The 860000-nt window shown below is 38.7% G+C and overlaps 13 protein-coding genes and 3 long non-coding RNA genes across 22 annotated transcripts in view; 11 read left to right on the forward strand and 5 right to left on the reverse strand.

The window, feature by feature from the left end:
• Positions 1-2874: 2874 nt before the first annotated feature.
• LOC131973148 (ankyrin repeat and SOCS box protein 15-like) lies at positions 2875-24840 on the reverse strand. The gene is made up of 10 exons (XM_059335025.1): positions 24773-24840; positions 15326-15437; positions 15202-15239; positions 7493-7624; positions 6352-6510; positions 6022-6267; positions 5758-5929; positions 4141-4684; positions 3413-3566; positions 2875-3132 (listed from the first exon to the last, which is right to left on the reverse strand). The coding sequence occupies exons 1-10, from the start codon at positions 24798-24800 to the stop codon at positions 2975-2977; spliced, it is 1743 nt and encodes a 580-aa protein (XP_059191008.1). The 5' UTR covers positions 24801-24840; the 3' UTR covers positions 2875-2974.
• LOC131973150 (uncharacterized) lies at positions 13664-32026 on the forward strand. The gene is made up of 6 exons (XR_009394541.1): positions 13664-13750; positions 13831-13900; positions 23571-23735; positions 27390-27886; positions 30373-30629; positions 31890-32026. It is a non-coding gene; the product is annotated as an uncharacterized LOC131973150 (long non-coding RNA).
• Positions 16015-20424, forward strand: LOC131973152 (uncharacterized). The gene is made up of 3 exons (XR_009394542.1): positions 16015-16090; positions 20007-20065; positions 20177-20424. It is a non-coding gene; the product is annotated as an uncharacterized LOC131973152 (long non-coding RNA).
• On the forward strand, positions 20424-22470 carry LOC131973147 (uncharacterized). 2 transcript variants are annotated; one of them, XM_059335024.1, is made up of 7 exons: positions 20424-20445; positions 20587-20834; positions 20944-21195; positions 21290-21448; positions 21541-21780; positions 22046-22192; positions 22282-22470. In XM_059335024.1, the coding sequence occupies exons 2-5, from the start codon at positions 20796-20798 to the stop codon at positions 21751-21753; spliced, it is 663 nt and encodes a 220-aa protein (XP_059191007.1). In that variant the 5' UTR covers positions 20424-20445; positions 20587-20795; the 3' UTR covers positions 21754-21780; positions 22046-22192; positions 22282-22470. The 2 variants fall into 2 exon arrangements, with proteins under 2 accessions (XP_059191007.1, XP_059191006.1); XM_059335023.1 differs by lacking the exon at positions 20424-20445 and having other exon boundaries at positions 20485-20834.
• LOC131973149 (ankyrin repeat and SOCS box protein 15-like) lies at positions 25732-40622 on the reverse strand. The gene is made up of 9 exons (XM_059335026.1): positions 40519-40622; positions 40356-40408; positions 38539-38670; positions 36970-37134; positions 35776-36021; positions 34277-34448; positions 31867-32386; positions 27707-27860; positions 25732-26278 (listed from the first exon to the last, which is right to left on the reverse strand). The coding sequence occupies exons 1-9, from the start codon at positions 40620-40622 to the stop codon at positions 26106-26108; spliced, it is 1719 nt and encodes a 572-aa protein (XP_059191009.1). The 3' UTR covers positions 25732-26105.
• Positions 40623-49544: 8922 nt separating this feature from the next.
• Positions 49545-71882, forward strand: iqub (IQ motif and ubiquitin domain containing). Its single transcript, XM_059334444.1, has 14 exons — positions 49545-49954; positions 50818-50886; positions 51530-51640; positions 52950-53084; positions 56656-56823; positions 57738-57919; positions 64729-64881; positions 65950-66160; positions 66245-66420; positions 68249-68419; positions 68955-69131; positions 70030-70278; positions 70360-70545; positions 71466-71882. Exons 1-14 carry the CDS (start codon positions 49795-49797, stop codon positions 71661-71663), a joined length of 2346 nt encoding a protein of 781 aa, XP_059190427.1. The 5' UTR covers positions 49545-49794; the 3' UTR covers positions 71664-71882.
• A 2487-nt stretch (positions 71883-74369) lies between these two features.
• slc13a1 (solute carrier family 13 member 1) lies at positions 74370-85256 on the forward strand. The gene is given in 14 exon segments (XM_059334882.1): positions 74370-74413; positions 74415-74454; positions 75352-75403; positions 75406-75467; positions 76160-76274; positions 76277-76295; positions 77806-77822; positions 77904-78069; positions 79999-80115; positions 81152-81166; positions 81168-81242; positions 83756-83810; positions 84830-84961; positions 85113-85256. Coding segments are annotated over 14 exon segments (1053 nt in total).
• Positions 85257-92877: 7621 nt separating this feature from the next.
• On the forward strand, positions 92878-386294 carry cadps2 (Ca++-dependent secretion activator 2). 2 transcript variants are annotated; one of them, XM_059336134.1, is made up of 30 exons: positions 92878-93415; positions 152532-152645; positions 200254-200586; positions 220676-220756; positions 222709-222942; positions 225320-225441; positions 232884-232995; positions 235919-236058; positions 244508-244574; positions 247753-247861; positions 248199-248399; positions 259617-259753; positions 280775-280962; positions 296641-296742; positions 302951-303014; positions 304552-304675; positions 305724-305824; positions 329385-329541; positions 338676-338817; positions 341573-341692; positions 344941-344970; positions 348934-349089; positions 349483-349630; positions 352974-352988; positions 358953-359027; positions 359935-360018; positions 360200-360232; positions 374398-374505; positions 383272-383376; positions 384066-386294. In XM_059336134.1, the coding sequence occupies exons 1-30, from the start codon at positions 93053-93055 to the stop codon at positions 384234-384236; spliced, it is 3936 nt and encodes a 1311-aa protein (XP_059192117.1). In that variant the 5' UTR covers positions 92878-93052; the 3' UTR covers positions 384237-386294. The 2 variants fall into 2 exon arrangements, with proteins under 2 accessions (XP_059192117.1, XP_059192118.1); XM_059336135.1 differs by lacking the exons at positions 341573-341692; positions 344941-344970; positions 352974-352988.
• A 6563-nt stretch (positions 386295-392857) lies between these two features.
• fezf1 (FEZ family zinc finger 1) lies at positions 392858-401329 on the forward strand. Its single transcript, XM_059334432.1, has 4 exons — positions 392858-393958; positions 395052-395186; positions 396186-396318; positions 398783-401329. The coding sequence occupies exons 1-4, from the start codon at positions 393143-393145 to the stop codon at positions 399016-399018; spliced, it is 1320 nt and encodes a 439-aa protein (XP_059190415.1). The 5' UTR covers positions 392858-393142; the 3' UTR covers positions 399019-401329.
• Positions 401330-407279: 5950 nt separating this feature from the next.
• aass (aminoadipate-semialdehyde synthase) lies at positions 407280-456868 on the forward strand. Of its 3 annotated transcripts, none has more exons than XM_059334601.1 (25): positions 407280-407419; positions 411182-411419; positions 412487-412663; positions 414362-414446; positions 416345-416412; positions 416532-416678; positions 416767-416845; positions 417992-418119; positions 419907-420055; positions 421014-421136; positions 421663-421692; positions 425281-425392; positions 425551-425610; positions 427376-427443; positions 436875-436996; positions 441126-441255; positions 442419-442529; positions 443223-443331; positions 444014-444154; positions 444303-444470; positions 449086-449181; positions 450827-450942; positions 453146-453234; positions 453328-453504; positions 455383-456868. In XM_059334601.1, exons 2-25 carry the CDS (start codon positions 411201-411203, stop codon positions 455499-455501), a joined length of 2823 nt encoding a protein of 940 aa, XP_059190584.1. In that variant the 5' UTR covers positions 407280-407419; positions 411182-411200; the 3' UTR covers positions 455502-456868. The 3 variants fall into 3 exon arrangements, with proteins under 3 accessions (XP_059190584.1, XP_059190583.1, XP_059190585.1); XM_059334600.1 differs by having other exon boundaries at positions 407291-407419; positions 411187-411419; XM_059334602.1 differs by lacking the exon at positions 421663-421692 and having other exon boundaries at positions 407291-407419; positions 411187-411419.
• Positions 456869-462852: 5984 nt separating this feature from the next.
• ptprz1a (protein tyrosine phosphatase receptor type Z1a) lies at positions 462853-602875 on the reverse strand. Its single transcript, XM_059334596.1, has 30 exons — positions 602534-602875; positions 555081-555143; positions 543144-543323; positions 535708-535859; positions 534032-534127; positions 530687-530753; positions 530450-530607; positions 525432-525582; positions 519457-519641; positions 516815-516941; positions 512799-512839; positions 510390-512703; positions 501577-501715; positions 491610-491692; positions 487973-488058; positions 485103-485123; positions 484359-484446; positions 480403-480485; positions 478261-478395; positions 477218-477352; positions 476081-476244; positions 475847-475982; positions 472840-472986; positions 471385-471478; positions 471130-471203; positions 470267-470398; positions 469208-469366; positions 465976-466118; positions 465745-465880; positions 462853-463802 (listed from the first exon to the last, which is right to left on the reverse strand). Exons 1-30 carry the CDS (start codon positions 602592-602594, stop codon positions 463659-463661), a joined length of 5694 nt encoding a protein of 1897 aa, XP_059190579.1. The 5' UTR covers positions 602595-602875; the 3' UTR covers positions 462853-463658.
• Positions 602876-633078: 30203 nt separating this feature from the next.
• On the reverse strand, positions 633079-668626 carry LOC131973334 (BTB/POZ domain-containing protein 10-like). The gene is made up of 8 exons (XM_059335308.1): positions 668362-668626; positions 656228-656472; positions 654891-655182; positions 654485-654587; positions 648282-648402; positions 641872-642069; positions 638697-638807; positions 633079-635397 (listed from the first exon to the last, which is right to left on the reverse strand). Exons 1-8 carry the CDS (start codon positions 668484-668486, stop codon positions 634925-634927), a joined length of 1668 nt encoding a protein of 555 aa, XP_059191291.1. The 5' UTR covers positions 668487-668626; the 3' UTR covers positions 633079-634924.
• Positions 668627-691833: 23207 nt separating this feature from the next.
• LOC131973623 (uncharacterized) lies at positions 691834-694749 on the reverse strand. The gene is made up of 4 exons (XR_009394574.1): positions 694397-694749; positions 693815-693897; positions 692615-692839; positions 691834-692233 (listed from the first exon to the last, which is right to left on the reverse strand). It is a non-coding gene; the product is annotated as an uncharacterized LOC131973623 (long non-coding RNA).
• A 12573-nt stretch (positions 694750-707322) lies between these two features.
• LOC131973038 (cytochrome P450 2D15-like) lies at positions 707323-733082 on the forward strand. The gene is made up of 11 exons (XM_059334880.1): positions 707323-707516; positions 707966-708128; positions 719067-719231; positions 719885-720051; positions 721910-721978; positions 726292-726396; positions 726519-726657; positions 727239-727324; positions 727421-727522; positions 731398-731539; positions 731650-733082. Exons 1-11 carry the CDS (start codon positions 707355-707357, stop codon positions 731853-731855), a joined length of 1506 nt encoding a protein of 501 aa, XP_059190863.1. The 5' UTR covers positions 707323-707354; the 3' UTR covers positions 731856-733082.
• Positions 733083-734567: 1485 nt separating this feature from the next.
• hsf4 (heat shock transcription factor 4) lies at positions 734568-782002 on the forward strand. The gene is made up of 13 exons (XM_059336025.1): positions 734568-734693; positions 742304-742412; positions 743198-743325; positions 745436-745560; positions 756270-756345; positions 758432-758499; positions 760729-760828; positions 762885-763000; positions 765408-765638; positions 767490-767607; positions 767773-767838; positions 772910-773007; positions 778619-782002. The coding sequence occupies exons 1-12, from the start codon at positions 734568-734570 to the stop codon at positions 772967-772969; spliced, it is 1323 nt and encodes a 440-aa protein (XP_059192008.1). The 3' UTR covers positions 772970-773007; positions 778619-782002.
• Positions 782003-822662: 40660 nt separating this feature from the next.
• LOC131972876 (guanine nucleotide-binding protein G(o) subunit alpha) overlaps positions 822663-860000 on the forward strand; it is a 150141-nt gene continuing 112803 nt past the window's right edge. The window contains exons 1-3 of one of the 3 annotated variants that reach the window (XM_059334655.1): positions 822663-823349; positions 824141-824183; positions 858006-858147. In XM_059334655.1, coding sequence (XP_059190638.1) covers positions 823232-823349; positions 824141-824183; positions 858006-858147 — 303 coding nt within the window. In that variant the 5' untranslated portion in view covers positions 822663-823231. Of the gene's footprint in view, positions 823350-824140; positions 824184-857985; positions 858148-860000 lie in introns of those variants that run through there. The other 2 variants (XM_059334653.1, XM_059334654.1) reach the window with 2 other exon arrangements.

Below are 860000 nucleotides of genomic sequence, written 5' to 3' on the forward strand. Positions count from 1 at the left end.
CCATGCCATGTTCAAAGTCTCTTAGATCTCCTTTCTTCTCCATTCTGATGCTCGCTTTGAACTTCGGCAGGTCGTCTTCACCATGTCTACAAGCCTAAATGCATTGAGTTGCTGCTATGTGATTGGCTGATCAAGGAATTGTATTAACTAGCAGTTGAACGGGTGTACCTAATGTAGTGGCCGGTTGGTTTGTGGACTACCTTTTTTTTCTTGTTGTTTTTTGATTTGCAGTTTTTTTGGATTTGCTGTTGTGTTTTTTGATTTGCTGTTGTGTTTTTTGATTTGCTGTTGTGTTTTTTGATTTGCTGTTGTGTTTTTTGATTTGCTGTTGTTTTTTGATTTGCTGTTGTGTTTTTTGATTTGTCATTGTGTTTTGCACTTCAGGGCCACTGTAAGTTTGTATATCTGGATGAAAAAGTCAGGTCATTTTCTCATAGACTTCTATACAATCAAATTTACTTTAGCAGCCAGTGGAGTGACCACTTGCTTCCCCATTGGCTTCACTTTTCAGATGTCTACTTCCAGACTGAAAACCTCTGCAACTATTGAAATGATTACTGCAATCTTGTGAAACATTTATATTGCACCCAGAGTTTAAATTGTAATGACTTAAGTGATCGCAATGCATCAAACTTTTCAGTTATTGTTAAATATTTCTACATCTAGCATGTGGATTGACCCAAGACTTTGTACAGACACTCATGATTTCCAGACAATGTTTCACAATAACAAGACTAAGTCTAATCAAATACAGTACAAATGTATCTTCAACAGTAGAAATGTATTTCTAAAAACTAAAAATTCTCCAGAACCTCCAGACTTTAATTTTAAACATGCTTATATCAGAGCGAGGCTCTTATTCCTAATATCCTTTCCATACAAAGAGAACAATTTCCTTAATGTTTATCTTCATAAAATCAGTATATTGTGCCTGTCCCCTGGGTTTTATCTGAGGATTTACAGTTTTTCGAAGCCATACCTACTTTTGGTTATGTAATTGTATGTTCACGCCAAACATTAAACTAATTATCTAGATCTGACTCTGTGAATTCCACCACATTTTCCAAGATCACTGCTGCTACTTCAGCAGTATGAAACCAAAATAAACAGATTTTGATCAAATTAAATCAAAATGACTGTATTTATCCCTGAGGGTAAATTCAGTCAGTCTGGTAGACTCTCTGTTAGAATGAGACAGCCTGATGGCTGTAGGAGAGAAGGATCTTTTGAATCTCTCCGTCCTGCAACAGAGAGAGAGGAGCCGTCCACTGCTGTTTTTTTGCTCCATAAAGGTTTTGTGTAGCAGATGATCTGGGTATTTCAGGATGGACTAGAACAAATCTTGACAGGTCATCTCTCCACCACCTCCTCCAGTCTGTCCAACCACAGAACCAGCTCTTTAGACCAGTCTGTCCAACCGCCTTCATCTCTGTGTGTGATGCTGCCTCCCCAGCAGACTGCAGTATAAAACAACACACTACCACCACACACTGATAAAACATCTGCAGTATCGCACTACACATGTCCAGAGATCTGAGCTTCAAGAAGAAAAAGAGGCGGCTCTGCCCCTTTTTGTAGAGAGCGTCTGTGTTTAGGGACCAGTCCAACTTATTATCCAGGTATACACTTAGAACTTGGCACCACCTCCATGTCCACCCCTTAGGTATTCACTGGCTGAAGAGGTGGCTTGAACCTGCAGAAATCTCTGATCATTTCCTTAGTCTTTGAGGTGTTCAGTAGGAGATAGTTCTTGTGACTCCAGTCACTGAAGGCTTTTATCAGATCCCTATATTCAGATTCCTGTCCATTCCTGATACACGCCACAATAGCAGTGTCATCTGAGTACTTCTGGATGTGGCAGGACTCAGAGTTGTATTTGAAGTCCCCTGTGTACAGTGTGAACAGGAGTGGAGCCAGAACAGTGGAGCCCCTGTGCTGCTCATTAATGTCCCAGAAACACAGTTCCCCAACCTGACATACTGTGGTCTTCCTGTCAGGTAATCTGTGATCCAGGAGATGAAGGAATGATCCACTCCCATCTCTGTCAGCTTGTTTTTGAGTATGTTGGGTTGGATGGTGTTGAATGCGCTTGAAAAATCAAAGAACATGATTTTCACATAAGCACCAGTTTCCTCCAGATGAGCAAGGGCACGGTGAAGCATGTAGAGGACAGCATCGTTCACTCCCATGTGTTGTTTGCTGCTTAGGAGATGTATACATATTGAAGAGGTGGAGGTAGAGAAGGAGAAGAAGGAGGAGGAGAAGCAGCACTGGAAATGGGTGAGGCTGCTGTATTGAATCTGTTGAAGAACTGGTTGAGTTCATCAGCTCTTTCAATCAGGGATGTAATTTAAATGCAATAAACGGATCAAAAGGATGCCGAAATAACTACATCATGCTGCTGGTTTGGTCAAAGTCTAAAGTCATGCTTTGTCTGTAAGACGACAAGCAAACACTGTTTTAAAATGCTTGTTTCCTGAATGTTTGGATCAATTTGCTTTGCTATGCAGAAGAATCTTAATGGGTTTTGCGACGCAGCGTCATGCAAATTTCTCCTCTGTGAGAAAGTTTTTGCTTAATGTTTGGTGTGAGCGCACGGTTGTTGTTATTAAGATCATTTTGCCTGCTCCTTCTATCAACACTTGAGTCCCAGAAATTAAAGTCGTCTCACACAGTGATTAAGTGACTGAATAATAAGTAACTGCAGATATTATGTTTGTGCAACAGCGAGGACAATAATAGTCTTAACTAATGCCCCTTTGAAACAATGTGAAAAAAATCTAACACGCTACATTAAGTTCATAAACAAAGCTTGTAAATGTGTCATAGCTTACATTTTTTACTCCTAAATTATCTATTTTGAGCAATCTTAAGTATAATTAGTACATTTTTGATCAATATAGACCCTGTTACATAAACTGCATGTCACGACTGACATTTAAGACTCCACAGATAAGATAGATAGCCCATCCTCTCAGTCCTCCCTGCAGATGATTTGGGCGTACAGGTCGTTCTCTTTGAACAGCAGGAAGTCCTTCAGCCTGTTGGGCAGGTGGAGTGACATCAGGCCGCTGCAGCTCAGGTGTTTCCTGATCACCACTCTGCTCAGGTGAGACAGAGAGCGAGGGTTACCTGGAGATCACACAGAGAATAGCAGTTTGGATTAAAATGGCAGGAAACATGTCTTGCACAGTTAGCCTTTTCTGTAATTTTTACAGTTAAATACCAGAAATGCCCAATAACCCTACCAGAAAACACCACTACAGTTAGTTAATGTAATTTGCACAGCATTATTGGTAAAATGCATACATACTAAAACAGTTTCCACGTCTCACATCTCCGAAAACTATAAACGTATATTATAGTGTGGTTCTCATGTGTAATGGCGGCTCTTTAATTAGTTTGAACTCACATGTGGTCCAGAGGATGTGAGGCCACTCCTTGTGTTTCTCCAGGATCTTTGTCAGTTTCCCGCAGAGGGAAACCTGACCGACGTACTCGAGGAGGATCGTCACGATTCGACCCACCAGGTTCACCAGGCAGGAGACGCTGACGAAGTCACAAAACTGGAGGGCAGAACGACATTCATCAGCCTCAGACAGTTCGTTAGATTGTTTAGACTCAACTGTAGAGGAGGTAACACAATATGTCTTTTGATGACTGATAACTGAAATTTAGTTGAGATCTCCAGAAAAACCTAGCAGGCATTCCTTTCAGTTATGATCATTTTCTGTCTATATTCAGAGTAAAAACTCACACATTTTTTGAGAAAAAAAATAGATTTATGAGAAGGTAACCTCACAAATTTACCAGAAAAAAACCTCATACATTTACGAGAAATTAATGTACATATTAAAAAGAAGTCACTCACAAATTTACCAGAAAAAAGCTCAAATGTTTTCTGAGATTATAAAGTTATAAATTTGCACTTTGATCGATCTCATTACATCACAAATAAGGAGTTGCAACACTGAGGACCATGACTACATCAGGTAAGTTTATCTGGTTTGAAATTGTCAATTATCGCTTTTGACCACAGGGTGGCGCCAAACTCAACACAAATTAAAAGTTCCTCATAGCTGCTTTAATAACTCATTGCACTTTCTTTGTAAAGTGTCGTACTTTGAAACAAGAACTCACAGCGATTTTTTCCTCCTGATCTTGTGAGTAACCAGACTCACTCAGGTCGTCCCAGTCCTCGTCATGGTTGCAACAGAAACACTTCTCTGCGTCGTAGCCGTTGTTGAGCAGCAGCCTCATCATCACCTCGTCCTTCAGGCAGTACTGCAGCGCCGTGGGGAACAGCGTGTCGCTCACCGCCGTAAAGTAACAGTTCACGTCCGCTTTGGCCGCCAGCAGCAGCTCCACGATCTTGTAGCGGCCCGACCTGACAGCCACCAGGAGGCAGCGCAGCGGGTCCAGGTCGGGCATGGCTCCAGACTTCAGGAGAAGCTCGGTACAAGTTGCGTCCCCGTTGGAGACAGCAAAGTAGAGCGGGCTTCTCCTCATGTCTCCGTAGTTGTCGGAGATGTGAGGAGATAACAGTGCGTTGACGTCAAAGCCTCTCTGCAGCAGCAGCTCCAGGCAGAGAGTGTGGCCTCCGTCAGCTGCAGAATGGAGCGGGCTGTGGCCCGACAACCGCAGGGCTCGTCTGGTGGTGATCGGGATCAGAATCCTCAAAGCTCTAACGGGAACAAAAGGATAGATAATTAGAAAAGAAGTAAAGTATTAGAAGTCATCCGATACGAAAGCTGGACAGTCCTAGCACAGAATGCAAAGAGACCAATCAGAGAGTTCTTTCGCTCAGATCATGGGGCCAACATTTCTATTTCTTTCTCTTTTTTGTCATTTATTAATGACAATCACATAATTAATGTATTTGCTGCTTTCTTTCTTCCTTTCCTTCCTTCCTTTAATTTTTTATTTTCCTTCCTTTCTTCTTTCCAACATTCCTTTCATCCATTCCTCCTTTTAATCTTTTCTTCCTTCTTTTCTTCCTTCCCTCCATCTTTTCTTCCTTACTCCTTTCCCACTTACTTTCTTGTTTCCATCATTCCTTTTTTAATATTTACTTTGTTCTTTTCTTCTTTCCGACTTTACTTCCTTGTTTCCTTCCTTGTTTCCTTCCTTCCTTCCTTCCTCCCTACCATTTTCCTTCTTATGTTTGTTCTTCCATTTTTTCGTCAATTTCTATTTTATATTTGTGATTCTTGAGATATCCATTTTTTTTATTTTATTTTCCTGGTATGTTTTTTTTATTTTTTTATTTTACTATAATAACTTTCCAAAACTCCAAAAAAACAAACAACACAGAAAACATAATGATGATAATAATAAATAAATAAATAAATGAATGAATGAATAAATTAGTGGGAAAGACGTTTCCATTTCTTGACCAACAAGCCTTGCTGATCACTGTGACGACTCTACAGTCTTAAAACATGTCCCTATTTGTGATTCTTGAGATTTCCATTTTTTTTTTCTTTTCCTGGTATGTTTTTTTTCCCAATTCTTTTTACCATAATAACTTTCCAAAACTCCAAAAAACAAACAACCCAGAAAACATAATAATAATAATAATAATAATAATAATAATAATAATAATAATAATAATTAATAAATACATAAATAAATATAAAGTGGGAAAGTAGTTATGCTTTATTAGGTATAATAAAAAATAACAAAATTACATTTCTATTTCTTGACCAACCAATCAGCTTTGCTGATGACTGTGTCTCCAGTCCTAAACCTACTCACAGGATGTGTCCCTTGTAGGCGGCGTGGTGGACTGGCAGCTGGGAGCTCAGGTTGTGGATGTTGGGGTTTGCTCCGTGCAGCAGCAGGATGTTGATACAGTCTGGATTCCCAGAACCTGCAGCATCGTATAGGACGCTGTCGCCATTCGGCGCCTGATCGTTTACATCAGCACCTTTTTAATGTATGAGCAGAAACAAAATCATTTTTAAGCAGGAACACAGAGGATGGAATGAAAGTGAAAGCAGTCCAGCATTATGTGAGCACCATGTTTGATGAGGAGCTCCATAACTTCAGAGTGTCCGTACTCTGCAGCCGTGCCCAGAGGAGTCACTCCATACTGGTCTGTCTCTGAGACCCGGCCTCCTTCCTGCAGCAGCAGCTCCATGACACGGACACAGCCGACCCTGGAGGCCTCGTGCATGGCCGTCCATTTCTTCAGACACACCTGCTCCACCCGAGCTCCTCCAGCTATCAGCCTGGAAACCGTCGCATGAGATCTGGCTCTGACTGCTGCACAGGAGGAGGATTAACAACGTTTTACAGAGGCTTTCTCTCTACATGTCATGATTCTGTGTTTGAGAGGCAATGTCCCACCTAGAAGCAGAGGGGATTCGTTCTTGCTGTTTGTCGTGTGAGGAGAAGCTCCGTGGTCCAACAGCATCTTCACGTTTTCCACCAAACCAGCTTTCACTGCTAACGTCAGGAAGGTCTCACCCTCCGAAGTCTTTTCCTCCAGAGTCAGACTGAAAGATGCTGGAAAACAGCAAGAGTTTTATGTCATTTCTCTGAATTTACTGAGGGAGATGGTGCACATTCTGATAATATTTTAAACTTTAAAGAACACTTTACACTTTGGGTCCTATGGTGGCCCCAAGAGCTTATAGCATTGCAACAACACAACACAATAAGGAAAAGTGATGCAAAGACCACAACACAATAAGGAAAAGTGATGCAAGACAACAACACAACACAATAAGGAAAAGTGATGCAAAGACAACAACACAACAGAATTGTTTCCAGAGGACACTAAAAAGTGATGCACATGTCTGAACACACTTGTGATATTATCACATTAATTCAAGATTAATTTAAAATTCATTTCACGTTATAACATTATAATGTGAAACTATTACGTTATTTCATAATAATTATATTTTCATGTTATAACGTGATATGAAATGAAACATGTTGTGTTTTGGTCACTTTTTCCTATTGTTTTGTGTTGTGGTCTATTTGCAGCGCTTTGTCTCATTGTGTTGTGTTGTGGTCTTTGCAACGTGTTTCCTAAATGCTGCGCTTATGTGGTCAAATTGATGGAGATGTTTTCTCAGTTTGCTTGTGTTTTGTGTGTTTGGATGTGTTTCCTTACGTTGCAGCTCTGTGAGCTCTCAGGGCCACCGTAGACTCCAAAGTTAAGGCAAAAATACAAAAATAAAAACGAAATTAAATTCGAGAAGAAATGCTAAAAATATCTTATCTAGACATACTAAAATATGTATTCTTGTCTTTTCTTTCACAAATTAGGATTAATTATTTTTTTTTACATAAATTCAATGTAATCCATCATTCACTTGCTTTAATGTTACGATGAGTCACCTGCAGAGATTAACTGAAACATGGAGCCGAGACACTTTTTTGGGTCGAGTTTAAATCTGCATCACCATCAGTTTGTTTTCTTGCACGTCTGTTCTCCCATCACTGTAATGTGAAATTAAAGTGTGGACCTCTTACCCACCGTACAGCACCGTCTCCAGGACCAGGACCAGAGGCTGGACTGCCGCTCTGTGCAGGGGATACCAGCCACACTCGTCCACCTGACTGAAGGCTTCTGGGAAATCACGGAGCTTCTCCAGCACCGACATGTCGCCTGCAGGGGCAGTTAGAGTACAGATTTTCAGTTTCAGCTGTTTCAGGACGTTTTTTGCTCGTCTTACTAGCTAGATGTATGAACAACTCAAAAATGTCTTTTGTGCAGAATAACACAGTTATAATGACATAAAGTTTAATTTCACTTGATGTTTTTTTTTTTTTAATGGAATAAAATGTAATTTATACAAACAACACTTAACCAAGTACCCAAGTATCATGAACAGAGCCAATAATGAATAATAAATAAAAGTGTCATCTGGTTTATTATTTTTGGCTTCAAAAAACTGCAACAGCAATGTGCAGAAATAAATTGTAGTGCAAGAACAACAATAAAGTGCAACAACAAATAAAATCACTTAGAAACATCTATATATCTATATATATCAAATAACATCTTTACTTCTTGAATAAGTCAATCAGCTCTGCTTGACTTTTTCCCCATTGACTAACTGACTGTCTATAGGTATAGTGATAATGGTAACTGTCTATAGGTATAGTGATAATGGTAACTGTCTATAGTTATAGTGATAATGGTAACTGTCTATAGGTATAGTGATAATGGTAACTGTCTATAGGTATAGTGATAATGGTAATTTGGCCAACATGCCTTTTGGGGAATGAAAAGTTCTCGTTAATAGGCAGTGGCCCTCTGATCACCTGCTCAGTCCTGTCTAAATCTGAGAGGAATAATATATATTTTTTTTTAATTGCTCTTGGGGGCCCCCTAGTGGCCACGGGGCCCTAAGCAGTCGCTTAGTTCGCTTATGCCTTGGGCCGACTCTGATCATGAATATTGGGGGAAAAATTGGTCTTCACATATTCTACATATTAAACTATTTGAAGTTTTACAACCTCTCCTCTCCTGTCCTCTCCTCTCTGCTCTGTGTAAACAAGTTTTCAGTGAATATTTGTCATGTCAGCAGAGTCAATTGTAAAATAAACATCTAAATGTGTATTTTGGATATTTTCTTTCACTAGTCTGAAATAAGACATGTTGTAGAAGCAGGATTTTAAAATTGACCAGTGCATGAAAAGTTTTTATTTTTTATTTATATCAACATGTAACATGATTTGTTTTACATGTTGTATATTTACCAAAATGTTCGAAATCACACACTTAAAAGTTACATTTGTTACAGAAATGCCTTTGAGTCAAATGAAAATCAAATAATTTGCTTTTATTTAAGATATCACAAATTGTCAAAAATTGCTCATCCCCTTGGCTGGTGGCTGGTGGCTGGTGATGGTGGCTGGTGGTGGTGGCTGGTGGCTGGTGATGGTGGCTGGTGATGGTGGTGGAGGTGGTGGTGGCTGGTGGCTGGTGGCTGGTGAAGGTGGTGATGGTGGTGGTGGTGGTGGGCTCAGGTTGACTACCAATGAGGACCAAAACAAACAGGAGGAGTCCAGCCCTGTGCAAGACATAAAAAACCTCATGAATAAAGTTCAAATTCACATATATAAAGTGAACTTTTCACCACTGTAGGTCACTACTGGTACTTTTGTAGTCATAGAGAGGGGATTACATACTTAGTGGAGTGAAAGAAAGGCGACTAGCGCTCTCCTCTCGTCGTCCATCCTTCATCCTTCATCTGCTCCGGGGTAAACGCATCGTCTCTGTCGTCAACAAGTCTTGGATGTTGAGTCTCATAGAATAAAAAGAGAAGACAAACAAGATATTTAGCAAACAGTCACTTCACGTCCGTCAGGTACAGCTACCGACGCTGGAAGAAAGAGGGAGAAAGAGTGAGAAAATAAAGAGTCTTTGAATCAGTGGTAAGTGTGATTTACCACTCACTCACCACTGATAATGGGAACATTAACTCCTGACACTTTCAGGAGTTAATGTTCTCATTAAGCATTGACTTACGTTTGTTAGGTGTGACCACCTATACCTAAAAAAAGAAAAAAATATAAAATAAAGTTAGTAAGATGAATAAACCCTCAAGTATTAAATAAGTGCAATTAAAATGTGTTGATGCTGTCGTTAGTTGTCAACTTACCTCTGGTATACGTGTCTGCAGCTGAGATAGTGAGTGTGTTGAGTGGTGAATGAGATGCAACTTGTGAGTGTAAATGCAATCAGTTTCAGTGTCCTATACATTAAGCGTTAAGAGACCTGTTAAAAAAAAAAATATTTTTTTTTTTGATAGGGACAATGCAGTTAACATAGATAACAGGACATGGATCCCATGTGCTGCATAGAGAGATATAGCTTCAGCTAATTCTCAACTCCTGTCCCTAGTTGGGCTTTTACAACTACATGGGTCAATGACGTGATCTAACGCAGTGTCAGTTGGTGTAACCAGTAATTTTTTTCCCATGAAAATCTGATTATATACAGGGAAATAAATGTGAACTAAAATGAGAAAAGAAAACAATCCACGTTTACATTGCAACACAATGGTATATAACACATTTTTACATAATTTGCCAAAACTTTTGCAAAAAATTGGTTGTATTTAGAATATGTTCTGCTCAATATTGAGGAAATGTGTAAATGTAGAAATACTAAAAAAAAAAAATGTCACTTGATGTTTTTAAAATTAAGTGATTATCCACTTAAATACAGTGTAGTTGGATGAAGAATTTAATATTTATGATTTTTTTGTGGTTACACCATTTGACATATTGCCAACCCTTATTTGTCACTGACCCACATACAAAATCACAATACTATAAAAATCCAATACAATTAAACCATTGGGTAACAAGACGCTACCTAATTCAATGCAATACGCTACCTAACTCATTACCAACCCTCCTAGATGTGTGGAGAGTTCACCTAGGTCTGTGTCAACCCTCAAGATTACAAAGGCACAATCCTGCCTCCACATATGTACAAGTGGGCCCTGGTGCAAGACGCTACCGAGGGCTGAGTGAGCCCCGCAAGACGCTAAGGCTTTCCTCAGGATTCTTCTGCCCCGCAAGACGCTAAGGCTTTCCTCAGGATTCTTCTGCCCCGCAAGACGCTAAGGCTTTCAAATCCTGCAGTATACATTACCATTCCCAGTCCCAGTCCCAGTCCCAGTCCCAGTCGCAGTCCCAGTCGCTGTCACCATCCCAGTTGGAGGGGCCCTGGCCTGAAGAAGTGGAGGGTCTGGAGTCCCTGTCCTCTTCTGTGCTCCTGGTTGCAGGAGGCGTGGCTGCTGGTTCCTCAGAGGTAAGCTTCGGTCTCTTGCTACTTACCAGCTCCGTGTCGCTCTCGTCCCTGCTTCTCTTCCTGGAGGAGCCAAGTCCTGAGGTTGGGGGAGCAGAGTCTTCTGAGCGTGGAGCCCACGAAGGACCCGGGACACCAAAAGGAGGGAGCTGCTGGGTGAGAGGGGAGTCTTCACTGGTAGAGTCAGACCAGTCAGACCAGTCAGACCAGTCGGGCCAGTCGGGCCAGTCGGACTCTATTAGTGGACTGTCGTCTGCACTTTCTTCATCAGAGGAGACGGGAGGAAAGGGTCCATCTTCTTCTACCTGTAAGAAACCCTCCTCATACTCACCATCATCCCAGATGATCCCATTGTAGCCTAGTTCTGTGGAAAAAAAAGCAGCAGAAAATGTGAGTTCACATTATAATGATTTCTCTTCACATGAAATAGATTGCATTAAATTTGCAACAAACACAGTAAATATAAAATACAGCAGCATAACTACAACTGCACTACTTGTGTCACAATATGAAATATTGTCATTTTGAGCATGATAATCAACAAATGCTGCATTAATCTGAGACATACAGATAACCATTTACTCTGTTGCACATTTGCAATTTAACTTAATATGTTAATCTTGGAAAAATAAAATAAAAAATCATTTGACATTGCACTTTTATTCAGATATGATAAAAGAGTTTTACTTATATTATAGCTAATAAAAATATCATTCTTGGAAATTAAACATGATTGAAAATATAAATCTGTCTAATGAAGTTTTCTTCAGATTGACAAACAGAGAGGACATAACGACAATAATAATAAACTATTATTACTACTAATCAGTGGTGGAAGTGGAGTAAAAAGTACAATATTTGCCTCAAAATGTAGTGGTGTACTGGAGTTAATTAACTTAGTCACATTACACCACTGCTTCGACTAATAATAATCAGCATTACTAATAATTAGGTGCGCTTGAAAACCACTTCATAAGTGGAGGAGAGGAGACGCACGGCACGCGCTTTTACGCGCGGCTCATTCCACTTTTTTATTAATTTGGGTTCAGATTTCAGGCCTCGGAGCCTTAAGTAGAGAAAAATATCAGCAAGGAAGCAGTGGAGCAACCGGGAAAATGATCAAATCGGGAGAGGGATAGCCTATTCCAACTATCTGAGATGGAGCTCGGGAAAAATTATACGAAACCCATTAATCTATTGGTGTATTTAGAGTAATATCTAACAAGTTAATTTAACATAGGCCTAATACACTTTAAAACTAAAAGGAGCAGCTGTTTCCACATTAATAGGTTCAAGCTTCAACACTGTAAACAAATGAAGTCAGGTGTTGATCCACACAGAAGGACATGACGTGTTTCAGTACAGCTACACGTTGACGTTCTGACCACAGACGTTGACGTTCTGACGTCCTCCTCATAATAATTCCATGGTCTCCATGGGAAACAGATATTAATACATAAACATATATATGGAAATCCCATAAACTTGGTCAGGTCGCCATTTTATCAATATCAAATTAGGTAGTTTTGTTGCCCTCAAAGCAAAACAACAGTGTTTTGAAAACATATTGCTTATTAAATATGCATTCTATACCCCTCCCGGGAAATTTGAGACATTTTTGCTTAAAATCATTAATATTCACAGAGAAATCGTCGAGTGAAAGTCTGGCACCCTTAAATATGTGATAATCATTTTTAAATAATAAAAAATTAAAAATATATAACTTACCATCAGGGTAGATCTGCACGTCGAGCACCATGGTTGAGCTCCTGGATGTTGCACAGCAGTTCAGTGATGCACGAGATTAGTTTTACAACAAATCAGATTCTCTCGAGCGCTTTAAAACGACAAAAGTTTGCCAAAGTTTGTTTTGCAAAAGGTCAATGTTCTCAAGGTCCGGATGCAAAGGGGAGATCAGACTGAGCTGCGGCCCTTTTATACCCGACCTGGATCGGCCAACGTTCTGTCTCCATGGCAGCAATTGATGGACAAGGACGAAGGAGAGAAATTCATTTTTATTTTTCATTAATTATTTTTTAATTTTTAATTTTATTTGCACTTGAATACTTTTTTCAGGGATTTGTTAGACCATTAGTTGTAATTTGACATTCTGAGCTATTACTTACATTGTTAACTTTATACAACCTGAATATGCTCATCAATATCAATCAGGTGACATAAAATAAAAATAAAAAAAAACAAAATAAAAATAAAATTAACAATAAAACGCACAGTTGTGATTCACTGCAGTAAAATTGGGGAGATGTTGGGAAAAATGTTTCCGTTTCACCACATTATCCACTGAGGTTGTTATTACGGTTTTTTGTTTTTTTTTAATAATTGGTTAATAAATTATTTTTATTTTATGTAGGCCTATTGTATAAGTTATAATTTGGATCGTGCATTTTTTATTGGATATTGTTTAATTTTGATGCTTTGGCAATATTAATACCAGAACTTAGTATCCTTATGACTTAAAGCTTGGGGAAAAAATATAAAAAAATAAGTGAAAAATAAACCTCAAGCACTGATTCAGCCAATAACAGGCCTTCAAAGAAGAAATACATATACTCATCAATCCAAAAAATGTTTTAAAAATAAAACAATCACAAAGAAATACAGAGATTATTTTAAGAAAAAATAGATGGTAACTAAAAAAAATTCAGTTTTTCCACATTAACCACTGACATAATGTTTTTTTTAATCAATTAGTTTTATGTTTAGCATAAGGTGTCATGAAAATATATATATATTGAAATAATTTTAATAATGTGTAAACATTAATATTGTTCGTGTAAGCCACATGGTTCCTAAAGCCATTTCTGTAATGTGAAGTGTTTACTATTCCCCACCACAAGGAGGCGCTTTAGCCTCAACTCATGGTCAGGATCATGAGCGCGAGCGCACTTTGACTCGTAGACGTTGACTTGAGAACCTCCCAGTTAGTGAGTAAACTGACGAATATCGGTAAGAAACACGACATGAAGGTCGAAAATTAATGATTAATCACATTGAAGCACTGTCTAATAAGTCTTTTGTTTTTTTAGGAGCAAGAATTGTGCGTTTTGTGGATAAGAGGAGCCGCTTCACTGAGTAGGCCCTCTCAGGAAAACTCCGGTAAGCCTGGTTGCTCCATGCTAAGAGGCGAGGCCTCGTCCGTGATGAGCTGTTGATGTAGCTTGTTGTGTGAAGGTGCCTTTCGTTGAGATACTTCTAATAAACCAATCGGAGCTACAGGAATGTTTTCCAATGTTTGAACCTGTGGCTTGAATTCACCTCCGTACTGTTGGTGTCATTGGGAACCGAGTAAACTGACTTTAAAAAGATCGATGCTAACACTAATCCCGACTGTTGCTACCACTAGGGTAGCTCAGGTATTAGCTGTAATTTATGATGTGAGTGCTAACGGAGTAGCTGCTGAAAGAAATAGAGGAGGCATATGATGCATATTTGTGTTGATATGATGTCAGGTTGTAATAATTGTTTTCTGGTAGCTGAGATATATATATATAAGGTGTTATATTGCCCTGTAATTGTATAAATATTCAAGTTGGTTAAAAAGAGTAATTTAGTACTGATATAAAGATTTAAATAGAGAAATATGCTGCAGTAAAAAACAAAAACAAATGGTGATTAAAAGAGCTGTTCAAATGTAACAAGGCTAATTGTACAGAAGTATTGCAAATAGGAATGTATGAATTAAATATTCCAACCTCACCAGGAGTTTAATGCTCCACTGCTACTCTGCTGACAGCACCACTGATTTCCTTCCTTTTCACTTTTTATGCTGCCAAACAAAACCAGTTTGTTGTGTTGCAGCTGTTGGACGAGAAATTCCTCTTCTTTTGGAATTAAAACTTAGTTTAAAACATTGTTTGCCTCCTTCAACTAAAAAGCTGTGAAAGCGTTTAAGTCTGTGCTCCAAATGTAAAATATTCAGTGAACTTATTTGAGTTCGTAACTATAAGTACTTTTATTTGATAAACCTCAGTCGCTGCGTATTTCTGTAATCTGTCTATTTTGCTCCTGTTGTTTTTGTAATGGTGCACTTTGCTAATAAAGCTGACTTTAGGGGGGGGGGTCCTCTTTTTGGCCATATTGGGATCAATCACACTGTTCTCTTAGTTTAGTTGGGTTTTCTGAAATAACTATTTAGTGACATTGGTAGAGGGAATGCACAGCATTTAGCCAGCAGAGGTTAACAGTCCTCTGATATTCTGGTTAGTGATGTTACAAAAAGGTACCTCAACTTGTTGACCAGCCAGTAAGGCTTTCTGTTAGTTAATCTTCTTTTCTTTCACATCAACTCAGGAGTCAAGACGTCATTGTCTTTACTGATGCATGCAGACTAATCCTCACTGTTTATTAAGACTGTAGCCAGTTTAGATTGTTAACCACACCCAGATTTGATTCTTTACCTTGTTTGATGGCCACTGCGAGCTTCAGAGCTTCACTCCTAAACGTACAAATGGTAAGGGAAGTTATTAAAAACCACAGCAAGTCAAAGTTTATTATATGAAAATTTGTTTTATGTGGCTTTACCTCCCTGATCCTGTTAAATTCTCTCTCTGACACAACTCTTGAATGGTCCTCTGAAAGTCGTAGGCCAGAAGTTCGTCGTCTTCATCGAGGTCATAAGCTGCATCCATCACTTCTGACATGATACAGATACTCAGAAACAATATCACAACTTCACACATCAGTTTATCCATAAGAAATCATTTAAAATCACGCTGAAACTACTCTTCTGTTCCTGACATAACAGAAAGTCTACAATTCTACAATTGTAAATTGTAAAATCTACAATTTTCCACTTCACCATCACCAGCCAAACAAGTTGTTGCTAACATCCATATTCTGTCCATGGGAGTAGACAATGCTTCAAAAATTGAAATTCAGGGGTTTTCCCTGCCATTATACGGCTTAGGCACAGCGCCCAAGCATTTTTGCCTCCCACCTAAGAGAAAAATTAGAGCAGGTGAGCTAAAATAAATAATAGCCGCATTGCGTCCCATTGATCTTTACACGTTGCCGGGTATTTCCAAAAACGGACATTTCATCTTCTCTGTTTAAAAAAAACAAAACCCTGTTTACACCTATCTGTTGTCAGAAAAGTTTTCTTTCACCCGGCGTGTGTATCTTGGTCTGTGTCTGTCTGTGTGGGTGGGTGTGTGTGTGTGTGTGGCGGTGTGCGAGTGGACGGGATGGAGAGAGGCATGTGCACGCGCGCCAGTGCAAGCCACAACATGGACTGAAAACCTTTTAACGGAGTACGTCTGTCATCAGAATACGACCAAGGAAGTCCTGGTGAGTAACATTAGCCAAGCTTAAACTTGAGGCTGGGCAAATAACCGAAAATATACCGAAACCATCGGTTATGGTTATTACTTTATTATTTTCCCCTGCTACCCGTGTCTCTGTAAATGTAATGTGAAATGTTAAAATATAAAAAGGCGTTGCTGCATTAGTAAGTTTCTATCGTATGCTGTTACTTTAGCTAGCATAACTGCGGTCGAGTGAGATAGGGAGTTATGAAGTGAGGGAGCGTGACAGAAAGCATAGATTTGCCCACACACCTCCACCCAACTCTATAACTCCACATTAGACCTCTCCAGTGGTGTAGTCTACGTGATACGCAGGTATACGCCGTATACCCACTGGTAAAGGGGAGTGATTTGCGTCTACCCAGTGGTTTATTCTGCGTGATACGCCCTATATACCGGTACTCACTAGATTAAAAAAAAAAAAAAAAAATGTTTTCATATGTTGGTATATATACGGTGCTTTATTCGTGAACAATCAGGCTACTTTGGGCCGTAGCCAACACCAAAACAAGCATTTCGTCATGAACTGACCAACTTTTAGCTCTCAGGACATCCCCAGTTCCCGCCCACCTCCAAACAACCCGTTGTCACGGGAACCATAGACATATATACATAGACTCCGCATTGAGCAGGTTGGTCTGTTGCTGCAATACGTCAGCGCGTCCGCCATATTGGATGTGGCAGATCTGCCTGTAAACTAATAAATGGAAACGGACTGAACTTCATAAAGCGCCTTTCTACAAAGTGCTTTAAATTAATGCCTCTTATTCACCCATTCACACACACACACACTAATATATCTGGGAAACAAATAGGCACCAAAAACAAAGTATGTAACTTTTAAAGTGATGATTATAAATGTTTACTCCTTATGTTTAGGATATAAGTTAGCACCAAACCAACGTATGTACTTTTCTAATGCTCTGAGTGTTTTCAGCTACTAATGCGTGTAACACTGTTACTGTAATGATAAATATTGAAATTTAACATTTAATCTGTGTCTATAATAACCAGATCCTGAAATGTAGATGTGACATGAGGGTTTTCTGAATAAAGAGCACTAACGTTTACATTTAACTGATTTGATTAATCGTTTTTATATTCACATTGATGAACATATATACAGTATATCTACACAGGGGCATTGATGAGAATACATATCTATACAGCTATACAATTGCAGTCTGTGTGTGTGTGTGTGTGTGTGTGTGTGTGTGTGTGTGCAAGTTACTATTAAGTTATTATTTTTATTTATTTATTATTATTATTATATGTACTGTTGCTGACATTACTATTATTATTATTACTATATACTGTAATATACTACTATTATTATTATACCGGCCTTATTTATTATTACTATTATTATATATTATATATCATACTATTTTATTTATAATTATTTTATTTTTATTTTATATTGTTACTATTATTACATATATTTTATATATTATATTGTACTATTATAATTATATACCGTCTAGTCACTATAGCATTGCTGTCATCATATCATCAGTATAATTATAATTACCATCATCTTGCCAACCTACCAACTGATCTGCTTTTTTAACTTCTTAAGTGTCCTTGTTCTATTCTGTGTTTTTTCTATTGTTGTTTTTATTTATGCTACCTCAGTATTTTATTTTATTCTATTGTATTTTATTGTACTTGAATACCGGACTGCTGTGACAACCGAATTTCCCTTCGGGGATGAATAAAGTAATCTATCTTATTAGTATTATGCGCGGGACTTCATTGTATTAGCCAAAATCAGCAAATTATGTTCATAAAATGATGTTATAATAGCCAGATACAATCAAAAGTATATTTTGATTCTTACCTGTGAAAGGTAAGGCCATGCGATCGGGTTTGTATTGTAAATCTGTTGGTACATTTCCATGCAGCACATGAATGAGGCATCTTCTCGCTGACTCCGCTTCTCCACTTTGCCACATCCAAGATGGCGGCGACATCGACGTACGCTTCAGCACTCAATGCGGAGTCTATGTATATATGTCTATGCACGCAACCGTTCATAGTTCTGTGATTTCCCTGATGTTCATGAACGCGACATACACTTTGCGGCTGAGAAGCCTGTCAGTCATTGTCGTTCCCGTCATAGACATATATACATAGACTCCGCATTGAGTGCTGAAGCGTACGTCGATGTCGCCGCCATCTTGGATGTGGCAAAGTGGAGAAGCGGAGTCAGCGAGAAGATGCCTCATTCATGTGCTGCATGGAAATGTACCAACAGATTTACAATACAAACCCGATCGCATGGCCTTACCTTTCACAGGTAAGAATCAAAATATACTTTTGATTGTATCTGGCTATTATAACATCATTTTATGAACATAATTTGCTGATTTTGGCTAATACAATGAAGTCCCGCGCATAATACTAATAAGATAGATTACTTTATTCATCCCCGAAGGGAAATTCGGTTGTCACAGCAGTCCGGTATTCAAGTACAATAAAATACAATAGAATAAAATAAAATACTGAGGTAGCATAAATAAAAACAACAATAGAAAAAACACAGAATAGAACAAGGACACTTAAGAAGTTAAAAAAGCAGATCAGTTGGTAGGTTGGCAAGATGATGGTAATTATAATTATACTGATGATATGATGACAGCAATGCTATAGTGACTAGACGGTATATAATTATAATAGTACAATATAATATATAAAATATATGTAATAATAGTAACAATATAAAATAAAAATAAAATAATTATAAATAAAATAGTATGATATATAATATATAAATATATAATAATAGTAATAATAAATAAGGCCGGTATAATAATAATAGTAGTATATTACAGTATATAGTAATAATAATAATAGTAATGTCAGCAACAGTACATATAATAATAATAATAATAATAAATAAATAAAAATAATAACTTAATAGTAACTTGCACACACACACACACACACACACACACAGACTGCAATTGTATAGCTGTATAGATATGTATTCTCATCAATGCCCCTGTGTAGATATACTGTATATATGTTCATCAATGTGAATATAAAAACGATTAATCAAATCAGTTAAATGTAAACGTTAGTGCTCTTTATTCAGAAAACCCTCATGTCACATCTACATTTCAGGATCTGGTTATTATAGACACAGATTAAATGTTAAATTTCAATATTTATCATTACAGTAACAGTGTTACACGCATTAGTAGCTGAAAACACTCAGAGCATTAGAAAAGTACATACGTTGGTTTGGTGCTAACTTATATCCTAAACATAAGGAGTAAACATTTATAATCATCACTTTAAAAGTTACATACTTTGTTTTTGGTGCCTATTTGTTTCCCAGATATATTAGTGTGTGTGTGTGTGAATGGGTGAATAAGAGGCATTAATTTAAAGCACTTTGTAGAAAGGCGCTTTATGAAGTTCAGTCCGTTTCCATTTATTAGTTTACAGGCAGATCTGCCACATCCAATATGGCGGACGCGCTGACGTATTGCAGCAACAGACCAACCTGCTCAATGCGGAGTCTATGTATATATGTCTATGGTTGCGTGTCCAACCAATCACAGAGCCAGCTTTCCTAACTGATATGTCCAGTCTCATTGCATCCTTGTGTCTGATGCTGCATCCTAACATGTTGATAACAGACCCAGTCAGTCAGAATGCTCTCAAGATGTATACTGGAGGATATGCACTAGTGAAAGTGATTCAGATGTCTTTTAGTTTTAGCTTTTGATTTCATTGTTGGAAATGGCCATAAATAGTTATTTTGTGTGTCCTTAAATCAGTTTAAAACCACATAGTTAAGATATGGAATTCTTCATTTGAAAATACACCAGCTTTAATTGTTGAGCAATCAAAAAAATCATAAAATGAATTGTTCATGTTTTGATTTACAGAATATGAAAAAGATCACGGCATTCTTTCCGAAGAGACCAACACTGGGTCCACCAGGAAGGTAATTAAGTAGCCCAGTAGTCTACCACATACTACAAATAAATAAATGAGAGGATTTTGTATTTGATCTAAGTTTCTGTATAGACCATAAACTAACTGCTTTCAAAATCAGGTCATCAGAGGGAGAGCAGCATAAAGAGAGAGAGAGGGCGAGCAGCACACAAAGGATGGGGAAGAGAGAAGCGGAAGTCAGCTGGTCATCACAGGGCTAGTGGATTTGACCCTGCATGGATCAAAAGCCATAGCTGGCTTCTGAACACACCGGATGGGATGTTTTTGTGAAAAAGCCCAGCAGAAATTTTAGGCTTGACACAGTGAGCAGTCACAAAAATTCAGAGACACATATCGAAGCCATTAAGAAAGAGGCAACTTTAAGAGCAGGTAAATAATTAGATAATGTTATGGTTGTATTGAAAATAGTTCACTTTTTGTCTGATTACAAATATCAGTGAATATCTGTAATATGTAATAACTGTAGATAATTAATATTAAATCTCCTTTTCCCCCCACACTTTCTCTAAGGTCACAGAGCAGGAGTAGGTTAGCGCCTTAAGGACCAGTACCCTGGCCTTCTCACCATTCACTGTGTGGCCCACCGCCTCAATCTGGCTGTCTCAGATTGTATTAAAGACAAAAAAAGTGTGCCATACTTGATTAAGTACGAGCGAACCATCAACTCGACATTCTGGTTGTACCAAGGGTCAAGCAATAGAGCAGCCAGCTTGAAGGAGATGGAGCGTGTTTTTGAGTTGCCTCAACTAAAACTGCAGGTATTACAATGACCTTGCATTAGGCTGACAAATACTATTATACAATACATTTAATTAACAGTACATGAAAATATGATTACTCTAACTTATTGAATCCTCTCTCTATTAGGGAGGAAACCAAACACGATGGGAGAGTAGCAGGGATGCCACCAATGTCCCGCTGAGAATCATGCCTGCTGTCTTGGTTGACTTGTCAAAGCAAGCAAGATCAGAACCGACTGCAGAGGGCCTGGACCGGTTCTTCAGGCATGAATTCTTTCCACCAACCCTCTGCCTCATGCATGTGGTGCATAATAAACTGCACAGACAGTTTCAGGTGTTCCAGATGAGGAACCTGTTCTTTTCTCGAGTTGAGCAGGAGGTGAGAAAAATGTAAAATCAGTGGAATAAGTTGAGTGGTACAGCAGCACTGTCATATATTACATAAGTAATATTTATAAATATTTTTATTTCAGGTAACAGCACTGATCAGCTCTTTGAGAAATCCTAGGACTCAGGCCCTGGTGAAGGACAAGTGGGAGAGCTGGCTACATGATGAATCCGGCCTGCAGCCTTTACTGGATGAGGTTCCTGCCTATTTTGCAGATGGTGTCTGGGACCGGTTTTCAGCGACTGTATGTTTTGGGTTTCTTTTAAATCTTAAACAGATTGGATAGATTAATGGTGTGGATGACACTGAGCTTATTGTTTCTTTCTTTCTTTTTAGGTCATGATCCCTTTCATTGATATGTTGGTGCAAAATGTGGAGAGTCGCTTTCCTGAAATGGGTATCTTGGGGAACTTCAGTGTGCTTGCGCCAAGGAGAATTCAAGAGGGAATCATGGACACAAAGTTTGGGCAGCAAGAGATGCACTCCCTGGCAAGGCAATTCCCCAGGCTGAAAGAGGAGGACTTGCTGATTGAGTGGGAAGCATTTTAGGAGCAAGCAATGCTCCCGGACCTCAAGGTTTGTCTAAACTTTGTGTGAGAGAGAGGGAATGTTGTTAATTATTTCAAATTTAATTTAATAAGATTTTGTGCACATAGCTATTTTCAATAAAATTCAAAAAATGAAGACGTGTGCACTAGATTTAGCAGACAACCTACTGCCATCTGTAATCCTGATAACACAATACACAAACAACAATATACAATTCATAAACAACCAATGAACTGTTCACTGTCAAGTGCATGGAAATGTTACAGAATGTGTGTTTTTGTTCTTTCTTCAGTCAAAAACTCTGGAAGAGGCCATGAAGTGGCTGATAAGCCCAGATGCCATGGAGCTGTTCCCTCAACTGAGTCTGGCTGCTGCTATAGCACTCATTGCCCCAGTTCAGACTGCAGACGTGGAGAGGCTCTTCTCAGCCCTCAAACTAGTAAGAGATTTTATATGAAAATATCATTATTCAAAGAAGGAAATTACACAAATTAAGATGCTGATTTTTAAGGTTAATCTCATTTTTAGGTGAAGACACCTCTGCGAAACAGGCTGACAGATTGCCATTTAGATGTCTGCTGCCGGGTGGCAATTGATGGCCCTCAGCAGGAACTTCTACAATGGAGAAGTTTGTTCGGCGGTTCTACAGGACCAATTCAGCCAGGAGAATAAAATGTTCAAAAGGGGGCTGTGAATTGTGTAAATAAAATGTAAATTACAATTAAAGCAAATTGAGTCTGTCTTTAAGGTACCTATAGTAATGATATTGGTCAAAATGATGTGAAATTGCACAGTTTTTGGTTTAAAAAAAAAATGTAAGGCCGTGGAACGCGAACCTCGCTGCTTCAGCTGCCCACCCCCAAAAGACCTCTAAAAACCCTGAAATTGTGGTGTTATGTTACAATTTATTTTTAGGGCCCGAGCAGGCAACGACCTGCGAGGTCCCTATTGTATTTCGAATGTTTTTTTTTAAAAATGTTATTTATTTTTTTCTCGTACCCAAATGATTGCATTTTTCATTTTTCATTTCAGCATCAACTGATGCTTCACAAAAGATCTATAGAAGCACTCACCACAGTTTCAAGATGCACAGCTGAGGTTAGCGTCACCATTCACTGTCCGAACAAATTTGAAATATGGTCACAATCTCATCTGTTCCTTAGTTATTAGTTATAGTTATTATGTTGAATATTCACCAAAAAAGTGTTTTTGAAAATATGTCCCAGTGAAGTTAACTTTTTGGATATAAAATGTCATCATATATCCTATGGACATTTGAATGAAATTTTGTCTCTTTGCTATAGCCAAAAACACAGACTCAAAAAAGTCACAATTCTTTTTTTTTTTTTTTAAAACCAACAAATTTGAATCAGCTCATCCTTGGATCTAAGAGGGTGTTTGTGTCAAACACAACAAACATACTGGCCCTCATTTATCAAATGAGCGTAAAAAGTGATCGTAAAGTGGGCGTAAGATCATTTCTACTCAAGGCTCGGCATTTATCAATGTGGATGTGAGCGGAGGGTACGATCAGATCTCAGTCTGCTCTCAGCTCGTGTACGCAAATATGAGTCAGCGTGAAGTCCACACGTCTGAGATGGAGAATTATTATAAGACTATTATATCGATGCCTGGCGCTGATAAAACTCTGCTGTGTTTTGTTTTTAATGGTGACAAACCAAAGTATGTTTAGACTACATAATTGATCATTAAAGATAAATACATGTAAAATTCTTTAAACAGGCCACTAGCTGAGGCAATTAAATGTTGTTGTGATCAATCTATGTGTTATGGCATGTGTTTCTCTTCCTGTGTAGGATTGGCCACAGGTCAAGCCACTCCTCCAGTGTGCAGAGTGTGTCAGTGTCATCAGGAGGAACACCTGAATCCAGTCCCAATTACTGCTGAGGCTAGGCAGACATGTGTTGCATGCTCTGAAAGCAACCTGTACATCCACTCTGAAGCATCATAGAGGCGATGCCGTGAGTTGGATATTGCATTTGACATGTTTATATATAAGCAGTGATTTCATAAATTAATGTATTTGATAAATTAAGGCCCCATTTCCACAAAGGGAAAACAGATATTTCCATGCGGTTTGGCCTCTCATTTACACGAAAACCCCGAATTAGGAAAACTCCAGTTATGTGTTGTCGTGGCAACTGGGAGAAACAGGGTTTTAGGTTCTCACGCTCATTCTATGTGCCGCTGTCTGTCCACGCGAAAGAACCTCACGCCATAGTAGTTGTTTTGAAAGGAACAGGAAGTTGCTTGTGTTATTCGTTGTTGTTGATTCTGAGGAATCTGATTGGCTTGCATGGCTTTATCCTTCTCCCTACACTGCCGCCCATAGGTTTGTCATAGTTATAATGGCGCTCAACGGCATATTTATGCGGCTTGATGTAAATGACAACTTTTTGAAAACGGAGGTGGGGAAATATTTGTTTCTCTAAATACCCTGCTATGTATAAACGTGGCCTAAGTTAAAGGCGTTTTCATTTACAATTATATACAAGCAGACAGCAATGTGTATCATGTTTACAGCTGTAATATTAAGTTAAAATACCATTGTATTGCTTTATTTGCAGTTTTCACCAGCATGTTAACAAAGAAGTGTGACAGTAAATGGACAAACTTACTATGACCCTGTCTTCATTGGCAATGGTTGAACTTGGTGTTTAGTCAGAGTTGCAACACCCTGCACGAGAACACTATAATGGCACTGGGAGACTACTCTCTAAGAATCAACTGGTGTTTAATCACAGAGACACACTCACTCACTCCAATATTTTGTTTTGACTAAGCTGCTATGCTTCAGTTTAAATTAACATGCTTTCTCTTCCTTGGACATATAGTGCTTTCAGCTCTATTTTCAGAACCTTTTGACTCCTGACCTTCTTTCACTGGTGATCCAGGCAGCCCAGCAAGTAAACAAGCTCATTCGTATTATTTTTTATCATTGTGGACAGGAGAACTTCCAAATAACGCTGCAGCTTGATAAACATTAAATCACTCTCACCTGATAAATGTGTCAGTGTTGGAGTCATAGGACGGAGCGGCTGCACAGTGTTTGTTTCATGGCTGAAGTGCCCCCCGGCCCGCCCCCACCGCCACACACACACACACACACACACACTCCGCAAGGCTATTTATAGTTGCACCTGTTCCAATGTATTTACCATGCAGGCCTTTCCACAGCACCTAATGGAGCGTAATGTCACTCTGCGCATTTTCCACAGATAATGACAAACAATAATGAACCGTTCTGTTGTATGCATATTTATTATGTCATTATGATCCAAATGCTGCTGGATGATAGGTGGATGAGAAGCGGCTGAAATAATAGTGAGTCGACTCTTAACCTTTTCTGCATCTGCTGCTGGACTATTGTCACTTCAACTTTAATCTGCACAGCTTTGAACATGCAGTTTTTTGTCTATTTTCTACAAAACACTTATTCTCAATAGCATACTGCATTTTGGCGAAGTGAAATTATTTTCCTGTCCTCCATGCAGTTCCAAATGAAAGACATTTCTACATCTGACATTTGCATTCGTGCAAAAAGTATTCAGATCCCTTACTTAAGTAAGGGTATGTATATATGTGTATATATATATGTATGTATATATGTATATGTATATATATATATATGTATGTATATGTATATATATCATTTAATTAATATTTTACATTTAAATTGTGCCTAAAATGCACACCAAACATTATTATTATTGGTGATCATTCAATATAATTAGCAATATTATTTAAAACAGATCCAGTAAATACTTTTTTAAGGGGGAAATAATCAAAGGTTTTTCTGGGAGACGTGAAATGTACCCGCAATTCTGAAATCACCAATATACATATCATTTTAAAGTTGTACTTAAATAAATGTCCTTATTTACATTCCACCATAGGACATTTGTAATCACAGTGCTGCAAAAAAAGAAACCAAAGTATATTAAATATATAAATATTTTTTTTTATTGGCATGGAATAACATCACAGAACAGGTTATTAAATCTTCAATTGTCTTTCAGAATCATAAATTATTGCAGATGAAGTTAATGCACATTGCACATTTTCATCATGAATACACTGTACTTTTGAGGCAACAACAATAAACAGCAACCTTTGATGCCTCCAACAGGTCAAAAAAGTGGCAATAGGGATTAATGCGTTTCAAAATGGTTATAATGATGGAAGGCACATTTGACTTGTAGTAAATGGACTTAAAAGGTGAAAAAAATATTCTAAACATAATAAAGCTCTTTTTAGAAAATACAATATTGTATTTATCAAAATTACAAACAATAAGAAATAGTTACATCTTTTCCAAACAAGCGCTCAGATTAAGTGTGCTCAGAGTCCTGGCTGTAGAGGTCGAGCTCCTGATACAGGATGAAGCTCTTCAGTCTGGGAGGGAAAATGTCTGAGTTCATAATTTCGGGGTTGTTGAGTCTCTTCAGGGTCAGACGCCTCCTGATCTCCAGTCTGCAGAGATGCCTGAGGGAGCGAGGACTGTCTGGAGAGGGAAAAAGGTTTTATTTTATTAAAACACAACTGAGATGATTAAAAGCAAGACACAGGAGGTAAACAAAATACAGTTTATGTGCAAAAAACCAACACAACTGGAGGCCCATGAGAGCTGCTAGTGCCCCCTTGAGGCTGCAGTATTTATAACAACCCCAATGGGAAAGTGTTGCACAGCAAACATCATTGGTTCTGTTGTCAGAGTCTTACCAATGATGAAGCTAAAAAAAACTGTAAAATATAAAATATTGTCCTGCAGACAGCACAAGAGGAAAGGTCAGGGATTCATTAAAATGTTATCTGCTGGATCTGAAGCTTCTCTCTGCTTCACAGAGATTCATGGTGACTTTCAGCTCATTGTTTATCTCTCAAGCCCAAACTTTTACAGTTCTGGTTCACTGGCTCAGCCTTTATAATGTTTTCAGAGAAAAATGTATTCAGAGAAAAAGCTGAAAGCGAACAAAAAAACCCCACAATGCACTATCTATAGCAGCAAACAAAAGACAGACACATTTTAAAACTAGCTGGGGAACACAGTGAACAGCCAAAGAGACAGATTTTTGCCTCAGGTGGTGAAGACTAAAAACAGAGATAAAAGAGAGTGAATATTGGATTCATCAGGTGGAGACAAGTACAAATAATCCATGTTGCTCTGTAGCTGCTTGTCCTTAGTTTGTATGTATTCACTTAATTTATATTTTGACATTTTATATTAGCATTGCAGTGTGTGTTTATCAATGCTGTCTAACCTGCATAAAGGGATCCTGCAGCTTAATGATGTGGCCGACTGACAAAGCGTGCAGCTTTTAGAACTTGTGCAGCTTGCAGGAGACAACATCATGCTGGTTTATGTGTGCATCTTTATTTAACACCTACAGTAGTTTAATAGTTTACAGAATATTTTCTTTCTTTGTGCAACTGTTGTAAAAGCAAGGAGTGAGTAAACAAATCTTGTTGTTTTTTTTGACAATACTGTGTTAATATTCTCAACATCAGCCATGTAAGTTTTCTATGTATATAATGTATGTATATTTATGTATGAATAGAATTTCTTATTTTCTTTATTTTTATGTCTTTTATATCTTCTTTTTCTACTTCTGCAGAAGATGCTGCGATGACAGTAATAAATCAACTAAATGATGTGTCGATCTCAACAAGGCAAAAACAATTCAGATATTGCAGTACTTGATATCATGATATTCTGCAGTTCCAAAAATCATGCCCTGGTGAAAAGACAAGAAAAATTTACTTAGCAGCAGCCATTCAATAACTAACACTGTGACTCAGCATAACTGAGGTTTAAAACAATTGTTTTGTTTTTTTCTAATATTTCAAAGAAGCGAGCAAGAGTAATTTCTTCAGGTGTTAGTTAATCTCAGGTGAGATAATAAAACCTGACAATAATCGTAAATAAACTCACTGAGGATGTCAGATATTTCGGGCCACTCTCTCTGTTTCTCCAGTAGGAGTCTGAGTTTTGAGCAGATGTGGACGTGGTTGACGTAGTCCAGCAGGATCCGGACCACGCTGCCGGAAAGATGCATGACGCAGCAAAGACTCATGAACTCACAGAACTGGAGAGAGGACGAACATTCACAAGGTTATTTATGTTTTCTTTTAAAACACATTATGACAGACATTTAATTCTTAAGTGGACAGTTTGATTTCACCGAAGTGTGATTGACTTGGAGTTACATTGTGTTGTTTAAGTGTTCCCTTTATTTTTTTGAGCAGTGTATTATTAGATTATAATTATTATTAGCAGTCGTCCAGGTAGGGCTCATTTTAACTACTTAATACACTTTTATGTGGTTTCATTTATAAACATGATCAGCCAACAATCATTTTAAATTAATATAATTTTTCATGTTAAATATTGTCTTGAAAATTAACTAAAGCTGGCAGCTAAATGTAGTGGAGTGAAAAGTAAAATATGAAGTAGAAGTATAAAGTTACATATTTATGACCTCAAAGTTGTACTTGAGTAAATGTACTTAGTTACATTCCACCACTGGACATTTGTAATCACAGTGCTGCGAAAAAAGAAGAAAAAAGCAAAGAATATTAAATATATAAATACTTTTATTTCAGAATCATAAATTATTGCAGATTAAGTTAATACACATTGAATTTTCCTCATAAATACATGATTGTACATTCAATATGTTGCTCTGTAGTTGCCTGTCCTTAGTTTGTATGTGTTGTATGACATTTTGAATTTGCATTACAGTGTGTTTATCCACTGCATAAAGGAGAGACCTGCCGCTTAATGATGTGGCCGACTGACAGATCATGCAGTTTTCAGAATGATTGTATGATTCAGAAGATTATTTATGTTTTCTTTTAAAACACATTAATGATGACAGTTTTTAATTAAAGTTTTTAGATAAATACAGTTGGTTTAGCCTATTCCACCTTCCTTCATGACAAATGAATATTCCTAGCATGCAGTTGTGCTCAGTGTCTTTTTTTTAGCGCTGTTAAAAGTCCTCTTGAATTAGTAATTAACAGTAATTACAATGACAGAAACATAATCCACAGCTCTACGAGAACACTTTCCGGTATGCTTTTTATTCAGATTATATTCACTGATGGATCAAAGAGTTTAACCTCTGAACTTTAATATTTAGTTGTTTTCTCTCATGAGAAAGAAGATATATGTGCTGATGATGCATAGTTGTAGTTTCAAAGAATATGAATGGGTTGAAAAAAATGTTAAGATTAGAATTTAAAACTTAAACATAACTATAATCATTCAGATTTAGTCATGGTTGATTAAGCAATACCTGTGTATGCATTTTCACAAAAATCTTACAATTCAAAACACTTCTGTATAAACCGTCTCAATCTTCAGATTTTAGCAAAATTGCATGTGTTTGGGACACAACTGGATCAATGAGACTTGGACTTTACTGCAGGAGTTGTGAGAGAAGTTGTAATGATGCTTTGATATGGTTCAGTGGCCTCCATTTAATGCAATTCATCAAGGACTTTTCGGATCCTCATTTCAAATTAGCACATGATGAGTAAGGGGGCATTCACACCTGAGCTGTTTGTTCAGCTTGAAAACAAATTCTGGTGTGTTCTGTCGTTTTTTTCTGGTGTGAACACTCAAACTAACTGGTGCGAACTCTGGTCTGTTAAAAGAACGCAGCCCACACCAAAGGAAGGAAGAGTAACAAAACTGAGAGCATTCTGGGTTGAATTTGGTTGGACACCGTAGTAGCAGGCTTGAAGAGCATTAAATACACATTTTCTTTGACCCTTTATAACATATACAATCTAAAGTCACTGTTTAATATGAATTTATAATCTATTTGAAAATGTTTAATGTATTTTCTGACATTTTTAGAGGCACTGTGAGCTAAATTCATTATCGTAACACATTTTTAAATAAAAATAAAAAAACAACAAAAGTTTTTTTTTCTTTTTTTTTTCTTTGGCAAGCACTTAAATATGCTCAAGGGTAGCTGGTATCACCAAAATGTATTTTATTAAAATATACAAATATTATAATGCAAACGATTCTATCATTACCGTAACATTAAACCATTTTTTTTCATCAATTTTCATTCCGATTTTGTTCTTTATACATTGTTGAAAACCATTATGTTTGATTATATTCTGTTATATTATGCATTTTTAAACAAATGTATATATTTATAAAGTATATTAAATATTTATTGTATATAAGTTTGGGGAAAACATGACATTTTTATCTGGACGCATTACAGTAATGAATTTGCGAATCAAAAATATGTTCAAAAATATAGAAAATGTTTTTTTAACACAAAACAATGAATTATGCCTCATTATGGCTATAGTGTTCATTCATATAAAAGTGAAATATATTTAGTTTAATAAAGTATGTCCTTATAATCTTCACAGACAGAACTTAGACTGGCTTCATGAGAATCACCCAGATGTGGTCCAATTATGAAGTAAAGGCCCTTACTGAAATATACTGAATATTAAAATATAGACTTGTTGTTCTGGAATGTGCTTCAAGAGTAGCAGCATAGTCTGGTATCTCTTGCTCAATTTTGCTGAATTTGTATGTGTTTTTTATCCTGTTTTTTTTTTCAGATGGATACTTCTGTGGAGAGAAGGGTTTATTCAAGAGAAGAGCTTTCTTTATTGAAACGAAGCAAGTCTGGAGGACCATCACCCTAATCCAGCTGAGTTGAAGAGGTGTTTTCCTGGTTGTCATGCTGGTGCAAAAGTTAAGGCTCGGAAATTGAGATATAAGCCTTTTCTGCCGTCAGTCATCAAGGGGAATGTCAACTCTCTGCCCAACAAGACTGATGAACTAGAGATACTGGTGAAGACTCATAAATTATACTGTGAGTGTAGTCTCTTGTGTTTTACTGAAACATGGTTGAATCAAAACATCTCAGACTCCAATGTGGATCCACCTGGCTTCACTCTCATAAGATCAGACAGAGATGCTAAAGCTAGTGGCAAGAAGAAAGGTGGGGGCTTGGCTTTATTTGTGAACCAGAGATGGTGCAGTCCTGCACATGTTACTGTCAAGGAGAAGATGTGTTGCAACTTTACCACTGAATCACACAGAGTCCACCAGACATTATGTGAAAGCGACCTTAGTGAAATACACACGGCCATTTTAAGGGTGGACTATTCCTTTACTATCAAACAGAGCCAGGATGGCAGACAGATGTATTTCTGATAGCGTATAAGTGTATTTCCAAAAGTATAAAGTATTGTAACATGTTGGGGGAAAGAGTAGGGAGTGTTTCCCAGAATGTGGAGGTTTAGAAGCAATCCAAGTGTTCATGACAGGTTAAGTTTGTTACACAAGGTTACATTAACCCTCTGAAATCTTCGGCTATTATGTCCGTTAAAAAATCTGTTAAAAATCTTCACCATGCCATGATGGTATCAGTTTTTTCAGCGTTATCTCACCTATATGTCCTGATAATTAATTTTTAACTTTGACTTACTTGATCAAAATGTTGAACCCAAAAGAAACAAAGGAAAACATAAAATATGATCTCGAAAATTATGTTTCAAAACACAGAATTTTAAATATTGCCAATATGAACACTGGTTGCAAATATGATATATAACAGGTAAAATGAGGATAATATCTAGTTCAATATTTTATACTAAATTTATTTGACATTATCTCTGGTTTTACTTGGCCGATTATCATCAAAAAAAAAAATCTGGTATGGAGTTTCAAGCCGAACTTTAGAAGGAAGCTGATGGCAAGACTCCATGTTGCTTCATTTTTATGTCTTTACGACATGAAGTAATGTGAAGGTGGTTTCATGGACTCCAGAGGGTTAATGTCTAGTTATTTATGTTCACTTTTATTTATTGTTATTTTAGGTATGAGTCAGAGAGCACCATTAGAGAACTGACTGTTACATTTTGTGACCCTCTGCCTCTCTAATTTATATGGATGTGTAATATCTGTCTCGTGACTGTCATAGTAAAGTGACATAAAAGTTCAAAGCTCCTCTCTCTGCATCTAGCTTGCTAGCCATAGCTTGCCACAGTATATTTATGTTTTAAAAAAAGAAAAGAAAAAGGAAACAAGTAACAGCTGTCACTTACTGGAATTTTCCCCTCATTGGTAGCATCAAACTCCTCGTCATGGTGGCAGTAAAAGCACCTCTCCACCTTGTAGCCGTTGTTGAGCAGCAGCCTCATCATCACCTCGTCCTTCAGGCAGTACTGCAGCGCCGTGGGGAACACCGTGTCATTCACCACCGTGAAGTAACAGTTCACGTCCGCTTTGGCCGCCAGCAGCAGCTTCACCATCTCGTAGCGCCCCGACCTGACAGCCACCAGGAGGCAGCACAGCGGGTCCAGGTCCGTCTTTGCCCCAGCCGCCAGGAGGACTTTGGTGCACTCCGCGTCCCCGTTGGAGACGGCGAAGTACAAGGCGCTCCTCCTCATGTCCCGGTAGTTTTCTGAGTTTCTGGTGTTCATGCGGTAGTTGACGTCGAAGCCACAGGCCAACAGGAGCTTCAGGCAGGAGCTCTGGCCTCCCTCCGCGGCAGAGTGGACCGGGCTCTGACCCGCCTCTTTGATGGCCTTCTTGTTGGTCAGAGGTATGAGCAGCTTAAGAGCACTGAGGGAAAATAAAACAACAGCATTATTAATTAGTAAGAACCAAGCGTTCAAACAGACTTTTGAGTCTAAAGGCCTGGGCACAACAGCAAATAAAACTCTAAAATCTTGGAAAAATCAGTTTGTTTTCCATGAAATCAACGCAAACAGCAGACTAGCTCTTGGTTGTAAATTAACGTTCAGTTCAGTTTTTATGAACTTGAACTATGAACTATGAACTTTATGACATGAAATGTATGAAGCTACCTTGTTTAATTAGTTGTGTGTAACCATACACTTTCATATAACCTCCTCTGATGGAGTATAAACTCAAACAGGAATGTTTCAGAGACAGAATCAGGGCCCTTTCCTTCTTTTTTCTAACCTTAACCAAGTGGTTTTGATTCCTAAACCAAACTGTTTTACAACATTAACAATGAGTTTGATGTGTGTGCAATGTGTAACATAATTTTGTACAAAATAGCTCAGTATATGCTGTATAATGTATATGTATAATATGTAATGTATAATAGCTCAAATAGCTCAATAAGACTGTTCTCCTATTTCTACAAGCATCTTAATATGAACCATATTTATGTTTGAGACTGTCCTACCTCACCCTTTAGTGGCCGTAGTAATTATGAATGACGTTGAGGCTTAGTATAAAGCAAAAAAGTTGCACTAGGGTGGGCTTTCACCCAGGAGAATGGCGTTCGTGTCCAAAGTGAAAACAAAAGGAAAAAAATTTGATTCAAATATCTCCTAACTTCGGTCGTTTAGGTTGAAGATTTTGTTGTATATTTTGCAGGACATCAGAGGAACTGGGCTGCAAAAGTTTTTGTAAGAAATGATCCAAATCCGTTCATGAGAAAACATGGAAAGACCTGGTATAGAGGTAGAGATGTTCCGATACCATTTTTTCCCTCCCGATACCGATTCCGATACTTGTGCTGTGGGTATCGGCCGATACCGAGTACCGATCTGATACCAGTATGTTATAAAAAAAAATATCATCCTACACCTGCATGACTGTGATATGATTATCATTGTGGTAAAGCCTGGCTCAGGTTAAACCCTTTGTAAAACATGAATAAATACAGCAGATTCAGGTCATTTATTTTTAAATAAAACAGTATAAAAACAGTCGTCCAACAGCAACTTAAATAATTAAAGCGCCACTGTTTTAACCCTTTATAGGGCACTCCTGGAAATTGAAAATGTCAACCCTGAAGTGTTATTGGAGGATATTACAAGACTTTTTGCAAAATGTTTAATTTTTATATTGCAAATCGAGGTCAATTGAGTTTTTATTATTATTATATTTATTATAGTCTCTTTCCCACAGCAACCGTAAATAGACAATAACACATAATTTGCATCCACCACCACTTTATCTTTTACCTTTAAACTGTTTTATTATCTTTTTAGACTACTTATTACATATGCGTAATATCTGAATGTCTTTAAAGCACCTTATATATGAGAAGCACATGTAAATTTAGTTGTATACTTTTTTAATATAATGACAATAAAGGAAAGCTTAAATCTTGTATGATTTACTGAAGCTCAAGTCACCAAATATGGTTCTTTGCCTGATAGAGGGTTAAGAGCTGCGTAGAAGAACTGTGCCAGAGCTTAACAGAGTGAACCAGTAAATAGATTACTAATTTAATAAATTACGTGGTATCGGATCGGTTCCTGGAATCCAGTACTCGCCGATACCGATGCCAGCATTTCTGGTATCGGAATCGGAATAACTCTATATAGAGGGAACCCTGGGGAGCTACTGTGACGGACCACTATTGGTATGTTCCTGTTATCCTACTTTAGGAAGACGTGTGGAAGAATTTCACTTTCTGGTGTGACCAGCCTCGCCTACAAGCTGTAATAGTGTTTGACAGAAAGAGCGCACTCGTAGTGCCCGCCGTATGCTGCCTTGTGGATGGCCAGGTGTCCGGTCATGCTGGGGAGGTTGGGGTTGGCTCCGTTGTCCAGAAGCAGCTGAATGCAGGCGATGTTTCCTGATCCGGCTGCGTCCAACAGGACACTTTCCCCATTACAGGCCTGAGAGTTCACTTTGCTACCTGAGCAGGGAGGAGAGGAGGAAACGAGGAGATTGAACCTTTGTGTATTTATTGTTATAGATTTCCATATGAGACTTACTGACTTACTGAAGCTGAGACAATGGTTCTTCATTTCTCCAGTGGTGGAAAAACTATTCAGATCCCTTACTTAATTAAAAGTACTAATACCACACTGAAATGACTCCACTATAAGTAAAAGTCCTGCATTCAAAACTTGTAGTATAAGTACAAAAGTATCAGCATCAAAATATACTTAAAGTATCAAAAGTAAAAGTACTTGTTATGCAGAATGGACCCACCCATATTGTTTCATATATTCTAAATATATTATTGGAATATTATTATTGATGCACTTATGTAAGCAATGTTTTTATTTTCACTCATTTAACTACTAAATATAGTGTTATTTGGTCTAAAAAAATGTGTTAAATCTCGACCTGAAAAGTAACTAAAGCTGTCAGCTAAATGTAGAGAAGTAAAAGTACAATATTTGCCTCAAAATGTACACTGCAAAAAAGCCAACTTGTATTTTTTGGCCTAAAACAGTGATTTAAGTTGGTAAAACTTGGAAATATAAATTATTGACATTTAGGGCAATAATGTAAGTTAGCACAACAAAGGAAGCTAGTTCTATGCTCAAAAACAAGTTTGTGAGTTGTTGTTACTTATATCTTTAAGTTGGGATTCACAACAAGGGACAATAGTTCTTCTAACTTTTATTTATTTTTTGTGAAATGCGGTAAAGCGGTGAAATTCATTAGCGAAAGCTAGCAGCTAACTGATGCTAGCGGCGAGCTGATGCGCTGCTTGTTACAGCTACAAGAGTAGCCATTAGCGTATCAATGCTAACTCAAAATTGTGGTCAAAACATTCGCTGACATTTCATAGCGGCGTTACAAACGTGCCAATTCAGCACATTGCAGAAGTTAGCAGAAATAAGGATTAAAAGTTATGTACAAAAAAGTTATGTAAAATTATAAGTTAGTACAACTTACAGATGAGTTGACAAAAATCTGAATTCAGAGTTGAGCAAACTCAAAAACAAAACTTTAAATATTTAGTTTAACTGTCCAACTTAAAATTTTATCAAAGTTTGTTGCCTTGAAATTTTGAGTTCACCTACCTTTTTTTTTTTTTGCAGTGTAGTGGAGTAGAAGTATAAAGTTATATAAAATGGAAATACTCAAGTAAAGTACCTAAAGATTTTTACTAAAGTACAGATTGAACCTTGGTGTATTTATTGTCATAGATTTTCCATATTGCCGTTGTGATATCTGACAAATTCCTGAGACAGTCTCTAAACCCGCAGGTTCATCTTCAGACTGACCGCAGTTTAGCAGAATCTCAGCGATGTGGAAATGGCCGTGCTCTGCAGCGACTGCGAGCGGCGTCACCCCCATCACGTCTCTCTGGTTCACCCGGCCTCCGTTCCTCAGCAGCAGCATCAGGATGTCCACGTTGCCGACCTTGGCCGCCTCATGCACCGCCGTCCACTTCTTCCGACAAGCTTGCTCCACCCAGGCATCGTGAACGACCAGCGTGTACGTCATCTCGAAAGAGCCGGCCCTCACCGCTGCAAGGTGAGGAAAAAAGGTTTAATCAGCGATTAAGTATAGATGCATGCAGCAACCAAAAAGTTATCATGTTAATATCAGGCTTTATAAATAAACTTGATTTAGATATGCACTAGAATATTTTGAGTTACGCTTACTTTAAGTGCCGTTTGTTTCCAAATCATTAATTCAAGTTTTCTTACTTTCTTCAAAGCTGCATTTAACCAGTGGTTGAATGTAACTAAGTACATTTACTCAAGTAATATACTTAAGTACAAGTTTGAGGTATGTGTACTTTACTAAGTTTTTCCATTTTATGTAACTTTATACTTCCACTTCACTGCATTTTGAGGCAAATATTATACTTTTTACTCTACTACATTTAGCTGACAGCTTTAGTTACTTTTCAGTTTGAGATTTAATATCCAAAACATGATACATTTAAAGTGAGTATAACAGTATATAAAGTAGTATAAATAGGATATGATATCTCTTAAAATGCTGCTCACACTAATGCATCATTACAAACAATTAAATAAAATAATATATTTAGAATATATTAAAAAATATATAATACTATTGTACTTTTACCTAAGTACGGTTTTGCATGCAGGACTTTTACTTATAGTGGAATAATTCTGCAATGTGGTGGTAGTACTTTTACTTAAGTAAGGGTTCTGAATACTTTCTCCACCACTGCACTTAACAAGATTTGATATTAATGAAGTTGATGACTATGTATAATGTAAAAAGTTGCTTTTTTAGCCTTTTTTAGCTCCTACTTTTTCCAAGATTTCATGGCACATTTTTTACTTTAGTGCCACCCTCAGGACAAACTTCACATATCTACCCCACTAGTAGCAAATATGTTCAAATGACAGAGATGCCTTCATTTTTCATCCATGCAGTAATGATCATTAGGGCCGTTATTCCTGTAATCACTACCCCCCTTCCCTTGTCATTGTTACCAAGCAGCAGTGGCGACTCGTTCTTGCTGTTGTTGGTGTTAGGTGAGGCTCCGTGCTCCAGCAGGCACTTCACATTCTGCACCAGTCCAGCTTTAACAGCCAGTGTCAGCGGCGTGTCTCCTCCCACGAGCGTCCTCTCCTCCAGGCTGAGCCCCTGAGCTGCCACTGACACAGACACAGCAAAGACAGGTCAACGTACACATTCCTGCAGTTCATATCCGAGTGCCAGCTCTGCTGACCCAACAGGTGAGAGCCTGCTGCTTGCTGGCTGACCTCCGGGCTGAATGAGTGCAGAGTGACATCACAGATTATTTTAGCACGAGAGGACTGTTGATAGCAGCTGTCAGAAAGCTGGAAGGCAGCATCATTCCTCAGTGAAGTATTCTGTGGATTCATATTATTTCAGGCAGCCATTATAGTGATTATCATCAGTCCTCAACCTGATGTGACCTGATGCTTCGTCCTGACTTGCAATCTGTATTTATTATTGGTGTCACCTCATCTGAAAGTGGAAGGTTATTTTTTCACCAGTCTGTCACTGAGCATCCGACCAGCTTAACTGCTAAACAGAAGCTTTCAGGGGTTTAAAATGTGTCTGTGTGCTAGACTTGACCAGATTAACTGCAGCTAAACTAGAAGAATGATGAAATAATGTGAAAGTGTCACTGATAGTTCTGAACCCACAGAAATATGACCAACTTTGCAGCTCTGCTGAGCATTTTAGTTACTTTAGTTTTAGTTTCACTGCACATTTACTGTCTGATTCAGTCTCACATATATAGACATAGACAGACATAGACAGACATATTTACAAAAGGACTGTGTAACTTTTGTAGCTGCTTAACCTTCACAAATAAGACTAAAAGAAAAGTACCTCTAAGTGTGCAGCCTAGCTATTGAAACGTATGTTGTATAATCATTGGAATTTGAACTTTCCGACAGTCCTTGAGCAGTTTTCAACAAAAAAGTAATCAAAATTAAGCTTAAAATTGTGATAAATCTGTCAAAATCATTTTATTCTACATGTCTCATTTAAAACGTTGCCATAAATAAAGCATTTGGGATAACTAGATCCTGTTAAAAACTTTAAATTCTGCTCCTCAGTGACTCTGAGAAAGCCATGATTGATTCTGCTCAGATGAACGGTCAAGTGTCAAATATTCACTGAAAATCTGTTTACACAGAGCTGAGAAGAGAGGACAGGTGAGGCTGGAAAAATACAAATACTTCAAAGTGTATAGCATGTGGAGACACAATTTTTCTTTTCCAATATTCATGACAATTTTGGGCACTTGGAAAAATGTTGTATATATTAATTCCATTTTATTCAAATGAAAAAAAAAAAATATCAGAGAAATTTAACTTTGTTCATTTCCTTTGTTCATGATTTATATCATTATTCATGTGTTATTCTACACAAAAGACATGTTTGAGTTTTTCATACACCATGATTGTGCTGATTCCACAGAGCTGCAGGACTTATAGATCTGATAGACTGCAGTGAAATACAAGGCCACAGAGCAAAAAATGCCCTAAAATGGCTTGCTGGGGGTTCAGAACTGTACTTACATCTCAAGACGGTCTGCAGGACCTCCAGGACCGGCTGGGACGCAGCTCGATGAACAGGAAGCCAGCCTCGGCTGTCTGACTCCCTGAAGGCGAAGGTATGCCTCAGCGTCCCCCTGAGCATCAGGACCTCACCTGGTCCCCCCAGGAATAAAAAGCTATCAGAGACATCCAGGACTTACTGAAGCTGAGACAAGGGTTCTTCATTTCTCCAGTGGTGGGAAAACTATTCAGATCCCTTACTTAATTTAAAATACTAATACCACACTGATTTTACTGTAGTAAAAGTACAACCCACCCAGCTCTTTTTTCAAACCCATCAACATTTTGGAAAGCAGTTAATATAAAGAAAAACAAATCATGTGCATCTATTCCTCCTTCTATCACATCAAAGGACTGTATAATAGATAAACCATCTGACATTTGTGATGCTTTTAATGCACATTTTGTTGCTGCTGGAAACCAATTTAATATAGTATATCCTGGTCTTGCTGGTCAGCTGCTGCCTCATGAACCCACCCAGATTGTTTTATATATTCTAAATACATTATTGGAATATTATTATTGATACACTTAGTAGCAATTAGTAAGCAATGTTTTCATTTTCACTCATTTCAACTACTAAATATAGTGTTATTTGGTCTATTTATTTATTTTTTTGTTAAATCTCGACCTGAAAAGTAACTAAAGCTGTCAGCTAAATGTAGTGGAGTAAAAGTAGAATATTTGCCTCAAAATGTAGTGGAGTAGAAGTATAAAGTTACATAAAATGGAAATACTCAAGTAAAGTGCCTAAAAATTGTACTTAAGTACAGTATATGGGTGATTCTCATGAACATGGTACAGCTCATAGCAAAAATCCAAGAGCATTGAATACATATTTTCTTTGACCCTTTATAACATATACCATCTCAAGTCACTGTTTAATATGAATTTATAATCTATTTAAAAAAAATGTAAGGTATTTTCTGACATTTTTAGATACTGTGAGCAAAATTCATTACCGTAACACATTTTTAAATTTAAAAAAAACAACGAAAGGTTGGGGTTTTTTGGGGGCTTTATTTGTTTGGCAAGCACTTAAATATGCTCAAGGGTAGCTGGTATCACCAAAATGTATTTTATTAAAATATACACACATTTTAATGCCAACGATTCTATCATTACTGTAACATTTAACCATTTTTTCTCATCAATTATCATTCAGATTTTGTTCTTTATACATTGTTAAAAACCATTATGTTTGATTATATTCTGTTAAATTATACATTTTTAAACAAATGTATATTTATTTTTGTAAAGTTTACTAAATATTTATTGTATATAAGTGTGGGGAAACCATGGCATTTTTATCTGGATGCATTACGTAATGAATTTGTGAATCGAAAATATGTTTAAAAATATAGAAAATATTATTTTAACACAAAATAATGATTGTGCCTCATTATGGCTATATTGTTCATTCATATAAAACTGAATATATTTAGTTTAATAAAGCATGTCCTAATAATCTTCACAGACATAGCTTAGACTGGCTTCATGACAATCCCCCATATGTACTTAGTTACATTCCCCCACTGAATTTCTTCGTTTCCTGTAAATCAACACTTGTTGTTCTTCCACCTTCTTCTCCCCACTACATCCCTCTGTTTATCTCTGTCTCTCTGCCAGCCTCCTGATGCCTCCTGATGCCTGGCAGTCCTCATCTACAGCTGCCGGCCGTGTGACTTTGGCTGTCAGCCACAGTGGAGAGTCACAGAGCAGACACAAAGACATCGTTGTGTAATGCTGAAGGCATTTCCACATGCTGTCCAACCCACCTTGCTCGATGGCAGCCAGGACTCTCAAATTTTCATCTGTCGCTGTTTCTAAACTAACAGCCAGGAGCAGAGGAAGCACAGGACAGTCAGCTGGCTTTAAACAAATGATAATTTATTTATTTATATTTAAGAGAAGGGTGAAGTCTGGATGTGGCTTCCATACCTTGCTGCAGATTTTAGAAAGGTCTCTTGGCAGGAGTCTTGAATCCCGAGCTGGATGATGTAGTCGTTGAGCTCATCTTCACCATATTCTTCATACGTGGTCATCACTCTGCAGGGAGCATACACATGATTAACCCTCTGGAGTCTCCAAAAGTGCCAAAGCATGACTTCTTCATCACATCCAGACTAGAAAACAAAGCAGCGTGGAGCCCTACTGTAAATTTACCTCTAAAGTTCTGGCTGTAACCTCCATGAGGCCAGTTTCAGTTTGATGATGATATACCAAGTGAAACTGGAGACAAGCTCAAATATATTTTTGTATAAAATGATAGAACTGGATGGAACCCTCTTATATGTTATATGTGCAACCTTTGTTCACATTTTCAACATTTAAAATTATTGAGCATGGTAGTGTTTTGAAAGTTAAAAAAAGATTAAAAATCACATTTTATGTTGGACTAAAGGACTAAAAAATATACAAAATGACTAAAAAAAAGACACAAAATGACAAAAAAAAGACACAAAATATCTAAAAAAGACACAAAAGGACTTCCAAAGACACAAAATGACTTTAAAAATATACAAAATGACCGAAATTGTTACGCTAAAGACACAAAATAGAGTCCCACCAGAATAACAGTATCACACACAATAACAAGATCACATTTATGTTGGTTTTTCTCTGTTTCTTTTGGGTTCAAAATGTTGATCCAGTAAGTCAGAATAAAAAATCTATTATTATTAGGTCATATAGGTGAGGTTGTGCTGGAAACAAGGATGAAAAGGATTAAAAAATGGACAAAATAGCCCAAAACTCCATAGAGTTAAAGGGTTAAACCACTGGTTTTGCATTTCTCAGCACCTTAACTTCATTGTATTAACTGGGGTTTTTTGGCCACTTGAGGCTTCACAACAAGCTGAACACACAACATCCAGCATTTTCAGTTGTCATCATGAGAGCAAAAATCTGCTTAATTACACATCCAGCAGACGGAGTAACACGATCATCCCACTGGAGTTGTGTTCGCCTCAACATGATGAATTTAAGTAAGTTTAAACATGTCAGCTCCTGGTCTCCACTAACTCCTGATAAATATATCTCTTGTCTCTTTAGCTGGTAAAAGCCCCACTTTCCTCGCCAGCTGGTCTCAAACTGTGTCTGTCTGCTGGAAATACTGACAGTAAATGTGCCAAAAACAGACAAAATGTGGAGCTAATAGAGATTAAAAAACATTAGTTATATACAGATGGTTTTCTAAATTACAATCAATTTATGTATCAATTTATATTTTTCATTCAAACTTTTTTTCCCCCTGAAATTTATACTCCTACCTTTTGCTTTCATTTCGCTACTGTGACAATTGAATTTCCCCATCATGGGATCAATAAAGTATATATCTTGGTCCAAAATCTCTGATACAGCAGAATGTGTGTTAATTTCTTCCTTTAACAACTTTTGTGTTGAGTTTAATATATGTCAAACAAGTTATTTCTGTGCTGTATCATTTTTAAATACACATTTCTGCACATCTCTTACAGATTTTCAAGATTTGCATGCAAAAATATAGAAAACCAACCATTCAAGGCAACAATCCACTTAATAAATCTCCACTGGGTTGAATCAACATAACTTTTTTTCTACAGTGTCAACAAAAACAAAAGGTAATGCTGTGCTTTATAGTCTGACCTCGGGATTATTTGCCAAGAACTTTCCTAGAAATTGTTGCTATTAATAGAAAGAAATTAACATGGTGTTAATTTGATACGCGTCCAGTTGATTAATTCAGATAACTGTTGTTCACCCTAGAGAGCGTTTTAGAGCTCAGCAGGTCAGCTGAGGGTGCAGACATGTGATCCATAGGCAGGCAATTCAACACATATGAGAAACTAGGAAAAAATAATATTTTTTACTTTTTATTTTTTAGATCATCATTAGCACCAAATTACACAAAAACATTTTTTACAGGAACCTTCCAGGAAAGTACACGCAAATTGCAGACTTGTAAATACAGAATATAAATCCACTTTTGTTGGATTATTGAAATAGAAACAAGGCAAGCAAACATAAATGACATGACAATGCAAAATAAAAACACCAGCTATGACATGACAATAAAACACATAACTTATATTGCAGATCTGCAGATGTTCATGCAATTATGTCCACTCCAATTATAAATCTACATAAGTTGCCCACTTCCCTGCAATAAAAATCCTAATTCTAACACAAATATTTTTGGAATACCTGCACATCTCGACAGATAAAAATGTAAAAACTCTCACCTGTGCAGTCCGTTAGCGGCTCACGCTGACGGTTCACTATCTACTAACGGCAGAGAGAGTTTTTATATTTAGGTGTGACCTGCTTTCACATGCCTTGAAAACACCAGACTGATGATGCCTGCAGAAACACAGAGATGGGCGTGTGGTCGACACCTGGTCTGCTGGCCTTAAATATAGCCGGGTTACGTGTGCTATTGTGCGAGCTAAGCCGGGTCTTTGTCCTGTTTGGCGGGAATCCCACATTCAAGATCCCACAAACCCCCCAGGATTTAGGCTGCGGATCCACACAGCCAACAAGTTCGCTGTCTATTGTTTCCCGGAAAGCAAAATCAATCAGGTCTATTTTTTCCTGTGCTGCTTTGTCGAAGAAATATGAGATGATGGATATCTCGTGAAAACTGTTGGCTGAGTTGGAGCAGGAGCTGCAGGGGAAGTGTGCAGCAGGCAACAGTGAAGCTCTGTGTCGTCTTGTCAATCCACGCTTTAGATTTGCTTTTATGAGGAAACTGTTGTGTAACTGTTTCCCGTTATGTGATTCTTAACCCTCTGGGTCTGAGCCTATTTTGGCCATTTTTTGAATACTTTTGTTTTTGCCCTTCATGTACCACATAAAAAATGTTTACTATACCCATGTTTGGTATCCATTTTTTTTTTCACCTATATGATCTGACAATTATTTTTTCTAATTAACCTACTTTATCAACCTATTGAATCCAAAAATACAAAAAAATCATGAAATCCGAGTTGAAAAATTATACTTTTTACTACAATAAAAACCACAAATATGCTCAATGAACTTTTTTGGAACTAGAAAATGTAAACATAGGATACAAATATGAACATATAAAAAGGTAAAAATTTAAATATAACAAAACTATATACAAAAAAAGTCCCACAAAAACATGCATATTTATAGGCATTTTTAGCTGCAACTCTTCAAAAACAAACTATGTGCAAAATTACATAATGTCACTATTTTCTTATCTTATATCTTTGGTTTTACATGACCTAGGAATGTTAATGTTGGATGTTTTTTTTTGTGTTAAACTTCACGTGATCTGATCAGGACGGCATGATCATAGACCCCGGAGGGTTAATGTCTGTTTGTGACTCACTAACTATTGACCTACTAACTTTAATTACTTTGGTCAGCTTGATTAAAGTTTTTATTATATATATATATATATATAAATTTTTTTACTCCTTTCCTCTAATTGTTTCACATCAGTTTTACTCTCTTCCTTTCTCTGAATTTTTATTTGATTAAGATGTTTCAAACTTGACAGGAATATCAAGGAAATTTTAAATCTCTCTTCATTTTTAATAGAAATATTTATTACAAAATGATCTAATTTTCTACTCCTTTTCTGACATGAAATATTTATTTGGACTTTATTATATAGTCAATTGTGATTTTGCTCAGTTTTTGCAGAAAATGGTATTGTTCTTGTTTTTATTCTATTTTATTCAAATTGTTTTTATTACTTCTATAGATATTTGGTTTTTTTTTTTAACATGTGTAATAAAGATCAATCAATCAATAATAGTATCAACATCTAAACGTAAACCACTGAAGAGTAAATAATGACACAAACAGGACAAATCTGCAGCTTAAAATCAAACGAACCAGCTGATAAACATATATATCATGAAGTATTGTACAGTTTTTGCAATGGTGGAAGAAGTATTTTACTTTAAGTTTAAGTAGCAGTACTACTGTGTAAAAATAATAAGAAGAAGAATAGAAGTCGTTATACAGTATGGCCCATTTCAGAAAAAATAAGTAGAAGTAATATATTATTATGAATGCATTAATTGCTACATCGCTTTAATGCAGCAGCTAACAAAGGCTTTTTTTTTTTTTTTATTTAACCTTTATTTAACCAGATAAAAACCCGTTGAGATCGAGACCTCTTTTACAAGGGTGACCTGGCCAAGAAGGCAGCAGCATACGTCAAAAGTTACAAGACAGACGAACAATAAACAGGCAGCGAAAAGTCCAACATATTAAAAAGTACTAAAGTGCGAAGTGAATAGGCGGTATAAATAGGTAGTATAAATAAGCAGTATAAAGTGCAGCAGTGATAAATACAGTAGCGAATTAGGAACATGAGCACTGTGCAAAAGATTTACATTGACGTTTTTTGAGAGTTGTGCGAAATGCTCCCAAAGGAATAAGTTCTGATAGTTTCAGCTCAGATTGAAGGGTATTCCAAGCAGAGGGGGCAGAGAAACTGAATGCTTTTTTACCTTTTTCGGTCCGGACACGAGGGACAGAAAGGTGCACAATATCATTGGATCTGAGGTCATAACGGCTACCAGAGCTCTTAAGGAAAGTGCATAGATATATGGGAAGCAGGCCAAGAAGAGCCTTATAGATCATGGTCATCCAGTGCGTATGACGTCTTACAGTAAGGGAGGGCATGCCAGCTTTAGCGTAGAGTTCACAATGGTGGGTGAGGCGGCTACAGCCAGTGATGAATCTCAGGGCACAGTGGTACACAGGAGTTAAAGATTGTAGGCAGGTGGCTGAAGCTGACATGTATACAACATCGCCATAGTCAAGTACAGACAAGAAGGTGGCTGAGACCAGAAGCTTCCGAGCCCTGAGGGAAAAACATGATTTGTTTCTGTAAAAGAAACCTAGCTTCACCCTTAATTTTGAAATCAATTTTTTCACGTGCAGTTTGAAGGACAGTTCTTCATCAATGGTGAAGCCCAGATACTTATAATTGGTGACCAGCTCAAGAGTTTCACCCCGGACAGTTTTGATTGACGGAATATTTTCCAACGGAGTAGATGAATTTGCAAAGATCATTAATTTTGATTTATCAGCATTTAAAACCAGTTTCAATTTTTCCAGACGAGTCTGCACTGTATTAAAGGCAGATTGCAGAAATTCAAAAGCCTGAGCAATGGCATGTGAACAACAGTAAATAACAGTATCATCCGCATAGAGATGATAAATATATAAAGATTCATAAATTAATTTGATATTTTGTTTATTACACACCATATTCTAGCTGGGATGTTGTTAAATTCAGAATTCACAATGTATATTTGCAAAAAAAATACAATTTATCAGTTTGAACATTAAATATCCTGACTCTAACACATTCTGTTTTTGTTTGCAATATATATATATATATATATATATATATATATATATATATATATATATATACATATATAAAGTACAATATTTATATCTAAAATGTAGTGGAATCAAAGTGTAAAGCACCACAATATAGAAATGTTAAGTCAAGTACAATATGTCACTATATTTAAGTGTTTGAGTAAATATAATAACTTTCCACCATTGTTCATTGTGCATTATATGTTACATCATGTTGCATTCTACAATATTTTTGTTTGTCTTGTAACGTTGCAACACATTCAGTCCCAGATCCAGGATCAAAATACTGTCTACTGTCTATTAGCAGGTTGTGTGTGTGTGTGTGTGTGTGTGTGTGTGTGTGTCACTGTGTGTTTAACTGTCCCCGTGTTATCCTGAAAGAGTGCTAACATGACAAGTACTGGATAAATGTATACCTGTGTATGACATGTTAACACGAGGCCTCTGCTGAGTGATCTCTGGGGGGCCAGCTGATGTCCAGCTGCAGATTAGTGGAGCTTTACAGGGGCCAACATGTCGCCTCCTCTGGCTCACAGACTGAAATAGCAGTGGAGCAGCTCAACATAAAGCTTCCATACTGTTCCTGTAGAGAGAGAAGAGGCTGTAAAAGGACTAAAATAAGACTGGTTCTCATCTCAACACTGACACAAGCAGCTTTAAAAGATTTCATGTATTTGTTATTGTTTGAGGTAACAACTGGGTGAGTTAAGGCCTCTGCATCCTCAACAGTGGAAAATTACAAAGACTACAAACTATTTTAATTTCTTTCTCCTTCTGCTGTTGTGCTACCATTGCTCTTTCTGCTACTGGAAGAAAATAGGTTTTGAACTATTAATTTGCTGATGAATGATTAGAAACATAACTAAGCACTAGCGTCATTTCAGGTGTACTTAACCCATAAGAACCCAGACCCAGTAATCCTTAAAGGAAAATTATGGGGGATATACCACAGACCAAGTGGACCACATAAAACACATTTATGATGTTTTAAATTAAAAAAAAATACTACCCCTAAATGTCAAAGATCTGTGATGTGACATATATACATTACATTGGGTGTTTATTGTATTTATGTTTATGATATTTCTTATTTTAACATTTAAAACACATTTTCTGCTTACAGAAACACAAATTTGCCTTTATCTTTGCATCTCCACAACATTTTATCAAAATTGTGACATTAATAGTGCTGTTTACCAATAAATTATTTTTCAGACTTGTTTTTAAGTAACAAAATAAGAATAAACCAATAATACATTTTTTTAAATTACCATTTGCCTTTTTGTTTGCATGTCCATAACATATATCAAAATTGTGACTTTAATTTGTTCAGATCCCTATTAACGAATAACAATTGTTAAATGGGTTTAAACTTAGCCTCGTAACAAAAAATATAATTTTTGAAATTAGCTACTTTTTGATCTTTCTGTTTCCAGTCACAGCCACATTTTGAAGAAGTCACTTCTTGTTAAAGTCACATGACCACCACACCAGGGTGTTGAGTATACATGGCTTAGGGATTTAATGAGTTAAGGTGAAGCATAAAGCTGAATATGGGAGATTCTAGAAGATTTAAAGTGTTTGTTACACGGGTGTCACCATGGGTTCTTATGGGTTAAGTACAATTTTGAGGTGCTTTACTTGAGTATTTCCAATTTATGTAACTTGAGGCAGATATTAAACTGTTTACTCCACTTCATTTAGCTGAAAGCTTTAGTTACTTTTCAGGTCGAGATTTAACATGAGAAACGTGTTTAAACATTGTTTGTTTGTTTTTTAAACTAAACCTCATAACAGTATATTACAGTTTTTCTCAGTCGCTTTGGTGCATTGCTCACATCACTATTTACATTTGCACAACAGTTAATGCATTTCTCAAAACAATTAGTACAAACTGCAAAACCTAGTTGATAACCTGTAAAAGTGTGTCACTGCTCTAAATGGATAGCTCATTCCTCAAAAGCAAGTATTCATGTCAATGAAAGTGTCAGTGTCATCAAGATGAAAAGTCCTGACACCATGTTTATGAACAAGATAGTCAAATGTCTCTGTCATGTTTTCATTATGACCGTTTACTCTGGAAATGTTTTCAATGCAAAAAAGTCAGATCTTGGTGACGCTACCTGAAAATGCTCCAGACAGCACTATATACTATTTACACAGCCATTTGAAAACTACAGTAAAGTTACACATTACTGTATTTAGTGAGGTAACTGAGTACAACACACTGAATATATATGTTTCACATTTTTACTGCATATGCTCTTTGCAAATCTATTTTGTTTACAGCATTGTGCAAAATAAAATAAAAACCTTATTTACAACAAACATAAAGTCCCTTTGGGTAGAGCTGTGACAGTCCAGTGTCACAGTGTTGTAGAAATGGTCCACACTATGTCCTGCTTGGTTCATATATGTTGGAAAGTGTTTATGGGTTTATAGGATTCAGCTCTGAGTGATTGCAACCAATGATAAGCCACTACAAACAATGCTTCACACAGCCCTTCTCATCAGTGAAAGCTGAGGTTCACCTGAGAGAAATTGTTCAATTCTGGACACATTTTCAGTAAAAAAAAAAAAAAAAAAAAAAAAAAGATTAAATTTTTTTTTATAAAATTTGCTTGACAGATTTTGACAGCTAGTTCAATATTTCTGTATGTAATGACTCAAGCAATGAAATGAGGACTATTAGTTTTATATGGAATGACTATTCTGCATTCACAAGTATAGTTAATTTTGACTGACATGACATAAGCAAATGATAATGTTATAAAGCACTTGATGCATGTCCAAAAGCATTTGTAATTTGTTGTAAGGAATGAGAAACTGCTACTATGATGAGCACAAATGACTAAATGTTGTGGAGGTTGAACTAACTGTTGTGCAAATGTTAATATTGATGTGAGAAATACACCAAAACGCTGCTTACTAGCTAGTGCAAACTTTTGGTGTATTTGATGAAAGTCAATCAAGTGAAGTTAAATAAAGACTTTAAAGTACATTTTGGATGTTTTCCACTTGTCTGATAGAAGACATGTTATGGAAGGCAAGTAGCTCAAATCTCAAATTGATCAGTGCATGAAATAACATTATTTATATAATAACAGTATTTTCTCAACTCAGCTGGTTCAGTTGATCAAGTGTAGTATTTAATCAGGTTTTATAGTAATCATTATCATTGTTGTTGTTGTGTTACTTATTTATTTGTATGTATGTGTAATATATATATATATACATATATATATATATATATATATATATATATATAATTCGTTAAACTCCTTAAATATAGTCTGATTGATTAATTGATTGATTGATAAAACGTTAAAATGTATTATTATTATTATTATTGTTATTATTATTATTATTTAATCTGTTAATTAAAAACTAAAAGGAACAATTTTTTTCATAATTAAATTATTTACTATTTACTTTCTTATTTTGTATGATCAGAAATTCCACGGAAAACTACTTTAAAGGCAAATATATATATATATATATATATATATATATATATATATATATATATATATATATATATATATATATCCGCTTTTGTGACGTATGTAGTTGCTATAGCAACATGTAAACTGTGTCAAAGCTAACGCTCGAAAGATGGTGTTAGCTGCGCTTTGGTAACTCGGAAACTCGTTAAAAAAAGGAGAATAAAACCAACAGGGGATAAAAGTTTAAACGAGTGACAGTGGGCAGGTTTCTCATCGTGTCTCCGCTGCTCACACTGAGTCAAAGTTCAGGCGGGTTTAGAGCGAGGGTTAGGGTTTTTGTTAACTTCAGCTCAGTTTTCCGATGAAAGCTAAAAAGCTAAGCTACCGTTAGTCGGCCAGGGTTGAAGCTGTCATGTCGGAGCTCAGAGAGAATAAAGAGCAGCAGGTGACAGCAGGTGAGGAGGAGGACACGAACCGACAACCAGGTGGAGGGACTGAAGAGCAGCCGCCAGAGGACGACAGAGAGCCGGGGAGTGGTGGAGAGGAGGGGCAGGAGGACAGGTCGAGCCCAGGTGAGTCCAGTTTAACCCTCTGAGCACCAAGCCGTTTCAGAGTATTTTTTGGTGCCCTTTTTACATTTCACTTACTGTCGCCTTATATTTTACTGCAATATAAATTTCTGCACCTCTATGGAATCAGCAGAATCATGGTTAGAAGCTGGGAACAACTAAAACATGTCTTCTGTGCAGAATAACACAGTTATAATAACATAAATCTAGGGTTGCAACTAACGATTATTTTCATCATCGATTAATCTGTTGGTTATTTAAATGATTAATCGATTAGTTGTTTGGTCAATAAAATGTATAAAAATATCAATCAGTGTTTCCCAAACCACAAGATGACGTCCTCAAATCTCTTGTTTTGTCCACAAACCAAAGAGATATTCAGTTTATTGTCATAAAGGAACAAAGAAACCAGAAATATTCACATTGAAGAAGCTGAAATCAGAGTTTGGACTTATTGTCTTTAAAAAAAAACGCTCAAACTAATTATTCAATTACCAAAATAGTTGACGATTAATTTAATAATCGATTATTGTTCGATACATCGAATAATTGTTGAAGCTCTACATAAATCATAAAAAAATAGAAAAAACAAGTTGAATTTCTTTACTATATTAAATTTAAAAAAAATAGAATTTATACATACAACACATTTTCAAGTGCCCACATCTGTCACATGACCATTATAATAATGATAATAAATCTGGGCTTCACAGTTTCGCTGAGGAGCGCAGAATTTAATGTTTTATGGTTTATTTTTATTGTAGTTGCAGACATCCTAAATTATTTTTGTGATGTTGAATTATCTATGTCTAGTGTTTGACAATGCTAATTTCTTTGTAATATTCAGATTTGTCATATCTTTGCAGATGTGCTGGAGGCTACAGGAGAAGCTGAAACTGATCTGCACGATGACGATGACGACTTCATGACAACCGGTGAGACTCTCAGTCAAACTTTGTCAAAGCTCCTGCATCTGATACCACCGATTAAAGCCACGGCACTAGTTTGGCTGAAATAATGTTTTCTTTTTTTTCTATCTACTGAGTTACAGGTGTCATTTTTTAATAGAAATCTTGATGTGTAGGCAGCCCCAACTTATGCGAATCTTATGACAGATGTTATGAGACATTTAGAGATGGAGATTCTTTCTTTCCTGAGAAATCAGGAAACAAAGTTCTACAGAATTTGGCAACCATTTATTGATTATTTTAACCATAACACATAGTCTGAGGGCAAGTTATAGAAGTGCTCTTAATAGAAGGAAAGAACTTTTATTTTCTTTATTTTTTATTATTATTTATTTTTCATTCCTGTCTCTGCTTATTTATTTTTATTTTTTTTACTTTTGAAGAGTGTATACATGCTTGGGTACTTTCTGATAGATAAGTTAATACAACTTAAATTATCTTTTTATGTAAACGTGTACTTGTAAATGTGTATGGTGTCTGTAGTGACTGATATGTATTATGTTCAAAATGAAGAAAATCAATAAAAAGAGTTGGAAAAAAAAGAAAGAAAGAAAAGAAAAAGAAATCTTGCTGTGTACGGGTAATAATCTTAACCTTGTGGAGTGTACAGATGTGCTGGAGACTGTGGAAGAAGCTGAAACTCAGGCTGATCTGCCCGATGATCCTGAGCAGCTGAGAGAGCCTCAGAGAAAAGAAAATGTTGGAAACTCTACAGCAACAGGTAGGCCTCATGTTTTACAGATAAAATATCTACTATCTACTGGACATAATCAAAAGTTACAAATCCCAAGACTAACTAATTTTCAAACAAATATGTAAATATAGAAATACATTTGAGTAAATACAGATTTGTACAAATGTGTGTGTAACAACAGTGTAAGCGGCAAATTTAATTATTGCACATGATTTACATAGTCTGTATTGCACAGATTAATTATTATAAATAAATAAATAAATTATGAAATAAGTCCAGTGGCCAGCATTTTCTCAATGTGTGTGACACTCTGAGGGAGGCATTATCTTTGTTGTAAGTAATAAACAACAAAGATTTTGTGTAAAAAGGCATGATACAAGATTGAAGCACTAAACGTGTTCAAAGTTTGATTTTTAGAATAAACACTGCACCTGATGCTGCCTGATGGGATTCATTTAGTTCATCTTCCAAATAAAAATCTGTTGATTTCTCTATGTTACTCTATCAGATTGTGGCTCACTGTGAGCAATCTGTTCACAGTGTGACACATTTCCCAAATCTTTTTGACACAGATCATTCCTTTCATTATCATTTTCTGACATTTGCAGAATGATAAAATATGGAGGCACGGTACAAACATACCATAACGAATGCAGATCATATTCATGTATTCTGGGATTGGCAAAAAAAAAGAGGTGTCAGTGAAGTGTAGTGAAGTGCCTACGAAGTGCTGTGCTGTTTCTAGGTAACCTCACACAGGAATTACACAACATGAGAATCAATTTCTTACTGAAGTCTAATAACTACAAGACAGCAGTCACAAAGAATTGGCATTTCATAAACCCCCAATTCTATGGATGCTGAAGGGATTTTATCATGTTGATGAGGTCATTTGTTCGCTGAGAGTTAAAATCTTCGTTTAATTAAATATTTACCCAAATCTTCACAACATGACAACCATAAAATCAGTTAATCACAATATACATATATATTGTATTAAATTATATTCATTTTTCCATTATTTATTTATTTATTTTCCTGTATCTTTCTTTCTTTTTGTCTTTGTTTCAGACATTGTTTTTGTAACTACTTTTGTCTGTTCTAAGACATTTTAATAAAATATATGTATATATTTTTATATTGAAATGACACATGTCAACTTAAGTTTACTTTATTTTACTCTATTTTTACTTTACTTTCTTCTTTACCTTTACTAGTTGTCTTTTTGGATATTTGAATGTTTTGTCTATAAGTAAAATGCAAAATAAATAAAAAGTAAAAAAAAAAAAAAGACAGATGTGAGAGTGTGGGTGACAGGATGTCTGTGTGGTTTCAGTGAAGGTGGTGCTGGTGCCAGACAGTCACGTGATGACGGTGGCCTTCGCCATCGGGCTCAGCATTCAGGAGCTGAAGCTTCACCTCGCCACAGAGCTCAGAGTTCCTGCTGAGGTGCTGCAGATCTCTCTGGACGGTACATCTGTTTTTCTACTAATAAGTCAAATGTTAGTTATGTTCTGTTTCTATGTTTCTTTCAGAAAAAAATTGAAGAGGTGGGGCAAAGGCAAATGGTGTTTTCTGTCTTGCTGTTCCCCTTTTTGTATTTGTGGAGTTGTAACTTTAAAAAAAAAAATACAATTTATATTGGAAAAAACTAGGGCACTAAAAAAATTAATCTAGTTAATTAGAGACTTTGTAATTAATTAATCGAAATTAATCGCATTTTAATCGCTATAAATATTTGACCCAAGAACAGTGAGAAGTGATTTTTTTCACATGGATTTTTAGTATACCATTGAATAATGACTGAATACATAAGCTTAAACAACAAACATATTGTTTATTTTTGTTCAAGTCCAACAGACCAGTGCGATTTTTGCCATTAAGTGTAGCAATAGCATATTTAGAAATATAGTACATTTCATAAATTCAGGTAGCCTATAGGTAGGTAGACCTTCTGTAAACTAGAATACTTTGGTTTTTTAAGTAAAACACAATCCACGCTAGCTACCACACTAGCCGCTGGCTGCTATATGTTTTGCATTGAGGTGATACTTGAGGCTCGATGTGCTGCGGTGATATGTGAATTCCTTGTTGCATAGCAACACAACCATGCTCTTATCGACGCTTCCATCCGTTAATTTTTTTGTAACAAAATGTCCCATCATCCACGGGGCCAACCAAAGCGTCTCATCAGCTTCTTCCTTCATGTTCACTGTGGTTTGTTGTTGTCTGAACTCATGAATGCTAGTTGGTGCTCCAGTATAATCGGTCCGCCTGAAACTCATCCAGTGAGAAACGTTCCGCGGTGCAAAAATAAGTGTGATTAAAATGTATTAATTTTTGTGTCATTAATTAATCTTAATTAACGCGTTAACCTTTGCGATGTAATTTTTTACATTGTTGTCCAGCCCTAGTATATCCAGAGACGGTGAGACTTTGACTCGGCATGTAGTGGTCATTAGAGCAAACAAGGTCTAAAGTGCCAATTAACTTTTACTTGGTGTTAATACGTTTTTTTGTTATAATTAGGGCCTCGGGGCAATCGCACCGAGCACTGGTCCCATACAGCAATAGCTGTAGGGACTACTGTTATACTGTGGATTTCTTCTTATTCCTCTTCCGGACGCAATTTCGTCCCGCTACTAGTCCTACAACTTAAAGAGTTGCAGGACAAATTATATATCAAAACGTGCGGTTTGATCGGGATTGGTGTGCTATTACTTTTCTCTACAGAATACGAATTTTTCGCGACGTAAGTCGCGAAAAACTGCTCAAAATTTTGCATTGAAATGAATGGGACGGCCAACAAAAAATGAGCGAAAAAGAACAATCATTGGAGGTTTTTAAACGTCTACTTCTCCGGCATAATTTCACCTAGATACTCCAATTTAAACTTTAAACAGTAGACACAAGTCTTGTGTATTGGTGTATTAATCCACATTTCGATAGGTCATATAGTTTTTTATCAATCCCTGTTCAATGACCATGATCATTTTTGGAGAAATTCTGAGATTATAATGGGTGTGTATTGCACGGAATGTTCGTGTCAGAGTGTGTGATGTCATCGCTCAGAGCGTAGAGGGAGAGGTAAAACTGTCAAAAAATAAATTTTAAAACTGCGCTCCAGGCCGCAAATTCCACTCTACAGAAATAATTTATACATAGAAACGTAGGAAAATTTGTCTTCTCACTCACAATCCTCTGGTAAAGCTGTCAGAGTTATAGTTTGGGCGTAAGACGCAGAGATGATCCACCAACACGCACCAACAGCCTCATTGGCTCCCATATTAAAAACGCAGGAAGATTTTGAAAAAAAGGAAGCTGGAACAGTTTTTTTAGATCGCTCTAACAAAGCTATTTTTTAATTTTTCTTTAAAAAAAATCATATGTAGACGTTCAGGAAGAACTCAGGACGCTCAAAGTGAAGTCGGATCAATGATAGGTATTATGGTTTTGCCAAAAATGCTTTCTGTTCAAGGCCAGAAATTCCAGTCCACCTCTGGCTGCTGTCACTCTTTCATTAACAGGTGTCATGTAATTCTGTTGATTGCTTTGATCTGATTGCCTTTGATCTTTGATGTGATTACAGTTACAGATACACACACACACATGCGCGAAACACGCACACTCCTCACACATGCATACACATGCTTCAAACACACGCACGCACGCACACACACACACACACACACACAGTAACTTCATGTGATTTTAATTACACACACACACACACACATTTTGAGGTTAAAGGGCATAGTTTGAAATCTCTGAAGAATCTCATCATAGTGTACACACACCGGCAGTAGCCCCCGTGGCCCTTTCAAAATTTCCCCAGAGGAAATTTTCTAGTTATGTATTATAATCCTGCCTCATGGATATGCTGTTGTTGTGTAGTAGAACCTTAAAATAATGACTAAAACGTCCGTTGTTCAAACGGAACATTTACTCTCCAACCAATCAACATTCGGGGTCCTTCTTTTATGGAGAATTGGTGGTTGTGGGCAGTGGGTTTTAGGGTGAGATAGCAGGTCAACAATAAATGCCACTTAGAAGTGGTGAACATCATCTGAAAGGTGTGAGCTCAGCACTTTGTGTCAAGTTGTTCTGGTAATAAAAAATGACTTAATGAATGAATTATTTATTTATTGAAACCTATTATGGTGTATAAAGGGTCATAACATTAATATGTTGCTTTCTGAAGTCCATTTCCATGTTCAACTATGTCCCATACGTTGTTGCAGCAATTTTTGGGTTGATACCATTTGCTACACATATTTGGTGCTCAGTGATGCAATTTTAAGAATCATCAAGAATGGATAAAAATGGTCAGAAAAATCCTCCAGAATATATCATCAATATGCCAAGACATTTGGAACAACATAGAAGAATTCATGCTGTGATTTTGGTTAAAAAAACTTCGGTCATATCGGAAATTTCTGTATTTTCAGCAATTGAAAGATGAGCACTTCTGTTCTTCAAACTTCTGAGAAACTCCCTTATTGTCAATAAACCTTCTGAATGCTCTAGGGTTGTGGTTGTAAAGTTTCATGAGGCTGTGATTATCCTAGAGGTCACAGCAGCTCATTTTATACACTGAGGTCCAGACTCAAGAAATGCCCTCACTGCAATAAATTGGCTGCTGATGACTAACATCATCCCACAAAAAGAAAACTAGGCTCATTGAATCCACAAGAGTCTCAGCTTTCCACTGATACCCAGTTTATGTCATTCAAAGCATGTTTAGAAACCCCAGTGTGCACAAATATTCAAAAACAGTAGGCGGAAATTGCAAATTTTTACTACATGAGAAACTATGTGTGATTTTCCTTAAACAGCATATTTTCATTCAGATAGCATGACGTCAGACTTTGAAAATCGCCAAAATAGCCTCTTTGCAGCGTTTTTTCAACAACACTGCGGACCTTCTGAATGGTAACTGGTGAACAACAGCTGTCAAATGCAACATTTTCAAAATGTCAGGCAAAAGACTTGAGTAGACTGTGAAATTTCTGTGAGTGACTGACCAGCCTGTTGTTTTCCAGGCAGAGTGGTGGAGGAGCAGCAGAGCCTGATGGAGCTGGGCGTGCAGCCTCACAGCTCCACCCGGATGGAGATGACCTCCACTGACCCAACCACCCACCCACTCCGCCCACTTCGCCCTCCAGAGCACGACAACATGCCGGACGTCATCACCGTCCGAGTCCAGACAGGTGTGTCCTCTCTTACTGTCAAACTGTATGTGTGTCTGTCTGCTTGGTGTGGAAACAGCTGTTTGCTGACATGTCAAAGCTATAACTGTCACAACTTGAAAAACTCAAAAATCAGTGAAATGCATCAACTATTGTAAAGGTAAAGCTACCAGATTGAAAATTACCTGCATGCTGAGTAAAAATTTAAGAAAAAATGTGAGTTTTTATTTCAAATAGGATTTTTGTTTTGATAGGCTCCATGTGCTCCCAGAAAACTTCAAGATTTCTTGTTTAATTAAAATGAATAATCAAAATGTATTAAAATTCATTTGATAATGAGCATTTAATGAATGCAAGAAAAAGAAAGTGTATATCTGTAAGTTCAAAGGCATTTTTAAACTGTCATTAATAATTCATAATTTTAAAACATAAACTAATAAATTAAAATGAGGAAAAGCATTTATTGATTTAGTAACTGAATTATCTTTTACATTATTATTATTATTATTATTATTATTTTAGTGTTATTTTTATAAATGTTTAATACATAAATGCTGAGTAAATGCCCAGTGCCCAAAATTTCAAAGAAAATGAGAGATAAACATAAAATATATCCTTAAAACTAATAGTATGAATAAAAACATAAATTAAACTCAACTCCTTTATTCTTAGAAAACACTAATGTCAGCAAGATTCATTGATTTTTTTGAGTACTTGAAACTATTAAAAGTTGTGACAGACAAAGGATACAATTTGCCAAATGGATGTAAGATGATTTTTTTTATCTCAGAACACAGTACAGCTAGAGTTCCTATCTCTCTCATTTTGATAACATGGATCCCTTTTCTTGGACCACAAGCTTGACTTTGGAAACACAATTTACTACAAAATGACAACAGACTTCATCTCTCAGTAAATGAGCCTTTGACTTCCAGATGAGGACATGTTCCAGGAGGTGGTGGTGGAGATTGAGCGCCCCCCACAGCAGAAGGCCTTCCTGGGTGGCTACAGACACCGGCTGACGGGGGCCGAGTACCACCACGCTGCCGTCCAGACCCTGCCAAAGAGGAGACCCGACAGAGGAGTGGTGGTCTTTAGTCGGACCACACAGGTGCAGGTAATGTAAAGCTTTAAAACAAAATATCACACAAAAATATCAGTATCAGACTTCAGTTTTAGGGAGGTGATACATTTTTTGTAGGGCCGGGACTCGATTAAAAAAATGAATCTAATTAATTAGAGGCTTTGTAATTAATTAATCAAAATGAATCGCATTTTAATCGCATATGAATATTTGACCTGAGAACAGTGAGAAGTAATATTTTTCACATGGATTTTTAGTATACCATTGAATAATGACTAAATACATAAGCTTAAGCAACAAACATATTGTTTATTTTTGTTCAAGTCCAACAGACCAGTGCAACTTTTTGCCATTAAGTGTAGCAATAGCATATTTAGAAATATAGTACATTTCAGAAATTCAGGTAGCCTATAGGTAGGTAGACCTTCTTTAAACTGTTATACTTTGATTAAAATGCTCCAATTTTTTTAACGCGTTAATTTTTGTGTAATGAACAGAATTTAATGCAAACCATTAAACAAAAAAAATTTGATTAAATGCTCATTTAAAAACATGAAGCCATACAACATGATGTGTTTTGGAGCATTTGAAGGTCACTCATTACTGCAATACAGTATTCTCACTCAGGCATGAGACAGAACATGACTTCATGTGCAAATTAAACAATCTAATTACAGAGCGCGAGAAAGAGTGTAAATGAGCTTGTTGAACCAGAAGACAAATGAGCACAGTCACACCTCTGTGGTCCGCGTTTGCTTTAATTAGTTTGATTCTGACTGTGTTCTGAATTAATTTATCCATATATTGAAGAATAGCAATAAAACTAAAGAAACATACATAGAATTTTACTCTCGAAACCACTTAAATTCCATACTGTTTTTTTTTTTGTTAACACTTCTGATCATTTTCCAAAATCATCAATTATTTTAGATTGATTTTTGTACTTCCAAGCATTCCTATTTCTATGAAAATCAACTTGGAACTTCCATTCGAGAATATTCCATCACAGTCACTGTTCACCTACCTTTATCTTTGACATTTCATCCGTTAAAATTAGTGTTGGGTACCTTCATTGCTGCCTCAGTAAAAATAACATGACATTTATTAAGACTATAGAAGAGCTACAGCTTCTCAGAAGTAGACAGAAAACTGTTAAAACCCTCATTCAGATTGGTCTGGACTATGTAACATAACAATGTCAACAGCACTCTTAAGAAAGAATGAGGCATTACTTCATGCATTGTTAAATCTGAAGAAAATGTGGGATTTGTCAGGTGGAGTCTACAGGATCATTTTAGAGGCTGTAGTTCTGTGCTGCTGTTCAAATCTGTTGTATTCAGATGTTTCTCATATTTTGTCCACCCCACTTACAGTAGGGAGGCTGGATAACACACAGTATGAGAAAAACCTCTCATGATGCTGCCTGTATTGATTATAAAAGTGTTTGACTTCGGAGAGAGCCATCGTCATGATTAAAAGCCTCTTATACAGACTAATACGCCGACATCCTCATGGAATCAGCCTAAACACATTAAGCACTTGAACTGAATTGAATGCACTTCATTTTGTTAACTTAATTAAAACTAATTGCCATTTAAACAGGGAAGGAAACAGTAGGAAAAAGCTGCATGTGAAAAGATGATCTTGCTACATTTCTGCAGTGGCAGCAATAAAAGGTCAGACATCTACAAATGTTGTGTGGTAAGGGCAGGAAGGTTTATAAAAATGTGTCTTTGCTTTACTGCATGTGATGGGTTTTTATGTGAATGAAGTTCATCAAGTCAAATAATTTGTAACTGTTCCCATCAGCACTGTCAGAACAATTTAATTTTTAGCAGAAGATCAGAAGATTGTTAATGTTGTTAAACTAGTGTAAATCAGGCGGCAACCCCCAGGTCTGAGCATGGAGGCAAACCAGGAAGTGCCTTAAGCTGCATTCTACCGAAAATTCCAGCAGGGGGTGTTAAGTTTGGCTGCAAAAAAAATCTGTCCATTCATTTCAATGCAAAATGAGAAAACTTCTCACTTTTATTTATTACACTTGAATTTTTTTAGGGACAACACTATGGTCTCAATCACAAGTAAAAAATCTTCTTTGAGACAATTTGATGTTAATAGTGTAAATAATGACCCCATTTAGAAGAAAATAGAAGATAAAGAATCATATGATTTGGGGCGTGGCTACCTTTGATTGACAGGTCACTAACAAGGCGAGCCGTCATCAGGAGAGAAGCAGAACAATGCGTATCCATGGCAACATGTCAATAAAGTTATATATAACGTTATATAGATATAAAAAAGGACATTTACCGATTTGGTCTCATAACTTCGACCCTTTCACTGCATTTTCACTTAATGACAGTTTATTTGAACATTTTGTTCAGTAAAAATGTCTTGTTCAGTGTTTGGTTGGACTAACAGACACTCCAAGGAGTCGCTGTTCAGTTTTCTGAGGTCAGTAATGAACATTTTGTTTTTGTTTTTTGCTAGCCAATACTAACATCCCAGTTAATGCTCCAGTTAATGCTAACATGAATTAGCAGCAGCTTCTCTCAGTCAGGTTGAGGTGTAGAGAGGCTGTAGTCAGTGATCAGATCCCTCTCGCTCCTCCACAGTCCAGATATGGTCTGCTCCCCGTATCGGAAACAAGATGGCGACGAGTGTAACGATAAACTTGATGCTTCCAACGGGCAGTCCACAAACCAACGGGTGACGTCACGGTCACTACGTCCATTATTTGCATCCAGTCTCTGGTGTAAATAGATCTTCTGCAGCTGTAATAAAAATGAAAGAAAAATATCCTAAAATGTAATAAAGTCAATTATTCAGTATAATTAAATATTTGCAGATTGGTGGCTTGAAATCTTTGAACTCTCTGTAATACGATACACTCCTGATGAGTCATTTTTTTTAAAAACACAAGGAATCCTTCAACCTTAATCACAAAATGAGGTCTCAGTGTGTGTGTGTGTGTGTGTGTGCCCTTATCAGATGGAAGTAGTGTCTGTAATGAACCACTCACCTTCACTCTTCCTGCCCACAGCTGCCACACACACACACACACACACACACTCCTATTCTCTGTCTAATGACAGCGATTGGCTCATTACAGATGTACATACATGAAGAAACACAGTGCTGCAGTAATGAGACCTCCATGTGTGTGTGATGCTCTGTGGTGTCGTCAGCACTGTGAGGAGGTGACCTGTTGGCCCTCAGTAAAGACTGTTTACACATCACTGGTTGGCAGCCTGTTGCCCTCATTATCCTGTCTTCCCTTTTCCTTCCCAGCTTTCTTTACAGCACATCCTACATCATGTATGGTTGTGATATGAATTATTTTTGAATGTACGAGTATGAAAAACCTTCATTGCCATCGTAATGAGAGAGTGTTAGTCTCAGGTGTTTCTGGATGTGAGCTGAGCATAATTGACTTTAAAGTGGCAGTGCAGTCAGTAACTAGTCCAAGTCTGTGGTTTGTGAATTGTGATTTTGATCAACATGTTTCACCTCTTTTGCACTTCAATCAATCAGGCTTTATTTGTATAGCATTTTTCATACAAGAGAAATGTAACACAACGTGCTTTACACAAAAAGGAGAAAGTAATAATAATAATAATAATAATAATAATAGTAATAGTAAAACATAGAAACAAGCAAATACCCTCCACCCATCTACCCTCCACCTCAGCAACCTCCATCCACCCATCCTATTAAAAAACAAAGCAAAAACTGAGGAAGCTCCATGTCAACATCGAGCAGTGAGGAAACACTGGAGGCAGCTTAGAAATGTATTAGATAAAATGAATAAAAATAAAGTAAGCTAAGATAAAAATAAAGTAAGCTAAGATAAAATAAAAGTAAATAATAATAACAATAACAAGTTAAAAAAAAAAAGCTAGATAAAAAAGATAAAAACAATAAAGAAGTAGAGCATGATAATATATGTATATTATAGTAGCAAATAAATAACAGAAGATGTTGTAACACTAAGATGCATGAGCAGAAAAATCTAAAAAAAATGGGTCAAGCAAAAGCCCAATTAAGAAGATAATTGTGATAACTCTTAAGTTTGCTCTTAAAAATATGAACAGTCTCTGATGGCCTCAGGTCTTCAGGGAGGCTGTTCCACAAATGTGGACCACAGGGAGAAAATGACACCTCACGGTGAGTTTTAGTTCTTAGTCTTAAAAATGGCATCTATTGGCTTCGGACAAACTGTTTACCTACATCCAATAAAGCCCACTCAAACTTGATTAATCAATGCTACTTGGAAAATAATAGGCTACAAACAGAAATGTTTCAAATAAATAAATATGTTCCCATTGCTCACAGATTCTCATTCATATCTGTTATTGTGGTTAATTTAAAAGCAGACTGACACCTTTAAGGTTTGATTGGCTTATTAAGAGTGGGCGGAAAGTATTCAGATCCCTTACTAAAGTGAAAGTACTAATACCACACTGTGAAATTACTCCACTACAAGATCATTATTATTGATGCATTATGTAGGCTTTTTTTTTTTCTAGGTAGGGCTTATTTTAATTTCTTAATATTCTGATTTTTAAAAAAAAGGTCTATTCACTTTACCATGGACATGTTTTACATCTTAAATCTCAACCTGAAAAGTAACTAAAGCTGTCAGCTTAATGGAGTGGAGTAAAAAGTACAATATTTCCCTCAAAAGCAGTGGAGTAGAAGTGTAAAGTTACAAGTACCTCAAAATTGTAGTTAAGTACAGTACTTGAGTTAAGACACTTTACATTCCACCACTTCTTATTAAGCATCCGTTTTTCTGTCAAACATCTGTCCATCTTGGTTTTCATGCATTTGTTTTTCATCTAAATAAATATTTTCGACCTAAATCTTTATAGACTTACTAGAAATAATCACATTTGCAGAGCTTCTTCCTGAAGAGCACAGTTGGAGAGAGCTGGTGGCATTAATGAAAGGTCACACTCTCTCTGGCTGGATGTTTCAAAATGATCTCTGGGTCTCTTAGCTGTCTTCTCTCCTGAGCCTGAGACCTTTGACTCTTTTTAATGAAACAGATTTCTTTTGCAGCTCAATGTCTCATTGATATCAGCAGGAAAGGATTGAGGCCATGACATTGTTAAAATATCAGTCAGCTGACACTCTCCATGGGGAAATTTAATGTAACTCTTTTGATTGCTTGTCAGGTCTTGGAACTAAAGTATATTATACAGTTATAGTTATATATCAAGTGTGCCAGCTCATTGTATTTAAAATGTATGTACTGTCCTGTTCCAGACTTTAAAAGGTCATCAATAATTAAAGGTTTGATGAGGACTTTAAGGGTACTTGGGCATCATCAATCTGTGTCTCAAGCTTGGAAAATGTAAAATGTTACTCACCAGCTCATTTGCCTCCCATGAACCTCAATTATCAGCCTAAAGCCTGTGACCTAAGCTGTGGCCTGGAGGTGCTCACGGTCCCCCTGCTCTCTTCAATTATCCAGCTCATCCATAACAACTGACAGTGTGTCTGCAGGGCAGGAAACTGATGCCCTCCTCTAGCAGGATCACAAAAATACTGACTATTTTTCACAGTTTTAGCCCAGATGAATTCTGTATTAGGCCGGTGTGAGGTCAGTTCCTTTCTCACAAAGATCAGCAACCAGGGGAAACTCTGTCTGGAGGAGGATAGATGGATGTGGGACATTTTATCACATGCATGGGTTTGGATTTTTTTGAAGTAGGGTTGTATGAGGTACTTCCCTAGTCAGTGTATGGCGCTCGCCGCGGCCCCAGTTTGGAGAAGCAGGTATGTGGGCTGAAATAGGTGCCACCAGAAACTGAATGTGAATTATTTATATTTGAATTTGAATTGCTTAACTTGAATAATTGCATTAAAAAACTGAATTTGAATCACATAATTTGAATTTTTAATGTTCAATTTGATTCATTGCATTGAAAAACTGAATCTGAATTGTAATTTAAAGTAAATTTATTAGTTTGGAACTGAACATTCAGTTCTCACAATTCAAATTCAGTTCACAAAATTCAATTTCAATTTTCTGCGACAAACATCCTGGTAGTTGAGGCAGAGCAATTGAATGCAGATACACAGATCGCCTCTTCGGCCAATCAGCAGCTCCGTCTTCTGCGCTCGATTGCTCTGGTTTCTGGTGGCACATAGTTCAGCCCATACAGGTAGAAGTAAAAATCATTTAGCCATCTACAAAAAGGCCCACTTAAGTAAAACAATATCAAATTAAATGTATACTATATTGAGAATATTTTCCCTGTTTTACATGAGGGCAAATGAAGCCAATTGGGTCCCCCTGGTCACTATGTGATTGACAATAAAGCTTTTTGATACTCCCACATTTTATGATAATGTAGGTATCGTAAAGTGTCTTTTTGGAGAGGAGTGGAGTAGCTAATTTCAGACATCTTGGACTTAACGTTTGATTACTCCTTTACCTCCCTGTATCTTGGGAAAAGCCCTGAAGACCTCAGTTAAAGAAACACATATCTTTTGAAAATATTCATGGCTGCAAGTGAAAAAGCAATTACCAAATGCTGTCTCCAGAAGAATAGCCCCACCAGGAGACTTTTTATGAATATTATGAACTCTACTCGCAGCATGGAGAAAATAACTTTTACATTGAGGTTCCAAAACGAGAAAAGAGAGGGAATACCGGGAAAAATGGGATTGCCACAAACATAGTGTCGGAATGTATCTGTACACACTTTGTACTGTACCTGTTATTCTCACCAGTATACTTTACACTAGTACACATATGCAAATTATATATATAAGTATATAATTTAGTAAGTATTCAGTTCAGTCAGTCCCTGTCTCTGTCTCTCTCTCAGACAGGAGAGCGGTCACAGGCCCAGCAGTGTCCAGTTGACGTCTCCACCCAGATGACCGGGATCGGCTGCTACGTCTCCTGTATGAACGACAAGCTGGTTGTTCCCGGCAAATACACCACTGCTGACCAGTATCATGACACAAGGCTGAGAGCTGTGGGTGAACACAGTGTGTGATGGCCAAATGAGGTTATGTGTGAAAGTGGGATGTACAATGAGGTGTAATACTCTTGTGTAGTGTTAATATACAACGTGTATATTGGGTAATACATGGATGTACATTGAGATATAAAGAGACACAGAAATAGTTATTTTAAGAAAAAGAAAGTTAACCATTCAACATCGTTAGACATATATACAGACACAGATATAGGAGGGAATAAGTTTACATGCAGCACAAACACATGGATGTGAATCATGTGAGGTGTGTTGTGGAATGTGTAGATTGATTGATAACTATTGTGTTTTATATATTGTGGCTATGCAGACCACTACAACGTCTGCAACTTCATAAAACACTTACTTTTCATAAGGTACCACACCATCCAGCACATACACATTGAACATTGATATTCACTGGAAACAATTTGAATATTATTGGAAAATCGAACCTTGTAGCGCACTTTAAAACTCCTAAAGATAGGTAGGCTAAATAGACTTCCAGATGAGATGAGTCAAGGTGTAAATCCAGAGTGAATTGTGTTACTGACCAGGTGTAGGCCTATCATACAGCTCCCCTAAAAGGCATCCGATCAGTGCAATGCTGCAACACGTCCTACGTAAATAATGATATTTTGAAAAATGTATTCAAAAATATTAAAAATGGTGGATGCACACCTTCATGCCATGCGCAAGCCACATACAAAATCTGACTAACGGTCAGAGAGATATGAACTAGACACACACACACACACAGATGCTTCTTGCTTTTATAGATAGATTCATGGTGTCTTTTTTATATGTAATTTCTGATTTTTTGTTCTCAAGTTAGTGTAGAAATAGTCAAACTTGATGTTGTCTTCTTGCATACAAGTGGAACAATTGTACTGGAGGAAAACTCAGGAGATAACCAGTTGATTTTAGGGCAGTTTGGGCTGTGGATATGACATATCTAGCTGTGGACCAACATGTTGTACAGATGGAAAGACTTGTCCTTTTGTTAAGATTATATGCTGTCATTTTGCTGCATCTTGTTCTGCTTTCCTCCTCTCGTCACGCAACCAGGCGATCCGTCTGCAGTCTTTTGCTCGGCGCTGGCTTGCCCAACAGGAGGTGGACCGGCTGAGGAGGGATCGGGACCGCCGTCTGGCCTGGCAGGAGATGCAGGAGAGGAGGAGGAGGGAGGAGAAGGAGGAGCAATTGAGAGACCGCCGCCACCGCTGGATGAACCCACAGAGGAGGGAGGACTTCAACCTGCTCTACCATGCTCTAGAGAGTAGGCTGAGGCAGCACAGGGTTTCATTGGGAGATTTGTTTGTGGTGATGTTGGTGAGTAACATGTTATAACTGTGTGTTCCAGAGTGGAGGTGTGAGGAAGAGGAGCGGATAAACTCCTCCCTGCGAGGAGCTGAGAGGAAGGCAGCTCTTTGCTCGGTGTTAGAGCAGGAGACACAGCTCATCGCTGCCATCGGACGCCATCGCATCGCAGTCCAGAACAACAATTACAACAAAGCTGTCAGGAGCTTCCTGGACAAGGTCAGAGGTCACTGCTCCAGCTCTCTTAATCCAGACCGAACTTGTTTTTATGTCCAGTTTAATATCGACCTTTAAATAATCTAAATGCTCTAACTCATGCTCAAAGACAAAAATACAGAGTTGCATTTAACCCTCTGGGGTCTGAGCCTATTTGCCCTTTACATACCACATAATATTTGCTATACCCATGTTTGGTATTTGGTATTTTCTCAGCACAACTTCAACATGATCTGACTATTATTTTTTCACTTTAACCCACTTTATTAACAAATTGAACCCAAAAATACACAAAAATCATGAAATCTTAAATATAATTATACTATTTATGACAATAAAAACCACAAATATGCTCAATGAACTGTTTCGGACCTGAAAAATGTACACATAGGTTACAAATATGAACATATAAAGGTAAAATTCAAATATAATAGTGTCAGACAATTAGACACTTTTTTACAGATTGCCACGTTTGCCTCATTCCATCCTACTTTTACACTTGAATAAGTAATTTTGTATCAAATTAAAACGATCATATCGTTGGTTGTACATGACCTCGGATCGTTTCTACGTTCAGCTCAGAAAAGGAACATTTTATGCAGATACATTTAAAGCACAGACGTGCAAAATACTTTATACAGCAATATATGCTGTTATATAGATGTCAAAAATTAGTAGTGGGAGAAGGAAAGAATAGTAGGAGAGGGTGGGGAAAGAAGAAGCCGAAGTAGTGTGTATGGTTATATCAGCAGCAGCATGAGCAGTGGTATGTGTCATGCGCATAGATGGCACTAGGGACAGGGGGATATGTCCCTCCCAGATTCATAGTGGTCCTGATCCGTCCCCCCAACACTCAGCGACAAACATCGCCGGTGAAACAGAGGGTTAATGTTCCGTTACTTAGACTAATTTACATTGCAGCACATAGACAGTCAGGCAGTTGATGGTGCGTTCAAGGTCTACACTCCATGTTCTGACTCCATGTTCTGACTTTCAGTGTTAATATAACACACCATAAGGTGTTTCAGTAAGAGCCTTCAAAATAAAAGCAAACACATAGCTTTCAAAATAAGAGCACATGGATGTGTTAGCAAAGTCCATCACAGAATTTACAAGAAGACTGTCAAAATAAGATGCCTTAAATATACTAGAACCCTTATTCTCCTTTACAATAATTCATAAAAAATATTCAATGATTAAGATGGAATAAAGGCATTAGAATGTGCGAGAGGCACCAAATTTAGGCTTTTAGGGCAAAAATATTCTAAAGGCTTGACAGACTGTACAGACAAGAAATGTATATATATATATATATATATATATATATATATATATATATATATATTCAGGGTAATGAAAGGAGGAGAGATGTTTTTGGGTCCTTCATTGAGTCAGCTTCAAGTCAGTAAATTTGTTTGGCTACACTGGAAATGTCATGTACAAACTTACTTATTTATGTAAATATGTTGGTTGTTGGTTGGGTTAAGGCATGGAGTGGAAAAATAACTCATTGGCCATCTGCGCCCCTGGTATGTGTTACTACTACTACTGTCCCGACAGACACAACTCAGACTGGACTTGAAAGTGAAATAAATGAATTCCACAATAATTCACCCCAGAAAGTATAGATTAAACTCATGGGTTGGTACATTTGGTTGAGTCCACTATAAAACTGGCTCACACCATAACAGCCAATCCCCTCAATTACAAGTTAAACTGTATTTTAAAATCATAATGCAATCATTATCACATAAAATAGTAAAGTCAGTAGCAGCAGCAGTAGTGTCAGTCATACTATCATCAGTAGTACTAACAGTGTGGTGTGTTCCAGTCTGCAGCTCCTCATCAGTGGCGAGCAGCAGACGGTGGACTGATCGAGATGGACAGTCCACACACCATCAGAGCCAGAGAGCTGCGAGATCTGTACAACAACGTGAGCCTGTCCTCTGTCAGCCGGGAGCACAGACTTCACATCCTCATGACACTCAAACACACTGTCAAGGTACAGCACACTCACTCACACACACACTGCTGTCTAAAGGAGCAAAGGACAATATTTACCTCAACTGCACCAGACATGGAATCATGACATCATAACCTCCCTGCAGTTGTAGAGAAACAGATATTTCACAGGGTCCCTCTTTCATGGAAGCTCTTATGCCTTCAGAGAGAAAGTACACCATGAAAGTTAAGATTAAATAAATACATAAATACAGGACATAAACATACATACATACATACATACATACATATGCCTGTAAATAATATTGACTTAAATGGTATTGTATAGAAGTGAAGCTAGTGGAAGTGAAACACATACAGTCCGTAATATGAAATAATCACTAAATTTCTTGTTGAATCACAAAACATTGTTTTATAAGAAAGTGTACAAAACAACAAAAAACATACAACATTCTCTGCTTTTTTTTAGATTTCACTGGAAGTTATAATGTCCTGTTTGTATGTCACAATACTACATTTCTTGTTATATATGTGTTATTGTTGATAGCTTGACTGCTTTTACCCTTATTGGACAGGAGCACGAGTGTCAGCTGACCCGGGACATCGTGGATTTGGTTGACAGGGAGGTGGATCTGATGACTCGGGGGGTGAAAGCAGCCAACCTGGAGGGACTGAGGAAGAGGATCTCCACTCTGTTCCTCCAGTACATCAAAACACCAGTGTTTAACCCCGAGGTGGCCAAGCTGCTCAAGGTGAGCGACGACAACTGTTAAGATCATAAACATTCTCCATTCTCAGATATAGATTGCATATAAATATCTCCATATAATCTATCCCAGGTCAAGGTTATTATAGTTAACGAAAACTAACGAAAACGAGAATTGAGAAAACATTTTCGTTCACTGAAAGAAAAATAAAAAATAAATAACTAACTGAACTAACTAAAATTAAAGTGAAAATGTCTTTTATTTTCACCTTTGTCAAATTTTTTCATACTTGATCCAGTGTTTATATTTCTCCACCGCTGAGTGTGTATTCCTGCTTTGTGGGCTTCCAGGAGAAGCACGAGTGAAATTACCGTAATGACACCATGTTGGCTGTAAAGAACAACTTCACAGTCGCCGGCGCAACACTCTGTAACTCTGTAACTGTAAACTTTGGATGTTGTGCTTTCACTGTGTTCAAGTGAAAGTCTTCAATTCAACCATGATATTACAAATCACTTTTTTTTGGCAGCGCTGCAAATACATACATACAGAATACATATCGGGGAAACACTGCATAATCCTTTTTGGTTGATATGAAATGTATTAATTAGCTCCGACCAAATAGCTGCTGGTTAGTGAACATGCAGAAACCAAAATTCAGAACACCCGGAACTGTAAGAGTTAATAACCTCATTGGGGCTCAGTTGGATAAACCAAAGGGAATAAAGGAAAAATCTATTGTGACCTCTTTGAATCTGGCACTCAACACATAGCCCATTACAAAAAAACTAAAACTAACACTAAAACTAATAAAAACTAAACTAAAACTAGCAAACTCACTCTAAAAATGAATTAAAACTAACTGAATTTGAAAAGAAAAATTCAAAACTAAAGTAAAACTAAAACTAATGAATAATCCAGAACTATTATAACCTTGTCCCAGGTTCCCCAGAATCCCTCTCAGCTGAAGAATGACATGTTCCTCTGCCGGAGCTGCCATCGCTACCTGCAGTCAGCCGACTTCAGCCCATCCGCCAGCACCCGTCTCAGCGGCCGCTGCAGAGACTGCACCGGACTTGACAATATAGCTCGATCCCGTGATGACTTCTCCTGCTACAAGAACATCCTCAGGAGGCTCAGAGTCGAAGAGCAGCTGCTCAACGAGGAAGCCAAGATTCCCTTTCTGTTGCAGGTAATTCGCTTTCAGTTTTGCTGGATGGTGCTATCATGCAGGTACTCCAACCTCCAACCCACATCATATTTGTTCTCTTAGGTGGAGGACGTGCGGTACCTGGTGGAGGTGGTCTGGGCGTCCCGATCAGCTCTCCGTGCCAGCAGCGACCTCTACAACCTGGTGTTTGTCCGCTGGGAGCGTCAGTGGGACTGGAGCCCCTGGAACTGCATCCTGCTGTCTAAAGAAGAGACTTCAGCTCACCTGGAGGTGGAAGACGTCCACAAGGTCCGTCTACCGTATTTCCTCAAATAGTAGCCGGGGCTTCTATTAATAAAAAATCAGTTTGGGACCCAGCTATTAATAGGGGCAGGCTATTATTTGAAGGAGGCTTTTATTAAAAAAAGAAAATCAGAGCAGCTCTGACCGGCACTTTTTAGAGTGTTTTACACAGTAGCCAGTTACCCGGATGCCAGCCATATTGGAAGTACTCGGATGTAAACAAACAATGAACAGCACGCTGAATGTTCATTTTAAGTAGGATTCAAAATGTCTAAACTACTAAAAAAAGCCCAGAAGAACGTGCATAAACGGCTCAACTTTACAGAGAATGACTAGGACAGCGGGAGAAACAACCATATTTACCTACAGTACTAACTTGTGTGGAGAAACTTCAAAATATAGGTGTTGTGTTGAAATCTGTTACCCGTCAAATGATGTCTCCTGAATGGTGTTCTCCGTAGCATCACCTCCACGGTTGGAGTTAGGATTTCAGTTTAAGGTTAGGCCTTGTAGAGAGAACTGTTTGGGGTTAAGGTAAACTTGGGCTCATGTTAACAACTTAAAGGAGGACTGGTTGGGGTCAGGGGTCAGGTTGGTGCAGGTTAAGGTAAGGGGGACACATATCGACGGGGGAACAGACTTTGACATAACACCGGTAAGACACCCGGCTTATAAAAGAGGCCGGCTTTTATTTACTAAAAATTATTTTTACACCCGGTTACTACATGAGGCCGGTCATTAATAGGGGCCCAGCTTGAAATTGAGGAAATGTGGTACTTTTTTTATACTCACAGCACACTTTCACTTTGTTTGGTCTTGTTCTGTTTGTCTGGTCAAACAGTAAAACAGTAAAAAAGCAGCGGCTGTTACGCAAACTGAGTCTCCCTCCTGTGTGTGTGTGTGTGTGTGTGTGTGTGTGTGTTCAGTTGTATGAGGCAACGTTCATCCGCAGGATCCAGCACAAACACACGCTGGCTCGGCGCTACTTCAGTCAGATCCCCGTCATGGCTGAGTACCTGGACTCTCAGCCGTCGACTGCCCTGGGCAACCAGCTTGTCTCTAAGCCCATCACCATGGTGACAAGCAAGAACGCCACTGACACCCCACCGGCCTCCGCTCATTAAGAAAACACCCTGTGGTCTTCTTTTTTCTGTCACTGTTTCTTCCCTCTGTTCAAAAACATGTGAAAAAAATCTATAGTAAATGATGACTTTGACTCAATTCATGTGCCTTTATTTTGAAAGATGAAACGTGTTGTGTTGTTAATCCTGTGTCGGAGGATGTAGTTACCCTTGAACGCTTCGAGATCTGGGCACAGCTTCCAGAAAGAATTATAAGGCTTTTTTTCTTCTTCTTTTTTCCCTCAACTTTTTGTTTGTTGTATATTTTACAGTTTGTATCAACAAGAATATGTTGCTCATTGACCTCACTGGATTTCAGATACTGTCATTTTCAGCCTGACTACTTCAAATAATTTATCATGGAGATAGAAAACAGAAATGTAATTGCTGTGTTGAACTGGTAGAGTTCCCCTTTGAAAGCAGCTTTGGAAAACTCATCTAAAATATCAGTTGTGTTTTCTGTGAAGGTAAACACACACCTGGTCTGGTGAGGTGCTGACCCGCAGTCACACACTTCATGCACACAAACTCAGGACCAAAAAAGACTGGAGATGCAGTTTAAATTCTTCTGACTCAGAGCTTTTGATACGATTAAGTGCATTGTGATGATAATAATTCTACCATTTCCTTACCTGCTGCAGGACTTTCACTTTTATATTCCAGTTTTTCTCATTAATTCAAATGTAACTAAGTGTAAAATGCGATATAATATTCTCCAAGGGTCAAAGGGCATGACTAGAGTTTGCAGCTGTTTGATGTTCATTTCAGGACTCCTTCCTTAAGATAAGAAGTTAAGTATAGCTGATCACACCGTGCTGTTTTTTATTTCCCTCCCACTTTCTTCCTCTTCCTGAGAAGTCGGGTACATGTTAAGGCCCATTAAAAGAGATTTAAATAGCCCTGATATAAGCAGGTGCCTGAGGTGGCAGTGAGGCATGGTCATTATCAGATAATAACTTCCACTATTCTCTGTGTTATTATCCTGACACAATAGTATTGTCCTCATGGCACGCACAGGCACGTTCTGGGTAAATATTGATTTAGTTTAATTTACTGAATGTTGAAAAATGTCAGTTCATATGAATGATTTATTTCCTGAAGATGACTAGTGCAATGCCCGTAGGAAGTATGCATTCAACATTACATGCAGACCACTACAATGTCTGCAACTCCATAAAACACTTACTTTTCATAAGGTACCACACCATCCAGCACATACACATTGAACATTGATATTCACTGGAAACTATTAGAATATTATTGGAAAATCAAACCTTGTAGCGCACTTTAAAACTCCTAAAGATGGACTTCCAGATGAGATGAGTCAGGGTGTAAATCCAGAGTGAATTTTGTTACTGACCAGGTGTAGGCCTATCACACAATGGGGCGGAGCTCCCCTAAAAGGCGTCCGATCAGAAACAGTGCAATGCCGCAACACGTTCTACGTAAATAATGATGTTTTGAAAAATGAATTCAAAAATCTTTCGTGCCATGTGCAAGCCACATACGAAATCTGAGGTCAGTCTGACTAACGGTCAGAGAGATATACCGTAGACACACACACACACACACACAGATTTATTATGTGACAGATAATTAACATACATTGTGTTTCCTCACTGGCTGCTTGTTTTATCGCAGTCATTTAGGCCTTGTTCAGACTGCCAACCAAAATCCGATTTTTAGCCCATCCAGATTGGAACTGGATGGCTCTTTTGAAGTCTGAACAGTCACAAATCACATGAAATCCGATTTTTGCTGAACAGATCGAAACCACCTTCGGGAGGTAGTTTCAGATCACATTTGGACACGTGTCTCAGTCTGAACCGCTCCAAACACTCAGATCGGTTTTGACTGTCCATGACGTCACTCTGCGCCAGACCCAGTGCGCCAGTCCGTCCCCTGACCGCATGGGGTTGTGGAGCTAGATGTCAACAATGGAGCAGTCAGTGGAAGACGTCGAAAACAGCAGTCCATGGACAGAGGACGAAACAAAATGCCTCATTACTCTGTTGGGAGATGGCTCCGTTCATCATGTTTGTTGTTGTTGTCTTGTCTCTGTCGCAATTATATGACATCAGACGCTCTAACGCCGCCCAGTCTGAACAGAGCCATATCCGATTTGGACACTTGCTAAAAACAGTGTGGACAGTCAGCCCTAAAAATCTGATTTGAGTAGGAATCTAATTTGAATCAGATTCGCCTGCAGTCTGAACGCGGCCTTAGTGTCTGAATATTTCTGCTGTAACTAAATGATGTATGCAGATTTAACTAATCCAAACCCACTGAAATATACAAGACTGACATTAAAGCAAAGAGTACAAGAGTCAGATGAGAAGACAGATATTTTGATACTTTTTATACTTTTACTACAGTAAATTTTGAATGCAAGAATTTTACTTGAGACATTTCACAGTGTGGTATTAGTACTTTTACTGAAGTAAAGGATCTGAATACTTTGTCCACCACTGAAAAGAGCGAGTGCTTTAAAGTGCCATAAATTAAAGTCTGGTTGGTACAGAGACAATTAGCAAGCAGGTCAAGTATCATGCTCAAGGAACTTCAGATATTAACACACCAGACAAGTTGCAGCTTCAAGAGTCAGGCCGACCTGACACAGTGTCCATGCCCGCTCAATAACATTATCAAAGTCTTTTAGGATTATAACAGGAAGCCACAGAGGAGAAAAGAGGAGACAGGAAGAAGAGAATGTTAAGATGGTTGAGAAGAGGATTGTGGAACTATCACACTGTTGCTGCTGCTGCTTCCCCTTCTTCTCGTCCTCGGGACGAAGGTGAGTTTCCTTTTACATGCTGGCAAGCAGGCGAGTGCAAAGGGCATTGTAAAGAATTAAACAACTACTCTGAAGTTTATAAGTTAAAGTAACTAAAGGCAGACAGAGGTGGAAGAAGTATTCAGATCCTTTACTTAAATAAAAGTACTTATACCACACTGTGAAATGATTCCACTACAGTTAAAGCCCTGCATTCAAAATGAACTCAAGTAAAAGTACAAAAGTATCAGCATCAAAAAGTTTCAAAAGTAAAAGTACTCGTTATGCAGAATGGACCCACTCAGATTGTTTTATATATTCCTAATATATTATTAGATAAGTATTTTTGGTGCATTTACATTTTACTTGTCCAAATGAAGCTAATTTTAACTACTTCATATACAGCTATGAGATTTCATTTATAAACATGCTTTATCATTTGAAATTGATTGTATTTTTTCATGTTAAATCTCAACCTGAAAAGTAACTAAAGCTGTCAAAGTATAAAGTTACATCGAAGTCAAAGTATATGTAGAAAATACTCAAGTAAAGTACACATACCTCAAAATTGTAATAGCGAATGTTCTTTCCACCACTGCTAAAGGATTGAGTGATTTTGTTTTGTCAGTTGCACCATTGAATTATGAATTGAATCAGCATGGATATTATAAAAGGTATCGCTCACAGAAAAGTCTCTAACTCTGCAGCTCTGCTGAGCTTTTTTTCTTGCTCCTAGTTTTTCTTTAACAGCATATTTACTCTGCAGTTTTAGCTCAGTGCTTCCAACCGCAGCAGGTGGCTTTTTATTCAACAAACAAACTTGAATATATCCACTGTACTGTCCACTGAAAATATATATATTTTTAACACTCCTTCATGACAAATAAATGCAGCAGTTTGTGTCTTTTGTCCTTGTAGGAAGCAGAATGTGCCTTTGTGTTGCTGCTGATGGAGACATACTGGGTGACAGGTGATTCCTCTGTCTGCTCCCCGCCCTCTTTTTCCCCATATTTGGCATCATGAAGTTCTTGGATGTGAGTCTAAATCCCTTCTCATGATTTATTAAAATAATCTTTTAAAACTAAATAACTAAAAGTTACGGTGAGATTCAAAAAACCTGAAAAACTGCATATAGCCAACGAAGACAACAAAACAGAAATCTATGAGATTGTAATTGTAAACTTATGAAAACTGATAAGAAAACTAATATTTTCATCATCATTTTCTGTTACTAAGATAGATCGGAATCGCTATGAACCTGGGGGGACACTCAGGTACATGCGTGCAGATGGCACTAGGGACAGGGGCCTAGTACCATCTGCACGCATGTACCTGAGTAGGACTAACTGTTCATAAAAAGTTAGAGATCTTAGAAAAGTAGCCTTTAAACATCAGTGAACTCTAATCCTAATGAGAGAAACACATTATTTACATGATACTATAGAATTAGTCCATATACTAAAAATATTGAGTAGTTAATCAATCTTAGTAAGTTTGTTGACAGTAGTGATTGAATAATAATCAGAGTATGCTTTGTTTTCTCATTGCCATCAAGTTCTTCTTCATTGCATTTTATTTTCTAAAGTTCAGTTATTGGGCAACAAGTAAATGTAAGCCACACATTTACATTAATAACTGGGTTAAAATTGAAACTGTTGTTCTGCCTTTATTATCTCTCTGTGTACAGTATGAGTCTCTTATTTCTCTCCTTGTGTTGCTCCTCCAGGTAGAAAAGGAGAACTTTAAAGACTTTCTCCTCTTGCTGGTGGGTGTCATCTGCCTCACCACCTCCACTGAGAAGTGGGGACTCCAACAGAGAACAGCCCTGAGGCTGGTCACCATGGTGGAGTCAACCCTGCATGGTGAGCACCAAACACTTTACAGAGAGGAGAAACTAGATGCAGTCGACCTGGTGCTCTCTGGGGGTTGCAGAGCAAAGTGGAGATGATAGATAGATAGACGCACATAAACACATAAAAACATACAATCTCTGAATAAATATAAATACACATAAGTAATAAATAAATACCCTAGCAATACACTATACACCAGTAAAACATACAGCAACAAACAATTGTGCAAATGAACACATTTAAATCCTGAGGTCTTCATCATTTGGCCCTGTATGGCACAGGGAATAAAAGACCTCTTATATGTGTTCCGGCTCGCCATCGGGGTTGTGAGTCGACGGCCAGACGGGAGCAACTCAATCTCAGAGTTCAGTGGATGTGCAGGATCTACAAATATCTGTTTAGCCTTCCTGAGTATACCACTGTTAAAGACGTTGTTGAGGTCTCTTTGTGGCTCACCAACCACCTTCCCTGCAGTCTTAACGATTATGAAAAGCTTGTTCTTCTCCTTCACCAAACCAGGTAGTTATATCAAACTGTAGAATACTTTCAACCAGTCCCTTGTAAGCCATCTGAACAAACTGCTGGCCATCATGGACAATGATCAGCACCCTCTCCATCACACAGTAGAAAGACAGCGGAGCACCTTCTCTCACAGGCTGCTCCAGCTCCGCTGTCAAAGGGACAGATACAAAAAATCTTTCCTGCCACATGCCATCACACTGTACAATAACAAATAGCCTGGTTCATTACATACTGTCGTTATGAACTTTATGTGTTTTTTATGCACACTGTTCATTGCACCTTATTTGTTTCATAGCACCAACATTTTTATACTGCATATTCATATTTATTCTGCACTGGAATTCTACTCCTTAATACATACTCCTTCTTTAGACACTTTATTTTTATTTTTACATTACATTTTATTGTATTTTATTGTATTTTTATATTTTATTGCTTGAAGTATGCCTAGGTTGTTCTTTTTATTTAATTATTTAATTGTGTTGTTATTGTCTCTGTGTGTAATGCTGCTGCTACACTGTCATTTCCCAGCTTGGGATAAATAAAGTCTGTCTATCTATCTATCTATCTATCTATCTATCTATCTATCTATCTATCTATCTATCTATCTATCTATCTATCTATCTATCTATCTATCTATCTATCTATCTATCTATCTATCTATCTATCTATCTATCTATCTATCTATCTATCTATCTATCTATCTATCTATCTATCTATCTATCTATCCCAAGAATGTGTTGGCTTACACCAAAGCTTCTCAGCTTCCTGATTAAAAACAGTCGCTGGTTGACTCTCTTAAAAATACACAGAATTTTCATGAAAACTTAGAGTTTGATCTAAAATCATGCCCAGGTACTTAAAATGCTCCACAACTTCAACAAGCTGGTAGCTAAGTACAAAAGGGGCCATGTTACTTACACCCCTTGGTTTAGTTTGTACAACTAGTTCTTTGGTTTTCACCACATTCATTTCCAAATGACTGGTCTGACACCAGTCCTTTCAGAGCCTCAGGTACCTCTGCTGCTACTGCTGCTTGTGTTTCTTATACTGCTACTGCTTTTAATCTCATACCGCTAACTTTACTACTGACAGAATGGAAGAAATGTGTGCCTCAGCCTGCAGCTCCCAGCAGGACTAAACGGGACCTGATGCTGTGTAAAGCCATGTGCATCGGCGTCGCCTACTCCTCCAACATGGGAGGCATCGCCACGCTGCCTGGCACCTCCCCTGACCTCATCTTCTCTGAGTACCTCAACCCGTTCGTGCTGCACCACACATGCTGATGGGATGTGCTTGTATTTCTGTATATCTGTATATCTTTACAGCTTGCTTGCCGTGCATTGTGTTTACAGTATTGGATATCAGTAGGCTGTAATAAATCTAATGTACTATGTTTCTATGATATCTGAGCTTCTGTGCATGTCCACTGTTCTGGTCAGACATGTAAATGAACATGTGAATGTTTATTGGGCCAGCAGTAGTTAGAAACTAGATATTTTAATGTGAATTCCTATCAGAGAGAAGCTCAGGGAATTGCTGTTTTGGATGGAAACAGAAGGCTTGGATGTACGGAATAGTTTGCCAATAAATTCAAGACTTAATGACTTGATTTCTCTTATCTGATTCTGTGAGTGAAAAGAAATACATGGAAATTAATGTTGGCATTAGTTGAGACCAGCCCTGCCTACTGCAAGCACCTTAAGTGGCTTTGATATTAAGTTTAATGTTGCAGCTACACTGTGTCAGGGTTGTTTTTTTGCTCAATATAAAATTGCAATTTACATGTCCACTGTGGAGAATGTTTGATTAATTTAGGCTGCTGGGCAAATAAAGAGCAAAAACCCAAAGGATTGTGTGTGCATTAAAAAAAACAATTTAATTCACCTCAAACATATATCTATAACGCAAGAAGTGTGTGTGTGTGTGTGTGTGTGTGTGTGTGTGTGTGTGTGTGTGTGTGTGTGTGTGTATGTGAGTGTTCTTGTACTTCCTACATAGTGAGGACCAGAACACGTCTTTAACCAACAGAGTGAGGACATTTTTGCAAAGTGAGGACATTTCGGCCAGTCCTCACTTCTCTAAAGGCTTTTTTGAGATTTCAGACTTTGTTTTAAGGGTTAAGTTTACATCATAATGATAATTAACTGAAACTGTGTTGTGTGGTTACAAAACTAACTAAAATGATAGTGAAAATGTCCTTCATTTTGGTCTTTGTCAACTTTTTTCATACATAATGAAGATGGATAAGGCAAAGGAAATAAAGGCAAAATTTGCTGTGACCTCTTTTAATCTCCCACCCAACAAATACCCCATTACAAAAAACTAAAACTAATAAAAACTAAACTAAAACTAAAGCATTTAAAAAAAACAACAAAATTAAAACTAAAACTGATGAAAAATTCAAATGTATTATAACCTTGGAAGTGAATTCACTATTCCAATGAGGGCCCTCACAAAGATAGAAGTACAAGAATGTGTGTGTGTGTGTGTGTGTGTGTGTGTGTGTGTGTGTGTGTGTCTCTGACCGTTCTTCAGGCTGACCTCAGATTTCATATGTGTCTTGCTCATGACACATGACAATTCATTTTTCAAAATATCATTATTTACGTAGGACGTGTTGCGGCATTGCACTGTTTCTGATCGGACGCCTTTTAGGGGAGCTCCGCCCCATTGTGTGATAGCCTACACCTGGTCAGTAACACAATTCACTCTGGATTTACACCCTGACTCATCTCATCTGGAAGTCTATTTAGCCTTTTATGGAGTTGCAGACGTTGTCGTGGTCTGCATAGCCACAATATATGAAACACAATAGTTATCAATCAATCTACACATTCTACAACACACCTTATGAGCCTTACTCACATGATTCACATCCATGTGTTTGTGCTGCATGTAAACTTATTCCCTCCTATATCTGTGTCTGTATATATGTCTAACCATGTTGAATGATTAACTTTCTTTTTCTTAGAATAACTATTTCTGTGTCTCTTTATATCTCAATGTACATCCATGTATTACCCAATATACACTTTGTATATTAACACTACGCAAGAGTATTACACCTCATTGTACATCCCACTTTCACACACAACCTCATTGGGCCATAATTGAAAAATCTACTTAATCTCCCACTATATGAATACATACTTCCTACGGGCACTGCACTAGTTCTCTTTAAATTCAGGATTTACCCAAACTGCAACTGCATTAACTTTGGGAAGTGGCTCCTGTTGTGTCGACCCATCAGTGTTATCATGCTGCTGACATGGATATGGCTGCACTGGCTCTTCCTTGGCTCAGAGTGAGTGTTACACACCATCTGTTCCTCTAACTGTCTCCTGTGTGTGTGTGTTTTTTACAACTCGTATGCATGCAACTAAATACATTTACACAAGTACTGTACTTTACTTTTACTTGAGTTTTTCCATTTATATAGCAAAATACTTCTACTTCACTAGATTTTAGAGGCAAATGTTGTACTTTTTTACTCCACGACATTTAGCTGCCAGCTTTAGTTACTTTTCAGGTCGAGATTCTCATAAAAATGATAAATTTAAAATGACTTTGCTTTTTTTTAATTCAGAAGTATTATAGTAGTTACAATGAGCCCTATCTTTACAAATTTAAAACACTGCTTCTATAAATGCATAAATACAGATAATCTAATAATATATTTGGAATATATAAAACAATCTGAGTGGGTCCATTCTGCATACCGAGTACTTTTACTTTTGATACTTTAAGTGCATTTTGATGCTAAATACTTTTCCACCACTGCTGTCTGGTTCTTTACCATCTTTACATTCACATTCAATTTACATTTCTTTGTATTTTAACCACAAGGTGTTGTGTTTTCCCTTTAGACCTGCTGTCCATTGATTCATTATGACAGCTGGTACAGTTTTAACCAAATTAAAACACAAACTAGGAGCAGAATTAAATTTAAATATTAGTTCAGCTTTAAAGAACAAACAGTTAACCGTGCAACATTTAAAGACACTGAATGTATGAATCAATAAATAAGTGTTTGGTATCATCCCATGATTACCTGCTTTCATTTGAACACAACCTGAGGCTGAGGCCTGAGTGTAATGTTAATGTTAGTGTTAGCAGTGTGATGGTGTCAGACAGGTTAATTGTGAGCGCCGCTGACCTTCGCTCAAGCTCAGTAATCGCCTCATTAGCCCGTCGCTTCCCTGTGTCCTCAGTGTGCTTTTACCCAATCACAGTCAATCACTGCGTCCACTGTGAGCATTTGTCTGCCGCCAGTTGATAATATAATATTATAATCTGTCTGTGTGCACTGGACACACACACACACACACACACAAACACAGCTTCAGGTTCCTGTGGATGCAAATAGCCTGAGAATAATGCAGTGGCAAGAAAAGGGATAGAAGAAGAGTACAGGGCGCTGGGACCAATGAGGTGTTCATTCATTCATTCATTCATCATTTCATTATTCATCATTCATTCTTTCATTCTTTCATTCATTCTTCTCAGTATATTTAGCCTACCTATCTTTCAGAGTTTTAAAGTGTGCTACAAGGTTTGATTTTCAAATAATATTCTAATAGTTTCCAGTGAATATCAATGTTCAATGTGTGCTGGATGGTGTGGTACCTTATGAAAAGTAAGTGCTTTATGGAGTTGCAGACGTTGTAGTGTATAACAATATAGTATATCAGCTAATTGGGTTCATGTTAATGTACTTTTAGTGCAGCATACTGCGTAATGTACGGTTGCCCTGAAGTGCAAAACACACCAGCAATTCACACAACACGCCAGCAATTCGCCACAACACGCCAGCAATTCACACAACACACCAGCAATTCACACAACACGCCAGCAATTCGCCACAACACGCCAGCAATTCACACAACACACCAGCAATTCACACAACACGCCAGCAATTCGCCACAACGCGCCAGCATTTCACCAAAACGCGCCAGCATTTCACCACAACACACCAGCAATTCATCAAACCGGAAAGGGTAGGTACCTATTGGACACTGATCCTCCTCCTGATTGGTTCCTGCCGTCATTCACTTCTCCATAGTAAAACCTGTCGGCCATGTTGTGCGTCCGTATTGTGATATTTATGGTAAATTCATTGAGCCGGTCCAGAGCGAGCTGACATGAAGGATAAACACTTTACTGTCATTCTTTTTCACTTTGCAGTATAAAACTCTTACCTGCAGAGAGGAGATGAAGTGTTAACTTTACATGGACACTCCACGTGATATAATCAAATTGCATTGCGCCGAAAATGTATTTGTTGTGTCGGCGAAATTCACAATACAATGCCCTTGTATATTCATTCATTCATTATGCCTCTCCGCTTATCCGGACTCGGGGCCGCGGGGGGCTGGAGCCGATCCCAGCTGACGTTGGGGGAGAAGCGGGGTACACACTGAGCAGGAGCCGCTGAACTGGCGACCCTCTTGCTGTGAGGCAAGAGTGCTAACCACTACACCACCGTGTAGCCCAGTAAATATTACATTACATTAAAAAAGAATCTGTTTCCAATCAATAATTCCAGTCAAACACCGGAGGACCGTGGGTATCTTCTCACTCACAAACTCACAGAACGTGTCACTGTGGAATATCAGAATAAAATGCCCTTTGATGTTTACTGTACAGTAAGTAAGCGCATTTTATTATGAATTTCGCCGACACAACAAATACATTTTCGACGCGATGCAATTTTATTATACCATTTGGAGTGTCCATGTAAAGTTAACACTTCATCTCCTCTCTGCAGGTAAGAGTTTTATACTGCAAAGTGAAAAAGAATGACAGTAAAGTGTTTATCCTTCATGTCAGCTCGCTCTGGACCGGCTCAATGAATTTATCATAAATATCACAATACGGGCGCACTACATGGGCGACAGGTTTTACTATGGAGAAGTGAATGACGGCAGGAACCAATCAGGAGGAGGATCAATGTCCAATATGTGCCTACCCTTTCCGGTTTGATGAATTGCTGGTGTGTTGTGGTGAAATGCTGGCGCGTTGTGTGAAATGCTGGTGTGTTGTGTGAATTGCTGGCGTGTTGTGTGAATTGCTGGTGTGTTTTGCACTTCAGGTAGTAATGTGCTATGTTACGATTAGCAGGCTAATGAATACATGCTTCCTGCGGGCACTGCACTAGTGACTTAAAATCGACTGATGATGTAAAAATATTTGGGCAGACTGCTAGTCCTTCTTTAGGTCGACCTCAAATATCTTCTTCATCTGGTTACTGAGCTCCTGCTCCAGCTGATTCACAGCTCTCACCACAGTCTCCTCATTTGACGGTTGACGATTCTGACTTCTGTCCAGTCTTTGGTGGGTGGAGCAGCGTTCAGCCAGGTGAAGCTTTGGAGGAAGTGGAGGTGGTCTTCAGACAGTGAGAGCTGCTCCACCTCAGTGCTTCTCTTCTTCACCTCAGAGATTTCATGTTCCAGCTCTTTGATGAAGCCTTCAGCCTGTTTCTCTGTCTTTCTCTGCTTCTGTTTGATCGTGTCGATTAGCTCGGCCTGGCTTCTCTCAACAGACTCCTTCAGAGCGGTGAAGACCTGAACACCATCTGCTGTCTCTCTGTCTGCACCTTTCTTACTGAGCTCCACTGAGTGTTTGATCTACTCAATCTTCAGCTCGATTTTCTGGATTATCCTCCAGCTCCGCCTTCTTTCCTTCATATCCTTCTTTCAAAGGAACAACATTGTGTCTTGTGGTCTAAAAGAGTGCAGAGCATGCAGACACACAGCAGACACACCAGGCAGGACTTTAGGGCCTTCAGTTTGGTTTCATTGCAGACATCACAAGAAATGTGTTGCTCTGAGCTGCTGCTGCTTCTGGCTTTCTGTTTAATTAGATTTTTTAACTTAACAGACATTTCAGAGATCAGAATATTGACCTGCATCTCTGGTCTGATCATGAATCCTCTTGGCAGTTAGGAAACTGACACTGGACATTTTTATCCCATTGTTAAGTGATGCAGGTTTTGCAGAAGTTGTGTCCACATGGTTGGCAGCAGCAGACATATCTACACATATTGGCCATGTGCCACAGAGGAATTTCACACTTTAATAAAAAAGATGCAAAGATGGCAAATTGTCAGAGTAGATTACCACATTGAAAGTATGGTTAAAGGTGAATATACCCAGTAGTGCTACTAAACAGATAGGGGGGTGAGGAGAGATTGACAGTATTTTCCAGTACTGTCCTCAACAAATAGGCAGTGGTGAAGGAAGTATATAGATCTTTTTCTTAAGTAAAAGTACTAATATACCACACTGTGAACTTTCTCCACTACAAGTACAAGTCCTGCATTCAAAAACTTAATTAAGTAAAGGTATTGTCAGTATCATCAACGAATTGAACAAACCTTGTTTTACAGGTTTTGTTATAGTGTTGCTGTATTTTGAGAACCGAGATTTTTCTAAAATGTCACCTTAAACTTGTTACAGTGTCAGAAATACAGCTGTTTTCAGCTTGGTGAAGATGCATTTTCACACTTATCCAAGAGGGTTTTTCCAAGAGTTTATTTCGCTGAAGAAGTAGGAGAACTTTCTCAACACATTATCATTATCACAAACATTCAACCAAAGTAACTAAAGCTGTCAGTATATGTTAAGCAGATGTACTTAAATAAATGTATTATTATAACTATTAGACATATTTTTCATTGTACCAGCCATTAACAGATAGATCAAAAAGTACATTTTTGACCATGAGCTTATCATACCAGTTGTTGAAAAACAGTAAATTATTATCAGCTGTCAGCTATATATATATATCTATATATATATATATAAACAATCACCGTCATTGTTGATTTTGTTTTTTGCAACAACTTTTTATTGTCTTAAATGGAGTAAAAAGTAAACGTTATAAAAAAATGTGTTATGTTATTATAATTTATACATAGAAGTAAGAATAAAGGAAAAAGAAAGACAAATAACATTAAACAGACATTCCAAAATGTATCAAGCTTAACTTTGCAAAGTTTTTTTTTTCTCCAGGTTGAGGCTATCCAACTCAACCCGCTGTATGTCCTGATCCCCGCCACCCTGTGCACATCCTTCTCCTTCCTGCTTCCTGTGTCCAACCCGCCCAACGCCATCATGTTCGCCTACAGATACATCCACGTCCTGGACATGGTAAGACCTGTGGTACAAACAAACAAACAAACAAACAAACAGGTTTGTTAACAAAAATACATATAATATTCTACTTCACAAAGTGAACACTCAGCATAAAATGTAATTCTGCACATCAAACCATAACTTTTATGTCTGGTTGCTGCTGCAGGTGAAGGTGGGGCTTGACGTCAATGTGATTGGCGTCCTTACTGCTCTTTTGGCCGTGGCCACATGGGGAGTTCCATTATTCTCCCTGGATACATACCCTGACTGGGCCCCGGTCCTCCCCGGGTTCAGCTCCACATCACCATGATGATGGTCATGGACCTGAATTGGTGTGTTTTCATCCACCTATTTTTATACACATTTTTTTCCTGAGTGGGGATGTTGTTATTCTGAAAAAGTGAAATATCATGAAAATGTTTTTTTCACCTGGATGAGGTGAAAAATTAGAAAAATGGGTTGATAAAAGGAAAATATAAAAAATGCTGCTGTAACAACTCACATATAGTCGGTACAAACCCACCTACCGCTTTCAACTAAAGGTCCTCCTGGTGAAGTGCATAGCAGCTGCTCCTCGTCTTGTTTGTGGTCTGATGAACAAAGACAGAGCGAGAGAGGGGAATGGAGGATGAAACAAACAGAAATGTCATGTTTCTATCCATTTTTCCCACATTCTGTGCATTCCAATACCCATACTATAACACTATTATTTAGTTTGTTAGACAATGATTTAGTATGTCCCAATGCATACAATGCATTTTTACAAAGATACCAGGATGGCATACTATATCCGGTCGCATTTCAGTATGCAAGCCAGCATTCTTTTTGCCTATTCTAACTCACAACCTTTTGCACAGCAGATATATAGGCAGAGGTTAAAAGGTCAAGATACCATGCAATGCTGCAGTATGTTCCAGTTGCATGCATATGCATAACTTATAACTGGTTTTTAATGCCTCTTTATGACCTACAAAAGCAAACACAGCCGTTAGCAAGAATGTTGGCTGTTTCGATGTTCTTAATGCCTGCCACGGTCCCAATGGGTTGGATTCAGATTAAATGCAGGTTCTACAGAAAGTCCTTCAGTTCAGATTCCAGCAGGGTATCCTGTAGCGAAGCAGCACACCATCGGACCAACCCGGAGCTGACACCTTTGACTTGCAATAGGAGCTCTGGTACAGGGCTTCTCTGCCGGCCAGCACCAGAGTTCAGTCCACTTCTCTGCCTGCTTCCTGGGATCCAACACTGACATCACGCTGCTGGAGGCCCACGCTGTTTTGCTGGGCCCGCTATGGGAAGTGAGGCATGAAAGAACCAGAACCAGGACTGAGCATGGCAGACTGTCAGACCCTGCTACAGTAAAGCAATAAGGTTAATGGGAGTCTGGTACTCATGGAAACACTCGTTTTTGTCTAAAGGCGCCGCCAAACCAAAGGCAAAATAAAAGTTTGTTCTTGCTGCTTTACTTTTAAGAACTAAAACTTGAAACTTTGTCATGAGTAAATCATTCTAACTGTAAAGAGAGTTTGAATGAATATTGATGTTTGTAGCCTACACAAATGGCAGAAATGTAGTCCTGCATGTACCCTACACCTGCTAGAAGAAAACATTAATAATTACAACTATGAAGCTGTTTTATTGTTCTATATCTCCACTGTGGTTCACTTTACTGACTTTGTTGCTATGTTAGTTCCTTCTGTATTTTATTTGAACTAGTGCAGTGCCCGTATGTATTGGTATAGTGGGAGATTAAGTAGATTTGATCAATTCTGGCCAAATGAGGTTGTGTGTGAAAGTGGGATGTACAATGAGGTGTAATACTCTTGTGTAGTGTTAATATACAAAGTGTATATTGGGTAATACATGGATGTACATTGAGATATAAAGAGACACAGAAATAGTTATTCTAAGAAAAAGAAAGTTAATCATTCAACATGGTTAGACAAAAATACAGACACAGATATAAGAGGGAATAAGTTTACATGCAGACCACTACAATGTCTGCAACTCCATAAAAAACTTACTTTTCATAGGGTACCACACCATCCAGCACATACACGTTGATATTCGCTGGAAACTATTGGAATATTATTGGAAAATCGAACCTTGTAGCACACTTTAAAACTCCTAAAGATAGGTAGGCTAAATAGACTTCCAGATGAGATGAGTCAGGGTGTAAATCCAGAGTGAATTGTGTTAGTGACCAGGTGTAGGCCTATCACACAATGGGGCGGAGCTCCCCTAAAAGGCGTCCGATCAGAAACAGTGCAATGCCGCAACACGTCCTACGTAAATAATGATATTTTGAAAAATGAATTGTCATGTGTCATGAGCAAGACACATATGAAATCTGAGGTCAGCCTGAAGAACGGTCAGAGACACACACACACACACACACACACACACACACATTCTTGTACTTCTGCAATGCCACAACACGTCCTATGTAAATAATGATATTTTGAAAAATGAATTAAAAAATCTTCAAAATCGAGGATGCACACCTTCGTGCCATGAGCAAGCCACATACAAAATCTGAGGCCAGTCTGACTAACGGTCAGTGAGATATGAGCTGTGGCTCAGTTGGTAGAGTTGGCTGGCCCCCAACCAAAGGGTTGGTGGTTCCCTGACCATCGCAGCCTACATGTCGAAGTATCCTTGAGCAAGATGCTGTGTTCATCTGGGTGTGAATGAATCCCCCATGGTGGCAGGGGGCACCGTTTAGGGTAGCCTCTGCCACCAGCATGAATGTGTGTGTACCTAAACACATACACACGCACAACGCTTCTTGATGATTGGTTAAATACACCAAAGAAACACTGACCTGTGTTGGCCACTGTTTCTCAAAGTTACCGCCTCTAAACCTGTACAGTCTATGCTCTAAACATGTACTTTCTAAAAATAATAAAAATTTGAATCTTTATTATTTTAATCAATTTTAACAAAACTGACAATCTGACAAAAGTAACTAATAAGCCAGAAAATATAAACACAAATAATTTAATAATAAATAGCAACAGTGAATAAATAAATATATAACGTTTATAGGAGGTGCATGGTAAAATAAGTTTTATAAGAAAAAATAGGTTGGTGTATACTGTATGTATGAACATGCATACATACTCACATGTATACATGTAATATACTGATATACGCTGCATCAGGAGCAATTTGGGGTTCAGTATCTTTCTCAAGAATACTTCGACATGTAGGCTGCCACGGTCAGGGATCGAACCACCAACCTTCCAACCAGTGGGCGATCGCTCTACCAACTGAGCCACAGCCACCATGTACATGTTTCTCTCCATAGCTTACAGTTACAGTCACAACAAATTAATGAATGCAGAAATTTAAACACATTGAAACATTTCTAAAACATATTTTATCAGAGTGGGCAAACATATTTTTACATAATGTCTTCTGTGTCTTGTATTACAGGAGTTGATGTTTCCAAAAATGATATGGGTTTGACCTTATGAAATGTGCTATATAAATTAACTTGACTTGACCTTTGCCGTCTTTCTTTAATTTGCTTGAACTACTTTCTTGCTTTTTAAATGGTGGCATAACATTAATATTACCTGTATTGTACTGTAAGGCCTATATCTTTAAATGTTTTTTTTATTATTATCTTTCCAGCTCTCTGTTTGAGTGCCATTTAAACACATGTTGCAATCAAAGATTTACTATGCAAGAAGATGTTTTATACTCTTCTGACAGATTTTGGCTTTGCTTGGCACAAAAGGTGGAAATATGGGAGAAGCAGTCAGCATGTCTCTGCTGGTAGATCAGTCATCTGTGATTTTTACACTTGATTTTTATATAAAATGAAATCTATCATGTGAATTTTGAGGTTTAGAGGTGGTGAATTTGTTCCTGCAGGATGGAACGGAGCTGTTGTCTCCCGTTACCAGCGTTTGTGCCCAGCTAAGCTCCAGTAAATCCTCTCATTTAACTTTTATTTCTTTTTCTCTCTTTCACCAAAATGCAAAGAAGACATCAAACTATTATAACTCAGGATCAAAACTTTAAACACAGGCTTTCATTTATTTATTCATCCTTACTTTAGCCAGACAGACCCCTTTTAGCCTAAGCAGATTTTTACAGATAAAAACAATGTTAGAAGAACAGAGAAAACATTAAAGCAACAGAAGGAAAACTGTAAAAGAAGAAAGGTATACAATCCAACGATATCCATAACACATTCCACCTGAGTCAAGGTTTACACAAACTGCAGCATGTTTCTTTCAGGGGTAGATTGAAAAAGACATTCAAAGGTATTGAAAGAAGGGAGCTCATTTTATTTTGCAGCTCACTCCATGCCCAGGGCCAAAATAAGAGAAAACAGCTTCACCAAGCTTTCAGAAAATCCTGGGGACATTTTATAGAATCTGATTTGTGGATATGGTGCTATAGTTGCTGGGATAAAAGGCTGAAAGGCTGGAAATATATGTAGCTTGCTGAACAATTCCTTGATAATAAACAGCAGCATGTGCATTTTTCTCCTCTGGTACAGAGAGGACCATCCTGAAGATTCATAGGAATGCAATGCTGAGTGTGTGATCCTAACAAAACCAATGCAGCGAGATGTACAAAACCAATTTTTGGGTGAGGGTTAGGGTTTATCCTCCAATAAAATGTGGTTATCGTGACAAGTCTCACTATTAAAATGCTCTTTTATGTGTCCTCTAGTGATAAAAACATAAAGGCAAGGATTTTCTCATTTTTACTTGCAGCCTCTCCTCTCCTCTCCTGTCGGCTCTGTGTAAACAGATGTTCAGTGAATATTTGTCACGTGACCATTTGTCTCAGCAGATTCAATCATGGTTTCACAGTGTCGCTGAAGAGCAGATTTTTTTTTTAACAGGATCCAGTAATTCCAAAAGGTTTTATATTTTTGACAACGTTTTAAATGTAGAATAAAGTGATTTTGACAGAAATATCACATTTTCTATGGTTCGTTTTGGTTACTTTTTACGTTTTGGTTTGTTATGTTCGTAACGTATGATCCATTCAAAGGAATGTTGGTAAGTTCAAATTCCAACAATAATACAATAATATTTTTTTTTATTTTTTATTTTATAAAACTTTTATAAACAGTGTATTTTTTCTGATCTCTTTAAGAAAACATACTGGTTGATGGGGTTCAGGGGGTTAAGAAAGCTTTTCAATGCAAGACTTTTACTTTCAACAAAGTATTTGTACACATTGGTAACATTTCTTTTACTTAAGGATCTGGATACTAAAATACAGTGGTGGAAGAAGTATTTAGATCCCTTACTTAAGTAAAAGGACTAAAATACTAAGAAGTGAAATTACTCCACTACAAGTAAAAGTCCTGCATTCAAAACTTACTGAAGTAAAAGTATCAGCATCAAAATGTACTTAAAATATCAAAAGTAAAAGTACTCGTTATGCAGAATTGACCCCAACATTTTTATTGTTTATGTAAATGTAAAATCTATGTAAAAAGCAGGGTTAATTTGAACTACTTAATATACTTTTATGTGGTTTAATCTATAGACATTCCTAATTATTTTACATTTATCATATTATTAGGGCCCGAGCAGGCAACGACCTGCGAGGTCCCTATTGTATTTCGAATGATTCTTTATTATTTTTATTCTTAGCCCCAAATGATTGCATATTTCACTGCCTGAACATACCCCAAAACTCATGAAACTTTAAATATAAGTCACACCTGGCGAAAAATTTTATAATCTATTGTCATCCTGAATTTTCACCACTAGATGGCGCTATAATAAAGGAAAGTGCGTTTTGGCTAATAACTCCCACATACTTTATCGCACATTCAAAAAACTTATATCCACGCGTTCACTGAGTTGTGCTAAATCTCGTGATATAAGCCACTCCCATTTTCGCCTCCCGTTTTTTTTCGCAAATTCGCAAAATCTCGCAAACCTATTTTTTCGAACTCCTGCTAGGCAATTTCATCGTTTTGCACCAAAATTTGCACACAGCATCTATGGACCCTCATGACATAAAGTTATTAAAAGAATTTTGATTACCCAAACAATTCTCAAGTTATTAAATAACAACTTCCTGCAGGTGGCGCTATTATCAACACAAAACACAAAGTGTTGCATATCTCCACATTGGTGTGTCTGAATGACATGAAACTCAGGTTACTACTTCCCCATGAACCCCTGAGGCTCGCTGCACAATTTTGGGCAATGAACACTAGGTGGCGCTCTTTAAATTGAAGTATTTTATATCTCCAAATCGGTTGGTCAGATTAACACCAAACTTGGTATACTTATTGTCAATGCCCTCCTGAGGATAACCCTTGAAGATTTCATTGATTGGTCCCTAGGTGGCGCTCTGGCGTCAGTTTAATTTAATGAGTGCCACTGTGCCCACACCATAAGACTTAAGGCAATGAAATTCATACGGGTGGTATAGACTGGCCCCTGTAACGCACAAACCCCGACTGCAGCATGCCCCGACACGCGTGTACTGCGAGGGCCCGTTCAGTACTGCGCGCAGTCCTACTTTCATGTTAAATCTTGACATGAAAAGTGACTGAAGCTGTCAGCTGAATGTAGTGGAGTAAAAAGTGCATATTGACGTAGCGTATAAAGTACTTAGTTACAAAGTTACATTCCATGCTTTGGTGCATTTCTCACATCACTATTAACATTTGCACAACAGTTAATGCATTTCTCAAAACAAGTAGTACAAACTGCAAAACCTAGTTGATAACCTGTAAAAGTGTGTCACTTGCTCTAAATGGATAGCTCATTCCTCAAAAGCAAGTATTCATGTCAATGAAAGTGTCAGTGCCATCAAGATGAAAAGTCCTGACACCATGTTTATGAACAAGATAGTCAAATGTCTCTGTCATGTTTTCATTATGACCGTTTACTCTGGAAATATTTTCAATGCAAAAAAGTCAGATCTTGGTGACGCTACCTGAAAATGCTCCAGACAGCACTTTATACTATTTACACAGCCATTTGAAAACTACAGTAAAGTTACACATTACTGTATTTAGTGAGGTAACTGAGTACAACACACTGAATATGTATGTTTCATATTTTTTCAACGGCTTATCATTGGTTGCAACTAATTCTTCATACAGCCCTTCTCATCAGTGAGAGCTGAGGTTCACCTGAGAGAGACATTTTCAGTAAAAAATAAAGATTTAAAAAAATTTAAAAAATTGCTTGACAGATTGTGACAACTAGTTCAACATTTTTGTATGTATTTCAATGACTCAAGCAATGAAATGAGGACTATTAGTTTTATATGGAATGACTATTCAGCATTCACAAGTGGAGTTAATTTTGACTGACATGACGATAAGCAATGATACATACATACATACATACATAAGCCACAGACCTTAAACGTGTTATGAGAAACATGTGCATGTTGTGGAATTGGCCTCAATAACTCTCAGTTTGGATTTAAAAGTGCTCAAAGAAACTAAGTCAGTTAGTTTCCAGTCTTTCTGTAGCATATTCCATGCATAAGGTTATTATGTTATATAAAAGCAGAGAGTTGTATGGAAGCAATTGATACATGTCCAAAAGCATTTGTAATTTGTTGTAAGGAATGAGAAACTGCTACTATGATGAGCACAAATGACTAAATGTTTTGGAGGTTGAACTAACTGTGTGCAAATGTTAATAGTGATGTGAGAAATGCACCAAATTGACTGAGAAAAACTGTAAAACATAAAGCAGACTTGAGCTTTTTTGAGGTTGTTGAAAACACGGACAGAGTGAGCCCTCCTCTCCTCTTCTCCTGTCTCTGCTTGCAGCTACAGGTTGCTCACCTGTGTGCTGGAGCGCTCAGTCTCAGGAGCGCGCAGCCAGTGGCGGCGGGGGCGCGCAGCCATTCCGACACTCATCCCCGGTGAGACGGAGGGAAGCGCACGAGACGTCAATCTCGAGATATTAACCGTTAACAACGCCCCCCACCCCCTCCCCCCGTCCCCACCCGAACTCTCCGGGTCTTCAACAAGCAGCGACCAGCGGGGGAAGAGCCGTGGGTCGGGAAAGTGCAAACGTTAACGCCACGTCGACTAAAACAAACAAACTCAACAGTTGTTTCAGTCTCTCGGAGTTTTCACCGTGAATCATGCTGGACCCTTCCTCCAGCGAGGACACCGGCGGGGAGTCCGACCCAGAAGTTGTCCAGGCGGCTCCAAGGAAACCGTCTGCTCCCTCAGCGGGGAAACGTGGGAACACCAGCCGGGCGAGCAGCCAGCGGCGGCAGTCCTCCGCACCTGGAGCAGCCCCCGGGAAAGGTGCGAAAGACAGCAAGGCTACAGGTGACGACGACGAGGAGGAGGAGGAGGAGGAGAGGAAGGAGCGAGAGCGGATCCAGAATGAGGAAAAGGACAGGAAAATTAAACTGCATATTTATGTGTTCGTCCTGCGGTGCATAGCGTACCCGTTCAACGCCAAGCAGCCCACCGACATGGCCCGGCGGCAGCAGAAGGTGAGCTGAGCCCAAACTACATGCACCTGTTGGGATGACGGGACCTGCTGCCAAACTCCCATTAGAAATCTGTCAATTTAAGGTTCACTCCCCTACTTGACAAAATCTTGAAACCTACAACAAAGCTTTTAATATTTTGTTAACAACAACAAGCTACCGATTAATACGGCATATATATAATTCACCAGGAATCATCTATTATAACAAAATTGTTTATTTTCTCTACGATCCTGCTGTTGCTTCCACTTTACTGCCGTACCAAAACACTGCGAGCCAGCGACGGGCAGCTTTGTGATTCAACTCTCAAATTAGAATTTATTCTTAAGCAAGAGACACTTGTTGTTTTGCATCGATGCCGAATTGAACATCCACTTGACTTGTTTAGTGTTTGGTCTGTCAGTCGTTGGTGCTGTGCATATTCGCTTGGTTTTCCTTCTTGTCAAGCTTAAATTGAAAGAAATTCTAAAGGAATCTGGTGTGCATTTACAATCAAATCACAAATTGGGTTAAATTATCACCAAAATAAAGCACCACCGTTTCAGAAAAAATAATTGAAGTCTTTTTAAAAATCGACTTTGCTTGTACTTACCAGTATAATCTGTGTTTGTGCCATAAGCCTTTAAGTGCAAACAAAAACAAACGTTTTTCTCTATTTAAAATGCAATGCAGCATTAGTTGATTCAGTAGTGTTAATGCAACAACTGTCGACTGAGAATCTCTACAATCCACACGGAGCTGGATCTGTTCAAATCATCTTTATTTTATGAGGCGGACAGAGATGTGCGTTCAGTCTGAAGTTGTTCTGTCTTTGTTATTTTTCTATGCATTTGATTGCAGGATGCATTGACGCGCTGTCCTTGGCTGCACCACATTCAAGGGCTATTCAGTTGATTTGGTGAATAGCTCTCCTCGGGTTTGTCCACATTAGATGCAGATGAATGAGTTTTCACTGTGCTGGAGGGCAGCCTAGACCTGCAAGCTCTCACTAATAAAACAAACAGGAAAGCCAGTTTCTTCTGGAGAACCCCCATGTTCTCCTTTTCTCCTGGGAAGCTTGTTAATAAGACTCTCCTGGTGTTTGATTTCAATATGCAGTCGAGACGTTTTTCGTTCAGCATGTATGTGTGGTCGAGATTAATGTGCTTTGACAGAAGGCAGACGTGGGAGTTTATATTTGCACAAGTCTAAGTTCAGAATATCAAACCCATGTCACATAATGAGAAGGAAACTTGAGATCCAGTCGGAGAAATCCGCCTCTTTTCTGAGTATTTATTTTCACTCCAACCGATGCTGAAAGTTCTGCTTTTCCCTGCACTGATTCATAAATAAACAGAAGTGTGAATTCATTAAAAGATAAGGGAATGTGGCATCGATTTCTTGTGGAGTTTTTTATGTAGCGGTACTCCCCTAGTGAGAGGTGGCAGTGGGCGTATCTGTGGTGGTGAGTTGCCAGTTTGAATCCCTTGACTCTAGCCCAGCAGACTGATCTGGATCACTGCAGGATGTTGAAATCAATATAACACTCAGGGTAACGGTTCTTTGGCAGGGGTGGATTTATCTGCAGAGGAAACAGTCATCAGGGGGCAAACTATCAGCCTTGTATTCATTGAATTCCCACACAGTTCAGACGAGGATTCCTCATATCTCGTTTGTGGAATCAGTATTTGCTCAAATATTGACCTCATTAAGTGGATCCGCTGTTGGCCAGAGGTGACCGATCTGCATTACAGTATTCTGTCCGGTCTTGTTGAGTTCATGGACTGCTCCTTTAAGTACACTATCACTTGCTGTATGTAATTAAAGCTGCAATAATTATTACTGCCATTTAGCTTTTCAATTGATAATTTCAATTGTTGATTGTTTTCTGTCCATTGACAAATTGTTTCAGCTCTAGTGTGCTTTACAATTTTAATTTCAAAGCAGTGCCTTTTATTTTGAAAACCTCAAATGTTGACAATGATATTTACAGTAGCATAACAATACCTAAGATTTATTCCATATTAAGCATGTCCCGATCAGGTTTATAGGAGTTTGATCCGATTACTTACTGTCCAATTGACACACTCAAGCTGCAACCGGAAAATATGTTCATATCAGGAGTCTAAAACTGTAGTGCAGGACTTTTACATATTCAGCATTATTTAAGCCCTTGTCAAATGAGCTCACACAGTGCTGATTAAGCTTTTTGCCACAAGCAGTGTTTCCCCTACCATCATATCATATACCACCAACGGCACCCCCCCCTCTCCCCTCAGTGTCCCATTAATTACCTAGACTGTGGCGGCCCGCTATAGTCTAATTTATCGCGCTAAAGTCACATTTCAAGCTACTTTAAGTATATTTATACATTTCAGGATATAAAGTTCTTGTTGCCACTGCTTAGCCCAGCTCTCCGTCCTCCTCCGAGACATGCACGCGTTCACACACTTACACACGCACTGAATATACCGAGCTGGTTTACCGAGGTCTAAACACACTGTTGCATACGCTGTTTGGTAGCCGCGAGCTAACATTAGCTTACAATTAACTTTGCTTTAATCACAAAAAGCTTAACTGTGAATAACGATCTGAATTACTTCCTGTCGCTAAACACATGCAGCTTTCAGAATAAGAGCACAGTGTGTTTACAGAATCTACCACAGAATTTACAAGACTGTCAAAATAAGATGCCTTAAATAAAACATAGAAGAACCCTTATTCTCTTTACCCCCAAAACTGTAAATGTAAGGGAAACACTGCACAAGGGAACGTTCTATATATTTGTGTTGTGATGTCTTACTGGGGATTTCCACCGGACGCGTTACAGCAGCAGCACGTCTCCACAGCGTTTTTGCTGCGTCTGTCAATTCACACCGGGCGCGTTACAGCAGTAGCACGTCAGTTTAGCGAGCCGGCCGTATAAACGCGAGATAACGAGATCACGCGATAATCCTGACCATACGGGAGACCGCAAGATCCCGTGATAAACTCTAAACTCTATTTATACAGTCTATGGATAAACTGTGTGTATAAAGTAAACAACAACAACAAAAACCAACTTACTTTGCTTCTCTGAGGTGAAAGATATGTTGATCTGACCATCTATCCTTATAAAAACAATATGTTATGTCATAAATGATTGTATGATGTTCCACTTCAACAACCAGTCTCTTGTCGTCCGTGTCGCCGATCCTCTGAGACCCTTTGATTGATTGATTGCTGATCTGGTGCACCGGTCATAACATAATGTTGATGTGAAGTAGTTTTAGGCTGCATGAACTGCGTATTGTGTTTTATTTTGAAAGGGGCGGAAGTGTTTTACGCTGGTTCTGAGTCGGACTTCCTGTCTGGTGCGATCTGCTCTGTTGAGATTCACGCGATTTGGCAGCGTCTCGCGGAGAAATAGAACTCCTACCTATTGCTCGCGTAGAGACGCTGACGCGACGCTGCAGTAACGTTACGCTACGCGCCCGGTGGAAATGTTCGCATTGATTAGAGGGTTACCTATTTGCAACGTCATACGCGACGCTGACGTTACGCTGCAGTAACGCGCCCGGTGGAAATCAGGCTTTACTTACTGCCCTCTAATGGGTTAATTTAAAAAAAGGTTTGTAAAATACTAGTGTACTACCTGTACAAAATGATTTTGTTGAGAATCATTTGCATGGGAAGAGTGCTTCTGGGAGTGGGGGAGATGTGGTGAGCTCACCTGCAGGCATACTATAAAGGCAAACACATGACTTTAGCTTTGCGTATCCTGTGGTGGTTTGGATTGTTGGTTGTGCACATCCTCAGAAATTAACACTACGCGCCTGCAAGATGCAATATGCATATAACCACTAGGAGCAGTGTGGGTTGTATTTACGTCCGTTCAAGATGGAAAATGATTTGTGGGGACCGGGCCCATGGCGTGTTTTGTCCACCAGTCATCAGACGCTTGAGCTGGTTAAGCAACTTTATCAATCACCTTAACCCATTTAAGGCGGGAAAGCAATACCGCATTTCTACCATTAAAAACGGGGGCGTTGTTGCGTTTTCCTACCATTAAAGCCGGGAAAGCGGATATGTCGTTTTGTAGTATTTGTAGTTCTTTCCACCTATTTCGGTCTCTTGGCCAATGAAATGCATCAAAATGGGACATGGGACTTTTCCAGAACTGAAATCATGGCGGAAGACAACTATAGCGGAGGGAGCTCAGATATAACAGCTATAAGCTCTCAAATACTTTTTGAATTTTATTTCTCTCTGCTACACAGAAAAACTTCAGGTTTTAGGGGTTTATTTTAAAATCGGCCAGAGGTTTTACAGGCATTTTTTTTTTTAGGCGTTTTAGGCCTAAATGGGTTAAGCTGCAATGACCTGCGAATTAACCCTTATACAGTCTGATTTATGTGGTGCTCCTAGCCTGGCTAACACCAGACTAATCACAAATGAGATTAGTCTGTTCAACCAGCCGTTCATGTCTCCGGAGAGGAGGTGTGGTTTACGATCCTCCAGAGTCGTTTATTGGACGCTTAGAATGTCTATCAAAAGTGTCTGTAGGTAGCTCTTAGCCAATCGTATCAGTTATACCAGATGACGTAGTAGAGCGACAGAAATTGATGTTTGTTGTGTGTGTGTCTGTGAGAGAGTGTTGCTTGCTGCTTTGCTTCTCGCTTTCTGCAAGATTATGATGATATTTTCACGCTTTATTCCCCCTCATGTCATTCAGCCACACACATCCACTGATTTTATGGGCAATAAACAAGCTGCTGCGGGTCTCTCGGCGGCTCCGCTGTCCCCTGGCTCGTAGCGAGATCATCGGTGTTACGGTAGTGGGGCTAGTAGCGGGGCTAATAGCTAATAGCCCCGCTACCGTAACGCCGTAACGGTAGCGTAACGCTACCGTAACGCTACCGCTATTAGCTCCGCTACCGTAACGCCGGTGATCTCGCTACGAGCCGGGGGACAGCAGAGCCGCCGAGAGACCTTTCGCTCTTCAACTTTAGCTCTAAACTATTTAAAACACCATCTACAGCTAAAGAGAGTTTCGCGTCTGCTGCAGCCATGTTGGATCCGTAAGAAAACTACAAGCTTCCGTCTGCCGAGTAATGCGCGTCATCGTCTTGCCGTCCCTCCCTGTTCTGTGATTGGATCCCTAAAACAGGGCTAAGAAACCTCTCTGGTTGCCAGACTGCCTGGAGGTTCGAAATGAAATTCGAGCATGCAAGGCAGTATGGGTATACCCAGGCTATGGTGCTCCCTCCAGTAACATGTTGTACATACACTCAAAAAAATGTTTTGTTGAATGAACATAATTTTTATTATGACAAGTGGTTGCACGAAATAATTTTATCTGAATCTAGATATTTTTATTATGTTGACTGGACTTATACATTTTAAGTAAATTAAAAAAAGATATGTTGTGTAATTCTTTCTCAATTATTTTGAGTTCATTTTACTCAAATGTTCTTAGTAAATCCAATTAAACCCACTTTAAATTAATTTAAATGAATTGTGTATGTTTTTTTTAAATATTGTACTCTTTCAAAATGTTTAAATTGTACCTTTTTTATTAACTTGATTCTAATTAAATATTTTTTAGCTATCATACATGACAGAGAACCACAAGATGTGTAGACCACCAACTTTAATATGATGCAAACAATACAACACAAGGAAGCAGAAACACACTGCTCAGATTCTGTCAACCAGAATCATAAGGATGGAATGAACAGTCAAAAAACTGACACATTTTTTTTAAAATTTGGATGAACTTAACTTTTTCGAGCTACATTTAATTAAATAAAACAAGATTGTCATAATTCTGACAATATATGTTGAAATTACATATATTTTATAAGTGGAGTTAAATAACACATCATTTCTATTAAAATATGCTAAAATATGATGCAAATAATTACATTATTGTGATCTCCGCTGGCATCATAAACTTGCAGGAGAAAACACAAGCAGTCACAGTTCTTGTTGTCTCCAAGTGGTATCTCTGTAGCTGCTAATGTTAAGATGCTAAGATTACATTTTTGAGGAGGTGCAGGTCAGCTATGGTTTTGCAAAAGCCGCTGTAGTTACGATTCAACCCCTTAATGCAGAGCTAAAGATTTTGGGACAGCACGTGTGTAGGACTGTGCCAGAAATTATTATTTTCCTTCTTTATGAAGTGACAGAATAAAAATAAACAGACTGCACAGAAACTTTGTCGTTGTCTTGAATCCTGTGTGTTTCCTGCTGGCCGCCGTGCCTCTGGAGGGGGAGTTAATGATGCAAGCTGGCGCTTAGCGTTGGCCCACGCATAAACTCAGCCTTCAGCGGGTTCACTGTGGGCCTCCATGATTCTTACACCTCAGGGTTTCACCTCCCAGAAAACACATTAATGACAGGATTTTGCTGTCTATCTTTATAGCTGTATGAATAAAGAAATGGCAGGAAAAACAAATCTGCTGCAATGTCTTTTGACTTTTTTGTAATGGTTTCTTAAAGTCGCATACTAATGTTTTTATTTTATTTCCTTCTTTATTCACAAGGTTAAAAATCAATGCTCTCTATAGGTGAAAGTACATTTGCTTCACTTTAAAATAACTTCTGCTTATGATGAACAATTTGATCACAACTTGAAAGTTTATTTAAGTACTGATCTGGAGCTTCAAATCAAATGTCAGCCATAAGATTCTCAGCTTTCCAAACCAACTTATGCAATTGCAAGACTGTTTATGGACCCTAGCAAACAGAAATATTGAAATAAAATAGTTGAAAATAACACATTATTACTAGGGGTGGGAAAAAATGGATTAATGTACATATCTCAATTTTTTATGGGGTGATTTTAAAAATAAAATATTACGTCATATCCGTGTCCAGAAAAACTTCAGCCCTGCCGTTAGTGTTGCCAACTAAGCGACTTTGTGGCTAGATTTAGCGACTTTTCAGACCCCTATATTGGTGAGTATTTTTTAAAAAGCGACTAGTGACAAATCTAGTGACTTTTTCTGGTGTTACTGGAGACTTTTGGAGACTCATTCTTACTCTTCTTAATGAGCCATGGGGGCTGCCGGCGGACCCTCCCTCGTCCCAAAGCACCCACAAGCGGCACAGTCCTCCCACAGGAGTCTCTCCCATCTGCAGTCAGAGCCAGAGGGGATGTTAACCTGTCTGTAACAGTCCCGTCCCCACATCGTGTGTGTGTGTGTGTGTGTGTGTGTGTGTCGTTCGTTAGCCGCGAGCTAGCATTAGCTAACAGTTAAAGTTGTTTTAATCACAAAAATCTACTTTTACTTTCTTTCGCTAAACACATGCAGCTTTCAAAATAAGAGCACAGTGTGTTAATCCACAACAGAGAGTCTCTATTTTGGCCAAGTTTTTTATTTTGATCTTACAGCACTACTTCAGAGAGCACTGAGTAGTCAGAGCACTTTACTGAGTATTTAAAAACATATAGGTTAATGTGTAAAACAATTCATTACATTAAGTCAATTACATTAAAATTAGCCCACATTTGTGCTATGTGGATATTTCAATTCATTTTGGAGCTGTAAACTTTAAAAAATGCTGTACATGTTATGTACCTCTTATTATCTCTGTTGAAATAAATGTCAGCTGCTGGACTGACACAGACTGATGTGCATTGTTTATCTAGAAGTGTTGGATTCAACTTGCAATTATTGATATTCAATCGCAATACTTGTAGAATCGCAATTATCAAGAATCGTGATACAAATCGAATCGGCACCTTAGAATCGTGGTACAGTTGAATAGTGGCCAAAGCATTTCGTCACACCCCTAATTAATATTGCATATGGATTTTTCCCCAACTGCATGTGATTAACATAAAGTGGGCATGCATTTACAGTTTTTTACAACCGCTATGACCCGTTGTTCAATACTTTTAATGCTTTTTCAAAACTCTTCATACAGTTACCACAACATCAGCCTGTGTGGACGAAACAATTAACACAATTCTTCTTTTGACACAAAATACACACATTTTACACACTTAAAATTAGTTTTAACTCCTTTTACACACAAGCTTAATCAAGACCAAAACAGTAGATGTTAACTGGTGAATTTTCAATTGTTTTCACACAGTTCGTCAAAACAGAAAACCTCATGTTCAAAACTAATAGATTGAAGATTACATTGATCACAGCTTCTGCTCCTTTTTCTTTTTGTGTATTTGACAATACAGTAGTGAATGACAGCTGATTTTTTTTACCTCTTTACTCTACTGTAAGTCATTTTCATTTGCAATACAGTAAAGTGTTTACTGCAAATCCTGTCATTTACTGTCTTCTTCTTTATAAACATTCTGCAAAGCTGCTCTGACATGGCTCGTTCACTTTCTGTACTGAGTGTTGTACAAAAAAGGGACAAAATTCATGGCCAACAAATGAAAAATGAAGAACATCATCACAAACATTGTCTCTATGGAGGCTATTTTGTCCATTTTTTAATCATTTTCATGTCTTTTCATGTCTTTGTAAGTCATTTTGTCTTTTTTAGTCCTTCAGTCCAACATACTGTAAAATGTGATTTTGAATCTTTTTTTAATTTCAAAACACTATCATGTTCAATAAAGAATTTTACAGTAAATGTTGGAAATGTGAACAAAGGTCGCAAATCTAACATATAAGAGGGTTCCATCCAGTTCTATCATTTTATACTAAATATATTTGAGCTTGTCTCCAGTTTTACTTGGTATATCATCATCAAACTGAAACTGGCCTCATGGAGTTTACAGCCAGAACTTTATAGGTAAATTTACAGTAGGGCTCCACGCTGCTTTGTTTTCTAGTCTGGATGATGAAGAAGTCATGCTTTGGAGCTTTTGGAGACTCCAGAGGGTTAATTTACATGTATGATCAATACAATAATCTGTTGATTGTAAAAGAAAAAGGAAAAAAGTTGATTTGACACATGCAAAGTGATTGAGTTTGTGTTCTTCCATCAGTTGTCAGTGTTTTTTATGACACTGTGCTGTGACTGACTAAATGTTTCTGTTGAAGACAACGTGTGTCAGTGTTTTGGTAGATTTGGTGAATTGTGTTAGTGTATTGTATTTTGGAAGTGTGTGTTTGTGTTTAGTTACACTGTGATTTTGAGCATGAAATTAACTGTTTGGAAAAGTGTGTGTATCAGCTGTGATGTGCGTTAACAGTTTTGAAAAAGTTTTTAAGGTTCTGACAAACGGGTCATAGCGGTTGTGAAAAACTGTAAATGGCAGACTTGTGGGTCCCACTAGTACCAATTTTCATTAATCTTAAGGTCGGAGGTCAGGGACACCTTTGAAAATGACAAGGTAACACAACATTGGTACCAACTGATTCCTTAAGTTTCTTATCATACCACTTAATAACAGGCTTAATGCTAAAAAAATTACTTTTTTAACCAATCTAGGAGACATTACATAGGCAGTAACTAATTTACAATTGCAAATTACATGCAAGCAAAAACTTGATGTACATGATATATGCATTTATTCAAACAATTGTCCCAACATTGTCTTTGATTCAGTAGTTACTGTGTCATCCCGGCGAGTTGTGTACAAACATTTTGGAGTTGGTATTTCAAGGGGGGCATTCAGATGTTTTTCCCAGTCAAGAACAATTTTTTCTGATTATCCCCACACCATGTGAATGCAAGGATTGTCCAAACAAGTTCCAAAACCAACTATAAGATCAGAATTATATGAAACAACTAACTAAACATGTTTCTCAGATTGTGAGGTTTGCTTTTTCCAACTAGAGAAGCCCCAGCAACTCCGCTCATTCAGTTTTTATCCAGTACCGTCCCTTTCAGCCATATATCAATGATATATGAAACACTACAAGGTTATGTTAGGTTTGTGTAAGGCTCTGCCATCAGTCTGTCTGGTGTGAATTAGACTGACTGTAAGCCCTGTTGACGGAAGTTTTGTAGAGAGACTGAAGCAGAGAAACCAGACGTGCAACATTTAGTCTTTCCTTGTTTACATAGTTTGAATGTTTGACTGAATGAGCTTTGCAGCTTCCTTTTCAGCTTATTTCAATGATTTTGAATTTTGTCTGTTTTTAATGTTCAACTCAGTTTGTTGAAAGTCTTTTGAGTTGTTAGAGCTCAAGAAAGTATTAAAGGTTGCATAAGTACATAGTAGTCTGTCTCAGAGGGCTTTTGATCCGTGTTTTGTGAAATTAAACAAGCGTCTGGTATTGATGAAATCTTCCAGGAGCAGATTGGAAATGTTGTGAATCAGACAAGAGGAAGGAAGCAGCCCAGGTCTCACTCGAGGCAGGCGTAATAAAACAAAGGATGTTTATCTCCCACAGAGCACAATGACTTTGTGTCACTCTTAATTCTTTTGAATAATTTATATTTCAATTAAAAAAAGAGGCTGATCAGTCGCTCCCTCCAGAGCTACAAATCTGACCTGATCAGTGCAGGACTTCGATTAAACCATGTGGTGGGAGAAGAAGTCAATCGTAATATTCTTTGTCTTCTAGTTTTCCCGATAAAAAACCAGAGCCAATCTAGTTAAAACGTCTTTATTAAGGCACGAGGGACGGATGAGTTTGAGACAACAAAATGCAACATGTTTAAACTCTCTAAGAGCCGAGCCTCAGCACTTTCCTGCCCTTATCTGTGGGGACAGGCTGATTCTGAGACAGCTGATTAAGATCTATACCAACAGAATCTTGAAGCAGAGTTTTGGTTGATGTGTGGCTGGTAGCTACAGGGAGGCCGAGAAGCAGCAGCAGCAGCACAGTTGGACAGCAGCCTGAAGCTACAAAGGGTTTAACTCCCTCACTGCCATTCACACTCACAGTAGAAGGCAACTTGTTACTTCTGAGCTCTTTTTCTGCAGTTCTGCAGTTCTTGCCTGGCTTCAGAAGTGGACGAGGAGCTGCTGCTGCTGCCTCGGAAATCCTCAGAGCCTTGAAGTTTCTCCCATAATTTTTAGTGAGGGAGTGAAACATTAATGTTGTTATGGCCGTTGACCTTGTGGACCTGCAGAGCTTAGAAGCATCTCTGAATATTCAATCTGTGCTGCAGCCTTGAGGCTTTTTCTGATTTAAAATGTAGAACCTGGTTAAAGTGGCCGGAGTCAAGTATCCAATAATGTAATATTTATGCATTTAGTTATAGATTTATTTGTGAAATATCTTTCATGACATTAAGAGGAAACTCCCACCTGGAGTGTTTTATTGCCTCTCACACATTGGAAGCCTCCAGTCTTCCCCCGGTTTTTCTGTTTTTGTCCTGTTTCCAAGCCCACCTGGCAAACCAGGCAGGGAAACCATAACTGCAGAAACCCCCTCCTGATGGAGACCCACGCATCCCTTCCTGCAAACATCTAATCCCCTGGCAGCTGTTTATTACACAAACAAGATAAATACCATCTTCCCGCTTGTCTGCTATAAGAAACCACTCCCGCTGATGTGGAGGCTTGTTTTTTTCTTTTTCTGTGGGTAGTGGGTGCAATTTTTGGCCACAGATATGCTGGAGGCGTCTTCCGTCCTCCTTTGTCATCTTTCCTTCCCCTGTCAGATTCCCTGAGACAGAGTTCTTCTCAGAGGGTTATGTAACCTCTCCTCCTCTTCCTCCTCCTCCTCCTCTTCCACAGAAGTGAAAGGATGTCTCAGCAGGGCTCTAACTGAACGGGGAGCTCCGTAAAGAGCTTCAGACAGCAATTCAGCCTGGCCCCGGGGCCAAAGACGGCCCTCACTCAGCTCAAACTCTCTGCAGTCAGCAGTACATTATAGTACAGTACAATGAGTTTAACGCTGTGCATGTTTTTTTGCATCTCTTTTTTTCTCTCTGATTTTCCATCAGATCTGAGTCAGGTTGAAATGGATCACAATTGTTTTTTAATAATGTGTCACAGAAAATGTAATGCATCAAATAGTTAAATAATCAAAATTGGTTGCTTAATCACTTACTAGTTACTTCCTATTAAATGGACTGCACTTTTATGGCACTTTTCTAGTCACACCAACACATGACAGCTCTTCATTCATCAATTCAGAAACAAAATGACATATTTTTGCATGCCAACCCGGAAGGTAGAATCACCATGGGGTCTGATGAGAATTCTCCTATGGAGTGTTTGCATTGGATTTTGGATCACTGCAGAAAATAAGCTCTGTTCCCGACAAGCACTGTAGTCTCATTTAGCCACTTGTTAAAAAACAACTTTTTAAGTACGTAAAAACTGCAAAATTCACAATTGGGGGTATTTAATAATGTATTAAATGTTGTACAACAAAACCTTATTTCAGACATAAAACCACCACACACCAAAAATTAGAGGTGGGGGAAATGAACAGTTTTAGGAATATATTGGAGGTAATGGCATCATATAAACTAGAAGATCTAAGGAATCCATAGGCACCATGTGTGTCAGGATAAATCGGAAGTTGTTGAAATAATGCTGCAAAGTTAGGCTTTTTGATGTTTCATTAAAAAAAATTTGGAGATGTGAAGCTTAAAGTTGAGGAAAGTTCAAGAAAATGCTGCAGTTGTTGTCGTCCTACATGTTTGATATCAGTTGAGTTCAGTTTGACTGAATACTTTGTTGGTCAGTCTGTGGCTTTGACTCTCATTGTGGACACAAAAAGACTGAAGTGAGATGAATAGACTGAGAATTTTCTCTTATTTGACAAAACAATTCTTGATTGAATTTGATTTTGTGGACAAAAAATGCAGTTAAACAGTAAAAAATGTAATATATTGTATAGCAATACTCACCATATCGCAAAATGCTAAAAATCGCAATAATATTTAGGGATGACGCCAATCGATCGGCAACTGATCGGATTGGCTCGATATGATAAAAAAACGATCGATCGAAAAATCAGATCAAAGGTTAAAATCACTGATCCGATCACATTATACATGTGCTTTACAAGTGTTTGTTATGGTGTGATATATATTCCGGATCCAAAGGTGGCAGTAGTGCGCCGAAATGCTGCCGCTTTAAAACGAAGAAGAAGTGTTGTGTTCTGGTCACGCAGCCTGCATGCACCGACACACACACACATTTCTGTGATATGGAACTTTTTCGAAGTGAGTGAGTCCGATGTCACACAGTGCTATCGGCAATTTATGCAAGCGTTTAGACATTTAGAGAAATGTTAGTGTGAGAGTGAGCAATAATAATATGTTACACTGTGTAACAATGTGCAATAATGCCACCAATGTTCAGACTGGCATTTTGAGTTTGTTTAGCCTGTTAAATAGGCTCAATTTTTATTTTAATTTTATTTTATACGATGCATGCAACGAGGCCATGTTGGCATATTGTTTTCCACAGCGCCACTGCTGCTATGAAGTAATATTAAAGTTACTGCATGCAATAAAAAAAGGTCAATCTAATTAATCTAGTAGTATCTAGTAAATAAATGATTACAAGGTTAACATAAATGAAAAAACAAAATCCTCTTTGAATTTGAGAGGAGAGACCCCAGGGCACTAACATGCTTATTAACTTCATGGTTTGAGAACTCATTAATGTGGTGCCCTATGGGGATCAATTTGCTAAGGTCAGGGATCGAACAACCGACCTTCCGCTCCTCTCTCCCTCTGTGTTCATCTTGTATCTGACTTCAGCACCTGTTGCAAATGCCGTACAGGTAAAAGTTTCCAAACTGAACTTATTCTTGCGACTTTTTTGTTTTTGCAACACCTGCATCGACCTGCTACCGTGTAATCTGTACATGCAGCTGCGTGCAGCGGACCATGACACCCATACTGAGACCCTTCAGCACTAGTCCATGATCTGGTTCAGCCCCACAGCCAGCTGTAAAGTAAAAAAAAACAACACTTTTTTTAGCTCTAGGAACTCTTTGAGTGTGAGAGTGTTTTTGCTGCAGAGAACTCATTAAAATTGCAGCACCTTTATTCTCGATGTTGGCTTTCAGAGTTCAAACATAACACTGAATCCTTTTCAGTGTTGTGTTTTTTTTCTGCTGCATATTGAAAGCAGAAATTCACCCTTGAACACTGCTTATAAACTCTGTTATTTATTTGTGGTTGTTATTTACCTGCGCCAACATCAAGTACTCATGTTATCGATTCATTATTGAGGCAAATGCTTGATCAGTGACGATTTTATCAAATGTTTTGATCAACCAACAGCCTAAAACACAAAGATATAATAGTAGAATGATCGTCTCGGCGTTTGGATGAACAGTGACCAATACCTGTATTTTTTTTCTGGTCAGGACCTTCTACCAATTGATACACCCACAGGAACAAGTCCAGAATGCACAGCAGTAACATGTTTTTGAATGAGCACATACTCGAATCCTCCTGACTGGAAAACCTCCTGCTCTTTTGCTCCTGGTGTCTGTCCTCACCTACACAAACCTCTCGACTGAATAAAGTAAATTACAACAGAGGCAGCATACTGAATGTTAGACTGATGACACCTGACAGTGTTTGAGAATATGAGGGGCAGTAAATTAAGAAAAACCCTCAAATAACTTGTGTGTGGGTGAGTGTGGGAGGGTATTTTCAGTCTAGTGATGGACTTGTAAATTGTGTTCTCATTATTTTTCTCATTTCATACTTCTCATATGTCTGTGTTTGTAACAAATTGAAGACTTCCCATGATAATAAGCTCATTCATTCATTCATTCATTCATTCATTCATCTTTAACCAATCTTCTGAACTCGGGTCGCAGGGGGCTGGAGCCAATCCCAACTGACATTAGGCGAGAGGCGAGGTACACTCTGGACAGGTCTCCAGACTATCACAGGGCTGACACATAGACACAGACAACCACACTCTCATTCACACCTACGGGCAATTTATAGTCACCATTTAAACCTAAGCTGCATGTTTTAGGACTGTGGAAAAAAGCCGGAGTACTTTAGTGAGAACCCACGCTGATATGGGGAGAACATGCAGACTCCACACAGAAGAGCCTCAGGCCGATTACCATTTAATTGAAGTTTACATATTTATTAACTAAATATAATTCATGGCAATTACTTGCTATTGGCTGCATTTTTTTGGCTCATTTTTGGCAGTTTTTGATTAGCTTCGTAGAAAATTCAGTTTTTCACTAAGAGAAAATGACTTGTCCCTGTCGTGATTCAGTGTCCATGTTAACCAGCCTTAGGTCGCCAGCCAGAAAGCATACGGTTAACGAATCAAGGAAGGAGCACAGTGCAAAAAAATTGAATGACCAGGTTTTTTAGTTATGTATGATGAACCCTAAACAAACAATTTAAGTGGACAACTCAATTAATAATGACTTAAGAATGATTCTATATCAAGCTTTTTGATCCATATAAGCAGTTGATCACTAAAAGCTGTTTCCTCTGTACTTAAATACTCAACAGCTTATATATGAGGCAGAAAGCTCTGTAGAATGTTGGCTAATCAAACAGCAGCAGGTGGTGGAGATGCTGTGGTATGCTTGAATGTTTTCATAGCTTTGAAGTGTTGGCAGAGAAGCGATGTGAAATATGCATTTATTAGTCTGTGTTGTTTACAGTGCTTTTTGTGTTGTGAAGTATTTTGCTTACTTGCTGCACAGAGACGTTGTTTCAGGATAGTATTAGTGGCATGGGCTCATGGGCTGTTTAGTCTGTCAAAGTGAAACTAAATAGAGTGGAGACTGGAGACTGTGCTTAACCTTCACAAACTGGCACTTTGCCTGTCATCTGCTCTGCACCCATCTATAGTATAACAATAAAAGATATGGCCTCCCCGTTGTCCAATAATTCCATTAACCCTTACATATTGGCTTTTACATTTATATTTACATTTAGTCATTTAGCAGATGCTTTTATCCAAAGCGACTTACAGGAAAAACGGGAAACAATCAAGGTATAGTGCAATAAGAGCCATTAGTGCAGCAATAAGTGCTAGTGAGGATTCTTTTACCCATTTAAGGCGGGAAAGCATTATCGCATTTCTACCATTAAAACCGGGAGTGCTGTTGCGTTATTCTACCATTAAAGCCAGGAAAGTGGATACGTCGTTTTGTAGTATTTGTAGTTTTTTCCACCTATTTTCGGTCTCTTGGCCAATGAAATGCATCAGAATACATGTGGGAGTGTCGCAAAGCAACATGGGACTTTTCCAGAACTTTGAAATCATGGCGGAAGACGACTATAGTGGAGGGTGCTCAGAAGTAAGGGACGGAAGCGATCTTGATGAAAACAGCACCGACGATGTTATTGCTGATCCGGACTTTGAACCCTCGGAACCAATCGACCGGGATTTATGGATGAGGAATATGTTTTTAGACGACATATTTTCACCGAAGAACAGACAGATTTGTGGCCATCTGGAGATAATAACAATAATAATAGTGATGATGATATAAGAATAAGCTCTCAAATACTTTTTGAATTTCATTTCTATCTGCTACAGAGGCTGAAAAATCTTCTGTTGAATTTCTTGAAAAACTTCAGGTTTTAGGGGGTTCTTTCAAAATTGGGTCTGAGGTTTTTCAGGCATTTTTTCCAGGTGTTTTAGGCCTAAATGGGTTAAGGAGTAGAGTTGTGGTGTGGTGCCAGGAGAGAAGATCGTCTCTGAAGAGCTGGGTCTTCAGGAGATTTTTAAACGTAGACAGTGACGCCCCTGCTCTGGTAGGAACTGGTAGTGTGTTCCACCAGCGGGGAACAAGAAATGCAAAGAGTCTGGATTGCCTTGGACCAACGGGGGGTAGAGCCAGGCGCCGTTCATTGGAAGAGCTCAATGGTCATGAGGTAGCATATGTCTGAATCAGGGTGTTCAGGTAGCTGGGCGCAGTACCGGAGACAACTTTGTAGACCAGCATTAGAGTTTTGAATGTGATGTGGGCTGCAACAGGTAGCCAGTGGAGCTGGATGAGCAGCGGGGTGACATGTGACCTTTTTGGCTGGTTGTGGACCAGACGCGCCGCCATGTTCTGGATCATCTGAAGGGGTTTTACTGTGCAGGCTGGCAGGCCGTCAGTAGTCAAGTTTTTGCTTGTGGAGCTCTTGTTGGACTGGCTGTGGTTGTCAGCAACAGCACAGTTATCTGTCTCCCCTCTGAGAAGGGACTGGGCTCCACCCGGAGTGAAACAGCATATTTTCTTAAAAATTTGACACAGATAACACTTTTCCAAATGTCATGAATACTGGAAATAAATATTGGGTCTCCTTCCCAATTTTTACTCTTTTCCTCTCCTGTCCTCTCCTCTCTGCTCTGTGTAAACAGATTTTCAGTGAGTATTAGTCATGTGACTGTTTGTCTCAGCAGAATCAATCATGGCTTCACAGTGTGGCTGTTTTCTAACAAAAACCTGCATAAACTGTGATCCAAGGACTGTCATAAAGTACGAATATTGACGATATTGCCTGTTTTTAGAGTTTCTTTAATGAGAAACAAAAAAAAAATCAGGGTACGTGAGGTTCAGAGGGTTAAAATAGGCCCTGATCGGTCCCGAGTCTTTGAGACAGCTCTACCATAAATTCATAAATGTACACTTTAATGGTAGTACGAATGTATTGTATTATATATTGTACAGTATGTACCTTTCCAAACAGGTCAAACGAGGTAATCTCCACTCAGAAAGCTGCCATTATCTGTAGTCTTCCGGAGGTCGATAATATTTATCAGTCATGGTAAATATATAGGTATAGGGCATGCAGTTGCCATCATGTCTCTGTGTGGCAGCTGGATCAGCCTGCAGTTCCGCTCGATGCTTCTAATGACTAATGACGTCCCCCGAGGCGTCTCAGCCACCACGCCACATGGTGGGCGCTTTTTTAGACACTGTCGTCTCGCTGCAAAAGCTCCGGAGACTTTTTTTTGTCCGCTGCGTCGCCTCTGCATACTTGTGCAGTGAAGTGGAAATTTAGTTTTCTTTTAGGTAAAAGGTCAGAGTTTGTTGCACACCAGTGGGGGTGTCGCACAGGTGTTGAGTTTGTCTTCATGCAAAGTTTGTCATTTTGTATATCTTCTTTGTTGTGATGCTTCCTTTGGGACAACTTTGGTATTCTGATACTGCGTAATTGAGCTATTGAATTTAGAAAAAAAGGAAAAGCAATCCCACTCTGGATGTATTTGTCGTTCCACCTACACTTACCACTCTGCTTTGGCAGCAGCTGTTTAAAGATGAGGCTGCTCCTCTCGGGAACAACGCTGAATCCTCTCACAGCTTAACTCTGTGAGGGGCTTCATCGGCTGAAATCCACTGCTTTTTTTTATAAAACAAGGAAAAAAGACCTAGGTGTTTCCAGTAAATCCTGTCTCTTCTTGGCAGCAGTCTCCGAGTCTGCCATGGAGTCCTGATGCCTTTAGTTCCCATCAAAGCTACGATTTTATGTTATTCAGTCCAGCAACTAGTTAGCTCCAAGGCTGAAGTCTGCCTCTACCACAGACGGATGTGATGCACTGCCAATAATCTGATTCAAGGGAAATTGCAGGCAGAAACAAAAAATAAGTCTAAGGCCAACTAAAACTTGGATTTCATTTTAAATGATAAGATTGGATTAAAGTGCCTTGAGCAGCCTTATAGAATAGATGAAAAATAAAGAGACGGCTGTGATCTGTAGCTCACGGGGCAAAGAAACTTAAAGTTTGTCTGGAGACTGAAGGTGTGTTCAGGGTTGGGGTTAGGGTTAGGACCAAATGTCATGGAAATTTAAGGCTCTGCAGTTCCACACAAAGTCAATGGCAAGACAAGTAGTAATGGATTCGCCCAGAAAGATGTAACCTGAGGTAATGATGAAGTGAAATAATAATAATAGAAGTGAAAATGTTTCAAACTGTGCCAATAATTAGTGCTTATCCCATGCTTTAAATGGCTATTTGATGCGAGTTAACACAGACTGTGCATACATGTGAACCTTTTGAAATTAGATCGTTTTCTGCATGAATTTGTCATAAAATGTGTAATGCAGCTACTGGAAGCGCTTGGTTGAAGTTATTGCTGCCAAAGGAGGTTAGTAAATCCAAGGGTTCACTTACTTTTTCCACCAGCACGATGAATGGTTCATGGATAATTCAATAAAGACCTGAAATATTCTACTTGTAAGTGTGGTATTAGGTTAAGCACATTGTGTTTTTATATACGTAGATGCACATCACATTTTATGTCAAATTAAAGCACAAAACTAGGTCAAGAGTTCACATACAGATTTGTATGTGTAAAACTGGGATTTTTGGCCATTTAGGCCATTTGTCCCTTCAGTCTGACCAACTCCTGTCTCAAATTACCACCTGTCTCTGGCTCTCCTTTCCCCCTAAAAGTCAGCACTGTTAAAATTGTTCAACAGTCAACATGGCACTCAACCCAAAAGATTTGTGTAGTTTTATTTAGGGGTGTGCCATATCGTATCGTTCACGATTATACCGGTATATTTTTTTTTTATGGGTAAAAAAAGTGCATATCGTGATATTGGCAACATTCTTACTTCTTGACGTAGTGGTGTAAGGATTTCCCATTAATTACCTAGACTGTGGCGGCCCGCCAGACTCTAATGTGCTGCGCTAACGTCACATTTCAAGCTACTGAAAGTATATCTACACTATTCATAATATCAAGTTATTTTGCGTTTTGTCACCCAACCCGCACCTCTCCATCCTCCTCCGAGACATGCGCGCGCATTCACACATTTAAACACGCGCTGAATACAGCAAGCTGCTGTGTCTACCTACTCTCCGTGTGTATCTGCGTGTGCCTATCTTTTTTTTTTTTTTTTTTTTTTTTTAAATGTATTTTTTTGGGCTTTTTCATGCCTTTAATGGACAGGATAGTTGAAGAGAGACAGGAAACAGGGGGCAGAGAGAGGGGAATGACATGCAGTAAAGGGCCGTCCGGTGCGGGACTCGAACCGGGGCCAGCTGCAGCGAGGACTGTAGCCTCTACACATGGGGCGCCTGCGTAACCCACTACGCTACCGACCACCCCGCGTGTGCCTATCTAAATCCTATCAACCTGTACGGTCTTGTCAGAGGTCCAAACGGCCCAAACACACTGTTGCATTATGCCGTTCATTAGCCGCGAGCTAACATTAGCTAACAATTAAAGTTGTTTTGGTTTTAATCACAAAAAAATACTTCCTGTCGCTAAACAATGCCGCTTTCAAAATAAAAGCACACAATCCCCCTCAGAATTTACAAGAAGACTGTCAAAATATGATGTCTTAAATAAATCATAGAAGAACCCTTATTCTCCTTCACAATAATTAATTGAAATAGGCAATGATTATGATCAGTCTATATGATGGAATAGTGGCATTAGAATGTGTGAGAGGCACCAAATTTGGGCTTTTATGAAAAAAAATTCTCTAGTCCACACAGTCTGGCTGCTCCATGTCCTAGTGGAAAGCCCTGTTGACTGTGAAAAATGTTATGTGAGGTGTTTGCTTACATTTAGCTCTCAAAATGGACGAGATTGATCACATTGTACTATAAAATGTACAAAATTTTCTCTCGGGGGGCCCCCCCTAGATGGTTATTTTTTTTTATTTTTTGTTGATACTCAGAGTCAAGAGTGAATTTTTTGTATTTGGCAAATGTTGAGATTAGCAATTTACACTACATTTAGATTTATGATTGATTTTTATTTTGTTGTACAATTTTATTTATTTATACAGACTAAAAAAATATTTTTCTTGTAATATCGTCAAGTATATCGTTATCACAAAAATACTCTGAAATATCGTGATAATCTTTTAGAGCCATATCGCCCACCCCTAGTTTTATTTCATTGCTGCGAGCAAATCCATGGATCGCATCAAAATGTGTGATTGATTTTGCCACAAAAGACCTGCAAAGTTTTTCAACTGCATTGTGGGAAATGTAGGATCCAGTGTGTGGGAGCTTGACCCTTAGTAGGGACTAAAAGTTAAAATATCTTCACCTCTGCTGCTTCAATTTGACCAGTCTTTGTCCAATAACTTTATTTTTTAAGTGAAACCAAATCTCTGCAGCATCTCAAGTATTTCCCTTCAAAATTTTTAATGTGAAAATATGAAATGAATATAACCTACAGATACAAAAGTGCTGATTTAAGTTCTCTACCAGTTCTCTCTCAGAGTGGCATTATACTTTCCAGAGCATTGGAGCGTGAGCAGTCACATGTTTTGGCTGTGGTGCATCAGCACAGTGTGACTCTACTTATGTATTTATTATTTTGCCTCGTACAGAAAGCTTCTCTATCATGTCGAGTATAAAACTGGAGCTCCAGCAGTGCTGCAGCTATTCTTTTAATCGATTTTTCACTCTAATGTTCACTTATCAGCAGCTTTCTATGAGCCCCCAGATGAGCAGAATTGAACTCCAAACAAAAGATTGTTTTTCTTTTTTTTAATAACTGTTTCCATTGTAGGTCTAATACTCATAGAGAATGAATTGCCATTTTAATCAGTCATTTCAGTGTGATGATTTGTGGCATTCTTGTCAGCCCACACAGTCCTGATTGGTTCTATTGTTCCTTTGTATTGTCATGAGCTATTAATTGAGTGGAGGTATTGTAAAGCACAAAGGCTATGCAGATCGCCGTCTGTGAAATTGAAAATGACACCTCTTGTATTTGCAATCAGCTTTCTTTTCATAGCTGAACCCTTCAGACTGAAGTCACTCATCTTTTTATTTCTCCCTCAGGACAGCACGTGCATATTCAGTGAATAACCTCCCTTTTTGTCAGTCACCAGTCTCTCCCACGTTATTCTGGAGCTCTAGCATTTGTTCTCACCCTGACTTTTTTGTTAACGGAGGGATTGGAGCCAAACCTATGATACTGCGACAGATCGACAGTCAATCACAGGCCAGTTGTTGTGAGAATAAACTCAATAAAGTGCAGTTACTTCTGTCAAATGTGATAAAATATCTTTTTTCTTGTCTAATGCGCACTTTGTTATTGTGTGGAGCAGAGAGGTCGCAGGTCTTTCAATTTCTAATCTTGGGGCGGCTGTGGCTCAGTTGGTAGATCGGTCTCTCGCTGATCAGTAGGTCGGCGGTTCGATCCCTGACCATGGCAGCCTACATGTTGAAGTATCCTTGAGCAAGATACTGAACCCCAGATTGTTCCCGATGCTGCGTTCATCAGTGTGTGAATGAACTCTCAATGGTGGCAGGTGGCACCGTTTAGGGTAGCCATGTGTGTGTGAGAATGGGTGAATTTCTCAGTCTGTAGTGCAGTCCATTTAATCTGTCTCTCATCTTCAGCTTATTGATGATCTCTTCCTCCATGATTTTTTCAGGTTGAATTGTTAAAACTTTGTAATGACAGAAAATTGATGTAATTCATGCATATAGGCCTGTATTATTATATTTTAATTTAATTTATTTTATATTATTTATCAATTTAATTTAATATTATTATATTTTATATTATTTATTAATTCATATATTTAACATGAATCATCAGCATGGTCACTGTGAGCGCTTGGTTGTAGACTCCACTACCTTACATCCCTGCGTATCACTCCCTTAATATTCCAGTTTTTGAGTTGATTGGATTTCTTTCCTTCCAGGCAGTCATTGGTTTCGGTTCAATTGTAAGAAATCACACTTGCGAAGACTTGAAACTTGCTACAGAGAGATAATCCATCACAGTCGATGTTAAGTTACTTTTACTTTCCCACAATTGTTGCCTGGTTATGCAGTGAAGAATATTTGAAAGCCTTTCTTACTGTTGCATCCAAGGACGCTCTGACACGGGGTGTTTAAAAATTGGCTCCTTTAAACGAAAACACTTTTAAAGCAACACAAACCACACAGTTCACACTGCCATTGCTCATAGAGTGTTGCCAAACACTCACTTTCTGGATTGTTTTACGTTTGTTGATCCAGCTGCTTGTGTTTGGCTTCTCTTATTGCCGTCTCCATGACACCAGCAAGTTTTGCATTCAAGTATCACCTGTAATGGCCGACACAGATTTTGATATTTGATCTTTGATACATAAAAACATTAAAAAAACTCCTTGTAAACTGTGGAAAATTTTTATAAAAAGCAACAAATATGGGTCATACCGGGGCACTCCCTCATTTATTTCTCCCCTGGGGGTGAAGACATTTTCTCATTGAAGCATGTTAGTTGCGGCCCCTGATCAGGGTCTCTGCAGCAAACACACCATGTTTTAACTCTCTTTGATCCCTCCACCCAGCAAATATAATGATCACCCGCGGAAACAAGGATATTTTATATGCTTTCCATGCAGAGCCTCGCATTTAACTCAGCCCATACTGATGAAGGAAACGGGAGAGCTTCTCCTGATGCTGATGAGCTTCACTGCAACACTACGGATCTCTAAAAAGAGGGATGTTTGTCTTTTTCTTGATATTTTTGTATACTGCTGCAGCTTTATTAAGAATGCCATTTTTCTGTAAGTTATCACTAGGGGTGTGATGAGATCTCGCGAGATTAAACTCGACGATATTTCTCGTCGCGCTAAAAATCAGTCTTGCAAGATTTGTGAGTTATCCAAACTTCTATTTGTGACCTGTGGGGGCAGTAAAATCAAGAGAAGAAGAGGAGGAGAAGGAGGAGAAGCAGCAAGCAGCCAGAATGACGTTGCAGGGGCCGGCGGCTCGTTAAGAGTAACAGTGAATCAAAGCGGGACAGTCCTGCTAATAGGCTAACAGTTAGCTCTGTAAAAGTACTGCTGCTGAAGGAGGTGTTCACTTAGCGATCTCTGTTTGTTTATAACAAGCACCAGACACTCTGTGCACAGTTAGTGATGCCGGTTAATTCAAGATCGTTATGTTTATGATAATTAGCCATGCTGGTTTGTTTTGAACAGCTGCTGATGTTGTTCAGTTAGCGATGACGGCCACAGTTGAGTCAACCGTGTGTAATCGCATGTGATCACGGTCGAAACTGACGCTAAGCGATTAGGCAACGATCGAAAACCATAAGTCACCTCCGGAGTCTCATTAACCCCCTGGGTTTTTTTATTTTTTATTTATCTTATTTTAACTTTTTTTTTTTTTTTTTTAAGATTCTTTTTTTTGGCATTTTTGTTGCTTTATTTATAGTGACAGAGTGAAAGGGGGTGATAGAGGGGAAGACATGCGGCAAAGGGAGCTCAGGCCGGATTCGAACCCGGCTCCGCCGCAGCACATGGCATACATGGCAAGCGCTCTACCGGTGTGAGCCACTGGGACGCCCTCTTATTTTAACTTTTATAAATTTTAGTTTTAGTTTCAATTTGTGGAAGATGTTTATTAAAAGCTCATGCTTACATCATGCATGTAAAGAGTTATGATAAAACATTTCAAAATGCATATGCAATTTTTTTTGCAATGATTTGCATATGCAAATCATGTAATGGTCATTGTAGTTTTCTTAAAATCTTGTCTCGTTCTCGTGAACCCAATATTGTGCCTCGTCTCGTCTCATGAGCTGAGAGTATCGTCACACCCCTAGTTATCACCAAAACTCCTCTTGTCTTGCATTCTGTTTAACATTGTTTTGGTTTCTGTCAAAGTTGAGGGTAGTCATATATTAAAACCTGGCAAACACATTGATAATGTTACTTATGTCAAAGATAGTAAGCATATTTATATTTACAAAAGCAAAAATCTTCCAGTTTGAGCTCCTTTGACTTGTTCTGTACTGTACTCAATTGAATGAAGGTTGCAAAGGATTTGCAAATGATGCATTCTGTTTTCACTACATATTTCAAAGCATCCCAACTTTTTCTTGGATCAGGGTTGTAAGTTACTTTCCAGCTTAACATAAGTAGATGGGGTACATGCCAAAGCTCTTAATGTTCGCCTCCTCTATCCTCTATCCTCGCTTGAACCGGAAGGTCTTTCGCGGGCGCCATCTTTAAGACCGTCCCAAAGCTCTTATTTGTGATCGGAGGATAGAGGATAGAGGATAGAGGAGGCATATCGGAGGAGGCACAAGCGAGGATACACGAGAGAATCCTATGCGGAAGTCTTTTAGCGGTGGCCCCGCCCCCTGACTCGTTGAATAGACGCAGCAGCTGATCGGACTGATGTTATACATCAACATCTCTGTAGTTTGATACCGGAGTGAAGACAGATCACAGATTAAACTAAAGTGTGTCACCACAAGTTTTATATTTTATTTATATGATTCACCATGTAATTAAAATCTGTTTTATTGTGACTCTGAACAACAAAAACACCACAAACATATTTCTACATTTATAATAAATTAAGAGAAAGATCGCTCTAGAAGTTTTTTTTCCTTTTTCCTTTTTTTCCTTTTCGTGATCTGTTTTTTCCACCGTACAGATTTATTATGGATATAATATTAAAGTTAAAAAAAAAAAAAAACAGTAGAGAGTATGAGAGTCTGTCCGTCAGCAAGAAACACTTTTACATTGTTTGTCATTTTCATCAGTCCCACGCGAGGCTGATCATTACTGAGTGACATAATTTACATTTTACCTTCATCATCTAACCTAATAAAATATTGGCCGGTGTTCAGCGGACACAGTCATGTTCTGGGATATCAAATAATTAATTTATCACCAGGATCGTCTACTACGACGGCATATTAGGGCCATATATGAAAAAAATAAAAAAATAAATAGGAACCCAGGGGAGAGGGACCCAGCCACCATGGCATAATTAAAAACAGATAACATGAGGTGATGTTATGACATCACCACATTTCATTCCTTTCTACCTGCGGGATGTCTCTTCTTCTCCATCACTCGCTCTGTTTAAGGTGTTTTATCAGAGTGATCCGACTGACGCTCCCTCCTCCTCGCGTTCACACGGAGCGCTCTCTTTCAGACCTCCTCTGCTTCTTGTTGACAGTTACAGTGTGTAACGTTCTTCTAAACTTATTTCACAGCAGCAGGTTTATTGTTCCCAGCCTTCATTCCTCACGGACATTCTCATGTGATGCGTCTTTACGCGTGCCATGAAGCGTGTGCCTTTTGAAGTGTGTGTGTGTGTGTGTGTGTGTGTTTGTCTCTGTGTGTATGTGTGTGGCACCGGACGGACCCAGTGAGGCATGGACCAGTATTATCCCCCTCCCCTGGGTCGTTTTTTTTTCCCATACTTGGCCCTAATAGTCGTCCTAATATATACAGAAGCAAATAATAATAAATAAATAATATGAAGGCATTCCCGTGCCCCTGAGCTGGACACAGTTCACAGTATAAATACACAATGGAGGTTGTTATTCATGTGCAGGTGTTTGTTAAACAGAGAAAACACTTATTATTATTATTATTATTATTAGTGCATGTCTCCAGCTGTTAAAGCGACTGACAGCTGATCCAGCTGTGATCTGCTGCCGCCGTCATTAGAAACGGACGTCGCTTCACGTGACGCTCCGGAGGGAAGGACGTCTCATGTCTCTTAAATCGTTTCTCCTCTCCTCGCTTCCCTCACTTGCGTCTCTCCATGCATCCCCGGTGGGCGGGACTAAGACGCAAGTGAACGGCGCAAGTGAGGGATGCAGGGATGCGAAATAGACGACATGGGACGCACCCATGGTAACATCTTCAACATCTTGGATGTCATCTTCAATAATGTTGCTCCATGCCTTTGTGTTCTAGAGATCTTTGCAGACTTTGCACTACCTGGATCATATCACTTTACCTTGCTGACTCACTAGTTGTTGGGAGATTCCCAAACTCAATGTGACGTGAAGAGCAAAATGTGTGAATATGGTTTCATGTGGCAATTGTAGCATCTGAAATCCAACTGCAATGTTACAATTTAATAAAGCTGACACTTTTATCCAAAGAGACGCACATCTGAGACTTCATACAACACAAGCAAGTTATCAACCAAGTCGGAACATAACACATGAGCGAAGGCTACATTCAGACTGCACAAATTACATTACATTACATTACATGTCATTTAGCAGACGCTTTTGTCCAAAGCGACTTACAATAAGTGCATTCAACCTGAAGGTGCTAGACATAGACCACAGGAATCAAGTAACTACATAACTTTAAGAACTAACTGTCATTGCTAAAGGAGTGCTATGTGTTAAAGAAGAAAAGAAGAGAAAAGAATAAGAGTTTTTTTTTTTTTTTTTTTTTTAATATATATGTTTGGTGACCATGACTTAACCGAGGTATTGTTGGAAGAGATAGGTCTTCAGCCTGCGGCGGAAGATGTACAGGCTGTCTGAGGTCCTGATGTCGATAGGGAGCTCGTCACATTGAATCTGATTTTTGCAAATCAGACCTGGGCTTCTTTAATATGAGGATACAGGTCGCAATACATGCAACTTTTCCGTGACAAAGGTCAAAATTCTTCACTGGCAATGCGTAAATGACTCGTACGCAGTTATCACACAATGAGTTATTATGATCCCACCACTCTGTGTGTCTGGGTGTGCATCCTCGATTTTGAAGATTTTTGAATTCATTTTTCAAAATATTATTTTCAAACATTATTTACGTTGGATGTGTTGCAGCATTGCAGTGTTTCCGATCGGATGCCTTTCAGGGGAGCTCCGCCCCATTGTGTGATAGGCCTACACCTGGTCAGTAACATAATTCACCCTGACTCATCTCATCTGGAAGTCTATTTAGCCTACCTATCTTTAGGAGTTTTAAAATGCGCTACAAGGTTCGATTTTCCAATAATATTCTAATCGTTTCCAGTGAATATCAATGTTCAATGTGTATTTAGTGGATGGTGTGGTACCTTTATGATAAGTAAGTGTTTTATGGAGTTGCAGACGTTGTAGTGGTCTGCATGTAATGTGCAAATTCTGTTGCCTAGCAAGAGGCATTAGCCAACACTATCGCTGCGTTGATTTGTTTGGCCAAATGGCAATTTACACCGCAAATACGAATACATACTTCCTACAGGCACTGCACTAGTTATTTCAAAGAAGGAAAGAAAGAAAATGATGGAGTAGGCAGTGAGTAACTAATGTAATTGGTATATGACCTAACACCTACAGCCTACTGCCCTGTCCTGCTTCAGGTGTTTATGCTAAGAGTCCAGCCCTGGACTTAACATCCGGACACAGAATTAGATTCTTCTCCGTTCTGAAATGCCGTGCTCCATCTTTACTCAATGACTGACACAGTTGCCCTTTTATGTGACAGCAGAGAGGGAACAGAGAAGAAGTGGGAATAGGAAGAATGAGGTTGACTTCTTTGGTTGTTGAGGGAAACCGTCTCCCAGGTTTGTCACGGCTGATTCTCCCCCACAGCGCCTCTGCTCTCTGTTGATAAAGACGCTCACACACACAGGCATTCACATTCCTTTATACAGTATATAAATTGAAGTAGCAGCTGCCCACATTGGCCTCAGTGACATCAAACACTTAGATACTTCCAGATATTTCCACTCTGTTTGTTTTCCTTGTGGTGTTTGAGCAGCAGTAAAATTTAATGTTGTGGAAATAATTGTGACTGCTGCCTGGTCTGGAGACTCATTAACAGTCCTGGAATGTGAGGATGTGTGAGTACAGCAGGAAGGGAAGTAGAGCTCACCTTTTTAAAAAAATACTATTGTTGTCATACTTTGCAGTGACGGCTGCAGCACAGTAAAGGTTCGGGCTGCTGAACATGCATGCTTGCACACACTGGCTGACTGGAGTGTCAACTTTCTGTATTTATAATTCCTCCACTCCTTCACTAAGTTATGATTGGCCATGACTGTCTCCAGCCCCCAACACACCCACTGATGATCAGCTCTTCCTGTTGTTTCCATGGGTTTTTCCAGCCAGTGGTTGCTTATTGGTAGTAGTTTTAATTGTTGACAGCCATTTCCACATTCCCCCCCCCCCACGGCCCACCTTTGAGGATCAAGTTAATTTTATTTTCTATAGAGCGCCAGATCACAACATAAGTCATTTAAGGTTACCTTTCCTATATATCTTGTCATCTTATTTAACAAACTAAATAAGCTTATGTTATTTATCCTATTTACAGGACGGCATGTCATTTCTGTCTCTACATGGTTGCTCGTTTACAATTCTCGTCTGTTCTCTGTAGTGCGCGATGCAGAGTTCCGCCCCTATGCCTGCACACAAACACATGTGCGCCAGGGTTTCCATTAATGACCTAGACTGTGGCGGCCCCCTCCAAGACATGCGTACGCATTCACACACACACTAAATTTACCGAGCTGCAAACCCCACTTCTTCGCTGCAAAACAAGTCAAGCTTGATAGAGAGACACCTGAATGTCTCCCTGTATGTATCAGTCCCGCTTCCACATCATCTCTCAGTGTGCATGTGCACGCACCGAACTAAATACCATGAACCTGTCCGGGCCGGTCACAGGTGATCCAAACCGATCCAAACACTGTTGCATACGCCGTTCGGTTAGCATTAGCTGACAATTAAAGTTGTTTTAATCACAAAAGGCTAAACTGTGCCTAACTGTCTGAATTACTTCCTGTCATTAAACACATGCTGCTTTCAAAAGAATCCACCACAGAATTTACAAGAAGACATATGAAATGTATAATATATAAGATAATAGAAATATAATCAATTAATAGAAATATGGTGCATAAAATAAAACATACAAGAACCTTTGTTCTCCTTTACAATAATTAATTAAAATTTGCAATGATAAGATCAGTGTATATAATGGAATAGTGGCATTAGAATCTGCATGAAGCCACTAAATTTGGGCTTTTTATGGAAGAAGAAAAAATCTCCAGGCCAGCTAACATCAGCACTGTATCTCCTGACTGTGAAAATGTAATGTGAGGTGTTTGCTCTCATTTAGCTCTTAAAGTGTACAAGATTGATGCATTTTACCTAAAAATGTCCAAAGAGGAAATAATGCAGCATGTACTGGACATGATGCAGAAGAATAAACATGGTGCATGTACAGAAAGACACCATTGGATCATGAGTTTGTAAACATGTAGGTGACAGTGTTGTGATGTTTGTATTAGCCAGACACTGAACGCCAAATCCTAAAACCTTGTGTCTCTCAGATATCTTGCTTCTGTCCTTTTTTTTTTTTTTTTTTTTGAAGTGAGACCCTGTAAATAGCGTGTTAATCTCCAGACTTGAGATCAGCAGTAGATGTATGCATGCGGGGAAACATTCTATAATCTTTATAAACTAATTTGTGCATACAGAGTATTCTCATGAATGGGTTTGTGTGATTGCTTTGTACGATATACTGCGAAATAACAGCTGCTGTTTTAAGTCATGGTTGCTGTTTTAAACATTTTAGTAATGTTGGATAGGTAACAACTTGAGGTTAAGCAACAGCACCACTTCTTTAAGTTTAGGAAACTCTGGTCTTTGGGGTCAACATGCTGGCTTTGCTTTTTATTACCTTATTAAAAATGGATCTGCATTCATATGCAGTGAAACAATCTGGTCTTAGTCTGATGAGCAACTTCAGAATTGAGAATGGAGAATGGAGTTGGAGTTGATGTCTGTTAACAATAGCAGTGTTTCCATCAACAAATTTCTCTGGACATTTTAAAGATTGACACAAGAAAAGCTTGATGAAAACAATAGGCCTGTCACGATAAAACATTTTTAGGACGATATATTTTCCCAGAAACTATCATGATAAACGATAGTATTGTTAAGAACATCCTTTTCCACAGCAATGAATTATTAAATCTCAAGAATATTAAACATTGGAATTGAAATGTGGAAAATAAATATTAAAACCTCCTAGATACATAAATCATAAATAAATAAACTACAATCAAAACAAATAAAATAGACTCTCGGGCTCTGTTAACAGAAATTCCACTGAGATAAATATTATATCATTATATATTATATTTATATATTGCCTGTCAAACAGTATTACTAAAAAAAGCACAAAAATTCCACTATAAGAGTGGCGTGGCTCCTTTTTAAGAGACAGGACAGTCAGTGCTGCACAGTAGCACAGTGCTAACAGGCTAACAGTTAGCTCTGTAGCAGTACAGTGTGTATGTGCTGTTGCAGAAGTGTTCACTTAGCGATCTCTGTTTGTTTACAACAAGCACCGGATACTCAGTGCACAGTTCGTGATGCTGTTTAATTTCCGATCAGCGGTGGACACTTTGTGTACAGTTAGCATGCCGGTTGTTTACAATAAGTGGCGAACGCTGTGTAGTTAGCGACGGCGGCCGCAGTTGTTGTGCAGCTGCTGGCTGAACAGTGAAATCTGAAATGTCCCTACACCACACTGGCTTCGGCACCATTTCCATTTATTCCACCAAACTTTCTGGAGTTGTGCAGCTGTCGGGAATCTTGACTTCGTCGATATAGTAATTGTCGTGACAGGCCTAGAAAACAACAAAATTTGATAAAACTTTGGAAAATGTGCATTAAAATGTTTTTGCACTCACTTAAGGTGGTTTGTCTTTTTCGAAAAAAAAATAGTTAATGAGCTAAACAGGAGATGGAAACACTTTTTCTGAATAAGTTCTGATGAAGCGAAAATTTTACTCACATGACTGATCAAATGTTTCCTCTGACATGAAAGAACAATTATAAGTTGTCCAGTTGAATCCGATTTCTGAAGACTTCTCGCCATTTTCTCTTGCGGGTGGCCAAATTGTCTGATTAGCAACCTCTTTGTTGTTATTTTTCTCTCCTCCTCTTCTCCTGTTTACTAACGGATTAGCCTACAGCAACACAATACACTGCCACCTTCTGACCAAAGTACATTAATGCAGCTCTGTTTATTCGTTCTAAACCAGTTGATGGAAACGTCCTTTATTCCCTTTTTCTTTAATGCTACATTTGAATATTTTGCTTCAAAATTTGCTTCATCTTTAATGGAAACAAGGTTAATGACGGTTGCATGTAAGACCTCGCCCAGATGTGCATTATCTCAACATGTGCTGGCAACACTGGAAATTGTCAGATGGAAAATGGACACGCTCCGGGATTGCATCCTGAATTGCCAACTGAGTGCTGAGATGAGTGGCTATCAGCAACTTCTGACACCTTTTCATGTCAATAACATGAAAAAAAGCTGCTCTGTGCAGAAACTCGCCACAAAAGAATCTCCATGTGAATAGAATCACTCCTTCTGTCTTACCTTTCACTTGTGGATCCTTGTCTTTTGTGCAGAGAATCGTTATGTTGCCTACATCACAAATACGTTGAGCATATTGCTAATGTCGGCAAAAAAAACATGAAAATGCATCACATCTGTGTGCGCTTGTAACCTCTCTCTCTCTCTCTCTCTCTCTCTCTCTGTCTCTGTCTCTGTCTCTGTCTCTGTCTCTCTCTCTCTCTCTCTCTCTCTCTCTCTCTCTCTCTCTCTCTCTCTCTCTCTCTCTCTCTCTCTGATCACCTCTTAGTATCCACAGATTTGCTGTGATGGCTTTTCTTCTCTGATGGCAGCACTTGAATTATATTTTATCGAAGTCAGTGAGCTTTTGAATCAGAAGTCACACACTTTGAACACTGATTTCTAGACTGCAGTAAAATAACATTCTTTAGTGCTCTTAAAATCTGAATGATACTGCGAAATTATATTTCCCTACATATTTCCTGCAGTTAATGATGTTAATTTTAATCTGAGAAGGTGTGTGAAGAAAGTTACCATCCTGAATGGAGTGGTCAAGTTAGATTAACTAAAACATTGTGGATGAATAAAACATCATGATGATTATGGTGCTGTTATCTTGCCATGTTGTAATCAGCTAACTTGTAAACTTGTGTTTAACTGATGAGGAGTTTTTATTAGTAGCAGTAGAGATGACTGGTGTAGAGACAAACACACAGATTATTATTTAAAAAAAAAGTCAAACAGTTTTGCATAAAGTTATGCTACCTTTTTTTTTGCGTAATTTTTTTCTTACATTCATATACAACTGTTCTTTGTCTAAAAGTTTGCTTTGGGTTCACTCTGAATAAAGCCTTTTAGGATTTTTCTTCAGTATTAAAAAATGCACAATGGAGATTTTAGGTGTAAATTTAGTAAAGATTAGGATTATATTTCAGGCCTATAAAAAAACGAAATTGGCCCTAATATCAGATGACCCTGATGATACGAAAACCTCTTTTTCTGACACTTTTTGAAGCATCTTCACACTAGTTATGTTGGGAAAGATTCCCCTGAGATTCTAGCGTTGAGTCCTCATACTCAGTCGTTTCTCACATTGAAGTGAAACATGAAATACTTCCAATAAAGCAGAACGTAAAGCTCACATTTGTGCAGCTTGTCTATCAGTGTCAAACTCTCACTCTCTTCTGTCAGGCTCTTGAAGCAGTCAGAGCGATTTTCTCTGGCTCTTAATATTTATCAGACTTTTTAAGCTCCTTGCCACAACATTCTCTGACAGCTGTAATTTTTGACGGCTTCACAGATGATTCAGTCTTTGGTCGGTTTGTGCAGAAAAGACAGACACATTTTTACTCTTCAGGAATTTATTTCTTCTGTGACAGAAAAAATGCTTTAAATGAGCTTCTGAGGGTTAAACTGAACTGAACACTTTTCGGGCTCACCAACTAATGAATTAAGTTTTATCTTATTTCAGCATAAACATAAACAACCATTTACTTTGCACAGGATAAAAAAATCAACAAATTTCTATGCTTGTTATGACGATTTGCATGAGAAAAGGTTGATGAAACAACAAAATGTAAGAAAAAACGTGGAAAATGTGCACACAAGTTTTTACGCTTACTTGAGGTGGTTGTTGTGTTTTTTTGAAAAAATATTTAATGGACACTCTTTCGCTGAATAATGATTCTGAGATTGCGAACATTTAATTCATTACTGATCAGCTGTTTTCGCTCTGACGTGATAACAATTATAAGTTGCCCGATGAAATGCAATTCCTGAAGACTTCTCTCCATTTTCTCTAGTGGGTGGTCAAAGTTGTCTGATCAGCGACCTCTTTGTTCTTGTTTTCTCTCTACTTCTTCTTCTGTTTACTGGCGGATTAGCCTATAGCAACACATTTCACTGCCATCTTCTGACCAAAGTACGTTTTAGCAGCTTTGATTATTTCCTCTAACCCAGTTGATAGAAATTTCCCTAATTTACATTTTGTTCAATGCAACATTTCAATATTTGGCTTCAAAATGAGCTAGTTAAGCATTATTGATTTGCACCTTGTTGTTTTCTTAAGTTTCTATATTTGCACTTTTGTTTATATGTGCACCCTTCCCACTTTGTATTACAGCTGCTGCACAGCAGTTCCCCTTGGGATAAATTAAGTTTTATCTTATTTTTACAACATAAACAACCATTTACTTGCACAGGTTTTATAAAAACAAACCCCAGCTCTAGTTAAAATTGAATTACTTGGTATTTTGAATTTATCTCAAGAGGCAGTTTTCAGGATAATGCCAATGTGACATCTTTGCGTTGTGCTGTTAATTAATTTTTTTTATATTTTGGATTACAAATCTGGCCAAACAACCCAGTTTTCAACATAATTGCCACAAAAACATATTTTCTTATAATTGTACCACTGCAGTTTAATGTTTTGTTGTAAGATCAGAACCACAGTTGAAATAAAAGACGAGTCTCTCTCCTGATGCTTATTCTGAGGACATGAAAGCAGCTCACAAATGTAGAAACAAACGCCCGGAGCTGTATTCACTTCATGAAAGCGTCTTCTCTGGAGGGTAGTGGGCTGTATTCCGGATGGTTTGAAATGTCATGACGTCTCCTCGGCCTCTCGTTGTGCTCCGATTGGATGACACTTGAACGTATTTTCCTGGTGATAAAGTGGTTTGAATCGGATTGTGCTGCCACGTCTGCAGCTCTCTGAATGCTCTAATCTAATAAAAGACTTCAACTTCTCCTGTGCAGCGATGATCAATTGATTCAAATGGCCTCAGCGGACGAGCCAAGGCAGCACTCCGCTTCTATTTTTATCCCTCCACTGGTGAAGTCGCAGCCATCATCTCACTTCTCCCCAGTCCAGTCTTTTCAACCTCACCCTCCCCTCCCCTCCTCCACCTTCTCTCACATTTTTTGCTCGCTGTGTCTCCTCTGTCATCCCTAGTTTCCTCCCATTCTTCCTTCCTTTCCTTCTCCTCCCTCTGCTCTTGTTTCCTGCTGGGGCCCAGTGGAGAGTTTTTCTGCATCATCTGCTCCGGCAGTCATTAGAAAGAATAGGCTTCTGTCCGACTCCAACACTGATATAACTGCTGCTTTCTTATTTGACAGAGCCACAATTCACTCAACTTTCAATATTATTATTATTTTTTTTTTTTCATTTTTCATGTTGGCACTCTCATCTAGGCTGGGTGACTCTAAGTCCAACTGCTGAATGAGCCAGATCTACCAAAATTACCACAGTCGGTACGCCTAGATGAAAGCAAGATTGCAAGCCCACTGTTGTCTTGAAGAAACTCTAAATTTGCAGCTTCTTTCACATTTTGTTTATCATAAAATATAGAAAAGGTTTGCTTGGGCTGCACTCAGAGAGACCTGCCACCAGACCTGAAGGCGGTGTTCCTCTTTGAGCAGTAGCTGGACTTCCCTGGTCATCCAAGGCTTCTGGTTTGGATAGACACAGATGTGTTTACCCATAGTGACAGTGTCCATACAGTTCTTAATGTAGCACAGTACACTGTCTGTGTACACCTCCAAGTCTGTGTGTTCGAAAATGTCCCATTTTGTCCTGTCGAAGCAGTCCTGCAACTGCTGAGAGGCTCCTCGGGCCAAGATTTAACAGTCTTCGTGGTTATGAGTGCAGTTTTCCTGAGGGGGTATATGCAGGGATTAAAAGCAGTGTCAGGTGGTCAGACTGGGCCAGGTGTGGAAGTGGTCTAGCCCTGTAGCCCAGCTTGATGTTTGTGTAGACCCTGTCCAATGTGATAGCTCCTCTGGTGGCACACTTGACGTGCTGCTGGAATTTCAGGAGCACTGCTTTTACATCCACGTGATTGAAGTCCCCTGCTGCGATGTACACTGCATCAGGGTGCCTGCTCTGCTGACTGCTAATGCTGCCATGTAGCTGTCCGAGGGCCGAGTTAGCATCAGCATCCAGTGGTATGTTAACAGCAGTAATCATAACCACCATAAACTCTCTTGGGGAAATACATTTGTCTACATTTTACAGTCACATATTCCAAGTCTGGGGAGCAGTAACTGTCCACAATGACTTTGTTAGTGCACCAGTTGTTATTGACACACACACACAGCCCCCCTCCTCTGCTCTTACTGTAGGTAAGGAATCTGGCATTGGTGAGGAAAATGCTGGGAAGCGGCGGTTTGTGTGGCCGCCTCTGTAGCATTACTAGCAGGCTGGCCCTACAGCCTCGCTTCTGTTTCCTCTCCCTGCGCCGCCTGCCCGCGGGGATGGTAATCCACGGGGAGCCGGGGCTCCTAGCTATGACCGACGGATGTTGGAAGAGTGGAGAAACTCCACTGAGGCATTTCACTCGCTACAGATTCCTATCTGTAGGAGATCGTGTTGGCTGTAGTTGTTGTCAGCCCAACACGGTGTAGAAAGGACAAGAATCAACATACACACAAAAAGCCATACAAAGCACGGAAAAGAAAAGCACTGAACCACTGTAACTACTATGTGCACCGCAATCTGCAATCTCTAATTAGTTGCACATATAAACTTTAAATATTCAAATCTGTTTACTTAGTGAGAACAAGTTGTTAGCTCCATCATCCCTAAAGGATCACACATTCCCTGTTTACTGTGCTGTGATGCTGCATTGACTGTATTTAAACAGGAACATGAAACTGTTTGAGTCAAACAGTCGCTGAAACCTTATCGGTCTCAACTGAGGCACGTCTGTGTTGATCAGCAGTTAGTTTTCTGTGACGTCACTTTAGTGCAGGACAGTGAATCCTGAGTGTTGCAACACAGTTCCTGTCATTAAACTGTCCATCATGTGGAGCTCAAGATCCAACAGTGAGAGAGCAACAATATGAGGAAACGGCTCAGAAAGCAGCATTTGCAGCAGAGCTTCCTTCCTCTGATACTGAGACAGATTCCTGGATCTGAACCAGAAATCACAAGCTGAACGTCTATAGAGGATCTGTACATAAAGCAGGTGTTTGTGTAGTCACCATGGTCACTCCAGTCTGGGTGGCACACAGGCGTCATTCGGCATCTGCTATTGTTTATTCTATTGTGGAGGAAGAAACTGTTCAGATTCAGAAAAAGTTCAGACACATTCCAAGGACCAAAGAGTAAAGAAACAATATAGAACCACAATGTTATATGGAATTGTAGTTTGTAGACATAGACTGCTTAGAAAAAAAGATTGTACAGTATACTCATTTGGACACTAAAATTGTGCACTGTTTGCCAGGACATAATCTTTAACCCCTTACTTATCATTTGGCTCCCTTTTTGAGATTTGGGGGTTGTGGGCAGTGGGTTTTTAGGGGGAGATAGCAGGTCAACAATAAATGCCACATAGAAGTGGTGGACATCATCTGAAGGCTAGGGATACATCTCTAATAAAGCTAACGTAATTTGTCATTTAAACAAACCTATTGAAGTGTATAAGGGCTCATTAATGTTTGGCTTTCTGAAGTTCATTTCCAGCTCAACTATGTCCCATAAGTTGTTGCAACAATTTTTAGGTTGAAACCATTTTGGTTTTTTTAGCCATTTGGTGTTAAATTAGGTTTGTTTTTTTTCTTCTAGAATGGACAAAAAGGTTCAAAAACCTCCCAGAATATTCCACCAATACACCAAGACCTTTGGAACAACATAGAAAAAAAATTTTGTTTCAAAAACATTAGATATTTGGGAGTTTTCTTTATTTTCTGGGATCTAAACTGCTGAGAAACCCGCACAATATGACTTATTTTTTCAATAAAACAACGAAGCAGTTTTGTATAATTTTGGGCCATAATTATTATCATATCTGTAAAAAAAAATGGAAATGCTAGGGCAGCTGAAAAATAAACACCCAAAAAGCTTAAAGAGTTGGTCCCTGCGGACAAACTACAACCATTAGATCTGGGGAAAAGAAATTGGTCAGTTTTGATGCGCTTCACATTGATTTTACATTCGTTCAGCTTAGGTTCCTTTTAACGGTAGGGCAATCCCTGACAGTCAGAACAGACATTTATGTTGCCTTTCGGGATGAATTGTAATCACTTTTATCCCTCAACTTTTCATCTGTGTCTTTAGCTTTAGCATTTAGCTCAAAACAGCTAGTAGAGCCTGACAAAGCCATCAGACTTTTACAGGTTTAAACAGCACACCTCCCTTTGTTGCAACAACACATTAATAAACCCTCTACACAGTCTTAGTGTGTGTCTGTATGTGATCCCGTGCAGGTGTTGTGGGTCAGCTTGTTACCTAGATGCGTACAGCTGTTGCAGAATGACACAGACAGTTTGTCTGATCTCTCAGGTTTAGGACAGAAGTTTGATGATTCCTGACATTTTGAATTAAAACAAGACAGCTGAGGATTGATTGTTCACACCTCCGTGTGGGGGAATCTCATTTTTAGTCGTGGTGATAATCTGCTCCGGTGTCTACAGGAAATGAGGCGTTGAGCAATACATCTTCAGGAAAAAAACAGTGATGATAAATTACCCTGCTAGGGGAAAGCAGGAGATGGACCAGACTGAAACAGGAGGCCTAATATGGCCTTAGTGGTAAAACATATTATTCTGGGAGTCTTCTGCTGATGTGATTTCCCAAGATCCAGCTTGCTTGTTCATATCTTTAACATGAAAACAATGTTGATGTTTTGTCCTGTAGGTAGAGTGAGCACAGTAGACCACAAGAGGTGGTAAACCTTACAAATCAAAAGTTCAGCCTGAACTTTTTTGCTAGAAGAAAAGTTAGAGGGGGTCACAAAATTCATTACTAGCCTGGTAGAGCATCCTGTTAAGTGAGCTAAACACTTCTGTTGGCTCTGTGTCTGACTTTCCCCTGTTCCAAACAATAGGCAGGAGTTGGGCAACAGTACTTTCCTTGACTAAGTCTTTCAGCCAATCAGTGTTTGGTGTTGATGGATGTGACGCAGTTACGGCGCACGAGAGAAACACCATGGATAAGCATTAGCATAATTGATAGATCAGACATTTGCTGAATCCACTTTGTAGCAATGTGAAAAATGCGAAAAACATCTCTGCTTCCTTAATGTGCATACTCTTGTTCATTTTGTATGATTGTCATTGCATATATTTCAGCAATAACTGCAGCTATGGCTCCTTTTTCTGTACTATTGCTAGTGTTAGCACTGGTTCCTCCCAACAGTATCACAGGATATATATATATATATATATATATACAGTTGCAAGAAAAAGTATGTGAGCCCTTTGAAATTACCTAGTTTTCTGCTTCAATTTATCATAAAATGTGATCTGATCTGCATCTAAGTCCCTAGTACAGACAGACACAATGTACTTAACCTTATTATAATATTTCATGTTTTTTTGAAGACATCCATTAAACATTTATAGTGATGGTGGTAAAAAGTAAGTGAACCCTTGGTTTTATAACTGGTTAACCCTCCTTTGATAGCGATAACCCCAACCAAATGTTTCCTATAGTTGCAGATCAGACCTGCACAACGATCAGGAGGAATTTTGGACCATACCTCTTTACAAAACTGTTTCAGTTCAACGATATTCTTGGGATGTCTGGTGTGTATCGCTCTCTTAAGGTCATGCCACAGCATCTCAAATGGGTTGAAGGAAGCAATTTCCTTTAATCTACTAAACTACAGATCTAGGTTTAGGGCAAAAAACTTCCTGGTAAGGCGATATGAAAGATTGTTCAAAAAGTAAAAAAATGCATGTAAACGCTGGAAGTGAAGTATTTACAAGGACGATGTGACTACTAGTAGTGAGATAGTGTGATCCACCTCCCCTCCCACCTTCAGCACAACTTTTGTGATTTATACTCCGCCACGTTGTCATTCACGGCTGAGGGCGGGACAGTACAGTCTCAAATATAGGTTGTATTAAGCTGCTTGTAACGACCTATGTGATCATTATTAAGGGGAGAACAGTCCGGTCCTATTTGGCAGGCAGCGTCCTGTATTTTACGGTGGTTACATTGTTGACAAAGGCCCGGGAACATTTCAATTTCTTGAAATGAGTTAGAATGGTGGCAAGGCCGGATTATCACAGAGAGCCAAATTAAATGTTGAGCCCATGTGATAAGATGGTCTCAACAGGCTAAAGTTGTTCCATGCTACTTCCTGCTTTGTTTAACCATTGAGCTCCAATATCTCTTCTGCAAGAAAGATATTAATTTCAACAGTATAAGGACATATTCAATATCCATGAATTACCATCAGACACTGAGAGTCATAAAGCCTTAAACACGCACAGAAAGATATTTCATCAGCAGTATGTGGGGCAGGTGTAGTTGACAATATTGACAATTACCAGCCGCAGACGGACTGCAGCGGTCAGCTGGTAGTGTTTTTAAAGGGTGGGGAGGAAGTGTTTGTCTTCGGGGAGTGATCATTCTCAGAGCTGCACAGACAGACTGATATCTGTGTCCAAGAGATAAGACTGAGAGGAGTCTTGAAACTCTGATGTAATGAAAACCAGTTGATACTCAGGCACGTAGAAAATCAGATGTAGAATTTGGAAAACAGATTCACTGAGACAGAAAAACATTCAGGCAGCAGGGTGGAGGGGGATTTTTTTCTGGTTTATTTGTGTTTGTAGCGTTCATCCGTTATGGTCATATTTCATGTCATCTTTTTTTTGTACTCATTTTTTATTGGTTTTCAGAGGTATGTATCAATGCAATAGACAGAGAATATTACAACAGTTCACAAACAATTACACAGACAAGTCCATTAGTTTTTCTTTAGTAAAAAAATCTTTAACTCTAGTAATTCCATTGCACCAGGTTTGCATCGTCCTTGGTTTGGTGCCATTTGTCCTTGCAGAGGAAAGTTCAAGAAAAAGAAAGTCCAGAAACGTATGCAGCCAGTGTTCCAACGATAAATTATGGGGAGGAAGCCAAACCTGTACAACCATTTTCTTGGCTGCTGTCAGACCTGCAAGCCAAATTTTTCTAGACCTTTCATTCATAAAAATTTGAAAAGCAGGGTCCATGGGTAGTTTAAAGTCAATTACAGTGTCCATACAACAATTTTCCAAAAGTTATAAATCTTGGGGCAGTCCCACATTATATGCATAAAAGTCCCTACTGTATTTTGGGAGCAAAACGTACAGAATGGGTGTGGTGCCTGGTCCATTAAGTGTCTAATTCTGGGCGTAAGGTATGGTCTATGAGCTATCTTCATATGAATAAATTGATGATTAGGATTATGTGAGGCGCCACAAATGCTCTCCCAGCTTGCCTCCCAATTTATCTCTCTATCCCCAATTGCCATTGAACGCTCACATTCCACTGTGTTAGGCTTCGGAGACAAAAAAGAGGCAAGTCTGGAGTAAAGGAAGGAGACAACACTCCTAGGAGCCACACATATCCACTTAACTACAGGATGATCTTTCAACTCTGGGCCCCAAGTACTTTATGTTATGTTGAAGGTTTGAACCCATGACATTTCACTTGCAGGCTGGTGAAACGCTGGTACTATCCGAGGTGAAAATTCATCTCACATTTTTTAACCAATTTTCTTTACTTGAATATGATATGATTATTTTGTTAGTTTGTGTCCTCAAGCCAACAACTGGAGCAGAATTACTAACTTTTTGAATTAAGTTCAGGAGTGTAATTAAACTTAGTGTTTTTTTTTTTTTTTTTACAACATCTAATGAGATGTTGCAAATGCGCTGGTTGGTATTCAGATAATGAACTTCTCAAGTTCATTGATCCATTGTTAGAGCTGCAGCAGAGTAAAAACAACAGCCTGATGTGTTATTTTACAACATGAACTAAACACTATGAGACATCACAGATGCAGCAGGAGCTCAGAAAAATGTCTTCATTTATGTTCTGCAAGAACTTACTTGTTGCTTTTGTGTAGTTATAATTTTGTTTGCTTTCCATCTTCATTATCTTAGGTTAGTTTAATAGCATTTTGCTTTTTAGCACTCAACTCAAAGTGCAGCTTAGCCTAATGGGTATATTGGTTTTGCAGAGTCTGTAGGCCTTTATCATATCATAGCCCCACTGGCACCAGGAAGTAGTAGTTTTACTCTCTGATGTCCTGCAGTAAGCTGGTTAATCAAATCAGCTTCACACTTGGTCATAAAAGCCTCAACAAGTTAATAATGCATTGTTGTGAAGACTGCATTTTCATGAAAATGGCTCTTGGAGCACAGCGAATTTCGAGTACTCGCCATGAAGCGAAAGTTGATCTAATATTAGCATACATTGTAGCCTGGGTATACCCATGCTGCCTTGCACGCTCGATTTTGTTTCGAACTGCAAGGTGGCATGGTGACTATGGCCAATTCTTAGCCCTGCTTTTGGTATCCAATCACAGAACGGGGAGGGACGGCAAGATGATGACCTTGCTTCCAACAGGATGACCTTGCTTCCAACAGGATTTGGCAAAAGCCTCATCTACAACTAGCTTTAGCTTTTAGGTTTATCGAGACCCCGGTTGTTGGGGTTGTGGACTCTTGGGCATCTATCACTCCTGATTATGCTAACCTCTCTGATATGCTTGTTGTTTTTTTGGAAAAATATATGTCTGAAGAGTGTGCATATGTTGAGTGTCCTTCTTCCTTCATATATATCTTGCACAAACAGCAATAATCTTTCTGTGGCATCGTGTAAACATCAGTCGTCCTCTCTCACTCTACATATGTCATCTGGTATAATTGATACGATTGGCTAAGAGCTAAGTACAGACGCTTATGATAGACATTCGTAGCGCCCAATAAACGGCTCTGGACGATTGTAAACCACGCCTCCTCTATGGAAAAAATGAATAGATGGTCTCCAGACTATCTCATTTGTGATATAGTCTGGTGTTAGCCAGGCTACATACATTGTCCAATCTGCCCCAAATGTGTCATGTGTGATCAGAGTCCAGGCCTGAACATAGCCATATCAATATTCACACATTGTCATAGCACCCCCCATGGCAAAAGGAATTAACATTTTTTGGATTGTGTTGTGTTCTAGCCGGTTCACCATATCAACTTCAAAATGGGTCAGGAAAGCCTCAATGTGATGATGCATTGTTGTAAAGATTATGCGTCTAAATTAAATGGTATGGCTCTGGCGGTCCGGTGAATTTTGAGTACTCGCCATGAACAGGAAGTGGCTCTAATTTTAACATACATTGTCCAATCTGCACCAAATTACCAATGTGTAATCAGGCTTGAACATAGCCATACATCAATATTGGCATATAGTCATAGCGCCCCCTGCTGGTGACAGAAAGGGACATATTTTATGCCGTTTTTAACTTGGCTTCGCAGTAGGTTTAACTTAGAGAAACTAAATATGTTACACAGATGTAACATGTGTAGATACAAAAAAGCCTCCTGGACCCATACCTTAAAACTAACAGGAAGTGGGCCATCTTGAATTAAATAAGCAAATAGAGGGTGTTTTGGGCCATATCCTGGCTCCGTACTTTAACTAACTCCTCCTAGAGATTTAATCTGATCGACTTCAAACTTGGTAAGTATCATCTTGAGTCAGATTTAGATTTTTTAAAGTATGTGGGTGTCAAGTTGAGAGTTGAGGCAATATTGCTGAATGGCTATGTTCAGCATAGCCATTCAGCAATATTGACACATTGTCACAGTGCCCCCCGCTGGCAACAGGAAGCAATTTGTTTTTGCAGTTTTTAACTTAGCCTCTGCAGTAGGTTTAACTAAGGGAAATTAAATTTGGTAGGCGGATGTTAGCCTGGGTATACCCATACTGCCTTGCGCGCTCAAATTTAATTTAGAACCTCCAGGCGGTCTGGAAACCAGGAAGCTTTCTTAGCCCTGTTTTAGGGATCCAATCACAGAGCGGGGAGGGACAGCAAGACGATGACGCGTGCTACTCGGCACTTGGAAGCTTGTAGTTTTCTTACGGATCCAACATGGCTGCAGCAGACGCAAAACTCTCTTTAGCTGTAGATGGTGTTTTAAATAGTTTAGAGCGAAAGTTGAAAGGCGAAAGGTCTCTCGGCGGCTCCGCTGTCCCCCGGCTTGTATCGAGACCACCGGTAGCGCCGGTGATTATCGTCGCTTGCGGCGCTACGAGCCGGCGGTCTCGCCGGTGATCTGGCTACGAGCCGGGAGACGGCCGAGCCGCCCAGAGACCCGCAGCAGCTTGTTTATTGCCCATAAAATCAGTGGATGTGTGTGGCTGAATGACATGAGGGGGAATAAAGCGTGAAAATAAATCTTGCAGAAAGCGAGAACTGGAGAAGCAAAGCAGCAAGCAACACTCTCTCACAGACACACACACACACACACACACACACACACACACACACACACACACACAACAACCATCCATTTCTGTTGCTCTACTACGTCATCTGGTATAACTGATCTGATTGGCTAAGAGCTACCTACAGACACTTTTGATAGACATTCTAAGCGCCCAATAAACAGCTCTGGAGGATTGTAAACCACACCTCCTCTACGGAGAAATGAACGGCTGGTTCCCAGACCACATCTCATTTGAGATTTGTCTGGTGTTAGCCAGGCTAGGCGGATGTAACATGCAGAGGCAAAGTAGCCTCTTGGACCCATACCCTAAACCAAACAGCAAGTTGGCCACCTTGAATTGAAAGAAACCATGAGATCCACTTTAAAAAGGGTACTCCAGACAGAGAGAATGTTGCTAAATGTGACAAACCCAAGATAATGCGGCAGTGTCAGTGGGTCTGGAATTTGTGGCTGCGTCGGCCGAGTCCTGTGGGCACAATGACGTGCATGGAGGGGCGAGGACCCGTTCAATGCTGCTTGCAGCTTTAATTGTTATTGTGTCAGTATTTTACATTAGAGAGAACACATGAATGTGTTTGTTCCTTGGATCCTTTTGTCTTGTTTTCAGTAAGTCTGGTCAAGTTTGCATTTAAACTACCACCACCTTGGAGTGGCCTAAGCTGGATGTTTTACAATTTGCAGGTAACTGGAAGATTAATTGAGATTGTCAGCATAAATGTACTGAACAGCACATCACACATGCTCTTTGGATGAAGTAGTGTTTTTTTTTTTTTTCAGATACAACCGATCAGACCAGCCTTTCTAAAACGTCTTTTCACAGTTGTCAGAGATATGGGTTTTGACCTTGTCATGGTGATTTCTTCCTTCATTTGTGGTGCTGTTTCTTCGCCAAACTCTCTTACTGGTGAGAATAATATATTTTTACCCTCTGCTTTTTTAGTAAACCTCTTTCTGCCACACCATTTTCTATCATCATAACTTCCAGTCTCTAGTCTCTTCAGGGTGTAGTGAGCTCCTTTGTTGGACACCATTAGACGTTTTGTAATTTCTCTTTCAATGTATCCTTCTTTCCCTAATGTATTTATCTGTACTCTTGTCTCTTTACTCAGCTGCTTCTTTCTAGCCATTTCTGTGCTACTTTGTCAGAGATATGAAAACAGTTGAGATTTATTGGGATTTTAATATCCAAATTCTCAAAAGCCAAAGAGCTAAAGTGAACAATGTAAATTGTGATTTGTTTTTGACTTTTGCACTGAAGTTGTGACTCTTGCAAATCTTCTCAACCCTAAAACAAAGCCCTTCTTTTCTTTCTTAACATTGATTCAGCAATGGTCTGCTAACATCAATGTATACCTAAAGGTGTAAATTGAGGTAAATGGTTAAATTAAATGAAAGTAAAGTCTGATCATGCAGTAAAGACATCCAAAAATCCAAAGAATACATACTGGTTTTTAAGAAAGCCATTGTGAAGAGAAAATGTAAGTTGCTTCCCAATATTTGGCCTGTATCGGCCTTGCTTCCAACAGAGTTTGTGGGCAAATCATATGAGCTTCTCCATGTACAACTGCAGAAGTATCCCACCGTGGTACACGTAGGCCTGGTTAGGTCAGAACATTGTTATTGAATTTTCTGCCAATATTCTGGATGAGTCATAATGATCTTGGAGACCCTTGACCTTGAGCAACTGTCAGAAAATATATTGACCACAGCTGAAACCTGCAGCCAATGCACAGAAACCACCACTTCCGCTTTCTCTTCCATTAGGGAGAAATAAGGCTTTAACCTGGCCTGTATCTCCTGCCAGGACGACGAGCAATGGAGGAGCTTTATTGTGTGTGTGTGCGTGTATGTTTGCATGTTTGCTGTTGGTGAACACACACACTCAAGTGACACACACACACACACACACACACCTCACTTCTGCTGTGCACAAATGATTCCAGTCTGAAACACACGTCTCTGAGAGAAAGAACACAATCAGTCAATTTGTTGTGTGTCTGTGTCTGTGTGTCTGTGGCCTGGAGGTTTAAGGGAGCTGGAATGTTCCCTGTGTGTTGGTGGCCAACAAAAACTAATAAATGCCTTGCAGTAGTGGTTAATCATAAAAGGACTCTAGCTGACAGTGCTGTGGTGAGAAACTGACTGGAGAGCATTACAAATTATGATGTTGTTATAAAGTACATAACACCTGCTGCTGGAGGTGAAACGTACTGAGATAGAACTGAAAAAGCGACCACAGTTGAGGGGTCATTACCAACATATCAGGCAGGGGTGTAAATCAGAATAACTATCATTGCCCAAGATAATGACGATTCCACAATGCTAGACAGAATCTACAACACACAACAATATCCGTAGAGCTGTATTTATGCACTGTATAGTAGTGCTAGTTTAATAGAATTTGACAAGTGAGAGGAAACAATGTACAAAAAGGTGCATACTCTTCGCTAACTGCCTCGAAACAAACACACACAGAAGAAGGACAGGAGAGGAAAGCCAAGAAGTTATGAACCTTTTTCTGCAACAACACTAGTGCCAGGAAAACCATCATTATCCACAGCATTGTATGGCTGCAGGTTTGTTTAAATTAAAAATGAAGTATGCACAGAGTAATTTGATTTGTATTGTTTTTGGCTAAACCGTGTCTTGATTAGCCGGCTCATTAAATAGAGCTGGAATACTGTGCTACACTTTGCTGCAAGGCTAGTTATTAAAGGATAGAAGATGCATCGCCACTCCCTCCCACTGTACAAAACTCATAATATCCCAAATACGGCTGCTGCCATCTCGTCCATATGTAGCCAGAGTCTGGACAGTAGTGAGTCGGGGTCTGGTGTATCACACCTGGTTGGTTGTGAAGCACAGAGAAGATTCAGACAGGTGGCTCCTCCAACAAGTGGGGATGGAGATGCAGTCTGAAATAACTACCTCAGTGCACAGGCACTGAGAAAATTACCCAAACTCTGTGTGTATGTGTGTGTGTGTGTATGTGTGTGTGTTCCTGGTCTCACACCCTCAGTTTGCCCTCCGTCTATTAATCTGAGCTGTTTGACGGATGTGTCTCGCTCTCAATCGGTTCGCGTTTCTCACCAGAGCTGCATACTGACAGCTCAAAGTGTTACCAGCCAACGGTGAGAACGAAGCAGTCATATTTCTGTAGAGGCATGACACACACCAGCACACACACACACACACACACACACACACACACACACACACACACACACACACACACACAGAGCATTCTTTGTGCTTATTGATCTGCCATCGGGAGGTCGGTGCTGCTGCCCATATAAACTGTCCTTGATAACCTCATCTCCTCCTGAGAGGAAGGAACTCAAATTAAAGCCTTAAGCATAAACAAACATTAGTGTGTACATCAGGACACACACACACACACACACACACACACACACACAACCTCGTAGTTCTATCATTGTTAGGACTCTTCATGACCTGATGCCTCCCGTAGCCCATTATCCTCACTTGAACTTTCACAACTCAATGCGGCCAGCACCTTACCTCACCAAAACCTAATTATTACCTTAACCTTATCTTCACTTCTCAATTATGTCCTCACTGTGTTAGTTTAAAACTTGTTTCAGTCCACACTATGTAAGAAGCACAAGAACGCACGCACACACGCACACACGCACACGCACACACACGCACACACACGCACACGCACACACACGCACACACGCACACACACACACACACACACACACACACACACACGCGCGCTCAAACGTCACCACCCTCATTAATCTCCCTGTTGGATGCTGTAAATGTAAGAGCTGTTAAACTTCTCCCCTCATCACTTGAGCAGAGCCTGTGCTGTAACCTGGAAACATCTCCTCTTCACAGGGAACCTCAACAGTCAGAGCTGTTGGAGCAGGTTTAGCAGCGGTAACAAAGGTGCTAATTCAGCTATAAAGATTCTACTTTTAGACTCTCTCAGACTCGCACATCGTTACGTAAATGCTCAATTTTGTCATTGTTGCCCTGAAGCACCTGAATCACAGGAAAAGCTGCAACTGCAATGTGACTAAGGGCTCCTTTTCAAAGAGATACTTCCACTTACTAAGAAAGCACATGTACTAAACCCAGGCACTCAATTAAGGTTCTTTCTCATCCTCATCCTCGTCTGTTACCAACACGTCACAATAACTGATGTTAAAGTCACTTATACTGATTTTTTTATTGGCAGCACTTTGCAGACACAAAGAAACAGCACAGTCTTCTGTTGCTCTTTGAATGTACTGCTGTTTGAATGGATGTAAAGCAGGATTCAGACCAGATCAAGACTGGTCTCCCCTTAAAAACAACCCCACAGGGGGCATGGTATCCAATCTCCATGGTAATCAAGTCTTGTCTAAATTACTAGATACCATCATAACATATAATCCAATCTTACTTCTTCTAAATGATGACTCTCAACTGTATATAAGTGAGAAACGGCGCAAACTGTTGTTGAGCGGCCTCACAGCCGCCAAAAAACTCCTAGCGCAAAGATGGCTACCACCTCATTAACTTAGTACTAGGAAATGGCTGATTTACTTTTATGACATAGTGACTTGAACTGTCTACTGCACGGATTAACAATGCCAAAGCCTTCACTCTGGAGGTGTGGTTGGGTGCAGCTGCGCAGATAAAGAGCAAACTTTAAAAAACTGCTTGGATTGTGAACAGAGGGATCATGTTTATAACAGTTACATGGATGCTACTGTAAGTTTCACTCGCAGTGGTTCAATTAAAAAGTTCTTCACAAAAAACCCATATTTACGTTTAGACTGTCCTCCCTTGCCATATAGTGGCTGTAATAATTATGAATGATGGCGAGGCAGAGTATAAATCACGGAAGTTTCACTCTGGGTGAATGGGTTGAACAGATGTTGGACTTTCACCCAGGAGAACAGGATTCGTGTCCCATATGAAAAAAAAAAAAAAAAGTAAACCATGTGATTTAGCCCTCTGGAGTCCATCTATTTATTGAAAATACACATGTTTATTTACAGTAATAACTTTATTTATATATTATATGTAGACAAGCTGAGAAAGCCAGTTGAAAGTGCAATCATAGGAGCTTTCACAGTGTGCCATTTATGTTTCTGGACCATTTTTAAAATGTGAATTTTCTTTCTACAATGAAAACTCTTACCATTTTTAATTTACATGCAAAAAGACTGTTTTGTAGTTTTATTATTGTTTTTTTATTCTGTTCCATTGACGCTTGTGTCTTTTGTTTGTATTTTCCTGGCTTCCTGGGTTCCTGGCAGCTTTATACTTTGTTAATTAAAATAAAATGAAAAATCTGACTGATGGCCAAGTTTGTGTCAAGAAAAAGGAGCCATGCATGTGATGTGAGGACAGACTGAAAGATGCTAAACAGAGATAGAAACGAATGCATAGAAAGTTGACAAATTTGAGCCAAAATCTCCTGGACTTCAGAGGAGTAAACATCACAGAACTTCTGTGCATTACGTTTTTACGAAACTTGCTTCACTTACTTCACTTATGGTATTTAATATTTAACTGTCTTTGATAACGTCGCACCAGTATGATTTTTTGCCCTAAACCTAGATCAGTGGTTCTGTAGCCTAAATTCAACAAAACTATAGCCTATTTTTATACACCTGCAAAACGTATGTGTATGTATAATGACAAAACACTCATATGGGTGGTATTGACCAACAACCTATTCTGTTGTTTAGGTTGTAGATCTTGTTTACCAGACCAAGTGGTGCGGTTAAAACTGAAGTAATCTCATTCAATTGAGTTCATTTTATGCACCACATGTTGCGGGAAAGTTGCAACAGACTGAATTTTCAGTGAAACTAAGCTGATGTCAGGCTACCAAGGCCAATAATGTCTCCAGCAAACGGTGAGAGAGTACAGTAAACACCCCTGTCTGTATCGCTGCCGTGAGAATGGGACCGAAAAAAACTTCAGCACAAAAAAGTCAATAATATATCAGTCACTCAAGTGTGTTTTCTGCAGCAAGCTCCAGCACAGGGCACACTCCATCTGTTTTTCTTTGTTTAGCTGCTGTGAAATGAATGACTGCCTTCAAGTGCAGTTGGAAATGTTTGGATCATAAAAACATTATCATGGAAAACGGTAACCGTGAAATATAAAGTTTAGTTAATCCAGTACCTAACTGAATGCGTCCCTGAAGGAGGCTTAAAACTCAAGAGCACCTGTCTCAGCAGGACACTACCTGCTCAGATGTGGATGTTTTTTTTTTTACTCTGTTTTCTTGGCCAGGCAGTATACTGGTGGAACTAAATTTAGACATTCCTGCTGCAAAAGTTTGAGTCTTGAGAATAGTTCCTGGATTTTTGGAAAAGTTTCTGAGGTGGAATAGTCAGAATAACACCATAACACTGCTTCAGTCTGACCTGAATTCCGATGTATTAAAGAAAGGCGGCATCAAAAACTGAAAGAGAACTTGTTCTGCTCTTTAAAACACCAGTAAATTGACTGATACAAGTCTGTAAACCTCTCAGTTTGTCTGGTCTCACTTCACATCGGATCAATGTCAGTTTGACAAGTTGATGTTTGTTTTTTTTTTGGTTTGTTTTAGACTGTTTCATGATGAGTGACAAGTTGACAGTTCCTATGATTGGCTGTCTGGTCTGCTCAAATCATATCGTTGTGAACAGGCATCCCTCTGACTCAATACCCAGTTTGTTTGTTTTGCACAACAGACACTGAGAAGATACAGCTTTGTTAATTTCTTGACTCCACTCCGGGGTAAAATTAAGTGATAGTTGTCTATACTTCCATGTGTAAACTGCAGAAATAGACTGCTAATAGCTAACTCAGAATACTTGTAAGGGAGCTAAATATCCATATCTGTAATTACTAAAAGTTGGGGACTTTGGGTGGCATTTTCATGCTTTATTTAATAGTGTCAGAGATAAATAGGAAGGGGGAGACAGAAGGGAAGTCCTGCAGCAAAGGGACCTCGGGACGGATTTACACCAGATCTGCTTGGACAAGAACTCTAGTCCGGCTTCCTCCTACAGTCCAAAGACATGCAGCTTAGGTTTGGTGACTCTAAATTGCACCGTAAGAGTAAATGAGAGCGTACATGGTTGTATGTCTTTATGTGTCGACCCTGTGAAAGTCTGGAGACCTCAGCTAGATCGATCCATCCATCGATCCATCGATCCATCGATCCATCGATCCATCGATCCATCCATCCATCGATCCATCCATCCATCCATCCATCCATCCATCCATCCATCCATCCATCCATCCATCCATCCATCCATCCATCCATCCATCCATCCATCCATCCATCCATCCATCCATCCATCCATCCATCCATCCATCCATCCATCCATCCATCCATCCATCCCGTCTTTGGACTGTAGGAGGACTAGCTGGGGCATCCCTGTGTCCCACTGGTAAATACTCGCTGAGTTCTTGTTGAAGCAGATCTGGGTTTAAATCTGTCCCGAGGTCCCTTTGCTACATGACTTCCCTTCTGTCTCCCCCTTCCATTCTCTCTGTCACTATTAAATAAAGCATGAAAATGCCACCCAAAGCCCCCAACTTTTAGTAATTACAGTTCCAAATTTACAGTTTTAAAGAAGGCAAGCCAATAAGTCAAAACATGGACATGCAGCAACCAAATAATTACATTTTAAATTTTTAGTAAAGTCTTTACAAGGTGTTGTTTGGTCCTAACACTTGCACATGCAAAGGTTCTTGTCTGGTTGTGTTTCAACAACACTGAAAACTGATTAATACTGACTTAACTGAAGAAAATTGATTTTGCATGTTAACATACAAATATATTGACAACATTATTCCAATATGTACACTGCTCAAAAAAATAAAGGGAACACTAAAAATAACACATCTGAATGAATGAAATATTTTTATTAAATACCTTGTTCTTTACATAGTTGAATGTGATGACAACAAAATCACACAAAAATTACCAATCTAAATCAAATGTATTAACCCATGGAGGTCTGGATTTGGAGTCACACTCAAAATTAAAGTGGAAAAACACACTAAAGGCTGATCCAACTTTGATGTACAGTCCTTAAAACAAGTCAAAATGAGGCTCAGTAGTGTGTGTGGCCTCATGTGCTCAGTGTGAACCTGAGTGGCCAATTGGCCAGTGGCCAATCTGCCAATCTTGGTGTTCTCTGGTAAATGCCAAACGTTCTGCACAGTGTTGGGCTGTAAGCACAACCCCACCTGTGGACGTCGGGCCTCATACCCCCCTCATGGAGTCTGTTTGTGACCGTTTGAGCAGACACATGCACATTTGTGGTCTGCTGGAGGTCATTCTGCAGGGCTCTGGCAGTGCTCCAAAGGTAGCAGAGGTAGCACTCCTGCTGCTGGGTTGTTGCCCTCCTACGGCCTCCTCCACGTCTCCTGATGTACTGGCCTGTCTCCTGGTAGCGCCTCCATGCTCTGGACACTACACTGACACACACACCAAACCTTCTTGCCACAGCTTGCATTGATGTGCCATCCTGGATGAGCTGCACTACTTGAGCCACTTGTGTGGCTTGTAGACTCCGTCTCATGCTGCCACTGGAGTAAAACCACCGCCAGCATTCAAAAGTAACCCATTAAATCAGGCAGAAAGCTCTAATAGGAAGTGAGAAGTGGTCTGTGGTCACCACCTGCAGAACCACTCCTTTATTGGGGCTGTCTTGCTAATTGCCTATAATTTCCACCTGTTGTCTATTCCATTTGCACAACAGCATGTGGAATTGATTGTCAATCAGTGTTGCTTCTTACGGGGACAGTTTGATTTCACAGAAGTGTGATTGACTTGGAGTTACATTGTTTTGTTTAAGATGTTCCCTTTATTTTTTTGAACAATGTACTATAATTCAGGCATTATATGGGCAAGATAATAACAATTGAAATAACTATTTGATCACAAGCCGCACGAACAAAGCAGAAAGTATTTTGTCAGCTACAGACAGAGAGCTGTGTGTTGCAGAGAGATGAAAAGCCGACAGCAGCAGCAGCAGCTGATCCTCTCCGCTTGCTAAGAGCTGCTCGGAGACTGAAACCTCCCCTAACATTTAGAGATGTTGACCCACCGGCCTCTGAGTGGTTCTCCACGGCAGGGAGGTTTTTTGAAGAACAGCAATTTGAGTTCAGCATGCAGAGCGACGTCCCTGAGGGGAAAATGACACCTTCACCTGGATATTTTCAGTCACTGATGGAGCACAAGCTCGCCACGTTTGCTTATAAACCCCCCTGAGATAAATCCATTTCCCCAACAAAGCCGAGGGCGATGGGGAGGCATGAACAGAAATTCAACTGAAACCTGACAGGCAGCTTTTCACAGTCATACCCAGCTTCTTTTTCAGCCTGTCACCCTTTATTTCATGGGCAGGTTGCATTTGTAACAGGAAAGCCATTACTGCTGCAGTCACCTGAAAAAGAGACGGTGGAAAAGAGAGAGAGGCTCTGAAATTATGTCAAAAGGGCTTCACACAGGAAATGATTTTGTAGTTGCAGAGTATTTCTTTTCAGGGGAGAAAGCATATTATGCACTCTTGTGTCTGCTCTGAAAAGGTGGATGAGATTGAATTAAAACCACAAATCAGTTTTTGGAAGAGAAAATCGCAACCTGAGGTTCACCCTCGAAGTATTTTAGGGATTTAACGTCCTTGGTGGAGAGAATATTGTGTCATTTTTCAGACTTAATCCTTAGTATTGTAGAAATATTTTGTAATTGCTTTTTAGATACCTCCATCATGGGATGTAATTTTTAGTGAAACAAATTGAATCAGTTGTTTGAATTTTAAGTCTAAAGAATATTTTGTATCACCTTTTTCAATTGCCTTTTATTCTTTATGATTCTTAATCTTATTTTCAAATTCTAGCAATTGTAGGGGTTTATTGTTGGTCATTTTCAAAAGAGTCATTACAGAAGAACAAAAAAATCTGTATCGCAATGCAATATTGTGCAATACAACAGCTCAGTGAGAAAGATGAATGACAATCTAAATGGGTTATGTTTGTGAAGATTATTAGGACAAGCTTTATTAAACTAAATATATTTCACTTTTATAAAAATGAACAATATAGCCATAATGAGGCACAATTCATTGTTTTGTGCTAAAATAATATTTTCTATATTTTTAAAAATATTTTGATTCACACTGTAATGCATCCAGATAAAATGTCAGTTTCCCCACACGTAAATATTTAATAAACGTTATAAAAATAAATATACATTTGTTTAAAAATGTATAATTTAGCATAATATAATCAAACATAATGTTTTTTAACAATGTATAAAGAACAAAATCTGAGTGTGCGTGCGGTAATAAATATGGTGCAACTTTTTGTAATATTATAAAATGTTATTAGCACTGTTGATTTCCCGTTTAAGATTGCCATTTTTTTTCTCCATATTTTACCGTAAAAAATAAAGTTTTTTCATCATAAGAAACGCCATTCTGCCATATAACTGACAAGGAAATACTTCATAAATGGTAATGATTTTACCATTAAATATTACAGTATATTTCTGTTAGAGATATGGTGTTTAGTACATTTAACAGTGAGAAAAAGTATTTTTTACAAAAAATAAATGCAAAAATGATGGCTTGTATATATATTACAGTATATTTTCGCTACAAACACAGTGCCAGTGTATTTTACAGTGGAGTAATGTGATTTAAAAAAAAAAAATGTAAAAAATACTGTTTTGGCTGATCTTTACATTTACGGTGTTTTGTTGTTACTGAAACTGGATTAACCCATTTATCATTTTAAGGTCTTTTACTGTCATGGTTTAGCAGGTTTTCACCGTAAAATCTACAGATATTTTTTACAGTGTAGTGTGGCATGTAATGTACAAATACATACTTCCTAAGGGCACCGCACTAGTTAAAGAAAATGTGGATTAGTGCAATCTCGTTGTTGTAGGAACGTGAGCATGATTACTTTGGTTCTTTTATTCTCCGTGATAGTTCAGCACAATGCATGGACTGTTACAGCCCTACTAGATGTACTGTAACTTAATTCCATAGTTTTAATATCTGCTTGTAGTCTCTTTAAACTTGATTTTGTGTTCAAAACATCGCAATTAACTATTTTAATAAATTGGATTAACAAACAGGCCTGACATGCTTTGTACCACAAATCTGTGAGGACAAATGTGTGTTTTTAACATGAATGTGTCCTCAGGCTGCTGCGTGTACCAGATTTCCCTCCAACACTGGCCTTTAGTTGGAGTTTCTTATCTGTTTCACATTTTCAACCTGTTAGTTGGAGGTTGAGTCATTTTCAATTCAAAACTGACTGCTTCAACGGTCATAACCTGCTGCTTTTCATAAATGCAGCGGTCTCCTCCTCCTCCTTTGGTTAAAGGCGAACCACGGCGGCTCCATTTAGACACAGAAAAGGCGAGGAAGCCCACACAAAAAGCTGTCGGCGGGAGATAAGTCTCTGCTCACTTTTGGTAGCTGAAAATTGGCACTTTGACTCCCAGAATGTATTTGTTGCTGGCAGTGTTGCAACAAGCTGAAGAATAATGGTTTAATTTTCCCTCGACGCCACCGTCCTCCTGACGCCTCATACATATGCAGCTTATGAGCAGCAGCTTCTGCTCGCTCATGAAAACTTAAAATTCTCATGCAACACAATATGTCAGCTGTGGTTCACTGGGTAGAAATTACCAGGACCGATGACATTTAGGGGAATGTTATTTTTTTCTTCTGGCATGACTGCTCTGCTCTACTGAGATTTGCTTCACTGAAAAATTTTGTTATTGTTGAAAAATACTTCACCAAACTAGATGACTTTAGTGGATAAATAAAGAGATGTACAGGTAGATTTTGAGCATGGCTTCCACCAGCAATTATTTACATCATCATCATCTCAATGCTGACAGTTATTAAAGACTATACCTTGGAGGGCCACTCAGGTATATTGACATCCGCCGAAGTATTTCTGGTGCCCATTTTAGCAAGATTGTCTACTCTCATTCTGTCGTACATGCTCTGCAGAGAGAGATAGAAGTTCTCTGGTGTTCTTTATATAAGACGCAGACAATAATGTGATGTGGCCAAACATAATTTACTGCTCAGTAGGGTTGTCAAAAGTATCAATACTAAAACGTTGTATCCAGATACGATACCCATTTTCAAAAGTATCAATACCGCCTCAACGTTTCGTTTCAAACTGACCTATTACTGATGTTATCGTGGCCGGTGGCCCGCATTAATGTTGCCCGTGTTGTTATTATTAGCCATTAGCCGCAGCTAGCGATTAAAGGCTGACGTCCTTTAATGATTATAAACAACGTAAATAAATAAATAAATCAGGCACGTAGTATGCCCATATTATGTTCATTGACACAGTGTCAGTATACATAAAAAGTAAGTTAAGTTTACATGAATGTTGGTGACTGAAAAGTGTAACTTTCTCTCTTGAAGTCCCAGAATGAAGCAGAGAAAACTCGACTTTATAAAGCTTACCTAATATTGTGCACAGCATACAACCTCAAAATATTGTTCTAATTGTTATTGTTTATTGTGTTTATTTATTTTTTTCACTCCCTCAGACCTGAAGCTTGTTATCATAGTTGCAGTTTGTTTTTGCAACGGTTTTTTATTATAAGTATTTAACCTGTGGTTCTGTTAATTTTTACATGTTGCATTTTTCTTGTTAATAATTTTGGGGCCTTTGTTTTTATCCTTGTGTATCGAAAATTGTATCGAGTGTCGAATATTGTCCTGAGTATCGGTATGGAGTTGAAAATTTTAGTCTTGTGACAACCCTACTGCTAGGCCGAGGTCAGCAACATGAGGTAGATCAGTAGAGGTGGAATGATGCATGTTGGTGCATGTTGTGTTTGTTTACTGGAAAGTTCAGGTGTTTCTTGGGGCGACATGATGAGACATGATGGAGTTTGTCTCAAAGAAAACATAAACTGTGCCAGTATGAAAACAATTCGGACAAAAGAGGTGAGCGTCAGTCCCTGCTTCTTCCTCTTCTGTTTATTGTCAGTTGGCAAACCAACTAACTGGGGATTTCCACCGGCCATGGACTGGCTGTGTCGCCTTTTTGCTCCGTCCTCTGTCTGGCGCCAATTACCACCGGACACGTAATGGCAGTGTAGCGAGCCAGCCGTATACACGCAAGATAACGAAAACACGCAATAATCCTGAATGAACGGGAGACCTCGAGGTCCCGTGATAAACTGTGTGTATAAAGTAAACAACAACAACAAACAGCTTACTTTGCTTCTCCGACGTGGAAGATCTGTTGATCTGACCATCTATCCTTATAAAAACAATGTGTTATGTCATAAATGATTGTATGCTGTTCCACTTCAACAATCAGTCTCTCGTCGTCCATGTCTCCGATCCTCTGAGACCCTTTGATTGATTGATTGCTGATCTGGTGCCTCGGTCATAACATAATGTTGATGTGAAGTAGTTTTAGGCTGCATGAACTGCGTATTGTGTTTTATTTTGAAAGGGGGCGGAATTATATTAAGATTAAGATTAATTACTTTATTAATCCCACAATGGGGAAATTCAACCTCTGCATTTAACCCATCCTTTTTTTACACACGAGTGGACACACCATGCAAGGAACTGTGGGCAGCACGTTACTGCGCCCGGGGAGCTGTGTGCCTTGCTCAAGGGCACTTCAGTCCTTGACCTGTCAGTACTGGGATTTGAACCGGCAACTCCAGTTTTGCAAGCCCGATTCCTAACCTCTAGGCCACGGACTGCCCCATTATGTTGATTCTGTGTCAGATTTCCTGTCTAGTGCAATCTGCTCTGTTGAGCTTGAATCGGTTTAGCAACGGCTCGCGGAGAAAATAGAAATGCTACGGATTGATAACGCTGCAGAGCGGAGAGTCGCAGCCCGGATGCTGCTGAGACGTTATGCGGCGCGCCCGATGGAAATGGTCTCATTGATTAGAGTTGCAGCTTTAGAGGTGCGTTGCCGCCATCAAGTGATCATGAGTCTCATTAAGCGGTATTCTTCTCAAGTGCATCAACTTGTGGTAAAATTTGGTATTTACATGTTTTTGCACTGACCCAACCTAATGAATAATCAATTATCATAATTATTGTGTGAAAAGATTATTTCGGAAAAGATGCCAGCATATAAAAAGTTATTAAACAGCATATCAAATTCCCTCTAACCAGCAGCATCTATCATTGCAAGTTGACGAGTGTCTGATAAACCACCGTCCTATATACACGCATTACTTTGGGAGCACGGTAAAGTCTATAAGAGGATAATAAAATGAGGTTAAATGCAGTTGAGTGTTGTTTCTGAAGCATTATTCAAAATGCTGCACAGGTGCAGGTCTTTAGAAATGAAACGGTCTGTGGGTCTTCACCTGACCAGACTTGGCTGAGTTTTTAAAGTGCTGCAGTGTGGCTCGGCCAGATGGTCTTGTTTGTCAGTGATGGAGTTTGGTGCTCCACCCCACTAGCTCATCTGTGGCTGATCGGGTGTAAAGCCTCCACAAAATACTACAGTGCTGTGGAGCAAAGTTAATTATTAAGCATTCAAATACCATTCCCTGCTAGTCATTAGGCTTACTACTTGGAAGTTCAAGTTTAAATCAGTTTAAAGCTGACCTCATTACTCTAAAAAGGTTTGAAAGAAGAGAACAATAACGGCGGTTTGTAATTAGTGAGTTAAATCTTCGGGATGGTCCTTTAAAAATCTCCATCAATCTCAAAGCATTTGAACTTCTTTTCAGCCACACTGAGACAGATTCCTCTGTTGTTTTTGGAGAACTCAGTTTCCTAATGAAAGACATTTGTTAGATAAGGAGACTTTTCTCTTGTAATGATGGAGCCAGACTCTGTCACACTTTAACAATGAGTCTAATCTTGTACTTTTGTTCTGGTTCTCATCCATCCTGCCTTCCTCTCATCTTTTTCTCTTCCTCTCCATCTGTTTCTAATTGATTACACCCTTCCCTGCCAACATCTCTCCTCATTTTTCCTCCAAAATGCTCCCTCTCTGTTCTTTGCATTCATTTCCCTCCTCCATCATCTCTTGCCTCTCTCAGGTGAACAAGCAGCAGCTGCAGGCGGTGAAGGAGCGTTTCCTGGCCTTCCTCAACGGGGAAACTCAGATTGTGGCGGATGAAGCTTTCTGCAACGCCGTGAGGAGCTACTATGAGGCAAGACAATTTAATCTCTACTCCATTCTGCTCTTAGCAGAAAAATGCTGGACTTTTTCCCTCTTTAGAATCCAGCGGTGTCATTCTCAGACCACTGGGGCCTGAGTTTTGCAATGGCATTATTGCACATTGAACTACAGTACAGTGTAACATATTATTACTGCTCACTCTCACACAGCGTGTGTGACATCGGACTCACTCACTTCAAAAAAGTTCCATATGGTAGACATGTTGTGGGTGTGTGTAGGTGCATGCAGGCTGCATGACCACAACACAACACTTCTTCTTCGTTTTAAAGCAGCAGCGTTTTGGCGCACTACCGCCACCTTTGGATCCGGAATGTATATCTCCCCATAACAAACACTTGTAAAGCACATGTATAATGCGATCGGATCGGTGATTTTAACCTTTGATCTGATTTTTCGATCAACCGTTTTTTTATCATATCGGGCCAATCCGATCAGTTGCCGATCGATTGGCGTCATCCCTACTATATAGTAAAAGCAGTACATCTCTGGTCTATCCTGTCACAAGATTGTCTATGAGATGCAAACAAACGAACAGTTGGAAGAGATTTGGAGGTATTTTAACAAACTCAAGGCAAATAATTCATTATCACCTGTGCCCTTTTAAGTGCTGCATTGCATGTCAGCAACTGGTTGTATGGTAACCTCTGATAAATTTGGCAGACAGTTAACACCCCCTCATAATTTTGTTGAATAAAAACTCACAGCATTTACTCATTACTGTCCTAGAAGGAAATAACGACACTAAGTGGCTACAAAAGTGACATATTTCTAAATAATTGCTATGCGATGGATCAGCTGATGTGGTCAGTGGTTCATGTGGATTTCGAAAAGTTACTGATAAATATTTAAGGAAACTTTTAAGGCGTTAAATTTGGTGTAATGGCAGAAGGATTGAGTGAGTCGGTCAGACAATTATAGAGCACTCCTGCTGATTGAGGGGAAACACTGGGCTGAGACACTCTGCAGCAGGCTAATTGTTGGGTTCGTGGTCGGACATTCTTCTAAAACTTGGAGACTTATCATCTCCAGACAATGCACTTGGGTGAACATCAGAGCTGTTTGGTTGTTTGGAGTTTCTTTGTCCCTTCCTGTGCTTTCAAACTGTCCTGCATTCACTTCTGGTCGTGCCTCCGTCCACCTCCACGCCTCTGATGACAGAGTGGTTGTTGAGCTCTTATGGCACAAAGTAATGAAATTCATCGCCAGCATCAGACTGAAACAGATTAGAAAATCGATCTCACCCACAGTTTTCTGTTTGTGAGAGAGTTTTCTCTTTCTTCACAGTGCCACCAATCTTTCCCAGCAAACTAAAGCTGTTTAATGTCCATCATCTTTGCTTCCTGTGGCCGCTAAAGTCCCCAAACACTTTCTCTCCGATAGATAAAATACCTCTCCATGTAAACTAGGGTTGTCACGATACTAAAATTTTCAACTCGACACAGATACTCAGGAAAATATTAGATTTTTGATACCACAAGGATAAAAACAAAGACCCCAAAATTTAACTGAAATATTTATATTAACAAGAAAAATGCAACATGTAGAACAGAACCACAGGTTTAATATTTATAATAAAAGAGGTAATGCGAATACCGATACTCGATACTTTTGAAAATGAGTATTGTATCCGGATACAACGTTTTAGTATCGATACTTTTTTGAGTATCGATACTTTTGACAACCCTAATGTAAACCCATCTACTCTCTTTGATCAGGTGATCTCTGCTGCTTTTTTTTTGCTGTCATTTTGGATTTTTTCCAATACTGTTCTCAGTGTCTGGAGGAGTTAGAGGACAGGTTTCCATCCAGAGACACTGTAACAAACCCTCCCACGTGGACTCGTGTTTCCCTCTCCAGTGTTGGAGGACAGCTGTGAGCACAGATTGCAGTGAATTTCCTCATTCTTTTTTTATTCCATTTTTTCACTCTGTCTCTCTCTTATCTGCTGCTTGTCTGCCTCCATCTCTCTCTCTATCTCCCCCTCATCTTTGTCCTTCCCTCCTCTGCTGAAGTGCCTATCATCTGGTGTGAGATGGAGATCTTATCGGCCACTTGCAGCTCGTCATCTTAATTGCCAGAAAGTGTGAGACGAGAGGGTCGCACTGAAACTCTCCATCACTTCTTCATCCATCATTGTATCGCTGCAGAGAAGCTGACAGGCGCAGTGATCAAAGTGAGATGACTCGTCCTCTTCAGTGGACATCTTCGTCCTCATGAGATCAGACACAAAACACTCCTCACACGTTTTACACGTCCTCCTGAGACTTCACACAGTTTCAGCTATATAATTGCGCTGTCATCAGTAAAGCGGCATCACCATCCTGCTTACACATAATAATAACAACAACAACAACAACAACAACAACAACAACAACAGGGAATTGTTTTTCATTCATCATTTAAACGTAATGTTCCACATGAGGAAAGAGGGCTGTCACTGCTGAGAAACATGAAATGATCTATGTTCTGTCTCTCACCCTGCGCCAACTCTGAATCATTCCTGAAAGACAATATGTTGGCTTTTGAAAAATTGCAAAGACATGGTTTGGTGCAGATCACTAACATGTGTGAACTATGCATTTGTGTTTTTTCCCCCCTGACATTAACATCACCACGAGGACTTAATGGGACTGGGGGCTGAGAGCCACAGACAGGGAAAATCAGAAGTTCTGAAATAAATTTGAGGTTGATTTTTCTGAGCTTTCACACTGCAAGTTAAGGCAACAAACAATCATGCTCTGTGGTTATCTCTCCATGTAGGAAAAACAGAATCCATTCTTTTTGGATCAAAGATTAGATTGAAAAAAGCCTCCAGTTTTAAAGTCCTAGTTGGAGATCTTGAAATTACAGCCAATGAATCAGTCAGTTACCTTGGATGTGTATTAGACTGCAACTTAAGTGGCATAGGTCAGGCACAGAAGGCAATCACCAAAATAAACCATAGGGTCCGTTTTCTGGCCAGAATTTTCTGGATAGAAAAACAATGGTCATTTTGGCAGGAGCCTTAATTCAGCCGTATTTTGATTATGCATGTGGCTCATGGTATAATGGCGTCACATGAATTTGAAGCATAGGCTACAGACCTCACAAAACAAGTTAATCAGACTTGTTTTGGGCCTCCCCATGAGAACCCACCTTGAATCCATCCCACTTTGATAAGGTGGGATGGTTGAAGGTGGAGGATCGTGTATCTCAGATGCAGTTATGTATGGTACACAGGTGTGCTTATGGGGATGTACCCAATTATTAAAAAAAATATTTATTATATATTATTTAAAATATTTAATAGAGTAAATTAAGTTCACCGCTATTCCACTAGGGGAAGCGTCACAGATTTTGTACCACCTAGAGTTAAGATGAACATGGGTAAAGAGTCCTTTCTTTATGTTGGAACTATTCTTTGGAACAGGTTACCTGGTTACTCAAATCAGTTAGAAGCATAAGCAGTTTTAAACAAAACTTGAAAAAATGGTTTAGACACCAATCTTAGACTGTTGGCAATCTGTATTTGTCGTGTATATTTGAAACTGTAATTCATGTTTTTATGTGGCTTATGAATGATTGATGCATGTATGTATGTATGAATGATACTTGTTTGATTTATGTATGATATGCTGCTACTTGCCCCTGTCTCCTGCCTTATAGGGACTACAATGGAAATAAACCCTAGGGCTTTATTGTGTCATCCCTTTTATTTATTTATATAACGTATGGCACATGTTGCTGTTTCATATTTTTATACCAAGAATGGTCAAATAAAATCAATCAATCAATCATTCAATCAATCAATCAATCAGTTGTTCACTTCTAAAGATTTTAGAACCACAACACGTACACCTTTTCGACCAACGCGAACCATGTTCTAATGCTGGGCTGGTGCTAGTTCGCAGCACTTGTGAACCTTCTCAGAATCTTTCCACAGGCTCTGCCTGACAGTGGCGTACTACATTGTCTCTCTACAAATGTTACTCCTGGCTTTTCGAGCCCACATTTGCATCCAAGCACAACTGGTACAACACATTTGTGCTGCTCGTCTTGATCGCTGTGGATGGTGAATACACTCTTATTAACACAGAACGTAAGATTTTAATGTTAGCCTTTTATATAAGCTAACACTAGCCTGTTGGCAAGCAGTTCATGGTTCAAGACCAGCACAGAATTGGTGCCGATCTGGAACCGTTTTTTCTGCAGAGTTGGTTCTTCGAAACATGAAGAACTGGTTCCAGATTAGTCACCGGCTCCGAACAGTTCCTCAAACTGCCATTATCCGAACCAAGACAATAAACTTTCAACCTTGACAAAGACAGCATATAAGGGATCCTTTTGCTTTTACCTTCCACAATAAAAGCCATAGACATAAATGCTTACCAGAGGGAACTCCAATTCACTTCGAGCATTTCCTTAAAAGGGAGCTCAGTAAACCAGCAGGCTATAAAACAACTTACCAGACTACCAGACACTGCTCTAGGCCAATAGGATCCAGATAGTTGGTCATAAACCTACAGGTATATATCAAACCTTTTATTAAATAAGTGTTGCAACTGTCACAAATTTGTGTTGCTGCCAGTATGAATATTTGAGATGCCAAATATTTGGTAAATGGTGATTATACATAATACATGCTATACTGTAATACTTCCCAGGCATGCATCATACTGTTGATGGCTGCAGTTAGAAGAGCACCACCAAAAGCAATCCACCATCCTTAGCAGACACAGGGGAGCTTGAGCGTGTTGTGTAAATGCAGGTGAATCATCAGCAGAGGAGGAACTGGCAACGGAACAAGATGTGAGGCAGCCAGAGAATTAGCAGGATTTCACACTGACTCTCTTTACAATCACTATAAACCACTTTTATTATTGTTTATTTCTTTCACTTTAGCTCCTCTGCTTTATCAGCATCTCTCACTAGGCTGGATGCTTTTGAATCTTTGAGGTGAAACAGGTCAGATCTGACACGCCAAAGAGTCATTCAGACTGTTCACACTTAACAATAGAACTACAGTGAGCGAATAATTATTTGATCACCTGCCAATGGAGAGGTGGGTCGGGGTTTTGACTGACTGATGGGTGACAGACAGCCTACTGAGCAGAGACACAACACAAAATAACTTTATATTATGAGCAGTGTAAATATACTTTCAGTAGCTTGAAATGTGACGTTAGCGCAGCACATGAGACTCTGGCGGGCCGCCACAGTCCAGGAGGTAATTAATGGAAACCCTTACGCCACTACGTCAAGAAGTAGGAATGCTGCCAATAGCATGAGATGCATTTTTCTTTACTCATAAAAAAAATATACCGGTATAATCGTGAACGATACAAAATGGCACACCCCTAATAGACTGTATATAAATAATGGACGTAGTCACCCGTTGGTTTGTGGACTGCCCGTTTGAGGCATCGAGTTCGGCATCACATTTGTTGGCATCTTATTTTCACAAACGGGGAGCAGACCATATTTTGACTGTGGAGGAGCGAGAGGTGGCTCAGATGACAGTGCACTACAGTACACGCCTCTCTACACCGGCACATGACTGAGTGAAGTTGCTGTTCATTCATGTTAGCATTAACTTGGATGTTCATTTTGGCTAGCAGAAATCAAAAACAAAATGTAGGTGGAGGTGGGAGGTGATTTGTTTCATTCCAGACGATTTCATTTTCTGAATGCAGCTCTGATGATGATCTCTTGTTCACCTGAGCGACAGGCTACTAATGAAATGACGGTTCATTGGCCGTTTTTTCCAGACATTTTCATTATCCACCTGCTCTGACTACTCTAGGACGTCTTTTAGGTATTCATATCTTCCCCAACAGACAGATACGCATGCATGTTTGTGTATGTGTGAGGGCTTAGGCGAGAAATAGGGAATGAAATCCTCATCCATCAGTCATCCCTCCCAGAAGTGAAATGGTTTTAATTGCCTTTGTCTTGCACTTGGCACTGAGGAGTCATCATATGACGGGTCACTGACACAGAAGAGGTGTTTTGACTTAATGTTTTTCACACGGGAGAAAACTTGCACATTCTCACTCTTTTCATGAACAATTAATGAAGTCAGGGTAATAAACAACCTACATGCTTCCAACAACAAGGATTTCTTGATGCTTTTTATTTTTGATAGAGCGTTTGTCCCCTTTAACGTGATGAGAAATATTGTTCCTGTTGTGTCTGAACGGTTTCTTTTTTTTCTTTGTCAAGCATGAATTCTATAAATCACTGGAATTTCTGAATATTCCAGTGATCATTTTACATTTTCAAAATTAGCAAATTTTCTACTTTAAACATCATAACAGTTATTCTGAATACCATAACCTGTTAACTACAAATCTTCGATATTTACATGAATGCAGACAGATAATCCAACATCACATTTGTTTGCCTATTGTGATGTTACTCTGACAAAGCCATGTGGTGGTAGAAATCTTGGTAGTGGTAGTGTTATCGGTAATGTTAGTAGTCATAATAATAGTTGTGGTGGTAGTATTGGTAGTGGTGGTAGCAGTAATAATACTGGTGTTAGTAGCATTAGTGATGGTGGAAATAGTAACAGTATTAGAAGTGGTGGTAGTAGTGTTAGTAGTGGTGGTAGTAGTAGTAGTATTAGTGGGGGTGGTAGTGGTATTAGTGGGGGTGGTGGTGGTAGTAGTAGTATTAGTAGTGTTGGTGGTGGTGGTAGTAGTGGTATTATAAGTGGTGGTGATGGCAGTAGTAGTATTAGAAGTGGTGGTGGTAGTAGTATTAGAAGTGGTGGTGGTAGTAGTATTAGAAGTGGTGTTGGTACTAGTATTAAAAGTGGTGGTAGTAGTAGTATTAGAAGTGGTGGTAGTAGTATGAGTAGTGGTGGTAGTAGTATGAGTAGTGGTGGTAGTAGGGTATCAGAATGACAATATTTGTAATTGACAGTTATTGAGCCGTTTTCAGACCTATAAGTGAAATCCGCTTCTTTTCAGAGTTTGACATTTCAATTCAAGAACCTACAAAATCTAAGTCACATGACCTTTCCTTCGTTATGCATGTTAGCTTGTTGGTTGACTTGTGGTCTACTTTTGGTCGCTACGTCCATTTACGATTTATCACATAGCCAATGTGGTAGACATTGCCCAACCCGTACTGCATATACTATTATAGAAATGAACTGAAACCAGTGGCCACCCTGAGAGAAAGACCTCGATCTAAAAACTAATCGATGATTTGGAAAACAATCAAAAGTCTATAAACGACCAGCTGTAAACATCTTCAAGTGTTCCAGTTTAGCCCTGAAAGTTTTTAAAACAAACAATGTGCAATACTGCAGAAGTATAAATCAATGTGATTTGTTTGGGATAACAATGTTGTGTCTTTACTCTCCTGTGTGAACATTTCTTTGGGGAGAAGGACCTAAGATATTGTAGTTATCACACCATCAGGGATACTGTGGCACCATTTGACAGAATTGATTTGTTTTTCAGCAGTATGTATTCATAGAGGACACATTTTTGTGGTGGAGCTGCAGGTGTGTGACCTGTAATTTAGTGCTTTAGAGCAGCTGGTGGCTGGTGCTTCAGGTGTGTGACATTTCTAGAGCCCAGCAGGGAGGCTGCTGCTCAGACTGCAAGTGCCTCCAGCTCACAGATTTCTCTTTATTTGACAAAATATTTCAGAGATTCTCTCTGACCTTTCAGACCTCAGATCTGCCGTTGGTTTCAGTATTAAAGTGCTCTCAGTATAGACCAGCCTCCCATCCTAAGCTTACCGTAATCACACCTTTAGTCTGTGAGCAAAATGAGGCAGTGGATGGTGGCAGGGTAATCAAAGACGAGAGATCAGTGGTTCAAAACCAGGCCAGAGGTCAACATCAGGTGGATATCTGCATTCTGCAGAAAATCAATATTTTATGACTGTGATTCTTGGATCAGTGCTTCTCTGCCTGACACTTTGAAATTTTATGAGTTGGCAGGATAAATAATATAATTCTTCAGGTAGTTGTAAATTATTAAAGAACTGTGAAATAATTTGCACATTAGCATATTTGCACATTAGTGTTCTACATCAGCTTCCAAATCCTTCAGCCAGTGGAGTAATCAATCTCAACCGTCAAATTATCCAATAATAAAATGTTAAAAACACGAGTTAGGCTGCTGCCATTGACTTGCAGTTTACCTTTATAATATGTAATGATAAATTATAGTAATTGGCCAACAGTTCCTTGCACCACAATATCCAGACATGGGGGCATTGTTTTTCTTTAAATCACTCAGTAAAAATGTGTTAATTTAACTCTTAGAGAGTTGGTCCCATTCAAAATTAGAGTAAAATGAACTCTTCTTTTCAGAGTTAATTCTACTCAGTCAGTGTCAAAATTAACAATGGAATGTGAAAAAAATATTTAACACTGTTTTTTTTACACCGTTCGGTGTAATGATTACATTTTATAGAGCTTTTTTGACACTCTAATGTATAAAAATGTTTTAATTTTTATTTCTCTGGAGTGTTATTTTTTACATATTCATCATATGATGCTTAAATTGCTGTGATCTAACATATCAAATTGAAATAAATACAAACATACAAGATTACAGGAACAGCATTTATTATTATGTCTCTCATTTCAATGTCATAAAATTAACAGAATGCAATACGAGACCACAAAGAGAGCTGTGTCATTTGCTTCTAATGACATTTGTGTGTCAAAAGGCCTGGGATAAAGCAGGTTGTCGACATGAAAAAATAACAAATTCTTGCTTTTTCCTGGTCGCTTCATATGCATGGAAATGTTCTTGAAAGGTTACTGTACTTAAAGGCAAAGTGAGCAGCAACAGTTTCTCGTGTATTATCAGAATTGACTCAATCTGGTAAAACAGGCATTTCAGGCTCTACTTTGCCACAAATAACCAATTGTGGGTGGTAAACAAACCCATTGTGTTGAGCTCAATTCACTTTCATAACTTCAACACTACTGGGCACTTGCATTGCCATTCCAGAACCTCCTTTTACCATCTCTAAAGACACCATTTTTCCTGCACCAATGTCTATCTGGCTGAAGGTTGTTGAAGATTTCCAAATGTATGCCATATAATTCTGGTGTTTTTTTGGCCAGCGTTTTGGTGATATTTTTTAATGACTTGAGTTGTTTTTTTGAAAAAATTGTGCTTATCTTCATGGCGCATGCACCAACTACGAAGTACAGGTCCTATTTTCTGGATGCAGCGAGGATAGTGGACAAGAAAATGGTGCTTTGGTGAAAGTTTTTTTTCTGGGGATACAACGTCTTGAACACTTTGTGGTGTTCCACAATCAAATGTTTTAAATATACACACAGACCTTGAGATAACATGGGAGAAGCTACAACGTTTACTATCTGTAGTAATAAAAGAAGTAGGCCCCTATGTTGGTCAGTAGAGGATAGCAAATCTCCAAACATGAGGAGAACATTCCTCAATAAGCACCATGACTGAATTGCAGATCATTAAACTCCCCACCTAAATTTACAGCCACTGGCCTCTGTATTCTCAGGGCGCTTTCACACCTATCTCGTTTGGTCCGGACTTTAGGACTTTTCAGTTTAATCCAAACCTAAATTCCAGGTGTGAAAGGTGCCGCGGACCACGGTCCGCACCAAAGGACCAAAGTTTGGTTCGACCAAAAGAGGTGGTCTCGGTCCGGACCAAACGAACCAAGGTCCGAACCTTTTGCAGTGTGAAAACGACTTTTTTTTATAGTTCGGACCTTCGTATCAATGACAGGAAGTTTTTTTCTTCTTCTGCTTTCGAATTAGGGTACAGGAAAAGACTTTGCCATAACCGTCAGGATTGCGAGCCGTTTTCTCCTCCTCTCCTGTCAACAGTGATACAGTTTTCGCATGGTGAGGAGGCTCATCTTGCGAATAGAAAGCACTCTCACGTATTGCTCATTAAGCTAGTGCTGCTGGTAGCAAAAGACCAGCAAAAGTATTACCACAGGTAAAAGGTGGCTCGCTGGATTCATTTTGTGTAAACTGTAGATGCAGTTTCTTCCCAAAATATTGAGTGTTTCTCTGAAGAAAAATGCAATGAGCCGGTTTGATCAGTCAAAGCCATTTAGTGACGTACAGCACGGAGAGAGTTCCTCAGCAATCTCTCCCCACAGAAGAAACTTTCCATACTTTTGTACAGTGCCTCAGTCTTACATGATCAAAAGACAGGAGGTTGTTACAGGTGAAGTTGCGTCTTAATGTAATTAACATACAGGAACCAGCATTGCAAAGTAGTGAGAGAAAACTTCAAAGAAACACATTGTAATCCCCTGCAGTTGGCCTGTCTGCCCATTTGTCTATGAGACATGATTTAATTTAATGTTGTGTAAATGTTTATTGTTCAAATATCAAGAATCTAATTCTATTTTTCCACAAAACACGTTAAGAAAGTAACTCTGATGTCAGATGCCGGCCGGCCTAACAACGCAGCGTAACCAAAACAAAATGAGCTGCGGAAGTACACAGGGAGATGACGTGTCCAGTAGAATTGTCTCGTAAAGTCCGTTATTCCTTTTGCAGTGTGAAACCAAAACCAACAGGACCAAATGTATACAATGTAACAGAACACAGACCTTGGTTCGGACCTTGGTTCAGACTTTCAGGTGTGAAAACACCCTCAAATTCAGCTCCCCCAATGTAACATGTTGTTCTTTAAAATACTCAAACAATAACTTCAATTCATACTGGGCTACCCCTTCCAAAATGTCATGCATCGCATCAACTGAGAAGTTCTTTGTTGTGTGAGAATATGTCAATGAATTCAATAAGCATGAACTCTTAACACCAAAAACGTAAGGAAGAGATTGATTACGAGCCATTTCTTGACAGTGAGCAGTGTGGGTGTCTTTGGTGCGCAACATTTTAGGAGATTTTTTTCAGCTAAACAAAACCTGCAACAGTACCATGACTGAAAGACTCCATCAGACCAAACAAGCTATGTAAGCCTAAATTATCGCCAGTTACATGGACCACAATGCCACGAACATGACCACCGTATAGTGTAATCTCAATACCATCTCTCTCTTTAATGTCTCAAACAATAGGAGCAATAATTTCACTAAAACCATAACGTTTCAGATCTTTTACATGAATTAAGGCGCAAAGGTTTATGTTGGCCAAAATAGAATTCCATTTCGGAGAGAATTTTGCATGGTAAAATGTATTGCACCCAATTTATGAATACCTCGCTTGGAACCGAGAGGATTTGCAACCTCAAAATCATCATGGGACATTTAGATCTGCACTGTGTGCTTTTCAGTTGAAAACAGAGGGTGAGTCGTCAATAAGATACATCACAAATATCTCTTGTATCACCAGTTTCTAAGTTTTTCAACATTTCTGCAATATGCTGACTTTTAAATATTGACTCCAATGTCAATAAAATTGGAACATACATGAATCTATCTTGAACAACTTTCTGGTCAAATGTTCCAGTCTTTTATTTTACTTTGTGTCAAATCTTGAGCCAATTACACATTCAACTGGTTCTACAGTTTCCCACTTGTCTGATAAATATTTTGATCACTTGTATTCTGGATTAAGAACTGTGAAAGGATTCTCTAACTTCTCCAAACATGTTTCAACTTTCTTGCACATTTCAGTTTCTCTTTCATCACTAAATACATGCTTAATGACAGTTTCTTTAGCATGCTGCTGGGCATCTTGAACAATCTCTTCCATGATATTCACTACAGAATCTACTACACTTTGGCTTACACCTGCTGCATTTAGATCAGAAAAGACAGCTGCACAACTATTTACAAGGTCTGCTGAAGATAGTTCCAACTCCGCCTCTAAATTTTAAGGCACCACATCAACATCAGTAACATTACTTGTGTCAAGAATACTTTGATGAGATGAAAAGTCACCTACTGCAGTTCTCAAATGAACTGCTTACGTGGCGTTTGTTCAGGTGCTTTCTAAAGGCAGAAAAGCTACCAAAAGAACACGAGCATCCCACTTGGCCACATTTAAAATAAAGAGTCCTGCCAGTAAAGAAACCATGCATTATCTTTAGGTGCTTTACAAGGCTGTTTGGTCTACCAATATCACTTTTGCAAAGACTGTGCATGAAATGGAGTTGATGAACAGTATATTTTAAACAATTTGCTAACATACCTTTGGGAATTTGATGAGGTTATCGTCAGCTTGAGATGCAGACATCTTTCCTGGTATCTTTCGTCCTTGTGCAGATGGTAGTAGCAGATTGTAGCAGCAGCAAGATAGCAGACATGTGACTGTCCCAGCCTACAGACCAACAAACATCAGATTGACATTATGCCATAAATGCATTGGCAATTAAAAACAGTCACAGGCATACCATTCTCAACTTCAACTGCAGCTGACTCAGCATTGCACATTAACTCCAAGAGCTTTGTGGTGGGTACCAGTCTGAACCATTGACCATTGAATGATGATAAATGAAGGAAGCTTTCATCTTCTCACGGACAGTGTCTTTATCAGCAGTGTGTCTCAAAACAGCCACAGCTGCTTCCACATTCTCATCTGATAACACTGTCAGTGGTGATGGGTCTGAAATGACCATGGCCTGGCCCACCAACTTAGGAAAAAACCCATCAGTATCTAGTTAACTGATAAGTAAACTTACTTTTTGGAGATTTGCATAACTGACACACTACCTTTTCTTTGAATGGTCTTCAACCGCCAAGCTAGGTATCCCAAACATCTCTCTGGATCATAGTAATGCTCCTATGTAATTAAGTACATGCAGACTGACGATGCCATCAACATTTCTGAGGGCAATTCTGTATTTAATGTTGCAAGGACCCTCTGACCTACATATCCATGTTGTGAATGTGGGTCTGCCTGATATGGAAACAGAGGGACTATCCCCTATGCATACATCACTCTTACACTTCTAGGGAGAGATGTCCTAATGCATAAATTCCATAATGAGCGTCACTCAATTGGCATCGGACATCGCAATTAAAAATAATTCAGTACTAAAAATATTTCTTTAAAGCCTACATGTATGATTCTTACTCATGTGTTTCTGTCACCTCAGCAGCAAGTATTTATCATCAAGATTAGTTTTTTCCATACTCTTGCATGATGTGTTTACGACCAGACTTTGTTGTTAGGATTTCTTCAATCACCTTAAATTGAAATAAAACATGAAATCAGAAAAATTTATACCATGAGTAAGACTGGAAAATGAGTACATAAAACCACTCCATATTAAATGGAACAACATCCAGATTAAACTTAACAACATTGTCCACTACCCACCACTTGTGCCTCATAGTTTATATGGCATGGCCTTTTAGCTTGACTTCCTTCGGCTGCGGCTGCTTCCTCAGGAGGATCACACATCGTGAAATTCAGAAGGATAGTATCATCATGCTGAGGATGCTGTCTGTGCATCAAGGAATATGAACAAAGCAGAAGTAATAAATGGAACTAGTAATGCTCCCTGTCATGGCGGCTTGAGAGGACGCTGGTGCGAGTTACTGCCGCTGCTCACTGCTAAACTTTTTAATTTTTCACATTCTCTACGCTTTACTATCACTTCTTTCACATCCTAGTGAGAGGTCTCACCTCACCCTCCTCAGCTGACCAACATTTGCAGCCTTCACTCTTGTGTGGTTGTGCGCGAGCGGGGTAACTGTAGATGAAAACAAGCGATACCTGGGCGGGCTAACACCTGCCTAGCACTGGCGCTACCTGCCTGACTCACCTCGACTCTGCTTCCCAGCCACATCTACTGCCGTTGCTCGCAATGTGGACCAGCATGATGATCATCTGGTCCGCTTGCCTGGACCTTCCTGCTGCTCATTCAACAACCCGTGTCTGGTTTACTCCAGTACACCGCTGCTGAGCTCCTCCGACTCAGTGTCCTCCAGCCTGAGCTTTTGGCAGCTAAGCTTCACCTCCACATCGTACTCTTGCCTCGCCGCAGATGCATCCACTGTGGGTCCCGCTGGAATTTCCAATGTGACGACTCCAAGGCAGTCCAATCCTGGTCAACTTCTCACCGTCCACCAAGGAGGAGGGGCTGTGGCTCAGTTGGTAGAGTGGGTTGCCCTCCCTGACCGTCGCAGCCTACATGTCGAAGTATCCTTGAGCAAGATACTGAACCTCAAATGGCTCCCAATGCTGTGTTCATCGGTGTGTGAATGAATTCCCAATGGTGGCAGGTGGCACCATTTAAGGTAGCCTCTGCCACCAGTATGAATGTGTGTGTGAAAGGGTGAATAAGCTCAGTCTGTAGTGTAAAGCGCTTTGAGTGGTCGCAAAGCAACTAGAAAAGCGCTATATAAGTGCAGGTCCATTTACCATTTACAAGGATTGTCACCCGGTCTGTTGACCACAGCGTGTTAGCCAGCCTGGCATGGTCGGCTACATCACCCTCACACATGACATCCCCGCTGTCAACTTCGGTCATCTAGGATCTCCACACTGACTGTCCCCCAAAGCCTCACACTGACTTTCTGAATGACTTTGCAGCTCTCCTCACCTCAACATAATATTGCTTGGAGACATCAACCTACATATTGATAATAATGCCCTTCCTCTCACCAGAGATTTCTTATCCTGCCTTGGCAGTTTTGGTTTTCTTCAGTTCATTGACTTTCCCACTCATATAAAAGGTCATACTCTGGACTTAATCTGCTGCTCTGGTCTCACCCCCTCCAACTGCACTGCTGATGAACTCCACATAACTGACCTCTTCCTCCTCTTATTGGATCTCTCTCTCTCACGCTCTCTCTCTCTCTCGCCCCCCCTCAAAAAAAAATATGACGGAAAATTTCACTATAATGTATTTTATTGAACTTAACAAAAGAAGACAACACAACCATGCCAACATGTCAGCACTGAAATGTGCTTAAGAGTACTGCTGAGTGTTCGTAGGATTTGTTCTTACCTAAGAAAAATCCTGGATAAGAAAAAAATTCATGAATGACACAATCTTCGTAAAATCTTCGTAAGTAGGACATAAGAACAAATTTGTTCTTTAAGAACGGTTTGTGAATGAGGCCCAATATTCTGATCCCCAACCACCTGTAACCACTGGTTACACTCTACAATACAAGTTTAAACAACATCCTCAACTATCTTGGTCCAGTTAAAACACGGTCTGTCACCTTCAAACAATCTACCCCATGGTTCACCCTCCCAACTTACCCCAACTCACAACACCCAGCACTACAAAGACTTAATTGCACTGAGAAAATAATAATAACCAAGAAAATAGATGTGCTTCAAGCTGGTGTTTTATATAAATACAAACATTACTTCAAAGTTAACATTAATTAGCTTCTACAGTATGAAGTATTATATGAAATATTGACATGGAGTGAGTTGGAAGTATGAGGCAGGGGCAGTTCAAGCAAAAACATCCTCGTATATTCTGAACTATTAGTTGATTGAAGATCAGGCAAGTTCAATATTCCAAAATAATTAATCAGAAGCAGAATGTCTTTTGTGATAATTCTTCATGGTTCTATGTCCCATTAGCTCCCTTTTCACTGTTGTTGTTGTTGTCAGCTGTCAGTTAGCTGTCCATAATTCCTTAGGTTGTTTCTGTCGACAAATCAGAAGCCTAATTTCTGAATTGGTGGCGGCTTGGACAAGTATGTTTTGCTAGCGAGCAAAAGACAAAAATATTAGTAGCGTCTTGGCTGTTATACAGGAAATTCTGTTTGTCCCTCATGAAGAAAAGAGATGCACTTAACATACCACACAGATGAAATAATAATTGCATAAACTATTCTATTTTTTACACTAAACTCTTAACTCTCACCAAAAATCTTGTTAATCGCAAGTAATTTCCTCACAGTGAAGCATACAGCTTATTAAGTAATCACTGGCTATCTGCCCACACTGACTAACAATCTGGTAAAAAAGCCCAGGTGTCGAATTTTGCATTGGGGCTGAAAAAGTTTAATAGGTGCATTCCTAGATTGGAAGAAAGCAGATCGTAATCATAGACTGTATAAAATAGAGCTAATGCTATTTTATCCCAAGGAAGAAAACACATAAACCAGCTGCCAGGTTCATCTTCACTGACTTCTTACTAAAATATGATTAAATATACTTTTATATTCATACAATAAATAAAAGGTCTTGCTTTTGTATTTGCAGTGATGTACAAGTCAGCAGATTCTGTCATTTATGTCTCTGCTCTGACTGTACACCATGTAAATACTACAAGTAAAGGTTTAAAGAGCTGCATGTTTGTATTTACCTCCCAAACAAACACACCTGTCATGAACAGAGAGGCTTTGAACGCATGAGAAGCCCTGTCACTCTGCTTGTAGGCTGTTTAATGCATGTATTCCTCAGTGTTCCTCAGTGTGTGAGTGGGAGGCCTGTATCTTTCTGCGTCTGCTTGCTTTGATACAAGTTTCACATGGAAGCCTGCTAATGCAGCATGAAAGTGGATTTACACTCAACTGAGGAGGAGTGTGTAAACGTTTGAAGTATGTATGCAGTCGTTTGTCTTTTCCATAGATGAACATGCAATTCTTCCTTACACATGTTGATTTAAACATTTCTTCATCCATGCACTGTTTTTTCCCCCCAGATGATTCATGTGAATACTTTTATGCTGAAATGGCAACATGAAAGGTGCCTCTCGTAGTGATGACCCTCCCGAGAATGATCAGCTTAATCTGCAGTTCCCAACGCTTTACAGAGCTTTATAATCACTTTTACCTCATAATTTATCCGTCCAACTGCAACTTTACTTTTCAGCTCCACTCTCACAGCTTCCATTGCGTCATTGGCAAGGAAAAAGCCGCAAAATGCCCCTCTACAGCACACAGACGCAGTTTGAGAGCAGCTGGTGAACATAGTGGGGTGTTTAGCAGCTAAAGAGACTATTTGCCTCAGGTGGTGGAGACCAATAACAGAGCTAAAAGGGGGTGACACAAACACAAACTCAACTAAAGGATTATGTTGAAGATGAAGTGTTGGATGAATACGCAATTTTGCTACCAATAAACTTAAAAGAGTCAAAAGAGTCAGTATTACTACAATATTCACCACTTGTTTCAACTCCAAAAATCCACAATTACAGGTTTAAAATTCAAAATAATTATCACGTCAAGATTAGATTGGATTGAGGGCAGGTTAGGCTTGATTTTATTGGGAGGACATTAAGAACTTTAAGGGGCTCCAAAATTAAGAAAAAGCATCCAGATAATTTTAACTTCTAATATAATTGTTCATTGTACTTTCCACTGTAATACTAATACAATGCAACAGGTTTTTGAAAATAAGACGGACATCTTCCCCTTATCCCCAGAAGGAATTAAACCCTTGAATTGTATAGTTATGAATCACAATTGCTGTCCTTAGTTCAATGTTATTGAGTTATTGAGTCATTGTTTATGGGTAAATTAGTGAACTGTGCATTAAGGCCGATACAGACAGCACTGCTACAGTTTCTTTGCCATATTTTCTTATAATTCGTCCGATTCTTGTTGCCACAAAACCAGAATATGTTTAAGGTACTGCACATGATTCATCCATGTTCACAGTGTGTGTTCCTCTATAATCAGAAACCTTGTTAGTGCAGAGATTCCCCGTAGAACTGATGACGATATAGATAATAGATAGATCATTTAAACCTCTCTATCCTGATGTTTTTTCCTGTCTAAATGATGTGCTCCTTCCCTTTCAGCCTCCTCAGTTTTTCTGCCAGTGTTTCCTGATCAGTGGGTGGTGACAATGACTCAACACTGCCTCTGCTGTGAAGTCGAGCAACCTGTTAGTCTGTCACATTAAAGGGCTGCTGACATTTCCAACTGTCCTCTAACCACAAATCCTCATTATGTTCCCCACACATTACTGAAACATCCCCTGGCGTCAAATCAAGCCCATCCTCATTAAAGGAACATGTCAGAAGCTGGGATGTTGGTTACAGTGTCAATCACATGTTTGATGATTTTATTCTTATTTGGACCAGCAAAGGGGTGTCAAGCTGTTTCATGAAATGGCCAGTGTGACTGCAGGAGCATATGAGGTAGCGTATAGGCCATAATTCACTCTTCCCTCTCACATACACAAAAAATACCTCTCACATTGACATTTTTACCTCTCGCATACACAATTCTACCCCTCACATTCATAATTTTACCTCTCACATTCAATTTTACCTTTCACATTCACAGTTTCACCTCTCACATTCATTCTTCCCTCTCACATACACAATTTTACCTCTCACATTCATTCTTCCCTCTCACATTCACAGTTTAACCTCTCACATTCATTATTCCTTCTCACATTCACAGTTTTACCTCATATTCATTCTTCCCTCTCACATTTACAGTTTTACCTCTCACATTCACAATTTTACCTCACATTCACAATTTTACCTCACATTCACAATTTTACCTCTCACATTCACAATTTTACCTCTCACATTCACAGTTTTACCTCTCACATTCACAGTTTTACCTCTCACATTCACAGTTTTACCTCTCACATTCACAATTTTATCCCTCACATTAAATTTTACCTCTCACATTCACAATTTTACCTCACATTCATTCTTCCCTCTCACATTCACAATTTTCCTCTCACATTCACAGTTTTACCTCTCACATTCATTCTTCCCTCTCATATTCAATTTTACCTCTCACATTCATTCTTCCCTCTCACATTCATTCTTCCCTCTCACATTCATTCTTACCTCTCACATTCACAGTTTTACCTCTCACATTCAGTTTTACCTCTCACATTCACAGTTTTACCTCTCACATTAAATTTTACCTCACATTCACAATTTTACCTCTCACATTCACAATTTTCCTCTCACATTCACAGTTTTACCTCTCACATTCATTCTTCCCTCTCATATTCAATTTTACCTCTCACATTGATTCTTCCCTCTCACATTCATTCTTCCCTCTCACATTGATTCTTACCTCTCACATTCACAGTTTTAGCTCTCACATTCACAATTTTACCTCTCACATTCACAATTTTGCAAGTCAAAAAAAAGATTAGCTTCATTTTGTGCACGTGTGTGCTGCTAATTGTTACAATTCACTTCTTATTTTCTTCACGCATCAACTGGCTTATCATTCCGCTCAGAGTTCTGACCTTTTCCTCTGAATTTGTTGTTACTTGAAGTTTCACTTTGTTGGCTGGTTGGTTTTTTTTTTGGAGGGATGTTTGCTGTCTGATCTGAACACCATCAAAGAAGACGCAGATCAAAGGTGGAGGCGGTTTAACTTTAATGCAGCTTCCGTAAAGCTACAGGGGTTCACAGTTTTTTTTAAGCCTTAAATCAACTAATTGTCAAACATTTGTTTTATTTTCTTTAGTAGTTGTTTTTTAAAGTATCTTTCTGATTTTAAAGGTTCAATAAAGATAAAACAGGGTCGAAACCCTAAAGCATGACTCCAAATTTGTTATTTTTCACTTTTGTTTTGGCAATAATTTTGTCTCTGGTGCTGCATATGACATTATTATTGGAAGTTTTTTTTTCTTGATATATCTTGGAGTTGAAATTTCAACTTTTGTAATTGGTCTATACTGGCCAACAAAGCCTAACTGCAGTAACTATATTTTTGGGCGAAATTTAGTTATAATTAAAAATGAACTCCTAAGTCGTTTTATCTTGTGACAAATATGATATATAAAATTGCAGAAACTACAAAATCCAACTCAAAACCAAGACCACAATAAGTTCACTTACTCTGATTGGATATATACACATATACACGTATGTATGTATGTATGTATGTGTGTATGTGTGTTTGTGTGTATGTGTGTTTGTGTGTATGTGTGTATGTGTGTATGTATGCATGTATTTATGTGTGTATGTATGTATGTATGTACTTATGTGTGTATGTATGTATGTACTTATGTGTGTGTATATATATTTATATATATATATATATATATACACACACACACACACACATAAAACATAAAATCAAAGCAGACTGCAGTAACTTTACCTTGACTGTGATACAGTGTAGCCTTGTATTTCTTCATTGTGTTGAATAGTGAAGACAAGAATAATAGAAATTACAAGTTTATTTGATAGGGAAATTATCTAGATAGTGATCATGTAAAAAAGGTGAGATAAAATTATATGAAGACTAAAATATAACATAACTTTATGACATTAAGTCTAAAATACACAATTTAAAAATATATATATTTTGTCTATTTGCAAGGCTTATTGATAGTGAGAGACAGAGTGAAGGGGGGAGACAGAGGGGAAGACATGCAGGAAAGGGCTCCAGTACACCACCAACAACCACCTCAATAATAAACACAGTAGAATTATTACTTTTCTGTCAGTTAACAAAATAAAAAAAACTACAATCTTTGTACTGGTGTACCTAACGAAGTGGCCAGTCAGTGTACAGTATTTCATCATAAAGCCCAGCCAAACTTGTCATGAGACGTGAAATTGTTTGTCATCCTCACATCTTTTCTGACCAGCTCAAGCACTAGCTGTAGTTTATCCATATTTTCTTGGGTTTGCTTTGTAAACTTTCTGGCAGTACGAAGGATTTTCCTCCCCTGCTTCCTCCACTGTTCCCACAGTTCTCTTTCATTCATTATTCTTTGTGTTGCTCAAATACTCTAATGATAAAATTGGAATCTGGATCAGACAGAAGCTGCAAATCATTCCTGGCATTTAATTTAACTGTGCTCATAGCTTTTTATTGCCTCCTCTTTTGACTCATTTGTTTCCCTCATGTGTAATATGAGAGAGATAGTCCTTATGTGCTGAAAAATTCTGTACACACTATTTCTGTGTCCATCTCTGTATCGGAGGAGGCCCCAAGCAGGCATGGAGGAGTCAAACCCAGCCATGTGGATCTTCTTTGCTGGATCTTGGAGTGCTGCTGTCTCCTTTTCTGAGAGCCAATCTGACAGAGCAGAGGACTCTGACAGGGAAAGCAGGGGGCATCCTAATGGGAAACATCACTTCATGAATAATTTGAAAATTGTAGGAACTGTCAGGGTCTCATTTCACTCGAATTGTAGGTATTTCAGACAGATTCTCCCTTGCATCAGGATCATTTTTGATGTCTGTCAGCACCATATCTGATACCTGATACCACTTTTGGTCTCAAGCACTGAGGTGTGTGTTCACTTGATGTTTATCATTGACATCTAAACACTGCAAAGTTATTGGATAACAACTGTTTAATAAAACACATTGGCCTTCATTTATCAAACGAGTACGATCAGATCTCAGTCTGCTCTCAGCTCGTCTACGCAGGTTTGAGTCAGCGTGAAGTCCACACGTCTGAGTCGGAGAATTGATCTTAGACTATTGTATCGATGCCTGGAGCTGATAAAACTCTGTGGTGTTTTGGTTTTTAATGGTGACAAAGTAAAACATGTTTAGACTAAATCATTTATCATTAAAACATAATTTAAAATAAATACATTCTGCGACCGTGAAATTCTTTAAACAGAATACTAGCCGAGGACATTAAATGTTGTTGTCTTCTGTTATTTATTATTATTAATATTATTGTTATTATCATCATCCTGCTGGACACCGGAGCGTCAGCGTCTCCTTCACCAGCGGTTCTGAACCAATAGAAACATTTCCAATCAGCCACACGCTGCTCTGACGAAATGTAAAGAAGTGAATAATATCTCTCCATCATAATAATAATAATAATAATAATATTTAGATAATATATAGGCTATGAGGCTTTATATATCAGGATGTATCAATGAAATATTCCAACCTCACCAGGAGTTTAATGCTCCACTGCTACTCTGCTGACAGCACCACTGATTTCCTTCCTTTTCACTTTTTATGCTGCCAAACAAAACCAGTTTGTTGTGTTGCAGCTGTTGGACGTCAGCGTTTCACTTTCTGACTCTGAGAAATTCTTCCTCTTCTTTTGGATTAAAACTTACTTTAAAACATTGTTTACCTCCTTCAACCAAAAAGCTGTGAAATATTTAAGTCTGTGCTCCAAATGTAAAATATTCAGTGAACTTGTTTGAGTTTATAACTGTAACTATAACACAACTACAACTATAACTTTTTTTTCATAAACCTCCGTTGCTGCGTATTTCTGTAATATGTCTATTATTAGCAATTTGCTAATAAAGCTGACTTTAGGGGGAGAAAAATCCTCTTTTTTCAGCCATCTGAATCAGGTATATATTATATATATGTTATATATATTAGGGCGTGGTATTTAAATGACGCTTGTTTTGAGGCACCACATTTTTCAACAGCCAATCATTCTCATGCTGTGATTGGTGAGATACGAACGTTTGATGAATCCCATGTGGACCTAGCCTGGGTATACCCATACCGCCTTGCGTCAAAATAAATAATCTTGCAGAAAGCGAGAACTGGAGAAGCAAAGCAGCAAGCAACACTATCTCACAGACACACACACAACAAACATCCATTTCTGTCGCTCTACATACGTCATCTGGTATAACTGATACGATTGGCTAAGAGCTACCTACAGACGCTTTTGATAGACATTCTTAGCGCCCAATAAACGGCTCAGGAGGATCATAAACCACGCCTCCTCTACGGAGAAATGAACGGCTGGTTTCCAGACTAATCTCATTTGTGATTAGTCTGGTGTTAGCCAGGCTAACGTGGACCCTGTCCTAAGACGAAATATACGCTCAGATCTGCGCTTGTTTGATAAATGAGGGCCAATATGTTCTTCTTTTGATGGGACTGACAAAAATAGCTGACACTGTTAAGATTGAAATGTGCTTCTAGATAAATTGATTTAATATCTTTATAATTGTTTACTCCTTTCAGCTCCTGAATGATTGTAACTTTAATACTCTATGGTTATTCCTGTATGTTTATGTGGAAATTAAGTGAAACCAAGTCGGCCTGCAGCTGAGGCTGATGGAAATATTGTTAGTTTTGTAGGTATTTGCTCGTAAATCAAAGTGTTGTGCGAATTGGAAGTTTGACCTGATAATGGCGAAGATGAATTGTTAAGACATCACTAGAGTTATTACAATTCTTCCTGAGGGGAACATGAATGTCTGTGCCAATTTTAATGGCAATCCATCCAGCAGTTGATGAGACAAAAAACTGCAAAAGTCTCCCTCACCATGATGCTGCATCTGTTCTGTCTCTCGTGCTCCGTACTTCATGCATATGTATTTATTTTTCTTTCTTTTACTTTGTTGTTTCCTCCTCACCAGCTCATTCTAGGTCCAATGAGTAAAAATGGACATGAAGTCACAGAGCGGTGTTTTTTCTCTCCTTTTCACCACTGTGCTCTGATTTCCTGCTCTACCTGTGCAATCAAACACTAAGCAGGACGATCAGCCTTAAGATTTTTCATCAGAACTAAACCCAGTCCTTCACATGCTCCAGACAAATTTGGAGATGTCACCTCGAAAGAGAGCGAACAGCTGTTAGTTATGACCCTGATATTCCTTCTCTGTGGTCTTTTATTTCCCCTCACAACTCGCTGTGTCACAGTTCATATGTGACATTGATAGTTTGAAAGGAGGAATGGGACTGATTGTAAAAAGGTTTTGCAGCTTTGCATGGAGGCAGAGAAGAAGCCCACACTTGTTCCTTTAATCTGCACATCATCAGGTTTTTATTGAGCATGAAGTAATTGTTTTTTTTAGAATAAAGTCTATCAGATCATTTCAGCTGGTAGATGATGTGTTACGGACTCCACAAAATGACACGTAGCCTCAATAAAACCCCCACTGTGCGACTTTTCTTTCTGTGAAATCAGACCAAATGCAGCTTTCATCCTTTAAACACAAACATGCTGAAAGTCTGGAACCAGGACCCGCTTTCTGTTACATTAAAGGGATAGTTTGGAGATTTTGAAGTGAGGTTATATGAGGATCTTACCAAGCGGCAACCTCCGGGTCTGAGCACTTTCTGGGGATTTCCACCGGCCGTGGAACTGCTCCGCCGCGGTTTTGCTCCGTCCTCTGCCCGACATCAATTCACACCAGGTGCGTAACGGCAGCGTAGCGAGCCAGACGTATGCACGCGAGATAACGAGAACATGCGATAATCTTGTACAGACAGGAGACCGCGAGATTCCGTGATAAACTGTGTTTATTAACAACCTCACCAACAAACAGCTTACTTTGCTTCTGCAACGTGGAAGACCTGTTGATCTGACCATCTATCCTTATAAAAACAATGTGTTATGTCATAAATGATTGTATGATGTTCCACTTCAACAATCAGTCTCTTGTTGTCCGTATCTCCAATCCTCTGAGGCCCTTTGATTGATTGATTGCTGATCTGGTGCCTCGGTCATAACATAATGTTGATGTGAAGTAGTTTTAGGCTGCATGAACTGCGTATTGTGTTTTATTTTGAAAGGGGGTGGAAGTGTGTTGATTCTGTGTCAGATTTCCTGTCTGGTGCAGTCTGCTCTGTTGAGATTTACTAGTTTTAGCAATGGCTCGTGGAGAAAATAGAAATGCCACGGATTGGTCGCGCAGTTAAGTGGAGAGTCGTGGCTAGGATGTTGCTGAACCGTTACGCAGAGAGCCCGGTGGAAATGCTCTCATTGATTAGAATTGTCGCGATCAGCAACGGCAACGGCGGTGCAGCCATTACGTGGGCGGTGGAAATCAGACTTTAGGCAAACCAGGAAGTGCCTTAAGCCACATTCTACTGGAAATTATTGAATGGCATTTCATTGTTGCTGTCATAATTACTCATTTTCTTGTATTTGTTGTCTCTTGCAAAAACTAGCAGCTGATACATGGCATATTGTTACAGTTGACAAAAAGTAGTGCCAAATGAAAGTTTTTGCAAAGCAACAACAATTGGTATAACATTTTTAGGCTGGGCTTTTGTTTATGTGGTTAAAATTCATTTTGTGAAAGATCCCATCTGCAGTCCGTTTCCTTCCTGGAGTACGTCTGGTTCTCCAAACTTCTATTACATTCATCTACTACACAGAATACAATGACTGTGGGTAACTACCTCATACAACCTCACTTCAAACCAACTTCCAAACTATCCCTTTAAGTTCTGCCCGGTAAACTCAGCATACACTAAATTGTGATGCATTTGATCTTCGTCTTCTTCAGAAGTCAGAAGTAATTTTCCCTGCAGTTGCAGTCAAACTGATGATAAAAGTTGGATGGTTTGTGTAAATTACGTAAATGAAGCTCGGACAATCAGTCATACTGTCTTTATTTCTCTTCATCACATTGTCAGGATGTCATGACTTTCCTTTTTCTCCAGAAACATTCTACTGCAGTTCAATATGATAGTTTGTTGAATTTCACAGAAATGTGCAGGGTGCCAGTGGCTGTAAGGTTTTAGCTCACTTGTCGCTGTTGAAGTGATAGCCTCTGTGTGGGTCTGTCAGATGGTCTCTTAAACAGCTGCACCGACTCTGAGTGCTGAAAACACTCTCTGCCCGTGTCTTTAATCTCCTGACTCACAGCCTGGTGCTCTGCTGCTGTGTAAATAATTTAGTGAAATTTTAAAGCCCCAATTAAATCGAACAGCAGGGAGGGAGGTAGTCTCCTGCTGATCAATTCATTAGTAATAATGGCTGACATTTGTATCAACAGACACAAATGTCTCTGGAGCAGAGCCTATAGAATCCAGAGAGCAGCAGAGGGGGGGCTACAGTCTGACAGACGACCAGACTCACAGCTCAAGTCCTACGTTATAGTGTTTCATTACAGAGTTCTGCACAAACCTGATGGTTAAGTCTGAGTCCTGTAGTCATTATTACAGGGATTATTCATTTCCTTACACAAAATGCTAAAATGTAGCCATATAAACTAGAAATCCAGTTAGTCAGATATGCAAAATTATTATGTAGGTGTATTCAGTGTTTATTTAAATATTGCAGCTTCCTAAAAATAAGTTTTCTTTTTACCTCTAGAAACACGACGATAATCTAAAGGAACTTTGGACACTCAGCTGCCATGGCATTTTGCTATTGCATGCTACAACGTAACAATAGCTAGCTGCAGTTTGAGCTGCAGCCCACAGTAACATTACAGCGTGGAGCTCTGAATATTCCGAACTGTGTGTTCCAACAGTGCTCCGATGTTCCGAGCAAATATTTTCGAGTGCACAAAGCTGTCAAATGTGTTAGCTGAAGCCAGCCGGACAACAAGGTTTTGCACAAGAGATTAAGTCGAGACTAGACAATAGATGATTGTTATGCACACGCCACCTGCTGGACTGGAGTGTGAATTGTTTCAGTTATGGTATTATCAGCCCATCTTTCTTCAGGAGTTTAAAATTTTATAAAAAAAAAAACAAATCTGCCATTGACGGAAAATATTTGGTTAATGTAACCCCTGCACAAGCCTGCATTGCCCTCAAATATTTATAGCAAACTGTTCAAACTAAAAAAATTAAGACATACTCCGGAACTGATATTCTACATTTGAGGGACTTTGTTTAAAAGGATTGATGTGGGGGGCGATGCAGCCTGCTAGCTCCACGGATAAATTGGGGGTGTTTTCATGCTGCCTGATCTCTGTTGACAATCCATTAGGTGTTGGTGAGAAAGACGCAGTACAGCAGGTTATGTTCTCTTAGTCTAGCCACATTCCCAAGTCTCTTGTCTCACTTCTGCTTCCTCTCACATCGCAGCCTGTGACTCATGGCTGCTGGCTGTTCTCTCTGTGGAATCTCAGTTCTTGTGTGTCTCTTATTTTTAGTTTGATGTGTAAACTACAGCTGCTAACTGCTTTACAGCTGACAGTATCATGAGTTGAACCTGTAAATCAGACCACTTTTTCTTGATTTTTAAAGGTATAGTTTGGATATTTTGATGTGAGGTTATATGAGGTTCTTACCAAGCGGCAACCTCCAGGTCTGAGCAGGGAGGTAAACCAGGAAGTGCCTTAAGCTGCATTCTACTGAATTCCAACAAGGGACGCTGAAAGAGGGTGCAGAAGCATTTGGGCCCATTCATCTCAATACAGAATACAAGCTTCTCACTTGATTTATTACCCCAGGATTTTTTTTAGGATGCTATGGTCTTGATCGCTAGTAAAAAATCTTCTTCAAGACAATATGATGTTAATAGTTTAAATAATCGCTCCATTTAGAAGAAAATAGAAGATAAAGAATCATATGATTTGTGGCGTGGCTACCTTTGACAGGTCACTAACAAGGTGAGCCGTCATTAGAAGAGAAGAAAAGCAATGCGAATCCATGGCACTGTCAATAAGGTTGTTTTTTTTAAAAAAAAGGACGTTTACCGGTTTGGTCTCATAACTTTGACCCTCTCACACTGTATTTTCACTTAATGACAGTTTTTTAAAAAACATTTTGTTCATTAAAAATGTCTTGTTCAACCTGTAAAATTTTTCTGGACTTATCACGACTTGACTGTGTTTCCAGGACCACCAAAAACTGTTTTTGGAGGATTAGAGGATTTTAGTGTCTCAGTTTAAAAAAGGAGGTCTGATGTGAGCATAGTTTACAGTATTGGCTGGGGAGTCATTGATTCAGGCTCAGAGGGTCTGGACGGGGGGTCAGAACCTCCAGAAGGCTGACAGGAGGAGGGAGTGACCTTTATACACACATTCACCACCACCACCACTATTCCGCCTTTTCAAGGATGTTTTTTTTTTCTTCTATTTTTTATTTTTACGGTTCTGAATTTGGTTTTTAATGTTTTCCGATTCTGGTTTATTGAGGGTCAAAATAAGTCGCATGCATATTTCACCAAAAAAACCCAACTTAACTTTTTCACTATTCTTATTGACAAATCACTCCCAAAAGTTCATTTATATGTAGCATAAATTATTTTCATGCCGTTATTAAATAATGATTTAGTAAATAATGATTTAATAAATAATCTATCTTTCATTTACTGTAACGCCAAAAGCAGCAGAAATGACTAGGGGTCTAATGTAGCTATGGCACAATAAATAAATCTGAATTTCCTTCAAATAATTTTCTGCTTTCAGCCGTTGCTTCATAACAAATGTCAGTATATTTCTGGTGTCCTCTCCTGCAATAAAAATGCATTAGAGTTTAATCACAAAATAACAACATCCAACAAAATCCCATTACGTTGTTTTTATGATTCATATAAACTTTTCCTTTTACTTCTTTTTCTTTTTTAGTCTCTTGGCTCTTTAATGGTTGTTTAATTGTATTTAAATGTCTTTATTGTTTTTATGTAAAGCATTTGCTGAAATGTGCTGTACTAAAAATATTCCCTTGTCTTGCAACTCAACTCATTAATCTTCCCGTAGTGCCTGTACAAAACTGAACCAAAATGTATTGTGATCAGGCGGCAACCTCCGGGTCTGAGCAGGAAGTACCTTTAACCTGCATTCTACCAAAAATTCCAGCAGGGGGCGCTAAGTTTGGCTGCGAAACAATTCTGTCCATTCATTTCAATGCAAAATGAGAAAACTTCTAGTCTCAATCGCTCTTAAAAAATCTTCAAGACAATTTGATGTTAATAGTGTAAATAATGGGCGCATTAAGAAGAAACTAGTTGATTATATGATTTGGGGCGTGGCTACCTTTGATTGACAGATCGCTAACATGGCGAGCCATCATCAGGAAATATAGATATAAAAAAGGACATTTGCCGATTTGGTCTCATAACTTTGACCCTTTCACTGTATTTTCACTTAATGACAGTTTATTTGAACGTTTTGTTCAGTAAAAATGTCTTGTTCAGTGTTTGGTTGGACTAATAGACAGCCCATTTTGTTTTTGTCTGTTGCTAGCCAAAACTAACATCCCAGTTAATGCTCCAGTTAATGTTAACATGAATTAGCAGCAGCTTCTCTCAGTCAGGTTGAGGTATAGAGAGGCTGTAGTCAGTGATCAGATCCCTCTCGCTCCTCCACAGTCCAGATATGGTCTGCTCCCCGTATTGGAAACAAGATGGCGACAAGTGTAGCGATATACTCTATGCTTCCAACGGGCCACAAACCAAAGGATGACATTTTTTTTGCCAATAAGTAAAATGTACTCTCTCTCTCTCTGTGGTAGCTCAGGTGTCTTCTACATTGGCACAGAGCCTGCAGATAAGTGCAGGCCACAGTGTAATAAATGGCGATGCTACTAGGTCAACACATTTACAGTTAACAGGACCGTTTTTCCTGTAATGAAGCATCAGAGCTGCATTCATCTGCCATCCATTTCAGCTCCCATAAAAAAACAATCAGACGGACTGAAAACAGTAATCATACTGACATGGAAAAATAATCTGTGCTGCTTAATGAGCCACTGGGTCATCCATTAGTCAGTTTTCATGCCAGTCAGCATCATTAAATAATTACTATTTTGCCAAGCTGAAAGCTGAGACAGGGTGATGTGTGAAAGGTCCACATCATGACACGTCGATGTAGAGGACTGCAACATTTTCACAATGGACAATGTGTTGTAATGGTGTTCTTGGACAAAAGCTAATTGTTGTTTTTGTTTTATCTGATCATTACACCAAAAAATAAATAACACTCTTGGAACAGAAAAACATGTTTTAATTGTCTAATATGAATGTCATGATTTATCTTTGACCCACTTTTCAGTGTGTAAATGAATTTTTACAAGGTTCATTTGTCATTTTAAAACATGGTTTAACAGGAAATGTAAATTGTAGCCCCCTAACGCTACACACACATAGAACCTATCCTACATACCAATGTTTAAATTAGAACACAGGATTTTCCCTTCATTATAAGGGATAATGTTAGTGTATTCATTTATTATTCTTAACAGCGTATACGCACTCGGGTTGCGGAGGCCTGGAGCTGATCCCAGCTGGCATCGGGTGAGAGGCGGGATTCACCCTGGACAGGTCTCCAGACTATCACAGGGCTGACACATAGAGACAGACAACCACGCTCTCATTCACTCCTACGGGCAATTTAGAGTCACTAATTAAACCTAAGCTGCATGTTTTTGGACTGTTCTAATAGTTGAAGTTGTGGACTTCTCCAGCTAGTTTTGTCTTTAACCTTTTTTGGCTGTTGTTTGTTGGTGTATATGAAACTAGAAAATCCAAGGAATCCATTGGTAACCATGTCATTATGTCTTATCAGAGATGAGGTCAATTAACACCAAACCCAAAGGTAAGCTATTTTTTAGCGAGATAAAAATTTTCAAAGCTGCCCTCTGACCTCAAGTTATATTAATGAAAACGGGCTCTGTGGGTACCCACAAGTCTCCTCTTTACATGTATGCCAACAGGGCTGCCCCTGACCAAATTGGGGCCCTAAGCGAAAACATTTCTTTTTCTTTAGCCGAAAATACGACCAACAACTGATAAATGCAGACAAAGGTGTTAACAAGACATTTAATAAATGCTAAGAGGTAAGTAAAATTACTTTCATCTCCAGACCACAGTCCACATCTAGACTCTAGCTAAATGGACTGGAGGCTAGCATCTCTCCTCCTACCTCTGGAGTAGCAGCAGCAGCTGTACATGGAGGTTTACATGGAGCTTTAGTGGTGTTTATGCCACAAAGTTTTAAATTGGGTCAAAGACGAGACGTCTCAATTTCAGGGTCCGAAGCATATTTATTATGTAATAAATAAATAAACATTTTAAAACACTACATTATGTTCTCCAACCCACTCCTCTTTACTTACTTATATCATTACCTATTGTAAGAAATAAACATTTAAGGAGCTATGGTGCTCAAAAGTACCAAAATGTCCTTCCTGAGTAACGTCCGGGCTTAAATCTAACTATAAAAATTTGACAAAATGTCAAAAAAATTAAGAAATGTATACATAATCTACTTGGGCATAATTGTGGTGTTGTTTGCAATAATACCTACTAATATAGTAACAACCCAAGGCTTTTTTACATTTTTACACAAGTAATACTTTTGTCCGCATTTTTGGATTTCCCTAATGTCCTCACTGGGTAACAGACATTGAAATTCCACCATTACCCATAAAGCATTTCTGTAGTCATTTGACCAGCTACAGCATAATCAAGAAGACTCTGATGGACCCAGACAACATCTTGAAAGATCAATAAGTCTCTCTTTAAATGCTGATATTTGGACCTTTTTGGTCACTGGTGTATGATGTCCTAAAATTGTGTGTCTTTCTGGATAACGCTTATAAAACATATGCTGGTTTTATTATTTAAAAAATGTCTTTTCCATGTGAAATCTATCATTGATGTGATGAAGACTACGTTATGTTTTAGTTAGCTAGGCCATTGTTTGGCCAAGTTTTGGCGGGAAAATAGCTTATTTGTCCTCTCTGGCTAACAATATGTCCTCCCTGGATAACGAAGATCTTCTGTTACCCAGGACATGTCCTCTGTTATCCACAATGGACATGTTGATGAATATAGTATTTTATTTCGTATTTTGTCAGTTTTTAAGCATCAAGTTGATATTGTAATATTACATTAATAATAGACTTATATGTGTCTGATATTTTATGATGTTTAGTTGTATTTTTTCTTCAATTCATGATAGAAACAGTTAAGATTTCCTTCTTCTTCCAAGTTTGAACTATGAACATGTCCACATATTTCATACTACATGAACACTTTATACAGTACATCCCTACATACAGTACATCAGGTCCTACTCTTTCTGAAAATTTATGAATTTACATAGTGAGATCCTCAGTTTTGAGTTATGAAGATTCGTTTGGAGCATTTGTGATGATTCAAAAGGCAGAGTCGTTAACCCCCCGCACACAATTTATGAAATGCCGGCAAAATTAATGTATGAAATGCCTACATTTAACCCTCATACCGTCCTCAAGGGTCAAATTGACCCCATCTCTTTCTTTCTTTCTTTCTTTCTCTTTCCTTCTTTCTTTCTTTCTCGACCTGACTTGTCTTCTGTTAAACGGTCAGTTCTGTTTTTGAAATTAAGATTGAAAAATTATTTTTCAAATATATAACAGTTCTCAGTGTCTCTCCCTTTGTACTATGTATGACTGTTGAAGAGATATATTCATGAGTAGTGAAAAACTTTGAAATCTTGCAGTACGTCATTCCTGGATAACAACATGTCATTCCGGGTAACAGTGATGCAGTGAAGTAATTTAACCTAAAATGTAATATTATCTTACACAATCAGGTTTTCTTGAGTTGAGGATACAATGACAAATATTTTTGCCTTTACTGTAAAGTATTCTAAAACATTTTCCAGTTTTTTTCTCTTTTTGGCATGAAAGATTGTATGATCAAGAGCACCTAATAAGCCCATTCCAGTATAACTAACCAAATATATCGCAAACATTTTTGATAAAACTATGTTTTTCTGAGCAGTAATTGTTTGTTGAACTCTAAAAATGTATATCTATTAACTTTTATAAGCTAACAATGGTAGAAATTTGAATTATTTTAAAATCCATTCCCGTTACCCAGGAAGGACATTTTTCATACATTTTGCATACAATCCACAAAAAATATGCAAATTTCATTCTTAAAGTTATTCTCTATTGTTGAGTTGTATACAGAACAGTCCGATAAACATAGAAAGAGCTTAAATAGGCATTTTTAGACACTGTCATATATTTTCACATTTTAAATCCTTATTCGTCTTTGACCCGTTAACGGACATTAACAGCGTCAATGGCGCCTTTAATACGGCCCAGCACTAACTTCAACAAATACCCACCTTCGAGAGAAGCACAAGTTTCCTCTTGTTTTGCTTTTTTTCCCCCATTGCAGTGACGGTGCGTGTGGTGTCAGATTACAAAAAAAGGTCTCTTCTCGCTCTTCTCCTGCCTCGCGCTGACAGCTGATCTAGTAGCACGCCCCACGGCTGTGCATATGCGCATCCTTTGTGCAAAACGGGCCCCCTATTGGATCGCGGGGCCCTACGCTCTGTGCGTGTTCTGCATGTAGGCATGGCAATACATTAAGTCATCTGTGAATTTATTTCTTGTCAGCTAGACTGCTTCCACGCTTCTTCACCATGTCACCAAAAATGAATTTTTAGACCCTATTAGGTTAGATTTCTTTTTTTTTTCAGTAATCAAAAAGGGGAATTACTTAAAATGCCCATCCGTTTTTCCTACCCTTTATGAATGAATTATGCTTTGTTACAGTTTTATTAGCATCTGATTTATGAACTGGGTACCCATTGGCTGACATGTATCATCCTGGGGTCCACATGTCTATTATTACAACCCAGATTCCCAAAAAGTTGGGATATTATTTAAAATATAAATAAATCAGAATGCATTAACTTGCTTATCCTTTAGGACATATATTCAATTGAAAACTGCTTTAAGGCCGTATATTTCATGATAAGATTCCACACATTCTGTTTATATTTACGTTTTACACAGCATCACAACTTTTTTTTTAGGATCTAGGTTGTAAGATTAAGAGCTGAGCAGAGAATGAAACATGAATCTCAGCTGGCAGCTGAACAGATCTTCTTGTCCCACCTGGTCGGCTAAATAAACCTGAAACCAGGCAGTCAGTTTGCAGCCTGATTACACTGTAATGGTTTAATTCCACTCAAAACTCCCAACATCTGTCTCCTTCTTTCAATTGTCATCATTTGAAACTGTCAGTTTTATCGTTTCTGGCTCTGCTGCCTCTTCTCCTTCAGTTTAATGTCTTTTTGTTCTCAGCAGCCCGGAGCAGTTTGTGCTGAACGATGCAGCAGCAGATCAGCTGCTGTTAGCAGGCTCCCATGGTGGCAGCTGCATTTGTCACCTCCCACTTCATCCACTTAACGTTTGCCCATTTCCATTCATCACCATAAAGAGGATGCTCTCTCTGTTTCCTCTCAGCGTCAACCCCCCGCTGATTTAAATTGTCACTGCTGATTTCTTTGGCAGCAAAACATTAGATAAGTGTGAAATTTCTCTTTTATTTTCTTGTTGAGACACTTCAGCTTCTAGTGATTTCTGTCCTGCGTTGTTGCTCTCGTAGCTCCGTGGTGTTCCTCTCCATCTGCTGTTGGTTCACGCTCTGCAGGTCTATCGCTCTCAGGAGGCAGGGCACACAAAACTCAGAACAGACTGCAGATGATCCCAGGATGCTATTTGATGTCGCTGTCAGTCACAGAACAACCATTAACCTATCAGCATACAGAACGTCCTTGTTCTCAGACACCTTTTATAGCCTGGTGACTTTTTGCACACACCCTTCTGCAATCAGCCATTAAGTCAAATCAAGTCAGTTTTATTACAGTTTTTCTCAATTTCTAAAACACTAATTCCTGTTATGTGAATCAATTGCTCAGTTGTCTTAACTCATTCCCCGAATCGAACATCCTTTTGACAAAACCATAAACTATCTTCATCTAGTAAAACACTATTTGTAGATCTCAGTCATTCTTTTTGCAAAACTATAAACACAATTCTCATGCAATAAGACACAGTTGTCACTGTGATGCACTTGTGATACATAATGGTAACAACAAGTGACAAAACATGAACACAAATGAAAAACGTGGGTCATCCATTGAACACAATGATTCTAAAATTGATCACACTTGTTTCTCTTCATGTCAAGACAACATGACAACCAATATAAGCAGGTTGGTCCTGCAAGCTCATGACAACAATGGATCAAAGACACAGAGAACGAGTGTGTGTAAGAGGAGGGAGAGGTGGGGGACAAGAAGGAGGCAGAGTTAGAGGTAAAGGAGGGAGAGGAAGACAAAGAGTGGCAATTTCTGACGAAATTGGGGCTACCGTCATTGACCATGTACTGGTGCATGGCATGACCATGAGGGAGGAAGGCCAAAGACCTGTTTATTTATTTACCTCTTACAGTACATTGTAGGCCGTACACTTTCATTTGGATTTGTCAATTTCAGGATGATTTTTTTCACAGTACCTATGTTTAACATTAGGTACGTAAATGCTGAATCCACTGAGCTGTGCAATCTTTTTTACTTTTTAATTTTTTTAACTTTTGAGATGCAAAATGCATGTGCTATAGTTTAATGTGACCAATAAACATTTCTCCATGAGCTACATGCCTTGAACAAAGTGTTTTCAATTTTTTGGTGTAGTGTGTAATGACTGATCAGCAGTTTTTCTATTTTGACCAATTAGTTCAAGATCCGACAACATTGTTTGGTTTTGAGAACAGGTAGAACTATTTTGAGGCCATGGGATGGTTTTGCTAAAAGAATCAGAGGTTTTGTGAATGTAGTGTGAGAAAAGAGTTTTGTGTTTAGAATTCTGATAAAAGGACAGGAGGATTTGAAAAATGTGTTTTAGCAATTGAGAAAAACTGTAATGTAGCTTAACCCTCTGGAGTCCTTGAAAGCGCCGGAGCAGGACTTCTTCATGAGGTAAAAACGAAGCAGCATGGAGCCCTGCTGTCAGCCTTTCTCTAAAGTTTTGTTTTTTCTACAAGTTTCCATGTCCAATTTAGTGCGCCAACTCTTTTTCAGCAATGGTTAAAATCACCACGACCAAGTGTAACATGATTTTACTTTTTTTGCAGAGATTTTTCAGATTTTGCCGTGTGTGTTTCAACATTTTTAATGCAATCTTTTGTGCTTACTGTTTTTTTTGTGTGTGATTTTGGGCTATTTTTTGTGTGTGTGTGTGTGTGTGTTTTTTTGGTGTGTTTTTTTATCTGTGTTTTTTGTATTTTTTTCAATTTTTGTGTTTTTTTTTTGTGGTTTTTAATGTGTTATGTGTGTTTTTTATTTCTTTTTTTTGTAATTTTGTGTGCTTTTTTGTTTGTTTTTTTAAAGTGTCTTTGTATTTTTGTGTGTGTTTTTTGTGTTTCAAAAAATGTTGATCCAGTAAGTTGACAAATTTGAACCAAAATCTCTTGGACTTCAGAGGTTTAATATCACAAACTATTCATTTGAGTTTAACAATCTGTACAGTATCCTATGTTATCAGGCCCTTGATTCTGATTAGGAAAAGCTCTCCAGAAAACCTTTTAATTGGGAAAATGGAAGAAACTTTTAAAACTTTACTTTTAATGTAAGTCTTCTGCTTTAGTTAAAGGCCCCATCCTGACCTCCTGATTGTGAAACAGTCCGGTTCAAACCAAAAATGACTTGCTATAAGGCTTTGGGATTTGTCAAATATTAGAGGCGTTTGGGAGCATAATATAAACAGCATGAGTTGTATCCTTTTAAGGTAAAAAGTAGACCTAGCAGTGTGCGTGTGTACGAAAAACGTGCACTTTACGTTGAAGTGTCGGCGGTCACAATTCTGGTTTACAGAATGTTTAAATACGCCCTGACACAGAGAGAAAAACGGGATCCTTTTTTCAGCATCCCTTAAGATTTGACAAATGTTCTCTCGCTTTACCTAGGCAGTGTAATTTGATGTCTGATAATAAAGAAAACCAAAAGGAACATCAACGTGCTTTTGATTCATTTTCTCACTCAAGAGAGGTAGTAATTCCCCTACAGCAACTGATGAGCGACTGACAACAGATGTTGTGTTACAGATAGACTGCATGCAGCTATCGAACAGCTCTATTTGGGCAGTTACTGATAACACATTACTGTAATGTGATTACTTTTTCTCACAAACCAAATAACTTGTTACAGCCTTACTTTTTACTACATTCTCATCTGTGTACACATGTAAACTCTGCGGTGCTGTGGAGATAATCAAAGCAAAATATGGGCTTGAATCAAACCCTATGCCGTTAACCCCTTAAAATACAACTTGGAACTAATAATAAGGTTTAGATGAGATAATTAAATGTAATGTTGTAGTCAGACTAAAGAAAGGGGAGCCAGCCAGAGTTGATTCTATCAGTTTGTTACCACTCTAGGGTTAGGGTTACGCTAGTAGATCCACATGTGGCTCTTCAGGCCATCTGCACTTGCTCCCTGTGTCTTTGACAAAATTACTATACGAAATGAATACTGTATTTTTTATATTTTTTTATTTATCATTGGCGTCAGCCCATTGGAATTTGTATTCTTCAATTGTAAAAATGTGCAACTAATATGTGGCATGGCATTAAAAAGTCAACTAAAATCTGCATCATAGCTTACGAAAGTTACGAAAGTCTACGGCCTGGTGGTGCCTTAGTCTAGTTTTGAGTTTTTCTAGCTAGGCTTTCAATTCCAAATTTCTTGAGATATTTCTTCGGTGTCCAGCATTATATATTTGCACTTTGGCCTTTGCTGCATTCTTCATATTAATAAATGTTCATTATGGCCTATTAATCGTGTTGATAGGCTAATTTAGACTTAGTAAGGCTGTTTTATATTTAATGTTAGGCTCAAAATAAGTTTTGCGGCTCCATTCCAACATTTTTTTCTCTTTTTCTGGCCATCAATGGCACTTTTGTTAGTCAAGGTTGCAGACCCCTGGGTTAGGCAACATCTACCAAATTAGATGGACGATGATACGATGATGGACATACAACCCACTCCAGGGGTGTATAGCCATTATAAAGAATCAGCATCATCTTTTTCATTCTTTCACCAGAAATGAGTGCATTACATGGACAGTAAAATTAGGTGTGTTCTTTAATGTTTGAATTAGTTTGCATTATTCTCTTCTACTTTAGATCCGTTGAGCCCGAGTGTGCACCTTCAGCTGCACACATGAAATCAGCCTGCGCACCATTTAATAAAGAAGAATTGTTGACTTTTAAGCACTTAATTGATCCCACTGCAAACACATGACCAGGTACAGGCTTGAAAGCTTTTAAATCACAATGTTTGGTTCGGTGGTTGATAACTGTTGGCGTCTGCGATGTCATTGTCCATCAGCCCAACCCTACGCCACATTCATATTTTAATATGTCAGGATGACTGTGAGTTTGTTGTCTCAGGTTGTCCCGACATGGAGTTGCTCTTAGACTCTCAAAATGAATCACAGTTATTTTATATAATACAGAAAACAGTGTGACTCATTGATGCACTTTCAATAGTTTTTGAATAAGAATGGAGCTGTATGGCACAGAGGAAGAAGATATACCACACAAGACTTGTTTTCAGAATAACTTTGTTGGTTTTACTTTCTAATTAGGAAACATTTATAATTAAAAGATAAAAGAACACATATCTTTTATTAAGTGAATACTGTAGCTTAATTAGATTTGAGTTTGAACACGGTGAGGATAAAAACACTTACAAAAGCTTTGTTTGTATATAATTATCTCACATTATCTCACACTATCTATATGTCTCAATTGGTCTGCTTAACTATACTCCTTTCTTCTTCACAAAGCTGTTTATGTCTGCAGACTATCTTTCTGCCCCTGGATAACTTATCCATTATGTTTAATCACACACAATCTCTGCAGACTGAAGCGCACATTAAAGCTGTTCTCATCTCACGAGGCTTCATGAATCCGAATTGATTGTATAATGAACTAAAATTCTACTGTCTTAAAACTTTTGTGCACATTTGTTTTAATTGTTTTATTGTTTTTATTTGACTGATTAGCTGTCATTAGCTGTCGTATTAACTCGTATTGTTGTCAGCACCCTGCAGTTGCCCGGTGGAAGTGACTTTACAGAGTGTAAAAGCAAAGGGGAAAGTAAATGAACCTAGCATAAACAGTTGCAGTCAGGGTGGATGGGTCAAACACACCCAGGAGAACAGCCTTCGTACATATAAAACCAAAATTAAATTATGTTATTGGAAGTATCGTCACTAAAAGGGATAGTTCGAGATTTTGGACAAGTTGTATGAATGGATGGATGCAAAGCTGTTGGCTTACTTTCTGAGCTCCAGTGTAAAATAGATAGTTCTGGCAAGCTGGCAGGGTCACGAAACTACAAGATTTTACACCACAAAAACGTCATGTAAACTGCCATTGTATTTACTGACTCTTTACCAGAAACAAAATAGTGCCAAGTAGGGGTGCAACGGTACAGGTAACCCCCCCCTACGGGCCGTACCTTGGTTTTTGGGCCACGGTTTCATCCATCCATCCATTCTCGTCCGCTTATCCGGGGCCGGGTCGCAGGGGCAGCAGGCTAAGCAGGGCATTCCAGGCGCCCCTCTCCCCAGCCACAACGTCCAGCGCCTCCTGGGGGACCCCGAGGCGTTCCCAGGCCAGGCGAGAGATATAATCCCTCCACCGTGTTCTGGGTCTTCCCCGGGGTCTCCTACCAGTTGGACGTGCCCGGAACACCTCTAACGGGAGGCGCCCGGGAGGCATCCTTACCAGATGCCCAAACCACCTCAACTGGCTCCTTTCGACGCGAAGGAGCAGCGGCTCTACTCCGAGCTCCCTCCGGATGTCTGAGCTCCTCACCCTATCTCTAAGGCTGAGCCCAGCCACCCTACGGAGGAAGCTCATTTCGGCCGCTTGTACCCGCGATCTCATTCTTTCGGTCACTACCCAAAGCTCATGACCATAGGTGAGGGTTGGAACGTAGATGGACCGGTAAATCGAGAGCTTTGCCTTCAGGCTCAGCTCCTTCTTCACCACGACGGTCCGGTACAACGCCCGCATCACTGCTGACGCTGCACCAAACCGCCTGTCCATCTCACGCTCCATTCTACCCTCACTCGTGAACAAGACCCCGAGATACTTGAACTCCTTCGCTTGAGGCAGTACCTCTCTCCCCACCCAGAGGGGGCAGTCCACCGTTTTCCGGAAGAGAACCATGGCCTCAGACTTGGAGGTGCTGACTCTCATCCCAACCGCTTCACACTCGGCTGCAAACCGCCCCAGTGAGTGCTGGAGGTCCCGGCTTGATGAAGCCAAAAGAACCACATCATCTGCAAAAAGCAGAGATGCAATTCTGAGGTCACCAAACCGGATCCCTTCCTCCCCCCGGCTGCGCCTTGAGATCCTGTCCATGAAGACCACGGACAGAATCGAAGACAAGGGGCAACCCTGGCGGAGGCCAACACCCATCGGGAACGTGTTTGACGTTGTGCCGAGTATGCGGACACTGCTCTCACTTTGGTTATATAGGGACCGGATAGCTCGTAGCAACGAGCCCGGTACCCCATACTCCCGCAGTACCCCCCACAAGACTCCCCGAGGGACACGATCATAAGCCTTCTCCAAATCCACAAAACACATGTAGACTGGATGGGCAAACTCCCATGCCCCCTCCAGAAGTCTCGCAAGGGTAAAGAGCTGGTCCGCTGTTCCACGGCCAGGACAAAAGCCGCATTGTTCCTCCTGAATCTGCGGTTCGACAATCGGCCGGAGCCTCCTTTCCAGCACCCTGGAGTAGACTTTCCCGGGGAGGCTGAGAAGTGTAATTCCACTTTCACTTTCCATTTTCGCCACGGTTTCAGTACATGTTTAACTTTTTTCCTCCCAAAATGATCTCTTTATTTTGCTTGTCAGCAAAAACTGCATATTGCAGTAAACAAATTCCTCATCACTGGTGTACTGAATAATATAACTTTCCACAGGCTAGATAGCCACGTCAATACATCACTGTTTTTACGTCTGTCTCTTTACAAATGTTGATAAAAACAAAGACCCCAAAATTTAACAGAAATATTTTTATTAACAAGAAAAATGCAACATGTTAAAATGAACAGAACCACAGGTTAAATATTTATAATAAAAAACAGTTGTGCAAAAAGAAACTGCAACTATGATAACAAGCTTCAGGTCTGAGGTAGTGCAAAAAATAAATAAATACAATAAACAATAACAATTAGAACAATATTTTGAGGTTGTATGCTGTGCACAATATTAGGAAAGCTAGATAAAAAAGAGGTAGAGTCGGCTGTGTGTGTTGCTGTTTGGTTGCAGGTCGACTTTTCTCTGCTTCATTCTGGGACTTCAAGAGAGAAAATAACACTTTTCAGTCACCAACATTTATGTAAACTTATTAACTCTATGCTTATGTATACTGACACTGTGTCAATTAACGTAGTATGGGCATACTACGTGCCTGATTTATTTATTTTTCTCCATCCAATTCGGACGAAAGTCCTCTGGTTGCGTTGCACTGAGAGAAGTGAAAGTATATCCTGGCAAAATATACAGAAATTCACTAAAAAACCTATACTGACTGGGGCAGTAAGAGTTTTTCAGCTGGGGCGGTCTGAATCTCTCTGAATATTAGCTGTGATCAGCCTAAAATCTGCATTCCTTTCTGAATTCTGAGAATTCATCTCTGTGAGGGCAAGTGAGCAATTAAGTGGCCATCTAGGGTTGGTAACAACCCTCAGGTGTGAGCAATTTTGCACTTCAATTGGAAATTCCAACCATTCACAGCTCTGGCAGAGGGTGGGATCCAAAGACAGGGCTGCTCCCTTTAAATATCAGAGTTTTCTCCATCCAATTCGGACGAAAGTCCTCTGGTTGCATTGCACTGAGAGAAGTGAAAGTATATCCTGGCAAAATATACAGAAATTCACTAAAAAACCTATACTGACTGGGGCAGTAAGGGTTTTTCAGCTGGGGCGGTCTGAATCTCTCTGAATTGCTGTGATTAGCCTAAAATCTGCGTTCCTTTCTGAATTCTGAGAATTCATCTCTGTGAGGGCAAGTGAGCAATTAAGTGGCCATCTAGGGTTGGTAACAACCCCCAGGTGTGAGCAATTTTGCACTTCAATTGGAAATTCCAACCATTCACAGCTCTGGCAGAGGGCGGTCTACGCTTGTCACAATCAGCCTTAATGCGAGAACAGCCGCGTTCAATTCCAATCACAGTGTAATAACAGGGGCGTTTGCTAAAGCGGCTAAGACAAGCAAGTTTACCTGTGCAAGTTCACCGAGCAAAGGGAACCAGTCCTATTCCCTCCCAGTCTTACAATATGTGCCACTCCATTCCTGTTGTTGTCTCCGGTCCACGCAGAAAACTGGCCAAAAGGTGCAATAACCTCTAACCATCTAACCTTCGGCCTCTCAAACAGTCCTCACACACTGTCCATTCCTTTTCCATGGGCTTGTGGAACTGCCAATCCGCAGTAAACAAAAGCGATTTTATTACGGCTTACACAAACCACCTTTCTCTTCAGCTCCTTGCTCTCACTGAGACCTGGATCAAACCTGAGAACACAGCCACCCCTGCTGCTCTCTCCACTAATTACACCCTCTCCCATACCCCCCGTCCTTCTGCGTGAGGAGGTGGGACTGGCCTGCTAATCTCCAATAAATGGAAATTCACTCCTCTGCTACATTCCATCAGATATGACACTTTTGAATACCATGCCATAACAGTAACTGCTCCTGTTAAAGCCTACGTTGTGGTCATTTACCGTCCACCAGGCCTGCTGGGTGGCTTCACAGATGAGCTAGATACCCTGCTCTCTTCCATACCTGATCATGACTGTCCTTTGCTTGTCCTGGGCGACATGAACATCCACTTCGACAGTCCAGACTCTAATAACTTTATGACGTTAATTCATTCATTTGACCTCCAGCTGGTCCAAAGTCCTCCTACTCACAAAGCTGGCAAGAACCTTGACTTAATTCTCATCCGTAACTGTGCCACAGATGCACTGGTGGTAACGCCTGTCCACCTGTCAGATCACTTTTTTATCCAGTTTAATGTCACTCTACCAGAGCAACCCTCTTCTCCTGCACCAATGGTTGCGTTCCGCCGTAACCTCCGGAACTTATCCCCAGCCCACTTCTCCTCTATTGTTGCCTCTGCCCTACCTCCACTCAGCACATTCTCCTCTCTGAAGGCTAATGATGCCACTGACTCACTCTGCTCTACTCTGAACTCATGTCTGAACAGGCTATGTCCTTTATCTACAAGGCCTGCTCGACCCAACCAATCCCACCCATGGTTGACTGATACCCTCCGATCACAGTGTACCAAGCTCAGAGCTGCTGAAAGAAAATGGCTCAAATCCAAACTTCCCGACGATCTCATAAACTATCAGACACTATTGTCCTCATTCTCAGGCAGCATCACCGATGCAAAGACTGCTTTTTACAACGACAAAGTCAACAGTGTCACTGACACCCGGAAACTCTTTTCCACCTTCAAATCACTACTCAACCCTCCGCCTCCTACCTGCCTCACCGCAGACACTTGCATCCTTCTTTACAAGCAAAGTTGCAGCAATTAGCAGCCAATTCTCTGACTCCCACCCGACTCCTAATACTGTGACATGTAGAAGTCCTACTACATGTCTTTCTGTATCTCAGCTGGGCGGCACTGAATCAGTTGCTAGCACCTCTTTTTCTGGCTTTACACCCCTCTCTGAGAGTGAGGTATCCAAACTGTTGACATGTAGCCGTCCTACTACATGCTCATTGGACCCTATACCAACAAACCTTCTTCAGTCCATTAGCCCAACCATCACGCCAGCTGTCACACATGTGGTTAACGCCTCACTGTCCTCTGGCACTTTTCCCACCGCATTCAAAGCAGCTCGGGTAACACCTCTTCTCAAGAAACCCTCTCTCAACCCTGCTGAAGTCGAGAACTATCGTCCTGTCTCACTTCTTCCATTCTTATCCAAAACTATTGAACGGGCGGTCGCTAAGCAACTTTCAGAATTCCTCCTACAGAACAATCTTCTTGATCCAAATCAAAAGCGGTCACTCAACTGAAACTGCTCTGTTGTCTGTGACAGAAGCCTTAAAAGAAGCAAGAACAGCAGCAAAGTCCTCAGTTCTCATTCTGCTTGACTTGTCAGCTGCATTTGACACAGTTAACCATCGCATCCTTCTCTCTACTCTCTCTAAAATGGGCATCTCTGGCTTGGCTCTGTCCTGGTTTGATTCCTACCTCAAAGGACGCTCATTCAGTGTATCCTGGCATGGCCAGTTGTCTACTTTGTCTTGCCTCACCACATGGGTTCCCCAGGGCTCAGTGCTGGGACACCTGCTATTCGCTATCTACACCACCTCTCTGGGCAAGGTTATCCGCTCACATGGCTTTTCCTATCACTGCTATGCAGATGACACTCAGCTCTATCTGTCATTTCCTCCTGATGACCCATCGGTCTCTGCGCGGGTCTCTGACTGCCTCTCTGACATAGCCACTTGGATGAAGGCACATCACCTCCAGCTGAACCTCTCAAAAACTGAACTGCTGGTCCTCCCTGCTAAACCCACAATACACCTCAACATCAACATTGACTCCCTGTGTCTTTCACCCACCAAGGTGGTGCGAAACTTAGGGGTGATGATTGATGACCAACTCATCTTTTCCAGTCATGTCGCCTCAGTTACCCAGTCATGCCGCTTTGCACTTTACAACATCAGAAAAATCAGACCTTACCTAACTCAACATGCCACTCAACTCCTGACACAGGCTGTTGTCATCTCAAAACTTGACTACTGTAATGCCCTCCTGACAGGCCTGCCAGCCTGCTCAGTAAAACCGCTTCAGATGATCCAGAACGCGGCGGCGCGGCTGGTCTACAACCAGCCAAAAAGGTCACATGTCATTCCGCTGCTCATTTAGCTCCACTGGCTACCTGTTGCAGCCCGCATCGAATTCAAATCTCTAATGCTGGCGTACAAAGTTGTCTCCGGTACTGCTCCTACCTATCTGAACGCCCTGATTCAGACATATGCTACCTCACGACCATTGCGCTCTTCCAATGAACGGCGCCTGGCTCTGCCCCCCGTTGGTCCAAGGCAATCCAGACTCTTTGCACTTCTTGTTCCCCGCTGGTGGAACACACTACCAGTTCCTACCAGAGCAGGGGCGTCCCTCTCTACCTTTTAAAAAAACTCCTGAAGACCCAGCTCTTCAGAGAGCATGTTCTCTCCTAGACCACATGATAAGTCTACTCCTCAAAGAATTGTCACTAGCACTAATAGCTCTTATTGCACTATACCTTGATTGTTTGCTTTTACTCTTCCTGTAAGTCGCTTTGGATAAAAGCTTCTGCTAAATGACTAAATGTAAATGTATTTATTTATTTATTTAAGTTGCTGATAGTCAATCAATACTTTTGAAAATGAGTATCGTATCCGGATACAACGTTTTAGTATTGATACTTTTTTTAGTATCGATACTTTTGACAACCCTAACATGTACAAAACATCTGTGCTGCTCATCTTTATTGCTATGGACGGCGATTACATTCTTATTAAGACCGAACATGAGATGTTAATGTTGGACTTTGTTGTACGCTAGCTAGCTCGCTAACAAAAGCCCGCTAGCCCGTATCAATTACATTGCATTTAAACAAATCAAATGAATGAATGATACACATTTAAGTTGGTCTCTTTAACGGCACTGAGTTGGTCTTGTTGGTCAGACAATTGCACTGTGTTGAATTGCGCTTCGGATCTCTCCAAGTGAAGTTGGTTTGCACGAGGTCCGTTGTTTTGTGGTGGATTGGGTGACCCTTTAGTGTACATGTAGTTTTGTGGAGTAAAACCTTGTAGTTTCGTGACCCTGCCACCTTGCCAGAACGATCTATTCTACGATCAGAACAGGCCAGAACTCAGAGCTCGACAATAGATGGTTAATAGATTTACATCAACTACACTACTGGCAGGTATTTCACACAACTCAGTGTCTGAATTCCCAAACTATCCCTTTAACATCTGTGCGTTTTTGATGTTTTTATAACCAACGTAACTGTCACTAATAAAGTTGCTCTTGTAATTACTTCACTTCCGGCATTTCTGTGCATTTCTGTCACTTTAAAACTTTCCTTATAACTCCAGGAACTTTTTGCCCTAACCTTCTACAAGCCTAGACCTAATAAAACTGCGTCCGTTTTTCAGTGCCTTAACCTAACGTAACTGAAATCGAAATGTAACGAAACAGCGACCTGCCATTGGATGAAAAAATAACAACCTATGGACTAGAAGACAGATTAGGCCCCTACTTGCCCGTACGATAAAGGCCCATTCTGTAGTGTCAATGCCCTGATTGGATGGATATTAGAATGATCGATCTTTAGATCTTTTTCGTTCATCCAAGCAAAAACCCATGCAAACACTGACTTTGAGATGATGAAAAATGTTTTAGGGCTCATTCCTGTAGCACTCTGCTTTTGAAGAATGGCGAAGGCTCCTTATAGAAGTAGATCTGTCACTGTCAGAATCTTTGGAAATTTCAAATATTGATTGGTTTCCATCATCTGCTTGGCTACAATGTGAGTGTTTAATATCTGAAGAAATAAAACATGGTCCTTTCACCATTTTTGATGCACATACCTTGAACAAAATTGAGAAAATTGGAAATTTCAACCAGGATTCTCTTCATTTTATGTAAATTCTTTGTAGAGTTTGAAGTCTGCAAAGTGCAGAGTTGAGAGTTGAGATTGATGAAATCAATCATAAAAGGACATAAATATGTGCATGTCAGTAGATGGAAAAAGGCTGAATATGTAAAATGTTTTTCTAAAACGTAATATTTCCATCCAGTTTGATGTTTGTGTGTGTTTGTCTCTTCAAGCTGCTGCTCTCTGAGCTCTTGGCCTCCATTAGATGAATCATTTTCTCACTGATGTTGTGCTGTTCACAGTCTCAGAGCGACTAACAGGAGGAGGTGAAACAGCCAGCTGAGAGACTGTTTAATGTCACACTGAGCTGCGGCTGCTGCTTCACTCTGAGCCATTTATTCTCCTGTCGGACTCAGTGAGAGGCGCTCGGGATAAAGAAATTCTGCCAAAAGTCACAAATCTGAATAAAGCAGAAAGTTTTACATTAGACCCTGTGAATGACTCTGTGGAGGAGGACGGGGCGGTCCTGTTTGCACTATGGATGTTTTCATCATTTCAGTCTTTATTGTCTGCACATTTGGAGTTTTGAAAATTGGATTCAGCAATTGAAAATTGGGCATAGCAATTGAAACTTGATAAACTTTTGTAACTTTTGAATCCTGCTGCATTTAGCCTCAGGCTTGGGACATATTCAAGAAACATCTGAAGAGAAAATGTTCTTATGGAGGAGGACAACCTAAAAATAATCTGAAGACACTTCCCATTTGGGTGTGTGAATAAATTATTCTAGCACTAAAAGTGTCTTCCTTTTTAAAATTATGGTGATATTGGTCACACAAACTGTACCAAAAAGACTAGTTTTACCTCGTAAAGATTAAAAAAAAAAAGCAGGGACAGAATTTTCCTGTTTAACATGTGAAATATAAAAATATGGCTTCAAAAAAACTTGTTGAAAGTCCAAATAACAACTGTTAATAGCATAATTTGTAACATTTCTGCATCAAAATACGTAGACTGGGCAATATGACCTCAAATCAATATCACGATTAAGTGAACATTTTACCTCCATTAATGAACGATATATATACGTGTATGTATATGTATATGTATGTGTGTGTGTATATATATATAGACATATCTATATATATTTTTATTTTTTTTGCCCTCATAGTTTACTAACAGAGTCTCTACTGTAAATGTGCTCAAGTATTAAAGCTGGGATATTTTATTATAATGAAAGCGTGTATATCTTTGTGATTATAAAGAACTATTTTGTGGTTATTTATTGAATATTAAAACTGAAATCAAAGAATTGCTTGAAATGAAAAAGTCATATTTTGTTTTAAAGAAGAAATCAGCTTCTAGACAATAGAAAATAAATAACTTGCATTTTTTGCATGCAGTTGTTCTGCAGTGTTAACATTTGACTTCTTGTTATTGGTTGGCTTCTTTGTTGTTGAAATTACAGGTCAAGTCTGTGTCAAACAGTTTTCTTTGACAAGATTTAGATATTTCACAACAGTCTTCCCTAAAGCCAAAATGCACCCAAACAACAGACATGGCATTTTTCTAGGGTACAAGTGGCTCGAGTTGCTCAGTTGACTGTGTTTTTTATGATTTATTTTAACCAGATGTCATTATCTTAATGAACGTCTAATCTTTCTGTGTCTCTCTCAGGGCTTCCTGAAGAGCGAGCGTGTTTCTCGGATGGTTCAGAGTGGCGGCTGCTCGGCCAACGACTTCCGCGAGGTCTTCAAGAAGAACATCGAGCGGCGTGTTCGCAGCCTCCCGGAGATCGACGGCCTGAGCAAAGAGACGGTGCTGACCTCCTGGATTGCCAAGTACGACGCCATCTACAGGGGAGACGAGGACATGCGGCGTCAGCCACAGCGGGCTCACCTGAGTGCCGTGTCGGAGCTCATCCTCAGTAAGGAGCAGCTTTACGAGATGTTCCAGCAGATCCTCGGCATCCGAAAGTTTGAACACCAGCTGCTGTACAACGCCTGCCAGGTGAGTCGCTGGAGGACATTTAACTATTATTAAATACTCACTTTTAATACTTGTGCGACTTGATGAACCTGCTACTCCTCTAATTCCCCCTAGATGCTGCTGTCGGGACACTTTGACTGTGTTGAAATATATGAGAAATCCCCAAACTTTTGCGTTTCTTCTCACCTCTCGGACTTTCTAACTGTCACTGCCTCCTTACTAGAAGTGACATTTCTTGCATTTTTTCTAACTCTGGTTAAAATCATAAATGTTCCTCTTTGGGGGAAAAGAGCCTCATTAGCAGCAGACTGTGCAGAACATCTCAAAGGTCTCAGTGCCTCAGTACACTGCTGATCAGTAATTAGACAGTCACTGATTCTACACAGTGAGCACCATCAAGAGGGGAGCAACACTTTCTATAATTTTAAATGCAGGAGTGTTGACATGCTCGCAGAGTGAAGATTGAAACTGTAGCGTGAGCAAGAAAGCGGCGAAACATGAGTTTTCAGATTTTTAATAGGCTAGGCTAATTCACCGGCGTTAGCGTTCTTTTGCCGAATCAGGTAAACCTGAGGCTAAATTACATGTTAAAACAATATATGGTTTTAATATAAGAAGTTAGACTCTAGTTTCACACCACTTCATTAATTGAAAACACAACATGATCATTTTTATTGTTAGTTAATGTGAAATTTTGATAGAATGCTCGCCAATAGCCGGACGATGTGGGGTTCAGTGACGCTAGCCATTAGCACTGTACAGCCCTATATTATGTTAAGCTCCTTGCAACATTGCTAGATAGCTTAGCATGCTAATTTTACACACGCTGTCATTAAAATCAGTTTGTTGGACTAGTTATGCACTAGTAGTGGTGATAATACTAGTTGACAGGAACCATTGCTGTTAAATCCGGTTTGGGTAATCTCATCTAACAAAGCTAGACAATCGTTAGTTAGCTGTTGATCTTCGTGATATTAAGTTGGAGTGGGCTCTCCCACACTGTTTAATCTATTGTCAGCAACTCACCCCTTGTTTTTTGAGTTTTTGAAAAGGGGAAAAAACAGACTCCTCCTGCTAAACTCTTGGGTACCTGGTGTCAGATTTACAAATCCCGTCTGCACACTCTTTCATCTTGTTGCTCAGAGCTCAAAGCATGACAGACCTTCTTCTCTTAGTAACGGTTGCTAAGGCTATGATTGGACAAGGAGTGTTCAGGGGAGGAGTTTTGAGAACGGTCAATTAGTGACTCTACATTGCCCGTAGGTGTGAATGAGAGCATGATTGTCTGTCTCTATGTGTCAGCCCTGTGATAGTCTGGAGACCTGTCCAGGGTGTACCCTGCCTTTCACCCAATGTCAATTAAAAAAACACAGATTTAAACCTAAATGTGGCTCATTTGAAGGGTGAAGGAGAGAAAAATGAAGTGTTTGATATCTGCCACCAGGTTATGAAAGAAAAGACATAAATTAAGGGGCACTATTTGCAAAGTGTTGTTGATCAATATAGTAAATGTTAATGTGACTATAAATTGCATCTACCGACTGCAGGAGCGCTGTTGACCTCTGAGCTCACTGCATTCATCATCATTTTTCACACCACTCAGCCGGTGCTTTCAGTCTTGTTGAGTCTGTCTCCTGACCTGCAGAGACCTCAGTCATCTTCTGTCTGCTGAAACTTAAAGGTCAAATTTAAAGTTCACAGACTGCCGTAAAAATGAATTATCAATAGTCTTTAGTGGCAGTTTGAGAGGAATCTGCAGAATTAAAAAGATTATTAGCTGGATGTTTTCTTAAGTTAAATCCTGTCATCGTGTGTGTGTGTGTGTGTGTGTGTGTGTGTGTGTGTGTGTGTGTGTGTGTGTTGTGTGTTGTGTGTTCTGCTTGATTCATTTCATTCAGTGAAACCCAGTGAGCCAGCTCAAATTTGTGAATAAAAAGGTAAATTCAGTTTGTTATTTGCCAAATATACAGTATAACAATAACATTTTATTTTTAAAAAAGCCTTTGAAAGATTTAGAAAATATTTATGTTTTTTTGACGAGTGGTCTAATAAATTTGTTAAGCACTGTATATAGTCTGGACAGACGTGAATGTAAACTGCAACTTGACTGGTTTGCAGAGCAATAAAACCACAAAGTGGTATTTCTAGTTAAAAGTGAAGCAATATAAAGTGTATTTTTGAGTCTTTTTTAAATATTTACATCTGTAGTAGAAACCAGCTTGAGGACTTGAGTTTCACAAACAAAGTAGAGATGTCAGAAAGTCCAAAACAAGACACAAGGTACGGAAAGTGTGTTCAGGTTGAAGCTGGATGTCACAAATATTTGTGAATGCATTATTCCCAAACAACTGAAAGCATATTCAGTGCTACAGAAAGATGGTTGTCTCAGTCTGTGGTTAAAAATAAGCTGTGGTTCTGCTTCGGTGTCCAGTTAATTCCTTCACTGTGAGACATGCACTGTGCATTCCTCCATCATATGTTCAATTAATTTATATGTGAGTGGGACTTTTTTGGAGTGATATTATATATTATATTAATATTTTCATTTAACATTTCTAAATGGGACTTTTTGGGGATTTTTGCGAAGTGGTGGGGGGGGAACCCAACATTCATGTTTTTGTTGTTCAATAAAGTAATTGATGGTTCATTAAAATAATTAAAACTTGATAAAATTCTACTTACAAATAAATCTGTTGAAATGTCATGTTTTTTTTTGTTTAGAATATTTTCAAAATTCCCCAGCTTAACTTCCCACGAAAAGTTTCTGGAAATTTACTGAAAATTTTCCACCCCTTGCAACCCTAGTTATGAGTGATGGGACAGCCAGTGGAGGAGTGTAGGGTTAACTCTTTCTTGGAGATAGAAAGGGAACCAAATATTTCTGTTCTGATGTACTCCACTATTAATTGTTCTATTGTCTATCATCTCTGGCTGTAATGCTTGTTATTCTTTTCTTTTACCCTTTTGTAAAACAATTTGCAATCTAGGTTTTGAAAGATGCAATATACACATGTGAATAACGTACTAGATGTACCCGTATGTTCCTGATTAAGCAAAACAAAGATATTTGCTTTGTTAGATTCCTTTGGAGGCAAGGGAGGAAATATATTCTTGTTAATTAAGGTTGAACAGACTTTAAAATTGGTCTAGGGGTCTTTGAATACCACACTATAGAGGAAGCAGTGCGTCAGTAATCCTCAGCGATTCTCCTCCGCTGATTGTTTCCTTTAGCTGTAACCGCTTCTGAACATAAATAGCTTCCATTTACAGATTGCTTCACGGCCCATTGAGACATCATCCTCGCCTGTATAACAGCGAATGAGTCTGTTGCTAGGACAGATTCTATTATTGTCCTGCTTCGTTAGAGGCCAGAATAATAAGAAGGCTGAAGGGGGGAAGAAGAGAAACGGGAGCAAATTGCACTTTTAAACTCTCACCTGTGTTTCCAGGGTTTCAATAAATCCAGTCAGTCAGTGCCAGTTATATAAACTGGTGATTTATTAGCCTATAGATTTGATTGTATCGTACATGTTCTGTTTGCCGGCTTTTCCCGGCTATCAAAAATACCTGAATCATGTTTCCAGGAACTAATGGACTTTTTTTTATTTTTTTAGCTATTTTGGCTTTAAGCCTTTTTTAAGCTTTAGCTTTTCCAACTTTTTTTTACACAGATATGGTAATAACAATTCTGTGCAATTTTTAAAATAACACCCTCTGCCAAATACATTTATCCAAGTTGTGTCTTCTTTGTGTTAGTTTTTTGTTGTTGTTTTTTCAGAAAGATTGAGGAAAAATTGTTAATAGTCTGGCAACAGTTGTCAATCATTTACCGTAGAGTAACAACTGCATGATATTTTACAGATAATTTATTTTAAAAAAAAGGATCATATACAGTTAATATCTGCATTAAAAAGTAGAATAACTAAAGGTTTATTTGGCTTTAAAATGACAGTAATTGTTTGACTCTTTTTTATGATTTCTTTTCACATTTATTTTAAAGTTTTACTGAAGAGAAAAAGAAGGTTGCCTTAATTTTTACATTCAGCTATATGTGTATTTTTTGCATTTTACATAGAATTCACTGTAATTTAAAGGTCCCCTATTATGCTAGTTTGTTTAATACATGTCCAATGGGCCTTTAAATCAAGATTATGAACTAGGTTCTAAAAAAAGCCACACACATTCATCCTGACTGACCTTTCTCATTCAGGCAGCTTCAGCCTCATTGACTACATACTCTCTCAACTACTTATGACTGTAGAATGTCCGTGGTAACTAGACGAAAGCCGTGTCACCATCACCAGACAGGTACCACTTTAAATATAGTAGGAATAAACATGTTTGATCCTGAATCTGGCCATGGACAGGAGAAGGGAGCTGTTGAAGTGTTGCAGCAACGGCTACAGCAGGATGTCAGGGCAGTACCTAAGTTTCACTGTGTTGTTCATATTATCCTGCCTCGGCTGTGTATATGCTAACGTTAGCCACTAAGAAATATAACGTTGTCACTAGGGATGCAAACAATTAATCGATTATCGATTAATTATCGATAAGAAATTACTCGATTAAAATAAATTACTTGCAATTAATTGCGTTTTGAACCCGTAATTCCCCGCTAGTCCGTATGAGGGCGCGCTTGACGCTAGACGTAATTGACGCACACGCGGGAACACAAGCGAAGCAACAACAAACAAACGAGAAGCCGTACACTGACAGGATGAAGAGGGCAAGACGGAGTGCAGTTTGGAGTCACTTTAAGTTAATTAATGACGACAAAGACGCCAAATGCACAATATGTGGAGGCATTTTAAGGTACAACAACTCCACAACTTCGCTGAATTACCACCTAAATATGTCACATTCAGCCATGCTACAAGCAGCGAGTGGTTCCTCTCAGCCTACAATCACCACAGCGTTGGGACGGAGAGTATGTGACTCCACGAAAGCAGAGGGCATTACCCAGTGGATATGTGACATGGTTACCACAGACATGCTGTCATTGACGGACAGGGATTTCGAGAGGTAATAAAGTACATCGAGCCAGGGTACAATATCCCCTCTAGAACAACTATAACAACCCGCGTGGAAGCAAGCTACGTGAGGAAGAAGGCCGAGTTGAAAACACAACTTGCAACTGCTAATGTGGCCCTCACAACAGACTGTTGGACTTCCTTGAATACAGAGAGCTACATCACCGTTACATGCCACTACATTGATCCGGACTGGCAGGTAATGTCAGCAGTCCTACTCACAGAGAGCATGTCAGTGAGGCATACGGCTGACAATTTAGCTGAGAAGTTAAAACAGGCTGTGGAAACATGGGGTCTCACCGGGCGTGTGGTTGCTTGTGTACATGACAATGCACGGAACATCGTCTCGGCAAACAGTCCTACGCGAGTCAACTGGCACTCAGTTCCATGTTTCGCCCACACACTGCAGCTGGCCATTAACGACGGCTTCGTTACCTACATTAACCGTGTCATTGTAGCTGCTAGCAGACTCGTACAACACTTCAATCACAGCAATCCAGCAAACAAGGCGCTCGCAGCAAAACAGTTACAAATGCAGCTGCCGTCTCATAAACTCATCCAGTCCTGTAAAACCAGGTGGAATTCAGTCAGTGACATGTTTAACAGACTGACGGAGCAGCGGTGGGCCGTGTCTGCCGTACTCTCAGACCGCACAGTGACCAAACTCACAGACGCGAGGACGCTGGAGCTGCGAGATGAATATTGGCAATTGATGGAGGATGTGGCGCCAGTGCTGGAAACACTGAAGTGTGCAACGACCGTCATGTCTACTGAGACTGAGGTGTCCATATCAGACACGTATCCCATCACCTTCAGCCTAATCAACGTGCATCTCAAGACAGACGAGGGAGACACCAGCAAAGTGGGGGAATTCAAATCCAGAGTGCGCACTTCACTGGGTGAAAGGATGAAGGTAAGCTAAATCCATTAATTTAATTATTGCAGATAATTTTAACTCTATGCTTTGCACATAAAGCACATTGTTTAACAATTGTAGTTTCTACTATCTTATCTAATAAATATTAATACTTAATATCAAGCAGTCTATTAATGATTAATAGTGGTTAATTCATTAAGTGATAAAACACTTAACTTATTAAAAACAAATGATGATTAAAAACCAAATCACATTTACATCTAATGTATTATCTTTTTCTTCACAGATTGCTTCTGATGACCTGATATCAACACCACCCATGCTAGCCACCATGCTGGATCCTAGGCACAAGCACCTGGGATTTCTGACCCCACCAAGGAGGATTGCAGCCCATGCCAAACTGCTTGAAGTGGTGGCAGAAGCCGAAGCCAGACATGGGAGCTCCACATCAGTAGATGCCGCTGGAGAGGTGGTCGGTGCAGTGCCAGCTCCAGTCCCAGGAGCTGTGCTTCAGAGACGCAGTGCTTATGCTTTACTCATGGGTGAAAACTATAACACCAGGAGCACTGATGATGTTGAAAAAGAAGTGGATAGCTTTCTGAAGGATCCGCCACCACTCCTTGATTCCAGTCCTGCAGCATGGTGGAAAGTGAATGAAGGAAGGTTTCTAAGGCTGGCAAACCTGGCACGAAAGTACCTGGCCATACCAGGCACATCAGTCCCTGCTGAGCGTGTATTCTCAGCAGCTGGCCTAACTGTTAACAGGCTACGCACACGACTTACTCCTGCCCACGTTGATATGCTGATATTCTTGAACAAAATAGATAGGTCTATCTATGCAATGAGGAGCACTGGGGATGTTTTTGTTATGTTATGATATATTTCTCATCAGGCAGCCTATATTTTAAGTTAAATAGAGCTACGACAATCCAGTCCTGGTCTACTAATGTTATTGTGATATTGTCACATTTCCCAGTTTAAGGGGGATTATAAATGCTACTAATTGTCCACATGTGACACTGTATTTACTTTTCTGATATTGATGATTCTGATATTTTCTATTCAGAATATGTTTGATATTCTATTCTATTCCCTGCCCTCAAGTGAGCCCAGAATAAACCTTTGATTAAGGAATATGATTTGCATTTTTTCTTTATATCATAAGGAAGATAGCATTTTATGTCATGTATACAGTAGGGAAATTCAGGTTCTCAGAAAAATTGCCGCTTATCAATTAATCGATCATCGATCGATTAATCGATAAGATGAAACAACTATCGATTAATGAATTACTCGATAATTTGCATCCCTAGTTGTCACACATTTGTAACTGTTGTAAGTGACATTCTTCTACCTGCCGGAGTGTCCACACTTTTTCAGTGTGTATTTGTTTTATTATCAGTGTGTTAAAAGCCTGATGCTGGTGATTAGATCTTTACTCTGCTTTTGCTGTCTAACTTTACTTTGATAGCTAAGATTTTCTGTGCTCAACAGGTGATGTGCAACACGCTTTACAATGAATGATGGTAGTTGCCAAACATTGTTTTAATGTGCCCTACCCTCAAACACTGTTAGATCCTGCAAACATATTTAACTCCCTGAAGACCAGCAGGATTGGATCATATGTTTAGGGTTGCAAAGGGGTGGAACATTGTCAGTACATTTCCAGAAATTTTCAATGGGAAGTTAAGCTTGGGAATTTAGGAAGTATTAAGTAATAAAAAAACATTACATTTCCAATTCCAATTATTTGTAAGCAGAACTTTATCAAGTTTTAATTCTTTAATTGAACAACAAATTTCTGAACAAAAACTTCTGCAGCCGCTGTAGCACCCCCTGCTGGAATTTTCGGTAGAATTAAGGCACTTCCTGGTTTGCCTCACTTCTCAGACCCGAAGGTTGCCACTTGGTACGTAGCTGTTTGTCACGGTGAACATTACTTCTTAAATATCTTGTATTTTACTTTAATAGACAGTGTTTGGGAACTTTTACTGCCAGACTTTTTACTGTTTTTTATTTCTTTATACATTTTTTTTTTACATTAAATAGAAAGTTGAAAGTTGACCAAGCAGCTGAATAATACTTTTAAATTTTTTTATAATCTAATATTAAATTAATTTACAGACTAAAACTTTTATTTTATGGTTAATGCTTATAATAAAAAATATTTACTTTTTTATCGCAATTGTACTTAATGTAGAAAATATGTATATGTATAATATATTTACAATAAATTGAAAGTTTGACAAAGAAAAATAGAAAGATGCCTTAATTTTACATTCAGCAATATGTATTTTTTGTGATTTTATATAGAATTCACTGTAATTTAATTTTCAAGACCATTAAGCAATTAAATAATCCTGTAAACAAAACCTGTAATATATAAATCGATATATTATGAATTTACAGATATCAGCTTTTATTTTATGGTTCATATTTATAATAAAAGTAATTTCATTTTTTCTGGCAATTGCACTTAATTTAGAAAAATAGGAAACTTCAAACTATTAATTTATATTAATTAACTATTTATACAGTCTATGGAAACCCCCTGTAAAATAATACAGTGCATTTATGCTCATTTTCAGTTCACAAGTCGTGTTACACAAGGATCAAATGAAAACAAGATAATTTTCAAAAGCAAATATCGACTGAGGTTGATAATATTTTGATTCTTGAACTGAGCACAGAGGAGGATACAAATACAAAGTGCAGAGATGTGAGTGAGTCAGAGAGTTGTACACTTCTTCAGTAATAAGAAAGATGGAGGTAAAAATAGAAGAGAGGAGGGTCTGCAGCTGGAGAGGGAGGGAGAGTCCAGGTGTTCAGATCATCTGCTCTCTGAGGATGCACAGTAGTGACAGTCCGGCGTGTGTGTGTGTGTGTGTGTGGTCATCTATTATCCAAAAATATCTGAGGAAATTTATTCCCTTGAGATTTCCAAAGACCTTCAGAACAACAACACTGAATATTACACGAGAGAAAGTTGTAAGTTAGTGGAAACTTTAATTTCTGAGAACATTGCTCCGCTGAGAATGACTGAGAATAACATTGCAGGTGACTCAGCATCACACTGTTAGGCTCTTACTTTATTTGTCTTTCTCTTTAACCCTCTGAAATCTTCGGCTATTATGTTCTTTAAAAAATCTGTTAAAAAATCTTTACCATGCCATGTTGGTATCAGTTTTTCCAGCGTTACCTCACTTATATGTCCTGATAATTAATATTGAACTTACTTGATTAAAATGTTGAACCCAAAAGAAACAAAGGAAAACATAAAATCTGATCATGAAAATTACATTTCAATACACAGAATTTGTATTTGAATTTAAATGTTGCAAATATGAATACAGGTTGCATATATTACATATAACAGGTAAAATGAGGATAATCCCTAGTTCTATATTTTTTTATACAAAACATATTTGACATTATCTCTGGTTTTACTTGGCCGAATATAATCCTAAAAAAATCTGACATGGAGTTTCAAGCGAGAACTTTTTTAGGGGGAAGCTAATAGCAAGGCTCCGTGTTGCTTCATTTTTATGTCTTCGCGTCACTTGCCAGGCCTGAGTAACATCTTGTGGATGGAAATGTGTTCTTAAAGACAAAGAGAACTAAAATGTATTTTTGGATCTTAACAGTATGCACACCTCCTTTTATGCACTGCAGGTTCTTTTTGTCATTCACCTGAAGGATTTCTGCGGGGATACGTCCCATTGTTTTAGCCTACATGTGTTTACAAGTTGGAACTTTGCACCATTAAAGCAGTTGTTGTTTGCAGCATAGCCATTAATCTAGAGACAATAAGTGGATGACTCTGATGCTAAAGAAAACTAAACCTGAAAACCTGAATATTCTCAGGCTAGTTCTGGGGCATCTCTTTTTCTATGATTTGCAGATTTATTGACATTTATTTATTGCAGGTTTTGGAAATAATGATATCCATGGGATGGCATATCATGTATTTGAGTTTAGTTTTCGACAAAAAATTTGGCACAAATTATTTTATGCAAATTGTGTGTCTTTGCCTCACATTCAACCTCCCTTTCTAGTGAGTGTTGAAATGTAGGAGTTAATCAACACTGTACTCAGAAAATTCAGTGTTTTTAAGTCTGCATACTTCCACTTTTTACTCTCACAACATACTTGTTTAAATGCATAATGTAAATAAAAAAAAAACACAAAGTAGATACTTAACAGGCTGCAAGGTGTACCTAATAAAGTGTTGATGTGGTCTTCTGCTTCATGTTCTGATGTGTTTTGCGTTCAGAGATGTTCTTCTGCAGACCTTGGTTGTAACAAGTGGTTATTAGAGTTACTGTTGTCTTTCTATCATCTCCAACCAGTCTGACCATTCTCCTCTGGCATCAACAAGACCCAGAGAACTGCCACTCACTGGATATTTTCTCTTTTTGGGACCATTCTCTGTAAACCCTAGAGATAGTTGTTAGATCAGCAGTTTCTAAAACACTCTGAACGTGACATGGTTGTAGCTCCAAGTCACTTAAATCACCTTTCTTCCCCATTCTGATGCTGGCTTTGAACTCCAGCAGCTCGTCTTCATCATGTCTACATGCATTGAGTTGCTGATGAAACATTTTTGGTAACGAGCAGTTGCAGAGGTGTACCTAATAAAGTGGCCAGTATGTTTATATAGTCTGACAGTAAACCAAATGTGCAAAGTACAGAGTTGTGCAGATGGTACAAGTACTGTAATGAAAAAAGTTCCTCAAAACTTCTCTGTGCTTTGCAAGCTCCAAAGCTTTTATCATTGGGCTTGTTTGACATATTTTAACCGCACCACAGTGCATTTGATCCGCACCAAGCAGCTCTATAGTGAACGAAGCCTTAGGCAGCCTTTGTTCAGTCCGGTATTCTCTGGTGTTCAGGCCCATGTGCTTCTTTCATTCTTGAATCTGATCCAAAAAAAGGAGGCCTGCCCGGCTGTGGAGGAGTCAATTGGTTTCTGTTTTGTTTCTGTCTGTGTGTCGTCTCTCGTTAGCTCCAAGTGGCAGGTAAATGAAGTTCTAATAAATTACCAGCACCTCCAGGCAGCGGTGCCTGCAGCCTCCTTGGTTTTGTTTGCCCCTTAGCTGCTTTCTTCTTCTCTGGTGTTTCATTTTCCCCTCTCCACATCTTTTCTTCTTCCAGCCATCCTTCTTTTGAGTCTTGCTGTAATTGATGGCAGGGTGTAATTGTGTCCTTTCTCTGTCAGTCTTTCATCTCTTTGTTGGATGATTAGTCTGTGATCAGCTGTGTTTGTGCACAGCAGGTCCATCAGGTTTTAATTAGACTGTGGTTTAACAAGAGAGGCTTTTTTTTTTTTTTACTGCGACACTGACGCTGTTCTTCACACATGGAAAATGAAATATCTAAAGATGAAAATACTGGGGTGGTGGGGGGTTACATAGTCCACCATTCAGCTGGATGTGTGAACTCCTAATCCTTTGTGCTTTTGATGTCATATGATATAATATACATGGTATGATATGACTTATTTGAATTCTTTTTTGTGTCGATTTTCGTATTCCTTGTAGACAAAAGCAGACTCCCATTAGAAAAGCTCTCATTTTTTACTGCAGCCAGGTTTGACAGTCTGCCCTGCTTAGTCCTGGTTCTGGTTCACCCGTACCTCCCTCCTCTTCAGCATGCCCAGCAAAACAGCATGGACCCTCAGCTGCATGCCATCAGTGTCCTACAGTTTCTGCAGCTGCAGGCGAACCTTGTTGCCCAGTGCAGCTTTGCTCCCTCCACCATCTGCTGATACACAGAAGAACTTTACACTGATGTTGAGGAACGGCTCCTCCTGAACCTCAGGCAAGACCTCTTTGGTCAGTGCCAGGAGCTGCAGCAGAGCCTGAAGGGAAGGGCACATTAGCAGGCATTAACTGATAGAATTAGAAATCTTGTGATCTTGTTTGCTTATGTAGGTCATTGTCACAGCCCCAGCCCTATAGTTTGTTGTGCATGTGTTGTGCAACAGGCTGCTGTTGTTGAAGGAGGATTGAAGCTTCCGGCGACCGCGGGAGCCAATCAGATTTAGCAATTAGGCGGCTAAACGTTTCAAAAGGCTGGCTGGAGCTTCAGTCAGGGGTGGCTGGATTTGATGTGAACTGTCCTCCAAACGTTTGTCTGTGCTCGGCTTCTTTGTGGTTAGTTGTGGTTATTCTCTTGTCTGTGTGCTGCAGTTAAACTGACCCTGGAAATTGTTATTATTTTATTTTGTTAAAGCTTTAGCCTGGAGAGTCTTTTGTTCGTAAATCTATCTTACTGCTATTTAATTTCTTATTAAAAACACCTGTTAAAATCCATCACACCTGGTTTATGTTACCTCCTTTAATCCCTTTAAGAGCTGGTGGACGTAACAGTCATATAGAGGCATCAGTCAATTGAGACTGTTTCAAAACCAGTTAAAAACTCTTTGTACCAACTTTAACTTTGGCTGATATATTGAGTACTTATAATGCATATTTGTGGAAGATAATATTGGTGTGAGTGGGAAAATGTTACATATTATATACTTAGACTTCTTTAGACTGAGTTAAGTGACTTTGCATTTATTGCAACCTGTCCCAAAACTATTCGTAAAGTACCCAGATTAATATGACTTCCAAAAAATGAATGGGTTTTACTAGTTATGCACTGACGAAGGTTTGCCTGCAGCTTCAAGAAGAGGGTGGATTTGTCGTGGGGAAAACGAGTTGTTACTGGGTGTGAAATAGTGCTCGACCGATACGGGTTTTTTAAGGCCGATGCCGATCATTTTGACATCAGTCTTAACTGATCCCCGATATGTGCTGCCGATTTTTTGGGGCCGATTCTTGAAGCCGATATTGCCTATTCTCCCTCCATTTACATGATAAAAATGACACAATGATAACAAATGTTACACAAGTCTCAATTTAAACCAAAAAAGAAACATTGATTAACAAAACAAACAAAACATATTAACAGTTGGATATCAAACAATGTGTATGTTGTTCTAGGCCTCGAGGTGGTGGCGCCTCAGATGATCCACATATTTGATGTGTTTTTCTTTTTTCCAGTAGATGTTGCACCGAGCCTTGCCTGCTGTTGGCTCAGTGAAATGGGCTAACTGATCAGCGAACGCATGCACGTATCAGCCGATGCTGATACAAGTAAAAAGGCAAATATCAGCCCCATATATCGGCCGGCCGATATATCGGTCGACCTCTAGTGTGACATAATTTAAAATACACCCTTCCTCATAATTTCTTCACTCGACATGCATTTAGCAGGAGAATGCTCTGATTTTTTTTTTGCTTGAACACAGAAAGTGGCAACCTGGCTCCGTCATATGGTTGTGTAACTTAGCAGAGTGCTGCTCCTGAATCACACTGTCACATGTCTGGTCATTGTGGCCGTAATCAGCTCCGATTGCCGTATCACAGCTGGTGCACAGCACAGATTCACACAGTGGATTCCATGATGAGAGGAGGGTCTGTTACCAGACGGGTTTATTATCAATGTGTGACAGAAAGATAGAGAGCAGGGTGAGGAGGGGCAATGCAAATCATTGCAATGCAGGCAGCCCTACAATTAGATAAGGTTTTACACATTTTAGTAGCAGTCATAATAAATCAATGCATGGGAAACACTGCTCCAAAAGACATTTATAGCGTTGACTTCTCTCCTTCCTCTTTGTGGAGCCTCATGTGAAACCACTACAGGTGGTGATTTTAATTCATTCCAATGTAATTTTAATTGTGCCGTTTTAACTGTGACTTTTTAGCACTAGATTAAAAATTCACTTTGCATTGGGCCTGAACACCTGTAGGGTTCAGTGTTTTACTCCCTGCTCTGCAGCTCTAATGCTAATTATTATATTGACTGACATGATGTGGGTGTGTTGTAGAGCTCACTGGACACATTCCTCCTTGTATCTTTAAGTCAGTGTCTGACAGTTTGTGGATTCAGCCTCTCTGACATGTTGACACACTGCAGAGACTTTAACACAGTCACATGAAGCCTGGTTGTCATAGAAATGCTCTGAGGCAGAATTAGAAAGGCTGCCAACAAAGACCACATAATAGAAGTCATGGTAACAAAGCCAGCGTGTACCCTGATCTGCAAGTGTGTGTGTGTGTTTGTGTGAGAGAGAGTATGTGTGTGTTTGTGTGTGTGTTCTTGTTAATTTTAGCACAGAAAGTCCTGTGGGTGTGTCAGTAAATGTCTCTCATCCTCTTACAGGGGAGGAAAATAAATCCACAGATTGAAAGATTGAATTAATTTCTGACTGATTAAATACTGCATGTATGTGAGTAAATATGAATTATTCTTAAGTAAAATCTATGAATTTTAAAGCTGAAGTGCAGCCAGTTCTATCTGTATCAGTTGCAAATATTATCTGAGAAAAATAATTTTCTTTTTCATTCTTGGTTTGAAGAATATTCACTGTAGTAGAATCACCAGGTTCTGTTTACAGTACAGAATGCAGCTGAAAATTAGATTAATAATGATTTATTTTTATGTCTTTGCATGCATGGTATCGCATTTGTGTCATATGTTTGGCACTGGGCAGACTGAGAGATCTTTTGTCTCGCTTCAGTTAATTAGATTTGACTGTGTAATTAACTGGAGACACAACCAGGAATGAAAAGTAACAGTGTGCTGCAGTTGTTCTTTTGACCACAAGCAGTTAATTAAACTGCTGATTGACTGACAACACAAGCTCAGATGAACTGGCTCCAGGTTAAATAATCCCCCCAACAGTAAGTCACGTTTCCTGCACTGTTTGTCTTTATAGATAAAGAGTAGAGCAAAGAAAGTGACTGACTAAATGTAAAAGTGACTACAACACCAGTTAAGAGCTGTTGTGACATTTTTTTCATTGGTTTGTCAAAAAAAATAGTTGGACAGTTTACTGAAACGTTTGTTGTTTTTAGTTTCTCAAAAAAAAAGTTTTTTAGAAACAAAGCAAAATACAAAGTAAATAAAAACAACCAAATACAAATCAAAACAAAAAGGAAAAGACACAAGTAATGTATCATCACTTAAAGCTCTTTATTAACAATATTCACACATATACATCAATAAACAAACATAAATCCCCCATCGTAAGGCAACACATTCACACAAATAAAATGCAATAAATGATGACAATAACCATAATAAATAAATAAAATAATAAAATAAAATTGATAAATGAAATTATGGAATTGATTAATCAAATAAAAAATAAAAGATAAATCAGTAAATTAGAAGAATAATGATGTAAAATAACAAACTTTAAAATAATGAAGTAAAATATGATAAAAACTTAATTAATTAATTAATTAAGTGAATTAATAAAATAATTACTAAAATAATAAATAGATAAAATAAAGTAAAAGTCGTTAAATTTGTTGAGCAAAACTTTTACAAAACTCCAAATTTATTACAAATATTATGCAACATTTTATTTTCATTTATATATTAAAGCATAAAACATGTTTTCGACCCTCCCCACCACTCTCAAACATGAATAAATACCTTTCTACAGGAGATAAACAAGAAGTAGGTAAAATGCATCTGTCAGTGGTTGGTTTGACCTGTAGCTCTCTGATAAAAAACCAGTGATGAGCTGCAGAAAGACTAAACATGTCTGAGTCACTCTTCACACCAATCCACTCCAGCAGGTTTCTGTTACTTTTCTTTTTTTGTCGACTGAACTGTGTCAGCAGAAACAAAAACCTGTTAAATCATCCGTGAAAAAAAATCTCCATCTCTCAGCAATTAGCACCGGCCGCTGTCAGGCCTGACACAAAGTGTTGACATAAGGTGACTGTTATTATTTTATTAAATAACCTTATTATTTATTAAATAAATTAAAAAAGTAAATCCGCTGGTGAAGATGCCATTCTCTATTAAGATTAAGTCGCAAACTCAACGCAAACAAAGCAAAAGCAGGTTCTAAAGGCTGAACTTGGAGGAAAAAAGAGTTGTGGGATGGGTTTTTTCTTCCTTTCACCCTAAAAAACAAAAAGTCCCTCTATACCGAAGAAGGCTGCAGGATATCGGTGTCAGTATGATCCAGTTTTTCAGTGGGTGAAGGACCAAACATGGTGAGCATCTCTGTCCTTCCAGCTGAGGGTGTGGTCGACAGAGTCACAGATCAGAGAGAATCCAGATGCAGGGGCTCTCGGTGCAGAATTTTGTCCTTCACGTTTTTCTCCTCAGCTGCAGGCCTGGATAACTCCTTAGTATGACTAAAGGAAGTTTGGATTCTCTGTAAATGAGACACTGACAGCTGATTTTTTTTGACTGATTCCCTGGGACCAACTTCGAAACAGGCTCAAATTAAACTACTTATCTTTTTCTCCCCATTATCTGCTCCGAAGTTTCCGCTTGTCTCTCCTGCTTCAGGCTTCTTTTCATCAGAGCTGTTTTATCTCCGATTGTCATTTTAGACGCCTCTGCTCATCACAGATTTGTGAAATGAGGCTCTGTTTTCTGCCAACTAAGCAAACCTTGTTCGATTTTCAATTTGCTTTAATTTCCTCTTTGAGTCTCGCTGACTTTAACTTTAACTGTGGACTTGTTGGCTGATCTCCTGCGATGTGTGAAGCTTTATATTTTTATAGGCGCACTTCACCTTCACCTTCATCAATTCATAAAGTGTCTCTCTGAGTTGGGTTGACTTCAGAGTTGGCTGGTACGGCCCAGTCTACATTCATGCTGACCAGCTGAACCAACATTTGTCATTACAACACGTTCTGTGAATTAAAAAAAGTAGCCGACTTGTTTTAACAGTTTTTCACAGTCCGAATAGACCAAAAAGTTACATTAGGCTCAACATAATTGTGCACCAGTGGGCGGATCTTGACCTAGGTCTACTGTAGGGATGGGTACCTTTCACATTTGAACCGATACGGTCCGATACCTGGTACCTGGGAATCGATATCGGTACTCAACGGTACCAATTTTCTGTACTTTTGCGTTTGTTTATGTGGTAATAAATGTTAATTTGTTAAATAATAAAATCTCAATTTTTCGATTCAACATATTTATTTCTCAAAATGTAAACTTTAAAAAATATATCAAAACAATATAACATCCAGGATGAGCAGTGCTTTATTGTTGAGTGAACGTGCATTTTGTAACATGAAGGTTGCGGTGTTATCAAAGGATGCCGGAACAGAGGTCAGGAGGTGGATGATGCTGTCAACACAGAGGAGCAGTCTCAGGTTGCAAGTGCAAGTGCAAAAAAAAAAAAAGGGTTGAAAGTGCACGTGTGATTTGTTGTGATGACATGGTAGCTGTGCGGCGGAGCACCGGTCAGACAGTATCGTGGGCATAGCATGGTTAGAATAAACAAAGTTGAGTCGGGCTGCTCTGTGCACATATCGAGGATGATGCAGGAGTCGAGGGATTTAATTTCAGCGAAGCAGTTTGGAGTAAATTGGCAGGTAATATTCCTGAGTTGAAGAGCGGAGTATTAGTGGAGGACCAGAGATGCAGCAGCTAGCTGCTAGCTGTTAATGACTGGTCTACAGAAGAATGGAGAGAGCAAACGGAGTAAGGAAGGTCCAGTCTGGAGGCAGACGAAGGCCAAACCCGGGTAGAGACATTGGAGAGATAGCAGCTGGCGGCTAGCAGGCCTAGAGCCGGGCTGTTGGTCTCTGCGCCGGGGTGGAAGAGGGCAGCAGCTAGTGGCCGCGGTGAGCAGACAGGACCAGACGAGGAGGTAAATAAAAACATTAAAAATAGTGCGATCGTCAGCACGCTTGTTAATCAAAGACGTCAAATGAAAACACGTTGAAATCAATGATCAGTTTAAAGTTAACGTCGTTTAGGTACTGAAACATGGTACCATTTGATTTTACATGAATCGGTACTTGGTAGTACCGACGGAATTCGATACCCATCCCTAGTCTGCTGCCATGAAACTACAATGAGAAGATGTAACTTTTTGACAGTTCTCAAACAGATTATAGGTTATGCATGCTTCCATTAGAAAAAGTAACCTAAAAGTTACAAGCAAATGATGGCGGCTTGAGTGGACGGTGGCGCGAGTTACTGCCGCTGCTCACCGCTAAACTTACTATTGCTTCTTTCACATCCTAGTGAGAGGTCACCCTTTCACCCTACTCGGCTGACCAACATTTGCAGCCTTCACTCTTGTGTCGTTTGTATGCGAGAGGGCTAACTGTAGCAGAAAACAAGCACTACCTGCCTGACTCACCTTGACTCGGCTTCAAAGACACATTTGCTGCCGTTGCTCGCAATGTGGACCGGCATGATGATCATCTGGTCTGCACTGGCCAGGACCTTCCTGCTGCTATTCCAACAACCTGTGTCTGGTTTTACTCCAGTACACCGCTGCTGAGCTCCTCCGGCCCCGCTTCCTCCTGCCTGAGCCTCCGACAGCTACGCTTCACCTCCACATCATACTCTTGCCTCGCTAGAGAGGCATCTAATGTTGGTCCCGCCGGAATTTCCAATGCGGCAACTCCAAGGCAATACAATCCTTCTGGTCAACTTCTCATCGTCAACCCAGGATTGTCACCCGGTCTGTTGACCACATCGTGTTAGCCAGCCTGGATTGGTCGGCTAACGCCACCCTCACACACGTCAACTTTGGTCTGCTCAACATCCGCTCACTCACTAGCAAGAGACATCTCATCCAGGATCTTCTCACTGACCGTAAGCTTGACTTTCTCTGTCTACCTGGCAGCAATCGAATGACTTCTCCCAACTCAAAGATTTCACTCTTCCGGGTATGTTTATGCCTGTCAACCCTGTGGCTCCCCCCTCTCATTACATTAATATGGATACCCTTAATATGCATACCCTTTCTTTCTGCACGGACAATATTCAGATCCCTGACCACCCTGATCAATTGGTTCCGTTCGTATCTCACCGGCCGTACTCAGTTCATCCAGCTCAAGTCCTTCTCCTCCGTAACTTCAGGTGTGCCCCAGGGCTCTGTCCTGGGGCCCCTTCTCTTCATCATCTATCTCCTCCTTGGCAATATCTTCTGCTTAGTCAACATTAATTTTCTTTGTTTCTTGGATGCCACCCAGCTCTACCTCTCCTGTAAGCCCAATGACACTCTTCCACCCTCCTGCCTTACCTTCTGCCTCCCCGATATCAAATCCTGGTTCACTTCAAACGTCCTTGAACTCAATAACGACACAACTGAAATCCTCCTTGTTAGCACCAAATCCACTCTTTCGAAAGTTGACAATTTCTCCCTCCAAATCAACAACCTGAGGGGAGGAAACTTAAGCTGAAACTGAAGAGCTAACAGTCTGGGTGTCATCCTGGACAGCACCCTATCTTTACACTCTTTACACACGTCAATAACAACCCCGGTCTGCTTACTTCCATCTCTGCGGCATCAACTGTCTCCGTTTTTGCCCCTTTTCGCCATTTTCACGTTTCATACTTTAACAAATTCCTCCTACAGATTTCACTCAATCAGCCATGATTGATTCTGCTAAGACAAACGGTCACAGAGCCGAGGGGAGAGGCTTGAATCATGACAATAGTTCAATATGTATAGCATGTGGTGACCAAACTTTTTCTCCATTATCCGTGACACTTACGGGCACTTGGAAAAGTGTTTTATACATAAATTATGTTTTTTGTTTTTTTTAATGAACCAGAGAAAATCAACTTTTTTTTTGTTTTCATATTTTATGTCATTGTGTTATTCTGCACAAAAGACATGTTTGAGTTGTTCCCACTCCTAGTCATGTGTTTGCTCATTCCACAGAGCTGCAGGACTATTTTTATATATTGCAGTGAAATACAAGGTCACATTGAATAAAATGCAAAAAGAGCAGATAGTCAGATGTTTAAGTGACTGACAGGGACATCTGTAAAAGTGTTGGAAACATGATGTAACCTGAAGCATTTACACTGAAGTGAAAGTTATTGTCTCATAATATATAATACGTCTAACCTCCACTGAACCTTAATTTTGTGTAAATGAGAGCACTAAATCCACAACTACAGTACGTGCCTACAAAAGGAACAATATGGTGCTTCTCTCTAGCCCTCACCGCTGATTGGCTAATTACCGTCGTCTGTTACCACCTATTCTACTAATTGCGTGATCAATACAAAACTGAGCCTCTTCTCAATCCACTTCCTCAGAGTATGCCCCTGTGCTCTGTCTCCCCTTCACCTTTTGATGTGTTGATTGATCTTCAGCTCTCTGATTGGCTGACTGATGATATTTTTCATTTCTCAGCTGGACAATGTGGACGAGCAGGCAGCTCAGATCCGCAGAGAGCTGGACGGAAGGTTACAGCTGGCCGAGAAGATTGCCAGGGTGAGAACGCACACTGTTATTATTTAAAAGGACATTAAGAAAATTAAAAATGCTCCTTTCAATGTTTTTATGACTGTATAATGTAAAAGGAGTCTCTGGTCTCTGCAGTTCTACAGAGCATTTTAGCCTCTTTCAGCTCCTAATTTTTACTTTTACGATTTGGTTTAATCTCAACATTTCCATTTTCAGCCAAACAAGCTCTGATAATCTCACTGTCCAGATCATCTAGAAGCTACAGAACCAGATATTTATCAGGTGTTGGTGGAGAAGAAGAACACTGTAAAAAATATAAAACAGAAATGAAAAGAAATGGTAAAAAGTATGGCAGTAAAAGTTGCCAAACACTAACAAAGCTTATTATAATTAATTATTTAAAAATATGGATAATATACAGCAAATATCATTATTGAAAGTATTTATATCTGTAGATTTTTAAAAAATTTTTACTTTACAGTAAATGCAAGTGCCAGATCTTCAGGTTGTTTTTTTTTTTGTTTATTTCTTTTTACATTTTTTTCCCCAAAGTTTACTTTACTTTACTTTAAGAAAACACAGAGTTGCCTGTAATTCACTGATCGTTAAACAATTGCATAATACTGCAACAAAAAACAAAAAAAACCTTTAACCCTTTATCAGGCAAAGAACTATATTTGGTAACTTCAGGTAATATTTCGAGAAAAAAGTTGCAAATTTACTAGATTAAAGTGGCAAATCTACAAGAAAAAAAGTCGCAGATTTAAGAGATTTAAAGTGGCAAGTCTGCGCGAAAAAAGTTGCAGATTTACGAGAAAAAAGTGGGGAAAAAAACAACTTTTTTCTCCCAGATTCACCACTTTAACCCTTAATAGGGCACTCATTGAAATACCGTAAATTTCGGACTATAAGCCACGCCTTTTCCCCCATTTTTCGTTTCTGCGGCTTATATAACGGTGCGGCTAATCTATGGATTTTTACAGCCACTTTTTTCTCGTAAATCTGCAACTTTTTTCGTGCAGATTTGCCACTTTAAATCTCTTAAATCTGCGTCTTTTTTCTCGTAGATTTGCCACTTTAATCTAGTAAATTTGCAACTTTTTTCTCGAAATATTACCTGAAGTTACCAAATATAGTTCTTTGCCTGATAAAGGGTTAAAGTGTCATTATTTAAATTCACAGATGTAAATGTCCATTTTATGCTTAATATTTGTAATAAAAGTAATTTACCTTTTTTATGGCATTTGCACTCAATATAGGAAAAAAAAACATTAAAAACCCTGTGAAATAACACATTAAATCCCTTAAAAAAAGAAAAAAAAGTTTTTACAGTGTAGGCAGCCATCTATATTCAATACCATATTTTGTGTTTATAGCCTGTTCTGTTGCCTGCAAGTGGACAATAAAGTCAATAAATGCAGGTTTAAAGTATAAAGAAGTTTTTTTTTTATTGTATGAGTGACTGAAATAATTTAATAATTTTCAAAATAACAATTAATTAATTTTATCTGGATGAACTCGTGGACTGTGCAAACTGATTCACGTCTCGTGTTCTGATGCTGAAGAATGTTTGAAATAAAGGTGATTTCTAGCGGACTGAAAACATCCCCCCAAATGAATATGTCTTCTATAGCACATTAAGAAATGCACAATATTCCTTCTTCAACTGCATCTCAGAGCAACTAAAAGTCTGATCTGTGTTCGTCACAGCATTCAGGTGGTAAATTAAGACTCTAATGTGTGTATGTATGTTTTTGGTGTTTGTAGTCACAATTTCATGGTGGTGAACTGATTTGTAAATTAAACAGTGAGCTGAGAATCTCTTGAATTGTTTCTTAGCAAGTTTTGCTGCATCCCTCATTTTTTTGTGATGTTTTGACATTTTATCTACGTAAAACTTCCCCCTAATTGGTTAAAGAAATGGATGTGAAGTAAAAGTGTTGACGGTGAACTGTGTTGTTGAACTGTTTGTCCTGTAGGAGAGGAGATACCCAAAGTTCCTCACGGCTGAAATGGAGCCTCTTTACGTGGAGGAGCTGCGTTCTTCTGTCAACCTGCTGATGGCGAACCTGGAGAGTCTGCCAGTGTCTAAAGGAGGTCCGGACTTCAAACAGAAGCTCAAACGCTCCTCCATGAACAACTCCTTCCTGGACATGGGAGACGAGGGAGACATCCTGTCCAAGTCTGACGTCGTTCTCTCCTTTACTCTGGAGGTTTGTTTGTTTGTTTGTTTGTGTGTGTGTGTGTGTGTGTGTGTGTGTGTGTGTGTGTGTGTGTGTGTGTGTGTGTGTGTGTGTGTGTGTGTGTGTGTGTGTGTGTGTGTGTGTGTGTGTGTGTGTGTGTGTGTGTGTGTGTGTGTGTGTGTGTGTGTGTGTGTGTGTGTGGTGATTGGTTGGCTGACAAGACGAGGCTGGTGCATGATTTAAGTACATGTGATGGTTAATTTTACTTTCCAGGTTGATAAAAAATACATGAGATGTTATTGACAACAATTTTTTTTTCAACTTCTCTTTATTGGGTTTTTTTTTATTTCAAAATAAAAAATCAATAAAAAAAATCTAGGTGGAGTCAAATAAAATATCACAACAATAATAAGGTTTACAAATAAAAGAAAGAGATTTAAATAGTAATAATACAATTTGGAGGATGTCAAGTGTTCTAAAATTTACAGTTGTTAATTTTTCATGGAATTATATTTGGTATAATAGTCCATAAATGGCTGCCATATTGTGTAAAAGTAAAAAATTGTATTTTTTCTAACTGCAAAAGTTTCATTATATTATCCATTAAAACTTGATAGACTGGAGGATTTTTTTGTTTCCAGTTCAGCAGAATTATTCTTCTGGCTAACAGTGTCACAAAGCAAATCACATTCTTCTGGTGTTTGGCAGCTGACCCAACCCCAAACACTGCAAGAACTGGCTCTGGTTTGGACATGTCCAAAACATATGTGCATATGTCTATTGACACCAATTTTGATCAATTATGAATCCCACCTGGAGGAGGTGGTGGAGAGATGACCTGTCAACATGTTCTAGTCCATCCTGAAATACCCAGATCATCCACTACACAAAACCTTTATGGAGCAAAAAAACAGCGGTGGACGGCTCCTCTCTCTCTGTTGCAGGACGGAGAGATTCAAAAGATCCTTCTCTCCTACAGCCATCAGGCTGTCTCATTCTAACAGAGATTCTACCAGACTAACTGAATTTACCCTTGGGGATAAATGAAGTAATTTTGATTTGATTTAAGTCATTTATCAACTAATATTTGTTCAATTATTTTTAAGATGTCCCCTTGGATTCCAGTGTTTGCCCTAAGTTTGTGGAAGACTTATTTGCACATATACAGTACGCTGGGGCCTTTAAAAAATGCAATTTCTACAATAAACCGAAAAAGGGATCACAAATTAAAGAAATGAAAAAAATGTTGGACCATTATTTTTACTAATTATAGCAGACAATAAATAAACAACACTAAACAAGCCACAACTGGGGAGCAACTACATCTACTGGGATCCAACTACCATTGGATCTACAGAAACAACAACTACGCCATGTAACGTGGAGGGAAAGACAATACCATTAAGAGAAAGTACTTCAGTGATTTTTTTTGGATGTGGATTGTTTCTACCATTGAAACCGGGAGCGATGTTGCGTCACTCTACCATTAAGGCCGGGTCATGTCATTTTTTTCCACCTATTTTCGGTCTCTTGGACCAGAACATGATCAGAATACATGTGGGAGTGTCGCAATGCAACATTGGACTTTTCCAGAACTTTGAAATCATGAAGGAAGACCACTATAGCAGAGGAGCTCAGAAATAAGTGACTGCAGCGATCTAGATGAAAACAGCGCCGATGATTTAATTGCTGATCCGGACTTTGAACCCTCGGAACCAATCGACCGGCATTTATGGATGAGGAATATGTTTTAGACGACATATTTTCACCGAAGAACAGACAGATTTGTGGCCATCTGGAGATAATAATAATATTATTAATAATATATTATTAATAATAATAATAATAATAATAATTGATTGTGATGATGATATAAGTAATCATGACATGTTTATGTCTTATATTACTTTATGCCTCGTTGAGTACCCTGAAAAGTGCAATATATAAAATGTATTATTATTATTTATTATTATTATTATTATGATAATTCTTTTTTTTTTTATTACAGTAGGCTAATGAGAACTATGTATATTTCTTCCAAATGTCATATCATGTTTGCATCTTGCTAATGGGCATGTATTAGTATTATGCATAGGATTTTTTATTCAGACAAATGTAACATTTGCTGAGTTTGTTGATTTAAAAAAAAAAACGTTATTGAAGGTTTGGACAAATAAACTCAACTCCTCATGAAAGCCACGGGTATAAGCTCTCAAATACTTTTTGGATTTCATTTCTATCTGCTACAGAGGCTGAAAAATCTTCTGTTGAATTTCCAGAAAAACTTCAGGTTTTAGGGGGTTCTTTCAAAATCGCCCAGAGGTTTTCCAGGCATGTTTTTCCAGGCGTTTTAGGCCTAAATGGGTTACAGAAGCATCATGTCTGAACCCTCTGCTGATGTTTTCAGATTGTGATCGTGGAGGTCCAGGGTCTGAAGTCTGTGGCTCCAAACCGCATCGTTTACTGCACCATGGAGGTGGAGGGAGGAGAGAAGCTGCAGACAGACCAGGCTGAAGCCTCCAGACCACAGTGAGTTCTGCCTCCACCTGCTCTGTTCACAATGGCTCAGTGAGGCCACAGAGACAATGACAATTAGCAGACTTTAAATACTGCAAACTGGACTGTAATTGGCACTCAAACTAGTTGAGAGGGCACACAATTCTTTGGTATAATACATTTTTGGGTGGAGTGAGACTTTTTCGAACACCTCTGAATGGTGCACATTTGCTGAAATTAAGATAGATTAGAAGGTGTTATGTGTGGAAACAATCTGTGATCACGTCTTCAGAATCAGTTTCCTGATTCAAACAAAGTAAAAAATCCTCAGAATCTGACCAAGAATTTGATCAATACTATCCAACACTTGTGGTTTTACAGCTCTTGCTTAAAAACTTAAGCAAATAAACAAAAGTTAACGACTCTGATGCAGCCTCGTTTCCTCCAGTTCCAGTTTAGTGACAGAATTGTGTCTTCAGCAGCAGCCTCATATGCTGTTTTCATTTTTATTCTTTAGCTTTGACAGAGTGATCGCTAGTCCTCCTGAGGTTTACACAGTTTGAAATACACTGAAAGGCCTTTTTTAACATGAAATTTATATACACAACACAAGTGCCCATGAGTGTAATAAATATTGGGAAAAAATTGGGTCTCCACATGAACATATTGATCTATTTGCAATTTACCAACCTGTCTTGTCCTCTCCTCTCTGCTCTGTGTAAACAGATTTTCAGTGAATATTTGTCAAGTGACCATTCAGAATCAATAATGGCTTCACAGTGTTTCTGAGGAGCAGAAGTTAATGTTTTTAACAGGATCTAGTTGTTCCAAACAGTTTATTTTTGGCAACGTTTTTAATGAGACATGTAGAACAAAGTGATTCTGACAGAAAATCACAATTTTAGGCTTAATTTTGGTTACTATTTCTAACAGAAACTTTCCTAACCTGTGAGCTGTTCAAGGACTGTTGGAAAGTTAACATTTCAACAATAATGCCTGTTTTTACAGTTTGTTTTATGAGAAAGTGTATTTTTCATACATTTAAATGGTGGGATTCAGAGGGTTAAAGGTTTCTGTAGATGGACAAAGTGTGACACAAAGCTAAAAAGTAATCTGTTTTGGGGCTCAACACAACATCACCAGTATTCAGAGCTGACACTCAGTTTAAGGGAAGTTTCATGCTCACAGCCTGCTGAGCCTTCACTCTTGACTCCTAATTGGATTATCGTCAGAGCTTTTGAAGATGAAATGAACACACGCACCTCGGTGAAAAGACCCCACAGCACACTTACCTGGAACTGAACCACAGCAGACCCACAGCTTTGTAAAAGCAAACATATCTCTGTGGATTATCAACAGAAAAGGAAATGCAGGTTTATGTAAGTAGGGAGAGACTGACTCTCAGCTTCCACAAACACCATGATCAGCCGCCCCGAGCCATGTTTCCCTTTCTCCAGTAAAGGCTGACACAGCGAGAAGAAGAGGCTGTTATGTAAGAGACATGGGAGTGAGTTTCTTCTCACCAAACACAAAACATAAACACACACACCAGCTCAAAGCCTCTACAACTCAGATCCCAAAGAAGATGGGATGTGTTTGAAATGTAAATAAAACAAATCCTAGCTAATCCTTTGTGACATATATTTAATTAAAAGCTGTTGGAAACAATAAATTATATCTTGAAACTGATAAACTGTACCCAATAAAGTGGCAATGTGTTCTTCTGTGGATTCAAGGTCTGATGGGTTGTGCATTCAGAGATGCTCTTCTGTAGACCTTGGTTGTAACAGGTGGTTATTTGAGTTACTGTTGTCTTTCTATCATCTCCAACCAGTCTGACCTTTCTCCTCTGGCATCAACAAGACCCAGAGAACTGCCGCTTACTGGATATTTTCTTTTTTTTTTTCAGACCATTCTCTGTAAACCCTAGAAATGGTTGTTAGATCAGCAGTTTGTGAAATACTCAGACCAACAACCATGCACCTGTTTCTTTCCCATTCTAGTTTTTGCTTTGAACTTCAGCAGCTCGTCTTCAACATGGCTACATGCCTACTGCCTTACCACCACTTGGTAGGTCAGGTCAACTTAGTTCTTCTGGAGACTTGTTACAAACCCTGTGTGTGGAGGAATCCTCCAACTAAACTCACGGTCAGGAAATGGACACCAGAGGCAACTGAGGCTCTAAAAGACTGCTTTGAACGTACAGACTGGAATGTGTTGCTGGAAACAGAGGAGAACAGTATGGACATTGACAGACAGGTTGACTGCTTTACTGATTACATCAATTTCTGTAGAGACACAGTCATACCTACAAGGACTGTACGCTGTTTCCACATTAACAAACCTTCACAAGAAGGCAGCTTTTCGAGATGGTGACAAAGCATGACTCAAACAAGTACAATATAAGTCGAAGAAGACAATAAAGATGGCAAAGGTGGAATACAAGAAGAAATTTGAGAGATATCTACAGCACAGCATAATCCGTGAAATGTGGAGAGGAATCAACACCATCTCTGGCTACAACAACAAGAAAAGACAGCCAGTGGTGGGTGATGTAGAAAGAGCTGATGAACTCAACCAGTTCTTCAGTATATTCAATACAGCGGCCTCACCCAATGCCAATGCTGCTGCTTCTCCTCCACCTCCCCCTCCTCCTGCTCTTCGACATGTGTACATCTCCAAAGCAGCATCCACCCCCCCTCTTACACCTGAGCCTCCACCCTTGTCTGTCACAGAGATGGGGATGAGGTTGGAACTGGGAAGACTTTGCTCTGGGAAGGCTGTGTGTCCAAGGTTGCTCAAGGACTGTGCTGCCCAACTGTGTCAACCTCTCCACAAGATCTTCAACCTCAGTCTACAGTTGGGGCGAGTGCCGGCACTGTGGAATATTCCCTGTGTTGTGCCGGTACCAAAAATAAAATGTCCAGCTGAACTTAATGACTACAGACCAGTAGCCCTCACTTCTCACATCATGAAGACCTTGGAGAGGCTGATTCTACGCCTACTGAGAGCTGCGACCCCCTCCAGTTTGCATAGAATCAACACACTGGAGTGAACGATGCTGTCCTCTAAATGCTTCACCTCGCTCTTGCTCGTCTGGAGGAAACTGGCGCTTATGTGAGAATCATGTTCTTTGATTTTTCAAGCCCTTCTCTATTATTGCCATCAAGGGACTGAGTTTCTCTGCAGGAAGGAGGTTTCCAATCTTGCCTGAATCCAGATTTTAAGACTGTAATGTTCATCAAGACACAAAAAAACTAATCGCTTGGATGGATGAAAAAAGGAGAAAACTTTTGTCTTCTTAGTTATTTAACAGGAGTGTAGTATAGAATATGTATTTTGGATTCATTATAAGAACTGGATACTGAATTCCAGTAAATAGCTTATTAATTAATACAATCATAATTCCATCAATTGTTGGGGTCAAGAGGTAAACTGTAGATATTGCTTTAAACAGTGTTCACTCCTCTGGGCTAAGGAACGCTTCTCTCAGTGTTGATTGTATGGTTCTAATGTTCCCTCATGTGTTTTTCTATAACATCCAGGGTGTTAAAATATTAAACAAACCTTTCTGCTGAGACGGCTTAACAATGTAAATAGACATGAGTTATAACCGTATTAATTTTTAAATACTGTTGCGCAACCACAAAGGCAATAAAGATGGATTTATGGGAGTAATCAAATGAGAACAGAACAGTGTTATTGTACGATGGAAGACAAATAAGGCATTGAATGAGCGCAATATCTGAACTGTAAAATTGTAATACATCACTCACTCCCAAACTAAGTAAAAACCCATCAAAATATATTTTTCCTGTATTTCATCTGACTCCAGGAAAAAGGAGTTTCCGAGCAGAGTCTGTGCTAAAAGCCTTATTTTCCATTGAATTTTTTTTGTTTTGTTTGGTCGCTTTATCAGTCAGTGCTGCACATTTGTCGGACAGTGGGGTCCATACGGTAACAAGGCTGCCCTTTCACATGCTCCAGCTACTAGTGGAGATTATTTTTTTATTTTCCCCTGACAGCCCCTCTGCCTGCCAGAATCACCAAACGGAGCCAATTAGAGGAGTGAACATCACCTGACGACCTTGTTGGTCAACAGGGATCCTGTGCTGTAACCCGGCTTTACGGCGGCCCCTATAACCTTCGCTGTAATTAGCCTGCAGCGCACTCTCACAATCCTTCATCTTCAATAACACCCCTGTACACTTAATGACATTGTAGTTAACTATAATTACACAAACAACATGATTAGCTCTGATTACGGTGCTGTCCAACTGCTCTGATGACTCCTGTTGTCGTAGCATAACCGCTCTTTAATCACTCAGAGGTTTTTATTAGTAGCAGCCATAATTATTCTGGAATGTCAAGCATCTGTGAATTATTTAAAATCACCAAACCACTGTGTATTCATGTTTATTACAAATCAACTACACAATACTCCTGCTAATTATTTTCCAGTCTTTTTTTTTTTTAGATTCCCTCCAGGCTTGCATTAGTTGTTTCCATACGTAATGAACATGAATTTGCAGAGAATCAAGTGCACACACAGGTTTATGAATTTTTTTTCCCCCCATGTTTTATTGTTTTGCTCGTGTGCAACCTGCTGCAGGGCTTTTACACACAAACTCATTCACCTTCTTAGATAGATAGAATAAGACACAGACACACAAAAAAATAGATAAATGAAAAATAAAATGGGATCAAAATTTAAAAAATAAGAAAAACCCTGGAGGTATATACCATATATACGTAATAAGGATAACTAGAAAATCAGTGTAAAAATCACACCTGTGCAAATCACAAGTGACCAACAAACCGTAACAAGGATTTAACCGTACCAGTTGAAGTTGAGTCCAGTTGAAACGAACTTAACTCTGGGTTGTGAAAGCCTGTGTGTACACTACATTAAGACTATTTTCACTGCTTCACCTTACTGTTAGACAGCCTCTTTCTTGGCCTCCACTGTCCACTGACGTTTCAGTTTCCCTCTGCAAAAGATCTTCTGGTTCATAAAGAGTATCCTCTTGTATTCAAAGTTAATGGCACTTTGTCGTTGTTGTCAGAATCACTCATATTTTAGCTGGCTAAAATGTGTTTTTTCCTTCCAAACTGGTGGTGTGCCAACCACAATCAACTGTGAATATGGACTCCCCTTCAAAATAACCCAACCCTCCCTTTTAATGCTTTCATTGCTCAATTTCAAGTGAGAAAACCAGACGAGACACAAAGTGAAACCATAATAACAACCATTACATTCCGTTGAAACACTTCTCTAAGGTCACTTAATACTTGGAGGTCAGAGCTGTTTGTATCAGTGTCTCACAGATCTGATGTCTGTGATCACTTAAAAACAAATGCTGTGCGTGTGTTTGAAGTGAACACACCTTTCTGCACAATGTTGCCTTGGAAACAGGGGAAACGGAATATGGAGATCTGCATCTTGCCCTCAACAAGTGCAGCGGCCACTTGTCATTCGTGCACCACACACACTTAAAATTACATTTTTGACATAAATGCATGTAATCACGGTAGCGTGGCTCTCTGTTTCTGTAATTGCCACGTCTCCATCATCCTGAGCACGAGGCGTCACTCGGCGCCATTAGCGTCTCAGTGAGATGAGCAGTTAGTGATTGTTGATAACAGCCGACACTGATGGGACTGTTTACTGCCTCTGGATCTGTGACTAAGACCTGATGTGATGTTATTACAGGAAGCGTAGCAAAGTCTGCAAGGTGACCTTGTGTACAAGTTAACTTTGAGTCCATGATGGCAGAGAGACTGAATCAGAATGACGGCACCGCTTTCTGTGGTTTGAAGAACCAAAGTGTAACATTTTTTAAAAGTCTCCAAACATCTGAAACTCATTTAAAAATCAACTCAGAACCTTTTCAAGGAAGCTAACAAAACCTGACTCCCACTGCCAAACCTGAACCGTCATAAATTCTAAATTCTGTTTTTGTTATCTGTATTTCATATTTGTTCATGCATTTTATATAAAGTGACATTGAGTATCCCTAAAAGCGCTATATACACTGTTATTATACCTTTTTTTCAGACACAATCCTCCTGTTTATTCCTATTTAAATGCATCAGTAATCACTTTTGACCAGATGCAAGGATTACATAACGTGTCCCAACTACCCAGGTGAAATTAATTCATGCATAACATTTGTTTGGCACTATGAAAAACTGAATCTGGAATGCGCTTCAAGAGTAGCAACATAGTCTAGTAGCTCTGCAATCTTGCTCAATTTTGCTGAGTTTTTATGTATTTGTATCATCTTTTTTCGTCTTTGTGATGGACATTAATGTCATAGAAGAGTTTATTCAAGAGAAGAGCTCGTGACCTCGTTGCTAAGATACAGACTAAACATCCTGAAACACCTTTGATAATATCAGGAGACTTCAATCATTTTTCCTTACCTCATACCTGACTGGATTTACACAGTTTGTTAATTGTCCCACCAGAGAAAATGAAACCCTCGATCTGCTGTATGCTAATGTCAAAGAATCTTACAGAGCTACTGCCTTACCACCACTTGGCAGGTCAGATCACAACTTAGTTCTTCTGGAGACTTGTTACAATCCCTGTGTGTGGAGGCAGCCTACAACTAAACTCACAGTCAGGAAATGGACACCAGAGGCTACTGAGACTCTAAAGGACTGCTTTGAATGTACAGACTGGGATGTGTTGCTAGAAACAGAGGAGAACAGTGTGGACATTGACAGACAGGTTGACTGCTTTACCGATCACATCAACCTCTGTAGAGACACAGTCATCCCCACCAGGACTGTATGCTGTTTCCGCAATAACAAACCTTGGATTTCTAGTGATTTAAAGGCAGTCCTCAATGAGAAGAAGGCAGCTTTTAGAGATGGTGAAAAAGCATGGCTCAAACAAGTACAATATAAGTCGAAGAAGACAATAAAGATGGCAAAGGTGGAATACAAGAAGAAATTTGAGAGATATCTACAGCACAGCATAATCCGTGAAATGTGGAGCGGAATCAACACCATCTCTGGCTACAACAACAAGAAAAGACAGCCAGTGGTGGGTGATGTAGAAAGAGCTGATGAACTCAACCAGTTCTTCAGTATATTCAATACAGCGGCCTCAGCCAATGCCAATGCTGCTTCTCCTCCCCCTCCTCCTCCTCCTGCTCTTCAGCATGTGTACATCTCCAAAGCTGCATCCACCCCCCCTCTTACACCTGAGCCTCCACCCTTGTCTGTTACAATCATGAAGACCTTGGAGCGGCTGATTCTACGCCTACTGAGAGTTGAGGTTCTGTGATTGTTCAAGCGCATTCAACACCATCCAACCCAACATAGTCAAAAACAAGCTCACAGTCCAGAAGTTGCAGGTTTTGTCTCTGCAGGGAGGATTATTAAAATGTGTAGTGTGAGTAAACACAAAGTAAAAGATGATTTTAAAAGTGCAGCTTTTAAAAGAGGATCTTTGTGTCTTTCAGGTGGGGGACCCAGGGGGACTTCACCACGACTCACCCTCTGCCCTCAGTCAAAGTGAAGCTGTTCACAGAGAGCACTGGCGTCCTCGCCCTGGAGGACAAGGAGCTGGGCCGGGTGAGAGTCCGTCTGCACTGTAACACCAGAAACACACGGAACCTGACAGCTGTAGATACAAAACACAGAGCAACTGAGCCAACCTGAGTATGTCTCTTAAATGCAGATTATTTAAGGAATTTTAAGTGGTTTGCTTCCAACAACAAACACTTCATAAACACATTTCTTGTCTTGTCTCCCACATCTCGTATGGTTATTCAGATATGATTTGCAAGAAAGCAAACTGCAATTCTGTTGTACTTCATATACCGACCACATCATGCAGCCTCAGACAGGGTAACCATATGTAGACAGCAGACATATAAAATCCCAGAAGACCCCAGTCTGATTTAAATATGCAAATTTCAACAAAACTATGCAGAAAATTAAGAAAACAAAGATGATACATCTACATTCATTCAGTATTCCCCTACCTTCATATCTACAGTACATTCACAAGATGCTTTTTATATTAATTGCTTCTCAGACAGAAGTTCTCCAATATGTAGCTAAAACAGCATAAAGAGCATATTTTCACGCATTCAAGTGTTTTGACTCAATAATTGTTGCTTGTTAGAACTGAAAGTACAGAACATTTGCAGATATGAATAAGCTATGTTTATGTAATATGATTTTTTGTAATAATTATAATTATGACAGTCCAAACTTGACATAACTGTCAGTCTGATTTCTTCTTTTAATCGATCATAGGTTGTTTTAAACACTTGACTTTGTTTCAATAGACATGCAGTTAAATTAAAGAGCGAATGAACAACACATCAGTTTCCTTGAATAATGAACAAATCAGATACTGAACTCATAAACATATATTTTCACATCAAGACAAAGAAATGTGTTGATATCAGCAGCAGACAGAAAACAGTCACAACAATCAGTTCTGACAGCTGCACTTCAGTCAGTATTAACCTTTGTTAGAGTTTATGCAAAAAAGTGACATTTTCAGCTGTTAAACGAAGCCTTCAGACAGATCTTGTCATGTGTGGTGATGAAAGCATCCCAGTGGTTCAAAGGAGCTGCAGTGGTGATGACCATCCCTGTGACTTTCTTCTGGTCACTTTGAATAACGTGGGTGATGTGAGCCATAAGCAGAAAACCTTGTCCAACTCCTGCTGAAAGTGCATGCTGTGTTAATTAAAGACAGTGGTGGAAGAAATGCTCAAATATTTATTTTAACCCTCATCTCGCCATACATTACCATCTTTGTTGGGTTTTTTTTCACTTGACAAGATTAAATTTAATCTTAAATTAAGATTGTTAAATCTAGAAATCAGCATGTTGAATGCTTAAAATAAGAAATTAACTCTGAAAACAAGATAAATTATCTTATCTATCTAACACTTCTAAATCTAAAGTTTTTTTTATCTTTTTAAGAAGCAAATAATTGTCAGGTCACTCTGCTCGGGCCAGTTCATCACTGCTTGCAGCTTTGATTTATCTTGTATTAAGAGTTAAAAACTTGTTTTTCTTTTTTTGTTATTGTGCAATAATACAATACAGAGATATGGACAGACAGGGAATGAATATTAAACAACGACAATAATTAAACAACGACAATAAAATACATTACTATCTTTAAGAGGCTGGGCTCAGTTTAACCCTCCTGTTAGATTCATTTCTCAGGAACCACAATATTTAATTGTTATCTACATTACTAATCATTTCAGTCAAGCTTTCATGCAACAGTGTTCTTTACCTTTCACATTTAAGGATAATTCACTCATTTTTCACGAAAAATGCATGATGATTTTTTTATGTACATTGGAAAGACATGCATATAAAATACAATAGTTTTACGTGACATTGATTTTTTTTAAATTTTATTTTAAATTTTGTGTTTTTATGGAGTGATGATAAATTAACCCGACACACCTCTTCTGTTCAGGATCAAATTGACCAAATGACTTAAAATCAAAACAAATGAGTCAAGAGGATTTGTATGAAAGTAAAGGGTTATCATGAAACAGAAAGCAAAAACTAAAAAAGTTGATTTAAAGCATCACTATTTACAAGACTACAACTAGATTCTTTTAGCAGTTTTTTCCTACCATGCAATTTTTTCCCATCATGCTCTTAGTAAAAACTAACGAAATGGAGGAGAAGCAGCTTTTGGCAGCTGCTCTAGTGTGTGCAGTGGTTTGTGTTGAAAAAAAAAAAAAAACAATAAAAAGAAGAGAAGACGACGCCATAAAATGCCCCTCACAAAGCTGAAAAAGGCTTTTTTTCTGAAATGAAAAGTTGACTATTTTACAGTAAAAATAGATATATGGAAGAATAAAGGAAAGGAACATTTGGAAATGAATTCATGATATACATTTATGTCCTATTTAATTATAATTTCTTTAATTGAACAATTATAATTATCAGCTCTATCAACTTTCATTTAGTTAATCATACATTAATCATCGATTATTTATTACTTATTTATGTATACATTTATTTATATATTTTAACTGGATTGACAGATCATGAACACTGTCTCTTACCCTCAGTGCATCAATCACAGCAGGAAGTCCAAAGCACTATGTCTATATTTTTGCTATAATTTACAAGATAAAACTATTATTGTGATATTGCAGGAATGCAGCACAAAAACCATCTAGCAATGTTAACAAAAGTGAAGATTGATGCGAGTAGCTGCGTCTAGATTGACAAATGTAATGGGATGTTGACCCATGCTACACTCTGTTTTTCCGTAATCTTGCTGACAGACAGACAAATGTCAAACTGCACTAAAAACATGATCTCCTTGTTGGAGGTGAAAAGCATGCAATTCGTGCTTGAAGGTTATCCAACATTGCATGTGTAACTACAGTACAGATAGACATGCTTTGATCAGATGGACAGCTTTTCAACTGATGAATCATTTCATGGAAACGAGGTTTAGAGAAGCTGACCGATCCCTGCCCTCCTCTCTGTCTCTCAGGTGGTCATGAATCCAACCACAAATGGGCCCAAGCAGGCCGAGTTCCACCGCATGGTCATCCCAAAGAACAGCCAGGACTCAGAGCTGAAGATCAAACTGGCCGTCCGCATGGACAAACCGCCCAACATGAAGCACAGCGGGTGAGTCTGCAGGGCTCTCAGGGTCTCGGGGTCTCAGGGTCTCAGGGTCTCAGGGTCGTGTCTGTCCAGACTGTTCAGATCCATGAAATCAAACCAGACTGATCTTTGAAGAAACATTTACAGGAATTACTTGTTCGTGTGTTCATTCCTCTCTTCTTCATTCAAACACCTGAAAAACAAAAACAAAAAAGTCTTATTCAAAACCAAACAAAATCTTTTTGCTTTCTGCTTCATAATTTTCCTTCAAACTTCTCCATTTCTCCCACGTCACTCAGTCGGTATCCACTTGTTTTATCCACGTTTTTAAAAAATATATTTTTTGTCCTCATTGTATTAATTATGAGATATTGAAGAGTCTTTGGTTGCATTGCAGCTGGACAAAATAATGTGGAACAAATTCTAATCTATTTTATTTTTTAAAGATGATCACAAAATAGGTGAAATTAGCAGTGAGGCCCCTTAAAGACTTGTTAGTCTATTAATCTGTGACATTTTTCTTTACAGAAGGACTTTCACTTCAAAAGCAAAAAGTTTTAACATTGTAAATAGTAGAGCCATTATTTTCTATTGAAACAGCAGCTGTTTGAGCCATATGTAGATTTTCTTTCCCTTTTCATATTGTTTTGACTGGAGCTGGACGCTGTGACTGTGGCAATTTTACAAGACTCTCTCAACCCAGCTCTCTTTTCTTTCCGGAAATTTAGTAAAACATGAAAATCGATTCTGTATCCTTCAGAGGCTGCATTTGAAGGCCAAATGTTTGTTTTTAATGCAGCAAGGCTGTCCCGTTTTGTAAGCTCCTTCAACAGCTGGATTGTTCACAGCCCAGCGTGTCCCAAAATGCCTTGCTTGCCAGTGATGTTTGTCAATTTGAGTTTCCAGCTCTGGACTTTGTGATCTCCGTAGGCCATGTGTTTGTAGATCTTGGTGGTTTGAGGGATTCAGCCCCTGATCCATGAGTCTTTGTGGTGTTTTAGCTGCCAAATACATTGCACAGATTTTTCTGTTTACTGTGATAAACAAAAGTGCATTTTACAGTTTTAACATGTTCTTACATGTCCTGTATAATCATCCAGACTTCCTTCATTCAAACCCATAGATAGAGCAGCTTATCCACTGATGGCAGGGTTGGGATATATTTATCAGAGAAAAAGAGAAAAAGCTTATTCTGGGGTCTCATTTGCAGTATGTGCAGGCTGACAGCTTCACCTGCTGGTTGAACAAAGGAAGCACAAACGCTCTGAGGCTGTGGTCACAACTGTGAGACTTGAATGAGGAGCAGTGTACAGAAGAATCAAATGAGACAAATTCTAAAATGCATCATTCAAAGAAAGAAGATATTTTTTGGGTTTTCCTATTTTCTCTCACTTTTTGTTGATCTAAATGTTGATTATACAAGTTTTTAAGTTAGTGAATTAAAACCAGCAGAGTGATGAGTGGGTTATTTTTGTTGGATCACTGTCAATGATGATATAATAATGTATATATGTACATAATAATAATGATGTATTTTATAAATGTGCTTGTGATAGTTTCACAGTTAATATTAACACTAAAAAGATTTTATAGTTTTGAAAATTGTGAAATGAGCTCATTGGTTTCAGTCTCAACTCAACTCATGTCAGATGTTTATCAACCTGAGCTTGTTAATCCTTCAAACAAATACTCATAAATCCCTTCTGGTGACTGGTGAGGGAATTTCATATAGTGTTAAATATTTGTTTTATGACAGATATGGACTACCTATATATGTAAAAAAATCAAAATGACTATTTATCCCCTAGGGTAAATTCAGTTAGTTTGGTAGAATCTCTGTTAGAATGAGACAGCCTGATGGCTGTAGGAGAGAAGGATCTTTTGAATCTCTCCGTCCTGTAACAGAGAGAGAGGAGCCGTCCACCGCTGTTTCTGTGTAGCAGATGATCTGGGTATTTCAGGATGGACTAGAACATGTTGACAGGTCATCTCTCCACCACCTCCTCCAGTGTGTCCAACCTGGCTCCAACCACAGAACCAGCTCTTTAGACCAGTCTGTCCAACCGCCTTCATCTCTGTGTGTGATGCTGCCTCCCCAGCAGACTGCAGCATAAAACAACACACTACCACCACACACTGATAAAACATCTGCAGCATCTTACTACACATGTCCAGAGATCTGAGCTTCAAGAAGAAAAAGAGGCGGCTCTGCCCCTTTTTGTAGAGAGTGTCTGTGTTTAGGGACCAGTCCAACTTATTATCCAGGTATACACCTAGATACTTAGAACATGGCACCACCTCCATGTCCACCCCACAGGTATTCTCTGGCTGAAGGGGGGGCTTGAACCTGAGGAAATCTCTGATCATTTCCTTAGTCTTTGAGGTGGTCAGTAGGAGATAGTTCTTGTGACTCCAGTCACTGAAGGCTTTTACAATCCCTATATTCAGATTCCTGTCCATTCCTGATACACGCCACAATAGCAGTGTCATCTGAGTACTTCTGGATGTGGCAGGACTCAGAGTTGTATTTGAAGTCCGCTGTGTACAGTGTGAACAGGAGTGGAGCCAGAACAGTGCCTTATATGGCAGCCGAATGAATTTTGCATGTCAAATCTGTTTATTGTGAAACATTTCATTTAACAAAAACTTTGTTCGACAGTTCCATGTTTCCTTAACAACAACAGCATCACGACCAAACAAGACAAATAACTAGACAAATAAAAACAAAGAACATCGACGGACCTGACAGAAATTTCCACCCAAAACTAAACGAGACCAACCAATATGATTATGCAAAGGTTGTCAGGATGCTGCTTTCTTAAACATTATCTCTTTCTTGGAGAAGTAGACCCACACCTCACTGCCTGTTTGTTGTCACTTTTCAGACATTTTTCGGTGATGGAGGAAATAACATTTTATTTATCCGGCGCACTGCTGGACACAGTGAATGATGATGATGACACCACTTCTAAATCACCTTAAGCATCATTTTCTGTATTATAAAAGAAAAAATGTCATATGAACATTAACATGTGCTGAAACTGATAGATGCCAATATATTAATTTATAGGTTATATCTTGAGTTTGTCGACACCAGGACTTTTCCAGAAATTGTATTTGCTGTAGGTCATGATCAATTTAAAGATTAAAAAATAATGGTATTATTTTTCTATTTTTTTTATTTTAGCGATCTGACAAACATCTCAGGAGTTCTCCTTGTAAATTATGGTTAAAATAATCTTTATATGCATATTTTTAATATCAGTGGTGGAATGTAACTAAGTACATTTTCTCAAGTACAGTACTTAAGTACTTGAGGTACTTTGAGGTACTTGTACTTGAGTATTTTAATTTCATGTAACTTTATACTTCGACTCCACTACATTTAGCTGACAGCTTTAGTTACTATTCAGGTCGAGATTTAACATTAAAAACATGATCAGTTTAAAGTGATTAAACCCTATCTTTACAAAATTAAAACACTGCTTATATAAATGCATCAAGACAAAAAATCTGATAAAATATTTAGAATATAAAAAACAATCTGAGTGAGTCCATTCTGTATAACGAGTACTTTCACTTTTGATACTTTAAGTACATTTTGATGCTGATACTTTTGTACTTTTACTACAGTAAGTTTTGAATTTAGGACTTTTACCTGCAGTGGAGGAATTCCACAGTGTGGTATGTGAATGTGGTATCTGAATACTTCTTCTTCTTCCACCACTGATTAATGTATACAAATCTAAATAAATAATAGTTTTACCTAATTTCCTTCTGTTTTAAGCACATCGCTTAATTAGACTCGTGCAGTGCCTGTATGAAGTATGTATTTGTATAGTGGGAGATTTTTCAATTCTGGCCAAATGAGGTTGTGTGTGAAAGTGGGATGTACAATGAGGTGTAATACTCTTGTTAGTGTTAATATACAAAGTGTATATTGGGTAATACATGGATGTACACTGAGATATAAAGAGACACAGAAATAGTTATTTTAAGAAAAAGAAACTTAATAATTCAACATGGTTCGACATATATACAGACACAGATATAGGAGGAATAAGTTTACATGCAGCACAAACACATGGATGTGAATAATGGGAGTAAAGGTTATTAGGTGTGTTGTGGAATGTGTAGATTGATTGATAACTATTGTGTTTCATATATTGTAGCTATGCAGACCACTACAACGTCTGCAACTTCATAAAACACTTTTCATAAGGTACCACAGCATCCAGTACATACACATAGAACATTGATATTCGCTGGAAACTATTTGAATATTATTGGAAAATCCAACCTTGTAGCGCACTTTAAAACTCCTAAAGATAGGTAGGCTAAATAGACTTCCAGATGAGATGAGTCAGGGTGTAAATCCAGAGTGAATTGTGTTACTGACCAGGTGTAGGCCTATCACACAATGGGGTGGAGCTCCCCTAAAAGGCGTCCGATCAGAAACAGTGCAATGCCGCAACACGTCCTACGTAAATAATGATATTTCGAAAAATGAATTCAAAATCGAGGATGGTAAACCTTTGTGCCATGAGCAAGACACATACAAAATCTATATATGAACTAGACACACACACACACCCACGCATGCACGCACGCACGGCTTCTTGCTTTTATAGATAGGTATGCAGTATAATCTATTGAGGCAGTGTATGTTGTGCAGTTCTTAATTCTGCCAGAAGATGGCAGCAAAATATACATTTCAGATCCACAAATCTGCCCGTGAAAGAGAGACATTTTAATGCCTTTTAATATGTTATAAAATTATTTTATGAATGTTTATAATCATGCATGTCATCTTATAACAAGGCATATTAAGCATTGTAAATGGTTGTATTATAAGTTCAGCTTATAAAGGGTGTGACAAACCCCTTAACACATTCAGAATCTCCTCATATTTAAATTCAATTTTTAAAAAAAGTAAGCTTCTCCTCAGTTCAGTCCTATCGCCTGCAGGAGCCCACACACTGAAAGCAGAGCTGAGCCCCACAGTGCTGTGATTTGGTCATTATAGCCACAGGCTGACTAAAATAAGGATAAAGATTTGCTGCAGTTGTTAAAATCCACCACAAGGGATCAGTGTTAGTCTCCCTGTGAGTCTCTGCGTTTCCTCCAGCTCTTCTTAGTGCCTTTAAACTGTCTCTCTGTCATTTCTAACTTAATAAAGACGCAATCTGTGATCCACCTGCTGAAAGGTGTCATCCTATGTTTTTATTTTTTCTCCATTCAGATTACTTGATGCTGTTTTTTACTGTGAATCTTTGATCTGAAGGGCAACTGTGCATCCGCATTCCAGTTTTTAAAAAATATATATATAACACACATTCAATATTATATATTATAAAATGTAACCCACACCTCAAAGAAAAAAAGTCACAGGAATCTATGCTGATTAAAGTAGAGAGAAAAAACAAAACATTCTAATGTTTAAGTGAAAATAGTTTAAATGTTTTTTTCCCAGGATCAAACCTAAAAGGCTAACAGCAGCAAGAAGACATTTTATTTAGTAAAGAATACCAAAAAAAAGCTGCGGAAAAACAGAAAGTGAACAAACAGGAAATAATTTGATCATCCGACACATTTGATGTTTTCCCGTATTTTTTGGAGCATTAACATGAAGAAATGTTTCAGCGGTCAGCTGTTCAGTGCAGCAGCAGCAGTGAGGTTCTAACTGGATCTGTTTTCATTGTTATGTTTCAAACTGAGAGCACTCCACACATTTTTTTCCTGTTGTGATCATTTAACACTTTCAGGAGGAATATTTATTCTTCACCCTTGTTCAGATTGTGTTTTTCAGCTCTGACCATGTCAGATCTCCGCTTTATTTCTTGCTCGTATTGAACATAAACACTTTTTACTGTCATCACAAATGAAGAAATACAAGACATGCAGTCTGCAGTCAACTCCTACATTATTTATGAATATAATGATGTTATGTTTCTTTCTGCAAAAGAAACACAGTAACATTACGGATTCTTCAACTAAAAACGTTGATATAAATTTTCATATGCTGAAATCATGAAGACATGTCTACCAATGTCGTGAAATTATGTAAAAAAAATTCTGGTGTAATCTGCCCTTAAAAAAATAATTTTGTAGAGAAAATAAATGTTAACCTTTTTAGTATTATATTTCTGTTGGTGAGAATGCAGAAAAACTCCATTTCAATTTAGTCATTTAAATCATTATAATTATACAAAATAATAATAATACATTGACATTATTTTATTTATACAAGCTACAAAATAAGCCAATACAATAAGATTTGTAAATCTCAAAAATATATCCTTGAATCTATGCTCAGTATTATTCTGCAGGTGTAACTTTTAAAAAATGTAAAAAAAAAGTAAAATACCTAAATGATTTAATGTTGCAGCAGACAGATATGCATTTTGATGCCTTGTAATATGAAACTACCTGGAAATCAATTCAAAAATTAAAAAAAATCTCTGAAACAATAACAATTTCCACCACTGCAAAAAATCTCCTTTTTTGAAGGTAATTTACTCTTGGATTGTTTTATATTACATAAGGAATCACCCAGATCTGTTTATTCGATCTATTATTAACTTTTCCTCACTCTATCTGTCTTAGTCTAGTTCATTTTTAACCCACTGACAGTCATTTCTAGACAATTATTCAAGAGAAAGTGTAGTTTTTCCTATTCTTATAAGTCCTATCTCTGATCACCCTTTAAAAAACCCCTTAAAGTGTGAATACCCGGCTAAGTGACCAGTTAAAGACGGATGGTTTTTTTGCAGTGAGGACTGTTAAAAGCCTGCAGTGAACTCTTTGGAGTCCACAGTCCATCACCGTTGGTGTGGTGCAGCTGAATGGATGATAGAAACCCTGCAGGAGGATGGACGGCCAAATAATTTTCACAAGTGGCCGGCGAGCGGTGCCACATGTTAACCCGGAGTCATGCAGAATGGCCCAGATTCTCCGTCCAGACGCGCTGCAGCCTTGACTGGAGGCCTTTTCTTTAAGGGCGGGCAGCAGGGCTGAAGGAAGAGGTCTCGCCATCAATTGATTTTCCTCACTCGCACTTGCCTATGTCCCACGCTTCAGTAGGCCCGGGAGCAGCCATTGATTGAGAGGCCACGCTGGTCATTCTTCCATTTTCCTCAGGTCTTCTTCAATGAGTTGCTGTGTATGTCACGGTCTCTCTCAGCTCAGGACTCATTACTTTCTCCTTTTACTTTAAATTAATGTTAATAATGTGTTCGGCAGAGGGCGGGGGGTGCACCCGATTTTTAAAGGGGAATGGTTGAAGACCCTCACCTATATAGATACTAAATAAAACCCCTTTTATTTACATTCTGCGTCGTTTAACTACAAAAAATGGAGTTGGAAACGCCCTAAATGCACCTGCACCATACACTTTGGACCATGCACTATGGACTATAGCAGTGGTTCCCAACCTTTTTTCAGTGATGTTCCCCCTGTGAAATATTTTTTCAGCCAAGTACCCCCTAACCAGGCCAAAGCATTTTTGGTTGAAAAAAAAAAAAAGACTTAAAAACAGAGCGCTGTGCCATCAGTGTCTGATTTATTAAACGTTGGAACTGATAAACACATACAAAATTCAAACATTTGAAAAAAAAACTATTTCAAACATTTTAAATGTTAATAATCCATGACTACATTTATTGCAAATATTTCTCATCACTAAAATGTAGTGATTGAAACTAATGTAGTAAAAACAGTGAGCATATAACCATTTAAAACTATAACTGCTACGATTCAACCACGACTCCTTCTTTGAATTTTCAAGTGATTGACAGGTGATGCCAGGTGGCATATGACAGGTTGGGTCCAACCATCCTGGTATGGGGGACACTCTGGGTTTTTAGGATCAGGAAATTAAAAAGCCCACTAAATTTACAATTCATTTCATGAACTTATACTTATATTTTCCTAAAATACTTATTAAAAAATAATAAAATAATTATTTTTAGTTTTTTTTGCATGGATGCTACTTTTTAAATATATATTTATAAATATATATTTCAAAATCTCATGTCACCCCCAGGGGTACCTTCACGTACCCCCAGGGGTACACGTACCCCCATTTGAGAACCACTGGACTATTGGAACCAGGATCTGCAGAGTCTGGAAGGCGCTTGGAGTTAAATGGTTCCTCCAGAATATTTATTTGTACTCACAACTATATTTTTTATTCTTTTGTTGTGAATTATACCCTAAATTTAAATGCTTCATTGTATTGGATTAGATGTTTTACAGTATCACCATCATGACCACACAAAGAAGAGTTACAAGTCTAATTTGGAAAAAAATAGTGAAATATATCCATCACAGTCAACATCTTCAATGGTCTTGTTTTTTTTCAGTGGTTTATAACAAATAAAAATAGCACATTTTACTGCAAAGCAAGAATATTTAAATGTGCAAACCCCTGACCCCTGTTTTCCTTTAAGTGTTGTTGTTGTTTGTGTTTCAGGTACATGTACGCTCAGGGACAGAGAGTCTGGAAACGCTGGAAAAAACGATATTTTGTTCTTGTTCAGGTAAGAAACGGAGACGCCACGTGTTGCCTTGTGATTCACTTGGAGGTTGGGTCTTCAGATCAAGTATTGTACGCAAAAGAAAGACTAAAGCTTTCAAATTAAAACTGAAATACAGCAACTGTCTAACATCTAAGAAACATCTAATATACTTTCAGAAAAGATTCAGCATCAGTAAAAAAAATATGAAACGACTCATTAAACACAAGTGTGCTTGTGTCATCAGATCAAACCTTCAACTTTTACACGACACGTCCTCGCACTGAGGTCTGAAAAAAACGAATTTATTTTTGGGGTTTTGCAGATTTTTAAAAAGAGAGGAAGCTGACTGAGTGGAAATGAAAAAGAAAATGAAACAGTTTAAGGCTTTTAAAGAAAATCAAATCATTTTGATCACTGTACTCGAAAAGTTTTGACACTTGCTGAAACAAAGTTAATTGAGTTTTGGTGTCTTGAATTCTCATTTACATGTTTTCACATCAGCTGTTCTCCACTTTCTGAGCTCTACTTGGGACCTTTGAGGGCAAGGGCGGACATTTAAATTAAAATGTTTGATCTAAAGTCCATTAAAGGCATCATAAAAAAAGATCTTTGGAGTGAATATCGTCTATATTAGATTGATTCTGCCTGTGGAATGTAACACATCCTTGACAACATTTCTAAAGATTTCTTTATGTCAAGAATATTCTGCGATAGCTTGTATTAGTTCTGTCAAACCAAATCAAATGTCTGCAGCAAGTGAAACATCGGCTCACTTGTGGAACGTAACTAAATGGGAGAACATTAATATATATTTGAAAAGGCAGGTTTTCAAGATTAACAGGAAGCAAACATAAAGAGCCTGGTACCCAAAAAGATTTTGGTGTCTATAGCTAATTTTCCCAGTTCATGACAACTGTAGAGATTTTCTTCGTTTTTACATGACTGATAGCATTAGGGCAGGGGTGGGCAATTCATTTCCCCAAGGGGCCACATGACCAATACTACCAAGGTTGCAGGGGCCGGACCAAAACTCTGAACTAAATTCTGCTCAATATTAATTTAATCACTTTATAAAATACAGTAAATTATCTGGTTTTGAGCTGCTACTGATAATAATACATGTTATGATAAGACTGTTAATGTGGAGTAAATCAAATATAGTAGTAAAAAGTATTAAATACTCCAATCACTATATCACTTTTCCATTTATTTTAAACACAACTGTAAATGACCTTTAGCAAGGTTCCCATTGGTGTTTTTGTATTATATAGCTTGTTTGTATATTTTATAGGTGTTTTACAATGTTGTGATGCTTTTATTTTGAAAAGGTGCCGTCCAGTGTGAAACGGGTGCTTTAATTTTGAAAGGTGGTGACAGGAAATAACAGGTGGAACGGTTAAATAAAAAACGAACGGTAAATAATAATGAGTGCGTCGTAATTCATATAAAGTTTATATAAAGTATCAAAAAGGTTTCTATAGTGGCTGGCTGACAGGAAACAAGGTTTGTTAAAGTTTATTTTCTTCTGTCATATATATATTAGTGGCTATATTTGTTGTCTTAAGTATAGTAAAAGTGCTTGTTTGCTCAGTTGCTAATGCTAATGTTTTTTATTGCTTTTACGGTGGATTCTCAAGGTGACCAAGGAATGTCTTATTTTTATATATTTGTATATTAACTTTATGCAAAAAGCAATACGTGTTTTTGACAAGGTACCGAGGTAACTCGGGTAACTCAGATATACGTAAATCGCCTTCAAAATAAAAGCGCTGCGGTGGTATTGATTTCTAATTTCTGGGTAACCTCATGCGGGCCGGACCAGGACAGCCAACGGGCCGCCCAATGCCCAGGTCTGCATTATGGGCATGGTGAAGTAGTTGTGATAATTAAAAATCAAAGTGAGACAATAAGGTAAGATTCACAGCATAAACTTATGCTGTATGTCAGGACTCTATTTAAGTTCATAATTTATCCACGTTGCTTTAGTTTTCCCTTGTTTTTACAAAATAATCTGAACTGCTGTAGCTTTGTTCTATCTGCTGATGAAGACCGACCTCTGACGACAAAAATTAACTTCCACCATGAATTTATTTTCAGCAGCATGCAGAAATACACTCACAGGCCACTTTATTAGGTACACCTGTTCAGCTCCTCATTATTGCAGTTACCCAATCAGCCAATTTAGGCTTGTAGACATGGTGAAGAGGAGCTGCTGGAGTTCAAAGCGAGCATCAGAATGGAGAAGAAAGGAGATTTAAGAGACTTTGAACGTGGCATGGTTGCTGGTCTGAGTATTTCACAAACTGCTGACCTAACAACTATTTATAGGGTTTACTGAGAATAGTCCGAAAATTAGAAAATATTCAGTGGGTTTCCGGGCTAAAATGCCTTGTTCAAGACTGGTTCCAGATGATAGAAGGACAACAATAACTCATAAACCACCACAACCAAGTTCTGCAGAAGAAACGCACAACACGTCCAACCTTTAAGAAGATTAAGACCACACCGGGTGCCACTTTATAAAGTACAACTTGCTGCTAATAAAGTGACCGGTGCATGTATATGAAGGCTTAATGTTATGCATGATTAAGGGCGTGGCCACTCTGAGTGACAGGCCCGTGCCGACACATCTTCCACGTTGTTGTGGGAGGTATACAGCACTGTTAAGATGCAGACGACTGGAGCACCATCGGCAGAAACATATGGATGACGTCGTAGAGATTACGTCGATTTGAAACAGTCTATGGCTGAACCTTACTCTGATCCCTGAATGGGAGGAAATCCCTGCAGCCAAACTACAGAGCAGATGCTGTTACAGCAGCAGATTATTGAAGGATGCATTCAACCATGTAAAGGCGTTTACTTTTATAGTCGCAGAAATATTAATACGATGATATGTTTTACTTGCCAAATTCCGGTGTAGGTTTTTAAAAATCTGCCATGTTAATGATCAAAAGGACTTTTCAGCAAAGACATTCATCCACCTGGAATTATCACAACCATTTTCTTCATGGGTTCATGGACACTTTTGACTTAAAATGTATTTATTTTCTGTTTTTGTATGTATTTTACATGTATATTTTGGGCCAAATTTACCAAACTTGAAGATATATGTGTTTACTTGAGTCGTGTGTGTGTGTGTGTGTGTGTGTGTGTGTGTGTGTGTGTGTGTGTGTGTGTGTGTGTGTGTGTGTCACAGGTAAGCCAGTACACGTTCGCCATGTGCAGCTACAGAGAGAAGAAGGCGGAGCCTCAGGAGCTGATGCAGCTGGAGGGCTACACAGTGGACTACTGTGACCCTCAGCCAGGTACACTCACCTGATCCGTGTCTCTGATGTCATCACACAGGGCTTTTACACTCTAACAAAACACACATCTCAACTCAGGAAATATGTGAACACTTTTGAAATGTGAGATGAATCAGAAAATGAAGAATGACCTTTTAAAGACACACATTTCTGAACTGTAATTATGTTAAAGTGAAACCATATCCAAGGTCCTCAAAAGAACCTGTAAATTGTTACAATTGATTTGAAAAATTGAATAAAATCATGAAGAATTTGCTTTTCTCACTAACTGTGCAAAAGATGACACAACTTAATGATGGCTGTATTTGGTAAGTTTCCTCTTCCTCCTCCTCCTCAGGGCTGCAGGGCGGCCGGGTTTTCTTTAACGCGGTGAAGGAAGGCGACCTGGTGATGTTCGCTTGTGACGACGAGCAGGACCGGATGCTGTGGGTCCAGGCCATGTACCGAGCCACCGGACAGTCCTACAAACCGGTCCCCCCGCTGCAGAACAAAACCACCAACTGCAGAGGAGGACTCCAGAAACCAGCATCCCCCATCAGTAAGTTAAAGTAAAAGTAGTTCCTCATAACCTCAGCAGAAAACAAAGCCGAACCTGCTGCTAAAACCGTTGGTCATCTTATCGCAATAGGTATAGTTAGATTATTTATACTTATTCATTTTTAGTATGTACATTTGTTTGTTGTACAGTTGTTCCTGCTTTTTACCTCTTACCTACTTCCCATGCTTTTAATTTCTTTATTAATATTCTTCCCATATTTCTTCTTCTTTTGTCCTTTATTTTGTTAGGTCTTCTGTTCTTGTCCTGCCCCTCTTTTCTTATGCTTTTGACCCATCTGCCAATCTATCTCAATCTATCTCAATCCATCTCTCCATCCGTCTTCTTTTAGCATTCCTCCTTTTCTTCCTTTATTTGGTTATTTCTTTATTCTTCCATTTTTTGCTTCTGTTTTTCACCCTTTTCTCCCCTCAATTACCCGTCGTCATTTTCTTCTTCTTCTTCTTCTTCTCCTTCTTCTCCTCCTCCTCCTCCTCCTTTGGACATCTCATTGCTCCATAACGCTCCTAATGGGTTAAGAGTTGACGGACTACCTTTAAGTTTTCATTTTTATTTTATCCTGTTTTTCTCTATTCTTCTTTCATTTGCATTTGTCATATTTCATCTTAACTTCCTCACATGCACGTCTGGTTCTTTCTCTTCCTGCTCTTCCCCTCTTCGTCTTCGCCAACTAATCATTTAATTCATTATCTGTGTGTGGAGGATGGCGTGTGCATGCCCGCCGACCAAGCTTTGTAACATGAAGAGCTTCACACTGGGAGCTGATTACGGCAGCATTTGTGTAATTTGGCGCGGCGGCGGCCCGTTGCTCCCGCTCGTTGCCGTTTAATGGAATACATTGAAGCATTAATGGTGAGAGGTGCTGACACGTTGTTTGCAGAAGGAAATGGAAGGTGTCCCTGAAATAGCGCTTAACTGGGTGCCAAGTGCCACTGTGTGTGTGTGTGTGTGTGTGTGTGCGTGTGCGTGCGTGTGTCTGTGTGTGTGTGTCTGTGCGTGCATATGTGTAATGGGGTTGAGACAAAGTTGTTCTCACTTTAAAAACGATGTGTCGTGAACCTGAATCTTTGCCTGAGCTCGGCCTGTAAGCGTTTGTTATAAAAAATGAGTATGTTATATGTGTTATGTTAATGTGTAAGTTAAATTATACTAATAACTGCACACAGTGACGAGCACTTATACACACACACACACACACACACACACACACAAATGCACACAAAGGTGGTATTATTTAAAGAAAGAAAGAAAAATCGTACCACTACCGTTTTGACTTTTTAGACACAGAGCTACACTTTCGAACACAAACAAGATGTTGTTCTTCTCTATCTGAAGGTTATTAACTCTAGGAGAACAGACACGACATCCCTCCTTTGTTTGTCTCCGGTTCACGACTGTTTTCAGCTTTGTGTCTCTGGAAACATCTCGGAGCACAAAGCACCAGCAGGCAGCAGCATTAGGTTTTATTGACCGGTGTGTGAGAGCAAATAATGAAGCTGTTTACACGTGGAAGTCATGTTAGGGACTCACACATACCAGGATGCTGGCTGTTATTGTTGTCAGTCTGCTGAATGGATCCTGCTCTGTAAATCCTTCTGTTTTCAGGGATCAGCTCTTGCTCTTGTTTATCAGCCGACAATCTTCTCAGACTGAGGCGGGTTTTTAATTATAAGAAGGAACCTGATTTGTTTTTGCACTAGACACATTCACATACGTGTTAATAAACAGCTACTGTGCCTTAATACATTTAATCTCTCACTAAGAGATTGCGTTAGAACTTCCATCAGTCATGAATAGTGTCTGATGGAAGTGTCACAGCTTTGTCTTTTGGCTTTTAAATGGCTGTTTAAAACCAACAAGATCTCCAACCTAAACGACAGAATAGTTTGTCAACACCACCCATAATGACTCATATGAGCATTTGTCAAAATGAGAGTTTTGCGGCTCACAGTGGAAAGGACAGTTTGAAAAGTTAAAAAAAATGTGTGTAAATGCTGGAAGTGATGCATTTGGGAGGGTGACGTGAGCCACGGAAGTTACGTCTAAAGTACTTTTGTTAACTTTTGCTTGAACCCTGTTCTTCTCGGTGAAAATCTGGCATTTGTTCGACCCATTCACCTCCCCTCCATCCTGCCTGAGTGTGACATCTGCCATTTAAAGTCAATCATTACTACTACGTCAGTACAGTCAGGTCACATTTTAGACAGTCAGTACAGTCTAAAATGTAAATATGAGCCTTATTTTGCTGCTTGTAAAAATGCCTTTTATAGAGCAAATTTAGCTTGAGATGCATACCAGGTGTTGCATATTTTAATATTGTTCTTGTACTCTCTGTTACTGTCAAATAAAGCATGAAAATGCCAAAAAAAGACCAAGCACACCAATGCAGTGCCTGTTTAATAAGTGACTGTTCGGAACAAAATTATTTATCTGCCTTTGGTTTGGCTGCTTGCAGCTTTCTCGAGGACCGCTCATCCAAATAATTTCACACTCAAAACTGAGCTTCCTGTGTTCCTGAGCAATAAACATACCTGCCATGACACAGTTGGCTCACAGCAGGTGTACCGCTAACCTTTTGTGACCACGGCTGTTACAAAAAAACAAATCACTGACGCTTGAACGGTTTGAGTTTGCTGCAATGTAACATCTCTGGTCTCTCTTTTTTTCATTTGTTCTTGAATGTACGAATGGCTTTCCAAGCATGCTGTTTGGTGATGCAACAGCTAACAGGGATCCCTCTTAATATACACAGTATGAACATAAAGACATACTTATACATTTGAGCTTGAATTTTACACTGCATTTCCTTTGTTCTGCAGCGATTCAAAAGTTGTCAAAAAATGTGAATGACAGACAGATTTCTTCCATTTTCCCTTCTTTGACTTGTCAAAAGTATTTTTTTCAGTAGTTTCCATCTTCTACAGTATGTAGACCACTATTATGTTGTGATCTTACCACAGATGAATCTTGGGTCCATTTGTGAATTTGAACTGATGTGGATTAAATGCAGCAGCATTCCCATCCACCTCCATTTTTGCTCTCTGATAAGAAACAACCAGAGATCTCCCTTCCATTTTGGGCATCTGACAATGGACAGAGAGAGGGCCTTGCGTTTATGACAACTTTGACACCACTGGTGGCAGGTGGTCCACCATAAAGACCAGATTCAAACCTCTGATCTTTCTCTCTCTTCACTGCTGGCCCAGCAGCAACACCTCCATCTCCTTCAGGAGGGGACCCAGAGGCCTGGATTCACTGGGTCATGCAGAGATCCCCTGCTCAGGGGGAATGGTAAATGGGGTGCACTTAAATATCGCTTTTATCGAAAGCGCTTTACACTACACACTACGCTCATTCACCCATTCACACACACACATTCATACTGGTGGGCTACCAGGGCACTGGTCCCACCTGCCACCATTGGGAATTCATTCACACACCGATGAATGCAGCATCGGGATGGTTCAGTATCTTGCTCAAGGATACTTGGACATGTAGCTGCCATGGTCGGGGATCGAACCACCAACCTTTCGGTTACTGGACGATCTCTCTACCAACTGAGCCTAAGCTGCCCTAGGGTGAGACTTTCATCAGAAAGAAGGAATTTCCAAGAAGGAATTCTGAAACAACTTCAACTCTGATCTACTCTGCACATTAAGGTTGCATTAATGAACGCAAATTTCATCGCAACTGCCAGAGAAGGCTTCGTCAAACAACAAGGACAAATTCGCAAGTTGGAAAAGTTTGAAACATTTTGTCTTGGGTTAGGGTTAAATAGCAAGTAACTGTGATATAGGTTCTTGATTTGACTTGAAATAAAGAAAAATGACAGTAATCAGTCAAAATGAGTTACCTCCAACACTGAAGTTAAAAAGTTTGCCGCTACAGTTGCAGGTCAATGTCATGTTTGGTATTTAAAAAAATATTGTGAAGGTATTAAAAAAGGTATTAAATTCAACTTAAGTATTTTTGTATATACCCTGTGAGTGTCAAGAGATGCTCCCGAAGTTGTTTTTCGGGGATGTTTACGCCTTTCAGTTGTGTTTTTGAAGGAGCAGGTGGTCAGTTTTACAGTGAGGATGATCCTGAGGAGAGACGTCCAAACTGTCCCTTTGTCTTAACCTCCTGAGTTTTCCTCTCTGCCGTCAAACAGCAGCTTGAGGGCCTCTCTCAAACTTTTTCCCCTGAGTTGAGTTAGCTTGCGCTCCGTGCTACGAGAAGCCTCGCCCGGCCAGACGGAGACTGATGGCCTTGTCTGTTTGCATCTTCATCCCCGATCGCCCTGACATCATCCTCGTCACCACCGCCACGCTACGACAGGCAGATCATGTCACATCTCTGCGCCGGTGCACCTGAAACTGAAACACTCTCCTCCTCTTCGTTTGCATCAATAACCTGCCATCAGTGGCCGCCACCACCTCTCAGAGCAGGATGTCATATAGATGTGACTGCTGCAGTGACAACACCAATGGAGCCCAGACGAAATGGATTTGGAGAGATTGAGCGCAGAAAACTACCCCCACCCTCTTCTACCTCATCACACACACACACACACCTCAGCAGTCACCCATGTAAATACAGATATGATACCAAGATATTGACATGTAAATATACAAACCACACGTAGTTAAAAGTCACATTTTAAGTGCTTGTTTCTCTTAAAATCCAGACGTTCGACAACTCAAATCCTTCATCTGTTATAAAACGACCACTATCTAAAAAGTGTATTGTAAAAATATGGCTTGAAACTTGATAAATAAGTCAAATTATGAAAACTTTTATCAGAAAACCTGTGTTTTCATGACAACAATGCGATTTGATCGAGTCCATCACAGTCGGGTTCATTTGACCAAACCAAACAATGGCCCTCATTTATCAAAAAAGCGTACAAACGAGCGCAACGTATATTTCGTCTTACGACAGGGTTCACGTGTGATTTATCAAACATTCGTATCTCACCAATCACATCGTGAGAATGATTGGCTGTTGATAAATGTGGCAGCTCGAAACAAGCGTCATTTAAATACCACGCCCTAATATATATAATAAATACCTGATTCAGAAGGCTCGCCTCCAGAGTTTACGACACCGAAGGGCGCAATACGGCCAAAAAGAGGACCCCCCCCCCAAACTTAACTTTATTAGCAAAGTGCACCGCTCCAAATAACAAAAGGGGCAATATAGGTGTCCAGCAGGATAACGGTAAATAGCAGAAGACAACAACATTTAATATCCTCGCATGTATTCTGATTAAAGAACTTCACGGTATCAGCTCCAGGCATCGATACAATAGTCTAAGATCAATTCTCCGACTCAGACGTGTGGACTTCACGCTGACTCAAACCTGCGTATACAAGCTGAGAGCAGACTGAGATCTGATCGTACCCTCCGCTCACGTCCACATTGATAAATGCCGAGCCTTGAGTAGAAATGATCGTACGCCCACTTTAGCTCACTTTCTGTTGTATGCTCGTTTGATAAATGAGGCCCACTGTGAGTTTTTTCATGATTGTGTCATCGTCATAGAGATAATCTAAACTGTTTTTTTTTTTATAAATTTCATTCTTAGATGTGGTTGATTATACAGTTTGACTAAGTTTCATACTTACTGTTTTATTTGCTAAAGGAAGACCATGAGATGTGGTGTAAAAAGGTGTTTCCTTAACCCCTCATCTGAACCTGGGTCATGTGGGGCTGGAGCTGATCCCAGCTGACATTGGGTGAGAGGCGGGGTACACCCTGGACAGGTCTCCAGACTATCACAGGGATGACACATAGAGATGGATGACCATTCACTCTCTCATTCACTCCTAAGGTCAATTTAGAGTCACCCATTAAACCTAAGCCAATTAAACTCCACACAGAAGAGCCGCAGGCCAGATTCAAACCTGCAACCGTCTTGCTGTCAGATGATTTTATGTTTGATTTTTACAGTTTGATTTAAGAGGAATTGTTTAGTACTATGTTTCCAAGATGAAGTCCATTTCGTTCTGATAAAGTTCTCTCTCCTTAGTCTCTCTATAGAGTTTCAGTCTTTGTATCTCCAGTTGATATCTCTTCTGAATGTGCTGTGTGGTTTAGTTATTATAGCTATATAATATAATATATAATATAATATAATATAATATATTAGCTATATTTGTCTGTCTAACCCAATTAAAAATGTTTACCATGCCATGTCAGTATAATTTTTTTTCAGCACAACCTCACCTATATGGATCAACCTTTTGAACCCAAAAAAAACACATAATTTGCTATGACATTGACAATGTACTTTCAAATACGCAAATCATGATGAAGTACGAAGACTTTTGAATGTTGCAAATGTGTTTATAATATCTTTATTGTAAAGCATTATTCACAGAAGTATCAGAACAGGATGATATTTGTTTTTTTCCTAAATAAACATTAAATATCAAAACATGCATGATAAATAAGGTATCAGAAAAACCAAACACAACAATGATTGAGCAAATACTAATACAGTAAGGCCAAAGATAACAATAGAAAATTATAATAATAATGTCAAACAACAGAGTTAAGAAAAAAATAAATTAATAAAAATATATACATTTCCGAAATGGTGTGAATGTGAATGAGGATATATCTATTTTTATACTAAATGCATTTGGCCAAATCTCTGTTTTACTTGGCCTATCATTGTCAAACAAAATCTGGCATGGAGTTTCAAGCCACAGCATTAGAGGGAAGCTGGCGGCAGGAAACATGCTGCTTAGTTTTTACGTTGTGATGTCACAAAGAAGTTCTGGTTTCATCACAACCGCATAATCTGCAAATCCAGAGGGCTAAAAGAATACTTTTTGTTGTTGTTGTTTGGAAACAGCCCCCCAGAAGGAAGGCAGATCTCTTAATGTAGATTGTAAGATTTTCATGAAATCATACCCAATTTTTAGTAGCGATTATATGCATCTACATTTCTACAATTCTTCTCCATATAGTGCGTTGTGTTGTTGGTGGCGTGGTCTGCAGTTCTCATGTTGTATTCCCATATAGTTTCTCATACTGATGAGAAAGATACAAAGTGAAGAAACGTGCAAGCAGTCTGGACATAACACACCATCTGTGCCAGGAGCAGTGACACCCATCCATATTTTCGTTCACACACTCACCCCCTCCCCCTTTAACACACAGATAATAGCTGAAAGTTGAACTTGACACGGATCAACATCACTTCTCCGCTGTCTGTCCCCCAATCAATACTCCCCCTCCTCCCCCCTCCTCTTATTATCAGCACTAATCTATATCTCTTTGTCTCGTTTTCTTTAGAGTCGCCTCCTTCACTCGCCGTCTTTTCTCCAAATTACATTAGGGACAATCTGTGTTTTGGAGGTAACGAATGTAAAATGACCTACATCGGAATTAGACAGAGAGAAAGCAGGCCATAGGAGCCAAAGGGCAGTGACAGAAAAGTGGGAGAGTCAGAAGAAAAGAAGACGGGAAGAAAAGGAGAGGAGCGTCGATTGGAAGTTGATTGTGGAGATTTCACTTTTGCTGTCTTTTTTTTCTCTTTCAAACAAAAGCGACAATGAAAGAATGGAGGAGGAGGAAGGGGGGGCCAAACACAAATGTCTGAGAGTCCTTGCGGGCTTCTCTGCGTCCACACTAAAATGGCAGTGTTAATAAAAAGCGATCACTAATGCTCGTCTTGGGCGCGAGGCCGCGGGCGTTGCAGGCGTGGAAGCGGCGCCGGCATTCTTCAGTGAGCCATGGTCTTTTGTGGGGCCATGTGTCACGCTCAGAAACTTCCCATCCCGAAATGTACTCCCACGATAAAGGCAGAATGGAGAGTGTTAGGCTTTTTATTTGGCGGGGCCATTAACAGGAAGGCCTGAAAGGACTGGAAATGAACCCAGGTTTGCTCAGGCCAGGACGCCCTGCACCTCTTCTCCTTCTTTTTTTTTTTTCTTTTTACTGTTGATTCTTCTGTTACTGACCCCAAAGCCTCATTATCGTCTGCTGCTCTAGGCGCAACGTGGCCGAGCTCCAAGAAGAGCGCAAAGAATCTGCACTACTGTGTAATAACGCTTCAGTAGTTCAGTTTTTCCTCTATTTCTTCTTCCTCTGTCCAGTCGAGCTCCAAAACACGTCCAAAAACTTGTGAAAATACATCACTGAGTTACACAGTTTCTCTAATCAACACATAGTGTCGTTTATTTTAACTCAATTCCACAAACACCATCCTGCTGCCCCAAATACTCACTCACGCACCGAATATGGATCAATCCGCTGCTGAAAGTAGTTCCCAACAAATGGACTATTTTCTCCTGTTTGTTTGATAAAAATCAGTAACCAGCTGTTGTAGGAAATCACAAAGTCTTTTTAACAATGAAACTACATTTCTGAGCAGCTTCTGAAGATTTGCAAGAATTGAGAAAGGACTGAGAGACAGACTAACATGTTGTTGGTCTCTGTTGATTTGTTGACAAGGAGAAAAATATAGAATTGGAGCATCCTGTCAAATGGTGATGATCAAGACTGTGAGTGTGGTCAAAAGCTTGAAAGGCAAGTAAGTTGACCTTTTGAGCTTCGATACAAACACATTTTTTCTACAAATATTGTTCCCCAAAGACCAGAGTGAACATCCATGCTCAGCATTTGTCAAAATGTATTGCCTCCACTATTGACGTTATGTTTTCTGTTTGTCGGCAAGATTCTGGAAAAACTACTACCCCATTTTTTAATGAAAGTTGGTCGAAGGACGTAGCATGGAGCAAGGAAGAACCTGTTAAATTTCAGAGCAGATTCGGATCATGGGCAAACAGAAATGTATATATTTGTCCTGGATACATCTATTAACTCTGAAACATTTCTTTAAAAGATCGCCAAAAATACACCGTTAATCATAGAAAGAAACTGTTAAAAAGGCATCATTGTCGAAATCTGACCTTTCCGACAGTCCTTGAATGGGTCACAGGCAACAAAAGTTTCAGTGAGAAAGAGAACCAAAACAAAGCTAAAAATGTTGATATTGTATTGTAATATTTCTGTCAAAATCACTTGATTATACATGTCCTATTTAAAAAATGTTGCCATAAATAAACCTTTTGGGATATCAAGTTCCTGTTAAAAACTTTAAATTCTGCTCCTCAGCGACACAGTGAGGCACAGAACTTCAGGCTGTTTACACAACTGAGAGGAGAGGTCAGGAGCTGTTGTAAAATATAAATAGTTCACTATGTACAGCATGTGGAGATCCAATTTTATTTCCAATATTCATGACATTTGTGACCATTGTGGTACTTGGAAAACTGTCCTACATATGAATTACATAATCACTTTATTTCCAATTCTTAAGAAAAAAAAATTCAACTTTTTGTATGATTTATGTCATTATACTTATGTTATTCTGCAAAAAAGACATGTTTGGGTTGTTCTGACTTGTAGACATGGTTGTTCTGATTCCACAGAGCTGAAGGACTTAGAGATTTTATATATTTTTTATGTATTGCAGTGATACAAGGCCACAGAAAAATGTAGAAAAGAGCAAAAACACCCTGTTGGTGTTCAGAGGGTTAATAACAAATAATCAAATAAATATTAATCACAGTCTGCACAATCTGTCTGTTAATCCTGTGTACCAGTTCTGGTCCAGAAGACCAATTTGAAGCACAAATTTAAGCACATTTAGTTGATTTCTGTTGACTGTGCCATCAGTTGCAGCTCCACAAAGGTTTTACTCCTAATGTGACAAGACAAACAGCCGATTAGTTGACTGATATTTGAAGTAATTTCCGAAGTAAAAGCATCAAGTTTTGCTCTGGTTTCCACTGGGAAGTATGTGGCTTTGTCTTCATGTCGACATGCAGCCTAACCCCCTGCTGCAGCCGATCAGAGACATGCTCTCTTCCTGGCTGCTTTACGACTCTGAGTCACTTCCAGTGTTTTCCTCACATGTCGTCCATGTTGGCGAGTGTTTTGTGTCAGCTGAGAGTACTGACGGCTTCACAGAATCTGTAGCCAACCGAGGTGGGAACGATTAACCACAGCACTGAGAACCCACAATGCCAATGCAGTGTGTGTGTGTGTGTGTGTGTGTTTACACTTCAGTTCACAACTGAGCTCAAAGAGAGGCGTGAATGATTGTGAATCTGAACACATTTATATTTCACCTCTTTAGCTGACAGCGTCATGCAAAGAAATCTGTGCAGTCATTCATCTACACAAATCTGTTTTACATTATGACATTGAACTTGATTAATCTGTTTTTACTAAGGATGCAATGGTACATGGTAAAATGGTAAAATACCGAAATGTCGGTCCGCTCTGTATGAGACAATACGCCCTTTAGGACTTCAGGTTTTCGGTTTTGCAATTCATTTTTCAGTGAAGCTTTACATGCCACTGTGTGTGTGTGTGTGTGTGTGTGTGTGTGTGTGTGTGTGTGTGTGTGTGTGTGTCTGTGTGTACGTGTGTACGTGTACGTGTACATGTACGTGTACGTGTCTGTCCAGGCAGGTGAAAAGCCCTCCACGAGGTAATGTCCAATCACTGTTGTGCCTCCACTCAAGCTGTCACACTGTTGCAACTGAAGCCGGGTTCAAAGTGCAGCTATAGATGACAGGTCTGCTTATCATCAGCTACTTTGTACATTTATAAATTGAAAGTCTCATTGGTTGCTCTAATTGCTCCTATTCTTCATACTGACCAGCATTTTGGGGCGGCTGTGGCTCAGTTGGTAGAGCGGGTTGCCCGCTGATCAGGTGCTTCGATCCCTGACCATGGCAGCCTACATGTCAAAGTATCCTTGAGCAAGATACTGAACCCCAAATTGCTCCCGATGCTGTGTTCATCGGTGTGAGAATGAATTCCCAATGGTGGCAGGTGGCACCGTTTAGGCCACCAGTATGAATGTGTGGGTGAACGAGTGAATGAGTACAGTCTGTAGTGTAAAGCACTTTGAGCGACGAGAAAATCGATATATAAGTGATAAATATATATATATATATATATATATAAGGACCATTTACCATTTGACATAGAAAGACTTATGATGGACATATCAACACGTGAAAACTGTAATAAGACAGACTTGAAATAATGCAAACTTCAAGTCGTTGCAACAACCCTAAACAAACCTAAACTATCATGATAGTCATTTAAAAAATGTCTACCAAAATTCCACCATAACCATGTGGGAAACAGATTATTGTATCTCATATTGCTGTGTTTCCTGTCCAGGTCTGGATCCGTCTCAGCGTCAGGGGGTGGAGGAGCTGATTTCTGCAGCGCCGTGTCTCTTCGACCACGCCGCCCTCTTCACCATCTTACAGAAAAACACTCTGCAGCACCGCATGAGCGACTCTTTCTCCTGCCTGGTACGTTAACATGAACACATCCTCTGGGTTTTACCTTGATATCTCATTCAGAGGTCTGCTGTCAGTCAAACTGAGAGGCGGGACCGACAATGTTACTTTTCTTGTGGCAGTTTTAATGAAAACATTTAATCTCAATCAGAGTGTAAAGAAAAAGGTGTGCAGCTTGCAGTGGAAGAGGAGGAGGGTGAGAGGTTGAATACAGTCAATGTGTTTACCTTGAAGGGACATAATGTGGAAGCAGGGGAGAACAAGAACAAAATCTTACCCGTAATTAAATTATTAAACTTTTTACTTTAAGCCTGCAGAACCTTTCTCTTGCCACATCACCTCCACCCATCACTGTCTTGCAAATAATTCTTAAGAGGCACCTTTTTAACAGGCAACTCATGTCACAAGTGACATGAGTTAGTAGCAGTGCTGCAAAGTTGGCACAGATGACTCCCATATACTGCAAAATATGTTTTTGTCACCAGTAGGCTTAATGAGCACTGTGTGAACTTAAATTTTTACCTTAATTTATATATTAAAGTCCCGCACGCCAGCTTTAAAGCAGAGAAATTTGAAACAACATTTCACACTTTTTGTAAAATAAAGGATAAAATCTAGAGCTTATTTGGGAAGACAACAATTTTGAACAAAACTAAGTCAATGCACAGTATAGTTTAACCTAAAGCTGGCGTCTCAATCAACCACATTTTCAGTAGTTTTATTTGGATGTAATATTCGTGACTTAAAATAATTTGAGCGTGGGTGAGCTGGGGCGGGCTAAATGACAGCTTGGGTGCTGAAACATGCAAATGCACCCGCCTGTCACTCAACATGATCACGCCCTTGATTATGCATCACTTTTAACCTTAATTTAATTTAAAGGGGTAACTTCTATAATAATTCACCCCCTGTACACTTGTCCCTGAGATTTGCTACAGGGACCAAACTTGTTTTCTACCTGGCTGTGAACATGTTTATTTCTGCTGTAAAGTTGGGCATTTTAACACTGTGGTCTATAGAGATTGACTTGCTCCTGGAGCCAGCCTCCAGTGGCCATTTTAGGAACTGCATTTTTGTTTGTTTGGCGCGCCTGCTTTGCTTTTTCAACTCTTTAAATTTACTTTGCAGTGGTTATCAAAAGTTCTCGAAAAGTTGTGAAAGATATGTCATTTAAGTAAAAACAACTAAACTAAAAAAAATATGTGTAAGAAGCTGTACATGTCACAGTTCAGGAGATATCTCTAAGTTTTTTCCTTTTTTCTGTTAAGTTAATATGGCTCCTGAAAACCTGTGATCATCATTTTTAACTATTTTTGAAGACAACGCTCTTCAACCCTCCCTTTCTCTCCGTGTGTTCAGCCTGGGGGGCTCCCTCCCACTGATTGAGAGGATAAATGCTCTAATCAATACTTTCCAAATAGGAACATGACCCTTATAGACGACTGCTGGGCTGACTCAATGGAAGGGAGCAGGGAGGAGGGGTGCAGCCTAATTAAGTGTGTGTTTAGGGGCTAAAACGAGGGCTTCTGTGCTGTGTGCAGCTAAGCAAGAACCCAAAGGCCCAAACTGTGCAGATATGATTCACATTTCCTTTTATATTTTTACTGTAATGTACTACTACTACTACTACTACTACTACTACTGTAAATTGTTACCTGAAGCTTTCTGTACACTTCTGTTCTTCTGTTCAAACTTAGCCAACAGTTTTTCACATGCAAAGTTAGTAAAGCTATAGTCATACAGTGCTATTTAAAACACAGAGAAAAAAGGAAATTACAATACAAACACACCGCAATTACAAACAACCCGATCTAAAACAACTGATGGGGATTAATGTAACACATACATGTTTAAAGAAGGAGCTTAAATCAGTCCAGAGATTCAGCAGATCTGATATATTTGAGCAGACGTAATGTGCATGTTATGTTGTTGTGTTTTGCACTTAAAGCTTGGGATAAACAAGGGGCAGAGATTCAGGGATCTGAGGAGTTGAGGAGTAGAATAAGGAACAAGGAGATGAGAAATGTAACTGAATGCATGGTCATGCAGAGTTTTATGAGTTATCAACCAGATCTTGAAGTTTATTCAGACTTTTTACAGAAAGAGCAAATGGAGTGATGTGAGAACAGAGGAAGTATGGGACTGATAACTAGCTGCAGCTGCATTTTGAACCAATTGTATGTGATTTAAAGCAGCTAGACTGAGACATGATGACAATAATCCAGACAGGAAAAAATAAAAGTTCAAGATCTGTGGAAGACGAGCTATATCTGGTTTTTTGCATCATTTCTCAGGTGAAGAAAACAGGACTGGACAAGCTTAATAACATGATGGTCAAAGGAATCTGAGAATGTGAGTGAAATTGACCAATACACTGATAAACTGCAGTATTAGCTCTAATTGAAAGAAGTTCTGTTTTGTCAGTTTAAGCAGAGAAAATTAAGTGCCATTCAGTCTTTGGCAGCAGCTAAAATCATGAAGTACAGTTGATTCAGCTTTTGGATAACTCTTAAGTTCAAGTTTGTGAAAGACTAAGGTGCCTGGTGGGGGCCGTATCATTTTAATTGAAATAATATGCCATTTTATATCATTTTTGGACTATTGTTATTATCATGTACGTTTTGAAAAAGTTAGAGGAAAAAGTAAATAAGTAACAACCAAAAAGCTTAAAAACATAACTAAAGAAGTCCACTGGGGACCAACTGCGATCTTCTGTGAAGGGTCATTATGTTGGTTCTGATGCTCCCTGCATTGATTTTACATCAATTTGGCTTGGGGGGTGGTCAAATGGCTTGGGTGCTGCGCCTAAATCTTATATTGTTCGGGAAAACCCTTAATGAGAAGATAATTGGTCCAAGGACTGACCCCTGTGGGACTCCACACAAGGTTCCATGATTGTAAACATTAAAATATCTCAATCCATATCTCTCCATATTGGATACATTGAAAGACACCAACCTTGAAAAACAACGTTTGACTTGATCTTAGTTGTATGAAAGTACGTCATCAGACCCCAAACCTCAGATCTTGAGGAGTCATCTCATCCTGACATGTGTTGCGTTGTGTTCTCGTTGTTGTTTTTTTTAAAAGCAGCAGAATGAGATGTTTCCCCAGAGTGACATCTGTGCCTCTTTCATTTCTCTACCTGCCTCACCAGGACTCTTTCCAGCTCTGCAATTAGACTGATCCATTCACACCGCCCCTCCACCTCTTCTCCCCTCAGCCTTTTGTGAAAACTCGAGGGCTTTGTGTTCCAGCCTGAGCCCCTTTTCACCAAACACTCTGAGAAAAGGCCAATGCCTTGGCGTGGGGGACATCTGTTGAGAAGTGGCTTGGATTCATGTCATAGAGGGGGTCATATTTTATTCACAAAGAGTTGAACCCAACAACAACAACAGTAATTAGGCAGTGATTTGGTTTTGAAGCTGGGGCCCTGAGTCCTGCTGATGGCATCAGTGTAGTTCCCACTGATGATTGAAGGGTTAAACTCCCCAATGAAGCTGCTGGTGAACCATTGAGCTCCAGCTAAAATGTTTTTCTGACACAACTTCATCCATGTAGGTGGTTCCACTGGGGAAAGGGAATCTTTGAAATAGTTCAATCTAAGAGCAAAAAACAGTATTGCTTTAAACGTTGTTGCGAGAACTTTGCAGGTACTGTTATCTAAAGTAAGAAAAAGAAAACTAGTCCTCATAATGCAGACATTTAGTTGACCAAAAGACAACAGTTTCAAGTACAGGTGGGGTGATGAAATACATAGTCCAGGAAGTATTTTTTGAGTATCAAAATTCTTGAGTTCGAAGGCTGATCAGAGCCCAGAAATATGAGACTAGGTTTAATAACACAGTGACAAACTTTTCTGCCAACTATCCTAAGTTGTTGTTCTGACTTAAGGGCATGTTCTTGTAAATATTCCCAGTTGGGAACCAAGGTTATAGTAGTTTTGGATTTTTCCACTAGTTTTAGTTTTAATGTCTTTTCAGGGTGAGTTTGCTAGTTTTAATTAGTTTTTATTTTTTGGAAATTGCTTAGTTTTAGTTTTTTGTAATGGGGTATTTGCTGGGTGCAAGATTAAAAAAAGGCACAATAAATGTTTCTTTTATTTCCTTTGTCTGATCCATCTCAGCCCCAATAAGTTTATTTAGTCATAAAAACCACATAGATGAAATAGATTTCATATCAACCAAAAAGGTTTATGTGTGAAAAAACTTGATAAATGAAAACTAAGGACATTTTCACTATAATTTTAGTTAGTTTTAGTTAGTTTTGTAATCACACAATACAGTTTCAGTTAGCTATTGTTTTTTAAAAAACTTTATTTTTATTTCTATTTCAGTTAACGAAAATGTTTATTTTAAATCGTTATTTCGTTAGTTTTCGTTAACTATTATAACTTTGTTGGGAACTCATTTTTCCAATAATTCTGACACCAAAGGAATTTAGAACCAGGGCCCTCGTGTAGAACAAATGGCCAACAATGTTCACGAAAGTTATTTGTTTATCTGTCCCATGATTTGGATCTGCTCCAAATTCTGCTCTGAATGGCCCTTTCCTCGGCCCATGCTACACCATTCCAGCAAGTTCCATGGAAATCAGAGAAGTTTTTCAGTTATTCTGCTGTCAAACAAGTCAGACAAGCAAACTATGGTCAAACTACTTTTCTTGGTGTTTTTAATTAGTTTATCCAACTTGTTAGATTGGATTAGATTCAACTTTATTGTGATTGCACGGAGTTAGGGATACTTAGACAATTAAATGCAGTTAAGCATCTAACCAGAAGTTCAAAAAAGCAGTAAAGTGCGTTAAAGTATGTAAAGTATGTGCTTATGTACAGGAATATAAAAATAAATAATATAGGTTTAATAATAATAATAATAATACATTTTATTTGGAGGCGCCTTTCTTGGCACTCAAGGACACCGTACAAAGAAGATAGAAAAGATTCAGCAATAAAATACAATAAAATACACAGAATTAATAACAATACAATACAAAAGATAGATTGGACAGGGTAATTGTGATCAGAGGGAATAAGCAGTTTTAAACAGATGTGTTTTGAGTTGTGATTTGAAATGGGGGAGTGAGTCAATGTTCCTGAGTTGGGGTGGTAGTGAGTTCCAGAGGCGGGGAGCAGAGCGGCTGAATGCTCTGCTCCCCATGGTGGTGAGACGGGCGGAGGGGACAGACAGGTGTATTGAGGAAGAGGATCTGAGGGAGCGGGAGGGAGTGGGAACATGGAGGAGGTCAGACAGATATGGGGGGGCAAGGTTGTGGATAGCCTTGAAAGTTACCAGGAGGACTTTGTATTGAATCCGGAACTGAACTGGGAGCCAGTGGAGCTGTTGGAGGACAGGGGTGATGTGGTGGATAGAGGCGGTTCTTGTAATGATGCGGGCAGCGGAATTCTGGACCAGTTGAAGTTTATGGAGTGATTTGTGAGGGAGGCCAAACAGGAGAGAGTTGCAGTAATCCAGACGGGAAGTGACGAGGCTGTGGACGAGGATGGCAGCAGTGTGGGGGGTAAGGGAGGGGCGGAGGCGATTGATGTTTCGTAGATGGAAGTTGGCAGACCGGGTAATGTTGTTGATATGGGAATGAAAGGATAATGTACTGTCCAGGATGACACCCAGACTCTTAACCTGGGGGGATGGTGAAACAGAGGAGTTGTCGATGTTGAGGGAAAAGCTGTCGGTTTTGGATAGAGTGGATTTTGTGCCAATGAGGAGAACCTCTGTTTTATTACTGTTTAGTTTAAGGAAGTTTGAGGTGAACCAGGTTCTTATTTCAGAGATGCAATCGGTGAGGGAGGTGGGCGGGAGAGAGGACGAGGGTTTAGTGGTGAGGTAGAGCTGGGTGTCATCGGCATAGCAATGGAAGTGAATGTTAAATTTGCGGAAGATATTGCCGAGGGGAAGGAGGTAGATTATGAAGAGGAGGGGCCCCAGGACAGAGCCCTGGGGCACACCTGAGGTGACGGAGGAGGGGATGGATTTGTGCGACTTGAGTTGAATGAAGTGAGTGCGGCCAGAGAAGTATGATGTGAACCAGTCCAGGGAGGTGTGGATGATGCCAATGGAAGAGAGCCTGCTGAGGACGGTGGTATGACAGATCGTATCAAGGCTGCACTCAGGTCGAGGAGGATGAGGATGGTGAGGAGTCCGGAATCAGATGCCATAAGGAGGTCATTGGTGATTTTGATGAGTGCTGTTTCGGTGCTATGGAGTGGACGGAAACCAGACTGGAACTGTTCATACAGATTATTGTGGGATAGGTGAGAGTGGAGCTGGGAGGCAACAGTTTTTTCTAGGATTTTGGAGATTAAGGGTAGATTGGAGATAGGGCGGAGGTTGTTGAAGTTGGATGGGTCAGCGCCAGGTTTTTTCAGGGTTGGGGTAATGGCAGCAGTTTTGAAGGGTGTAGGGACGGTTCCAGTGGTGAGATAGGAGTGGATGATGGCAGAAATGAGGGGGACCAGAGAAGGGAGGCAGGCTTTGACAAGTTGTGTGGGCAGGGGGTCCAATTGACAGGTGGATGGCTTGGATGTCCGGATGAGTTCTGAGATTTCTGAGAGAGTGGGGAGCTGGAAGGAGCAGAGTGGGTGGGTGGGTGGGGGAAGGTCAGCTGAGGTGCTGAGGTGAGGCAGTGATGCGAGGTTCTGGTGGATGTTCTTGATTTTTTCTGTGAAAAAGGACATAATGGCATTGCAGGAGGAGGTTGTGTATAAGTGAGGGGGGAGAGAGTCCTGGGGTTTGGTGATATTGTTAAGTAGGGAGAACAGTGACTTGGAGTTTCCTTCATTGGCAGTGATTAAACTGGAGTAGTAGTGGGTTTTTGTGCTGGCAATGGAGTCCTTATAGCGTAATGTGTGGTTACTGTACATGTCTTTGTGTATGGTGAGACCAGTTTTCCTGTGGAGTCTTTCAAGTTGCCGACCTTTAGTTTTCATGAGGCGAAGATCGGGGGTGAACCAGGGGGCGGAGACGGTGAAGGAGACAGACCTGTTTTTTAACGGAGCAAGAGAGTCAAGAATATTATGGAGTCCATTGTTGTAGTGATAAACCAGATCATCAGGGGTGGATAGATTATGGATGTCAAGGAGGCCGGAGGAGTGAATAATTGAAGTGAGAGTGGCGGGGTTAATATTCTTTATATTCCGGTAAGAGATGAGGCGTGGTGTTTTAGAGATTGAGAGAGTGAGTTTCACTGTAAATGAGAGGAGAAAGTGGTCAGTTATGGGGAGATCATCAGCGGTTATGTCCAGAGGGGTGAGACCAGAGCAGCAGATTAGGTCCAGAATATGTCCTTTGGAGTGTGTGGGAATTGTGGTGTGTTGCTGTAATCCAAAACTCTCTAGGCAGGATGTGAAGTCTTTGGTAAGTGGCAGATTGGTATTGTCCATGTGGATATTGAAATCCCCCAGCAGTATAATGTTTGGTGAGTGAGAGGATAGATGGGTGAGGAAAGCAGCAAAGTCAGTTAAAAAGTTACTATTGGGTTTTGGGGGGCGGTAGACAGTAGCAATGATGGTTGGAGTGGGACCAGACAGTTTACAGACAGACAACTCAAACGTGGTGGAGACGGGCACAGATACCGGCGAGACTTTCCAGGTCTTGCGGTAAAATATCGCGAGACCTCCTCCCCGACCAGAGCCACGGGGTTGACAGGTGTAAACAAACCCACGAGGAGTGGATTCGTTGAGCTGGGAGTAATCCTGGGGCTGTTGCCACGTCTCGGTTAAACAGAGAAAGTCGAGCTTACGGTCTGTGATGATGTCTTGGATGAGATGTCCCTTGCCTGTCAGTGAGCGGATGTTGAGTAGAGCGCTAACACGCTGTGGTCGACAGCCCGGCTGGTGGAGTGTGGAGGGCGACGAGTCCGGCGTCGGGAACTGGACCAGATGGATTTTATTGCTGTTGAGGTGTTGTGGTGAAAGTTCCGACGGGACCCTCGGTGGATGTATCTCTGGCGGGGCAGGAAGATGATGTCCGGGTGGAGGTGAAGAGCCTCTGGCGTTGGTCCAGGCAGGTGATGGCGCAGCCGGAGCAGGTCAGTGGCCGAGTACTGGATTAGACCCGCCACTGGCAGGTGGACGGGCAGTACAAAGAGCCAGACACAGACAAACAGGATGAATGTCCTACCGGCCCACATTGTGGATGAGGACTCAGGCAGCGCTGACGGCCAGAAAACGCCAGGTGAGGATCACACCGGGACAAGACAGCTGAGCGAAAAGTGAAAGCTCACGTAAACGATAGTGCCAGCAGTTTTTAAAAGCATTCCAGAATGATCGCAATTTCACTGTCCGATTAGATCATAGTAACATAAAATAAAATCAGCCTGGAACTTTAAAAGTTGAAAAGTTACCGGCGAGCAGCGGCAGCTAGTTGCGCCAGCATTCACTCGTCGGCCATTTAATCAATGGCCGACGGTTTAGCAGCAAATAGCAGTAGGTAGTGCAAATAGAATAAATAAAGTGACGTTGCCAATATAAATGATGGAAACAATGAACACTCTATGAACATGAGGTATATGTAGATATATGATGAATATGCTATAAGCGATAAAAGCATTTACAAAGTGGAGAGATGCTGAGCCTTGCATTGTGACATCAGTTCAGTTCAGTTCAGCTTTTTTATTTCGAACATGTGCGAGTAACACCACAAAGTAAACTCAAAAACAAACAAATCCAATGTGAATAATCAAAACAAAAAATAGCAATAGTCAAAACAAAAGCTATAATGTGAAGGCAACATGTCCGAAAAGGAGTAGGATGAAGCATATGTTTATTTAAACCTACCCCTTCTCCACTACTCAATTAACACTTTTTTCCCCCTAAACATACATGTTTACATAATACATATTTACAAGAAAATAAAAAAATAGATTAAATAAACAGACACATTTATCATTTATGAAAACACACGGTTGTTAAAGCCCTTCTTCCTCCCTGTACCTCGTGAAAAACTTGTGTTTGTATTGCTTTTTAAACTGGATCATGCTTGGACATTGCTTGGTCTGTTCCACAGCCTCACTCCACAAACTGAAGGACAAAAACTTTTTAATGTTGTACGTGCCCGCTAATATTTAAATTGAACTCACCCCTCAGATTATAACCCCCAACTCTGTAAAAAAAACAACAATTTTTGAATATTCCCAGGAAGTAGATTGTTTATTGCTTTGTACATGATTTGTGCTGTTTGGAAATTAACCCGGTCAGTGAATTTTAAAGTTTTTGATTTTAAGAATAGTGAATTTGTGTGTTCTCTATAACCCGTATTATGAATTATTCTTATGGCTCGTTTCTGCAGTATTGATAGAGATTGTATTGTACTGAAACATTATCTGCTTACAAAGTAATCCACTCAAAATGTGTATTGGCAGGTGTTGAAGTGACTCACTGTGTTGGCTGCAACACAGTTGATTTCATGTGAGGATAAAACAATGATCTGATAAAAATGAATGAGGAGGATTAATTTATTCACACAGTGCTGAAGTTGACTTAAAGACAGCTTTTGTCTCTTCTCAGTCAGAAAACATTGCCTGAGCAACAATCAGGGGATGCAGCTTGGGTTTTTGGGCCACATTGACACATTATCACCATATAAAGTTGTTCTAGTTGACATGTTGGCAAACATTTGGCTCCCTCTTCCACCAAAGAAACATGATCAAGTCCAATATTCACTCTCCTTTTATCTCTGTTTTTGGTCACCACCAACTCCTGAGAGAAATATCTGCCTCTCTAGCTGGTAAATGTTCCACTCTGTTCACCAGCAAGTTTTAACTGTGTCTGTTTTGAGTCCAGCAGGTAGTGTACAGTGGGGTTATAAGAGCTTGTTTGCTAGAAATCAGACAAAAAAGGCTCCACAGAGGCGCTGAGTCGGGTTTATACAGTACAAGAGACACAGGATTAATTTGATCCACAGATCAACAATAAATAGAGATTTTTACCAGCAAACCAAAGCTAAAAGGAACGTAAATATTGAGATTCATCAGGTGGAAATAGTTGAATGTTAATCCAGCTAGCAGGGGGAGTTTGTAGAAACTGTCAGGATTCATTTACAGTGATGAGCATGTCAGAAAATGTTCATCACCCAACCAGGGTGGATGACTCTTCTGTCTGGATGTTGTGTAATTGCAACAGAATTTTTTTACATTCAACAGAATTTTAGCTGCACTGTTTAAAAAAAAAAAAAAAAAGTCTGTTTAATTTACGGTATAATACCGGCAGCTTTGGTTGCCAGAACTTCACCGTAAAAAATACAGAGTGGATTTTCTACTGTAAATTCAAATGTAAATATCAGCAGAAACTGTAGTTTAGATTAAGTAGTTCCTTTATTTTTAGGGTCATTTTGTCCTTGTGACTTTATCGTATCTCTCCTGTTATTTTACATGAAATAAGTTTTAATTTTACGTGCTTTTTTTGAAGCAATTTGACAGTGTTGACAAACGTTTTTTAGAGTGTGATTTTTATGTTCTATTACAGTTGAATTTAACAGTTTTTTTACAGTGTGCTTAAATGTTTTGTTTGATCATAAAAGTTCTGTTTTCCTTGAAATTGAGGACACAACAAAAACATTTTCAAATATGCATCGTCTACTTCCACTTATTTAATTAAACTATATTTTGTTCCATCATTTCATTTCATCTTTCATTTTAGACAATTTTCAGGCACATTTTTTCCAAAATGAAAAAACAACCGCAATTCCAAAAAGAGCTTTGAAGCTGAATAAAATGTGAATAAAAAACAAAAATAAAAAAGCATCAAATTCAGTGTACATTTACTTAATCTTTAACATAAAACATAGTGTCTTTCAACTGAATATATGTCACAAAGATTTCACAAATTATCGTTGATATTTGATAACTTTGTGATCCCTACTAGAATTTAGAATAAAGTTCTGTAGGATTGAGTGAAGATTGATTGTCAGCTGATGAGTTGGATCAGCAGCAGTTTGTCTTCATCCCGGGACCCCTCCACCCTCCCTAAACCTCTGGCTAGTAAAGCAGAAGGAAAGGGTCATGGGATCATGGACAATGAGCACTGAACTGGACAACATGTTTACCTCTCCGCAGTATTTTAATCCACAAAACCGTGGAGTAACTGACCCACTTTGGTCTGCCTTCAATGTTGAGTACAATATCATTTTGAGACATTTTTGTCTCCTGTCCCTGTCTGGTGGATGACAATGTGCAGCCCTACTGTTTATAGTCTCATATAATCACTCAGATTTATGCGTCTGCATGGTTCAGGCTCACGCTCCTCTAAACCTGAAGTTTCTCACTGATTAAATTGCATTTGTGCTAAATGCAGAAGAAGAGAGGGTCCAGATTGTGTTGCATTTTTCACCAATATTTGTGTTAATCATCTGCTGCTCATTAATGATGCAGTGATTGTGATAATAACACATCACTCTGCAGCTAAACTGAATAAACATCAACTTTTTAGTAGTTTTACATCCATCCATCCATCCATTTTCCTCCGCTTATCCAGGGCCGGGTCGCGGGGGCAGCAGGATAAGCAGGGCATTCCAGGCGCCCCTCTCCCCAGCCATGTCTGAGCTCCTCACCCTATCTCTAAGGCTGAGCCCAGCCACCCTTGTAGGTTTACATGTTTTTTATTTTATTTTATTTTTTAAATTTATTTTCAATTTACTGTAACATAATCACAGTTTCCCAGAAGGTGAGAGGTCAAATACCAGTCCAAAAAATATAGAAAAAATAACGATAAGAAAGGATTCTTCAAACTGGAATAGGAAATATTTAGACATACATTTATAAAAAAAACAGAAAGCACTTTATTATCATGTATAAATGCTTTGACTGTAAAAACATTAAATCTGGAACACGACTCATTTTAAATGACAAAGCTTCAAGCTCTCATTGTGGAGAAATAAAAAGACTGAAGTGAGATGAACAGACTGAGAATTTTCTCTTATTTGACAAAACAATTCTTAATTGTATTTCATTTTGTGGACACAAAATGCAGTTTAACAGTTAAATTGCAATATATTATATTGCAATACTCACTTTATCACAAAATGCTTAACATCACAATAATATCGTGACTCAACTATCAGGATAAAATCGTATCGTGGGGCCTCTGCTGATTCACACCACTACTATCGGCCCTGAAATGTGTTCTCTCTCAGCACGTGCTGCACCTATTCATCAAGTTTCATAATAATTGGGTCAGTGGTTTATCTGTAAACCTGCTGAAAAACAAACCCAAAAAACACAAAAACATCCCCTCTTCAGTGAGGTTAGATATGCTGATGATTCTGCTAATTATGTATTTTTGAGTCAATGGGCCTCATGCAAAAAGCACTCATGAAAACAGATCTCTTAAGTGGCTTGTACGAGTGATTTAGGAGAGCTCAACGATTCATTAATTTCCTCATGTTCTGAATGTTCTCTTGAGCACAAACACACTTTACAAGTGGTTTGGACTTGTTGTAGGACTCGTGCAGTTTTCACTAACGAATCCTGTATAAAGCACAAATTATAAAATGAGAAAAGGTTAAGATAAGAATGCCAGAGGGAGAAGAGTTTTCTGAATTAAGCCTTCAAAATAATTGGGAGCAGCCACCTGCACTTTCTGATGGATGCTCTCAGAATTCAAACGGTTGATTAGTTTTTAATAAAATCAGGTTTTGCAGAGTTCATCCAGAGTTTGGACACCAACATAACAAACAGAACAGATTTTTGAGATTTCTAAGACTGATACTTTAATACTTTCACATATTTTTGCCTCCATGCTCTTGAAAACTGAGCATGTAGTACTGTGATAAATCTCTGACTGTTGGGGTCAGAACAATTTTTGGACCCAAAAATGATCTGCTGGGCCAAACAAAGTCCGAGAACCTCCAGTATTTTACTCTCTCAGCTTGCTGTCAGCTGTCTGTAGTCGAGTTACGAGCATCCAGCCGAGGTGTTCGCACCACAAGCCGCTTTCACTTTTTCTGGGGTCGTGTCATTGCTCGGAGGGAGGGGGCGGACGACGTGCAGCCGCGGCTGACGGAGCTAACGAGGCAGTCGGCTCGTTAGCTGCTAATTGAGCGGTCAGCGCCAAGACTGGAGTTCGCCATCTGTTTGTCACAGAGGAACATCTTGTCGTTTCACGCCCGTCGACAGGCCCCTCTCTCTCCCCGTGGTGTGATATTAATAGCTCGTGCTCACAGACGGAGAGAGAAATGAAAGAAAGAAACTGGAGAAAATGACAAACAAACTGATTGACTGGAGGGATGGGGAGAGGAGGAGGAGGGAGGGGGTGCACACTAAAAGGCCTGCATAGGAGAAATGTGCCAGGTCCAGTTAACCCCGACAGTAAGCAGCATGTCTGCAAGAGCTGAAATAAAATATTGAAATTAATGTTGCTTAATTTCAAGTCCTTAAATGATCTCTAATCCAGTTAAGCATACAGAAATCAGTTGGGTGCTTTTGTTCTGAAGGGACATTTAACTGGTCAGCAGTTACTTTCAAATTCCATCTTTATTTCAGAAATCACTTAAATGCCTGTTAATAATGTAAGAGGAAGTGTTTTATAAAGAACTTAATTGTAAAGTACAGACTTTCAACTCATGTTCACTTTAAAAAAATCACAAATGTCTTCCCCTAAATGTAACAATAGTATGTGCACACTTTTTGAAACATAATGTAGGATTTTGTAAGTAAGTAAACTTTATTTATATAGCACCTTTCACAGACAGAAGTCACAAAGTGCTTCACTTAAAAATCATAAACATAACATAAAAATGTACATACAAGTTTTAAAAGACCAAAACAACAGCAATTAAACAACCATAGCAGTCCCAAAGCAACTGATCAAAAGCCTGAACAAATACATCATTTCATGATGATTTTGCAGGATCATCATATCACATGTTCTTGTGTTACAATATGGTCGACAAATTCCTTGATGGAAACTTGAACATTTTTAACACTTGAACTTGAACACTAAGTTTGAACCTTTTTCTTGTCTTAATTATTCCACTATTGCAAGTCTTGACTCTAAATGCTAATGCACGTCTTCAAAAATGTTGGAGACACGTGTGTAGGAGGAAAAGTCTACATCCTGAAAGAAATAAAACTTTGCACGGCGTCATTAACCTGCCATACACTTTATTGTCAATTTTCAGTTTCAGACAAAGTTTCTCTCTGTCTTCCACTAGTTACACCAACCATTGGTCAGTTCTTGACACTTGAATCATCAGCAAACGGAGGAACAATCGACTATTCGGTTCCACCAGTTTGGTCAAAACTTCACAGGTTTAACACGTTAAAACAAGGAAGCTTCAAATCCCTGCGCAGATATACTTTCTTGTATTAGTCACTCAACTTAAATGTGGAAAATTATCATTTAAATGCGAATTTCAGAAGCCTTGATAAGAATAAGAGTCAAGATGGACTTGACATGTTTCATGCCTGAGTGAAAATTTGATCACGATATTTTTTTGTCTTAAGTCGAGATTCAATATGACTCGATATTTATGGTATTAAAGTTAAAGTAAAAATGTAAAACTGACCCAGACCACATTGATTTACATTATAAACCAGAAAGTATATTTAACAATTTAAACATCGCAAAAACATAAATAACTTTTCCCTGCAGGTATTTAAAGATATAATAATCTCAAAATAAAAGAAGCCACTGTAGCAAGCAGGGTAGGTGCCTTATTTTTGCCCTGAAGCCTAAATTTGGTGGCGTCTCTCAATTCCAATGCTACTATTTCATCTTAATAATTGCATATTGTAATGAATTAGGGTTCTTCTTTTTTATTTCAAGGCATTTGAAATTGCCTATTCTGTGGTGGACTCTGCTAACACATCCATGTGCTCTTATTTTGAAAGCTACATGTGTTTGCTTTTATCTCGAAGGTGGGCCTAACACGTTCTTACTGTAACGCTTAGTAAATACATGCACCGGGAAAGCAAGTGGAGGTTGACTGGCCGCAGTGTGATTTTGTAGAGGGCCACCGCTACTAGTCGAGGCAACGGCAGTTCTTTTAGTGGGGCGGATTAGCTGAACAATCGTTCACTTTGTGATAAAAGCATGAAATTTGGTAGATGTGTTGGTGAATATGTTTCAAACAAATCTGGATATTGGGCCACCTCAAAAGCGCCCCCTAGTGGCCGTGGCAGGCATTTGTTATACGAATAAATCAATGATGAATAAAAACTGCCCTTTTAATAATACCAACTGGTGATGAATTGTATATTGTTGGAAAGCCTGATTAGTCACCTTTACAACGAGGTACAGCTTGTAAGGATCGTGCATTCATGGAATGAGCAACGGGGCTAAACGTGTGGGTAGCACCCCCCAAAAATGTGCATCCCCTGTGGGACGGATTAGCTCAGAATTGTTTATTTTGTGATAGAAGCACACAATTTGGTGGATGTGTTGGTGGATATGTTTCAAACAAATCTGTATATTAGGCCATCGCAAATTCGCCCCCTAGTGGCCATAGCAGTCATTTTCTTCATTAGAATTACAAAAAATATTAAAATTATTTCTTAACATATTTAAAAAATTTTAACTAAATATACAAACGTAAATTAAAAAATGTAAATACACATATTAAATTAACAAAAATCCAGTTAGACACTCTTTCAGTTATTTTTCCTGCCCCACCACAATCGGGCTAGCCATCGAGCTAGCTAGCAAATGAGCTAGCTAGCATTTGCTTCCTGGGACAAGCAGTGCAGTGGACTGTCCATCAAGGTATGTCTAAATATTTTATTTCACCTGTTATAATTATGAATAAAATATGCTATGAACATCATAAAGGCTAAAGAGAAAAACAATCATCATGGGCCTTGGCGGAAAAGTAAATTAGCAAGATAGCAAAAATAGGTACTTAAGCTAGCTAGTTAGCTTGGAACATGTATCAGTGGCTGTTGGGTGTGAAAGCTTAATAAGACACTGTTAAATTATGTCCTGTGGAATGTGGACATCCCTCTCTGCACACACACACACACACACACACACACACACACACACACACACACACACACACACACTATATGTAATGTCTCCTAAAGCTATTGAGAATATCACTGGATGACTCACTGTAAATAATTTGTTGATCAAGATCTGACATGAGATGAAAGCGTACCCTTGATTTTTTTGAGCAGTGTACATGGCAGCTAATCCACACTCTCCCGTGAACATTGATTCCAAACAGTTTCAACTCAGGATTCCCTGCTGCAGCACTTGAAGCGAGTTGCCCAGTCTGAGTGAAAATGAACATATCTATTTGATCAAATAATCATCTAGTGATATTCTCAATAGCTTTAAATGATTCCTGGACCCAGAAAATGTATATTTTGACACTTAGATTGACCTTCTGAGTGGCTTGGAAGATATAGCATTTCTCATAGACTTTATATGGCTGCCATCACCGCAATCTTGATGAAGTGGCTCCTACTAAAAATTGAAACCTATAATGATAGAGAGTATGTGGAAAAAATGTGGTGCTCTTGTCCGGCGTGTCCCCTTTATTTGGCTAAGCCGCCTGACTAAGTCACACACCTCAGAACAAGGATTTTGCCAGAAAGAGTAACCTGCTACAAGTAACCCTAGTAGAATTTTTAAAATGTATGATTTTTTTCTCTGTCTAAATGTGTTTTGTTTTTATTGTTGCAGTTCATACAATATTGAAAATTATTTTTTCTTTTTAAGGAGAAACAGAAGAATACAAGCCAAAGAGGAGGCCGTAGCCTGTGAATGGGAATATCAAGACCTAATAAAATGTTATACAAAGTTAATGTTCTTTTCTATTAGACTGTAATAAAGTTTTTGTCACTTTAACATGTCTCTAAATTATATTTGTGGTGCTGAAAACATGAAACAGCAGCTGTAGGGTAGGCAAAGCATTCCTCGCCAGTAACCACCGGCAGCCATTTTTAAAAATGGGCTCTTTTAAATGTCCATTTTTAAAAATGACCGCCACAGCCATCAGAATTTTTTTTGCGATGGCCCAATATCCAGATTCATTAAACATGTATTCAGCAATGAGTGTACCAAATTTGATGCTTTTATCACAAAATGAACGATTGTTCAGCTAATCGACCCCACTACACAGGGATGCACATTTTTGGGGGGTGCTACCCACACGTTTAGCCCCGTTGCTCATTCCATGAATGCACGATCCTTACAAGCTGTACCTCGTTGTAAAGGTGACTAATCAGGCTTTCCAACAATATACAATTCATCACCAGTTGGTATTATTAAAAGGGCAGTTTTTATTAATCATTGATTTATTTGTATAACAAATGCCTGCCACGGCCACTAGGGGGCGCTTTTGAGGTGGCCCAATATCCAGATTTGTTTGAAACATATTCACCAACACATCTACCAAATTTCATGCTTTTATCACAAAGTGAACGATTGTTGTAAAATATTGAGCTAATCCGCCCCACTATTTTCAGTGAACTGAATCATTACAATCCATTCTTTAAAATAATAAGTACAGGAGATTTTTGCAACGAATCATTCAGTACTTGACCGGAGCTATGACTGCGTATCAGTACTCACTGATCTGAAACACGGGGGAATGGCAGTTCCTTGGAGGGGGCGAATTGCTGGTTGCCAACCACAGGTAAAACACAAAAGAATAAAAATAAAAAAGAAGAACTAGTCTGGAGTGAGGGGCGCTCTTGAGCAACTCCGAGCACGCGCTACTTAGCACTTACGGTCGGGAGAGAGAGACATGAGACGGAACAGGAGTTGAGAAAAGAATGAAACTTTTCAGGAAGTGATTCAGTACGGTTCGTTCTGCCAAGTGCTTCGTTCTTTAGAACGAATCGTTCTAGAAGGAGACATCACCAGCCGCTTCTTAATGCATATAGCGGATCCTGTCGGTGAAGTTTGTTTTGTTGAGGTTACAGGAGCGGCACAGGGAGCCGCGTCTCTCGTACATGCATGGCACTCAATAACATGCTTCATCTTCAGGTGACTGAACAGGCTTGTGGGGTTGCCTGTCTTCGTCGCAACATCTTTCATACACGTTTTACTATGGTTGTTTGTTCCGCATCATTTTGCCTGTAACCGAACCATTTCCAAATGACGTTACGTGCCCTTTTTTGGAACTGTTTTGTTGGAGCAAGACATCCACGGCAGCGCTTGTTGTATGGAAGTCTCGACAGCAGCGAAATCTCGCAGAGTAGCGAAATCTCGCGAGAGGTATAGTAGTAGAAGTGGTATAGAAAATAAAATCGATGTTCCCCTTTCCATATTATCCCTCTTAACGGATTAGATTTGGTAAATGGGTTTAAACTTAACCTCGTAACAAAAAATAAGCTTTTTGAAAGTAGTTACTTTTTTACATTTCTGTTTCCAGTCACAGCCACATTTTGGAGAAGTCACTTCCTGTCACAGTCACATGACCACCACACCAGGGTGTTGAGTATATGTTCCTTCAGGATTTAATGAGTTACGGTGAAGCATGAAGCTGAATATGGGAGATTATAGAACATTTAAAGTGTTGTTACACCAGTGTCACCGTGGATTCTTTTGGGTTAAATGTTTTCTTGTTTTAAAGATAAAACAGCTTTTAAAATGGAAATATCAAGTAATTAAACATTTTGTTCCCAACAGAGAAGATTAAAGAAGTTATTTCCAGAACTGTATTATTACAAACACAAAACTTTAACATTTTCAAAATGCTCAAATTTTAGACTTTTATCTGGTGTGTTAAAACCTCTTCCATCTTTCAAATGGAAGATAATATCCTAGAGAAAGAACTTGGTCTGAATGAAACAGTTTCAACAGCTCGTCTTCTCTCTTGGGTCACCTGTTGGCGGGCGAAAAGCCATGGAGGAGCTGTGTGTGTCTTTGTGTGTGTATGTCATCAGCTCTGTGGAGGTGCTAATTTGTTAATTTTCCTTCCGTGAGGAATCTTAATTAGCGTTGTAAGTTTCATGCCTAATTTAGTGATTACATGCAGGATGAATAACCTAATGAACATCTGAGAACATCTCAGTATTTCCAGTCTTTCTACACTTTATTAATAGTTGAAGCATTAACCTTTTCACTCTCTGGGTAATCAGGGTAAAGTATCAAAGATATTTATTGGAATTTTTAGAATCCAAATGGAATCATTCTTTCATTTATTGCTTATCTGAGCGGCGGGTACAACCTGGACAGGTCAAACGCATAGAGACAGACAACCGTTCACTCTCTTATTAGTGGTGTTTCCATTTAATTTATCTGCGCATTTTGAAGATCCTCATAAGAAAAGCTTGATGGAAACATTCTTGTTTCCACTCCTACGGGCAATTTAGGAACCTAAGCTGCATGTTTTTAGACTGTGGAAGAAAGAATATGAGCAAATTACAGAATTAATAGTCCAAACAATGTGACAGGCCTAAAACAAAATGTCACTTCTGACAGAAAACTATTTGAGGTTTCCTATCAAAGTCATACTTATCAGAAGTAATACTGAACTAGATTTTCCTGGGTTTAACTCACTATCTTTGTTATATTTGTCTGTTTTTTGTAGAGGTTATAGACGCCACTTTATTTCAGCTGTTTGTTTAAGTAAAGTTTCACTCTGTTTCATGAGCAGCAGCACACTGATGGAATAGCTGGATTTGCTGCTGTGGGAAGTGATATAACTGCTGCTTTCCTGGAGAGTGAACATATGTTTTCAGAGGGAAATAGGACAGTGTCTATTCAGAATAATAGACACACATTATAGTATTTATGTGCATCAGATCCTGCCACTGCCCTTTGCCTTCATTAACAGGTCTTTTTAAAAGCACATTTTTTTATGGTCAGGAGGAAAATCACAGATGGAGTTAGCAACATTTGCAATGGCCCCATTCTAGTAAAGTGTCCCAGTAATTATGACATCTCACATCTACTCCTCAGACCCATTTAGATTTTCACTTTCCGAGGTTGTTCTCTGTTAGGTAGGGGAACCTTTGGTGAGAAATGAACACTTATTTTTGACTCTATACGCTCTGAAGCTGAGTCATTTTGCTCATTATAGAAATGACGCAGGAAACTGTAATCTGGAGAACGTCAGTTTTCTCATTTCTCCCCTTCCTTTCTTTTTAATTTCCATGAAAAAATCATCCGTGTGGCGTTTTGTGGTTTCAAACTGTGTCAGTTTCCAATCTGTCTGGGACATTTGTTTCATATCTGTTACTAGAAAATTGGAAAAAAAAATATTTAGGCTTATATTGGAGAAATTACTATGTGAGTAGAAATCTAAATGGTTTCTTTAGAATTTAAGACTGGGGTGGAAATAATATTTTGCATTTGAACTGTTAATAAATTGTTAACGGGGTGCCCTTTGAAATTATCTTGCAAAATTGACTCTCATGCTGATTTGATGTGTCCAAAACTTTTCCTGCAAATCCTGCACCTCTATAGAAACAGCACAATCATGGGTAAAAGTAGGAAGAACTCAAAAATGTTTTCTGCAGTACAAAGTTGCCATACAACATGAAGAAAACCCCAAACTGAATTATTTTTACAACCTCTTTTTACAACCTCTCTTGTCCTCTCGGCTCTGTGTAAACAGCCTTCAATTCAGTTCAAGCTTTACTGAATTTTTGCCATGTGATTGTTGGGCTCCGTCAAGGCTTTCATGGCCTACTAGTTGCATTGTTAAGTGCAGAATTTTATTTTATTTTATTTTTTTTACAGGATCTGGCAAGTGCAAGCAGTTTATTTTTTGACAAATTGTACAGCAAAATTATTTTTGATTAAATGTCACTGTTTTTTTTTATCTTTAATTTGGTTACTTTTTCTGATGGAAGTGTTCCTCACACATGATCCGTTTAAGGACCATTGGAAAGTTGAAAATCCAATTATCATGCATGATACGATAAATAATATAACTTTGTAATTTTTTTTCTCTTTTCTTTCCTTTTTCTTTTCAACTTCTCTGTGGCTTTTGTAGTTCAGGTGGTTATTGTTGGGGCTGTGTAAAGACTGCAGCTTCTAGGTGATGCTAACAGAGTTTTAGACTGCTTCTGTTGCTACATATACATAGCGTAACAGGTCTGCTGCTTGCTGTTTGTCTACAGGGATGGTTCAGTCCCGGTCAGGTGTTTGTGCTGGATGAGTACTGCGCTCGGTACGGCGTTCGAGGCTGCCACCGTCACCTGAGCTACCTGAAGGATCTGATGGATTATTCAGAGAACAGCGCACTGGTCGACCCCACGCTGCTGCACTACAGCTACGCCTTCTGCGCCTCCCACGTCCACGGAAACAGGTAAACCAGCCCACTCTGTCTTGTTAAATTATGACTCAGGAATCGAAATGTAACCCAAACAAAAAGGGCTTTTTTTTTCTTAAATAAAGACCATTAAAGAGCTCATGCTGCATGTTGGCATCACCAAAAGTCCGATGAATGGAGTCAACAATCCCACTTTTCTCACCATCTATCATACCAAAATGCCTCTATATTCATAACTGATAATCGTCTATAAATTGAACCCTCAGGGTCTTTGTTTCAGCAGGAACTACATTACATTAATGGAGAAATACCATTTCAGTGGACCTTGAAAAACCTCTGAAACCCGAGAAACAGACCCTCAGAATAAAATACTAGAAATTGGAGAACAGAGCGCTACATACTATTTAGTTCACTTAATCAGTTATAACATTGTACAAATGAATAATATGTACAATCACTGTACGTATAATAGCCACAACAGTCTGAGAACAGCTCTGTGAACAGACTGTAATTTGACCTTTCGGTTATTCTGTACATCTTCACTGGGCACAGATGCTCTTTTTCAGCCAAACACAGAGGCTGAATCCAAATGTCCGAACTTCCCCACAATTACAGACTCAGTCTGTGGCACGTACTGGTGAAGTCTGGACTGTCGAGTGCCGTCCAAACCGCATTTCATCAAGTTGAAGCGAAGGGCCAGGAGGGCCGTTTAGCAGAGTCCATTCTGAAAACAGATTTCCAGACTTTGTCTGGAACATCGCCAAGAACCAATAGCATTATGGGCGGGGTGAAGTAGTGATAATAAAAAAACAAAGTGAGACAATAAGGTAATATAAGATTCATAGCATAAACTTGTATGTCAGGACTCTATGTTCATAATTTATCCACGTTGCTTTTTACAAATAATCTGAACTGCTGTAGCTTTGTGGATCTGTGGATGAAGACCAACCTCAGAGGAAAAAAATCAACTTCCACCCTGAATTTATTTTCAGCATCATACAGAAATACACTCACAGGCCACTTTATTAGGTACAGCCAATCACATGGTAGCTGCTCAATGCATTTAGGGCTGGAGACTAATGAAGACTGCTGGAGCTCAAAGCCAGCATCAGAAGGGGGAAGAAAGGAGATTTAAGTGACTTTGAACGTGGCATGGTTGTTGGTCTGAGTGTTTCACAAACTGCTGATCTAACAGCTATCTCTAGGGTTTACTGAGAATTGTCTGAAAAAGAGAAAATATCCAGTGAGCGGCAGTTCTCTGGACCTTGTTGATGCCAGAGGTCAGATGAGAATGGTCAGACTGGTTGGAGATGATAGAAAGACAACAGTAACTCTAATAACCACTTGTTACTATCAAGGTCTGCAGAAGCATTCAGAGCATTTCTGAAGTATAACACGTCAGACCTTGAAGCAGATGCACTACAGCAGCAGAAGACCACACCGGGTGTCACTGAGTGCATACTTGAAGGTGGATTACAGGTTAAAGATTTTGGCATCTTATATAAATATGTCTGAAAACCCTTGAGAATGTAAAGCTGAGTGACTGAGCATTGTATCCTAACACTTCAGACACGTCATAGTACTTATGACCAAACTCTTTCTGATTATTATTCATTATACGATATAAGGTTTGGCTGATGGATAATGCCATAGTGCATTGAAATAGTTGACAGTTCCATCCACACCACGCCTACACCTTGCTGCAGGTTTGTGGTGGCATTCATTATGCCATTATGCTTCTTATAACTCCAAGACTTTCCTGACAATCATTCATGAATACATGCAAGCAGGATCAATCAAAGTCTTTTTCAGTATTCTTTAAATGGTGCCAAGTTGGCAATATGTAAACTAATATATGTTAAAAAAATACAATGAAGGGGTTTTTTTGGCCAGCAGAATTGTCTGTTTTGGGAGCATAGCTTTGGTCACTTTCAGGCCTTCGCTGACGCCCAGATATGAGCAGCAGCAGTGTCTTTTAGCCACTTGTTGGCATCAGTGTCGCTCCAGCAGTTCAGTTCTCCACTTCACTCCCAGCAGCCCCTGCTTGACTCCCCGGCTGGTAATTACTGATATCTGTGCTTAATCTCTTTGTCGACTCATTTAGTCAATTAGAAAGCGTAATGATTAGCTTCTCCAGCAAATAGCCATAAAATAAAATGTGTGTGTGTGTGTGTGTGTGTGTGTTGGGGGGGGGGGGGGGTTTACTAAAATTGGCTTTTTGTCAGTTGGAGCTCTAATTTGAATAATTGATGCCCATTCAGGGCTCCTGGAGCTGCCTGAGTGGGCGTGGATGGGAAAAAGAGGTTTTGGATGGCTGGCAGTCTCAGAGGTGGAAAAAAACAAACTTAATTACAGAACTCAAGTTTTCCCTGGAGGGCTGCTCAAAGAGACAAAACTACGTTGGGAGGCAGTGAGGACAAAGAGAGATGCCACAGAATGATCAACAGGAGAGTACTTGACTAATACTTCAAGGCGAGATATTCAGAGTGTATTAGACTGTCCTTTTTCTTTTTGAAGAAGAAGAAAACTCTCAGCTCTGACTGACGGAACAATTTTGGATCTTTATTGAAGTTAATATTTCTCTGATATGTGAAGCCTCCCACAGGTAATGTCAAGGTTGTCAAGTGTCAACGTGTGCTGAGAAACTTTATGGTCTCTTTACATCATTTAACACCCAAATTCTTGTATGATGAAAGAAAACTCTTATATTTTATTATTTTATTTATATATCCTGTTAGGTCCACTTCAGCTCACTATGCTTTAACACTTTTTCCATCTACTCTTTTAAAGTTTATGAATGATCTCTTACTCTAAAAAAAAATCCAAGATGGGGCTTCTTTTCTTCTCAACTTTTAAAAGACTTTATCAAGACGGTAACAAATGAAATGAAAAATGAAATCGTTGGGTTGGTGTAAAAATATTCTGAGCTAAAACACTGGACCTGACCGGTATATCAGATTTCACCACTAGGTGTCGACTCAACAGCTGTTGAGACCGCAGTCTGACCCTAAATAGAAAGCAAACCAAATGACATATTTTTGTAGTCCAACCCGGAAATAGCATCTCCATGGGATCTATTGAGAATTCACCTATGGGATTTTTGCATTGGATTTTGGATCATTGCATAAAAAAACGTTTTGTTTAGCAGGATAATCCTCACAGATGAACACCGCTTTAATGTTTGAAGCATTTATGCAGCCGACAGAAGTAAAAAGCTTACGATACGCGATAGAGAACTACACCACCATGGCATGACTCAAACATGACTACCGTTAGCTTCAGATGCTCTCCGATAAGCTAACCAGCAATTTGACAAGCTAGCAAATCCGTAGCCAAATAAATAGTTTATTAACATAATCTACAATCATTAAAGAGCACTGATAAACACAACTAGAGGCTGTAAGGCGGACTAGTAAGACTCTAAGTACATAGTGTCAAAAGTTTTAGCTTATATACAGAAATGTAGTTTGTCAAAACTGACTTTGGATATATGACTTAGTGACAAAATGCACTGCATATGTATGTTAAATATGATGAGTTTCAGGATTGTAAGTGCTGATGTCTAATGTCAGTATCCACTTTTGTCCTCTTATGAGTTTAATTTTTCAGTTTGTCAGATTTTTAAAACTTTAAGACTACTTTAGATATTTCTGTTGTTTGCTAACAGACGTTGGCGAAAAGGAGGCTTCTTCTTTCAATACAAAGTCAATTGATTGATTGAACTGATTCGATTTGTATCACGATTCTTGATAATTGCGATTCAATATAATCAATAATTACAGTTTTCTTTTCCTTCTTAAAAAATCAAGTTGAATCATACACTTCTAGATAAACCCTGAATATCATTTCCATAAATAATGCACATCAGTTTGTCAGTCAGTCCAGCGGCTAACATTTATTTCAACAGAGACAATAAGTGGTACATAACATGTACAGCATGTTTTAAAGTTTACAGCTACAAAATGAATTGAAATATCCACACAGCACAAATGTGGGCTGGAAAGCCACTAATTAAGTATTTACAACTTCCAATTTTAGGGATTTTAGGGAAAACCCTGGATTGAAATTCTACAAGCCCCTAGACCTCTCTTCAGTACTTGTGTTGTCATCAGCACCCCAGTTGTAGTTCTTCCGTTTTAGGTTTGTGAAAACCTATTTCTACCCAATATGTTGAATATCACACACTGTCTAATAAATAATTATACTGAATGTATATGATCTATGCTAAGGAAAGACAACAATGTTTGTTTAATGAAGATGAAATAAAACAGGAGACCAGCGCACCAACTACTCTGCTCAAGTGAACCAAAGCAGACTGTCCTCATCTCCATAGTGACAGCCAACGTTGCTACTTCCGCTATTAAAAATGTTAAAAAAAACAAATTTTTCACAACTGAAGGCGTGATTATTAAAACTGACATATTTGACATCAATTTACTGTTGTGATGCGTTAATAAATCACATATCTTTAAGACAAGAGATATTTAACAGTATAATATAATATAACAAGCAAGCTAAAAGGACTTCTTCTCCTCAATGGGGCCATGACGCACCAAAGCCCATCAATGAGACCACACCACACAGGAAATGAAATGCACAGAGGATCCGGTATATTTCAAAATAAAACAGTGGACAACATCTGATCGTAACTCGTTACTTTGTCTCCCACTGCAACGGAATAATGTGTTGATCAGTACGCATGTGGTGGGCGGGGTTTGATCCGTCAGACAGAGCGAAATCACAAGGGAGGCAATAGCAGTGTCCATAGCAACCAAAATGTTTCAGTTTCACATTATTCTGGCGAGATCAGAAAAATCTTTGCAACGATTGTTGCAAGTGAGTGATTATGTGCACTCACTGAGTGAATTTTATGAAAATAAAATATATATTTCTCGCTAGAAATGTAATCAAAACTCTTTTTTATGCAGAAACTAACTCAAAATATAGATTTTTTTCACTAGAAATGAGAGAAATGTTCACCATGTTTTTTGTTCTCTCTTTGGACTAATGTAGCCAGGGTATGTTTTAATATGAGACTAGGTTGCTTTTTGTGATTAAGACAACTTTAATTGTTAGCTGACAAACGGCATAATGCAGCAGCGTGTTTGGACCTCTGATGACCCGGATGGATTGATAATGTTTAATTAGGCTCGCACGCACAGAGAGATGATGTGGGGACTGGACTGATACAGACAGGTCGCCACGTTTCTCTATCATGCTGGAATCATGCGCGATTTGCAGACTGGACGCTGAGGGGTTAACATCCCCTCTGGCTCTGACTGCAGATGGAACAGACTCCTGCAGGAGGACTGTGCCTCTTGTGGGTGCTTTGGGATGAGGCACGGGCCGCCGGCACCCCCGTGGCTCGTTAAGAAGAGTAAAAACAAGTCTCCAAAAGTCTCCAGCAACACCAGAAAAAGTCGCTGCATTTGTTGCTAGTTGCTTTTTTTAAAGTCGCTAAGTTGGCAACACTGACTGAGTTTTTCTGGACACGGATATGACATAATATTGTTATTTTTATTTTTTTAAATCACCCCATAAAAAATTGTGATATGTAAATGAATCGATTTTTTTACCGTACCCCTAATTTTCTCGTCTTGTCACATCGAAAAACCAAAACATGAACTTTCAGGTAAACTTGCTTTGGGCACGTTATTCCCTCTCACCACTACTGATCTCTTTCATGTTGGATCAGCCACATCCGTCAGACACCATTAGTTAGGCTCCATTAGTCCATTATACACAAAATATAATATTATATTAGTCATTGTCATATTGCACCATGTCTGCGTCCACTAACGTTAAATACCAAAAACCTTTTTTTTCTCTCTCTTTTGACTGTTACTGAGTGAGGGGATAGTGAGTAGCATTGTGCTCCCCGACGAATAAATTATGAACAAAAGACACTGATATGTGTGGCTAAATATACTTTCATGACCCTAAAATGAAGCTTGTCAACCCGTCTTTTGATTTATTTTTATCCGTCTGGTAGTGGATCTTCCCCAGGAGCTGCAGAATGTGACTTTGCCAGAACTTGTGAACAATTTCGCCACTTTAAGCATCTAATCGGTCACTGAATGGCTGTCTTATATTTAAAAAAGTAACTGCAACAAAGAAGCATTGGAGATTTAATCTTATTGTTGAGACCAAAGGTTTTTTAGTTCATACAGTTTATATTTAAAAAATGCATTTGTCTCTTAAAGCTGCATGATCTTCACTCCCCCCAAACGTATGTTTCTGTCCTCTCTGTGCTAACAGCAGCTGAAGTGATGCAGAATTTACACTGTAATATAAACAAAAATGAATTAGATTGCATGTGAGTTTTTCTGGACACGAGTCACTAGAAATGGAGATAAATATGTGGTTATTAACCCCTGCTGTGTTCAGCATTAAGTATTTCGTGCTGCAGGACGTGATGGAACAATTAAACCTCCGCGAGCGAAGGAGCCGGCTGTGACTTGTGTTGCACTGGTGTGTGTGGGTCTGATGAGACGGCTGCGTTTGAACTTAGATCGGGGTTAAAGGAGCATTACCAAAGCCGGGGGCGGTCCGCTCGCCTCCCTCTCACCTGTCACGTCCCATCTTCTCCTCGCCGAGCCTTCTCCACCGCACTGACACCGGATGTGACAGGAGCTTTTACCTCCCCCAACCCTTCACACAGTCTCCAGAGAGGTGATGGGGAAGGAGGAAGGTGACACACATGATCACCTGCCACTCAGCCTAATCTCCTTTCCACACCTCTTAAGGTGAAGTGGCTTCCACCCCCGGTACCCTGCCATGCCGCTCGGCGAGTTCGACAACTGACATCAGAAGCAAACAGCTGGAGGGTGAGGTGCTGGATCCTGGATATCGTACTTACCGTTTACACTCCCACTGTAAACACACAAACCTGGATCTGCAGGCCCCTCCCCCTCTCCCTCATGTCACCAGAGCGGCGCTGACAGCAGCCTCGCCTCCAACACGCTCGCTTCATTTAGCAGCAACAATGTGTCTGAACCCCGACAAGCTGTCGCATCGCTCCCGACTCCACCGTGTGAGCCCAAGCATGAACACACGTCTGACTGCATTTAATGGCACAGTGAGAAGAGCTACCAAACCAAACACCACTCCGTGTTGTTTTTTTACGCACTTGCTGCATTTTGCGTCTGGCTTCCTGCCAACTCGTTCCCCGTCCGATTTGTTTTCTACCGTAATTCGATTCAGAGGAAACGGAGGGTGTTGGTGTCATCTTAGGGTGGGGGCATTGAGTTTCACGTATCGTTTGAAAGCTCTTGATGAGCTCTTTGTGATCATCAGGGGAAAATATTTCAGCTTCCAACACACTGAATTGATCCCAGCAACCACCTTCACTTCATAAGATAGAGATTGTTCTGTGCTTTTGTGTTCATTTCTGGAGTTTTCATAGAATTGCAGCAGAAGGTGCAGGCTGAAAGAAAACTCTGTTGAAATGGAGCACTCATGTGCAAACTTATTGATTGGGAAAAAGACTTCTTCAGTCAGTCATTTTATAAGATTCTCAAGCACAAAGATTTCAAATGAATTCATATTTTGTCAGTTCTGGTGAAAAACTGAAATTCTCTTTTTTATGATGGGAAAATCTTTTTTTTTTTTTTCTTAAAAAAATTGCCAAAGTAAACTAAAAGAAGGAGAAGGGAAATATTTGATTTTCTTAAATATAAAGTCTACATAAAGAGTTAACAAACTGCTTAATAAAATTAAATAAAAAAATCAAGAATTTCTCAACATTGTCAGCCCTTATGGTCAATTTGAGAGCTGAAACAATTACTCAATAATTGATAGTTGGTTGGTTTTATCTATAGCAGCAACTGTTTGGATGATCAGTTAATCATTTGAGTCACTCAAAAAAACAAATATCCAAATATAGGTAGCCAAATATTGGTTTGTTTTAAGCCTCTGACGTTTCAGTATTTGCACATGTTCTTAATATTTTGTGGGTTTTGGACAGTTGGTTGGACCAAACAAAAATGAAAGGCGTCCTCTCGTACTCTGGGAAATAATACGTTATCAAAATGAAAGTTATTGTTACTTGAAGCCTAAGTAAATGTATTAGAATTTATATATTTGGTGCAACCACTGTAGTTTTCATTTCAAAATGAATTAAAAATGTAAAATAAATGTCAGATGAATGTTGTTCCACTAAATACACTGGTCCTAAGTGTGCTGAATTCCTCATCTGGGACAAAAACAGTCAGTTTTATTTTCTGTCACCTCACTGTGGCTGCACATGGAAACGAAAACTGATTGTAAGAAGACAATGAAGAACTCAGATTACAGGACAGCTGGCATTAACTCTGTCGGCTTGGAGCCTCGGGCTGTCCGTCCGTCCGTCCATCGCTCCAACCACAGCCCTCACGTCTTAATTTGTCCACGCAGGCCACAGAGCTCAGCGAGGTCCTCGGCTGCTTCAACATGAAAGCGAGCTTTTCTAGCCTTTTGCATGAGTGAGCACACGCTCCTCCCTACAACTCTGCTTTCTATTCCCTCAGGATTATCTGGTGCTTGTTAAATAGGGGCTGTGGGAAGTGGAGGGTTTGTGACGAGGAGGGGTCGGGTTGGTAATGAATTGACAGATTTGGGGAACAACAGGGTTTAGAAGTTGTGCTAACAAGTGCTGTTGTGCAGAGAAAGCTGCCTCTCATTACACAACAAATGGAGTAGAGTGGAGCTGAAGAGAGGCCCTGATGTTCTCACAGAATGTACCACCACTTCCTGTTGTTATCCTCCACCTCATGTGTAACCTCCGCCCTCCAAATAACTTAAATGTTATGAGAAATGTTTCTCAGGACAAGTGAATGTGCTCAGAGTATTTTTTAAATCATTTTTTCAGCATTTTTTAAAATTTGAAATACATTATTATTCATTATTTTTACATTTTATATTAACTTGTTTGATTTTGTTTGTTTTGTGTAAATATGTTTTGTTTAGTTTTGTTATTTTGTTATTAATTAATTATATTTTATATTTGATTTAATATGAAAAAAAATTGCAATTGTTATTTTTATAGTTTTGTATTGAAATTTCCTTTATACAGTATTTGTGTCATATATTTTAGTTTAAAATCATTTTGCATAATTTCCTATACTTTATTCTATATATTTTAGTTTTTTTTTTAATTATTTTTATGTAGACATACTGTTTTTTATATTTATATTTTATTTTATTTTATATATAATATCATTTTACATTTCAATATAATATAAATATATAATATTTATATTTGTCATTTTATGTGATGTAATTTATATAATATCATTTTTTGTTACTGTGTTATCTACTTTCATTACATTATAGTATTATTATTTACTTTTCGGGATCACATAACACATAAATGCCATATTGTTATTTTAATTTTTTTTTTTTTAATAAAATAAAGAATACTTTAACAATTAATTATTTATTACTACTTATTTTTTCCACTGCTGCTGGCTTGTTCAAATGTATTTCATTTGATTTTATTCACCTTCCTGGTTAAAATAACATTAATATTTTCACAGTTCCAGTTAAATTGAGGTTAATCAGCGTCTGCTCAGTGTGCTCCTCTCTCTGCAGAGCGTCAGACCCTCTGCTGCTTCTCCTTTCTCATCACGCTTTTTATTTTGTGACTTTGGAGAGTCAGGAATACGCTGTGAGTAGCTCTGTGTTGGTACTCGAGGTGCTGTGGTCAGGGGCTGAACCAGCGAAGGCTTTTATAAGAACAACTCATTAACAGACAACCTCCTCGCTTCTTCCCTCCAGCGACTGCGAGTGCCGTTTGGAGAGGGTGCTTTTCTCTTTCAGCTGCACAGACAAAGCCTAGAAAGTCAAGGCTGGTCGCTCTGGGTACTGATTGCATTTTTCCCCTTTTTTGCCAGAGTGCCTATTCAGTCGAAGGCAAGAAGGGAATGAAAGCTTTACAAACATTAATGAAGCGCTCAACTAACAGTTTTTTCTTTGTCGACTCTCCTCCTGCCGGCCGGATGAGCTGTGGAGGAGGAAGAGGAGCCTGAGCAGCTCTCTGTTTGATTGGTTGACTTTGAGGTCAGTGTGGAGAGTTTGGCTGCTTTATCGACGAGTTTAGTGAAAACAAGCAAGTCCCACACGAGCAAGAAAGAAAAACCAAACACAGAAAAGCAGCCTGAGCTGTTCTGAGACCTCACAATTTGTTTGATTGTGTTTTTCTTTTGGTGCTTTCATATGAAAAAAAAAACAAATTAAGATTCATGCACTGACTTTCTGCCTCGCATGTCTCTGATTTATTGATGTTTTGAACCTTTAGCTAGTGCAGGGTGAGAGGCATTGAGGAGGTCTTGATAAAGAGGACTTCTGTGCTGAAAAGTCAACAGCATATCAAAGATACAGTTTTCATGGTTCCTGTTTGGAGAAGCCCTCAAGAGAGAGCCTGCCTTTATTTGAAAGGTTTACATTTAATATATAAAGTAGGCTTGGGAGGTATATTTCATGCCGACATACCTTTCAGACATTTCACTTGAGTATTTGGTATGTTACTGAATGTAAGACGTAGATGTTAGCCTTTGTTGTAAGCTAACGCTAGCCCACTAGGTCTAACTAGTTACCTAGCACAGAATACCTGGTATCTATCACATTGCAGTTAAACAAATACAATATAATTAATGACACATGTTTTAGGTGGTCATGCTATTACCGCCCCAGCCCATGACACAAGTAGTTCCTGATTTGAGAGCAGCAAAGAGTTGGTGCTGCTCTGGAATCAGTTTTCCTGGCCGAGAGCCGGTTCTTTGGCTGTCAAAACACCAAGAACTGGTTCCAGATTAGACACCGGCCCTCGATGGGCGAAAACGGGTATATCTAAACCTTTAGCCATAAGAACCCATGGTGACACGTGGGTAACAAACACTTTAAATGTTCTAGAACAGGCGTGGGTAACCTTTACTAACTAAAGAGCCACTGTTGGCCAAAAAAAAGAGAAAATCACAGAATGGAGCCGCAAACTTTATATTGAGCCTAAAATGAAAATTAAACAGCCTAAGAAGTCTAAATTAGCCTACCAACATTATTAATAGTCATAATGAGCATTTATTAATATGATTTTGAAAACAAGTCTATCTCGGGGAACTCAAAACTAAACTCAAAGTTGGCAAAACTTAAAGGTTAAGGCGCCGGGCCGGAGACTTATAAGCTATGAAGCACATTTTAGTTGACTTAAATGTCAAAACTTTTTTAATATGCTGTAAAAAGGCTAAACCGTTTTACAATTGAAGAATACAAATAGTTTTTGGTCTACAACATTGATAAATGAAATTTTTTATGTAAAAAAAAAAATATATATATATATATATATATATATATATATATATATATATATATAATTTTTTTTGTCTCAGCCACGGGGAGCCCCTGCAGGCGGCCTAAAGAGCCACATGAGGCTCTGGAGCCACAGGTTGGCCACCCCTGTTCTAGAATCTCCCATATTCAGCTTTATGCTTCACATTAACTCATAAAGTCCCTTAGGGAGACTGTTTGACTGTGACAGGAAGTGACTTCTCCAAAATGTGGCTGTGACTGGAAACAGAAATGTGAAAAAGTAGCTCATTTCAAAAAGCTTATTTTTTGTTACTAGGCTAAGTTTAAACCCATTTAACAATTCTAATTCTAATCTAAGTACATTTGACCAAATATAAACAAAAAAGAATCCTATCCTATCCTGTCACAATTTTGATATATGTTGTGGAGATGCAAAGAAAAAGGCAAATTTGTGTTTCTGTAAGCAGAAAAGGTGTCTAGTTTATTTATTTTAAAATAAGAGATATCGTAAACATAACTTCCATAAACGCCCAATGTAATGTATATATGTCATATCACAGATATTTGACATTTTGGGGTAGTATTTTTTTATTAAAACATCATAAATGTGTTCTATGTGGTCCACTTGGTCTGTAGTATATCCCCCATCATTTTCATTTAAGGATAAGTAGGTCTGGGTTCTTAAGGGTTAAAATTCATTATGGCAGTGTTCTTCTGGTTAAAAAAAATCATTGAAGCTTTGACAGGCATTGCAATATAATTCAAACCATCCTTGACTGTCAATTCGTCACTCCCCCGACCGCAACCTCAGATCTACAGACCCCCATCACCAGGACCAAGCACCGCACCGTTGGCGACAGAGTCTTCTCCACTGCTGCCCCAACCCTCTGGAACTCCCTCTCTACTCACATCCATAATTCAGACTCACTCCACACCTTCGAAAATCAACTCAAAACCACCTTTTTTAAAATAGCTTACAAGACCTGAACTCATAATCTCTCATCTCTGTTTAGTTTTTGATTGTTCTGCATTATGTCTTTGTGTGTGGCTCAATTCTGTTATGTTAAGCGACTTTGAGTACCTTTTTAAAGCGCTACAAAAATCAAATGTATTATTATTATTATTATTATTATTGTTTATTATTAATTCAATCGACTCAAGCCTCCAGTATATGTTTTTGTGTTTGTGTCTAGACCGTACATTAAACTTAAAAATAAAATGACAACAGTCGACCCAAAATAGCTTCGTCTGTGTCTGCTGGCTCACCTTTATCATCAGGATTAAACCCAAACAGGGACAGAGTCATTTTTGTACCTGTAAGTCGCAGTGTTTCTCACCACCGCTGCTTAGTGACTGCCTTCCGGTGGTGGCCGCTGTGCATTACACATAAAAAACGTCTTTAATTTTGACAGTATTAAAAATCAAATTTTTCTAAATTTAGATTTCTAAATACTCTGGTATACTTTAACACACCCCATTATATTTTTATATTTATTTATTATAAACTCAATAAATGCATATTTCCTGTTTCTTTTAACTAACATTATCATTTACAAAGTAACCTCAATACCTTTTTCAATTAAATCACCATCTGTGAAATTTAACACTTTAACAAAAGCCCCTATCTAGAATAAAGAAACATCTGCATGAAGTTGTTTTACTATTGGCAGCTTAACAATAACAACTAAATACTGCAAAGTAGAAGCGACTGGAATTATGGGTGAATGACAACAGTGGTGAGTTTGATCTACTTTCCAGCTGCTCCACATCTTCCTCACGTTTCAAACATTCAGATTAAGCGGAGCATCTTTTAAGTAGTCTGTTCTTCAGAACAAACAATTCAGTAAATGTTGCAGAGGCGCTTCATGTATGCCAGTTAACCCATCGTTTTCAATCGCTGTCTGGCAGTGAAGCTATTTTGAAAAATCATTCAACATTTCCAGTGAGTGTGCTATTTTTTCTACTATGTGGCTGGATAGCATGACCAAAACATTACATCATACATCATTACACATATGCATTTTAATTTTCTTTTGAGCATCAGAAATGATCCATAACGTCATGTTCTAATTCAGGAGATATTCAAGCAGCCAGTTTTGCCGCAGCAAGACCCAAAAAAATCCGTAATACAAGGGAGCCTGGTTAGTCATGCTTTTATCATCTGGTGTCAATTATTGTAATGCCTAGCTTAATATGTGAGTACACAAATGCAGCCGTCAGACTTTTCACTACATCTTGTAAGCATAATTATATCTGCCCTATTTGAGCTCCCCTTCACTGGCTGGATTTTTTTGTGATCAATTACTTTTATTTTTATTTCCAAAAGAGAAGGGCATGAGACAAGTCAAAGACAAGTCAAATTGCACAATTTGTACATGGTTCATTAAACAAAACACTTCCCCCTGTTTTTAATAATCTCTTCATAACCAATAATCAGCTTCATCTCCTACAAGAAAAGCTTTACAACTTCGGCCTCCCAAATCACTAACCACCTCATCACAGTTTAGCATTACATATAGAGGATCCAGGATATGGAGCTCACTTCCTCCTTACATAGTCAACCTTTCTCGTTTATCATTTAAAAAATCTTTAAAAAACCTATTACTATTTCAATAACCTATTATAAATATAAAACCAAATACATCACCTAATATATATATATATATATATATATATATATATATATATATACACACATATATATATATACATGAGCATAGTCACTATGGGGTGGGAGTGGGGGGGCTTTAGGATATGCTGAAAAAATAAAAAATTCCCCATTGAACAAGACAATATTTAAAGTCTGATGCCAAATATGTGATTGACATCCCCTCAAACCCCTGGAAAGCCAGGGGGAAATAAAACAAATATTTCTCGCTAGAAATGTACCGGTAATCAAAATCCATTTTTATGCAGAAACTAAGTCAAAATATTGATTTTTTTTTCACTAAAAATGAGAGAACTGTCCGCCATGTTTTTTGTTCTGACCGCCGGAACCTTGAAAGTCACATGACTTGGAACAAACCAATAGGAAAAAATATCCATGGAATAGCCACGGGATATGACTGTCATTAACTTGCATTGTAGCGAAATCCGTGTCAGTTTCACGGAAATTTGAGTGATTCCGTGGCTATTCCACGGATTTCTGTGAGACCAAGTTGGTTCCTTGTTCTTTTTTATTTTTATGTTATATTAGGGAATCCCACTATTCAAGCCCCATGAGGGTTTTTTGGGTTTTCTTGGCATGTCTTTATTTTATTTCAATATGTATATGGACTATATAAATTTTTTTATTGTTGTTGTTATTATGTTATTTTCTTTCTTTGAAAACTGTGCCAAATAAATCAAATCAAATCAAAGACAGTAATGCAACAAGTAGTATCCACTTCCCTTTACCAACCCCTCCCGAATACCTCCCTAGGATAGCGACACCCCCCCACCTCAGTGTCCCAACAGGATCTTCTACATTACATACAGCATACATCATACATAGATCATATCAGTGTCCCATAGGCCAAAGTAAGCACATAAAAATAAACAAAAAATGACATATATTTCAAGTAAAGATATATTTTTCAACTCAGTAAATTTTTAACCATTGCCACTGCAGAGGTCCAGGTTTGGATGATTTTTTTTCTGACTAGCTCCATGTATTTTTGCCACAGACAACTCCATATAGAGTATGCTCAAAAATGATTGTAACCACTGGGTGCGTGTGAGTGTATGGGGGGGCTTCCAGCACAAGGCCATTTCAAGGCATTTTCTTAGCTGCACTCAATCCGCTAATAGAGTGTGGGTCTGAGTAGAGGACAGGTTCAATGATGAGGTGTCATTTAGAAGTAGTATTTTAGGAGAACATGGTATTTCTACCTCCAATAGGCCTCATAAAGTGGAAGATACCAATTTCCAAAAGAACGCTACATCAGACCACTCCCAGTCCATATGTAAGACACAAACAGGCGAATGTAAGATCTCCATGAAGTGACTCTTTCTTGATGTTAGATACATTCTATGTATGAGTTTGAAGTGTATAAGTTTATGATTAAGATTATTTGACATTTTGTCTAAATTGTTTCACTGGCTGGATTTTAACATTTTAGTCTTGATTTTCGGGGTCCAACGAATCATGAGATTCAGTGTTCGGATCACAGTTTTGAGTCCTAAATATGATTAGTGAAACAAAACAAAAGGGAACAAATATTAATTTTGGAAAGAAGAGCTCATTTTTCAGCAGGTTTGTCAGTGAAATCATCTTAAGATAGAGGACTTTGTGAGATTTAGATCTGATTCAAACTAAGACAAAACACCAAAATAATTTTTCTTGTGAATGTGTGTCAAACACTGTATACACTGTCAGTTATTTGCAACAAGAATAGCCTAAAATAGTTTTCAGCCTGTGATGTGAGATCTGACTGTCCTGTGTCTGTGCAGGCCTGATGGGATGGGGACGGTGAGCGTGGAGGAAAAGGAGAACTTTGATGCCATCAGGAGTCGCCTCATGGCTCTGCTGGAGAACCAGATCACACATTTTAGGTAAGAACACCTTCTCATCAAAGTCACAAAACAGTTAAAACCTCATGCAGGCCAGAGGCTTCCATTCTTTTCTGTACAGTGCAGAAATCAGGTTCCTTTTTTCCAGTTCTCTCTCCATGCACATCGTTTATAATGTATCATTTATGCAGATAGACTGTGCATTCAGACAGTTTATACTGAAAAGTGCACCTTTCCATGCACATGGTAGGGTTTTATTATCTTTCTACAGGTATTTGGATATCCTTCTCCACTGCAGTATAATGGCGGTGGATGGCGTTCAGTTAAAGCTGCTCTGAATTAGCCTGGTATACCCATACTGCCTTGCACGCTCAAATTTCATTTCGAACCTCAAGGCAGTCTTGCAACCAGGGCCGTTTCTTAGCCCTGTTTTAGGGATCCAATCACAGAACGGGGAGGGACGGCAAGACGATGACGCGTACTACTCGGCGGACGGAAGCTTGTAGTTTTCTTACGGATCCAACATGGCTGCAGCCGACGCAAAACTCTCTTTAGCTGTAGATGGTGTTTTAAATAGTTTAGAGCGAAAGTTGATTTTAAAAGAAGAACAATGTTTGACTTTACACTCCTGTTTCACCACGAAAAAGGATGTTTTAGCCTTGCTTCCGACTAGCCTGGCTAACACCAGACTATTCTCAAATGAGGTCTAGTCTGGCAACGAGCAATGGATTTCTCCGGAGAGGAGGTGTGGTTTATGATCCTCCAGAGCCGTTTATTGGACGCTTAGAATGTCTATCAAAAGCGTCTGTAGGTAGCTCTTAGCCAATCAGATCAGTTATACCAGATGACGTAGTAGAGCAACAGAAATGGATGTTTGTTGTGTGTGAGTCTGTGAGAGAGTGTTGTTTGCTGCTTTGCTCCTTCAGTTCTCGCTTTCTGCAAGATTATTCATTTTCACGCTTTATTCCCCCTCATGTCATTCAGCCACACACATCCACTGATTTTATGGGCAATAAACAAGCTGCTGCGGGTCTCTCGGCGGCTCCGCTGTCCGCGGTAGCGGGGCTATTAGCTGCTAGCGGCGCTAATAGCCGCTAGCGACGATAATAGCCGCTAGCGACGCTAATAGCCCCGCTACCATAACGCCTCTCAGCGGAGCCGCCGAGAGACCTTTCGCCTTTCAACTTTCGCTCTAAACTATTTAAAACACCATCTACAGCTAAAGAGAGTTTCGCGTCTGCAGCAGCCATGTTGGATCCGGAAAACTACAAGCTTCCAAGTGCCGAGTAGTACGCGTCATCGTCTTGCCGTCCCTCCCCGCTCTGTGATTGGATCCCTAAAACAGGGCTAAGAATCCTTCCTGGTTTCCAGACTGGATGGAGGTTCGAAATTAAATTCGAGCGCGCAAGGCAGTCTGGGTATACCCAGGCTAGCTTCCAACAGGATTTGGGAAAAATCTAATGTACCAACTAGCGCCACTGCTAGCGCTGCTACTAGCCCCGCTACCGTAACGCCGGTGATCTGGCTACGAGCCGGGGGACAGCGGAGCCGTCGAGAGACCCGCAGCAGCTTGTTTATTGCCCATAAAATCAGTGGATGTGTGTGGCTGAATGACATGAGGGGGAATAAAGCGTGAAAATAAATAATCTTGCAGAAAGCGAGAACTGGAGAAGCGAAGCAGCAAGCATCACTCTCTCACAGACACACACACAACAAACATCCATTTCTGTTGCTCTACATACGTCATCTGGTATAACTGATACGATTGGCCAGGAGCTACCTACAGACGCTTTTGATCGACATTCTAAGCGCCCAATAAACGGCTCCGGAGGATCATAAACCACACCTCCTCTACGGAGAAATGAACGGCTGGTTTCCAGACTAATCTCATTTATGATTAGTCTGGTGTTAGCCAGACTAGCTCTGAATATTAAAAATCCAACTTTATTAGTCAACATCAGCATCTATCTTAACAGAAAATATACAGGAAAAAACGTACATTAGCCAGAGAAGCCAGAGAGTCGTAACACTGGATAGAGCAGTCAACACTTATCTGCTCAAGTTAAACATGTTTTTCTGTTATTTGTTATTATTGTTATTGTTATTATTACAAAAAGGACAAATTATCATCACCAACCTTTCTTCATCAAGTAAAGGGGAGTGAAGAGTTTGATTCTTCCATGTTATTTTCTTAATGTCTGCATGGAGAGTTTCCAACAGAGGCAGTGGTGGAATGTAACTAAGTACATTTAGGCAAATACTGTTTTTATGTACAATTTTAATGTGTATTTAAGCTCCAATACATTTTGAGGCAAATATTGTCGATTTACTTCACTACATTACACTGCCAGCTTTAGTTCCTTTTCAGGAAATATTATTGGAATATTCTGTATAATGAGTGCTTTTACTTTTGATACTTTAAGTACACTTTGATGCTAATACGTTTGTACTTTTACTTCAGTAAGTTTTGAATGCAGGACTTTTACTCGTAGTGGAGTAATTCTGCAGTGTACTACTAGTACTTTTACTGCAGTAGAGGATCTGAATCCTTCTTCCACCTCTGATTAGAGGAAAGATAGGGAACATTTGATTCTTTTTGTTTGTAATTTGGATTAACGGACTCTTTAAATGCAGATTGATGACTTTTTGCTGCTTTACCTCATTATGATAACTGTGACTCAAGCAAGTTTTCAATCTAAAAATATATTCCTATTAAAATGAACGGGAAACAATAACTGACGTGCTATAGGAAAACTACATCTGAACCTCTGAAGCATATTTTCTGAAGTGATTTAAAGAAAAACCAAAACATGTAAAAGCAGCGCTACGCTCCTTTACCTCTATCATAATGACCCCAGGCAGTCTGGGTATTTTTAGCTACATCAGCAGCACACAACAGGTGCAGGACATGCGTCGGAGGCAGCTGATGAGACCTCCCTGCATCTGCGTGCTGCTATTCAGCGCCGCTGCCACCGAGTGAACACATTGTGAGCGCGGTGTGAAAGCGACAGCCCTGAGACCTTGAGCAACACTTGTCTGAATGGACCTGTGCCATTAACTGTCCTGAAGCCCGGCTCTTTAAACACTTCACGCCTGAGAGGGGCCCTCCATCTGGCCCCAGAAAGGAGAGGAGGGGCCCGTCTAGGCCGAGTCTGGGAGGGAGGGGGGTTGATCAGCGGGAGTCATCAACAACTCACCTCAACAAGAGGCTAATGCTGGTAAACAATGGCTGGGACAATGCTGGGATTATGCTAATGTCTCCCAGACAAGAGCAGGATTTCCACAGTTTAGTTTAGATTAAAGCTGAGCTCAGCCACCAAAGATTAATCTAAGGTTATACATTTAAAGTACAGCTGCTCCTCTTTACTGCCTCTAATCATTATTACTCCTACACAGGCAGAAAGAAGATTATCTGAAGATTACCTCACTGTTTGGTAATTATTATGGTCTCTGGTTTTCTTTCCCCACCAACAGTCAGGTCTCACAAATAGAGATAAACGTGGAGGAAGTGTTTTGTTTATTTTGGTGTTATCAACACCCACGTGAGCTCCTAAAGCTGAAGATATACAGAACTGTTCACATACCTGCCTGTGTACAAGTTAGAGGTTTCACTGGAGGGAACAGCACAAAAGTCAGACCGTACACTGTAAAAAAAGAAATAAAATAAAATAATAAAACGGGAAAAAAAAAATCTGGCAGCAAAAGTTGCCAAATACTTACCATCAAATCAACAGTAAACAACTAAGTTATTATTTTACATATAATTAATTAAAAATTCTGCATAATATGAGTAAAAGTTAATGAATAGGTTAAGTGTTTGGCAACTTTTGCTTCCAGACTTTTAACGTTTTTTTAACGATTTATTTTACAAATAGTGTTCAGGCTTTTTATGTATGTTTACATATAATTCACTGTAATTTAACACTCAAGACCATTAAGCAATTAAATTATAGGGTAAAAAAAAATCTATAATATCACATATTTCAACTTCCAATTTAGGGTTTTATAAAACAAAGATGGCAGCATTCCAGGAGGAAACTATATTAAAAGATACTACATAGACGCCTCTAAATTGTCTCTGCTGTATTATTATTTCTGACAAAATGGAAAAAGTGACAGCAAAGTCATTGTAGATGATGTGTAGGCTGTTAAATTAAGCATGTTGAAAAATATGGTCAGCACTACTTCGACACTACCAGTACTGTTAATGTGTGCATCACATCTTGCAGAACTTATCAGTAACTCCTGCTGAAGTGAACAATGTGCAGACCAGTCAAGTTTTTCCACACCAAACTGTGAGAAAAGTTTCTTTAAGCAGCTGGCTTCGTGCAGGGGAGCAGTAAGGGTGTTTCCACTACAGCCCAATACCCAGAATGAGGCGGGTCTCACTCGCCAAGACGCCCCTAATTTCAATGCGAGCCGTCCTGAGCTGTCTTTTGATGGGACTTTTTTCGTCCATGTAGAAGAGCAGGGTCTTTATTCTCCCCTGAAAACAGCCTGGCCACTGATTGGATAGAATGCTAAGCTGGATGTGACGTAGTACTTGATGCCACAACAACACGCGCCATTTGTAAAGGCCGACGTAGCAGTGTTGCCAAATAAGCCACTTTGTTGCTATATTTAGCGACTTTACAGACCCCCCTTGCGGCTATTTTTCAAAAAAGCAACTGGAGACAAATCCGGCAACTTTGTTCACTTAGTGATCTCTGTTTGTTTACAACAAGTACCTGACACTCTGTGCACAGTTAGCGATGCCGGTTAATTCACCATCACTATCTTTGTGATCAGCGGAGACGCTGTGCATAATTAACCATGCTGCTTTGTTTATGATCAGCTGCTGGTGTTGTGCACAGTTAGCGACGACAGGTTGATGGTGTCAACCCAAAAGCTGCTGCAACAACTAATGGGACATAGTTAAGCTGGAAATGGACTTCAGAAAGCCAAACACAAATGTTAATGACCTTTCTACACCTTAATAGGCTTATTTAATTGATTAATTAAGTAATTTCTATTAGATATTAATGACCATAACCAAGACAACAATCTTCAGGTTAACAACTTTCAGATAATGTACACAATGTCAATGTGTACCTGCTATCTCCCCCTAAAAGTCCACTGCCCACAACCCTCCAAAATGCTCAACAAAAGGGGACAGAGATAAGACCGCCAGTTCCTCCTAACCCTAACTTATTAATGGCTGTGAAATTCATCACTTTATCTCCATCAGTTAGTTTGCTTACATGGTGAAAAGAAAAGGTGATAAATCAGACATTGAATAAAACTACATTCAGCTTTTTTCCTCTTTCAATCCAAATAACCCCTTGAAAGGAATGTGGATGAAACATTACATACCCTTGTCTCTTTTTGGAGAGTCGGTCAAATGACATTCCACCTTTGGTATTTAAATTATATACATTCCTGATCCAAACACAAGCCTCCAGGCTCCACTGATACACTCTGTTTTGATTCCTTCTCATGAATAAAATAGTGTTTCTATAGTTTATTCATTCAAATGGTTTTTATGTCTTTGCAAATAAACTTTCAAGAGAAATGTAACACTGTCCAGATAACTTTTTTATCAACACACTGAGGAAACTTTCTTTAACATTTATATGCAGCACATTGATTGACAATATAAAGATTTTTCTCCAGTGTCCACTCACTGCAGGTAAAGCATTTTAAACTTTAGACACTTAAGAATGAATCATCATTCCGTTAATCTTCATATGTCATACTGTCCGTCTGCATCTAAAACAATTCAAGCCTTTTCAGCATATACTGCTCTTAATTTTTCATGGAAATGAACATCATGAACTTGTGACTTTACTTGAAGTATGAATTGAATCTTCAAACAAAGTCCTGTTTTATCATATTTTTAATTTGTTTCATTTAGTTTCAGTCATGTCAGTGAGGAGGAACAAACATCTGCCTGTAGGTTTTTGTCCAATAAATGGCTGACCTGCGTGACCGCATGCCTTTTGTTTATCTAGCTCTGTTCACTTGTCAATTAGCAACGCGAAACCTCCGTGAACTGTCTCGTCTGCACTCAGACGGAGCTGGAGGTGAGAAAAGCTTTCTTCATCAGTGTAATTAGATAAAAGCAGGCAGCCATCTGTTGATGCTTACTGATGTCTTGCTGCTGCTGTTTCCATCTCCCTATTCTTCTGATTTTCATGATGTCTTTCCACACGCACAGTTGTCCTTGAGATTGTTTCTTAATGTGATAGCTGCCCACTTTTCACATCTGCAGGTACTGCTTTCCCTTCGGACGACCAGATGGGGCCCTGAAGGCAACGCTCTCCCTGCAGGAACGGGTACAGGGACATATTTAAATACTCCTGCATTCAAATATGCTTGTGCAACCTTCCCATACGGGGAACAGACAAAGCAGAAAAGTTCTAGATCCATAATTATCAAGCATCCTAGGAACCGTGCCAAGGACTAAAAACCCTGCAGACAATCACCTGAGAGTTAAATATAAAGGTTCCTACATGAGTTCTGCACGGGGAAGGATTGATCTTAAAACAACGTGTGGTGTCGCCGTTCAATGACACTTAAAATAAGAATTATGAAGACATGTCTTTATGTAAACAACAGAAAACTGCCATATTTACCTTATGTATGCAGCAAAATGATGGAAACATATTTTAATAGCTGAAATCTCACGATGATATGGATCAAAAATCAATTTGCCTGCAGCACTGGCATTATCTCAGCAGCACCTGCATGGATTAAATCAAAATTATGTCCACAGAAAATGAGATTCAGCTCTGTTCAGCCCTCTCCGACCAAATCATTGTACTGTACTTAAATTGGCACCACATCTTGCATTCAATGTGAAAACATGGAATTTGTCTTCTATTTTGCTGCCAATTCTACTTTTGGTAAGCTATCCTTAAAGCCAGCCCTTCAGGTGGAGACAATATTAATTTTCTTCCTAAATGTTTTTGACACAGTCTTTGGGTAACACTAGCCAGGTCTCATGAGAGTGAGGTCTTCAACAAATATCATTTTCTCCTGATTTGTCTTTTAGAAAATGCCACTTTTATGTCAGTCTTCAGAAGACATGCACTGCAAAAAAGGTGTGTCTAAAAACAAGATAAAAACACAAAATCTGAGGGAAATGATCTTGCTGCATGGACAGATAATTTCACTTGACGAGATTTCTTAAATTAAGATTGTTAAATCTAGAAATAAGCATGTTGAACGCTTAAAATAAGAAATAACTCTTAAAGCAAGATAAATTATGCAACACTTCTAAATCAATCAAATAAAGTTCATCGCTACTTGCAGCTTTAATTTATCTTGTTTTCAGAGTTAATTTCTTATTTTAAGTGTTCAACATGCTTATTTCTAGATTTAACAATCTACATTTAAGAATTCTTGTCAAGTGAAATTATCTGTCCATGCAGCAAGACCATTTCCTTCAGATTTAGTGTTTTTATCTTGTTTTTAGACACACCTTTTTTGCAACGTGTGGCCAAAATGGGTCCTATATTTACTTCGGTGACTCTCCTGCTGGAATCATTAAACCTGCTGCTAGTCTCCTTAAGGGGCGTGCCAGGAACTAAACCCTCAAGTGAAAGTTTTTGTCAATCAGAAAACTCCTAAATCAGAGAGTAACCCTCACAGATTGCTAATTTGGAAATGTAAATAAGTACCTCATTATTGTAATTGCATAATAAACACATTATCTTACTTGTCACAACACAATCTGAGTAACTTTTCTATTATATTACCCAGCACTTTTGTTAACTACAACCAGAGAAACAGGTCTAGTTTCTGTTCTGTACCAGCAAATTTTTGTCACTTTCACTGAGACTGTGGCTGTTGTTTGTGTTGGTTAATAAGGTTTTAATGAAGGACATCACCACGCCTGTTCCTCCGGAGGAGATGAAGAAACTGGTGCAGAAGTGTTTGGAGAATGCAGCTCGAATCAACTACAGTCAGCTGATCGAGTACGCTCAGATCAAGGGTGAGAGGTTTTCTATTTAGACCTAAATTCTGTATTGTTTTTTTTTTGTTTGTTTTTTGCTTTTAATAATTTCCTATGTACATACAGAATGAAAAAAACTTTGGAAACCCCAGAAGCTGATGTGATAAATCTAGTGCATGGTCATGATGTGATACGTCTTCTACTGTAGACGTGTGGCCAGTAAAGAAAAACCAGGGATGTTCTGGGTACATACATGATGATCTCTGAACTCTTTTTCTTTAACCAAATAGTCCAGATGGAGGACTCAACCCCCCTGTTTGGAAGAAATTCATGGCAATATTATAATCTAAAAGGTTCATCCCTGAGCAGCAAGATATCAGCAGCGTTCAGCAGTTAAAAATATGTTTTTTTGGGGCAGAAAAGTCTGCTGAGATTTATGGGTATTTTTCAAGGTCAAGGTCACATTTATTTGTAGAGCACCTTATACAAAACCAAGGTTGACCAAAGTGCTTTACATAAATGATTACATCAAAAAATCCAAAAGATACATAAATTAATAACAATAAAATCAAAGATAATATTAAAAAAGACAATTACATCAAGTAATATGCGATATGAGATGTACAATACAGCACACCAAAAAAAATTCTTCATTTCTTCCTCATTTGCAGACCTCAGAGCTCTGGTCGGTCTGTGAACATGTATGAGTTCAGCTAAATATGCTGGGGCCAAACCGTTTGAAATTTTAAAAACAAACATCAGGATCTTAAAATCAATTCTGAAACAGACAGGAAGCCAGTGCAGAGAGGCCAGAACTGGGGATATGTGTTCCTGTTTCTTTGTGCCTGTTAAAAGACGCGCTGCAGCATTTTGCACAAGTTGTAGGCGTCTAGTCTTGAGGAAATGAAAGCATGAATAACCTTCTCCAGGTCACTAGGAGAGAGGTATGGTTTTACCCTGGCCAGAAGTCACACGTAGCCAATTTGCCTGTCAAATTTGAACTCGCTGTCGAAAATGACACCAAGGCTCTTAATGACTGAATGAATGAATGTGTCTTTCTTGGATGTTTCTGTGTTGGGACCTTCAGTGGACGCTCAGGCGGCTCCGGAGAAAAGACTAGAGGACATGATGCGACTGGGAGAGCTCTGCATCGAAGTCCTGCAGCAGAACGACGAGCATCACTCCGAGGTATTTGATTTATTTTTATGTTGGCAGTTTGTTTGAGGACAGATGGGCCTGGAGCTCAGCTCTCATTCAGCTGAAGGAAAGAATGATCTTTATCGTTCTTATATTCAGTAGTGCAAAAAGTATTCAGATCTCTTACTTCAGTAAAAGTTAAATTACTCCACTACAAGTACAAATCCTGCATTCAAAACTTACTGAAGTAAAAGTACAAGTATCAGCATCAAAATGTACTTAAAGAGAGTAAAAGTACTCGTTATGCAGAATGAACCGACTGAGTTTGTTTTATATTTTCTGAATATATTATTGGATTGTTATTGTTAATGTATTTATGTAAGCAGTGTTTTAATTTTGAAAAGATATGGTTCATTTTAACTACCTAATATACTGTTATAAATAATATTTAACATTGTTATACATTATTATACAATGCCAATTCTATAAATGATAAAAGAGAAAATAAAGAATAAATAGGTATAAAAATAAATAGCTAAATAAACGTCATTACCGTTCAGTTTCCTTCCTTACCCTTTCTTTATTTATTTCTCTCTCTCTCTCTCTTTCTCTCTTTCTTTCTCTCTTTCTTTTTTCTTTCTTTTTCCCTCTCCTTCTTTCCTTCCTTCCTTCCTTCCTAACAATATATTACATTCTCAGCAAAGTCTGTAACTGATAACAGAGAAAATAAAGAATAAATAGGAATAAAAAACAAAACAAACATAAAATAAAAAAAATGAATAGCTCTATCTATCTATCTATCTATCTATCTATCTATCTATCTATCTATCTATCTATCTCTCTCTCTCTCTCTCTCTCTCTCTCTCTCTCTCTCTCTCTCTCTCTCTCTCTCTCTCTCTCTCTCTCTCTCTCTCTCTCTCTCTCTCTCTCTCTCTCTCTCTCTCTCTCTCTCTCTCTCTATATATATATATATAATATATATATATATATATATATATATATATATATATATATATATATATATATATATGCATATATATATATATATATATATATATATATATATGCATATATATATATGCATATATATATATATATATATGCATATATATATATATATATGCATATATATGCATATATATATATATATATATGCATATATATATATGCATATATATATATATATATATGCATATATATATATGCATATATATATATGCATATATATATGCATATATATATATGCATATATATTGTGTAATAACAGCGGATATCTGACAGCATATACACAATACTAATAACACTACTCTATTGTTCAGAGTAGAATAACGTTGATATGAGTATATGAGTTGCTGACTTGCTAAAGAAAACAAGTCTGTGTCTGATTTATTAGTTTATCTCTGAAACTCTTTAATTTTATCTTCAGCAGAACCTGTTTGTCTTTTTCTTCCTGTGGGTGACAGCAGCAAAGAGTCACTTGATCATTTCATTAATGTTTTTGATCACTTTTCACAGCACTGTCCATTTTCTTTCTCTGCCTCTGCTGGCAGCGCTCGCGCTAAAGTGGCAGATGACACGACAAGTGGCGTCGCTGCATTAGAATCAGCGGCGGAGACACGATGAAAACAACGCCCACGGCCCATATGCAGGCAGCGTTTACACGCCACGGTGTAAAACTGATCAATCATAGGTGTTGAGACGTGGCGGTTTGATCGGCCTTAAGTGGCAGCGTGGCGCTCAGGCATCTGTTTCTCCGCTATTAATAACACGCCACGCTCTGCCGCTGCCATGGTGACTGGTGGCTCCCTGCTCCGAGCTTCAGATGTGATGTTAACTACTTGCCACAAGCTGTCACGGCTTAAATTTAGAGATGAAACATAATTGTTTACTTGGCTACTGTCAGCGTCAACAGCATTCCTTCTCTCTGTCTGGGTTTTTGTTGTTGTTTACTATTTCTCAGTGATTAATTGTGATGTTGTCAAGGTGAAGATGGACGCTGCATTCCTGTCTTTACAGATCCTCTTCCAGACACCAAGTCCTTGTTCAGTGTTCACTGAGCGCTGGAGGTTTCTAGTTTACACATCACATGTGTTTAACCCATAAGAACCCATGGTGACACCCATGTAACAAACACTTTAGATCTTCTAAAATCTCCCATATTCAGCTTTATGCTTCACCTTAACTCATTAAATCTCTTAGCGACACATACTCAACACCCTGGTGTGGTGGTCATGTGACTGTGACAAGAAGTGACTTCTCCACAAGGTGGCTGTGACTGGAAACAGAAATGTGAAAAAGTAGCTAACTTCATAAAGCTTATTTTTTGTAACTAGGCTAAGTTCAAACCCATTTAACAATTCTAATCCGTTAATAGGGTGTCCTGTATTGCATTTAACTTGTTCTGACCAGATTTCCTGAACAAATTAAAGTCACAATTTTGATATACATTATGGAGATGCAAACAAAAAGGCAAATGGTTATTTGTTTTTATTTATTATTAATGTATTATTATTTTGTTTCTTAAAAACAAATCAGAAAAACTATTTGTTGTTAAACAACACTAATAATGTCACAATTTTGATAAATATTGCGGAGATGCAAAGAAAAAGGCAAATTTGTGTTTCTGTAAGCAGAAAATGTGCCCAAGATCACAGATCTTTGACATTTAGGGGTAGTATTTTTTTTAAAATAATTTAAATGTGATTTATGTGGTCCACTTGGTCTGTGTTATATACCACATGTTGGTCCCTGATTGACTCTAAACGAGGTTAACCGACATGTTATAGTCAGATTTCATCTCTTCCACTGGCCCTTCCTTCTACAGACACAGTGTGGTCTTGGTTAGAAGTAGAGAGGGTTTTTCAGGGAGAGATAGCAGGTGAGTAGTAGAATTGAAGTGGTGTACATAATCTGAAAGCTGGAACCTGAAGATTAATTTGATGTTGAATGTCATAAATCCCTTAAAATAGCATAAAAATACAACATGAAGACACCAACACTTTGAGCAACACTGTAGAAAAATCCAGGCTGTGATTTGGTATCAAGAACCTTTTTCAGATATTTGCAGGAATTGCATGTCTCTTTGATTGGATTGCGAGCATGTCGGTTCTTTAAACTGCTGAGAAAGCTGCTTATTGTCAATATTCTATAGACATCACATCCTCTGAATGTTCCAGGTCTCTAGTTTATGGCTGTAAAGTTTCATGAGGCTGTGATTATCCTAGAGGTCACAGCAGCTCATTTTATACACTGAGATCAAGTTTCATAAAGTGCTCTCACTGCAATAAAATGGCTACTATTAGTCTCATTGAGCCAGTGATACCTAATTTATCAAATTCACAGGCTGTTTAGTGATCCAAGTATGCAGAGCTATTGAAATAAATTACTTTTAGAGTAGAAAAATATCGCATTTTTACTTCAAAAACTGTGTCCCAAACTGCATAGAATTAGCATGTCTGTGAAGAGGAGACTCGTTGGTACCAGTAGAACCAGTTTTCATTCAGATATCTTGAGGTCAGAGGTTGACCGATCCCTTTGGCCATCTCAGTTCTTCCGTCGCCAAAATGTAGTTCAACTTTGGACTATTATTTAGCTTTGCTGCAGCCTCTTAACCTTTTGGAGTCTGGGGCTATTCTGTTGGTTTTGGACTCCTTTTCATTCTGCCTGTATAAACCACTTAAAAAGTGTTCACCCTGCCATGTTGGTATAATTGTTTTCAGTACAATTCAGTACAGTTCATTTTGACTTACTGAATCAACATTTTGAACACAGAAACACACAAAAAAATACAAAAAAACCCAGATAAAAACCACAATAAAATTTAAAAAAAAATACACACAGAAAACACACAAAAATTACAAAAAACACATAAAAACACAAAAACGCACAAAAAATTGCAAAAACGCACAAAAAAACACAAGAACAACTAGGACTGCGCGCAGTACTGAACGGGCCCTCGCAGTACACGCGTGTCGGGGCATGCTGCCGTCAGGGTTTGTGCATTACAGGGGCCAGTCTACACCACCCCTATGAATTTCATTGCCTTAAGTGTTATGGTCTGGGCACAGTGGCATTTTTTAAATTAAACTGCCGCCAGAGCGCCACCTAGGGGCCGATCAATAAAACCTTCAAGAGTTATCCTCAAGAGGGCATTGACAATAAGTATACCAAGTTTGGTGTTAATCCGACTGACCGATTTGGAGATATAAATTACTTCAATTTAAAGAGCGCCACCTAGGGGTAATCGGCCAAAATTTTGCAGAGAGCCTCAGGGGCTCATGGGGAAGTAGTAACCTGAGTTTCATGTCATTCAGACACACCAATGTGGAGATATGCAACACTTTGTGTTTTGTGTTGAAAATAGCGCCACCTGCAGGAAGTTGTTATTTAATAACTTGAGTATTCTTTGGGTAATCAAAATTCTTTTAATAACTTTTTGTCATGAGGGTCCATAGATGCTGTGTGCAAAGTTTGGTGCAAAATGATGAAATTGCCTAGGAGGAGTTCGAAAAAGTAGGTTTACGACATTTCGCGAATTTGCGGAAAAAAACTCTAGGCGAAAATTGGAGTGGCTTATATCGCGAGATTCAGCACAACTCAGTGAACGCGTGGATATAAGTTTTTTGAATGTGCGATAAAGTATGTGGAAGTTATTAGCCAAAACGCACTTTCCTTTATTATAGCGCCACCTAGTGGTGGAAATTCAGGATGACAATAGATTATAAAATTTTTCACCATGTGTGACTTATATTTAAAGTTTCATGAGTTTTGGGGTATGTTCAGGCAGTGAAATATGCGATCATTTAGGGAGAAGAAAAATAAAAAGAATAATAATAAAAAACTAGGACTGCGCGCAGTACTGAACGGGCCCTCGCAGTACACGCGTGTCGGGGCATGCTGCCGTCGGGGTGTGTGCGTTACAGGGGCCAGTCTATACCACCTCTATGAATTTCATTGCCTTAAGTCTTATGGTCTGGGCACAGTGGCATTTATTAAATTAAACTGCCGCCAGAGCGCCACCTAGGGGCCGATCAATAAAACCTTCAAGGGTTATCCTCAGGAGGGCATTGACAATAAGTATACCAAGTTTGGTGTTAATCCGACCAACCGATTTGGAGATATGAAACACTTCAATTTAAAGAGCGCCACCTAGTGGTCATCGGCCAAAATTTTGCAGCGAGCCTAAGGGGCTCATGGGGAAGTAGGAACCTGAGTTTCATGTCATTCAGTCTCACCAATGTGGAGATTTGCAACACTTTGTGTTTTGTGTTGATAATAGCGCCACCTGCAGGAAGTTGTTATTTAATAACTTGAGTATTCTTTGGGTAATCAAAATTCTTTTAATAACTTTTTGTCATGAGGGTCCATAGATGCTGTGTGCAAAGTTTGGTGCAGAACGATGAAATTGCCTAGGAGGAGTTCGAAAAAGTAGGTTTGCGACATTTCGCGAATTTGCGGAAAAAAACGGTAGGCGAAAATGGGAGTGGCCTATATCACGAGATTCAGCACAACTCAGTGAACGCGTGGATATACGTTTTTTGAATGTGTGATAAAGTATGTGGGAGTTATTAGCCAAAACGCACTTTCCTTTATTGTAGCGCCACCTAGTGGTTAAAATTCAGGATGACAATAGATTATAAAATTTTTCGCCAGGTATGACTTATATTTAAAGTTTCGTGAGTTTTGGGGTATGTTCAGGCATTGAAAAATGCGATCATTTGGGGGGAAGAAAAATAAAAATAACTAGGACTGCGCGCAGTACTGAACGGGCCCTCGCAGAGTGGAGCCGTCGGGGGAGGCGCCGTCAGGGGAGGGCACATCGGACGCGGCGCTGTTGGCTCAGTCCCTATGCGTCCCAAATTGCGTGTCTCCTACCACTGTGCTTGTGGTTGGTGTAAAACATGTGACTTCCTGTAGCCAGCAGGGGGCGCTATGACTGTGTGTCACTATTGACCCGTGGGTGTGTCCCGGGGTGGACCCTAATCACGTATGTGAAATTTGGGACAGATTGGACAATGTATGGTGAAGTTATACAGTCTGGTGTTAGATGGCAAGACGTCATAATTTGCCGCCATGCCACGCCCACATAGTGTGACCGTCGGGTAAGATTTATACAACTTTTGATCCCAAAGGCCTTATGATGGTACTGACCAAGTTTGAAGTCAATTGGATAAAATCTGTAGGAGGAGTTCGTTAAAGTATGCGACCTGGAAATGGCCAAAAATGATGACAACTGCGATAGGCAATCCAAGATGGCGGACTTCCTGTTGGGTTTGAGGTATGTGTCCAAGAGGCTTTTTGGTGCGGATCCACATGAAGCACGTGTGTACCAAATTTTGTGTCTCTACGTGAAACCTACTGCTGTGGCTAGGTGTTAAAGTTGTTACTTCCTGTTGCCATCGGGGGGCGCTATGACTGTGTGTCAATATTGACATGTGGGTGTGTTCAGAGGTGGACCCTCAGCACGTGTAAGAATTTTGGGCCAGATGAGACAATGTATTGTGAAGTTATACAGTCCCGTGTTTTATGGCGAGACGCCATATTTTGCCGCCAAGCCACGCCCACATAGTGTGACCGTCGGTAAAGCTTTCAATAACTTTTGATCCCAAAGGCCTTGTGATGGTACTGACCAAGTTTGGAGTAAATCGGATGAAATCTGTCGGAGGAGTTCGTTAAAGTATGCAACGTGGTCATTTTATGAAAGGGGGCGTGGATTAAACATAAGGGGCGGGGCTTTATGAAATATTGTTATGTAGAAGTGTTAAGGGCTGGACTCTGATGAAGCATGAGAAGTTTGGACCAGATGGGACAAAGAATGGAGAAGTTATAACAATCTCGTGTTTTATGGCGAGACGCCATATTTTGCCGCCATGCCACGCCCACATAGTGTGACCGTCGGTAAAGCTTTATACAACTTTTGATCCCAAAGTCGTTGTGATGGTACTGACCAAGTTTGAAGTCAATTGGATAAAATCTGTAGGAGGAGTTCGTTAAAGTATGCGACCTGGAAATGGCCAAAAACGATGACAAGTGCAATATTCAATCCAAGATGGCCGACTTCCTGTACGTTTTCGGGTATGGGTTCTTGAGGCTTTTTGGTGCGTCTTCCCATGATACACATATGTCCCAACTTTCATGTGTCTACATGAAAAAAACCTATATTGTGAGGATGTTTTGAAAATTTTGAGGGGGCGCTAGTGAGTCATTTTGCAAGGTCCATTCCCGCGAATACCAGAATACGTACATTTCAAATCTGATTTATGTATATTCCAAATATGGTGAGTTTTTGAATATGATAAAGGCCTCAAATAAGCGATTTACTTTCCCTAAAAATAATAATAACTAGGACTGCGCGCAGTACTAAACGGGCCCTCGCAGTACATGCGTGTCGGGGCATGCAGCCGTCGGGGTTTGTGCGTTACAGGGGCCAGTCTACACCACCCCTATGAATTTCATTGCCTTAAGTCTTATGGTCTGGGCACAGTGGCATTTATTAAATTAAACTGCCGCCAGAGCGCCACCTAGGGGCCGATCAATAAAACCTTCAAGGGTTGTCCTCAAGAGGGCATTGACAATAAGTACACCAAATTTGGTGTTAATCCAACCAACCGATTTGGAGATATAAAATACTTCAATTTAAAGAGCGCCACCTAGTGGTAATCGTCCAAAATTTTGCAGCAAGCCTCAGGGCCTCATGGGGAAGTAGTAACCTGAGTTTCATGTCATTCAGACACACCAATGAGGAGATATGCAACATTTCGTGTTGTGTGTTGAAAATAGCGCCACCTGCAGGAAGTTGTTATTTAATAACTTGAGTATTATTTGGGTAATCAAAATTCTTTTAATAACTTTTTGTCATGAGGGTCCATAGATGCTCTGTGCAAAGTTTGGTGCAAAACGATGAAATTGCCTAGGAGGAGTTCGAAAAAGTAGGTTTGCGACATTTCGCGAATTTGCGAAAAAAAACTCCAGGCGAAAATGGGCGTGGCTTATATCACGAGATTCAGCACAACTCAGTGAACGCGTGGATATAAGTTTTTTGAATGTGCGATGAAGTATGTGGGAGTTATTAGCCAAAACGCACTTTCCATTATTATAGCGCCACCTAGGGGTGAAAATTCAAGATGACAATAGATTATAAAATTTTTCGCCAGGTGTGACTTATATTTAAAGTTTCATGAGTTTTGGGGAATGTTCAGGCAGTGAAATATGCGATCATTTTGGACAAAGAATAAAAATAACTAGGACTGCGCGCAGTACTGAACGGGCCCTCGCAGTACACGCGTGTCGGAGCATGCTGCCGTCGGGGTTTGTGCGTTACAGGGACCAGTCTATACCACCCCTATGAATTTCATTGCCTTAAGTCTTATGGTCTGGGCACAGTGGCACTTATTAAAATAAACTGCAGCCAGAGCGCCACCTAGGGGCCGATCAATAACACCTTGAATGGTTATCCTCAGGAGGGCATTGACAATACGTATACCAAGTTTGGTGTTAATCTGACCAACCGATGTAGAGATATAAAATACTTCAATTTAAAGAGAGCCACCTAGTGGTCATCGGCCAAAATTTTGCAGAGAGCCTCAGGGTCTCACGGGGAAGTAGTAACCTGAGTTTCATGTCATTCAGACACACCAATGTGGAGATATGCAACACTTTGTGTTTTGTGTTGATAATAGCGCCACCTGCAGGAAGTTGTTATTTAATAACTTGAGTATTCTTTGGGTAATCAAAATTCTTTTAATAACTTTTTGTCATGAGGGTCCATAGATGCTGTGTGCAAAGTTTGGTGCAAAACGATGAAATTGCCTAGGAGGAGTTCGAAAAAGTAGGTTTGCGATATTTCGCGAATTTGCGAAAAAAAACGGTAGGCGAAAATGGGAGTGGCCTATATCACGAGATTCAGCACGACTCAGTGAACGCGTGGATATAAGTTTTTTGAATGTGCGATAAAGTATGTGGGAGTTATTAGCCAAAACGCACTTTCCTTTATTGTAGCGCCACCTAGTGGTGAAAATTCAGGATGACAATAGATTATAAAATTTTTCGCCAGGTATGACTTATATTTAAAGTTTCGTGAGTTTTGGGGTATGTTCAGGCATTGAAAAATGCGATCATTTGGGGGGAAGAAAAATAAAAATAATTAAATTAAACCTTTGCCAGAGCGCCACCTAGGGGCCGATCAATAAAATCTTCAAGGGTTATCCTCAGGAGGGCAATGACGATAAGTATACCAAGTTTTGTGTTAATCGGACCAACCGATTTGGAGATATAAAATACTTCAATTTAAAGAGCGCCACCTAGTGGTCGTCGGCCAAAATTTTGCAGCGAGCCTCAGGGGCTCATGGGGAAGTAGTAACCTGAGTTTCATGTCATTCAGACACACCAATGTGGAGAGCTGCAACACTTTGTGTTTTGTGTTGAAAATAGCGCCACCTGCAGGAAGTTGTTATTTAATAACTTGAACATTCTTTGGGTAATCAAAATTCTTTTAATAACTTTTTGTCATGAGGGTCCATAGATGCTGTGTGCAAAGTTTGGTGCAAAACGATGAAATTGCCTAGGAGGAGTTCGAAAAAGTAGGTTTGCGACATTTCGCGAATTTGCGAAAAAAAACGGTAGGCGAAAATGGGAGTGGCCTATATCACGAGATTCAGCACGACTCAGTGAACGCGTGGATATAAGTTTTTTTAATGTGCAATAAAGTATGTGGGAGTTATTAGCCAAAACGCACTTTCCTTTATTGTAGCGCCACCTAGTGGTGAAAATTCAGGATGACAATAGATTATAAAATTTTTCGCCAGGTATGACTTATATTTAAAGTTTCGTGAGTTTTGGGGTATGTTCAGGCATTGAAAAATGCGATCATTTGGGGGGAAGAAAAATAAAAATAAAAATAAAAAGAATAATCATTCGAAATACAATAGGGACCTCGCAGGTCGTTGCCTGCTCGGGCCCTAATAATAACTAGGACTGCGCGCAGTACTGAACGGGCCCTCGCAAAGTGGAGCCGTCGGGGGAGGCGCCGTCAGGGGAGGGCACGTCGGACACGGCGCTGTTGGCTCAGTCCCTATGCGTACCAAATTGCGTGTCTCCTACCACTGTGCTTGTGGTAGGTGTAAAACAAGTTACTTCCTGTAGCCAGCAGGGGGCGCTATGACTGTGTGTCAATAATGACATGTGGGTGTGTTCTGGGCTGGACCCTAGTCATGTGTGTGAAATTTGGGACAGATTGGACAATGTATGGTCAAGTTATACAGTCTCGTCTGTTATGGCGAAACGCCATATTTTGCCGATATGCCACGCCCACATAGTGTGACAGGCGGTGAAGATTTATACAACTTTTGATCCCAAAGGCCTTGTAATGGTACTGACCAAGTTTGAAGTCAATGGTACGAAATCTGTTGGAGGAGTTATGTAAAATACGCAACGTGGTCATTTTGTAAAAGGGGGCGTGGATAAAGCATAAGGGGCGGGGCTTTATGAAATATTGTTATGTAGAAGTGTTAAGGGCTGGACTCTGATGAAGCATGACAAGTTTGGACAAGATCGGACAAAGAATGGAAAAGTTATAACAATCTCGTGTTTTATGGCGAGACGCCATATTTTGGCGCCATGCCACGCCCACATAGTGTGACTGTCGGTAAAGATTTATACAACTTTTGATCCCAAAGGCCTTGTGATGGTACTGACCAAGTTTGAAGTCAATCGGGTAAAATCTGTAGGAGGAGTTAGTTAAAGTATGCAACCTGGAAATGGCCAAAAACGATGAAAAGTGCGATATTCAATCCAAGATGGCCGACTTCCTGTTCGTTTTCTGGTATGGGTTCTTGAGACTTTTTTGTGCGTCTGCCCATGATACATGTACGTGGAAAATTTCGTGTCTGTACGACATTCCTGTGCGAGGGGCTGAATTTTCTTGACTTTCAAGGGGGCGCTGTTGAGTCATTGTGCCACGCCCATTCCCGTGACCACAAGAATACGTAAATTTCACCAGAGATTTATGTATATTCCAAATATGGTGAGTTTTTGAATATGATAAAGGCCCCAAAAATGCGATTTATTTTCCGGAATAATAATAATAATAATAATTCCTTCAATTTCAATAGGGTCCTCGCACCGTTAGTGCTCGGTCCCTAATAAACGGACCAATTTCAATAGGGTCCTCGCACCGTTAGTGCTCGGTCCCTAAAAAGAAGTACACTCGTGTCGGGGCATGCTGCCGTCGGGGTTTGTGCGTTACAGGGACCAGTCTATACCACCCCTATGAATTTTATTGCCTTAAGTCTTATGGTCTGGGCACACTGGCACTTATTAAATTAAACTGCCGTTATAGCGCCACCTAGGGGCCGATCAATAAAACCTTCAAGGGTTATCCTCAGGAGGGCATTGACAATAAGTATACCAAGTTTGGTGTTAATCCGACCAACCGATTTGGAGATATAAAATACTTCAATTTAAAGAGCGCCACCTAGTGGTCATCGCCCAAAATTTTGCAGCGAGCCTCAGGGGCTCATGGGGAAGTAGTAACCTGAGTTTCATGTCATTCAGACACACCAATGAGGAGATATGCAACATTTCGTGTTTTATGTTGAAAATAGCGCCACCTGCAGGAAGTTGTTATTTAATAATTTGAGTATTCTTTGGGTAATCAAAATTCTTTTAATAACTTTTTGTCATGAGGGTCCATAGATGCTGTGTGCAAAGTTTGGTGCAAAACGATGAAATTGCCTAGGAGGAGTTCGAAAAAGTAGGTGTGCGACATTTGGCGAATTTGCGAAAAAAAACGGTAGGCGAAAATGGGAGTGGCCTATATCACGAGATTCAGCACAACTCAGTGAACGCGTGGATATAAGTTTTTTGAATGTGTGATAAAGTATGTGGAAGTTATTAGCCTAAACGCACTTTCCTTTATTATAGCGCCACCTAGTGGTGGAAATTCAGGATGACAATAGATTATAAAATTTTTCACCATGTGTGACTTATATTTAAAGTTTCATGAGTTTTGGGGTATGTTCAGGCAGTGAAATATGCGATCATTTGGGACCAAGAAAAATAATAAAAACTAGGACTGCGCGCAGTACTGAACGGGCCCTCGCAGAGTGGAGCCGTCGGGGGAGGCGCCGTCAGGGGAGGGCACATCAGACGCGGTGCTGTTGGCTCAGTCCCTATGTGTACCAAATTGTATGTCTCCTACCACTGTGCTTGTGGTAGGTGTAAAACATGTTACTTCCTGTAGCCAGCAGGGGGCGCTATGACTGTGTGTCACTATTGACCCGTGGGTGTGTCCCGGGCTGGACCCTAATCACGTATGTGAAATTTGGGACAGATTGGACAATGTATGGTCAAGTTATCCAGTCTGGTGTTAGATGGCGAGACGCCATATTTTGCCGCCATGCCACGCCCACATAGTGTGACCGTCGGTAAAGCTTTCAATAACTTTTGATCCCAAACGTCTTGTGATGCTACTGACCAAGTTTGAAGGCAATAAGGTGAAATTTGTAGGAGGAGTTTGTTAAAGGATGCAACATGGTCCTGTGATGAAAGGGGGCGTGGATATAGCATAAGGGGTGGGGCTTTATGAAATATTGTTATGTAGAAGTGTTAAGGGCTGGACTCTGATGAAGCATGAGACATTTGGAGGAGATGGGACAAAGAATGGGAAAGTTATAACAATCTCGTGTTTTATGGCGAGACGCCATATTTTGCCACCATGCCACGCCCACATAGTGTGACCGTCGGTGAAGCTTTCAATAACTTTTGATCCCAAAGGCCTTGTGATGGTACTGACCAAGTTTGAAGTCGATCGGGTAAAATCTGTAGGAGGAGTTCGTTAAAGTATGCGAGGTGGAAATGGGAAAAAAAGATGACATGTGCAATATTCAAACCAAGATGGCGGACTTCCTGTTGGGTTTGAGGTATGGGTCCAAGAGGCTTTTTGGTGCGTCTCCACATGATTAATGTGTGTACCAAATTTCGTGTCTCTACGTGAAACCTACTGCTGGGGCTCGGCGTTAAAGTTGTTACTTCCTGTTGCCAGCTGGGGGCGCTTTGACTGTGTGTCAATATTGACATGTTGGTGTGTTCAGAGGTGGACCCTTATCACGTGTAAGAATTTTGGGCCAGATGAGACAATGTATGGTGAAGTTATACAGTCTCGTGTTTCATGGCGAGACGCCACATTTTGCCGCCATGCCACGCCCACATAGTGTGACTGTCTGTAAAGCTTTCAATAACTTTTGATCCCAAAGGCCTTGTAATGGTACTGACCAAGTTTGAAGTCAATGGTACGAAATCTGTTGGAGGAGTTATGTAAAATACGCAACGTGGTCATTTTGTAAAAGGGGGCGTGGATAAAGCATAAGGGGCGGGGCTTTATGAAATATTGTTATGTAGAAGTGTTAAGGGCTGGACTGTGATGAAGCATGAGAAATTTGTAGCACATAGGACAAAGAATGGGAAAGTTATAACGATCTCGTGTTTTATGGCGAGACGCCATATTTTGCCGCCATGCCACGCCCACATAGTGTGACCGTCCGTAAAGCTTTCAATAACTTTTGATCCCAAAGGCTTTGTGAGGCTACTGTCCAAGTTTGAAGTTGATCGGGTAAAATATGTAGGAGGAGTTCGTTAAAGTATGCGACGTGGAAATGGCCAAAAACAGCAGGAAATGCCATTTTCGATCCAAGATGGCCGACTTCCTGTACATTTTAGGGTATGGGTTCTTGAGACTTTTTGGTGCGTCTTCCCATGATATATGTATGTACCAAATTTCGTGTCTCTACAACATTCCTGTGCGAGGGGCTGAATTTTCTTGACTTTCAAGGGGGCGCTGTTGAGTCATTTTGCCACGCCCATTCCTGGGACCACTAGAATACGTAAATTTCAGCGGAGATTTATGTATATTCCAAAAATGGTGAGTTTTTGAATATGATAAAGCCCCCAAAAAGGCAATTTATTTTTGGGAAAAAAAAAAAAAATAAACAGACCAATTTCAATAGGGTCCTCGCACCGTTAGTGCTCGGTCCCTAAAAAGAATAATCATTCGAAATACAATAGGGACCTCACAGGTCGTTGCCTGCTCGGGCCCTAAAAAAAGAATAATCATTCGAAATACAATAGGGACCTCGCAGGTCGTTGCCTGCTCGGGCCCTAAAAAACATTAACCACAAAAGAATGCATTAAAATGCATTGAAATACTGAATGCACACTGCAGAATTCAAAAAAATATCTTCAAAACCAGTAAAATCATGTTAGACTTGGTCGAAGTGGTTTTAACCTTTGCTGAAAAAGAGTTGCAATAATTGGACATGGAAACTTCTAGAAAAGCCAGAACTTTAGAGGGAAGCTGACAGCACTGCACTGTAACAAAATCCTATGTATTTACGGTGAATTTACAACAGTATACTACTGTATTTTATAATAATTGTAAAAATACTGTTTAATATTCATCCCTCACATGCATATTAACAGTTAAATCGGTCAATTAACAATAAAAGTAGATAAATAAATTAAAAGCATTTAACACTATTTGTAATTAATTGCTGTAAAATAACACACACCATTATCCTACGATCATATGCTGTAAGCCAAAATACGGTAATATAATGTTAAATAAATTACAGTATGTGGACTGTAAAATAACAGTAAAATACAGGCGTCCCTGCTGCCAGTATTTTACTGTTATTTTACAGTGAAATTCATTACAGTGTGCTGTGTTTCTGATAAGACAGAAAGTCGGCCCTGCATCTGTGTGGAGCTGAAGTGAAAAGTAAAGTGAGCTCAGAGAAACTTTCCTCCTTTAGCTGATGGATGTCAAAACAAATCTGCAAAAACATATATCTGCCACAACTGAAGGGCTCATAAACACTAAATGTAATGTACAACCTGGTCTCACAGGATTTCGCTACAATGCAAGTTAATGACTGATGAGTTAATGAGTCATATCCCGTGGCTATTCCAACATACAAAGTGATTATGTACATTCACTGAGTGAATATTTAGAAAATAAAACATATATTTCTCGCTAGAAATGTGATCAAAATCCATTTTTATGCAGAAACTAAGTCAAAATATTGATTTTTTTCACTAAAAATGAGAGAACTCCACCATGTTTTTTGTTCTGACCGCCGGGACCTTGAAAGTCACGTGACTTGGAACACGAATAGCCACGGGATATGACTGTCATTAACTTGCATTGTAGCGAAATCCTTGTCAGTTTCACGGAAATTTGAGCGATTCCGTGGCTATTTCACGGATTCCTGAGACCAGGTTCGTAATGTAGCTCAGCTGCAGACAGTCTGAAAATCACATTTGACATGTTTTCATTTGTCTGACTGTACTTTCTGTTTCTCTTTCTCTACTCCACCGTGGGAAGGGAAGAGAGGTAAGTTTGCTGTGTGAGTGTTTCAGTCATCTGTCGATCGTGTGTGTTTTTGTTGTTTGGCTGCTGGTTTATCTGACCCCAGGTCTCAGCAGACCTCATTCTCCACGCGTCGCTGCCAGCTGTCTTTTTAATACTTTTGTTGCATCTAAATTAACGTGTTTCATGGCCAGTACATTGTTCAGAATTTTCTCCCTTATGCTGAAAAATAAATAAATGCACAAGGTTGTTTGATGTGCATAGGGTTGAAGGATTTCCTGTGGTTTTTTAAACGTGTCAGAATATCAGCTTTTCTTGGGGGATAAAATGAGCTGCATCACATTTGGAGCACTTGTTTGCATTTGTTAGTTTATGTATATCTCCTGTCCTCTCCTCTCTGTTCTGTGTAAACACATTTTCATTGAATATTTGTCACATAACCGTTCGTCTCAGCAGAATCAATCATGGCTTCACAGTGTCGCTGAGGAGCAGAATTTCATGTTTTTAACAGGATCTGGTTATTCTGAACAGTTTATTTTTGGCACCGTTTTAATGAGACATGTAGAATTAAGTCATTTTGACAGAAATGTCACAATTTTACGTATCTTAATTTCCCTCTTTGCCCAACTTTTTTCCTTAGTTTCTTTTCTTTCTTCTTTTTCCTTCTTCCTCTTATTTTCCTTTTCTATTTTCTTGTCGTCTTGTTATTTATCACTTCTCCACTTCCTTTATCTCTTCTACCCTCTTATTCTACCTTTCATTCTTCATCCTTCCTGTTTTAGGGTTAGGGTTCTTTGTATCCTTCTTTATTTGCTTCTTCTCTTCCTCTTTAACTCTGACACTTTTTTATACTTTTCTTCTAGTTAACTCTTTCTCCTCTTCTTTTTGTTTCTTACTTTCCAGTTTCCCTTATTTTCTCTTTTTCTTAATTTTCCGTCTTTGCATCCTTTCTTGTAGTTTTTTTTGTTCCTTTTCTTTTTTCCAGAAATGTTCCAGTTCTCCATTTTTCCTTTCCTTCTTTGAATCCTCTCATTTTACATTACTATCTTCCTTTTCTCTTCTTTTGTCCTTTTTTCTGGTCAACCTTTTATTTTCTATTTCTCCCTTAATTCTTTCTTAACTTCTTTCCACATATCTCCATTTCCTTCATTTTCCTTCTAATTTTCCCCTTATATTCTCTTTGTTTCTTTTCTTCATTATTTATCTTGTCTTTGATTCGTCCTATCATTTTCCTCTTTATCCCTTCTCCACTTCCTTTATCTCTTCTTTTCATCTTGTTCTGCCAGTCTTTCTACTTTTTCGCTGTTTTAAATGAGACATGTAGAATTAAGTGATTTTGACAGAAATATCACAATTTTAAGCAACTTTTTGGAAAAGAAAACATTCTTAACCTATGATCCGTTCAGTGACTGTAGGAAAGTTCAAATTTTGACAATAATGCCTGTTTTTACAGTTTATTCCTACAATAAACGGTGTATTCTTGGTGATCTCTTAAAGAAAACATATGTTTCAGAGAGCTAAACACAGCCTGGCTGCAGAAGATTAAATAACAATAGACTATAACCCGTTTATTATGAACAAGTTAGATGTATTCACTGCTTGCCGGCTTGTTGACATGATATTAGGCTGAAAAATGTGTGAAGACAGAAGATTGGAACTTGTAATAAAAGAGGTGCTCTGCATTAAGACCTGCACACATGAGAACAAAGACGACTTTCTGCTATTATAAAGTGCTATCATCATTTCTTTACCTGGATGTGTGAGCAGAAGGTCGCTGCAGCTGTAATAAGAAACTGGATGTACAATTCACATAAGGTAAAACGTGTGCAGGTCCTCTTTTCATGAGTCTGATGCAGCTCAGCTGGCAGTTTGAAAGATTTTGTCACTAAATGTCTAAATGCTTTTGGAAGTTTCATGCTTAGGTTTTAAGTTTCAAGTTAAGGGAATTTATGGGGATTAACTGGAAATTGGGGGTCATTTAAATTAACTGATGTTATCATAAGCAAATATAAACATGTTGTTTTGGCATAAGCAGACATCCATGCAAAATAATACAATTAAAAAACACGACATTTCAACAAATGTATTTGTTAGTAGAAATTCATCAAGTTTTAATTCTTTCATTCTTTCATTGAACAACAAAACATAAATCTTGAGTTAAATATAACTCGTCCCCCTGACACCACCCATTGAAAAACTAACCCTAACCCTTCAAAAGTCCCATTCAACCAGGCGGCAGCCTCCAGGTCTGAACCAGGAATTGACTTAAGCTGCATTCTACCGAAAATTCCAGCAGGGGGCGCTAAGTCTGGCTGCAAAAAAAATCTGTCCATTCATTTCAATGCAAAATGAGAAAACTTCTCACTTGATTTATTACCTCAGAAACTTTTTTTAGGACAACACTATGGTCTCAATCGCTAGTAAAAAATCTTCAAGACAATCTCATGTTAATAGTTCTAATAATGGCCCCATTTAGAAGAAAACAGAAGATAAAGATTCGCATGATTTGGGGCGTGGCTACCTTTGATTGACAGGTCACTAACAAGGCGAGCTGTCATCAAGAGAACAAATTCGATCCACGGCAACGTGTCAATAAAGTTATATATAACGTTATATAGATATAAAAAAGGACATTTACCAATTTGGTCTCATAACTTTGACCCTTTCACTGTATTTTCACTTAATAACAGTTTATTTGAACGTTTTGTTCAGTAAAAATGTCTTGTTCAGTGTTTGGTTGGACTAACAGACACTCCAAGGAGTCGCTGTTCAGTTTTTTTTTTTTACAGTAAGTACCGTACATTTTGTTTTTGTTTCTTGCTAGCCAAAACTAACATCCCAGTTAATGCTCCAGTTAATGCTAACATGAATTAGCCGCAGCTTCTCTCAGTCAGATTGAGGTGTAGAGAGGCTGTAGTGGGCTGTCAGTGATCAGATCCCTCGCCTCCTCCACAGTCCAGATATGGTCTGCTCCCCGTATCGGAAACAAGATGGCGACGAGTGTAACGATGAACTCGATGCTTCCAGCGGGCCACAAACCAACGTCCATTATTTATACAGTCTATGCATTTAAAATGTAATTGTAGAGGGCGTGGCCTCCATAGAGGGCGTGGTCTCTGTAGGGGGCGTGGTCTCTGTAGAGGGCGTGGTCTCTGTAGGGGGCGTGGTCTCTGTAGAGGGCGTGGCCCCTTAGCCCAGCAGTAAGCAGTGTGCTTTGTGCATGTGACTGAAGAATGATATATTCAAGCAACTTGAATGAAATCTGGTTGTTTTAGACAAGATAATGCCCATCAGTTCTTGTTAATTCCCATTCATTCTCGTGGATTCCCATACATTCCTGTTTATTCCAATGTTAAGTTTCCAACTTTGAAAATTCCTGGAATTTTGCAACCCTAATGAGAAGTGAGAACAAGGGAGGAACAAAACGCTTCCATCACACGTTCATTGTAGTGAAACTTAAACAGCAGACAAAGAATTTTTTTCTACTTCTTGCTCATGTTGCTGTCTTTTCTACGCACTCACTTCACTTCTTCTTCTTCTTCCACAACTCACCCTCCACATTCCAGAAATCCCTTAATTACGTCAAAGTTATGTCATCTTCTCGTGAGCAGGAACTATTTTTCAAGTCGTCTGTAACATTTTGACAGCTGGCCTTCAGTCTGCTTCAACAACAAGCAACAGCCTTCACCTCCTCAACAAGATGGAAAATCTTCCGTAACGATTCCTTCTCACATTCTGTCACGTGTTAAACGGAGGATCCTGACAAACTGATTTTCTTGGTGGAACAACACGTTTATTAGCCCTTTGCACAGCTGACGCTCTTCTCCTCTAAAATAAAGGAATAACTTGGCTGGAGCTTCACTTTCTCTTCTTCTCCACCTTTGCTTCCTTTTCCTCTTCTTCACTGATTTCCCATTAGCTTATTTCTTGTCCTTTTTTCCATGTTTTTTGCTCTCCAACACTGTTTCTTCTTGTTCTTCATCACTTCCTCACTTCCTGACTGTTTATTTTTTTCCTCAATTCATTATCTTCTTTGTAATCTTCTTTATTTGCTTCTTCCATTCTTTTCTCCCCTTCCTCTCCACCTCTGACCCCTTCTAATCATTTTACCTTTTCCCTTCTCCTTTTTTGTTCCTTTCTTTCTTTATCAGAAATGTTCAAGTTTTCCTTTCCTACTTTGCATCTTCTCATCTTTACTATATTCCTTTTCTCTCGTCTATTCTGCAATCTTTCTTCTATTTTTCTCCCTTTATTTTCCCTCTATACTCCCTGTTTTCCCTTGCTTCACCCCGTTCTTTCTACGTATCTTAATTTCCCCTGTCGCCCAACTTCTTTTTCCTAAGTTTCTTTTCTTTCTTCTTTTTCCTTCTTCCTCTTATTTTCCTTTTCTATTTTCTTGTCGTCTTGTTATTTATCACTTCTCCACTTCCTTTATCTCTTCTACCTTCCAATTCTACCTTTCACTCTTCATCCTTCCTATTTTAGGGTTAGGGTTCTTTGCATCCTTCTTTATTTGCTTCTTCTCTTCCTCTTGAACTCTGACACTTTTTAAAATAATTTTCTTCTAGTTAACCTTTTCTCTTCTTCTTTTTGTTCCTAACTTTCTTTTTTCCAGAAGTTTTCCAGTTTCCCTTATTTTCTTTCTTTTTCTTAATTTTCCTTCTTTGCATCCTTTCTTGTAGTTAGGGCCTCGGGGCAAAGCCCCGAGCACTACTGTTATACTGTGGATTTCTTCTTATTCCTCTTCCGGACACAATTTCGTCCCGCTACTAGTCAAATTAAATACAATACAAATTATATATCAAAACGTGCGGTTTGATCGGGATCGGTGTGCTATTACTTTTCTCTACGGAATATGAATTTTTCGCGACGTAAGTGCCCAAGTGGGAGTAAACTGCCCAAAATTTTGCATTGAAATGAATGGGACGGCCGAAAGAAAATGAGCAAAAAAGAACATTAATTGAAGATTTTCAGACGTCTACTTCTCCAGCATAATTTCACCTAGAGACTCCATTTAAACTTTAAACAGTAGACACAAGTCTTGTGTATTGGTGTATTACTTTGCGTTTCGATAGGTCATATAGTTTTTTATCAATCCCTGTTCAATGACCATGATCATTTTTGGAGAAATTCTGAGATTAAAATGGGTGTGTATTGCACGGAATGTTCGTGTCAGAGTGTGTGATGTCATCGCTCAGAGTGTAGAGGGAGAGGTAAAACTGTCAAAAAATAAATTTGAAAACTGCACTCCAGGCCGCAAATTCCACTCTACAGAAATAATTTATACATAGAAATGTAGGAAAATTTGTCTTCTCACTCACAATCCTCTGGTAAAGCTGTCAGAGTTATAATTTAGGCGTACGACGCAAAGATGCGCCACCAAAACCACCAACAGCCTCATTGGGTCCCATATTAAAAACGCAGGAAGATTTCGGAAAAAGTGAGATTTAACTGTTTTTTTAGATCGCTCTAACAAAGCTATTTTTTCATTTTTCTTAAAAAAAAAACATATGTAGAGGTTCAGGAAGAACTCAGGACGCTCAAAGTGAAGTCGGATCAATGATAGGTATTATGGTTTTGCCAAAAATGCTTTCTGTTCAAGGCCAGAAATTTCACTCTGCCCACCTCTGGCTGCTTTCACTCTGCCAGAAGATTCCACAGCTGTTAATTCCGTTGATTGCTCTGCTCTGATTGGTCGACCCCACGCTTTGATGTTTTGATGTGATTACAGTTACAGATACACACACACACACACACACACACACACACACACACACACACACTGGTCATTTAATGTAATATCAGTTAAAGATACACGCACGCACACACACACACTGGTCATTTAATGTAATATCAGTTAAAGATACACGCACACACACACACACACACACTGGTCATTTAATGTAATATCAGTTAAAGATACACGCACGCACACACACACACTGGTCATTTAATGTAATAACAGTTAAAGATACACGCACGCACACACACACTGGTCATTTAATGTAATAACAGTTAAAGATACACGCACACACACACACACACACACACACACACACACACACACACACACACACACACACACACACACACACACACACACACACACATATGCGCGCGTAAGCGCGCACACTCCTCCAGATACAAATGTTTCACAGACACACATTTTGAGGTTAAAGGGCATAAGTTGCTGTATAAATAAATACTTGAAGATGAATAGTATCATAACATTACTAGTATTAATTGTTTGAAATCTCTGAAGAATCCCATTATAGTGTACACACACCAGCAGTAGCCCCCGTGGCCCTTTCAACATTTCCCCCAGAGGAAAATTTCTAGTTCTTTTTGTTCCTTTTCTTTTTTCCAGAAATGTTCCAGTTTCCCTTTTTTCCTTTCCTTCTTTGCATCCTCTCATTTTACATTACTATCTTCCTTTTCTCTTCTTTTGTCCTTTTTTCTGGTAAACCTTTTATTTTCCATTTCCCCCTTAATCCCTACCTCTCATTTATCCCTTTCTTCATCCCATTCTTTCTTAACTTCTTCCCACATATCTCCATTTCCTTCATTTCCCTACTAATTTTCCCCTTATTTTTCTTTATTTATTTATTTCCTTTATTATTTTTCTTGTCTTTGATTCGTCCTATCATTTTCCTCTATCCCTTCTCCACTTCCTTTATCTCTTCTTTTCATCTTGTTCTGCCAGTCTTTCTACATTTTCCCTTTCCTTATTTGCATCTTCTTTACTATCTTCCTTCTTTATTTGCTTCTTCCCTTCTTTATCTCCTTCCTCTCTACCTCTGACCCTTTTTTATCATATTCTTCTAGTTCCCTTTGTTCCTTACTTTCTTTTTCCAGAAATTTTCCAGTTTTCTTTTCCTTCTTTGCAACTTCTCATATTTATTCTTTCTTTCTATCTCCATTTCCTAAATCCTCTTTCTTTTCTTTTCCCTTCTTACAGATATTCTCACTTTCTTCCTTTACCCTTCTTTTTTCTTTTTTCCTTATTTCTTCCTTTCTTTCTTTCTTTGATTCTTCCTATTATTTTTCTCTTCCACCTTCTTATCTCTTCTTCCGTACTTTTGTCCAATCACTTCATGTTCTTTTTTTAATATCCCCCTTCTTTATTTTTTCCTACTTATTATTTATATTCATATTATATAATATTGTCTCCTTCCTGTTATTCTCACCCTCTCCCAAAGTTTTTCCGTCTTTTAACTTCTTCCCGTCTTTCCTATTTTTGTCCCTCTTTACTCCCTTCTTTTAATTCATATTAATCACCCTTTTTTCCACCTTTCTGTTTTCTTTCCTTCTTCCATCCACCACAATTCCCCCCTTTCTTTCCTGATGTTGAGAGAAGAATGACTTGTGAATGTGGAAGATCGTTCAGTTAAATGCTGTCTGCTGTTGTCGTCACTAAAAGGAAACTGAAAAGGCTCGTTTAAAAAGCCTGATGAGACGTTTCCCAGCTTACTCGTTCTCCTTTATACACAAATAGTGACCTCAGTGCATCAGCGTGTGATTCAAGGCTGGTTGCACTTTTCTCTCAGGTGTCCTTTAGTCGTCACCGGACCTGCAGGACCGGCTGACCTGCAGAGCCACGCAGCACCTCTGGGCTTTTCTCTCTCCTCTTTCTCTCTTTAAAAGCAGCTAAAAGTAGCTTGTATGTGCCTCCATTTATTCAGATTCCTGCCGCTTTTAAAAGGTCATCTTTCCTAATCAGATCAGCAAATGAATAGAATACAGCGCCTATTAAAAGGGTTCCCTCCATTTTTTTCATCTTTTACTACACTGACAAAGTAGATTTTTTTTAAGTCAAAGTGTTTTCAAGTATATATATTAAGGTTGTTGTTTTTTTTTTGTTTTTTTACAATTTCATGTCATTTTAATTTATTCATATATTTTATTAAATTCTTAAACAAAGAAAATCTATAATTAAAGATAAACTAGTCCTTTCCGCTTCAAATAAATACATAAATAGTAATAAATAATGAATAAAAAATTGTTGCTGTGTATTAATTACACTTTTTTTTGCCCCAGATGGATAAAAGTCTTCAGCCACTCAAGGCTTTTTGTCACTTGATATTGTTATCAAATGTAGTTTTTCGTTGCTGTTTATCTCCGGGGGGCGGATCAGAAATAAGATCCAACATATTTGCATGTTAACAGACGTGTTGTTTGTGACTTCTTGTTGTTGTCTTTGATGACTTTGTTGTGTGATGTGGTTTTGTCCCATGTCTCTGTGTCCCTCAGGCTTTCTCATGGTGGCCGGAGCTGATGGCGGAACACGCGGAGACGTTTCTGTCCCTGTACAGAGCCGACATGGATGCCGCTCTGCAGGTCCAGCCCGTCGACTCCTGGGACAGCTTCCCGCTCTTCCAGCTGCTCAACAACTTCCTGAGAACCGACCGTGAGTCTGAACTTTTCTTCTTCTACGGTAGCCACATTATTGTCAGAAAATTCTGCTTTTTTCCTCATCAGTCTTTCTGATTGTGGCCGTCTGACTCAGGTTCATTCTAACTTTGCACTTTGCCTCGTCCTTTCAAAGGTTCAGAAACGTGACTCCAGCAAAACCAGTTAGATTCACAGAATGCTTTATTTATTTTACACTTACATTCAGTCATTTAGCAGATGCTTTTATCCAAAGCAACTTACAGGAAAAAAGGGGAACAATCAAGGTATAGTGCAATTAGAGCCATTGGTGCAGCAATCTAGTGAGGATTCTTTAACCCTTTATCGGGCGAAGAACTATATTTGGTAACTTCAGTGGATATCAAAATGGGGTCCCCATGTCTCTCTGTTTGGTCGTAGAACCACATGGACTTGTACGAGGAGAACTTGACTATGACGGCATATTAAGGCCAAGTATGAATAAAAATAAAAATACAAACCGGGGGGGAGTTGCAAATTTACTAGATTAAAGTGCCAAATCTACAAGAAAAAAATGTGCCGATTTACGAGACAAAAGTGGGGAAAAAAATACTTTTTTCTTGCAGATTCACCACTTTAAATCTCATAGATCTCATAAATCTGCACATTTTTTCTGGTAGAATTGACACCTTAATCTCCTAAACTTTTTTTCTCAAAATATTACCCCCCTCCCCCGGGTCCGTATGTTTTTTTTTTTACACATTCTGGCTCTATGTAATGTCCTCCAATATTCTCTAGAGTTGAAATTTGGAATTTGCAAGTAGGGCTGCAACTAACGACTATTTTAATAGTCGACTAGTCACCGACTATTGAAACGATTAGTCGACTAATCGGACAATTATTAATTTTAACAATTCAGCTGCTGATTCATACAAAAAAATAAATAAACCTCCAATTTTCTGGACAGGAAAATGTGTTTTATAAAACTGTATTTCTGCTCCATCAAGTGGGTGGAACTGGTTCTGGGTTCTGGATGTAGTCTGGGTTGAACTGGGCTCACCTGTTGGAACCTTGTATCACAGACCAGCACCAGTACTGACTCAGTGAGGAGCCTGTCGCTGCTGCACATCTGCTTCTTCTGCAGAAAGGCTCCATGGTGGCTCTCTGCTTCAGACTGCATGCATTTAATCTAAAATACGTTCGTCAGACATAACGTTAAAGCTCTCTTTTAAAGCGAAAAAATGCGCTTATAAACAAAACGTATTGGCTGAATGTTACTTGAATCTTACCGAGGCGAGTCAGACTCCGTTTGGTTCAACTGCCCGACGTGCTTTCTATTTAAATGCTCGTGCATCGCCGAGGTGCTGCCGTGACACGCAAGGTCTGCTTTGCAAACCTTGCAAGTCATTTTTTTATTGGCCGTATCCAGGCTAAAATGCTCCCAAACTTTCTAAGTTTTGGTACGTGTAGCTGTGTTGGACGCTGCCACTTCTGTGTACGTTACCGCTCGCGCTCGGCAGAGATTGTAATAAAGTGAGATGCCTCACTCTGTTGGAAAAACACGTCTGGCGACAATAGTCGACAATGGAATTCATTGTCGACTATTTCTATTATCAATTTTTGTCGACAACGTCGACAAATCGTTGCAGCCCTATTTGCAAGTATTTCAACGAGGGCCCTATTAAGGGTTAAGGAGTAGAGTTGTGGTGTGGTGCTAGGAGAGAAGGTCCTCTCTGAAGAGCTGGGTCTTCAGGAGGTTTTTTAAGGTAGACAGTGACGCCCCTGCTCTGGTAGGAACTGGTAGTGTGTTCCACCAGCGGGGAACAAGAAGTGCAAAGAGTCTGCATTGCCTTGGACCAACGGGGGGTAGAGCCAGGCGCCGTTCATTGGAAGAGCTCAACAGCCATGAGGTAGCATATGTCTGAATCAGGGCGTTCAAGTAGGAGGGCGCAGTACCGGAGACAACTTTGTAGACCAGCATTAGAGATTTGAATTTGATGTGGGCTGCAACAGGTAGCCAGTGGAGCTGGATGAGCAGCGGGGTGACATGTGACCTTTTTGGCTGGTTGTAGACCAGGAGCACCACCGCATTCTGGATCATCTGAAGCAGTTTTACTGTGCAGTCTGACAGGCCCATCAGGAGGGTGTTACAGTAGTCAAGTTTTGAGATGACAACAGCCTGTGTCAGGAGTTGAGTGGCATGTTGAGTTAGGTAAGGTCTGATTTTTCTGATGTTGTAAAGTGCAAAGCGGCATGACTGAGCAACAGAGGCAACATGACTGGAAAAGGTGAGTTGGTCATCAATCATCACACCTAAGTTTCTCACCACCCTAGTGGGGCAAGACACAGGGATGTCATGGTGTATTGTAGGTTTCGCATGGAGGACCAGCAGTTCAGTTTTTTTCTTTTTTCTTTGCTAGCCTTAGATATTAACACAGCAAACAGTATTTGCATTATGAACATTAGTTAGCAAGGATGTTTGTAAAGGGTTTTGAAACAGTTTAACTAACGGCATCTCTGTCCTTTTTATACTGCGTGTACTGAGTGCCTTAATGAGCTCTGCCTTCATTTCGCCCGAGGACATTCATCCTGACGCTGCAGCGGTGTCATTTTGGCATCCAGTCACGCTGTAATCTGGCATTGCAGAAAGAAGTTGGAGGAGACAGAAGTAGCGTGTAACAGAGCAGCGGAAGTATGTGGAGCTGTGGATCTACCTTTTTTTAGCCTGACATTTAAATATAACAGTTTTTAAATTGATCAAATGACCTTTTTCCTTCTCTGATGATATGCTTCGTTAAAATCGTTTCTGCACATGCCAACATCTCAGGATGAACTTCTGCTTGTATGATTTACTGAGTGGAAACCGAACAAATCGAGCTCAACATCTGAGCTTTACAGTGATTGGAGCCGCTGACCAGTTGAGTGTCTGAAACACTTCAGTGTGTAATTTTCTGCTGTCTGCAATCACAGCTTCTCTCTGCCAGTTTCTGTGGGCCCTGAACCAACACACACACACACACACACACCGTACACACAAAACTGCTTCAGATTTTTTTCAATTTTAAATGCAGTCTTTTCTCTAGTGGGGAATCAGAAAGTCAAAGATTAAATAAAAAAATAAAAAAACTCTTCCCCCTAACCCACCTCCGCCCACACACATACACCCAATACACACACACACACACACACACACACTGAGGGATATATAAATCCTTTTCACACATGCACTGCTGACCTGAACTTCTCTAGAAGTCATGCAGCAGAGCTGTATGCGAAATGTCTGAATTAGTTGGAGCAGAAATGAAACAGCCTTTACCATGCCAACTCCCTAGTACAAAGTGTGTGTGATGTCGCATTGTGCCCATGAGTGAATAAAACGGATCATTGTGGGAGAATTCACAGCGAGCGAGTGGGGGTGGAGTGTGGATGACATTTCTATCATGTAACTGGCATCAAACCTGAACTATCCCAACATCCAAGGATGAAGGAGAAAACTTGTTTATACACGAGATGCTAAAAAAATTTACTGCATTAGTTTTGAGAAGACAAACACTTCATCTGTCAACAGTAAATCACATTGTCACACTCATTTTGAAGAGGTAAAAAATATTTAATTCCAACTTTATGGGCGACTGTGTGTAATGGGACATTATTTACTTTTTTTTACAGTATTGTTAACGATCTTGACTGTTAAATTCCATTGAATTCTATGTAAATATACATCACACATTCAGTAAAATAACTAGCAACTTTCTGTTTTCTTTCTGTATAACCATAAATTTAATGGAAAAAGCAATTGTAAAAAAAATTGTAAGGAAATTTGGCAGCAAAATCCCCAAACACCAACCGTCATATCTAAGTAAAAGGACACTTTTTTTTGTAAAAAAAAAAAATCTTTTGAAAAAAGATAATCAGTTAAATGCAGTTGTTATTTGTACTTTTTTTTTTTTTTACCATTTTGTTATGTATTTTTTTCTTTTTACAGAGTTACCAAATGTCCCAAATCGTGAGAGAATTTCAAGCAGTGGCAGGAGATTTTTGACCACATTTTGTAACAACTACATGACTGCAGCACACCTTTTGAATCGTGTTCAGCTTCTTGCACACTCTGTCTATTAAAATGTATATTTTAACTTGAACTTTCAGCTTTAAGACAACTTAAAATGATGCACAGGGAGGAGCTGGATTGTTGCAACACCAAATAACTAAGATTCACCTGTACAGCAATAAAAATATACTAAAAATAAGAAATAACTCTGTGAAGCAGCGGGGCTCCTCGCTTCATGCTCTCCTCTCTGCTTCCAGCCTGACCTTCATTGTTTGTTCTGTAAACTGCATCTTTTTTTGGAGGAAATGCTCCATACGGCACGGCACATGCTCTCGCCGCTAAGAGCGCTAATTAACAGCGGTGACGCTGGAGAAAACAAGGCTCGTTAAGAGACGAGGTTAACGCCACCTCACACACTCTGGCAGAGAAGTAATTAACACAAGCCGTGGCGGCCAGACCAGGGACACAAACAGCTGACCCATCTACCTGTCAGCAGGTAGCTGCAGAGGACGTTAGCACGTCTTCGGGTCCTGTCTCACCTCAACGCCTTCACTTAGATCTGTTTTTATTTAGCTTGTGGACAGTCAACTCTTCAGGGGTTGTTTTCTTGTTGTTCAGCATGTGATAATTGGAAGATAATTTGTGGAGAACTGTGAGATTTAAAATAAAGTTTCTACTAAAGTTTACTGTAATAATGCAGTCCACATTTTATCAATTAACACAGGCTAATAAACTAGCAACTGAGTGTTTATCTGGTCCTGAGAGAACATTTCTTTTTACTTTTAGATTGTTTACTTAGTTTTTTTAACAGTTGAAACAACAACAAATTAACTTACCTGCGACACCTTTATTACCTCTACACCATCTAAGTGACAACAAACCTGCATGAAGACAACCTATTGTCAGGTTTGTTTTTTTAATAAAACTTTAACTTTATACGGCAAGAATAACTATTCAAGGCCTTTTATTCCAGTTAAGAATCAGATATACATATATAACATATAATGAATGTGTCTGGGTGGATAAACATAGTAAAAGAAAAACAAAAGAAAAGCAAGTCGTGCAAAAACCAAGAAACATAAATATATAAAAGCACCATTAACAATAACGTGAAAAAACTCCCACACAAAAAAGAATCAGTGTTAAAGCGAAAGAGCTGTACAGTTTAGTGCAGGAATGAAGCCTAAATAATGTCTCAATATGCACAAGATTATTTTCAAACCGTGTCATACAATTTCATGCAGTTAATACAATGTTGAAAAACAATGTAATATAAAATAATGATTGTCATAGCCCATCTCGCTCACCAGTTAGACTGCACATACACTGTAAAAAATGTCTGTAGATTTTACGGTGAAAAACTGCTAAATCACGACAGTAAAAGACTGTAAAATAATAAATGGGTTAATTCAGTTTCAGTGACAATGAAACACTGTAAATGTATATATCAGCCAAAACAGTATTTTTTACAGTTTTTTGTTTTTTTGAAAAATACATTACTCGACTGTAAAATACACATGTTAATAGTAAAGTATAAAGATATGCTGTAATATATATATACACGCATCACTGTGATTTTTGCAGTTATCTTTTTTTTTTTTTTTTAACTTATTCTCACTGTACTGTATACTGTAATATTTAATGGTCAATCTTTAATTTATGCAGCATTTATAAAGTATTTTATGGTCAATTATATGGCAGAACAGCGTTTCTTTTGATGGAAAAACTTTTTATTTATACTGTAAAAAATGGAATAAAATGGCAATCTTAAAAGAGAAATTAATATAATCAATTACCGTAATATTTACCTTTTTCACAATAATATTAAAAAACGTTCTACCATATTTATTACGGTAAAGTTCTGGCAACCACAGCTGCCGTTTTTCTACCGTAAAAACAACAGTTTTTTGTTTTTTACAGTGTATGTCACAATTTGCATGTTGCACTGGGTTTTATCTTGTGCACATGAGATAAAAAGATGAGTCTAATTTAAATATAATTTTGTATTTTTAGGCTCCCCATGTTACTGAAAAATCAAAACACATTTCCAGAAGAAATGCAGAACAAATGACCCCTCCATCGTGTCCAGAATGGCGGTAGAGACTTAAGCATGACTTCTTTATGATGTCACGACGTAAAAACCAAGCAGCGTGTTTCCCTGTCGTCAGCTTCTCTCTGAGGTGCCTTAAACTCAATTTGATGATGATAGGCCAAGTCAAAACCAGAGATAAAGGAAATATATTTAGCATAAAATATTAAACCAGATGTTCTCCTCATTTTACTTCTCATATGTTATATTTGTAACCAATATTGAAAATGCTTCACTGAGCATGATTGTGTTATGAAAGTAAAAAAAAACATCATTTTCAGAGAAGATTTTATGTTTTTTTTGTGTTTAAAATGTGGATTTAGTAAGTCGAAGTGAAGCTATGATTACCAGGTCATATAGGTGAGGTCGTGCTGAAAAAAATGATACCAACTTGGCATGGTGAACATTTTTTAATATACAGCCAAAATGAAAAGGATTAAAAAACGAGTCCAAGACTTCAAAGGGTTAATCAATCAACTCAAACAGAGACTGAACTAAAGAAATCCAATCAATGGTCTTTACTGGCATTCATGTATTGATGAAAGATGAAGAAAAAGATTAACTTTGAGATGAAGTTGCTCACACATTTGACATCATCCTTGAGAATCAGTTTCCATCTATTCTGTGGATTCATGAATAATAAACTGTTTCCTGGAACACATCCACACAACAACAAAAAACAAAGTGATTTCAGGGAAAAAAGGAAATATATTTTGTACACCCATTGTTTTAGTAATGTGCTTTTCTACGTCTCAAGGTCCCGTCGCTGCGGGGGAATAAAACAAAAAACAAAAACCAAAAGAATGATTTTATTTTGGATTAAAGTCTGACAAATATCAAAAGTGCACTGCTGTTTCTCAGGTTGTTGTAGCATTTTTTTCTTCCCTGATAAAAATGAATGTCTGTTTGTTTTTTAAGATTACATTCGAGGGCTGCAGAAAAATCGTCTCATTGTTTCCTCCATCCAAGCCCTCCGTCAGCTCCGAGGCTTTGTCTCAGAGCCAGCAGAGATTTGGCGAGATGCGAGGCGTTATTTAACATGGCTGATGCCAAAGTACGTCGAATACACTAACAGACAGGCAGGCAGATAGACAGACAGCCCAAGGGCACTGTTAGGAACAAAAAACTCAGCGTTTCATTATGTGAAGAAGCCACAAATCTCTTTTTTTGTGGCTCATATCTTTTATATTTTTTCTAATTACCATCCTCTGTTAATGCCGTAATTATTCCAAGTGTCACAACACTAGTCAACTTAAATTGGAGCGTAATGAGGCAATAGACTGAGCTGAAATGCAGAACAGCCGAAATCATAGTTTTGACTCTTTGCACAAATGAGGTCTTCCCTCTTTCATAATTATTTCTAAAGTGAGAGGAAAGCGATTCATTTTCAAGTTCAATCCCAATCACACACTGTGACAGGAGTAAAAAAAAAGGTTTGGAGGATAATGAAGTTTATTTAGAAGTTGCCTCCTCTGAACCTCATAATGATAAAATATGAACAATCCTTGACTTTTCTAATTGTACACGGCGTTTTTTAAAAATTAAAACAGTTGAGAAAAATCAACAGAACCTCGGCAGCGACCGTCGCTCAGCTGATCTCAGGTGACTCGATGCATCTCGTCGGCTTTTTGAGGATTTTCTTCAACAAGTGTATTTATTATCTCTCTGTAGTTCTGTAGATTATTTAAATGCTCACTTGATTGTCAGCATGTGAAGGCGAGCGGTTGCGAGCGAGGCTGGTTTTACTCTCTCGAGGGCAAAAAGGCTAGTGTTAATCATGGAGGAGCAGAGCGAGAGGAATTAAAACTAATGAAGTCCTGAGAGACACGCCTGCTCGCTTCTCACCAAGCACTCTCCGTCTTTGTCTCTTCTCGCTGTGGACTCTCTCCGTCTCTGGTGATTTATCTGTCTGTTTGACTGTCTTTCTCAAACCGACACCGTAGGGTTGGGCGCTGTCGGGGGGTGGACACACGGACACCTGTGCAGCCACATTCGATCCTTGAAGTGAACAGATTCTACCTTTTTCAGGCTTGCAATGCTTTGGGCTTTCAGTTATTTTTCTGCTCAGAATTTTTCAACAGAAAGGTTTAAAAGAATGTAGTGTGGGTTTTGCCTCCAAAGAGTGAGCAATAAGCTAAAGAAACATTAGTAAATTGGGTGTAAATTCACATTTCAGTCAAGTTTTTCCACACCAAACTGGAAACAAACTTTTGTATTTATAGTTCATGGGGATATTGTCATGTTGAAATGTAGCATATAATATATCAAACATAATAGCATGCTGCAGCATTAAAGGATGGGTCAACATTTTGGAGTTATATGACATTGATACCACTTTAATGTAAATGAGCCTTCAGCCAGTATAGCCACTTATCTTCACTTAGCTCATGGACAAGCAAAAGGCTAGGGTGAATGTCCACACTAATGGACTGTGAGATGGCCTTCATGGTTAGACCGTGAGGTGTTAGGGATGTCTGATTCATAAAGTCCTTGAGGGCCCTCTTGTAGACACTCTGGGCTCTTTCTGCACACTTTTCCTAAGTCCGAATTTCTGCAGACTGGTTGAGGGGAATTACCAACAAGTCATAGCATTGTGAAGTTAAAACAGCCTGGAAGTGTTCAAAACAAAAAAGGTTACCAAGGAGAATTGTTATTTAGCCTGGCATGTTAGATTTGCACAAGTATGTATTCTTACATTACATGCCACACTACAACGTCTGGAACTCCATAAAACACTTCATAAGGTACCACACCATCCAGCACATACACATTCAACATTGATATTCGCTGGAAACTATTCGAATATTATTGGAAAATCAAACCTTGTAGCGCACTTTAAAACTCCTAAAGATAGGTAGGCTAAATAGACTTACAGATGCGATGCCTATTGCTCTATAGATAGATATTAATAAAGTCTGTAACCATGTTTGCTGTTGAAGATGAGTAGAATCTAAATGTTATTTGGGCTGTGTAACCTTCATTTCAATGATCTCGGAATTAATTACATTTGCTCTTATGCTTTCTGTCTTCTTTGCAGTTCACCTGTGCAACGGAGCGTTCCACAAACACCTGCAGGACCTGTTTGTCCCCCTGGTGGTGCGCTACATCGACCTGATGGAGTCGTCCATCGCACAGTCCATCCACCGCGGCTTTGAGCAGGAGACATGGCAGTCTGTCAAGTAAGAGTCCGCCCACCTGTCCCCCGTAGTCACAAGTGGGTAGTGTTAGCGCCAGACTCCCTGTGAGCAGCAGTGCTCATTTCAACTGCTGGTTAGCCTGAAGAGTCCTCCAAACAGCATTGATTGCGCTGTACTACACAGACTTGAATATTTGCAGATTCAGATAGGAAGCAGCCTGTTCTCCTGTCAAAAACGTTAATATAGGTCGCATGTACAGGTAGCAGAAAAACATGCTATGTCTCCGTATTACTCCGAGGTAGTAGTGATTGACAGCCAAGTGAAGTTTAAAAGGCGGATTCCCGCAAACAAGCAGCGGACTTTCACCCAGGAGATGGGGGTTTGCGTCCCGTGTGAAATCAAAAGTAAACCATTTTTAACGCAAGTTATGTTGTTTACGTAAGTTCCATAAATCACATTCTTGAATGTAACTTATGTTTTTTACATAACTTGCAGCAGTCACGTGACCCTTGTAACTACCTTTATTTCTGGCATTTACATATATTTATTTACAAGGGGTGTGACGAGATCTCACGAGATTAAACTCGACGATATTTCTAGTCACGCTAAAAATCAGTCTCGCGAGATTTGTGAGTTATCCAAACTTCTATTTGTGACCTGTGGGGGCATTAAAATGAAAAGAAGAAGAGGAGCGGAAGCAGCAAGCAGCCAGAATGATGTCGCAGGGGACGGCGGCTCGTTAAGAAGAGTAAGAACGAATCGAAGCGGCACATTCCTGCTAATAGGCTAACAGTTAGCTCTGTAGCAGTACAGTGTGTATGTGCTGCTGCTGCAGGAGGTGTTCACTTAGTGATCTCTGTTTGTTTACAACAAGCACCGGACACACAGTTAGCGATGCCGGTTAATTCAAGATGGCTATGTTTATGATAATTAGCCATGCTGTTTTGTTTTGATCAGCTGCGATGTAGTTAGCGACTGCGGCCACAGTTGAGTCTGCCGTGTGTAATCGTATGTGATTACGGTCAAAACTGTTTCTAAGCGATTACGCGACGATGGAAACCCGTAAGTCACCTCCGGAGTCTCATTAATCCCTCTGGGGCTTTTTATTTTTTATTTATCTTATTTTAACTTTTATAAATTTTAGTTTTAGTTTCAATTTGTGGAAGAAGAGGTTTATTAAAAGCCCATCCTTACATCATGCATGTAAAGAGTTATAATAAAACATTTCAAAATGCATGTGCAACTCTGTTAAATAAAAGTCTGTTGGTCAAGTCATACATTGCGTAATTGTAGTTTTCTTAAAGTCTCGTCTCGTTCTCGTGATCCAATATCGCGTCTCGTCTCGTGAGCTGAGAGTATCGTCACACCCCTACTGTTTAAACTTTCTTTTATAATGCCAAACGAGACGGTTTCTGCCCTAAACCTAAGGTCATTAGTTTACAACATAAATCCACAGAAACTTTTTTTTAAAAGGCGTCGTAGCACGAGCAGCGAGCCAGCCCGCGCCACAACAGTACATATGTGCCGTGAAACACGAGCCCCACAAAACTCCCATATCGTTCAGGCTCCACTTGGTGCCAGCTATGTTGTTATTGTCATTTCATGCAACATTATAGACATAAAGAAATGGCACATAGTGTATGTACAGTACACCTTTGGGATCATAAAACATTAATCTATCTGGCATCTTTTGCACCAATTCTACAGACCTAAGTTTAATGTTCGAAGTCATTATGGCACATAAAAGTAGTTAAACAAACAAATCAGGTGCATTTCAAATATCCTAACAATCAATTGACAAAATCAGGATGTTTGAAATGTAAAAAAATTATAAAATCAAAATAAAGAATAAAGCTGGCAACGGAATAACTATTTGAACTGTTGTAGAAAAACTGCATAAAAGCCAGCCTGAATAGAGGGTTTTTGGTTAACATTTAAAAAAATATCTGTATTTTCAGACTCCTCTGGAAGGCTGTTTTAAGATACAAAAGCAAGCAACAATAAAGCAAAACAAAAGTATTTAATAGAGCATTGAAAAGAGCCAAGATAGATAGAACTGGATAATTAAAGTAAGTATTCATTATGAATATCAGATTTTTTTTAAGCCACATTGCATGTAAACGATCATTTTGATCACATTTATCCTCAGCAAGATCGCGATGAACTGCTTCCATACATGAACCAGATTTTATTCTGAAAGGCATTTAAGCCACATTTTTTTATGTGGTAAATTGCTTCTGTTAAGTATCCAAGCGTACAAAAGCGTGTTCTTTCATAGCCCATGTTGGAGATATTTTTCATCTGATATGATTGTGCCCTCGCCCTCATTATGAACTTGGCCAGTTACATCCCTCATTGTCTTTTTTACCTCTTATTTACCCTCAGCGTTGTTGATTTGTTGAATTGTGGTATTGGCTGAATGTAGCAGAAATAATAACACTGAACAACCCAAACACTGCACAAGACCGCACAGAAACAAAAGCAGGCTGAGCTGAATGTACAGCTCAGACAGCAAGGACACGCTACAGTCAGGAACATTGTACCAGGAGCTGCACTCTTAAACAAAAACACCTGAACTGAAAGAAAATAGGATAATAGAAGTGAGCAGTGACTTTTCTGTCTTTTAATGGTGTTTTCTATTGATCAATTACTGCAGGCAGAACAAGTGGCTGCTATTATATGTTACTATTCTTCCTTATGTGTGCTGCGGTTAAGAACGCCCACTGTTAGTGTCTCTATCTCTTCTCTTTCCTTTCTCTGCTATCCATCGACCTTGTCGCTGACTCTGACCCGGCAGGTCGTTAACTAACAATCTAGCCAGCGTTCCTCTTCCCAAAGTCCCCAGCCTCCCTCTCACGCTGCCACAGATGCCCAGCTTCTCAGCCCCCGCCTGGATGGGACCGCTGTGTGAGAACACGTATGTATGAGGGGGAGGGGGGAGTAGACTGGAGGTCTTCACACCCAAAACACACTCAGACCTGAACCCCCACGGACCCAAAGACAGTAGGACCTGCTAACGTTCTGCTTACATAAAGTTCAATCCTTTAGATTTTGGGCTATTTTGGCTGTTTTTTAATTATTTTCATTCTGCCTGTATATTCCACTTAAAGCATTTTTACAATGCTATGTTGGTATCTTCTTTTCAACAACCTCACCTTTATGCCCTGATAATCATTTTTCCTTTTGATTTACTGGATTACCATTTTTATCACAAAAAACGCACAAAAAAACCCTAATATCTGATTTTGAAAATTATGTTTTTTCCTTTTTAAACACAATGTTGCAAAAAAGTTTTAAAACGAGGATAACATCTTGCTCTATATATTTATACTAAATGTGTTGACCTATTCTCTAGTTTTACTTGGCCTATCATCATCAGATAAAAACTGAGTGTTGACGCCAGCAGAGCACTCCTCCTCTGTTCCTCCTCCAGCTCTGAACCCTTGGGGAAAACCTTGAAAAGACACAAGGGGCCAGATGTATAAACAATATGTACGTACAAAAAGACATTGATGCACCTTCTCAAACAGATTGGAACAGGTTTGAGCATGTGTGCTGTTAATAAATGCACCTCATGTATCAGACCAAGTTTTAGCTGAGATAGCTGCAGGATATACGATAACAAACACTGTTTTTCAGTTTCACTGATTGTGTTATTATTTTTGCATTCATTCTGTTTGTGACTGATACATTTCATGATTCTTTTCCATTCAGCCATCATGTTAATGATTGTATATCTTGATCCTGAAGCATGTTGTACACCATGTATACTGTCATCTGAAGTAGCGAGATGATTAGTCAATTGGATGTGAGATGATCACTAATGTGATACAAAGTATCAGTAGGTTCAGCGGGGCTGTGTACTTCTTGCAGCATGTGTGTTACAGTCTCCATCCTGCGGTGTTCAGAGGAGGAGGCTCTGACAGGATCACTGCTGGATCAAGGTTACATCTAGCAGAGCTCAAACAAACAGATCTGCAAAAGAAGCTGCTCCTGTTATAAGGATTTTAGAGGCTGGTCTCCCATCAAAAACCACCCCATAGGTCAAACTTTCACCCAGGAAAACAGGGTTAATTTGAAACCAAAAGTAAACGATGTGATTTAAACTGAACTTCCATGCATCACGCTTTTACGTAACTATGTCACTTCTGGTAGTCACATTCTCATCGTAACTATCTCACTTCCGGCATTTACGTACATTTATTTGCTGTTTAAACCTGTAGTTTAAATCTATATATCTATAATGTATTGACACATGGGTGGTTATGGGTAGTGTAGTTCAGGGTACTTTTTTTTTTTTATTGCCATTTATGTAAAAAAAACATATTGGAATTTGTTTCAGTAGTTACAGTGTGTGTGTTTTAAATAACATATAGTGCAACTAGACAAAGACAGTGATGACACAACAGACAGATAGTGCATATGTAATGATCGAGGTAGTAGTAATAATAATAATAATAAAGTGCAATGGGGTGGGCATCAGTCCTAGTTCAATGACACTCAGATGACATTCAGTGGGGTAGGGGTGGGGGTAGAGGACCAGCCGCATTGATCAGCCTGATGGCTGAGGGGAAGAAGCTGAGGCGGTGGCGGGTCTTCGTGAAATTACTACCTCTCTTGAGTGAGGAATGAATCAAAGAGCACGTTGATGTTCCTTTTCATTTTCTTGATTATCAGACATTACACTGCCTAGGTACAGCGGGAGAACAATTTGTCAGATCTTAAGGGCTGCTGAAAAAAGAAGAGTCCCCCGTCTCAAATAAAGCCCTGGTGTTCTCTGCCTCTCTCTCTGTGTCAGGGCCTATTTAACCTTTCTGTAAACCAGAATGGTGCCGGCCTACAACTCACTCATGGTGCACGTTTTTTGTACACGTGCAAGCTGCTAGGTCTACTTAGGTCTAGCTCTACTTACCTTAAAAGGAAACAAATCATACTGTTTATATTATGCCCCCACGCCTCTAATATCTGACATCACATCCTCGTTCTCTATAGCTAATTATTACCTTAAAAGGAGTCTCTGGCTTGATGCTGGCTGGTACACACTCAGGAGGTCAGAATGGGCCTTTAACTTATAACAAAAGACTTATGATTAAAAGTAACAGAAAATATACTGCAGTAGTATTGACAAATGACTTATTCTCTTGTTTAGGTTGGAGATCTTGTTTGGATTAGGGTTGTCACGATACTAAAATTTTCAACTCGATACCGATACTCAGGAAAATATTTTCTACTCGATACTATTTTCGATACCAAAAGGATAAAAACAAAGACCCCAAAATTTAACAGAAATATTTTTATTAACCAGAAAAATGCAACATGGGAAAATTAACTGAACCACTGGTTAAATATTTATCATAAAAAACTGCTGTGCAAAAAGAAACTGCAACTATGATAACAAGCTTCAGATACTCAATACTTTTGAAAATGAGTATCGTATCCAGATACAACGTTTTAGTATTGATACTATTTTGAGTATCGATACTTTTGACAACCCTAGTTTGGATATTAATGTGTTCCACCTCAGACTTCACTTAACAGAAATGTTTCCAAAGTAATTAGGATTCATCTTCTTGGCATCAAGAGACAAATCAGCATTAAGTGGGAAGGAGAGCTGGATCAGTGGGTCTTTGAGTCTTCAGGGGTCAGGTCTGAGTGAAGACCTCTAGCCAGGATTGTCGTCTGTCCGTCCCGAATGCTTTTCAGTCTGTGTTTTTGTGTGTCTGCATGTTTGTCAAAAAGTCCACATCTCTAAAATGAATTATTCTATCAAGCAACTTTTTGACTTTTTCACTCCCCACATAAAGTTCTGCTCAAGTTTTAACTCTTAACTTTTTTGAAGTACTTTATTGAAATCGACAACAAGTGTGTCGTGCCATTCAGTCCTGGTCTCTGAGAGCAAGCTAAAGAGCATGCAGCATTATATCCCGTCTTTATAAGCGGGGCCGGGCGTTGGAGAGGCAGCTTTGTTGTTTCAAATCGTTTCTGTGACACTGTGGCTCCTTTGTCAGCAGGGCGCCTCCTGCATGTGATTGTTCCTCAGAGACTCTGTGGTGATGATGTAGTGATGAGCGGTGTGTCATGAGTCCTTGTGCTGTGCTTTGTTGTGTGCATGTCACAATGTGGAGAGTATCAGTGTAATAATAACACTTGAATTTGTTATTGCAGCCTGCAAGGGATAAATCTACCTGACATCTTGTAAGTTGAATGAAAGCTTTATTCAGTAAAACCCACATGCTCCTTCCCCTTCCAGAAGCCCCTCTGTATCAACACATGACAAAACAAATAACATTTTCTCCCTGACCCTCCATGTTTTCAACATACTTTGTTTCAAGGTTTTTATTGCCTCCCGCTTAACATTTATGTGAATTGTTCATTTTTATTGTCTGACAAACAAGTGATTGCAAATCCAATCCATGAATTCATTTCTACATGTCAGCAGCTTAACAAATCTTACTGTAGTTTTAAGTAAGTCTATTTAAAGTGTAAAATCTTGTAATACATCATAATCAAAATAGGTTGTAAGCTAGCACATTTCAACAAAATACAAAAAAAGATGATAAAGATTTAAAGGTCTTTTAAGATCTCTTGTTTTATAAAATAGTTTTAATTAACTTTCATCACTGTAAACACACTTAGCTTTGTCTTTATCACACAAGGACTCCAGTTCCCACACGCCTTTGTTTATTAGGACTGATATTAATATCCAAATGTAATAAATAACAATAAGCAAGAGAAACAGTTTTGGTACGACTTCAAGGTGATGTGATTTGTGTGTGTGTGTGTGTGTGTGTGTGTTCGAGCTGAACTCGACACTCACATTTTGTGCAGATTTACTTCACTTTACTTTACTTCAAGCAGCAACTGCTTTGAAAATGGACTTTGTTGTCAAATGTTCCCACTGTAAACGCTGCTGTGATCAGGCTGTAAGACGAGTAATATGCACGGAAAGAAGTTGATAAAAATCACCAAACAAAAGACGTGCAGATTAAGTCTGTGCTCTTATCTGTTTTAGATCTTTGTGAACTTTGAGTTTTGGACTATTCTGCCCTACACAGTCTAACTGCAGTAACTACACAAAGGGTCAAACTGAGAAAAACTGCTTTAAAGTTTTAAACGTTTTTTATCTGGCCAGCCAAATGATGTGACGTGATATGACACTTATTTCTACATGTATTGATGATGTATTATTTATGCTCAATAATCATGACGGTTTATTTGACCTTTGGCCCCAAAAATAACTAATAAAAGTAACTACAATGTTGGTTTAAGAATGTTAAACATCTCTATTCAAATATTTGTGTATTTTAGACTTAATATTATAAAAAAAAAGTTATATTTTAGTCTTAATATATTTTAACACATTTTTTTTACTTCATCACTATCTAGATATTAATTTCCCTATCAAATTAACTTATAATTTATATTATTCTTGTCTTCACTATTCAACACAATGAAATACAAGGCTACAGCTTTAGTTTTGAGTTGGATTTTGTAGTTACGGCATTTTTTACAAAATTTCTCTGAAATAAAGAAAAACGTAAATCTAAAACTTTGTCACAAGGTAAAACAGACATCAAGGAGTTCATTTTTAGTTATAACTCAATTTCGACCAAAAATGTAGTGACTGCAGTCAGACTTTGTAGGACAGAATTGATTGGACAAAATAATGAAATTGAAGTCACCTTAGACTCTTGTGAAGGACATTCGATGGACTATTTTCTGACATTTTATAGTCAGAATGATGAGTTGTTCCCAACTACAATAACTGAGGTATTGGTCAGTATTTAGTCACACAGCAGCTATTCTGCTATTTACACCCGGTCCTTTCAATCCCACGTTATTATGGATCCTCTTCAGAACAAGACGGAACAAGACCCGCCCTGCAACGCTATGATTGGTCAGGGCCGTGCATTACGTCTTTGTGGCTTAATGTTAATGTTATCAAGTGTATGGAGTGTTGGTTTTTAGACTGGCTGTTTAGATCCAGTTGGAAGTCATGGGGGCATCAAACCCAGGACTGTGGCTTGACTCCTTGCTGTGCCGTGCAGAAATATACATTTTGTTCAATTTAGTGTGGATTGGTGGGAAGATGGTGAAGGTTGTTGATCGGTGGTTGGTTAAAAAGCAAAACTAACGTCTAATGGGTAACGGTAACTTTGAGCGCTTCATAGTTACTCCTTCAAAAAAGTTATGAACTTGGTCCATTGACAAAGCAATGGAATGTTATCAGACTGTTTACAGACAGCGGGAGGAGAGGTGTATGGCCCAAATAAACCCAGGATTCTCAACCCTTAACCAGAAAAAAACTGCGTTTCTGTTGTGCTCTGAAGTTTTGTCCCGAAGTGTTTTTTCAGCCTAACCCTGTTATTTTCTGCCCTTAAGCAAGTGATGCCTACACTAAACCATTTTACAGTATTAACAACATATTTAAAGCAGCATGTGTTACATGTCATATTACTAAGAAACATACAAAAGTATTCATAAAAATTAATAGGAGCCTACATTGACATTTCTGTATGTTTTAATGTGTGTGTGAGTCTGTGAGTCTGCAGCAGAATTGGCATGTTGGGGGCCACCGATGCTGGACCAGGAGGCTGGTGGTGTGCTTAAAAAGGCTCCTCATGCCGACTCCCCCAGCCTTTCCCACAACACAGACCACACTGTTCCTCTACCTCACTTCACTTGGCCCTCCTCGATCCAATAAAAAAAAAAAAGAAGAGTAAGAAAAAAAAGCTGGCACTTCATTAGCAAGCACAGACGGGCGAGTGGGATCGTCCCGTTCCCTGGGGAGCGGGACGGAGCGCGCTCAAAGAAGAGCACCACTAATTAGACATGAGGGGGATAGCCACCGAGCGTTTAATTGCACCACGGACTCAGCCCAAAGCGTTTATTCCTGTGCGCCACTTGTTAAGGTAACAGTCTTTTAAAGGCGAAGTGAGAAAAGTGAGGGAGTGAGTGGTGCTTGTTTTAACCCCCCCACCCTCCTCCATCCTCCCGTGGCTGTCATTCTAGCCGGGCGCTGTACACTTGGATGTCGGCAGCGCCGCGCGTTGCCATGTGTTGCTGTGTAACCTGTGCGCAGGGGAGAAGGCGGGGAGACGTCCATCTGTCTCTGCTTCAGCCTGGTGCTGTGTTTACTGACTAAAAGCACACAGCTCTGCACCAAAACCTGTTGAAGAACCACACAAGAACCTGAACACACTCGTCTGCTCACCACTGGTTGTACAAAGCAGCAGACATTACACCTTTCTGTACAAACAAATGTACTGTTACATACAAATCCAGGAGAGAAGTAATCCATCACGGTGCACAACTCTTTCTTGCTGTTGGGTTTATGATCCATGCTGCCAGAAAATTATTCCTAAAAACAATAAAACATGGCATGACACTAAGGAAATTAGAAAGAAGTATTTGGTGGTTTCTTACATTGAAAATGTTTAGTGAGACTTCATTTTATTGGTTTGAAATTTCCTAATTAAGTATAGTTTCACCAACACCCTCAAAGGAAATCAGTTGGAAATTGCAGACCCATATATAAGAATAAAGCATTTCCATTTAAATGACCGTTGCTCACATGTTTATTCCCATCCAAAGATCACATTATTTTGATAACATTAAAAATAAACATTTATTTCATAGAAATTATGTGAAAACAATGCCTGCCTTGTAGTGTCTCAAACTCTGACCTTTCTACGACTGTGCATCAACTATTTTATTTGTTTCACTATTATGTTTAGCTGCAGTTACACACAAAAAAAAGCCATCAACAGGCTCTATCCAAATATAACTTTAAAATTGTTTAAATGCAGTTAAGTACAACTTAGATTTTGTGTCGAGTTTAGCAGCATCTGTGTTACCATGAGCACCAGACTGCAATTACAAAACATTTAGCTGCAGCAGGGACTTACTGTCTGCTCAATCCTGGTTCTGGTTCTTCTGTGCCTCCCTTCCCTGCAGCGGCTCCAGCAAAAAGGCTTGGGCCTCCAGCAGAGTGGTGTCAGTGGGAAATCAACCTAAAATCTGATGGAAGAGTTTAAGGGACCAAATGAGCATCATAGAAGATCCTGCACCCTTGTAGAAGACAGAAAGGCTCCATTTAAAGAGTGTGTAGTTGTATTTGTGATATCCAGTTATTAATCCTCTCCCTCCTCCCTGCAGTAACGGCTCGGCCACATCGGAGGATTTGTTCTGGAAGCTGGATGCTCTGCAGATGTTTGTGATGGACCTGCACTGGCCGGAGCCTGAGTTCGCCCAACATCTGGAGCAGAGACTCAAACTGATGGCCAGCGACATGATGGAGGCCTGTGTCAAGAGGTCAGACTGGGAGGTGGCCACAGCTGGATCAGGACCTCTGGGTTTACATCTGGATCCTTCTCACTCTTTCTTTTTCACTTTTGTACCACACATCTACCAATGTGAATCCTCTTTTTTTAATATTATGAAAATAGAATACAACCCAGTAAAATACACACATCTGTCCCTCGAGTAATTAGACAGATTGTGACCTCAACAGGCTCAAGTACAAATCTGAGCAAACTCATTTTTCTAAAAAGGAAGCTGCTCCTGAGTCTTGTTACGATGGTCTTTAAATAATTCTTAATACGAAAATAGTTATATTTCTTCTCAAACTCTAACTTTTTCTTTTCTTTCAGCCATTTTTGCGCAACAATAATTAATAGAAAACCCTTTTTGTGTTTTGCCCCGCAGAACAAAATCTGCATTTGATGCCAAAATGAATAAAGCGACGAAGTCAACAGACTTCAGGGTGCCGCTGTCGGTCTGCACCATGTTCAATGTGCTGATGGACGCCAAGAAGCAGTGCGCCAAACTCTGCGTACTGGACACCGATCAGGAGGTAGGCTGATGGTCACACTGACATCTGTTGGTTTTATCCCTTTTCATTTTTGGGTTGGCCTTCTAGCTGAACGTTTAACCACTGTTGTCAGTTGTCAAACACAAACATCTCCAGCTGGAAATCATATCTGAATGATCTGTCACTGCAGAAAATCTTCATCATCCAAATCATTTTTCCCCATTAATCCAAAAATCGTTTCTCTTCTATAAAAATATTGAAAACATTTTAAATGGCTTTAGGTGATTAAATAAACCCCTATTTGATACATAAGTTGTGAAAATGTTTAAGTTTCACCTTTAAGGAGCCGTCCACTTTATGGAGTCTATGGGGAATCCTTTAAATTGCAGCAATTCCACTAAAATGGGCTGAATTTGTTCTGCAGTCATGAACACTGGCGTGACCAGGTGCTGATCATGGCTTATTAATTAATAGAAATAATCTGAAACAAGAGGAAAAACCGAACTTGGAACAAGAGGAATCTTCTCCACATTGGCAGAATATTTTGCATTTGGCTGAATACCAGACTAAATCACTTAAAATGGATTTATGGTTTGTATTTTTCAGTTTGCATCTCACAGCTCACCATCAGAGCTCATTCCTCACTGGCTGAAAGTGTGTCAGCTTCTAAAACCCCTCAGTCGTCTTTTTATTTTCAGCCTCACACTGAACAGGTCGAGTCAAACTGTCAGATCAGCCACTAAAACGTTTCCCTCTAAACATCCAGCAGACGGGCAGTTCAGGTGTATTTGTGTTCACTTGAAACGGCCAAATGCTCGACATGAGCTGTTAAATGGATGACCGTGAAGCCTGTGTGGGGCGGCAGCCTTGGCATCGCTGAGAGCGAAACCCTTGGCTGCAGACAGTCTTGACAGAGAGCTAAGCTCGCTGCTCTCTTGACCTTCAGTTTCCTTTCTTCTCCAGCATCCTACAAGCAACCACCGATCAAAAAACACCATCTGTCCATTTATCCCTGCTGACACGCACTGAATTCCTGCCTGTAGAAAGACACTCTGTATACCAGCTTTATAAACACAAACAGCATCTACATACAGAGTACAGGTTCCAGTCTTAGATTGGCTGTTTTTTACTCAAACAAAATGGAAATAAACAGGGTGAGGTCACAGTCAGCAGGTACCTTTAATGCTCTGGTGCTAGATTGTCTATATCAGTGGTTCTCAAATGGGGGTACGTGAAGGCACTCCAGGGGGTACGTGAGATTTCAAAATATACATTTAAAAAGTAGCATCCATGCAAAAATCCTTTAAAAATAATTATTTCATAAATATTTTAGGAAAATATAAGTATAACTTGATAAAATTAATTTTATCAACTTGATGATCCTAAAAACCCAGAGTGTCCCCCATACCAGGATGGTTGGACCCAACCTGTCATATGCCACCTGGCATCACCTGTCAATCACTTGAAAACTCAAAGATGGAGTCGTGGTTGAAGCGTAGCAGTTATAGTTTTAAATGGTTATATGCTCACTGTTTTTACTACATTAGTTTGAATCACTACATTTTAGTGATGAGAAATATTTGCAATAAATTTAGTCATGGATTATTAACATTTAAAATGTTTGAAATAGGTTTTTTTTTTTTCAAATGTTTGAATTTTGTATGTGTTTATCAGTTCCAAAGTTTAATAAATCAGACACTGATGGCACAGCGCTCTGTTTTTAACTCTTTGTTTTTTCAACCAAAATGCTTTGCCCAGGTTAGTTGGTACTTGGCTGATAAAATATTTCACAGGGGGTACATCACTAAAAAAAGGTTGAGAACCACTGCTCTATATAATCATGTAAAAAACTGATGCTATGTCTTCTTTTAGTGAAGTGCTGAAATTATTTATTTTATTTTATTTAAAAGCCAGTTTAAAGTCTTCTTCAAATCAGCATGGTGTTCATATAGTAAAATGATGTTCCAGTAGAGAGACGAGGAGGATCTAATAGATGTGAGGGGGTGACAGTCAGCAGGTCACAACAGGGACCGGATGAAGAAGCTCTCAGTGTGGGTATTCATATCCATGTTTCATCATCAGGAATGGCAGAGAGCAGCAAGTTTAGCTGGAAAAGTAACCATGAAAGGAGGAGATGTTGCTTAGCAGCTTTGTGAATTTCCATTTTTGGTAAATGAGGGCACTGGTGCCGGCTCCCTGCCCAACTGATCAGGTCAACAGAGAGTACAGCTGGTGTGGTGGTGTTTTCTGGGCAAATCCAGATTCAGTCAGGGCTCGTACCTGATTGTTTGATAGATTCACCTGAGCCTGGATGAATTCTGTGTAATTTCTCTTCACTCAATGAGGGCTGACACAGAACGGCTACAGTGAAGCTGTGTAAACCAGGACGGACCCTGTTTGGTTCACGACACGGCAGCCAATAGGGAAGCAGCTGGTCTACTGTAATTCACAGAATGAAACTAAGTGCTCAGCTCGAAAAACAACACTAATCCCAACAAAATTGCCACAAATCCTTACTAACCTATTGCTGTTTTCTAACTTAAAAATGGGTGCTTGTTTTTAAAGAGGTGCTAAACTAAAGGTCATGAGTGATATAATTACAGATTTAACATCTTGAATTGTGATGTCAACCAATAGAGCAACTTGTATATGTCCACTTGAGAGGGACAAACTGATTTTATTAAATCCTTCTGAATATTCCAAACACAGCGGACCTCCATTTGACATTGTTGCTGTAAATGTTTAATTCAGTTTGTCAGACAGAGCTTCATTCAGCCACCAAAACCTCTGTATGAATAACCTTGATGGTTAAATGTTCAGAGAGTGTTTGATTGAAGACCAAATCATTTACGGAGTTTTCAAAAGGAGAAAAGCTTTTTACAACTCGTACGCTTTCTGCTCGTTTTTACATGTTTGATTTTTTACAGCCAACAATAGGAGATACATCAGCACTCACTGAGAGTGAATAACTTGATGTTTGATTTTATGACTCAGAGAAGTGTTGCAAAATCTGACAATTACTCTTTCTTTGTCAATGTCACCATAAAATGTTTTTTTTAACATGTTTGATTCAAGGTCAAAACTGTGATAGAAATGGTAAAAAATAAAAAGTACAGTACAGTAAGCCTTAAAACATTAATGGAAAAATGTATTCAAGACATTTCATGATTACTTCGATGGATATATACTTTCTAGAAAAAGATGATGTCTTTGCTTGTGTTTCCTTAACTCTCTACATTTTTTTTTTAACATTTTGATAAAAAAAGGAATGTTTTTTTAATTCCAATTATATGTTTTAAAAATTGATTTGCTGATTGTTTACTCTTTTCTTTGTCTCATGTCCTCCCCTGCTTTATGTTCATCATCATCATTGTTTGAATCCCAGATTGACAAACAATGGGTAAGTCCCTCATCACCTCTCAGCCTTTTTTCCTGCCGCACTTCTCCACACAAACTCCACCTAAAGAAAAGTTTCTTTCTCTTCTAATCTAACTCAATATAATGTCTCTGTATCACTGGTTGGGCAGCTTTTGGATTCACATTCTGTCAACGTTTCACATTAACTACTAATATAAATGGTAATGTTATGTTTCCAATGCATTTATTAGTGTGGAACTAGAGTATAAGTTATTATCTTTCAAAGCGTATATCGTTTTAACTATGTACATTAGCCTTGGGTTAACCAGAGCCAAATAAATATCACCGCTATCAACACATTTGGGACCGTACTTCTGTCCTTCACAATACAATTCAGTACAGTGAAAATACAGACACACTTTTTAAGGCTTAAAGATCTTCGCCCGAGTGTTGCCCAAGCGTTCTTACTACTTTCTCTCATTAAAGTTACTTTCATATTGTAATTAGAAATGTAAATCTCCATGTATATAAATTAAATTTAACACATATAGTAACTATTTCACCAGTGGACGTCACGTCCGCAATGTCGCACAAATTTCACCACCACCAGTGTAGGTAGAATTTATGCTTATTTAACAATCAATGTGTGAAATTGAATTTATCTGCAGCGATGACCTTTCAGCCCTCAATAGTGTGTCTGTATTTTTACTGTCCTGTATTTTATTGTGAAGAATGGAAGTATGGTCCGGGTGTGTTGATAACGATGGTTGACAACAGTGATATTTATTTGGCCGACCCAGAAACATCCAGTTTACCCCCAAAAAACAGCAGCACCTATTGTGTTACAGCGAGGAGATGGAAGTGACCGATTTGTGACAAAGATATCGCACGGCTAAATCACCGGTGTTAGTGTCCCCTCTGGTCAACCCAAGGCTAAGGTACACAGTTAAAACGATATACAATTTGAAAGATAAGAAGTAAGACTCTCGTTTCACAACACTTTTTACAATTAATTGGAAACATTAATTCATTCATTATCCTTAACCGCTTATTCGCAATCGGGTCACTGGGGGCAGGGGCCGATCCCAGCTGACCTTGGGTGATAGGCGGGGTTCACCCTGGACAGGTCTCCAGACTATCACAGGGCTGACACATAGAGACAGACAACCATGCTCTCATTCACACTTATGGGCAATTTAGAGTCACCAATTTAACCTAAGCTGCATGTTTTTGGACTGTGGGAGGAAGCCGGAGTACGCGGTGAGAACCCACGCTGACACGGGGAGAACATTAAAACTCCACACAGTAGAGCCGCAGGCCAGAGTCGAACCGCCGACCCTCTTGCTGTGAGGCGAGAGTGCTAATTAGAAACAAAACGTGATAATTTATAGTAGTAATTAATGAGAAATTTTTATATAATATGAAGTCAAAAGCTGCCTGACCAGGTATTCAGTGACGTAGATTGTTATACATGCATAAATCAGTTCTACCTACACTTGTGGTGGCGATCCTATTCCAAAATACCCGTGAAACACGTGGAAATGCCTGGATAGGGCAAAAAGTGCTTAAATAAAACTATAACTTTAAATAAAAGTTCCCAGCTAAGTTTATTTTCGCGTCTTTGTAGTGTAAAAGTGGAACCTTTTGGTGTTGTCATTATAAGTGAATACAGTAATACATGTGCTATATAAGCCTGTTTACCGCTTTACCAAGTATTATGTTTTGACATATTTGAAGCGACAGAAACTTGGCAGAAAACAGAAAAAAAAATGCATGAATTTGAAGCAGAGTCAGAGATCTTCGAACTTACAACTCTATCCTTCGTGTCTTTGGTTTGCTCAACGGTTTTCAAAATGGCATCCCAGGTCACCAACTTCCTCATCTTGCAGCTTAACCGTCAAGCTTATCATGGCTAAATATTGTGTTTGGGGCAACTTATAATAGTGGTACTCATAAACCGACACTTTGGAAGGAGATATACATTATTTTCCTGATCAGATGGGAGTTAAAAACCTGTGGAGCTAATATTAGCCACAACAGACTACTGCAGATGTTAAGCTAACAGTAAGCTAACTGTCATGCTAAGCTGGCAACTGAAGGTATGATGTTATTCAATACATAAGCTGCTTCTACTTCTTTAATAATTGAAACAGTGCATGAAATAAAGGATCACCATCAAGCGGCAACCTCCGGGTCTGAGCAGGGGTCTGCCCTCCATTTCTGTGAACTAAATGGCGACAAGTGTAACGCTGAACTCAATGCCTCAAACGGGCAGTCCACAAACCAATATGTGACGTCACGGTCACTACGTCCATTATTTATGCAGTTTACGATCTCCACAGAGATAAACCTTTCTGTTAAAGAGTAAAAGTATTTTTTTCAACTTCAACAGCTATGTCTTGCTCACCAAGTTCACGACAGAAACGGTAATTTAGCCTTGTCATAAAACACACTCAATTCAAAATCGACAAAACCAAAGTAAAACTCGAAAAAGGGTGAACTAAAGGTTTATTTAGACTAAACTGGAGTTGGTTATTGTTGGAACAGTAGAAAGACTAACCAAGACAATTCACTGTGTTTAATTTTGTTGATTTTAATGTGTGTTTTAGAACAAGATAAAATTAATTTTTTTGTTAAAGGAGTTTGGTTATATTGCTAAGCATCGCTGCTGTTTCTCGTTAAAGAAAGAGCATTGTACTCTTTAAGAAAGTCTAACTCTGCAGGGATCCTTTCCCTAATGTTGTCAGACATTTATAACAATCTGAGCCTATCAGTAGCAGAAAAGCATTTTTAATGGACGTGCTCTCACATCCAAAGTTGCCCCCAACATAACCTGACGTTGATTCGTTGCATTTGGATCTGTCAGTCATTTAAACACGAAAATATGAAATATGAAGACACATGACACATCATCTACATTAAATTAATGAGAATGTCCTTCTTTCTTCTTCTGGATGTGTTTGTTGGAGGCTGCAGTACATTTTTTTTACAGCTCATCCAGCTGTTAAACTGTTGTTGGTGAATTGTTGTCAAATAGGTACTGGAGGAGGAATAATCTCTGGGGGGGATTTCTATTTCTATCTAGCTATTCTTCATTTTCTGCGTATTAACTTTTTGTTGTTGATCTTCATTGCTTCCTTTTGTCTGTGTGTAGACAGAGATGGGTGTTAAATTATCAGACAAAGATGAAATGAGTCATTACATCTTATATCAGTGACGGCGTCTTTGTTTACCGACTGTAATTGAAACTGCCTACGATACAAGCAGTATGTACTGATATGGCCAAAATGTGGCATGACGTATGCTAACGAAAGCAAAATTTGCAATATGCCAAAAATACCCAGACTTTGTATTGATTCAGAAAAAATCCTTAGCGTGCATCAGACCAGTCTACCTAGCCTTGTGTATCCCTCAATGTGAAGCCTTCACACCAGCTGCCTGCACTGGCAGAGGAGAAATCTCACAGCTGTAACATGTATTTTTCAGAATACTCATGTTATTTTGTTACAAAATGCACGTTTCAAATCTCAGTTGCTGCCCATGGTACCCTGCTGAATCAGCCTTATTTTAGCAGTACCTTTTTAAATTTGCTGCTGGCTCCGAATTTAGTGGTTGTGGTGAGGCGTGAGATATAATGTGTTTTGGGCTTATTTAACAGACAATCTTTAGTCTCGTATCTATTATTTAGTGACACAACAACAGTAATATTTCAAAAATAAAACTGTACAGTTGTAACACTATTTTATTGTTGTTGTGCCAAGACAAAGAAACACAGCTTAGCATCTTACCAGAACTGCAAAAGGCACTAAAGTGCATAGTATATACATATGTATAGTATTTTTTGTAATAATACAAAAGAATATGAACAGTATTGACATAATAACATTGGTAAGGAAATGTTAAGATAATAATAATAATAACAATAATAATAATAATAACATAGTATAACAGACATTTTGGCACACTCAAAATATCTAAATAATATTTTTAAAATGAAAGCGAAAACCGGGAAGGGGTGTGTTTTATTTTATTTTAGTTTAACAGTTCAGGATTAAACATCTTGCCAAGGCAAGCCGAAATGGTGCCTAGCATACTACAAGATAAATGAATTAAACTACTGACAAACACAATTTGTAATGAGTATGATGTACATACTGATGTCTTCAAGACATCAAGTATGTGGCAGTATGCGACAAGTATGTTATACTGTGTTTGTCAGCCGTATGTAATAGGTGGCTCAGAATACAGCCAAAGACTTGTTTTTGAGCCCTTCCCTGCCATTTGAATTCTGACTTTTGCTAGCTCAGGTTTACATTTCAAATTTTGCATAAACATATATGATGCAAGCAAACCTCTACAACAAATCAGTCTGGATTTTAAAATGTGTGAGGTTTGCCCTTACTATGAAGTTTTAATTCAGCAGATTTCTCCCTATGTGGTCTATAAACATCAGCAGACACTGTTGATTTTCAATGAATATGGTTCAGTTGTTGCACGTTCATGTTCACTTGGCAGTAGGCGTTGTGAATGAGGCCTGCTGACCCCTGACCAGCAGTCTGAAGGCTCTTGAAGACATCAGTCTGAACTTAATCCAGACCTTCGCTGTGGTCAGTTTCTGCCATGAGTCTTATAGTGCGTCGATCTGCAGAAAAGCATTTGGCCAATTCTGACGCCTCAGCAACAAATTCTGCTGCCTCCCTTATTTTAAGGGAAAACGGCGTCCCGATTTTTATCTCCTGCAGAAGTGGGGAGTTCAACTGGCAAGCGAGCAGACACCCTGTGAAGAATCTGCACTTGACAGTTTAATCTAGAGGAGAAACTCCTCTGCTGGATTAATGAATTCTGCTTTTGTAAACACTTGTTAAACTGGGGTGATCAGCTGAAATCAATGCAAATGCTAATCAGTCTGCTGTCTTTTTGTTGCAGAGGTCATTTAAAGTGTCCCGGAGGCGGGGTCGTGTTGAAAATTTGACCCTATTCAGAATCAAAAACATCTCTCAGAGCTGAAGTAGCGGCAGTGGCTGCAGCTCAACGACCAGATAAATGTTTTTAAACGCTCTAATTGTTCTTTTCAGTTTTTGCAGCACACATGGCAAAGACCAAACAATTTCTTCTTTTCCTCTCAGCTTTTTATGCCGGCCTTTTTAGAAATAAAGAAGGCAAAAGCAGCAATGTTAATTGAGGTAAGAGAGGGAGAAAAAAAAGAAATGCTCAAGATTTGCCAGAAAGATTCGGCGCGCTGAAAGAGAACTGCCATTTTGCGGACTTGTGGAGGGGGAAAAAAAACAAAATTAGGGCTGGCGGCGGTGACCTCCCTGGACCCACAATTTGTCAGCGATCTGTACGCTTTGTTGATTGAAATTTTTAATTTGGGTGTTCTTTAGACGGCCAGTGAAAGGGCATTGTCGCCAAGAGATGAACTCCCCTGCTGCTGCTGCCATTCAGGGCTCAGCCCCAGCCTTTTTTTTCTCTCCTTCCTTCAAGGGAAAAGGTGATGAATAGCCCGTGAATATGTTTTAAGGGGGGGGCCCAAACGAGACATGAAATGGCGGATTAATTGAATCTTGTGTGAGCCTTTGGTCCTCGCAGCTGGACCGGTGCTTTAGAGAAATACAAGGCTGCTCTAATTGTAGGGAGACGCACAAAAAGTATCCTTCAGATTCCTTCGCTTTTCCAGCGCGGACGGGAATGTCATTCAGCTGCATAATGGTCCTATTAGCTGCTTAACTCAGCGGCGTTACACGGATGGTAAGGTTTTTCACGCCTTACTGTGTGTGTGTGTGTGTGTGTGTGTGTGTGTGTGTGTGTGTGTGTGTGATGATTGATGTTCATACCGAGTGTTGTAGGTTTTTCTTTCTGTCTTTTACAGCACAGACAATAATGTTGTTCTGTATCACGGACGCAAGGAGTCAATTCAAGCCTTTGTGTCCTGTCAGTTTCCTGAAAATAATAAAATAGTGCTTTTTGCTCCCGCCTCTCCATGTCTCCCCCCTCCTCCCCCCTGCAGCAACAGTACCACTCCAAAATCGATGTTCTGATCGACGAGGCTTTCAAAGAAATGATTTCCTCACTGGTCACAAAGGTAAATGACTTTTTACCCAATAAAATCCTCTTGTGGCTGTTTACAACCAGGATTTTTTCTTTTATCGTATTTGATACTCTTTTTTTCTACATAGAGGGACTCGGGTCAAAACATACTCTTTTAGTAACATTAAGGATATCTATCTGTTTTTTACACTTTTTTTTTTTTTTTTTACTCACTGGATTCAAAATTATTTTATTTAAATTCTTGCTAGACATGATGGTGGATTCAACACTTTTTATTTGATTTGTTTTTTCCTTTTTGTATTCTCTTTTTTCTTTTCTTTTTTGAAGGGTCTAGAAATATGATTTTTTTCTTTTATATTTTCATTAAAATTGTAATTTTTACATATGAATTTATTTTTTATTGGTGGCCAAGCTTTACGCTTAAGAAATAATGATGGATTCATTTCACTTTTTTTCTTATTATCCATTTGGATTTTTTCTGAAATATCTTGATTATTCTAATCATTTAACCTATTTTTATTCATTAAATATCATCTTTAGTTTTTATTTGGCTAATTTTGGGTTGGGGTGGGTTTATGACATGTAAGAAACACATATTGTTTGTCCATTAAACAGATTTTATTTAAAACATGTCCCAGTGCAGTGGGTATTTAAACAAAAAGAATAATAAAAGATAATTGGGTTGTTTCAAAAATGTTTGTTGTACCATGTCTTAAAATAGTGAATGATGGTCCCTGCACCAGACCCAAGACAATAGAAACTTGATTTAAGAAAATTTTTGAAACAAGTTAAAATATTTTGACTGCACTGGCACAATTGTTTTCCTTTTGGTTTCAGAATACAAAACGTATTTACAGACAAATGACAATTTCCATTGTCAAATTACAAATATAGAAAAAATAAGTCTGTAAATTGTTCTTGTGTCCCCCCTCTGTCTGCAGTTTGCGGCTGTTTTAGACAGCGTCCTCTCCAAGCTCTCGAGATACGATGAAGGGACATTCTTCTCTTCAATCCTCTCTTTCACAGTGAGTAGCCTTCTTTTTGTTCCCGGAAACAGAGAGCACTGAGCGGTTTCTTTCACCGCTCCCAGAGGCAACCTGTTATTTGCTGGAAACCAGATCTTCCCAGCTGAACTTCAGTGTCATTCTTCTTCTTCTTCATCCTCTTCTCCCCCCCCCCCCCCCCCCCCCCTCCTCCCGCTGAAAGGTGAAAGCAGCTGCCAAATATGTGGAAGTCCCTGTGAGTCCGTCGATTTGCCTGCTGTATTATTATTCACCCTGTCCTTCACAGTCGGTTTCCATATTTGTCTTTCCATCTGCATTCAGACAGTTGCAGCATCGGGTGGAAAATAAAGCAGCCTGGAAATGCAAAGCGGGCGCTCTTTGCATTTAGCCTCAGTCATGTGCTTGTTGAGTTTTTGTAAGTTTGTCATCATACCATGATAAATGTGTGAAAGATAAAGAGGGTTTTTATTCCATCTGCAGCTCCAGAGCCAAAGATCACACAACAAGCCTAATTAATTGCACTCTTGTCCTTGGAGATGTGTTTTGCTGAAGTGTCGCTTTGTGGGCGGCGGCGGTGTTCGGGTGTCGAGCGGTTAATGAATGATGGCGATGTGGCAAAGATCAGAGGCTGCAGCGAGCGAGCAGGAGGAGGCGAGGATGTGTACGAGGCAGGAGTTAAAATGTGGAGGTGACGAGGCGTTAACGTTTTGGCGGCGTTCAAGGTGTGAAGGGGAGAGAGCTTTATTCTCCAGAATTACATCTCACAAAGATACGGCGGTCCCTCATTTTCTAAAGTGATTAAGAGCTTAGAATTAACAAAGTACAATTCCTCTGTGATTTAGGTTTTTGCACTTTTTACATGTTCCGTCTCTTTAATATGAATTCTGGCAGTTTTTAAGAGCATCCACTGGGATTGGACAGTTTTCCAGACCTCTCAGGCTTTAATCCAAAACAATACTGTGGAGGAAAATTGATACATAAAAAAGAAGGTGATTTTTTTTTCCCAGTCCTTGTACTTGGAATAGTTGCAAATGTATTTTTTTAGAAGCATATTAAAATTAGATTTCCTGTTGAATGCTAGAAATCCACTTGACATTGATGCTCACGAGACAATCTTGCGTCTTCCAGTCTTCCCAATTATTTTTAATATAAATAATATAACTTGATTGACAGGTGTCTCAGCCTATCATCATATCAGCTTCAGCTGCACTTCTTGGCCAAGCTGATGTGTTTCCCAAACCTGAGAAACTATGTCTATATTGGACGATAATCGCCCTCACAATTTTTCATTTAGTGCTGATGTTCAGTGGCAGTGCTGTGTGTTGTGGTTTTCTCCGAAACCACAAGCTTTTATTTACTCAAATGGAATAGTGGAACAAAATCATCTAGCTGTGGTCAGAAGGTTGATTCCCTCTCATGTCTGTACACTAAATATAAAGCTACTGAGAGCAGACAGTTAGCTTAGCATAAATACTGGAAATGTGGAAACGGCTAGCGGTCCTATCATGCTTTTCTGTGTTTTCGAACAATTATCTAATGTTACAATATCGGATGTTCATTTTAAATGTATTAAATAATGAGGTGAACCTGTGTAAAAGTTAAGTAAACCTCAATTTTCCAACCATGCTGAATGCTGTGTCTCAGTGTTTTACTGAGTCTTGAGCTGACATCTTTACTGCAGTGTTAACAAATGTTTATTACATACATACCTACACTGTAAAAAATGTCTGTAGATTTAGATAGATGTAGATGGTGAAAACTGCTAAACCATGACAGTGAAAGACCGTAAAATGATAAATGGGTTAATTCAGTTTCAGTAACAATGAAACAGTGTAAATATATATACATCAGCCAAAACAGTATTTTTTCACAGTTTAAAAAAAAAATACATTACTCTACTGTAAAATACACTGGCAATATACTGTAATATATATATATATATATACATATGAACCATCAATGTAATTTACTTTTTTGTAAAAATACTTTTTTTCATTGTTAAATGTACTAAACACCATATCTCTAACAAAAAATATACTGTAATATTTAATTCAAGCAGCAATTATAAAGGTTTTTTGGTCAATTATATGGCATTATAAACTTTTTTTGAATAAAATACTTACTTGATTCCTATGGTCTATGTCTAGTACCATCAGGTTGAATGCACTTATTGTAAGTCGCTTTGGACAAAAGCGTCTGCTAAATGACATGTAATGTAATGTAAAAAATGGCAATCTTAAACGTGAAATCAACAGTGCTGTAATGTTAGAAAAAGTTGCACCGTATTCATTACGGTAAAGTTCTGGCAACCAAAGCTTTTTTTTTTACCGTAAAGCCGTTTTTTTACCGTAAAAACAACTTTAACAACGATACACCTTATGCTACAGTCAGGGAAATTTTTATTCTTGCTTGCCGATTTTGCTAAACCATTGCTACGTGTAGCTACATACTGTCAGGGAAGCCTGTTAGTATACAATAGTTGATAGTATGTAGAATGTTCCCCAATTTTAGATCACATTCCTGCAGGAACATGTTCAGTAGTGCAGTTTTTGGTTTAGACGGTGATTTTACACGGCGGAAAGTGACGCTGCAAATGCTCTGATGTCTTTCTATGGCTACATGTAGCTACACGCTAGCACACCTAGTTTGATGTCAGTTTGTTTGTCTTGCTGAATGTGTTTAGAAGCATTTATTGATTTTTTTCAAAGCAGAAAGAGCTGCTATAGTCTGTTCCAGTAAATCATCCAGAGACACTGACCAATCAGAGCAGGCTGGTGTTTTTAGGGAGGGGGGGCTTAAAGAGTGTGGTTCTTCAACAGACCGTCTCAAAGAGAGGGCTATGAGAAAATGAGTGTTATTTGAACATTAAAGCATGTAAACATGTTAAAGTATAAACAGAAAATAGCAAATATGAGCATAATATGTCTCATTTGAAGGGGAACAAACATCCACCTACTAGCACCTCTACATATTGTGCACATATTTACATGTTAACATTTTATTTCAGTTCATTAATTTGCACAAATAACTGTTTTTTTACAAAGGGTTCTGTGCTGAACTATGTCTTTGTCCCCTAACCTTAGTGGTTATTACTGTAAAGAGCTTAACTAAGCAGTCATTTTTAATTAAACCCAGATATTTAGCTAACCTTTACCACGTCATGTTTGTACTAAATATATCTTTATTAGATCAGGACTAATATACTTCTTACAACTGTGGTTTATTTACAAAGATACTTCTATATGTCATTCTAAAGGGTTTTTTATTGTGTAATTTGGAGGACTTGGAGGACGTAATTTGATGAACAGTTCATTCCCTCTGTCACCTTGGCATTTTCTCTATGAAATGTTTTGATATAATGCAGTGTGAGGATGAGGGAATCTCTGTACAGTTCAGAGCTAGTGACAAGAACAATTAGATTTGAATACTTTGAGACCTTTTTCATATGGTGCAGCATAAGGCACATCTCCTGAATAAGGGATGTGCTTTATGTTTGAACCTTGCTTGTTGCACCATTTTAAAAACCTCATCACTCCAAAAAATATGCATTGACTTTGATATTAGACAGAGATTTGTAAAATTTTCTCAGAAAGTTTTTGCCACATTATATTTTTATGTGGTATCCATTAATTCATATTGTGTCTAATGTAGAAGTTAGGTCAAATCAAATATGTTTTTATGCCATGGGAATAGGCTCTGACACATTTTTGTGGTATTGTTTGTTTGGTGACTGCAGGCCTTTTCTGTCTGTTATTTATGTTTATTATTTATCTCAAAAAGCATAGTTTGGAGTTGAAAATATATGTGTCTTGTCTTTTCTACTTAGGTCGAAATTAATTAGTAAATCAAATAAATTGGGTTTGTATGAATGCTTTAATAAAATGCTACTTGCAAAATAATGTTATATTCATATGTAAAAAAAAAAATACTAAATTAAGGTCACAGAAAAAGTATATTATGCCTTAGAAATTTTTCCACTGTTGTATATTTGACATGTTGTATTTGCTAAAACACAGAATATCCCACACTGATCATTGAACAGCTGAGATAAAGAGCAGCACAACAATCTCACCTGACCTCCTTAATCCTCTGCCCCGCCGCGGTACATCCCACCTATCCCATCATGCTCTCTGGTTCCCGTCCAGACTTCCACCTCCCCTGAAATTATAATGTAACTGCTACCTTGGCCTTTTTGGTCTTTTGTGTAGAGGGAACCTGACGCACCTAAGCCTCTTTTCCAGGTGGGATGACTAGCAGGGGGGTGTGGCCTGTGAGCTGTCTCACTGGAAAGCTCCGCCCCCTGCCGTGTCAGATACTTCGATCCTTCTATATCTGAGGGGGAAATACTTCATAGTAATAGTAACTGGTGAATTTAAAATTTAATATTTTACATTCAACATGAGATCTTGACTCTTTTTAGGAACTTTGAGACATTACAGTTTGAACTTTTAAAGACTCTTTTTCCCACAGGGAAGAGCCTTTCTGCTTTTCTAGCTTGGCTTTCCATCTTCAACAGATATAAAAGACTAAACTGGTGGTTATTTTTTTTTCACCTGACTACAAAGAAAATTCAACCTTTTGCTTTTCCTTTAACTCAAAAATTGTTTGTTTATTGTGCAGCCTTCCCATGCCCAGTCTTATGAAGACCAGAATGATGCTGCAGGCTTCTCATTAATTATTATGTAATTAGATTTTGTCAGCTTCAGTCAATTAGCATTGGCTTCTCTCTATTAGCCGCAAACTACAAAGTTTATCTGTTGGCTGTTGATAAACAGCATCATTAGCCAGCCAAAGATGATTAGCCATCGTCGATATTTGATATTTATAAAGTGAGTAATTAGATTCAGTGACTGTGTTGCTGTATTTTGCTGTTTAAAAAGACCAGCAGAGTGATGAGTTTATCAACAAATAAGTTTATGCTAACATGCTCATCATGTCCTAGCTGCATACATTGCAGCTAGTATTTAACTGCTCATAGACGCTAACTACATTGTAAAAAGTATTGTATGTAGAAATTACAGTAAAACACAGTCAAATTGCATCAGAAATAGGGTATAAAATTACAAACTGAATATCACCGTAGTAGACGCTTTTAATTACTGTAAATCAAGGAATAGTACAAAACTTTTAAACTATAGAAAACACACAAAATTAAAGGGGAAATACCATAATGTCACAAGGACACAATTATTCCAAAATGAAGGGACTACTCATAAATGAGTTTTTACTGATATTTACATTTCAATTTACTGAAGAAAACCCACTCACTGTAATTTTTACGGTGAAGTTCTTTTTTTTTTTGTTCATTTTCTTCTCTTTATCCCAAATGAAACCTTCAGCATAGTGAAGTGTACATTAAGTGTGTAGTTATGGATAATAATATCACTGACACTTTAACGGTTGGAGTCCTTCAGTGTGTGTTTTATCACACTGACTCACACGCGTTTAACAGGACTGACGTGTTGACGCCTGCACAGCCAAGACACCAGTGACTGACAGCCACATGCTCATATCTAACATATGCAACGTGGTAAAGCAGGAACACAAACATGGAGAGTGATCATCATCACTGGCTCTCCACCATCTTTAACACCACACAGTCCTGCAGAAAAACATATAAAACATATTCACACCTGTCTGGTGGTTCAATCATCGCTTAGTCACAATGTCCCAGTCTGAGTCTTCATTTGAGCTTGTGTGTACTTGTGTAAGACCCAAAAACTCATTTCTTGTAGTTTTTTTTTTGGAAACCTACCGTATCTAAACATTTAAGAAATATAATTTGTCTTTTTGGTTACCGTATGATTTGAGCATAATTCAATTTTCTGACATTTTGCATGTGATGCATTCACATGATAACACTTGATTCTGGCATATTTCACATTTGAAATGTAAGACATTACATTTGAAAACAATTTAATCTCACGCATGCTTTTAAACATATACAGTTTTATTTGACATGTGATTAAATGACACGTTACCATAGGTGAAGCATATACTACAGAAGAAGAAGACGAATTAGAGTGTATGTATTGGCTGCAAAATAAGACCCTGCATACAGAATATTTTAGGTGGATTTTAAATGATCTATCAATCAATCATCCAAAAATACAATGTTACAACGTGATATGATCCCTGTTTCTGAAATATGATAATTTCTTGTTTTTCCAAATTTGATAGGATTATAAATGTAGTATTTTAGGGGCTTTTGAGACTTCTTTGGACGAAAGAAACAATATTACTCCTGATATTGTCAGTTGCAGCTGATTATTTATTGCTCATCAGCAGTTAAAAACAATGACTAGACAGTGACTTGATATTTTCTCCCCTTTATCTTAACATCAAACAGAGTTATTTTGAATTATCGAGGGAGTTTTTGCTGTGACGTGCAAGCACACTTATTTCCACACACAGCATGCACCTGGCAGAAATGATATAAAGCCATGTCAGGAAAGGAGGCCGGCAGCGGTGTGTAATTACCTGGCATTTCACCGCCTTCCTCCTCCTCCTCCTCCTCTCCCCTGCTAACTGCTCATCCACCCTACTTCAATCTTCTACTCCTCCCTGTCTGTACCCCAACACGAACATGGTTTAATTTTACACTCTCAATTTTTTTGTTGTCAAATGTTGACGAGAAACCAGGCGGCCATTATCCCGACGTGGAAGGGATTACGGGTGTTTGGCTACAAGTTAGGAGACAAAACAGACAGAGAGGGCAGATCGTGACAAGAGCGCTCACATGCTTGTGTGTGTTTTTTTCTTTCTTTCCATCTTTCTCTCCTCTTGTGTTAAAGTCTTAATCTCGTTGGCTGGAACTGTGCCGGCGTCTCAGATCTGTCACGCTGCTTTGTCACCTCGTCAGAAAGAGAGAAAAGAGATGTAGATGATTGAGACTAAGCCTTAAGGGGATTGAAGGGGGAAGTGATGTCTCAAGTGACAACAAGGGCAGTAATATGTTGCCAGTGGCACACAAACATACAGAGAAAAAAAAACAGAGCGTTGTCGTACAGATTTTTCTCTCACTTTGACCCAGTCCCAAGTTTGTGCAGATCTATTTTTGAAAGTTGATCTTACTCTGTTTTGGCCATCCATCCTCCCTGTACTTGCCCTTTTCTGAAGGTGTTTGGTTGAATTAAAGTCAGAGCTCTGTTCAACCCAGTCAAGTTGTCCTACATCAAAGTGGTAATATCTTTTCTTTCTGGACCTTTGCTCCTCTCCCGAGTGCTTTTGGCACGTGTGACTGTAATAGACCAATAGATCATCAATCACCTGCCTGCTGTTTTCTGAATGTGTCTTTTCCAATGACAGCTTCTTAGATGGTTCTGTGTAACGAACCACTTTGCTGCATCAGATTAATGAAGTGACCAAAACCAGGAAAAACCACTCCAGACCAGAATGACATAGAGTTTTAAGTTGTTTTGTTTGTTTCCTCTACTGTATTTTCCCAAATCTCAGTTTAGTGTGATGTCAAATTTCTCCAAAACTTTGAGTTTGATTCAGACCTTGGTATTTTATTTTATTTTAAATTCATCAACATACTGATACCTTAAATGTTGGTTTCATCTGTATGATTAAAAGATTCCAGTGCTCTTGAGGAGCCAAACAAACAGCGGTCCTCTATGCCTATTTATCACCTTGGTAGCTTGAATACAAATACACCATCATACTGGCAGAGTAACATGTTCCAGCACTTCATCTAATGGCATGGGATGTTGGATGTCAACTGTGTGTTGGGAAGGAGTTCTGGATAGATATTGCAATTGAGTCCACTTGAGATGTCATGAAAACAAATGCTTTAGTCCCAAGTTGTACCACAGATACTGTAACGTGGACGCCCAGTGACCTTCCATGCTGCAGCACACAGAACTGACCCCACCCACCCATAGCTTAAAATCCACTGAAGCTCCAGCTAAACTTTATTGACATAGAGCAGCTGATATTGAAATCAAGGGCCACAAGTAAGCGGGCTGAGGAGCAAGGTTTTTATAGTTAACGAAATAACCAAAACTAGAATTGAGAAAACATGTTCGTTAACTGAACTAAAAGTGTAAGAGTTTTGAAAAAAACAACTAACTGAAACTGTATTGTGTGGTTACAAAACTAACTAAAACGAACTAAAATTACAGTGAAAATGCCTTATTTCCGTCTTTTTTTCATCCATTATCCAGTGTTTATATTTCTACGCCGCTGAGTGGGTGTATTCCTGCTTTGTGGTCTTCCGGGAGAAGCACAATTGAAATTACCATAATGACACCATGTTGGCTGTAAAGAGCAACTTCTCAGCTTTCAGAAAGCATTTGAATTTTTCCGATAACATACACGGTTCAGTTATTATGGTGATCCGAAGTGTGCTTTCGCAAACGTGTCGCCGATGCAACACTGTAAACTTTGGATGTTGTGCTTTCACTGTGTGCAAGTGAAAGTCTTCAATTCAACCATGATATTACAAATCATATTTTTTGCGGTGGTGCTGAAAATCCAGCAGAATACATATAGGGGAATCACTGCATAATCCTTTTTGGTTGATTGAAATGTATTTATTTAGCTCCGACCAAATAGCTGCTTGGTTCCGGTAACACCCGGAACTGTAAGAGTTAATAACCTTGTTGGGGCTCTGATGGATAAACCAAAGGGAATAAAGGAAAAATCTATTATGACCTCTTTGAATCTCGCACCCAACACATAGTTTTAGTTTTTTTGTAATGGACTAACACTAAAATAATAAAAACTAAACTAAAACCAAAGCATTTCAAAAAATAAAAATAAACAAAAATTAGCAAACTCACTCGTAAAAACTAATTAAAACTGAACTGAACTGAATTTGAAAAGAAAAATTCAAAACAAAATTAAAACTAAAACTAGTGAAAAATCCAAAACTATTATAACCTTGCAGAGGAGTTGTCACTGCACTTTTCTCTTCACATTTTGTGGATAAAAGGAAATGTACTGACGGCAAAACGAGAGTAACGGGTGTAAGAAAGGTTCTATGAATTCCTCCTGACCGCCAAGGAAGGTATAAAACACCTGGATGGCACACGGAATCAGCAGACATATAACCATTTGCCTTTTTGTTTGCATCTCCATAGCATATATCAAAATAATTGTGACTTTAATTTGTTCAGTTCCCTATTAACAGATTAAAATTGTTAAACGGGTTTAAATTTAGCCTCGTAACAAAAAAATAAGATTTTTGAAATTAGCTACTTTCCAGTCACAGCCACATTTTGAAGAAGTCACTTCCTGTCACAGTCACATGACCACCACACCAGGGTGTTGAGTATATGTTCCTTAGGGATTTAATGAGTTAAGGTGAAGCATGAAGCTGAATATGGGACATTCTAGAACATTTCAAGTGTTTGTTACACCAGTGTCACCATGGCTTCTTATGGGTTAATGTGGATCAGAAACCAGTAAAAAGCGATGGAGAAGCACTTGGTATGGACAGAATATTTCTGATATTCAAAGACAGTTTTGAAATGTATCTGCATCATTGTGGACGTGACCTGGAAGTGTCTGCTGGAACAGATCTGAGACAACATGACGAGTGCTGTAACACACCGGTGAGACACACGTGGCTTCATACTCGTCAACATTTCTGAGCATAATTCGGCAATCTTCCTTGATCTATCAGATTCTCACACCAGAGGATTATGGGGAATCTGACAGGCCTGTCAATCACTAAGGCTCACCCTCCTCTCACTGGTCGAACACAACACTCACACCACCCCTCCTTTTCCTACACACACAGAAACACACACACTCCAGATCCCCTCGCGGCCATGTGACCCCACTTTAACCTCTGCTATCTGCAGGTTTTCTTGTCGAGCGGTCTGTCTGAATTACAGCTCAGCGTCTCTGACTGATCTCAGTCTGTCACTTGCTGTTCAAGGCCTGTGAAACAGCTGCTGGGACAGTTTTTATCAGAAAAAAACTAACTTTATCAGATGTTCCATTTAATGTGACCTGGAGTGCAGATGTGGCTGATATTTTTACTTGGGAAAAATGGCTTCAACAAAGAATTGATCAATTAAATAGTCGTTGATTCATTGTCTAAAAGTAAACTATCTAGAACTCTACAGCGTAGTGTCTGTGTGTGGACATTTGTATTGTGTTGTTTTGTACTGTTGCGGGAACTGGCAAGCTTGTGTCAACAGACAGACAGACAGACAGAGACAGACAGACAGACAGACACAGAAAGAGACAGACAGACAGAAACAGACAGACAGACAGACAGGCAGACAGACACAGAAAGAGACAGACAGACACAGAAACACACATACAGACAGAAAGAGACAGACAGACAGACACACACACACACACACACAGAAAGAGACAGACACAGAAACAAAGAGACAGACAGACATACAGACAGACACAGAAAGAGACAGACAGACAGACAGAAACACACAGACAGACAGACATAGACACACAGACAGACAGACAAGACAGACTATAGTTTATGTTTATTTATTGACACCAACAAGATTACAAACTGTCTTTGTAAACAAATGAATTTGTAATCTGCATTACAAGATTTCACTTGTGTCTTGGTGAAACATTGTAGAGAGCGAGCTGTCTGTGAGCTCCCTGGCTTGTTGTTTGCTGCCTCTTAGCTTGTCTAACCACAAACCAACATTTTGCCAGTTCATGCTGTTGGTGACGAAGGTGACATGTGGGCGATGTTGTCAAGATCCAGTCTCCCCCCCCACACACAACATTACCCTGTGACAGGTTATGTTTCTCTTGTGTTGTCTTCAATAAGAACAAGGTTAAAATCTCAAATTCAGAAAATCCGTCTCCAACCTGCCTTTTGCCTTTAAGTGAAGCCAAAAGGTTTCTGGGTTTCTTGAGGCTCCATTTCCCAGTTTTTTTTCATGCAGGACCTGTTCATGCTCAGCAGCGCTGCAGCAGAACAACAAGCACCACCCAGCAGCCCCCCCGCCCCCCGGGGCCGACGCATGCCGACTCAGAGAAAACGGGTGTGAAAGATGTCAAAGCAATTACAATAAGCATTACAGTTGTAATCTCCCATGACAACAGGGAGTGTGAATGAACAGGGCTTTTGCCTCTTGCCTCTCCCAGCTGAACAAATTGCAGCAGTTAATGTTTCCTCCGGTGTAACAGCTCCAGAGCTTCTTGTTACTCCCAACACAGAGAAAGTAGTTGTTTTCTTGTTGTTGTTGTTGTTGGATTTTTTTTTTTACCTCAGAAGCAGCAGGATATGCTTTAGATTTGTTCTTTGTGTTGTTGGAGTGTAAACCAGTGTTATCTTGAACAAAAACACAAACAAAACATGATGTCAAGGAGGTGTCAGTGGTGAAAATGCTTTTTACCCAATCTAAACACAGTTCTAAACACAAACTAATGTAATCAGGGTTCGTACGGTCATGAAAAACCTGGAAAAGTTATGGAAATTGAAAAAACTAAATTTCTAGGTCCTTGAAAAGTTATTGAAAAATAAAATCCTCTGTAAGGTTTTGGAAAAGCCATTGAAATATTGCTGGATAATATTTAGAATGTATAGAATCCAACTGAAATGCGTTAATTTTTTGGTCTTGAAAATTCATTGAAAGGTTATGGAGAAGTCATTGAAAAGTTATGGGAAACAATTGCTAAAAAATTGCACGAACCCTGTGTAATGGATATGTGGCACTCATAAATCATTAAAGCACTTAAAATGAAATGTTTCTTTCTATCTATTCCAATGGAATGCAAGAAACCACCCTATAGTATAGAAAATAGAAAAAAAATCATTTTTCATGAATATTAGTTTCATGAAAATGTAAATAAATAATAAAAAGCTATAAATATTTCATATGATTTTACTTACGTGTATACAGTAAGTACTGTAATATGTCCTGTTAACTTTAACTCCTGTTTAAACAAAAATGATGTACTTTAACTATTTGAATAATAGATTTAAATGTGTATTGCACTTCCTCCTTTCACCACGGTTGGCCATATTGGCTTTGCTAAAGTCCACTTTAGATGATATGGAACGCCATGATGGGTTTATAGACATCCAATTAAATGCATTATACAATTGGCTGGAGTCAGATGACAGTAATAATAGATCTATAATCCTAGAAAAGTTATATCTGTTTTTATTGTGAAATCAATGCTTAATTTTTGGAGCTTTTCATGTTTGCCTCCATGAGTAGCTGTGTTCTAAAGGCCATATGCATGAAACAATCGTATGTTTCTGTATTGCTGAACTGCTAAACGTGTATCCACATATATCAGCCCAGAAGCAAAATTACATTTTGTTGCATCCAAAGAATTTATGGTCAGAGTTTTGAGGAGACAGGCAGTACACGTGAAACTTTTCTTATTTGAGGGTATTTATGAAAGTTTAAGGAGATGCATTATGACTTCAAGGCAACAACTAAGTCAGTGGTAGGAACAAACTTATGTAAACAGTCGTTTGTATTGTGAGGGAATAATTTAGCAAAACATTTCTCATTGATACCAGACTTCATACAAATACAAACTCTTATGAAATTGATCTTTTCAACTGAAATGAAAACAAGAACAAGTGTTATTAAAAAACAACATTAACGGGAACGTTTTAAAGTAAATAAGACAAAACTAAATGAGAGATAAAATTGCACTCTTACGTCCTGTTTTGTTCCCTTTAAAATTTAATCAAAAGTTTATGCAAAACTCAACATACAACATGTACAGACTTTACAGAAACACTGAGCTGTTTTATTGACCTTGGCAGTAAAAGTCTTAATTACTTTCTATGTCCCTTTTGTTGTGTGTGTCAACTGACACAACACTACACACCCAGAGTGTGTTGCAGCTTTGTTAAAAGTTCTTTAAGTATGGAATTGAGGAGTGCCCCGAGGCTTTAAGCATAGGAAAAGCCTTTGTTCATTCCTTAAAGAATTGCACATGAAGAGTTATTGATTGCATTAGAGTTTCATTTTGAAATGTCAGAATTGAGACGTCGGTCGTGTTTAACATTTTGCTGAAGCAAAGTGTTTAATCCACTTTCACTCAGATATCCATTATGTCAAAAGCTGTTTTGTCTTCAGCAGAGAGGACAAGTCATTTATTCACCGTAAAAAATACTTATAATACTTAGTTGATTGATTGATAGCGATTTGGTTTCCCAGTGCCCACCATATCTATTTATGACCACAGTGTCACTGCAGACTCACCATTTGAAACACATTTATTATCCAAAGAATGTTGTGTCGGTTTTGGTATTATCTAAATACAGACTTGTGTAGAAATAGACTGAAACTTATGTTGCATGTTTTAAAAATATACAGGGAAGAGCTCATAGGGAAACTTGATCCATCAGCACAGATATAGCTGAAAATGTAATGTATATAGATATTGATAGATTTATTGTCCCGTGGGGAAATCTGTCTTGGGCTCCAAGCTGCTGCATTACACAACACATCATACACACACACATACACTCTTACATAGAAGTGCTTAAATTTGCATGTTGTGTGTGAGACAGTACTTCTAAAAAATAATAAAACACAATAAACAACAGGACATTCATGTAATAAAACCAGGTCTCATCAAACCATATGTATATATACATGTATGTATATGTATATGTATGTATGTGTATGTGTATATGTATATATATGCATATGTATATGTATGTATATATGTATATGTATGTATATATGTATATGTATGTATATGTGTGTATATGTATATATGTGTATATATATATGTATGTGTATATATATGTGTATATATAAGTATATGTATATATATATATATATATATGTGTTATACAAATACATATATGTTTATATATGTATTTGTGTATTTATGTATATATATGTGTATATATGTATATGTGTATATATATGTATATGTGTGTGTATATATGTATATGTGTGTGTATATATATGTATGTGTGTATATATATATGTATATGTGTGTATATATATGTATATGTATATATGTATATATATATATGTATATGTGTATATATGTATATATATGTATATGTCACATATATTTTATTTTTTTACACATATGTGCCATGCAAGTGAGCTGTCTATGTGGACACTGAGATAGTCATATGATAAAACCTGATTCATAGATACATTGTGGATAATTGTTATTGTTTGTTTTTTCCTGTTTTATTATTTGGGGGTCTGTTCCATCTCACTGTAATAAAACACTGTAATTTCAAGCTTGACTGTACTGTATGTGTGCACAGCCAGACCACTGATTGGTTCCTATAGTAGTGTGATATTAGTTTATGGATGGATGAGGTGAGATTTGCACCATGCATACCAGCCATGTTCACATTTCTAACCCCAGCTCAACACACTGCTTGTTGTGAATGTCTGACATTGTTCTTCAGCTTCCACCTTGTTGCGGTCGTCCTCAGACCTGAATGTGTGTTCTCTCCTGCAGAAACCAGGGATGGATCTGGCCGACACCTACATCACCTTCATACGGCAAAACCAGGACATCCTCCGAGACTGCGTCAATGACGAGCTGTACATCGAGAAGGTGTTTGATGTGAGTGCTGAATTTTATTTTAAAACAGTTCCATTTCATCCCAAACTGGGTGTTATATTTTGTAGTATTGTCCACCATTGCTGTCAGTGATAAAACATTGTACTTACCAAGTTAGTAAGTGAGTTGTGTAACATTGTGATGTCACTAAAACAAGGTCTGACATCCAGACATGTGGAAAGCAATTCAACATTTAATGCAGATTTTCTTAAGAGGAGTTTGGCATATGACGATGTCCACAGTAAAACTTCACGATGGACGATAACATTGTCACCACAAACTACCCAAATCATATGAAAATCACCAGAAATGAGTGCATTACATGGACTGTAAAAATGAGTGTGTTCTTGTTTGAATCAGTTTGAACAAATTCTGTTCTACTTTAGATCCATTGATGTGACAGCCTGAGTGTCCATCTTCATCTGCACTGGTGAAATCAGTCTGTGCACCATTAGATACACCAGAATTGTTACTTTTTAAGGACTTAATAAATGCCAAGGCAAAGACACGCCCAGGTGTAGGTGTGGAGTGGGGGCCGGGCTTTTAAATCACAATGTTGGGCTCATGGGTGGACGATGGCATTGTCCATCAACTCAACCCTAATCTGAAGCTGTTTGTCATAATCTGGAAACTGGCATGGATGCATTAAACTGACAAGTTCAGTTAGACATGTGCCATATCGTGTTATTCATGATTAAACCGGTATATTTTTTTTATGAGTAAAAGAAATGCATATCATGATATTGGCAGCATTCCTACTTCTTGACGTAGTGGCATAAGGGTTTCCATTAATGACATAGACTGTGGCAGCTCCAGAGTCTCATGTGCTGCGCTAACGTCACATTTCAAACTACTGAACGTATATTTACACTATTAAGTTATTGTGCGTTGTGTTGCCGTTGCTCAGCAGACTGTCAAAATAAGATGCCTTAAATAAAACATAAAAGAACCCTTATTCTCCTTTACAATAATTAATTAAAATAGGCAATGATTAAGATCAGTGTATATGATGGAATAGTGGCATTAGAATGTGTGAGAGGCACCAAATTTTGGCTTTTATGAAAAAAAATTCTCCAGGGGGGGCATAGATGGTTGTTTTTATTATTTGCTAATATTCAAGAGACAAGAGTAAAAAAATGTATTTTGCAACTGTTGAGATTTGCAGTTTACACTACATTTTAGATTTATGATTGATTTTGTTGAACATTTTTTATTTATTTATACAGACTAAAAAATCATATTTTCGATATATTTTTCCGTATTTTGTAATATCGTCAAGAATATCGTTATGGCAAAAATACCCTGAAATATCATGATCATCTTTTAGGGCCATATCGCCCACCCCTAAGTTCAGTACATCAGACAGGTGTTTGACACGCTCCTGCTGATGCTCGCTAGATCCATTTTGATCAATTGGTTGACTGATCAATCAAGATTAACAATCAGCCGTTCCAAAAGGAAGAGGACACAACAAGATGATGATATACTTCCACATGCAGCTTCTTAGATACTGCTCTGTTGTGATCATCTAATCAGTTAATTAATGTTGTCCTCCATTTAACCTGCACCAAGGAGGTTATGTTTTCAGTTTGGTTTGTTTGTTTGTCTGTTTGTCATCAGAATTTTGGAAAAACTATCTGCTCAATATTCTTAAAACTTGGTGGCAGGGCGTAGCATGGGCCAAGGAAGAACCTACTGAATTTTGGAGCGGTACCAAATCACAGGGAGGAAACACAAGATGCACTGCAAAAAAGGTGTGTCTAAAAACCAGTCAAAAACACTACATCTGAGGGAAATGATCTTGCTGCATGGACAAATAATTTTACTTGACAAGATTTCTTAAATTAAGATTGTTAAATCTAGAAATAAACATGTTGAACACTTAAAATAAGAAATTAACTCTGAAAACAAGATAAATTATCTAACACTTCTAAATCTAAAGTTTTTTTTTTATCTTGGTAAGAAACAAATAATTGTCAGGTCACTCTGCTCGGGCCAGTTCATTGCTGCTTGCAGCTTTAATTTATCTTGTTTTAGAGTTTTCATCCCGGTTATATGGATCAGTGCGTGGATCCTGTCATTAGTCTGATACGCTGGGTGAATTGCATCAGAATTTGAACCCGATACCAATATTGGATGGGATTGGTTCCATCTCTAGTTACACTCTCCTGTTCCCTATTTCTCCATTCAGAAACTTTTCCATTGCAGTAAATTGTTAAGACATATTTCAACTTTTTCTTGAATTTCCGGCAATTCCACTCAGGTTTTTTTAGGAGCGAGTTGGATTTATGTACGAAAACAAGTGGATGGAAAGTTATTTGCCAGTAAGGTTTTATTGTATCAGATCTTTTCAAAAGCTACGCAGTAAATGCTGATACGGAAGCACACTCAGCTGATAAAAACCTTTACAAATGGAGCTCACAGTCAGTTGTTTGTACTGTTGGTGTAAGGTTTGATTCTCCAGTTTGAGAGCAGCAGCAGGTCGCTTTGTGGCTGAAAACACCGACTGCTTCTGTTGACCTGTTTATCACTTAGGAAACACAGAGAGCTGTCGGCCTGCTCAGCAGGAGTTTCAAACATCCCTCCACACCTCCACCTATCCTTCCATGTGTCCATCCTTCCATCCCACGCTGTCCATTTTCTTCACCAGCCACCCCCTCCAGGATTCAGATTTATAAGAATATTTTAGCGCAGAGTTGCCAAACACGCCTCAGCTCGCTGCCGTGAGTCAAAGCAGCAGACATGGCAGCTCAGACCTTCGTACACATTAGCAGCACGAAGCAGAGCGATGGATTTCTGCCACCCGCCGCCTCCTCTGAGGGTTCAGAGCATTGTGACTGAGGCACGAGTGTGTGTGCATATGTGTTAAAAGAAAGTGTGCGCGTGTGTGTGTGTGGAGTGAGGAGAATGAGTCTAATGGAGCTCAGAAGCGCCCAGTCATGCACCGAGGAGGAGGTGACGGCAGGGCCTCCAAGTGTCTCCATTCAGCCCTTAAACATGTATCACACACACACACACACACACACACACACACACACACACACACACACACACACAGAAAGTAAAACCTTGTGTTCATACAGCAGTATCCCGCCAGGAGCATTATGGGTATGCAATTGTCTTGTTTACGTGCGTCTGAGCGAGTCAAAGTTAAATTCATTTAAGGCACCTTTTCTTTAAGCAGAAGGCTTGTTACCAGGACGATGTAGAGAAGAAGAAAGAGGCTGTTAGAGGAGCGGACATGTGGGGCGTCAGCACACAGCTGTAAACACACTTCTTTTTTCTCTGTGTGCATGCTCACATGTGCCTGTCCGTCTATTTGTGTACAAGTGCTCACCGGGGAGCGTCTTTGTGTGGATGAGGAGTGTAATACATGCCCTCACACACAAACATACACACACACACATACACACACACACACACACACACACACAGCTCCATCCTCTACATTAGAAGCCAGACCACCTTTATGAAACAGCTGCTAACGACTGCTTTAAATAAAGAAGATAAATAATAGGAAGTTGTTTAATCTCAAATTCCTAATAATATTGTGTCTTTTTTGTCATAGCTTTGTTTGTTTGTGTCTTGACAAAAGACACAATAAAACAGATCATCACACAAGAATCAAGAAAATTATGTAAAGAAATAAAAAAACATTTTTTTTAAGAATCTTAATTTAGGGCTTAAGAGTTATTCCAGAGGGCAAAATGTATATTTGTGCATTATTTTTTTGCTATTGCAGTTTTGTCGACACCATTAATTAGACTGTATAAAGAAGATCTCTGCATCAGGCTCAAGAAACTGACCTCATTAAAGCACAAATAATTTCATTTTACTTTTTTTTTTAAATAAGAAAATTATTTTATGGGACTCAATCCTAGGATCTTTGCGGTTTTAACAGTTTGTTACATTTCGTTTCTTTTTTTTCTTGTTTATTTTGTGCCAAAACCAGAATGTGTCAAATGTTTCAATGACATAATTACTGTGACACCATCGAGGAACCACCCTCCATTCATCAGCGAGAAATTGTGTAAAACAGACCCACAATGCCGTGCACACCACACCAACCCCCCCACTCCCACCACCCCCCATATTCCCCCATCTGTTTTCACTCTTGTCCTCTAATCAGCTCAATTAAGGAGCATCTTCGTACTCAATTTCCATGACAGTTAACGTGGCCCGCAAAGCGAACGTCAGGCAGCTGATTAGAGGAAACTCACCTCCCAGAGCCTCAAATAAATGTTTCATTGAGCAGGTGGAGAGAGGGAGGAGGAGGAGTAGAGAGAAGGAAATCAAAAGAAATCATCCCAGGAGCAGCAAATATCATCCAGTAATTTGAACATCCTCGAGCATCTGTTAACTCGGAGCATGAGGCGATTGCCAGCAAGCTGATTAGCATACAACTCGAATTCCAGCGTAAAAATATTTAGTGGAGGGAGAGTGAAGGAGGAAATGATAAAGGAGGCAGGGAAGATGAGAAAAAGGACCATTTTGAAGCTGGGAGAGCTACATAAGTCCTCCTGAATTTTCCATACAGTCACGCACAATTAAATTAAACAGAATAAAGTCACACAACACATAAGGTAAGGTCATTTTATTAGTACAGCACATTTCATCCATTCAAAGTTTTTTAAATGATCCAACAAAAACATAAAAACTGCAGAAGAAAGTTAACTGAAATAAGACAAAATGAATACACTTCATAACATTATTTTACACAAAGTAAATGTGCCTTTCTTGGATTAGTATAGTGGATTATGTTTGGTGTTCAAACTGAATGCAAAGCGAATTTTGGGTAGAGCATTTGCATTTGCTCCAGGTGCCTTGAATGTGTCTGTGGAAATACTTTTTGTAAAAGAAGGTCATCTTGAAGATTCATGTCTCGATTTCAATAAACAGAGCAAGAAGAAAAAGATAAGAGAATAAAAGTACATGTACCTGTACATCTTCCGCCGCAGGCTGAAGACCTATCTCTTCCAACAATACCTCGGTTAAGTCATGGTCACCAAACAGATATATTAAAAAAAAAAAAAAAAGCTCTTACTCTTTTCTCTTCTTTTCTTCCTTAACATATAGCACTCCTTTAGCAATGACAGTTGGCTCTTAAAGTTCTGTACTTACTTGATTCCTATGGTCTATGTCTAGTACCATCAGGTTGAATGCATTATTGTAAGTCGCTTTGGACAAAAGTGTCTGCTAAATGACATGTAATGTAATGTAATGTAAAAAAAAGACAGCCACTCTCCAGTCCTGAGTGCATGGTCGCTACGCTAGCTTTTGGAGGCAATATAATATGATTATTTGCACAAATTATGCAAAATGCAAAAGAGCGGCAAACAGCAGGTGGTGTCCTGATGCACATCAACATGTCTGAGTCAATTTCCAAGTCTTAAACTTTGTGTTTCCCGAGTCCTCAACAAGTCATAATATGCAATTCATGAAATGTTATCAAATTAGAAAAAATTTACAAAAATCATGAATGCTTTTTTAAATTTGATTGACAGGCGGTTTGGTGCTGCGTTGGCAGTGATGCAGGCCCCTCTGAGGCTTTCATGGAGAAGGAGCTTTGTCTGTTGGTAAAACTCTGAATTTACCAGTCCCTCTATGGTCATCAGCATTTGGTAGTGACTGAAAGAATGAGATCACAGATACAAGCAGTCAAAATAAGGTTTGAGTAGAGCTGCTTCTTCTTCGGGTCGAAAGGAGCCAGTTTAGGTGCTTCGGGAATCTGGTGAAGATGCCTCCTGGGTGCCTCCATTTAGGGGTGTACTCGGCACCTCCTACTGGTAAGAGGCTCCGGGGTCGATCCAGAACAAGCTGGAGGGATTATGTGTGTCATCTGGCCTGGGAAGGCCTTGGTCCACCAGGAAGAGCTGGAAGTCATTGCTGTGGAGAGGGACGTCTGGAATACTTTGCTTAGCTTGCTGTCCCGGGATAAGCAGATGAAAATAGATTGATGGACAGATGGATTGTTAAAACAAGTTACCGACCAACAAACAACCTGCTCCCCAATAAGTAGAAAAATGGATGGATAGATGGGCTCAAGTTCAAGTCATGTGAATCAAGTCCCCATCTTTGGGATGCTCTAATATCCTGTTTCCTAGCGTCAATGCACATCAACAATATTGTCAACTGTGTGCTACAAGCAACATATTTAAAATGATGACATGCAGCTTGTGTGTTTGTGTTGATCTTACGTTGCACGGCAGCTGGATTCTCGCAATATCACAAGATCACGCAACTCCGACAAAGCCAGTGACAGCTCTCGCACAATCATTACAATCCATAGTGAAACCGACACCATAACAAGGCGCTGGTCATCTCCACCTGGACTACTGCAGGTGGTCATCTCCACCTGGACTACTGCAACTCCCTCATGGCAGGTCTGACTGCCAAAGCCATCCGACCTCTGCAACTCATCCAGAATGCAGCTGCTCGATTGGTCTTCAATCTTCCCAAATTTTCACACACAACACCCCTCCTCCCTCCCTCCACTGGTTACTGGTGGCTGATACGCTTCAAGACTCTAGCTCTGGCGTACTCCACTGCTAACGGTTCAGGTCCTACTTGCATCCAGGACCTTGTCAAACTCTACACCCCTGCTCGTCCTCTCTGCTCTGCATCAGCCAAACAGCCAAACCTCTGCTCTTCTATCTCTTCCCTTTTTTAGCTCCTGTAGCGATTACAGTTGGCTCTTAAAGTTATGTACTTACTTGATTCCTGTGGTCTATGTCTAGTACCTTCAGGTTGAATGCACTTATTGTAAGTCGCTTTGGACAAAAGCATCAGCCAAATGACATGTAATGTAATGTAAATGTAATGGAGAAATCAGTTTGATCTCTGTAAATATAAAACACACTGGTGTGTAATGCCTCATGATGGATGCGCCAACTGTTGTTGATTCACTGTAAAGACCTGTTGATCCGACAACTTTTTTCATAGCATCAACAGTCATTAGGTGCTTTGCATTGACCATTGTTGGTTGAATGTGGGTGTTTAGAGGATGGAATATGGGGTTGAAGACTGATTTAAAAGGGAAAACACTTTTAGTATGGATTGTATGCACTGCTTTATAAATTAGACATCTGATCAAAGACATCTTTTCTCATCTACAAATATAAGAAATAATATGAAAACACTTAAAAATCACTTTGACCCTGATAAAAGATGATCTTCTGTTTTTTTTTTTTTGGACTTAAAACTTCAAGGACAAGGTTCTGGTACACAGATTAATATAAAATGTAAAATTGCTAACCACAAGCAAACTAGGAAATAAAAATATAACTACAGTTTGGGGGGGGGGGGGGGGGGTCATCTATCAGCTGGACTGCTGATGTGATGAAAACAGCAAGATGAAATGAAAAAAGTTGGATTATAAATTGTATTAAAATTGTTCCTAAAAGACGGTGAATTGTTGAGTTTGTTCTGATGACTTTTCAGTTAACAAGGTAAGAGTTTTTCCGAGAGCAAAGATTCAGTGTTTTGTCTCTCTGGACAGAAAAGAAATAGAATAAGGGTAATTAAACTTGAATTCTAATTTAAGAGTCAACATACATTTTCTTGCATGTAGTTGACACTGAATGAAAAACTGCTTCGTTACTTTGACATAATTAAGGAGCCAATGTGAAGGAGGTCGGAGGTCGCTCCCACAATAGAAGGGATAAAATATTTGCCTGACCCTCGAATGATCACGGATCTGTTTTGGCTTTTGTCAAGTGCATGAAATAACCTTTGGACTGTTTTTCTCTCTTAAATTGGAAGGTAATTACAGTTCTTATCAGTGTGAAATTAAGTCTGTAGATCTGAATATTAAGGGTCATTACTGTGTCAGAGCAATTTCCCTGAGCATTCTTGTTTGGTGGCGGAAGGTGTGAAGGAAGAGCGTTAAATGAAAATTACAAAGATGGAAGCAGATTTTTTTTTCTTTCTTTTTTTTCCTTCCTTTTTTTTCCTTCTTTGAAGGTCAAAGCAGAGCCGTGAACTCTTCCCTTGACATGCAGCATTCAGGAGTTTTGCAGTAAATTGGTACCTTTTGAATGAGTAAATGTTTCACCCTCTTTGAGTTTTGCCGTTTTGATGCCGCTCATCCTCTGACCTCGTGTTGTAGAGACGTCAGAGCGATTGAAGCGAGGAGACTCAGAAACTGACGGCGATCTTGTGAACTCCTCTGTAGGCGCACGCACACGATTGATCAGCATATATGTGGTACATAAAACTAGTGTCCTTGTTCAGAGAGCAGGGCTAACGCCATTTACATAATGTCCTTTTTTATTCATGTTCTTTTTAAGGATATTTCATCCTGTGAATAGAATAGGCAGCAATGAGTTTAAAGATGCCCCTCAGGGTGTTCGCACTTGGTTTTCTGGCTTGAAAAACATCTTGAGGATGCTTTCAGGAAGATCAATGAAGCCGCTTTCAGTTGGTTCCTGTAAAGAATGTGCTCTGCTGGTCGGAGTTCACATCCTTCATACTATGAAATACATTATAAAGAGCCTTTTACATATATGACTCATTCAGAAAGTCACATTTCTTTCCTTTTAATGCCCTACTTTAAATGATAGGTTTGTTAAAATCAAGGTTTTGACTTAATTTGGCTCATTTTCAAACAAACAGCTGAGATCTGGGAACACAGTCACCTCCCTAAACAGTGAAACAGGCTGGAATCAAGCCAAAGGTTTATTCATATCTTAATATTTGCGCTCTAAACTAAAATTGTGTGCTCCTTGTTGGTGATAATACATCATCGCCCATCACTTTTGTTTCTTACAGCAATGGTACACGGGCTCCATGAAGGCGGTGTGTGTGTGGCTGACAGACAGACTGGACCTGCAGCTGCACATGTACCAACTGAAAACACTGATCAAGATTGTGAAGGTAAGAATGTATAAATTTTTTACGAGAAACCAGAACTTCTATAACAACTGAACATTAGATTTTAGTGTTAAGATGCACATAGATCTGAATAAAGAAGTCAATCAGAGCTGACAGGTTACTTTTGCCTACCAAATTCAAAGTCTCCTTTTCTTTGCTATTTGAAAAGAGTGGCAGTGAATGAGCCTCGGACTGGCTTAGCGGAATTGTGAAGAAAAAAAACCATTTCAAATTGTGGCTTATTCATGTAAAAACAGTCAGAGCTGGCACTGAAGGAGAAGAAGATAAAAAAATAAAGACAAATCAAAGCAGAAGTGTCCTTGAAAGCAGCAGCAGCAGCAGTTTGAAGAGGCGGCGAGACACGAAAGAGAAAACTGCTCAACTGTGCTGCTGGCTGCTTTTGTCTTTTCATAGTTTGCTAATGTACAGAGACGTGCAAGTTTAACTTGAAAGCAGAGAGACAAGGAATTGTAATGGCTTCTGACTGAAGGTAAAAACCCCTCGGCCTGCCTTCTCGGTCCGACTCATAAAAGGCTCGGCTCGTCCTTGAGCCTCAATCTTCCCGCTTTTGTCCTTCCAAACGGTGAATGGCAGCTGCCTACTCCCGCTCTCTACATTCCTAAGATGCTCTCTGTTTTTCCCTCCCATCTCCTTTTACCTTATCTCCTCCCTCCACCCTCCCACCTCAACAGAAGACCTACCGTGACTTCAGGCTGCAGGGCGTCCTGGACGTCACGCTGAACAACAAGAGCTACGAGACCGTCTACAACCGGCTGACGGTGGAAGAAGCCACAGCAGCCGTCAAGTCGGTGGACGGCCTGCAGGGCATCAGCATGAGAGACAGCGATGAGGAGGACAATTGAACACACATCACACCTTCCCACACCATGTTGCTACCTGGTTATGTTCCTCTGTAACGGATCAGGACCTTCCATCACTCTTATGTTGTGGGTGAAAAGTTGCACATGTGCAGTAGAGCTAACATGTCATTCATCAGGATTGAAGGTCCTGATCTGGTTAGGATGAACGCTCAGATAGTGACACGTTCCTCGCCCCCCCCCCCCCCTTAACACGCTCATAGCCCCGACACTGCAGAACATGCGTGTTGAAACGAGGGAGAATGTACAACAAACAGGAAGTCATGGTGCGGCGTGGCATCTGACGGACACTCTGGACGCTGCTGAGACCAACCTTGTCCTCCCTCTCGCCTGCAGGACAGGAAGCCCCGCCCTCCTCCATGTGCAGCCATACTCTGATTGATGTCACTTTGTACAGTAGAGCTCAGCGATCGCCAAGACTGCAGCTCCTTCCTCTGTTCTTATCATCCACAGTTGTAGCTAATCGTTCACAATGGCTCCAGCAGCTCTGAATCCCCAGAGTCTGACAACCACGCCGCCTTTTACGTCGTTTTTTAACTCACAGCAGCAAAACATAAGCAAAATCAACTAAAGATGTTATTATGACAGGAAGCTTGGAATTGTAATTCTATTTGGGATTATATTTTACTCCACGTTTTTTCTTTTCTTCTATTTGATTAACTGAACACAACATTTTGTCAAGTCAAAATATGGACGAACGGAACAGCTGGAGCAACAAAATGTGTTCAACCTCCCTCTTTCTAACATTTAACTACCTTCTTGAAAAGGTCAGCGTTGCATTATTTACACATATCCACAAACCTGTTAGTGTCCAAGTATGTCATAATATTTTAAAGAAGGGGCTTTTCTTCCTCCGACCAGAAATGTTTGCTTGTCTTGTGGGCTTGCATCTCAAGCCAACCTTTCTAACTGTTGGCCAGTTGGTTTGTCTTAAAGCTCACAGAGCTGACCATGAACAAGCCAAGAGGACGTGTGCGCTCTATACTTGTTTTACTTGAATTATTTTTAAATTTGTTGGCGTATCCTAGATGTCTTAGTCTGAAAACGCTGTATTCGAAATAAGGCCTTATTTCTCAAATATCCAAATTGGAATTTGCGGTTAACATGACCCTTATTAAACTCAGAGTCTTGTCGCTCATTATTGAATTCTGTGCCCAGTACTTTCTAGATTAATTTCCTCTGGATATACAGGTTGAATGCCCAACTGCCCAACCAACAACGGCATTCTTTGGCCCCATAGCGATCCATTCCTGTGGCTCCATGCTCCAACAAATCTGCCGCACACAATTTACGTCAAATTCCAAAGTTTTTCCTTTTATGTAGCGAGGCAAAAGGTTAAATGAGGGTGGTAAATGTGTATGTAGCATCAAACAATTAATGTTTTATGAACCATGATCATGATTGTTATGAAAACTGTAGGGTTATTATGGTTTTATTGCAGTTTAGGTCTTCATCATAGTTTTTTTCCCATAATTTCTACTAACATTGTACTCTAAGTTAACATCTGAGATCTCTAAAAATAAGTCAAGAGCAGTGGTGGAAGAAGTATTCAGATTCCTTACTGAAGTTAAAGTACCAATAGCACACTATGAAATGACTCCACTATAGTAAAAGTCCTGCGTTCAGAACTTACTGAAATAAACTACAAAAGTATCAGCATCAAAATGAACTTAAAGTATCAAAAGTAAAAGTACTCGTTATGCAGGATGGACCCACTCAGATTGTTTTATATGTTCTTATTATATTATTATTATTATTGATGGTTTTATGTAAGCAGCGTTTTACGCTGTCAATGTAGGGCTCATCCTAACTATTTAATATACTGTTATGTGGTTTAATTTAAAAACATGCGTAACCATTTTAAATTGATCATGTTTTTATGTTAAATCTCGACCTGAAAATTAGTAAATCTGTCAGCTAAATGTAGTGGAGTAAGAAGTACAATATTTACCCCTAAAATCTAGTGAAGTAGAAAGTCACAAATGTGGAAATACTCAAGTAAAGTACAAGTACCTTAAAAGTCTATTTAAGAACAATACTTACATTCATAATACAGTTACATTCCACCACTGGTCAAGAAACAATCAAACTCAGACCATTCACTAAACCACTTTGTTTTGAGATCAACCTGAAATAAACACACCTTTGTTGGTTAAAAAAAAAAAACCTCATTACAAACCAGTACAGGTACAGCAGGTGCTTGATATTCTAACTGCTAAGTTAGCATCAAACGTACAGAAATTAGACCCAATAATCTTTTTTACTGCAGTTGCCATGTGCTGATATAGTACAAATGATGAGTTTGATAACAGATAAAAGCCATTTTAAAATGAATAAACCAACACCATTAATATTATTTTTCCCTTAACTGAACAATAAAAATAGGATATCTGGTTTTGCAAATTAACTTTTCAAATAAAAATGAACCTCAGAAGCGTTGTCATGAATTGTAATCTGGGGTTTTACAGAATTGTCCGTCAAGGTTTGGTCTGGCATTAATTAGGGTTGAGCTTTCAGAACAAAAATAAGACGTAGTTTATGGTTAAATGTTTGATATTTAGTCGTACACCTGCACAAGAAGTCTTTCAACTCCAAGCTAATGAAATGTTGCTGCACTGCTGTAGTTTCTGAACATTCTGTAGCTCAACATGTCTGTGCTGCCGATTGACGACCGTTGGCCTCAGGTGGTTAAAAATGCACAAAAATAACCACTCTGCTTGTCTGTTGTAAAACAAAATATCACTGAAACAGGTTTCTTGGTTCTTTGTAACAGGACACAAATCAAACAGATTTACACAAAAACGTGCTGAAAATGTCTCGGATTTGGGAAATATTTGTTCAGAATCATGACTACATGTTGATGTAGTTGTTGTTATCTCTGTTCATTGTGATATTTACTGTTGTGAAGAATAGTATTGAGCTGTAGAGTGATATGGTCGTACTGCCTGATGTGCATCATATCCAACATCTATCAAAGTCTTAGAAACGTGCCAACAAACTCCAAAATGTTGTTTTTTTTTACGGAGAACATGGTTTTTAATCTGATTGATGTGTTTAATCTGAGCAGCTGTGAGCAAACAAAGTGTCTCACGACTGCTGTTCATTCATTCACTGCCGTCCGTTTGAGTGTCGTCGTTGAGAAAAAATTGTTTTTCCTGAAAATTCAGTATAGGCCTCCGATCGACTGTGTGCAACAACCTGCTGTTTGTTTTAACCGTCTGATCCAGTTTGTGTCAGTGCAGTTCAGAGGACAAAAACTAAAGGACAGAAACCTATAAGAAGAAGTATATTTATATTGTCTTATTGTGCACCTGTTTTGTTCAGGTGTCTTATCTAAGTGTCCCTATTAAAAGTGTTTTTAAAGCATCTCTTCTCATCACTCTCTTTGTGAGTTTGTATTTCCTCTGGTTTTCTCTCAAGGGTCAAACTTTACACATAGGTCATTTAAATAAACAGGCACTATGGTCAAAAACAACTCCGTCCAAATGGAACACACTAAACCAACAGGTGGCGATATACTGGCTTTGAAGTGTTGACCTCTATAGCATATTCACACGCTTCTGCACTGTAAAAAAAAAAAAAAAGATTGTTTTTACAGTAAAAACCGGCAGCTGTGGTTGCCAGAATGTTACCGTTATAAATGCGGTGCGACTTTTTGTTATAATACGGTAAAATTTTATTAGCACTGTTGATTTCACGTATTTTACCGTAAAAAAATAAAAAGTTTTTCCATCAAAAGAAACGCTGTTCTGCCATATAATTGACAAAAAAATACTTAATAAATGCTGCATGAATTAAAGATTTTACCATTAAATATTACAGTATATTTTCTTTTAGAAATATGGTGTTTAGTACAGTTAAGTGAGAAAAAGTAAAGTAAAAATAAATGCAAAAACTACAGTGATGGCTTGTATATATATTACAGTATTTTTTTGTTACAAACACGGTGCCAGTGTATTTTACAGTGGAGTAATGTATTTTTAAAAAAATGTAAAAAAAAAAAATAAAAAATACTGTTTTGGCTGATATATACATTTACAGTGTTTCATTGTTACTGAAACTGAATTAACCCATTTATCATTTTACCGTCTTTTACTGTCATGGTTTTGCAGTTTTTCACCATAAAATCTACAGACATTTTTTACAGTGTTTGCCTCAATATAGTGGAAGAATAACTACATTTTTGTGCAAACATGTAAAAAATCCTGTTAGAACTAGCACTTTTTTGACCACATCCGCTATTTCATGAAATGTTGCTTCATTTGTGACGCCTAACAAAGCAGATAACAGTCTGTTACAGTCAAAAACACAGTTTTCCCTTTGTGGATCTTTGTTTTTCTCAGTTTTGTTCCTCTGTCCTCACTCCTTGATCCTCTGATCTCATCTTAATTTACATCTAAACTCTTGGAATGATTTTTGAGGAGTGAGGAGGTTAGCCATTGGAGCTATAAGCTAGGCTACATTGGTTTGTCCTTTGGTAGTTGTTTTTCAGCCCAGGTGGCAGCAAAAAATTGTGTTTTCTGTTTCTGCAAAGCACAAATACGTCGATCTGAAACCTGAAACCTTTTTTGTCACTTTTTGCCCTCTGTGTTCACATCCTGTAATTGTTTGTTGACTGGGAAAAAACACTCGTGTATACAACCTGAGTTTAGAATTACAAACACAAAAAAAACTTAAATTGCAAAGCTTGGAGAGGTGCAGGCTAAAAGAGGCGGGATAATGTTCAGCTAATGCACTTGTGGCCCACATCATATTAAATTGACGTTGCTTTTAAATGACAGCTCAGAGACAACCATGTCTCATTTTATTACTGAAATGCCTCAACTCCTCATGTCTCTTCCACACCTCCTCCACTCCTCCAGCCATGGGCGGAGCTAAGACTCCAGGAGAGGAGAAGAGGAAAGAATTTGAGGATGTAGAATCCTGGACTTGGGACAGTCCTTACACTGTAAAAAATGTTTGTAGTAATTACAGTAAAACACTGTCAAATTGCATCAGAAATAAGGTGTAAAATTTAAAATTGTATATTACCGTAGTAGACACTTAATTGCCGTAAATTAAGGAATAGTACACAACATACTAAAAATGTATGTCAAATTTATGGAGAAATACCATGATGTCACAAACACACAATTACCCTGAAAAAACAGGATTATTCAGTCTAAATAGGTTTTTTTCTGATATTTACATTTAAATTTACAGTACAAAACCCACACGCTGCATTTTTATGGTGAATTTCTGGCAACCACAGCTGCTGGAATTTTACTTAAAATTAGACAGATTTTTTTTACAGTGTACATGTCAATACTGAAAATGTAGTTTCTAAAAATCTTGACCTTACAAAAGCTCCATTTTCAGTTTATGGAATGCCAAAAAACATTAAAAATACTTGTATGTGGGCTAGGCCTCAAGGTTTGATAAGGTTTAGGGTGTTTTGCATCAAAAAATACTGATAAATGAGAAAATATTTAGTGTATCTGCCCATATGGATATGGACATGGCTGTCTTCATAATTTAATCTACTTTTTTAGATACATCAGTTTAAATTTCTTTTCTGAGTCTACACAACAATGTCCTGTACACAAAGCCATCATGAGGAATGCTTTCCCTGTTTGTGGTGGAGGAGCTGGACTGGTCCCTGACCTCAACCCCATCCAACAAAAGTGATTCAAAATAATATTTAGAAAATATCTCCATCTGAAATAATGGTGCAACCAGCAGAATATTTAAGGAATTAAAAGAGGGTGAGGGTTAAAGGTAGAATTTATTTGCAGGAATAATGAAGAGAGAATAGGGGTATTGTAGGGAGAGAAAACCTATACCGAAGAAAATATTACTGAGTTGGTAAAAAAATTACAGCAGATATGATAATAAAAACCCACAAAATCCCAACATAGAAACCCAAAAAATATATAATGTGTGGAGAATTATCCCTTAAAATCTGCTTTTAAATGCCTTGTTCTTCCCTTCCCAGAGTAAGCGAAATCATTAATCATCGGCCATTCTTTTTATACATATTATATATATATATATATGTTAAAGTGAATTTAAATTAAAAGGACACATTCTAAAGTATAAAACCAACATCTCCTTTTTTAAATCCTCCTTAAATTCACCCAGAGGTTTGAAACATTTCTCAATGAAATCACAATATTGAGTGCTTGACTTTGATTTGTTCAGATTGGTTTCAGTTTTTATTCTTTTAAGTATTTTTTCTCCGTTCCACTTTAATGCTGCCGGTTTAAGGAGGAAACTGTCTGCAGGCTGCCGTCCATCAGCTGCAGCTTCGTTCTCTCATTAAAATGAGCAGGAAAAAAGTCTGTTGCTGCAAACACCAAGGACACATTAATGATAATAAATATTAATAATATCTGGCCATAGTATTTAAGGTTCTGCAGGCGTCGAGCAAAGATACTTTTGTTTTATCATATTATAAACAGCAACCCTTTAATCATGATTATTAGAATATAAAATTATTCGGTTTTAATTTCAGTAGTCAATAAAATAACACATCTGAATTATTTCAAGCTTATATTAAAATATAAACAAATGTGCACACAACAGAATCAAATAAAACAGGGAGATAAATTTCACAGAAACAGAATCAGAAGGTTTAAATATTTAATAAAGCTTGTTGAATTTACACTGTGTGGGATTGGCATTTAACTCATATTTACGTTGGCTATTTATTTGTGCAAAACTGCATATTTCCGCACAGATATATTACTTGCTGCTTAATTATACAGCACATAACAATAACTTACACTAGTGCTTTGTATCGGTTTATTATGTTGCTGTCTTCTTTATAAGCTCCATTTCTGTTTCGACTTAAACTGATTTATCTACAGTGAGTTTTTGCAATGACAATACAGCTGAATATGTTATTAATATATCAGTATTTATCATTTGTTAAATAGTTAATTAAAACTAAAATATCTTTTTTTGTAATTTAATATAATATACATTTTAAGTCATTAATAATCAGTATTTGGCAACAATTATAACCGCTGTAATATATTCTGTAATATTAATATTTTTATAGCTGTGTTATGTGCAGCCACCAGGCATGGCTGTCCACATTAATAAACATTATTCTGTTATAAACCATTAATTCTGTTGTTCCAATGCTTAGAAATGTTTAAACATAATAAGTAATGCATTAACAAGACCGAGCAATGGATGGATGAAAAACAATTAAATATTAAAGAACAGAATAAAATACAAAAGGCCGCAGCGACGGAAATACTAAAGTGTGTGTGTGTGTGGGGGGGGGGGGGGGGGGGGGGGGGGCGGCGGCCCATACCGGGAGGAAAGGGCTGTTGGTACAATACAACTTATTATCAACAGCGGTCTACAGTAAAATATGAAGCTTGTAATTATGATTACATATTAATGGTATGATTTTTATAAGCCCAACATTTTATGTAAACGTGTTTAATGTTTTCAGAGGCCTTAAACATCCTTTAGAAATAGCAAACTACGTCTAAAAGCCTCACATCCCTTTTTAATACACACTAAAAATATATTATTATGAAAAAAATCAACTTGATTTTTTTTATAAACTGAAGATGAATGTTTCTCCGATGCTTCACGTTTCGCCAAAACGATTATATATAAATATATATATCCATGTCAGTTCAAATATAACGGCAGCTATTTGGAGTTTAAAAGAAAATAAATTTTAATTGCAGTAATAATCTTTATTTGTCTTATTATTGTATTTTAAATAAAACGTCCTTTACCTGAGATAAACAAAATTAAAACATGTAAATGGTATTTTTGTTTTGTTTGGGAAAAATCCCAACATTAAACAAATACCATCATTACTATATTTTATTGTTTAGTTTTTTATTTATTTGTTGTGTTTTCTACTGTCGCTCTTCAGGCCCTCAGCTGTCACTTTTATTTCTCTCCATCTTTTGTTCAAACCCTTGAAGCGCTAAATCAGCCCTTTGAGCGTCCAACACGCTCACTCTGCTGTCATCAGTGACAGGATGAAGGTTTGTTCAGCTCACTCATTTCTTCCTGTGGAATCTGCCTTTTTTAGTCGGTGCGCGCTGAGAGAAGACTTGGCAGCTTCTTTCTCTGTTGCTTCTTTACCACAGTCTCTACAAGAGTCTTTTTTTGTCGCGGTTTGTTTTTGCCGTCTAAAGATCTGGTGCGTAAAAGCAAAGATAAAAGAGAGCGCCTGAGTCAAAGTTTGTGATTCAGAGAATCCAAAGCCCACCCAGGCCGAGATCGATGTCTTCAAATCCTTTTTCTGTTCAGCTTCTCGATCCGTTTTCTGTCTCAATTTCACCCACATGACAGCTCCGTGTCTTCTCTGAGCCGTGCGTAAAAAATAAAAAAGGGGTGGGTTTCTGGAGCCAGAGATGCGTCCAAATCTGATCTAAAACTCTGACAGCTCCTGACCCCGCGGCCGCTGCGCGTCTGGCGAACTGCGATTCAAAAAAAAGAAAAAAAAAAAAATGATGTCACGCAAAGCCACAAGGGGACCTGGGATTTACCAAATACCTTCCAGTTGAGCTGGAGTCCTGCCAAGTAAGGGACAACCTCCTCCTCCTCCTCCTCTTCCAGCGGCGACAAGTGCAGAGAATCGACGGAGGAGAATTGAGCAAATTATCTACTTTTCCGCTCTCCTTCCTGGACAGTAACGATCGGCGAGGTCTCGGCTCTCCGCACGCCTTATCGAGCGAGCCACGGCCGCCCTGATTGCCGTCAATAAGGACGGGCTAACGGGGCCCGTCATTTGGAAAGGGGGGGTTCCCCGGCTGATGATGCCCTTTCCTGTGGGCCGGTGAGGAGCACCACCGACCCCCGGCTTCCCTCCAGCAGCTTGTTGTTGTTGTTGTTGTTGTTGTTGTTGTCGCGGCGCGGTTGATGCGGAGGTGATGGACGGTCCTCTCCGCCGCCCAGCGGGGATCCTCGGCTCCCCCCCGGCTTCTGGGAGCCAGCCCGCGGGCTCCGACATGCTCACCTCCGGCGGCAGCAGCAAGCCTCTCGCTTTCTCCATCGACCGGATTATGGCCAGGACGCCCGAGCCCAAGTCGATACCGCTCCCCAGCTGGTTCCAGTCCGCTCCCGTGGGGAAACCCGACGTCTGTCCATCCTCGCTGCATTGTATGATCCCGCTGGTGCCGCTCGGGTACGAGCCGGGCCACCGGCTCAGCATCACCGGGCTGGATCCGGGCCACTTCGACGCGTCTTCTCTCGGCGCTCCTGCAGACTTTCTGGGCTTCGGGTTGAACTATAAGAGCCAGCAGGAAGACTCCGCTGTGAGCCAAAGCGGCGGCCAGTACAAACTCTTCAGACCCCGGGTGGTGAACCAGTCCTCCTTCCCCACCGTGGGCACCGTGTGCTACCTGAACTGCAGCGGGGACAGCGGCGCGTGTCCCCCGCCGGCCGGCCTGGTCAACCTGCACCCGATGGCGTCCTACCTGCTCACCGCCCGGCACAAAGCCTTCATGGCGGAGAAGAGCAAGCCGGGCCTGCAGCAGGCCGGGGAGCGGTACCCTGTGTCCGGCGTGCAGGCCTTCAAGGAGCTGTCCCAGAGCCAGATCCAGCACTACATGAAGGAGCGGGACCACATCCTCACTGATAAGATCTTCAAGGGCTCCGCGGCGGCAGCGGCGGCGGCGGCGGCCCGGCTCAGCGGCTCCTGTCCCGGCAGCAAGCCAAAAGTCTTCACCTGCGAGGTCTGCGGCAAGGTGAGACACTCTCTTATTCACCTGGACCGGATCACAGCAAGTCCTGCAGCGAGATGAATCTGTTAATTAGACAATCAATTAGGAGCTGTTAGTTTAGAAATAAAACAAAGAAAATTGGTTTGTTTTAAAATTCACATTATATTCGGATTTAGTCAAACTGTCTGTGGTTGATCCATTTTTTTATTAACTTTTGTTTGTTTTTTAAAAGTAGTCTTCATCAGGGTGATAGATTAATATCAGCGGGTCAATAAATCATTAAATGAAAGCTTTCTTTTAAGAAGAAAGTCTTCTAGATGGTGAGGTTTTGAAAATGTTATTTTTAAACACTCACGTTATAAAATGGTATTATTAAAAAGTATACGACTCGATTTACACATTTAGAACTAGATATAGAAACAAAGCAACTGTGATTAATTGGGACTTTAAGGATTTTTTTTTTTAAAAAAAGGCCTAGTTAATTTAGACGGATTTGATCTGATTGTATTTCTTAAACCGCCTTTCCCGATAAATCTGTTTTGTTTTTTATTATGATGAGAAATTGTAGTAAATATTATTTTCCCCATGTGGGATTATTGCTTATTTTGAATATAGCCTTTTTTAATTTCCTAATTGCGAGCCCAGCCGTGGACCAAAACTCAAAATAATGTATTTATGAAATCGAGATGAATTTTTTATTAAAAACGCCAAATGTTCATGAGAATTCCTGTTGTTCAGGAATGTGCAGGTCGACAGGCCACATGATATAAATGAACACTGACAGATTATCTTTAATTGCACTCAATCTGATCATTTAAGGCTTTAATGAGAGAGATCACCAGCCATTAAATAAATCGGTAAACTGCGACAATAGAGAGGAGGTCAGATAGTTTCAACAGCTGCTAAATGTGTCATTAGACAGGCTGAAAACACTTTATAATACATAGACTATATATACATAGACTATATATATATATATATATATATATATATAGGCCTACGTTATGTAGTGTAATGTTTAATGTTTAGTATTTGTAAACTTTGATGAGCCTATTATTAATATTGTTATTATGATTATGCTGTTATATTTTTAACTTGTATTATTTTTCTCTTTTAGGTGTTTAACGCGCACTACAACCTGACTCGCCACATGCCCGTGCACACGGGCGCGCGGCCGTTCGTGTGTAAAGTTTGCGGCAAAGGATTCCGACAGGCGAGCACACTGTGTCGGCACAAGATCATACACACTCAGGTACACACACACACACACACACACACACACACACACACACACACACACACACACACACACACACACGTTTAATACTTCAGTTTAAGAACAAAAAAAAAATCTCCACATTAAAAAAATGCAGCCTATATGTTTAATTTTCTTCCCCAATAATAATAATTTTAAAACATTTTTCATATTAAAAGCATGACGGCATTATCCTACTTATTTTTCTTTCTTTTTTATTTGCCCTATTGTTATATGTAAAACTATATATTTTTTTCTCCCACGCATGCTTTTTTCCCTTAGAAAATGAAGACAATGTGATCATAATTTGAGGCCAGTTGTCTGCTTATGTCTTTTAAGTAAAAACAGTAGTTAATACCTGTCAATCAAGTGGAAACTAAGAGTCATTTCCAATCATATGTTTTATTTGTTGTAGACGGGACAGTTGGAGACATTTAATTATATCGTGTTTTATACGGAGCTTTATGAGGAATTCAAGTTTTGATTTAAAAACAGATTTAAGAATAGGCCTACATGTTGTGCACGTGTCCATATTACCTACTGTTTTAATCCTGTTAAACATCGAATAAATCCTTTATTAGATCGAGGATGGTGATTTCACAGACCATCTTTCTGTGTAAATAAATATAAATGATAATGACAGCTATTTATTTGATATTTATTTTAGGGTGAAAGCGTTTTGGCCTCTGCTGATGTGTTTGTTGTGTTTGAGCTCCTCCTGTGGCGACACACTAATACACACTAACAGCTTCATAGTGTCCCGGCTATAATCCCAGCCTCATGTTTCCAATGGAAATGTCACAAAAAAAAAAGTGAGATGATGTCCGTGTGCTTCCTGAAAAAAATTAATACAAATAAAAATCACCATGCCGTCTTTGCGTGGTCATTAAAAAAAAAGAAAATTCAATAATAATCCCCCTAATATTTTATATTTTTCTCGAATGTGTTATTTTCCACCGGGGTAATATTTTTCTCTCTTTTATTTAATTTTTCCAGGAAAAACCGCACAAGTGTAACCAGTGCGGGAAAGCCTTCAACCGCAGCTCCACGCTCAACACGCACACGCGCATCCACGCGGGATACAAACCGTTCGTGTGCGAGTTTTGCGGAAAAGGATTTCATCAGAAAGGTGAGAAAATGAAAAACAAAAAAAACATTAACGTGTTCGTTTTTTAAATCATTTAAACGTTTGTATTTTCTTCTGATCTGCGATACTCAGTATATTGACAAATTTAAATGGCTGTTATTACAAAATATTAATTCTCAACACTATAATGATATCTTTATGAACAATTCGTGTTCATATATGTGTAATAATAATACAATAGTTTTTATATAGTAGCAATAAAATATACAATATGCATTTAAAAAATAAAATAAAATAATGATATTATAGTGTGTTATTTTCTGTTTCTTTAAAATAAGCTGTTGTAAATTCAAAAACACACACTTTTCACAGCTTCATCTAAACATTTCTAGAAGCATTTATGAATGCAGTTTTCTCATAAATATTAATGTAATGGTAAGATAATGTAACCAGCTAATGGAAAGTCATTTTAATGACCTCCACAGATGATTGGCTCAGATCAGGCTTCATGCCAGTCCGCAGCATCTGTCAGCTGTCAATCAGCACAAAGCAGCACGAGACAACTAAAGAGATCCAAAAAGGCCAAATCACAAGTTTAAAAAAAATCTGATTAAAGCGTCAGATTGGCAGACAAATACACAGCAGCTCTGATGCTGAATACACTTTAATGTCCCTGTGGGGAATATCTTCTTTATAGAATACACACAATGAATACAAATCACATAAAACACAGCAGAAGATAACTAAAATGTTACAAAAAGCTCATACAATGAACACAAAAACATGTATTGCGTTCATGCCGGCAGCACCTTTTAAAATAAGTTTAGCTACTGAAGTAAAAAGATAATGAAAGTATCAAAAGTAAAATTACTCATCACGGCCTGTTTCAGAATGATTTAGATAGATATAGATAGATAGATAGATAGATAGATAGATAGATAGATAGATAGATAGATAGATAGATAGATAGATAGATAGATAGATAGATAGATAGATAGATAGATAGATAGATAGATAGATAGATAGATAGGAGGAGTATTGATTGTAGTGCAGAATAAAATATAAATATACAGCATAAAAATATAGGTGCTGTGAAACAAATAAGGTGCAGTGAACAGTGTGCATAAAAAACACAGAGTGCATAGTTATTAACTAATTATTGATGCATTAATGTGTTCATTTAAATATTGCAACTGGTAGCTTTATTTATGACAATGCATCTCAATTAATTTGCTTGTTATATTTTGTAGTCATAATACTTTTTTTCTGCACAGTAAGTTAAGCTGCCAAATAAATGTATTAGAAGTGCAAATACTGGTATTGTACATATAAACTGCAGATTACTAATATTCCCAATATGTATATACACTATTATGTAATTAGTCATCAAATTAGTGTTTGCCATATTAATGACATGATTTAATTTAATTTGTTGTGTAAATTACTGCATTATCTAAACTTTATATGTACGCCTTGGACCCCCAACAGAACCTTAAAAAGCCTCTATTCCAAAAAACACCCCGACACATACCTGACCTGTGTGTGGCTGCATGAGGCTAATAAATGTATGTGTTATGAATATTAATAATATTTGTGTGTTAGCTGGTCTGTGAAGTAGCCCCCTGGGTTTTCCTGCTATAGATTATGTGTACAGAACATATTTATCCCAGATAATTACATTTTCTATTGTTTAATTTTGTAATTTTGTTGAAAAACATATACAGAATATATATGTGGTGTGTTTTAAAGCATCAATTCTTCACTGATATGAGCTTAGCATTTTTGAAAATAATTTACAAGGTTGTTTCTCACATTCAGCTGTAATTGGAATGGATAGAAAAAAGAGCAATAATATATATATATATATATATATATATATATATATATATACGCACACATATATATTACCCTATATATTTATTGAGCATAATTGGGCTATGAACAGGTTTATCTATGAGTTTAAGCCTGGTTGTGGCTTGTGGTCTCCTTCAATTTTTATGGTGAAAAGTCCTTGTTTGTCTTTTTCACCATCATCCAGAAAGGCTGTGTGGTCAGAGAATTTGATAAAGTAGAAGCCAAAACAACAGTAATATTTGAAGCAATTATTTCAACTATCCATTTTTCGTTCAGTGTTATTTAATATCATTTTTCACCTGTGATCCCTTTATTTTAATGCAGTGGATCACATCCTTCAGAAAAAAACATTTATCTTCCACACAAACCCTGTGCGTTCTTCAGACGTTTCTCAATTTTTTGCTTATTTTATTGTGAGATACTATACTACCAATAATGCATCTTAAAAATATTCCAAACAAACATCAATGAAGGAAAAATTAGTTTTTGATATATTCAACCAGTGCATCATGACTTTGCTTTAAAAGGTCATACTATGAATTTAATGAACACCCAATATGTTTTATTTTTCTATAAAAGCTGAACAAACTGTGTCAGTGTTTGGGGTTTTCTCACTCTGATCTGACTGCTTGTCCTGATTTGTTTCTATCAGGAAACTACAAGAACCACAAGCTGACACACAGCGGGGAGAAGCAGTTCAAATGTTCCATCTGCAACAAGGCGTTCCACCAGGTGTACAACCTCACCTTCCACATGCACACGCACAACGACAAGAAGCCCTTCACCTGCCCGACCTGCGGCAAGGGCTTCTGCAGAAACTTTGACCTGAAGAAACACATCAGGAAGCTGCACGACCTGGTCGGGCCGCAGTCTCCCCCTCAGCCCTGAGAGACGATGACTGACTCTGTGTTCAAGGACTCTGTTCTTCATCCCAACACATCAAAACAATACATCAGGTCCCCATCAGGCCTGCAGCTAAACTGAAGTCCTAATATTCCCTGTAGATGTCCAAATTAGTCATGTAGAATGACTTTACGTCCATTCTAATTAATATTTGGGGCCCAAAAATCACTAAATTGTCAAAAATCACTAAAAAAACATTGAGGCTGATCCTGATAATTCCTTTCATCAAAATATCTTTACTTTGGACTCTTTTGAGCCAAAAAAAAATCCAAATCAAAGGGGCAGAGGCTGAGATATCCTCACTTTTAATCCCTAGTATTACACAGGCTCCTACATTTCCCATAATGCAACAAGATTGTGTGTTTTAATAAGTCCCTCTCTGCATGGCCACATTTTCAGTTTATAACGCAGGTTTTTCTCTTAATACAATTGTAGCCTCCAAGCACAAGCTTAGATAACCCTGATGACATCACTGTGACATCACCACAGTTGTTGTCTTACACTTGACCAGAACTGAAGACAGTTTACAACTGGCTAATCACGGGCCTAGTCTATAAACTGAGTTTACAGAATAGCCCAGGCATGTTTACATCACTTTATTTAGTTACATATCACAAATTGAATATAGGTAAAGCTCAATGACTACTGCAGCTCATACTGGGAACGTAGCTGAATTTGCTGTATGAAACTGAAAACGAGTCTAAAAAAACCTGGTTTGGTTGATAATCTGTCTTTATGGAACAACCCCGGCATCACTCCGAACTTGTTTAAGTTAGGAAGCTTTGTCACAACTAATGGTGTGTGATACCAACGCACAAGGCACCCTGGACTGTAAACCTATCTACGGCAATAATTGGGTAAATTAAGTAATATCAATAGTGCAAAGATCAGCTCAGAGGATGTGGATGGGTCAGTTCAGTCCATTACCAAACCAGAAGTCAGTGTTGTTATTTGGAGTAAACCTGTGGAGTAGTTCAGTGTGGAAGCAGCTGTTTATTTTGAAAAGCCACAATGCCTGTAATTAGCGGAATCTGACACACCCTCCCCAACAGACAACAAAAACAGGATTTTCATGTCTCACACACTGTGACAATGGGTGGAATGAGAATGTGTTAATGGAAGAGGCCCCATGACTGTTTTCCATGAGTAAAATTGGCAAAATCACCCGTTAAATGGAGTGTTTTGATTGTGACAGATGACTGTCTGTTAGCAGACAGTTACTTCTATAATAGATCATGACCTATATGTGCAGTATGGACCTATACAAGCTGAAAGTTGACAATCATGATCGGAAAAAATGCTGTGAAATCCTTGTTGTCAGTAGTCAGACATGTCCTCAGTATTTTTGTCCCTGCTTAAAAAAAAGACAGTTCTTTACATTAAATCTATGAAAACCAACAGTATTTTGTCAAATTGCAATACATTTTGGACCCTATTTGAGGATTAAATTTAATAATTCTTGGACTTAAATGTGAGCCTGCCTGATAAAGTCTACAAACTGTGTTATTTTTAAATTCCTACAAATATCAGACATTTCCTTAATGCGAGCCAGAAGAAGGACGTAAGGGAAACCATGTTCTCCACTCCTCCAGTTTCCTCTCTGGCCTGTTGGCCCCAAACTTGACCATTCCTCTTCCACATGTCCCTACAAAAGCCATCTGGACACATCCTCACACCTCCAGGCCCCGCAGTGGGGCCCCTCCCACCTGATATGACCCCTCTGGCCCTGACGCCGGCCTGTAAACTGACTGGAGAAAACCTCCGACTGGCCCCGATGCTTCTGACTCTGTCAGCTCACGTTGGACTGAGGACACTTGAACAGAGGACAATCAGAACTTTCCTGCTCTCTGATTATTAGTCAATTATATTATAATGGTGGCTAATTATTATGTCATTAGTCATCAGTGATAACTAGTTATTTTTCTGTTGCATCTCAGGATGTGAGATTGATGAACTCTGAGACCAGAGATGTGTCAGAGGTGAAGCAGCACTAACCAGATTTTAGCATCAAAAACAGGATTTATACCAACATTTTAGAACTGAATATTCTACATGTTTCTTTTTGTCAACAAATCCCACAAAAAGACCAAACCTACATAACGTTTATCCAATAAACAAGTATTATGTGTATCAAAGCCTGATATATCTTCCTTTTCTGGGCCATAGAGCGTTGTTGTGCAAAAACTATTTAAAACACACCAATAAGCCAGTAAGCACTGATGTTCCTTTATTACTATCAACACACACACACTGCAGTTTATTTCAACTCACACACACACATGCACACACACCTACACACACACACACACACACACACACACACACACACACACACACACACATACAGTGATTTATTTCGACTCACACACACATGCACTGTCCTGCTGCCACAAATGCTCATGCATCAAATGTCGATTAATCCGCCGCTGAAAATAGTCCCCCCAAAAAACACAATTTCCTCCTATCTGTTTGATAAATAATAGCTGTTTTAGGAAAATTTGATACTTTCTAAAATATATTTATTTAAATTTTTATTTAGTGATGGTTTTTTTCCACTTTTTTCAGTCATTTCTACCAGTGATAATACCATTTTACTCCCTGAGATAGAACCCGAGCTCTGAGAACAAGGTGATGTCCTGAGTAAAGCCACAGGTCAGACACACATCATCCATCCCAGGTTACAGACCAACATCTTAAAGTTTGACCTTCTGTTTACTGTAGTTGTTTGCAGTTTTTCAGTGAAATAAGGGATTTTTTTCCCTACGGTTTACACCCCCCCCCCAGGTTTAGATATAAACTTTTTGTCTGACTCCTTGACTTTCTTGTTGTAGGACTTATTTTTCTTTGTACAATGTTGTCATAATTATTAGAGATGATGGTCAAAATTATAAAAAATATTGTAAGCCAAGCTGTTAAACACCATAACTAACCTTTGACCTTAGTACTCTATATAAAACTGTCTAAAATTCCTGAACCGTTAATGGGATTTGGACATCAAACCCCTCAAATTAAAGTAGACAGTAACAGATATAATTTAATGCTGCCAAGAGGAACTATATGTGAAAACATTTATTTTTTGCTTTGCACTTCACCTCTCCATCTCTGGTCCTGACTGACGGAGGAGGACAAGCTGAGGCTTTTCACCGTCACTCAGTCTGCTCTTATTTTTTCTTTCAATCTCAGGATTATTGTAAAAACAAAGTGTTTTATGATATTTATTTAAATTGTACTTCTGTTATAAAAACAAACAAAAAAAGGTTCTTGTCACAGTGATGGTTAGTTTTTTGGGGGCGGGGGGATTCCTGCTGCAGACGCTCAAGAAAAAATAAATAAAATCAACTTTGTGTCACATCACTTCTCGAAAACATTTGTAAGTTCCAACTACAAAATATTAAACAAGGTATGTTGACTGTAAGATAGGTGAAACGTTTGGATTATTGCAATTTGAAAATGATTATTCTAAGTTGATATTCAGGTAAGGGCTGATGTTTGCTGTTGAATAAAGGGAAAATTATATTTCATGAACAGATACTGCAGTCATTGCTTCTTCGTTTAAAGAAACTTACATATAAAGTAAATAAAATACCAGCAAATTTACAGTACAGGGAAAGTATTTTGTCTAGCTATGATTGTGCTGATTCCATAGAGGTTGAGGATTTATATATTATATATGTAGACATTTATATTGCAGTGAAATACAAAGCCACAGTGAGTAAAATGTAAAAAGAGCAAAAAGGCCCTGAAACAGCTTTGGATTCAGAAGGTTAAAAGGTACTCAAAGACACTTTACATAATAAAAACAATAGCAACAAGCTGGTTTGTATTAATTACCATCTATACAGCCCTACAAAGTCTAACTGCAGTAACTACATTTTTGGTCGAAACTGAGTTATAACTAAAAATGATCTCCTTGATGTCTGTTTTATCTTGTGACAAAGTTTTAGATTTTAATATAGGTTTATTTCAGAGAAATAATGATGTAAAAATTGCATTAACGACAAAATCCAACTCAAAACCAAAGTAGACTGTGATACAGTGTAGCCTTGTATTTCTTCATTGTGCTGAATAGGGAAGACAGGAATAACAGAAATTATAAGTTTATTTGACAGGGAAATTATTATCTAGATAGTAATTAAGTAAAAAAAAAGTGAGATAACATATTAAGACTAAAATATAACATCACTTTATAATATTAGGTCTGAAGTACACACATATTTGAATAGAGTTGTTAAACACTTTTAAATACACTGATAACAAAATCAGTTTGAAAATGTTTATCCACTGAAAACTAAATATAAAAGCTGAAAGAAGACAACAACATTGTACTTACTGCACTCTGTTTCTACATTACTATTAAAACCTTTTGGATAGCTGTAAAAAGTTCTAATAGTAATGCAAATACAGTGCCATTTTTACTACATTTTTGGGGTCAAAGGTTAAATAAATCGTCATGATTTTTTAGCATAAAAATGACATCAATACATGTAGAAATAAGTGTCGTATCACTTACCTACCTATAACCCATTTGGCTTGCCAGTAAAAAACGTTAAAAAAAAACTTTAAAGCAGTTTTTCTCAGTTTAACCCTTTGCGTAGTTACTGCAGTTAGACTTTGTAGGGCAGAATAGCAACTAGAGATAGTAAAAGCAATAATCGTACCATCGAACCATTTCTGTCACAATATCAGTGTATAAAGAAAAGTAGAAGCCAACCTCAAAATTGTACATAACTACAGTACCTGAGTAATTGTACTGTGTTACTTTACACCATTTTCTTTTTAAAAAAAAGTTATGGTATCAATAATTATACAAATCTTGTGTGTGTGCAGAATAAGTCTACAATTAGAGGCACAGCAGGGGGACTAAAGGGTGAAATACTAGTAACAATAATCAAGGAAAGTGAAATATAGATGACTGTAAAGCTTACAGAGGCTACACGATTTGACAACTTTTTTTAGTATTACATTCACACAGATTTAATGTACAGTTTGTTATGTAAAGTTTGGCTTTTTTTTATTTATGGATATACGTAGAATTCAGTGAAAATGATAAGAATTGTGAGCAAAGATTTCTGTCATATCAAACTGTCATCATCATCAACAATAAGCTAAACTTTGAGACAAACTGCGAAGCTGTGTACAAAAAGGGGAATCAGCGTTTATATTGTCTGAGGAAACTCTCCTCATTTCACATTGACAGTAAAATGCTAACCATGTTCTACCGCTGCTTCATTGAATCTGTCATATCCTTTAGCCTGGTGTCTTGGTTCAGTAACCTATCCCTAAAAAATAAGAATTCCCTGAACCAAATTGTGAGGTGGGCTAGTAGGCTGATTGAAGAGCCACAGCTGAACCCAGAATCCCTGCATACAAGGCAGCTACAGAGACTAGCTGGGTCTATCTTAGAAGATGGATCCCACCCACTATATGGTGAATTTCAATTTCTCCCATCAGGCCGTAGGTACAAAATGCCTGCCTGCAAAACAAAGAGATACAGTGGCAGTTTTGTTCCCTCAGCTGTCAAAATGTTAAATAGTAAGTAATTAATTAAGCTACACACTAACTTATTAACCTATGGACTGTACAGCCTTCTTCATCTATTTATTTATTATTTTATTCTGACATTGCTTTTTGTATCTACCATGATGGCTTGTATTCAGTATTTATTTATCTTTTGATCCATGTTCCCATGTCTGGAGCACTGTTGTCACTTTTATGTCACTGTCTGTCCATGTTGTCATTGTTGTCTGTGTGTGTGTGTAAGCAGCCAATTATTTTTAACTGCAACCAAATCTACCCTCAGGTACAAATAAAGTTACCTTACCTTTACTGTCGTACATTTTTTCAGAGCAATATGAAGTCGGGGTATATATGATCAGCATCTTTTTGTACATGGACACTAGGGTTTTCAAAAGTATCAATACTCAAAAAAATATCGATACTAAAACGTTGTATCCGGATACGATACTCATTTTCAAAAGTATCGAGTATCTGAAGCTTGTTATCATAGTTGCAGTTTCTTTTTGCACACCTATTTTTTATTATAAATATTTAACCTGTGGTTCTGTTAATTTTTACATGTTGCATTTTTCTTGTTAATAAAAATATTTCTGTTAAATTTTGGGGTCTTTGTTTTTATCCTTGTGGTACTGGAAATTGTATCGAGTATCAAATATTTTCCTGAGTATCGGCATAAAGTTGAAAATTTTAGTATCGTGACAACCCTAGTGGACACAATCAAAAATAGTCCACTACAAGTCCTGCATTCAAAACTTACTGGAGTAAAAGTACAACAGTATCAGCAAGAAAAAAATATACTTAACGTATCAAAAGTAAAAGTACTTGTCATGCAAAATGGACCCACTCAAATTGTTTTATATAATCTAAATATATTATAAGATTATTATAATTGGTGCATTTATCTTAGCAGTATTTTACTGCTGTCAATGTAGAGCTCATTTTAACTATTTGATATACTTTATGTGGTTTCATTTATAAACATGAGTAATGACTTTAAATTGATCATGTTTTTATGTTAAATCTTCACTTGCAGAGTAACTAAAGCTGGCAGCTAAAAGTAGTGGAGTAAGAAGTACAATATAAATAAAATGAAAAAATAAATAAAGTATATAGTTACTATGGAAGAGGATTAGGGCCACACATGAAAAAAAAAATTGAGTTCTGACTTTATTCTTAGAATTCTGAGTTTAAACTCAGAATAAAATATATTGTTATTGTTAATATTTGTTACAATGAGCAGACTGTTTAATAATTTTCATTGTCCCTTTAAAATAAACCAAGGTAAATGTCACCACCGTCAAATATTAATTATGCTGTACACTCTGTATACAGTCATGTTCAGCCTACTCACTGATATAAAGCAACAGTCTATCGTTTAAACTCTGAGTTTAAAGTCAGAATTCTGAGAATTCTGACTTTAAAGTCAGAATTCTGAGAATAAAGTCAGAACTCAAATATTTTTTTCATGTGTGGCCCTAATCCTCTTCCGTAAGTTACAAATGTGGAAATACTCAAGTGAAGTAAAAGTAGGCCTACAGTACTTGAGAAATTGTACTTAGTTACATTCCACCACTGTAAACTTGTGCGGCAAAAGCCAAACTTTCAGTAAAAGTGGACCAATATTGTAACTTTCCACCCTGCTGCTCCTGGTCATGGTGCGACAGGCCGAGCAGGAGGCTGCTCCTCAGCTCTGGAAGCTGATTGGTGGGACACTTCAGTCCTCTACTGGTTTATGAATGCTTTGCACCGCTTCAAAACGCCTGAAGCGACTTCCTCACGCTGCTGTAGATCTAAACACATGCGCTGCTTCAGGACAGCTTCTCCTTGAAGTACGGCGGCACACGGACGCTCGTTTTCTTTCTAGGTGCAGCTCTGACGGGCGGTCCCATCCACACAGCCCCGCCGGAGCTTTGATTAAAACATATACTTAAACATGAACTCAATTAGCTTTCTCTTCAACAAACACTAATCCTGACATGGGCGTTCACCTTTGAAATATTCATCTTAAAATGCGAGTTCGTACATCACTGTACCCGCCCACATGGGCCGCAATGTGCAAAAACAACCTAACCTCTGTCCTCTGTCTTCTATCCATGGGAGAAATTCCATCCATGCTGTCGACGTCCTTTGGCCACCGGAAACGGGAAACCCAGTGGTTTTGCTTTCAAAATAAAATATAAAATTGATCTTTGAGAATTTAGATGGATGGATAGATAGATAGATAGATAGATAGATAGATAGATAGATAGATAGATAGATAGATAGATAGATAGATAGATAGATAGATAGATAGATAGATAGATAGATAGGGGAGACCAGGGACAGTTGTAACACTTTTTGCAATTTTTAGCAAAACATCAACACTGGAATAACCAATTTCTTATATTATAAAATTGAATCTGTCAGCTGCTGAAATAATGTATTTAAGTGGTTTTATAAAAGATGTACAGGTTACAAATCTGCTTTTAATCCAGTATTTCCACTGCTACAACTGTCCCTGGTCTCCCCTAGATCAGTGATTAATTTATCTTTGATCAGATGTTTTTTTTTTGTTTGTTTGTTTTTAGCTGTATATCTATTTCTGTGTAAGTAGATTAAGAGTGACGAAAATCCTGAGTCACATTCCTTGTATGTGTTAACATAATTGGCTTCTAAATATGACTGAATTTGAAACTGACTGGAAATGTGCTTTTTATTTTGAAATTCTGACCGGAAACGGATTAGTTTACTCTGAGCGCGTGCGAACTACAGCTCTGTGGCAAGTTGCAGCCCATCTCACCTCTGTGTGACTCTCCGCTGCTGTCTGTCTCTCTGTTGGACACATTTCCTTGCCAGGAGCCGGCGAGGTGAACAGAAACCGGTCAGAAAGGTGAGTTGGACCCGGACCGCTGCTTTATGTTCAGGCTATTATCGACAAGTGTATCGATAAACTTTGATCAATGTCTAAGTATGAGTGTGGAAGTGTTACCGGAACTGACCCATGCGGGTTGAGTGTAGGTGGTAGCCATAACTACGAGCTCCACTTAACTCCGTTAACATGTTACATATTTTAATCTCAGTGTTGACTTTATGTGGAATGCTATATGAGTGAGTTATTCTACTCAACATTACCGTTACAAATCAGCCCTGAAAGTACATCTGTGGTACAAAATACTTTCACTAAAACTCTCTGTTTTATTGTTTTTTGGGGGAGAATCTGTGGCAAATGCAGTGATTTCAGGTTTACTGTACTAACAGTGGTTCCCAACCTGTGGCTCGGGACACCTCAAGGGCTTGTGAGAATCATCTGAGAGGTCACAGGGACTTAAAGGAACAGATGAACAATTTGGGAAATACTTGCTTTATTGCAGGAAGCTGGAAAAGATTGACCCCCATCCACAGACAGTAGCCAGCTATCTTAGCTTAGCATAAATACAGGAAACAAAGAGGAAATGGCGAGCTTTGCTCTGTTAAATAACAAAGCCAAGCCCCACGGGGAGGACTGGGTGTTGATGCCTCGTTTTTCTAGCAGCAAAACAGTGGAATGAGAAAGACTTTATCCCTAAGACTAGAAACAGACGGAAACTGCTAGCAGTTAAATCTCCAATAATCAAATTTTTTTTATGTTGGGTTATTGCATGTATTGGATTATGACCACTTTCAATCTGCCATTTCAAGCTGCAAGGCTGCATTAAGGGTGTTTCCACTACAGCCCAATACCAGGAATGAGGCGGGTCTCACTCGCCAAAACGCCCCTAATTTGAATATGAGCCGTCCGGAGCGGTCTTGTTACAGGACTTTTTTTGACCCTGTAGAAGAGCAGGGCTGTTTTTCTCCCCTGAAAAAAAGCCTGGTTGCTGATTGGATAGAACGCTAAGCAGGATGTGATGTAGTACTCGACGCCACAACAACACGCGCCATTTGTAAAAGCTGGCAAAGCAGTGTTGTCAACTTAGCGACTTTGTTGCTATATTTAGTGACGTTTCAGACTCCCTTAGCAACTATTTTTCCAAAAAAGCAACTGCCTACAAGTCCAGAGACTTTTTCTGGTGGTATTGGAGACTTTTGGAGACGAGCCGGGGGGGGCGGCGGCTCATTAAGAAGAGTAAGAACGGGTCGAAGCAGCACAGTCCTCCCGCAGCAGTCTCTCCCAACTGCAGCTGGAGGCAGAGGGGATGTTAACCCGCAGGAGGTTGCTGCAGGAGGTGTTCACTTAGTGATCTCTGTTTGTTTACAACAAGCACCGGACACTCACAATTAAGTTAATTCACAATCACTATGTTTATGATCAGCAGATACAGTGTACATAATTAGCCATGCTGCTTTGTTTATGATCAGCTGCTGACGTTGTGCACAGTTAGCGACGGCGGCCACAGTTGCGTCTCCCGTGTTTAATCCGTGGCGACGATCTAAAACCATACGTCACCTCCAGAGTCTCTAAATCCCTCTGGGGGCTAACTTGTAGTGGAGACACGCAGAGTAAGAGGACATTTGAGAGGGTGTGGCCTGAGACTCTTCCCAAACACCTCTGACGTTTTGCCTTCAGTCTGAGCGTCCCAGAGGTGTAATGAGGCTACCAAGTGATCCTGGCTCTGTACCACCTTCAGAGGTCATATCAGAGATGATAACAATTGGAAAGTCTAGAAGAACTGTACGATTAAATGGCTTTTTCACATCTGAGTTAATGTAGCACTGAAACGATAGTAGCTGGAGTAGAAGACTTTAGTGTGCAGTACTAATTCCACAATAGATGCGGAAGACCAGATTAAGATCTGGGTATTTGTTATGCACGGAAGTCAAACTCTTTTGGCATCATGCGCCACTGAGCAACTTTCATAGGGATTAAAAACACTCATGAATAAATATATATATATATATATATATATATATTCATGAGTGTTTTTAATCAATTAATCCATATATATATATATATATATATATATAAATAATATGGACAAAAACCACAGTATAGCAACAAAACATATGGTTTCCTCCTGTTTCCTGTCTTTATGCTAAGCTAAGCTTAGCTAAACTATCAGACCGTGCGACGAAAAACTTATATTTAACAGACTTTAACAGAAGTATTGCATTCAAAACTTTACTTAAGTAAAGTGGAAACTGACTACTTAGTACTCATCGTGCAGAAAAATGTTCCCTGTCGTTGTTTTAGACTTATAAATATATTATGTTTTTTGTATCAATATTGCTGCTGCATTAGTGTTGATGTTGCATTTTCCTGCTGTAGATGTTTAAAGATAATTTTAACTCCTTTATATTGTGTTGGGTAGTTTAATGTTTAGCAATGCATCATCTGTTAGATCATCATATGTTTGTAATGACACCTACCTGTCAGAACCATAAAATGTCAGAAAAACAGCCCTGCAGCCACTAAGATGAATGACCTGAAAGAATCAGAAGCTGTGCTGAGACATGTTTGACAGTCATTTCGGTCTTGCTGCTTCAGTCCTCTGGTGTCTCTGTCAGAGTTTCACACATGCTCATCATGAAGAGGTCATTGCTATTGAAAAAGGGTTGCTTGTTACGTGCATTATTGTGTTGTTATATTAAATGAAATTGCCATTAAATTGTCTTAAAATGACAATATCTTTTATTACAATCATTTCTGGGATGATATATTGTTCAGCATAGTGTGGTTATAGCTGGTTACAGAGCTTGTTACAGTTGAATACTGCATATCTAACAGAAAGCAAATTAAGGCCAAAATATTCCTTTTAATTTCCTGTGATGGAAAGTGGCTGATGACTCTAATCAGTCACATGATTTATGGTTACAGTGTCTGTGCTGTTCATTGATATTCAATTGCTTAATGTTGAATGAGTGTGTTGTAGTGTTGCTGCAGCTCTGTCTCATCAGAGTTTGTGTGATCTGTCAAAACCACCTGCTCATCAGCAGCTTTCTCCCAGCAGAAAACTTGGCCTCTTCAATCATACTTCTGTCTGTCTCTTGAGCAAATTTTCAATGTGCAATAACACATTGTGCAAAGAAACTTTACAAGGATTTTATAATGTGCAATGTTCATTGCTGAATTTCAGCATGGAAGTACACAGCAGTACTCCTGGCTGAATGTGATCTGCCATTTTCATTAAATTATGGTGTGACTAGGGCTGGGCGATATTGACCAAAAGTCATATCCCGATATTTTTAGACTTAATATCAATATATGATATATATCCCAATATTTTTATCACAAAGTGAGAGCAAATGTTCAGTCAAAGTCAAAGCCAAATATGACATGTCACAAGTAATTTTATTGAAACTTTTTATTTAAGTGAACATAAATACTGTATAACAGGAGTACCTTTTTAAATAAAATCAAAGCTCCATAAAGTGCACATTTAAATAAAAAATATCTTCAATAAGAAAGTAGCCTATGAAATAAAATAGGCCAATTATTAAAATAAATATATTTATATGAGAAAAGAATAACAAACATTACAAAAAAAACCCAACTAAATATGACAAACCCCAGTAAGGGGTCCTGGAACAAGGATCACAGCTCAAACTTTAACTATATCGATATATGCCATATGGTCTAATTCCATATCACATTTAAAAATCTATCGATATATCTTTGATATTGATCTATCGCCCAGCCCTAGGTGTGACCAGTGACTCCTTGTCTTTTTCCCAGAGCAGCGGGGGGTGAAGTCATGTTCAGACTCCTCAGTCACCACGGTAAGAGGACACGGAACTGCCTCGCAGGCCAGCGCCGCTATGACCACCACTCGGCCGTCATGGCCATCCGCCGCGAGGACATCAACCCCTGGGAGAGGAGGGCGCCACTGGCCCCGAAGCACGTCAAAGAGCTCACCAACGCCGGCGTCAAGGTCCTGGTGCAGCCATCCAACCGCAGAGCCATCCACGAGAAGGTGAGAAACTAAAAAGATCCTTTCATTTAAAGCCTTCATTTATATGTTTGTATGCTGTATACTTTATTTACTGACAACAACCCCCAAATAAAAGCTCTCTCAAATGTAAATGTAAATATATATATATATATATACCAGAATGCAATAATTTTTTGTTTTGTTTACTGGACAAGGACAGTATACATTTGTTTTTGTAAATATACATTCTAAATTGAATGCATTCAGTTTTTCACACAACGTCCCAACTATTTTTTAATAACAAAAATATTTTTTATTAATTATACCAGTATGGACCATTACATTATATTACTCTTATCTCTTTTTTAATATTTTATTTAATATTATTTGTATAATAAGAAAAAAAAGAAGAAACAATATTACTATTAAAAATTATATATATACATAAATTATATTAAAACATATTAAATAAAATGTTTTTGTTATTAAAAAATAGTATATTTTTAATAATATAAAAGTATACATTTTATATATATATATATATATATATATATATATATATATATATATATATATATATATATATGTGTGTGTGGGTGTGTGTGTGTGTACCAATATATAAAAATATTTTTTTATTAATTATATGTTTGTTTGTGTGTGCATGTGTGTGTGTTTGTACTTTTTCTGTTTAATGTACTTATTGGTGTTGTATTGTTATTGTATATAGGGTGTTCAGTTGTACACATATGTTATAGACATATGTATGTAAACATGTGTTATTCATGCATATACCTATACTTGTATTAGTACACACATCAACACATCATGTTGGGTGGAGATGCAGTAGTGGATTTTTAAATGTATTTTTCCACAATTCTCTTTCATCATACCTTTTTATTATTTTATTTAAATAGTTTTGACTTGCCAGCTGGTCATTTGTGATTCTACAATGTGAATTTAGGCTATCTGAATAAATGCTTATCTTACTTTTTGTTATCTGATGTGTTTATTACTAGTGGAAATATTGGAATATGTCACCCAAATGAAAAAGTTAAAGCTATATGATATTTCCTGCCAGCCGTCTCATTCAGCCCGCGCTCTGTTTGCAGTACTACATAAGGTCCGGGGCTGTTGTTCAGGAGGACCTCTCGGAGGCGTCTCTGATAATCGGAGTGAAGAGGCCGCCGGAGGAGAAGATAATTCCCAGGAAGACATACGCTTTTTTTTCCCACACAATCAAAGCTCAGGAGGCCAACATGGGGCTTCTGGAGGACCTGCTGAAAAAGGTGAGAACACTCAAAAAATCCTTAAAACACCCTGCACTCCTGAAATATAAAGGTCACTTTTTGCAAATTACAGTAGTGCCCTATCTCTGTAGATCGTAGAGCAGAAAACTGTCTCCTCTTTCCAAATCTGAAAGGCTATTACCCATTTCATGCGTAAAAAAATACCAAGTAATATATGTTGCGTAAGATTTATTACATTTTATCCCAGTCAGTCGCTGCAGCTGGTTCACCACTCTTTGACATTTCATTGCATCTTTCCCATCATGTGTAACTGTCCCATTTCTGCTGTGTGTTGCACACTCGTTGGGGAGAGTGCAGACTTTTGTGACACAACTCTGTTGAATAAATCTCACTTTCTGCTCTCTAAAGTCACAGTGAATTTAAAGTAAAGTTTATTCATGCAGCCCAAAACTACAAGTTTGTGTCAGAGGCCTGTGCAAGCTGTTCAGTATAGGGCCTTTTCTATTTAAATTCTAGATTGAAAATCAATCAAAATGAGCTTTTAGTGTCAATTAGCAAAAGCAAAAATTTGACCACATGGCCTTAGTGTATTTCATATCACACTTGATCCAACCTCCAATCAAATTGTGACGCTGGAGAATTGTGACACTTGTGTTTGCATGCACTGTTTAACCTTGTTACTGTAACTTGTTTTGTTTGCATGGCTCTCCTGTTTCAACTGCATGCACGGTTTATGCAGTCACACATGCAGCAGCAAAGGGTCAAGAAGCACCAGTGAGCTGAAAAAAGTTTACCTTAATGCAATGTAAGCAGCACCTCAGGTCAAAGTGTCTGCTGTGAGTTGATTCTGATAGTTGATTACGGTCCCTCAGAGGCAAGGTTATTATAATTTACAAAAACTAACGAAATATAGAAAACTAGAATTGAAAAAACATTTTCTTTAACTGAAATAAAAATAAAAATGAGTTTTTAAAAAAAACAACAACTTACTGAAACTGTATTATGAGGCTACAAAACTAACTAAATTATAATGAAAACCTCCTTTGTTTTTGTCTTTGTCAACTTAATTCATACATAATCCAGTCGTTCTATTAGAAAGAGGATTCTGTTAGTGAACATGCAGGAACACATGGTAAATATGTTTACTGAGACTGGGATGTCTACACTCCGACCAAAATTCAAAACACCCGGAACTGTAAGAGTTAATAACCTCATTGGGGCTGAGATGGATAAGACAAAGGAAATAAAGGCAAAATTTATTATGACCTCTTTGAATCTCGCACCCAACACATAGCCCATTAAAAAAAAACTAACACAAAAACTAAACTAAAACTAGCAAACTCACTCTAAAAACGAATTAAAACTAACTGAATTTGAAAACAAAAATTCATAACGGAATTAAAACAAAGACAAATAAAAAATCCAAAACTTCTATAACCTTGCTCAGAGGTGAGTATGAGTGTTTTGTCTTTTATATTGATGTAAAATAAAATGTGTGCGGCAGGTGGTCTGTCTGTGCTGGAGCTGATGCCTACGGGCAACTTAGAGTCACCAATTAAAGCTAAGCTGCATGTTTTGGACAGTGTGAGGAAGCTGGAGGACCCTGAGAGAAACCTGGGGAGAACATTTTGAACCTGTGACCCTCTTTCTGTGAGGCTGACCACTACACCACCGTGTAGCCCTTTCCTTCAACAGAACTCTTCAAAAACTCTAACAAAATGAATTCTGTGTTCCCAGGAGGTTCGCCTGATCGACTACGAGAAGATGGTCGATGCTAACGGCTTTCGGATCGTGGCGTTCGGTCAGTGGGCTGGTGTTGCAGGTGCGAAAACCTCTAAAAACACAGATTTGCAGTGTTCCTAAACTGGTCAGTGGTTCCATTAGGTCAGCTATTGTGAAACTAATGTAAGACTAAAGATCAGAACCTGAATCTAAATAGATTACACCGGCAGAGACGTGATCTCTGTTTAAACATTTCTATTTGAGTCAGCTGGACCATCACCATTTCATCAGTCAGACTTATGTCAACATCTCTTTGACCTGTTTGTATTAGATTCAACTTTATTAACCAGGGTCTGGGTGAATACTCATTTCTGATTGGCTGCAGGGTGTTCTGACAATGGACACCTACTTAAAGGTTTGTCCTATTTCCTGGAGTAGTGAACAATGTTTTTCATTGCATAAGAACATTATGGGATGGCAATGGTTGTTCCAGGCATTAGTCAAACCCTGTAAAAAAACACTTTTGATTTTAACTGAAAAATGCATGAAAATATAAATGAATGGTCTTAATTATTTTTTCTTTGGCATGTGGCGATGTTATTCTTTAATTCATGATAATTTGATTAATTGATGTTAAAAACAAACAAAATATTTATAGTAATTAAAAAACAATTAATAATAATAAAGCTGCAAGCAGCGATGAACGGGCCCGAGCAGAGTGGAGCTATCGGGGTAGCCAGCCACACCAGGTCAAGCGTTTCGAATCTATGACAAAATGGCCTCGGTTTACGTGAAAAGGGACGTGGCCAAGTTAATGGGGCAGGGCAAGGTGATACCAATGAAATAGGGACTGTGGCGAGTGCAGCGATTCCTCTGAAAAGAATGTACGACAAATGGCTGATGAGTTGTGAAAGGGGGCGTGGCTAGCGTAAATAGGCGAAGCAAGCGATTTAGGTAGTCTCTGCAGTGTGCAACAATATCTCTTACAAGTCTCTATGACAGTTCATTAGTTATGAAAATGGGGCGTGGCTAATGATAAGGGGTTTGGAATAAATCAGACAAAGTATGGCAAAATTATAACAATCGTGTTTTATGGTGAAACGGCTTATTTTGCCGCAAAGCCCACATAGTGTGACAGTCTGCAAAGCTTTTAATAATAAAATAATAAAATAAAATAAAATATTGAATCTGTAGGAGGAGTTTGCTGAAGTATGTGAAGTGGAAATGGCGAAAAATGGTGAAAAATGACAAAAATGCGAGAGTCAATCCAAGATGGCCGACTTCCTGTTTGTTTTCGGAAATCGGTTCTTGAGACTTTTTGGTGCGTCTTCCCATGATAGACGTATGTACTAAATTTCTGGTCTGTATCTGAAAATTTCCGATATTGTAAAGCTCTTTTGAAATGTTCTAGGGGGCGCTAGTGAGTCACGTCCATTTCCGCGAACACTAGAATACATACGTTTCACCAGAGATTGACGTATATTCCAAACATGGTGAGTTTTAGAATATGACAAAGCCCCAATTTGCCAGAAGTATAATAATATTAAAGTTTAAAAATATAAGTTTTGAATGCAGGAGTTTTACTTGTAGTGGAGTAATTTTGCAGTGTGGTACTAGTACTTTTACTTAAATAAGGGATCTGAATACTTCTTCCACCACTGGTCTGGCTTTCCACCAAAATATTTAAATATTCACAACTAAACTAATGGAAACATTGTCTAGCATTAAACTGAGGAGTACATGTACTGAGACACTTGGATTTGCAGCAGAATAAAACAATCAAATAAAAGTCACAGAAAAGAACACAGACATGAAAACAACCCAGTGGAACTTTAAGTTGCTTAGATTTTGAGCCTGCTGTGGGAAATTAAAAGTATATTTACAGAAATCCAGTATTACTGTGATAAATGAGTCTCCAGGTAATTGTAAAAAAAATTTTTGGGTCAGTATTTCATGTCAAAATAGTGTCTAATCAGAATGAATGTTGTATTTTATCAGGAATGATTAACATCCTGCACGGTTTGGGGCTGCGCTTCCTGGCCCTTGGGCACCACACTCCCTTCATGGTAAGATAACATTCTTTACAACTTTGACCCAAAAACAAAACGATGTGATATGGAAAACAAATTCCTGTGCCTCCGTGTGATTCTTCTCCCATCGCTTCCGGTCTCTCTGTGGTTCATAGCACATTGGCATGGCTCATAACTACAGGAACGTCAGCCAGGCCATCCAGGCAGTGAGGGATTGTGGGTATGAGATTTCCACAGGGCTCATGCCCAAATCTATCGGCCCTGTGACGTTCTGTTTCACCGGTACCGGCAACGTCTCCAAGGTACAACAAGCTTAAACTCAAAGCAAAAGAAAATACACACATCCCAGCAATTATTGCTTATTATGGTGCTCCTCTCTTCTTCCTGCAGGGAGCACAAGACATCCTGAACGAGCTTCCTGTTGAATATGTTGAACCTCACGAGTTAAAGGCAGTCTCTGAGACGGGAGGTAAGAAATTCCTCAGCTTAACTTTGTGGTTTGTTGTTCTGTTCATGTATTATTGTAATAATCCCCTGAACCCCCTCCGTCGTCAGAGTTTGAACTTTCCGACGGTCCTTGAACGGATCATAGGTTACAAACAATACCATTACAAAAAGTAAACAAGTCAACGTTCGAAATTTTGATATTTCTTCAAAAATCACTTTATTCTACATGTCTTATTTAAAGCGTCACCAAAAATAAACCGTTTGGAATAACTAGATCCTGTTAAAAACGTTAAATTCTGCTTCTCAGCGACACTGTGAAGCCATGATTGATTCTACTGAGATGAACGGTCAAGTAACAAATATTCACTGTGGCTCACTTGGTAGAGCGGGTTGCCCACCGATGGGAGGGTTGGTGGTTTGATCCCTGACCATGGCAGCCTACATGTCGAAGTATCCTTGAGCAACATACTGAACCCCAAATTGCTCCCGATGCTGCGTTCATCGGTGTGTGAATGAATTCCCAATGGTGGCAGGTGGCACCGTTTAGGGTAACCTCTGCCACCAGTATGAATGTGTGTGTGAACGAATGAATGAGTCAGTCTGTAGTGTAAAGCCCTTTGAGTGGTCGCAAAGTGACTAGAAAAGTGCTATATAAGTGCAGGTCCATTTAACTACCATTTACACAGAGCCGAGAGGAGGGGACAGGAGAGGCTGGATACATGACAATGATATATAAAGCATGTGCAATTTTTTTTACAATATTCACTTGTGTTGTTGTACCATTTTATTCAATTTTTTTTAATAATTCATCAGAGAAATTCAACTTTTTCTCTTTTTTGTTATTGTACACAAAAGACATCTTTGAGTTATTCCCACTTCTAGTCAGGATTGTGCTGATTCCATAGAGCTGCAGAGTTTATTGTATATTATTGTGAAATAATATAATGGCTTGTTGGGGTTCAGAGGGTTAATGAAAATGTTTACTGAGGTAATTAATCATGTGAGAAGTAGGGTCATTTCCTCATAGAATTGTATACAACCTGACTAATTTTGCAGCCAGTATGCTGGCCATTATAAAGAATGCAGGCACTTTTTCAAATTATGAGTTAGTTATTTAAATATAAATGCGGATATGATCGTTTACAGTGTGTTGTTGTTTTCTTATCAGATATGAGCAAAGTGTACGCCACCGTTCTGAGCCGTCATCACCACCTGATGAGGAAGAGCGACGGCATTTATGACCCCATGGAGTACGAGGATCATCCGGAACTTTACACCTCACACTTTAGGACCAGCGTGAGTCTGCCTGCTTCTATCCCACCACCACCACAACCCCCAGTTACAACACTCCCACCTGCTCCTGCCAGTCCCTCAGAGGCCCCGTCCTCTATTTCAGTCATCAGCACTAAACAGCTGCTGGCTGGCAGAGCTGGGTTGCTGTTACACAATTGATGCCAGCTGTGATCCTGTTGACTTTGTTGTTTCATCACAGACTGGCTGAAAGGACTTTAAACAGACTGAACCAATGCATCTACCTGCTCAGTAATCCTACAAGAACTAATGAAAAATATACATTTTATTTAGGTTGAACAATATACATTATTTTAAAGGGATAGTTCAGGGTTTTGGACATTAAGTTGTACGAAGTAGTGTAGTGGATGCTGCTTACTCGCTGAGCTCCGGTGTCGGAATTCTGTCCGGTTCTGATCGTAGAATAGATAGTTCTAGCCAGCTGACAGGTTCACGAAACTACAACTACAACCACAATTCCACCACAAAACAAACCAACTTCACTTGGCACCATTTTGTTCCTTGAAAAATGCTTTACCTGCAGGTAAAGCATTTTATCAAATATCAAGTTGTTTTTATAGACCATATGAAGCCAGTTTTAGAATCTAAAAACATGCAGTTGTATTTACTGTTTATTCAAATAGTTTGGTCTATAAATGTTAGAAAATGATCATTACAAATACTTCACAGTCACGTCTTGTTTGGCCAACAGCCCAAAGCCAAACCAAAACATTCAAAATGCGCCTGTTCTGAACAGGCTGATTGCTTGACCTCCGCTATCACTGCATGCAGTGAGTATTTCCAGGAACAAAATTGTTCTATCAAAAAGTTACATCGCTGATGCTTTGAAAGTTTTTATTTAGACTAGTGCAGTGCCCGTAGGAAGCATGTATTTGTTAGCATGCTAATCATGAGATACATACATGCACATCACGCAGTATGCTGCACTAAAAGTATATTAACACAAACCCAATTAGCTGATATGCTATATTATCAAATGATTCATAGCAAATGATTATGGGCATTATGCAAAGCAACATGAAAGCATCCCTGAATTACATAGTAATGCAACATAAGAAGTGAATAAAGCTAAAACTCAGCTTAGCATGCTAATCGCGAATAACAGAATTTAAACATTACATGCAGACCACTACAACGTCTGCAACTCCATAAAACACTTACTTTTCATAAGGTACCACACCATCCAGCAAATACACATTGAACATTGATATTCGCTGGAAACTATTAGAATATTATTGGAAAATCAAACCTTGTAGCGCAGTTTAAAACTCCTAAAGATAGGTAGGCTAAATAGACTTCCAATCCAGAGTGAATTGTGTTAGTGACCAGGTGGAGGCCTATCACACAATGGGGCGGAGCTCGCCTAAAAGGCGTCTGATCAGAAATGGCGTAATGCCGAAACACGTCCTACGTAAATAATGATATTTTAAAAAATGAATTCAAAAATCTTCAAAATCGAGGATGCACACCTTCTTGCCATGCGGACAGAGAGATATGAACTAGACACACACACACACACACACACACACACACACACACACACACACACACACACACACACACACACACAGATGCGTCTTGCTTTTATAAATATATATCCTGCAAACAAGATAAAACAATTGTGAAAATAACAATCTGTGAATATTAGTTTAAAGACAAGATTTCCTTTCATATGCTGTCAGCCTGTCCAACTTTCTGACCATCTGTCATCACATTGAAAAGAGCACTCTTCAGCGTATCCTAATGGTAAAAACCTTGTCTCTGAACCACAGGTGGCGCCCTACACAACCTGTCTTATCAACGGTATTTACTGGGACCCCCACACCCCCCGACTCCTCAGACGACTGGATGCCCAGAAGCTGATGCGACCTCTCAAAGGCTCGCCTCAGACCACAGAGGGATCACCAGGGCTCCCACACAGGTGAGAGCATCGTGTTGGAATAAAGCAAAGCTCTCCAGCTTGTTCCAGGCATTATTACTGTGCACATGACACAGAAACTGGAACCTGTTCTTATTTAAATCAGCTGATACTGAGCTTCAAGTTTGTTTTACCAATGATGTGATCATTACAATATTGACTCATCGTATGATCTATGGTTGTGTTTCCATGCAGGTTTGTTTACTTAATAATGTCACCAACATTTAAGCTAACATGATGTTTGACATACAGCAGGTTTTATGACTATAATAAGATTATAAGCTAAATACACAGAAATAAAAAATTATTTGTGCTCCGTTCTTTTATTTAGTGAGTATATTTAAAAAGATTTTCACACTTGTGTGACTACTCCTAAGTATTAAAAGTTTAATCCTCTTTGAAAAGCTGTACTTGCATTATAATCCTAATATATTATCATTAATTGCAAAAATTGGTCTTAAAATTGCAATATCTTTTATCTGAATAATTTCTGGGACCATATATAGTCCAACAAAAATAGTTATGGTGACAGACCTACTGATTTCTTCTATTATTATATATTTTGTTCTCCAAGTACAAAACCAATCCTTCAAACATTTCTATTTGTAAAGAGGACTATCTACAACCTAAAAGCATAAAAAAATATTCAAACATTTGGAGTTGTCCTCTCAGACATCTAACTGGACCCAGTCAAGCTTTTATAAATGTATAGCGTGTGACAAAATATAGTTTTTAACTGTGTGGATGGTGCATTACAGCCTCACAGGGGAAGTAATTTTTCCATCAGACCTCCTCAACCTCTCAGTAAATGTGACAATGAACATAGAAATGCAGTGTGGTAGCTACTGTATCTCCACAGAGGTCAAAGGTCACAGCTCTTATCTTCAGTCATGTTTACCGGAGAGACTGTTCAGCCTGTTGCTCTGACCTCCTGAACACCATCTCCCCTCTCTTTTCTCAGGCTGCTGGCCATCTGTGACATATCTGCTGACACCGGAGGATCTATAGAGTTCATGAACGAGTGCACCACCATCGACAAGCCCTTCTGTATGTACGACGCCGACCAGCATATAGATCACGACAGGTACAGTCCTCACCTCTGACATGTGCATTCACCTGTTGATCAAACTCTCCTCTGGATCATTGTGTTTATCTTGTGATTTTAAAAAAGTGATTTGAGTGATTTGAAAATTAATATATATACTGTGTATATATATATACTGTATATATCATCATTATAATGAGGAACTTCCTTAAATCGATCCGAACAAAATTGATATATGTGTTTTTTAAAATATATATACAATATTAAATAATATAAATATATTTTTTTAAATATATTTTTACATTTTTTTTTAGATCTGATCTGTATGATTAGGGTAAAAGAAAAACAAGATGAAAATGTAGTCTTGTAATTCTATAACTATATATGAACTAAATTTATATATGTATTTTTTTTAAATATATATACAATATTAAATAATATAAATATATTTTTTAAATATATTTTTTAATTCCTCATTATTTTTATATAGTACGTCATTATTTGAAAAATACTTAGTCATACTTTGGTAAAGTGTTTCCATATATATTTTTCATCATATTTGCAGCAATGGGCTTCCCTACCTCGAGGCTGTGAGGTATAATAGAACTGGATGAGTTGGGGCGCCAGGCTGAGTCCCTGTCGCAGCAGACCTGGGTTTGAGTCCGGCCCGGGGTCCCTTCGCTGCATGTCTCCCCCTCTGTCTCCCTCTTTTCATTTTCTCTTGTCACTATCTTATAGAGTGGGAAAAATGCCAAAATCTTTTCCTCAGTTGTGTTTAAGAAACCACCAAATTTCCACTGTGGAATATGTTATTTTTTATAATTCATATTTTCAGTTTCAGAAACAATTTTGGTATCATTTATTTTATATTGTTAGAGATGTTACAAGTGGAGAGGTTAGAAAAGTTTGTTGTTGGAGTGTTGGGGATCCATCGCATAATCCTCCCAGCCCTAGTTCTGCATCTCGTCATGTATAAATCCTGCAGAATCCCCTTTCATAGCATCGCCCCGCAAATGTCCCTCTATATTACCAGAAAGATCTGTGGCGGCTTTTAGCCTTAAGGCGTTCATAGTGATCCCGTGCTGGCTTGATATTCGTGCCCTTTCATAGTGCAGTCTGGCGTCGCGGAACGAGGTGGGAGGAGACGATAGTCAGAGCAGCTGCAGTGCTGCACAGTAGCACTGTGCTAATAGGCTAACAGTTAGCTCTGTAGCAGTACAGTGTGTATGTGCTGCAGCAGTCTGTGTTCAGTTAGCGACCTCCGTTTGTTTACAACAAGCACCGGACACTCAATTAGCGGTGCTGGTTTGTTTACAATGAGCAGAGGACGCTGTGCACAGTTAGCAACGGCGGCCACACTGTCTGTCGGACCAAGTGGGAGGTGTGTGTCAGACGTCACATGCAACGTCAAATATGCTACTTCGCCCCCATGGCCTGTTCATGGTGCCCCGATTCCCGCTTCGGGCACGTTCATAGTGGAGGCGAGACGTTACAGAGCCGTAAATGTCCCGGCATGAATTGGCAATATGAAAGGGGCTAGAGCAGGGATGGGCAACTGGAGGCCCGGGGGCCACATACAGCCTGCACCGTCACTTGAAGTGGCCCTCAGTACAACTACGTGCATTTGAGCATGAAATCTTAAAAGTGCAGTAAAAAAATGCACAAAATTACTTCTTGCAATTAATGTTGGTCTGCTGTTCTTGCACTGAAAAAAAAAGAAATCACAGTAAGTGGTTATTGTTTATTTGCTTCAAACCTTTTGTATTCCTATTTATACTGTTATACATGCATTTCAGCATGAAATATGTTAAGTTACTGCACTGTTAAAATTGCAGTTTCATCATATCTTTTTAAGTGCACGGTCCTATATGTGGCCCTGTGGTAATGTCGATGAAAAATTGTCCTCCAGCATTTAAGTTGCCCATCCCATGGCTAGAGTGAGGAGTGTAGACCTACAAAAGAGGATTAACAATGAAAAGAGGAAAAAAAGCCTTTTAAACTTCGAGAAAAAAGTTGAAATGTCGAAAATAAGGTAAACTTTTTGAGTTTGGTAAAGTAGACTGCTAGCTGCAACCTGATTTTCCTCAATAATATACACTCCTGCTCAAAAGTTTGGGGTCACTTAGAAATATCCTAACTTTTGAAAGAAAAGCACATTTTAAAAAAATTAAAATAACAGACACACATTTTAGACATTGTGAATGTGGTGAATATTAAAGCTGGAAACGGTTGATTTTCTTATGGGATAGCTATTATATATTGTCAGCATCCATCACTCCTGTGGCACATAATGTTCATCCACGTTTATAGTGTTGAAAGGCTGATTGATCATTAAAACACCTGAGCATTATGCTAGCACAGCTGAAAACTGTTTTGTGCTGATTTGAGAAGCAATAAATGATCCTTCCTCAGACTAGTTGGGTGTCTAGAGGTCAAGTTACAGATTTGTACAGGTTCAAATGATTATTTCTACCCTTGTCCATTTCTTTAAAATATTTTCGATTAATTTTGTAACTCATTTCGTGAATAAAAACAGTTTTTGGGTGACCCCAAACTGTTTGGCGCTAGTGTATGTTTAAAAAAATTGCCTAAATTACATAAAAGTAGATTTTCTCAAAACAATAGTTATGGTAGCTACTACCAAGAATATCTCATTTATGTGCTGGGGGATTTTAGTTCTACTACACCCAAAATATTGTGGTTATTGCTCATTTTATGAGATTAATGTAAATCCCGTAGTAGCTGCAGTAACTGTTGGTAGAAAACAATGTTCCTCTGACTTATTGACACGGAAACAACCAATCTGTGAATCTTTCCAATTTTACCAGACACAAAAAGTTAACCTTATTCTCATCATTTCAACATTTCTCCTCAAACTGCACAATGAAATTAAAAAAATTCTCCTCTCATTATTATTTTCTCCTACCTGGCTCCAATCCTCTTCTGTATAAACCTGATGCACGCCTCAGGTGTAACATTAGATGCTGCTAACATACAGGATGAATGATTAGATGTTATATAGACAAAAAAAAATACAAGAAAAATTGAAAAACAATAACAAAGGGAGTAAAAATAATAAATTAATGTTTAATCACTTTTTTATTATGTAATAAATGCTGCAAATGCAGTGATCCTCAGCTTTAAAGTAATTTTGGCAAAAATAAGTACCTGATTAAAAATATTGTGACTTTTATCCTCATCTTTCATTTTCACTTTAGGGTGTGTAACGCTCGTGAATGTAATAATTTCCATAATAAACGTAATAAAATAACGTAATAAAAATCTGCAGTTTTTAATGCAATAATCCCACAAACGTAACACGTGATTTCCCACAAATGTAATAACTATTATGTTTGCAGGAACTTATTACATTTTTGGGGGAGTGAAAATCTTTAACTTTCAATATTGTAATAACTTCCCACGAATGTAATAACGCAATGAATAATGGTTGTTGTTGTTGTTGTTGTTTGTTTGCCTATACACACTACTAATACTGACCGTGGTTGCAAAATCCAGCTGCTGGCTCTCTGCTCTGCTTGTTGTTGTGGCATTCATACCAATACATTTGAATTGAATTGAATCTGATTATTGATTATTGCCGATGCAAAGAAATAAATCTGTTTAAACACAAAATAATTGTGTGAACTGAAAATGAAGGACAATACTGCTTGCGTGCGTACGTGCATCCGTTGTGTAATAGCGCAGCCGAGAACCAGCAGCTGGATTTTTTCACCCACGTTCAGTATTAGTAGTGTGTGTATAGGCAAACAAACAAACAAACAACCACAATGATCAATTTTAATCGCGTTATTACACTTGTGGGAACTTATTACGTTTGTGGGGAAGTGAAAATCTTCAACTTTCAATATTCTAATAAGTCCCTGCAAACTTAATGGTTATTTTATTTGTGGAAAATCTCATGTTACGTTTGTAGCAGGCAGCGGCTATTATGTTTGTGGAAAAGTATTACGTTTGTGGGATTATTGCATTAAAAGCTGCAGATTTTTATTACTTTTGGGGTTTATTACGTTTGTGGTTAATTACATTTGTGGGCATTATTACATTCAAGGGTGTTACAGGGTGCAATGGTTGAATTGCATGTGTGTTATTGACTGCATATATTCTGAGTGTAAACATTAATTATACTGTATGTAAGTGATATTAATGCTTCTGCTCCCGGCAGCGTGGAGGGAAACGGCATCCTCATGTGCTCCATCGACAACCTTCCTGCTCAGCTCCCTATTGGAGCCACAGAGTACTTTGGAGACCGACTCTTCCCCTACATCTGGGAGATGGTAAGACGTTTGTATAGAACAGCTCGTGTTGTTGCCTGCTGTCTGCCTTCTGCTTGAGTGTTTTGTGGAAGTGTGCTGCAGCGGGGTTTCACGTGGCCAATGGGGTAAATAAAACTTCCTGACAGACGGACCTAAATTTAGTGTTGTATCATCATCAGCTGCCTTCAGACGCCACCAGACCACTGGACGACGAGGACTTCAGCCCGCAAGTCAGAGACGTAAGTCATGTAGTCAGACAAGTAAAGTTGCTTTTAGGTCTTATTTTTTACACCTGAAAGTTAAAACCAAGGCTCATGTTTGTGTTGCATTTCATACGTTGGATCCGGTTAGTTTTGGTTTGACATTCTAAGGATGCAACACACAAAAGAACGCATGACGGACATACTTCCTGTCGTCGTCACCTACATCTCGCTGTACTGGTAGCTGAGTCTTTATTAAGTCATTGGACTTAATTTCAATTGAAGATTAGGCCTGCTCCTCTTTTTCGGTCCTGACAATAGCCTGCCAGAGCCTCCTGTAATTGTTCCGAAAGTCTGAATCATCATCATCATCATCATCATCATCATCATCAAAAAAAAAAATGGCTCAGCTTAATCCTGGCAGAGACCGCCTCTTTTTATCGGTTTCATATCTGTAATTTTGGTTCGGATCAAACTGAAAAGTCAGAAGGTCCAAATGGAGTAGGTGTGAAAGGGCCTTTGATTTTCTAACTTAAATTAACCCTCTGGAGTCCATCTATTTCACATGTTTTATTTATAGTTATAACTTTATTTATATCATAGACTGAGAAAGCTAGTAAAAAAGTGCAATCATAGGCAAAGCAAGTTTATTTGTATAGCACAATTCAACACAAGGTAATTCAAAGTGCTTTACATAAACATTAAAAACAGCAAGACACAATTGAAAACAGTAAAAACAGTCAATTAAAACAGGAAAATGGAAATAAAAATACAAATACAAATAAGATAAAATAAGATACAGCAGGATAAGAAAAGGTGCTTAGTGAAACCCTGCTTAGTGAATTGAGGCTTTCACACAGTGCGACATTTCTGTTTCTAGACCATTTTTAAAATGTGAATTTTCCTTTCTACAATGAATTACTATTTTTTTTAATTTACATGCAAAAATAATGTTCTATAGTTTTATTTTTTGTTATTTTTTTAATGCTGTTTTTGTGTGTATAAATAGTAAAACAAATTGGTACATTTCCATAGAAACATGTGTCTTTTGTTTGTATTTTGGGTTCCTGGCATCTTTATACTTTTAATTAAAGAAAGAAGAAGAAATATCTGACTGATAGCCAAGTTTTTGTGGAGAAAAAGGAGCCATGCATGTGATGTAAGGACAGACTGAAAGATGCTAAACAGAGACAGAAATTAATGCATAGGAATATGACAAATTTGAATCAAAATCTCCTGGGCTTCAGAGGTTTAATGGGCCAGCAATTCATTATCACAACCTTACTGAGCAAATATTAGCAACAATAATCAGGCTTTCATTACCTACGAGGGGCATCATGATTCTCCCAATCAATGATTTAATACAACCTTCCATTTCAAGGTCATGATTTGTTCAATTTTCAATCTAAACTCTTTTTGCATTGAAGGCTGTGCTAGCAGGTCTTAATTCAAAAAGCTCAACAGATCACATGAATGTCGTATTTTTCTGGAATGTACCACAAACAGACAATATGGTAAATAATTTAATTTAAAAGTATTCACAACAAACTGAGAGAAATAAGAGCTTTTTACACCAACAGCTGGAGTTTCTCAGAGTTTAAAACTTGCACTGAATGCACCACGAAAGTGAATGCTGATCCTGCTTTTGTTTTAGATGATCTAAATGGAAAACTCACTTCCATCAATTTTAGATTTTCAATTATCCACCATCGCTATTAATACATTTAAATGACAAGACTTATTTTTCTGTTGTGCAAAAATGAACAATTTAGTAAGATTTAGTGTGATTTGTTTGTTCTTGCAGGCTGTCATCACCTCAAACGGAGTCCTCACCCCAAAGTTTGAATACATTGAAAAGCTTCGAGAGAGAAGGTAAGACAGTTTCACACTTTATTTATATTTTAAAAGTATGCCTGTTAAATCTTAGTCGAATGTATAGCCTATTTTTATGTGTTTGGGGATCATTCTGTTTTTCAGCGTATCTCTCATTTGAATTATTCATAAAAATGTCAAAAAATTACTTTGGCACATGCCTGTTCCATTGATGAGTTAATGCAACCAATCTATGGATGAAATGTGTAAAGATTACGAGACAGGTAACGTTTAAAAGCTGTTTGTCATGTTCCAACGTAGCTCACCTGTGCTAACCTTCTAACCTGTAGATTTGCATCATTACAGTTAATAGCAGCTTACAAAAAAACAAAGTAATATTTCTGCTTTTAGTCTCCTGTTTCTGATGTTTCCCTTTAATAACTCGCCCTTCTTTAGCGTTGCAGCTTGTGAAGTTTTAGAGTCCTCCAGCCAGCTGGCAGCGCTGTCAGCTGGAATAGTAGCGACTAACAGTGACCTTGTGGTTGTTCCTGCACAGTGCTGCCCTCTGCTGTCTGCTCTGCCAACCTGCCTCTACACTAACACCTTGCATGGCTAGCGTGCTAATAAGCCGCAGCTGCTAGCCAACGTCAGACGCTGGAGCCTTTGGTATCGAGTGGTAGAAACCTCTTTTCTTCTCACTTTAAAAACCCCCTCACCTCTTCTGTCCCATCTGTCTGTCCTGTTTTGTCTCATTTCAGCATGTAATGTTAATTTATGATTTCTTGGCCATTTTCACTTTTCTTTCATTCATGGTTAGTGGTTGGGTGAAGCCATTTATTATCCAGTCCTATTGTCCAATCCCTGTGATTACTCTTTTAAAATCATAATGACAACAGAAACTACCCCAATGACCCTGATCAAAAGTTTACATAGCCTAGTTCTTAATACCTTGTATTGTCCTCTTTAGCTAGCCTGGGTATACCCATACTGCCTTGCGCGATCGAATTTCATTTCGAACCTCCAGGCAGTCTGGCAACCAGAGAGGTTTCTTAGCCCTGTTTTAGGGATCCAATCACAGAACGGGGAGGGACGGCAAGACGATGACGCGTACTACTTGGCAGACGGAAGCTTGTAGTGTTGTAGTTTTCCTATGGATCCAACATGGCTGCAGCCGACGCAAAACTCTCTTTAGCTGTAGATGGTATTTTAAATAGTTTAGAGCGAAAGTTGATTTTAAAAGAAGAACAACGTTTGACTTTACACTCCTGTTTCACCGCGAAAAAGGATGTTTTAGCCTTGCTTCTGACAGGATTTGGGAAAAATCTAATCTACCAACTAGCGCCGCTACTAGCCCCGCTACTAGCCCCGCTACTAGCCCCGCTACCGTAACGCCGGTGATCTAGCTACGAGCCGGGGGACAGTGGAGCCGCAGAGAGACCCGCAGCAGCTTGTTTATTGCCCATAAAATCAGTGGATGTGTGTGGCTGAATGACACGAGGGGGAATAAAGCGTGAAAATAAATAATCTCGCAGAAAGCGAGAACTGGAGAAGCAAAGCAGCAAGCAACACTATCTCACAGACACAGACACACACACAACAAACATCAATTTCTGTAGCTCTACTACGTCATCTGGTATAACTGATCTGATTGGCTAAGAGCTACCTACAGACGATTTTGATAGACATTCTAAGCGCCCAATAAACGGCTCCGGAGGATCGTAAACCACGCCTCCTCTACGGAGAAATGAATGGCTGGTTTCCAGACTAATCTCATTTGTGATTAGTCTGGTGTTAGCCAGGCTACTCTTTAGCATCAATGACAGCTTCAAGTCTTTTTGTAATTTTGTAATTTATTTTATTTATTCAAAACAGGGACAGCGCACAATAAGACATTAATCTTGTACAACAAGAGAATATGCATTGTGCTAGCAGGTTCTAGCAGATTGCTATTTTCCACCGGTAGTCTCTGGGCAGGTTGATGGAACAATACATAGAAAACTAGAAAATTTCCTCAGGGGAAATTCTGAGAGGGCCACGGGGGCTACTGCCGGTGTGTGTACACTATGATGAGATTCTTCAGAGATTTATAACAATTCATTTTGAAAATCTCCAATTATTGTTCTTTTTCGCTCATTTTTTTTTGGCCGTCCCATTCACTTCAATGCAAAATTTTGGGCAGTTTTTCATAAAAATTCGTATTCCGTAGAGAAAAGCAATAGCACACCGATCCCAATTCAAACCACGTTTTGATATATAATTTTTTCTGCAACTCTTCAAGTTGTAGGACTACTAGCGGGACGAAATTGTGTCCGGAAGAGGAAGAAGAAAAAATCCACAATATAACAATTGTGCTCGGGGAGCTATTGCTGCAGAGGCCAGTGCTCGGTGCGATTGCCCCGTGGCCCTAATTAGTATAGAAAAAGAAAATGATTATGTAAAATTACAGAACAAGGCAAAGAGACAATATATAAAATAGATAAATGGAAACACTGAAGCAAGATTCAACAGGCCAGGACAGGCTGCCCCCCAACACACACACACACACACACATACACACACACAATTCATAAATGTGTACACTCTTGTCTTGACAGTAGCCAACACTTAGCAAGATGTGAGAAGTCATGGGGACTTCTACATGAAATAATGTCTGTTGGCAGAGTATTCCATTGAGCCATGGCAATGCAAGAAAATCATTTGACTTTCCAAATCCAGTTTTGCGTTGCGGTACACGACACTCAACCCTTGTAACAGATCTTGTTGTTCTTGTTGACTTCTCAGAACAGAGTGTAATATATTTTTTCAAGGGGGGAGCTGCAGCATTGTGAATGATTTTAAAAAGTAAGCAGACATTTGAATGCTTTATCAGATTCTCAAAATTTCACATTTATTGAGTATATGACAGTGATGGTGGCGCCGTGGCTTTTTTATCATGGATTGATTTTGTGGTAGTTGTGGATGAGGCTCTTTATTTTCTCAGATGGTAAAGCTGCCCATTCATCTTGGCAAAAAGTCTCCAGTTGCTGTAAATTTTCGGGCTTTCTTGCATGATCTGTACATTTGAGATCTACCAGAGTTGCTCAGTGATATTGAGGTCAGGAGACTGAGATGGTCCTCCACAACCTTCACTTTATTCTGCTGCAGCCAATGACAGGTGGACTTGGCCTTGTGTTTTGGATCGTTGTCATGTTGGAACGTCCAAGTTTTTTTTGTTTTTTTTTGGGTGATTAAATTTGGTTGTAATTAATGTGTATAAAACATTAGCATTAGTCAACAGGGAATGTATTTTGTTTTGTTTTTTTATTGACAAAGAATCATGTACAAAATGTCATGGCATATTAACAACAAGTAACATCTCTCAGCAGGGCACATAATAAATAATATATATAAAATAATATAGAGAAGAGAAAAAAGAAAACAAAAAACAAAAGCTTAAATAGATAAAAAAAAGGAGGTAAACAGGTCAATACATCATACAATTAGGGATCTATGAATATATTAAGATCTTCATATGCTGCAAGGAGAGACAGTGCATGTTTGTGTGTCATTAGTTTTAAGGCACTGAGGTGATTGTCCACAAGAGTCTTTTTAAAAACATTAGAAAGTGGGTTTTTGTTTTTTTCTCTATTTGGATGTGTGGATGAAGAATTTTGCCAGGATAATCAGGTTGTTTACAATCAAATCACACTTCACGTCTTTCAAAATAATACCAAACACAACATTTTCTCTTGTGAGATGAGTAAGTTGGATTTTAGTTGATAGCCAGTCCTCGGAACAACTTCTTGGGTTCAACCCAAGAACTGTTTATTTTTGGGGTCATGGCCTAATAACTTTGGGAACCCTTGGCACACAAAGCAAACAGAAAATTCAGAAAACAGAAACAGACTAGGGATGCTCCAATTAGGATTTTGGGTTCTGATCACTGATCTGATCTTACTGAAATCAGTACCTGCCGATCCGATATTTCAGATCACCGATCATAGCATCCCTAATAGCAATTGAAGCATTTTATTTATTGTGTAACAAGTATTAAAATAGGAGATGAGAAAGTATTATGAATTGACAACAATCTGTTTTATTGCAGGGAACTTGCAACATTCCACTCTAGCTATTACTCTCTTAGAGAGACAACTTCAACCTTACATAGACTGTATAATCATACATCAAATCAAATACAAATACAGTGCAGTGTACATTGCATTCTTTAAAGCAGGGGTCTCAAACTCAAATTACCTGGGGGCCACTGGAGTCAGTATTTGGCTGGGCCGCATCAGGTATTCCACAAAAAAACTTTGCTAAAAAAAAAATCCAAACTTCTCAAATGTCATTACTAGCAGTCATATAACTTCTTCTGTCTCTTCTGAATATATATATATATAGATATATATCTATATCTATATCTCTCAGAACAGATATACAGGAAAGCAACATGAGACAGATATTTATATTGAAAATTAATAAATATGTTAATGTCATGTATTAATATAGTTATCATTATAATAAAAATAGAAATATTACTTATATAACATACATGGAATTATTAAAGGTTTTATATACAAATTATTTAATGTTCAAACTTCCCTGCTCTGCTCTGTTCGGGACGTCGCCGAACGTCACCGGAAAGACCCGAGTAGACCCGAATGAACGACGAACAGTTCCGGAGGAAAAGATACCCGTTTAGAGCGCCGTTGCTGCAGCACATCCTCGTCGGTTACGGCAGAGTCAAACTGAGTCTAATCATAACAGCCTGTTATCACTTAGTGTTCGTTGTGTGTGAGTACAAGTTATTTGCATCGGTTGATTATTATTATTTGCTGTATCATGTACGTTTTTACGGATCCGGACCGGTCGCCATGTTGTGATGCTTAATCCCGCACACAGAGTTTTATTTTTGTGAAACCTCACCACAGCAAGTCCTGTTCCTTGTTCATGTGTAAACCAATTAAAGAGGATAAAAAAACTATCTGGAGTAACAGCAGAAAACTAAGGCCAGACTGTGTACGCCAGCATACGAAATAACAACAAACAAACAACACGGCAGATAATAAACGGTCCCGTAGCAGTCCCCTTTCTTTTGGCGTTCAATATTTATGTCTTTTTTGATGACATGAACATACTGACAAGTGTAGATGGTAGAAAGTAGCGGTATAGCTAGCACCTAAAGGACTGCTACCGGGCTGTTCATTAACCGCCGTGCTGTTGTTGTTGTAAACGTCGTCATAGAAACAAGTGAAACAAAGCTCCAGCTTGCGCAATATAGGGACCTTCCACACACAAGTGCCATTCATATAAAACTCGCGGGCCGCACGGGACCGCACTAACATTAAACTTTAATATCAAGGTGGGGGCCACAAAATATCTTCATGAGGTGTGTGTGTGTGATAGAGAGAGATATGGCACAGAATGCACTGCTCGCAGCACTAAAGAATCAACATTAATTCATTATAACACAAATCTATCTATGTGTGCTGGTACATTAGTTAGTTCGCCGTGTCGCTTGCATGCATTGCATCGTTTTTTTCTTCTTTTTTTAAATTTGCCCGACATTCCAGCCCGGGCGCTACAGATTTCAGGCAGGGCGGGGCGTCTGGCCAAATAAGGTCTGCAGGAAACGCATAAAATGTATACATAAAATAAAGACCCAAGAAACAATCCCGGGAACTAAAAATATGTGCTTCCGGTAGAGTCGCTTTTATTTGGAAAGGCTTCAAATCAACTTCCGGACTTCACAGTGCAGGTGACCTCACAGTGCAGGTCTGCTACAAAGGGTCATGACAGTGCAGGTATTCAGCCAGACTGTCTTTTTTGTTTTTGTGTCTTTTTTTATCTTGATATTTTCTTGCATTTTTTCACCTTAGCCAGTTGAACTGGAAAATATACAATTTTTAAATATTTTTAATTGAATACATCAATACACATAAACATTTTCACAATGTATACATAATATAAAGACCCAGGAAATAAACACGGGGAGTGAAAAATACTTCCTGCCAGTATGCTTGCTTTTATTTTGAAAGGCTTTGAATCAGCTTTCGGCCCATTCATTTATTTGATTTTTTTTAAACTGCAAATGTGATTGATACGGGCTAGCGGGCTAACGCTAAAATCATGTTATAACATGAAAATAAAATTCTGAAATAACGTGATCATTTCACATTATAATTTTATAACGTGAAATTGTCATTATCTTGAAATAACGTGATAATATCAAGTGCATCCAGACGTGTGCATCACTTCTAAGTGTCCTCCGGAAACACGTCTGTTGTGTTGTGGTCTTTGCAGTGTTTTCTAAATGCTGCTCTTGTGTTGTCAAATTGATGAAGATGTTTTCTCAATTTGCTTGTGTTTTGTGTATTTGCATGTGTTTTCTTCAGTCACAGCGCTGTGAGCTCTCAGGGCCACCGTAGCTATGTGACATTACAGCCATGTTTTTACCTGCATTGTTGGTCTGCAAAGTTACATTTTTTATTATTTCTATATTTATTTTTTCAACCTAGTTCTCACGGCTTGGTCTGACCTGATCTAAAAAAACTTTTTTAGGGAACTCATTGAAATACTTGGAAATTCAAGATTTCATGTGGAGGATGTTACTTTTTTTTTTTTTTTTAGCTTTAGTGACTTAAAAAACAAACAAGTGAAGTCATTGCCAGTTTAGGATCAAAGAAATCCCCTAAATTCTAAAATAAAATATAAGAAAAACACATTCCAACTTAAATTAACATTTAATAAGGAACACTTTATCTTGAGGTACTGGCACTCATATGTAAAAAATATATGTGAAATAAAAATAGAAATATCCAGTAGTGGAATGTAACCAAGTACATTTACTCAAGTACTGTACTTAAGTACAACTTTGAGGTACTTGAGTATTTATGAATCTTAATACTTCTACTCGATTACATTTTGAGGCAAATATTGTACTTTTTACTCCACTACATTCAGCTGACAACTTTAGTTACTTTTCCGGTCGAGATTCAACATTAAAAAATATGATAACTGATTAGGCATGTTTGTAAATTAAACCCCATAAAAGGACATTAAGTAGTTAAAAGTAGTAGTTAGGTGGTTCACCGCTGAAGCTGATCTTCTCCCCTGTGTGTTTATCTTCAGCATTCTATTCCTTATTAATTTTCTAAAACCTCCTTAAATAATTTCTCAGTTGATTAGAAACTTATCTTCTTTTAACTCGCTGCTTATCTGCAGCTTCAGTCAGACTCGATAATGTTTTTCCAGATTATTAACGTTCAGGCTCAGTGCAGATTTACTCTTCAGGTCTTCTATTAACAGCTTCCAGCCTCTTCTTCAGACTCCAGTTCTGCTTCTCATATTTAGGCCACCTCTAAGACTTGATGGCTTTCCTTCCTAATTGATCTTAAGTATCATTTTTCCAGACAAGCCATGCTGTCAAATCTTAATCCTTTTGATTGAGTTTGGCTCTTTAAGATATGTAAAGTGAGGGAGAAGTCCTACTGAGGGAACCTCTCCCTTTTTTTTTTTTTTAATTAACGAGGCGGGGCGTCGGACCTCCAGCCAGTCACGCTGCGACTCGTGCATGTGTGTGGTGACGCGTCTAATTAGACCACAGCTAACGAGTCCAGGGGACTGACTCCTGGGGGATTTGAGGCGGTTGGTGGTATGATATTAATGCCACAGGTCACTTGGGGTGATGCCTTCATTATGGTGTTATTGTTGTTATGGTGTAAAGATAATCCAGCATGCAAAATCACAGACTTTTCAACTGAATCCAGTTGTTGGGAGAAGGCCTCTCGGTTTAATTAAGGGGCCAAAGAGCTGATGGCTCAGTGATATCACACGGCTTTCATTTCTGCTTTCAGGCTTCACGGCTTTCAATCATTGTCTGAGTCTAAACTTCTTATTCTGTCCTGTTCTATTTCATCATAGTGATGTTCAGAAAACCTTTCATGCACATTTCTGAATCAAGTTTGGCTTGTTAGTTAGAATAGAAAATTGTCAAAACAAGTGTAAGTATACAGTAAATTAATGTATTCACAGCATTATAGTTTTATATTTTAATAAGTAATACATACTGTTTTTTTATTAGTTTAAGCTCACTAGTATTTATAATTATTAAATATTTTGTATTCATTTTTTAAATTCATTGTTGGCACACATCTTTTCCCATGTTTTTATTTTGTTAATACAAATTATATTATAATAAATATTTCAAAAATCATTCTTTTTGTATTAACTTGACTTTTGAAATCATTTCTATTATTAGAAGTCAAATCTGTCACCAAATTTGTATCAATAGAACATCATGTGAATTAGTAATGCATGAAAAAAAACATTATTTATTAATAGGATTTTCAGATATTTCACGTATGAATTGTCAGTGATCGCATGTTAAACATCCTCATGAGATGAGATGTGTACACTCCTGAACAAAATATTAAGACCAGGGGGAAAAATTACAAGTATTCACGTTTCGCGTTGGTGCAACATAACCATGTTGTAAGTAGAGCTTTGAAATGCAAAAAGAATAAACAAGAGCAACAGACAAAAATGTAGGCTGTTCATCAGCTGATCAAAAGTTTAAGACTATAGCCCAAAAACCCCCCAAAACAACTTAAAGTGTCAAAAGAGGACTCCGTAAAGGCACGTGTGTTTTTTTGGACATATGTGTGAACTGTGAGACATAGATTTTATTTATTTTTAAAATGAAAACAGCAAAATCTGCACATTTAGCATTTTTTCCATTTATTTAATTTTTAATTTTATTAAATTTTCTTTTTTCTCTTTATGCTTTGGATGACCCCCTCCATGCTCTTCCTCTCTTCCTGCTCCATCAGTCCGTCTCTCCTCCTCTGTAATACCGATACATTTAAATGTTAATTGAGTTCATTTAGTTAATCAGAAAAGCCTCACTTCCACTTTGAATTTGTAACAAATTCATTAAAAAAACAAAGACATAAGTATTAATTTAATTAATTTAAAAGCAACATATAAAGCAACAGTTAGTTTCTTTACTGATTCTTATTTAAAAAACGGCAACATCAGCTATAAAAAAATGCAGTTATTAAAAAATTGGTTTATGTAATTTTAGATTGTTTTTAAGTTGTGTTTAAATAATGTTTGCACAAACAAACATGCTTTTTATGCACAATTTCTATATTTTCAACTCAATTGTATTTCAGGGATTTTTTACCAGCGTTCTCCCCTGTCTTTGCTTTTCTACAGAGGACACCACTTTGTGAAGTATCTTTAAATTTTAAGTAAATAAGGAACATAAATATTGTGTTTTTCGAGTCCAAGTTAAGTTAAACATTCAGAAAAATGGCAAGAGAAACTTTAAACTCAGATCCCAAAATCATGTCGTTTTTTGTAGCTTTTCTGTAGTAAAACAAAATGTGTAAACAGTCAAAATTGGGTGGATGAACTTTTAATCCCTGAAGAGATTGTAGCACTTGTTTTTTATGAGTTTATACGTTTTTATGATGCGGTTTTAAGTGGTTGTGTTTAATGTTCTTCAGGGAGAAGGCTCAGATCTTGAAGAAGGCTGGAATGAAGCGTGTTCTGCTGCTGGGCTCAGGATACGTCTCTGGACCCGTTGTTGAGTATTTGACTCGCGATGAGATGACCCAGGTCACTGTGGGTGAGTTTGTCTTAAAGCCATTAAACTGGTTTTATTGTTTGAAGTATGTAACAACATGATCTGAGCTCAAAGCTTGACTTCACTTCTCTTAAGGCTGGCTCGTCGGTCAGGTGTCTTTCAGTCTCATGATCACAAGTGATCGTTAAAATACCGTAAATCTTGAGGCGCGTTTCCAATATGGTAAAAATGTATTTATCCCCGAGGGTAAATTCAGTCAGTCTGGTAGACTCTCTGTTAGAATGAGACAGCCTGATGGCTGTAGGAGAGAAGGATCTTTTGAATCTCTCCGTCCTGTAACAGAGAGAGAGGAGCCGTCCACTGCTGTTTTTTTGCTCCATAAAGGTTTTGTGTAGCAGATGATCTGGGTATTTCAGGATGGACTAGAACATGTTGACAGGTCATCTCTCCACCACCTCCTCCAGTGTGTCCAACCTGGCTCCAACCACAGAACCAGCTCTTTAGACCAGTCTGATCATCTCTGTGTGTGTGATGCTGCCTCCCCAGCAGACTGCAGCATAAAACAACACACTACCACCACAGACTGATAAAACATCTGCAGCATCTTACTACACATGTCCAGAGATCTGAGCTTCAAGAAGAAAAAGAGGCGGCTCTGCCCCTTTTTGTAGAGAGCTTCTGTGTTTGGGGACCAGTCCAACTTATTATCCAGATATACACCTAGATACTTAGAACTTGAATCCATGTCCACCCCACAGGTATTCACTGGCTGAAGGGGGGCTTGAACCTACAGAAATCTCTGTTCATTCTTTAGTTCAATACCTGGAATGGGGCGACCCGCCTCATTCCAGGTATTGAACTATAGTGGAAACGCACTTCTTGAATAAATAAGTACATTTCACCTTGAATATTTACATTTTATGTTACTGCATCTCTGAGGTAAATATTGTGCTTTTTACTCCACTACATTTGTCTGACAGCTTTAGGCACTTTTCACATCACAGTTTTCAATCCTCTTCCTGTCCAGTGAAAACTACGTCTCCAGATGTGTGTTGTTGTTTTTTTTAATATTTGTGATGAACTGAAGGAGGAAGTTTGACTCTGTGTTGAGAACATCCTCCCACTTCTTTAGCTAGATAAACTCTCTAAAAACCCTCTGGCATCATATGCATCTTCACAAAGCTGAAAACAGCTGTTTGTCTGACTTTTTACAGAAACGTGGTTCTCACAGGACAGTGAAGCCACAAACATATGATGATCTTATAGAATATGATGCACTGATGTAGGTTAAACTACCCAACAGGATATGAGGGTAGTTAATATTAGCACAACATTAAACATCTAATACAATCTAACAAATACATTAATGCAGCTTTAATATTCATCCAAAAACATCATATGTAAAAATAACCACTCACAGGGAACATTTTACGTTCACTTAGGGTTTGAATCCAGGACTTTTACCTTTATACTTTTTTTTTTACTATTATATTTGATTATTTTCACAGTGCAGTGTTAGTACTTTTAGATAAGTAAAGGATCTGAATTATTCCACCTCTGTTGGTAAGATTTTTACTGGTGTCAGGATTCACATAAGGTTTGAAAGTTCATAATATCCCAAAACCATGTATTGGAATATATTTGTAAAATCCTGTTCTCATATTGTCATCTACTGGCGCAGACCAGACTCCTATGGGTGCAATTTTTGTATTTTTAGTAACAATTAAGATGTGATCATAAAGGCTTCAAGAGTCCTGAATTTTGTATTTAAGTATCTTGAACGTGCTTGAAATGTACTTGAATTTTACTCATTAAAAGCTGTATGAATCCTGTGGTTTAGTTGGAAGAAAGTACAAACATGAAGAGCCTCATACTGATTTAGTGGAGTCCCAGTATGGAGTAAGACCGCTGTCAAAAAGATGTGTCCATGTTATAAGCATTTGTATTTGTAATGATAAACATTTGTGTGTAAATAAAAAAGTTGTACCCAAAATTCTGCTGTCACACACATAGTCTGATAAATTATTAGGGTTAGGATTGTTTTTATGTGAGTATGAATCTAAAAGCTGTGAGTGCAAAGTCTTGTGAATACAACTCTAATTTCTACGACTACGAGTCTTCACGGTGAACACGAATTCAAGTTTGTGGGTACGAGTCGAAAAACTGTTGAAATGACGTCACAGGCAGGTCACAGGGGAAAGCAATCGAACCCCGAAAAATGCGCGGAAGGATGGCTGACAACATGGACACCGTCGGGGAAGCATCATCATCATCTTCACAGGTAAAGTAAATAACACATCCAACATTTATTTATTTTTATTTAGTTGTTTATTTCATGAAATTGTACTGTTTTAAATAATATGAAGTTTATGGACGTTAAGACATTCTGCTTTAGCTTACAAGCTAACGACCGGAGAATCAAACGAGGGAACGCATGCATTAGGCTAAATGCCACTGTTAACATAGTCATTTACCAACATACAGTATTCTATCCCACATAGGCTGGACAGACATAAAAAATAATTTTGTATTTTTAGCAAAATAATGTATGCCAATCATTAGCATGCAAGTTAATACAACAAATATCAATTATTAAATTATGAATTAATATTACTAGTCTGGACCCATGCAAACCACACTTGTGTGTCTGATCTCAGATATACACGTATATAATAAATAAATTCTGGATTGATAGTAAACTGCTGTCAGGACTCTGACTAATTCTATTGTTTGGTTACACAAGCAGTAACTGACATGTGGTTAGCTTGTAAGCTAAAGCAGAATGTCTTAACGTCCATAAACTTCATATTATTTAAAACAGTACAATTTCATGAAATAAACAACTAAATAAAAATAAATAAATGTTGGATGTGTTATTTACTTTACCTGTGATGATGATGATGATGCTTCCCCGACGGTGTCCATGTTGTCAGCCATCCTTCGGCGCATTTTTCAGGGTTCGATTGCTTTCCCCTGTGACCTGCCTGTGACCTGCCTGTGACGTCATTTCAACAGTTTTTCGACTCGTACCCACAAACTTGAATTCGTGTTCACAGTGAAGACTCGTAGTCGTAGAAATTAGAGTTGTATTCACAAGACTTTGCACTCACAGCTTTTAGATTCATACTCACATAAAAACAATCCTAACCCTAATAATTTATCAGACTCATGTGTGTGACAGCAGAATTTTGGGTACAACTTTTTTATTTACACACAAATGTTTATCATTACAAATACGAAAGCTTATAACATGGACACATCTTTTTGACAGCGGTCTTACTCCATATCCCAGCATCCTGATTTTTAGAACTCTTCACCACAAGACTATAAGTTTTCCCAAACTGAAGATGGGAGCCATACATTATGAAAAACTGTGATCTGAGACATGAGGAGGTCTAGCACCACCCTCAGGATAAACTTTACACTTGTAGCTCAACTATTGGTGCAAGGCTCTGAATACAATGTCCTGTATTAAACACTAAAGCAGTGGTTCACAACTTTTTTCTTGAGGGACCCACATTTTTACCATTGTAAACTTTGGCGACCCCCCCATTGTCCATTGCTTCTATGAAGCCAAACTCAATGTGGCTTTCATGGTACCCTCTCTTTTTCTTTTTGAGATATTCAGCATTTTCGTCTCCCTGATGCTTCGCCATTTTTCCATTAGCTCTGTGTGTCTGTTGTTAGGTGAGGTTACAGCTAGGTGAGGTTACTGCTAGGCGAGGTTACCGCTAGGTGAGGTTACCTGTGTATACTGCAGGAGGGATGTTACACATGTCCTTATTCTCGCGATATAGCTTTTATTTTTAAACTTTTCTATAGTGATTTTTCTATTTAAATAAATGAATAAACGTTCAATGTAGCCCGTATTTAGTTGTTTTTGTCCCACTAATGAATTAAATGCTGACTCGTCTATATTTAACACATTAGATTTATTACATCCCTTAAAATCAAGAGGGCTTCGCGACCCCCCCATGGATCTTTGGCGCCCCGCTGGAGGGGTCGGGCCCCCCCCCCCCCCCCCCCATTGGGAATCACTGCACTAAAGCCTCACAAGACTTGGGTGGATACCAGACTCCTTTTATGACATAAAAATGCAACTGATTAACCTTCAATCCCAGAAGAAACTTTCAAACCTACATGACCTTCAACTGACTGTTTCTTCTTACAGCGTCGGTGCTGCTGAAGCAGGCGGAGGAGCTGGCAGCCACATATCCCAACACCATCCCTGTGATGTTGGATGCAGGCAGCCAGGAGGGACACCTGGACTCTCTGGTCAAAGATCATGACCTGGTCATCAGGTACAGCACGCACTGAATTCACACTGTACAACTACTCAGTTAGAGGTTCTATAAAGATGCCTTTTTATGGAGCCAATGCTTCTTGTTTTTCTTCTTGAAGTATGTATTTGTTTAGTGGGAGATTAAGTATATAAAACACTTTTCATAAGGTACCACACCATCCAGCACAAACACATTGAACATTGATATTGACTGGAAACTATTTGAATATTATTGGAAAATCGAACCTTGTACACCAAAAAAAAGGTGTGTCTAAAAAAAAAAGATAAAAACACTAAATCTGAGGGAAATGATGTTGCTGCATGGACAGATAATTTCACTTGACAATATTTCTTAAATTAAGATTATTAAATCTAGAAATAATCATGTTGTACGCTGAAATTAAAAATGAACTCTTAAAACAAGATAAATTAAAGCTGCAAGCAGCGATGATTTATATTTTCAGATAATAAAGTTCCTTGGACTATGATATATCTGCCAGCAGAATCCCCTATACCATTATATATTTGGAAGGGGACTGACTTATGGATCAATATCATGACTCCTCTAGCATGAGTAGTATAAGGAGCAGAGAACACCTGACCTTGCCACCTTCTTTTTATCTTAGAGATATCCCCACTTAGCAAATTAGTTTCTTGTAAGAAAATTAATTTTGATTGTAAAAATTTTATCCTGCTCATCACTTGCTTTATCTTTGCAATTTTATCATGAGTTATTTGGTTCATATCGGTAGTGCACTGGAGAAAACACTAACAAAAAAACCCAAAACCAAAACAAAACAATAAAGAAAAACAAGAAAGTTTTTTTTCAACAACTTTTATTTTTATTTCAGTTAAGGAAAATGTTTTTTTCAATTCTAATTTTCATTATTTCATTAGTTTTCGTTAACTATAATAACCTTGCAAGCCACATACAAAATCTGAGGTCAGTCTGACTAACGGTCAGCGAGATATGCCCTAGACACACACACACACACACACACACACACACACACACACACAGACATTCTTGCTTTTATAGATAGATAGTCTCTATTGGTTCCTAATTAACATATTAATAGTGAAAGTCAGTTGTCTCCATAGCTAGCGTTGTGAACATCTCAGACTCAGCATGTCTGGTTTGCTGGTAGTCTGTGCAGTAATCCTCCTCCCTCTGCTCCTCAGCTTGCTGCCGTACGCTCTTCACCCACTCATCGCCAAACACTGCATCAAGAGGAAGGTCAACATGGTGACAGCCAGCTACCTGAGTCCTGCCATGAGGGAGCTGCAGAGCAGGTGATGAATCAACACGATATATTTATGGTTATGTGTTTTTACAATATAGTTGAACATAATTTGTCAGAGAACAAAGTGTTTTTTTTATAACTTTAAACATGTCTAGAGGAGATCTTTAAATAAACAAGGAATATTAAAGGTGTGTTGTATTTAGTGGCAACTAGCTGTGTACAACCAACAACCAGCATGGCAGTGAACGAGGACTTGCTCCTCCTCTAGATATGAAAAGCTCATTCTGTGCTGTCGGAAAACACAACTATTCTTAGTTTCGGGGCATCATACACCAATGAAAACATAATTATGAATATGTTATTTCATTTCTCCCAATAGATCCATCTAAATCCTATGCACTGCTGCTTTAAAGACATATTTTAGTGTGTTTTACTTGTAAGGAGCCATGTGCAACATTATGTTTTATACATTTTACCATTGAGCTACAGTTAGCTAAAGCAAACTATCCATCTGCTTTTCATCCTGAAGGTCCAAATAACAGAATAATAGTGACAGAACAGAACTAAAAAACAAAGTGCACACAAAAACAATGCATCTAACAGAAGAATTATGTTTAAAAGAAGTAAACTTGCATCCTTCTCAACGCTGTAAGTTATATTTATTACACACACCTCACAAGTCTAAAGCAGAGATACTAAAATGTTAAATATATATATGTGTGTGTGTGTGTGTGTGTGTCAGAGCGGAGGAGGCGGGCATCACCATAGTGAATGAGATGGGACTGGACCCAGGTATCGATCACATGCTGGCCATGGAGTGCATCGACCAGGCCAAAGCTGACGGCTGCACAGTGAGTCAGCTCACACTCTGACTGTGTGTGTGTAATAATGGTTATTGGAACACATACAGGCCCCATATTGATCCATTAACAGACTGAAGGTTCACATGCTCCCATTACTTCATTTCATGCAGGTTTTAGTCCAGAAACTGATGCCGTCACAGACATGAGCATGTTGTCTTTTTCCTGAAATAATGACCCGGTTAGTCAAGATAGAAACCTTATCTTTAATAACAGGGTCAGGTTTTCTGCAAAGAGACATTGCGTTTTTTTAGTCTTATGAGCAAGAGTGCCATATTCCTTTTTATTGGGGAGAAGGCAATCAACTCTATGGTTGATATCTCCAACAACAGACAAACTACTTAGTAGTTAAATATGTATTTTTGATTATGCGGTGACCTGTCTCTGTTTAAATTGATGGTGTTGTATTGATGACACATTTCTCATATAGAGAAAAAAAAATTTGACTAAAATCTGTTTCAAAACATTTTACCATTTTGTCTAAATATTTCAGCAGATCAGGCGCTGACAGTCACTGGTGACTGTCAGACCTTTTAAAACACATCACAAATGTTTTAATATACACTCTTAAAAATGCAGTACATTTTAATGATGAGGCTGAAACAATAAGTTGATTAATCCATTAGTTGACTGACAGAAAATGAATAAATATATAAATATTGATGTCATTCAGGTGGAGTCCTACAGCTCGTTCTGCGGCGGTCTTCCTTCTCCTGAGTGTTCAGACAATCCTCTTCGCTACAAGTTCAGCTGGAGTCCATATGGCGTCCTCCTCAACACCATCAGCCCCGCCATCTTCCTCCGAGACAACGAGGTACGGAGGCCTCAAAGGACCAGAGAATATCATTAAAATCCTACAAATTTCCTATAATTACATTCCTTCAAATCAAGATAGATAACTCAATCTGTGTGTGTGTGTGTGTCTGTGTGTCTGTGTGTCTGTGTGTGTGTGTTCTGTCTAGGTGGTGAGCATCCCGGCCGGCGGGTCTCTGATGGACTCTGCCACGCAGATGGATTTCCTCCCTGGATTCAACCTGGAGGGATTTCCAAACCGCGACAGCACCATCTACGCTGAGCCTTACGGCATCCAGACAGCACACACACTGATCAGAGGAACATTGCGCTTCAAGGTACAACACACTCTACACTCAAAAACACACCCACAACCTTAACCCATCTAGACTGGGGGCAACATTTGTGTGTATCTACCTTTAAGACAGGGAGAGATGTACAGTAGTGTTCAATATAATAGCAGTCCAATGTGACTAACCAGATTAATCCAGGTTTTTACTTTATTTTTTATTGCTGGGTCTTGTTGGTTTTCTGAGAATCTACTGCACCTACTGGTACCTTTTTTTGCCATGTAGCAATAAAAATATACTAAAAACCTGGATTCATCTGGTTAGTCACATTGGACTGCTATTATATTGAACACTACTGTAAATAGATATGCAACGGGGTTTGCTGAAATAAACATGTGGAAGGCGAAAGAGGAAAAAACTAAACAAAGAAAAAATTCTTCAATGCCCCCAAGTGGAAGAATTAACAGAAAATGAAGTTGAACAGAGACAAAATCATCCAAAACACATGTGCATGTCTCTGACAGGTAGAGACGGCGACCTGACCGAGGTGAACTGATGTGATGCATTTTCTAGATGTGGTTGAAATTAGGAGGTGGTTAAAGAAGCCGTATTAAGTGCACTTGATTTAATCCACACAATGTCCGATTTATCTGTCATGCAGCAGAATGACACAGTGAGGCAGTTCATGCAGTTGTGGCTCAGTGCCGGATATTTTGTGGTACATTGAAAGTTGCTTCACATTTATGGAAGAATTATCCTATCTTTATTCAAGAGCGTAGATTTTCAGTTTGAGAGCATAATTTGTCTTTCTCGTGCTCAGATTTGTTCTCCTCATGCTCACATTTTGCGCTCGCACTCAGATTTCTGCTGCTTTCTTTCAAAATGTGTGCGTGCACTTAAAAATCACATGCTTGTGCTCACATTTCTTCTTCTTGGTCACAAACATTTTGCTCGCACTCAAATATGTCCTGTGCTCGCTCAAATCTAAAGTCTACGCGCTCAGATCTCAACTCTGCGCTCTCAAAACTTTTGTGCTCGCACCCAGAACACGCACGTCCTCTCAGGTTGAGGTGTCTGCTCAGACTGAACGATGTCCCGCCCTGCGCTTAAAATAGTGTGTTTAACCAGCCAATAGGGAGACAGCTAGATTCCCTCGCCTTTTTGAGCGCTCCGTCGGGGCGGGTATATGGTCTGTTTGTAAAACTGCTTCTCTCTTAAAATACACCAATTTACCATATTAGCCAGCTATTTGAATCGTCACCTATTTAAAACGCAGCATATTTATGTAGAATTAATCTTAAGTAGTCCTAAAAAGAGTTATGGTAGTTTAGATTATATATATATATTTTTTTTTCTATTATTATTTAAATATATATATATATATATATATATTTTTTTTTAATCTGTGTAGTGGTGTCACGATAGTCCAGTGGTGAAGTACACTACCAATTGTTGCATTTTAAACCATGGGACCCCGGTTCGCATCCCGTCCGCCGCACACTTGCTGCATGTCTTATTAGGGACCGAGCACTAACGGTGCGAGGACCCTATTGAAATTGGTCCGTTTATTATTATTATTGTTGTGACTTTTGAATTGCCTTTTTTTTTACTTTATCATATTCAGAACTTTACAATTTTTGGAATATACGTCAATCTCCCGTGAAATTTACGTATTCTGGTATTCGCGGGAATGGACCTTGCAAAATGACTCACTAGCGCCCCCTTGAAATTTTCAAAAGAGCCTCACAATATAGGATTTTTTCACCTAGAGACACGAAATTTGGTCCATACATATATCATGGCAAGACGCACCAAAAAGTCTCAAGAACCCATACCCTAAAACGTACAGGAAGTCGGCCATCTTGGATGTTTTTGGCCATTTCCAGGTCGCATACTTTAACAAACTCCTCCTACAGATTTCATCCAATTCCCTTCAAACTTGGTCAGTAGCACCACAAGGCCTTTGGGATCAAAACTTGTATAAAACTTTCCCGATGGTCACACAATGTTGGTGTGGCATGGCGGCAAAATATGCCGTCTCGCCATAAAACACGAGATTGTTATAACTTGACCATACATTGTCCAATCTGTCCCAAATTTCACACACGTGATTAGGGTCCAGCCCAGAACACACCCACGTGTCTATATTGACACACAGTCATAGCGCCCCCTGCTGGCTACAGCAAGTAACATGTTTTACACCTACTTTGAGCTGAGTAGTAGCAGTAGCAGTAGCAGTAGCAGTAGGAGACACACGATTTGGTACGCATAGGGACTGGGCCCACAGCGCCGCGCCTGACGTGTCCTTCCCCGACGGCTCCACTCTGCGAGGGCCCGTTCAGTACTGCTTGCAGTCCTAGTTATGATTTAAAATTTTAATTGATAAATTAATGTAAGAGTAATACAATCCGTGTAACCAGCTGATTCTCTTATTGCAACGTGTATCACCGTCCTATTTACGCGGTCAAAGCCAGGGGGCGCATAATTAGGCTAATGTTGGTAATACTTTCACTTTCACAAGAAGAAGACTTTGAGCAGGAATCGGAGCGCGGCAGCGAATGAATGGGAGACAGATGGATGGCCAAAGACCTCAAGTAAGTTCATTGCTAAATGTTGCTACAACTCAAAACACTTGTAGGCTACTTATCAACATATATAGCGGGCCTTTGTCGGCACTAGGGACAGCAACTCATTATGAATGAAGTGACGTCAGCGGGGATTCCCTTCAGCTCGCGCATCATTATGTGTGCCGACCTGCCGCTGGTACGATCATACGTTGCCAATTATTGTACTTTCGTTGTACATGTTACAATGAAGGCCCGCTATATATGTTGATAAGTACGAGTGTCAAAATGATTACTGTACTGTTATTGAAACTACTGTATATGATCGATGTGTTTTGAGTTGTAGCAACATTTAGCAATGAACTTACTTGAGGTCTTTGGCCATACATCTCGTCTCCCATTCATTCGCTGCCGCGCTCTGAATCCTGCTCAAAGTCTTCTTCTTGTGAAAGTGAAAGTATTACCAACATTAGCCTAATTATGCGCCCCCTGGCTTTGACCGCGTAAATAGGACGGTGATACACGTTGCAATAAGAGAATCAGCTGGTTACACGGATTGTATTACTGTTACATTAATTTATCAATTAAAATTTTAAATCATAATAAGACATGCAGCAAGTGTGCGGCGGACGGGATGCGAACCGGGGTCCCATGGCTTAAAATGCAACAGTTGGTAGTGTACTTCACCACTGGACTATCGTGACACCACTATACAGAGAAAAATATATATATATATTTAAATAATAATAGAAAAAAAATATATATATATATAATCTAAACTACCATAACTCTTTTTAGGACTACTTAAGATTAATTCTACATAAATATGCTGCGTTTTAAATAGTTGACGATTCAAATAGCTGGCTAATATGGTAAATTGGTGTATTTTAAGAGAGAAGCAGTTTTACAAACAGACCATATACCCGCCCCGACAGAACGCTCAAAAAGGCGAGGGAACGCACCTAAGACCGGGCCACAATCTAGCTGTCTCCCTATTGGCTGGTGAAACACACTAGTTTAAGCGCAGGGCGGGACCACGTTCAGTCTGAGCAGACACCTCAACCTGAGAGGACGTGCGTGTTCTGGGTGCGAGCACAAAAGTTTTGAGAGCGCAGAGTTGAGATCTGAGCGCGTAGACTTTAGATTTGAGTGCGCACAATGTGAGCACAAGCATGTGATTTTTAAGTGCACGCACACATTTTGAAAGAAAGCAGCAGAAATCTGAGTGCGAGCGCAAAATGTGAGCATGAGGAGAACAAATCTGAGCACGAAAAAGACAAATTATGCTCTCAAACTGAAAATCTACGCTCTTGAATAAAGATAGGATTATTCTTCCATACACATTGTGCTTACGTGGTAAAGTTGTCAACATACATAATATGGTCAACTTATATGGCCCACCTGCCATAGCTGAAATCCCACTCCAATGGTCAGTGGTGACCCAAGTCTTGTTCCTCAAATACACACATTCCTAAGTATAAGTTTACACTGAGGTTATGAATATATGCTGAGCAGGAACATAGAAACACAGAATAACAGGAACAGCTTCAGTATTATTAACAATAAATCCGACGATGACCCAGACTATATTGAGCCTACACACCAGTCAGTCGATGTCTGTAGTTGCAGTTACTGTGAACAAACTGTCATATAGTTATTGCTCTACTTTCTTTTATGTGCCGCACAGTGTAATACATTTTTTTGTTGTTGTTTTTAAAGAGGCTGAGAAAGAAATTGTTTAGAGGTTGTTTTGAAGTAATGAGGTTTTAGAGTGTGTTTCTCTAGGCAGACTTAGGTCTTAATGGGTTAAACCACTGGCTGCCAGCAGTAACACAGCCTTTAGTTGCTTTCAGATCTGCCACTGACAAACTGGTGTAACATCTCTAATGGGAGTATTTAAATGTGAGCATGAAGATGTGCGTCCTTGTAAATTCAAAGTGCAAATCAAACTGTAGCTACAAATAAAAGATTTTCCATCCCCTTTATAATATTTTCTGCTTAAACCTGATTACTCATAAACTCAATAAAAGTCAAAATCATCCTATCTTTGCTTTTTGTTGTCACTGTAAATGTGATATGATTGTTGTTCTGTCCCACAGGGCTTCTCCAAGGCCATGAGTGGCTTTGTCAGACTGGGTCTAATCAGCAGCGAGCCCTGTCCCATCCTGCAGCCTACTTCGTCTCCTGTTTCTTGGGTAAGAACCTTTGCTGAGGATCCATTCAGTGAGGATGGTTGAAAGGCATCCTGCTTCATTCTCCGTCTGTCATTCAGGTTTTTTTTAATGTAAAAACACGCTGTTTTGCAGCTCTTCCACTTGAGGTGTCTTTCTGTGGGAGTAGGTTTAGCTGAAGAGTCTATTACTGTCAATAGCTACTTGTAAACATCAAGGCTGCAGTGAGCCAAGGCTCTCTGACACTGATGAGAGTTTACAGCAGATAATATTTGTGGTCTTTTATCTCGTTGAGATGATAGAGAAACACAGAGATGCAATTTCTCGGATATGTTTATCATGAGTGAAAGCGCGATAAGCAGTTTTGAAACCTGCCACTTGTCTTCCTGAAAAAAAATCTTTTTGATGAGGAAACGAGCGCAGAAAGAGATGGATGAATAGCGGCCGATCTGCAAAACATTTTACCCTGGAGCCCCCTGAAGGGTTCACATAGTCCTTTCTAAATGTATTTTAATCTCTGCGTATAAAGACAGGAGTAGGAGACAGTTAAGTAGATGATGTTAAGACCCAGTGTAGGAGCTAAAGAGGAGCTTTAGGAGACAGACTAGGACCTAAAAAGGGGCTAGGAGACAGTCTAGGAGCTAAAGACAAGTTTGAGGAAATAGTGTAGGAGCTAAAGCGGAGGTTTAATAGAGTTTAGGAATGCAAAATGAGCTTTATCTAGGAGTCTCTGAGCTAAAAGGAGGTTTAGGAACTGGTTTAGGAGGCTAAAGACGAGCTAGGAGACAGACTAGAAGCTAAAGAGGAGCATTAGGACACAGACAAGGACCAAAAGAGGAGCTAGGAGACAGGCAAGGAGCTAAAGAGAAGCTTGGAGACAGGCAAGGAGCTAAAGAGAAGCTAGGAGACAGACAAGGAGCTAAAGAGGAGCTAGGAGACAGGCAAGGAGCAAAAGAGGAGCTAGGAGACAGGCAAGGAGCAAAAGAGGAGCTAGGAGACAGACAAGGAGCAAAAGAGGATCTGCAAAACATTTTACCCTGGAGCCCCCTGAAGGGTTCACATAGTCCTTTCTAAATGTGTTTTAATCTCTGCGTATAAAGACAGGAGTAGGAGACAGTTAAGTAGATGATGTTAAGACCCAGTGTAGGAGCTAAAGAGGAGCTTTAGGAGACAGACTAGGACCTAAAAAGGAGGTAGGAGACAGTCTAGGAGCTAAAGACAAGTTTTAGGAAATAGTGTAGGAGCTAAAGAGGAGGTTTGATAGAGTTTAGGAATGCAAAATGAGCTTTAACTAGGAGTCTATGAGCTAAAAGGAGGTTAAGGAACTGGTTTAGGAGGCTAAAGAGGAGCTAGGAGACGGACTAGGAGCTAAAGAGGAGCTAGGAGACAGACTAGGAGCTAAAGAGGAGCTTTAGAAGATAGTGTTGGAGCTATGAAGGAGCTTGTAGACAGACTTGGAGCTAAAGAGGAGCTAGGAGACAGACTTTGGGCTAACAAGGAGCTGTAGGAGAGTGTTGTTTTGGAGCTAAAAATGAGCTATTAGAAGGTCTAGTTATAAGTTATAGTTATAAGTTATGAGATTGAACGAGCTTGACCTTGAATATAATAGTCTTTTAAGTTTGGAGGAGCGAGAGTGAAAAGAGAAACTGATCTGTTGTCTCCTTTACAGAAAGACCTCCTCTGTAAGCAGATCGGATTGTCCTCTTCTACTTCACAAGATGCCTTTGAAGATGCCGTATACGAACACGTGGGAAAGGACGACTTCATAATGGACACACTGAGATGGTACGGGGCGTAAAAACACAGGAGAACAGTATTAGTGATTATGATGAACCTCTAATGTGAAGCTACAGTACCATCTGCAAAAGCAGAGAGCAGTAGTTATAGAAACAACATTCATAAAAGCGTTATGAGTTATGTTATTTCTACTTTGTGAAGGAGACAGACAAGGAGCTAAAGAGGAGTTAAAAGACAGTCTAGGAGGCTAAAAAGGAGCTAGGAGACAGACAAGGAGCTAAAGAGGAGCTTAAAGACAGTCTAAGAGGCTAAAGAGGAGCTAGGAGACAGACAAGGAGCTAAAGAGGAGCTTAAAGACAGTCTAGGAGGCTAAAGAGGAGCTAGGAGACAAACAAGGAGCTAAAGAGTAGCTTAACTCAGTCTAGGAGGCTAAAGAGGAGCTAGGAGACAGACAAGGAGCTAAAGAGGAGCTCAAAGACAGTCTAGGAGGCTAAAAAGGAGCTAGGAGACAGACAAGGAGCTAAAGAGGAGCTTATAGACAGTCTAGGAGGCTAAAAAGGAACTAGGAGACAGACAAGGAGCTAAAGAGGAGCTTAAAGACAGTTAAAGGAGCTAGGAGACAGACAAGGAGCTAAAGAGGAGCTTAAGTCAGTCTAGAAGGCTAAAAGGAGCTAGGAGACAGACAAGGAGCTAAAGAGGAGCTTAAAGACAGTCTAGGAGGCTAAAAGGGAGCTAGGAGACAGACAAGGAGCTAAAGAGTAGCTTAAGTCAGTCTAGGAGGCTAAAAGGGAGCTAGGAGACAGACAAGGAACTAAAGAGGAGCTTAAGTCAGTCTAGGAGGCTAAAAAGGAGCTAGGAGACAGACAAGGAGCTAAAGAGGAGCTTAAGTCAGTCTAGGAGGCTTAAAAGGAGCAAGGAGACAGACTCGGAGCTAAAGAGAAGCTAGGAGACAGTGTAGTTTATTACAGCCTGGCAAAAAATGATCAAGCACATTAAATTTGTTTTTTTAATTAAATTAGCGTTGTAAAGTTTTGGTGATGATGTGGTTCTTTCAGCTTCTTCAGACCAGGACCTTCAGCATGTCTTAGGTCATGGTTGTCTGCCAGAAAACCATGAATGATGCACTAGACCAGGGATGGGCAGCTTAAATACTGAGGGGGCCTCAATTTTTCATCGGCACTACCACAGGGCCACATATAGGACCGTGCACTTAACCAGACATGATGAAACTGCAATTTTAAATATGTTTACAGTGCAGTAACTTAACATATTTCATGCTCAAATGCATGTATAACAGTATAAATAGGAATACAAAAGGTTTGAAGCAAATAAAAAATAACCACTTACTGTGATTTCTTTTTTTTTTCAGTGCAAGAACAGCAAACCAACATTAATTGCAAGAAGTAATTTTGTGCATTTTTACACTGCACTTTTAAGATTTCATGCTCAAATGCATGTAGTTTTACTGAGGGCCACTTCAAGTCAGGGTGCGGGCTGTATGTGGCCCCTGGGCCTCCAGTTGCCCATCCCTGTCCTAGGCAGATGTTCATCCAAACAGCCTCCACTGTCTGCTTCTCCGTGTTTTTATTCCTATTTAATCTGTTGAGCAATTGGTTATTTGGTGCTACGAACCAGTCCAAATCCTGCATAATGCCCCTTTGAACAACTTTGGATGTCCTTTTTTTCTCGAAGCAGATGAGGCAAATCCTGACTTCGGCTCTTTAAAGTTGACGTTGGTGAAGTTGGGCTGGGAACAAGGCCAATGCTGCTCCTCTTCTGCACTCTTTTCACTTCTCTTCTTAATGAGGATGCCTCAAGTGGTATAGCGCGCACACTCTTCAATTTAAATCAACTTTTCCAAGGGTCTCTTCAGACCAAGGCTCCGTGCCACCATTGTTCTGCTGCCGCTGGCTCTGTATGCGAGTGGGCCAGGGTGGCATTGAAACGTAAATTCCCCTGACGGTAAAAGTGAAGTGTTGGAAACATTCCATCCGTGCAGTTAAGAGTAAACGCCAACTCCCCTGCAGCTCAGTTTGAATGACTTGTTGTTCATTTATTCAATTCACCAGCAAAGCAGTGACAAAAAGCAACTGCTCATCTCTTTAGAGTTAGCCAAGGATGTGTGGGCTGATGCTGCAACACTGCCAGGATAATAAAGAAGAGTAATTTTCCTTTAAGCCCTTTGAAACAGCTTACTGAAGGTTGTTCTATTGTGAGAAAAAGTCTTGTTTCTTTGTCTCTGTGTGTTCAGGTTTGGGATGTTGAGCGACGAGTCGGTGCCTCATGCCGACAGTGTGCTGGCTGCTCTGACAAAACATCTGGAAGCCAAACTGTCCTTCGGTGAGACACAAACTCATTTTACTACAAATCAGAAAAGCACACTTACCAACACCAGCACATAAACTACCAATTACTTCTCTCCTTCCTGCTAAGTTGAGGGCGAGCGAGACATGATAATCATGAGGAATGACGTCGGGCTCCGCCACCCAACCGGCGAGCTGGAGACCAAACACATCAGCCTGGTGGTGTACGGTGACCCCAACGGCTTCTCCGCCATGGCCAAGTCTGTGGGATACCCAGCAGCCATCGCTGCCCGCATGGTCCTTGATGGTCAGTAACATCAGTTTCTGTCTCTGGAATTAAGGGAAATTGAAAGACAAAATCTATATAATTATTATGTTCAATATGCTTTAAAAAATGCAAAAGCTGCACTAGTACTGTATGGGGAATCAAGACATTCATTCATTCATTATCCTTAACCGCTTATCTGTACTCGGGTCGCGGGGAGCTTGGAGCCGATCAAGGTTATAATAGTATTTTGGATTTTTCATTAGTTTTAGTTTTAATTTCGTTGTGATTTTTTGTTTTCAAATTCAATTTAGTTTTATTTAGTTTTTAAAGTGAGTTTGCTAGTTTTAGTTGAGTTTCTATTTTTTGAAAATACTTAGTTTTAGTTTAGTTTTTATTAGTTTCAGTGTTAGTTTATATGTATATATATGTATATATGTATATATATATGCATATATATATGTATATATATGTATATATATATGCATATGTATATATATGCATATATATGTATATATATGTATATATATATATGCATATGTATATATATGCATATATATGTATATATATGCATGTATATATATGCATATATATGTATATATATGTATATATATATATGTATATATATATATGCATGTATATATATGCATATATATGTGTATATATATATATATGTATATATATATGCATATATATATGTATATATGTATGTGTATATATATATATATATATATATGTATTAGGGCTGTCAAATGATTAATTTTTTAAATCGCGATTAATCGCAGAATTTCCGTAGTTAATCGCGATTAATCGCGTTTTGAATTACATGTTTAAAATTCTGTTATTTCGCATTTAAAGGCAGTTTTAAGCCCATAATGTAAATCATTTGTTACCATTCTGTCTTAAATGGGAATCAAATGAACACAAAGAAAGAATTTCCTTTTTGACCTTTTGTATTTTCTTTCAAAAAAGTGCCATGTAGACGAACTTAATACACTGTCTACTTCTAATACAGTTTTTCAAATAAAGTACCACTTGTCTTTCAAAATAAAAAATACAAAAATACAGCTTAAGCAAAATGCTACAACAGTGTGGTCATGAAACCATGGCCTAGAGGCAGGAAACAACTTCCAAGTATTAAGAGGAATAAAGTAACATAGTGCTTACTTTGAGAGATTCAATATATCAGGTCACTCTGCTTCAAAAATAAATAATAGCAAAAAGACTTGCGATTATGGATTGCATTAATCTAATCTCGATTAACGCGTTAACGCTGACAGCCCTAATATATATATATATATATATATATATATATATATATATTTGTGTGTGTGTATATATATGTATATATATATATAGATGCATGAGCAGAAAAATCTTTAAAAATGGTTCAAGTAAAAGGGACCAGTCCAACTTATTATCCAGGTATACACCTAGATACTTGAAACTTGGCTCCACCTCCACATCCACCCCACAGGTATTCACTGATGTTTGGTTGTCCTAACAGGTTGTTAACATTAGAGGTTAGGAACCGGGCTTGTAACTGCAGAGTCGCCGGTTCGAATCCCGGTACAGCTCCCCGGGCGCAGTAATGTGCTGCCCACTGCTCCTTGCATGGTGTGTTCACTTGTGTGTAAAAATGCAGAGGTTGAATTTCCCCATTGTGGGATTAATAAAGTAATCTTCTTCTTCTTCTTAGTTTGTCCTTTCTGTCTGTGAAGCTAATGTTGTGTGTGAAGCTAACTGACAAGAAAAACCTGGGTCTGTTCTAAAATGAAAGCCTGTAAAGTTAAAAATAGGTGCTGGGTGATTATTTTGATTGATTTCTGCACTAAACAGCCGATATGATGCATGGAAGGATGTATATGAACGTTACTTGGCTGATGTTTAAACCTAAATCTGTGTGTTTTATGTTTGTAGGTGAAATCAGTACGAAGGGAAATGTGGTTCCGATAACGAAGGATGTCTATGGGCCGGCGCTGGCCCGACTGAAGGAGGAGGGACTTCGCTTCATATCCAAGAGCACCCTGCAGGAGTAGAGCAGATCAATCATCACTGTAAATACAACCTCAAAAACTCCAGAGAAAATTTTCTCAGCTGCCTTTTCAGCAGCTTCATCCAAACGGGACCTTCTGACGGTCTAAGACTCACCTGTCTGCTGTTGTTGGTGTTTAAAATGATATTTTATCTCACCTGCTAGGGGCTGAAAATAAATATTAATTGTGCGTTTCTTCCCAGTAAATATTTGAAGATTAAGAGGGGAAAATAAGGTTGAATAGAGAGAAAGAGATTAATCCCCCCAAAAAAGTTATTTTATACTGGTTTGAAAAATTATGTAAATTTTAGGTCAAAAGCATTAAAAAGGCAGCTGGATATTCCGTTATCTTCAGTTTAATATTAACGCCTTGAGTTTGGATAAACTTGATCAGCTGTGCTAAACAGAAATTGTTTCACTGGCGTCGACTGTTTGAGAGAAACATTTCTTCTGTGAAGATGTGTGAGATGTCAACTGATCAAACACTATTGAAGGAATAAGACATTTAAAGCATTAAAACATCTTCTCATTAATCTGGTGAAACTACGGTTGAAACTGGTAGTCGACCTTGAAGGGCCGATTCTTGAAGCCGATATTGCCTTTTCTCCCTCCATTTACATGTTAAAAATGACACAATGATGACAAATGTTACACAAGTCTCACTTTAAACAAAAAAAGAAACATTTATTAACAAATTAGCATAACATTTATTAGCAAACAATGTGTATGTTGTTCTAGGCCTGGAGGTGGTGGCGCCTCAGATGATCCACATATTTGATGTGTTTTTCTTTTTTCCGGTATCAGCAGCAGCTCACCAGAGAATGGCAGATGTTGCACCGAGCCTTGCCTGCTGTTGGCTCAGTGAAATAGGCTCATTGATCAGCGAACGCATGCAAGTATCGGCCGATGCCGATACAAGTAAAAAACGCAAATATCGGCCCGATATATCAGCCGGACGATATATCTGTCGACCTCTAGTTGAAACCAGTTTTTCCTAGGATTTGAAACTTCCTTGTAACATATGAACCGAGTGTTGTTCAATGGACAATCAGAGCGACGCTACAGACCAGTCGGACGTTTAACCATTCATGCATCATGCGTAAATGTGCAAATTCTTTATTCTATTATTCTTATTTTGTAGATTTTTAGAAATCAACAGATGCTACACCTTTAACTTTTAACTGTCCTTTTTACGGCTCAAACAGCATCTGATTTATGTATTATTGTAACTGAATATCCAACAAACCCACCTCAATACTGCACTAACCTTCAAACTGTGATAAACAAACGCATAATTGAAATCTGCTGCAGCATAAATCCAACATTAAAACCATGGATTACTAATAAGGGTTTCCAATCAAATGTAGTCTTCCACTGTGTTGTTTGGAGCTGCTGCTACGGATTATTTTTAGCTGTTTTATACAGGATCATGAGTTAATTGTTTTATTTTGTAGTTAATATCTTGTGGGGTAAATTGGTCATGGTGACATCGTTTTATCTTTCATGGAAAAACAAAAAATGTAAAATAACTAAATGAATACAAACATATCTTGTTAGACATCAATAAGGCCACTGCCCTACAGTTAAATATCAAGCAGAATAATATTTTAAAAAGTCCTTAAAATGTTCTTCATTACACCTATCTTGTGACAGAGCGCATATTATATATTAACTCATGATCTTGATTTGGTAACTGAAATATGATCAGTAACAGCATCTCATGTCAAGCTCAGATTTTGATTTGAGATGTTTTAAAGAATGAATTAATATTTGTGGAAGGTTTCCTAAACTAGATTATTTATTGTCCGACACCTGAGCAATATTTATTTTATTCTTTTTAACGGTTTATTACATGCTTTAAATGGGTAAAAAAAAATGCCCAGAGAGAATTATTTTATACGTACCTGAAAAATATATATTTTTAAAAAAATATATGGATGCATAGGTTATTTGTAGGCCTCCGTAGGGTTTAAACAGAAGTGCGTCGTTTGATGTTTTGGTAGACAGAAGAAGAAATCATTTCTTTAAAAGCTTTTACACATTTTGGGGAAACTAGAAATTTCATGGGCAAAGAGAGCAATACTAACATGGTAATAATCTGAATATTGGTTTGTTTTTATTTCCCAACTGTTTTTATTTTTGTCGTTTCTTGTTGTGTCTTTAATGTTTGAGGTGACATTTATGGCATTCATACAGTGGCCCTGAGAGCCCACAGCGCTGCAACTTAAAACACAAGCAAATACACTAAACACAAGCAAACTGACAAAAACATCTTCATCAATTTACTATTTCATTGGTCTCAGAAATGGGCGTGCCAAAATGACTCACTAGTGCGGCGCCCCCTAGAAAGTTTAAACAGAGCGGCACCCTATAGGGGAACATTCACATAAATGAACGAAATTTGGCACATCATGGGGAGACGCACCAAAAAGCCTCTTGGGCTAATACCCAACCTCAACAGGAAGTCCGCCATCTTGGATAGAATATTGCGTTTTCCAATGTTTTTTTGCCATTTCCATGTTGCACACTTTAAAGAACTCCTACAGATTTAAACCGATCAACTTCAAACTTGGTCAGTAGCATCATCAGGCCTTTGGGATCAAAGTTATTAAAAGCTTTACCAATAGTCACACTATGTGGGTGTAGCATGGCGGCAAATGTCGTTTTAGCATAAAACACGAGATTGTTATAACTTTGCCATACTTTGTCCGATCTGGTCAGACAAAAAGTGATGCACACGTCTGGACAAGCTTGTGATATTATCACATTTATTCAAGATAATGATAATTTCATGTTATAACATTATAATGTCATATCACGTAATTTCAAGATAATGATAATTTCACATTTTAATGTTATAACGTTAAAACATAACGATCGTAGCGTGCTAATGTTAGCCGGCATGCTAACATTAGCGGCCGATCAAAGCATGCTAACTTTAGCCGCCGATCATAGCATGATAACGTTAGCCGGCGATCGATAGCGTGCTAGCGTTAGCGGGCTAGCAAGACCAAGACCAACTCAGTGTCGTTGAGAGAGACCAACAAAAATATGTATCATTCATTTATTTATTGTTTAACCGCAATGTGATTGATACGGGCTAGCGGGCTAACGCAAAAAATCATACTATAACATGAAAATATCATTATCATGAAATCATTAGATAATGATGATTTCACGTTATAAAGTGAAAGTATCATTATCTTTATAAATAATGTGATAATATCACATGCATGTCCAGGCGTGTGCATTACTTTTGCGTTTTCTCAATGCTGTGCTTGTGTTGTCAAATTGATGATGTTTTCTCAGTTTGCTTGTGTTTTGTGTATTTGCATGTGTTTTCTTAAGTTGCAGCGATGTGAACCTTCAGGGCCACCATACATTCATGATCACAAAACTCACATTTGTTTGTAAAAGCTTGTTTAAATGGACATTTTTTGGTTTGTAAAATTGTAAAAAAATAAATAAAAAATGGTTACAATAATAAAAATCATTATGTTATGTCCTTTATTTTATTATTTTAAGAAGGAAAATAGCAGTGTTACCGTAACTTGCTAATATAATAAATTTATATTCACAATAGTGTCAGTCAAGGAGATATCAAACATCCTAAACCTGCAAATTAAACCAAAATTATCTGTACGCTTCTACAGATAAGTGGAATTCCATTTTTAGGAGTTTAGACTTTTAAGCTTTAATAAATCATGTTTTTATCTTTCATTCAACATCAACATCAACATACAACATCTTTCTTTTAAGCTTGGTACTTTACTGAAGTGTTGAGATAAATGAACTTGAGTGTTTCTATTTTTTCTTTGTTTTTACTTCCACTTTGTTTTAAATGACAACTTGTTGGGTGGTTACATTCTACACTTCCTGTATAAAATATCAGCCTTAAAGGTAACAAGTGCACTTTTGCTGTTGTGAAGTAAAGTACTTATTTACTTCAACTTAAGAAAAAGTTATAAGTGTATTTTTAAGATGAGCTCTTACTTGTAATTGAGTATGGAAACAGTGTTGTATTCTACTTTTAGTTAAGTAAAACTTCTTCCTCACTGTCCAGAGTCTGACTTACGGTTTTAAGCCGTAGTCAAAGATCTTGTTTACCCTACCACAGACTGAGGGACTGCTGTCTTCTGGGCCTCCAGCTTTTCTGACAGAAAAAGGAAAAAGACAATCAGCTTGTTTGCCTCAGCTCAATTTGGAGGCAGCCATGCAAACTAGGCCACCAAGCAGGGGATAATTGGGCATGTAATTATGAAAAGTCAAAAATGCAAATGAAGGTGTGGATACGGCAGCAGGTCAAGACGACGTCTGGACACTTGACCTATTTTCTGTCCTGAAAAGGCGCATTTCTTGCAGAGTCTTAGTCCGGATTAACACATGGGAAATCAATTGGAATAACCAGTTCAGTGCAGGGATTAAAGCATGACTCCATAAAGGGAAAATACATAATCCACAGGTCTAACAGGGCGCACTCGTCAGACAATGTCTTTATTTTCTCTGTTTGTCTCATTAACACCTCTCTCCTGTTAGGCTTTGCACAATCTTTTGTCTGGTTCATTCTGCTGCAAGTAAGTCTGAATAAACATGTCAGCTGATGGCCTGAAATGTAAATATAACCTGCTTTCTCAGCCGTCAGCACGTCTTCCTGATAAACCCAGATATTAATAGAGGACGGCTGTTCATCTGAGAGACGAGCTTTATGTTAAATATCTAATCAACTCTAATGATTATGAAATTTGCTGTGGATAGTCCTAGTCCCCAGAGGATGAACCCTAGTATTTACGAGATATAGGGAAAATGTAATGAAATGAAAAGTCCTGACCCTATTCCTGCTCCCTTTTTTTGATAATGACAGAGGGACACAAAGACAATTTAATGGAAGATATGGAATTAACAGCCACAGTGGTGGCCACTTTGGACAACAGTAGTTCAGAGTGAACAGTCAGAGCTGGCTGCTTTGACTTTGGCCAGCATTGGGCCATCAAACTGAATTTGCCAGATACTTCTCTTTTATTAGTGAGTTTCATATTCTGTTTACTGATAAGGAGGGTTACTGTCTATTGCTATCCATTGATGAGGGGTTCTGAACTTTTTTATAGTTCTAGATCAGGGATGGGCAGCTTAAATGACGGAGGGGGCCACAATTTTCATGGACACTACCACAGGGCCACAAATGGGACCGTGCACTTAACCAGATATGATGAAACTGCAATTTTAAATATGTTTACAGTGCAGTAACTTAACATATTTCATGCTCAAATGCATGTTTAACAGTATATACAAAAGGTTTGAAGCAAATAAGAAATAACCACTTACTGTAATTTATTTTCTTTCAGTGCAAGAACAGCAGACCAATTAATGTAAACTAGGCCTCTGAAACGTATTTCCATCTATATGACTCAATAGTTGGCTGGAGCCGTTCGACTCATATAAGTAATTTTGTGCATTTTTCACTGCGCTTTTAAGATATCATGCTCAAATGCATGTAGTTGTACTGAGGGCCACTTCAAGTGAGGGTGCGGGCCGTATGCGGCCCCCGGGCCTCCAGTTGCCCATCCCTGTTCAAGACGTTTCTGTATATGTGCTACTTCAGTTACTTGGCTCATTTTCTGCAATGACAGGTATGGAAGGGCCTCAAAATGTCTGTATACCCCAAGAATTTGAGTAATATTAAGGCTACTCTGCATGTGGTGTCTTCACAACCCAAATCCATTTTAGTTAGTCCAAATCAGAGTGAAATTTATACTTTTGGTTCGTTTTGTATTAAGTTTAAAAAGAAAAAAAATATTTGTGGAGGGGCGTGTACGAAGGCGGAGGGCTTGAAATATACTTTATTTCATATTGGTTGGAAAGTCGACGGAGGATGATTTTATAGACGTCACTTTATTCAGCATCTCCTGTATGTGTTATTTGCCCCAGATATCAAGCAAACATGGTACTCAAAGTCAGCCAAAATTGGTCCTCTATTTTCAAAGTTGGAAACTTTCCATGGGAATTTATGGGAATATGCTGGGAATTTGCAAAATTTAAGGTTTGCCCTTAACAGGGAATTTGAGATTTTGCTAAAATTATCTACCCCAACTATATTTAACTAAAACAACCAGACATGCAAGTACACTTGAATAACTGCTATACCTCAATCACATGCGCAAAGCACACTATGTTTATATGTTGAATGGGAATTTTGGGGGATTTTTAGAAACATGTTTTTGTTGTTCAATGAAAGAATTGATTGTTCAGTAAAATAATTAACACTTGTTAATAAAAAAACATGATATTTCAACAGTTTCATTTGATAGATTAGACATATCTATCAATTGAATCTTGCATCTGTCAGTCTGTGTCCACCTCACTGGTAGCCCACAACCCACCATGTTTTTGTTGATTTCTTATAATTGGGTCGCATAACGTTCACCAACCTGGTCTCACAGGAATCCGTGAAATAGCCACGGAATCACTCAAATTTCTGTGAAACTGACACGGATTTTGCTACAATGCAAGTTAATGACAGTCATATCCCGTGGCTATTCCAATATACAAAGTGATTATGTACATTCACTGAGTGAATATTTAGAAAATAAAACATATATTTCTCGCTAGAAATTTAATCAAAATCCCTTTTTATGCAGAAACTAAGTCAAAATATTATTTTTTTTCACAAAAAATGAGAGAACTGTCCGCCATGTTTTTTGTTCTGACCGCCGGGACCTTGAAAGTCACGTGACCTGGACACAAACCAATAGGAAAAAAAATCCATAGAATAGCCACTGGATATGTCATTAACTTGCATTGTAGCGAAATTCGTGTCAGTTTCACAGAAATTTGAGTGATTCCCTGGCTATTCCACAGATTTTGAGTTGAGCGAATCTGTGGCTATTTCACGGATTCCTGTGAGACCAGGTTGCAACCGTTCACAGTAAAATTGATCTGCACTAGGGTTCATTTGCCACTTGCAAAGTTCTGTTTTGATCCACACTTAGGGTACGAATAAAACAAACTAAACTGAATCTTTGAAATTCTACTTGAATGTTTGGATAAAAGCGTCTGCTAAATGACTAAATGTAAATGCAATGCAAAGCGACTTTCAGGAAGAAAATAGCAATCAATCAAGGAATAGTGCAATAAGAGCCATTAGTGCATCAATAAGTGCTAGTGACGATTCTGTAAGTTGTGGTGTGTTGCTAGGAGAGGTCCTCTCTGAAGAGCTGGGTCTTCAGGAGGTTTTTAAAGGTACCACTGCTCTGGTAGGAACTGGTAGTGGTTCCACCAGCGGGGGACAAGAAATGCAAGAAATGGTTAAAACGTTATAGTTGTAGTTCTGCACACAATAACAAAACACTTCAACAGGCTTTCTTTGGTGTTCTGTCACTTATTTAATCCCCTAGCTAATAATCCAGCAGTGTTTCATGTCCAGCTAAAACAAAAAACATGTCAGTACCCTATGCATCACATTTAGTCTGTTACAATATCCAGAATATAAAAGCATTAATGTTCTCCAGCTAAGCAATTAGAATCAAACCATTGAATGCACTAAAAATGGTAAAATATAAAAATCTAAAAGTATAAATAGAAATTTGGTCCATCAAGTTGATTACTATAATATTATTTACATGCATTAGATTATTTTTATTATTCCAGGCCCTTATTTTTGTATTTGACTTCAACAACACACTGCTGCTACCGTTGCGATGGTATTTACAGAAAGGAAGTTCAGTGCAGGAGCTCTATAAAAGACAAGCTAACAAAATATCTCATTTAATGTAAAAAGTTGCAGTTTTTCCCTTTTTTGTTTTCCCCCATTTGGCTCAGTGCCAATAAATACAAAGGTTTAGGAAAAATGTTTAAGTTGTGTGAAATGTCACAGGGCAGTACAGCGTTAAAACATCGGACAGTTAGTCTACAGCTTGTATCAAAGTTAGAAGTACAGGATGAAAAATACAAAAAGGCACACATTACAAAACCGCAGGGAGTCCAGATCCAATGAAGAAGAAACTCGTTTGTTACACACGAGTCTCAAACTACAGCACGGAGTCCTGAACATGAGGATTTTCTTTATTTAGTAGTTGTAGTGTGAGTCTGGCACCAGGAGAAGTTCTGTTGGTTGTTGAAGGACGAAATTTGTAAAACTCAAGTTCTTTGTGGGTTTTTTAGGTGGTTACACCAGGGATTCAAGGCTCTCAGCGGTGCTGGCGGTTCCCACCACGATGGTTCCATTGTTGTCAGAGGACTGAAGGGTTTTCTCGTCTTCTTGTGTCCCAATGAGACTCAGCATGGCTTTGTAGAGGAACTGGTACTGCTCCTGTAAAACAACGACAGGCAAGCAATTGTTGTAATTGTTGTCATCTACTAATAGCACTGTATTACTACAGTTATTAATACTTTATAAATGTATATAAATATATATAATTATTATATAATAATGCTTCATGGCAATGGTCATAGGACATTGTAAAACATTTTATAATGACTTCTACGATCAGGTATCATATCACTTACCCTATATTTAGGGGTATTTCAGTTACATATTAAGTTGACTGAAAAGTTCGGCACTAATTATAAAGGAAACAAGGAGTTCCTCAAAAAGCTCTCTATTATAACCCAAGTACAAACATTATTCCTTTATCAGCTTGTATGCAGAACAAGTGTTGAAACATTTTTGTATCTTGAGCTTACAAATAACTGGTACTTATTATAGGAAGAATTGTAACAGCGTTTAATAACAATGACTAAATTCCAAATTACAGTTTTTCACCTTTTCAGGAAATGTATTGAAATTATTTAGAAGCTACAGACTTGTGAAATAAAGCATTGCTTTAATGTGGTGACAATACTGGAAATTTTTCCATAAGTGTAACTGGAATAAATGGTTAATGGACTGCACTTATATCCAAAGCGCTTTACACTACAGACTGCGCTCATTCACACACTGATGAACGCAGCATCTTGCCCAAGGACACTTCGACATGTAGGCTGCCATGGTCAGGGATCAAACCATCGACCTTCTGAATCAGTGGGTGACCGCTCTACCAACTGAGCCACAGCAGCCCCGTGTGTGAAATGTGTGTTTATGCTGTTGTTGAGTCCAACAAAGGTTCAACATACTGTACTGTTCACTGTAATTTGAAACATGTTACCTCATCAACATATGTAACGTGTTTATTTAAATGTTTAAATAAGGCAGTAACTGAACAAAAAAATATCAACAGACTATAAAAGGACCATTTTAGGCATTTGACAAAAACATCATATAAACATATGACATTACTTTTTTTTGGTCATTTTTGGACACCCCATAATATGTTGTTTTTCCTGTCATTTATGGATAAACTATACTGCTACATGTATCAAAATGAATATAACTGAGCCAATTTTACTTCCTATCAATTATTATAGTATGGCATTTTTCCCCCACTTTTTGGGCGTAGTAACGTTTTACTATAAAATGTTTGTTTTTTATATTCTTGGATATACCATACATACCATTATCAACATACAATATGATGATGTCGTTTAGGGGGTCATAGTAAAGGGCATACTATAGTTTTACATTTTTTGTTACACATAACAAAATGCCAGTTTTTATGGCAAACTAATAACATTTTTTATGGTCCAGTGTACAATGACAGGGAGAAGGGTAAGCTCCTAAGACTGGGCTGAGGAGCTTTAACGTGGACTCGAGGACACTCTCTTATCTCTGCAAGGCCACCATTGAGAGTACGTATGCTGCATCTGGTCCCACACCAGCAGGAACAGGGACGGCTTCTGAGCTCATCAATTTGACATCATCATCTTACATTTTATTTATTTATTAGTTCTTATTATAAATGTGCATTTATTCCATTGTGTTTTACATCTGTTTATTTTCTGCAAATAAAGGCTATCTCCAATCATCATTTTGTTTTATAATGGTATATGTTGCCAGTACATATATTTGTGTTTATTTTGTTGATCTTACTTGAATAATGTTCTTCTTTATATACACTTAATGAGCACTGGTGGAGGGAGACGTTTGATTTCCATCGTGACAGAATGATTTCTGTAATTGTTGCGCACATCACAATAAAGAACTTGAAACATTTGACTTTTTTATTGACTGGCATAAAGTCATAACAAATGTGATAATTATTATATACAGTATGTTTGTGCCCAACCCCGCCTGTCTGTTAATAACCTGAGATTATCCTTTAAGCATAAATGCTCTCAAGCAGTGCAACAGATTATTGCAGATACAACAGACTCACAATGTCGCTGAAGATCCCTGGTCTCATGAGGTTCGTCAGCTTGGCTACTTGAAAGACGTCGACCGAACCTTCAGTCTCCAGTTGACAAGTCAGAGACAATAGAGTGCAGAACGTTCCTGCTGTGACTCCACCCACACTGGAAAAAGAAACATATACAAATATCAGACCAGAAAAAACCTTTAAATGTTGTTGTTCTGATGGCACATGATGACAACACAGTGAAGGTCTTACTCATCGTGGACTACTGTGGGGCCGTCCTTGGTGGCACTTTCTTCTTTCACCAGATTAAGGAGCTCGAAGGTGTTGCTGATTGGACTGTCTGGATTTGGCCAGCGTGGTGCACGGTAGTGTTTCAACTCCAGAACAAAGTCGTCCTGTTGACAAAAGGACAGCAGCACTTTAAGTCAGGTCAGAGCCTCTAAAAGCAAACAATTGTATTATTTAGTATTAGTTCTAAAACGCCTATATTGGTTTAGATTGTGAAATTCTTAATAATCCTATTAACAATGTAACAATATAAATCCAATATCAACACAGTGGCTTTATTGATTATTCAGACTTTTACTTTACTTTTAGCACTTAATTGCGTTGGAGATTTAATTTTACTTGGCTATATCAAAAATGTCACACTGTAATTGGTTCAAATGTGCAAAAAAGCCCCCAAAACTACAGGATAGTATGCTGAAAAACGTAATAGTGTAGTTCTTCCAAATATGTAACAAAACAAAAAAAAAAAAACACCATAGTATTGTATGTCATCAAAAATGTCATAAAAAAGTCATAGTATGGCATCCAAAAATAAAAAAAATGGTCAAAGTGTAAAAAGTGCCAAAAATGGCCCAAAACACCTGAGAATATCACGCTGATCATGGTAATAGTATAGTATGTCCCAAAATATTAGAAATCAATGGCATATTATAGTATGTCCAGAAATTGAAAAAAATGTCATAGTATAGTATTGTTGGAATCTTGCCACATGTAAATCTTGGGCTCATTTGTGGACTTTAACTGATGTGGACTAAAATTCAACTCACAAAATGGCATTCCCCTCCATTTTGATAATATTCCTCTGAAGTTTGACTTTTTGCTCCATTACAATACTTATAGGCAACTAGTCTGTCTTTGTGCTGCTATTGGGTCCAAACCACACCTGCCCCGGTCAATAAGATCAACTAGCCATCAGCCAATCCAAAAATAACAGACCGCTACACATGATCCAATTAGAAAATAGCATTGTTGTATGCAGGTAAATATTTGACACAACCCCCCCGGACACAATCTCACCATACTCTGTTGCCTTCACAGATTCCTGCAATTAAGATGTACATAACATAACTTGGATGTACATTTACATTTTAGTAAAGGCTATTGATAATATTCCTCTGAAGTTTGACTTTTTGCTCCATTACAATACTTACAGGCAACTAGTCTGTCTTTGTGCTGCTATTGGGTCCAAACCACACCTGTTACACTGTGGCCTAAGCACTGTCCTTAATGGCATTTCCCCCCCTTACATTACTTTTACTTGAGTAAAAAGTTTGACTTGATACTTCAACTTCTACAAAAGTATTTTTAAACCCTAGTATCTATACTTCTACTTGAGTAATACATGTGAATACTTTTGACACCTCTGCCTATAATAAACAATTTGGTTTATTTATGTTAAGTATTGTTGTGATATTTGTGTAGCTACATCATTTGAAGTTGTTATCATGCTTTACACAGATAAAGTCCTACATGTAAACTAACTTCTTTGACCTGCGTGCGCACACTCATTCACATACAATATACGTAAATTGGCTTTTAACAAACACACATGGCCATTGTCCTCGGCAGGTAAAGCCACTACTCACAGCACACCATACTTGTGATTTATGACCCTTTGTCTCACAGTTATGCGGTTCGGCCATGCGGCTTCACACACACTTTTTCTCTACTTCACCTTTACACTTAGATTAGACTCTGTTACTCTCTATACTCCATAGATTGTGTGCTTTTGTTTCCTTTACCTTGTTAATTTTGAATAAATAACTTTTTGGAATAAGCATGCTGTCCATTTAATATTGTAAACTGAATGATACGCCAACCTCTTCCGTGAAAATTCCAAATTTCTTCAAACACTATAAATATAAATATGGTAAATTGATTATAATTTAATTTTTTATCAGTGTTCCAAATGTATAGTTTAGTAACTTTATGAGACTGATTTAGGTGAAGTGGCTATCTTTTATCTTTTTTACAGAGTGGTGCCCTATGAGTGATGTCATTCCATTTATTATAATTTGTGGTAATTATTAATTCTGATAGTCATTTAACCACACTTGAACTGTGAGATCCACATAGGTGTTGCTCAGGTTCGTCCTTGCATTTTTGATATCCTTATGGGAGGGATGGCATTTATGATGCCCCTTTTAACATTTTTGATGCTCTGGCGTGAGGCAGAACAGAAGAGAGGACAGTAATATCTATGGTGTTAAATTACTGCCAAAATTCCACAAACATGTTTTATTCAGTGTGGTTTGCAAATACAAAACGTCATTCACACACTAATGTATTTTGTTTTGCAAATAAGAAACGTACCTATCAAACAAATACACCATGCTTCAAAAACATAACATATTTCTTCAAGTACAAAAAAACATCCTTCAAGTAAAAAACTCTCTCTCACACACACACACACACACACACACACACACACACACACACACACACACACACACACACACACACACACACACACACACACACACACACACACACACACACACACACACACACACACACACACACACACACACACACACACACACACACACACACACACACACACACACACACACACACACACACACACACACACACACACACACACACACACACACACACACACACACACACACACACACACACACACACAGGTGCTGACATAGTTCTGGTAAAGTCACAGCTAGCCACACTTTTATTTTGTGCACTGTTTTCTAGTTTTAACAACTTATCTCATAAGAAATAAAATCCCTACATTAATAGTGCCCCATGCAAAGTATTTATTTATAAAAGAGGCATCCTAAAATCCCTACATGTCGATAAATTCTGAAATTAGTCAGTGTAGTTTGTCTAAAAATGTCCCAAAATGCCTTAGAATAGCATGTTGATCATGGTAATAGTACAGTACAAAATATAAGAAAAACGGCATATTACAGTATGTCATTAAAAAAATGATGTCACACCATGATATGTCAGAAAAATTTTACTTTAAAAAACATAGTGTAGCATTCCATAAAAATCTTTTAAATTACTCTAAATTAATTACATCCAACTCAACCGAAACTAGCTACATAAATAGATACCAACAAAAATGAACTTACACTTTGGGTGAACCAACCGTTTTGATAAGTACCGTCAATAATTATAATTGATAACATTAATAATTATAATTTCATGACTTTGGGGTCCAAGCACAGACCTGTGTAGCTTCCAGTACGTAGTCCTGGACCACCAGCATGTCCTCGTTGGTCAAACAGATATGATTCTCGCTCCTCTGAGTGATGGTGAACATCTCATAGCTGATTGGCTCCCCTTTACGGGGCCAGACGGCACACAGCTCCGCCTCCTCCTCCTCCGTCTGACAACACAGGAAATCAGCAGACGGTTACATCACACAACAACACCATGGAAATTAATCATTCTGCAACATCAGAGTTATAAACAATGATAGAAGAGCAACAAACAAGTCAAGATGAGATCTTCTTGCCCTGTTGTTAGAAATCCCTGAACTCTGTGAGCACACACAGATAAAAAACACTTTGGTTTGAAAATTGTAAGTTTTCTTTAAAACCCTACCAAGAATACCATGCTGCAGGCATTCTTGTCGAAATCTGAACTTTGACAGTCCTTGAAGAGATCATAGCTTAAGAAAGTCACCATTAGTAAAAGTAACCTAATCAAAGAATTAAATTATGATATTTAAAATCACTTTATTCTATACACACATTTAGAAATTAGGAACATCCAGATCCTGTTAAAAACATTAAATTCTGCTCCTCAGAGACACTGTGAAGCCATGATTGATTCTGCTGAGACGAACGGTCACGTGACAAATATTCACTGAAAATCTGTTTACATAGACCAGAGAGGAGAGGACAGGATAGGCTGTAGTAGAGGTTGTAAAAATACAAATACTTTAATATATGTATAGCATGTGTATTTGACAGAAATATCACAACTTTAACTACTGTTGGTTACTTTTTAATAACTTAATAATACAGTTTAAATAACTAATAAAATAAGCTTTATCCAATGTTCAGATTTCTCTCCTGGAAATATAAGCAAATCAGTGCATATTTATTGTGTTCATGCCCCATTTGCAAACATAACATTTCAGAAAACTTGTAATGCAAAAAATTATACCTTAAATAAATGACAAACTCGGGAAGTTTCATGTTGATATCTTTAAGTTAAAAGATATCGACACCTATTCACCCGTAGAGTCAAACACAGATGACAAATGGAACCAGGACCTCACCTCGCATGCCAGCGTCCCCTGCAGCGACACGATGACCTGGGCGTTGTGGTCCCATATCATCCTCCAGAAGTCCTTTATGGTGCCAGGCAAAGGATTCTGGGTGATGATGAACTCGCTGCTCTGCCTGTAACCCTGCAGGAACAGAACCAGGACTGGCAAAAGAATAGCATGTAGGCAGCATATAAAATTCAAATTTTTCCCCTTAAAAAAGATTCACCATGCCATGCTTGTGTTATATTGTTCAGCACAACTTCACCTATATGACCTGATAATTATCTGTTCATTTTGAGTTACAGGATCAACGTTTTGAATCCAAAAAACATAAAATTGGATTGAAAAAAAATAAGATTAAAATAGTTTTTTTCTTTCAAAAACACAATCATGCTTCAAGATGAATTTTAAATGTTGCAAATGTGAACAGAGGTTGCATAAATAACTTATAAGAGGTAAAATGAGGATAACATCTAGTTTATATTTTCATACTAAATATATTTTACCTTACCTACTTGGCTGATCATCATCAAACAAAAACTGGCATGGAGTTTGAAGCCACTACTTTAGAGGGAAGCTGACGGCAGGAAACATGCTGCTTTCTTTTTAGGTCATTGTGTCATGAATAGTCATGTGTCATATTGCTCAGCGGTGTGATGCAGAGCAATATGAATCATTGGAAGCCAATTAAATGAATAAGAAAAAACCCTTACAGCTACTAAAGGAACAGTACAACTTTTCTGAAAACCTTTTGTAAGCTGTTGAACATGAGAAGTCTGTTTCAAACTTGGTTCAACATCAGGGACTTATCTCTGTGATTGGTATACGTCCTCTCATCAGACTCTGGATAAGATTTAAAGTTTGATACTTACTGTGATGTATGAAGCATTAATGTAGTCTGACGTCTCCCCCCCCGTCGTGGACAGACGCACTCGTGACCTCTCAACTGCGAAGACACAGAGATAGAGTTAAGTTCTCAAAAAACATTTCTGAGTCATGCAGCATTGTCCTTTCTTTGCCTTGTCTAATTTAAGAAAACTTGAGCTGAAGGGGTAAATTAAACAACATGAACATCAGGCCAACAGACGGCTTCTTTTTCCCGCAAGCTCCTGAGCTGACAGACTCACCAGGTATCACAGAGCAGTTTCTGTTCTTGTTGCGGTTGCAGTCCTGCAGCGCTGCAGAGTAGTCGCACTGCTTCACTCCAGAGTGACAAACCAGCTGTGTAGAAACACCCAACATCAGTTTGTGACTAAAGAAACAGCAGCACTGAATCATTCTGTTGAGCTGTAAAAGTTTTAATACAAATCATCTCTCCACAGTGACCTGAAAATGATCCTCAAATACATTTCCCCCCCACATTATCTTTATTGAGTTTTCAAAATGCTTTTACATCTACAGAGATAAGAGTGAAAGGAGACATCAGGGGCAACTCAATTATTGTCCAGCATTCAAATCGTCTTCCCTTGCAAGTCAGGTATTTATGAGACAACATAGAGCAACACTTGGGTGAAAGTACAAGTATAGAAAAGCAACAACAACCATAACAACAAAGGTTTCTCCATCTTATCAAGGGTTAGCCTGTCACAGTTTCAACTCTGTCTCCCAGTAATTTTCCACTGCAACTTTCCACTCCACCTGTCAGCCACTCCCTCCTCATCAGCCAGACTCTCTTCACCTGTTTACCCAGCTGCCCTTAATCACTAATCAAGCCAAAATAAAGACTCCTGCCTCACACACACTCACTGCCAGATTGTTAGTTTACCATGTCTCCTACTCTCCAGCGTTTTTCTTGTGTGCGATTTGGTTTTGACTCTTGCTTGTTTTTGGACTCTGTTTCCCAGTCCTCCGAGAGGAAGTCCTCCTGTAAATCTTCCCTCTAGGCATCAACTTTCCTTAAAGAAGACTCCCTCTGCTAACATGTTATATAGTTTGGAGACAATTCCCTTTCCAAAGCAATCTTTTTTCATTTTTGTTTCCAAAGATTGACAAACTGGTTTTGAGATGATCTAATAAAGTTTTTCACCTGCAGATATTTAAATTGATTATTTGGAATATCATACCTGGTTATCAACTCCTCAAATGATCAAATACACTTTAAACATTTTTTTAAATAAAGTTCTGCATTTGATTCATAGTTTTGCATGATCATTCTTTATTTGTTGATAGCTACTTTTTTAGATCATCCCACTTTTTATTTTTTACAAGGTCACATTCCACTGAAACAACTTTGGTATTTATTATAAACTGCTTTATTTAAGGTTCATTCGTTAGAAAATGCTCAAAATGTTAGACATTTTGGGGTGTGGACTATTTCTTGTCGCTTAAAAAAACTTCACAATAACAAACAATGGAGGAAATTACAAAAGAAGAAAACCCACTGACAACCAGGAAAATAAGTTAACTGTTACAAATGTAAAAAATACATAACAATACACTGTCAGCAGAGCAGATAGTTGTATTATAAAATTAAAGTCAATACTGACTCAATCAACACTTGATATTTTTTTTCGAAATTAGTCAAAAAACTTCTGAAGAAGTTCCGTGAAAACACACAGTGAACTTTTTGATGAGCTGCTCACCTTGAACTGTTTGTCCAGAGGTGTCCTCCCAGCAGGTCCTGGGATCAGCAGCTCGTCCACATACCTGTGCAGGTGAGATGCCACCACCTCCGTATCTCCGGACAAGATGGCCTCCACCAAGGCATTGTGGATAAAGACGTACTGTTCCTGCACAGAGAGGACAGATGGAGCTGAGTTTAGACTCTGTCTGCTCGGTTGGTTGCAATAAAAATGTTAAATTTCTTAATCTAGGATAGTAAACCAGGATTTATGTTGTCAGAAATCCAGATACCAGACTCTAGAAATGGTCTGCTACTGGTGTCCAAAAAGCTCAAAATCTTCACTGGACACAGTCAGAGATGAAGGCAAACAAGTTTATTCTCAAACAAGAATTAAACCTTGTTCTAGTTTATATCTAGGGATTCAACTAAGAACTGACACAACTGTGTGTGTGTGTGTGTGTGTGTGTGTGTGTGTGTCTAGTTTCGTATGTGTCTTGCACATGGCACGAAGGTGTGCATCCTTGATTTTGAAGATTTTTGAATTCATTTTTAAAAATATCATTATATACATAGGACGTGTTACGCCATTCCCGCCTGCAGCTCTTCTGTGTGGAGTTTGCATGTTCTCCCCATATCCGTGTGGGTTCTCACCGGGTACTCCAGCTTCCTCCCACAGTCCAAGAACATGCACTTAGGTTTCATTGGTGACTCTAAATTGCCTGTAGGAGTGAATGAGAGCGTGATTGTCTGTCTCTATGTGTCAGCCCTGTGATAACCTGTCCAGGGTGTACCCCGCCTCTCTCCCAATGTCAGCTGGGATCGGCTCCAGCCCCCCGCGACCCAAGTGCGGATAAGCGGTTAAGGATTAATGAATAAATTAATGAATTAATGTTGCGCAATTGCACTGTTTCTGATCGGACGCCTTTTAGGGGAGCTCCGCCCCATTGTGTGATAGGCCTACACCTGGTCAGTAACACAATTCACTCTGGATTTACACCCTGACTCATCTCATCTGGAAGTCTATTTAGCCTACCTATCTTTAGGAGTTTTAAAGTGCGCTACAAGGTTCGATTTTCCAATAACATTCAAATAGTTTCCAGTGAATATCAATGGTCAATGTGTATGTGCTGGATGGTGTGGTACCTTATGAAAAGTAAGTGTTTTATGGAGTTGCAGATGTTGTAGTGGTCTGCCTAGCCACAATATATGAAACACAATAGTTATCAATCTACACATTCCACAACACACCTAATAACTCTTACTCACATTATTCACATCCATGTGTTTGTGCTGCATGTAAACTTATTCCCTCCTATATCTGTGTCTATATGTCTAACCATGTTGAATGATTAACTTTCTTTTTCTTAAAATAACTATTTCTGTGTCTCTTTATATCTCAGTGTTCATCGATGTATTACCCAATATACACTTTGTATATTAACACTATGCAAGAGTATTACACCTCATTGTACTTTCACACACAACCTCATTTGGTCAGAATTGACAAATCTACTTAATCTCCCACTATACCAATACATACTTCCTACGGGCACTGCACTAGTTAATATTTTAAATATAAGATCTAATCAGGCTGGTCTCTGCCACAGTCAAGTTTAAACCGGACCTGTTATCTCTGGGGATTTCCAGAATGTACCTTAATACCTTCAGTTTTTATATTTAGTTAGTTTATTTTGATATTATACCCTTTTTGGATAGTCTGTGACAATATACACTACCAGTCAAATGTTTGGACACACCTTCTCATTCAATGGTTTAATTTATTTTTTAATACTTTCAATATTGAAAAAAAATCAGAATGGAACACATATGGAATTATGTTGTAAACAAAAGAGTGTCAAACAAACCAGAATATGTTTTATATTTTAGAATCTTCAAAGTAGCCTTTAACCTTTTGCTTTGAATAGAATATCAGAAGTGTGCAAAGCTGTCATCAGAGCAAGAGTGAAGCAACTGTGAAGAATCTTAAATATAAAACATATTCAGGTTTGTTTTACACTTCTTTATTTTACTGCATACTATGAAAGAACACATATGGAAATATGTGTTCTTTCATAGTATGTCTTCAGAATTAATCTACAATGTTGAAGATGATAAAAAAATAAACCATTCAATGACTTCTCATTGAATTGTTTCCAAACTTTTGACTGGTAGTGAAGTTTCTTTTATTCTGAAATTGTAATTTATGATGTGTATTTAATTGATGGTTAACACTCAAGCATATTTGTAATACAGAGTTAAAATATAATAAATGTTGTTTAATACTGTTAAACAACTGTTTTAATAGGACAGAACGCCAGAAGTAATGCAGACACCTTCTACCAACTTTCATTTTTAAACCGGTGTTGACTGAGAATTAACGTGTCAGATAAAGACTTTGAGATGATATAATAGACCACAGATTTAACGACACACACACACACACACACACACACACACACACACACACACACACACACACACACACACACACTATATCAATTTATATATCCAAACCGTAATACTGCATTTAGAAACGACATTTGACGATCTTCTATCTGTGCAGCAGTGGTAGAAAAAGCATTCAGTTCCTTCACTGAAGTAAAAGTACTAATACCACACACCAAAACTAAGTAAAAAAAGTAAAGTAAAGTACTCGTTATGCAGAATGGCCTAAGATTGTTTTATATATTCCAAATATGTTATTAGATTATTATTTTTATTGATGCATTTAAGGAAACAGTGTTTTCATTTTCTCAAGTTAGGGCTACTTTTAACTATTAAATATATTGTTATGAGGTTTAATAAAATAAAAAAAAGACTAATCACTTTAAATTGATCATGTTCTTTATGTTAAATCTCGACCTGAAAAGTAACTAAAGCTGTCAGCTAAATGTAGTGGAGTAGAAGTATAAAGTTACATAAAATGGAAATAGAAAAGTAAAGTACCTCAAAATTGTACTTAAGTACAGCTGCTGTACAACTGCTGTTTGTTTTTTATGAGGACAGACATTAATGTGACCTCTGACCTCTGTCTGAACCAGGTAGTTCCTCTGTGTTCGGATGTGTTTGAGGAATCCTGCGATGTTGACTTTGCCTTCGTCTCTTATCTGCTTCAGCATGCTGTCCAGGACCACATAGGTACCCGTCCGACCCACGCCAGCGCTTCACATCGAGCAGAGAGAAAGAAAAAACAAGATGAATGGAGGATTTAGTGACGTCAGGAACAATCTGAAGTCTCATCTGGTTTCAGCAGCTTCTACCTGCAGTGCACCACCATCGGGCCCATGGTGTCCGTCCTGGCTTTGGAGGACTTGTGGACAAAGCTGAGCAGCGGCAGGGCAAACTCTGGGACGCCCATGTCAGGCCACTGGGTGTAATGGTACTGAGTCACCGTCCGGTCGTTGCTCCGCCCCTTCTGGGAGCCCTGAAGGCAGAAAACGCCAAACAAAAGTAAATAAAGTTACATTTCTCCAGTCACCAAAAATCAATCAAAATCAAAATAACTTTATTCATCCCCAAGGGGAAATTAAGTATGTCGTATGTATGTCATGTCGTTAATTATGCAACCACGTAGATACAAAATGTAACATGGACATGAGATTACAATCCATATAATATTTAGAATTATGCTTGAATGTATGAAAAATGTAATTAAACTCATATAATGCACTGTTGCACATTTCAATACTTGATGGTACAATCACTAATTTATGGTCGCTAATTTAAATATAAGCAAAATAATATGTAACATATTAGGCTAATAAATAATAGTAGTCTTTATTGTATTTATTGTTCCTATTTGTATATTAATTATTGTTTAAAGTGTTTAGCTTGTTTATATTTCTTGTTAATATTGCTTGTTTCTATTGTAATTTTATTGATGCTCTTTGCTATCCACTTTTTGCTGCTGTCACACTAAAAATAAAGGAATATCTTGTCTTATCTTATGGAAGCAAAATTAAAAAAAAACATATGGCTTTGTAACATTAATTGACTATATTACTCTTTTAATTGTGATACTTAATTAGGGCATAAAGAATATTATGGGTTCCCATACAGTACTTATGAGTTAAAAAAAAGTCTAATTTTCTGACTCGATTTTAAAATTAAATTCATTATTCATACAGAAGAATAAGAAAATAAAAATACTAATGGCCAAATTTGAATATTTACATTTTTTGTGACTTACTCTAAATAAAATGTGTTGATAATAATTAAACTGCAGTATTCTGCTGGCACACTCCAGCCTCTGTAGCTTTCATGTGTAAAAGATGATACATAAATATTTGCAGCTTGATGCATGAACTTTTAGTTGCCTGGTAACTTTCTGCTTATTATCTCATGAATAAAAACATATTTATGAATGCAGCTGATATAGACACTCTGATGTGTCTGACCTTTTTGGCGTGTGTGTTCCTGACAGTGAAGGTCCTCTGGGTGTAGTAGGCCAGCACTCTGCTGCTCTTCACCGTCACCAGAAAGCTGCCGTACTCCTCCTGCCCCTCCGCCGGCCAGTACTGGTCACACTTCCTCTGAGGGAGACACACATCAGATATTAAGAATTATAAACAAAGATGCAAATTACATTTCTGTCTTTGTCCCGTGCGGATAAAAAATAAGATGAAAAAACACACAATTTTTATGTTTGCCGGTTAGGGAAAGCAATGTTTCTACCAACATTGAAGCCAAAATAATATTTTTACTCTCTCAACCTGTGCATTCAAATTCAATATGGTGTTTATAAATACATTAAATAATAACAATAAAAAAGATGTTTTGGTAACACTTTACAATAACCAACTAAGTGATGTTTATAGATGGTTTATAAACCAATGATCAACCATTTACATACTTAACATTAACATACTTAATATGGTGTTAATATGTTATTAGTGCAACTAAAACTATTAATAAATTATTAAATTAAATATTTAATTGTTTGTTAATGGTAAAGTAACCTTACCATTACCTATAAACTTACATTAATATACCATCTATTAGCCATTTCTAAATTATTTAGTTAGTTAAACATTAATAAATTATGTATTTACCATTCTAAATTGCCTATATATGGTTTATAAATGATGATTAAACATTAATAAACTATCTGTTTACCTTTTATAAATGATGGTTATTGTAAAGTGTTACCGATGTTTTTCTTATCCTGAAATGTTTGAATTGTGTATGAAAGGAATAAAAGATTAAATGATAATAATGACTTGTATTGTAAGTATGAGGAGAAAATATATCCAAAAAAAGACTTGTGTAGCTGTGTTAATAACAATAATCAGCATGTCCATCATTTAGTTGACTTTAGAGTGTCACTCAATATCAGTAAACAGTCTCAGATTCATTGTGAAGTACAAAAAATGTCCCTGAATGTTTAAAATCACAAGATAACTAAGTTCAGTCTGTGTAACTGTTCAGTCTGCTCACTCACTCGTCCTTTCTCCACCAGGTTGGTGATCATTACGATGACGCAGGCGTTTTGCTCCCAGATCATCCTCCAGAAGTCCTCAGTGCTCGACCTCAGAGGACCCTGAGCTGCAATGTACGACTGCGGCTTCTTAAAACCCTAAGGGAAACACACGGCAACTTTTAAAAAACCCTGCTTATCTGCTGTTAATGTTGTAGGTATTTAGTCATAAACCAAACCAAACCTAAACCATTGGATGAATTGACATGAATGCACGAATCAAACAATGTATGGCTGTGCAAAATGTCAAATCTTATATTTGTTGAGACCTTTCAGTCTGAACAAAAAACATGGCGGACATTTTTAGTGAAAAAAAAATCAATATTTTGACTTAGTTTCTGCATAAAAATGGATTTTGATTACATTTCTAGCGAGAAATATATGTTTTATTTTATAAATATTCACTCAGTGAATGTACATAATCACTTTGTATGTTGGAATAGCCAAGGGAAATGACTGTCATTAACTTGCATTGTAGCAAAACCGTGTCAGTTTCACGGAAATTTGAGTGATTCCGTGGGTATTCCACGGATTTTGAGTTAAGCGAATCCATGGCTATTTCACGGATTCCTGTGAGGCCATGTTGGCAATGATCCAAAATCCAATGCAAAAAAATTTCTCAACAGATCCCATGGTGATGCTAACATCTGGGTTGGACTACAAAAATATTTTGTTTCCTCTCAATTGGGTGTTTGCACCTTTTTCTCCTCCTGAATATTGTAAGATTGTTCTTGGATGTCGGTTTTAATTAAAGAAAGTACCTGGGTTACCTATTAATAACCAACTAAATGCAGGGACAAACTGAAACGTCTTTATATATTTTTGTCTGCTTTTTCAGTCATATGACTCTGCTACGACCTGACCTCTCACAATGGACATAAAACAGTCCTGCCTGTGAATACTTCAATCCAATCCAATCCCAACATGGTCTCATAGGAATCCGTGAAATAGCCACAGACTCGCTTAACTCAAAATCCATGGAATAGCCACGGAATCACTCAAATTTCCGTGAAACTGACACGAATTTTGCTACAATGCAAGTTAATGACAGTCATATCCCGTGGCTATTCCAACATACAAAGTGATTATGTACATTCACTGAGTGAATATTTATAAAATAAAACATATATTTCTCGCTAGAAATGTAATCAAAATCCATTTTTATGCAGGAACTAAGTCAAAATATTGATTTTTTCACTAAAAATGAGAGAACTGTCCGCCATGTTTTTTGTTCTGCATTGTAGCGAGATCCGTGTCAGTTTCACGGAATTTTGAGTGATTCCGTGGCTATTCCACGGATTTTCAGTTAAGCGAATCTGTGGCTATTTCACAGATTCCTGTGAGTCCATGTTCTCCAATCCACTTTATTTATATAGCACAAGTTTATCAAACACAAGGTTTCCAAAGTGCTGCACAAACAATAAATAGATAACATAATACAAAGACTTAAATAAATGACTTTCCAAATGTTATGAGGAAGGAAATATATTCAACCAAAATTTTGTTAGAGCTCAAGGATTCACACAAAACATTTTGGTGAGTAACACTGAATGTAAATATATAACTTTTGTCTGTGTGAAATAAAACTCCACAAGGACCCTATTAGGGGAAGAAAATGTCACTTGTTCTCTGCAGAGGGCAGGATTCAATCACTCACTTTAATAGTCTGATGACCTTCACATGACTGACAGCGTAAAGTTGCCTTCGTACCAGACAAAAGTGCGAGCTGGAGAGATCCTCGACGTGCTTTTACAAACTTTTTAACCTGTACTCTCCAGAAAGACCGTGACAGTCACAGGTTTAATTTTTTTGTCACCTCTGCCTTTCACAAAATGACAAGATGCTGATAATTAGATTTTAACAGCGCTGCCGTCGCATAATGGAGAGCCTCACATATCCCTGCTAACAACATCTTGTGTCATGAATAGATTGAGAATTATGCAGGCAGGCGTTCTGACTTTGCTTTAGGAAGACAAACTGGCTCTGAGGATAAAACAATAGAAACAGGGCTCGCTGGTCGAGTGGTTGTGGTGAAGGCCTTGGTTTGTATGGAGCTCAGAACAGAAGTGAGAGAATAAAACTGTTTAAAAAAAGAGAACGCCTTACATCCACATAGTTTGCGTTGATGTAATCCCTCATCTTCCCCTCTTTGTCGGCCTGAGGCGAGAGTCGAACCCGACTGTGGTCGACTGAGGGCCAAAGACAGAAAATAAAACATGTGATTAGATCATATTCAAAATATATGATACTATTCCTTTGTAAGCATACATACATGTAAACACATAAGCCCCTTTTTTTGGATTATTTTTTAAGTGTATTTATTAGGGCCACGGGGCAATCGCACCGAGCACTACTGTTATACTGTGGATTTCTTCTTCTTCCTCTTCTGGACGCAAATTCGTCCCGCTACTAGTCCTACAACTTGAAGACTAGAGACTCCATTTAAACCTTAAACAGTAGACACAAGTCTTGTTAATCGGTGTATTAATCCAAGTTTCGATAGGTCATATAGTTTTTTAATAATCCCTGTTCAATGACCATGATCATTTTTGGATCATTTTAGATTATAATGGGTGTGTATTGCACGGAATGTTCGTGTCACAGTGTGTGAGATCATCGCCAGAGTGTAGAGGGAGAGAAAAAACTGTCCAAATTTTTTTTTGAAAACTGCGCTCCAGGCTGCAAATTCCACTCTACAGAAATCATTTATACATAGAAACGTAGGAAAATTTGTCTTCTCACTCACAATCCTCTGGTAAAGCTGTCAGAGTTATAGTTTGGGCGTAGGACGCACAGATGCGCCACCAACACGCACCAACAGCCCCATTGGCTCCCATATTAAAAATGCAGGATGATTTCTGAAAAAGGGAGATGTAACAGTTTTTTTAGATCGCTCTAATAAAGCTATTTTTTTTATTTTTCTTAAAAAAAACAACAACATATTACATTACATTACATGTCATTTAGCAGACGCTTTTGTCCAAAGCGACTTACAATAAGTGCATTCAACCTGATGGTACTAGACATAGACCATAGGAATCGAGTAAGTACATAACTTTAAGAGCTAACTGTCATTGCTAAGGAGTGCTATATGTTAAAGAAGAAAAGAAGAGAAAAGAAGAAGAAATTTTTTTTTTTTTTTTTAATATATATATATCTGTTAGGTGACCATGACTTAACCGAGGTATTGTTGGAAGAGATAGGTCTTCAGCCTGCGGCGGAAGATGTACAGGCTGTCTGAGGTCCTGATGTCGGTGGGGAGCTCGTTCCACCATTTGGGAGCCAAGACAGAGAAAAGTCTGGAAGAGGTTTTGAGGCGAGTTGACCCACGCAAGGTGGGAGTCGCTAGCTGTTTGGCTGATGCAGAGCGGAGAGGACGGGCAGGGGTGTAGAGTTTGACAAGGTCCTGGATGTAAGTAGGACCTGAACCGTTAGCAGCAGAGTACGCCAGAGCTAGAGTCTTGAAGCGTATCCGCGCAGCCACTGGTAGCCAGTGGAGGGAGCGGAGGAGAGGTGTTGTGTGTGAAAATTTGGGAAGATTGAAGACCAATCGAGCAGCTGCATTCTGGATGAGTTGTAGAGGTCGGATGGCTTTGGCAGGCAGACCTGCCATGAGGGAGTTGCAGTAGTCCAGGCGTGAGATGACCAGTGCCTGGACCAGGACCTGAGCTGCCTTCTGGGTGAGAAACGGGCGGATTCTCCTGATGTTATGCAGCAAGAATCTGCAAGATCTGGTGGTGGCGGTGATGTTTGTTGAGAGGGACAGTTGGTTGTCAAGAGTTACGCCAAGGTTTTTGGCGGTTTCTGTGGAGGCAACCACTGTGTCCTGGACAGTGATGTGGAAGTCAGTGGTGGGAGAGCCTTTCCCTGGGAGGTAGAGTAGCTCGGTCTTTCCCAGGTTGAGTTTGTATGTACATATGTAGCTGTTCAGGAAGAACTCAGGATGCTCAAAGTTAAGTCGGATCAATGATAGGTATTATGGTTTTGCCAAAAATGCTTTCTGTTCAAGGCCAGAAATTCCAGTCTTACTAGTATTAATTGTTTGAAATCTCTGAAGAATCTCATCATAGTGAACACACACCGGCAGTAGCCCCCGTGGCCCTTTCAGAATTTCCCCAGAGGAAATTTTCTAGTTATTTATTTACTTTTTTTTATACCTTGCTATCTGGTCTCTGTTGCACTTTTGTTTAATTTGTATTTTTTCATTTACTTCTTTGTTCTTGTCTGTGTCTCCCAATATATATCTGTCTGTATCATCGACAGTCATTGTTATTATACAGAGAGTTCAATAAAGTAATCAAAGTCAGATTTGTGTAGCAAGGGCCAGGTGGCGGCCACCAATCAGAGCAGAGCAATCAACTGCACTCAACTGCTCCTGTGACATTTGACGCCACTGAGAGAGACAGAAAAACAGCAGAAAGTTCCCTTCGAACAGAAAGCATTTTTTAGCCAAATCGTAGTTCCTGTCATTGATCTGACTTCACTTTGAGCATCCAGAGTTCTTCCTGAACGTCTACATATGAAGAAATTGTTATTTTAGAGCGATCAGAAGAAACTGGTACATCTGCTTTCCTCCGCAGGAAATTTTCCCTCCTTCTAACATGGTGGTCTATGAGACTGTGGGTGGTGTTGGTGGATAATCTGTGCGTCCTATGCCCAAACTATAACTCTGACAGCTTTAGCAGACGAATGTGAGTGAGAAGACAAATTTTCCTACATTTCTATGTATAAATTATTTCTGTTCTAGCATATGCGGCCTTGGGCGCAGTTTCCAAATTTATTTTCTGACAAATTTAATTTGAAAACCGTTTGTCGAAACCCTTAGAAAAGTTACAGCACACTTGTCATGGCTGAGCCGGTCGATTTGATAACTTTTTATTGTATGTGCGACTAAAACTCCAGAAGTAGTGGACCGAAAGAAACGCGGAAGAATAAGTAGGATTAAGCCCGGTGAATAATATTGTGTGCGCTTTCAAACACACTCAATAATGCATTAGATTTATATTTATAGGGCTTTTCTGGTTTCCAAAGACGCTTTACATTAGAACAAAACATAAAAGAGCATTACAAAAATAATTATTTATTTTTACCATTGGCATTTCACACTGGAATGTTTGTGATTGTTTAGGTTTTATTTTATTCTTTATTTTTCATAAATCATTTTGCAAAAAAAAAAGACAACAACAGAAAAACAGCAGAATAATTGTACTGTGAGTTGCTAAGTTTAGGTCTGGGGTTATTTTATTTATTCATAATTTATTTATACCATGTATACCACCACTACCTGTACATATTTTTACCAACCTGATCGTGTACATATTTTGTCTGATTGCTTTTTTGCTGTATTTAATATTTAATATTTAATATTTGTATGTTTGTATGTCTTCTTTTTGTACGAGAGCAAGCAAACTGGAGTCAAACTCCTGCTGTATGCACCCAACCTGGCCAATAAAGATTATTCTGATTATGATTTTATACAGGGTCTTTCAAGATATCTGAACCAAAAAAATTCAGACTTTTAAGCTTTTATTATGACATCTACCTGCATTTTACCAGCTGTTTAAGGTATTGCTTACTACCAGGAGACAGTAAACAAATATGACCAGATCATTTAATTTAAGATGTTAAGATTTTTTTTGGTTTACATGAGTGATGCAAATAAAGCCCCACAAAATGTTGGAAAGTAAGCATTTTTAAAGGACTATATTCAAATCCAAGCATACTCCTAACTACTAAAAAATTAAGCATTTTACCAAACTTTAAACGTAAAAGTCAAAATCATGAAAACAAAAAAATAATCCATCTCTCAAAAGTTTATCTATACTAAACACTGTACTCTCTTCATCTGTACAATACAAAAATATTAAAGTAAAACCCAAATGTATAATTTCATTGGTAAAGAGTCTTCATAAAACAGCTTGTATCAGATAGGAGGAAATGCAAACTTGTAGGACAGTTCTAAGCATCACCAATTCAGTAAAAAATCCTTTTACCTGATCAGAATCGAAAAAAATTAAAATGACAAAAAAACAGAGCTGTGTTATAATCTGAAGTGTACTCACAGGCCAGGATGTTGCTGTATCTGTTTTTAGTTTTGTTGTCAGGATGGTTTGAGTTGTCCGTTGTCATCCCCATGTCCACTGTGCATGTCTGACACACACACACACACACACACACACACACACACACTTTATTTAACTTAAAACCCAATAAAGACTTCAGAGTTTATATCCACACAAGATGAAATATAACTCATTCCTCGCTTTCCTTAAATCTTCCCTTCCTTCCTTCCTTCCTTCCTTCCTTCCTTCCTTCCTTCCTTCCGTATGAGAAAAAAAAAATGCTTGAAATGAATATAAGAAAATGAATATAAGAAACTTACGCTCTCAAAAGTTAAATGTCGTCCAAACACGAGTTTTGTTTAAATGTGAAATCAAGTCAAAGGTTAACATTTTAAAATGTTTCCCCAAAGCTTGGAAATTATATTTTCTCGTGGCTAAAATAATCTAACTGACCTTAAGACCTTTTTAACATTATCATTATAACAAACAAGTTATTACATTGTCAGCCAATTCTGTAACTGATAACAGAATAAATCTTCTTCTTTCCTTCCTTCCTCCCTTCCTTCCAACAATATTTTTGCACAAATATTCAACACACAATCAACCTTCACAGAAAAATACGTGTAGCTGAATTTGAATACAATACATCCACAGTTCCACATTGACAAAAACAACACTTTGCATTACAAGACGAGACAAAAACCCACAGCTATGAATGACGACGTCGGGAGGAAAGCATCTTACCTCGTAACTCTCCTTCAGTATCTAATGATGCATCAGGCAGCCAGGACGTTTCCGTGACAACACAGTCAACCAGAGAGGTGCAAAAACATAAATTACAAGACGACAGAAAACAGCTAATTGATCTCACAAATACAGATCATGCTGCTGCCAACACCAAGAGGAGAATCAACACAAATAAAAACAAGGAAAAGCAAAATGGAGCGGGATTCTAATAAATCTATGTTCTGCTACGAAACTCAAGTTTTTATAGTTCTGGGACGGTTTCTGTTGCTGGACATTGAGGAGTAAGTGTAAAGCATTTAATGACCAATATCAAACTGCAAACAGAACCAGGACTGTTCGAGTTCCTGTTAAGTTTGTTATGGTTCAGTTTAGTTTGTCTTGGTTGTTGTGTTTTTTTTCCTTTTGTTCTCTCTGTTCACCCTCCCTTTTCTTTTTCTCTGCAGAGCTTGTGTGTGGAAGGGGGCGTGGCTGGCTCCTCCTGTTGGCAGCAGTGGCACACCTGCATCCACTCAGCTCATTTCCCCCAGTACTTAAGCCTGGTCTTCCCTCCAGATCACTGCCAGATTATTCCTTTGCTTCCCGGCATGCTGTCCCCCTGTACACCTGAAGCCTCAGAAGATTTCCTCCTGCCAGCCAGCTCCCTGCCACTGCAGCCTGCCTTGTATGGTTTTTTGGTTCGTGTCATTAAAGACATTTTTCAGTTCTCACCCCTCAGTGTGTGCACGTCCCTCTGCTTTGGGGTCCAATCCTAACGAACACAACAAAGTTCTTTTAACAGAATCAATCATGTCGTCATGCCGAGGAGCAGAATTTAATATTTGAACAGAATCTGGTTTTATTTTTGTACACGTTTTAAATGAGACATGTAGAATAAAGTGATTCTGACATAAATACGACAATTTTAAACATTGTTTTGGTTACTTTTTCTGATAGAAACTTTCCTATGATCCGTTCCAGTACTGTGGGAAAGTTCAAATTTTGATGATAATACCTGTTTTTACAGTTTCTTTCTACTATAAACGGTATTCTTTTGGAGATCTCTTAAAGAAAAGATAGGTAGGGTTCAGAGGTAAGTGTGACTGACTGCATTATCTTAACTATAATTTCATAAGGAAACTCCTTCTTTATTATCAATATGAGAAGAAGAATAAGCGAAACACTAGAACTTTCCACCTGCGACCCTATGAAGCCTCATTGACTTTTTGTGTTGATTTTCCTTTTGACAGCAGTTTCACAACAAAACAAAGTGGAGCTTTGATTCAAAAAGTGAGTGACGGCACATTGTTCTGCTGAAAGTCGACAGTTAAAAGACAACTGGCACACTGCTCACATGAATGAATGAAAGCATCTGACAAAGAAATGAACCAGGGCTGCAACATTCAGCTTCAGACTGATTATTAAATCATTATGTCTCAACTAGAGCTGGGTATCGTTCAGAAATGTCCCTTGCAACCTCTACTTGAGACTTTGATATACTGTTACTGAATAAAACTTTCTTTTAGGTAATTTAAAAAAAAATCAATGTTTAACAAAAATGAATTATTTTACCTGTTTAACCGATGTATCAATAAGAGTTTGGTCTATCACAAACATATTGGTATCTATTGATATCAGTGAATATGTTGTCCAATAAGCGCTGATATGAAAATCTTTTTTACAGAACATATAATGCATAAAACAATGCCAGAAATTGTGTCATATAGCTATTTATTTTATTCATATGATAACTTATCAATTGCTACTATACATAAAGTATTGATAATTATTAGCTATTTTTTTATTTGTATTTAGTTTTTATTCACATGATAAGCACTTGACAGATACTGAGGTTTATTTAGCATTTTTTCTAAATTTATTCTTTTTTCAAATTATAAGCTTTCGACTGATATTAATCATTCAGTACTGATCTGTATTGATTTATTTTATTTTATTTTTTATTTATATGATAAAACATAACAGTACTGATGTTTTTTTAAATTATTCATTTAAATGTTTTATTTATTTTTTATTGATATGCTACTTAACATATAGCACTGATGGATAAGACATATTTATATTTATTCTTTATTTATATGATATGCACTTGACTGATACCAAACAGTACTGATGTTAAACATACTGTAATGCACTGCTATTAAACATACACTACTGATGTTTGTTTAGTAATTTTTTATGTATTTATTCATTGTTTTTATAATAAACACTTGACTGATATCAAACAGTACTGATGTTTATTTAGCTTTTTAAAAAAATGTATTCTTTAATTATATGATAAGCTTTCGACTAATATCTAACATGCAGTTCTAATGTTTATTTAGTTATATATTTTATTTCAATTATATTTATATTCTCATTTTTAAGTGGTTGATAATGATCATAATCTATTTAAGTGTAAATGATAATATAAAATTAATAATAATAATAATAATAATAATAATAATAATAATAATAATACTTACAACATTACTTAATATTATTATTATTATTATTATTATTATAAAATACAATAATAACATTTTGTTAATAAAGTTAATTTTTTACGAAAGCAATCAGAAAGCAATTCAGTTAAAGTTTCGAAGCTCGGTACCCAGCCCTAGTCACGGCATGATAATACACTCATCATTATCATTATTATTATTATTACTCACAATTAACTCATGTAATTATGAGTTATAGTCATAAATTATAGTTAGTTGCAGCCCCTTTGTGTATCCAGTGACAGTTTAACATCATCTCATCACAGCTCATCATGCTGCATGCAGACAACAACATGATAATCAGGCACAACCTCCACAGACACACACATCACAGTCAAGCTCAAACAGTACAGATATTCATTTTATTATTTTTATATTATTATTTTGTACCTCAAACTCTCGCTGGAAGGCATGTGTGTCGTGAAGCTCGGCCACATGTTTCACAAACTCCTTCACTGGAAAAGCTGTTTGTTCGTCTGGAAGAGAAACAAGAAACAACACTGACTTATTGACTATTAGCAAAGTGGATAGCAAGATAGAGAGGAACTTCAATAAAAATAACACAATTAATTACTAAATTATAAATGATTAATTTACAATTAATAGTAAACAAACAGTATAAACTAGAAAAATAAGAAAGGTATTAAATATTTAAAGGGAAAAAATATGTAAAAAAAGTATTAACAATTTACAATTTAAACAAGTAGACATGTAGAAATATAAAAAGTATTAACAAATAAAACAAAAGGAAAATAGAATTAAGGAACATTATGTACAATGTAGACAGAGTCAACAGTTGAAGATGCAACCATTGCACTGAGAATACTGCACATATAAAATATTTTAGAAATAATTAGAAATTAAAGACATTTTAGAAATGGAACAGGTTTTTTGTTGTTGTATTTTTTAAAGGTCCCCTATTATGCTAGTTTGAACTGTGTGATACATGTCCAAAGGGCCTTAAATCAAGATTATGAACTCAGTTCTGAAAAAAACTCATTCAGCCTGACTGAGCTTTCTCATACCAGCAGTTCTATTTCATTCTTACTGACTGCCAGAGGCGGTGCTTAAGCACTGGATATTTCCATTTTGCGGATGCGCAGATTGAGTAATTATACCATCAAAGTCACCTGTGACACCTGGATGACCCAGGAACATCTATAAGTTCTGGTGTCACCAGAGGATCTGTTCCTTCATTCTTCTCGCGATTGCGGATTGAATGATAGGTCAAACAAATAATCTAAATATTCTATAATCGCTCAACCGAAGGGCTGGTGCTTCGATTGTTATTCGTCCACCAGCGGCTGCGACTCGCTGTTTTGGAACGACAACTTGACTGCATGTTTGTTCATTGCTCTGCCAACGGTAGTTTCTGCCTAGTTGTGTGTGTGCATGTGCAAGTATATAAGTGCGATTATAGCCTGTTTGCTAAAAAGCTACTCTCCCAGCTGTGTGCTGCTCTCTCTTGGGCTTGCCTTGTTGTGTGTTCAGTAATGGTCAACACTCGGCCAACGGTGTTTCACTACTTGTGTGTGTGTTCGGGTTGTAAATTTGTGCGATTGTAGCTTGTTGCTAGCATTCGGGTAGCTTATCTCCCCGATGTATGCTGTTCTCTCTCGCACCGTGGCTTTGGTGCTCTCGCTTTAGCTTAGGCCTTTGCTTTTATGACCAGGGAACTAGGCAGGTTGATGTCAATCGTAACATTGGCACATCCCCCTTTCTGAGGTGTGTCGGCAAACCCTCCGCTCTCTTCCAGTCATCCCTGGTCAGACGTTTGGGCCAGCTGCTCAGCAGGCCCTGGAACGCATTGTACAAGCTGACCAGGCTAGTCAGCAGTTTGCTAGGCAGCAGTTTGCAAACCTGCGACAGACACGCATGCCTCCGTCCAGACAGGGGAGCTCTGTGGCATTCAGTGCCAATTACCCCAGACCACCTGTTGCAGATGGCATATACACACGCTGGTTAGGGTGTCTGGGCAGTGTCTTCTGGTCCTCAGACCCTGGACAAAGAGGACATATCTGATCACAGGGATGCTCTTAGGGATGATAGCTTCCCGTCGGGAAGTTGTAGAAACAGACGTCACCTTACCGGCTCGAGAGCAGTTTGGCAGCACAAAACTGTCAGAGGCCAGTGGGATGCCCAGCAGAGACTGGAGCATATAAATGTTCTGGAACTCCTTGCAGTGTTCTTAGCACTCAGGCACCTTCTCCCAGTATTGAGAGACCGGCACGTTCTCCTCTACAGGCACCAGATTGAGGCAGTGCCTGCGTTTGTCGCAAAGGCTCCTCACTTGGGCATTCCTTTGTTACTGGCGACGCTGGACAGAGTCCGACATGGTGGCCACAGCCTACTCCTGGTGGCCCTACTTTTGCCGGGAAGGCCATGGTTCCAAGCGTTGTTCAGGCTCCTCAATAGAGTGCCATGGTGCCTCTCGTCGAGGCCAGACCTCCTTTCGCAGGTGGCGGGTCGCATATGGCACCCGAACCCGGATCGCCTGCGGCTGTGTGTATGGCCCCTGAAAGCCAGAACCCACTTCTGACATCCTGTGACCACTCAGTAGTCCACACAATCTTGAGTTCAAGGGCACCCTCCACTGGGTTGCTCTCTGCAAACAGGTGGAAGTTGTTTTCAAAGTGGTGTGGAGCATGCGGCGAAGTCCCAGAGACTTCTTCAGTGGCAGTGATATTGCACTTTTTGCAGTCTATATTGGACAGCAAAAGAAGTGTGTCGACCCTGAAGGTTTATGTGTCTGCTATCTCAGCCGCACATGTGAGGGTGGACAAACAGACCTTGCAAATAGTCCTGAGGTCTTTGTGCTTATCGCCATGCGAGCCACTGAATGAGTTGGACTTGAAGTGGCTGTCGATGAAGAGGGCATTTCTCCTTGCCATTGTGTCAGCAAAGCGTGTGGGGGAGCTCCTTGCCTTGTCAGTAAGCCAGATGTGTATGCGCTGGCATGCAGATGGACATCTCTGGAGCCGGAGTCGCTAAGCGGAGTGTAATGGCAGCTGATACATACTGAAAGCAGAGGGGACAGGGTACTATGGCTGGGAGTGGTTCTCACCGTGTAGGTGGGATTATGCTAACAGCTCCGGTGTGTACGCACAAACAGGAGGCAAATCAAAAAAGGCCTGTAGGAGGCCCTACGGCCCCCATAGCCCACCCACAGAGACAATGCAGAGGCTTCAGCTTTCCACACTCTCAGGTTTGGTTGGCTGAAGGATGACTAAAGAACATATGTATAGGCCAGAAAAAACATGTTTTTCACAATAGGGGACCCTGAAATTCATATATATCGTGAGGATATTTTTAGAGAATAGGAACAATCATACAATAAACAGCAAATGGCAAAAAAAAAAAAAAACGCACTGGAAGTGGGGATGTTGCAGACTACGGTAATTTTAAATTCCAAGACATTCTTTAAAATGAAAAATGTAAAATAAGGACATTTTGCCCCATCCTTACTTCTTCAAAGGCTGTTTGGAATTTAGACTTGGTTTTAGGATTTAAAGAACAGGAACAGGTTTTGGGTTAAAGTGAAGGTTTTAGTAGAGTCTTTTTATATGAATCTAGTTTAACCCTCTGAACCAAAAGTATGTTTTCTTTAAACGATTGACAAAAGTACACAGTTTATTGTGAAAAAGAAACTGAAAAAAAGGGCAATATTGTAAAAATGTGTACTTTCCTACAGTCCTTGAACAGGTCATAGGTTACAAAAGTTTCTGTTGGAAAAAGTAAGCAAAACCTAAAATTGTAATTTTTCTCATGTAAAACATCCTTAAAACCCCTAATGTTTGGAATAACTACATCTAATTGCAAATAATTCAATTTGTATAGCATGTGGAGAACCACCCCCCAATATTTGTGACTCTTGTGGACACTTAGAAAATTCCATTTTATGCAAATTAAATATAGATACCTCAATTCAACTTTATTTCCCCTATTTTTTTCCCTATCTATGTCTACAAGCCACGACTGTACTGATTCCATAGAGCTGCGTGTGTGTGTGTGTGTGTGTGTGTGTTACCAGATGCAGCAGTGGATGGTGCAGCGATGACTCTGGGTGATGAGCTGTCGTCGATGTAGAAGTGAGCCGTCTGAAAACAAGTCCTGCAGACAAAACACACCCACCAGAGTGAACATTAGGATGCATTATCATTTGAAAGTCATCTTTAACCATGAAAAGGTCTGTTTGTGATTCAGTAAAGCAATCACACCTTTGCTTCTCTGCACATTTTTGTACTTATACTTGTACTTGTATTTATGCCTAGACAAACACATAATTAATGACAAAATTGGTTTGTGGTGTGAATATAAATATATAGAGGCATTAACTACCATCAGCAGAACCCCCCCCCCCAAAAAAAAATACAATCCAAACAAAGAAAAAATATATTGTGTATAATATGAATAAAACAGCCTGCAGAATCAACTGAAAGGCAGAAGATGCTTTTGTTTTCATGTGATTCTGCGTGAGCCAAGATGTTTTTTGGAGAATACATGTAATCTTCCCCAAAACACAGGAAAAAAGATGTTCTGTTAATCCTTGACAAGTTTTTAAATGGATGAGATTTCCTCTGATGAACCTGTGTTGTCTCGGCCAGAAATGGGCATCAGGGATTATCACTGACACAAAAAAAAAATGAGTAAAAGGGTTCTGAGCTCTGAGATTAAAGACGTGCTTTGGAGGAAACCGTTATTCTCTCTGACGAGTGTTTATTCATCCATTAAAAGCTGAATTATTATTTGTCAAGTTTCCCAGAAATTTCTTTTGTAATTGTTATAATATTCCCCAGACATGAATATTTCATGTAATAAAACTATACTCAGCTCTAATATGTGTCGATGCATGACAACATTGCCTATTTTATTGGTATATTTCTGCATACTGGGGTCCTCAAACTGTGTTGCATAAATCAGATCAATGGAAAGCTGAAAAAATTACCTTTTGTGACCCATAGGATAATCACAGCCTCATGAAAAAATAATTCACAGCTATATTGACAATAAAGGTTTTTCTCAGCAAAATGTCAAAAATGTTTTTTACCAAAGCACATCATGTATTTTCTTTGGTGCTCTTCAAGGTCTTAATGTGGTATTTTAGAGCCATTTTTGGATTTTTTAAATATAAATTCTTGAGGAGTAAAAATGGTGAAATTTAACACAGGGTTAAAGATAGACAGAGTCGTTTGTTGTACATGTCTCAAATCTAAAATACTATCAACCCAAAAAATAAGCTTACAACTTTTTATGACTACAAAATCTTGACACACCTCAAATAGGTGGTACATATCAACTGAAAACTGTTGACCTGCAGCTTTCTCTGCATCCGCCTCATGACGGAGTTCAGAGACCTAATCTCTCTGTTTATGACTTTGTGCAAATTGTGCTTCAGTTAAAGTTAAATTTTACCACTAAAGTCTCAACACAACGCTCACCTCCTGACGGACAGAAGCGCTTTAGTTTGGTCAACATGTAATTCTGCAGCTGTTCATTGGCAAACTTGCATTTTGCTTGTTTATCTTCCGAGACTGAAAGTATTTAATCTGATTACATTAACTCAGCAACAACCTCAATCTAAAAAAAGGACAACAGCTGCTGCTCATTAGCAAACACACTCAGGCATGCTCTGATTTTGGCACTGAACACATTTACTATCTGTGTCCTCGGGATGAAGTTTGTCTGCAGGTGCAGAGAATTCAAACTCGTGTGCAGTGATGTTTCTAGAATTAATCTTTTATTTGGAAGCATTTATTATGCTACTATTCTTTTATTTATGATACTTTTTACTGTGTCGGATCTCTTTTTTTATCTGAATAAAGTTACATTTTAACCCTCTGAATTTTTTTTTGTTTTGTTTTGAGTCTCTTGAGCTTGTGAGTCCTGCAGCGCTATGGAATCAGCACAATCATGGCTAAAAGTGGGAAGAACATCAAAATGTCTTTTGTGCAGAACAACATAAAAAATGAATGAATGTTTTTAAAAACTGGTATAAAATGGAATCTATATAGACATATATTTATATATTTGTGCCCAAAAGTGTCATGAATATTGGAAAAAAAATACCCTCCACATATTATACATTTTGAACTATTTGCTGATTGCCATGTCTTGACTGCTCCTCTCGGCTCTGTGTAAACAGATTTTTCAGTGAATATTTGTCACTCGACTGTTCGTCTCAGTAAAATCAATTGTGTCTTCACAGTGTCGCTGAGGAGATAACTTAATGTTTTGAACAGGATCTGGTTATTCTAAACGGTTTGTTTTTTGCAAAGTTTTAAATGAGATATGTAGAATAAAGTGTTTTTGACAGAAATATCACAATTTTAAGTTTCGTTTTGGTTACTTTTTCTAATGGAAACTTTCTTAACCCATGATCTCTTCAAACACTGTTGGAAACTGACAATACTGTAATACGATACTGTTTTAACAGCTTCTTTCCATGATGAAAGGTGTATTTTTGGCAAAGAAAACACATGTTTCAGAGCAATTAAAACTTGATTTAAAAAAAATCTTATTAATTAGAGGATTTGTAATTAATTAATCGAAATTAATCACATTTTAATCGCATATAAATATTTGACCTAAGAACAGTGAGAAGTAATTTTTTTCACATGGATTTTTAGTATACCATTGAATAATGACTGAATACATAAGCTTAAGCAACAAAAATATTGTTTATTTTTGTTCAAGTCCAACAGACCAGTGCGATTTTTGCCATTAAGTGTAGCAATAGCATATTTAGAAATATAGTATATTTCATAAATTCAGGTAGCCTATAGGTAGATCTTCTGTAAACTATTATACTTTGGTTTTTGAAGTAAAACACAATCCACGCTAGCTACCACACTAGCCGCTAGCTGCTATATGTTTTGCATTGAGGTGATACTTGAGGCTCGATGTGTTGCGGTGACATGTAAATTCCTTGTTGCATAGCAACACAACCATGCTCTTATCGACGCTTCCATCCGTTGGTTTTTTGTAACAAAATCATCCACGGGTTCAACCAAAGCGTCTCATCAGCTTCTTCCTTCAAGTTCACTGTGGTTTGTTGTTGTCTGAACTCATGAACGCTAGTTGGTGCTCCAGTATAATCGGTCCTCCTGAAACTCATCCAGTGAGAAACATTCCGCGGTGCAAAAATAAGTGCGATTAAAATGCGTCAATTTTTTTAACGCGTTCATTTTTGTGTAATTAATTAATCTTAATTAACGCGTTAAAGTCCCGACCCTTAATAAAACCCATTCAGCTGCATCCTAATTTGCTGTTCAGCTCTCAGCTTGTTGCAAACTTCTAAAGTGGACCAAGATCCTTTCAAACAGCTTGACCTATAATGCACAGCAGCAGTGTCCAAATGAGCACCATGTTGTCAAGGAGGGAGTGAAAAAGGACACGACACCAGCAGGATAAGCGCAGTTTGGCCTCCTGCTGCTTGCCTTACAAGACGCTGACACGTTTCTTTCTGTCCAACATAATCAGGCGGATATCTTTTTCTATCCCCCAACCCTCTCTGGGCTCCGTCAGCTGAGAGGACGCTCACAGCGCTGCAGCCAAGGTACATCCTTCACTGGGGATTAATCCCCCTGCTCCCCAGATTATTATAAGCTTAGCACTGCTCAATCTTGGAGATACAACAACAAGCGGAGAGCAAAACAAGAACAATATGTTGAGGCTCCAGCACGACAGATGAGAAATGTAAAAAATATTACTTAAAGTGTTTACACTGCTTTTGACAGCATGTCCTTGATCGGATTTTTGAAGTTGGTTATTTCACGGTCTGAGTGGGAAGCACGGCTAAAGCAGTTTTCAGCACTGGGAGAATAGAGATTTTTGGGTTTATATCCTGAATAGCCATTCAAAAAACAACTTTTAAACCATTCTCAGAGAAATAGCTCAGAGTTTGCTCCAAATGCAGTATTTCAAACATCTCGTAAAAAAGAAAAACAGAAAAACAGCATCTCTCAAGGTCAAACGAGAGGAATCCAAAACACTCTGTGTGTCAGAAGTGAGCGGCGGCGACTGAAAGGCTTCATTCAGTCTGCCAGCAGCCGCATCAACAGCACGGCACACGAGCTATTGTTTGTGAAGGGCCGGCTGGTGAACACACACACACACACACGCACACACACACACACTCACACACACACACACACACACACACACACACACACACACACACACACACACACACACACTAAAGTCCCCACTTCACTCCGCCTCCCCCACAATATTGCATGAGATACGATGGGGTTGAAGGGCAGGGGGAGTTGAAGGAACCGTGTCCGAGTGTCTTAAAAAAATCACGAGCAAAGAATATGTAATTTTTTTTGCCACAGGGTTTTTTTTACCGGGAGCCGAATTATTCAAAGAGGTCTTCTCCACTCCAAAACAACCAGAATAGACAATAAAAAGTGGTAAAAATAATGACTAAAGCAGTTAGAAATTAGTCTTTATCTGATGCTGTTTGGCATTCCCGCAGTCTGTGTATAGGAGGTTTTTTAACAGGGGCCAAATTATCTGCAGAGGTTTCCTCCAAACAATTGGAACAGGTGATTTAAACTGATGAAACCTCTGCAGTTTCATGTTGAAAATGTGTGTTTCTCCAGTACAGCAATGGAGAAACACACATTTTCAAAATAAAAATGTGGCTTAAAACTGGATTCAAAGTGCAAAAATTGTTAGCTTAATATACACTCCTGAACAAAATCTTGTTCGTATTACACATTGGTAAAAGATAACCAGGTTGTAAGTAGAGCTTTGAAATGCAAAAAGAATAAACAGGAGGAACAGACAAAAAAAATATAGAGTAGGCAATTTATTGAAAATTGCATTTAAACTCAAACAGGCAACAAAAAACCCCAAAACAGAACTAAAGGGACTCAGTAGTGCCCCACTGTCCTTGTTGATTACTTCAAGAATTCGTTTAGGATGCAGGATTTGAGTGTTTCCAGGAGAGTGGTGGGAACAGGGAACGCTGTTTTTGTAAATGGGATCAGATCAGGGGAACACACAGAATGGTCCAAAAGAGCGACGTCATTCTCCTGGAAGAAGTCTTTCGTCAGGCGGGTGTTGTGAACTGCAGCGTTCGCTGTTGAAAGACCAAGGCCGCGTTCAGACTGCAGGCGAATCTGATTCAAATCAGATTCCTACTCAAATTAGGGCTGACTGTCCACACTGTTTTTAGCAAGTGTCCAAATCGGATATGGCTCTGTTCAGACTGGGCCACATTATTGACTGATCTGTTGTCAGACGTCATATAATTGCGACAGCGACAAAAACAACAACAACAAACATGAGGGAGGCAGGTCACCTCAGTATATTGGCCTTATCACTGTCCAGTAGAGGTGCAGAACATCTCAGACGCACCAGGGGAGAAACCGGGCGGATGGACGCCCCCGTCAGGCCGAATGAGTCGGGCGCGGTTGCCGGTGGACACCTCGTCTCTGCGCTGCCGGCGCTACGCGTGCCGCGTAGAGTGACATCAAGGACAGTCAGAACCGCTCTGAGTGTTTGGAACGATTCAGACTGAGACGCATCTGTCCAAATGCGATCTGAAACTACCTCCCGAAGGTGGTTTCGATCCGGTCTGCAAAAATCGGATTTCATGTAATTTGTGACTGTTCAGACTTCAAAAGAGCCATCCAGTTTCAATCTGGATGGGATAAAAATCTGATTTTGGCTGGCAGTCTGAACGAGGCCCAAGTCATCACCTCACAGATGAGGCCTCAGTCCAGAGGGACGCCCGCTGCAACATCTCTGCATAGCTAGCTGTGGTCTGATGCTCCTTTATGACCTGAAGCTCCATTGTTCCAGTGAAGAAAGCCCCCCAGATGGAGCCTCCTCCACTGTGCCACGTAGAAAACACCTCCAGTGGGATCTCCTTGTCATGCGAGTAACGTTTGGAGCCATCAGGACCATCCAGGTTACATTTTTTCTCATCAGAGAATAGAACTTTCTTCCACCTTTCAGTGTTCCATATTTGGTGCTCCCTTGCATTTTACAAACAGGCAAGTTTGTGGCATGAGAGGAGAAGTGGTCTTTGAAGACATTTTTTCTTTTTTAAGCCTTCTCAGATGGCGTCTTATGGTTATTGGGTTACGGTCAGCATCAGTAAGGGTTAATCTGGGTCGAGGATCGGCCTGTGTCTTCACAGATAACACCCAACCTTGGTTGCATCCAACCAAGCAATGATGACGCGATGTGAGACGCTTGTGCAGCTCAACAATCAGCCACGTTCAAAGATAGAAAAGCTTTTTGCCTTTGACATCAGGAGATCATGACAGTATGAATGTCTGATACTGCCTACTCTATTTTTCTTTTGCTCCTGTTTATTCTTTTTGCGTTTCGAAGTTGTACTGACAACCTGGTTATGTTTTACCAATAAGAAATGCAAATACTTGTAATTTATTTCTTAAGATTTTGTTCAGGAGTGTAAAACATATAGGTTGTTTTTAGACATTTTAATGTGGATAATCCACTTTTTAGTTTGTTTGTGAGGTGGTGGAACAATAAGGTCTGTCTGTCTGTTTGTTGATTCAATTGTGTTTCTTAAGGTATTTCTACAGGCTGTGTAGCACATTCCATACATTTTTCCGGAGAGAGGTTATGGGTAAGAGTAGGTTGCAGAAGAAAAAAACGTGTAGATGTTACACTCGAAATTTAAAAGCAAACAACCTGGTAAAGGTTATTGGACCACACCTGTCTACATGTAGCCCAGAGAAACCTATTGCAAAATATATTATTATCTTTATAAAAATCACGTTTACAGATGAATCTAAGGCTCTCAACCTCCACCCTCAGGCCATAAGCCCTCAACCTTTATTTCATTTTATTGTTTTTCCCTTGTAACCCTGCGTTTTGACGTCACTATGCCATGAATTGTTGGGTGCCTGAAACTCATTTTATTCATTATTTTTTTAGATATTTAACATTTTCCACCATTTCACCATTACATGTATATTGTTCACTATTCTAAGCAAACATTCAGCAGGCAATTTTCACTACTTTTCTCTAACTTTGAACCATTTTCCTGCTAATTTGTCATTAATTTTAGCTTGTTCAACATTTATAGCCATTTATATAATATTTTTAGATTTTTGTACCATTTGCTGCCATTTGGCCATTACTTTTAGCCTTTTAACAACCTTTTTTTTTTACTATTCTGTGCAAACTTTAATCAAATGAATTCAACTACTTATTATATTTAGATTTTGTACTATCCTTCTTTTTTATTTATTTTTATTCTTTTTATTGAGTTGATTCAAGGTCCATATACTCAACGTACACAGTCTCATAGGATTCATAATGCAGACTTTGTCTCTCTGTAACTAAACAGCATTTATTATTTACAATCTGTAATAGCCAACCTTTAAAGACCTGCAGAAATATTTATAAAAAATTAAATTAAATTAGCCTCCGTGTGTGTGATTAAAATCCAGTACTTTTAGAAAAACTATTTCAACTACTTATCTCTTACTTTTTTGAATTTTTCCATTGATTAGAAAAAATAAAATTAATAATAATAATAATAATAATAATAATAATAATAATAATAATAAAAGTAATAAAATAATTAAAAAGATAATGTCCCAAACTAATGTCCCCGAGGAACGAGAGGGTCGCCTCCTTGCGGCTGCAAGTCGCAGGGAGAAGGTCTCTGACTGTTGTTTGTGCTTATGCACCAAACAGCAGTTCGGAGTACCCGGCCTTCTTGGAGTCTCTGGGTGGTGTCCTGGAAGGGGTACCATCTGGGGACTCTATTGTTCTTCTGGGAGACTTCAACGCTCACGTGTGGAACGATGATGGTACCTGGAGGGGGTGATTGGGAGGAACGGCCTGCCCGATCTAAACCCGAGTGGTGTTCTGTTATTGGACTTCTGTGCTAGTCACGGATTGTCCATAACGAACACCATGTTCGAGCATAGAGTTGTTCATAAGTGTACCTGGTACCAGAGCACTCTAGGCCAAAGATCGATGATCAATTTTATTATCGTATCGTCTGATCTGCGGCCGCATGTTTTGGACACTCGGGTGAAGAGAGGAGCAGAGCTGTCAACTGATCACCACCTGGTGGTGAGTTGGATCAGGTGGCGGGGGAGGATGCTAGACAGACCTGGCAAACCCAAACGCATAGTGAGGGTGAACTGGGAACGTCTGGCAGAGGCCCCTGTCTGCAGGGTCTTCAACTCACGCCTCCGGAAGAATTTCTCCAACATCGGACTCATGTCCCATTCGGCCCATTCGGACTCCATGTCCCCAGCCTCACCCGGTGAGGCTGGGGACATGGAGTCCGAATGGGCCATGTTCAAAGCCTCAATTGTTGACGCGGCTGGTAGGAGCTGTGGCCTGAAGGCCGTCGGTGCCTGTCGTGGGTGTGTTCCAATTACCGTGGAATTACACTTCTCAGCCTCCCCGGGAAAGTCTACTCCAGGGTGCTGGAAAGGAGGCTCCGGCCGATTGTCGAACCGCAGATTCAGGAGGAACAATGCGGCTTTCGTCCTGGCCGTGGAACAGCGGACCAGCTCTTTACACTTGCGAGACTTCTGGAGGGGGCATGGGAGTTTGCCCATCCAGTCTACATGTGTTTTGTGGATTTGGAGAAGGCTTATGACCGTGTCCCTCGGGGAGTCTTGTGGGGGGTACTGCGGGAGTATGGGGTACCGGGCTCGTTGCTACGAGCTATCCGGTCCCTATATAACCAAAGTGAGAGCAGTGTCCGCATACTCGGCACAACGTCAAACACGTTCCCGGTGGGTGTTGGCCCCGCCAGGGTTGCCCCTTGTCTCCGATTCTGTTCGTGGTCTTCATGGACAGGATCTCAAGGCGCAGCCGGGGGGAGGAAGGGATCCGGTTTGGTGACCTCAGAATTGCATCTCTGCTTTTTGCAGATGATGTGGTTCTTTTGGCTTCATCAAGCCGGGACCTCCAGCACTCACTGGGGCGGTTTGCAGCCGAGTGTGAATCGGTTGGGATGAGAGTCAGCACCTCCAAGTCTGAGGCCATGGTTCTCTGCCGGAAAACGGTGGACTGCCCCCTCTGGGTGGGGAGAGAGGTACTGCCTCAAGCGAAGGAGTTCAAGTATCTCGGGGTCTTGTTCACGAGTGAGGGTAGAATGGAGCGTGAGATGGACATGGAGATGGATGGCGTCAGCAGTGATGCGGGCGTTGTACCGGACCGTCGTGGTGAAGAAGGAGCTGAGCCTGAAGGCAAAGCTCTCGATTTACCGATTTACCGATTTACCGGTCCATCTACGTTCCAACCCTCACCTATGGTCATGAGCTTTGGGTAGTGACCGAAAGAATGAGATCGCGGGTACAAGCGGCCGAAATGAGCTTCCTCCGTAGGGTGGCTGGGCTCAGCCTTAGAGATAGGGTGAGGAGCTCAGACATCCGGAGGGAGCTCGGAGTAGAGCCGCTGCTCCTTCGCGTCGAAAGGAGCCAGTTGAGGTGGTGTTCCGGGCACGTCCAACTGGTAGGAGGCCCCGGGGAAGACCCAGAACACGGTGGAGGGATTATATCTCTCGCCTGGCCTGGGAACGCCTCGGGGTCCCCCAGGAGGAGCTGGACGTTGTGGCTGGGGAGAGGGGCGCCTGGAATGCCCTGCTTAGCCTGCTGCCCCCGCGACCCGGCCCCGGATAAACGGACGAGAATGGATGGATGGATGGATGTCCCAAACTTTTCATAATTCACTATTTTCATCCATTTATCCATTACCTTTAGACAAATATTCCAACTGCATATCCATTAATTTTACCTAAATCAACCATTCATTAATTAGTTATATATATAATATTTCCACTTATTAACATAAATGCAGCACAAATGTAAAGCTATCTTGCAAAATTATGGAAAGCAAAAAAATCATTTGTGTAACCACCCCGAGATTCAGCTCCAACCCCAAACGCCACAAATGCTTTTTAATAGGATAGGACTAATGAAGGATATATCTATCTAAACAGACAGAGAAAAATATAAAAGGACAGCAGCCGTACTGACCTCCAGTAAATGAGGATCCCGATGAGGACGATGAGGCCGAGGACGGTGAGGGTGGAGATGACGGCCAGAGGAACCACAGCCTTCCTCTCTCTGTCACGGATGGAACCGATCCTGGACTCATGGCTGCTGTTACTGGCGTCTGCAGAGGACCAACAAAAGATGAGAGGACTTAAAGCCACTGCAGAGTGAGAGAAGAAGTCAGAGACAGCACCTGTTGTCTACTCTATCATTGAGCCTTTTCAGAGGAGAAACTGCTCTGGGTATAGAAATGTGATTCAATAAACTGAATAGTCAGCAGAGCCACATATAGAATACCAGAGGCTCCTATTTATCAAATGAAATAAAGTTCTCTTTCCTTGACATCATGTACAAAATGTACTATAAACATGGAATGAGTTAACTCGATTAAATATTTAAAGGCGGATATTGTTGCAAAACAGTAACACTTTCACCAATTGGATTGGCACAAGTTGGATATTTCATCCATTTATTCTTACTTTTGGCAAAAGATTTCAATTGTTTGCCTACTTTCAGCCATTTAACCATTACTAACAAACTATTTCAGCTGTGTATTTATTTTTACCTACTTGAAACATATAACCATTAATTTTTTTCTTTTACAATTTTCAGCCATTCAACATTTACAACCATTTATCAATAATTTTATTTTAATTTTAGTACCAACAATTTCCACTACTTCCCATTCATTTATCAATACTTGTAGTTTGTTCAACATTCACTGCCATTGACCTATTATTTCTTAGATTTTGTACCATATTCAGCCATTTATCCATATTTTTTGTATCATTTCCTGCCATGTATCCATGACAAACATTTTTTCAGCTACTTATCTTTTACTTTGAACCATTTTTTCATTAGATTATGATTAATTTTAGGTTGTTCAACATTCACAACAATATACCTATTATTTTTTTGATTTTGTACCATTTACAGCTATTTATCTTTTACCTAGAAAACTATTTCAGCTGTGTATTTGAATTGAATTTATTTTATTTGATAGGGACAATGCAGTTAGCATAGATACAGGACATGCATCTGATGTGCTGCATACAGAGATATAGCTTCAGCTAATTTTCAACTCCCGTCCCTAGTATCATTTATTTTGAACTATAAGAACCATGTAACCATTACTTTCTGTTCTTTCACCATTTCATTCATTCATTTAAGTTTTCTTTTCTTTTATTTATTTCTGTACCATTTTCAGCCATTTAACCATTACTTCAACAAAACTATTTAAATTGCTATTGGGACCATGTATCCACTGTTGCTTAGTGTTTGTTGCTCACCATTTACAGCCATTAATCCACCACTTTTAGCAAACTATTTATCTCTTATTGTTAATCATTGAATAATTCCCCATAAATACTTCAAGCGTGTTAAACTTTCACAGTCATTTATCCATTTTCTTTCCAATTTTGTACCATTAACAGTCATTGGTCCAATACATTGAGCAAGCTATTTCAGCTGCTTATGCACTACTTTTACACTGTAAACATTTTTTGTAGAAATTACAGTAAAACACTGTCAAATAGCATAAATAATAAAATAAAAACTTGTATATCACTGTAGTATCCACTTAATTATCGTAAATCAAGAAATAGTACAAAACTTAAATTGTAAAAATATATTTAAAAAAAAATACCATAATTCCACAAAGACTCAATTACCCTAAAAATAACAGGATTATTCAATCTAAATTACAGTTTTTGCAGATATTTAAATTAAAAATGACAGTAGAAAACCCACTCACTGTGTCTTTTAGGGTGAAATTCTGGCAACCACAGCTGCCGGTATTTTACCGTAAATTAAACAGATTGTTTTTTACAGTGTTGCTAATTCAACCATTTGTAAACATGCTTGTATATATTAAAAAAACAAACATTGTCAGCCATTTAACTAGTTTTAACCTCTTCACCATATTCATCGGTATCCATTACTTTTAGATTTTGTACTATTTTCATGCATTTATCTTTTTGTTTTTAGACACTATTAGGCAACTTATTCATAACGTTTAGCTTTTTGGCAATTTTCTAACTATTTATCCATTTTCCTCACCATTTTCAACCATTTACAATTACTTTCAGACAACTTTTTTCATGCACCCTCAAATTCAACATACACTGTTTTGCTTAGATTTAAGTTTGACACAGGAGACCATGTGGATGCATGAATGAACATCAACTTCTCCAACCTTAATGAGGACAAAAGATAAATCGATCTAAATCCAAAATGGGATGGCTGCTATGGATTAAAAAAGAAGTAACGAGTCTTGTTTTCATTTTGGTCTTTAGATTTTTATGTCCCAAATAAACAACGTGACTAAGGTGGCATTCTTTCACCTCAGAAACATCGCCGAGGTACAGCCACTCCTGATAACACGAATAATAAATCATGGCTTAAATTTAAGTGGAACATTGACAGTAGCTTTTTATTGGTGTTCCTCAAAAGTCCATTGAGAGCTTTTAAAGAAGCCTTCACCAAAAAGAAAATTGGAGGCTTTTTGAGCTATGCTCCAATGTAAAAAGCCTTGCCAAAATCACAACAGGGGCAGGCTCTGCTGGAATGTTAAAATTGATTTTCCCTAGCATCACCTCTTACAATGTGCTGCACATGCCTCACATGGAAACTGTCATGTTGCTTTGGCTTTTTGTGTCTTTTTTATACTTAGTTAATCTTTTCAAATTTATTCTTTTTCACTATTTTTAATTGTAAATGTTTTGCACGAAAGCTGCTGAAGTTTGCTATTATTATTATTGTTATTATTAGTACTTCTACTACTACTACTAATACTACTACTAGAGCTAAAGTGAAAAATGCAAACTGTGATATATTTTTTTTTTAAACTTTTGCACTGAAGTTGTGATTCTTCCAAAGCTTCTCAATCCTAAAACTTATTTTCTTTTCTTAATATTTATTCAGCAATTCTGCTAACATCAATGTATAACTAAAGGTCAATTCAGGGAAATAGTTCAATAGGTAAAGTCTGATCATGTAGTAAACACATCCAGAAATCCAAAGAATTCATACTGGTTTTTAAGAAAGACATTGTTAACAGAAAATTTAAATTGCTTCCAAACTTTTGGCCTGTAGTGTGTGTGTGTGTGTGTGTGTGTGTGTATATATATATATATATATATATATATATATATATACACACATATATGATTGCAGATAAATGTTTGTCCTAGATGGCAGTCGCTTCAGTGTGTCTGAATGTTTAGATTTCTGATAAGCAGGTGGTACGTTACATGGCAGCCTTCATGTGTGTGTGAATGGCTGAAAACTGACTTGTAGTATAGAAACTCTTTTGTAACCGCTATGACTAGAAAAGCACTATACATATGCAGTCTTATTACAATTTAATGAATAAGGTTTGCATGCTCTATGTGCAACAGGCCATGAAGAAAAATGACATCATTTACAGTGTTTTGCTCCTTTTGATGGAATTTTTTTTTTCATCAGAATGTACTCAACACAACATTTTAGTGGCGTTACCAAAAAGTGTGACCTGAAATTACTTAAGTCAACCGGTGAGCTCATTGCTGTCTCCAGAGCAGTTTGGCCTCCTTGAACTCTTTGCAAAACTAAAACTCCAACATTCTTGAATATCTAATATCCGTATGAAAAAGCAGCATGAACTGTGTGAGCCTAACGCTGTGACACAATGCACCATCCCAGTCACATCTATCCCAACTATTTCAAAAATGCGAAACTCCTCATATTCAAACCTGCCATACCTCTTGAAAGAAACACAAAGGCTCATAATCAGAAGTCCGTCACATATCAAGCAAGAACATATTCTTCGCTGCTGCATCACACAAGTGAAGCAAAGCTGGAGTCAAGCAATTCTAACTTTGAATAAAGTGAAAGGAAAACCTGAGCTCACTGGCTGAATCCTTCCTTTATCATGTGCAGATAGTAAGGAAAACACCAGTATGGATTAACCTTGACTGGGAGGCTGTTTGTCAGGACCTACCTCTTCTACACAAACAGGACAGCCATGAAAGGCTGGGTCAGCCCTGTGGACTAGTTCATAAAGAGGCTGTTGTATGCTTCCTACTGTGTGCAACTTCAGAGTAAAAAAAACATTCATTCAATCATCAATGCAAAAGATTTTTGTCTGCCTTGAAAAAACCCTGGAAACACTGGTGGAAATAATGGGCAAAGGTAAAGGAAAGGGAGATGAAAAAGGTTACTGGAGACTGAAGAGACAAAGAGACTTAAAGGAGATCAGATGTCAGTTCCCAACGAAACTTCAAACTAAGTGATGATGTCAAACTAAAAATGAAGATGAAATTGTCCTGTTGTTGTACATCTGGAGTAATTAAAAAGAACCATATAAATGATGTAGCCTGTTTTAGCCATTAGTTTCAGCTCATTTCTTAGGGAAGTTAAGTGAAGTTATTCATTTAAGACATGGGTCTCAAACTCGCGGCCCGCTTGCCAATTGCTAATTGATATGAAAGTTTAATGTGACTTTTCTATGAATGGCATTTTACTGCGTTGTGTGTGTCCCTTTAATTACTTTTTTGGTAATTTTGCGTCTTTTTTTGGTAATTTTGTGTCTTTTTTTTGTAATGTTGTGTCTTTTTGGAATAATTTTGTGTCTTTTTTTTTTTTTAATTAATTTTGTGTCTTTTTTGGTAATTTTGTGTCTTTTTTGTGTCATTTTGTGCCTTTTTTAAAATAATTTTTTGTCTTTTTGGTAATTTTGTGTCTTTTTTTTTTTGTAATTTTGTGTCTTTTTTTGGTCATTTTGATACTGCCTGCAGCGGCCCCAGGTAATTTGAGTTTGATTTAAGACTTCCAAACTTTGCAACTACATGATATTGTTTGTTCCTGTCTTCAAGTACAACCCACAAGAGCGTTTCGAAATTTGAACGGGAAATTACCCCAGCAATGACAGGAGGTCAACACGTCCTTGTACACTGTAAATTATTTGTTTTTTACCAAGAAAAAAAAAAACCTTAGATTTAGATGTGTTAGATAGTTTATCTTGTGTTAAGAGTTAATTTCTAATCTTAAGTGTTCAACATGCTTATTTCTAGATTTAGCAATCTTAATTCAAGCAATCTTGTCAAATGAAATTATCTTTCCATGCAGCAAGATCATTTCCCTCTGATTTAGTGTGTTTATCTTGCTTTCAGACAACCCTGTTTTGCAGTGTACTGAAAAACAACCATTTAAAACATGCCGTCAGTGTTGGGTAACGGTTGCAGTTTGGCTGGGTTGAGACATCATAACTACTCCCTAAAGGTAAGGGGGAGATTACATGGTTAGGCACGGCACTAAGAGTTAAAAAATAAAAGTAAAATAGATGAATGCAACTTTGTTTCACACGGTAGACAAACAAAAGGTTGAAAGTCCTATTCTGGTTTGACCAAACCGTCCACCCTTAGCAGACCTGGTCACTCTAAATCAGGGATGGGCAACTGGAGGCCCGGGGGCCGCATACGGCCCGCACCCTCACTTGAAGTGGCCCTCAGTACAACTACATGCATTTGAGCATGAAATCTTAAAAGTGCAATGTTGGTCTGCTGTTATTGCACTGGGAAAAAAAAGAAATCACAGTAAGTGGTTGTTTTTTATTTGCTTCAAACCTTTTGTATTCCTATTTATACTGCTATACATGCATTTGAGCATGAAATATGTTAAGTTACTGCACTGTAAACATATTTAAAATTGCAGTTTAATCATATCTGGTTAAGTGCACGGTCCTATATGTGGCCCTGTGGTAGTGTCCATGAAAAATTGTGGCCCCCTCCAGCATTTAAGTTGCTCATCCCTGCTCTATATATTCCTTACATATTCGGAGTCCAATATAATTGCTACCGCCACTAGAGGGTGCTGCTTACTACAAACGGAAATATGTGGCATTTTCAGCTGCTGTGCGACTTATGGGGTCATTTTTTTGGAGGGGAGGACACTCCTTTACAATCTCTCCAACAACTTCCTTTATCTTGAGATTGCTGATATAGATAACAAATACACTTTTAGAGACCATAAAGTCTCTAAAATGATTCACTCTCTTTACCCTCTCTTTAACCTCTGTCAAAAAAATAAATGCATAAATAAATCGACTTATTGTGAAGCTTTGACAACCAAAACTTCCTCAATAGCAGCTCCATGTCCCTGGAAACTGACAAGACAGACAAAACGATAATTGCAAAAAAATAATAATATTGGCAACAAAAGTATGAATTTAGATGTTTTTTCGTGTGTAAAAGAAACTCAAGAGGATCCTTGAAGGAACTTAACAAAACCATACGGGCAACTTTTATTATTTGTCTGCAGCGCTTTTGGTAGAAGTTTGGGATTAGTTTTTTATATTGCATATTACAAATTGACCTTTACTCTAGTTTAACTGAAGATTTGGATGCTTGTCTCAAACTGTTCCCTGCTTGGTCTGAACAGGACCAGCCATGTGTGTATCTATGTTATCAATGTTTAGTCTAAATCTCTCTCTCTCTCTCAAATGCTTTTGCATTTATTCAATGCCAGGCGAAAGGTCCTGAGAAGTGACTTTGAGATCACTGACTGCTGTTTTAACTTGCAGTTAATTCTCCTTGTTCAAATTAAATCATAAAATATTTCAACATAAGCCATCGGTTCTCCTAGTTTTCATTGTCTCTGACACAAACATCTGCAATTCCACAGCAGCACTTATAGCTTGAGTCACTGTAAATTGATTTTCCTAAAAGTTAACTGACAATAATTGCTGCCTGTAGAAAGGAACTCTGTCTACAAACTGATGGAACGATAAATAGTTAAGTTGATCTCAAAATCAAACTCAATACGCGAATGTAAAAGGTTTAAGGTGTTAAATACGCATGATTTGCTGTTGATGAGGTGCAAAACGGCCTGCATGGTACTTTAAATCGGGGCCAGTGATCCCACTAAACCTACTGCTGGCTTTCTATTGACATGCTTAGAGGCTTTGTCGAATTTTTAATGAAATATACTTTATAAATTATTTTATTTACTGAGGCTTAGAAGTCCTTTTTGAGACAGTGCAGACACAGATGGTGATTGAAGAGCTTTGCTGCACTCTGGTGGCCATGAAGGGAAACAATATTTCTATAAAAGGATTTTTGTATATTTTAACACAAAAAGAAGAGATCTTAAATTACTAAATGGGATGAGAGACCAGAGTGGCCAGAATTTTGATTTGAAGTTATTTCAGCCCTGATCAATGCACTAAGATAATTAGTAACAACATTTAAAAGCAGTAAAAGAGTCACCACTTCTTATTTTCAACTAATGGACAAATCTGCTGTGTTTGTGTGCATCTTAAATCTGAGAATATATGAGATTATTTAAATCCTGCATCCCATAGAGACTAATTTTAAAACCAACAACTGAAAAGGTAAGTAGTTCTTAACTTCCTTACTGAAATACAAAAGTATCAGCATCACAATTTACTTAAAGTATCAAAAGTACTCGTTATGCAGTATGGCCCCACTCAGATCAAATCAGATCTCAGCTCAAAACAGATTATTTGTATTGATAAATTTATGAAAGCAGCATTTGAATTTTATAAAGGTAGGGCCTGTTACGAGGTTGAATTTATTAAAATGCAAAATCACTTTAAATTGGTTATGTAATTCATGTTAAAAGAGTAAAAAGTACAACATTTGCATCTAAAATGTAGTGGAGTAGAAGTATAAAGTTACATAAATGTACTTAAGCACAGTACTTGTGTCACAAGAGGTGGTGTTTTATTTTGTGTTCTGGTTTTGTTATTTCCTGTTTGAAATAGTAACTCTCCTCTCGTTTCGGGTCACATGCCCTTCCCCGTGTGTCATCTGTCTGATTGTCTCCCCTAATTACCGATTGTGTTCACCTGGTGCTCCCTTCCCTCCATGTGTTCCAATAGTCTGTGTTTTCCCTTGTCTTGGTCCAATGTGTTTGACTCCGTCACCAAACCAGCCAGTTATCTCCTTCTTGCCACAGCTTGTCTGATTTTCGCCTTTTTGGATTCCTCGCAAGAGTGATTTTTCTTTGTAATTTATTAGTTACGCTTAACTAATAAATTATAAAGAAAAAGTTCTTAGTTTCATAGTTTTTTGAGTCAGTCATTCTGTTTTTCCTCCTTTTGGAGTGATTTTGTGTTCTTTATTATTTTTCCCCCCTTTAGTCCTGATCCAGTTTTTCATAGTGTTTTAGTAGAATCTTTTATTTTTCCTATCAGGTTTTATTCCTACGTTTTGGAGCACTTTTAGTTTGCAGGGGTATTATTATTTAATAACAGTTTAGTTAGTTTTTCCCCCTTATCTTAGATCAGGTTTTCTTTGTTTAGTTTCTACCCAGAGTCAGGTGTTTCATAGCCCCTTTCTTTCACTCTGTGAGGACTTACCCTGCTGCATCCTTTGAATAAAGAAACTTTTAAGTTCACTTGCTCTGCATCTGAGTTCTGACTTGAGCCCGGCCTGACACCTTGAGTAAATGTTCCTAGTTACATTCCCTCAACAGAATAAATGATTTAGAAAATGAATGAATGACTGCTACTAACATTAATTTGACTGAAATGAAAATGAAGATAGCGATGACACGTTCATCCAAGTTATTGGTTCATGTTGGTGACTGTAACAGGTGAGCTGTTACCCTGCATGCATGAATTTTCTCACTTTCATAGACAAAAATGGGAAAAAAAAGAAAGAAGAAGAAATGTAGGTTTGTAGTTGACAGAAGGTGGATTAGTCATCTTTCTGATGTCCAGAGCTCTTCCTGATCCCTTGGCACTCTGCATTTGTAATGCAGTATTTTTTCCCCCACACGGACGTTTTTTTTACCTGCGACTGGCTCCTCCTCCTCCTCCTCCGACTCTCTTTCAGTGCGCTCGGGAATACTGAAGTCCGAGGACGTCTCGTTGTCGTACAGGCTTTCACCCTGGCCTGAGCCGCTCTCCTCCTCCCCGCCCAGTGACCAGGGTGTAGCCGAGGTTACCCTAGGAACGGTGGGGGCTGCCGTGCCTCCTACTTCTGAGGCGACGGCACTGCCACTCTCGCTTTCAAAATAAAACGCTGAGGAGCGTTCGTCCAAATCATCGGGGGCCTGGCCAGACTCTGCGGTCGTAGACAGAGGAACGGTGCTAGTGGCTTTGCTGGAATAAGGGAAAGCGCTCTCTCCAGAGGCCGAGGTTTGAACCCGGTCCCACTCCTGATCAACGCCCTCTTGGGAGTCAGGGAACAGGGCGGAACCGGAGGCACTGCTGCTCGTGTCTAACGCCTGTCCTTCTGGGGTGGAGGTGATGGGTGAGGCTGTAGGTGAGGAAGGGAGGGCAGAGGTTTGAAGGGCAGAGTTCTCGTCTGATGCCGAGACCCAGGGATCCCTGACGCCAGACGGCATGGCTGCAACAGAAACGGGCAGGTCACTAGGGGTGACTTGGAGAAGGTAGGAAGAGGAGGATGAGGGAGAGATAGCGCTATGTGAGAGCAGAGGCTGGTCTAAGGACAGACCATCAGAACCCGCGACGGACAGAGAGCGCAGAATATCATCTACACCAACACCAGAAGCCGAAGGGAAGTCTACACTAGAGTAAAGCTCTAAGCTAGAAGAGTCCCAAGCTGAGGACGGCAGGGGGACGTGAGGAGAGGCATGCAACCAGGACGAGGATGCAGACGGCTCCAGAGAACAGCCACACATGGAGTCCACGTCGCTCGCTAGTGGAAACCCATCACTGCTGACGTCTGGGAGAAAAGTCTCTATTGAGCTCCCTGTGGCGTACTTCGCATCTTCAAATCCAGCTGAGAAAGAACGGGACAAGCCTGGAGTTGTGCCAGAAAGGGTGAAATCACTAGAGAGGAGAACTGAAGGTTGGAGGGTGGGACTGAGAGACAGAGAGCCTGTGGAGAGGGACAGGTCCCATTGGAAGTTGGACGGCTCGGCGGTGATCGTGGTGCCAGACGGATCCGGCGCCTCTTGAAGAGGAGGGGTATCACTAAATACTGAAGGGTCGCCTGAGGAGACCGACGAAGACGAAAACCCAGACAACAAATCACCATCGTTATCATTATCATCAAAGCCAACACCAGGGAAGAAGGGGTCAGTCTCCCTACCAGACAGGGGGTGTGAGGGGTGAGGGAGGTGAGGCAGGGTGGAGGCAGGGAGCGTGAGGGTTGAAGGAGAAGCCGGGTCTTTGCTAGACAGCAGAGCGGTAGCGGCATGCTGGGAGTCCGGCGCGGTGGCAGACAACAGGGGCCAAGACGAGGAGGGAGGGTCATGCAGGCAAGTGGAGGGGTCCGCAGTGTCACACAGAGGGGAGGAGGAGGAAGAGGAGGAGGTGGAGGGGAAGACAGAGGGGCGCTCACCGTTGGACACTGGCTGTGTGGTCTGCAAGAGAACGCCACTCAACCTGACAGAGGTCTTGGTAGATGAAAAATGAGGCATGCTGGGACTTGTGGGCCTATGTGGAACAGCTCCACCCGAGGAGGAAGGCTGGGGAGAAGACGTTTGGATCTCTGGAAGGCCTCCTGGTCCAGCAGACACACCTCCTTCAGTTGTGGTGTCCTCGTTTAACGGACGCCCCAGACCTGGGTCGATCTCAGCCTGGATAAAGGATGATGATGTTGTGCTGCTCTTGTCGCTCATGCGAGACCTCAGCGTGGTCGTGGTGGTGCTGTGTGAAGAAATACTTTTACCACCTTTTGTCTTTGCACTGGTAAGTGGCGGAGTGGTACCACCTTTTGGACTGACACCTCCAAGAACACCATCTCTCTTTGCATTGGAGTATAAAGGGGTTGTGGAAGTTGGTATAAAGGCTTCCTTGGTAGTCGTCGTGGAATAAAGTGGAACATTGCCACTGAAGTCAACATCTCTGGTTTCTGGTGTCAGGAGGACTTCTGGGGGACGTGTGGAGGTGCTGCGGTGTGCCGTCTCTTCAGAATGGCTCAAGACTTGACCGGACTGGGTGGATTTGACCGGGGGGACTGGAACAGTGGTGGTTTTCCTCCAATTAGATTCTTCTGTTGTGCTTCTGATGGCAGGTAGGAGTAAACCAGGGGATGCAGAAGTCGTGGTCTTCGGAGAGCTTGTGGGAAACCAAGCCAGATCGTAATCTTCAGTTTGAACGGGTTCATTCCAAGACAGATCGGGTTCAAAGTTGTCCTGTTGGTGAGAGAGAGGTTTATACACAGTGATACTAGTGATAATACATGTGATAGCTATGCAGTGGTAATAAAATCAGAAAATAAAATCCTTACCTCGCCATCAAATTCATTGGAATCTGGATCCAGTGCATTTGCTGGAAAAAGACACAGGTTGCCTTGTTAGCTACACATAATGAAGTCATAAAAACAACTAAAATACCTTTAAAAAACTGCAAACTCACACAATTTAACGCTTCCCTATTTGATCTTTACAAGTTATTTCTGAAGTGTATTTGTGTTGGTGTTCATTTCAAAAAATTTTTTGAGGTTGTATGAAAACCAAAAGCCAATAAGCAGAGACGAGACGAGAACATCACGGAGAGGAAAGGTAAGGTAAGTGTTTCTGGAGGTTTCAGGAAAAAATTAAGATAAACTAATTTAAATAATCAGAAGTAAATGTGAATTTGAATGTCTTGATGGATTTAAATGTGTAAATGACAGAGGGAGAAAATGAAAAAAAAAAGAGGAAAGGCTGCACACGTCACTTCAAGCAGTTCCTTTGGTGTCATAATGAACACTAAAAGAAATGGTGACAGACATTTGCATGCAACATTTCAGACACATTCAGACATTCATGCATGGATTCCCCCAAATACACAGACAAACACAGAAAATCTTGAACAAAAGGCATTTGCAATTAATCATTTTTCGGTTTCATCCTCCTTTTGAAAACCAGACAAGCCAAGAAAGGGAATTTGAACTTTCAGCTATTGTCTTAACTTTTTTGGTATTTCAAACTCCACCCGTCTGTCGCCTGAGAGGGATAAAACAAACTTACAAAAGAGTAATTTGCAAATGCCACATATGGTGACCGAGCTCAGACGCACAGCACACAGCGGGCATGTCAGGGAGCAGGTGATGGCTCTTACCTGTCTGAGGCTAAGTCACATGGTTTCCCCCATGTGAGACCAGATCAAACTGGTTTGTGAAGCATGAGGTGGGGTTTTACAAGTTTAATGAACTGGGTTTGAGGGAGATGACTCAGGATTTGGCGCAAAAGGGCTAAAAAATGACTTTACTTCTATCAGTGGAATGCTCTTGTTGACGTTGGTTTGTGAATATAATAAAAAAAATGGGAAAATAAAACTGCTCAATTATTAAGTTAAATAATTCATTAGTTGATCAACAGAAAACTAATTGCTTATACATTTTGGTCAATGTCAAATAAAAACACTAATACTTTTAATTTAATGTTTTGAAACAAGGTGGAAATATTAAAATTAATCTTTAAATGGTAAATGGTCATGAGTTACTTTTAAGAATAACATTATATAGATGGAAAATAAATATTTGATAGATTAATTTATAATAAAAAAATATTTGACTGACATAATCACTTTTTAGCATCAAAACAGAAGCAATGCACAGATTCCTGAAACATAACATGAAAGGTCTATTTCTTGTTTGTTAAAATATATTGCTAATACACACAATATAACAATCATTTCGAATTTTGATTTGTCTTGATTGTAAAATTTTAGTTGTACCTTTTATGTGGGCTCTGATCTGAATTAACTAATTTAATACTTATAATCATACATAATAAAAAAAAATACATGTTATGTTTAAATTAGAAAGTAATAATCTAATATGTAGAAATTTGCTGCAAAAAAGTACGCTAATAACTGCAATTAGAAACTTAAAGGAAAAGTATGCATCTTCTAAATAAAGATTTTCTGTTAAATTGACAGAATTATAAATTAATATATATCCAGATTTAGCACAAAAAGTAAGCAAAAAATCAGGGGAAAAACTGTTTTTTGCTTTGGGGGATAATTGCTAAGCAATATAAATATTTATTAATGTCAAAAAAAATATCATACATTTAATTTTCTGTTGCTCAACTAGTGGTTTAATAAGCTAATAAATACAGCTGTAGCACCAGCTACATTACCATGAGGTAGCCAAACTGTTGTAGCATTAAGCTAATGCATCTTTATGGGGTCATTCCTCTGTTCCCCGGGTCCTATGTTCCCCATTTTTCCCAAAAAGGGTCCTATGTTCCCCTGTAGCAATACATACCGGGGAACATAGGACCCTTTTTTTGAAAAAGGGTCCTATTTTCCCCGCAATCTATCAATCTTTATGGTAGACTCTCAGCATGGCAAATACATTTGCACAGCAGGTTACTTTGTAGTTAATTTTTTCACTTTTTAAATCTAGGATAACTCATGTTTGTATATTCCCACCCCCAATCAAATTCTCTTGCATCAAGAAGCTTTTTCCTTTTAGGGTTTTAGGGTTAGCCTATTTGTCATGGAATTTGGCAGTAATGGTGGAAAAAGTAACAGACCGGGGAACATAGGACCCTTTTTGTGAGAAGCGGGGAAAAAGGCTCCTATGTTCCCCAGTCTCATACAAAGAGGGGAACACAGGACCCGGGGAACACACGCTCCCATCTTTATGACTTCTTTAAATATCAAAAGGCCACTGTTTGCTGCTATCGTGCAATGTGATATTACTGACATTAGCTTAGCCAACACGGTGCAGACAATGGTTTTACAAAAACTGGTCACTTAAACCTGCGAGAAGTTGCAGAATATCACCCATTCATGCAAGCTGACACTGAAATAGGATGCAGGTTTTTTTTCCTTTGTCACAAGGCATGTTAGTTTATTTAATATAAAGTTCATTTAAAGTACAAAGTCACTATGATTACCATTCCAGTCCATGTTACACAAAATGATGCTGCACACATGCAAACATTTCTCTTACTGTGAGAAGCAGGAGGAACAGACACCACACAATGAAACACAACAAAGACTAGCGACTCTGTAAATGGCCCCTTGACCCGCAAACACCAAGCGTGTTCCCTTCATCTTAAGAAATATAGAAATATATTAAGAAAGCACATTTAAAGAGTACACATAGAGAGAAAGACATAATCACATAGTGTTAAACAGCACTGTGTGCATGTGAAATTCTGTGTGTGATCAAATCCTCACAAAACACAAACTATAGACCCCAGAATGAAGGATAGAGAGGGTGGACAGTAGATGAAGAGGAAGAAAATCAAAAAATATACATGTTAAACATCTCATTCTATTCACAGGGAGGATGAGTGGGAGGATGGAAATGTTTCTCAAAGAAAAGAAATGTGTCTAGTGACAAAACATACGAGCAGAAAAGATAAACAAGTAGAAGAAGTGACTTTTACTGCACCAAGTCACAAATCTCTCGTCAGTTTGCTCCCCCATAATGAAGTTATTTTAGATCTATTTTTCTCTTTAAAAAAAAAAGTCTGTTGAAGATTGTTAAGGTGTTAAATTAAGTTATTTTGTGTTACTGTAATATGAAAGCCCATTTCTGACAAGAAAAAGAAAAAATAGAAAAAGTTTGGAGTGAAATTTGTGAAAATACTGTTCAAATTGTCAACCAAAAAAAAACAAAAAACAATATAACTACTAAATAAGAATAATGAGATTAAGAACTCAAATTCGGATTTTGAGATGTAAAGTCATGTTTTTTATGAAATAATAAGACCAACTTTTGTAAAAGTAAAAGTGTTTATATAACATTTATAATTAGGGCTGTCAAATTAATTAATCCCTGAGATTAATTTTGAAATACAGACCTCAAAAAATATTAACTTTAGGCGGAAAATATTTTTTAATCCAAATTAATCTATATGAATTCATTTCAACATATAAGATTCATTAGTTGTGTTTTTTTTAATCTATTGACAGCCCTATTTATAAAACTTACTATATAATCTTGAGATGTAAAATAAAAACATTACATTATTACATAGAAACTCACTTTAAACAGCCAAAAGAAATCAAAATTATGAAAAAATTGTGATGTTTGATATATATACAAAAAAAATATTTACACTCTTTAAATCTTATGGTTGACTTGTTTCATTTTTACTTTTTTCTTGTCGGTAATAAGCTTCCATAGATTTAGTCTTCCTCTACTTTTTCATATTTTTAACGTCCTACTTCTCTGCACTAAGTTTAAACTTTACTTAAAAGGAAAAGGAAGAAAAAAAAAAATGAAAATTGATGAGAAATATCTGTACAGTTCATCTGCCGAACTCTATGCTCGGCCCCGGGTACGGTCGCTCTTACCGGGGTCATCGACGGGCATGGCGACCGTCAGCAGGTCGCTCACACGTCCGTACAGACCGTTGGTGCAGACCGCCACCACCTGGACCACGTAGCTGGAGTTGGCTAACAGGTCATCGAGGATGGCCCCCTGGTGGAGGGAGAGGGCAAGGTTATCATAGTGGATTTTTCATTAGTTTTAGTTTTAATTTCATTGTGATTTTTTGTTTTCAAATTCAGTTAGTTTTAATTCGTTTTTAGAATGAGTTTGCTAGTTTAAATTATTTTTTGGAAAATGCTTAGTTTTAGTGTTCGTTATAGTGTTTTTTTGTAATGGGGTATTTGTTGGGCACGAGATTTACAAAAGTCACAATAAATGTTCCTTTATGTCCTTTGTCTGATCCATCTCACCCCCAATAAGGTTATTAAGTCATAAAACCAGATAGATGGAATAGATTTCATATCAACCAAAAAGGTTTACGTATAAAAAAGTTGACAAAGACGAAAACGAGGGACATTTTCACTATAATTTTAGTTAGTTTTAGTTAGTTTTGTAACCACACAATATAATTTCAGTTAGTTATCGTTTTTTTTTAAACTTTTGTTTTTATTTTTATCTCAGTTAACGAAAATGTTTTTCAATTCTATTTGTCGTTTTTTTGTTATTTTTTCGTTAACTATAATAACCTTGGGAGAGGGAAGGACACCCGCTTTATGATGATAACTGTGATGAGTATTTGGACGTCATTTAACCATTTTCTACACTGCAGCATCTGTTTAATTTCCCTGAAGCTGTCAGGATGTTCTCCTCCACAGATTGTAGTGTGACCTATGAAAAGTAATGCACAGCTGCTAACTGAGGCCTGACAGGCAGCAGTCTGATGACTTTGGATGAAAAATCACAATCTACTAGGAGTATGCCATAACATATCGGCAAAAAAAATGCATGCATATTGCGATAATGGCAACATTTATACACTGTAAAAAATAGCTGTAGATTTTAAAAGACCGTAAAATGATAAATGGGTTAATTTAGTTTCAGTAACAATGAAACACCGTAAATGAATAAATCAGCCAAAACAGTGTTTTTTACATTTTTGAAAAATATATTACTCCACTGTAAAATACACTGCAATATTTATTTAATGTAATATTTTTTAAAATATATTTTTCCATTAATCTTTTGTAAAAAATACTGACAACTTGTAACCCTAACCCTAACCCTTTCTCGCTGTTAAATGTACTAAACACCATGTATCTCTAACAAGAATATACTGTAATGTTTAATGGTAAAATCTTTTCTTGACAATTATTTGACAAAACTGCGTTTCTTTTGATGGAAAAACCTTTTATTTATACAGTAAAAAATGGAATAAAATGGCAATCTTAAACGTGAAATCAACAGTGGCAATATCTTTTACCGTAATATTAAAAAAAGTTCTACCGTATTTATTATGGTAAAGTTCTGGCAACCACAGCTGCTGTTTTTTTACCATAAAAAAACAGGGTTTTTTTTTACAGTGTACGTAGTGAGGTAAAATAATTGTGTTTAAAACTTTCTTAAGTTTAAGTCCAAAAGTACCAGCAACAAATTGTACATTTACTAATTATCAAAAGTAAAAGTACTCGTTATGCAGAATGGACCCCACTAAGATTGTTATATGTATTCTACATATATCTTTAGATAATTATTTTTGATGCATTTACGTAAACAGCATTTAACTGTCACCAAGGTAGGGCTAATTTTAACTTCTTAATATAGCAGCTGAATGTAGTGGAGTAACAACTACCATATTTGCCTTTAAAATGTAGTGAAGTAGAAGTATAAAGTTACATAATTGGAAAAACACAAGTTAAGCCAAATCATGTTCTCTCCAGCGAATATGAGCTGTTGCCTTCAGGAAAAAGGTATAGGCTACCAAACTGCAAGTTAAATAGATACAAACTGTCCTTTATACCTATCTCTATTAAATTATTACATAGCGCAAGACAGTGTGTGTGAGTGAGAGATTCATAAAGGGATTGTGCAATAAAAAGGAGTGCAATAGAATAATCAGTGTAATAGAATTAATGTTGAATAGGTATAATATACCCATACATACTATGTGCAATAGAAAAAGCATATGCAACAGAGCAAATGAAGCATGTGTGTGTTCTGTGCTGATATGAATTTATGTGATATGTAAACAGACTTCCTTTTGTGTTTGTTTGTGTTTTGTGTTTTGTGATGTGCTATATGTGAACATGTGACATTCTCTTGTGTTCAAAACAAATTTCTCCTAAGGGAGAAAATAAAGCAACTAACTAAGTAACTAACGAAGTACATACCTCAAAATTGTACAGTACTTGAGTAAATACTTACAACTACCACTGACATTTGCAGTATTTAAAAAAAATATTTTCTAATACTTCATTTTGCACTGGAGAGTCAGTAAATTTGAGTGGATTTGCACTTTACACCACAATTAAGAGTTATGGTTGATTTTTTCAGTCACATTTTCTATATATTTTTCAGTATTTTGTCATATCATCAAGAATATCGTTATTGCAAAGATACCCTGAAATATCATATTCTTTTAGGGCCTATCACCCATATCACCCATCCCTACAATCTACATTGATGAAATCATTATTTATGGTGCAAACTGACAGACTCTCCCTCTCACCACATCCTGGTCTCCGTCAGTCAGGTAAATAGAGGCAGCTCTGTTCTCCGTGTTGTCCAGCCGGTAGCTGACGGAGTACTTCTCAATGCTGGCGTCGTAGACGGCCCGGGGCCGCTCCCACGTCACCAGCAGGCTGCTCAGGTTGTGCGGCACCGCCTGAATGTTCTCCGGCTCCGAACTGCACACTGAAAACAGGTGAAAACTGATATGAAACAACCTAAAATCCCTTCATTTTTGTTCCAATCCTGGTCCGTCACTATCACCCATGAGTACCTGCAAAAGTTTTAACCAACATTTTTCTTAACGCCCCACATTTTTTTCCCTGTTCTGCATGTACTGTATTTAATTCCATATTTAAAGCTTTTGAATTGCTTTTTATTTCTCCATTTATTATTATTATTATTATTATTATTACTGCTGCACCTTGTTAATTGATTGAGTCAACTATGCGGTTTTGTGTAGATTTTTTTAGTCAATGACTCATTTCTTATACATTTTTTTACTGAATGACTTATTACCAAGAATAGTCTTCTCACAGATGAAAAAACAAAAAAGTGAAGAAACGACGATCTTTCAATTTACTTATCGATTTGTCCACAAATTTGGATTTGTAAGTGTGGGGTTAACGAACAATTTATTTCGTCAAGGACTGGCCTTAATAACTTTATAATATCTGTAAAAAATAATTTATTTTTATTATAAATGAAAAATAAAAAAATAATTTTATTTGACCCAAGGACTTTTGGCAGGTAGGTAATGGATATCAAAATAAATAATATTAATAATAATAACAAAAAATACTTTGAAAAAATACTACTACTACTTCTACTACTACTACTACTACTAGTACTACTACTACTACTAATAATAATAATACAATATTTATACAAACAAGAAGAAAAAAACATTTTAGGGTTAAAATAAATTTTGATGATACAAATACAACAATACAAAACTGACTATGGAGATAGAATACCCCCCAAAAATAAAAAAATAAAAAGGAATAATGTTAAATAAATAAAACTTTGAGGAAATTTTGAGGTGCTAAGGGTCATAAAACCTTTTTTAAGGATATTTGAGAAGCAATTAAAAATATGTCTCTGACTCTGCAAGCCTTATATCTCAACAAGGCATTCATATAAATCTATTGATTTAGAAAATAACATTTGGCTGAAGTTGTTCCTCGCTGTGTTTTTAAGATTTGGGTCAGAGTTGAGATTAGAGGAGCAGATGACAGACACTGTGAGGTCTGGATTAACTCAGATTAAATGGGTCTGAGGATGGATGACAATAGACAGGAGGAGACTCTGTCCAAACAATGACACACTTCCTCCTCTAATGGCTCTGATCTGAACCTACCCTGCTCTCACTGGCTCTGACCTCTGACCTCTGACCTTCATCCTCAGACTGAAAATGTCAGAGCTGCTATAATTAAATAATACAAATCTGTGTTTTACATTTATATGAAAAAAACACTTGATTTACTCAGTGATTGTGTTCCTAACAGGGACAAAGACTGTGAGCGAGACATCTGTGAATGTCCATGTTTAACCACTAGAGGGCACAGTGAGTTAGGAGAACACATGTATAAACCTCACAGAAGCATCCATTCACTTCTTTAATCACTGTGTTCATCTACCACAGGGATTGGCAGTTTAAAGGGGGAGGGGGCCACAATTTTTCATGGACACTACCACAGGGCCACATATAGGACCGTGCACTTAACCAGATATGATGAAAAATTTTAAATATGTTCACAGTGCATTAACTTAACATATTTCATGCTAAAATACATGTATAACAGTATAAATAGGATTAATTAATTGCAAGAAGTTATTTTGTGCATTTTTACACTGCACTTTTAAGATTTCATGCTCAAATGCATGTAGTTGTAGTGAGGGCAACTTCAATAAGGGTGCGGGCCGTATGTAGCCCCAGGGCCTCCAGTTGCCCATCCCCGATCTACCATATGTACATCTCTGAAACTTGCATTTAAAAAGTGCATGAGAGGGAGTCACATTGAGAACTTTCCTTACACAGATTTCCACATTACTACACTATGATGGACTGTGGTGATGAGTTCAAATGACTTCTTCATCACGTCACAAGATAAAAATGAAGCAGCGTGTTTCCCTGCCGTCAGCTTCCCTCTAAAGTACTGACTTGAAGTTCCATCCAGTTATTGTTTGATGATAGCCTGGGTATACCCATGCTGCCTTGCGTGCTCAATTTTGTTTCAAACTGCAAGACAGTCTGGTGTCCATGTCCAATTCTCAGCCCTGCTTTTGGTATCCAATCACAGAACGGAGAGGGACGGCCAGACGATGATGCGTACTATTGGGCAGACGGAAGCTTGTAGTTTGCTTACGGATCCAACATGGCTGCAGCAGACGCCAAGCTCTCTTTGGATCTAGCTGTAGACAGTGTTCTAGATAGTTTAGAGCTAAAGTTTATTTTAAAAGAAGAACAACGTTTGACTTTACACTCCTTTATCACCACCAAAAAGGATGTTTTAGCCTTGCTTCCAACAGGATTTGGCAAAAGCCTAAACTACCAGCTAGCCCCGTTAGTGGCTAAGCTAATGGGGTTTAGCGAGACCTCGGTCGTTGTCATAGCTCTACATATGTCATCTGGTATAATTGATACGATTGGCTAAGAGCTACATACAGACGCTTATAATAGACATTCGTAACGCCCAATAAACGGCTCTGGACGACCGTAAACCACGCCTCCTCTACGGAGAAATGAATAGGTGGTCTCCAGACTATATCTCATTTGTGATATAGTCTGGTGTTAGCCAGGCTAGTTTGATGATGATAGGCCAAGTAAAACTGGAGATAAGGTCAAATATATTTAGTGTACAAATATATAACCAGATGGCTTTTCCTGGTTAAATACATTTCAAATAAAATACCCCCTGAAACATAGTATAAAGAGAGAAGCATAAGTTAAAATAACATGAAAATACTCAAAGTATTACCTCTTTTTGACCCCAAATAATTTTCCTCATACCATTAATATAGGTTAGCTTTCATATAATTGCTTGACATTTTCAGCAATTGTGCTCCCTCTGCATCCTTTATAGATACATTTTCTTAAACTTTCACAAAAAGTATAAACTTTCTTCATATATGTTTACGGGTTCTATCAATTTTTATAGCACCTGTGGTCTTCGTGGTCACAAAAGGGACGTCGAGCAACACGTCAAAATGTATATTTGCAAATATTGTCCATTACTCATATAAAGGCACATGCACACACTCACAAACACACAAACAAACACACACACACACACACACACACAAACACACACACACACACACACACACTATGCATGCACACATAGTCAAACTTGAAAATTAGGCCTAATTTTGGATGTTTGATCAAAACTGACCAATAATAATGAAAAAAAAAAAGAAAATTAGATATCAATGTGTTGGTCTCGAGTTGCATTAAGAATTGGAGAAAAAAAGTCCTAAAACCAGTCTAATGTTATAGGGTCTTTTTGACTCCCGAGGACTACAGTTGCATGGTTGATGAGAGGACTGCACAAGAGTTGTTATAAATTAATACAAAATAGAAAATAAATACAGTGGAAATTAAGGGTCGAACTGTTTATAAAGAAAAAAATATCAGCTTACAAACCATTGTTGTCATTATTTTTTTTTCAAAGTGGAGGTTTTGACCTGTAAACAGACAGAAAATACCCTTCAAATCATAAACATCAAACGATCTCTTATGAAAGAACGAGCCCTCCCAAAAACAGCAGATCAATACCACCTCATTACTCACTATTGAACACCGGCAGCATGCGGCTGCATTGAAATCGAAGTTGACTTGCTGTCATTGTTGCCCAGATTTTATTTGGGTCACTGGAGTTCTATTCTTGTCCCTCACATCATTTTTTTCTTCACATAATTCATGATCCACTTGTCTCTGATCTATTTAGACCTTATTAAAACAGCATTAACCTGAGATTCTTCAAACTGCGGGTCACACTGAGGTCTGGAAGCAGCCAGTTGAGACATTAATGTACGCTGGAGTAGACACTCATAATCATGTGAGAAAGTTTCTCTGGATATGAGCTTTTCAAAGCAGCTTTTATAAGTTGATTTAGCAACTTAATTGTATGGAGCTGGTTTGTCTTGTGCTCACAAGTTATTAATAATTAAGATGAATCATTTGTTCGCACAAGATCGTTCTCTTGTTAGAAGAAGGTATATAAAAAAAAAACCTTTCAGAAGTTTAAGGGCTCCGTAGAATTTAAGATATCTTCATAAAAGTAGAAAAACTGCTAAATAAAACTACTTATTATTTTGTATATTTTGAATATTTGTGTTTTGTTGTTGCTTTTGCTATTTGTTGAAATATTTGCATGTTTTAAATCAAGATCATCTGTGTCGTCCAATAACCTGCAGACTTTATCTGACTGCAAATAAAACAGAATGCAGTAGTTTGCAAATAACGTGTGACATATATTCATATGAAAACTACACAAAGACAATATATTAACATCTTAAAAGGATGTATTTCTTACATTTAAAATAATATATATTTCTTCATATTTTGTATTGTTAATGTTTCTTTTTGGATCTATTTTACATCTTGATTTTTCACATATTGCTTTTATAACAAGATTTCCTCTATGATGCCTTCAGGGACACCTTTACAGTGGAAATAGCAAATTCAAAAAACACCCAACAAAACTAGATTTTATTCAAATGATCGTTGATGGAAAAAGTATTCAGATCCCTTAAAGTAAAAATACTAATACTACACTGTGAAATTACTCCACTACAAGTACAAGTCCTGCATTACAAGTATCAGCAACAAAATGTACTTTATGTATCAAAAGTAAAAGTACTTCTTATGCAGAATGGACCCACTCAGATTGTTTTATATATTCTAAATATATTATTAGATTATTTGTATTGTTGCATTTATACAAGCAGCATTTTAATATTTTTTAAGGTAGAGCTCTTTTTAACAACATACTGTTATGAGTTTTAATTTAAAAAGAATGTCCAATAAGTTTAAATGTATCATGTTTTTATGTTAAATCTGGACCTGAAAAGAAACTAAAGCTGGCAGTTAAATGTAGAGGAGTAAAAAGAACAATATTTGCCTCAAAGTGTAGTGAAAAAGAAGTGTAAAGTTACAAAAAATGACAATACTCAAATAAAGTAGACGTGCCTCAAAATTGTACTTAAGTACAGCACTTGAGTAAATGTATTTAATTGTAGTCCACCGCTGAAAAGGATAAATTTAAGTTGGTTCTTTCTCTGAAAACCTTTCTGAAATCCTTTTTGACTCCTGAAGACTAAAGTTATGGTCGACGAGAGGACTGCACAAGAGTTAAGAACAGTACTTGAGTTAATGTACTGAGTTATAGTCCACCACTTGTTATCAATGAATACAATATAGAATAAATACAGTGAAAATTAAGGGTGTAACTGTTTATAAGGGGAAAAAATATCAGCTTTATTAAGTGGAGGTTTTGACCTGTAAACAGACAAAAATACCCATCCATCCATCCATCCACCCATCCATCCATCCATCCATCCATCCATCCATCCATCCATCCATCCATCCATCCATCCATCCATCCATTTTCCTCTGCTTCTCCGGGGCCGGGTCGTGGGGGCAGCAGGCTAAGCAGGGCATTCCAGAACATCAAACGATCTAAAGCTGTCAGCTAAATGTAGTGGAGTAAAAAGTACAATATTTGCCTCAAAATGTAGTGAAGTAGAAGAAAAAAAATGTACTGTAAATGTACTTACTTGCAGTCCACCGCTGAAAAGGATAAATTTAAGTTGCTTCTTGCTCTGAAAACATTACTGGTTATCCAGCAGCTCTCGGATATAGAATGCCAGTGGTTGAACACATCATCAGAAGGAGCTTTAAAAGCACCTGCTTGCAGCTGCAACATGACAACATGATGTAACCGAGGACAGGCAGGATATCTGGATGTGTACCTGGTGTGAGGACTTCCTCGGTGCCTGTGTACGAGGAGAACATCTGACCCATGAACTGCTGCTGCTGCTCCCTGAAGTTGTTCTGCAGGTAGTCCATCAGCATCACGTATCCCGCCTGCTGCATCGTCATCACATCGCAGAACATCAGCAGCTGCAACACAAAAACAAAGCAGTGTCAGTGCCTTCAGCTCCTGCTGCCAAACAACAGCACCATGATGCTCCTGCAAGTCAGTGTGAGGAACAGCAGTGAGTCAAACAAAAAAATATATAGCTTGTGGCCTGATATGAACCACACTGCTATCTTTTTTGGACACTTACAAGCGACTTAAAATGAGTGAAGTGAAGTAATGTTTGTAAATGTCTAAAAGAAACTGTAGGCAGTAAAGATGCACAATTAATTGTAATGTTATCCAAATCAAACTAGTAGGCTAGTACAATATTTAAATAGCTGAATAATGAAAATCAAATTTACGATTTATAAATTATTAATTTAAAAAAGAAAGTAGTAGACAAACTTCTGGTTCAAACATCTGGTGCACTAGTTAATTAAAACCACATTTTATTTGGTGAAAACATCCACAATATCATTTAAACTACAGACTCTACAGCAAGTGTTTGTCTTTCTGTTTGTGCCAGAATTAAAGGTAAAAAATATTTTAGGCTGCAAGTAAAACATTTTAAACTATAAATTTAATGATTTATGAATGATTCATTTTTTATTTGTTTGAACTACAACTAAATGTTAGAAAACAGTGAAAGAGTTTGCTAGAGCCCAAAGTGGCTTCACTATGATGTAAAACTGATCAGAAAAATAGCATATAAAACTGTTAATGTCATGACTTTAAAGTATTAAAGTCTGGCAGCCGGCCGGAGCTGGAATGTAGACCAGCCGAGACATGTCACAGAGGTTTGGAGGAAAACCTGGAAACCCTGGAAGATCTGCAGCAGGATCATGCAGATGAGCTGCCTAAACCCTGAACCACAGCACACAGCATTTACATTTTACTCACTGTGAGCTTGTATTTCACAGCAAAATATAAAAAAATCTCACAATCATGGCTAGAAGTGTGAAAACTCAAAAATGTCTTCTTATTAAAAAAAGAATAAAAGCAAGTGGAATTTCTCAGATGAATTATTTTTTAAAAATTGAAAACAGTTTTCTAAATGCCAAGTGTCATGAATATTGGGGGGAAAACTGGGTCTCCACATGCTATACAGCTTTGCATTTCTGTGTAAAGAGATTTTCAGTAAATTTTTGTCATTGACCGTTTGTCTCAGCAGAATCAGTCATGGCTTCACAGTGTTGCTGAGGAGCAGAATTTAACAGGATCTAGTTATTACAAATAACCAGATCCTGTTAAATTTCGGCATTACACTGTTTCTGATCAGACGCCTTTTAGGGGAGCTCCACCCCATTGTGTGATAGGCCTACACCTGGTCACTAACACAATTCACTCTGGATTTACACCCTGACTCATCTCATCTGGAAGTCTATTTAGCCTACCTATCTTTAGGAGTTTTAAAGTGCGCTACAAGGTTCGATTTTCCAATAATATTCAAATAGTTTCCAGCGAATATCAATGTTCAATGTGTATGTGCTGGATGGTGTGGTACCTTATGAAAAGTAAGTGTTTTGTGAGACGTTGTAGTTGTCTGCATGTAATGTGCAAATTCTGTTATTGACATCCATGTGTTTGTGCTGCATGTAAACTTATTCCCTCCTATATCTGTGTCTGTATATATGTCTAACATCCATGTATTACCCAATATACACATTGTATATTAACACTAACAAGAGTATTACACCTCATTGTACAACCCACTTTTACACACAACCTCATTTGGCCATAATTGAAAAATCTACTCAATCTCCCACTATACCAATGCATACTTCATACAGCCACTGCACTAGTGTAGAATAAAGTGATTTTGACCAAAATATCACTATTTATATTGTTTTGGTCCCTTTTTGTAATGCAAACGTTTGTAACCTATGATCCGTTCAAGGACTGTGGGAGAATTTAAATTTATAGCCTATACTGCAGGTGATGGTGAGTGACTGTGTGGAAGTGAGGTGAATATTCATCAATGTTAAATTCCCCTATGAGTGACTGCAGTCTGAGGCTTAAAAAAACTTCGGATTTAACTTACAACAGCAAGAAACAAACAGCTGTCTTTAAGTCCTCGTCCTCCCCTTTCAGCCTCAGAGTGACTTTTAACATAGCTACAAATCCTAACACATCACAAACAAAATCAATCAAGGTCCTGCATGAGAACTGTACGGTGTGAGTGCAGACGTTGTGCTGAAGGTGTTTGTGGCGAGGTGTGTGGCATCTGTATGTGTGTGTGTGAGAGAGGCCTCCTGCCTTATGACAGCTGTGTGTAAAGAATGGCAGAGTGAAAGAGGAAAGATGACGTCTTAACCTCAGCAGGCAACACACTAGCACCCTGAAAACCTTTTGTGTGTGTGTGCTGTTACATGTTTGTGCGTGTGTGTGTGTGTGTGTGTGTGTGAGAGAGACCGACCCAGCCCGAAAGGCTGTGATTGACAGCCATACAAAAGCGGTCATTAACATCAAACAAATATAGACTCACAAAAGATCTTTACGGTATTTAACACACACACACACACACACACACACACACACACACACACACACACGCAAACGGCAAGTCTGTTGTCTGTTGGCAGCCGACTGTCTCTCTGCCTCGCCCATCACTTGAGTGTTTTCTTGAGCTCTGGTATGATAATTCCTCCTTTCAACTCCTTGAACACGTTTTTCTAAAAGGTTGTTTACGGACATTTCTGTAATTGTGTCACTTGTCTTTTCATCATGAACAAAAACTGTCTGGTTCTTAAAGGACCACACTTGAAGTTAAATAAGGTTTGTAGCAAGGTTATTATAGTTCACGAAAACTAACGAAATAACGAAAACTAGAATTGAAAAAACATTTTCGTTAACTGAAACAAAAATAAAAACTAGAGTTTAAAAAAAAAAAAAACATAACTGAAACTGCATTGTGTGATTACAAAACTAACTAAAATTATAGTGAAAATGTCCTTCGTAGCGTCTTTGTCAACTTTTTTCATGCGTAATCCTTTTTGGTTGATATGAAATCTATTTCATCTATCTGGTTTTATGACTTAAACTTATTGGGGCTGAGATGGATCAGACAAAGGAAATAAAGGAACATTTATCTTGACCTTTTTGAATCTTTCACCCAACAAATACCCCATTACAAAAAACTAAAACTAACACTAAAACTAATAAAAACTAAACCAAAACTAAGCATTTTCCAAAAAATAAAAACTAATTAAAACTAGCAAACTCATTCTAAAAAGAATTAAATCTAACTGAATCTAAAAACAAAAAATCATAACGAAAGTAAAACTAAAACTAATGAAAAATCCAAAACTATTATAACCTTGGTTTGTAGCCAGCAAAATGCTCACACTTCACATCACTGCTTTTTTACATTTTCCAGTTTCTCCTGTTGAATGGATTTCCTTCCTTTCAGGCAGCCAGAGGTTTCACGTCATAAAAATGAAAACAAACTTGGAGACACTAAAAACTTGACACCATGGCAGTTAATTATCTCCACCAAGGAGGTTTCTGTTTGGATTGTTTGTTTGTCAGCAGCATTAAGGAAATAATACCAGCCTGATTTTCATGAAACCCTGTTAAAGGGTGTAGCCTCGGCCAAGGAAGAGCCCAACACATGTTCTGGAGTGGATCCAAACCAGAGGGCAGACACAGATATTGTCTTTTCCCGACAGTCCTTAAACGGATCATAAGTTACGAAAACTTCCTTTAGAAAAAGTGACCAAAAGAAAGCTTAAACATCTGAAATTTCTGTCCAAATCACTTCATTCAAAATACATGTTTGAGTTGTTCCACTTCAAGCCATGATTGTGCTGATTTTATAGAGCTGCAGGTTGCGGCTGTGGCTCAGTTGGTAGAGTGTTCGTCCAGTGATCGGAGGGTTGGTGGTTCAATCCCTGACCATGGCAGCCTACAGGTCGAAGTATCCTTGAGCAAGATACTGAACCCCAAATTGCTCCTGATGCTGCGTTCATCGGTGTGTGAATGAATTCCCAATGGTGGCAGGTGGAACAGTTTAGGGTAACCCCTGCCACCAGTATGAATGTGTGTGAACGGGTGAATGAGCGCAGTCAGTAGTGTAAAGAGCTTTGAGTGGTCGCAAAGCGACTAGAAAAGTGCTTTATAAGTGCAGGTCCATTTACCATCTACCTCGTCAATAAATTTGTAGAATTTTCAGTGGTCATTTATTTATTTTTATATTTATTTATTACATCACAAGCTCAGTGTTCTAACATATTTTTAAATGTTTAATTTGAAATAATGACCATTCCCTCCAATATTGTGCATCATATTGCAGTTGCAGTATCAGTAAAAAATAATAACAATTTGACATTTTTTCAAAATCGTGCACCCCTCATGGGCACAGTTGGAAAAGCTTCTCTTAAAATATGGTCAATGAATTTATGCACTAATTAATACTATAAATAGTTATGTAACAATAGCAATAAACAGTAGCCCCATTTTTGTTTCACTCTTATTTGAAAAATACTTGACACAAGTTGAATTTCAAGACACAGAAAAGTTAGAAAAGAAAGAAAAGTAGTAGACAAACTTCTTGTTCAAACATCTGGTGCACTAGTTAATTAAAAACACATTTTATTTGGTGAAAAAAATCCACAATCTCATTTAAACTACAGACTCTAAAGCAAATGTTTGTCTTTCTGTTTGTGTCAAAAATATTTTAGGCTGCAAGTAAAACATTTTAAACTATCAATTTAACGATTTATTAATTATTCATTTTTTATTTGTTTGAACTACAACTAAAATGTAATTTTAGTGAAATTAAATTGAAATACAAGTCTGAAGTGAGTAAAATATAAAAAGAGCAAAAAAACCTCCCTGAAACAGCTTTGGGTTGGGTGGGTTTATATCTGCAACAGAAATCAGCTTTTTAAAAAGAGCACATGTTCTCACCTGTTCATCAGAGATGAGCGCTGTGTTCTTGAAGACGATCCACTCGACCGTCTCGCTGCAGGGCGGCGTGGTCAGAGAGCCGTTGTAGATGAAGTATTTGTCTGTGGAGTTGGGCAGCAAACCTCGCAGGCTAAAGGGTAAAAGCTCTGCACTCTTTCCTGGACGGCAGACGAGAAATCTTAATGAGTACAACAGAAGAAGAGGGGAGAAAGTGACAGAAGAAGAAACCCGACGTACCATATCTGCTCACGCTTTTGATGCCGTCTATGATGGCATCGTAGTTCAAGTTGTCCTCAAAGCTGGTCTGAAAAAAAAACCATATAATTATCTCCTGAGTCAATTTTTATTGATTAATAAAAGCTGTTTATAATTAAACACGTTTTAACATTAGGGAGGTTACATATCTATAAATGAAATTTAATCTAACTAGATATTGTTTAGTACTATTGACCATGATTTATCAAAATCATTTGGTTGGTTTATTCAAGTTTATATTTCTACTGTGAGCATTTAGAGTGGAAAAAGTTGGAGTATCAGGATCAGAATATATTTAAAGCACCAAAAATAAAAGTACTCATAAGGCAGAATTGCATATTTCAGTATAATATGTATTAAAATATGTTATTATAATTATGAATGCATGCCGCATGTTTTCTTTGAGTATCTGCCAAAGATGCACTTTTATATTGTAGGAAGAAACTCTAAAAGCAGGCATTATTGTCAGAGTTTGAACTTTCTGACAGACCTTGAGTGGATCATGTTATAAAAAGTTTCTGTTGGAAAAAGGAAACCAAACGAAGCTTAAAATTGTGATATTTCTGTCAAAATCACTTTATTCTACAAGTCTCATCGAAAAAATGGCCAAAAATCCTGTTAAAAACATTAAATTCTGCTCCTCAGTAACACTGTGAAGCCATGATTGATTGATTGAACAGTCATATGACAAATATTCACTGATAATTTGTTTACACAGTGCAGAGAGGAGAGGACAGGAGAGGCTGGAAACATGACAAAACTTTAATGTGTAGAATATGTGGAGACAGTTTTTTTTTCCAAAATCATGACACTTGTGGGCACTTGGAAAAAGGTTGTAGATATAAATTCCCTTTTTTTTTTCAAGAAAGAAGGAACTAAAGAAGGATAGAAGGAAGGTAGGAAAAAGAGGAAGGAAGGAAGGAAGGAAAGGAGAAAGGAAGGGTAGAAGGATAGAAGGAAAGGTAAAAGGAAGAATAGAAGGATAGATAGAAGGAAGGAAGTACAGAAGGAAGGAAAGAAAGGATAGAGGGAAAGAAAGGATAGAAGGAAAGAAGGAAGAAAATGAAGTATAGAAGGAATGAAGGACAGAAGGAAGGAAAGAAAGAAAGAAAAGATAGAAGGAAGGAAAGAAGGATAGAAGGAAGGAAAGGAAAAGAGGAAGGAAGGAAGGACGGAAGGATGGACGGAAAGGAGGAAGGAAGGAAGGATAAAAGGAAGGATAGAAGGATAGATAGAAGGAAGGAAGGAAGGAAGGCTAGAAGGAAAGATAGAAGGAAAGAAAGAAGAACTCTTTGCACTTCTTGTTCCCCGCTGGTGGAACACACTACCAGTTCCTACCAGAGCAGGGGCGTCCCTCTCTACCTTTAAAAAACTCTTGAAGACCCAGCTCTTCAGAGAGCATCTTCTCTCCTAGACCACATGATAAGTCTACTCCTCAAAGAATTGTCACTAGCACTAATAGCTCTTATTGCACTATACCTTGATTGTTTGCTTTTTACTCTTCCTGTAAGTCGCTTTGGATAAAAGCGTCTGCTAAATGACTAAATGTAAATGTAAATGTAGAAGGAAGGAGGTAAAGAAGGAAGGAAAGAAAGGATAAAAGGAAGGAAGGAAGGAAAGACGGAAGAAAATAAAGTATAGACGGAATGAAGGATAGAAGGAAGGAAGGAAAGAAAAAATAGAAGGAAAGAAGGATAGAAGGAAAGAAAGAAAGGATAGAAGGAAATAAATGATCGAAGGAAATAAATGATAGAAGGAAGGAAGGAAAGAAGGAAGGAAGGAAGGAAATAAAGTATAGAAGGAATGAAGGATAGAATGAAGGAAAGAAAGAATAGATAGAAGCAAGGAAAGAAGGAAGGATGGAAGCAATGAAAGATAGGGAGAAAGAAGATAAGATGGAGGTCAGGAGAGGTTGTAGAAATGCAATTAGTTCAATATGAACAGCATGTGGAGATCCTTTTTTTTTTTTTTTTTTTACAATATTCATGACTCTAGGAAAAGTGTTGTTAGTATAAATTCCATCTTATTCCTTTTTTTTGGGTAAAAATGTTATTTTTTTATAATGCATGTCATTATAAATGTGTAATTGAAGTAAACGCCTAGAAACAGCTTGTGGGGTTACTCCTTTATCTGGCTCTAACAGTGAACTGACAGAGTTGATGTAGAGCTTCATGGGAACAGTCGCACGCTTTGATCTCAGATACAAAAACACTCAAGTGGGCGTTCATCACAAACCAGTCTGACAGGAGATCAACATTCTGTCTAAACATGTAAAGTTTAAGGACTGTAATATCTGGATCGCCTCAGCAAGTTTTCAGCTAAACAAAAGTGGAATAATGCTCCAATTTTTCTATACAGTTTGCATTACTTATTATTATTATTATTATTATTATTATTATTATTTATTTGATAAAGGAGAGGGGGAGTGCAGAAGGAAAAGAAAAGTAAAGACATAGATAAGGCCAGATTCAGGAAATCTCTACATGAATTATTTTTTAATTTTAATTTACAAGCTCTTTTGTGTTGTTTGGTACACACACACACACACACACACGCACACACACACACACACACACGCACGCACGCACGCACACACACACACACACACACACACACACACACACACACACACACACACAGACAGACACAGACACACACACACAGACACACACACACAGACACACACACACACACACACACACACACACACACACACACACACCCTGCAGCTTCACATCAGACATTCTTCTGAGTTTTGTTCCAACATGGCCCCTGTCAGTTCAAACATGCCAACCTGGCTGGAGGCAACAGGACTGCACAAAGCAGAGAACAGGGAGAGTATGCATGACGCTCACTACAACCCTGGCACTCAACACAAAAACACAGATCGGCAATGATCATCAGCCAAGATATGAATCAAACTGTTCAAATGCTCTGTGAGGAACGACTGCAGCACCCATGGTGAACGCACTGAAACTCTTTGATTCATTCCCTCAGTCTGACTTTCAACAACTAAAAGTCACCCTGAAAGTCATTCTGTGATTCAAAGCTGCCAACTTTCACAATTTCAGATAAGCTTCTCAATTCAGACTTTTTGTGAAAAGAGCACCAACTCGAACTTGAAAGTCAGTGTTTTGAACAAGAATAGTGTTTTTTAGAAAATGCCTACAGACAAGACTGGCACATGACATTTCTTCTCTTTACAATTAAAACAATGAAGGCACTCGCAAATAATATGTTAGAACAGAATGGAAGTCTTAATGTACATGTACATATTTACACGACAAACAGATGCTTTTGAACTGGTCTCAGGGTTTCCACTTTTACCTCAAACATCACGGCGAGCGCTGTGATTCTGCCTCCAGCTTTGATGGTTTCATCTAAAGAGTCAAAGCGGTGCGCCTCATAACAGTAGATCTGCATCTGTGGGAGAAAAAGAGATACGTTAAGTCCAGCATAGAGCTACACTTGTGTCTTTCTCTTTTCACATCTTCGCTGCATTTTCTAAAGAAGCTCCAGATCTTGCAGTAACACAGAGAAAAGAATAACACCAGCGTTTGCAACAGAACGCATTTTTTTTCCCAAAATCATGACACTTGTGGGCACTTGGAAAACTGTTGTAGATATAAATTCCCTTTTTTCCAAGAAAGAAGGAACTAAAGAAGGATAGAAGGAAAGAAAGAAAAAGAGGAAGGAAAGAAAAAGAGGAAGGAAGGAAGGAAGGAAGGACGAAGGAAGGAAGGAAGGAAGGAAGGAAGAAGGGAGGCAGGGAGGAAGGAAGGAAGGAAGGAAGGAAGGAAGAAAGGAAGGAAGGATAGAAGGACAGAAGGAAAGAAGGATAGAAGGACAGAAGGAAAGATAAAAGGAAAGATAGAAGGATAGATAGCAGGAAGGGAGTAAAGAAGGAAGGAAAGAAAGGATAGCAGGAAAGAAGGAAGAAAATAAAGTATAGAAGGAATGAAGGACAGAAGGAAGGAAAGAAAGAAAAGATAGAAGGAAGGAAAGAAGTAAGGATAGAAGGAAAGAAAAAAGATAGAAAGAAAGAAGGATAGAAGGAAGTTAGGAAGGAAGGAAGTAAAGAAAGAGGATAGAAGGAACTAAAGAAGAGGAGAAAGAAGATAAGATGGAGGTCAGGAGAGGTTGTAGAAATGCAAATAGTTCAATATGTACAGCATGTGGAGATCCATTTTTTCCCCTAATATTCATGATACTAGGAAAAGTGTTGTTTATATAAATTCCATCTTATTCCAATTTTTGGTAAAACTGTTTTTTTATAATGCATGTCATTATAACTGTGTAATTAAAGTAAGAAACGCCCTGAACGAAAGAATAACATTAGAGTTCGCAACAGAACAAATAACAACAGCATGCATGGAGTCGATCTATTCATAGATTTAAAAAGCAGGACATTAGTTGTGTTTCCATCAGTCAATTTCTCTGCACATTTTGCAGATTTGCATGAGAAAAGCTTGATAGAAACACCACAATTAGATACATTTTTCAAATATACAAGTTTTTATGCTTGCTAGAGGTGGTTTTTGTCTATTTTTGGAGGGGAAAAAAATATGCTAAACGGGAGATGGAAACACTTTTTCCAACAAGTTCTGATGTATTGAACATTGAACTCGAACATTACTGATCAGCTGTTTCCTCTGACATGAAAGAACAATTATAAGTTGCCCAGTTGTTTTTTCATGGGTGGTCAAAGTTGTCAGGTAGCAACCTCTTTGTTTTTGTTGTTGTTGTTGTTGTTGTTGTTGTTGTTGTTGTTGTTGTATCTCTCTTCTTCTTCCCCTGTTTCATGGTGGATTAGCCTCGAGCAATACATTACACTGCCATCTTCTGACCAAAGTACATTAATGCAGCTTTATTTATTCGCTCTAAATCAGTTGTTAAAAACATTTAATTCACGTTTTCTTCAATGCTACATTTCAATATCACGTCCAAATTCGCTTTGGCTTTAATGAAAACACACTGAGCTGACATATGGTGAGACGTCTCACCTCCAGAGGGTATCTGACTCCATCCAGACTGTGTTCGGAGCCGTCTGAGGAGGCGTTGCACCGCCCCCAATGGAAGGTGATACGTCCAACCTTGAACTTTGACTTGAGACCACCTCCGCTGACATAGAACTCTCCATCCACATCCACCGCCACTGACAACAGAAAGGACAAGAAGAAAAGAATGGATGACACTGATTGTGCTGTATTTTTTAACTTTAACCCCAAGATCAAATCTGTCCACGGCTTTTGAAGCTCTAAAGACAACACAGTCTTAAAATAATGGATTATAAATGCACAGAAGATCAAAAGAAGAGAGCTCGTAAAACAGACAATACTGCACTAACACCTTTATTGTATCATCAAACAATGTTTCAAACAACAAGGGGATCTTCTTCAGGCCGGTCTTTGTTTGACCTGACCAAAGGTCCCATCCAAAGTTCTTTGATGGTCTAATAAAGGTGGAGCATTACACAGACCTTTCATCTGCTGTACTAGAAGGTACATCTCTGCACAAGACCTTAATCTCATGCACTCCACCCCACCCTAACATGGTCCCAATGTAGGTGATGGTCAGGAAGAGACAGCAGGTCAGATAACAGTATTATGAGTGATGTACATCCTCTAGAACAGGGATGGGCAACTTAAATACTGAGGGGGCCACGATTTTTCATGGACACTACCACAGGGCCACATATAGGACCGTGCACTTAACCAGATATGATGAAACTGCAATTTTAAATATGTTTACAGTGCAGTAACTTAACATATTTCATGCTCAAATGCATGTATAACAGTATAAATAGGAAATGAAAAGGTTTGAAGCAAATAAACAATAACCACTTACTGTGATTTCTTTTTTTTTTCAGTGAAAGAACAGCAGACCAACATTAATTGCAAGAAGTAATTTTGTGCATTATTGCACTTTTAAGATTTCATGCTCAAATGCAAGTAGTTGTACTGAGGGCCACTTCAAGTGAGGGTGCGGGCCCTATGCGGTCCCCGGGCCTCCAGTTGCCCATCCCTGCTCTAGAAGGTGGAGATTAATTTAAAAAGCAGCTCAGCAGTGTGTCAAGATTTACTCGCTGTAAATATGACATGATAGGTGATAGCATTGGTTACAGAGATGATGTGCTAAATGTTTTGCACTTTTTACCACTTGAGAGTTGATGAAAATGGTCAAAAATCCCTAAAAATACAGCATTAAGAAACCATGACCTGAGGAGCACCATGGAAAAATGTGTGTTGTAATTTCATGTAAAAAACTTGCATGGTGAACACTTCTGTTCTGTATACAGAGAAACCACCTTATTGTCAACATACCTATGAAAGCCATACATCGTCTAAATTCTCTAAGTCTCTAGTTTGTGGTTGTAAAGTTTCATGAGGCTGTGTTTATCCTAGTGGTCACAGCAGCTCATTTTATACACTGAGGTCAAGTTTCAGAGTATTGTCCCCATTGTAGCATTTTATTGTGGTGAAACAAACATGGTCACACTTCCATAAAATTGGAATAATTGGATCCACTATAGTCTCAGCTTTCCGTAGGTAACCAATTTATACAATTTCAAGACCTTTTAGGTACCCCTGTATGCGGAAATATTAAAATACACTATTTTAACAAATATGACAAATATTCACTGAACATCTGTTTACACAGAGCAGAGAGGAGAGGACAGGAGAGGCTGGAAACATAACAATACTTTAATATGTAAAAAATGTGGAGACAACATTTTTTCAAAAATCATGACACTCGTGGGCATTTGAAAAAGTGTTGTAGATATAAATTCCCTTTGATAGAATGATAGAAGGAAAGATAAAAGGAAGTATAGAAGGATAGATAGAAGGAAGGATGGCTAGAAGGAATGAAGTAAACAAAGAAGGAAAGAAAGGATAGAAGGAAAGAAGGAAGAAAATAAAGTATAGAAGGAAAGAAGGATAGAAGGAATTAAAGAACAAGTATGGGTGAAACTGGATATTTGCACTTCATGAGAAAAACTGCATGATTTTTTTTTGCCCAAAACTGCCTGTCTCTAAAGGGGAGACATGTTTGTCCATAGAACCCATTTTCATTCAAATATCTTGAGGTCAAGGGAGACCTTTGAAAACGGCCATGCCAGCATAATATAGCCACCTTTCTGAAAAAATAAAGCGAGATGTAGCCTTACAACTGCCGGCAGCAGCCTCTGAAAGGCTGAAAGTAGACAAAGTATGCTGCACAGAGTTGAAGAGGTTAAAAATTGAAGGAGCATGTTACTATTATTTTGGACAGTTGTACAAATTCTTCATGTGAAGCTATAAGACAACATTCAGTCTCTGCAGAAACATCGATCTGCTGCTCTTAAAGGTCCCTGTTTGCTTTTTGTAGGTTTTTTATCATCTCCACCACTTTGATCTGTATGTGGCTGGCCTCATTCATGTCCTCTTTGTTGTCTGTGGTCTGTGTGTTTCGTGTGTTCTATTATATTTTCTTTTGACCCTGACAAAAATCTAATTTCCCTTCCAGGGAAGGCAAATATTGACTCAACTTGTTGCTGATTCATTCCTGTTGAAAAGTTTGTTTGTCCCACATCAAAAGGCACAAACCAATCCATACACTCCAACCATCACCTCTTTTCATAAAGCTGAAAAATCTTTCATTTGTTGCTGAGTATACTCATGACAGCCCTGGAGATTTGAAAGACAGTGTATAGATGGGAGTCTGTGCCTTGAACCTATGCTGTGCCCATTTGTGGCCTGATAAAAACAGGTTTAAGTACCGTCAGCCTGAATCGTGCTCAGATTGTCCACCAAACATCTCCATTAATAAAAGCCTTTGGTGCAGCTGGCGGCCGAACAACAACTGCAACAGAGTGCTTCTTATTTTGCAGAGAGACCCGTTGCTAAGAAACACTGGACTCTTCTGTTTAGAGCTTTTTGAAAGGCGAGGCGGGATCCCTCTTGTCTACAATTTCACCTAACAATTACCTTGAATGCACACTGTAGGTTATTGTGTGTCACACCACTTAGAGACAGGAAATTTAATATAAAAGGCCCTCAATCCTGTCAAACTAGAAACTGGTAACTGTATCCTTCAGAAAAGGACACCACTACATGAGAAAAGAGCCCATCGCTCAGCATCTGTCTGGGAGAAACTGTCATCAGAAAAACAGGAGGTTGAGGATTTAGTGCAGGAGGAAAGGGGGAAGAAGGAAAAGAAAGAAAACATCTTTTTGGTATTGACTGTCAAACAGTTTTAGTATCACTTCAATATTACAAAAATAATTCTAACTCAGAGACTTTTTTAAGGCGTTGTGATAACAGGATTCATTTTAAACCAATTTTTAAGATCTTATGTGCACTTTTCGTTAATTAATTTGTAGGAATGAATCATGCAATTGCTATTTTATGATGAAAATGTGCAGCATCTTCCAACCTGAAGAGGTTTATTTAAAAAAATGTTCTATATAAAAAGGAAAAGGAAACAACATACGACACCCACATTCAGTTTGGATGCAGTGCCAATAATTAAATCAATAAATAAAAAAAAGAAACGAAACATGATATGAGAGCCAAAAGGTAATTTTGTGTCTAATTAAATCGAGGTTTTAGTTTCCATTTTATGTTGAAACGCCTATTCACAAATATTTTTATAATGAGTCCCTGACGCCATTTTGGCATCTCAAAAAGACAACAAATATGCAACCTTGGCATGTCACATTTACCATATATCACACTGGACTTATGTTAGTGCCTCTGAAGTTTAGTATAAAATAAATATAATATCGTATTTTTATCCGAAAGTCTGGAAACATCCTTATGTGATTAATTTAGTGGACTGCTTGAGGCCCCATAACCACCTATTTTACTCCTTTCCCACCGAATTTCAAGGGCCAATACAGAAATATATGACATCTGATTGTGCATTTCAGTCACTGTTAAGATTTGCACTTATACTACAATTTAGATTAATGGTTTATTTAAAAAAAAAATACAGATACAAATTTATTTTATTTATACAGATTCAATAACAATAATTTAAAAAAATCATATTTTCAATATATTTTCCAGTATTTTGTCATATCATCAAGAATATCGTTATTGCCAAAATACCCTGATATATCATGATATTCTTTAGGGCCATATCGCCCACCCCTATGACGAACCACCAGAGAATTATAATCTGAATATGAAGCTTTTGATCTTACATGGTCTTGTCTGTTCCCCTATGTGATGTCTGCAGTTATATCTCTAAAGATATTGAATCCTAAAAATGGCTTAAGATGTTTTTTAGGGGGCGAAAATGACAACATTACCCGTGGCCAACAATAATTAAAAATATTCACAATTCACAAAACTTAGTCAAAATACTTACAGAACTTTTTTTTTTGTCTCAAAGAGTAGATACATAAAGTTCTACATAAAGAACAAAATCGAAAATGTAAACAAAAGCCTCTATCTCTTTTGGGCACCAAAGCAAAAGACCACGTTGAAACTTAGTGTACGGGTAAAATAAAATAAAAAAAGTTACATGAGAGTTGTTGCATCATTCTGTTCTTAAATCTGCATTGAGAAAAAGTTTTATACAGCAGCTTCCACCAACTTCTTAGGGGAAACATCCATCTCTTTAGCTGCTAAATGAGCTACTATTTCCTAGCTAGCAGGCCTCAAGAGGAGATTTTTCCCCAGCAGGAAATATTAAAAATGTTTAGAATGAAGTATCATATGAATTTAAATCATCTCTCCTTGTTCCTGAGAACTTTAAGTCCTGAGCTGTACTCTAAATGTGTCTATCTGCTGTTTGCTGCTGAGTAATGAAGAGGGACTTTTTACAGCTTTTTCTCTGGAAATAACGGTATGAGTGGCGAGAGTGAACCAGAACTGTAAAGTTGTGGTTCAGACGGCAAAAAACAACAATCTGAAACTCACATTTAAAGCTAACAGGAGCTCCATATTCAGATTATAATTCTCTGGTGGTTCGTCATAGGAGCGAGGCGACATGGCCCTAAAGAATATCATGATATTTCAGGGTATTTTGGCAATCACGATATTCTTGATGATATGACAAAATACTGAAAAATATATAGAAAATATGATTTTTTTAATTATTTTTGAATCTGTATGAATATAATTCGCACAACAAAATATAAATCAACCATAAATCTAAATTGTATTGTAATGTGCAAATCTTAGAAGTTGCCAAATGCAAACACAAAATACAAAATGTACCCTTGACTCTTCAGTGCAAAACGGAAGTATTAGGAAAAAAAATTAATAATGCAAATGTCAGGGGTGGAATGTAACCAAGTACATTACTTAAGTACAATTTTGTGATTAAGTACAACTTGATTAATTACACTTATGTAACTTTATACTTCTATTTTACTACATTTTAAAGGCAAATATCCACTACATTTAGCTGCCAGCTTTAGCTACTTTTTTTTTTTTTACCAGGGATTTAACATAAAAAAATTGGTTAAAACTATTTTATAAATTAAACCACATAAAAGTATATTACATGGTTAAAATTAGCCCTACCTCGGTGACAGTAAAATGCTGTTTACATAAATGCATCAAAAATAATTATCCAACAATATAGAGAGAATGTATAACAATCTGAGTGGATCCATTCTGCATAACGAATACTTTAACTTTTTTACTTTAAGTGCATTTTGTTGCTCGTACTTTTGTACTTTAACTTAAGTACATTTTGAATGCAATGATTTGATGTGACATCACAACATCAAGAAGTATGAATGTTGCCAATATCGCGATATGCATTTTTTTTATTATCATATAAGAAAATATACCGGTATTATCGTGAACGATACAATACTGCCCTACAAAGTCTAACTGCAGTAACTACATCTTTGGTCAAACTTGAAAGGGCCACGGGGGCTACTGCCGGTGTGTGTACACTATGATGAGATTCTTCAGAAATTTCAAACTATGCCCTTTAACCTCAAACTTCCTGAAAAAAAATCCTGAACGTCTACATATGATTTTTTTCAAGAAAAATTAAAAAATAGCTTTGTTAGAGCGATCTAAAAAAACTGTTACATGTCCCTTTTTTCCGAAATCTTCCTGCGTTTTTAATATGGGACCTAATGAGACTGTTGGTGGTGTTGGTGGCGCATCTGTGCGTCGTATGCCCAGACTATAAATCTGACAGCTTTACCAGAGGATTGTGAGTGAGAAGACAAATTTTCCTACATTTCTATGTATAAATTATTTCTGTAGAGTGGACTATATGAAAAACTATATGACCTATCGAAACGTGGATTAATACACCGATACACAAGACTTGTGTCTACTGTTTAAAGTTTTAAAGGGAGTCTCTAGGTGAAATTATGCCGGAGGAGTAGACGTTTAAAAATCTCCAATTATTGTTCTTTTTCACTCGTTTTTTTTCGGCCGTCCCATTCATTTCAATGCAAAATTTTGGGCGTATTCTGTAGAGAAAAGTAATAACACACCGATCCCGATCAAACCGCACGTTTTGATATATAATTTGTCCTGCAACTCTTCAAGTTGTAGGACTAGTAGCGGGACGAAATTGCGTCCGGAGCCCGAGCACTGGTCCCTACAGCTATTGCTGTATGGGACCAGTGCTCGGTGCAATTGCCCCGAGGCCCTAATGATCTCCTTGATGTCTGTTTTATCTCTTTAGATTTCAATTTTGCTTTATTTCAGAGAAATAATGACATAAAAATGGCAGTAACTACAAAATCCAACTCAAAACCAAAGCAGACAGCAGCAATTGCACTTTCAACAGTCTGCTTTGGATACATATATATATGAATTTAAACATAAAACCAAAGCATACAAGGTACAAGAATAATAGATATTCTAATTTTATTTGATTGGGAAATTATTATTTGGATAGTGATTAAGTAAAAAAGTGAGATAAAATGTTACTTTTTAATATTAAGTCTAAAATACACAAATCTTTGAATAGAGTTGTTAAACACTTTTCAATACATTGATAAGAAAATCCATTTGAAAATGTTTATTCACTGAAAACAAAATATAAAAGCTGAAAGAAGACAACAACATTGTACTTACTGCACTCTGTTTCTACATTACTATTAGAACCTTTTACAGCAATGCAAAACCAGAGCTCGTAACAACATTTTTGGGGTCAAAAGTAAAATAAAACGTCTTTTTTGAGCATCAATACTTGTAGAAATAAGTGTCATATCACTGACCTACCTATAACCCATTTGGCTGGCCAGTTAAAAAACTTTAAAGCAGTTTTTCTCAGTTTCACCCTTTGCTAGTTACTGCAGTTAGACTTTGTAGGGCAGAATATGGCACACCCGTAGTTCATCACTATAAGCACCTTATAGTTTAACAATATAGAATATAGGTGCTTTAGGAATACTCCACGTGAACTTTAGCTCTTGATAATAGCGTCCAGAGTCACGTCTCCACAGCAGGAGGGGACTTCTTGTCCTTACCCGTCTTGCCGTCGTTCTTGATGGTGGTCTTGTGGGTGGTCAGGCCCTCCCAGCCGTCAAACCTCAGATTCTGGTATTGCAGCTTCACCTGAGCCAGGCTCTCCTCGATGTTGATGGGAGACTGCTTGGCGTTGCTGCAGGATGGGAACTTCTTGGCCCAGTTGTTCTGATTTAATGTTCCTGGAGGGCAGATAGAAACAAGTGATCAAATACAGATCAATTAAATGTTAAATGAATCAAATCTTTGATGAATGAATCTTTTTGTGAAGCGACAGTGAAAACCAGAGTTTACACAGTGTACTGCATGTAAGTGAACTAATGCTACCTATACACTGACGACTTTGAAAAGATTTGGAAAAGACTGCTCACATCTAAAGACAAGTGTTTAGAGTTTTTAGTCTCACACTGAGATTTTAGACGGACTCTGAATATTTCAGGGTCACTATTTACAAGACTACAACTAGATTCTTTTAGCAGTTTTTTTCCTACCATGCAATTTTTTCCCATCGTGCTCTTAGTAAAAACTGACTAAATGGAGGAGAAGCAGCTTTTGGCTCCAGCTTCTCTAGTGTGTGCAGTGGTTTGTGTTGAAAAAAACAACAACAACAAAAACAAGACAAGACGCCACAAAATGCCCCCTCACAAAGCTGAAAAAGGGTTTCTGTTTTTATCGCATGAACACACACACAGACACACACACACACACACACACACACACAAACAGGGGTACCATCATTGTCGTTGTTTAATATTTACTCCCTGTCTGTCTATGTCACTGTATTGTAATAATAAAAAAAGTAAGTAGCAATAAAAAAAAGAAAAAAAAGAAATTCCTTGATGACATACATTTATGTCCTATTTAATTATAATGTGTTTAATTGAATAATTATATTTATCAGCTCTATCAACTCCCATTTAGTTAATCATACATTAATCATCCATTATTTATTACTTATTTATGTATCCATTTATTTATACATTTTAACTGGGTCTCCTTACTGTTCTCTTTACTAAGAAACAGCTAAATATATGACATCACTATATTTTTATTGAGGACTGAGCTTACTAGCATTATTGTGATGTTCCTTTTTCCTGTGCAAGTGGTTTTACTGGCCGGTCTGGAACCGGGGACCTTTCCCCCGCTCATCTATTGGTTGGTGATTGTGTTACGTCACTGAGACTTGAGCTAATATCAAACCCGTTTGATATGATCAAACCCAAGACTAGGAAAAGACTGATATGAAACAGAGCAGATTACTACCTTACACTTAACCATGGAGATGACGGGAGCGCCGTGACTCCAGTAAAACTCCTAGAATTACTAAAGACTTTCAGTTTCTAGTCTGGGACTGGGGAAATATTTTAGTGTAAGCCCAGTATAACAGACGTATCCAAACTGAGACACAGCAGGTGTAGATGATATTAAGCTGATGCAGTGCAGACTTACCTAATTATACAACGAGCTCTTACAGGTGGCTGCTCTGGGAACGTTTTAGCTATGAGCTAACAAGCTAATAACCTCCAGCTGTTCTGCTGGCTTTAATATCAGCTCACATTTTTTTCTCTTACAGCTCTCAAAAAAGGTCAAAGTACAGGATTATTCAATGCTCAAGCAGACGTTTCTCGCATAAAGCCTGCAGCGAACAACTGCTGCTCAGAAGAAAGAGTTCAGCGTCAGGTTTCCTCTTCGTATTCAAACACAAAGACCACGCTGACATGATGGATGACATAAATACAATATGGAAAGTGTTACAGTCAGGGATACAAATTATCCCTTACGGAGGAGTTCAGACATTCATTCATACGTGTGTGTGTGTGTGTGTGTGTGTGTGTGTGTGTGTGTATTCTTGTATTTCTAACATAGTGAGGACCGGAACATGTTTTTAACCAACAGAGCGAGGACATTTTTGTAACCTGAGGACATTTCGGCTGGTCCTCACTTCTCTAAAGGCTTTTTTGAGATTTCAGACTTTGTTTTAAGGGTTAAGGTTATTAGGGTTAGGGTTGGGCATTTAGTTGTGATGGTGAAGGTTCGGTTAAGGGGCTCGGGAACAAGGTTATTTTCTTAACGAAAACGAAACAAAGTAACGAAAACTAGAATAGAAAAAAACTTTTTGTTAACTGAAATAAAAATGAAACTGAGAGTTTAAAAAAAAAAGATAATTAACTGAAACTATATTGTGTGATTACAAAACAAACTTTTTAAAATTATAGTGAAAATGTCTTTCGTTTTCGCCTTTGTCAACTTTTTTCATACATAATGAAGATGGATAAGACAAAGGAAAAAAAGGCAAAATTTACTGTGACCTCTTTTAATCTGGCACCCAACAAGTACCGCATTACAAAAAACTAAAACTAATAAAAACTAAACTAAAACTACAGCATTTCAAAATTAAATACTAAACTAAAACTAGCAAACTCATTAAAACTAATTGAAACTAACTGAATTTGAAAACAAAAATTCACAACCCAATTAAAACTAAAACTAATGAAAAATTCAAAACTATTATTACCTTGCTAGAGAATCCACTATTCCAATGAGGGCCCTCACAAAGATAGAAGTACAAGAATGTGTGTGTGTGTGTGTGTGTGTGTCAGCTGCACCTCAAACTGAACCATTTATTCCAGCAGCTCATATCTCCTTGAGTTTTCACTTTTATTGCAAAATGAATGTGAGCAGCATGTGAGGTTGTGCTGCTGTGTGTTAGAAGACTATGTGGATATTTAACATTTGCTCAGACTTACTGTCTTCATTGTCTTTGAGACTGACAGTAACAAGAAGGAGACAAGACGCAGACTGTTGACCCACTTGAACAGCAGCTGGACGTCTACAATCTAAATGTCTCAGTTACAGACTAACAGAGTCAAGTATCACTTAAGACAAATGCATCTCCAACAAAGTATGTTAATATGCTACAAAATCATTGAGACGTTTCAATTATTGCTGCCAGAATTATATTTAGAAACATTTTTTTCAATCCAGCCTGAAGTCCTTATACTACAAATAGTTGTGCGTAAAGTGTTGTCACATCAAATAACTGATTTATTTTTTAACAATTATCTCTACCAGTTTTGAAATGCTTTATACATATCTATAAAAGATCTCTTTGTGACAATCTGGTGGGCTGTCCAACATCAGTCCTTTAGCAATGACAGTTAGCTCTTGAAGTTATGTACTTACTTGATTCCTATGGTCTGTGTCTAGTACCATCAGGATGAATGCACTTATTGTAAGTCGCTTTGGACAAAAGCGTCTGCTAAATGACATGTAATGTAATGTAATGTAACATGATATATTTTGTTGTTAAATATGGAGGACAACTTGTTTGATTATTTTTGGCTGACCGCCAAAGTCAGCCCTACACACGGGTGTGTATGTGACTGACCAACAAGACCTCCAACTTAAACAACAGAATAGAGCGTTTGTCAGCACCAACCCAAACATCTAAAAATAGCACACACATCAGTTTCATTAAATTTAGGCTACAGAATCACTGACCAAGGGTTTAGGGCAAGAACTTTCTGGTAAGATGTTATCAAAGACAGTTTAAACATGTACATGAATTTACTTAAAAAAAACATGGGGCACTAATCCCTCTAATGGGTGAAAATCCGCTGTTTATTCGATCCTCCCACCCCAAGATATCCGTCCCTTTTATCCACCATTTAAACTACGTATCTACGTCGATAATAACTACTAAGTCTGTCAACAAACCGGCATCACTAACTGTGCACAGAGTGTCTGGTGCTTGTTTGTAAACAAACGGAGGTCGCTGACTGGACAAATACTGCTGCAGCACATACACACCAAGGTTATAATAGTTATTATTTTTCATTAGTTTTAGTTTTAATTTTGTTGTGAATTTTTGTTTTCAAATTCAGTTAGTTTTAATTAGTTTTTAGAGTGAGTTTGCTACTTTTAGTTTAGTTTTTATTTTTTGAAAATGCTTAGTTTTACTTTCTTTTTTATTTGTTTTAGTGTTAGTTTTTTTTATTTTTATAATGGGCTATGTGTTGGGTGCGTGATTCAATGAGGTCATAATACATTTTGCCTTTATTTCCTTTGGTTTATCCATCTTAGCCCCAATGAGGTTAAAAACTCTTACAGTTCCAGGTGTTTTGAATTTTGGTTGGAGTGTAGACACCCCAGTCTCAGTAAACATATTTACCATTTGTTCCTGCAAGTTATGAAAATGAAAAATGAAAATAGAAACACTGAATTATATGAATTACGTCTGTTTATGTTGTGAAGTGTATGCTTATGTTGCTGAGGTTTATTTTTTTCCTCCTTTCCTCTCCTCACATGTGCTGTATTTCTCTCTCTTCACACCCTGTCTTCCTGTCCTGTTTACCTCTGTCATACTGTTTGTGTTTGTGTTTTATACGTTTGGACGGGCTGATGGCTTTTGTAAAGTTTTCACTTTGAGTTGCATTTAAATGCATGAAAAGCGCTATATAAATAAAGTTTGATTGATTGATTGATTGATATGTATGAAAAAATTTGACAAAGACGAAAACTAAGGACATTTTCACTATAATTTTATTTAGTTTTAGCTACAGAGCTAAATGTGCAGCTTATTAGCACTGTGCTACTGCTCTGTTGCACCCATTTGTCTCCTCCCACTATTCGCCCACCTTGTTCTGTGACTCCAGACTGCACTATGAAAGGGCAGAATATCAATTTACCTGCACGGGATCACTATGAACGCTCTAAGGCGAAAAGCCGACACAGATCTTTCTGGCAATATAGCGGGACAATTGCGAGACAGCACTATAAAAAGGACCTAAAGATAATAAGACCATAAAGGTGATACTTAAAAGGCTGAGAAGGTTCTCCGGCCCGTCATCATTACTATTATTATCATTTGCTTATTAAAATTCTGTTCCCAGACTGACGTCAATGAGTATTAACCTTTTTTCGAACTACATTATAATGAAGGTTATAAAGTCTAAATTATAGGTTGTGCTGACAGGAACTGAACCTTGACATGGATAAGATAATAAGAGCAGATAAGAACAGCTTTGACTTTATTTAATACCAATAATCATCCTGAGACTTCCTGAAACTGCTTTAACTGAATATTATATTATATTCTGTTAATTTTTATTGTAACTGTGGCTCTATGCTGCTGTTAAAGAACAGCTCTCAGACAACAAAACCTGAATAAAATGATCACGTATTAAATGCACAACTGGCCATCATGATTAACCAAATTAAGTATGGTTTTTATTTATTATTTTATCTGACTTTTACAGCATTTTAGTGCCTTTTCACTCAGATTCCTTCAGCAGAAACCCCCAGATGTCCAGTGTATAATGAACTGTCTCAGTCATCTTGCAGATGTTTGCAGCTATTTCAATCTTCTCTGCTAATTGTGTTGTGGTTTTGTTTCAGCCAGCTGGCATTGTGTCTGTCAGCAGCAGGTAAGGCAGCGGTCACATGACCCTCTGTCCTCGCTCTGATTGGCTGTTAAGAGTTTATTCCACCAGAGGACAAAGAAGTTGAACCAGGTCAGACAGGCTTCTGGGTCACGGTTGATATTAGCATGTAAATGGAGAACACATACACACAAACTGTAATCATAGTTGACTTTAAACCACACTGTGGATACCTTTATTTTAAAATGTGGAATCTCGACTAACTCATGAAAAAATTAAAAACAAGACAATAAAAAGCAGTTTTTAGTGGAAAACTTCCTCTCTAGGAAACTACTTGAACCCAAACCCACTTTTCAGGAAAGCACAAATACTTTGAAGAAAACCGATGGTTCTTCTACCCTAAGTTGATTTTATTCAAGGGAAGCTGTCCAGTGAGACAAAAGTCTGATGTAGCATCTGAATTTATTTAAAACCCCACAAATTAACAACAAAACAAAGCTTAGAATATGTAGTTTTAAGCTGCTGGCGACAATTTTCTCCATTAAAAAAAACAAAACTAAGTTTAAATATTTTACCTTGTGTATTTAACATGTGTTCTTTCAGAATAGTGGAAAAAAAACATTGAAAAACATGCATTTCGGTGTATATTTTACTATATTTTGTAATTTCTCCTAATTTCACTGAAAGTTACTGTTCTATTGCATCATGTAGTCTAAACCTTCGTTAGAAAGCTCTCCTGCACAATATTATGTGTTTTATGTGTTCTATATTGTTTTTTTTGTTTTTTTTGGCTATGATTCAGTATTAGTACTAGATTCAGACAGTATTAATACTAGAATATTTTGTCTTTAAATAGTCATTTCCAATAAGAATGTAACCTTTAAAGTCCATTTTCTCAAAAATGAGTTTTTTCTCATATATCTTCAGCTCCACTTACACACACCAAACTTACCAGGTATATTCCTAACTACATTCTTATGGTTTTCAAAATAGTTTTCTCTATATATCATTCATACTCTGATTTATAGAACATTTTTATTTTGTAGCTTTTGACAGTATTTCATAATTTATGAAATGATAATAGGAGATATCCCTATTTCCTTCTCTAAAAAAAAATGTTCATCTAACTAACTTTGGAATTTGCTTTAACCAATGTTCAAATGTATGTCCTGTAGATATATGAAAAATGTAATAGTGCATAATTAATGAGCAGGTGCCTTTTGCATATCTAAACATACAGTTTCCGAAAGCTTATAATGCAAAAAAAAAATATTGTCTTAATGTAAATAACAAACTGGAGAATTGTCATAGTGATATCTATAAGTAAAAAAAATACCCTATGCACATGTATTGTCAGTTTAAAAAAAAAATGACAGATAAAGAACTGCTACTGGCTCAGTGTGGATTGTAAACTTTCAAAGACTTGCATGCAACTGAGTTTTCTTCTGTTATTCATTTTAGGGCATTAAAGATATTTTAGATGGGAACCATCAAAAAATACTCTAAGTACGGCTTTAAAAAAAAATTCTAACTAAAGCTCTTCAGGATGATTTGTCTCAAACAAACTCAATATGAACCATCTCATCTCATAATTCAATTTACTCTATTGCTTTTTTAAGAGGATTATAAATGTATACAATCACCTCTCGAACCCTAATTATTAAGCTAAACTTTCCCCTGAAGCAGCTATGAAGTTTCCACATCATGTCCGTCTAATACAAACAGTGTACATCTTTCTGTTTAATGCTGCTGCAGCAGCTATATGATGTTTACACAGTGAAATATTAACCCTCGAGGCACCTCAGGGACCAAACGTGTACGTTCTGCTAATGTCATGTTTTTGATTCTCAATATATCGGTCAGTTTAAAGGCTAATTGTATGAAATTTACATAATATTTCACATAACACTCACACTTTGACCCTTAAGGCCCGTTTTGGTCCCATTGACTCCCATTATAAACACATATTTTTGATACTCTGTAATCCTGACAAAATATAATACTTTTCCCATGAATACCTAAGGCCGTGTTCAGACTGCCATCCAAAATCCGATTTTTAGCCTATATATCCAGATTGGAACTGGATGGCTCTTTTGAAGTCTGAACAGTCACAAATCACATGAAACCACCTTTGGGAGGTAGTTTCGATCACATTTGGACAGATGCGTCTCAGTCTGAACCGCTCCAAACACTTAGATCGGTTTTGACTGTCCGTGACGTCACTCTACGCGGCACGCGTAGCGCCGGCAGCGCGGAGACGAGGTGTGCACCTCTACTGGACAGTGATAAGGCCAATATACTGAGGTGACCTGCCTCCATCATGTTTATTGTTGTTGTTCTTGTCGCTGTCGCAATTACATGACGTCTGACGCCGTGATGACGTCTGACGCCGTGATGACGTCAGACGATCTGACGCCGTTACTATGGCAACCTGTCAGATCAGTCAATAATGTGGCCCAGTCTGAACAGAGCTATATCCGATTTGGACACTTGCTAAAAACAGTGTGGACAGTCAGCCCTAAAAATCGGATTAGAGTAGGAATCTGATTTGAATCAGATTCGTCTGCAGTCTGAACGCTGCCTTATAAATCTAAGCATCCCCCTTCAAAATACATGGAAAATAGGTTTTGGTTCTGATGACCCCCCTCAAACCACCAGGGGCAGCAGAGATAAATCACATACAGTTTCAATTGAGGCCTGGTTCTCTTACCTTGCAAAATGCATGGCAATGAACACAGCAAAAGCTAAACACCATAAAAATGGTCTTAGTGTGTTGGGATTGATATAAAGGAGTCAAGGCTGTAATAACCTCACCCCAAATATTCCACTTTGCACCTAATTTTTAAAAATATTGCATATTTTGTGTTTTTTATGTCTTTGCCTTGAAAAAATCAGGGGTTCTCATGACGGAAAGGGCATTAAAACATAAGAAATTAAAAGAAAATGAAAAAAAAATCATATCTATGTTGGGTCTGAAGCTTCTAAAAGGTTTGATGCTGTGAGAGTGAAAAAATATATTTTTGTATCACATTTTTATGACATTGAATGAGAGGGACCATTTCGGGACCTTAAGGTATAAAGTGTAAGGTAATTTTAAAGAGGCCTCGAGGGTTAAGACTGTGTTCTTTTATGGCTGCAGTATTCCAGCAACAATTCCCCAAATTTCACCCGACATGTTTGGAATCTCTGCAAAGTTTGAGATCTTCGCTTCAAAGTTAAAATAAAGTTCTGCAAGTTTAAACGAAGCTTGGACAAAGAACATGAGGAAATACAGTGTGAATGTTTGCCACTGAAGGACATAGATGCATATTTTGTTGTGTTTGTCCTGTGATTAGTGAGCTGTGTTTGTATTGTTATTGGTTTCTATTGTGCATTTCCCTTTTTTTCCATGACATGACTTCATTTTTACATCTTGTGTCATCATCAGGACTAACTTTTTATTTGCACAATGCTTGTATTTCTGACCAGATACCTGCAGAAACAAATAATATTTAATAATATATTTCCATTAGCCTCAGCTGTACTGTGTTTAATTCTAATTGACAATATGTGCATGCTAACACCAAACTAAAATAGTGAACATGGTTAAATTATACAGGTCTCTCAGAGCTGCTAGCGTGTAAATTTTCACTGCTCTTCTCCAGTATTTCCCTCTGAAATCACTTCACTCTGCCTCTTTTCTGTAAAACGGTTTGATTAAATGTAAGTGCAGTGTTTAATCATGAATAAAGATGAAATAAAACAACATTACATTGGTGGGAACTCAGTCCCAGTCTCCCCTAATAAATATTTTTTACAGCTGAATCTCTTTCATCTCTTCCATTTAAAGGAGACTTAACAGGAGAAGAAATGGTAAAGGTCAAAGGTCACAAACCTGCAACAACTCATCCCGTGATACCAAACCTGTTTTATTAAATCTCTAATGATTAATATGTTGAACTATCTTCAGTGCCAAATGCTCCTTCTGATCCAGACAGATCAAACAAACTGTGTGCATGCATGCGGTGTGTGTGTGTGTGTGTCCCATGCAAATCCTAAAATGAGACTAAAGTGGGTAAAATTGGATTCATGTGTTCCTGCGGAGAAGGAATATATTTTCAAATGAAACATCAGAGGGTGAATGGCTGTGACACAGCATCTCTCTGCAGAGATCAGGGGTTTACTTCTGTTGCTCAAAGGCACTTTCACTTATTTTTTTACTTTGATGATGGTCGAGAGCAGCAACAACCCTCCAAATACGAGCCTTAATCTCCAGCGATGAGTCATTTTTACTTCTCAAGTTGCTTATTTTGATTCATTTTCAGAGAAGGCTGAAAAGTTCTACAAAATAAACCGTAAGTCTTCTTATCAAAGGTTAATTATCAGTTAAATTAGCAATAGTGGAGCTAAAAATGTAAATGTCAGTGTGAGAAATAGTGTTGGAGTTATTGACACTTAATGGCAAATCTGACCAGTAAATGTTGAGACAAAAACACTAGTGGGGATTAGGGTTGCAAAGGGGTGGAAATATGTCCGGTAAATTTCCAGAAACTTTCCATGGGAATTTGAGCTGGGGAATTTTGGAAATATGCAAAATAAAAAAATCTTTTGGTGTAAGCCCAGCATAAGGCTTGATAGAAGGTCTTTCAACAGGTTTAAAATAAAAATCTCCAAACTGAAATTCCAACTTGTCCACAATTATATTTAGTGGGGCGGATTAGCTCAATATTTTACACCAATCGTTCACTTTGTGATAAAAGCATGAAATTTGGTAGATGTGGTGGTGAATATGTTTCAAACAAATCTGGATATTGGGCCACCTCAAAAGCGCCCCCTAGTGGCCGTGGCAGGCATTTGTTATACGAATAAATCAATTATGAATAAAAACTGCCCTTTTAATAATACCAACTGGTGATGAATTGTATATTGTTGGAAAGCCTGATTAGTCACCTTTACAACGAGGTACAGCTTGTAAGGATCGTGCATTCATGGAATGAGCAACGGGGCTAAACGTGTGGGTAGCACCCCCCAAAAATGTGCATCCCCTGTGGGGCGGATTAGCTCAATAAATCACAAGAATTGTTTATTTTGTGATAGAAGCACACAATTTGGTGGATATGTTGGTGGATATGTTTCAAACAAATCTGTATATTAGACCATCGCAAATTCACCCCCTAGTGGCATAGCAGTCATTTTCATCGTTAAAATTACTAAAAATATTTAAATTATTTCTTAAAATATTTAAAAAATGTAAACTAAATATACAAACGTAAATTAAAAAATGTAAATACACATATTAAATTAACAAAAATCCAGTTAGACACTCTTTCAATAATTTTTCCTGCCCCACCACAATCCGGCTAGCCATCGAGCTAGCTAGCAAATGAGCTAGCTAGCATTTGCTTCCTGGGACAATCAGTGCAGTGGACTGTCTGTCAAGGTATGTCTAAATATTTTATTTCACCTGTTATAATTATGAATAAAATATGCTATGAACATCATAAAGGCTAATAGTATTAGTATTAGTAATAGTAATTAGCATTTTTGGTTGCCTGAATTCATTTTTTGATTTTTTTGAACACTTAATATTTTTTGCAGTAGACTCTATTAACATGACACTAAGTTGTCACCTTCTCTCAGACATCACTTTGCACGGTGAGTAAGAAGCTTCCTGTGGTGCATACTGTACATACCAGGGAACCACATCACCTTTCACTCAACACCAGATGCACAAAATAAGCATCACAATGAAAACAGAGGCTTTAAGTCACTAAAAATAACACAACACTGAAACTTCCCAACCTGCCGACTCACGCCATCTTATAAACACACAGAGTAAGTAATCTGCTGCTGGCAGAGCATTCTATAGTCGTATTACAGCAAGGAAGTGGCTTTCAACATTTCCTTTAACCCTTGTGTTGTCTTACAGCTCAAAATTGACCCGCGACTCTGTTTAACAGCACAGAAAACGCCCTTAATGATATGTCCCCTACATGAGAAAAAAGTAAAACATTGCCTTTGTTCACATTTCCATGAAAGCTGTACACCAATAGGGTACAAATCTCAGCTATAAAATAATTTTCATACCACAAAAACCATAAAAAAACATGCATACACAGTTGCTAAAAATATGCTTACACCTATGCAGGACCTTTAATAATAATAAAAAAAACCCTCATACTGTAAAATAACAGTAAACCAATTATAACAGGTGTGATTGGATTCCACTGATTAAATCCAGTTTTTCTGCACTGTAAGAGGGACTAAATAGATATTCACAAAACTTGTGATGAATAATCAACTTTTTTTAATCTGGCACCCAAAAAATAGCCCATTACAAAAAAACTAAAACTAACACTAAAACGAATAAAAACTAAGCAAAAACTAAGCATTTTCCAAAAGATAAAAAACGAATTAAAACTAGCAAACTGACTCTAAAAACTCATTAAAACTACAACTACGGAGAAATCCAAAACTATGATAACCTTGGTTCAGTGATGGTGGGTTTTTATTTACCCTTAGGAAAAGTGGTGTATACATAAAGTTAAGACAAACATAATCTGTTCCTGTGTGACTCACCTGCATACGACCAGTCGATGTCTTCTGAGAACTTGCGTTGGTTCCTGTATGCATATCCTCCAACTGCAAGAGAGACGGAAATTAATTTGAAAGTGTTTATATGGATATCATAAACCAAATATCTCTTACACTGCACTGAAGCTGAAACAGGCCGTGCATGCAGTCACTTCTCCAAAGCCATCCGATATTTATATCTTCTTCACGCAAGTTATGAGACTTTTGCTCTGAAATATTTCTAACTTTACACAGTAAAATGTTTGATTTGTGTCTGTAATAGATGACTGCAATGCATAGACCTGGTTTCTAAATATATAAAAATATCTTTATGACACAGTTTTTAATTTTTACATCCATTACATTTCTTGTACTTGGATAATTTGCTTAGGAAAAGGTCTTTAAACAGGTATAAAACAAAAAGCTCAAAACTGAAACTTGTCCACAACTTTTAACAAGAGCCATTAAAAGATTATTATATAAGTATGTTTACAACAAAATGTTTGATGTGTCTATATAGATGCTTGTAACTCAAATGTATATGTTGTCAGGAACCAACAAATCAAAAATAAAACAACCTTAATACATTTCCCTCATAATTTTGTGTGTTTTTTTCTTCTGAATTGATAAGGACACATGCAACATGCTTTGAACTTCATCCTTATAATCCTATTTCCATATGTGTATTTTGTATTCTGTAGTAAACACATGCATCCATAAGATGATAATAAGTTAATTATTGAGATAACAGAGGGCCATTTTCTCAGGGTAACAACATAATTAACTGGTGATCTAAAGATAACGACATTATCTGCTTTCTTAATACTGGATGTTGTCTCTATATCTAATTCAATTTCTCTGCTGAATCCTGGAAACAAGTTTTATAACCCGTTTTACTGCTTCAACAACAAAACATTGTCTCTGTAAAAACAGATAACATTCAGTCAGTCCTGAAATACAATAAATTCCTGAGAATTAATAAATTGGCTTGACTTTAAATGGGTTTTATAGTTTAACTGTTTGTGTGTTATTAGAGGTTTTCATATAAAGTCGCCGCTGAGGTTTCATTGAGCAGCTGCCAAAGAAAACCAGAAACACCAACACATACTTTCAACAAACAGCCACAGGCTCCATTCCACCGAAACAACCAAACACAACGCAGCAGTGAGTCATTTACTATGAAAATGACCTTTGTTTGTCATGTTGAGTTTTAAGTTGGTTTGCTTTCTATAAATCCCCCAGTGGGTTTTCAAACCCCAGCTGTTCAAAACAGAAGACTGTTTCACCTTTGTTTTATAGCTTTGAAAAACACATTCCTCCTCACCTTGGTCACCAAATTTCATAGATATCCAGTTCCTTTTCAGGTTGTTGTCCACCTGTTAAACTCTGGATTAACTGGCATTTGGGAAACAAACCTGGACCAATAAGTGGGCTGCAAGGCTCCACTACAACCTTTCAGGAAATGAAATCCAGTACAACAACAGCACTAACACAACCTTTTTTTTTTGGATGTTGTATTTAATTTGCTTTATTGGCAACTAGGGTGTTAGAATTCTGAGAATTTTAAAAGTTGGTTAGCTCTCTTGCATAACAGCAAGAGGGGCGTCAGTTCTGCAGGTTGGTCTTATTATTTATGAAGAAACTCAGTTTTACAGATTAAATCAACTAATCGATAAGTCGACAAAGCCATTTGAAAGTTAGTCAGGACAGTTAGGGAGCCCTAACTTCTACATACGTACACTTCTTTCATACAAAGTCAATACAGTGTTTTCACAACAATTTCAGGTCTCAGGAGACAGTTACCTATCTACTAGGGCCGGGACTTTAACGCGTTAATTAAGATTAATTAATTACACAAAAATTAACGTGTTAAAAAAATTGACGCATTTTAATCACACTTATTTTTGCACCGCGGAACGTTTCTCACTGGATGAGTTTCAGGCGGACCGATTATACTGGAGCACCAACTAGCGTTCATGAGTTCAGACAACAACAAACCACAGTGAACATGAAGGAAGAAGCTGATGAGACGCTTTGGTTGGCCCCGTGGATCCATTTTGTTACAAAAAACCAACGGATGGAAGCGTCGATAAGAGCATGGTTGTGTTGCTATGCAACAAGGAATTCACATATCACACATATAGCACATCCAGCCTCAAGTATCACCTCAATGCAAAACATATAGCAGCTAGCGGCTAGTGTGCTAGCTAGCGTGGATTGTGTTTTACTTCAAAAACCAAAGTATTCTAGTTTACAGAAGGTCTACCTACCTATAGGCTACCTGAATTTCTGAAATGTACTATATTTCTAAATATGCTATTGCTACACTTAATGGCAAAAATTGCACTGGTCTGTTGGACTTGAACAAAAATAAACAATATTTTTGTTGCTTAAGCTTATGTATTCAGTCATTATTCAATGGTATACTAAAAATCCATGTGAAAAACATTATTTCTCACTGTTCTCAAGTCAAATATTTATATGCGATTAAAATGCGATTAATTTCGATTAAATAATTACAAAGCCTCTAATTAATTAGATTCATTTTTTTAATCGAGTCCCGGCCCTACTATCTACATATTAAAAATATAAAAAAGGCTTACGAAGGGTTATATTTTGGGGTATATTATGCCTTTATTGGATGTCACTTGTAGAACCTGGAACCAGGGTTTGTTGTGGTTCATTGTCACCAGGGTGCACCATGTAGGAAATCCTCTACTTGCCTGACAGGTGTACCTTATCAGACAACGTAGGCTCCAACAAACAACCAAAACTATGATCAATAAGCCAGAGCTAACAGACATTACGGCGTTGCCTGCTCCACAGCACACAGCTCCCTCATCAACCTCTCTACCTTCCTCTTAACCTTGCTAACTCACTGGGTTGACTCCGACTCTCAGTCATGTATATAATGAGATCCTGTGTGGTGTGATGTCAGGAGGTGATATCATTAACCCGAGCGGCTGTCGGGCATCTGTCACATTAATGAGGTGGAGTAGACACCCCGGGGGACTCCACGTTACAGAACAACACCTCATTACCATAACAGAGCACTGAGGCCCTACTGAGAAACAAAGAGCAGAGGTCACGTGACACCAAGAGGAAATAAAGTGATGTGATGAAGTGTGTGTTTGCAAATACTGAGAAAAATGTTGGGAATTCATTGATGGAATTTCGTCAGAGGGAAAAACATGTACTTATACGAAATTAAAATAGCAATTAACCGCAGGTTTTTACTTATAAACCTTGATGTATGAAGGTCCTGCTCAGTAAATGATTGGCTGATTTTCTAATAAATCACACTGTAGTTTTCTTCATGTATACTGGACATCCATGTTAAGTTTGTTTTTTCAAATTTACAAGCCCCTTTCTGCACAAAACATGCTCCTTGCATGGTGTGTTCACTTGTGTGTAAAAAAAGGATGGGTTAAAGGCAGAGGTTGAATATCCCCCATTGTGGGATTAATGAAAGTAATTAATCTTAATCTTAATCTTATAAAACACATACGCAAACCAAAATATATATATATATATATGTGTGTGTGTGTGTGTGTGTGTGTGTTCCAGTTGCTGTCCTCTGGCAGACGTTTCAGGATGCTTAAGACATGGACAAACAGACTGAGGAAAAGTTTCTACAACAGTGAACAAAAGTGCAATATTTTGTGCGCAATGTATGTGTGCAATGTTCGCAATCACTTGCAGCTTTGCCATGTGTCTGTTTGCAGTCCTGTTTACAGTCCCTTACTTTGTGATTTGTGTGTGATGTCCTTTTTTTGTTTGTTTGTTTGATGGGTGCATGCCTTGTTTGGTTATTTATTTAATATTTATCTTTTTTGCACTGACGGGAGAGCTGTGCCTCAATTTCGTTGTGCTAATGTATTTTTTTTATACTACTGTGCAACGACAATAAAGATTCTATTCTATTCTATATATAAAAATAATACAATAAACTGTTCATCATTGCACTCAAGTAGCATTGTTGGACTCATGATGGACGGTTTGAAAACAAAAGGACCTTTGCAGCAGAAACCGAGACATCAGCTGTTTCATAGGATGCTGGTTATCAACTCTGGAAGACAACCAAGGGTTTCCCAATCTAGTTAGCATGTTTATATTACAAGGGTTGTTTTTGAAGCATGCGACCAACCTCAAGCACAGAGAATCCTACTATGTTTGCCCAATACTATCAGATGAATATGAAGCAGTTAAGCACAAAATCTAGACTAGAAGCAACATAGTTCATGCATTCCTTAACCACTTATCAGGACGCAGGTCGTGGGGGGCTGGAGCCGATCCGAGCTGACATTGGGCGAGACAGCCCTCATACACATCTACAGAAAATTTAGATTCACTAATTAAACCTAAGCTGCATGTTTTTGAACTGTGGGAGGAAGTCGGAGTACCCAGAGCTAACCCACGCTGACACAGGGAGAACATACAAACTCCACACAAAAGAGCTGCAGGCTGGAGTTGGACCAGCAACCCTCTTGCTGTGAGGGAAGAGTGCTAACCACTACACCACTGTATAGCCCTGCAAAATAGTTACAGCAGTTAAAGTTCTTCATGCTTCGAAATGCATGAAGGACAGGAGGTTAAATTGCCAACTGTGTGAATGCACAAGTTAATCTATAATCTATAATCTATAATAACATCACTGCAAAAAGAAGTTAACAAATGCTCGCACACTGGATATTTTCTCTTTTTCTGACCATACTCCATAAACCCTAGAGATGGTTGTTAGATCAGCAGTTTGTGAAATACTCAGACCAACAACCATGCCACGTTCAAAGTCACTTAAATCACCTTTCTTCCCCATTCTGATGCTCACTTTGAACTTCAGGAGCTCGTCTTAACCATGTCTACATGCCTAAATGTATTGAGTTGCTGCCATGTGATTGGCTGATGAGATACTTGTGTTAACAAGCAGTTGCACAGGTGTACCTAATAAAGTGGCTGATGAATGAACAAACAGTGGCAGCAAAACAAACACCTAACACTGGATTCTTTAATATTATGAATCCTTCCTAAGGACCAAAATGTATTAAATGTTGCAAACTTAAAACCAAGAAATCCCTCTAAGCATCCTTCCCAAATTGAATTTCATGACCTGTTTCTGGTCGATTCAGTATTAGTCTGTAGTAAATTAGGAGATGAGATCTCCTGCTGTGTGGTGTTTATTCCCTCTGAGCTCTGGATGATAGCAGTCTAATCCAGGATTATATGTTTGACAGTCTGCAGAGGGAAGAGGTCGCCTGCAGGGCAGCACCTTCAGTATGAAGAGTGTAGCCAGGGCCACAAATTGTTGAAAATCCTATTTAACTGAGCTAAATCCAACTGACAAGCTAATAAAGGTGTACTTAAATAATTTAACTCAAGGAGCTGGCCACCACCACCAGGCGGCCGTCTATGGCTTTATCAACTTGGCTATGGCTTTATCTAAATCAGTGGGATACCAGAAAACAGATATAACAAACGTTATTAACACATAATAGAAACACCATAAACATAATGATAGGCCCAATTATTGACACTCTTATCTTAACTTGTGTGAAAATGAGTAGCCTATATTAAAGCCTATCTAGTTCCTGAACTAATGGTACCAGATCGTTGGAGCTTGTCGACAAGGCAAAGTCCAATTTGCGGGGGCGGGGGTCAAGTTACTCTCTCTCTAGCTTTCTGCTATACTCGATTGCTAACTGGTAGCTGTTAGCTGCTAAATTAGACAGAGAACGCTGTCGCACTTAACACAGATTTCTATACAAAAACTGCCTCTGCATAATGAGAGATGTGAATGAATGAAACAACAGAAGATAAACCAATACAAATAATGGGGGTAGGAGTTATAACCAAAACTGCATTTTAATGGGATCTATACTGGGGCAGAGGGAGGGACTCATGCACTTACTATGATTTTAAATGTATCTACATTAGTGCCCTGCTACATTGTCCTATTATCTGAACCTTCATAACAGCCACCCCCTGATTCACTGTGTTAATCAGATCTCCATTAACAGCTTAGAGTTGGTCAAGTCAGGGTGTCTGGGTAGAGTCTGGCAAGGCAGGTAACTATCAGTTTAGCCACAGGTCTGGTGTAAGGCTTGCCATTGACTTGGACTTCTGCTGATCTCACTCTCCTGTACACTCCAGTGATTGTCTGCCTCACAAGGCTCGCAGGCCACAGGGCTCTTGGTAGTGACTGATCCACAATCATCACTACTGTCCCAAATGTTATGTTGTCTCTGTCTGGTCCACTTCTGCCTGGCTTGGAGTGAAGGCAGGTAGTAGAGGACGAAGTGAGACCAGAACTGGTCTGCCAATACTTGGCTGTGTCTCCACATCCGTCGACTCGGATTTCTTAAGGAGTAAGAATTGTCGTTCTCTCCTAGCACCAAAACGACAATTCTACTCCTTAAAAATGGTCGCTAGTACTTATTGCTGCACGAACGGCTCTTATTGCATGATACCTTGTTTGTTTCCCTTTTTTTCTGTAAGTCGCTTTGGTGAAAAATCGTCTACTAAATGATGCCTCTTGAGGACGTAATTTGGGGTTACAGGGTCTACATACAACACGTCAGTGGATATATATCCGAGGAGCTTGGAGTTGAGGACACCCTGTATCTCAGTGACGACTGTAGCGAAGACTTCATCACCCACAGTCTGAGCTCCCAGTGTGGTGTACAACGCTGTCTAAATAGACTTCACCTCTCTCTCCCAGGTACCTCCGAAGTATGGAGCATTGGGTGGGTGAAACTGGAAGTGTACTTGGCTAGGAGCTAGATGGTTCTTCAGCTCTTCAGCCATGTCCTCAAAGCTCTCTTTTAACCCTGATTCTCCTGCTCTAAAGTTTGTCCCTTGGTCAGAAAAGAGGGTGTGGGGTATTCCTCTCCGGGACTGGAACCTCCTAAAGGACATCGCGAAGGAGTCAGTGTTTATGTGGTACAAAACCTCTATGTGCACCATTCTGGTTGTCATACATTTGTAGACTATACCCCATCGTTTCTCGGGCCCTCTTCCTCTATTGACCAAGAACAGTTTGAAACAGTCTACTCCTGTAAAATGGAATGCCTTCTCTCCTATTTTCAGATGACAGATGAAAGGTCTGCCATTCTTGGTATGACAGGCTGGGCTCTCCTCTTTTGACAGTCTGTGCAGGTCCTCTGGAACTGACGCACAGCCTCCCTCCCTTGGAGAATCCAATACCTCCTTAACTTAACTTCATTATCAGTTCTCTGGCTTCCTCTTCCTCTTTCTTTGTCCAGAAAGAAACAGCGATTCATGCTGTAACGAACATCCTCTCCTGGTTCACTGCCTTCGGCGATGTGACATTGCAGGGCAAAGGTTGCACAGCAAGGGTTACACTTGGTCCTGAAAGGCAGTAATTCCCATTGATAGATGGAAGGATGTTCATCGGTAGGGTGTTCTCTCCATAGGAACCTCAGCAAAGGCTGGTCCTCGTCCAGCAGACTGCCGATGGTTGCCGCGATGATCTGCAAGATGATCTTCTTGGAGGTCAGGTTGAGGACCGCTGGGTCTGATTCTGGAGAACACTAACTAGTAGTTCTGATTGACGATCAGCTCGTAGCCGAGTGGTCTCTCTCTCGGCCTCATTGTTTCGTTGAGCTAGTTCAGATATAGCCTGGGTAGATTATGCTTGTTGTCTCAGCACTTCCTGCATGTGTCATTCTCTTTCAATTATCGCCTCATTCTGGTTTCGCACCTTCTCTTCTGCAGCAGTAATCTTCTGTATAACCATCTCCAGTAGCTATTTGCTTTGCTTCTTCTAGAGGACATTGCTCCGCTTGAGCCAGGGCTATTTGGTCCAGTGCGAGTCAGGTCGTCCATACTTATCTGTGCCGGAGCTTGAGCTGCTCGAGCTAGACCTACTGGAACCTTCATAACCTCAAGAACTTCATACAGGAAGTAAAGTTCCCAAGTAAAACAAGTGTTTTCCAGGCAGGCTGCCTGTAATCTGACTACTTTAAAGCCAGAGTAGTTGCATAAGATTAAGTGTCTATGAGAATAGAAGAGATCACTTTTAAAGCCTGGATCAGAGTGGGCTTAAAAACATCCTACAGGGTGGATTTTACTGCAACGGAGAACTGCAGAGGGAGCAGATGGAACGACTTTCAACATGCTTCAAATCAATCAAAGGATAAATGACTTCATTAAATTAGACATCATGGCCTGAAAAATGAAAAAAATCTTTAAAAAAGCAGCCAATATCTGTGTTGAGCATTATGTGTCTGTGTAGTAACGTCCCAAAACAAATAAACATGTAACCATAAAATATTGAAGATCAGATGATTTCGTTAATTTAGATTAAATGTTTGTGATATAACGCTCCAGAACATGAGACTAATGATGTTCCTCACCAATATCTTCTGTAGGTTTTGAATAAGAGTCAGGCTCATAAAGGTGTTCTTAAACTGAAAAAAAAACATTGTCCTCATAGGTTTGTGCACGAGACTGACATGCATGCATCACAAAACAAAAGTCTAAATGTAACCTAACAAAAAGAAAGGTCACTGGTTCTGAAGTGAAGCCATTTTTGCAAGAACGCAAAATGTGCATTTAGTACCATCAGCTGTGTTTAGAAGATGACACACAGTTGTATTTGTCACGGCCCTCAGTGTGTGGTGCTAATGTACAGGGCACCTTTTAGCATGTACAGGAGACGCAACAGGCTTTCCATTGACCGTGATGTAAACCTATCTGCGGCAATAATATACAGTTCTAAATGATGTGATATAAGGAGCTCGTAAACAGAGTTTGCGTCCTATGTAAAACCAAAAGTCAACATTGTTATTTGGATTCAACCCGCAAAAACTGTGTCGGTCGTTCGTGCAAAAGTCTTTGTTTTCAAGCACAATCCTGTTGTTTCACTTAAGGCCAATACACTGTAATAAATTATTCTGTAGTCATTTAATTTTCCTTAATATATTTGATTAATTTTTAATTAATCCAACACAATAGATTTAGTCTGTTTTTAATTGACAGGCACTTCCTGTTAAGTTGTTATTAACTCAATTTGTAACGTAGTTAGATTTAATTAATAATATTGCGTGCAATTTGTTGCCTCAATTTTATTGAGAAGTTATTGTTTATCTTTTTTTTTTACAGTGTACATACGCAAGAACAAAACAAAGTTAGTTCTGGCCAGGACATTTCATACTGCACGAGATACTCAAGTACAGAACTCCTGATAGGGCCTTCCAACTACAGCACTCATCACATTCAAATTCCTGACCAATCACACAACAGTTGTCGGACACACACAACAAAACACAAGAAAAAAGTTCTACCCAGATGATGTGTCAAAAACAGAGAAATTTGTTCCCTCTCCTAGGGCTGTAAAAAAAAATGACATTTTGTTCTTGCAGCCCTGGGAGAGAGAACAAATTCCTCTGTTTTTTGGAGTATGTATTACCCTTTAAGTTCACCATTTCCTGTCAACACAGAAGTTTATTTTAAAAATCCACTTTGCATTTGAGTAGTGAAGAGTGACAGCCTCTAAAACCTGAAGCAAAGGGGTTGCTAGGAACAGAAAATGTTGCCTAAGCTCAAGAAAAGCCAGGCTTCTTCAGTACTTATTTTCAATAAAAAGCCTGTAACAAAAAGTAAAAAAAAGTTTTTTTCAGCATACTTTGCCATAGTATTGAAGCTTTAACCTTGTTGAATATGCTTTATTACCAAAATCAACTGAAAATGAGTCAGACTAACTGAAATAAGCGTGGCCTGAACAGGTCATGGTCGAAAAATCAGGAGCAGTACACCCTGTGAAGTCTGGACAAAAGAAAGAAAGTAAGAAGCAACATACAGCACGGTAAAACTTGTGATTGTTAGCGATGATACACACATAGTTCTATCTGTGAGACTGCAGAGTTTTTCCTCTGAGAGAATAAAGCTTTTCCTTTTCGTCTTTAGCAGAACATCACAGGATGCTTGAATCATCCTTTTTATTTAAAGTTTAATCCCTAAATCTAAAGACAGTTGAAATGTAAAAACATGATTGAAATCCAGCAGAGAAGACTTTATCCTGAGTAACAGAGCACCAAAGTGGAACTAAACCTCCTGATGAGGCAGAAGCTTGCTCCCCTGCCATTTTCCCATGAATCAGTGCATTACCATACATAGAGAGTGAATGTGATTTACTGCAATGCTTTCCAGCTGTGTTACAGCTCCTGACCGGCTGCAGCTCGTCTCTTTCAATAGGCAGCAATAAAAAAACAATTGGCAACGTGGAGGCTAACCCGCTCTGGTGGCGTTATTCACCTAATCACTGACCCCCAATACTCAGACTGTGGAAGGGTCACGTCCTCCAGTTTAAAGGTTCAGAGGTGAGAAGTTCAAGTAACAAGAAGCAACTTTTATGTGGTGAAAGTTTACTCTTTGCCTGTCCAACACTTTGGTTCAGAGACTCAAGATAGAGTGATGACACTTCTTACATGTTCATACATAAATTAAAATGTAGATTACTGCTACTCTTCCACATTCAATGTAATTAAATAAAAGAAAATCTATTTTAAAATACAGGGAATGGTGAAATTATTAAGACTTTATTAAGGATGTACATTGTTCATGTTACCGTTAACTTTTTTTTTTTTTTTCTTTTACATTTTTGTGAACATGCCATGTAACTACTAAATACTTTATTTCTTTTTTGTGCATGTTTGACAATTTCAACCCTTTTTTTCTTTAAAAGAAAAAAACAACAACGATCTTTTGGACTTGACTGTTACCTTTTCTGTTTTTTTTGTTTTTTTTCGTCAAATGTCCTTATTTATAGTGTTTCCTACCAAATATCCATCTATAAAGCAAGCAGCGTGTGTGTGTGTGTGTGTGTGTGTGTGTGTGTGTGTCTAGGTCATATCTCTCTGACTCTCATTTTTTTCTAATTCATTTTTCAAAATATTATTGACGTAGGACGTGTTGCAACATTGCACTGTTTCTGATCGGACGCCTTTTAGAAACTTAACTGCATTAGTTATTCAAAAAAATAAAAACACAGATGTTAACACAGTCAAGGCTCAGACCTCTGCAGAATAATAAAATCTCAATCTAGCCATTTCATGGTGTAAACAAGAAGAAGCTTTTAATTTGATTATTTTTTTATTTCATGGCAGCCCTGAAAATGTCCTCTTATAGCACTTCGTAAGACTTGAATGATTGTGAAACTGACTGGATAATCAGTCCAAAAAATGTGTTCTCACAAGCAGGTTTGTATGATTTCTTTCAAAAACTTTTGTTTTGTATAATATCCTAAAAAACTGTCTCACTTACACATTCGTAACATTGATGCAAAGGTACTTAAAAGTAGGCAAAAAGGTTTGTTTAAGGTTTGGAGAAAGGAAAAAGGTTAGAATAAGAAAATGTATGTGACCTAGAACATGAGTAAAGAAGTTGGGGTCCTGAGTTTGTGCTTCCATCTCTCCTGCTGAATGCCCTGAACGCACCTGCAGTCTTTATGCAACACAAGCGGACAAAAGTTTGATGGATCCCTATAAAATTTAACGCATAACAGCCTGCAAATAACACTGATGTTTTAAAGGGATTCTTCAGATTCACCAAAGTTACGCAATAAAACAAACCAACTAACTGATGAAGGCAGCAGTGGACCAGAAACCCCTGTGTTCTATGAGGTTAATTCACTATTCCTGTAAAGGGCTGGCTTGAGTAGAGCATAGATAACAGCTTAAAAGGAGCAAAGGAGCTGTCTGCCAGCAAGATAAAGCACTGAAAATATTCCAAATATAACATACAGTGATCTTAAATTTTCCAATTCACCCCCTGGGGGAACATGAATGTCTGTTTCAACAACAATATATAAGACTTTAGATGAGCAGTCAACTCTGTCTCCCTCCTCCTCCCGTTTCTCTCTCTGGGACCTCGGAGCAGTCAGGAACCTGTGAGCTCCGTCTCTGTTAATATGGAAATGGAAACCAGACAGAGCAAACAGCCGCTCTGACACGAAACACCTGTCTTCTCCCTGAACAGTACATTAGCAAGGCTCTATTACTACCTCTGTGTGTGTGTGTGTGTGTGTGTGTGTGTGTGTGTGTGTGTGTGTGTGTGTGTGTGTGTGCGTGTGTGTGTGTGTTTGCACTCTGCATAAATGTGTTTGGCAAGTTTACAAGGAAATACTCTCAAAAACAGCTTTCTAATGAGTTTTAATTTGTGCTTCAGTTATAATTACACCTGTATAAAAGTGTGTGTGTTCAGTCATGTATGGAAAAAGGAAATTTGAATGCCATTCCAGGTTGTAGTAAAACCAAGATTACTGGGTTTAATGTTGCCTATGCTGTTGTCTTTATGGGCTCTTCTTCCATTAATAAAAGGAACCAATCAATGTAACTAGATCGTAGTGACTCTGATGCTCTGAACATCTGCTGCCTTGGTTTCACTCCCCCATGTTGTCTCTGCGCCGCAGGACAAAGTGACGCAGTGACAGCAGCCAACACAGGGGTCAACTCGGAGACCTTTTTCGTCAGTAACTACAAAGATAATACCTGTTGTGTCTCAAAGGTGCAAAGTACCACACAGGAAATGTTAAAACAACAAAACACCTCTATCTATAAAAGCAACAAGCGTGTGTGTGTGTGTGTGTGTGTGTGTGTGTGTGTCTAGTTCATATCTCTCTGACCGTTAGTCAGACTGACCTCAGATTTCTTATGTGTCTTGCACATGGCACGAAGGTGTGCATCCTTGATTTTGACAATTTTTGAATTCATTTTTTTTTCAAAATATCATTATTTACGTAGGACGTATTGCAGCATTGCACTGTTTGTGATCGGACGCCTTTTTGGGGAGCTCCGCCTCATTGTGTGATAGGCCTACATCTGGTCACTAACAAAGTTCACTCTGGATTTACACCCTGACTCATCTCATCAGTTAGCCCATTTCACTGAGCCAACAACAGGCAAGGCTCGGTGCAACATCTCCATTCCCTGGTGAGCTGCTGCTGATACCGGAAAAAAGAAAAACACATCAAATATGTGGATCATCTGAGGCGCCACCACCTCGAGGCCTAGAACAACATACACATTGTTTGCTATCCAACTGTTAATATGTTTGTTTGTTTTGTCAATAAATGTTTCTTTTTTTGTTTAAATTGAGACTTGTATAACATTTGTTATCATTGTGTCATTTTTATCATGTAAATGGAGGGAGAAAAGGCAATATCTATTTCTGTGTCTCTTTATATCTCAATGTACATCCATCTATTACCCAATATACACTTGGTATATTAACACTACGCAGTATTACACCTCATTGTACATCCCACTTTCACACACAACCTCATTTGGCCAGAATAGAAAAATCTACTTAATCTCACACTATACCAATACATACTTCAACGTGCTCTGCACTAGTTGTGATGATTTAACTATTCTTTTATTAATCTATTAATTCAACCTTTGTGTTCTCTTAACTTTCTGTATACACCACTTGTCCTACCTTCACTAAACCCCTTAAATACAGCAGCTTGACTATTTTGCATGAAGATACATTCATCACAAAAAAAAATCCCTTTTTTTTCTTAAACTGCAGAAAAACTGGATTTAATCAGTGGAATCCACTAGTTTTTATTACTTATAATTGGTTAACTGTTTTACCAAAGTAGGGGTTTATTTTTATTATTTTTATTTCTCAATATACTGCATAGCTGTAAACATTTTGAGCAAGATGTGCATGTTTTTTTTATGGTTTTTGTGGTATGAACATGATTTTATAGCTGCCGTGAGAGAGACAGAGAGAGAGAGAGAAAGACAGAGAGACAGAGAGAGAGAGAGAGAGAGAGAGTTCGACTCAAGACGAAAGGCTAGAAGGAAGTGAAGATGGGAGGGTGATTAAGCAGGAGGGGGGGGTGTAATTCAGGTTGAGGACAGAAAGCGGCGGGTGGGGGGGGTAACATGCTTATGTTCTACTGGAAAAGAGTGAATGAGTAGAATAGATTCTATGGAGAACTCTTGCTCAGCGTCTGTACGGAGAGAAAAAGACCACAACTGTGTCAGTGTGTTTATTCAGCGGAGAGTGGCCGGCTCTGCGCTCCGGTCTGTGGGAGCCCCGCAGCCTCCAGTCGGACGCTGAATAAGAGGATTAGCTGAGCCCTGGGAGAGCCGGGATGTCCACAGACTGTGGGGGTGAGAACTGGTGCCCACGCCAGAATGTGTGACACCCCCCCAAACGAATCCCTGCCCCTCTCCTGATGCCATGGGGACGAGGAGGGTTGGGGCGTTCAGTAATACCAAGCACTCAGACTAGAAGGGTGAGGGGTAGACTCAGGTTAATCTGTGGACAGTCTGCGCCGGTATTTCTTTTAAAGGGCTCTACTGGTGGCATCATGTGTCTGCATTAACAACACATTCTCCAGATACACTTCAGCTTCATTTACGCTTCCTTTACATATCAAAATATGATCACCGTAGGGCTGCACGATTATGGCCAAAATGATAATCATGATTATTTTGATCAATATTGTAATCGCGATTATTAATCACGATTATTCATCATGTTAGGGAAAACATCTATATTTTTATTGCACTACTTTTAAACAAACAATAGGAACAGTTTTTAGTGTGTACATACACACTGTACTGCTACAGAACTGTTAGCCTATTAGCAATTTGCAGAACTGGACGCTAAGGGGTTAACATCCCCTCCGGCTCTGCAGCTGGGAGAGACTGCTGCAGGAGGACTGTGCCGATTCGACTCCTTCTTACTCTTCTTCACGAGCCAAAAGTCTCCAATAACACCAGAAAAAGTCGCTGGATTTGTCGGCAGTCGCTTTTTGGAAAAACTGTTGCTATATTTAGCGACTTTTCAGACCCCCTTAGCAACTAAGTCGCTAAGTTGGCAACACTGCTTCGCCGGCTTTTACAAATGGCCCATGTTGTTGTGGCGTTGAGTACTACGTCACATCCTGTTTAGCGTTCTGTCCAATCAGCAGCCAGGCTTATTTCAGGGGAGAAAAACGTCCCCGCCCCCTGGTGGTTGATGGACTACTGGTGTAGAAAGTGCTTGATTAGATATGCAGGAGAGCAGCATTTTAAAAATGGAAATATCGCAGACGATCAGGTTAATTTAATCGTGGCGGCCAAAATCTTGATCACGATTAAAATTTGATTAATTGTGTAGCCCTAGCTCACCAGCCACGTTATTATAAGTTACAGCTGTTCAGCTGTTCGTTGGCTAAGCTGTCATCCATGGTGGAGACTGACTCCAGAGCCCTGCCAGACAATCTGACAGCACCACAGAGCTCCTTCAGCAATAGGCAGCATCACCAAAAGTATGTGAGGGAGCGATATCGACTGTACAACCTACACTGCTCCAAGTAGACCACACACACACCAAAACTGGCAATAACTGCACTTCAAGTATACTACTCACTAAGCAATACAAATATTTTTCTCATGTAAAAGTGCAATTTTCAGCTGTCTATATTGTTTATATTGCAGTGGTTGAAAAAGGATTGGGATCCGTTACTTTGGTTAAAGGACCAGATTGCAGAATTACTCAAATTGCATTCAAAACTTACTTAAGCAAAAGTACAAAAGTATCAGCATCAAAAAGTACTTAAAGTATCAAAAGTAAAAGTACTTGTTATGCAAAATGGACCCACTCAGATTGTTTTATCGATTGTAAATATATTGTTAGATTATTATTGATGCATTTATGTTAGAAGCATTTTAATTTTGTAAAGATGGAGCTCATTTTAACTAATATACTGTTACTGGCCTTAATTAAAAAAAAAAAATCTAGACACTGTAAATTTATCATGTTTTTATGTTAAATCTCCACCTGAAAAGTAACTAAAGCTGGCAGCTAAACGAGGTGGAGTGAAAATTACAATATTTGCCTCAAAATGTAGTGAAGTAGAAGTATAAAGTTACATTGAATGGAAATATTCAAGTAAAGTACAAGTACCTCAAAATTGTACTTGAGTATGTAGGTACATTCCACCACCGATATATTGTTCCCAATATTGTTTAGAGCAGGGATGGGCAACTGGAGGCCCGGGGGCCACATACGGCCCGCACCCTCACTTGAAGTGGCCCTCAGTACAACTACATGCATTTGAGCATGAAATCTTAAAAGTGCAGTGTAAAAATGCACAAAATTACTTCTTGCAATTAATGTTGGTCTGCTGTTCTTGCACTGAAATTTTTTTTCTTCCTATTTATACTGTTATACTTGCATTTGAACATGAAATATGTTAAGTTACTGCACTGTAATCATATTTAAAATTGCAGTTTCATCATATCTGGTGAAGTGCACGGTCCTTTATGTGGCCCTGTGGTAGTGTCCATGAAAAATTGTGGCCCCCTCCAGCATTTAAGCTGCCCATCCCTGGGTTAGATTGTCAATACCTTTATATTTCTTGTTAAAATGTATTGTTACTTAATTGATACTTCTTTCTATTTTTGCCATACACTTTTTGTTGCTGTTACATACCCATTGTGGGACTAAAAAGGAATATGTAATCTAATCTAATACAATGCAAATATCAGCCAGCGACATGGCTGAAACTCAATGCCTTTAGGCATGTAGACATGGTGAATAAGTTCAAACACAGCATCAGAATGGGGAAAAAAGGTGATTTAAGAGACTTGGTTGTAGGTGCCAGTTTCAAAAGTTCCACTGTTTTTAATCTTTCTCCGTCCTTTCCTATGGTCACGTCTCACTTGGACTATACACTGCCCCAACAGTTTCCAGATGTAGAAAATTAACGAGAAGTACGGACAGAAAGCTTTGTCTAAAAATGCATGTGGTATGTTTTGGCAAAAAGCAGGAATTAAAGTTTTACAAGCCTGATAATCAAACTAAATTGGCATTTGGTTTTTACTTCATTGTGTGTTTTTAGGTAAGATGAATTCATTTTAGGAGGGGCAGGCAGTTTTGTTTAGCCCTAACCAGCAGCAGCGACACGCCTTGTTATGGGTTTCAACAAGAAATTAGACCACATTAAATTGGTTGGAGTGATTACAAACTCTCACTCCCAAGACTGTGAGTTATGAGCTCCATGCTTACATAAAGAGGCTGAGCTGAAGGGAATGTTATTAGTCCTGCAGGTAAGGTTTAATGGCACTCGATCAAAGGTTATTAAAATTCATCCTGAGGGAACATGAATGTCTAAGCTAAATTTCATGGTAATCCATTCAAACGTTCTTGAGACGTTTCACACAAAACATCATGGACATAGAAACATGAATGTCTGTGCAAAATTTCGTGGCAATCCATCTTTAAGTTGTTGCACCATGCTACTACCTGCTAGCCCTTATAGTTCATCTTACATTATACATTTTCTGTTTTACTTTCAGGTTTCTGCCTATTGTTGAAGTTTAGGTCAATTCAAGTGAAAGCAAGTAAAAGCTCCTCCTGGCAGACTGACCCAGGGCAGAAAAACACCCTGAATAGGAGGAAGAACCTGAACAGCTGGACATTTTTACACTTGAGAGGTCTGACTGGAGGCCTGGTCTGTCAGCAGACTGAGAGAGAAAAACTCTGCTGTCATAACACGTCTACCACAACAGCTACTGTACAAGTCCTGCTGCATGATTTTAACCTTTATCAGGGCACAAACCTCCCATTATCCACTTCTGGAGGAGAGCTGCAGAATTAAAGATAGAACAAATCACTTCTGACCAGTCAACAGAGAGTTGAAGCAGATGATTGTGTGTTTGGATCCTTTCAGTTCTCAGGGAGAGTAAAGAAACGATGCAATGATTGTCATACATTGGTTTTGTCTGAGACTTTGTGCCCAAAATGCCTCCAGAAAGACTTACAAAAGAAGCATGTGCTTGGTCTGTTTTCAAGCAGGAAACACATGGCAGCCTTGTCACAACTTACACAAATACAGCTAAAACACTTACTAAAATGTGTTTCTCAACATATTACAGGCGGGAAAGGGGCAACAAGGAAACAGACTCTTAGTTTTATTAGTAGCACTGGATGCCAGTTATTGTATTTAACCTGCCCCACATTATGATTGTCCTGTTCAGGGCCAGGTCAACTGGAAATCTGAGTGAATGGGACCAGACACATCTGTCAGAGCAAATAAAACATGAGCTGGGAAGATTCGTCTGGTTCTTAGCCAAACACTTTGAAGTTTCATTCTGCCTGTATATACCACCTAAAACAATGTTTATCCTGCTATGTTGGTATCATTTTTTGACTTGATCATGACGGCATGATTGGTGACTCCAGAGGGCTGAGGGAGAACTCCTTTAGGAGCAAGAAGAGAGTCTCATGTGGAGGAGGTTGTAGTGGACAGACAGGTCAACAACTTGTGTGATTTTTTCCTACATGCTGCTGTTTAAATAAAGGTTATAAGGACTTGATAAAATACCGAACCGTTCGGTTCGCTCTGCATGGGACAATTTGCCCTTAAGGACCGCAGATTTTCGGTTTTGCAATTCATTTTTCAGTGAAGCTTTACATGACACTGTGTGTGTGTGTGTGTGCCTGTCCAGGCAGGTGAAAAGCCCTCCACGAGGTAATGTCCAATCACTGTTGTGCCTCCACTCACGCTGTCACACAGTTGCAACTGAAGCCGGGTTCAAAATGCAGCTATGATAACAGGTCCACTTATCATCAGCTACTTTGGCTTGAAAATTTGCTTGTAAATATTGGCAGTCGAGAGTTGCGTTTTTTTGGGCGTGCAGTCGCTGTTTTGGGCTTGTTCTGCTCCTAAACCCAGGAGAGACCCGAATCACGATTATCGTGTCCAACAAGAACAAGTCTGTAGTGTAAAGCACTTTGGATAATAGCGATATAAAGTGCACACCATTTACCATTTATATGCTGTTTTCCCTGTGAGATAAACCTAGAGTGCGGTATCTACAGCTCATGTTATATAACTGACATTATTAATCAGCCTAAAAAGGCATTAAATTAAGATTTACAACTCATATATGTCTAGAGTTTGTCTAAGAACCTTCTAACCTCACTACTGTTCTCAACTCTAACCTCACTACTGTTCTCAACTCTGCTCTTTTTTTTCACTTTCTCGTATTTTTTGTAGGTAAAAATCTATTTTGATCCAAGTGCAGCAAAAATAACAACATGTGTGTGTATGGTAGAGAAGCAGAGTGCAACCTGTGTGAGTCTCAGACAGCAGAGTGATTCATCAAAGTGCTCCTGCTGGATTTCTACACAGCAGATCCTCCATAAAAAGTCAGAAATCCACTATGAGACCACCAACAGGAAATCAAAGTGCCTCGTCACAGCGCTGCAGGCATTTGACAAATGAAAAGTCAGTTCTACCTAAAAAATCCCTCCAAACTGCTCCTGGGAGTGTTAACACAAGGGAGAAAACCAAACTCATCAGCTGAACAGAGGCCTCAGGGTTGAAGTTCTCCCCATCGATCAGCCGCTCTCATCTATTTCTTTTAACTATAAATGGCAAAGAACAAAAGCTGTGGATTATCTACAGGCCGAATCCATCAGCCCTAAAAGGAGGATGAAACATGAAAGAAGCCGAGCTGCTGAGAGGATGATTTCATGTGTGCACGCCAGGAATGAAGGCAGGAAAAACAGACCACAGGAGCTCAGCTGAAAAGAAATATATGACCCAGTGCTGCAGAAAAAAAAGTTTGCCCATGAGTGAAAGGTTTTCAGAGCTGTAACAAAAAACTTTCTTGGAACAAGAAGCCTTTAAATACAAGAAATGATTCAGCTTGTTAGGTCGATTTGCATGAAAAACAAGTATAGTGCAGTAGTTTAGTTTAATTTGTATTTAAGAAAACTATGTTGTTCGTTCAGACGGGGCCAAAAGATTCAAGATTCAGAAGTAAACAGCAGTCAAGACTTGTTTGATTCAAGATTATAATCTAACTCATGATGTCTGAAATGGACTGAAGCTGTTGTTTGGTGAAGTCTGGACCTAAATATCATTATAGTTCCTTGTAAAAGTCCATCTGAAGCATGTCTGGAGTTAAGTGGAGTTCAATTGCACCTGCATCTTCTTCTTAAGAGATATTAGTGTAGTGCCCAAGAATGTATTCGTACATTACATGCCACAATACAATGTCTGCAGCACCATAAGGTGCGTACCTTATGGTGCTGCAGACACCATCCAGCACATACGCATTGAACATTGATATTCGCTGGAAACTACTTTCTATATTAATTATATTATTGTAAAATCGAACCTTGTAGGTCACTTTAAAACTCCTAAAGATAGGTAGGCTAAATAGACTTCCAGATGAGATGAGTCAGGGTGTAAATCCAGAGTGAATTGTGTTACTGACCAGGTGTAGGCCTATCACACAATGGGGCGGAGCTCCCCTAAAAGGCGTCCGATCAGAAACAGTGCAATGCCGCAACACGTCCTACGTAAATAATGATATTTTGAAAAATTAATTCAAAAATCTTCAAAATGGATGATGCACACCTTCGTGCCATGAGCAAGACACAAACGAAATCTGAGGTCAAACTTAGTGTGAATTATAATAAATGCATGAACAACTTTCTCTTTGACAACCATCTGACCTGTGTTTTTCTTGCCACAGCATTTTATCACCAATGATAAGAATTTCAGTTTATGTCTGTGATGCATCCAACAGGTATTACAAAAGGCTTTAGGTCAGGTATTATAAGGTTATCAGGTAGGTTGTGGTATGGTAAACAGCAGTGGACCCGGTGTTGACCCTGAGGGATCCCACGATTATGTCAGCTACCCTAAAGGTAAAAAAAAAAAAAAAAAAACATCCCATGGAAAATAGAGGACAAGTGCTGAGCCAGAAAAATGTTCTGTGGTGAAAAACATTGTGACGAAACTCATTAATGCCAAAAAAAAAAAAAAAGAGTTGTCATATACTACTTTATTGTCACATTACTTGTTGCTTTGGCACTAAGGAGTTTAATGTAAACCTCTTTTATGTGACAATCTGTGGGGAAAAAATAAGACTTGAAACTTAAAATATACAACAATTGAATGTTGCTTATTATATATTTGATCTTTTAGGATTCATATATTGTTTTCTGTTTATTCATTTTTTTTTTTTACTATTTAACCCAATGTAATTTCCAGCTGTACTGGGGCAGTTTGGAAGAATGTTGTAGTTTCTTGATTGAGTGGGTTTTTTTTATTTATTCCTTTCCGTCTTTCCAGCATTTCTTCATCACATAAGGATGCTATTGTGAATCTAACAGGTTCGGATTCTTGTCGGTCAACAAACTCCCTACTGTGTGTGTGTGTGTGTGTGTGTGTGTGTGGTCATGGGTTTTAACTTTTAACTGCAGTATAACATCTCTGGTCAACATCTTCCAACACCAGCATGACTGCATCACTGAACCGTGATAAGGCTGAACACCCCTCTGACAGCTTTGTGTGTGTGTGTGTGTGTGTGTGTGTGTGTGTGTGTGTGTGTGTGTGTGTGTGTATTCATGCACTCATGTGTGACCTGTATCTGTAGTCAGAAACAAATTATCTGTCCCGGGGGGAGCAGATGAATAATAGATCTGTCCATCTACAGTTTCCATCAGCAGCCTCTCTGGGCTGCAGCCAAACACTCTGCAGCCACCAGTGTTAGTTTAGACTCTGCTCTATTTTATTCTGTCTGCTGCCAGCTGAACAACAACAAAGTACTGTCTCCTGCTCTAACCAATCAGTCTTCAGCAGTGATATTACCAGAGATATTACAATACTAATGAAAACTAGAATTGAGAAAACATTTTTGTTAGCTGAAATAAAAATAAAAATGAGAGTTTAAAAAAAACAATAACTAACTGAAACTGTATTGTGTGGTTAAAAAACTAACTAAAACTAACTAAAATTAGAGTGAAAATGTCTTTCTTTTTCGTCTTTGTCAGCTTTTTTCACACATAATCCAGTGTTTCTATATCTCCACCACTGAGTGTGTGTATTCCTGATTTGTGGGCTTCCAGGAGAAGCGCAAGTTTAATTACCGTAATGACACCATGTTGGCTGTAAAGAGCAACTTCTCAGCTTTCAGAAAACTTTCCAGAAATATTTGATCTTTCAGGATTCACATATTGTTTTCTGTTTATTAGACATTAGAACTAAGAAAGTAAAGAATCTAAAAGAAGAAAAAAAATGCTAACACTGTTTCTAAAGCACCCCAAGGATTGTTTTTGACATTATGGTTTGTCTAAAAAAAGTTTTCACATCAAAGATGCCTAAAGCGATAGATACCGACAATATCAGTCAATAGTATTGGTCGATATATGTCCGTAAAAGGACCTTTAACAGGAAAGGTTACAGAGTACAGTATGAGAAGTAGAAACTCAACTTTGGAAGCTCTATAAAAGAAATTATTGCTGATTTTGGAAACTTATCAGATAAATGTTCAGGCCTAGAGTTCACAAAAAGCAACTCTGGACGACCGCTCTCAACTTTCACTCTTTGTTGTATTTACACTAGTTCCCAGTGCTGACGCAAGCTGCCCCATCAACACCTATTCAGCCTCTAAATGTCTGCTGGGTACCTGCCCACTGTTCACTGTGTGCCAGCCTCTGCTGCTGCTGCTGCAGCTGCTGCATCAATCCCAAACAAACCCTGCAGCCGAGAACATGGAGCCGCTCTCTGTTCGTCTGCCTGGCCTCCACAGCCAGCGGCTCCAAACATTCAGAGAGTGACAGGGATGTTTAAACAAAAAGCTCCCACTCAGAGCGACTTGTTTACAGGAAGAGGAAGATTTAAAGGGAAATTGAGAAAGGTTCAGAGCCACTTTATTTATTTTAAACCTTTGCGTTAGCCGTGCCAGACTCAGCTTTATGTCTGAGTTGCTACAGAGTAGAACACAAATAATGATTTATTATATCTTGGCACAGCAACAAGTTAAAGAAAAAAGCATTTGGAAGTGCTAAATGTGTGTGGCATGTGGCTCATGTTGGAATCAATCAGAGAACAAAGCAGCGGTGTGTATGTTAGGGGGCGACTGGTGGTCAGAAGTTCTAATTATTAACGTCCCCGTGGCATTCACAACTTTCCCTATGGGGACATCGAGGTAATGTGTAAACAGAATGGCATCCAGATGGTCTTGTGTCTACAGAAACTACCGTATTTCCTCAATTTAAAGCCGGGCCCCTATCAATGACCGGCCTCATTTAGTAACCGGGTGTAAAAACTGTTTTTAGTAAATAAAAGCCGGCCTCTTTTATAAGCCGGGTGTCTTACCGGTGTTATGTCAAAGTCTGTTCCCCCGTCGATGTGCCCCCTTACCTTAACCTGCACCAACCTGACCCCTGACCCCAACCAGTCCTCCTTTAAGTTGTTAACATGAACCCAAGTTTACCTTAACCCCAAACAGTTCTCTCTACAGGCCTAACCTTAAACTGAAATCTAGGGCCGGGACTTTAACGCGTTAATTAAGATTAATTAATTACACAAAAATGAACGTGTAAAAAAAATGTACTCATTTTAATCACACTTATTTTTGCACCGCGGAACGTTTCTCACTGGATGAGTTTCAGGCGGACCGATTATACTGGAGCACCAACTAGCGTTCATGAGTTCAGACAACAACAAACCACAGTGAACATGAAGGAAGAAGCTGATGAGACGCTTTGGTTGGCCCCGTGGATGATGGGACATTACAAAAACCAACGTATGGAAGCGTCAATAAGAGCATGGTTGTGTTGCTATGCAACAAGGAATTCACATATCACCACAGCACATCGAGCCTCAAGTATCAACTCAATGCTAAACGTATAGCAGCTAGCGGCTAGTGTTGTAGCTAGCGTGGACTATGTTTTACTTAAAAAACCAAAGTATTGTAGTTTACAGAAGGTCTACCTACCTATAGGCTACCTGAATTTCTGAAATGTACTATATTTGTAAATATGCTATTGCTACACTTAATGGCAAAAATTGCACTGGTCTGTTGGACTTGAACAAAAATAAACAATATTTTTGTTGCTTAAGCTTATGTATTCAGTAATTTTTCAATGGTATACTAAAAATCCATGTGAAAAAAATTACTTCTCACTGTTCTCAGGTCAAATATTTATATGCGATTAAAATGCGATTGATTTCGATTAATTAATTACAAAGCCTCTAATTAATTAGTCTCGGCCCTACTTAAATCCTAACTCCAATCGTGGATGTGATGCTACGGAGAACAGCATTCAGGAAACATCATTTGACGGGTAACAGATTTCGACACAACACCTGTATTTTGAAGTTTGGCCACACAAGTTAGTACTGTAGGTAAATATCGTTGTTTCTCCCGCTGTCGAGCCGTTTACGCATGTTCTTCTGGGCTTTTTAGTCGTTTAGGCCTTTTAAATCCTGCTTAAAATGAACAGCCAGCGTGCTGTTCATTGTTTGTTTACATCCATGTACTTCCAATATGGCCGACATCCGGGTAACTGGCTAAAATGCGCTGTGTAAAACACTCTAAAAAGTGCCGGTCAGAGCTGCTCTGATTTTCTTTTTTTAATAAAAGCCTCCTTCAAATAATAGCCTGCCCCTATTATTAGCCGGGTCCCAAACTGATTTTTTATTAATAGAAGCCCCGGCTACTATTTGAGGAAATACGCTACACTGGCAATCAAACTGGCATGAGTTTAATCCCTACTGCAGCCAATGTGACCCAGACGAGCTGAAAGTCTGACAGTCAGCTCACATGTATCACATTGGGAAAGTGATACAAAGATTCAACCTCCATGAATTAAAATTTGATCACTCTAAGCCTAATAACTGACCTTGATTGTTGTTCGAGTTGTTCTGTGAATCATCATATGTCTCTTTTATAATGCTGGAGTATGGGAAAAATAGTCTAACCCCTTAGAGCTGCAAATATTTTTCTTTCAAAGGCTGTAGTGGAATCAGTTTTAAAGCTGCAGAGATACAGGGATCATAAACTAGACGCTCTAAAGAATGCTTTAATATCTTGTTGGGGAGGAAGGATCTTTTTAGGCTAATTTTAGTGAAGGAAAAAAACATGTCTGTGTTCAAAGGGGTCTCTTAACCTCTGACCTCAAGATATCTGAATGAAAATGGCTACCAATGAGTGTCTTCTTTACAAACATGCAGTTCTTTTGCATGTATAATTATTGGAACTGCCTAAATTGGGTATGACTGGAAAGCTGAGACTCTTGTTGATTCAAAAATTAAGAAACTTTACAGCCACAAACTAGAGACCTAGTTCAGTGGTTCTCAACCCTTTTTCAGTGATGTACCCCCTGTGAAATATTTTTTCAGCCAAGTACCCCCTAGACTTAAAGACTTAAAAACAGAGTGCTGTGCCATCAGTGTCTGATTTATTAAACTTTGGAACTGATAAACACATACAAAATTCAAACATTTGAAAAAAAGCTATTTCAAACATTTTAAATGTTAATAATCCATGACTAAATGTATTGCAAATATTTCTCATCACTAAAATGTAGTGATTCAAACTAATGTAGTAAAAACAGTGACCATATAACCATTTAAAACTAGAACTGCTACGCTTCAACCACGACTCCATCTTTGAGATTGACAGGTGATGCCAGGTGGCATATGACAGGTTGGGTCCAACCATCCTGGTATGGGGGACACTCTGGGTTTTTAGGAGAATTAATTTGTTTTCAATGATTTTTGCATGGATGCTACTTTTTAAATGTATATTTTAAAATCTCACATACCCCCTGGAGTGCCTTCACGTACCCCCATGGGTATGTGCATCCCCATTGGAGAACCACTGACCTAGAGTATTCAGAGGATGTACAGCTGGCATAGGTATATTGATAATAAGGGTTTTTTTTCTGCAGTTTACACAACAGAAGTGCCAGCCATCCAATTGCCAAAAAATGAAATTCTCTCAAAAATGTCAAAATCTCTTGACATCAAATCACAGCATACAATTTTCAACAGCATTCTGCAAAGTCTTGGTTTCTTAATTCTGTATTTTCAGGATTTTTAACCATTTTCTAACAATTCTGAAGTGGTTGAAAATGGTTAAATTTAGCCCTGAATCTTTGTAACCAACAGTACCGTCGCAAAAGTTACTGCAACAACTTAACTGAGCGTGTGAATGAGTATTATATACTTCTATCATAATGTTTTAAGCCTTTAAGCACTCAAAACTTTAATATTTGAACAGACATCTAACCAAAACACAGTGTCATTTACATATTAACGGATAGAAAAAATTGACATACGGTGCCAAGCTGAAGCTCAAATTAAACTTCAGGTTCCCAGGTTTATGAAAGATGCAGAAACATCTTTGTGACATCTGCTGTCCAAAAAGTTTTCATTTTTTATTGAGATTTCTTGATTATTATCAAAACAAAAACGTAACATATAAATGCTCTCTATATTTACAAAGATATCGCAACAGATAGGAAAATAAACCACCATCCAAACCAAAATGACTTCAAGTACCTCACGACTGACCTCACTCCAAAAAAAAAAAAAAAAGGAAGAAAGGCAGCAACAAAAGAAAAGGGAGAAGAAAAAATGTGTCTCAGTCACAGTCACCCCCAGCTGTCGTATCGAAGTAAAATGAGAAATTATACAAATACACAATACAATAACAGGGTGGATGATGTTAATAAGAGTGAATAATTAATTGATTAAATGAAAAAAGTTTTGTTTGGCAAAGAAAGAAAAATATACAACCAGCCGACACATGAACTTTAGCATTTGTTTTATGTCTTTCTGACACCTTATTATTATGCACTATATCTTATGTATTAGCCTCCATGTTGTTAAGACTGTGAATAATGGAAACCAGACAGCTGCCTGAACAACACGCTCAGGCAGCTATCTGGCTTCCATTATTCACATCCTGCAGGGCTTTTAAAATTGGTCCAATTTCTATCAATTCACCTTGAATTTCCCATCTTTCGGCTGTAAGAAAGTACACCTGGTAAAAGTTAAACCAGCTCTGAGAGTTTCGAGCTGAGTCTGAAGTGTCCTATAAAGGCCACCGTAAAGAGCACAAGCCTTTTGGATTTAAGGGTAAAACACTTCTCTTCTTAAAATGGCCTGCAGGTTACTATCCTGAATACCTGATCAGCAGTGAAGGAGCACCGAGTTTCCTTCTTCACCCAGTTTCTCCCCAAATGTATGAAGAGTTTGTTCCAAGCGGAGCTGTTTTGGTTCCAGCAGACGTGTTTCTAATCTAATCGTACACACGGTGACGAAACAGTTTGTCAGAGGCCCAAAGAAAGGCTTCTCGAACAGAAAAACGGCTTAATTAAACACTGGAGCTGAATGGAGGAAGGACAGTGCCAACGCTGAATCCCACAGCATAGACAATGAGAGAGGAAGTGTTTGTGTATGTGTGTGTAAAGACTATATATTACAAACTTTTTTTTACTAATTGATTCATCCTTCAGCTTAGGCCTGATGAAAGAATAACAAGTATTTAAAGCCAAAAGATTAAAGATTATTTACTGAGTGAATTTCTGAGATAATGCTGCATTCAAGTCATGTAGGATTTCTAAGCTGCCAACTGGGGAAAACAGTCAGTAAACACTGAACAAATCCACAGATCCTGTCTATCCAAGGTCTATTTTAAAGTGAAGCCTATTTTAACAGCGTTATAAATAACTTGTGAATAATTTTTGTGGTTATTCATGGTTTTACTTCAGATCAAAAGGTGGAAAAAAGCTTAAAAATTACAGGAAATAGACAGAATAAACACATAATTAATAATCTCCAGTACTTGAAGTTTCACAAGTTTTAAATGCAATGTAGTGCTTCTATCATGTTGAATACATTTTCTTGATTTTTTTCGCCCCAAAATTTCCACATTTCTCAGATTCTTGCAGAGGGAAACCTTCAGGGCCTTCTATGCCTTCAGAGAAGGCCTTCAAAATTCTAAACCAAAAAATATGAGAATTAAATAATATATGTATATATATATATTTTTTTAAAACTATCTCATTTAATTTAATACAATACATTTAATATATTTTCTCTCATCTATGTTCTAAAGTTAAGTTTACTGTCAAGTTCACATCAGCAATGAAAGGGTTACTGTCCTGAAACATGTTATCCAATCAGAATCGTCCGTCTCTATGGAAGCCCGGTTAGCTAGCTCATTAATTGGTTAGGACTTCTCGGGGAAGGCCAAGCTATGTGTTTTGGTTAGGAGTGATGGGAAAATTGACCAATCACGGTTTGATTTTAAGTGGGCGGGACAAAAACAAAAGATCGTAGGCCTTTGTGAAATCCGAACATCGGGCAGAGTGGTGAGAGCGGTTGAGAGACAGTTAAATGGCGGAAGACGAGAGCGACTTGTGGCTAGCTTGATAGCATCACCTTTTTCAAGGCGGCCTTTCACAGAAAAACTTCAAATAATAAAAAACGGAAGACCAACTCCAGGACTGGAATTAAAAGAAAAAGTTAAGAAAGTGGAAAGGCATTTCAAGACCGAAAATTATCAGCAATATTCATGGATGACGGGCTGTAAGAAAACAAACAGGCTGTACTGCTGGAGTTGTTTACTTTTCTGACAAGTCATCCACCTGGGTCAGCGGCGGATTTGTTCAGCCTTACAAATCTGACAAAGTCAGCCCACCAGCATCAAGATTCTACGGCACACCTGCAAGCGACTAATTCATTTGACATAACCTGGCCATCTCTCTCTCTCTCTCTCTTTTATGCATGTAGTATGTATGTACTGAGGGCCACTTCAAGTGAGGGTGCGGGCCGTCCCATCCCGTTGCCCATCCCCGCACTAGAAGCTGGAGCCCCTATTCTCACCCATAACTATGCGGATAATAATCACTGATGAGGCTGATTCTATTGAATGGAGACATTAAAAACCGCTGTTAAAACAGGCTTCAAAATGTGTTCGCTCTCGTTTTGTGGGTCAAAAACATCAGCACAATCTATGCAACAAAGCAGAGAGGCATGAAAACATTTCTGTGTCAAATGACAAACAAACAAATAAGATCCATAAAAAGACATCTTATCTCACAGTCACACAGGACTGTGTTCACTCAGCACAGTCACAACTTGGGTTGCAACATTCTGGGAATTTTCAAAGTGGGTAACTTTCCCTGGGAATTTACAGGAATTTATGGGAATAAACCAGGAATTTACAAAATTTAAGGTTAGCATTCATAGGGAACTCAAATAAAGTTGAGGAAAACATATTTTAGCATACTCTTGACTTAAACATCCAGATTTAAAGCAAGCACACTTGAATATCTGCTATTCCTCAATCACATGCACATAGCACACTGCTTTCTGCAGGACTACCGAGACCACGCCCCCTACAGAGACCACGCCCCCATACATTGCTCCATCACATGTTGAACGTTGAATGGGACTTTTGGGGGGATTTTTAGAGATGTAAATGCTTTGGTTATGTTCTTGTTGAATGGAGACTATCACCTTCAAATGTTTGAAACTGGCATCACTGAAAATATTAAAGAAAGTTTAAGAGAAAAGAGACAATCAGGACCAAGTTCAGCTGTGATGCATTTCCTGCAAAAATCAAACTTTAGCAAATCAAACATCTTGTTTAATCTGCATCATGTCCACACTTATTTGGTGTTGGATCACATGTTCCACTGGATGTTCCACTTTACTTCACTTGGTTTTACACCTTTTGTGACTTAAATCCCTGTAAGAATGACACTGCAGATCTCTGTCTCTGAGTGGGTCTAAGGACAGAGGGTGTTGTATCATGTACAGTCTGTAAAACCCTTTGAGGCAAATCTGTGATTTGTGATTTTGGGCTATATGAATAAAAGAATGTGAAGAAAAGTGAACTGAAAGTCCCTGATCATATAAATCTGGTCATTAAAACTATGCCAGACTCTTTTACACTTTTCGACTTGAACTGAACTGCAGGTAAAATAACCAACAATAAAATAGCAAAAAATGGAAAGGAGTTCAAGAATAAAAGAGAAAAACTGAAGTATAGTAAAGCACATTTGTAAAAATTAAAACTTGACCATGAAGACAGGAGTTACGAGATCTCAATCATAACCCCAAATTACTGTCATTCTGAAGTAGAACTGAGCTACAATGTGAAATACTTTGGCATGACTGTACAGTCTGTTGTTTTCTTTCAGTTCAAAATTTTAAAACTCCCTTAAGCGTACATTCTGAACAGAAAAAAGTGCAATGAATTTACAATTATTTGTGAGTATCTCTGGACAATCCTGCGATAAATTTGCATTAAATATTTAAATTGTTTGGCAGCTCTAATAAAAAGTATTTTTGGTTTGTAGTGTGAAGTTTAGTGGTGGCTAAAACATGAGAAACCATCAGTCTGATGCATTCACAGTGGCTTTTAAAGAGCCTAAAGAGGTGAGTAATCCTTCACCTGTCCTCTCTCCCCCTCAGCAGGAAGTCCCGCCTCCAGATGATGGCAGCGCCACATCATCTGCAGGTCGCGGCAGGAGTTTCTGCAGGAGCAGCAGGTCTGCAGCCAAACACACTAATTGCTTTTTTCACCTGCGTGAATCCACCAGTGTAACCTCATCGGCAAAATCAGCAGCTCATTAACACACAGACATTTTGTGACGTTGCCTTGGGGATGCATGACTATTTTGAGGAATGACCTAATTGAAATTAGCAGCGGGGGGTGAGACACAGATGAAATTATGGATTTTACACTTTGTCCTTCGTTAACCTTGACACACTTCTGCTGGATATTCCCTGTTAACTAACGATGGCAGATGCTTCCTCTGCATCATTATTTTAACCATAAAACATTAATAATAAAACATTTTTCTGTCTTTTTTGTGGAAGAGTCAAAAATAAAATAAAAATCACATGTCTCATTACAAAAAAGTAAAATCCTATTCCAACATACAAAGTGATTATGTACATTCACTGAGTGAATATTCAGAAAATAAAACATATATTTCTCGCTAGAAATGTAATCAAGGGGCGTCCCGGTGGCTCACACCGGTAGAGCACTAACCATGTATGCCGTGTGCTGCGGCGGAGCCGGGTTCGAATCCGGCCTGAGCTCCCTTTGCCGCATGTCTTCCCCTCTATCACCCCCTTTCTATCTCTCACTATCAATAAAGCAACAAAATGCCAAAAAAATAATCTTTAAAAAAAAAAAAAGAAGTCAAAATATAGATTTTTTCACTAAAAATGACAGAACTGTCCGCCATGTTTTTTGTTCTGACCGCCGGGACCTTAAAAGTCACATGACTTGGAACAAACCAACAGGAAAAAATATCCATGGAATAGCCACGGGATATGACTGTCATTAACTTGCATTGTAGCAAAATCCATGCCAGTTTCACGGAAATTTGAGTGATTCCGTGGCTATTCCACGGATTTTGAGTTAAGCGAATCCATGGCTATTTCATGGATTCCTGTGAGACCAGGTTCAGAAATATCTAGTTTAAATCCGCTCCTGGCGGTCCAGACGTTGCGGTTTGGTGGGAGCTGGTTAGTGCCGACCTCCTGCTGTTCACCTCCTCAACCAGCTGCCTCTCAGACCACATCCAGCTCCCCCAACACTCCCCCCGAGTTACTGTACCAGTCAACCAGCAAAACATCTGTCTGCTGCATGCACAGCAGGCACTACAGTGGATGTACAGTTAAAGATAGATCATTAGGCCAAACAAAGACTCAAGCTAACAGCCAGCTGAACAACATCATGCAGGAATGTTCTGAATCTGCAGCAGAGAAGACAGTCAAGTAATCTGTCCCATCCACAAAACCTCAACAACTTTCACACCACTGTGAAATTCATCAGACAGTTTCATTTAGTGCTGAAATTACCAGCTGGTGATCGGATTAATAAATCGACAGAAAACACCAAACTCTCAGGCTGCAGCTGTTTTTCTTCTTCACTCTGTTTTATATGTTTTAAACTGAATATCTTTGGTTTTAGGACTGTTTGTTGGACAAAGATATTTCACTTTTCATTGTCATTAAATTTACTGTTGAGTTTAATTATGAATCCTTATGATTACTTCCATAATACTGTCAGACACTAGAAACAAAAGAAAAAGAAGAATAGCATCAATTAAAGATATCATCTTTTTTAGTCCACACATGGCGCTGATGGGAATTTAAGGATGCCTCTTTTATGAATAAATGACACCTTGATTATAATTATTTATGATAATTATAATCAAGGTGTCATTTGCTCTAAGTCATAGCTCATTGGGGCACCATCTGTAAAACAGAAAAATATAGCCAATTCACCTAAATCAGTCTCATAAAGTTACTAAACTGAATTCGGAACACTGATTAATAATTATGCATACAGTGTGTGTGTGGTTTTGTGGGGGTGAATCCCGTCACACAAAGAGTCATTAAACTCATGCTGTGAAGGGAGGCCTGGCCTTTTGGCCATTTGTTGCTCTGCACCTTCAACAAAGTTGTGTTTTGTTGAAAGACAATTTAAAGTATATTGTATGTGAATCAAGGTGTGAGCTGTATAAAGCAGCTATTCTCAACCTTGGGGTTTAGTCATTTTGTGTCTTTTTTGGTAATTTTGTATCTTTTTTGGTAATTTTGTGTCTTTTTTGGTAATTGTGTGTCTTGTTTTGGTCATTTTGTGTCTTTTTTTTGTCATTTTGTGACTTTTTTGGTCATTTTGTGTCTATTTTTTGGTCATTTTGTGTCTTTTTTTAAGTCATTTTGTGTCTTTTTTTGGTCATTTTGTTTCTTTTTTAGGTGATCTGAACTGTGCGTGTGAGATTCTGTTCAGTGAGCTGGGGTCGCGGACAACATGCATGTTAAATTGGGGGTCGTGACTCAAGAAGGTTGAGAACTACTGGTATAAAGCAAGATTAACATACAACTTCGAATGATGTAGCTACTAGCCTGGCTAACACCAGACCAAATCTCATTGGAGATTAGGTCTGGACACCAGCCGTTCATTTTTCCGTAGAGGAGGTGTGGTTTACGATCCTCCAGAGCCGTTTATTGGGTGCTTAGAATGTCTATCAAAAGCGTTTGTAGGTAGCTCTTAGCCAATCAGATCAGTTATACCAGATGACGTAGTAGAGCAACAGAGATGGATGTTTGTTGTGTGTGTGTCTGTGAGAGAGTGTTGCTTGCTGCTTCGCTTCTCCAGTTCTCGCTTTCTGCAAGATTATTTATTTTCAAGCTTTATTCCCCCTCATGTCATTCAGCCATACACATCCACTGATTTTATGGGCAATAAACAAGCTGCTGCGGGCCTCTCGGCGGCTCCGCTGTCCGCGGTAGCGGGGCTATTAGCCGCTAGTGGCAATTAGCTATTAGCTGCTAGCGGCGCTAATAGCCGCTAGCGACGCTAGCGACGCTAATAGCCCCGCTACCATAACGCCGGTGATCTCAGCGGAGCCGCCGAGAGACCTTTCGCCTTTTAACTTTCGCTCTAAACTATTTAAACCACCATCTACAGCTATAGAGAGTTTCGCGTCTGCAGCAGCCATGTTGGATCCGGAAAGCTTCCAAGTGCCGAGTAGTACGCGTCATCGTCTCACCGTCCCTCCCCGCTCTGTGATTGGATCCCTGAAACAGGGCTAAGAAACTGGCTTGGTTGCCAGACCATCTGGAGGTTCGAAATTAAATTCGAGCGCGCAAGGCAGTCTGGGTATACCCAGGCTATGTAGCTACACGAATCTCACAACAAATATACTAAAAACACACATATAAACCAAATAATTGATTACAGGTCAAATCATTTGTACTTGGAGTCCTTGGTGATTATCTAAGCCCAGTTACATTACTCACAGTCCAGTTGGAAAAGGGGGAGAAATCATTTTCGATGGAGGGCGTAGAAGGAAGTTTGATTACAGGCTGAGTTTCCTTATCAGAGAACAAAATGGAAGTGAAATGCCATTTTGTGAGTTGAATCAGAATGCTGTTGCATTTTAGGACATTCCACAACAGTTCAAGTGTAAAAAAAAGCCAAGATTCACCTGTGGTCCAATCACAACAGCTCATACATTACCCACAATGCAATGCAATGGTGGCAGGTGGCACCGTTTAGGGTAGCCTCTGCCACCAGTATGAATGTGTGTGTGAATGGGTGAATGAGTCAGCCTGTAGTGTAAAGAGCTTTGAGTGGTCGCAAAGCGACTAGAAAAGCGCTATATTAGTGCAGGTCCGTTTACCATTTACCCAACGCTGACTTGAGTGACATCACTTCAGAACAGGCATGCCCAAACTATTCCACAAAGGGCCGTGTGGCTGCAGATTTTCGTTTCAACCAAGCAAAAGCACAAATTTGACCAATCAACTGTCTGAAGACTGCGATCAGTTGATTAACTGAGTCAAGTCTGGTGTGCTGCTGCTTGGTTGGAACGAAAACCTGCAGCCACACGGCCCTTTGTGGAATAGTTTGGACATGCCTGCTTTAGAACATTCATCAGACTTCACACAGCTCCATCTAGAGGCTCTAACATCAAGGTTTTACCCTTCAATGCCACCATCGGGACAACATTTCCATGTATATAGATAAAATACCATTATTCCTACTCTCCAGAGGATGAACTCTTTAGTTTAATGACATTTCTCTTCTCGCACCACTCTGAGAAATTTGGTGATGCAGTTAATTGTGCATCTCTGAGAACTTGGATTGTGACTTTGTGCTGGATATTTTCAATAAAAATGATTGCCCACATGAGAAGAATAACAATAACATACAACAGAATAACATCCATGTTGTGACAGCGACCCTTGGGTCAAACAGCACATCTGGCAGTTATCTACTTTGGTTTCATCCCGAATCAATTTCAGAGGCATTCAGTGACAATCTGGAAAATTTATATCTGCTTCCAATTAGATATAATTGGTGTAATTGTCTGTGTGGATTAACCTTTAACAGCTTTCTCACGCCTCTCCATGCAGACAAGCCTCATGGGTGAGGTGTAGATGTTTTTTCTCTTCTCAATCTCTGTTTACGACAGCTCAGGTGTGTCAACACAACCTGAGGCCTCCCTCTGAGGAGCAGACATGTACTGAACGAGTCTGACCAGGAAAAAAAGGGAAATGCCTTTGGGGGGAAATATCTCGCCTGACAGCCTGACTTCAGACCTGAATCCTTGACTTTAGGTCAAAATAAAGTCCTTTAAGATAATTTTACAGACATTCAGATTGTATTTCCTAATGACTTGCATGATTTTAGAAGAGGAATCTAAATCACTATAAATTACTCTGCTAATAAACCTCCTTTTATTTGCATTTTTCAAAAATGGACAAAATTGCCCAAGACTCCATAGAGTTAAACCAATCTGAGTGGGTCCATTCTGCATAACAAGTACTTTTACTTTTGATACTTTAAGTACATTTTGATGCTGATACCTTTGTACTTTTACTTCACAAAGTTTTGAATGCAGGACTTTTACAGTGAGGCATTAGTACTTTTACTTATGTAAGGGACTTTTTCCACCACTGCTCAAAACTATGTTTTTGTTACAAAAACAGTAATCAAGCTTGATCGATGGCACACATGTTCATAAAATAGCCTGTTTCCACATGTCTCTACTATTTACATTTAGCCTTTTTGCCTCTAGATGCAGCGACAACTTTAGTCTGTGTTGCAAATGCAGCACAAAGAGTAAAGTTCCTGTTGTTATGGGGGAACCCCTGCCCCACAGTTGGCAATAGACTGTGTAATAATATAATACTATATTCTTTTGTTTCCCCTTGGTTTTCCTTTCCCTGTGTCTTGTGCTCTTATTGGCTGCAGCTCAGGTCCAACATTTAACAAATATTTTGCCTGCTAGATATCTGGAATGACTGTGTAATGAATCTGAACAGGTCAGGCATAAAGAGACAGATATTTCCCCCAGAAGTTAGTAGAGATCAAAAGCAGAGTGATTATTGGACTCAAACTCATCAGGTGGACACAACACGACTTAGAATCAATGCTTATGTTGCTCTGTGACTACAGGTCATGTAAATAGCCAGCCGTTATAGCCATATCAACCTCACAGGGCAGTAATGTTTTTGGTTTTTTGTGTTTTTGTGCCCCCAATTGGCCTGAAAACCCTGTTCACGCCATGTATAATTCCCTTGTTAGTTCAGTCTTTCACATTGTTGCAAAACTCTAACTTATCTGAGTCTCTTTTACACCCTTTTTTTTACTTCTTTGGAGACTGTGGAGCCCTGACACGATGCTGTACAGCTCGACCCCCTGCTACTGTCAGCTTGTAATGTCGGTGATCGAGGAATTTAAGCTCATTCTCCTGCTGCACTCAATGGAGGCTGATCTGGATAAGAGGATCAGACTCAAGCCTGAAATGTTAATGTAAATGTTCTGTAAATACTTGAAAAGCCTTGTTGAGGCCCATCGAATCCCTTTGTGCACGCCAACATCTGCCTAAAGCGTCTCCACATCACCTGCTTCGATCCCTCCACCAGCCAGTGAATGGGGAAGAAAGGGAGTGAGTCGTTCTCCACGCTGGCCTTTTATCGCTGGCCTTTTTCTGCATCACTTTTTTGGGCATTTTGCATTCAGTGGTTTGAGAGGGACGAGGGCCATCGAACATCCGTGGATCGAAGAGAGACCACACACTCACAGGCAGCTGAGGAGTGGAGAAAACAGGGAGAAAAGTGGAGGACAAATCAAATGGCTCTCCACCAGCTACTCTACGGGGGCTCCACTTGTTCTCCGCTGCAATGGGCCCTGGTCTGAGTGGCCCCCCTTTCAGAGCACTGTGGGCCACCCGGATCTGCCCCGTCATCCATTACAGTGTCCAGAGTGGCGCTGGGCACCGAGGAGAAGGAAGAGGAGGAAGAGAAGGAGAAGGAGGAGGAGAAGGAGGAGGAGGAGGAAGAGGAGGAGGGGGAATGGGGGGTGATGATGGTGGCAGAGAACCAGGCGGACACCAGCAGAAACAAGATGGTTGGATAACCAGAAAAAGTATAAGAAAAAAACACCCTCAGCACCCCTCATCCCTCACCCGCCCAGAAATGAGAGAGGAGACAAATGAGGAGGAGGAGGAGGATTAAAAAAGCATTAAGGGGGGATGAGGGAGGAGGGAGGAGGAGGAGGAGGAGGAGGAGGAGGAGGTGGGGGTACAGAGCGTAGAAGGATGAAGGCATGAGGCTCGAAAAAGGGGAGAAATGTGGGACAACAGGGTGACGGAAGATGTGCAGCAGCACAGAGAAGATGTGAAAGGAGGAGAGAAAATGAGAGATTAAGAGCTGAGGACAGAAAAAGGAAAAAGGAGCTGGACAGAAAAAATGTCAAAAAAGACTGAAGAGTGAGAAACACAAAAAAGAAAAGAATGAAAGAAAAGGGAAAATCTGGCCCTGAGGAAATGCACTGCAAAAAGAACCCCAATCTTAGCATTAAAATTTCTTATTTAGAAACTCAAAGAAATCTAAACTTTGTCAGACCCAGAGAACTTTATTTTAAATGCAAGTTTCCACAAGACATTCAGAACATTTCTATTTTCTTCACAACCTGATTGTTGTTTCTAGAAAATCCTTTAAAGAAAACATAACACCGACCAGCCTGTAAAGCCACAAACTGTAAAAAAAATAAAAAAAATAAAAAAATAAAATAAAAAAAAACTGGCTATAAAGCAGCTGCTACAGAAGGCTAAGTATTCAACAAACTCTGTATCTAAATAAGTTATTGTCAAAGGCTGAAACATCAAAGAGTCTGACAGGTAAGGACAGACAATTTACATTTATGATGCTTTTTTTATTTTTATTCTACCCCTAAATGTCAAAGATCTGTGATGTGACATACAAACATAAATACCATAAACACCCAATGTATCGTATGATTTCTTAATAAAAAAAAACTAGACACATTTTCTGCTTACAGAAACACAAATTTGCCTTTTTCTTTGCATCTTCACAACATTTTTCAAAACTGTGACATTAATAGTGCTGTTTAACAACAAATGTTTTTTCAGATTTGTTTCAAAGTAACAAAAAAAGGATAAATCAATAATAAATAAAAACAAATAACCATTTGCCTTTTTGTTTGCATCTACATAACATATCAAAATTGTGACTTTAATTTGTTCAGGAAATCTGGTCAGAACAAGTTAAATGCAATACAGGACACACTATTAACGGATTAGAATTGTTAAATGGGTTTAAACTTAGCCTCGTAACAAAAATAAGCTTTTTAAAATAAGCTACTTTTTCACATTTCTGTTTCCAGTCACAGCCACATTTTGGAGAAGTCTTGCTGAGGGATTTAATGAGTTAATGTGAAACATAAAGCTGAATATGGGAGATTCTAGAAGATTTAAAGTGTTTGTTACACAGGTGTCACCATGGGTTCTTATGAGTTAAGTAAACATATATTTGGACACATGTGTAGGGCTTTCATAGTTATGCAGTATTGTGTTGAAAGGCAAAATGAAGATACATTATCTATAACATAGAGCAGGGGTAGGCAACCGGAGGCTCCAGAGCCATATGAGGCTCTTCAGGCCGTCTGCAGTGGCTCCCTGTGGCTGTGACAAAATAATTATACGAAATAAAATCTTTATAAAAATATTTGTTTTCAATTTAATTTTTTTTAAACATTGGTGTAGACCCACAGCAATTTGCATTCTTTGATTGTAAAAATGTAAAGCATATATATGGCATTATTTATTTATTTTCACTTTTTGGTCAACTTTAATGTGCATCATAGCTTACAGCACAACACCTTAATCTTTACATTTTGCCAACTTCAAGTCTAGTTTTAAGTTTCCCTAGCTAGGCTAGCTTTTGATTCCAAATCTGCTGAGGTATTTATCAAGTGTCAAGCCTCTCATTTGCACTTTGGTTCTCACTGCATTCTGACAAAATCACATTGATAATGCTCATTATGACCTATTAGTAAAGCTGGTAGGATAGTTTAGACTTTGTAGGCTGTTTCATCGTCATTGTAAGGCTTGAAATAAGGTTTGCGGCTCCATTCAGACATTTTTCCCCTTTTTTCCGCCAACAGTGGCTCTTTTGCCCATAAAGGTTGCCGACCCCTGACAAAGGGATATGGGATCAAGACTTGTATCGGCAGATATTAAATATGATTCTGATCTGGATGATGAACTGTTAAAGTGTTAATGTGCAAATCAATTATATTTAAAAAAAAGTGTAAAGGCCTCCACACACACACACACACACACACACACACACACACACACACACAAGGCTGAACGACTTGTACAGACGGGTATTTTTTTTACAGTGTGTGAGGGAAAAGGAGGCCTGAGAACAGTGATGGGAGACACACAGTGGGGTGGGGGGGTGGGGGGGGGGGGGGGTGTAACGAGGCTGGGGGTGTTAACGAAGACTAATGAAGGCAGGAGTGCCGCTTAACCTGCACTCCATCGCTCTGTGAGGCCTCCAACCTCGAAGTGTCGGAGGAAGAATGTGTGTGTGTGTGTGCCCCCCCTCACCCTAACACACTGCGCTCCCACACTTCTGCTCCAGCTTCACAGTGTGACAGCGTCCTCTCCTCCTCGCCGCCGCCACCGCCACCACTGGGACAAATCGCAGTGCCATCGTGCGTCACGCTTAAATACTCCCCCCCCACCCTGCCGCCTCCCCTCCCCCTCTTCTTTTCTCTGTTGCTCTGCACCACCACCCCCCACATCCCCCTCAGTCTGCCCTCTTACACCTCCCGTCTTTCTGCTGTTGCCCCCTTTCCTACTGTTACAAAACAAATCTCCCCTCTGACAGCATAATTCAGCGGGCCGGGGCCAGAGGAGGAGGCGAAGGACGGACAAGCCTCCTCAGCTGACCTCTAGCGAGGACCCGGCTGGTTGTTTCCCCACGTAACCCCGGCCTCCATTCAGCCGAAGGCCAGCGGGAAGAAAAAGAGGGGCGACTCGGGAGGATTCAAACCGGTGGCTCCTGTGTATGCCTGAGTGAATGCCGTTGAGCCTAACACCCACTAATCTGGTCATCAAATACCCCCACTGCCTCCACTGGAAATCTGTGTTTTTCTTTTTCCTCCAGACTATCAGCGAGGGCCGTTTGCCCAGCCAAAGCTGCTTTGGACAGAGATGAAGGGGATAAAGGGATGGAAAGCAAAAGGAAAGAGAGAAAGAGAGAGAGAGATGGTGAGAAACAGGAGGAAATAAAGACATGAAGTAATGGAGAGGAAATAAAGAAAAGGTCATCTGAGGTGACCACAGTCTTGTTTGTGCCGTAAATCCAAATAGGCTTTTATACAGTAATTCTCTACCAAACTGGTTCCCCTGGTGTCAACAACTACTGCAACTCTCTACCGGCGGGTCTTCCTGCTGCAGCACCAAGCCTCTGGAGATGATCCAGAACGCGGCTGCGCGTCTGGTCTTCAACCAGCCCAGGAGAGCACATGTCACTCTGCTAGGGTTGTCACGCTACAAAAATTTTCAACTCTATACCGATACTCAGGAAAATATTCGATACTCTATACCATTTTCGATACCACAAGGATAAAACCAAAGACCCCAAAATTTAACAGAAATATTTTTATTAACAAGAAAAATGCAACATGTAAAAATGAACAGAACCACAGGTTAAATATTTATAATAAAAAACAGTTGTGCGAAAAAGAAACTGCAACTATGATAACAAGCTTCAGGTCTGAGGTAGTGCAAAAAATAAATAAATACAATAAACAATAACAATTACAACAATATTTTGAGGTTATATGGTTTAGCTGCTTAATAAGTTGTTGGATCGATACTTTTGAAAATATTGTATTTGGACACAACATTTTAGTATTGATACTTTTTGGAGTATTGATACTTTTGACCACCTTACACTCCCCTCCTCATCTCTCTGCACTGGCTCCCGGTCACAGCCCGCATCAAATTCAAAGCCTTGTCTCTTGCCTACAAAATAGCAACAAGCACAGCTCCATCTTCTCTGAACTCCTTTGTTCAGGTCCACAAACCCTCCTGCCCACTACGCTCCTCCAGTGAAAGACGTCTGGCTCCTCCACCGCTGAAGGCCTCTACGTCTCAAACCAGACTCTTCTCCTCTGTAGTGCCCCGGTGGTGGAACCAACTTCCAAACTCCATCCAATCTGCTGAGTCGTTCTCAATCTTTAAGAAGAGACTGAAGACCAACTCTTTACTGAACACCTTCACTCTTGATCTACACTGACGACTACGACAAGTATCATACTGACCGCTCTTGTGACCTATAAAGAACTTGTGTCCTAATGGACTCAAACTGAACCTACAGCACTTACTCTTACTATGTTTCTTGACTTCATCCTTGCTTCTGTTGTATTCCTCTCATTTGTACGTCACTTTGGATAAAAGCGTCTGATAAATGACATTGTAGAATTGTAGAATTGTAGAACAAGAAATGTGTCGATAGAACTGATTATCAAAAACTTTTTAAATCCGTTTTCCTGCTTACGGTATTCACAGATACGCGTTGTAATATTTTCTCATCTTGGATTTTGGTGGTGAATCACCGTTGACATCGGCTGACATCACCTTGTTAGTTTCACCACACATTTCTCTTTTTTTGCCCCAGAAATAAGCTCCTCAAAACCTTGGCACCATGGCAGTGGATTTGTTTGTTGTACTTCCCTAAAATGAGTTTGGGGTGCTCCGAAACCAAAACATTATTTTGGCTTGCTACATGTTCTCACCTGAAGAAAAAAACCCACCCAGGAGCCATCTTGCACCCCCCTTGGCAAGTATCTAGCCCCACAGTTTGAGAAACACTGTTCTATTGTTTGTCTTTGTCCACTCTCTTCACTTAGGTTTCCCTGAGCTGGATGTCCTCGGACCTTCTCTCTCTCTTTCTCTCCTGGCTGCCGGCGCCAGATGTTTGCATCTATCTGTAATTTAGTTTACTGTCTAGAGTGCAGTTTTACTATGTTTGTCTATTCTGTACACACCTGTACGGTCTGACTGTCCCTTCTGGGAAAGGGATCTCTTCTCTGCAAGCTCCTTTCCTCCTCAGGTTCACACTCTGTCTGAGTTTTAGCACCTGTCTCTTTAAGCCTCCACTTTCCAAAAAAGTCTGCTCTGATTGGTCAGTGTATCATTTATCCAAAGCGACGTACATTTGAGAGTTAATACACAATCAATCAATCAATCAATCAATCAATCTATCTATCTATCTATCTATCTATCTATCTATCTATCTATCTATCTATCTATCTATCTATCTATCTATCTATCTATCTATCTATCCATCCATCCATCCATCCATCCATCCATCCATCCATCCATCCATCCATCCATCCATCCATCCATCCATCCATCCATCCATCCATCTATGTAGTGAGGAAACAACACGTGAGTTAGTGCCGTGGGTTGCATGGAGTCCTATTAGGACGTAAGTGCTTTTAAGTAGTGCCTGAGGACCATGCGAACAGTTTTTTAAATTCATTTTTTATTAAATTATTAATTGTTACGTGTGTTGATTATGTGTGAAGGTGTTCAGTAAAGAGCTGAGTCTTCAGTCTCTTCTTAAAGATTCTTAAACATCTGCTCTATCTCTGTCTCTCTGCGGTGTCATTGCAGCCGGGGAATGACTGTAAGCGCACTGTTGCAGCCCTACTTTCTGTATTATAGTTGAGACAATCTAACTGAATTCATTTAAAGGGACAGTTTCTGAACACCTTGACCTGCTATATAATCACAAAAGACATCTCACTTTGTTCTGTACCTAACCTTTAAAGTCATTTTACAGCAGCCTGAAAACCTGTCTCTTAGAAATGTAAAGGCTGTTTCACCTCTGACCCCGGCCACCGTCACTGTTTGCTTTGCTGCACCTGTAACCACACCCAACAGTGATGTCATGATGCACTTATACACCCAGTGCTACACCTCTGTGGTGAGATGAGAGATTAGAAGTCAGGAAAAAAAAAAATTCAGTGGGTGTTGCTCTTTCAGATGATGACTTCTACTGATATATATATTGATCAACATACGGCTTCTAGGTCATCATAACACGTAGAGTACATTTGTATTTTATAAATTGTGTTTTTATTCATCTTTGAGGGTTTCTGAAACCAGAAAATCATAATTCTGTTAAAGAAAGGAAATACTTGTTTAGAGTAATTATCTAAGAGGCAAACACACCCAAGACATCTGACCATAACCCATCATACTTCCACCATATATTGGCCTTTTATAGATCTATTAGTATCTAATGCTATCGGCGTACAAGTTCAATATTCACATCGTGCAAACATTTACCAAACATGTAATGGGAAAAACGGAAAAAAAGTAGAGTGTGGCACTACTTCTGAAAAGATGGTGATGTATGTACAATGTATAATAATGGTAAATATAAGGTATTTGCTGAAGAAAGCAGCCTTCGGAGTACCTTTGCATTGCCATATCGGTGTACATTTTTTATATCAGAATTGGTCTAAAAATAATCCCATACCAGTCAGACTTTAAAAATAATGCCACATAAAACCTCCAATTAGGCTCACATGTGTAATCTAAAGTAAATAGTGAGGATTTAAGTTGTTGGAGAAAGACATATTTGCAAATTACACACAAGGATTTCAAGGAAAACCAAACCAAAACCATCAAAGATCACTCTGAGCCAAATAAACAAATAATTAATTGTGTGTTTTCAGACAGACGTATTTAAAATGTGAATCTATCCTTTAAATAAAGGACAGAAAATAAATCCTGTCAGTCATATTTAGCTCTGCTTTGGTTGGCATGCTTGGTGTGTGTGGTGCGGTGGGCATCTCATCTCAGCCGCCCCCTGCATGTGTTTGACTGACAGCCTGCCTGACTGTGACGGCCATCTGTCAGCACACTCTGTTAGACAACAAGAGGCCCGGAGACTCCATGAGCCCGGGCGGAGTGCAGGCCACGGCTGGCACTACCCATTCACAAATATCTTTTGGGAGGACAGATGGTGCTGAGTTTTCTCCTCATGTGTCTTTTCTTCCACCATCACCCATTCCTGCACTGCCTCTTCAGCGAGCTGGTCCCTCCCTTTGTGCCCCGACATTTCAGCAAAGCTTCATTAAAAACAAAAATAAAAACAGAAAAGGGAGGAGGCGTGAGGGAGCCCGGAGGCTTTCTGCAGGTACCGTCCCGTCCAGCAAAGATCCAGGCTCACTGGCCCGTAAACAAAAGGTTTCACATCTCTTCAGCTAAAACTGGCTGCGACCAGCTTCTCCCCCCTAATCTTTGTTTCAAGTCTCATCCCCCAAAAAGATTCAACCAAGCAGATCAGTGTCCTCCCTGGCACGGTGCGACTGTACCGTACAGCAACAAGGGCAAACCAGGGGATAAGGAGCTCAAAAACACTTCCAATGTTCAGGCTTATGGTGACAAATCCTGATTCATCCCCACTGACTTCTTAAACCTCTTCCAACCTGCAGGATGTGCCGGTGGGTCCGTTCATACAAACCCTCACCAAAGCCACTAGGATTCATTGGTAGAGATTGTAAAGTTCTTACAAAAAAACAATAATGTCAGGCTGAATTTGGGATAATGTGTCTAAATATAATGCACAAAAGGCCCCTGATACAGGATATAATGACCCATATAGACATATAAAAGAATGACGCAAGAAGGAACACATTACTGACAGAACAACCAACTTCAACAATAAACTTCAGCTTCTACGCCAACATGGAATAAAAGCATGTAAAGTGTCTCTGTAAGACGCCCCAAAACCACCAAGTACTCTGGTTATTGGTCTTAGTCCTCGTGAAAATATTATGCAGGCTGCAGATTTATTGTCTAATTCTTATACATTCAGCTGCCAAAAAACCCACAGCTGAAAATTAGGAGTGAATTTGTTAACAAGCAGCCCATCACCTCTTCCTCATTTAAACCTCTGAATGCTTTTGATCACTTGGGGGAAGCAGAAACAAGAACCAAACACAGCACTGGCATATCATCCCATTTTAAGCCAATATGTTGATTTTTTTGGCAAACAGTTGCTTATTTACATCCCCAGCAGTCACAGAGCAACATTATAATTCATTAAGTGTCTTTGTGTTTGGGAGGCAGGCCAGTATTCTCTCTTTTAGCTCTGTTTTTGGTCTCCACCACCACCTGAGGGAAATGTGTGTCTCTTTAGCTGCTAAATCCTCTGCTGAACAGGTAGTTAACTGTGGCTTTTTATAGCTTTATCTCTGAATAAAATGCTATGGGAGCGGTGAGAGTGAACAAGAAAAGTAAAGTTGAGCAGATAAACAAGGAGCTAAAACTCCCTATGATGCTCTGTAAAGACATGAGGAGCTGCAGATTCAGCAGTTCATTCATCACTACAAGCAACGAGTCTAGTAATCACGAGTGTAACAAGAAGACACAGAAGGCAAATACACTGCAGAGGTCTCTAGAAATGTATTCCCAAATGTTCACAGTTATTTACAAACTTGCACACTTTAATAAAGCAAAACCTGCCAGCAAAAAAACGCATTTTGTGCTCAATTGACTTTTTGGAAAGGTCTCATGAACAACAAGTTCAAGGTACCTTTGAATTTGTGATTAGGATTAAAGAATATGTTTTCCCCCTAAAGTCAGCTTTATTAGCAAAGTGCACCATTACAAATAACAACTGGAGGAAATAGACAAATTACAGAAATACGCAGCGACAGAGGTTTATGAAATAAAAGTACTTATAGTTATAAACTCAAACAAGTTCAGTGAATATTTTACATTTGGAGCACGGACTTAAACGTCTTCACAGCTTTTTGGTTGAAGGAGGTAAACAATGTTTTAAAGTAAGTTTTAATTTTTTTTTTAATTCTCAGAGTCAGAAAGTGAAACGCTGACGTCCAGCAGCTGCAACACAACAAATTGGTTTTGTTTGGCAGCATAAAAAGTGAAAAGGAAGGATCCTTGGCTAGTTTTCTGGTTAAAGAATTTCACGGTTGCAGGGTGTATTTATTTTTAATCTTTTAGTGATAAATAATATAGCCTAAACATGCTTTGGTTTGTAAGCATTAAAAAACCAAAACACCACAGAGTTTTATCAGCTCCAGGCATCGATACAATAGTCTAAGATCAATTCTCAGACTCAGACGTGTGGACTTCACACTGACTCAGACCTGCGTATACGAACTGAGAGCAGACTGAGATCTGATCTTACCCTCCGCTCACGTCCACATTGATAAATGCCGAGCCTTGTAGAAATGATCGTACGCCCACTTTACGCTCACTTTCTGTCGTACGCTCATTCGATAAATGAGGGCCAGTGTCTTTTCCTGCCAAATTTAGCTGGTTATTCAACCAAAATCCAAATACTTTTGGGTCCTCACATGTCCTTAGAACTGTGCTAATTGGAACCTGACTGATATGGGATTTTTGAGACTGATGCCATTACTGATTTCAAGGGGAGGAAAATCATCAATAACCGATAGTGGCCGACACTTTTTTACACTTTTTTTTTTCTCATCTGTTGGGCTCTAGTGGTAATAACTGAGAGTTTACATCAAATATCTGCTTATATTCAGACTTTTGTTGTATTACTTTTGGATCAGACAGTTTCAGGTTTAAATAATGAGCTTGCTAGTTTTAAACTGTATTTTGTTGTCCTTCTATTACAACTTCCTCTTTTGTTAGAAGACATTGAAAAACTTTAAGCAAAAGGTAATACAGAAATTATATATAATGTATAATTTCATTCTTGGCACTGAAACATATATCATATTAGCACTTTTCCAACATGATCACTTCATATCATCACATCACAGATATTAAGCGGAAAATGAGCCAAACACAAGGTCACTGTAGCTGCTGTACCATTAAAAAAAAAGGAGGTTTATTGGCTCCTGGTTGAGCATGAAGCTTCATCCCTGCTGAAAGTTTCTCAGTTTGTTATTTTTTAGACTTGCATCCCTTCATTTGTGCAAAAAGGCAGGTTGGAACAGTCACCATTACCAAACAGACACCAATTAAACCTTTAAAAAACCAGCTGAGTTGCTTCAGCAGACAGACAAGTCTCCAAAAACACTGAAACTGACAATTTCAACATCTTAACAAGCCTCTTCCTTTTCACAAACCTCTGGGCATTTTTGGTTGTATACAATATTATTAACTTTACCTCCTATTTAGTAATTCTACAGAGGTTTAAGGTGGGTTTCTATCTGTCTTGTACCACCAGAAAACTTCCAGAAAACGCTTTAGGATGGCAGATAAAGCCTGTATGTATCTGCAGTGATAGTATGGGTTGCTGAGGAGCATTGTAGGATTACTGCTGTTGTTGTTGCCAGATATGGAGCCCCTGACACCCTTAATAAGCCAGTCAGACTACCGTGTCCAAACTTCTCTTTTCATGCTTGACAGCTCCGGTTTAGGGCTGATATGTGACGTCCTGCGTCTCTCAAACGTTTTAATCTGCGATCCCAACAGATAGAGAGGAGCAGGCAAGCTGATGGCCAGCAGAGTCTCAGCCACATGAGAAAAATCTTGTCGGGTTTGTTTTTTTAAACGATTGAACTCCGTAAATGCGCGCATTACGCACGACAGGTCCAATTTCTAGAATTCTGGGAATAAAACAGAGCTAAAGATTTCTAAACTACACCAGATCTTTTCTGGTTTGTTTGGGGGCACCTGCGCAATCACCTTAAAGTTGTCTCAGCGAGAACAAAACACTCTGTCTCATGGAAATATGAACATTTAACAAGTTTAAGAGTGTCCGTGTCATGTGAGGACAAACGTGAACGAGCATGTCTTACCTTGTTGGCACATGAGGATCAAGTGTGCAGCCAGGAGCAGCCAACAGCCTGTAGTCTCCATTTTTTGGGGTAAAAAAGCAAACAAAAAAAGCTCGCAGATGCTGTAAATAAAAAATGAGACAGTGATGTTGGGGGAGAAGGTCCCGGTCGGCCCGCAGCCCTCACAGCTCCATGCTGCACGGCTCCTGCCTGCCGGATGCGCTCGGTTGTGGTCTTGCTGCCGTGTTATGGAGTACAGATCCTGGTCCCGGTGCGACGCGACGCAACGCTCCGTGCTCTCTCCTCCACACCGACTGAGTGAGGACGCGCCGCCAGACTGGAGCTGTGCACCGCCCACAGCCCGCAGCCACCCGGCCTCACCTCCTCACACATCACACTACTGACACCACTGTGACAGCATTATATGAAAAGTTTGTAGGCCATATGTGCATTTATTACTAGGTTATTACTAAGTATCCAAGAAAGACAATAAGTCAATGTTAAAGGGGGATAGGCTAGAAAGAAAGAAAGAATTTATTTTTTATTTATTTTATTTATTTGCACCATAGGAAAGGATAATTACAAAAAACAGAAATCAAACAAGAATAGTAAGTGCGGGAGAAGTTAACCCTCTGGAGTCCATCTATTTATTGGAATTATGGGATCGGCATTAACTTTATTTATATGTGATATGTAGACAAGCTAAGAAAGCCAGTTGAAAGTACAATCATAAGAGCTTTCTCAGTGTGCCATTTATGTTTCTAGACCATTTTTAAAATGTGAATTTTCTTTCTACAGTGAAAACTACTATTATTTTTAAGTTACATGCCAATAGACTGTTTTGTAGTTTTATTAATTTATTATTTTTTTCTGCTGTTTTTGTGTGTATAAATGTTAAAAGAAATAAATAAAATAAAAAAAGGTACATTTCCAAAAACACCTGTGTCTTTTTTTGTATTTTCGGTATTTTCGGCAGCTTTATCGTTTAATCAAAATAAAATGAGAAATCTGACTGATAGCCAAGTTTGTGTGGAGAAAAAAGAGCCATGCATGTGATGTAAGGACCGACTGAACGATGCTAAACAGAGACAGAAATTAATGCTAGAAAGTTGACAAATTTGAACCAAAATCTCCTGGACTTCAGAGGTTTTAAAAAAGGAAAATACAAAAATTAAAAAATAAATCAACAACAACAATGAGAGAAAGCAATAACAAAAAAAGAAAGCAAAAGCCATTTTATAGCACACATACACACAAAAAAGTCTGAAATAAAAACATGGGTGTGTAAAAAGGTAAAATAATTGTATTTGAGTGTGTGAGTAAGAGATAATGATCCAATGACAAATATACTGGTAAAGAAACTATTAGGAGTCTTGATTTAACAGGTTAGCTTTCAGTCTTAACTTCAAATTATTGAGGGATGAAGATAGTTTCACTACATGAATATGAGAATTCCAAAGTATGGAGCCTCTGTAACGATGAATGATGGAAGGTAAATAATAATTAAATAATTTAGGTAGGATGATAATAGAGGCATGGAAGAAGAACAACAATAAGTTATGAAGTGATGCGCACGAATAAGTTAAGAAAGGAAGAGGGGAATAAAAAGAACATAAAAAGAGAATATGATGGGAAAAGATGCATGAATGGAATAAACAAGGGAAGTTAGGAAAGTTAGAGACATTTTAAAAAAGAAAGGCAGGAAATAGGTAGAACCCCACAGAACTAAAACAAAACAAAAATAGCCACAAGAAAAGATTTTTAATTTGATTCTATGAATTTGCAGAGCTGGATCGATTTGTAAGCAGCCCTAAGGGGCAAAAAGTGAGCTGTAGGCCCCCACTGAGCCCCCATGGTCCTGTGTTTGGCCCTTAGTTGTGAAGTATAAACTGTAATATTAATGCACTTATAATTAATAAACAGTAGGTCAGAGGTATGATCACAATATCCTGTTAATGAGGTGCAATAACTTGTTCTCAGCACAAGCCAAAATTCAATACATTTTTTGAAAATACACATAAAAAATGTTATGCTTGCTTGAAGTGTTTTTTTTTACTTATTGGGAAATTGTCAATGAGCTAGAAAGAGACAACTTCACACAATTATTTATGCAGGGTATATGGGAGGAGGAAGGAAGATTCAATCAAAAAACAACAAATAACAAAAACGCTGTCATCAATCATCAATCAATCATCACTGAGCATCCTCATAATGTCATTATCATTAATGTGAATCATCAAAAATCCTCAGCACCAAGTCAAGTCAAGTTAAGTCAAGTTAAATTTTATTTCTATAGCGCATTTACAGACGGCTGAGACGCACCAAAGTGCTTTGCATAAAAGTGCATAAAGTGCAATAAAATCCAGGATTTACAAAGGTAAAAGAAACAAAAAAGGGCTAAAAGACATTGCCTGCAAGAGTTAAAATAAAGCAAAAGAAGAAGGGATAATTTAAAGGACTTAAAAGGGGACACTATTCTCTAGCATTTGCAAGAGGAAGACGTTAATTGAAAGCAAATGAAAAGAGGTGGGTCTTCAAGATAGACTTAAAAACATCCAGGGACTGTGCTGCATGGATGTGCTACTGCAAAGATTCTGTCACATCGTCACAGTTTCTGAAAGGACGTCATCAGCTGCTGTGACTCTGTTTCCTGCGAGTGAGACGCAGCTGGCTGCAGACAGCGGGGAGTCAATAACAACGTAAAAAGAGTAATGGAGTGAAACGACTGAGAAGAGCGTCTTTTTGTTTTTCTAAGTGCGTGTGATGGAGTTCACAGGGTGGCCGACCTCACGACCCCTCAGAGACGCTTTCACCTCACACAGAAATGGAGAGCAAAACATCCGCAGTGACCCACAAAACACATTTCACTCTGGGAATGTGGAACAAGTGTGTGTGTGTGTGTGTGACTATTTTAATGTGGATAGGAGTGACAAAAAGGTTGTTTAGGATCACACAACCCATGTTTATCTACAGTCATGGTCAAATTATTAGACCAATCTTATTTTATTAAATTAAATTAAATTTCTTGTTCATTTTAATGCCTGGTACAACCTAAGGGACATTTGTTTGGACAAATATAATGATAACAAAATCGCTGATAAGAGTTGAACTTAAGAGCTGATATCTAGACATTTTCCATGGTTTTCTTGATAATGATTTTGGTTATTATAATTATTATTATTATTATTATTGTTGTTAATAATAATAATAATAATAATAATAATAATAATAATAAAGAAAACCATGGGAAATTGTACCAGGCATTAAAATGAATAAGAAATTTTTTCCATGACTGTACTTACGTGTGTCTGGCATGTTTATTATTATTATTATTATTCTGCTGCATTTCAAGGACAGACTGTATCTACAACAGTTGCATGATGCTGTTAATGTGATATCAAAAATATGTCCTTTTTTCAGAATAATCTTTAGTGCACGAACACACAGGTGCACCTACACACACAGATTTTCTGAAGTCCTGAAGTAATTTCTTCTAGGAAAGGATGCCAGACTTGACTCAGGATTTACTTTTTTTAAAGGATTTCCCATTCTACTCCAGTGACACTTTCACTCATGTGATGATTTGTATGATATCTTTTGAAAAGTTCTGCACAATTTTTCATATATTATCTTATAAATGTCCCCCAACACGAGCTATCAGTGCACTTTTGCAAGCAGCTGCAGTGCAGAACTTGTTTAGGCAACAAACTACTTGGTTAGGCTTAGGAAAAGGTCTTGGTTTGGATTAAATTAACTACCTTTTGGCATCCTGGTGGCACACTGGTAGAGCGCATACTATTAAGGCTTTGTTCTTGTACGCAGGCAGTTTGAGCTTGAATCCGGCTTGGAGCCCTTTTCCTGCATCTTTGTATCTTTGGCTCTGTATCTCTCACTATCCAATAATGCAAAAATAACACACACGTGAATTATATTATTTAGCTATATTTGTGTAGTATATTTTATGTTACAAGTGGTATATTTTACATTACTTTTAATGTAAGCCTTCTGCTTTTCTAAAGGGCCCCAGTCTGACCTTTTCTTCAGAACAGAACTGTAACAATTGGTTTAAACCACAATAAGTACTGTAGGATCTGGGATTTGTCAGACATTAGAGGCTGTGGAATTTGAATATAAACAGTATAAGTTGTATCGTTTTAAGGTGAAAAGTAGACTTAGCAGCATGCTTGTTCATGAAAACGTGCCCCATACGTTGAAGATGTGGGTTGTTACAGTTATGGTTTACAGAATTGCTTAAAAACACCCTAACACAGACAGAAAAGGCATAGAGAACAAGGGATTTTATTGGAGGGACCCCTTTTTTCAGCAGCTTTTGAGATTGGACAAAGTTCTCCTCCGCTGTACCTAGACAGTGTATTCTGATGTCTGATAATAAAGAAAACTAAAAGGAACTTCAACTTGATCTTTAATTCACTTTCTCACTCAGTTTGAGGTAGTAAATTTACACTACATTTGTTACATAACATGAGACACCAACAGTTGTCTCCTGGTTGAAAACTCCTGTGTTTCCATTTAGTTGACCTCCTCATGTTGGGACTTTGTCACTCTACCTCTCTATGAAGCATCCAGACCCCTTAGGTCATCTGGAACTGGCTTGTTGCGTGTCCCAAGAACAAGAGCTAAGCGGGGTGAGGCAGCTTTCAGTTATTATGCTCCTCACCTGTGGAACAAACTACCTGTAGATCTGAGGTCTGCCCAAATGCTCAGCTCCTTTAAATCAGGACTAAAAACACTATAGTTTACTGCAGTGTACTCTTAACCTCAACACTTATCTGCTCTACTCTACTGCCCTTACTTTTTAACTACGCAATGTTTGACTTGTGCTTTTTATGATTTTATCTATTTTCTTATCCTGCTGTATCTTATTTTATCTTATTTGTATTTTTATTTCCATTTCCCTGCTTTAATTGACTGTTTTTATTGTTTTCAATTGTGTCTTGCTGTTTTTAATGTGTATGTAAAGCACTTTGAATTACCTTGTGTTGAATTGTGCTATACAAATGAACTTGCCTTGCCTTGCCTTGCCTTTATACCGGACGTTCTTCTTTGTAGCAGCATTGCACGTCCTGGTTAACTGCTAACGATTATGTGGCTTTTATACGAATTATAGTGCATTACTTTAACAAAGTACAAACAGTAAATGAGAAGAGCCTGCCCAGTGGGAGGATCCAACATGTTATATGGGCTTCTAGCAGGTTTATTTGACCAGGATTACAAGGGGAACGTTTTCAGAAGTCTCTTAACCCTTTATTGGGTGAAGAACTAGATTAAAGTGCCAAATCTACAAGAAAAAAATGTGCAGATTTAAGAGATTTAAAGTGGCAAATCTGCTCAAAAAAAGTTGCAGATTTACGAGACAAAAGTGGGGAATAAACAACTTTTTTCTCGCAGATTCACCACTTTATTTATACACCACATTATATTTTTACACATTCTGGCTCTATGTAATATCCTCCAATATTCTGAATTTGGAATTTGCAAGTATTTCAATGAGTGCCCTATTAAGGGAAAACTGCATTACAACATAATGAAAACAGTCTTTGCCGTGTTGAATCATCTCTTCAGCAATTCAATTCTGAAAACTTATCACAGGAAAATTCACGTGCTGATTGTGATTTTTCTCTGTGGTTTGATTCCTGACTGATCAGAGCCAGTGACAGATGATGCAACATTGCTCACAGGCTGAGCCCTCACAGACTTTTCACTAAAGTTTCTCTTTAGTTCAATTTCAACCACTGGCCTGGATTTTTTAACCTCACAATAAACGACCACACCACCCCCTCCTTTCTCTATGCGAATATATTTGCATAATTTACTCTGGATTATCTTTAATTTATGCAGAAACTGCTTTCCACTTGTTAGGCTGAATGTTTCCAAGGGGGCTAATAAAATTAGTTGTACTCCCACAGAGCACCCATTCAGGGATTTTTTTTGGGAGCTTTCCGACAGTTTTCCATGACTTCCCTACAAACTGAACCCGGGCTCAGACTGATTTTTCCCTCCAACACGAGTCTGTGACCTGATGTGATCCCTAGAGCCCAAAAACAAACAGGCCAGATAGTGAGACAGGCATTATTTTCTCTTTCACCTTTTTACTATGTGACTCATTCAATAGAGCCCAGGCCACATGATCAAGCAGCAGAAAATATTTACAGCACAAAACAAGCTGCTGTGAAGAAGAAGAGCTGTTTGGTGGTTCAGAGTTTTGAACAGTTGTGCACAAATTATTGATCATGCAGAGGGGAACAGAAAAAGATCGATCAGCAAATCGGCACAGGAAGTGAATGTGTGTGTTTTTAATGGAAGTGTTGCAGGTTTGAATCCTGACAGGAGCAAATCTTTACATCCCAAACAACATACTGAAACACTGAACTGATGCAGTGGAGGTACACATGACAAAAGAGCATTTCTGTGATTGATTGATTTTATATAAATATGTTTTTCTGTGATTGCAGTTTTGCCAAGATTGAGGCAAAATATGAAGGAATAAAGGTTAATTCTTTCAGAAGCAAGGTTCAGAAGTCTTTAATTTTCTAAATAAGATGTTTGATTATGCAGCTGCAATATACAAAATATATACATTTATATTGCAACTCAGTACACATGTAGAAGTTGCTGTATAAGGCAGTTTTTCATCTTAAACACATGATAACTTTTTTTTTTACTCATGTGTTTTTATCTGACTTTTCCATTGATTACTTATTCGTTACTTCTTTTAACCCTTTGGAGTTTGGGACGCTTTTGTCGGTTTTTGACTCCTTTTCATTCTGCCTGTATAAACCACAAAAAACCCACACAAAAAAAACCCCCACACATAAAAACACACAAAAAACAAAACAAAAAAATTCAAAAACACATAAAAAACACAAAAAAATCAAGAAACACACATAATAACACATAAAAACATACAACAATACAAAAAACACACACAAAATTAATAAATACAAACAAAAACACACCCAAAAACTTTTTTTTTTTTTTTACAAAAAACACACTAAAACACACTTAAAAAACACATGAAAACACACACACAAAAACACACAGAAACACACAAAGAAATTACAAAAAAACACAAAAAAGGAAAATCATGTTACTACACTTGTACACAGGTGTTGTTGTTTTTTTTTTTTAAACCTTGCATTAAATTGGACATGGAAACTTCTGGAAAGGCCAAAACTTTTCGTTTTCACGTTGTGACGTCATGAAGAAGTTGTGCTCCGGCACTTTCGTGGACTCCAGACTGCACAACCATGTTGTATGGGTAATGGGAATGAGGGTTAGGTGCAATTGTTATTCAAGCCCCCCTAAATCTCAGCTGACATGGTTATGTTTAAGATGCTGGAACAGGGTCGGTTTTAACTTTACATAGGAGATACTGGTTTCATATCAAAGGTCTAAAGTTAGGAGAAAATTAGCATGACTTGAATGAAAATGAGCTCTATGGGTACCCCAGAACAGACATGCCGACTTTGTGCAGTTTGGAGCAAAAACAACCCAGATTTCTTGCTTGTAGTACGACTTTGACTGTTTTTCACCTACTGTATTCTAATATTTCTGTGTGCAGTGAGAGCATTTTTGACTCTTGAGATCACTGTACACTGTAAAAAAAAAAGTTGTTTTTACTGTAAAAAAAAAACTGGCAGCTGCAGTTGCCACAACTTTACCGAAATAAATACGGTAGAACTTTTTAAAGAAATTACATTAAAAAGATATCGGCAATGTTGATTTCAGGTTTAAGACTGTCATTTTATTCCATTTTTTACCGTATAAATAAAAAGTTTTTCCATCAAAAGAAACGCTGTTTTGCCATATAATTGACAAGAAAATACTTTATAAATGCTGCATGAATTAAAGATTTACCATTAAATATTACAGTATATTTTGTTAGAGATATGGTGTTTAGTACATTTAACAGTTATAGTGGAGCGGCTAAGTGATATAATCTTTCAGTTTATGATACAAGCGTGAAAATTGGCATGAACACTCTCCATGGGTCACTTGACAAGAAAATTGTCCGAGACATTTAAAATTTTAAGATGGCGGCCATTTTTCAAGATGGCCGACATCTAAGTGGAGCAGTTAAGTGATATAATGGTTTATTTGGTGATACAAGCATACAAATTGGCATGAGCAGTCTCTGTTGGTCACTTGACAATAACCCACCCACAGTTACTTGAAATTCCAAGATGGCGGCCATTTTTCAAGATGGCCGACACCTTAGTGGAGCAATTGAATGATATAATGGTTTATTTGGTGCTACAAGCAAAAAAATTGGCATGAGCAGTCTCCATGGGTCACTTAACAAGAAAATTGTCCGAGACATTTGAAATTGTAAGATGGCGGCCATTTTTCAAGATGGCCGACACCATAGTGGCGCAATTAAATTATATAATGGTCTATTGGTGGTACAAGCATAAAAATTGGCATGAGCAGTATCTGTGGGTCACTTCACAATAACCCACCCACAGTTACTTGAAATTCCAAGATGTCGGCTATTTTTCAAGATGGCCGACACCTTAGTGGAGCAATTGAATGATATAATGGTTTATTTGGTGATACAAGCATAAAAATTGGCATGAGCAGTATCTGTAGGTCACTTGACAATAAGCAACGCACAGTTACTTGAAATTCCAAGAGAGCGGCCATTTTTCAAGAAGGCCGACACCTTAGTGGAGCAGTTAAGTGATACAATGGTTTATTGGGTGATATACGCATAAAAACTGGCATGAGCAGTATCTGTGGGTCACTTGACAATAAGCCAGCAACAGCTACTTGAAATTTCAAGGCGGCAATTTTTTTTTTCAGGATGACTGCCGCCTGCCATGTGGACCTTTAAATTATGAATTTTCTCATAGAAATGTATTGGGTTCCTCAAGAGAGGTTGTTTGACTGTGCTTTGTCTGACTCCTTGCCCACGACCTGCCCAGTTTGGTAAAACCTGACAGGAGTTCCCTCCCACCGGCGTAGCTCTCCGGGTTCACCGAGGTACACAGGCTCCCTTACCATGAGGGCTTTTTAAAATACTTTTTTAAATTACTTTTTTTATAACTTACCATTACTACTGCCATTAAACATGCCAAATAAATACTAAGGGGTGGGGAAACAAAGTTGTGGTGCTGAACGGACAGTGCTCCAAAATAATAATTGAGCAATGGTTAATGCTAAATGGCAATAATGACAGATCCAGAGGCAACAGCAGCTCTGGCTGACACGGAACCATGACAAACAGTATCTGAAACTATACTAGGGAACTAAACTGAAAATGTGAAAGCATTGTTACAAAGTGAAAACTGAACATGTCACAGTAATAGGCTGGTGACAAAATAGAACATAATGCGCCGATGTGGCGAGGGGAAGCCGAGCCATAGGCCTACACTTGAAAACACAAAGGACAACAAGGAATAACACTGGCAAAAGAAACAAGCAAATAAGTTCTAGCAGGGGCAACTGAGTCCATATCTGTAGCACTTACACTTTCCAGTACAAGCCTTGGTGCACCCACATTTTGTCAACTCCCAACAACTCTCCGCAATAGGTGGAAGTGGAGTCCAGAAGACTTTCTACTCCTTGTCCTGTTTAACCCATCCCCAGTCGGACGGGCTCGGCATTTGTGGATGTCTCTCTTCAATGCCTGTCCCCACACATATCCAGCCTCATAAGAAGTCTGGGATCTTCTTGACCTCTTGACATGGATATCTTTGGTATCTTTAGTGTCTTTAGCAGCAGTAGATGCCTTTTTTGTGCCCTTTCCAGCTGTGTGTTGTTGAACATAAGTTTACAGCTTGAATGATATTTTGCTCTGTTTCTTGTCAATGTGCTTTCTATGCCATCACCTTCATCTAGTCGGGTTGGACTACGTAAGATAGGCAGAGCATTTATTTTATGAAATAATGGAACATTTCTTGCAATGGTATCATAACCAGTATGATCTTGGTGTCCTGCTGTTTGTTTTCTCAACTGTTATGATGGCTTCTGCAATGTCTGCAGCAAATTCAAAGGCAGAGGCCGAGGGTCTAGCCTTTTACCACCTTTTAATAAGCACGTTGATGTATGGGATACAACTAAGTTCATGCCTTAACCCTACACTTAGTCCAATTCATCCAATGCCATTTTTACCCTGTACAATCTGTACACCACCCAGTTAACTAAAACTACTCAGAGAGTTGTCGTCTCTTCTTTGACTAACTTTACAATTGGCTGACATTGAACCCCACTCTGAGTTTAACAGCAGTCATATATCACCAGCGTGCCCTGGTAGTGCAGATACTCACTCGTGTCTAATCTGTCCATGATCAACAAATCAACACAACTGTATTACGATGTGTTAAAACTTGTTTTCCAGAATAATCTAAAACCCAATACATTTCTATGAGAAAATTGATCTTTTGAGGATCCAGGGGGCGGCCATCTTGAAAATAGAAATTTCAAGTGGCTGGGAGTGTTTTTTTGTCAACCCAAGTAACTGTGGGTGACTTATTGTCAAGTGACCCATGGAGACTGCTCATGCCAATTTTTATGCTTGTATCACCAAATAAACCATTATATAATTTAATTGCTCCACTAAGGTGTCGGCCATCTTGAAAAACGGCCGCTATCTTTGAATGTCAAGTAACTGTGAGTGGGTTATGGTCAAGTGACCCACAGATACTGCTCATGCCAATTTGTATGCTTGTATCACCAAATAAACCATTATTTCACTTAACTGCTCCATTAAGGTGTCGGCCATCTTGAAAAATGGCCGCCATCTTGGAAATTCAAATAACTGTGGGTGGGTCATTGTCAAGTGACCAACAGAGACTGCTCATGCCAATTTGTATGCTTGTATCACCAAATAAACTATTATATCACTTAACTGCTCCATTAAGGTGTCGGCCACCTTGAAAAATGGCCGCCATTTTGGAAATTCAAATAACTGTGGGTGGGTCATTGTCAAGTGACCAACGGAGACTGCTCATGCCAATTTTTATGCTTGTATTACCAAATAAATCATTATATCACTTAACTGGTCCACTTAGGTGTCGGCCATCTTGAAAAATGGCCGCCATCTTAAAATTTCAAATGTCTCGGACAATTTTCTTGTTAAGTGACCCATGGAGAATGTTCATGCCAATTTTCACGCTTGTATCATAAACTGAAAGATTCTGGCAAAAATGAGCACTTAGCCGCTCCACTATTAGAAAAAGTATATTTTACAAAAGATAAATGCAAAAATCACAGTGATGCTTGTATATATATTACATTATATTTTTGCTACAAACACTGTGCCAATTAATTTTACAGTGGAGTCATTTATTTTTCAAAAAATAACTATAAAAAATACTGTTTTAGCTGATATATTAATTTACAGTGTTTCTTTGTTACTGAAACTGAATTAACCCATTTATCATTTTAAGGTCTTTTACTGTCATGGTTTAGCAGTTTTTCACCGTAAAATCTACAGACATTTTTTTTTACAGTGTATAAAATGAGCTGCTGTGACCTCTAGGATAATCATAGCCTCATGAAACTTTACAACCACAAACTAGAGACCTAGAGCATTCAGAGGATGTAGCTTTACAAAGTTTACTGACAAAAGTGGGATTTCTGCACAGTTTACAGAACAGAAATACTTGCCACGAAATCGCCTGAAAATGCAATTCCTGCAGAAAGCTACAGAACAAGTGCTTCCTTTGTGTCAACATTGACCGAAAAAAATATGTTAAGGTGATTGTTTCATTTTATAGTCACAGAGACAGCTACAGCAAACATCCTTTCAGATGCACTGACGGGTTCCACCCTGGGATGATGTTACATGGGAAAAGGAACCGGCATTGAAACAAACAGACAACAACAAATCCCCGGAGGGAAGGTTCCCAGGGCGTTTTTCAGGACATCAGATAAGTTTTTATTGTTGATGTGTTTCTAACCTTTATTTTTTTCTACAGAGAGACTCTGCTGAGCTTTGTGCTCATCTCCAGCTCCGCCCTGCTTCAAAGTAATGCAGGTCAACACATTCACACATGACACTGACCGCAAAGTCCAGTGGCACAGTATTTTTACCTTTAACTCTATGGAGTCTTGGGCTATTTTGTCCATTTTTGAATCATTTTCATCCTGCCTGTATACGGCACTTAAAAATGTTTTAAATGCCATGTTGGTATATTTTTTTCCAGCACAACCTCGCCTATGTGACCTAATAATTATTTTTTCATCCTGACTTACTGGATCAATAGTTTAAACCCAAAAGAAACAAAGAAAAACCAACATAAAATGTGATTTTGAATCAGTTTTTTTTTTCACTTTCAAAACACTATCATGCTGATGATGAATTTGAAATGTTGCAAATGTGAACGTGGGTTGCAAATATAACATATCAGAGGGTTACATCCAGTTCTATCATTTCATACTAAATATATTTGAGCTTGTCTCCATTTTTACTTGGTATATCATCATCAAACTGAAACTGGCCTCATGGAGTTTACAGCCAGAACTTTAGAGGTAAATTTATAGTAGGACTGCTTTGTTTTCTAGTCTGGGTGTGATGAGGAAGTAATGCTTTGGCGCTTATGGTGACTCCAGAAGGTTAAGTCAATGGATAGATGGAATCATTGGTTCTTATAAACCCTGAGTCAGAAATAAAGAGCTTTCTGGGCACCATTATCACCTGATGGGATTTTGTGATTTCATTCCATTCATTTAGTATTTTAAAATATATTTTACTTTTTTTTTTTCAATATCAACGTGAATTCATTTTTAAATTTGATTTATATTGGTTTAATTCTGTTATAGTTATAATTTGCAAAACACACATAATATTGTCCAAATATTGACAAAACAATAAAAAAAAGAGACTGAAAGACACAAATTACATAAAAAACATATATTAACTGCCTTTATTACAATAAAGGAAGTTTATTAGGGCCACGGGGCAATCGTTCCGAGCACTTATTTATATACTGTGTTATACTGTGGATTTTTCTTATTCCTCTTCCAGACACAATTTAGTCCCGCTACTAGCCAATAGACAAATTATATATCAAAACGTGTGGTTTGATCATGATCGGTTTGCTATTACTTTTCTCTATGGAATACAAATTTTTCGCGACATAAGCCACAAAAAAATGCCCCAATTTTTGCATTGAAGTGAATGGGATGGCCGACAAAAAATGAGCGAAAAAGAACAATAATTGGAGATTTTCAAACGTCTACTTCTCCGGCATAATTTCACCTAGAGACTCCATTTAAACTTTAAACAGTAGACACAAGTCTTGTGTATCGGTGTATTAATCCACGTTTCGATAGGTCATATATTTTTTTTATCAATCCCTGTTCAATGACCATGATCATTTTTGGAGACATTTTGAGATTATAATTGATTTGTATTGCATGGAATGTTTGTGTCAGAGTGTAGAGGGAGAGAAAAAACTGTCAAAATATACATTTGAAAACTGCGCTCCAGGCTTTAAATTCCACTCTACAGAAATAATTTATACATAGAAACGTGGGAAAATTTGTCTTCTTGCTCACAATCCTCTGGTAAAGCTGTCAGAGTTATAGTTTGGGTGTAGGACGCACAGATGCGCCAGCAACACGCACCAACAGCCTCATTGGCTCCCATATTAAAAACGCAGGAAGATTTCTGTAGAAAAGCATGTTTAACAGTTTTTCAGATCACTCTTTGTCTTTATTTTTCTTCACAAAAAACATATGTTGCTGTTCAGGAAGAACTCAGGATGCTCAAAGTGAAGTTGGATCAATGATAGGTATTATGGTTTTGCCAAAAAAGCTTTCTGTTCAAGGCCAGAAATTCCAGTCTGTCTACCTCTGGCTGCTGTCACTGTTCCCGTACATTCAGGTGGCAGTTCATTCTGTTGATTGCTCTGCTCTGATTGCCTTTGATCCTTTGATGTGATTACAGTAACAGATACACGAATGCACGCACACGCGCACACACACACACACACACACACACACGCATTTTGAGGTTAAGGGGCATAGATTGCTGTATAAATAAATACTTGAAAAGGAATGCTTGTTAGGTGTGCTCCTTGTATATTATATAGTATCATAACATTACTAGTATTAATTGTTTGGAATCTCTGAAGAATCTCATCATAGTGTACACACACCGGCAGTAGCCCCCGTGGCCCTTTCAGAATTTCCTCAGAGGAAATTTTCTAATTTTGCCTTGTTATACTGCCACAACTACTTTCCACTGTTATTTTGTAATTTGGTTGAACCAACCCTTTGTCAGCAGCAGTGAAGCTGAATATGGTGTCACACTGAGGATAATCTTCCCCCTCTATCAATACATGGATTGTGATAATGAGGTCGTGTCACACAGAACAGACTGGGTGTCATTAGCCCCCCCTCCCCTGCCCTCCCGCCCCCCAACACACTCACTGTATAAGCCCTCCATCTCTCCTGACAGAGAGGTCAAAGGTCGGCCTCTGGAGCTGGTAACAGTCAGGAGGCAGGTTCAGAGCCCTTTGGGGATCATCACTGGACCAACATAGTGTTGATGTCACATAACAAAGTGTCGGTCCTATCCATCGATAATATGGGCGAGTACACAACTGAGCGCTCTCACAAACAACACAGAGATCATGTAGAGGGACAGCAACTCAATCAGATTTAGAGCAACACATGTAATGCATTGTTCAGTTCAGCACATGTATTGACTGCGAGCAGAGGTCTGCATTAATGCGCAATGTTTTTTTTTGTTGTTGAAAAAATAATAAACTGAATGCTTTATTTTGCAACAAGGGAACTTTTTCAGAAGTTATTGATGCCCCCTGTCGAATAGTGTTTAATATATTAATATACCAGTATATATATATTCAACATTATAGATTAATACTGAAGACATCAAAACTATGAATGAACACATATGGAATTATTATTTATATATGTATTTGTTATATATATTTATATATTATTTAATGTTATTTTTTGTATATATATTTATATTTAAATTATTAACCAGAATATGTTTTGTATTTTAGATTCTTCACAGTATCCACCTCTTGCTCTGATGACAGCTTTGCACACTTCTGATATTCTCTTATTCAGCTTCATGAACTGTTCACATTGATGCTTTTCAGTTAACAGGTGCAGCTTGACAAGAGTTAATTTGTGGAATTTTTTGCCTTCTTAATGTGTTGGGACCATCAAAGCAAAAGGTTAAATGCTACCTTGAAGAATCTTAAATATAAAACATATTCTGGTTAGTTTGATACAGTTTTGTGCACTATATAATTCCATATGTGTTCCATCATAGTTGCTGACAACTCACAGTAAGAGGGTCGCTGGTTCGACTCCAGCATACAGCTCTTTGTGTGGAGTTTGCATGTTCTCCCTGTGTCAGTGTGGGTTCTCTCTGGATACTTCAGCTTCCTCCCACAGTGCAAAAACATGCAGCTTAGGTTTAATTGGTGACTCTAAATTGCCTGTAGGAGTAAATGAGAGGGTGATTGTCTGTCTCTCGGCCAAGGCCAGCTGGGATCGGCTCCAGCCCAAATGCGGATAAGCGGACAAGGATGATGAATGAATGAATGAATGAATGAATGAATAAAAACCATTGAATGAGAAGGTGAGTCTAAACTTTTGACTGGTAGGGTATGTTAGTATGACCAACTATTTCCTACTTCTGCAGCCCCATACCCAGTTAAAGTGTTAAAAACCCCAAGAAAGAACCATGACCAGAACCACTTCATATTTTGGGACCGTTAGTTAAAAATTTTAATTGTAATCAATGAATGTGATCTAGTTGATAAACATTGAGAAAGCTATTGTGAAGTGGAAACATGTACACATCAGACTTTATACATAAAAACGAAACAAAAACAAAGAGGAAGTTCCTTAAACATGCATTCTTCTGAATATCCAGCAGGGGGCGACTTCAATTGTTGGAAAAAGAAGTCACAATGTATGGAAGTCTGTTAGAAAATGACCATACTTCTAACTTGACTTACATCAGCAAACACTCTCATAATAACTTTATGGTTACTTCTTCTTCAAGGCTTCTGCAACACACACTATGTACATTTAAAAAGCTGTGAACTTGTTTTTGATGGAATAGTGTCCACACATTCTAAGTAAGATCCAACCTCTCGTTTCAATAGGATGTTGCAGGAATGAGTCACAAAACAAGGAAATTACATTTTAGCACTTGTATCAAAGAATACACTGTAAAAAAATAAAAATAAAATGTTGTTTTTATGTTTAAAAAATGGCAGCTGTGGTTGCCAGAACTTCACCATAATAAATACGGTGCAACTTTTTCTAATATTACGGTAAATTTATATTAGCAGTGTTGATTTCACGTTTAAGATTGCCATTTTAGTCCATATTTTACCGTAAAAAATAAAAAGTTTCTTCATTAAAAGAAACGCTGTTCTGCCATATAATTGACAAGTAAATACTTTAAAATCTTAAAACTGCATAAATGAAAGATTTTACCATTAAATATTACAGTATATTTCTGTTAGAGATATGATGTTTAGTACATTTAACAGTGAGAAAAAGGTTGTTGTTTTTTTTTACAAAAAATAGATGCAAAAATGATGGCTTGTATATATTACAGTGATTTTTTGTTTTGTTTCACAGTGCCAGTGTATTTTACAGTGGAGTTTTTTTTTGTTTTTTGTTTGTTTGTTTTTCGTTTTTCGTTTTTTTTAAATGTAAAAAATACTGTTTTGGCTGATATATACTTTTACAGTGTTTCATTGTTCCTGACACTGAATGAACCCATTTATCATCATTTTAGGGTCTTTTACAGTCATGGTTTAGCAGTTTTCACCATGTAATCTATAGACAATTTTTACAGTGTAGGTCTGGTGATATTCTTTTTTTTTTTCTTATTGTCAACAAATCCAACTTTAAGTTATGGTGAACATACAGGGAATAAATCAGTGCAACTGTCCCCAAAACTGACACAAATATTTGCATTTTGTGTCACTGAAACTGAAGCTCAAGCCCTCAGTAATTGGACGTTTAATTGAGGTGGAAATGTCTGTTGTGGCATATTTAGGAGTCCAAACAAGCGTCATTATGAATGTGACTCTTTCTGTTAACTCTACATGTTTACTTTCTGCCAAAGCCTTGTTGATTTAGGTGATGGGAACCGGCCGCTCCGCAGTCCTTCCCACTTTGATGTTTCATCCACCATTGTTGGGACACCGCTCTGAATCGCGGCCGGTTGGATGGCTGGTTGGTTGGCAGCCATTGAACCTTTGCGAAGATTAACTGTTATTACCATCGTCTTTGTGCGTTCAGGCTGCTCTCTGCATACCAGCGGCGAAACAAAACGCTCCTCTCCAGCCTCTCCAGTGGAGGAGGCTTCAGAAAACAGCAGGTCTGATTCGCTTTTATCTGCACACTGACGAGAGTGTAAGAGCAGTAAGTGGTCTCTCAACTAACAGCAAGTTCCTTTTTAGGAGAGAAGAGGTCCGATATGCACTGTATTAGCCCCAAACACCACACACACACTCACTCACACACAATGGAAAACTTTCTATTTTGGGACAGACGAGGTCACAGATCACCTTAATAAAGAGGCAGGAATGTGTTGAGACACTTGGGCGTTCACTCCAACTACACGATCTCTAACTCTCCTCATACAGCCTCCTGCAGCACTAATGAGCTTTGCACTCAGCCGTTCATTCAGGCAGTCCTGCTTGTATTTGAAACACATGGTGAGCTACATGCTGCCAACACACGTGACCTCTGACCCCTGCTTCCGTGTGTTGAATCCGTCTGTGCTAAAGGAAGAGAAACGGCAGCAGCTTAAAGTCATTTTGTCAGTTAATAAAAAGGATAAATCCAAGTTGTCCAGCTGTGACCTGAAGTGTAGCTGAAAAATATGTTAATACCGTACTTCCTCAAATAGTAGCTGGGGGCTTCTATTAATAAAAAATCAGTTTGGGACCCGGCTAATAATAGGGGCAGCTTATTATTTGAAGGAGGCTTTTATTAAAAGAAGAAAATCAGAGCTGACCGGCACTTTTTTGTGTTTTACACAGCGCATTGTAGCCAGTTACCCGGATGTCAGCCATATTGGAAGTACTCGGATGTAAACAAACAATGAACAGCACGCTGAATGTTCATTTTAAGCAGGATTTAAAATGTCTAAACGACTAAAAAGCCCAGAAGAACGTGCGTAAATGGCTCGACTTTACAGAGAATGACTAGGACAGCGGGAGAAACAACGATATTCACCTACAGTACTAACTTGTGTGGCCAAACTTCAAAATACAGGTGTTGTGTCGAAATCTGTCAATATCGACGGGGGAACAGACTTTGACATAACACCGGTAAGACACCCAGCTTATAAAAGAGACCAGCTTTTATTTACTAAAAATTGTTTTTACACCCGGTTACTAAATGAGGCCGGTCATTAATAGGGGCCCGGCTTTAAATTGAGGAAATACGGTAATAAATGTTTTTAATCATCCATAATCATTCAATCACCTTCACCAATTCGTTATTGGTGTAACCATGATGACAAAGGTCCCCTAACCTCAACAAGTACTTAGTTTAAACCAAACCATTCTCTTTTACTAAACTTAAGCAAGTTGTTATTTGTCCTTACCCCAAAAAGACCCCATAGTTCATTCATACTAGCATCTCATTACAAGTCATATTTACTTTCATTCTTAGTGTGACCTCTAGTGGCTCTAGTGATTATGACGGGGGCCAGGGAGGAAGTGAGGTGACATACTATAAAGAACAACAAAATGTGCCTAAGGAGGGGTCGGGCTGGTGTCATGGGTCAAATAAACAGAGAACTTTCACCCAGGAGTCCACTGCCTGTGTCCCGTGTTAAACCAAAAGTCAACATTGATTTATTTTACACACATAGAATAAATAAGTAAGTATAATAAGGTTTGGTTGTTGTTGGGTTTTTTTTTGTTTTTTACAACATACTAAATTTACTCTGTTAGGTAAGAAACATGCTTGTTTTAACTGAAACTATGATCTTTTTCTAAACTTAACAAAGTAGTTTTGGTACCCAAACCTAACCAAACTGCGATCATTTCACAACATGAACCATGTGTTTAAAACCAGATACAGATGCACAAGACACCCTTTAATGAGTGTATGAGATACTCAATGCTTTTTATGACCTATCCATGGTCATTCATGAAACAAAAAGAGTGTGAAGGTCAGATCATAGCTTTATTTTGAAAAACCACTATGTATGATACTAACAGAAACTCACACACTGTCCCTGGCATGTTGAATAATACAATTACAATGTTACTTTCTGAGAAAAATCCTCGGGAACTCCCTCTCTACTCACATCCGCAATTCCGACTCCCTCCCCGCCTTCAAAAATCAACTTAAAACCACCTTTTCAAAATAGCTTACAAGACCTGAACTCAAATCTCTAACCTCTAACCAGCAGGGGGAGACTCTGTGGGTCCGTGTTCTTTTGGCCTCAGTGTGGCAGATCTGGTCGTAGACGAGTCACGAATTCCCCACAAACTGAACGATTTTTCAAACCAGTGTTGGCTGTTTTTGAATTAACCTTCCCACTGGTCCAAAAGGAGCCGTTTGCTGGCAACTCTGAGCACAACAGAGCCACCTGACAGAGCCGGCAGCCAGCAGAAATTCACCTCAATGGCTTCTGAAAGCTGCTTTATGTGTGCCCTGCCTGCAACTGAGGGAGGAGAGAGGAAAAAGGCCTTAAAGAAAAAGTCTGCAAAGTGCAACTCTGAACTGTAACTCCGAGTTTCCTAGCAACATGCTGTGAGAGATGAAACCAAGAGTTTTGCAGACCTCTTGGAATCTGCTTTTTTTAATTCAGCGCTATTTTATTGTCTACTTACTGCAGCAAAGTTTGGTTTTATTAGGTAAATACCAGTTTTTTTTACTGTACAAGTTCCTGTCAGTGCTCGTAATCCACTGAAAGTCACATCCAAACACACACACACACACACACACACACACACACACACACGCACACACACACTTCTCCCTCAATGAATTTTCAGCAGCAGCATTCGCACAAGCATTTGCATGCAGGTTTTTTTCTACTGTAATCTCTAGACCTCACAGCTCCCCCATTCTACCCTCCCAAGAAAAAAAAAGAAACCAAGACAAAAGCACGAATGCATAATTAATATAGTGAAGCTGCATTTTTAATTGTTGCTGGTCTTCAAAGTTGCCCAGTGGCATTGTCTATCGGTTCGGGCCCGCTGCTTCCGATGGCAGAGCTTCATTCAGCTCTTTTTAGGGCCCGAGCGCTGCAGAAGCACCGGCAGACAACGGCTCCAAGCTCGCCTCTTTTCTCAGGGTGTCTGCCTGCACAATGGACTTTCTTAGCCTGCACACAAAAGAGGCTGGCAAATGAAAAAACACCCAAATTCAATGGCATTCCTCTCCACAATGCTCTCTGAGAATATGTGCTTGTCCCTCTCCTTCTCTCTCTTCTCTTTCACCATTGGGTGATGTATTAGGATGATGTGAGGATCAGGAAGTGCTGTATTACTGCTTCAAAAATTGTGGTAAATTAAAAGTGGAGACAATTCAGAAGAGAATAATTGTCTGCAGTCAGCTCTGTGAGGCTGAAAAGTATTTAAAAGTAGAAAAAAAAGATGTTGCACACTTTGGCTCAATATGCATATATTTTTATTTGATAGTGTTTCAGCCGACTGGCCTTCTTCTAGATAGAAAAAAGACACTGATATGTATATAGGCCTGCCCTTCTCTCACATGTGATGGTGATTGGATAAGACTCCTTCATGGTTCGAGGAAAACAATCAGAGGATTGCACATTTTACACAGAAATTACCTGAATTGGAAAAAACTTGTCTTCTGCAATATATAGAAATATGCATTTTATATACAATGGTTGTAACTGTATATAACAAAGACAATGTTGATGTTAAGCAACTATCAGTTTGCATGCTAACAGAATTGAATCTTCAAGAGCCAGAGGATCACCAAAGTTATTACTGTTCATCCTGAAGGGAACAGGAATGTCTGAAATTGTATGGCCATCACATGATTACATAAAATTGTCTAAAAACCATGAATTATAATGATTTCTTGTCACGTTAACAGCAAAACTTAGTCTTAAGGAACAGGAAACTCAAATATCTTCTGTATGTAAGTTTACATGTTCTCTCTGTGACTCCTCCAGCTTCCTCCTACAAAATAAATACTCTTGTGGAAGGTTATATTGCTAATAGGAATGGTGATGTTGGACGGTATTTGGAAAGGTGGGAAAGGTTCATTGAAGTGGAAGGCTGGCATTTAACTTAACGCTTTATTATTTTCTCTTAGGTTATTAAGTATAAGTTATTAAGTTATTACTGATATACTGTATTTTTATGTGGTAATTATGTTTGATGTTTGTTTGTGTCTAGTTTAGTGTTAATGTTATTTAATGTGTTAAAGTTCTTATTTAATATTGTTTTATTTATTTATTTATTTATTTGGGTTGGTTTTGTGATTTTGTTGTTGTTCTTTTTTTTCTTTTACTGTGTTTGTCCATTGGTGATTTATGTTGTGTTTTGTTTAAATTAATAAAAAAAAAATACTCTTGTAAATAGGCCACAACCTCATCACATGTAATGGTGTAATGTCAGACCTGGACTCAAACAAGACTCAGAGGTATCACAGTTCAGACAGACTTTCTTCAGTTCTTCAGCCTCCAACAGAGTGTTAAACATTCTATGAAAAATGTCTAAGATAACAAAGGGAAAGGCAAAAACCAAAACGGAAGAAAAACTACTAAAAGAAACATAGAACCTACTGTGCTCCTGCTTGGTTGGAATGAAAACCTGCAGCCACTTGGCCCTTTCCTGGATCAGTTTGACACCTCTGCAAAGGCTTCAAGTCATTGTCCTTAACCTTCTGAAGTCATGTCGCTGGAGCTGATCCCAGCTGACATTACGTGAGAGGCGGGGTACACCCTGGACAGGTCGGCAGACAATCACAGGGCTGACACATAGAGACAGACAACCATTCTGTGGTGCTGGCAGTCGGAGTGGCTGACATTTTCAGTGTGTCAGTGAGTAGGAAACATGGATATGTGTAGGATTATGTATAAGTGTATGGGTATACAGGAAATGTATTGGTACGTTTGTGTGCATCTATGTGTACTGGTATGGTGTACAGATATGCAAGTGTTTGTTTGTACGCTTGTGTGTATCTATGTGTATCGGTATGGTGTACAGATATGCAAGTGTTGATACATAAAATTGATATCATGAAAATGAGAAATTAGTCTGAAGGAAACAGGTAGTTTTGAGTTTGAGTTTCGATTTTGATTTCTGACCTGTTAATATTGTTTAAAGAAGTGGGGTGGGATTGAACAAGTTTTTACTTCTTCCCACCCGTTTTCAAATATGTTGTGGCATTTTTATAGAGTGCTTGGCAGCCTTATCAGTGCAGGAGTCACTAGGGCTGACTCCTTTTGATGCATTATTATTATTGTATAATTGTTGCATATTTGAAATAAATAAATCATTCATTCATTCATTCTGGCTCCCATTCACTCCTATGGGTAAATCAGTCACCATTTAAACCCAAGCTGCATGTCTTTGGCCTGTGGGAGGAAGCCAGAGTACCCGGAGAGAACCCACGCTGACAAAGGGAGAACATGCAAACTCGACCACACCAATGTGTAGCCACTAAGAACTTTAACCCTCTAGAGTCCATGAAACCACCTGCACATTACTTCTTCATGATGTGAAGACATAAAAATGAAGCAACATGGAGCCTTGCTATCAGCTTCCCTCTAAAGTTCTTGCTTGAAACTCCATGCCAGATTTTTTTTTATGTCAAATATATTTAGTAGAAAAAATATAGAAGTAGAGATTATCCTCATTTTACCAACATTTAAAATTCTGTGTATTGATATACAATTTTCAAGATCAGATTTTATGTTTTCCTTTGTTTCTTTTGGGTTCAACATTTTTATCAAGTAAGTCAAAGTTAAAAATGAATTATCAGGACATAAAGGTGAGGTAACGCTGAAAAAATCAACATGGCATGGTGAAGACTTTTTAACAGATTTTTAAAGGACATAATAGTCCAAGATTTCAGAGGGTTAATATATAAATATATAATGTGACCATGTGGGGACCGTGTTTTATTCACTCCAAAATACAGACTTGCAACTTTCTCCAGTTTTTTGTTTGACGTTCCGAGGTCATGTAAAACCAAAGATATGATCGTTTTAATTTGATAGTACAAAAATATTCATTCAAGTGTAAAAGTAGGATGGGACGAGGCAGGCGTGGCATTTTGTAAAAATGGGAAAAAGGGATCTAATCATCTAACACTGCTCCTATAAATAAACATGTTTTTATGGTATTTTTTATGTATAGTTTTATTTTATTTGCATTTTACCTTTATGTGTTCGTATTTGTAACCCATGTTTACATTATTCAGGTCTGAAACTGTTCATTGAGCATATTTGTGGTTTTCATTGTCATAAATAGTACAATATTTATTTCCGATTTCATGATTTTTGTGTATTTTTGGGCTCAATATATTAATAAAGTGGGTTAAAGTGAAAAAATAATAGTCAGATCATGTTGAAGTTGTGCTGAGAAACTACCAAATACCAAACATGGGTATAGCAAATATTATGTGGTATGTAAAGGGCAAATAGGCTCAGACCCCAGAGGGTTAAAAAGGCCTTGTAGAACCTGATAATGCAGGGGTGTCAAACTCTGGCCCGCGGGCCAAATTTGGCCCGCAGTGTAATTTTATTTGGCCCGCGAGGCAATACCAAATTATTATATTATTATTGTACTATAAAAGCTGACCTGCCGGTATTATACGCGCATTTACCGCTAATACTAGATTTATTATTATTTTATTTTTAAATGTATTAACCTGTTGAAAAACTTTATTTTGATATTTAAATCAGAAGGATGCAAATAGAAAAGAGGCATACGATTTTTATTTCATTTTTATTTAATAAATTAATGACATTGATGTGTTTTTTATTTGAAATTTGATTTTGCATGTCTGCACTATTTAGTTATATATTGTATGTTTATAAGCGTTGCTGGTTCCATATTTAATGTTAAAGCAAAACATGTTTGGTATATATTAAAAGGTTTATTTGTTCAATGTTGGCCCGCGATTTTATTCAAGTTTAAAATTTTGGCCCGTTGTGTATTTGAGTTTGACACCCCTGTGATAATGTAATAAATTCCCGATAATGTAATAACCCCGATAATGTAATAAAAATCTGCACTTGAGTCCATTGAAAATGTAATAAAACCTGATAATGTAATAACTTCCCGATAATGTAATAAAGTGCATTTCCCAATAATGTAATACACTTACCTCGTTTGTGAAAAACGGATGAACGGGTCAAAAGTTAATAAACATTCAACTTTGACCTGTTGGTGGCGCTAGAGCTCTTGAGCTAGAGTTGCCTACACAGTATCACCACTTGAACCCAAGTAATGGGTGGTCTGCTGTTAAATTATTACAATATTGGGGAATTATTACATTATCAGGACTTGTGAAATGAAGGCTAACCTGATAATGTAATAACCTCCCATTAATGTAATAATTTATTACATTATTGGTAAAAAGTGTATTACATTATTGGGAAATGCACTTTATTACATTATCAGGAAGTAATTACATTATCAGGGTCTACAGGTCTTTTATTAAATGTATCGTTGTGCTTTGTCTTTTAAACCTGTTTTGAATCCTGTTGTACTCTGTAGCACCTTGGGATTGCTTTTAACAATGAAAAGTGCTTTACAAATAAAATGTACTATTATTAGGGCCGGGACTTTAACGTGTTAATTAAGATTAATTAGTTACACAAAAATGAATGCGTTTTAGTCACACTTATTTTTGCACCGCGGAACATTTCTCACTGGATGAGTTTCAGGCAGACCGATTATACTGGAGCACCAACTAGCGTTCATGAGTTCAGACAACAACAAACCACAGTGAACATGAAGGAAGAAGCTGATGAGACGCTTTGGTTGGCCCCGTGGATGATGGGAAATGTTGTTACATAAAATGAATGGTGTTTTACTTAAAAAACCAAAGTATTATAGTTTACAGAAGGTCTACCTACCTATAGGCTACCTGAATTTCTGAAATGCACTATATTTCTAAATATGCTATTCGCAATAGCATATTTAGAAATATAGTGCATTTCAGAAATTCAGGCCCTTAATGGCAAAAATTGCACTGGTCTGTTGGACTTGAACAAAAATAAACAATATTTTTGTTGCTTAAACTTATGTATTCAGTCATTATTCAATGGCATACTAAAAATCCATGTGAAAAAAATGACTTCTCACTGTTCTCAGGTCAAATATTTATACGCGATTAAAATGCAATTACAAAGCCTCTAATTAATTAGATCGAGTCCCGGCCTTAATTTTTATTATTATTATTATTATTATTTTTATTATTATTATAATTATTATTATTATCAGTTGGGAAGTGTTCCCAACTGTGAGTGAGCAGGTCGATGTTATGATCCAGACTGCTGCTGCTCAGATGGGGTGACATTAGCTCCCCTATCAGATCCTCTGTGAGAGGAACTGCAGCGGGTGAGATGGGAGCTGGAGGTCTGTGGGGTTTGGAGGTGGGAGGGGTCTCTCTACCATTGTCGGGTGCACATTGAGCCCCGTTGGCACGAAGGCAGGCAGCTTACCACCGCAAGCCTCTGGGAGCCACAAAGGGCCACGATGGAGGAACGTCACCAACACCAGCAGCCTAATCCTCCTGCCCTGTACATCTGCGCCGGGCCCGTTTCAAAAGCCAGACCCCCCCCCCCTTTTTTTCTTTTCTCTCAGTTTTATTCTGCAGCAGGAGAAAGGATGGGCTTTTGTAGTGGCCCATAGTGTCACACAGACACAAGACCTGAGGCTGCCAGTCCTCAAATGGAAGCTCTCTCCGGGCCTTTCACAGCGCTCACTTTGCTCATGTCGACTCGGGGAGAGAGGGGGGAAACTCTCCTTTTAGCACGTGAAAAGGCTCCAGACGGGGACATGAAGGCCGCCTCTTCATATCGGACACAATTGACTTTGAAAGCTTGCGTTTCTCTGAGAGTAGTAGGGAGTGTTTGCCGGGATGTTGGCATCATGTTTTAATTCAATTTGACTGTCAGCAGGTCTCAAATGGACCCAAACAAGCTTATTATAAACGCTCCTCTGAGATCCTGCTGAAGAAAACCAGGGAGAAACATGAATAAAAGGTCAAATGGCTTTTATATGCTGCTGAAATCATTCTGGTCATTTTAAATGTACACAAATCAATGTAAATAAACACATTTTTTCAAAAATGGTAAACAAAAGGCAGATTGTGTGTCAATGGATAAGCCTGGCAATATTCAAAATTACTCTTAAATCAATCAAGATCCTTTTTCAAGGAAAATAACAGGCCAATCAAAAAATGTACACAAAAACATCAAAAGCACACACTGTATGTCAGGTGTTAAGGGTCATTTTATTCACTGCTCATTTTTTTCAGATGCAGAATTCTTTATTAAATCACGCAAACTGGAAATTAGTTCCACAACACAGTATTAGGGATACTGAATTACCACTTGTGATGTTTTGAGAATAAAGAGTAAAATCTAAATTTTGAACATAAAGTCATATTTTTTTTCTTACTTTTTATTTTTTTTTAATTTTTTTTTTTTTTACAACACATGGGAGTATTTTGAGACAACAGTTGTAATATTAAAGGTTAGCTGCATTATTAAGTATATTAGTAAAAGTGTTTAATAACAAAGGTGGTAATATTTTGAAAAAATATTTCCATAATTTGGGAAATAAAGAAAAAAAACTCCATACTTACATAAAAATAATAGAAAAAATAGAAAAAATAGACATGACTTCAGTGTAATAAAATCTTTGTCTGCAAACTTTTTTCATCCATTCAAACATCTACTTCTCTCTTTGTTAAAACAAACATCTGCATTATGTGAGTCTAGAAAAAAAGATGTAACCTAAATGGAAAATGGACTGAGTGTCATCCACTGTTAAAAAATACCGTGTGTTGAATAATTTAATCACATTTTAAACGTTTATGTTTAGTTGAATTTGAGCAGACAGCTGGGATAGGCTCCAGCCCCCCGCGACCCGATTGCGGATAAGCGGGTAATGGTAATGAATGAATGAATGAATTTGAGCATGTATAATCCCTGTACCAGTGAGTATAATAAGAGCTGATGATGCCCTCTGGTGGAGGTTATGGCAACCTGCAGCCTGATGCAGCCACTACTTTAATAACCCTATCACCAATCTAATAATAATCCTAATTATAGGAATGCAATAGAAAGTGAAATAAACTTTCCAGTGGTGGAAAGTCTACGAAAGCACAAGAGCAAGACTTCTTTATGACGTTGCAACATAAAAACAAAGCAGCATGGAGCCTTGTTGTCGGCTTTTTATTTTTTAGAAGTTTCCAAGTCCAATTTAGTGCATCAACTCTTTTTCAGCAAAGGTGAAAAACACCTCGACCAAGAGTACGTTTTTGCAGAGGTTTTTTCAAATTTTGCAGTTTGCATTCAGCATTTTTAGTGCAATATTTTGTCTTTAATGTTTTTTCTTTGTTGTGGTTTGTGTAAATTTTTGTGTCTTTTTGTGTTTTCTATGTGTTTTTTATGTGTGTTTTATCTGTGTTTTTTGTCATTTTTGGGTGGTTTTTTAGAAAAAAAAATATGTGTGTTTTAATTGTGTTTTTATATGGGTTTTTTGTTAAAAAAAGAAAAAAAGAAAAAAAAAAGAAGTGTTTTGTATGTGTTTTTGTAATTTGGTGTGTGTTTTGTGTGTTATTTTGTGTTGAAAATGTTGATCCAGTAAGTCAAAATAAAAAAAATAATAATCAGGTCATATAGGTGAGGTTCTGCTGTAAACAATACCAACATGGCATGGTGGACACTTTTTTAAGTAGTTTATACAGGCAGAATGAAAAGGAGTCAATAACCGACAAAATAGCCCAAAATTCCAAAGGGTTGAAACTATGCGAATGTATAACTATTGCGAAATTCCACACACTTTTGCAAGACACAATATGTCAAAACTGACCAGTGCATGAAAATGTTTTCGCCGGTCAGAGTCTTGCCTTTAAAGAATTAACTATTAACTATGTTTTTTTTTGCTGCTGTGTACTTACCATAGACTGTATATAAATAATGGACGTAGTCACCGCGACGTCATCCATTGGTTTGTGGCCAGTTGGAAGCATCGACTGTATAAATCAGCCTTCAAACATCAGTGAACTCTAACCCTAATGAGAGAAACACATGATTTATATGATACTATAGAATTAGTCCATATACTAAAAATATTGAGTAGTTAATCAATCTTAGTAAGTTTGTTGACAGTAGTGGTTGAATAATAATCAGAGTATGCTTTGTTTTCTCATTGCCATCAAGTTCTTCTTCATTGCATTTTATTTTCTAAAGTTCAGTTATTGGGCAACAAGTAAATGTAAGCCACACATTTACATTAATAACTGGGTTAAAATTGAAACCGTCGTTCTGCCTTTATTATCTCTCTGTGTACAGTATGAGTCTCTTATTTCTCTCCTTGTGTTGCTCCTCCAGGTAGAAAAGGAGAACTTTAAAGACTTTCTCCTCTTGCTGGTGGGTGTCATCTGCCTCACCACCTCCACTGAGAAGTGGGGACTCCAACAAAGAACAGCCCTAAGGCTGGTCACCATGGTGGAGTCAACCCTGCATGGTGAGCACCAAACACTTTACAGAGAGGAGAAACGAGATGCAGTCGACCTGGTGCTCTCTGGGGGTTGCAGAGTAAAGAGATGCAGAATGGGATGTGTCTGCTCTAAACACCTGCTGTTGTCTCCAGCTTCATGTTGGCTTTCATGCATAGACTGTATATAAATAATGGATGTAGTGACGTGACGTCACCCATCGTTACACTCGTTGCCATCTTGCGTTGCCATCTTTTAGCCACGCCCCAAATCATACGATTCTTTATCTTCTATTTTCTTCTAAATGGGGCCATTATTAGAACTATTAACATCAAATTGTCTTGAAGATTTTTTACTAGCGATTGAGACCATAGTGTTGTCCTAAAAAAAACTTCTGAGGTAATAAATCAAATATGAAGTTTTCTCATTTTACACTGGAATAAATAGACAGAATTTTTTTGCAGCCAAACTTAGCGCCCCCTGCTGGAAGAATTTCTGTAGAATTAATGGACGAATAACCAGGTATTAAAGGGACCCAAGCCTCCAACACAAGTCTGATCCAGCAACCCGCGGAGGCGACCCAAGTTGGGCCCTCAGGCCCACGTGCCTGCAAGACACAAGGTCAGAGCAACTTTGATCATTAATTGGAGTAATTGTTGCCAAGATATGCACCACTTCCTGTTATACTGCAGCCTACGGAAAGTTATTCCTCTATAACTCAGGCATTCTTTATGTTCTCAAAATTATTTTTTACATCAATTAGTCATGGGGCACCACAGATTCTATGTGCTAAATTTTGTGCAGATTCTGCGTCTTAAAGTTTGAAAAAGAACATTGTTTTTTTTCGCAATTTAAAAGTTTGTCAAGTAACATGCCAAAACGCTCTTGCCTTGATAATGGCGCCACCTGCTGGTGGACATGTATGAAATTTGGCAGACGCCCTCAGTGGCTCATGGCTCATTAGAATAAGTGTTCCAAGTTTGCTCTGGATAGGTGCAACTGTTAAAGATATGCATCACTTTGTGTTTTGACTGAAACGCGCAGAAAGTCGTTCCTCTGTAATTTGCGCAATTCTTTACACAACTTTTCACTTTTGGTTCCAAAGATTCTGTGTGCAAAATTTCGTGCAGATTGGACTAAGCGCCTCAGAGGAGTTTTATAAGTGGAGACAGCATATACCGTGATTTTGCCCCCCCAAATCTATATATGTTATCATTTTTTTACACTGGTTGTCATTTTGTGTTCTTTTCCTTTCGTATGTGTGCATGTTTGTGTATGTATGCATATGTGGGCATGTGTATGTATGCATGTATGTATGTATGTATAATTACGGTGTATAGATAAATTATATTTATGTTTTGTAATCCAAGACAATTTTAACTTGTCATATTTAAGGAGGGTGGGAGTTTTTTAAGTTTTACTTCTTCTCGCTCCTTTTCAAATATGTATTGTACATGTCATGTTAAATGTTTTGTCTGACTCTTTTTATTATTTTGTTTCCATATTCGAAATAAACTTACATCAATCAATCAATCAATGGTCATTTAGAAGGCTGTGGCTCAGTTGGTAGAGGAAGTTTGGTGGTTTGATCCCTGACCATGGCAGCCTACATGTCGAAGTATCCTTGAGCAAGATACTGAACCCCAAATTGCTCCCGATGCTGCGTTCATCGGTGTGTGAATGAATTCCCAATGGTGGCAGGTGGCACCGTTTAGGGTAGCCTCTGCCACCAGTATGAATGTGTGTGTGAACGGGTGATAGAGCGCAGTCAGTAGTGTAAAGCGATTTGGATAAAAGCGCTATATAAGTGCACTCCATTTACCAAACCAATTACAACTGACACTAGGAGACATATTTTATTACCTTTCAAAAAATAGATTCAAATGAAGAAGTGTCATCCCAGATGAGTGTTGTGAATACGATTTATTATAAAAACATTGTTTTTCAACATCTCTTCTGGCATCCTTTGTGCACACAGCAGGGATGAATTAATTTGTGCAGATTTTCAGAGCAGTGTCAGCCAGGACACAAACGAGTACAGCAAAACAGTGAAATTGTTGACTCAACAAACTAGAACCCAAATCGACTAGTTTAAAGAACAAAGTGAGTTGATCATTTCCTTAAAAAGTTTATTATTTAAACAAATCCCTTTCATCAATGTCTTCACAAGCACTCACTGGAAAGAATGGATCTCAAAATCCATGTTACTAACTAGCCTCCAAATAAAGACGAACCGTAAGAGGCACTAAAAAAAAAAAATCCCCATTCTTCGTGAGGAACAGTATCCAAGCAGCACAATAAATAACAGCTCTCACAGATGGTTCATTGTAATAAAATGCAGTACAGCCTTTCCAAATGTATACAGCACAGACTACATATAACGATGGATGGGGCTGACAGTTCCCAAGAAATGAAGGCAAAACATCTGGATCTCGTTCATTCCTCATACAGTCTATGGCATAGAGTGCATCTTAACTCTCCTATGGTGAAATAAATAAAAACAAATGGAGTGAAGAGGGTGAGGAGGCCTGGTGATGTGCTTCATCCATCCTTGGCTGCTTGACAGTTCTTGTGCATTGGGATGCTGTGTTAACTGAGAAAGGCTGCAGCAGAAGTGCAACAGAAGGCAAAGTGGTGTTTTGCCACTCAGGGGGAGGAAGTGAGGGGTACTGTGGGCAGCAGGGAAACAAAGTATGTGTTCACAGTGAATGCAACAAGTGGCCTGAAGTGCTTTAATTCATTCTGAAAACGGTTGTATCTTGTGTGCTTCTTGGCTGTTGAAGGCCAATTTCGTGTCTGTGCTTCTTAGCAAGTTTTACAATCAATGTTCACGTTACAATTAGGGCCGGGACTTTAACGCGTTAATTAAGATTAATTAATTACACAAAAATTAACATGTTAAAAAAAAATGTAATCACGCTTATTTTTGCACCGCAGAACGTTTCTCACCGGATGAGTTTCAGGCGGACCGATTATACTGGAGCACCAACTAGCGTTCATGAGTTCAGACAACAACAAACCACAGTGAACATGAAGGAAGAAGCTGATGAGACGCTTTGGTTGGCCCCGTGGATGATGGGACATTTTGTTACAAAAAACCAACGGATGGAAGCGTCGATAAGAGCATGGCTGTGTTGCTATGCAACAAGGAATTCACATATCACCGCAGCACATCCAGCCTCAAGTATCACCTCAATGCTAAACAGCAGCTAGCGGCTAGTGTGGTAGCTAGCATGGATTGTGTTTTACTTCAAAAACCAAAGTATTCTAGTTTACAGAAGGTCTACCTACCTATAGGCTACCTGAATTTCTGAAATGTACTATATTTCTAAGTATGCTATTGCTACATTTAATGGCAAAAATTGCACTGGTCTGTTGGACTTGAACAAAAATAAACAATATTTTTGTTGCTTAAGCTTATGTATTCAGTCATTATTCAATGGTATACTAAAAATCCATGTGAAAAAAATTACTTCTCACTGTTCTCAGGTCAAATATTTTTTATGCGATTAAAATGCGATTAATTTCGATTAATTAATTACAAAGCCTCTAATTAATTCGATTACTTTTTTTTAAATCGAGTCCCGGCCCTAATTACAATGTTTGTTTGGTTTATTAGTTTGTTCATTAGCCATAATTTAGTATTTCCTAACTCTGAATTGGTCTGTGTAATGATGTAAATAACAACAGCACTTGTTGCGGTTCCTGTAAACACATCACTGGAGGGAGGGGTTTAGTGCGCTGCCAGTCTCATGCAGAGGGGGATGGTGTGTCTGGGCCCGGCTCATAGTGGTAAGTGGCCTGAGTGTAGCTGCTGTTGTGCTGCTGGTTGCTGTACGACAAGCTTTGCGAAGTATCCTGAGCCTGCTGGTTTGGGCCCTCGAAGCCTTGCGGAAGCTGGGGGCCCACGTTGTTCTCTGGCCCCTGACCCACTGCCAGCTGATGGGAGTCACTGCCGCCTGGTGGCTGAGGCAGAGTGTCCAGCTCGTCCACCTGCGGCCCCACAGGGAGCATGACCACCAGCTGGTCCTGGGGAATGTCTGCAGCGGCTGCGGCCAGGTTGGTGGTGGACTTAGACTTGACGCACTGGAAGTCCACATGGCGGCTCTTCCCCTCCTCCTTCTCCCAGGACATGCGGATGAAGGGACGCTGGACATAGTTGTAGATTACCTCTGGACGACCCCCAGGACGCCGCTTCACCTTCTCTTTATAGGTCGGGTAGCCTGGAGAAAACAAACACATTCATCAGAACATCTGAAGAAACTACAGGAGTTTAACCAATAAGAACCCAGAGCCAGTAATCCTAAAGGAATATTATAGGGGATATACCACAGACCAAGTGGACCACATAGAACACATTTATGATGTTTTTTTTATTTAAATACTGATCTGTGATATAATATGTCACATTGGGCGTTTATGGTATTTATTTTTATGATATTTCTTATTTTAATATAAATAAACTCGACACCTTTTCTGCTTACAGTAACACAAATTTGCCTTTTTCTCCAAAACATTTATCAAAATTGTGATATTAATATTGCTGTTTAACAACAAATTATTTTGCAGATTTGTTTTTAAGTGACAAAATAATAATAAATGAATAATAAATAAAAACAAATAACCATTTGCCTTTTTGTTTGCATCTCCATAATGTATATCAAAATTGTGAATTTGTTCAGGAAATATGGTCAGAACAAGTTAAGTGATACAGGACACCCTATTAACAGATTAGAATTGTTAAATGGGTTTAAACTTAGCCTCGTAACAAAAAGTAAGCTTTTTGAAATTAGCTACTTTTTCACATTTCTGTTTCCAGTCACAGCCACATTTTGAAGACATATACACCACACCAGGGTGTTGAGTATGTGTTTCTTAGGGATGAGTTAAGGTGAAGCATAAAGCTGAATATGGGAGATTTTAGAAGATCTAAAGTGTTTGTTACATGGGTTTCACCATGGGTTCTTATGGGTTAAAAAATGTAAATAACACATTACACATACATTTTATTGGTGTTGCTGTGAAGACTTATACAGGGTGTTGACATCAGCTATAGTGTAGAAATGGGTAGTGATGTCAAATCATATTTCAAAAGGATATATAGCCCTCTCTTTGGGAGACGTCCTGCATTGGATTTCTGCTTCAACTCTGGTTCCTGCCACCTGCAGAAGTTTTCTGATGACTCCTTCATTGTTGGATGCATCACCAGGGACAATGAGGCGGAGTAGAGAGGACTGATTGAGAGCTTCATCACATGGTGCAGCAGCACTCACCTGAAGCTCAACATCAGCAAGACCAAGGAGCTTGTGGTGGATAACCAGCGGAATGGACTTAACAAGCTGGTTAGGAAAGCCAGCTCTGTGGTGGTTCTGGAGCAGGTGGCAACCTCCAGGTCTGAGCATGGAGGCAAACCAGGAAGTGCCTTAAGCTGCATTCTACCGAAAATTCCAGCAGGGGGGCGCCAAGTTTGGCTGCAAAAAAAATCTGTCCATTCATTTCAGTGCAAAATTTGAAAACTTGATTGATCACTTGATTTATTACCTCAGAATTTTTTTTAGAACAACACTATGGTCTCAATCGCTAGTAAAAAATCTTCTCCAAGACAATTTCATGTTAATAATTCTAATAATGGCCCCATTTAGAAGAAAATAGAAGATGAATCGTATGATTTGGGGAGTGGTTACCTTTGATTGATTGGTCAATAACAAGGCGAGCCGTCATCAGGAGAGAAGCAGAACAATGCGTATCCACAGCAACGTATCAATAAAGTTATATATAACTGGCACCAAGAAATATCAACACATCACACCCGTTCTTAAGTCCTTGCATTGGTTACCCGTTAGAACAAGAATTGATTTCAAAATACTGCTCCTGGTTTATAAAGCACAACACGGCCTTGCACCTCAGTACATCACAGATATGCTCATCACCTACACCCCAGCAAGAACACTTCGGTCAACAGGCAGTGGCAACTTACTCATCCCTCACACCAGATCCAAAGAAGGAGAAGCAGCTTTTAGTGTTTATGCCCCAAGAAAGTGGAACACCCTGCCTGACACAGTTAAACTTGCCACATCAGTAGCCATTTTTAAAAACAGATTAAAAACCTATCTTTTCTCTACAGCATTTGGTTGAATTGTGTGCATGTGTGGTTGTGGGAGTGGGTGCACATGTGTGAGTAAGTAAGTGTATATGTGGTGAATATGGCATGGCTTGTCTACCTGCACTCTTCAATTAATTTGTAATCGATTTGTTTGATTTTTCTGTGTTTTTTGTTGTTGTTGTTGTTTTAAACTGTAATTATGTGTATTGTGAAGCACATTGAGTCTGCCTTGTGCATGAAATGCGCTCTATAAATAAAGTTGAATTGAATTGAATTGAATATAATGTTATATAGATAGAAAAGAGGATGTTTGCCGATTTGGTCTCATAACTTTGACCCTTTCACTGTATTTTCACTTAATGACAGTTTATTCTTGTTCAGCGTTTGGTTGGACTAACAGAAACTCCAAGGAGTCACTGCTCAGTTTTCTGAGGTCAGTAACATACATTTTGTTTTTGTTTTTTGCTAGCCAGAACTAACATCCCAGTTAATGCTCCAGTTAATGCTAACATGAATTAGCAGCGACTTCTCTCAGTCAGGTTGAGGTGTAGAGAGGCTGTAGTCAGTGATCAGATCCCTCTTGCTCCTCCACAGTCCAGAAATGGTCTGCTCCGCGTATCGGAAACAAGATGGCGACGAGTGTAACGCTGAACTCGATGCTTCCAACGGGCCACAAACCAATGGGTGACGTCACGATGACTACGTCCATCATTTATATACAGTCTATGGTCTGGAGCTGGACAGTCTGGAGTCAGTGGGTGAGAGCAGGATGAAGGACAGAATCGTCCTGGACCATCCCTCTCAGCCTCTCCATGAGGAACTGTGGCAGCTCATTCAGTCACTGGCTCATTCCACCATGGAGCATGACGTAGCACTTCAGAGCTCCTTTGTCCTCACTGCCATCAGACTGTACAACTTCACAGTCTGTCATCATGCTGGCCAGCCCCCCCCTCTCCTTTCACAATTAAAAAAAAGAACAAAAAGAAGAGGTCTATTTCCACCCTACACACTTTCCCTAGACTCAAGTAAAGCACTCATTGCACATATGTTTTTCCAATTCTCTGCCACATCCACACGCTTGCACTATTATTTTTTAGGGTTTTTTATACTATACATTTATTTTTGTTTAAAGTAAATGTTCCACTGTGGTCCTAAGGTAAAGTTACAGTTCTTTCTTTAACAAGTGAAACTGTTTCCATAACCAAAATAGTTCTTACTTTGTGGTTTATTTTTGTATTTCAATGGAGAAAGGATCCCAGGGCCAAAAGTGTTGTGTTCACTACAAGTACAGACTAGTCTCACATCAAAAATGACCCCATAGTTTGGTTACTTGGGAGATTTATCTCTATTTTTTTGCATGCACAATCAAAGATATTTTTTTTTGACATGAAAGACAATAATACTTGATATACTCAGTACCTTCTATTCCCAGTCGTATTTTTTTCAGTCCTCTGTCCTTCAGCACCAGTTTGGCCACGTCTCTGTTCTCTATGTACTTAAAGAAGCGGTACAGTTTGGTGCTGTAGATGACTGTTGAGGGAAAGAGACATGAACGATCAATACATGAATCTTCCACATAACCTTTAGCAACAGCTTCAGATTTTTAGTGTCACTGAACACCATGAAAAGACCACAAAAAACACTTTCATTGTCTTTCAGTACCTACTTAGCCCCAACTCATTGGTTACTACCTACGATATAAATATATAAAACATAAATGTATAGCATAATCTTTTTGAAAAAGGTTATGATTTCTGCCTGTGGGCGGTCTGGGGACATGCGTCATGCGTCATCATGTGTTTCGCGACAGGAAGTAATTCATACAGTTCGTAATTAATACAAACAGTGTACAGAGTTTAACTTTATGTGATTAGAACACTTTGTATGTTTAATTGTTAGCTAATGTTAGCTCGCGGCTACCAAATGGCATCTGCAACAGTGTGTTTGGATCACCTCTGACCGGCCCATACAGGTTGCTAGTATTTAGTTAGGACTAGCACACAGAGATCATGTGGGGGTGGGACTGATACAGACAGATAGAGAAACATGCCTATTATGCTGGCATTGTTTTGAAGTGGAACAGTGGGATGGGCAGCTCGGTAAATTCAGTGCACATGTAAGTGTGTGAATGTGCGCACATGTCTCGGAGGAGGTCGGAGAGGTGGGGGTCGGGGGAATTTGACTGACTGACAGCGTGACAGACACTCTGCTGAGACAACGGCAACACAACAAAAATTACTTTATGTTCTGAATAGTGCAAATATACTTTCAGTAGCTTGAAATGTGACTGTCGGGCCGCCATTGTCTCATTAATTAATGGGAAACCCTTTAGAATGAATATTTAACTGAGCAGAAGCTAACTTGATCTCTAATAGTGCTAGGACAAACGTGTCATTGTCAAATTTTAAGGTCCCCATGCGGTTAAAAGTGAGAATTCCAGTCTATAAATGATTGGCAGATAGCAGGAAGCTGAATTGCTTTCATTGACTTAAACGCTCAGTAGTGTTAATTTTTTACAATTTCAAAATAATCACTAAAAATAGTAAAAAAAAAAGCCCTTCTGGACAGCTTGGGGACACTGTCATTGAACACCTTTTAACGCCTTTAAATTTTAATGAAGTATTCAGATTTTATTTACACAAATTCTTTTTTTCAGTCAAGTTGCAGAACTTTTGTAATTATGTGTGAGAAAAGTATTGAACAGTTGAAATCAAGGCAAAATTTGTAAGGTAAAAAAATGTGGAAATAGGGAGTTTGAAGCAAAACATTTTTTCCCTTCCCTCTGTGGAAGATGAACTATGTCATATCTGACATCTTTTGACTAAGGTTGGAGTGACCAGAATACCACATTTTACCACCAGGTGTCATACTTCACTCAGGAGAAGCTCTCTACTCTCTATTGGAACAAAATGGCTGTACTGGAATAGTCGTTTTGGCTTAGAAGGGTTTCTAACTGAGGTGAAGTATTTTAGTGGAAAAAAATAGCTGATGGAATGTTTTAAATGCTAAGAAAACATGCTTCTTATCTCTTCTTAATTTGCACAAGGGACATTCAACCATCCCAAGAAGACAATGCCATGATTAACATGTTCAAAATAGCCTTTTAAGAGGTGGTGTGAAACATTTTGAAATAGATGTTTTTAATTCAACATGTCTGAAACTTAAAAATGACGATACGTGGAAGGCATAGTAGTTTTGTTGGCCAATTTACAATTATTTTCATACCGTCATACATATTCTCAATTTGGCAGCCATTTCCATTCACTTTTGTACTTGCAAGCCAATATCAAATTTTATTTAAAAAACTTTTTTTTATTTTATTTTAATTGCAACCTTGTAAGTAATCATAATAATAACTTTTTTTTTATCCTGTCCTGTTGTCTTGTTGTTTTTTAGTCTTTTAGTTTTTATCCTGTCCTGTTGTCTTTTAGTCTTTTAGTTTTTATCCTGTCCTGTTGTATTAGTTTTTATCCTGTCCTGTTGTCTTTTAGTCTTTTAGTTTTTATCCTGTCCTGTTGTCTATTAGTTTTTATCCTGTCCTTTTGTCTTTTAGTTTTTATCCTGTCCTGTTGCCTTTTAGTCTTTTAGTTTTTATCCTGTCCTGTTGTCTTTTAGTCTTTTAGTTTCACCCTCTACACTGGGGTGTGTTGAGTCTGCCCGTGGGGATGTGGTCTTGGAGACTCCCTGGGCCCGGGGGACTAGGCGGCTCTGCACCATGTGTGGAGACTGAGATCGAAATTCGTCATGCTGCTATACCAACATAGTTCAACAAAAACTCACAATCTTCTCTACAAACATATCGTAATATCTTGAGGCTATGCTTTACTTCTTGTTGCTATCGAAAGGCGATATAACTATGTGTCAACATTGACATGAGGACATGTTCAGGCCTGGAGTCTCATCACACGAGACATTTGGGGCAGATTGGATAATGTTTGCTGAAGTTATAACTACTTCCTTTTTAAAATGGTGAAAACAGCGTATTTGGCCGCGACACACCAACATACTTTAATAACAAATTAACTGTAAATAACGTTTAATCACAAAAGGTCTCAAGATGGGATTCACCAAGTTGATCAAGCTAAAACTCGAGGAGGAGTTTGTGAAAGGACAGAGCCTAGAAATGGCCCAAAACGCCCTAATATTGCTCATTCAAATCAAGATGGCCAAGTGCATGTTGTTTTTAGGGTACGAGTCCAAGAGGCTTTTTGGTGCGTCTCCACATGTTACAACTGCCTACCAAATTTAGCTTGTCTATGTAAAATTATGCCATGCCCATTTGCCAGTGTCACCACTTTTTGAGTACGTCAACCCATTTAATCCGGAAAAAGCATTACCGCATTTCTACCATTAAAACCGAAAAGCCAATTAATTTGCAGAAAAATAATAATAATTCCTACAATTCCAATAGGGTTCTTGCTGACCCCTGTGGTCAGTGCTCAGTCCATGATTACAATAATATCAATCTTATTTGTATGTCACCTTATGTACAAGTAATCCAGCTTAAAGTGCATTATGATACCAAAAAAACAACAACATAATAGTTGTGTTAATAATCAATGCATTTTCACTTGGTTGTTCACGTATGTCTTACTCTGTGAGTACTCCTCTCCCATCTGAGGAGGGTACTCTTCATCCCAGTCCACCACGTCTTCATCAGTAAGCACCACCACATGACACTCCCTCTCTCCGCTCTGAGCACTGGCCACCATCAGTGGCAGCACCATCTCCTCCAGGTAACACTCAAACTGACGCCGTGCCCCGTCGTTAGACAGCTCGTGCATCAGGGCACCTGGTGAGGAAACATAAGCACATTTTTGATGAGATGGAAAGATGTAGGACACTGGTATTGTTTACTTGTCCTGAAAACAAATAAGACAGTCAAGTATGATTTTGTGATTGAGAATATTGTAGTTGACCACTGTTAGTGCAACTTCAACTACATGAATTGAAACTTCAATTTTATTTTCACTGTATTTAGCACATGTATTTAGACATTTCTGACAAGTTATGAATAATTAATTTGTAAGTCAGAAACCCGTTAGTGGTTACATAAAAAATACAACAGGAATTCTGCATCCAATTTTTCTTTCTACTTAGCATGAGTTTAAATAAATAATGATTCAATTCTTCTTTTTCTTGCATATGCATAACGACTGCTAACCAGTTAACAAAGATGTAAAAAAAGGATTTTTAAGAACAAATGCAAATCAATGCAACCTTGTATTCACATGCATCCACACACTGACCTCCATACCACATTTTAGCTTCTTTTAGGTTATGTTTTATTGGAACAAAAATGTCAACATATTTGTTAGAGCTCAAGGATGCACAATGACTTTTGGTGACCGTAAATGTCAACAGAAACTTTGTTCACAAAAAACCTCCACAAGGAATCATGAAGTGACATCTTAACAGTGTTTCCTGACTACCTGATGTTACCTACTCTGGGCAGACCAAACCATTGATGACTGAATACTGAAATATTCAGGTTTAAGAAAGCCAATCAACAAAATAGTAATGGAAACTAGCTGCAGTCTGCGCCCGTATAACTGTCCTCATAAAATGTATGGGCTTAGTCCCCTGTAAAAAGTAACTATAATTTACCTCCACTATAGTAATGTTTCTTTCTAAGTAGGGCTGTATACTGATGGGAACTTCTTGCCCTTCAGTTGAAAATATCCAGGCAGTACTGCACCACTTATGTTGTTTATGAAAACATCTTCTTATGTAACCTGGTGTCCTCTGTGAGTGTGTGTTCAGGTGGCATCCGCTTGTCCCCTTGGACCTTCTCTCTGGATCCAGAGCCATCGAGGCTTTCTCAGCTACCTTGGTGATGTTATTGATGCCTCTGGTTCTGAGATGCCCAGTACAATGCGGGCTCTGTGGAGGGATTGACCCACAAATCCACAGCCTACTTAAATGGACATGCACTTTGCCTTACAGCCCTGCTTTCGACAGCTGATGACTAGTTCATATTTGGTCGTCTTCCTTTCATGAGCCTGTCCCAAGCGGTCTTCCCATGGCACAGTCAGTTCCATGATGAGGATGTTCTTGGTAGCCTCAGAGACCATAAGTATATCCGGCCTCAAAGTGTTGCTGATGATGTGCTACAGGAATCTCAGCCGTTTCTCCAGGTCCACTAAGAGCTGCCAGTACCGGGCTGTTGATAGGATTCCTGCTGCCACAGTCTTGTGTCATGGCCTTGGCTGCACTCCTGCCTTGACAAAAGATACTGCACTGGTGGTGTTTCACACTTGGCTGCAGCTGCTGACACCCTCTCTGATGATTTACGCAATCAGTTCCAGCACGTGGTTACGGCGCCAGGAGTAACGTCCCTTGCCGAGAACTTTCGGGCAGGAGCTCAGGATGTACTCCAATGTTCCACATGCCATGCTGATATATCCATGCTTTAAACTTTCCTGTGAGGCCAGATCTGTCGACTGATCTTGGCCAGCTGTCCATTTCCTGGCAGGTGGACTGAACCGATGAGGAGTCCTTGAGGCTACTGTCAAACACTTGGCCAAAGCTCTTCACTGGCTTCTCGGAGATGGTTGGTATTTGCTTCCCGTCAATGTTGAATTGGAACCTGTCAGTAACCTTGCCCTTCCTCACCACTAGTTATCTGGACTTGGCTGGTTTAAAACTGATCTGTGCCCACTGAATTAGCTTTTCCAGCCTTTGCAGGATCCATCTGCACCATGGTACAGACTCTGTGGTGACGATCAGGTCATCCATAAAGGCCCTGTTTGGTGGCTGGCAGATCTCTGATTGGGGGGCCCCGACACCTAGGCTCTGCTGACTTCACAATCATGTTCATTGACAGAGCAAACAAGGTTACCGACAAGCTGCAGCCTGTAATTATCCCAACCTCCAGCTTATCAGATGTCCCGGCTCCTGCTGAGACTCTCATCCTGAACTGATCGTAATAGTCCAGGATCAAGCCTGCAACATGGTGTGGCACATGATGTTTGGTAATGGTGGTCTCCACCAGTTTGTGGGGGGTGGAGCCATACTCATTGGCTAGGTCTCACCACAGGACTGTAAGATCACCCTTGTTTTTGCAGGCTTCCCACTCCAGAGATCCCTCCCTTCCGCACCGACGTGTCTATGTAGTTTTTCCTGGAGATGAAGTCAGACAGCCGCTTTGCTTCTATGCCGAAGATCTTTCATTCTATGCTTAGCAGGGAAATCATCCTGACTTGGTCAATCTTCTTTGAAACCTCCTCTTTAGGGATCAAGAGCGCCTTCAGCACATCTCCACTCCTGCACCACCTTCCCTCTCCTCCAGATGACTTTTAGGATCTTCCTGAGTTGCTTGAGTAACAATGGGCAGTACTTGTAGACCTTCATCGGGACACCACTTGGTCCAGGAGCAGAGCTAGATTTTGCCTTACTCACAATCTCCTGGGCCCAGTATTTCAAAACTTGTAATCTGGATCAGGATAATCCGGTTAACAAAATCCTCCTTTTCTCAGTAATGGATCAAGGTGATCCTGCTGACTTTATCTGAGTATTTCAAAACACTGGCAGGGTGAATCACCATGATCCCTATCTGGGCAGATACGGATTTCCAAATCTCGTTGTGTCTCCACATCTGAATGGAAACAGGTGGGACTACCTGACATCGAGCAGGGAGCACGACTTTCACGTAAAAAGTGTAAGTTTACCGTCGTCTAATGTGAAGCGGTTTTAAGGCCAATACGAACGCCAACCAAGATATAATGCAATCCAATTTCTTGAGTTGTCACCTAATTAAAACCAGGCCGTAGCGATCTCTAATTGGCTGTGCTAACGGTAGCTAACACGGCTTCATTGACTTGGGTGTTATGCAGCTAGCGAGGTAGCTACTTTGTTGATGACTTTTGCGGTCTATGGTTAACTTAAAAAGGAACTAATTGGACGTAAATCATACCTTAACTCTTTAAACTAACACCAACCTGTTCAGAGTTTATTAGCGTTACATCATTGGCAACACAGCTTAAAATAATCTGTTCCATGTGTACAGAGCAGACTGCTGCAGTACTTAGGAAACGTAACATTATACGGTACGAGTATTAACTATACAGTTCATTCAGAAGTTTCAGAATGCTCCAGTAATGCTGGTGATGATGTCATGCTTTGTGTACATAAAGATATACTACACCTACTAATACACCTTCTCTTTCTTCTACTTTCAGAGTCCACTCACAGACATGGACCTCTCAGCTATTAAGGACAAGCAGGTCCCTGAGTGCTGGAAATCCTTCGAAACGCTTAAATTGAATTGATACATTCAAGGTTTTCAAGTAATTGGATTTTGAATAAAGTGATTGAAACTGCTTGAAATTGTAATTGCATTACTTTCATGGTATATAGCTTGGACACAAATAGAAAAATATTTTCATCTTAATTGGTCTCCCTAATATAGAAGGCTCTCACTTAACATAATTATGGTCATTTATAACGAAAGGGCATCTGGTTTGATTAAGTAAATTAATCAGTTTTTACACAAACACCTTACTGCATGTTTAAAAAAAAAATCACATTCAAGCTATTTCCAGACACTTTAAATGTGCATTTTTAAGCTTCTGACTGAATTCAAATTTGTCTTCATTTAATCAGAAGCAAAACATACCTTGAAATTGCTTGGAAAGTGCTTCAATGTGCAGCATGATATATTTACAGCAGTTTCATAAAGTGGGGTTGAATATTTTACTATGATTTAAATGTCTTACAATTAGGCTACTTTAATCATTAAAAGTAAAACACTAACGTGTGAGATTAAGTGTAATGAACATCTTGAGTAAAAATATCTAGGAGAAGTGGAGCTGAGACTTTTGTCAATCTAAGTGAAATCCAGCTCTGAGGTGGGATCCAAATGATCCTGAAATTGTGGTATCAAGTTGATCCAGATATCTGCCTTAAGTTTTGAAATACCCAAATCCAGCCTTTTATCTGGATTCAAGGGAGGATTGAATTACCGGAGCGGAATATTAATCCTCAGGATCACGATTATATGGATCTGTGTTTAAAAACCCAGTTATCAGATCTGATCTAGATTTAATCCAATCCGATCAGGATAATCCTATCTGATCACATTTAAAATACTTGGCCCAGGACTTCCTTCAGAAGTGGCTCCCTGGTTTTGAAGACCTTGGTGGGAGGTGGTGGGTCTACAAGGATGTCACACTGGCCAAGCTCTATCTGCCTGTTGGGGTCACTCTAGGTGTTCTGGATGTGCAGATCTAGTTCCTCCCTTGAGAAGACCATTGCCATCTTGCTTCTGACCCAACAGCGATTTGGTGAAGCCAAAGGGATTGGCAATGAATGAAGCCCGCTTTCTGGCTCTCTCCTTCCGGCGCCTTCGGTGCCATTCTGCTCTACGTGGAGTCATCAGCCTCTTCCTCAAGATAGCCCACAACTCTGCCAGAGGGGGGCGCTGGTCCTTGAATGTTCACTGCCCTCTGGTTCATGGTTTAAGGTGTCTGAGCAGATCTCTTCTCCTCTACACTGAACCTCTCCTGGTCTAGACTGATAGTAATAATCGTCATTGCCTGCAGCCTCCGATCCATGTCACCTTTCACAGATGCTTCAAGCACCTTGTTGATGGCTGCTGTCGAAACCTAACCTAACCTTCCCCAGGGGGAAATTTGGGAGAGCTGGCTGTGCCACTGGGAGGCTCAAATTGCTGCGTTCATCGGCGTGTGAATGAATTCCCAATGGTGGCAGGTGGCAACGTTTAGGGTAGCCTCTGCCACCAGTATGAATGTGTGTGTGAACGGGTGAATGAGCGTAGTGTGTAGTGTAAAACGCTTTGAGTGGTCGCAAAAATGACTAGAAAAGTGCTATGTAAGTGCAGGTCCATTTACCATTTACCACCTGAAGACATCAACAGTGATGTAACTTGTAATATTTACCTGTGTAGAGCTTCTTTAACATGTGAAAGTAAAAAATATACACATAGAAAACATGGTTCATATGTGCAGTCTTAGGGTGCTTCTAATGTAGCCTATTTGTTGTTTTCTCCTCACTTGAATTGGTAGCTGTTCTCACGTGCCATCTGATTAGAAAACTGTGTGAAGGATTTAATGGTATAAGTACAGTGGACATGTTTACAGACAAACTCCATCAAAATTCTCTACAGCCGTTAAAGCCGACTGCAAGCTATCACAGCCATGATCAGCTGTCGATGTGCATCCGTCAGGAGGGACTAAGATGCAAGGAAAAGAAGTGAGGAAAACAAGGATCCAATTAAAAGACAACGGGACACACCTTTAGTGTTGGTTTATCCAGAACTGAGACATATTTAAGTTAAACCCAAATCAACCCTAAAAAACACACTAAAAAACAGCAGCTAATGACAAAAGACCCTGAAAAACCACAACCTGTTGGGTTGAATGAGACCTGCTTCCCTTGCTTGATTATGTGGCTGCATAACAAGTCTTAAATCTCATAGCTAATCATGACCTACTTAGAGCCAAACACACACAGCAGCAGCCTGTGTGCTGAAACTCCTTCTCCCACGCATTTAGAGACACAAACATGAACAATTTCAACACAAATCATAAACGCACAGACAAACATCATTGATAAAACACCATTTCCACGTAACAGCATGATGTCACGGGCATAACAAATATGAATTTAAGCAAACAACATTGACGCTAACATTTATGTCAACCTGTTTCAACTGAGTATCTACTGTGCATTTAAGATGCTAATGGAAATGTTACTGCCTACTTTTAGTTCTGACTGAAGAGTGACATTTCCAATTTACGACAGCTCCAGTAAATGACATATATAGGCCATACCACCAATCTCGTCTCCTGTATTGTGGAAATCATATTGTTACTAACTTATTTTCATGTATTATAAAGCTGAGTAGCTAACTATCCACATCACAGTACAGTGGAACAGGCAAAGTCTGGTTCTGTCCTTCTCTAGAGCAGAAATAATACAATAACAATGAAAATGACCTGTGCTTCACACATACTAAAGTCAACGTGTATTTTGTGTACTCACTGAGGTCTCTGCACTTGATGGTGCTGTAGTTGAAGGAGATACAGAGGTAGTCACATGCCTCCCTCAGCTCGGGAATGGAAACGCCGTCAGGGCAGCGGATTATCCCTGACTTGTAGTAATCCTGCCATTTTCAGCAGCGCACAAACAGGCAGAATAGTGGGTGTTCATGCGCGCACACAAGCATGGGAGAAAAAAGAAGACGCCATTATTGATGCTGCTGCACTCACACAGGCGAGAGAGAGAGAGAGAGAGAGAGACAGAGAGTGAGTGAGAGAGAGAGAGAGAGAGGAGGGGGAAGGATGGAGAGCAAGCTGTGTTGAAAGTAAAAACCTGCAACGTCACAGGCGAGTGAGTGAGTGAGATAGTCTCTCTCCCTTCCTTTCTCTAAGAAGAGAAGGGGGAGGGGTGAGCAAATGTTTACCTAAGCAAAAGACAACGTCACTTTCCCTTATATTCATGTCTCCAAAATCCATTATGAGATAACCATCTTGACTTGCTATAGTGCTAATTCAACAGAAACCCTCTTCTGGCTTGTAAACATGTGAACGTAATTCCAAAAACAAGCACCTCCATTCACAACCTGTCTTTGTACTTTTTTTGTTTTCTCATGAACAACAGAACAAGCTGCTGCTTTAATTCCACACACTATCAAGCAAGGATGTTCTTAAGCAATCTCTTAGTATTGGGTGCTCTCCATCAAAGATCTTAACAGTATTTGACTGTGGATGGTGTGTGTGTGTGTGTAAATATTAATCAGAAATGTATAAAGTACAAAAATGACATTCAACAGCAAAATAAGCTTTAGAACCAGTGTTTCCCAAACCATTTTGAAAGGAGAATAAGGGTTCTTCTGTTTTATTTAAGGCATCATATTTTGACAGTCTTCTTGTAAATTCTGTGGTGGATTCTGCCAACACATCCATGTGCTCCTATTTTGAAAGCTGTGTTTGCTTTTATTTTGAAGGTGGGTCTAACGCGTTCTTACTGTACGCTCAGTAAATACATGCAAAAACAAGTGGTGGCTGACTGACTGCAGTGTGCTTTGTTCTGTTCCAGTATCGTTTGCTAGCCTTCTGCTCTAACAGGCAGTCTAACTCAGAAACTGGAGTAATGCTGAGTACTTGTCAGGTTGTCATGACATCTCAAGTGTGTGACATCCTGGCAGTGTTCCATTTGCTCATCCCCGCCACGAGAGAGCGGAAGACTGTTTGGCGGAGCCTCCCGCTGTGGTCTCTGCAGAGTTAAAAAAAACTAAATAATCCGCTATTCTGAAGTAGCGACAGACATAATATAGCATCGGCGGGCTGCCGCTCTAAATGAATATAGCGGAAAGCCTGATCAATCTCTACATCATTTTGTGTTGGCAGTATTATTAGAATAGAAGTACAATAAATCAGCATCAGAATGGAAGCAACTGTTGATGAATACAATTCTGCAAATCCTATTTAATACAATAAATATGTTTCAGCTGAGAAAACTCTCATGAGCAGTGAGCAGTTAACTGTCACTAAAGAGGATGGCAGTTCTAGTGTAGGACCAGGTGTCCCCCTTTGTAATATGCATCTACCTGAGGTGACGTGGGCTGTGGCAGTATACTAAGCCAGAATTGCGACACACACGCCAATGTAATACATCAGCCGAATTTACGAGGAGATTAAGAATAATTAACTATGTGAAGCGCAGTCTACAAAATTCTTAAAGCTTCACAATCTCAACAACTCAAGCAATCTTTTTAGAGGGGTTCTGGTACTATCGCCCGGGAGTGAAATGCAGTTACTTAACTCTTTAGATTGTGCCCTAAATACGTCAAATCAATTAGACAGGGATTTTGCTCAAAATTGCTTCAAAGTAAAAAAATAAATAAAAAAATAAATATACAACCCATTAGTGAAAATAATATTCATGATAATAATAAAATGTATTCATAACACTTGCTTTACAAGAAAGAAAAGCAGACAAGGCAGATACAATGGTAATAAGGCTGAAGAGTGAGGACAGAGGAAGATAATAGAATAAACTAGAACATTTCCTCTGGGGAAATTTTGAAAGGGCCACGAGGGCTACTGCCGGTGTGTGTACACTATGATGAGATTCTTCAGAGATTTCAAACTATGCCCTTTAACCTCAAAATGTGTGTGTGTGTGTGTGTGTGTGTGCGCGCACGTGCGTGTTTGAAGCATGTGTATGCATGTGTGAGGAGTATGCGTGCTTACGCGCATGTGTGTGTATCTGTAACTGTAATCACATCAAAGATCAAAGGCAATCAGATTAAAGCAATCAACAGAATTAACTGACACCTGCTAATGTCCCGAAACATTGACAGGTGGAATTTCTGGCCTCGAACAGAAAGCATTTTTGGCAAAACCATAATACCCATCATTGATCCGACTTCACTTTGACCGTCCCGAGTTCTTCCTGAACGTCTAGATATGATTTTTTAAAAGAAAAATTCAAGAAATAGCTTTGTTAGAGCAAACTAAAAAAACTGTTCCATCTTCCTTTTTTTCCGAAATCTTCCTGCGTTTTTAATATGGGACCCAATGAGGCTGTTGGTGGTGTTGGTGGCGCATCTGTGCGTCCTACGCCCAAACTATAACTCTGACAGCTTTACCAGAGGATTGTGAGTGAGAAGACAAATTTTCCTACATTTCTATGTATAAATTATTTCTGTAGAGTGGAATTTGCGGCCTGGAGCGCAGTTTTCAAATTAATTTTTTGACAATTTTTTCTCTCCCTCTACACTTTGGCGATGATGTCACACACTGTGACACGAACGTGCAATACACACCCATTATAATCTCAGAATTTCTCAAAAAATGATCATGGTCATAGAACAGGGATTGATAAAAAACTATATGACCTATCGAAACGTGGATTAATACACCAATACACAAGACTTGTGTCTACTGTTTAAAGTTTAAATGGAGTCTCTAGGTGAAATTATGCCGGAGAAGTAGACGTTTAAAAATCTCCAATTATTGTTCTTATTCACTCATTTTTTGTCGGCCGTCCCATTCATTTCAATGCAAAATTTTGGGCAGTTTTTCGCGACTTACGTCGCAAAAAATTCGTATTCTGTAGAGAAAAGTAATAGCACACCGATCCCAATCAAACCGCACGTTTTGATATATAATTTGTCCTGCAACTCTTCAAGTTGTAGGACTAGTAGCAGGACGAAATTGCGTCCAGAAGAGGAAGAAGACAAAATCCACAGTATAACAGTAGCACTGGTCCCTACAGCTATTGCTGTATGGGACTTTTGGGAACCTTTGCGGCCATTTTCCATTATATATTCTGTGTAAACTTGATACTTCGGTATGTGTTTATTTAAGGAACTAGACTTGGTGTCGCAACTGACCATTGTAGTGGGATTTCAGCTATTATGTCCAGCACGTAAGCACAATGTAAACAACTTTCAATGTATACAAAAATATCCGGCACTGAGCCACGGCTGTATAAACTGCATCACTTCATTGTAACTGTATTCATTCTGCTGCATGAGAGATGAATCAGATGTTGTGTGGATTAAATCACCTGCATTGAACTCCATTTCTTCAACTACCTTCTCCTTTCAACCAGATCTACAAAAACGCATCATATCAATACTGAAACCAGGATTTGCGCCTTAATCAACCATTTATGTTGCAGGAAAATGCTTTTCCTGCAACTGTCCATGCTGTCCAGACTCATAATATATGCAGTGAAGGAATTGAATAAAAGGTATAAAGTCTTTTAGCGCCTCACACATATCTTCAACCCTTCAGCACAGAAGATAGATACAATCACCACACTTTCATTGTGGACACCCAAGGGCCATGATAAATAGTTATGGCGTTGAATCATGGCCAGAAAAGTGTTTTTGGAGAACATTATGCTGTCACAGTAAAGTTCCCCTTTTGAATATTGAATTTTATCACTTTATTTTGCATCTTATTTTCATAGTAGGATGTTTGAAGCAAAAATTTCACTTTGTTTTATTCAGTGACTTTGGTGATTTAAAACTGTTACATAACAGCAAAACTAACCTACAAACTAACTGACCGAGGCAAAGGTAAACCAACAACTCCCCTGTTCTGTGAGGTAAAATTAATCTTTGTGTCAATGGAGTCTGGTAGCTTTGAAGAGAGTAAAGATAATGACTTCAGTGTCACGTCAGAAAGCTGTATGATGGCAAGAACATCCTTAAAATAATATGGATTTTTAAAAATATAGTTTTCAACGGTGCTATGTTATCAATAGAGTCAATTAATAGCTAAATAACTTGGTGTACATTGCCTGAGGCAACTACTTCAAGTCGTTCTTCCATTGCTGGACATCAGCCATCATAAATAGAAGGGTGCTCCATTGACGTAGCTAATGAAACAGGGGTCTGGGGCCATACCCCCCCTGGACAATTTTTTTTCCATAAAAGCCCAAGTTTGGTGGCCTCTCACACATTCTAGTACCACTATTCCATCATAAACACTGATCTTAATGATTGTATATTTTAATTAGTTATTGTAAAGGAGAATTAAGGTTCTTGTAGGTTTTATTTAAGGCATCTTATTTTGACAGTCTTGTAAATTCTGTGCTTGATTCTGTTAACACACTGTGCTCTTATTTTGAAAGCTGCACATGTTTAGAGACAGGAAGTATTAGTAGCATTTTGTGATGAAGAACTTTAATTGTAAACTAATGTTAGCTCACGGCTAACGAACGGCATAATGCAACAGTGTGTTTGGACCATTTGGACCTCTGACGGCCCGGACAGGTTGATAGGCTTTAGTTTGGTGCGCACGCAGACGCACACGGAGAGATGTGGGGAAGGGACTGATACAGCCAGGTAGGCATGTTTCTCTAGCTTGAATTGTTTTTAGTCGCAGTGGGGAGGGCAGCTCGGTAAATTCAGTGCATGTGTGTGAATACGCGTGCATGTCTCAGAGGAGGACGTAGAGGTGGTCGGGGTTTTGACTGACTAACGGGTGTCAGACACTCTGCTGAGCAACAGCAACACAATGCAAAATAACTTTATAATATGAGCAGTGTAAATATACCTCCAGTAGCTTGCCCCCAAAAGTGTGCCAAGGTTGGCCTTAGGCTAAATGCCAAGAAAATAGAGGTGATCACCTATAACATCTCACAAGAACATCCACCTCTCACAACGACAGGAGACACTGTGCTGAAGGAAGTCAAGGACTTCAAGTACAACCGAGCAAGACCTGAAAGTGAGGAAGGCACTTGCATGGAGGGCCCTGAATGGCATGACCAGTGTATGGAACTCCAACCTCCCCCGTCAAATCCAACTTAGCTTCTTCTACGCAACGGTGGAGTCTGTTCTCCTATATGGCAGTGAATGCTGGACCCTGAAGCCAACCCTGCAGAAGTCTCTAGACGGGTGCTATACCAGAATGCTGCGTGCAGTACCAGTACAGTAAGAGTACACATGTTACTAACAAGACTCTGTATGAGGGAATACCAAGGTTGAGCCAGAAAATTACAGCCAGGAGAATGAGACTAGCAGGACACTGCCAAAGGCATCAAGCTGGTGCTGTGGGAACCAACACATGGGCGCCGGTCTGTGGGACGTCCCACACTAACATATGTGGATGTACTCAAGGACGATGCAGCACAAAGTACCAATGAACTGGCCAGATGTATGGAGAATCGGGATAACTCATCTGAGGACAACCTAGAGAGCTTGAAATGTGACGTTAGAGCAACACATGAGACTCTGGAGCCGCCATAGTCTAGGTAATTAATGGGAAACCCTTGCATCACTACGTCTAGAAGTAGGAACATTGCCAATATCATGATATGCATTTTTCGTACATGATCAGCTACTCTATGACGGCTCAACCTACAAGCATCATCTGCAAATGGGAATTAAAAACCCAAAATGCTGAAGATCCCTGTCAGCACAAGCAGCAATAATGGAATGGAAGGGGTAGAGTGGGGAAGAAGACTCACAGAACAGAAACAGAGAAAAGAGGAAATTGTCTTATTATTCATATATATCTTGTGTGTAATACAAATGGAAGGATGGAGGCAGATAAATGGTGGGAGAATTAAACAGTGATAAAAAGATTGGTGAAAGGGACAGTGAAAGAGATGTGTTCTATGTTTCAGGAGGGGAATGATCTCACAGGGGGAAAAAAATCTGTCCATAGACAAAGTACACAGAGCTGCTTTGAGCTGAAATTAAGAACTGAACCCAGCCTTCTTACCAAAATGGCTCTGAAGACAGTGGAGCTGATGCCATCAGCCACCTTAAACTCCCCTTTTTCATTGGGTCGTGTAAAGTTGTTGTCGCGTCCAGAGCCAAACATCCTGAAATCAAATAACAGTAGGGAAAAAACACAAGAGTGTCTTCAATCTGTGATCACAGGTAATAGAACAAATTTAGTATCAGTACAAATTAAAAGGACGGCAGAGCAGATCAGTGACCATCTATTTGCTGCTCCCTGGGTGCAGAAATGTGCTCAGCACCAAAAAGTTTAAAAGTTAAAAATTTTTAGTTTTGGGGAATGGCACTTGGTAGACAGGAGTAAAAGTTTAACGGAGCAAAATCAAAAGAAAACGTACACTCATTATAATTTTATACTGCATTACATTAAATCTTTCAATCATTACCTGCCTAGCATAGTGTTTGGTTGAGCTGTGAAGATGGCCAAATCCACCACAAATCTTGTGTTATCCACAATGAGTGTCACTCTTTCTCCAAGCCTTAGGCCACTGCGATGTCCGAGGTCATACACATCCAGCATATCACATGGTCCGGGGCACAGTGTCTTTGGGTGGTGGTCTGCTCCAGGAGGACCTAGCGACTGAGGTATGTGTCCCCCAATCAGGGGTCCTCCAACGTGGGAACAGGGAATAGGAATCCTGGGAGAACATGGACTGGAGGACGAGACGCCATCACGGTCTGTGGGAGGGACGAGGACATTTCGCAATCGTTATTCAGGCCTGGACTTGGAATACCTTAATAGTCATCTTGTTGTATTTGGGTCAGTGACAAATAGGGGTTGGCAAGATGTCAAATGCTGTAATCACAAAAAATTAATATTAAATACTTCATCCACCTACATTGAATTTAAGTAGACTTACACGTATATTTACTTAATTTTAAAAAACATCAAATTATTTTATTTTTTTTAGTATTTCTACATTTACACGTTTCGTCAAAATTGAGCAGAACATATTCTAAATAAAACCATTTTTTTCAAAAGTTTTGACATGTAAAAATTTGTTATATACCATAATGTTGCAATGTAAACATGGATTGTATTTTTTCTCATTTTAGTTCACATTTATTTCACTGTATAAAATCAGATTTTTATGGGGGAAAAATTAATGGTTACACCAACTGACACCGCATTAGATCACGTCATTGACCCATTGCTAACTACCTAGCTATGTGGCAGTCAATTATGATGACATTTTATCATTGTGCAACCATCCAGTTCTGACCCAGCAACTAAATGACCGGTAGGTGATCTGTGTCATCAGCGATGTCATGTACTGCTTTTACAGGATGTGATAACTGCATTATTACAATGTCCAGTCCCTGTGCAGTGGATATGCTCTCCATACTGTTGTTATATTCATGTGATTGGATGCAGAGCACAATACTTACTCCAGAGTTTCCTAAAAGCCTTGAATCATCCATAATTTCGAAAAAATTCAGCTGATGTTAAACAATTGTCACCAGTGTTTTGGCATCCTGCAGTTGTCTCTGCTATGGGTGTATTTTGGTCCATAATATCAAAACGATCTAATTGGCTGGGGAGCTGAATAGTTTGCGTACTACAACATTTGATTTTATAGAAGTGTATATAGAAGTGTATATAGTTTGCTTAATCTACAGACAAAAGTCAAATCCCATCCCTAACAATGGCTGGGTAAGTAAATAATGACTTTTGGGCAGTGAAGTCAAGACTTATAATAATTTCTTCTTTTTTCTACCTCACCATACTGTCGAGTGGGAGAAGTGACATTCCTGATGCAGGGCGTCAACTGGCTCTCTCCCTTCTCGTGGAAGGAGTCGGGTAAGCAGTTGCTGGAATGCCGCTGTTGCTCCCAGGAATGTTCCGCTTTTCCTCTTTCTCTTGTCCCACCTACAGCACTGACATTGGCACCGGCTCCGTAAAGACTCATGGTGCTGACCTGCTGCTGCTGGTCGCAGTCCATTACGGACAAGCCAAACTGCCAATCACTGATGGAAAAGGATAAGATGGACAACAACACAAAGAGTAAATCAATGTTATTAGCATGTCATACAATTTCAGATGAATAGCTTCTGAAAGTTTAAAATCAGACTTAATGTCATGTGGTCTGACTGAGTTTGGTACATGTCTACCAATATCATACATGTATGGCTATTTCGGCATGTTATAAACTACTGACTTCATTACAGACTTCAAATATGTTATGTTTTTTTTAGGGCCGGGACAAGATTAAAAAAAATAATCTAATTAATTAGAGGCTTTGTAATTAATTAATCAAAATGAATCACATTTTAATCGCATATAAATATTTGACCTGAGAACAGTGAGAAATACTTTTTTTCACATGGATTTTTAGTCTACCATTGAATAATGACGGAATACATAATTTGCTTAAGCAACAAAAATATTGTTTATTTTTGTTCAAGTCCAACAGGTTGAGGTCAAGTTGAAGCTCGATGTGCTGCGGTGATATGTGAATTCCTTGTTGCATAGCAACACAACCATGCTCTTCCACGCTTCCATCCGTTGGTTTTTTTGTAACAAAATGTCCCATCATCCACGGGGCCAACCAAAGTGCTCTCATCAGCTTCTTCCTTCATGTTCACTGTGGTTTGTTGTTGTCTGAACTCATGAACGCTAGTTGGTGCTCCAGCATAATCGGTCCGCCTGAAACTCATCTAGTGAGAAATGTTCCGCGGTGCAAAAATAAGTGCGATTAAAATGCGTCAATTTTTTTAACACGTTAATTTTTGTGTAATTAATTAATCTTAATCAACGTGTTAAAGTCCCAGCCCTAGTTTTTTCCAAATGCGGGCATAAAATCATATCAGAGATCCAGACAACTTGCAATCTTTTCTCCCTCTAGAAATGCCATAAAACGTCCCCATATTTTATTAAAGGTGGAATATTTGCCCTTGATCGTAAATGTAAGTTTTTCAAGTGCAAGAGAGTTTGACAGTCCTGCAAACCAGGCTTGCAGACTTGGTCTCGTAACAGATTTCCAGTTTTTGGCTATGGTGTGTTTTGCTTGTCACAAACAATAGACAATCAGTATTACTTAGAAGACAATCCACAGGAAAAATTTCAAGAATGCACAGTTTGGGGCATATGATCAACTTTACTCCAGTGACATGGGAAATTACCTCCAGTACCTCTACCCAGAAGGCCTGGATGATTGGACAGTTCCAAAGGCAATGAAAGAGTGTGCCCTTCATTCTTCATTTACTACATACATCTGGGGAATTGGGGTTGAATTTATTTAACATGGTTGGAGTAATATACAATCTCATTATCCACTTATATTGGAGTAGCTTAAAATGGGTATTTATGGATCGTGATTGAGATTCCAAGCAGACTGCTTGCCAGTCCTCAACTGAGATTTCTCTGTTTAAATCCTTACACCATTCAAGTCTTTTAATTTCTGAAGAGACCTGGGAGCCACTCACAATTGTTTCGTAAAAGCGCGATATCAGGCCCCTTGTGGAATTGTGTTCTATTATTATTTCTTCTACAGAGGATAGAATAGGTAAGGATAAGGATTTTTGTAACTTTGATATAAAGCTTCTGAGTTGCAGAAATTTAAAAAAATGTTTTGGCTGGATGTCATATTTCTGTATCAACCCTACAAAAGGCATGAGAATGCGATTTTACCAAGGCCTTTATCGACCCAAATTTTAACGCCCATATCGCTCTTACCGGGTGTGAAGTCATTATTACCCCAGATTGGAGTAAACTGGGATAGAACTGGTGTTTCACCACTGTTTATGTACCTCAAACCATACTTTTATTGTATTTTTAACAAAGGGATTTTTGGTGGATTTCTTTAATGCATGTAATTTAGCGGAGTACAGATATGAATGGAGTGGAAGAGGAGATGTAGTATATCTTTCAATGCTCATCCAGGACCTAGGTGCCTCTGGGGAAAACCAGCAGGAGGCAGTAGAGAGTTGGGCTGCCCAATAATACCACTGGAGGTTCGGGAGTTTTAGGCCTCCTCTTTCATAGGGGAGATATTACAAAGATAAGCGAAGCCTAGCTCGCCTGTTGTTCCAAATTAAATTGCAAAACATAGTTTTCATTCTTGCAAAAAAATTGGGAGGGGGATCAAGAGGAATGGACTGAAAAAGATAAAGACATTTTGGGAGAACATTCATTTTGAGAATATTGATGCGTCCTATCATAGACATTGGTAGCGATGACCATCTACTAATTGAGTCAGACACAGACTCGACTACTGGGTCATAATTTGTAGATACTAAATTGTCTATTTTAGGGGAGATTCTTATCCCTAGGTATGTAAAGTTATCCAAGACTATTTTGAAAGGTGTTTGAACTGGAGGATTTAATCTCTCGGAATGTTTAAGGAAAAGTATAGCAGATTTCGATTCGTTAATTTTATAGCCAATATAGGCTGCCAAATGTGTGAATAATCTACACATCTATCAAACAGATTGGGTATTGACTGTTCCAGCTGCGATAGAAATATAACAATATCGTCTGCGAATAACCCAATTTTATTTGCTATGTCGTTTATTTTGATTCCAGAAACACACTGACTACTCCTAATGGCAATTGCCAGTGGTTCCACTGCAAGTACAAAAAGAAGTGGTGAAAGGGGGCACCCTTGACGTGTGCCCCTGCCAAGATTAAAGGGTTTGGATAATACATTGTTGGTGGTCACAGATGCTACTGAATTATTATATAATATTTTAATCCAATTGGAGAAATAGTTGCAAAAACCGAAACATGCTAGTACTTTGTGCAGATAGCAATGTTCCACTCGGTCAAAAGCTTTTTCAGTATCCAATGAGAGTACTGCTGTATCTGGCTGTTCCGCTTTTGTATGAATAATATTTAGAACCCTACGGACACAATGAAATGCTTGACGTCCCTTGACAAACCCATTTTGATCAGGATCAGAGAGGAGAGGCAAATATTTTTCCAAGTCTACGTGCAAGAACTTTAGCAATTATCTTTGCATCAGAGTTAATAAGTGATATTGGCCTATAGGAATCACATTTAGTCGGCGATTTACCAGGCTTCAGTATTACAGTTATAAGAGCATTATGCAAGGATGGGGGCAGAATACCTGCTTGAAAGCTTTCTACCAGCATATCAAGTATTGGAGACAGTAGCTTTTCTTTGAAAATTTCATACATATCAATAGGGAGCTCATCAGGGCCAGGGGCTTTTCCTCCATTCATTTTGTCAATAGCATCCGATAATTCGATTAGTGTGATTGGGGAATCTAACTCAGCTTTAGCTTCTGCACTAAGTGAATTAACCTTTAAATTATCCAAAAATTCACAGAGGGTTTCAGAAGTTGCGATGTTTTCTGATGAATATAATTGAGAGTAGTAAGACTCAAATGCTTTATACATTTTTGGGGGAGTTGAAGTTTTTTCACCGTTTGGAGTCAAGATCTCAGTGATTGATCTCTCATTTTGCATTGTTTTTATGCGCCATGCCAGTAATTTTCCCACTCTCTCTTCTTGGTCATATTAAGCCTGCTTGAGTCTAATTAGTCCCACTAAGGCCTTATCAGTTGACAGTTTTGTTATATTTTGCCCTCAAAATGGCTAATTTTTGTTGCCTCTCCCTGGTATTGTTTATTTTTATTTCCAACTCAAGCTCTTTTATATCCATTTCTAGCTTTACCATCTGTAAATATTGCTTATTGGATTTATTTCTGGTGAATCCCATCATTTGACCCCGAATGTAGGCTTTAAAGGCCTCCCATCTTATTGAAGCAGATGTTTCAGTTGTATTCAGTTGGAAATAACTGTCTATATTCCAACCAACATACTCTAGAAACGTAGGGTTTAGTAACCAGTGTGGTTTTAAACGTCAAACAGTCTGCCCTATAAAAGCAGCTGTAGTTGTATAATTAAGCGGAATTAATGCATGGTCAGAAATAAGAATACTTTTATACACACAACCACTGACCCTTGAAATAATTGAGCTAGAAACAAGGAAGTAGTCTATGCGACTGTAGGAATTGTGACTAGTTGAATGACAAGAATACTCCCTCTTTGCAGGGTTTTCTGATCTCCAAATATAATTTAGATTTAGTTTGAGCATAAACTGTTGAATAGTCTTCCTGCTTCTTGGATAGGAAGTATCTATACCTGAAGATCGATCAACTTTCGGGTCTAGGGTGCAATTGAAATCACCCCCCATTATTATATCACCATGGAGAGAAGAGATCAATAGAAACAAGTTATTAAAAAAATTGGGGTCGTCATTATTGGGACCATATAAATTAACAAAAATTAAGTCTTGGTTAAGCAGAGAGCCTTGTATAATGATATATCTGCCCAGAGGGTCTAAAATAGTTTTTTGTATACGGAGTGGAACAGATCTATGCACGAGCACTGCGACTCCCCTGGCATGTGAGGAGAAAGAGCAAGTAATCACCTGGCCTGGCCATCTTTTCCTCAAACGAGCAGTTTCACTTGAGAGTAAGTGTGTGTCTTGGATGAAAACAATCTTTGGTTGGTATTATTTGAGCCTGTTCATTACTTGTTTTAGTTTAACCAATTTCCTAAGGCCTCTAACATTCCAAGAGATAAGCCCCAGGTCAAAGTTTTTGTGCATTAGGCCTATAAAGTAAGATTTCCAAAGTATAGCCCTGTTTATGTAGATTTGCTTTGCCTATGAGACCATGTACCTTATAACTTAAAGAAGAAAACAGTAACATTACTAAAATCAAAAGTTAACTCCTAAAACGAATTATCTATGTGGGAAAAAAAAAAATCCACAGATCCCCCCCTCCTCCTAACAATGACTTGGTTATGAACACTGATCCTTTAAAAGGAGCAGATAAAGCGTCCTGTTATTAGAACTCAAACTGTTTGCTCCGACCATGGTAAGATAAATTGCAATCAACCAAAAACCTTTCAGAATAAAATATCACAAAGCTTAAACCAAAAACTGACGTCCGCTCTCAAAAGCGGCCAGATGCGTTCGCGTGCAGTGTCCTGCCCGGACAAACAGAGCCTAGCCTCCTTTAGGAACAGAATGTCAAACTAAATCTGATTACTTTCGCCTCTTAGGATTTCTAATTGTGCTGTATTAGGACAGTAGGAAATAAGATAACTAGTGAATACAAATACATGAAGAATGAAGGTATGGACGGCCCACAAGGGAGAAACAGCGCTTCTGCCTGTGAGTTAGTTACTATGGCAACAAAATACACATGAGACATGGCATGTATGTAAATAATTGTACCATAATTATTTTTCTTTCACTATTTATCTTACCAAAAGAGAGTTGCTTTTGTGGAAACGAGAACAGAAAAGCTATAAGAGAGAAACATCTGCATTAAGTGTCTTATATATATATATATAGCTACCCATTCTTCTGTTGGCGAACGCGGCAGATGAACTCCTCCACTTCCCCCGGAGTATTTAGCAGGTGGCGGCTGCCCTGGTGGATGATTCTCATCTTGGCCGAGAAGATAAGTCCAAAGTCAATGTTTAAGTCCTTGAGCTGCTGCTTCACCCCCATATATTGTCGCCGCTGTTTCTGTACCTCTACAGATAGGTCGGGGAAAAACATGACGGTTACTTACGGTGATGGTTACTTTTACTTTTTGGCGAGATGCCCTCATCACCCGCACTTTATCCTGATAGTTCAAAAACCTCGTGATGAGAGCGTGGGGAGGTGCGTCCGGAGCCATACGGCCAGGTAGTCGGTGGGCTCGTTCAATGGTGATTGGAGATGGAAAGGTGTCCGGCCCCAAGACTGCAGGTAGCCAGCTTTGGAGAAATGCCACCGCGTCTCCGCCCTCGGCTTTCTCAGGAAGACCGATTAGCCTCAGGTTAGATCTCCGATGCCAGTTTTCGAGATCATCCAGCTTCAAAGTGAGTTCCTTTACTTTATTTTGAAGGGATGTTTCCTTGCTAGCGAGCAAGGAAATGTCATCTTCGGCTTGGCTAATGCGTGCCTCGGCCGCTGTAAGCCTCTCGGAGAAAACGCTGATTGCTTCTTTTATTTTTTTGTTAGATGAGACAACTTCACCTAGTTGAGTAGCGAAGTCTGTCCTCAATGACTGTATGGCAGCTAAAATGTCCGCACCAACAGCTTGGCCGCTAGCAGCTGCTTCCTCTACCTCCATTCCGCCATCAAGTGTTGGTTGATCACTGTTAGCATTCCCCTCCTCGCCAACTGCCTCTGATATCTTCGGTTTGTTTCTATTTTTGTTTGGCATTTTTGAATCACGAACAGGTTAAACATATATTAGACCAGGATGGTCCAAGTCCAAGTTTGATATGTTAAAAACTCAACAAAAAAAAACAATCTTCCAAGTGAGATGACACAACTAATACAGAAACCAAAGCAGTGAGGCATGATTTCATGCAACAATGAAAAAGATTACTTGATGCACGGATTAGATCTTGTCTTGGCACACAGGAGGATTAATGCCATCATACGATACAGAATTGCACAATGGAATGTAGCATTGACTCACACACACGGTTGTGCCGATCTCATTCAGAGTAAAGAGTTTGTTTTTAGCATGCAGAGGTGTGGAAGGAAAAGAGTTTGTAAAATGTCTACAGTCAACTCGTGTGAAGCCTTACAGGAGGAGAGTGCTGCAGAAACAGGGCCAAAACCAAACCACCAACCTCATCCTGCAGTTAAATACACACTGCACCCCATCATCCATTAGTGTGTGTATTAATGTGAAAGAATCTTGAGTTAGCAGAACTCACTCGGGTACAGGACAACAAACAGACGTGGCTTCAACTGTTTATTTGCTCCTCAGGCTATTTTTCCGAGATTTTGGTCTGATAGGTTACAAACACTCTGCCTTGGAGCAACTGATGCTTCCTGGAGTGGTTTGTTGTAAATCAGTGCTTTTCCAGATACAATCCTGAGAGACCCGTTATATGCTCAACATTTCAGAAAAGACTTGCATACACTTTAACGGATTAATGCACAGGAGAAATGCACAGACACTCAGGCCATTGAAAAAGTTATGCGAAGTTTCACTCTTTTTACCTTATTTGTTTTGGTTTAAATTCTGATAAACATAATGAAATGTATCCTAAAAACAGCCCTTTTTGCTATGTACGTGCGTATGTAACTTTGCTATGTAGTTTCATCATGCACAGGCTCAAACATAGTATGAGGTGCTATTGAGTTCGATAGCCATATAATACAGCAACAAATTGAACAACCTAACCACCTTAAAATATGCAAAATAAATGTACGAGTATGGCATTGACAAAAGAGAAGGAAAGAATGACACAATGTTTCCTCTAGGTTTTTTCAGCAGTGGAGGTAAAGGGTTATTTGTACCCTGGATGGTGTGTTCGTGTAAATATCCATCAGCAATTTAGAAAGGATAAAAAATTGACTCAACTGCAAAACAAGCTATATACCCATAGACTATATATAAATAATGGACATAGTGACCGTGACGTCACCCATTGGTCTGTGGCCCGTTGGAAGCATCGTGTTCAGCGGTACACTCGTCGCCATCTTTTGTCGCCATCTTTTGTCGCCATCTTTCTTTTTGTATGTTACCATCTTGTTTTTGGAAACGGAGAGCAGACCATATTTGGCCTGGGGACAAGCGGGAGGCATCTGACGACACTGACTACACGCCTCTCTACACCTCAACCTGACTGAGTAAAATCGCTGCCAATTCATGTTAACATTAGGCCCTTTCATTATAAGTGCGGCCCCACAAATATCCTGCTATATTGCCAGAAAGATCTGTGCCGGCTTTTTGCCTCAGGGCGTTCATAGTGATCCTGCGAAGGTGTAACATTCATGCCCATTCATAGTGCAGTCGATCAAGGTCGGAGGAGATGATAGTGACGTGCATCAGAGCAGCAGCGCTGCATAGTAGCACAGTGCTAATAGGCTACATAGTTAGCACCGTAGCAGTAGATCAGCAGCAGACACTTCGTGTACAGTTTGCATGCCAGTTTGTTAACGATAAGCAGTGGACGCTGTGCACAGTTAGCAATTGCAGCCACAGTTGTTGTGCTGCTGAACAGTGATTCGATGACTGTCAGACCAAGTGGGAGGTGTGTTACACATCACTCACAACGTCAAATATTCCGCCTTGCCGGGATGGCCAGTTCATAGTGGTCCTGCTTCCAACAGTTCCTCCAGTTTTACGCCTCTGTGACTATACCTTTGAAGGCATGAAAAATCGGTGTAATCATTTGACCCAGGCATCCAGCTTTTGCCGCTTTCATAGTGAAGGCAAGCCCTTACAGAGCTGTAAATGTTGCAGCATGAAACAGCACTATGAAAAGGGCCTATTAACTCTAGCATTTAATGGGATGTTAATTTTGGCTACTAAACAAACAAACAAAATGTATGTTTCTTACGCACAAGCAATTTTTAAATGAACAAACTGTTCAAATAAACTGTCATTAAGTGAAAATACAGTGTGAAAGGGTCAAAGTTATAAGATGAAACCGGTAAATGTCCTTTTTTAAAAAAACAACTTTATTGACACAGTGCCGTGGGTACGCATTGCTTTGTTTTTCTCCTGGTGACGCCCCGCCTTGTTAGTCACCTTTCAATATTCTTCAATAACGTTTTTTACTAGTGAATGAGACCATAGCATTATCCCCAAAAAAATTCTGAGGTAAGAAATCAATTGAGAAGTTTTCTCATTTTGTATTGCAAAGTTGCTGTTAGAGGTTTTGGTAGAATGCAGGCTAAAGGTACTCCCGGGTTCGCCTTACAGCTCAGACCCGAAAGTTGCTGCCTGTAAAACTGTTTAGTGTTTCCCACAGGATTTTCTGAGACTACGATGGCGGGACCCGAACAAAGTAGGGGGCATGCTCCCCCGCAGAAATTCTTTTTCCTTAAAAGCCTTCGCTTGGTGCCTCTCGCACATTCTAATGCCACTGTTCCGTCTTAATCATTGCATATTTTAATGGATTATTGTAAAGGAGAATACGGGTTCTTCTGTTCTTATTTAAGGCATCATGTTTTGACAGTCTTCTTGTAAATTCTGTGGTGGATTCTGCGAACACATCATTGTGCTCTTATTTTGAAAGCTATGTGTTTGCTTTTATTTTGAAGGCATGTCTAACACATTCTTACTGTGACGCTTAGTAAATACATGCACCGGAAGTGGAGGCTGACTCGTCACAGTGCGCTTTGTTCTCTTCCAGTAACGTTAGCAGCCATCGGCTCTAACAGGCAGTCTAACCTCACTCAGAAACTCTAACAGAGTGCTCAAGCTGTTGCGGTTGTCATGACATCTCAAGTGTTTGATGTCCTGACAATGTTCCAGTCGCTTGTCCCCGCGGCAACAGAGTAAAAGCTGCGCCTTCCGCGATGGTCACTGCTACAAAGTTTTAAAAAATAAAACAATCCCCTCTTCTGAAGAAGCAGCAGGCACAAATTAATAACTAATTTTCCCCTACATAATAGAAGTTTGTGAGCTGTTTTTAACTGAATAAGAATTTGCCAACTTCAGTTTAGTTTCCATTCACCACACCCAGTGAATAGGCTGATGTTGACGAGAGAAGTCTACCTTGATGAATGAGTAGATCCAGACAGAACAGTGTACTGATACAAAATGACTTACAAAACAATGTGATGACTGTAAATCTATCTATAAAAGCAAGAACCCAATAACCCAATTCACTCTGGATTTCCACCCTGACTTATTTCATCTGGAAGTCTATTTAGCCTACCTATCTTTCAGAGTTTTAAAGTGCGCTACAAGGTTTGATTTTCCAATAATATTCAAATAGTTTCCTGCAAATGTCAAAGTTCAATGTGTATGTGCTGGATGGTGTGGTACCTTATGAAAAGTAAGTGTTTTATGGAGTTGCAGACGTTGTAGTGGTCTGCATGTAATGTGCAACTTCTGTTATTCGCGATTAGCATGCTAAGCAGAGATTTAGCTTTATTCACTTCTTATGTTGCATTACTATGTAATTCAGGGATGACATTCAATGTACATCCATGTATTACCCAACTTTGTTTATTAACACTACGCAAGAGTATTACACCTCATTGTACATCCCACTTTCACACATAACCTCATTTGGCCATAAGTGAAAAATCTACTTCATCTCCCACTATATGAATACATACTTCCTACGGGCACTGCACTAGTCACTTCAAATCCACACAAATCCACAAAAAAAGATATACACAGCCAAAGTTTATTTTCTCATTCAGAATTATTTTTGTTTGATGACACCCTATCATGTCTTGGGGGGGCTAAAACTATGTCCCTTAACCCTCTGGGGTCTATGATCGCGCTGTCCTGTTCAGATCACATGAAGTTTAACAAAAAAGCATTCAACATTGACATTTCTAGGTCATGCAAAATCAAAGATATGATAATAAGATAATAATGGCAATATGTAATTTTGCACAGTTTTTTTTTGAAGAGTTGCAGCTAACAAGGAGAAAAATGCCTATATTTTTATGGGACTTTGTATATAGTTTTATTATATTTAAATGGTACCTTTTTATATATTCATATATGCATCCTATGTTTACATTTTGAATTGTTCCAAAACAGTTCATTGAGCATATTTGTATTGTTTATTGTAGTAAATAGTTTAATTTTTCAACTCGGATTTCATGATTTTTGTGTATTTTTAGGCTCAATATGTTGATAAAGTAGGTTGAATCGCAAAAAATAATTGTCAGATCATAAAAGTGAAGAAAAAATGGATAACAAATATGGGTATAGTAAACATTTGTTATGTGGTACATGAAGGGCAAAATCAAAGGTATTAAAAAACAGCCAAAATAGGCTCAGAACCAAGAACGCACTAAAACAATCTGTATATGAACACAAAGGAGATGAAAACACATTTACAAAAAAAAGTTTCTAAAAAATGCATGTGCTGCTAATTGACTTGTGAATTCTACTCAAAATTTTAATATTTCAGAAATCGAGGGCTAAACCAAGATCCTGGTCAGTTTTGAACATGTCAGCTTCACAGCTTAGCTGACTCTGCCAGTGTCCTTGAAGAGCAGGGTCACCATAGCAGCACACACACTTCTCTATCTGGTTCAGTGTGTCCATCTGAGCTATCTGACACTACACGTCACTGCAAATGTAAAAAATGAATAATAACAGTAATCAGATTCTTTATTATACCATTTACATTATACTGTACATAATATATCCAGCTATGATATGACTGTGATACATTATGTATTTACACTAGGGCATCACAGGAGCATAAATGCATGTTCTATCTGGGATAATAAAAAGAATAGCGGGTCTACCGGCAGCCAATAACCAGACCAGCAGGCTTGAGGGAACATTAGGAACCAAGGAGGCAATATTTCACTCAGGTCAGGCAGCTCCTCTCATCTTTCACATGGCAATGCAAATTCACAGCAGCCAAGATTTCACAGTGCCAGAGAGAATAAGAGGAAGCTCATTTTTTAACTTCTAATAGTTACTGGGAACCCTCTCCCTGATCTAACAATCCCCCTTGTATTTTGCTGTCACCAACACATCTAAGACAGAATAACTGAGACAAAGATCCAAGGCGTCCTGGCAGTCTAATAAAAGCTTTAGGTGAGAGCCCCAAGGGCTTAGGGTCCCATCTATTATTTAGGGTCTGATGACACTGAAGGAGAAGATGCTCAATGCAGCAGTCTGGGTTGAAATATATATAAAAATATATAGTCTGGAATATTAGATCATAGGATTTTATATAGGATAATTATAAGATCACTATTGACTCTCTAAATAGGCTACCAGAGTCAAACGAGTCACGTCAAGGATTATACAGTGAGTCATTGTCTTTGTAGGTCACTCTTATGATTGCAGTAAATCACGCCAGAAGCCGTGTACTAACTGTACATGTTACACAATGACAGCGCTAAAATCCCGGTCCTTTAACCCAGATACCTACCGCTCGGTATCAGAGGGCCAAGTGAAGACAAAGCAGCAGGGGATGAGCTGCGGGATGATAGCGGCACAAAAGCCCTGCGCTCCTCCGAACAAAGCGGGCTTCCCGGGAGCTTCATCCTCGCTCATTACTTTCCAACTTCATAAGCATCGTTCCACACACTCAACTATATTTTAACTAGCTGGTAAAATCCACCGCTTCGACCGCAAGTTTTAAAAGGAAGACGCGCACCTGCTAGTCATTCAGACTCACAGGAGGGACAGAAAACTGTGAATGGCCGCGTGCTGACTGAATCAGAGCGATGATGCCTTCACGGGCTCTTTGAAAGCTCCCACTTCTGAGTTCTCCATTCGCTACTGATGCATTTCATGAATTTTGGATTTCATGGACAAATAGATCCTGCTACGTCAACAGCATCACCAGGGGCGGTTCTACACCAATTTTACTGTGGGCAGGGGCCAGTGTTTAATCTGAGGGGCACATTAAAATTTGCAAAGATGATATTTAAGCATTCAAACCTTTATTTAAGCTTATTTAAAAATCTAATTTAAGTATATTTGGAATATACAAATACATTGATCGAAACAATGAGACTTACCAACAATAACAATTATTTTTGTACGACAATGACATTTCTCATTTTTGTGCACAATTACTTTTTTTAATTTTGAAAGTGCAGTACAGTGAGAATTATCTTTTTTTTCTATGTATATATACAAGCTTATCGCACAATTAAACTATTATACAATGTACACATTCTGGGTTCCTTTTGTGTACAATGAGATATTGTTTGAACAAAAAATAGGTAAGAATTGTTCTGTTGTTCATTGTTATAAATCAATCATTTTATTATTAATTTGACACAGGTGCCACAGCAGGGGCCAAGGGCTTCTTCACAGGGGCAGTGGCCCCTGTACGCCCCTGTGTAGAACCGCCACTGAGCATCATGCCTTCTGATGCAGTCAAACTTCATAAATCGTCACCCTGTTAAATAATCGCCTAACTCATTTTTTGTTTTGCAGGAAACACAAAACAATTCACCAAAAGTGTAACATATGACATTTAGTGATCATTTCACTCAAGCAAAGGATGGCTATTGGCATAGTAACAACACTGTGTGTAAATTATGTAACTTAAGAGAAATAAATGACTTAGGCAATTTTTGAACATGCCTTTGTTTTTTTTTGTTTTTTTAAGATTAATTTTTGGGCATTTTTTTTTTTGCTTTTATTGATAGTGACAGATAGGGGGGGTGATAGAGGGGAAGACATGCGGCAAAGGGAGCTCAGGCCGGATTCGAACCCAGCTCCGCCGCAGCAAGGATTCAGCCTACATGGTAAGCGCTCTACCGGTGTGAGCCACCGGGACGCCCCGATGCCTTTGTGACTTAAGCAAGATATGGAAACACTTTATTTTGAAGGTGTCTACATAAGAGTCACACAAGCCTGCCAGAAACATGACATGACAAGTATCATGAGCATTAATGTTACTTCAAACTGTCATTAATGTTCATGACACATCCCATGTCATGTTCATGAGACCCTCATGTCACTCTTAGTGACCAATATTAGTGTTACCAATATTAATGTGAACAGTAAAACACTGATAAACTAAACTGATAACTAAACAATCTCCCTCTAGCTCTTCTTTGCTGGGTTCTTATCTGATGCCTATGAATGTGGCAAATTGTCAAAGAAGTGATGATTTTAAAGGGGTAAAATCACATGATCTGATCAACTGAGGATGTAGGCGATTTTACCATAGGTGGCCGGCGTCATGAGGAGATGATTTAGGCAACAAAAACAATTTTGACAAAAAATGATTTAGGCGATTATTTTAACAGCGTGACGAAATATTATTTTTGCCCCTCCACATCAACTGAAAGAAGTAACAAACAATGACAGGCTCCTATAAAAATACAAGCTTAAGATGGATGCAGGATATAATAGATGGATCAATAATGAAAGAGTGAGCATGTACATGGACCTTCTCTGTTCAGAAATCACAGGCTGCTAAGCAGTTAGCTGTAACCACCTCCCAGATAAGGATCCCTAACTTACTTTTATACAGTTTTATAATGTAAATGTGCGACTATCTGATTGGTCAAAACTGTTGGGGCACACCATGGTTGGACTCGGCCCGCCCATTTCATTGGCACACAGGCTAGTCCTAGCCTCTTGGTGCTTCAGCTTGCGGACACCGCCCTGTGGAAGGAAAAAAGCGAACAGCACACTTCTGTATCTTGTCTAGTGTTTGTCAGTGCCTATCTCCACCTGGGCCCGTGGCCTTGAATTGCAGCATTTACTAAAGGTCATAATGCAGACTGTTGCTAATTTTATTAATCCCTAACAGTTCAGATCAGGCGGCAATCTCCGTGTCTGAGCATGGAGGCCAACGAGGAAGTGCCTTAAACCTGCAATCCACCGAAAATTCCACTAAGTTTGGCTGCAAAAAAAATCTTCCCATTCATTTCAGTGCAACATTTGAAAACTTCTCACTTGATTTATTACCTCAGACATTTTTCTCAGGACAACACTATGGTCTCAATTGCTAGTTAAAAATGATCTTCAAGACAATTTGATGTCAATAGTTCTAATAATGGCCCCATTTAGAAGAAAATAGAAGATAAAGAATCATATGATTTGGGGCGTTTCTAGCTTTTGATTGACAGGTCACTGACAAGGCGAACCGTCATCAGGAGAGAAGCAGAACAATGCATATCCACGGCAACATGTCAATCGCCGAACGTCACCAGAGGGAGCCGAGTGGTCCCTAGTAGACCTGGATGAACATGAACAGTTCCGAAAAAAGTTACAAGTTAAGTGTGCCACTGCTACCGCTATTCCTCGTCAGTGATCCCGCACAGTTTTGTTTTGTAAAACCTCACGACAGTACTTGCTGTACTTTGTTCCCGTGTGAAGTAAATAAAGAGGATAAAAACTCTCTGAAGTAGCTGCAGTTTTCTTACCGAAAACTAAGGCCTGACTGTGTACACCAGCATAGAAATATATCGTGTTCAAGTGGTCCTTCGAGCCGGATAGTACACAAGCTTCGCCATGGCTACAAGCAGAGGATATTGTAGTGGCAAAAAATTGTTATAAGGAGGAAAGATCACTGAGTCGTTGGAGCATAAGCAAAAAAGGTTTATTCTGATTGCAACCAGGAGAGCACAAGGCACAGTCAAAAAAGTCTGCACAGAGTGAATCTGCAGACAAAGGGAGCTAACAGTTTTTATAGAATTACAATACATGTGTGTGTGTTGGGAAGGAGGCACAATCTTACGACCTTGAGGACTTGAGATAGCAGGCACCCTGCACAAAAACAAGAAGAAGCAGCTGTGCCCTGTTATCTTACAGGATGAAAAGGGCGGATTGTGTTCACATGAAAATGATATAAAGTTATGTGAAAATTATATAAAGTTATGTGAAAATGTTCAGAAGGTTATGTGAAAATGCATACGCATGGCACTTTGTCATAACAATATTATGGTGAGCAGCCACGGAGTCCCCGTCCCAGCAGGGTGCAATGCATTCCCGGACATCTGGAGGACTACGAGCTCGGCTATCCATTCCAACCCCCGCATCCCACCATAACAAGGACAGTATCGCCGACCGCATCACCATATGTAGCAGCACCCGGCACGGTAGGATTCATTCCATATCAAGTGCCTACATATCAGTCCTATGATGTCTGATGATAGACTTCAATGCCTAGAGGCACACTGGCAGACTATGAGGCAACAAATGAGAGAGCTTGAGGCAGAAATGGACAAAATGAGACTGACTTCTCATCCTCAGGTTGGCAACACTCACCCCGCGTATCGCTCACATCAATATGCTGCAGATATGCCTCAGTACAGTAGCCTTCCCCACCTACAGAGAGCTCACATGTATCCCAGTCCAACTAGGATGGCACCACATCCATCTGCACCACACCTGCCAGCTCCAATGGTGCCCCTCTCTCAAGATCAGAACATAGCTATTGCTCCATCAATGCACGCTTCACCCTCTGTTACACTGAGAGAGGCTGTTACACTGAGAGAGGCTGTGTATTTAGCTTCTGCGTCATCGCTGTTCGATGATGTGGATCAAGCCTCAAACGTTGACTCTACAAGATCTGCGCGGCTTTCACAAATGATACGTGTGGATTCTGTATCCTCTGTTTCATCAGCAGCTACTGACCAGGTACCTCCTGTATCGTTGGCGCCGCTTGCACAACCTGTGCCTCCAGTCAACAGGATGAGGTCAATTCCCACTACCTCACTGGTGTCACCTGCAGTCTCCACAGTTCCTGTCCTGTCGATCCAGCCTGCACCTGCCCCATCACGACCAGTATACAGCACACCCAGGTATTGGCAGCTTCCTCCTCAACCATATCCCTGTCCGCCTGTCCAAAACTACTATACACAGTAGCCCATTGCACCTGTGCGGCCCCCAGATAACCTCAATACGCCAGGTGTTTTGGAGGTGGTTATTGCATAATTTGCCATTCCCAAGTGTTAGAGCGTAAAGCTTTTACAGCTTCTAACTCTCACCCGGGTTCTTTCTCCTAAACTTGGTCTTACAAAACACTCAGAACAAATGAATAAAGTCAACCATTTATTGAAAGCTCTGCATCAGCCAAACAGCTGGCGACTCCCACCCTGCGTGGGTCAACTCGCCTCAAAACCACTTCCAGACTTTTCTCTGTCTTGGCTCCCAAATGGTGGAACGAGCTCCTCACAAACATCAAGACCTCAGAAAGCCTGTACATCTTCCGCCGCAGGCTGAAGACCTATCTCTTCCAACAATACCTCGGTTAAGTCATGGTCACCTAACAGATATATATATATAAAAAATAAAAAAAAAACCTCTTATTTCTTTTCTCTTCTTTTCTTCTTTAACATATAGCACTCCTTAGCAATGACAGTTAGCTCTTAAAGTTATGTACTTACTCGATTCCTATGGTCTATGTCTAGTGCCATCAGGTTGAATGCACTTATTGTAAGTCGCTTTGGACAAAAGCGTCTGCTAAATGACATGTAATGTAATGTAATGTAACGAAAGAATAATAGCCAAATGCAATGCTCAGCGCTGGACTCTGCCATGTGACCTCGATGGCACCACAAGACAGAGTGATTACAAACTTCCTTAATGTTACACATATTTTGGCGAAACCCCGTACAATGGGTGGGCTCTTTAACGGAATTGGTCAATTTTGGATGCTTTGGTCACCACCCCTTAACCGAGCATCTTGAAATTTAACATCTCACTGACCCTTTCAAACAGACCTCCCTCTCCCCAGCCACAACGTCCAGCTCCTCCTGGGGGACCCCGAGGCGTTCCCAGGCCAGGAGAGAGATATAATCCCTCCACCGTGTTCTGGGTCTTCCCCGGGGCCTCCTACCAGTTGGACGTGCCCAGAACACCTCTAACGAGAGGCGCCCGGGAGGCATCCTTACCAGATGCCCAAACCACCTCAGCGGACTCCTTTTGACGCGAAGTAGCAGCGGCTCTACTCCGAGCTCCCTCCGGATGTCTGAGCTCCTCACCCTATCTCTAAGGCTGAGCCCAGCCACCCTATGGAGGAAACTAATTTCAGCCGCTTGTATCCGCGATCTTGCTCTTTCGGTCACTAACCAAATTCATGACCATAGCTGAGGGTTGGAACATAGATGGACCGGTAAATCGAAAGCTTTGCCTTCCGGCTCAGCTCCTTCTTCACCACGACGGTCCGGTACAACGCCCACATCACTGCCGATGCCGCACCAAACCGCCTGTCCATCTCACGCTCCGTTCTACCCTCACTCATGAACAAGACCCCAAGATACTTGAACTCCTTCGCTTGAGGCAGTACCTCTCTCCCCACCCAGAGGGGGCAGTCCATCATTTTCCGGCAGAGAACCATGGCCTCAGACTTGGAGGTGCTGACTCTCATCCCAACAGTCGGTTTTCCAGAACCTCTTTGAGGTCAACCGAAAGTCCTCCTCCATGGCCTCCCTGAATTCCTCCCATGCCCGAGTTTTTGCTTCAGCGAGTGCCGCAGCTGCAGCCCTTCTGGCTGAACGGTACCTGTCTGCTGCTTCTGGAGACCCCTCAGCCAGCTAAGACCGAAAGGCCTCCTTCTTCAGCTTGACGGCCTCCCTCACCGCTGGTGTCCACCAGCGGGTTCTTGGGTTGCTGCCACGACAAGCACCGACGGCCTTCAGGCCATAGCTCCTACCCGTCGCATCAACAATTGAGACTTTGAACATGGCCCATTCGGACTCCATGTCCCCAGCCTCACCTGGGATGTTGGAGAAATTCTTCCGGAGGTGTGAGTTGAAGACCCTGCAGACAGGGGCCTCCGCTAGACGTTCCCAGTTCACCCTCACTACACATTTGGGTTTGCCAGGTCTGTACAGCAGCCTCCCCCGCCACCTGATCCAACTCACCACCAGGTGGTGATCAGTCAACAGCTCTGCTCCTCTCTTCACCCGAGTGTCCAGAACATGCGGCCGCAGATCTGATGATACGATAATGAAATCAATCATCGATCTTTGGCCTAGAGTGCTCTGGTACCAGGTACACTTATGAGCAACTCTATGTTCGAACATGGTGTTCGTTATGGACAATCCGTGACTAGCACAGAAGTCCAATAACAAAACACCACTCGGGTTCTGATCGGGCAGGCCGTTCCTCCCAATCACCCCCCTCCAGGTACCATCATTGTTACCCACGTGCGCGTTGAAGTCTCCCAGAAGAACTATAGAGTCTCCAGGCGATACCCCTTCCAGGACACCACCCAGAGCCTCCAAGAAGGCCGGGTATTCCGAACTGCTGTTTGGTGCATAGGCACAGACAACAGTCAGAGACCTTCTCCTCGCGACTTGCAGCCGCAAGGAGGCGACCCTCTCGTTCCTCGGGGAGAACTCCAACAGAGCGGCGCTCAGCCGGGGGCTTGTGAGTATCCCCACACCCGCCCGGCGCCTCTCACCCTGGGCAACTCCGGAAAAGGAGAGAGTCCAGCCTCTCTCCAGGAGTTTGGTTACAGAGCCCACGCTATGTGTGGAAGTGAGCCCAACTATTTCTAGTTGGTAACGCTCCACCTCCCGCACAAGCTCGGGCTCCATCCCTGCCAGCGAGCTAGCCGCTGGAGCCGGGGGTCAGCACGCCCAGGTACCCGCCTTCGCCTGCTGCCCGACTCACACTGCACCCGACCCCTATGCACTACTCTGCGGGGGGTGGGCCCAAAGGTCGGCAGATCCATGTAGCTTCTTCGGGCTGAGCCCGGCTGGGCCCCATGGACAAAAGCCCAGCCACCAGACGCTCGCCTGCGTGCTCCCCTCCCGGGTCTGGCTCCAGGAGGGGGCCCCAGTTTACCCGTGCAGGGCGAGGTAAGCTGATCTTCTATGGTCCGCTTCATAGGGGTCTTTTGAATCGCTCTTAGTCTGGCCCCTCCCTTGGGACCACTTTGCCATGGGAGACCCTACCAGGAGCTATTGCTCCCGACAACACAGCTCCCAGGATCACTGGAGCACACAAACCCCTCTACCACGATAAGGTGGTAATTCTTGGAGGAGTCTAACCAAAATGTCTCTTAAATTTTTGTTTATTTCTGTAGGCCGAAATGACTTGATAATTACTTAATAATCCTGTACTGTCTGTTATTTTACTATAATTGTTTTTGATCATCCAATTAATATTTTGGCTGGCCAATGAATATTGCGTAATCAATGGAATAATCCTTTTTGTGTTGGTCGGTTTTTGTTCTTTGAATGTTTTTAGGCATTGTCTTAATAATGATCTTGAATAACCCCTTTTTCTCAAAGCCCCAACTAAAATATGCACCGCTTCCAAAAAATCTTTTTCTTGTGTGCATATTCTGTGGAACCTTAAGAATTGTGATTTTACCAACCCTTAAAAAGTATGCCTTGGGTGAAAGCTGGTCTTATACAATAAAGCATGGGTGTCAGTGTCTTTAAAGTACACTTTAATATCCAATTTACCATTTGAATAAAAATGTTCCCCTTTATACACTGTGGTATCTAAAAAATCAATTGATTCCTGGCCAATCACATATTTCAATTTAATGGATGGATCATGATTATTTAATATTTCTATAAAATACTCAAAATCCTCCTTGGAGTGACACCATATACCCCAAATGTCATCCAAATACCTTAAATAATGTAAAGGCTTGTTGGGGCATTTTTGCAAAGCCTCATTCTCCCAATTTGCCATAAAAATATTGGCATATGCCAGTGCAAATTTCCCTTTAATTTGTAAATAAAACTGTCCATTAAATACAAAATCATTCTTTGTCAAATTAATTTCCAATAATTTTAATAATTCCTCATCTGGTCTATCTTCTCTTGGATAGTCTTGAAAAATCTTTTTAACTGTGGCCAATCCTGCCCTAATATCAATATTTGTGTATAAACTGTCCACATCAATACTAAAAAACCATGCATCCTTTGCAATCTTTAACCCTTTTACTATGTCAATGAAGTGATATGTGTCTTTCACATAAGAAAGGTGAGTAATCGATAACGGATTCAAAAAATAGTCTATGAACTCCGCCGTCTGATAAGTTTCACTCCCACAATCTGAGACAATCGGTCTACTGGGAGGAATCTCAAATGGAACTGTCCACTGGTTTATGGATCTTTGGTGAGATATAGAATCTGCGTTCCCTCGGCTCCCCATTTCCTTTTAAATATTCCTTTTGTTTACTGTTAGTAAAATTTTTTATCTTTTAATGTATTAATAATTGAATGGACCACTGGAATAGTTTCAAAATATATTGGTTCCTCTAATTTCTTATAATAAGTTGTATCATTTAATTGGCGTTCAAATTCTTTGATGTATTGATCCCTTCCTAAAATCACCACCGCACTACCCTTATCCACTAGTTTAATTACAATGTGTTTATTTCTTCTTCATTCAATCAGTGCCTTTACTTCTTCCTTTGTCAAATTTAGTTTGCCCTTATAGGGTTAGGGTTATGTTCAGCTAGGGTAAGGGTTAGGGTTAGGTTCAGCTAGGGTTAGGGTTAGGGTTGAGTTAGGGTTAGGGTTGGGGTTGGGATTAGGGCTAGGGTTGGGATTAGGGTTAGGGTTATCTTCCGACTCCCAATCAGATGATAATGAGGAAAAAAAAAATAATAATAATAATAATTCCAACACACCTCAAAATGAAAAAGGATACATTCCTGCATTTTACAAAAATATGTTTTCATGATCCTTTCCTATACAAACTACCTTTTGATTGTTTATTTTGAAATGTTCTTTTACTTTTCTCCTATCAACATTGTGTTATTTGATATTCACAGATTTTGAATGCTTTCATTATTGTTATTTTTTAACAAAATAATATAATGCTTTTTCTTATTCTTCCCATCACCACCAGGAAATATTTAAAGAAACACACCCCACCCCACACCCCCTTAATAAGGTGATATGATTGGTACACTTTCATCACCAGAGGGCATGTGGTCCAACCAATCACGGACACCAGAGCTTAAACAAGCCCCCTGTAGTAACACTTATATTTCCTGGTGGTAACTCTCTCATTCCCTCTCGACTCCCGATGAAGCTCTGAAGAGCGAAACGTTGAGTCCAAAAAACAGTTACTTTTTTCCTTTTTACCTCAAAGTTTTTTAAACAGTTTTAAACAATTTTAACAGCCCAGTGTTTCCTTTGGGATTAAGAAGGTTTTACTCCTAGTTCAAGACTTCCAACTACAGCTCTACAGGTGAGGACCACAGAGATAAAAGGAAGGTGAGTGAGCGGTTGTAAAAAAGAGTGTGCGCACACTGAAGACCATCTACACCCCCACCTCACATCCCACCAACAGGAACGGAACATATCAAAACTCCGGAATAAAGAAGGAACTTCAACAAAACACACTCACATGCACTGTCTAACCGACATTTTCCACAGCTGGCTGGAACCTAACAGGAGCAAATAATAACTTTTCTTTTCCCCACAAACGGAGCTGCACCCGGTCGGAGGCCTAAAGCCTTTTGCTACCTCCTCCCGACCGTGAGTGACACACAAAAAATCGTTTTTAACTGAGAGAGTGTAAATATTGGATTGTAAGTGCTATTTTATGATTCCCCTCCCTTTATTCCTTTCTAGAAAAAGCATTTTTAAATTTCTGTGAATTTACATGATTTTAATATTTGTGTTACATCAATGGTTTAATTTTTAAATCCTTTTATTTCATCATTTTATTTCAACTTTTTTAAAATTTTATTTTAAGGTTTTTTTAACTCCCTTTTTTTTACATCGCTTGAATTCTCCCACCTGTTTTAAACTCATGTCCATTGTGTGTTTTTTATTTTTGAAGCAGATTTTTAACAAGGGATCCCAGTAACATGAGCGGAAACTGGAGAAACAGATTCCGAATTTTAGGCACCTTAGAGGAAAATAATGGAGATAAAAATTCCTCTCCACCACCTCCTCCGTCTCCTCCTCCACGTGCTTTTAACTCACAAAAGGGTGAGCACACTACCAATCATACCATAGAAACAAAATCAGACCAAACAAAAACCTACTTCAAATTTCTACAGGCCATTCACCACTCAGAAATAATTACACATTCAATAGCATCGGACTCTTTTCCCAAAGGAATGAGGAACAAAGTATCAAAACTCACAGCATTTATCAAACCAGCAGTACCAAACCACCTACGAAAAAGTCAAAATAACACAGACTCATGGATGAGCACTAACATGGCCATCCTGGGGCAACATTACAATGAGGTCATCTCAACTCACCTGGCAGGCCTTTCAACCTTCCAACCAGAAGGATTTGAAAAAGCCTTAAAATGGGCAAGAACCAGATACGGACGCAGACTGACACAAACATCAGTGGAAACACTGAAATCTATGCTGTTCAGCATCAGGGATTCCCCGGACCCCCCTGAGAGCCCTCTAATCTCCATAAACGATGGAACATGGATTTCCCTTCCCTGCCCCTTAGGTGACATCCTGGTCCATACAGCACTCAATAAACCAACCGCTAATCACAATGATAAAAAATACGACCATCTCCTTCGTTATGCACCATACATTCTAAACAATATTTCAGGACAAGGACAACCAATTAACAAAAACATCACACCTCAAAATAATAATGTATTCTATGTCATCCAGTGCAATTTATGTAATAAACTATATGTGGGAGAAATGGGCAGGGAGCTAAAAACCAGAATTAGGGAACACATTAACAAAATCCAAAAACAGGATAAAAACACACTTCTTTACCAGCATTTTAACCAACACAAAATTGAAAATTTTAAATACAGAGGCGTCGTATGCAACACAATGTGGTCGAAACAGCAAAGACAAATAATGGAAAGACTCTGGATTTTAAAATTAAACACAATTGATCCTATGGGTCTCAATGAGAAATTTTAAAACCACCTGCACAGCTCGACGTTTTAACTGTTTAAAACCAACCCCTCCAGAACAAGCAAATAACACAAAAACAAGGCAAAAAAATAACATAACCACCTATCATCCGTAAGACCTAGCCTCCTAAAATATAAAAAGAGTTTTTTAAACCCATCTTTAATGTCCTCTATTTATTTTTTACTTTTTATCTTCATATTTATTTATTTATTTATGGATATTTATTGCTTTATGATTTTTAATGCATTTTAGGATTTTACCAACCCACCCCAAGAAATACAAACTTTTGAGAGAAATGCATGAAAAAATAAAAACCATCTAAACACAAAAACCTGAACTGGCTACCTTTTTTTTAATATGTATTGTATACATTTTGGGTGATATTGCATGCCCTCCCCTTTCCCTGTGTTCAATTTTATTATGAAGTGTTTTCTTAATTATTTATGGTTTTTATGGGGTTGTTTTGGTAAATATCCTATTTTAAATCCATTATTAGTATAACATATGTTTAGGTATTTATAGAGGTTTTTTAATTCATTAGAAAACGTTTATATCCCGGCTTATTTGCCTTATGGGACGGGGACACCACTAAAAGACTTTCGCATAGGATGCTTTCATGTATCCTCGCTTGTACCTCCTCCGATATGCCTCCTCTATCCTCTATCCTCCGAGGACAAATAAGAGCTTTGGAACGGTCATAAAGATGGCGCCCACGAAAGAACTTCCGGTTCAAGCGAGGATAGAGGATAGAGGATAGAGGAGGCGAGGAGAAAATGGGCCTTGGAATGCACTCTGCAGTCTATGCAGTCTCATGCTACCACTAGAGTGAAAGCACTGCCAGCATTCAAAAGTGACCAAAACATCAGGCAGAAAGCATAGGAACAGAGAAGTGGTCCGTGGTCACCACCTGCAGAACCACTCCTTTATTGGGGCTGTCTTGCTAATTGCCTATAATTTCCACCTGTTGTCTATTCCATTTGCACAACAGCATGTGGAATTGATTGTCAATCAGTGTTGCTTCTTACGTGGACAGTTTGATTTCACAGAAGTGTGATTGAGTTTTGTTTAAGTTTAGTTCATTCATTTGGGCGCTTGATTTGAATCTACTCGATTTAAACAGATAATTCTTAATGGTCTAATTTGAATATTGACTCAACTTGTAACGTATTGCAATCTGTTGCCTCAATTTTATTGAGTAGCTATTGTGTATCTTTTTTTACAGCATATGTAGCCTAATTCTATTTACTCTAACAAGGATCTTCTGTAACAGACAGTGGTGTTATATAACTAAGCACATTTACCCAAATACTGTACTAAGTACATTTAGCTGATAGCTTTGGTTACTTTCTAGGTCGAGATTTAACATAAAAAACATGATCAATGTAAAGTTGTTAGACTTTTTAAAAATTTATTTAACCTCATAACAGTATATTCAGTTTTTAAAATGCATCATGTCCTTACAAAACCAAATGCTGCTAACATAAATGCATCAAAAAATTATAATTCAGTCATATATTTGGAATATTTTAAAAAATCTGAGTGAGGCCAATTCTGCATAAGGAGTACTTTTAGTTCTGATACTTAACGTACAATTTTACTCTGATACTTTTGTACTTTTACCAAAGTGAATTTTAAATGTAGGACTTGTAGTGTAGTAATTTCACAGTGTGGTGTTAGTACTTTTACTGAAATAAGGAATGAATAAAATAAAACATCCTTCATCCAGATTTCAACCAACAATTGTGCATCGTTAATTTTGTGAGTATATTCAAATGTGCTTTTTTTTATTCTATGGAGGAGAAACGGTGACCAAACTGTGGGAATGTTTGTATAATGGAGGTGGAGATTACCTGTGAAATTAATTGATGTTTATGTTGTTTAAAATATTAGTTTTTTTTTTTTAAGAGATGTATTATTCCTAGGGGGAGGAGCTACCTCTAGCTTTATGGGAGAGAGTGCTTTTGTTACAGAGGAGGTAACAGTGATTTGAGAAGAGCATTGAATATTGTGCAAAGTTTGAGTTATTGAAGAACTCTTTTTTTTCTATCTTTTGTAGTTTTGGTAATTGTATATAGCATTTTTTTTTTGCTTCATTTGCTTTATTTTATTTGTTTATTTTTTGGGTTTGTACATATTGGCACTGTTTGCACCTGGTGAGGAGAAGAATAAATACTCAGAACATTAATTTTCAGACCAAGCCTGGATTTTTGAATTTTTGACGAGGTTGAAAGAAGAACCCCGCGACAATATGAATATTCCAAATTCCATTCCTAAAGCTTTCAGTGAATATTTCTATGTCAACTCACAATTACGGATTGCACATAAGTAATACTAGACCAGGGGTAGGCAACCTGAGGCTCCGGAGCCACATGAGGCTCTTCAGGCCGTGGCTCCCTGAGGCTGTGACAAAATAATTATACGAAATGAATACTGATTTCTTTACATTTTTTTTTAAATTTATCATTGGTGTCTGCCCATTGGAATTTGTATTCTTCAATTGTAAAAATGTGCAGCTAATATATGGCATGGCATTAAAAAGTCAACTAAAATCTGCATCATAGATTAAGAAACTTATGAAAATCTACAGCCCGGTGCCTTAACCTCTAAATTTTGTCAACTTCAAGTCTAGTTTTGAGTTTTTCTAGCTAGGCGCTTTTTAATTTTTGCGGCTCCATTCCGACATTTTTTCTCTTTTTTTTGGCCAACAATGGCTCTTTTGTTAGTCAGGGTTGCAGACCCTTGTACTAGACAATTAACAAGATTACACCAGCCTCACTATCGTACTACCATCGGGCAATTTTTCTTAAAATACAGAGGATGAATACTCTGGAATGATCAGTTTAATAGTTCAATACAGTTTTCCTCTCTCAACACATACAAGAGCAGTTTAGTGGCTCTGATTGCTCAGGTCACTAAGTAGCACACATTCATATACACACACACACACACACACACACACACACACACACATTTCTACACTTTAGTTTTATTTTACTTTTAATATAATAATTTTTATGTGTCATAATTTTTTTCCCTTCTATTTCATAATTACTTGTCTTTAATTTAACGTATGAATTTAAATATAGGTAGAGGCCTGTATAAGCCCTTTTGGGTTTCTTGCCGCTACCTTGCACCTTCCTTTGTTGTTATCTCTTTATCCTTGTCTTTTGTCTTATTATTGTGCAAAGTAAATAAACTTCAGGTTGAGGCCCTGCTTAGTAAGGCAACTATGCTTGACTCACGCTTCCACTCACAGTACAGGAGCCAACATGAGATCCAGGTCATGACTGCCAGAGCAGTTCAAGAGATGGAATTGTTTGTGCCAGAGCAGAGCAGCACACCTGTCTCTAAAACTTCATTACAAGCTTCAGGATTAGCAGAAGACACCTATGCAACCTATGCAAAGAGACCAAAGAAGACCCTTGGAAGATTTTTCAAGAGGCCAGCCACTGACAAGACTGGACAGTGTGAAAGAGAGATAATGAGGCCGAGCTAACCAGCTACTTAAAGTGTCCACAAGCAGACAGTGGAGTGATCCTCTTACATGGTGGAAGCTGTATGAGGTTAACTTTCCTCGGGTCTGACGTTTAGCCAAAAAATACTTGCATGCGTGCATCCCAGCCACCAGTGCAGCCTCTGAGAGGCTGTTTAGCACAGGAGGCAATATCGTGACCTGGCAAAGGTCAGCAGCCAGCTACAGTGAATATGTTTGTCTTCTTCACAAAGAATCTGTGACTGTGTATGCATGCCAAAGCTAACTGGATAGCTACTTTTTTTCAGGCAGCATTTTATGTATCACTGTTTACATTTGCATTTTTATTTTATGTTTATGTTTCTGATGGGCACTTTACACTACAATTATGATATGTGATGGATTTTTAGTTTGTTGTGCAATTTTTATTTATACAGAGTCTGAAACTCACTCTGATAATTGTTTAGTTTAAAAAAATTTTTTTTCAAGGTAAACTGTTACATTTCTGACATTTAATTCACCAACATTGGGCTGTTTGATATGTTCTTGAAATTATAAATACTACAATATTTACTATATATTTTTCAGTATTTTGTCTTATGTTGATTGAGGCATCCCTTCTTCAAAATAACATTGCGTTTGTGTGTCATGTAATTTACACAAACATTTAATTTCATATAAACATTTTCTATTTGTAATAATGTAATAGATAATTTAACTAATATGTATACACACTGCTCAAAAAAATAAAGGGAACACTTGGGGCGTTTTTCACACCTGAAAGTCCGAACCAAGGTCCGTGTTCTGTTACATTGTATATATACATATATATATATATTTACTGAATTTCCCCTCGGCGACAACTTGGGCTTTCTCCTCACTTTTCATGTGAGACTCTAATCAAATGGTAAATGTGAGAATAACCCATGCTTATATTTATATTTTCTATTGACCTTTAAACTTCTTTTGGACACACCTTTATAGTATTGACTAAATATGCAATAAATTGACGTTTTCTACTTCACAGAGATATAATTAAGATGAGGTTAGAGGGACGCCTCACCACCAGCCAGGTGTCAAAAAAATGGGATAATCTCAAGAGGAGATACAAGGTAAGATAATGTATTTATTAGCTTAGTTTATGCCCATAAATTAGTGTTTTCCATGATGTGTCTCACTATAGTGGTCCTAGTGTGTCTACATCTTGCTAATACAATTTTTGTTTAAAATCTTGCAGGACCACAAAACCCCAGCTACAGGGACGGGGACAGATAGAGGGAGGCCACGGCAGCCACCTGGCCGTGGTTCTCCTTGATGGCAGAGTCTTCTGGTGTATAGGTAGCACAAGTTGAAGAACCACTACACAGCTACTGACAAACATTTTGACAGTGTGGGAAAAAAAAAAGTTTTTAACCGCAACTTATGCTACCTATACACCAAAAGACTTTGAAAAGATTTGGAAAGACTCCTGGAAGACTATCAACTCACACCTGCTCACATCTAAAGACAAGTGTTTAGAGTTTTTAGTCTCACACTGAGATTTTAGACAGACTGTGAATCTTTCAGGGTCACTATTTGGGTGTCTCTGATCACAGCATCATTTCCATGGACATTTCCTGCCCATCTCACCTCCCCCAGCCTAAACGCGATATTCATTTTCGCAATATAAAAAACATCAACCCTGCCATCTTGCACTCTGACCTCCAACTGCTGGCCTCAGTCAACCTTCCATCAGTCAACAAATTGATCGAACACTACAACCATTCTCTTCGCTCCCTCCTGGATATACATGCCCCTCTCAAAACAAGAACTGTGTCTTTCTCCCGCACTGCCCCCTGGTTCACCAATGAACTGCGCAAGATGAAGGCTGCTGGTCGTGCCATTGAGAGGCGTATCAAATCATCTGGCCTGGTGGTACACAAGCTGGCCTACAAAACTCACCAGTAAGCCTATGCAGCAGCCCTTAAAGAAGCCCGGTCCATCTATTACTCCAACATCATCAATAACAGTCCAGGAAATTCAAAACAGCTCTTTTCCACCATAAACCATCTCCTTAATCTTGTCACAGTGTGGTGGCACATATCCCAGACCTTCATGTCCAAGTCTACATATAATCACGGTCTTGCAGCTCCATTGGGTGCACAACTGGAGCAGAAAGCAGCCCTGCCAGTCGGTCTTGCTGGCCATGTCCGCATCGTTCCTTCCTCACTTGTCGAGCTGGAGCCACACCAATGTCCCCCACATCCTCGATGGTCTCCAGGACGACCCCCGCTGTGAGGCAGATGTTGTGGGGTACTGCACAGGTAGTGATGACTGAGGGGACAAAGGTGTGGTTGACCTCCAGAGCCCTGAGGAACAGCATCCTCCAACGGGTCTTCATCATGCCAAAGGCCCGCTCTATAATCCAACGGGCCTTGGCATGGTACTGGTTCAAGAGAATCTGCACCCATCCTTGCACTGGCTCTCAATATGGGGTGATGATGGCCACAGGTTTTTCTATGCAGGGATAGCCACTAGGGCTGGGCGATATGGACCAAAAGTCATATCCCGTTATATTTAGGCTGAATATTGATATACGATATATATCCCGATATTTTTATTGCAAAGTGAGAGCAAATGTTCAGTCAAAGCCAAGTATGACATGTCACAAGTAGTTTTTTTGAAACCGTTTATTTAAGTGAACATAAATACTGTAAAACAGGAGTACCTTTTTTTTTTTTTTTTAAATCAAAGCTCCATAAAGTGCACATTAAAATAAAAAATATCTTAAATAAAAATAGCCTATGAAATAAAGTAGGTCAATCTTTTTCTGAAATAAATATACTTATATGAGAAAATAATAATGAACATTGCAAAAGAACGTAATATGACAAACCCTCGTAATCGCAGCATTTATATATAAAGAAAGACATTTTTTTAACTATATCGATATATGCGATACGGTGTCATTCCATATCACATTTAAAAATATGTCGATATTTTTTTATAGTGATATATCGCCCAGCCCTTATAGCCACCATCACCCACAATATAGTATCCTGCACAGAATGAGAAACCACTAATTAATAAGTTCATAATGATTGAATGACTGATTCATTAAGGTATTAGTCTCACCTGAGGGAGGGTACAGAGCTGCTTTGTAAATTCTGCTGTTCTTCAGGACTCTGGTGTCATGGATGGAGCCAGGATAGCCCACAAAGGTGTTTAAGAAGAGGCCCTTCCCATCACATACTGCCTGCAGTTGGATGAATGGGAAGCGCTTTGTGTTGAGGTAATCCTGGCCGCCGGGTCCTGGGGGGGTCTTGATGCCGACATGGCAGCCATCAATAGCACCAACACACCTGGAGAACACTGGACTGTTGGCCAGCTGGACAAAAGTTTGGCCAACCTCATCCAGTGCTCCAGGGGGCAGTTTGATGACCTCGTGGCGAAGAGCTGCAGTTTTCTCTACTCCAGAGTGCACCAGTCTGCAGACTGGAGACTTGGGTACATGAAAGGCCTGGGACACCACACTGTAGGACAAGCCATGTGCCAACCAATAAATAGTTAATAATAAATGAACCTCATGTGACCAGCCTTGTGTGTTCCTTGATGGTAGAATCCTAAGAAAGGCCTCCATGGACTGTGGACCCAGCCTGTGGTCAGCCAGGAAGTCCTTCTGGCCATCAAAGAACACAGCAGGGACTAGTACATGAGGGTTCATTGAACCAGTGTTTCCCAACCTCTTTTGTGCCACGGCACATATTTTACATTAGAAATAATCACACGGCATACCACCAAACAAAAATGTCAAAAAGACAGTAAAAAACACCCTAAATATGTTTAGAACTGCATTTATCATCCGTCACAATTCCAACCCTCCTCCTTTATCTGGCCTAGGAACTGGCAAAAGTGATCCAAAACAGACTGTAAGCCAGCCAGTGGCGACTTTGCACATGCAAGATTCATTTGTAGACTGGACACTGAGGGGTTACCATCTCTGCTCTGACTGCAGCTGGGAGAGACTGCTGTGGGAGGACTGGGCCGATTGTGAGTGCTTTGGGACGGGCCCACGACAGCACACGCTGGAAGGACTCTCCAAAAGACTCTAATAACACCAGAAAAAGTTGCTAGATTTGTCGCAAGTCGTTTTTTTTAAAAATAGTCACTGGAGGGGTCTGAAAAGTTGCTAAATAGATCGACAAAGTCGCTAAGTTGGCAACACTATTCCAGCTGCTGGACATATCGCGCTGATACACTGCTCTCTGTTGGAAGAGCATTTAATTGTTCTGCCTCTCACTTCACGCTGCTCACATAAAGTACCAATCAGGTGAAATTGGATAATCTTCCACGGCACACCTGATTATTTCTCACGGCACACTTGTGTGCAGCGGTTGGGAATCACTGCATTAAACCATAGACTGCTGGGGTCACCAACTCCATCTACAAAATAAAGGAGTTGAACTGTTAATTCCCATTAATAGTTTTGCCAAACCGCATGTACAACTATTTTCAAATTACATTCAATAGTTGGAGACGCTTACCTCCATTAAACAAGCTATCGCACGTCTCACCCCGGGATTCCACTGGATGCGTAACAACTCCGAAAGGGGTCCGTCCGCAACGGCTGCGTATCTCCGCAGTCCGTCAACACACACCGGATCCGTCTGTGTCGGAGCTGTTGCGGACAGCGTAGTCCCGAGGACGCACGAGAAATCGCGAATTCACGCCTAATCAATTGATATAACTGGAAGATAATCAACATCTCCTCGTTAATGACTGGAGACAAATCCAGCGACTCCGTCTTAATGAGCGCTAACGAGGTCGGCCGGCTTGTTAACAAGAGCCTCTTGTTAACAAGCCTTAGCGATCTCTGTTTGTTTACAACAAGCACCGGAGTGAGCGTTGTCAGTGGGGTGAAAAGACGAGTGAAAACCTCTAATCTGTTGATTTCAGGTCTTCAAGTTATGAAATACGATCCGCCGTGAACCCGGGGTATTTTATTTTGAAAATATACCAGATGTTTTATTTTGTGTCTGTGCACAACTTCCTGTCCCGAACGATCTGTTCTGTGCTGAATTTATGCGCCGTGCTCCGTCGTCTGACAAAAATAGAAGCTCTGCGCAAGTGTTGCGAGGGCTGTCAGATGGCCATGCGTCGTCGGACTCATTACGCAGCGGATCTGCAGTCGGTGGAATCTCACACATTGATTATAATGGGTGCGTAACGGCTCCGACGACGGATCTGCAGCCGTTACGCATCCAGTGGAATCCAGGGGTTACTCTGGTATATTGCCACTGGCGTTCCTCCTCCTGCTCTTGAACTATGTGCCATGTGGCACACGCACAAGCAACCTCCACTTCTGACACCCTTGTAAAAGTCATGTCTTTTGTCTTTCTGACACTTATATAGGCCTGGTTTCTTCCTTTTTCATTAACTGTATGAGTTTCAGCTGTTACTTTGTCACCAGCCCTATTTGGCCTAAATTGATCTGATAAATTGCTGAATGGCTGATTGAACTGAAATGAAGGATTTATTTGCACAAAACAGATTTGACTGCTTTGATGCATTTCCCTGAATTTTCTTTTTTTGTTTTCAAAGTCCTGTGAAAATTAGTCATATTTTTTTTATATTTCCCCCCCCACTATTCATGTTTTTCATTGCACAACGGAAATATTACTGAAAATGGTGTTTATTCGTTGTCATAATGGCTTTTATATGTTTTTACAAGTTAACTCTTCCTAGATGGACTTAATGTCAGTCTGCATTAAATAATGGAATTGTTTGTGTGTGGGGTATGAGGGACGGCCGCTGTCAGTAGCTCCAGCTGTGATGCCGTCATTAGAAACAGACTCAACCTGACTGAGAGAAGTCGCTGCTAATTCATGTTAGCATTAATTGGAGCATTAACTGGGATGTTAGTTTTGGCTAGCAAAAAACAAAAACAAAATGTATGTTTCTTACCTAAGAAAACTGAACAGCGACTCCTTGGAGTGTCTGTTAGTCCAACCAAACTACAAAATACAGTGAAAGGGTCAAAGTTATGAGACTAAACAGATAAACGTCCTTTTTTTTGTATCTATATAACGTTATATATAACTTTATTGACACGTTGCCGTGGATACGCATTGCTCTGCTTCTCTCCTGATGACGGCTCGCCTTGTTAGTGACCTGTCAATCAAAGGTAGCCACGCCCCAAATCATATGATTCTTTATCTTCTATTTTCTTCTAAATGGGGCCATTATTAGAATTATTGACATTAAATTGTCTTGAAGATTTTTTACTAGCGATTGAGACCATAGTGTTGCCCTAAAAAAAATTTCAAAGTTTTCAAATTTTGCACTGAAATGAATGGACAGATTTTTTTGCAGCCACACTTAGTGCCCCCTGCTGGAATTTTCAGTAGAATGCAGCTAAATGCACTTCCTGGTTTGCCTCCTGCTCAGACACGGAGGTTGCTGCCTGGGGCAGACTTACGGTCTGGGGAGGGACGGGAGTTGAGAAAAGAACGAAACCTTTCAGGAAGGGATTCAGTTCCTTTTGTTCGGCCAAGTATTTTGTTCTTTTAGAACGAATCGTTCAAGAACGAGACAACACTATCCGCTAGTCATGATGGGATAAGTCAGGACACCTGTGTACAGCAATTTGCAGCAGTTAGCCCCATATTTCACAGCTCAAACTACATTATTTTCCTCATATTTTAACTGTAATTTTGAAAATATCTTAATAGCTCACATTTCATTTCAACAGATTCCTCTTCAGGGTGACCCTGTATAAATCCATGTCAAAGTTAATTCGATTTTTGTGGACAGATTTTGAGAAATCAGCTGAAATCAGTCACCTCACATTGTATTGTAATGGTTAAATTTGCCTCATAATTTATGTTGGATTGTGTAACTGCACCGGTCCAACGAAATGAATGGCCACGGTTCATACAGATGTCTTGAAGGTTTATTTTCTCTCTCTCTCAGTACTTCAGCAGACACCATGAAAATATGTGCGCCACTTGGACCACATGTAGAATTGTTGCTTTGCCGTTGCATGCTCTCCTCTACAGCTTTCTCTACTGCTCTGACCCATAATGCAACTGAACCATAATAAAACTGACCCGGCCTCACATTTCCCACAATGCCCTCAAATCACACCCTTATATTTCACAATAAAAGTCCCTCAAAAGGAAATACATTTTAACCAAACATTTTATAAGACATATTAATAAACCATATTATTTATTGTATTTTAATCACCTTTTAATAACCTTAGGAGCCCAAAAGACCATGAATATGTATAAAACAAAAACAAGCACATATAAACTGTTTCAGAGACAGTTATAGATGGGTTGAATCCAGAGGTTGAATTTCCCCATTGTGGGATTAATAAAGGGTAAATTGTCAGGTAAATCATAATAAAACTACAAAAAATAAAATGTGAAGCTGCATTCATCAGGGTATCAATTTAGACAAGTCAAGACAGCATAGAAAGACATTCACAGACACTAATTACAAAAGTCAGGACACCTGAGTCTAATTACATTAGTCAGGTCACCTGTGTGCAGCAGGTCTCCAATCAGAAGCCATAGAATCCAGTCAGTTTACCACATAGTGTTTCACATGGAAATGTCCACATCAAACCACCACAAAAAGTACCAAGATAAATATCTTAACAAATAATGAGACATTTTTAAAATCCAAATATATCAATCACGAAAACAGTCCAATACAGATATAAAACATTTGATAACATTTTACTATTAACATAGTACAACATTAAATATAGCATTTTCAAGGGTCCAAACACACGTTTACATGTACATGAAGTTACCAGAGTAATATAAAAATTGGTAGGTTTCATCCTTTAGATTATAAGAATAGTCTAAGGCACGGGTCTCAAACTTGCGGCCCGCGGGCCAATTGTGGCCCTCGTGATGACATTTTGTGGCCCCAACCTTGATATGAAAGTTTAATGTGAGTTTTATATGAATGGCACTTTACCGTGTTATGTGTGGAAGGTCCCTTTAATTACTTTTTTGGTCATTTTGTCTTTTTTTGGTTATATTTTTTCTTTAAGTAATTTAGTTTTTTTCTGTCATTTTGTGTCTTTTTTGGGTCATTTTGTCTTTTTTGGTAATTCTGTGTATGTTTTGGTCATTTTCTGTCTTTTTAAAGTAATTTAGTGTATTTTCAGTCATTTTTAAAGTAATTTAGTTTTTTTTTCCTGTCATTTTCTGTCTTTTTTTGGTCATTTTGATACTGCTTCCAGCGGCCCCAAGGTAATTTGAGTTTGAAACCCCTGCTATAAGGTCATATTCCACATTCAAGCCAGATGGTGTTTTTAATTAAGTTATCAAAAATGCCATATTCCAGCATACAGCAAAAGAACAAACAGACAAACAACATGAATAGTCATATGTGTTATATCTTTTTTTACTCGTGTAGATTTTTTCTGATGTTTTGTTAATTTGGTCTCCGTTTCTTTGTATATTTACTGCAGTTCTGCATGTTTAAAACTAGTTGGAAACATTGTTCAGTGTTAAAAGGTGTTAAATAAAAATGTGGTGATCATTATGTTTGAATGTTTTTTGTGGTAATGTAAGAGCATTTAAAGCAGAAACCGTCAAAAGGGGGGAGAAATGAACATAAATACAAGGTTTAATTTGACATTTTTAATTTGAGTTTTGTCACACTTTTATACATGTCATTCAGTAAAATGTGAGCTTTCATGTTAATGCCAGAAACAATCAGCAGGACACCACAGAATTTTCAGTACTGAACATGAACACTTTTTAATTTATTATAATTAATTCTTAACATAACAAATAAAATAAAATAAAAAAAGGCATTAAAAGTAATTCTTGGTTCTCTATCCCCTCCTCCTCCTCTCCATTCTTTCTCTCCCCTTCTCCTCCCCCTCCATCACCGGAACACCAGCCATTTTTGCACACAGGTCAACCAAACTACAAACATATTAACAGAAAACCAACATCATTATAGCGTTATTACTATAAACATTCGACTGCACCAGCTCATCTTTTACAGCCTCCTCTTTGTCTGCACACACATGGAAAAGAAATACAGATGACATGTGATAATTAGGAACCATGGCAAACAATTTACCTACATACTTCATTTTATTCATTTAAACTGCAGACTGAAATTGAAGGTCTACAGAAGCCCAATCAGTTGCTGTTTGTTAAATGTATCCTCGAATGAAATAATGAGGATGGCTTTAATATAATACCCTATTAATTTAGTAATAACAGCCAGTGAAGAAAAATGACCAATGGTTAATAAACCTTGATCAATCATACAAATCACTCACTCACTGACAAATTGTGTATTCATGACACTGTCCCCAGCTCTATCCAGCCTCAAAACACATGGAAAAATGTGAGAATATTTTATTTCACACATCACAACAAAATAACTTACCGTCTGCCTCAAAGGCCTTAGTGGCCTTCAACACCTCCACCTCTTGCTGCAGAGCCAACTTTTTCCCATGACTCCCTCCAGGTCCCGCTACAGAAAGCGCACTTTTTGGACCTCTTGGTGCGTGCCTGCTGCACCAGGAGGTCCATGACACTAGCATGGACCTGGACACTTCTGGCGTACAGGTCCGTCCTCGGGAGCTGGGGGTCGCTACAAGCATACTGTAATCTAAAAAACAAACATCCATGTTAAAATGATATAACCAGGCGGCAATCTCCTTGTCTGAGCATGGAGGCCACCAGGAAGTGCATAAAGCCTGCAATTCACCGAAAATTCCAATAGGGGGTGCCAAGTTTGGCTGCAAAAGAAATCTGCCCATTCATGTCAGTGCTAAATTTGAAAACTTCTCACTTGATTTATTACCTCAGAAAAAATTTTCAGGTACAACATTATGGTCTCAATCACTAGTAAAAAATCTTCTTCAAGACAATTTGATGTCAATAGTTCTAATAATGGCCCCATTTAGAAGAAAATAGAAGATAAAGAATCGTATGATTTGGGGCGTTTCTAGCTTTGATTGACAGGTCACTGACAAGGTGAGCCATGGAAACGTGTCAATAAAGTTATATATAACGTTATATAGATAGAAAAGAGGACGTTTACCGATTTGGTCTCATAACTTTGACCCTTACACACTGTATTTTCACTTAATGACAGTTTATTTTAACGTTTTGTTCACTCCAAGCGACTCCAAGGAGTCGCTGCTCAGTTTTCTGAGGTAAGAAAGATACATTTTGTTTTGGGTTTTTTGCTAGCTAAAACTAACATCCCAGTTAATGCTCCAATTAATGCTAACATGAATTAGCAGCGGCTTCTCTCAGTCGGGTTGCCAGTGTAGAGAGGCGTGTAGTCAGTGTCGTCAGATCCCTCGCGCTCCGCCACAGTCCAATTATGGTCTGCTCCCCGTATTGGAAACAAGATGGCGATGTAAGATGGCGACGAGTATAACGCTGAACTCGAGGCTTCCAACGGGCAGTTCACAAACCAATGGGTGACGTCACGGTGACTACGTCCATTATTTATATACAGTCTATGGATATAACACGCATTTTAGACGAATACGTTGGTTTTTGAGATATGGTTCTATCCATTTATCTTTCTATCCTTAAAACCATCCATCCATCTTCAACAAAAAACACTTACGCTTAGCAGCTGGAGCTGCTGCCTCACGGTCTCTCCACCTCGGGGTCACTGGATGGTGGAAACTTCATGGGGCTTGCCATTGTCTGATAATCACACAAAAAAAACACATTAAATCAATGATACAATATTCACATAAATAGTAACACACATAACTTCAAATTAAATGCAGCCCACATAACTTGGCTCCCGATGCTCACTCAGTGTTGTTGTGTATTTGTATCTAATGTTTGTGAGAACTGTGTTTGATGGTGCAACTTGTCTGTCTTTATTCTGACTTTTTGGCCAGGTCTCTCTGGAAAAAGACAATTTTAATCTTAATGAGGCTTATTATTACATGACAATATATAAAGGCTGTATGCATATTTGGTTTACTTCTCTAGCTGCTATGGCTTTAATATAATATCCTATTAATTTAGTAAGAATACCAGCCACTGAGGAAAAATGACCAATGGTTAATTAACCTTGGTCACTCATGCAAATTGTGTATTCATGACACTGTCCCCAGCTCTATCCAGCCTCAAAACACATGAAAAAATTAGTTTGAGAATATTTTATTTCACACATCACAACACAATAACTTACAGTCTGCCTCAAAGGCCTTAGTGGCCTTCAACACCTCCACCTCTTGCTGCAGAGCCTTCTTTTTCCTTTGAGCCCCTCTAGCTCCCGCTGGACAAATCTTATCTTTTGGTCCATGGACCCCTTGGTGCGTGCCTGCTGCACCAGGAGGTCCATGACACTAGCATGGACCTGGACACTTCTGGTGTACAGGTCCATCCAAGGGACCAGTGGGTTGTTGCAAGCATACTAGAATATAAAAAACAAACATCCCATGTTAAAATGATAGAACAAGCATTTTAGAGGGTCCAAACACACATTTACATGTACATGAAGTTACCAGAGTAATATAAAAAATGGTAGGTTTCATCCTTTAGATTATGAGAATAGTCTCACCTTGGCCCTCACCTTGATATGAAAGTTTAATGTGAGTTTTATATGAATGGCACTTTACCGTGTTGTGTGGAAGACCCCTTTAAATACTTTTTTTGGTAATTTTGTGTCTTTTTTTAATAATTTTGACTTTTTTAAAATAATTTTGTGTCTTTTTTTGGTCATTTTGTCTTTTTTAAATAATTTTGTGTCTTTTAGACAAATACGTTGGTTTTTCAGATATGGTTCTATCTATTTATCTTTCTATCCTTAAAACCATCCCTCAACAAAAAACAATTACGCTTAGCAGCTGCACTAGCAGCACTGCTGGCTAAACTGAATTTCATGGGGCTTGCCATTGTCTGATAATCACACAAAAAACACATTAAATCAAGTATATATAATATTCACATAAATAGTACAACACAAACATAACTTCAAATGAAATAAAGGGAGAGAAGTAATGCAGCCCACATAACTTGGCTCCTGATGCTCACTCAGTGTTGTTGTGTTCTGTATTTGTATCTAATGTTTGTGAGAACTGCGTTTGATGTTGCAACTTGTCTGTCTTTATGCTGACTTTATGGCCAGGTCTCTCTGGAAAAAGACATTTTTAATATCAATGAGGCTTTTTACCTGGTTACATGACAATATATAAAGGCTGTATGCATATTTTGTTTACTTCTCTGTAAATGCAAACAATGAACTTACTAAAATTATAAAGTGATTTCAACTTAATTTCGATTCGATCTTTCGATTTTACTTTATAATACTTAGTTGTCTTTACTTTTTGTCCCCATACTTGTCCCATTAAGTAGTGTTTACTTGGTATTTGTGAGTGTATCTTAGAGTCTGACCTATGACCCTGAAATACTGCAATGTGCTCATGTGCACTACCACTTCCCGCGCATCTACTACTCTCTCTGTGTCTCTCCCTTACTTTGATTCAATTCAATTCAATTCAATTGGCTTTATTGGCATGACATAACACTGTACATATTGCCAAAGCAAGCGTCAGAAAAAAAAAGATAACAGTAAGGAAAGCAATATTTACAATAAATTATTATAATTCTATTATTCATTTTAAATGAATTAAGAAAAGAAAAACTAACAATAAAAGAAAGCAATATTTTCAATCATTGAATAACAATAAATTGATCATTCATACATCTAACTGTCCCAGCAAAGAAGAAGAAATAAAAACAAAACAAACTTACAATACTTTGTCTCTCTCTCTTGTCTCTGTTTCTCTCTCTCCTCCTCTGTTGCTCTCTGTTTATTTAAGTAGTTCAGCCAAACTGTCAGTCAGCCCCTCCTCCCCCTACTCCAGGCTCCAGCTTCCCACCTGGTGGTGGCCCTGCCCCCCTAATCACACACCTGTGTCTCATCATCTCATTAACTCTCCATTTAAACCCCTTGTGTCGCTTTCCCCAGTGCCAGATTGTTAGCGTACAATGTGTCCTACTCTCCAGCGGTTTCCTAGTGTGCTCTTTGGTTTGGATATGGCGTCATATTTGAGTCAAAAGTCGCGTGAGTGATAACACATCTGCACGCGCATTATTTCGTGTCACGCGTGCACTTTTTTGATCTTCGCGCACATATTCAGCAACCGCGTGAAGCAGATTCTCCCCCGTGCTCGCTCGCAGTGGAGCTCTGCTCGCGAGGAGTTTTGACACATCGGGTCGCTCGCGGTGGAGCTCTGCTCGCGAGGACTTTTGACACATTGGGGGCGGGGCCAAGGCTGACCCCGGGCCTCTTATGATTGGTCATTTTCCAGCCCTCCATGTGATAAATTCAGCACAGAGCAGATCGTTCGGGACAGGAAGTCGTGCATAGACACAAAATAAAACATTTTCAAAATAAAGTACCTCAGGTTAACGTATTTCACAACTTGAAGACGTCATGATGGGCGGGGACAGACCTGAAGTTTATTTATATACAGTCTATGAAACAAACAGAGATCGCTAAGTGAACACCTCCTGCAGCAGCAGCACATACACTGTACTGCTACAGAGCTAACTGTAGCTAACTGCCGCTAACGAGGTCGGCCGGCTTGTTAACAAGAGGCTCTTGTCGGCTCCGGCCGACCTCGTTAGCGCTCGTTAAGACCGAGTCGCTGGATTTGTCTCCAGTCATTAATGAGGAGATGTTGATTCTCTTCCGGTTATATCACTTCATTACGCGTGAATTCGCGAGATCTCGCGCGTCCTCGGGACACAGACGGCTCGTGCGTGCGTGTTGACGGACTGCAGAGATACTGTATGATCATTTAGAAACAAAAAACAGCATTTTTTAACCTTTTTATTACCAGTGATTAAGCGTAGAGTTGTGGTTGTGAACGTCATGAAACAACCGTTGTTGTTGTTTAGATGTTGCCGCCACTACCAGCTGGCAGCAGTAAACTGAAAAGGCACCCACGTGGAGGGCTGGAAAATGACCAATCATAATTCCGGGTTCAGCCTTGGCCCCGCCCCCAATGTGTCAAAAGTCCTCGCTCCGCGCGAGGAGAGCCTCCTGTATCTGCCTCCAGAGTGCTGCATGCGAGTCCTGTTTCCGTGCTGTGTAACACAAACTGTATAGCATGTTAAATGTCAACTTTTAATGTTGTGTAAAAGTATTAAAAATAAAATAAAAATTAAAAGTGTATTCATAATTGCATCTTGTGAATTTCATTTTTACATCTAATCAAAGTGAATTTTGCTTAAACAAAATTAGTAGTTCTCACTCACATATGGCACAATATATCAAGTTTAAATGACATACCCTTGAGTTATGTCAGCCTGTTGTCAAGTTGACAACACTTAAATATATAAAGTGTGGTGTAATAAAGATTTTAAGTAATGTCCACTTTTTTGGGCAGAATATATTACGTTAATGTAACAGGGATGGGCAGCTTAAATACTGAGGGGGCCATGAATATTTCATGGACACTACCACAGGGCCACATATAGGACCGTGCACTGAACCAGATATGATGAAACTGCAATTTTTAAATATGTTTACAGTGCAGTAACTATGAATATATTATATAAATAGGAATACAAAAGGTTTGAAGCTAATAAAAATAACCACTTACTGTATTTTTTTTTCAGTGCAAGAACAGCATACCAACATTAATTGCAATTAGTAATTTTGTGCATTTTTACACTGCACTTTTAAGATTTCATGCTCAAATGCATGTAGTTGTACTGAGGGCCACTTCAAGTCAGTGTGTGGGCTGTATGCGGCCCCCGGGCCTCCAGTTGCCCATCCCTGAGCTAGATAGAGGTTGGCTTAACGTTAAGTGCATTAAGTGATAACTTTGAAAAAAGTACAGCATACTTAAATAGCATATGTTCATACAACTTGAAACAATTAAGTTCGCTTACTTACTTTATTCTGGGTAACCGGTTTCCTAAATATTTTTAAGTAAAGTCAACATGTTAAATTTTACAGTGTAGCTGCTAATTAACACTAGTTAAATGTTCCATCTGCTGTGCTTCATGCTAATCAGCCCAGACTCTGCAAAAGAGAAAAACACGTTCTAAACTGTATTATTGACGCGCCATTTTGCCGAGGCCTACAACCACTCTACAGGCCGGCAGAAATCCTCAAGTAAAACACATTAATTATAACACCAAATTGTACAAGCAAAACACTTCTCAAACAGTTCCTGCCCCAAAGCCAGACCCACAACACTGACTGCAAAAAGCATTATGGAAATACAGCGGTACCAATTCCATACATTCACTTACTTTATCTCTGTGTGTTGTTCACTGCTTGTAAAAAAAAACTTGAACTGATGTGGTTCGTTCTGACCGTTACTGGGGATTTCCACCGGGCGCTTTACAGCCGCGGAACGGCTCCACCGCGGTTTTGCTCCGTCTTCTGCCCAGCGTCAATTCACACCGGGCGCGTTACAGCCTCAGCACGGCAGCATAGCGTGGCATAGCGAGCCAGCCGTATACACGCGAGATAACGCGAACACGCGATAATCCTGACCATACGGGAGACCGCGAGATCCCATGATAAACTCTTATTTATACAGTCTATTAGTGATGCGCGGGTCGGGGTTTTTATCAACGCACTTATTTTCACAACCGGCCTCACCCCGCCCCGCCGCTATTAAATACAAGTTATATGTCATTGAATAAGGCTTTTATTTGGTCTGACAAATGTGCTTGAAAACAGCCCTTCAAGTGGCATTGGAGACTGGCAACAACAAATTCAAATCCTAATAAAAATAAATATATATAGCCTTTGTATTAAGCTTACATATAAAAATAAACAATTAGCCTAAATCATAAAATAAAATCAACTGTGCTGGGGTTTAGTCTGTTTCGCCGGGACTCGAGCACCCGGCCAGCTGAGCTGAACGTCCGCTCGCTAGATGCACTTGTTGCAATTTCAAACAAATAAATAAATAATTAAATTATAGAATAAACTAATGGGAAAATAAGGGGTGGTGCATGTATGCACGTTCATGTATCTGTGTGTGTGTGTGTGTGTGTGTGTGTGTGTGTGTATGCATGTGAGTGTTAGTGTTGGGGGGGGACCATTTAGTTCATCTCCTTAATTTGATTAAATATTTCCGCTGTTTTTACCAGCCTTTCTTCACAGTATAACTTATTCCAAATATGTATTTGTTCCCTATTTCTAAAAGTTAGTCTTTCCATCTCTAAACTTTGTTCTGCTGTTAATACCCGTGTTAATGCTAATGTTGCTGTCATTTTTCATCTCTTTCTCTCCCACCCTCTATCCTCCACATGTATCAATATAATAGAATACTAATAAAGCATATATAAAATGTACAGCAAGTACAAATGTTATCTGAACAGAACCGTTTGCCATGGAGACATGTATCGCCCGTTTGTCGTACACTCTTTTCAGAGGTCGACAAGCTAGCTGGACCCAGCATGGCCAGGTGGCTCCATTCTGTGAGGGCCCGTTCAATCCTGCTTGCAGCTGTAGTTATTTATTATAAGGTCTTTTTATTCTTAGTCCCAAATGATCGCATTTTTCACTGCCTGAACATACCCCAAAACTCAGCAAACTTTGAATATACATGGCACACCTGGCAAAAAAATGTATAATCTATAGTCATCCTGAATTTCCACCATTAGGTGGTGATATAATGAAGGAAAGTGTGTTTTGGCTAATAACTCCCATATACTTTAATTACCCTGCGTGCCCAGCAGAGCAGAGAGGAAATTAAACGTTTAACCAAACGGGCACAGTCGCGATAGTGTTATCATTGTTTTCATTTTATTTTCACGGTATAGGTGCTAATGTAATGTAGGGCAAGGAAAAACAGTTTTACTTATGTACCATGGCTTTACCGCGAAATCGAAAGTTAAGTGTAAGTCCACTTTAAGCAGAGTCCAAACAATCGATCCATCAATGCTTATAACACTGCCACCTACTGGTGAGGAGGGCGGGCCATGTGAAGAATCAGTCCGATACAAATGATGTTTAAATAATTAACTTAAAGTAAAGTTTTTCAAACAAAACACAGTATGGAAATCAATTGTAAAACATTAAATGTATTAATATTATTTATTTAGTGTATATAGTAATTACTTGCAATTACTAGTTATTTCTATAAAAAATAATGATGAAATTATTGTCAAATTAACAGCATTGTTCACTGTGCCATATACAGTACCATTAAAATCAGTGTTTAACTGTTTTTTTAATTCTTACAGTGAACAAATCAGTACTGTAAACACAACTAAAATCAGTGTTTGTTGTTTTTTTTAAAAGTATAAAAACAGTACTGCAAAGAAAAATGCAGTAACTCTTCTGTAAATAATAATTACAGTAAGTTACTTGTTAATTGCTGCCAATAATTGAATGTAAAAATCACAGTCAATTCTTTACATTGTATGCTCCACGAGACAATTTAAATGTTACCACAGTTCTGCAGTTTCTTTGATGCAAGGGAGAAAAGACAAGACAACTGACAGTTAATGGCTCCCTCAAGTGGACAACATTGGGTAATGAATTTAACATTTGAAAAGCTCAAATCCTCATTTCAGCCCCCGAAAGGCCATTTTTACTGTTGTTCAACGAGTCAAGTCAAGTCAAAGTTTATTTATAGAGCAAATTTAAAAATAACCTCAGTTGACCAAAGTGCTGTACAGTTATTAAAATACAATAAAAATCATACACAAATATAGTTATAAATAAAAATGATGAAAACAATAAAATACTAAAAACAGTAAAACAATAAAATAGTAATAAAAACTAAATCCAGAAACAGAGTTACAGATAAAAAAGAAAATAAAAAGGAGAAAAAAGGAGAAAAAATAGTGTTAGAGCCTTCTATTGTGCTATGTGACTCTCTTTGTGGTCGTTTTGTGTCTTAAAAGCAGGGTTGAACCAGAGCTTTATTGACTTGGACTGATCATATCTTATGTTTTGTCGTAATAACATTTTGGCAGTGGTCGTAAAAAAAATTATTCACACTGTGAAATTACTCCACTACAATTAAAAATCCTGCATTTAAAATTTACTGAAGTAAAAGCACAACAGTATCAGCATCAAAATGTACTTAAAGTATCAAAAGTAAAAGTACTCATTATGCAGAATGAACCCACTCAGATAATTTTATATATTCTAAATATGTTGTTAGATTATATGTATTAATGCATTTATGTAAGCAGCATTTTAATTTCCTCAAGATAGGGCTCATTTAACTACTTAGATTAGATTTGATAATACTTTATTGATCCCACAATGGGGAAATTCACCTGCAAGAGCTGCAAAAACAGAAGCAAAAGGTGTGATATGTTAATATACTGTTATGTTTAATAAAAAAAACATATCACTTTAAATTTCATGTCAAAAGTAACTCAAGCTGTCAGCTAAATGAAGCGGAGTAAAAAGTACAATATTTACTTTAAAATTACATAATAGAAATACTCAAGTAAAGTACAAGTACCTCACAATTGTACTTAAGTACAGTACTTGAGTAAATGTACTTAGTTTCACCACTGCATTTTGGAAAATGAAATGACGTATAAAAGTAACTGGGTGCATGCTTTCACATTTCAAAATATGTCATCCATGGGAATTTATTCACAAATTGAACAGATGCATTTATATAATGGAGTAATATGGTTTGACTTTGAAAGATAACACTTGTTTAATCTGTCTAGGTCAGATATATTAACCAGAGCAGTGTGAATTCTCCAATAGCTGTAGAGTCAACCCTTTGGAGTTTGTCGGTTTTTGACGACTTTTCATTCTGCCTGTATAAACCACTTAAAAAGTGTTCACCCTGCCATGTTGGTATTGTATTCAGCACAACCTCCCCATATAACCTGATTATTATTTTTTTCATTTTGACTAATTGGAGCAACATTTTCAACACTACAAACTATGAATATGTTGCATTAAAAACGCTGAATGCAAACTGCAAAATTTGAAAAACCTCTGCAAAAACTTACACTTGGTCGGGGTGTATTTTTTATTTTTTTACCTTTGCTGAAAAAGAGTTGATGCACTAAATTGGACATGAAAACTTCAAAAAAAGCTGACAGCAGGGCTCCATGCTGCTTCGTTTTTACGTTGCTGTTACACAGCACGGATACAGGACTCAAATGCAGCACTCCGGAGGCAGAAACAGGAGGTAACCAGTCTTTAATCACAAGCAAAGGTTCGGTACACGGGAGTTCAGTGGACAGAGTCCAAAAACAGGCAAGGGTCAAAACCAAAAAGCACACTAGGAAAATGCTGGAGAGTAGGACACATGGTACACTGAGTCAAATGAGGTGATGAGACACAGGTGTGTGATTAGGGGGGCGGAGCCACCACCAGGTGGGAAGCTGGAGTAGGAGGAGGAGGGGCTGACTGTGACAGTTGCAACAGCATTTTTGGCCGCGTTCAGACTGCCAGCCAAAATCCGATTTTTAGCCCATCCAGATTGGAACTGGATGGCTCTTTTGAAGTCTGAACAGTCACAAATTACATGAAATCTGATTTTTGCAAACCGTATCGAAACCACCTTCGGGAGGTAGATGTTCTGCACCTCTACTGGACAGTGATAAGGCCAATATACTGAGGTGACCTGCCTCCCTCATGTTTGTTGTTGTTGTTGTTGTTGTTGCCATCGCAGTTATATGATGTCTGACGCCGTACGACATCAGACGATCTGACGCCGTTACTATAGCAACCTGTCAGATCAGTCAATAATGTGGCCCAGTCTGAACAGAGCTATATCCGATTTGGACACTTGCTAAAAACAGTGTGGACAGTCAGCCCTAAAAATCGGATTTGAGTAGGAATCTGATTTGAATCAGATTCGCCTGCAGTCTGAACGCGGCCTAAATGTTTTCTTCACGTATCTTCAGCTTAATGTTATATAAAACAGTGTATTCATGTTGACAGACGAGCAAATCTTCAGAGCAAAGAGTCATTATGTAGGGCCACAGAGATATTGGGAAGCCTTTTTTTCTTAATTAGTCATTCAATAGTTCCCAAAAACTAGTTCCCTCCATTGTGTTCTACACATTCAGCTGGTAAATCTATCATGGGAGGTTGATGAAATTGTCAGTGGTGGAATGTAACTAAGTACATTTACTCAAGTACTGTACTTAAAACCAATTTTGATTTACTTGTACTTTACTTGAGTATTTCCATTTTATGTAACTTTATACTTCTACTTCACTACATTTTGAGGCAAATATTGTACTTTTTACTCCACTACATTTAGCTGACAGCTTTAGTTACTTATTTTTTTATTTTTTTATTTAATCTTATAACAGTATATTAAGTTATTAAACAAGAAAATTTTCTCAGGGGAAATTCTGAAAGGGCCACGGGGGCTACTGCCGGTGTGTGTACACTATGATGAGATTCTTCAGAGATTTCAAACTATGCCCTTTAACCTCAAAATGTGTGTGTGTGTGTGTGTGTGTGAGTGTGTGGAACGTGTATCTGGAGGAGTGTGCGCACTTACGTGCGCATTTGTGCGTGTGTGTAGCGAAAATCGCATAAAGTTACGTGTGCGCGTGTGTGTTTGAAGCATGTGTATGCATGTGTGAGGAGTGTGCGTGTGTGTGTGTGTGTGTGTATCTGTAACTGTAATCACATCAAAGATCAAAGGCACTCAACAGAATTAACTGACACCTGTCCCGGCACAGTGACAGCAGAGGTGGACAGACTGGAATTTCTGGCCTTGAACAGAAAGCATTTTTGGCAAAACCATAATATCTATCATTGATCCGACTTCACTTTGAGTGTCCTGAGTTCTTCCTGAACGTTTACATATGTTGTTGTTTTTTTCAGAAAAATGAAAAAATTGCTTTGTTAGAGCGATCTAAAAAAACTGTTCCATCTCCCTTTTTTAGAAATCTTCCTGCGTTTTTAATATAGGAGCCAATGAGGCTGTTGGTGCGTGTTGGTGTCGCATCTGTGCGTCCTATGCCCAAACTATAACTCTGACAGCTTTACCAGAGGATTGTGAGTGAGAAGACAAATTTTCCTGCGTTTCTATGTATAAATTATTTCTGTAGAGTGGAATTTGTGACCTGGAGCGCAGTTTTCAAATTTATTTTTTGACAATTTCTTCTCTCCCTCTACACTCTGGCGATGATGTCACACACTGTGACACGAACATTCCGTGCAATACACACCCATTATAATCTCAGAATTTCTCAAAAAATGATCATGGTCATTGAACAGGGATTGATAAAAAACTATATGACCTATCGAAACGTGGATTAATACACTGATACACAAGACTTGTGTCTACTTTTTAAAGTTTAAATGGAGTCTCTAGGTGAAATTATGCCGGAGAAGTAGACGTTTAAAAATCTCCAATTATTGTTCTTTTTTGCTCATTTTTTTCGACCGTCCCATTCATTTTGTAGGGGTATCTGGTTCAGATACACATTGCCTCCAGCAGGGGTACCAAAATATTTAGAGGTAAAGCTAATTTAGGTCAATTTTGCTATCAGAAATTGACTAAATTAATATTTAATACTTTAAATGAATTAAGGTTGTTTTGGGGCACCACCTATTCACTTAGGAATAGGAAAAGATAGCAAATCATAGTTAATCAGTCTCATAAAATTAACAAATTATCAATTTGGAACATTCATTATTAATTATGAATATAATTATAATCGAATTACCTTATTAATATTTAGTAACGGTTGAAGGAATTTTGAGTTCTTCTCATAGCAGAGGTTTAGCAAATCACTCATTCATGTGCAACATTAAAGGGAGAAGCATATTAATCCAAAAACATATTTATTCTAAATAAAGCAAGACAAACAGAATACACAATAACTTATCTAAAAGGCTATTTACAGTGGAAATGTAGGTGAGAAAGAATGTAACAAAATGGCTGCCGAAAGGCAGTCATTTAAATAAATCAAAATGGCGGAAGCCCTTTTGTTCTTGAAGAACAATAGACCATGCGGTCTTGAAGGTCTATGTGTTGTGAGAAGCCAAATTAAAGGTATATTTCATGTGGATTAGTGTGTGAGCAAATCAAATGAGTCATAGTTAAATTACATGTACAACTTGAGATATGTAGAGCAACATTAATCATACAACTTCAAGTGATCTAGCTACACAAAATATCCCAACAAATATACTTAAACACACAACAGATCACACCATTGATTAAAGCTTAACACACTTGTTCTTGCTTACTAACTGCCCAGTACTATACCACAGGGTCCAGAGTTGAAAGGGAAAGCAGAAATCCTTTTGAGGAAGAATCTGGTTCCTGGTTTGGTTTTAGTGGTGTAGCGTTGTTTGCTGTTGGCTCCAGAAGCTTGGTGAGGGTCTCTGTGATTATGTCCAGTATAGATCACAGGCAGGAAACTTAGAAGCGTCGTGGTGGGCCCACTTGGTTTGGGCCTCACCGGCCTTCCCTTAGAGCTGGAGACAGAGGGGGATGGCCTGGTCTTCCTCCTGGAAGATCAGACCAGGACAGCAGGCATGCTGTTCCTCAGGGAGTCGAGAAGAGAAGAGAAGAAGGGATGGCTGCAGGACACTTTTGTGTCTCAACCTGGAAGTTGTATTTCCTGTTGGTATCAGCCAATGAGACGCCTTTAGGTATCTGCAGATACCTGTGGGGGTAGGGGTCGTTTTCTTTGTTTGGGGAACAAAGAGGGACCTCCATCTTGAAGCATGGAGAGAATTTGTTGACACAAATCTCACTGCATTCATTCTTTAATCCAAATGAACCTTGCGGAGAAGCTGTGAGCCCTACAATTTTAAAGCAAAATTTTGGGCAGTTTTTCGCGATTTACGTCGCAAAAATTTCGTATTCTGTAGAGAAAAGTAATAGCACACCGATCCCAATCAAACCGCACGTTTTGATATATAATTTGTCCTGCAACTCTTCAAGTTGTAGGACTAGTAGCAGGACAAAACTGCGTCCGGAAGAGGAAGAAGAAAAAATCCACACTATAACAGTAGTTATACTGTGCATATAATATATAGTAGGCTTCGCCCCGAGCACTGGTCCCTACAGCTATTGCTGTATGGGACCAGTGCTCGGTGCGATTGCCCCGTGGCCCTAAATATATAAAAAAAATCTGAGTGGGTCCATTCTGCATAACAACTACTTCTACTTTTAATACATTTTGATGCTGATACTTTTGTACTTTTACTTCAGTAAGTTTTGAATGCAGGACTTTTTCTTGTAGTGGAGTAATTTCACAGTTTGATATTAGTACTTTTACTCAAGTAGGAGATCTGAATACTTTTTCCACCACTGTAAATCGTACAGTGGCTTGCAAAAGTATTCATCCCCCTTGGATGTTTCACTCTTTTGTTGCTTTTACACATGAAATCATTGTCAATATAATTTGGCCTTTTTAAAAAGAATTAGCAAAAAAACCCCTCTTTAATATCAAAGTGAAAACAGATTTTTACTAGATTTAATTAAAAAATATATAAGGTAAAATAAATGATTGCATAAGTATTCATCCCCTTTAAAGTAACTGACCTAATTCAACAGAGTTCAGCTAGTTGATGCATCAGAGTTACAGTTAGTGAAATGGAGATCACTCGAGTGCAGCTGATGTGTGTCAAGTGATTATAGTATAAAAAAAACATGTGTCTGGGAGGTCCAGTCTCTGGTTCATCACTATTCATTCATTCATTATCCGCACTCGGGTCACTGGGGGCTGGAGCTGATCCCATCTGACATTGGGACATTTTTTTTTATACTACGATCACTTGACACACATCAGCTGCACTCTGATCTCCATTTCACTAACTGTGACACTGCTGCATCAACTAGCTGGAACTCTGTTGAATTAGGTCAGTCACTATAAAGGGTATGAATACTTATGCAATCAATTAGTTTACCTTATATATTTCTAATTAGTTGACACTATTTTGTAAAAATCTGTTTTCACTTTGATATTAAGGAGGGTTTGTTTTCAAATTATTTTTTTAAAAGGCCAAAATTTATTGACCATGATTTCATGTGTAAAAGCAACAAAAGGGTGAAACATCCAAGGGGTATGAATACTTTTGCAAGGCACTGTATAGGGCAGTCACCTGACACTGCAGGTCACATGACTGGGCAAAGGTTGGATTCACAAAGCCAATATAACGGCAAAGCCAGAATAAGATAATCTATCAGAACCACAACTTCATCATGTTTGCATCCGTGCTTCTCCTCTTGGCTGCTGTTTTGCTCCTCCTGTTCCTTTTTCAGAACCACAGGCCCAAAAATTTCCCTCCGGGCCCTCGACCCTTACCCCTATTGGGAAATGTGCTGCAGCTGAATCTGGAAAGCCCTCTTGCAGATCTGGAGAGGGTAAGGATTGATACTATGACAAAGAGAATGTACTTGCCATATTCATAAACCGAAATTGATACTGATGTATATTTAAGATTTTATAACCTAAATGGCTTAATGTTTATGGAAATTGTCATTATTTTTGTGTTTCTGTTTCTGCTTTGTCATCATAATTAATGTTTCCCTAATTTAAATGAGCTCTTTTCCTCTAGTTTTGAGCAAGGGATAATATATTTAATACCCTTTGTTTCACATCAAAAACCCAAGGCATTTATGTAGGGTGACTTGAAAAATATCTGTCCCTGGATATAGCTTTAATATGTGCTTATTCATTGTCCTGCTACTCCTCCTCCCACAAACATTAACTTGGTTAATAATAACTTATAGTGGCTGATGATTGGACTAAATATTGGTCAGGTCAGTGACCTAAGTCCCAGTTTTTCTAATCTGATTGTCTCTGTTTCTAGCTGGCAAATCGCTATGGGAACGTTTACAGCATTTTCATTGGGGCCAATCCAGCGGTCGTCCTCAATGGTCTGCAGGCCATAAAAGAAGCCCTGGTGACCAAAGCTGCTGACTTTGCTGGCAGACCACAAGACCAAATGGTTAATCGTGCTATCCGAGTGAAAGGTACAGAGCAAGTTTATCATAATCACATAGTTTTATTAACACAGAAAATATGGAAACAGTTACTGGGTTACAAATAATTACCAACTAATAACATAAATACTCTAAAACCAACTGTAGTGACCCGATTGCTACTCAAAAAAGATGCCACTAGTATGATGAGATCCCGTTTATAGTGTTTTACGCGCACAAATGAAATGTCCAGTTTCCGTATATCAATTAACTGAGTTTATTGTAACATTTCCAAACAAAGGTATACTTCTTTCTTAAACAATTTCCTGCACCATTTAGGGTAGCCTCTGCCACCAGTATGAATGTGTGTGTGAACGGGTGAATGAGTCAGTCTGTAGTGTAAAGAGCTTTTAGTGGTCGCAAAGCGACTAGAAAATCGCTATATAAGTGCAGGTCCATTTACAACAGAATATAATTGTTTGAATAGACAATTGTGAGAACTCTCACTGTTTCATTGTTGTTGGTTTTCTTGGTAAAGAACATGAGCTCTATTACTTTGTGTTCAGTCATTTGCTTCACAAAGAAGACACATCTTTGTCACTGGTCTGTCGATTATGCTGGTCTTTGTCTGCAGGCGAACAGAACGTACCAGTCCTTTCCTATCAGGATATGTCTGCAGTATCCTTCCAAGAATCCAAGAGCCATGAGGTTCTGTTGAATCAATTACAAGAACAATATCTCCACATGAAAAGCTTCTCCTTTCTTTATTCCATCTTTGTCTTTCTTGGAGTAATGGCAGATACTCATCCTTTGTCATCCAAGCATTGTTGAGAGAGAACAGTGTGCAGAATTTCACACATTTCACATTCAGCTATTAGCTTTCTCACTGCTGAATTGGCACTCGTAATCCAATACCTTTTCCTCAAATTGGAGAGTACATGATTCCTACCACCATGGCGCAGTTTCTCGTAAATATGACGGAGTATGAGAGTTGAAATATGTTGAACTTTAGCTAGGATTAGTGGGTGTTTTGTGTGGTTTCGGGCATGGAAGCTTTGTTTCGTTGTCCTCCAACTCTCAAAAGCAGAAAGAATGTATTTCCATTGTGAAATGTTTGTCTGTAATTGTTGTTATTCTGTTTGCCACAAATGTTTGAAACCTTTTGTCCTGTTTTTTTTTTTTTTTTTACTACTGATGTACTGTCTGTCCAGAAGTGTGATTTTCCAGAGGAAGCTGTAGCTCTGACTGTAGCATCTTATCCACTTTAACTGCCAGAACAGCGGCTGTATGTTCCAAGCGGTGAATGCTGACTTGTTTTAGTGGAGTCACCCTTGATATGTCAATTACAAAAGCAGTGTGGACCTTGTTCCTATTGTTTTGTAACCTGATGTATGGCACAGTGCCATGTGCAGTTTCACTTGCATCAGAGAAGTGATGTAATTGAGCAGAAGTTATTGATCCAAAGTCCTGAGGTTTGAAACTTTGATTTTGAAGTTTTCTACCTTTTCCAGATCTTCCAACCATTGGCTCCATCTCTGTTGAAAAGATTGTGGAAGTGGATCATCCCAAACACATTTCAATCGACACAAGTCTTGCAAAATCATCTTAGCTGGGATGGTGAAAGGGGCTAAGAAACCCAATGGGTCGTAGACTGAACTGATCATAGATAACAGACCACGCCTTGTGTGTGTTTGATTTTTATGTTAAAGTTGAACTTAAATGTATCTGTCTCAATACACCATTTAAGTCCAAGAGCCCGCTCAACCGGCAGCTTGTCTCTGTCTAGATCCAATTCCTTTAAAGGAATAGTTCGGAATTTTGGACATAGGACCTCATTTCCAACTTAGCCGGTGTGATATAGGTCGGTGGAGACCGTTTTCAGCACATTTTATGCAGTCTGTCGTGTAATTTATTGGTCCAAGTTGTAGGTCAAATAGCTCATAAATTAGTTTTTAAAGGAGTCCAATTGGAAAAAATTACTTCTCTTATCTTTAACAATAAATCAAAAGCCCCGTTGGAAAACAGCTCCAAAAAAACTCTCTAACAAGTCTCAAAAATCTTCAAGCAGGAGTCCAAGATCTTGTGACACACTTTATTATCGATAAAAAGTGGAGAGAACAAATATAATACACACAAGGTGCAGTCCATAAGCTCTCTAACTCGAATGACACTTACATGAGTTATTATAGAGAAATCACACACATCTGTCCATCCCATCATTAATATTTATTATGACCTTTCCTCCAATAAAATTTGTTAATTCTTTAGATTTCTCCTCCTAGGGGCTGCTCCAAATCCGCCCCCCCTAGGTGCAGGTGGCATTACCTCATCCCCTGGCAGAGAGACATCAATATGTTTAGGGGTTGAAAATATTACCATGATTTAAAATCCCGCATTGGTTCTCATAGGGCCTTTCTATGCTTTATTTACTATGATTTAAAATCACTCATCGGTTCCCATAGGGCCTTTCTATGCTTTATCTACTATGATTTAAAATGATCCGTTAGTTCCCACAGAGTTTTTCTATGTTCTTATCTCTCACTCATCTCTGTTTGTCATATACAGAGCCTTTTCTATTTTTCATTTCTCACTCAGAGTATGCTACTGTATTTAGCCCTTGTAAATGCTGCTTCTTGCCCAGCTGGGTAACCTTGCTTCTTATTCTTATTCTTGCTTCTCTCTTATTCTTACCAGCACTCTAATGAACATCTCTGGTGAAAGATCACAGGTGTTTTTCTGGCACAAACTTAACATTCTTATCTAGGCCTTATTCTACTTCTCCTCTCTTCCAGTACTTCTCCACCTTTCAGTTAAATCTCTGCAGCATATTGATTATACATATATCATCATATAGATCACTCAGGGTTACATTATTTAATCACACTTTGTCATACAAATAGCTACATAGTCCCTCTAGAGACCCTCATAAAGAGATACTAGCTTAACTCTCACCACATTATTTACTCTACAAGTCCTTATAGTTGCACAAGTCACTGTTGCTAAACTGGTGTTGAGCTAGCGCACGTCAATAGTAACATTCAGCCTGTCACTAAAAACAGCTTTACCTGCTCCGCAGAACACCCGAGACAAATGCATTATAACGTCGGACTATCGATGTACATGTCTGTGTTGATAGAATAATTTTAGAAATTAAACCAACCTTGCATAGCATTGGAATAGCTTATACTTTGTTCCCTGTTTGCTTAGGCTACGGCAGCGGCGGAGTGATATTATCTCCAGGCTAGTGAGGCTACAGTGGAAGACGGTTTCGGTTTCGCTGACAATCATGCAAGTTTATTTAGGTGCTGTCATAGTGGAGACAGATGAGTTTGTGTTATCAAATCAGCCATACCAGTTTGAGCCAGAGTATACGGACAAAGAACTGACACAGATGGATGCTCAAAGGGCAGAGCGTGAAAGACTTGAAACCGCTACCGGTGAGAGACTGTTAGACTAACTGATAAACCACTTCAAAGTTATCTTACTTAGCCTAAGTGTAAGTGTCGATAATGATCAACAGCTGCATCCAGAATGGTTATCTGTACGCCAGGCACATAGCCTCCTCTGTTGCCAATGCAAATTGCAGTACATAACGTTAGCAAACTCATGCTCTATGCCAGGGATTCATTCCACGTGTATGCGAGCTCCAACTAATTACAATCTGCCAGATTATAACACACATAACGTCACCGGTACATGTAAACACAGTCTCGATCTCAGTCTCAAGTCTCAAAAGTTATCAGAAGCAACTAGGCTAACGTTATGAGAGGTGCTTTATTAGCAAGAGTAGCATCCCAAAATATATTTGCCTACCTGTTCGTCCGTAGCTGTAGGTGCATCTGGAAAGATAGCTGGGACGGCATTTTTTTTAAGAAATCTGTGGTCCTTCAGACTGCGGGGGTTTTCGAAGTCATCTTGTCTAAAATGATCACTGCATATTCGCAACTTCAGCAAGGTCTCCGCCGGTGTCCTAGCCAAGTCCAAGCCAGCTGCTAGAAGCCATAGTTGGTTCCTTTCTGGTTCTTGAGATGGAAATCGGTGGAAACTCGGTGGTGCCCATCTGTAACTTTTATTGCCACAATTTTTGAACGCACACTGAAGCGGCATGTTTATAACTACTACTGTCTTATAGCTACTAGCTACTAGCTGTCACGACTGGAGGGTTTCGTTTTGACGCACTACTACTAACCCACAAAGTAAAATTCCGCTGCTGCTGAGAAACTAGTCCCTCAAAATGTTTTAACATTGAAAATGCAAGGTTGGTTTAATTTCTAAAATGATTCTATCAACACAGACATGTACATCGATAGTCCGACGTTATAATGCATTTGTCTCGGGTGTTCTGCGGAGCAGGTAAAGCTGTTTTTAGTGACAGGCTGGATGTTACTATTGACGTGCACTCGCTCAACACCAGTTTAGCAACAGTGACTTGTGCAACTATAAGGACTGCATAAAATGTGCTGAAAACGGTCTCCACCGACCTATATCACACCGGCTTGGATCTGGGTTCTTATGGAATGTCATTCAGCACTTTGCGACTGTTGCTTATCCATTTTGTTTGGTTGAAACCTCCTAACTGGCAGATGGCTGTGAGGTTATTGACCATGGAAGTTGTTTCATCTTCAGAAGGCAAGCTTTTCAAAAGATCGTCAATGTAAAAATTTCTTGGTGTCAACTACTCTTAGACTACTAGACTAGTCCAACTTGCTTAAGACTAGTCCAACTCGCTACTGGTGGGTCTTCCTGCTGCACCACCAAGCCTCTGCAGATGATCCAGAACACGGCTGCATGTCTGGTCTTCAACCAGCCCAGGAGAGCACATGTCACTCCGCTCCTCATCTCTCTGCACTGACTCCCAGTCACAGCCCGCATCAAATTCAAAGCCTTGTCTCTTGCCTACAAAATAGCAACGGGCACAGCCCCTTCTTATCTGAACTCCTTTGTTCAGGTCCACATACCCTCCCGTCCACTACGCTCCTCCAGTGAAAGACGTCTGGCTCCTCCACCGCTGAAGGTCTCTACGTCTCAAACCAGACTCTTCTCCTCTGTAGTGCCCCGGTGGTGGAACCAACTTCCAAACTCCATCTGTTATTCTGAGTCCTTCTCAATCTTTAAGAAGAGACTGAAGACCAACTCTTTACTGAACACCTTCACTCTTGATCTACACTGACGACTACGACAAGTATCATACTGACCTCTCTTGCGACCTATAAAGCACTTGTGTCCTAATGGACTCAAACTTAACCCACGCCACTTACTCTTACTATGTTTCTTGACTTCATCCTTGATTGTGTTGTATTAACTCTCATTTGTTTGCGCTTTGGATAAAAGTGTCTGCTAAAGGACTGTAGAATTGTAGAATTCTGCTGGAAATTTGTTTCGATTGTCATCAGCAGTTTTTCATAAAGAGTAACATGCTAAATGGTCAGTCATGCGGTACTGGACTAGTTCTTGCTCCAAGTTCCCGTGTGGCCACCACAGACCCTCAAGAAATCCAAATGTTAACATCGACTGTACATTAGCCATGATTGCCACAGGTTCCTGCCTGAACCGTGTCAGCACTCCCAACAAAGAGCTTGTTAGGTTTGGTCCTTGCAGAAGCTGATTGTTCAGTGAAACACCTTTAAATTCAGCCCCGCAATCAAAAACAACACGCAGGTTTCCTTTCTGAGAATGATATACTCCATGGTGAGGGAGGTACCAAACCTTCCCATCAGAGCGTTCCAGTTGTTGCTCAGGCACCATTTCTACATACCCCTCTTCAATCACCTTACTAAGAAAATTTGAATATTCCTCGTGAAAGGTTTCATCCTTCAGAAGTCTCCTTTTCAGTCCATTAACTCGTTGTTTTGCCACTGAATAGTTGTTTGGCATGTTTACGCATGTTCTGAAAGGCAGCTTCATGCAATAATGGCCGTCTTTAAGTTGCACTGAATTTTCCATTATGTTAAGGAATTTTTTCTCCTCTACTGACATTTCCCCTTTGTCAGCGAGCTTGACAAATATTTTATATTGACTTATCAATAGTGCTTCCAGTTTGTCAACACTGATCCTATTGACAGTGACGCCAGAGTAGCCATTTCAACACTGTCTTGCAGTTAGTGGTCCAATAATCACCCAACAGAGTAGAGTCCTCACTTCATATGGGCCTTCTTCTTGACTATTGATAACAACCCATGGTTCCATGAACCTTGAGGCATTTGTGCCAATCAATAAATCAACATCTGCATCAATACGGGGAAAGTTAACATTCTTCAGGTTAGGCCAGTTAGTTAGCTCTTCTTCACTGATCATAATCCTTGCTCATGTGTTCTATGTGCAGGCACCCAAAGCATAATCCCTTTTCTTTCAGAAAAAGCAACTTTTCCAGATGTGTTTTACTTTTCAATTCTGAACAGTGTTCCATTTTGTGTCCATGTGCACAATAGAAACAAGAAACAATGTTTGTTGTTTCAAGAGACAAACTTTGTGTTTGAGTATGAATGTTTTTCTTTGTTGCATTCACTACTGGTTCAGACATGATTACAGCGGTTTCAAAACTGTTCCTTTTGAACTTTGAACTTTGCTGTAGTTTTGCTTTGTTGCCCCCTTTACTCACGCCAGCTTGAGTGTCACCAAAAATAGGATCAGAAACTATTTGGACTTGGTATTCAATGTACTTTACAATATCTTGAAAACCAGTTCTATGTCCTCGGTTTTCATGTATTTCACAAGCTCTCCACTTCTCTCTGAGTTTGTAGGGAAGTTTGTGAATGATGGTTTTCATGTTAGTTGGCATATTAAGTTCTTCTAAATATTGCAGTTCATCCATAGCACTGCAACATTGTCTCAGAAACAATGCATATGCCTGCAGTGCTTTAACATATTCTGCCTTAACAGAAGGCCATCCATTTATTTTTTCCACATATGCAGCTGTTATTTTTAATTCATGTCCAAAGTGTTTTTTGAGAAGGTCTTTGCACACAGCATAACCTCTTTCTGGAGCCATGTGCTGGCAGCTGCGCACTAGGTCTGTAGTCTGCCCTCTGGTGTACTGCTCAAGGTAATACAGGCAATCTCCTTTGTTGTTTGTTGTCGCCTCCACACAGTGTTCCAAGGCTCTGATAAATGTTTGGAATTGCAGAGGATCTCCATCGAAAACAGGAATCTCTCTTTGTGGTAAAAAGTGAGAATTCTGTGTTTTTACAAGCAGTGTTGTTAATTCATTTTGAGTTTGTAGCAGCCTGTAAAAATCTCCATTTGTTTGCAAATGTCCTTGAGGTTGTGTTGTTTTGTGATCAGATGTTTCACTTTTTAAGCTTAAGTAATGACCTGTATTTGGCTTTCCATATGTGTCCATTGGTGGCTGTGTGTTGTCTGTCAAAGCATATTTTTGCTGAGATGTGTCCTTTTGTTGTGGATTGAATGCTTCAGCATGAGGGTAGAGTGATGTTCCCTTTTCGAAATAGGATTCTATTGCATCTGAACGTGCGTCCACAACACTACCGTGATATGAGGCATTTAGGACGGCCTAATTTTACAGTAGTTGCTGCTATTTCAGTCTCAATTTCTAGTTGCTCCTTTTTCCTTTGAGTTTTTCCTCCAAAGCGTGTTTTTCCTTTAATGCAGTGTGGCTTTTTCCGCCTGCGCTTGCAGCCGTGCTGATGATGTTGTGGACCTGCTGCTCTTTGAAGCATTACTTTCCAGTCTTGAGCCTTTGCTGGACAAGTTGGATATGACATTTGAAATGCTGTCCTGAGGCTCCACATTGACCACATCGTTATTAACATCCACACCATCAGGATGAACGGAACTTGCGAAACAACCATGTGTTTGAATCAGAAATAAAGTCATTGACACTGAGCATTTTTACCTTAAACCACATTTCTTGTTTTTCAACCTCATATTCAGGCAATAACCCCATCAACATTTCATGGTTTTCTTTCGCTTCATCACATAGAAACTAGGGCCGGGACTTTCACGCGCTAATTAAGATTAATTAATTACACAAAAATTAACGCGTTAAAAAATTGACGCATTTTAATCACAATTATTTTTGAACCGCAGAACGTTTCTCACCGGGTGAGTTTCAGGCGGACCGATTATACTGGAGCACCAACTAGCGTTCATGAGTTCAGACAACAACAAACCACAGTGAACATGAAGGAAGAAGCTGATGAGACGCTTTGGTTGGCCCTGTGGATGATGGGACATTTTGTTACAAAAAACCAACGGATGGAAGCGTCGATAGGAGCATGGTTGTGTTGCTATGCAACAAGGAATTCACATATCACCACAGCACATCAAGCCTCAAGTATCACCTCAATGCAAAACATATAGCAGCTAGCAGCTAAATATGCTATTGCTGCACTTGATGGAAAAAATTGCACTGGTCTCACTGGACTTGAACAAAAATAAACAATATTTTTGTTGCTTAAGCTTATGTATTCAGTCATTGTTCAATGGTATACTAAAAATCCATGTGAAAAAAATTACTTCTCACCGTTCTCAGGTCAAATATTTATATGCGATTAAAATGCGAGTAATTTCAATTAATTAATTACAAAGCCTCTAATTAATTTGATTTTTTTTTTTTAATTGAGTCCCGGCCCTAATAGAAACATTTGCAAAGTACAATATTCTGACACCTCTGTGATGTTACCTTTATCGGGCATCAAATCAACAATTAAGTTTTTGAGATTACATGTCCTTTTCAGTTTCACGTTTCGGTCTTGTTCAAAGTTGGCGATTTGTGCCAGAGGCGCTTTTTCTGTCATTTTAACAGTTGGCTTTTGTCTTACACAGGGCTCCATGTCACATCCAATGCTCTGTTCCGAGATTAAAAGTTCAGAATCGGGAGCGTGCTCTTTAGTCATAGTCAATCATTCAGATTACACAGTCTTGTAAATGCATGTAGTCTTTAAAAGTGTTGTTAGTCACCATCAATGCATTGGATTTTACACGCGAACGTACGTGTGCACACAACAATGTCCATCAGGTCCTCAGCGTTGGATGGCATTCAGATGGTCAGGACTTGACGGCCCGCAGCTCCAACAGCTATGGGACGATGCTGGTCAAACAAAGAATACAGCAGCGGGAAATCCAACGCTGTCCTCAAATGGAAATAGAAACAAAATCCAACGCTGTCCTCAATGGATACAGCAACAAAATCCAACGCTGTCCTCAATGAATACAGCAACAAAATCCAACGCCATCCTCATGAAGCAGTTTTTTTACTTTTGTAGTGACCTGATGGTTACTCAAAAAAGATGCCACTAGTATGATGAGATCCCGTTTATAGTGTTTTAAGCGCACAAATGAAATATCCAGTTTCCGTATATAAATTAACTGAGTTTATTGTAACGTTTCCAAACAAAGGTATACTTCTTTCTTAAACAAATAAAGTTATATTTCCAACTTATACATCACATTTCTGCGATCAAAAAACTGTGTGCCTCTCTGGCATCTTACCACAATCAGTCATACAGAGGTGCCTTACATAAACTCATGACATCAGAACCAATAATGAGCGCTCTTCTCCACCCGGTGGTGTGAAGCGCAAACAAACAAATAAACAATCAAAGCAAAATGGCTCTTACATCAACTACATATTGAAATTAAAAGGCCCTCTTATACCACCACCTGCTGGCGGAAATGGTGAAAGATGTTTCATTAAGTATTGTAACAAAATTAACTTATGTGTAAACAGTGGTAAAATGTCTCTTTAGACTGATTAGTTTTATTTGACTTCATCAGATTGTTCATACTGATTTAATCATTTAGAAGCAGCATTTTAATTTTGTCAAGGTGGAGCTAGGTTTAGTAATTATGTGTGCAGTCAGGTAGTTAAATCTAGTGGTTACCAGGGGTTGGGCCCCCTTTGAGCAAGTCATAAGCCAAGATCCTATACGGTGGTGTAGTGGTTAACCTGCAGCTCTTCTGTGTGGAGTTTGCATGTTCTCCCCGTATCAGCGTTGGTTCTGATCGGGTACTTTAGCTTCCTCCCACAGTCCAAAAACATGCACTTAGGTTTAAATGGTGACTCTAAATTGCCTGTAGGTGTGAATGAGAGCGTGACTGTCTGTCTCAGTCTTGCGAACTGTCCAGGGTGTACTCTCACCCAATGTCAGCTGGGATCAGCTCCAGCCTCCCAAAGTGTGGATAAGGATAATGAGTGAATAAGCCAAAAGCAATTCAATGGAGTGTGCTCATATAGCTAATAACTGTTATATTAAACAACCATTTCATACACTTAAGTTTGGAAGCAAGATCACATTTGTACAAAAAAGATCATAGTTTCATTGCTATACTTTAAAACAAAATAAACATGATTATTCTATAAAGAGCCACTTATTAGAACACATTTTTACTATAATTATCAGGTCTTTGGGGTTTTATTGCTTAGACGTTGTGTTTCCTTCCTCCGTTAATGTATAAATCTGAACTATTGTTTCTTTACTGCTTCAATTTGAGCCATTTCTGTGGTAGTTTGTCAGAAATAAGAACCCAGTTGAGATTTATTGGGATTTTTGTATCTAAACTCTCAAAAGCCAAAGAGCTAAAGTGAAAAATGCAAACTGTGATTTGTTTTTTACTTTTGCACTGAAGTTGTGTCTCTTCCAAATCTTCTCAACCCTAAAACTAAGCCCTTCTTTTCTTTTCTTTTGAACAGACAATTTAAGTTGCTTCCAAACTTTTGGCTTGTAGTGTATGTGTGAATACACATGTAGTAGAATACAATACATACACACAGTACAATATTTATTTAATTTTATGTGGTGGAGTAGAAGTATAAAGTAGCATACCTAAAAATAAAAAAGTGCAAAAAAAAATAACTCAAAAAGTGTTTACACTCAAATAAACACCACTGCGTGCTGCTAAGCATATTTTCACCAGGATTTATTTAATTTTTCTTACACACGCACGCACACACACACACACACACACATTTATATAATGTATTTGAAAGTGAATGGACTTTTCCCTCTCAACTGACCTTTTTGCATGCAGCTCATGCTCCTGGAGTAGTTCTAGCAGATTATAACCCTGGCTGGAGAGAGCAACGACGCTTCGGTCTGATGACCCTGAGAAACTTTGGCATGGGGAAACAATCCATGGAGCAGAGGATTCAGGGAGAGATACATCACATCATTAATGTGTTGGAGCAGAATGTTGGTATGTCTTTCATTGTGCACAAGCAGGACACAGATTGTTTGTTTTATGGATAAACAATGATATTGAGGATGACATTGGATCAAGAAATCTTTTGAATTCCATTATTAAATAATAATAATATACTATTATGAGGTTTAATTAAAAAAATGTCTTATCACTTTGGATTTATAATGTTTTTTATGTTAAATCTGGATGTGAAAAGTAACTAAAGCTGTCAGCTAAATGTAGTGAAGTAGAAGTATAAAGTTACATAAAATGGGAATGGGAAAGTATAAATACCTCAGTGATACTTAAGTACAGTACTTGAGTAAATGTACTTTGTTACATTCCACCACTGCTTAAAACAAGGAAGTATACAACCTTAAGATGCTGTCTAAAATATAAATAAAAGAGAATCCAATCATTTTCCATTTTTTTTGACATACAGTATATTCAATTATATATTTCTTGTTCAGACTGATAAACCTTATTGTTTATTGTAAATGTATACGAACCTCCCTGAAAAGACACTTCGATGGGAGCATATGTTGACAAGTTCATCATATCTTTATACATCTTCTTTATTATTTATATATTTTTGTATAATAATTGGTATTTAGAAAATAAGCAACTCTTTTTTTGGTGATATTCATGAATCATTGTACATGTTGTAGTTACAGGTAAGACTTTGAATCCCCACCTGCTGTTCCACAACGCAGCGTCCAACGTCATGTGCCAAGTTCTGTTCGCCCGGCAGTTCGACTATGACGATGAGTTCATGAAGTTTTTTGTTGGCCTGTTTCAAGAGACCTCCAAAATAATCAATGGGCGCTGGGCTATGGTAAGTCTCATTTTTGACAACAAAACCAAACATTGCTCGGTAGAAACAGTGTGAGATGGATGATGAATACTAAACCAATATCTTAAACTCAGTGCGTTTACATGCACAGTTTAATCGAGCTATGCTTAAAAGTCAATATTTGCGTCTAATAGGACTTCTGTCCTTGTCCCAGTTTACATGTAATTGAGAAAATCAAAACTGACAGGGAACGTGTCCTCCTCCTCAACACTGGGTGGCGATATGTGTTGTTTCAGCAGGTTAATATGACCTCTTGGTGCCGTCGCTACTGACCGGCTAATGTGACCGGCTAATGCGACTGACTAATATGACTTGCCATGTGACCTGCTAATGCGACTGACTAATGCGACTGACTAATGTGACCTGCTAATGTGGCCGGCTAATGCGACTGGCTAATGTGACCGGCTAATGCGACTGACTAATGCAAGCTGCTAATGTGACCGGCTAATGCGACCGACTAATGCGACTGGCTAATGTGACCGGCTAATGCGACTGACTAATGCGAGCTGCTAATGTGACCGGCTAATGCGACCGACTAATGTGACCGGCTAATGCGAGCTGCTAATGTGACCGGCTAATGCGACTGACTAATGCAATCTGCTAATGTGACCGGCTAATGCGACCTGCTAATGTGACCGGCTAATGCGACTGACTAATGTGACCTGCTAATATGACCGGCTAATGCGACTGACTAATGCGACCGGCAAATGCGACTGACTAATGCGAGTTGCGAATGTGACCGGCTAATGCGACCTGCTAATGAACTACTCAATATACTGGTATGAGGTTTTATTTAAAAACAAAAATGTCTAATCACTTCAAATTGATAATGTTTTTGTGTTAAATCTTGACCTGAAAAGTAACTAAAGCTGTCGGCCAAAAGTACAATATTTAACCCTCCTGTCGTCCCCGTTGGGTCAAATTGACCCAATCTGTTTTGACTATTCCTTCTTTCCTCCCTCCTCCTGCCTTCCTCTCTTCTTTCCTCCTTCCTTCTTTCCTTCCCTCGCCCCTCCTTTCTTTCTTTCCTTCCTTTCCTCCCTCCTTCCTTCTTTTCTTTCCTCCTACCGCTATCTCCTTTCCTTTCTCTCTTCTTTCCTTCCTCCTGATTTCCACTCCTTTCCTCCTTCCTTCCTTCCTTCTTCCATCCCTCCCGCCTCCATCCCTTCCTCTATCCTCCTTCCTTTCCCTCGCCCCCCTTTCCTTCCCTCCTTTCTTTCCTTCCTCCTTCCTTTCTGCCCTCTTTCCTTCCTTCCTCCCTCCTTTCTGCCCTCTTTCCTTCCTGCCTCCCTCCTTTTCTCCCTCCTTCCTCCTTTATTTTTTCCTTCCTTTCTTCTCCTCCTCCCCTTTCTTTCCTCCATCCTCCTTCCTTTCTCTCTCCTTTCCATTCTTTCTCCTTTTCCTCCTCTCTTCTTTCCTTCCTCCATCCTTCTTTCTTTCCTACTTTCTTTCCTCCATCCTTTTTTACTTCCCTTTGCGTCCTTCCCTCTTCTTCCTTCCTTGACCCGAGGACAACAGGAGGGTTAACTATAAATGTAGTGAAGTAGAAGTATAAAATTACATCAAATTGAAATACAGTAGTACATAGTAAAGTTCTACTAAATTTATATAGTTACATTCCACCACTGTTTATATACAATACAAGTGGATTTGGAGATTGAGCTTAGTACAACAATACTGTACATTTTATTATTATTTTTATAATTACTATTAGCAAACTAATCAATTTATCATCAATTGTCACTGAGAACTGCAATAAACAGCTGTCTTAGAATCACTGTGCAATGCTCAGAAAAACCTCGTAATGATCATTTTTCTTTTTTTCTCTCCTTCCATACAGATTTATGACTCTGTTCCCATGGTGCGCAGCCTGCCACTGCCCTTCCAGAGAGCCTTTAAGTTGTTTAAGGTATGTCTTGTATATTCTTTATGTCCTTAACCATAATTTCGGTAGCCTAAAAAAGACTAAGGGATAATAAAAATACATGCCAACAAAGAAGAATCACTTTGTATTGCAGGAAAATTGCCCTGCTCAATTAAAGCAGAAGTGAAAGAGAAAGAATTAATGACAGAAAGAAAAAAAGAAACAGTAAATTTCCATGCTTTGTTTTGCTTTGAGCTAAATGCTAAAGTGAGATACTAGCATTCGCAAGGGGTTCATCCCAATGTTCCCCAGGGTCTATGTTCCCGGTTTTTCTAATAAGGGTCCTATACTGTAGCAATACGTGGCACCCTTTTTCTGAAAAAGGGTCCTATGTTCCCCGCAATCTATCAATCTTTAGACTCTCAGCATGGCCAGCAGGCCTACCGTCACATGGCCCACCTTAGCTCAAGCAGCGCAAAATTTAAATTTGCACAGCACATGGATTAAATTTAAAAAAAAATCTTCTGACTGAAATTTCAATCGCGCTACAGCCAAGTCACATGCAGTGTGTGAAAAATGTTCCAGGTTAGGTCACTTGATACCTGCTTAAGAAATACTAATGGAGGTTTAAATAACGGGTGCAAATCTCTATAGTGCTTTGTCTTATAATTTTTTTTTTTACAATAAACAGAACAAGCAGCAAACAAACAACACCAACTTAGTGATCTGTTTGTTTAAAACAAGCACCAGACACTCTGTGCACAGTTAGCGATGCCGTTAATTCAACATCATGATGTTTATGATCAGCGGAGACGCAGTGCATAATTAGCCATGCTGCTTTGTTTTGCAACAGTTGCATCTCCCGTCTTTAATCCGTCACGTATGTGATCACGGATCACGGCCGAAACTGTCACTAAGCGATTACGTGACGATCGAAAACTATACTTCACCTCTGGAGTCTCATAAATCCCTCTGGAGCCTTTTGTAATGGAGACACGCCGAATGAGCGGACATGTGAGAGGGCATGGCCTGAGACTTTCCCAGCGGCCACTCTTTCCCCTAAAGGAAACACGCTATTGATCTCATAAGTTGCCTCTGTGAATTTCAAATGACAGAAATCCATCGTAGTGACGGAGAACTTTAATTCGTGACCACAGCTACTTTCTGGTTACTTTGCAGTTCATTTTTTGGCTTTTTAAATAGGGTTAGGGTTAGACCTATTTGCCATGGAATTTGGCAGTACTGGTAGAAAAAGTAACGGACCGGGGAACATAGGACCCTTTTTGGGAAAAGCGGGGAAAAAGGGTCATATGTTCCCCAGTCTCATACAAAGAGGGGAACATAGGACCTCGGGAACATAGACACGCTCTCCTCGCAAGCTAAAGATTTATGTGTAAGCTAAACGTGTTAGCATACAACCATTAGCTACCAGATTACAGAGGTATTTTTCTAGGCCAACCCAGAAGTTAGCATTGTGCTTATTGCCTCAGCAAAGAGCCAACAGGTTTTCTATTGGATTTTGGACTACTGCAGAAAATAGGGCTACACTGATATGAAATATTACTATACTTACATGTTTTGTTCAGTAAGACAACCTTCACAAAAAAACACCACTATGATTTTTGAAGTGTGATTCCAATCACCAAGTAAAAAGCTAATGTTAATTTATAAACAAACTTCACTGCCACTATGTTACAACTCAAGTTTGAGTCGTAATGGAATGTAACACAACGCCTGTGTTCTCAGGAAAATAAAGACATTTATTGATGAGTAGAAGTAATACAGAAGTGAGGCAGTGAACAAAGGGCTGCGGGTGGCGCCAACTCATAAAACAAACAAACTAAAACAGTCTTCCTACCTCCGTTTCCCCCTACACTATCTTTATGTTGAAACACAATAAACGAAAAAACTCTGGCTGACTACGCTACTTTTATCTACACAAGTGCAACCACCCATAAATTAGTGAACATAACAAATAATAATAATGTGAAATAATGTGTAGTGCGAAAAAATGTGAAAAAGAATAGTAAAACCTAATGCCCAGTACAAACAATGATCACAATTCTAGTGCCTCGAAATGCCTCTAAATAAACACACAGGGTTCTCAAAGACCTTAACAGCAAAAGACACTTAATATATGGCATAAAAAGACATAAGAAGGGGCTGTCACAGCCGCGCGAAGCTGCTCTTAACGCTGTGCTGGAGGCAGGGGCTGCAGTTGATTGGTCGCCAGACCGATAGAACAGAAGAAGGCGGTGCCAGGGAACCACTGTTGTCGGCATTTGACGTAGGCGTTTCCCAGCGGGGATTACCTCTGACGGCACGGGTGACATACACTGCGATCCTGAGGCACAGACAGAGAACAATACACACACACCGTACCCCAGGGATGTAACACACTACCACTAAGTTAAGATAAGAAGACATCTCAGTTAGTCCAGTTAGGGTTAGGGTTATGCTAGTTTCAAGGTGGAAGTCCCAACAAATATCTATAAAATGCTTAAATGTTTACGTTTTTTAACACTGACTAGCAAATTGCCCTGGTTTTCACCCCAAGCTGCCACGGTCACAGATGATGGGAATGTACACATAGGGGAGACTGAGGTTGAATGCCACAATTTCCACTACACGGTGGAAAGTGTGGCAATCCGTCGAAAGTGTTAGCACTCGGAGTCACGTGACCGGCTGGACAAGATGGCGGCTTAGGCTTTTTGCGCTTGCCTCACCCTCCCCGTTTTTTTACTAGTTTACCCCTTCAAGTTTATTTTTTGTACTGATATTTGTAGGGCCTTTAATTGTTTGGGACAAAAATGACTGAATCTGGGAAAAAGAACAGTGCAGTGGAGCCTCTGTGAAGTTGAGCAAAGGAACTCGTGCTACCGAGCTGGATGCTATGACAGACATGCTAATGGAGAGACAACGTGAATATCTAGAGCCTCGGTTCGCTCAACTTCACGAAATGGGCAAAAACACAGAGGATAAATTGAACATGATTCAATCTGATCTGGCCTCGCTCTCGGCGAGTATTGGTGTGGTGAAAGCAGATATTAAGGCTCTGAAGAGCACTGTCAAAGAAAACTCGATGACAGTTGCTAACCACGAGACTGTGCTGCATTCACTTGAACTCAAACTGGTGGACATGGAGGACAGGAATAGACACTGCAACGTTCGTATCATCGGCTTGAAAGAGGGGGCTGAGGGGTCGAACAGTGTGCAATATTTAAACCGTGCACTGCCGGAGTGGTTCCCGTCTCTTCAGACTGAGCAGTCTGAAGAGATAATGCGGGCCCACCGGATCTACGATGGACGACCTGCCCGTGACAGGCTCCGCACTCTCATCTTCAACGTCCTCCGCTACACTACTCGGCAGGCTATTCTACGAGCAGCGAAGAAGGACCCGGTCACCGTTGATGGCAAGAGAGTGAGATTCGCCGCTGATTACAGTAATCACACAGTCAAGCGCCGACAGACCTTCACTCAAGCGATGGACACTGCGCAAGAAAGAGGAGTTGAATTTTTTCTCCTTTACCCAGCGATTCTGAAAGTCAAAGATGGGCCGGATTATCGTGTTTTCAACAACCCCAGAGAAGCAGAGGATTTCCTCAACTCCGGACCGATGGCGATGCAGGAGAGGTCCCCTTGGGCTCTGGCTTGCGAGGCGGTCAGCCGGCACACCCGGGCAAACACCTCACAGGCGGCTGCGGAGGACCCGTAACAGCCCCTGATCGTCGCCCTGATACGAAAGCGCTGCTAATGGATGGATATGAGACTCATCAACGCTTAATCTTCATGGAGTGAGTTATTCCGGCTCCGTTTATTCTTGGAGTCGCCACGAACTGTCACCTGCTTCACTTCAGCTGCTTTCCCTTTTTGACGCGGTGTGTGCCACAACGGATTACGGTGGATGATCTTTCCTTTAACTTTCACATTCAATTATTGTTTCTGACTTTAAGCGCCTGCTCGAGTTGTGGCCGTTAATGGACGCTGAAACAAGGTAACATGCACATAACACTTTACAGCCTTTTTTCTAAAAAAGGGACCTATGTCTGACCTATTCCCCGAGTGGGGAACATAGGGATGACCCCACCTGGTACTCCGGCTTCCTCCCACAGTCCAAAAACATGCACCTAGGTTAAATTGGTGACTCTAAATTACCCGTAGGTGTGAATAAGAGCGTGATTGTCTGTCTCTATGTGTCAGCCCTGTGATAGTAGGGTGTTTATAGGGTGTACCCTGCCAATCGCCCAATGTCAGCTGGGATCGGCTCAAGCCAACAATGTTACACTTTTGTGTCGTTTGAAATACCTGTGTCAAGATTTTGAGAAATTGGTTGATGAGCATTTTTTTTTTGTCTCCAGATGGGACATGAACGACGTTTGGAGCTGCTGACTGAGAACAAAAAGACCAGAGTTCCTGGTAAACCGCGGCATTTCATCGACTGCTACCTGGATGAAATGGACAAGGTGTGTGTGGGTTTTTTTTAATGGATATAAACTGGCATGTTGTTGACCACTGAGAAATTTTAAGTGCAGTGGCGGTGACAGAATGAACAGTATTTATTTATTCTCCCTGTCTGCCTTCAAAGAGAGGAGACGATGGCTCATCATTTTCTGAAGACCAGCTTTGTGCATTTCTTTTGGATCTTCACTTTGCCGGGACTGACACGACCGCCAACAGCTCGCTCGCCGCCTTCCTCTACCTAATGAATTATCCACAGATACAGGGTATGTCTATGTATCGTCTGTCTGTCTCCATTATTACCAGATGTGACAGTGTGTGGCTGGTAGAGCCATTTTTGAGATCAATACCAATTAAAAACCCCGAAAATCAGGGACGTCTATTCATCTTAAAGCAAGCAAGAGTGCGTCGAGTCCTAATGACGTCAAGCCTATGGAAGAAAAATTACGTCCATCAGCATGAAGGCTTGGACGCTCCAAAAGACTCTACCTCAGACCAGTACTAAAATCTCCCAGATAAATCATCCATAGGGGCGGATTCTGGGCGTGTCCTCTCTACCTAACCACACCCAATGAGACAAATTACCCGGGTAATGCATGAAATGGAAACGGGGCTATTGTCAATCTTTATACTCGTCACATGGACCACACAGCACACACCGGTTTTATTTACAATCCCTTCAAGTATTTTGCAAGATTTAGTTTTCTTTTGAATCAGCTGGCAGAAGTTCAGGCTGCCATGAAGCACAGAGACATACAGAGAAATAAAATGAATTGATCTCTCTGTCTATTAATTTTCTCACTCTTTGTGTCCCTCTGTCTACGCTGTCTTTCTCTATTTTCTTCAGAGCGCTGTCAGCAGGAAATAGACAATGTTCTGGATGGGAAGGATGAAGCTAGTTATGAAGACAGACACCAGATGCCCTATGTGCAGGTACGAGGCTTATTTCAAAGTGCTGTGAGGTGTGGTATCTAATCCATCGTACACAGTATATGTTACAATGCTCTGACAGCTGTCTTTGTCATGCAGGCTGTGATTCATGAGATCCAGAGGATGGCTGACACTGTTCCTCTCAGTGTTTTCCACTGCACCACTCAAGACACAGAGTTAATGGGATACTCCATACCCAGGGTATATAGAAAATATAATCTTTCCTGATTTTCCTGATTCAACAACCTTTACATTACTCCAAGAAGTCACATAAACCTAGTATTAAATTCAGGTGTAGATTTATATGTATAACATGATTGAAAATTACTTTTAAGACATCTTACTGTACAGTGTCTTTAAATTGGAGCCATTAAAACAGAATTTTGAACATATCACTCAAAATCTTAAATTGTCTTTAAACATCATATAGCTTCACATGATACTGGTTGAAGATGGCCTACTTTCAACAGCAGGACATTACAGCTGCTCTAGTTCTGTCCATTCTTTCATAGTAAAGTATTACCAAAGAGCACTTCACTGAAACAAAACTCAAACAAACTGCACTTATATAGCACTTTTCTAGTCTAAGCAACCACTCAGATTATTTTACACTACAGACATCGCTCATTCATTCATACTGGTGGCTACCCTAAATGGTGCCACCATCAGAAATTAATTCACACACCCATGAACTCAGCATTCGGAGCAATTTTGGGTTCAGTATCTTGCCCCAGGATACTTCAATATGTAAGCTGCCACGGTCAGGGATCGAACAACCAACCTACCGATCAGTGGATGACCACTCTGCCAACCGAGCCACAATTTCTTATTTTTTACATAAGCCAGGCTGCTATTGATAGCCATGTTTCTAATGCTAAAATGAACACGAAGTATAGATATTCTCCATGGTTTATGTGCCTGAGACCCACCCCATATTTTTCAACTCACCCATCGTCAACATTTGCACTGATGATTTCTGTAAAAGTGTAAAGATTTATTCAACATTTAAATGTATTAACACATTTTAATAACCCTCTATGGTACGCATCATGATGCCAGTTAGGAAAAAAATGCCCCAGTCCATGTAATCCCTGCGGTAAAAGAGCCATGTGTCACTACAGTGAACTCCAGCTGTGGAACATGATCCTATGGTACCACTTCCTAGACTTGATCTTCGTTCTGCAATGAGCAATGAGTGAGTCCAGAAGACTTGACAATAGCTGGGCAGGTAACCTGGCCAGGCAAGTTTACAACACATTTCAATTCAAAGTGCTATACAAAAATAAAATAGAGGGAGCGAGAGCAAGATTCTTTGTAATAAAATAAAATGACCTGCACTGCTGCTTTTTTTTTCTTTGGACAGAAGTTGTTGGGTGGATTGAGGCAAAAGTGGACAGGAGGTGGACAGTATGATTATTGTGCCATTTCATAGCCCAGAATTGGACTCCATCATGGTTTGCACCTTCTCTTCAAAGGTTCCCCTGCTCTTCTTCTTCCTGTCTTTGTCCCAGGAGAGGCTGCACAATGCGAGCCGATTTGGTCGTACAGTGCCGACACAGTGGCTCTTCTTCTTTTCGAGAATCGTTTGGAGATTCACACTGGTGAACCAGTCAACAAAGAAGAGCTTGTGGGACTGGTTCGCTAGGACAATGCTTGCAAGTCGCAAAAAACAATACTGCCACTTGCCCCTATATCTGGCATGGCGTCCATTGGTTGGCCAGTGTGGACCTCAAAGTTGTAAGCAATCCCACTGCTGTCGGTCCAGACATGGTTGTACTGCTTCAGGCTACTTTTCCCTTTGAATGGCACAATGTGCTCATCAACACAGAGATTCTAATAGTTTTGAAGCTTTCAGGAGGGATGATAGGCGGGGACGCACCTTGTAAAGCCTGTCATGGCCAGGCTTCCCGGGAGCAATTTGTGGCGAGTTATCAGAAAAGTAGATGTTTTATCACCTCCCAAAAATGCATTGACATGACATCGGCCACACAGTCAACCCTAGTGGTTGAATTCCAATACATGTGGTATCCTGGCAGCCTATAAATAGACATATAGAAACAGATGCCAATGAACTGCTCCATTTCTTGGCAGGTAACATTTAATGGCTTGTGTGGATCACAATGGACGGCATACAGATATGTTTGTTCGACCATGATTTCAATGCAGTCATGGGTTAGTAGATCATCCTACTTGGAGTCTTACTACTTGGAGTCTAATTGGAGTCTTCACTTTTGTGGCTTTCGGGAGGCTGCCTTTCCATTGTTGAACTGGAAGGATGTCCCTGCATATTTTCCATCCTAGATTCTTGGCCTTCTCTATTGCTTCTGGAAGAGGACCTGAAAAACAAGCAGATTACTTACAATTACTTTTAGATTGCATTTTACAGTAAACTATCTTATACTGTACTAAAAATACCCATCTCTGTCTTTTTCTTTACTATTTGTCCATCGTAGTTGATGATGGCACCTCTAGGGGATTGTAGGTCTGAATTGCTGTGTCCGGAGGTAGCTGATCAGGCCAATCAGAGCACGGAAGCCTCTCCTGCACTTGGGGCATGTGTGGCTCGGTGTTGCATTCTGGACACTGGCTGCTGGTCCTGGCATGCTGCAGTTATCTACTCCGCCAGGTGGATCCTCAGGTCCTCTGCTGCCTGGGCAACCGCAGTGATAAGTCCTGTGCCAGTTGGGATGGTCTGCTGCATGAGTCTCCCAGGATTCAGTACTGATGTTGAAATCTTTCAGGGGCGACTTCAGGCTGTCCTTGAAGCGTTTTTTTCTGACCCTCAATTGAGCATTTGCCTTGGCAGAGCTCTCCATAGAGAAGAAGCTTGGGGATGTGGGTGTCAAGCATGCATGTGATGTGGCCTGCCCATCTGACTTGACTTGACTTGCGCATGATGGTAATGACGCTCGGGATAGCAGCTTGAAAAGCGCTTTACACTACACACTACGCTCATTCACCCGTTCACACACACATTCATACTGGTGTTAGAGGCTAACAGGGCACACTGGTGCCACCTGCCACCATTGGGAATTCATTCACACACCGATGAATGCAGCATCGGGAGCAATTTGGGGTTCAGTATCTTGCTCAAGGATACTTCGACATGTAGCTGCCATGGTCAGGGATCGAACCACCAACCTTCCGGTTACTGGACGAACGATCTACCAACTGAGCCACAAGTTTCCATTATTTAATTAGAAAATAAATTGCATGAAACCATAAAAAATGAAGATTTACTTACTTAATAGTAGGAATATTTTTTTCACAGATAGAAATGGTCAGGAAATGACGTTTTGAGAGCTTTTTCATGGCGCAAAAAAGGTCATATTGACATAAAGTGTCAATATGGCCTCCTGAAAGTCATGTGACAAATTAAAGCATAGCTATTGGTTCTCAATGGTCTTCCTTCTATTTTAAAGTGTTGCATCATTCAAAAAGAAGCATTTTGGAAATTTGACAGGCCAAAAATGGGTATTGTTCCTGAGGTCAACACAGTACCATAGAGGGATAAATCTAGCACAATCTTTTTGTAAAACTTTTTACAGTGGAAATATAGCACATTTCAATATTATTAGCAGTTTGATGAATGCATTGCATTGAACGTAAACTGGTAAAAGCTATATAATAATATAACTTCATAATAACTTAAGGATAATGAATGCATGAATGAAAAGAGTGATGGCAATGTGTCCCATTGACATATCTAGCAGATCTATAGTCTGAGGTATCGGTTGGAATCAATGACCTCTGTCTGGTCTCTGTTCGTCTGACAATGTGTGAAGTCGTGCTGTTGGTGTAAATACTTGTAGTTGCTATGCTGGGATAATTTAATGCTAGATCATATTTTTTTGCATTTAGTATTCTGGCAGTAAAAAAATAAATACATTGTAGAGGAACATTTTACTGATACATTGGGTATCCAAAAAACCAACTCCTACAAAAGGTAAATTTGTAGGAGACAGGGTTTGCTTTTGTGAAGAGGGCAAAGTGGAGATCAACTCAAGGACAGTAGCAAGAGTCATAGTTATGAATACATTTTAATGGACCCCTAATTAAAATTCTTTATTTTTCAGGGAACCATTGTGATCCCCAACCTGTCCTCGGTGCTGAGTGAGGAGGGACAGTGGAAATACCCCAAAGAATTCAACCCTGAAAACTTCCTCAATGACCAGGGAGAGTTTGTGAAGCCAGAGGCCTTCATGCCCTTCTCTGCAGGTGAGCCAAATGATGATTACTTTCATTGATAGATTGAAAGAGTGATTGAGAGGTTTGATTCAAGAAATATCATTCGATGTTAGACAATGTGTAACTTTCTTAACCTGCAGGTCCTCGTATGTGTCTTGGAGAGGGTCTGGCTCGTATGGAGCTCTTCCTCATCATTGTGACTCTGCTGAGGAGGTTCAAATTCATCTGGCCTGAGGATGCAGGAGAACCAGACTACAAACATGTTTTTGGAACAACCCAAACCCCCAAACCCTATTTTATGAGGATCCAAGACAGAAAAAGTATCCCAAGACAAAGATCATCCTAAAACTGTAATTGACTTGTTGAAACACAGCAATGCAAGTAAGTCAACTGACTTTGACTTAGTGATGTTTTGTCAACTTGATGTTTAGGACGCAAACAGTGGTCTTGTGGGTGAAAGTTGTGTATGTTTGTCCCCCAGTCTCCTCCCAACGCTGACTTTGTTACTCTCTTTGTACTACATCTCTTGACTACTGGAGAACTTTCTCCAAGCATCCAATATTGGCATCACGAATCGGTGTACATTGGAGTTTGCACATTGCGTCTCAAACATATGCTAAAAAGTGTTGTTTAAGAAAGCGTCAGTATTTGCTGCTTGGGTAGAGACACAGTTAAAAACTCTGGATTACCGGGGGATTTATTGTGGAGTTCTGCCCCCAGGTGGCCAAAAGAATTGATGAATGCAGCTTTAAAGTTGCAATCATCAACATTATTATAATAAACATGTATGAAATGGCAATGTAAAACCAATTGACAATGTATTCATCATGATGAACCTACAGAAAATCTACAGCTCCAGTCCTGTTTCACTTTCACAGCTCATATTTGGCCAATGCATGGCAGCTCTTTTCAGTAAAAAAGCTCTAAAACCCACTGTACACTACATGCTCAGTATTAAACAACAGACATACCAGCTAACTGGTGAGCATACTAGAGCATTTAAGAACTAAAGAGACATTCTCAGGAGTTGGTTGAGACCAAAAATGAAGCTAAAAAGAGTCAAACAGCAGTCTAACTGCTGCATGTGTAAATAAACACCTTTCTGCTAATAAATTCACCATAATAACAGATGATCTGTCAGTGTATAATGTATATGATTATATGATTTCTAGTTGCTAATTATAGTCACAGTGTAGTTTACAGTTTGTATTCGGAATCCTTAAATGTTCTTTTTTTCACTTGTAAATGATCAGACTGACAGTCCCACAGATGTTATGATTATCAAAAAAGTATGACTCTGTGTTCCCTTGTTGCTGATGTACAATTGTAACTGTAAAATGATGTTCTTCTTATCATATATATACGTTGTATACAAAATAAAGGATGTCCACAATGTAAAATATTCATTATCTGGGGAGCATTCATTTATTTATTCAATCCAGCAGTAACATGGACATTTTGACCTCATGGTGGCACTAAAGGAAAGGCATGGAGTTACGGGATTCACCGGGAATCAGTCTATGGAGACTAGACATATTCACATAACATTTTATGAAAATCCAACCAGTTATGTCTTAATCGTTCTAGTTAAAGTTAGTGGTAGATAATAACTAAGTAGATTTACTTGTAGATGCCTTTACTTGAGTACAATCCCAATTCCAAAAAAGTTGTGACTCTTTGAAAAACATGAATAAAAAATTAAATATAAAATCATTTCAAGTGACTGTTACAGTGTTTTAAACTGCTGCTGTTCATTACTGATTCATGTATGTTCATTTGTTCCATCTCCTATCTTGTCCGTGAGTTTTGAAGTTGTGTTTAGACTGGGTAAGCTTTAAGTTAATTGCCATTTTTGGGATAAATAACTTGCACTACTCCAATAAATGAATATACAGTATGACAACTGACAGCTGCAGTTACTAGTCACTGCAGATTAAAAATGACATACAAAACCTGCGATCACCTTCTAAAATACCATCTTTATTGTATATAAAGTACTTGAAATGAGCATAGGCCACAAACTGTGGATGCTACTTATAAAGTCATGGACAAATTATAAGACCACCCTTGTTTTCCATGTTTTTTTTCTTGATAATGATTTTGGTTATTATCAAAAGAAAAACATGGAAAATGGCTAGATATCAGCTCTTAAATTAAACTCTTATAAGCTATTTTTGTTGTTATCATTATATGTGTCCAAACAAACGTACCTTTAGTTGTACCAGACATTCAAATGAACAAGAAATTGAAGAAAACAAGGGTGGACTAATCATTTTTTCCATTACTGTATATATTTAATTGGTAATACTTCTGTAATTTTACAGAAAATTACAGATTTTGGACTTAAAGTAAGAGGACTTTTACTTGTGATTGATTGTTTTTCTTATGTGGTACTTGAATAAATTACCTGAATACATTTTCCACTACTGATTTACAACAATGTCAAGACATTTCTGATCATTCTCAGGAAAGGCAAGGGACCCTTTCCACCTGGCATACAGGTACACTGAGCCCCCCTGTGCTATTCAGTTTAACCAGCAGCCTTTTGATGGTCGGACAGTGGTGTATTATTGAAGCTTTTGTGCGGGTGCTGTATTGTTTACTGGGCGGTCTCTTGATTGTGAGCGGGAGGCCCGGGGTGAGGAGAGGGGGGCTTGAATTGTGTGTGTCTGTGTGTGTGCGTGCTGACATGGACCTTCTGTGATGACATTCAGTTGGATGACTGGTGTGGTAGGGAGGACATAGGGAGAAGAGCCAAAACTGAGATTGATTAAGCAGGTAAAGTTAAGAAAAGAGGAAGTGAAAATCATAGAGCAGGTGAGATTGCGTTGAAAGGAAACAGAAACAGTTTGACCAACTGAAATGGAATCGAAGAGACTGAGACAAACTTGGGATTATCAGTAATGGATTATCAGAAGTGGAGTTTTTCAAACATGGACTAGTCAGGGAGTCTGCACAAACTTACGCACACACGCACACATACACACACACACACATACACACACTCACACATTTGGCTTCCTGTTGTGAGCCGTCTTGGCAGTGGACAGGTGACAGTATGCAGGAGTCTCCAGGTGCCATGGGTGTAGATGGCAACTACGCCAGCAACGTTCCTGCCTTTCTCACCAAGCTGTGGACCCTTGTGGAGGATCCAGATACCAACCACCTCATCTGCTGGAGCGCTGTGAGTCAGTCATCAGGACAAAGTTAACGTGATGGAGTAGTAGCTGTGACAAATGTAATTTCAGTTTACAAATACAAGATAAAACGTAGCAATCATGTCCTCTAAATCAGTGATTCCCAACCGGTGGGGCCCGTGTGGGTGTCTGATTTATTCAACTTTGGGACTGATAAACTCATACAAAATTCAAACATTTGAAAAAAAACAACTATTTCAAATATTTTAAATGTTAATAATCCATGACTAAATTTATTGCAAATATTTCTCATATAAAATGTAGTAAAAACAGTGACCATATAACCATTTAAAACTATAACTGCTACGCTTCAACCACGACTCCATCTTTGAGTTTTCAAGTGATTGACAGGTGATGCCAGGTGTCATATGACAGGTTGGGTCGAACCATCCTGGTATGGGGGACACTCTGGGTTTTTAGGATCATCAAATTAAATAGCCTACTAAATATAAAATTCATTTATGAACTTATACCTATATTTTCCTAAAATATGTATTAAACAATTATTTGTAAAGGATTTTTGCATGGATGCTACTTTTTAAATGTGTATTTTAAAATCTCACATACCCCCTGGAGTGCCTTCACGTACCCCCACTTGAGAACCACTGATCTAAACCATCGTTAGCTTGTCCCGTGCTAGTGCTCATCTGCCTGTAGATCTCGTAAAAGTAACAACACATTTAGATAAAAGAATCGACCTCATATCAACATATTTAAATGACATGATGAAGAAATCTTTACACATTATAACCGAGATGACGTCACAGACTAACAACACGTAGTTGCTGGTGGGTAAAACGCTTCAAACACCAACCAAAGTACAATTTAAAACAGTTGGTTCCCAAGGAAATGCAAAATTAGCACTCTAACCAATCATGTGTAGTAATAGTGAGCAAAATTAGTGGGAGAGAGGTAACTTTAGCAGAATATTGTGGCACAGATTTCCTCATGAAAATCATAATGACAGGAGAAACATGTTAGCTAACATTAGTTATTCATTAGTCATACATTTAGAGAGAACCATTAAAATACTGAAAAGCCATTTCATACTGAGATCTGAGGCTCATAAGATATGTGAATACTCAATGTCAGTAAGGTAAAACAATGAATTGTGCTGGTGATGCTATTACTGATAGATAGCCTGCTAAAGATAGCTTGAGTGGGGTGCTGCTATAGTAAGAGTACAGTCATACAGGAGTATTTCACAAGTTGTTTTGTTCAACAAGTAATTTGAGTTAACCTAATAAAGTTCCATTAAATGCATGCATGTTATTAATTTTTTAGAATACTTGTACTGTATATGACCTATATCAATATATGTCCGATCCCTTAGGAACTTGGAAATTACGTAAATACATGGCGAAAATGAACATATCTATTTGATCAAATAATTATCTAGTGATATCCTCAATAGCTTTAAATGATTCCTTGACCCAGAAAATGTATATTTTGACATATATATATATATATTTTGACACCAAGATTGACCATCTAAGTGGCTTTGAAGATATATTGGTTCTCATAGTCTTTATATGGCTGCTATCTCTGTCTTGTGTAGATCCCAGGTTTATCAGGTACATTTTTCTGAACTCTAAATCTGAAAAAACAAAAAACAAAAAACAGCAGGATTATCTTTCAACCCACTCATCAAATAGGCTGCAGGTAAAATCTTGCATACACTGTCATACAACAATTTAGAGCCGGAACCAAGTTTAGCACTTTTAAGACACATTTTATTGTCTTAGAGTGCAGGGAGAGTCCCCTGGTGCTGATTAGTTAATTTTTATCAATCTGTGGAGAGCTCACCATAACCCTCCACTGCTTTGCTGGCACTGTATTGAGAATCATGCTTTTGCTTTGAAACAAGAGCTATACTCCTATTGACATGGCTAGATAGATATATAATAAAGCTAGTAAATATAGAAACAAATAGATATTGAGCTAGCAATTCAGCTGTGTGACTATAGGGTTTTAATAAAGGTGTTTGCTGGCACTGTGCTTGTTAAACTTGCTGAACAGCTGCATTTTTCTGTTGTTTAGCCAAACTAATGGATACTTCATACTCCATAATGATGACCAGACATCCCTGTTTCAAGCTGGGTGTCCTGAGACAAATATCTTTGAAACACTAAATTGTCCTGTTTTCACCATTGGTCACTGCCAACTTGCACACTGCAAATTATTTATTTCTTACCAAGATAAAAAAAAACAACAACTTTAGATTTAGATGTGTTAGATAATTCATCTTGTTTTAAGAGTTAATTTCTTATTTTAAGTGTTCGACATGCTTATTTCCAGATTTAATAATCTCAATTTACGAAATCTTGTCAAGTGAAATTATCATGCAGCATGATAATTTCCCGCAGATTTAGTGTTTTTATCTTATTTTTAGACACACCTTTTTTGCAGTGCATGCATCTGAAGAAAACAAAAAAGCAACACCTTAAAAACGACACTTCATTGCCTACCGCTCACTGTACATGGCCAGAGTCATAGACGACAGAGAAACGATAGAACTCGAAAATCTTCTTGCTTACTCGAATATACTGGTTGAAACATTTTGCCTTCCTGTCAGTTTATGTAAACAATAAACATTAAAACATATGGTCACAAACGGGGACTTCATGGTGCATTCATGTGTACCTCATAAACCTGGAGAAACTCAAGCTTGTTGTAAAGTATCCTTCTGTCATCTTATTTTTGTCATTTAATATTATATTTTAAATGAATTATTTAAATATGGCTTTTGCGCAGTCTTTCTTTTTTTTAATGTGGCGTTTACGTGAAACTTGATACCATTTAGCAGACATTATAACCTAACAATGGCATAACCTTCATGGCAGGAAAAAAAGGTCAAATTGAAAAACTTGAAAGCCTAACCGAATTGTGGGTTTGGAGAATTTAACAAAGTAAATAAATAGCTATTGAGTTATCAATTTAATTGTCTAACATGGTTTTTATAAAGGCTTGCAGAATGTGGCTCCAAACAACGTCACAAGCACCGGATATTTGGAGGAAGACACTTAGTCTTGTCTTTTCATGATACAGTCAATTAATGCGTTATTAATAAATACTCACCTCCTCACCTAACTTGCAAACAGTGATTTGCTTAATTTGGCTTAACTGGAGAATATGAATAACCCTATACCTTGATTGTTCCCCTTTTCTATACCTTGATTGTCTCCCTTTTCTCCTGTAAGTCACTTTGGATAAAATCGTCTGCTAAGTGACTAAATGTAATGTAAATGTAAATGTAATCCAATAGAAAAAGACTACCATAGGGGGGTTCTACTGTGAATATAAGAATATAAACACGATGTCGATCAGTGACACAAAAATGGTTGATGTTTGGCCTGTGCTTTAGGTCAGGATTTAGTCTCGCTGCCCTGATGGTAAACTCCTGGTCTTTATAGAAGCCTACAACAGTGGGGGAAGAACTACTCGGGTCCTTTACTTAAATAAAAGTACCAATGCAGACAGAATGCACATAAAAGTGCAGCAGTAAAAGTACATATACTATAATTATAAGTAAAAGCACTACTTTTTCTACAGTTAAGCGACCCCTGTGAGTGGTATATCATTATACATGGATATTCCCTTGTTACAGATGCATTCATGTGTAGGCTACTGATATAGCTGTTGAAGGTGGAAAAAAAAATGTAACGTTTGGTAGTTTCATCCAGGGGGTGGGCACATTCGAAGGGAATAAATCTGGGATATAAGAATTAAACTATTTGAAAAAAAAAAAAAATCCTTTTTGGTGGAACCACAAGCCTGACAAGGGGCCAGGATAATTTTATAAGAGGTATTATGTAAAGTCGGTAACACTTTAGATTAGGGAACACATATTCAGCATTAATTAGTTGCTTATTAGCATGCAAATAAGTAACATATTGGCTCGTAATTAGTCATTAAGTAGTTATTAATGCCTTATTTTTTGCGCCAATGTTAGTCTACCAGTGACCCACTTTGTAGAGTAATGATTGACATTACAATCTACCAATCCTCATCCAAAAGGAGCCACCAGTCAAAGGTCTGGAGAAGGTGGCTATTTGTCGTTTCCATGGTTTCGTTCACCGCTATGTAGAGACTTATAAAATCCATACAAAGTAAAGCAAATTAAGATCGTAACTCATATACAACAACTTTCTTACTTACTACTAATAAGCAATAATTCTGAGGTTATTGAGGGAAAACTCTTATTTAATGGCTTACTGGTTGTATAATATGGCCATGCAGAATAAGGCATTAATAACTACTTAATAATGACTCATTAAGAGCCAATATGTTACTTATTTGCATGCTAATAAAGCAACTAATTAATGTTGAATATGTGTTCCCTAATCTAAAGGTGTTACCGTAAACTCTTGTCCATCTTAAATCCTCCTCTAGAGTAGCCCTTACACTGATGGGTTTTATCTTAACACCTGCGTCAAGCCAATCTGATAAGATAAACCTAACACAGAACCACTTTACAATGAAGTGTAGGCCTACTTTACATTACTAAAATTTAACATTCTGCTGTCACTAGAACTTAACTTTTGACTTTTGACCCAGGATGACCAGCTTTATGTTCCATTCTGTAGGTATACACAAGTACATAATCATTGTTTAATTCTTTTGAAAATCTATCCTTTTCAGTGATTTTTGACAGCAGTGTCTAGATTGGAAACAGAGCCCATATGTGTGTTTTGAGTTGTTAACAACATTGAAAGGTCACTGAGAGGAGGCTTCGGTGATAAACAGGAAGAGAGCAGCTTCTCTGTTCTTCTTTGTAGGGAGACAAACACACAGACAGATGCTCTGCAGTCCCATGACATCTGCAGTCAGTGTGCTGCATCAGCTGTTGCATTGTCAGACTATTAGTAAGCGAGTGAGCATTAGTACATACAGCAGCGTCTTATTAGAGTCAACTCAACTTCATTATTTCACGCCGTTTGTGCAAATGGGTTTTGCTAACTCCTGATGTAAAGTATTTACAATAATACTGCTTTTCAGAATAAAACAGAGCCACAGCAGTTGCTTAGGGAGACTGTAATGTTGGGAGAGAGAGCATGACTCATCACTCACAGTGAGAGAGAGAGAGAGCGTCAGTTTGATTGGCTGACTGAGCTGAATTTATCTGTTGATGAATAGATCCTGCACTCTAGGAAAAAAAACTATATTACCTCCTTAAAAACACTCCTTTTATTATTAGGTTAGGTTCACATATTGTATCCAATGACAGATGGAGATATAGAATATTATAACTGATTAACTTAACCCTCTGGGGTCTAATATACCACATAATATTTACTATACCCATGTTTGGTACACTGTAAAAAAAGATAAACAATACTACTCAATAAAATTGAGGCAACAGATTGCACGCAATATTATTAATTAAATCTAACTACGTTACAAGTTGAGTTAATAACAACTTAACAGGAAGTGCCTGTCAATTAAAAACAGACTAATTCTATTGTGTTGGATTCATTCAAAATTCTCTTGATTTAGAATTACATACACATAAATATTATATTTAATGTGGTCAAAATAAGTAGATTCTATCTCAAACATTTTTATATCAAAGTTACTGAAACAAAACCTCCTCAAAATCAAGGATGCATTTATATTTAATAGATTTTATCAAATATGTTAAGTAAAATGAAATGACTACAGAATAATTTATTACAGTGTATTTGGTATTTTCTCAGCACAAGTTCAACACGATCTGACATTTTTAACCTACTTTATTAACTTATTGAGCCCATAAATGCACAAAAATCATGAAATCTTAAATGAAATTATACAATAATCACATTAAAAACCACAAAGATGCTCAATGAACAGTTTCAGACCTGAAAAATGTAAACATAGGTTAAATATGAACATATAAAGGTAAAATTCAAATATTATAAATCTATACACACAAAAATACCATGAAAACATGTTTATTTATAGGAACAGTGTTAGATAATTAGACCCCTTTTTTCAATTTTTACAGAATGCCACGCCTGCCTCATCCCATTCTACTTTTACACTTGAATAAATATTTTTGTACTATCAAATTAAAAGGATCATATCTTTGATTTACATGACCTCGGACCATCAAGCAAAAAACTGGAGAAAGTTTCAAGTCTGTGCGCCACATGACCTCGTTTTTTGTTACATCACTTTGAAAAAAGCCACGTTATCTGATCACGCAAGCATGATCATAGACACCTGTTTCTGGCAGTAGTTTTAAAAGTTAAAAATAAAAATGTAGAGGCTGCTCTTAAGAAAAATATTCCAAAATTAACTGTAAATTCACATATTCCACAAACAGTATTTTTTCATTTGACAAATGATATATTTAGTAATACACATCTATTTGTACTTATAATGGCACATTTATTTAAATGCCAACTTACAAGTGACAAGTTGGGAATTTTTTAGCAAAATATATTTGTAAAATGCTGAATATTTATGGATCATGATTTGTGCATTTAATAGTCAAGGTTAGCACTTTCGCCTCACAGCAAGAGGGTCACGGGTTCAAATCTGGCCTGCGGCTCTTCTATGTGGAGTTTGCATTTTCTCTTCCTGTTAGCGTGGCACACAGCTTAGGTTTAATTGGTACTTCTAAATTCCCCATAGTCTGTCTCTGTGTGTATGTCCTGTGATAGTCTGGCGACCCCGGCAACCCAGATTTGAATAAGCGGCTCAGGATAATGAGAGAAATGCATAATTATCTGTAAAAACTAGGGCCAAGATTCGATTAAAAAAAAAAGTATCTAATTATTAAGAGCCTTTGTAATTAATTAATCGAAATTAATCGCATTTTAATCCCATATTAATATTTGACCTGAGAACAGTGAGAAGTAATTTTTTTCCACATGGATCTTTAGTATACCATTGAATAATGACTGAATACATAAGCTTAAGCAACAAAAATATTGTTTATTTTTGTTCAAGTCCAACAGGCCAGTGCAATTTTTGCCATTAAGTGTAGCTACCACACCAGCGTCCACGCTAGCTGCTATATGTTTTGCATTGAGGTGATACTTGAGGCTCCATGTGCTGCGGTGATATGTGAATTCCTTGTTGCATAGCAACACAACCTTGTAACAAAATGTCCCATCAACCACGGGGCCAACCAAAGCGTCTCATCAGCTTCTTCCTTCATGCTCACTGTGGTTTGTTGTTGTCTGAACTCATGAACGCTAGTTGGTGCTCCAGTATAATCGGTCCGCCTGAAACTCACCCAGTGAGAAACGTTCCACGGTGCAAAAATAAGTGTGATTAAAATGAGTCAACTTTTTAACACGTTCATTTTTGTGTAATTAATCTTAATTAACGGGTTAAAGTCCCGGCCCTAGTAAAAACTAAAACTAAATTCATGCTTGGGGTAAAATGTCGTAATTTCAGCCGCTTATGACTAGTAACAGATTTAAAGTCGAGATGTTATGTTGACTGTAAAGTAATATGTATCATTAAAAAGGACATGATAAAAAGAGTATTCTGAGAACATCCATCATCCATTTACAGGCTGCATGACTGTCTCATCTCATCTGTCTTGTGCCCACTGAATGAGATGTTGTAAACTAACTACATTCCTGACTGTCCTCTGTTTCAGTCTGGGACAAGTTTCCATGTGTTTGACCAGGGACGCTTCGCCAAGGAAGTTCTGCCAAAGTACTTTAAACACAATAATATGGCAAGCTTTGTTCGACAGCTCAACATGTGTAAGTAGACCTCCTCTCTTCTCCTCTCTTCTCTTCTCTTCTCTTCTCTTTTTCTTGTCTTTTCTTGTCTTCTCTGCTCTTGTTTTCTCTTGTCTTGTCTTTTTCTTGTCTTGTCTTTTCTTGTCTTCTCTGCTCTTGTCATGTCGTCTCTTGTCTTTTTCTTGTCTTCTCTGCTCTTGTCTTCTCTTGTCTTTTTCTTGTCTTCTCTGCTCTTGTCTTCTCTGCTCTTGTCTTTTTCTTGTCTTCTCTGCTCTTGTCTTCTCTTGTCTTGTCTTTTTCTTGTCTTCTCTGCTCTTGTCTTCTCTTGTCTTTTTCTTGTCTTCTCTGCTCTTGTCTTCTCTGCTCTTGTCTTTTTCTTGTCTTGTCTTGTCTTTTCTAGTCTTTTCTGCTCTTGTCTTCTCTTGTCTTGTCTTGTCTTTTTCTTGTCTTCTCTGCTCTTCTCTTGTTTTCTCTTTTCTGCTCTTCTCTTTTTTTCTCTTTTCTTGTCGTGCCTGCTCTTCTTTTGTCTTCTCTTCTCCGGTCTTGTCTTCTCTTGTTTTGTCTTCCATTCTCTACTGTTTCTCTTTTCTTCAGTTCCTTTCTCCTTTTCTCTTGTCTTCTCTTCTCTCTCTCTCTCTCTCTCTCTCTCTCTCTCTCTCTTCTCCTAGCTCAATTACAGCATGCATTTATACATTTTGTGTGTGTGTGTGTGTGTGTGTGTGTGTATGTGTGTGTGTGTGTGTGTGTGTGTGTGTGTGTGTGTGTGTGTGTGTGTGTGGTTGCTCTTATGTGTTATGTGTGTCTAGATGGTTTCCGTAAGGTGGTGAACATTGAGCAGAGCGGTCTGGTGAAACCTGAGAGAGACGACACAGAGTTCCAACATCTGTACTTCCTCCAGGGACACGAACACATGCTGGAACACATCAAGAGGAAGGTATACACACACACACAAACACACAAAAAAAATCACACATACACACTTATGCTGACATTAGAAGCACTGATGTTTGAGTTTTTCCCAGTCTAATAGATGAAGCAGAATGTGGAAGTTATTCATCTTTCTTCGGCTTCTGTCCAACCTCCACATTATAAGGAGAGATGTAAAAGAGCTTTATGGAGTATTAACTACCCAGCAGAAATGACTTTTTAGTGAAGGATTAAAACCATCAAACTCTATGATTCATTGCATTGTAACCAGGAGAAATCTATCATCAATGAAAGATAGAAAAACGTGTTAAAGCAACATTTGCAAAAGAACACCAAACTACCAAAAAAGTATGCAGGGTAGTGGCACATCATTGACCTTGTGCAGGAAGACAGTTGTGTCTTTAAAAATCCCTGGTCATTTCCTTGTCTTGCTGCATTTCGGGTGTTAGTGCTTCCCAAGACAATTATTATTGGTTTAAAGATATACAAACAAGTCAGATTTTTTGTTCTCCAGCGCTGACACTCTGTGGAGATGGTCTGGCTATTGTTGACGTCTCGTTCGGGAATGATTCGTCCGATAGAATGAAGCTCTTAGGTGAACGAACCATACTGAATCACTTCTTGAAAAATGTCGTTCTTTTCTCAACTTCAAAAGAACCCTGTCCCGTCTCTTCTCACTCTCTCTTCAGACAGACAGTAAGGAAAGTAGCTATTGACTGTCCTAAAAGTCTCTAGAAGTCGGCAAGTGACGTAGTCGCCTAATTTGCATAATTTACCATGTGCATGGTGTTTTAATGGACGCTGTAGGAGAGAGGAATAACTTTATGGGAAAGACAAAAAGTGAGTAAAAATCACCCTAAATATGTTTGAACTGCAAGTCTTCTGTCACAATTCCAACCCTCCTCCTTTATCCGGCTTTGGGACCGGCAAAAGTGACCCAAAAGGGACAATGACTGTAAACCAGCCGGCGGCAACCTGCACATGTGCGATTTGCAGACTAGACGCTAACAGGTTAACATCCCCTGCTCTGACTGCAGCTGGGAGAGACTCCTGCAGGAGGACTGTGCCGCTTGTGAGTGCTTTGGGACGAGTGAGGGGCTCTAGCAGCCCCCGTGGCTCGTTTATAAAAGTAAGAATGTGTCTCCAAAAGTCTCTAATAACATCAGGAAAAGATGCTAGATTTGTCACTAGTCGCTCTCTTCAAAAATACTCACGGGGGTAGCGTGAATACAGAGTTGCTCAAGTCCGCCCCTCACTCCAGGCTTCTTTTTCTTTCTATTTCTTCTTCTTTTTTTGTTTTATCGGTTATTGGCAACCAGCGCAATAGCTGCTTTACCGCCACCTCTGGAGCTCCCTCTAACAAACTGCCATTTACTGTCTAGGCATCGTCAGTCAGTGTTTCGATTTGTTTACTGAAAGTGCAAGTTAAGTGAATGGGAGCCCTAACTGGCTCTCTGCATCTGCATCAGTCAGTCTGTGATACATTCATTCAACGTACAGTTCAGTGAACAGATACACCCCCTCTCTCCCTCTCTTATGTCTGGAAGTAGGATATACTGCCAACTATTGTATTTAATAATTAGATGTTGTAAAAAAAAAAAAAAAATATGATTGTTATAGCAGCTTTCAGTATGCAAACTGTAGCTTTATCCAACTAATTTCTCAGCTCATTGGCTTATTCACGTCAGTTCTCAGTTCACTATGCGAGGACAACTGAAAGCTTGGCCATGTTTCAGTTCAGTGAGTAGTGATACACAGTCATAGCTCCGCGTGAATGATTCGGAGAATGAATCTTTTGTACTTATCTTTTTAAAGAATGGGTTCTAGTGATTTAGTACACTGAAAAGAACTGCCTTTACCACCACTAATGGCTATGCAAGACTAATTAGCACTCAACATAAATAACTGAGGCTGATGGGAAACATTAGTCTTTGGTTTGAAATATGCAATTCCCTCATTCAATTCACTCAAAACCACAAATGTCAACTTCATGGTTGTGCTAGAGAGAAATCAGGGGATCAAGTGTCTCTGCTCACTAACAGCAGTGGGGATGAGTGTTTGTTTGTGCTGTATGTGAGTTAGTTACCAAATTCGGCTACACTGTGTGTGTGTTCAAGGTATCCATAGTGAAGAGTGAGGAGACCAAAGTCCGTCAGGAGGACCTCAGTAAACTGCTGTATGAAGTCCAGCTGCTCAGAACACAACAGGACAACATGGAGTGTCAGATACAGGACATGAAACAGTGAGTACAGATACCCTTTTTCAATGAAAGCAGTTTAAGGGGTTGGTTCGGAGCCGGTGCTCGAGCTGGTTCGCAGTTGGTTCAACTTGCAAACCAGCTCTGAACCTGTTTGCTTTTCCAGTCTGTAGAGCCACTACGTCATTGTTAACGTCTGTATATGTCTCTACAACACATCTGTGCTACTCATCCTGGTCACTTAACAATGAACGTAAGAGGTTAATGTTGTACTATGTTGTAAACTAACGATAGCCCGCTAACGCTAGCACTCTAGCTCGGAAAACCAAAGAACCGGCTCTGGTCGAAAAAGTGTGTGTGTGTGTTCTCGTTTTTCTATTCTGGTGGGGACTTTGACCTGACTGCACACAGACCGGCGGGGACCCGTTGTATGGTGGGGACCTAAATTGAGGTCTCCATGAGCAGAACCCTACCATCAGCTGCAAAACAGTATTTAGACATGCCCCATGCAGTTTTCTAGCAAGTCCCCATGGGATCAATTTTCAAGACATAATCTGTGTGTGTGTATCTTTAGGCACCCCTGAAGGTCACACGCGTTACTGCAGTCCTCATGAGCCTGCCTGTTCCGGAAGTATGCGTCGCTGTATGTCCACTTTCTAGCGCCCCCACTGGTCAACCGTGGTATTACATTCTGACAATATATTGAGTGTGTGTGTGTGTGTGTTGGGAAGGTTACATTTGTCAAAGTCAAAGTCAAATTTATTTATATAGCGCATTTACAGCCGGCTAAGCCGCACCAAAGTGCTTCACATAAGAGTGCAAAAAGTGCAATAAAATACAGAATTGACAAAGGTAAAAAGAAACAAACAAAAAACAAAACAAAATTTAATTTAAAATAAATTAAAAGAAGATGGGATGATTTTAAAAGCACTGTGGGATTACTAGGGGACACTATTCCCTAGCAGTTGCGGGAGGGAAAAAGAAAAAAAAAGTAATAGTTTACAGATTACTAGTTATCCTGTTAAAATGTAAAAAGTTATGCAACTGTTCTAATTATTTGATCAAATTAATGAAACATATTATATTTTATTACTTTTTGACTACTTTTCTAACAAATGTCTAAGCCAGGCAATACAGCTGAAAAATCCTAAAAAAATGTATACTATGTTTTACACTTTACACTTATTGCAATGTAAGTTTTTTCTGATTTCAGAACAAAAATATTGTTTATTTTCCAGTCGTGAAAGGCATTCCTTTCAAACAGCATGGACAACCACCTTGGTGTGGTTGGGTAGTTTCAGGCAAAGCAGACAAGGTTACCTAGAGAAATGCACATTGATTTGACTGGCAGATGAGAAGAGCTTTATATTCAAAAGAACCCCCCTAAAACAGAACCAATTAAAACGCTCAAAATTTGAGCATATACTGCCAAATGAATCTCGCTCATTGAAAGCCATCATTACTTTGACTATATTTGGATGTAACCCTGTTGTAATCAGCAACATTTTCATTAGTAACATGCAAGATTCTTACATTTATTTTCACAGTAAATGTTATTGATTAAACACAGAGTCAGAATTGAACTTTTTTTTTTTTTTTTACCTCTTTCCATGAAATGATTGTGACAATGTGATTAATTCTTGACAGATTAAGTGTATATCTTCTCAAAACTTTATTACTCAATCTCTTCCAAACATTTCACAATGAAAATGAAACCAAAATTAACAGAGGATTGTGTCTGAAAACCAAAATATTTCAACTTTATGGGCGACTGTCATTACCTGGGCCTTATGACAAACTGTCCCCTCACAGTTTAATGCAGATATGGTGTGAAAGTAAAAATTCTCAGGTCAATTTGACACTTGACAGTGATTAGTACAGTGTAAGCGAAAAATATTTTCCAAAAAAATCTGAAAATTTCATTTGATTTGACAGTAAAATTTGTCCACTATGACTCCAAGTTTATAAAACATATTTCAGGGGGTACGTGTGAGAAGAGCAGTTTTCTGTTATTCCTCTTTCTAAGTTGGAACAAATCACCCAGCGGATGAACAGACTTTTCTCTAGAGGCTATTGTTACTGAAAATAGCTGCTGTGTGTCTATTGTGTGGCGGAGCTGCTTTGTGCTCAGCATTGTTTGCTAATGCGAGGAGAGAATGTTCACCTGCTCACCTGACTAACGCACACACATACACACCAATAACAACCTTCTTAGAAAGGATGAGCAGGTGTGTGCCTGTGCACGTGTATGGCCATGCATGTAGGTGTGGACAATGTTCTCTTACAATGTTCCACCACAGACTTTTGTCTTAAGTATTTTGTGAACATAAAATCAAATAAAAAAAATCGAATACAATATAATAATAATAATAATAATAATAACTTTATTTATATAGCACCTTTCAAAAACGAGTTACAAGGTGCTGTACAACAGAAATAAAACATATCAAATACACTGCAAAAAAAGAAAAGTTGGGTGAACTCAAAATTTCAAGGCAACAAACTTCGATAAAATTTCAAGTTGGACAATTAAACTAAACATTTTAAGGTTTTTTTTTAGTTTGCTCAACTCTGAATTCAGATTTTTGTCAACTCAACACTATTGTAACGCCGCTATGAAATGTCAGCTAATGTTGCGACCACAATTTTGAGTTAGCATTGATACGCTAATGGCTACTCTTGTAGCTGTAACAAGCAGCGCCGCTAGCGACAGTTAGCTGCTAGCATCAGTTAGCCGCTAGCTTTTGCTAATGACTTAAAAAATGTAAAATCACCTTTCACACCAGGGTAATCATACAACGATAATAAAAGGAAATTAAGAGAAGGCCAATTGATAAAAGTGAGTCTTTAGAAGAGATTTAAAAGAAGCCACTGAGCTTGCCTGCCTGAGATCTCCAGGGAGGGAGTTTCACAGCTGTGGAGCACGGACAGCGAAGGCACCATTTGTAATGAGACGGGACCTCGGGACCAGAAGCAAAGCTGTGCCACAGGATCTCAGGCAGCGTTCAGGCTCGTAGATAAAAGCATCTCATGGATATGCTATATTGTAGCTGTGCAGAAAAACAGAGAGACTTCACGGCTGATTTACAAGCTTTTCTCCTCAATTCTTAAACTCCAACCATTTTAACGTTTTTTACAGAAAGGATTGGACTGTACATGCACATCCTACAAAGTCTTAAGAACACAGACCTGTCCCTGTCAATATCACAGCCTGGGATTGCTCTCTAGTAGGGCTGGGCGGTATATCGGTTTTAGAAAGAGGTATATAGTTGAGACAATACAGTCATACTGATATATATTATCTTTTGATTTTGCCTTAACTTATGGCCGATATACCGTCATGGAAAAAATGATTAGACCACCCATTTTCTTCAATGTCTTGTTCATTTAAATGCCTGGTACAACTAAAGGTACATTTGTTTGGACAAATATAATGATAACAACAAAATAACTCTGACAATTTAATCTAAGAGCTGATTTCTAGCCATTTTACATAGTTTTCTTGATAATAACCAAAATCATTATCAAGAAAACCATGGAAAATTGCTAGATATTAGCTCCTTTGCTTCACATTACACTTTGCTTCAAAAGATGGAAAGTTGTTATTTGGATAAAGTCTTTAAATAAAACAGGTTGATGATGATTACTTGTGACGTTGAGTTGAAACTAAACACTTTGCACTTTTTGTTTAAAATACCAATAAATATCGTATATCGCCATTCAGCCTAAAAATACCTGGATATGGTCCATATCGCCCAGCCCTACTCTCTAGGCATCGTATGCTTGTGACAATACTCTTGGAATAAGAAGCAGAGTAACTTACTGTTAGGATTTTCTCAACGAGGTCACATGTGCACCACCTTGGACAAGTATATAAAGTAGTATATGTATACAGTATATAAACACTCTGTACAGTGATGTCTGACATATCCAGCATGCAGTGCTGGTGCAGACTGTCTGAGCTTTGGAAGAAATAGTCAAATCAAACACACTCATGCCTGCATTAATGATGATGTCACTTGAGTCAGCTTTGCTTGGTCTGAAGACTACAAGTTTGCAAATTAGAAATATCTGGAGTTGTGGAGTTGGAAAGAAGTGATCTTCCTGGACCCCTGTAGCCCAGTTCTCAGTGGGTAACATCTTCAAGCTACAGTGCCTGCTAGCATAATACACTAGTGGTGTGTCTTTGTGAATGTTTTGTTCACTTTGAACTAATCTTTTATATGACTGGGGAGTAATCAAGGTTATTATAGTTAACGAAAACTAACGAAAACTAAAATTGAAAAAACATTTTTGTTAACTGAGTTTAAAAAAAACCCGATAACTAACTGAAACTGTATTGTGTGGTTACAAAACTAACTGAAACTAACTAAAATTATAGCATATTCGTTTTCATCTTTGTCAACTTTTTTTTATACTTAATCCAGTGTTTCTTTTTCTTTAACGCTAAGTGTGTATTCCTGTTTTGTGGGCTTCCAGGAGAAGCGTAAGTGAAATTACTGTAATGACACCATGTTGGCTGTGAAGACCGACTTCTCTGCTTTCAGAAAACATTGGAAATATGAAAATCTGATAGTGTAAACTGTTCAGTTATTATGGTAATCTAAAGTGCGCATGTCTTCAATTTGCTCATATTACGAATATGATGCATATAATGTAGAGGCTCAGCTGCAGGGCTGTGGGCTGATCAGCAGAAATGAGTCGACTCGTTCACATCTCATAATAGATCCGTTTTGTGTCTTTGGTTCATTTGTCACGTGAGATGCAGCCACAGGGCTGTGGGCGCCGCACTAGTCAAAGTTATCCGAGTCAGTAAAAAGACAAAATGAGGAGGAAAACTTGAAATCATGAAAAAAAGTCAAAATGAGAAGAAAAAAGTCGAAATCACGAAAAAAAAGCCAAAATGATCAGGAAAAAGTAGAAAGTCAAGAGAAAAAAATACTAAATTAGTAGAAAAGTCACAAAAACAAAGTCAAAATAACGGGAAAATAGTCAAAATGACAAGAAACAAGTTGAAGTCAAGAGGAAAAAGTCAAAATGAGAATTAAAAAGTCAAAGTCACAAGAAAAAAGTCAAAATGAAAAAGAAAATTGAAGCCATGAAGAATGTCAAAATGGAAAAAAAAAAACTCCAAATCATGAAAAAAAGGTCAAAACGAGAAGAAAAAAGTCAAAGTCGAACTTCCCAACACTATAACATACCTGTATCTCTAACCAAATTGAGTTAGGGGTTGCATTGTGGGTAATGTAGGTACCAGGTTTTGCTAAGAAAGAAAAATAAAATGGAATTTAAAAAAAACCCAATATCTCTACTATCATTAAAATGTCCAGAGTGAGCTCAATAACATCATTAGAGTGCAGTGCTGTAGCAAACGTTCCATTCCACAAGAAACTGTTGTAATGAACAAGCCCACGGAGAGTCTAATCTCCATCCCAAGAGAGAGGTCTATGTGAGCCGCTCTCAGCCTAGTCTGGATCCTGACTCGCTTCACTTCACTTTTGCTTCCCTTTGGATTTACAACTGTGGGTCCTCTCTGGAAAAATATCTCCCAGGATGGAGATAAGACTCTCTATGGCCCGTCCATTGCAACAGTCTCTTAAATGTAGAATCTCACTTTATGTGTGGGTCTCAATTTTAGTTTAGTTTAGTTGCTAACTGCTGTACAGCTAACAGTTTATAGTGGTGTGTCATTCGTGAATGCTTCATTCACTTTAAAGCAAGATTATAATAGTTTTGGATTTTTCATTCATTTCAGTTTTAATTTCATTGTGACTTTTTGTTTTCAAATTCAGTTCGTTTTAATTCGTTTTTAGAGTGAGTTTGCTTGTTTTAGTTTAGTTTTTATTTTTTGAAAATGCTTCGTATTAGTTTGGTTTTTATTAGTTTTAGTGTTAGCTTGCGCCACTGCAAAATAAATTTGATTTGTAATATCATGGGCAAATGGAAGAGATTGTCATATTTCCAATGTTTTCTGAAAGCTGAGAAAGTTGCTCTTTACAGCCAACATGGTGTCATTACGATAATTTCACTTGCGATTCTCCTGGAAGCCCACAAAACAGGAATACACCCACTCTGTTGGAGAAATAGAAACACTGGATTATGTGTGAAAAAAGTTGACAAAGATGAAAACGAAGGACATTTTCACTATAATTTTAGCTAGTTTTAGTTAGTTTTGCAACCACACAATACAGTTTCAGTTAGTTATTGTTTTCTAAAAAACTCTCATTTTTATTTTTATTTTAGTTTTCGTTATTTTGTTATTTTTTGTTAACTATAATAACCTTGATTACTCCCCAGTCATATAAAAGATTAGTTCAAAGTGAACAAAACATTCACAAAGACACACCACTAGTGTATTATGCTAGCAGGCACTGTAGCTTGAAGATGTTACCCACTGAGAACTGGGCTACAGGGGTCCGGGAAGATCACTTCTTTCCAACTCCACAACTCCAGATATTTCTAATTTGCAAACTTGTAGTCTTCAGACCAAGCAAAGCTGACTCAAGTGACATCATCATTAATGCAGGCATGAGTGTGTTTGATTTGACTATTTCTTCCAAAGCTCAGACAGTCTGCACCAGCACTGCATGCTGGATATGTCAGACATCTCTGTACAGAGTGTTTATATACTGTATACATATACTCAACTCAACTCAACTCAACTTTATTTGTAAAGCACTTTAAAACAACAACAGCCGCAACAAAGTGCTGTACATAAACAAACAGAACAAGAGACAATAAAATAAATAAAACAGGAAATAAACACTAAAATAAATAGATTTATTGCTTTTTAAAAGACAATTTAAAAAACAATAAATAAAAGCAAACCATAAAACACTAAAAACAAGAGCAGAGTCTCATGCGTGGTTAAAAGCCAAGGAATAAAAATAGGTTTTAAGATGACTTTTAAAAATGGACAGTGAGGAGGCTTGTCTGATGTGTAAAGGCAGCTCATTCCATAGTTTGGGGGCTGCAACAGAAAAAGATCTGTCCCCTCTGAGCTTCCGTTTAGACCTCGGTACCTCCAGGAGCAGCAGATCAGCTGACCTGAGGCACCGAGCAGGAGCGTAGGGGTGGAGGAGCTCAGAGAGGTACAGTAGGGGGAGACCATTTAAAGATTTAAAAACAAATAAAAGAATCTTAAAATGGACTCTAAAATGCACAGGCAGCCAGTGGAGGGAGGCCAGGATGGGAGTTATGTGCTCCCTCTTACGAACTCCAGTTAAGAGGCGAGCAGCCGCGTTTTGCACTAACTGGAGCCGTGCGAGGGAGGACTGGCTGACTCCAAGGTACAGTGAGTTACAGTAATCCAGCCGAGATGTAACGAAGGCGTGGATTACCGTTTCAAAGTGCTTGTGCGTAAGGAAAGGCTTCACCTTAGCCAGCTGCCTGATATGAAAAAAGCTTGACCTCACAGCAGCGCTAATCTGACGATCTAATTTAAAATCACTGTCCATCTTAAAACCTAAATTTGACACAGTTGGTCTTATAAAATCTGCCAGAGGGCCCAAGTCAAAAGGAGGGGTCACACAAGAGCCACTAGGGCCAAACACTATCACTTCTGTTTTCTTCTCATTAAAATTTAAAAAGTTCAAGGCCATCCAGGCCTTGATGTCTTTGAGACATGACAGGAGCGGTGTGAGGGAGAAAGCATCTTTTTTCTTCAGTGGCACATATATCTGAGTGTCGTCAGCGTAGCAATGGAAAGGGATGCCGTGCTTTCTCAAGAAGGAGCCCAAAGGCAGTAAATACAAAGAAAAAAGCAGGGGGCCTAAAATCAACCCCTGTGGAATCCCATACAGCAGTGGAGCAGGGCTGGACTCCGAGGTACCAAGGCTTACAATTAAACTTCTGTCGGTCAGATATGACTTGAACCACTCTAGCGCAGTACCACAGATGCCCACTAGGTGGCGTAACCGAGCCACTAGGATGCTATGGTCCACGGTGTCAAACGCTTACGCTTTTACGCTTGTAAAAGAATTACATGGTCACCGGAGTCATTAGCCAGGAGGATGTCGTTAAAAACTCTGAGTAGAGCTGACTCTGTGCTATGCATAGTTTTAAAACCAGATTGAAACACCTCCAGGACACCATGTACATCAAGAAAAGACTGTAGCTGACCATATACGACCTTCTCCAAGACCTTAGAGATAAAGGGCAGCTTGGAGATAGGCCTAAAATTGGCCAGCACGCTGCGATCTAGGCCAGGCTTCTTAAGTAGGGGCTGCACCACTGCATGTTTAAAACCTCGAGGAACACGACCAGTAGACAGACTACTGTTAATTACATTTAATACAGACTGCCCTATACTGGGGAAAACCTCTTTGAAGAAACGAGGGGAGACAGCATCACAGGGAGAACCTGATGGCTTAATATGGCCAACCAGGTCCTCTAAAAAAGACAGAGACACTGGCTCAAAACCATCAAAAGCTGCAGAACAAGTGACTGAGGGGTCAGATGCAGGAGCAGAGATGAGGGCCCTAGCAGTAGCAACCTTGTCAATAAAAAAGTGCAGGAAGTTATTACACATTTCAGGAGATGTCTCCAAGCTGACAGGCTGTGGAGCATTTAGAACAGAGTCAATGGTTTTGAATAACACACGCGGGTTGTGGTGGTTGGTCTCAATGATGTTTGCCAGGTATTCTCTTTTAGTCTCTTTAACGGTGCTCTGGTAGCGGCGCCAACAGTCTTTAAGGATATGGAAGGAAACCTGCAGCTTGTCCTTCTTTCACTTCCGTTCACTTCACGGGTTCTGCCGTTAAACCAGGGCTCAGATTTAGCTTTAGGCTGCACAGTTTTTAATGGAGCCACAGAGTCCAGTATGGTCCTGCAGGAGGAGTGAAACCAGGAGCTGAGCTCCTCAGTGTCAGCAGACACAGGAGGCACACAGAGCTGGTCAAAAGCCACAGAGAAATGACCAGCAGTGCAAGGGTTAAAAATCCGACGTTTCTGAACAAGAGCGCCGGATTTAAATTCAGCACAGGAAAAAGCGACTTCCAACAGTACAGGCAAATGGTCAGAAAACACATCGTCACAGATCTCCAAGTTAGACACCAAGATAAGATAAGATAGATAAACCATGAGAAAGGACGAGGTCTAAAGTGTGTCCATGCTCATGTGTGGGACCAGACACACACTGCACCAAATTAAAAGAGACAATTAGGCTCAGGAAGTCCTTCACCAGCGGCTTTTCAGGACAGCACACGTGAATATTAAAATCCCCAACTACTTTATATACTTTATATACCTGCCCAAGGTGGTGCACATGTGACCTCGTTGAGAAAATCCTAACAGTAAGTTACTCTGCTTCTTATTCCAAGAGTATTGTCACAAGCATACAATGGGCTGGGCGATATGGACCATATCCTGGTATTTTTAGGCTGAATGGCGATATGCGATATATGATGGTATTTTAAACAAAACATGCAAAGTTTTTAGTTTCAACTCAACGTCACAAGTAATCATCATCAACCTGTTTTATTTAAAGACTTTATCCAAATAACAACTTTCCATCTTTTGAAGCAAAGTGTAAAGTGAAGCAAAGGAGCTAATATCTAGCAATTTTCCATGGTTTTCTTGATAATGATTTTGGTTATTATCAAGAAAACTATGTAAAATGGCTAGAAATCAGCTCTTAGATTCAATTGTGAGTTATTTTGTTGTTATCATTATATTTGTCCAAACAAATGTACCTTTAGTTGTACCAGGCATTTAAATGAACAAGACATTGAAGAAAATGGGTGGTCTAATAATTTTTTCCATGACTCTGCTTCTTATTCCAAGAGTATTGTCACAAGCATACGATGCCTTGAGAGTAGGGCTCTGATGTGGACCATATCCTGGTATTTTTAGGCTGAATGGCGATATACGATATATGATGGTATTTTAAACAAAACGTGCAAAGTTTTTAGTTTCAACTCAACGTCGGTGACATGGACGATGAGAGACTGATTGTTGAAGTGGAATCATTTATGACATAACACATTGTTTTTGTAAGGATAGATAGTCAGATCAACAGATCTTCCACATCGGAGAAACAAAGTAAGCTGTTTGTTGTTGTTGTTTCCTTTATACACACAGTTTATCATGGGATTTCGTAGCCTCCCGTACGTTCAGGATTATCGCGTGTCCTTGTTATCTCGCATGTATACAGCTGTCCTGCTACGCTGCCGTTACTCCCCTGGTGGGGATTGACACCAGGCAGAGGACGGAGCAAAACCATGGCGCAGCCATTATGCGGCCACTACATCCCCAGTGGAAATCCCGTGAAAGTCTCTTGAGTCAGTAAAAAGATTTGAACTTCCCAAAACTACAGTGTAGCTGGGTCTTCTTCTTTTTCACTGAGGACAAATTAGATGCTAGTGATTTCTTACTGCCTCCACAAGCCTGGGCCTGCCAGGGTTTCTCATTAGCATGCAGTAGAAAGACTTTCTTTGTAATACAATACATAGACATCTGTCTATGAACACTGTCACTTCTTGACATTGACTTGGTAATGTTAGTTCATTTTTAGAATGTTTGAAACATAAAAATCGCACCTTTAAACTGTGTTTTATGTGTTTGTGTGCATTAAGCTTTCAGAAATACAAAAATAAAGGGCTTAAGTTCTGATCAACTGTTAAACAAGCAATACAAGCTCTTAATGTTGGGTTCATATGCTTCAAAGTTTTAACCAGCTTAAAATGAAAACAATTTTTTTTAACAAATGGAAACTTCTATTAAAACAGTTTTTTGTTTTTCTGCCCTGTGTGTAGGCAGAATGAAGTCCTGTGGAGGGAGGTGGTCTTACTGAGACAGAATCACACACAGCAACAGAAAGTCATGAACAAGGTCAGTCTATGTGAGTGTGTTTGTATTCCAATGAACAATTACTCATATCAACGTTAAACCCGTGATATGCTTACCTTTAGTCATTATTTTCTGATCTGAGTGCTTTTGTGTGAAAATGACAGAGGAGGATTTGTCTCCACAGTAAATCCCCTGTTGAGCATTTGATGGTTATTTATTTGTGCTTCAGAATGTAACAGCTGTGAAACAATGAGAAAATAACCTTGCTTTCTCATCACAGCGTTGCTGCACTGTCTCTCTGTTCAATACACTAATCTCTGCGGCTTGCAGTTCACTGTGCCATGTTTAAGCTCCCTTGTGCAATCTCTATCTCTTTTTCCCTATGTCTGTTTTAAAATGATTTAGGAAGCAGACAGCAAAGCCTAACTTTACTTTTAATGCTAACAAACAAAGAGAAATGTTCTCCCCATCATCCCAAAATGGTCCTGTATCAATACTAGAGTACTTTCTTGTTTTTTGAATGAAGCAGTAGCTACACAAGTTGTAGCCAACCAGAAACCTCCAGACCTAAAAAGTGAAGCTGATGCGGAAGTGCCTTAAACCAGTAGTTCTCAACCTTTTTGAGTCGCGACCCCCAATTTAACATGCATGTTGTCCGCGACCCCCGCTCACTGAACAGAATCTCACAAGCACAGTTCAGATCATACAAAAAAGAAACAAAATGACCAAAAAAGACACAAAATGACCAAAAAAGACACAAATTGACCACAAAATGACCAACAAAGACACAAAATGACCAAAAGACACAAATTGACCAGAAAAAACACAAAATTACCCAAAAAAAGAAACAAAATGACCAAAAGAGACACAAAATGACTAAAAAAAGACACAAAATGACAAAAAAAGGAAACAAAATGACCAAAAAAGACACAAAATGACAAAAAAAGATACAAAATGACAAAAAAAGTTACAAAATGACCAAAAAGAGTAAAACACATTAACACATGAACACTTTAACACAGTGGAGACAGAGCTGACTTCCAAAATGATTTGGCGACCCACAGAAATCATCTCGCGACCCCAAATGGGGTCTGGACCCCAAGGTTGAGAATGGCTGCCTTAAACCTGCATTCTTACTAAAGGCCAGCAGGGGGCGACTCCACTGGCTACAAAAAGAAATCTGTTTGTATTAAAGGCAATAGGTAAATGGCCTTACTTGCTTGATTCACTCACTTAACATTCTAATAGGGAGTGTATGGTCTCAGTCACTAGTTCCAAGTCTTCAATACAGCATGAGCTCTTTCATAGTATGTTTTCAGTTAATCAACATTCAGTGAAACACTTTAGAATGTCATTTTATGGGTACGGTTGGACTAAAAGACACAACGGATAATGATTGTCCCATGCAAACCAAGCTATTCAAGTAGTGCTAGCGTTAGCTGATGATGTAGCATCATTCTGGCTCCTGATCCATTCATGCATTAATTGCAAAAAGCCTATTTAGCAACGGCGATAAACCAAGATGGCGACGACCAAAATTCAGAGTTCCAGGCTTCAAAACTGGATCCCACAAACTAATTAGTGATGTCACAGTGACTCTGTCCATCATTTTTATACAGTCTATGGTTTAAGCAGCTGTTCTGTGAGTGTTTGACCAATCACAGATGGTATTTACTGCAAGCCCCACCCTAAAAGTTCCCGTACTTTCAGAACGTACTACCTTCCACCGACCTCTCTGTAGGGTAAAATGGACTTGATAAACATCACCAGAACTTAATTTAGGAAAGGCAATGAGTTCCTCAAAAGTTTCCCAGTCCCTGGGGAACATTCCTGCGTTTCATGGGGGCCTTTTTATATTTTTTGTTCCAATGTTGCCAACATTTAAAAACCACAGAATAAGATAAAATCCCAAAGGGTTCAGTGTCTGTCAGACCCTCATTTCATCTCAAGATCACGATCATGTTTTGATAGGATGATACAGAATGGGTAATTCAGTCAGGGCAGGCAACGTATTTTCCTTCTTCTGCTTTTATGTTTGAAGAGCAAAATAATCAGTCAGTGTGTGTGTGTGTGTGTGTGTGTGTGAGGTGGATGCTGATTCATGCTGTGCTTTTTCTCTCATTGCCAGCTGATTCAGTTTCTGTTCAGCCAGATGCAGTCCAACACACCCAGCACTGTGGGCCTAAAGAGAAAGCTGTGAGTACATGCATGCGCAACCACACACACCCCTCACACACACACACACACACACACACACTGGAGCAATCAACAAAAGTGAGACAAATAGGAGCACAGTGGGGCAGAGGGAAGGGCTGGCTCAGCTGACAAACTGAACAATCTAACTCAACAAGCCCTGTGAATGGCGACAAGTGCTGAATCAGTCAGTCAGACATGCACACACAAACACACACATTCACACACAGTGAAGGCAGAGCAGAGTGCATGACCCTGCTACAGCCTGTGTGTGTAAAATGCTGGTTCAGCTTTGCTGTGGAGTGTGAACAAGGCCGATATGAGAAAGGAAAGGCACGCTGGAACACAAAAGTGCTATAGAAACCTACATTTCAGGCTCAGTGTGCTACCTGGCAAAGGTGCAATTTTGCCCGATGTTTAAATGAAAGTCATGTATGGCCCTCTTGATTTAATCTCTATGAATGTCCACCATCTTTGTTTAGCGTTTTTCCACTCATGTGACTGACTCATCCCTTCCCTCTGCCTCCACATTTCCTGTCACATTCCAAACCTCAGCACTTTATTAAACTGGTCACATATTGCTCAATGTTCCCCGGACAAATACTGAATTTGGAAAAACTGATTTCAGTGTTTCCGCTGCATCTACCTGGAACATCTTACAACATTCACTCAAACTCAACACAGTTATAACTCTGGGCCAGTTTAAAGCTATGATAACCAATAACTCTGCCCTTTACTGTAACTGTTTTTTATTTTTTTCAAGTGTTTTGTCTGTGCTGTTCGTTCTCCATTGTGTTTTCTCTGTGCTCTTGACATCACTATAAATGATTCCTCGAGAAATAAGTGAAAAAAAAAGTCTGTATGAACTTTCTAAAAAGGCAAAAAAGTTCTCCAAAAAACAAAGATGTGTCTACAGCCATGCTAGCAGCTTTGAGGCTGCTGTTGCTAACGTCAAATCTATCTATACACCGCAAAAAAGGTGTCTAAAAACAAGATAAAAACACTAAATCTGAGGGAAATGATCTTGCTGCATGGACAGATAATTTCACTTGACAAGATTTCCTAAATCAAGATTATTAAATCTAGAAATAAGCATGTTGAACGCTTAAAATAAGAAATTAACTAAATTATCTAACACTTCTAAATCTACAGGTTTTTTTTTTTATCTTGGTAAGAAACAAATCATTTGCAGTGTACTCTGCTCGGGCCAGTTCATCACTGCTTGCAGCTTTAATTTATCTTTATCTAGATTTAATAATCTTAATTTAAGAATTCTTGTCAAGTGAAATTATCTGTCCATGCAGAAAGATAATTGCTAATGTGCTAATGTGTATCGATAATGTTAACATGTTGATATTTAGCATGTAAAGGATTCATAACGTTTTCAAAATAAGGTGTTATCAACAGTATATAAGCTTAAATGGATCAAATACCGGTGAAGTATGTATAATGTTGTGTGCGTCCCATATAAATGAAAAAGAAAATTCCACAATATTCTTTGGGAAATGTCTTTATTCTTTGATTTTTGGTTGCTCTTCACATGACATTTGAGTGAAAACCTTCTCCACATAGACACAAAAAATGTATTGTATCAATTTAAAGATATTCCAAAGTAAAATTCTGATATTTGTATCTTGAAATTGATCAAAAGAATAATAATTGCTTTATTTTGAATATGGGCAATGTCAGAAATAACCCAAACTCAAATATATCACTCATTGTCAAATATTAAATATTAAATAGAAATTCTATTCTAAAATAGAATAAAGATAAAGACTTTCTTCACAAGTTTTCTTTCTGTATCCTTTCACCAATTTCACCATGTCAGTCACTGTCACATGCATCTGGGTCATTTGAATGCATTTACTGTACGTCACTGTCGATTTAAGTTAATTGTCTCTTTTTCTCAAGTATTAATAATAATACATTTTGCACAACTGTTAAAAGTGCATATTCAAACTCATTGTGCATTATGTTAATTATGTGTCACAACAATAAAATCAAATAAATTGCAGTTTGTAATATCACATCAAGTAGGTGACCTTTCAAAGATGTTGTCATACATTTGACATTTCTTGACACATATTCAATACTGATAATATAATGAGTGATATACACCACAAAATGGTCACAAAACTAAACTAAACAGATGTTTAGCCAACAAAGCTAAACAACAGCTTCTTATTAGTGCTGATAAATTTCTGCTGTCATTGACACTAATGTTCCTTCTAGGCCTCTAATGTTGGACGATGGCTCTCCCAGCCCTCCTACCTCCAAGTTCAGCCATAGCCATCCAATGGAGCCCATGCATGAGCCCTTCTACATCCAGTCGGTGAGAAAATAAGACTTTAATACTCCAGATGTTTATCACTGTGCTTCATAATCCCTAAAGTCTGGTATAGATGTATCACTTAAGTTAAACTATCTTTAAATTAAGATAGTTTGTAATTATTTTAGAGTAGGGCTGGGCGATATGGACCAAAAGTCATATCCCAATATATTTAGGCTGAATATCAATATACAATATATATCGTCATATTTTTATTGCAAAGTGATAGCAAATGTTCAGTCAAAGTCAAATATGACATGTTACAAGTAGTTTAATTGATTATGTTTATTTAAGTGAACATAAATACTACAACAGGAGTACCTTTTTTTTTTTTTAAATTAAAATGCACATTAAATAAAAAAAAAAATATCTTAAATAAAAATAGCCTATGAAATAAATTTGGCCAATCTTTTTCTGAAATAAATCTATATGAGAAAGAATAACGAACATTACAAAATAACTTAATCTGACAAACCCTAGTAAGGGCAGCATTTATATATAAATAAATAAATAAAATTGAACTATATCCATATATGCGTTATGGTCTAATTCCATATCACGTATTAAAAATATATCGATATATTTTTTATATTGCCCAGCCCTATTTTAGAGTACTAATAAGTGTGAATGCATCTAAAAAATACATTTCCTGCAGCCTTTGTCAATGGCACATTTTGCTGGGAACTATAATGAGTAAGCTGCTGTGCTGCTGACCTTCCACATTCAGCACAAATGCTGCTGGCAGCCATATGCAGTAAACATCAACTTTGAAGTTAGTGGCTGGCCTTTCTAAGTGCTTGGCCATGTTGGGATTTTAAATCAGTTGATTTACCACGCACCATTCCTAACACAGAAGCCATCATTCAAGACATTTATTCTGTTCTTTGAACATGGCATTTCCACTACATCACAGTAAATATATTATCTGGACATAAATCTTCTTTAACCTGCTGCAATTCGAATAGCTGGTATGTTGTATCACCACTAGAGGGCGGCAGTGTACAGTGACAGATTTAGAGGGCTGCAGATGTCCTCTGTATGAGTGTATATTATACAAACTAAAGCTGTGAAGTGAAGCAAACTGGTTTTGTATCATAGTTTGACAAGAATAATCCCATAAGGGAAACCAGCTGCTCTGTAAAGGCAGAGAGCAGTGGCAGTGGATGTAAAGATAGAAAGGTTGTAGGCCTTCATGCCTTAATTAGGCTTTTTTTTTTGCCACGTAATGTTACTGGCATGTATGGCACTTATTAAAATGCAGATACTGCACTCTGCCGCTGGAAAAGCTTCAAATAATGCCATGAAAAATGTACTACCTACGACCAAATGGTGTTCTGACAGCTTTTTTTGGCCATTTTAATTATTTTGTTTCAGAAAAGAAACTATATTTATGATTTTATTTAGTTTCATAGACATCAGGTCTCTATTTCTGTCTTTTTAATGGTCTGTGTACTATTCACTACAGTTGTTTTACAGTAAATATGCAATTTCAAGCTATAGCTATTAGCAGTTACTGCTGTTTTGCTTAGTCGGACTTGTTAGCCAAATCTGTTTTTTCCCTCTTTCATTGGTTAGATTTACTTGCAGTCTCATTAAATTATGGTGAATATCAACCCGAATTAGCAATAAGATGTTAGTTCATCATATGTTTTTCAATTAAAGAGAGAGTTATTGACTAGCCACAAGCTAGCCATACCTAGCCGTTAGCTAAGGCTAGCGTTTGGCTGTCTTACCAGTTTGCTTTAAGCTTGCTTTACACTTACAGCTGTTTGACTTGGTTTTAAGCTCCATACAGAACATTTTACATCCTGCTTTCATGAAATGTGTTTTCTATGTCATTTTATTTTTATATCCTAAAACAATTGCCCTTTTCTCAATTACCAAACATGTATTAATTGTGTTTTTGGGACAGTATAGGCTTGCTGTGATGTTTAATGTTACATTACCGACAATGTATTCAGTCTAAATGAGCAACACAGTCGGCCTGAAGAAGGAAATGTAGGAGCAGAAGACAACCAAGAGCAAAAACACATCACACATACATCCTTTTCTTCCTCAGCCCTCCAGTGATACTGCTTCTTGCTCTAGTGGGCTGACAGGAGGACCAATTATATCAGATGTTACTGACATGTCTCAGGCTAGTATGGCCCTCCAGATGCAACCTGATGAGACGAGGTGAGTGATGCCATATAACATTAAACATTAACAAGTAGTCTCTACAATCAGCCCCACACCTATTGCACTATTACAGGATCGTAAAGCCATTTTAGGATACTGTGACAGAGATTATAGATATTGAATCATAAAAGTTATCGAAACAGTCAAAACCGTGTCATGTCGAGAAAGTGTATTCAGAGTAGAGTACAGTGAGACCATGATATGACTGCTGGTGTTGATACACTGAACTGATCGCAGCACTAATAGAGATGAGCGTCATTGAACAGGGCAAAGTGAGCAAAATTGACCCTGTTTAATGTTTTCTTGGCCCTCCTTATGTTAGTGGTAATCAATGATTACTGATTGGGCCCAAAGTGTCAGGATGCCCTATAGTCTTTACCTATAAAATGTTGCACACAACCTGGAAATTGCTTAAAATGACCACAAAGAGACATAAAACAACTAGAGGACTAACAAAACAATAGCTGCTGATAGACACAGAGACCTCAAAGAGAGTCACAACCACCACAAACAGATGCAAAGCAACCACAAAGTGACACCAAACACATGGATTAAAGTTTAAAAAAGTGTGTTCGCGCTACAGCCAAGTCACGTGCAGTGTGTGAAACATGTTCCAGGTTACTTGACACCTGCTTAAGAAACACTAATGCATAAGAATTCAGCACCAAATGCAGCCATCACATTTAAATGCTCAACCAATACGGTTTTACAGGAGGATTTTAAACAGCTCTTCTATTGCATCTTGCCCTTTTTTTTGTTGCAAAGCTTGTCTTTACTCTCTAAAATAATCAAACATCTACATAACTTTTCATAACTGTTTTTATTTTCCTTATTATTTCAAGTAAACCTTTTATATACTATAGCAAAATAGAAATAAAAAAAATACACCAACAAACAGCCCCTGGATGAAATAACAATGGGGGCAAATCTCTATAGTGCTTTGTCTTATTATAAAAATTAACAACAAACAGAACAAGCATCAAACAAACAACACCAACTTTGTGATCTCTGTTTGTTTACAACAAGCACCAGACACTCACACAAACTGTGCACAGTTGGCCATGCCGTTAATTCAAGATCGCTATGTTTATGATCAGCGGAGACTCTGTACATAATTAGCCATGCTGCTTTTGCTTTGCAACAGCTGCGTCTCCCGTGTTTAATCCGTCGCGTATGTGATCACGGTCGAAACTGTCGCTTAGCGATTACTTGAGGATCGAAACCCATACTTCACCTCTGGAGTTTCGGAAATCACTCTGGTAGCCTTTTTGTAATGGAGACAAGCTGAGTGAGCGGACTTTAGAGAGGGCGCAGCCAGTCTTCCCCCTAAAGGAAACACGCTGTTGATCTCATAAGTGGCCTCTGTAAAGTTCAAATGACGGAAATCCGTCGTAGCGACGGAGAACTTTAATCGATGCAAACAACTACAAAGACACTCAAAATGACTACAAAGAGACAAGAAATGACTGCAGAGAAAATAACTATGAGACACAAAACAACAATAAATAGACTCAAAAAAGTGACTACAAAGAAACACAAAGCAACTACAAAGAGACTAAGTTGACGAAAGGGATGTAAAATGACTACGAAAAGGTGCAAAAACCACTGACAACAAAACTTACAATTACAAATCGACAAAGTTCATTCAGCAAAGAGGCACAAAACAACAACAAAAAGACTCAACAGACACTAAGTGTGTGTGTCTTGCTCCTTTTAACCCTCAATAGGGCACTCATTATATTCTCTAGGGTTGAAATTTGGAATTTGCAAGTATTTCAATGATATTACATACAGCCAGACTGTGGAATGTGTAAAAAAAACATACGGACCCAGGGGAGGGGTGTAATATTTTGAATTTTTTTTTTTTACAAGATTAAAGTGGCAAATCTACGAGAAAAAAATACGCTTGTGAGATTTATGAGATTAAAGGTGGTGAATCTGGGAGAAAAAAGTTGCTTTTCCCACACTTTTTTCTCGTAAATCTGTGACTTTTTCGCACAGATTTGCCACTTTAAATCTCTTAAATCTGCAACTTTTTTTCTTGTAGATTTGCCACTTTAATCTAGTAAATCTGCAACTTTTTTCTTGAAATATTACCTTCATTTTTACATTGGAGGTCAAGGTCAATAAAGTTAATATTATTATATTATTATCATACTGATCGGTCAGGTGTCATGGTGTCACCGTCTGTGACGTAGCCTGATCTTTGCTGATTAGCTGGAAGAAATCCATGTGGTTCTACAACCAAACAGAGAGGCATGGGGACCCCATTTTGATATCCACTGAAGTTACCAAATATAGTTATTCGCCCCGATAAAGGGTTAAGGACAGGTGTTGGGCCCATTGTTTCCTAACCGGCCCATGCTGGTAGTTAGCTCTTGACAGTATTTGACTCTTCCAACAGGGAGAAGTGCATGATGCTTATCAAAGAGGAGCCTGTGAGTCCAGGAGTGAGAGGAGGAGGGAAACAGGGCAGTGTGGGGGGAGGAGAGGCCGTAGCGTTGACCTCCTCCTGTGAGGTCTGTTCTTCAGAACCTCCTGTCCTTCCTGTTGCAATGGTCCAGTCTGTTCTGGAGGGGAGGGGCTCTGTGGCCTCTATGATGGAGAGGAGGAGTAAGAGACCTGCCCTGGACAGGTAGCTGCTCACATAAGATCACATGTGGAGACACACGTACAGTCATGGAAAAAATGATTAGACCACCCTTGCAGTGGCGGTTCTACACAGGGGCCGACAGGGCCATTGCCCCTGTGAAGAAGCCCTTGGCCCCTGCTGTGGCCCCTGTGTCAAATTAATAATAAAATGATCGATTTATAACGATGAACAACAGAACAATTCTTACCTATTTTTTGTTAAAACAATATTTCATCATACACAAAAGGAACCCAGAATGTGTACATTGTATAATAGTTTAATTGTGCAATAAAAGCTTGAATATATATATATATATATATATATATATATATATATATATATATATATACATATATATATATATATATATATATATATATATATATACATATATATATATACATATAAAAGTTCATTCTCACTGTACTGCACTTTCAAAATAAAAAAAAAGTAATTGTGCACAAAAATGAGAAATATCATTGAAACAATGAGACTTACCAACAATAACAATTATTTTTGTACGACAATCAATGTATTTGTACAGTTGAAACCAGAAGTTTACATACACTATATAAAAAGACACATATGCTTTTTTTCTCACTGTCTGACATGAAATCAGACAATCACTTTTCCTGTTTTAGGTCCGTTAGGATTACCAAAATTATTTCTATTTGCTAAATGCCAAAATAATGAGAGAAGGATTTTTTTAGACAATTTTTTTATTACTTTCTTCAAAGTCAGAAGTTTACATACACTAACATTATTATGCCTTGAAACAATTTGGGAAAGCCCAGATGATGCTGTCATGTCTTTGGAAGCTTCTGATAGGTTTATTGACAACATTTGAGTTAATTGGAGACACACCTGTGGATGTATTTTAAGGCACACCTGAAACACACTGCTTCTTTGTGTGACATCATGGGAAAGTCAAAAGAAATCAACCAAAATATCAGGAAGATAATTGTGGACTTGCACAAGTCTGGTTCATCCTTGGGTGCAATTTCCAGATGCCTGAAGGTACCACATTCATCTGTTCAAATAATTATACCCAAGTATAAACACCATGGGAATGTCCAGCCATCATAGCGCTCAGGAAGGAGACGGGCTCTGTGTCCCAGAGATGAACGTTATGCACCGAGAACGTAACGGACCTAAAACAGGAAAAGTGATTGTCTGATTTCATGTCAGACAGTGAGAAAAAAAGCATATGTGTCTTTTTATATAGTGTATGTAAACTTCTGGTTTCAACTGTATATTGCAAATATTCTTAAATGAGATTTTTGAATAAGCTTAAATAAAGGTTTGAATGCTTAAATATCATCTTTGCCACTTTTAATGTGCCCCTCTGATTAAACACTGGCCCTTGCTTGGCCCCCACAGTAAAACTGGTCTAGAACTGCCACTGCACCTTTGTTTTCTCTAATTTCTTGTTCATTTTAATGCCTGGTGCAACTAAAGGTACATTTGTTTGGACAAATATAATGATAACAAAAATGGAAATTATTTTAAGAGCTGCTATCTAGCATAGTTTTATTGATGATGATTTGAGTTATTATATAGAAAACCATGGGAATGGCTAGATATCACCTCAGTATATTATTTAGTGATCAGTATATTTGGCCAAATAAATGTACCTTTAGTTGTACCAGGCATTGAAATGAAAAAGAAAATGAAGAAAACAATGGTCTAATAATTTTTATCCATGACTGTAGAGAATGCAGTGTACACACAGATGATTGCACAGACACAAAGAGATGCAAGTAGTGAGCGTTAGACCCTTTGTGTCTGTATTTACATATTGTGTATTAATGTGTGTGTGTGTGTGTGTGTGTGTGTGTGTGTGTGTGTGTGTAGAGTGGAGGTTTCAGATGCAGTGGAGAATGTGGATATGAGCCTGGAGGAGCTGCAGCAGCTGCTGCTCAGGAGCCATCAGCAGAGTACTGTGGAAGCTGGAACCAGCGCTGTAATGGATGTCAGTAGATAGATTCAGATGTGCCTGATATTTGAAATTTGAAATGGGTATTTGTATCTGTCACTGCTTATTCAGCACGCAGTGGCCAATGAGTTGAACTGTTCCTTCATACTGGCCCACATGAATAAATGTTTTTCTCACTCCTGATTCTCTCTCCCTCGGTAGCCCTTCAGTTTAAGCCTGCCTCTGACTGAGTGGAACTTCACAGAGATGGAGTCTAACCTCAAATCAGTAAGTCATAAAGTGTGAGAGCTGTGTGGACAGAGCTTAAAGGAAGAGGCTTTCCTACTCAGTTTACACTCTTAAACATTGTTGAACATATTATCCTTAATCTGCATTAATATGAGCCCATAGTAGTTTCAGAGCATTTTTTCGCTGCAGTCACATTTTACATCGCTGTAGCCACATTTCTCAATATATAAATAAATCATGTACCTCTATGGAAACAGCACAATTATGGCAAGAAGTAGAGCAAACTCAAAAATCTCTCTTGTGCAGTATAACACAGTTGTAATGCCAGAAATCATATATACAACATTTTTCTGAACTATATATATTTCTGAACCTAGTCTCACAGGAATCCGTGAAATAGCCACGGATTCGCTCAACTCAAAATCTATGGAATAGCCACGGAATAACTCAAATTTCTGTGAAACTGACACAGATTTCGCTACAATGCAACTTAATGACAGTCATATCCCGTGGCTATTCGTGTTCCAAGTCACGTGAGTTTTAAGGTACCGGCGGTCAAAAAACATGGCAGACAGTTCTCTCATTTTTAGTGAAAAAATCAATATTTTGACTTAGTTTCTGCATAAAAATGGATTTTGATCACATTTCTAGTGAGAAATATATGTTTTATTTTCTAAATATTCACTCAGTGAATGTACATAATCACTTTGTATGTTGGAATAGCCACGGGATATGACTGTCATTAACTTGCATTGTAGCGAGTCCGTGTCATTTTCACGGAAATTTGAGTGATTCCGTGGCTATTCCACAGATTTTGAGTTAAGCAAATCCATGGCACGGATTCCTGTGAGACCATGTTGATATTTCTAGGGCTGTCCTTGTCCTGTCGAAAGGAATTCTTAGTCAACTACCACTCATACGATTTTGTATTCTAATGGATTTCTTGATTAAATCAACAGTTTGTAAGATAGATAGGAACTTAGATGGACAGGAACTTTAGTAATCCAAAAAAATGCCAAAAGAAATTGCTAAAGCTGACTTTCTCAACAAACAATCAGGCAGTTGTGGGTTCAGTGGGTTTAGAGCTTTAACTGATTTTTTTTGGCCACTTGGGGGCACTGCAACAAGCCATAAACACACCACTGACAGAAATCACCTTAAATCTTATCATGGTGAACGTGTTTCAAATAGTGCCCCTATTTCCACATCCAGGAGACACAGCAACATCATCATTCATTCCGAAGTTTTCGTTTGTGTCCTCCTGGCAAATGTCTAATTTTACATTTTAGCTTAGTTTTGGTCTCCACCAACGAGAGCTTGTTTGATGAAATCAGCTTCCTGATGTGTCTAAAAATTAGAGCAGTGAGACTAAACCAAAAAAGAAAAACTGAGTCCCATACAACCAAATCAATCAGCTGCAAGATGCTAAAATCTAACTGTAGATTCAGGGTGTTCTCTGTGGGTTTGTTAAGGTCCCAGATAAACCAGGCCAACACTGAGAGACTCAGCATGTTCAGTGTTTGAATCAACAACTGAGACTGAAATCAGGCCCTCAACACAGAGACCTGTCTAGTCCATTGATTACATAGATTCAATATAGTTAGCGACGTTAACAACACTCACACCATTGAAGTGAAAATAGCTTTACCAGTTGGAGGTTTCCAGCCAGATAAGAACACAAGAGTCTGAAGCTGAGGGGGGAGATCTAAATGTCCATCGTCACTCTAAGATTCAAGATCCAGTACAAAATATAAACCGGGGCAGTGCTAAAAATTCTACTCCCCACTCGGCTTTTTTCTAAGCCAGCAAAGTAATCAATAATGTCTTTGGAGTCCAATTTTTCTGGGCGCCTTTCATTAAATAGACCGGATGGTGAGGCTGTTCAATCTGTCTTGACACATTGTGGGACTTAAACAGTCTTTCATGCAGCTCACCTTGAAAAGCTCCCTCAGCAGCAGGCAACTATCACAGGAAGAGCACAAAATAGCCGAGCTATATGCAGCACATCTCTAAAAATGCTTTGCTTCTGAATTTTAAAGATTGCATTTAGGTACAGAGAAGTTGGGTGGGAAATTGGTGCCATAAAGCGATTCATGATTTATAAACTAGTTTTAAATTACTGAAGCCTTGAATCCATATGCAATTTGTCCTCATCAGTGAACCCTAATGTTTAACAGTAGCTAGTTCCTTAAATCATTTCCAAAGCACTGATTAAACTCTTGTAACATAAAACACTGGTTGCAAAAGACAATCACTGAACTCTCTTGAACCTATCTTGGGCTGTCTCTTCTTGATAATGTTCTCTTTCTTTTTGTCCGTTTGAGGTTTGACTGGTGCTGTTTTTATTACATTGTCCTATTGCGAATTAGCTCCATCCATTGTTTTCTTGATAAACCAATTACTTATATTTGCACTACAGTAATGGATGGAGATTAATTCGAATTTGTAGTTTGACTCAGTTTTGCTAACTCCTCAGTAAGGAAAGTAGCTATTGTCTGTTTGCCAAGAAATAGTCCCATCACATAACCTACAACCAGAAATCGTATCATAGTGCACACATACAGAGACAATTAGTTTGCTAGTTTGTTAACTAGCTTCTCCGTATCAGCAGCTCCTGTCTTCTCTCCTCTAAGCAAAGTGATAGTTTGAAGCATTAATGCAGCCGCCAAAATGAAAAAAAATACCGTTTTGCTATTGCAAACTACTCCATGGTTGCATGACTTCAACGTCACTACGGTTATGTTTCAGTCTCCAACAAGCTAACCAGGGATGTTGACAAGCTAGCAAATCTCTAGCCTAATAAATTGTTTATTTACATAGTTGCATTACAATCAATCTATAAGTGTTTACAAGAGCACTGAAAACATGACTAGAGGCTGTGACACAGACTTGTGAGAGTTCCTGTCCGTGTCCGGTGGGATGACGTTGAATGTCACCGACAACCACTGTAGTCTCATTCAGCCACTTGTTACTCGTACAACAAAACGCAAACATCTCTTCAGCTTGTGTAAACCAGACCTTATTTCAGCCATCTAACCAGAAACCCATTCAAAATCCTCATTGAGTTTGAGAGGTTATACCCTATGCCGCTAAAATGATAACTTACTTCCAGGTTTAAGAACCATTCCTGTAGCGCCCTATTGCTATCGGCAGATGAGTGATGTTCAGCCTATTTTCTGTCATCAGTGTAGCACAAAAGTATGGCGGAATTAGCAAGCTAGCTAATTAGCTAGCCATTCACCAGTTACATCTAAAGCAATAGGCTGGAAAAATGATGTACACCATCTGGTTGAAATCGCTTTTGGGTCGAAATTTAAACTGTTCCACTTAATGCACCACCTAGAGGCCTGGAGAACTTTAGTTGTGTCGATTGGATATGAAGCCATTTTCTGTTGTGTTTGTTATTAGAGTTTGGTATTTTTGACATCATTTCTTTATTTGCAGTATATCATTGCTATATGGAAGAAGCTGATATAGAGCCTTTCTTTCACATACTGTGTTGAGCTCATTCTGGTGTCAGAGCTAAAAAAAAAATATAGTCAAGTATTCCTTTTGATCTTTCATCCAGAGTTAGTCAGCTTTCCAAAAAGCAGATTTCTTTACTCTTAGTGTAATACGGCATCTAAAAAAGAGCTTGTTTCTCCTGTGTCTGTTTGTTTGTGCAGCTGACAGTCAATACAATCTCTAGTAAATAGAGAGTGCTGCCAATGTGTGTGTGCCTTGTTGCACCATGTTTGGGTAATGTATCATATGTTCTGCGACATTTGCTTGGAGACATGAGTGTAAACATCTTAAGGAACCTCCGCTCATGAGGGACAATCTAATATAATGCAATGGTGCTCTCACTGAATTTGTTCCAGTCCCATTAAATCTGCCTCCTTCCTCTGGCTGACATACATCGAATATTACTAAAGAAATGATCTGCTGTCACAATGCCTTCAGTGGGTTATTAACTGACAATCATATCACTGTATTATAGTCTTCCTGGGTCAACAAACAAATCATGATGCTCGTGTCTTTCTTGCTCTTGTAAAACTCATAGCTTCCATCCACTTCTTCCTCTTGCTCCCTGCCTGTGCTCTGTTTCTCTCTCTCTTCATGCTCAGCTCCTCATTACTGCTGCTGTTCCCTTCAACCTCTTCCTCTCTTTAGTTTGATTGGGCTACACTTCCTTTAGAGACACCAGGCACTGCAGAGGAGATATACCCAGTCAGAAGTGTTGACAAGTTATTATAGCTTAAAAGAAGCACTTTAATGCCAGAGGATGTGGTGGATCAAAAGAAAGGAAGATTAATGTTGATGTGCTTTTGGAAAATAGCCATCCAGTCTTTGTGGATTTTAAATGATCCCTGGCTACATTGCCAGATGGGCACAATGAGTGCTCACCTCATCTATTAGCAATAAGCATTGTGCCAGGGTCAGATGTTGAACTGTAGATAATTGGTGCTTCTGTTGGCAGTCCAGTTTGTGTATGAAGGGACAGGACCCTACACATAACTTTTAAATTCTGTAGAATGAACACACGACAAACATGTTGGATGATATATATCCTAGGGCTGGGCGATATATCAATACAAAAAATATATCAATATATTTTTAATTGTGATATGGAATTAGACCATATCACATGTATCGATTATTATCGTTATTTTTTTTAACATTTCTTCTATATAAATGCTGCCCTTACTAGGGTTTGTCATTTTCAGTTCTTTTGTAATGTTCGTTATTCTTTTCTCATATATATTTATTTCAGAATTTTTTTTTGCCTATTTTATTTCATAGGCTATTTTTATTTAAGATATTTTTTATTTAAATGTGCACTTTATGGAGCTTTGACCTTTTTTTAAAAGGTACTCCTGTTGCTATACAGTATTTATGTTCACTTAAATAAACATTTCAATAAAACTACTTGTGACATGTCATATTTGGCTTTGACTGAACATTTGCTCTCACTTAGCGATAAAAATATCAAGATATATATCGTATATCGATATTCAGCCTAATTATATCGGGACATTACTTTTGGTCCATATCGCCCAGCCCTAATACATCCAACATAAGGGTTGAAAAGCACAAATGTTCTGATATTTGTATGATTTTTCCTCCACAGTACATGTTTCAGAATCAGGAAGCGGAGGCTTTTCCTGCAACTGGCTGCGAGGAACAGTGATCGAAATGTGCTATGGACTATCTTTTCTGAAGTGGAAGGTAACGATCCTTGTATCTAATTCATTAGTGAGGGGATCTGTATTTTAGCACTTGAAGGACATACTGGTCTTATCAATCTTTGTGCTAAGTCATTAACCCCTTTGCAGTTTTCTCCCTTTTTAAATGGGTAAGGGTGAGGGACAGGGAGCATCTAGGGAGATATAGCAGGAGGAAGGATAATTAGTTGACCTGCTATCTCCCCCTAAATCTTATAATTATTGAATGAATCAATTCATTAACTATTTTAAATCGTGAAAGTGTGTAGGGGCTTAGAACCTAATAAAGTGATTATATATAGGTCATTTCCATGCTCAATTATGTCTTACAAGCAACATTTGTGTTGATACCGTTAGCAGATTTGGTTCTGAATCCTACTTTTCTTTTTTACTCAAGAAACAATAAAGATTGTCAAAAATCCCACAAGACCTTTGAAACACCATTAAAAAAATCCATGCTGTGATTTGGTATTTAAAAAATTTGACATTTTGGAGATTTCTGCAACAATTCCACTTTTCCACTGAAAAGCATTACTGTTCTGAGAAACCCCCTTTTTGTCAAAATACCTAGAAAAGCCATACAGCCTCTGAATGCTCTTGGTGTCTAGTTTGTGATTGTAGAGGTTGTGATTGTCCTAACAGGCCATTTAATACAGTGAGGTCAGGTTGGTTACGCTAAAATGGAATGCTACTTTGGGGACTAGGGATGGGAATAATTAATCGATGATTTATTAATGGTCATTAAGAATTTCGTCGATCTCATGGGATTTTTAATCGATCTGTCTATTTCTTTAATTTTAACTTTATCTCTGACTGCGTATCAGTATCACTGAACTTAAACACGCTGAGCGTTCAGTTCTGCGGCCTTGCGTCAATAAGCCAATGAGCTGAGAATTAAGTTGGCTAAAGCTACAGTTTGCAAACTAAAGGTTGAAATAACAATTATAAAACACACAGAAATACAAGAGGATTAATTTGAGAAAAACTAGCTTACTGTATCAAACCTTACTAGCATGAATTACTAGGTTTCATTTTATTCAAAACTTATTAAACACAAAACCCACTTAAATATGCAAGATTACTGTGAAAACTAACCTCATGGCTCTTTGGGGGCGAAAACATAAAGCATTGAACTCCTTAATCTCACTTGAGTTAGTTTGACGATTGACAGGATGAAGTCTCTTTTCGTCCATTATCAAAACAGGCTTTTGCATAGTACTGTGTATTGTTACGACCCGGCTCGATTTTGAGAGCAGTAACATGTGAAAAGGTATAGAAATGAAGGTGGAACGTAACACTGGGAGGTTCTGGTTAAATCAGGTTTTTATTAACCAGTAAGAGAAAGCTTTTACAACAAAATCTAACAAAAAGAGGCTGTATGGGGCTGACAATATGCAATACAATATACAAATAACATAAATTACCAAACTCTTGGCTTACACAAAACTCTATAGAACAAAAGGAGGTCAGCAAACATGAGCTTACACAAAACAACAAAACAAACTAGGATTTTAAACAAAGGGTGTCCAAAGTATTGGTGTTCTTTAATTAACAAAGTTCTAAACTACAAAATTAACAAAGTCTCCAAGATAACACAATGTCTGAAACCCCTCACACAGTCAAACAATACTGCAGCACACACACTAATACAATACTCCTAATTTATACAAATTGATATAACCCCAACAGCACAGGCAGACTGTTCACTGTCTCACAGCCACCATGAACTGTGAACACATGAGCCTTTTATAAGGTGCAGCCTGTTGATTGACGACTTCTGATTGGCTGCCTCGCAGGAATCTCTGCCGCACCAATCACAGACGAGTAGAGGCAACCAGGAAGTAGGTGGTCTCTCAGCTCCAGGAAGGTCCAACCAAATCCAGGCAACCTCACAGCTGAATTTACATAAATACAGAGTAATGCAGAGAAACAATACAATAAATAAAGAACGGCAGGCAGCCGAAACAGTATATAAAGTATATCTTTTATTTTGCCCATGTTTGCATGCAGCGAATAATCGATTAATTGACAGACTAGATAGACTGATCGTTAACGTTATATAATAATAATAATACTGACATCATCACACATGAATACAGTTGGTCTCATCAAATTCACAAGAGTCTCAGCTTTTACCCATTACCCCCCCATACCCACTTTATTTAATAACAAGGCTGTTTAGGGACCCCAGTATGCAGAAATATGCAAATCTAGAAATGAAAATAACAACACGGTTGGTACCAACAGATTCTTTTGGAACACTAAAGGGCTTAAAGATAAAGACTGGTGATATTATATATTTTTCTTCATGTCAACAAATCCCATCAGAACATCATAACCATAACAAGTTTGTCTTTAAATAGTTTCTACCCAGCCTTAGGAATCAACTATTTCTTTCTGACCCATTTTTAATGAAAGAAGAATTCTTAAACAACAGATCATGGATACATACTTTCGTTTTAAAAAGGAATAAAAATTGCCCACACAGCAGGGCACTGTAATTGTTAGTGTTTATTCCCCAAACAGTGGTAAATAATGCATTTTTTGGGGGTTATTTTCAGCTGTGGATTAATGCATATTTGGAGCACCAATGAGTATTTTAGCAGCAGGACAGTGTATGTGGGATTCAGAGATCTGTAGTCCTGTATAATGAAGGAACTCACAATGAAGGAATCACTCAGCACACCAGTGTGCTAAAATATATATATATATATATATATATATATATATATATATATGGACCATAATGGAACATGGCATGACAAAAATAATAATACAGATTATCAATAGTCAACACAGGAATACCATACAACACACTTTTGTGAAACTGCACATACTGCTCTTTAGCAAAACCATGTCATTGCCATGGTAACAGGCAAATAATATGCAGGTGCGGCAAATAATATGCAGGTGCGGCAGATTTATAATTTCTGTACATAATAGTTCAAGTCCATTACTCGTATGCCATGCAGTATGTACGCTGAGAGTCTCTACTGTCTAAACTGTCAATCAGTGTAAAAAATAAAGGAGAGAAGATGTCATTATTCCACACAAAAACTCATTATAAAGTTTGGTTGAAGCAGATTTGAGGCTTCAGTCTGAAATCAAGTTGGTGTCATTTAAATTCAAAATTCCTTCTTTGGTGATTTAGTGTGACATCCCAGTTAAGCTTGACTGCTGTTCTGCTACTGTTTAGTTGTGTTGTGTGCACTTCATTAAACCAACAAGTAAATAAACATAATCAAGAAAATAAATTACTTCTACTTTATACCATACCTCCAAAACTCAAATCCCTTACAAGACAAAAGCATTTTAAATATACCCTCATTTCCAATTAAAACTCAAATTAGACTGCCCCCATAAAAACCTAATTTATTCAAAAGCTTGGTAAGCCGTGTGATTTGCATTATGTTTACTTTATGGTTTTATTTTGATACTGTCAAAATAAGGTACTTAATTTTTAAAGGGAATAAATTAAATGTCACAAAATAAAATTCACACAAGAACTTCAGACTAATTTGTCTTGAGACCAACCATGTTTGGGCATTAATGTGCATTAATGTCCCATGTTATTTAATGCTGGCTGTGTGTTTGAATATGTTTTTTTTTTTATCACAACAGAACATTGTATCCATTTTTCCTTTCATACTTTATGAAGAAAAATCATTTTTTTTATTATTACATCAAGTGTACACACATGGGTCAAAAATGATCTTGTGCATTAGAAGCGTAGTGATACAAAAAGTGATACACTGAATTAACTATTTGAGTATATGTGCAACTATGTTTGTCTTATTTTTAAGGTTTAACTTTAAAAGAGTTGTTAGAACCACCAGATTACATTGGAAAATCACATATTTTAACATTTGAGACTTATTAGAGACACAAAATAATAATTTCCATTGGAAAAAACACCAATTTAACAAAATAGGATAGTTAATATTTGTGTCTTCTTTGTCAGGTTTTAAATTGGTAACAACATATAAACACCTTGTAATGCACAACATGGGTCAAAAATGACCTTGTGCATTAGAACATAGTGATAAAAAATGAGGTTTTATTCAAAAAGTAAGAAATGAAAACAAAAAATTAGCATGTATGATGATCAAAAACAAGTTATTTGAGGAAAAAGGTAACTGCAATACTGAATGATGAAATTAATTTATTGCAAAGATATAGAATATAAAAACTTAGTCGGGTCTCTTTAGACCATGTTGTGCATCAAAGGGTTAAGCGGTCTTAGGGACAACTGGACTTCCTCCTCTTAAGAAAAAATTTCTTGATTATGATTTTGGTCATTATCCAGAAAACCATGTTAAATGTCTATATATCAGCTCTTAAATTAAACTCTTATGAGCTATTTTTGTTTATATCATTATATTTGTCCAAACAAATGTACCTTTAGTTGTACCAGGAATTAAAATGAACAAGAAATAGAAGAAAAAGAGTGGTCTAATATTTTTTTCCATGACTGTATCTTTTATGTTCCAACTTTAACTTCGGTAGAGATAAACTATACTGTCTCTGATCCTTGCTGATGAGAACACAGTGTCCTTATGCTGGGCTTACACCAAAAGATTTCCCCAGTCCCAGACTAAAAACTGAAAGTCTTTAGTAAATCTAGGAGTTTTACTGGAGTCACAGCGCTCCCGTCATCTCCATGGTTAAGTTTAAGGTAGTAATCTGCTGTTTCATATCAGTCTTTTCCTAGTCTTGGGTTTGATCATATCAAACGTGTTTGATATTATCTCATGTCTCAGTGATGTAACACAATCACCAACCAATAGATGAGTGGGGGAAAGGTCCCCGGTTCCAGACCGGCCAGTAAAACCACTTCCACAGGAAAAAGGAACATCACAATAATGTTAGTAAGCTCAGTCCTCAATAAAAATATAGTGATGTCATATATTTAGATGCTTCTTAGTAAAGAGAACATTAAGGAGACCCAGTTAAAATGTATAAATAAATGTAGGCCTATACATAAATAAGTAATAAATATTCGATAATTAATGTATGATTAACTAAATGAGAGTTGATAGAGCTGATAAATATAAATATTCAATTAACACATAATTAAATAGGGCATAAATGTATACCATGAATTCATTTCTAAATGTTCCTTTCCTTTATTCTTCCTTATATCTATTGTGTTTACTGTAAAAAGTCTAATAACTTTTCATGTCAGAGAAACAGAAACCCTTTTCAGCTTTGTGAGGGGCATTTTGTGGCGTCTATTCTTCTTTTTATTGTTGTTGTTTTCAACACAAACCACTGCACACACTAGAGAAAAAATTGCATGGTAGGTAAAAAATGCTAAAAGAATCTACTTGTAGTCTTGTAAATAGTGACCCTGAAAGATTGACAGTCTGTCTAAAATCTCAGTGTGAGACTAAAAACTCTAAACACTTGTCTTTAGATGTGAGCAGGTGTGAGCTGATAGTTTTCCAGGAGTCTTTCCAAATCTTTTCTTCTGGTGTATAGGTAGCATTAGTGTTTTATTCAGGAGTTGCAGAGTTAACTGTTGTTTCCCTCATCTCCATTCCTCCATGTAACTATGTAGGTGTAGTGCGTGCCCACAGACTGACTCTGTCATCTCTTCTTGTTTATCTCCTCAGGCCACAGAAGCTGCTGTTCCTCTCATTATTCCACTCTGCATGGGTTTGATCCCGCGGCCCTGCCAGGCTGTTTCTTACACGTGGCTTCACTTTCTTTCTTTCCATTCACATACCAAAATGCAGCAATGAAAAGGCCTGCATCCTAATATTTCCTGGCCAGCTGACTGCCATTGGGCCTATCAGCCCCCAGCTCTGCGGGCATGACTGCTGCCTGCATGAAGAAAGACGTGGGTCTAAGTTTTTCATAGTTACCCAAACAAACGTGTGTTATGACATCATTATATCTATACTCCAATATTCAGCCAGCTGGATGCAGACAGTGCATTCTTGGCTCCAGCACTTTAGTCTTTGTGTGAGAGGGAGTTCCTGCTTGTGGAAGTGACTTTTTCCTTCCTCTACTGTATAAAGGACCTATTACGGATGTACAAATGAATATTTTTCTTATTTTATCCTTATTACAAAAATACTGTATTTGTATCCAAGAGAAAACTTTGGCAAAAAAAAGTCGCTGTGAAGATCTTGGGGAGGCAATGTAGCACACTGTATATTACAAGTCATGTGATTTTTTTCAGTCTGTGTAAGGATGTCGACAATTTTAGGGCTCTTCATATATTTATTTCATGCATTTCAAATCATGATTAATGTGTTGAGATAGATCAGAGGTGATTTAGCCTTCCGTGATATGAAAGGTTTTTCTAGCAAAAAATATGGATTTAAGCCACTCTGAAATCTGTTAAGAAACCTTTAATTTTCTGAAGCATATCATGATAGAAGGTTTTACACACTGAGGCACCCATCTAATGTATCTTTGCACAGGCCTGACATGTAGCTGGAGACTTAGAGTTACTTCTCTTCTGTCCATATAAATGTGAAGTTTAAAGGAAATATGAAAAAGATAGACTTCTCATTTGACAAAACCATGAACACCACTGCATTTTTGCACAATCTGTATCACTAGTTATATATAGTTATAAGAACAGGTCATTTATTTTCTGTTTGTAGATGACCAACACTTTGTTGCTCTACACATGCATGTCTAAAAGAGATACTGGCCTCAATAGCAGGGTTTTCTGGAACTCAAGAACAAAATTTAGTGGAGGACATGATGTCTCTGAATGTTACTGCTGTTTTCATTTGGAAACAAAGGCCACACGTTGAGTTAAGACTTGAGCGTGCATAGAAACCCTGATAGAAAGTCAAGACAGTGGGATGCTACTTTTCATACATTGTAAAAAAGAAAAAAAAAGAAAAAAGAAAGAGGAAAAAAAAGAATACTCAACTGTCCAGGAGCCAGTCTTTAAAAAGATTTCATCATGGTTGACTGCGTTTCATTAAATGTATGGTGGGGTGGTTACTTGAGAATTGAATCTGTTATAGAACCATGAATACCTGCTTGAAGAAATGCATATTAATTGTCTGGGTTACTTAAGATAATCAATAACCATTCGATGTAAAATATTAATCCTCAGCACTGGTTGCAGGCAACAGTTTAAAGGTTAATTTAATGCTAAATAATCTTCTGGGAAACTTCCTGGGGATGAGTTGAATCGTGCAATACTGTACAGAACTGTGAGAACTCACAAAATTGCAATACATGGATGACCATAGGAATGTAGGAAACAGCAACTGTGAGTGGTGGACTGGAACACACCATGGGAAGATGCACTGAAGAAGGAGAATGTTAGCCTGCTAGCTCTTCATACTGAGCCAGACAAAAGCTTCAACCTGTAGTTTGTTTTGGGGAGGCACACGCCAGCTACGTGCTTAGCTCTGTCGCTAACCATTACTGCTAACACACAATTATAATTCCAGCTTTTTTGCACAGAAGAGCTGGACTTTTTGTCCACTAAAAGCCCTGCTAGCTTCTTACAATGGGTCACACAGTAGTTAAACCTGTATTTATAGTTTTGGGGAGTCACGTCAGCTACAATTTAGCCTACAGCAACTATTAGCTAAGCTCTGTGGCTACAACGTAACCCCTTAACACAGAACTATATCCATTTTTTTTACTCAGAATAGCTCGACATTTTCCCCTTTAGGTATCTAAAAGCCTCACTAGGTCTTTACACTGAGTTGGACAAAATCTTCAGCCTGTTCTAACAGTTTTGGGGAGACACGCAGGCAGCTATATGCTTCTGTAGCTACGCCGCAACCCCTAACACAGATCTATAAATCCACCATTAGTCCACAGAGTAGCTGGACATTTTGTCCCGTGTCTATCTAAAATCCATGCTAGCTGTTTATGCCAAGTCTGACCAAAAAGATTTGAACTAGCTGAACGACCAGCTGACTAGCAACTTCACCATAAGGGCTACACAGTTCTGCTAACAAGGCTAAAAGTCAAGATAGTTATTTGCATTAGCTTTTTGAAAAGGGCATTGCATTTCTCTATCATGTACTTTTGAATCTCGTGTAATATTGAGACTGTCCTCCCCCAAAAACGGCACCATATGGCACCATTGTATTTTGAATTCAAAATACAATTAATTTGCATATATTTATATTATACATTGTGATTCTGAAAATAATTTAGAAAAGAAATACCATGAAGATATACATGATTACAATTGAGGTTTTTATGTCTGCATTAAGTGAGGAAAATGCTCATGAATAGATGGGCTCATAGCTGTGTTCACACTAGATTTACCAATACATTACATTGGATTTGCCAGCATTATGAAGCTAATGCAAACTGCCCCCTGCAGGTTAACATTTGTGTGGCAGGCCCTCCTTCTCTGTGCATACTTTGGGGTGAAGGGAGAAAAACATGCTGTGGTGTATAACAAGTGAAATTGCACTAAAAATCACAGTTGTATGATATTTGAGAGTATACAGTATATTTTAGACATAGCATTTATTCTTGTTCCTCATGATAATATGAGTGTTAATGATTTATTTTCAAGGAGTGATGAATACACACATTCAGTTGCTGTTGTGTTCTTAATTTATTCTGTTTTCCATTTTAATCATTTGCACTGGAAATTAATGGATGTGTGTTCAAATGACATTTATGCTTGTCAGGATTGCAGATAAATAAGGAAGTATTTTTTTGTAACTGAGTGAAAAAAAATCTCTGCTGTAACAAAGACTGGCATCCCAAAAGCACTCCTGCACTATCAACGGACAGCAATTCATTAGCATATTAATGCATATAACATATACATTATCATAATAAAATACACCTTAAAAAAGGACACCTGCTGTCAATAAAGACACAATCTTAGTGCTTAGATGCTTTTGAAAGTGGGCCACAACCTGCAAAAAATGTGACTTGTTTTAAATGGTTTTTTGCAAAGACTAAAGTTTATTGTTACAGAGAGTCAAAGAAACTGAACATGTATTCCACCTGTGTATGAAATATTTAAGTTGTTCAAACAAATAAAAATGAAAGAGAGCAGACTAAGAGACATTTCATCATTTTCTTTGAATAAGTAGTTAAATTATTACACATTTACTGTCTGCAAATTATTTTTCTTTATAATGTTGCCAAGTAGCAGCATGTATAAATTCAGTAATCCAAGAATCGATCCTTGTGGAACTGATAAAGTTTTTCAAGAGTCAAAGTTTCTGGTCATATAGTATGATCAGATAGTTCAAGACTACTATCACCTCCTTCATCTAAAAAACACCCATGGTGAGGATATACGTATGTTATGCATATACACTACAGGCCAAAAGTTTGGAAGCAAGGACAATTCAGGCCAAACAATTTCAAGTTTCTGTTCACACTGACTTTTTTTACAAACTAGTTTTTAATTCTTTGACTTTTGGATTGTGTTAACTGCATGATCAGACTTTAGTTCCATTGAATTTAACCATTTTCCTCAATTGACCTTTAGGTATACATTGATGTTACCAGACCATTGCTGAGTAAATGTAAACAAAAGAGAAGAAAGGCTTAGTTTTTGGGTTAAGATTTGCAACAGTCACAACTTCAGTGCAAAAGTAAAAAACAAATTCAATTAACAAAACATTTGCATTTTTCACTTTAGCTCTTTTGAGAGTTTGCCTATAAAATCCAAATAACTCTCAACTGGGTTCATATCTCTGACAAACTACCACAGAAATGGCTAGAAAGAAGCAGCTGAGTAAAGAAACACAAGTACAGATTTGTACATTCAGGAAAGAAGGATGCACTGAAACAGAAATTGCAAAACGCCTAATGGTGTCCAACATTGGAGTTCACTGCTCCCTGAAGAGACTAGAATAAACTTATGATGTCAGGAAAACGTCTGGAAGAAAGAGGGGTATTACAAAAGCAGAGGATAAACACATCATTGTCAACAGTAAGAGAGATTGGCAAAAAACAGCTCCACAAATAAAGGAGGAAATCACCATGACAAAGTCAAAACCCATATTTCAGACAACTGTGAAAAGACGTTTTAGAAAAGCTGGTCTGAAGGGTTGTGTAACTGCAAAAAAAACACTACTTTTTTACAAAGAACAGAAAAAAGAGATACGAATAGGCAAAAGCACACAAAAATTGGACCTATGATGACCGAAAACAAGTTCTCTGGACCGACGAAAGCAAGTTTGAACTATTTGGTTCAAAGTGTATGTCCGAGGAAAAATTGGTGAACGTCTGAAAGCACCAAGCGTAACACCCACAATAAAGCATGGAGGTGGTAGTGCCATGGTGTTGGGATGTTTTGCAGGTGATAGAGTAGGAGATCTATTTGAAGTAAAGTGTATCATGAAGAAGGAACAGTATCAATCAATCAATCAAACTTTATTTACATAGCGCTTTTCATACATATAAATGCAACTCAAAGTGCTTTACAAAAGCCATTAGCCCATCCAAACGTATAAAACACAAACACAAACAGTATGACAGAGGTAAACAGTTCAGGAAGACAGGGTGTGAAGAGAGAGAAATACAGCACATGTGAGGAGAGGAAAGGAGGGGAAAAAATAAACCTCAGCAACATAAGCAAAATACACTTACACACACAATGTGGGGGGGCAGGATAGCCAGGCAGCCATCCGGTCCTGTAGCCATTTACAGTGCTGTTCACAGACCCGCCTGTCTCGCTGGGGGTATGAAGCATCGAAGGCGTGGGTTGGGGGATGGGGTGGGGGGGGCCCAAAGATAAAATAAAATAAAGGGCGACTTCTAAGGCCCAATAGTAAATAAAATGTTTAGGCTGGGGCCCAATAATAAACCAGTACCACGGCATCTTCCAGCATCATGCAGTTCCATCTGGACTTAGACTTGTGGCTCTGTCGGGGTTACCTAGACTAAAAAGAACAGAAAGGTGTTCTTCACAAGATGGTTTTTATTCCATTTATTTATCTTACATGATTTGCATTGATGTTGCTTTAAACTCTAATGTACAATACCATTTTTGAGAAGCGCTACACAAATAAAGTTATTATGTTCACGTGATGTCTGAGGGTGTACAACAGAGGCTGAAGTTGGGTCATCTGTAATAACCAGCATGCATTGTCTGGGGGAAAAAAGGTGTCACAAAACATGCTTTTCATTTAAGAATTCCAATTATCTTCTGTCCTCATGTGGCACAGACAACCTGCATTGTCAACCACTGCAATTGTGGTTCTTTGACAATGCCCTCTCCCAAGGCAGCCAAATATCAGTGCATTTCTATCTGGTTAAAGTTTGAGGTGGACTTTAGCATGCAATGTTAATTCTAAATACCGGTAACTTAATGACTCACCCTGAATGCTGATATGTGACTTTTTGTCCCGTCTGTGGGTAACCCCCCCAGCCTGCCTCCATTAGTTTTATACAGACAGAGGCTTTATCCCAATGTCAAGGATCCTTCCTTGGTAGGATCCTTCCTTCAGAGTCGGGTCCTCCAGAGACTAGGCCACAGTCCTTCTATCACTGGTGTAACACACAAATGTAGCCTTCAGTGTGCAGCTGTGCGTCACTGCGTAAATGGACATCCTGCTTAAATTCAGCACCGCAATTTCAAAATCAGTTCACGACATGGATGTGTCTTTGGCATCAGCACTCTTCCACAAATTTGTTAAAATGGAAGAAGATGCTTTAAGATTGAATCTCCACGATTTAGCAAGTAAAAGCCACAAAGTGGATTAAACCTGAATATTTCACTGATCCTGGCTGAATTTGGCCGCTACTTAGTTTCACAAAAGCAGTGGAGCAGAACTCACCATGGAGATGTGTTCTGTGATTATTTATTTTTTATTTTACTGTACAGTACAATAACAGTTATTTACAAACAGTTATTTATAAATAACAATAACGGATAATAGTGGACTGTCGGTCTGTTAACACAATAAAGAAATGTATAACTTTCTGAATGGTATCGCAACATATTAACTTTACACATAGTACATCATTATCTGATGCAAACTTTGGCGACTGAGACGCATCAATTAACTGAACTGGTAATGTATCAAGATTACGTTTATCATCTTTTAGCTAAATATTCTGGCATTTGTTCGTGGATATGTTTTGCTTGACTTTGAACACAAGTTTTGTAAGTTATGTGATAACAGATATTCAGTGTAAACTGAAAATACTTGTATATTTAAATTCATATTGTGCCGCCGGCGTCGCATTTTTAAATCTCCGTGTGCAAGGCATTATGGGTAGTCGGGGCGCACGGAGGATACACACATGCATCCTTGGAATTTGGGCAAAAGAAGGACTCTGGAGGATCCTGGCCGATGTGAGGGTCTAAGGACAGGATGTCATACCATGTACAGTCTGCAAAGCTTTTTGAGGCAAATCTGTGATTTGTGATTTTGCATTTACAGGTATCAAATGTGCAATGAGTGAAACAGAGAAAATTCAGGTGTGCGCATGTTTCATCGATTACTGCTGAATTATATAATTTAAGACTTTATTTGAAAACATCAAAAGAGACCTGCAACCCGACTTGGATTACTGTTTTGTATGATTTGACCATAGACTGTATATAAATAATGGACGTAGTCACCGTGACGTCACCCATTGGTTTGTGGACTGCCCGTTGGAAGCCTCGAGTTCATCGCTACACTCGTCGCCATCTTGCGTCGACATCTTGTTTCCGATACACGGAGCAGACCATATTTGGACTGTGGAGGAGTGAGAGGGATCTGATCACTGACTACACACCTCTCTACACCAGCAACCCGACCGAGAGAAGCCGCTGCTAATTCATGTTAGCATTAATTGGAGCATTAACTGGGATGTTAGTTTTGGCTGGCAAAAAACAAAAACAAAATGTATGTTACTTAACTCAGAAAACTGAGCAGCGACTCCTTGGAGTGTCTGTTAGTCCAACCAAATGCTGAACAAGACATTTTTACTGAACAAAACGTTCAAATAAACTGTCATTAAGTGAAAATACAGTGGAAGGGTCAAAGTTATGAGACCAAATCGGTAAATGTCCTCTTTTATATCTATAAAACGTTATATATAACTTTATTGACTCGTTGCCGTGGATACGCATTGCTCGGCTTCTCTCCTAATGACGGCTCGCCTTGTCAGTGACCTGTCAATCAAAGGTAGCCACGCCCCAAATCATACAATTCTTTATTTTCTATTTTCTTCTAGATGGGGCCATTATTAGAACTATTGACATCAAATTGTCTTGAAGATCATTTTTAACTAGTGATTGAGACCATAGTTTAGAATAGAAGTTTTCAAATTCTGCACTGAAATGAATGGGCAGATTTTTTTTGCAGCCAAACTTAACACCCCCTGCTGGAATTTTTGGTGAATTGCAGGTTTAAGGCACTTCTTGGTTGGCCTCCATGCTCAGACACGGAGATTGCCGCCTGGATTTGACTCAGTACTTATATATTTCATAATTTCCCTATTGCCTATATTCCATATTCCCTTTATGCATTACTCATGCATTACAATGACAAATCATTGTGTTTCAACATACAGCATTTCCTTGTCGAAATTCGGCAAAAAAATGATGGGCTTAAATTTGTCTCATTAATACCTATAAACAAATAGTCCTTGATTTGCACACGTTTTGCTATCCACAAATACAAATTTCTAATTTATAACTTGTATTTTGGTTTTTACAAATACGTGTGTATTTGTAAATATAATGTGTATTTGTAAATCCACAATTTTCCATTTGTAGAAAAAAAAGCCATTTGTAAAACTGAAAATTCTGTTTGTGAAGTTTGACTCTGCATTTGTGAATCATCAATCACACACACGCATCTCTTTCCTCAATTATGTATTTTTGAGACGTTCTTGTCGAGTTAATCCAAACACAAACTTAAGAAATAATACAAGAAAGAATGAATTTTGTACTAAAAGACATTTGATTTGTCCAACAGTTTGTGCATTTAAGAAAACGAACACTGAAATTGCTCAAAGGCGGGATCTCTTTGCAGCCAGTATTCACCCAAAGAACCAAGTGACTGTTCATTTGACCATAAAATGTGTTATTTATTTAGGTTTATAGGTATAAGGGCATGTTGATCTAATTTTGAAAACGCTTGTGGGTTGTATTTCCGGGAAGGAACAAACATCATGTGTAGTCGTGTGGTTTAGATGACTTTTTGTTTTGATGTGTTTTGAAGATGACGTTCATTTTCAAGCATTATAAATTATGCACTGCTTACACTGTCAATTTAACTGTGTGTTCCAACACCTTTTTTAAGGGCTTCATGTGCGTGTAAACATCTACACACACACACACACACACACACACACACACACACACACACACACACACACACACAGGAAGTATAGCTACTAAAAATATCATTATCTCTCAACTTGTGTGTCTCTCAGCTTCTTTGTCTCATCTTCTTTTTGTTTCATGATGGTTGAGCTGCACTCCTCTCCAGTTACGCCTCTGATGTAGCACATATTCCATTTGTGAAACCTCCAAATTAGATTCCAGCCCTTTTAACCAGCCAGAGTGTAAAATCACTGTCTAAATTCTCACAATGATTGATTGATTGATTACTGGCACATAGCAGTTACAGTCAGGTATGAAGCAAGATAAGTGCAGTTTCCCACAACAAGGGCAGATAATACCACTGTGAAAAAGGACGTTTGTCTTCTTTTATTGTTCTTTTTAATTGTACAAATGAACCAGTTTATTTTTTAAACTAGAACTTCAGGTCATCATTTCCAGTCTTGTTTTTAATTATTCTAATTTCTTTGTTGTTGTTGCTGCGGCTATTTAATGTTTTTATTAAGTCAACCTTTCCTGAGGTCAGCCCCATTAGCTGTTATCATTGCTGCTGTTGCTATTTACTTTTTTTTAGAAGGCTATTATTAATCCCAAAATCATGACATCCATGCCCGCCTCATTGGATGAGTCACACAACAAAACCTTTTCTGTTTTTTTAGAGCAGTAATAGAGTAATATTTTAAATTAAACTAACTTTGTTGGAGCTAAATTCACTCAATTTGTATAGTGTTTATCTATTCATAACAACCACTCAAAACTAAAAGTCATCACTCACCCAATCATACACTACTAATGTAGCGGCTTTAAGATGGTTGCTCACAGAGAGAACACCAGTCACCAGGAAGTCAGGATCTGCACATTTATTCTATAAACAGTAGCACAGGGGACAGTCAGTACATGCACACGGAGCTGCAGGCTCTCTCACGGTGTCTCCATTACAACAGCTTCAGGAGTTTTTTCTTTCTCAAATAAACAAACAAAATATTAATATGAACAAAAAGTGTGTATAGTAAAATGTATACCCTCATAGTGGTTGCACACAGCAGCAGTTACAATAAAAACAAAACTGATATTCACTGCAACAAATATATTTTTGTCTAATTTACAAATTAATAAAAGCACTTTTTCAGAAGAAGAAATAAAAATACATTCTCAAATAAAATATTTTTCGTCTGTCAGGCTACTGGCTAATGCAGTCCTTATACTATCACAAAACAGATGAAAAACCTTGACGCACCTATAAACAGTAGCACAGGGGACAGTCAGTACATGCCCACGGAGCTGCAGGCTCTCTCACAGTGTCTCCTGAAGCAAGTCAAAGGATATGCAAATGAAGCGAAATCTCCGACATATTTGAACACAAATACTGGACGTTTTTCAGTTTAAAAGACCAACAGTAAAACTCAAGGGCATGTTAACAGTTGCATCTTCACAGTTTAAACCACAACAAATCACTTTTAAGCAAGCTAGCTTAAATAATATGATAAGAGCACCAACACACGTCTTACCATTACAACAGCTTCAGGAGTTTTGCCGGGAGTCTGTGCCTACGTCACTCATGTTTATGCGCACCCCTAATTAAGGCCCCTATGCTACAGGTGAAATGGAACCATACAGACATTCAGCTAAATAACTATACAAACAACAAATATCACACACACAGGTTTTGAGAATGGGGGAAAAGGGTCCTATGTTCCCCTACAGCAATACATACAATCTATCAATCTATCAATCTTCACAGTAGACTCTCAGCATGGCCAGCAGGCCTACGGTCGCATGGCCCACCTTAGCTCAAGCAGCCCAAAACTTCAATTTGCACAGCAGCTACTTTCTGGTTACTTTGCAGTTTTTTGGCTTTTTAAATAGGGTTAGGGTTAGGGTTAGGCCTATTTGCCATGGAATTTGGCAGTAATGGTGGAAAAAGTAACAGACCGGGGAACATAGGACCCTTTTTGGGAAAAGCGGCGAAAAAGGGTCCTATGTTCCCCAGTGTCATACAAAGAGGGGGACATAGGACCCTGGGAACATAGACACGCTCCCGCGTTCGCCTGCTAATGTTTGCATGCTAGCTCACCCGTAGCAATCAAACTGCAGTTAAACAAATCAAATCAATGAATGATACACATTTTAGTAGGTCTCTCTCAACGGCACCGAGAAAGTCTTGTTGGTCGGATAGCCCCGCCCCTAGCCCTTGACGTAGCGGTTCAAGACCAGCAAAGAGTTGGTGCCGCTGTGGAACCAGTTTTCCCGGCCGGGAGCCGGTTCTGGTGGAAAAGCCCTGTGAATTCAATGTCACACTTAATCATACCCCGTGGGACAGCCATTGGGAGCAATATTGGGTTCAGTATCTTGCCCAAGGATACTTCCACATGTAGACTGCCATGGCCAGGGATCGAACCATCGACCTTTTAATGGGTGACCGATCTACCATCTGAGCAACAGCCATCCTGTCTGTTCAGCAAAGTTATCTGTGCCGTCGTCAGTGGTGGAAAGCAACCAAGTACATTTACTCAAGTACTATACTTAAGTACAATTTTGAGGTACTTGTACGTTACTTTTTAGTATAGTATTTCCATTTTATGTAACTTTTTACTTCTACTCCACTACATTTAGCTGACTGCTTTAGTTACTTTTCAGGTTCGATTAATTGGTTAAGGATAATGAATAATTTAATTGGATCCTGTGATATAGCTAAAATCTTCCGATTGTCATTGAAACCTACTGCCTCCAATTTTTCCTTTTTTAATTGTAATTTATACTGTATCAACAGAATATGCAGTACTAGCATTAATAGGTGTAGATCCTCAAGTACAGGGTGACATTTGCTCACCAGTAGTTTACCTCCACCAATAGGAAAGAAAAGCTGGATATGGAGAGGTATTATTAGACCTTCAGAAAAAGCTTTCAGCTCTCATTTTTTGTTTTTTATTTATTTTTTCAAACTACAGCCAAGTGGGAAATATTCCTCATTTTTAAAATCTCTTCTATCTCACTGAGTAAGTCTCCGTTCTGGCCTATTTTGTCTCAACTCCCTCCCTACTCATCTCCTTGTCTTCCTTCTCTTGCTTTCTTCAGTTCTCCTCTGTTTACAGACGCCTTGCTCTGTTTATTCTTCTGGCCTCCATACCACTCCACTGTGCCCCTTGTTTCTCCTTCCCCTGTACCACCCTCCTCCTCCACTTCTCTCTTCTTCTCCTGCTCTACTGTATCGTGAATCAACCTCCCTCCCCATTTGTACGCCATTTCTTCCTCTCACTTGTTATTTCCTCTCTTATCTCCTCCACCTTCCACTGTGCTCTCTTAAGTCTTTTGCTCCCTTCTCTCTACACAATCTCTCTTACGCGCTCTCCTCTTCTTCTTCTTCTTCTCCTCACCTCCTCCCCCTCTTCTCTCCATCCTCCATACTGCTGCATTATTCAGACTGAGTGCTATTTGGAATGGCTTGTGTTGTCCCTGAGTACCTCTCCTCCCATCCTGCTCCACGGAGCATCGCTCTAGAGTTTAACCCCTCCCTGCAAAGCCCCTGACACACACACACACACACACACACACACACACACACACACACACACACACACACAACATGCATCAGGTCAGACACATACAAACTTAATACACACGTACAGATTCTTTACATTCAGACATTTCCTGCATATGCCGAAGTGAATTTTAAGCCCTTGCAACTGACATGTCACACATCCTCCTTTCTTTCCTTCCTTGCTCTTTCTTCCCCAAATACCAGCCAGGGGTCCTCAGAGATCACTTAAACAGCAGCTGCAGGCAGATGCAGAGACAGACTACAACAGAACAAGGCGTCTTTTATTCATAACTACCAGCAGCACCGAGCTGAAGCATTTCAACTGCAGGCGCCACAGCCTTGCAACACGGAGCAGGGACAAGGTTCTGCATCAACGACAATAAAGGAAAAAGGAGGAAAAATCCCTGCATATTTAATCGTTTAAAATAGCAGGGTGAACTGAATGGAAACACAAAGAGATACAAAGAGTCGCTTCACTGGATAATCCTGCATCTTTAATGTTGTGTATAAGTAAAGGAGGAGACAAGGAGAGATAAGAAGATAAGAGATAAGAAGTTAAAAAAAATGCTTATTTTGGGGTGCAGAAACTGTTTTTCAATGAAAAATGCATAGCGTTGAAGATAATAAGGTCATACGTGTGAAATCACAACTCTTCAGAGAGAGACAAAAAACCCTTTCTTCTGCTTTTCCTAAAACATTTGCAGCAGAGTGAATTGACAGTCCTCTCCTTCATCAAAGTTTTCCCTGTTTTCTTCAAAGAGACCTCTGTGACACCTCAATGATCTCTCAGCTCTGACAGTTTTTTGTTTTCTCCTTAATTTTTGCTAATATCTGTGCAAATAAGCTACAGGGAACACGACTAAAAAGATATGAGCTATAAATGTTCCGGGGGGGGGGGGGGGGGGGGGGGGGGGGTCAGGTTTAGCAGTAGTGGTGGCACTCATGATGTGACTGGGGCATCAGGGTCAAAACTCCTCTGCATGTTTCATGTAAAAAATGTCTTTTTATAGCCGAGCTGTGAGGATGAAAGCTAGCTACCAGTGAAATTGAGTCTGACGTCAAACAAGACTGGGATACTAAATCACTGATGATTTTATTTCCTTACAAAACATCAAAAACGGTCACTGTGCTCTATCCTTCCAGCGTACTGTACATCAAAATGGAAAACAGTGACACTTAAATTAACAAAACACATGCTATTAGAAAACATGCAAACAGACAAATTAATTCACCAATTTCGCCCTTAGTAGCAGCCTGTGTTTGAGTGAAGCTGTTTAACAACAACATTCTCCAACATGAACGGCAAAGGAGTTTCTGTGTTAGTACCACAAATTATGGCACATATGAATGTATCGCGGCTCGCGGCACATGGCGCGTTATAAGAATAGCATACACATTCTGTCCACAGTGGTAAAAAAGGCTGCAGTTTCTGTGGATTCTACAATTCTACAATGTCCTTTAGCACATGCTTTTATCCAAAGCGACAAACAATCGCAATGGAACAATTAATTACCTTATCTTTTTTGTTCAAACAATATCTCATCGTACACAAAAGGAACCCAGAATGTGTACAATGTATAAAAGTTTAATTATGCAATAAAAGCTTATATATATATAAAATGTGTGTTTATATATATATATATATATATATATATATACACATTTTAATCACACTTATTTTTGCACCGCAGAATATTTCTCACTGGATGAGTTTCAGGCGGACCTATTATACTGGAGCACCAACTAGCGTTCATGAGTTCAGACAACAACAAACCACAGTGAACATGAAGGAAGAAGCTGATGAGACGCTTTGGTTGGCCCCGTGGATGATGGGACATTTTGTTACGAAAAACCAACGGATGGAATCGTCGATAAGAGCATGGTTGTGTTGCTATGCAACAAGGAATTCACATATCACCGCAACACATGGAGCCTCAAGTATTACCTCAATGCAAAACATATAGCAGCTAGCGGCTAGTGTGGTAGCTAGCGTGGATTGTGTTTTACTTCAAAAACCAAAGTATTATAGTTTACAGAAGGTCTACCTACCTATAGGCTACCTGAATTTCTGAAATGTACTATATTTCTAAATATGCTATTGCTACATTTAATGGCAAAAATTGCACTGGTCTGTTGGACAATATTTTTGTTGCTTAAGCTTATGTATTCAGTCATTATTCAATGGTATACTAAAAATCCATGTGAAAAAAATTACTTCTCACTGTTCTTAGGTCAAATATTTATATGCAATTAAAATTTGATTCATATCGATTAATTAATTACAAAGCCTCTTATTAATTAGATTCATTTTTTTAATCGAGTCCCGGCCTTATATATATATATATATATATATATATATATATATATATATATATAAATATATATATATATATATTAATCGGGACTCGATTAAAAAAAAAAAAAAACAATGTCATTGTTGTACAAAATGAATTGTCTCATTGTTTCAATGAGTGTATTTGTATCTTCCAACTTAAACTTAAATTAGATTTTTTAAATAAGCTAAAATAAAGGTTTTGAATGCTTAAATATCATCTTTGCCTTTAAATGTGCCACTCTGATTAAACACTGGCCCCTCCTTGGCCCCCACAGTAAAATTGGTCTAGAACCGCCACTGAACACACCTCCAACCGTAACAGGGTGTACCCTGCCTCTCGCCCAACGTCAGCTGGGATAGGCTCCAGCCTGAGTTAGGATAAGCGTTTTAGGACAATGGACGGATGTTGCACATGTGTCGTTTGTTCTGATTTGGTTTTATTTTGTGATGGTTTGCTTGTCTTGTGTGTGCACTTCCTGTTTTATTTTGTAGTTTTGGTTCTTGTATGTTGTGTCTAGTTTCACTTCCTGTTTTGTCCCCACACACACCTGTGTCTCATTTGTAATTAGGCTTCTCCTTGTTATACCCTGTGTTTCCTCCTCCTACCCCTTGTCAGATTGTCTTGGTTTCTCCTGAGAGCTCATGCCTGATATTTGCCTGCCTGTTTGTTGGATTTCTGTGGAATACTGTTTTGTCGATTTTGGATTGTTTTGTACTATTTGGATTTGCCTTAAAGGTTGGATTTTTTTTGTACACCAGTCCTGGTTTCAGCCACTTTTCTTCTGCGCCTGAGTCCCTGTGGTAAATCGTTCCATTGTGAAGTTGGTGAAGATGTTTTCTAAATTCTGTGCGGATCTTTTAAAATTGTTGAAGTTGTTGATTCTAGTGTCCATTGATTCGATCATAAAACGGAAATGAAAGCAGTCACTGAAGTCTGAGTAAATCCCTTTTAAAAGGAGTTCACAGTATGATATACTGGCAGCCCCACAATGGTTGTCAATAGTAACCAAAAATCAAATATGAAATGAATTTGATGGCTGACTCTGAAAATGTTCGCAATCACACATTTATTGACAGAATTTATCCTTAAAAAAATGACAATCACTTAGCAACTGAAAAAATACCAAAAAAACAAATGCCAACTATGTCCATGCCAAGTATCAGAAAGGCTCTAAATGCATTACAGTTAGAGCAGCTAAGGGCACTTGTTCAGCGTTCTTCCTCTCAATTTGAAGCCTAATGCTTCCTATACATCAGAAGACTTTGAAAAGATTTGGAAAAAACTATCAGCTCACACCTGCAAACATCTAAAGATAAGTGAGTTTTTAGTCTCACACTGAGATTTTAGACAGACTGTGAATCTTGTAGGGTAACTATTTACAAGACTACAACTAGATTAGCATTAGCAGTTTTATACTTTTTTCCCCCATCATGCTCTTAGTAAAAACTTCCAAATGGAGGAGAAGCAGCTTTTGGCTCCAGCTGCTCTAGTGTGTGCAGTGGTTTGTGTTGGGAAAAAGAAGAAGAGAAGACTCCACAAAATGCTCCTCACAAAGCTGAAAAAGGGTTTCTGTTTTTATCACATGAAAAGTTGACTATTTTACAGTAAAAATAGATATAAGGAAGAATAAAGGAAAGGAACATTTAGAAATGCATTCATGGTATACATTTATGTCCTATTTAATTATGATGTGTTTAAATGAATAATTATATGTATCAGCTCTATCAACTTTCATTTAGTTAATCATACATTAATCATCCATTATTTATTACTTATTTATGTATACATTTATGAATACATTTTAACTGGCTCTCCTTACTGTTCTCTTTACTAAGAAACATCTAAATATATGACATCACTATATTTTTATTGAGAACATTATTGTGATGTTCCTTTTTCCTGTGGAAGTGGTTTTACTGTCCGGTCTGGAACCAGGGACCTTTCCCTCGCTCATCTATTGGTTGGTGATTGTGTTACGTCACTGAGACTTGAGATCATATCAAACACGTTTGATATGATCCAAACCCAAGACTAGGAAAAGACTGATATGAAACAGAACAGATTACTACCTTAAACTTAACCATGGAGATGACGGGAGCGCTGTGACTCCAGTAAAACTCCTAGATTTACTAAAGACTTTCAGTTTTTAGTCTGGGACAATCTTTTGGTGCAGCCCAGCATAAATGACTTGACACTATAAATCCATTTTTAAAAGGCTATTTCTGTAAAGCAATGATTCCAAATGTTTCCATTACTGGCAGCAAAATGACTGTGGGTCAGCATCATCAGTTTTAGCTTTCTCAACATAAATACATATTACAGAGCATTTCTCTGTTGGTGTAACATAAAAAATGACGACCATAGGTGAAATGTAAATGGTGAATGTCCTGTATGGGTGGAAGAGATATCTTTGCTCCTTGTATTGATTGTACTCTTGTAATCTTTTTTGATGTCTTTATCTTGAGATATTTGTATTTATTTATCTTCTTTATGTCAAACATACTGTGAATGTGATCTCCTTTTCCCCATTGATTAATATTAACTAAATTCTGATTTCTGCTTTTTGAAAAAAATATTTTAGCAAAAAATGTATCCTCATCAGGTACAAAGATATTGTGATGTGTCATAGATTAAAATAATTCACCATGTCAGGCATCATACTGTGTTCTGATTTAACCTATTCTAACCTATATAACATGCTGAAATATATTTTCTCCAATGAGCAATATCTGTAAAAATTCAAAGTAGTTTCTGGATACAAACAAACACAAAAAAATATACATTCATAATAAATACCAAATAGCAGAAATGTATGTGGATAATTTATATAATGTGTATATAATGTATGTATATGTCTTACTTTTTATATTCTTTATTCTGTCTTGTATATCTATATGCCCGTAACTTGAGATGATGTGACAACTAAATTCCCCCACTGCGGGATATCTTATCTTATATATCTTTTTATATACACGGTTGCCCATGAAGTTGGAATTATTCTATTTCTAGACACAATCTTCTGTTAATTGTGTCTTAGTTTTCATTGTGAGATGATTAATAAGGCTTTGAGAAGATATACACTTATAAATCACTTATACATTGATATCACAATCATTTCATGGAAAGAGGCAAAAAATATTTTATTCCAACTTTATCAATGTATTTTTTTAAATACCTTCTTAGTACAACTTTTCTCTGTAGGTCACTTTGAATTGCAGTTTTTAATAGATTCAGTTAAAAATGACAAATTACCCCATAATATCTCTTTACTGCTAAAATCAAAATGATCCTCACCATAACACAGAACACACACACACACTCACACTCACACTCAGTCTCACACAGATATATTCATCACCCATTGACTGTTGGCTGTTTGTGTGGATTAAGAGGGATTACACTCCACGGACAAATGCTTCAGTGCCTTTTGGGTGTGTGTGTGTGTGTGTGTATTTTGTTGCGTGTTATTGTGAGTTGCAGCCTTTAGCTGTCGCTGTCTCACAGCTTGTATATGACTGCAGACTGTGTGTTTATATTTGTCAGCCTGGGTCACGTCTATATGTTGGTAGTGAGGGACCTGCAGACGACAGGTTCAGACAGTCACCATATTTGGAGAGTGTATCACTGCTGTCCTTTTCAATTTGTAATGCGTTATGTAAAAGATTTAAGAAAAACAGCTTTTGTTTTGGGTGCAGGATTTCCGGCTTCAACCTATAAACCTTTGACAGCATTCATATATTAATGTGATGAAATGTGTGTGAAAGAGAGATGGTACGTTTGCATGTGGGCTACTTGTACACTGGTGATTCCTCTTGGAGCAGATCAATATATTGTAAATATAAATACATATATAAGCCTGCATTAAAACTTAAATTTTGGTCCAGATAATTATAATTTTGACTATTCTATGCCAACTCTGCACTTATTACATTAGTAGCCTAACTTAATTATAACCCGGATAAGCAGTGCAAATCTGTCACAGCATTCCTATTTTTTTTAAATAATACGTCATAATGATCATCATTAAAAAGCCACTAAAAAAGTAAGCACAATCATTAGCCTCCTGGATTAGCTATTTGTGCTAACTGTACAGGGATCTAGCAAGCAGCCAGCAACCTCCTGGGCTTAAAAATGAAGCCAGTGCAGAAGAAAAGCTGAAAGCTGCTACACTTGACGCTCAAAAAGGTAGTCGGTACTTACGTATACCACAGACTGTATTTTGGACGCCGTGACCGTGATGTCATCCATTGGTTTGTGGACTGCCCATTTGAGGCATCGAGTTCAGAGTTACACTCGTCGCCATCTTGTGTCACCATCTTGTTTCTGTAAACGGGCAGCAGACCATATCTGGACTGTGGAGGAGTGAGAGGGATCTGATCACTGACTACAGCCTCTCTACACCTCAACCTGACTGACTTATGTTGGCATTAACTGGGATGTTCATTTTGGCTAGCAAAAAAACAAAAAACAAAATGTATGTTAGTTAACTCAGAAAACTGAGCAGCGACTCCTTGGAGTGTCTGTTAGTCCAACCAAACGCTGAACAAGACATTTTACTGAACAAAACCTTCAAATAAACTGTCATTAAGTGAAAATACAGTTTAAAAAAAAAAAAAAACGTTCAGTCCCAAAACATGCACCTAGGTTTAATTGGTGATTCTAAATTGCCCGTAGGTGTGAATGAGAGTGTGATTGTCTGTCTCTATGTGTCAGCCCTGCCATAGTCTGGAGACCTGTCCAGGGTGTACCTCGCCTCTTGCCCAATGTCAGCTGGGATCTGCTCCAGCCCCCCACAACCCGAATGCAGAAAATCCGTTAATGGTAATGAAAAAAAAAAGGATTGAGACCACAGTGTTGTCCTAAAAAACGTTCTGAGGTAATAAATCAAGTGAGAAGTTTTCTCATTCTGTATGGAAATGAATGGACCCAAATGCTTCTGCAGCCACCGTCAGCGCCCCCCCCCCCTGCTGGAGTTTTCAGTAGATACACCTGATTAAAATTCCAAACTCTACAGACAAAAAATAAAGTCTTGGGTTGGACTGTGTTTTACATCTTCATGACATTAAAGATTAAAGAATTCTATATTGTCATACCAACAATGCATGCATGCACATGATGAGGCACGAAATCAAGTACTTAGGCCCGGTGAAGCCAAACATACAAAGTAAAAAAAAAACGACACAATACAATACAACACAGTGAAATATAAAATCTGTATCTGTATAAATAAAGATATATAAACATAAATATAGTGCACAGCAGTTAAAGCTAATCACATGATCTGATGGGGCCTAAAAAGACTATACCATTAACTTTTAAATTAGTGGATTTTTTTTCTCATCACATCCTAAAATTTGGAAAGTTCACAAATAGTCACTTCCTTCCACCGTTGATGTGTGTGAGCCGAGCATTTAGGAGGCGTTTAGTGCACTTTCTCTAAACTTCTCTCTCAAGCTCTCTTTTTTCATTTTTAACTCTGTAACTCTGGACAAAAGTGTGCACTTTCACCGCCATTTTCTGGGTCATCACTTGTCACCCCTCTCCTGTGGCACCAGGTGTTTCCCCATTTTCAAATGTGGTCGGCAGACAGTTATACCTCTGATAGATGACTTGTTTTATGCTTGGTTTGTTTCAGGCATAAACCAGCTTGAAATGAGCAGTGACCCACATGTAACAAACTGCATGCAGCTTATTTGGTTATCTGCCAAATTGCCCTGGAAGAACTGCAGATCCCTCTGCAGTTAGTGAAGAAAGCTAATCCACGAGGCTGCTCTGGTTTTACTTTTGTTTGGAACCAGTCAAGCTTTGAATGATTTATGTAAAATGTAGATTTATTTTGAGAGCTTTAGGAGGCTGGCGCAGCTTGCTCTGATGTTCTTTGTTTTACTGGTTTCCCAAATCTCTACAATGGAGGCTGTGAGTGCCAAATTATCATCGTCAGAATAGCCACAACTATGAAAATTCCCTTTATGGACACTCTTGCCTTTCTCAGTGTAATTTAGAGGTTTGGCTCTCCTGGGTTTTATCTGCCTTTCTTTTCTTCCATCCAACGGTAGAAGAAGTATTCATATCTCTTGCTAAAAAGTAAGTACAAGTACTTATACCACACTGTGAAATTACTCCACGTATCAGCATCAAAATGTACTTAAAGTATCAAAAGTAAAAGTATGCGTTATGCAGAATGGACCCACTCCACTGATTATTTTATACAATCCAAATATGTAGTTGGATTAATATTTTTGATACATTTATGTAAGACGTGTTTTAATTTTGTCAAGGTAGGGTTCATTTTAATTAATGTCTAATCACTTTAAATTGAGCATGCTTTTATGTTAAATATCGGCCTGAAAAGTAACTATAGCTGTCAGCTAAATGTAGTGGAGTAAAAGTACAATATCTGCACTTAATATATAGTATAGTAGAAATATAAAGTTACATACGTGGAAATATTCAAGTAAATTACCTCAAAATTGTACTTAGTACTTGTGTAAATGTACTTACCATATTTCCTCAAATAGTAGCCGGGGCTTCTAGTAATTAAAAATCAGTTTGGGACCTGGCTAATAACAGGGGCAGGCTATTATTTGAAGGAGGCTTTTATTAAAAAAAGAAAATCAGAGCAGCTCTGACCGGCACTTTTTTAGTTAGAGTGTTTTACACAGTAGCCAGTTACCCGGATGTCAGCCATATTGGAAGTACTCGGATGTAAACAAACAAACAAACAATGAACAGCATGCTGAATGTTCATTTTAAGCATGATTTAAAATGTCTTAACTACTAAAAAGCCCAGAAGAACGTACGTAAACGGCTCGACTTTACAGAGAATGACTAGGACAGCGGGAGAAACAACCATATTTACCTACAGTACTAACTTGTGTGGAGAAACTTCAAAATACAGGTGTTGTGTTGAAATCTGTTACTCCGTCAAATGATGTTTCCTGAATGGTGTTCTCGGTAGCCTACTCGGTAGTAGGAGTTAGGATTTCAGTTTAAGGTTAGGCCTTGTAGAGAGAACTGTTTGGGGTTAAGGTAAACTTGGGCTCATGTTAACAACTTAAAGGAGGACTGGTTGGGGTCAGGGGTCAGGTTGGTGCAGGTTAAGGTAAGGGGGACACATATCAACGGGGGAACAGACTTTGACATAACACCGGTAAGACACCCGGCTTATAAAAGAGGCCGGTTTTCATTTACTAAAAATTGTTTTTACACCTGGTTACTAAATGAGGCCGGTCATTAATAGGGGTCCGGCTTTAAATTGAGGAAAAACTGTACCTCAAAGTTGTACTTAAGTACTGTACTTGAGTAAATGTACTTATTTTATTAAATCTTAGTTATTTTCCACTCCTGTATTTTGTCATGTCCAAAAAACAGAGGAAAGCCTTATGTTCAACATCATATAACAACATATATGTATCCAAATATTATGTTGCTCCATTTTGCAATGGCTCTCATCATTGAGGCCAGTCAAAATGTACACAAACCTTGAATACACTTCTCATTGACTATTTTGCCTGAGGTGGAGCTGAAGCCCATACAGTAGAATAGAGACGGCGCATCTGTCAAGGCTAGGGAAAATAAAGTGTGTCACACAGCTGGGTACAATCATTTTTATGGAAGTGTAGTTTTATTTTGAACCATTTCTTGCAACACTCGCTTTCACAGTGTCACACAATGCTGTCCTTGTCAGAACAAAGACTTTCTCATTTCACTGAAATCCCTCTCTTTCAGAGGTGCAGCACTTTGCTATCATCACTTTCCTCAAGAGTGTTTTTCTGTTTTTGACTGCAACATTTTTCTGCCAGTTTCTCCCTGCAGGGCAAAGTGATGTGATTCGTCAATCAGGGACTCATTAACTCAGTTAACTGAGTCAGACTATACTATAGCCAGTAGTCACTGTTAATCTTCTGCTGGAATACAATGGTGGTGGTGATGGTGAAGATGTTTTAAGGTTGAACACAGTCGCCCATAAAGTTGAAATAAAATACTTTTTACCTCTTTCCACGGAATGATTGTGAGAATGTGATTTATTCTTGACAGATAAAGTGTATATTTGTTCCAAACATATCACAATGAAAATGAAAATATAATTAACAGAGGATTGTGACTGAAAACAAAATGATTTCAACTTTATGGGCAACTACCGGGAAACTGAGTGTGACACTAGGCTATTGAAAATGCAACACTCAGGAGAAGTTTGTAACATCATGAAAACATGTTACAAAGACCTGTACAATATATTCCTCAATAAGTAATGGTAACAGCAGAATTGTTAGGGAAAACCCCACGCTGAGGTTAACACTTAAAATTAAATAGTGTATTCAACTGCATGGCTACAAATGTGCCACCTAAAACAGTCGATCTTCTAAAAATAAACAGATTTTGGTGCAATTACAACTTCTGTGGCGTTCCTTTAAATGGCTGTAATCAGGGGGCAACCTCCGGGTCTGAGCAGGGAGGCAAACCAGGAAGCTGCATTGTACCGAAAATTCCAACAGGGGGCGCTGACGGCAGCTTCAAAAGCATTTGGGTCCATGTTTATTTGCACAATTATTTGTTGCTGTATGTTTTTATTGGTGTATAGTGTATTTATTTATTACTTATGTGTATTTATGTATATTCATAGATTTTATGTTTTTATGTGTGTCATGTTTGTATCTTATATATTGGAGAAGCCAAAGACAAAATTCCACGGTGGACAATATAGTCTAGTCTGTCCGTCCGTCCGTCTACTGATGACCTGCTAAAGATCCATACCCCCTACCCCTCATTCATAACTGGTGTTTAAACAGTAGATACTTCATAACACAACATATGTTGGTGGTTCGATCCCTGACCATGGCAGCCTACATGTCGAAGTATCCTTGAGCAAGATACTGAACCCCAAATTGCTCCTGATGCTGCGTTCATCTGTGTGTAAATGAATTCCCAATGGTGGCAGGTGGAACAGTTTAGGGCAGCCTCTGCCACCAGTATGAATGTGTGTGTGAACAGGTGAATGAGTGCAGTCTGTACTGCCCTACAAAGTCTAACTGCAGTAACTACACAAAGGGTAAAACTGAGGAAAAACTGCTTTAAAGCTTTTTAATGTATGTATTGATGATGTAAATTTTTGCTCAAAAATCATGATGATTTATTTGACCTTTGACCCCAAAAATGTAGTTACTGCATTGCTATAATAGGTCCTAACAGTAATGCAGAAATAGAGTGCAGAAACAACAATGTTGTTGTCTTTTTTTCAGCTTTTTATATTTTGTTGTTATGTTTTGTATATTTTCACATTGATTTTCTTATCAGTGTATTTAAAAGTTTAACAAATCTATTCAAAGATGTGTGTATTTTAGTGTGTATGTTATAAAGAAATGTTACATTTTAGTCTTAAGATAATTTTATCTCACTTTTTTACTTAATCACTGTCTAGATAATAATTTCCCTTTCAAATAAACTTATGATTTCTATTATTTTTATGTTTAAATTAGTATATATATCCAAAACAGATCGTGGTAAATGCATTGGTTTTGAGTTGAATTTTGTGTTTTTTTACATAATTATTTCTCTGAAATAAAGCAAAATTGAAATCTAAAACTTTGTCGCAAGATAAAACAGACATCAAGGAGTTCATTTTTAGTTATAACTAAATTTTTACCAAAAATGTAGTTACTACAGTTAGACTTTGTAGGGCAGTGTAGTGTTAAGTGCTCTGAGTGTTCGCACAGTGACTAGAAAAGCAATATATAAGTGCAGGTACATTGACCATTCCATGTAAATATGTCTGTGTCTATAAACAGTTTTTAACTTGTTGTTCAGGTTGTGTATCAATGTACCAATGTATCTTTACATAACCGTGTATATAAAGTTAATATGTATTACAACTGATTCTTTGGGATAGAAAATTAGCACACATATATTTTGGATTATTTCTCTTCTTAAAGGGAAACATATCTCGCTGCTTTTTCACAATTTTTTTATTACACAGAGGTGTTTGTTTCGACAGGCAGCAGTGAAACATGAAATCAACAATAATTTCCAAACCCACACACCAAATGCCCTGCACAGAAAATAATTAACTAGATAAAATTAACAGGAAAACAATCTGCCTCATTAACAGCAACAAAACAAATTAATATTACATAATCAATGTTTTCCTACTGCATTTCTTATGTAATCCCATACAAAACCAGAATGCAGGAGTGGTGGTTGTGTTGCAGGCAAATACAAGCACAGCACACCTTCATCTCTGATAGATTTGGTGTTATTTAGAAGAAGAAGAATATTACTTTATTTATCCCGCAATGGGGAAATTCAGCCTCTGCATTTAACCCATCCTTTTCTACACACAAGTGAACACACCATGCAAGGAGCAGTGGGCAGCACATTACTGCGCCCGCCTGTATTTAAAGAAATGTTTGTAATAGCCCTAAACTTTCCAGGCTTTAGTCAGGAAACAGGAGTAGGCGTGTTGTTTTGAAGGCCCACACAGTGCATGCCCCCAGATCAGTCAGCGCTTTGCTGCTTTGTTTGATTGTTTACAACTGTAATAACTTCTGCTCTAAAATGGAAGCCTTTGTGGGTAGAGAAATTACATTTGGGTCTGGCTCGGCACCTTGTCATTCCTAAATTCTAATTCTGTCCAAATTTGGGATGATGACTACAGTTATGGTGAGAATACCTGTGTTGATCAGGATGTGTTCAGGAACTTCATACACTGTGTTAAAAATGACACATGTTGTGCAGAATTTTAACACATGTAGCGAGTGTGCTCAGGGACTACACATGTTTTGTCAAATTTAACACAATAAATGTGTGAGCCATTTTAACACACAAATTGTGTCAGGTGATTTAACACACAAAATGTGTGATTTCAACACATTACATGTTGATTATGTGTAACTGAATTTACCAAAAACTACTACTAATATACTAATATTGCAACTTAATGTGTTAACCATGAGGCATTTGCAATTTTAAATATTAAAGGGACAGACAGATGTAAAATTGTTAGTCATTTAATCATTAGTCAAAGGTTGACAGGATATAGAACAATTCATGAGCACACAAAAGTAGGCCTACATTAACTATGGGAACATGAGGGTGTGGTAAACTCTCACTAGCTCCCAGGAAAAGCGTTCAGCTGATTGAGTTGGAGGCAGTTGGTTGGTCTATCACTACAGTATAAAATGGATTGAAATAATAGTTCAGAAAATGCGCATGGTTTCAGGCTTTATAGGGTTAAAACGTATTTTTCATTTCATGTTGACTTTAATGTGTGCACAGCGAGTGTGTAGCTGAGCGACAGAGAAAGATAGTGACAGTGGAACAGAGAAGAAATTAGCGGTAAAGTTGTTTTATTAGATACTTATATTTTATATACACAGTGTCTCACACACGCACACTTTTTGGACCCCCACTTCTAAAATGAATCTGTTGCTGTTGGTGCACACTCTATGAAATAAATGTATGGTTGCCCTGATAGCTCACAGCAATGCAACCTAAGAAAACACATGCAAATACACAAAACACAAGCAAACTGAGAAAACATCTTCATCAATTTGACAAAACAAGTGCAGCATTTAGAAAACGCGCTGCAAAGACCACAACACAACAGATGTGTTTCCATATAACTATTGTTATAGAGCATTATTATTTAATTGTTTTATGCTAGCGCTAGCATGCTAATGTTAGCTGCCGATCATAGCGTGCTAACGTTAGCAGCCGTTGGGGAGTGTGTCTATGTTCCCCTCTTTGTATGAGACTGGGGAACATAGGACCCTTTTTCCCCGCTTTTCCCAAAAAGGGTCCTATGTTCTCCGGTTACTTTTTCCACCATTACTGCCAAATTCCATGGCAAATAGGCCTATGTAGGCCTATGGGCTGTTTGATGCGCATATGCAAATAACCTAACCCTAACCCTAAAAGGAAAAAAGATAAGCCTCGATGCAACACAATATGATTAGGGATGGGAATATTTTTATTTATTTTTTTCTCAGTTTGCTTGTGTTTTGTGTATCTGATGTGTTTTGTTAAGTTACAGCGCTGTGAGCTCTCAGGGCCACCGTAGGGGAAATACATTTCTTAAAGCTTATTCTTATATAAACCACTTCTGATTGAAACAGGTCAAATAATTCTTATCTACCAACATGATTATGTTTAACAAATGTCACATTTACAGAACTGAGCCCCTACAATAAAAACTATTTGGATTGTTGTTGCTGTCTTTCTTACTCTGATAGAAGAAAGCAATCTCTCCAACGGTCTGTAACAGGAATTGCTTTGACAACCAAGTATACGGTAATGCTCCTAACAAACTTGTTCATGTCATCATGAAAGTGAATGTGAAGCTATAAAACTAGTATTTCAGATCACTGATAACAGTGTCCCTTCCTGCTGTGACTGTGTGGCCTTTGTGACAAAAACATCCACAGTAAAAAAAAGAAGAAAAAAAGATAACTCCTTTCACAGAGAGCATTACCATTGTATCATAATGAATACATTTGATCATTTATTTTTGCTTTAATCATTTAGTTCACTTTAATACAAACGGTTTATCTTGAAACAGGAAACACGCCTCAGTTACGTCATTTCATCTATTTAATTGTAGCATTAGATTATACAATATAGCTTAGAAACAAAATCATAATCCTTGAGTTGTTTATCACATTATAAAGATTTTTTTTGTGTAGGAGTATTAAAGACAAATTTGTCCACATTGTTATAGCCACACACACACACACACACACACGCACACAAACACACGCATATGTGTGCACATCGCCTATGCAATGATATCAAACCTCTAATGGTGGGGCATGAAGTAGGCGGCGACCTACTTGGTATTCAAGACGCAAGGCATTATGGGAACTGACTCTGTGAATTTAACTCTGATAACACCATGATTGAGGGGAACATGTGGTTCAGTGGGGTCTGTCCTGATGTGATGTATAGGGCAGGAAGATAGGGCCACATTGAGACTTGCTGAAGAATCAATGCTGGGAAATACAACAGATATAAGTCGAGTGGTGTATGGGACTTTGTTGTACTGTGAAAGAGCCCTTTCGGGATTGTGCGGTATATGGAATACGAATGTGCTAATAAAACTTGCTGAACAGAGTATTGAGTGCTTTGTGTTTGGCCAGCTCACCCATTAACTTAGTGCAGTTGTCAAAATTGCCACGACAGCGTGTACATTCTATTCACTTTTAATACTACGTAGGCACACGGGTTGTTGCGCATACGTCCACGTGACAGGTGAACTACGCCTCAAATACGTGACATGAAGACCAGCGTGACTGGTAAGTACAATTCTACATGAGCTTACAGGCTCACGTTGTGTAGTGTTTGTGGAAATCAAATAGCGAGGGGGTCATCCGTGCCATGCCACGTGCGAATGGAGCGAACACCTGTGCGCACACTTGTCTCAATGTAAAAATAATTATTTACTTTTTGATGATGGATTTTGAGTTTAAGAGCTGCTTCGCTTCACAAGTCAAGCAGTCCATGTATTACCAAGAGAGACCGATGAGACAGTTTAGTCTGTTTCAGTCTACACGTTCACACGTTAAGGCGTCTGAAGCGTTGGCTTTAGGACAATAACACACCTAAGTGCATGTTTTTGGACTGTGGGAGGGCACCGGTGAGAACCCGTGCTGACACGGGGAGAACATGCATCCACACAGAAGAGTGTGGCCCACTCTCAATATATATTCACAACTTTATCCTCATAAGGACTTTTTTCTCCAGTCAGTAATGACTTTATTCTTGAAATCTCACTGAATGCATATATGTGACATGTTCTGAATGTGCAGAGTTTTGAATATGAGCAGAAATCTATAAATATAAATATATATATATATATATATATATATATATATATATATATTATCATAGACATGATCAGGTGCCACATAACATGGCTAGTTCCCCAAAGAACAGAAATAAAAGAGGAGGGAAGAGTAAATCATGCCTTTGTGTGCGTTGAGTAAGCAGAGATAAATATAAAAAATGTTGATCTGAAGAACAAATATTGGAACAATGTAATATAGAAAGAATAAGAGAAACTGCTTTATATTCCTTTATGTTTTATATTTTGAATTCTCACCTGCCACCTGAATTTTGATTTTTCTTCACATATATTTAAAGAAATCTTGATAAATTGGTGCAAAAAAATCAACGAAATTAAGTGTTTGATGCTGAAAGGATCCTGGTGGAAGACCCCCAGATCACCTGCTAAATAGATGTTCCCAGCAATGCTCAAATTAATATTATACATTTGAATTAATGCCATCATTAGAACGTAATTTGATCCTGTTTCAATATCATTTGGAGTGGACCGTCTGGATTTTTTCTGTCCATCTCAGTGCAGTTCCGTCTGCCTAGTTGGATCAATATTACATTCCATTATGCAATGGGGATTTTTTCAGCACATTTCCAAGTCTGTTTATTTTATTTACTCAGTACTGCACTCAGTGTACAAGATGTCATCATTAAGAGCATTAGGATGTCTCTTCCAGCCTCCACACTGCTTTATATCATTTCCGCTCTTTCCACTCACCATTTTTTTTTTGGCCTGTCTTTTTCTCCCTCACATCACTCTGACCTTATTTAATCCACTTCTTTCCATCGTTAACCACGTTTCTTTGAAAGCCGCAGACTCAAGAGTGCAAATTGGATCCTGACACCTCCAGTTATCCCTCATCCTTTTTCTGCCTTTCAACTCCGCCACTGTGTTTTTTCTTAGAAAAGGAGATTTTAAAAGGTTTTATATAAACATCCGTGCATTCTTTGTTAGAAACATTTTCAGGCTTTTCTTATCCACTGTTTGCATTTAGTTCTATAAATCGAATACAATCCACAACATTGACAGTCAGCAACTTATTAAAACATATATTGACAAAGCAGCACCTCCAGGGCTGAAAGGTGAAGCTGAAGTGCTGAAGTGCCTTTGACCTGCATTCTTGTTTAATGGCCAGCAGGGGGAGTCACCGGTTACAAAAAGAAGCCAATTTATTTGTAAATCAATAGGTAAATTACCCTATTTCTAGTACCTCAGTAGGGTCAAACAAGCAGGAGACCACTGTTTGATTCCCAGGTTTCATAACTCACATAATTAATGTAAGAATGATATATTTCCTAAACCTAACCAAGTAGTTTTGTCTAATTAGTCTAATCTAGTTTTGTCGTGTTTTGCCTAAACAGTTTCTGCTCTTTCTGCAAAACTGGACGGAGACTTTTATGGTAACAAGCCATTAAATAGAAGGGATTTTCCCTTCATGTTCATGTTTTGTGTTTCCTCTTTCGGCCCCGTTTACACGAAGGGAAAACACAGATATTTCCATGCGGTTTGGCCTCTCATTTACACGAAAACCCCGTTTTTAGCACAGAAAACTATTATTATTATACTATTATTTCTAAAAACTCCAGGCAAAGTGGAGAATTTGGAAAACTCTGGTTATGTGTTGTCGTGTCAACTGGGAGAAACAAGGTTTTAGGTTCTCACGCTCATTCTATGCTCCAGAAAATGCTTCACGTCATGTGAGCGCCCTATGTTTACAGTTTGTTTGGCTATCATGGATGCTGTTAAGGTGGTACTCATTATTAAGTTTGTGCAAACGCTTTTGGGTCTGTTTGAAATTGAAAATACAACTGCTATACTATATCGAGGAGCAGAGGCAAAGGAACAGGAAGTCGCCTGTGTTGTTCGTTGTTGATTCTGAGGATTCTGATTGGCTTGCATGGCTTTATCCTTCTCCCTACACTGTCGCCCATAGGTTTGGCATAGTTATAATGGCGCTCGATGGCGTATTTATGCGGGTTGATGTAAATGACAACTTTTTTGAAAACGATGTATAATAGAGGACTGTCTGTCTGTTAACACAATAAATAAATGTATAATTTTCTGAATTGCATAGCTACGTATACTTTACACATAGTACATCATCATCTGATGCATATGAATTAACAGTTAATAACTTTAGCGACTGAGACGGCATCAATTAACTTAACTGGCAATGTATCAAGATGACGTTTATTATCTTTTAGCAAAATATTCTGGCATTTGTTTATGGATGTGTTTTTACTTGACTATGAACACAAGTTTTGTAAATTATGTGATAACAAATATTCAGTGTAAACAGATAATACTTATATATTTCAATGCATATTGCGCCGCCGGCGTCGCTGTTTCTTCGCTCGCCATTTTTAAATCTCCCAGTGGACCGGTGTGCATCCTTGTAATTTGGGCAGAAGGAGGAGTCTGTCCTCTGGAGGATCCTGGACATTGGGACAGTCCTTCGGCAGATGTTGATGATGTTGTATCCTTCAGATTCAGCCGTTTGAGGATCCTTCCTTGACATTGGGACACAGCTTCTGCTTCAGGTTCCTGTCTTCTCCCCCCTCCTCGTCTGTGTGCACCTGATCCTTGATTGTGTCTTCCACACCTGATTCTCATCATCCCCACTAGCCCTGTTATGTATGTAACCCCTTTTGTGTCTTGTCTCGTTGCCCGTTTGTGCTCATGTTCCAGCATTTTCTCAGTCATAGCCTTGTCATTTTGAAACCTTGCTCGCCTTTTTAATTCTGCCTTCTTGCCTCTTATTTTTGGATAGCTTTGCCTGTGTGACTGCCTGCTTGTGTACCAACCTTGTTTCTAAATGCCTTCTGATTATTGGAACTTAATCTCTGTCGTGCATTTGAGTCCTGCCTTCTGTGCTACGTCCTTGACAGCGAAATGATCAGATATTTACAGTACTGTGCAAAAGTTTTAGACAGGTGTGAAAAAATGCTGTAAAATAATACTGCTTTCAAAAAAATAAATATTAATAGTTTATTTTATCAGTTAACAAAATGCAAAGTGAGTGAACAGAAGAAAAATCTAAATTAAATAAATATCTGGTGTGAGCACCCTTTGCCTTCAAAGCAGCATCAATTCTTCTAGACATTTTTTCACACCTGCCTAAGACTTTAGCACAGTACTGTATACATTATTAATTGCATATGTGATTGTCTAGAGCAGTGATTCCCAACAGGGGGGGTGCGCCCCCTGAGATCCATGGGGGGGTCGCGAAGCCCTCTTGATTTTAAGGGATGTAATAAGTCTAATGTGTTAAATATAGATGAGTCAGCATTTAATTAATTAGTGGGACAAAAACAACTAAATAAGGGCTACATTAAACGTTTATTCATTTATTTAAATAGAAAAATCACTATAGAAAAGTTTAAAAATAAAAGCTATATCGCGAGAATAAGGACATGTGTAACATCCCTCCTGCAGTATACACAGGTAACCTCACCTAGCGGTAACCTCACCTAGCGGTAACCTCAACTAGCAGTAACCTCACTCTGCAATCACTCCCAAAATGTAATGCTATTTATGGTATATTTCAGTATTTTATGGGAAACGGCAAGCTACCTACAAATATTGCCCAGAATGCATTGTTTTCTGAACCTGGTCCCACAGGAATCCGTGAAATAGCCACGGATTCGCTTAACTCAAAATCCGTGGAATAGCCACGGAATAACTCAAATTTCCGTGAAACTGACACGGATTTCGCTACAATGCAAGTTAATGACAGTCATATCCCGTGGCTATTCCATTGATATTTTTTCCTATTGGTTTGTGTCCAGGTCACGTGACTTTCAAGGTTCCGGCAGTCAGAACAATAAACATGGCGGACAGTTCTCTCATTTTTTGTGAAAAAAAAAAAATCAATATTTTGACTTTTGATTACATTTCTAGTGAGAAATATATGTTTTATTTTATAAATATTCACTCAGTGACATTTTTTCACACCTGCCTAAGACTTTAGCACAGTACTGTATACATTATTAATTGCATATGTGATTGTCTAGAGCAGTGATTCCCAACAGGGGGGCTTCAAATTCCTGCTCTAATGTAGCTGATCATCACAGGCTATAGCTGTACTGCTTTTAAAAGTTGAGCTGTGTCTATGTATTAAATGAGCACTGAGTAATTAAAAGCTTCATAAGATTTCACCCGTCCAGTCTGTCAGTTTAATGGCTTGTACCCATAAACGTCTCTGTATAGCTTCAAAGGGAATCTTTGACAAAGATAAATGATTAGTTTAAAAAAAAATGTATTATTTATGTTCCGACATCCAACAGCACAGCAAGACACCACTACCCCTGAAACTCTTCTGTTAACCTCTTTTTCCTTATTATTTTCGTCGTTAATCGTAGTTGTTTCTGTTGTGGCAATTTTGACAACTGCACTAAGTTAATGGGTGAGCTGGCCAAACACAAAGCACTCAATACTCTGTTCAGCAAATTTTATTAGCACATTCGTATTCCATACACCGCACAATCCCAAATGTTTTACAGTACAACAAAGTGCTGTACACCGCTCAACTTATATCTGTTGTAGTTCCTGCCCTATACATCACATCAGGACAGAGCCCACTGGTCTACATGTTCCCCTCTCTCATGGTGTTATCATTGTTAAGTTCACAGAGTCAGTTCCCACAATGCCTTGTGTCTTGAATATCAAGTAGGTCGCCGCCTACCTCATGTCCCACCATGCAGGAAACACCAAATTTCCTTCACATTTCCCTTTGAGTTTCTGCTGACTTAACCCTCTGGAGTCTCCAAAAGCTCCAAAGCATGACTTCTTAATGACATCCAGACTAGAAAACAAAGCAGCGTGGAGCCCTACTGTAAATTTACCTCTAAAGTTCTGGCTGTAAACTCCATGAGGCCAGTTTCAGTTTGATGATGATATACCAAGTAAAACTGGACACAAAGTCAAATATATTTAGTATAAAATGATAGAACTGGATGTAACCCTCTTATATGTTAGATTTGCAACCTTTGTTCACATTTGCAACATTTAAAATTGTTTACTGAGCATGATAATGTTTTGAAAGTATCAAAATCACATTTTATGTTGGACTAAAGGACTAAAAAAGAGACAAAATGACCAAAAAAAAGACACAAAATGACAAAAAAAGACACAAAAGACCAAAAAAAAGACAAAAAATAGCTGAAAAACGACACAAAATGACAAAAAAAGACACAAAATAACAAAAAAAAACCCCACAAAGACCCAAAAAGACCCAAAATGACCAAAAAAACAAAAAATAGCTAAAAAAAAAAAAAAAAAAAAGATGCAACAAAAGAAACAAAATGACTTATAAAGACACAAAATGACTTACAAACACACAACATGACTTAAAAAATACACAAAATGACCAAAATTGTTATTCTAAACACACAAGACACAAATAAAATAGAGTCCCACTAGAATAAAAACCAGAGTCTGATGACAGGATCACACACAATCACATTTGTGTTGGTTTTTCTTTTTTCCTGTGGTTCAAAATGTTGATCCAGTAAGTCAGAATAAAAAATAAATTATTATGAGGTCATATAGGTGAGGTGCTGAAAAAAACAAAAAAACAATATGGCATTTAAACATTGTTTAAGTGGTGTATACAGTCAGGATGAAAAGGATTCAGAAATGGACTAAAGAGCCCAAAACTCCATAGAGTTAAAGTAACATTTACATGCATAGTAGCAGTACCCCTGTCCGTAAAACACACAAATCTGAACCCATAAAATATGTCATCCTTGTTGGTAAACAGGTCTATAAACTAGTAAAGAAGCCATGCAGGATTAATCACACTATTTAATCCAGTCCTTATGCTTTTATTTGGAGGTTTCTACTATCAAGATCATTGTGTTTATGTCATCAATGTGGGTGTAAAGTACTGATAAACCATGCTGTTATTTCTAAATTTCCTGTAGAAAAAACAATTAACAGGTTAAAATACTAATGACATACTCATTGTTACTACACTTATGTGCAAAATACTGTTTAAGTTTCTTCAGTTTTCTGTCCTCAATCAGTGGATCTTAGCCCAAGTCTGAGGCAACAGCATAGTTCTTACTCTCTGCAAAGAAGACTTGCATCACATCACTGTTGATAGTGTGTGTGTGTGTGTGTGTGTGTGTGTGTGTGTGTGTGTGTGTACTGCTTGTGTAACAGTTACCACAGCCTGTGTTTGTTAACGGACTGACCAGATGTGATAAAGGAAGGAAAAGGAGACAGAAGGTGCCTTAACTGCAGTTTCTCCCCTATATCAGTGAACAGGGTGCAGGCTACACTGTTAACAATTGTCTTGTAAATTAACAGTAAAATACTGGCAGCAGGGTTGCCAGTACAGGGTGCTACTGTTTTTACAGTTCCCCTACTGTTATTTACTTTACAGCATGTTACTGTGATAAATCCACATACTGAATTACAGTACAATCCTGTATCTCCTTGATTTGACAATAAAATACTGATACTGCAAACATCATCTAACAAATAAAACATAGTTCAATTTACCCTGTGATTTACACAAGAAATGCAGGATTAAAATTGATGTGAGTTGGCTGAATGACTCCAACCTGTTGTGGCATGTCTCCTCTATAAATACAGTAGCTTTCCGTATTTTCTCGGCCTCTCTGCTGTTGATTCTACAATCACTCCCAAAATGTAATGCTTTTTACGGTATATTTCAGTATTTTATGGGAAACGGCAAGCTACCTACAAATATTGCCCAGAATGCATTGTTTTCTGAACCTGGTCCCACAGGAATCCGTGAAATAGCCACGGATTCGCTTAACTCAAAATCCGTGGAATAGCCACGGAATAACTCAAATTTCCGTAAACTGACACGGATTTCGCTACAATGCAAGTTAATGACAGTCATATCCCGTGGCTATTCCATTGATATTTTTTCCTATTGGTTTGTGTCCAGGTCACGTGACTTTCAAGGTTCCGGCAGTCAGAACAAAAAACATGGCGGACAGTTCTCTCATTTTTTGTGAAAAAAAAAAATCAATATTTTGACTTTTGATTACATTTCTAGTGAGAAATATATGTTTTATTTTCTAAATATTCACTCAGTGAATGTACATAATCACTTTGTATGTTGGAATAGCCACGGGATATGACTGTCATTAACTTGCATTGTAGCAAAATCCGTGTCAGTTTCACAGAAATTTGAGTGATTCCATGGCTATTCCACGGATTTTGAGTTAAGCGAATCCATGGCTATTTCATGGATTCCTGTGAGACCATGTTGTGTTTTCTACAGTATAATACTTTTTTTAATGGAAAACAGTATGTTACTGTCACTATTTGGTTGTTTTCTTATAGCAATTTGTTACAGTGTACATACAGTAGATTGACAAGCTCTGAATTGAGCTCACTAGTGCTCAGATGCAGCCAGGTCTTCAGAATACTTCATGGTGAAAGTAGCTAAAGTCTCTGTCTGACAACATCTTGTACATAGATCTGTTCCTTATAGGACCAGGCAAGCCAAATCTACATCAAAGAAGTAGCAGAGACAGAGGCCGACTGGTGGGTTGCATCACGTTGCCTTTGTCTCAGCCACTTGAACACACTGCAGGCAAGACTTCAGCCAAAAACCAACTAGCATGCCCGTTCTGCTCCTAGCAGTATTCTCTTTATCATTTAAAAGGGGATACCGGAAGATGGAGGACTGCAGATATACAAACCGTTGTTGTGATCACACTGCAAAAAAGGTGTGTCTAAAAACAAGATAAAAACACTAAACCTGAGGGAAATGATCTTGCTGCATGGACAGATAATTTCACTTGACAAGATTTCTTAAATTAAGATTATTAAATCTAGAAATAACAGGGTTTGTACGGGTGCTTGAAATTATTGAAAATGCTTGAATTTTAATGTTGAATTTCAAGGTTTGAAAAGTGCTTGGATTTTGGATTAAGTGCTTGTAAATGCTTGAAATTCTTACTGTATTTCTCTTGCAATCTGACTATAGATAACCGCATTTTTAATGGAAAAAACTATATAAAGTGAATAGCCTATAGCCTATCTGAAATGAAGACCGCTCCGCCTGGGTCTCGCCTGCGTCTTCTTGTTTCTGAGATGTTTCTTGTTGCTCTACCCTGTATCTTCCTACTGAAGGGAGTTTTTCTAATTCCTAGTGGATGTGAGGGCTCCTGAAGTATTTGTGGGTCTTTCCTCCTAGTTTGGGTCGTGTTTAGTTCCACAAGCTGAAGGTTGATGATTTTTGTGAGCTTATTTTGCTCCTAGCCCCTAGATTCCCATACCAGTATGTTTTATGAGATTAGCAAACTAATTTTAGTTGTTAAAAGTGTAAAACCATTGCCGGTGGTATGGTTAAGTGAAATTACCACTTTTAGTATGGAAGTACTCATCTAAAACATGCCATTTACAACCGTTGAAAGGTCCTGGAAAAGCTTGAAAATGGACCATGAAAGTCCTTGAAAAGTGCTTGAATTTGACCACTGAAAAAGTGTACGAACCCTGAATAAGCATGTTGAACGCTTAAAATAAGAAATTAACCCTTAAAACAAGATAAATTAAAGTTGCAAGCAGTGATGAACTGGCCCGAGCAGAGTGACCTGACAATTATTTGTTTCTTACCAAGATAAAAAAAACTTTAGACTAGAAGTGTTAGATAAGTTATCTTGTTTTAAGAGTTAATTTCTTATTTTAAGCGTTCAACATGCTTATTTCTAGATTTAATCATCTTAATTTAAGAAATCTTGTCATGTGAAATTATCTGTCCATGAAGCAAGATCATTTCCGTCAGATTTAATGTTTTTATCTTGTTTTTAGACACCCCTATTTTGCAATGCAGACATGAAACATATCAGCGCATGCCAACCATTTCACAATGACAATCAGTTTATCTTCTGTTGCTTTATGCTATGGTCATGCTGTTGTGAAAGTATTGTTTATTGGAATGATCTGATAAGATAAAGAGAATAACAGTCTCTCTACAATTGTTGGCTGGAAAACGGTAGGCCCCTTCATTTAACATTTAAATTTAGTCATTTAGCAGACGCTTTTATCCAAAGCGACTAACAGAAAAGGGAAACAATCAAGGTATAGTGCGATAAGAAGCGTTAGTGCAGCATTAAGTGCTAGTGAGGATTCTCTAAGGAGTAGAGTTGTGGTGTGGTGCTAGGAGAGAAGATGCTCTCTGAAGAGCTGGGTCTTCAGGAGGTTTTTAGAGGGACGCCCCTGCTCTGGTAGGAACTGGTAGTGGTTCCACCAAAGGAGAACAACAAAGGCAAATAGTTTGGATTGCCTTGAACGAACCGGTGGCAGAGCCAGGCGTCGTTCACAGTGTTGCCTAGTTATATTTAGTGACTCCCTCTAGCGTCAATTTTCAAAAAACTTGTCACTTGCAACAAATCTAGCGACTTTTTCTGGTGTTATTAGAGACTTTTGCAGACTTGTTCTTACTCTTATTAACAAGCCGCGGGTTCTGCTGGCGGCCCCTCCCTCGTCCCAAAGCCCTCACAAGCGGTACAGTCCTACTGCAGGAGTCTCTCCCAGCTGCAGTCAGAGTAGGGGACGTTAACCCCTCAGTGTCCAGTCTGCAAATTGCGCATGCACTAATTTGCCGCTGGCTCGTTGACACTCAGTGTCTCTTTTGGGTCACTTTTGCCAGTCCCAAGGCCAGACAAAGGAGGAGGGTGAACTAAGCATAGGTAAGACTATACATATTTAGGGTGTTTTACTCACTTTTTGCACAATAGCGCAGTGCTAATAGGCTGCACAATTAGCTCTGTAGCAGTACAGTGTGTATGTGCTGCAGCAGTATGTGTTCAGTTAGCGACCTCCGTTTGTTTACAACACGCACCGGACATTCGATGTACAGTTAGCAAGCCGGTTTGTTTACAATAAGCACACAGCGATGGCGGCAGCAGTTGATGTGCTGTTGCTGAACAGTGATTCAATGACCAAGTGGGAGCCATGTGTTAGTCAAATATTCCGGGAAGTCCTGTTCATAGTGGCGGAAAATTGGTGGGACTGTTGGAAGCGGGACCACTAGTAGGATGCTGGGATCATTTGATTTGCTTGAAATGTTTAAGGATGAAGTTTCAAGACTTTGCCTCTAGCATTACAATGAGGTAGACATTTTTTGTTTTTTGAAAAATCTCTACAATTAATGAACATATTGATATTCAGGGTCTTCCAGATGATCGTTGGCATTACTTTTATCTCGAGACTTTTAATACTCTAAAATAAGATTAAACCTGCTAAATTACCTTCATTGTGAGCGTGTCTACATGCTGATGTGAGTATCTCAAAATCTCCCACAATCAGTCTTGAGTATCAAACACTTGTCAAATAGTGCTTGTGAAGCGAAAGACTCTGCATAATGGTGGTTCATGAATAAATGTGTTGTATTGCTACAAGTGTGCTGTTAACTAAATTGTTCATAAAGAAAAAGTAATACTATTTTACTGTTTTGAATTTGAATGTGAATGTGAATGTGAATGTGTGATTTTTTTCACCCTAAAGTTCTATCTTTGTTTCAAAATAAACTTCTCTTACAACAACACAGGATGTGGTGACCATACTGGTTAGCAAATACTCAGTTCTCGACTTCCTGCACCAGTCACTTGTTCACTTTGGCTTACTTCCAAACGGTGCAGGTCCTCCAGGCAGGGCGTCACATACTGAGTGTGCTTGCAGGAAATGTCTGCATTGGGTGTCATATGTGAGGGCAGATATGAGCCCTGACACTCAATCCAACAGTCTATGAGTTGCTCAGAAAACTAAACGATGAACTAATTGTAGCTGTAAAGCTGCTCAGACAAGCAGAATGTAGTGCTGACAAACAATACATTGTTAATATGTAAGAGACAGTATAAAAGGGAACTATACGTTTTAATGGCTGGAGAATTTAAACATATATGTGACCAGATCTGAGATGCTATTTTGCTGATTATTACTATTTTTTTTTGCTTTGGCTAAAAATCAACCGCACCTCTGACTGAATGTAGAGTCAAATTAATTAATTCTTCTACTATGAAGTTTAAATTGTGAGGAAAAGATTAACTGACCACCCACAAAGTCTTGGCTTTACCTTGTGTTCTGAAGTCCCAAATATACATATTTAATAATTCCAAATCTAAATGAATATATAGGAAACTGTTGTTTTTATGGTAAAAAAAGAAGAAGAAAGAAACAGCAGCTGTGGTTGACAGAACTTTACCGTAATAAATACTTTGCAACTTTTTGTAATACTACGGTAAAATTATATTAGCACTGTTGATTTCCCATTTAAGATTGGCATTTTATTCCATATTTTTCCATAAAAAATACGTTTTTCCATCAAAAGAAATGCTGTTATGCCATATAATTGACAATAAAATACTAAATGCTACTAAATGCTTCATGAATTAAAGATTTTACCATTAAATATTACAGTATATTTTTTTTAGAGATACATGGTGTTTAGTACATTTAACAGTGAGAAAAAGTATTTTTACAAAAAATAGATGCAAAAATTACAGTGATGCTTGTATATATTACAGTATATTTTTGTTACAAACATGGTGCCAGAGTATTTTACAGTGGACTAATGTATTTTGCAAAAAAATAAAAAACTTTAAAAAAACCCCCACTGTTTTGGCTGATATATACATTTACAGTGTTTCATTGTTACTGAAACTGAATTAACCCATTTATCATTTTACTGTCATGGTTTAGCAGTTTTTCACCGTAAAATCTACAGACATTTTTTACAGTGTAACAGAGACACCAGAATACTTCACAATGGGAAACAAGCACTTGAGCCAGCAGATTGTTGTTGTTGTTATTGTTGGTGAAGCCACAGATGTAAAAATTGAGACTGGGCTAATGGACAAGTAACCCAGAGTTCCATTGCAAAGGTCAGTTGAGTGCCAAACATTGCCAACAACCATTAGTCATTAAATTAATGTAGTCATTGAGAGAGTATAGTTCCCTTAATTCCGGAAATCCAAAACATTTACAGTTATTTTCTGAGGTCATACATATCAAGTAAAAAAAAAACAGCAATCAACAATTAATGCTGATCAGTTAAAACACAGTCATATGTAAAGCAATGTTATTCATTTCATACCAAAGTCAAGTTTCACAAAAGGAGATCCAAGTCATAATCAAGGTGCCAGTTGGTGAGAGACTCAATAGTCATCACATAACAGTTACATTTGATGATCATTTACACTTTGGAATTGGATTGAGATTTAAATGAAGGGTGGGGGAAAATGGACCCTTTCATAATTCTACCTACTCCCCTACTTCTGATGCACTCATTTGGACCAGACCCACCTTTTAAACTTCATTTTAGTCACAGTAACACACCTGAAAGTTTTGTGACTGCATATTGCCTGGTTGTGGTACTATTACTGTGGCAAAATCTGTCCCAGAGAGACACACTGACACACACATTAACACCTGGCAAACTACGCAAAACTGCTTCTGTGGCAGTTTGTGCTATAGTAAGTTACACACACACACACACACACACACACACACACACACACATTTGTGTACTTTTATCTTTGTGAGGGCCCTCATTCTCATAGTAATAGTGAATTCCCTACCAAGGTTATAATAGTTTTGCATTTTTCATTAGTTTTAGTTTTAATTACGTTGTCAATTTTTGTTGTCAAATTCAGTTAGTTTTAATGAGTTTTAAGAGTGAGTTTGCTAGTTTTAGGTAAGTTTTTATTTTTTATTTTATTTTTTATTCGTTTTAGATTTTTTTGTAATGGGGTATCTGTTGGGTGGGAGATTGAAAGAGGTCACAGTAAATTTTCCCTTCATTTCCTGTGTTATCCATCTTCATTATGTATGGAAAAAGTTGACAAAGACGAAAACGAAAGACATTTTCACTACAATTTTAGTGAGTTTTAGTTAGTTTTGTAAGCACACAATACAGTTTCAGTTATCATTTTTTATTTTCATTTCAGTTAACGAAAACATTTTTTCAATTCTAGTTTTCGTTATTTCGTTTTGTTTTCGTTAACTATAATAACCTTGTTCCCGATCCCCTTACCCTAAACCTAATACATGGTTACCTTAACATAAACATGATGTAACCTGAACCCTTAAACAAAATCTGAATTCTCAAAAAAGCCTTTAAAGAAGTGAGGACCGGTCGAAATGTCCTCACTTTGCAAAAATGTGCTCACTCTGTTGGTTAAAAACGTGTTCTGGTCCTCACTATGTAGGAAGTACAGGAACACACACACACACACACACACACTTCCAAGGTGAAAACGCTACCAGCCACATGCTGTTTCAGCTGGTAATAAACTTAATTGAGTATAACACTGGTACGAAATTGAAATTGAGATTTGGGTAAAGACTTACATGATAGGTTAGATTAGAGATTGGCTGTATTATTATTTGATGACATTACTCGTTATTCAAAGACTTTCTGTGGAAACCAATAAAGAAAACGTTATAAATGATGTGCAGATAGAAGAATATTTTGACAGTGTGTCATTGGGGTTGTTTGGACATTTTCAGTGCATTTGCTGGCTTTATCATTCATCATAGGTGCATAATGTGCACCTGTCATTTTGAATTCATTTTTGGATCATGTTTTACCACTTTCCACCTACCTGTCACTCAAAGCAGCCATGCACCGTATTATGAATATTGTTAAGCCTGAATATAATTTAATTGAGTGAATTGTATAAAAATTCACCCCCCTATGGTCATACAAGGGAGTTGAGTATAGAGGCCAAAACAGGTTTTGTAACTGGCTGTAAACATGTTTATTACTACAGTAAACCAAGGTTATAATAGTTTTGGAATTTTCATTAGTTTTAGTACATTTTTAGAGTGAGTTTGCTAGTTTTAGTTCAGTTTTTATTTTTTGAAAATGCTTAGTTTTAGTTTAGTTTTTATTAGTTTTATTTTTTTGTATATGTGTTTGGTGCGAGATTCAAAGAGGTCATAATAAATTTTGCCTTTATTTCCTTTGGTTTATAGCCTGGCTAACACCAGACTAATCACAAATGAGATTAGTCTGGAAACCAGCCGTTCATTTCTCCGTAGAGGAGGCGTGGTTTACGATCCTCCGGAGCCGTTTATTGGGCGCTTAGAATGTCTATCAAAAGCGTCTGTAGGTAGCTCTTAGCCAACCGTATTAGTTATACCAGATGACGTAGTAGAGCAACAGAAATTGATGTTTGTTGTGTGTGTGTCTGTCAGAGAGTGTTGCTTGCTGCTTTGCTTCTCCAGTTCTCGCTTTCTGCAAGATTATTTATTCTCACGCTTTATTCCCCCTCGTGTCATTCAGCCACACACATCCACTGATTTTATGGGCAATAAACAAGTTGCTGCGGGTCTCTCGCCGGCTCCGCTGTCCCCCGGCTCGTAGCCAGATCACCGGCGTTACAGTAGCGGGGCTATTAGCGGCGCTAGTAGCGGCGCTAGTTGGTAGATTAGACTTTTCCCAAATCCTGTCGGAAGCAAGGCTAAAACATCCTTTTTTGTGGTGAAACAGGAGTGTAAAGTCAAACGTTGTTCTTCTTTTAAAATCAACTTCTGCTCTAAACTATTTAAAACACCATCTACAGCTAAAGAGAGTTTCACGTCTGTGCAGCCATGTTGGATCCGTAAGAAAACTACAAAACTACAAGCTTCCGTCTGCCGAGTAGTATGCGTCATTGTCTTGACGTCCCTCCCCGTTCTGTGATTGGATCCCTAAAACAGGGCTAAGAAACCTCTCTGGTTGCCAGACTGCCTGGAGGTTCGAAATGAAATTCGAGCGCGCAAGGCAATATGGGTATACTATTTAGATAGATAGATAGATAGATATACTTTATTTATCCCAAGCTGGGAAATTACAGCGTAGCAGCAGCATTACACACAGAGACAATGACAACACAATTAAATAAAAAGAACAACCTAGGCATACTTCAAGCAATAAAATATAAAAATACAATAAAATACAATAAAAATAAAGTGTCTAAAGAAGGAGTATGTATTAAGGAGTGGAATAGAATTCCAGTGCAGAATAAATATGAATATACAGTATAAAAATGTTGGTGCTAAATTTGGTTTATCCATCTCAGCCCCACTAAGGTTATTAACTGTTACAGTTCCAGGTGTTTTGAATTTTGGTAGACATCCCAGTCTCAGTATTTACGTATCAACAAAAATAGCTCATAAGAGCCATTTTACATGGTTTTATTGACAATGATTTTGGTTATTATCAAGAAAACAATGTTAAATGTCTAGATATCAGCTCTTAAATTATACTCTTAAGAGCTATTTTTGTTGTTGTCATTATATTTGTCCAAATAAATGTACCTTTAGTTGTACCAGGCATTAAAATGAACAAGAAATTGAAGAAAAATGGTGGTCTTATATTTTTTTCCATAATTGTATCTTAATTAGCTGGCTCACATACACACCTGTGACCCCATAACTTTTTTTTAATGGAAATATCCATGCGCTCAGATAAGATTAAACCTACAAATTCTTTGTGTGGACCTCGCCCTCGTTGTGAGTTATTAATTTAGTCTGGATTATTATTTCTCTCTATTTATTTCCAGTCTTCACCTATAACGGTATTATAAGAGCGCACCACCAGGCCGCGCCACCGGGAGGATGGATGCGCTCCTCTCTTCACACTTCTGTTTTTTTTTTTTTTTTTACTGCTCCTCTGACGTCAGCAACCTGCAATTGAAGAACTGAACTAGGCACAGACCGAGCCCCTACCGGAGCTACCGGGAGGCAGTAGTCACAGAGCGAGTCCCCGCCGCCGCCTCGGAGGAGCCAAACGGAGGAAAGGTGACTGAGACCCGCCGTGCTGGAAGCAGACGATGAGAGCGCTGCTCACCGCCGCCAAGTAACACACACTACCGCCGAGAGGAGAAGAAGACAAGAACCGTTACCGTGATTTACACACAGATACAGAGAGACGGAGGACTGAACGGACCGGACGCACGGACGCACGGAGCACGCTTGAGAACCAAACTACTGCGGTGGCTACATCGACTTGTGTCTGCCCTGTGGATCAAACCGAGTGGATCCGTTCATTTAAATGCTTTAACGGTGCCGTGCCCCCGGCTCGAGAGCGAGAGAGAGGGAGCAGCCCAGAGAGCGAGAGAAAGAGAAAGAGGGATCGAAGCGCAGAGAAGGAGGAAATTAACCAAGAACGAAAGAAAAAAGGCTTTTGCAAGCAGCTTTGTGTCCACGCACAAGTTCCGTTGAATCCATCGTCTGCTTGCTTATTTTTCTGCCCTGGATCCCGGTATCGGTAACGCTCTCAAGCTGTGTTCACTAACCATGGGATGTACTCTGAGCGCAGAGGAGAGGGCGGCTCTGGATCGGAGCAAAGCCATCGAGAAAAACCTCAAGGAGGACGGTCTCACCGCGGCCAAAGATGTCAAACTGCTGCTGCTCGGTAAGACACTAGATTTGCCTTCATAGGGCCTGTGGAGCAGAATGAAACGATGAAAAGGTGTGGTGTGAGTGGGTGGGCGTTTGGTAAAAGATCACCATCACTGGTGGTGTTGGAAATAAATACAAATATGACGCCTATCATGAGAAATAAAGAGCAGATATGATCAAAAATCCCATATCTATGAGCATTGTTTGCCTCGATCCTGCCTTTTAAACACACCCTGCCTTGTCATTACATCACTCTGAAGCTGCCTGCTGCTATAACAAGGTTTTTTCCATTAAACATGTACCAGGTGGGGAAATGTCATAGTGCAGAATGAGCCAGTGTGTAGGTAAAAGGTGTAGAAGTACATGAGAGGTGATAACTGCAGATGGATGCCTGAAAAAATGGCAGTATGCAGCAATGGAGGGCCAAGCACAAGCAGTGCTGCTTCATTGGTTTGGGTGGGAGATTGATTCATTGATTCTCTGTGTAGGAGTAAGTATATAATCCATAGAGCAACTACATTGAAACATGGAGGATAGGAGGGGTGCAAAAAGGATGTTGAGGAAGAAAGGGTGCAGCCACTTTCTCCATCTTTTTATCTCCACCCTGCTGCTGTCCTTATTCACTTAGCTTTTTAACAGCCTGATTCTCCCTTTCTCTCTCTCTCTCTCTCTCTCCCACCCCCTCCTCTTTCTCACTCTGTCTCCATCTTGCTCTCCCACACACACACACACACACACACACACACACACACACACACACACACACACCCTGTTTACATTGTCTTCTTGTCTCTTATCCCCCAGGGGCTGGAGAGTCAGGGAAAAGCACCATCGTCAAACAGATGAAGTAAGTCTCCAATAAGCACGGTCTAATAACTCTATAGAGTGGATGTGTGTCCCTCTATCATTCTTTCTATCTGTCTCTCACATGCACATTACACACCCGTATCTCTAAATGAACACCTTGACCACAAAGCACTGCTAGCCAAAACCTAACCGGCCTCTCAAACATCTGTCAAAGCCCTTTTCTAACACCTGATGTTGCTCTATGTTGGTGGAAAGATGTATATAATTTGGTGGAGGGGGATTAATGTAGTCGTGGTGATTTACTGTACTCCTATATATGCATGGGGGTGCTGTATCTGATTAAATTGGCTGTTGTAAAATATGTTTAATGCAAATAGACTGTCTATACACTCATCTTTCAGGAGTGGGCCATATGGCCAAAATATGACGTTTATATGTTAACGATATATACGTCACATTGCAGTAATTGCTCTGTAAATTAAATGAAGAGATGGTTTAAATAGCATACCATACTTCATCACATTTGATTTTGAACATCCAGAGGCCACAAACAGACACAACTGCCTCACATGAGACAAGTCTTGAGTTAAAAACAAAAAAGCTTCAAATGGTAAAATGCTTTAAAAATAGAAGCAAGAACATTAATTTCAAGTGTCATTTCATAGGTTTTAAGGTGAATGGGAAGCTTCCTCTTGCTCTTTGTTTACGACTTCACCGTCCTCCTCTTTACCTAAATCAAGTTTGATTCATGAGATTGCAAAAGAATGGTGAGGCTGTGTGAGATAGCTCGAGAATCACAAGATCATCAAAGAGTAACATATTTCTCATGGTAGATAATAGGGCTGGGCGATATGAACCAAAAGTCATATCCAGATATATTAAGGCAGAATATCGATATACGATATATATCCTGATATTTTTATCACAAAGTGAAAGCAAATGTTCAATAAAAGTCAAAGCCAAATATGACATGTCACAAGTAGTTTTATAGAAACTTTTTAAGTGAACATAAATACTGTATAACAGGAGTACCTTATTTTTCAAATCAAAGCTCCATAAAGTGCACATTTAAAGAAATAAAAAAATCTTAAATAAAAATAGCCTTTGAAATAAAATAGGCCAATCTTTTTCTGAAATAAATATATTTATATGAGAAAAGAATAACGAACATTACAAAATAAGTAAATATGACAAAACCTAGGAAGGGCAGCGTTTATATATATATATATATATATAAAATAAAATTGAACTATATCGATATATGTGATATGGTCTAATTCCATGTCATATTTAAAAAATATATCAATATATCTTTTATATCGCCCAGCCCTAGTAGGTACCGTAACACATGTCAGTCCAGTGATTGTGGCAGTAGCATGTACTGGAGCTATTGCTTTTCCTGCATAAGTGCATTAGTTAAATGGTTCAGATTTAAGGTGTGGTTAGAAATAAATAGTAATCCTGGAGCAAATCTAAGTAGGCAGGTCTGCATGAACCTGAGCTCACTTTTGAGTTGTACTAGCACACTGTTGGTTTTATGACAGGATTTTGGACAAAGGCATCATTTAATTGATCACCAGTTGTAGGATAAGAAAGCCTAAGGCTAGGATAAGACCGCCTCAGATCTGCTTTGATTTCCTCCTCCACATTTTCTTCCCTGTGATCTCAGGTGCAGAGACAAACTCAAATCACACATTTGTGCATTTGCTGTCCACTGGTATATACTGTAGATTTTTTATTAAAGGCTATAAAATCCAATGGTGAGAGCTTATGAACAGTGAGTGTGAATGACCAAATCCTACTCCTGCTACTACATACAGTGAAAAAAATGTCTGTAGATTTTACGGTGAAAAACTGCTAAACCCTGACAGTAAAAGAACGTAAAATGATAAATGGGTTAATTCAGTTTCAGTAGCAATGAAACACCAAAACAGTGTTTTTTGTTTTTTTTACAGTTTAAAAAAAACAAAACATTACTCCACTGTAAAATACACTGGCAATATACTGTAATATATATACAAGCATCACTGTAATTTTAGCATTTATTTTTTTGTAAAAAAAAAATATCTCTAAGAAAATATACTGTAATATCTAATGGAAAGATTTTTAATTTATGCAGCATTTATAAAGTATTTTCTGGTCAATTATATGGCAGAACAGTGTTTCTTTTGATGGGAAAAAAATTTTTGGCAGTAAAATATGGAATAAAATAACAATCTTAAACATGAAATCAACAGTGCTAATATAATTTTACTGTAATATTAGAAAAAGTTGCACCGTATTTATTATGGCAAAGTTCTGGCAACCACAGCTGCTGTTTTTTTACGGTAAAAACATTTTTTTACAGTGTTATTACTGTAATGTATATTTAAAGAGCTCTATTAAATGATTAGTTGATCAGAAGAAAATAAATCGGCACCTATTTAGAGAATCATTTTATCAATTTTTCTAGAAAAAATGCCAAAAATTCATTAGTTCCACCTCAAGATGTTAACTTGAAAGCCATTCATTAACCTGCTCATCTCTTGAGTCCCAGTTCATCTGTCCAGTACAGTTAAGACTCTATATAAAATGTCTTGCTGCAGGCACAGATAAAACACGATCCATCATGTTGCTTGTATTGTGGTGGACACAGCTAGTTTAATAAAGGGTTAATTATTAACATCCCTAGTTCAAGCTTCTTTAAAGTGAATGTTTGCTCTGTTGCTCTGTTTTATATGATTGTCAACTGAATATCTTTGGGTTCAGGATTGTTTTAGTGTGTCAGCTGGGGCTTTTGGAAACTTTTACTGGCATTTAAAAAGTGTTTATAGGCAATGAGGCAAATGGTCCACTGACAAATAAATAACCAAACACAATCACTATTTGCAACCCTAATAATTTTGACAAAAAATATGAAAGGCACCATCAGCTGCCACTGGCTGCTGTAGATTGTAAAATCTCTATGTAAATACCATGGAGCCTGTTGGCTCTGTCAGGGTCTTTTAAGACCTGCTTACTAACCTGGGGCCAGTTCCATATAGCTCTGATAAAATACCACCTCTGTACTGCTGTTTTACCCCTGTAGGGACTTAATGTGTACCTGTATTACTTAGCAGAGAATTTAGTGACTTAATTAAGCTTTTTTTCTCCTATGGTATAATAATTCTAACATCCTTATAATACTCCTATAGGGATTTAGCTTAGTGCAGAATTTCTTGCAACCTTATCATACTTTAATAGTTTTTTGTATTTGCCATATCATTGCAATAATCCTGTAATCTTGCTACAGGATTTACTCTACTTCTAGTTTCTTTAAGGGTTGGGCTGGACCCCCCCCCTCCTCCCACCTCATCATTTTATCTGTAATCCAGTCATGACATATGGTTTCTCTTCAGTCTCCTCTGCTGCGTCATTTTACTGACAGCTGAGTGCATTTTAGCCGATAATAGGCTTTGGTTGTGGTTGTATGGTGACATATTGCATGAGGATATGATTCAGTGGATCCAGATGAGCCTGTTTCTCAGCTGTTAATGGTCCTTTCAGCACACTGCACACTGACTGACCAATGCTCCCACTGGGATTATTAAATATAGTAGGACTATACCTTCAGAGCAACACAATTCATTTAGTCAGGCTGCTTGGGACCAGGTTTAAGAATAAAGGGGACACGCCGGACAAAAGCACCACATTTTTTCCACATGCTCTCTATCACTATAGGTTTCAATTTTTGGTAGGAGCCACTTCATCAGGATTGTGGATCGGAGATGGCAGCCATATAAAGTCTATGAGAAACAATATATCTTTTAAGCCACTTAGAAGATCAATCTTGGTGTCAAAATATACATTTTCTGTTGGGAAGAATGTATATACAAGATCTGACATGAGATAAAAGCTTTCCCTTGATTTTATTTAGCAGTGTACATCGCAGCTAATCCACACTCTCCCGTGAACGATTCCAAACATTTTCAACTGAGGATTCCCTGCTGCAGCACGTGAAAACCTACCAGTCTGGGTGAAAATGAACACATCTATTTGATCAAATAATCATCTAGTGATATTCTCAATAGTTTTAAATGATTCCTTGACCCAGAAAATGTATATTTTGACACCAAGATTGACCTTCTGAGTGGCTTTGAAGATATATTGGTTCTCATAGACCTTATATGGCTGCCATCTCCGATCCATAATCTTGATGAAGTGGCTCCTACCAAAAATTGAAACCTATGGTGAAAGAGAGCATGTAGAAAAAATATTGTGCTTTTGTCCGGCGTGTCCCCTTTATTTAGCTAAGCTGCCTGACTAATTAATTTCATTACATCTATGTGACTTATAGTGATGCAAAATGATCTCAACAGATCGCTGTATCTGTCCTTATACGCCTATAATGCTGTGAATATGATAGTAGGGGAACCATGAGGTTATTGCTGCTTAGCACTATTCACAGTATTGGTGTATAAGATTTACTTGACAGAAAGAGACAGTTTCCTTCAAGCTGGTCCACACCACGCTCACTTCTTCCACTCATTCCAGCCAGGCCTCCTCCATGTTCCTGTTGTCTGATTGCAGCCTACATGCTATTCTTGTATATGCGTGAGTAGATAATACGGCATCTGACAGACAATGTTGTCTGTAATTTGTTTAAAAAAGTACAGTTTATTCAACAGGCTCTGCATGCTTCTCAGGGGCTACCTTATTTCCAAATATAATGCATTGTGATACAATGTGCCCCAACAAGGTGATTAATGGGGGTCAGATTTCCCTCAAATTTTGTGATGTGCATGTATTTGGTGGAAGGGTTGTGGGAAATGTTTCAATCAAAAATATATCATTTCATATCATTTTGGACCATTATTATTATTATCATATCTGTCAGAGGTGGGGAAAAATATTGATACAGCACAGTATTGCCACATTTTGCGTGGCAATATAGAAGCCACCAAGTACCAATATTTACACTCTGACTGCTGTTTTTGCTGTTTTTCAAAGGCTGTGGTGGACTCACTTTTATGAATATACTGGAGATGCTAGTATCATATGAAACTAGAAGATCTAAGGAATCTCTAGGCACCATGTTCCTCAGGATATCGTGTCTGGTTGTTTCTTTCAAAAAAAATTCAGAGCAGTGAAGCTTAAAGTTTTTTAAAGTTTGATAAAATGCTGCAGTTGTTGTCGTCCTACATGTTTGATATCAGTTGGGTTCAGTTTGACTGAATACTTTGTTGGTCAGTCTGTGGGTTTGACTCTCATTGTGGAGAAATAAAAAGACTAGTGAGATGAATAGACTGAGAATTTTCTCTTATTTGACTAAACAATTATTGACTGAATTTAATTTTTTGGACACAAAATGCAGTGGAACAGTTAAATCGCAATATATATAGTATCACAATACTCACCATATCACAAAATGCTTAAAATTGCAATAATATCGTATCGGGATAAAATCGTATCGTGGGCTGACTCCCGCCTGTAATATCTATGGGAAAAAAAATAACATCCAAAAAGCTTAAAGACAAAACTTGCAAAAAGAAGTTTATTGGGGACCGACTACAACCATGAGATCTAGGAACAGCCCCGAAAACCAGAAAACCTCCTCCTCCCAGTGGTCCAAAGCAAAGCTTTCATTGGTCAAACATATATTCCCGAAACCGGAATTCTGCGGAAATATATGTAACCCCCCACCCCGCACCCCCCACAGACACACAGACACATATGAATGTTCAAGCATTTCTAAAAACCAACAATATTACACATCACAATATGTTTTGCGAAATGTTCCATGCTTGTTGTGAAACTGCTCTTACACCAGACACACTTTCTCTAAACTACTATTAACTCAATTCTTCTGTCTGTGTATTTTTCACAATACATTCTAGTGTTTGTATATGTGTCCAAAGGGAATGTGATATTATAGAGAGGGAAGCTGCTTTTCAAGTGGTGGACAGCGCCCTGCTAGGGAAACCTTTACGTTCCTGCTCAGAGACGCTCTGCTATTTCCGGGAACCGCATCAGAGGAGTGGAAAGCCCTTACTGCATTTTCTTTCACAGTGCTTTGAACATCTGGGCCTTGCTCAAGTGACCAACTTTGTGTGTGTGTGTGTGTGCTTTCTTCAGAGAAACAGACAAAGAAAAGAGTGCAGTAGATTTAGATTTTATGGTGTGTATATGGAGCTGTAGTGTGTGACGCAGCTGTGCATGTGATCTCAGTCAGTGGAAATAAGAAGTCTGCTTCCGTTTTGTACAATACAGTGGAAATATACTGTAACGGTTAGCACCTGGAAGACTCCTCCTTCTGAGTCTACTCTTTAAGCTCTGTGTGGGAACGACTTTTATAAAGGTGCTATGGCTGAAATAATGTACAGGTGTGATCAAAAACTCCTTTGAAACACAGATTAATGCTTTTTTTCGGATGATGCAATCACTGAGTGACAATAACTCATGACAAAGCACTGATAACGTCTCTGAGGGGAGCACAGGTGCATTTTGTGTGTGTGTGTGTGTGTGTGTGTGTGTGTGTGTGTGTGTGTGTGACAGAAGCTACAGCACAGTCGAATGTTAAACTCAATTTATGACACACGGAAGGAAAATAATTTGCTAGAAAACATGTTTATGCCTGGATTGTGTGTATATATATATGTACATGATGGCATATCAGTGAGTGTACTACGTGAGGGCAGTAACCCAAGGGACTTGGTCATGTGTGAACAACATTTCTCTATCTTGTGCATGGAAGTGAGTGTGTGTTTGTGTGTGTAACACCATCTGTTTATGGAGCCTGTGTGTGCTTAAACATGTTCAAAGGTTCTTTCGCTGCCCAGCTGGCAAACTGACCTCTCCTGCAGTGCTCACTGTATGTGTGTGGGAAAAAATAATTAAATGTAGTGAAACTTAAATATAATTGAGCAGAATCAAGGAAACCACTGCTTGGCACAGCCACTCAAAACTAGAGAAAGAGATTAGAGGTCCTAGTGCAACCCCCCTCCCCTTTGTTCTTTTCAAATTCTGTGTGAATTGTTTGCACTCTGCCCTTAAAGGCTCAGCTTCAGGGGCTGGCTCTGTGTGTGCAAACCCCAGAGAGGTGGATATTAGTTTAGAGGTTGTTGCTCTTTTAATAAACGTGTGATCAATTGGTTATTTCATTAAAGAAAACTTGATTATACCCATTGAAATCAGCTTACTCTTTATGGTTGGCACTATTTCGTTTGCAAAAACAGCTGTATGATGGCTCTGGAGGGAGTGCTATTAGGGATGTTACAATAAATGTAGTTGATACCAATACCAGTGAAATTCCATAGTCCAGAAATATGAATTTAAAATGCTATTGTTATATTTGATGTTAGACTGAAGACTGAGTCAGGACGGTAGTGTATGAGCTATGGTTACATTAGGTTTAAGTTATCTCTTTTTCCCACAGATTTACAAGGTCACAGTTTGGGTTCTCAGCTGCCATGCTTAGGCTTGGTAACTCATAGATACATGGGCTACACGGTGGTGTAGTGGTTAGCACTCACAGCAAGAGGGTCGTCGATTTGATTCAGGCCCGTGTCAGTGTGGGTTCTCACCGGGGTAAACATGCACTTAGGTTTAATTGCTGACTCTAAATTGCCTGTAGGGGTGAATGAGAGCTTGACTGTCTGTCCCACAAATGTCCCGATATATTGCTGGAAAGATCTGTGCTGGCTTTTCACCTTGGGGTGTTCATAGTGATCCCGCAAAGGCTTGATATTCATGCCCTTTCATAGTGCAGTCCGGCGTCGGGGTGGGAGGAGACGAATGTGACGTGCGACAGAGCAGCTGCAGTGCTGCGCAGTAGCACAGTGCTAATAGGCTAGCAGTTAGCTCTGTAGCAGTACAGTGTGTATGTGCTGCAGCAGTATGTGTTCAGTTAGCGACCTCTGTTTGTTTACAACAAGCACCGGACACTCTGTACACAGTTAGCGATGCTGGTTTGTTTACAATAAGCTTCGGACGCTGTGCACAGTTAGCGACAGTGGCTGTAGTGAACAGTGATTTGGGAGGCGTGTGTTAGACGTCATTGTGAAGCGTCAAATATACCGCCATCATTTGATCCAGGCATCCCGCTTTGGGCGTGTTCATTGTGAAGGCGAGACGTTACAGAGCCGTAAATGTCCCGGCATGAAACGGCACTATGAAAGGGGCTTCAGTGTCAGTCCTGTGATAGTCTGGCGACCTGTCCAGGGTGTACCCCGCCGTCACCCAATGTCAGCTGGGATATGCTCCAGTGCCTGTAAGAACAACACACACTCACACATTGTGTATAACAAACATTGTGAACAGCTGTTATTAATTGCTAGCCAATAGTACTCAGTGTCGCTACGTCCTTTTTTTCCCCCAGTAGGGATGTAACAAGAACCATTACTTCCGTACAGTTTGGACTACTAAGGTTAATTACTAATTTATAATAAGAAGCTCAAGTGTTATGAACTGTGACATTATGTGTGAGAGGCATTTACCCAACAGGAAAACTCTAATCAGAGATTATGTTGACTTGCATTATGGGAAATGTAGGATCCAGTGTTTTTTGGAGCTTTATCCATACGTGACTTAAAATGAGGATATATCGGCCTGCATTGTGCCCCTTAAAACAGAATCAGGTGTTATTCTTTATATGAATCCGTCATATTTGATCTGAATGAGTGTGGAAACTAAAATCGAGCTGCAGAGACATTTTTGTACTTTAAGAAAGTGAGCACAGTGAGTCTTCCTGGTCTTCTTTAGGTCATCTGATGGCCGAAGGAGACCTCTTTTTTAACCTGATTAAATCTCCATGCAATTTATTTTTCAATGATTTAATGGTATACAACCCTTATAAACTATACCACTGTGAACCCGATGTAATAGGATAAATGCCCCAGTAGAAATGGCCTGTATTACTCACACAACAGTGGTGATTTGTAGTTCAGTAACAGACCAAAACAGATACGAGCCGACAATCTGTTAGGATTTCATCATTCCTGTTTGGTGCTTTGAATGTCTGGAGTGTTGGACTCAAGACACGTTGACAGTTAAACACAAGTAAAGCGCTCTCATTTGTGTATTGTAACCCATGTAACAGAGCCAAAACACTTTGCCCAAAGTAGCTGCGCTCAGTATTTAAAGTCATTAAAAGACATATTTCCAATTCTTTGCCATTAGGATTTTAGCAAGAAACATAAAATCCATTCAGTGAGTTGCTGTGTATACAGAGCTACACACTCCCCGTCTTGCTCCTTTTCTACATCTCTGGCTTGCTCTTACAATGTATGTGTGTGTTTTTGCCACACTGACATGATCGGAGGCGACCGGCCGAAGGGAGAACAAACGCTCTCCGTCCCTCACGGCTGCACTGCTTCCCACAGGCTGTTCCCACCGTGTGTGTGTGTGTGTGCCAGTTTCTGTGTGGTTTCTCTAGAACAGGAGATAATTAGGTTTAAGCCTCAGAAGAGGAGAATAAAAAGGGGGAAGGGGAGGAAGATGGAGGAAAAAGGAGAGGGGGGCTGGAGATGGAGGAACACAGAAAGGGAGCTTAATGAAGGAAAATAAATGCCCAGTAGAGAGAAGGAAAGAAAAAAGATAAGAAGGAAGAACTGGAGGAAATACATAGTTGTATTAAAGAAGCTGGTGGAAGTTAGGCAACATGGTCTCACAGGGATCCGTGAAATAGCCACGGATTTGTTTAACTCAAAATCCGTGGAATAGCCACGGAATCACTGAAATTTCCGTGAAACTGACACGGATTTCGCTACAATGCAAGTCAATGACATATACATAAAACATATATTTCTCGCTAGAAATGTGATCAAAATCCATTTTTATGCAGAAACTAAGTCAAAATATTGATTTTTTTCACTAAAAATGAGAGAACTGTCCGCCATGTTTTTTGTTCTGACCGTCGGAACCTTGAAAGTCACGTGACTTGGAACAAACCAATAGGAAAAAATATCCATGGAATAGCCACGGGATATGACTGTCATTAACTTGCATTGTAGCGAAATCCGTGTCAGTTTCACGGAAATTTGAGTGATTCCGTGGCTATTCCACAGATTTTGAGTTAAGCGAATCCATGGCTATTTCACGGATTCCTGTGAGACCAGGTTCAAGTTCGGATGAATAGAGGAGTGATGAATATCAAGTGGGGAATATGGAGAGTGGCAAGACTACTCAGGGAAAAGAAAAAAAGAAGGGATGAGAGAATTACAGGGACACCCTGCAGAAGCACTCAGGGGGTAAAATTAATTATTTTTTAAGGGTAAAGTGATGTGGGTGTGTGAAAAGAAAAAGGAGAGGAGAGAAAAGGTTTGAACGGAGGACGGGTGTGAATGAGGTTGGGGAGGTAGTTTTAGCGAGAGAAGAGAGATTGGCAGGTGAAAGAACATATTCTCACTTATTAAGCAAGCTAGAGGAAGTGACAAAGGGAGACGAGGAACAGGGTTGTCAAGGTGCAAAGGGTGCTCTTCTTCTGGACTCTGTTCTCCTCGGTAATTATTAGCCTCCTTTTCCCAAGGTGGTTAGACACCAGGAGAAAAAATAAAGAGAAAAAAAAAGGGAAAAAAAGGGTGTAGGGGTGTGGGACTCATGTTGGCACCAACTCTGCATGAAGAGACAGTCTGTAACTGGTCATCTGAAACAGTCCGTCAGCCAGATTGTCAGCCTTCATTGGTTAAATATAGCCGTGGGCGTGCTCATCACCGGAATGATTTGATTGGTTGCCTCAGTGAGTTGTGAAATAACAGCAAGGCAACATCTTATGATAGCTCTGTGCGTGTGTGTGTGTGTGTGTGTGTGAGCGTGTGTGTGTGTACTTGCTGGCACGACCCAGCAGTCTTTGATAACAGTGTATGCATTTAGCATTTGAATCCTATTTGCATCTTGTAAATAGGCAGGCGAACAGCAAACTCTCAGATGCACATACACACTATCCCAGATGAAGAAACGTCCACTCTTTCTTCTCTTTTTAAACACTGCAAAAAGGTGTGTCTAAAAACCAGATAAAACTAAATCTGAGGGAAATGATCTTGCTGCATGGACAGATAATTTCACTTGACGAGATTTCTTAAATTAAGATTATTTAATCTAGAAATAAGCATGTTTTATGCTTAAAATAAGAAATTAACTCTTAAAACAAGATAAATTAAAGCTGCAAGCAGCGATGAACTGGCCTGAGCAGAGTGACCCGACAATTATTTGTTTGTTACTTTAGATTTAGAAGTGTTAGAGTTAATTTCTTATTTTAAGCGTTCAACGTGCTTATTTCTAGATTTAATAATGTAAATTCAAGAAATCTTGTCAAGTGAAATTATCTGTCCATGCAGCAAGATCATTTCCCTCAGATTTAGCGTTTTTATCTTGTTTTTAGACACACCTTTTTTTGCAGTGCATGTCATTTCATCACCTCTCTAAACTCACCTCATCTTTCCCAGTCTTTTCACATGACATGCATGTTTATCTTTGGGAACTTACACACAACTTTACACAGTCAAATCATATTAACAGTTAAATGCTTTTTTATAATTTCTCCAAAATATTGGCACTAAGGGCTACAAGGTGGTGTATTGGCCTCACAGAAAGAAGATGTGGAGTTTGCATGTTCTCCCTCCAGCTTCCTCCCACAGTCCAAAAACACTTAGGTTTAATTAGTGACTCTAAATTGCCCGTAGGGGTGTATGAGAGCGTGGTTGTCTGTCTCTATGTGTCAGCCCTGTGATAGTCTGGAGACCTGTCCAGGGTGTACCCGCCTCTCACCCAATGTCAGCCCCCCACGACCCGAGTGCGAATAATCGGTTAAGGAGAATGAATGAATATTGGCGCTAAAAACTGCTTACAAGCAAACATTTATAACACATTTTAATAGGATACACGTGGCTGAAATGAGTTTCCTCCCTTGTTGGCTGGGCTCAGCCTTCAACATCCGGAGGGAGCTCGGAGTAGAGCCGCTGCTCCTTCTGGTCAAAAGTTGGTCAGGACAGCTGAGGTGGTTGGGGCGTCTCCTGTAAGACGGTTTCCGGGCACGTCCAACTGGTAGGAGGCCCCGGGGAAGACCCAGAACATGTTGGAGGGATTATATCTCTCGCCTGGCCTGGGAACCCCTTGGGGTCCCTCAGGAAGAGCTGGAAGTTGCGGCTGAGGGGAGGGACGTCTGGAATGCCTTGTTTAGTCTGCTGCCCCCGCGACCCGGTCCGGATAAGTGGAAGGAGATGGATGGGTCATATGACAGTGTATATCTTTTTCTATATAATTTTGATCACAATGTCGAGGCAGACGCTAATTGATTATTCATATATGCTTAACGTAATGCTATTTTTAATAATATACATATCGTTTTTGAGGTATGAAGTGAACTATATAAGGATATAAGAATTTAGCCATACACCCAGCCCTTTATTTGAATGGTTCTCATGAGAATCAAAAGGTTGTTAGGGCCATTTTAAATTGGCTGAACAGGAAATTCAGAGCATGTTGTCTGTCTAAATACAGCTTAGCTGACAGCTAGCAGCTAACGCACATCATTATCAGTGATAACCGCCATTTGAGTGCAGTGCAGAAGGTAGTGATGGGACACACACATGAACTCACATGCACTAGCATGCACATGCTGCCGGACCGGCTACTGCAACAGTTTGTCCAAACATAAACAGAGAAGCTCGGACTAAGGCCCTGTTTACACAAGGACGCTTGCGGGTACACTGTAAAAAAAGATGAGCAATAGCTACTCAATAAAATTGAGGCAAAAGATTGCACGCAATATTATTAATTAAATCTAACTACGTTACAAGTTGAGTTAATAACAACTTAACAGGAAGTGACTGTCAATTAAAAGATTATATTTAATGTGGTCAAAATAAGTGGATTCTATCTCAAACATTTTTATATTAAAGTTACTTAAACAAGTAAAATTAAATGACTACAGATTAATTTATTACAGTGTAAAAACGACAAATGGCAATTTGGGGGCTTAGAAACGCAAAATGTGAAACCAGTCTCCAGAGTGTAAAACTGTAATCCGTCTACACTACACACAAAAAAGACACAAAACTCTGCTCAGATCTGCTCACGTCACGTACGCGTTTTTATGTCACATACATGCTCCAGTACAGGGAAATAAACAAACGTGGGATTATTTCCATGCGTCGGACCTTCAAGCTGCTCTGGCAGCTCTAATAAACTTACAGGAGTCTTTCCACCAAATGTACAGGACATGTACAGATAGTATTAGTGAACAGAGAAGGATCTGTAATTACCTCTACTTCTCTATCACGGTTTTGGACGAGACCTGGGAGATCTAGTGGATGGTGGAGAACTTTGTGGAAGGAGTAGCTGATGAAAATGCGTGGAGTGAAAACTTCCACATGCCCAAAGATGCTCTTATCGCTTTAAATGATGCCACCTGGCATGCATACCCCCAATTCACACACTTTTGCGTCACCGTATGCACGCAGATTTCCTCCTGAAAATGCTTGTCTAAACGCAGACTTTTGCGTCTTCTGTTCAGACCGTCATCATGTAAACGTAGCCTAAAACACACAAAGAGAGCATGACATCAGGGCACATTAGTCCACTATGTTTTTACATAGTAAATAGTAAGATAAACAATATTATATTAAACAACTGCCTCAAAATCAAGGACACATTTATATTTAATACATTTTATCAAATATATTAAGTAAAATGAAATTACTACAGAATAATTTATTACAGTGATTCATTCTGAATGTTGGTAGAGCCCCTTTAAAACATTAAGACATATTCCAGATATGTGAGGAAGCTGTTTTTGGTAAGAGAAGCTGATGTAGCCATCTATAATCTGCCTGTTTGTGAATGTTATAACAGCTTGATTGTACTACATTGTGCACAGAGCGCATTTTAACTAACAATTTTAACTAACCAAGTGATTTGAAAAAATCCGTCAGCCTTAATTTCCCCTACAAATTAATATCCGTTACACGTCGATATGGGTCAGAAGTCGTCGATTCCACCAGACGTCTTGTGGTGGAGAACAGGAACCGTTTGGTGATTGGTATCAGATCAGCTGATCCCCATGACATTTAAATTGCTGATCTGTATCGGTCCTAAAAAAAACCTTTCCCCTCCCCCTTTCCCTCCCTTCTCTGAAAATAATTTCAGCTCATGCAGTCACAGCTCTTCAGATCCAAGTTTCTCAGGTCTGGAGCGCCACACTTCTAATCAGACAGTATGTGTCCTGTCAGAACACATTAGCAGTTTAGTTATTGGGGGTAAATGCAAGTTGTGCTTTGAATGCAGAGCAAATCATTCTCTCTCTGCATTCATACCTCGAGTCCTCTGTTAGTCTTTTATGATATGAAAGGCTGCTTTTGTTTAAAGCCTTGTCTGTTCTTATTCTTGGTCTGCACAGTTGTATCAGACCAGGTCAATGTGACTGTGTGTGTGGTCTGCGCGCTAATCAGGGCTTCTTATAAAAAACAAAGGTCTTTTGTGGGAGGAAAGTGTGTGCATGTGTGTGCGTGCATGCTTCTACACATATACCCGACTGAGTGTGTGTTCTTTCCTGTTTTTGCTGTTGGTGTGCACATATCGATGTGGTTGTGCGAGTGTGTTTTTTTGTGTTGGGACATATTTGGCAGATTTCATGTCAGTTCAGTGCGCTGCGAGACAAAGGAGTCTTGTTACAGTGACCACACTCAGCTGATATAAAGTCAGCTGATGGTGACTGTGGCTGGGTTCGTAGCTGGAAGAGTATGTTTTGAATCAATGTTTGTATTTTTATCACACCTAAACGTGGACAGAAATGTGCAGGAAATAGAACGAGTTCTATTCAGTATTACTAATAAATGCTTCTATGGTGCCTTGTTGGACACGTGCTGGTTCAGTTTTATGGTGGTTATTTTTGCAGCTGTGCTTATGATGTTCCATTGGATTGTATGATGTTTGAAAGTTTTCTTTTTTCCCCCTCCACATAGAGTATGTTCATCATAGTGACAAAGTATTAGAAAGAAGCACTTTGCAGTAGGGATGGGAATAATTAATCAATGATCGATTAATGGTTGTTAAGAATTTGGTCGATCACGTGGAATTTTTAATCGATCTCTTTGGGTGCTAAAACATAAAACACTGAACTTCTTGACGTTATCTTTACAGTTTAATCTCACTTGAGTTAGTTTTACGATCGTCAAGATCAAGTCTGTTTTCGTCCATTATCAAAACAGGCTTTTGCATAGTACTGTGTGTGTATGTATGTATATATATGTATATATAAATATATATATATATATATATATATATATATATATATATATATATATATATATATATATATATATATATATATATATATATATTAGGGCCAGGACTCGATTAAAAAAATGTATCTAATTAATTAGAGGCTTTGTAATTAATTAATCGAAAATTAATCGCATTTTAATCGCATATAAATATTTGACCTGAGAACAGTGAGAAGTAATTTTTTTCACATGGAATTTTAGTATACCATTGAATAATGACTGAATACATAAGCTTAAGCAACAAAAATATTGTTTATTTTTGTTCAAGTCCAACAGAAACGTCTCTACTTTGGTTTCATTTTGGTGTTTTATGAACACAGGAAGTAAGTGGGTAGATTAATATCTTTGTCATTTGCAAATAGGCACCAAACAAAAATACAGCTGCTGGGAATGTCATTAGTTTTGCTTTAAACTACATGCAAACATTATAGTTTTGAAATGATGATGATGATGATGATATATTATTCAAATGAACTCTGTTTTTAAGGAATCACCATTACAATTTATTATTTTTACATTTTTTTTTTTACAATTTATTTCATAGTCTTAATCATAGTCTTTCAGAATCTTTTAATTTAAAATAACAAATGTCAATCTCATTGCTGCACTAGATGGGAAAAAATCAGTGAATCACGTGCCAATCCATCCAGTCATGATGTTTTCAGTAACAGAGGACTGCCACTCATAAGACTTACACTACTGATATCTGCATCAAATTTCATGTGAATCCATCAAACTGTTGAAAAATGTTAATTCTGGACCAATGTAGTGGACGGACTAATAGACTGAGCCACGCTGTATCTTGCTGTTGGAATTAGGAAGGCCTTATTTGTATGTGTCCACTATGACTGGGCTTTCCTCGGCTTGAAACCTTGAAAGTAAGTAACTAATATTGACACAGGGGAAGACAGGAGGGCTGAATAATTACATTTGGACTTTGTATCTGGGACGAGCTGATTAAACCCGTGGCCCTACTTCTCCCTGACTCTCTCCTTCTCGGTCTTATTCCTTTTAACTGTCTGGAGGATCCATCAATCTACCAATGACTCAGATTGTCTGTAACAGAGCCCATATTGACCTATACAGGCTACAACACTGATGCTATCAGCTGCTCCTGGAACAGCCACTTCCCAGTACTGGACTGTCAACTGGAAATGTAGAACAAGAGTCATTGTTTTCCTTTAGTTCAATTTGTGTGTCCCTACTTCTCTGTAATGATGGAGTTTCATCTCTTATTCATTGTATTTGTTTTTAATGGCTTTTTGGTTATTGGCGCAATTATTTCCCAAGTGACATGTTTATTTATTGATTTCCTTTGATCATTGTTGTAGCTAAGATTTTTCAAATAGATCTGTTAGTATCGACTCTTTCTGTATGCAGAAATATCTAAATGAAATCTGCGAAAATAACGTGTGCTGCATGAGAAAAACGCTGTGTTTTCTAGTAAATAGTTGGCTTTGTGAGTACCAACATAACCCATTTTTATTCAGATACCTGGAGGTCAGGGCTACACGGTGGTGTAGTGGTTAGCACTCTAACAGCAAGAGGGTCGCTGGTTCGACTCCGACCTACGGCTCTTCTGTGTGGAGTTTGCATATTCTCCCTGTTCCAAAGACATGCAGCTCGGTTTATTTGGTGACTCTAAATTACCGGTAGGAGTGAATGAGAGCATGGTTGTCTGTCTCTATGTGTCAGCCCTGTGATAGTATGGAGACCTGTCCAGGGTGTACCCGCCTCTCACCCAATGTCAGCTGGGATTGGCTCCAGCCCCAGTTCAGATAAGCAGTCAAGGATAATGAATGAATTAGGAAATGTTAGTACTGGCCAATATTGGTCACTTTGTGATCTTAACCCATAAGAACCCACGGTGACACGGGTGTAACAAACACTTTAAATGTTCTAGAATCTCCCATATTCAGCTTTATGCTTCACATTAACTCATTAAATCCCTAAGCGACGTATAATCAACACCCTGGTGTGGTGACAGTCATGTGACTGTGACAGGAAGTGACTTCTCCAAAATGTGGCTGTGACTGGAAACAGAAATGTGAAAAAGTAGCTAATTTCAAAAAGCTTATATTTTGTTACTAGGTTAAGTTTAAACCCATTTAACAATATTAATCGGTTAATAGGGTTTCCTTTATTGCATTTAACCCTGTTAGGGTTTGTTATTTGTTTTTATTTATTATGATTTATTATTATTTTGTTACTTAAAAACAAATCTGAAAAATAATTTGTTGTTAAACAGCACTATTAATGTCACAATTTTAATATATGTTGTGGAGATGCAAAGAAAAGGGCAAATTTGTGTTACTGTAAGCAGAAAAGGTTTTGAGTCTATTTATATAAAAATAAGAAATATCCTAAAAATAATACCATAAACACCCAATATGACATATATGTCACATTACATATCTTTGACATTTAGGAGTAGTATTTAAACAAAACATCAGAAATGTGTTCTATATGGTCCACTTGGTCTGTGGTATATCCACCATAATTTTTTTTCAAGGATAAATGGGTCTGGGTTCTGATGAGTTAAACCAACAAATAAATTAGTTGGCACCCTAACACTTGTTTGATTTTGTGTACTAATTAATTAGCTGCTTGTATCAACAGATCTCCACAAACAATCATGCTAAACCTTCTTGTTGTCTTATTTTTTCGAAATAAGTCATTCGGCATGAAAAAAGCATGAAAATAACAACTAATTGACTGAACAAAATCTTGGTCAATCAAACCAAAAATTTTTTTTAACACATACAACTGAAAATACGAGGCAAGAAAAAAAAAACATCAAAGACTGCTCAGATCCATCCACATTCAAATAAACTCATCAAAGCTCACCTGTTCAGAACTGCTTTTAATGTGTGTACTTTGTTGTTGATTTAATTTTTTGTTTTATCTTTAACTGCATTATAACTGTTTTAACTGTAAAGCGTCTTTGTGTACCCTGAAAAGTGCTCTATAAATAAAATGTATTATTATTATTATTATTATTATTATTATTATTATTATTATTTAAGAATTGCACTTCAGTCCTGGGATTTGAGCCGGTGACCTCCGGTTACAAGCCTGATGATGCTTTATTACAGTGAAATAATGATATACACTTATAAGAAAATCAATTTGAAAATGTTTATTCACTGAAAACTAAATATAAAAGCTGAAAGAAGACAACAACATTATAGTTACTGCACTCTGTTTCTGCATTACTATTAGAACCTTTTACAGCAAATCCAGAGTGCGGTAACTACATTTTTTGGGTCAAAGGTCAAATAAATCGTCATGATTTTTTAACATAAAAATTACATCATCAATACTTGTAGAAATAAGTGTCATATCACATACCTACCTATAACCCATTTGGCTGGCCAGTTAAACAATGTTAAAAAAGTTTAAAGCGTTTTTTTCTCAGTGTTACTCTTTGTGTAGTTACTAAGTTAAAAACCTTCAAATTTTTAAATCTTCTTTCTCCAAATTCAGGAGTCTTAAGACGCCAAAGCATTATGGTGTGACAGGATGAGCCAGTGAGCCAATATTACAGTTATAATGGTTTTAAAGAATTGACCACATATGGTCAGCAGCTGTATCATCAAGGCCAACTAGCAAAAATACTTCCAGTCATGATTGCCAAACATCGCTCTCTAATGGGACTATCTGCAAAAGGGTTGAACGTTTATCAAGCTTAGCCCTTTGATTTCAAGAGAGTGTGCAGACGGATGCTGCTCTCTGGTTTTCCAGCCAATAAGAAAGATTTTGACTGTATTTGGCAGGGAGAGATTCATGTAAAATAATAAGTGAATTACAAGGCTTCAGTGCAGTTTTGGGTGTGTCTCTGTGCAGCTGTTAACTACACTAAAAAAAAATGTTTTGTTGAATGAACATCATTTTATTTTGACAAGTGGTTGCGCGAAATAATTGTATCTGAATCTAGATATTTTTATTATGTTGACTGGACTTATACATTTTAAGTACATTTTTAAAAAATGATATTATGTAATTCTTTCTCAGTTATTTTGAGTTCATTTTACTCAAATTTTCTTAGTAAATCCAATCAAACCCACTTTAAATTAATTCTGTCAACCAGAATCATCAGGATGGAATGAAGAGTGTAAACTGACAAAAAATTTTTTAAATTTGGATGAACTTAATTTTTTCGAGCTACATTTAATTAAATAAAATAAGATTGTCATAATTCTGACAATATATGTTGAAGTTACATGTATTTTATAAGTGGAGTTACACATAACACATAATTTCTATTAAAATATTCTTAAATAATATATGTAACATTCACTAAGGGTCAAAATCACCACTGTAAACAAAACAAACAATAGCTACTCAATAAAATTGAGGCAACAGATTGCACGCAATATTATTTATTAAATCTAACTACGTTACAAGTCAAGTTAATAACAACTCAACAGGAAGTGTTAAGTGTCAATTAAAAACAGACTCATTCTATTGTGTTGGATTCATTCAAAATGATCTTGATTTAGAATTACATACACATAAATATTATATTTAATGTGATCAAAATAAGTAGATTCTATCTCAAACATTTTTATATTAAAGTTACTTAAACAACTGCCTCAAAATCAAGGCCGCATTTATATTTAATATTATTTAATACATTTTATCAAATATTTTAAGTAAAATGAAATGACTACAGAATAATTTATTAGGCAACGGTCATGACACTGCTCTCTCTGCAACTGTCACATGAAGCTTTGCCAGGTGAGCTCCTGTGTGCAGGTGGTGTGTGTGTGTGTGTGTGTGTGTGTGTGTGCATGCATGTGTGCATGTGCACCTATGTTTCCCTGTAGAATTGAGTCATTGGGGAGGGAGAAAAGGGTGCAGCGCTGTTTTTTAATTAATAGTTAATTGCAAATGGAAAAGGAAAGGAAGCAGGGGGAGAGGAGTATGAAGGAAGAAGACATAATTAGGAACGAGGAAGGAGAAGGGGAGAAAGAGAACATGGCAGTGAGTGGGAGAGACTGACAGGGAACAAGTATGATGTTAGGTAAGAAATATACAGAGAGAGAGAGAAGGGGGGGCACAGGAATAAGGGATGAAAGAGGACTTGGCAGAGGAGAGAGGCTGATAGAGATAACATGTGACAGTGAAACAGAGAGGTAATGGCAGACAGATTTAATGAGGTCTTCCCAGATGTAATACTGAACCGTAATTATTCTGTTCTCCTCTCTGCCTGGGTTTAGACGTGTGTGTGCAGCTCCTAACATCCCTCCTGAACTAGTGTGAAGCAGACTGTGTCCCTTGGCACACACTGCATCAACACATGACCCAACCTGGAGCCAGGAGCCAGGGGATTCCTTGTTAGACTCAAAAACTGAGCAAGGGTCCACTAATCCACCTGTCACAGTGGAAATGTTGCACTTCTCCACATTAAACTGTTACTGCCGTTACAAGTTAAGACATAAGTGAGATTTCACAAGGGACACAGTGGTCAAAGACAGGTTTGTGGAGGTTGATCAATTTTCTTATAGGGACAGTTCACCCCCAAACATATTTTCTAGAGGTAGGGGAAGAAAATCAATACACACTGTCAAAAAAAATTGTTTTTAAGGTAAAAACTGGCAGCTGTGGTTGCCAGAACTTTACCGTAATAAATGTGGTGCAACTTTTTCTAATATTACCGTAAAATGATAGCCTGGGTATACCCAGACTTGCCTTGCGCGCTCGATTTCATTTCAAACTGCCAAGGGGTCTGGCAACCAGAGAGGTTTCTTAGCCCTGTTTTAGGGATCCAATCACAGAACGGGGAGGGACGGCAAGACGATGACGCGTACTACCCGGCAGACGGAAGCTTGTAGTTTTCTTTCGGATCCAACATGGCTGCAGCAGACGCGAAACTCTCTTTAGCTGTAGATGGTGTTTTAAATAGTTTAGAGCGAAAGTTGAAAGGCGAAAGGTCTCTCAGCGGCTCCGCTGTCCCCCGGCTATTAGCCCCGCTACTGTAACGCCGGTGATCTGGCTACGAGCCGGGGGACAGCGGAGCCGCCGAGAGACCCGCAGCAGCTTGTTTATTGCCCATAAAATCAGTGGATGTGTGTGGCTGAATGACATGAGGGGGAATTAAGCGTGAAAATAAATAATCTTGCAGAAAGCGAGAACTGGAGAAGCAAAGCAGCAAGCAACACTCTCTCACAGACACACACACAACAAACAATTTCTGTCGCTCTACATACGTCATCTGGTATAACTAATACGATTGGCTAAGAGCTACCTACAGACGCTTTTGATAGACATTCTAAGCGCCCAATAAACGGCTCTGGAGGATCGTAAACCACGCCTCCTCTACGGAGAAATGAACGGCTGGTTTCCAGACTAGATCTCATTTGAGATTAGTCTGGTGTTAGCCAGGCTAGTAAAATGATATTAGCACTGTTGATTTCACTTTTAAGATTGCCATTTTATTATTTTTTACAGTAAGAAATAAAAAGTTTTTCCATAAAAAAAAGGTGTTCTGCCATATGATTGACAAGAAAATACTTTTAATTAAAGATTTTACCATTAAATATTACAATATTATATTTTTGTTAGAGATATGGTGTTTAGTACATTTAACAGTGAGAAAAAGTTTCTTTATAAAAAATAAATGCAAAAATTACAGTGATTTCTTATATATTACAGTATATTTTTGTTACAAACAAAAAAAAAAAGTAAAAAATACAGTTTTGGCTGATTTATACATTTATGGTGTTTCATTGTTACTGAAACTGAATTAACCCATTTATCATTTTACTGTCTTTTACTGTCATGGTTTAGCAATTTTTAGAATCAACATTTAGCAAGTATCAATATTTAGCATATAGCATCAGTATTTTTTTTTTTTTTGGAGGCTGCAGGCTCACTTTTATGAATATACTGGAGATACTGGTATCATATGAAACTAGAAGATCTAAGGAATCTATAAGCAAGTATGTCAGGATATCATGTTGGGAAATTGTCGAAAATAACGCTGCAAATTAGGCTACTCTTTGATGTTTCATGGTGATTTTCAAAAATGTGACCTCTGATGTCATGCTATCTCAATGAAAATAGGCTCTCTGGGTTCCAACAACTCTCCTCCCCTCTTCTTGTAGACACAAAATGCAGTTAAACCATTAAATTGCAATATATTGTATCACAATACTGACCAAATCGCAATAATGATTCACACCTTTAATATTTTCAATATTAGCTGAAATGCTGTTTATCAATCTAGATTGTTTTAGTGTGAGCTGCAGAATGTTTAAGATATTAGATCTTGGTGGCCAAGGCACTGAGAAAGTTGAAAAACCCAACAGAAATCTCTTTATGTTCTTTCTACCCTTTCTACACCTGCCAACCGTATCACAGTGCAAAAGGAAGCATCCATATACTAATGGACAAGAAGCTTGTGCTTGTGATAGTGCAAGATGTAAACACTGGCGTCCTCCTTGGTTCAGGTGAATCTCAAACTATTAGTTAGCTTCCTACCCAGTGATATGGTTGGCTGGTTAGCAGTTACTCAGTAGAAAGAAAATAGTCCAATTTAAGGTTGGGTGATATGATGTATGTAAAGTGCAATGGTAGAAATGTGTCCACCGGTAGATATTTGGCAATACTGTTTTCATCGTGGTAACTATTATTATGCTATCTTGGTTTTGTGATCATGCAGTGCAGCTGCCTGCAAGGAAGAGGGGAGAAGTTGTAAATAGATAGCAGAAGGAGGCATCCTGTAAACATTTAATATTCAAGAGAGGGCAGACATCTCTACAGCTGATATCTCTAAGATTTAGCAGCTCACTCCCAAAACAATCTACAATATATAAATAGAATTACAGGTTGGACTATGACTATGGTATACACAATGGACACAGAATACATTCTTATTAACACTGAACGTAAGATGTTAATGTTGAACTTTGTTGTAAGCTAATGCTAGCGTTAGCCCGCTAGCCCGTGTCAATCACATTGCAGTCAAACAAATCAAATAAATGAATGATACACGTTTTAGTTGGTCTATTTCAAGTTGGTCCTGTTGGTCCAATAGCCCCTAATGTAGCTTTTGCGGTTCAGAAGTGTAGAGCCCAGAGCATGGAGGGTGTGTGAGACTATGTGGGCTCAGGATGCTCAGCTTGACCTCAAGGTGTGATGGCAAGTGAGTGGACCCAAATGACAGCAGCTGATGCCATGCTTCCATTCCTGTGTGTGTGTGTGTGTGTGTGTGTAAGGTGTGTGTGTGTGTGTGCGTCTGTCTGGGTGAGGGCTACTGACACCTTTGGTTATTTATAGCTTCTTGTTTCTGATTATCTCTCTCTACTTTCATGCTCTCTCTCATACCCATTATCACCCATCACATTTTTATCCCCTCTTTCTCCTTCACTCTTTGCACTTGCTCTAACGCTCCCCTAGTCACACACACACACACACACACACACACACACACAGTGTTGTGTAACTGTGTCCGGTAGTGTTGACAGGAGTTGGTCAGCATGCACTTCGTCATGACTAAGAGCACTGTCGACAATCGACCACAAAGCGAGTGGATGCACAGCATAGCGATAAAGAACCAATCACACAGGGCCTTGTGCATGTGTGCGTGTGTGTGTGGTTGTGTCAGAAGAAACGGTGGTAGCTAGCAACAATGCAGAACAGAGATAGAGAAGTAATTGGACAACACGGTTTGTAGGCTTTGTGTTTGTTCACATGAGTAGGTGTGAAGACGAAAGTATGAGTGTGTGCGATGATGGGAGAGCGTGAAGGAGAGAGTATTGGATGGATTGGATTACAAGGTCCTCTCTTTTTGTGTTGCAGCCTAGCAGATGGGGGTGTATGGTAGTCAGGGAGACTGACCTTTTGTACTGATGTGTTTTGTAATTCACTTAGTATGTAGTGTTTGGCTTCAGATTAGATCAAATGTAACTGCTTTAAGCATCTGTCTGTCACTCTGATGATAGCGGAGGGCAGAGTCCCCTTTACACAAAAGCCACACTGCAAAAAAGGCGTGTCTAAAAACAAGATAAAAAAATAAAACTAAAACTATATCTGAGGGAAATGATTTTGCTGCATGGTCAGATAATTTCACTTTACAAGATTATATAATCTGGAAATAAGCATGTTGAACGCTTAAAATAAGAAATGAACTCTTAAAACAAGATAAATTATCTAACACTTCTAAATCTAAAGTTTTTTTTATCTTGGTAAGAAACAAATAATTTGCATCACCATTGCAATTTCTTATTTTAAGCGTTCAACGTGCTTATTTCTAGATTTAATAATCTTAATTTAAGAAATCTTGTCAAGTGAAGTTATCTGTCCATGCAGCAAGATCATTTCCCTCAGATTTAGTGTTTTTATCTTGTTTTTAGACACACCTTTTTTGCAGTGCACTAGTTGGGACACTATCAGTGGACTGACATGTTGACATGCTTTTGTCATGAACTGTAGAAAAACATGGACTTCTAGGGGAGCTTTTTTTCCCACGGGGTGAGGGGTTGTCAACTGCAACTAACAACTATTTTCATGATTGATTAATCTGTCGATAAAAACTTTGATTATTTGAGTATAAATTGGTTTGAAAATAGTTAAAAAGCCAAAAAAACCCACAACTAAAACATTCTTCTTTGTACAACGTACGTTTTGACAGGCAAATGTTTCAGATTAGATAGATGTTGGCTTTATCAAGTGTTCGCTTTAAAATAACATTATCAGAGACTGGACTATGTTAAAGTTACATTGATCCATGCAAGATATGTTTGTTATGATGCTATGTTTGTTTTTTAACCTGTAATCGTGCATTTGTCCGTCAAAACTTTTGACATTTAACAGAGACGCCAGATATAGCTAATGTTACCCTAAACAGCTGAAATCAGGTCAGAGAGACACTGGAATATAACTAATAATTGGTTATGACATTTGTTACCAACTATATTTATAATCAAATTGAATCAGGTAGTTGTTGCAGCCTTTATTGTTTAATTGCCTATAAGGTGGCCAGCTGCTCATAGAGATGTTACAACACCAGAAATGTATTGCTTGAAACCAATACCAGTGAAATTTCCGAATCGATACCAAGGTATAAAAAAAACAAGACAATAAATCCTGTTTTATTCTTGCTGACTGCCAGAGACTGTTTGAAAAAAATATTGGACGACGTCGACAACGAGCTCTGACAGTCATCCATAATTCGTAGAACCCTGGTTATATCCATAACTCTCAGTCATTATTCCTTACTGTCAGATTTCATTGTGATCCAGGCATATCATAGCATCTCTCTATACAGCCCTACAAAGTCTAACTGCAGTAACTACATTTTTGGTCGAAATTGAGTTATAACTAAAAATGAACTCCTTGATGTCTGTTTTATCTTGTGACAAAGTTTTATATTTTAATTTTGCTTTATTTCAGAGAAACAATGATATAAAAATTGCAGTAACTACAAAATCCAACTCAAAACAAATTTAAACAACTAACCAAAGCAGACTGCAGTAACTTCACTTTGACTGTGATACAGTGTAGCCTTGTATTTTATTATAGGTTTATTTGATGGGGAAATTAGTATCTAGATAGTGATTAAGCAAACAAGTGAGATAAAATAATATTAAGACTAAAATATAGCATTACTTTATAATATTTAGTCTAAAATACACAAATCTTTGAATTTGTTAAACACTTTTAAATACACTTATAAACAAAATAAATTTGAAAATGTTGATTCACTGAAAACAAAATATAAAAGCTGAAAGAAGACAACAACATTACTGTTAGAACCTTTTACAGCAAAACCAGAATGCAGCAACTACATTTTTGGGGTCAAAGGTCAAATAAATAGTCATGATTTCTGAGCATAAAAATGACATAATCAACACATGTAGAAATAAGTGTTATATCACTTATCAACATCTAAGTCATTTGACTGACCAGTTAAAACGTGTTAAAACCTTTAAAGCAGTTTTTCTCAGTTTTACCCTTTGCGTAATTACTGCAGTTAGACTGTGTAGGGCAGTACAGACAAAACACACATTATGCATAGTTAAGACCAATTTTTCAGTGTAACACTACTCTCTATTATTTAGTATCCTCCATAAATAAATTGAGGACCTGCTCACAGCTGGAAAACAAGAGACGTAGAATTAAATTGAACTGCAAACATTTGTTGATGATTTGCAATATTATATTGGAAGTGACATTTTGGTGGCAGTTTGATTGACACACATTCTAGATTTCCTGTTAGAAGCAAATGCCTGGCCTCAATTAGACAGTTTCACACACACACACACACACACACACACTGATAAAACTAAAATAAATAACATTAGTCAGTGAAAACTAATGCCAATTCACCCAATTTAAGGGAATTATGGTTAAACAGCATAAAAACTGATAATTTAATGCGATTAGTGATTGCTGACTGTCATGACACTTAACACCTGCTGTACCTCCACAATGGCAGTCATACCACAGAATAATATCATTGTTAAATTGCCCATATGTCTGTCTCTCTGTCCATCTGTCTGGCTCGGTGTGAAACTAAACTATGTTTCAGGTCAGCCTGCAGATTGTGCCAAAGCTACGGGAAATTACACACGTACACACCGACCCGACACACACACACACACACACACACACACACACTGACACACACAGTGTTCTCTCTTTGCTGACAGAAGGGCTTGGAGAGCTGGTAATGAGAAAAGGTCCTCATGCATGAAAGCTCACGTCAGCAGGCCAGCCAACCCAACACACACACACACACACACACACACACACACACACACACACACAAGCAAGTCCTTCATACACCTCTAATAACTCAACAAATAACAACACTTCTTTTTAATTGAATTATCTTTCTTGCTGCCACTTAAAGCTTATTTTTCCACTGTTTTTCTAAAATTGCACACATATATTAGAGAGCTAGCTGTGCATCATATGTCTCATGATAGAAAGATAGACTCCTGGTGTACCAGGATCTCTGGTTTCAGGAGTCCCTGGTTCTATTTTTTAGGTTCTTATTGATTGGTGTAACAGTTAAACACGTATCACTCTCTTCCTCGGTGCAGCTCAGCACACTGTTTCCGCAGAGGCGGCAGCATCCAATTAACAGTTTGTCCTCGTTTCTCCTCTGGTGCAAGGAAAGATGGAAGAAAGAATTTCAGAAAAAGTATCTGGTTGGGAAGTCACGACGACAGAGTTAGAGACAACAGCAGAGATTAGAAGTCAGGCTATAGCACACAGAACTACTCATAGATGTAGATGTCTTTTCTGCTGTGATGTAAACCTTTCATACCTAGCTGTAGTTTCAATTTAAACCATTCATATCTAGCTGTAGTTTCAATTTAAACCATTCATATCTAGCTGTGTATAGTTTCAGTTTAAACCATTCATATCTAGCTGTAGTTGCAGTGTAAACCATTCATATCTAGCTGTATATAGTTGCAGCGTATGGATCTGTGCTCAGGCCCTCTGTGTGAAAGTCACCAATGTAAACAGAAGCCTGGTGTATTTATATAGGACTGGCAGGCTGCCTGATTGATCTGAAACATTACCCGGGACCGTTCTGTCCTCTAGACCACAAACACACGCACTCACACAACATAAACATGCTCACACACACACATGCACTTGCATACAAATGCATGGTGGCATGTGTTGGTCAGGTGTCAAGACACACAATAGATATATTTTTGAGACAGTGCAGTGTGTGTGTGTGAGAGACAGTTTGTGTTCTCATGCATGTGTGAGAGGTACAGTAACTATATATATATATATATATATATATATATATATATATATATATATATAGACATTATGGCATGCTAGTAGAGGAGATTATTCTACATATGGAATGAAAGTTTGAGAGTATGGATTTAGAACCTGAGAATATATATAGGGACCTGAGAATTGTTGTGAGAAGAATTTTTCTCTGTTTCAGAATCTGTAACAGGCTCAGTTTTACAGTTTTAACACTATCGTCAATAATTGGTATCATATGAAACGAGAAGACCAAGATGGTGTCATGACGCTACAAAGCGAGAGGAAAACTGACTTGGCGCTACTTTGACCTCTGACCTGAATAAAAATGGTGTCTATGGTTACCTGCACGTCTCCTCTTTACATACATGCCCACTTTATGCTAATGTCGTGCAGTTTAAGGCAAACACAACAGAGTTTTTCTAATGCACTAAAATTAGTTATTTTTCTACCGTAAAGCTCAGACTCTTGTGGATTCAATGAGCCCAGTTTTATTCATATGTGATAATGTTAGTCCCCATATTACCATTTCACTTAAGTAAGAGCATTTTTTGAAACTTGAGCTCAGTGTATAAAATGAGCTGCTGTGACCTCTAGGATAATCACAGCCTCATGAAACTTTACAGCCACAAACTAGAGACCTGGAGCAGTCAGAGGATGGATGGCTTTCCTATCTAAACTGACAGTAAGAGGGTTTCTCAGCAGTTTCCAGAAAATAATGCTCGCGATACGATTGGTTTCCCAATCACAGCATGGATTTTAGGGATTTTTTTTAATCAATTGTCAACTAAAAACAAATGGCAACAGTTTGCAGCAAACATGTGACAATTTGTGCAACAACATATGAGACATAAATGAGCATGAAAGTGGACTTCATATATCCATATCATAATGTTTTGAACCTTCTACCTCATACCCTACCAATGGGTTCCTTCGACCTTCTAGTTTCATATGATATCTTCTCTGTAGCCTTAGAATTGAGTCTACTACAGCCTCTGAAAGAAAAACCGCAAAAAGTCCAGGCCATCTGAACACCATGGGGCTAACAGAATAGTTTGACATTTTCAGTTATTGACACTACTCTCATATTTCTATTCTAAAGATGAATGTGGAGTAAGCAGATTGTTAGGAAACTGCTGGCCTGGCTCCGTTCAAATGTAACAATATCTGCCTTCCAGTATAAAACTCCCCAATTTACAAATGCCATCTTGTTTTGCAGGGAGCAGAAACAAACTGGAGTCTCTGCTAGTTGCTTGGCAACTGCTCCCAGACTAGATTAATAAGCTTATTTCCAAAATGGCAAAACTGTTCCTTTAATGTTCTCCTGCATCACACCGCATTACCGCTACAGCAGTACTGAATATTATTCAGCAGAACCAATTCACTCCCTGAGCTTTTCATCCTAGCTGTAAAAATTCTTCTCTGCTGCTTTCTCAAAGGACAGAAAATTAAGATTTTCCAAACAGTTGCTCTTGGGCTCTGCAGAACTTCCCAGCTGGGCCTTCTACAATGGCTACGTTTGTTCCTCAGTTATGTTAATGTAATTAACAACAGATTTTTATGAGGGGGATTTTTGATGCAATACTATTTTGAAATGTGTGTGGATAATTGTGAAACTATATCTCGATTCATAGACGTGTATGCTGTAAATGTGTAGCGTACACACTTACAAACATGTGTACATATTTATAGGCTTATGTTTGTATTCACAAATCTTGGTAAACTTCATACACATTTGAAGATTCCTGTGTATGTTAATAAACCAAAGTATGCACATACTGATGAGATTGAAACTCTCCACAAGGGTTAGGTATCATTACAAAATTAAAATACCATTACCAACACCAGTACACTTAAAAGTGTTACCGATACCACTACAGTACTTCATTTATACAATTTTTCTACTTCATTCCCGTCATACCCCTCATTTAAATAGTTGCTTAAAATGCCACCACCCATCCAAATGATTTTTACCCAAATACATTAAACGAAGAACTGCCAACTCTGTCAAACAAGCTGCCCACAGCTCATACTGTAGCTGTGAACCACAGACTTTACTGTAGCTGCTGTGGTTGTCGGCCAATTGTATATTACCATTAAATCAGAGCACCGTTTTGGTGATTGGCTGCAAGCAAAATCATGCAAATACATAAAGACCTTAGTACAAAAGGATCAGATGCAGGTATTGCTTGGCTGGATATGTTGTCATGGTTATTTTTGTCAATACCTTCAAAGTATCAAGTACAAATACCCAGCCCTACTCTCCACTCATATTTGCAAATAATATTGATGCAGTCATAATGCCATGAATATAAGGGGTAAGATTAGGCTCCCTGTGGTAGGGGTGGGCGATATGGCCCTAAAAGAATATCACAATATTTCAGGCTATTTTTGCGATAACGATATTCTTGCCAACATTATGAAATACTTAAAAGGATATAGAAAATATGATTTTTTTAGTCTGTATAAATAAATAAAAATCTAAATGTAGTGTGAAGTGCAAATCTCAACAGTTGCCAAATCCAAAAGAAATTACTCTTGACTCTTGAGTATGAGCAAATAATAAAAATAACCATTTAGGGGTTTCAGGGGCATATTTTAATGACATTTTGTAAAGGAAAATAAAGGTTGTTGTATGTTTTATTTAAGGCATCTTATTTTGATATAGTCTTGTAAGTTCTGTGGTGGATTCTGTTAACACACAGTGCTCTTATTTTGAAAGCTGGATGTGTTTAGCGACAGAGAGTAGGTAGCTTTTTGTGATTAAAACAACTTTAATTGTTAGCTAATGTTAGCTCGCGGCTAACAAGCGGCACAATGCAGCAGAGTGTTTGGAAGGCAGTGGGAGGGCAGCTCGGTATATTCAGTTGTGTAAGTGTGTGAATGTGCGCGCATGTCTGGGAGGAGGACGGGCAGGTGGGGGTCGGGTTTTGACTGACTGGTGACAGGCACTCAACCTTACGCCACTACATCAAATAGTAGGAATGTTGCCAAAATCATGATAGGCATTTTTTTAACAATAAAAAAATATATACCGATATTATTGTGAATGATACAATATGGCACACCCCTACCCTGTGGTCTTGGAATGACTCGTTTGCTTCCTCTGATATTTCCCACTCACACCAGAAACTTGGCAGGCAAAACTGCCTTCCCCATCATCATATGCATTAGCGGGTGGTTGGCCCATGGGCTAACTCTGTGGTGTGTCAGGAGAAGTCAAGAGGGCAGAGCCTCAAATGGACTAGACAAATGTTCACTGAGTTGATCCAGATGGGTGTAGTTGTTTTGAAGATGTGTTTCAAGTAGGAGCCAGGTTTGATTCTCAGTACTTTCTGTGCAGAGGTCTTGTTCATCCCGGTTATTATTTTGTGTGGGCATGTTGTCTATTTGAATTGCCTCACAATGTTGCCCCAACCCGTATCTGTCTGTCTGTATCAGGCAATTGTTTTCCGGTGTCCTGCCTGTTGTTCTTGGCTGCCCATCCCTCTGTCTACTCCCTCTGTTTGACTTTGTCTGATTTGTCCATCTGTCCATCCGTACTTTCCTCTTACCAGTCTGTCTGTCTGCCTGTCTGCCTGCCCGGGTGACTGTCTAACTCTCTCACAGTCTGTCTGTCGGTGTGTCCTTGTGGTAGCTGCAGTGAAAGACGACATGACATTTAAAACAGCAGGATGAGCTGCTGCTAGCACTGTGTGCCTAAATGTCAGCTTAGCCTACTGGTTATGGACCCCCCCCCCCACACACACACACACACACACACACACACTCTGTCCTGCTCCCACTTGCTTTTGTGTTTTTGTTGTAACCCAACTGCAGCCACCTGTGTTCCTCTCTTACCCTTCTCCCTCCTTTATTGACCTGAACATTCTAATGTATCCTAGGAACACCAGGAACACTGATATCTACATGATGTTATTTAAATAACCTTTGATTACTGACTGTATTTGACTATATTTGTGTATGTAGGTTTATATATCTATAAAAGCTCTATAGCAGTACATATATAGTGCCAAACTGCCACAGTACAGGGGTCACTATCCATTGCATGTAGCTGAGGGAGGAGAAATAGATGTCAGCCATGACTTGGAGCAATAAACCAGGGAGGTACAGGTGAATGTTAGGAAAGAGTAGGGCTGGGCGATATCCCGATTAGGGTTGTCACGATACTAAAATGTTCAACTCGATACCGATACTCAGGAAAATATTTGATACTCGATACCAAAAGGATAAAAACTAAGACCCCAAAATTTTACAGAAATATTTTTATCAACAAGAAAAATGCAACATGTAAAAATTAACAGAACCACAGGTTAAATATTTAGAATGAAAAACATTTGTGCAAAAAAGAAACTGCAACTATTATAACAAGCTTCAGATACTTGATACTTTTGAAAATGAGTATTGTATCCGGTTACAATGTTTTAGTATCGATACTTTTTTGGAGTTTCGATACTTTTGACAACCCTAATCCCGATATATTTAGGCTGAATATCGATAAACAATATATATCCTGATATTGTAATCGCAAAGTGATAGCAAATGTTCAGTCAAAGTCAAAGAAAAATATGACATGTCACAAGTAGTTTAATTGAAACCGTTTATTTAAGTGAACATAAATACTGTATAACAACAGGAGTACCTTTTTTTTAAAAGTCAAAGCTCCACAAAGTGCAAATTTAAATTAAAAAAAATATCTTCAATAAAAATAGCCAGTGAAATAAAATTGGCTAATCTTTTTCTGAAATAAACATATTTATGTGAGATAATTACATTACAAAAGAACTAAATATGACAAACCCTAGTAAGGACAGCATTTATATATAAAGAAAGAAAAAAAAAAGAACCATATCGATATATGCGATGTTGTCTAATTCCGTATCACATTTAAAATCGATGTATGTTAATACATATCAAACTAATCCCTAGTTTCTTTAGTTTCCAGTACAGATGCTTTAAAACTGGCAGCTTAAAAACAATATCAAAATCGTGATCATAATCGAGTTCTTTTTTTTGCCATTTCGCCCAGCCCTACTGGACACCCATCAAACATGCATACTCCTGCGACATCTTTCAAGGGCACAGAGGCTGCTTACGCCTAGTTTTGCATAGCACCCATTATCATTCTGCTTATCGCTACAAGGGAGTCACATTAGGTTGGTAAGTGGCCATAACCAGCTGTTTTTTTAAAATATTGTCCGGTGACAGATCTGACCCTCCATTAAAAATGATCAACTTTTCCATATTTACCATAGACTGATATTTTTGGAAGAGAAGAAAGATGTCTGTCTTTCAGCTGTACGGTTGCCCATCACATGATATGTTCCGCATTGTTGCATCATTCTGAAAGTTTAAATATGATAATATCGGGCCGCAGCTGTCAACGCCCTGAAACATCGGCTTTTGGAAACACTTTTGACTGTGCCTTCACACATTTACATTGACAACAATCGATGTAAGGGTGCAAAAAAGTACAGAATGTGTCCATGGTGCAAGAACCTTTCATAGCCTAATGGGTATCTACCTTTTTAGATAGAAAAGGGTGGCCCAGTAGAAAAACTTTGGGAACCACTGATGAGACCTGGTGCCTTTTGGGAGACCTGAACCGTTTGTTCAGTGTTTGCACAGTGCAAAAGTGTTGCCTTACACCGAGCACAAGAAGATGTTATCTGTGTGTTCAAAGCAGATGACAGAAACACCCTTATGCGGTGTATAAACTGCAACTTGACTTCAGTGTCGTGTAACATCCCTAATCTATAGATCACAACCCATACAAGCACTCTATGTCTATGTTTTCTTGTCCCTGTGTATAAGGACTATGAAAGGAGCTGTTTTTTCTCTACTACCCACTGACTAATGCCTATGCTTCTGTGTGTGTTAAGGATCATCCACGAGGACGGTTTCTCTGGTGATGACGTTAAGCAGTACAAGCCTGTCGTTTACAGCAACACCATCCAATCTCTGGCTGCCATCGTCCGTGCCATGGATACACTGGGCCTGGAGTACGGAGACAAAGAACGGAAGGTCAGCTCCCGTCCTTTTTCAAACACACACGATGAAATCACAGACACACACTGCAACATTTTCCCCTAATTTCACTTTAACACTATCACCAAATGGTTGTAGTGTACGACAAGACTGTCACAGATGGAAATGTCTCAAGATTGTTTATATTATCAAGTCCAAAACTGTGAAGGTAACACAGGCTACATGAAGATATCCATCAAACATGGTCCACTGAGCTAATTCTCCAAATGCTGAGCTTCCAGTGCTGAATGGAGCAAGCGGCCGTTGGAGCAATGCCACAAGAAGTGATGTAGTTCAAAGAGAGGACACCGTGTGCCTTACAGTTACTGTCTTTCAACCAAAGCACCAGGAGTCCAGCTCTTGTGTCCGACCTGATAAAGTACCTCTTAGCAAGACACCGATCTCTACCAGCTTCAAGTCCTTGCTCCGACCTCTTAGAAAAAATAAACCCTTCTATGAGGATTGTCAGAATATGATTTGATTGTGTCACTATGGTTGTAGTGAATCTGTCACAGATAATGAACCTTAGCTTGACCCTGTGCGCAGTGACTTTGTAAATGTGCCCATTAACCATGCTGCTGGAATGTGTTGTTAAAGTCACATCTTCATGCAGTGAAACTGGAGTTGCAGCTCTATATTTCAGAGCTGAACAATGATGTGAAATCCTCACATTAGCATTTTCTGCCCACGCACATAGTTATTTATGCATCGCAAATTACAATGACACAAGTTTTTCAAGCTATTCTTTAAGTTATTTCATTGACTTACTATTGCATTTGCTTAAAACCTTCTGCAGAGCAATGTGGATGACACACTCACAATCCCCTTGCCAGAGGCACACAGGCTGCACATGCTTTCATGTTAATGGTTAATGCACGTTCCACATGCAGTTGCCATGCGTATAGTTTGGACTGGAAATATGTCTATTCAGCAGTGTGCAGCTGTGTCTGTTTCAGCAGCACAACACAAATAATAGTTAGATTCTCAGCTTACCTCAGCTTCTTTGTTTGGGTGTCATTTGTGTGGATATACGTTGGGACAACATGGTCTCAAAGGGATCCGTGAAATAGCCACGGATTCGCTTAACTCAAAATCCGTGGAATAGCCATGGAATCACTAAAATTTCCGTGAAACTGACACGGATTTCGCTACAATGCAAGTTAATGACAGTCATATCCAAAATCCATTTTTATGCAGAAACTAAGTCAAAATATTGATTTTTTCACAAAAAATGAGAGAACTGCCATGTTTTTTGTTCTGACCGCCGGAAACCTTAAAAGTCACGTGACTTGGACAGAAACCAATAGGAAAAAATATCCATGGAATTTCCACGGGATATGAAAGTCATTAACTTGCATTGTAGCGAAATCCATGTCAGTTTCACAGAAATTTGAGTGATTCCGTGGCTATTCCATGGATTTTGAGTTAAGCAAATCCGTGGCTATTTCATGGATTCCTGTGAGACCAGGTTGGTTGGGATGGTAGAGGAAATTAAAAAGTTTGTTTCTATTTTTTTTTCTGTCTTGAAGGTGAAACAGAATCAGAATCCCAATTAAAATCACATTTTTAAGTTCCTTATGATGTTGAAAACCTTTTTCTTTCTTTGGTTTGAGGACCAAGTTTGACTTTGTCTTTGTCTTTGAGTGTCAATTTGGCAGCCCACTTGGTTTTTTATTTATTTAACTGTCTACACCAGCACTGATTCAGGGCCTAATGGGAAAGGCTGCCAACTAGCCCTGTCATGCCCGCGCCATGAAAGATCATGCCAATCTATGTTAGTCCTGCTGCTAAATCCTCTAAATCCCAAAGCACACAACTTCAATATATGTTACGTTAATTGAAGATTATGA

This window comes from Centropristis striata, chromosome 6, assembly GCF_030273125.1.
Source record: "Centropristis striata isolate RG_2023a ecotype Rhode Island chromosome 6, C.striata_1.0, whole genome shotgun sequence".
In the NCBI taxonomy this organism is placed as follows: domain Eukaryota; kingdom Metazoa; phylum Chordata; class Actinopteri; order Perciformes; family Serranidae; genus Centropristis; species Centropristis striata.

Excerpts from the sequence above, each read along its gene's own strand:
- LOC131973147 (XM_059335024.1), top strand. The coding sequence starts at position 20,796 with ATGGAGCGTGTTTTTGAGTTGCCTCAACTAAAACTGCAG. Across the intron at positions 21,196-21,289 it reads TTTCTCGAGTTGAGCAGGAG|GTAACAGCACTGATCAGCTC; the intron begins GTGAGAAAAATG and ends TTTTTATTTCAG. Across the intron at positions 21,449-21,540 it reads GGGACCGGTTTTCAGCGACT|GTCATGATCCCTTTCATTGA; the intron begins GTATGTTTTGGG and ends CTTTCTTTTTAG.
- LOC131973148 (XM_059335025.1), bottom strand. The coding sequence starts at position 24,800 with ATGACTCCAACACTGACACATTTATCAG. Across the intron at positions 15,438-24,772 it reads AACACTGACACATTTATCAG|AAGTGATGGATGCAGCTTAT; the intron begins GTGAGAGTGATT and ends GTATCATGTCAG. Across the intron at positions 15,240-15,325 it reads AATTTAACAGGATCAGGGAG|GAGTGAAGCTCTGAAGCTCG; the intron begins GTAAAGCCACAT and ends TTGTACGTTTAG.
- LOC131973149 (XM_059335026.1), bottom strand. The coding sequence starts at position 40,622 with ATGACCACGTATGAAGAATATGGTGAAGATGAGCTCAACGACTACATC. Across the intron at positions 36,022-36,969 it reads CGAGTCGCCACTGCTGCTTG|CGGTGAGGGCCGGCTCTTTC; the intron begins GTAACAATGACA and ends CTCACCTTGCAG. Across the intron at positions 27,861-31,866 it reads CCAATGAGGGGAAAATTCCA|TTCTGTGAGTTCATGAGTCT; the intron begins GTAAGTGACAGC and ends TCCTCTCTCCAG.
- iqub (XM_059334444.1), top strand. The coding sequence starts at position 49,795 with ATGTCGGAGCTCAGAGAGAATAAAGAGCAGCAGGTGACAGCAGGTGAG. Across the intron at positions 56,824-57,737 it reads CACCGTCCGAGTCCAGACAG|ATGAGGACATGTTCCAGGAG; the intron begins GTGTGTCCTCTC and ends TTTGACTTCCAG. Across the intron at positions 57,920-64,728 it reads GTCGGACCACACAGGTGCAG|ACAGGAGAGCGGTCACAGGC; the intron begins GTAATGTAAAGC and ends TCTCTCTCTCAG.
- cadps2 (XM_059336134.1), top strand. The coding sequence starts at position 93,053 with ATGCTGGACCCTTCCTCCAGCGAGGACACCGGCGGGGAGTCCGACCCA. Across the intron at positions 305,825-329,384 it reads ACGACGAGCATCACTCCGAG|GCTTTCTCATGGTGGCCGGA; the intron begins GTATTTGATTTA and ends TGTGTCCCTCAG. Across the intron at positions 344,971-348,933 it reads ATAAATCTACCTGACATCTT|TAACGGCTCGGCCACATCGG; the intron begins GTAAGTTGAATG and ends TCCTCCCTGCAG.
- fezf1 (XM_059334432.1), top strand. The coding sequence starts at position 393,143 with ATGGACGGTCCTCTCCGCCGCCCAGCGGGGATCCTCGGCTCCCCCCCG. Across the intron at positions 393,959-395,051 it reads CCTGCGAGGTCTGCGGCAAG|GTGTTTAACGCGCACTACAA; the intron begins GTGAGACACTCT and ends TTTCTCTTTTAG. Across the intron at positions 395,187-396,185 it reads ACAAGATCATACACACTCAG|GAAAAACCGCACAAGTGTAA; the intron begins GTACACACACAC and ends TAATTTTTCCAG.
- aass (XM_059334601.1), top strand. The coding sequence starts at position 411,201 with ATGTTCAGACTCCTCAGTCACCACGGTAAGAGGACACGGAACTGCCTC. Across the intron at positions 427,444-436,874 it reads GAAAAGCTTCGAGAGAGAAG|GGAGAAGGCTCAGATCTTGA; the intron begins GTAAGACAGTTT and ends AATGTTCTTCAG. Across the intron at positions 444,471-449,085 it reads GAGGAACATTGCGCTTCAAG|GGCTTCTCCAAGGCCATGAG; the intron begins GTACAACACACT and ends TCTGTCCCACAG.
- ptprz1a (XM_059334596.1), bottom strand. The coding sequence starts at position 602,594 with ATGGAGACTACAGGCTGTTGGCTGCTCCTGGCTGCACACTTGATCCTC. Across the intron at positions 471,204-471,384 it reads AAACTGCTCTGTGATACCTG|TTGAGAGGTCACGAGTGCGT; the intron begins GTGAGTCTGTCA and ends GTGTCTTCGCAG. Across the intron at positions 465,881-465,975 it reads CCCACAGTAGTCCACGATGA|TGTGGGTGGAGTCACAGCAG; the intron begins GTAAGACCTTCA and ends TTCTTTTTCCAG.
- LOC131973334 (XM_059335308.1), bottom strand. The coding sequence starts at position 668,486 with ATGAGCGAGGATGAAGCTCCCGGGAAGCCCGCTTTGTTCGGAGGAGCG. Across the intron at positions 648,403-654,484 it reads CTGTCTTCAGAGCCATTTTG|GATTACTACAAGTCAGGGAT; the intron begins GTAAGAAGGCTG and ends TGAAAATGGCAG. Across the intron at positions 635,398-638,696 it reads AATACGACTGGGAATAGAAG|GCTACCCGACCTATAAAGAG; the intron begins GTACTGAGTATA and ends TGTTTTCTCCAG.
- LOC131973038 (XM_059334880.1), top strand. The coding sequence starts at position 707,355 with ATGTTTGCATCCGTGCTTCTCCTCTTGGCTGCTGTTTTGCTCCTCCTG. Across the intron at positions 708,129-719,066 it reads TCGTGCTATCCGAGTGAAAG|CTCATGCTCCTGGAGTAGTT; the intron begins GTACAGAGCAAG and ends TTTTGCATGCAG. Across the intron at positions 727,523-731,397 it reads TGGGATACTCCATACCCAGG|GGAACCATTGTGATCCCCAA; the intron begins GTATATAGAAAA and ends TTTATTTTTCAG.
- hsf4 (XM_059336025.1), top strand. The coding sequence starts at position 734,568 with ATGCAGGAGTCTCCAGGTGCCATGGGTGTAGATGGCAACTACGCCAGC. Across the intron at positions 745,561-756,269 it reads CAGATACAGGACATGAAACA|GCAGAATGAAGTCCTGTGGA; the intron begins GTGAGTACAGAT and ends CCCTGTGTGTAG. Across the intron at positions 767,839-772,909 it reads TGGAGTCTAACCTCAAATCA|TACATGTTTCAGAATCAGGA; the intron begins GTAAGTCATAAA and ends TTTCCTCCACAG.